Genomic DNA, 1,153,433 nt, shown 5'->3' on the forward strand with positions numbered 1-1,153,433 from the left:
CTAACTAACAGAGCAGTTCAGAGTCTAATGCGCTGATGCTACTAAAACTGTCCAAATTAAATATTTAAATGAATGCTTGCCATAATTTGATGAATATGCTCATCAAACGCCACGCTAAATAATGGTAGAATGTTTGTCCCGCGGCGGCACGTGAAAATACGACAATACGCAAACTGAAGATCGATAATTAAAGTCATCCCAGAAATAACACTTCACTCGAAAATGATTTTATTGTTACGCGTATCCCGAGTAACTTAATACGGCATCCGAGGCTGTTAGTAGCAATGATATCGACGCGACGCGACTACCGACACAAATGGCGTGCTATTCAGCGTGTGGAGAGAACTGGGGCCTTGCTTACTTGCGCAGCTTCTCATACATAAGGCCGCGGTGCGGACGGCTATGGGAACGCCTGATCAAATCGGCTCTCCCGACTAGCCGCTGGGCTAGTAATGCACCACATTAATTTATTGAATAAATCATAGCTTCTTTTTCTGATGGCTGATGAAGCTCTCAGTTTAAATGTGCATTCAGCACCCAGGTAAGTAATCATAATAAAAGTTTGACGTGGCTAAGTATAATATTTTGGGCAAGAGAATTTATTTAATTACACTATACGCAGTAGACGAGCTCTGAACCTGCCCTTTGGAGATACGCTATCGCTATAGTTTTATAGTCATTTAAATGAAAATTCTCACATCTTTATGGTTATAGCGGATCTCCATTCTACTTAAATATAAACATCCTAGCCTTATTTATTAGCCTACTTAATCTATCTTGCTTCCTTAATTTTTAAGACAAAAACCAGAAAATCATGAATTTCAACTAAAATCTTAATTTGTGAGATCCAGAAGACAGTTTCTATTAAATATTTATGAAAATGGAATCTAATTATAAATTTTGAAGTCTCTAGCTCTTTTCTGTTGCGCCAATGATTTTTACAGAAAAACGTCCAAATTTCGAAAATGGCTAAAGTTATCGACCTGATATTCAACACATATTAATTTAGTATTACTCCTGACATGCTAGAAACATTTTAGGTTATTTACTTGATTTATAAAGTATTGCACAACATTTATGACGTCAGAGCTAGTTACAGTGGACTGGCTGGCACACAATGGAAAGACTGATGTGCATTTATTACGGCGTGAACAGGCTGCTTTCCTACATCACCCTCTACTTATTTTGTTTTTGAATGTTAATGAATGAAAAAAAATTTAATTACAAAAAGGGAAGCAAGAGTACAGCTTAAGTTCCTATGAAAATTAAAATTGAAATGTGAACATATAGAAATATTAAAAGAAAACTGATTACCTACTTCAATTATCTAAATTACAGGCATGTCCACTGCCTCTTACGCATATTGTCCCTCAAAATTTAATCAAAATCAATGAAACACTTTGGCATACATATTGCCTTAGACAAACAAACGCATAAAAATATGCAAAATTATGAAAATCTTAAATACATTAAATACATGCTTACATACACAAATTCAAAGAAAATAACATGATACATAAACAGATTATTATCTCTTAGCAGTCTTTTCTAAACCTGAAAGAAAATTTCACAAATCGTTTTTACACACGTGGTTGTAGCCGCTTGGGCTGGCGTCCTACACTTCCATTCACAAGGGAAGAGGAGGGGAAGTTGCTATGGTGTGCGTCCTTCACGTTCACTCTAAATTACATGGGGAAAGGGGAGGGGTCACTGTGAGTTGTGTCCAAGTCACTCCACGCTTTCACGCAGCTACCAGGCTGCCATTATCTGGTTTGTCCTGTAGAACAAACAAAAAGAGTGCCTCAGACTCTGTTCACTTAATATCTAAGGGTGGGTCACAATGAAATGGGGATATATACATTTTATCTTCCAATATGTTACTGGAACAAAGTTAACAGAAGCTTTTTAGTTTTACTCTCGTAGTTACTTAGTTGTCATAAAATCGGTAAACAAAAGGCTCAAAACGCCGATAGTCACGTACTAGAGAAAATTTATGCTCAAGGCATACAATCATGAATCCTATTTAATTTCAATTTATTATTTCTGGGCCGGAACACTGAACGAATGCTCGGTACATTCCTGACGAATCTGTACTTTATTTACTTAACTGACTCATCTTCGATTACCTTATTCTTAGAGATAGTATGAGTATATTTGATTAGCGGTTGTTTTCTCAGCCTCTTTGTACATGTGAGTAACTTTTGGTAATAGTACAGTTCTGAGTGTTTAAAACACACTACGTTTAGTTGACTACTAAATCCACTTATTGGTCCTCTGCTGCTGTGTTAGTTCCACATCTGCAATTATGTACTTACTTCATCGAAGTGTATTTATGCTGGCTATAAATAATGTTTCACGTCTGCCATTATGATATTCATTTACTTTGCTAGTGTATGAACTTAAGTAATACTCACTCCATTAAAATGTAAAGCATAGGATAGCACATTTATTTCATATCTATAGTGTATTGCAGCTTATCAGTTTGCTCACGTGGCAATCCATTTCCACTCGATCGGACGCTGAAACCTCAGGTAGTCTCTCTCGACCTACCACTAAAATGCATCAAGTAATTATGGACGAGCGTAATGCTAAATTGCTGACCTATTTCGAAACTGGTGGGTACAGCTTTTGCGTCATGATGCTTCTTCCTTTCCAATGATCTTTTTCTTATATTTGCCCTAGCCTTTAACTTCTTCTCGTCTGTGGATATTTGCGTTAGAATAGGGAATTCTACCATATCTGCAATCACATTGTGCGGTTCTTGGCCAAACATTAATTCGCAAGGCGCAAAACAAGTTGCATCATGCCTTAAGTTGTTATTACATTCTCAAAATACTTAATGTGCTCTGCCCAACTTGAGTGTTTCCGAGCACAATAAGTCCTGCAAAGCCTATTCAATTCTCTCATAATACGTTCAGTCATATTTCCTTGGGGGAAATACGCAGATATTTTCAGATGTTTCACTCCGGCCTTAGCCAGACATTCTTTAAATCTATCAGAAGTAAACTGAGGCCCATTGTCTGACAGCAAATTCTTCGGAACGCCAACGTTCACGAAGAAATCCTTTTCCAATTTTTCTACCAATGTTTTTGCATGTGCTCTTTTAATTGGGTATAGCTTAACATATTTACTGAATCCATCCACAACAACAAAAACACGGGTGCAACCACCTCTCGAAACAGGAAGAGGGCCAAACAAATCACAAGCCAGTAATTCTAGGGTTTCAGTTGGCTCTACTGAATGCATATCCCCTTGTATTCTGGTGTTAGCAGCACGGACTTTCTGGCACACTACACAAGATGCTAGACGCTTGGCCACACGGCGGTACATGTTGTCAAACACAACCTTCTCTTTTAATTTTGCAATGCACTTCTTTACACCGTAGTGCCCATACCTCAGGTGTACATAGTCGATTAGTAAGTCTACATGTTGTGAGGGAAAGCACAGCTTCCATTCAGAAACACCTACCTTTTTCCTCCTAAACAGAATACATTTATGCAGACAATAGTATTGCGAAACCTTAGGATAAATCGCCTCTCCTAAATAGCTCTTCACTAATTTCAGTTGGTCATCTGCATTCTGCTCACGTCTCAAGTTCTTAATCACTCTCTTTAGGGCACTTTCTTCCTTCACTTCGTGCAACGCAAATATTCGTACTTCACTTAGGTCTGTTGCTGTAATTCCCGCGTCATCACAGAGCTCCGCACTTCTAGATAACCCATCAGCTACCAGATTGTCTTTCCCTTGAATATATCCAACCTCAAGGTCAAACTGCTGGAGATACAATGACCATCTTACCAAACGAGCATTCCTCAACTTACAGGTCTTTAAAAAGGTCAATGCCTTATGGTCACTGTAAACAATTATCTTGTCACCTAATCGATACTGCTCAAACTTCTGTACCCCAAATACAACTGCCAATGCTTCCAGTTCTGAGATGCCATAATTTCTCTCTGCTGCCTGTAAAGATCGACTTGCGAAAGCTATAGTCTTGTGCACTTCTTGTTCGTTCTCTATTTCTACTTGGAATACCTCCACAGCTATACCATAGCCACTAGCATCAACAGACATGCAGAATGGTTTTTCAAAATCAGGATGATGTAAAATAGGACTATTAATTAAAGAGTGTTTAAGCACCTCGAACGCCTGTTGACATTCTGCTGTCCAAACCCCTAGGGGTATTCTTTTTCAGCAGGAGTTGAAGACAGGGAGCATTAAAAGCCTGATCACTAACAAAACGCCTATAGAAGCCGAAAAGACCGAAGATCGATCTCAACTGCTTCTTGTTCCTGGGAGCCTCAAATTTTTCAATGACTGCTAGCTTGCCTGGGTCAGGCAGAATACCTTTTCCACTTATCATATATCCCAAGAAACCTATTTCCTCTTTAACACACTCTGTCTTTTCAATCTTTAATTTCATGCCACCTCTCTCAATAGCCTTTAACACTTCCTCTAATAAAGCTATGTGTTCTTCCCAGATAGGAGTTGCTATTAACAGATCATCTACGTAGACTGTTATTTTATTACTTAAGACTGGTCCTAAAACATATCACATCACACGTACGAAGGCACAAACAGAGATATTATGTCCGAAAGGAACCACACGGCATTGGTAACAAACTCCTTCGTACAAAAAAGCTGTGTACTTCCTTGAACTTGCCGCCAGTGGCAAATTCCAATATCCACACGTGATGTCCATAGAAGTTAAGAATTTTACTCCCCGGAACTTTTGCAATAACTCGTCCATGTTCTGCGGTCTATCACTTTCCCTAACCACTATTTCATTCAACCAACGAGCGTCCAAGACCAATCTGACACTCCCGTCTCTTTTTGGTACAACAACAAGAGGATTATTGTACTCACTGACCCCTTTTTCAATCACACCCCACTCTAGCATTCTCTGTATCTCCTTTCGAACTGCCTCCTTCCTAGCTACATGTATTTGGTATGGCTTCCTGAAAAACACTTGGCCAGGTTTCACCTTTAATTGACATTCACAACCTTTGACCACTCCAGGTCGATCTGAAAATAACTTATGATGCCTTTTTAAAACCTGTCTCAGTTCTTCCTTCTGATTAGCTGAAATTTTATCGATTTCCTGCAATTTAGCTTCTATTTTGTCTAAAATAATTGCTTCTTCTTCTTCTGTGTTCAGCATATTTTTACTAAGATTAACACCTTCATCCCAATACCTCCTACTTTTCAGAACTCGTATAGGCAGCTCCCAATTGTCATCATTAGTTACTACATGTTTAGCAATAACAGGTACCGTAATTACTCCGGCTATCAGGAAGACAATTTTTAACTGGCTTCCTTCAAAGCCAACAACACTCTGATATTTTGACAAGAAATCGATGCCAATTAAAACTTCAATACTGAGATTGTTTACAATTAAACATGGATGATCAATTAAATTACCATTAATGTTAAAGGGCAGCAAAGCTTCTTGCTTTACCGTTTTTGACACCTTGCCAGTAGCACCAATTATTCTTAGTCCTGATACCCTCATTACTGTAAGCTTGTCTTTACCAGGTAATGCATCAAAGAAGGACTGAGATATCGCACTCACTTCACTTCCACTGTCTAAGAGACAACGTACATTGATACCCAACGTATTCACTATTATTATAGGGTGGCATATTCTAGGTTGTACAGGTGGTTCCTCAAACTCATCCAATAGTTCCTTTTGGATTTGTCTCCAACTAAAGTGATCGACATCTGTCTTCATTACATTTAGGTCACAGTGTGTAGGGGTTTCCTTAATTACATTTTCAGCTGCCTTTTCCAGTCGGTCTATTAATTTCAAATCGAAACACCGCACGACTTCATTACATTTAGTTTGCTGAACATAACCCAAATTACTGTAGTCTGAGCGATTCCGCGCCTCCAGACCGGGCATGACACTAGTTACAGCCAAACCACTTTCACCATTATCGTCGGGTTCCTTCTCAAGTGACAACTGGTCACAGCTACTGGGTTCATGGACCCCCAACAGGCTACCCTCTACATTCTCACTTATCTCCTGTCCTAAATCTATTAGTACATTATCAAAATCCTGCACAGGCACTTTAGATAAGAGCACATCATCCTCATCGTAAATATAAGAATGAATTTCTTCTGCTTCTTCACCTGACAATTCAGTATTTTGTAGCTCCTCCCTATTGTTACACTGCTGCGCCTTCTCTTTCTCTTCCCACTTAGAAAGCGTCTCTAACACGGTATCTATCAAACACTGTGAGTGATCTAATATTTCTGTTGTATCCTTAGATGCTACCGACACTTCATCCACATGTTCAGTTTGAGTATTCTGATCTGTCGTACCAATTATTGTAATTACTGGCTTAGGAAAAGTAACCGCCTGGTGAGCGCCTGTATCCTCATAGACGGGAACTAGTTTTCCTGCCTCGGCCTACTACTGTTTCCTTTATTTTCATTATAGTTAACTGGCATAGCATTGCTTTCCGTACTTTTGTTTACATGCATAAATTTGTTTGGAACAATATTAATATCACTTGGATGCCATTGTTGGTTCTGATAATTAGTTCTTCAATTCCTACCTCTCTTAGGATGGCGAACACCTACTGTTCTGATGTTTACGTTGCCATTCTGCTCGTTCTTAAAATTACTACTATTGTTATTAGCATTTCTGTTATTACGTGCTTGCTCCTCATTGGCAGCAACACGTTCTACACGTTCCAAATATTCAATGAAACGATCCAGATTGTCTCTAGGCGCAGGTATAATTCTAGTTTGCCAATACCATGGCAGTTTGGATTCAAGACCTAGTAAAATCATTTCCGGTTTTAGCTTTTCGCCCAAATGTGACAAACGTGAGATCCATGACCTAGCAAACTCTTTAATAGATTCCTTGCCTGCATTGAAGCGTTTTCCACTCCAAAATTCTCTCAACACTTCATTCTGCTTATTGCTGGACCAATACTCATTAATGAAAGCTATTTTAAACTCCGCTAATATTTTACACTTCAACATAACATCAGCTGACCAACGCATGGCGTCACCTGCTAAATGGCTTCTAATAAATGAGATTTTCTCTCGTTCAGACCAAGTTGGTGGAACCACATCTTCAAAATCGTTCCAGAAACTTAGCGGGTGGATATTTTTATCTGGATCGAACCGCAAGAACTACCGACACCCGATAAAAGCGGCGTTTGCAGCTACAATTTGTGGTATACTACCATTACCAGAAGCTACCGAAGCTACTTTATTCTCAATGTTAGCAATGTTAGTACTAATATTTTCTACTCTCATTTCAACATTATCTACTCTTTGCACAATGTGAGTAGTATCAGTTTTGATTGCATCTACTTCTGCTTGACATATGTTTACTATTATATTAACATCTTTAAACCTGAAACTTCCTAGCAGATTAAAACTGTGTGCCCGACCGAGACTCGAACTCGGGACCTTTACCTTTCGCGGGCAAGTGCTCTACCAACTGAGCTACCGAAGCACGACTCACGCCCGGTACCCACAGCTTTACTTCTGCCAGTACCTCGTCTCCTACCTTCCAAACTTTACAGAAGCTCTACTGCGAAACTTGCAGAACTAGCACTCCTGAAAGAAAGGATATTGCGGAGACATGGCTTAGCCACAGCCTGGGGGATGTTTCCAGAATGAGATTTTCACTCTGCAGCGGAGTGTGCGCTGATATGAAACTTCCTGGCAGATTAAAACTGTGTGCCCGACCGAGACTCGAACTCGGGACCTTTGCCTTTCGCGGGCAAGTGCTCTACCAACTGAGCTACCGAAGCACGACTCACGCCCGGTACCCACAGCTTTACTTCTGCCAGTACCTCGTCTCCTACCTTCCAAACTTTACAGAAGCTCTCCTGCGAAACTTGCAGAACTAGCACTCCTGAAAGAAAGGATATTGCGGAGACATGGCTTAGCCACAGCCTGGGGGATGTTTCCAGAATGAGATTTTCACTCTGCAGCGGAGTGTGCGCTGATATGAAACTTCCTGGCAGATTAAAACTGTGTGCCCGACCGAGACTCGAACTCGGGACCTTTACCTTTCGCGGGCAAGTGCTCTACCAACTGAGCTACCGAAGCACGACTCACGCCCGGTACCCACAGCTTTACTTCTGCCAGTACCTCGTCTCCTACCTTCCAAACTTTACAGAAGCTCTCCTGCGAAACTTGCAGAACTAGCACTCCTGAAAGAAAGGATATTGCGGAGACATGGCTTAGCCACAGCCTGGGGGATGTTTCCAGAATGAGATTTTCACTCTGCAGCGGAGTGTGCGCTGATATGAAACTTCCTGGCAGATTAAAACTGTGCGCCCGACCGAGACTCGAACTCGGGACCTTTGCCTTTCGCGGGCAAGTGGTAGAGCACTTGCCCGCGAAAGGCAATTCCCGAGTTCGAGTCTCGGTCGGGCACACAGTTTTAATCTGCCAGGAAGTTTCATATCAGCGCACACTCCGCTGCAGAGTGGAAATCTCATCTTTAAACCTATTTGAGCACAGTTCAGATTCCGCCTCGATCTTTTCTGTTAACTTGTGCTCCAGCTTCGCATCTTCCATTTGGAGGTCTCTGCGAACCTCAGCAACTTCGGATTTTACTGTTTTATACATTTCAGAAAACTGTTGAGCAACCTTTTTCTTAATATCCTCATGATTGTAATCAATTTTATAATTCAAACTGTCCAGATCCTCTTTCAACTTATTGCAACCAGCCTTGAAGAAAGTTTCTAATTCAGCTTTATTGGATTCTAATTTATTGTCCATTACCTCAAACCGTTTATTAAAATTGGTTTGACTGGCCACAATCCTGTTATTTACCTCAATTATATTAGATATTAATTCAGCATTACTGGTAGCTACTGCTTGTAATATAACATTTAAATCAATAGCCCCAGTATCTTTAGGTGGCTCACCAGCTGGCTTTTTATCACACTCATGTGACGAAAAACTAGCTCCAACACCAGAATCATCAAAACTAAATGAAACTTCGGATTGATCAGTCATATCTAACTTATCCTTTTTAAACTCTATCACCTCTGATTGCTGATTCATTTTTAATTCAACAGAGAACCTATCTTCCAATAAATTAACAGTTTCTGCTTTCTGCTTTACTACAGGGGTCTCTATTATTGAATCATTGCCACTTCCCATACTACTGTCAGAAGACAATACTTCATATTTCACTTTGACATTACTACTTTCATGCATATTTACACTTAAACCGTTGTCTGGATTTACAGTCCCCTCAACAGACATAGGTTCTGATTTAAGTTTAACCTCAGTGCCTTTTGGCGGTTCCATCGCCGACAGTCTTTTAGTGAAGGTTAGTAAAATTTTTAACAGCTTTCCACTTAACTTAGTTCCTTCTGCACGACGTATGGCGTTGCCGGCGTGGTGTACCAGGATTACTGATGCGACGCAGCTCGCTGAATTGCAGACGGCACTCCGACGGCTGTTGTGTGTTTGTGTGACCCGCAACTGCAGGCGCGGCTCCGGCTGCTCTGGCAGATGACTGCGGTGAGGCGAAACTGGCTTCTCGCGATGCCAGCAGCGCCGCTAGACTCAGTGCCAGCTCTGTCAATCCGGATACGTCGTTAATCCAATTGCGTCGTCCACACACACACTTAACACTTTCACTGTTCTATTACTCGGTTGCGTGTCGCATTTCACTCGCGAATCCGAATATTTAAAATCACTTTCACTTTACACAGTTTTTTCCCGGCCGATGCACCATATGTGGGGCGGCGGATGGAAAATTCTTGTTCGTCACTTTCATGTTGTTTGTATAAATGTTTGGTTTGTAGAAGGTAAAACCAGTTCTTATTATTTAGAATGTTATTTATGCTGTCTTTCGCCGTTCTCAACACTGGCTCTCTAACTACAATATTGGCAACCAGAAATTGATTAGCAAAACGTGAAGCCTGTAATTAGAATTCCTAGTGCCCACTTCATCTGAGAATACACCTATAGTTACAGCTTATAGCTCTGAGGAATTAGGAGATTGTCTGGGATTTTTAATTAAAAACGGTCGTGAAAAAAAAAAACGTTCTGTATTCTGAAAGTCACAGATGAAAACAAAAGAATCCACACAATCTAACTAACAGAGCAGTTCAGAGTCTAATGCGCTGATGCTACTAAAACTGTCCAAATTAAATATTTAAATGAATGCTTGCCATAATTTGATGAATATGCTCGTCAAACGCCACGCTAAATAATGGTAGAATGTTTGTCCCGCGGCGGCAAGTGAAAATACGACAATAGGCAAACTGAAGATCGATGATTAAAGTCATCCCAGAATTAACACTTCACTCGAAAATGATTTCATCGTTACGCGTATCCCGAGTAACTTAACACGGCATCCGAGGCTGTCAGTAGCAATGATACCGACGTGACGCGACTACCGACACAAATGGCGTGCTATTCAGCGTCTGGAGAGAACTGGGGCCTTGCTTCCTCGCGCAGCGTTCTCATATATAAAGCCGCGGTGCGGACGGCTAAGGGAACGCCTGATCAAATCGGCTCTCCCGACTAGCCGCTGGGCTAGTAATGCACCACATTAATTTATTGAATAAATCATAGCTTCTTTTTCTGATGGCTGATGAAGCTCTCAATTTAAATGTGCATTCAGCACCCAAGTAAGTAATCATAATAAAAGTTTGACGTTGCTAAGTAAAATATTTTGGGCGTGAGAATTAATTTGATTACACTATATGCAGTAGACGAGCTCTGAACCTGCCCTTTGGAGATACGCTATCGCTATAGTTTTATAGTCATTTAAATGAAACTTCTCACATCTTTATGGTTATAGCGGATCTCCATTCTACTTAAATATAAACATCCTAGCCTTATTTATTAGCCTACTTAATCTGTCTTGCTTCCTTAATTTTTAAGACAAAAACCAGAAAATCATGAATTTCAACTAAATCTTAATTTGTGAGATCCAGAAGACTGTTTCTATTAAATATTTATGAAAAAGGAATCTAATTATAAATTTTGAAGTCTCTAGCTCTTGTCTGTAGCGCCAATGATTTTTACAGAAAAACGTCCAAATTTCGAAAATGGCTAAAGTTATCGAACTGATATTCAACACATATTAATTTAGTATTACTCCTGACATGCTAGAAACATTTTAGGTTATTCACTTGATTTTTAAAGTACTGCGTAACATTTATGACGTCAGAGCTAGTTACAGCGGACTGGCTGGCACACAATGGAAAGACTGATGTGCATTTATTACGGCGTGAATAGGCTGCCTCCCTACACTGTCTCACTCCCTTCCCAAACACATTTGGCTAATTTTAGCACGAAATGTTGCAATAACCAGTCCGAGTCAAGTATGAGTATCATCGCCTGGAATAACCATAATAATAATTGGGAAACAATGTATCACGACAAAATACCATCAACTTTTCGTTCCTGCACGAACACTGAAGAAGAAATTTTCTACAAGATAACGTAGTAGTTTTTGAAGAAAACACAGTACAACATTTTGTACTGACTAAAAATAAGATAAATTTTTTCTATCAGTTATTTTTCTGGCAATTTTCGCGATAGTTGAATTTTCTGGCTGATTTAAATGCTCGCTCAAACAGTGTATCATTTTGTACAAGGATCGGCATAATTATGTTTTGGTATATGCTTTGTTTTGCACGTTCAAAGACTTTTCGACAATTTTAAGCCACTGCTGAATAAAATCTTTACGAAGAAACAAAGAAACGATAAATAACTTCAATAACAAGTTCTTTTAATCATACCACATGCAGCGTTTAAACTGCATCGCGGTTATACGAAACATAGTAACACGTGCAAAAGAGTGATTTTTCCCACATATAAACCGAACGATAAAGGAGTATGCCAATGTTTCTTATAATAGCCGTACGAATACATCTTTATGTCATCTGTAAGAAAGTAAACAGTCATATCATAATAAATTCGCGAAAACCGCATTTTGAGTGCACTTTATGTGCAAATTTAGACTGCTGTATCGTGGCCATGGCTAAAGCTTCCACAAAACAACATGACGACAGTTAATTTTATGTATTTGTCTCCTTCCCTACAAAATTTGAACCGATTCGCAGAAGTTTGAAACATAGAAGTGGCGCTCGTAAAAAGCTCAAAGAAAGTGCTTTTTGCATATAAAATGAACCTAGATTTTGGAAAGCGAGTTTTCAGGTTAATCGGAAGACTGCATTTTTTATTCAGTGATCCAAATCACGAAAAAACTAATTTTACATTCTACATTTAATTAAATTTATTTTAAAGCGCCGTATCTCGACAGTGCATATAGATTATTGGATAAAAAACTTCTTTTTTTACTTCAACTGTTTAACTGCCTTCGTGCAAAGTTTTAACTGATCCGTACAAGTTCAACGTATATAAGTGGCACGTTTCAGAAACGTTCCAGAAAGGCGTGTTTCTTTGCACGTAAAATCCAAACGAAGCAAGATTTTTTCAATCGCTTAAAACTTTTCTTTGACCAAGTTCCATTACACCGGTTGGACCAAATTTAAACCATTAGCTCGCTCCATTCCGGGGCTATTTAAGCCTAACTGCTTTTTTTCACATAAAATCCGATCGTTGGACATACAAATGATGCCATTATCTGAGCATTAATTTCGACCTAATTAGAATCTTTTGCAAAAGGAAATGATCGACTCGCAAAATCTATCTGGACGCCAGCTCCGGTTCGTCGTTCAAACAAATGTTCGAATGGCGATAGAAATGTCCTCTGGACCGGGCAAAACCAAAACGTGCTATCCCTTATTCCCAATGCAAGCAGGCGCAGAGCACCAAGACTGTCCAAATCGCTATTCCCCGCGCAGCCTGTTCACACTTTTTTGCTGCAGTGCTTTCACTCTGTAACGATTTATATGCGTATTTAAGGCTAGTTAACTGAACAACACAACATATCCATGTAATTTGGCATTTTACTACGTTGTACGTATTCGCCATTAATGAATACAGGTACCTCCGGGATTTGTTCCTTTACATGTTAGAATTGTGCATATGTAATGAAAAGAATTAAAACCTTATTCCAGTCGCACGATTAGCCAGCGGCAGTTAAAAACACTTTTCAGAAAAATAAATACTAGAGCAAATGCATTTAACGCTGATGAAAGGGAGTTTTCACACAATACGCAAAATGGCCTTGAACATTTTCCTTAAGTAGGTCATAAAACAATACGTTTATTTGACAGTTTGAACAGATTTTGGAAACTAAAGGCTTCTTACTTAATCAGTTTAGGTACTAAAGTCTCTCGTCTTTGGGAATCCGTTAAAAAGGCACAATGAAAGCCGTACATACCGAGGGTGACTCTGATGGATGCCTACGCCACTCCGAACAGGATTAGTAATCCCAGGTCTCATTCGATGATTTGCAAAAACATGTATCTCAGTCACGCGAGTTAAAAAACTCTCTGTCAGTTTTCACTCTCGTTAGCTTCCGTTAGTGAGTCAGTTTTTCAGATTTAAATGTAGAACACGCCTTCCCAGTCTTTGATAATGTTAACAAAGTGCTGTCTAATCAACACTTCCTCCGATATCGCTTTTCAGAGAAAGTAATAGATTTTCTGTCAGTATCTATGACACATAATCGATTTCACCAGCCGTTACAGTTGTTGACACTTGACCATGACTATTTCCTTTCCATCTTCAAAACGCTTTAACCAATAATCATTACTTTTTCCACGGAAGGTTTTTATTCATGATACTTCCATCAACATCACATACATATCGTCCCGATGTTTTTCATGACTTGTAAAAGGACCTGCTCCATTGTTTCTTAGTCCACGAATTTTCAAGCCCACTTTGTTTGACGAACTACGGGAGACGGATCTGGTTAAATTCTAGGCGGTGCTAGCTAACGTGTCTGTTTGTCCAGGCATGCTTTTACCATATACACTGATGAGTTAAAACATTATGACCACTGTGCACTGCGACGTTGGATGCCGCCTGGTGACGCTGCGGGCACGCAACGAGGTATGAAAAATATGTAAGCGTAGCAGAGACGGATTGGGGGGGGGTGGGGGGGGGTGGGGGTGGGGGGGGGACCGTAGCAGAGATATGAGCTGCAAATGGGAAAATTCAATGAGGTAAGCGACTCTGTCAAAGGACATATTTTTATTATGTAGAGACTGTGAAGGAGCATCTAGAAAACGGCGAAACCGGTCGAATGTTTACTTACTACCGTCGTGAGCATCTACAGAACGAGGTAGAAGGACATTGAAACTACTACAAGGGGCTAAGTCATTGGACGTCCACGAGTCCTCACAGAACGTGGGGTTCGGAAGCTTGTCTACTCTGTACAGTAGGATACATGTTGATCTGCGGCGCCCTGTGTCGGAAGAGCACAATGCTGGAGCACGCACAAGTGTTCCGGCGCACACGATTCATTGTACACCGTTGAACCCTGAGCGCCGCAGAAGACCGCAAATATGTGTTCACATGCTGGACACAACGACGCCATCAGTTGCGACTGCAGTGGGGCATGGGATCATCGGGATTCGACGATCCATCAATGGAAACATATCGGCTCTTCAGGGGAATCACGTTTTTGCTACACTAGGTCAATGGTCGTCTCCACAAACGCCATCATCGAGGCGAACGGCGGCTCGAAATGTACTGCCGCGCCACGGACGCAGGTTGGTGGGAGCAATATTATGCTATTGGAGACATTCACCTGCGTTTTCCTTGGGCCCTGTGGCAGTAATCGAAGACACAATGAAGGCGGCGAACCCTTTGCCTCCCTTCATGCTTGGTATGTTCCCCGTCGCTGATGTCATTTTTTCAGCGGTATATTTGTCCGTGTCTCGGGGCCAGGACTGTTCTACAATGGTTTCAGGGGCGTTACAGTGAACTCATGTTGGTATCTTGGCGACCAAATTCGTCTGATTTAGATCTAATGCAACCCATCTGCGTTTCTATCGGGGGACATCCCGGCGTAAGCAGGTCAGAGGCCCGTTACTTATACTTCAATGACCTACGAGTAGACATCTAATGCCACATACCGCTACAAACCTAGCAACAAACTGTCGGATCCGTGGTACGCAGAATGAGTGGTGTATTTCGTTCCAAGTACGGACAAACGAGGCTTTAGCAAGTGGTGATAATGTTTTGCATGTCACTGTACACACGTACATGCACAGAATATTTATACGTACAATCTGCGTAGCACGTGGTAACAATCTGGTTCAACGCTACGTGGCGCGGAACTGACATATCTGCATAAAACCTGAGTACATGCGCAACCATGCAGGCACTTTACACATTCGGTTAATCCACAAAATTTTTACACATAGATTCTATGTATGACCAGGGTCGAATGTAGAGAAGGTGCCAAACGTGTGAACCCAACCCGCAGTGGTATTTTTCTTAAGAGAAACGTACATGAAAAACACTCACTATTTAAAAGATGCAACAAAACCACAATTTAGAAAATACGTGAATGAAATTTTGCACCATGGTTTAAACGAAATTAACACATTCACTGTTAAGTTGTTTGGATCATATGTATTTAACTCTTTCTTCGGATTAAAAAAATTTAAATGATCTTTGAAACCCTCAGATGTCGACAGGTGTTGTTAATATACCTCGATGGGGACAGCTGAAAATGTGAGCCCCCGACCGGGACACGAACCCGGGATCTCCTGCTTACGTAGCAGACGCTCTATCCATCATTTTTTCCCGATATAATTAGATGTATTTGATTGGGTGGACGTCACACTACATCCGCTCAAGTTGATCGTTGATTCCTTGACCCAGTTTTTTTTTTATTACACAGAGCACGCAGCCCTCTGACCGAACACGCTGAGCTACTGTGCCGGCAGTTAATCTGAGCCACCGAGGACACAGATGAATAGCGCGACTGCAGGAACTTATCCCTTGCACGCTTCCCGTGTGACCCCGCTTTCCCAACTGTCCACAATCTACATACCTAATGTACCTAATAGATATTTGCCCATCCACTTATTACTCGCGCACACTAAGGTGACCATTCCCGTAAGAGTTCCGGCAACCTGTGCACATTCGCACAGACGAAGGTCAATGGCTGGGTAGCCTTTAACTATATGTGAAGATAGTAACTGTTCTCGAAAGAACAGATACCACTCATGACCGTGCAGCTTCTCTGGAATTAATGGTAATTAATTGAAACCCTCAGCTGCCGACAGGTTTTGTTGATATATCCTCGATGGAGACAGCTGAAAATGTGGATGGGCAAATATCTATTAGGTACATTACGTATGTAGAGTGTGGACAGTTTGGAATGTGGGTCTCACGGTTGGAAGCGTGCAAGGGATAAGTCCCTTCAGTCGCGCTATTCATCTGTGTCCTCGGTGGCTCAGGTGGATAGAGCGTCTGCCATGTAAGCAGGAAATCCCGGGCTCGAGTAAACCGTTAGGGCACACGTTTTCAGTTGTCTCCATCGAGGTATATCAACAACACCAGACGGCAGCTGAGGGTTTCAATTAATTATCATTTATTCTAGAGAAGCTGCACGGTCATCAATGGTATCTGTTCTTTCGAGAACAGTTACTATCTTCATATATACTAAAAAAAATTAATTTTATAAAATAATATATGTACCTTTTTCTCAGAAACTATTCATGAGACTTCTACAAAATTTTCTCTTTTTAATAGCTTTCCATACAGTCAGCTTCTCTCACGAGGATTCGTGAATATCTCGAGTAAGAGATTTTTAACAATTTTTAAATTATAATACTGTAAGCATAATATAAAATTCATGCAAAATTCCAACAACTTTACCCCATATGTCAGCTTACACTCAGAATTTCAGAGTTTACTCTTGAGAAAACATTTATTGCGTTTATAGAAATTTTTTAATTATAATACTGTGAGCATAATATAAACTTCATGCAAAATTCCAACAACTTTACCTCATATGTCAGCTTACACTCAGAATTTCAGAGTTTACTCTTGAGAAAACATTTATTGCGTTTATAGAATTTTTTTAATTATAATACTGTAAGCATAATATAAAATTCAAGCAAAATTCCAAGAACTTTGCCTCATATGCCAGCTTACACTCAGATTTTCAGAATTTACTCTTGAGAAAACATTTAATGTATTTATAGAAATTAGTGTACAAAATTTCATAGTTCTAGTCTTCATAGACTCCGAGGAAAAGGAACATAAACCTTAAAAACATTATTTTCAGGAGATGTAATTTAAACTTCAACATTTTTCGTATGTCATCTCTTCAGAAAGGCCGATATTCCTACTCAGGGTCCTCATTCCCTGCAAGACTCCTATTCTGGTTTCTTGTTTTCTGCCTCGTTTCCCTTTAACTGAATTTTCAGCTACAGAGAGGCGCTGTAAATTTACTCATCTGGATTCAGAAGTTTGCCATGAACACACTACTTTAGAAGTTCAGAGTCGCCCAGAAACATTTAAGAGGGCTTGTCAATACGCAGGCTGCAATGTGGAAGGCTCTCTTCGTGAATGCAGGGGTTGTTACGCTCTGAGCCTGCAGACACTAACACAAATTAATGTGGCACAGATGGTGAACGCAGATTTTTTGTTGTTTCTTATGTCTTACATTCACAAACCTCTGCAATCGCAATTTATCCTGTTTTTTGTACACTCATTGTGACCGTGGCATTATTGACTGACGAGAGAATCGAACCCTTGCGTAAATTTCCGCCAGCAGCTCAAAGCAAAACAGGAACTGCTTCTTCATAAACAAAGCAGCTGATTTGTTATTGTTTCTAAGTCGCAGATGACGTGCAAAACTAAAGAGTATGTATCACCGCCTTCTGGATTTATCCCGCGCAAGTTTACTGAAAGTAATCCACGGAATCGCTGCTCAATGAGCTAGTATTGAGGTGTTGCGTCAAAAAGTGGCCGTGCAGAAAGGCCGCGTCACACATTTAATTATTTTTGAGGCATTTCGGATGTGATTTGACCGTTGAAACTTTGCAAACTTATTGTCTCCATGAATTCTGCTGAAAAATAAAAAATAAACAGCAAATTGACATTTTCTGTCAATTTCATGAATGTGAACCCTTAATGACAACAATCACTGAAAGCATAAGAATTGATCAGAACTTAAATACCGATTTTATAGAAGATGAAAACACAATATGCAAATCACTGTGCCACATGTTCAGCCACTGATCCCTGCGTTTGACATGAAACTATTCTGGACTGGCAGTGAGAGGAATCACGTTAGAGAGGGTGCCATCTTCCGCAGCAAGAGCGAGTTGTGGCGATTGATGTTGTAGCAGAGCGCCACGCACTAATTGACCGGTTCGGAATGAATGCGCACGCCCTCCCCCATAAACGATATCTCCGCGGAACTGCCGTGGCAAGCAGCGTCTGCCGCCGGATGAAACGTAATCCCAGGAGGGAAGCCTGACAAGCAGGCGGCGGTTTGTGGGGGTTGCGGGGTCGGCTCGAGTTCTGGTGTTGGCAGCAACGTTTACACAGGAAGCCGGGCCCGACTTCTGTCTGAGAAACGGACGCCGCGAGGTAGGGCAGCCATCCGCGCGCCTGCTACGCCCACGCCACGCTGCAGCAGGATGGGCCGTCTCGCTTCAGCAGTGGGCGGGCGCTCTGTTTCTTGCTCCCATCAGTAAGCGATGATACCTTCATCCAGCTTCATTCCAAAGCTATTCTAATCTAGCCGCTTTTCCCAAATACTGTACAACAAAACTTGGCACTGTCCAAATATATTTTTTTTGCAAATTTTCTGTTAGAAATGAAAAACAAGAATGAACTCAGTTTGTAGTGAATTATCGAAAAAATTTAATTTCCATATATTTGTGAAAACACCTTCAAAATTACGGAACAACCGTGCAAAGGTACGAGGGTGAGTCAAATGAAAACCTATAATTTTTTTTAATATTATTTATTGTCCAGAAGTGGTACAGAACTGTATCACTTTTCAACATAATCTCCCCAACGCTCAATGCAAGTCCTCCATGGGTTAAAAAGTTCATAGATTCCTTTAGAAAAAAATTCTGTTGGTAGTCCGCGCAACCACTCATCCACCGCGTGGCGTACCTCTTCATCAGAACGGTACATCTTTCATCCCATTGCGTCTTTGAGTGATCCAAATATATGGAAATCACTTGGGGCAAGGTCTGGTGAGTATGGTGGATGAGGAAGACACTCAAAATGCTGGTCTGTGATTGTTGCAACTGTTGTACGGGCAGTGCGGTGCCTTGCATTGTCATGTTGCAAAAGGACACCTGCTGGCAGCAATCCTCGTCGCTTTGATTTGATTGCAGGCCGCAGATGGTTAAAATGGCTCTGAGCACTATGGGACTTAACATCTGAGGTCATCAGTCCCCTAGAACTTAGAACTACGTTAACCTAACTAACCTAAGGACATCACACACATCCATGCCCGAGGCAGGATTCGAACCTGCGACCGTAGCAGTTGCGCGGTTGCAGACTGTAGCGCATAGTACCGCTCGGCCACTACGGCCGGCAGGCCGCAGATGATTTTTTAGGAGATCTGTGTATGATGCACTAGTGACAGTGGTCCCTCTAGGCATGACTGCTCCAAAATGACGCCATTTCTTCCCAAAAGAGAGTCAGTATAACCTTCCCTGCTAAGGTTCTGTTCGAAACTTCTTTGGTTTTGGTGATGAGGAATAGCGCCATTCCTTGCTCGCTCTCTTCGTTTCCGGTTGGTGGAAGTGAACCCAGGCTTCGTCCCCAGTAACGATTCTTGCAAGGAAACCATCACCTTCTCGTTCAAAGCGCCGTAGCAGTCCTTCACAAGCATCAACACGTCGTTCTCTCATTTCAGGAGTCACGGCAGCGTGGCACCCCTTCTTGCAGACACTTTTTGAAACTGCATCATGCACAATGTGCTGTGCTGACCCATGACTAAATTGTAAACATGCTGCAATGTCATTCACTGTCACTCGGCGGTTTTTCTTCACTATGGCTTCAACTGCTGCAATGTTCTGTGGAGTCGCAACTCGTTGTGCCTGACCTGGACGAGGAGCGTCTTCCACTGAAGTCACACCATTTGCGAACTTCCTACTCCATTCGTAGACTTTCAGCCGTACTGAAGCTTCATTCGTCGATGAATTTCAATAGGTTTCACACCTTAGCTAAGCAAAAACCGAATAAGAGAACGCTGCTCTTCCCTGGTGCAAGTCGCTAGTGGGGCGGCCATCTTTATACTGATCTGCGACGGTGTGTGTACATCTGCTCTACGCTGCATCCTACAGGCCATTCTGCACGCTGTTTGAAGCACGCTTACCAACTTACAGGATAACAGCGCGAAATTTCGATTTATTATTACAAGGCTATTAAGGTTTCCATTTGACTCACTGTCGTATATGCATAATGAACAAATTAGCAATAAACAAATGTGTAAGTCCAGTATCCAAATTAAGAAACATGACCCCGAAGGTTTCGGTAAGTTGGGTGCAGCTGCTTCGCGTGATTTCGTGGACGACTCTATGGTAATGCCTCTTCATTGCTTTATAGATGGCTATCGTTTTCGCCTAAAGCAGTTTTCATTTCGCAGTTGAAAGCAGTCAAAAGTGCTGTCACTCAACTGTAATAGTGACTTACTAAAATTAAAACTTCACGCATGATGCTGCAGTTTATCACATATCTCGTTGTTTTTGATGTCGTGTCTCCCGACCTACGTGTCGCATAAACGTATATATGTCTACGTACATTTAGCGGCATATGTGGATACCGTCAACGAAGTATGCTGTGATAGCGTTAGGAGCAAATACGAGGTGTGGCTGGAAAAAAACCGGACTGATGCTGGAAATAACATTTATTTACAATTATTTACAATTTCATGTTATCTCCTTCAATGTACTCTCCTCCTCGGTCTCTACACCGCTCCATACGAATTTTCCACTGTTCATAGCAATGCTGCAGATCATTTTCGGTGAGTCCATACATTACTTTTCTTTTACTGCTTCAACAGTCTCAAATCTAGTTCCTTTCAAAGCTGACTTGACTTTAGGGAAAAGAAAAAAGTCACAGGGGGCCAAATCAGGTGAGTAGGGTGGATGATCTAAGATGGGAATGTTGTGTTTTGCCAAAAACGTCTTCACTGATAACGCACTGTGAGCTGGGGCATTGTCTTGGTGAAGGATCCATGACTTTTTTCTCCACAAATCGTTCCGTTTTCTCCGTACTCGCTCACGTAGGGTAGCCAGGACGCTAATGTAGTAATGCTGATTCACTGTTTGTCCCTCTGGTACCCAATCAATGTGCACAATCCCTTTGATGTCAAAAAAAAAAAACAATCATCATTGCCTTGAATTTCGATTTTGACATTCGTGCTTTTTTTGTCGTGGAGAACCAGGAGTTTTCCAATGCATCGATTTTGTAAGAAGGTGGGATCACTTTCAACGTTTTCCAGGATGTCAGAACAAATCATTCTTCGGCGTTCCTTCTGTTCAATTGTGAGACACTTTGGAACCATTTTTGAACACACTTTGTTCATGTTGAAACTTTCATGAAGAATCTGCCTAACACTTTCCTTGACAACTCCTGTTAACTCAGACACTGTTCTGATTGTTAAACGGCAATCTTGTCAAACAAGTTTACCGATTTTTTCAATGTTTGCATCAGTTTTTGCTGACAATGGTCTGCCAGTGCGAGTGTCATCACTGGTGTCTTCGCGGCCATCTTTAAATCGTTTAAACCACTGAAACACTTGTGTTCGCGATAAACAATCATCGCCGTACACTTGTTGTAACGTTACAAACGTTTCACTTGCAGATTTTCCTACTTTGAAACAAAATTTGATGTTAACACGCTGTTCTTTCTGTACACTCATCATTTTCCGACGCACAGATAAAACGTCAACTACTTAAAAGAGACGCCACGGGCAGACTGAGTGCAGGAGGCAGATGAAACTCGAGCAGTAGGCGGAGCGAGAGTCACGTGACAGGCCACGCGACTTTCAGCCTTATTGCATTCGTTTTATTGTTTCACCGGTACTAGTCCGGTTTTTTCTAGCCACACCTCGTAAGTAATAAATTTAAACATCATGCACGACCCTGCAGTTTTTCACGCATCTCAGAGTTTATCACATCATATCTATGTGTGGTGCCTTGAATACTTTTTGTAGGTGCATTTAGCGGCATACATAGATTAACTCCTCCTGAACTGGCCATGAAGGCCCAACGGTACTGACCGGCCGCCGTGTCATCCTCAACCCATAGGCGTCACTGGACGCGAATATGAAGGGGCATGTGATCAGCACACCGCTCTCCCGGCCGTATATCAGTTTCCGAGACCGCAGCCGATACTTCTCATCAAGTAGCTCCTCAGTTTACATCACAAGGGCTGAGTGCATCCGGCTTGCCGACAGCGCTCGGCAGACCTGATGGTCACCCATCCAAATGCTAGCCCAGCCAGACAGCGCTTAACCTCAGTGATATGATGGGAACCGGTGTTACCACTGCGGCAAGGCCGTTGGCGGCATATATAGACGCTCCGTGCGAAATATGTTGCGATAGCAATGTGTGGTACTCATGTAATGCATTTGCAAGTCATGTAAGATGCGGTAGTTTTTCTCGAATCCCATTTTTATGACGTCATATCTCCTGAACTATGGTAGATAGGTTGTTATTATACCCACAGCGATTGTAAGAGACATGTGCACCAAGTTTGGCTTAAATCGGTACAGTGATTTTGGAGGAGATGTGGAATACACATACATGCATTTTTATAATGTGAGTGGATTTTTTTTTCGTTATCAATCTTTTCACTGTATCATAAGGCAGAAAAAAAGAAAAGATGAATCACATATAATTAGGATATCGCGGAAAGAAAGGTATGGCATATACATCACTCAAACAGAGCCGTTGGTACAAAGGCCTCCTCTGCGTTACCATTCTGTTGGGTACAAAAGACAGAGTCTAAACACATATGTGCACAACTCTTTAGGAGTAAGGAACGTCAGCGTAATCAGACAGTAGGTGTAAGCCAATATTTGCTTTTTTCTGGTGCATACTTCGTGGGAAAGACATTTTGAAACAGCTAATTACAATACGAGACCTTACACGATTGCTGCCCATCAAGGAAGTCTGTATCCGACGGGAACGTAACCAAAATAAATAGAAGGATCGCCTGGAGAAGTGGTTGCACGTACCCAATTTTGCGACAAATTTATGAAAATAACACTCCATTATATTGTAAATGGATATATGTTTATTCGTCTGTAAAGGAACAATATTGTTACTATTGTGTGTGTATCTCACAGCGGACAAATCGCTAATATGTGTAAATGGATAGCTGTATGGACATGAAACCAAAATCCAATAATAATATTAATTTGTCATAAATACCCGCTTCCTCTGACGTCTCTGATAAAGAGCATGTAACAAAATCGGCATCATAGGTCTGACTGGCCGGCGTGACCGAACGGTTCTAGGCGCTACAGTCTGGAACCGCGCGACCGCTACGGTCGCAGGTTCGAATCCTGCCTCGGGTATGGATGTGTGTGATGTCCTTAGATTAGTTAGGCTTAAGTAGTTTCAAATTCTAGGGGACTGATGACCTTAGATGTTAAATTCCATAGTGCTCAGAGCCATTTGAACCATTTTAGTGGTCTGCCCCCTCACCTGAGCGTTAAGAGAGTCAAATTGCCACGCAGAAGACACGAGCCTCACTCCATGTGTTACCTATAAGTGAAGGCCACTCACTCTGACGTTTGAATAGCTACTTGAATAAGTTGCAGTAGCTCAAACATTGACATTACATTTTAACGTCACGAAAAGTATTTCACAAACTATATGTTCTTCTTATGCCGCTCTATAATGATGCCTTGCACACACATTGAACTAAGGTTCGCTCAACATTCACACTATGTTTCCATAGTGAAGCTAAGCACGCATGCATCATTTATTAGATGACCTACTATACTGTCCCTTCCTCTATCCGCTTTTAACGCACTTCATAAGAACCACTTTTCAAATGGCCTACTTTCTTTCCTCTTCTTTTCCCTCGCCCTTCATTTAACTTGCAAGAAATACTGTGACATATGCAAACTGTTTCACTAACATATTTGTATTTCTACAATTCGTGATGGTAGTGGCCAATTCTTAAGCAAAGTTTTTTCACTCTGTCATACCTTGTTCAAATGTTAAATATATCAATAGCAACGATTAAGACTGTCTTCAATGTGATAAAATAGCAAAACTTTTTATTTTGTGTCCAGAACAGCTTCCAAGGAGAAAGATCCGGAAAAAGTGTGGATTTAAAGTATCGTTACTAGCTTCACTGAATTGTTTCAAGTGGCAACGATTATAAAGGTGGTAATGCAGTTCAGCTCCCACTGGATTAAGAAGCCGCATTTGGCATTCTGAATGGAATGCTAACTGGCAGTAGCATTTCCTCATTTCGTTAGTCTATATTTTTTCGGTCATCAATCTTCTGACTAGTTTGATGTAGCCCACCACGAATTCCTCTCCTGTGCCAACCAATTCATCTCAGAGTAACAATGAGTAGCAATCGCACCCTAAATCTTCAATTATCTGCTGGATACATTCAAATCGTTGTTTTCCTCTACAGTTTTTACCCTTTATAGCTCCCTCTAGCATCACGAGGGATATCCCCTTGCTTTAACAGATGATCTCCTTATGTTCATTTCCTCGACGATTTTGCGGAAAACGGCCTCATTTCTTGCCTTATCAGTCCATCAAATTTTCAACATTCTTCTGTAGCACCATAACTCAAGAGGTTTCGCTTCTCTTCTCTTCTGGTTTCAACCACTAACCGTATCTCACTCCCATACAATGCTGTGCACCAAATGCATTCTCAGAAGATTCTTCCTCGGTTAAGAGCTATGTCTGATATTAGCAGAGTGCATACAATGTGTAAGTAGGCTGTTTAGGTTTTTTTATTGGTAACGCCACGTAGCGCTCTGTATGAAAATCACTGGCTGTGCTGTGTGCAGTCTGTGGCTGGTTTGCATTGTTGTTTGCTATTGTAGTGTTGGGCAGCTAGGTGTGAACAGCGCGTAGCGTTGCGAAGTTGGAGGTGAGCCGCCAGCAGTGGTGGATGTGCGGAGAGAAATGGCGGAGTTTTGAGAGCGGATGATCTGATGATCTGGACGTGTGTCCATCAGAAACAGTAAATTTGTAAGACTGGATGTCATGAACTGCAATATATATTACGACTTCTGAACATTAATAAGGTAAATACATTGTTTGTTCTCTATCAAAATCTTTCATTTGCTAACTATGCATGTCAGTAGTTAGTGCCTTCAGTAGTTTGAATCTTTTATTTAGCTGGCAGTAGTGGCGCTCGCTATATTGCAGTAGTTAGGGTAACGAAGATTTTTGTGAGGTAAGTGATTTGTGAAAGGTATAGGTTAATGTTAGTCAGGGCCATTCTTTTGTAGGGATTATTGAAAGTCAGATTGCGTTGCGCTAAAGAATATTGTGTGTCACTTTAGTGTTGATCAGAATAGGTAAAGAGCGAAATGTCTGAGTATGTTCAGTTCTGCTCTGCTGTTTGAAAGTGAAATAATGTAAGAGGTTTATCAGCACAGTAATTCATTAATTCTTCTAAGGGGACGTTTCAAATGTTGTGCTGGAAACGTACATTCTCAGAAATTTCGTCCGAAGTTAAGAGCTATGTCTGATATCAGCAGACTTCCTTTGGCCACAAATGCGTTTTTTCGCTGGTGCTAGTCTGCTTTTAATGTCAGTCTTGCTCCGTCCGTCATAGATTATTTTCCTGCCTAGGTATCAGAGTTCCTTAACTTCGTCTACTTCGGGATCCCGAATTGTAATGTCAAGTTTCTCAGTGATATCATTTCTGCTACATCTCGTTACTTTGGTCTTTCTGCGAATTACCCCTAATCCAAATTATGTACTGATTAGACATCTACATCTACATGGATACTCTGCAAATCACATTTAAGTGCCTGGCAGGGGGTTCATTGATCAACCTTCACAATAATTCTCTATTATTCCAATCTTGTATAGCGCGCGGTAAAAACGAACACTTATATCGTTCGGTGCGAGTTCTGATTTCCTTTATTTCATTATGATGATCGTTTCTCCCTATGTAGATTGGCTTCAAAAAATATTTTCACATTCGAAGGAGATTATACATCCTGAAATTCTTCTTCATGTTCACTGAGGATACCAATGTCTACAATGAATCTTAACTATGATATCCTTTCACCCTGAATTTTAAGCCCACTCTAGAACCCTTCTTTTAATTCCCTCATTGCTTCTTCGATGTATAGATTGAACAGAAGAGGCGAAAGACTACATCCCTGTTATACACTCTTTTCTTAAACGAGCATTTCATACTTGGTCTTCCAGTCATATTCTTCCCTCTTGCTTCTTGTACATATTGTAAGAGGGTCGCACAATAAGTCACGCCCAACTTTTTTTTTTCTCGGAACATATTTATTGTTAAGAGTCAGAATTCGGTGACAATATACATCAACATGTCTTGTTCATGTCCTGTTTTTCTAGGTAGTCTCCGTCACGTTCTATGGCCGTACGCCAACGTTGTGGAAGAGCGTGTATCCCCTGCTGGTAAAAGCTCCTGTCCTGTAGGTGTAGCTATGTTTTCAATGCGTGTCTGACACTCTCGTCATCTTCAAAGTGTGTTCCCCGTACAGGATCTTTAAGCGGTCCAAAGAGATGTAAGTCCGAGGGTGCCAGGTCTGGACCGTTGGGTGGATGGTGCAAATAATGTCCAACCCAATTTGGTAATGTGTTTCCGGGTTCTCAGATTTGTGTGTGGGCCTGGGCGTGCATTATCGTGTTCGAGCAAGATCTCTGCTGTTTTCTGACTTGATGGTTGACCCTCTTGACATCACATCCACAAGAATGACACCATCACAATCCCAGAAGATTGACACCATGTCTTTTCCGGCAGAGGTGGTTGTCTTCATTTTCTTCTTTTGTGGTGAATGAGGATGATGCCACTCCATGGACTGCCTTTTTGTTTCCGGCGCAAAGTGATACACCTAGCTTTCGTCCCCCTTAACGATACCTGACAGAAAGGTCTCTCCGTCGGTCTCAAAAAGCTCCAGCAATTCAGATGAAATTGCCTCTCTTTGAAACTAGTGGTCCGCTGCGAGCATTGTGGAACCTATCGCGAGCATCTCTTTGAATATCCGAGAGTATCAAACATTGTAGACGCACTTCCAATGCTGACCGACAACTGTAGAGCCAATTGTCGAGTTGTGATGCTCCGGTCGGCACGAATAATGGCATCTGCACGATTCAGCATGTCTGGAGCAGTGGCTGTGACAGGACGTCCCGAGCGTAACTGATCATAGAGCTCTGTTTCTACATTTCCTGAGACTCTAACTTTCTTTACCGATCGCCTAACTGTACTCCTATCAACTGCAGCATCGCCATACACTGCCCACAAACGTTTATGAATGTTCACCACGGTTTCTTTTCTGCACACAAGGATCCAATAATAGCCCGCTGCTTGTAACGTGAGTCGTATGTAGACGCCACTTTGACTCTGTACTACGGCTCTGCCATCTGGCAGAACGGTTCGAAACTTCACTGGCGCACAAAACAAACATCAAATGATAAGCACCAACAAGGACGTTTGTCGATGTATCTAAATGGCTTTTTTTAAAAAAAAAAGTGGGACATTGTTTATTGAACGACCCTCGTATATTATCTGCCTTTCCCTATAGCTTACCCCTATTTTTCTCACAATTTCGAACATCTAGCACATTCTTACATTGTCGAATTCTAGGAACGTGTCTCGATTTTTCTTCCGTCTTGCTTCCATTAGTAACTGCAACGTCAGAACTACCTTTCCTAAAGCCAAACTGTTCATCATTTAATAGATCCGTAATTTTCTTTTTCATTCTTTTGCGTATTATTCTCGTCAGCTACTTACATGCATGAGCTGTTGATTGCACGGTAATTCTCACATTTGTCGACTCTTGCCATCTTCGGAATTTTGTGATGTTTTTCCTAAAGTTTGAAGGTATATCACCAGTCTCATACATTCTACACACCAACATGAATAGTCGTTTTGCTGCCACTTCCATTAATGATTTGAAATTCTGATGGAATGTTATCTATCCCTTCCTTCTTATTTTATCTTAAGTCTCCCAAAACTCTTTTAAATTCTGATTCTAATACTGGATCTTCTGTCTCTTCCCTGTACACTCCTGTTCCTTCTTCTAACAGTTCATCACGCAAGTCTTCTCCTCATAGAGGCCTTCAGTGTACTCTATCAACCTATCTGCTCTCTCCACTGAATTTAACAGTGGAATTCCTGTTGCACCATTGACATTGTAATACTTTCTTTTAATTGCACCAAAGGTTGTATCGACTTTTCTATATGCTGAATTCGTCCTTCCAACAATCATTTATTTTTAGATATCTTCACATTTTTCAAGCAGTCATTTCATCTTAGCTTCACTGAAACTAATAGGTATTTCATTTCTCAGCGACTTGTACTTTAGTATTACTGAATTTCCCGTAACATCTTTCTACTTCCTTCTTTTATCGATCAGATGAAGTATTTCATCTGTCATCCAAGGTATCTTCGCAGTTGCCTTTCTTGTACCTACAATTTTCTTCCCAAATTCTGTGACGTTCCTTTTGAGAGAGATTCATTCCTCTTCAACTGAACTGCCTAATTCATTATCACAGGCTCTCTAGCCTCGGAGAATTTCAAGCATATCTCATCATTCTTTTTTGTATCCCACTTCCTTGCACACTGACTTTTCCTGACTAGTCAAACTTAAGCCTACTCTTCATCATTACTAAATTGTGAGCCGTATCTGCTCCTCTGTATGCCCTCCAATCCAGTGTATGGTTTCGGACTCTCTGCCTGACCACGATGTAACCCGACTGAAATCTTCCCGTACCTCCCGGCTTTTTCCACATACTTCACCTCCTCCTCCTCCTGTAATTCTTGAACACAATGCTCACTATTACTAGTTGCGATGTACTGCAGAACACAGTTAGTCTTTCCCCTCTCTCATACCTAGTACCAAGCCAACATTCTCCCGTAACACTTTCTTCTACTAACCTCTCCCCCCCCCCCCCCCCAAACAACCGTATTCAAATCCCCCATGATTATTGGGTTTTTATCTCACTTTACTTATTGAATTATCCATTCAACATTGTCATATATTTTCTATATTTCTTCATCTTCAACTTGTGACGTCTGTATGTATACCTGAACTATAATTATCGGTGTTGGTCTGCTGTCGATTCTGGTGGGAACACCCTATCACCTGCCTTCCTATGTCGGCGTCATAACATTTTGCCTTTTCAGATTTTCTAGCGTCCCTACCAAGTTCAAACTTCTGGTATTTCACGCCATAGTCATAGAATGTTATCCTTTCATTTGTTATTCTATCTTTTTCTCATGTTCTCCTCTCTCTTTTTAGTTTCCTCCTGGAGATCAGAATGGGTGACTATTACGCCGTCTTTTGCTAATGGAGAGATCATCATGACACTGTTTCAATTACAGGCCACGTATAGTGTGGATACAAATGCTGTGGTTTCTATTGCGTTCTCCACCCTCATGCCTTTGATCACTGCTCATTCTTCTGCCTTTTTGTGAAGTTTTCCACCCCAAGGGCAAGTGAGTGCTTTGAACCCCTATCCGCTCCTCCGTCCTCTTTGGCAATGCAGTTTACTTGAAATGTGACTTCTTATGCCGAAAGGCTAAGGTCGACAATAGTGATGATTTTTATTCAAAATTTAGGCGGTGGCGGGATTCGAACCCGGGACCGAGAATGCTTTGATTTCTAATTACAGTCACTACCCCTCCCCTTTTATTGACGCTACCCCTACCCCATCCCAGGTTTTCCCCGGACCTCTTCCAGTTCAGGCGTTGGCCCCTAACACCCCTATTACCCCCAAAAACCTATCTATTCTACAAACAGAAACAATAGTTAGTGCTACCACCACTTTCACCCTAAAAGGCGGAAAAAAAAATTCCCGCTGATCGGTTTGTTAAAAAAATTAAAAAATAAAGAAAACAATAAAAGAAGAGGTACAATAACTTTATTACTTTTCATTTGTTTCATTTTTTGCTTTTGTTATTTTTTTATTTTAATCTTCTCCCGATGGTGTCCACAGCAGCCAGACGGTGGGGTTTCCAGACCGTCTTCTCGTTCAACGAGAGCTTAACATCCTATAACTACCGTTGATGTCTGTCATCAGTCCACAATGTGCTATATCGTCAATCTCTTCTCACACCCAGTACACCCCAACGATCTAGAGTGTGCGTAAACAACGAACCCTGGTGATTCGCAAAGAGCGAACCGTAAGACGCCTTGCGCCGTAAGACCGTGCAGTTGCTCGTTGAGTAGTGCCAAAAATCAAACAACTCTGCAACGCCCTAACTAAAGAAGTAAGACAAGGCCCTAACTTTAACCCAAACCGTGGCGTTGTGACGAGTAGCTGGGTCGGGATGGATCAGTTCGGTGGGCCTACGGACTGAGTCGTCCGACGCAGCGACAGTGCCAACATGAGCTGTGTGAGGAGTCAGCAGTCGGCAGCCGCATCACAAACGAAAAGGTGTATGTCAATGGAGACAGCGGCACATCTGGGACAGAGAGGGTCGTCGGCAAGATGTATGTTGTATAAACGTTGTCGGATGGGGAATTTTTCATTCGTTATCACATAACACAACGCCCACATCGCGGTGGGAAGGCAATGCAAGTGCATTTTACTCCAAACCCGATTTCCAGCCAACCGCTGGTTGTCGACGTTTAGTCACATTAGCAGGCAGCGTCCGTTGGAAGTAGCAGTTGAAGTCCTCAGATCTAGGAGCCCGAGTGGCTGGTAGGGCATCCAACAGATAACTCGTGCCGACCAGACAGGTGCGAATGTGACACAGTGTTGGCGCGGGATGTCCAACAGGAATCGGAGGCCGGACGGATTGAGGCCCCACCTCCTCGATCAGTGTACCAGTGAGCATGTCCTTGTCCGAAGTACATAGGTGATGCATCATCCGAAGAAAGAGAGAGCGAACACTAATTTGCACGTTTAACATTCCAATGTCGTTCGAATGTATGGGTGACGTTAGTGTCTCGTACCGGGTCTTGGTCACCCTACCATTGCTGATGAAATGGCCAAAGGACGCCTGGAATTGGGCAGCCACCGTAGCGGGCATAGGGAGAACATGTGTGTGTGTGTTTGTGTGTGTGCGTGTGTGTGCAATGATTAAGTTTTGGGGCGAGGTAAACGTTCACAAAATGTACCCGCATGATCAAGTCAAGTTAGAAAGGTATGTAGACGATCCTGCATGCGGATCACATTAAGCAGTCTGCGATACGTAGCTGCTGCTGAACGCTGCACGTTCTAGTGGAAGATCACTCGCAAACATTTCATCTGTGTGACTTTTGCAGGTTGATGCGGCCGCAACGGCGAAGACACGCGATCTTCGTACAGGTATCTTCTGCCGATATCGCCAAGAAAACTACACTGCTGGCCACCGTAAATGCAACACCCTGAAGGAAGCATCCGTATCAAGTGAAATTTGCACCATGGGTTTGCAGCGATGAGATATGCAACTGATTAGAATTTCAGCGCAGACGTACAACACGCGCGCCTGTGGCGCCACCTCATAGCGCCATTTAAGGCTTGGCGATTTCGACGAGTGTACGTTCGGCACGTGTGTTTACCTTGTGTTTGTTTCACAAGACGATCAGTTATGCCTCGTAGACAACAGCGAACATCGTTTGATCAAGTATCCGAGTTCGACAGAGGAAGGATAGTGGCTTACCGAGATTGTGGATTACCATACAGAGAAATCGCTAGTCGTGTTGGACGAAACCAAACAACTGTAATGCGGATATGTGACCGTTGGATGCAGGAGGATACGACGGACCGATGTGGTCGATCGCATTCACCTCGGCGCACCACTGCACGTGCTGATAGGCAAATTGTGCGCATGGCAGTGACGGATCGCTCAGTGACATTCCGAACCATAGCACAGCACATTGCGTCTGTAACGCATCATCCAGTGTCTGCGCGTACCATTCGACGCCGTTTACAGCAGAGTGGTCTGTCCGCAAAACGTCCATTGCTTCGTCTACCATTGACGCAGAACCACCGACGTCTCCGTCGCCAATGGTGTGATGACAGACGGATGTGGACGGCAGAATGGAATGACGTTGTCTTTACTGACGAGGCACGCTTCTGTCTGCAGCACAACGATGGTCGGATTCGAGTGTGGAGACACCGTGGAGAGAGGATGCTGGACAGCTGCATTATGCACCGCCACACTGGTCTTGCACCGGGTATTGTGGTATGGGGCGGTATTGGATATTACTCTCGCACGCCTCTAGTACGCATTGCCGGTACTTTAAATAGCCGGCGCTACATATCCGAGGTGCTGGAGCCAGTTGTCCCTCCTTACCTTCAGGGCTCGGCCACAGCCATAATTCAACAGGATAATGCGCGACCACAGGTGACACGCATTGTCCAAAGGTTCTTCGTCAATAACCAGATTGAAGTGCTTCCCTGGCCGGCTCGCTCTCCGGATCTTTCGCCGATGGAAAACATGTGGTCCATGGTTGCTCAACGAGTGACCCAGATTACATCCTCAGCAGCCACACCAGATGATCTTTGGCAACGTGTGGAAGCTGCTTGGGCTGCTGTACCCCAGGAACACATCCAACGTCTCTTTGACTCAATGCCGAGACGTGTGGCAGCGGTGATCTCCAACAATGGTGGCTACTCTGGCTACTGATTCTGGCAGGAACCACATGTCACAGACGTCTGTAAACGTAATCATTTGATACTTGGTCAACATGTTATCTACAAAATAAATTTTGTTGTGCTACCTCCTGTCTTTCTTGGTGTTGCATTTACGGTGGCCAGCAGTGTACATCGTCACCGTAGGCAAAACATTTAAAACGCACAATGTAGAGGAGAATGCTCCCGAAAGCTGCCGAAATCGAAGGCGACGGCGAAGAGTAAGGCTAACACATGGCAGCCTTGTCGCACTGAGCGCACAGTAGTAACGATGGCGAGCGGTAGCCATTTACCAGGACAGTAGAAAGGGCTCCATGGATGAGACGGAGAACAACAATTGCCGATATTGGGAACCGATTCATCTTCTCTAAGACAGTCTGCAGGAAATCTTTCTCAGATCGGTCAAGTGTGTGGTCTATGTTAACCGCCACGGGGGCGCCTTTTAAGCAACATGCCGACATGAGCTGTCTGTATATTACTGCAACCTTCCTGACGTGTTTGGTTGGCGTCATTGGCATCTTTGACGGTAGTGAGGAGGTGAGCACGATGTACCCGTGCGAACAGCTTGTATTCCTAATTCACGAATGTCAACGGCCGAAAGTCTTACGCTCTGCACCCCGCCCCCTCCTCCCACCGTTTAGTTTTGGCACAGGGATTACCATGCCCTCCAAAAAACCGCGAGGCAGCACATCGGCCGCCAAACTTTCCCCATTAGGTCCTAAAAGATGCTGTAGAAAAGCGGAAGTCCATCAGGACCAAGGGATTTGTTTCTCGCGCCCCGTGACAGGGTCATGCGTGATTCTTCCAGCGTGATGGACTCCAAGAATATGGCGTCTCCCTGCGCCCTATGCGTAGGTGGCAGGTTGTGCAGGACGTCCTCTACCCCTCATTGTCAGGCAGTTGACCTAGCAGGTAGAGTGTGCGGTAATAATCTGTGAGGACACGGGAGATGGCATTGTGTGTCTCTGTACGTTGCCCGTCCGCCGCAATTACAGTCATGATGAGTCGCCTCTTACGACGTCTCCGTTCACTGACGATGTGGTAAAGAGAAGCACGTTCTCCTGGGATGAAATCTTGCAGTCCCGTCGAACACGGGTGCCTCCAATCCGGCAGCCATGATCTGCAAAAGTCTTGCCTGTGTCTGGTGGACGGCTGTTTGGCGCTCTGGCGAAGGTTGTTGCGACACTAGTTCCCTTTAGAATGTTTAGTGAAGCTCTGAGGTCGATGGTTGCCAAAGAGCCCTGTGTCGTCCATACGCCATAAACGTGCAGTGCGTAGCTGGTTCACCATCATATCGCGGAATCATAAGTATGAAGTCGTCGCTCACATTATCAGTGGCGGCTGGACGGCAAGCCTCTTCCCGGAAAATGTTGACGTTAAGAGTCCAAGGTCCTTGACTACGGGGTCATCTGTTGTCGTCGCAGGACCACGGCGCAGATGAAGGTACTTCTCACCATGTAATCCCTGAATCTTCTCTTCGCGGTTTCCGCAAGGGTCTAAATGGAGCCAGTATTCTACTTACAGTCCTTGCTTCTAGCACTAGTCATAAGCTACCTCATGGCTTAGACACAGCTTATGACAGACTGCTATACGAACTCTTCGGGAGTCCGATAATTCCCCAGCCTAGCACTCTTCTAGTCTCTTAGCCCAGGGAACACTCTAAGAACCATGACAGAAGGTTTCGAGTGAATATACATGAAATACGCATTCATATCCACAGATGATATCAGGGCATTCGTCAACGTAGACCTTTAGTGCTTGCTCTAGTTCAGCTCACTATGAAGAATGGAGGCAAACAAATTCATACACTTCCTCATGGATGACACATGCAACATTTGCACACTGATTATCCTCATTTTGCTGTTAGGATCCGTGAACTCATCAAAAAAACCTCATCCTCATTCTCTGGCAAAATTTAGCATGGCTCATTACTGCAATAATCAAATCCGTAGGCGCGTTACGACAGTTTACTTTAAGAAGTAGTTTCCTAGCAGGGAGTTAAATCATTGCATTTGTCTTGCTCCGAAAATCAGTATCTGCGTTGTGTTCAGTCATCATACCATCAAAGAACACATGACAGAACATTCTTTCCCCTAACCTGATCTGCAACAAAGCCTGGATTTCCACAGATTCAGAATTCGGGCTCGCTGTTCCTACAATATAGCACCACCTCACAAGAAGTGACAGTACTTTCTACGGCTAATTAATGTTTTTAATCAGACTGGGAGATACAGTACTTTGCCACACAGTGACGAGAGTAACCATCACAGGTAATCCATTAACAATGGTTTTAACTGCAGACTGCACTTACTGTTCCCTGTGCTTATCACATTCATTGTGTTCCTGGCACAACTCATCCCGCTTGTTTACACGATTGATGTATCTAAGCCGGCCGGAGTGGCCGAGCGGTTCTAGGCGCTACAGTCTGGCACCGAGAGACCGCTACGGTCGCAGGTTCGAATCCTGCCTCGGGCATGGATGTGTGAGATGTCCTTAGATTTGTTAGGTTTAAGTAGTTCTAAGTTCTAGGGGACTGATGACCTCAGAAGTTAAGTCCCATAGTGCTCAGAGCCATTTGATTTGATGTATCTAATGAAATGCATGTTGTGCTGCACTGTCGTACTGCTCTCTGAGACTGGGCCGGTGATTACCTTCCTGGTCTCATTCAGTTTGGTGATTGGTTGGGAATAGCATCAGAGCGACGTTCAGTGAAGCTCATTCTATGCTCACGACTCCTGGAATGGTATTCAAATCTGTCATTATGTCAGTTTTTCCGCCGACGGGTCGATTAGCAATAATGTTGGTTCTGATCAAGCGTGTTCCCGCCATGATGATTTTCATTGTATTTGTCTCGCCTCTCACACCATTGCTGCACGAGCCCTCCCGTTTATTTGATCTTCGCTGCTCGCTAGGAATTCCAATTGTTTCGATCGTATGGTGGAGTGTTGTTGCCCCGTTGTGAAGGACGGGCACTTTGCACAGCCCTCTTGTCTTTGTGAATCAAATCTTGTTGTCTGTCATTGGCAGGAATGCATCCAGTTCGTCATCTGGTGCATTAATTCACTTTCTGCCCATTGGAATGGGCAGTTTTGCTTTCATTAAGCGAAGAACATTATCACGGTTTGTGAAGTCCTCGTCCCAGTATTTTGTTTATTGACATATCTTTCAAAGTAGCGCCTAAGGCTACCTTGGCGCTCGTTGTCAGCCTCAGGATTCAATATGTCTTTTTGAAAGAGTCCCTGGACATCCTTCAACCAGCAGCTCGCCAGAAACTACCTCTCAAAGTGTTCGTGAGACTGGCATACATCTGCAGTCTCTGCCGCACAGAGATTTGCATCACATTCAGCGATTAATGGAGCCGAGCCTAGCCTGTAAACGTAGTCATTATTTGTCCAACATTAGTCTGTGGTTGTGAGCTCGGGGCACTAAAATGCAGTTTTTACAAAACAGATTGTTGCCAGAACTGTCGGGGGTACTATCAGTCTCGATAACTAGATTTATTCTGTTTACACCCTGCTTAACCTTAGTTATCTTTTTAAGAAAAGATTCTCTCCACTCTTTAAATTCAGAGGTTATAGAATCTTTGATTTCCTCAATATGTATGTTAAGATTCTGCCTGTGAACCGTGCTCTTTTTTAAACTGAATTAAATTATCTGGTGACACCCTCACCTACAAGCTTAACAGTTTCTTGTTTATAGGCTTGGAGCGTAGTTCTGCTCTTCGCCTGCTGTTCATTTTCCAAATGGAAAACTTTAATTCCGTAATAATATTTAATTGCTTATCCTTTTCAGTAAGCCACTTGTCCATTTCGTCTTTCATACACTTTTGGTGGCAGTCAATTGCTCGGAGATAATCTTCTCTGTTTCCTTAGAAACGTTTTCGATTTTGACGACAATGTCAGCCTGCTCCTTTGTGTTTGCTGCTGACAGTTATACTTCTGAATGTGAGGACTCATGTGCACGAGAAATATTTTGCTGAGTGCGAAAAATTTTCTTCAGTTTTCATCTGTACTTCTGTTTTAGCCATTGCATGAATTGTGAAGCCAGTGTTCATAGCTAATGTATCAATTTCTAACTTTTTTAATACCTCATCAATTAGACTAACAGATGTTCTTCACTATCTGATTACATTTTGAATTAATATTAAAACTAATTACACATCCACAAGCAGATACACAACTACTAATATACTAACCCTCACAGAGCGAGGTGGCTCATTGGTTAGCACATGGACAACGGTTCAAACCCGCGTCCGTCTATCCTGATCTAGGTTTTCCGTGATTTCATTAAATCACTTCAGGCAAATGCCGGGATGATTCCCTCGAAAGGACACCATCGATTTCCTTCCCAATCCTTTCCTAATCCAATGGGGCCGATGACCTCCCGTTTTGGTCCCGCTGTTTGGTACCCTTTCCCAAACCAACCAACCAACTAACCTGCGAACAATGGCGCTTTCTCTGTAACCAAATGCTACACTGTGCCTGCTAGCCGAAGCAAAAATAAAGCCAAAGCTCTTCTTCCACTACAAGTTTGACGCACAAAACTGTCATTATATTCAACACTGGCAACGGCAATCACGAATAGAAAAATAGTCTGAAAATTTGAGAAAGGTTCTGTACACAAATTTTTGAAAATGACGTTATTCTGTGAAGAAATTCGACGATCAATAAAAGGAATATCCTGACTTCCTATATTTCAGTCGTTATCGTCTCTCAGCTTCTCGTTCTTTATTGGTTAATACACTCGTATTTCCTTCCTCTTGTGTGTAGTCGTAGTTACAGGTTTCGCTAGATGGAAGAGAGAAGGATTACATGTATTAACACACAATAATTACAGACCTTTAAACGGCCACCAAGCTAGCGTCCGCGAAAAAAAAGCCTTTTTTATATGCAGAAAAAATTTCATTAAATACGAATAACTGTTAATGAAAATAATGATGAGCTTCAAAAATAAATCACTCTCAAAACGGTGGTTTACAGGCACTTATATCACTGGAACAATCAATGCCATCTGGGAAGATCAAGTGTTGCATCTGTTTACCGTTAGTTATATTCTCACGCAGTTGCTTAGACAGCCAGCTCGTGGATCGGCACAATAATAAAAATAAGAATAATCTTTGAACAATGAACCCATTCAGGTCATTAGATACAAGTAAGATATTTATATTAGTTCTTTTATCTTAGTGCTATAAAAACCCTTTCCCATAGTAATACATGAATCTCTACGTTCCTGAACGTTTTATACCCCTCCAATATGTTATGCATGCCACCAGTATTCAATATTAACAGTTGAAAATTGTGTTCTGCTTGTATCATTGCTGACAGTGGAAAGAGTGAAGATAGAAGACTAAACACACGCACATCCGCAATACACAAATGATATACGAAATTCAATCAGCAACTTAAAATTAAAAGCTATAGCACCTTCTATGCATCAAAAATTAATTAATTAATAAAATAGAGTAAAATATTAAATTATTATTTGATACTACAATAGATACTGACAGTACACAAGGTAAGGACTGCTTCTTATCAGATTTTGAGCTTTACTTTAATGTCTCAAAGAACATATTGAGAATAAAAAGCGAAATATGGAGCTTATACTGTGCTTGCACCGACCAAATTTAGCATAAAATCGGATACAAGCATAGGCAACAGAGGACAATTAAGCAAAGAAAAAATATTGCCTTTGATGTAGATTTTATGTCTGACACATGTCCCATAAATACAAACAAAACTTTATGTGATCCATTTTGTTTGAATAACACCGAAGCTGTTTTAAGAAATTACACTGTAGGAAATACTGCAACTAGCCAGAAGTTTTCTTGAAATGATTTTATTATACCATTACTAGTTTTGGGCCTGAGCCCATCGTCAATTGACTTCTTTACAAGTTTACATTTGTGTCTTGCTGAAAAGCTCTGCTTTACCTATTATAGAACGAATTTCTGTCTTTTCAGGAAGATACTAATTTAAATTTGCAAAGAAGTCAACGCTGCCGTCTGGCAATTGGCTCAGACCCGAAACTAGTAATGGCGTAATAAAATTATTTCAAGAAAACTTGTGGCTGATTGCAGCATTTCGCACAGTGTAATTAACAATCAAAAATGTTTTTGTAGCGAAAAGTCATGTCTAACCGATGAAAAAAGTTATACACTATCTAAAAATGTCCCACGAACATTAGAAAAAGTGTTTTCGTTCCAAAAGGTTATGTCTATGCGAAACATTTTCTTTTGTAGATCTTCGCCAGTAAATTAATTTCTCTGTCATGCAACTGTGGCTACAGCTCTCGAGAGAAGACGTTCACAAGGAACCACAGTTGCTATACAATGTAGATGAAATCTTGCCTGTGTGTGCCATCCAGCAAAAAATGTTCTCCCACTCTTCTACAGAGCTCACTTAGTTCACCAACCTTTTGTGTCATCAAAAATCAAATATCTGTACAGCAACTTCTTCCGCAGATCCTCCAGAAAAGCTGTCTCCAGACGACTTTTCGATGTGCTAAGTCCAGTGGCTGCGTGTGCGTGCTTGTGAAGAAGAGAATTTCCTGAAGCTGCTGCAGCGGATTCTCTGATCCCCAGTCGATAATTAACTCAGAACAGGTAAAAGCTTTTGACACAGGCGATTGCGACAAATTATTGGCTCTGAGCACTATGGGACTTAACTTCTAAGGTCATCAGTCCCCTAGAACTTAGAACTACTTAAACCTAACTAACCTAAGGACATCACACACATCCATGCCCGAGGCAGGATTCGAACCTGCGATCGTAGCGGTCACGTGGTTCCAGACTGAAGCGCCTAGAACCGCACGGCCACACCAACCGGCGACAAATTATTAACGCTAACTTTTATCTTCATTTAATTCATGTGTATAACAATTCTCGAACCGCGTTTCCAATGTAATGAGTACATGCTTAATATTATTGGCAGAAGTGTGTTGCTGACATACATATAATCATTATAGACTGCCATTGGTATATACCTGTAACAACAGCACTTGCGTCTCTTTTGTGATAATTACATACATATTGTATACGTTTTAATTATGATTATACCAGTAGCGAAAAATTATTAATTTTTATCCTGACGGTTTGTTTCCATCAATAGTAACACTCGGAATTTCTTAAGGTATTGGTAAGTATTCGAATACTAATACCATTGGTATAGAATACCTAAGTAAGTTTCCTTGTTGGCCGACTCGCTTACTAATAGGAAAGCCGCACATCTTCCGTATTTAAGATGCACGGCAGGATCGTGTGTGACAACTGATGAAAATATGTCGCCCACCACCGCCGTAGTGGGACCGATGACCATCGCAGTATGGCTCCTTCAATCTCACAAACCAACCAACCAACCGCCGTAGTCAACAGCGAGTTGACACGGTTCGCCGTCCCAGAGCGGTCGTCGCGTGCCGCCTGGCCAGCTGGTGCTGGGGTCGGATGACCGGCGCACTGTGCGCCAGGTGTGCCAACCGTGCCTTCCAGTTTCGTACAATCTGTCGCCCGCAACCTCTGCGGCTTCCGTCACGCCCCGTGCCCAAATCAGCGATCCATATCGACTGCATACTCCTCCGTTTTCTGAGAGAAGTGAATGATTTCGATGCTGAAGTGGGAACAAGGTAAACATTCCTGGTTTGCTGAGAATAGCCTAGTAACTAAGTTTTCAGTAAATGGCGTAATACGTGTGAGCTCTTTTATCGATTGTGTGTTGGTAATACGACATGACAATCAGCACTATCTGTTGTTCCTAAGGCGCTGCAGTCATGGACTGTGCCGCTGGTCCCGGCGGAGGTTCGAGTCCTCCTTCGCTCATGGGTGTGTGTGTTTATCCTCAGTATATTTTAAGTTAAGTAGTGTGTAAGCTTAGGGACTGATGACCTTAGCTGTTAAGTCCTATAAGATTTCACACACATTTGAACATTTGAACTATCTGTTGTTCGTGCTGTACCGACATGTATTCACGTAATTCTTCCATTTTCCGCAATGTAAAGGATGACCTTTTGATGAGGTTACAAACTTTCTGGGATTATGGAGGAGGATAAATGTATAAGTTTTAGGCAAAGGATCCTGGTCTGGAAACGGTTGAGTCGAAAGCTGTCAGTGAAAATCGTTCTGATACCTCTAACAGTGGACCTCTTCCACTGGCAGCTCTTTGCTAACCACATTTTTGGAGCAGGCACTATGGACAAAACATGAGCTCTAAGGTGCATACATTTCTTTCTACTTTTGGTTCATACTATCTTCTCCCAAAGTATGGAAATCAAAGTGATTGCAATAGAAGACGTCCACTGTCAGAGGTATCAGAAAGATGTTCGCTTATAATTTTCGACTCGATCGTTTCTGGAGCAGAGCCTCTCACATCAAATTGACACATTTACCCTCTCTATCATCCGTAAAAAATTTATGACAGAATCACTGAATCATCCCTTATATCTGGTAGTGATAGTTGACTAAAACAGTAACAAGTAAAAACTCTATGTTAGCTAGATTGTAATTCTTCATTTTTTTGTTTTTGTGACAATAGAATTTCCAGTTTCAATTCTTTTTAGCCGGTACTTTACCGACTGTATGTGTGGTCACAATTCTTTCCCGCCAGATGGCAAGTACGCAGAGAAACGCTCTTCGGCGCAGCAGAAATAGTGTTTATTTGCATTTATTCGTAGAAAAAATATAGTATTCGGAAATTTCTAAATAATTCATGATTACGCTAGATAGGGAAACGAAATTTAATCTCAGTGGAAAGCCGGATGATGTACTGAAATCGATTCCTAGTCAGGCAGCGCATTTGGAGAGCCGCAGCGGAATTTTAAAACGATGTAGCGGAAGGTATTTCGAAATTTTTAACTCCATTCGTAGCTGATCAAAATGGACAGCTCGAAATCCACTATCTACGCATGCAGGAATCCTGATTAAACGGCGAGAGTGGTACGTCACCATATCTCGTCAGAAAGATATGCTGGTTTGTAAAGATTTATTAGACTTTGAGACTGAATGTACATTGGGGGCTTGGTATTTAATGATCAAAGTTATGGGAGACCCTTGTGCACTGGTCAAATAATAAATGTTTTGTAGCCTCGCTGCTCAGCAGTCCGATTTACCCACAGATAACACAGTTGCAGCTTCTTTTTTCTTTTTTTTAGAATTTAGTGGAAAGCTGTATATACGATGTTTTTATCAACGATCTGATGGATCTTATTATCAGCTGTAATAGAGACTGAAATGTTGAATGACTATACTGTAGCAATGTAGGTAAGTATCTGAAGGGTACGATCAGGTTTAGGTTCTCCCATCAGTTTGTTTATTCTTTAGATAGCGTTTACTTTTCTTTATGAAACTTTTCTTGGTAGTCTGTTCTTCCAAACTATTTCACTGTTGTTGATCATTAAAATATATAAACTGGTTTACTGGAGAGACGGTCAGTGCTAAGTACTCACGAATGTGTAGTCGAGTTCATTCAACAGCCTGTTATTATGAAATCATAACAACCTTTACTGCCTGAACTTTAATGTAGTTAGTTTCTGCAGTAGTATTCCCCTCAGTTGTGTTTATCACAGACCTCGCGGATGATACCGAGCGAGATGCCAAAATGTTTAGCAATCTGGACTCAAAGACGACAGAACGGCGGCTTAGACCCCCGCCTGTCATCCAGGTTTGTGTTTTGCATGGTTTCTCTGACGTGGCTCCTTTCGCAAAGGGCACGGTGGTATCCTTCTTCATCTTACTTCCACCTTAAACATGGGTTCCATTCATAACTATCTCATCGTCGACAGGACGTTAAAACCCGCGCTTGTTGAAAACGTGGTTGACTGCTGATGGGACATTTTATTTATTTCTCGAACCAAAAACATACATCTTATAAATAGTTATGACTGTATTACTGTTACTCAAAACTTAGTCACAATGCCTCTTCTGTTCCTTGATGAAGTTCATCTGCTGTGCAGGAGGCACTGAAGTATTTGATGAACAGTATGGTCATCTTCACTGTCACACTGAATATCATCTTGATCAGTGTAGCCCCATCGGTACAACATGCGCAATCTACCACAGAATGGCATAGTGGCATTGCAGAATTTGGTGAAGCTTCAGGATGGTTACCACCCCCCACATACACCCCCTCTTCCCAAATAACACCCATACACACCAGCGTTCGTAGATTTTTCCTGGTGGAAACTTTTGCCTTGCAGTTCGTGGGGTGCTTTTTGAAAGTAAGAGAACTATCAGATATCAATCTTAGATATTTTGGCGTCTCACACTGCTCCAGCTTGACGCCTGACCATACTGTCTTTAATTTGCCACAATCTTCACTGTTTCTAACACTAAAAGCACAGATTTGTGTCTTAGGTTGACGAACAGCCTTTTTCCAGTGCGAAATTGGTGGGTGCATTAGTGGTTATCTCATGTAGATTTGTAATGGGCGTCAGAATTCTGTTAATGGGTAACCTCTGAAAAATATTATCTTTTGCTTCCTATTTCTCCGTGATCTGTTTAAATCTCATTCTTCTTGATGCTAAGAAGACATGACGTGCGTCAAGGATTGAAAAAAGTGGCAGCAGCAGTCACGAGAAGACTAATATCATAAATAAATAAGGTATCGATAATCGCGCTTTTTTCAGATACGGGATGTCGTCAGTTAATGAAACACCGTGAGCCCATTATTTACTACCACGACCCTCCACCTTCCCGTTGATAGTAAGTCTCGTTAGGAACCGGAAAGCACACCTGCTGGTTGTCGGCGGAGCCCCATCTGCTGCTTCAAGTGTCCGGCAAACTTGTTCATTGCCGTCAGCATGAGGTCCTCCAGTTCCGAAGCTGTAAAGGGAAGAAAGAGGAGTGAGAAGGAGGGAGGGGGGAGGGGGAGGAGGGCGAGCGGTCAACCGAACGTGTGAACAGAACAGGTCGGTCTCCGGCCATCCGATACGAGGCGGCCGGAGAAATTATGTCTGTACACGGGAGTGGCCCGGTACCCTCAAGGGACCGATGGGGAGCAAAACAAAGAAAAAGAGAGGCACGCCGAGGGTGATAAACATAAAAGGAGAAGGAGCGGCGACCGGCCGAAACACTCGAGTGCTTGCTCACTTCAGCATGTGTAATTAAATGCTATAGAGCGCAGCCGAGCGGCCGGCCACCGGCCAGGGAACGGGTTTGAGCCGGGCTACTGAGGGCCGCCGCCTCCTCCTCCGCCTCCACGGCTCGCCACTGCCCCACCACTCTGCCCCCCCTCCTCAACCCCTCCCCCCCCCCCCCCCCCAGCGCAGCGACACTCTCCGTGCTCTTTAGCAAACTCAATTAGCCTTTGGAAATTGGGAGTGCCGCTCTCTACAGCCAGCGCGCCTCCTTTTCGGGGGCAAAACGCGTTCGTTTGCACTTGTAATTAAGATCGCTGCTCCCGTCCACTTGTCAACAAGGCCGGATTAAAAAGAAAAAAAGGGCCTTGGAAAGTCGCGGTCACTACAGTGTTTTCAGGGCGTTAGCTGGGACTTAAAGTTGATCCCTACGGAAACAGACCCTCACAGTCATCAGCTGATGCTGAATATTTTATAGTTTTTTGGACACCACCGCGCACATGAGTAAATAAAGCCATCACGAAGTCATTTCCTTCTGCAATTGAAATCCCTAAAAACAGGATGAGCTAGGAGAAAGAAAGCATCGAAGGGCGAACCCAGAATTCCAGAGTTAATTTGTCGTTTGAATGGCTACATTTATTTAAGCACCACGTAATAACATGACTAAATAAATACAAGAATCACAAATAATTATGAACGGCAGGGAAAGATTAATAAGTTGCTTACAGCAAATATCGTCTTTAACAAATGATTTTACCTCATCAGTACACAACACACAGAGACAGTTGTTGTTGTGGTCTTCAGTCCTGAGACTGGTCTGATGCAGCTCTCCATGCTATTCTATCCTGTGCAAGCTTCTTCATCTCCCTATACTTTCTGCAACCTACATCCTTCTGAATCTGCTTAGTGTTCACGTTTCACTTCCATACATGGCTACACTACATACAAATACTTTCAGAAACGACTTCCTAACACTTAAATCTATACTCAATGTTAATAAATTTCTCTTCTTCAGAAACGCTTTCCTTGCCATTCCAGTCTACATTTTATTTCTCTACTTCGACCATCATCAGTTATTTTGCTCCCCAAATAGCAAAAACTCCTTTACTACTTTAAGTGTCTCATTTCCTAATGTAGTTCCCTCAGCGTCACCAGGCTTAATGCGACTACATTCCATTATCTTCGTTTTGCTTTTGTTGATGTTCATCTTATATCCTCCTTTCAAGACACTGTCCATTGCGTTCAAAAGCTCTTCCAAGTCCTTTGCTGTCTCTGACATAATTACAATGTCATCGGCGAACCTCAAAGTTTTTGTATATTCTCATTGGATTTTAATTCCTACTCCGAATTTTTCTTTTGTTTCGTTTACTGCTTGCTCAATATACAGACTGAATAACATCGGGGAGAGGCTACAACCCTGTCTCACTTCCTTCTCAACCACTGCTTCCCTTTCATGCCCCTCGTCTCTTATAACTGCCATCAGGTTTCTGTACAAATTGAAAATAACCTTTCGCTCCCTGTATTTTACCACTGACACCTTTAGAATTTGAAGGAGAGTATTCGAGTCAACATTGTCAAAAGTTTTCTCTAAGTCTACAAATGCTTGAAACGTAGGTTTGCCTTTCCTTAATCTTTCTTCTAAGATAGGTCTTAAGGTCAGTATTGCCTCGCGTGTTCCAACATTTCAACGGAATCCAAACTGATCTTCCCCGAGGTCGGCTTCTACCAGTTTTTCCATTCGTCTGTAAAGAATTCGCGTTAGTATTTTGCAGCCAGAATTAATATAAAACAGGTTTTTTTCTTCTTTTGTGACGTCAAGCTGTCCTGGCGAATATGTTGTAAATAGTCTTCACGGACCTGCCGCCGGATGACGTCGTGCAAATTACACAATATTCCCTCAGAGCAACTGTCCGACATCTTCATGTGGTTGAACCTTGCTGGCGGCTAAGTACGACTGACGGTAACCGCACGTCGACCCCCCGCACATAGAACACACGCGCGAAGAATGCGCAGGCGCGGAAATCACGCATGCACGATGATTTGCAGACAGATGGTGCCCTCTGCCGAAAATCGCAGAGCGACCCTCCTGCGCGTGTGCTGGAGGCTAGACATTACTCACTAAAAATCCGTACTATACCAATGTTATGACGGGTCTGTTATCGAAAAATCTTGATTTTCTCGTCGTGATTTTTTTTTTATTTTAGAAAAAGTCTTCTTTTTCGTGTCAAACAGAAGCTACTCAAAGGTCAACAGCGAAGATATTTTAAGACAATTTAAGGAAAAAAAGTCGTTTAAGACCTTCAAACGATTTTTGAAACACTAATTAAGTTTCTTTCTTTTTAAATTAAACAGTGCCTTAACACACAAGAGGGCAAATACACTGTTAAATCAGAACAAAATCTACTGAAAATTTTATCAAGTACCAAAACGGCAAAATAGATAAATATTGTCCACGGGTGAGACAAGTACAATCCTAATTTAGGCTCAAACCGGTAATTATGATTAAACGATTTGGAAATATTCGCGTACCTTGTGCTTAAGCAAGTTTAGAAGAAACTTAGCAATCCAAGCATATTCCAAAGGAGATGTACAACTTTAAGCAAAACTTTAAATAAGGTTTCATAGAACAGAAGATTAAGTAATATAGCTACTACTCAACTCAAAATTTATTAGGCGGCAGCGCGAACCTGCGCACTAACGCAGTCGCGTACGTTCCTCAAAGGCAGTGCGTAACAGCAGCAAGCCCTCGTGCCCACCAGCCACTGAAAAACTGGCCGCAAAGCCAAAAAGACTACGTAGTGCTTTAACAAACACCATAGGCCAAACGAACAGGTTAAGCAAGAACTAATGGCCACCTTCTCGAGAAATGGTCAGCCAAAGGCCTTTTAATATGCTACTAAGTCCCATAAATTTATCTTTAACCACATTTACAAAATATCAAGAATGCCTAGTAGTGGCGAGGGTAATGTCTCTTAAACCATTCATCTGAACAAAATTTCATACAGGAAGACTTAATAAACTCCCAGAGAACAGCAATTTAGCCAAATCACAAGGCAAGAACCCTTGCGTGAACCAAACAGTTACGTAATGAAAATAACAAGCTTACCTCTGTGAGGCGAAAATTAATAATTAGATATTACAAGCAGTAGTTCCTTCTATGGTATTTCGACACGGAAATCTACAACACAATTTTAACACATATACTATATAACATATGTATAAGACATATATAACAAAATATAAAACAAAAAATTAAATGCAAATCCTTAAAAACACTTAAGATCACAATGCAACCTGCAAAAACTTTTTGCCACAGCTTATTCACAAAACAGCTTCCCATAATACTACTGCACAAAAAGGCGTCGTCTATACCAATGGTAAAATCTAGCATTAAGGTTAACCACTGAATTTAGTCTTTCACACTGCGTGTAGACAACACAGACACACCACAGCGAAGCGCTCAGTGGTACAGAGAAATCCCGAACGAATATTTCAGTAAGCCATCAAGTACAGGCAGCAGAGTGTGAGAAATACTGACCATAAACGCATGATGTGGCAAATATTTGATAATCCTGGAAATATCCAGTGCGGCTTCCAATACCTAGTCCAACACAGCACGGAATATCAAAGCCGCACAAATCAACGGGCTCACACATAAAGAAGCTGTACTCGGCACGGTGTCATAACTCTGATTTCACCAGTTACACCAGACCCTGACATAAACTGAGCTAACGGCTGACTCACCCTTTACGTTCGTAACTCAGTCCGTGATGCCCTCTAGTCTGCTGTCATTAGCTGTCCGCTCTTACTGCGCCACCAACGCTGCACAGGGCCTATTTTAGAATTGGCTCTGCCAGAGATAATCATCGGCAACCTACAACGATTCGCGCTGCCGATAGTACTGCCAGTGAGTAATACCGGAGATCAAGACATGCGAAATCGATTGCAAGCCCCCCGTGGCAAATTTACTAAATCATTTGTGGTGCAGACAGAATTCTCTGTCACAAGTTAGTAAATTATTTTGAAATTTATCAACAACAAAAAAACACAAATATGTATGTTCCACATTATTAATGTATTTCGTAAACCGGTTTTCGGCTTACAAGACCATCTTCACATCTTAAATGACTACCGTCTTCAAATATGTTTCAATAATGGCCCACGAAATAAATGAACGCTGCAGAACTTCCACAACTTGTACCTTTCATTGAAAAAAATACCCCTGATCTACTATGGTGAAACAGATTCACAACTGTTAAGCTGCTGGGGGTAATGGGTGTTTACACTGTAAGAAGGAAGCAACTCTAGATAAATCTTTGAAAACACACACACAGACACACACACACACACACACACACACACACACACACACACACACAGAAGAAGAGAGAGAGAGAGATAGAGAGATACAGACAGACAGAGAGACACTCTTCACACACTCGCATGCATCACTGTTGCAGCCTTTTTCCTTTCATTATAAACCAAAGTACGCAATGGTTTCAGGTTTGTGTAGGGTTCTCACAGTACATCAGAAGAATACCACCACCAAAACAACTGTTGACATCAAAAACTAAATGCTGATTAATATTTCACTTATGGAAAAGCAATGATTTGCAGAGGTTGAATAAATTTTACGTCACACTGTGAAAAAGAAAATTTTACTGAAGCTACTGTGCCGTTGTGCAGAGAAGGAAAAGTCCATTGTTTCAGTAATAAATCAACAGATAAGTTTCCAATAGTATTATTTTAGATTACGTGAAACATAGTGACAACAAATAAAACCTTTTCCACACAAATAGCAGTCAAAATGTCTGAACATGGATGCAGTGATATAAAGTAGCAAAATAACGTGTTTTTAATTAGAGTGTAATTTCATGATAGTGATGACAATTTTCAAAGAAGAAACTAAACTTCTTAATACACACTGGAAACTTCAGAACAAAAGCATACAGAAATATCAGGTCAACGAATTAATAGACGTTTCAGTGTTTATATTAGAACAACATATTTCTAACGTTTCGAATATATTTACCAGTTTATGAAAGTAATGTAGATACCTTAATTTGAGGCTCTGAATCCTCAGTTACGAAATACTATAAATAGTTTGGCAACTCCTGTGGTACGGTTGGAAATAGGTAAATTGGCAATGGAGTGTGGAAGGAAATTATTTTTCCACTTGAATACACAAACATTGTAACATGAAATCTAGGAGTCTATAGGCAGAGAATTTTATCACTGTTGAACCTAAAATTGACGGCGAAGGTAAACTAAGTGGCTGCTGCCTCGTAGGGGGAGAGCTAAGAGAGATACGTTCAATATCGCAATGCAAACGCCTCACTCTGTGATACCGGCGAGGAGAACACGACAAATGCCATAACCCAATTTCTCAGAAACTACGCTCAGCGAAAGAAGACTAAAAATAAGTGAGCATGTGTCTTGGATTATCTGTAGATACTTGACCGTTTCTGAGAAAACGACAGTCAAAGTTTTCGACTAAATTTAGAAGCCTCTTGGCGTGTAATAATGTCAACTGAAATTGTGGCGCAGTAAGCTGCCTAGCGCCCCTCATATTTGTATCCCGTGTTCGAAACCCAGTATTTGTTTTTATTTATTTTATTTTAGGCTACTACACGAATGTTTCGAATCAAGTTAGGGGATACAAGGATATATCAGTTATAAAATTACGACTGGGTTTCACAATAAGTGACATACATTTATTATATATATTTTCGGCTTAGATTCTTTCGACATTTTCGGATTGTCAGTCCACAAGTGATCTTGGAATTTTCAACAGATGTGCCTGCAGACGAGCTTCAGGCTCTGTGTAACAAATTTAGTGAACTTTTTGTCGATGGTCTCGGCTGTGCGAACAATTTTATAGCTCATGTGTCACTCGAAGACAATGCACAACCAAACATTTGTCGAGCAAGGCAAATGCTCATTCTCATTAGGGTACAGGTCGCTGAACAATTACGGCAATGGAAAGCTGATGGGGTCATCAAGCCAATCAGTGAATGTTAGTGGTCTTCCCCATTAGCCATCCACCTCAAACCTTCAGGAACTCACAGACAAAAAAAAAAAAGTTCAAATCGCTCTAAGCACAATGGGACAACATATGACGTCATCAGTCCCCTAGACTTAGAACTAATTAAACCTAAATAACCTAAGGACATGACATACATCCATGACCGAGGCAGGATTCAAACCTGTGACCGTAGTAGCAGCGCGGTTCCGGACTGTGGCCCCTAGAACCGCTCGGCCACAGCAGCCGAAACTCTCAGACAGCTATAGACATGTACCCCTTTCCCCGCCCGGAGGAACTGATGGAGAGGGTTGTTATTTTTCCAAGACAGATTTGGCAGATTCTTACCTCCGTTTGCCTATGGATGACTACTCAAAGGACTTTTGGTTCTTAATACTTATCTCGGGTTATTTGAATTTCAAGTCCTGCCCTTTGGTAGTGCCTCAACACCGGCGATTTTTCAATGCTTTTTAGAAAAAGTGACTGTCAAGGTGACTTCTTGCTCAAATTTCCTGGATGACATTTTCGTGTCTGGATATTCTGTAGAACAACATTTAGACAATCCCTAGTGCCTTTTTCAAGTACTGTTATCGGCAGGCCTCAAGTGTCACAATATGCTCTTTTTTTTACAGATGGAAACAGAATATCTGGGACATGCCATTAATGGGCATCGTATTCACCATACTCAGACTCATTTGCGAGCCATCAAAGATTTGCTGGCTTCCAAAAATCTAAAGGAACTGCAAGCAACGTTAGGGGAACTGAACTACCACTTCAAATTTATTCCTCACGCCTCTCAGATTGCAGCTATGCTTCACAAGTTACAGCGTAAGGATGTTCCGTGTGCATGGACCAAGGGATGTTAGCTAGCTTTTGATCAACTGGAGCGGCCGCTACCTAGTAACACGTGTCTCATAGATTTTGATCCGGCTAAACCAGTGGTGTTAGCGGGCGATGCTTCTTCTGTTGGCCTAGGTGCTATTCTGTAGTATCGTCTTGGTGCAATGGATCGACTAATAGCATTTGCTCAAAACTTCTAAGACTCAGGACTGAAACAAAAGCATTCGCGGTCATTTATGGTGCAACCAAGTTTCATCATTACCTCTACAGAAGGAAATTCTACTTGGTTACGGACCATAAGCAACTCACTTCACTATTCCACCCAACCAGTTCTGTTCTGCCACACACGGCACAGAAATTGCAACGATGGGCTTCATTGGACTATCAAATCCTGTACTGCCCTACGGCTCAACATTCCGACGTCACTGTGGTGTCAAGGTTACCAGCGGACATGGATGAGCAGTTTGACTCCTCTGAAGCATCGTGTTGTCAGGCAGATGCACCGGACACTTCCACAGTTCACAATTTTCCCATGGGCTTTCGATGCATAGTTCAAGAAGGAACAGCGAATGCAAATTTAAGCATTGTGTTGAATTACATGCGCTCATGGTAGCCAAGGAGAGTGAAGATATTTTTCGGCAGGAAGTACGTCGATACCTTGTCCACCGTCTAGCCTCATCAGTACAGCGCGGTGTTTTACAGTTACACACTGAGAATGATCAAGCCTTGATCACCATCCCATGCGCCCTTCAACAGAAAGTTTTAAGGTTGTTGCCTCAGGGACACAGAGTCATTGTGAGGACAAAGCAGCTTGCTCGACGCCATTGTTCTTAGCCCATGCAAGACTATACTGGTCATGTACTTTGACGTGAAAGATCACAGGGAACTGCGCGTTTACACCCTGACAGCAATCACTATAACTTGTAAGACTTCCTCTGTTCTACCTGGCAATGTGTCTGCGAAATCGATTCCGCCTTCTGAAAGTGGTTGTTGTTCCTAGCCTGCATTGTATGTTACCACTTTTATTAGAATCTTAAATAAAACTTGATGCTGAAATGATAAATGATGTTGTGACCATGTCATTATTGTAGTCAATTACTGATGGGTGATTAATATATCAACATAGGACTAATCTTTTACAATAAATGGTAAAAGTTTATTGATAATAAAATAGGGCAAACAAATAAACCATGAACTGTTGATAACAGTTGGTGCATCTGGGAGCAAGTGGCGAGACTGTGATTCTGTTTGCCCTAACAAGCCGGAGCAGCGATATTAGACACCTTCCTCGCTGCGTAGCACTGTGTCAGGTGACAGCCGTGGTGCAGCATCTGCAGAGTAGTGATGTGGAGCGCCTGCAATTCGTTATCGCGGGCACGAAATGTGCGAAGTCGTGGGTAGGCAGATTCAAGCATATCACACTCCCATTCGCCGGTCAGTCCATGGACCAATTTCACTCACTTATACAGCAGGGCGCTCAAAGAGATGAAACATCAAGCCAGCAGACATGACATGAATAAGATCGTTATTGGAACAGTAGGTCACTGCAGGTGACTGAGGTCTAAATTGTCGATACAGCTAAGACTTCGCCACAGACTCCCCAGTCAAGACCAGTGCCAGTGCAAAGTCACACTCAGGACGAGTGTGCAACCCACTCAAGATTCAAGACCACAATATCCTCTCCAGACTAGAGTCTGAATCACAAGCCCCATCTTTCCGCTTGTCCCGTTCCATCAAACGTCAGTAAAATGCCCCTGCTGGAGAAGCAGCCAGTCCCTAATTCGTAAATTTCCGTGAAGGGAGAAGATGTTATGCTACCGAATTGCTTTTCCCATGGCCACTTTAGGCGGCATGTTTTGAATTTTCGTTTGGGCCTAAAGTGAACTACACATTTATCACAGAGATCAGATCATTACCTTGACTCTCGAACGCTACAACATGTCCAACCAACATGTCAAAGGCCTGAGGGTTCTCAAAATACTTGACAGGCAGCAGGACGATATCACCTGATGGCCCCACTGACAGCGTCCAGTCCGAGGTGGACATGGAAATCCATGAATTTTTATGGACGCCAGCGCTTTACACAATTGGCTTTTACAACAGTGTCGAAACACTTTGGCTGGATGATCCACTTGTGTCCTGTGCCTGCTCTGACCAGGAACGCCTAACAGGTAGATCCAGGTATGCAGTTCTTCACCTCTTCAGGTGAAAGCAGTATCTATACACTGTTCCAAGAAATTCTTGGGACCAGCGTTCTGTCCCTGGTAAGTGCTTACAGATGTTCCTCTCCCTAAGAGCTGCACATGGCTTCCATCCTCCAAATGTCCACTGCAAGATTCACTGTTAAATAACCAAACTGCCTGTTTATTGTCGCTCCAGACAATACTATTCAAAACAGAACTACCATAAAGTTTCGACACGCATTACCAACGTACATGCTCCTATCAACGACTACTCAAGTTGATAACTTCCTGTCATCTCACAAAAATGATGTTTCTGAATGGATTACCTCGTTATAATCAGAAAATTCTGAGTTCGACATCCCCGCAAGGTCAGATTCCTCAGATTCGGCTGAGACTTCTCAGTAACTTTCTCTTGATCAAAACTACCGGTCTGCCACTGATACATCTGTGACGAGACTTGTACATTCTCTCAACTCTGGAGCAAATGTGCCTTGCTTCTAATAAGCATGCACAAGACTTCCATTAGTCCACTTGACCATGTGTCTGCTTAATCTATTCTGCCATCTGACAGTGATTGTTGTTGCTAGCCGGTGTTGAATCAGAGCGTTAGATAAAACTTGAATGCTGAAATGATTTAATGTAATTTTTGTAAGTCATTATTGTACCTAATTGTTCATGGATGATTAATATGTCAACAAGGGATTATTTTTTTATAAAATTTGGCAAAAGTTTTTTAATCATAAAATAAGGCAAGAACACAAGTTATGGGAAATGACAACTAAACCATAAACTGTTGACAACACAAATAGAAGCAACAGATAATTAGCACCCCACTTGGTGGCGTTTGGTTGGCAGAGACTAGGTCTATCTGTGTAATCTATTTACCCTGGCTCAAAACATGAGTAATGCAGTCTGTAATTATCTAACACTGAACAGACTTCGATGGATTTATTCTGCACACAAGTTATCCAACGCTGATGCAGGTGGGAAGAAGTGGCGAGACTGGAATTCTGTTTGCCCTGACAAGCCAGAGCAGCGATGTTACACCCCTTACTCGATGCTTAGCACTGTCTCAGGTGACAGTCGTGGTGCATGCGTCTGCAGAGTAGCAATGTGTGGTGCCTGTAATTCACTATCGCGGCCACAAAATATGCAAAATCGGGGGTTGGTGATGTGTTAGACGGATCGCAATCACTCTCTCATAGAGCACTGAAAATTCGGCAGATTAAAGCATATGACTCTCTTGTTGGCCGGCCATTCCATGGACTAATTTTACTCACTTATACCGCAATGTTCAGAAGGAGATACGATAAGACTGTTATTTGCACAGTGAGTTGTTGAAGATGACTGAGGTCTAAATTGTTGGAAGAGCTGACACTGCACCACAGGCTCCCCGGAAAGGACCAGGGACAGTAGGATGTCACACTCAGGACAACCAGCCCGCATCTCGTGGTCGTGCGGTAGCGTTCTCGCTTCCCACGCCCGGGTTCCCGGGTTCGATTCCCGGCGGGGTCAGGGATTTTCTCTGCTTCGTGATGGCTGGGTGTTGTGTGCTGTCCTTAGGTTAGTTAGGTTTAATTAGTTCTAAGTTCTAGGGGACTGATGACCATAGATGTTAATTCCCATAGTGCGCAGAGCCAGGACAACCAGCTCTTAACAAGAGTCGAGACCAGAATCTCATCTCCAGACTAGAGGCTGCTTCAAATGCAGCACCCACCAGTCAGTGAAAGGATTCTCATTTTCAGATCCAGGACGCAGTACCCTTCAGCATCTTCCGACCCAGACAGCGATGGCAACAGGGGAGCATTTCGTGTTTCCTTGGTCACAACGTGTCCTTGGTTTCTTCCCCTGCAGACTCGCTGCTCAAAATCACAGAAACTAGCTTAGCCCTCTGACACTATGTGATTATATCGCCGCATTCCGTTTTACTGATTCAGCACGCAGCCAGGGGCCTGGGTCAATGCTGTCTACCGCAGTTTAGATGGCATCTCAACCTGAGCCGCTTCCCATGCTTCAAATGGACGCGCCTTCATCACAGTCTCTGCAGTTTGCCAAGCATTCCCATGGGGGCTCCAGACGAATCCTAGAGCACGGACGGGAGCCTGTCGCCATCCCATGTGCTGTGCCTGCACCCAGACCTCCCACTCGCCGTTGTTTCGCACTGCAATCATACGTGACCACAGCCATGATATCTGGAGGAGGGGTGGGGGAGCGTGGGGGGGGGGGGGGCAGCGTGGTCTCGTAGGTATAGCAGGCACCACCAGCTAGCACCACAGGCGTCGACAGGTCGACATCCCACTCCATAGACGGCATATAGCCAGCAATTGCTGTACCCAAAAGCCGCAGCGGTGGGCGTCACCACAGAAGTGGCTTGCGCGGGCGCAACAATAGAGCAGGCAGTTCCAAGTCAGCCCCACAATCCAGAAGACCGCCTTCCATTTCTGTACTTCGCTATCGAGTCCATTCAGTGAACATCCTAGAGGGAGAATAACTGTTTATCATCCAGCCTCAGCTTCTGAAATCGTTGTTGAACTTCAGAGTCGGCTGCCTGAAGCGAATTTTACATAGCTGAGTATACGTCAAAAAATGTGTGTGTTCTTGTCACTAATCATTATCAATGTTTCAGTTTCTTCTCGTTCTCCTCTCGTAGTGTTTCCATCAGGACGCTATAAATTTTTGAGGTTGGAGACAAGTAAATACCCTTCTGTGGTTGTATCAGAAGTATGACACAACGCCATCCGCTACTGGCAACGAAGTTACCCACAGATGGCAGTACCATAGTTATCAGGAACTACCATGATTAAGAAAATGACATAAAAGGACTAAGTCCCTTTAACTAATATCATTTATACTTTTGACAACAGACATTTATTTTACAAACTAACAACAGGTCCCCATTAAGAAAAACAGATAGGAAATTTTCAAGGTAATTTGCCATGATAAATTTACGCACCTGAAAAAATTCAAAATGCTGAATAATACAGTTACTGAATTACAATAATACCCTCTTAAGCGCTTTAAGCAGGATACAAGAACATAGGACGTAAACAATATTAGCCTTTAAAAAATTTAATTAAAAAAAATTGAATGAACCAGTAAAATATTAAAACTGAGCTGTAGATAAATTTCTGCAAGCGAACTCAAGACCAGGACATTAAGCAACCAAGCCGCCCCCTCCCCCCCCCCCCCCTCGCAAAAAAACAGACAAACATTATATACTTAACAGGATATAACAGTTTGCTTTTACAGCTAACCGAAAGGGTTTACATGAAGTAATTTAAAATAAAATTTAGACCAAAACTGCAATATGTATTAAACAGAACAATTACACTAAAGGGAAAATTTTCTGAATGACCGAATTAAAGGCCTCTTGACCGATAGCAAAATTTAATTTTCTGTGCTAAGGCATTCAACTTCAGGGCAGACAGTCAGGACACATGACTGCAAAAAAAAATAACAAGCCACGCTAGGAAATGCTCCAGCGCCATCACATGGTCGCAAGCAAGCCAGCCAGGCCCATGTGGCAACAAGGCACAGACATGGAATGCTATCCCAGTAACTTAGTTCGTGCTGTCAACAAACAATGAACATAAATGTCTCACAGAACTACACTACAACTGAAAGTTATTGTTTAACCACGGTTGCACTTACCAAACCTTTCCAATAGGGTCATACGCTCTAGGAATTAAGCCTCATTAAAAATGTTAAGGGTAAAAGAGAACTACTGAAAGAGAGTTGTAAATTCATCCAGGAAGGGATATGAATAACAACTTGGTAAGGTCTTGCCATTAGCTGGAGGTGGTAATACACAAAACTTAAATGGCTGGGTAATAATAATATTACCAGAGGGCTCACCAGCTTCCAAAACATACTGGAAACCGATAATAAAATTCAGAAACAGTTTATTCTCTCGCATAAAATAATTTAAAAAGAAAACGCAAAACTTAAAAAAAAAACAAATATTTCATAGGATACTGATATAATTTTTCATGAAAGCGGGGTACACTATATAATAACACAAACCGCCATAATAACCAAATATGATACTAGGCACCAAATTTCGTACGCCACAAATGAACAGCCGTGACATTGAGTAGGCGTGACCACCAAATATAGATCGGGGATAAAACCTACAGCCTAAGGCCGGACTGAATGTGGTAAATACACATTACATAAACATGTCATTGCTAGAACAATTAATCACAGAAAATTTTTAGAAAGACGCTGCCCAACGGATTGACACAAATCTCTTCAAAAAACACACATAAACAGGTTGTTTGTTGTTGTCTTCAGTCCTGAGACTGGTTTGATGCAGCTCTCCATGCTACTCTATCCTGTGCAAGCTTCTTCATCTCCCAGTACTTACTTCAACCTACATCCATCTGAATCTGCTGAGTGTATTCATCTCTTGGTCTCCCTCTACTATTTTTACCCTCCACGCTGCCCTCCAATGCTATATTTGTGATCCCTTGATGCCTCAGAACATGTTCTACCAACCGGTCCCTTCTTCTTGTCAAGTTGTCCCACAAACTCCTCTTCTCCCCAGTTCTGTTCAATACCTCCTCATTAGTTATGTGATCTACCCATTTAATCTTCAGCATTCTTATGTAGCACCACATTTCGAAAGCTTCAATTCTCTTCTTGTCCAAACTATTTATCGTCCATGTTTCACTTCCATACATGGCTACACTCCATATAAATACTTTCAGAAACGACTTCCTGACATTTAAATCTATACTCGATGTTAACAAATTTCTCTTCTTCAGAAACGCTTTCCTTGCCATTGCCAGTCTGCATTTTATATACTCTCTACTTCGACCTGCCAGCCGGAGTGGCCGTGCTGTTCTAGGCGCTACAGTTTGGAACCGCGTGACCGCTACGGTCGCAGGTTCGAATCCTGCCTCGGGCATGGATGTGTGTGATGTCCTTAGGTTAGTTAGGTTTAAGTAGTTCTAAGTTCTAGGGGACTGATGACCACAGCCGTTAAGTCCCATAGTGCTCAGAACCATTTGAACCATCTACTTCGACCATCATCAGTTATTTTGCTCCCCAAATAGCAAAGCTCCTTTACTACTTTAAGTGTCTAATTTCCTAATGTAATTCCCCCAGCATCACCCGACTTAATTCGACTACATTCCATTATCCTCGTTTTGCTTTTGTTGATGTTCATCTTATATCCTCCTTTCAAGACACTGTCCATTCCGTTCAACAGCTCATCCAAGTCCTTTGCTGTCTCTGACAGAATTACAATGTCATCGGCGAACCTCAAAGTTTTGTATATTCTCCATGGGTTTTAATATCTACTCCGAGTTTTTCTTTTGTTTCCTTTACTGCTTGCTCAATATACAGATTGAATAACATCGGGGACAGGCTACAACCCCGTCTCACTCCCTTCCCAACCACTGCTTCCCTTTCATGTTACTCATAAACAGGTAGCGCAACAATATTGTCCTAGAATCACACAGAGTCAAATAACAGAGGCGTGCATAACGATTCAGTGAATATAAATTCGCAACATCAGCTCAAACAGATTGCGGAGCTGGAAGTTGGGGCACAGAGCTGAACAAGCAGATACCGACAGCATAGGCGAACCAAACCTTTACCTTCTAGCCATTCCAGGCAAAAAGAGTGAACGACGACCCGGAAAAGACGTAGTGCGAATTCACATCACGTGACAGTTACTCCAAGCACTGCCACTAGCCCCAGTTCTACACTGCACGAAGACTACACGTAAACTACCTGAAGTGCATTGTCGAAGGCCTCTTTCGACGCCGCTCTAGCGGCCGCCTTTGAAGCCTAACAGGGACAGCGATAACCGCACGAGGGAGTAATACTCGCTACCCGGGGAAACGCCAGAAAAAAAGGTTCAAATGGCTCTGAGCACTATGGGACTTATCTTCTGAGGTCATCAGCCCCTAGAACTTAGAACTACTTAAACCTAACTAACCTAAGGACATCACACATATCCATGCCCAAGGCAGGATTCGAACTTGCGACCGTAGCGGTCGCGCGGTTCCCGACTGTAGCGCCTAGAACCGCTCGACCACTTCGGCGGCCGGCGACGCTAGCTAGGAACTATCGATAGTGGGAAGGTGGAATGAGCCGCCGCGGCTCATCTATCTTCGTGATGTGAGGCAGAAAGAATGCAGTAAGGGAATTACTTTACTAGACAGTCTCTCTATTCCCCTTAGCCAGTCGGTCTAATCTATAGTGCACTTCACGACTGGAGTCGTCGCATCTCTCGGAAATCCCTGAGTCCTGGCTTTCAATCGAAACATACACTCCTGGAAATGGAAAAAAGAACACATTGACACCGGTGTGTCAGACCCACCATACGTGTTCCGGACACTGCGAGAGGGCTGTACAAGCAATGATCACACGCACGGCACAGCGGACACACCAGGAACCGCGGTGTTGGCCGTCGAATGGCGCTAGCTGCGCAGCATTTGTGCACCACCGCCGTCAGTGGCAGCCACTTTGCTGTGGCATACGGAGCTCCATCGCAGTCTTTAACACTGGTAGCATGCCGCGACAGCGTGGACGTGAACCGTATATGCAGTTGACGGACTTTGAGCGAGGGCGTATAGTGGGCATGCGGGAGGCCGGGTGGACGTACCGCCGAATTGCTCAACACGTGGGGCGTGAGGTCTCCACAGTACATCGATGTTGTCGCCAGTTGTCGGCGGAAGGTGCACGTGCCCGTCGACCTGGGACCGGACCGCAGCGACGCACGGATGCACGCCAAGACCGTAGGATCCTACGCAGTGCCGTAGGGGACCGCACCGCCACTTCCCAGAAAATTAGGGACACTGTTGCTCCTGGGGTATCGGCGAGGACCATTCGCAACCGTCTCCATGAAGCTGGGCTACGGTCCCGCACACCGTTAGGCCGTCTACCGCTCACGCCCCAACATCGTGCAGCCCGCCTCCAGTGGTGTCGCGACAGGCGTGAATGGAAGGACGAATGGAGACGTGTCGTCTTCAGCGATGAGAGTCGCTTCTGCCTTGGTGCCAATGATGGTCGTATGCGTGTTTGGCGCGGTGCAGGTGAGCGCCACAATCAGGACTGCATACGACCGAGGCACACAGGGCCAACACCCGGTTTCATGGTGTGGGGAGCGATCTCCTACACTGGCCGTACACCACTGGTGATCGTCGAGGGGACACTGAATAGTGCACGGTACATCCAAACCGTCATCGAACCCATCGTTCTACCATTCCTAGACCGGCAAGGGAACTTGCTGTTCCAACAGGACAATGCACGTCCGCATGTATCCCGTGCCACCCAACGTGCTCTAGAAGGTGTAAGTCAACTACCCTGGCCAGCAAGATCTCCGGATCTGTCCCCCATTGAGCATGTTTGGGACTGGATGAAGCGTCGTCTCACGCGGTCTGCACGTCCAGCACGAACGCTGGTCCAACTGAGGCGCCAGGTGGAAATGGCATGGCAAGCCGTTCCACAGGACTACATCCAGCATCTCTACGATCGTCTCCATGGGAGAATAGCAGCCTGCATTGCTGCGAAAGGTGGATATACACTGTACTAGTGCCGACATTGTGCATGCTCTGTTGCCTGTGTCTATGTGCCTGTGGTTCTGTCAGTGTGATCATGTGATGTATCTGACCCCAGGAATGTGTCAATAAAGTTTCTCCTTCCTGGGACAATGAATTCACGGTGTTCTTATTTCAATTTCCAGGAGTGTATTTTTATTCTGTACGCCGTACTCTCCTCGGAGATCTTGTTCGTTCTCACAACTGGCTAGCTGCCTTAAGTTGCAAAAGAACACTACAAAGAACAGTCACGGAAATCATGCTTCTTAGATTTGTTAGATTTGGGATAATTGGTATTACATTTTGCTGTGTGCATACTTTCAGGCAGCATTAATAATTTAAATGGGTTGGATATCCGCAACGGAATAATGATATGTTAATCATGTTACGGAGCAATTTTGGAAAATCTGTGCCGTAACGTACACTATCGCACTGGTAGCTCACACCTGCCGTCAAAAATACAAGTCCACTCTTACTTCGTATACATGAATACACCAGTACAAACGATATAAACTGAGGTAACTGGGTCGCAAGATACACTAAAATACGCATACGTTATCGTATGGAAACATCTGTTAGACAAACACTAAAGACGTCAGTATTTGGTCAACTGCTCTCGAAAATATCCATATCACTTGCAAGGTCTACAATATCACATTTTTAGTTAATTCAGCTGCACGGTAGTATAATGAATTTCATAAAAGTCGGTAACGTCCAACACATAAGTGGCTCTGTCATAAAACCTAGAGCATCGAATAATGTCGACCGACCTCTCCTTCATTCTCTACCTTAATATCAGTTGGATTCATCAAAGATATTCGTCGGCCAGCGTTAAATTCGGCCTTTGACATTCTATAACAAACACATTATCAGTTACCTCCTAAGTTCCCTTCATGAAGCGTAGTTGATGCCTTTGAATTTATCCCACCAAAATGATATTTGCGACTGAACCTTGGATGGAACACATTGTCTCTAGGCACCAGCTACATAGATGAATACATGAATACCTCATATTAGAAAATCTTAACTAACTTGCGACTTTTAGGCTGTACAAAGGAACAGCCTTGCTTCATGAAATATTTTATTTCATCGCTGGGATTTCGAACACTAATAAATTACGTTGTTCACAGCTACGATGCATTCGTCTAGCAAATGGAAACTGTTGCAAAATTACTGAACACTCTTCATACTTACGCGTTTTGAGCTTTGTCGAGAAGGAAGATCTTTGAAAAAAATCAATACGCATTCCACAGACAGAGATCTTCTGACACTCATCCTGCTCTGTTCCTCCTTGAGACTGCATCCAAGCTGATGCCATTTCCCTTCACTTCCAGAAAGTTCAAAAAATTCAAATGGCTCTGAGAAGTATGGGGCTTAACATCTGAGGTCATCAATCCCTAGAACATAGAACTACTTAAACCTAACCAACTTAAGGGCATCACACACAACCATGCCCGAGGAAGGATTCGAACCTGCGGCCATAGCGGTCGCGCGGTTCCAGACTGAAGCTCCTACAATCGCTCAGCCACAGCGGTCAGATCTTCCAGAAGGCATTCGGCATAGTCCCACATAATGATTTAGTGCATAAAATGCTAGCTTACCTTGTATCAGAACAGATTTGTTACCGGTTTCATGTCTTCCGGGCAGAGCTCAAATAGTCATACTTAATGTAATGAAACTGAGAAAACTTACAAGCAAGTGGTTTGAGGCCGTTACTGTCACAGTGTATAGAAAAGATAATGTGGACTGTCTCCGTGAGACTGTTCATGAACGATGCCATTCTGTATAGAATAGTTGCAACGGCACAACGCTACCCAAATGCAACCATAAGGAAATGTGAATTATCATGATGAAAAGCCGAAGAGATCTGATACTGTTCGATTACACTATTAGTGATGAATCACTGGAAACACTGACAGTTATTCATCAGAAGCCAGCAGAAAAAATTAGTACACCTTTTAGATGTTTCCATGTCATTCAAGATTTATTGTTACAACAGTGCATATAGAATACTTGAAATGATTACTTTTACAAATAAATTCCACAAGCGGTTCTGAGGTACCAGTTATCGACTCAAGCTGAAACACTCATGTCAGCACGTGGTGTAGTCTCCACGAGCGGCAATGCCGGCGCTGACTCTATCATCCAGTCGATCGAACTGATGTCGAGCACTCTCCTGGGATACATTATCCCACGATTGCGTAACCTGTTAACGTAGTCCTGTAACAGTTGTTGGTTGACGAGTCGCACGAGTCACTTCTTGCTCCATCATATGCCACACGTGCTCGATTGGAGACAAGTCCAGAGATCGTGCTGGCCGAGGAAGTTGCTGCACGTCTTGTAAAGCACTTTAAGTTTCACAGACAGTATTACTGTTGGAACAAGACTTCAGCTTCCTGTTGCAAGAACGGCAAGTGAACGATTCTAACAACTTTGAGCACGTCTGAGCGCTAGTTAGATTTCCCTCCAGAAACAAAAGGTGAACTAATGGTGTAGCTTATCGCACACCAAACCATAATGGGATGAGACCAGTGTGATTTGGATGAATACAGGCAAAGAGACAGCGCTCATCGAATCTACATCGTACTCGCAAATTACAAAAATGTTCAAATGGGTCTGAGCACTAAGGGACTTAACATCTGAGGTCACGAGTCCCCTAGAACTTAGAACTACTTAAACCTAACTAACCTAAGGACATCACACACATCCATGCCCGAGGAAGGATTCGAACCTGCGACCGTAGCGGCTGCGAGGTTCCAGACTGAAGCGCCTAGAACCGCTCGGCCACAATGGCCGGCCGCAAATGACACTCACTCTCTGGTAGGCAGAATGTGCTTTCATCGCTGAAGACCACTGCTCGCCATTCCGTCTTCCAAGCGATCCTCTGATGGCACCAATCGAGCAGTGCAGTAGATGCTGTGGCGTGCGTGGAACAAAGGGTAGAGGTGTGCGTGTCCATAGACCCACTGCTAATAACCGGTTCGCGACAGTTCGTGTTGACACATCTGGGTTCACAAGTCAGAGTGGCACTGGCTAAAAGGGTATTCCTGTCCAAGAGAAGTCTACTAGTATCAAACATAGGCATTAATTTGAGGAATAAATTTCTGAGAATATGCATTTGAAGCACAGTATCGTATGGTAGTGAAACAGGGACTGTGGGAAAACCGAAACAGAAGAGAGTCGAAGAATTTGGGATGTGGTGCTACAGACGAATGTTGAAGATTAGGTGGACTGATAAGGTAAGAAATGAGGAGGCTCTGCAGAATTGGAGAGGCGGCGGACACGTGGAAAACACTCACAAGGAGAAGGGACAGGATGATAGGACATCTATTAAGATATCAGGAACTGACTTCCGTGGTACTAGAGGGAACCATAGAGGGCAAAAACTCTAGAGGAAGACAGAGGTTGGAATACATCCGGCATATAACTGAAGGCATAAGATGCAAACTCTGAAATGAAGTCGTGGGCACAGGAGAGAAATTCGTGGCGGGCGGTATCAAACCGGTCAGAAAACCAATAACTCAAAAAAAAAAAAAAAATGCGATGTTACATGGGCCTCGTTGATACTCTACATGATTGCATTACTGCCAAGTATTATGTGACGATTTCCGGTGATCAGGTCCATTCCATGATACGATATTCGTTGCCCAGTGGTGGCGCTGTGTTCTAAGGCGAGAGGGCCCCTGTTCACACCGTTCGCATCGTAAAGCACTGGTTTTGTGAGCACGAGGGTGAATTTTCACATCTTCCATGGCCACACGCTCACCAAATCTCTCGCTATTACTGAGTCTTTGTGGCCTAATTTACAGAGAAGTTTGCATGATTGATATGCATCTGCATCACTATTTTACACTATTTTGCAAGAATGGTGTCAGTGTAAGATTCTCTTGAAAACTTTCTCTGCCTCGTGATGACTGGGTATTGTGTGATGTCCTTAGGTTAGTTAGGTTTAAGTAGTTCTAAGTTCTAGGGGACTGATGACCATAGCTGTTAAGTCCCATAGTGCTCAGAGCCATTTTTTTCTCTTGAAAACTAACAGGACCTCTAGTTATCCCTTTCTGAGATGACTGGAAGCTGTTTTGAATACTAATGGTTTTCATACACTGAACTCGGTATGGTAATGTGTTTGTGTTGTTTCCATATTTTTGTTGAACTCCTGTAATTAAATATTAGACCGCAGGAAAAACTGCATTTTATTAATGAAACGAAATGATCTGTTGTTTACTTTTTACGTTTTATTCCATTTACATTGTTGTTATCGCAAATTCTGGTTGTCCCCTGACGCTTACTTGAAGCAGATCCACTGGAATCGCAGATAAAAACTGCAGTCACTTGCGCTATTGCGGAGGTCTAGGTCTAGCTAATTTTCTGCCATACCATTCAAGACACAAAATAATTTCCGCCACACAAACACATGTAAATACCTCTTGTGTCTGGTATGGTGTTCTTCCGCTTCCCTTCTAGTACGGAGACCACAACCAGCAGAGAGCATTCATTATCTCGCAGGAAATCTGTGTAGTTAACCGGTGCTCAATTAATGCAGAAGACGAAGGCAAACACAATACCCATGACACCGCTAATGAGCGGCTACTTGTTGCTCACGAACGCCATTACGGTATCGAAATACGAAACGCCCCCTTAGGAAGATTATAAATTACTGTGCTGGTAAACTTCTACGTTATTTGATACAAAGACAGCTGAGTAAAACTGAAAGTACTCAGACATTTCTCTCCTTACTTATTCTGATCATCAATAAACTGACACACAAAATTTTTTGCGCAACGCAATCTGAATTTCAATAATCCCTACAAAAGAATGGCCCTGACTAACAATAACCTATACCTTTCATGAATCACTCACCTCACAAAAATCTTCTTTACCTGAACGATTGCAATACAGCGAGCGCCAATACTGCCTGCTAAATAAAAGATTACAACTACGGAAGGCACTAACTACTGGTAGGCGTAGTTAGCAAATGAAAGATTTTGATAGAGAACAGTGTAATAATGTGTGTGTGTGAAATCTTATGGGACTTAACTGCTAAGGTCATCAGTCGCTATGCTTACACCCTTACACACTACTTAACCTAAATGGTCCTAAGGACAAACACATACACCTATGCCCGAGGGAGGACTCGAACCTCCGCCGGGACCAGCCGCGTAGTCCATGACTGCAACGCCTCTGACCGCTCGGCTAATCCCGCGCGGCCCTTAATAATGTTCAAAAGTCACACCGGGTGGTCCTTTCATAGTGGCCGGGCCAAATATCTCACGCACTAAGCATCAACCGAAAAAACTACAAAGAACGAAACTTGTCAAGCTTGAAGGGGAAAACGAGATGACGCTACGGTTGGCCCGCTAGATAGCGCTGCCATAGGTCAAACGTATATCAACTGCGTTTTTTTAAATAGGAACCCCCATTTTTAATTACTTATTCGTGGAGTACGTAAAGAAATATGAATGTTTTAGTTGGACCATTTTTTTCGCTTTGTGATGGTTGGCGCTGTAATAGTCACAGACCTATAAGTACGTGGTATCACGTAACATTCCGCCAATGCGGGCGGTATTTGCTTCGTGATACATTACCCGTCTTAAAATGGACCGTTTACCAATCGCGTAAAAGGTCGATATCTTGTTAATGTATGGCTATTGTGATCAAAATGCCCAACGAGGGTGTGCTATGTATGCTGCTCGGTATCCTGGACGACATCATCCAAGTGTCCGGACCGTTCGCCGGATAGTTACGTTATTTAAGGAAACAGGAAGTGTTCAGCCACATGTGAAACGTCAACCACCAACTGCAACAAACGATGATGCCCAAGTAGGTGTTTTAGCTGTCCACACATCAGTAGCAGACAAATTACGCGAGAATCGGGAATCTCAAAAACGTCGGTGTTGACAATGCTACATGAACACCGGTACCACATTTCTATGCACCAGGAATTGCATGGCGACGACTTTGAACGTCGTGTACAGTTCTGCCACTGGGTACAAGAGAAATTACGGGACGATGACAGATTTTTTGGACGCGTTCTATTTAGTGGTAACGTAAACCGGCATAATATGCACTATTGGACAACGGAAAATCCACGATGGCTGCGACAAGTGGAACATCAGCGACGTAGGCGGGTTAGTGTATGGTGCGGCATTATGGGAGGAAGGATAATTGGCCTCCATTTTACCGATGGCAATCTAAGTGATGCAATGTATGCTGATTTCCTACGTAATGTTCTACCGATGTTACTACAAGATGTTTCACTGCATGACAGAATGGCGATGTACTTCCAACATCATGGATGTCCGGCACATAGCTCGCGTGCGGTTGAAGCGGTATTGAATAGCATATTTCATGACAGGTGGATTGGCCTTCGAAGCACCATACCGTGGCCCGCACGCTCACCGGACCTGACGTCCCCGGATTTCTTTCTGTGGGGAAAGTAGAAAGATATTTGCTATCGTGATCCACCGACAACGCCTGATAACATGCGTCAGCGCATTGTCAATGCATGTGCGAACATTACGGAAGGCGAGCTACACGCTGTTGAGAGGAATGTCGTTACACGTAAAGCAAAATGCATTGAGGGTGACGGACATCATTTTGAGCATTTATTGCATTAATGTGGCATTTACAGGTAACCACACTGTAACAGCATGCGTTCTCAGAAATGATAAGTTCACCAAGGTACATGTATCACATCGGAATAATCGAAATAAAATGTTGAAACGTACCTATGTTCTTAGTTTTTTTCTTTTGACGCTTATTTTTTGAGGTACTTGGCCCAGTCACGATCAATGGACCACCCTATGTATATATATATATATATATATATATATATATATATATATATATATATATATATATATGATGACTTTGATATCCAGTCTTACAAATTTCCTCTTTCTGGCGGACACAGGTCCAGATCGTTCGCTCTCAAAACTCTGGCATCTCTGTCCCCACATCCACCACTGCTGGCGGCTCACCTCCAACTGCGCAACGCTACGCGCTGTTCACATCCAACTGCCCAACACAGTACACAAGCGAATGTTCCAACATTGAGTCCAACCAGCCACAGACTGCGCACAGCACAGTCAGTGATTTTCATACAGAGCGCTACGTGGCGTTACCAACATAAAAACCTAAACAGCCTACTTACAAATATATCTCTGCACAGAAGTCTCCTTGAACGACTGGCTTCCAGTAAGAAGGTATTGAGGTAAAATGTGGAAAAAAGCGCTGTAACATCATTTTTGTTGTATTTCTGGTTCAGCATACCTGCATTTTATTTAACTCAGTTCATAGTTACGCTTTATATACTACTCAATCATTTTCATTTTAACCACGTTTTGATGAAAATATAATATGTTTCTCTAATATTTGTGTGTTTTTTCCTTTATATGCCTTGTTTTAGACTCTTATACACATACAAAAAGGTATTTTTTTACGGCAGGACACCACATATTACAGAAATTAATTCAGTAGCGGCATTGCGTCTGATAAAGATAACTCCTGAGAAAGAAGGCGTTATTTCCTGATTAAAGGTGTAGTTTTGAATCAAAAATTTGTAGACAGCATTTCCTTCAACACTCGAATTCCCTTATGGACTAAAAAGAAGTAGCAGCCCCTGCAAAAAAAATTTCGTGTTTTGGAAAACCACGTAACACTTCAAAATTGTTGGTAGTTTCTTGCCGTTTGTCGTCAAATTCCGTTTGAAGTACTAAGCCTTTTTAACGGGCAACTTTGACATTGATGTGAGTATTGCTGTAGTTACGAACAGAACTTTTGATTCTGTGCATTATAGTTACCAGGATATAATGTGATACATACTTCTTAAATGGCCGCAAGTGACCAGTTCATGTAATTCATACTGGAACTAAAACTGATTTTACACAGTCAAAGCAGACAGTGAAGTCATTAGAAGACCATTGTGGCACACACTGATATTTCAAATTAATCGTATTTAAATTCCCAAGAATGGATTAATTCAAGTATCATGTTTATGTCTCTGTGCAGTTTCCTGGCGATGAGAAGGATTACAAGGTTATTAAAACCACAGCACCGAGTTGTGAAATTGGTTTTCTTTCTAATGGATGTTTGTTCCTTTGCCAAAGATTGGATGTATATGATGATACTACTGAAGCAGAGCCACGAGTGACGCTGCGAAGTCATAGCATCGCTAAATGTGCGGTGAGCCAGCGTCGGTTGCGGTTTGCTACTGGATGTGGTAAGCGGCATTCGGAACGCGGGATGAATTAATTAGCCGCGACCGTACACCGTATGATTATTCCCGGCAATTTAATTGATGAAATAGTTGATAAATGATAGCGACAATGGACACAGAAAAGGAAGCATCAAGAGGATTTTTACATCGGTATGCCGCTCATCACCGGTGACAGGCCTTGATTGTAATGTAAGAGTGCCTCGTGTTCTGGCATTGTGAAGCAGAAGTGTACATTCAGTATTTCTAGTAATTGTATAACACTAACTGTGCCTCATATATAACTATTAACAAGGAAAACACGTCAGGTGCCATCACCCAATTTCCCAGGAAGTTCGCTAAGTGGAAAAGGGGTCAAAATGAGCGAATAGGTATCCCGGCTTATCCTTAGGTATTCTCCCGTTTCTGAAAAAACGGGGATCAAAGTTATCAAGGTACCCTATGAGCTTTTTGGCGAGTAAGCAGTTCAACCGAAGATGATATGTGGTGGGTAGAATCGTGGATTCACACATTTGTGCACTCTGTTGAAAACCCGATTGATGTTTTTAATTTTGTTTCTTATTTATCTACCAACGTCCGTAGAATACTACAATACGAATGTTTTCCTACGTATACCGAAATAAAGTTGTCTTTGTTCGTCTAGTAGCTGTATTGCTGGTGAATGACTTTTAAAAATTAAAAGAAGATAAGAAATGATTTCTTGAAATCCTTTTCAGTGACATTATTGTCGTGTATCTTTATTCAAAATCAATTTCAAGAGTCAGTTTTCGGTAAAGTGATCCATTATGCGTGGTTCAAAGTGAAATTATTTCCGTCATGTGAAATCAACAGCAATGTTAAGGACGTTTATTTCCCGAGTCAAATTTATAAAAAGAATGTCATGTTGCAAATCTGCCTTCACGCGATCTCGTGGTTTTCGGATCTTCGATACATCCTAAATTTCTACGACCGGCTTCATCCAAGAGAATTCACGAACCCACCTGAACAATGAACATAATAATAAAACATAAGAATTAATATAAGAATTCCTTCTTCCTTGGCAAAAAGAAAAAGAAAAATAGAGGCTATGTAGTCATATCCGATAAGGCATGGCTGAAAACGGCACTTGCAGGATCGAAATTGAGAGAATTACTGCAGCACCACACTCCTGCTGACTTCGCTCTTCCCGGTTTATGGAAGTACAGGTTGTTGTAGTTGTTTTCTTTACCCGCTAGGAGATCAATCACGCCAACGCCCTCGCTTGCGACTGCCACACTGTCAGACACAGCAATTTGGGAAGTCTCTGTTTCCACAATTAATGAACCGGCATCTTCTTCTGCATGTAGCACTGTGACACCTCCATCCTCAAATTTCCTCATGAGCATAAAAATCAAGTGGTTCTGATCGCTCTTATTTATGAGAAATTTATATGCGACTGCAGCCCTTGTATCTTCACGGAAAATGATATGTGATGTAGAACCTGGCGTCTTTCAACGACGAAATCTTTCAGAAGACGTCCCCCTATGCGAAGCATCAATTGGGTAGACAAAAATTCAGAGCTTGAACGTCTTCTTTCCCGATCAGTGTTCTTGTCGGAGACCATAGCTGTGCATGGAGAGATTGCCACGATTCCTCCCATGGTATGGAAAGTATGCAGTCCGTCAATCGTGCAGATGTTAAAATCTGCGGTATCAGAGATGAGGTGGGCGAATCTTTCACTGGTTGTGTTAGAACGCTGAGGTCGTACAGTCGAGGAGGTCTCAAACAGGGAAGCTTCCATATATGGAGCTCCGAATTCAGTTGCACTACGAGCGTCGACAGTAAGTCTTGATCCGAATCTTCTGTACATGAATGTACAGAGTCCAGTCAATAGTGAAGAAAAAAAATCACTGCATGTGACAAGGCAACACACTTTTTTCCATTTATCTAGAGTTCATTTTGACTTACAAAACAACTACAAAATAGAATTTCTTTGACCTTGAAGTGTATTAAAGCTTAATAGTGCCTGAAATTGAAAAACTAGATGCTTTTGTAAAATGAAATTTCACGCTCTGCAACTCTGATAACTAGGCACGTTTCATTTGGAGCAGCCGTTTTTGGGTAACAAACTTTGGAGACGACTTTTTAGCCAAGTTGATAAAAATGAGCGAACTTTGATAACTGATTACAGTCAAGCGGCTGCACCGATTTTGACATTTAAATAGGTCATTCGACGAAAAATTTGAAGTTTTTTTCATTTGGAACAGTAAACATTTTCAGTAGGGTGCATAGATTTCGAGTAATAGGCGAAAGCCTGCAAGAAGTTCGAAAATTTCTTGGTTGTTTAGTAACGAAAAGTTGCCCTAAGATTTCTGGAGGACGAAAGTTCGGATTTAACATACTACACTCCTGGAAATGGAAAAAAGAACACATTGACACCGGTGTGTCAGACCCACCATACTTGCTCCGGACACTGCGAGAGGGCTGTACAAGCAATGATCACACGCACGGCACAGCGGACACACCAGGAACCGCGGTGTTGGCCGTCGAATGGCGCTAGCTGCGCAGCATTTGTGCACCGCCGCCGTCAGTGTCAGCCAGTTTGCCGTGGCATACGGAGCTCCATCGCAGTCTTTAACACTGGTAGCATGCCGCGACAGCGTGGACGTGAACCGTATGTGCAGCTGACGGACTTTGAGCGAGGGCGTATAGTGGGCATGCGGGAGGCCGGGTGGACGTACCGCCGAATTGCTCAACACGTGGGGCGTGAGGTCTCCACAGTACTTCGATGTTGTCGCCAGTGGTCGGCGGAAGGTGCACGTGCCCGTCGACCTGGGACCGGACCGCAGCGACGCACGGATGCACGCCAAGACCGTAGGATCCTACGCAGTGCCGTAGGGGACCGCACCGCCACTTCCCAGCAAATTAGGGACACTGTTGCTCCTGGGGTATCGGCGAGGACCATTCGCAACCGCCTCTACATCTACATCTACATCTACATTGATACTCCGCAAGCCACCCAACGGTGTGTGGCGGAGGGCACTTTACGTGCCACTGTCATTACCTCCCTTTCCTGTTCCAGTCGCGTATGGTTCGCGGGAAGAACGACTATCTGAAAGCCTCCGTGCGCGCTCTAATCTCTCTAATTTTACATTCGTGATCTCCTCGGGAGGTATAAGTAGGGGGAAGCAATATATTCGATACCTCATCCAGAAACGCACCCTCTCGAAACCTGGCGAGCAAGCTACACCGCGATGCAGAGCGCCTCTCTTGCAGAGTCTGCCACTTGAGTTTGTTAAACATCTCCGTAACGCTATCACGGTTACCAAATAACCCTGTGACGAAACGCGCCGCTCTTCTTTGGATCTTTTCTATCTCCTCCGTCAACCCGATCTGGTACGGATCCCACACTGATGAGCAATACTCAAGTATAGGCCGAACGAGTGCTTTGTAAGCCACCTCCTTTGTTGAAGGACTACATTTTCTAAGGACTCTCCCAATGAATCTCAATCTAGTACCCGCCTTACCAACAATTAATTTTATATGATCATTCCACTTCAAATCGTTCCGCACGCATACTGCCAGATATTTTACAGAAGTAACTGCTACCAGTGTTTGTTCCGCCATCATATAATCATACAATAAAGGATCCTTCTTTCTATGTATTCGCAATACATTACATTTGAAGCTGAGCTACGGTCCCGCACACCGTTAGGCCGTCTTCCGCTCACGCCCCAACATCGTGCAGCCCGCCTCCAGTGGTGTCGCGACAGGCGTGAATGGAGGGACGAATGGAGACGTGTCGTCTTCAGCGATGAGAGTCGCTTCTGCCTTGGTGCCAATGATGGTCGTATGCATGTTTGGCGCCGTGCAGGTGAGCGCCACAATCAGGACTGCATACGACCGAGGCACACAGGGCCAACACCCGGCATCATGGTGTGGGGAGCGATCTCCTACACTGGCCGTACACCACTGGTGATCGTCGAGGGGACACTGAATAGTGCACGGTACATCCAAACCGTCATCGAACCCATCGTTCTACCATTCCTAGACCGGCAAGGGAACTTGCTGTTCCAACAGGACAATGCACTTCCGCATGTATCCCGTGCCACCCAACGTGCTCTAGAAGGTGTAAGTCAACTACCCTGGCCAGCAAGATCTCCGGATCTGTCCCCCATTGAGCATGTTTGGGACTGGATGAAGCGTCGTCTCACGCGGTCTGCACGTCCAGCACGAACGCTGGTCCAACTGAGGCGCCAGGTGGAAATGGCATGGCAAGCCGTTCCACAGGACTACATCCAGCATCTCTACGATCGTCTCCATGGGAGAATAGCAGCCTGCATTGCTGCGAAAGGTGGATATACACTGTACTAGTGCCGACATTGTGCATGCTCTGTTGCCTGTGTCTATGTGCCTGTGGTTCTGTCAGTGTGATCGTGTGATGTATCTGACCCCAGGAATGTGTCAATAAAGTTTCCCCTTCCTGGGACAATGAATTCACTGTGTTCTTATTTCAATTTCCAGGAGTGTATATACACAAGGTAAAAAAATATAGCAGAGAGAGAGAGGGACAGAAACTGTAACATCACGTGAAATGTACTAATTAAATTGTTTAATGCATTCGTAGATGATAAGATGCTGAACCATATTTAATCGGCTCAATTATGTATTTCGGCGTAACTGTGGGGATACGTCATTGAATGTTCACATAGCTTCGATTGCAGGCAAAGCAGACACCAGACTTCGGTTTATTAGCAATATGCTTAGAAAACGTTATCAGGCTGCGAGGGTGCGTGCTTACAAAACACTTGTCCGTCACGCCTTAGAATATAGTCCAAGGATAGCGAGACCCATAACGAGCAGGACAAACAGAGGGAAAACTGAATACAGGGTGTCCACAATGCGACTCCAACATTTTAATATCCTATATGTTTCTCATTTCATATGGTGGACCTGTGAATCCTGAAGGGGCAGACAGAGCAACTCAACAAGTTTGTGGTGTGCAAATTTGATACGCCAAGTGGCCGTAGCGGAGATGCAATCGATTGTTTTAGCAAAATGGAGGATATGAAGGAGCGTGCACAAGTGGTCTGGTGGTATGCACAGACAAAATCGGCGACCCACGTGCAAAGAAACTTTCGTCAAGTTTACAACAAAGCGCCCCCGTCGTTCAAGACTATAAAGATGTAGTGTGATCAGTTTTTGGCTACTGGGAGTGTTGCGAAAGGGCATGGTGGTGGCAAGCCTGGGATCAGCGAACATCATGTGGAACAAGTGCGGCGGTCATTCGAACAAAGTCCACAGAAGTCAGTGCGAAAGGCAGCACGAGAACTTCGTATGAAACGTTCAACAGTGCACAAAGCGCTTCATCAGCGATTACGTTTGTACACATATAAAGCGCAGGTTGTGCAAGAAATCAGGCCTGATGATCGACCAAAGCGGTTTATTAGCAATATGCTTAGAAAACGTTATCAGGCTGCGAGGGTGCGTGCTTACAAAACACTTGTCCGTCACGCCTTAGAATATAGTCCAAGGATAGCGAGACCCATAACGAGCAGGACAAACAGAGGGAAAACTGAATACAGGGTGTCCACAATGCGACTCCAACATTTTAATATCCTATATGTTTCTCATTTCATATGGTGGACCTGTGAATCCTGAAGGGGCAGACAGAGCAACTCAACAAGTTTGTGGTGTGCAAATTTGATACGCCAAGTGGCCGTAGCGGAGATGCAATCGATTGTTTTAGCAAAATGGAGGATATGAAGGAGCGTGCACAAGTGGTCTGGTGGTATGCACAGACAAAATCGGCGACCCACGTGCAAAGAAACTTTCGTCAAGTTTACAACAAAGCGCCCCCGTCGTTCAAGACTATAAAGATGTAGTGTGATCAGTTTTTGGCTACTGGGAGTGTTGCGAAAGGGCATGGTGGTGGCAAGCCTGGGATCAGCGAACATCATGTGGAACAAGTGCGGCGGTCATTCGAACAAAGTCCACAGAAGTCAGTGCGAAAGGCAGCACGAGAACTTCGTATGAAACGTTCAACAGTGCACAAAGCGCTTCATCAGCGATTACGTTTGTACACATATAAAGCGCAGGTTGTGCAAGAAATCAGGCCTGATGATCGACCAAAGCGGGAAGAATTTGCATGTGTCATGTTAGATCGCATTGCCGCAAACGAGACATTTTACCACGCGTGATGTTTACAGACGAGGCAACCTTTCACGTGTCCGGGGCTGTCAATCGTCACAATGTGCACATCTGGGGGTCCGAAAATCCATATGCACCTAGGGAACACAGGCGCGACAGTCCGAAAGTTAATATGCGGTGTGATTTGATGATAAATCGCATTGTTGGGCCGTTTTTCTTTCAGGAGACGACTGTGGATGGAGCCATCTGCCTGGACATGTTGGAATAATTTTTCGTGCCATAGATAACAGACCTGCAGCCAAATGTGATGTTTCAATAGGACGTGCACCACCCCATTGGAGCCTTGATGTCAGAAAATTTTTAAATGACACATTCCCGCAACGATGGATTGGCCGTGGAGGTCCAATTCCTTGGCCGTCACGTTCGCCCTACATAAACCCCCTCGACTTTTTCTTGTGGGGTTATGTGAAAGACCGGGTATACGCTACACCAGTAAAGGACCTGCAAGACTTGAAACAGCGCATAAGAATTGTCATCAACTCTGTCACAGAAGAGATGCTTCGCAACACATGGCATGAAATCGATTATAGACTTGATATTCTCCGCGCTACCCGTGGCGCCCATGTTCAAGTGTACTGAACCGTTCACCTGTGTATGAAAACTTGATGAGCTGCTGTATGTTTTCCCTGTATTTTTTCGTCAATAAATTGTTTTTCCTCTCAGATTTCATGAGTTCAAATGTTGGAGTCTCATTGTGGACATCCTGTACTTTCAAATAAGGGTGTAACGAATGTTCACGTGTTTGTCTGACTCACCGAAGAATGTCACGGAGAAACCGTAACTGACAGCTGATAAATATCAGTTATCCCGTGAAAGATTACTTATATAATTTCAAAAACAATATTATTTAAAATGTCGAGGAATATACTGCGGCCCCCTACGTATGACTATCGCAGTGGTCATAGAAGAAATATAATTACAGAGCGCACAGGAACATTCACGTCACTGGAAGGGGAAGAAATCCTAAAATGTGAAAGAATACCCTATGCAATGTACTTCACAATCATTTGCAGAGTACGTATGTGGGCGTAGATGGTAAGGAAGACCGTGATTAGAAGGATGAACTAATACGCATAAAATGTCTGTTCAGTAGAAATAAACCACTTGAAATAAGGGAAGTCCATGTCTGGTAGCATGTGGGCGTGCTACTGACCTGACTGCAAATAGAATGCATCTTTTTTCGCCCCATTAGTCGTGAGGGAGGGTGGGCAGTTCACAGCCCCACCAGCCATGTTCACCCATGGAAGATTTCCGGCACTCATTTGATAGCAGGATGAGTGAACCTGGGTCCGTCACCTACAACAGCTAAGCATGCAGACTATCGAGGTCGTCTTCTCGTACGGTGAAGAGTCCTGTACCCTTTGTACAGAGGTTGAGATCAGTCGTGAATCCATTAACATCAGTCGTGAACAGTGGACCATCGTTATCAATCTCTTCTCGCACCTGGAACACCCCAGCTGGCCGGAGTGCCCACGGAGAAAGAAACCCAGATAATTGGCAAAGTAGGACTGGTAATTAACAGGGCATTGCAATTCCGTGTGTTTGTCCAGCAAGACGACCAATAAGCTAATACTTCTTTGACACCATCGCGGAAGAAGTAGTGCAGCTCAGTTTCTTTAAACCAATTGACTTCATTTCTCTAAGCGGGTGGAAAGTAGGCGGTATTCAGGTGCAGTAGATAGCCAGAAACAATGGACGCGGTTGGCCATAGTAAGAATAGGGTTAACAACCGTTCTGTGAGTCGCCGAAATGAAGCCGCCATACCACACGTCAACCGATGTACGCGGGTATATATCTGCGGTCATGGCAACAGTGAAATCCCCGTGCCACGCTACTAACACTGTGTTGGACGAGCTTAAACAAAATGGCGCTTAGTCCATCTCCGCTGTATCTATGGGCTGCACCACCATTTCCGGCTCTTCTAGCGCAGTATTACGACAACGTGGCGGGAAATTTCATTGTGCGCCATGTCATTAGACATGTAACTACATACAAACAAAAAATTAATTACTTAACTTTATTTTTTCGAGGTTATAATGACAACCTAATTCACACCCGTAGTATAGTCCCTTTATTATATAAAGTTACGTAGGTCGCTGTTAGCCAAGATGTGTCAGTTTCACTTATATTCAATGCATCAGTTTAGTTCGCTAGTTTCTGAAGAATTTTTTCAATCAGAAAATTTCTGCGTGTCCTGTGACATGCTTCCTTTGATGAAGTTTGTACGGAATCATTGTCTGCTTCGGGAAATACAACCCGCCTGTGCGGTGCTGTGGGCAGCTGAGAGGAGCTTCATTACGCCGTCCCATGGCCATAATTCCTCCATAATTTCAATGAGAATTAAACGCTGAGCTTAATAGGCTAATCGAGCTTCTCGTGCACATCAGCCGAGATAATGTATCGCAATTACTGCATCGGCATAGCAATCTGTCAATAGACACGCTACGTCCACTATTACCAATTATCAGAACACACAGCAGTCATAAATTAATTGAAATTAATGTGTGATACGCAGTTTTACGTAATCTACTACGCTATTAAGACAAACAGTTCTCGCTTCCTCTTGCTACATTCGAGCTGCCCTAATACCATATTTATTGTAGGTTGCGTACCACCTTGGAAATATAACTTCCTCTCTACGTGTTCTGCTTAGCAATACTGAAGAAAATCGGTAGAATACTTCGCAAAATTGTAGGACGACAGCGAAACAGCAATTATTCTGTCTGCCATAAGAAATGTCATGGCGTAAAATTGTCATGTGAGACGGTCGCTATTGTAAAGCTACGATGTGTGTATTTTAGTTTGATTTGCAAGGTTGATTTATTTAATTTCCCAATAAAGAAGGGCAATGTTTTATCACATTATAGACGGTAAAATTAATTAACGACATTTAAAGCAACCGTTAAAAGTGTACAGAAGAAATGCTGTCTATTTATGTAAAAAACAGCGTTTGTCATTAACTGTCTTGGTCCGGTAAAATGTTTACAATGATATTCGAAGGGCCTATAAAAATTGAAAGAGAGTTTAACGTCCCATCGATGATGAGGTTGTTAGGGACTGAGCCCAAGGTCTCACAGTGTAAGGAACTACTGTGGTATGGTCCTTCGCCGATTTATGGAAACCACGGAAAACCTGAACCTGGAATATCGCTCGAGGATCTGAACGCTGCTCCTCCTGAATGCGGACTCAGTGACCCGAAAATTGCGTGACTTCACATCAAGAATCAGAGTAACAGATGTTTTCTCACCAGTATTGATCATTTTAGTTCGCTAGAAAATACACGTCGTTGCATAAATCACGCACAGTTTTTTGGTTTCTGACTCACTATCTAAGGATTGATTGATCGAGACAGCTGCGTCTGGCGAGATTACATCTCCCCTAGCGAAATAGGATTGTATCTAGTTAGTTTTTCGTAAAAACTTCAACTGTAGAAAGTCTACAAGTGGCAGAAAAGTCACATATTTGGTACAGATCAATTAAAATGTCATTACGATCTTGATCTCGAGAAGCACCCACGAGCTACATTTCTGAAGATCAATGCATGGAATCAAAGACCTTCATGTAGTTTATATAACAGGACACAGATAATTTGCTCTGATTGTTGGAGAATCGTGGCGAAGTTTCCTTCTAGGACATGTTCGACTGGTCAATTGACGGCTAGGGAAGACACAGCGTGCGTCTTTCTGGCACGAATGCATGTGAATTCATCGGCATATGGCTGGCATCGTTCTGTCGAAACAACACTTCTTGTCGGAAAAATACAGGATTATGCGTAAGTAATTATATGAGGATTTTTCTTTGAAATATGGACTCCCCTCCCTCCCCTGGTGAAGTTTGGTGAGATGTGATACTTTCCCTCCCTCCCCCCCCCCCCCCCTCAACCCTTCATGTGAGGTTTAACCCGTAGTCGGGTAAATACATATGCAGAACGATGTTTTTAATGTGTTTTAAATATTGGTTAAAACACGTTAATGAAATCATGTTTTGTTGACAAAGCGCGTTGAAAAGTGTTTTTCACACATGATTAAAAATACTTTATTTAAAAAAAACAACTCTGAGTAGTATTCGGGTGGACAGACAGAGACAGACATATGGACAAAAAGACTCCACGAGAATAGTATCTACCATCTTGACGCGTCCCTAAGACACTGACGTTTTATTGGTATGCAATATACATTAAAGGTCAGTGAACCCTCAACTTGATTTGCGGAAGAAAGACAACATTGTAATACCGTAGATTTTCCCGGCATGTTACATGATTATGTTCTTCACGCGATATTTCGGCAATAAATCTGGCCGCCATCTTCAGGTGCGATCGCTGAGACACAATCACGCCGGAACTGCTGTGGAGTGATTGTGTCTCAGCGATCGCACCTGAAGATGGCGGCCAGATGGATCGCCGAAATATCGTGTATTGAAGAAGATTATATCCTGCAGCATACCCGTTAAGAAAATAATCGAAAGACAACATTGTCTGTACATTCCTTTCAACCATATGATTACGTAGCGTTCCATTCTCTTGATTTATCTGACCACTAAGGAAATTCTGTAAGTGATCTTAGCTTAGCTTCCTTCCACAAACGATTAACTTCTTATCAGGTATAACTCAGTAGGGAAACAGTTGTGCACAGCTACTATACTCATGTCAAGCAGGGAAGGGCACAACAATCAGTCGCAGATGATGTTTATCGCGGATCTAGATTCCATCACTGTATGATCATATTTAGTGTACTAAATTTAAGTTAAAACACTTGTATATGCATGCAGTTCTAAACGGACTGTTCATGTCAGAGGTTGAGTTCGCACTGTATGAGCGAATGTAGGAGTGCCTTGCAAGAAGAAGATATAATTTGTAGTATACCGATTTCTCTGAAATTACGAGATTTTTAACTTTCAGACTTCTCTGTCACAAATTGCTTCAGACAAGAGTTGATACGCAGCATGGACGACTGGTTTGCAGAATTGAAGTACTCTTAATATATAGCTGCTACCTCGAAGGTCTCCATATTCATTACACTTGCGTCCCTCAGAGAATTTATGTTTTCCGGAGACGGAGAGGTATAATCGACATGACGTCTGTGTTTTGGGTGCCACAGACTGACAGAACTCAGACATTTGTTGATGACTTGCCTCCTGACTGCTATCGTTGCCTTGTGCTCTTCCTTCATTAGACGGTTTTCTAAAGATTTTGCTGACTGGGACGGATAAAATCATATTGTTAGTTTATCATGTCGCCTCAAATTGATGCTAAGCAACGATGTGGGTCGCTGCAGGAGGCCATCCATTGCTGACAACTGCGGCAAGTTGAGGTTCGTTCTTTGCTGTTACAGGACAAGAGTAAAACAATCACTGCATAATTAAGATAACTATCCGAGGGTAACAGCAGGGGCTTAAGTAGGCTGGTAGCCCCGAGACCCCAGAGGACAAAGCGAACGACGAAATAAAAGGAAATTTTAAATGGAATGGGAAAGTGGAAAATTAGTAAAGTCGATCAGTAAAGTGAACTGTCTCATTTGGTTCAAATAATCAGAGGTGGTTCTGGAAATCCTTCATAGGTAAAGATAAGCGAATTATTTGCGTCCTTCACCTAAGAACAATCTATAGCAAGACTAGAATACCAGTTAATATAGAGAACGAAAGAGCCTAGATGTTGCGACCAAGACAATGGCGATGCAATGGCAGCAAAAAGAAATGTGGTCACAACTTAAATTTAGTTTCTAAAACACTGTAGATATTATTCAAGAAACAGTTCTGTGTTTTGGAATAGTTGACATCAACGTATGTTCTGGCTTCAAAGCGTCAATGTGGTAGATTTAAAAATTTGCTTCGAGAGTACTTTTAAGAAAAAGCTAGACACACTACAAACTTATTTTCTGATTTTTTTGTTTCTTCTCGATAGAACAATTCCATATTGAAGGATGAATAACAAGGACACCGTTTTTGTTCTGCTGATTTTTGTTCATTTCAGACTAGTTTTCGGCTTATTAAATCATCTTTAGAAAACGACCTGAAGATTTCCCAATAATCCGAAAACCAGTGTGAAACAAACAAAAATCAGTAGAACAAAAACAATGTACTTTCTGTTCAACCTTAGATTCTATAACTATTGCTTCGGTTTGGCATGTAGGCCTACTGGGGCAACTGAATACATGTAGAGGTATTCATTTGCATAATGTTTTACGAGTGTCTTAAAACATAATTGAGTCCCACAGCTTTCTTTATACTAAATAGTACTAGAAAGAATCAACATTAATACTTACAGGGCATTGACATCTGAGAGTGTGGAGGGTTGCTGCTGCATATGACTTATTCCGAACTGTCAGAATTGATTATTTGACAAACTGCTTTGTGAGACCTTCAGAATCCCTGAAAGCCGAAACACTGAGACTAGTTTCTCTACCAAATTAATTACAACAATAAATAAGGTTGACAAAACGCTTGGTTAAACTTTGAATGACGTTTTATTTACCCAATAATCGCAACTGAATACATGGGTTGAGTTATAATGTTAGCTACGGATGCATGCAGTGCAGCGATGATGATAGGAACTTCATTCAAAGTGTTCTGTGTGCAAGAGCTGATATCGGGCTACACCGACATATGCACGACCGTGATGATTTGTCTAATAGACCTTGTAACTGCTGCAAAACTGACCTTTTTTTCAAAGTAGAAAATTTAAAAAAGTACAGACGCTATACAATGAGTCAGAAATGGTTGTTTGGATTAACAGTGCAGCCGTTAGGAGAAGGGCAGTGTGTAGGGTCACAAGAATATCTGACTGGTGAGAGAGTGCAGCAGAAATTTGAGAAACATTAACGGGCAGAATTCGTAGATATGCGCCGTACATGTCATAAGAAGGTACTTCTAAAATTCCGAAGCCCGTCTTTGGGCGCAGAAACTACAAACATTCTTTAGCCACCTACGTATCAATCGCGCTGAGATCTTTCAGAAAAAACTAAGACATAAAATATCTCACACAGAGGCTACAACTAATCATTGAACCCACGCTCCTTTTTTCACGGAAAAGGGCAGGCTTTAATGAGTGATTCAAAAAAAGTATCCCCTGCTGTTCACTTTACAATGACTGGCAGAGTACAGATGAAAGTGTGGATATACACACAAAAAAATGAAAGAGCACGAAATATTTGTTTTAAAAGAAAAGGAAGGGTGGGCGTAGAGTCTATGTACAGTTCTCATTACTTACGTTAGAATAGCTATAGAACTTAGAAATTTGTGGTTTGTGACAAGTGAAAGAATTAATCGCCAAACTTTTGTTATTATGTCAATAAGCCTTGCCCCTCCCTCTAGAAGTTCATCCTCTCTCGGGCAAGGGTGTGTGTGTTGTTCTTAGCGTAAGTTTCTTTAAGTAGTGTGTAAGTCTCGGAACAGATGACCTCAGCAGTTTGGCCCCGTAGGAATTTACGCACATTTGAACATTTGAACATCAGTAAGACTTGCTCGAAGAATGTCTAATCTGTGCAGTCCTAAAGCATCGAGTGCACACCGACCAGAGCAGCGTCGTGAAACCGCATCAACAAGGCACTGACCCGTACGTCCATGGAAAGAGAAGGCAGCGCCACACCTGCCAGAAGACAGAGTTCGGTCGCAGACTTCGAGAGCATTAGTGTTATTAGGAAGACGATACTTGGCCTGTGTTCAGCGAGTAGTAATAACGACTAAATTACTTGCAGTTAGGAGGCGCAGGAAGCCACTTCATAAAGGAAAGTTACATTTCTTTTCTTTCTACAAATAAAGTGTTATTTAATCTACAACTGTTATGTACAGATAATTATGGATTCCTGCTACCGGCCATCGAAATTTCTCTCCTTCCTTTCTTGAGTTCGAGCTGACTTCCGCAGTAGCCGACACAGCATAATCTATATTCGATTTCACGACATACGTTTGACAACATTCCGCGTGGAACACCAGCAACACCATCTTTTATTCTTCTTTTTAACGTACCCTGGTAGGTACTTGTGTAGCGAAAGCCTTGTCCTTTATTTAGCCCCACGAAACGAAATATTAAGGCGTTATGTCTGGTGACCCTGCAGACAACGCAGTGGAATCATAGCGCGCAGTACACCTGTGAGCAAATGTTTCATTAAGAAAATAACAAACACGCAATCCCCTGTGCGGTGGTGCACCATCTCGTTGGAAAATTACATAAAAAATTTAAAAAAAAAGTGGTTCACATGTCTCTGAGCACTATGGGACTTAACTACTTAAACCTAACTAACCTAAGGACATCACACACATCCATGCCCGAGGCAGGATTCGAACCTGCGACCGTAGTGGTCGCGCGGTTCCAGCTGTAGCGCCTAGAACCGCTCGGTCACACCGGCCAGCGAAAATCACATCAGGCTGCAAGCCTCTCAGCTGCGGTTCTGTAGACTGTTCTAGCAATCCTGACAGATGTTAGCTGTGCATGATTTTTCGAGGAAAGGGAAGGACCCACGACTCTGTTATGCGCTGAACTACACCACACATTCAATTTAGAGAAATCCTTAAACATGATCTACGACAATATGTGGACATCCGTAACCCTATATCCATACATTTTGGTTGTTAACTTTACCTGATTTGTGGAAAGTATCCTCATTTGAAAAAGAAATTCATTGAATACAGTCTTTGCTAGCATCGATTCGATTCAATACCTCAGTCACAAAAGCTGGTGGACAAGTTCCATTAACTGGTTCTAGCGAGTGTCTCATTTGGATCTTATACGCATGCGGTGCAATATGTTAGACAGAATTATTCCCAGTGTGGTCCTAGCAATCCCTAATCCATAAGATGCGCGTCAAGTAGACTTCGAAGGGCTTCATAAGAACGCGTGGTGCACAGCTCGAACACTTCGTTCACTGACCGAAGTCGCCCCGTTCGCGGAAGATCCTACACATAGCCGGTCTGTTTGAAGTTCATGTATCAAGCAACAATACTCCTACTGCCGGATGCTTCTCTTCAATATTGTCTTCGAAAAACCCACTGCATAGTGGCTGAAGCTTGTGTCTCATGACACAACAGGAGATACTGCGGCTTTTCCTCGCGTGACGTCATTTTATAAAATGGTTCAAATGGCTCTGAGCACTATAGTACTTAACATCGGAGCTCATCAGTCCCCTAGACCTTAGAACTACTTAAACCTGGCTAACCTAAGTACATAACACAGATCCATGCCCGAGGCAAGATTTGAACCTGTGACCGTAGCAGTCGAGTGGATCCGGACTAAAGCGCCTGGAACCGCTCGGCCACCTCAGCTGGCAAGACAGTAACTCCCATTGAATTCTGCACTACACTTAAAAGTAACACAGATAGATGATAGTATTTTACAATTTACTCACAAAATCTCTGTAAAGAACGGTCGAGACGTTCTGCCAGTTGTTCAGTTCCTCTACAATAGAAGTGTGCTCATTGTTCACTGAACCATTCGAGGTCCGCTGTAAGACCATCCTCGTCGTTGGAAAATCCCTCTCCTCCCATACGTTCTTTCAGGTTGCTGAAACGATGGAAATCGCATAGTGCACTGAACTCCTCGATAAACAGCAGTCACTGTGGCGTTGGTCGAAGTGTTGGCACCATTTCACTACCGTGGACTCGAGGTTGTATTTGGTCCATACATTGCCAGAATTTCACGGTAAATCTGTGTGTCTAAATTTAGACGTTTTGCCGACGAGAATCACAACGTTTCGCGTATTTTATCTTTCAAGTACGTTCCCAATTGCCTTGGCACACTGTATTGCACATGTTATCCCCACAACAGTAGATTGCGTCTGCAGGAAACCCGGAACATGTACTATCTTCCGCCAACGCACCGCTGTTTTTGTAGAGTGGTCTTAGCGCGATATGACGTGTCTAACTTATTTTCTGATGTCCGTACGTAGTATGTGAGTTGCGGTAAAAACGTAGCAAAAATAGTAGGATATTCTTGTCTATGAAGGACTCGTTTTATGGTAGATTCATGATTAATTTGTGCTTAATTTCGACATAAAAATTTTCTGGTTGTGGTACCGCGTCATAATGTAAAAAACTACTGCTGGTGGGGAAAAAACCAACGTTTCGGCCACGGTTGCAGCGGTCATGGTCTGGGTCTATTGATGACCCAGAAGAAGGCCGCTGCAACCGTGACCGAAACGTTGGGTTTTCTCCAGCAGCAATAGTTTTTTACATTAAGACGCGGCACCACAACCAGAGAACTTTTATATCGACTGACTTTGGTTGCGGAAGCCTACGCAATTACAGTAGCTTAATTTCTTTGGCTGGATCTTTCTATGTTATAAACAACGTACTAAATTATTTATGACTGCCTTTTATAACACTAAATTAGACTAAACATTTATTTATATTAACTCCAAATGATTGCCGTTTCTGGGACTTTGTTCTACCATTTGCTTTTGAAGACGTGCGACCGGTTTGGTGCGGTCCTCCATCTGTTCCTATGTCGTGATAACCTTTATCATCACTTCGTCATTACAACACGCAACGTCATTCACACTAATCTGTTTACCATTTCTAGACTTTGGCAGGTCTTACTGTTTATCCTGCTCCTCCCGCTGTTGAGTGCTGGATACCCTAACAGATTTTCGTCTGATCTGTCCCATCTTCTACAAATTAGTTCTACTAAAGGCTACGTGGCACTGAAAGGAAACCACTTTCTTGCAAACTGATTACACCATGTCCGCGGCGCGTGGTCTTGCGGTAGCGTTCTCGCCTCCCGCGCCCGGGGTCCCGGGTTCCATTCCCGGCGGGGGTAGGGATTTTCTCTGCCTCGAGATGATTGCGTGTTGTGTGTCTTTCATCATCGTTTCATCCTCATTCCCTCGCAAGTCGCCGTAGTGGCGTTATAGAATTTGTGGAGCGGCGGCCGAACCGCCCCGCGAGGGGTCTCCCGCCCACCAATGCCATACACTCATCATTATTATTATTCATTATTACTGCACCGTGCAAGACAGCGAGCATGAAGTTCGCATGTCGGAATGACTGTGGCTAACACGTTGCTGGCCGCCTCGCTGGCTGTACGTCGTGCAGCTGACAGCCGCTTTAAGCGGGCCGTCCCGCCGTGTCACGTCCTTTATGTGGTAGCCAGGTGTCCGGAGTGAAGTGTCCCCGATAATAAAGACATCTGGGTCGTACTTTACGATTACTGTTGTTTCCAGTGTTTTAGGGCCCCATTCCTTACGGCTGAGTGGAGGCGCGAGGCTAGAGGGAGGAATGAAGGAGGAAATATCCGACTCACTTACAGGAGAAGGAGCGGAACGATTACGGGGTCGGCCGTATAATTGTAGCCCATACGTAAACGTCGACTGTATCCAGCGTGCCGGCGCGTTTTTGTGCGACATGGCGGCGACTGGAATTTCTTGTTTTTGAAGCGGCGGCGCGGGAGACGATTAAAGGAAGGCGGCCCATTCATCGGAACAGCCGTGGTAAGGGGTGGGGGAGCGTGATACTATAGAAACAGTGACAGCGAAACCAGGTGCTGAGTAAGGGATACAGGCTTCGATTTCTACGCCAGTAACATAATTCCTTTGGTCCCAGTAAAATACTTTTAATACAAAAGGGAATCACCAGATTAATATACACTGACGAAAAAAGAATCGCAGCACCAAGAAGGAGTTGTGCGACATTAGCGAAAATTGGTAGGCGTCTTTTAGCATCTGAACGATGAATTATGTTCACATTTCGTACCAGTCGCAAACGAGTGGCGTAGTAGTAGAGAATGCAAATCAGGATTGCTTTATACACATGATGTAACGTTTGTGTGTTAGTTACGCCTGATACTGGACATGGTGAGTTGATGTTAGCCAAGATTCCCTTTAAGATGACAAAGAGGTCGTGTAAAGGGGCGAGTATAAGCTGCATGTGAGTTTTGCGACATTGCAGGAGGACTTGGCAGGAATGTAGCCACAGTACATGATAGATGGCAGCGGCGGTTACGAGAGTGTACGGCTGCAAGAATACCAGCGAAAAGAAGGACCATCGTTTTCGATGTAGGGCATCGTACTGCATCTGCAGCAGCAATTTGAGCAGTTGCCATCACAGTGACGCAAAGAACTGTTACAAATCTTGAAGGACAGCTTCGAGTCAAACGCCAAGTAGCGTGCATTTCATTGACCCCAAAACCACATGCATTTGTCTTTAGTGATATCGAGCGAGAGGTCATTGCAAGGCAGAAATGAAGTCTTTTGTGTTTACCCGTGGAAGCTAGTCCAGCATCGGTGGCAGTGACGGCCGTTTATTGGTTATAAGGAGGTCAGCTGAGGACCTGCACCCAATCTCTCTGACCTCTCTGTGTGCTAGACACACTAGAGCTAACGCTGGAGTTACCGCCTGGGTTGCGATTTCATTTGAAAGCAGAAGCAGTCTCGTTGTTATCCCAAAAACACTGACTGCCAAACTGTACATCTATGAGGTGATTCGATCTGTTTTGCTGCCGTTCATGAAGAGTTTTCCTATAGGAAAACACCCCTTCGAGGCACACATACCGCTGTTGTAACCCAATATGCTCCACAGAGTGGCGACATGTTCTCTTGGCCTGTTCGATCACCAGACCTGTCTCGAATCGAGCAAATATGGAACATCGTCGGATGTCAACTCCAACGTCATCCACAAACATCGTTAACTGTCCCTCTACTGACCGACCAAAGTAACAGGCATGGAACTCTATCCGACAAACTGACATCCGGCACCTGTACATGCAGGCTTTCATGCTTGCATTCAACATTCAGACTACCCGTTATTAATGTATGAGCATTTCACATGTGCAATGCCTAATCTCGCTCTTGCATTAGCATGTGAGCTTGCAATATCTCGCGCTTACATTAACTTGTGAACTTGTGATGTTAATCGTTTAAATAAGTTACCTGGATGAATGTATTCCCAAAATGTCATTACTCTATGTTTATTATATTTTGGTGTTTCGTCTTTTTCCATCATGAATCGGTTCTAAAGTCACAATGAACGTCAGTCGGAAATTATTCTTTACTATTTCCATGCCTGTTGAAAGGCCTGAAAATGATCGGATCATTGGCATGAGGGGTATGGCAGCAGTACCATCAGATCACTCAAAAAGTTGGTTGCAGTGCAGCGACTGAAGAATGAGTGATGGCGCGACGTGGCAAGACGAGTGGATAATGAAACATCATCAGTGGTCTTTTACGAAAAGACGGGAAAAACCTACCGTGGTACAACAACAAAGTTAGGAAACTACTGCGAAAGCAAAGAGAGCTTCACTCCAAGTTTAAACGCAGCCAAAACCTCTCAGACAAACAGAAGCTAAACGATGTCAAAGTTAGCGTAAGGAGGGCTATGCGTGAAGCGTTCAGTGAATTCGAAAGTAAAATTCTATGTACCGACTTGACAGAAAATCCTAGGAAGTTCTGGTCTTACGTTAAATCAATAAGTGGCTCGAAACAGCATATCCAGACACTCCGGGATGATGATGGCATTGAAACAGAGGATGACACGCGTAAAGCTGAAATACTAAACACCTTTTTCCAAAGCTGTTTCACAGAGGAAAACCGCACTGCAGTTCCTTCTCTAAATCCTCGCACGAACGAAAAAATGGCTGACATCGAAATAAGTGTCCAAGGAATAGAAAAGCAACTGGAATCACTCAATAGAGGAAAGTCCACTGGACCTGACGGGATACGAATTCGATTCTACACAGAGTACGCGAAAGAACTTGCCCCCCTTCTAACAGCCGTGTACCGCAAGTCTCTAGAGGAACGGAGGGTTCCAAATGATTGGAAAAGAGCACAGGTAGTCCCAGTTTTCAAGAAGGGTCGTCGAGCAGATGCGCAAAACTATAGACCTGTATCTCTGACGTCGATTTGTTGTAGAATTTTAGAACATGTTTTTTGCTCGAGTATCATGTCGTTTTTGGAAACCCAGAATCTACTATGTAGGAATCAACATGGATTCCGGAAACAGCGATCGTGTGAGACCCAACTCGCTTTATTTGTTCATGAGACCCAGAAAATATTAGATACAGGCTCCCAGGTAGATGCTATTTTTCTTGACTTCCGGAAGGCGTTCGATACAGTTCTGCACTGTCGCCTGATAAACAAAGTAAGAGCCTACGGAATATCAGACCAGCTGTGTGGCTGGATTGAAGAGTTTTTAGCAAACAGAACACAGCATGTTGTTATCAATGGAGAGACGTCTACAGACGCTAAAGTAACCTCTGGCGTGCCACAGGGGAGTGTTATGGGACCATTGCTTTTCACAATATATATAAATGACCTAGTAGATAGTGTCGGAAGTTCCATGCGGCTTTTCGCGGATGATGCTGTAGTATACAGAGAAGTTGCAGCATTAGAAAATTGTAGCGAAATGCAGGAAGATCTGCAGCGGATAGGCACTTGGTGCAGGGAGTGGCAACTGTCCCTTAACATAGACAAATGTAATGTATTGCGAATACATAGAAAGAAGGATCCTTTATTGTATGATTATATGACAGCGGAACAAACACTGGTACTTCTGTAAAATATCTGGGAGTATGCGTGCGGAACGATTTGAAGTGGAATAATGATATAAAATTAATTGTTGGTAAGGCGGGTACCAGGTTGAGATTCATTGGGAGAGTGCTTAGAAAATGTAGTCCATCAACAAAGGAGGTGGCTTACAAAACACTCGTTCGACCTATACTTGAGTATTGCTCATCAGTGTGGGATCCGTACCAGATCGGTTTGACGGAGGAGATAGAGAAGATCCAAAGAAGAGCGGCGCGTTTCGTCACAGGGTTATTTGGTAACCGTGATAGCGTTACGGAGATGTTTAATAAACTCAAGTGGCAGACTCTGCAAGAGAGGCGCTCTGCATCGCGGTGTAGATTGCTCGCCACGTTTCGAGAGGGTGCGTTTCTGGATGAGGTATCGAATATATTGCTTCCCCCTACTTATACCTCCCGAGGAGATCACGAATGTAAAATTAGAGAGATTAGAGCGCGCATGGAGGCTTTCAGACAGTCGTTCTTCCCGCGAACCATACGCGACTGGAACAGGAAAGGGAGGTAATGACAGTGGCACGTAAAGTGCCCTCCGCCACACACCGACGGGTGGCTTGCGGAGTATAAATGTAGATGTAGATGTAGATGAAAGATATTTACAATTAGACTTGTCTCCTAGATTGAAATACAGTTCGTAAAAAAATTTTGCGTAGGGTATTTTATGGTCCGTTTTCGCGCACATTGGGAAACGCCGTCTGCTTGCGTGCGTTTGAAGTATTCTTTCGTTTGTACTGCTGTTTCTAGCTTAATCCCGTATTGATTTGGAGAACTACATATATCTTCAAGTGATAGACAATAGTACTGTTTTTTATATATTTCTGTGTAAATAACTCTCCTGTGTTTCCTATAGTGATACTAACTTTACCATTGGTTTTTCCATTCATCTAAAAATTTTATCTTTCGCATTTAACGTGTATTTTATGTATTTTAATTGTGTTACTATGTATTTATTTAAATTGCACGAGAAATAATGCTTTAGTGGAGGAACAGAGAAGCTAAATGACGAGTACGTGATGGTGGTTTAGAGGTGGGGGCTGGGGGGGGCTGGGGGGAGAGCAAAAATGAGTAAACAGCAATGCAACGTAGAGGAATTAAGCGTATGTTAGAGGTAAAAGGATGGGAAGCAAGAGGTGAATTGAAAGGTGTGGGAGGGTATAGAGGGAGAGAGTGAAGGACAGGACAGGAAAAGATTCTTTCTTTCATTACGTGTTTCTTCAATTATTTAATATAGCGTCAGGATTTCAGTATTTTAATTGGTCACTGGGTAACTGCTGAATACGTGTTAATGCGTTGTGCATAAGGACATTTTCTTGAAAAGGGCGGAAGTGTCTGTCTCTACTGAGTTTTAAGATGTTCATATCTTTTTCCATTGCGCTTGACCTGTGGTATTACTGTTTAAGGACGTCTGCAAATGCTGAGTGAATTCTACTGTTATTCTGTGCCCAGATGTGCTCTTCATATCTTGTGTTAAATATCCTGGAGTGATAAGTACATTGTTTCGCATTGCCTGCAATTTAACTAGGGCAAGATGCCTGACTATTGGCATTTGTCAGTTTCGGTTTTAGTTCAGTGTTTTGTCTCTCTGTTCTACTCAGGCGTCGATCGCTATGTCTTCATCATTTCACATTCGACCTCCTGCACTGATATACATCTCTGTGCAGCTGGTCCAAACATGGCAAAAGTGACTGCTCATAAATTAAATTTGCTGGTGGATGTTTCAGTAACTTGGTAGACTAGATTTAAACTAGGCTAACCAAGTTTTAATGTGGAACCTCCCATTCACAATACACATTAAGAACTTTCTTGATGAAAGGTAATGCTTGTCGTCGAAACACTCTCTGTTCTGCTTGTTGATGCGGAAGCCACAAATTGCTCTCTAGTTATGTTTTGTGGAAATAATACAACTGAACTTTAGATTAACTGGATTCATTATGATTTCTGTTCCTACTCTCTACTAGCACTAAGTGCAGTACCGTCACTTGCGTTCGCCTTACTTCTTTCGTTAATGCCTTCATGTCTCGTTTAAGTAAGACAGAAAGGGGCACTGCCTGAATCGTCTCAAACCGGACCCTTGTCTAAATTTTTCATTCCCTCCTCAAGGTCTAAGTGAGAATTCTGCGTTTTTGTGACTTTCCATGCAAGAGAAGTGTGAACATCCCCCTTCCTTTACTTTCATTTCGGCCTGGCAAAGACTATCCACTCCGCTCTGAACTGTTTTGCAAACATTACGGTGCTTTTATCTACAGCTTCGAATTTCTAATCTGTCACTGCTATCTTGACTGAAAATTACTTCCTATCTTTCTTCATTTCTGCCCTGTCCTCGTTTACCTCCTTCCTCTCAATGTCTATTCTTTCAGACCTTATTTTCATGTCAGTTTCTCCTCTTCCAAACATTATCTTAACCCAAGGCGGCATATCTCCCATATCTCCCACTGTAGACTTATTGGACTCCACGCTATTTTCACTTTCGTTTGTCTGTCCGTCACTAATACCTTCGCTACCCATAACGCCTTCCTGCGTTTCGAATACCGTTTCCTTTTCTTATTAATTCCTGTATTGAAGACTGAGAAAACTAAGTTTTAAAATCTGCAGAATTTTCTACCTTCCAGGTTTTTTTCGCTCCGAGAGATCGGGTTCTATATGCGCCATCCATGGGTCATAGAACAGGTAACGAAACAAGAAAGACGGAAATCTGACCGATTACTCTTTAAATATTATCGAGCAAACACTGTTTCAGAAACAAATTCCCTATTAAAAACTTAATAGATTACATACTCTAAATATTTTTTCATCACACGTTAGGTGAAACTACCATTGTAAGAACACCCTCATAAAAACACACCTAAGACATTTATAATTAATAATGAAAAAGCTGCTGCTGCTGAAAAGTAATTAATTAAGTAAAGCGGTAGGCGATAGGTAGTCACCACAACTCGGATCTGCAAGCGAAAATGAGTGCCAGTGTGCCATTCTGATTGAATTTCAAAAGACTAACCAAAGGGAAGTATTCTGGATCGAAGTCGACGTGATACATTGCGGCTATCGGTGCTGTTGTACGTGCGTGTGCGAGTCGATCGGGGTTCAGCAGTCATTAATGCAAGCTCCCTGCCACACTTGTTAGCTCAAGACTTAAAAGACCATACAATTGATTCCATGCTCAAACACATTTCAACGCACTTGCACATCCTTTAAAGTGATAATAATTCAAACTGCATGTACTGATGCAGCTGAAATTTCATTATTAACGAAAAAATTAATTAAATGCATATAATTAAAAATGACCAAGATAAATTTCAAGGTTAAAGAAAAACATATTTTCTCGTTAAGACACCTCTATAACATTGGGAACACCGTTACAGTGAGACTACAGTTTAGTGAGTAAGAATCCACTGATGATATTTATTTTTTAAGCACTACCTCATCATTATCTTGTGGGAGAAAATGATGGAGTGAGAAAAGTTATTTTATAATACACTAATTTGCTTAGTCTCAATCACTATGGTTTAAATTGAGGTTCTATTTGTTCACAGTTAACTTTAATGAAAAGAGTAAGCAGCAATGTGCTCAAAATTCATAGGTCTCTTTCGACCACCAAAATTATAATATTCAAATCAGTGAAAAAACTACCTGTGCAGAGCCTGAAGTCTAGTAACTCGCAAAATGCACATATACTGGATAACATCACTCTAGATCCAAATACAGTAAAGCAATAACGAGAAAATGCGATCACAAGTTATGGAACAGACCAAAAATGAAATCACAAGTTGTGGAACAGATCCGCAAATTGTGACTTATGCAATGTAAGGAGAAATGCAAACGCTAAACACGACTCTTACTAGAAAACAACTAAAGCAGTTCTCCGAACAGCAATGAACTAAACTCGAGAAGCCACCGTGCACTCGCCCGGAAATCGACACCTCCACACTCCAAATGAAGCCGACTAGACTGTCCCCCTCAACTTACCAGAGTAGGGTAGGAAATCACAAGTTTTACCACAGCGGCAACTGAAAATCTTCCTCTCTCTTGCTGCGTACAGGAAAAGACTGCAGAATTTCCTTATGTATTATTTCTTGTCTTCTCTGTTAACTAGCTGATGTTGGCAGAATACCGCCTCTCACCTTATGATTGGGGGAATGATACCTGGGCACATAAATGAAGCTCGCTTCCAATACTTTTAACGGGAACATAGCAGTGGCCTTGCTATCCTGCTTCCGTCTTCCGGACCACCTAAGGGGTCTGTTCAAATATGTCAGGACCTCTCGTAGCCAGCATGGCTCTGAAAGGCACTTTTATACCGTTCTGGCGCACTCATACTGGCTTATTCGTGTGACTGCTGCCGGTAACATCTTCTGTTGGGAAACCTCTCAGGATTCCACCAGTGTCAAGCCACTGCCGAAGACTTGCAATTGCCAAGCTTTATCACATTACACAAACTGAGGAAAACATGAGCTAATGTGCCAGACATCATAGGTCCTACTTTCCCATTCAGAAAGTTTACGATAGTACAACATAAAATGATTAAATATATTGTCAATTAGTGAGATGTGACAAACCAGTGTCATTACTGGAATTATACAGGTCGAACCAAATCTCACACACTCGAACACCATAAAACGATTCTTTGCATACTAAAAGTACAAAAGTGACTAAAAATATTCTCCATCACATATTTTCAGTAGAAAATATACATACAAAAAGATAACACCGTAATCACATCTACGACAGGTATCATTGTTCAGTATTACAAGCATGTAACTGTGGTGCTTGGTTAGTGCAGTGCGTGGAGTTTTGCTTTACAATACGGGAGTTCGAGACTTCTAGTCCGGGTCCTGATAAATTTTATGTTATAATTTAGGAGTGTGTTGTATAGTATATAGATTTTTAATCGTTATGTAGCAACTACAGTAGGTCTTATATAAAAAATGTGCAGTTATTCAAGAGACATGATACTGGTAACCATGATAGTTGGTACTAATCGTCAGGAGCAAGAACAGGAGCTTATACTCGAAACTGAGTTAGAATGTAGTTGAACTAGTGAGAAACAATTAAATTAGATGAGGTGGCTATGTTGTTTGAACAACTGCAGTGGGATTTCCCAGGATAAAAGAGGCAGAGATAGACCAAGGAGGAGGAAGATGGAGATTTCTTTTGTTTCTCCCTCAGGCGAAGGGAAATATTTGTGGAAGAAGGAGGCAGTGTTGACAATGAACGCGATAGCAAGGAGCAGTGTAGAACATGGAAGTGCAAACAAAAGATGTGTCTTTTAACGATGATAGAAACGATCGTAGAATTCGTAATGATACTGAAGAATTGCAAATGTGTATAATTCGCCAATGAAGAAGCCAAGTATTATATCACGCAGTCTAAAATCTAGAACCATTATCGAAGCCTCGAGCTCTAGCATTGCAATGCAAAACTCTACCCACAACACTAATTGGGCAAGACCATTTCATAGTACTGGATGGTTATGCTTATGGTATATGCCAAGAGTGTTTACCTCTTCAAAACATTTATCACTAGTTGCTGTATCTTCCTGCCACGATAGGACCAAGGTCTGCAGCAGTTAGTTTCTTTGTGTGGTCCAGATTTTATTCAACTATTGTACTAGGCAGTGACAAAAAATGTGGAAGTTACTTTGATCCGTAGATTTTGGACACCAGTGCATACATAAAAGGGATTATTAGACTATGTGGAACAGGGGTAGTTCGCTACTTGCATCTGGCTTACAGCTGGTAGCAGTGGAAATCCGAGGCAAGTTGTAAAATTCCTCTGCGCTGTGGATCTGTCTATAATTCAGGTTCTCGGAAGTTTTAGACTTTTAGCTGTAGTCGGAATGAAGGGGCTGAAGTGGGAACACGGGGCTGAGCGCCGTATATCAAAACAAACGCCGACAGTAAGTTGCGCTCGAAGGAACAGGGGCACGGCCATTTTCATTAGAAACATCTGCGGCTACAAGGTCATTGATTTCTAGCGCAGCGCATTTTAGGCGGTAAAGAAAATTTATAATGCCATTTTATACCTTCTGTGGCTGCCCTCGCGAGCAGAGTTTCCCAACTGTTGCCAAGTGTAACAAATGGCAGGGGAGGTTTTGGAAATACCCTAGTCTCCTCCGCCGGCCGCCTCTGTAGGCACGCTACGACGCTTCGCGCTGCTGCGCCCACAAAAAAGCTCCTTTTGTGGTGGGCGGCGTGACTTGACAGCGCCGGAACCGCCTCCCATTGATTGCCGGGGATGGGTGGCCCTGCGGAACATCTCCGTCCGACCGTACGCCCGTCTGAGTTGCTGCTTTACCAAACAACGGCAGCGAATCGGTCCACGGCCGTGAAATAAGGGGAAACTGTTTTCTGTGAAATTTTTCAGCCCTGCTTCCAGTTAGTCGAGCTGTGCCCGCTTGGTCATTTTCATTGTTTCGATGTGGATTCGAAATATTTTCCTTTACACATCAAATATAGATGTGAACGACATAATTCCGCTTCAGGCTATTAATAAAATGGCACGGCCTCCTCGTGAAATAAATATTGCTGCACTTCTCGTTAATTTGATAAAACATGACGTCACTAAATAAATGTGGGTATACTGGCCATGGAACAGAGCGCGGTGAAGTTTTTCTCGTGTGAACATTTATTTTTTGCTGTTTCTGTTCCACTAGTATATGCTCAGAAGCAAATAAACAGCATATCAGCTTTAGTATGTACGAAGGTGTTTGCTAGTTCATGAGCCACAATCCTGAACTGAATGTGTATTGAACCTGACAATATGTTCCTTGAACGCTTCATGACGTACAGTGGTTTCCTGATAGTATGCAACGGCACATTCGTCCAATCCAAACAAAACCACCACGTGCTTGTTTTAGAACTTCCCTTGCGATACCCGCGTGTGTGAACTTAGAAATCGTTAATGGAGCCAGAAAACAGACTCCGAAACACTCCTTAAGATCCACTGTTGATATACTTAACACAATGGGACTACGCTACCTGAAGTTTGACCCTAACATGAGATCCAAAGCTGTTGTCACAAAATCTATTAATAACCACATTTTAAATACAATTGGTAATAGATATGAGATGAAGGGAACAGTACCTACTATAAATGAAGTTCAAATACAAATAAAGTTGCTTTGTTAAAACGTTTCACTTCGCACAAGAAAACTAACATGTTGACTATACGAATATAACATGATAAAAATCTAACATGATAAACAATTATGAGAATAGGTACGATGTGCAAGGAAGGATAATGGATTCAATGATGTGAATAAACACCACGAATCTGAGTTTGGGTACGCAATGGTTGATTTCCGAACTAAACTGAAAAGAACCTATCTTCTTAACGGATATCTAATGACACTGTGGCGCCGGTGTATTCTAACAAAAAAGATAAACCCCAATCTAGCTCCCCGATCTCTTGTCTTCTCGATGGACGCGAGGACGTGGGTCAGCACGCGATCTGCGGTCGTGTCCCACTGACGTGTCCTGAGAGGGAGTGGAAGGACTGCGTTGGTGCGCGTCAGAGAACTTATTTGGCATGAGGTCTCGGTGGTGTGGGCGGCCAACTCCTCACTGCTCCATTGTAGAGAAGGCTGCAAGGTGAGCTAGAGTACGGAACTCGGATAGGATCTTAGGGAAGCTTTCATGCATGAACACTCGATGCATAGAACGATTATACTGGAAGTACCCCTGGCACTTTTAAATAAGATTCTATATACAGTCTCCAATGATTGTCTATATGGCTATGCAGTTGCCATCCCTAACTTCCCAAACCTAACTCCTACTACAGCAGAGGCGAGCGCACCAGACTAAGTGTCAGCTGTGTCGATTCAGCCTAAGTCCCTACTTGTTGCTATGCTCAATACTCTCCTGCAACTCTTGCAGCATCCCGACGCAGACTAACGTGGACCGGCGTCCTAAGTACCTCACTCCATCACTGTCCTTCGATCCAGCGGCTATCCGCTTTTATAGGGGGTAGTGCACCCGGCACCACTTGTTCTAGAAGGTTCTAGCACCCCCGAACTTTGAGCCCTGAGTAGGCTAGTCATGCGGCAGCATGTGATGCCTACGTGATGAACTAGCCATTCTCCACTGTTTGCTGTGTCCAAGGGTTGCCACTAACTGTGCTTGAGCCTCGTGATACTGCATACTCCGCTCTTGTTAGTCGAGTACACATTACACATTACACATGAGATAGTCTGGTCACGTCCGCCTCGCTTTATCTGCAGCAATAATTTTCCAGCCTACAGCCTACATGATTTTAATTCTATCTTCTACTATTCGCGACACTGCATCAGCCCGGAATCTGCAGATCGCGCTCAGTCGTCGGCACGACGTCCACGCGCAGAACACCAGAATGGTGGCCCCCTCAGTGATCAAGCACGTGAAGTCGCCTCTAAGACGACCGATCCCGGTGTACCCAGTTTGCACCAGTGCGACAGCAAACACCAATCACGCAAGTTGTTAGTTACGTCTGCCCAATAGCGTGAAACTGAAGTGTTAAATAATGTTCAGTTAGAGGAACAATTAGGGCACACTCTCCTCTGAAAGTCTGTGGCGGCAATTCTCGTCTGAACTAAAGAGGCGATGGACGAATCAGAGAGTTGTTTATACAACTCAGAATTTCCTACATGCCATGCGAACGCAACGGGAACTCCACTAGTTCCTGTCCCCACAGCAGCAAGCCTGGCCTCTTCAAGAACAATGAGATTTCTCCATGTGATATCAGGTGGCGGCCCAGTCTTTTAGACCCACAAACCGCTAGCCGGCACCGGTCAGTACCGTACATCACAACACTGAGAATCCCATCCTTCTTTGAGTGACACGAGTGTCTCGCAGGGTTAACTCGAGTAGCTCTACCACCTACTTAAGCCAGGAAATTAATCCTCTGAGTGGCGAGTGGTCTGCCCCGTTATTCCCAGTGTTGGGTACCTCGGCCGTTCCCCAGCTTCTGGGGAAATGAACTACAAGGTTCCCACAAAGTCCCTTGGCTGAAGCGACATAAGTTTCGACAGACAACCTCTGCAATATTTTATCTAGTATGGTTCTTAGAATCAAGTACGCTAATCAAAGTGAAATAAAGTGATGGGAATTATGTGTCCTGCATATCTCCAGTCACGGTAGGGACCAAATAGAGTCCGCTTATTCATGGAAGGGTGCAGGCCAAAGGGCTTGTAAGCTCTCACCCTTCTTCAGTATTCTGCACAAATCCAGGACGTCAGGAGTTTCCACTATTGACTGGATGATCATTTAAAAAACAAGTCTTGACAGCTTACCAGAATTACAGACATCTCAAACAGCACTGGGCTAACGAATTTTGTGTGGAAACGATCCTCTAATGGCCACTATTACTGCAACACCAAGAAGGCTAGAAAATAATGAAATTCCAATTAAGTTCAATGCCACGTGTAGTAGAACAATACATTATTCAATTTTTACGTGATTTGCGCTGTATGCAGAGTTCCAAACATAGTCCACGGCTCTAATCTGACGGCACATCATACCGAACTCAATTTAAATAAAAATTACGGGGCACTATTTCATCCTGCTTCAGATCTATGTCAGAGCTCATCAAGCGAAACGAATGGTGAAAGGTGCGTTACCAGTCTCGCCATTGGGTGAGAGAGATTTGGACGTCATGCTGGCCTGACCCGTAGTCGGACACCCTCTGTGTCGAAGTAGGTCAGGACAGTAGGCACAGCATTATGTATTTCGTGTTTTGTTGAAAGATGACGTCAAAGAGACCTCAAGGATAAAGACAGCCACCAACATTACCATACCAAAGTTACCGACTATGCCAACCAGAGGTGATGACGTACCACATGTCAGGTCGCGTGACAGCATAACGACGACGAAATCAATCTACCATTATTCGTTCTCCCAGGAGGCTCCACACTTTCATTATGATGCTGTAATCTAAACTGAGACTCCTCTGTTCGTGTGAAGTGGTGCCACTTCAGGGTCCAGTGCCGCCGGTGGATGCATCGCTGTCGGCCTCGTCGAGGGTGGCCGCAACAATGGTCTTCGTTCTGACATTCCGTGTTGCACCAAGCGCTCTCGTACGGTTCACTTGGGTAGTTCATTTGCTGCAGACAAGTGCAGCCCCGTATTCAAAGTACATGACTTGGATGTACTATCTTGCACGGTCCAGTGGACTATATGTCAGTCCTCTCGGTCGCTAGGCACATGAGGCCGCTGAGACTTTGCATGACGTTGAGTATGTTACTTCTGAACCTATCAGCACCATTTTCGCAGGAGAGTCGTGATCTCAGACCAACGCGAGCAGCAATGTTGCGGAACAGCAAATCATTGCCTCTTTAGACCATGTTAAATTGCGACGTGTTACAGAAATGTGACCTTCTTGCACGTGTCATGACACAATCTTCTTACAAACAAATCGACATCCAAACGATTTTTGTAAGAGAAACAGGCACCACAATCTTTCCTCATGTACAGAATGTAGATGGAGTAACTCTCACCTGCTATTATGGTTCTGCTGAAATGCTGAATGCATCGTGTGTCACGTACTGTGTCTTCCAATATTAGTGACCAGCAATGTGTAACGTTGCCGACATTATTGACAGCATATCCCATTTTATTCATTTCGAATCATTAGTGGCAGATATTTGACCACCTTGCATTAATGATTCAGCAACTCGATGTGAATTTGGATCTACGTAGATGTTTGTTAAAAAAGAGACACAACTCTTAGTTGTTTCATCCAGCGTGCTTAAGCTGTTCTTGACTTCCCAATATTTCTATCTAATACAAAACGTGTCTTATAGCTTCTCCTGTCTGTGTTCAATTACTGAATTTATGCAAACAAAAATACTTCATTTATAGGTCCCTCACATTGACAGAGGCACATTCATGTTTTTCCCATCAGTCTTCTGACTGGTTTGATGCGGCATCCCAAGAATTCATCTCTTGTACCAACCTTTCCACCTCAGAGTAGCACTTCCACCCAAAGTCCTGGATGATACATTGTGTACATTCTTCGTCTTAAGTTTAAACATCCACAGCTAGCTCTAGTACCATGGATTTATTCCCTGATGTGTTTACTCATATACCGGTACCGTGTTATCACGTGTTCTTTCTTTTTGTTAGTATTTTCCGTGTGTTCCTTTCTTCATTCTTTCTGAGCAGAATTTCCTCATTCCTGGCATTCCTTTATAGCACTACATCTCAGTCGTCTCGATTCTCGTTTTCTACGGTTCCCCACAATCCGTAACTCACTTCTATACTGTACTGTGATTAAGGATACATTCTGCGAAATTTCTTCCGCAAATTATACTGGTGGACTTCTTTTGACGGAGGAGAACTTGTTTAAAAGTGCTAGTCTGCTTTTGATATCCTTGATTCGTGCATCACGTCTTCATTTGCTTCCCAGACAGCAAAATTTCCTCATTTCGACTAGTCTGTGATCACCAGTTTTGATGTCTAACTTACCGCTAATTTTATTTCTGCTGCTCCTCATTACTTTCGTCCTTCATCAATATACTCCCAACCCATTGTGTGTACTGATTAGACTCTCCATTCCATTCAACAAGTCTCGCAATTCTTCTTCACTTTCACTGAGGACAGCAACGTCTTCAGTGAATCTTATCATTGATATCCTTTCACCAAGTATTTTAGCCGCCCTCCCCCTTTTGAACCGTTCTTTTATTTCCCTCAGTGTTTCATCGACGTGTAGAGTGAACACAGGGATGAAAGACTGGATCTCTTACTCCGTTCCCCTTTGGTTCTTGTGTATGTTGTCCTATTTGTCTATATCTTACCCCTATTCCTCTCAGAATATCGAACAATTTCCACAATTTTACACGGTCGATGTTTTTTACAGGTCGGCAAATTCTTTGAAAGTATTTGGATTTTTCTTAAGTCTTGCTTCCTGTATTAACCGCAACACTAGAACTGCCTCTCTACTTCTGCACACTATTCTTGTCATGAACTTCGATGTATGAACTATTAAACTGATTGTTCTATAGTTCTCTTACTTACCTGCCCGTACTATCTCCGGGATTGTGTGGGAGACAATTTTCCGAAAGTCTGATGGTATATTCCACCAATAATTTAAATAGTATTTTGGTTGCCACTTCCCTTAAAGATTTTAGAAATTTCGAAGGAATGTTAACTGTCTCTTCTGCCGTATCTGAACGCAAGTCTTTCAAAGCGCTCTTAGAGCTGTGGCTCTAATACTGGATCCCTGCGTCTTCCACAGCTGCTCCCATTTATTCTTCTCTCACGTCATCAGACAAATCCTGCCTCTGGTAGTCAAAGATTTCTTCCTTGCGTTAAGACTTATGTTTGATATTCTAAGACTTGTTTTAGAGAGTAAACTCTTCTTAGCCCCTGTTAACGTACTCTTTATACCCTACTTGTTGTTTTGCTTCCAAGACAGCAGTATTCTTTCACCTAGTCTTGGCCCTCACCTTCAGTATTAACTTCAGAACTAATCTCACTTATTCTACATCTTTCTGATTTCGACTCCCTTGCTTCATTGTCAGTCCATATGCTGTGCTCACTATATTCAACACATTCAACAAATCTTGTTAATCTTCCTCGAGTTTGTCGATCGCCAATATAAAATCGGACAACATGTTCGAAATTTTCGGAAAACTAAGGGTAGGCTGTAGGTTGAGACGGGTAATAGAGTGAGACGGGTACTATACAACACAAGGGGTGACAAAAGTCATGGGACACCTTCTAATACCGTGTGGGACCTCCTTTGCCCGGCGTATCGCAGTGGCTCGACGTGACACGAACTCCATAAGTCGTTAGAAGCCTCTTGTAGAAGTTTTGAGCCATGCTGCCATGCTGTCTCTATAGCAGTTCATAATTGCGAAAGTGTTGCTGGTGTAGGATTTTGTCCCCCAACTGACCTCTCGATTATGCTCCTTAAATATTCGATGGGATTCATGTCGGGTGATCTGTGTGGCCAAATCATTCGCTCGAATTGTCCATAAAGTTCTTCGAACGAATCGAGAACAACTGTGGCCCGGTGACATGGCGCATCGCCATCAGTAAAATTTCCATTGTTGTTTGGAAACGTGAAGTCCGTGAATGGCTGCAAACGGTCTCCAAGTAGCCGAACATAAGCATTTCCAGTCAATGATCGGTTCAGTTGGTCCAGAGGACCCAGTCCATTCCATGTAAACACAGCCCATACCATTTGGAACCACCACCAGCTTGTACAGTGCCATGATGATAACTTGGGTCCAAGGGTTCGTGGGGTCTGCGCCACACTTGAACACCATCGTCAGTTCTTACCAACTGAAATCGGCACTCATCTGACCCAGGCCACGGTTTCCAGTCTTATAGGGTCCTGCCGAAATGGTCACGATCCCAGGAGAGGCGCTGCAGGTGATGTCGTGCCGTTATCAAAGGCACTGGCACCACTCCTCTGCTGCCAAAGCCCATTAACGTCACATTTTGCCGCAGTGTCCTAAAGGATTCCTTCGCCGTACGCCCCACATTGTTTTCGAAGTTTTTTCACTCAAACTCTAAGCAATTGCTGCTGCTCTCATTCGTTAAGTGAAGGCCGTCGGCCACTGCGTTGTCCATGGTGAGAGGCGATGCCTGAAACTGGGTATTCTCGGCACACTTTGACACTGTGGATCTCGGAATATTGAATTCCCTAATCATTTCCGAAATGGGACGTCCCATTCGTCTAGGTTCAGTTACCATACAGAATCTGTTAATTCCCGTCGTGCGGTCACAATCACATCGGACAACTTCCACATTATTTACCTAAGTACAAATTACAGCTCCTCTCTCGCAGACAGAGGGGCCCCTTGTTCGATGGAGTACAAGCGGGAGAGCTATGCCTCTCAGGTGGCGAGTGTTCGTACGTTGTCCTGACTTCATGATGATGTCCTTGCAATCGGCTGGGACGGTGTCTTCTTGCCGCATTTGCGACTTATTGGTAGCGAAGCAGGTCGGGCCATCTGGTTGCGTTAAGTCGCTGGTCCCGGTGACTCAGTGCTCGGAGGAGCGGATTTCTGGACTGAGCGGACTTTTCATAGAAGAGCCGTGCAGCCTGGCGGAACCTATCACGGGCTGTTGGTATGTATGAGACACGGTTGAGGTCGGCTAACGGGAAGTCTCGATGCAAGCGAAGTGCGGGCCGCAGGATCCGGTTCTGTAGCCGTTTTAGTCAAAATGGCTCTGAGCACTATGGGACTTAACTTCTGTGGTCATCAGTCCCCTAGAACTGAGAACTACTTAAACCTAACTAACCTAAGGACATCACACACATCCATGCCCGTGACAGGATTCGAACCTGCGACCGTAGCAGTCGCGCGGTTCCAGACTTTAGCGCCTTTAACCACGTGGCCACACCGGCCGGCCAGATATAATCTCTCCAAGACCTTGCTGACCGCTGGCAGCAAACTGATGGGCCTGTAGCTACTGGGCAGATGGAGGTCCAATCCAGGCTTCTGGATGGGGGCGACCTCGGCGTGTTTTCACTCCTGAGGATAGTGCCCTGTGCTGAGGATGGCATTGAAGAGCCGAGCGAGCTGTTCAGTGGCCGCCGGCGGCATCTGTCTAAGCATTTCGTTGGTAAGCTGGTCATGGCATCCAGCCTTGCGTTTGTTTAGCCGTCGAAGTCGATGAGAGACTTCAGCAGCATCTACTTCTTCGATGTTTTCGTCACCCACAGGAGCATTTAAAAACACTGGGACACGTTGGGCAACTAGACGGACTAGACGGATCTGGATCCATGGGGTCCACAATGGGCTGTAAATTTTGCTCGGAAACGTCAGATATGGCATTGGCTTTGTCCACAGGGCTGCTGGCGATGGTGTGACCAACTTGTAGCGGAGGTATCCTCTGTCTTCGACAGAGTGCTGTGTGGCCTTCCAGGCAGTATCATCATCAATCAGAAGAGTGGTCATGTGGTTTGACCAATCCTGATGGTGGTGGTCGGCAATAGCAACCTTTATCTCCCTCCTCATCTGGTTGAGTGCCCTCTTCGTTGCTGCATTTCTCGTCAGCTGCCACTCACGAAATAAGCGGTTTTTGGGCGTTATCGCCTCCAAGACATATGGTGGAAGTTGGCTGTATCGGTCAGGCGGTTCATACAACGGTCGCGGAGTGTCCCGGTGCACCGCCTGCAAAGCACTGTCGTGAAGGAATCGGGCAAAGCCATTAACGCCCACATCGTCTGCAGCTGGTCTTCTTCTTCTTCCGTATCCGGATGCACCAATTATATCTTACCTTCCCAGTAATTAGCAACGTAGGTTGCTTTGTCATTTACTTTCAAAAGATCGTCTTTACTGCATGTTATAGACATATCTGGGCAAATCAATAGGTGGTCCAAGTCCTGTATTGCTCCGCATTCACACCTATCGCTATCACTGTAGCCCCATTTGAATAGGTTTGATTTGCACCCAGTTACTCCAGTGCGCAATCGTTTTAATGACCTCCAAGTTGTAAAAGGTAGTTGAAATCCTGCAGATCCCTCCTCAAGTAGTTCCATAGTGGGGTGTGGCACCATTTCTTCCCAAAGAGATAGCCGCCTTGCGACGGGATTTCAGCCGGACACGTTTTCGGTGCATATGCATCGGGTGTCGAGGATCATTCTTTTGTTTTGATCTTTCGATCTCGGCTGCTACTTGTCTGCGGATAGTGGGTGGTGCTATGCCTATGTTTTGGATAAATTTTGTCTTTGGGAGTTGGTTTTAGGCATCCTCTGGCAATACGTACAGTTTCGTTTACGGCGGCGTCAACATGCTTAGTGTGAGCAGAGTTCCTCCAAACTGGCGCCGTGTATTCCCTTGCTGAGATACTCAGCGCCTGACCCATGGTGCGCAAAACGTGTGGTTGAGCTCCCCACGATGAATCTGTTAGCTTCCGCAGTATGTTGTTCCTGGCACAGACCTTATTTTTAGTGTCGTAACCTGCTTAAAAGTAAGTACTCTGTCCAATGTTACTCCCAGATATTTTGGGCTATTTGTATGCTTCAGCTCTTCCCCTTGCCACATGACTCGGAGTTTCCGTTTGGTTTGTTTGTTCCTAAGATGGAAGGCGGATACTTGAGATTTACTAGGGTTTGATTTGAGATTATTGCCTTCGTAATAGGTAGCAAGTTCTGTTAAGGCTCCTGTGAGATTCTCCTCTACTTGTTCAAAGGTTTTATCCTGTGTGGCCACTGCTGCATCATCGGCACAAATGAACATTCGTGTCTGGTGGCTGATGGGAAGGTCATTCGTATAGATGTTAAACAATATTGGAGCCAAGACACTACCCTGTGCAAGTCCATCTTTCTGTGTCCTCCATCGGCTGTTTTTAGATTGTAAGGTTACATAGTAGCGTCTGTTCTGTAGCATGCATTGTTCGAACATAGAAAGCGTGTCGTCCTTAGTGACATTATATTCCTTCTGGGTAAGCAACTTATGGTTAACTGTGTCATATGCGGCACTGAGATCCAGGAATGCGACCCCAGTTGCTTCTCCTCTCTGATAGCCGTCTTCAATGTACTGTGTGCGATTAAGGATTTGGCCACAGCATGATTTTCCTGGTCGAAATCCAGCTTGTTCCTTATTGAGGGCTTTGTCCACGTAATCAGCTATGCGTCTGAGGATCATTCGCTCCAGCACTTTTAATAGATGACAAAGCAGTGAGACAGGCCGGAAATTTTTAGCTTCATCTGGGTCTTTCCCTGGATTTAGTAACGGAACAACCCGAGCTTTCCTCCACAGTTTAGGGATTTGCATTGTTATAATACAGTTATTCATTAGCTCTAGGACCCATGCTTGTACTCTCGGTCCAAAATGTTTAGTTTGCTCAGATCTCAGATCGTCGAGGCCAGCGGCCTTATTGTTTTTCAAATCGTTGATGGCGTCTTGTAGCTCCAGAATGAAGAACGGGCGAGCTAGGAAGCTAATCTCGTCGTTCAATTTTCTTTTGATTTTGCCGTTCCTGACCTTCCTTTTAGTTTTTCCGTTGATGAGCAGTTGGTGAGCTATCTGATCAGGTGTTAACTTCACTGTAATTTAGTTGTGGTTCTGTTGGGTCGTTGCTGAGACTTATGAGCAGTTTGCATGCCTTCCTACTGCCGTGCTTCATGTCCATCTCTTGTAGGAGGTTGCACCACTTTTCTTTTCTCGCTTCGGAGATACCAGACATCAGTACCTCACCTGCCTGGATCGTTTTTTCCTCTGTGATGAGTGCCCAATGAGCTTTTTTGAAGATGAAGCATCTCTTGAAGGGCGTTACATCTGATTTGATTACTGCCGTAATGCAGCAAGTTATTGCTCCGTGTTGCGATCTTGGAATTGGGTCCTCGATTTGCTTTACAGTTTGTAGGGATACCTTCTCGGAGACAAAGCTGGTGCATCACGGAGACTCTCTTCTAACAGCTCCTGATATCGGATCCAGTTGGTGTTCCCGATGTGGATTCCTCTTTGCTTAACTGGCTGTGCATCTACGTCAGTGTCAAAGATAACTGGAACATGGTCCCAGGACAACACATTGCGCGTGCTGGCGGAGATAACATAAGGCACCCCTATAACCACCGCAATGTCAAGCAAATCTGGAGGCCCACCATTGTTGGGAAAGTGGGTGGGGTCGTGAAGTCCGAGGATGAGGGCTTTCCACCTTTGGGCTGCCTGGAAGAGTTTTCTCCCATGGTTGTTGGTAACACGGGAATGCCAGAATGTTTGGCATGAAAGTCACCGTCAGCAAAAACCTTTCCAGGTAGAGCCAGTAGCACTTCAATGTCCTGGAGGAGTAACAGTCGGCGGGGCGGATGGTAGACCGGCACGAACGTGATACGCTCATCCAATGTGTCGACAGCTACAGCAGTGGCCTCCAGCGCTTGTAGGGGCGGGAGTGGAACTTGATGGTGCACCAGCGAAGTTCGGACATAGATAGGGTGGGTCTGTCAGTCCTGTAACACACGTAATTCGCAGCTCGAACGTGAACACCAGGCTTGAGAAATGTCTCGGAAACCAGGCAAACAACGACGGCTTCATCTCGTAGCAGCTGCCGAAATTCACCATCTTGGGTGCGGATGCCCTGGGCATTCCACACGCGTACTGTGACTCCTCATTGACTACGGGCCATGTCGGGTGGGCAGTGGTCCAGTGGAGATAGCCTGAACAGCTGCAGTGACAGCGGCGATGAATTGTCGCGGGATATCCTTAAGAAGTTCCAGAAGTTCTTGTAGGAGAAGCTTCATTTCGTCCATACTGGAATCGGCCGCTTGGGAGGGTGTAGTGGCAGCGCGTGGGCCTTGAGCCGTTGTATTCACGACGTCGGCCTGACGTCCCTGGTTGGTGCGGTCGTTTTTTCCTTGGTCTTCACCCTACTGCTGACCGGAGGCGCGCCGTGCTGGTAGTGGTCCCGAGGACGACGGTCTTTCTTGGTATTGGTTGCTGCGGTAGCGGAGACTGGGGCTGCCGCAGGTACGGGGACCTGCGGAGGGGAGCCAGTGGCTGCAGTGTCAGCAAAACTGACTCCAGGTCGGACTGGTGCAGGACGCTTGAGAGAACCAGGGCGTTGGCCACGGCTCTGAGCCGCAGCCCATTAGAAGCTGGAACAGGCGCGGTAAGAAAACACATGTTCCCCACCACAGCCAGCGCATTTGGGTGACCCATCTTTTCTCTTCCTGGTGCAGTCCCGACTGGTGTGCTCCTTTGCACACTTGGCACAGCTTGGGGGTAATGTACAAAACCATGCTACATGCCCCACAATTTGGCAGTTGTAGCATTGTGATTCACCTCTCTTCGAGCGGAGTTTTTCCGTGGTGACAGGTGTCGCCGCGATCTTCTGACATAGCCCACGGTTGTGTGGGATATGACAAGTAACCACTAAGGCCAACGGTGTCTAACGGTGTCTTCTTTCTGGTTCGGCGAGAAGGCAGACGGGGTATCGATCTAAGTCCAAACCCGTAGCCCATATCCTCAAGTTGCCGTCGTATGTGGTCCAGGCTGTAGTTGCGAGGAATCCCACGGAAATGTATCTTCTGTGTCTTTTCCGTCGCAGACGGATAAGTGTAGGTTGATTTCGTAGTTGCAAAAATGGACCTCGCCATGGACGTTGGGATTGACGTTGCACGTCATGGAGCCTACTTCGCACAGTTTGAGTCGTAACACGATGTCCTGTGGTTCCACGAAAATCATTATTGAACATGAAGGCGTTGCTGTCAGCGTTCCTCCGAACCATAATCCATAGGTAGCGGTCATCCACTGCAGTAGTAGCCCTCGGGCGGCCTGAACGAGGCATGTCATCGACAGTTCCTGTATCTCTGTATCTCCTCCATGTCCGAACGACATTGGTTTGGTTCACTCCAAGACGCCTGGACACTCCTCTTGTTAAGAGCCCTTCCTGGCATGAAGTAACAATGCGTAATCGATCGAACCGCGGTATTGACCGTCTAGCCATGGTTGAACTACAGACAAGACGAGTCGTGTACCTCCTTCCTGGTCGAATGCCTGAAACTGATCGGCTGTCGGATCCCCTCCGTCTAATAGGCGCTGCTCATGCATGGTTGTTTGGTTCAAATGGCTCGGAGCACTATGGGACTGAACATCTATGGTCATCAGTCCCCTAGAACTTAGAACTACTTAAACCTAACTAACCTAAGGACAGCACACAACACCCAGTCACATGGTTGTTTACATCTTTGGACGGGTTTAGTGAAATCTCTCAACAGTCAGAGCGACTGTCTCTGTGATGCAATATCCACAGTCAACGTATGTATTCAGGAGTTCTGGGGTCCGGGGTGATGCAAAACATTTTTGATTTGTCTATATACAGGTACGAAACATTTATAGATCAGTCGTTCTTCAGTACATTGTCTGCTCAGAAAACGCCGAGCCCTGGCGACTTTAAGTCTGTAAACGTTACTCATCTGGCAAACGCACAGGAAAGGGGACAGCGCATGAATGATGGAACTTAAGTACACCCGCCGCTGGAGCTCCGGAAAAGGGATAGTTACATCTCATTGGCAGCGGCGTAATTGTTCGTGGCAGCTCCCTCGTGCCGCTGTGGTGGCTGTAGGAAACGCGGCGACGTAACTTGCTGGGCGCGTATTTGAAAGTGTGGCCGATACCGCAGTTTACAACGCAGAAGGAGAGTGAAAAACAATAAGAAGTAGTCTGCAGACCGGAAGAAGAATCACGTTTAACAGACGAAGAAAGGAATGGAAAAACGAGTAAGGAGATGAAACTGGCACGTCGCCCTTAGTTGGCACGTCCGAGAAGAGAAATAAAGTAAACGAAGTGAAGGAACTCTGCTGCCTTGAAAGAAAAATATTACATGACGGACGAAGCAAAGCAGACTAGCAAAGACAAATAGGGTACTCCTTGCGAAAAGAAGTCTCTTAGTATCAAACACTGGCCTTAATTTCAAGATGAAATTTCTGACATTGGAGTCTGAGACCACAGCATTGTACGGGGATGATGAAGAGGAGAACTGAAGGGTTCCGATGCAGTGGTTTTTAAAGTTGTTGTAAATTAGATGGGCTGAAAAGGCAAGGAATCAGGAGGTTCTCCGCAATATAGACGGGGTGACGAAAATTTTCAAAACACTGACAAGAAGAGGGGACAGGATTTTGCGGAAACTGTTTGGCCTTCGCAGAATAACTTCTGTGGTAGTAGAGGGAGCTGTAAATGGTAGAAACTGTAGGGGAAAACAGAGAGTGTAATACACCCAGGTGAATAATTGAGAACGTTTGGCACATGTGCTACCCTGAGAGGAAAAGGGTTTCGTGGCGATCCACATTAAACGAGTCAGAACACTGTGACCGCAAAAAAGAGACCTCTTTACCTAGATTTGTAATTTCCGAAAGTCCTTTTCGTAACCTAGCCATAATGACAGTGACTAAGCTACGGCCCAAGGATAATTACTTAATTATGATTGTTAGTACGAGTGGACAGGACAGGGCAAGTAGTCATTTTGGCAAGATCATACGATGCGGGGCTGATTTTATTGTCTGACTAATTGAGCTACAGAAAAGTTCCATCGACAGCGTGGACACTAGATACGGTGAGCAAGCTAAAATTACGGAGTGATGGGGAAGGAAATCGGCCGTGTCCTCATCTAAGAAACCATCTTGATATTGGCCTGGAGTGAGCTAGAGAAACCATAGAAAATCTAAATCTCGTAGAATAATCTATTTGAACCGTTACCCTCCCGAAAGTGCGTCATGCACGCTGACGTCTGAGCCAGCCCGTTCGGTATTTAACTACTGTACCACATCTTGGCTCCTTTTCTCGCTGGTACGCTGTGGAGAGCCACGAACACCTTTCTGTATTTGCTGCAGCGGTGATATGAGGTAACGAAAACCCCTGCAACTGCTGTATTACCATTCTATGATAGTTGTGGTAGAATTACGCGTTTCCTTTCTTTCTGGTACAGAAAAATGTATAGAGTTGTACCCTGCAGGCGTTATCTCATCTGCTGGTCACTTCTCTGCGAGTAGGTGTCACCAGACAAGGCCCCCGAGTGTATACGTGTCCTGGCGGCAGCTAGAATGCATCGTCTCGAAGGAGCACGGACAGAGTGCAGAGGAGGAACGAGGCGAACACATCACGCCGGTTTCTTCGGGACCTCTCGGTAGCCCCGAAAGCCGCCTCGGGGCGGCACTCGTTCGGGCCAGATCGGCAGCACTCGTCAGCACTCGTGCAGTGGCGGCGCGTCCGAGCTACCGAATCCGGCGAGCCCCGCCAGTAACCGCATCGCCTCCGCGCCGAGAGGTGCGCGCGTCGAGTGGATTCGGTGGTGCGACGCCGCTGTGCAATAGACAGAGAGGGAGCAACTGCAGTCCCGCAACGCACCCAGACATTCGTACAATATGTGTGAGCCCCAGGGCGGTAACTGTGGAACCGGCAGCAGTGCTCTGACCGATAATGACAAGTTGTCACGAAAATTAGGAACACTTTCCTCTCAAATACACATGGTGATTGACAACGTGATGTGCATCATTCCCAAAGAAAAACGTTCCCTACATCTCCATCCCAATCCTACGATCACTTACATAGATAACAGTATCTGAATACAGACAATAATATCACTTCGCACGTTTCGTTTGGCATCAACAACTGATGGGTTTTGACCTAGTGTGCAATGCATGAAATGACACACTTTCATCCGTATCATGTTCGGGTAAATATTTCCCATCGTACACTTATCAAAATAGCTGTGTTATTTCAAAATAAAAACAAATGATATGCTGTCTATGAGTGCCGTAAATTTAGACTGATTTTGCTGGTGATGAAAAAATACGCAATGAGGTTGTTAGCTACCGACCGTCACGCAAGAATGAGATGGCGGTGGGTCTTCAGCATCGGTTTGCTGTTTTGCTGCAGTGCTGCTGCGTCGAGGGTTACGGAAGAGGAGACCGGTGAGTGATTCATAGCGACCACGAGGTTGCTGCAGATTTTATCTTCGCAAACTCTGTTTCCGTGCCCACTGCTTGTTATGTTAACCGAAGGTTGCACTGTGCCACTAATATAAACAATTTTTCCTTCAGAGACATCATGTTTCATCGTGTACTTTGTGGTTGTACGCCTTTCCAGACTGCAACACACAAAAATTCACAACTGCCAGTGATTGGAACAGCTTTCAACACGTAATACGAGCAGTTATGACAGACCTTTATTGTTGTTTATTGTGCTACGTCCTGATGTTATTTACCCAACAGATTCTGCAACAAGTAAACTAATACGGACTCAGATTCCTGAGTACATGTCCGTGCTGTATATTATTTCTGAAACCTTTGACATGTGACCTTATTATATTGTCATATTCAGACACGTTTGGCAACGATTTTAGCTAAATCGTATATAGCACTACAGTGTCCATTTGGATGCGGAAATAGTATTAGTTATATCATTCACACGAAAGCGGAACTTCTTCTCCCCAGATGCTATTTTTCTAATATGCCTCAGTTTCGGTCGGATACCAGTATTTTGTTCAATGAAATTAAAGTACGAAATTCATTGGACGAGCCATCATGTAATAACACATACTGCCCGCTACCGTAAAACTGTTCACCACTTTATTACATTTCAGCTGCCTCAATGCGACTCCATAACGATGACAGCAATAATGATTGCTTTCATACTGTCGTCCTGGTTTCATTAGATTTTGCGAACCAGTAAATACTGAAACATGGCCATGTAATGAAATCCGAATTACTCTGTAAAGGTCATCTGCTGGTACGCGTAACCAGCAATTAATTATAAATGACGCTGGCAGACAGTATTCGCTTCTGAAATGTTATCCTTTGACCAAAACGATCCTCCGACTGAAAATATTGAACACATGTCACGTACTAGCTCGTCATCGAATACTCGTCATTTAACTAGGTTTGCCGTTGATGACCTTCTTTTTTCGACATTAATTTTTTATTTTTCTGTATGAAACTGAAGAGTTATTACGTTTTATATCATTCAGTTGAGCTACGGCAGTGACTATTGGTATCTATAGAAAAATAAAACATTATCATATATAAACAAAAGCCCCTATGAGAGTGTACTGACAACATTTTCGATCTATAATAGCTTTCGATCTAGAGAGAGAGAGAAAGAGGAAGAGAACGAGGGGGTGAGATGAGGGAAGAGGGGGGGGGGGAGGTGGAGAGGGATACAATAAATGTCGCAGGTTGATGATGTTTTTCCAGACACCACAGACACCAAAACTGGCAAAAATTTCGTAGTCTTGTTTTCCTTGAAAAATATTTACACGTTTGTGCGTAGCCATTAAGTGATTAAGTGCAGTTTTGTCTGCCATTAGGTACTAAGACCGATGCACTAATGATACGTAAACACAACCGATGTCCGTGACAGGATGTTGCGAGAAAGGAGAGGAGAGATGAAAAAGGGTTCCGGGCTCTTTGAGAGATGTCCTAATTAAAAGAGGACCCTCTCATTCTGTTTGATCCAAAAAGCTCATTTTCCTTTCGGGTCGAAATTTGTCACAGGCTGGACACCGTTAATTAGGGACTGGAGTTCAATCTAACAGCGGCGCCTGCGACATCTGAGGATTTACAGCATGCGTGTGTGCGTGTGCGTGAGTGTGTGTGTGTGTGTGTGTGTGTGTGTGTGTGTGAGTGAGTGAGTACGCTGTCTGGCCGCTAGCGGACGGCGCCACCTGGGCCGGATAACCTACCTAAATATTTGCCTTCGTACCGCTGTGTCTGCACCTTTGTGGGAGTCTGGGTCTGCGACAAGTGCTTGTCCCTCCGGTGGTGAGGTCCCCTTTCAACTACCGAAAACAATTCCAGGTCCCTTGGGGACGACTAATTCTGGATTTCTGGTCTTGATGTTCCTTCCTACCACTTTCAGGATTCGGTGTTATCCCCGCAACTTTAAATCAAATACCTTTAATTACAAAAAGCAAGCCTGTTTCGCAGTGGTGACTTACAACGACGACGTTTCAGATGAAACTGCGTGATACTTGCTATTTACTGAAAAGTCAAGGCATAATCTTCAATGTTATGTTCTAACCACGTAATTAAGTTTCAACTGAACAGAACTCGTAATCTCCAACTTTCATTTGGGAATGATAACTAGCAGGTGAGCCGCAATATTCAGTTTATCAAACGATAGCACGTACAGAATGCTCAGTTACCCGGAAGATTTCACTTTCGAGTGAGCATTCCATCCCTTCCCCTAGCCTCCATTCCCTCTCTCCCACCATCCTCGCCCTCCCCATTCCCCTTCTACTTCCCCCTCCTGTCACCGCGAGGCACCAGCAACACAGAACAGAAACATATTAGCTAGCAGCTGCTCAGTGATAGTTATTATATATAAGGCATGTTAGAAATAATTTTGCTACTCATCTACATAAATTTATTTAAGTAGATCCCTTAGATTCTTTCTTTCGTTGCATTTTTTTTAATTTTGTAAAAGTTGTATTTGACGAAAAATGCTTCTTCTTATAGTATCATATGGAAATGAATCCGTCAGAGCGGCGTTGATTCCTCCGTAATGCAAATTCCTGTTTGAAAAAGAGTGGGCGTGGTAGGGGCAGGGGGAGGGGTGGAAAGTCATGTGAAAGTAATAGCTGATTCTCTTCCTTTGGAAGAGAATGCATCTGAAACTATTGTTCACTGAACATGAAGTTTATTTCTCCACGAATCAGGCCAATGCAATTGAGTTCATTGAGGTCCCATATCAGAATGCCTTATGGACACTCCCAAGGTTCCATTCTGACACAGCTTCTCGCCTTCCTTTTCCGAATTCTGTCGATAATGCTTTAGGCGTGTATTACGCTGTAAAAGAGAACTGTCGAAAATATCTTTAATAATAGATTTTTTATAAAATCTTTGACGGTGTATTGGAGGTACCTTTATTGTACTATAGCGTGGAGAAAGACTTGTCAGAGAACTGTGACAGTGCAATACGGGCATATGACGCCAATCTGATATGAGAACTGACCAAAAAGGCGGATAGGTTGAGACTCTGATCCGGCAGTCTGGTAACCTTTCGGAACGGGGAACATTCAATTAACTCCAAATGTTACGAGGGAATCTCCGGCTCCGAAGGAACATATACGTACAAGATGGTTCAAATGGCTCTGAGCACTATGGGACTCAACTGCTGTGGTCATAAGTCCCCTAGAACGTAGAACTACTTAAACCTAACTAACCTAAGGACAGCACACAACACCCAGCCATCACGAGGCAGAGAAAATCCCTGACCCCGCCGGGAATCGAACCCGGGAACCCGGGCGTGAGAAGCGAGAACGCTACCGCACGACCACGAGATGCGGGCTATACGTACAAGAGTTTAGTTGTCAATCGTGAATTCCGATTAAGAGGAAATGTGTTTCTAGCCTACAGTGTTGGTGTAATTTATGATCCAATAAATGAAATGAAAGAACTGCGATCAATGGAATCACTGAGGAATCCTGTGAGATAAAGATCATGAGTAACTGTAATGAAATCATGTTCTATCTGAATAAGCTACAACGCAGGTACTGTTTTGAACAACGTCACCATCAACTTTTTCTTCTTCTTTAGTTTTCCTTCAGTAAAAGCAATATTAAATATTGTTTTACATTTTTCTCTTCATTATAATGTCATTTATATAGCGTGCTTGTTAATACATAATTTATCATGATATGGTGGTTTATTTGTATGTCATCGACACACGTAAGTAGACCTCACAGTATCGTTGTTATCTACCCACGTACTAATGATGTCGCATTTATATAAACGTGTTGCAGCACTACAGATCTAAAAAAATTCTTGACGACGTATTCCATTGTATACCCGAAAGTCTTATATTACACTGCGTGATTTTGCCAATGCGATGATGTAATCATATTTTCAGAGGATGCCGCTGACCGACTTTGTTTGGAAACACGCACCCTCAGTGCTTTGAAAAATTCACGTGTTTAGAAACTGAATTAACGTTTAACAAGCGTGCTCAAAACCCAATATCGGTTCCGAACATGGATTATCCATAGTAATTAGTTTACGCAAAATTGAAGCTATTATTGATAATTAGACAAAGAGTTCATTATATTCTGTGACAATAACGAAAATCTAATTACCTCTGAAGGGCTTGCTGATGACACAGTCGAGCGTTTCCAGTCGCAAACAAAGCTAACGAGTAGGTTAAGCGACGAGAAGCGTTGCCCGTCGCCAGGTGTTATTATCACACTTGCTTTAAATGCAGTTTTTTTTGTGTTTCATCGTCTGCTTAGCACTAATGCGGCGAAACGTAAACTAAAACCAAGGAACCGAAAAGCAGATAGTTGCTGCAGTTATTGTAGTGCATTTACCAGCTGACTTCATATGGAATACCATGTAAATTTCGATCTTACTATCTCTGTCGTTGTCACTTTCACGGCAGTGTACCTAGCTGCATTAGGACTGTCTGTTGTAAGCCGGTACATCTGGAGCAGCTCTACAAGGAACATTTTCAGCTGGTTGCACGCCTTTGTACGCGTTTCTATGTTAGTCGTGCATCCAACTATTTTCACAGGATAAATGAAGAATAAAGGCAAAGTGAAAAGTTCATTTTTTCACTTCAGTGACTGAACCCTAGACAGTTAAGTGGGTACTCAGAGAACCGATTCGTGTCCATCCCTACAGACAGCCCCTTCATGAAAGTAATAACTTTATGGTAAACTGGATAAGTGTGAAATTTGTTACTGTCGTTAAAAGTTTAGATAAAGTTTTATTTCTGCCTTTAGATTTCATTATCTTTTGCTTATTTGTAGTAATTTGTTCAAATACTTGACTATAAATGTTTTATGACCAAATGTTGTAGATGGAAAGACAGTTTCCGTATTTTTATGGCATTTATCTATTTACCACCGCAGAAAATCTATCTTTTATGCGTTGTTGTCGTCTCCTTCTCTCTGAAGACTGGTTTGGTGCGCCATCCTATGCTAGCATCATGATCTTTTCATAGCTACTGCAACCTACATCCAGTTAAACCTGTTAATTGCAGTCAGTCCCTGGTCTCCCTCTACAATTTCTACCTCCGCCCCTCCCTCCCTGCTCCCCCCCCCCCCCCCCCCCCCCACGCACACACACACTCACTACCACGTACAACTGAAATGCCTGTTGCTTGGTGCCTCAGGATGTGTCCACTCAGCGGGTCTCTTCTTTTAGTCGCATTGTGCCATATTTTTTCCCCAGTAGGGTGTCGTTCCCCTTCATCACTTATCCGATCTACCCATCTAATATTCAGCACTAAACTATAGTACCATATTCCAAAAGTTTCTATACTTGTCTTTGTACTGTAATTTGTGCAAGTTTCTTTTCGTACAAGACTAAGCTTCAGATAAATACTTTTGTAAAATACTTGCTAACACTTAAACTTACGTTAGATGTTAAAATATTGCTGTTCTAAGAGAAGTCGTATGGTCATTTTTTCTCACGTGTTTTTACATATCTCTGGAAATCAAACTGATCTTACCCGAGGTCGGCTTATACCAGTCTTCCTACTCTTCTCTAAGTAATTCTTGTTTATGTTTTGACCCTTAATTTATTAAACTGCTGGGTCGGTAACATTCGCACCTGTTAGAACGTGCGTTCTTTGAAATTGTGTTTATTACATTATTCTCAAAGTTTAGGGCATTTTACGTGTCTCCTACATCTTACATACCAGGTGGAAAAGTGTTGTCATGATTCGCTCTCTGAAGGACCTCTATAATTCTGATGGAATATCATCTACTCATGGAGCCATATTTCAGCTTAGATCTTTCAGTGTTCTATCAGACTCCTCTGGCAGTAGTGTATCTTCTGTCTCGTCTTCATCTGCCTCCTCTTCTGTTTCCATAATCGTGTCTTGACGTTTATCGCCTTTATATTGACCCTCCACCTATTCCTTTCACTTTCTTTGTTCACTAAGTGCTTACCATCTGAGATCTTGATATTCCCATAGCTGTTCCTTTTATTTCTATTAAATGTTTAAATTTTTCCTCAAAAAATAAACATGTGTTGGAACACGCATGAATACTATGCCACTTCGTCATCAGTTCCTTTGCTACCTCTGAAAAAAATTGAGCGTGTCAAAGGAACAATCCACGTATATGACTTAGGGAAATCACGAAATACCTACAGCTGGATGGCCTGACGGGAATATGAATCACCCTCCTCTCGAATATGAAGCAGTCCTATGTCTTACAACTGCTGTCCTTCGTTCGTTGCTTCTTTATTGTTTCGGCTTCGTCTTCATTATGTCGTTGTTATATGACAGCTGATGTTACACTAGACCCCATGGGGATCGTTGTCAGGAAAATATTACCTGCTACCCACGTTTCATTATACCCTAATGATAAATTGTCAGATTTTATATCACAAATTTCAGTGCTTACCACTTTCTGGTCGTGCAGGTTTGTGAAATTAGAGTTTAATTTTATTATGTTTTGTTTAATATATCATTCTTACACACTTCGTGTCGTAGTAAAAACAAATTTTACACTTTATTAGAGATTAATGTGTTGACTCATACAGAGTGTGTTTGTGTGTGTGCCAATGCGCGGTGAGAGGAGGGTGGGTGGTGGGGGAGTGGAGACTGCTCAAGATGACTTTAGACACAGATAGTAACTTAGTACATGTCCTTTTTGAGCTAATTCTGTCCGAATGGGACTGACGGGGCGTAGTGGTTACCGTTTCGTACGTTGTGGATCAACACGGATATTGTATAGGTCGACACAAGGGCAATGTGTAGCGGCTTCCAGGGCGAGACACCTTTTTAAATCGGTTTGCAGTATTATTGAGTTACGTATGTACTGAAAAACTTGTCGAGTGTTAAAATCAACAGTAATGAGAGATAATTTGGCAACTACATTAAAATCCGGATCTTCCTTTCCAACGTTACTGAAAATAGAATCTTAACAAATCTTTTTCTTTCAATGTTCCATCAATATGTTTGTTAGAATTTAAATGAGAAGTGTTTCACCCGACTGTTACAATACGTACTTTGTTCGCCATATTGAAATTTTGTCTACTATTGCAGCCAAAGTAACCGTTTTCAGTTCAAGCCAATAATCAATTTGTAAGAACTCTGAATACGTCGTCATCGTATGACTGCTTAGTAAGACGTAATTTTTACATGTCATTAATAAAGGCCAGATTGAAACAGAAGACATAATCAATCTCCCTAATTTGTAAATTACCTTCTCAAGGACTGAATTCTCCTACTTAAGAGTGCTACACGATTACTGAATACATGTTTACGTAATCCAATTTACTCCCTATAATATTACAAGTTCGTTAAATACCAAGTGTTACTCATGATTTAACAATCCATTGTTTTCCTATATCCTTATCGCTATGAAAGTTTCTTGTATTTTCAGTAAATCTCCAGCCCAATTCATGGCAAACTTTTGAAACTAACATGACGAATATCATCTTTGCAGAGTGAGGGAATACCAAACACTTCACTGTGAAAGCAATATTTGTATCCTCTCTTACAAAAATAAACGCACAGCTACGTGAGCATCGGATCGCAAGATGAACGAATGGTTTTCGAACGTCGTGATGAAACGAGTTTGGAGACGGCGAACTAGAACTGGATTCCGAATAAAATACGACGACCGCTGGAATTCTGTAATTGGCAAAGGCTTGCAACTCGCGATACTGGGACCATAATTTATTGGACATCGAACGCACATTGGCAATCAGCTAGAAGGGACGAAAGGCACTTACACCTCATCCAACATTCAGCAGCTCTTTCGCCTACAGCTGCCCACAGTGACTAACCAAATGCCTCGTTCTGTGTCGACCACCTCGACAAACGAAAAATCAAAACTGCAAGACGCTTTACATTCAAAGTGTTTCATTTAAAAGAAATAGAGGACTACATGGCTTTCCTTTATAACAGACTATGTTACTCATTTCTTTTCTTTTCTTCTAAACATTTCCTTTTGATATTACATATCACGACAAAAATAATTTAGTTTTTAACGTTCCCCTTTCTTTTTGTTCATCCGCTCAGTTTTAGTTATTCATTTCACATTTATACGCTGTCGATTTCAGAGCGAAGTGGCTCAGTATTCAGCTCGGCTTACAAGGACAGATCACAAAGGACTGAGGCTGTGGTCCAAATTAAAACGTTAGAACTGCAGTCTTTCCAGGCTTGTGTTTACTTCTCTGGTGACATCTGCATTCTGGGATTTTGTTACACTGTTTAGCCTATTTGTACAAGTAAAACACTGAATACATTCGTCCATGTTGCAGTACATGTCTGCAATTTTGATGATCGAACGCGATGATGCTCCACACAACAGGAAATGAAACGTGACAGAAAAATACGCCTATGGCCAAAGACTAAGGCACAAAACTAGACGTCACGTAAGATATAGATACTAGATCATACATAATCTACGCACTAATGACTACCAACTCCTATTTCATCTCTTTAATTACTGCACTACTATCGTACATTTCCTGAACAAATACAACCATTCTATTAGGCGCCACATAAATTAAAATTTTTTGGGAATATATTAATATTACTGTCGAAAAAGTTTATTGATTTACTTCTGTTATTAGACTTTTTCATAGGCACGATGCAAAGTCATTGATAAACTCTAAACTTGGAAGCACCAAGAGAAGAAGCTGTGCAGAGCGAGCACATCAGTCACCGGCACTTTGCAATATCATACTTCTCCTACATATACTACTTCCTCAAATTCGTTGCAGGCCAACTACGAACCATGTCAGTACAAACGTTTATTTTTCTTATCATCCATCTTTCTCCAAAACTCTTTCATGTTCTCAGAATGTGCGCTTTTCCTCTCATATGACCATCAGAGAATAAGTTTTTCTGTTTTAGTTACCTGAAGGCCTTTGAATGTCTTCAGTCCTAGTCTCAGTTTGTCATTCCTGAGTGAGGTCTTCTGTTCGATCCACATTTCTTCTAAGTCATTCTTTGTCTTGCCTCCCTACACACTTTCTTTGTCTGTTTTCTTGTTTTGGAAGAACGTGTCGATCTCCTTTGTTAATCTGTCTTCCATCTCTCCCTCTAGACATCCATAGATGATTGTAGCATGTCTTTACCTGATCGCTTCTATTATTTTAGTCTAGTATTCTGTTATAATTCTACTGATCTATTATTTTATGGTGGAATGAGCATATTTGAATATTTTGTCTCTAAACCAAATTGCCGTCTGTTTTTCTTGACTGGTCCTACTATTTTTCACAGGAGTGTTCTCTCTATCATTTCCAAATATTCTAACGCCCTTTTGAGTCCGGATAAAAGCAGTACTTCCATTTCTTAACGGACGTCTGGTTTCACAACTGCATTATAAAGGGTTGAGAGCAACCTGCGTATTTAAAAGAAAACAACCAGCGCGCGATATTGGGTTTTATGAGCTTTTTGAATTTTTTATTTTCGTAGTGATGGTTGAGTAGTTCAGTTTAAATCCCTATGATTGATTTATTCAGAACACTAACCCTTTGTTACAACTACGTTCTTAGTGCATCGTTTCTTGCGTTGCATACATTGATAGAATCTCCTCCACCCACTGGCCTGTTTGGCCAAAATGAAGAAATAATTCACGAGAGAAAAGACCCTAGAAACTAGTCCAGATCTATATTAGTCCAGATCTATTCCTTTCTGCATGCTTTCAAAAAGTAATAAATTGTACTTTACAGTCATTACGATTCTACTTCACGTTAATTTTTTCTTTTTCTGGAAGTGTTAAAGTTATTTTGCTGTATTTCTTACATTGCAAGAAACGGGAAAACACAAGATTAATTCTTGTGACAATAAATATTTTCCGTCGATAAATATAATGACTCTTTTTCATTTGTGTAAGGCTAACTATGTATACTTTGGATGTTAATCAAATTTTAGTAATTTAATTTAGTTGGGTTTTATTGGTTTTTGATGAGTTTTTAAATGGTTTCCTTTTAAACCCATGTGGGTGTTTTTTAGTAGGTTTAAATTACAACAACCATTATTTAACACCTTTAGAAAAATATTTTTTTAGATTTCTCGTTTTCATATATAGGCCTACTCTTTTCATTCCTTCGTTCCTGGTTTTAATTGTTTTTTACGTCTATATTTTCACCCAGATTCTGAAGGTGGCTGGGGTAAAATACAGGGAGCGAAAGGCTATTTACAATTTGTACAGAAACCAAATGGCAGTTATAAGAGTCGACGGGCATGAAAGGGAAGCAGTGGTTGGGAAGGGACTGAGACAGGGTTGTAGCCTCTTCAATCCGTATATTGAGCAAGCAGTGAAGGAAACAAAAGAAAATTTCGGAGTAGGTATCAAAATCCAAGGAGAAGAAATAAAAACCTTGAGGTTCGCTGATGACGTTGTAATTCTGTCAGAGACAGCAAAGGACTTGGAAGAGCAGTTGAACGGAATGATGAACATCAACAAAAGCAAAACGAGGGTAATGGAATGTAGTCGAATTAAGTCTGGAGATGCTGAGGGTATTAGATAAGGAAATAAGACACTTAAAGTAGTAAAGGAGGTTTGCTATCTGGAGAGCAAAATAACTGATGATGGTCGAAGTAGAGAGGATATAAAATGTAGACTGGCAATGGCAAGGAAAGCGTTTCTGAAGAAGAGAAATTTGTTGACATCGAGTATAGATTTAAGTGTCAGGAAGTCGTTTCTGAAAGTATTTGTATGGTTTGTAGCCATGTATGGAAGTGAAACATGGACGATAAGTAGCTTAGAGAAGAAGAGAATAGAAGCTTTCGAAATGTGGTGCTACAGAAGAATGCTGAAGATTAGATTGGTAGATCACATAACTAATGAGGAGGTATTGAATAGAATTGGGGAGAAGTTTGGGGCACAACTTGACTAGAAGAAGGGATCGATTGGTAGGACATGTTCTGAGGCATCAAGGGATCACAAATTTAGCATTGGAGGGCAGCGTGGAGGGTAAAAATCGTAGAGGGAGACCAAGAGGTGAATACACCAAGCAGATTCAGAAGGATGTAGGTTGCAGTAGGTACTGGGAGATGAAGAAGCTTGCACAGGATAGAGTAGCATGGAGATCTGCATCAAATCAGTCTCAGGACTGAAGACCACAACAACAACATTAAAAGTTTCTATCTTGTTAATGTTGCTGTACTTGATTTTTAAAATTCTTAATGAGATACTTTCATAGATCACGTATTCTGTCGTTTCAAATGATATCTATAGACCCGGATTCTCGGCTGTTTCCTTCAGAGTTCTGAACTTTTTCTTTGCAGACTCTGATGTTCCTTCTATTGTTAAGAGATCGTCTGCAAAGGTCAAACAAATTACTGCTTTTTCCGATTTACACAGCTTTATGTAGTTATTAACTTTTTGTTTTTCCCCCCTAAATAATAAAGGTGACAAAATCACCCCCTAATCTGACTCCTAATACAATTTGGAAGGGACTAGAAGTTGTTCCAAGAAATTTATGGTTAGATACTGTCTTCTTAGGCGTTTATTTAGCTAGTTCCAGAGTTTTCGTACGTACTGCAAATTCCATTTGGATTTTGCGAAGGTATTCTCTGCCTGTTGAATCCTATGCCTTTTCAAACTCAACGAATATTAACGCTACCTTTTTATTTGATAGTTTAATATACTTAATTATTTGTTTAGGGCTTTGAATTTGTTCTCGACAGGATCTGTTATTCTTAATTCCAGCTTTAGTCACTCCAATTTGTTTATCTAATTGAAGAGATAATGTGCCCAGAAAAGATTTTGTGTTCTAATGATAGTAATGAACTTCCTCTGTAATCACGGGTATATCTTTTGTGCCCTTTCTTCTGAAGTGTGTGAATGAGGGAGACCTGTCACATTCTGAAACTCAGTGTCCCAGATATTATATAGCATTTCTTTTATTAGTGTGACACCTAGACCTCCACTAGCTTTTAGAATTTTTCCTATGAGCCCATCTTCATTGGGACTTTGTTGTGTTTTAATTGTTTATGTAAGTTTTAATCATATCGATGCTTGGTGGTTTTGAATTTTCATTTGGAATATTACTATGGAATTTCAGTTGTGTGGCCGATGTTTCTCAGTTCAATAGCTTTTCGAAATAAGCCGCCAATAACTTAGTTTCCGTCATTGTTAAGTGCATGTTTTGCACTTTTTTTCTTGAAGCATAGCAATTGTATGTTTTGTAAAAATCTCTTATTTTTTATAAAGTTTCCTCTATACTTTTAAACTGCTCCTTTTCAAAGAACATCTTTTGTGCCCTAATAATTATCTGCACGCTTCTTCTCAAACAGACACATTTTTAAATTACTGTTTGTTTTTCTGCTACACCAGCTGTTCCAAGCTTTATTTTTTGTCTAAGTGCCTCTTCACATTTACTATTCCACAACCTGTGCGTACTTTACTACTTCAGATGCAATATGTTTAACTGTTTCTGTGAAGTTTTTGGCATCAGTATTCATCTCCTTCAGCATCTTATGAAAATCGTATTCCTCTTCTTTCAGGGTTTCGTTATACATTTTGTTAGTCGTACTGATTTTTCTATAACTTTATGTTTTGTAATAAATCCCACGTGGATGTCAGATGGGCTGTGACCGTAATCAACTTCCATTCCTCTCTTGATTCTTCCGTTCTTCTTCCTTTTGTTATTACTTTCAATAATAATATTTTAAGAAGATGAAGAAAAATAATTTCCAGGTTTTAATTACGCATCCTTACATGATTCGTGACATATTTCCACATCTGTATCAATATCTATACTCTGACAGCTTACGATGTATAGCAGAAAGTGCTTCCGATACCTCTCTCTTTATATCCCTATCCTCTTAACATTCGTGAAGGATACACGGGAAGAACGATAAAAGTTGCGTGAGCTCTAATTTCCGTAATTTTCTCGACGTGGTAATTTCTCGAGGCATATATGGGAGAAAGTAATATGATACCCGAATCTTCTCTCGAAGCGTCCACCACTGGAATTTGTTGAGCATTGTAACGCTCTCGCACCTACTGAATCATCCCACTACAAAACGCAATGCACTTCGTTGGATCTTATCTCTTCCCTTAATCCAAAGTGGTAAAGACTATATATGGATGACCAATACTCATGAACAGATCGAACATGAGTTTTGTAAGGCAGTGCTTTCACGGATGAATTAGATTTATCTAGGTGAATAATCAGTGTTTAGCTAACCGGTAATAGCAGAAACTCCTGAAGAAGATCCCAGCACAAGGCTCGAAACGTCGACTGTGGAGAGGAAACTGAATAGGAAAATGAGGCGGCTTAACAGTCCAGAATATTTGATCTTGTTGAGCTTTACCTGCTGGTACGATACTCAATTACCTCATATTCAATCCAATAACGACAGGATGTCGTAGGGGAATGGTAAGTCTTCAGGGATATGACAGGACCGCTCGTTTGAGGCAAAAAACTTCTTATGCACCACGGTTTCTTAGATAGAACACATTTAGAGCATTTGATGCTTGACTTTACACACGACTGGTTTGAATCATCCTTAACAAAGATAATGCAAAAAGTTGTGCCGAATAATTCAAATGACGTTGAGGAGGTAGGAAGTTTTAGTGACTGGGTAGAAACCACGAAGTGAATCCAACAGGGTTCAATTTTTGGCGCACTCCTACTCATATGGCAGAAAGGTATTCGGAGCAAAGCGGCTGAGAGCAACGAGGTAGATTGGGCTGGACTAAAACGTGAAACTGGTTGGATGGGTAAGACAAACACGTGCGTGCCATCATTTGGAATAGAGCGTATGTCCATTCGAAGTTTTTTACTTCGAATGAGGGTGCCTGTCATATCACTGGATATTGATGATGCCTCCTGAAACACCCAGTGTGGAATGCAATACGATAATAAAGGAATTGAGTTTCTTCTAAGATGGCGCTTTGTCAGAGTGAACTGTGTTCCGATACAACGTCAGTTTTTGTAAATAAGAGTTTCGTTGTCGAACACATTATAACGCTCACTATAAAGCGGGTTCCGCACTTTTACAATAAACTGACGATAGCTTTATAGGCGCGCAACTATGTGTATTCTTTCGACGATCGGCCGGCCGCGGTGGCCGTGCGGTTCTAGGCGCTCCAGTCCGGAGCCGCGCTGTTGCTACGGTCGCAGGTTCGAATCCTGCCTCGGGCATGGGTGTATGTGATGTCCTTAGGTTAGTTAGGTTTAAGTAGTTCTAAGTTCTAGGGGACTGATGACCACAGCAGTTGAGTCCCATAGTGCTCAGAGCCATTTGAGCCATTCTTTCGACGATCTTTCTTGAAGACGCGACCGACGTTCGCTTCTTACCTTCGCTGCACCAGCGACCTACGATAATATGCTGATAGAAGTGGAGTAAGTTTTTCTGCATAATCACTATACAGTCGAAAAGGTATCTCATCCAGTACGAATGCCTTTCCACTGCTGGGTGATTGTAATTGAATTTATTTTTATGTTACGACTACTAGGCTGTCTAGAAGCCACGACGGTTATGACAGCACATACATGTAAATAGCAAACAAACATAGGAATTTAACTAAGGTACGAGCGGTGTTACGAGACAACCTTCAGTACAGAGCCTGTTTGCTGATAGCGATTTGCATCCGCGCCCAAGCAGCGTCGGCAGGCGACCTTGAGCGGGGCAGGGGAGCAGCGCCCTCTGCTGCCAAGGCCCCGGGCTATCTCCAGACGCTCCGAAATTGAGCAATATCTCTTGCGGGCCCGGTGGAAAAATCACTCGTTTCCGCTTATACATTCCGGACCAGTTACGGCCAGACACGTGGAGAGAGAAAGGAGGGCATGCGGCCTCCTGATGTATAATGCACGTGACTCTTACTTGAGGCCGCTCCGAGATGCTCTTGGTGTCGATCTACACGAACAGCATCCATGTTGATGCACATCGTACGAGTAAGGGAAATTCGCTTACTAAGAATGTGCCACCGTTGTCTAAGTAAAGGACAGCAATCCTCCATCTCCCTCTCTCTCTCTCTCTCTCTCTCTCTCTCTCTCTCTCACACACACACACACACACACACACGCACACATACACACAAATCAATCAGAGGCCCATACTATTATATCTTCCAGGAAAGATCAAAGAACTGGCAGTAAAATAAACACTTTCTTACCGCGAGCAATCTGAGGTGATTACATAAGCAGTGCCCAACGATTAAAAAGACCGGTAATGTTTTCAGTGCATTTAAATGTCCTATCAAATAGACTGTCAGCGCTCTTCCTTATACACTATCTGATCAGATGTATCCGGACAAGGTGGAAATTTTAAATTTAGCATTTGAGAAATCTTTCAAGCAGGAGGATCATACAAACATACCGCCGTTTGAGTCTCGTACAGATTCCCGTATGGAGGACTTAGACATCCCTGGAGTTGTGAAGCAGCTGAATGGGTTGTACGAGGGCAGTTCAATAAGTAATGCAACACATTTTTTTTTCTGAAACAGGGGTTGTTTTATTCAGCATTGAAATACACCAGGTTATTCCCCAATCTTTTAGGTACACAACACTATTTTTCAACGTAATCTCCATTCAATGCTACGGCCTTACGCCACCTTGAAATGAGGGCCTGTATGCCCGCAAGGTACCATTCCACTGGTCGATGTCGGAGCCACCGTCGTACTGCATCAATAACTTCTTCATCATCCGCGTAGTGCCTCCCACGGATTGCGTCCTTCATTGGGCCAAACATATGGAAATCCGACGGTGCGAGATCGGGGCTGTAGGGTGCATGAGGAAGAACAGTCCACTGAAGATTTGTGAGCTCCTCTCGGGTGCGAAGACTTGTGTGAGGTCTTGCGTTGTCATGAAGAAGGAGAAGTTCGTTCAGATTTTTGTGCCTACGAACACGCTGAAGTCGTTTCTTCAATTTCTGAAGAGTAGCACAATACACTTCAGAGTTGATCGTTTGACCATGGGGAAGGACATCGAACAGAATAACACCTTCAGCGTCCCAGAAGACTGTAACCACGACTTTACCGGCTGAGAGTATGGCTTTAAACTTTTTCTTGGTAGGGGAGTGGGTGTGGCGCCACTCCATTGATTGCCGTTTTGTTTCAGGTTCGAAGTGATGAACCCATGTTTCATCGCCTGTAACAATCTTTGACAAGAAATTGTCATCCTCAGCCACATGACGAGCAAGCAATTCCGCACAGATGGTTCTCCTTTGCTCTTTATGGTGTTCGGTTAGACAACGAGGGACCCAGCGGGAACAAACCTTTGAATATCCCAACTGGTGAACAATTGTGACAGCACTACCAACAGAGATGTCAAGTTGAGTACAGAGTTGTTTGATGGTGATCCGTCGATCATCTCGAACGAGTGTGTTTGCACCCTCCGCCACTGCAGGAGTCACAGCTGTGCACGGCCGGCCCGCACGCGGGAGATCAGACAGTCTTGCTTGACCTTGCGGCGATGATGACACACGCTTTGCCCAACGACTCACCGTGCTTTTGTCCACTGCCAGAACACCGTAGACATTCTGCAAGCGCCTATGAATATCTGAGATGCCCTGGTTTTCCGCCAAAAGAAACTCGATCACTGCCCGTTGTTTGCAACGCACATCCGTTACAGACGCCATTTTAACAGCTCCGTACAGCGCTGCCACCTGTCGGAAGTCAATGAAACTATACGAGACGAAGCGGGAATGTTTGAAAATATTCCACAAGAAATTTCCGGTTTTTTCAACTAAAATTGGCCGAGAAAAAAAATGTGTTGCATTACTTATTGAACTGCCCTCGTAAATAAATAAATCGCCAGGTCCTGAAGGCATTCCAATTCGGTTTTACAGAGAGTACTCTACTGCATTGGCTCCTTACTTAGCTTGCATTTATCGCGAATCCCTTGCCCAACGTAAAGTCCCAAGCGACTGGAAAAAAAGCGCAGGTGACGCCTGTACATAAGAAGGGTAGAAGGACGGATCCTCAAAATTACAGACCAATATCCTTAACATCGGTTTGCTGCAGGATTCTCGAACATATTCTCAGTTCGAATATAATGAATTTCCTTGAGACAGAGAAGATGCTGTCCATGCATCAGCACGGGTTTAGAAAGCATCGCTCCTGCGAAACGCAACTCGCGCTTTTTTCACGTGATATCTTGCGAACCATGGATGAAGGATATCAGACAGACGCCATATTCCTTGACTTCCGGAAAGTCTTTGACTCGATGCCCCACTGCAGACTCCTAACTATGGGATTGGTTCCCAAGTATGTGAGTGGCTCGAAGACTTCTTAAGTAATAGAACCCACGACGTTGTCCTCGATGGTGAGTGTTCAACGGAGGTGAGGGTATCATCTGGAGTGCCCCAGGGAAGTGTGATAGGTCCGCTGTTGTTTTCTATCTACATAAATGATCTTTTGGATAGAGTGGATAGCAACGTGCAGCTATTTGCTGATAATGCTGTGGTGTACGGGAAGGTGTCGTCGTTGAGTGACTGTAGGAGGATAGAAGATGACTTGGACAGGATTTGTGATTGGTGTAAAGAATGTCAGCTAACTCTAAATATAGATAAATGTAAATTAACGCAGATGATTAGCAAAAAGAATCCTGTAGTATTTGAATACTCCATTAGTAGTGTAGCGCTTGACACAGTCACGTCGATTAAATATTTGGGCGTAACATTGCAGAGCGATATGAAGTGGGACAAGCGTGTAATGGCAGTTGTGGGGAAGGTGGGTAATCGTCTTCGGTTCATTGGTAGAATTTTGGGAAGATGTGGTTCATCTGTAAAGGAGACCGCTTATAAATACTAATACGACCTATTCTTGAGTACTGCTCGAGCGTTTGGGATACCTTTCAGATCGGATTGAGGGAGGACATAGAAGCAATTTAGAGGCTGGCTGCTAGATTTGATACTGGTAGGTTTGATCATCACGCGAGTGTTACGGAAATGCTCCAGGAACTCGGGTGGGAGTCTCCAGGGGAAAGGAGGCGTTCTTTTCGTGAATCGCTACTGAGGAAATTTAGAGAACCAGCATTTGAGACTGACTGCTGTACAATTTTACTGACGCCAACTTATATTTCGCGGAATGATGAACATCAACAAAAGCAAAACGAGGGTAATGGAATGTAGTCGAATTAAGTCGGGAGATGCTGAGGGAATAAGATTAGGAAACGAGACACTTAAAGTAGTAAAGGAGTTTTGCTATTTGGGGAGCAAAATAACTGATGATGGTCGAAGTAGAGAAGATATAAAACGTAGACTGGCAATGGCAAGGAAAGCGTTTCTGAAGAAGAGAAATTTGTTAACATCGAGTATAGATTTAAGTGTCAGGAAGTCGTTTCTGAAAGTATTTGTATGGAGTGTAGCCATGTATGGAAGTGAAGCATGGACGATAAATAGCTTAGACAAGAAGAGAATAGAAGCTTTCGAAATGTGGTGCTACAGAAGAATGCTGAAGCTTAGATGGGTAGATCACATAACTAATGAGAAGGTATTGAATAGAATTGGAGAGAAGAGGAGTTTGTGGCACAACTTGACGAGAAGAAGGGATCGATTGGTAGGACATGTTCTGAGGCATCAAGGGATCACAAATTTAGCATTGGAGGGCAGCGTGGAGGGTAAAAATCGTAGAGGGAGACCAAGAGATGAATACACTACGCAGATTCAGAAGGATGTAGGTTGCAGTAGGTACTGGGAGATGAAGAAACTTGCACTGGATAGGGTAGCATGGAGAGCTGCATCAAACCAGTCTCAGGACTGAAGACCACATCAACAACAACAACAACAATTCATCTACCGAATTCAGCATGTTATCCGGTACTGATTTGTGAATTGTGAACTAATCACCAGCATACTGGATTTTAGAGAGTTAATAAGTGGCAAGTTAGAAGATATGACATGAAGTGTTTATCAAACCTGTGTAATACGAGACTGATTAAGTGGCAATATCCATTTCATTACTATGAAATGCTGAATACGGGAACGTTACAACATCATCTACCCTCTAAGTACTGATAGCCTATCAATAATGGAAGCTCCTTCCCAGACCAGACACCCGTGGATAAAGCACCAATGTTCTATTATGCGTTATTGGTCTCGTCTGCAAATGTCAGAATTCCAACACGTTATCTGGAGTTGATTTGTGAGCTATGAACCGACCACCAGCACGCGGTGTTTCAGAATGTTGATAAACGTCTAATCAGGACCTATGACATTTATTCATCCATATTTTTCTGAAACTTGCGTAATAAGAGACTGATCAAGTAGCGTTACCCATTACGTTACGGATCAAGTGGCATGATCGATTACGTCACTGATCAAATGGGATTATCCATAACGTTCCGGAAAAACACTAAAAGTAAGAGAGAAGACACCAACCAAAAAGAGATGTTAATGGTAAGTAGTAATATTACAACCACTGGGCAAGCACCAGGACGTGCAGGTACACATGTGGTTGGGAAGAGGATTAAATCTAACGTACCGTCGGCGATGACGCAATTAGAAGTAAAGCAGAAGCTCTGTCAGGATGCTGTATGAGAAGGAAATCGGTTGTTTACTTTGCAAACCAACTAAATCATTTCTTCATAGCGTTACGTACGCGAAACAGGAAGTTTTCAGTAATTTATTTTTTTCACAAAGCGTTAGTGTAATTGTGGTACATGTGAACCGAAGACAGAGAAATTTGCATGCCATCTAGCACATGCATGATGAGTTTTGTATAATAAGTTAATTTTGACTGCTTTCTCTGAAGTTAAACTTCGTGTTAGTGCACGCAACATTGGGAAGAAATGGGTTAATTTATGTTCGGAAATTACAAAAACCTTTACTCTGGATGGTCGGACAGGAATCTGTACTTCCAGAAGATGACTCCAGTGCTTTCACTCGACTAAAGAGTATCATAAGGCAACCATCAACGTGAAGTTAACAGGAAGCACTAATTGTGTGACCGGCCGACTCGTTTCAATTGTTTGTGTACTCACTGCTGTCGTAACAGACGGAGCTGTTCGCCACGCATACAGGACGGGTCAGCGGCTGTGAAGTGAAGCATATCTGCAACCGTATGGAATGAACAGCGTGCTCCGAAATATTTGCGGGTTTTCTAGCACCGTTCTCTGTTCTCGCTCTCGCCTTATACTGCAGCCTGTTATAATTTAGAGAGCACGAAATATTTTTTTTTATGTAAGTAACAGACGCATTACTCTACCAACCTTTGCCTCACATTCATATACTTCCGATACATTCGAACAAGCGACCAGCGTCGACATCTCTGCAACACTTATTCTAAGCCGACAAGAAATAGCAAAATATTCGGAATCAAAATCGCTTACAAGAGTAGCTTCCCTTACTTGCTGTGCACAGATTCCTCCAAGTGTTTCCTTTCATCACAGCTGTTACATGCCTTGCGTACGCGTTACGTGACTTGAAAGAGTTGTTATGATATGGTTGCGTCGGTTTGCTGCATTTGCATTAATGTAGGTTATGAATGCTGACAGCACTTTTGATAGTAAAATGTTCAACATTTGATTGGTCCATAAGATAATGGTACGAATATTCCAGTGTCACTTTTCACTGTCTTTCCATAGCAGTTACCATCGGAAGCCACTGTTCATCTGAGGAGTGAAATACTATATTGTGAGAATTAATCTGCATTGGGAGAACAGTAATGCACTCCCACGTAGGTAACTTACCCATAAAATCTGGAGTCACATGACTGAGGACGATATGTGAGATGTAAAACAAAGAGGTCCTCCATGAAAAAGAGTAAAACAAGGTAGAAAAACGCTCCAGTAAATTGTAGCTCATTTACCAGCACCGCAATTTTATGGTGAGAGAGAGAGGAGGTGGGAGTACAATAATTAAATTGGGTTTAATACGACCCACCATTATTCTTGGGTTGCAGGTTTTGTGTAATCGGCAACAAAAAAAATTACGTCTATTGTGCGAGTAAGAAGCAGAGCCACTATAACGTTTCAACGAGAATAAAGTGTCTAATTAAGAACATAACGTAACGTTTGGCCACAAATTACAACAGGAGTCGTTTCTGAAAACAGTAGCTCAAGGGATGGCAGAACGAAAGAATCGTATAGGCACGTCTGGATATGAGCACATGAGGCACGTCCTCTATGATATGGGATGGAGCAGCTACGCTGAAATGAAGACCTGAATCAGACAATCATACGTCTACATATGGGGACGCGTCATTAGTTACCGGATTCAAAATAAATGTAACGTATTATTCAACCTTAGAGAGCAATGGAAAATCTTTCGCACCGAACACAGAATATAAGGCAACGTATAGACTGCGTACAATATGTTTTCGTTGAACCCCTCCAATATAGCTAAGATCACTCACATTATTTATCGTTTCTGTAGACTTTTATATTCATTACGATTTACCAAGGTTGTCTGAGATACTACCTTGGCCAACAATCTTCTCCAATAGGCTTTCTAACAGGCCAGATTTAGGCACAGACCATGTAGGCCCATGCACCGACAAGAAATAATACGCCGATACATCTCGATCATCCTTTAGATTTTCGGTACACTTGATCACAGAAGCAGAGAGAGAGGGAGAGAGGGAGAGAGAGAGAGAGGGAGAGAGAGAGAGAGAGAGAGAGAGAGAGAGAGAGAGAGAGACAGAGAGAGGGAGAGAGAGGGAGAGAGATAGAGATAGAACATGGAAAAGCAGTGCAGTATCACTGCATCTAATATATAGTTTGGTTTGTTACGGCGTTCAATTGGAGGGCAAGTGTTATTGTAGCAAAGGTAGTAAGACAGATATTATTAATTACCGACCAGCCTCCCTACATACCTCTTTTTGAAAGATACTGCTAAAAATGTCGTATGTAAGAAGCATAACACAGCTCACATAACACAGCTCTCTCAAAATAAGATACACATTCTCAATTTTGATTTCAAAAGGTTTTCAACATAATACGCTATTTTCCAACTTACAGTCACATTACACAAAATTTAAAGGACAAAATACGGCCTAATGTCAGAAGCATTTCATCGTGCAGTTCACAGGCTTCTCCTACAGAAGCTATAATATCATGATATCAGTAGCCCCGACGATAACTTGTTTTCATCCAGTATAGCTGAAAGGATACAAACTGTTACGTTATGAAACCCAGGGAGTGTGTGCAACGAAACAGTAGCTTCATAAAAGAGAGTAATCACTGCAGGTGTATCACAGTGACCGATACTGCGTCCACACTTGTTATACATAAAAGATCTTTCATTACATATCTAAGAAGAAGCATTGCTTCTCTTTGCTGACGATGCAAATGTTGTAATTGAGCTCAATAAAATCAACAACTGAAAAGGTAAACAATATTCTCAGATTTTCTGATTCTCTGCCAGCAGCTGTTGTGACACTGTTAGATTGGTAAGCCCACCCACCACGGCAGTATCCTAGTACACCAGACGCTAAAAATTGGTTTTAGTTGTTCTTAGGCCAAAAAGGGCATTAAATGCAAAATAACAACGGTTTTTAAATGTCTGTGGCCAAAAACCGGATGAAAAGCAAGGTGACATCGGTTTTTTAATTGTAATGAGGCCAAGAACCTCAGAAAAAAAACAAAATTAAATAGGTTTTTAATTGGCGTGAGACTGGCGCAAGACGTGTCAATATACCGTCCACCGTTTTTTGCCATAAGCTGAGATCGAGAAACAACATTTCCATAACAGATCGGCCGGCTGATGTGGCCGTGCGGTTCTAGGCGCTTCGGTTTGGAACCGTGTGACCGCTACGGTCGCAGGTACGAATCCTGCCTTGGGTATGGATGTGTGTGATGTCTTTAGGTTAGTTAGGTTTAAGTAGTTCTAAGTTCTAGGGGACTGATGACCTCAGAAGTTAAGTCACATAGTGCTCAGAGCCATTTGAACCATAACAGATCACAGCATCTCGAGGCTCACGTTCAAAATGCTTTGCGCAGTACACGCCTTCAGTTTAGCTACATTCGTAATTGCAGTACTGTACACCACATCTTATCACCCCACAGCCAGAAGTCAACTGAATTATATCAGGTAATGTGGACGACCAGGCTATAGGGAAACGACAGCTGATAATTCTAGCATTTCCGAAATGCCTCTGCATCAGCTTCTTCACTGACTGCACAACGGTCGGAGTAGCGCCATCTTCCACAAAATGACTATACCGACACATCCTAGCTGTTTAAGTGTAGGAATGACGGTGCGCAAAAGACTCCCATAGCGTTGTGATGCTACGGATAATAGGACTCACAGGACTCATCTCTTCGAAAAAATACTGCCCTACGATAAGCGACGTCGTCAACACGCACGACACGATCACCTCCTGTAGAATGAAGTGTTATGTGCAGATTCTCTGTTGCCCATATCCTCAAATTCTGCGTATTGACATGTCCTTCAAGGTGTAAATGGTCATTTATCGTCTACTTCCATGAGAGCAAGATATTCCAGAGCGAATGTCTTGACGGCGGGTCAACAGGAAGCAACTCCTGAACGTGGGTGATTCTTCATCGATATCAATGCAGGATGTTTCGTAGCGCTTTATACACCGTGCAAGCAGGCATGTCCAATGTTCGGGCATTCCCCGTGCACTGCATGCTTGCAGTCCCTCGTGCAATGCTGTGCCCACATCTTCAACAGACGTCGAATCATCTACTTTCCTCCCTCTACCACACTGCACTTCAAAGAACTTGTTTTTTCGATTTTTGTAATCATTTTCTCCAGTTCATTAGCAGACGTCAGACGAATGCCGTTTTTCAAACCCTTGAGCCTATCGAACCTTAGCTGGACTACTGGCACACAATCATAGTTCTTATGAAAGAGATTTGCCAACAGCATGCGACTTTCCATGGTTAGGTAGGGCCTCTCGGACGCAAACTAAGAGACAGCCGTGTACCACGCCTCCCTTGCTGTGCGTATTCTAACGCTTGCAGAGCCATGTACTGGTCAAATTTTCGTTAAATTCGTCAACTGAAACGTTCGACATCATACCGAGAGTTGCATTTCACATCGATTCGTGCGCAGATTTATATTTTTGTTTGTCAGTTGTCATCATCGTCCTGAAGTGGGATACAGTAGTTACGTTGAACTGAAGAGAGTAGCTGGGAAGCGAAGAGAATGGATACCAGGTCAAACCATCCTTCGAGTTGACGATCAAAAAGTAACGCATCTTATTCCTCCTCAGTAACTCGCTAAAAATGGCGCGCCGAAGCTAAGTGACCAACAATAAATGTGCAGTTTAATACAGTGTATATGTAGCCAACTCTGTCTACCACTGTAATCAAGATATAGTTGCATAGCGTATTACATTAGTGGCCATTTCCAGACGTTTTGCTTTGTCGTAATTAAGAAACGGCCACCATCATACTCGTATTCGAATGAGATCTGTAACAGCTGCTTCGCGGAGCGGACGCAGCTGCTCTGAAGTTGAGTTTCCTCATTATGATTACCTGAACTTTGCTGCACACAAAGCGCTCTGGCCTTTTGTTCCGCCTCTACGATTGCGTACAGCAGACTTTTACGTGAGGACTTCCGGAAGTTAAGTTGAGAGCGAGCCGATACGGAGAACAGTCTGCGAGATAATCTTGACGTGTGTACTCGCAGTTGTGCAGCGCGCCCGCCCGCCACTGTGCGTGCCGCTCGCAGCCCCCGGGGGCAGAGCAGAGGCGGTGCTCAATGGCAGAAGCGTGAATGAGCCGGCCCGCGGCTCTTCCGCCCTCATCGCGCGTCCAGAATACCCTCCGCCACCCACCTCCTCCCTCCCCCCTCGCGCTGCAGTAAGCACCGGACGCGCCTTGCAGCACTTTTGCGCGTTTCCTGCTGCCCCGCCAGTACTCTACCTGTCTGGCCCTCCGGAGCCTAATACGGCGAGCGCGGAAAGGAAAAGCCCTTCTTAGTGGGCCCTTCCGCAGAGACCCTCTCCTCTGCTCACAACGCGACCGCCGCCAGCTGCAAGAAATACCTCATTCGCGCGCACCTCGTTAAACTTCACTGCCTGAATTATCCTCTGCAACCTTTCAAATTCGTTTCGTCGCTCGTGCTCTTCTGAACAGTCGGTTGCACAGCTAATTTTACAGATTCTTCTCTATAAGGACGCAGCTTATTCCAGTGAATTACGACGAACCGGAGTCGCGCCTGCAAACAAACTGTATGAAATCGGATTTTCCGATTTCAAGTTTTAGTGGTGTGTTGTGAAAGAAAATAAACTAGAGTGAAGATGTCAGTTCATAAAATAAGTACACACAAGGTGGTAAAAATTTTCGACAAATGCACTTGTGTACATTCCAAAGATGCCAGACTATAACTATTAGCAGTGCGCCTGTTTGTTGCTGCTAGATCGTATCATTTAGATCTGATCCATCGTAACGAAAATTATGCCATTAATTATGAAACTTGGTAAGCAGCTGACGCAGCGCCTGACAATGGATCATATTGCCACTGACGTCTTCTGCGTGGTACAACAGAAGTGCTCTGCAGCTGTCAACAACACTGGACTTGTAGTTAGTTCAGTAAACTAATTTGGCGGAATCTGTCACATGATTCTTTGATCGACCAGACCGACGATTTACTGTCATGCTTCCCTTGCGTTCCCAATTCAGTGGAAAATTCCCTAACAGGCGCATTTAAATCACTTAAAACTTCTTTAAGGAAACAACCAAACTGTTTCCTTTTTTTGAAATTAGATACACCCAACGTCTTCGTTTTCTTGCTGGATTCATTTTAATCATTGGTTTGATCTGCAAAGCACAAGTCCTATCACCTTGTCACTTCTCAACAATCAAGCTTTTCCACATATTCCTTTCCCCGTTGATTCTGCCGACGACTCATCCATTTCTTGTCAGTCCACATAATTTTCAGAACACCACATGTCAAACGCTTCGATTCTCTTCTCATCAGGTTTATCCCACAGTCCATAGTTCATTTCCATCCAGTGTACACTCTCAGAAATTTCTTCCTCAATTTAAAGCGTATCTTCGGTACCAGAAGCTAGTCCGCTTCTTAAATTCACCTTGCTTCATCTCTAATGTTTTAAGTTCTTCTTTGCTTTCATATGATTCCTTCATCCATATAATTCCTTCATCTAATACGTGACCCCATTTGCTTGTTAAGTTTATGGCTAATTTCATTCCAGCTGTTCCAGATTACTTTCGCCTGTCCTTCAGTATACTCTTAATCCATTGTGTGTGCTTCCTACGCTGTTCATTCAATTCAACAGGTCCTATACTTCTTCCTCACTTTTGATGAACATAACAGCGTCGTCTGCGAAATTCATTATTAATATCCTTTCACTCTTAGCTTTAATCTTACTTATTGTTCCTTCTACTATCTTCATAATTATTCTTCATCGGACATGTTCAACGGGATAGCCGAAATCCTCAATCTTTGTCTTTCTAAATGCGAACATTTCTCTCTTGATATTGCAGTGTTATTCATCGCGCTTGTTTCTTGTTCATATTGTATATCATTCGCTTTCCTTATAGCTTAGTTCTGAAAGAATTTAAAAGATCTTGTCCCAATTGACATTGTCAACGGCTTTTCCTAGCTCTACAAATCCTGAGATCAAGGTTTACTGTAATTAACCCTCCAGTTGCCACTTATGACGCAATCTTGTTTACTCGTCTGCTTTCGACTCTATTACAATTCATTCTAAAGTGTGTTAAGTGGTTACGCCGAGGACAGTACAGACATGAATAAAATTGGACGGCATGTATCGTTACCTGTTGGACAAAAAATTTACTTAAGTGTTAGTTTAGTCCAAACAGTTTACCCAAAATTTACCGCACCAGAATTGTAAACTGGGATGTCTGATTTCAGCAAGCATGAAGTCAATAACTGCAGATTAACTCCGGCATTCGAAGAGTGACAGCTCAACCACACCGTCACGAGGGAGAGAACAGCGTGGAACTTATAGGCCTGTACAATCACAAGCCATCTAAACCATTTCTGTCCTTTCACCTATTCTGATAGAAAATGTTTGTGAGAAAGGCATCTATGATACATACGATGGTGCACAGACAGCAGATTTAATTAAGTGACCGAAAAAAATTGTCCACATATTATTAGTGGTCATCAGAACTGAACGGCAACCTAAATAATTAATAGAGTTACAATAGCGAGAACTGTATTTATTATTGCTTGTTGTGATTATTCCTCTTAAACTGTGGTTTTAGTCCCAACGACACAATTTTCTCGTATCTTCTTCTGTACTTTCTATTCCCTATCTATTTGTAAGGATCTCTGACGGATATTATGAAGACGTTCTCAGGTGATCCTCTTTCAGACCAAAAGGCACTTGCAAGCCTTATCACTAGTATGAAACACGTGAAAATTAATGTATGTTCTGTGCAACTCATGACACATCGTGCAATTCAGAGATTCTATATCTCTTCTAGAGTGTCTTCACTCGAATTCCGTAGTGTCTGATTTTCTTAGAACCTTGTTCATTTATTTATATGTAGTAACAGCATACTACTAGTGATGTGAAGAAATGCAGATGAACTTCTGCACAATTATGTAAAAGGATTAGCAGTGAATGGCTAAATAAGCAGGGTACCGCCAATTATGCAGCATAGTCGATGATCAGGTGATTATATACGTAACACGAATTCAAAAGTTATAAACTTCCTACAGCACACTATCACAATTAGTATTATTTTATCAAAGAAACTGAGTTCTGCAGTCCATTTAATTTTATTCCAAATACCGGTATTTAAAATAACGATCTCCTCGTCCATGCCATGAAGGCCCAAGTGATGTCGACAGATCACCGTGTGATGCTCTGCCATGCAGCGTCATTTGGACGCGGTGTGGAGGGGTATGCGGTCACCACGCCACGCTTCCAGCCGTTTTGCTGGTTTCCCGATCTTGCAGCAGTTATTCTCAATCAAGTAGCTCCTCAGTTGGCGTCCAGAGGGTGAGTGCATCCCAAATCAGTCCTCCTCAGTGGTACTGGTAATTGAACTCGACTCCTCGCTCCGCCTGGCAGACGTCTATGCTAACCACCCAGCGGCGGAGGCAGACCAAATATGCAGGGTGTTAGGGCTACAGGTGCAGCTATTGTGAGAGTTGGTAGCTTAATATGTACCCACTACAATGCGTTAGTAGTTTTTTCTCTGCATCTGACAGTCTTCCCACATACACATCACGCAACTTGCTATCTGATGTTTTCTACATGGTCGTGACTTTAGCATGAAATGGGCTACACCAGTCAGTACGGACTACCCGTTTGTGTTCGTGTGTGTACACTCCAACACGTGACCTGCTGCCCAGGGAAAATAGACCTTAATGGCTTGCTTGTGTTACGCGTAGGGGAAACCGGGGCTAGTTGGCATAGTTATTACTTTACGATTTTTCTATTTTCTCCTTATATGATCGATGCTGCAAATAGTGGTATCCCCTGGCTATTAATTAATGATGAAAATATCGCTTAGAATTGCATGCTAAATTCGTAAAAAAAATGTTCACTAAGACGTTACAACAATGCCAATTTACCCCATACATGGGGCAAGTTGGCTGGACTAGGATGGCATGGTTAACAGATTCTGAGGAATAAACACAGGTTAGTAAATAAGACACTTTTACTTCAGAACAATATGAAGAACAAATGGTGTTGACATTTTCTTACTTTTAGATCTTTCAATTACCAGTACACTTTGTGTAAGTGTCTGTCAAAAAGGTAGCAATATTAAAATATTATTAAGTCAGTAAATGAACATGATAATAAATTAAAAAATGACAACGAAATTATGGAATCACAGCTTCATGTCCACCAAGAAAGTAGCACGATTGCTCCTTGAACTGGTGGGTTTAGTTTTCGCACAGTCTGTTACTTCCAAGTGTTTCGTTTCGCTTTTTCTTAATAACCTTGCTCTACTTTACGTATAGTTATGAATGATACTGAAGAGCAATGTCCTCAGCGTACCCCAAGTCTTCTTAGTCTATGCCGGTACCAAATGGACATCATTCGGAAAACTACGCATATAATATGTAATATTTTAAAGTTTTTCAACAGATTTGCTCCTGATGAATATTCTAGACGAGACACAAAAAGCACAAAAACTACGACAGAAACAAATGTGGCCCCAGAAAAAAACAATCAAACATGTTAATGCCATCGTAACTGTTGAAAAACTGTAGTGTGATTTTCTGTTCGTCACGAAATGGATATAAACGTGAAAGGATATTTACCAAAATGAACGTTTTTAATAAAGAAGTGGTCAGCAGGACTTAGTTAAAATAATACAACGGTCGGTAAAGTACGTGACTAACTGTGACACAAAACTGAATGTGACGGCTTGGAATCATCCGTTAATCGCCTTTCAGGAGCCGTTATGAATTTAGGAATTGTATCTGTGAACACACATATTTTATGGGACGAAGGGATACTGATGAGTCGAGAGCTTCAGTTTTGCGGGCTATGCGTTTACAGTATACGGAGGGAAATAGGCCCGTCGTTTATCTGGAGGAAACTGGCCTGAAAGAACCAAGAGGCACTTTTGTACAGCGAATAACGGTGTGTCCTTGATGGCTGCAATGATGAAGAGTCTGCAACAGCTGCAGGTATAATCTCTTGGAGAGGGAGGGACTATTCTCGGCCCTATTAAAAAGAGCTGTCGGAACAAGAATCCTGGTGGCTGCATGTAAGTCTTGCGCTGTCGAACACGGAGCTCCTCGAAAATAAATCGCATTCGTAAGAGACACGATACAACAGTAATGTCTCGTATATGTTACAAAAATTAATTTTATAGTTTTCTTGACAACCATATCGTTGTTAGTCTCTAAAAGGTCTAACAGAGAGTCGTTTAATCAGCGACGATATATTTCGCTACAAGGCCGAAACAGTTTCGTATCTCTTATGATATTTAATTTTTATTTCTGGTCTCGGAATAGTTCTACGTTGTAACTACAAAATTTGTGTCGCATACATCTGTAATGATTGATAATGTACATTAAGTTTTTCAGTCCTAGTATGTTACTTCTTCTGGGCTTTTCTATACGTTGAAACAAAAAATAAATGTCTTGAAAATTTCTTGTAACGTTAGTCTTTACATTTTTCCTAACGACTGCAACAATTCTCTATCTGAAAGCACCCATCGTATTTGTAGCCAAATAATAATAATATTTTCATTCGGAATTTTTACTTACTTTTGAGATTACCACTCACTGCTAATGTTGTAAGTAAGACAGATACTCTCAACCCGCCTATTTTCGTGACAACCACTGTAGGAAATGCAACATTGTCCATCTAAATTATGGTAGTGGCGTTTCGTCGGCGTCCCACTTTCCCGTTATCGTTATCAACAGAATCACCAACCCACTGCATTCCACGTAGTTATTAAAGTCATTTTCCATTTGAAAATTAATATTTATATTATTTGTACCAAAGATCGCTGCTGGGAAGGCTCCTTCGAAAAGTGTTACTCTGAAAAGGGCACGCCCGATTTCGATCCCCATCCTTTGGTAATCCGAGCTTGTGCTTTGTTTAGAACGACTGCGCTGCCGATAGGACGATAAACTCTAATCTTCCGTCCAAGATCACTGTCTCCCAAATGGCAGCCAGTACATAGCCTCGTAGATAACACGATCCCCTCTCGCATCTCAAGCTGCTTAATTAAATTTCTGTTCATCAACCTGGAATTGTTTGGAAGTGTGGTTCCAACCTTGTACGCTTCTCTGTACCATGACGCTGTTGTCAGTATGCTTAAGAGCCGTCTACAACTGATCAGCTGGTTCTAGAGCGTACATTACACATTATTTGTATTGCACGTTTCTGTAGTGCAAACATTGACTTCAACAAACCCACGAAATCATTCCTATCGACGAATGAAAGCTAAGGAGAGAGAGTGAGAGAGTGACAGAGAGAGAAATGGAGACAGAAAGAGAGACGTTGTTGTTTCTTCTGATGTTTTCATTTCCAGAAAAGGTTGTCCTGTTTCAGCTAACCGCAACGTGCCCGACGGCAGAAGTCAATTTAAGCGCGGTCTTGATAGTACCTTGAAACAGTGTCCGAGAGTCGTCGTTGCCTTCCGTGCAGAGTGTCTTGCGGCAGGACGGCAGTAAACCTCAGAGGCGGTCGTATCTGAGGCGGTCCTCGAGCTGCGCTTGCGGGAGCACCTTGTTACGGTGGCCAATGGGAGGAGAGGGAGCGGGCGCGCCCCGCTGCCGGCATGCACTTGTTATCTGCGGCTCCCCTGCCAGGCAGTCGCGGTTTCACGGCGGCCGCCCCCTGCGCAAATATTAGCTCGCCAAATGGGCAACGCCTGTGTACATTAATGCAGGAAAATATATGCGGCTATTTCCTCTTCGCCACGTGGACCATATTTCAAAAGAAGGGACGTGAAGCTTGTTAGGCGATAGAAGCAGTTTTCTCCAGCACTTTGGCGCCCCACTTCATTAACAGAGTGGCACAATCCTTCTTAAATGTACAGGGCAATCTGAAAATAATGAGAAAGGTAAAAGTGTAGTACTTGAAAAGGGTCGTAGTTCGCTCTACTTTGTCACAAATTCATAATAACTTTAGTGATTATTTTACTCTGAAGTGGACGTTAATACGGGGTCTGAGCACCTTTCGACTTTCTGATGGCTTGAGCTCTGCTGCGAACACTTTCACTGAGATGTCTGAATCTCTGTGGAGAAATTACAGCTCATTATTCCTCATGAGCCAAACCAGAGAAATTTCATATCAAAACATCTTCAGCCGTCTGAATTTCCAGTTTTATTTTATTTGCGCTACCAGATTCAGCGTTACATTACGCCATCTTCAGGAACCGTGACCGACGTGTAGCACGAATCCCATTTCTTGTGCAATCGAAATGGGGACAGATTTCTTCATAACATAGCGAATCCCTTTGATCATAACCTGGAGTCTGCAAGTCTACGGATATCAGCTACTGGACGCTGCCCCTCATTCTATTGTGCATGGAGTGGGATTCGTCCTACACGTCGATCGGGGCCCTGAAGATGGCGTGATGTAACGCTGGATTTAGAACAAAATAAAATAAATATGGTAATTTCGGCTGCAGAAGATGTTTTGATTTGACATTTTATATTTAACAGCCGGGGGTCCCGCGACCATCTTGTATAAAGATGGACTTACAGAAACCAGAAGATAGTGTGGTTGAACGCTGGGGTCTGCACCGAAGTCGACATCCTAATTAATCACAAAAGTGTTCCATTGGGTTCAGGTCTGTCCATTTCAGGACTGTCACTGTGTCACACATGCTACTTAATGACAAAGGGCTCTGTCATGTTGATATAAACGATCGCATTCTCCGAAGTATACCTCTGCTGTATATGGTACAAAACGCCGTAAAGTGTGTTCATATCCTTCTACATTTGGCGTTTTCTTGAACACGATAAGGGGACGAAACCCAGTCCTCGAAAAACGGTCCCAGACTGTAGCGTCATCTCCTTTGTACTCCGCACAACACATGGAGGCATCTAACGTTCAGCAAGCATTCCCTACACCCAAACCCTCACATGGGCTTGTACAGTATATAAAGAGATTCATCGCTATAAACACTTATTCCCAGCCACCCGCGGTCCAGTAACGTCAATGTTCACACCACCTTACTCGACTACTTCACCCCATTCTTTTTAACTACGTACGCACACTGTTCTGGTTGAACTCCGTCCGCTCATTTCATGCGATTTTTTACAAACTCTTTTCGCAGTGTTCGATGCTCGACGTTCCCTGTCCGTCTGGACGTCATGTCTATCTGACCTTCGCTAGCAGTGGTTGTTGCTTCGCGTTTCCACATCACAAGCATAACACCAACAGACGAATTGGGCCTCTTTGGAAGGGTAGAAATTTCCTTGATTTATGAGGGTCTGCCTCATTACGTTTTATGTGAAAAATCTTAAGACTTTTTAAATAAAACAAACGTTAAGAACATTCTTCAGATCTACATATTTATTTCTCAATAATGTCACCCTAGCGACGAACTCTCTTCTCTCAAAGAGACACCAGTTTGTTGATACAGTCACAGCAGCATGTTTGACTTTGTTGACGAGCCGCAACCTCACCTCTAATAGCATCGCTTCATCACTATCAAAGTGAGGTTCTCAAAGATTTTTTTCTGAGTTTTGCCAATAAATGAAAATCGAATGGGACCAAGTCGGGTCTGTATGGAGGATAATCGAAGGACAGTGAACCCAGGATGTCGGATAGGTGCAGATATAGCAGCACTTGGCATGCCGAAGGGGCGAGTGCCCCACGTGTGGACGGACTCTCCGAAATCGAAACACGATTGCAGCACGCTCTTTCTCTCGCGCCGACATAATTACGTTACACACCTCTGTGTCACACGCTACAGCTGGCAGCCCTCTAGTGGCAGAGGACTGCAAATACGTACGTAGGCATTAAATGTAAAAATATAGAATGTTAATAACATTTTGTTTTACTTAAAGTGCTTTAAGAGTTTTCACATTAGTTTTAGGCACGCCATCGTATTTGGAACTCATTTGATATCCAATAACTGAGCCACTTTCGAAGTGACTACACTCTCTTGATCTAACGACCCAGTCCGATGATGATTTTCGTTTGCTGGGCGCTCGACAGCGTAGTTATCGGCGGGCCTAAAAACTCCCAATCTTTTCAAAAAAATGGTTCAAATGGCTCTGAGCACTATGGGACTCAACTGCTGAAGTCATTAGTCCCCTAGAACTTAGAACTAGTTAAACCTAACTAACCTAAGGACATCACACACATCCATGCCCGAGGCAGGATTCGAACCTGCGACCGTAGCGGTCTCGCGGTTCCAGACTGCAGCGCCAGAACCGCGCGGCCACTTCGGCCCGCTCCAATCTTTTCACTTTCCAGCCTTTCCAATTGCTGTGTGATGGTGACACGATGAGGACAACACAAAAACGAAGCCTCCGGGCGGAGAAAATCCCCGACCAGGCAGGGAATCGAAGCCGGGACCCTGTGATCCCGAGGAAGCAGAACTAACTACTAGCTACAGACCAGGTCCAGTCTGCTGTAACTGCTTCCCTAGTAACAATACAATACTTCCCGCCCTCTTTTATGCTCTCAGACCCGTCACTCGTGAGATCTAGTTGTGTATTCCGCATTACATAGGTGTGTCTGGACACTATTCATCAGGTAATGTATGTTAGAACCTTTTATCGGATGACTAACAACTGACGCAAACACTTACGGTTATTTCGGGCAGGACAATGCCAGATCACACACCGCCAATGTGTCTACTACAGTATTACCAGGACTTCTTGACTGTCGTTTTTATTGTCTTTATTTCGAAGACCGGCTTGTTACAGCTCTGCGCGCTAGTCAGTCTTGTGCAATCCTCTCTGTGTAACTACCACAAACTATATCCATTTGAACCTACTTGCTGTAATCAAGTCTTTGTTTCTGTCTACAATCTTTACCCCTCAAACTTCCTTTCACTATCAAACTGACAGTTCATTAGTGCCTCAGGACCTGTCCTATCAACCGATCCCTTCTTCTGCTAAAGATAAGCCACAAAATTCCTTTTCCCCAATTCTGTTCAATACTCCCTCGGTACCTATTCGCTCTATCTATCTAATTTATAACTTAGTTCTGTAGCATCACATTTCAAAAGTTTCATTTCCTTTCATGTCTGAACTGCTCGTCGTCCACGCTTCACTTCTGTATAAGGTACACTCCTAACAAATAGCCTACCTTCAGAAAACACTTCCAAACCCTTAATTAATATTCTTTATTGATATATTTTATCTGTTTGGAAAGGCATATCTTGCTATTGCCTGTCTGCATTTCATATTCTCTTTGCCTACGCTATCTTCAATTATTTTGCGGCCAAAACAGTAAAAACTCACAGCTACTTTTCCAGTCTGATTCCCTCAGCATCACCGGATTTAATATGAATAAATTCCATACCCCTTGTTTTACTTTCCTTGGTATTCATCTTTCAGCTTTTTTTTCTTTTTTCAGGACACAATCCGTTTCATTCAGCAGCTCTCGCAAGTCCTTTGCCATTGCCAGGAGAATTGTAATATCATTGGCAAATTTATTTCTTATCTCAGAACTTTAATTTCTTTCCTAAAGTTATCCTCGGTTTCCACTACTGCATTTTGAAAGTGTAGGGAGACGATTAAACCGTGTCTTACTTTTTTCTCAACTACCGCTTTAGTTCCATACCCTTCGACTCCTATAATCTCAGTCTGGTTTCTGCACAAGCTGTAGATAACTTTTCGCTCCTAGGATTACGCGCTTGGTATTTTCAGAACTGCAAATATTACGTTCCAGACAACGTTTCTCTAAGTCTACAAAAGTTATAAACACAGCTTTTCCTTTCTGTAACCCATATGCTAACATGCGCCGTAGAGCCAGTATGGCCTTGTGTTCGTACATCTCTCTATCTCTGATTATTTATCCAGTCTTCCATAAATAACTCGTGTCAATATTTTTTAACCATTGCTTGGTTCAGTAATATTCATAAGTTTCAGTACCTGCATTATTTGGAATAGGAATTATTACATTCTTATTGACACCTGAGGCTGTTTCACTTGATCTATCTTGCATACACTGTAGATTTGTTTTGTCGTGGCTGGCTACCGCAAGGGTCTCAATAATTTTGAAGGAACGTCGCCTACTGCAGGGGACTTGTTTAGAGGAAGGTCTTTGAGCTAAGTCAAATTTTTCTCACAGTGTTATATCTCCCAGCTCATCTCCATTTATTTTCTCTTTCAGATTTCGATTCTGTGCTTAGTACTCGCATCTCGTTAGTGTGCTTTATATTCATATAACTGATTCTCATTTCTCCAAAAGCCCAGTATCTCTATAGTTGTGCATGCTTCTATAGCTTTTCATTTCTCGTCTAGGCACTTCTGCTTTGCCATTTTGCACTCTCTGATAATACATATATGTTAGACGTCTGTATTACTTTTTGTGTGCTCCTGCGGTTTTATATTATCATCTTCCGCCAAGTAGATTCAGCCCCTCTTGCATTGTGTATGGATTTCTCCTGGGCCTTGTCCTATCGCATTCAGTACTTCATTACTTAAGGCTACTCAATTTTCTATAGAGTTCCTTAGCCCTGATTCAGTCAACCGTTACCTAATGTTCCCTTTGGAAATCTCAATAGTCATTCTTTCATTACCGGGTCTCGTCTCCTTAAAGTACTACTATTCTGCTAGATTTTTTTTCATTTACTCAAGGAACCTACAACTCAAATTGAATCAAAACCACAAAAGACATCAGAAACAAGCTTACTATACTGTGACTTGTGAAGAGCGTTTCCCTCTTCTTGGAATCTACTGGGATACTAAATTTACACTGGGCAGACAGTGTGTGAAACCGCACCTCTACTTCCGCTGCAGCACCGAAAGCAATCCCAGACAGCTTAGCAGTGGCTGTTGAGCGAGATAACGAGGTCAAACAGAACCTCTCTGCGACTTCCCAGTAGAATTGCCCGCAGTGCGCCTGACAGGTATGCAAACCGCCACTCGTGGCTGTTGTGCACTGCAGCGTGAACATATTGGGTCTAGCGGGGTACACCAAGTAACAGGCTCTTCTAACAACGTAGCCTTGATACAGAAGAAAGAAAGTATCAATTTAGTCAGCTATTATATTTCCGAACGCTGTTAAATCTTTTATTAACGTGATATGATAGCGGTAATATAACCCACTAGTAGAATTGTCTGAAAAGGGGTTACATCAAATTAAGAAATACATTACGTGGACTTCACTTTTATTTATATCTTTGAAGTTTTCGCAATAGTTAAATGAGAAAAATGTGTTGAATAATAGCGCAGTCATGTAAAATCAAACAATTCATTAAAATAATGATAAAGAAGTAGAGCTGTAATCAAATGGAAAATTGGTTTGAACACTCTGGTTTACTAGGCATGGTCCTATTGGTGGTATGCTGCACGTTTCTCCGACCTTTAAGGAGGAGGAGGAGGAGATCAGTGTTTAACGTCCCATCGACAACGAGGTCATTAGAGACGGAGCGCAAGCTCAGGTGAGGGAAGGATGGGGAAGGAAATCGGCCGTGCCCTTTCAAAGGAACCATCCCGGCATTTGCCTGAAGCGATTTAGCGAAATCACGGAAAACCTAAATCAGGATGGCCGGAGACGGGATTGAACCGTCGTCCTCCCGAATGCGAGTCCAGTGTGCTAACCACTGCGCCACCTCGCTCGGTCCGACTACTTCCGTAGTGTAGCATCAAGTAAATATTAAATCGGGAGCTGAAGCAATGAGAATCGGTGAGATCGATAACTTCCCAAGAGTTTTAAAGTCTCTGTCGACCGTCTGCTTCTTGCGTCTTTAACGAACATTATAAAATTATCCATAATTTTTCGAGTATCACTCATTCTTACTGTGTCTCGCAATCGCGGTAGTACAAAAGTCGATGACTGTATTTGCAGGAGCATTACTGCCAGTTTTTCTTGCGTTTTAATTTGTTAAATGATGTGGTTGAGTCCATTCTCATTTGACTTCAGAGTTATTAAGCACTGCCCCTAATACGAGCTTTGAAGTTTTTCTTTTGAGAAATTAAATTTCCATTATATGTTTTAGAGAATCAGCAACGTATAGGATGTGTTCAGTTGAAAACCAACTAGAGTTAAATGAAAAGAAATGTTTATACCAGGCCGGCAGGGGTGGCCGCGCGGTTCTAGGCGCTACAGTCTGGAACCGCACGACCGCTACGGTCACAGGTTCGAATCCTGCCTCGGGCATGGATGTGTGTGATGTCCTTAAGTTAGTTAGGTTTAAGTAGTTCTAAGTTCTAGGGGACTGATGACCTCAGAAATTAAGTCCCATAGTGCTCAGAGCCAGTTTGTTTGTACCAGTATAACAATTACAGTTCATGTAGAACAGTGCACCTACATCTACACCTAAAAACATACCCCGCAACCCACCGTATGGTGCGGGGCGGAGGGTACCCTGTACCACTACTAAGTATTTTTTTATTTATTTATTTATTTATTTATTGTTCCGTGGGACCACATTTAGGAGAAGTCTCCATGGTCATGGAACGAGTCAATACATGAAATTATAACACGATTGTAGAAACACATAAAATGAAACAAGTCGTTAGTTTAAATAAAGAAAATCAAGAATGTAACACTGGAATTTGCTTAATTTTTTATCTCTTCCAGGAGCTCCTCGACAGAATAGAAGGAGTGAGCCATGAGGAAACTCTTCAGTTTAGACTTAAAAGTGTTTGGGCTACTGCTAAGATTTTTGAGTTCTTGTGGTAGCTTATTGAAAATGGATGCAGCAGAATACTGCACTCCTTTCTGCACAAGAGTCAAGGAAGTGCATTCCACATGCAGATTTGATTTCTGCCTAGTATTAACTGAGTGAAAGCTGCTAACTCTTGGGAATAAGCTAATATTGCTAACAACAAACGACATTAAAGAAAATACATACTGTGAGGGCAATGTCAAAATTCCCAGATTATTGAATAGGGGTCGACAAGAGGTTTTCGAACTTACACCATACATAGCTCGAACAGCCCGTTTTTGAGCCAAAAATACCCTTTTTGAATCAGAAGAATTACCCCAAAAAATAATACCGTATGACATAAGCGTATGAAAATATGCGAAGTATACTACTTTTCGTGTTGAAATGTCACTTATTTCAGATACTGTTCTAATGGTAAATAAAGCGGCATTTAGTTTCTGAACAAGATCCTGAACATGGGCTTTCCACAACAGCTTACTATCTATCCGTACGCCTAGGAACTTGAACTGTTCCGTCTCGCTTATAACATGCCCATTCTGTCTGATTAAAATGTCAGTTCTTGTTGAATTGTGGGTTAGAAACTGTAAAAACTGAGTCTTACTGTGATTTAGCATCAAATTATTTTCCACAAGCCACAAACTTACTTCATGAACTACATTATTTGATAATGTTTCAATATTACACACAAGATCCTTCACTACCAAGGTGGTGTCATCAGCAAACAGAAATATTTTTGAATCACCTGTAATACTAGAAGGCATATCATTTACATAAATAAGGAACAGCAGTGGCCCCAGCACCGACCCTTGGGGAACGCCCCATTTAACAGTGCCCCATTGGGACTGAACATCATTACCACTCTCAATATTGCGGAGGATTACCTTCTGCTTTCTGTTCTTAAAGTAGGAGGCGAACCAATTGTAAGCTACTCCCCTTACTCCATAATGTTCCAACTTCTGCAGTAATATTTTGTGGTCAACACAGTCAAAAGCCTTCGTTAAATCAAAGAAAACACCTAACGTTCTCAACCTTTTATTTAATCCGTCCAAAACCTCACAGAGAAAAGAGAATATAGCATTTTCAGTTGTTAAGCCATTTCTAAAACCAAACTGTACATTTGACAGCAAATTATGTGAATTTAAATGCTGCAGTAACCTTGTATATACAAGCCTCTCGATAACTTTAGCAAACACCGATGGCATAGAAATAGGTCTATAATTGTCAACATTATCCCTGTCTCCCTTTTTATAAAGTGGCTTCACTACCGAGTACTTTAATCGGTCAGGAAACCGACCACTGCTAAAGGAAAAGTTACAGATATGGCTAAGTACTGAGCTAATATACGTGGAACAATACTTCAGTATTCTGCTAGATACCCCGTCATATCCATGAGAGTTCTTGGTCTTTAGTGATTTAATTATTAACTCAATCTCCCTCTTGTCAGTATCATGGAGGAGCATTTCAGGTAACAGTCTCGGAACACTTTTTTCCTTCTCTGTTCGAAAAGCAAACAGAACGAGGGAAAGACGACTCTCTGAATGCCCCGTATGAGCCCTAATTCCTTGTATCTGACAGTAGAATCAAGCTGCAGTCAGCATCATATTCCGGTTCTCCAAATTTTCCCAATAAATGTTTCAAATGGCTCTGAGCACTATGGGACTTAACATCTATGGTCATCAGTCCCCTAGAACTTAGAACTACTTAAACCTAACTAACGTAAGGACATCACACAACACCCAGACATCACGAGGCAGAGAAAATCCCTGACCCCCCGGGAATCGAACCCGGGAACCCGGGTGCGGGAAGCGAGAACGCTACCGCACGATCACGAGCTGCGGACTTTCCCAATAGTGTTCTTCGAAAAGAAAGTCGCCTTCCCTGCAGGGATTCCCATTTGAATTCCCGAGGCATCTCCGTAATACCTGCGTGTTGCTCGAACTTACCAGTAACAAAACTAGCAGCCCGCCTCTGAACTGCTTCGATGTCTTTCTTTAAACCGACATAGTGTGGAGCCCAGATACTCGAGCAGTACTCAAGAATAGGTCGCACTGTTCACCTTCCCTGCCGCAATCCTCACAAGCTCGTTCAATTTCACGTCGCTTTGTAGCGTCACGCCCAGAGATTCAAAATACGTGATTGTGTCAAGCAGGACTCTACAAATGCTCTATCTGAATATTATGTTTTTTTCCCTACTCAACCGAATTAACTTACATTCTTTTATATTTAAGGCCCGCTGCTATTCAACATCAGTACCACTATATTGTAACTGCCACTGACATTGATATACCTATTCCAGCGCGTAGCAAGGCAGTGGATGGCTCTGTTGTAGAAACTCGTGGGTTGCTGATGGATCTAGCTTCCCGTGGTCCCCTTCACTTCCTTGTCACAAGTGTGCTGATGACTCTTCAGAGACTGTTTTAAGGGGCCGAAGAAATACGATCCAGCTGGAGAAATATCGGTGTTGTAAGGTGGGTGTTCCAAGTCCTACCACCGGAATTTCTGAAGTGGCTCTAGGGTCTTTTTAACCACAAATACTGCCTCATAACGCTGACATTACTTGAATATTGTGCATCGTCTCCGTACGCCTCTTTCGTCTTGCGATAGTGAAGCTTGCTCCCTTTATGCGGGAAGAAATTGGAAAAATCGCTCTTTCTGCTGATCGGAAGGAATGTATCATACAACCAGCCGCAGTAACAATTTTCCAGAAATGGGAAAAATTGCTTCTAGGCCATTAACAAGGAAAACACACACAACGGCCTTATCTGTGGGAGCGAGAAACCACATACCTATAATAGAGCACGAAAGTGACCTTTCAAAATTGAACGTTTTCTCTGAGGTATCGTGCCAGTAAACGACAGCCCATTTTTCCTCGAAAGATTTTGCAATTGGACGGTGCTCCACCCAGTTTTCACTGGAATGTACGTGAGCTTCTTAATGGTCCCACAAGCTGCGACATAGTCGTGAACTGAACGTGACAATTGAACGTGACCCGAATACAGGATAAATTTCCTTTACTTTACGTCTATGGTCACAAATTTTTTGTCATCAGACTACCGGTTTCGTTCTGTAACGAACGTCTTGAGATTCTCTTTTATAAAAACATGTCTCAATCGTGTTATTCGCCAACGCTGGATTAGTCGCGCTACAACACCAGACAACATCTTTCTCCCCTGGCCACCCTGTTCGCCGGATTTAACACCCTGCGATTATATCTGTGGAGGTTTCTGAAAGACTGAGTGCCAATGCCCGTGTTCCTTGAGGAAGTGTGTTATCGGATAAAGCATGCTCTGCAGACCGCATGGAGGACTTGCTACACCGAGTTGGGGAAAAATTTAATTACAGTGTAGATGTGTGTCGTGTGACCAAGGGAGCACATATTGAATGACTGTGATTAATGCATCGAAAACTTGGACAGTTGCCGCTGCTTCCCTGTAATGTTTACCCATATAAAGTGATATCGATTTATTATTAGTTTTAAGACCACACCACTCATTTCTAAGAAAAAAGAAATGTTCAAATGTGTGTGAAATCTTATGGGACTTAACTGCTAAGGTCATCAGTCCCTAAGCTTACACACTACTGAACCTAAATTATCCTAAGGACAAAGACACACACCCATGTCCGAGGGAGGACTCGGACCTCCACCGGGACCAGCCGCACAGTCCATGACTGCAGCGCGTCAGACCGCTCGGCTAATCCCGCGCGGCACTCATTCATAAACGGCCTGTATTATTTTATTAAATTATTCAAGCCATTTACAGGAAGGACATACAGTCTGACGCGGTCCTCGAAACACGAATTGTTAAAATGACCCTGCTGTATTTTTTGCCCAGACTGCAGTAGCCTACAGAAACAAAATTTAAAAATATAAATTTACAAGGGCATAATTTGAGTAAAATCAGTTTGGGTATTGGGCCGCTCATTATGAAACATTAAAACAACTAAATTACCGACTTTTCGCGTGACATTGCAGCGGTTCTCCTCAGAGTGACTCTTCAGTTACTTGATGTTTTCGTTCAGACTGACACTGGCCATGGTACCTAGGAAGTTACAAAGATTGTAATCCAATAAAGTTGACATCGGAAGTTAGGATCTTCTGGATGAAGAGGGGATGCTACTGGAAAGCCAAAACAATATGATCATAGATTATCGGAAGAGTGAATGCCACCTGGTGACGTAGCGGAAACTTGACGCGGTGAGGAACGTATGTAAGTGGTCTCTCACTCTCTCGCTCTCTGTCTGTCTGTCTGTCTGTCTCTCTCTCTCTCTCTCTCTCTCTCTCTCTCTCTCTCTCTCTCAGTCGGCTTGTTATTTGTACGCACCACTCTAGGATGTGATCAGGCCGTCTCTAAATCTGTGCACAGCCGTAACGGTACAACGACCCCGCATTTGGATGCGCGCTTACGTGTGCGAACCCAGCGAAACGATGGAAGTAATATTGACGGAGTATCAGTTACATATTTTGTGGTTCAAAAACACCGACAGGCTCATCTCTGTACACCGGCTCTCGGACGGTGACGAATCGGCGAACGAGAGGACGTGTTCGCCGCTTCGCGTGTCCCGCGCTGCTCCCGGCTGGTGCGGGCTGGCGGGCGCGTGCAGCGGGTCGAGTGCGCTTTTGTGTGTGGCGCGCTATTGCAAGCCTGCGCCACTGCACGCCGCGCCGCACCGCCGCCTTTGTGCCGAGTGCGCCGGCAAAGCGTCGGTGGCCCTTATTCTTTCCAGCGCGCACACCGCTGCTCCGCTGAAGAGCTGGCGAAGGCAACGCCGGAATATTGCTTTCGGTGCTCCTGTGTTTTCTGTGTTGCTCGTTTTACTACGGTTGACAAAACCCCTGCGCGAGAGCATCTCTTGTTATCGTAGAGCGGCAAAGCAGCGCCGCTGTCAAACCGCGCCGAGTGTCCCTCGGATCAGATCCTGCGTACCTCTTAGGCAGCGCTGGCGGATATTACCAGGACTTTTTTCTGTCGTGAACACTAAACATTTTACAATACAAACTAGACTTCAACATTCACCGGTGCGTCTGATGCGCTTTGTAGCAATGTTGGCTGAGTTATGCCGGATTTCCCCTTTATAAATAAGATAAGTCGAAACATCGCCATTCTGTTGTTGATGTTGTGAACTTTAATCTGTTTTGTGTATAACTAGCCACCATTCTTTATGATTCTACAGTATCTATTCGAAAGCATCTGGACGCCTATTACTGGACATTGATATGAGGTTGACCACCCTTCGTGATTTACCTAAACTGCTCAGGCAAATGCCGGGATGGTTCCTTTGAAAGGGCACGGCCGGTTTTCTTCCCCATCCTTCCCTAGTCTGAGCTTGTGCTCCGTCTCTGATGACCTCGATTTGACGTTAAACACTAATCTCCTCCTTCTCTATGTCCACTCGTCGCCTTTGTGACGACTCCAACTCTGCTGGGGACACTTTCAGTGAGCTGTCTATATGTTTGTAGAGACGGAAGAAGAGAGGACTGTAATGATGGACGCTGAGGTCTGCAGCGAAGTCGACATCAAAATTACGTGCGACTTGCTGCTGCTCTACAGTTTCTATTTCTAACGGTCTCTGTTCCCGTGCAGGCGATGCCTATGCTCCACAAACGTCGGTTTTTCTTTCTGTAACATACGTCCTAAGATACGTAGTATTCTAAGTATTTTCTCGCGTGATCCCATATTCCTATGGAACCCATACTGATTTTCCCTAAGGTCGGTTTCTACCTGTCTTTCCATTCTTCCGTAAATAATTCGTGTCAGTAATCTAGCAACCATGTCAGCACCTTCCTTCTTCAGGACTTTTTTCTGTCGTGAACTCGAAACATATTACAATACTTGCAATACAGACTAGACTTCAATATTCACCGTTGCGTCTGATGCGCTATGTAGCAATGTTGGTTGAGTTATGCCGGATTTCCACTTTCTAAATACGATAAGTCGAAACATCGCCATTCTGTTGTTGTTGATGTTCTGATCTTCAATCTGTTTTCTGTATAAGTAGCCACCATTCTTTATGATTCTACAGTATCTATTCGAAAGCATCTGGGCACCTATTACTGGACATTAATATGAGGTTGTCCACCCTTCGTGATTTGCTTAAATTGCTCAGGTAAATGCCGGGATGTTTCCTTTGGAAGGGCGCAGCCGGTTTCCTTCCCCATCTTTCCCTAGTCTGAGCTTGTGCTCCGTCTCTAATGCCCTCGACTTGACGTTAAACACTAATCTCCTCCTGCTCTATGTCCACACTTCGCCTCTGTGACGACTTGAACTCCGCTGCGGACACTTTCAGTGAGCTGTCTATATGCTTGTAGAGGCCGGAAGAAGAGAGGGCAGTAATGTTGGACGCTGAGGTCTGCAGCGAAGTCGACATTAAAGTTATGTGCGACTTGCTGCTGCTCTACAGTTTCTAACGGTCGCTGTCCCCTGCAAGCGATGCCTATGCTCCACAAACATCGGTTTTTCTGAAACTTCATGGCAGATTAAAACTGTGTGCCGGACCGAGACTAGAACTCGGCAACTGGAAGAAGTAATGCTGTGAGGAGGGGCCGTGAGTCGTGCTTGGGTAGCTCAGTTGGTAGACCGCTTGCCCGCGAAAGGCAAAGGTCCCGAGATCGAACCTCCGTCCGGCACACTGTTTTAATCTGCCACGAAGTTTCATATCAGCGCACACTCCGCTGCAGAGTGAAAATCTCTTATCGGTTTTTCTTTCTGTAACCTACCTCCTAAGATACGTTGTATGCTAAGTATTTTCTCGCGTGATCCAATATTCCTTTGAAACCCATACTGATTTTTCCTAAGGTCGGCTTCTACCTGTCTTTCCATTCTTCTGCAAATAATTCGTGGCAGTGTCTAGCAACCATGTCAGCACCTTCCTTCTTTGCAATGGGGATTATTGCATCTTCTTCAAGTCTGACAGTATTTCTCCTGCCTCATATTTCTTGCTGAACAGCTGGAATATTATTTTCTTGACAATCTCAAAAATTTTGATGTAATGTCGACTACATCTTGGGTCTTGGATTCTCTCAAATCTCCTGCCGGCCGCGGTGGCTGAGCGGTTCTAGGCGCTTCAGTCCGGAACCGCGCGACTGCTACGGTCGCAGGTTCGTGTCCTGCCTCGGGCATGGATGGGTGTGGTGTTCTTAGGTTAGTTAGGTTTAAGTAGTTCTAAGGTCTGGGGGACTGATGACCTCAGACGTTAAGTCCCATAGTGCTCAGAGCTATTTGAACACATTCTCTCAGATCCTTCAGTGTTCTAATTCTTTCCCATGTCACCTTCGTATGTTACCTCTTTTTCTATAACATTGCTTTCAGATTTGTTTCCCTTACGTAAAACTTCTGTATTTTCCTTCCATCTGTCAACATTCCTTTCCTTGAAAACTATCGACCTGCCACCTAAACTCTTAATATTCATACAGAAGCATATCTTTCCTCTTCAGTTTTCCTATGGGCGGTGTCAAATGCTTTGCATTTTTGTAACCATTCTTGTTTTCCCATTTTAGACTTCCTGTCAATCTAATTTTTAGACGTCTCTGTTTCCTTTTGCGTGCTCAATTTGATGCATTTATATATTTACACCTTAAGTCAGATAAATTCAGTACCTCATATGCTATGTAAGGACTTTTACGGGACCTTCCTTTTTGCTTTTGGGATCCTCCTCTAACTACACTGAAGCTAAGCAATCGTCTTCTTTTGCATTTTTCCCCTGTTGGTTTGGCTAATGCTCCCTTTGCACCTCCCAGCAATACCTGATATTTTCTCCTTAATTTCCTAGCCTTCTGTGCTTTTACGTACTGAGTGCTGGCTGTTGTCTCGGCATCTTCGGTCGACGTGTTTCATGACTTTTCTGGTTTTTCCCCAGCACTAGTTGCTTTCATTGTCCAAAATTCACTCTCCATTGCCGGCGGTGCACTGGAGTCGAAACTGACGCTGGACATCATGCTTTTCTTTCGTGCCAACTTCTCAGTGTTGTTGCCCTGTCACCTGGAACGTGTGTTTATCACAGGACAGAATTCAGAATCCGTTTATCTTGAAGGTTTCTTCCTTTTTGCTACAACTATTGCCGTGTTTGTGAATTTCTAGGGCTTCCCTGAACAAGCGAGCCTGGTAACTGTATTCACAGCGTGAAACTGCATACCGGCGAATTTTATCATGCGGCCGGTCTCACACAGCATGTGCTCTGCCACGGTCGATGTCTTCATCGACCCAACCTGCAATAGAGGAATTGGTACAAATACGGAATACCATTCATAAATTTCTCAGTTTCACATAAAGCAAACAAAATATCTGTAACACATACTCTGGGAAGTATTTTAAAGCTTCCGATACTTTCGAATACATACTACACTCTAGGAACATCTCTAAACTAGGTTTAACACAAAATTTGACATTTTTGGAGCTTCAAATTACGAGGTACATACGTGGAATAGTCCATTGGTTCCAATTTTATTAAAGCTATAGCAAATAATGAAAAATCTAATAAATAATTCATTGTCAAATAAAACAGAACACAACAGAATACCACACAAAATAGACCATTTTCAGTTACTACATTCATTACTCTAAGTAATTTCACTTGCGGAAGTCATACACATGTCGTACTTAATCGTAACCTGCACATTCAGTTTACGCCCACATTTCGCACCTTAGACACATTACTCTCTCTTCCACTTTCTCATCCTGCGAAAATTTACCTGAGCAAAAGAGACAATCGGTGTCTTCATTAGTGGGCACACTGTTGTCCGAAACGCTGCTCAGGGTGGACGTAACACCTCTCGAACTAGAAACATCAACCTCAGAATCAGATCATTCCTAGTTCCTAGGCTTCGATGGTCTCTAGTTCCTTGCTCCAGTTTATTTGTTGCTGTCTCCGATTCTTCAAGAGAGCTGTCGTATGCTGGCATATTTTGGACTGGTGAAGAACTTACCTTTCTTTCGCTGGTGCCTGGCATCTTGTTTATTTGTGAAACGGATGAGATTTGCCGAGGTGTAATTTCGGATGTGACGGGAGATGTTCCTGCCTAGACTTCAACATTAGCCTTTACGTTTTCTGAAGCCACAGCTGCTGCAGATGGTTCACTGACTGCGTATCACTGAGTAAAACCTCAATTATTCCTTCATTGTTGGAAAATCTGTATCACGAGATATACGAAGGTAAACAGGTATATCCCTCTCACCCTTATCTTATTTACTGCTGTCTCCTGTGTCTGTCATTTGAGATAGGCCTTCCCAAACAGTTCGATGACATCCGAGTTTGTTACTGGAGGTACATTTTCCCTCATGCATAAGCATACCATTCCGGCGTAACAGGCTTCCAAAGGACTCATGCAAATTTCATTCAGTGGTTGCACGTAGTGGGAGGCATGAGGAGATAGACACAAGATGGTGACATGCGAGATTTGTAACATCAAGATTTCACGTGTGTCTGTAATCCCCATTCATATTCAGAAGCACCGGTGATTCTGTTGATGGCTTCATCTTTCTCTGGAAATATTAAAACCATTCAGTGAACAGCTAGCTTTGAATCCATCTAGAGGGATGGCATGCAAGAATGGACCCATGTGGTGCACCTCTCACTGATGTGGTTCTTATGAAGGAATGTCATCATGGGCGCGACCAAATTTCGGGTAGCATTCTTACATGTGACAACGGTCACCAGTGATCCACGCTCTGCAGATGAGATGGATGCTGCTTGTTGCTTTCCCTTTCTTACAACAACAGGGGGAACTTTCTCTGCAGAATGCTTGGACCAGTTACCTCGACATTATATACTGTGTCCGGTGAAAAGCTTCTTTTCTACATCTCTTGTGAAGACAATGAAAATATTGCCATATTTTCTCTTGTGGGATCTAGACATCTGTTAAAAGAGGTTGCTGTTGGTTCTCGAAATATCCTTTTTGCGCCCCTTCAAGAAAATGCGTAATCACCCTCTTCTAGCCCGTTCACTCAAAAATGTTTTCTGGACATTAAAGGTTTTGGCAAACTAAAAAGCCATCTGTTGTAGATCCTTTCAGGAAAGTCCAAAAGATTTTCTTTTCATTGCCGTGCTATAATTTATCAGCTGTTTGTTTGCAGTTAAATAAGCTGGTAAATCTGATTTTACTAGCCTAAATATAGTGGCCGTAGAAACATGGGAAGTTGCCACCTTCAGAAAGCTCATCTTCTCTTCTCTAACAATTATAAATGCTGTTTGCAAGCAAAATCGTCCCACTGGTTTCCAGCTCCTGAAGTCTTTCCTGAAGCAAATTTTACATAAAACAGGTGTGAAAGCACAGTACAAATATGGAAGACTGCTGTCAAATATGAAATACTGGTATTCCATGTTAGTGATACATCAATCTAGAACTCTAGAATCGAAAATTAAATTTAAATAGGCCACAAGCACGCCATATTTCAAGACCACTCTATTAGCTAAACGTCTGTTTACAAAATGTATCAATAATTTATGTATTACGACAAGACTGAAAATGGAAACCACCAACCTGCAACAATTATGCCTCCTAGTGAATTCGTTAAAACAACTTCACTCACTCGTAATGTCTGTCAGCTGCAATATGAATGCATCTCAAACCAGTCTACAGTTGCTGAACGTGGTTCTCAAGCAGCTCACCAGAGTACAGCACTTAGAAGGTAAGAACAGTAATAAGAAATACTAGTTTCATGTTACTAACCGTATTCCACACTTGTGCCTCTTCCTGTGCTACACACATCAAAAATGTTTTGTACCACCTTGGTTCCGAGAGTTCCGGAACTTGTACAGAAAATCGAAATAGAGATCAACATAAACATCATCTTCGCCTTTTTTGCTCATAAAAACCACATGCTGCATGCTGTACTACCAAACAGCGACACTTACCGAGGTGGTGGTCCACATTACTGTGCACACCGGTACCTCTAATACCCAGAAGCCCGTCCTCTTGCATTGATGCATGCCTGTATTCGTCGTGGCATCCACAAGTTCGTCAAGACACTTTTGGTCCAGATTGTCCCACTCTTCAATGGCGATTCGGTGTAGATCACTCAGAGTGGTTGGTGGGTCACGTCGTCCATAAACAGCCCTTTTCAGTCTATTCCAGGCATGTCGATAGGGTTCATGTTTGGAGAACATGGTGGCCACTCTAGTCGAGCGATGTCGCTATCCTTAAGGAAGTCATTCACAAGATGCGCACGATGGGGGCGCGAATTGTCGTCCATGAAGACGATTGCCTCGCCAATATGCTGCCGATATGGTTGCACTATCGGCCGAAGAATGGCATTCACTTATCGTACAGCCGTTACGGCGCCTTCCATGACCACCAGCGATGAACGTCCGCCCCACATAAGGCCACCCCAAAACATCAGAGAATTGCCACTCCTGAGCGGTCCACTCAGCATGTTGTTGGGCCCATCTGTACCGTGATGCATGGTGTCGTAGTTGCAGAGATGGACCTCGCCATGGACGTCGGGAGTGACGTTGCGCATCATGCAGCCTACTGCGCACAGTTTGAGTCGTATCACCATGTGCTGTGCCTGCACTCCGAGACGCCTGGACGCTTCCCTTGCCGGCCGGAGTGGCCGTGCGGTTTAGGTGCTACAGTCTGGAACCGGGCGACCGCTACGGTCGCAGGTTCGAATCCTGCCTAGGGCATGGACGTGTGTGATGTCCTTAGGTTAGTTAGGTTTAATTAGTTCTAAGTTCTAGGCGACTCATGACCTCAGAAGTTAACTCGCATAGTGCTAAGAGCCATTTGAACCATTTGACGCTTCCCTTATTGAGGGCCCTTCCTGGCACAAAGTAAGAATGTGGACGCGAACGAATCGCGGTATTGACCGTCTAGGTATGGTTGAACTGCAGACAACACGACCCTTGTACCCTCTTCCTAGTGGAATGATTGGAACTGATCGGCTGTCCGACCCCCTCCGTCTAATAGGCGCTGCTTATGCATGGTTGCTTAAATCTTTGGGCAAGTTTAGTGACATTTGTGGACAATCAAATGGGAGCGTGTCTGTGATACAATATACACAGTCAACGTCTGTCTTCAGGAGTTCTGGGAACTGGGGTGATGCAAAACTTTTTTGATTTGTGTATTCACATTCGGTATTGATGGATCATCCAATCATTTCAGCACAGACGTCTCACACGAGCGCCGTATACATTATATTTCCGATATTGCGAAGGGATTCCTTTTGTCATTTGCCGATCTGAGACACTTTGATTTTTTCGGGTGTTCTTACAAATAGTCTTTACTCGATGTTTGTGCGATATATGGGAGGAGAACTTGTGCGTCACGTCCGCCGTGATTAATGAAAAGTCGGCCGAAGATCCCGAGACGAAAGCCAACACATTAAGAAGTGCCATGAAAGCATCAACAACTTTTCTTCTGCAATTTTTTCAGTTTTAATCAATGTTTGATAAACAATAAAAAATGGTTCGAATGGCTCTAAGCACTATGGGACTTAACTTCTGAGGTCATCAGTCCCCTAGAACTTAGAACTACTTAAACCTAACCTAAGGACACCACACACATCCATGCCTGAGGCAGGATTCGAACCTGCGACCGTAGCGGTCGCGCTTTTCCCGACTGAAGTGCCTAGAACCGCTCGGCTACTCTGGCCTGTATGACCAATAAATTATGATCAAAGTCCCCATGTTCTCCTGGAAATATTGTGCCGAGAATTATTTAGTATCGAAATCTCTGTTATGCCATTGCATAATCTGAAAGCTTCCGGCGTCTCCAAGTTCCTTCGCATATACAATGTGTGTGATGTGAGAGGAAATTTACGTAGATGCTCTTAAGGAGTGACAATGCGCAAGATTGTAGGAGACTAAGGGGTCCGGCGACGGCTTAAGAACGGTTTCGTGTCACACGGAAAGTCCACGTTTACCGGATATAATACTGGTGTGCCCCTTGTTGGGAAGACGATCCCTGCCCACGGTGTCAGAGGATGCCAACCCGAGGTGGCAGGGCAGCTATTACCGACACGACTGGCGTTGGCGCCAGCACGCAGTGGGCCGCGCGCGCCTGTGTTTTGCCCGGACCGCGTAATAATAACAGCCCTGGCCGCCCGGTACTCGCTACCCCTTGAGGCCGCGCCGAGACGGGGCGGTGCGTTTTTGTCGGCACTCGCCGCCGCCGCCTCCGCCGCCGCATCAACAAGTCGCCAGCCCAGCCAGGCCGCTTCCCGTAAACAGGGCCACCGCTCGAGGCAGCGGCAGCCCGCCATTATATCGCCATCATCTAAACACGGCGTGGCACACACCGCCTCCTATCCTTCCCACCGCCTCCCCACTCCCCACCCTCTATACTGTTCGATTTTTCCCTGCCTGGCACTCTGTTGGTTTTGTGCGCTCTGATGACTAGCATCTCCGAAATTTCCAAGCAGAGTTGATTCGTGTTCCCTTGTTGACACAGCGAGGAAAACGCCGATGCATGGAATGTGAATCAACATGCACATGAAAAAGCGTTTTCTGCACACTGTTCAAAGTAAAAGTAACGGGATGGAGTTTCTAAATCCATTCAGTGATCAGTAATCTCAATGCACTGGTGCCCAAATAAATAAATAAAATAAAAAATTAACAAATTTTTTCGAGAGAAAGCGTCCGAGGCATTGGTGTTGATCTTAAACCGAAATATAGTGATTACAAACACACTGACCAGTCCACGTTTTGCAGCACGGACGTCTGCGAGAGATGCAGAATGAGAGTCAATGAGGCTCTACAAGGTACCGACAGGAATAAGCAGCCACGCCCACTCCAGTGCCGCGGTCAGATGCGCTAGGTTTTTCGGCTGAGGATCCACGGCGCGAACAGTCCGGCTGAGGCGGTGCTACATATTCTCGATTTGGTTTAACTCCGGAGAGTTTGGTGGCCAGGGGGTACGGTAAACTCGTGCTAGTCCTCTTCCAACCAGGCACGTACAATGGGAGCTGTGTGACACGGTGCATTAGCCTGCTGGTAGATGACACCGTGCCGAGGAAAAACAAACTGTTTGTAGGGATGGACATGGACCACAAGGATAGAAGTATGACTCTGTTGATCCATTTTACCTTCCAGAGAATACCACGAAAACATTCCCTGCACCATAACGCTTCTACAACTACATCTACATCCATACTCCGCAAGCCACCTGACGGTGTGTGGTGGAGGATACCTTGAGTACCTCTATCGGTTCTCCCTTATATTCCAGTCTCGTATTGTTCGTGGAAAGAAGGATTGTCGGTATGCCTCTGTGTGGGCTCTAATGTCTCTAATTTTATCCTCATGGTCTCTTCATCAGATATACGTAGGAGGGAGCGATATACTGCTTGACTCCTCGGTGAAGGTATGTTCTCGAAACTTCAACAAAAGCCCGTACCGAGCTACTGAGCGTCTCTCCTGCAGACTCTTCCACTGGAGTTTATCTATCATCCCCGTAACGCTTTCGCGATTACTAAATGATCCTGTGACGAAGCGCGCTTGTCTCCGTTGGATCTTCTCTATCTCTTCTATCAACCCTATCTGGTACGGATCCCACACTGCTGAGCAGTATTCAAGCAGTGGGCGAACAAGCATACTGTAACCTACTTCCTTTGTTTTCGGATTCCATTTCCATAGGATTCTTCCAATTAATCTCAGTCTGGCATCTGCTTTACCGACGATCAAAATTATATGATCATTCCATTTTAAATCACTCCTAATGCGTACTCCCAGATAATTTATGGAATTAACTGCTTCCAGTTGCTGACCTGCTATTTTGTAGCTAAAAGATAAGGGATCTTTCTTTCTATGTATTTGCAGCTCATTACACTTGTCTACATTGAGATTCAATTGCCATTCCCTGCACCATGCGTCAATTTACTGCAGATCCTCCTGCATTTCAGTACAATTTTCCATTGTTACAACCTCTCGATATACCACAGCATCATCCGCAAAAAGCCTCAGTGCACTTCCGAAGTCATCCACAAGGTCATTTATGTATATTGTGAATAGCAACAGTCCTACGACACTCCCCTGCGGCACACCTGAAAACACTCTTACTTCGGAAGACTTCTCTCCATTGAGAATGACATGCTTCCGTCTGGAACCGCACCACCGCTACGGTCGCAGGTTAGAATCTTACCTCGGGCATGGATATGTATGATGTCCTTAGGTTAGTTAGGTTTAAGTAGTTCTAAGTTCTAGGGTACTGATGACCTCAGATGTTAAGTTCCATAGTGGAGCCATAACGCTTCCTTCTCCGACCAGGACGTTTCGACGATTGCTGGAAGGTCGTACACCCCAACAGCTATCTGTCCGATATAGAACGCGGTTCGTATGAAAAGGCCACCTGTGCCACTGACTGGACGTCCAGTTGCAGTATTGGCGTGAAAGTAGCAGCACCGCTAGTCCATGAACAGCAGTTAGCGTGGATGCATGAACCGGCCACTTACTCGGAGGCTTTTAGGCAGCAACGTCCGCTGAGCGATGGTTGAGGAGACATTGTTGGTAGACCCTTTCTTCATCTGAGTGCTCAGCTGCTCAACAGGTGCTTTTCTATTCTCCCTTACACATCTCCGCAGCCGTCGTTCCCCCCTGTCATTTATGGTCCATGGTACGCCACAATTGCCTTGGCGCGTCCTCCTTAACTATCTTAGCCGGTCGGTGTGGCCGAGCGGTTCTAGGCGCTTCAGTCTGGAACGGCGCGACTGGTACGGTCGCAGGGTCGAATCCTGCCTCGGGCATGGATGTGTGTGATCTCCTTAGGTTAGTTATGTTTAAGTAGTTCTAAGTTGTAGGGGACTGATGGCCTCAGCTGTTAACTCCCATAGTGCTCAGAGCTATTTGAACCATTTTTAACTCTCTTAACAAGACCTCCTGTCAATTACTGAACTACTTGCCCAGAGCCTCAAATTGCTGATGTTTACAGTCGTGTATAGTGGACAGTAAGATCCTACTATACTTCTTTGAGGAGATGCCCCAAAAATTGTTGAACACATTCACACATAGCAGTTTTGTGTTGTCCCAAATTTGTCCTATTCTCTAACAACTAAACCTGCTATGTTATCACGAATCAGATCAGATTTCACAAAGCAGTTCTTCGTAAGCTCCAGCAATGTGAGACATGTGTGTGTATGGACGTCTAATATAGTCCCCCAAAGGTCACGAATCTAGAAGATGTTTCTAGTTCAGATTGTTGCCTAAAGAGGACCGCAGTGATATCAGTCGCGTCGTATAGGTCCCGATACGCTAGCTCAGTATGTTCGGTCAGAAGTTTAGCTGCCCACTGTAATTAAAAAGAAAAAAAACTGAGTCAATGGATGAACGATGAACCCCGACAAGCATCATGAAATGTCCGCCCCGAACAAAAACAACGAACACTAACGAATAAAAGGGGTAGCTTTTTTGAATAGTAATCAAAACTTCCTCGATGCCGGGTTCGAACCCCGCCACTGCTTAAATTTTGGTTAACGATCAGCATTGGCGGGCGAAGACTTCCGGCATAAGAAGTCAACCTCGTACTGCCAACGGCCTTGTCAAAGAGGGCGGAGGAGCGGACAGAGGCTTAGGGCACTCTCTTGTCCTAGGGGTGGGAAACTGCCCCTAAAGGCGGAAGAATCAGCAGTGATCGACGGTATGAGGATGCAGAAGGCAGTGCATAAAAGACACGTAACTTGTATCCACAGGACATGTGGCCTGTAATTCAAAAGTGTCATGATGAACTCTCCACTGGTAAAAGATTCCAGAATAGTCCCCCATTCGGATCTTCGGGAGAGGACTGCCTAGGGGGCGGTGACGGTGAACAAATGACTGAATTATCAACGAAAGGATAACTTTCTACGAATCGGGGCGTGGAATGTCAGAAGCTTGAACGTGGCAGGGAATCTAAAAAATCTGGAAAGGGAAATCAATCTAGATATAGTGGGGGGGGTCACTAAAATGGAAAGCAGACAAGGGTTTCTGGTCAGATGAATATAGGTTAATATCAAAAGCAGCAGAAAATGGTATGACGGGGTAGGATTCGTTATGGAGAGGAAGGTAGGGAAGAGAGTGTGTTACTATGAACAGTTCAGTGATAGGGTTGTTCTTATCAGAATCGACGGCAAACCAACACCGACAACGATAGTTCAGGTATATATGCCGACGTCGCAAGCTGAAGATAGAGAAAGTATATGAGGATACTGAAAGGGTAATACAGTACGTAAAGGGATACGAAAATCTAATAGTCATGGGAGACTGGAATGCAGTTATAGGGGAAGGGGTAGAAGAAAAGGAATGAGAAGAATGAGAGAGGAGAATGACTAATTGTTTTCTGTAACATGTTTCAGCTAGTAATAGCGAATACTCTGTCCAAGAATCCCAAGAGGAGGGCGTATACTTGGAAGAAGCCGGGTGATACGGAATGATTTCAGTTAGATTACATCATGGTGAGACAAAGATCCCAAAATCAGGTACAGGATTGTAAGGCGTACCCAGGAGCAGATATAGACGCAGATCACAATGTAGTAGTGATGACGAGTAGGCTGAAGTTTAGGACATTAGTCAGAAATAATCAATACGCAAAGAATTGGAAGCACTAAGGAATGACGAGATACGCTTAAAGTTCTCAAAGGCAATAGATATAGCAGTAAGGAATAGCACAGTAGGCAGTACAGTTGAAGAGGAATGGACATGTCTAAAAAGGGCCATCACAGATGTGGGAAAGAAAAACATAGGTACAATGAAGGTAACTGCCTAGAAACCATGGGTAACAGAAGAAATGCTTCCATTTGATCGTTGAAAGGATGAAGTACAAAAACGTTCCAGGAAACTCGTGAATACAGAAATACAAGTCGCTGGGGAATGAATTAAATAGGAAGTGCAGGGAAGCTAAGACTAAATGGCTTCATGATAAATGTGAAGCAATCGAAAGTGAAATGACTGTCGGAAGGACAGACTCAGCATACAAGAAAGTCAAAACAGCTTTCGGTTACTTTAAAAGCAAGAGTGGTAACATTAAGAGTGCCACGGGAATTCCACTGCTAAATAAAGAGGAGAGAGCAGATACGTGGAAAGAATACATGGAAAGCCTCTATGAGGGAAAAAAATTGTGTGATGTGATAGAAGAGGAAACAGGAGTTGATTAAGAGGAGATACGGTATCCAGTATTAGAACCAGAATTGAAAAGAGCTTCGGAGGACTTAAGACAAATAAGGCAGAAGAGATAGATAACATTCCATCAGAGTTTTTAAAATCAAGGGGGAAGTGGCACCAAAACGATTATTTACCTTGGTGTATAGAACGTATCAGACTGGCGACATAGCATCTGACTTTCGGAAAATTATCATCCACACAATTCCGAAGACTGCAAGGACTGACAAGTGCGAGAATTATCGCACAATCAGCTATACAGCTCATGCATCCAAGTTGCTGACATGAATAATATATAGAAGAATGGAAAAGAAAATTTAGGATGTGCTAGATGACGATCAGTATGGCTTTATAAAAGGTAAAGGAAGCAAGACTAAAGAAAAATCAAGACACCTTCATAGGATTTTCGACCTGTAAAAAGCCTTCGACAATGTAAAATGGTGCAAGATGTTCGAAATTCTAAGAAAAATATGGGTAAGCTGTAGGGAGAGATGGGTAACATATACTATGTACAAGAGACAAAAGGGAATAATAAGAGTGGACGGCCAAGAACGAAGTGTTCGGTTCAAATGGCTCTGGGCACTATGGGACTCAACATCTGAGGTCATCAGTACCCTGGAACTTAGAACTACTTGAACCTAACTAACCTAAGGATTCGAACCTGCGGCCGTAGCGGTCGCGCGGTTCCAGACTGAAGCGCCAAGAACCGCTCGACCACATCGGCCCGCTGAAGTGTTCGGATTAAAAAGGGTTTAAGAAAGGGATGTAGTCTTTCGCCCCTACTGTTGAATCTGTACATCGAAGAATCAGTGATGGAAATAAAAGAAAGGTTCAGGAATGGAACTAAAATTAAAGGCGAAAGGATATCAATGATACGATTCGCTGATGACATTGGTATCCTGAGTGAAAGTGAAGAGGACTTATATGATCTGCTGAACGAAATGGACAAACTAATGAGTACAGATTATGGATTGAGAGTAAATCGAAGAAAGACGAAAGTAATGAGAAGTAGCAGAAATGAGAAGAGGGAGAAACTTAACATTAGGATTGAGGGTCACGAAGTAGATGAAGTTAAGGAATTCAGATACCTATGTAGTAAAATAACCAATGACGGACGGAGCAAGGAAGACATCAAAAGCAAACTAGCAATGGCAAGAAGGGGTTTCCTGTCCAAGGGAAGTCTACTAGTATCAAACGTAAGTCTTAATTTGAAGAATACATTTCTGAGAACGTACGTCTGGAGTACAACATTGTATGGTAGTGAAACATGGACTGTGGGGAAACGGGAACGGAAGAGAATAGAAGCAATTGAGATGTGGTGCTGCAGACAAAAAAAAATGGTTCAAATGGCTCTGAGCACTACGGAACTTAACTTCTTAGGCCATCAGTCCCCTAGAACTTAGAACTACTTACACCTAACTAACCTAAGGACATTACACACATCCATGCCCGAGGCAGGATTCGAACCTGCGGCCGTTGCGGTCTCGCGGTTCCAGAGTGTAGCGCCTATAACCGCTCGACCACCCCGGCCGGCGCTGCAGACAAATGTTGAAAATTAGGAAGACTAATAAGGTAAGGAATGAGGAGGTTCTGCGCAGAATCGGAGAGCAAAGGAATATGTGGAAAACACTGATAAGGAGAAGGGACAGGATTATAGGACATCTGTTAAGACATGAGGGAATGACTTCTTCCATGGTACTAGAGGAAACCGTAGAGAGGAAAAACTGTAGTGGAAAACAGAGATTGGAATACTGAAAGGTGGCTACACTGAGCCACTGCGCCAGAGATTGCGCCAATAAGTATCATTCAGCCGCCTCCACTGGCAGTGCTTGGGGAGAACTCGTAGTAGGGAGTGCTTGGGGAGAACTCGTAGTAGTCAGTGCTTGTTGAGATGTGCTAGTAAAAAGTGCTTGCTGAGATGTCGTAGTGAAGAGTGCTTGTCGAGAGGTCGTGGTGGAGAGTTCTTGTTGAGATGTGGTAGTAGCAAGTCGGTGTGGAGATATATTGTAAGGATTAGAGTGCTTTTCGTCAATATATGAAGGTAAAAGAAAAAAAAAAATTTCCTTTTCTTTTTAATATCTCAATGTCTTAAATAATGTGTCATTACAGGTTCAGTCAACAAACCATCTGGCTTGTGTTCTTGTATTAGAGTGTAATTCTGGTTTTCTTGCGCAATTATAGTATTTCTAATTTTTTTTATCACGTCAGTATAAATGGTATTTAAACTTTCTTGTCTTGTTGAAGAAGAACCGTGCCAGATGTGTACGTTGAATCACACTTCCACATACAGAACAGTTACACTTCTGCTTTGTTGTTTCGCAGGTTTTATAGTTGCTGGGGACTTAATTAATTAATTGTGTTAACAGGAAATTTTCATTTCATTCTTTGTTGTTGTTCTATGCAGTCAGATTGCGTACTAAAACTAGTCAGGGCCAACCGTTTGCGAGACACAGCGTAATCGGACATACAGCCACGAAAAATAAAAATTATTTTCAAAAATAATAATTAAGCCCCCATGCAATACATCCAGCAAATAATTGAGGACGTAGGTTGTGAGTGTTACTCTGAGATGCAGAGGTTGGCACACAAGAGGAATGCGCAGTGGGCCGCATCAAGCCAGTCAGAAGACTGACGGACGACCTGCCCCCCCCCCCCTCCCCCCGCTAACGTCTAACTTGTCAGACTACACGTACCCCTTTACTTCTGTCCTTAGAACACCGGTTGCCTAGTGCTTAGTTTATATCAAGCGCATCAGGAGTAAGTAATAAATGAAAAGAGAAGGAATTTCGTTCCGTACTTAGCACATAAATGACAGGAATTACAGTTTTCAATCGTAGCAGTTGTCTCTTTAAAACATGTATCCCGTAGACCTCAGGCAAGTTAGCTGCATTTCTGTGCTGTTACATAAATTGAATTTCGGTTTATTACAAACGCACTAATAACCTATTGTGGTCCCTAGCAAGAACGATCTGTGAAAAGCCCAGCATATAAACTTTTACTTCAGACCGCTGTCTTTTGTGTTCACACAGGACCGGTCGATGAAGTGGTTTGTGAGAATCTTTGTAAGCAACTGATGTTTCCCAACTTTCCTTTTCTGAAGACTTTTTAGTTTCTTCTATGGAAATTCGTTACCTCCAACTTCTCCTTCCTGTTTCGCTTTTGTACTTCACCTGTTTCGTTTCTCGCCTAATTTCATTGTGTAACGCGAACTGTTTTAGAGTGCCTTTGTAATGTGTTATCTCATTATTCTATTTGTGACCTAATTCCTTATAACACCCTTCGTTATCACTTCAAGCATAATTTTAAGTTTTTTAAACTGTGAACTTGTCACCAACTAGTCTTTTTTGTCAGCTCTCTCAGTTTTCGGAATCTTGAATAATGATTTGCAACATAGCGCAAATCTTTCACAATAATATGTGACACTATCAGCGAAATTATTACAGGTACTTGCGGTTGTGTATGCTTGTATCATTGTTAGACAAATTCCAGGTGGTAATTATTATCTAACTATCTGTTAATGCGCAGTAGGTCCTTTTCAAAATTCACAGGGTAAGACACTCGGTGAATGGTTTTGTAGCAGCAGATGTTATATAATAATCAGAATGTTACCAATTAAGCTTCATCACTGAGCAGTAGATCATAAAAATCAAAAGTGTTTTCCACATCTTGTGATAAAAGGTAACGTGAGCTTTCCAAACGTTTGCTACAGCATGGATATTTGAAGGGACTCGAGGGACAGCATTTGCGCCAGGAACCCTTGCAGTTTTTGCTGTGGTATCTAGCCTGCTTGGCAAAGCTTCGGTCTCTGTGTTTTCTACACAATTGATTTGCATTTCTCGTTTGTAAAATTTTCTTATTTCACTTTCAATTCATGTGGTGATAAGAATACCATTCAGCTTCTAAGGAAATATTTTCCCTTCCTACGAATATATCTTTTTCATTATGTAGACATTTTCCCTGCACAAGACACACACATTGCAGGTGATGTAGCTTTGGAGTGTGTTTTTTTTCTGAATGTCAGTAAACGACCAACTGATAGTCCTTTTCTTACAAATGTACGAAGAGACAAGCTCCTTCACTGTACCAATAGTAACTACTGTAGCTTTACAAACCAAGATGGTGTTTGGTGCTTATTTCTTTACAGTTCTTATAGTTATTGATCTACTGTTCAACTTACAACAGGGTCCTCACAGCATATACCAATTTTTTTAATGATAACAATCTGTCGCTGTGGCTTCCAGTGAATGGAGTGACCCATCCTTCTATTTTGTAATCACCACTAATGACCAGTTTCGATCTTCGCAGAGCCACTTTCAAATACTACTGTAGCAGAATCCATGAAATGCTCGTTCACGGATTGTGGTCAAAGCGTTCATACAATGGAAAAACCAGTATAACATGAGGAAACGCTGTTCAATCGAAGCCTTACAACAGTTCAGCCTCAGATGAGCAGTTACAACAGAGTGAGTCCATTTGTTACAGTTTTAGACCCAAAGTAGAAAACCAACAAGTAGAAGTGCAAATGAGACCTGCGGAAATGTAAAAATATGAAGAGATAAAAAAAATAAGGAAGTAAACATTGTGTATTGCAGAGGGCTTAGTTTATCTAAAAGCTAAATATCTGAGAAGAGTCTGCGCCAATCCATATGTGATGTGAAAACTTTTGAGATCGTCTTGACCGCTTTGTTAGTAGCGTCATGTCTCACTGATGTAGTGGTGAATATGTTACGTACTGTGCAGAATTTTCGTAGCTATATTAATTAATTGATATTTAAATTAACAATTTTCCAGTAATGTATAACGCTCATTATTAAAGCGGGAACCATACACTGATATGTTGAAAACCATTTGAAGTGAGTAGGCCTACATTCCGAGGATCGTGAAGTATGTATTTACGTCCCTGGTTACAGCATTAACTACGACATTTTGAAATGTGTTGGCCTAAAGACAGAGACAAGTAAATTTGTTGAACGCGGACATTGGATGTGAGAGATAAATGGCAGGTTTCTCACAGTGTTTACGACATAACGGGAGGTGAGGTGGTAGAGCAGGCGTAAGGGGATAGCTCCTTCTCCGAGACCGCAGCGATGCTATCTCGACAGCCGGGGGCTGCGGACCAAGTGGCCAGGCTGAGTGAGACGTTCAAGGGGCAGGCCGGGCCCTCTGAGGCTGCGAGGAGAAGGGGGCGGCTCTGACTGGACCCGGTCGCTAACGAGAGGCGAGGCGTGCTGCGTGGGTCTGATAGCGGCGCCTGCTGTCGCCGCCTGTCGGCTCCACTTCACCGCTGCTCACGCTGCTGCGCTCATCACGGTTATGCGTTGAGAAGAGGAATGGCCTTCTCAGCTTATAAAATCTGCCACGCAATTCCGCTTAATCTTCCTTATTCTGAGAACAGCTTTGTTAACACAGCGAGCGCTGGCACGATGAGCAAACGCCGGGGAGGCGGAGCTTACATTCCATCCTGCTTATCCTGATTTACTTTTCGTGTGTTTTCCTTGTTGTTTTTCTGCTATATCTATATCATTCTGTAATTACTGATGTGAACAGTTTTAAGGTGGTCTCAAGCAAGGCAATTCCCAAGCAACTATCTGATATTTGCTTATCTCCTATTTTATTTACTGGAATTGTAACACTTTCTTCCTCTTGGTGTCCTACCTTCCTTCATAACACTGCTAAATAGAGTACCAATATGAAACTTCCTGGCAGATTAAAACTGTGTGCCCGACCGAGACTCGAACTCCCGAGTTCGAGTCTCGGTCGGGCACACAGTTTTAATCTGCCTGGAAGTTTCATATCAGCGCACACTCCGCTGCAGAGTGAAAATCTCATTCTAGAGTACCAATATGTTTATACTTACACTATTATCCTATTAATTCGTTAAATATGCCATCTGCCCTTACAGATTTTCTGTCTTTAAGTCTTTTTATCACAGTGCATATTTCCTCCACTGAAAAGACAACTTGCTTCCCATTTTATGTGCTTCTGTGCCTTTTCAGTTTCCATTTGTTATGTCCTTATACTATACTTTAAAATAATTTTCCCATTCAGTTCTGTTTACGTTTTGCTTCTTAGTGATTTTAAAAGTATACAGAACACTTTCTTTTATGTTCCATAAAGATGTCATTCCCTATCGTTCTACATCGCTACCAATATTCCTCTTTTTATTTTTCGAGTATCCGAGTTCACCCTACTACGAATGATCTTATACCCCCTGTAATCGTTTTCACTTTGCTTTGTTGTTATTTGACACTGTGAAATACGGAGACCAGCGATCTGTCATGTTAAAATGTATGGATTAAAAAATGTACCTCAATATTGCAAAAATATCTTTATCGATAAAAATGGCTCTGAGCACTATGGGACTTAACTTCTGAGATCATCAGTCCCCTAGAAATTGTTGTTGTTGTTGTGGTCTTCACTTCTGAGACTGGTTTGATGCAGCTCTCCATGCTACTCTATCCTGTGCAAGCTTCTTCATCTCCCAGTACTTACTGCAACTTACATCCTTCTGAATCTGCTTAGTGTATTCATCTCTTGGTCTCCCTCTACGATTTTTACCCTCCACGTTGCCCTCCAATGCTAAATTGGTGATCCCTTGATGCCTCAGAACATGTCCTACCAACCGGACCATTCTTCTTGTCAAGTTGTGCCACAAACTCCTCTTCTCCCCAATTCTATTCAGTACCTCCTCATTAGTTATGTGATCTACCCATCTAATCTTCAGCATTCTTCTGTAGCACCACATTTGGAGAGCTTCTATTCTCTTCTTGTCTAAACTGTTTATCGTCCATGTTTCACTACCATACATGACTACACTCCATACAAACACTTTCAGAAACGACTTACTGACACTTAAATCTATACTCGACGTTAACAAATTTCTCTTCTTCAGAAACGCTTTCCTTGCCATTGCCAGTCTACATTTTATATCCTCTCTACTTCGACCATCATCAGTTATTTTTACCCCAAATAGCAAAACTCCTTTACTACTTTAAGTGTCTCATTTCCTAATCCAATTCTCTCAGCATCACCCGACTTAATTCGACTACATTCCATTATCCTCGTTTTGCTTTTGTTGATGTTCATCTTATATCCTCCTTTCAAGACACTGTCCTTTCCGTTCAACTGCTCTTCCAAGACCTTTTGCTGTCTCTGACAGAATTACAATGTCATCGGCGAACCTCCAAGTTTTTATTTCTTCTCCATGGATTTTAATACCTACACCGAATTTTTCTTTTGTTTCCTTTACTACTTGCTCGATATACAGAATAACATCGGGTAGAGGCTACAAACCCTGTCTCACTCCCTTCCCAACCGCTGATTCCCTTTCATGTCCCTCGACTCTTATAACTGCCATCTAGTTTCTGTACAAATTGTAAATAGCCTTTCGCTCCCTGTATTTTACCCCTGTTACCTTTAGAATTTGAAAGAGAGTATTCCAGTCAACATTGTCAAAAGCTTTCTCTAAGTCTACAAATGCTAGAAATGTAGGTTTGCCTTTCCTTAATCTTTCTTCAAAGATAAGTCGTAAGGTCATTTTTGCCTCACGTGTTACAGTATTTCTACGGAATCCAAACTGATCTTCCCCAAGGTCGGCTTCTACTAGTTTTTCCATCCGTCTGTAAAGAATTCGCGTTAGTATTTTGCAGCTGTGGCTTATTAAAGTGATTGTTCGGTAATTTTCACATCTGTCAACACCTGCTTTCTTTGGGATTGGAATTACTATATTCTTCTTGAAGTCTGAGGGTATTTCGCCTGTCTCATACACCTTCCTCACCAGATGGTAGAGTTTTGTCAGGACTGGCTCTCCCAAGGCCGTCAGTAGTTCTAATGGAGTGTTGTCTACTCCCGGGGCCTTGTTTCGACTCAGGTCTTTGAGTGCTCTGTCAAACTCTTCACGCAGTATCGTATCTCCGATTTCATCTTCATCTACATCCTCTTCCATTTCCATAATATTGTCCTCATGTACATTGCCCTTGTATAGGCCCTCTATATACTCCTTCCACCTTTCTGCTTTCCATTCTTTGCTTAGAACTGGGTTTCCATCTGAGCTCTTGATATTCATACAAGTGGTTCTCTTTTCTCCAAAGGTCTCTTTAATTTTTCTGTAGGCAGTATCTATCTTACCCCTAGTGAGATAAGCCTCTACATCCTTACATTTGTCCTCTAGCCATCCCTGCTTAGCCATTTGGCACTTCCTGTCGATCTCATTTTTGAGACGTTTGTATTCCTTTATGCCTGCTTCATTTACTGCATTTTTATATTTTCTCCTTTCATCAATTACATTTAATATTTCTTCTGTTACGCAAGGATTTCTACTAGCCCTCGTCTTTTTACCTACCTGATCCTCTGTTGCCTTCACTACTTCATCCCTCAGAGCTACCCATTCTTCTTCTACTGTATTTCTTTCCCCCATTTGTGACAATTGTTCCCTTATGCTCTCCCTGAAACTCTGTACAACCTCTGGTTTAATCAGTTTGTCCAGGTACCATCTCCTTAAATTTCCACCTTTTTACAGTTTCTAGAACTTAGAACTACTTAAACCTAACTAACCTAAGGACCTCACACACATCCATGCTCGAGGCAGGATTCGAGCTTGCGGCCGTAGCGGTCGCGGGGTTCTAGACTGTAGTGCCTAGAACCGCTCGGCCACTCCGGTCGGCTATCTTTGACCTAGAGTGGCTTTATATTTAATGAATACTTTCTGCTTCTGAACAGCTAACTCTTTAATATCTATGTTAAACCATAGTGTAGTACTGCCTCGTAGTATATTTACACTTTCGTACCTAAAACAAGGACTTAGAAAAAAAGAATCATAATATATGCTGTTTTCGCACTAAGGCATACTATTGTGAAAACCGTACAGTTTAATAACCCAGCCTACCTGTGTTTTGTTGACTTGCCAAAAGCTTTTCATAAGATTAAGAAAAACCTTAATTCAAACCTTAATCGACGAGAATGTCAGTGGATATATTAAAACATCATAGACAGTATACATACAGTTAATAAAATAAAAATTAACACACACGAAGGATTGGGAGATGACATTACGAGATAGAAATTAGACAAGGAGAGTCATTCAGACATTTAATAATGAACCAAATCACTGATGCTATAAGAAAAATGCTACTTTGTAAAATTGGAAATAAAGTGGTGAATGTTATACGCTATGCTGATGATGCTGTACTGACAGCAGATAATGAGGAAAATTTACATGGATTACATTACAAATATAATAAAACAACTCAGCAATATAACTTGAAAATCTCATCTAAAAAATCAGAGAGTATGAAAATATCAAAAAGACCTGTTAGATGTAAATTAGAAGTAGATGGTGTATCAATTGAACAAATGATGAGCTTTAATTATTTAGAAACTGTTATCACAGCTATAATGGCTGAACCATGGAAGTGAAAAACCAAGTGATAAAAGCAGTAAGGTTATCCACATGCCTGCAGAATATTTTACTCAGAACTGAGGGGGAAAGTGAAAATGTAGAAGACCTGGAGCAGAAACTAGGGTGAAACGAAAAAGACAGAACAAGAGCTAACAGCAATGGAAATGAAGGTACTAAGACGTATCCAGGAAATGACCGTGTGGGACAAGAGAACAAATGATCCGCGTAAAATACAAAAATGGTTTCCAGAAGACTAGTTAATAATTGTAAACATGGACAATCACAAGGAAAACGACTGCCCAGACGACCACACAAAGAGAATGCGACAACAGTTGGTCCAGTGCAACCACTAAATGAGTCCGACAAACAGGGGAGACCCTAGTCTCCCCACAACTATTTCAAGTCATTGTCGATCCTTTCGCCAACAATCTTGCCGCAGTGGTAACACCAGTCCCCGTCAGATCACCGAAGTTAAGCACTGTCGGGCTTCGGTAGCAGTTGAATGGGTCATCGTCCAGTCTGTCGAGTTCTGTTGGCAAGAATGGAGCACTCAGCCCTTGTGAAGCAAACTGAGGATCTGCTTGACTGAGAAGTAGAGCCTCCGATCACGAAAACTGACAATGGCCGGCAGAGGGATGTGCTGACACATGCCGCTCCATATCCGTCTCCAGTGACGCCTGGGGGCTGAGGAAGACACGGCAGTTTGTAAGTACCGTTGGGTCTTCCGCGACCTGTTCGGACGGATTTAGAGGCGATCCTGTCAGACATCTACGGTCAACTGAGAAAATGATCCGTCTCCAACGAACCCGTTGACTACGAGACTTTATATTATAACTTGGAGCTCTGTCTCAGGCACGTTAAATTGACACGGTCCCCCCCTGCAGACTGTTAACGAAGGCCGGAGTATGGGATAGGTTCTTATACATGCGAATGACACTAAGGCTTTTTAAGGAATAGACCCAGTACATTATTCTCGACTGGGAGTACTCATCGCAGACATAGGTATCGTCAGGAGCGCCCCAGGAAAGCGCGATGTAACCACTCTTCTTCTCTAGACACATAAAACGTCAGTGACTGTTAGCTGCTGACGTTGTAATGTGCGAAACAGTTTTATCTTTGAGTGACTGTAGGAGGAAAAAGGAAGACCTTGACAAAATTTCTATTTGATGTGATGAATATGGAAAAATTTAAGTTAATGCGGTTGAGAAACAAAACTAATCTTGAGCCGCTAGTGTTCTGTAAGCGTGTTCAATGATGACTATATACTGTGTATCCATTACGATCTGAAGATGCTGCATAGCGAAACGTGTCAGGATTAAAAAATAATGTGGTGACTACGAAAAAAGAAAATTATTTAAGCCAAACTTGGTCACAGATCCATTGAAGGATTTCGTGTCCACAGTAATGAGAAACTATCTTAAAATGTTCGACTACGGTGTTAGTGGGGTACTACTGGCAGAGACACGTCTATTAGTTATCTAGGAGAAACGATGCATACTGACATGAAATGGAAAAAGCACGTAAGGTCGGTTGTAGGGCAAGCGATTTGTCGATTGCGAATCATTGGGAGAATTTTAGAAAAGTGTAGCTCTTGTGTAAAGGAAATCACTTACCTAATGTGATTCTTGAGTTTCTCCCGGTGTATTTGATAATCAAAATATCCACGGGTGTACTGCCGGTCTACAGTGTCCAACGGGCACAATATTTCGGCGACCATACATGTCGCCATCATCAGGTGAACTGACGGACTGAGCTCCTGTGAACGTGCCGGTACAGAGATCCATACGCTATGGATGCTCAGGGGGAACTGGGTTCGGTCGCGGCGGCGGCCGATTTAAATACCCTCCGCCCGCGGCGCACTCCCTCCACCGTCCGCGCCCCGCGCCACGGTCACAGCGTCGAACAGATTGCGACGGCGTCTGAGATGATGTCGGTGTGATGGCTCTGTCCGCTGTGGTCGTGACAACTATACGTTTGCTCGATTTACTCTTGATGAAACCAATCGCTGGTTTCCAAGCCTTGCTAAGATTATAGCCACAGTCACGGTTTGTGAGGTCGTCATTGGTGCGAATTTCGATGTCCTCTCTAACAACGCTGTCCCAGTATCTCGACGTCCGTACCAGAATCCTCGTGCGTTCATACTCCATAGCGTGATTTTCCGACAAACAATGTTCAGCGACCGCCGACTTGCTCGGACACATCAGTCGAGTGTGCCTCTGGTGTTCACGGCATCAATCCTCGACGGTACGCATCGTCTGATCAATATACGACTTGCCACATTGACACGGAATCTGGTACACGACGGCCTTCCTCAAACCGAGGTCATCTTTGGCGCTCCCCACCAGTGCACGAGTTTTATTCGGAGGACAAAACACAGTTACGACCCGGTGTTTCTTCAAAATGCGGGCGATTTTCCCCGAGAGTGAGCCTGTAAATGGAATAAACGCAGTGCCTACCTCTTCCCTCATGATTTCATCCATCTCCACAGGTTGTGCTATAATGGTTGGGCGGAGAGCACGTTGAATCTGCCACTCTGAGTATCCGTTTTTTCGAAATACAGTTCTCAGATGTTCCAATTCCTGGGGTAGACTCTCTGCGTCAGAGATAGTGCGCGCCCTGTGTACTAGACTTTTAAGTACCCCATTCCTCTGTGAAGGGTGGTGGCAGCTGTCTGTGTGCAAATACAGATCAGTGTGCGTTGTCTTCCGATACACCCCATGACCTAGGGTGCCGTCAGCCCTTCTCTTGACCAAGACATCAAGGAAAGGTAATTTACCCTCCGTTTCAGTCTCCATAGTGAATTTGATGTTGGGGTATGTATCCAGTTCCCCCTGAGCAGCCATAGCGGACGGATCTCCGTACCGGCACGTTCACAGGAGCTCAGTCCGTCAGTTCACCTGATGATGGGGACATGTATGATCGCTGAAATATTGTGCCCGTTGGACACTGTAGGCCGGCAGTACACCCGTGAATATTTTGATCACTTACCTAATATTGAGCAACAGGCTTGTGAGTACTGCTTGGGTGTTTGGAGCCCACCCCATCGGACTAACCGAAGAAACCGAAGCAGCTAAGAGGTACATGTTCTATTAACACACAAGTACTACGGAAATGCTACGTGAAATCAAACGGAACTTACTGGAGGAAACAAGACTTCTTTTCGCTAAGCACTATTCACAAAGCTTAGAGAAGCGACCGACTGCAGAACGAAGCTGCTGCAGAACGATGCCGCTACCTCATAATACATCTCGCTTATTGACGACGAAGATAAGATAATAAGAGAAGAGAAATCAGAGGTCGTACGGAAGCATACAGATAGTCGTTCTCCCCTCGTCCCATTTGCGAGTGGAACAGGAAACGGAATATCTAGCAGTGGTACAAGGAACCCTCTGCCATGCACAGTATGCAAGTTTGCGGAGTATGTACAGGGTGACTCAAAAGTCCGTTAACATTTGGAACTTCAACACTTCACGGAATAATGTAGATAGAGAGATAAAAATTGACATACTTGCTTGAAATGAAAGGCTGTTTCATTGAAACCAAAAGAAAAGTGCACAAAATGACCAACAGATGGGGCTTCATATTGTACAAAAGCAGTAATTGACATAATAACTGGTTTCTAGTTAACACTTCTTTATAACAAAGGCTCAGCGTGGCGGCTGTCATTCATTAGGAATACCTGTAGTGAGGGACAATGTTGTGAACAGCACTGTGCACGTTATCAGTAGGTATGGTGAAGAACTGACGTCGGATATTGTCTTTTAGCAACCCTAATGAGGTAGGACGATCACGGTAGAGTTCTGGTATCTCCCTAGTCTATAATCACTCGGTCTGAGGCCTGGGGATCTGGGTGGCCAAGCACGACCGAAGTGGTGGCTCAGCACATGATACTCACCAAATTATGTGCCCAAGAGATCTTTTACAAGTATAGCAATATGGGATGCGCGCCATTCTGCGGAAAGGTAGAACCTTCCATCAAGCGCTTATCAGCCAGATTAGGGATGATGCGGTTCTGTCACATACCAGCATACCTCGTGCCCGTCACTCTGACAGTGTGGAAAGCAGCAACCCGCATATCCTCGAAGGAAAAGTGTCCGTTCATGATTGATGTGGCAACTCCATATCACGCCAAGATTTCCTCGCCACGCTAAGTAGTTTCCATGAGAGTTCTCGGATTTTCGGTATCCCAGATTCTGCAATTGTGGATGTTGACAGACCAATGGACTGTGAAATGGCCTTTGTTTTTTCACAACACGTTAGACAACCAACCATCGTCTTCCCGCAATTTTTGAAGCGCCCACACCGCAACAGCTCTCCCCATCACAAAATCGGTGTCTAAGAATTCATAACGAGCAGGATTCTGTACGGATAACATTGGAGGGTGCGCCTTAGTGCTCTCCAAACAACAAAGAATGGAATGCCGATGCGACTGCGCGAGCGCTGTTTTCACCAAAGGGCTTCCAGTAGAAGAGACATGTTTCAGAGTATCAAAAATGGACAAGTGCTCACAGTTCTTAAGGTATGCTTTTTAGAGCCCATATTTAGCTGTCAATTTTTCCGTCCATACTACCACAACTTAAGGCTGTAAAATAGTACCAGCACATGTGTTCCCGTATCAAAGGTACCAGAACAATTTTCGCTCGCAACTACGAGGTGCATTCAAGTTCTAAGGCCTCCGATTTTTTTTCTAATTAACTACTCACCCGAAATCGATGAAACTGGCGCTACTTCTCGACGTAATCGCCCTGCAGACGTACACATTTTTCACAACGCTGACGCCATGATTCCATGGCAGCGGCGAAGACTTCTTTAGGAGTCTGTTTTGACCACTGGAAAATCGCTGAGGCAATAGCAGCACGGCTGGTGAATGTGCGGCCACGGAGAGTGTCTTTCATTGTTGGAAAAAGCCAAAAGTCACTAGGAGCCAGGTCAGGTAAGTAGGGAGCATGAGGAATCACTTCAAAGTTGTTATCACGAAGAAACTGTTGCGTAACGTTAGCTCGATGTGCGGGTGCGTTGTCTTGGTGAAACAGCACACGCACAGCCCTTCCCGGACGTTTTTGTTGCTGTGCAGGAAAGAATTTGTTCTTCAAAACATTTTCGTAGGATGCACCTGTTACCGTAGTGCCCTTTGGAACGCAATAGGTAAGGATTACGCCCTCGCTGTCCCAGAACATGGACACCATAATTTTTTCAACACTGGCGGTTACCCGAAATTGTTTTGGTGGCGGTGAATCTGTGTGCTTCCATTGAGCTGACTGGCGCTTTGTTTCTGGATTGAAAAATGGCATCCACGTCTCATCCATTGTCACAACCGACGAAAAGGAAGTCCCATTCATGCTGTCGTTGCGTGTCAACATTGCTTGGCAACATGCCACACGGGCAGCCATGTGGTCGTCCGTCAGCATTCGTGGCACCCACCAGGATGACACTTTTCGCATTTTCAGGTCGTCATGCAGGATTGTGTGCACAGAACCCACAGAAATGCCAACTCTGGAGGCGATCTGTTCAACAGTCATTCGGCGATCCCCCAAAACAATTATCTCCACTTTCTCGATCATGTCGTCAGACCGGCTTGTGCGAGCCCGAGGTTGTTTCGGTTTGTTGTCACACGAGGTTCTGCCTTCATTAAACTGTTGCACCCATGAACGCATTTTTGACACATCCATAACTCCATCACGACATGTCTCCTTCAACTGTCGATGAATTTCAATTGGTTTCACACCACGCAAATTCAGAAAACGAATGATTGCACGCTGTTCAAGTAAGGAAAACGTCGCCATTTTAAGTATTTAAAACAGTTCTCATTCTCGCCATTGCCGGTAAAATTCCATCTGCCGTACGGTGCTGCCATCTCTGGGACGTATTTACAATGAACGCGGCCTCATTTTAAAACAATGCGCATGTTCCTATCTCTTTCCAGTCCGGAGAAAAAAAAATCGGAGGCCTTAGAACTTGAATGCACCTCGTATTGACTCGGTCGTTTCCGGACCAGATTACCTTACTTAAAACTCATACATTTACTCTTCTCCATCACTCATGTAAGTTTGTAAGGTTATCAGGGGATCACCCTGTATATGCAGATGTAGACTTTTATGACCCTCGATCTCATAGACTATTAAAGAATGGACCTTATACCATATAACGTGGAGAGAAACAACTTGGTAGTAGGGTCAGAGCACTTCGTGGACGTCTAAATAAGCGACATTTTCCAAATAACGGTAGTTCGGAACTGTACCGTTGTGGAGCTACGGCTTTAAAATGGCAGGCAACCAGCGATGAGCGTGTGAAAGTATACCCGGTGAGCGGAAGTGTCTGGATGTGTCTCAACAGTGCAATTCTGTCCCACTACGCTGCTGCATTTACTATAAAAAAGGAATTTGAGGGAAATTTTGTGTTTAAAATGTAATATATGTTTCCCTTTTCATCGTTGTCTTAGTTACTGATATACTGTACTTGTTAGCGTAAAAGTTCATTCATTCTCTGCATTCATTAGCAAAAACTGGAAAACGTAGGCTTCACATTTCATTATTAACAACATCGCGCCTAACAGTATCGGATGTCGACTACCTTACTGTACTGCTGTCGCTGTTATTATCTAAAGAAATTAATGACGTTCCAATATTTTTATCGTAGTTCATTCCTGAGGCTGGCTTTCCCCAGGAAAAATCACAGAGAATGCGAGACTAAGATCACAAGCTATGGTCAGTAATTTAGAGCTTGCCTACCTTTGCCTGTTCCTCTGAGACTATTATCTTCAGATAACTTAATTACTGACTGCGTTGTTTAGCAGAAGTATTAGTTGGCGCTCGCCGCCGACGGACTAGATATTATTTTTCCCCCACAACGTGCGTTTCCGACCAACGGTCATCCGGATGCTCGATACGATACCTGCTATCCTGCTCTGACTTTATTATCAATGAGGCTGTTTAATGTACATCTACATTCACATCTGGTCGAGGCGTTCAAGTTAACCGGAAAAATCCGGGTTCGAGTCCCAGTCCGGCAAAAATTTTCAATTTTTCCCACTGATGAATATCAACGTCCACTGACAGCTAATGTCATTATTTCACTTGGACAGTAATTCCACTTCGTTTCGCCGACAGTGCATTTATCGCGGAGGTCCTATTGCATGGACAGACTTCTTCTTCTGGGGACATGTGAAGAGACTAAGCTACGAGACAACGGTCGATACTGACATGGACTTTATGCTAACACTGTCTCAGACCTCGGAGTAGTACGCCAAACTTCTGCGATCCTCGGGGGTGTGAGATGGTGCTTCCGAGATCGTCGTGGTAGACAATTTGGTCAGTACCTGTAGGGGAACGTTTCTGGATTTGCACGTACTGTATTGTACAGTGACAAAACAGACCGAAAACTCTGTGATAAAGGAGTACGTGTTTGGCTCGATGCTTGTTTTCTATAGCGCGCCGCTGATGAGCATGTGACCCAACTATTTGTTTGGCATTATAAATGTTTTTTCGTATGAATCCTATGCAGCTGATAGCAACTTTTAGTCATAAAATTGAAAATCTTGAGATTCGTGAGAGCTGTAGACCGTTCTGTTTATAAAATATTTAGGAAATTCATGTTTCATTTTTATAGCTGTAATGTTATTGTCCCGCACAATATTTCAGTCACACATGCGCAGTAATCAATCAAAATAATATTGGATACGATTCGAGAATAATGGAAGCAAATCTAAAAACAGTTTACCAAGGGGTTTTTAATTGGCTATTTGCAGAAATTTTACTAAAGATTAGCACACTGGACTCGCATTCGGGAGGACGACGGTTCAATCCCGTCTCCTGCCATCCTGATTTAGGTTTTCCGTGATTTCCCTAAATCGTTTCAGGCAAATGCCGGGATGGTTCCTCTGAAAGGGCACGGCCGATTTTCCTTCCCCATCCTTCCCTAACCCGAGCTTGCGCTCCGTCTCTAATGACCTCGTTGTCGACGGGACGTTAAACAACACTAACCTAACCTAACCTTTACTAAAGATTGTTATGGCTAGTGCCTGCAAAGCATGCTCCCACGCGGGAAACAAGTGTACTGAAGACCGAGGTGGACGAATTTTGTTGATTTATCCACCCTGATCTTTACCGTCGCCAGATTTATAACTTTTGACCTGACTGATAATTTAAAACTTGTGCTACAGCGATAAATAAAAACTATTACTATTTCTTTCGATTCAGAATGTTTGCTCAAAACGTCAGTAGCATCGTCCGAGTCGACACTGCGAACATTACTTCACGAGCGAAATGCAGTGACATCGCGAGGACGTAGTAATTTATACGCGGCGTGACAAGTTCGTTTATGAGTGTTGGGCACCCTGAATTAGCTAAATGCAGTCGGTCTTTCAGAAGCCGCTTACTGCGTTTTAATACGCCAGCATCATTAGCCCCATGCCTCGGCCGATTACTGAGGCTGGGATGCAGGCGTTTATATAGGGGTACAGTTCTCCACAAAGGAAACGACTCCTCCCCAAGTTTGTTTAATGAGGTTAATTGCATGTCATTTATGGAGTGGCAACAAGAGTTAATTTTTACTGCAGTTCATTATCTCGCTTCGGCGTTTATTGTTATTGCCCTACCCGTGAAATTCTCGGAAACATAGAGGGAGCGTGACAGACATAAAACACCTGGCGTCCAGAGAATTGCCCGGGGCTTAATGTGAGAGGCTGTTGTTGTCTGAAGGTAGAGGGAAATCTCACCGTAACTGCCATTATCACGGCACGAACAGTTCGTGAGAAATTTCCGCTGAAAATAGCTGAGGTCGTTTTAAGCATTATAGCAGAAATGTCGTTCGGACAAAATTGTCGGATGGCAACACCCAAAGTTTTTGGCTTCCTCTTTCAAAAATACTGAAACACAGTTCGTTCATAGCGTCTGAGATGCCCGTTACTTTGGGATGGAAATGAACTATTCTCTGATATTCAGCTGGAAGTATTTACATATTCCTCCATAATTAATAATCTGAACTGCTTTTCTTTTTCAGGAATTCCACTTGCTCAAATGAAATATGTTTTCTATTCCTACAACTCAACGGCATCTGTCGTAGCTAACTGGAAAAAATAGCGAAGAAAACGTGTCGCCTCGACAGCAGATGGCGACGATTATCCCTACCAGCTTATCATTCACATCATCAAACAACCGTGGTGCCACCGTTTATAATCTACAAGTAACGGGTTAGTTAATATCCAGCCAATATCGATCGTAACATGAGTAACCGTTATTTTCCCTGTCAGTGTGGAGGAATGAGAAACCGCATTTCAGCTACTGTTTTCCCTTGAAGACACTGTTGAAAGAGTGGCATCACCGACTACTCATCGCCTGAGATTTCATAAGGCTTCTGTGCCTGCTGATCGGCAAGTGAATCACAACTCGTCACAGTAAAGCGATTTTGCAGTGGCCGCGTTTAGAGTGAACTTCATATCAGTGTGAAATCTTTCACTTCAGAAGTGAATCTTAGTTCAGCTTGCAAATGAAAGGAACAGATTTTTCCACCAAACACGCACAACAGGACATCTCATTTCAAGGCAATATACAGGGCGTTTGATAGATCCACACGATATTGCCAGACTAGACCATCCACACTAATGAGCCAAAATATTACGACCACCTCCTTAACAGGGTGTTTGTGCACCTCTGGAACGCAATACAGCAGTGATTCAGCGTGCTATGGATTCGACAAGTACTTGATAGGTTTCCAGGGGTTTGTGGCACAGGTCACACAGTTTCCATAATTCACAAGCCGATGGATTGTGGGAGCGGAGCTGGCGCCATATAGCGTCCCAGTTGTGTTTCATCGGATTCAGATCAGCCGAAATGATGGCCAAGACATAAGTGAGTTCGCTATCGTGCTTCTCAAACCATTGCAACACGATTCTGGCCTTATGACACGGATAGTTACTCCGCTGGAAGATATCATCGCTTTGAGGAAGACATCAAGCATGAGGGGGTGACAGGTGGTCCCTAACAGTTTTCACGTCGTTCACAGCTGCCTGGAAGCCTAGGTGAACGTTCCCCGTAACATAGTACGCTCCCACCGGCCTCCGTCAGTAGCCGTTCGCCTGGATGACGGCGTATCTGGACAAAACCATCGAAATGGTTTAACAGTAAACGGGATTCATCCGACCAGGCGACATGAATCCACTGATCCGCGATCCAATCTAGATGCCGCCATGCCCACTGTAATCATAACTGCCGAAGTTGTTAAATCAACATGGGAACACGTAGGGGTCCTCTGCTGAGAAACACGAAGTTCAATACTGTGAGGTGAACAGTGTCCGCCAAAACACTTCCGCCTGCGCCAGCAGTGTATTCTACAATCAGATCTGTCACAGATCGCCGCCTATCCTACTCTAGACAGCGGGCAAGCCTCCGACCCCAGGTTCTTCTCGTCTACACGAGGCTTGAGCATTCCTCAATCACTTTGCGCGGATACTCAAGACAGCCGTTTCCGAGATGCTCGCTCCCAGTAACTGGGCCATAACAATCTGGCGTTTGTCAAAGCCGCTTTAATTCGGTGGATTACCGCATTTGCGCCACTTATCGTAGTTGGAATGGTTCCCCATTCGTCTCTGTTCCGCTCACATACATCTCTTACAGCGTCACATTCCGTCAGCACTACCAGGCAACATACAACCTCGAGAGAGGCAGTGGTTATGATGTTTTGGTTCAGAGGTGTACATGAATATGAAATCTTGGCGTGCTTATGCATCGAAACCAAAAGTTAACTTGAGCCGTTTCTCAGTATGTGGTTCATCTGGTTGCCAGCAGAGATTTCCCTGAAGCTTACTCCGACCATTATCCAACGAGCGTCAAGTCGAGATGGCGACTACAGAGCAACAAAAGTTTTTTGTTTACCGTTTCAGTAGGTGCAGCTCATTTATCACTGTGCTGTCAGATTTTCGTGTAGAGTACGGCAATGTAACTCCTAAAAATCGCTACGACGGATCATCCGTGAGGGTCATATGGATGTACATTGCATCACAGGCCTCCAAAGTCGCTACTCATGGTAATTGGTATTTCTTTGCGGAGATTTGTGACTGATTCCATCCTAAGACACTCTTCCCCTTCTAACAACTTTGGGTAAAATGTGATACCCCATAACAGCTGTATCATTTGAATGCTTGTCGTGCGTCCGGTGGAGGCATGTTGAATATTTGTGATTATGAAGAATGACCATGCTTCAGATCCAAATGGATTGCCCATAGAATTGTTCAAAAGCAGATCAGGTAAATTTCTCAGACTGATGGTTGTTTTTCCTCTATGTGAAACAGTCTAGCTACAAACACATCACATAATTTGCTACCTGATCTTTTATGCACGGCTAAGTGGACTACGTCCGAAGAATAGACTAGCCATTTTTCGTCCATGCGTCCACACTTCAAAATCTCATGTGTTGCCCAGGGTAAAATTAGCATTTGCGGTTTGATCTCGCCAAATGTACTTGGAGGTGCTAATCAACCTAAAAATTATCATTTTTGGCTTGATCTCGCCAAATGTACATTTGCAGACTAACAATTATATCTGAGTAGAGGTGCTAACCAACCCAGTAGTTCCTGCATATAAACGGTGACAGAAAAAAAATTCAAACTATGGAGGACTATGAGTAGAGAATTCGGCCCCTAGATTATATGGAAAAGTTACGAATACGAGAATCTAATAACAGATTGTGGACGAAGAAGAACAGAATGAGTTCGGTGCATGAAGACCATGGACAGACGGTATCTTTTGCCTAGGACATACCGTGAAGAAAAGACTGCCCAGGAATTTCGAAATCCAAATGGTTTTCATTGATCTTGAGAAAGTATATGATAGCATTCACCCTGTAAATTATGGACTGCAATATTATAGAACAGAGCGTGTCCTTTATGTGTTAAAGCAATTATAGTTTTACATAGTGCTACAGCTTGTCTAATTAAAGTAAGTACAATAACATCTAGATAGATTCATCGACCAAAGAGTTGCGACAAAGATGTGTGATAGGACCTATATTACTTAAAATATACTTGATTTCTGCTTTAACGTTATGGAAACGTTCCAGGCACAGCGTGGGTGGGTCATGATAAACTCTTTGCTTTGCATTTTGATGTGACCAGTATCAGAAATGAGGTTCCACCATCAGTTTAGAGAAAATGGAATGTTTGGCTACTAAAGGAGTGTGTCAAGACCTAAGTTACATTTTGATGCAGTAAGGTCTACGACCTCTTATAAATATTTGAGCGTCATCATTAACAAAAATGGAAGCAGTTAAAGCGAAATTAATAACTGCATTGCCCAGCGTAGGCAAACAACCGAACAACTAAATGGCATTTCATTGAGCACACATATTATATCAGATTTGGATGTTTAAAACTATTGTAAAATGTATAGCAACGCATGGAACACAAACAGGGGAAATTCATAAAAGAATTGAGAGGAACTAATTGTCAGTGTAGATGGCATTTGGAGATGTTACTGCAGGTTGACACTGTAATGGATACAATCGAAGAAAAACAATTCAATGGATTCCAACTTGTAGTAGAAGAAGAGGTCACCCAGTAACAACTTCTGAAGAGGGGGTCAGAAGAGCTGTGTCACAGAGATATTTGCTGGCGATGACTCGAAAGAGAGGAGGCTTTTGAAACTAGAGCGTGAGAAACGAGTGTAATGTTGTATAAAATCGCCATAAAGAATCCTAAGCGAGTGTTATGTGTATCCATGTAAAAGATATACATTTATTTTGAAAATAAAATCCTTTGCTGTCCAATCCACAACTTAAAATTCTCTCCAAGTCTCTACCTTGATTTGCGTAGAGGATATAGTTTTGTGAAATGGGATGAATCTTTTTAGCTCCCTGTGTTATATGGTGTTTCACATGATTATGTGGTTGACATACGTTCAGGCTTTTCAGCGTGGGACTGGGAGTGCGTGGGTTTACTGAGATGAAATCTCTTGACACATGTATATTTCCCATTACTGGTCGGACAAAAAACGATTTCAGCCTGCGCAACGTAAGCATGTTTAGAATGCTGTCGCGTGACGTACAGTAGTTTGCAGCTCACCTCTCCGAATCAATGCCGTGCAGATAGTAGCTTTGCGATAGGAGTGGCATTAAATTGCTTCGAGGTCTATATACTTAATGGCACCACGCACTGTTGTATTTACTGTGTGTTGCTGATCAAGGCATTCACAATCTGCGTTGACCGAAATTGACATATCCATTTTCTACACGATTTTTTTCCCTTTCGGTTCGACTATGTACTTGATACTTATCAGTTTGCTTGTAATGTACAGTATTTCCTTTCCATTTTTTTCGGTGTCACGAAGGACTGATCGCTGCCGCTATCCGTACGATGAAGACGATGATCAACACGCACGATTTCACTAGACGATGCATTTACGCTGCCTACTGTGAGTTAACGAGTGTTATCGTGACATGGATCAACCACCAATACTCCACAATTTGTATTACTTTTTGCGTGAGGATCGTCAGTCACAATTTGACCCACACGTCGAGTAACATCAGATTCCGCTTCATTGTCACTGCTCGGTTGCAACGTGAAAGCATTTTTACTTCCAGTTCGACCACTATACCCAAAATAATAGTCATGAAAGGGAAGAGATCAGTATTAATGGTCTAGCTGATGACGAGACTATACAAGAGAAATCACGTTTGACAATAATTGGGATGGACATGGGCTGTGTCGATTTGAAGGTACAGTCCCACCATTTACTTTAAGCGATTTAAGAAAAAAAAAAATCACAGAAGAGCTAAATATCTCAGTGACGATTCCAGGCATTTTTCACAAGGTATAGGTGCCGTGAGCAGTTCTGTGAAAGGTCTTACATGAAAACGTCACTATACAGTTTGGGCAGGTGCTGAGGGATGTTCATGCCTTTCTTCAGTCTGGTTTAGGTTTTCATATATTTCTTCTAAGCTCTTCTAAGAAAGAGAAACGTTTATGTTTGCCAGACAAACGTGTGGTTCCTGAAGAGGGGCAGCAGCCTTTTCAGTATTTGCAGGGGCAACACTCTGGATGATTAACTGATCTGGCCTTGTAACACTAACCAAAACGGCCGTGCAGTGCTGGTACTGCGAACGGTTGAAAGCAAGGGGAAACTACAGCCGCAATTTTTCCTGAGGGCATGCAGCTTTACTGTATGGTTAGGATAGAGTAGCATGCGTAGTGTAACAGACGCCAAGTGGTCTTTTGCATGAGCCATCTATCGCCCCTGGCCTAGCACAAATTCTAATTAAATCATAAAATTGAGTTGCGGTTTTGGATTTGTTATTTATGTGCGTAAGTACTGCCGAAGTATTTGGTTTTGATATGTGTAGATAATTCAAACACCGAGCCAGCAACCGCCGCGGACTTTCGTTGACGCGGCAAGTAGCGAGACGCCATGGAGCAAACACGGTGAGGCTGATGACGTCGCTCCATGGAGGTCCAGAGTCGCGGCGGCGAGATACTCCGAGGCGGTTGTTGGACTTTGGAGGAAAGAAAACGAAGAATGTATGATGAGGAACTTTATGTATAACAACGAAAGTAGGAAGAAGCAATTTAACGGCCGGTAACGCAATAGGCGGTACCTCAAGAGCCGACTGTACATAGGTATCAGATATAAATCGCTGTAACTATTGTAAAAAAGGAGTCCTGAATAAGAGTTATGACGAGAAGCAGTCAGACAGCGTCAGTTACTGGTGAATGATCGCCATAGGCGACATTTTCTTCATCAGCTGCGCCGTCCCCTCTTTCACTCGACGAATTTGGTCAACATTAAGACAGAGCCGAACTACTCAAATAATAAAAGTCGTCAGTGGGGCGGGGACAGCGCACATGGACAGCTGCATCAAACCAGTCTCAGGACGGAAGACCACAACAACAACGTACTTCTTCTAAGCTCTTCCAAGAAAGAGAAACATTTATGTTTGCCTGAAACTGTCAGAATTTCCTGTTTTTATAGGATTGGAGCCCAACCCACCCAAAACACAAGTGCTTCCCGTTTTTCAATTTGAGGGCCAAACTGAAAAACGAGAAGTACTTTAATCTTAGGTGGATTGGGCTCCAATCACATATTCGGTATCCATTTTGCCCACAGGCCAAGATATAAATCCTCCTCGTGTTAAATCATTTTGCACTTCAACGTCACTGGAGGTCATCTGAGTCGCGTTCGGCCCAATCGTCTAATAGATGGTGCCTAGGAAGCTGTTTTCTCGGATAGCTGGACAATAATTCAAGCAAATCTTATTAATGGAGTTTATTACAGGAAATTAAATAGACAATACGTAACTTGCGTATTTACAAAGATGGGTCGCAAGCAAATGGCGATATGCAAATAATCAATGTCCGAGATATACAATTTTCTCACGACTCGTCTTCTAGTACGGCCGCGGCTGGGCGGAGCGGTGCTTACATTCTCTTCGTAGAGGAGCCGCTCCTGTCGTGGTGTCGTTCTAGCCAGCGTACTATTGGCTGTGGTCTCACAGCCTTCTCTGCTGTAACGTTCCAGGCCGACGTGCCGGCGCTTGATGTTGCGCTGGAACAATCTGTATGCATGACGTATTCCTAGTGTGACACAGCCAATGATTCGTCATTGGCGTACAATGAGGAAGTTATCGAACCTATTGACGACCACTGCGAGTCGTTTGCTAGCAGTTGCTTCTATGGCGCCCTTGCGGTCCCAGAACGAGATCTGAGTTCGAGCGAAACAGTATTTCCTTTCCATTTTTTTCGGTGTCACGAAGGACTGATCGCTGCCGCTATCCGTACGGTGAAGAAAAAAATTAGATTACTGATTCATATTAATTACAATACTTTGTTGTGAAAAGTTCATTTTACGCCTTGGGAAACCAACTGATGTTCAACTGAGCTTATAAATTCTATTATCAACACCGAGATAGCATAAAGGGTCTTCCCAGCTTTATGTGTCTAAGGCAAAGACAGTCGTATGTGGAATGAAAGTACTGATACATACTGATGGATGCGTGTCCCACATTATACTGAACCTCTGCTGATTGTCTTAGAGGAAAGAAAATTTCACTGACGCTGCGTTGCCTCTCAAAGTGTTATAACCAAGCATGCAAGCACACCGGAAAAAAGAACCAGACAAATACTCCCAAACCCTCCCCCTCGCTCCCCAGGATTTATCACGGTAATTTTGCGTAATACAGCCTCTAGCCTTGATATTTACCTCAACAAAGATAGGAAGACACTTCACACCATTCTTCAAGTACACCTCATCCAGCTGACGCTAGTAGAGCTACCAAACTGAAATGGTGTTGATTGCTCCCTTTGATCCACTGTATCCAAACAGTCCGTATTATTTTCTTTTGGAATTAAGGTCAGGTGATTTATTGACTCAGCTGGGGTACGATAGGGCGCCTGAGTGTTCGTCAAACCAGGAACAGACCTGTGAGCATGGCTATCGTCATATTGCAAGAAGGGAAAGTTTCCGGCACACTCTTCAAGAAGACGTAGGAGAAAGGATAACACTTGGTCAGCGAAAACGTTGAAATAAACACCCTGGTGTCATGGCAAAAAAAAAAAAAAACACCTACATCTCACATCACAGCCTCTTGTCTGAAATGCACTCTTCATGCACCCCGGCTTAAACGTGGGAATTGGGCCGAGGGTGCAGTCGGCGTTGTGCACTATTTGAAAAGAGGCAACTTCGCGATTTATCACACCACTTATTCTCTTTCAGATGATGTGGTTTCGTTTGAAGCCATGTAGGATTTTCTCATTTCGTGGCATATGTACAACAGCTACACCTATAGCCACTCTATACGTCTCCCGTAGATACTGCCCTGCAGCGGCTGCAACTTGAACAACTTCATATGCTTCGAGTTTCAGCAGCTACAGGAGCAAATGCAGGGGCCATTTTTTGTCTGCAGTACACGATTTTCTTTATTTGTAAATTGTGATTGAATTTATATCTATAAGGCATATTTTACCCATGGATTAGGTACAGAAAACTGTCCTGTTCAAATTTATACTGTGTTTACTGCGATAGTAATTAAATTTATCCACTTATTTTCGTAATTATTGCGGTAGTTCCCTTTGAGACCATTGAGGCTTTAAGGGCAACATGAGTATCGGTGACAGGTTGTTGTATTTGCAGTTTTACACGATGTACTCTTGCAGAACAAAAGAAGAGGAAATTCTGGCGTGCCTTTTGGAAGGGATTTCTTTTGATGCCGTCACAAACTGATAGTAACAGTGAAAGTGGAAATGTTGTATTGGCTGAAGACAGTGATCTCGATTTTCGAATGAAGGAATCGGTTTTGTCTTCTATTTTTTCACAGTGTGAGAGCTAAGAGCTATCAGTAAAAAAATCTGAAAATGTTGTTTCAGTTGAAAAACCTGCACCAGAGGCGAAGTATCTATCAATAAATGACACCTCAAGGTACTTGGTACACTGTAGCACAAAGATGGAACATCACAGAAGCAGAAGTGTGCTCTCTGTCAAGTAGCCCTATGACTAAGTGCAGAAGAAAGGAAGTGTATTTCACCCTATTACCAAAAATAACATTTCATGCACAGTGGCTCCGTATATGTTCAAGTAATGTATGCAACATTTTCACCTTATTCTGTCACTATGTATATCTAATAATTCAACAAAAGCAAGAAAATTAGAAAAAAAAACTAATTTTTAAGATGTCGAGTGTGAAAAGATTACACGTCTCCAGTGAGCTAGTATCCGGTTTCTGTGCTGTTTGCTCCATTTAAAACAATGGCTTTTTTTATAGGTGTTGCGTGTAGGGCCTAATTCCCTCCGCAATTTTCGCTCGGAAACGACTTGGGACGTATCTGCTTTCATAGATAGCAGCGATACCTCTCGCGCTTGAGATCGCTTGTCCTTGAGATGGTAAGTCCTTAGTCTTTGCTGCGTGTCAAGATATTTTACGACCATATCTCTTACAGTATTTCACATGGCTACGAATGCGCTTTCCATTGTAGAGGCATTGGTCAGTCTGCGATTATGCATCAACAAATCGGGCAACTTCAATCCCGGTGTAATCATTCGCAAGTCATTTCTGTGTTTCTGTCACGTCTACACGTTGACCCATCTTACTGTGATGACTCCATACAACTCTCATATTGTGATCAGGAGTACATGGACACTGCTCTGTAATGCGTAGCTGACCACTCGATGTGAAGACAAGCGGACAGCCAGTATAAAAGAAAGTAGGGAACATTGTGGTGTCAGTAGCAAAACAGTAACAGAGGAACTGGTCGGTCAGGAGAGTTCAATGATTTCGAACGTGGGCTAATCACTGGATGTCACCTGAGTAACAAATCTATCACGGACAATTCAACCCTTCTAAATTTTCGCAAGTCTACTGTTGGAGATATTGTGAAATTAAAGTGTGAAAGATCGACCCCACCTAATTCAAGATCAGGGAGATCTCATGTACCGACAGGCTCCGTCGAGCGTTGGTATGCTGATTATAAGAAAATGCATGGATTCAGTGGAACAAATCACATGTGAATTCCATAGTACTGCAGCAATCCGCCTAGCACAATAAATATAATTAGAGAGTTAAAAAGAATAAGGTACAATTGTCGAGCAGCTCCTCATAAGTCACACATTTCTGCAGTCAAAGTTAAATGACACATGAGATGGTGACGTCGCTAGACGCTGCATAGAAACTAGCGTGACTTGGAGTGATGGATCATGCTGTACCACGTGACAGTCCGACGGAAGTGTTTGGATTTGTTTACTATCAAAAACAGTCTTGATCACAATTTATTTATTATGGTGACCGGTTTCGACCACTACTGTGGTCATCTTCAGACCAGTGAGTAAGGACCTCCTTCTGATTCTCCAGCAGAAGGAGGTCCTTACTCATTGGTCAGAAGATGACCACAGTAGTGTTCGAAACCGGTCATCGTAATAAATAAATTGTGATCAAGACTGTTTTTGATAGTAAATATTTGTAACACTTCGATCACTGTTCACTCCCACAATGTATTCAAAAGTGATTTGTTTGTATTTGGCTATTGCCTGGGGAGTGCCAACAGAGAAATGTGGAGGATGTGATTCTACAGAATGAGTGTGTTTTTCGTTGTTAGGGTGTAGTTCAATTACTGCTGGTAAGAAAATGCTGAACGCTTAAGGACATGTGCACTTTTACATCATTGCGTACTACAGACAGATACGGCAATTATATCATCATGACAATGCACCCTGTCATAAACCATCATCTCTGAGGTACTAGTCTGCGAACAGCAATCATCCTGAAACGGACTGACTGCCCCGTGTCCCGAACATTTTGGGATGTAGAATAAAGAGCGCTCATACCCAGGGACAAGGAGGCCGTTCCCCTTTGGCTCTCAGGGAAAGGATAATAATTCAGTGCAATTTGGCTGTTTTTCTTTAAAGGAAATAATTTAAAATTCGGTATTACGCAGATTTTCAAAAGGTCGGAACTAGAATTTTTTGATGGCTACTCAAAAGTCGCAACTCGTCTTCCAAAATATTGAAAATGCTCCCAAGTCTTGTACACGCCCTCCCACAAATGGGTGCCCTCGGTTAGAATGTCGGATTCCCTGCAGACCCAAGCGTCCAACATCATCACCTTTTCTGGGTCTGGTTCTTGAGGAAGAATGGGCTGCCATTCCTCCATAGACGATCAGATATTCCAGTGAATGCGCCCCCAGCAGAATACAAGCCTCACGAGGGCATGGTTGGGCACGCCCCACATTAATGTGTGTCCGCATACTTTTGATCAGACATTGTACGCTCCATTTCACGGCTATGAATTTTGTCAGTGGAAGAGGGTCACATGACCTCCTAGTACCAATTCAACATCAACTACAGCACCTCAGAAGTGACTCATTTTCTTTTTTCTTTTTTTCCTACCAATCTTATTTGATCTAGCTCTCACTCAAAATACGTTGCGAATACAACACTGTGATGAAATCCCATACACACGCGGTAGTGACATGCACGACTGTAGCTGTCACAGCTGGACAAGTCAAGCGATTCTCGTGCAGAAGGAAGCTGGGCCTCCTCCCTATCGCCATGCCGACCGCGAGGTGGCCAGATGCGCGCCGCGCTCTCGGCCGGCGCCCCGAATGAAGTAATTGCCGACAACCGGGTAAGTGGCCTTCAACGGTTGTGCGCACGGGGCCGGACGGGCCCCGCCTCATCATCCTATTCACTCCCAATCACGCGTGCCCACCAGGACGTGCGTGCGTCGAATGAGGAGAGCGGCCGCCGGCGACCCTCAAAACTGCACGCACACGCACACGCCACGACTTCACACTGTGCGTTGTTAGATACCCCATTCTTAGCTTTTCTTTTATACGAAACACAAAATCGCTTCTACAGCATTATGAGTGTATACAGAAAGAGAAAAGGAGGCAAAGAGGGAGATAAAACTTCTCGGCTACCCAGGTATTTCAGTTTCGAAACTTGTTTAAGATAAGAATCGTTGCGCTAACGAACCATTGGCAACAAAATTTAGATACTGCAAAATCTTTCGCCCATCTGAAACACACACACAACAAAAATAAAATTTTACTCGTTGTCACATTATAATAGCCCTTTGGTGAGGTTCAAGAAGTAGGTGGTTACATAAGCCTTTTTCTTTTATACAATGAACAGGCAGAGAAAGCGGTACACATGTCTAATATCGTGTAGGACCCCCGCGAGCACGCAGAAGTGCCCGAACACAATGTGGCATGGACTCAACCAATATCTGAAGTAATGGTGGAGGGAATTAACACCATGAATCCTGCAGGGCTGTCCATAAATCCGTAAGAGTACGAGGGGGTGGAGAACTCTCTTGAACAGGACGTTGCAAGATATCCCAGATATGATCATTATATTGTTGTCTGGGGAGTTTGGTGGCCAGAGGAAGTGTTTAAACTCAGGAGAGTGTTCTTGGAACCACTCTTTAGCAATTTTGGACGTGTGGGGTGTCGCATTGCCCAAGTCCGTAGGAATGCACAATGAACATGAATGGATGCAGGTGATCAGAGAGGATGATTACGTACGTGTGACCTAACAGAGTCGTATTTAGACGTATCAGGGCTCTCACTTCACTCCAACTGCACGCGCCCCACACAATTACAGAGACTCCACCAGCTTGAACAGTCATTCAGGGTCCATGTATTCATGACGTTATCTCCATACCAGTACGCACCCATCCGCTCTATACAATTTGAAACGAGATTCGGCAGACCAGGCAACATGTCTCCAGTCATCAAAGAATTGTTCAAATGGCTGTGAGCACTATGGGACTTAACAACAGTCGTCATCAGTCCCCAAGAACTTAGAACTACTTAAACCTAACTAACCTAAGGACATCACACACATCCATGCCCGAGGCAGGATTCGAACCTGCGACCGTAGCAGTCGCGCGGTTCCGAACTGAGAACCGCTCAGCCATTGCGGCCCTGCTCCAGTCATCAAGAGTCCAATGCCGGTGCTGACGGGCCCAGGCGAGGCGTAAAGCTTTGTGTCGTGCAGTCATCAAGGGCACACGAGTGAGACTTCGGCTCCGAAAGTCCATATCGATGACGTTTCGTTGAATGGTTGGTACGTTGACACTTGTTGATGGCCCAGCATTGACGTCTACAGCCATCTGAGGAAGGGTTGCAATTCGTCACGTAGAAAGAATCCGTTCTTGCAGGATTTTTTTCCAGCCGCAGCAGTGTAGGAGGTTTTTATGTTTTACCGGATTCCTGTGATTCACACAACACTCGTGAAATGCTCATATGGGAAAATCCCCACCTCATCGCTGCCTCTGTGATGTTTTGTTACGCCGCTCGTGCGCCAACTATAACACCACCTTCAGTCTCACTTCAATCTTGATAACCTGCCGTTGTACCAGCAGTAACCGATCCAACAACTTCGCCAGGCACTTGTTGTCTTATATAGGCGTTGCCGACTGCAGCGCCGTATTCTCCCTGTTTACATATCTCTGTATTTCAATACGCATGCTTATATCAGTTTCTTTGGTGCTTCAGTGTAAACGCCAGTGAGTTTATTTTTGTGTTCCCGTTTGAATCGCATGCATTTGTGAACTTCAAAAAGCTTTCTGGGTCGCAGGTGTTTCGACACGGAGACAAATTACGGCGCTGAAATTTTCTAGGTCCGTCATCAACTCCGCACTGCGACTGACTGAGTTACCATTTGACTGTTCTGGAGCAATGCTGTTGTGTTCGCGTTGACTCGTCATCGTTACTATAGGTGTTCTACGCGGTGGCTTCCTATTTGTACAGCTATTGATAATGTGTCAGTGGCTACATCTTCTAAAGTTGGAGCACAGTTTATTTTGCAGGGACCGTCATTTTTTGTTGTTCGTGACTTGAACTTCAGTATGACTAAGGGTGGTAAAGAGCAGCATGGTGATGATTGCTGTAGTTCATTGTTCTGATCCCAAAAAGATTCCTGGTCTAGAGAGCTTCGACAGTCATGATATGACTTCGTGTAGTACGTTTCACATTGGCGAGGTATTTAACAAAGATATGGGTCGTTTCTAGCATGCCTTTGGTTTTGAGTACTAGGAATCGTCGTAAGATAAATGAGTCTGATGGAGTTTCCATTTGGTTTAAGGGTGATTTAAATTATAAAGTATTATTATTATTCATTGTAACGCAATGACCACTAATGAAAAATAGGCATAGAAAAATATAAATCTGGCGTAAATTCAGTAATAAAAACACTGCCTTGAACCGAATTTCTTCTTTCCCCTCGTAACAATCACACACGACAGTGAAAAGCAAATTTAAGCTGTTACATTAATAAACACGGAAACCACAAAATTACTTTCAACATCCGATTACATGTTACACTTAATGCTTATTTGGTCGGAAAATACAAATAGGCTTCTCACAGAGACGATGCAAGGTCATTTATATCTTGAAAGGGGGTATCGTATGATCATTTTTATTATTATGGTTTGCCATTAAACTTACTCACGCTCGCTGAACAAGTACACGGCCTGATATACGCAATGGGTAATGCTAACGCATTCCAACAAGCCTTCACTATAGTGAATCACCAGTGTTTGCTAATGTTCAGTCTTCTCAACCATGGGGAAAGGAAGTTGCAAATGAAAGAGACAACTCCTAACAAAAAACAAAAAAAAAACAAAAAAAATATCGGTCGAAGTATGTATTCTGTAGACACACTAAGACACAGTTACTAAAAGCAGAAGCAGTTACATTGATGCTTGATGGGGAGAGGGGGGGGGGGGATTTCACATAAAGAACATACTACACTCTAAACAGTCCACGCAATACGCCAAAGTGACTCAACAAGTGTAAATGTCGCACATTAATTCTTACGTGAGAATGGAGAGAGAACCCGGCTTAAAGTCGGTCTGATCAGAGAAGACGAACAAAAGAACACGTGGGCGGAAAACTCACTCCACGAATGATGATAGTCGATAATTAATAACCGAATGAGAAGTGTAAAACAGCCACATTACCAACATTCAAGCGGAAGCTTTTGTTTACTGGACGAACCAAAGAACGCTCACAGGCACCGTAACGCAATCAGTATACCTCTTCCACAGACGGCGCTATTCCAGAACTTCTGGTATGGTCGGGAAACAGCGGCAAAGTGCCTTTCAGCCAGTCTTTTGCAGCTAACAGAACTTTTAAGGTGCCAGTTATTTGATCGTTCTATCAGATCTCTAAACTGCTGTTTCGCTGTTCCATAGCGAAAATATATCGCAGGCTGGGTGCACCAGGTCATGAAATATTCTGGCTAGCATTCCGCGCATGGATTCAGCTTCTCGATATCCATTCCACATAATTTCAATGCGTAAAACCCTGTAAGGTCTCCAAATGCAGTATGATCATCGAACTCAAACAGTTTCTCGAAGTGAACGCTGCTGGAGACTTAAATTCATTCTACTTTGTGGGTGTTCTATGGAACGTCCCTAACAGACTTGTATCAACAGTTCTGCCACATTGACACGTTTGTATTTCGGAAAAGAATGTTCTGCAACTCGCTAATTTAGATACGAATGTTCCGACTAAATCTCTGACCCAAAAGGAAATCAAATCTGAGTTACTAGATTCCATAATACTTTTCCCAAAAGTAACTTCTTCTTCAGGTCAGCAGACTTTCGATCGGTCTGATGCACACCTCCACATTTTTCTGTGCTGTATACATTTTTTGTGATAGCCAAGACCTTTATTCTAATTACTAGTTTCGACAGACTCGTGCTATCATCTTCAGATTGACATTACACTTTGCGTATATATTCACATACATCTGCAGTCAACATTTTGAGAACAAAATGTAAATACATTAAAAAACTCTACATAGTTTGTCGTTTATAAATCAGAGTGCTATCAGATGGGTTTTGTCACATGAACAATAGGTAAAAGTACAACATATATAGCAGCAATAGAGTTAAAACAACTCGTCATGTCGACTCCACGAGAGGTCGTCGACAAGAAAGGTATGCAAGGCCTTTGTTCCGCAAAATTTGCATAAGACTGTTGAGTTAGATAAAGCTTACGATACCCATTCCACATAATTCCAATGCATAGAACCCTGTAAGATCTCCAAATGCAGTATGATCATCGAACTCAAACAGCTATTAAAAATTCTTACCCTGCAAAAGAAAAATGGAAAAAATGTTAATGTATTCAAAGGACGAAAGTCCGTGACCCATATACTCCATACTGTACTTCAGCTAAAACACCGGTCATATTTATCAGCTGCGAAACAGAAAGACCCGTAGCCTATGTTGTCATTTCTTCTTCAGTAGAAGAATGAGTTTTATAGTAAAATTTGTAACATCTGGTCCAAAGAATAGAATTGTGTAAGAAAAAGGAGTCAGTTTTGAGTCCATCTGTATGACTGGCACTAGGAACGAAAACGTTCTTATTTGCACTTAGAAACTGTCAGTTTCCTGGTACGACACTTAGAACGTTCTTAAGAAATTATTTCTTTTCTAATTAGTCTCGTTCTTTTTTTGTGTAATGATCAGGTGGGCAGCATAAGTATCAGAACATCTTCACAAACTTTTAAATATAAATAAGTTATTTACAAACAGAAACATTGTTTCTAGATTTCCCTGAAAAATGCCAGAGTTGGTATTTAGAACGTTTTCCACTTTCGCTCTTATCTGTACATTCAGCAGATCTTCTTGTTTTCATACGAGAACTTTGTTTATATGCATTATAAACTACCACCGTGTTGATGAATAACTGCATGTCATACAAAAGCTGTTGTTCCATCAAGGAAATAATAACTTCGTCACCCCCTAAATACTTTTTAGAAACATTACGGGTGCAACTAATAACTTACCTGTTCCAATATATACGGTATCACGAATATTAGTGATGCAACTAATTACTTCCTTCTTTGTGTACTGTTACCTTTACGAAACTGACCTCGCGTGTTCGACCATTTATAACTGTGGTGAGCGTCTGTCTTTTATTGTATTGCACTGTATGGAACTGGGGAACTAGAAACGACGGAGAGGATTCGTCCCCGCCGTAGCCCTCAGAAGTTCACTCACATCAGACGAGTGTAACTACAATGTTTGCGCGGCAGAATAATTATTGTGTACGCGTACGTGGAGAAAGTGCTTGCGCAACAATCGCCGACACAGTGTAACTGAAGCGAAATAAGGGGAACCAGCTCGCATTCGTCGAGGCAGATGGAAAACAACCTCAAAAGCCATTCACACACTAGTCGGCACACCGGACCTCGACATTAATCCACCGGGCGGATTCGTCCCGTTGACCGGCGCGCCTTCCTGCCCTGAAAGCAGTGCGTTAGACTGCACGGCTATCCGGAGGCAATAACTATCTACTCAACATAATTCCGCCGATATATCAGATTCAGAGATCGTATAGCCGTCTCCGCCGTGATAAACTGTATGCTCACTAAGGACATGGGTCCAGTATTGTTCAGCAGATAATCTTGGGGAAATCCTAGGATGTCTCCTTAAAACTAGGACGCCTGATTCATTCTCCACTATTCTGCTGTTGGTTACTCTCATAATTATTCAGCAGCGAGAGAAGTGAGAAACGGTGTATATATCAGCATCCAGATTCAGTGTTTAAATAGTTTCCCGTAAAAGACTGGGGTGATTTCTTTCCCCTTCCTTGTTCTATTCCAGCTTATGCTCGGTGTCTGCTGGCCTCGTCATCGGCGGAACGTAAAAGCTTCATCTTCAGCTCTTCTTTTTAGTACACGAGACGACGACAAGACGAAGGTATTTAAACAGAGAGGGAGGTGTGCTTGCTCGGTAGTCGTGGATGCAGCAACGAAAAACAAGAGAGGCTATCGAAATAATTTAACGACCCAACAGCAAGGGACAAAGAACATGACAGTTATCGGTGGCCCGGCTGCTAGCGATCCCAGTCCCATTGGCAACGGGTGATCGCTGCCGACCAGCACTTCCTCATGACCAAATTTCAGTTGTACAAAGAAGGGGGCAGGAAACACTACCCCAGCGTACAAGCTGCCGATTTGCTGTTTCTACCACTTACCCGCCAGAGTAGCGCGGGCAATAGCTTACTGTAAAGCCGAACATTACACAGGAAATGTAACCTGACCATGGCAATGGCATTCCAGAATGAGACCTGACAGGAGAAATATGACAGTATACATGGAACACCATCCCCAGAATCTAGAAATTGATCACTCTGAAGAGGGATGCCACAAAATCGGTCGAAACGGTGGTAGATTATTTGTTTGATTGATTTATAATGACGGGGCGTAATGATATTAATCAAAGAATATTGTATGCATTAGTAAGCTTATGGAACCACGATTGTGACTATGAAAGAGGAGACAATTGCAAGGACTAAAGGGCGCCAATGTGTTTATTGTTAACTCTATTTTGAAAAAGTGCTCATATACAGGGAATCAAATAAAAACGTGAAAGCAGGTATACGACGGACAGTTCTCGTCCCCATTCACTTTTTTTCTTTTAAAGGAAAAATACTTCGTCTCCTGCATTGATCCACCAGGGAAGTCACAAACAATGACAGGAGTTGGTACGTTGCGGTCTTGTGATTTCATTATACTTCTGTAATAATCACGTGGGAAAAAAACTAATGCAGAGCATTATGTCTCATCCCTACTCCATCTTCACGAACCCTACATTAACTTTTGGTGGTAAATATTACTATATTCACTACAGTATATTTCATCATACGTAAAGAAAATATTCTGTTTCCAAAGCTATGCCACGGACAAACTCTTAGAAGCAACAGACCAACCGTCAACTAATTTCACGCTGCATTTGATCTGTTTTTGAGATTACAATTATTTTATATATAGTTGGCACTATCTGAGTTGGCTTACGTAAGGTAATGAAACGAACATTCTTATTTTGAGACAAGAATTGCTGATGCTCCCAAACTGATACTGATCTGCATTATTTATTTATGAATTTGTTTTCGAGGTCAGGATTATTTTATTGATTGTTGGCTCTCTACGAGTTGGGTTACGTAAGGTAAGGAAATGTAAATTTTTGTTTTTAAACAAGAATCGTTGGTGCTCCCAAACTGATATCGATCTGCATCATTAACCTAAGAAACTGACAAGATGGAATAAATCAGTTGTTTGGGGAAATCGTGAGCGGAAACTTGGTTGTCTGGAGTTACTCTGCGATTTAACATACGAATTATCACCTAAGCTACCTCTAAAATAGTGCTTTTAAACACGGCTTCTCTAAAAATGGATTAAATTGCACCAGTTTCATTCAACGCCTTTATTTGCTGACACCTTGTACTCACAGTTTACGCACACAGTGCGTTGTTTGGCTTCAAAATCGTCATCCAGATGCACGCATTTCCTTATTCAATGGTGTCTTATTACTATACCTTCTGTAATATTCTGTAGAATGAAGGTATGTGTCTCTCTCTATCACAGAAGAAGGACAGGAATCTTGGGTCAGTAATGCAGCGTAAATTAGGAACTCAAAAGGTGAAGACCTTTTCCGATAGAGAATTTCATGGCTACAGTGGCCCGTATAAGAATTTTTATGGGTGTATGTTATGACATTTTTCACGAGTAGTTTGTAAGGTCAGTTTATATTTTATACTCACTAGTTTTTTTTTTAAATTACTTTTTTTAATAGTATGTTATGAAGCACGACCCTTATTTTGTCAATATATTGTTATACGAAGATGCCATATTATCCATATGCTGACATTTTAAATACTGATGTGTACATAATGTACATAAAATCTTAATACAGATTACATTTCTATAGAGCAGTGGCCAATATTAGTACGTTTGCACGCAGCACCTACATTACTCATAGTAGCAATAGAAACGTGAATTGTGGTTTATTATGTTTGTTGTAATGTAGTTACTTATTAGAGTTTTATATTTCCTGTAACTGACCCGAAGACGGCTGATGTCGAAGCCCGTACTCATAATAAGGTGCATAAGCGATCGATGACTGAAAATAATTACAGTAAAAGTACCTCGACGAACATGAGTACATGTTTGATACTATTAGACTCATTTGGCCAGTAATACTGAATTTGCATCTTATACTGTGCTTCTTCTATCTTCCTTTATTCATCCGTAACATTATTTTGCTTCCAAGGTTGCAGAATTTCTTCGTGTGTTTCATGGTCTCCCATTTATATATATATATAAATGGGAGACCATGAAACACACGAAGTGAAGAAATATATTGAGCAGAATTGGGGGAAGATTGCTACTCTGTTTTACACCCGTCTTAATCCGAGCAGGTAGTTCGTGATCTCCCATTCTTATTTTTCAAGCTGGAAAAAGTATTTCATATGGCTTTTTAGTTTTGTTTGGGAGCAAATCAATTAAAATAGGAAATACACTCGTCTCTTCTTCTTCTTCCGATGCCAACGTGTATGGTGTACAGTTGTCGAATCGTTTCGAGCAACTGTCAAACGTTCCGTCCATAAGAACAGTAAGAACAGTTCCGTTTTTACACTGGATTTTCTCCGCCTGTTAACAACTGAACACCAGGATTGTTTTGTCAGGAACAGACACATTAGCAGCTTTCAAAAGAACTGTTATCTTCGGGAAAATAAGATGCAAGGGTGTTCACCGAAAACTGCATTGTTAGGCTTTGAAATGGTTACAGTTACAGCCATGAAAACAGTGTTCCCCGAAATATCCACTTACGGTTGCAACATCACTTCATGCAACGTCTATGTAAGAAAGTACAGGAGCTAGTATCAACGAAGGAACGGAGGCGTAGAGAATAATAATTAAAGATAAAACATGCAAACATGCGTAGGATTTATGTGCTTAGTTAGTCGTAAGCTTGGCTTATCGTTATTACAAAACGGTAGGCGGAACCTTCCACTGTTGCGGCTCCGTTTGATGGTCGGAAAACCTAATTCTAAAATACTTGTCGGAATACAACGGTGAGATCAGGGGTCGCAGTGCCCACGGTGGGGAAGCCCACGACACGACGGAGGCGATGCGACTGTGGCGACCTTGGCGGCTGCTCCGCATACTAGGAGCGTGGCCAACGCACGGGTCCCGGCGCTCCATTGTGTCGGCACCTTTTTGTGGGACAGGTAGGCGCTGCGCTTCACGGCACCCCTGGCTTAACCCCGTCGGGCGCGGCTGTTCTCCTTTGAGGCGTAATCTGGCGCAGCCTTACGGCGGGCACGCGCGCCCGTGTTCGCCAGCCTGCCGGCGTGCAGGCCCAGCCCGTGGCTAGTGGGTGAGCTAGAGCTTATACGTACCGTGTTAAGCCTCCGAGGCTTGTCGTCGCCTGCGCCTCCTCTGGTCTCCCTGACCTGCTGCGTCGCAACGGAGAACAGCAGATAATACTTCTATATTACCTACACAATCTACATCTTCTTTCTGCTGTCATGCCTTAGACCTTGATCGGTCTGTTCCAGTGACATTTCATCTTTCCATCTTATTGCTGTTCTTCCAGTAGTGTTGGTAGTCTTGACTCCTCTGTCCGCGACATTTGGGGTATTTATTTTTAGCCCTTCTTCTTCAACCTTTCCATTTATACCAAATGTTTAAAATTCCTTCTTAATATCTATAATTATTTCACAATATACGTTCCCGAGGAATTTCATTCCACTGGCTTTTAATATTACTTTATCTCTCGTATTTTCAACATCCAAGATTCGTTCCCAATCTGGCGGTACGTCACATAGCGTGAAAAAAATAATATAGAAGAACAACAAAACTGACGTCGTAACAAAATAAATGTTATCGTAGAAAAATCACAAAGACTATGTAATCAACTAATACGATCTGCGAATGTTATTGTAATCTCTGTTCCTTTTGAAAAAGGATCGTACTCGCTTCCCGTTTGTTTCTTGGTAGTGTAAGAAGCTATTTTGCCGCGCGGGATTAGCCGAGCGGTCTGAGGCGTTGCAGTCATGGACTGTGCGGCTGATCCCGTCGGAGGTTCGAGTCCTCCCTCGGGCATGGGTGTGTGTGTTTGTCCTTAGGGTAATTTAGGTTAAGTAGTGTGTAAGCTTATGGACTCATGACCTTAGCAGTTAAGTCCCGTAAGATTTCACACTCATTTTTTTAAGAAGCTATTTTATGACGAGGCACAAAAACGTGTAAGTTTCATGTAATATTTAATCTAAATATAATCAAATGGTACTTAATAGTGATGGTAACGTTTTACTGTATTAGAACTATATTCATGAAGTGCATGACTTAAATGCCTTATGTCAAATTCACAAGACATAATTCGTGCAGTTTCACTAACGTCAAACATATGTTTAACATAAATGAAGTGCAGCAATAATTGCAACAGAACATAATTTAAATTAGGTGTATTTACGGTGACTTAATATAAAAACAACATGTCGGACAAAGTAGCTGCGAGAAGTACCACAACTCAGTCACTGGCTTTAATAATTTTCCAGTTGTGAAGCAGGCAGAATAATACTAAGTCCAACTCGTCATAACATATAAAAACCAACACATAAAATAAAGAACCACCACACCATAGAACAGCTTGGTAAAATTAAAGATAAGTTCCTATTCTTAATTTCTGATGGTAAAGCTAACGTAACTGAACTTACCAATTCTGCCTCCTCTGTATGTTAGCATAGTCCATAAAAATTGATATCTGCTTGCTCTGCGTCCTTATTTTCTATTACTATTTCAGACACCTCTCTGCAGTCCATCTTCACTGTTCCAGATGAAAAGCTGATCATCTGCTTATACACCCTAACACAATAAATAAATAAATAAAGCAAAAAAAAAAAACAATCCTCCACGAAAGAATTATCCGAATGCAAAGGAAATCAGTAGATGTCATGCACATCTACAGAAAAACAAATGATTACAATTTTAGAAAAATTGGATGATTCGTTTCACAAATTCAGCCAGTCAGTAACGCATTGGTCCTCCTGTGGCCCTTAAACAAGCAGTTCTTCCACTTAACATTGATAGATAGAGTTGTTGGGTTTCCTTCTGAGGGGTATCGTGCCAACTTATAACCAACTGGCACGTTAGATCGTCAAAATCCCAAGATGGCTGGAGAGCCGTGTCCATAATGCCCCAAACTTCTGAATGGGGTAAAGATACGGCAACCTTGCTGCCCAGGGTAGCATTTGGAAAGCGCGTAGACAAGCAGGAGAAATTCTCGCCGTGTGCGGGCGGCGTTGTCTTGCTGAAATTTAAGCCCACGATGGCTAACACTGAAGGGCAACAAAACGTGGAGTAGAATATCATCGACGTCCTACTGTGAAGTAAGCGCGCCGCGGATGGCAACCAAAGGAGTCCTACTATGAAATGAAATGGTACCCTAGATCGTGACTACTGGTTGTCGGACCGTATGACGGGTCACAGATTGGTATCCCATCTCTGTCTGGGGCGTTTCCAGACATGCCTCCGCTGGTCATCGCGGCAAAATTCGATGCGGAACCCATCACTGAAAACAATTCTGCTTCAGTCATTGACATTCGAGGCCGAAGTCATATCTGGAGATGCTTCAGACAGCGGTGGGATGCCAACCTGACTGTCGCCTCTATACGGTTCCACTACCAGGACAGGCGATCTGGATGCCTTTTTCACAGCACCCCTTTGGTTGTCATCCGTGGTACCCTTACTGCACAGCGGTACGTCGACGATATTTTACGTCCCTTTTTGTCCCTGGGCTTACATTTCAGGAAGATAATGCCCGCCCGCACACGGCGAGAGTTTCTATGCATGTCTATGCGCTTGCCAAACCCTTCCTTGGCCGGCAAGAAGCCGGATCTCATCCCAATTGAAGCTTGGAGCATTATATGAAGGGTCCTCCAAGTAGCTCTGGTTTTTGATGACCTAACGCGCCAATTGGACAGAATTGGGTATGGTATCCTTCAGGAGGACATCCAACAGCTATGTCAATCAATGCCAAGTCGAAAAACTGCTTGCATAAGAGCCAGAGGTGGACCCCGATGTTATTGACTTGCTCAATTTGTGAAGCTGTTTCTTTTGAATAAATTATCTAGTGTTTCTGAAACTGTCGTCATTTGTTTGACCATATATGTACGTCATATCTACCTACTTCCGTCCCATTCGGATAATTCCTTCATGCTGCAGTTTTTTTTAATAGAATGTAACTTGGTCATTATATAATCGTCTTGGTTAAACTCTATTATTCTTTAGTTCCTTACATGAAATTACAATCAGAGACCCAGACATGGAGAGCATAAGGATAAACAACAACAAAGACGGCCGAGGTGGCCGAGCGGTTCTAGGCGCTTCAGTCCGGAACCGCGCGACTGCTACGGTCGCAAGTTCGAATCCTGCCTCGGGCATGGATGTGTGTGATGTCCTTAGGTTTAAGTAGTTTTAAGTCTAGGGGACTGATAACCTCAGATGTTAAGTCCCATAGTGCTCAGAACCATGTCAACCGGTTGAACAACAACAAAAAACTCCTCCTTAGCTTACAGGAAAACTACCACATCCAAAAAACCATAACAGAAAGGAAACAACTCATAAATCATTAGATCAGCTTGGCAAACCATACACTCTTCAAACAGATTGTCCATTAAAAGTACAAATATAACCACAGGCTCTATTTACCACTACCATTTCCTCCCAGATGTGTAATATAATCACTGTCCAGGCGATCCCTGTCGTTCCTTCCCCTCCCCCCCCCCCCCCCTCCTTGAGGAAGGAAAAAAATCATAGGTTGGCAACACTCACAACGCGAACAGAAACAAACAAACAGGCATAAACACTGTGGCAGTGATGAATGAAAAACAGTTAAGAAAGCCAATCATAAATAGTTCAGCGCTGGAAGTAGCGTAAAAAGCCAAAAACTGCAGATGTGAAATGAAGCCTGTCGACACCAACCACTGCTAGGAAGAGGGGAAGGTGCAGACTATGTAAAGAAACACCGTAAGTAGCTTGCAGACCAACTTCATAAAGAAAACGCTGTTTTTAACATAAAAGAATAAAAAATAAATGTACAAAGTTGTATACCCAGTTTACAGAATACCACAGAAGATGCTTTGAAAATTAAAAGCGAAACGCGTCTGGTATAATTCTTTTAAATTACATTGCTACGCGGTATAGTGGCAGCACTCAGATAGGCGTAGCCTGATGAATCCAAACGTCACGACAGTCCTTTTCTAACTTCTTAAGATTCAAATGGTACAGAATGACACACTCGCGTACGAGGACTTTACGGATGTAGGACCTATACTACTCATGAAAGTCTTCCCGTTTTGCAGTTTATTCGCAGGGAAACCACGACTAAATCCGTAAGGGATAACTGTAACGTATTTCTTTTTGCGCCCTTGTGCTTCTCCCTCACAAGTCATCATAATTCTTTCTCCTCCCCTAATCACCCCCCCTCCACCACCAAACGTACGACAGATAACCTATAATAACAGATGTTAACTGCTACTGCGGAAGACGGCCACAGAAAGAAACGTATTATTTCTGAGCGGTATTTTCTTGATCGGATTGGTAGAGATAAATCTAACAAAATGTGAAAATTATTGTTTATAACTCGCAAAATATCGAGAGAAATCGAGTGTGTTATAAACCATTCAATAGATCGATTTCTTAGCTAACCAATGGTATTTATCATGTCATGCCATCTATTAAAAGAGAGGCCGAGGACTGTTTGCACGTCGGGTGCACTCAGCTCTTGTGACGCTAATTGAGGAGCTATCTGATTGAGCAGTAGCGGCTTCGTCTACGAAAAACTGACAACGGCCGAGAGAACGGTGTGCTGGCCACATGCCCCTCGGAATCTTCATTCAGTGACGCCTTTCGGCTGATGATGACAAGGCGGTCGGTCGCCATCGTTCGGCCTGCTATGAAAGGAACAAGCTTCTTTGTCGTATTCCTGGTGTTTCACCGTAATTTGTTCTTGCTTAAATTTATTGTCTGTACAACTTCTTCCTTTTCTGAATCCGTTTTAGTTTTTCCTTTCAAAGAATGCTCTCGATTTGGGTTTCTGTGTTTTGGTTATTATTTTTGTATGCGTGTTATACATTGTGTTCAACAAGGACATCCTTCTATAATTTTTGGGATTTGACCTTCACCCTTCTGGAATACTGGTCTTATAAGCGATATCTTCCGTTCTTTTGGTACTTCCTTCCTTCTCCAGTATAGATCCAGATATCGAAGAACCTCGGTTTCAATACCACTGAAGAGGATTTTATCAGTTCCTATTTACACCGTCAGTTCCTACTGCCCTTCAATCTTTCCGTATCTGATGACATGCTCTACTTGTTGGTATTCAGTGTCATCTGGATTTCATTCCAAAGATTCTTGATTTTGTATATTCATTTCATTAGTCCAGATTTAAGAGTAATAATGCAGCTGGTCTTTCTTCTTCATTATGAAACAGTGTGCCGAGGGTATTAAAAATAAACGAGTAAAATTTTATGTGAGCGGTTATTGATAGTATAACGCAGCTTTACATTAAGTTTTCGAAATTTTTCTTCGAGTTTAGAAAATAATATAGAAATACCAATTTTAATGCATATACAGTTATTAATAATCCTTTTCCTCGTAAGCTGTTAAACCTATCACTGCCATACTTTAACTGAATTATGTCTACATCCATATAATTGCAATTTTGAATATATTTGACAAAGAAGACTTTATAACGTTGTACATCTTTTGTATAGGAATCGGTATAGGAATTTTCGCTCCTTCGTCTATATACACTGCTGGCCACCGTAAATGCAACACCCTGAAGGAAGCATCCGAATCAAGTGAAATTTACACCATGGGTTTGCAGCGATGAGATATGCAACTGCTTAGAATTTCAGCGCAGACGCACATCACGCACGCCTGTGGCGCCACCTCATAGCGCCATTTAAGGCTTGGCGATTTCGACGAGTGTACGTTCGGCACGTGTGTTTACCTTGTGGTTGTTTCACAAGACGATCAGTTATGCCTCGTAGACAACAGCGAACATCGTTTGATCAAGTATCCGAGTTCGACAGAGGAAGGATAGTGGCTTACCGAGATTGTGGATTATCATACAGAGAAATCGCTAGTCGTGTTAGACGAAACCAAACAACTGTAATGCGGATATGTGACCGTTGGATGCAGGAGGGTACGACGGACCGACGTGGTCGATCGCATTCACCTCGGTGCACCACTGCACGTGCTGATAGGCAAATTGCGCGCATGGCAGTGACGGATCGCTCAGTGACATCCCGAACCATAGTACAGCACATTGCATCTGTAACGCATCATCCAGTGTCTGCGCGTACCATTCGACGCCGTTTACAGCAGAGTGGTCTGTCCGCAAGACGTCCATTGCTTCGTCTACCACTGACGCAGACGTCTCCGTCGCCAATGGTGTGATGACAGACTGATGTGGACGGCAGAATGGAATGACGTTGTCTTTACTGACGAGGCACGCTTCTGTCTGCAGCACCACGATGGTCGGATTCGAGTGTGGAGACACCGTGGAGAGAGGATGCTGGACAGCTGCATTATGCACCGCCACACTGGTCTTGCACCGGGTATTATGGTATGGGGCGGTATTGGATATTACTCTCACACGCCTCTAGTACGCATTGCCGGTACTTTAAATAGCCGGCGCTACGTATCCGAGGTGCTGGAGCCAGTTGTCCTTCCCTACCTTCAGGGCTCGGCCACAGCCATATTTCAACAGGATAAAGCGCGACCACACGTGGCACGCATTGTCCAAAGGTTCTTCGTCAATAACCAGATTGAATTGCTTCCCTGGCCGGCTCGCTCTCCGGATCTTTCGCCGATACAAAACATGTGGCCCATGGTTGCTCAACGAGTGACCCAGATTACATCCCCAGCTGTCACACCAGATGTTCTTTGGCAACGTGTGGAAGCTGCTTGGGCTGCTGTACCCCAGGAACACATCCAACGTCTCTTTGACTCAATGCCGAGACGTGTGGCAGCGGTGATCTCCAACAATGGCGGCTACTCTGCCTACTGATTCTGGCAGGAACCACATGTCACAGACGTCTGTAAACGTAATCATTTGATACTTGGTCAACATGTTATCTACAAAATAAATTTTGTTGTGCTACCTCATGTCTTGCTTGGTGTTGCATTTACGGTGGCCAGCAGTGTATATCTCATCTTAAGCAAAACATTTGAAAATTTAACTGACTGTGTTTTTTTAATGCGCTGTGAGAAGTATTTGGGCCAAATATCAAGGCATTATATCTCAGATATCCTGAGAAAATATACGTAAGTGACAGACAATGCAGTTTCCGGGAAAATGAATTTAAAAATTAAATTTCTATTTTCTTGAATTATAGCTTCTCAGAATCTTCCAGAATTGTAATCAGGATTTTTTTTGTCGTAAAAGCTTGTCTTATAACTTCTTTTATCTCGTCTTGTTTTTCTTTACTAAGTTCTCCATAGGCGTTTCTTCTCTATATACATGATGACTGTTAGAGCCGTTAGAATGAAAGCCCCAGGCCTGAAGCTCAAATACTGTTAACACTTCCACTCCCCTTGTCTTTCAACGATTAAAAACAATTACAGCATCGTATCTTCCAAGTTTTACAACAGTAGATGATGAAAATATTGTCCTGGGGCAACATTTCCAGAGAATCACGTCAGAGACTAATTTTTAATATTTTGAATTTCGTCTGAACATACTTCCCTGTTAGAAAAGGAATCTAAATGCGTACTTGATATCATTCTTTACATATTCATGAACTCATTTCTTGGTGGTGCAGAAACTGTAATTCCGCGGACATTTAGGTAAGGGAACGTGGACAGAAAATATCGAACAAATTAGATTTTTTTTATCACTTCCATGTGACTTCGAACATTGGGAAATAGGGATCAATCATCATACATATATTATTACTCAAGTCAACATTTCTTTTTCTCAAAACGTGTAGTACACGGACGAATGAGATACCGTTAGAAATTTTTTGTAACCGGCTTTTGACACTGGGTTCCGATTTTGCCCTACCACTTATGATTTGTGGTAAATTTTAACATAAAAGATAGTTTTAACTATCATAGGCAAAATGCCATAATGGATGCCCGGACTCATACCTATATTTTAAGAAGCTTATTAATCACGTATGAGAGACTCCCTTTTCGTATTATCTTATTACAAATACCATTTTCTTTTTTTCATAGTACTTATTAAATAGATAATTTGTATCCAGCGTTGCCACAGTTAATAACCATGACCACAGCGGTAGTCTATTGTCTCTGTCCTTCGTACAAGCTAACTTTTATAAACGATTATACTTTCCGAAATGACAAACATATCTGCCTTTATCGACTTGAATTGTGATTGACCTTTTGCTACTACGGCGTAACGTGCGTACTGTAACTGACAGTCCCTGATCTCTGCCCGTCATACAAGCCGGGATAACCAATCTGAATGCAAAACATATTTTTGGACACATGGAAATATATACATACAAGGATGTGTCATAATTTATTACTTCACGTCGTTCCGTACGTTTTTGAAGATGATTTGTTTTCATTCCCACAACTACCCTTATCTCCACGACCACACATATTCCAAATACTCTCATTATTTAAAACTATAGAAGTGCGAAAGTTTCACACGGGGCACCTTATAAATTTTTCTACTGAATGGAAAAACAAAACACAAAAATGAAACTTTTGGTCACATTCCACATCAGCCACATCTGAAATTATGTCAGTGAAATTCGTGAGAATGTGTGACCGATTCGTTATTTGATTAAGCTCCCGAGGTTTCAGCTGCTATCGCAGGAACCCATCCGGGTGATTACATGTGTGTTAAAAATTGCTGATTTTATCAAATCATGATGCGGTCACACACACAAAAGAATTTCATCGAACGTTCGCGAAAGCCTATGATCATATACAGCGTGCACCCGAACTTTGAGTTTGTTGACAGATATAATCTAAGCATCGAAATGTGCCTTTTGTTCGTGACTGGGAGCTTGCGTAGCGTCGCGCGAGGTCACATTCGGTGGCAGCAGAGATAGTCCACACATCTTTTGCGAAATGTGGGGCACGAGAAAAAAATACGTGACGTATTGCTCGACATATTTAAGCGGCAATGTCTCTGTTCTGCTACACACGTAAAAGTGCTCTAAATAAAGGTCGGCTTTTCTACTGAATGGAAAAACAAATTACAAAAATGAAAATTTTGGTCACATTCCACATCAGCCACATCTGAAACTATGTCAGTGAAATTCGTGAGAATGTGTGACCGATTCGTTATTTGATTAAGCTCCCGAGGTTTCAGCTGCTATCGCAGGAACCCATCCGGGCGATTACATGTGTGTTAAAAATTGCTGATTTTATCAAATCATGATGCGGTCACACACACAAAAGAATTTCATCGAACGTCCGCGAAAGCCTAGGATCATATACAGCGTGCTGTTAGACAGCATTTAACTTTTCATTGCTCTGAAGTCAATAATTAAGAGCCCTGTAGCTGTATAAATATTCTCAAGAAGATTCGGAGATCTGGTCACAGGACTGCAATTCTTACAAAGCTCACTGTGCCTACACCGCCTCCAGCTGACTAACGACTTCCTCTAATAACCTCGTCACAACACAACAAGAATATACACGGTCCAGTCACGTTAACGTGACCACCGCCTATGTTCGACGTTAATGTGTAATAACCACTCAAAGACGGAGGATGGCAGCACTAGAGTGGAGGATAAGTAAAGCGCGTGGGGGGAGGGGTAGACACAGTCGTCGTCGTAACACGGAAACAGAGCGATTTTTCCGACGTCCAGAAAGGCATGATCATCAGTTTTCGAGCCAAATCTGGAAGCAATTCCGAAACTGCAAAGCTTTTAGTCTGTGCTGCATGGTTGAAGTATTCCGTGCACAGCAAAATAACGCTATCCAAAAACGGCGTCAAGGTAACTGTGGTGCACCATGGTTCAAAGATGACAATGGTGAACGACAACTCCAGATAAGTGTAACAGCGAGTAGACTATCCTCTGTTGACGAAATAAGCTCCTAGATGAAACAAGGGGCTACCAACACTGTCGCCTAAACGAGCGTTCAGCGAATGTTGCTGCGTATGGGCTTCCGCCAAATGTGTACAAATTCCCCTTGCAGCCTTCTTGCCCCAACCTTCGCCGCAACCATTAAAGCAGCTCAACCTGGGCAACGGAAAGCCAAGTGGTTAAAGCACAGTTGTTAAAGCACAGGTTGTGTTTTCATTCCAAGGTGACTAGCCAGGTATATGTTTCCGTCGGTAGTTTCACTGAATCTCGTTTATCAAAACGATGGCAGCAGCAGAATGAATAAACCAAACTTAAAGGCGATGAGGAGAAATTAAAAATTTGGTAACACATACCAGTCAGGGAAAAGAGCTCAAGTCCAGCAGGGGAAGCGTTTTCATGAGCTTATGAGGCAGCTTCAAGTATATCGGTAGGTGTGCCGCAATAAAAATTGTGTAAAAACATACTAAACACTCATTCGAGTATCTTACCGTAGTGTTAAAATCATTCAGAAGTCAAAATCGCACAAAATATTCTTCTTTCTTATTCAAAGCAACAGGTTTCAACAGTCTTAGCTGTCTTCTTCAGGTCTGCAACTGATTACAGGACGTTGCGCTGAGTCGACGCGGCACATTAAATAAAGAGAAGTAGACAACATAGGATTCCAATGAATGACACAGAACACTTTAGTACATGCGATACCTCCGAGTACTAGGCCGCTATCATGGTGAAAAATATCCGGATACCAATTTAATTGGACAGTTTTTAAATAATGCAGTTGCATGCAGTGAACAGGAGCCATCATGCTTGGAGGGGCCCCCTCTGACTATCCTCGATGTGTCTAATGACCCGAAACGCGATGGGGCTGTGCTCGATGCGTCACTATTGTTTTGCTGGTAGTGGGAAGAATTACTGCTATAGCTTAATTGTCTCGAGCAGCCGGGCCAACCGGCAGCACTGCTGACACGAGGAGGTTATGTGGTGGTAGCACTGCAGAAAATTGTTCTGTACATGTGAAGTGGGATGGTTCGCGAAGGTTTTTATAGCAGTATGGCGGGGATGAAAACTTTAGGAATGCTGTTTAGGATGCCGTCAACTCTCATGTAACTGCGACTTAGAAGGAAGGAAGTTTAGGGTTTAACGTCCCGTAGGCAACGAGGTCATTAGAGTTGGAGCTCACGCTCCGAGTGTTTCAAGGATGGGGAAGGAAATGGGTCATGTGTCTTCAAAAGTCCATCTCGTCATTTGCCTGGAGCGATTTAGGGAAATCACTAGAAACAAAAATCTGGATGACCGAACCCGGATTTGATCCGTCGTCCGCCCTAACGCAAGTGCAGTGCACTTACCGCTGAGCCATCCCGCTCTCAGTTTGTTGGAGACAGAAGTAAAGTTTAATTTGAGTAACAGCACTGCCTCTGTTCCTAAGACAGGTGGTGTGTTTGACCTGTCAGGTACGCATTTTGTGGATGATGACTCCACTGACACTAGAAAACAACGTGTTCTACAACGAAACATATTATGACAGATCATAAAACTGACTTCCAGGAACGGTGCATCGCTAGAGTAAGTTTCGTCCGGGTCTCAGCCACAAAACTATCTTTCAATTGGAAGAGACAGTTAACTGAGTTGAACCCCATTGTTCAGTAAGTGACTAAAGAGAACATACAGATGGAAGGAAACATTTCTTCCATATGAAAAATACAGGAACGGTCGACTAAAAGTTCATGACAGGTCTTAATGTTTTCCAGCACGTTCTGTTTATATTCATTTACTTTTTAGCTTTTCTGTTTCCATCTATGATAAAACTGTATTATGAAAGTTTACTTGAACTCCGTTTCTACATCAGACTATCTGTGCGTCACAATCTTTTTAAAGTTGTTCACCAGCGTTGTATCCTCTTCGATGACGATAGACGTTGTGTTAAAACGGCCTTGTAATAGCAAAAATCTGTTCACTCAACAAATATTGCACAAGATTCACAGTTTTGTTTTCCATTTACATTTTTTTTTCCTTTAATGAACAAGTAAAATACTCGTACCTTCCTGGGCCGAGCGTGTATAACCATTAGCAACATTATCATTTCTGTTAATGAAACTGTCTGAGCTACACTTCCCTCGTGAGACTGAGCTTGAAGGTAGTAGTTAGTTCTAGGGAGAAAACCTGATCACACTGAAATATCTGCAGGGAGACATAAAGCACATCACGTAATATGTTGATTGATAAAAGTGAGAAACAAGATACATTAATCGAAGTAGCTCATACTGAACGCAGGCAGTGCCCCTGTTCAACAGCAATATAGACTGATCAAAAATTTTAAGGTGTTAAAAGACGTTAATCGTCCTTTAAATAAAGCGTGTCTTTAAACGAGGAAAATTTGGGGGGGGGGGGGGGGATGCTGGTTAGGAAGAGCAGACAGAATGTTGATGACTTCAGAGGGAGAAGCACAAGGGCGCAAAATGAAATACGTTACATTTACCACTTATGGAATTAGTAGTGGTTTCCCTGAGAATAAATTGCCGAACGGGATGACTTTCATGAGTAGTATAGGTCCTACAACCGTGAATTCCTCGTACGCGAGTGTGTCTTTGTGTAGCATTTGGATCTTAATGAGTTAGAAAAGGACTGTCGTGACGTTTGGATTCATCAGGCTACGCCTATCTGAGTGTTGCCGCTATACCGGGAAGCACGAATATTCCCATCTCTGGTGGAAACGTTGTTGCAACGTCTTGACTCAGAAATATAAATCCTTGGTGGGCTTTCTTGTTGTAGTAATATTCCAGACTGTCGAATGCTGTTATTGGAAGAAGTCTGCGCGTGTCACGAAGCAAGACAAAAAGGGAGAACAGAGACTGAGATGGAGAAGTTGGCATCCGGTTGGCTTTTAGCGCCGTTACTTCGACTATCAAAAAATAAAAGCAACGAGGCGACGAGCGTCGGAAGTGTATTTCTGGCTGCCTCCTACTTGGCGGCTGCTGAATATTCACTAAGAAAATTGCTCGAGAGAAGAGCACCGTTATAGCGCAAAGTGTTCTTGGATGATGTCGTCGAAGCCTCTTACACCTAGCGATGTGCATTAGCGCCTGTCTCTTCTCTGTTGTTTCCTCTAGGGAAAATGGATGCCACATGTGGACTGTTTGTGAAGTCATTTCAGTCTTTCAGTTTAATTAAAGAAGTACGGTTCTGACACTATATTCTGTTTCGTTAAATCGTACGCGTTATTTTCTATAACCTAAGCGTATAAAATATACAAATTACCTTCTAGCAGTACATGTACATAACATATAGCTGCTTCTAGAACAATGATTAGCGTAATTCTCCCTGAGAATACGACGATATAAAAAGTTATTGTGATCACAAGTACCAAAAATTGCCTAAAGGACGAACTGTTCCACTGGCGAGTAGGTTAGACACTTCTTATCATAGTATAGGTTCGGTAGCAATAAATAACTATGAGGGAGTGATACTGGGAAGATGCGTTGCTTCATTTCGATGTTGTATAGACACACCGACCAAATAACGTATTAACTATCGATACTATCATGATTCACCTTCAGCACATTTTTTTTCCCCAAGCAATATTGAAATCCTCGACACGGAAGCACATATTTGTACGTCTGTTCCGAAATCATATACCATATGTCGTTAAGGTCAGAAAGAAGGCAGTTGGTAGGAGTGCATTGTTTCGACGATGATCGCATGACTGTTGACATGTCTCAATAAATGGTACGGCACTTAAATTACGAAATAAGAAAAGTGAAAAGAAAAGCCTACGTCATTCGCTTTTAATTACTAATGACTACCAGTTCACCACAGAAAGAGATCGATTACAGAGAAGACTTGAAAATGAAGTTAGCAATGGTAGAAGTTTCTAAAAGTACACTAGGAAGTAAATCATTACTTGGGAATACAGTACAATCTTTTGCAGTTACCGCAGGTATTTTCCATTGTTATTTACCAAAATTGTTTATTGAGGTACAAGTGAAAGCCTCTAAAGTCACTTGATTATGTCAAACTTGTTTCCATTCTTTCAGCCGAATGGATTAAATATTTCATAAAATATGTTTTAAAAGAAATCCCTATACTGATCCCTCCGATTTCTTGAAAAACATAAATTTGTGAACCCATTAGGTATCCCTGCACGTGATATTTGCATTAGATTTTGAATTTCTTAAATGTAATGGTTTATTAATTAGTATTTTATTTGTGTGTGAGTCGAAGTATATTCCACTAATTTAAAAAAGGTTTGATTATAGTTTTCTGATCGGAAATCGAAATCTGACCACTGCTCTTGCCTTTAAGCATCAAAGAATTACCTTTAAAGGCTACAAGAGTAATGCTCACCAGTCTTTTGACTAGTGTGATGCTGTTCGCCACCAGTTCATCTTACAATCAGGGGAGCAGTTGCACCTAACGTCTTCAGTTATTTGTTGCATACGTTCCGGCGTCTGTCTCCCCCAACAGTTTTTGCCGTACGGTACAATAGAAGATATTTCTTGATGTTGTTGCACATATCCTATCACTCGGTCGATGTTTTACACCTGTTCCTCTCCTATGCGAAAATTCCTTATTTCACTCAACATAATTTTCAATATCCTTCCACAGCACCACATCTCAAACGCCTCGATTATCTTCTTTTCTTGTTTCCCCACAGTCCATGATTCACGTCCATACAATGCTACCGAACGAGTGTACGCAGTGATCAGCACACTTGACTCACATTCTGGAGGACGACAGTTCAAATATGCGTCCAACCATCAAGATTTAGGTTTTCCATGATTTCCCTAAATCGCAATAGACATATGCCGAGATGCTTCCTATGAAAGGACACGGCCGATGTTCTTCTCATCGTTGAATTATTCCGAGCTTGTGCTCCGTATATAGTGACCTTGTTATCTATGTGACTTTAAACCCCAATTTTCCTTCCTTTTTATTTACAATTATATGTTCCACACGTAGATTCTCGGTAATTTCTTCCTGTATTTAAGTCCTTTCAGCGGGGAATTCCCTCTTCGCATGTTTTGAGTATTTTAGTCTGCTTCTTGTATCGTCTTTGCTTCGTCGGGCATGTATTATTTGTCCTCCAACGCAGCAGAATTCCTTCACTTTATCTACTTTGTGGTCCTCAATTTAGTTCTTATTGTATCGCTAGTTTCATCTCTGCTGCTCCTAATTACTTTCGTCTTCCTTCAGTTTACTCTCAATCCATATTTTGTACTCGTTAGACAGTTCATTCCATTCGCTGAGGATCGCGATACCATCAGCGAATCTAATCAATGATTCCCTGTCATCCTTAAATTTGATACCCCTGCTACACCTTACTTTTATTTCCGTCATTACTTCTTCGGTGCATAGATTGGGTAGCAAAAGTCAAAGATTTCATCGTTGTCATCCTTTCTAATCTGAGTACGTTCTTGGTCTTCCAGTGATACTTTTCTCTCTTGTTTCTTGTGCTCTTTGCGTGTTACTCATCTTTCTCTGTTTTTCTGAGAATTTCGAACCTCTTCCGCCAGCTAAACTATCGAATGATTTTTCTAGGTCGACAAAACCTGCAAACATATCTTGACTTTTGTTAATTGTAGCTTCCATTATCAAGCGCAGAGACACAACTACATTTTCCTAAAGTTAAACTTATGGTCACTTAACAAATCCTCAAATGTCTCTTCTTTTCTCCTGTGTATTATATTTCTCAGCGACTTGGACAAGCTAGCTGATAAGGTGATTGCGCTATGATTCACACCCTTATCTGCCCTTGATGTCTCTGGAATTGTGTCGATGTTATTGCTCTGGAGGTCTGATGTTATGTCAACAAAGTCATAGATTCTGCAAACCAACAGTCGTTTGGTTGACACTTTTCACAAAGATTTTGCTAATTCCGAAGGTTCAAATGGCTCTGAGCACTATGGGACTCAACTGCTGAGGTCATTAGTCCCCTAGAACTTAGAACTAGTTAAACCTAACTAACCTAAGGACATCACAAACATCCATGCTCAAGGCAGGATTCGAACCTGCGACCACAGCGGTCTTGCGGTTCCAGACTGCAGCGCCTTTAACCGCACGGCCACTTCGGCCGGCTAATTCCGAAGGAATGTAGTCTGTGCTTACCGCTATATTTGATCACTAGTCTTTCAAAGCTCTGTTGAGTTCTGACTCTGGTACTGAATTCCCTATATCTTCCATACAGAATTCTTTTTCTTATCTACACACATCAAAAAAAGTTATCCATCACCTCCGAAACCTGTACAGAAAATTGGAATAGAGATCGACATAAACATCATATCCACCCTTTTTATTGTTCATGAAAACCACACACTGCGTGTTATACTACCATACAGCGAGAACTTCAGAGGTGGTGGTCCAGATAGCTATACACACCGATACCTCTAATACCCAATAGCACGTCATCTTGCATTGATGCATGCCTGTATTCGTCGTGGCATACTATCCACAAGTTCATCAAGGCACTGTTGGTCCACATCGTCACACTCCTCAACGGCGATTCGGCGTAGATCCCTCAGAGTGATTGGTGGGTCACATCGTCCATGAACGGCCCTTTTTCAATCAATCCCCGGCGTGTTCGATAGGGGTCATGTCTGGAGAACATGCTGGCACTCTAGTCGAGCGATGTCGTTATCCTGAAGGACGTCATTCACAAGTTGTGCACAATGGGTGCGCGAATTCTCGTCCACGAAGGCGAATGCCTCGCCAATATGCTGCCGATACGTTTGCACTATCGGTCGGAGGATGGCGCTCACGTATCGTACAGCCATTACGGCGCTTTCCATGACCACCAGCGGCGCACGCCGGCCCCACATAATTCCAACCCAAAACAGCAGGGAACATCCACCTTGCTGCACTCGCTGGACGGTGTGTCTAAGGCGTTCAGCCTGACCGGGTTGCCTCCAAACATGTCTCCGGCGATTGTCTGGTTGAAGGCATATGCAACACTCATCGGTGAAGAGTACGTGATGCCAATCCCGAGCAGTCCATTCGGAATGTTGTTGGGCCCATCTGTACCGTGCTAAATGGTGTCGTGGTTGCAAAGATGGACCTCGCCATGGACGTTGGGAGTGAAGCTGCGCATCTTGCAGCCTATCGCGCACAGTTTGAATCGTAATACGACGTCCTGTGGCTGCACGAAAAGGATTATTTAACATGGTGGCGTTGCAGTCAGGGTTTCTCTGAGCCGTAATCCTTAGGTAGCGGTCATCCACTGCAGTAGTAGCCCTTGGGCGGCCTGTGCGAGGCATGTCATCGACAGTTCCTGTCTCTCTGTATCTCTTCCATATCCGAACAACACCGCTTTGGTTCACTCCGCGACGCCTGGAACCTTTCCTTGTTGAGAATCCATCCTGGAACAAAGTACCAATGCGGACGCGATCGAGCCGCGGTATTGCCCGTCTAGGCATGGTTGAACTACACACAACACGAGACTTGTATCTCCTCCCTGGTGGAATGACTGGAACTGATCGGCTGTCGGACCCCCTCCGTCTAACAGGCGCAGCTCACGAGTAGTTGTTTACATCTTTGGGAGGGTGTAGTGGCATCTCTGAACAGTGAACGTACTGTGTGTGTGATACAATATCCACAGTCAACGTCTATCTTCAAGAATTCTGGGAACCGGAGTGATGTAAAACTTTTTTGATATCTGTATGACGTCAGTGGACAGTTTCTCACCTTCGTATGCCTTCACGATATACTTTCCAGCTAGCTGCTCTCTCTCCTCTGCTTTCAAATGTGGATTCATTTTGTCCTCTTAATGCTTTTGCTTTTAATTTCACCGAAGGTTATTTTGACTTTTCTATATGTGGAATCACTTCTTTCTCCGATCATTTGTTCTTTGGTATCTTCGCTTTACTCCTGCAGCCATTTCGCCTTGGCTTACTTGCACTCCCTAGTTATTTCACTCCGGAATTACACATTGCCGCATTCCTCCGTGGATCAATTGAAGAAAGTCATCGTTGCCGTACGTTTCTTCACTGTTCCCTTTTTTGTACCTATGTTTGCTTGTCCAATTTCTTTCCGTTATAGCCCTGTTTAGAGACCTCTTCTACTCTTCAACTGAACTGCTTACTGTAGTACTCATATCGCAGTGATCTATGTCTACTTCTGGGTACGGCATACAATGATCTCGGGATTTCCTTCTGACCTTGAGTAACCCATCTTTATCACATGTACCTGTCGCTCTTGTGAATTTTGGATAGTAAATTTGCTTACTATCTGATATTTATTGTGGAACACGATTAGTCGTTCTCCACTCTCATTCTTTCTGCTGCATTCTATACCATTACTTCACCTGCTAATGAGTTTCAATCAGCCATGTCCCTATACAAACTTAATTACATTTTGATTATCCTCATATACTTTCTTTACGTTTTCTGTTTGTGACGTCGATAAGTGCCCCTGTTGTGTCCTTGTTGGCGTCGTTCTGCTCTCGATTCTGAGGAGATTAATCCTATCGCTGAAGAGTTCAGATTAATTCACTCCCTGCTCTGCCTTCCAATTCATTATGAATCCCGTTCAATCTTTTTCTACTTCTGTTAATATTACTTTATTGTCATGTGATCGGAAATTCTCATCTTCTTATTATTTCATTTCATTGCCTTCCATAGTATCTAGACTGAACTTCTACATTTCCCGTTTCAGATTATCTAATTTTCCTGCCACTCTCAGACTTCTGACGTCCCATGCTCCAATCAGCAGAATGTTACCGTACCGTTGAATAGTCCGTATTTTTATCTGGTCACCTGCCAATTAGAGGCCCTCTCCAGGAGGGGAACTATCAGGAACATCTTGTCACTGTAGAGGTTTCATGATAGTTTTTCAGCAACAGTTCACAGAAACAGTTCACATGCCCTGTACACACACGTTATGTCTTTAATGCATAGATTATATTGCCTTCTGAATTTTCGTGCAGTTGATTACTGCTGATTCTTCCACCTTCTGGGGACAGTTTCACACCCAAGGGCAAGATGGTACCCCGAATGTATGTCTTTTCCTGCGCCCTCTTTATCTGGGTCGTCATATGCTATAAACACACAATTGTGATGTTTCATTTTATTTCTTACCCTCGCGGCGCAGAACTTTGCAATATTTACCTGTCACTTCCGTGGAATACCTACTTGTAGGTCGTTAGAACTAAAGGGAAACGAAATGAGTAAGGATTGACTGTTCTTTCTAAGTGTGTTACAGTCTCATGACTGCATTTTTCTAGTGATTAAAAAGATGCTCATGTCGTATTGGATCTGTAAGTAGTGGAACAAAGATTTTACCACCCCACGTTGCATTGTTGCCAAATTTATTCAATGTAGCGGATCCAAGATGGCGGCTGTAGAAGTGGCAATGTAGCAATGACTTCATGGTGGGAATTTCCAATTTTGACAGGCAAATAGGTCAATTGGGCTACCTCCCCAACCCACTCCCCTCCCCCAGAAAACGGCAGGAAGTTCAAATTCCATCACGACAATGTAACACACCCCGGCTACCTCCACTAACCTAAAAAAATGGCGGGAAAATAGGTCACTTGGGCTATCTCCACTAACCTAAGTCATCCGACAGCCACCTCTTCCTAGGAACTGGCGGGAAAAGGACTGAGTCTGTGCTGGGTTGCTGGATAGGATGGGCATAAGTCCTTATTTTGCAGGTAGTCTTTATTTAAACAATTACAGACAGAGCTCCATCCAGTGTCTTGCCCATGAGGTCCGGAGTCCAACTGACCTGGTACACAGTACTACCACCAGTGTGTGCTTTCATCCCATGGTGGTCTGTACGAAAAATGGAGGGAAAATGACTCAGCCTATGCTGGGATGCTGGGGAGAGGAAGGAGTGTACCTTATTTATTTTGGAACAATTTATTTAGGGACAGATTTCATGTAGTTTATTTATTACACTGATACAGGACACACACTCTGACGTGCTTGGGGTCACAATTCACGGCCTACAGACCTGCAAACTACCCATAAATCACCGAAATAATGCAGTACACTGATGTACAGACATGCAAACAACTCGTCAAAATAATTCTCGTACAATGCTCTGCAAACACTCTTACTAATTGTAAACTATCGAAATAATGCATTGAACAGCATACAGAACTGCAAACTACTCGACAATCACCGAAATAATGCGGTTCACTGATGTGCAAACACGTTCTAGAAATAATGCATACAATTTATTTAGGGGCGGATTTCACCTACTTTGTTTATTACACTGATACAAAACACTCACCCTGGAGTGCTTGAGGTCGCAGTAAATAGTCTACAGTAGTCTACAGACCTGCAAACTACTCGTCAATCACCAAAATAATGCAGTATATTGATGTGCAGAAACGCAGACAACTCGTAAATTATCAAAATAATGCATGTAAAGGACTTGCAAACGCGCTTGCTAATCGTCAACTGTCAAAATCATGCATGTCACTGCCTACAGACCTGTTCACAAAATAATGCGACCGACACGAAGACAACTCGGAAATCTCCGAAATAATGCATATATAACGCTCTGCCAACAGGCTCACAACGATTAAACAGCCTGAGCCGTGACGGGACTGACGCCAGTAGTATCTCTGACATGAGTACGATCGACTTGCAAGTGCAGAGGTTTGTCTTTGAGCTTGGGTCGGCTCGAGATATAAGGGTGTGCCTTGAGTTTGCAACATTTCAGAAATAATTTCAATAAGGGCACCGTTAGCTAATGGAAGCAACAATGTCAATAACACAGAATGTTCTACCTTTAAAGCATCTGAGTAATTTTGCATACACACTAATAACCACAACACCGATTGAATTTGTTATGACTGATCAATCGTCAATTCCTTTGTATCACGGAACAACACCATTATCAGATTGGGCAATTAGGCCGAGCGGTTAAAGGCGCTTCAGTTTGGCACCACGCTGCTGCCCCAGTCGCAGGTTCGAGTCCTGCCTCGGTCATCGATGTGTGTGATGTCCTAAGGTTAGTTAGGTTTAAATAGTTCTAAGTCTAGGGGATTGATGACATGCCGGCCGGTGTGGCCGAGCGGTTCTAGGCGCTTCAGTCTGGAACCGTGCTACTGCTACGGTCGCAGGTTGCAATCCTGCCTTGAACGTGGATGTGTGTGATGTCCTTAGGTTAGTTAGGTTTAAGTAGTTCTAAGTTCTAGGGGACTGATGACCTTAGATGTTAAGTCCCATAGCGCTGACGGGTAGCCGGTTCAATGACACTACTGTCTGTCGGCGCGTCCCTGAATTTTAATTCGTAGAGAAGGTGTTAGCGCCGAAGGTGCGAGATTCCCGGACAACCTCGTGAGAGCATGATGTACTTGCTTCCTGAAAGTTCAAGTCAATATTAGAATTACCAAATCAACATACTGCATATCAGGGCACATGAAAATTAACACAATTCAGAAATTAAAAGTTCACACTGATCCCCCCCCCCCCTCCCCTCCATTATAGGTCAAAGATCTGCTATCATTGGTACGCTTATACTTAACATCTGTTTGTTTAACGTTTAAATCTAAAGGGGGTGGAAGGTCTGACTCAATAAAGTGAACACCTCAACTCCAACTGGGTTTATTAGCTACACGAAACAATCATATAAAATTTGACAGGCGCCACTCAGGCAACATTATTTAAGAGACTTAAATTACATAAAATCATAAGCAAGTTAATAAATCACTAGGCAAACATTGAGAACCTCCACTCAGGCAAAATACTCAAGAAATTTTCATTACATAAGTCATAAGTTAATAAATCATTAGCGAAACATTAAGAACCGTCACTCAGGCAAAATATGACCATAACTTTAACAAAGCAACTCTAGTTAAGACACAACAGAAAATGTGTAAGAATCGAAGCAAGGTCCACGTTTGTAAGGCTGAAGTTTAGCCACGAACGGTGGAACCGACTGAGAGAAGTAATATTTAACATCGAACCAAGATGTGGCTCCATTTGCAACCCCACGTCGTGTAGGCCACCAAAATGTGAACCAATCAAACGCTACCAAAGAGGAACCCACGAGCTCAGGCGAAGTCCACCGCCCATTAGCCAAATTTGTAATCTAAAGGGAAGCTCTACGCTTCGGTTGCCCGCTGCCTCATCTTACTGAAACACAGACCACACCCGACAACAGGAGGCAGGAAACTTTTCTTAATTTTAACATCTAAAGTGGACCAATAAATTAACTCTATAAAATCATGGCTAAACAAAGCTAATTTCACTCGCAAGTCCTTCAAGTGAAAGTACTTGATAAACAAACACCAAGAGTGGGAAATGAACTGGCTCACTAGAACCGACACTGAATAGAACTTACGGACACACATCTGCAAATACATCGATATTATGCGGAAGCAGAGCACGCGCTTAGTAAGAGGCCTCAAATGAAATCAAGCAAACATAACTGGAGGGATTTTGCGAAGATGTCAAACCATCGCTTAACAAGACCATAACAGCGTGTCCCTACAAGGAAGCTGGCACATCCACAGCTCACGAGGTTTCCGGAGAATGCACAGGGCCGGCCAACTCCCTCCGACTCTAGTACAACCACGTGACAACCGCCGCCCGGCCTCAGGCGCGCCGTCTTCGCTTCCGTCCGCCAGCCAATCACTGACTCGGGCACCGCGGTGTAACGTTCTCAAAGCGTTGTGTCCTCTCCCCTACCCGCGGTCGGCACACCCTTACATCTCGAGCCGGCCCAAGCCCAAAGACAAACCTCTGCACTAGGAAATCGATCGTACTCCTTTCAGAGATACCACTGGCGCCAATCCCGCCACGGCTCACAGCCGAAAATAATGCACTGCATAAACACTCAGTGCACGTAAAAAACGCTTTCGAACTGTAGTCAACCGCGACATATCAGCGAACTGCTCCCCTACAGAACTCCAAGGCGCACACGCCGTTCCCATACGCGAGACCCCTCTGGGCACGCATGTTTGCCGTAGCTGGCGTGATCCCTTCCTCTACCTGCAGTCCAGCGAAGATCTAATTGCCTAGCGACTCACCCTTGCAGACGCTGCAGAAATCCGTTCCATTGCTTCCTAGAATACCACAGGCTGCATTGTCCCTAGCGATCTTAATGGGACATGCGAGCTGCGTCTAGCCATGACCACGTTTACCAGCCAAGCATGGCTGACACATTGCCATGAAATGCTCGCAAAGCTACACAGTATCGCAGGCGCATCTCAAAGGTTCTCCGTATTATACTGATGTCACATGGCTATATAAAATAAGGGCCAAGTCGACCTCAAGGAAATTGTATAGTGTCTCATAAATAGTTAACGGTCGCTTTTGTGGGAGCTTTTATGACGTCTCAGCTTGTCTGCGTGGAAATTCTTGCCCTAACAGAACCTGTTTATGAAAATAACACCGAATGCTTTCCTCCTGATGGTCCTAACGTGGCACCCCATCCATCACATGTTACCCTTTCTGGAAATCGTTAAATCCTGGTTTCAACAAACATCTGTGAGACGCAAACGTTCTCATAACTATGTAGAAGCTCCTACATCCTGCCACAAAGAAAGTCTTTGAATGAATGGCGCATTATGATTAACTCTTATTGAATTTACCCATCGAATTACCGGTGCCGCCGGTGTGGAGGCACTGTCCACCTTTTCTTTTTTCTTTCTGCAGATGAGACTTCCAGCGGCAACAAACTGTTTGTACAGATCACCATACCGCAACGACAATTAAACCCCGCAAAGTGACCTACAAATCCTCAAATATGGCCGGCCGCTGTGGCTGAGCAGTTCTAGGCGCTTCAGTCTGGAACGCGAGACCACTACGGTCGCAGGTTCGAATCCTGCCTCGTGCATGGATGTGTGTGATGTGCTTAGGTTCGTTAGGTTTAAGTAGTTCTAAGTTGTAGGGGACTGACGACCTCAGATGTTAAGTCCCGTAGTGCTCAGAGCCATTTTTGAACCTCCAAATATGGAAAGACTCTTCTTGAATTACACCACTCTGCCACTGAGGACAGGAGCTTGAATATTACTGTGTGAAACGGATCTCCAACCCGGAAATATATCACTGCCTACCATGTCGATGTAGTAAACATCCAATTCGTATCCTGCAACATACAAAATCGCCCCTTTTACATCATTCGTATAGCTATCGACCGCCGGACACTCGCACATATACCGCGAAGCCAGATAGCATAAACACATGCACCGTAGGTATACTTCTCGGTGCACTAGATATTTCCCGCGAGATCGGGCAGTCATCCACCCCCAACGTGTGATCAGAGCGCCCTCAGTGGACCGCAGTCACTCTCAGAACTGTTCTACAAATTCGGGGTCGGCTCCCCTAGGCACAAACCCCTTTACTGTTTCTGGTTCCGACCTGCTTGCTTGCTTGCTTTTTATACACCCATCTCCGGACTCTGAGATTACAAGGACATATGTAACTTTGCCTTGTTTGTCGGAATATCATACCTTTTTCGCGATACTTCTCAATATCAAGCACATAGCAATATCGCATGCACGCAGTGTCGCTCCCGCAACATAATTCCGAAGATATAGACTGGAAATCATTTCTCTAGAAATCTGAAACCTTAGCGATGTGTAACAATGAGTAACTGCAAACTTATCCTGTCTGTGAATACCTTTACATGGAAACTCGAAGAAAAAAAAATGAGGATCCTGATATTTCCACTCTCGAATACCGATGTCGGTGATGCAACAGATTCCAAATCATCCCTATAATTTTCAAAGATGTTTGTCATGTCTACTTCAGTCTGGAACCGCGTGATCGCTATGGTCGCCGGTTCGAATCCTACCTCGGGCATGGATGTGTGTGATGTCTTAGGTTAGTTAGGTTTAAGTAGTTCTAAGTTCTAGGGGACTGTCTACCACAGATGTTAAGTCCCATAGTGCTCAGAGCCATTTTCTCATGTCTAGAGAACCAACAAGTGTGTCTTCGAACTGTCTTTCACCTGCTAGATGCACACACCACAATCGCTGTTCCCTCAACTAAATAAAGGTGCGAAATATGCATAAGCAGTCAACTGGACAATTTACAGGGGAAGGGATAATGGTCCAGTGCCAACACATATCCATATTCAATCTTCTTCAATTTTTACGTGATCACGAAAGCTGTCCAACACATACTAAGTATAAGTTCGCTACAGCCGTCCTGAGAGCGACACAGTTAAGTCAGCAACATTCCTGCGCCCCCAACAGGCCTTTCCATTCGGACGCTCCTACCATTAACGGGATATGTGTATCATTCCCGACACAGGCCACTAGCACTTCACACCAACCACACATAGGCAGAATCATAATCCTAGGAAATCAGTCACATATATATTTGATTGCCATACTTGCAGTCACAGTTGAACAACATTCGACAATCACCGAAGTATCGGAAATACATCCTGCTGATTGCTGTGGCTCTGGAAATAGAAATATATGTACCATTCTTGGCTCTGAGCACTATGGGACTGAACATCTATGGTCATCAGTCCCCTAGAACTTGGAACTACTTAAACCTAACTAACCTAAGGACATCACACAACACCCAGTCATCACGAGGCAGAGAAAATCCCCGACCCCGCCGGAAATCGAACCCGGGAGCCCGGGCGCGGGAAGCGAGAACGCTACCGCACGACCACGAGCTGCGGACGTACAATTCTTATGACTTGACGTACTTTACCCCTCGCTATCACAGTATTCCACGTCAAATCCATACCTTCCTTACGACTTGACATAGTCATTTTCTTTGCACATGTCGAACACAAACACACACTTACAGGCCTGATGCTCAAGGCGAACCAACACACATCCCCTATACTAAGTAGAATACCCTGCCAATAACTGATTGCTGGCGATACGAAATAATACTGAGAGATAATCAGCGATGGGTGGATATGTCCCATAAGTTTTTCTTGAGAGTGCTACCATTGCGTCTTAGAAAGAGAGGCATAATTATCTTACAAACCGCTATATGTTAAACAAAAAACATGCCCATATTACTATCACAATCGATCTTGGTTCCACAGGGGCACAGAAGTATTCATGTTAAAAGCTATACTAGCTTTATAATCGAGGTATGGCTATACCTGCAGACAAATACCGAGTCACTGAATATAGATGGTGATCGCCGGAGTGTATAGTATCAGACCAAAGCTGCGGTTACACATCGCAGAGGTTCAACCTCGTAATAAAATTACCGAATTTTGAAAGTCATTCGGCTAAGGAACGTGGTATGAAACTGGTATTTGCAACTCCCTCACGCCGCCGTCGCTAGGTATGTCTCCAGTATTTGCAACACATTAAGTCTCGATGAGGTTCGGTGATATATTGACTGGGTTATAGGCAATGGAAGATTGAGAAGGATCACAAACAGTAGTAGATGGTATGCTGACTGAGGTCGTAAGAAATGTACACTAGCTCTTCAGATTTCTAGTGTTATGCTATCCGCTAGGAATGCTGTCTGGGATTTGGAATCAAGTCTCTCCATTCAACCACATACCTGCATTATACCCAATGGAGAAGTCCTTTAATGATTACAGCCACTAGTGAATCATATTTCTTGCACTCTCATATCTCGAAACGAATCACCTCTTTCGAACCTATCAGTCACAGTAAAATTTTAGATAATCCCTATGCCTCTTGCAACTGCCGCCATTTCTGCAGCTTTGCGCATGTCTTCGTTCCAATTTAAGTAGGAACTGAGCAGAAGTCAGAGAGAGCTGTTTCTACCACCTTCTGCAATCCGCGTAGAAACAGAGTGACCTGAGTTAGTGTGACAGGACCGTGTTTTGACCATTCGGTGGAAATAGCAATATGTTGTCGTAACTCTGCCAACATTGTACGATCAGCACCAAACGAAGCCTGCTCCTGCAACATGAGGTAGTACAAAAGACAATATGGGAACTGGGGGGGGGGGGGGGAGGACGAGGAGTTTCCTACTGCATTGTGGTACGCCCTAAACGACATACAAGTGCTACAGATCCGCACCCCTCAGGGCCCATTCAAGAATGTCACCCCAAAATTCTACTATCGTTATTCTGTACCATCCAGCAGAGAAAAATTACGGATTATAAAAGCTCCACTAACTTTATCCGACAGCGAACCTATAAGATATTTACCGCATCTCTCCTCCCATATACCAAAAACAAATACCGTCTGTGTGCCAGCATTACCGGCCGGAGTGGTCGAGCGGTTCTACGCCCTTCAATGGGGACCCGCGCGACTGCTGCGGTCGCAGGTTCGAATCCTGCCTCGGACATGGATGAGGGTGATGTCCTTAGGTTAGTTAGGTTTAAGTACTCTAAGTTCTAGTGGACTGATAACCTAAGATGTTAAGTCCCATAGTGCTCAGAGCCATTTGAACCTTTTTGTGCCGGTATCAAGCACATGTAACGATCCTATTAATATACAGCTATTGATCGATTGCACGGACCAGTGTAAAACTGCATCGCCTGTACTGTAGGAGGACGACAGCAGTTTGGAGACTCCCCACAACGCCGACAAACTATTCCAGTTTCCTTATGTTGTAACTGCCTTTTACTTAAAATTGTCATGAGTGTGTAGTGTGTTAGGGTAGCAGTGGTAACAACATGACTTACACCGTGGAACGTCTAGTTTTCTATGAGAGGCAATGGACCAGGTCGTGTTAATTTCAGTTTAGAAACTAACACAAACTTCGAAGTCGTGGCGGAAAAACAAAATTTATGGCAGTGTACAAAGCGTGTTACCCAATATATATATATATATATATCAAACAACGACTCAGGGTCTCTTCGACTTATAGCATAGTTTGTGGGCTACAGTCATCCTCTTCAGCCCATGTAGGTTCCATTATGGTTGCAAATACCGGTATACTTTCTTGTATTTTCTTTTTGAGAAAAGTAGAAATCAGTTTTGCGTTTAGTGAAACCCTGTATTCAAGTTGTGTCTTTTGCTTCACCTCGCAACCACAAACCAACTTGCAGACAAAGACATTTGAAGAGCTTGGTAACTTCCAGCCCTACACATTTCTTTGTAGTGTTCTACCAATACAAAAAAGTAATATTTACCAAGTCTTTACAGTTTTGAACTTGGCTGTTACTCAGCAACCGTATACTAGTTTCAACATAGGATTCAACAGCCAACCTGCTGCACGCAAACGGTAGGTACGTTGATCTCGGTTTCGACACATACTAGGGGTGTCTTCATCGGAATAAAATGTTGCTAAATCGTACAATTACATTGCAAAAAGGCAATAGTCAGCATTTGGAGCAGCTATGCTTAGGTCAAAAGCAAAATAAGACGTTCTAGCCTTTGCCACATGCACTCAGCTGGGAAAAACATCAGACTTCAAACAAACGATTTCCGAGGTTCTCTCTCGAGCAAATGATGATTTCATTTTTCTGCACGTTATTTCGACGAGTGTCCCAGTCGTCTCCGCTAGGTGCAGCCAATGGTAGTCTCATGAAGGAAGAAGTGCTAGCATATCACACTCGATCCAGACGCTTCAGAGATGCAGGTGGTTCCCAACATGATGTTCAGACATGGTCTCATACTTCGCTGTGTTATTCTCGTTGGTGGTTGCCACTAGCCTGGTTGACAACACACCTGGAAATGACAGTCGCTGCCGCAAAGGTAAAATATCTAATTGGCTGCGCTCTAGTCCAGTTTCATCAGTCAGAACTTATGAAGCGGCCTCCTTGTGGTATGTAATGGCTATTTGTAAGATACGGCTGTCCATGCCCGAATCTGTTGCTTCCGTCCAGAAACAAGATGGCGAGTATCTTTGTGCCTCTAGGCCACTGACGCTATAACTGATACACAGCTAACAATTTACGGGCAGCCTGTAGGAACATATTTTCGAAAGGATCTGAAACGCAAGACCGTAGCAAACCACCGCAGAAGTTTGGTTTATTGGATGGATTGTGGGGGTCTACGTTGTTCTGACACGACTACAAGACTTCCTGTCCCTCTACAATCTTCAACAGAAGCAGCAAATGAAGCATTTAAACATATAAAGACCTTTATTAAGCGATCTCTGACTTTGTATTGTAAAGGTACAGATATCGATCCGGCATTCGACGGATCGAATCTGCCCGTTACGCTTCTTTGCTGCTGTACAGTGCGCCTCTCTGCAACGGCATCGCTAAGAGGGATGCCCCGTAGTTCTGGAAGATGTGAATCGGGGCTTTAGAGACGGTTGGCGGGAGACAGTGAGTCAGTCGGACTGGAACCATACCCAGAGCTTTCACGTGAGCAAGCCACGTATAATGCAGGTATGGGAGCGCGATCGCAGGTTTTGTGTTAAAAATATCAATTTGTCGACTATGAAGCGTTTAATACTGCAAAGGTGACCGTACACAAAAAGAGTGGCAGCGGCTAGTCATATTATATCGTGAATGATGAATATATCCAAGTGAAGTGGGAGTGCGATTAGAAGACGTCTTAATGTGATTTGAAATCAAGGAAAGAATAAACTCGAGTGTTACAAGTGCGTTAGCTAATTTATAAGCCAAATCATGTTGATAACTTTTAGATGGAATTGTTTTGTGTTAGAGTTAACGGAGTAGAGAGGACATGTGTCGTAGGCTACACGGTTCAGACTGTTAACTAACGACGGTAGTACAAGTTTTCCCCTCAAGAAACTGGCTAATCTAGATGCATGATGTGTTTAAAAATATCGAAAGTCAGACTGTAGCTGCAGATGGAATTATTGCAGGTCAGCAACTTTTGCCAACCGGTGCAATAGAAAACCTGACAAAGTGGCAAATTTCAGTTTTTTGTATTTACTCGATGACTAGTTTCGGGTCGGGACCTATCATCAAATCATCGTCCCTGATAGTCAAAACGATGTTTCCAAAAGTACAAAAACGATGTCAAAAGTATATACGAAGTGCAAATGAACAGTTACAGAGCATACAGGTACAGATAACGGTTCTTTTACACTTTATACGTTTGTGTTTTTGACATGGTTCTTGTATTTTTGGAAATAATACACTGCTGCCCATTAAAATTGCTACACCACGAAGATGACGTGCTACAGACGCGAAATTTAACCGACAGGAAGAAGATGCTGTGATACGCTTTTCAGAGCATTCACACAAGGTTGGCGCCGGTGGCGACACCTACAACGTGCTGACATGAGGAAAGTTTCCAACCGATTTCTCATACACAAACAGCAGTTGACCGGCGTTGCCTGGTGTGTGTTGTGATGCCTCGTGTAAGGAGAGGAAATGCGTACCATCACGTTTCCGACTTTGATAAAGGTCGGATGGTAGCCTATCGCGATTACGGTTTATCGTATCGCGACATTGCTGCTCGCGTTGGTCGAAATCGAATGAGTGTTAGCAGAATATGGAATCGGTGGGTTCAGGAGGGTAATACGGAACGCCGTGCTGGATGCCAACGGTCTCGTGTCACTAGGAGTCGAGATGACAGGCATCCTATCCGCATGGCTGTAACGGATCGTGCAGCCACGTCTCGATCGCTGAGTCAACAGATGGGGACGTTTGCAAGACAACAACCATCTGCACGTTCGACGATATTTGCAGCAGCATGGACTATCGGCTCGGAGACCATGGCTGCGGCTACCCTTGACGCTGCATCACAGACAGGAGCGCCTGCGATGGTGTACTAACGACGAACCTGGGTGCACGAATGGCAAAACGTCACTTTTTCGGATAAATCCAGGTTCTGTTTACAGGATCATGATGATCGCATCCGTGTTAAGCGACATCGCGGTGAACGCACATTGGAAGCGTGTATTCATCATCGCCATACTGGCATATCACCCGTCGCGATGGTACGGGGTGCCGTTGGTTACACATCTCGGTCACGTCTTCTTCGCACTGACGGCACTTTGAACAGTGGACGTTACATTTCAGATGTGTTACGACCCGTGGCTCTATCCTTCATTCGATCCCTGCGAAACCCTACATTTCAGCAGGATAATGCACGACCGCATGTTGCAGGTACTGTACGGGTCTTTCTGGATACAGAAAATTTTCGACTGCCACCCAGGCCAGCGCATTCTCCAGATCTCTCACCAACTGAAAACGTCTGGTCAATAGTGACCGAGCAACTGGCTCGTCACAATACGCCAGTCACTACTCTTGATGAACTGTGGTACCGTGTTGAAGCTGCATGGGCAGCTGTACCTGTACACGCCATCCAAGCTCTGGATGACCCAATGCCCAGGCGTATCAAGACCGTTATTACTGCCAGAGGTGGTTGTTCTGGGTACTGATTTCTCAGGATCTATGCACCCAAATTGCGAGAAAATGTAATCACATGTCAGTTCTAGTATAATATATTTTTCCAATGAATACCCGTTTAACATCTGCATTTTTTTTTTTGTAGCATTTTTAATGGCCAGTAGCGTATTTTGACTATCTGGGACTATGATTTGAAAATGGGTCCTGAACCAAAACGAATACCAGAGTAAGTCAAGAAAAGTGAAATTGGGAACTTGGGCTGGTTTTTCGTTGTACTGAAACGTTTCCAGCAACTGATATATAAAAAAGGAGATCGTTACACGATTCCAGTGAAGCTCACGCCTCTGCCCTTGAATGCTCTAGAGGTAATGGAAAAGGTGTGGAGTGAGGGGAGGAGGGATGACGCTCGTGACCTCAGTGAAACCCTGCTACCCTTCCCGTGAACTAATGGGAGTTGGTAGAAAAAAACCCTGGTGATAAAACTACATGTAAAGGTGACAAATTATGAACAACAGTAAGTAGATAAGTTTGCGACTTTGCCTAAAACTCCAACGTTGACTGAGCATGCTCGCGTTATTCATTGTCGAGTGAAATTAATCTTCTGCATGTAATCACTGCCACGTTGTACACACAGCTGCAAGAGATCACTGCGACGGGCGAAACGGCGCGGCTCACTTAGGCGTGCGTATAAAAGCGTCACGGCGGCGTGGCGTTTCCCCCGCTAACGAGCCGTGTGCGTGCCGCGCGGCCTGCGGGCCGGCGGGCGGCACGCGAACCCGACCCGCCTGCCTGATGCTGATCGCCCCGCCAGGTAGCGATTACGGGCTCCGGGCCGCCGCGCCAGATCTGCAGCTATCGCCGCAGAGCGGGTTCGCGCGACCTGAGCGACACGACGACAATGCCGCGCAGATTTACAGCCGGGCTACTTTTTGTAACACAGCTGTGACAAATGTCCGCCTGACTCACTGATACTTGTTACTGTTTATGATGGCGCGATACATCACCGCGATACTAAATTGAGTATTTCCTTGCAGGTAGCAAGGACAGATAAATGTATCTGAAAAAAATATTTTTCGCCTTTGAAATTTACTGGGACTGTTTCCATTGCTGTAAAAACGTGCTCCATGCTTGTTTCGTCTGTAGATGATGCACTAGACACGTATGCGTTTGGTGATCAACCACACTGATGAATAGGAGACAGCCAAGTCAATACAAAGCAGTTGGATGGGCATACGGCAGCACTTCTTCTTAGTCGTCTACAAGATTAATTTATGCATAAGAAAGAATTTAGTCAAAGAGAGCTCAAAAAGTAGCAACTCAGTCGACTTTTCTCTTTTATTTTATACGCCAAGGGTTAACCAGAACACCACCGAAAAAATTTCAAAAACTGTTCAATGATTTGGGAGCACTGTAGTATAAGGGACACAAGACCTCTGTTGTCTTCTAAGGAATAATAATTGAAGTGTGATTTTTTCGATATTTTTACCACAATCACCCTTCTCCTGTAACACTAGTGAAAATGCATTACTTCTTAAGTAATAGAGCCCAGTACGTTGTAGTCGATGGTGAGTGTTCATCGGAGGTGAGGGTATCATCTGGAGTGCCCCACGGAAGTGTTGTTGGTCCGCTGTTGTTTTCTGTCTAAATAAATGATCTTTTGGATAGGGTGGATAGCATCTTGCGGCTGTTTGCTGATGATGCTGTGGTGTACGGGAAGATGTGACTGTAGGAGGATACAAGATGACTTGGACAGGATTTGTGATTGGTATAAAGAATGACTGCTAACCCCATAAATAGATAAATGTAAATTAATGCAGATGAATAGGAAAAAGAATCCCGTAATATTTGAATACTCCATTAGTAGTGTAGCGCTTGACACAGACACGTCTATTAAATATTTGGGCATAACATTCCAGAGCGATATGAAGTGGGACAAGCATGTAATCGCAGTTGTGTGGAAGACGGATAATCGTTTTCGGTTCATTGGTAGAATTTTGGGAAGATGTGGTTCATCTGTAAAGGAGACCGCTTAAAAACACTAATATGACCTATTCTTGAGTACTGCTCGATCGTTTGGGATCCCTATCAGGTCGGATTGAGGCAGGACGTAGAAGCAATTCAGAGCCGGTCGCTACATTTGTTACTGGTAGATTTGATCACCATGCAAGTGTTACGGAAATGCTTCAGGAACTCAGGTGGGAGTCTCTAGAGGAAAGGAGGCGTTCTTTTCGTTAATCGTTACTGAGGACATTTGAAGAACCGGAATTTGAGGCTGACTGCAGTACAATTTTACTGCCTCCAACTTATATTTCGCGGGAAGACCACAAAGATAAGATAAGAGAGATTAGGGCTCGTACAGAGGCATACAGGCAGTCATTTTTGCCTCGTTCTGTTTGGGAGTGGAACAGGGAGAGAAGATGCTAGCTGTGGTATGAGGTACCCTCCGCCACGTACCGTATGGTGGATTGCGGAGTATGTATGTAGATGTAGATGAATGTGCAATCAACAACACGTACCTCACAAAATGCTAAGTAATGCAACGAGCCTCGCGCGCAAAACTTATGTGATATTTTTGCTACCGCTGTAGGATAATCCCTCGGTTGCCTTGTTTTGTCGCTCATCTGTTGTATTCAGTGAATCCACACACGACGTGCATGTCGGCCAAATTTTCAGTATTAAACCTGCCCACACTGCTGCTTTTCACTGTTAACGTACTACTAAAATTACCAGAATAACATACCCGAGACAGGACCGAGCAGTACTGAATGCAAACCTCAGGGTGAAGAGTAAATGCGGGAGTTTACTGTTCGCGATATCATGCAGCGCGAGGGAATGGAACAATTCTTTCTTTTTTAACCCCAAACGACATACAGCGTATAGTGTTGAAATTTGTAATGTTGCACAGAATTTTCACTTCAGAACGAATAAAACATAAATATGAGTAAGAACTCAAACTAGAAACGATTACCCAGTAACTAGACCATGGTTACCTTATGACGAAATACCCTGAAAATGTCATTAATGGCTTCAAAACATTTTGTCGGTGGAGTTCGGTATCGCCCTAAGAAACTGGTGAGTCACGATTTTTATTATAGTTGTGGTGGCTATTTGAAAGCATATTACTTGACAAAATAATGACGGCACAATTAAAATGATTTGTGTAAAATAACACTAGTTAACAAATTTAAACTTTTTTTCTGCATCTGGTTTGTAAATGGGTGGATTTACGTAATTTTGGGGTGCTGAATGGACTGGTAAAATTAGTTTTTCTCTATGACGTCACATTTCCTAGATACACAGCAGTGTAAAAAATGTTAATAGTGAAAGTTGACCCAATTAAGTCAAACAAAAATACTCATTCAGAACGTTTGAAATCAGTACTATTTTGTATGTATATATGGGCATGATGCCAAATAAGAAGTTCAAATTAGTTCAGAAAAGATATTTTCGCCTTTAATCGTCTTAGGTTTTTGAAAAATGGAATGACGGAGCTCTTGTTTTGTTCGTCGTGTCATCACTCTCCTTAACAAGACCCCAGTAGTAGTCACCCATCATCGAAGGGTTCCAATGGCCTTGGTAATGGCGTTACATGGTAAGAATGTCTTGGTGAAAGCTTTCACCATGCTCATAGCTTGCGACTCCCAAATTTTCCGGGAAGAAATCAAGGTGAGAAAGTAAAAAGTGAATTTTAACCGACATTCTACACCCCACGTTCTTATAGTTGTCCAACAGACCATTCACAGTGGTAACATAGTTTTTGTCTTTTCCGTCACCCAAACAGCCCTCAAAAAGCCCTTCGCAATTGCTTTAAAAGGAAACCAAGCAGCTAATTGGATATCTGTAAGTTCGGTATCAAAGGTTGGAACTTTCAGCAATTTTCTTATTTGTGGTCCAACAAATATACTCTCTTTCAGTTTTGCCTCACTTAAGGTGGGAAACTTTTCTTTTAAGTGAAATGAAAATCAAATGTCGTGTGGTTAAGGCCTCCCGTCGGGTAGACCGTTCGCCTGGTGCAGCTCTTTCGATTTGACGCCACTTCGGCGACCTGCGCGTCGATGGGGATGAAATGATGATGATTAGGACAACACAACACCCAGTCCCCGAGCGGAGAAAATCTCCGACCGCCGGGAATCGAACCCGGGCCCTTAGGATTGACAGTCCGTCACGCTGACAACTTTTTTTTTTTTTTTTTTTTTTTTTTTTAACTCGGGACCTTTGCCTTTCGCGGGCAAGTGCTCTACCATCTTTTTTTTTTAAGACCGCTTTTTTTTACATTCGGTGGAACAATAACAAACATCTTCTAGCACTTTTTCTTTAAATATATAAGACGATGACTCTATAAAATAAAATTTTTTCTGGGAAACGTAAATAAATGGACTTTTTTTTACATAATAGCGAAAAAAATAAAATAAAATATCCTGCTTCTGTCAGTACAAAACAATAACGTTCTACGTTCCTCTTTTAGGCGCGTACCTCGCTAATCCCGTCATACCTCGCGTTGGTGTCGGGTACGTCTTCACGTGTGTTTGTGGATCCTCTCCACTGTCCTGGTCCTTTCTTGTTCTGATACTTATAGACAATAATTACATTCTCCTACCCGGCACACCCCAACTGGGTGGGGGATCAAGCAAGGCACTCCCTAAAAAATTTGCGTAATGTGTTCGATATCTCGGATGTCTCATAAGCTGCGAGTGATGTTCCTGTAGTAAGGCCCAAAAGTCAAGCACATTTTTACTGCCGTCTCGGAAAAGATAACGCACAGTCAAACCTCTAATCCAAGTCACTGCGTTTGTCTTCGTCCTATCTGGGAGAAGTAGTGTGCGTGGTTCTATTGTTTGCGGCCCCACCCGAAGGAGGAAGGCGATATTTTTTTGACCAAACACCATACGTCCCCCGAAGGACCGCATATTAGGCGATGCTCCTCAGTGTCTATAACATTGCACTGCGGACACAGTGGCTCGTCCGCCATATGAATTGTATGCAACCTGGAACGAGTCACGTATTTCCCATTTACCACCTGATACCACAGTGCGCGCGTTCCCGTATCAAGGTGTGGGTGGTGCACTGTACGCCATACCACTGACCACGTAACCGTTGGTTGGCGGCGCTCTACGGCATTATTTGGCCGTCGTCGCGTCAAGATGTGATATATATCACGTGCCGTTGCCGTCCTGGTAGTCGGTAGTTCCATATGTACATAACTGTGTTCCACAAAGAAGGTTCGCATATGGGCAAGCGATGGTGAGATGTGAACCACCGCTACCGGAGCCGAACGAGAAGGTGGAGCGAGTTCGTCTATCAAGCTGCCCGTCAGACTTGTCTGGTGTCGTGTCCACATCTGTATCATCGTGGTTACATAAATAGCCACTGCTCGGTCGCGTACGTGGACTAGTCCAAGACCTCCACGACTACGAGGAAGGGTGAGGGTTTCGTATCCTACCTTAAAAAGCAGACCTGTGCTCACAAAATATCCTAGTGCCGCCAGGATTCGGCGGGCCAACACCACCGGCATAGGAAGAACTTGTGCCAGGTGGGGGATGCGAGAGGCTAGGTAAGTGTTGGCAAAGGTGACCCGTTGTATCATATCCAGTGCCCTTAACCTGTGACTTCGAACACTCGCACGAATTGTTTGCAGAAGATGTCTGTAACTCAGTGCCACCGTGCGTCGAACGTCTGTAATGAAGATAATTCCTAGGCATTTCACCTTGATGATCGGCTGTAATGGTGCTACACTTCCTGTCGGGAGTCCTCTCCCGATGTTCATCGCTCCCGACTTTGCCATGTTCAGGCGACTTCCCGTAGCCATACAATACAAATTAATCCAATGCAGGGCCGCTCTTGCCTCGTCGCCTGACCTTGCTAAAAACACTAGGTCACCTGCGTATGTTCTGTAAATAAACTTGTTGTGCCTTATCGTCATTCCTTGGAGTCGATTCCGGAGCCCGCAAAGCAGCGGCTCGACAGCGATGGCATACAATATCGTTGACAGCGGACACCCTTGTCTGACCGATCGTGAGATGTTGATGGACCCCACCAAGCGTCCATTGATGAGCACTTTGGATGCGGCTCCGTGGAGTAGTCTCATGACGACGGTGACAAAACTTTCCGGAAACTTCATTTTCGTCATCACGTCCGTGAGATAAGCATGACTCAGCCTGTCAAATGCGCGATCGAAGTCTATCGATACCAATACACCCCGGAGACGCCATGTTGAAGCCAGTGCGATAACATCGCGGTAGTCGCTGAGTGCCATTTGTATATTGCTAGCTCCTCCTAGCTGGGTTTGGTCGAGTGAAATCACTTGGCGTATCACGCGTTTAAAGCGTGCTGCAAGTATCCTGGCTTACATCTTGTAGTCGCAATTAAGAAGGGTCAGTGGCCGGTAGGCCTGTATCCCTGTGCCGCCAGATGGTTTGTGGATGGGGATGATCATTCCTTCCACGAAGGTGGGTGGAAGAGGCACGTTGGGGGACATCAATTCGCAGTACATGGCACTCCATCGTGGAATCATGAGAATGTACGATAGAACTCTAACGGAAACCCGTCGGGCCCCGGCGATTTGTGCGACGCTCCCTTATCAATCGCTTCCATTACGTCGTCAACTGTGATTTCACCTGTTAACTCCAGGTTGGCCGACTCGTCGAGACACGCGGAGAGCGTTCGTCGGACCTCATGAAAGGCGGCCTGATCGTGTTCCGCTTCTTCATAGAGATGACCGCAGTGTTCCACGAAAGCGTTGGCAATGTCTTTTTGCGTTGTCATGCGACGACCAACTGGCAGTACGACCGTCTGTATTAAGGTTCTGCGACTACGTTGTTTTTCTCTGATAACGTGATACATCGACGGGGATTCTCCACGGACTTGTTCAAAGGCCCTTGCACGGACTGCGACACCCTTCAGACGGCGGCGGGTTATAGAAATTATTTGGGCCTGTGCTCGTTTTATACCGGCACGACGCTCCTGTGAAGGTGCTTGTACAGAAAGTTCGCGGAGCATCGTGAAATAAAATTCCGTCGTGTATCGTCTCCACATCATCTGCTCCCTTCCGTATGCAATTAACGCTCGGCGCAATGCAGGCTTAACGCATTCCAGCCACCACTGCAACGTCGTCAGATATGTCGGGAGGCGTCGTTCACACACATGCCAAGTGTTTTCGACTAAGCGTTTGCACTCAGGTTCCCTAAGGTGTGCTGTATTCAGTTTCCAAACACTGCGACTCCTCCGCACTTGTTGACGACTCAAGGAGACCGTGCATATATATGCTATGTGATCTGAAAAGGCGACAGGCCACAATTCCGCATCGAGGATCGCAGGTTCGAGACGACGTGTTACGTAAATGCGATCGAGACGACTTGCAGAGTTACTCGTGACTTAGGTGTATCCACGTCTGTCGCCATGTATCTTCTCCCATGTATCAATGAGATTCATGTCCTGTATGAGTTGCCGCAGCTCCGGGCACGATGTATAACGTGGGTGTTGATCTCTTGGTGCGAGCACGCAGTTGAAGTCGCCTCCAAATAAGACATGTTCATACCGACCTAAGAATAGTGTTGCAATCTCCTCTGCGTAGAATCTGGATCGGTCGCGCCGTCTGTCTGACCCCGACGGTGCGTAAATGTTAACGACCCGTACTCCCAGCACTGTGAGCGCCAGTCCTCGCGCTGACGGCAGGTACACCACGTCCTCGGCTACTATGCCGCTACGTAGAAGTATCGCTGTTCCGCTGCCGCCGTCGGTAGTAGGTGTAATGTACGTATCGTACTCATAGAGGTCGGGGAAGCTCTCAACACATACTTCCTGCATCAGAACGATGTCGACGTCTGACGCATGCAACATGTCTCGTAATAATTGCAATTTGACAGGCGTTCTGATCGTATTAATATTAATAGAGGCTGTTCGATATGGCCTGCCGCTGTTCCTCAGTGCGTAAAGCGCTCATGAACGCTTATGTTAATTGTTGTGCTTCTGCCCGGTGACATGCTGTCTGTGCGTCAGTCTGCATCTTCTGCGCGGTTAACATCCGGTGGACACAGCATTCGCCATGGCGGGTGCGTCTTCGGTGTGGAGGTCAGTATCGGATTCGTCGGCCCAGTTCCTGTGCTGGAGGTCCAGCTCCCGTCGTGTCTCTCCTGCCGGGCTGACCGAAGGCGGTGGCGTTGCTGCGGTGGGTGGAGGGACTCCTTCCGTCGGCTTTCCGTCCGGTGTGTCTGTATTCAACCCCTGTGTAGCATGATTCGTGTCGTACTGCTGTGCGGGAGGTATAACCTCCCGTTGCGCATCCGGATGCACTGTATCGGCGTCACACCCAAGTCCGTCTGACTTGGACTGCAGTAAGCAGGTATCCGACGGCGCTAGCCGTCGTTTCTTGTGGCGCTTCGGCGATCGTTGTTTGCGCGTGTGTGCCTCCGTATCCGAGTGCGGAAGTGACTCCCGATGCTCAGGGACGAAAGCAGCTGTCGGCACAACAGCAGGATCAATTTCCATTTCTCCTACCGATCCTGTCCGCTCGGTTAAGTGCGTCGTCGGCGCCGGAGCGGCAGAGGTGTGCGTCGTTTCGTCACTGGAGGCGGTCTCCGCCTCAGTCGGCTGCCGTAAACTGTCAGGATTCTGTAGCTGGTCATTTTTCGGGATGGGATCCGTTCGAAATGTGTCCGCATACGTTAGTGGCAGCGGCGTTAACGTGGACGGAGGTACGGGTTCGCCGTTTGGAACTTGCAGTATCCTCCGCTGCATACATTCGGAACGGACGTGGCCCTCTTTCCCGCAGCCTGAGCATGTTTTGGGCTGTCCATCGTATATGACTATAGCTCTGCATACGCCGATGAACAAGTATGAGGGTACATGTTGTGTCAGTTCTATTCTGATTTGACGCACCCCATTGAGAACGGGGTAAGTCGTGAAGTTGGACCATTTTTCGTCAACGTGGCTAAGCACTCTTCCATATGGGCGTAAGGCGTCAACGACCAAGTCAGACGGAACCTCGAAGGAAAGTTCGAAAATACGTATGTTTCGTAAGCCCAGTCCTGCATGATCAATAGTTACTTCTCCAACATGTCCATCAGAGTGACGAAATTTGAGTCCATGTTTAGTATCTCGGATGATTCTGTCACATACTGCATCGTTAATCAGCTTGACGTAAACAACACTGCTCACTATGCAGAGGTGGATTCCGATAAATTCGTTGCAGTCAGGTTTAACTTCGTCTCGCAGGAACCTTTCTATTTCGTAGGCTTTCGGTCTCGAATATTCATTCGAAAAACTAATCTTGAGATTCGACTTTCGGTTTGCATGTGCCATTCGAGTCGTCTAAACGCACGAGTACGCCGAAGAGGTAAACAACTGCGCGAGCGCGAACTTCTCCGGCAGGGACGTAAACAGACGTCCGTGCCGTAGCACCGCCGAAGGCAGACTGACCACTCAGCTACCGGGGACGGACTTTTCTTGTAAGTGATTGAAGGCCTTACTTTCTTCATTCAGAGCTTTTACAAGTTAATGATAACGCCCAACTTTATATGAAGGGGAGGCAAAATGACTTTATCGTGGTCAATCAATGGGGTATTGCTCACATTTATGTTTCCAGGAACATATGACTTCCTAATACGCCATTCCTTGACTGTGTAGTGGTTCTTGGTGTCACGGCTGTCCGAAAGGCACAAAAAGCAGCAATATTTCGTGAACCCAGCCTGTAAACATGTAAGGAGTACGAAAACATTTAAATCCAGTGATGCTGCCATTCATGATACTAATATTTCATTGCCTCTAGCAGCAAAGCCATGGTTTCATAAATTCCTTTCATGTACACTGCGTAAGCCAGGAGGTACCGATGGAAATGCATTGCCGTTATGCAGTAGTACCGCTTTCAAGCTGGTTTTGCTGGAGTCAATAAATAGTCGCCACTCTTGTGGATTATGTTGTACACCTAGCTGCATCATCAGACCATTGACATCCCTACATTCACACATTGAATTCTGCAAATCGAAATAATGAGCGAAGGAAGCACCTCTTGATCTGAAACAGGAAATTTTTGTCCCTGGAGCTATAAAAGGTTCCGTTGTTGCAGTCTCGACCCCAAGAGTTCAGCTTGCTGTTACGAAAGTTTTAGATCGCGAACCAAATCGTTCAGTTCCTTTTGATTAAAGAGCTGAGGCCAATTTTCATGAGACTGAGGGCAGTACCCTTCCATATGTTCAATACTTTCTGATTCACTTGACATCGTGTCTGGTTCCGTGGCTTTCAAGTTACAGACGGGAACAGGCAACCCCTCATCATGGGGCACAGGCAAATGCAATGGAGATACATTTGGATACTTTATTTTATGTCTAGTTTTGCTTGAATGTCCCGAAATATTTGTAAGTAACAGTCTGAATAATGGTCATTAGGCTCACACCACACCACCAGAACAGCGAATGGCAAGGCTCGCCGTTTTCCTTTCAAACACTCGGTTATGGTTGTAGTAAAGGTTATGCAGGCAATATGGGGTGCAAAATTTTTATCTTGATCACCAACAGGACAATCGAAATACAATTTAGTTGCCTTCTTAACCAATTCAGAGATTGGTTTTCTTTAGGCTTTTGGAGTGGATTTCCCACACATGTAACAATAGTTGTCGGGGTGGCTTGGACAGCAACGAGATTTACTAGTTGACATTTTTGTTAGTGCAAGTTTCCACTATCTTTCACAGGAGACAGTCACTGAGGATCTCTTTCACACCACTGGATAACCACGCCAACCATTTACTGACGATTTGCAGATCTTCTAACTCTCCCCTGCAAATCAAAAACAAACAACTGAACATCAAAATAGAACAACAAAAATCGAAATATTGAATACATAAAATAAAAACCCTTAAAAACTCAAAAATGCTGCTTGCTAGAACATTTTGAAAGGCATATTCGTATTCTACACACCAAAATACAAAGTAGTGGATGTATCACATTCCAGACGGCTGTTGACTAGTGTAACTGGTAAAACAACTGATGAAGTATAAAAACTTGATAGTTTTGGTAAAGTGGAATCCTACAGTAGCAGACAGGAGACAGCAACGTCTTCAAATAGAGGTAATCCCCTGCTGGAAAACCAAAATGTGTTTCAGTGACAGTGAAGATAAAGGCAAGGAAAAATGAAAAGGAGGTATGAATTACACCACATAACACATTAAGACGATTTAGCCACCAGATATTGGCCGGAAAAGGGTACTCGATGCGGGTAAATATTTCGAACGTTGCCTCGCTGTTAAGAAGTCTAAGGAACGAAAAACAGACGGAGGTGAATGGAAAACTGCTGACGGGAAGCTCAGTGCATTAAGGGCAGTTCAGACGAAGAGCTATGGAATATAATGATGAACGAACTAATTAATTAGAGACACCGTCTGAGGTACTGGGAAGAGAGGTCACCGTCATAAATAGCACTTAACCTTCTCCACCAAAGTAAGAAATACTAGAACTCGATATACTTTGTCTGTCTCAAACATTTTTTGAAATCCACTTTGAAAACAAGTACAGTATTTCTTTTCGAAGTTGTCCTCTTTAGAGTCTGTATATGGAGTGCAACGAATTTATTTCTCTACGATTGGCTTGCTCTCTGAGGTTTAGGCGGTGTTCCTTCAGTATCTTTCTCTCTGTCTTTCCTTATCTCATCTATCAGAGAACTGTTATTGTTCCTGGTTGAGCAGTAATTCAGTATGGCAACAATAATTAACAACAAAAGTACATAGTAACAAACAAACAATGGCCAACAAAAGCACCCATTCCGATGTATATGACGACTATCTGAATATTCATTACGATTACACAAAATATTAACGAAAATCGTAAACTATACACTGAGGCGGAAAAAAGGGTGGCGGAATAGCGAAGTGCAGGTATACAGATCTCGTACACAAGGCACAAATGGGCAGTGCTTTGGCGGAGCTATGATTTGTATTCAGATGATTCGTGTGAAAAGTTTTCCAACGTGATTATAGCCGCCCGATAGAAACTAACAAAATTTGAACGCGGAATGGTAATTGGAGCTAGGTGCACGGGACAGACAACTGCGAAAATAGTTAGGGAGTTCAATATTACGACATCTACAGAAAATACAACTTTCAGGCATTACCTTTCACCAACACAATGGCCGACGGCGTTCATTTAAGATCGAGAGCACTTGCGTTTGCGTACAGCTGTTAGCGCTAAAAGACCGGCAACACTGCGTGAAATAACTGCAGAATCAATGTAGGACGATCGACGAACGCATCCATTTGGACAGTGCGGCAAATTCGGCGTTAATTAGCTATGGCAGCTGAGAACGACGCAAGTGCCTTTGTTAATAGCACAACACCGCCTGCAGCTCCTCTCTGGGATCGTGTCCATATCGGTTGGACCCTAGACGACTGGAAAACCATGTTCTTGTCGGAGGAGCCCCAATGTCAGTTGTTAAGAGCTGATGGCAGGATTCGAGTATGGCGCAGACCTCACAAAGCCACTGACCTAAGTTGTCGACAAGGCATATGTAAATTGGTGGTGACCCCCCAATGGTGTGGGCTGTGTTTAGATGGGATGGACTGGGTCTTCTGGTCCAACTGCACTGATCCTTAACTGGGAATGGTTATTTTCTACTACGTGAACACCACTTGCAAGAATTCATGAACTTCATATGCCTAAACAACGATGGATTTTTTTATGGATGACAATGCGGTACGTCACGAGGCCACCATTCTTCGCAGTTGGTTTGAAGAACAATTCGACAGTTCAAGCGAATTACTGGGCCACCCATGTTGCCCGACTTCATCGAACATTTATAGGATATAATCGAGAGGCTAGTTTGCCCCGGCAAATCTATCGCTAACTTAGCTGCTAACTGTTCACTTTTCAGTCTGACGAGTCATTTATTTTGCTCCAAACGACACTAGTATTTCACAATTCATTGTATGGTTTATATATTGGAACGAGGTTTGTCTGCATGATTTCTGTTGGGATTACGTCTGCGTATTTTACAACAGGTTACCATCGTCTTCAGGCTAGTTTGTTGACCCGAATGCTAGCTCGGGTCCTTTTAAACTGTTATTTGCGTGTCTGCAGCGAAACAGCTGATTTGAAAGAAAAGTCTGTAAGACGATTCACGGTTTGTTATTTACATGTCGTATAGATCACATGTGGAATATAATCTACGATACAAAATGTGAAGTTTAGACGGTGGTTGAATTTCATATGTTTGGCATTTACAGATATCTAACAGGCAAATTATTTAAAACAGACAATTCTTCTATCGTACACAAGGAAATTCACCCAGAAACAACTGTAACCTGCGCATACGAATCCCTTAGGTCTCTGTCAGAACTTTGTATTACTGTGGGTAGATTTTTAAGTAGTTTCATTCTTTTCTTTCTGGAACTAAGGTATGCAGATCGCGATTCCTTCTAGTGTTCTATTTGCGAATGTCACTATTATTCTCACAACGGAATGGGTGTTGACAACATGTTTCTACAGTGACTCAATACTCTGTGTTACTCCGTATTGATCAAATTGTTGCTTCCGCGTAATAGCAGCCCTAAGAATGGTATCGCTGTTGGTTTTTTCCCCATAGGGCTATAAAACTGAGCTTCGACCATGTTGTGCCCTACATAGGCATGGCCTTAAGGGAGTTTCCTTGGCCCGAGGTATCGAGCATGTCGAAAACCACAATTCCAAACAACGGACGAAAGAAACTAGGTCAGTGGTATATACAGCGTTAACTTCTCAAGCATGTTGTTGTGTGAAGCAACGTAACAGGTGTGGTTTGTAGCTTTCTTTAAAACCATACAAAGGAGGTTGACAGGTTGAAAGGGAGCTCTGTTTCAAATTTCGTAAAAATTGAAGCTAATTCTGAACGACGCATGCGGGCAAGTGTCACACGAGAAGAATAAAACTGGAAGAGCAAGAACTAAAAGGGACAAATTCCTAGCTAGAATTAATTTCCACGTGAGTAGAACTTTATGAAAAGGGAAGCTGTCTTCGCAGCAGCAGATGTGCAACCCACAATAGCGCGCGGAAAACGCCCACGACCAAAGGCCGCGTGTAAATGAATACGAGCGCCATTGTCTCAGCGGCGGCCGTGACACCCGTATGGGCATATAACCTCATTCTGCTGTCATACGTCAGGCCGAAGCATATGCCGTAGGGGAGAAAGGGGGCTCACGGCGATGTTCTCGTGTACTGCGACCCTCGCTGGGCCGACTCCCATCCCTTCAGGAGCGTCTCACCCCTCTTCGCCACGCCACACACACACACACACACACACACACACACACACACACACACACGCGCGCGCGCGCGCGCGCACGCACACACACACGCACGCGCGCGCGTGTTTACATAAGTACATATAGACACACTGCCACTGCGTTGTGATAATCTGCTTCTATATAGATCTTAAGGGACATCAAGTATGTTGCTCAACATGTAACTTGATTTCGTGTAATGCAGAAGATATAAAGGGATTCCAACTGGCTCTGTCCGACAGATAATTTGAGACTATCAAATGGCTTAAAAACTTAGTAAGTCGGATAACAAAACAAATTACCAGCTGCAGTGAACCATTTTAAATACATAATGACATTTTTCTTTTGCCCGGACGTGGCAAGGATTCCACAACTCATTGAGCGTCCCCGGCAGAAATGCTGAGGCATGCTGCCTGTGTAACAGTCTATAATTCTGGAAGAGTTGCCGGTGCAGAATTTTGTGCTTGAACTGATCCCTCGATTTTGTCGCATAAATGATCTCTGGTAATCTCGGTGGTAGAATCATTCGCTCAAATTTTCCAAAATGCTTCTCAAATAAATCACGAACAACTGCGACCCGTTGGCGTGGCGTATTGTCATCCATAACATGATCTCTAACATAACCATCTTGCGTTGGCCTGTCGTATATGCAAAGCGTAAACATTTTGTTTCATATAATATTTATCAGGATAAGACATGACAAGAGCGGACCAGTCCCTTCTGAGAAAAATTACAGATTCTAAGTTGCTCCACTATGTAATGACACGGGTAGCGGCATACAGTCTCTCGTTTATGCCATCGATTTCCTTGTTACACATACTTGGCCATTGAGTTGTGGCTGCAGTTGTGGAGGAGGCAGTTGTTTCCTACTAGCGCTGTTTTCGCAGCAGATATTAACCGCAACGAATCATTCAGTCAACGCTAAATGGCCCATCTGGCTGAGGCAGACAAGGGCGCTATAGTAGCACTCCATGCAGCGGGATGTTCAAATGGCTATGTAGCAAGAACTATTGGTCTTCAGTCGACCTTAGCCAGGTGAATTAGACGAAAGGAAGAGGGTGGTAACCTGAATCGAAGGCCTCATGGCCGTCGCTGCAAAACGACAACAGATCAGGATCGGCAGGTACGCCGTTTCAGTGAGAACCAACCATTTGTCACCGCACGACAAATTCAGCAGATTTTGGGTCTCATTGTTGGCAATAAGACCGTCACTCGTCGTCTAAGGGAAGGTGGACTGAGAGCAAGAAGCGCTGCTGTGAAAGAGACATGGATTGTTTCCCACAGAGAAGCCCGTCTTGCTTTTGATGCTGAAAATGTCGACAAACCCCTCCAGTATTGGAGGCGGGTGATTTTTACGGACGAAAAAGTTTTCTGTACGCCATCAACTAGAAAAGTACTTGTTTACCGGCCAAAATGTGCTAGATATAATCCAAAATATATCTACAGTTGCCGAATGAGTGGCAAGGAGTCGGTAACGGTATGGGCATGGATATCGGCCGAAGGGTGTGGGCTCCTTAGGGAAGTGGAAGGAAGGCTCGATGCGCGCAGTTACATATCAATTCTGGAGAACGTGATGTTGCCTTCTGTGACAGCAAGAATAAGATCGCTCGCCTATTCATATGGCACGTGTGGTTAAGAGGTCGTTCGACGACCATAGTAATAGTACTGTAATGGAATGGACACCTAAACGAGCTGACATGAATCCCATTGAGAATATTTGGATAGAAATGGTGAGAGTAATACAGGAAAAAGGACAGTCACCGTCGACTCGCCGGTATATCTTGTATTTACGTGTTGTGTTTAACACACTAATCAGCATTAATATAGGCTTACACATGATCGAAAACAGTCTCACAAATTTCTAATAGTTTTTCAGTTTCACGCCTGTGCATAGTATGTTGGTAGCACTTCGTCGCCTTGCCTGTTATGCTGTGTGGCAGACTTTAAAGCTGTGCGAATCAGCATAACGAAAAGGCGAGGGGTCTCGCTCGTTTTGTCCACGACTGTACAATACCTTGTTGACAACTTGGATCCATACCGTTGTGCGATCTGCGCCATACTCAAACCGTTCCAACTCTTAATAGTAATTCATCTGACCTGGCCGCTCTTCTTCCAGTCGTCTAGGGTCCAGCTGACATAACACGAATCCAGGACAGGCGATACCGTGCTGTTACCAAAGACGCTCACGTCGGTCATCGGCTGCAACAGCGCATTAACGCCAAATTTCAGTGCAATGTCGTCGCACTTCCCACATTGACTTCTGCGGGTATTTCGTACAGTCCTGCTTTTCTATTAGCACTAACAACTCTACGCAGACTCCGTTGCTCCCAGTCGTTAAGTGAAAGCCGTCGGCCACTGCATTGTCCTTGGTGAGAGGTAATGCCTGAATTATAGTAATCTCGGCGCAGTCTTGGCACTGTGGACCTCGGAATATTGATTTTCCTAACGATTTACGATATGGAATGGCCCCATCGTCTAGCTCCTGTTGTGTGGCCATAATTGCGTCGGAAATTTTTTCACATGAATCAACTTAGTGGAAATGACGTTTCGTCAATGCACTGCTCTTTTATACCTTGTGTGTGCGACACTATCGCCATCTGTATACGCGCATATCGCTATCCCATGACTTTTGTCACCCCAGTGTAAATTCCACCATACTTTACCCTGGTTTCCATAAATTTGTTTTAAAAAATGGCGCTAACTCAGGAATGTGTGACGTAAAACGAAAGTAAGTTGTAAGGACAGAAGTGCTACACAGATTTAACGTTGTCAAGTATTTACGTGCATCTTATCTTCGTTCCTCGTGGACAGCCGTGCGTTTTAAAGCGTCTGCGGCCGTGGATCAAATCCGCATGGCGTATTAATGATGAGGGTAGCTGTCTCGGACGGCCTGGGCGTGGTTTTTAGGCCGTTTGCTACACCCAAAATGTGAATATGTACTGGCGACCAACTCCTGCCTCAGTTACACGATTCGCTAACATTTCGAAACTTTCGCATGAATAACACTGCACGCACACTGTTGCGGAACGCACTGCAGCTACTGCGAATGAACTGCAAAGGGCGAAGATAGTTCTCAACGTGGATCCATCTTGCTTTAGCTTGGAAAGTGAAAGCGTGTGTGTGTGCTACATTTCCGCCTAATTTTAATATGTTACTGTCTGTCAAATGCTTGTGAAAAGAATACCAACGATGATGGCAGTGTTAATGTTATGGGCCATATATATCTTTAGGTGAATACGTAAACAGTGTCCATGGAAACACTGCAACAAATTCGGCAGCGTCACTGGTTGACGTGATGAAGGCGCCATTTCAAACCCAACAACCGCCAGTTATAGTAATTACCGTTCCTGCGAATTTCTCCAAATTCGTGATATGTATTCGCAATTACGAATATGGAATGCCATCAGCTGTATAATGGAATGACGACAGTAACAACTTGTGCCGGACCTGGCGTCGAATCCGGATTTCCCACTTATCGCGAGCGGTCGCCTCACGATGTGGCTACGCGATCACGACTCACGACCAGACCAAAAGTTCCATAAGTCATCAACCATGTGTCTACAACGTATACCCCCGTACATCCATTATGTGTATTCCCATACAGGGGAGACATTTTACTTGAAAGTCGCTTTCCCGATGTCGGCGGATAAAACGAAGTTGTGCTATTCAGAATTACGACGCAAAATTCCTTCGGACATGCATGCACTGGAGCGTTGGCTAATATTATGGATTAATCTGAAACTATGTGTGCAATGTCACATGTTATGAAGCCATTGATGGTGGTAAATATGAGCGCGGCTATCAACTTGCATATCGACAATGCAACTTCTCGCTTTAATACAAAAAATGAGTTACCACCGATTCGAAGTTTTTTGTTTATAACACCATTTTTAAAGTACTTGTAATCCATTCTCCTTAAGATTTAGCTAAAGCGATAATAAGTGCTCTCGATTTCTGTGGCGCAAATTATACTATTATACTAGCCAGCCTCTTTTATGCATTTACTAAGTTTCCACATCATTGCTGAGTCGTGGACTTTGCTGGTTCAGCCAATGTAAAAGTCTCCCATAAAGAGATTTACCCGGATATCCTCTACAGAACCATCTGAGACCACTATTCGGGCTGACACACAATACCCGTATTTCTATTCCACAATCTAAACTTCACTTGGCTCTTTTTGAGTAACAGAGCGAGGTAGAACAGGGGTCCTCGACACTGAATTCACATTCACGAAAAACAGGACTCAAAATCTTATCCGGCCACCTGTAATTAGATTTCTAGTAGCTCGCATAAATGGTGACACATGAAGATCATCCAACGACAATACTTTCGTAATAGTGCGGCCGTACACATACCGCCTCCCCGAAATTATTGCGACGTTTCTTGTCAGATGATTTATATCAGTATAGGTATATGTCTTAAGTACCTAGAAGCGTATCGTGTGTCATTAAAGCTCGCGTATTATTAAAAGATCACGAACGGAACATTGCAGTCGTAGTTCACCGTATACAGAACATCATCCCCCGCTGCAGCGTTCAGCTAGGAAGAAATATGTGATCGAAGCCCGCAAGCTGGATTGTGGTATGATCACGGATGTGTGAGAACTAAAGCTACGAATGATTATCGTTAAACACGAAGGAAGAGCGAAGCGAAGAAGAGGGATCATAGGAAAAACCCTAGTAATCTGACACCACTTATAGGTAACAGTCTCCTTAGATTATTGAACTTTCGACTTCCAATGGTAGCCAAGTGTTGGTAAACATATGATTGCCCATTATTAGTACTCAGAGTACCAAATATGGTCAGTTTGTTTCGAGCTGGAAGTTCTATATCTCTGTGATCATTATCACACAGATAGTAAAGAATCAGAAACAGTATAATGTGAGATAAAACATCAATCGACAGTTGGCTGGAATTCACGCACAGATGTACGTAACGTGACTGTAAAACCACGTAATGGTAAAAAACTACTGTTATTGCTTACGCTAATAGCCGGTATTTCCACCTTTGGCATGGATAACTGCGGCCTTGGTAGGTAGCTGGAGGGAATTGGCATCACATCTGCACACGCAAGTCACCTAATACCGGTAAATTCCGGCGATGGGGGCGATTAACTCTGATGCCATGTTCAGTCACATCCCAAATGTGCTCTTCCCACGCCCGGGTTCCCGGGTTCGATTCCCGGCGAGGTCAGGGATTTTCTCTGCCTCGTGATGACTGGGTGTTGTGTGATGTCCTTAGGTTAGTTAGGTTTAAGTAGTTCTAAGTTCTAGGGGACTGATGACCATAGATGTTAAGTCCCATAGTGCTCAGAGCCATTTGAACCATTTGAACCAAACGTGTTCGATCGAGTTCAGATCTGGCGAGTTGAAAGGGCCATCACGTCAATTGCAACTCGCCACTGTGTTCCTCGAACCACTCCACAGCAATCCTAGCCTTATGACATGCCGCATAATCTCACTGAAAAGTGATCGTCATGAAGTGGTTTACGTGGCCCGAAAGTAGTATACGATACCTCTTGGCGGTCACGGGGCTTTCCACAAGCTCGACTGGACCCATGGATGCTCACGTGAATGTTCTGCAGAGCATAACGGAGCCGCCGCCAACTTGTCTTCCTCCCGCAGTATAAATGTCAAGGAGCTGCTCCCCTCGAAGAAGACGGAATGGCGCCATCCCAACGGCATGATGAAGAACGTATTGGGATCAATGCTCGGTCACTGCGCTAAAGTCCGGTGACGATCGTCACGTGCCCATTTCGGTCGCAGTTGCCGATGTCTTTATGTTAACATTGGCATATGTATGGGTCGTCGGTTGTGGAGGTCTATCGTTAGGAGTGTTGGGTGCACCGTGTGTTCAGACACACTTGTACTCAGCCCAGCATTAAAGTCTGATGTTCGTTCCGCCACAGTTCGATGCCTTTCCTGTTTGACCAGTCTACAACGCTCGACAGCTGTAATAAGGGATGGCAACCCGACCCCACGACGTCTGGATGCCGTTTCACCTTGGCATCGACTGGTGTTGAATACACTCACCACAGCGCACCTATGGTTTCTCAGGAAGGGGTGCTGACCAGCGCTCGGTACATGCAGAATGTTATTAGACCTGTTCTTTCGCCGTTGTTACTACAGGAAGGTAGGGTGTTGCTCCAACAGGATAATGCTTGCCCATAGATGTCCGTGAAGCACAACGTGCTCCGCAAAACGCTATAATGAAAGTAGTCTGACTATATCATGCCCTATGTACCATGTGCAATTTTCTATAAAAGGTGTTTTATCACTCGCTCTGCGATGCCCTTTTTTCTCATAGCTTTCGTAAATATTTCATATTAAAAAAATGATGATGATGTTTAGTTTGTGGGGCGCTCAACTGCGTGATTATCAGCCACCATACAAATTCCCAATCTTTACTCACTTCAATCCCGCAACTTTCATGAATGATGATGAAATGATGAAGACAACACAAACAACCCATTTTCATGAATGTAATAAATGTCAGAGAGGTACGTAAGCATGGAGAAATTTAGTAATCTTTGACCAATGTGACGTTATCTTTGTATCTGCAGGCTATCACTGGGTCAAGTAATTGAGTAGTTGTAATGTAGTTTGTAGAGAGAGCTTGTGTGTGGCAGTATGCCGTCAAAGCAGGCGAGTGTTGTTGATTATATCTAAATAAAAATGCTAAAAAGTATCTTTTAAAATGGTGAAGTGCAAAGGAAATGTGTTATTTAAAATTTGTGAAATGAATTTAAGAATATATCAACAAAGCGAAAATTGAAAAGTGTTCTTATTTTTGATTAGAATTGATGCAACAAGATAAAACACGTGAACTCGTGTAAACCCAAATATGTCGTGAATATTCTACAGGAAAGTGAGAAAGAAGGCCCATAGATGTGAACCATGAGTAACAGAGAGGAAGAATTGTGCCAGACAGCTGACTACCAATTATTTTGATCAATCAACATTTCTGAACATTCCAACCTGTTTACGCTGTGTGCTGTTACAACGGACGAAGTATATGTCCTGAAAATCAGCAGAGACAGAATTTAAATAATTAATCAATTATTATAGGGCAGGGATCAGGAGGTACAGCAACTTCCGCGGCCGGCACAATCGAGCACGTGTCTGACATGATAGGACGAGAAGAGACTTGCGTGACTCGTCAACCAACAACTCTTACAAAACTACGTGAACAGGTCGAGCAGGCGCGGAATAACGATCGACTGGATGCCAGATTCAGCACCTGCATTGCCCTCCGTGGTGCCTACATCACGTATGAATATGGTTGTTTCAGAATGAGTCGAAACGTCGTACATCAGAATCGCCTCTGCTACTGACCTGTAAATGTAATCATTGGATGTACTCCTTACGCACTGTTGCAACAATAAATCTTGAGTGAATTGGAAACAAGGCCGTACTAATTTCTTTCCGACAGTGTGTGTTGCCTATGCCTGTCCGAATTTTTATTAGGTTACCATGTAAAAGTCTAAAACAAATTGATTAAAAACTACACGAGATTTTTGCCAAAAAAGTTTCCCCTTTATTTAATATATGTGTATTTACACACCACACATAATACAAAAGATGTTGCCTATGTCCGTCCGAACGTTTATTAGAGTATCGTGCAATAATGTGAACTAAACTGGTGAAGCACATTTCGAGGTTTATGGCAACAAATTCAAACAACGACGTGTTTATATGGTACCATACATACAGATAAATATATCAACATGATTCAAAATTTATGACGTACACATGTGTAATAAAGCCAATGGAAGTTCTGCAAATACTATGAGGTTCATTCGTCAATATATTTACAAACTGGAAATAATTGCAAGTAATTCGTGTCTTGATAGTGCAGTTTCCGAAATCTGTGAATACGCCAGACGCCTGTTACTTTGGTTTAGGGGGAGATTTGAAATTTCATGTCAGTGGCGTGTTTACAGGAGGGTGGCAGATTAGAGGCACGATAGGTCTGGGACCTCATGTATCCGGATCCTAACGCGCACACTAATTGGTGGTTTGTGTAACGATGCGCTGAACGGCGCTTTAACTCGGTGAGCGGGCAGGACGCCAGCTGGCGTTGGCGGCGTTTGCCGTGTGTCAGTCCGCTTTTTATTTCGGGAGTTCGAGGGCGTAACTTCATCAGCGTGGTCTCACTGACCCTAACTCATTACTGAGCGGCAGGACGGCTCAGGCAAGAAGTGTGTCCTACACGGTACTGAGGTTTTGCCACGCCGTCAGGGAAGTCTGCGGAACTCTATGATAACCACCTCGTATTTGTCGCGAGTTGATTCAGAGTGTGGGTGGGGCGTAGAATTACATTTTGATCAGTAGTATGAAAAGGGGGCATTTCAGAGTTTAGACCTCTACTCACGAAAGAAGAGATAGGGCGCTGGTAACTACAGCCCCTATGACTGATACCTGCATTTTAATTGCTGTCGGAACAGCAATGCACACTAAAGTTAGTTTCCCGTTTCTCTAAACACAATGTATTGGCTGCTCCACAGTAAAGTCGTGGTCCTCAATGATATAGCTGATTACCAACTTTTTTGTGCACAACGAAATTTGGAAGCGCTTTGCTATACTGTAGCCAGTCCACACGACAACTGAGTCCGCAATAGCCGACGGTAACCTCTACCATTAACATGTGGTTTCCCCTATCATCAGATTCTAGCCGCCACTGTTCTCCGCTTGTCGAGGCAATCTCAGTACATCCTTTATGCAGTGTACAGTGAAAAGCCTACTGACTACAAGACCTCAGAGGTGAGAGTATGCTACTCGTTGGCCATCGCAAATCATAACACGGCCAACTGCTCTGATGTAGTGCGTCTTCACCCTGCATTGGACTGCTAAGCCGACGGCTGGTACAGTTACCACGTCCCAGTCACGTGACATGCCAAATTATTCCACACTCTGTGGCGAGAAGAGTTCAGACATCTTGAATTCATTTGCTCGTGGTTGTAATTTTGGCTACAAAATACAAGATGCTCTCTCGTTCTCTATAATGTAATTATTCACGTCATTTTTGAGATTACAGCTGCTAACTGATCTCTCCTTCTTAAGGCTTTAATCACTAATAATTGGTATAATAGTAAGCATTTTTCATGTAATACTGAGAAAGTATAATTTTGTCTTTCTCAACATTTGCAAATAATAAATTCGTTATTACGCCTCGCACCTCAAGATTGTTTTAGTGCACTGCTCGTCCGGTTTCCAAGTGAGGTTTAGAGTATGTCTCGATTCCTCGCATATTTAAACTTGAAGAAACTAACGGTATGAACATCGATATACACTGTTTTCCATCAAAGTGTTTCATTAATAATTTCGTACACCAAAGCACGTTTTTGAAAAACGGTAGAATGCAAAAAGGCGAATTGGTTGCTGCATGGTTAATATTTCTGATGTTTACATTTAGCAAAAGCTGTGAGGGTGTGCTCTCTTAAAATGAAGTTCTACTTTCACTACCGACGTTTTGTATCTGCTGGAGAGAATGGAACTGTTGTATAACTGATTTAATATTTGGGTAACAATTCACAAATGTAGCCTGGAAATTTATAAAAAATGAAAAATTTGATTGCTCCGCCCAAGTTTCATTTACGTTGTTAAGTAAACATACGATAACGCGAGTGAAAGTGCCTTTCAGCTCTGACTTTCGCATTGCATTTTTCACATTTCCCAGTTCTTTTAGCGAGATCGCTCACTGCTGATATCAACATGAGTTGATTCTTTTTCAAAATTTTGAAACTTTTTTTGATAAACACGAAGATGTAAGTTGGAAGTGTTGGGCCATGAAGCGCCACTCGGATATTGACCAAACGTTATGAAAATATTTATTACATCACGTACCAAATGTGCCGGCTAGGCACAGGTATACTCTTGTATAAGTTTTAGCATAGGATCACGTAGTCTCTGAATGTCACTGAAACGTTGCACGACCGACAGGTCGCGCCACGTTTCGTAAAACAAGATCATTGGCTTTAAGTGGGCGTGGCATGTTTGCCGCGACTGACTTGAGACCGTTTTCCGGGAGAGGCATTGAGTGAAGCAGCACGGAGAGCGCAGGTCTGTGGGGCAACGGGCTGGCTGTTTGTTCTACTGCCTATGTGACTGTCAAGTTTGTCTGGATGACCTATTATTCCTTTGGCCGACCAGATTTGGAGGTGAGAGGCGGGTCGTCGTCATCCACACATCTCCTGGCGATTCCAAGGTTTTCCGATGTTCGTCGCCGCACAGCGCCTTTGGATGCTCGGCGAGCTACTTTCAGTTCGATACTTTGGCGCCGAGACTACATCTACATCTACATCTACGCAGCATTCGTAATGATTGATCCTGCTCCCCGCTTTGAGGATGATAATTGTGACTGGCTCGCTTCTAGGCGTGCTTGTGCATTGCTGCTTCTATACCGAAGTCGGTTTAGCCTCCTATTGTTGTTGTTGCCTGTTCCTGTGTCTGGTCACACGCTTCGAGGAGCGTGTTGCCGAATAAAAACGTAATAAGAGTTGTGATTTGATTCATTTTTTTAATTATTGAGGTTTTGTAATTTTTTTATTATTGTCAGTGTGTCAGTGTTCGTAACGTTCAAAAGTTTGTTTCCTGGTACATTGTGTACTAAATTATCAAGTCGTTTTCTTTGGATATTTGGAGCCCACAAGCTCGTACGTACTACGGGGGCAAATCTTGCTGCAGGTATTTTGGTGGGTTATACTTACAAGCCAAGCTCGCGTTTAACGTAGGTGAGGTTCATCAGCCAACCGTTGGGCTCTTCCTTCCACCAAAGCTTTCCGTCCCGCTCGGTGGTTAAGTATTTACTGTTTCCGCCGTGATTTGAAGCTGAACCTCGTGTGGCCACTGAACTTCTTTACAATCAGGTTTAAGTCGAGGTATTGGCTTGGCCACTTACTTTACTGCCTATTCACGACTTATCACAATTGTTTTCTCTGCGCTGTAAGGTTGTAGTATAATAACTTAAGTTTTTACCTATCTTACTTAGAAGTTACTTCTCTGTTCATGTTTGTCCCTTGGGGTGTGTACCCACTGGTTGCTTATAAAAAGGGAAGTGCAGTGAGTAGCATATGTAGGGGCCGTTCTTGCGGACCACATTTCCCGATGCTTGGTGGATCAATATAAAAGAGCTTTGTTTTTCTTTATTTTAATGTACCTTTTAACTAAAAGTGAATTACAGGTTTTACTTTAGTCAAACATATTCTAGAGACGTTTACTCCCAGCCTGTTTTGAAGACTGTTTTCTTATTTGGAAATTTGTGGTAAGATGTTATGGAACCAAACTGCTGAGGTCATCGACCCCTAAGCATACACACTACTTAATCTATCATAAACTAACTTATGGACAACACACTCACCCACACCCGAATGAGGACTCAATCTCCAACAGGGGGGGGGGGGGGGCGAACTGTTGAAAGCCACCCTAGACCACGCGGATACCCCACGTGGCTGTTGGCTGTTCTTCTGTCATGTTATACTTACTTAAAACAGGATAATTTCGAGCATTCTGCTGCAAGTGCTAATCGCAGGGATCGTTTTGTCAAAAAGAAGTCTATGGATACCAGTGACTGTATGCTGGCCCTTATTTCGATTGTACAAGAGCTGGGATTCTTGCAACACATCGGTCAGGGAACCTGTAGATCACATAGTTAATGTGAAACTGTTAGCAAAAATAAAGTAAAACTGAAGACAGACAGCAGAAAGTGTATTGATTTGATATTTTCTGCTGAAGAGTCGAGGTCCCGCAACCATCCTATATAAAGTCAGACTTGCAGAGATTTGTGGTCATCTTTAGAGAGCGTTTATCTGGTGCAGGTTCTAACTCAGCTCTGGGTACGTATTTTACTGAGGCGAGTCCCCCTATTACCAGTATTTCATCCAACCATTCAGCGTTTCATAGGGAACGTAAGGGCAAAACTCTTGATGTTCTCGAAGAACTAGAAATTTACCGTGCCTTAAAGCATCCTCTTAGTCATTCTCTCAACACCCAACCTGGACTGAAACATAAATCGGTCTTAGCTAATATTTAATTAAACGTACATCTGTTTGTCCTTATTCTGATTCTTTGTCTCTGCCTCTCTACCCCATTCCCCATCTTTGAGTCTTTTGACGGTTCGATACTTTGTGGGTCCCTCTCCATTCAGTTTTTTCAAAGAGTTTCAAGATTTCCTATCATTTTTCTCACTCTCAGTCCACCATAGCTCTTCGGCACATGCGTCACCTTTCTTGCGGAGGCGCGCCAGGAGGTGCGCTGGCTCCGAGGCGAGCTCTCGGTGCGCCAGCGGGCAGCTGGTGACGTGCGTGACCCTCTTCTCTCGAAAGAAGAATCCACCACCGTCCAGGGCCGCTCTGCTGCCCGGGATCCGTGATCCGCTCTCGACTGCTGGCGAGCGTACCGCCCGAGTGCAAAGAATAGGTTTGGCCGGGCCGAGCGGACGAGATCGGTCGGACGGAGTCAGCTGTCCGTCTCCAGTGCAGACAGTCTCTGCCCGATCTCTATCGCGGTCAGCACATCGGTATCCGGAAGACATCATTTCGGCTACTTTCCGTCTGTCCGGCAGTCGACAGGAGACCGTGTGAGCAGCGACTCACGGGAGAGAGAGAGAGCCGTCCGCCACGAGATGACACCCTCAACACCTAAGCTAGCCTACTAAAGTGCGCGCAAAATGCCGTGGTAGCTAGATGTGTGGTCGGCTGGAGAAGAGTAGGGAGAGCAGGAGTGGTGGGAGGTCGCTCAGAGCGCTGTAGGGGAATGCCGAGCGCTGGAGGGGAAGCCTATGTTCGCATTCCTTGTAAATATTAAGTGGGGTCCCTCCATGCCCACTCTTGCATGGTGACCATTCAAAAAGATCCACTGTCACCTCCGCTTTCGTTAGTATCTAAAAAGTATTCCGCCGAAGATGAAGCGATTTATTTTCGCCTGGCTTGCTAACCACTTCCAACTTTCAGTGAGGTGTCATTAGCGGCGAATTTCAAGTAAAACCTATTCATTTTTCAGGTTGCCATGTCAATTTTTTTTTTCCTGAAGACCGCCGAGCTTACACTGTCTCAACTTACTAACGTGGTGTACAGACACAGTTGCGAGATACTTTTGAAACAGTAGTTTATTAATTTTATGACTTGAGGAACTGAGGACTGAGGAAAAGAGAAGTCAGTAGCTTATGAAAAAGCACATCCTCGGTACAAAAAACGTGTAATGTCTTCACATACGTTGTTCGAAAACCCATAGCATTTCTCGTTTCATCAGCTATCACTGGCATTTATAAATTACATTCTTTCGCCGAAAAAGTCTGTACTTATTGGAATAACACTGTAGATAATGAAGCATTACATAATAACGATATGAAAGAAGAATCCACCACCGTCCAGGGCCGCTCTGCTGCCAGGGATCCGGGATTCGCTGTCGACTGCTGGCGAGCGTACCGCCCGAGAGCAAAGAATGGGTTTGGCCGGGCCGAGCGTACGAGACCGGTCTGACGGAGTTAGCTGTCCATCTCCAGTGCAGACAGTCTCTGCACTGTGCTATCATTAGCCAAGTGTGAGTGCTATCATTAGCCAAAATCTTCTTTTGATAACTGAAACCGTTTACGAAATATGAGGAATGTTATGGCTATTTCACTCTGCCTTTATCACTGGCGCGGCGCGATCGTAAATGAGTATGCTTATTATTGGTGACAGATAGATACCTCTAACCAAGTCTAAACAAAAATCTGTACGTTAGCTGTCATAATCAACAACATATCATCTAATATGCACCAAACGCAAAACCATAGTGACCTCTGTTTTTCATTACACAGTTTTCCGAATTTCGCGCAGTGTCTTACTTTTACGTAAATATTTTCTAAATGATGTGCACATCACCATGCATCTAACATGTAAAGCTATAAGTAAAGAAAAATGAAATTTTTTACCGAATAGTTTCTGTAAAATCGTTTGAGACAGATTGCAGGGTCCGCTCCCCGATTCTGTCATCGCTGGCCGCCCGAAAGGTGGAAAATACGTATCAGCCACCACTTCCAAACAAGGGTATGTACTCGAGCAGCGCTTTGTACGAAAAGTGGTCACTGCGCATCGGCCACAGTATCCTGCACGAGCTATAACTGCCGACAGAGCCCCGCCAAGGAACTAAACCAAGCGAACCTGTTTCAAGTTGGTTAATTGTGAACATAGTGTGACATTGTGGCTCTCGCTTTGGAATTATTATACTCCGATCCTAGTGGCGCGGACATGTGCATGAGTAACATTTGTTGATGTCCTCTTTCACGTACCGTTCGCTGAGCCAACCTGATGGTACAAATTCCAGCGGTGTTTGGTTCAGTCGGAAAATTTGAAAGGTTGGACAGGGACAGATTTAACTCTCTGATACTTTTCAGTCCTTTGTTCTGGGTATGTACCAGTACATTTATAATTTTTCGTGAATTTAATAACCAGCGGACCCTTGCGAAACTTCCACACTCTTATAGTTTTAGATAATGACAGTATTTAGAATAAATGCAATCGTTGCTATAAAGTACTTGTGAGAATCAGCACAAAACATCGATGAAAATAAACCGAACGACGTGAAATAATAATCATGAATTTCTGATACATCTTTACATCTACATTTCCATATCCCCAAAAATGTGTTTTGCCTTCGGAAAGTTTGTCCCGCCTTGTACGACGAACAGAGACAAGGGATTGTAAGTGGGCCACATAACCTGTAGGATTAACTCGACAAACATCTTTAGTTACAGTAAGCACTTTAGAGCGTAGTAGCAATAGGTAAACCACAATTGAAGGCGACAATGACAATTACGGTTGTAGTTTCGGAAATATATTCATTTAGAAAAGTCAACTTGTACGACGGGCAGAGATAATGGACCACCGCAGTGGTCACGGTTATTATTTATGACACTGTCGTGTAAAATTTATCTAGTTAATAAGTACATTAAACAAAAAAATGGTATTTGTAATAAGATAATATTGAAAGATAGTGTCTTATTTCTGATTAGTAAGTTAGCTTCGTAAAATATAGGTATGAAGCTGGGCATCCAAGATGCCCTTTTACGTTTCTAGTTAAAATTTTCCAAAAATAGAGATTTGGTGCAAAATCAATTTTCAGTGTCAGAAGCCGATTGTAAACCTTTCTAGCGATATCTCATTCATCCCTTTACGATTAGTATGTGTCGAGAAAAAGAGATGTTTACTTGAGAAATAATATGTATTACGGACTTTTTTGTATTATGAACTTCTGAGGGTCACGTAATTTGTGTCATCATTTGTGACTTTTCTGCCAGTCAAGATTACCTTCAATGGGGTCTATGTTTCTGGAAACACCTTGTGTATTTATTTTAGATGTACCCAATGTTGGTGTCACTGGACCAGTGTGTTTTCAGGCATGTCCTGACTAGTGGGAGTAATCACAGTTTAAGTCCTGTCTGTCGAGTTACAGTGGATCCTCTTGATTGTTTATAGCTCGATCATTTGCATTGCACCTTGCTACTGTATTGTTAAAGTTGCTCTGATCGTACACCACACCGGGAGGTAAAGCAGATTCTGTTGTTGTTGTGAATGATGTTCAGTTCACACTGCCGAGTCCTTCGACTTCCCAAGTAACTACTGATGGCCTGGCTGTGTATCACAAACAAAATGCAATTAGTCTTATCGAGCAATCAGACACCATTGTTCCCTCACATTAATAATACTAATATATTCGGAAAGCATCTCCGAACAGCCTCTAAAATTTTATATCTCTTGACATGGTCAATTATTTGGAACAGTTGTCTCAATTCTCAGTGTCACCTTCATTTGTCTACATCGCGAGCTATAAATTAACATGAGAGCTTTCGATTATGCTAGAAATCATCTTCATAAAATATTGTTCCAGTATAAACACGTCACCCGTGTACAATCAAGTACTAAGTCATTAGAGCCTCAAGGAGGGGTTCTGGTTCACACCGTTTATGAAAAAATTGTGGTTATAAAACATTTACTAGAATGCAAGAGGAATGATCAATTTGGATTTTGTGGCAACGCTTACTGTGTACTCTATTACAAATGTGGCGGACTCTCATATCACATAATTTTCATCTTTACTTACATTTGGTTAGGAGATCTCTCCTCGTAATTATCTTCGAGAAACACCTTTTTACTTCGCTGGCACTATGGGATCGGGAACTGACAATGATGTAGCACCTACAATGGCCTGCATTACTTCTGCTTCGGTACGTAAAGAGTCAGGCAGACAAATGTTACGTTTTAGAGACCGCCGTAACTTAAGTGGCGGGGAAAGCAGCCCATGCGCAATGTTTGAGACACATTCGTTATTCGTTGCCATTTCATTAACATGGAGTGTATTTGTCTATAACACGTATGTTTTAACCGGTCATTTGGTAGTACATTACGCAGAGAAGACTTCGCCATCAATGCAGTGTTGGTCGACACGGTGCTGTCCCAAGTCGCCCTACAGTAATAAAAGTCGTTAAAAACTTCAGAACAGGAATAGCAGAGAGACTTGAAACACTTCTGACAGTTATCACAGCAGAAAACGTCAAGGAAGTTCGACAAGCTGTGGAGGCCAACCCTCGGCGTTAAACAGAACGACATGGTCACACTTTGCGCATTTCAGACAGGTCATTTCGCCACTTTCTGCAGTTACACCTCCACTTTCATCCTTTTAAAATCATGATGGTTCAAAAAATGAAGCAGAATGACGGAGGAATATGTTTGCAGCAAGGATGCTGTAAATGTTGGAAAATGACGTTATTCTGATAATGTACCCCACGGACGATGGAACTCGCCGTCGGTGGGGTGGCTTGCATGCCTCAGCGACATAGATAGCCGTACCGTGGGTGCAACCACAACAGAGGAGTACCTACTGAGAGGCCGGACAGACGTGTGGTTCCTGAAGAAGGGCAGCAGCCTGTCCAATACTTGCAAGGTCGACGGCCTCGATGATTGACTGATCTGGCCTTGTAACAGCAGCCAAAACGGGCTTGCTGTGCTGGTACTGCGAACGGCTGAAAGCTAGGGGAAATGCAGCACTACTGCACGGTTAAAAGGTATGTTATCTCCATGGTTAAAATATGACGGAGATAAAATAGTCCTCCATTCACATATCCAGGCGGTGTCTACTCAGGAGGATGCAATCATCAGGAGAAATAAAACTGGCGTTCTACGGATCAGAGCGTGGGATGTTAGATCCCTTAAATGGCGTGTAGGTTAGGAAATTCAGAAAGGGAAATGGATAAGTTGCTGTTAGATAAGATTTCTGGTCAGATGCATACAGGGCTATAAAACAGCATAGTAAACGCATTATCGTAGCCAAGAAGCCACGAAGTCCGTGCCTACCACAGTAGTACACATTTATATGCCAACTATCCCCACAGATCATGGAGAGACTCTAGAAATGTATGATGATGTAAAAGAAATTATTCAGGTACCTAAAAATTTTATTCTCACATGGGACTTGTTATCGATAGTAAGAAAATGAGGAGAAGAAAAATTGGTAGATGAATGTGGACTCGGGGAAAGGAATGGAAGAGCAAGCCACCTGGTAGAATTTTGCACAGAGCATAATTTAATCATTCCCAACACTTGACTGAAGAATCATAAATAAAAGGTTGTATAGTTGAAAGATACCTGGAGACACTGGAAGGTTTGAGACTGGTTATATCGTGGTAACACAAAGGTTTCCGAACCAGACTTTAAACTGTAAGACATTTCCAGGGGCAGATGTGGACTGTGACGTCAATTTACTGGTTTTGAACTATAGATGAAAACGAAAATTGGATAAAGTTCGAAATTAAGGAGATGGTATCTGGATAAGTGGAAAGAACCATAGGTTGCTGGAAGTTTCACAGGGAGCAATAGGCAACAGTTGACTAAAACAGGGGAAGGAATACAGTAGAAGACGAAGTGGAAGCATTAAGAGACGGAATAGTGAAGGTAGCAGGGGATAGAATATGTAAAATGATAAGGCCTAGGAGAAATCCTTGGATAACGCAAGAGACACTGATTTTAACAAATGAAAGGAAAAAAAATAAAAATTTAGCTAATGAGTCAGGTGAAAGGGAATACAAACGTTTAAGAAAGGAAATTGACAGCAAGTGCAAAATGGCTATGCAGGAATGGCTGGAGGAAAAATGTAACTATTTAGAAGCATATTTCAGTACTGGAAAGATGTATACTGCCTACAGGAAAATGAAAGAGGCCTTTGGGAGAAAGAGAATCAGCTGTATGAATGTCAAGAGTTCAGATGGAAAATTATTCCTAAACAAAGAAGGGAAACTGAAAGGTCGAAGGAAAATAGAGAGGACTATACAAGGGAGATGTACTTCAGGGCAACATTATAAAAGTGGAAGAGGACTGAGATGAAGATGAGAAGGGAGATGTGATACTACGTGGAGAATTTGACAGAGTACTAAATGATCTTAGTCGAAACAAACCCTCGGGATTACATGACACCCCGTCAGAACTGCTGATAGCCCTGGAAGAGCCAGCCGTGGTAAAACTTCTATCTGGTGTGCAAGATGTATGAGACAGGTGAAGTACCTTCACACTTCAAAAAAAAAAAAAAAAAAAAAAAGCAATAATTCCAATGCTAAAGAAAGCAGGTGCTGACAGTGTGACCATTACCGAACTGTCAGTTTAATAAGTCTTGGTTGCAAAACACTACCACGAATCCTGTACAGAAGAACGGAAAAAATGGTAGAAGCCGACCTCGAGGAAGATCAGTTTGGATTCCGGAGAAATGTAGGAACACGGGAGGCAATATTGACCCTACCACTTACAGCCGGCCGCGGTGGTCCCGCGGTTCTAGGCGCGCAGTCCGGAACCGTGCGACTGCTACGGTCGCAGGTTCGAATCCTGCCTCGGGCATGGATGTGTGTGATGTCCTTAGGTTAGTTAGGTTTAAGTAGTTCTAAGTTCTAGGGGACTGATGACCACAGCTGTTAAGTCCCATAGTGCTCAGAGCCATTTGAACCATTTGAACCACTTACACTCGAGATAGGTTAATGAAAGACAAATCTACGTTTATGGCATTTGTAGGGGTAGAGAAAGGCTTTGACCATGTTGACTGGAATATTTTCCTTAAAACTCTGAAGGTAGCAGGGATAGGACATACGGGGTGAATGATATTTACAGCTTGTACGGATATCAAATGGGAGTTATAAGAATCTAGGGGCATGTATGGGAAGCAGTGGTTGAGAAGGGAGTCAGACAAGGCTGTAGCCTATCCACGATGTTATTCAATCTGAACGTTGAACAAGCAGTAGAGGAAACAAAAGAAAAATTTAGAGCAGGAATTGAAGTTTAGGGAAAAGAAATAAAAAAAACTTTGAGGTTTGCCAATGAAATTGCAATTCTGTCAAAAAGAGCAAAGAGCTTGGAAGAGCAGCTGAACAGAATGGACATTGTCCTGAAAGGAAGCATATAAATTAACGTCAACAAAAGCAAAAAAAGGAAAATGGGATGCTGTCGAATCAAATAAGGTGATGCAAGTGATGTAGATTATGATAGGAGACACTTACAGCATTAGATGAGTTTAGATATTTGGGCAGAAAAATAACTTATGATGACCAGAACAGAAAGGATAAAAAACATAGACTAGAAATGGCCAGAAAAGCATTTATGAGAAAGAGAAATTTGTTGACACCGAAAATACAATTAAGCGCTAGGAAGTTTTTTCTGAAAGTATTCGTCTGGCGTGTAGCCATGTATGGAAGTGACACTCGTACGATAAACTATTTAGACAAGAAGAGAACGGAAGCTTTTGAAATGTGGTGTTATAGGAGAATGTTTAAGATTAGTTGCGTATATCACGCAGCTAATGAGGAGGTACTCAACAGAACGGGAAGAGACAAGAAATTTGTGGCACTCTTTGACCAAAAGAAGGGATTGGTTTATATGACACATTCTGAGACATCAAAAGATAACCAATTTAGTACTGGAGGGAATGGTGGAGGAGTAAGAATCTTAGAGGAAGACCAAGAGATGAATATTGTAAGCATATTCAGAAGGATGTAGGTTGCAGTGGATATTCGGGGATAAAGAGGCTCACACAGGATAGAGTAGCCTGGAGAGCTGGCTGAAACAAGTCTTCAGAATGAAGGCCGCAACAACAAACAGCGCCGGCCGGAGTGGCCGAGCGGTTCTAGGCGCTACAGTCTGGAACCGCGCGACCGCTATGGTCGCAGGTTCGAATCCTGCGTCGGGCATGAATGTGTGTGTGATGTCCTTAGGTTGATTAGGTTTAAGTAGTTCTAAGTTCTAGGGGACTGATGACCTCAGAAGTTGAGTCCCATAGTGCTCAGACCCATTTGAACCATTTTTGAACAAACAGCGCGTGATGAGGCTCATTTTCACTTATCGGATGCTGTGAATAAACGAAGTTACCGGTACTGTCAGGAAAATAATTCACGAAAACTCCACGACAGGCCCAATTTTCCATCATTGGGCCCTACTTTTTCCGAGAAAATTGTCGCATTGTGACTGTGAACTCACAATGTTACCTTACGATGTTGCGATAATTTTTTATGTCAGAATTGAGAAGATATCACATTTACTTTGGTTATGTTTGCTTTCAGCAGGACGGGGCTACTTCCCATACCTCGAAACAACCCATTGCTTTTCTAAAGAAACATCTTCCAGATCGCTTCATTTCTTTGCATGGGCACATGGAATGGCCTCCTCGATCTCCGGATTTTTCTCCGCGCCATCATTTCTTATTGAGCTATCTGAAATCTCTGGTTTGCTTTGGAAAACTACCGACTCCTGAAGATCTTTAAGACGTCGTTCGTAGAGAAATTCCCCTTTCTGTATTCGAAACGTGTAAGGACAATTTTTTCACTCGCCTTAACAATGCCTGGATAAGAACAGCTGCCACTTTGATTATGTCATTTCTCGCTCCTGAATTGCAACGCATTCTTGTTTATGCTGTATGTTTATTGAACTAGGTTGTATTTGTAATGTTTGAGAAATATTGCAACGTAACCTTCCAGTACTGGTGGTGGTAAAAGTCCACCTAGTAGGTAGATTACCGTCGCTTGACATGTCCTACGGCTCCTGCAAGCTACTGCCTGTAGTAAATGGTTTCTTACATTCGTGTGGTCCACGAAATTACTGGCCCCTGCGAGTTATTGCTGGGTATTAATAATTTCTAGCGGAAGGTTTTAACGAACCGGTAGAAATTTGAACGCAACGGATAACGCATTTTTTTGAACCACTACAGAAGGCATCTATACAGGGCTTAATAGGCATTAAATAGCTTTTATTTGCTTTCATGATCCAGAATTAGACTGTGGTACTGACTGCTACCTATTCTTTATGATGGAAGGACTAAATAATCAGTAGAGCGTAGAGATTAATTGATATTTATTCAGTACCGATGCTATTTCACCAACTAGTCGTGTTTCTCTTGCAATGTACATCATTAAAACACGTCTCTAGTTAACATGGTTCAGTTTCGCCACGTAATTATGGAATGGGACAGAGGAGCGCAGACCTGGCTTCAATGTAATTCTATACAATTATACCTAATTATACCTAAACCCTCAGTTATTACATTCAGCTACTATACATTACTCAGACCAAGTTCCACAAAGACAATACAAGCAAAACTAGGTCAGGGTGGAAGAGTATTACGCAAATCTTTGTCAAATCAGTGGGCATTAAAACCCAATACTTTTCCTAGTGGCACGGGTATTTTACTTAACGCACAACATCGCCAACAAATCAACTCGTTATGGGTGTGCACAAGAAACATCACTTCAGTGCTGTTCAACCCACATGGCCAAGTTTCAATAGCCAACAGAAACCCAGAAAAATATGGACACACACGATTATTCCTTCCCTATTTTACACTCGCTCACTATCGTATGATTATTCATCGTGTACAATACATTTTCAGACCGAAACTACAATTTATCAATGCGGCAGTTGCTCCAACTGACCACGTGACGCGAAAGCAAGTTCACAAAGAAAACATATGGAAAAGAAATAAAAACCCCCAAAATATTACTGTAAATGGAAGAGCAGATTAAAATACATTGAATGAGTGAATTTCCGCTAAGCACGGAGCAATAACGTGACCGTGAGCTTAAGGCACATGGTGCGTTGCCTGAACAAGGCACTAACGCAAGGTCTACTGAAATTCGAGTAAATTAAGAAAATCAATTCCCTTATGGGGTTCAGTGCTAATTTCGCGCCTGATTTCAACATCTGGACTTCATTACAGAGCAGATTTCAGGCAATCTAATACCTATGCTAAAATTACCAAAACGAGAGCTGCGTCTCCACGTCTGTCCAGCACCACGACCCAGGAACAAGTGCCCTTCCAACCGAATTCGCCTAACCGTTCCGCTTACAAACGTGGTGGGGGTGGCGCGCCAACCTGACAGAGCCAATACGCGCGCTTCGTGTCATCTTTGCCCTGACCTGCAAACTTGGTCTCTGCTAAACTTGTTCACGCTTGGGGGTTGGTACTACCCTACCCCAGAACGACCATTCATGTAGTGTTACAATCTGTGCCTAAAGCTTTCTGCTATTTCACACACTCACTCATTTATACCGTCCAGGCCGCACAAAGGAAAGGAAAATGGGAAACGTGGTACACAACAGAAAAAGTTCAATAAATAACCCTGTTTAGTCCATTCCCTCCTTTTGGACACCAACTGAGGTATTACCTGCAAGAGAAGAAACTCTTGCCAATAATCTCTGTATGCTAGCAATTTAATAAAACATTGGAACGGTACAACAAGTTCCGTTTCAATACAAAAACTAAAATTAATTATAAAAAATAAATTTGTTAAAGTGTTATCCTGCAGCCGGATCCTGCACTTTGCTGTTGTCAGGAAACAGTGGATATGTTATAATGCAACTGAAAATGAGAATCCCACACACCACAATAATAAAGGAGGTAGTAAGAGAAACAAATATTGCCCTCCTCCCAGTTTAGTAAGCAAGAAGAAACGAAATCCCTGCTTCTTCTGCATCTGACGTGGGCTAGTGGATGAGGCTACCGTTAGGGGAGCCGCGCTTACCCCTTTTACGAGGAACACGATACCGTGCTACTAATTTGGGCAGCGCTCTAAGTCAGGCCGGGAGAAGTCCCTAGCTGGGGAATGCCGGCCGGCACGGAACGGAGCGTGCAACGCGATACCTTTCGACTCTGGACATGCCGGTCGTAGCGCCCGGGTTACAACGGCTCTGCAGCGGACGTACCGGAATAAGGCCTTCCGCTTCTGTTTCCATTTGCCGCGGGCACCGCTGGAGAGAAGACGAGCCGCAGGGCTGGCGTGGGAAGGAGACGGCAAACGGGGCCGGGCTCTGCCGCTATGCTGGTTGGTTTCGTTCCTGGAAGCCGCGGCTATTTCCGCAGAGGGCGGCTGCGGCGGCGGCGGCGGTGGCGGTGGCGGCGGCGGCGGCGTTGGCGTTGGGCAAGCGGCTTGTTTGTGACATCATTGAGCCGAGCGGATACGCCAGTTAAAAAGTTCCCGTCCGCCAAGCCGTGGTCAGTTTGTGGTGGACCTCTGCGCGGCCGCGTGCTCGCAACGACCGCTCCAGCGCTTGCCTGTCCCAGCACGATGACGTCATGGGGTGGTTCATGCCACCGTACAAGCGGCTGCCCACCCCCTGGACAGAGGACGAAGGTTTGTGTGCAACACAGCTGATTTTCACCTCTCGGCTCAGCTTTTATTGCTTATTTTATTTGCTTGTGCCTCTAAGTACGAAACTGCTAATATCCACTCAATTTTCTAAAGAAAAAAGTCATATTTCCTGTTTTTTCTTATTAAACTGTCCGCTGCTCGTGGTCTTGCTGTAGCGTTCTCGCTTTCCAAGCACAGGGTCCCGGGTTCGATTCCCGGTGGGGTCAGGGATTTTCCCTGCCTCGTGATGACTGGGAGCTGTGGTGTCGTCTTCATCATCATCATCATCATCATCATCATTTATCCCCATTACGGTCGGAGGAAGGCAATGGCAAACCACCTCCACTAGGACCTTGCCTAGTACGGCGGTGCGTTTCACCTGCATCGTTCCCCTACGCTCTGTCATGGAGTATGGGACTTTATCATCTTTTTAAACTGACATCCATGTAACAGTGTATTTACAATATTGGACGAAAATACGGAAACACCGTGAGAAACTCATGCCTATATAAATCCAGGTACTATCCAAGCCTGCAGGTAGTGCATTCTGTTTGGCCATGAACGGCGAGTGTGCAATCTTTTCAATACGTTGCAAGTGTCAGTCTTGGCAGAACAATGATCTGTGTGGCTGTCAGTGCACCATCGCGGTCCTAAGTGAATTCTAACGTCGGCAAATTGTTTTTCCTCGCATGGTGGGTGCTTCTGTAATAACGGGAACCGGAATGCTTGTTTTTGAAATAACACCCCACCATTTGACTGTTTTGCTGTTTATTTAAGTACATCCCAGGATACGGCCTTTATGTCATTTTTAAGTGTTTGGTTTTATGTCTTTAACAGGTATTGCAGGACACGGGTTGTACTTAAATAAACAGTAAAACAGGCAAATGGCGGAGTGTTCCTTTAAAAAATACTGCATGACTGTTGCATAGCAACATCGAAAACTGATGTTTCCAGCCGGCCGGAGTGGCCAAGCGGTTCTAGGCGCTACAGTCCGGAACCGCGCGATCGCTACGGTCGCAGGTTCGAATCCTGCCTCGGTCATGGATGTGTGTGATGTCCTTAGGTTAGTTAGGTTTAAGTAGTTCTAAGTTCTAGTGGACTGATGACCACAGCAGTTAAGTCCCATAGTGCTCAGAGCCATTTGAACCATTTGACACTAGTAGTCTTCTGTTGGCCATTTGAACCATTTTTTTGATGTTTCCAGAGGCATTGTATCGAAGACTTACATCGGCTACAGGAACGGCGGGAAATACCATCCGTTAAGTCACAAAGCGGACGAAAGTGATCATGACTGACGGCCATTTAAGGGGTGTCTGACGAAAATGAAGATGACGACAACTGCGGAAGTCACTGCAGAAATGAATGTCACTATCGACAACCCGGTCAGCACAAAAACAACATGAAGGTAGCTCTATAGGCTGGAAATTATACAGCGAGCAGGAATTCCAAAACCACGCATCAGTGATGCAAATTCGCGTTATGTGATAACGCGGTACCGAAGCCATGAAACCTGAACTATGGACCGTCATTTATGGCCTACTTTACGTCTTAAGAGCCATATATGACAGGGGTTTGGTGATGATTTGAACAGCCGTATCCCATGGTATCCATTGACCCCACGGCTGTTCTTCAAGGCCGCATTACTGCCAAGGATTATGTGACTATTTTGGCTGATCAGACACATTCCAAAATACAGTGTTTGTTCCTGAAAGCTGAGGCTGTGTTCCAAGACGACAGGGCCCTGTTCACACGTCTCGCATCGTCCAGGACTGGTACTGTGAGCACGAGAATGAATGGTCGCATTTTCGGTGGCCACCACGATCACGCGATCTCAATATTACTGAGCCTTTACCGTCCACATCAGAAAGTAGCATGGGTGATCGCTATCCATCTCCGTCATCGTTATCTGAAGCTGCCACTATTTTGCACCATATTAAGCGTGGTTCAAAAATGGTTCAAATGGCTCTGAGTACTACGGTACTTAACTTCTGAGGTCATCAGTCCCCTAGAACTTAGAACTACTTAAACCTAACTAACCTAAGGACATCACACACATCCATGCCCGAGGCAGAATTCGAACCTGCGAACGTAGCGGTCGCGCGGTTCCAGACTGTAGCGCCTAGAATCGCTCGGCCATTCCGGCCGGCAAGCATGGTAATGTGTAGTGTTTATGGTGTTTCTCTCGTATTGTTGTCCATTCCGAGTATGAGGATTAAGATTACGCATCAGAATTTGTGACAAAATTGTGTGCTGGACATGGACGCGAACCAGGATAATTGGCATTTGTACAGAGCGCAGTTCCTAATGTTCAATCCTACTCCATTTCTCGGACAGACTCAAAGCTTCGGCTTACTATTAAAAACTTTTCACCTCTTCGAAACTACCTAGCAAGGGGTTTACACAGGGAGTTAAAAAAAGGTATTCCATATTTTGAGAGGTGGTAGGCCTAATACAGACCAAAGCAAGAAAAACATTCAAGTAAATATGGGTCTAAAACGCATAGCTTAAGAGCTATAAGCACTTGTTGCTCTTTACTACTGTGAAACACGTTTCTTCCGCTGTAAATTCTTTGCTAATACGAACGACCTACAGATTGCAGTAAACCAATGGGGACGCATTACTCGGTTTTTGTCCATAAATATTATAAAATAAGGAAACATACAGCTGTAAACCGTGTTCACAGTTTTGGGTAAGTGCAGCGTATACCGTAGTTCCAATCGAGCCAGTTTTTGTCTCGATAAATTTGTAAAATGCTTTTATATTTTATATTTATCTTTGCACTTACCAGCATAAAGTCAGACTTTATTCCACATGGTAAATGGCAAAATGGCAAATTCGGTCTGACGAATGGAAGTATCTGTCGAGCTCGTGTCCTGTATGCGGAAAAAATCCAGAGTGCACGATACCATCTGCATAATTATTGCTCTTTTTTGTTAGTTCATTTGTTTACTGCATCCTGCAGATCTATCGTAATAGCGAAGAGGTTGCAGTAGAAGAGATCAGTTTCACAGTAAGATGGACAAGTGCTCAAAGCTCTTAAGACATGTATTTTAGAGTTCAGTTTATTCGTCATTTTTTTCTTGTTTGTTCCATACTACCACCGTTCGAAATAAGGAATACTTCTTATTACATCTTGCATAAGAAGTTAGTATGTCAACATCGCCTATATCCTACAACCATCAGTTTTAGCAATTCATTGCTATCTTCAGATATCGTAATTAATCCTCACACAGCTTCAGCCTCCTTAATCATATGACGACATAATTTGTAGCAATTCGTGACGTTTTGAATGTGTATAACTTGAGTTTTATATATCATGGCAAGCTGTTATCTGATTAATTATTACATCTGACGATGGCAATAAACTGCCGAAATCGGTAATGTGAATGTAGTAGTAATTAGGCAATCTTGACAGAGTAAATTACTGTAGGGACGTTTATAACGTCGCATGCTCCTGTTTGACAATATGTCAAATGTTCAAACAAATTTCGGGCTTGCAGCCGGTCGTCGTTCAATACTCCGCACGATATATATTTTAAAATTCACAATATGCCAAATTCTTAGCAACAGTTTGAAGCTATGAGTCGGTCCATGAGAGCTATCGGATAGCTCAGTTGCCAGCGTATTGCCCGACAAGAGGCACATCAGATACCTATCCAGCCATCCAGAATTAGGTTTTGTTGTTTCCCTGTATCGCTTGACGCAAATGCCGGAACGGTTCCTCGCAAAAGTACACGGTCTATTTCCTTTCCCACTCGTACCTGTGCGAGATCGAAGTTCGCTTCCAATTACCTCCTCGTCCTCGGAGCTAAATCTCCAGCTTCCATCTTTACGAAAAGCAGACGACTTGTTTCGGATCCCGGTTCGGCACACAAATTTTAACTGCAGCTTATATGCCACTAATATGAATGTCACTTCTGTCATTCAACGTTATTAGAGGCAAAGTTACGAAGAACGAAACGCAGTATTTCGCTTCTTATTCGAAGATTGTTCAGCTTAATATTCAGGATGTGCTACCATTAAAATTCTAGTTACGTATTTCTTTCATACACATTTTAAAATAATATTTGATAAATCATGACGGCAGCACACTCTAAGGACAAAATAGATGGTTTCAGCGTCCATCCTGTTTCGGAACGACCAAGTTTGGTCCCAAGCAAAATAAACGAAAACGTGGTTAATAAATTTCACGCCGGCCAGAGTGGCCGAGCGGTTAAAGGCGCTACAGTCCGGAACCGCACGACCGCTACAGTCGCAGGTTCGAATCCTGCCTCGGGCGTGGATGTGTGTGATGTCCTTAGATTAGTTAGGTTTAAGTAGTTCTAAGTTCTAGGAGACTTATGACCACAGCAGTTGAGTCCCATAGTGCTCAGAGCCATTTGAACCATTTGAACCAATAAATTTCATAACAGCGTTTTGAAAACGTGAGTAAGCTATCACGGTAAAATGAGCTCCCGGTTACCAAATACCTTTTTGTCCTAAACAACAGAGTAACAAAGAAGGCAAAGACAACTATGCAGAATGAAAGAACATTAGAAATTCACATGTATGAACACAATGTGAGTGAAACATAAAACTGGGAAAAACTATTGAATCCTATAAACCAGGGTCATAGATCATCTTCTACGGTAAAGCTAAAGGCTAAAAATGACAATCATTCAGACGTTTTTGCCGCCATGCCTCATTAACTTCGTAGAGCGCAGCATTATGATGATGTTTGGTTTGTGGGGCGCTCAACTGCGCGGTTATCAGCGCCCGTACAAATTCCGAACCTTTGCTCAGCTCAATCTCGCCACTTTCATGATGATGATGAAATGATGAGGACAACACAAACACGCAATCATCTCGAGGCAGGTGAAAATCCATGACCCCGCCGGGAATCGAACCCGGGACCCCGTGTTCGGGAAGCGAGAACGTGACCGCGAGGAGCGCAGCATTAGTCACTCTGTGTGTTTGTAGGGCTGCGGCTTGTGACACTGCGAGAGACCTCAAGTGTTTTGTTTACAGTGATGCCGAAAGCGGTTCCTGACAGGCTCGCCTATTTACTGCTGGTATTTCCCAGAACAAAGATGCACTCAGTGGCAAACACGTTCTGCAACACACGAGAAACACGTGATTCCTAAAAAAGCTATTGGCTAATGTTCATGTAAGCCCATTGCGAACGACAGGGAATCCGTAAAACTGCTAAAATCAATATTCACACGTACTGACTGCAACAAACTCTGAAATGAACACAGAACAGCTGAGTCGTTCACGCGGTATTTTCATCGATTTGACTCCACGAGAACTTTCCAGTGTTTTTGAGATAGCTTTGTTTACTGATGAGGCCAGATTTATTCTAGATGGTCAATAAAATTCATATTACTTCAGTGAAAAAAACTGATGAAAGTAAATTATGGTACAAATGTACATCGTTGTGCACCCTGTGACGGAAAACTCAACATGAACTGTATATTTATTTATTTATTTACATTTTGGGCCAATCAGTTTTCTGACTGGTTTGTTGCGGCCCGACACTATTTCCTCTCCCGCGCCAACCTCTTCGTCTCAGTGTAGCACTTGTCCCCAATTATGTACTGTATGTACCTCAGTCTCTGTCTTCCCCTACAGTATTCGCCCTCTAAGGATCCCTCTAGTACCATGGAAGTTATACCTCAATTTCTTAACATATGTCATATTATCCTGTCCCTTTCCACATATTCCTTTCCTCTCCGATCCTGCGCAGAACGTCCTTATTCCTTACTTTATCTGTCAACATAATTTTCAGCATTCGCCTGTAGCACTATATCTCAAACTCTTCGATTCTCTTCTGTTCCGTTTTTCCCACAGTCCACGTTTCACTACCATACAATGCTGTGCTCCAAACGTACATTCTCAGAAATTTCTCCCTCAAATTAAGGCCCATGCTTGATACCAGTAGACTTCTCTTGGCCAGAAATTCCCTTGTTGCAGTGATAGTCTGCTTCTAATTTATCTTCAGATGACCATCGAAGCTCGCATGAATATGATTGGCAGACGTCTAGTCGATATATCATGGTATGAAATAAACGACGACCGGATGCAAGCCAGAAATTTGTTTCAACATTCAGTTTGCTGGGAAAGTGTTAACGTTCATTTAACAATGAAATAAATATAAATATTTAAGAAGTGGAGGCCTACATGTATTTAAACTATCTGCGAAGATTCTTGTTGTGGATTACGATTGGATAATGAAGTTGAACTAAAAAGAAAGATCACCAAAATGGTACTGGAAAGTAATCTCAAAGACCAAAGCACTCTGCTTTTCAACGAAGAGTAGAGTTATTGGAAGTTAAATTCCTAATTTGTGTGGCGACAGTGTAGGTGATTTACAGTTATTAATCTTATTAATGCATAGACGACTTTTAAATGCCTTTAATACTCAGAAATTATGAAAGTAGATACTTTTCAAGTGTAAAAGTATCCATAGTGTTCCATATTTATGGTTTCAGCATCGGATATAGTTTCGCGCTGTAGTCTAGAGTCACTTTGAAGAGTGGCGTGGGGAAGAGGCGGGTGTTTAAGTTTTCTGTTGGTGGCTAGTTATGTTTGTTCGTTTCTCTACGATTGTCTGGGATCGAATTTACGTTCGTCTATATTACGTTCATACCCTTGCATGTCCATCACAATGTTCTTACGACTGATCTAGCCCATTAATTAAAGTAACTTATTATTTTTATGCGCGATGATAACTACGATGATACTTGTTTATAATCTACAGGCATCGGAGGGGAAGAGTGGGAGAGAAGGAGGCACCATGTATCGTATATCATTTTTAAGTTCGTTAAATTCCTCCCTAATCACGATTCCTTCTGGAGAAGTATCTTAGAATTTAAGATACACATATAGACCTCATGGGTATGAACACAGTACCGATTGGAAAGAGGGACTGTGCAACGGGCGGGTGCGTTAGAGTAAAAATATATTTATTAATCACAACGCAAATTAATTAAGCAATAATAAGGACTCGTGTCGATAAACAGTCAAAAGAACACTTATCTACACATTGCCATACACTTATAAGGACAAGATGTGCACATAGTTAAACAAACACAAGAATCCTATGACATTCTTTAAGTGGTCCCTTAATACATATTTACATAAGGGAAATCAGAAATATACAATAAAACATAATCACACATGCAGCCTGATTCCAGAGGCCTAGGGCAAGGGGAACAGAGAACGCTCAATTCACTTGCATGTGGATGCATAGAGGAACCCAACAACTTTTGCGAGAGTACCAGTACAAGACACGCTGTATCTTTTGGCCCAACAGTTTACAGCTAGAATCGTCAAGTTGTTTCGTCGTGTTCTAGCGACAACGTGCTTCTTGTACCGCGATGAATGTTACAGCAATGGGCTCACCACTGTCTCGTGCAGTCGCGAATTTTTTCTTGGAGCACCATAAAAAAATTGTTCAAATGGCTCTAAGCACTATGGGACTTAACATCCGAGGTCATCAGTCCCCTAAACTCAGAACTACTTAAACCTAACTACCCTAAGGACATTACTCACGTCCATGCCCCAGGCAGGATTAGAACGTGCGACCGTAGCAGCAGCAGCGCGGTTCCGGACTAAAGCGCCTAGAACCGCTGTGCCACAGCGGCCGGTGGAGCACCTTGAGGAGCAGGCTCTGAACTATGCGGTGTTGCGTCCGTCTTGTTTTCTAAGGTACGTCGATGACACCATCCTGATATGGCGTCGCGGTAAAAGTACACTTCAACAATTCATGTATCCCAACATGAAATTTACCCTCGAGACGGAGAAGGATGGCAAGCCGGCGGCTTTCCTGCCATACCGTTGGGCAAGTTAGGACGCGTACGGCAGAGACATGGATTGAGACCATTTCAACAGAGACCACGTGTGCACACTGCAGTCGTGGGGGCGGGCTCTGGATGTCCCAAGGATGCAACGACGGATGCTTGAGGCCTGTAGGGAAGCGGGAGCGACAGTTTCAAACGTGGCGCCCCCTAGCGCCACATGACGCCAGCGGGCCTTAGCTGCTAAGAGCTGCCCAACTCAACTTCCGCGTACGCGTCGTCTCGGCCCTCTGTGATTGGTGCCGGAGGACGTAACCGTAGGTATGTAACCGAGAAATCGTGCCAATCACGGCAGTCAGTAGTTTTACTCCTGACGACGATGGCGGACAATTTTATTCTAATTGACGATTTTGAAGGTTTTATTCAGAATTGCAGTTGTTTGTGACACGTGGCAATGCGACCGAAGTGCATTAATGTTCTTCGTGATTATTGTTGTCCCCATACCGGGTAGGCTATATAAGGGGCGTGAACAGTGTCAGATGTTGAGTGATGACTGTGAAGGACTCGGAGATACGGCATAGTCATGTGGAGAGCGTCAGAAGCAACTGAAGTAGTGACCTTTTGATTCAAAATGGCTCTGAGCACTATGGGACTTACCTGCTGAGGTCATCAGTTCCCTAGAACTTAGAACTACTTAAACCTAACTAACCTAAGGACATCACACACATCCATCCCCGAGGCAGGATTCGAACCTGCGACCGTAGCGGTCGCGCAGTTCCAGGCTGAAGCTCCTAGAACCGCTCGGCCATCGCGGCCGGCGACCTTTTGGTCTGCAATATCTAAACCCGTGGGGCATTCGGAGTAACAGTGGCCTGTTGTTGCAGCGCATGGAAATGTGAGGGCAGGCATATTCTTCATCAAGTTTTCGGTCTACCAAGTCTGGCCACCACTAGAGTGGGTCACAGTATTGTGTACCAACCACATTGTAACCTATTCACATCGGTGCCTGCCATCCTAGAACAAATAGTGGATTCAGTACAACATTCTGTGACATACCGTACCGCTGGTTGGAGACTAGCTGCATCCGGGCCGGGGTTTTACCAGCCGAAGGATAGGCTTCCGTGGCGGCTGACCGGAGAGCGTGGCTTACTATTGAATAGCATGGCGTTCAGTTTAGTGAAGAATCGTTTTCTGCACCTCCCCGGATGAACACCGTCAGTGGGTGAGGCGGCGACCGGGTACTTCGTTTTTTTGGCCAGGCAGTATATTTGCAGTCGTATATTATTCTCTTGTTGTGGACCTTAAATCTAGTATTGAGATTACATGCTACTTTCCATGGAATAACACCTTAGCTTCGAACAAAACTGGGGATGCTGCCTTAAACCCAGACAGATCCGTGTTCGCTCGTGACAGCCTAAACAGAAAGATATAGAGTGCATTTTCAAGCGGCCGAGAAAGAAAATGTGCCCACCAGAAACCAAACGTTGATCTGCGCACTGTCATCAGTCAATAAGAAGCTGAACAGTCTACGAACAACTTCTTTCCTGTCCTCTCCCTTTCGTCATTCTAGAGCCAAAATTGTTTCACGAGTGTGACTCGTTGACACCGATCGTGTGCAGTAAGCAGAGGCTCCTTCCCTCCACCAAAACCAGTCTTGACCTGAGGAAGGTCGTTTTAATACGGTCGAAACATCGGTTCTACAGTCTTTAATCAAAGTATTTTATACAATAACGCGGTACAACTGTAATTATCAAGGCATCGACCTCGGAAGCCCGTGTAGTACAGTTTGTACAGGTTTTATAAGTGTCTAACCAGCGCCGATCTAAGCGAGGTCGCCCCCTCGCTACCACTGGCGCACAGTGCTCCAGCGCCCCGCGGCCACGCGCCATTTCCCTCGTGTCCCCTGCCAGTGAGCGCACGGCTGGCGTCGGCCACGCGCTGCGGCGACCCGCATTGTGCTCACAAAGGCGGCTCGCTGCAGCAGGAAGCCGCGCCAGATGGCCGCGGCGCAGCCCTTGTCTGCGCGCAGCCGCCGGGAGGAGCGCTAGTGCGCACTGTGCGCCTCCGCCGCCGCCGGCACCTTCTGCTAGAGATCAGAAATGAACTCCGTGTGCTCGCTTTAACCATTTGAGTACCAACGTGACGTGTGTGTCTCATGATAGAGGCATATAAATTTTGTTACATGCTACTGCTATGTATCAATGTCCCACTGGCAAGGGAAGCCTGCTAATGGTTACCAGAATTCTTATAATTAGCTACTGCACCTGTAGATTATGCTGTTCTCTAGTTTCATCGTTAACTCTCGTCTTTGTATTGTCACATCTAAATAGTACGTACCTGTAGATAGGCAACCCTAACAGCAGATTCGCAAAGCGTGCTGCCTTCGCGCCTTTCCGAGCACATCGTGTCACCGACTTCTATCCACGGTGACCGTTTGCCACTTCAAAAATGAAGCTCATATTGAGCAGCTGTAGTGTGGGCTACATATTTGGAGAGATACTCTGCCCACTGATGTGTGTCTGTTTTCAATCTGACTTTTAGTTTTTGCGGAGTCGTCTTCTGAATCCCTGGAAGTACTTACGAACAATCCTGTATGTGAAACTTCCTGGTAGATTAAAACTGTGTGCCGGACCGAGAATCGAACTCGGGACCTTTGCCTTTCGGGGGCAAGTGCTCTAACAACTGAGCTACCCAAGCACGACTCACGCCCCGTCCTCACAGCTTTACTTCATCCAGTACCTCGTTTCCTATCTTCCAAACTTTACAGAATCTCTCCTGCGAACCTTACAGAACTAGCACTCCGGAAAGAAAGGAGACGGGGACTGAGTCGTGCTTGGGTAGCTCTGTTGGTAGAGCACTTGCCTGCGAAAGGCAAAGGTCCCGAGTTCGAGTCTCGGTCCGGCACACAGTTTTAATCTGCCAGGTAGTTTCATATTAGCGCACACTCCGCTGCAGAGTGAAAATCTCATTCTGGAATCCCGTATGTCCTATCCCAAATCCCAACCCCCTTGGAAAAAGAAATTGCAAGAAGTATATTGCTTCTAACTAGGACTTTAATTTAAATAACCGTACATTAATGTTTTCGAAATTAAATTGGTAGCAAAGGGTTAAACTTGCCAGTGAGATCTGTGGCGTCATCTTCAAGCTCACCGTCCGTCTCCGCCGCAGTCCAATTCTCACCTGAGGCTGCTGTTGGGTACAAGTGGACTCGGTTCGCTCAGAAAGGAGTACCCGAGCTCACAGGTATATTCCCCCTACATACACCACCGTTTTGAAAGAAATTTCGGCCATTAAACGGTAAATTACTATTTCTTTATTCCACACAATCACGATTTCTGCCGTTCTCAAGAGCAACGTCAACTCTCACAAAACGTCCGACCAGTCTACAGGACAGAAGCAACCATTGGGCATGACGATTGTTATATAGGGTGAATCACCTATTACTTTCAACGGATATATTACGTAAATGGAAAGTGGCATTGATGTGCGGTTTTTACAGAACAGATTGATAGTCAAGGGGCTCAGACTGTAATAGCACTCAGAAATTCCTTTTTTGTGCGACAATACACCTTTTTAAAAGTAACAATGCCTGTTGAAATCAACGAGCTAAAATACGATGTCTCGTAAACGACTCGCACTTCAATACCACGAAAAAATCCACTGACATTCTAATTTACCCTACTTTTAATCTGCTAGTGTCAATAGGCATTGTAATGTTTACAAAAAGTGTGTGTTTGCACAAAAAGTACACTTTCTAAGTATTAGTACAATCTGTTGATTGGCTAACAATACGAGCCCTCTGACTGAGTCCTTTGTGTGAAACACGTACATCGATACCACTTCCGATTTCCGCAATATTAGCAGTGCAAGTTTTGGGTGATTCACCCTGTATACCAATATAACGACTGATCAGTTAGCAGTGAATATTGTTCTATTTATACGTGCATTTATATATATAAAACTGTTTCGGAGAGTGCCGTTAATTTATTTTGATATTTAATACCTATTCAGAGAATTTCTGTTAACATATACAGACTTTCGAGGCGTTACCAGCCTGCGACGGCGGTACCAGAAAACATGAGATAGGGGTGTAATCTCAAAATGGTGATTAATTATTAAAATAATTCAAAGAAATGAGTGCTAAGCGACACAAATTACTGTTAGCCCATAAACGCAAGCTGCCGGGACCAAATGAATACAGAAATAGTGAGCTTTCGTTGAGATAGTGACGTTGCAATGAGCCCAGATTCCGTTTGACGTAGAACATATGTTTTCTCGTGGTGGTGCTGGAATAAACAAGAATAAAACCTTTGCACCAATCACTTTGTAAGGGTGTACATAAAGCCAGGGAACACTTTCAATTATTTATTGCACAAAAATTAAACATTGTACAGATGTCACACGTATTGCATTTTGAAGAGAAACTCTGAAAGTTTTTTTTACAAACATTCGATAAGCGGACCATGAGTCACCCGGCAGGCGTCAATACGGTAATCGAATTCTTGCCTTACCCGTCCCAGCATGGCATGGTCGACTGTGGCAGTCGCTTCCCGTATTCTCTCCCGGAGCTCTGCTACATCACATGGTAGAGGCGGCACATATACCAGATCTTTAATGTGTCCCCACAGAAAAAAGTCACACAAAGTGAGATCTGGTGATCGGGAAGGCCATTTCATGAAACAGATGTCCCCTTCTGTAGCACGGCAGATCCATCGATGCTGCAGCTCCGTATTCAAGTACCCATTAACTTCACGATGAAAATGGAATGGAGCCCCATCCTGCTGAACGATGAACGGAGAGTCCGATTGCATTTGAGGCATCAGACTTTTTTTTTCTTTATTGTAATTTTAATCACCTCATACAGGCGGGCTGTCAGCAGCATATTACGCTGCTCTTCAGCCTAAGTGGTACAATAATATAACATATAGGTGACACAGACAATACAATAAAAACGGCGGGCAAAAAATTTAGATACAAAAAACAATAATCATGAAGCCATTCACGCTGGACGAGATAAACACTAACACTTGTTGGCACGGCACACATAACACGGATGACTGCGACTTCACACGTGAATAGTGGAGGCGTGATGGCGAAAGGACACTAAACACAAAACGAAGGCACACACACGAGACACTGATGGCGATGATCTCCAGCGCGCGAAAGTCCACTGAGCGTGTATGAGTCCGGGGACCTGCCAAGAGATGAGGAGGGGGGTGTGGGGGTGGGAGAGGGAGAGGGGAGAGCAGAGATGCCATGGGCAGAGGAGATAGGGGGAAGGGAGGAAGGGGGAGGGGAAGCCTGGGGGTAGAGGGGTGGAAGAAGGGGGATGGGGGAAAAGGAAAGAGAAGGGAGGGGAAGGGAGGGAGGGTGCCTAAAGGAAAGGACACAGGAAGTGGGTGGGAGGATCAAAGTTGATAGGAGGGGTAGATGGAGGGAAGGAGGACATCATCAGGGAGGGGTAGCTGGCGGAAGCCACCTTGGGAGAGGGTAAGGAGGGTGGAGAGATGGAGACCAGGTGGGACATGGGAATACAGGCGCGGCAGCGGGCGAGGGCGGGAGAGGATGGACGAGACAAGCGGGTGAGGAGGATTGAGTTTGCAGGAGGTGTACAGGATCCGTATCCCTTCAAGGAAAAGGAGGAGGTGGGGGAACGGAATGAGATCGTACAGGATCCGCGTGGGGGAGGGGAGACGGATGCGATAGGCGAGGCGGTGAGCATGGCGTTCAAGGATTTGAAGGGATTTATAAAAGGTACGGGGGTGGAGATTCAGGCCGGATGGGCGTAACAAAGGATGGGGCGGTTGAGGGATTTATAGGTGTGGAGTATGGTGGAGGGGTCCAGACCCCACGTACGGCCGGAAAGGAGCTTGAGGAGACGGAGTCTGCAGCATGCCTTGGCTTGGATTGTCCGGAGATGGGGGGTCGAGGAGAGTCGACGGTCGAGGGTGACGCCAAGGTACTTAAGGGTGGGGGTGAGGGCGATAGCACGGCCATAGATGGTGAGATAGAAATCAAGGAGGCGGAAGGAAGAGGTGGTTTTGCCTACAATGATCGCCTGGGTTTTGGAGGCATCAGACGTTGCTGCAACATGCCTAAGTAGGAATGTCTCTCGTGCGTGCTCCACATTCACGTCACTCACACTGGGACGTCCACTTCTCTTCGCCAGGCAAAAGCAACCCGTTGTAACGAATTTTGTGTGCCAGTGGTAAATGGCCTTCCTTGTTGGTGGCTTCTTGCCGTACTTAGTTCTAAATATCGGTTTAACAGCTGTAGCACACTTGTTTTTGTCGAACTCCAACACACAGAAATCTCGCTCCGCACCTGAACTCGCCTTGTCTGCGACTAGCGCTGACTATCGGCAAATTACGGAACTACGCTGTGGCGGTATACATGAGAAGAAAAAAAGAAAACTTTCAGGGATTCTCTTCAAAACGACATATGTATGATATCTGTACAATGTTTGGTTCTTGTGCAATAAATAATTGAAAATGTTCCTGGTCAGTGCATTTGCACACCAGGCTCGAACTTTTCACGGCAACCGACGACATGCCGCTAGTAATGAGGGTAATGGTCAAGGGAGACTATATTAGTAGCGTGTGGATAAGTTGAGAATTATGGTCTGACACGAAATGCGCGGTTGTAATGACCACTGTAACCAGTGGTCAGCAGATTTGCCCGCTACGCGGAAGACCCGGGGTCGAAATACGGTCCGGCACAAATTTTAAACTTTCCCTATTGACTTAAATCAATGTCCACTAACAGCCAATGTCTGTAATTCCATCGTGTCTCAAGTAATTTGCGTTTAAGCCCTCCGCAGTCTCTTAAATCACAGCTTCGTTAACGGCCATCTGAACCTGTGAGTCGGTCATTTCGACTTGTCAGTACTCCTTTACAGCAGCAAGATCGTATGCTCGTCATCCGTACAAACAGTAGGCCACCATTAGGCTTACACACCTGCTTGCTTAAGAAGAGAGAACAGGTATGAAGCGACCGCAGGGCCAAAGTTGTGTGACACATATTCGTGGAACTATAGCCGGAACGAAGGAAGACCATCAGCGGCGCCTTGATTTGTGAAGTATGCAGGCCGAACATCAGACCCGCACTCGGTCCGTTTCGGATCTCTACTTCCTGGTCTGTCTGCCCCTCCATAGGTCCAAACGGGACCTAACTCTGTCAGTTTGTTGTCTCAGTAGGCTATGGCTTCGGTAACAGTGGCACAGACATCGGTAGCTTCCGTCAACAATCGGCGTCAGCCGAAGACCGCCGATCTTTTCAAATCAGTACGCCAGCACCTGCGGGGGGCACAGTGCAGCCTGTCTCATTGGCCGAACATACAGACTTTGGACGACAGCTGGCAAAATTAAAATTGGGTCTTTTTCCGGTCGAATCGGCCGACGTTCTCAAACACGAAATAAGGACTACGAGAAAGTGATGAGTTTAATCAAAGGAAGGAGGAGTTTGTGGCATCCTGAGGATAAAAGATGTCTTAATCTGGATATAGATCGGGATCCATTGTTTTATTGGAAACCACAAGTAGGAAAAACTTACGGCGTAAATTATAAGCCTAAAAGAAAATCTGTTCAAGTGAGAAGGCTGGCGTATCTTACGCTTACGCTTACAGTTACATTAATGATTCACTTTTGACTTGTGTTAGGTGAGTATTAGGTGCCTACAGATTATTATTACTGCTGATTACTGGTTTTTTTATGCCACTAGTGTGGCGATTCTGTTATACGAAATGGTTTCTAATTTGGTGTAAGTGTTATCCACTTTTCAGTGCCTTAGATACTCAGGGTATTTTAATCTAAAATTAATGTTTGTCTTTCACACGTATGCTGAATGACACTCCATGAAGGTTAATTGACATATGTCGTTTTGTTGGATTTACTTGAAGTTGAGCAGAGTGTTTGTACGAGGGCAGTTCAATAAGTAATGCAACACATTTTTTTTTCTGAAACAGGGGTTGTTTTATTCAGCATTGAAATACACCGGGTTATTCCCCAATCTTTTAGCTACACAACACTATTTTTCAACGTAATCTCCATTCAATGCTACGGCCTTACGCCACCTTGAAATGAGGGCCTGTATGCCTGCACGGTACCATTCCACTGGTCGATGTCGGAGCCAACGTCGTACTGCATCAATAACTTCTTCATCATCCGCGTAGTGCCTCCCACGGATTGCGTCCTTCATTGGGCCAAACATATGGAAATCCGACGGTGCGAGATCGGGGCTGTAGGGCGCATGAGGAAGTACAATCCACTGAAGTTTTGTGAGCTCCTCTCTGGTGCGAAGACTTGTGTGAGGTCTTGCGTTGTCATGAAGAAGGAGAAGTTCGTTCAGATTTTTGTGCCTACGATCACGCTGAAGTCGTTTCTTCAATTTCTGAAGAGTAGCACAATACACTTCAGAGTTGATCGTTTGACCATGGGGAAGGACATCGAACAGAATAACCCCTTCAGCGTCCCAGAAGACTGTAACCATGACTTTACCGGCTGAGGGTATGGCTTTAAACTTTTTCTTGGTAGGGGAGTGGGTGTGGCGCCACTCCATTGATTGCCGTTTTGTTTCAGGTTCGAAGTTATGAACCCATGTTTCATCGCCTGTAACAATCTTTGACAAGAAATTGTCACCCTCAGCCACATGACGAGCAAGCAATTCCGCACAGATGGTACTCCTTTGCTCTTTATGGTGTTCGGTTAGACAACGAGGGACCCAGAGGGAACAAACCTTTGAATATCCCAACTGGTGAACAATTGTGACAGCACTACCAACAGAGATGTCAAGTTGAGCACTGAGTTGTTTGATGGTGATCCGTCGATCATCTCGAACGAGTGTGCTGGCACGCTCCGCCATTGCAGGAGTCACAGCGGTGCACGGCCGGCCCGCACGCGGGAGATCAGACAGTCTTGCTTGACCTTGCGGCGATGATGACACACGCTTTGCCCAACGACTGACCGTGCTTTTGTCCACCGCCAGATCACCGTAGACATTCTGCAAGCGCCTATGAATATCTGAGATGCCCTGGTTTTCCGCCAAAAGAAACTCGATCACTGCCCGTTGTTTGCAACGCACATCCGTTACAGACGCCATTTTAACAGCTCCGTACAGCGCTGCCACCTGTCGGAAGTCAATGAAACTATACGAGACGAAGCGGGAATGTTTGAAAATATTCCACAAGAAATTTCCGGTTTTTTCAACCAAAATTGGCCGAAAATAAAAGTGTTTCATTACTTATTGAACTGCCCTCGTAATCTTGCATTGCAATGTCAACATGAATTATCTCTAATATGCAGCAGAATGTTTCCCTCATCCCCACATATATTTGTAAAACTTGTATGGCTATTCCAGTGACTGAGGAAAGGGTGCATAGTACTCACCACCTTCTTTGGGAGACAGATGTCGCTCATTCGCATGCATTTGGTGTATTTTTAATAGCAAAAACTGCAATGCAGCAGGTCCTCTCCAAACACAGAGGTGTCGAGGTGTCCATTTCGCCCAAGATGGTTACAGTAGTTCATTTCCTCATTCATAGAATATACCAACCTAACTTCTTTTATTCCTCCAAAAACTGACGCAGATCGGACCTATAGCAGCCAATTAGTCGCCCTAAGTTATCGACGGCCTCTGGCGATTGTGACTAAGTTTCATCTGACAAGGGAAGCATGTACATAACTGGGCATCGATTCCTCTCATCTTTCGCAGGGTTCTTCTTCTTATGTTCGCGGAAGGGGGGGGGGGGGAGGGGAGGGCTCTTTTACCTCCAGAATATGTTACCTAAGCGGTTGCCATTATCCTTTTACAGTAAAGACACGTACTCTCGGCAAAATAACGGCTGTCAGTCGTTTAAGGAACCAATACAGCTAGTCAGTACTGCTTATGTTGCAAGACCAGATCAGTCATTCAGACTGTTATCCTTGCAACCGTTGCAGAGGTTGCTGGCCCTCTTCAAGAACCAAATATTAGTCCAGGCTCTTCAAAGATATCCTTGCAATCTAGAGGAAGTGGCAAAATAGTAACACCAAAAACACAACACATTACTTTGCCTCATATAATACAGAAAAGTAGTTGGCATTCAAAACAGCTCACAGTCGTTTAGCAATGGATAAATACAGGTCCTGTGTGGTTTTCAAGTGAATCATACCACCCTTACAGCAAAATAGTGGAAAGTTAAGGTAACGATGATGCACATGGAGAGAGATCACGCGCTCTTCTCCACAGAGTAGACCACGAAGGCTCGATAACGTTGAGTTAAATAATACTGGCGAGCAGTGGAGATGCGACAATTCTTCCTCGTGTTCACAAATCCAGTCGTGGACGATGTGAGGTGTGTGAACAGGGTCCTTATCGATTTCTAATACGGCATCGCCATTGGAGAATAAACATTGGATGGACCTAATCAGCGAATGCAAGGCAAAATATAAGATAAAAAGTTGTAAGATGTGCGTTGTTTTTCATTTACAAGTCAGGGGCATTAATACCGGACTCATAATATGTTACGTACTCAAAGGTTATAGTTAAAATGTAGTAACTACTTTCAAGGTTCTGCGTCCAGTCAAGACAATAAGTTCGGACGGAAGAAGGATGTCATAGGAAATTAGTCGCGTCTTTTTCAAATGTCTGTCCGAGTATTTGTCTTAGGCAATTTAACGAAACCATTCAAAACCTAAATTTTTATGGCTGGACGGGGATCTGAACACATGCCCTTCAGAATGAGAATCCACTGTGTTAACTGTTTCGTCACCTCTGCTTCTACATGTGCTTTACTCAGCACTTTACTTCCTAGCGATTACATTTTGTTCCCAAACTATGAAGGATAAGGGTTCATGTCAAACTTTGAGGTTGGAATAGGTGCCTATTTTTAAAATTTGTACGATTGTTACTTTTATGCCCTTCTTAAATAATTGGAAAGTCGTTGGAATGAAAGGTAGTGTGTTGAAGGAAAACAAGCCCTTCTCACGTCTCGTGTTTCGCAAAGGTCATTTTGAACGCTTCTCGTGGTTCAAAAGGCTATGGTACTAGTGGCATGGACTTCGAAACGCAGTAACTACACACTGACTCGACTAAGGATAGTTTGTCTTACGTCGTTTACTTTCGTTAAATCTTAGCTGAAGGACAATGCAGCATGTTCACCCTAAAGCGGGTGTTATACAGCTGTGGCCACTACCACCACAAAACATTGCAATTTTTAAGATCGAACTTTAGGGAACTGAAGTCTGCAGACTGAACTGTTGCTATTCAATCCGCAACCTGCGAGGAGTTTAAAGGATCTGATGCAGTTCTGGAGCCACCCATTGATTCGCTTCAGTATACACTGACAGTGAGACATGTGTGCCGAGTCAGTAATTCCCACGTGCTGCCCTGCCCGACAGGAAATGTCGCCACGCTGTAAGTTGTGACCCTGCATCGTCACGCAGTGAAGTGTGCTGCCGATTGAAACTATGTTAATACAGCGGGGAAGTAGTACTGTGACATGGGTGTGCAGCAGAAATCACCGGAAGGGCTTGTACGCATGGAAAGAATCGTGTGTTGTCTGTGGAACATGTACACGTATTTGAAATGTAAATCTCACCATGTGAGCGCATACAGTGAGTAAGCCAGGCGGAACTTGGGAATCTTCCCTGTGCTGATAATAGCTATGTCGAACTTTGCTTGTATGCCCTTCAAACTCCAGGTATTTTTTGGTTCCTTTTTTTTTTTGTGGAACTGATGGCCTATTGTTTATTTATTATAAGAATCATTTCGGTCTATATTGGAACAATCTTCGGATAACTATTAAACTGTGCATCCTTTACATTGTTTTAAATGTTCCGTTGCAGGCAAAAAATCTAATTCAGATATTCAAATGTGTGTGAATTCCTAAGGGACCAAACTGCTGAGGTCGTCGGTCCGTAGACTTACACGCTACTTAAACTATCTTATGCTAAGAACAACACACACACACCCATGCCCGAGGGAGGACTCGAACTTCCGGCGGGGTGGGCCGCGCAATCCGTGACATGTTACCTCAAACCGCGCGGCTAAAAATCTAATTATATGTACCAATCTTCTCAAATAAGTCTGCCAAGTGAGTGAAACTAAACCATGTGACCTGTCGATTATTTGTTAGTACTTGTTTTTCAGTATTTTGTGATTTGTGTTTGACTATCATCAATCTTCTATAGTACTTTACTTATATCACATTAGTCAATCCCATTTTCCTAATTGCGTAATATAGATCTGACTCATTTCACATTCATGGCAAGAGTCTGATTATATTGTTAATGTTCATATTAATGCAAAACCGTTGTCACGGTGCTTGTGTACTTCCTGGTCAACCATATTTCTTTGTCTGCTGTTGTGCTGCTTATTCGTGACACGAGACTTCAAACACGCTAACTACGTTGCGCCGGCCGCGGTGGCCAAGCAGTTCTAGGCGCTTCAGTCCAGAACCGCGCGACCGCTACGGTCGCGGGTTCGAATCCTGCCTCGGCCATGGATATGTGTGATGTCCTTAGGTTAGTTAGGTTTAAGTAGTTCTAAGTTCTAGGGGACTGATGACCTCAGATGTTAAGTCCCATAGTGCTCAGAGCCATTTGCACCATTTGAACTAGGTTGCCGAAATTTTTTCCATCACCCATTGTATATACACAGAGGCAACAGAAGTCATGGGATAGCGATATGCACATATACAGATGGCGTATCGCATACAGAAGGTATTAAAAGGGCAGTGCATTGGCGGAGCCGTCAGTTGAAATCAGGTGATTCATGGGAAAAGGCTTCCGACGTGATGATGACCGCACGCAGGGAATTTAACGCGGAGTGGAAGTTGGAGCTAGACACGTGGGCAGTTCGATTTCGAATATTGTTAGGAAATTCAATATTCCGAGGTCCACAGTGCCAAGAGCGTGCCGAGAATACCAAATTTCAGGCATTCTATCTCACGACGGACACGCAGTGGCCAACCGTCTTCACTTAATGACTAAATGCAGCGGCCATTACGTAGAGCTGTCAGTGCGAACAGACAAGCAACACTGTGTGAAATAAGCACAGAAATCAATGTGGGGCGTACGACGACCATATCTGTTAGGACAGTGCGGCGAAATTTGGCGTTAATAGGATATGGCAGCAGATCACCGACGCAAGTGCCTTTGTTAATAGCACAACATCGCCTGCTGTGTTTCTCCTGAGCTCGTGACCACATCGATTGCATCTTAGACGACTGGAAAACCGTTGCTCGGTTAGATGAGTCTCGATTTCAGCTGGTAAGAACTGATAGCAAGGTTCGATTTAGGCTCACTCCTTGAAGCCATAGACCCAAGGTGTCAACAAGGCATTCTGCAAGCTGATGGTGGCTTCTTAAAGATGTGGAGTAAATACTCATGTCAAACAGAACTGATCATTGACTGGAAATGGTTACGTTCCGGTACTTGGAGACAATTTGCGGCCATTCATCGACTTCATGTTCCCAAACAACGATACAATTTTGGTGGCCGACAATGCGCCACGTAACCCAGCCACAAGTTTTCGCGGCTGCGTAGAAGAACATTCTGGACATTTCAAGCGAATTATTTAGCCACTCAGATCGTCCGATATGAATCCCATCGAACAGTTATGGCATGTAATCGAGAGATCAGTTCGTGCAAAAAAACCTTCACTTTTAAGAAAAGCAGCAAATGCGAGATCTCCGTGGATATACGCACCCGTGGTCTAGGGGTAGCATCTTTGATTCATCATCAAAACGTCTTCGGTTCCTGGTTCGATCCGCGACACCGCTTAAATTTTAATAAATAATCAGCATTGGCGGCCGAAGACTTCCGGTATAAGAAGTCAGCCTCATTCTGCCAACGGCCTTGTCAAAGAGGGCGGAGGAGCGGATAGAGGTTCAGGGCACTCTCTTGTCATAGGGGTGGGAAATTGCCCCTAAAGACGTAAGAATCAGCAATGATCAACGACATGAGGATGCAGAAGGCAATGGAAACCACTGCATTAAAGACACGTAACGTGTATCCACAGGACATGTGGCCTGTATTTGAAGAAGTGTCATGATGATCTCTCCATTGGCAAAAGATTCCGGAATAGTCCCCCATTCGGATCTCCGGGAGGGGACTGCCATGTGGGAGGTTACCATGAGAAAAAAATTGAATAATCAACGAAAGGATAACGATCTACGAGTCAGGGCGTGGAATGTCAGAAGCTTGAACGTGGTAGGGAAACTAGAAAGTCTGAAAAGGGAAATGCTAAGACTCAATCTAGATTTAGTAGGGGTCAGTGAAGTGAAGTGGAAGGAAGACAAGAATTTCTGGTCAGATGAGTATCGGGTAATATCAACAGCAGCAGAAAATGGTATAACAGGTGTAGGATTCGTTATGAACAGGAAGGTAGGGCAGAGGGTGTGTTACTGTGAACAGTTCAGTGACCGGGTTGTTCTAATCAGAATCGACAGCAGACCAACACCGACAACGATAGTTCAGGTATACATGCCGACGTCGCAAGCTGAAGATGAACAGATAGAGAACGTGTATGAGGATATTGAAAGGGTAATGCAATATGTAAAGGGGGACGAAAATCTAATAGTCATGGACGACTGGAATGCAGTTGTAGGGGAAAGAGTAGAAAAAAAGGTTACAGGAGAATATGGGCTTGGGACAAGAAATGAAAGACTAATTGAGTTCTGTAACAAGTTTCAGCTAGTTATAGCCAATACCCTGTTCAAGAACCACAAGAAGAGAAGGTATACTTGGAAAAGGCCGGGAGATACGGAAAGATTTCAGTTAGATTACATCATGGTAAGGCAGAGATTCCGAAATCAGATACTGGACTGTAAGGCGTACCCAGGAGCAGATATAGACTCAGATCACAATATAGTAGTGATGAAGAGTAAGCTGAAGTTTAAGACATTAGTCAGGAAGAATCAATACGCAAAGAAGTGGGATACGGAAGTACTACGGAATGACGAGATACGTTTGAAGTTCTCTAACGCTATAGATACAGCAATAAGGAATAGCGCAGTAGGCAGTACAGTTGAAGAGGAATGGACATCTCTAAAAAGGGCCATCACAGAAGTAGGGAAGGAAAACATAGGTACAAAGAAGGTAGCTGCGAAGAAACCATGGGTAACAGAAGAAATGCTTCAGTTGATTGATGAAAGGAGGAAGTACAAACATGTTCCGGGAAAATCAGGAATACAGAAATACAAGTCGCTGAGGAATGAAATAAATAGGAAGTGCAGGGAAGCTAAGACGAAATGGCTGCAGCAAAAATGTGAAGACATCGAAAATGATATGATTGTCGGAAGGACAGACTCAGCATACAGGAAAGACAAAACAACCTTTGGTGACATTAAAAGCAACGGTGGTAACATTAAGAGTGCAACGGGAATTCCACTGTTAAATGCAGAGGAGAGAGCAGATAGTTGGAAAGAATACACTGAAAGCCTCTATGAGGGTGAAGATTTATCTGATGTGATAGAAAAAGAAACAGGAGTCGATTTAGAAGAGATAGGGGATCCAGTATTAGAATCGGAATTTAAAAGAGCTTTGGAGGACTTACGGTCAAATAAGGCAGAAGGGATAGATAACATTTCATCAGAATTTCTGAAATCATTGAGCGAAGTGGCAACAAAACGACTATTCACGTTGGTGTGCAGAATATATGAGTCTGGCGTCATACCATCTGACTTTCGGAAAAGCATTATCCACACAATTCCGAAGACGGCAAGAGCTGACAAGTGCGAGAATTATCGCACAATCAGCTTAACAGCTCATGCATCGAAGCTGCTTACAAGAATAATATACAGAACAATGGAAAAGAAAATTGAGAATGCGCTAGGTGAAGATCAGTTTGGATTTAGGAAAAGTAAAGGGACGACAGAGGAAATTCTGACGTTACGGCTAATAATGGAAGCAAGACTAAAGAAAAATCAAGACACTTTCATAGGATTTGTCGACCTGGAAAAAGCGTTCGACAATATTAAATGGTGCAAGCTGTTCGAGATTCTGAAAAAAGTAGGGGTAAGCTACAGGGAGAGACGGGTCATATACAATATGTACAACAACCAAGAGGGAATAATAAGAGTGGACGATCAAGAACGAAGTGCTTGTATTAAGAAGGGTGTAAGACAAGGCTGTAGCCTTTCGCCCCTGCTCTTCAATCTGTACATCGAGGAAGCAATGATGGAAATAAAAGAAATGTTCAGGAATGGAATTAAAATACAAGGTGAAAGGATATCAATGATACGATTCGCTGATGACATTGCTATCCTGAGTGAAAGTGAAGAAGAATTAAATGATCTGCTGAACGGAATGTACAGTGTAATGAGTCCACAGTATGGTTTGAGAGTAAATCGGAGAAAGATGACGGTAATGAGAGGTAGTAGAAATGAGAACATCGAGTAACTTAACATCAGGATTGATGGTCACGAAGTCAATGAAGTTAAGGAATTCTCCTACCTAGGCGTAGCCAATGACGGACGGTGCAAGGAGGACATCAAAAGCAGACTCGCTATGGCAAAAAAGGCATTTCTGGCCAAGAGAGTTCAACTAATATCAAATACCGGCCTTAATTTGAGGAAGACATTTCTGAGGATGTACGTCTGGAGTACAGCATTGTATGGTAGTGAAACATGGACCGTGGGAAAACCGGAACAGAAGAGAATCGAAGCATTTGAGATGTGGTGCTATAGACGAATGCTGAAAATTAGGTGGACTGATAAGGTAATAAATGAGGAGGTTCTATGCAGAATCGGAGAGGAAAGGAATATGTGGAAAACACTGATAAGGAGAAGGGACAGGATGATAGGACATCTGATAAGACATAAGGGAATGACTTCCATGGTACTAGAGAGAGCTGTAGAGGGCAAAAACTGTAGAGTGAGACAGAGATTGGAATACGTCAAGCAAATAATTGAGGACGTAGGTTGCAAGTGCTACTCTGAGATGAAGAGGTTAGTACAGGAAAGGAATTCGTGGCGGGCCGCATCAAACCAGTCAGTAGACTGATGACCAAAAAAAGAAATGTGGATATAATTCAAAGGAAAATAAATTGGCCACTAGGCAGGATTTATCGTCAGAATCTAGGCGGAGACTTACACTTTTATTTATAAGTCCCTGCCATGTACACGAGCGCTCATGTGTTAGTTTACAACTCGGCGAAAGAGTGATGTTCCCATGAATGAAATAGGAGGTGAGTGAGGGAGGTAGTCGAGGTCAAGAGACAGCGAGAAAGTAATTTAGAAGAGATGGAGGAACTGCGACTGTGGCGAACAGCTACTGCAAATAAAGTTCACAGAAATCTTTCCCTTCATTTCGGAAACCTACAATGTTGACCGAACATTGTGGTTAATTTTCTTAATCTCCGTTATTTCAGTAACATGTCAGTTTGAAAAAGGCGCACTAAGCATGTGTCATTCCTCAATAACTTTTCCCATACTAGTTCGATTGTTCTCTGAAGTGCACCTGTTGGAAAAACATTGGCTATGCAGTCTAACCGCTGAAGTACAAGATTTTCTATTGCAGCTAAAACTCACAGGTAAAAACAAAATATGATGACAGATAGCTTCTCTGGGACAAATCTCAGGAGACGTACTTGAAGGCACATAAACATTTAAATCTTTGGTGACTGCATTACTTGAGACAGTGTGTGCGGTGCGGGAACTTCCTTATTCGAAAGGCGCGCTACACAGCGGCTGTTACTCATTGTTGGGTGGATTTTCTTTTAAAGTTAGTTCAATAGTGATCATACAGTAGACGAGAGAGGAGCTCTTGTTCGCCTAGGCGGCTTACTTTCCCGACGGCTTTCGGTCATCGCAGCCTAGCGTGCATTCTAGGAACAGTTTAATACTATGCATCCAGGTCACGTTCCTGATCGAAAATCGATGTTATGTGGGTGGACAAGTTTCTAGATACTGGTGGTGTGCAGAAAAAGAAACCAAGGACCTTCAAGATCCACCAGGACAGGGCACGAACGCCTGAGAACTACACGATGAATCCCTGATACAGAACGTGTGAATGTTTGGTTTCCATTTTACAGAACTGGAGTTATTGTCCCACGATTTCTCAAAGTGAATGGTACCGCGGTTACGATCACTACTAAGCATTATGTCCAGATGACTGAGGAGTTTTATCTTCCCGATCTGGAAGATATCGATGTAGGGTTATCTGGTTTCTAACAAGAAGGCGCCACAGCTCAAACGGCGCGAACGTCGCTGACTCTCTGGCGTGAACACTTCCCCGACCATCTTATCTCCTTCAGGGGCGATCTTCAGTGGCCAGGCATTCGCCAGATTTAACCCTCCTGCGATTTTTTATATGGGTCTAACTTAAGTCCTTGGTGTGTACCGCCAATTCACAGACACCGGGTGAGCTGCAGAAGAATATTCGTACTGATCTTGCCAACATAGACGGGGACATGCTGGACGAAGTGGAACGCAACTTTCGATTTCGACTCTCCAAATGGATTGAGCGGAATGGAAGCCATCTTCGAGATGACATCCTGAAAACCTAATGAAATAGAGCTTTAAATGTACCTCTATGTAAAGAAAAGATAATTAAACTGATATATTCAATACTCTCTGTTCTATGATTCTTTAAAATAAAGAAATTCCCACGCCGCTCCCTGTACTTATGACCTGCTATTATGAAATGAAACTAATCAGTTTAGAATAACTGATACGAACATTGAACCACCATCATACTGTTTAACAAGAGTGGACCCATCGTCAACATGGACACATGTTTCAGCGCAACAGATCCATACCAACATTTTCTTTCCGAATCAAGCATAACCTTCTGCCTACCTTAGATATTCACATGTTGACGCTTCTTAGAACAGATTCACCTAAAAACACAACCATTCACAAATCATTAGTGGGCCCTTGGATGTACTTCATGCAGAGTGTATAATGCATACTTCTGTTCTATAGCCTCTTCTCATTGTTTTGATAGAAACATTGAAATTACAAATACCCACTTTTTTAAATTTTTACCAAACATTTACGGCAACGTGATTAGCTTAACGTCGGAATTTCGTTGCTGAAGACCTTATAGTTCGGATTGATACTCAGATCACAAATAGTAGAGTGTGTCGTAGTAAAAGTGCCCTTACTTTCCAAAATTATTGGTGTTCATGTTTTGTGAATCTATTCATTATGCATGATCATCTTCAGTTTTCCATAGCTTTCTGTTTGCATGTAATAGGAATTTATTTAATGTCATGTATCACTTAAGTTTTTTGTCCTTTGCTCTTTGTCTATTGTACCAGCACTTTGTATTCATACTTTCTGGATACTTCGGATTCTGTGGCCTGCCATTGCACTTACTATAGGACCTATATATGCTACTGAATAATTCTACACTATCAAGCAAGTAACCCTTAATCAAATAAGCACGTGACATATTACGAAACCATTTAGTTTATGAGGCATAAACGACACGAGTAAGACTTGAGCTCTGAGCACTTAATTTTGGAAAATTGGTATTAGAAAAAACTGTGACTAGTCTTTGAAAGACCGATACTCCACAACTTCTCTGTACCGTTTTAGTGTGAGAAAGTTTGTGCGAGAAAGAGTTTTGAATCCGGAAAAATGTAAGTGTAAGTGTAATCGAAATTTCAGTCTCTGGAAACATTAAGATGAACAGGATTTATTTTGTTTTCTCTTATCATTTGTCTCACTGAGCATAAGAATACAAAAGTCTCTTGAAATTCACGGTTGTGGCCACAGATGTACGAAAAAACCGGCTGTTACATCATTTTCATTCTGTCTGAAGCATCTGACTCAAAGCAGAAAAATTATAAAGAGTTGTTAAAGAAATTTTTTAAGGTAAACACTCTTAATGCCTAGAGCACCATTTTTATATCACAATTAAAGTTCGCTAATTAGTTTCGGTTGCAGATAGCATCTTCAGATCTGTAAGACGTGTAGGAAACGTACTCTAAGAAAATTATGTACAATCAATTACAATACAAAAACATTGTACAATACCTGAGAAAAAGTTATAGGCATTACCATAGTTTATACTACACTGCTAAGTTGCTTTGTCAAATGTTTACTTTTACATCTAGAATTGTGTCCACATCATTTTTGCTCAGGTGTGGTAAATGTTTTTTTTCTTTTTTTTGTATTCTACTTGATCGTACATAATAATTGTGATAGAAAAGCTGCAGTCCAGGCATTAAAAGCATTTACTTTTTTAAAAAATTTTATTTAATAATCCACATTAAGACCGCCGCCTTTCCTCTCCCCGCCCCCCCCCTCCCCCTCCTTCCCACCGATCATGTCAGGCTTCACTGCCAAATTATAAGAATTATAAAGAGCCAGAAACAGAGGTCGTTTCGACCGACCATCCGTCTCTGATAACCTCGAAAGTTCCGTGATTTTAGATTGAGTTTGGAGCAGAAGAACACTTTAACGGTATAGTTACTGGAAAAAATCTTCTTCTTGTTTTAATGATGTTATTAATATCAACTCTTCCTATTTTTGCTATAGGACTATGGGGATAAAACAGCTTGTAAGTTTGGTTCCTTCCAACAAGCTCATCTAGCACTTAAAATAACTGATGAGCGCTTTACATAGAAACTACCATAACTCATCTACTAACGACAATGAAACTAAAATTACAGAAAACCGGTTCGACACGAACTCTTACTGTTATCACAATCGTTGCTAGGGAACATACACGAATGGAGCACATAACGTATTTGCTTATGGTACAAGGTCTTAGAAATAATGAGCCACTTGTCTGTTCTGACGATTTTTATACCTGCTGTTCCAAAGTGACGCCGTTGTCTACAAGAAGATAGCAACGCCAGAAGACTGTAGGGAATTGCAGGAAGACCTGCAGAGGATAGGTGAATGGTACGGACTGGCAGTTGACCCTGAACAAGCATAAATGTAACGTTTTGCGCATAAGTAGAGGAAGATGTAGGCTTCTGTTGATCTCACTACTAGCTTCAAATCACTGTAAACATTTACTGCCGTAAAACACGTATAACGGGTTCGGTGGAAGAGGACCAGTGGCGGTTTCAGGGGCCTTGGCGCGGCTGTTTACCGCCTTTACTCAGTCACATAACACGACTGTGTATGCTCTTGTACAGAAATACTTTGAAAAAAAATGAAAAAGCACTGTGCCAAGGATGGTACGATTTTGGTTTGGTAACAAGTTTGGTACCGCTCTCATTCATTGAGTTGCTGGGCAGAGGTGGTGATTGCTTCCTCTGGCAGAGCCGATTTGGACGGTGGAAGGGAGACTTCGCTGTGATCCGAATGGAGTGATGCGAGAGACAACTTGAGTCAACAGTGGGGGGAACCCCATGTCCTAACGCCCGAGGTACTGCACCAACTCGGCTAGCTGGTGTCATGTACGATTGATGGTATAATTTCTGACATATTCTATAAGCTATCTTACAGCGAGTATCGCAAGTAAATGCGGTTACCCTGTGCCTAGAGAGCAATGCTTCGATCAGATACTGTAAGTTCACTTTTTAATAGCTTTTCTATCGTTTCGCTGCATTGATTGCTCTTTCGGTTCCATGGGAACTTGTGTAACGTGTTGCTGCTGTACTGGCCAGGATATATACGGCACGCTGCCTTGTATATTCAGTGGATGGAATCCTTTAGAATCAGATACTAGTTAAATCTATTAAAACTGACGATGAAACGTGTTCTTGTGTCGTGTAGCTAGTGAATTGTTCAGATGAACATTTTAGTGGTTCGTTACGAACTAAAGTACATATCCCAATGAAGACTGGTTGTTTACCACTCCACGTGGCAATGGAACCAGGTGGATGTCAATAGCAGCCAGGGTTTCAGCAACGCTGTCCATGATCCAAACCTGGAGAAAGCCAAGTTCATTGTAAAGGAAAGGTTTTAAATGTTCGATTTTTAAAATTGTGAAGTCCTGAAAAATGCGGTTTTACTGACATTGAGTAATATTTAAAAAATGCTCTGTTAAGCATTCCATTGGCAGGTGCTACAGGAGATTTGTTGTGCATCGCTGAGAAGTGTACTACGGAAATTACGAGAGAGTACGTTCCGGTCGAGGACAACACATTTATTCCGCCTGAATACTTCTCGGGAAATGGGCACAATGGAAACATTACAGCAATTAGACCTATTACGAAGGTTCGCCGACAGTCATTTGTCTCACGCGCCATTCGTGAATGAAAGAGGAGAAAAGGGTAGCAGGTAGTGGCACCGGAAGTACCTTCCACCACACACGGTAAGCTAGACTGGCGAGTGTAGATGTAGATGTAGACACAATGAAGATCAAAACTTAAAGTAAGTTAAGGAGTTCATATTTTGGAAAAGCACGCAGTTAACAAAGACAGAATATTATGAGCGATTCATAAAATGTTTGGAACAACGGGAAATGAAGGAAATTTGTTGCATGATTATGTAGTAATTCAATACAAATATTTCTTATTTCGAGACAGTGACATTCCTTTACATTAACTTGCTGCAGCAAAGCCTGTGTGCTCTTTGTGAATATCGGAACTTCAGGAAACTATTTGACGTCAAACTTTCTGGGGCAAGACATTTTACCTGTAACTAACTTCAACTGACATAAGCAAATACACTACTGGCCATTAAAATTGCTACACCAAGAAGAAATGCAGATGATAAACGGATATTCATTGCACAAATATATTATACTAGAACTGACATGTGATTACATTTTCACGCAATTGGGGTGCATAGATCCTGAGAAATTGGTACCCAGAACGACCACCTCTGGCCGCAATAACGGCCTTGATACGTCTGGGCATTGAGTCAAACAGAGCTTGGATCGCGTGTACAGGTACAGCTGCCCATGCAGCTTCAACACGATACCACAGCTTATCAAGAGTAGTGACTGGGGTATTGTGACGGGCCAGTTGCTCGGCCACCATTGACCAGACGTTTTTAATTGTTGAGTGATCTGGAGAATGTGCTGGTCAGGGCAGCAGTCGAACAATTTCTGTATCCAGAAAGACCCGTACAGTACCTGCAACATGCGGTCGTGCATTATCCTGCTGAAATGTAGGGTTTCGCAGGGATCGAATGAAGGGTAGAGCCACGGGTCGTAACACATCTGAATGCGAACAAGAGGTGACCGAGACGTGTAACCAATGGCACCCCATACCATCACGCCGGGTGATAGGCCAGTATGGCGATGACGAATACACGCTTCCAATGTGCGTTCACCGCGATGTCGCCAAAGACGGATGCGACCATCATGATGCTGTAAACAGAACCTGGATTCATCCGATAAAATGACGTTTTTCCATTTGTGCACCCAGGTTCGTCGTTGAGTGCACCATCGCAGGCGCTCCTGTCTGTTACGCAGCGTCAAGGGTAACCGCAGCCATGGTCTCCGAGCTGATAGTCCATGCTTCTGCAAACGTCGTCGAACTCTTTGTGCAGATGGTTGTTGTCTTGCAAACGTCCCCATCTGTTGACTCAGGGATCGAGACGTGGCTGCACGATCCGTTACAGCCATGCGGATAAGATGCCTGTCGTCTCGACTGCTAGTGATACGAGGCCGTTGGGATCCAGCACGGTGTTCCGTATTACACTCCTGAACTCACCGAATCGATTGTCTGCTAACAGTCATTGGATCTCGTCCTACGACAGCAGAAATGTCGCGATACGATAAACCGCAATCGCAATAGGCTACAATCGGACCTTCATCAAAGTCGGAAACGTGATGGTTCGCATTTCTTCTCCCTACACGAGGCATCACAACAACGATTGACCAGGCAACGCCGGTCAACTGCTGTTTGTGTATGGGAACTCGGTTGGAAACTTTCCTCATGTCAGCACGTTGTAGGTGTCGCCACCGGCGCCAACCTTGTGTGAATGCTTTAAAAAGCTAATCATTTGCATATCACAGCATCTTCTTCCTGTCGGTTAAATTTCGCGTCTGTAGCAAGTCATCTTCGTGGTGTAGCAATTTTAATGGCCAGTAGTGTATTATCACACTTTTAATTATCATATTGTAGAGGGCATCCATATATCCACGTACGTCCTACCGTTTCAACTGGCATTAACTTACTGCACGCACCTCGGGGCCCAAGCTGGCGCTCCGCCGGCGCCGCTGGAGAGTGCAGGAAGCCGTTCCTCGGCGCCTTTGTTGACAGTGGTGGTGTTGTAAAAGCCCGCACTGTGCTCGCCAGAGCGCCTGCCTCGGGCGGTTAATGCGGAAAACTTCCTCTTGAGCTACTCTCATCTCTCTTCGTAGCTCGCGTTAAAATTTCATCGAATTTTCCCAGCAGCCTCACAAGTGGGAGAGCACAGAGTGCAGGTGGAGATGGTGCGCGCCTGCAGGCAAGCTGCGCCGGGCTGTGCCGCACCGCGTTCTTTCGCCGACACTTGGCGCCCGCCGTCGTCTTTTTCTCCCCTTTCTAGCTCCACGCGGCGGTTTCGGTTCACTCAGGAACCCTGCTTAGAGCGCACTTTATCGCCAGGCGCTACACACATATAACTTGCTTCCAGGGCAGACTCGTGTAAATAGCACTCTCTGGACAACTCCTTGCCTTACAGCGAGTGGAGCCTAGATTGTCAATGATTGCCATAAACTAACACGAATTTTTATACTTGTATAATATCTGATTTTCTTCTGAGTTTTCTCTGTGATTGGGCAGAAGAAGCTAAAGTACCTGTCATTCTTCTAAAATATTGGGACTACGGAAAGGAAGTTCCACTATTGCGCAAGAAGCACGTAAGACAAGAAATTGCCTCTCCTACCGCGCCAGCACCGACTCCAGCCTTCGAAATGGCCTCAGTTCGCCGACTAATAGGGTCATCAAGTTTCTTCAGTTATGCCCTATTCAGTAGAACCAACATATTCGTGATTATTTCCGTTGGAGATACCGAACTACGAGATATTGATAACTACGATCTACCCTCTGTTCCTAATACTCCCAGGTACTTTTATGTACCGTTTTAGCGTGTCAGGAGAAGTTCTATAAAATGAGTGTACGTCAAACGAGGAAAGTGTGAGTGTAGCCCTGTGTTCACAGCTTTTCTTGCCTTGATACACATACGTGTTCACAGTGTATCCATTACGTAGGTACAGGAGAAAAGATAACCCTCAGTCAACGACAACGTTGAAATGAAGGTCCTAGTTCATGTTCACGGTAACCTGACAGGAAAAAACACCACAGTAACACTTTTTGCTTAATGTGATGCAGTGGGTAGCACTCTGGACTCGTATGCGAGTGGAAGACGGTTCAAATCCCCGTGTGGCCTTTCATATTTTTCGTGATTTTCCTGACACGCTCCATTCAAATGCCGGGACGGTTCCTTTCCCGTCCATACGTGATCCGAGCTTGTGTTCCGAGTGTGATTACGGCTCTATCGAAGGGGCGTTAATCTTCGTTCTTTTTTTACCTCTTGTCTGAACCTAGAACCCTCTTGACACTGTATTTTAAATTCACTGTTGTGCCATGGGTGCACTCACTGCTGAGCGTCGTTCTGAAACAAACAAAATCGCCACTCCTCCCACCAAGTAATGTCTAATTTCTCTGTAGTAAGGGCTATCGAAGACATGTAGCTTTATATAAGGCTTTGGCAAATAGCCTTTTGCGAAGTATAAGACTACAAATGTCCTTTATAAGCTGCTCCTTTCGCTATGTCCTCTCCGAAATGGATCTGCATTCATTAACAGCAACAACTCCTGTTCGGTTTAGAGCCGATTGTCATTAATAAAGCGCGAAACTCGCACCGTCGGTCAATATCTTTTTACGGCCACTACACCCCGTGTTTCATGACAAACATCTGGTACTCCGTTTCTTATAAGCGTCTTGGACATTCCGCGGTCATAAAAAGAAAAAAAAAAAAGTCTGGAACAACATTCACGACGTGTTCATGAGCACAGTAGGTCCCTTCTACCACTCTGTCTCTTTACCATATCTTCACCACCCTGATTTCATACAACCCATTGGCTCATACTGAGTGCAGGTATTCCTATTGGTGACTGACAACCGTATACTGGATAACATGACATCAGTATTTACATCATTTGCAGACTAATAATTATAGGCATTAAAAGTCGTATGTTTCTAGGTCGGTAAGTCCTCGGGCGTCTGTTTGTAAACAGAGGCCGGGCGGTGTGTCTGAGCGGTTCTAGGCGCTTCAGTCTGGAACCGCGCCACCGCTACGGTCGCAGGTTCGAATCCTGCCTCGGGCATGGATGTGTGTTTTCCTTGGGTTAGTTAGGTTGAAGTAGTTCTAAGTTCTAGGGGACTGATGACCTTAGATGTTAAGTCCCATAGTGCTCAGAGCCATTTTTTTTTTGTGTGTAAACAGAGAGCGATAAGCGGTTACGTCATAAGATAGGCCCAGACAGAGTGTATCCCAGAGTGCCCCAGAGAGCTACAACGCCAAGAAAAATCGCTTCTCGACTTTTGGCAAGATCAGTGTGTAGTTCTTTTTTTTTTAGGTAGCGATAAGTTATAAGGAAGACTTCATTTAAATTCTTTAATGATTGAGATCGCTTAGAATTTTTATTTTTTTGCAGTTGTCAACACCTTTGACATATACTGACACCCATGTTGCAAGAGCAAGAGCTTATTCTCCCCTGGGCAGCAGGTCAGATGCTTAAGTGTGGAAGGCGTGGATGCAAAACTATACTGGCAGACGTAATCCACGTAGTGGTGTAGTGCGACTGTGCAGAAAATATCAGGTCATAAAGTTCATGATATGTTTGCGGGAAGACTGTTCGAGGCAGGGAAGAAACGTTGATGTGTCTACATATTAAGGCACTACGTATACAAATATTTGCACTTATATCTGTTACACCCTCTTTGTAGACACACAACAATTTATTACTATGACTTAACTGAACGGTGCAGGGTACCATGACCTTCCGGTACCAGTTTCGCACCATCTGCAACACTACAATGTGACTACTGTACACCTTCACGGGAATGACGAACATTTAGGACGGTGAACTGAAGTAGATGTATGAGCATGCATCTGAAAATCCATTATGTTCTTCCTGATCCTTATTTTTTATTTCACAATTCAGTCATTCAGGCATTTTACCGTCACAGTCTTACGCCATACATAAAATACGTTTCTTTCTTTGAAAGGGGGCTAGGCGAGAGGGTGTCATCGTGAATAAGGTGTATATTTACTTACTAGAATTTACTGACACGGAGGGTTCGATTTACGACATTCACCCGGAATTAGTATGTCGTGAGAAGGTCTGATACGGTGTGCATTCAGCCTCGTAAGGCTCGTAAGAAAGGATTTTCTCTGTCTCTCTCTCTCTCCCTCATATCTTAAATGAAGAACTGCAGATTTTCGGCAGCCTCAAAATTATCTGCAGGCATCGTTAATCACTTTCGTTCAGGTGCGTCCATCAGTAATTCAGCACAAATTGTGTAGAAAATACAGTCTTGGCTCCTCGGCAGAAAAAAAATTCTTCGCTATCAAAGGATGATAGTAGTAGTAGGATTGTAGTCATTTATGAGATCCTTGCTCAAGTGGTATTTCATGTGCCTCGCTTGTGAAGAGGACTTAAGCCTAGAAACTAACACGTCCTAGCACATATGAGTTAAAATCCATCGTAATTTGTAAAAGAAAGGAATACTTAGAGAGACATTAAACGAATTTCACGAGGCAATAAGTACCGGAAAAACTCTGCTAAATATGAATTAAGGACAGAACTATCAAAGACGAGATTCCCAAGAAATACTTCAGTGATCTTGTTGACAGCAAAACATTCAGCGAAAACTCAGGGTCTCCTACATAAATGATAACATTCCGCGGAACAGAGGTTAGTGGAAACACCACATTCACAGAATACAGGCCCAGATGTAACCAAAGTAAGTAATACTGCTACTGAAGCCTGCCAGGAAGAGTCTTCAGGGATTCGCGGAGACATACTGCTACGATCAGTATCAGGAATATCACACGGAGCCGCAACAAGAGTTTTGTCTTAATTCTGTCGGCAACGGCTACTAGCGATCCCCTTCATAAAGAGCAGCAGCTTCGCGGTAGCGAAAATATCAACAACTGGAGTAATATTAATTTTCCCTGAGGTATGTCTATCAATAGTTCAAGTCTAAAACACCGGTACCAAAGGAAATTCCTGGGATGGGCGGCAGTGTGAACATAAGTGCTACCTGCTGCTTCACACGTCGCTGTGTGCCGTATGCAGCATTCCGTATCGTTCGTTGGGGAAGGCCGTGTTCTGCTTCGCTGCTGATTCTGCTGACGTCATACTCGACATGTCCGACGCCGCCACTGACGCAGCGCTTTCAGGCGACAGACGATGTTTTACATATAGATAACTCGCACGCCTTCAATACGCTCCGCGATAAATATTAATGTTAGGGTTTTGTTACCGAAAAAGGCAGCCCATATAAAGCTTCATGCGACGTCCTATGTTTCGGGATTAAGCGAGCGAGGTAGACTGGCGCACTGAGAAGAACCATCAAATTACACATCTTGAAACACAAGGCATCAGACGGAAAGATTACCACTTCATCCACACTGTTGCTGAGTGAATTACAAGAGAGGGAGATAGAGAGATATCAGTAATCGGAAATGTGAACTCCACAGGCAATAATGGTGAAAAGACTTTTAACTTTTATTTTATACGCAAAGGGTAAACCAGAACGTCATCGACAAAATTTTGAAAGCTGTTCAAAAGTTTGAGAGCACTGTAGTGTAAGGGACACCAGGCCTCTCTTGGCTTCAAAAGAATAGTATTTTAAGTGTGATTTATTCAGTTTTTTACCGCAGTGACCTCTGTTCCTGTAACAATAATCTTACCAATAGTGAAAAAGCATACAATACGCAATCACCAACACCTACCACACAAAATACAGAGTAAGGCAGCAAGCCTCGTGTACAAAACTACTGTGATATTTTTGCCGCCGCTGTAGGATAATCTTTGCATTGCCTCGTTATGCCGCTCTTCTGTTGTATTCAGTAAATCCATACGCGAGGTGCAGAACGACCACGTTTTCAGCACTAAACCTGTTCATACTGCTGCTTTTTACTGTTAACGTACTACTAAAATTACCAGAATAACATACCTAAGACGACCAATCAGTACTGAATGCACCCTGAAGGTGAAGAATTTTACCATTGTCAACAGCAAGTAGCGTGAGTGAATGGAATATTCCTTCTTTTTTCTTTTCTTTTGGCCCAAAACGATGTACAACAAATATCGTTGACATTTTCACTCTTGCACAGATATTTTCACTTCAGTGCGAAAACAAAATAAAAAGGGATAACAACTCAAACAAAATGCGTGTACTCAGTAACGAGCCACTGAGGTCAAGGTTACCTCATGACAAAACACACTGAAAATTTTGCTTGATAATCGCCAGACATTTTGTCCGTGGAGTTCGGTATCGTCCCAAGAAACTGTGATTCACAATATTTATTGTAGATGTGAAAGTTATCTGAAAGCATATTACTTTACCATGTTACGACGGCGAAATTAAAATGGCTTGTGAGGAATAATTCGAAAACAATTGAGAAACTATAAAAACTTGATGATGAAGTAGAATCCTACAGTAGCAGACAGAAGACAGAGAAGTCTTCAAGTAGAGGTAACAACAATGTAGGAAGAGATAGAGTGCTGCTTACCGCAAAGAAAATACGTTAAGTGGCAGACAGGCACAACTGAAAGATACATAAAGCTTTTGGCCTCAGCCTTCATCAGCAAAAATTGAAACCATACCATTCATACACACAATCAAAGCACACGTGTTGCACACATGATCACCAACTCCAGCATCTCGGGTCGGAGAGCCCTATTTGTCTATTGCAATTTGCTTCTGGAGGTCCAAAAAGTGTTTTAATCACAGTAAAGATAAATGGAAGAAAAAATGGAAAGGAGGCATGAATTACACGATATAACACATAATGACTGTTCAGCCACAAAATATTGACCAGAAAAGGGTACCCGATGTGGGTAAGTATTCTGAAAGTTGCCTCGCAGTTCAAGGAACGGAAAGCAGACTGTGGTGAATGGAAAACTGCTAACGGGAAGCTCAGTGCATTAAAGGTAGTTCAGACGAAAAGTTTTAGAACATAATAAAGAAATGATTAATTAGAGAGACCGTCAGAGATACTGGGAAGGGAGATCGTAGTCACAAGCATGTACTTAAGCTTCTCCATCGTATGAAATGCTACAACTCGATATCTGTCTATAAGACATCAAGAATGAATGTAGAAAAATCCTTTTTGTGAAATCATCTTGGAAAACAAGTATTATTTTTCGAAGTTCTCCTCTTTAGAGTACATCGATGCAACTCAAAGTATTTGTTTCTCTACGACGGGCTCCATTCTGAAGTTTAGACAGTGTTCCTTCAGTATATTTCTCTCTGTCTTCCACTTCCCTTGCATCTGCGAATTCTTACAGTTCCTGGAAGGACAGTGATTCAGTACGATAACAATCATTAAGCTACCGTGCTATTCCTAAAGTAAGTAGTAACATAAAAACAAAGGTCAATATAAAGAACCGATTCTGATGGGTATGATTTAATTAGACGAGTATCTGAATGTGCAATATGTTGTTGTTGTTGTGGTCTTCAGTCCTGAGACTGGTTTGATGCAGCTCTCCATGCTACTCTATCCTGTGCAAGCTTCTTCATCTCCCAGTACCTACTGCAGCCTACATCCTTCTGAATCTGCTTAGTGTATTCATCTCTTGGTCTCCCTCTACGATTTTTCCCCTCCACGCTGCCCTCCAGTACTAAATTGGTGATCCCTTGATGCCTCAGAAGATGTCCTACCAATCTATCCCTTCTTCTGGTCAAGTTGTGCCACAAACTCCTCTTCTCCCTAATTCTATTCAATACCTCCTCATTAGTTATGTGATCTACCCATCTAATCGTAAGCATTCTTCTGTAGCACCACATTTCGAAAGCTTCTATTCTCTTCTTGTCTAAAATATTTATCGTCCATGTTTCACTTCCATAGGTGGCTACATCCATACAAATACTTTCAGAAACGACTTCCTGACACTTAAATCTATACTCGATGTTAACAAATTTCTCTTATTCAGAAACGCTTTCCTTGCCATTGCCACTCTACATTTTATATCTTCTCTACTTCGACCATCATCAGTTATTTTGCTCCCCAAATAGCAAAACTCCTTTACTACTTTCAGTGTCTCATTTCCTAATCTAATTCCCTCAGCATCACCCGACTTAATTCGACTACCTTCCATTATCCTTGTTTTGCTTTTGTTGATGTTCATCTTATACCCTCCTTTCAAGACACTGTCCATTCCGTTCAACTGCTCTTCCAAGTCCTTTGCTGTCTCTGACAGAATTACAATGTCATCGGCGAACCTCTAAGTTTTTATTTCTTCTCCGAACTTTTGTTTCCTTTACTGCTTGCTCAATATACAGATTGATCAGTATCGGGGAGAGGCTACAACCCTGTCTTACTCCCTTCCCAACCACTGCTTCCCTTTTATGTCCCTCGACTCTTATAACTGCCATCTGGATTCTGTACAAATTGTAAATAGCCTTTCGCTCCCTGTATTTTACCCCTGCCACCTTCAGTAAGAACACACAAAATACTGACGAAATTAGTAAACTATACACTCAGGTAATAAAAGTCATGAGATAGCGATACGAACATATACAGATGGCGGTAGAATCGTGTACACAAGGTATAGAAGAGCAGTTCATTGGAGGAGCTGTTATTTGTACTGTGGTGATTTGTGTGAAGAGGTTTCCGACGTGTTTATGGCGCACGAAGTGAGTTAACAGACTTTGACCACCGAATAGTACTTGTAGCTAGGTGCACGGAACATTTCATTCCGGAAATCGTTATGGAATTCAGTATTCCGAGATCCACAGTGTCAAGGGTGTGCCGAGAACCAAATTTCATGCATTGCTTCTCATCACGGACAACGCAGTGGCTGACGGTCTTCACTTAACGATCGATAGCACCAGCACTTGCGTAGAGTAGTGAAATAACAGCAGAAATCAATGAGGGACATATGACGAACGTATCCATTAGGACAATAAGGTAAAATTTGGAGTTTTTTGTGCTGTGGCAGCAGACGACCGATGCGAGTGCCTTTGCTAACAGCCTGCAGCTCCGCTCCTGGGCTCGTGACCGTATCGGTTGGTCCCTACATGACTAGAAACCCATGGGCTTGTCAAATGAGTCCAAATTTCAGTTGGTAAGAGATCGTGGGAGGGTCCGAGTGTGGCGTAGACCCCACAGATCCATGTACCCAAGTTGTCAACAATGCACTGTACAAGCTAATGGTGGCTCTATAATGATGTTGGTCTTTTGGTCTAAGGGAACAAAAATGGTTCAAATGGCTCTGAGCACTATGGGATTTAACAGCTGAGATCATCAGTCCCCTACAACTTAGAACTACTTAAACCTAACTAACCTAAGGACTTCACACACATCCATGCCCGAGGCAGGATTCGAACCTGCGACCGTAGCTGTCGCGCGGTTCCAGACTAAAGCGCCTAGAACCGCATGGCTACACCGGCCGGCTCTAACGGAACAGATCTTTGACTAGAAATAGTTCGGCTATTTGGAGCCCATTTGTAGCCGTTCATGAACTGCGTATTCCCAGATTACGATGGAATATTTGCGGATGAAAATGAGCCATGTCACTGGGCCACAATTGTTCTCCGTTGGTTTGAAGAACATATTGGACAAGTGTTGCCAAAAATCAATCAATCAAACATATATGGCACATAATCGACAGGTCAGTTTGTGGACAAAATCCTGCACCGGCACCATTTTTGCTAATATGAACGGGTATAGAGGCAAGCTCAATATTTCTGCAGACGACTTCGAACGACTTATTAAGTCTTTGCCACAGCGAGATGCTGCACTACGCCGGGCAAAACGAGGTCCATCACGGCACTAAGGGATATCTCATGACTTTTGTCACCTCAAACTAGGGGCTTTCTGGTAAAATCAATGTTTCTTGGTTGATTCCTCACCCAATGTGAGCGGAAAATCGATGTAGGATCTATTGAAATGGGAAATAATTCTTTGAGATATCGACCAAATATAGACTGGCAATGGCAAAGAAAGCGTTTCTGAAGAAGAGAAATTTGTTAACATTGAGTATAGATTTATGTGTCAGGAAGTCGTTTCTGAAAGTGTTTATATGGAGTGTAGCCACCTATAGAAGTGAAAGATGGACGATAAATAGTTTGGACAAGAAGAGAATAGAAGCTTTCGAAATGTGGTGCTACAGAAGAATGCTGAACATTAGATGGGTAGATCACATACCTAATCAGGAGGTACTGAACAGAATTAGGGAGAAGAAGAGTTTATGGCACAACTTGACTAGAAGAAGGGATCGGTTGGTAGGACATGTTCTGAGGCGTCAAGGGATCTCCGATTTAGTTCAAAATGATTAAATGGCTATGAGCACTCTGGGACTTAACATCTGTGTTCATCAGTCCCCTAGAACTTAGAACTACTTAAGCCTAACTAACCTAAGGACATCACACACATCCATGGCCAAGGCAGGATTCGAACCTGCGACCGTAGCGGTCACGCGGTTCCAGACTGAAGCGCCTAGAACCGCACGGCCACACCGGCAGGGACCAATTTAGTATTGGAGGGCAGCGTGGAGGGTACAACTGGTAAGGGAGACCAAGAGATGAATACACTAAGCACATTCAAAAGGATGTAGGTTACAGTAGGTACTGGGAGATGAAGAAGCTTCACAGGATAGAGTAGCATCGAGAGCTGCATCAAACCAGTCTCAGGACTAAAGACCACAATAACAACAACATCGACCAACAGCTTCTGATGTTCACTGTATGTGTTAATCTGTTGACGTAGGAGGTCATTTAAATTATCGCCGAGTAGATTAAACCTGGTCACGATTTCGCTCTTCTGCGATAAGAGTTCCAAGACCCCAAACACGGAGTATGTAGGGCCCTGCACTTCCAAGACACGGGAAAAACGTATAAACAGCTCTATCTCACGCGCGTAAACGACAGTGATTGCCGATGCGCGCATTTAACTCTCCAAATCAGAGGGTGACAGAAACCACTGTGTGGATGAATTCCAGGCTCACCTTTTATGGCCTCAATCTCATGTAACATGTTACGTGTTCTCATGCGAGATGCTGTCAGGGAGCAAATGTACCGCCGGTCACTGGTCCCCTGTAACATAGGAGTCCCACATAAAGGCGTTTGCGGAGAGAATTCTCGGATACAGACCGGCCATAGCGGCCACATTGCCTGCACTCTGTTTCTTTGATGTGGCGCGCCTGTTGCTTCAAGCACTCGTGCAACATGTGTCTCCCTCAACCACTGGCTGTTATCAAGCGCAGCTAGCTTTACTGTTGTCACAGTAGATCTGTCGCGATGGATGGAATTCGTTGCAACCAGCCAAAGAACAAAATTTCATAGGCTCTCCGTTTGCTAATTATTTAATCGGAAAATAGAAACTTTCGTCATATTTCAGTTAGTTTTCATATACGAAAGGCCCGGACAAGCAGTATGTTCCGTCACAATAAGTATAGGTTTGTGTAACCTTCACTATCGTAACATGTCTGTTGGGGAAACTCTGTCAGAAAAATATCACATGTCTACGCTACTCAATAATTTGTAGTAATAACATCTATATTTTTCTTCCGAATAATCACAAGTCCAATCAAACCTTTTGTTTCCAAAGGCGTGAATCATTCATCGCACTAAATTAACATTGCAGATCTCGTTCTCGTACTGAATGTTAGCGGTCAGCTTGACTATTCTGACAGAAGTCTTGTAGCATATCATTTTCTGGCCTCCCGTATTACTGCAGTGGTGCCGGCTAATTTCCGCTTGCAAGGGAAAGATATCTTTATGCGGCCTCAGGTCGACGAGCCAGGCTTTTCCTAATCCTCCTAAGTGGGTGGTGCTCGAAGCTGACAAGGCTGACCTTAAGGACGAGTGATTTCTCCATGGCGGGCGGTGTTTTCGGAAGCGCTTGAAAGAAAAGTTTTAAAAAGTCGTGCTGGAATGCAGCATCCCACAAAGGCTCTATTATCGGGAGCAGGAAATTATGACTGAAAATGCCTACATCTTTATCCTGGATGAAATTTTCACTCTGTAGCGGAGTGTGCGCTGATGTGAAACTTCCTGGCAGATTAAAACTGTGTGTCGGACCGAGAGACGAATTTTGGGACATCTGCCTTACGCAAGAGAGCTTTTGTGGAGTTTGGACGGTAGACGATGAGGTACTGGCGTATGTAAAGTTATGAGGACTGGTTGCGATTTGAGTAGCTTAGTCAGTAAAGCACTTGCCCGTGGAAAGCATGGTCCCGAATTCTAGTCTCGTTCCGGTACATAGTTTTAATCTGCCAGGAAGTTTCGTTTCGATCCTGACTCTGACTGACTGGAAGGCCAAAATTTTAAATAATTTCGTGGAGCGGTTAGGAGTTCGTGTAATGGAAATTCTGCCAGCAGCCCTCGTGGAGCCATCTGGGCGGAGTTTGTACTTTAAAGTCGTTACTGTTCCGAAATACTAGAGTTACAGATCCTTAATGAACAACTAAGTTACTTTTCCGGTATGGGAATACTGGAACTCATTCAAAAGTACATTCCCGTGCACGGGTGCAGAATTCTGCACAGGTGCTTTCTTGTTTTTCTTGACCACTGTTGTCGATCAGTGAGCGTATGCTTGCAAAAAAAAAAAAAAAAAAGAGACTAAGAGCAGAGCGTGGTGCATATTAGCTCGCCGGATGTGCGGCTGGCTAAAGGTGACGGTCTTGGCTATGGTCTATTTAGGTCAATAAATTTGATTTGTCTCTGTACAAAACTGAGAGTGGTGTTTTTGTGTGACTCTTTCCCTACCGACTTTCTGCTGTTTTGCTCTTTCGAAGTTTAGAATATCGGCGAAAGTTGCTAGATATTTGGGTTTGTGTATGAACTGTTAGTGAGTGGTAAACATATTCCACTCCATTAGTGGGGTTTTGGACTGTTTCCTGAAAGTAGATAGCTTCAGGGCTTGTAGTTGATTCTGGAATTGCGAGAAGCTTAACCCTGTCTCGTGGGTTAAAGCGAGCGTGCCGACTTTTATTTAGAATGACTGGTAGTGTAGCAGAGCAGAGGATTAAGTCGTTTTCAGTTTAACCTATCATGCACTACATCGCGTAATTTGTCCGTACATCGCTAAGAGCAACTGATTCTCGCCCCGGTGCGATTGTAATTTCGCACGACGCGACGGAATCTGCAAGGCACGGAATTCCGGGACGCTTCAGTGTCAGCTGACCTGAGTGTGGCATTTTTAACGCTTGTAGCACTACTGTTGATGAAATTTCCTGGTTGTCTGAGAATGTATGTGAACCGGAGCCAGATTCTTGAGTAATGCTGCTACCAACCGAGTTACTCAAACACGACGCACGAACATCCCATAGCTTACATACCTGTCAGTATTTCTTGTCTCCTAATTTATCATCTCAAATGCGTATCAAGTTCGCTCAGCGCTTATGCTGAGCGGGATATTACAGAGTGACTTGTTCATAGCTAATGGTTTGTTTCCATAATGATCATATCACTCCACGGAAGAGTGAATGCGGTTATTAAACTTTCTGGCACTCGAATACAGAATGAACCGAACTCTTCATTCTGCAGAAGTCACTCCCCGGAATACTCTCTCTTCCACAAATGGGGTGGCGGGTACTAGTCCAGTGACGTAAGCAGAGCAGCTTCTTAGGAGTTTATAAGTTAATGAGGAAATACCGACTAATGGAAAACGTATAATGGATCGTGGGTCGATTTATATGTCCGTCGCCTAGGACACAGAATTTACACAGGTCTTGGATGAATCTTGAACACATGATCATCCAGTCGGGCTTGAATGAAGGATGTCACCAACTGAGAGAGGCAGCGATGCAAGGAAACATATCCGACAAACCCTTAGCTAAAAGTGAAATCAGCTGCTGTTAAAACTAAACAAAACAACACCAACAAATGAAAACTCATTTACAAAGTTAATTAACCCTCGAGAAACACCGAACTTTTCAATCTACTCAGAAAAACAAGGTGTCGTACATATTTATTTGCATAAAATATGTCCGTATACGCCGGGGAGGTCAGCTGAAAGTGGAGTTGTAAATAAACCCACACAAGAAACATAAAAAAACTGAAATTTTGAGTCTAGGAAAGAGATGTTATCCTCTAAACATTAAACGCTATACGATGATGGGAAGCTACAACATAAGCAAAACCGATTAAGACAGTTTTGTTAAGTGATGGTTAAAAGACTGGAATTATGTTTGTTCTTATCACGAGTAATTATTTAGTCCTTTTTTGATACTGTGTTCTTAACCCATAAAAAAGAACGTATCTCATTCTCAACTACATTTTCCGTGAAAACCAAAATTTAGTGTTCGGGTTCCGGCCCGATATACAGTTTCAATCCACCAGGAAATTCCACAACATTGTGAATTCAATCAGGTATATGATGTGTTCCTACACAGTAGCAGCGCGGGATTAGCCAAGCGGTCTGGGCGCTGCAATCATGGACTGTACGGCTGATCCCGGTGGAGGTTCGAGTCCTCCCTTGGGCATGGGTGTGTGCGTTTGTCCTTAGGATAATTTAGATTAAGTAGTGTGTAAGCTTAGGGACTGATGACCTTAGCAGTTAAGTCCCATAAGATATTACACACGTTTTAACATCCTACACAGTAGAAGGTATAAATGGTTTCAACTCGTTAATGTGGGAAATTCGGTGTATTCAGATTTTCGTTAACCTTTTTAGTTCAACTAATACATCCGGTCCTGGGTGGCCGCGACTGGTAATGTAGAAAGGTGTAGCAAATGGCGAGTTTTCACCGTGAGTCCATATGAACTGGAGCACAATTTTGAAAATTCTGTCGTCCGTCTCAGTGGCGTTATTCTGTCTGCGCACTCGACCTTAGACAATTTCTACAAAATCAGCTATCGTGCAGCAAAGTAACTGAGTTTGATTATGTTAATATTTACTATGAAGGACCTACCATTGTTCTTTTTTCTTCCAAAACTGCTTATGTATTCTGAGAAAGAAAAAAAGAAGCTGAAGTTTTACCTAAACCAAAAAATACTTGCTTTTCGCCGTAACTATGTAGTCGCATCTGACACGAAGTACCAGCATAAAACGAGTACAGCTGCCGAGAGATGGCGTGCACATTAGCCCAGTAGCTAATTCTTCTGCATGACTGGGAAAGTCAGTAATACATCAGTCTCAGAGGGTGAAAAGCTGTAAAGCGTAGCCTAACATGAACGGTTAGCGCTTTCATTCTTCGTAGACGCTTAAGTGAACAATAACAGCTTGTGAAAATGTGACATGTTGTTACGACAGCAATAATAGCGTAGAGCTAGCGGATAGAGGACGCCTGTTACCTACGCAGAAATAAACATGTGTTGAATTGTCCATTGAGACTACTGCACGAGAACCCAACGTTGAAGCAGTGAAACTGATGTGGACCTGTTCACGTCGACAGCTCCAGACCATCCCTTCTGTGCTACACAGGTACTGAGCATGCCATTTCATCAGTTTTGGTTGTCTTTAAGAGTCAACCATTTTCGCCAATTTTCTAAGTGGTTCGGGACACCACAGAACACATCCCATTTCTACTCCTAAATACTGAAAGAACACTGTATCAGACAATACTTCCTGACAATTGCACGTATTATATACCCTTTTAGTGGCCACCACTTGCGAAAAGGAGACTGCAAGCGTTCTTCGGGGAAAAACTGGTACAGCTGCTTTCTTCGCCTGGAAGATCCACCGACCTGTTGCTCATTGAACGTGAACCGGATATGTTCGGTCTGCAAGTTGCCTGTCACAAGTCATCCAAAAATTGTAATAGATACAGCAACCGACTGTTGCATGTGTTGACTCTGGTACAAACATTATCTCTGTAGTTACTCTCAGTAGGAAGTTACCTGTTTTCTCTCCCCAGTTGAGAACGCTGGACCATTAGTGGCAAGTGTCATCCAATCAGATCGGGATTTTGATGATCTAACGGTTTATTTGGAACGTAATTTGGCATGATATTCCTCCGGAGGACATCCAACAAATCAATCGATGCATGCCGAATAACTGCTTGCATAAGAGCCCCAGCTGGACCAACGCTATGAAGCTCTTTTTCTTGAACAAATCATCCAAATTTTCTGAAATTGTAATCATTTGTTTGTCTGCACATGCACATCAGGTCTGCAGATGTCCGTCGCATTCGGATGATTCCTTCGTGGTGTACAGTTTCTTTTTTAAGTTTAATAAGCCAGTGACCTGGTCTCGTATGTTAGAAGTAATCATGGACTACGCAGGCATAAACTTGTAGTGCGTAGCCCTGCTAGAAATACTCCGTATATTGGGTGGTCAGAAACAGTCTGCAAAGTTTGTAAAGGTGTTGCAGAGTAGGCTGTGCTGTATTATCACTGTTAAGTAATAATTCGATACGTTGCGCTGTTTCCAAGTTAATAAGCATTGAAGTGACCCCATCAGGATGTTGCGCGCGCAAATTCAAGGGGCCCGCCTCAGACACGATGAGTGTCAGTTGTCCTCATAACGTAGATGATAGCGGAGGAGACAGCATCTATCCTTACTACTGTCTCAAATGCAATTTTTATACCGCGCTCCTGTTCTGTTTCAGGAAACCAAATGAAGAAAACGTTTGGCGACACCGTGTCTGGTGGGCCGATTAGATTTGCGCGCGCAACGGCTTGATTAAAGCACTCCGTCTTCAGGCCACAAGTGGCCCACCGGTATCATCCGACCGCCGTGTCATCCTCAGTTGAGGATGCGGATAGGGGAGGCGTGTGGTCAGCACACCGCTCTTCCGGTCGTTATGATGGTTTTCTTTGACCGGAGCCGCTACTATTCGGTCGAGTAGATCCTCAATTGGCATCACGAGGCTGAGTGCACCCCGAAAAATGGCAACAGCACAAGGCTACTCTAAGTTTCATGGACTCATCTTCATTTTCTCGAAGTGATAATCGAAATTTTTGTTAATACCCATCGTAGATTAGTCCGTGTACAGCGAGATGCCCAGATAGTAGGTAGCCGCCCCAGAACACCGGAACGAGCCTCCGCGGCCCTAATCAGCCGCCCGAGCTCTCCTCATCTTGGGCCCTCCCGTTAACGTGTGGATCGTGCCTCTCCCTCCTCGTATCGGCAAGACCTTGACGGACAAGGTGGGAACGCCCTGGAGGGCTTCGTGCAGGGTGCGCGGGGATTTCCCGGCAGAGGTGATAATAACGGCGATGAAAGGGGGCGTGGCTGGCGCATTCCACCCCAGAGCGCCAGGGGGCAAGCAGCAGCGTGAGCACTGACGGCTGGCATGGCAAGGAGGCGCGTAGGATGTACTGGCAGCAGACCACCGCCACATCAAACGTCAGCCCCGGGCGCTCCCTTCCCGCCTGATTGCTGCGCCCTGTCTAACTCGCCTCACGACAGCTGCTGCATGCTAGAGCGTCTGACTGACCACGTACTGGTTTGCTGGAATGAATTCGCGCAGTACATACACCCACCCAAGACGGAGAACATGTTTCCGGGAAACTTCCCCGACATTTTTCCACCGTAACCACGAAGGAAGGTCAGATTTACGAAGTGCTCAACTGTCTGCTCTCTTTATGTAAACTGGAGGTGAAGGGAGGCAAAAGGAAGGAAATCATAATGTCAACTGCATCAGTACTTGACGGGGAGTGAGCGGCGCCTAGTGAAACTGTGTGCCGGACCAGGATTTGAACCCGTCTCCTCCTGCTTACTAGCCAGCTGCGTTAACCACTGCGCCACCCGGACACGGTATTTATCGCAATTGCGCGGACTGTCTCGGTACGCTCCTTGGTCGACCCATATTCCCACCTAGAGCCACCTATCCCCAATCTGTGTCCATGTCGTCGCTATTTTGAGATCCCCGCTGAAGGTCGAACGTGATTGTACATTCTCACTGAAGGTCTTGGGTTTATAGCTCATCGAGGAGACTCAGTTTTATGAATATGTGGTGTCTGTTCTTTCAGACATGTCCGGAAGAACAAATAACACGCTTTCATTTAATACCAGTACTCTTCTTCGTCACACTTCTCCGCGCTATTCATGAGGGGTTGAGCTCTTTTTGCCTTCAGCAGCATGTGTTTGACAGTGGTCACATGTTTTACGTGGGGCATTCTATAAGGACAGTCGACGATAGATACGAGGAATATCAGATGCACGCCCTACTAAAACAGAGAAATCAGCTGTCGCTGAGCACAGCCTCGAATATAATCATGAAATGAAATCCGATGAAATGAAAATAGTGGTGCAAACACCAATTTCCTAGGGCAGCGTAGCTGTAGGTGGAAATCAAACACAAAGGTTTCAGATAACCTAATAAACTAGAACTGCTAGAACTAGAACTGATACTGCACTTTAAACGAGGCTGGGCGTCCGGATTCAGTTTATTGAGGTGTCTGTGGACATCACATCCTTCAGAGCTGTGAAACGCTCAGAGAATGTGCATCACACGGAATTTCAGCGTGGGCTCTGAAAAAACTGAAGAGCATCAGAAGGCGTAGTGGGCGTCGGGAGTGAAACTCTGCTATAAATAAAGTCGCAAGACCAGCAAAAGTTCATAGTCAGTTTGGAGTCCAGCTGGCGAGTACACGTAAAAGTCTGATGGGTCGGTTGTCGAAATATTGTGCATAAAATGCATGTCTCTGAAGAGCCGGAGGCACACCATTAATCATTCACGCCGAGAGAAACTGACGTTACTTCACTGATGGTTACAATGTGCGTGTTTATAACTGGCTATATCTTCACACTGCAATTTCCTTTAGATACCATACATGTCTGAAGAACATTGTAAAGTGAAAATACAGGCACTGTATAAAAACAGACATTGTAACCATCAGTCGTATATCCATGCCTGAACGGGCAAGAATGACGATAAAATATTTGTCTCTAGCTGTGCAAGAATCACGAAATGTGGGAGCGCAAGGGTTTGTGGGCGTCATGATACACGAAAATTTGGGTTGGCCCTGGATGCGTGATCGGATATCCGAAGTGGTTAAGGCGACCGCTCGCAATATGTGAGAAATCCAGCTTCGAGTACCGGTCCGTCACAATTACCAAGTGTTACAAACAGATGACGTCAATGTACATTCGCAAAATGCGAATCCATTTCGTAATATTTGCAATGCTGCCGGAAACGAGTCATCGCGCGGTGCTCCACTTTACAGCGGGCTGCGTCATTCAGTTTTTGATCATCTGTTTATTTGTTTAAGCTGATCTGATTAGGGCCATCAGGCCCTTCCTTACATCGGATCAGGGTTTCACAAAGACATTACCTTTCTTACTTCATAGTTTCCTAAGATATAACAATTTTAAAATGAAAATTTGTATTAAAGTGAATTGTCTGTAGTGGCTATGTGAGTAAATAATACTATGAAGTAATAAAGTTACACAGGCAGTACTTGTACTGCTGCAGCTTCTGCCACTGACAGTACTTCTACTACTACTACTACTAATAATAATAATAACAGTGGCAGATATAAAATGTGTTTTCTGTATAACGAGTTCTGGAGAAAGCAGACTTAAGGAGACTGCACCAGCTAAGAATACTGGGAAATGAGGTAGATTTGGTCAGACAGTAGGATGTACACGAGTAACGAGTGCATACAGGGACAACGGTAATCCTTGTTCTTGCTTCAGTAGCTATGTCATTAACTGTCTTCTGAAGCTGGAGATGTTATTCAGTTCCCTAATATAATGCAGAAGCTTTTCCAGAGCCGTGTTGCTACTTCAGAGAACTTCGAGAATGCGGCTGAACATTGTGGGACACAAAAATTTTTTTTTCTGATGGGAACGGGTGTTTCTGCCATGTCGTTTGGCTAAGAGCTTTAATCTCGAGGAGAGTTGTGAGAGACTATATACATTGATAAGACAGTAGAAAGACAACATTTATCTGCAGTCAGCCAGGATAGTTGTGCAAATGATGGTGAAATATGATCAAAGAGTGGAACATCACAGATGTAACCAACACAAGCATTTATAAACAGTTCCAGGCGCCGTGAGCGTTCCTGAGAAAGACCCTGATTAGATTAGATTAGATTAGATTTACTTTCATTCCAATTGATCCGTAGTGAGGAGGTCCTCCAGGATGTGGAACATGTCAGAAAAACAACAATACATGACAAATATTTAAACTAAAACAAATAAGCTAATGTGCCATTCCACAGGTCCCAAGTGGAATGATCGTCATTTTTTAATGAACACTAAGAGTCATAACACCGCTGTAATCAGTAATTGGAAGTATAAATACTTGAACAGGTTCCTTTTTCAGGTCAACAGCGAACAGCTTTCTATATTTTTGTAGCGCATGGAGAGATGCTGATGCTTTCTTGCATATGGCAGTTCGTCAGTCCAGTTCATGTTTTCTTCTGTTGTTTCTCATAGGCTCTTTGCTGAAGGAGAGAAGTTCACGATCGTCCCATAAAGGGTTAAAGATGATAGAGATTCCCGATATTTCGGGCTAATGAGACTAGAATTACCAACCAGTATCTCTTGGGTATTGCATGGGTTGAGCTTTAACGATTTATGCTGCGCCCAGTTGGATAGTGGCCTGTTACTACCTATCTCCATTGCGATTTACGGTGCCAGATATGACACAGTGTTATGAGAGAAACCATTGCACTGCACTTAGCGAAAAATTTAGGCTAATAAGTTTGGCAGGTAAAATGTCGAAATCGACAGCTGAAGTCTGAGAAGCACATTATAGTTGCCGTTTTTGCAGCCATGGTAATCTGCTACCTTTATTAAGGAAGATAAGGGCTACGATGTTTACGGAACCCTGATTGCTATTCGTCTGGTAGGTTGTTCGTAGTTTGGTAGTTTGTTAACTGGTCGTTGCCTATATATTCAAAGGCCCTTGACAGTTCAGGAAGAGTGCAAATAGGTCGGTAATCAGAGGGTGCTGCAGCAACGTCCTTTTAAGGTAGTGGCTTAATTAGTTCCTGTTTCTAGGCTTCAGGGAAAACGTGTAGGGTTAAGGAGTGATTGAAGAGATCTGTTTTAGCGGGCAGTAGTGTGTCAGTAATAAGCTCAGATCATTTGGACTGTGATGCCATCATGTCCAGTACAACCTGATCTGATACACATGATAGCTTCTTGACGGTATTTGAAGTAACATGCTTTAGATGGAATGTTTCGTGGTTACAGTCGTTTACCTCCATGAAGTTTCGTTTGTGGTTCAATTGTGGTTGTAGGTAATGTGAAGTAGTGGTTCGGTTCATTGGCTGGGCCTTGGCATCAGTTGGAACCTTTACCTTGCCTATGCCACATGACAATTGATCTGTTTCTGTTGTCGATCAATGTATAGACATGTCTGAGTTTTGCATCTGTCACACCTTCATTGATTCTGTTCCGCTTCTGCTTATAAGTAATACGATTTTCGGGCGTGGAGGCGTCTCGGCGATTCATAAACCGTTTTAGTTCCTCAGTTAGCCAAGGTGCAGATTTCCTTCTTACTTTTCCGGTCTTTAGGGGAGCATATTTGTCATATAGTTGATAAGTTTGTTAGTAAATCCATGAAGTTTCTCGCTTGTGTCCGAGAAGGGAATAGAGGACGTCCCCAAAATTGCCCCTAGCCCCTAAGTTGAAAGTTCAAATAAACTAATAGTTTCGAAGACAGGTATGTAGTCAGCTGCAGTTTCTTTCTGGGACATTCTAGCGAGCACGTCACGAAATTTCTGTCATGGGTAGACATGCCAAGTGCAGATATTTGAGAGCTACGAATTATTCTGTTTGGGTATTTCGTTGCAAGTATGTCTATGAGAGTGTGACTTTTGCTCATATGATGGGTAGCAGCAAGCTGAAGTGGCAACATGTATTGCGTGCTGGGTACTGCGAAGTGGTTACGTAGGGCCTACATCAGGACTGCACATCCGTATGTACTTGAAACGGAAAAGATAACTACACAGCTTTAACTTCCGAGATAATGATTAAAACTTAATGATTGCACTTGTATATGGTATCTATGCGGCAGTAATAAAAATGGGAAATTATAATAATTTTGTTAAGTATGTGAGATAATTATTTAATTTGCCAAATGAAGACCCATTGAATGAAATGACTGAATCTGCAGACTGAAAATTAGTGAAAAAGCGACGCAGCTATAACAGTTCTGCCGGCCGGAGTGGCCGAGCGGTTCTAGGCGCTTCAGTCTGGAACCGCGCGACCGCTACGGTCACAGGTTCGAAACCTGCCTCGGGCATGGATGTTTGTGATGTCCTTAGATTACTTAGGTTTAAGTAGTTCTACGTTCTAAGGGACTGATGACCTCAGCTGTTAAGTCCCATAGTGCTCAGAGCCATTTGAACCATATAACACTTCAAATGTTGCAGGACTAGATGCAGACTGTGGTGTCACCGCCAGACACCACACTTGCTAGGTGGTAGCCTTTAAGTCGGCCGCGGTCTGTTAGTATACGTCGGACCCGAGTGTCGCCGCCACACGGCAGGTCTAGAGAGACTTCCTAGCACTCGCCCCAGTTGTACAGCCGACTTTGCTAGCGATGGTTCACTGACAAATTATGCTCTCATTTGCCGAGACGATAGTTAGCATAGCCTTCAGCTACGTCATTTGCTACGACCTAGCAAGGCGCCATTATCATTTGCTATTTATCTTGTGATGCATGTACCGTCAGACCGATGTTCACCAATTATGGATTAAAGTTAAGTATTCCAGAAGCTACGTACTTTTTTTACTAGACTCAACTCCTTTAACTGTTCCAGACCTCACGCCAGCCTGCGTGAGCTTAACCGCGTGCCTTTCGGCTATCTCATAGTGGCTTGGCTGTCTTGCCAAGTCACAGAGACTTCGAAGAATTACAAATTGGACTGAACAGGTTATTTAGAACAGGATTCGGCGTGAGAAAATAATAATAAACAAGAAATTGATTACGATTAGTACGAAGAAGAAGCGCCAGATATTAAATACTGCATTACTCAGCAATCATTATTACAATAACTTTCTAATTACGAAGCAAGTTCGTGTATGTTCAGAGCTCCACTATTTTCAAACTACGACATGAGTTATAAGAAGATATGTATGATAAAACGACTGGGACAATGCGTTCCATTGAAGCGAATGGATACGTGTAAAGACCGAAGAACTGAACTACGGGATATCCTTGAGAAGAAAGATCGCTCGTCCGCGGCTCGTGGTCTACTGGCTAGCGTTGCTACCTCTGGATTACAGGGTTCCGGGTTCGATTCCAGGCCCGGTTCGGGCTTTTTCCTGCGCGGATACTGTGTATTTGTGTTGTCCTCATCAGTCCATCATCATCATCATCATTTATGACAATGAACATTTTAAAAAATTGGACTGTGTAAAAATTGAGACGTCGTACGGGTGCTGATGACCGCGCAGTTGAGCGCCCCACAAACCAAACATCATCATCAAGAAAGATTGCTCTTATAAACCATCAATGAAGGCACATGATATAAGAGAACAGAAAAAAGGCTAAATAATTCACTTATCGGCGGAAGGACATCTGCTAACGCCAACAGAAATAGCGAGCTCGACGTTAATCAGAGAAACATAGTGATTTCAGAATCAGCCAGAGTATATAGTATCTATGCGGCAGTAATAAAAATGGGAAATTATAATTATTTTGTTAAGTCTGTGAGATAATTATTTAATTTGTCAAATGAAGACGCACTGAATGAAATGACTGACTCTGCTATTTTTGTAAGCGTAGGCTTCCGCGGCCGTTGTCTTCTTCAATAAAATTCTTCAGGGTATCAGACCGCACCGTCATAATTTACAGCCAATCAAGTAACGACACGGTTTTCTCGTGCAGCTATTTAAGGAACCAAGTGTGTTCATTTAGCAGTTAACGTAAGGCCCTGATGAAGTCTGCTATTTTTGTCTGATTAGCAGCTGAAACCTGAAACGTACATGTCAACATATTTCAACGGTGTAATTGGCTGCAATCTTCTCACGAGACGCTGCTACTGAATCTTGTCGAACTCATTCGAAACCAGAGATGGCTCCCTACACTGGAAGCAAAAAGGGCTTGGCCCGTAAGCTAGAAGCAGAGTAGCGGCTGATACATGTACACACGGCGCGGATATTGATACGAAAACTGTATGCCGACCTAGAAAGAAGCACTGTAATTTAAATAAGGTTAAAAAGGGGTCCGCGACTTGCTCACAGGGGAGCTTTTTCATACTGTGCATCGCATGTGCCTGATAGGCTACAACCGCAGTAAAAATTAGTTGTGTCACTGTTAAGTCGTTGTGCACACACATCCCCCCCTCCCCCACCCATTCACATACACACCCCTCCCCCCCCACACACACACCCACACACCCACCCACACACACACACCCACACACCCACCCACCCACACACACACACACACACACACACACACACACACACACACACAGTCAGCGGACACAGCTGCTGTCGGATCCTGTGGACCTGTTTTTAAGGATAACAAAGAAAAGTTTATGTGGCGTTTATCCTTCTGGGTGCAATGCTACTTTAGAAATAATACTTTGCTTCATGCTGCTACATCTGTACTCTTAACAGATACATAAAAATTTAAAGGTATCACGAAATTACAGACATTCTGGGGATAAAACTGTATCCTGAAAACGTTACTCCCTGCCCATTCCCTAAAATTATGTATATGGTGTAGTTTTTAAAACTAGCCAAGATTTAAAGTTGATTTTTAATCAGTCAGCATGTGGTAGAATTCACAATAGGGAAAGAAAGACATATCAGCCGTAATGGAGACCACCGTGTGATTTATACAATTACGTTTCAAAAGTGTTTATTTACTGACAGAAGTTCACAGTACTTCTCCAATAATTACAGGCAGTCGTACATATCGGCCATCTCCAAAAAATGGTTCAAATGGCTCTGAGCACTATGGGACTCAACTGCCGAGGTCATTAGTCCCCAAGAACTTAGAACTAGTTAAACCTAACTAACCTAAGTACATCACAAACATCCATGCCCGAGGCAGGATTCGAACCTGCGACCGTAGCGGTCTTGCGGTTCCAGACTGCAGCGCCTTTAACCACACGGCCACTTCGGCCGGCATATCGGCCATCTCCAGACCCTAAATTAAAATTCACATTATTCAAACAATGACGTAAGAAATTTCGTTGTTAATTGACTATGTCGTTTCCTTAGTGATTTCTTGAGTACGTGTGTGATCTGAGGATGGTCGATGCCGGCTTACACCATGTTGTCTATTGAAATGATACGTGATTTCACCATAGTGCACGACTACCAACTGTAGAACGAACAGCAAAGCACGTATCCAATATGAGAGCGTGGACATGTTATTCTAATTTGCTTGAAGTTGTGATGGCAGATCTTTTTTACACATTGTGCACTGTGATGATAAAACTCGTGGGATACCTCCTTATATCGTGTCGGACCTCACTTTGCTTGTCGTAGTTCAGCAATTCGACGTGGTATGGACTCAAAAAGTCGTTCGCAGTGCTCTTCATATATATTGAACCACGCTGCGTCTACAGCCGTTCATCACTGCGAAAGTGTTGACAGTGCAGGATTTTGTGCACGATCTGACCGTCCCATAAATGTTAGATGGGGTTTACGTCGTGTGATGTGGGTGGCCAGATCACACGATCGAATTGTCCTTCATGTTATTCAAACCAATTGCGAATAGTTGTGCCCCGGTGACATGGCACACTCTCATCCATAAAAGTTCCAACCTTGTTTGGGAACATGAAGTCCATGAATGGCTGCAAATCATCTCCAGGTAGCCGAACATAAACATTTCCATTCAATGTTCGGTACAGTGGGACCAGAGGAGTCAGTCAATTCCATATAAACACAGTCCACAACATTATGGAACCAATACCAGCTTGTACAGTGCCTTATTTACAACTTGGGTACATGGCTTCGTGAGGTCTGCGCCACACTCGATCCCTACCACCAGCTCTTACCAAATGCAATCGGGGCACATCTGACCACGTCACGATTTTCTAGTCGTCTAGGATCCAATCAATATGCTCACGAGGAGGGGCGCTGCAGGCGATGTGCAGTTAGCAAAGACACTTGCGCCAGTCGTCTGCTGTTAACGTCAAATTTCACCGCAGTGTCCTGGCGGATACGCTTGTCGTACGTCCCGCATTGATTGTGGTTAATTCAGGCAGTGTTGTTTGTCTGTTAGCATTGACCAGCCACGCAAACGCCGGTGCTCTCGAGAGTTAAGGCCATCGGATATTGCATTGTCCATGGTGAGACATAATAAGCGGCTGCAACTCGGGATGACATTTAAGGCCAGAATCTATAGACTTGTTGGCGAAACGCTATTCACCATCGCTAAGGTATCGGTAAAGGTCAGTTCCTCACTTTATAATTGACGGCTCACTTCCAGTGTTTCGAAATGAACGTAACCGTAGACGTTAACACTGTTGTGGCAACGCCTTGCCTGCGCTTGTACATACAGCACATCGTATCACGGAAACCATTGGTTTTCAGACTTTTGATTATTTCCTTAGTCAATTGTCCTCCTGTTGCTCCTTTCGTTTGTACCCATAATAGTCAGACACTTTGTATAGTTTCGAAAGTCTGTTTCAGTATATTTCGTAAGTTACCATTTACGAATAAAATGTACTTTGATGAATTTCATTTATTCCACGTCTCGCAAGATTTTATACAGGGTGGTCCGTTGACAGTGACCGGGCCAAATGTCTAACGAAATAAGCGCCAAACGAAAAAACTACAAAGAACAAAACTCGTCTAGCTTGAAGGGGGAAACCAGATGGCGCTATGGTTGGTCCTCTAGATGGCGCTGCCATAGGTCAAACGGACATTTTCTAAATAGGAACCCCCATTTTTTATTACATAATCGTGTAGCACGTAAAGAAATATGAATATTTTAGTTGGACCACTTTTCTCGCTTTGTGATAGATGGCGCTGTAATAGTTACAAACATATGGCTCACAATTTTAGACGAACAGTTGGTAACAGGTAGGATTTTTAAATTAAAATACAGAACGTAGGTACGTTTGGACATTTTTTTCGGTTGTTCCAATGTGATACATGTATCTTCGTGAACTTATCATTTCTGACAACGCATGCTGTTACAGCGTGATTACCTGTAAATACAACATTAATCCAATAAATGCTCCAATTGATGTCCGTCAACCTCAATGCATTTGGCAATACGTGTAACGACTTTCCTCTCAACAGCGAGTAGTTCGCCTTCCGCAATTTTCGCACATGCATTGACAATGCGCTGACGCATGTTGTCAGGCGTTGTCGGTGGATCACGATAGTAAATATCCCTCAACTTTCTCCCAAAAAAAGGCCGCGGACGTCAGATCCGGTGAACGTGCGGGCCATTCGACGACCAATCCACGTGTCATGAAATATGTTATTCAATGCTGCTTCAACCCCACGCGTGCTATGAGCCGAACATCCATCACGTTGGAAGTACATGGCCATTCTGTCATGCAGTGAAACATCTTGTAGTAACATCGGTAGACATTACGTAGGAAATCAGCATACATTGCACCATTTGGATTGCCATCGATAAAAGGGGGGCCAATTATCCTTCCTCCCAAAATGCTGATGTTCCACTTGTCGTAGCCATCGTGGATTTTCTGTTGCCCAATAGTGAATGTTATGCTGGTTTACGTTTCCGCTGTTGGTGAATGATGCTTCGTCGCTAAATAGAATGCGTGCAAAAAATCTGTCATCGTCCCGTAATTTCTCTTGTGCCCAGTGGCAGTACTATACACGACGTTCAGTCGTCGGCATGCAACTCCTGGTGCATAGAAATTTGGTACGGGTGTAACCGATGTTGATGTAGCATTCTCAACACCGACGTGTTTGAGATTCCCGGTTCTCGCGCAATTTGTCTGCTAGTGATGTGCGGATTAGCCGCGAGAGCAGCTAAAACACCTGCTTGGGCATCATCATTTGTTACAGGACGTGGTTGGCGTTTCACATGTGGCTGAACACTTCCTGTTTCCTTAAATAATGTAACTATCCGGCGAACGGTCCGGACACATGGAGCAGCCCATTGGGCGTCTTGATCACAATACCCATACATCAACACGATATCGACCTTTTCCGCGATTGGTAAACTGTCCATTTTGACACCGGTAATGTATCACGAAGCAAACACCGTCCGCACTGGCGGAATGTTACGTGATACCAGGTACTTATACGTTTGTGACTATTACACGGCCATCTATCACAAAGCATAAAAAATGGTTCAAATAAAACATTCATATTTCTTTATGTACTACACGAATATGTAATAAAAATTGGGGTTCCTATTTTAAAAAACGCAGTTGATATCCGTTTGACCTATGGCAGCGCCATCTAGCGGGCCAACCATAGCGCTATCTGATTTCCCCCTTCAAGCTAGAAAAGTTTCGTTCTTTGTAGTTTTTTTCATTTGACGCTTATTTCGTGAGATATTTGGCTCGGTCACTATCAATGGACCACCCTGTATCTATCCGGCTAGTTTCGCCAGAAAAAGGTGGTGACGCGAGGAACAGCAGTGGTGTCCGCCAATCATATGAGTCAACTAAAGAGAAAAACACTATAAGTGAAAGAACTGCTCGACTATTTAGAAAGGAAAAGCTGGTTTCGATGGAGGGTATTGAAGAGTCCCTACTCTGTCCGTGTCAGCGACTGCGGCTGGTTTTAAGGGACAACACTGGTCATAACCGGGGCGCCCTAACGGCACAGTACTCTCCCACTGCACCTTCTCCACCAACGCTTACTTTTTTTTCTTTTTTTTAGTTCCACTGACCGTGCATCCAGATCGGACAGTGATGGCTGAGCGCGCCCTCCTCTCGCCGCCAAACAACAGCCCTAGCACCGGCGCCGTCCACTTACCGGCGCTGATCCCGCACTCTTGGCCTCTGTTTTTATTTCGCCACTCCGGGGTACTTTCCTATTTCCACGTGCCCGCTGGTGCGCGACAACGGGCGCTCTGCGCCAGGCGAGGCGTGGCGAGGTGCGCGCCACGTGGCCGGCTGCAGCGTGCGGGGGCGGAAATAACGGGGGCGGATTAACGCCCGGCCGCCTGCGCGTCCCGATAAATCTGACGCCGCCACTACGTGCAGGGCCGACACGTCGCGTCGCTCTGTGGCACTCGCCGGCATTACTGACTCTGTCCGAGGGATTCGCGCCCCAACTGCTGTCGCCAGACACGTGCAAATTTCATTTCTGGTGTCGTTCCGAAGGCACGTCTCCACTTCCGAAATTACGGACCGGTTGACAAACTGACTTTAAACTCTCAAGACACATCCACTTCGTCCTTCTCAATTCAATGACCATAATCCCGTATTCGTGGCATCACGCTAAGCTGTTACGATAATAACTCACCACGTCGAAAAAAAAGGTACCTTTTCCCAAACCACTATACAAATGGACGCATCGAATTAATTGTTGCACTAAAGAGATACAAAATTGTGGTAGGACAAAAGATTAAAAAAAAATATTATGTTGACAATCGCAATTGCAGAAGGATTTGCCATGCGGTAATTCTTTTCAATTATCCAGTGGTCATCACGAATATGAAATCATATGGTGCCGATTGTGATACAAGGTTTCCTTCGCTTTCTTAATATTAGTATCAAGTACCGAAATGTCTTTTGATACTCATCAGAAACGTTACATCATCGCTATCAAAACGTGATTTCAGTTTCGTTACGACCACTTGCTGGTCTAAGGCAGGCCTTGTTTTGCGAAATTCGTTCCTGATTCTTTTCACAACGAAATGGGAGAAGATAGCCGTGGGCTAGTAGTTCAATGTCACGAAGTGCTTTCTTCTTATAAAGTGTTTTTTTATTGTTGAATTTTTGACAGGTTCTGTTTTTTTATGGTGCAATCATAACGCATGAACAGCTTCTGAGGATGGCCTTTGGACGGCGAAACCGTTTATGACTGTATTATAAAATAGTAATTGCGTCAGAAATAAAAAATAGTACCCTACATTAAGTCAGTCACCATCCAAACAAACGGACTGTCGTTTAGTCCATAGTTTTATCTTTACTGAAGATCAGGTAATGCTACATGAGGTGGCCTACAACGAACTACCAAAATGGCTCTGAGCACTATCAGACTTAACATCTGGGGTCATCAGTCCCCTAGAACTTGGAGCTACTTAAACCTAACTAACCTAAGGACATCACACACATCCATGCCCGAGGCAGGATTCGAACCTGCGACCGTAGCAGTGGCGCCGGTCCGGACTGCAGCGCCTAGAACCGCTTGGCCACCACGGTCGGCCTTATCCACATAATCATTCGCCAATTGGAAACATTTCTGCCAACGATGAACAAGTTTTCTGAAGCCGTCGCGGAAGAAGTCGACACTCTGTTTCCTCAACCACAGTCTCACAGTTCTCTCAACGTCTTCATCAGAAGCATAATGATATCGCTGCTGATCGTCTTTCATCATCGGCAACAGATGGAAGTCACACGGTGCTAAATTTGGACTGTATGGAGGATGCTCTATGGTGGTGAGATTCACTCTCTGTAGTTCTGCTGTGGTGGCACGTGAAGTGTGTCGTTTGGCATTGTCATGCTGCAGGAAAACATTTCCTTTTTCCTTTCGGACCCTTGTTAGCCGTCGTTTCAGAGTTCATAGCGTTGCGATGTAACGCTCTGAATTCATTGTTGTCCTACGATCAATGAAATCAACATGGATAACACCATCTGCGTCCCAGAACACTGTATTCATGATTTTTCCAGCTGAGGGCTGCGACTCGAATTTCTTTTTCTGGGGCCAGTCTTTGTGTCGATATTCCACAGACTGACGTTTCGTCTCCGGGTCGTAATGGTGTACCCATGTTCCGTCTCCTAACTGAATGGAGAAGGGCGTCATCTTCATTCTCGTAACGCGAGAAGAGTTGCTGGCCAATTTTTAAGTCTGTGCGCTTTCATTTCAGGAGTCAGCAACCGGGGCTCCTGTCGTGCACAGATCTCTCGATAGCGAAGCAAAGCAATAATGTGACCCACACGTTTTTGTGAAATGCCGACTGCGCTTGCAGTTTCTCTCTGAATGATACGGCGATCGTCCTGAATCCATCTGTCAACATTTTGCTTGTGAAGCTCGGTGGTTGCTGTTACAAGCCGTCCAACTCTTTGTTTGTGACGCAGGTCAGATGTTCCCACCTCAACATCTTTAAACTTAGTCGCCTAACGACGCACAGTTCTCACATCAGCACAGTCACTATAAACAGCTTTCATTCTTTGATGAATCTCCTTTGGGATGACACCTTCTGCCGTCAAGAATTCAATGACTGCACGTTGCTTAAATCGCATTGACCGATTGTCTGCGCAGGGTTACATACTTTCCACTGTAACAACACAACCGTTCAATGCTAAAGCTTCCCGCCAACTGGAGCTGTAGAGAAGTGGCTACGGAACAAGCCAGTACCTGCCACATACCAATGTTTCCAACTCTTGAAGGGTTAGGAAGGTTGAGGCATTGCCTCACCAATTTCAGTCAACTCTCGTATTTCAATTCATAATGTTTTGGTTGTTGTTGTCTTCACTCCGAAGACGGCCTTGATGCAGTTCTCTATGCTATTGTGTCCTGTACAAGCCTCTTCATCTCTGTGTAACAACTGCAGCCCATATCCTTTCGAACCTTGTTACTGGACTCTACGACTTTTACCTCTCCCTGTCCTCTCCACCAAATTTTCACAGTTACCAAACTGACAATTCCTTGATGGCTCAGGAATGTGCATATCAACCGATTCCTTCTTTTAGTCAAGTTATGCCACAATTTTCTTTTATCCTCAGTTCGATTTGGCACCGCTTCAACTGTTATTGTCTACGTATTTAATCTTCAGCATTCTTCTGCAGCACCATGTTTCAAAAGCTCCTGTCTTCTTCTTGTGTCTATTAACTTTCACTTTCACTGCAGGCTGCACTCCAAATACCTGCCAAATGCCTGCAAATAAGACTTGCTACCACTGAAACTTGTGTGTTCAGAAATGCATTTCTTGCTATCAACAGACTACGTTTTATTACTTCCTTACTTTGACCATCGTCAGCGATTTTCCTGCCCAGAAAAACTCGTCTAATGCTTTTAGTGCCTCCTTTCCTAATCTAATTCCCGCAGCATGGCCCAGTTTAATACGCAAGCCATTCAACTGCTCTTCCAAGTCCTTAGCCCCATCTGACAGAATTGCAATGTCATCGGTAAACCAGGATATTTTTATTTTTTCTTCATGAACTTTCCGAATTTCTTCTTGGTTTTCTTCACAGTTTGCCCAACGTACAAACTGAATGACATCGGTGTTAGGCAACAATCCAGTCTCATTCCTCTCTGACCATGGCTTCCCTTTCATATGCTTCGACTCTAATAATTGCAGTCCTGTTCCTGTACAAGCTATACATAATTTTCGATTCCCGTATTTTATCCATGCTACCTTCAAAATTTCAAAGAGTATAGCCCCGATCAAGGTGTTTTCAGACCAATAATAAAACGATTAACCGTAAAACATGTGAAGTAACTGAATCTGCCCCTTATTTGAGGGTTCGTTTGAGCTTCAAAATGTGTTTTTATTTTATTGCTTATGATTAAACAATATATCAGCTCCAATAGTCATTTCAGTATTATTTTCTCCTTCTTTGCATAAATAAATAGATATTAATTTCGTTCTGTCTTCAGTTTCCTTCTTACAAGAACAGTCAATGGCGCGTCTGCTATAATTACTCCCTGTATCATTATATTTGACAAAAAGTCTTGCAGCGGATCTGCGGCCATATATGGCTGAATTCTTTAAACAAAAAAGGAATGTAGCGACCAAGACAAAAGTATTTCTCCGTACGGCGCTTCGTGAAATAGTCGTCAAGGAGGTGGTATGCTCTTGCCTTCCTCCTACCTTTGAACTGAATTCCTCAGCCGTTTATAAGGGGCCCTGTTGGTTAACATGGATTGCAAGTCACCTATAAAAACCATTGACACAGATGGGAAAACTGATGCATGATGGAAAAAGAACGCTCAGACCATCTGATGATGGAAACTTTGGTAGTTAACCTCTCAGCAATCGAGCTACAGGAAAATAAATATACCAAGAGACATGAACTGAATTTTATAACATTTTCTCTGAGTTTATTCTGTTATTCATAACTAAACATGAACCACTCAACAAGGAAGGGGGGGGGGGGGTGAAATGGGAGATAAGACAGCAGAAACGAGATATCAAGATTATAAGGTCTTGAATACCATTTTACACAATCATGTAAGGGAATAAATAACTGTGAAGTCAGTGCAAAACCAGATCACAGCAAATCAATTTGGTTAGCTATAAAATTTACAGAGGATCGGATAGCGATATCTACTTACAGCTATAGTAACACTGCGATGAAACAGAATAATACACTGGTGTGCAACATTGAAAATGGAAACTAACTTTCGCAGGATGTGTCACTGCCAAGTAATACGGTTCGATAAAACTTGGAACATACATAAAGACATTGCAGTTATAAGCAATGAGACGAACAGAAACTGCACTTTTATTCAAAGAAAATTATTACTCTGAAGTCATAACGATTTGTGACAGTCAACTAGACATTAGAAAGGCGGGACCTGGTTCTTAATAATGTGCATGATCACCACGTGCAGCAATGCATGTTCTGCAGTGTGCTCCCACGCTGGCCACTATATCGGTTGACCAGGAGTTCTTCTGGCAGGTCATTGCATTCCGCCACCAGCCTGTTGACACCAACTAGCTGGTCATTGGTGCACGTGTACCTGTTGCAATACGTCTGCCCAACGCATCCCACAGATACTCGATGGGATTTTAGTCTGGGAACCGGCAGACTAGTCCAGTTGCCTAACTTCCTCTCGTTCCAAGAGCTATACCGTCGCGCATTGCCATCCACAAAATTCTTGAGCAGATCTCGTCGCTACTGCCGTGGAGGCCGAGTTGCCACTGTTGTTACAGTAGGCCGAATTTGTGAGTTCGTGAAACGGCTAGGGTGCAGTACGCCACTAAGACAATTTCTCTCTGCCACTAATACACAGCTATGCTCCAAGGTGAGGTAACAGGATAGGAGAACAAAGGTTCTACAAGACTACAACAAATTTGTAACAAAGTCGTACAAATGAGTTAAAAAGGTTTACTTATCTTTGTGACTTGTAGAATAATCAAGTCTGCAACATTGCAAGTAATACAACAAAAAAAAGGTCCACAATGGCTAAGTGCAAATAATCGTAGATAAACGTCACAGTACACAGCAAATCCAATTTGCAACAAATGTCTGTTCACTAAACGACTTTCCCCATCTAAGGCAGCCCTGGACGACGATTTACAACCAAGTAGGCGAGAGCTGCTCTTCCATCTTCGGAGTAGGCTTTTGTCGGTTGTCGTCCAGTCATTGACGGATTGTACTCGGCCCGCAATTGGCCGAGGCGAAGTCGTTACTGCACAAGTGGCGAATCTCTATGGCACTGGCGCCAGCTCGCATGCTTGCGCCTGTGCTGGTCATGCTGTGACCGTGTCTTGTTCGGATAGGACACAGCGAAAATGAAGCCAGGCCCGAAGGCACCATCGAAAAGATGCGCATGATTAAGTAGTTCAGCGACACAGTGAGTGTACCGTATTCAGGGGTTTGGAGGCCAGTACGGCTATTCAACATGATACCTCTACACTACATAACTCCTGGACCACCATAACGATCATGTGCTGATATGACCAACAAGCTTTATCGGATGCAGTCCAGCGTCTTAGCCGTGTGTCGTCTCATTCGGTTAAAAATTAATTGCAAAGACATCCAAGAAATTTAGAGAACTTGTCTTACTGTAATTGCATGAAAAATTGGAAATTTGTGCTAAGGACTTATGGGACCAAACTGCTGAAGTCATCAGTCCCTAAGCTTACACACTATTTAATCTACGAGGGTAATCTCAAAAGTAAGGTCTCCTATTTTTTTATATGTACAGAACTCTGTGTGGCAGTTGATCACACTGTTCTGAATAGTGTTTCACGCGCTGTGTGTAAACATGCGCACGCCGCGCTGAGGCGCTCAGTCTTGGCTTGGCAGCCGTTGAGAATGGAGCTCCCGTTGGATGTTACCGCCAAGTGCGAATTGCACGCAGTTATTCGGTTTATGAAGGGCACTGAACCGATTGAAATCCATCGCCAGTTGACAGAAGTGTATGATGAGTCGTGTATGGATGTCAAAATGTTCGTAAGTGGTGTAGGCAGTTTGCAACTGATCGGACCGAAGTTCACGACGGACGAAGGAGCGGGAGACGGTTAATTTCTGAGGAGACGTGTTGTAGGTTGAGCAAACCATGCTTGAAGATCGGCGGATCACCCTGGATGATCTCTGCACGATACTTCCTGAGGTTTCTCGAAGCACCACTCACAGAATTTTAACGGAAAAATTGTACTACCGGAAGGGGTCCGCAAGATGGGTGCCACGCATGCTGACTGAGGACCACATGCGGCAAAGAGTTTATGCTTCCCGCGAATTCCTTCAGCGCCTTGCAGCAGAACAGGACAACTTTCTGAACTAAATTGTCACGGGTGACGAAACCTGGGTGTACCACTTTACACCTGAGACCAAGCAACAATCACGCCAGCATGGTGGCGAGCTGGTATGACATGGGGATACAAAAACTGCCACAGCGTCTACAAAAATGCATCGACAGAAATGGTGATTATGTCGAAAAATAGCTAAATGTTCAAGCTGTAAACTAGCGTAAACCATTGTAGAAATAAACAGGTCTATGTACTTATAAAAAAATAGGAGACCTTAGTTTTGGGATTACCCTCGTGACTTAAACTAACTTACGCTAACGACGACACACGCACCCATGCCCGAGGGAAGACTCGAAACTCCGGCAGGGGAGCCGCGCGGACCGTGACAAGACTGCCTAGACCGCGCGGCTACCCCGCGCGGCAATTGCATGATTCACGTGTTAACTACCTGACGTAGCGTTTTGACGTACGGAGCATTATCCTTGCATAGTTTCGTAGATAGCAGTAGTGGGATGTGAAACGGCCAAATCTTGAAACGCTGTCTTCATCTTAAATCAGATTCCCTCCCGTGTTACAAGCAGTTATCGCCAAGGAAAGTCTTCTTTCCACAACAGTTTACGAACAACAATTTGCTCCATCCGCGTCATTTCGCACAAAACTTCCGACGGTAGAGGCAATTGTTAGTTTTCTTTATCGCCTTGCCGTTTCAGAGAACTTGTCGCTTGAAGCAATGTCATAAAAACACAAGGCCGTTAATGTTGCTGTAAAATTTTCACTAGCGTATCAAAGAGTTTTATGACCACAGTTGTTTCCTCCTCAAAAAAGTTGCACAAACAGAGCAATACTGCATGCAGCAATAAACTCCTGGATTATCTTAAATCAAGAAACATCTTCATACTGAAACAGCGTAATAGAGTCATACTTAAAACTGATAAATGTTGTAGTAAAGTTCTCAAATAATCCTAGGCATTTGTCACACGAAAGCATTGATTCTTTTATAATGTTGTCGACTGCGTGCGAAAACTGTGTGATTCATTACTAGTTATACATTCTGCATATTGCTCGGTAGATAACTGCGATTTCTGAAACCACCTTTTCAAGTAAACTATTAAATAATACGATGAAAAACGTTAAGTATATAGCTTGATAAGAAGCATTCGATAATCGGCAAACAAATCGGCATTTGAAAGGCAACAAGGAAAAGTGACTACCATAGTTTTTTAATAATGGACGTATCATAATATGTCAATAAACGTTTAAAACGTTTAAGGAGTGTGCACACATTATCTCAAATCTTCGGTTTTCTACAGTTGCTTTCTCCTGCCATAAAAAAGAAATTTTCTGTCGAAAGTGTAGTTAAACTGTACTATTTACCGCTCTAACAGATTCATTCTGGTATTACACCTTTCCATCATAATCATTTCGTTTAAAAGAAATCCGCGGCTGCCCGTTGATGTTTGTAAGTTCTTAGATTTTATTGTTTGGGCAGTCAACCGACGTTTTTCTATTAATATACGGGCTTTCACCTCTTTGATGAATCTTCGATCGTCTCTAGAGCCTTAAATATTTCGTGTTCTATTACATACCGATCTTTTTAATTAAATAATTTTTCACTGTCGTGCATAATTTTTTCTCTTCCACTTATTGATTTCTCATTTGTCAAATATCCTACAGCCTTAAATGCTCCTTTTCTATATCACATCTCCCAATTGTAAGGCTGAGACTTGTGTCTGTATGCATTCTTTGCTATGTTTTGCGATTAGTAAATTATTTCCGAATCTTTGATTGAGGCAGTCACATACCTATGTGCGATGTGTGATTGTTTTTCTGTTTATTTCTTGACAACTCAAGAAGAAGACTTCTCGTAATCTTGTTAGGGAGGGGCGGGTCCAGATTTTCGTAATGTGACCTGACTTGACCGCAGACCCGTGACAGTGGCTTTAGAGAAGGGACCCCCAAGGGGCTGCAGTTTGCGAAACTCAGATGCGCTAAGCCTCTGCTTCACGCTTCGTAGGCAAATGCCAGCGATTTTCTCTTTGGAGGTAGAGTGCCGCGAAGGGACACAGAACCCAAGCTTCCCACAGTCAGACAAATTGGACCCTTGCCTCTCGGATCTTAAAATGATCGGCTGGGGCACAGAACCCAAGCCACCCGCGCTCATAGAAGGATCCCAGTCCTCCGGGTCAAAGAGAGTAGTTACATACGTATTTGTAGTCCAGGCCGTAAAACATTTTTAATGTGTAAGTAACAACCGAAAACGCCCTGATTATCTTCCTACTGCATAAATGTGAATTAGTGATTTTTGTACCGGTTCATTAAGCCTTAACCAGGATGCACTGCTAGAAGGTGAACTGTCTCAGCCTTACTTTCTAGGAAACTTATTTCAAACATTGCATTCCTGTAACTTTTCCATCTTTGAAATTGCCACCTGTTCCTTCATGAAATTTAAATCCAGACAAGAACTTTACTTCTTCCTGTTTCTTGAGGAATTTGTTGTACTTTTGATGTTGAGTTGAATTTGTTTCATTACCGCTCTATCTACCTGGGCTGCAGGAGCACTGTACTATTGTATTAGCTGTGGAAACTTTCGCAAGCGTCGGTAGATTCTGTCTGTTACAATTTAGTTCTTGACACACGGACGGAGGGAAGGTCGTGTTTTGTCTACATTAGCATCTGCTAAGTAGTTGCAGGACGTTTGTAGTTTTTTACACACAGGCATCACCGACATTAATTAAAATAGTCACCAGTCATATCAGGACCCAGCTCTGGCAAAGAAAATATGAAAGACAGAAAATTCCCGGTTTCATTTCTAGAACAGGAGTGGAGTGCAAGTCCTAAAGTTTGTATCTTTCGCCATCAGCTCTGTGCTAGATGAAATTTACAGCCTTGGATTCTTACTCACTTCCACGTTTCATCACACTTCTTTCACACTCGGAGAACATTCTTGAAGAAGACAATGTCAGACATAGATTATCACATTTGTCAACGACTGTTGGAACGACGCACTAATAAGGGAAGTTTTCTTATCGTTCAACAAAGAAAAAGCCATTGGAATATAATGTCCATTAGCAGTCCGTAAACAGCTGACAAAAACCTTTGGCAATATTTGAAAATTCCGTCAACATACATTGTGTAATATTGACTAAGTATCTTATGGTTTTTAGCTTCACAAAATATTACGTTGTTATTGTCAGCGTCAATATCCAACAACAAAGCAGCTCAACCTGTAGTTTAACACTTAATGTGTTCATAACAGCATGAACCTCCCGAATACTTGTAGGAACTTTCGCTAGAAATTTCCACTTTGCTTTGTAAATGGATTTACGAAAGATGTCGACATACTTAATGGGTATCTCTTCCGTGCGTTCTCCCCGGTTGTTTATACACTGCCGTTTGTGCAAAGTGCAACATCGAGAAGGAATTACCCGAATAGCGCCACACTTGGTGGAAGTGGCGACGGGTGTGCAAGCAATACGTGATACGTTTTGTAGCGAAATGGGGCACACGTAGGCTGAGCAGAACCCTCTCGTGTCGATCTGACAGGGTCGGTGTTGCGCCTAGTGTAGTCGGTGCAGAGCTGTCACACAAGGTGGAAACAATACAGTGAGTGCCAGTATGCATCGTCGACGTCCAAGGGCGGCATGTGAGCGAGTTCGAACTCGGCAGAATGATCGATCCCCGGGAAACGGGGTTGTCATACCGTGACATTTCGGCTCGCACAGGGCATGAGCTACGATAATGATGCTTGTGGGAAACAATGGATGGAGGAAAGTCGTACGCAGCGACGAGCGGGAAATGGACCACGGAAGATGTCCACAGCACGGGATGAGCGTCATCTTGTGCGCATGGCCATTAAGGACCGTACAGCGTCGTCCACAGTGTTGGCTCGTCGCTGGAACATTGCAACAGGCGTGACCCTGTCTGCATCGACGGTTCATGGCCGTCTGCTGCAGGTTGGATTCGTTACACGCATGTCATTACGTCGACCTCCATTGTCCAGAAACTACAAGCTCCTCCGACTGTAATGGGCACGTGATCACCGTCACTTGGGTTCTGAGTGGCAACAAGTTATCTTTTCGGATGAGTCCCGCTTCAACGTGTCCTACAGTGATGGCCGCATACGCGTCCGGCGGTACCGTAGGGAGCGCAACCTGGAGGGATGAATTGTGGAGAGACATAGATGACAAACACCAGGTGTGATGGTTTGGTAAGCCATTGGTTACAGCAACCGATCTAGCCTCGTACGTATTGCGAGCTTGCGGGCACTTTGAACAGCAACCGGTACCTAACGGAGATTGTGGAGCCTGAGGTACTCCTCCTGCTTCAGGCATCTGCACAGGCCACATTTCAACAGGACAATAACCGGCCACATATTGCAGGAATGTACAGGTCTTGTCCGACAAACAACGAGTACCATTGCTACAATGGCCTGCACGTTCGCCAGACATGTCGCCCATCGAACATGTTTGGGATATGGTTAGTCGGCACCTGGTGCGTAACGATCCCCCAGTAACTGGTGACATGGATTTGTTGGCTCGGATAAAAACTGCATGGAGGGAAATCCCTCAGGAACGTATTCAGAACCTTATCGATTCAATGCCACAGTGTTTAGCAGCTCTAATTGCAGCGCATGGTGGGCACATGACATACTGAAAAGAAGGGCTCAAAGGACATGTACAGATTTGAAAAGGTAATCATTTGTTACTTGTCATGTATATAACCTGTGGTATTAAATTAATTGAATTCATGTGTTTCCTTCTTGGTGCTGCAATTTCCACAAAAGATGGTGTATGTAGGTTCTAAAGGTGTCTCGCATTTACACTGATGACCCAAAACATTATTAGCACCTGCTTAATAACTTGTTTGACGGTCTTTGGAACAAAGTAAATCGCTTATTCTGCGAATTAGGGATCGGACAGTTCGTTGGTAGGTTTGTGGAGGTATGTGGCAGTAGATGCCTACGCACAGGTCATCCAATTCGCGTAAATGACGTGCCACTGATTTCTGTACGAGGTGACGGCGCCCGATAGCGACCCAGATGGGTTCCATAGGAACTTGACGCCGAGACATCAACGCGAGTTCACTACAATGTTCCTCAAACCATCACAGCACGGTTCTGGCTCCGACACACAGTTATACTGCTAGAAGCTGACATCGCCGAGGAGAGAGACATAAAGCATGAAGGGATGCTGGTGGTTTGCAGCTGTCAGCGTATCTACGATTGCTACCACATGTCCCACGCAAGCGCAGGAGAATGACATCCATAGAATAACACTGCTCCCATTAGCCTGCGTCCGTGGCGCGCTGCACGTTTCGAGCCGTAGTTCAACACGACGACGGCGTTTGTGGAGACGACCTCGACCTAGTGCACCAAAAATGTGATTCACCCGAGTAGATGACACGTTTCCATTGATCGACGGTCGAATTCCGATTGTGCCGCGCCCACTAGAATCGCAACTGACGATGACGTTGGGTCATCATGTGAGCACGCAGAGGTAGTCTGCTGCAGAGCTCCGTGTTAAAATACGTACGATGAACGGTGAGCTCCAAAACACTTGTGCATGCACCAGCACTGTGCTTTTTCGGCAATTATGCCACAGATCACCAATTACTCTGTTATCATTTTACAGAGCAGACAATCCTCCGAATCCCAGTTCTGTGAAGTGTTTTGGACATCCAACCATTTAGCGCAGAGTGGTAGTTTTACTGTCCTACTTTTTTCCGAAGATGCTCACGGCAGCAGCACGTGATCGATCTACCAGCCTCGCCGTCTTACAGACACTCGTTCACAGGCTCTGCGTAATAATAATTGCCCTTTGTCAAAATCACCTATTTAAACGGATTTCTTTCATTTGCAGCCCAAATCTTCACTGGGGTGACCCCCGTCCGTGTCTGCTCCGCTTACATGCTTTTGTTAGCGCGTCACGTGCCCTCAACGTCACCAGGCGCCTCCAGTGCCGCGGTATGCTGTGGTCATAATTTTGTGGCGTATCAGTGTATATTCTACATAGCCTCCATCTTCAAATCACGAACGATTTTCTGCCTCTGATTTTTATCATCATCTGTTTCTGCGTGGTTGTGGCCGTCTTGACTCTCGAACACATCGGTCTCTTCAGCTGAGGCAGTTTTAGTAAGACTCGCAATTCTTAATGCTGCACGACCATCGCACTACACCACATTTCTTGGAATTTTTGGAACTGTAAAGAGTAACTTTTCTGAAGTAGCATTTTCTTTCTCGTTCTGCTCACAGTAACTGCAATAGCGTTGGAGCGCATATTTACTATGAAGCGATCTGATGTAGACAGTAAACAGCTCACATACTATCACCCCGAGAGGGCACGGTGGGCGCCTTGCGGGAGGCTCGCGTCCTGCGCCCCAGCGGTCACCTGCAAGATCCTAGTGTATCACTGAGTGTGACGAATTCACCTCACTGCACGCGCATCTAAGAACGGAACGCAGCTGCTCTGCTCGACCGCCCTCAGAGATTCGCTGTGTTTCACTCCAGATTTCGTTATCCAATGAAGTGGGTCTTGCCTACAACTGTTGATCAGCGAAAAGGGTCGGCCGATGAATGGAAAACCTCTCTTGCATGTTGAGATGCGCTCTGGATGGCGAGAATGGGAAATATCTGCAGGGTTTCCCTGTATTCACATAAATAAAGCGAATGTCTCGCTGGTCACTTTCGGAATGCCAGGTAGCCTTCCCTCCACGTATTTCCGAAAGGCGTGGACTTGTATTTGATAAGGGAAAACTGGAGAGAATTGTGGTGGTGATGCAATCTGGTGCACTCGTGGTCCTTAGATGGTCGGGGGCGGACGTTTTCTGCTGCCGTTTCGGCCGTTCTTATCCGGTGGTGACATGTGTACACACGTCTGTTAAATTAAATAAATCAAATTACTATCAAATCCACCTTCATCAACAGTATATCACCATCAAATCCATTATAATCAAAAATCCGCGCCGATCGACGCATGCTTGCTGAGTTTTAAGAGTTGTAAGTGGCGCTCTTTCACATGGAGGCGTAATCAACTTTCTGAGCAGCTTACACCTTCAAAGATTTTACTTATACCACTTGTGTTGCTTGATTAGTTGTATTTTTCTTTGAGTGTTGTAATGGGTGAAATTGCATTTGCAAGCTCCACAGTTTAGGAAAGCTTGTTGCATTTTCCCCTGCAGTCTTCCAAGTAACTTGGTATCTCCACACAGTGTTAAGGAGATTCTGTAATTCTAGTTGAGATTCTAGAGAGCCTTCCACTTCTATATTGCGTATGTCTTGGTACTCATTCACGTTGTAGAAAATTGTCTTTCATTAATTGCGATACCTCATTAAGTGTAGTATCTCATTTTTGATATACAATGACATGCTGAATTTGATTCGATCATGAGTGACTGTAGAGTATGTAAATTATTTTCCAGTGTTATTTGAATCAAAATAAATGCTTAGGTCACACAAGCAACTAATGTTGCATGAAACAAATGAAGATAAAACAATATTCACTAATTAGATAAAAGTAATTCATTTAGTTTCATACAGTAAAAAAATATTGCGACATCATTAAATTATCCATACTGAAAGAAGTCAATAAGCTTTAGGAAATGCTATTCATAATCAAAATATGTAGCTTTCTATTTTTTAGTGACGTGTTCCTTTCCTTATGAGTTTTTATTTTTTATATTGTACTAGATTAGTTGTTTGTATTGTAATTATTGCTGGTTGATCTTCTAATTATTTACTAGACTCTTTACGTTACATAACAGTTTTTGGTGTTTTTATTTAGGCAAAAAGTATCATCGTACATATGTTGTGATTCACATATGTTTGCAATGTTAGTTTATAATCAGACTACTAGGAATAACAGCCACACTCTCTGGAAAATGTTTATTATACGAAGATGTATATCAACTCATTGTATATTTGCGTACGATATTTTTTCAACAGAGTAATTAGACTAGTTGTTAGATTAATATGCCTGTTGTGAAAATTACTTGTTTCATACCTCAATGCTAATCAACAACATGAACAAAAAAAGTGTCACTACTATGCCATCAGCACAACTGAATTTCTTCGCGTTTCTCTGCTGCAGGAACAACACGTGCAGCTCCTATTTTCTTATTCTGCCTCAAACCTCTGCAGCGTAGACTGTAGCTCTGTTCCGGAAGACAAATACTGCGTTTGTTTGATGTGGCAGTTCTTTTCTCTGCTCGCTCTCGCGCGCTCACTTTGTACAGGCGTCCTTAGCGACGTATTTGCTGTGAAATGCTGTTGGAAAATGCGCTATCGTCACAGGCTCGACTTAACTTTTAAAGTGGCCTCCTTTGTGCAACGGCTTTACGATTCTCTTTGTAATCGCCCAAGTCTTTTGATAACATGACAAGCGCTTAGCCTTTCGTTGCGAAAGGCTTCAATTTTTACCTTTCGTCGGATTTGATGTGATTCTAAGGTTATGAGGCCTTTTTAGAAGGCTAACAGAAATCTTCTGAGGTTTACATGTTTACGTAATATCCTGCGTTTCTATGCACTGCTTTCCAAGTACATAAGTACATACTATTTTTCATCTTCCATACCACTCCCACAAGTTTGATATTCACAGAACTGTTGCATCATATATATTTTTTCACAATTTCTTATGTTTTTAAGTGACTCGAATTTGTGCATCGAAGAAATTGTATTTCGGTGTCATATAACTGTATGGACTAAATTCCAGGCTATATCTCCCAGGAAAAATCTACGTTCGTCACCAGCAATCGAACGAACTACGCCAGGAACAAAAAAGGGTCAAATGGCTCTGAGCCCTATGGGACTTAACGTCTGAGGTCATGAGTCCCCTAGAACTTAGAACTACTTAAACCTGACTAACCTAAGGACGTCACACACATCCATGCCCGAGGCAGGATTCGAACCTGCGACCTTTGCGGTCGCGCGGTTCCAGACTGAAGCGCCTAGAAGCCAGGAACACTAGCTATTACACCATGGACTTTATCATATTCAAACTAGAACTAGCACCTCAGTCACAATTCATTCAGAAAATACCAACAGAGCTGAACAAGTGAAGGGCAGTCTGGAATCTGTAACTCGTGGACAACGGATTTTTTTTCATATATGAAGTAGCAGGACCGTTTTTTTAACTTTCTGACCAGATATCTTTTATTTTCACCTGTACAGCTAAGCAGCCGACCCGTCACTGAGTGAGGTGATGCAGTGGTTTCAAATTGGACCAGTTCAGAAGCTGAGTTTAGCCATTGTGTCATCATGTCTCCATAATTTGCTTATTGCATGTAAAGTGATATTACGGGTTCATAGTTCGTTTCAAGAGAAATTTCAGTTCAGTGAAATCATATTCAACTTTGTCTACTGTCATTATTAACTCAAACGTGTCCATAATATTTTTTTTAATCACATTCCCATGTCTCTCTTGATATTTTGTGGAGGTACTTATAATATTTAAGGAATCAGAATCACGCATGTTGCTCTGCTTTCAAACAACAAATAATTTTGGTCTCCGGTACACCCTGTACTCAACAATTTTAAATGTATTTCGGTTATATTCCGCTATAGATCAGCGTTTATGTCAGACGATCCAGAGTGTAAATAGATGCAATTTTTTGGACAAACTGCCACTCAACAATCTACACCCACCTCCTAAATCTCGGTTGAAAGTGGGCTGACAAAGACGATCATCCAACGCCTTCAGAGTGACATACGAGCATCTGTTCACTGTAACAACCCTCCGTTTCCTACGGAGCACCATCGACTAAGCCCGAAAGAAGAAACGAAAATGTGATGCTGATGCTATTATTGTCTAAAAACTGTAGCAAGGTTACTATCTTCGTGTCCATTCAATAAGTTTTTTTGAGGCTCAAATAATTCTGTATAAAATGTAGCTAAAACGCCTTGTTCCTCCAGGAATAAGTAAAATTAAATTACAAGGTGCCACCCCTCTGATGACACTATATCACACCCATTCCCATACATATCGTCAATCAATAAATTTCACAATTATCCAGGTGATTCACTACAATTTACTGAGACTCAGATAATTCTTTGGAAAATGTACTTACATCGTAGTTAGTGAGCGTAAAACAGTAAAACGATGCCACCCGTCATATCGATATAACACTTTCATTCTTATATTTATTATGCTTCACTAGATGGCCTCTACTTCACCTGTACATCTCTTTTCAACTGCTGATATAAGTAAATCACGTCATTACGTCCTCGTACTCTAGGACACTATTGAGAACTTTTTTCCGATTGGCAAACTATGGGGCAACATCTCCCAATGGCCCCAACAAATTCATCAGAAGTGTTTCACTTCATTGTACAACACACGGGAGCTAGGCACCAGCCAAGGATAAATTTCTTCATCTGTGATGTTCTCCGTTTTGTCCTTCCATCCGCACGTTCCCTGCGTATGTAGCTTCAGCATGTGTCATATATCCCCCTACGAGTTGGAAAGCGACTACCATTTGACGCATAACAGCACAAAGCAGAACATCTGCGCAATGGTGTCATTGTCAATAGCGACAAGACACACGGAGGTGAGAAGACGCTTGTGTACGTCCTATTTTAAACCTCCAACTATCTACCGTATTAGTCTTCAAAAAAAAAATGGCAGCACTATGGGACTTAATATCTGAGGTCATCAGTCCCCTAGAACTTAGAACTACTTAAACCTAACTAACCTAAGGACATCACACACATCCATGCCCGAGGCAGGATTCGAATCTATGACCGTAGCATTCGCGGGGTTCCGGACTGAAGCGCCTAGAACCGCACGGCCACCGCGGCCGGCTATAAGTCTTCAAATGACTAGACAGAGTGCCAACCAGGATAGTTTTTAAGGCACGTTGTATAACGAACTCGACATCTCACTAATGGATGGAGCGTGCGATGGCTTCCGTGCATCCATGCATTTGTGTAAACCGCAACTAGTCTTTATCTTTACTTTCTCAAGGGGGTGACTACAGCATACTTACAAATTTCTCCAGCAAACGAGCGGAACTATTTTCAAAGTCGGTATTCGTGGGATATGTGCGTGTTTTCTAGACTACTTCAAAGTGAGATGTTGAAGGATTTGCTTCACACTTGTGCACCAGTCGAAAGTGCTATACCGTTGTCGTATTTAAACGGTGTAGCTACATCAAGAAGGATCAGGATCGCCATTTGAGCCTTTGATTCTAGAAACTGCAACAGCGGTCCACTCTATTGTTGTATAGACTGTAATTAGTATGGAACATTAATAGTTGACACAACAAACGTGCTTGCACGTGATAGAAAAGTTTCTGTTCAAATACCATGCAAGATGGGTATTGATATTATTTTAGTTAGCTCGATCGGCTAGAAAACATGCAGTAATTTGTGTTAGCGAACAGCAGTGCCGCATTGTTACCGCTGGTTCGCATCCGGTCGCCGAAGCAACGCAATGCCGCGCTTCGATAGCACTTCGATGGGTTACTGTCCGGGTCAGCTGAGCGCTGTTGGCAAGTGGGGTGCATTTAGACTTTCTGAGGTGAATCGAGGAGCTACTCGACTGAGAATCAGCGGCTCCAGTCATGAAAACTGGCAAACGGCCGGGAGACCGGTGTGCTGACCACATGCTCCTCCATATCCGCATCCAGTGACTCTTGTCATCCGGCTATGACACCTTGGTCGTTCGGTACCGTTGGGCTCTTCGTGGCCTGTGGCCCTTCGTGGCCTGTTCAATGGGTTTTAGCTCTAATGTGAGTTTCATAATATTTCATGGAATTTCTGCTACACTCATGCTCATAAATTAAGGATAATTGTAGAATGTGGTGCCACACAACGTGGTACTACACAAAACTGGCACTATTAGCACAGGCACATAGGGAACACACACGACACAGATCTGTACGTCCACGGTATTGTTGGAAAACCGCCCCGAAACACATGTGCTACAAAACGCCACTGTTTCCGGCACATGTACCCCGACGTAAATATGGGATATCATCACCATGCACACATACACAGGCCGCACAACGGGTTGGCATACTCTGGATCAGGTGGTCGAGCAGCTACTGGGGTATAGCCTCCCATTCTTGCTCCTGAGGTGTCCTACGGGTTTGAAGACGTGCAGAGATACGTCGACCGAGAGCATCCCAGACGTGCTCGATGGGGTTTAGGTCTGGAGAACAGGCAGGCCACTCCATTCGCCTGATATTTTCTGTTTCAAGGTACTCCTCCACGATGGCAGCTCGGAGGGGCCGTGAGTTATCATGCATCAGGAGGAAGGTGGGATCCACTGCACCCCTGAAAAGGCTGACATACTGGTGCAAAATGACGTCCCGATACATCTGATCTGTTACAGTTCCCCTGCCAAAGACATGCAGGTGTGTACGTGCACCAATATTAATCTCAACCCACTCCATGAAATCACGAACGCCATGTAGGTCCCTTTCAAGGACATTAAGGGTTTTTTTGGTGTCTGGTTCCTGGTTCACGCCAGATGAAAACCCGGAGAGAATCACTGTTCAGACTATACCTGGACTCGTCAGTGATCATAACCTTGGACCAATGTTCCAATGACCATGTACTATGTTCTTGACACCAGGCTTTACGGGCTATACTGTGACCAGGGGTCAGTGGAATGCACCTTGCAGGTCTCTGGAGGAATAAACCACGTCTTTTCAGTCGTCTGTAGACTGTGTATGTGGAGACAATTGTTCCAGTGGCTGCGGTAAGATCCTGAGCAAGGCTACCTGCAGTAATCCGTGGCCGCCTGTGGGCACTGATGGTGAGATACCGGTCTTCTTGTGGTGTTGTACACTGTGGACGTCCCGTACTGTAGCGCCTGGACGCGTTTCCTGTCTACTGGAATCGTTGCCATAATCTTGATATCACACTTTGTGGCACACGGAGGGCCCGTGCTACGACCTGCTGTGTTTGACCAGCCTCCAGACGCCCTAGTATTCTACCCCTCATAACGTCATCAATATGTGTTCTTTGAGCAATTTTCAACATCCAGTCACCATTAGCACGTCTGAAAACGTTTGCACACTTAACTCGCTGCACCGTACGCTGACATGCACCAACACACCTCTACGTATGTGGACTGCTGCCAGCGTCACCGCGACGACCGCAGGTCAAATGCAGCGCATGGTCGTACCCCGAGGTGATTTAAACCCGCAAACCGACCACCAGCGCGTTGTTTCACCATGTATCAGCATTATCCTTAATGTATGAGCATGAGTGTAGTTGTTGAACTGAATTTCTGCATGGTGTTTAATAATTACAGAAAAATACACGGAAACTCTTCGGGATACAACTGACTATGCACTTATCAGTCTACGCAAAAAAGCGAGGAAGGGAAAAGTTATGTCAAATTAAATTTTCTGGGAAGAAAACAAAAGGATATTGTTTTTGTTATGTCCATGCATATGTGCTCTTGTAACATTACATGTGGTGCATCAAAATATCTGAATCATTTATTAAATTATAAGAGGAGAATATGCCACTAAACAATAGAGGCATCTGTAACAAATGGCGTCACTAATCAGAACTCAGCGTATGATTTCCATAGATTCTCTTTCAGCTATACAGTCAAGGAGGTAAACGCACAGGAATACATGACCACGTAGCTCTTTATTCCCTGACCACACATTTCGAAAGTAAACTTCTGAAACCTGAAAGCGGCTTCATCAGTGGAAAGAGAAGTGTCAAACTAAATCTGCAGATTAGTATAGAATGAATCCTTTCACAGTTGTTACTCTGTGTAAAATAAAAACTTTGCCTGCTATATTTCATCTGAGATAATGTATATATTTTCGCGTTTGTAGCGTCTACGCAACTCTTTCAGAGAGACCAGACAACGCACATAGAGTTCACCGCATTCAGCGATTCATTAAGCCTGGAGGAACCGGATTTGTATGGCATTGTTTTATGTTACTACATTACTGTCGTCGCATTGAGCAGGGTTTCTCGGATAAAAGATTCAAATCGCCCACATTGAATCACTGGTACAAGAGCTGCAGAATTCAGCGAAACTTCAGTGCGGGGAACGCACAATCGGTCACTGGTGTGTTGGAATGAATCTGAGGGATGTTAGCGTCACGAAATTCCTCCGCATAATTTGAGGTAGCTTACTTTTTATGTTCTTTAGAAAAAAAAGGAGGAGGTCCTTGCTTTGAGCTGCGGCGTTTAACTCTTCCCTCTCCTTTTTTTTCCCCCAAGTCTTTCTCCTCTTCTCTGTCTGCCTTTCCATTTTTTTAATATGAAATTTTTCCCATGTCCGCGTCCCAGAAATGGCGCTTTGTTACTCCGAGGCCAGGCGGAATGGTCTCCCGAACAGAGAGGACAGGGAGCAGTCGCGAGGAGGAGGAAGGAGGGAGGGAACGCGATGAAAAATGGCGGCGTGGACGTTCAGAGTTACAAGGAACATCCGCGTATTTTCATATTCGCTCCTGCAGGCACGTACAAAGCTCTGGCCGCCGGCTTCGCCCCAGGCCAGCCCTTCCGGGAGCCTTCCTGTGCCGTCCGCCGTTCCGTCCCGCGCTGTCCGCGGCCGACCGCGCATGCGCGCAGCGGCGGTCCTTGTTTGTAACGTACGAGTGCCACAGAACAATATAGCACTCGCTGGAATAATTTTCGCCGCTGCGGACTCACAGACGTACGTACGTACGTACGTCCCTCCGCTGCGCTGAATTATGCGGCCGCTCCGCGTTTTCTGCTGCGACGATTTACGGTGGCTCCGCTTGCCGGCACAGCGGGCCGCGGGAATATAATTTTATTCTCCGAAATGTTCGACGCCACGTGCCGGCCGCTGCTGGCAGCGCGGAACCACCACGCTGATGGAAGTCAGCGCCTGTGAACGCGCATCTGCGATTGACGGCGGACAACGGATGATCCAGTTGAGGAAATACCGACAGCGGCGGACAGAGTTTGATGGAAAATTGGTATGTTGTCGATTTTTTCCCCACAACACGAGTTTCTGCAAACAGTTCAAGCAAGAGCTGTCCCATTCTTTCCGTTTTATTCAGAAGGAAAACAGTATGCATCACAAAGACCAGTAACCGCTCCAGTTGCTAAAATGTTCCTTTTTTTAGTCAACGACTGTTCTTGCCTTTTACATTGAGGCCATTTTTAGTGGTTCTCAAACTGATGTTGTATATGCGTGATCTAGTGATATTTAATTGAATTACAAAGCAGTACATGAAAAACTTTATCTTTACACATGCGCAGTACAACTACAAAAAAAATGAAGGAAGAGAAGAAAAAAATTTGCATTGTGCTTTGGTGAGGCAACGTCATATGATTACGATACCAAATGTCAGGTAGGTTTAAAAGTCATGCACCCAAAAATACTTTAGGAAACATGGACGCTTTATAATCATAAAAATTGTGTATTTTGATAAGTTAGAACACAGGTATGCTTTAGCATTAAAAGAATTAATATCTTGACGCAGTTGAAACTTTAAATTGCATACTTTGCCAATGAAAAGTAGTTATTTAGATTAAGTAAAATTTCAAAGTAAAGTACGTCACATGACGTTAACGCAACGTAAGTCTTAGCCTCAGTACCAAAATTTGCTGCTCTGACTGTAATGGGACCAACACTGGATAAATCACAAATCTTCACTGCCCTTTTTATTGCACGATATTTACATTATGGTTATTTATAAATTCTGAACATAGTTAGGGAGTGGCAGCGCCATCCAAACGTGGAGAACCTAACAACCTGTTGTGCTACTCAGCTACACGCCACGACCCTTTCCGCAATATCTATCTTCCATTACCAGTTATTTGTTTTACTATATTTAGAAAGGAGTAAAATAAATGCATTTTATCAATCAGTCTTAATGCATGAGAAATAAGTATATTTTACGATGGAGTGGATATGTGTACCAAAGTCTGAAGTGATAAACAGGAGATATAGATTCCCGTCAAAATATCACAAAGTAAAATGTATAAGGTACTTAAAACGTTTGGTGACAGGAAATGGAAGCTCTGTAGAAGAAATAAGAAGAATATCTCTCTCAAAAAGAGGAAAAAGTCTTATATTTGTGTTTAGCATTGAATGGTGGCGATCAGCGATTCGAGGACACTCATTCCAAACCTATCCAGTTGTTTTTCCTCTTTGTTCCTGTGATTGTGGACAAAATTAAAATGGATCAAAGTGGAATTAATATTTAGCATCACAGTACTCCGTGTAGAGATGAAATTCGATCAATACGCGTCATACAACTATGTCCAGCGACATCATTTTGTGCAAGTAGAGGTATCGATCACAGCATAATTTTGAATGATGACACCAATACTAGAAAAGAGTATGATGTTTATCTCTTCCGATTCTAGTCAGTAGTGTAATGTTCGCTTGGGCGTTATTTCGTTATAACGCGCTCAAAACTCATATAAAGGTCTTGTCAGTCTTTGATCCTTATTTGTATGTAAACTGAAGGTGGATGGGGAGAAAAGAAGAAGAAAAGGAAGGAACTATCGATGTCAGTTGCATCGGGAATTTACGCGGAATCAACGGCGACGAACGAAAATGCATCCACACCGGGACTCGAACCTGTGACTTCCTCCTTACTAGGCAGTTGCGCTAAACACTGCGCCACCGGGACACACTATTTATGGCAATTGCGCCGACTATCCCTGCACGCCTCTCGGTCGACACACACTCCCGTGTGGCGCCATCTATCAACAGTCCCTGTCGATGTACCCCGTGCTCACTACTTTCAGATTCCACAGGAGGTCAGACGTAATTGCGCCTCCGCACTGAAGAAGGTAGATCCGTGGCCCATAGAGGCGAATTAATTACATGAACTCAACGTGTCTATTCTTTTGGACATGTCCGAAAAAACAGACACCAAGCATATTTACTTCTAATGACTTTTATTGACATCTTTTAGTAGACTGTTTACTCAAAAGTATCCGGACATCCCCATTTAATGCGGAAATATAATACGTGGTGTACTGTGTTGCCAGTGGGCACGAAGCTTAGCCCCGTCGTCAGTTAGGCTGAGGTGTTGGCGGACTCAACTCTCATCCCAACATCGAAATCCTCTGGGCCCGTTGCTTCTTTAATGATGCCGGGCGGACTTACCCGGATATTCACCGAATCCTCCTCCTCCATTGACTGCCTCCCTTATATACAGTCGCCATCATAAAGTGGACCCCTCCCGTTCCCCAGTCCAATCCTACCGCTGCCAACGTTGCCTCAAGTACAATGACCATGTTATCTCCGCCTGCAAGAGCCCCCCTACCTGTTCCCACTGCAGAGCTTCGCATTTCTTAAGGAACTGCCCCAACCCCACCTCTCCCCCCTCCTGCAACACCTGTAATGAACCCCATCCTACCTTCTCCTCAAAGTGTAAAGCGAAACCTCCTCCTGTCACCCCTGAGCTCACTGTCCCTGTCCATCCCGTTGATGACCCCATCCACCCCAACAACTCACTCCGCTCTCCCCCTACTGCAGAGGACATCATCCGTTTCATCACCATTGCGCTCCAAAACATCCACCCCTTCCAACACTCCCTTTCCCAAATCGCCCTCACTACCCCTTCTATCTTTCATCTTACCATCTATACCACCTATTCCCACAACCAGACCCACTTCTCCTTCACCTCCCTCACCACCCTTGCCTAAATGTCCCCTCCCATGGTGCGACAACATTACAGTATCCTGTACCATAATATCCGCTCCCTGCTCACCCACAAACTCCTATTCCTCCACACCCTTCATCAGCACCACATGGACACCTTCATCAATGAAACCTTCCTTCAGCCCCGTATCATCATCTCCACAGCTCCTTTTACCCTTCACTACACCAATAACCCGTACACTCTGGTGCATGGCAGGGTTACTATCGGCCACCTCAAGGACCTCCCCATTCGTCCCCAACCTCTCCTCAACAATCCTGCTGAGCATATCACCCTCAGCCTCTTCTTCCACAACCTTAACATTACCTGTGCCACCATTTATGTCGGCCCTCATACCTCATCCCATACGATTTCCTGGCCCACATTGACTGCACCTTCTCCACATACATGATTGCCGTTGACCTCAGTATCCACAGCCATGCTCCTGCCGAACGCCAGCGGTGGTATTGGTTTCTCACTGCCCTCCGGGGAGACCTGGATCCCCCTCCCCCAGCACCCCTGACCTGAATCCAACACTACTTCCGACATGATCCTCTTCCAACCTCCTGGGGCGCATCACTGTGGATGTCCTTCACCTCACTGGCAGTGACCATGCCCCTGTTCTCCTACCTATCTCTAATGGTCATCATTCCCGCCCTGCTCCTCACCCTAACATCCCTCCTAAACTTTTCCATGATTCCTCCTGTGTCAACTGGGATGCCTACTGGGACTCCATTCTCACACAGGTCGAGCGCCACGACCTTACCCTGCAATCTCCTGATGACATATCCCACACCACTGCCTTCCTGCACCAGACCTTGTTTGACGCCATTACCACCCATATCCCTACTAAAGGCATCCAACCTCAGCGCCCAGCCCTGCCTCCACAGGCCATCCTTCTCCTTCATGAATCCCGCTGCCTCTACCACTCTTTTCTCCGAACTTGGGACTGGGACACAGTCACCCACCACCGGCAATCACAATGGCACATCTGCACCATGTTTGCTGTGAAGAAACGCCACTCTTGGTGACAGACATGTACAAAACAAAACACCATGCTCCCATAAACTCTACTAAGTATTGGTCTGCTTTCCACTGCCTTCCTGGGACCCGCCCTACCTCCCAGTACCCTCTCCTCCTTGGTATCCATCCCTTTCCTGACAACCTCAATGAGGCCTACCACTTTGCCTCTCACCTATCTGATGTTTCTTCCATCCCAGATGATCCCCAATTTGATTATTCCCTCTTCCCTGACGTTCATACCCCATTTATAGATGTATCAATCCTCTCCTTTTTAATGCCCAACAACTCTAACAGCTTATCTTCCTATCAACATTAATGATAGGAACGATCCTGTCCATTTCATCAAATTCCTGATTTGGGGTTTGAATGGGACTTGAGATCAACTTACTTTCATTTATTCCACTTCAAACAAGAAATAAAAATATAATGATAAATGAATCATCAATTAAATATTTAATTGTCTGTTCCTCCCCTTGCTCCTAGCTTCCAGTACTTGGGCCACACACCACCATCTGAACTTAACACTCACATCACTACACATGATATCAGCGTCACACTCCACACTAAACACAAAACTGCTCCCGGCCACGACCGCATTACCTACTGCCCTGCCTGCTTCCTTGCAGTCCTTGCCAATGAAATCCTTGCCACTGGCTTCTGACCCAACCTGTAGAAAACCTCCTGTATCCTGATGTTCTCCAAACCCAACAAGCCTCCATCTGATGCCTCTTCCCATCACCCTATATGTTTTACCTTGGTATTCAGCAACCTCTGGAATCCATCCTTACCCAGTGCATTCATCACCACCTCCACCAACACCATCTCCTCCCCTACACCCAATCTGGCTTTCAACCTTCCATCTCTGCTGGTGACCAACTCATAAACCTCTCTCATCTCCTCTCCCTCCAGCTTAACTCCTATCCATCTTTGTCTCCCTCGACCTCAAAAATGCCTACAGCCATGTGTGGCATCCCAGTCTCTTGTTTAAACTCCCGAGCTATGCCCTTCCTATCAACTATGTCCGTATGATTGCCTCCTTCCTCTCCCACCGCCCCTCTTATGTTACCATCCATAACACCGATTCCCACACCTTCTATGCCTCCACAGGCATGCCCCAGGGCTCTGTCCTCTCCCCTCTACCTCCTGTGCACAGCAGATATGCCCCAATACCCTCCCCTCCAGTACACCTCCTGCAGTCCGCCGATGACACCGCCTTCCTTGCCCTCGCTCCTACTCTTCAACGGTCCCAACGCCTTCTCTAGAATCTCCTTGACGTTTTTGCTGCATGGTACAAACAGTGGTTCCTGAAAATCAATCCTTCCAAGACCCAGGCAATCATCATAGTTTGTACCACTCGCTCCTTCCAGCTCCTTGATTTCTCTCTTACCATCTGCACCCATCTTGTCTGCCTCTCCCCCACTCTCACCTACCATGACCTCACCATTGACTGTCACCTCACCTGGCTCCCTCATCTCCGCTCTTTCCAATCAAAGCCCACAACTGCCTCTGACTCCTCAAACTCCTCTCTGGCTGGACATTGGGGTTGAACACCTCTATCATCCTTCACATCTACAAATCCTTAATCTGTCCCATCCTCTGTTATGCCAGTCCTGCCTGGATATCCACCCCACCCCCAAATTCTATAAGTCCCTCTAGATCCTTGAGTGCCATGCCCTCTGCCTCGCCTTCTGTATAAGACTCCCATCCCCCATTTGATTCCTTTCCCCCATCTGCTCTTCTTCCTTGACCATACCCGCAACCTCTACACCTCCAGCCGCCTTGACCCCTCTCATTCCCTGGTTGCTCCTCTCCTCTCCAACCCCTGCCCACTGCTACACCTTCACCATTGTGCCCCCAGCCCCAGCCCATCAATTCTACACCATCTCCTTTCCCAAACTGGCTTCATCGCCGCCCCCCCCTCCCAGATGATGCCCCCCCACTCTCTTTCTCTCTTTCTCTCTCTCTCTCTCTCTCTCTCTCTCTCTCTCTCTCTCTCTCTCTCTCTCCACTTATCCCTCGTATCAACTCAGATCCTCACCTCCTCCTCCATTCCTCTGTCTTTCCTTGGGCTCCCACTTCCACCCCCCTTCCATCCTGTTTTTTCCCCACCTATCCTGTGATTCCCTTCTCTCCACCGAGTCCTCCTTGCTCTCCCTTCGCTGCTTTCCCCCTCTTTCTTGGGTCCGCCTACTCCCTTTTCCTATGTCCCGTCCCTCCAATGGCTCCCCTTTTTTTCTTTTTCCTCTCCTCCCCTCACTTTTCCCTCTCATAGGGCCGGCCACTGGGGCCGAGCTGTTCTAGGCGCTTCAATCTGGAACCGCGCGACTTCTCTGGTCGCAGGTTTGAATCCTGTCTCAGCATGGATGTGTCTGATATCCTTTGGTTAGTTAGGTTTAAGTGGCTCTAAGTTCTAGGGGACTGATGACCTACAATGTTAAGTCCCATATGCTCAGAGCCATTTGAGCCAACCCCCTCACAGGACCGGATCCCCCCCCCCCCCCCCATCTGCAGCCGAGTCATCTGTATGGTGTTGTTATAAGTGAGTGTTCAGTGTTGTGCGTCCCCTGTCAGTGTTGTGAAAAGCCACCCTACTGCCGGCCAGAGTGGCCGAGCGGTTCTAGGCGCTACAGTCTGGAACCGCGCGACTGCTACGGTCGCAGGTTCGAATCCTGCCTCGGGCATGGATGTGTGTGTGATGTTCTTAGGTTAGTTAGGTTTAAGCAGTTCTAAGTTCTAGGGGACATGACCTCTGATGTTAAGTCCCATACTGCTCAGAGCCATTTGAACCACCATACTGTCGCTAGTTGTGTTTTTATCTCGTGCGAACAGAAACCAGACTGTCACCGTGTTTTTTTAATTGTCCATGTCTCCTTCATGTGTGTCTTCATCCGCGTCGTCAACGCCGTGTTTGTATTTTAAGTTCCGCAACTTTCCGCTATTTTACTGTTATTAACAAAGTCACCATTTTATCGCCTTTTTTATATTGTTTGCTCTCTCGTCATTGTTTTGTTTAACTTTCTCTCGGCTGTAGAGTAGCTTATTAAGCTGCTATCAGCCCGCCCCTCCACAGGTGGGGGGAATCGAAAATGAATAAAGAAAAAAAATTGCCAGTGGAGAAGGAGTAACAACAGAATGGACCGGTCAGAAAAGCTCAGAGACAACGAATGTGGACAGCACATAAAATGTCATCTGGGTAACATATCCATCATGAACTATTCAAACCACCTAAAGCTGCCCAGGCCGACTGTTGGTGATGCGACTGTGAAGTGTAAGCGTGAAGGAACAGCCACAGCCACACCAAAACGGACAGGGACCGTTGAGGAGAGAAGGGGGAAGAAATCGCTCGTGAGCTCCAAAATTCATCCTGTTCCCATTTGACGTAAGAGTGGCAACGGGAGCACACATAGACAAAATTATCAAAAAAATGGTTCAAATGGCTCTGAGCACTATAGGACTTAACAGCTGAGCTCATCAGTCCCATAGAACTTAGAACTACTTAAACCTAACTAACCTAAGGCAATCACACACATCCATGCCCGTGGCAGGATTCGAACCTGCGACCGTAGTGGTCGCGCGGTTCCGGACTGAAGCGCCTAGAACCGCTTGGCCACTCCGGCCGGCACAAAATTATCGCTCGTTGATGTACAATGAAGACAAGTTGCCAAAGTTGTCCAGTTAATGGTATTTTCTCGGGTAAAAATGCTTCTGTAATGAGCATAATTACTCATTATTCGTAAGGGGCTTGTTAGCAGCAGCTTTTTACCGTGAAATACGATGTTAAAGAACAGTTTCAATGATTCCTTCTGAGGATATTACTTTCAGTGATTGGTACTTCCTATTACACCACCTCTCTCTTTAATTTACCGAGCGAGGTGGCGCAGTGGTTAGCACACACAACTCGCATTCGGGAGGACGACGAATCAAACGCGCGTCTGACCATCCAGATTTAAGCTCCTGCTAATATCCCGGGATGGGTCCTTTGAAAGGGTACTTTCCTTCCCTCGATACAATGCGATATTGCAACCGGTTTCTAACGATGTCGACGTCGATCGGACTTTAAATCATAATAATTCTTCCATCCTTCTCTTTTTATTTTTCCACCCTCGAATATTGATTTACAGTCACAACAGAGAGCAGCCTTCTTTTGTACTAACTCTTTTTGTCTTACCTATATTTATTGAAGTAAATGTCTTTAACAGTGAAACACGACTGGATTTCAGTAAGTAATGCAATACATTTGGTTTTATTCAAGATTACAATATACCATATGATCCCCCACTCTTTTGGCTAGAAAACCCATTTTTCAATATAGTCTCCGATGAATGTGACGGCCTTATGCCACCTTACTGGCAGGGCGTGTATGCCCGTATTGTATCACGAGATGTTTGATTGTTGGTTTTGCGCCAAAATAACCTTAATGACAGCTCTCTGTTCGGAGCACACCATTGTTACAGACGTTACGTATAGCGTCACCACCTGTCAGAACTTCATGAAACTGTAGGAGCTGAAGCTGGTGTATTCTACGATGCCTCACAACAAATTCCGCATTTTTTAAATCGACACTGGCCGAGGAAAAAAATGAGTTGCACTGCCTACTGAACGCCCCTCGCATATTCATACTATTTGGCCTCCAGAAGCACTAATCACCGTATCCAGTAATATAAGGCAGTAAAAAAATTATGCTTCAAAAGATAGAGAGGGAACAGCTGGCAATACAGTTAACCGGAACTAAATCAAAACGGAGAAAAAAGACGACCGAAAATTCAGTTTTTAAAATTGTGAATCCCGGACACGCATGCTGCTTATGCACCCAGCACTGGGGCGACCATTGTTCGGGCAATCCATTGCAGGCGGGGTTCTCTTTATGGGCGCGTCATTTCCTATCGCAATAACACTTTTCCCTCGCCGCTTTTGGCGAGGGGCGGGAGCGGGGGCGGGGGCGGGGTTGGCAGAGCTGGCCGGGAGCCAGGGCGTGTGTCGCGCACCCCGCCGCCAGCCACCGACCGGCCGGCCGGCGGGGAGTTGCCAGAACTGCAACAGGGGCGGGACTCTAATCTGGGACTCCGTGTCGCCGTCGCTATCTGTCTGCCCACGTCCCCATTTTTACGGCTCTTCCAGACCGGCGTCCATCCCCATCTCGGAAGCTACATACAGGGAGTTTCCGTGATGACTACATAATCTTTCATGCATAATGCAGCAGGGAAAAGTATTGATTTGAGGTAGGGAACTCTGCGCCAGGATCGGCCGAGTCGGAAGATATAAATGAACAAGAGGAATTTGTAGATTTGCTATTGGTCTAATGAATGTAACACGAACCCTAGGCACACATATTTTTGTAATAATTAAACTACACAACTTTAGCAGTGTGTTACATAAAGTAAATGGGGGTAAAGCCCCGTGTGTGTTAAAAGCCCTCACCCGAGTTTTTTAACTAACTGCCATCGCTTCAAAGGTGAGAAAGTAACGCAAATCTGTTTTCTACTACTTTTTTCTGAATCATCAGTCTTATGACTTGTTTGATGGGGCCCACCAAGAACTTCTCTTCTGTGCCAGTCTTTTCATCACAGAGCAGCAGTTTCATCCTACGTCCTCAATTATTTGGTGGATGGTGAAGTCGAAAGGAGCTGAACTGTTGTCAACAGCGAGGAGCAGCTAAAGCGATGGAATGAATATTTCAATGAGGTATTCAACATGACCCTGATCCATCAAGAAGAACAAGAGCAGGAGGAACTAGACCAACAGAGAGCGCCTCCACTGCAAATCAGTACTTACCCCCCCAGCAAGAGCGAAATTATCAACCCACTTAAAAGCTGCACCTGGTGTAGACAGTGTAGTGGCCAAAATGCTTATGGTAGACTATGAGGTAACAGCAGATATGCTACTGCCCCTGTTCCAAGAAATCTGGAATACAGGAACCATCCCAGTAGAGTGGAGAAAGGGGATCCTTATCAAGTTGCCCTGAAAAGGAGATCAGACAAAGTAGATCAACTGGTGTGGCATCACACTTTTGTCTGTACCCAGCAAAGTATTGTCAAGGATTGTCTTAAAACGTCTCAGAGCGCCCATGGATAGTAAGATCAGGAAAGAACAGGCTGGTTTCAGAGAAGGCAGATCATGCACATACTAAATCAACACCTGGAGGATCATTATTGAGCAATCCGTGGAATACTGGTCTCTTTTGTATCGGGCTTTTGTTGACTTTGAAAAAGCCTTTGATAGAGTGCAGCGTGAAGCCATGTGGAAAACAATGCAGACTTACGGAGTACTTCCAAAGATCATCAATATCGTGAAGATGATGTACAGAGAATGTACTTGCAAGGTGGAACGTGATGGAAATCTCTCATGACCATTCACTTTAAATCCTGGAGTAAGACAGGGTTGTTTGCCTTCAACACTACTGTTTTTGCTGAGATTAGGTGGTGTTATGAAGTAGGTAACCTGAGAGAAAAAGAGAGGTATACAGTGGACTTTATATGATAGCTTGGGGTACCTGGACTTTGCGGATGACATCTTCCCTCTGTCCCACACTTTCATGGTTGTGAGTGAGAAGCTAAAGGAATTGGAAACAGAAGCTCAGAGAGTTGGATTAAAAATAAACGCGCCTATGACTAAAGAGCTTAGGACGAATCGTAAGAACAAGAGTGCACTAGCCGTGAAAGAAGAGGAGATTGAGCAGGTGGAGAGCTTTTGTTATCGGAGAAGTATTGTTTCCACAAATGGAGGGGCGACAGAAGACGTCGAAAGTAGTATCAAAAAGGCAAAAGGGGTTTTTTCCCAGCTGCGACCAGTTGGGACATCTCGTGAAATAATGTTGAAGGTAAGGATTAAAATCTTTTACTCAAAACTAAAATCTGTTCTCTTTTACGGGTATGAGACGTGGAAGGTGACAACACAAAATAAAACAAGAGCACAAACCTTCGTCAATAAATGTTTGAGGATTATACTGGGAGTACGATGGCCAAATGTTAACTCAAACCAAGAACTACGGCAACGGACCAAACAACGGAAAGCCGAGATAACCGTAAAAGAAAGGAAATGGAGATAGACTGGACACGCGCTGAGAAGAGGCCCGCAACATATTTCAAAGCAGGCTTTAGAATGGAACCCACAAGAAGCAAGGAGGAGAGGCAGACCGAGGTCGACCTGGCGCAGGACTGTTGAAGCTGAGGTAGCAGCCGTTGGCCACTCCTGGAGTAACATCAAGACGATGGCAACGAACGGGGTCAGATGGAGAGCTCTAATATGTGCCCTATGCTCCACATCGGAGTAAAAGGAATTAAGTAAAGTAAGCCACAATAGCCAATAGGGAACAAAAAGAGTGGAAGGTCAAGAGCAGAGCGCTCGGATTAAAAGGGGTGTAAGACAGGGATGTGATCTTTCATTCCTCCCGTTCAATGTATACATAGAAGAAGCAATGACGGAAATAAAAGTAGAGCTCTAGAGTGGAATTAACATTCGAGGCGAAAGGATATCAATGATATTCTCGCTGATAACACCGCTATCCTCAGAAGAAGTGAAGAAGAATTACAAGATGTGTTGAATGAAATAAACAGTGTAATAAGTACAGATTATGGATTGAGAGTAAATCTAGGAAACACGAAAATAATGCGAAGTAGCGGAAATGAGAGCAGAGAGAAAATCAGGATTGCTGATCACGAAGCAGATGAAGTTAAGTAGTTCTACTTCTACTACCTAGTCAGCAAAAGACCCTTGACAGACGGAGAAAGGAGGACATAAAAAGTAGACTAACACAGGCAGAGACGGAATTCGTGGCCAACAGAAGCCTACTATCTTCAAAGATAGGCCTTAATTTGAGGAAGAAATTTTTGAGAATGTACGTTTGGAGCATTGTATGTCAGTGTCCGCAGCTCGTGGTCGTGCGGTAGCGTTCTCGCTTCCCACGCCCGGGTTCCCGGGTTCGATTCCCGGCGGGGTCAGGGATTTTCTCTGCCTCGTGATGACTGGGTGTTGTGTGATGTCCTTAGGTTAGTTGGGTTTAAGTAGTTCTAAGTTCTAGGGGACTGATGACCATAGTTGTTAAGTCCCATAGTGCTCAGAGCCATTTGAACCATTGTATGTCAGTGAAACATGGACTGTAGGAAAACTGGAAAAAAACTCGTAGCATTCGAGATCTCGTGCCACAGAAGAAGGTCGAAAACTGATTAGACTGATGCTGTAAACAGTGAGGAGGTTCCGAGGAATCGGGGAAGAATGGAGCATACGAAAAGCATTGACAAGAGGAAGGAGTGGGATGCAAGGACGTGCAGATTTTAAATGCAGTAGTGTCAATGAGGAATTCGTTCATTCATCTTTTCAAACACAACATTATACAATGTTCAAGTAAAACACCAGAAAAGTCACTTGTAAGTAGCAAGTAGCAGTGACAGGATAGGATGATAGGATATGTTTCAAAACATTACAGAGTAACTTCCGTGCACTGTAGAGGTAAAAACTGTAGAAGAGATTGTAATACATCCAACAAATAATTAAGGACGTAGGTTACAAGTGCCACTCTGAGATGAAGAGGTTGGTACAGGAGAGAAATTCGTGGCATCAAAATAGTCAAAAGAATGATGACTCGAAGAATAAAAACAAGTGAAGAAAACTAAAACCACAGTACATGGACGCAATATCCTCAGACGGACACTCACTGGAAACTAAGAACGGAAAGGTAACAAAAGTAGAAAGTTTTAAATATCTGGGAGAGATTATACACGAAACAGGACTGAACATACAATGGAGAAAGGTTCTTAAAACTACAGAAGGTGTACAGTCTTACATGGAACGACTATAACAAAAGAAATACCTCCATCAGTCCCAAATTAAGGTACTTAAAAAAGTCATTTTAGGGATAACGAAGAACAGCAATCGTGACTACAGCGAAAATGAGAGAGACAGAAAAACAAGAGAGGCAAATAGTGAGAAAGATCTACCGGCCAGTGGAGAACTCTACGACAAAAGAACTACACGAACAGACAGAGATGTTTGCAGACAAGATCTACAGACTCACGCAAAGGAAGAACGAGGACAGACAGAACAAGAAAATTTTTTAACATAAGTGACGAACTAACCACCTCTGTAAAGGAAGCGATGGAAGACTTTAAGAAAATAAACATATTCACAGAATGCACGACAGACTGGAAAAATTACAAAGAAAAAAATCAGAGAACTGAAATTTGAGAAAACGCCCAAAGAGAAAAAAACGCAAAAAAAGTGGATGGAAGAGCGGAGGACGAAACAGAGTGAATATACAAGAGGTTTTTGGGAAGAAACAAGAAATAGACAGACAAAAAAATCAACGAAAATTGATTACGTTGTAGCGCTGTCTTTAAGAAGAAATTGTCGATAATATAAGAGGCGGTCAAAATGTTTCCATTCGAATGCCCGGAGCTAACTGCTGCTGATCACTGTCCGACAGCAATCGTTGATACATCAAGGCCTTTTTTAGGGACCTAAGGCATGATAATCGCATGGGGACAAATCAAGACAACAGGCCGGGTGCTCGAATATCTCCAAATTGAGATTGAGTAAATTCTGCATTACGACGTTTGTGATACGGTGACGTGAGTTATCATGAAGCAATAGTAGCCCATGTGGCGCAACCTTTCACAACGGTGGCCTTCGGCAGATTTGCTGCCTCATACACATTCTTCGTTCTCCGACGGGTTTCTATGGATGTTTGTCTTTCGGCAACTGAGAAAAGAATACCGGCACGTTGGTCCTGTTTGGATGCATTTGGTATTGACGTCCCCATAGGTCTAGTTTCCGCATTTAGAGCACGCACGTCGGAAAGATACGAATGCCACACTGAACCGAAGCTACAGTAGTGGAAATCACTATGAAGACATGGATAAGTCTGTTGGAATAGTTGCGAACATTGTATATGCAATAGTATGTTTCCTAGTATGCTGACAAATGGAGTCAAATGTTGTCGGATTTGATGTCAGAAGTTCAAATGGTTCAAATGGCTCTGAGCACTATGGGGCTCAACATCTTAGGTCATAAGTCCCCTAGAACTTAGAACTACTTAAACCTAACTAACCTAAGGACATCACACACACCCATGCCCGAAGCAGGATTCGAACCTGCGACCGTAGCAGTTCCGCGGTTCCGGACTGCAGCGCCAGAACCGCTAGACCACCGCGGCCGGCATGATGTCAGAAGTACAGTATATAATCAGACATTAACGATTCAGGTGTCAGAGTATGGAATTCGCTATAAAGGCAGTCGCCCCTATGGGATGTTAGTACGGGCCTGTCCTGCAGACACCATTAGTGACAGTGCGTACTGTGTACATTAACTATGAATGTCATAAGCTACGTGGAGAACAATTACCATGCGAGGAAGAAGCATAAGTCATTGCGTTGAAGGAAATGGAGCTCCCTCATCGGCAATTCGCCAAGAAGTTGAACCACTCTAGTACAGTGATTTATAACTTCGTCAGATTCGGTGCACGACATCGACAGACGGAAACGGGGGGAAATTAGAAAATTATCTGACACATGAAAACGGATACTTTTGAACAAAGCAAGGGTCACAAACTGTTGTTCCTCTGAACTTGATGCTGATTTACAGCTTCTAGAAAGTACCAGATATCTGCAATACATTTTGTCAAATTGAAACAACTTGCATTCCAGAAACGACTGCAGAAACCTGCTCTGATACCCAAACACAAAACGGGCTGGATTGGAGTTTGCTGTAACACATAGGTAATAAAATTTAGAGTGGCAAAGAAATGATCTTCAGTGATGAGAAAGTTTTTAATGTAGAGAGTCCGAATGGGTTTAAATACGACTGGCACGGGCTGAGAACACAGCAACAGGTAAGAATGAGCACAAATTTTGGTTGACGAAGTGGTATGTTTTGGACATCGTCCTGTTCTAATGGTGTATCACGCATTACTTGGATGAACACTAAAATGAACTATAAAATTTACGCTGAGATTCTAGAGATGGTATTGATTAGAATGTGCGAGGACCTAGGGGACGAAAGTTTAATGTTTCAACAGAATGATGCATCTGTGTAGGTTTCTGCACAACAAAAAAGTTGTTTTAAAACACAGATGTAGATGTCTTGCCCTAGCCTACAAGTAAAACGGATCCGAACCCCGAGGAAAACCTTTGTGAATTACTTGCAAGGCGTGTTTCTCGCAATGGAAGGCAATTTGAGGCCGTACGTGAGCGAGCGGTACGAGAGGAGTCGGCAACAACTTCGTTGCAAGAACTACAACCGTAACAAAGTCAATGCCGATGAAATTTTTGAGGTAATTCGGAAGAACGGAGAGTGGATAAAGAACAATGTACACTATTGGCCATTAAAATTGCTACACCAGGAAGAGATACAGATGATAAACGAGTATTCATTGGGCAAATATATTATACTAGAACTGACATGTGATTATATTTTCACGCAGTTTGCATGCATAGATCCTGAGAAGTCAGTACCCAGAACAACCACCTCTGGCCGTAATAACGGCCTTGATACGCCTGGGCATTGAGTCAAACAGAGCTTGGATGGCGTGTACGGGTACAGCTGCCCATGCAGCTTCAACACGATACCACAGTTCATCAAGAGTAGTGACTGGGGTATTGTGACGAGCCAATTGCTCGGCCACCAATGACCTGCCGTTTTCAATTGGTGAGAGATCAGGAGAATGTGCTGGCCAGGGCAGCAGTCGAACATCCTCTGTATCCAGAAAGGCCCGTACAGGACCTGCAACATGTGGTCGTGCATTATCTTGCTGAAATGTAGGGTTTCGCAGGGATCGAATGAAGGGTAGAGCCATGGGTCGTAACACATCTGAAATGTAACGTCCACTGTTCAAAGTGCCGTCAATGCGAAGAAGAGGTAACCGAGACGTGTAACCAATGGCATCCGATACCATCACGCCGCGTGATACGCCAGTATGGCGATGACGAACACACGCTTCCAATGTGCGTTCACTGCGATGTCGCCAAACACGGATGCGACCATCATGATGCTGTAAACAGAACCTGGATTCATCCGAAAAAATGAGGTTTTGCCATTCGTAAACCCAGGGTCGTCGTTGAGTACACCATCACAGGCGCTCTTGTCTGTGATGCAGCGTCAAGGGTAACCGCAGCCCTGGTCTCCGAGCTGATAGTCCATGCTGCTGCAAACGAGATCGAACTGTTTGTGCAGATGGTTGTTGTCTTGCAAACGTCCCCATCTGTTGACTCAGGGATCGAGACGTGGCTGCACGATCCGTTACAGCCATGTGGATAAGATGCCTGTCGTCTCGACTGCTAGTGATACGAGGCCGTTGGGATCCAGCATGGCGTTTCGTATTAACCTCCTGAACCCTCTGATTCCATATTCTGCTAACAGTCATTGGATCTCGACCAACGCGAGCAGCAATGTCGCGATGGGCTACAATCCGACCTTTATCAAAGTCGGAAACGTGATGGTACGCATTTCTCCTCCTTACACGAGGCATCGCAACAACGTTTCAACAGGCTACCACGGTCAACTGCTGTTTGTGTATGAGAAATCGGTTGGAAAGTTTCCTAATGTCAGCACGTTGTAAGGGTCGCCACCGGCGCCAACCTTATGTGAATGCTCTGAAAAGCTAATGATTTGCGTACCACAGCATCTTCTTCCTGTCGGTTAAATTTCTCGTCTGTAGCACGTCTTCTTCGTGGTGTGGCAAAGTTAATGGCCAGTAGTGTAATAACACAACATGACAAAAGTACCTTTTACCAATTTCCATCCAGGAGATGCAAAAGTCTTATTTCGTTAATCGTGTTATGAAAGAAACTATGTAAATCCGTTATTGCTGTTTATGTCTACTACTTTCATTGTAAATTCGACACATTTATGCTTCAGAGATTGTGTATTACTTTCATAGGGTGTGGTTGTTTCGGGGGGAGGAGACCAAACTGCGAGGTCATCGGTATCATCGGATAGGGAAGGATGTCGGCCGTACGCTTTCAAAGGAACCATCCCGCCATTTGCTGAGGTGATTTAGGGAAATCACAGATAACTTAAACCAGGATGGCTGGACGCGGGATGGAGCCGTCGTCCTCGCGAATGGGAGTCCAGTGTGCTAACCACTGCGTCACCTCGCTCGGTTTACTTTCATAGGAACCCTGCCTTTATACTCCTTTCCAATACCGCATACCCACATCGGAGTCGCACTTCATTGCATACCCGCTGCAGCAAAGCTGTCAAGCGGAATCTTTTTGATCGCCCCTTATATAATTATATAGTAGATGATTCATAGTGAGTTTTCATTATCACTAAATTCGAAAAAACATTTCGACGAATGTGGTATGCGAGTCAGATGCAACCGCAAAAGATCTAAATTTGAGTTCATACACAGCACTGGTAGCCATTTTCACTGGATTGACAGTTGCCTTTCCCGAAATAACGATTCAACATCGGAAAAAAGACTCGCATTACGTCGGAGTGCACATGACGCGGAGTGGGTGCAGAGAGCAGTATTGGATCAAAGTCCGATAATTTGAGCCAGCAGGTCACGCACTGGCCGCTACTCTTTGCGGCGAGCCGCGAGCCGCGAGCCGCCGGCGCACGAGCGCACGGCCCAGCGGGCAGCGGCGGGCGCTGTGAGGCGAGCGCCCTTTTGGCGCGAGCTGCTGCCCGGCTCCGGCGCGTGTGTTGTGGGGCACGCGCGCGTGCGGCCGTGACAGTCCGCCGGCAAGCAGAAAACACGTGCACCAGCAACAGCCGCTGCTCCATTCCCGAACTTACAGCGGTCGCCGCAATAAACGTCGCTGTAAATTTCTCTGGCTCCGTAGCAGCTTGAACGAGCAGAGAAAAGTGGCAAAAGTAAATAAAGACGGCAGAATAACGCCCCGGCGGGCAACGATCTGCGTCAGTTTTCCTTCGAGCTGCATATTTACTAATCTCCCGTATTTGATGGAATATTACAGTACAGCAAAACATTTTCTTTAGGTATTTCAAATGCACTGCTGGGCCTTAAAATTCCAGCCCTCTGAGTCGACATACAATCGACGTCAAACTGGCACGCAGTGAAATGAATGCTGAAACGTCATTTACGAGAGTGTGCTGAAAAGAAATGCCGTGGAATTTTTTATGTTTTGAACTCTTAACTCCTTTTTAATAAAAAAATGTTATCATTCTACAATTTTATTCTTCATGTTTACATATCTGTAGCCCTCTGCATCTAGAATGTTCCGAATGGTTTGCATGTATTGCGTTGGTGCACAGCTTCGTGGCGTTTTTGCGTAAGGTTAATCAACACAATAGATGGATCAAACGGCTCTAAGCACAATGGGACTTAACATCTGAGTTCATCAGTCGCCTAGACTACTTAAACCTAACTAACTTAGCCGGCCGCGGTGGCCATGCGGTTCTAGGCGCTTCAGTCTGGAACCGCGCGACTGCTAGCGTCGCAGGCTCGAATCCTGCCTCGGGCATAGATGTGTGTGATGTCTTTAGGTTAGTTAGGTTAAAGTAGTTCTAAGTTCTAGGGGACCGATGACCTCAGATGTTAAGTCCCATAGTGCTCAGAGCCATTTGAACTATTTTCTGACTAAGCTAAGGACATCACACACATCCATGCCCGAGGCAGGATTCGAACCTGCGACCGTAGCGGCCGTGTGGTTCCGGACTGAAGCGCCTAGAACCACTCTTCCACAGCGGCCGCACAACACAATAGACGTACATAACAGAGACTTCAGTCATCAATAACATATTCTCCTTCACTTTTTACAACAGCCTACCAACGCTGGAGCAAATTTTCGATTACACGACTACAGAAATCACGTGGATTTGAGGCCAAGATCACGTCTAACCCTGTTCAGAGCTCATTTTTATCAGGAAACAAAGGTCCTTGAAGATTGTTCGGTAGAGGTCGGAACGATAGTGCTCAGAGCCGTTTGAACCATTTGATAGAGATTGGAAAAGATGAAAATCTGTGGGCGCAACATCACGTGAATGAGGTGGGTGTGGAAAGACTTCCAAACTGAAATCCTGTACAGCGTTTTCTGACTGTCTAGCAGATGCGAGCGGACGTTATCGTGTAGCAGCATGACACAGACTTCCTTGTCCTTGTTCTTGGACTGCGCCTGTAAGACGTCTCAGTTGTTGACAGTAAATGTCAGGAGTGATGGCTACACCTCAGGCAAGCAGTTCATAACACACGATACCGTCGCTGTACCACCAGATGCATAAAAATGCCTTTTGTGGATGCGGGCAGATTTTTGTAAGGTGAGTTGCAACTTTGCTCGGCTCTGTCATTCTTTTCTTTTCGGTATGTTAGAATTAAGACATCATTTTTCGTCACCATTGACGCTGAAGGATGTGAATGGTTGGTGTTGTTGACAAGCCAATCGATGCGTTTAAACGATGTGCATCAAACTCCGAATGTCTTCCCAAACGTCACTAATGTCAAAACGATCCCCCCTTAAAATGAGAAAATCAGGCGTGTTCTGTCCAGCTTACATTTTCCTCATACGATGAGTACCAAAAGAAAAAAAAAAAAAAAAAAAAAACAAAAAAAAAAACAAAAATCGGAGTAACATTGCCATGGCCGCAACTTGTGTAGTACGCATTTCTACCGCAAGGCATGTATAGCGCAACTCATTTGCCAGTTCAGTTCCGCCTATGTTCTCGACCTGGCGTATTGTGTTCATCTGCCCGTGACAATTTTTGCTAGCGCTGTTTTGTTCTTGTTTAGTTTTTTATGATCACAAGTTTAAGTGAACAACGTGCAGCAGTGAAATGATGTTTTCTACTTGGTAAAAATGCTGCTGAAACTGTTTTAACGTTGAAAACAGTTAACCAAGATGACGCTATGCGAACGCCTCAAGTGTACGAGTGGTTTGCTCCTTTCAATAATACAACGCAATAAAGCAGACTGTTCATGCTATCCTTACGTGGTTCAAATGGCTCTGAGCACTATGGGACTCAAATGGTTCAAATGGCTCTGAGCACTATTGGACTTAACTTCTGAGGTCATCAGTCCCCTAGAACTTAGAACTACTTAAACCTAACTAACCTAAGGACATCGCACACATCAATGCCCGAGGCAGGATTCGAACCGGCGACCGTAGCAGTCACACGGTTCCGGACTGAAGTGCCTAGAACCGCACGGCCACCGCAGCCGGCTATCCTTACTTATCTGGATAAGCAGGTTGTCTGACTGTAGCTCTTGCCAGCACTCGATGAAAACACCTGATAGTCTGTTACCAAGAGACAGACACGACACCACTGGTGAGCCACTATCACTGATGAATCGTTGTCACAGCTTGGAATGACATACATTTGTCTGCAATCTAAGCTCGATTCGAATCGATGTCCAGTCTGGTTAGAGTTTCTGTTACTGTCACAGATGGCAGGCCTGTGTACTAAATTGCGCACCGTATACACTCCCAAATCATCAAAATGGTTGATCATATATTCTTCCTACTATGCTATACGAGAACAGTAAGTGAAATTTCGTAATTTCTATCTTTCGTGGTACTGTATTATTTAATGGGCAGCAATGTACGAGGGGCGTTCAAAAAGTAATGAAACACCTTGTTTCTGAACGCACATTGGGTTTATTCGGGAAACCAATCCACCATTTTATTCCTCACTCCTTTTCGGATACAGAACTGTATCTTTCAACATAATTTCCGTTCAGACAGCCTCACTCTACCTTAGTGTATGCTACCGTGGTACCACTCTACTGGTCGAAGTCGGAGACAAAATCTTTGTGCTTTAGTAATCTCCCTATGACCCACGTACTGCGCCAAATATATGGAAGTTGGAAATTGGGACATCCGCACTGAAGATTTGCGTCATCCTGTCGAGTTCGCAGACTTGTGTGAGGCCTTTCGTTGCCATAGAAAACTAGAAGTTCGCTTGTGTTTTTGCGGCGACGAACCCGCTGAAGTCGTTTCTTCAGTTTCGTGAGGATAGCACAGTACACTTCGGGGATGATCGTTGACTTCGTAGCAGTTGAGGAGAGCTCCGCCTACCATCCTAAGGGAGCCATGGGTCTGATGATGGTTACGTAAAAATAACCGAAACCGGTTACCTATGTCATTGAAACATAAATGGTGTGATCAAGACTGAACGTTAGTCAAAATATAATAATCTATTGATCACTGTATTCCTAAAATGTTTACCAAAATTGTCAATAACAGCTCTCCGCTTGGAACGCACCTCCATAACAGATGCTATTGTGAGGGCTACGTATAGTATCACCACCTGTCGGAACTTCGTGAAACAATAGGGACTCATGCGGGACTATTTCATAATGTTCAACAACACATTCATCAGTTTTTCAAGCGAAATTGGACTAGAAAAAGAGAAGCTACTGCATTACTTATTGAATGCCCCTTCTATCTGTGGGACATGTAAGTAACTCGAGATAATCAATAAATACGCAAGGAAGTAAACCCACTAAAACAAATAACGGAGGCGGACTGGTACACAGAATGCTTGTCATACGTCTCCATACAACAAAACAAACGAAAAAGAACAATACAAGCATTCAGAACTACAGAAAACTAAACAGTGTGAAGAAATTTGGCGAATAGTATTTTACTCACAAATCTCTCAACATTGCCGGCCGGTGTGGCCGAGCGGTTCTAGGCGCTACATTCTGGAGCCGGGCAAACGCTATGGTGGCAAGTTCGAATCCTGCCTCGGGCATGGATGTGTGTGATGTCCTTAGGTTAGTTAGGTTTAAGTAGTTCTAAGTTCTAGGGGACTGATGACCTCAGATATTAAGTCCCATAGTGCTCAGAGCCATTTGAACCATTTCAATCATGTCTGCAAGCTCCGTCACCAGGTACGACTTCATCTGCTTAGGACTACAGTCTACTACAGTACAAACATCAACACAACGTTTGCTTATGTCAGGAAACAGAAACCATCTGCATTCGATTAGTTGTGTTACTATCCCAACTTCTACACTTAAATGCTCGTCGAGATTGCGTACCCTGTCAATTTAGAAACAATAAAGTCGGTACAGGTGTTACACTGTCAGAGATATCAGAATGATTCTCGCTTATAAGTTCCAATCAAGAATGAAGTGCACATGTTAAAGAGAGTGTAAAACCTATAAGCCGGCCGGGGTGGCCGAGCGGTTCTAGGCGCTTCAGTCTGGACCGCGCGACCGCTACGGTCGCAGGTTCGTATCCTGCCTCGGGCACGGATGTGTGTGATGTCCTTAGGTTAGTTAGGTTTAAGTAGTTCTAAGTCTAAGGGACTGATGACCTCAGATGTTAGGCCCCATAGTGCTTAGAGCCATATGAACCATTTAATTGGCGATCACGAAGAAGATGAACTTGAGGAATTCTGCTACCTTGGCAGCAAAATATCCCATGACGGACGGAGCAAGCAAACTAGCACTGGCAAAAAGGGCATTCGTGACCAAGCGAGATCTACCAGTATCAAACACAGGCCTTAATGTGAGAAACAAATTTCTGAGGATGCACATTTGGAGCACAGCATTGTGTGGAAGTGACGCATAGACTGTTGGAAAACCGGGACAAAAAAAATGGTTCAAATGGCTCTGAGCACTATGGGACTCAACATCTTAGGTCATAAGTCCCCTAGAACTTAGAACTACTTAAACCTAACTAACAGTAAGGACACCACACACACCCATGCCCGAGGCAGGATTCGAACCTGCGACCGCAGCAGTCCCGCGGTTCCGGACTGCAGCGCCAGAACCGCTAGACCACCGTGGCCGGCAAAACCGGGACAGAAGAGAATCGAAGCATTTGCGATGTGGTACTACAGAAGAATGTTGAAAATTAGGTGAACTGATAAGGTAAGGAATGAGAAGGTTCTAAGCAGAATCAACGACGAAATTAATATTCGGAAAACACCGACAGATGATTGGTCATTTGTTAAGAGATTAGGGTATAACTTCCATGGTACTAGAGGGAGCTGTAGATGGTGAAGACTGTAGAGAAAGACAGAGAATGGGTCATATCTACTAAATAACTGAGGACATAGCTTACAAGTGCTAATCTGAGATGAGAAGGTTAGCACAGGAAAGGAATTCGTGGTGGGCCGTCAAACCAGTCAGAGGGCTGATGACAAAAAAAAAAAAAAAAAGTCTTGACTCGTTTGTTTCTGGACCAGACAACGTTTCGCCTGACGTAAATCTTCGTCTCATATTCAATAACATTCTTCCGAGTACGTGGTTTGCATTGTCAATGTGTAAAATTCTCCGACGTTTCAGCTACTGTTGCAAATGGATTTCCTCAGCGTGTTTTTGCTAACTAAAAAATGCGGCGGAGACCTATGCTCGTACTTCGTCGCATAGTTAAAAAGAATTGCGTCAGAATAATTTGACACACTAGAGAAATTAGAGCTCATGCGGATGTTTTTCCAGAGCCACTCCTCTAGGACCCATTCACGAATGGTCCAGGGAGAGTGGGCAAATATCCTCCGCCACAGCCGGCCGTAGTGACCGAGCGGTTCTAGGTTCTTCAGTCCGGAACCACGCGGCTGCTACGGTCTCAGGTTCGAATCTTGCCTGTCGGCACGGTAGCTTAGCGTGTTCGGTCAGAGGGTTTAGCTACCCTCTGTAATAAAACAAACTGTGTGAACGTATCAACGAACAACCTCAACGAGTGTCATAGGATGTCCGCCACGAAAAACTTCAGCGAACAATATAGACCAAATTAGATCAACGAAAAAAAATCCTGCCTCGGGCATGGATGTGTGTTATGTCCTTAGGTTAGTTAGGTTTAAGTAGTTCTAAGTTCTAGGGGAGTGATGACCTCAGAAGTTAAGTGCCATAGTGCTCAGAGCCATTTGAGCCCTTTTTCTAAGTTTAGGGTACTGATGGCCTCAGATTTTAAAACCCATAGTGCTTAAAGCCATTTGAACGTTTTTCTTTTGTACCTCCACGACACACTGTAAGGTGGCATGTCTTGCTCTCTCTGGGTCATCTTCAGGTCTATGTGTAACTCTGATATGAGGCTCGGACACAGGCACGATGGGTTGCTGACAAAACTTCATGCTCTGAAAACGATGCAGAGAGACCTACACATTTAAAAATGTTGCGGAATCACCACCAAGAAGTTCCACACGCTGGACAAACAACGTTATTTTTGTTGTTCTTCAACTTTATACCATGATATGTCCAATATCCTTGTAAAGGGATCTACAGATGAATAAAACTACCAGTACCACCGGTACTACTACTACTACTACTATTACTACTACTACTACTAGTAGTAGTAGTAGTAGTAGTGGCAAACTGCTAAGCAACAGCCACCAGTCACAGGTTGCCGTGACTGCGCCTTTGTCAGCCACTCAAGCCAGGCCGCTTAAAATAAAGCTGCCGTCAGCCGCTTGCGAGTGGAAGGGAAGGGAAGGGTGGCGCAGTTGACAAGACGCGCCAGTTGACGGCGGGCGGACACGCGAGAATTAGCCTGATTGGGACTAACAACGTGGCGGCGGCTGCTCCGCGTGGCAGGTGTACTGCTGGACTGCCTGTCTCTGCCCACCACCGTGGGACACTAGCCGGCGCTCGGTCCAGCGGCCTGTTACCGCTCCACATGGCGGCAGTCTGGCTCGCCACACGTCAGCAGCCAATCACTTACAAAAACTAACGGCCGGGACTCCTGTCACGCCTCTTCCCTCGCTTCCCGCGAGGAGGAAGTGCATTTGTTTAGGGCAGAGTCGCCAGTTAAACGACTCGACGACAGACGAGAAGCAAAGTATCAAGCGCCACCTCGACTGCAGCTCCAGAAAAGATCTCACGCAGTCCGCGTCTCTCCACTTCACGACCGTCAATCAATCATACCGCATAAGTTGGCCTAGTTACATCAGAAGCTAAGCTTGCGAATCTTACGTTATACTCTGTCTGATTTAACTGCCACACACGATCTAGATACGACATATCGGGTTGTTGCATAAGTTAATATCGTTATTCTATACGTTTAAAGCACGCAACTGATCCACATAACAGACTTTAGTCATCAATAATATATTCTCTTTCATTATGTACAACAATCTGCCGACGCTGGGGTAATTTTTCGGTTACGCGAGTGTACAGGTCTCATGGTCTTGCGGGCAAAGGACTCGTTGCGCCATGTTAGGAGCGCATTTTCATCCAGAAAGTAAGTTCCTTGAAGCTTTCGATAGACAGCGGAAAAGGTGAAAATCTGATGACGCAAGAATACATGAACAAGGTGGGTGCGGAATGTGTACATTTTTTGTTAGTGTAGCAGAATGCGGGAGTGCGTTATCGTGCATTAGCAGCACTTCTCGCAGTCTTCCTGGTCGTTGTTCTTCCACTGCGTCTGCAAGACGTCTCAGTTGTTCACTGTAAATGTCAGCGGTGATGGTTACCCCTAGAGAAGCAGTCCATAGTACACCACGTCGTTGGTGGTCCACGAGATGCAGAACAATATCTTTTGTCGATGCGGGTAGGTATTTGTGCTTGGAGTTGCTGTTTTGTTAGAGCACGATTATTCCTTTCTTTTCCTTATGTTAGCGTAAAGACACCATTTCTCGTCACTAACAACGATACAGGGCAGGAATAGTCCGTGTCGTTATCAAGCCAATTGATGATGAGCAAGCGGAGATGCATACACCGCCACGCGCCAGGCTTAGAGCATGCGGTACGTAAGCACCCGATTTTTGAACCTTCGCCATTGCATGCAAATGTCGCATGATGGTGGAATGATCACAGTTCATCAGATCTACCGTTGTCGAATACAGTGACGTGAGTCATTGTGGATTAATGCGCTTAAAAGATCTTCATCAAACTAATATCGATAATCTTACATATTGATATTTAAAAGAGTCATTGCAATCGCTTGATATACTGACAGAAAGTATCGATATATCGGAGGCAAGTTGTCAACTTATTGGCCTATGTAAATATCGGCTGCACATTGTAATATACTGCCGGTTTTAGACTTGTATATTTAAGTATTGATTTATTGTTAGATATTCTGTACATCAACAAGCTAGCAGCCTGCCTATCCCCCTTAGAGGAAGAAGTGGAAGAAAAACACTTAATCTGAAAATCTTTAAATTATGAATCGGTCATTGTGTAGATGAAAAGTTTGTGTTACAATCTTTTTATGGTCGGCTGTTGTTTTGTTAATTACCAACTGTGTACATGGTGGACTGTCATGCAATATTTCATTCCAGTTATCCTCTCACACCCTGTTTTCTTAATTTGTCATTGGCTGCATGTCGAAAGAAACCTTTATTCACGCTGATGTTGGAAAATTGCGTGGTGAAGCTAAATGTTGCAGTTTCTGTTGGTAGCGCCGAGCGCCGATACCACCGGCATTTCCCATTACATGTCTCCATCCGCCGAAAATATCGATCTTGTCTTCTAGATTTTTGTTCATCATTTTCAGTAACTGCCTTTGAAGAATGCCGGTGCGAAGAAATAGCAGAGTAGTTGGATTGAAATTATTTTGTAACGCAACCGGTGTGCTATTGATTCACATCGGATTTCTCGTTATTCCATCCCCACAGCCACCCACCCACACAGCTCCTCCTCCCAGTGCATCCGAAACACTTCTTTTCTACCACCTGCACTTGCTTCGCACAGTCAAAGACAAAGGCTGGACGTGTTGAAAGCTGAGAATGTAGAAAGACCCCTTCATACAGTGAAAGTAAAATTATGTTCTACTACAACTTCAAAAGAACAATTTCACATATTTACCGAAAACTACGAAAAAAATATAATATAAAATAAAAATGTCGACACTCGATATTGCACTTTTTATATCGATATAAACGGAAGAAAGTATCGACGCCATTCATCGATATTATCTTGAGGATTTATCGATATTTTGCCAACAGCTTCACATCAAACCCCGAAGATCTTCCTGAACGTGGAGAGTCAGTAACATCAGGACGATCCTCCTTAAAACGAGAAAACGGATTTCATGTTCTTGCCGTGCTCTGTCCCCATTATGTCCCCATTATCCCCATAGTCGGCGCAAATGTTTATGGCTGCCTACACTGCTGTCACCCCTCTATCGAGGATAAGCAAAATAAAATCTCGTAAACGTACCGATTTCTCCATTTGACAGTCCATTTTCTAGGGTCCACAGCTCCACTCACTAATGACAGAATGACAGTGTGTACACTCAGATAGCAACAGTAAACGACAAATAAAAATGTCAGTCGATTAAGAAAGCCATAGTAACCGCAATAACAGCAAACAAAACAAAAACGCTACGAACATATGCTACATCCTAACAGAATACACTACCTGATCAGAAATAGCCGGACACGCCTATGTAATGCGGAACTGACCACTAAATGTCACGAGCGGCAGACTCGCCAGTAGAAAACGAAACGGAGAGAAGCAGTAACGGCAGAATTGGTCTGTCAGGAGACCCAGTGACTGCGAGCATACACTAGTGTCAGTGGACGTCACCTGAGTAAAAATCCACCAGAGACATTTAAATCCCTCTAAAGCTGTCCAGTCGTCTGTCGTGATTCTGAAGTCGGGACGCTAAGGAACAACCACTGCTGAAGCAAGACCAGGGAGACCTCATGTACTGACGAACACGGACCGTCAAGCACTGCAGGAGATAGCTGTAAAAAAATAACTAAAAATTAAAAAAATTCTAATTACATATGTGCAAGAAATCACTCGGACTTCCAAAGTGCTATCTGCTGTCCATTACATAGTTTAAAAAAATGGTATACAATGATAGAGAAGCTCCTCACGAGCCACACATTTCCGCAGTCAGTGCTAAGTTCCCCTTGAGACGCCGCTGAACAGTGGATGACTGGAGTTGAGTGATATGGAATGCTGATGTGGCAGTCCTATGGAAGGATTTGCGTTTGTCGAATGCCTGAAGAACGTTACCTGCCGTCATGTGTAGTGCCAACAGTGAAGTACGGAGGAAGTCCTTTTAGGGAATGGGGGTAGTTTTCGGGAATTAAGGTGGGGTCCCTTTACTGGGCGTAAGTAAACGCCAAATGCGGTACGATATGAACACATTTCGCAAAATTTTCTCTGCGTTCAGTAAAGGAACATTTCGGAGCCGATGGTTGTATCAACGTGTCAATGCATCCTGACATAAAGCAGAGTCTGTGAGGTAATGGTTTGAGGCCAAAAATAGAGTAATCTGACGAGAGTCCTCGTCTGAACCCAGTGGAACAGCTTAGGGATGGTCTAGGCTCTTGAGGCAGGATGTGCTGGCATACCTCCAGACATTCTGACACCTACTGAAAGTCTCCAAACCGGATTTCAAGCCGTCACAAAGCAAAAACGTAGACACGTACAAAATTAATCTCCAGTAATAGATGAGGTAATTTTGATCAGGTAGCGCACTTTCTTCTTGTACCCTGTTTCAATTTCTACGGTATTTCGGCACCTCTACAGCATTTGTATTCGAGGGGAGAAAGTCAAACATCCAGAATGGTCCAATATTATCCTTACGTTGTAAATCACGAACGAAAAATATCTGGACTTCTTTATAGTTGAGAGCAAAGGCATACGGAATTATTAGTTGTCCGCGCAGTTACTACATTGATTAAAATTGGGTGTCATATCATTTGCTCCTACCTGTGAAAATTCACTTTAAGTGCGACTAATCACAGATTTCAGGAGGGGACTGATGACCTTAGAAGTTGAGTCCCATAGTGCTCAGAGCCAATTTGAACAGATTTCAGGAGACTATGAGGCAGACTTGACAGATGATAGACTTACTGTGAAAGTGCAGCACCGGATCAACATGTTTCGTGGCATTGGCGGCAGATAGTTTCCTGACTGTGCGTTCTCCGTTTCTTGTACTTAATTTTTTGTTAGGCCACAATATCTGAATACTGTCCTTGGCGAGATCTAAGCTTAGAAGAAATTTCCTTCATACCGGAGTGCGTAAGTCACATGAATAAAACTTCAGCAAACATGCCGCATGACTTACGATCCATCGCAAAACGCCTCCGACTAGTTCAGCTGGGAAGCTGTGGGTCGTTGGAGCCAAGTCAGATGACCAGACAGATGGTAAATGGTTTTTGTTGGTGTCTTAAAAAAACCTTGGGTCCAGCAGGAAAACAAGAGACGAACGAATTTTGCTGTACAAGGTGTGTTAAAATGATAACTGGCTGTCTTTTTAGAAACATTAAATTTATTCATGCACATCAGTGTCACCCCTTCACACACAGTTCCTGTTACATGTAATCAACTTACGACAGTTCTTTTTCCAATCGTCGAAACATGTCTGGAACTTGAACTTCGGAATAGCTTTTAGACCTTTCAGCGATATGTTTTTAATCTAATGTGCGTGTTCCATCTGAGAAATAGGTTAAAGACAGATTGGTCATGGGTTAAACTGGAACGCTGTGACACTCCAAAATACCAAGGAAAACACGTGACCTTTCTCTAACGTTCAAAAAACACTGCATGAGTCTGAAATCAAAAGTCTCCACCACGAAAAACCTACTGAGAAAGATGGCCGCAACACAGTCCGGCAGTCAAGCTGACAGCATCCTCAATTTGCAATGGCATTATGCTACTCCGCTGCAGAGTACGCCTGACCCCCTGGTCATGGTGAGAATTGGCCAACCTGGAAGTCCTTGACTAGGCTGTGAAAATGGGGTACATTGAAGAAAACAAAACCCAATTGACAGCGGGGAAGAACCGACTGTTCAACATATGCTTCAGTTCGTGTGTCCAACTACGTGCTCAGAAGGTGAGTATCACCAGGCAACGGAAAACACATTGGAAGTGGCCAAATGTCGGTCATATATTATACAAACTGTTTTGATCTCTCAACAACTGTATGAACTATGTTTTATGTATGTTTCTGACACGAGAATAATATAATAATCTTTAGTATGGCGGTTAAGCGAAAGCAAATATGTAAGGGGGGGGGGGGGGGCGGGGGCATTATTGGAATATTGCTTTTGGCCAAGAATTCACGAACAAAGAACGAAACCTGAGAGAAAAGTCATCACTTGCTGCGTCACAAATCCGGGAGGTTTTTTTTTATCGAATTGCTCCACGCAAACGGCGTTGTTGTTGTAATTAATACTCCTTATTTAACATATGAATTTGTGGCAAGAGCTTACGATGTACAAAATCGAAGCACACAGTGAGCATAATATTTACAACTGACGGAAATTGTTGAATTTTTTTTCTCCACTGCAACGATTGAGTCGTAGTTCTGAAGTTATATCCGTAAATCCAGAATTTCGTCACCTATTAAAACATGTTTCAGTAATTCAGCATCGTTGTTGGCTTCAACTGGCGGCTCCGAGAAACTTGCGTGTGCCGCAGTTTTCATTGGAAATTCAGCAATTTTGGAAAAACTTCGTCACATATTTCACGAGAGAAACCTCCGAAAAGAAAAATGGTATGAGCCGGGTGATGGGCCAATATGATTAGTGAATTCTGTGAATGAGATTCGACAATCGTTCATAACTATTCCTTTCACTTTTGCCACGATTTCATGGGTTGTTGATGTGCTGAGGCGTACATGGCGCTCATCATTTTCAAGGTGTTCATGGCCTGTTCCGGAACACTTATCCGCGCGTAAACTCTTCTTTTAGTCTTAACAGACTCAGCAAATGCGTTAATTAATATTTCTAAAACTGTGGTACAGTTTATTCCGTTTTTATAGCAAATTTTAATGTCAGTTCTCTTAATGTCCGATAAGGGTAGAACTATACAGGTACTGGTCAGCCATGGTTACCAACATAGCTACGAAAAAGCGTGCAAATCCGGCTAACATAAGATACGAGATTTTAAAATTCCTGTTACATTTTGAGCATGTCTAGTATTCTGTAAAACTAACTTATAATGACGTGACCAGGTTCCCTTAATTAGTATCTCTCTGCTGGGGAACCAACGTGTGCAGAAGGAAAAGACCTGCATTTCACAAAAGCATATCCGTTATGATCATCTGCCACATTAGAGAAAATTGATGTTTCTTAAATGTTAGCGTTTTACTGCCTGGCAACAGACGTTATTAACCAGGATGACGGCTTCGAACCGAATAAGGCGATTTCGGACCTGGTGGTGTACCGCTAAAGCGCAGGCTTGGAAACCAAGATCGAATCCTGATCAGTCCTCAGAAAATCTCAGTCTGACTTTGATCTAACCTTCACCTCGCAAGGATGTGAGAAGCCACCAGGAACAACACGTGGTTCCCGTTTCACGTTACGCTGTATGTCCCCTTTCCCCGGTTGTATAACTGAAGTATGTTAATGGACACGCAAGTCACCGAAATGGCATCCAATTGAAATAGTTACACCCAGCTACTGAGCCACAAGAAATTGTCAGAATTAGATAAAGTCAAAGAGAATATTATGCGGTCTACTGCCACGCCCAGAGACAATTGATCATTTATGTTTGACTACGGCGTTTAACATCGCAGATGCGGAATCGGACAAAAGAAATGCTTGACGCAGCACTGCCATGCATGTGCCAGCGCATCAAATTTCAACACATTTAGGCAGAGGGCTCTAAGTTCAGCAAAGGGTGGTAAGGCTGACAAGGCAGATATTCCTTGTACAAACGTGGAGACTCTCTCTAAAGTTCTCCGGCAATAAGATTCACCTGAAGATGGCTCCCTAGTTCTCAACCTAAACAGCGAGGCAAGAAGTCAACATAATTTAAGTGCAATCCCGAATTCTCGCGGAGTATTCATTACTCCGCAAAAATGTCATGATGCGCGACTAGTAATTCTGTATCTTAAGTTCCTGGCATAACTGTGCTCTTTTGGAACGACATGTGAGTTACTTTCTATATGTTTAATTATTTTCTCTCTGTAATAAATGTGCAGTGTTTAATTGCTAGTAGTGAAGAGACAATACAACGCTCAATCGTAATGTACATGCTGACACAGTTATGCCTCAAAACGGCCTTGAAAAACTGAGAGACGAATACTAGCATCTGTGGCAGCAGAAGCAGAATCCAGTTCGGTAAAGAGCACCGGAATCGAACAATGACGCGCGATGGGATGAAATTCTGGGCAGAAGTTTTGGCTGAAAAAGAGCACAGTTGTACAACTGCCAGTTCTGCGCTCATCGGTGCACAAAGAGAAAATAAATCGCCTGCGTCCAGTCAGTAACCGAACGAAAGAAACCGAACCAGAATAAGAAGCAATATAGATAAAGAAATGTGTGTTTTTATTGTTATAATGCTCCGTGTAGTCTCGTTGTGATGGCTTTGCGTAGTGCCAGAGTGCTTTTGAAGACAGATCCGCCGATGAGTCAACATGAAGTACGGCCAAAAGAAAAGAAAATGATATCAGTTTCTGAATCTCTCAGGAAAAATTGGAAATCTGTGGTAAGGTCTTGTGGGACCAAACTGAGGAGGTTATCGGTCCCTAAGCTTACTCACTATCTAACCTAACTCAAACCAGCTTGCGCTAAGGACAACACACACACACACCCATGCACGAGGGAGGCTCGAACCTCCGACGGGGACAGCCGAACGGATCGTGACAAGACGTCTCAGACCGGCGGCTACCCCGCGCGGCAATCTCTCAGGAAGTTTTGGAGAACTAAGTATTACGAAAATTAAGAATCTCGGATATTAGATTGGATTAGATGAATTATTGGCTCCAATAGATCAGTGAGAAGGTTCCGCAGGATATAGAACATGTCAGACAAACAAGAATACCCAATAAACATTTATAAAGAAAAACAAATATCCCAGTGTACCTTCCACAGACCCCAAATGCAATAGTCCTCATGAATGTGAAATAAGTAAAAAAGTCGTCAGCATTTTTTTTTTCTTTTAAATGGTAATAAATAACGTGTCACAAATTAAGTAAATGTTCAGTACACTGAGGTGCGTATAATAAATCTTACGCTTTACGTAGTAATTCATCATCAAATTGAATTATCATTTTACAACACTTATTTACAATGATCTAGTTACTACACTGAATGTGTACAGAATCCAGACTGTGCTAATGCATTATTTCATATTAAATGTAACAAAAACACGTCATTTAGTTCTACTTAAAAATACGTCAGTGGAGTAGAAGATGTTCATCAGCAAAAAAACCTTTAAGCTCCTCTTAAACAGAGGTGAAACGGCAAGGATTCAAGAAAATGCTTGCCTGATGGCATATACACGTGTTTGGACTTCCGACCTGCCCTGCTAGAAGAAACCATTGCAGCTGGGAAGAGGTAACCTTTGCAGGCTAACCGTACCTGCCGCCAAAATCAAATCAGACACAGCTCGTTAGTCAAAGGTAGATCTGGTAAACTACGGGAAGTCAAGGAAAGACAGAAAAACAAAACTGCTCAGTTATAAAACATAGCAAAAAGACTGGCTTTCCCTTTCGTGGCCGGACCATTTACGCATAAATGCTCACATAGCTACACTTTGCAGAGAAGGTGATAAAATATTGATATTGGTAAGTGCCCGTATGGGTTTCGTATCTTGTAAATTACAACGTAGCCGAAGCTCTGGGAGTCTGTTGTTCATGTACGAGTAGTTCTTAAATCAATTGCATGGCACGTGTAAATTTCAATTTTTCGGACAAATGTTTTTCAAATTCTGTATTTCTCCAAATTACAATTTCCTGGTAGTTATGTTAAAGTGGATATACCAAGCACTGATTTGAACAAATTATTACTGTTATACTACAACAGAAGATCCAGGTCACCTACTTATATGCCTTCTAGTGGTATAAACATTCACAAAAAACTACTTGATCGATGCAAATAACTGACCAACCAAAGCGTCTGTGTTCTCGAAATATTGATGAGATATTGAAATGAAATGAATGGTTCTTATTATCGTGTTAGAACAGGCATCGGAAACATCTGATGATCCATCGCCAGGACTCAGATACACTATGTGCTCAAAAGTATCCGGACGCCTGGCTGAAAATGACTTACCAGTTCGTGGCGCCCTCCATTGGTGATGCTGGAATTCAGTATCGTGGTAGCCCACCTTTAGCCTTAATGATAGCTTCCACTCTCGCAGGCATACGTTCAATTAGGTGCTGGAAGGTTTCTTGGGGGGATAGCAGCCCAGTCTACACGGAGTGCTGCACTGAGGACACGTATCGATGTCGGTCGGTGAGGCCTGGCACGAACTCGGCGTTCCAAAACATCTCGAAGGTGTTCTATAGGATTCAGGTCAGGGCTGTGTAGAGGCCAGTCCATTTCAGGGATGTTATTGTCGTGTAACCACTCCGCCACAGGCCGTGCAGTGTGAACAGGTGCTTGATCGTGTTGAAAGATGCAAACGCCATCCCCGAATTGTTCTTTAACAGTGGGAAGCAAGAAGGTGCTTAAAACTTCCATGGAGGCCTGTGCCGTGATAATGCCACGCAAAACAGCAAGTGGTGCAAGCTACCTCCACGTAACACACGACAACGCCATAATATCACCGCCTCCGAATTTTACTGTTGTCACTACACACGCTGGCAGATGACGTTCACCGGGCATTCGCCGTACCCACACCCTGCCGTCGTATCACCACATTGTGTACAGTGATTCGTCACTCCACATAACATTTTTCCACTGTTCAATAGTCCAATGTTTACACTCCTTACACCAAGCGAGGCGTCGTTTTGCATTTACTGCCGTGAAGTGTGGCTTACGAGCAGGCGCTCGACCTTGAAATCCAAGTATTCTCAACTCCCGCCTAACTGTCATAGTACTTGCAGTGGATCCTGATGCAGTTTGGAATTCCTGTGTGATGGTCTGGATAGACGTCTGCCTATTGCACATAACGACCCTCTTCAATTGTCGGCAGTCTCTGTCAGTGAATAGACGAGGTCGGTCTGTACGCCTTTTTGCAGTACGTGTCCCATCACGTTACCACTTCACTATCACATCGGAAACAGTGGACCTAGAGATGTTTAGGAGTGTGGAAATCTCGCGTACAGACGTGACACAAGTTACACCCAATCACCTGACCATGTTCGAAGTCCGTGCGTTCCGTGGTGCGCCCCATTCTGCTCTCTCACGATGTCTAATGACTGCTGAGGTCGGTGATATGGAGTACCTGGCAGTAGGTGACAGCACAATGCACCTAATATGAAAAACGTATGTTTTGGGGGGTGTCAGGAAACTTTTGATCACATAGCGTACATACCTAACCTCAAGGGCTGCCTAGGCATGTGATGCGATAGCAGCGCTCTTAGTGCATAAAGTCAAAACTGTAGCGCCCGTGGCTTTTAATGTTTATAGAATAACGCACCGACATAAATGTAACACCTTTCCCGACAATCCACGCCAACAAATTATGCCTCGAACATGCGTTTTTGAGAGTACATTAATTTTGAGTTCACACTATTTTCTGCTGCTTACATTTAAATTTGTTTACGCGTCATGAACCCTGTTTCTTCGCTTACGACATTTTACAGTAGCTATCGTAAAAATTTCTGTTACAAAATTCTGCAACGCCATTGGTAAAAAGACTGTGTTCACAACAGGCAAATAAATGCAAACTACTGAAGTGGGAGGCTAGAAATCTTGAAATACCGACATAGAAAACTATACTCCTACTAAAGCAAGTGGCTTAGCTAACTCATTATAAATTGCCTGCAGTTTCAGCTACTGCATTGTTCTAATAGATCCACAACGTACAAGAGTTATTTACTAATGCTAATACGAAAAAGAGCAGAAAAACGTAATCCGGCAGTGAGATACGGCAATCCCAGTCGACAAGCAACTAGAAGTACTTTGCGATTTTAGGTCACAGATAGGTCATTTAAGTGTGTCAACATCAGCAAACATTATTTGCAAGCAATTTTTAAACCTTTGACAAAAAATAATTTTGATGACTGACCGCATAGACATGGGTTGCTTTTCTAACACAAAATTAATGAAGCCACATTTCTTTTTTCATTTCAAAAGCTTAAAAGTTCTAATCACTTGAACTTAGCATGTAAGTTATCGGCTGTATTATACAGAAGATAACCTGGAAGAATACCAAAAACGGGAGGGCAAGTTTTAAAACCGATAGTAATCGCCCTCACACGCTCGATATGTATTGGTAATACTGAGAATAGCACTGCTAATAGAGAGAATATTTTGGTCGCCATCAGTACCGACTGTCAATATCTCTAGTACTGACAACACGACAATACCTCGCCGTCAGACTTTCGTTACGTCGACTAGTTGACTACAATACTGCACGTGCGAAAGTCCGCAACTCGCTTTCTCTCTCTCTCCCACTATTTTCTATTTTCTTCTTCTTCTGATTCCAGTTGCGGGCACAATCCGACCTGCGGGCCACTGGCTGCCAATCCAATATATTATATACGGGGTGAACCATAAATCCAACAACAATATGTTGTTCAGGGATACCTGCTGAGTATTTTCGCACAAGGGACCGACAGTCTCTTGCGGCTCGTAACAGAGTTACTGCATTTCTTTTGGTTTTTTGCCCCAGTTAGCTTTGAATCAATACTGCACTGAAAATAGGACACATCAGTGCTAATACTGACAGTGTTAGTGGACCACCGTATTATTGCAAGTGGGAGAGAGGGCGCTCCAATCACTTCTCGTGTTAATCGTGATACAGTGGTGAAAATTTATATTAGTTATTTGTGGAGAAAAACATGTTTATTACCATATTTGATATTGCAGCCATTTTCCCGTACAATTTACAACAAAGCAAAACAAAATACATTTTCGTTTCACCATCAGAATTAGGCGGAGTACTTAAAAATTAAAAAAAAAAAAACTGGTCTTCGGGGCGGAATTTGCCATTGTGATAACGCCCCGTGAAAAGCCTCTGTCGGATGAGGAAAAAAGCAAATATTAAGGCGTACCAAGAAATGGAATTGTATTATTGACAGTTTTGTCAGACTGGGTGAGCAGTATGGTGAAAGTGTCAAATATGGCCGGACATGAAAACTGTTAGCATCAAATTTGCGTTTGATTCTACGTAAAGCAAACGTCAATGGTTTGTGTACCTCTCAAATCGTAGCTGATTTGCGGTTATCAGTCACTTCCAAACGCGTTAGAGAAATCCTGGCTGAAGACACGAGTCTGACGTTCTAGAAACATCTCCTTAAAGCCACCTTTAAAAAATGCATAAAGGGAGCTCGACTGAAGTTTGCGGAGAGACGTATGTTGTGGGCCATAGAATGGAACAAAGGGATTTTAAGTGATGAGAAGAATCATTTGGATGGATCAGATGGTTTTTAGTATTACTAGCGTTATCTCCGTCCGGATGAATATGTTCAGGTGAGTAGAAACTTTGGTGGAGCCAGCGTTTTGATCTGGGCAGCATTTCTTGTTAAGGGCACGTCCAACACAGCATGCATGCACCGGACAACGAAGTCCACAGATTATACAGGAATGCTGGAAATTAAATTGGTTCATATGCGTGAGACACTTCACGATGATAATTTACTATTACAACAAGACGTCGCTGGGATCCACCGTTCTGGCAAAACAAAGTAGTGGTTTCAAGATAAAGGGATTCCATTTATGAGCTGTCCTTCGAGATGTCCGGATTTAAATCCCATGGAGAATCTATCGGGCATACTAGCCCGACGTGTTCAGCACAATGGATGACCGTTTAAGACTCTGATCTAGCTGAAAACTGCAATTCGATTGGAGTTGACATCAATCTCCGAAAGAAAGTTCACTTCCCTTATACAATCAATGCCTAAGAGGATTTTCGCGGCTTTTAAGAACAACGGAAGTTCGACTAAATACTAGGTTAAAGTTATGATATATTTACTGTATACGTTAGGTTATTGTGACAACGTTTCGTAAGTGCCTTTATATCACTTTCCACCCCCAAGGTTGCCTTATTTCTTTAAATTTCTTAAGTACCAATGCTAATGGGAAAATGAGAATGTGTTTTGTTTTGCTTGTTGTAAACTATAAGGGACTAAGTGCAACACCAAATACGTAAACAAAAATTTTTTTTATACAAATGCGTTTATAGTAATTTTCACCATTGTATTTCATGACGACACACTGAAACACTTGATACTATTATGCACAACTGTTTTGAAATCATTCACTGCGCGACGCGCTATCCTTAGTCACCACCGTACTCGTTTACTGTATCGTCACTACGTGTTTCTGATACTGGCTATTAGAGGACAAGTGCAATAATATGATGGTCAAGTAGTAAGCGCTGTGTGTCTTCCATTCATTTACGGTACCAGCTGTTGACAGTAGTAATGCCCTCTGCAGCTCGTTGCCATCAAATCCGTATTCAGTACTGCTCGGTTCTGTTTAGAGGTTTTTTTTCGGCAGAGTTAGTTGAGCGTTAACAGTGTTACACAGCAGAACTGTTAATAGCTTTAGTGATGAATGCCACCGGCCTTGCCGCAGTCGTAACAGCAATTCCCGTCAGATCACAGAAATCAAGCGCTGGCGGGCTTGTCTAACACTTGGACGGGTGACCATCCGGTCTGCCGAGCGCTGTTAGCAACCGGAGTGCACTCAGCCCTCGTGAGGCAAATTGAGGACCTACTTGATTGCGAAGTTGTGGCTCGGGTCACGGCTGGGAGAGCGGTGTGCTGACCACACGCCCCACCTTATTTGCATCCAGTGACGCCTCTTGACTGAGGATGACACGGAGGTCGGTGACTACTGTTTGACCCTTCCGAGATCTGTTCGGACGGAGCTAAGTTTAGCTTTTTAAAGAGTTTCTTGATGAAGAGTTGACCCGTCGTCTGAAAGCAGTGGAAGAGCAGCATTACAGTGCAATGCTGAGCTCTCCGCCCTGACGGCAAACATATGACAGCACTTTGGTAACTGAAGGTTATTGCACGTCTCTCTGTTCTGTCTTGTACCTTTTTATTATTATCTGTTACAAGGTTCTTGGATTGTTACCGTAGTCTAACAAAACAGTCGCGACACTCCGTTTGTTTCTGTTACCCACTGCGAGAGCAGCGCACGAAGCAGCCAGCAATCTACGCTACTGAATATGATTTCGGATGAGAGCGAATGATATGGTTTTTACAGATTTGTAACTAGTTTTGGCAATATAGAGCGTATGTAGTGCTGTAAAAACCGACAAAAAAGAAAAATGACACCTCATTTGCCTTCCTTTAGTTCCCAGAGGACTCTGAGATTCGGCTCTTTTTACATTTATTTCACCAACAATTCATATCTCTTGGTAATTTAAAATGCATGGAATGCACAAATATAATAACTATTTCGTTAATTAAGTAGAAAAATACATAAAGAGAAACGTTATCCTATGGAACCATGTGCGCTTTCTCAAAACTTGGAGCGTTAGTGTGGCTCGCAGCAGAGAGTTTGTTTCGCATCAGACTGTTATTACTCTGTAACGATCCGCCAGAGACCTTGGGTCCTTTATATCAAAATAGTCTAAAGATATCCGAGGACATCCTCTGAAAGTTTGTCGGTAGACTTCTGGTTCTCCTTGTATTATATTATTATTATTATTATTATCATTATTAAAATCATAGACGTCTGTGGAGTATTAGAGCGAGGATGACCGCATTTGCTTGTCTGGAGCTTTAGGTTTAAATAAAACTCACATGTGTTCATGAAGAGACCCTATGACACCAGAGAAATATTCTCATATTGCTTGAAACATTTGTAAGTTTAATAAACGCAATATTCATCAGAATTGTGAAATTACTCTTCCATGTAAACACTGGATGTAATAGCTACGCGATGTACAAATTACACGGCGCTCCATTCTCTGCAAACAAACATAAATTTCAATTGGAAGAGGGTGAGCGCACAAATAAAAGTATGAACCGTTCCGTAAATTATCGCATTACGGATTGAATTTCTCCATCAGCAGAGCAAATAGTTGTATAACTCATTTCGGGCTCGGGTGGGAAGGTGTTAATAAACAGTACATTCAGACAGAGTGGGCGCCGTATAATACCGGAGCGCATCGCCGCAGACTGTTAAATTAGCGATTGTACGGGCTAAACACTCTCATCGACATACAAATGTGGGTGATAGCCGGGCTGTGGCGGCCCTCGCAGGATAATGGCGCAATTTCCGGTCCGCCCAGCATGTCTGGCGCGCCCGCCGTACCTGCGCGCCTGCTTGTTGTGACGTCACACTCACCGTGCAGTTGTCCGCCAGGGCGCAGCACGGTACTCCGCTACTTTCAGTTTGCATGGATAGCTCTGGTCGTACCCGTTATTGAGTTAAATGGGAGTTACCTCGCCAGTGTTACCAAATCGCATAACTCTTTAAAGCTGTTTATGCCATGCAGTTTATTCTGTTTAAGCCAGTCACACTTACACGTTGCCTTTTATCGTCGATTTCTGAGTCAAGTCACCCAACCACCAGAACAACTTTTCTGAAAAACATCTTCGCCATTGGCTGCATGTATTTATTAAATATCCCAAAGCTGCTGCTTCTAATTTAAGTCATCGTCAGGTGGATTAGATATTAAAATACAGCAACTGTCAACACTGGTAAGGTAAATAAAATGTGTGTTAGCATTTACGACTCTTGTCAGCGTTTTTTGTACACACCGTCGACACGTAACAGATCGAAATGATTTTCGAGGTTCATAGTGTCTACATATGTCAATATGGTACACCATACGATAACGGAAGCTGAGAAGACTCATATATTTCCGCCTCCATTTATTTCTTTTACTTATGTTGACAGTCACGGTGTTTCAGCATTTGTCACATATTTTAAATATTTTCGCTGGTATAGAATACGCAGAAAAACATGATACCATTCTAATTACATGGTTGTTCAAGCCCTTCTGGTATTCCACCGCAATACTTTTCTTTCCTTTCATCGAAGGACCACATCATTTAGGGAGATCATGACAGGTCTACATATTATGTAATCAGAAACACAAGCCCAACTCTTATATTAATTCAGGCAGGACTGCAACTCCAACAAATATTTTTCTCCGTTTTATGCAATCTTATGGATACATCACACAAAAAGTATCAATAGAATTGAGGAGATATGTATGATAAGTTAAATATAAAAGTAGATTTTATATGGAGTAAGGGACCATTTCAACTGAGATGGTTCAACATTCACATTAGCGAGTAGTATATCGTAAAGATGTTGTTGTTGTGGTCTTCAATCCAGAGACTGGTTTGATGCAGCTCTTCATGATACTCTAACCCTTTCACACCTCTTCACTTCCGAGTAACTGCAGCAACCTACATCCTTCTGAATCTGCTTAGTGTATTCATCTCTTGGTCTCCCTCTACGATTTTTACCCTCCACGCTTCCCTCCAATACTAAACTGGTTATCCCTTCATGCCTCATAACGTGTTCTACCAACCGATCCCTTCTTCTAGTCAAGTTATGGCACAAATTCCTCTTCTCCCCAATTATATTCAGTACCTCCTCATTAGTTACGTGACCTACCCATCAATCTTTAGCATTCTTCTGTAGCACCACATTTCGAAAGCTACTATTCTCTTCTTGTCAAAACTAGTTATTGTCTCTGTTTCACTTCCATACGTGGCTACACTCCACACAAATACTTCAGAAAAGACTTACTGACACTTGAATCTATACTCGATGTTAACTAATTTCTCTTCTTCAGGTCGCTTCCCTCGTCATCGCCGGTCTACATTTTATATCATCCCTACTTCGACAGACATCAGTTATTTTGCTTCTCAAATTGCATGTGACGAATAAAAATTTAACGTGTGAACAAATTTAACATGGCAACAAATAGCAATATCAATAGTAAAGATACAGAATTTTAATTATACAGTAAGCATCATCTGGTATTCCTGTCAGTCGTAGTAATTGAAAGCGTAAAGTAAAAGAAATAAACGAATTAATGGAGTCAAGTAGGACCAGAAGCAGCGTTTTGTTGTGAAGTGAGCTATCGGAACACTGATTTCTATTTGCCTTAGATACCAGAGGCGTCGAGATTTTCACAACAGGCAGTGCTGAAACGCGCATATTGTTGAAACAGTCCTATGACTGATATATGTAGGTTCTCTGCAGAGTAAGAAACGTTGTGGTCCTGATGTGTCTACTTTTTTCTTTATTTTAGTCTTAATCTAATTATATTCTACTGAATTCGAGTGTGGTGAAGATGCTTGACATGTGAGAACGTTTAGACTAGCTCATTCACGAAATTCATAGTGTCATTACGGACTGAAAACTACAATCACCTAGAAACATGACAATGAGACGTAGCCACAGAAATACAAACAAAGCGCATTATCTGGTTGGTCGTGCAGGTCAGACACAGGCAACTTTCACTGTCATGGATTTTTTCTGCCTTAGCAGATCTTTGAAATCGGCTTTCAAAAAGCAGAGCTGATACTTCTCCTTCTAGTAGCTCCGCAAATTTTCTTTGCTGATAGAAAACATTCTGCTCCTCGAGCCAGCTTCGAAGGTCGAGTGCCGTTCCGTCGTCTGAGACTCTGACACGCTGATGACGTGGCCAAGAAAGCATTCTCACTAATGTGTGTTACACCGAAAACGGTAATTGACGAGTTGCCATGTTAAATTTGTTCACATGTTAAATTTTTATTCGTCATTAATTCTCAACATGTGTTATCCATATAAATAAAATGTAAATGTTTGTTTGTTCAGAATCGTGATCTCCAAAGCTCTTGACTGATTGCTTTGAAATTTTGACACAACGTTCCATTTCAATACAATCGTGTTTTTAGGTATCCATTTCTTTAATATATATGATATATTATAAGCCGTCCAGATTGCTTTTCCCTCCATACGCAGCTGCTTGCAGTTTGGCGTCGGCAGCCAGAGACAGTGGTCATGTGTACACATATGCTTTGCATGAGTGTATGTGTGTGTATGTTGTATAATTCGGAGGAAGGCCTTTTGTCCGAAAGCTTACTTGTTTGACGTCTTCTTGTTGTGCCTATCTGCGACTCAACATCTGCGCTGAATGATGAGTGGCAGTCTACACTTTTCATATTTTTGTGATGATAATGATGATGATGATGATGATGATGATGATGATGATGATGATGGTGTGTGTGTGTGTGTGTGTGTGTGTGTTTGTGTGTGTGCTACTTTCTGAGATTTTTTGTAACGGAGTTTCCCTATTAATAAATAGATAAAAAATTATATATTATATTTGCTAAAAACAGGTATAAAAAGCACATGTGTATTCCATTACAGCATTGCGTCTAAATTTTAAAGAATGCGGTCAAAAACTTTGGGAGATGAGTAACCAGGAACACAAACATTTTCTACTTAAGTGCAAACGTATACGTTCGTTCCTTCAAAATCTTCTTCAACGTCTGCTTTGAAATACTGACACAACATTGCGTTCGAATACTAAGTGCTTTTATATACCTACTGGAAAGCCATCTGGCATATTTGAAATATATGTCAGTAGTAACAGGGGAAACGTTATACACATATGAATGTTGGTTTCTTCGAAATCGCTAATCTCCGAAAGTTCTTGACCGATTGCATTGAAACTTTGACACAGCGTTCCATTTCTATAAGAGCATGTTTTCATTTACCTATTTTAAGTACATTAATACGTAAATTTATATAAATTTAATAATGCGAAGCGTTACGAAATACAAAATAGCGAAACACTGTTAGCAAACAGGAAAGTTGTATTTATGGATTATTGGGTTTTGATGAGATTACTACTGCAGAATCTGAATTTGCAATAGCAATAAACACGGCTCAAAGCCAGAGAGAGAGAGGTGGGGGGGGGGGGGGGTAGAGGAGATGGCACAGGGATGGAAGGAAATGGACATAGAAAATGAGAAGAAGAAGATGGACAGAGGCAAGGGCAGGAGGAGACAGAGGAGAAAGGGGGTAAGAAGTGATGGACTGAGAGAGGGGCGACAGATGGGATAGGAGGAGATGAGGAGAGAGGGGGCAGGAGAAGGTGGACAGAGGGATGGAGAGGAGGGGATGGACAGAGAGAGAGGGAAGGAGGAGGAAATGGATAAAGAAAGGGGAGGAGGAAATGGACAGAGATATGGGAGAGAAGGAGAAGAAGAAGTATATCCAATTCCTAAACGTATTAGAAATGTGTGCTTTCTCTTTTCTTTCGTCTCCATTTAAGCTGAATGAGCCACAGCAAGGCGTCGCTGGGTACTGCTAATAAATAATATAAACTTCAGTTCCTGGCTTCACATTATAGTGTCATGAAATTCCAGCAATGATTTGATATCGCATTTCTACTACCTGACAACATTACAGTGTAACGTATAATTCCTGGTCTCACTGGGAGTCGTCCAACTGATTGTTGAGTTACCGAACGGTTAGTGATATTATGGCGAAACGGGGTATTTTCCAACCATAAGATTATGTGTTGGTCTTCCTGTAATTTCTTTATGTGGTTTGTAGTTGTATCGTAAAATAGTGGCTTAAGAGCACGTGAGGCAGGTGTTTTCAGCACCTGTCAGAAGGAGACTTACAAAAAGTCCTGGCAGGAGACAACGTCTTGAAGAAAAGCTAAAGAGTCTGCCGGCAACCCTCAGAAGGTCAGAGGTCATCTTCAAGAGTGTATAACAATTCTGCAGTTGTTCGGTAGTAATCACTAACGGTCAACAGAGGGATTTTTACATCATGGAAAATCTATGATATTACATAAGAGCCTGTAAGTTGGCAGGTTGGAATACTTATTAATCATTTTCTTGTTATCTTTGAGGGCGTGCTAAGAAGTAATGCCTCTGAATTTTTATTTGAAAACTCTTAAATCATTTTAAAGAAAATACATCATTAACATTCTACATCTTTGTTCTTCATGTCTGTACATCTGTAGCCCTCTGCCGTTAGAGGTCTACGAATTGCAGTGAATAACATATTACAAGTATGTCAGTGCCTGAGAAAAAGCGGCCTATATTAGCGTTTCGATTCGAAGAGTTCATCCACACACAGAGCACCTACTCCTTGAGCGACACAGTGTCGGATCACACACTACCGCTGCGACATCTGCAACAATCCGACGCCCTGGACTCACTGTCATCGACCATCCTTCATACAGTCCCGACTTGGCACCAACTGAATGTCATCTGTTTCCCAAATGTAAAGGACACCTTTGAGGACCCCTCCTCAACAGTGATGTGGAGATGAAAATAGACGTGAGGTTATGGTTCAAATGGTTCCAATGGTTCTAAGCACTATGGAACTTAACATCTGACGTCATCAGTCCCCTAGACTAAGAACTACTTGAACCTAACTAACCTAAGGATATCACACACATCCATGCCCGTGGCAAGATTCGAACCTGCGACCGTAGCAGCAGCGCGGTTCCCGACCAAGTCCAACGTGCTACAGACGTGAAATTTAACCGACAGATAGAAGATGCTGTGATGTGCAAATGATTAGGTTTTCAGAACATCCACACAAGGTTGGCGCCGGTGGCGACACCTACAACGCGCTGACATGAGGAAAGTTTCCAACCGATTTCTCATGCACAAACAGTAGTTGACCCGCGTTGAATGATGAAACGTTGTTGTGATGCCTCGTGTAAGGTCGGATTAAAGCCTATTGCGATTGCGGTTTATCGTATCGCGACATTGCTGCTCGCGTTGGTCGATATCGAATGACTGTTAGCAGAATATGGAATCGGTGGGTTCAGGAGGGTAATACGGAGCGCCGTGCTGGATCCCAACGTCCTTGTATCACTAGCAGTCAGATGACAGGCATCTTATCGGCATGACTGTAACGGATCGTGCAGCCACGTCTCATCCCCTGAGTCAACAAAATGGGGACGTTTGCAAGACAACAACCATCTGCACGAACAGTTCGACGACGTTTGCAGCAGCATGGACTATCAGCTCGGAGACCATGGCTGTTGTTACCCTTGACGCTGCAACACAGACAGGAGCGCCTGGGTGCACGAATGGCAAAACGTCATTTTTTTCCGGATGAATCCAGGTTCTGTTTACAGCATCATGATGGTCACATCCGTGTTTGACGACATCGCGGTGAATGCACATTGGAAGCGTGTTTTTGTCATCTCCATACTGGAGTATCACCCGGCGTGATGGTATGGGGTCATATTGGTTAAAGGTCTCGGTCACCTCTTGTTCGCATTGACGGCACTTTGAACAGTGGACGTTACTCTTCAGATGTGTTACGACCCGTGGCTCTAACCTTTATTCGATCCCTACGAAACCCTATATTTCAGCAGGATAATGCACGACCGCATGTTGCAGGTCCTGTACGGGCCCCCAACACATTCACCAGATCTCTCATCAATTGAAAACGTCTGTTCAATGGTAGCCGAGCAACTGGCTCGTCACAATACGCCAATCACTACTCGTGATGAACCGTGCTATCGTGTTGAATCTGCATGGGCAGCTGTACCTGTACACGCCATCCAAGCTCTGTTTGACTCAATGTCCAGGCGATTTTAGGCCGTTATTACTTCCAGAGGTGGTTGTTTCGGGTACTGATTTCTCAAGTCTATGCACCCAAACTGCGTGAAAATGTAATCACATGTCAGTTCTAGTATAATATATCTGTCCAATGAATACCCGCTTAAGATCTGCATTTTTTCTTGGTGTATCAATTTTAATGGCCAGTAGTGTATGTTGAGAATTAAATATGTAGACATGAAGAATGAAGAAGTAGAAAATAATCTTTGTTTCATTGAAAAAAAAAAGCGTTAAGAGTTTTCACATAAGAAATTTGCAGGCATTTCTTTCCAGCACGCTCTCGTAAACGCGTGTTAAGCTTTAGTGTGTGCGCACATTCTCGGTAGGAAGGGGTCTCGTACTAGAGACTGCGACCATTGGTTAGCTGGTGTTTAATAAAAGTGCAGGATTTGTACCTGTAAATCTGTAGCCCCAAATGACAGTTTTTTCGGTGCAAATTTAGCTTGTGACTTCTGACCTATCGACGAACAGTTATCCTATAGCTGCTGCTCCTGGGTGGCAGGTGCACTCCAACCCACAGAGGGGCTCCTATTGTTTACTTTGGAGCGGTTGCTGCAAGCACAGCCGCAGGCAGTGTACTGATTGTCAACGGTTCAAATTCTGACAGTTTGCAATCGAGTGGTTGACTCTCGGAATATCGCTGAAATAAGCTAGATAGCTGAAAGACATTAACCTCTGGTTTTGGACAACTCCAGTTAATCCTTTCCGCTCGTCAAAGAGACGCTGGTGATTTGATTTAAGATGGTTTTCTAGAATACAGAAGTGAGGTGAACTAATCCGGGGATCGCCAACGAAAGGGTTCGAGAAAATGCGAATCCATTGCGTCAACTGCCTCGTGAGTCATCAGACATGAGCGTGTAGAGTGCAGCCATGGCTGCGAGCTTATAAGGATTATAATTAAATATAAAGGAGCTACAAAATAACACAGATATAGGAACTAGTATCTTTCATTTATTTTCTTACATATGGTGTGCATGACAAATTTGTATAAGATACAGCTCGTCATTGCAACAGCTAAAGTTTTACTAAGAAGTGACCTGTCTAGAAACATAACGTACTACCTATACGTAGTGAATAATGCATTCCTCACAGAAAATAAGCTGGTTCAGTACACATTCAAAATTAAAGGCGCTCTTGAGAAAACTAGTCTCTGTAAACCGTGACTGAGCTTGTTATTTTCCTGTATTGGACCCTTCCCGTAGCTTCGACAGCTGGGACGAGCCTCGCAGGTTGCTGGCAGACGTATGAAATGCGACGGAGGCGCCCAGTTGAAGCTGACAGCGCTCGGGAAACTTTATTGCATTTTGGAATCCGATTTCGAGACGCGACGTCGTACCTATAACGTTCCGAGGATCCCTCTAAATTTGAGACGAAGGCGTGCTCTTCAAAACAGCACACTTGGGTGCACCCTCCCATGCATCTTGGCTTTGAAAACACACACACACACACACACACACACACACACACAGAGAGAGAGAGAGAGAGAGAGAGAGAGAGAGAGAGAGAGAGAGAGAGACTGAATATTTGTCACTTTGTTTGCGTATGTTTGCCGTTTTGCGAAGGCCGTGTGACTACGAACGGCCTTACAAAAGTAGTAGTAACACAAAAAGCCAGTATGTCTTCTTTATATTACATAACTGCTCTTTCAATCAGACGGAGACCGTGTCAGACCAGTATTCACAGTCATTTATATCTTTGAATGGAAACATTTCCCGCTGTAGAATGTAATTATATACAACTTGACTTATGAATTAAGAAATTTAGAGTGTGTATTGGGAAATATTTTCATTCGATCATTTCAAGCTGTGTAATTGTCAGGGAAGAAAATATTTTTATCCTAGTTTCTCTTTCCCGTATAGTTCTAACTTAGGTTCAAATGGTTCAAATGGCTCTGAGCACTATGGGACTTAACTTCATAGGTCATCAGTCCCCTAGAACTTAGAATTACTTAAACCTAACTAACCTAAGGACATCACACACATCCATGCCCGAGGCAGGATTCGAACCTGCGACCGTAGCGGTCTCGCGGTTCCAGACTGTAGCGCCTAGAACCGCTCGGCCACCGCGGCCGGCTTCTAACTTAGGAATACTATCACATTTGCATTCGCCTAGGTACATTGTATCTACTAATGTATTTCCTGAATATGAACTTAGTTTCATCATGATGCGGTTAATATGGTGCATGATGTTGGCAAGTGAACATCAAGAATACTGGTTGTCGTTTCATACCACACAAGGTCACTACGTACAATGATTCCGTAGCGTCTTAGCTTCGCAGTCTCAAGATATTCCTCTCACACATTATATCGAAGCCGATGCTTTACTTGAGATGCTAGCCTATTATGTTCGAGAAATCTGGAGTTGCTTTTGTTGATGTCATCATCAAATTCGTGAGTTAGAGCTGCTGAATAAATGAACGGAGTAAACTTTATTCGGATATTGCCAATCAGCAGCGTAAGATTGATTTAACTTAATGAGTAAATTTAAGCAAATGAAGAAAACTCTAAACAAAGTAGTTAAGGATACGGATGGGAAAAACCGACAGGTTAAAGTGATACCAGGAATAATCAGTATTTTTCGGTATTTGTTCGGTTTTGGTTGTAACAGGTTTTTTTTTATTTTTTACTAATAACTGTGTAAAAAAACCCGGCATATCAATGTTTCATACTAGCAGTGGTAAAATATTTTGTTTTCATGTAGGACTCTTTTTAATAACAAATAATGTTTATTCGTAAAATTTCCAGTACTTTTCAATATTGGGCTATTAAGAAATTGGGAAAAGCAATCTGCTCTATTTTAATAATAACGATTATAGTTAGAAACTAGCAACGAACACATGACATAAGAATGGGTACAGCATTTCAGAGGCAATAATGTGCCTGCTCCGTGTGGCGTGGCCTATTAGACCGTAAGTGCGTACGTGCATAGTTGCCTCCACCTGGTATGTAAGATAATCTCTCGCTGTCGTCATAGAACTTCACTTGTAGTGCAGTATGGTTCCACTCCTAGTTTGGAAGTATTTTACGAAGTGTGGTTGCAGTGAAGTACAATGCTCCCCATTTACTTTGAAAGATGAAAACCCGGAGGAGGCACTACAAACTTGCGACATCATATAAGGAGAAAACATCCGCGGTTTTCCTTGGAAGTGAAGGTAAATTTAATTTATGTACATATAATTTTATTTACATCCTACGAACGTGGGATAATAACCGAACCCTTAATTTTGTGGTTGCCTCAGGGTGAAAAAGGGTCAAGAGTGACGATGTAGCGAAGTCGTCAGTTTGTCACTTTTAGCTCTTGCTGTCACCTCTACTTTCGCTACCTTTGCTGGAGACAATGAGACCGATTTCTGCCACAGCCACAAACCTGTATTGGTAGTGATCTACTACTCCTTCACATTATAGGGTTTCAATCTTTTTCGAAGTCTTTGTTTATTACTGGGAGTTATAACAATGAAAAACAAAATCATTTATTGCAGAAACCGGTTATTTCGAGTAGTTTTAATAGAAGGTGAAATTGGAGAAGAAAAGAACCGATGTAACCGAAAACCGATTGTTTCGGCAGTAACCGCCACTCCTATTTTTGGATAACTAACAAGTGACCCGAAAAGGATACTTAGTTTTTGATGACACTAACAACTTACATTAATCCCAAAAACTTAAGCTCATAACAGATGTATGAAAGGATTTTTCCACTTAATAAATATATCTTTATCCCCAATTACAGAAATAAAAGAAGAGAAATTTCTATGTGGAAACGGTACTACCGTTGCGCTGCCACAGGCATCTCTTTCTACTGACACCGGCGTCACTCTTGGATCCATATCAGCGCTCCCTGCCATAATGTGATTCTGGTATGCAGCTTCACGCGAAGCGTGCCGGACACTGGTCATTACGGCTAGGAGGGCGAGCGAGCAGCTAATTAACGGTAACGAGCGGCTGGCGGCCACGGTCGACACTCTTCCGGGGTGTCCTTCAGTGGGCTCTCCTCTGGAGCAACCAGCGCGCACGCACACACACGCACACAGGTACGCACGCAGTGAGAGGTGACTGGAAAGTCAACGTCTCAAAACTGTGGATTGCTTCTCTTTGTGAAAAATCAAGGAGAACTACTCTGTATGCTTTTAATCTCTTGAACTTTGTATCAGGAATCCCGTGCCAATTGAGAAAGACATAAAGAATCTAGACGTGGCAAGAGAAGCTGAGAGAGTATACTACTTTTTTAAATCGTTGACTGTACTGAGACTGAATGACCAAGAGATGTTAGGGGAAGAGGAAGAACTACAATTTACATTCAAGGGGTTCGTAAAAATAGAAATAGAGCATGCAATGACGATAAATGTAGGAAAGATCAAAGTGATGAGAATTGGTAAACGTAAAGGTTTTAAAATTTGTCGATAAAAATCCTAGATCGATATCGGTAAAATTCCTTTATTTGGTAACTAGTTGCAGCCCATTGACGAGGCGTCTTCAGATTAATAAAACTGTTATCACTTGATTCCGTCCCGGGTCCCCGGGTTCGATTCCCGGCGGGGTCAGGGATTTTCTCTGCCTCGTGATGGCTGGGTGTTGTGTGATGTCCTTAGGTTAGTTAGGTTTAAGTAGTTCTAAGTTCTAGGGGACTCATGACCACAGATGTTAAGTCCCATAGTGCTCAGAGCCATTACAGCCATTCCTTGTATACCAGCCACCAGGCAATACACATCGTCATAATCCGTCCAGGTGCATGACACTTATTGTCATGTATAAACTAAAGTAGGTCGTCATGTTTACATACAGTCTACTTGGTATACACGGAATCAACTAATAAAAATTTTATTGATCTGAAAATTACTCGTCGATGAGCTGATAGTTATTATTACATAAAGGAATTTTAGTTATCATGACCTAAGTTTTTTTATGCAGATATTTTAACACAACAGATAGTATATCTTCTCATTTGACAATGCCAAGAAACAACCTTGAATGTTTCGCCAAAATGTCCACGGAAGGAGAAAAAGTCTTTTAGGTACTCAGGGTGTTTGTTGAGAAAAAGTGGAAGCTGTGTTGATAAAATGAGGAATAGTATATCTATGGGTAATACAGCTTATGAAGAGGTGAAAAGCATATTGAGATCAGAAAGTCTTTCAATAGAATTGAGAAAGTGTTTCATCAGAAGTTCACTATCGTAAAGTATGTAAACACTACCCATGCATTAGGCCTTGGACCTGTTTCGACTCGCCGGCTGCTGCCTATAAGGCAGTACAAGGAGCGATCCATCAACATGTGCCATGTCATCAGCATGTGGGCAATCCCTCATGATGTCGGGTGGACACCGTACGAGACCCCCCTGTTTCAGAAAAATCCGAGGAGGTACTGGGAGTCGAACCCGAATCCTTCCGCAATGAATGCAGCGACGCCGACCTTTCGGCTTTGGAAGCGGTCGAGTATCCTACGACACCGAATCGTGGAAGCACAAAGCTGAAAATAGTTGTATAGTTTTGAAATGTTATTTTGGAGAAATATTTTGAAAGTGAGGGGCACAACAGGTTGATCTGTTATCTTTGTTGTCGTTGACACACCGTCTTGGGGTATTTGTGTGCCCATAGGCCATTACCCCAACAAGATTACTTCTACATATACATCTACATCTACATTGATACTCCGCAAGCCACCCAACGGTGTGTGGCGGAGGGCACTTTACGTGCCACTGTCATTACCTCCCTTTCCTGTTCCAGTCGCGTATGGTTCGCGGGAAGAACGACTGTCTGAAAGCCTCCGTGCGCGCTCTAATCTCTCTAATTTTACATTCGTGATCTCCTCGGGAAGTATAAGTAGGGGGAAGCAATATATTCGATACCTCATCCAGAAACGCACCCTCTCGAAACCTGGCGAGCAAGCTACACCGCGATGCAGAGCGCCTCTCTTGCAGAGTCTGCCACTTGAGTTTATTAAACATCTCCGTAACGCTATCACGGTTACCAAATAACCCAGTGACGAAACGCGCCGCTCTTCTTTGGATCTTCTCTATCTCCTCCGTCAACCCGACCTGGTACGGATCCCACACTGATGAGCAATACTCAAGTATAGGTCGAACGAGTGTTTTGTAAGCCACCTCCTTTGTTGATGGACTACATTTTCTAAGCACTCTCCCAATGAATCTCAACCTGGTACCCGCCTTACCAACAATTAGTTTTATATGATCATTCCACTTCAAATCGTTCCGTACGCATACTCCCAGATATTTTACAGAAGTAACTGCTACCAGTGTTTGTTCCGCTATCATATAATCATACAATAAAGGATCCTTCTTTCTATGTATTCGCAATACATTACATTTGTCTATGTTAAGGGTCAGTTGCCACTCCCTGCACCAAGTGCCTATCCGCTGCAGATCTTCCTGTATTTCGCTACAATTTTCTAATGCAGCAACTTCTCTGTATACTACAGCATCATCCGCGAAAAGCCGCATGGAACTTCCGACACTATCTACTAAGTCATTTATATATATTGTGAAAAGCAATGGTCCCATAACACTCCCCTGTGGCACGCCAGAGGTTACTTTAACGTCTGTAGACGTCTCTCCATTGATAACAACATGCTGTGTTCTGTTTGCCAAAAACTCCTCAATCCAGCCACACAGCTGGTCTGATATTCCGTAGGCTCTTACTTTGCTTATCAGGCGACAGTGCGGAACTGTATCGAACGCCTTCCGGAAGTCAAGAAAAATAGCATCTACCTGGGAGCCTGTATCTAATATTTTCTGGGTCTCATGAACAAATAAGCCGAGTTGGGTCTCACACGATCGCTGTTTCCGGAATCCATGTTGATTCCTACATAGTAGATTCTGGGTTTCCAGAAATGACATGATACGCGAGCAAAAAACATGTTCTAAAATTCTACATGAGATCGACGTAAGAAATATAGGTCTATAGTTTTGCGCATCTGCTCGACGACCCTTCTTGAAGACTGGGACTATCTGTGCTCTTTTCCAATCATTTGGAACCCTCCGTTCCTCTAGAGACTTGCGGTACACGGCTGTTAGAAGGGGGGCAAGTTCTTTCGCGTACTCTGTGTAGAATCGAATTGGTATCCCGTCAGGTCCAGTGGACTTTCCTCTATTGAGTGATTCCAGTTGCTTTTCTATTCCTTGGACACTTATTTCGATGTCAGCCATTTTTTCGTTTGTGCGAGGATTTAGAGAAGGAACTGCAGTGCGGTCTTCCTCTGTGAAACAGCTTTGGAAAAAGGTGTTTAGTATTTCAGCTTTACGCGTGTCATCCTCTGTTTCAATGCCATCATCATCCCGTAGTGTCTGGATATGCTGTTTCGAGCCACTTACTGATTTAACGTAAGACCAGAACTTCCTAGGATTTTCTGTCAAGTCGGTACATAGAATTTTACTTTCGAATTCAATGAACGCTTCACGCATAGCCCTCCTTACGCTAACTTTGACATCGTTTAGCTTCTGTTTGTCTGAGAGGTTTTGGCTGCGTTTAAACTTGGAGTGGAGCTCTCTTTGCTTTCGCAGTAGTTTCCTAACTTTGTTGTTGTACCACGGTGGGTTTTTCCCGTCCCTCACAGTTTTACTCGGCACGTACCTGTCTAAAACGCATTTTACGATTGCCTTGAACTTTTTCCATAAACACTCAACATTGTCAGTGTCGGAACAGAAATTTTCGTTTTGATCTGTTAGGTAGTCTGAAATCTGCCTTCTATTACTCTTGCTAAACAGATAAACCTTCCTCCCTTTTTTTATATTCCTATTAACTTCCATATTCAGGGATGCTGCAACGGCCTTATGATCACTGATTCCCTGTTCTGTACATACAGATTCGAAAAGTTCGGGTCTGTTTGTTATCAGTAGGTCCAAGATGTTATCTCCACGAGTCGGTTCTCTGTTTAATTGCTCGAGGTAATTTTCGGATAGTGCACTCAGTATAATGTCACTCGATGCTCTGTCCCTACCACCCGTCCTAAACATCTGAGTGTCCCAGTCTATATCTGGTAAATTGAAATCTCCACCTAAGACTATAACATGCTGAGAAAATTTATGTGAAATGTATTCCAAATTTTCTCTCAGTTGTTCTGCCACTAATGCTGCTGAGTCGGGAGGTCGGTAAAAGGAGCCAATTATTAACCTAGTTCGGTTGTTTAGTGTAACCTCCACCCATAATAATTCACAGGAACTATCCACTTCTACTTCACTACAGGATAAACTACTACTAACAGCGATGAACACTCCACCACCGGTTGCATGCAATCTATCCTTTCTAAACACCGTCTGTACCTTTGTAAAAATTTCGGCAGAATTTATCTCTGGCTTAAGCCAGCTTTCTGTACCTATAACGATTTCAGCTTCGGTGCTTTCTATCAGCGCTTGAAGTTCCGGTACTTTACCAACGCAGCTTCGACAGTTGACAATTACAATACCGATTGCTGCTTGGTCCCCGCATGTCCTGACTTTGCCCCGCACCCGTTGAGGCTGTTGCCCTTTCTGTACTTGCCCAAGGCCATCTAACCTAAAAAACCGCCCAGCCCACGCCACACAACCCCTGCTACCCGTGTAGCCGCTTGTTGCGTGTAGTGGACTCCTGACCTATCCAGCGGAACCCGAAACCCCACCACCCTATGGCGCAAGTCGAGGAATCTGCAGCCCACACGGTCGCAGAACCGTCTCAGCCTCTGATTCAGACCCTCCACTCGGCTCTGTACCAAAGGTCCGCAGTCAGTCCTGTCGACGATGCTGCAGATGGTGAGCTCTGCTTTCATCCCGCTAGCGAGACTGGCAGTCTTCACCAAATCAGATAGCCGCCGGAAGCCAGAGAGGATTTCCTCCGATCCATAGCGACACACATCATTGGTGCCGACATGAGCGACCACCTGCAGATGGGTGCACCCTGTACCCTTCATGGCATCCGGAAGGACCCTTTCCACATCTGGAATGACTCCCCCCGGTATGCACACGGAGTGCACATTGGATTTCTTCCCCTCTCTTGCTGCCATTTCCCTAAGGGGCCCCATTACGCGCCTGACGTTGGAGCTCCCAACTACCAGTAAGCCCACCCTCTGCGACTGCCCGGATCTTGCAGACTGAGGGGCAACCTCTGGAACAGGACAAGCAGCCATGTCAGGCCGAAGATCAGTATCAGCCTGAGACAGAGCCTGAAACCGGTTCGTCAGACAAACTGGAGAGGCTTTCCGTTCAGCCCTCCGGAATGTCTTTCGCCCCTTGCCACACCTTGAGACGACCTCCCACTCTACCACAGGTGAGGGATCAGCCTCAAGGGGGGCAGTATCCCGAGCAACCACAGTCGTAGTCCGATCAGGGGATGCGTGGGACGAGCTGGCCGTCCCCGACAAACCCTTACGAGGGAAATACGTACTCTCATGTGCATTTAAGTCATATTCTGCAAGGGCGCTGATGAGCATGTCATTGAGTGACGTTAAACAGTGATCACTATAATAATCATCACCATCGGCTGACAGAATGACGAATGGAGAATTGCTTCTAAGAACAGGAGAGGAAAGAAACTAGAGGTAATGGTAACAATGAGGAGGCAGAGCCATTTACTGCTAATACATTGCCTGCAACGAGGAATTTTTACACAGGAGATTATAGAAAGAGACGGAGAAGATGGAATAGTGGATAACATTAGAAATGACGAAGTAACCAGCAAATGAATCAAGATGTGCAGGACAGAGGAAAGTGGAGGGAATCCTGTCGATATCTGTCATACGACATATATGCCAAGGAAAGGTTTTGGGAGAAGAGGCTAGCGAAGACAACGTCTACCTTCAGCTAAGAGCAGAGAGATATGCACTTCAAAACATTTTTTTCTACAGTAGAACTGAAACTTCTAACAAAATGTTGCATTCTAAGAAAAAAATGGCCATAGTTTCCGCACTCGTTCAACAATTATTAAAAAATCACACCCAAAATAGGTAATACATCCAAAACACGGGACATAAACATTGGCTGCAGAACGAATACTGCAATACAAAAACAGAAATAAAAGTAGAGAGACACAAATAGTTTGTTATCCACCAGCTCAGTTGGAGAGACTGTGATAAAATCTATTTCGGAGTGACTAATAGGACGTTTGACACAAAATATAAAGAACACACCAGGACATGGAAATACAGCAGAAACCATTCAACATTCGTGATCCATTTAAAACGGAATATGTAAATCGTTATGTAATGACCAAACACTCTACCTCTCGCGTACATTTCACTATTACGGCTTGCCCTTCCCCGCCCTGCCCTCCCCCCGCATCTACATATTTCGTAATGAACTGGTTTTAGATATAAAAACCAAACTGTAAGTTTTATATAAATAAAACGAAATGTTTATGAAAGAATAAACACTTTTTAACGGATTTAAAGCACTTTTAAAAAGTATTATGTTGGTCTGCCAAACGGAGATAGAAGAACTATTTAGTCTTAAGATCAAAATTATACAGGTGGTGGAGGATCCTAAACACAGTACTTTGGGATAAGAAACAAAGGTTCAGAAAGGAACATTTAGTTTTTTGTTGACATTAACAACTTAAACCTATCACAAAACCATAAGTTCCTAGTGACTGTTCAAAGTGAAAATCGCCAGTTTTATCTCATGCACTGCAAGACAGTTATCTGAAAATATTGAATTCAGGATTCAGAATGAATTGTCCCACTGCATATACGTGTTTATTTACGGCAGGAGCATAATTACCGCTGCATACCATATTTTTCGAAGTGCACTCTTCAACTGTTAGTCGACGGCTGGTCATCTACGAACATTCCTGCTCACCATAGAACACATTGCCCCAAAATTGTACTGGGTGAATTGTTTTTCTCGAGAATCTTGGTGTTACTCATCCAGATTCTCAAAACTTTTTACCTGCAACTAATAATATCTTCCTATTAACATGATGCCCATTTCTAAACTATTACCTGCATATTTTTTTGGCTTTTCAGGCCGTACATTAAGCTATTCCAAAAATAAAGGGAAGTCTGTGAGTTATTGTAACGAGTCATGCTATATATTCGACAACCGCTCATGACCTTTAGTCAGTGGTAATATTCACCTTGGGCACATCAGAGACGATTATTAGTTAAGGCACGGGACCAGTGTCGATGTGGAAGTGGTGGTTTATTCCGAAATACATGGTGGGGAAAAGAAAACATGCCCGGGAAATATTTCAAGCACCTTAAGCTAGACAACCCACCGTCTGGCGTAGGTAAGGAAGACGTAGTTCGGTTGCCTGCCTTAAAGTGCATGAAATATTTTCATCTACGTTGTACATTACTTTTCCAAACATCTGTGTCACGCACATATCTCGTTAAAGGCTATGCACTGTATCTCAAAATTCTTAATTTCGAATCCCTTACTACCTCAAGAATTTATCCTAAGGGTATGGGACAGTTCGTACGGCAGTCAAGACTAATAAGAGATACATGTGACAGTTTAAAACTGTGTGCTAAACAGCAGCTTTTCACATAGACTCTATGGAGGGCATACTCGGCACAAAGAAATTTCTTTCTCAAGGTAGTTACAAAACTGTGAAAGAGATATCAGGAGGAATTGCGCATTAGAACTATATCACAACAATATCCATAACAGAAAGGTTGGGAAACTCTGATATTCAGTATTTTCCATGGTTATTTGTGATTTAGAGCCAAGAAAGTAAACGGTGAAAAGCAAATGGAACATCTAAAAATTTTTGGTAAGTGGTGATGAGCGTTTCTTTTGCTTAAAGAAAAGCAAACACTGTACTGTAGGGTGAACCATTTATTTACAGGAAAGGCATCGATATGCCGTCGCTCTTTGTAAAACCGAAGTACAGGCACAATGGAACCCAGCCATTCTTACCAATTAGTTATTTAGAGGAAAGCAGAAATGTTCCTAAATGGTTCGTAACCAAATCATAAAAGAATCCCCTACGCACATTTTTCAGCTTCAAGCTTTTTCAGTTTTACAGATTTCTGTTATTCCGTTTATCTGTCAGGTAACGATTTGCAGAATTATGTTGCCCGATAGTGTGGCATTCACTGAAAATATTCATGCGATGCAATTTAGTAACAAATCTCCTTTTCCCAAGAATATGTTTTCTTTGCAATAATACGAAAACTTCTTTTGACGGAAGAATTGTCTTATTCAGAAAGAGATCTGTATTCATTTCATGCGAATTTGTCTGTCGAGTGGAACCACTTCAAGAGTAGAAATGAAGAACGCACTTCATACGCCACGACCGCAGTGCAGAAACCTTCATTGCTTCATAATGACCGGTTTCAGCAGTCTCATGCTGTCATCACCTGATCTTATGGAACTTGTTACAGAAATTGCATGTTACATTAAATGAAGTCAAAGCATGTAACGAAGCATTCTTATAACTAGTTCCATAAGATTAGATGATAACAGGATAAGTCTGTTGAAATCGGTCATCTTGGTACAATAAAAATTTCAATACTGCTATCGCGGCGTACGAAGCGTGTTCTTCATTTCCAGACCACGTTTCACCCGAATACTTACGATGCACAATAGATTACGAGTTCTGTCCAGCCACTGACGATTCGGAAACTGAAATGACAGAGAATGAGAGCCTCAAAAAGATAGCCCTTTTGCCCTGTATGAGGCAATTTCAACTAAAATCCATCAAGTTTGAAGGAAAAACGGTGTAAAATAAGCTTCTCAGACTTCGTCGAACAGGTCTCTACTAGGTTACGGCTGCTTTTGGTTTTCACAAAGGTTAAATTTTCGTGTTTGGGCAATTTCGGATTCATCCAAGCAGTTGAAAGCACCAGAACTGCAGTCAATCGGTGCAGGAAACATAAGCAACATACTCCTTTACAACAAGCGAACAAATCTGCAATTGCAGACTATTGCGTCACTGTTAGGGTCATCGTACGGGTTACTCAGATACGGAAACATTGAGCTTAGTTTCAAGCTACCAACTCAGTATGAATAACGAATCTATTTACATTTGATTACAATAACGCCTTGCAAGGGGCAGAGGACACTGTTTAAATTCTGCATGGGTCTGTGTTAAGACAATGTAAGGGTCAAGAAAACATTTCAGTATAATAACCTCTAGCCTCGATCGTTGGATGACGTCTATCAGGCTTATTTCGTGTTGTCGTTTCCTTTTTTCCACAGTCTGCACCAGTGTAGTTCCACCCACAGTAAATTTAAATCGCGGCACATCAGGCTTTTCCCTTACACTTCGTGCTTTGAAAATAAGTGGGTGTTTTTTCCACCAGAAGTCATGGCCGTTTCAGACGTTTTCATCTGGTTGCATTGCTGCAATCTTTTCAAGGAGTAGATGTGCTGACAGTGATTTAAGTATTATATTGTCTAGGATATAACTGCCGTACAAACTGAAAGATTATAACAGCCTAGTAAGAAACAGTATATGTTGTAAGAACCACTGGCAAGTTGGAGTCAAAATGTTCAGTCCAGCACACAGTTTTATTCTGACGAAAAGTGTGAAACTGGGCTTAGCAGAATAACTAGTTAACAATGACCCAAAATTTGGATCCCTGTCCAAGGTAAAATTAAGAATATTTTCCAGTTAAAGGTACGTTGTGATGGAACTCTGAGTGCTCCACAAAAGGACACTTTATAGAGTAGTGGTTTTATCGACACATAACTCTTCAGGAATTCTGAAGTATAATGTACATCAGAAGTGATTAGACTATGGAGTTTATTTTTATGTAGACCCAGATACGGCAATTTCAACAATCTACAGTATCCAGAATGAGATTTTCACTCTGCAGCGGAGTGTGCACTGATATGAAACTTGCTGGAAGATTAAAACTGTGTGCCCGACCGAGACTCGAACTCGGGACCTTTGCCTTTCGCGGGTAAGTGCTCTACCATCTGAGCTACCGAAGCACGACTCACGCCGGGTCCTCAAGACGAGATACTGGCAGAAGTAAAGCTGTGAGGACCGGGCGTGAGTCGTGCTTCGGTAGCTCAGATGGTAGAGCACTTGCCCGCGAAAGGCAAAGGTTTCGAGTTCGAGTCTCGGTCGGGCACACAGTTTTAACCTGCCAGGAAGTTTCAAAAAGGGTTCAAATGGCTCTGAGCACTATGGGACTTAACATCTATGGTCATCAGTCCCCTAGAACTTAGAACTACGTAAACCTAACTAACCTAAGGACATCACACGACACCCAGTCATCACGAGGTAGAGAAAATCCCTGACCCCGCCGGGAATCGAACCCGGGAACCCGGGCGCGGGAAGCGAGAACGCTACCGCACGACCACGAGCTGCGGACCAGGAAGTTTCAATCTACAGTATATCTGCGTATGGTGATTTATCTGTTCTTGTTGGAATTCCTGTATGTATATTGTTTCATAAAGTGTTGCTTGTTCCTCATTGTAAGTATAACGAAAACTGGGTTAATCAGAAGGAAATGTTTGGTCAGGGTGAAATCCTATATAGGATATAAAAACGTCAAGAGGTGCTCCCTCTTCTATCACGAAAGCACTGCGTGTACGCTACCGGAGAAAGGTTTCTGTGATGGATTAGAGTTTTCCTCAGACTGAAATTCTTTCGCTATCGACGTTCCTGCTGCACACACTGTTTGATTTCCCAAGGGGTATCTAGATACTTGGACGACTGGTGTATCGTCCGTACCGTCTTAAATTGGCCGTTCACTTCTAAATTCCTTATTTGATTCCTACCCACTTACCTTTTCATATGTTGTACCTAAATTTTTTCCTGCACTGAAATTGGTTGCCGATGGTACCGCTGGGGAAAAAAACGATATTACACGTTTTTCTGTTACAGTCACACTAAGTATCTGTGTCAGAAAGTGGTCGACCAGTGACCACATCGTCTCCTGTAATACCTCTAGTAAAATTTTTCCGTTGTACACGTTACGATAGCATAGATGTCATGGACTTGATAATCGCAGATGCATATTTATTTTATTTTTCTGCATTATGTCTTGGTAGCGCCGTCACATCGGCATGTGTCACACTGAATCTTTCTAGGAGATTAAGTCTGTGTGCAGGACTGAGACTCGAACCCGGAATCTTCCCATTCGCGAGTAATACTCTACCGTCTGAGCTATCCAGGCTCGAGTCGAAGCCCGTCTTCACTGCTTCAATCCTCAGCTTTCAAACGCTACATAACCTGTGCTATATACCTAGAGGCACTTCCGTTCTCGGAAGAATCCATAAGGCGGGGAAATGGCTTAGCTGCTGTCTAGAGGGTTATTTCAATATTTTTCCTTCTCCAGTAAATGTCAACCTAGCGTTACGATTCGAGCTAATGTCTCACATCCGTCATTTCCTGAAGGTATCTATTTAGAAGATTTCTTGTGTGTCGTGTGAAAACAAGGTGTTCAGCTAAGTGGGTCCTTTTGTTCTGAACTGAAGTCTACCACATTATAGCAGTAAAATCCCTTGTACTGCCTGTTTTTCTGTATCGTAGTGTTTCCTCACGTTGTATGTCCTCATCAGGAGGTGTCATCTCACAAGTTCAGTAGAAGTGAGAATCATGTACAGCTTCTGTTTAAGACTTCTTCCATAACCAACAACCCCCTGTGAAGTACGTGACACGATCTCATTCTGAGTACCTGAAAAATAAATACGAAAGCCTAGTCCTGCTTATCTAGATTATAATTGTGAATCCTCCGTTGATAACATAGTTACCGGTATTACCGAAGTGACGTGGCTCGTAAACTGAGGAAATTTTAATGGTAGTTACCCATGACTGCACTTATGTTCAGTAGCAGAAACATGGATTGTTTAACAGGGTCGAATGGCTTGTCCATCTCTAATGACGTACCCTTAGCTGGTAAGTTTCAAGTTCCTGTCTTGTCAAATACGGCCATGTCTACCATTGTGTCATTAACTCGTTTCAGGAGAGGGACGGAACAAATCCGTCATCAAGGCCACAACTGATTCTGTCACCCGTCTCTTTACATACCTAACTACTGATCCGTCAAATGTTCAAATGTGTGTGAAATCTTATGGGACTTAACTGCTAAGGTCATCAGTCCCTAAGCTTACACACTACTTAACCTAAGGACAAACACACACACCCATGCTCGAGGGAGGACTCGAACCTCCGCCGGGATCAGCTGCACAGTCCATGCAGCGCCTTAGACCGCTCGGCTAATCCCGCGTGGCACTGATCCGTCACTAAAGACGTGTTAAAGTCCCTCCTTCCATCCTGTATCGGCACTTTTTGCGCGCAACTGCTATAACTAAAAATACAACTTCTGATCTCTTTTACACGTTTTGCTCCTTTCAGTTCGTATCCATTAAAAAAGTATGGCAATTATATGAATAATTTACACAGAAATTTAAATGAAGCATATACAAACGACTGCTTCAATCATTTCCACAGTGATTAGCTGCAACGTCAAAACGTTGTACGTAACAATCAGACATGATTTAACCCAGACATTAAAAGCAGCATCGCCAAGAAAATGAACAAAAGTATTTTATTCGCTGATGTATTAGAACTCATCTACAATGGAGAGTTTTCATCAGCCTCATACAGGGATACAATGAAATAGGAATTCAGTTAGCTAATAATAGTAGGTATTCTTGTTCGGCAGTGAACTCACAAGATCGAGGGCTTGAGATTAACATCGCTATATGGGCCCGGGCCAGAAGGGACTGGTAGCGTTATAGACCCGCCAATAAACTCAGTTAATATGGGCGCTATCCCCCGGGCGTCCACGACAACTTAACTCATAACGAAGTTTCCTACCGATGGTGGTCACTCCGGGCAGTTAGGCCCTGCTATCCCATGGCCACAAGAGCCGGGGAACCCACAAAGCGCCATCGGATCCAATGCCCGATCTCAGATGGCGCTTTCAGCGTTAGGCCTGCGCACACACACACACACACACACACACACACACACACACACACACACACACACACACGCATCGTATATTCATATACACTGCTTTGAAGTGGACTGCTATAGAAAAAATCATCGAACTACCCTGTCACTTAACACCTCCTGCACCTCCTACAGCAAGCTCCGTGTGCACGCTGAATGTATATCTGCTAGGCAAACAGCATAATTTGTTACCAAAGGAAGTCTTATAGATACGAATGACTTTAGTTACGAATATACTACCGGTCTAAGGTTTTTGACTATCTACCACTACTATGGATCTGTTGTTCAAACAGTGATTTCTTTTTGGTCATTCTATCATACCCTCGTTCTGGTAATTAAACAAGTATAAACACGTGAAGACTAAGCGCCTCTGTTGGGTATTTGACTAGCTGTTTACGTGTAACATATAGAGTATCAAATAGTACAGTTCCAATCGAACAGATCGTACTCCTTCAGCTGCCTGTGTAGCAATCAGTTCGCATTAGTTTACTTTACACTGTGTGCATCTAGCAGTGTGTTTGCATACCTGTACCATATTACCTCGTAATGGGTCGTAAGCAAGAGACAGGATTTGAAAAATGTGCCGTAATTGTAGCTCTGCACCGGGAAGGCTATTCTAGTAGGAGTGTAGTAACAAAAGCGTAGCCCAATGTACAGTGGTGGTTACATTGCAGCGGTTCAAGTAAAACTGGTGCCACTGCAAGTGTTTCGCGATCTCGAAGACGCCGAGTAACGTCGTACAGGAAAGATGAATTCTTAATTATGTGTACAGAGTAAACGTCAGACAACTCGTATTGCACCTGAAATTCGCGAAGAAGTAAATAGTGTGTAAGCTGCTCCTGTCTCTGTCTCAGCAGTGCAACGCCGCCTTCGTGAACGGGCATTTAAGAGATGCATAACGGCCAAAAGACCATTATTACGCAACCAAAATAAGGTGAAAATATTGCAGTGAGCACAGAAACATCAAAGCAGGAGCGAAAAGTAATGATCCAAGTTGTTATTCACGGACGAATCTAAGTTTGTTAATCGACTTCATGGAGAACGTGTGAAGGGTTAGTGTGCGACGCCAGAGTAGAGGGTCCACGATGGTGAAGGGACGTTTTACGGGTGATAAAGTTAGTAGTATAGTAATAATTAACAGAACATTAGAAAAGGAAAGATATCACAGGATGTTTGTTGATCAACAGTGCAGTTTCGTCTGGCAAGAGACATATTGGTCTTGGGCTTGTTACGCGGCAGGACAACGATTCCGAACATGCTTCTGACTTGGGCAGAGGAGATGTCAGCAGAAAATAGAAATGTGGGGAAATGAAGAACTTGATTTGGGAAATTCAGTCACCTGACTTAAATGCCTTTGACCTTACGGGTTGAACTTGACAGAGAGAGCAGGAAACTAAGGTCGTCTAAAGGTGAAAATCTACGGAATAATTTACAGTTGGGTTGTACTGCAGAAACGAAACAGTATCTTATCTCCACAATGCCAAAAGTTTGTGCAGCTGTTCTGAGAGCAAAGGATGCATACTTCGAAGAGCCTAAAATCTAAACCATATTGTACTGCACTCAATGATAGAGTAAATATATATTTTGTTGGTCTATTCAGTTTGTGCGACGTGTTTTTACACTCAAAGAACGTATATGGTTTTTATCATGGGTGATCGAAAACTTTTGATCGATATTGTATAGGTCTACTGAACGGGGCTATTCTGAAGGTTTTGAGAATCAAATTTGTACTAATTTATTGACGTCTTCACAAATATTGCTGCGTATGTCGCTACATCATCCAAAAACTGTTCACGAATTGTCAACGACGTGTCTACTTGGGAATGTTACTCAAGAAGTAGTTGTATATGTACACAACTGCTATTCGTAGCACAAACTGAAAAAAAATTGAGGTTGGAGATTAACCGTTCATATTATGCAGGTCATTAAAAGCAATGGCATTTGCTCTGTCGCAAAGGAATCAATAGGACAGCATTATTTTACTTGCAGGGATTTGGGAGGAATGATGCTGGCCGCAGATGTTTTAAAGGAACCAACCCAGTTTGCACCACAAATGAATTAGGGAAACAACAAAAGTCGTTTCTTAAATGGTTCAGCTGGGTCCAGAACTCTTCCCGAACGTGCGCCACTGAAATCGGAGTACCGTTATTGGAATGATGTGTCAGTTAATAGTATTTCTAGTTCTTGCGTGATCAACAGCTCTCAAGTATGTGGTTTGATAACGATTAGAACCGTACTGCATTTCACTGAAGGACCAAAAACTTGTTAATTTGCTGTCATGTTCTACGCCAACTGCCAGCATCACGCACCAATTGATCTCATTCAGCCGGCCGTTGTGACCGAGCGGTTCTAGGCGCTTCAGTCCTGAACAGCGCCGCTGCTACGGTCGTAGGTTCGAATCCTGCCTCGGGCATGGATGTGTGTGATGTCCTTAGGTTAGTTAGGTTCAAGTAGTTCTAAGTCTAGGGGATTGATAACTTCACATGTTAAGTCCCATAGTACTGAGAGCCACCTGATCACACTCAAAATTTTGAATATTGTGATCTGGACTCAATTACTGTGGCACCCACCGACTGCAGAACATCTTATTATGAAGGCATTGGTCTCGTAGAGGTAACGGATGGGCCACTCTCAATACTAAGGAGAATGTACCGATACGAGAGGCCCCTCAATGATTTTCTGTAACTGTAACGCATTCGTTCTGTACCACTGTTGCAGTGCTTCAAGATAGTCCGTGACTGAGTTCGTTGCAATAACGAAATATCGCTCGTGAAAAAGAATATTTCCTATCACAGTCCCTCACTGTAGCCAATTTAGAAACAGTAAATTATTGTCGCTCAAAAAAATCTTGAGAAATCCTCCAGTGACAAATAGTGAATACCATGTACAGTTATAAGCACTACAATGATAAACTTCCACGGCAAGTGTTTACATAGTTGAAACTTTGGCGAACACATTAATTAAGAGCAGTTATCATATCAGTTTCGTAGAAACTCAACAGTAGTATACCTTCGATTATTCAGAAAATTTGAACAACTTCGCGTTTTATCCTCACGACTGAACCGAATGGAAAATGAAGCTATGTATGTCTCGGTGCCTATCCTATTATGAGTTCTTACCTCAGCCTACGAACAAAGGAGGAGCTGTTAGAATTTTCAGGGTGTACACCTCTTTTTTCATGTGTACGTGTCTCCAGTATGTCTATGACCCTTCGTTGCAGTTTGTCGAAGCTGGCCATCTCAGTTGTCTTCTCTCAATCTCAGAGTGGTAAGTCTTCCTGAAATCTGGAGAAAAACGCAGATTGCCAACATGCCACTAAGTACAGAGGTGAAGTTTCGCTGTTCTACTTTTCTGAGCAGGGGTGAGGAATTATGTGGCAGCCCGTGTGACCTCCGGATACGCTGCCAGTGGTTTCCGCAGGCGACCTGTCGGCTGCGGACGTTGCAGCTCTAAAGCCGGAGGCCAGTGACGTCATCGCCGGACGCGCCGCAGAGAACCGCCCACCTGCCGACTGGACCTCCTTCCTGTCCAGGTTTCCTGCACAGCCTCCGGCAGCAGCAAAAACCACAGCGCAAGGCGGTCAGCGGATGCCGGTGACGGCAGTCAAGGCTCCAGAGACGTCCGCCTTATTTTTAGCTGTGACCTCAACATCTACGTCTCTCACATTAGAAACGATACTGAAGTTCGCAAGCTCTGAATGATGTCTGACTTCATTTCGAGTAAGAGACAAGCAATAGCAACAGAAATATGCACTCGCGGTTGCGTAAGTCTGTGTAACCTCCAGATGGACTTAGAACAGTAGCGTATATGTGTGAAGTGTAAATTTTCGCACGTGTAACTCTTCTATGAAAAGCAAAACATGTTCATTTCTGCCAGCGTTAAGGAACGACCACCGCGATATTTACTGCTGGCCTTTAAAGGTGCAGCATAGCAAGAATAGAAAATAACAAAATGTTACTTATTATCTGTGTATTCCGAATAGTAGGAGACATACTTGTCAAATGTGTGTGAAATCGTATGGGACGTAACTGCTAAGGTCATCAGTCCCTAAGCTTACACACTACTTAACCTAAATTATCCTAAGGACAAACGCACACACCCATGCCCGATGGAGGACTCGAACCTCCACCGGGACCAGCCACACAGTCCACGACTGCAGCGCCTCAGACCGCTCGGCTAATCCCGCACTGCGGAGACATACTTGATTAAATTTGTATTTGATTTGGGGACGTAAAGGATGAAATGTAGTGGACTTATCTGCCACCGCCGACAAAAGCAACGGCTCAAATCTGGATGAGCATCCATTCGAATCGGTCTTGGATGGCAGATACGTGTACGACGTTCCGTAGTTCTTCAACTTTATGCCAGATTTGATGAATCATAGTGGCTGGCAGCCTGTGGCATGCCGGTCCCTAGGCAACCCATGAACAGACATTTTCAGTGGGTGAGAAACCTAGAGTCTAGCGAACCTGTTCACGTGGGCAACAGTTAACACCCTCTGCACCGGGGCATGTCAGGACAGCAAAGGCAACATGCTGTCTCATTTGTTGAAAGAATACGGCACAGACTTTAGAAAAGTGGTGCCTACCATCTAAATTTCCTCTTGAGCGAATCAAAGACGACGGTGTTGTCGTCGTACTCAATAGCAACTCGCAATATCATTCGGGATGTTGCCTCCATATGAAGATGGCAATCTGGCAACGGTCGTTCTCCTCGAAGTTTCCACACACGGTTACAACTGTACGCAGAAATGGATTCATCTGAAAACAAGACGTGGAGCCACTGCTACGTCCAGCGTTTACGCACCACTTTCTGCTCGTGTATCTGTTACCGCGTCAGGGAAAGCCGCGACATTGCTCACCATCCCTGGTGCTCCAGAGTAAGTGAGTTATTGTCTTGCTGCAAACAAGCAGATTCCCTGGCACCAGGTCGCTGATATGGTTGTACGATCCCGCACGGTCGAGCGTTTGGGATCATTGATATCCTGCATAGGGTTATGTATGGCCCTCCTGATCCAACCAATTATATATTCGCATCACGTACGTCGGACTTCAACCAAGAGCAGCAATACAGTGGCGGGATGCCGATCGACCATAGTCTTGGCACTGCCAGTTTCGGCACGCCCTGGTAAATTGTTTTGTAGACGACGCCTCACACGACCTTCTCATAAACAAACAACGTTCTTAGTAAAATTGTGAATGAGATGGCATATCTCTATTTACTTTATGTAGCAGCGCGATAGCATCAATTATTTGAATATCGAAGCGTGTAGAACTGTACATGACAGTTTGTTGGTTGATGTATGCCGTCTTCATAGTGCTGTAGTTTCAATAGTCAGCAGTATGCAGTTAAAGTACTCGGTTTTGAAGGTTTGGGTTCTGAAGAGCAGGTGGCACATGAAACGTGAAATATGCATTACCGCTGAATTATATCAAGGAAACTTAAGTAGCGGAGTGGGAGCTCTTTTCGAGATTCTTTCGTTGTATTGTGATGATGGAGGTCTGTGCTGAGTGGGGTACGCTCTTAACCCGGGCATCTGATAATCATCGAGTGATCATCATACTGTTTTGTCAACAATTAGATGGGTAGCTCTGTGAACGATATGACGTCAACGAAATAACATTACGAATATGATCATACCTCTTAAGATACAATTACAGAATTTACCGTAGCATATACATCTCGATAGCTGACAATCAATCAGTTTTTCTCAAATGACAAGTCTTTGCGCACAGCGGAAAATCTGTCGAGCGTTATTATGGTTTGCCACACTTCGCTCCATCGGCGTAAGATCGATGTTTAGCAAAAGGATAATTGTGGGTTTCTAGAGGTGCCTTAGACCGTTGACAGGAGGAGGACCTTTGCGAACAGGTCGACGCATGATGTTTTGTTTGGTAGCAGTAGTTTAGTTTCATAACACCACCGAATGTCTGACATTACTTAATTCAAAATGACATAGGATAAAATTATGGAAAATACAGAAATAAAAACTAGATGGTCAAAAATTAATGGACGGTAATACGTTGTTATTCTGTCTCCGTTTGCGAATGTACGTACTACAAATCTAGTATTTTTAACTGAGAAGTAAAGTCTACTCCACTTGTTCTTGTAAAAATAATGTATCACATAGAACGGTATTTAAGCGAATGTCAGAAATTTTGTTTTTCCCCACTAAATACATTTTCTAACAAAACCCTGGATTCACTTCATATCTGATAGGGCAAGTGTGGACAACCTTTGATGACCCACGGGTCTGATTCACATACTTACTTAAGCTCGCGGGCCGCTCTCGGCAGATGACGGTACACCAGCGCTCCTAGCGCATGAAATCTAAACACGAGCGTCCATGCGTTTATGGGGTGACGCACGCATTTTATCGGCACGACAAGCCAAAAACCTATGCCTCAAAATACGTGTTTTTGAGATGTTTACATTAATTTGCGCGTTATAAACGCCGTTTCATTTCTTATGACGTTTCAGATTGCTACCTTAAAAACTTCCGTTGCGTAATTCTGCAACACCGCTCTCTCCATTTCACGAATTTCTTCCGCAGGCCGGATTACAACCAGTTGTTCGATACTCTACAACACGTCAAAAGTCTCAACAGTCACAGGCGGATGCAAGGATAGGAGTTTGACGTCAAATTGTTGGGGCAAAACACAGTTAATATAGTCGCTCCTTCCGGGTTTATTTCATCAGAGCGGGTACATTTATTTTACTGTACACAAACGAAACGTAAACTCTGCGAATGGCCCGAACTATTGGTCAGCTTCCACAGTTTACATTTCAGTCGATTACTTGAATGCGTCCTTAGTACAGCCCTGAAGAACAAATCACAGCCGGCCTGTCTGACCGAGCGGTTCTAGGCGCTTCAGTCTGGAACTGCGCGACCGCTACGGTCGCAGATTCGAATCCTCCCTCGTGCATGGATGTGTGTGATGTCCTTAGGTTAGTTACGTTTAAGTAGTTCTAAGTTCTAGGGCAGTGATGAATTCAGATGTGAAGTCCCATAGTGCTCAGAGCCATTTGAACCATTTTTTGAACAAACAAATCACAGTCGATACGCTTCTGCATCTAATTAAAACAGTTTATACATCTTATCAGAAATTCTCACTCACCTCTCACAAATTCAAATCTGCGAGCGTATGTGTTAATAATATTCACGGTTAAGACAGCAATTACCTCCAAATTCTTTATAATGTGGGGTAAAAAAGTAGTAATCCACAACCTGCACGTCTTTATCACAGAGTCAAGAACAACGAAAAGTTCTCTGCGGAACCCGTTCCTAACCCAGGGCTGCCCACAGCGCGCTGAACTTGACGCCTGTCACTCGGCTTTGCTCGGACCTTCTCGGAAGAACCCAGAACAGCGCGGTCATTTCATGTAGCATTGCGGTGCGGCATTTTCGGTCGGCGTAACTGTCTTGAGTTCGACAGAATCGTGGTGTCAGCGATGTTTACTATTCGCTGTTTGTAGTGGTATCAAGGACGTTCGCATTCAGTGGCTGTTTCCCCAAAAAGAAGCAGAAGAATTGGCAAGTAATTTATTGTACTGCTGTGGTGATTGTACCTCATGTGACGTACTCAACGTGGCCTTTTCACCACGTAAGGCCATTTGGTGTGGATTGTATATTTGCGTGTAATGCTTGAAATGAAATTAAAAATAACAAATCTGTTGTAATATGAATCGCTCACAGCAAAAGTTCCTGTGTCTGCACTGTTTAGCAATGCTTCAGATGCAAATGATGTGACCACTAATCAATACATTAAAGTCTCGTGTTTTGTTTATTCTGTGTGCATCAAATATCCACAAGACATGTTATGAGAGCATCATGGCCACGTTATAACTGTCGCCTAGGTGACAGACGTGCTAGCTCTTCGACTTGGCAGCTCCCTCACTAGTAGTTAGTAGTGTAGCTAGCAATGCTAGATGCCCTGTCAAAGTTCAGATGTGAACTGCGAGAAATGAATTCAGCCAAAAAATGATGACAGTTCATTATATCTATGTAAACAGAGATAGGTCAGTTAAGGGTTAGTTGAAGTCATCTTCCACGTTGCTGAGATGTCTATGTACTTGTACTGTGTAGCAAAAAAGCGAGGACACTACTATCGTTTTGATAGCTGGGCACTACCCGACTCCGAAAACACAGCAATTTCTGTTACAGCTTGTCATTCTGGGACTCACAGTAAGTAGACCTGTAGCACACCATAGATAAAATTCAAAGAGATACTGCAAAAGAGTCATCGAGCATCGTGGAGAGCTTAACTTCTAAGTGTATGTTCCCATAGAATCAAGATACAGACTATGTGTTCCAAGATAAATTTCGTGCAAGGACTGTAATGTGGAAATTAGAGTTAATATAGAGGTTTATGACGCTTAATCCGTATCTCGCGCAGCCATTCGCTAATGGAAGAGGAAAAGGAAAGACAGAAAGAGAGGGAGAAAGTGTGTGTGTGTGTGTGTGTGTGTGTGTGTGTGTGTGTGAGGGAGGGAGAGAGAGAGATAGAGAGAGAGAGAGAGAGAGAGAGAGAGAGGGTGCATGAAAGAGAGCGTGAGAGGGGAAGTGGGGCCTACGACACGGAAGATAATACTGCCATCGGCATTTTGATATAGACATTATAGTGTTTTCAACACAATGCCAACCTTGGTGACTCAAGGTACGCTGCTTCAGAATGGTTGGTACGCAAGTGTATAATGTTGTTGTTGTGGTCTTCATTCCAGAGACTGGTTTGATGCAGCTCTTCATGCTACTGTATCCTGTGCAAGCTTCTTCAACTCCCAGTACCTACTGCAACCTACATCCTTCTGAATCTGCTTAGTGTATCCATCTCTTGGCCTCCATCTACGATTTCTACCGTCTACGCTGCCCTCCAATACTAAATTGGTGATCACTTGATGCCTCAGAACATGTCCTACCAACCGATCCCTTCATTTAGTCAAGTTGTGCCACAAATTTCTCTTCTCCCCAATTCTATTCAATACCTCATCATTAGCTATGTGATCTACCCATCTCAGCTCAACTGTATAGTAACTTTTATGATTTTTCTTTACTTTTTTTTATTTCATTGTGTCGTTTAGGTAAAACAGTAGACACATAAGCTGGTACATTAATGAGCATATTTGTTGCTCACAATTTGGATTTCCTTCATAGCTGTCCGTGTCTTTTGGTGCCATGTCGTGTCAGTAGTTACGGTTAATAACAAGGTGTGTCACTTGAGAACGGGCGAGTCAACCCGTAGCACGTAACCATTGCAGCAACATCTGTATATTCATGCAACTGAGACGGATAAAATAAAAAAAAATTATCCAATTTTCCTCACAGTGATCTCTGCCAAACAGCTAAAATTAAGATGAGTGTGTGCATGTGTGTGTGTGTGTGTGTATGTGTGTGTGTGTGTGTGTGTGTATTTGTGTCTGTGTGTGGATTTGTGGTGCTCTACGGCGTGGTTATTAGCGCTGAAGTAAAGGAACTCCGCTCTTACGACAGTAGATGACACTTTAATTTACATAATTTATGTATTAAAAAGATTGATGAGGTATATTGTCTCATTTTCCATACAGCGTATTCTTTGATACTGACATACCATTAGATTTCCAACAAACCTCAATTGACAGGTATTTGTTGCGTGAACTCACAACTTGTATTCTAGGCAAGAGGAGTATTGATAAGTGAAAGTGTGCCTCAGCAGATAGTACGTACTCACAATCTGAAAGTCGTGTCTGATTAATGTTACAGCCTATGCAAACATATTTCATATACAAATAAAAGTACAATCCACCAGGTTTCCGTCATCTTTGATTAAATAATTCTGATACTCTTTTTCTCCTATGTACATGCCACCAGCCTTCAATAGACGTAATACGGTGTAGGTCCTACACGTTTGCCTAAAAGGATTGCAGACAAAAATATGTTAAATAATTATAACACTCTAGATCGCAATGCACATTTATTGAAAGGTGAATAGTTCCGATCATCACACGATCATCTTCAGACCTACAGCAGTTTTGATGGACAATGGACGAGTTCCGTCTTCAGCAGTTGGCTATCATCATTCAGCTGTTCCTGCTCCAAACACAGCCATTGTCCATCAAAATGGCTATAAGTCTAAAGATGACAATGCTATGATCAAAACCGGTCACCATTCAATAAATGTGCCCTGCGATCTAGACTGTTGTGATTATTTTTAAAGACTGTGTTTGGATTGTTTATATTTCCAGTAATATTTTTAAAAATAAAAAAAATGTCACTTAAATTGGGAAAGAATCACTGCGTTCGTACTAGTTACTGGTAGTGGAATTCATCAGTACTTGCTCATACTTCTCGTTTCAATCCTCTGAAGAAGATGAAGCCAAAAAAAAAAGTGTTTGTGTTCCATCTGAGACTTCCACACTTGTCCCCGGAGCTAAAACAAGTGGCGTAAACATCCCGAACACTCCAGCTGCTCGCTCTGTTTCCTGAACTCCTTCTGGGAACATTTACACTACTGCTTGCTGCTGTCGGGAGACAAGAGCCACGGGCGCGTTGGGCGATGGTGGTAAATGGAAAAAAATGGTTACTGATTTTGCGGAAATCGTAAGATTGCGGGATAATATTTTTTTATTTCTCGCATTTACCTGTAAAGTTTTTGGAATTATTATATCACAAATGTTTTACTGCCTTCCTGATAAATGAAACAGGTGGCACAATGTTATTTACCATAGATTTATAAGCTCTGAGGCGCAAGTGCTGAAATCTGAAATAATTCGAAGTTCTTATTAACGAAGTTTATCACGAGGCTTACACCCTAAATATTGTCATTTTGATAATGAGTGTTTGTATATTAATTCTTCACTCATATTGGCACATAATTTCAGCTCGTGAACTGAACTGAACTATAGCGTTTCACAAGTTCATCTTGCTTTGCAGTATAGAAGCATTGTTTACCAACTTGATAGAGTACTTTCATGTATACGCTGCCTATGAACATATTCGTTCTACAACTTTTCGATTGAAATCTTGAATCGTTGATTAAAGTCAATGCATTTGTTACTTTAGAGGTATGAGAGACGTTTGGTGATACGAACATTAGGCCGCGGTCGGTGTCTGTGCCTAGTGTTTCTTATTATAATGCTGGAGACGTCCTCAGAAGCTGCAATTACTTCGTTAGTTGACATCAAAATTCATACGACCTCAGAAAGGTGAAGTGCTTATTTTTAAGATAGTATGAGTTCGAAAATCAACCAACGAAGACGTTATAGCCTCTGAGGATGTTTTCTGCATTAGTAGACGAAACCTTACGTACAGACATATACACCATCGGTCATGCCCTGTGTCCATATAACTAAAATCAGCAATAACGTAAACACCGGTCGTGAAAACCTGCATAGTATGATTCTGGGAGATTATTATGAAAGCACAGTGGCGGAACACTTTGAATCGTATCCCTAAAAAGAGACTTTAATGCTTCGTCGCTATTGTTTTAACTATTTGTTTCAGTAAATTTTTTGTTTGTTTGTGCTTATCTCCGCCGGGCTGAAGTCCTGGATTTCTCTTGCTTTTAATGTTTTCATCGCCTACGACTGTTTTGGTGTTTTCTTTTCACACGGTTTTCATAACTGTTTGTCTCAGAGTTTTCTAGAAATTCGGCGGAGACACTATCACCACTGTCTTGTCGACTTTCCATCAATTTAACGGACATTTATTCAAACTACGGCCTTGTACCTTCTCTCCAGTCATTTCATTCTCCTACGGCTCTACCTACGTGCCAAGCCATGTATCCACTGCAGATGACCGGCCGAAACTTTGTAATAGTTAACTTCTGTTCCCATTCTTTAGTTTATGCTCAAACTTCTGTTTCCTAATTGACATCTATCTTTACACAATACTGCATTCATTAATGTCTAAAACTCAAAGAATTAGGAATGTACAACAGCGTCCGCCCTCCGCACTTCACCCGCTCTAATACAGTATCTGAGTTAACTTTGTCCAAAATTGTGTTTGGATCTTGCACCGAGTGGAAAGATATGCCTTGAAGGAAGTCTTCGCCGATTATTCTCATTTCCTTGCGCCATTTACGCAGTAGTTCATCTCTGTCGACGATACTTTATACTCTAATTTTCCTTGTTCTTCCTGTCTCCTGCCCTGTATACTAGTGAATTACTTTTTATGTCACATAGAACAAGAAAGTGTCACCGGCATAGTGAGATGTAAACACTATTCATGAAGGTGAGACTGGTAGTAGGACCATAATTTATTATTTATAATTTATTAAATTCAAGGAAATTCTCGATACAGGCTGATGAATAGACAAACGTATTTCTGTGTAAATAGTAGCTATGCAGAATATTGCCTTTTGTCCGTGTATAGTAGATAACTAATGCCTAATAACAATGTGAGATTGGCATTCTTTGCATACTTCTTCATTGACGCTGTGTTGCTTAAGATCAATGAGTAGCCTCGTCGATGGGAATTAAGTTACATCACTTATATTAGACTGCGGCCCGCTCTACTTGAAAGGGGAGATTGATATCTCATTTGTCGGATTCTTCATTTCAGTATTTTCAGCAAAGTTGTAATATTTAATGTTACTTTCTCTCTGAAGTTGATCACTGAGGTTCTGTCGACATGTAAATTTAGTCATATGCGGTACTGAGGGGCGACACACAGCAGCCACTTTACAGATCTATTTATTTCGATGTTCGCGCCAAAGTTTTATCGTTAGTAGTATGAAATAACGCCGGGCGTCCTTTTTGTAGTCGCGACGAAGCAATATTCAATTTGCATACTGATGAAGCGGCAGAAACAAAACTGTGAAGGGAAGAGAATGAGATCGAAGGTATCAGAGGAAACTGCAGGCACGTAAACGAGTTCGTTAAGGAAAAAAAAATTAACAAGTGAATGAAAGGAAGTTTTAGGTTGTACAGGGAATCGAAAGGCAATTAAAAAAAGGGAAACAAGTTACTGCTAATCGAGCCAGACGTAACTGTGTCAACAAACTGCATGAAACGACTATCACAGGAGAAACCTGAATTAATTTTTTTGTGAGAACAGCGTGATTTTTCGAGAACAACAATGTTTCACAGGCACTTTGAATACTGAAATAAGACGAGGTAAAATGGAAATGAGCTTATGGAATTGTTGGCCAGGAGGCCCCGTCCAGGGAAGTTGGGCCGCTAAGTGCAAGTCTTATTTCAGTTGATGCGACATTGGGCGACTTGCGCGCCGGTGATGAGGATGAAATGATGATGAGGACAACACAACACCCAGTCCGTGAGCGGAGGAAATCTCCAACCGGGCCTGGAATCGAACCTGGGCTCGCTGCACGTTAGGCAAGTACGTTATCATACAGCTCACCAGGCAGACTAAAATTAAGTCATTAACTGATTACTAGCAAATTTTTGTCATGCGAATTTTTTTTACGGGTCAGAAATGCAAGTAGACCTACATTATTACTCAAACTTTAGACTGTGGGAATGGCAAGAATTGCAACTTTTGTTTCAACACTGACCTTACATTTAACGTATGCATACTGTGAAAGTCACTGTGTATAGTTATTTACGCAGACAGTGGTGCTGTTTCGGTGAGTTAACTACTCACAACTTACATCTCACTGTTAAATTCTGCCTGGTCGTCAGTATGGGCTGTCTAGGGAACCTGCTTCCTCTGATCGCTAAACAACATTCAAACACATCATATTAATGAGTTTTATTACAAAATGAGATATTACAATACTTAACTTTGTTTTACTCAGATGTGTCGCAAGCAAAGGGCGACATACGAAGTAATTAAGTTTCTTCAGTATAACAATTCCAAAGTCTGATATATAGAGGGTTCAAGCGAAGTAATGAGGTTTGACGCTTCTATGCAAGTCGCTAGTCTTGAGGCTGCTGTTCGACTCGGGCGCGATAAGTGTGTTCTCTTCACATAGGGTCCGCTGCAGTCGCGTTGTCGTCCTGGAGAGGGATTGGTCGGTGTGCAATTGGCTGACGTCTTCCCAAAGCAGAACTGAATAATGACATTGTACTATGATTTGTTTCTAGGTATTTCGGTGTCTTTGAGTTAGTGTAAGATTTTTACTTCTTTGCTTGGGGCAAGGTCTTGGTGGTACGCAATTAAATAGGTGCTGCAACAGTGTGATATTGTAATGTTAGCAAAAATACCTTTTTCCCTTCTAAAATCTGTAATAAAGCTTCCTGCATCAGTTCAGCTGCTTATAAAATTGACACCTTAACTTGCATAACTTGTTAGGCTTTCAGACTTTAATTGAAAGTTATGACCGTGAATCAACTGTAAACTAACTGCCTTAACAATGTATTTTTCCACTTGAGGGTATAGGTTTCGTATGCCGAACTGAACGAAGTGCATTAGCCAGGAAGAATTCATATCATGTTATTAACCTTCTAACCTCCGATACAAACAGATGGGTGTTACAAGTTTAACATGTGTATCTGAACATATCTGTAGCTCAATCACATGGGTGTTACAAGCTTAACTTTTGTATCTGCGTGTCTGTCTCTAGCACAGCAGATAGCAAACGACAGGCTCGATTTTAATGTAGTTTTTTTTTCTTTTTAATTTGAAAGCTGATCTAATCGGTATTGTTCTCAGCTATGCTCCACAAAAGTCTGTTCAACCGTTTAAATTTTGTGAGCTAAACTAAGTAAAAATATTTTCCGCCAGTGCGCTCTCTTGATATACACTGCGTAATACTGTGTGCTGCATCCAGTTACGTAGCAGCAAATTGTAGAACTCAAAAAGATCAAAATAAAAGTGCACAAGAACATGAGTTTATCTTTTACAGTTGATCAAGAATGATGACTTTTGTCTTTTGAAGTCGCTCCTTTCTACACCTGCTAATTAGGAAAAGACTGATTGTGACTCAAGAACAAGAGATAAACGTACGCTCTCACAGACTTTTTTCTAGTTCTTTTGGGGTCTGTAATTCAGTACTAAATCAGATGATTTTTGTCCTAGCAGTTTAGGCAGCCTATTGGAACAGAGTGCAGCCCACTGTCTTCAACTTGATTTAGAACTATCGCCACTGTTTATTGCCTATGTTACCTAAATTAGCTAAATATGTACTAAAACACAGTCAATGAATTGCTGTGTGTATTAAAAAAATAATAAATCGCGTAAGTGAAAAGTTCTCGGGACGCAATTTCGAGTTTCGTCACGGGAAACATTTTCGTGAATGTGGGGTTAGAGTGCCGATCTCACCGAGTCTACTACTCAAAGATTAGGTTTAAATAGCATGAAATCAAACTTAAATTAAAAATTTAAAAATCTGACACAAGAAACCGGTAAAAAGTAAAAACAATAATATACATTGGACCTTTAAGTTTAAAATAGGTAGTAATATTTTGATCCAAGCCTCATCGTGCTGAGGGACCCTTAAGTAAATAAAATGAAAACGGAGTACATCTAAAAACGATCAAGTATGAGACTTAAATAAAAATAAGCTACCTAGGTAACGCAGCGAAGTATCTAAACAACAATAGCTAATCGTTAAGTCTTAATTAATTTACTCGGAAATTTCGCAATACAGACACAACCGTCAACGACGCCCTTGCTCACGCGTCTCCCCTTTAGGATCGCATCACATTGTCACTCTCCGGAAGACGCATACTGCGCACCCTGCGACTTGCATTTGCGGTTTAATGAAGCCTGAGTTAAAACGCTTCAACCCACTGCAGGACATAGGTCTCGTAAGGCAGAATAATGCATAAAACTAAGTCTGTATGGAATTATTTAAAAATATAAATAGGTAAGTCTATTCTTTAACAGCGTTATGCTAATTAAAGACTAATTGGTCTCATATTTTGTAAAATAAGTAATTATAACTTCACTACGTATTCTGAGGTGTGGATGCGGGACGCGTAGGACTGGAAGAGATGACACTAAACAGAAGAGACTTATAACCAGCAATAAAGAAAGCATGCTGTTCTAGAAAGGGTAGCTGATTCTTATTTCCTTTTTTTTAATTTTTTTAAATTAGAAGTCTTCCCACTCGACGACGCTTGGATCAAAATATTAATATTTGTATTATAATCAAAGGGGCAATACTTACGATTTCTTTTAATTTCAAAGGTTTTTATGTCGGTCTTTTAGAATTTTTAATTTAAGTTTCATAATAAAACATTTCAGAGGAATGCTGCTAATATCCATACATTAACGAACCGCAGCTTGCATTTGTAGTTTATAGCTACAGTCGATCCAACAGTTTCGATGTTAAACACATACACCTGTTAAAAGAAATAATCCGCAATGGCTGTAGAATACTTTTAATTGAAAGTCACGTTCGGTTTCGGGACACTAGAAAACACATCCTCAGGTGATAAAATCGCAGAAAGGTAACTGCCTTAGAAGCACTCTCCGTCATCCACGCCATGTTGTAAACAAACAGCACGCTAAAAGCGGTAGCCCTTATTTAAAACGAAGGGGATAGAAGAACCGCGCCACCATCAGTTAGGTGGTTGAGCGGCAGTGTAGACAACACGAAATCTATGCATTGCCTGCTGTCCTTCAACCACCTTGCTGCTTGTGATGCGGTTCTGCTATTGCCTTCGTTTTAAATATGGACTGCCGCTTTTAGCGTGCAATTTGTTTACAACATGGCATGGATGTCGGGGAGTGCCTCTACGGTAGTTACCTTTCGGCGATGGCCTGTTAAAAATAATTTTTATCAGCTGAGGTTGTGGCCGAGCGGTTCTAGGCACTTCAGTCCGGAACCGCGCTACTGCTACGGCCGCAGGTTCGTATCCTTTCACGGGCATGGATGTGTGTGATGTCCTTGGGTTAGTTAGGTTTAAGTAGTTCTAAGTTCTAGGTGACTGATGACCTCAGATGTTAAGTCCCACAGTTCTCAGAGCCATTTGAACCATTTTCACCTCAGGACGCGTCTTCTAGTGGCCGAAACCGATTGTGAATTTTAATAAAAAGTATTCTACGGCCAGTGTGGATTATTTCTTCCAAAATGTAGAAGTTTGCTTGCGGTTGCCCTTAATTTAAGTTAAAATCCACTTGTCCCCTAGAAATAGATTATTTCTTACTCTTAGATACGGTTAAATAATTTTATACACCATTATTGAGTTTAGTTATCATTTTGGTCTATCTGGGGAATACAACTGTGACTCAATTCCAATATTAATCCCTTTACTTCCTCCTCTCCAACCCTTCTGGAGTCACGGATTGTTTACCTGTGTTCGTTCTCTTACGGCATGTCATGGTTTTGGCGTCTCCAGACAAAATTCGACCAGACCACTGTGATGTCTTTAATTAGGATACTATATTTACATTCATCAAACATTAGCGCGAATCGTCATTATAGTTGGCTGTTTTTCCTGCAGTTTGCACGCATAGAAAGCAATCTTTGTCATTGACCTAGGAGGTAAACAATAAATAGCTTACTGGTCATTGTATGATATCGAGAGTTGTGTGACTCTTGAAACGCAGCACGGAAGACACGGGTTAGTACACCATACACGACGAGATTATCAGGGATGAAGCATGACATGATAGGGCAAAGATGGGGAAGGAAATTAGCGGTGTCCTTTACGAAGGAAACGTCCTAGCATAAGTAATAGCTGATTTAGAAAAACGTCTGATAACATAAACCTGGGAGACTGAAGAGGGATGTGAACCTAGCACTTCCGGAACAGAAGGACGTGTACGCTAATACCAGCGGCATCTCTCTACACTCAGCACACCACAAAAATTATTCGGTAGTGGTAACACAAATAGTAAAGTGTATAGCTTAACAAATATTATTCCAACATTCACGATGTCTGGTAGTCGACAGAGGAGAACCATCTTCATTGGAAATCCATGTCAGGGTGAGTTCTCCACATTGCTCCCACATGCCGGAAAATGAAGGAAGTTTGCCAGAGTTCTTATGCACTGTAACACCGAATGCAAAACTGAAATAATTAAGGCAGTACTTCTGATCTGTGTCAAAAATTTTCAGATATAGACGTTTCATTTTGTCACGTGATCGTACTAAAGAATTAGCCAAGATTCTACAGTTTACTTTCTGCGAACTTCGGTCCCTGTTAACGTATTATTATAGGGGCCTCGGAGGCATCTACTTGCTACCAGCACTACCCTTTAAAATTTCACACATACAAATTCTTATTCTTCTCTATCTCTATTCTCTTCATTACAGTTTTGATCAATTTAATACTGTTACTTTTAAGTTGGATATAAAACACGATGAATCAGAAACGGTAAACGTTTCGGAATGTTGATGGAAAATTGTTAACTTCTGCATTGAATATGAAAGGCGGAGGTGTTTAGCGGTTTTACTACCAGCAGTGCTAGTAAACGATACATAGTATGGGCCCTACATTGGAAGAAGCTTCAAATAACAATAAGTTTGCGGCAACATTTCGTTATATGAGTTTGGCTCTCTCGGTTCACGTTTGTTTTTTGCCAACATAATTCCATAATATGTAAATGATAGCTGTCAGACTCGGCACTGCCTGTGTATTCATTACGCCATATTTGTATTATAAATGAAACCAAAAAAATGGACTGTGTATCGAAAAAGTTTCATTTCCATGTATTCGTGAAAACAGCTTTGAAATTATGAAAGTCATACTAAGAAATATGTATAATGTACAAAAGTATAAGTACGGTATTCAAGTCAAAGAACATGATCCCGGACAGTTTCTGCAGGTGGGCGCAACTGCTTCGGGTGCCTACAACGCGATTTTGTAAGTGTCTCTATGGCTACATCTCTTCATGGCTCTATAGACGGCTACTGTTCTCGCCAACAGCTGTTAGCGCTTCGCAGTTGAAAGTTGTCAAAACCGGTGCGAGGTGTCAGGGATTTCCTTAATTTGGCTCAACTGTACGAGAATCATAGCGGGAAGAATAAACGTATGAAAACTTCATGCAAGATACGACAATTTTTCACGCAATTCGTGTTTATGACGTTATATCTCTTGACCTATGTGTCGTGCACTGATGTATTTGTGTAGGTACATTCAACGCCATGTGTGAATACTGTCTGCGAAATATGTCGTGAACAGAATTAGTTACAAAGAAAAAACTGAATTTAAACACCATGCATGATGCGGCAGTTTGTAAAGCGTCTCAGTGTTTACGAAGTCATGTTTCCTGATCTATGTTTCATACAATGATATGATTTTGTAGATACATTCAGCCGCGTACGGGGATACTGTCATGTAAAATATGTTGGGAATAGAGTTAGAAGAAAAGTAATAAATTTCAACGTCATGCACACTGTGGCAGTTCTTCACGCATCTCAGTGTTATGACGTCATATTTCCTTAACTATGTGTGGTACAATGATAAATTTTTGTAGGTGCATTTAGCGGCATATGTGGATACTGTATGCGAATTTCTTGCGAATACAGTTAGTAGCACAGAAGTAATACCTTTGAAGGACACGCATGATGTGGCAGTTTTTCAAGCATCTCATGGTTTATGCAATCATATTTCCGAACTATGTTAGGAGGTGTACCTTGACCGCACAGCAATTGTTGCATGGCGGCAAAGAATATTTGTGCCAAGTTTGGTTGCAATCGCTCCAGTGGTTTAAGAGGAGGTGTGGATCACAAACACGCACACACACACACACACACACACACACACACACACACACACATACGTATACACATACACACCTGCACGCACGCAAGGCACACCCAAAAACATACATACAAACATTTGTATACAATTTATGGAATACAGATATTCGAGTGGATGTTAAAAGCTTTTTAACATTATCTTCTCTGTCAGCTGACAAACTACACTAGATATTCAGTATGGATGCGTTGCTGAGAATTACGTCGAATTATTTCCAACAGGCTTGGAACGTGAGGCCGTGTGGCCGGTATCGGAGCGTCCGCTACGTCGCTCCGCCCCTGGAGCGATGCCTCGGTCGAGCACTTGTTAAGTGTTTGTAAATGTCGGCGTCTTACTGGAATTAGCGCTGACTTTAACTTGGCTATTAACGCTGGAGCGTCGAGTGGCTCGAGAGACTGAGCGGGATGGGCGAAGAGAAGAGAACAGACGAATCAGGAGCAACGAATGGGAAGTAAGAAGGCGGTGAAGAAATCCCCGGAACATTTTTGGCCCGCCGCTGTCTTTCGCCAGCTACTCCCCGGCCCTGCCCCCACCCCCCTGGCCCCTTTGCTCCGAAGGCTTTTGTCGCCTGACGACGAGGGAGGTCGCACTGGAGAGGCGCTCCAGCCTCCTGGAGTGCATACGCGTGCTACAGGGGTGCGCGCGGCGCTACTTTCTGGGCTATCTCATCGCAAATCTTGAACTCTGTGCGAGCCGCTGTGGTCGTCTCGTAAGTTCTTTCCTATATTATACATATTAATACTCGTTCAGGATAGCTATGGACCGTAGTAAGAGACAGGGATTCTCCAAGTGAATGACAAGCATGTTCCATCCAGAATTTGATAAACGAATGAGTAAATGAATGTGCTACATTCTATTCTTGTCAAATTTGAAGTGTTTAGTGCAGAAACCACATTCCGTGAGTGGCAAAAAATTATATTTTGACTTGCTGTTTGTTGCCTGTTGTTTTGAGTGTGTTCACCGATGACTGCTTCCCGACGTTTCACCACCACGGAAGACTATTACTGTCACAGATTCACTGCAAGCAGAAGAAGCTGAGCAGCAAGAGATCGTTCAAAAATCTTTTTTGTTGGACCTTATCATATACAGTCAGTTCCACAAGAAAGTGCTCGCCATAATTTTAAATATACGAGTAATATCCGAAGTAACATCTCCGGCAGTGGTCTAGAATCCGTAATAACTGTGTTTTTGCACACTGTATAGATAAACAACGTGAGAGTGGAATGTTTTGTTTTGTCGGTTGGAGTTCAGAATAAGTGCAAAATATCTGAAGAGTCACGAGGCAGTGTTCCATGTAAATCATCGAAAGGGACCAAAGTTTTCATACGGAGCTGCTGCTAAAATTGTGAAGAAGTCAAACATTCGCTGCGAAGTGGGTCAAACGATATTTAGAGGTTAGAAACGTGGATAATTTACCAGAGAGGGGGTTAACGTGACAAGCCAACATCGATAACGGCGGAGATTTGAATAACTATTAGGTAATTGTACATTTAGTAATAATACTTATTTTCATATAAACATATATAATAGTGTCTTTTATTTCGTACAGATAACGGTGTACATTTTCTTGTGGAATTGACTGTATGACGCTAACTTTCTTATCTGTTTGAAATAATATAAGTAGGGCACCGACTCGATGCAAAGCTTTTTCATGCTTCCTATTCATCACTTTATGTATAAAACGTTAATAGCAGTCGTTCAAAGGTACTATTATCCAGAGCATAAATCGAGAAGAGTAATACAAGTGGCACAAATTTTTTTTTGTGGAGTTTCTATAAAATCAAATATGGAATTCTATATAACTCCAAGCATAATAAATGTCTCTTTATCTAAACGACTACTTCGCATATTTTTTTATATAATCTTAGGTTGTGTATGCGCGTTAGGAGATTAATGACATTCTTTCTTGTTAACTGATTCTGTAGTCTGTATTTGCCTTCTCCAGTTTAGTCGCTGTTGGGTCTAACGTCTGGACAGTTCTTGCCCATGTGTGTTCTTATACTACTGTAACTGACTCTAACTGTTACTATTTTTAAGTTCGTTCATCAGTAGATACCACGACGCACAGCCAACTATATAAATTGATACGGCAACAGCTGAAACTTTTGTAGCCTGGTTTTCAGCAAATCTGAGCACTTCTACTAGGCTTCCGTTAGTTACGCTTTGTTACTGTGCCTGTAATTATAAATAAGGCAACAAAGTACGTATCTCAAAGCTATTAATCTTCTTGAATTGGAGTTTACCTTTGGCACACAGGTTGACCAATGACAGTCTTCTCTTCGTTAGCAGGTAACGTCATATGAAGATTACATTAGCACTTCTGTAATTATAAATAAGGCAACAAAGTACGTATCTCAAAGCTATTAATCTTCTTGAATTGGAGTTTACCTTTGGCACACAGGTTGACCAATGACAGTCTTCTCTTCGTTAGCAGGTAACGTCATATGAAGATTACATTAGCACTTCTTGAGATCGTGGGAAAACTTTCTACAGATAGATGAATTTCATAGCAATTATACGTCCACTTTTTAGTAAGCTAACAAGAAAAATTCATATCAATATCTCTTCTTTCTCGGTGCCACCAAATTTGACAAGACAATTGAACGCTAGCAGCGTCGCAGGTACAGTATCCGCTCTTTGCTTTACACTCTTCGCTGGATCGGGGGATAAACATACAGTCTGACTAAGCCAAACACATAATTAATATAAACAGGCATTATAATATCCTGGGTGTTGATAAGACATTTAGTGATTTTTAAAAGTTGTAAGAGGTTCGTTTCTGAGTCTACTCTGGTTAATTCGTAACTAGCGATGCATGTCTGTCAACTGAATAAATAAATACAAGTCTTGTCACAAGCTGCGGGCGTACTGCTAACCTGTACGTGTTTGAAACGACTTGTCACTGCGTATGTGAACTGTCTCTTTATTGCGTCCGCCTAAGGAGCTAAACTCATAACAGGGAAATCGCAAGTTCGTGGCATGACGCAACCTTAGTATGGATAAATATATCTGAACTAAATCTATTTTTGTTGCTACGAAAAAAAAAACAGAAAGAAAAATCATAAAAGCTCTCTGAGTGCTCGGAATAATTCTCCATCGATACCAGTGCCCCTGGCGGCTGACACAGAAAACCGACTGACAGCGGCGCCGTAACGATACGTAAGACGTCGGCACACGGATCGTGCTGTCGAACGTACACGTTGAGTGTGCCGAGTTCAACATGCTGCTTAACGTTCAGAAACGACGCAATTTGCGCATACTGTACGTGGGCCCCAACTTGCTATATGCGATATCAACGCACCTCAGCGGCAATTGTCGGCGGTATCTGGTTCGTAAATCACACTGTTTACGGAATGGACTGGCGTGAAATTCCTGTAATAGTTTTATTAAAACGTACTTTCCTCCTTTGTCCACATGCTAGTCAGGTTGTTCTGTCTGAGTATACATGTAAACTACAATATCTATAGAAGCATGTTAAGTCAAAAAGGAAATTACCATGTCCAGCCAATAAGTACATCGTCTTACAAATGTTTCATTACAATTAGTGTGACACAAATTTATAGTAGGTATCCAGATAAAACGAAAATTATTTCATCATGCTCACGTTTTAGTAAAAATTTAAGGTCATTCTTACTTGATCATGGTTCCTACTGCGTAGCAGAATCTGTATAACAAGTCTACTACAAAACGTAAAGAAAAAAAAGGGCAAATTATCTTACTGCTAGTAATGCAAGGTGTCCTGTAGATTAAGCCGATCGAACAGACTTACTCCTCAAAAAGAGCTCACTTATATTTACGTAACATCGAATATTGTAGTGTATACTTATAATAAACAAATAAGAAAGTATCAGAACCTACTACAAAAGCGAAGGCTTGAAAAAAAAAAAAAAAATAGGAATTCAGTGGGACACAAACCGCCAACATTTAATTACTGTCATCACATACTAATAACGTTATCTAGTGCTCTACAGCTACAACCGATTCTGGTTGATCATATCTAGCTTATTACCATGTCTTGAAAGTTTTAATCGTAGCTGTACTACTAACTGAAATTTAGCTATACCAAATTGTACAAGGTACAAAACGTTTTTAATGAATCCTCAACATACCGTTGCCTTCAAATGGCATACTCTCATAACATGCAAGCTATAACAACCATTTTACCACGATTATGATGTTACTCGTAATTTTATTACAACGAATCATATAATTAACGGGGGCTTTCGAGAGCTCCTCAGTTTGCAGGTACTCAAAAACTGAAAGCCAAACTGACGCTTTACAACTCTGCACCGGCGGGAGATGGCTTGCTTGTCAAGTAGGTGACGTTGTGGCATCTCATTCGTCAACGCTCAAAATATCTGAAATGTTCGATATTGATCTGCACGTTCGGAAAGACTCGTCGAAGTGCTATTCCACGGTGTGACGTCAGAAACGCAGCACGCTCAACGTACAACGTTCGGATGCATGGCCCTTGTGCCGACTTCGCAATCACACCACACAGCTCTGCACTGCACTACACTACAAGACAGCTGAAGTTCGGATGCTACAAAGCATTTCAAGTTGGTGCCGTTTTGGAGGCTAGTTTGCTAGTTTCGCTATTCGATGAAGCGTCTTCTCATTCTGCTTCACGACAAGAAAGTCTCAAGAAATCAAACCCGAAATCTCAAAGTCAGTAGCCAGATTCTCTTATCAGTCCATCTGATTTTCAACATTCTTCTACGGTACCGCATCTCAAACTTTTCGACTTACTTCTGTTCAGGTTACTCCATGCAATGTAGTGCTCCAGACGTATATTCTCATAAGGTTCGTCCTCAAATTAAGGTTAGTAGAATTTTTCGGCCACGGACGCCGTCTTTGCTGTGTTAGTATTTTTTTTATGTCCTCCTTGATTCGTCCGCCTCGTATTTGTCAGCTTCCAAGATGGAGAAATTCCTTCCTTCGTCTACTCCGTTGGACCTTATTTTGTTAAGTTTATCGCTAATCTCATTTCTACTACTGCGCATTACTTTCGTTTTACTTTCATTTATTCTGTTCTCATTGGGCTATTCACTCAGTTCAAGAGCTCCTTTGATTGTTCCTCATTTTCATTGCGGATAGTAATTTCATCAACGAATGTTATCATCGATTCCCTTCTACTACGAAATTTTATTCCATTCCCGAGCCTTGGTTGCTTCTTCGTGTATAAAATGAACACTAGGTCAAAAAACTACATCCCTGGCTTACACTGTTTTTAATGCGAGTACTTGGTCTACCATTCTTATTGTACCCTCTTGGTTCATGTACGTACTGTATATTACCAGGCATTCCCCATAGTTTACGTTTCATTTGGAACACTTCGCACTATTTTACATTGTCTAACGCATTTCTCAAGTCAACAAAATAACGTATCTTCATTTCAAGCGGATCATTACGATCTTTCCGTGAACTTGTAACGTTTTACATAGTTCACAGTGTGTTCTTCACGGACTTTCACCACAGTTTCCTGGGCGATCGGGAGTTGATATCTCGACTTAACTGTCGGATGCCGCAGCCTGCGGTAGTCAGATCAGTGATCGATCGGTCACAGCGAAGCGCAAATTAGGTGGTGCTCCCTGCGAATGGCTTCTTCCTCGCTCTCAACCCAGGGCTCTCCGGCGAGTAATGTGCATCCCGCAGAGATAGCGAATCGGGATTCCCATCAGTGATGCTGACTGGCGAATATTGAATAATGCGCGCCGACTCATTTGGAAGGCAGATTCAATGTTTGCCGGAGGATGGCGGGCACTCGCTGTGACAAACTGCATAAAACTTTGAAATGGCCCGCTCGTGTATTATGATATCTGCGCATTAGGGATTCCTGCGCTGTTAACTCCGATTTGCAAGTACAAAAAAAAGGGGTGAGGGGCAGGAAGTGAGGCTACTATTTTTTCAGCCAAAGGAAACAGCGTGCAATGTTTCTAGTGACACATCTTAAGTATTCAGAACCGCCGTGCTTAAATAATGTTCTCTCGCATGAAGAACATCAGCATTCTGCTCGTGATGGATCAACGAGCAACAAAAATACCACAACGTTGACTGCTTACCTACTATTTGCTTTCAGCAGAGATACAGTGAAAATGGTTCAAATGGCTCTGAGCACTATGGGACTTAACATCTGAGGTCATCAGTCCCCTAGAACTTAGAACTACTTAAACCTAACTAACCTAATGACATCACACACATCCATGCCCGAGGCAGGATTCGAACATGCGACCGTAGCGGTCGCGCGGTTCCAGACTGAAGCACCTAGAACCGCTCGGCCACCAACGGCAGGCAGATACAGTGACATGAAGAACGTACTCGACTGCTTTGTTCAGTGCATTCTTTATTCACATTCGTCCAAACTCTTTTCTTACGACGCAGATTATGTAACAAAAATACTCGTTTGCACATAGCTACTGTAAAATATCGCACTATATCACGGAGTCCTAAATCACGATCTCCTTTTCGGATATATCAAAATAATACCGAACCGTGGGAAGATGCCATAGGCCACGCGGTCTCCCCCGCGCTGCTTCAATGGACATTTTTTTCTTCTTGTTTTGGTCCATACTGCCTCCTTCCAAAACATGCAAAGCAGAGAGCTTCTAGTAGAGGACGTCCACTGTCAGAAGGTCTGAAGCATCCGAACGATTTTCCTTTGTAACATTCGACTTAGTCTTTCCCAGACCAAGGTCCTTTCCTCAAATTGATCTCCACCATGCTTGGAAGCTTGTAAAATCATCACGTAATCACCCCGTATAGTAAGGCTATAATATGATCATTTTTCCGAAAATCATTAATCTGAAAAAATGTATTTGTCGGTGTGATTATAAGTGGGAAGAAACTATATATAGGGTGAGTCACCTAACGTTACCGCTGGATATATTTCGTAAACCACATCAAATACTGACGAACCGATTCCACAGACCGAACGTGAGGAGAGGGGCTAGTGTAATTGTTTAATACAAACCACACAAAAATGCACGGAGGTATGTTTTTTAACACAAACCTACGTTTTTTTTAAATAGAACCACGTTAGTTTAGTTAGCACATCTCAACATATAAACATATACGTAATCAGTGCCGTTTGATGCATTGTAAAATGTTAATTACATCCGGAGATATTGTAACCTAAAGTTGACGCTTGAAACCTCCGACGTTCAATTGCGTGTTGTAACAAACACGGGCCACGGTCGGCGAACAGCATCTGCAGGGACATGTTTACCATGACGACCGTGTTTACGAGTGTGGCTGTAGTGTACTGTTGTGATTTGGTCTAGTTGTCGCAGTGTCCGCATGTAGCGCTTGATGCTATTGTTATTCTGCATTCGTCTCTGCACGCAGACCAACTGTAGTACACCGTGTTACCAGACGTCTGTGATAGTGTAGTGTTGTAGGAACTGTGACCATGGTGTATTCGAACTCTGAAAAGACGGAGATGATACTCATCTATGGCGAGTGTCGACGAAATGCAGCTGAAGCTTGCAGGGTGTATGCAGAACGGTGCCCGGACAGAGAGCATCCAAAGTGCAGCACATTACAAAACATCTACCGCCAACTGTATGCAACAGGTATGGTCGTATCACGCAAACGGGTCCGTAACAGGCCCGTCACAGGAGAAGCGGGTGCAGTTTGTGTGTTAGCTGCTGTTTCCATGAACCCACACATGAGTACACGGGACATTGCGAGAGCCGGTGGACTGAGTCAAAGTAGTGTCATGCGCATACTGCATCGTCACTGCTTTCACCCGTTTCATGTGTCGCTACATCAGCAATTACAAGGTGATGACTTTAATCATCGAGTGCAATTCTGTCAATGGGCGTTAACAGAGAATGCGTTGCAGTTCTACTTGTTTACCGATGAAGCGGGTTTCACAAACCACGGGGCAGTGTATCTACGGAACATGCATTACTGGTCCGTGGACTATCCTCGCTGGCTCAGACAGGTAGAGCGACAGCGACCGTATGGTGCGGAATTATTGGCGACCACGTCATTGGTCCTCACTTCATTGCAGGGGCCCAAACAGGTGCAACATACATCGCGTTTCTACAGAATGATCTGCCAACGTTGCTCGAAAATGTCCCACTGGAAACGCGTCGACGTATGTGGTATCAGCATGATGGTGCACTTGCACATTCCGCAATTAACACTAGGCTGAACCTTGACAGGATGTTCGACGGGCGTTTCATAGGACGTGGAGGACGCATAAATTAGCCAGCCCGTTCTCCTGATCTTACACCTTTGGACTTCTTTCTGTGGGGTACGTTAAAGGAGAATGTATACCGTGATGTGCCTACAACCCCAGAGGGTATGAAACAACGTATTGTGGCAGCCTGCGGCGACATTACACCAGATGTACTGCGGCGTGTACGACATTCATTAAGCCAGAGATTGCAATTGTGTGCAGCAAATGATGGTCACCACATTGAACATCTATTGGCCTGACATGTCGGGACACACACTATTCCACTGCGTAATTGAAAACGGAAACCACGTGTGTATGTGTACCTCACCCCTCATGGTAATGTGTGTCAGTGAAAAAGACCAATAAAAAGGTGTTAGCATGTGGACGTAATGTGCTGTTCCAGTCTCTTCTGTACCTAAGGTCCACCACCGTTCCCTTTGGATCCCTACGTAATTCGGTGCTCTCCGATATACACGATCGAACAGAGGAGGAGTGGTATTCAGCGCCAACTTTAGGTTACAATATCTTCGGATGTAATTAACATTTTACAATGCAACAAACGGCACTGATTACGTATTTGTTTATATGTTCGGATGTGCTATCAAAACTAACGGGGTTTCATTTTAAAAAAGTAGGTTTGTGTTAAAAAACATACTTCCGTGCATTTTTTCATGGTTTGTATTAACGAATTACACTAGCCCCTCTCCTCACGTTCGGTCTGTGGAATCGATTCGTCAGTATTTGATGTGGTTTACGAAATATATCCAGCGGTAATGTTAGGTGACTCACCCTATATATATATATATATATATATATATATATATATATATAGCCGCGTGGTCTATGGCGCCTTGCCGGGGTTCGCGCGGCTCCTCCCGTCAGAGGTTCGAGTCCTTCCTCGGGCATGTGTGTGTGTGTGTGTGTGTGTGTGTGTGTGTGTGTGTGTGTGTGTGTGTGTGTGTTGTACTTAGCGGAAGTTAGTTTAAGTTAGATTAAGTAGTGTGTAAGCCTAGAGACCGATGACTTCAGCAGTTTGGTCCCATAGGAACTTATCACATATCATACGTCTAGTAAACACGGGCTCTAAAACGCCTACCTTAAGAGCTATGAGCACTTGTTCACTAGAAGAGATGTGTTTCACAGCAGCAAAGATGAATAAGTGCTCGTAGGTCCTAAGATATGCACTTTTTGAGTCCACGACGTTTCAGGACAAGAGTCCCTTATCTCAAATTGATAGATGTACTCATTACCGTTAAAAGTTTGTGACATCATCACGGAATCACCCAGAGTAATTACTTCAGCTATTTACACTCTTCGTATTTTTAATCTCTCTTATCGTCTCCTCATTTCCTTCACCTCCACTATATTATAGCGTACATCATCAATACAGCAACTGCGAAAACTGACGTGGGTGGAAGTATGAGGTAACGAAGCGAAGACGTTCCAGTAAACATGGATCCGCAAACGAACTGTCTGAAAGTTAGTTGTGAATCTATGGTTATCTAACTGCGCTGTGAAATAATGTCCTACTTGGTAAAAACGCATTTGAAAAGTAAAGTTTTAGAATAAGTTCCTACCGAAATGGGTTGAAATTTCAGCCATGCCCTACGGTTCCGCTATACCGGTGCCGGCCACGGCGTGCCAAACTTCACGCACGCAGCGTATGCCGGCCGAAGCCCTGTCTGTCTGTCTGTCGCTCAGCTTCGCTGGACTCTTCTCGGAAGTAGCCGGGACAGACGACATTCCATTCAACAGAGCGGTGGGCATTTTTCAGTCAGCGCAACTTCCTGAGTTCGGATAAATCGTGGTGTCATTGCAGTTTACCTTTTTCTACTTGCTCAGGTCCTGTCGCTGTGTGCACGCAAAGAAGATGTCTAATGATCTGTCGCTGCAATCCTTTACAATGAATGGGAATGATAGAAGAGAGCAATGAGAATTCTGAAATTGCTGTGAAACGACATTACGATTCGATGCAGAAAGTATTTAAAGATTTAGTTCAAAATGAAAGCGCAAAAAATTACGACGATCAACAGGCAGGATTCACTGTTCTGTACATCGAGATACATTTTTTGCTAAATTTGCAGGCGTGGAGCACGTGAAGAAGGTAATGGTACGAATAGTAAAATTTCTGAAGTCGCATGCATTATTCCATTGTCAGTTGAAAGTCTGCAACAGAACTGAATAAAGTATGGAGACCCCATGTATTACTGCAAAGTAGGTTGGTTAAGTCAAGGGACATGCCTGGAAGAGTTTTTCGATTTGAAACCCGCTATTGTTGAATTTATGAAGAGGAAAGGAGTGCAGGGACGAAAATTAGAACATCCGTAATAGATAGCAGGCTCTGCATTTTAGGTGGACTCGATTGCATACTGCCACAGTAAGACATTGCAACGTAATTTCTTTCTGATTTCATCGGGATGAATTTTAAAAGGAAGTCTCGCTATAGAAGGTAGACGTTCTGATAAAAACAGTCCACTTCCCCAAGCTCACTGGGGTTAAAGAAAAGGGAGGTCTGAAAAATTATTGTTACCTTGAAAGAATTACAAGGATAGCTTAATAAAGTTTTTTAGGACACTGTCAATCTTACATCTGCTTTAGAGACCGTTTGCCATTTCAGTTGAAAAAGCCCCTGCGCCTGTGCAGATATATTTGATTGATCTGCAAGGTAATTTCAGTTTTAATGACAAACCTTTTTACGCTGAAATTGTGCAGGATATCTACACTGCTTTTCTCAGGTAGAGTGTCCAACTGTCCATAATGAGGTTCAGAAAGTCCTACAATATTTCGATCAACATTCGTTTCTGAAAGAAATTTTTTCGATTAAGAAACTCAATAAATCGTGATTATGTAGCAAATTTAGTAGGAAACTTTGTGAAGTGGTCTACATCTGTCCATATGTCAATAGCTTGTAGGCCCTACGGGATAAAAATTGTATCACGTATTCAACACGCCAAATATAACTAAGCAACACTAATATTTGCTCTGTTTGTGATCTGTGATGTTGAGAAATGTGAAATATAAAATCAAGTCATCTACCGTGCGACTGCACTGCCGTGTAAATGTAGTTCGTTCACAGTATTCCCCTCTACCCCCTCCTTGCACTCAGACTGCGTGGCGTGGCGGTGGGGAAAACGTGCAGCGAGGCTGAGCGCTTTGGCACTCTGGCTCTGGCACTGCGTGCGAGCTGAAATCTTGGCAGACCCTGTACTATATGGTAGATGCACGGTGGTGCACTAGCACCTATTGATGCTAATGTAAGATGACATTCAAAGGGTCAATTTGATTCGAAATGGACAACCCGAAAAGCGCAGCATGTCCTCCGAGATCACCTGACATCCAAGACCACCTCACCTAAATCATCAAGATTTGTGTTTCTGGGATCTTCTCAGAATTTAAGTGAACAGCACTCACTTTCACACGGGAGGTAATTGTCTAGTCAAGATTTACAAGACGATTTGGAAGTGTTTGAGGCCAGAGCAGCATTGCATCCAGATGCGAGGACGACACGTGGAGTGCCTTCTTAACAGAAACGAGTGTACAGTAAATTGTAACAAGTAACATGGTAAATTAGTATCACGTTTCTTGTTAAGGTAGGCTATGAGTCAAATATGAACGCAGATAAATAGGAAATACTGGAATGGTTTGAGTTCAAGCACGAGGGTGAGCTGAAAAGTAGTGGCGTAGCGACGAACAAATTTCTATCAAAGAGAGACCAGTTTGTTGATACCATCACTGTAGAATGTTTGTCGAGAGAGCCAAAACCTCACTTCTGCTTGCACCGCTTCATCACTATCAAAGTGAAGGTCTCAAACGTATTCTTCAAGTTCTGGAAGCAGGTGAAAATCGGATGGGGCCGTGTTAGGAGACGATGGAGGGTGATCGATGACAGTGAAACCAAGGCGTCAGACTATTGCAGAGGACGCAGCTCTCATCTACTTTGGCGTTGTCATGCTGAAAGAGAGGGTCCTCCATGTTTAGAAGAATTCTCTTGTGGTTAGAAATTGCATTAAAACACGCTGTTTCTCACGTACCAACATACACAACACACGGCCACGGTACACGCTACAATTAGGAGCCCTCTAAGGGCAGAGCGCTGCAACTTGCGTAAGTGGAGCGGAAAGTTGAACAAGTAATATGCTTTGAAGAAATTAATATTTTACTGTACATTTACGGATTTGAAAAAGGGCGAAATTTTCTATGATTTATCAAACCACACGTCTGTTCTAGCTACGCTGATGTGTTCGAATATACAGCGGCGAAACTTTCTGCGGTTTATCAAACTACGTCTGATCTAGATACGTTCATCTATCGAAAATAACGATCAGCTGCGAAGAGTGGGAAAAAGTTACGTTCAGAGATATGTTAAAGGTGTGTCTCCGACCGGTTGTACTATATACGTTGGTGAGTATTGAAGGCACAATTAAAAATTTTATTAAATCTTATAGCAATAACAAGGTCCTCTGTAAAATATGTTTCTACCGAACCATCTTTTCGTCTTACCTTTCGTAGGACATTAGTTTATGATCGTCCGATAGTATCTGTTCATGCTGAAACAGACAACTGCTTATGTAAGATCGACAATATCTTCACTTTAAACTGCATTTAGGTTCTCCTTTTCTGTTTATTGCTTCTTCATGAATAAAACTATCAAATCCAGTAACTACAACATGATTGGCCGAAATTATCTTTTTCAAGACGAGAAACTAATTTTTTTGTGAGAAAGAAACAAGATCACAACATCAATTTAGGTATTTAGAATGGCAGGTTGTTGTATGGGTTTACAAATATATGGGACGAACTATCCTTGGAAAACTGACTGTGGTGGAGGCCAATTTGTTGGCTGTTTCATTTAATCGCTTGGCCTCAAATCACAGAACATTACATTCTTTTGAAACTGATGCCAGCGGACAAAGTCTAAGATCATTTATCCTTTTTTAAGCTCCACGTGGAAGGGAAGTTGAAACATCAGTACTTTTACAGTTAAGTTGTACAACAGGGATTAAATATATCTTTCCACCAGATAGAGTCAAAAGGGCAGTGAAATGTATGTAGTATAAAATGCTTATGTCCATGCAGTTTCTCCCCGTTATAAAAACTACATAAGGTGGAACAGGTCTGATGATGTTGGACGTTCCTCGGAAGAGGTCCTCTTTGAGTGTAATCTGACGTTAGGCGTACTCATTTCGTTCCGTTCTAAGGCATTGTTTTTTAGACAGAGAGAGAAAAATGATTGCAGATACCAAAGCCTAGGTTCATAACAAACATGCATTACGAAAAGAAAGAAACGCCAACAGTCAGTGTCCTGTAATCACTGTCCCAATGGGTCCTCCTCTAGCTAGGGAGCAGCACTGCCAATTAATAACACTGTTTGATGGGCCTTTTCTCAGGAAAGTAGCTTTCCTAGAGAGCTACGATGCCTTACCGATTTGTTATCATGGCCGATGTCATTACTCGTGTTAAGACTGTGACGCTTAACCCGTAAATAGCATGCTTCATTCGTGAGTCTCACTAATGCTTTGGCTGAATTTTCTCATTTTGAGAGAACTTAAGGGACATCCGTTTAATTCTTAAAAACCATTCGACATCCAAGATAACATAAAATATTTATTTATCGAAGGTTTTTAATCACTAAAATATTTAAAAACATAATCCGCCTTTTGCGACAAGCTGTGTCCATACACAAGGTGTTCACAGGTACTTGATGCGACAAGCAACTATGAGCAATATGTATATGGACATACCCTGTTGCACAAGGTTCTTTATGTTTTTAAATATTTTAGTGACGACAAACCTTTTATAATGTAATATTTTTATCTAGTCTTCATCTAAAGAAGGCTCAAAACAGTGATACAAAGAACAATACTTCTGATGCAATAAATAGGATTATTTCTCATCGGCACTTGTCATCTTGTGCGTAAGGTCAGTGTGAAATGAACGTGTTTTAAAACATCAGATTTTGAGACCTACAAATGACAGAGTAGTCTGTTGAAACTGGTTGTCTTAATTTAAAAAAATATATTTTATGCGATCGTGGCTGTTGAATGGATTTTAACAATGCTTTGGTCATCAATCTAGGTAGATTCGTCTACTCACACCAGTGATCGGAACATCTACTAATGTGTGTTATTACATTTCAAACACCTCGTGTCCTAAGGAGAGATGTGAGATAACGTTGATAGTGATCCATCCGTCTGATTTTCGTATTGCCTTACAGAAAAGTGTTACGGCCCAGTGTTGAGTTTCTTTGTTTTTTCTAGACATTTCATGTACTCAGAATAATATTTTAAAAATAACACCACAATGGGCATCCATCACCTATTGTAATTTAGTTTCGTACATTATCCATTGACTGATGGAAGACAAATGCCAAAACGGTCACATATGACCTTGTTATGAGAGCATCTTTCTCATCGTCAAACAATGTGTTCCTGTAACGGTTGGATTCAATTTTGAATACCTGAAGATTTCCCGTTACTGCAGCACATATTGAAGTCTAATATTAATTTTGAAATTTTGAGTAATTAGCTGACGCTTGGAAGGAAGTGCTGGCACAGAAACTGTCAAATCATTATATACTTCTCATAGTGCACTCCAAAATGCAAAATATGAATTGAAGGAAAACTTTTGACTGCTTAAGTGTCTACGAGTCTTTCAATTCGAACGTCTAATTCAGAACGGATATTCACATTATTTGCTCCGTTGCTTGGTTTTGATCTCTTTCACGTTGGTTCAAATTTTTTAATTAAAATCTCGCGGGTGGCTTCGTTATGTTTTTGTTTCCATTATCTGTGCTCTCTAAATTGACTTACCAGAGAATTAATGAAAAAAATCAGTCTTTTCGACTTTCAAACATGCAAATTGGTTCGTACTGCAACTGTCAGCGAACAATACATTTCTACAAACTCAATTCAGTTTTAATAAATTACAGCACCGCTGTAGGTCCATCTTTCATTAATTCGTTATAGAAGCCGCCTCAGAACAACTTGGCTTAAGAACAGAAATGGTTGTGTGTAGTACATGTTTTACCGCTACGTAGCAGGTAGCTTAAACGACTCACAACACGCACAATATGTTACTTGATTACAAAATTTCTTCTTTCCATTGTAGTCCATGTATATTTACGTTTAAATCAACGAACTATCTCCTTCAATGCAAAATAAATGTGGTAGCGTAAGGAATGAACCCATAAAACATGTGCTTCAGTTATCAGGTGGTGAAATATTTGAGACTGGTACTTCCTTACGAGTACCAGTGATCCAATTGAGACATCCAGTAACGACTGCCGAATTTCATGACATAGTAAAATAGTTTGAGGGACCGGAATTCAGGCCGGCGGCTGTGGCAGAGTGGTTCTAGGCGCTTCAGACCGGAACCGTGCTGCTGCTACGGTCGCAGGTTCGAATCCTGCCTCGGGCATGGATGTGTGTGATGTCCTTAGGTTAGTTAGGTTTCAGTAGTTCTAAGCTCTAGGGGACTGTTCACCTCACATGTTAAGTCCGATAGTGCTCAGAGCCATTTGAACCATTTTTGAACCGGAATTCAGTTGACGCGCGGATTACGGGCAAAAGCACAGCTACGACCTGCTAGTATCCCGTTCCTTCCTTTTCGCAAGCAAAGAAGCTATATTCGTTTTTACGGTATCGTGGTTATAAGAGCGGAGGGGACAACATTTACATGGTGGATACGGAAAGTGGATGTAATGTTATTGTAGGAATCTCACCGATATTCGCCCCAAGTGATTCTGCCACGCCTCGGATGTTCATCCGCTTGTATCTATCTGCATATGAGGAAGTACCTAGTCTCATGCAAATATTATTCTTTCTCTCTTATGCTATGTAGTGTGATACGAAATGTGTTGATGTTACTCAGTTACACGTTAAGAAATACTGGTATCCGTGGAAACATTAATTCATCGAGTAAGATAGGCATGGTGTTAGAGAAGGTAAATGATTCCTTGCACAACTCCGGTGTACTGGATACAAAAGGACAGCAATCCATTTCTAGGTAGTAATGTAAAAAGAGACAGCCAGAATTGCAACTAAAATGGATGTTTATTTAGTAGCTAACTGGTTTCGGGCTACGCCCATTCTCAAACCAAGCTTTGCACAAAAGTCTAAATTACAGTACATCCAAACACATGTTCACATTAAGCACGAGTGCAAAGCTTAAATGGGCAGAATATCACAGCCAGCACATACCAACGTTTGCCAAGCAACATGCCCATGCAAAATAGCAGTAAACAAAGTGCGTACATATGTGTAAGATCCCAAATAAAGGTAGTTTCCCAAAAATTATTTTATGTATATTTGCGGCAAATATTTATTGTAATGCACAGCTTATATTTTCTGTACTTTCTGTTCATCATTGGTTTGTACATTTTAAAATAAGCAATACAGCTTACTTTGCTGGAATTCTCAAATTTAGACACCCAGTGCCACTTTTTGCCCCCTCCTTAGCGCCCCTCTCCTCCTGGGTTTTCCCACCCATTTCTGATCCTTTCATCCCATCTATCTCATCCACTTCCTTTTTCGTACTGCTTTGGTTTCCCCCTCCCCCTTTCATATCCCCTCGCCCTACCCCCTTTCCACCCAGCCTTCCACAGGTTCTTTCCTAGTAATTGTATTGATGGTTCAGATACTATTGTTTATATAATTATTGTTTGATTTATTTAGTTACTTCTGCAAGTGATCCTACTGTTGTACATCTCTTTATACACATTGTAGACTAGTCTACTTTTTAATTCAAAAGTGTAAAAGTAACTAGGCTTATGGATATCATTTAATGACATGTTTCTCAAAGTTCTTTTAAACATTTGTTTGCGATTTATGCTCGTGTCTGGCGTCGTTGCCCCAATAGTGGTGCCGGCCGTTGTGGCCGAGCGGTTCTAGGCGCTTCAGTCCGGAACCGTGCGACTACTACGGTCGCAGGTTCGAATCATTCCTCGGGTATGGATGTGTGTGATGTCCTTAGGTTAGTTAGGTTTAAGTAGTTTTCAGTTCTAGGGCACTGATGACCTCATAAGTTAAGTCCCATAGTGCTCAGAGCCACTTCAACCAATCAGTGGAAAACTGAAAAGTTTGTTAAGTGGTTTTAATAAACCTCCCAATTTGCAACTGCTGGGCTGTTCAATATTCCTACAAGAAGATTTCATTCTACGGTTACTGCTCTAGCCATGTACAAAATCTTAAGACTTTAGTATTACATTGTATTTTATGTTTGTAGATTAGCAAGCTTACAAAACATATGTATGTGCCACGTATGTTATGTAATCGCCTTGTGCACTGTTCGTTTTTTTAAAATTGTGAACTGCTGTGGAAACAACGTTTCCCAAAATAAAAGAATCACGGCTCGAAGAGGGCAACTTCTCTCCTAGGTTTTCTAGTACCTTTCAGGTTGACCAGTATTATTCGTTAACGAGCATAAGTTGGGACCATACACAAATGTACGCACTTCGTTTACTGCTGTTTTGAACGAGCACTTCACTTGGCAAACATTGGTATGTACTGATTGTGATACGCCGTCCATTTATACTTTGCACTTGTATTTAATGTAAATATGTATTTTCATATATTGTAACTTTATTTTTGTGCACAGGTTGGTCTGCGATTGGTCACTGGGTAAACAAACGTTCATTTTAGTTGTAACTCTGGCTATCTGTTTTTGCATCGTAAATGACCCCTGTTTATTATTTTTTTAATTTACTTCATATTATGATTATTTGACGTGTAAGGAGAGAGTTTCTTTAGGTCATCATGATGTGGAAATCTTCCAAGCAAAAAGAGCACAATGCAGGGAGAGTTAAGTTTTCAATAATATCTACAGCAATCAATAAGATAATAGTTAAGCGAAGAATGAAGTAATGTCCAGCGTAAGACCTTTACAAGCCTGTGGTTATCGATTCTTTTACACACACGTTGTGGGGCGGCGGGTGGAATTATGTCAATTTTATGTTGTTTATATAAATGTTAGGTTTGTAGAAAGTTAGACCAGTTCCTATTATTTAGAATGTTACTTATGCTGTCTTTCGCCGTTCTCAACACTGGCTCTCTAACTGCAATATTGGCAACCAGAAAGTGATTAGCAAAACGTGAAGCCTGTAATTAGAATTCCTAGTACCCACTTCATCTGAGAATACACTTATAGTTACAGCTTATAGCTCTGATGAATTAGGAGATTGTCTGGGATTTATAATCAAAAACGGTCGTGAAAAAACGTTCTGTATTCTGAAAGTCACAGATGAAAACAAAAGAACCCACACAATCTAACTAACAGAGCAGTTCAGAGTCTAATGCGCTGATGCAACTATGAATGTCCAAATTAAATGTTTAAATGAATGCTCGCCATAATTTGATGATTAGGTTCATCAAACGCCACGCTAAATAATGGCAGAATGTTTGTCCCGCTGCGGCACGTGAAAATACGACAATACGCAAATTGAAGATCGATAATTAAAGTCATCCCAGAATTAACACTTCACTCGAAAATGACTTCATGGTTACGCGTATCCAGAGTAACTTAATACGGCATCCGAGGCTGTTTGTAGCAATGATACCGACGCGACGCGACTACCGACACAGATGGCGTGCTATTCAGCGTCTGGAGAGAACTGGGGCCTTGCTTCCTCGCGCAGCGTTCTTATATATAAAGCCGCCGTGCCGACGGCTAAGGGAATGCCCGATCAAATCGGCTCTCCCAACTAGCCGCTGGGCTAGTAATGCACCACATTAAGTTACCGAATAAATCATAGCTTCTTTTGCTGATGGCCGATGAAGCTCTTAATTTAGCACACAGGTAAGTAATCATAATAAAAGTTTGACGAGGCTAAGTTAAATATTTTGGGCGAAAGAACTAATTTAATTACACTGCACGCAGTAGACGAGCTCTGAACCTGCCCTTTGGAGATACGCTACCGCTATAGTTTTATAGTTATTCTGTTGAAACTTCTCGCATTTGTATGATTATAGCAGATCTTCCTTCTACTTAAATTTAAGCATCCTAGCTTTATTTATTCGCCTACTTAATCTATCTTGCTTCCTTAATTTCTGAGACAAAAACCAGAAAATCATGAAGTTCAACTAAAATTTTAATTTGTGAGATCCAGAATACTGTTTCTACTAAAGTATTATGCAAAAGGAATCTAAATATAAATTTTTAAGTTTCTAGTTCTTTTCAGTTGTGCCAATGACTTTTACAGAAAAACGTCCAAATTTCGAAAATGGTTAAAGTTATAGAACTGACATTCAACACATGTTGATCTAGTATTACTCCTGACATGCTAGAAACATTTCAGGTTATTTACTTGATTTTTAAAGTATTGCGCAACATTTATGACGTCAGAGCTAGTTACAGCGGACTGGCTGGCACACAATGGAAAGACTGATGTGAATTTACTATGGCGTGAGTAGGCTGCTTCCCTACATCACCCTCTACTTAAATTTTTGTTTTTGAATGTTAATGAACGCAGAAAGATTTAATTACAAAAAGGGAAGCAAGAGTACAGCTTAACTCCCTATGAAAATTAAAATTGAAATGTGAACATATATAAATATTAAAAGAGAACTGATTACCTACATCAACTATTTAAATTGTTGGCATGTTCAATGCCTCTTAGGCAACATTATCCCTCAAAATTTAAGCAAAATCAATGAAACACTTTGGCATACATATTGCCTTAGACAAACAAACACATAAAAATATGTAAAATTATAAGAATCTTAAATCCATTAATTACATTTTTACATACACAAATTCAATGAAATTAACAGTTATTCAAGATACATAAACAGATGATTATATCTTAGCAGTCTTTTCTAAACCTGAAAGAAAATTTCACAAATAATTTTTACACACGTGGTTGTAGCTGCTTTGGCTGGCGTTCTACACTTCCACTCCCAAGGGTAGAGGAGGGGAAGGTGCTATGGTGTGCGTCCTTCACGTTCGCTCTAAATTACATGGGGAAAGGGGAGGGGTCACTGTGAGTTGCGTCCAAGTCACTCCACGTTTTCACGCAGCTACCAGGGTGCCATTATCTGGTTTGTCCTGTAGAACAAACAAAAAGAGTGGCTCAGACTCTGTTCACTTAACATCTAAGGGTGGGTCACAATGAAATGGGGATATATACATTGTATCCTTCAATATGTTGCTGGAACAAAGTTAACAGAACTTTTTCAATTTTACTCTCGTAGTTACTTAATTGTCATAAAATCGGTAAACAAATGGCTTAAAACGCCGTTAATGACGTACTAGAGAAAATTAATGCTCAAGGCATACAATCATAAATCCTATTTAATCTGAATTTATTAATTCTGTGCCGGAACAATGAACCAATGCTCGGTACATTCCTGATACATTTGTATTTTATTTACTTAGCTGACTCATCTTCGATTACCTTATTCTCAGAGATAGTATGAGTATATTTGATTAGTAGTTTTCTTAGCTTCTTTGTACATGTGAGTAACTTTTGGTAACAGTACAGTTGTGAGTGTTCAAAACATACTACGTTTAGTTGACTCAATCCACTTATTGGTCCTCTGCTGCTGTGTCAGTTCCACATCTGCAATTACATACTTACTTCATTTAAGTGTATTTATGCTGAGCTATCAATAATGTTTCACATCTGCCATTATGATATTCAAATATGTTGCTAGTGTATGTACTTATTTAACACTCACTTTATTAACATTTAAAGCATAGGACAGCACATTTATTTCATATCTATAGTGTATTGCAGCTGATTAGTTTGCTCACGTGGCAATCCATTTCCACTCGATGGGACGCTGTAACCACAGGTAGTCTCTCTCGACCTACCACTAAAGTGCATCACGTAATTATGGACGAGCGTAATGCTAAATTCCTTAAACCTATAGGACACCATGAGCTACTCAGTCTCATCTAACATAAGGGTACCTATGGTCGCATTCACGCCTCCAGCTCATAACCTCAATACGTGTAGGTATGTCCTGTCACACACTACACCAAATAACGGCCAGCTCCAACCTTATAAATATTTCAAGGACGTGTCCTTCACGTCTCAACCACAAACACTGTCCAATTCTATTATACTGCCATTCCTTGCTACACAAGGTGAGTTCATTCTTACAACTTATCTGCATATTTTTCATAACACTAGGCAATCTCTTTTACTATTAATTAGTTAGCTGTAATGCATACAATAGGTTTCACTGCCACTTCAGATCCTGCTCGTACACGAATTAATACATCTTTTTAAATTACTGTTGTGGCACCATTTCCAATAAAATAACACTTTGTACTTACTATATTACCAGGGTACTATACATAATTGTTACTCAAATACATTTGTATCTTAATTACGTCATACTTATCTATTCTTTATGTCACTGTTAGGTTTGTCATATCAGGTATTTTTCTTCACTAATCGATGGATATAATGGTTACAGAACTCATGGCTTGATGGTCATGACGGAAAATTTTTGTATTAGAGAGTAAGCCCCGAAATTTTGGTGGATAGGAAAGATGAAGAATGAGTGAGACCTGAAAGGGAAAGAATATCTCACACAGCTGGGACTGCACAGCTGCCACACTGTGTAGAGGTTACAGAACAACCTCCTCCCTACAGCATTCATTCATAACCTTTGACCACGCCACGTCGATCTGAAAATACCATATGATGCCTTTTTAGAACCTGTCTCAGTTCTTCCTTCTGATTAGTTGAAATTTTATCGATTTCCTGCAATTTAGCTTCTATTTTGTCCAAAATAATTGCTTCTTCTTCTTCTGTGTTTAGCTTACCTGTATTAAGATTAACACCTTCGTCCCAATATCTCCTATTTTTCAGAACTCGTATAGGCAGCTCCCAATTGTCATCATTAGTTACTACATGTTTATCAATAAAAGGTACCATAATTACTCCAGTTATCGGCAAGATCATTTTTAACTGGCTTCTTTCAAAGTCAACAACACTCTGATATTTTGCCAAGAAATCGATGCCAATTAAAACTTCAATACTGAAATTGTTTACAATTAAGCATGGATGATCAATTAAATTATCATTAATGTTAAAGGGCAGCAAAGCTTCTTGCTTTACCGTTTTTGACACCTTGCCAGTAGCGCCAATTATTCTTAGTCCTGATACCCTCGTTACTGTAAGCTTGTCTTTACCAGGTAATGCATCAAAGAAGGACTGAGATGTCGCACTCACCTCACTTCCACTCTCTAAGAGACAACGTACATTGATACCCAACATATTCAATATTATTATAGGGTGGCTTATTCTAGGTTGTACAGGTGGTTCCTCAAACTCATCCAATAGTTCCTTTTGGATTTGTCTCCAACTAAAGTGATCGACATCTGTCTTCATAACATTTAGGTCAAAGTGTGTAGGGGTTTCCTGAATTACATTTTCATAATTCCACCCGCCGCCCCACATATGGTGTATCGGCCGGGAAGAAACTGAGTAAAGTGAAAGTGATTTTTAAATATTGGGATTCGCGAGTGAAATGCGGCACGCAACTGAGTAATAGAACAGTGAAAGTGTTACGTGTGTATGTGGACGATGCAATTGGATTAACGACGTATCTGGATTGACGGAGCTGGCACTAAGTCTAGCGGCGCTGCCGGAATCGCGAGAAGCCAGTTTCGCCTCACCGCAGTCGTCCGCCGGAGCAGCCGGAGCCGCGCCTGCAGTTGCGGGCCACACAAACACACAACAGCCGTCGGAGTGCTGTCTGCAAGTCAGCGAGCTGCGTCGCATCAATAATCCTGGTACACCACGCCGGTAACGCCATACGTCGTGCAGAAGGAACTAAGTTAAGTGGAAAGCTGTTAAAAATTTTACTAACCTGCACTAAAAGACTGTCGGCGATGGAACCGCCAAAAGAAACTGAGGTTAAACTTAAATCAGAACCTATGTCTGTTGAAGGAACTGTAAATCCAGACAATGGCTCAAGTGTAAATATGCATGAAAGTAGTAATGTTAAAGTGGAATATGAAGTATTGTCTCCTGACAGTAGTGTGGGAAGGGGCAATGTTTCTATAATAGAGACCCCTGTAGTAAAGCAGAAATTAGAAATTGTTAATTTATTGGATGATAGTTTATCTGATGAGTTAAGAACGAAACAGTCATCAGAGGTGGTAGAGTTTAAACAGGAGAAGTTAGATATGACTAATCAATCAGAAGTTTCGTTTAGTTTTGATGATTCTGGTGTTGGAGCTAGTATTTCATCACCTGAGTGTGATAAAAAACCAGCTAGTAAGCAACCCAAAGATGCTGGGGCTATTGATTTGAATGTTATATTACAAGCAATAGCTGCCAGTAATGCAAAAATGTAAGCCAGTAATGCTAGAATGACAGCTGAATTAAAGTCTGAAATAAGTGAACAGGTCAAAAACAGTAATGCTGAATTAAAGTCTGAGGTTGTGGCCAGCCAAACAAATTTTAATAAACGATTGGAGGTAATGGACGATACCTTCAAGGCTGGTTGCAGTAAGTTGAGAGAGGATCTGAACAGTTTGAATTATAAAATTGATTACAATCATGAGGATATTAAGAAAAAGGTTGCTCAACAATTTTCTGAAATGTATAAAACAGTAAAATCCGAAGTTGCTGAGGTTCGCAGAGACTTCCAAATGGAAGATGCGAAGCTAGAGCACAAGTTAACAGAAAAGATCGAGGCGGAATCTGAACAGTGCTCAGATAGGTTTAAAGATGTTCATATAAAAGTAAACATATGTCAAGCAGAAGTAGATGCAATCAAAACTGATACTACTCATATTGTGCAAAGAGTAGATAATGTTGAAATGAGAGTAGAAAATATCAGTACTAACATTGCTAACATTGAGAGTAAAGTAGCTTCAGTAACTTCTGGTAATGGTAGTATACAAACAGTGGTAGCTGCAAACGCCGCTTTTATCGGGTGTCGGCAGTTCTTGCGGTTCGATCCAGATAAAAATATCCACCCGCTAGATTTCTGGAACGATTTTGAAGATGTGATTCCACCAACTTGGTCTGAACGAGAGAAAATCTCATTTATTAGAAGCCATGTAGCAGGTGACGCCATGCATTGGTCAGCTGATGTTATGTTGAAGTGTAAAACATTAGCGGAGTTTAAAACAGCTTTCATTATTGAGTATTGGTCTAGCAATAAGCAAAATGAAGTGTTGAGAGAATTTTGGAGTGGAAAACGCTTCAATACAGGCAAGGAACCTATTAAAGAGTTTGCTAGGTCATGGATCTCACGTTTGTCACATTTGGGCGAAAAGCTAAAACCTGAAATGGTAATACTAGGTCTTGAAGCCAAACTGCCATGGTATTGGCAAACTAGAATTATATCTGCCCCTAGAGACAATCTGGATCATTTCATTGAGTATCTGGAACGTGTAGAACGCGTTGCTGCCAATGAGGAGCAAGCACGTAATAACAGAAATGCTAATAATAATAGTAGTAATTTTAAGAACGAGCAGAATGGCAACGTAAACATCAGAACAGTAGGTGTTCGCCATCCTAAGAGAGGTAGGAATTGGAGAAATAATTATCAGAACCAACAATGGCATCCAAATGATAATAATTTTGCTCAAAAACAAAATTATGCATGTAAACAACAGTACGGAAGCAATGCTATGCCAGTTAACTATAACGAAAATAAAGGAAACAGTAGTAGGCCGAGGCAGGAAAACTAGTTCTCGTCTATGAGGACACTGGCGCTCACCAGGCGGTTACTTTTCCTAAGCCAGTAGTTACGGGAATTGGTAAGACAGATCAGAATACTCAGACTGAACATGTGGATGAAGAGTCGGTAGCATCTAAGAATACAGCAGAAATATTGGATCACTCACAGTATTTGATAGATACCGTGTTAGAGACGCTTTCTAAGTGGGAAGAGAAAGAGAAGGCGCAGCAGGAACTACAAAATACTCAATTGTCAGGTGAAGAAGCAGAAGAAATTCATGCTCATATTTACGATGAGGATGATGTGTTCTTATCTAAAGTGCCTGTGCAGGATGTTGATACCGTACTAATAGATTTATGACAGGAGGTAAGTGAGAATGTAGAGGGTAGCCTGTTGGGAGTCGATGAACCCAGTAGCTGTGACCAGTTGTCACTTGAGAAGGAACCCGACGATAATGGTGAAAGTGGTTTAGCTGTAACTAGTGTTATGCCCGGTCTGGAGGCGCAGAATCGCTCAGACTACAGTAATTTGGGTCATGTTCAGCAAACTAAATGTAATGAAGTCGTGCGGTGTTTCGATTTGAAATTAATAGGTAATATAACATTCAAATCAATAGCCCCAGCATCTTTGGGTTGCTTACTAGCTGGTTTTTTATCACACTCAGGTGATGAAATACTAGCTCCAACACCAGAATCATCAAAACTAAACGAAACTTCTGATTGATTAGTCATATCTAACTTCTCCTGTTTAAACTCTACCACCTCTGATGACTGTTTCGTTCTTAACTCATCAGATAAACTATCATCCAATAAATTAACAATTTCTAATTTCTGCTTTACTACAGGGGTCTCTATTATAGAAACATTGCCCCTTCCCACACTACTGTCAGGAGACAATACTTCATATTCCACTTTAACATTACTACTTTCATGCATATTTACACTTGAGCCATTGTCTGGATTTACAGTTCCTTCAACAGACATAGGTTCTGATTTAAGTTTAACCTCAGTTTCTTTTGGCGGTTCCATCGCCGACAGTCTTTTAGTGCAGGTTAGTAAAATTTTTAACAGCTTTCCACTTAACTTAGTTCCTTCTGCACGACGTATGGCGTTACCGGCGTGGTGTACCAGGATTATTGATGCGACGCAGCTCGCTGACTTGCAGACAGCACTCCGACAGCTGTTGTGTGTTTGTGTGGCCCGCAACTGCAGGCGCGGCTCCGGCTGCTCCGGCGGACGACTGCGGTGAGGCGAAACTGGCTTCTCGCGATTCCGGCAGCGCCGCTAGACTTAGTGCCAGCTCCGTCAATCCAGATACGTCGTTAATCCAATTGCATCGTCCACATACACATGTAACACTTTCACTGTTCTATTACTCAGTTGCGTGCCGCATTTCACTCGCGAATCCCAATATTTAAAAATCACTTTCACTTTACTCAGTTTCTTCCCGGCCGATACACCATATGTGGGGCGGCGGGTGGAATTATGTCAATTTTATGTTGTTTATATCAATGTTAGGTTCGTAGAAAGTTAAACCAGTTCCTATTATTTAGAATGTTATTTATGCTGTCTTTCGCTGTTCTCAACACTGGCTCTCTAACTACAATATTGGCAACCAGAAAGTGATTAGCAAAACGTGAAGCCTGTAATTACAATTCCTAGTGCCCACTTCATCTGAGAATACACTTATAGTTACAGCTTATAGCTCTGATGAATTAGGAGATTGTCTGGGATTTATAATCAAAAACGGTCGTGAAAAAACGTTCTGTATTCTTAAAGTCACAGATGAAAACAAAAGAACCCACACAATCTAACTAACAGAGCAGTTCAGAGTCTAATGCGCATATGCAACTATAAATGTCCAAATTAAATGTTTAAATGAGTGCTCGCCATAATTTGATGATTAGGTTCATCAAACGCCACGCTAAATAACGGCAGAATGTTTGTCCCGCGGCGGCACGTGAAAATACGACAATACGCAAACTGAAGATCGATAATTAAAGTCATCCCAGAATTAACACTTCACTCGAAAATGATTTCATGGTTACGCGTATCCAGAGTAACTTAATACGCCATCCGAGGCTGTTTGTAGCAATGATACCGACGCGACGCGACTACCGACACAGATGGCGTGCTATTCAGCGTCTGGAGAGAACTGGGGCCTTGCTTCCTCGCGCAGCGTTCTTATATATAAAGCCGTCGTGCGGAAGGCTAAGGGAACGCCTGATCAAATCGACTCTCCCAACTAGCCGCTGGGCTAGTAATGCACCACATTAAGTTACCGAATAAATCATAGCTTCTTTTGCTGATGGCCGATGAAGCTCTTAATTTAGCACACAGGTAAGTAATCATAATAAAAGTTTGACGAGGCTAAGTTAAATATTTTGGGCGAGAGAATTAATTTAATTACACTGCACGCAGTAGACGAGCTCTGAACTTGCCCTTTTGAGATACGCTATCGCTATAGTTTTATAGTTATCTAAATGAAACTTCTCACATCTTTATGATTATAGCGGATCTCCATTGTGCTTAAATATAAACATCCTAGCCTTATTTATTAGCCTACTTAATCTATCTTGCTTCCTTAATTTTTAAGACAAAAACCAGAAAAAATTGAATTTCAACTAAAATCTTAATTTGTGAGATCCAAAGTACTGTTTCTATTAAATTATTATTGAAAAGGAATCTAAGTATAAATTTTTAAATCTCTAGCTCTTTTCTGTTGCGCCAATGATTTTTACAGAAAAACATCCAAATTTCGAAAATGGTTAAAGTTATTGAACTGACATTCAACACATGTTGATTTAGTATTACTCCTGACATGCTAGAAACATTTTAGGTTATTTACTTGATTTTTAAAGTATTGCGCAGCATTTATGACGTCAGAGCTAGTTACAGCGGACTGGCTGGCACACAATGGAAAGACTGATGTGAATTTACTACGGCGTGAGTAGGCTGCTTTCCTACAACGTCGAAGAATGTAAAGAGGAAATAAATAAAATATCTATTGAGGAATAGAAGTACAACAGGCATTCGTGCTAAGGTTTACAGATTATGCAGTTTTTTCCGAAAGTAACGAAAATGGAGCAGACAGCTTGAGTACCACAGCATGTGATTTAGCTTTGGAACAATACCAAGTAGTAATGTTTGAAGAGCAATTGGAAACTGAAGAGCAGATTTAAGAACACAGGGGGAGGCAAAGTAGAAAAAGGAAGGGAGGGTACTGGGTCGAGGAAAAGAAACACGTACCTTCGAAGATGAACTGGAGAAGTTAGAAACGAACTTCGGATAATGGAAAATGTTTACATTAACCAAAGTGATTAATGAAGTACCAGATATGGTACTGAAGATGTGGAGGTCGTTAGCCTAAATGTATGTCTCACAGACTGTGGAAAACCAATGAAAATTTAAGTAATACTGGAGGATATTAAAAACGTAGTAGATAGGTAAACTACGAAACGGACCGGTTATACAAAGAACAGGTTTCACAATAAAGGGATTAGGTTTCAGGACAGCGAGACTAGTGATACTGTTTACGGAATATTTAACGTGATAGCCTAAGGAGTTTTACGATCATGAAAAAAAAGTAAGAATAACTGGAGTTTACATGAAGTGTAGATAACATGTCAAGCAAATTAAAAGTAGTAGGTGTAGAGCGTAACAAAGGATAAGATGATGACAGTAGAAGAGGTTATTAAAGCGTTATCCATGAAGAAAAAAAAAAGCGACAATAGAAATTTTATAGTCCGGGTGACATCAAGACCGTCGGTGATGCTCAGGTTGGCAACGGACGAGGATGGCGGGAAAAAGAAGCAGTGGCCTTGTGGAAGGCATCATTCCAACATCAGAAAGAACGCGTCACCTTCGAAAAGGATCGTCAGCTGGCAATAAGAAGAGGAATGCGAGATCATTGTCTTATGTCTCTCTGTCTCTAACCTGGTACATTCACTTCCTATGGAAATTACTTAGCCTACTCTGAAATCTACGTCTACATTACACTTAACACACCGGCTTATGATGTGGGGTGGAGGGAACTTCGAGTACAACTGTAGGTGTCACATGGTTCAAATGGCTCTGAGCACTATGGGACTTAACTTCTGAGGTCATCAGCCCCCTAGAACTTAGAACTACTTAAACCTAACTAACCTAAGGACATCACACACATCCATGCCCGAGGCAGGATTCGAACCCGCGACCGTAGCGTTCGCGCGGTTCCAGACTGTAGCGCCTAGAACTGCTCGGACACTCCGGCCTGCTTGTAAGTGTCGTCTCCTTCGCCCCTTCTCCCCCCCGCCACCACAAGTACCGCCAACACCACCACCACCACAATTTGCTACTCTCCAGGAGTGATTGACAGCTTCTGTGTGACAGTTGGCGTTCATCAAAGCTTAGCTCTACCGCTGCTGGTCTTTGTTATTTGTTTCAGTTATCAGCAACGAATCAAGCACAGGAATAACGATTGTTGGCAATCCTCCGTGCGATTATCTCATGGTCTTTTCGCGGGATATAAGCAGGATCGTACGCTCTCGGAGTTTTAACAGTAAACTACAGTGCACTGTGAATTCATAACACTTCACATTTCCTCCCCTAAGATTTGGTTGAGCTTCGCCGTGATTCTTTAACATTTATCAAACAAACCTGTTACGAAACGCGCTAAATTCCTTTTGAGCTTTTTAGACCCTCTGGCTACAATTGTGCACATTAACTTTTACTGTGTATCAGCTGCAACCGAAGTATTTTTTTCCCAATGGAAACCTGAGGTACACATTTGTCAGTGTTCAACCTTTCCATTACGCACAAGTGTTGCCAACTCTTGGACATCACTGTGAAAATTTCCACTAGAAAATGTAGCAGAGCGCAGCTGGCTCGTGACCACCGGAATTTGCGGGTGTGGTTGGTTCGCTATATTCCACTGTATCACTGAATGTTGCTATTTTGCATGGTAATTATTGTATGATCGTTTTACCGTTTATTACAACAGACAATATTTCGTTATTAGTTATTTTAGTCCATAAAATGAAGCCAAATTTAGAAAGTATGTTTTGAAAACGGGTACATATTTTTGTATAAATAAAAAAAATCATTAAAAATTGAAACGTCCCCTTTGAACAATTATACATGACTGTCCTTAAACTGACACACAATATTTTTTTTGCGCAGCGCAATCTGACTTTCAAAAATCCCTACAAAAGAATGGCCCTGACTAACATTAACCTATACGTTTCACAAATCACTTACCTCACCAAAAATCTTCGTTACTCGAACTACTGCAATACAGCAAGCGCCACTACTGCCAGCTAAATAAAAGATTCAAACTACGGAAGGCACTAACTACTGATAGGCATAGTTAGCAAATGAAAGATTTTAATAGAGAACAAACAATGTATTTACCTTAATAGTCATAATATATACAGCAGTTCATGCCATCCAGTCTTACAAATTTCAAAACTTTGTCATCTTTCTCCCCACGTCCACCACTGCTGGCGGCTCATATCCAACTGCGCAACACTACGCACTGTTAATATCCAGCTGCCGCTGCTCCACGCTACAATGTCAGACAACAATGCAAACTAGCCACAGACTGCACACAGCACAGTCAGTGATTTTCATACAGAGCGCTACGTAACGTTGCCAATAAGAAAACATAAACAGCCTACTTACAAAATATCCTAAGGGCATTACCATATAATGAAAATTTTCTTTAGTCCATAAAAAATTCTGGTCTGAAAGGGTTAATTGTCTCTAATTCCTCTAGCAATCCTATCTGCTAATTTTGCCAGAATGGAGAACAGTATTCAAGCATGTTTCGAACGAGGGTGCATTACACTTACCCTCTCTATGAACTGAATTTGCTCCTGTTGCGAAATCTGAAGGAGGCGATATGTTTTACTTAGAAAGATTTTAGAAAGCCAAGATCAGATAAATATTTCAATACCTGCAGCAACCGGTTTCAAAAGACTTTGCTGTCATCTTGAGAACTCGTAAAATTTTTATGATAAAACGTGTTCATTTTGAGTGGAACCTCATGCCAAGTTGTCATGTTAGTAACTAAAATGTGGCTCATTATATAAATGCTTGTCATAAATATAACATTTAAAATCAAAAAGCACCGTGTGCATATGGCGCTGTCCATGTACCTAGCGCTCATAGATGATTTTTACGGCATAGAAATCAACTTCAACATCGTCAAGGTTCAAGGTGGACCTTCGATTATTAGAATATCTCCAGCTAACGTAAACAGATGTGTTACTATAGATTCTAAGGTGTTCTGTGATTTTTATGCTTTAACAATCATCTGTGAACGCTACATACATGGACATGGCCACATGCACCAGATGCTTTTTGATTTCAAATGTTCTATTCATGACAAACGTTTCTGTGGTGTCACCGCCAGACACCACACTAGCTAGGTGGTAGCCTTTAAATCGGCCGCGGTCCGGTAGTATACGTCGGACCCGCGTGTCGCCACTGTCAGTGATTGCAGACCGAGCGCCGCCACACGACAGGTCTAGAGAGACTTCCTAGCACTCGCCCCAGTTGTACAGCCGACTTTGCTAGCGATGGTTCACTGACAAATTACGCTCTCATTTACCGAGACGATAGTTAGCATAGCCTTCAGCTACGTCATTTGCTGCGACCTAGCAAGGCGCCATTATCATTTGCTATTTATCTTGTGATGCATGTACCTTCAGACCGATGTTCACCAATTATGGATTAAAGTTAAGTATTCCAGCAGCTACGTACTTTTTTTACTAGACTAAACCCCTTTAACTGTGTCAGACCTCACGCCAGCCTGCGTGAGCTTAAACGCGTGCTTATCGGCTTCCTCTCATAGTGGCTTCGCTGTCTTGCCAAGTCACAACAGTTTCTATAATGTGCTACATTTTAGTCATGAAAATGACTACTTGACGTGAGGTTCCAACTCCAAATGAATACGTTTTACAACAAAAATGTTTGAAGACGACAGCAAAGATTCTCGAAGTGGGTTTTTGTAAATTAACGAATGCTTCTGCGATCTTCGCCTTATGAAGCTTTTACTGTCGGTGAACCTCAGTCTGGCATCTGGCTTTCCTATGATTAGTTTTATATGGTCGTTCTACTTTAAATCGCCCATAAGCTTCCTCAGGGATATTTAGTGGAAGTGGATGCTTTCAGTGATGGCTCGAAAATAGTGCAGTCATAATAGGACTTCAAGCCTATGTGAGTGAATGGATGGTAAATTCCATGCCCACGAAGAGAAAACGTCATTGACCAGAGCTCGAGGAGGACAGTGACACGAATTTGGATATCAGCCAATTGGAATCGCGGCGCAATCTCCACGCGAGCAGCCGGCGTACACACGAGAGGCCGCGGTAAGTATGCGCACTCCGCGACGTTCACGGCCGCATCGATACCCCGCGGCCCACCCTGGGCTGAATATTTCACGGAAACGCCAGCTGTCGTCGTGGAAGCCATCGATTGGTGCGTCGCGAACCGCCGCGGCCTGATAGCCTCGCTTCCAGCAGCGCCTCCGCCCCCGCCGCCTCCGTCTCCAGGGCAGTAGCCCCGGCGGCGGCCGCTGTAAATTTCCTAACGGGTCGCGACAAAAACCGGCGCGGGACGGAAGTCGCCACTCGGCCGCCCGGTAGGGGCCGCATCGCCTCGTTACGGCCAGCCTGCCAGCTCCGGCGGCGGCTCGCACTTGACAGTAATGAGCTCCAGCCCAAAGTCAAGTCCAATTTCGGCTGCGTTTCGACGAGTCGCAGTACTGCTGCGCTACGATTGCCTGTCAAAACAAAACTTTCTTTTAGTTAATCTTTTAATCTCCTAATGTCTCCTCTCCCACAGCGGAGGTCGTTAACACAGTTTTAGTTTTTCGACGATCGATAAGACGACAGCCCGCTAGCAGACACGATTCCACGACGGAAGTGGTCGTGAAGGTCACGACCTTCTACTCTCCTCCAAAAAATTCTCAGAAGAAGTATTATGAATCAGCATTCAGTAAAGGATTTACAAGTGATCATGGCGTACCTGATATTCCAGAATAATAGAGAAATCTTGAGTTCCAGCCTTGGTACAGAGTAGAGGCTATTGGTTTCTGGTTTTCAGGCGGAGCAGATGGCCCCGTGCCGCGTGCTTTCGTCTCTACTCCCTCCGACGGCCACTTTCCGTATTTCACTCGCCGGAGTCCCTAAAATTCAACCTGGAAAGATCCTTCTGTATTTCGTAATTTTCATAATACACCACGAGTCTCCTTTAATTCTCTCGTTTCATTTCGAATCGGTCTCCGTTAATACCTCTCCCATCCTTGAAACAGGCCACCTCCATTCCCCCAGATTCCAACCCTGACGGGCCCTTCTGTGTTTCGTAATTTTCGTAATACACCAAGAGTCTTCCTTAATTATCTCGTAGCATTTCGAATCGGCCTCTGTTAAATTCCTCTCCCATTACTGAAATAGGCCACTTCCGTTCCAGATACGGTCTAACGTTTATTAATGATATTAGGGTACTGACAATTTAACCATGCCTTTCGGGTCAAAGCGAAACAGGCGATCCGTATTTAGAGTTATTTATTGGTGTAGCAATGCAGAATATTAGTCCGGGTCCGATAATATAAGGTTGCGATTAAATCTGTGGCGTAGTAAGTCGCGAAATTTATCTTGCACGTCACAGTTGCCTACGAGTCTGTGGACACCGGCCGCTACCGCGATTGGAACTGTGCGCGCCGTTGCGGAAGCTACGAGTGTGAGACGAAAGGAGCGTTTCAACACGAACTGGAGTAATCCTTCTCTGATCTGATGTAATAATTCAAATGTCGGCTATCAGGATCGTGTGCAGGGTGCCACGCCATGGGGCACACGGACGTGGCGGTCGGGGTGTTTTATAGTGACCTTGCGACAAAAATGTGAGGAACAGCTTTGTAGTTGGTCATGTTTCGTTGTAAGGCCGAGACGCCATCATCAGGTGCCCCTAGCGCGTAGTACTGGCTTCTCTGTCTGATAACGAAACATCAAGCCTTTTGGAATGTTACATCCGACGAGATATAAAATAAGAGTATATCATCTCGCGCAGACTGCTAGAAATAAACCGCACTGCGTTGGTGACGTAGCAGCAGACGACCAATACTCTGCACTTCTGTAGTCTGATAGCTGTGCACTGACAGGCAATCGCACGATGCGGACGCCAGGGAGCCAAGTGCGTGTTGTTTCGTCGTCAGAGAAGCATGTTCTGCTGCACTGCGCTACGGGCGAGCGGCGCGGAGGGGCTGTTTCATTAGGAGCGGCGGCGGGCCTGGAAATTGACTTAATTGCTACAGACCTCCGCGCGTGAGTCACCGAGCCACGGGCACTGGCTGCGGGGAGGGGAGCCTCTACCCCTCTCTGCTCGCGCGTCCCTTCTAGAGCTCCCGGGCGCGCTTTATTGGCGTTTGCAGAGGGGGACGAAAAGTGGGCAAAGGCTGGTAAAATATTTATCGCCCCTCTGGCGGGACGTGCCGGGGGGACTGTCGTCAACCAGATGCTGGCTCAGCAGCGCTGGCTGGTTAGTGCTGCGGTGTCCGACGCATGATGGCCGCACTCTACCGGAATGGGCGGACACCTTCTCTGTGAGGCACTTCAGGTATGCTTGCCAAAAAAATTTTAAACAGCTGTGCTACAAGCAAACTCTCATCTTGTTGCAAAAATAGGAGAATCAGCTAACACAAGCTTGTTGCAGAGAATTATTTTATTTTATTTTTCGTTCAGTCCTCTGATTGGTTTGATGCGGCCTGCCACGAATTCATCTCCTGTGCCAAGCTTTTCGTCTTAGACTGTCAACTGCAACCTACGTCCTCAGTTATCTGATCGATGTATTCCTATCACTATCTTCCCCTAAAGTTTTCACCCTCTACTGTTCATCCTAGGCAATGGAAGTTATGAGGGTGGTTCAATAAGTAATGCCCCACATTCCTTTTAAAAAGCCATTACTATGCATAGACAAACGTCCTTGTTGATTCTTCACATTTGATGTTTGTACAGAGCACCGGCAAAGTTTCGAATCGTTCTGCCAGATGGCTGAGTCATAGTACAGCGTCAAAATGGTGTCTACGTACGACTCTTCTTACAAGCAGAGTGCTGTTATTGAATTCTTGTGTGCAGAAAAAGGAACTGTAGTGAACATCCATAAACGTTTGTGTGCAGAGTATGGCCATACTGCAGTTGACAGAAGTGCAGTTGGGAGATGGATAAATAAAGTTACAGCCTGAGAAAATGCAGAAAAAGAGCTCTGCGATCGGCCACGCTCGGGACGTCCCTCAAAGCCACTGCTCCAGACATGCTACACGGTGCGGATGCCATTATTCGTGCCGACCGGCGCATCACAACTCGACAATTAGCTCTACAGTTGTCGGTCAAGATTGGAAGTGCGTCTGCAATGATCGAGACTCTCGGATATTCAAAGAGCTGCTTCCGACGGGTTCCACCAATGCTCACAGCGGACCACAAGGTTCAAAGAAATCTGAATTGTTGGAGCGTTTTGAGATCGACGGAGAGACCTTTCTGTCAGGGATCGTTACGGGGGACGAAAGCTGGGAGTACCACTTTGTGCCGGAACCAAAAATTCAGCCCTTGGAGTAGCATCATCCTCATTCACCATAAAACAAGAAATTCGAGACAACCACCTCTGCCGGAAAAGTCATGGTGTCAGTCTTCTAGGATTTTGATGGCGTCATTCTCGTGGATGTCATGCCAAGAGGGTCAATCATCAATCCAGAGGCATACGCGAAGACTGAATAAACTCAAGAACTGTTTCCGACGTGTTCCATCGGACAAGACTCAAGCAGAAATCTTGCTCCAACACGATAATGCACGCTCACACACAAGTCTGAGAACCCGGAAACACATCGCAAAATTGTCCGCCCCTGGTAGCTGAGTGGTCAGAGCGACGGACTGTCATACCTAACGGCCCAGTTCGATTCCCGGCTGGGTCGGAGATTTTCTCCGCTCAGGGACTGGGTGTTGTGTTGTCCTTATCATCATCAATTCATCTCCATCGATACGCAAGTCGCCGAAGTGGCGTCAACTCGAAAGACTTGCACCAGGCGAACGGTCTATCCGACGGGAGGCCCTAGCCATACGGCATTAGCACGGCATCGCCAAATTGGGTTAGACATCATTTCCTCATCCGCCCCACAGCCCAGATCTGCCACACTCGGACTTCTATTTCTTTGGACCGTTTAAAGATTCTCCACGGGGAACACTTTGAAGATGACAAGAGAGTCAGTCATGCAGTGAAAACATGGCTACGCCTACAGGACAAGAGCTTTTACAGCAGAGAATACATGCTCTTCCACAACGTTGGCGTACGGCCATAGAACGTGATGGAGACTACGTAAAAAAATAGGACAAGGACAAGATATGTTGATGTATATTGTCACCAGAGTCTGACTCTTAACAATAATTATGTCCTGAGAACAAAAATGTGGGGCGTTACTTACTGAACGAGCCTCGTATTGTCTGATGCCTTACCAGGTGCCCTATCATCTTCTCAACACTGTTTTCTATAAATTCCTTTCCTCGCCGATTCTGTGGAGAATATCCTCATTCCGTACCCTATCCATCCACCTAATATTCAACGTTCTTCTGTAGCACCACAACTCAGATCCTTTTATTCTCTTCTTTACCGCCTTTTTCACAGTCCATGTTTCAATACAATACAATATTGGGCTACAAACGTACATTCTCAGAAATTTCTTCCACAAATTAAGGCCTATAAGTGATACTGACAGACTTCTCTTGGCCAGGAATGCCCTGTTTGCCATTGCTGGTCTGCTTTTGAAGTCCTCCCTGCTCCGTCCGTCATTGCTTATTTTGCTTCCTAGGTAGTAGAACATTTTAACTTCATCTACTTCGTGACCATCAATCCTGATGTTAAGTTTCTCTGTGTTGCCACTTCTGCTGCTTCTCATTATTTTAATCTTTCTTTGATTTACTGTCAATCCATATTCTGTACTCATTAGACTTTTCATTCCATTCAGCACATCCTGTAATTCATCTTCACTTGAACTGAGGACTGCATGTCATCAGCGAATCATATCATTGATATCCTTTCACCTTGAATTTTAATTCCACTCCTGAACGTTTCTTTTATTTCCATCATTGCTTCTTCAATGTAAAGGTTGAACAGTAGGGGGGAAAGACTGCATCCCTGTCTTACACCCTTTCTAATCTGTGCACTTCGTTTTTGGTATCCTCCTCGTATTATTCCCTCTTAGTTCAGGTACATAGAGGCCTTCAATGTACTAATTCCACTTATCCGCTCTCTCCTCTGCATTTAATCGTGGAGTTCCCATTGCGTTCTTGCATTCTTGAGCTATTTCTTATCTGTATTATGAGATCAACTTCACAAAGCTGCCTTTAATGTTGTTTCTTAATCGCTACAGATTTCAAAGTGGCCAGTGCTTCATCATCTATCACATGTGATGACCATCAGGGTACTGTGCAACCACAAAATAAATGATTTTTCTGATGTTACGTCAGCACGAATGGCTGGCATTATGAAAGTTTTTTAATCAATAATAAGGGGCCTTGCCACGGCTGTCTTCTTCTTCAGGTCCTCTAGATCGCGGGTTTCTCGCAATGGCATGAAATGTCACTTGCAACCACATCCAGGCTATTTGTTCTAACGTTTAAGATATCTTTACTCGTCAAGTCGCTGCTCAATCATTGGTAGAATACCAGCGAGTCTTCCACCCGAAATTATCCATGACTGCCTGGAGACGTGGTCACAACAGGAACTACCTGCAGAAAATCCCCGTTTTATCTCGTTTCCTCATCTCATTGATCATTTCTCCAACCCCCCCCCCCCTCTCCCTTCTCCTATAGAATTTCAGAAGCTTTAAGTACTTCTTCTTTATAGCAAAATCAGGTTTTATAATGTTATGAGTTCATTCTCTTGTCTGACTACTCCACGTTAGCAGAAACAAAATAAAATGGAGACGATATATAAAAAATAGGGCATCCAATACTAGACACAGAATTTAAAAGAACTCTGAAACTGGCGACGTACCATCAGGCTATCGGGAAAATATCATCCACGTAATTCCGAAGATAGCAAGGGCAGATAAGTGCGTTAACTATTGCACAATCAATCTAACAGCTCATGCATCCAAGCTGCTCACCAGAGTAATATACAGACAAACGGAAAAGAAAACTGAGAATTTGTTAGAAGATCGGTTCGGCTTTATGAATGGTAAAAGCACCACAGAAGTAATTCTGACATTGTGCCTGATCATGGAAACAAGGCTGAAGAGAAATTAAGAGACACTCACAGGCTACGTCGACAAATAAAAACTGTTAGACAGTATAAAATGATGCAAGATGCCCAAAATTCTGTGAAAAATAGGAGAAAGCTACAGGGAAAGACGGATAATACACACTATTCATAAATCTTAAATACGGCTGTAAATTCATCAGTTCTAAGGTAGTAAACTTAGAGAGGTTGAAAAAAGTCAACCAACTAGTTCAAATAAAGGTTTGTCTATACGCATTTCTTAAGCGCCCACATTTAGCGACGTCTGCTTGTGGCAGTCCTTAGCGTAAGAGTGTGTGCATTTGGCTATTTAACTTTTGCTATTTTTTCATATGCCTAATGTTATATTCTATATGCCATCATTGTGTTTCGTTGTACACATATGCAGCTTTTCCGTAGGCAAGAGTCGTACTTTAATGGGCCACTACAAACGAGATTTAATCTTCTCACATGAAAAACTATGTTGCTGCAGTCTTAAGTCGTGGATTGTTATTGCAGTTCTCAAGATGAATGTTGCTTATGGCAAGTGCCGTCTGCCTTTCTTCAGTGTACTTTATCAACACGTGCTGTAACAAGTGAGTTAGTTTATCTTACAAGTGTTTGTCTACAATTATTACTTCTTTGTCTTGTTCAAAAGAAGTACTGTAATGTTGTTGTATTATTTTATTCTGCAAGCGGTGCTGCTATTCAAGACCATAAAAGTGGGTTAAAAGCTGTGAGCTGTCTGGGGAAGTTAACCTTGCATTACTGCGCAACTGTTTCACCAGGTATCCAGTCTAGCTTACCAAATTCCTAACCAGACTAACATTAATTATAATCTTTTAATAGTCATACAACAACCGGTGATATATATATATATATATATATATATATATATATATATATATATATATATATATATATATATATATATATATATAAAAGAGAATTTAAATAAAAAGAAATAAATCAGTTTATATTTGGAAATTTATCTTAACATTGATTATTGATATTTCAGCATATTAAACTTGATTAATAACTAAACTGGTGCCTTATTTAGGATTGTGAAAATGTGAGTTTGTAATCTTACAGAACACATCAAATATGGAGCCAAGATTGGGAGACTGCATACAACACTGCATTCATAAAATAACACACAAAGAACGTTGAAACATATGCAAGAGGAAATTAACCACAACCAACCGATTCAATTTTCACCCAAAGAAGTTACGTTCGTAGCTCAATCCTGTCCGTCATGTAATTACCACACACTGGTATACTAAATTCATACTAACTCTCTGTGAAATCTTCCCGAAAAGAATAGCTGAGGGCTACTTTGATTATTACACAACATGCTTCGCGTGGCCAACTTGGTTTACACAAAGAGTGTAACTCCACAATAATTTTGATAATTAAAATAAATTACATCGAAACGCAATTTACTAAAGAAAAACCTCGAACTGGTTACTATCGTCTTATTATTAACCTGATGCGTCAAACAATTGTATAAGAACGTGGTACTGGTCACACAAAGTACACCCCACGTGGGTTGAACATAAAGAAAAGTTGCTATATTGAAAAATATTGTCAAGACGAGACGTTATAATCTCACGCACATTCGCATTTAAGATTGCTGATCTTAGTTAGAGTTACTGATTAACACGTGGTTCCACTTTACTCACAAAGTAGTGACAAAGCATCTACTGGAAGATATTCTGCGTTGCAATTTAAGATAACATTAGATAATTGGAGCTAAACCTGAAATAAAGGTGATTAAATTTCCAGTTAGGCTGAACTTAAGAAATCCATTGTCCTACGGACTTAGCAGAGACGCGCTTAGCCGGAGATCTTACCACTTCAGACGCTCGCTACGGACGGACTGACCTGGGCTCCTACCGAGCGTGCTTCCCAAATACAAACGGAAATGACCAGAGAGGCAGCTCCCTATACCAACGTGACAAGGGATGGACAGGACCATGCTAAGAATAGAAACCTATCTGCTTTTAGAAAGTGTAGCTACCTGTTCTGACGTTGGTCCTACTGCTCTCTAGCAGACAGGCTTGTCTGCTACCATCCAACATGCAACTACAAATACATTTGCTCATTCATCATCTCACACAAAAGGGAAGGGGGATGACAGTATCTTATCATTTACAGTATATAAAAGAAAGTGGATGTAGGTTCCGTATGAGACTGTGTGACATGAATTACATATATGAATTACATATAAACTGTGTTTTAAAGTGTAGTAGTGTGACAGATCGTTCCTGTTTATTTTGTAAAAGTAACATGTTCCACTGCTCAGTCTCCTCCCAGATCGTCAGAAACACCACAGTAAATTTAGAAGAGGAATTTATGCCATAAATGACAACATATTTAAGAAATTAACATGAAAGGAATCCAACAGAGACATTTGATACCCCCAACGCTGCGGGAAAAGACTGTGCAGGGAATTTTCTGGCCATGCTAGGACATTCCCAGGCAGGCTTCTCACACCCAACTTAAACCAAAAATTTAAAGAAAAGGCAAAAAGTCACCAGCTACTTGCTAAAACACAATAATTTCAACACATCTTTAGAATCTACCAATTTCAAAGAGAAAAAAATAATCTGTGACACCTATTTAAAAGATAGTGTAGACCTAATTCGGTCAGCAAGTAAAAACAATGGTTCCTGTGTCATTAATATGAAAACAATTTCTGGTTGTTACCCTTATGGAGTTCACCAGTATTTTCTCATTGCAACAGCCAAATGATCACAGGAAAATTTATGACTGTTTATTAACAAATAAAATTTATGAAAAAAAGCAAAGGTGCCACAGCAATTATAAAAGAACATGAAAATGATAAGAGAAAAAACATGTTTTAGAAAGTGGTTATCGCAAAAAAATTATTATATTATAAAACTAATAATTTGTAGAATTAAAATCACTTTGTGGCACTAATTTAATCACTCTACTATCTATCAGTTAGTTAGCAAACAATGATCACTCTGTCATTATACTGACACTACAATTAATTATGTGATTGTCACCCTTAAGGGGTTCCTCACTATAAATATGCCCCATGCAAAGGCTAATCGATCACAGTCCAATGAGCATGAATAGCTAGCTGACTGATAAACGAAGCAATGCCACAGGAATGAATTTACGAAACAAAATATCACAAATCTAATACAACACACACAAACAAACATTGAGAAATAAAACAGCTCTGAAAGTACAGTAGTCAACGTCTAAAAAAAAAACCTGCAAAATACAAGAGTCAAAGTCTAAAAAACAATAAATAGAACACCTGCAAAATACAAGACTCAGTCTAATAAACACCAATAAATCGAACCCCTGCAAAGCACACGAGTCAAAGTTTCTCTGACAGAAACACATGTATATGCAGTGGACTAAGAACCGTATAATCACTGTTCACTGACACACTTAGTAGTTCCACTGTTCCGAGGCACAATATAAGGGGAGGGGGGAGGGGGTTCGTCGCCGCAGCTGTCAGTAGGGATTTTTGTCCATCTGTTGCGTGCAATCCCGCCGTCTCTGCCCTCTCATGAAGTTTCTCTTGGTGGCCTGTGTCACGTACATCTCGATTTGGTTCCATGTTTGTGTTGCCAAATTCGTGCGGTACCCTCGTTTGACACGCCAGGTTGATATTCCTGGGCAAGGTTTACACTTAATGGCTGTTCTTTGTGCCACCCTTAGCTACTACAGAACATCGAACTATGACTTACTAACGCTTGACAGTGGGCATCCGTCAGGATATGTTGAGAGGCGTTGTTGAAGTCTGCCAGTTTCTCTGGACAGTATGTGTCAAAAGGCTCCACGCCCCTTGTGTTGTTAAATTCTTGAGTTCTCCTCAATTGGCTCGCCGGTTTGATATTCCTGGGCAAGGATGACACTTAGTGGCTCTTCTTTGTGCCACCCTTAGCAACCAGAGAACACCGAACCATGATTTACTGTCGCTTGACAAATGGACTTCCGCCACGAAATGTTGACAGGCGTCGTTGACAGTACCTGTGAAAAGGCTCCACGCCCCTTTATCCCCTGTCTTCTGTCGTTTCACCGCTGCCATCTCGTCACGGTCGCGTGCGCGTGGTGCGTTGCCAGCAGATGGATTTCCGCGCGGTGGACCTCTCGGCCATCTCAGGTCATCGCCTCCACGAAGGGTCGCACTGGTGCGGCCGGCCATTAGCTCCAGGTGTAAGGGAAAGTGATTGCCCTGGAGCCCTTCTTTTGTTGTCTACCGCGTTCCCGAAGTGGCCCGGTTGACAGTGTGTCCTGCTGGGAAACCCGCCTGTTAACACCTAGTCCTCCTTCTCGCTGCTCCCGCTGTCTCGTAAGAGTTTAGCCGGTTCGTTTTCACGTTCTCAGCTGCATTCACAGAAATTGTTCATCATAAGTATGCGATTACAAAATGTCATAAATAATACCGCTTAGTATTGTCTTTCACAATTTTTAAGAACAAAAGTGAGACTTAATTTTTTTAAATAAAAAAGTTAGATGAATAGACAATATAAAAATAAAAGTTAAATGACTTGACAATATAAAAAGTAAAAGTGAAATGACTTGACAGTATAAAAATAAAAATTAAATGAACTGACAATATAATATCTATATCCACATCACTAATGTGGTTCACTTGCGTTTTAATGAATCAAATGGTACTTATTAATTCACTAAAATGAATAGGATTATGCGTTGTGGAAGTATAGGTCAGGACAGCATAGGGTTTACATGTTATTTACACACACACACACACACACACACACACACACACACATACACACATATGCACACCTGTTGTCTATACTACAAACTAACTGCCCATAAACATGTATTACTCAAAATTCTGCTTCAATCCACTACTAGTTAATCCAACAAGCTACTTCAATGCTACTTCAACACAGTGTTTATACCACTACAACATTGTTCCAATTCGTCCTCTTCCTGACGCTCGCGGCATATGTCTTGTCACACGATAAATATGGAGAAACTGTCCTTAAACATACACAGTAAAAAGAACAATGGTTATTTACACGCCAAAACATTTATACCAGTTGACACACCTGATAAGAGACTCGCAGTTATACATTTATCATACTCATATGTTTACACATAAAACACTAAGACAATTTAATCTAAAATTACGTTATCAGAAGTATTAATGACACAGATGACTCTGAGAAGGGTAAAAATATTTTCATTATACAGATTATGCTACATTTTCTTACCCATTTTGCTCCCATTTCGTTCATTCTTTAAGTTACCTTTCGCTTCCAAATCAGTTATTTCGCCTGTGGTGGTCATTCTGGAATTATTTCTCATGAATGGCAAAATTGTGGTCGTCTCTATTCTGTAAAACAGTTTCATCTTAACATATTGAACTTACAACAGACACAAAAGATCCGAATCCTCCTGTAGTTTAAATGACAAATGTTTTGCTTCATCCTTATTACATTAAATCAAGCTTTCCTTCGGTCCCATAATCAAAATTATTTAATCTTCCTCTACCTTCAAGAGGGACATTTCTTCAGTTCAACACATATAGGCTGCAGTGCATCCCGCACCAGCGAAAACAGTAAGCTGTAATGCTCACAGCACCAGCAAAACAAATAGACGTCGCTTTTCTAGGACAAGTTTTAAAGCAGAATAATTTTTCAGGCTCTGGCTCAACATCAGTCAAGACTACAAAAATGATCCATATTTCCGTTCCAGTCTCCATTTGCTGGAAAACTGCCCGTCATTTGACTGCCATAATACTATTTCAGGGCCACGTAAATTACACAAACCACAACTCTTCTTTCACCTTGAAGGGAATCAATCTACTTACGAAATCCACAGGCAGCACTTTACGTACTCAGCTATAAAGAACAAAAAATACATATATCATCAATATTAACATGTTAGCGTATATTGGGAAGGCATTGGTTAAACAATCGTATTATCGCATCCCGTTTTCAAGATTCCAAACTTTCCTTTCTCAGAGTTCTCCTATCTTAAAATATTCATGCAGCACGCATACTATAGTAGAGATCCTCATTTATACCGACAGATATAGAATAGTAATAGATAGATAGTAGCACTGAAAGCATAAAATCGGAAACAAGGCTACTAACAGCTGGGGACCTGGGTTTGCCAGACCCATAATACCCACAGATCGGATATTCCCCTGAGTTTCGCATTAATTCAACACACATCTTGCTTCCCTCAGGAGCGACTCTTATCAATTTACCCAAAAAAAAAAGCCATAAACATCACTTCGATCAATTACATAGAAACATCTTTATCATTATTTTTACCAAAATGTTATTCAAAATTCATTTACCACAAATGTAAACTAATCAATTGTTTATCTTCACCGTCCTCTCTACTCCTCACTGTCCTTTCTACTCAATGTATGGTTTTACGTTTGACACACGGTGTAGCCCTTTTGATTTCTTCGATCGAAGAGTTTCAACTTCTATGGCGTTTTCATGGGGAATCTTCCTTATCCGATACGGGCCGTTAAAGAGATTAAAAAATTTCTTGCAGACACCTGACCGTTTGTTAGACAGCTTGTGTGATCTGATAAGAACTTTTTGTCCTACATGAAACACTGTTTTTCTCACGTTTTTCTTATACGCCTTGACTCTGGATTCTGCTGCACGCTTGATGTTGCGTAAAGCTAAGTCAACAATTGCGTAGTCTCGGCTCTAGTGGCCAAGGCACCACCTCTTTGATTTCGCTCGGAGGCTCCTTGTTTTTTAGCACAGTGATTGGCGGAAGCTTTGTTGAGGTATTAGGCAACTCATTAATTATGTTCTGAAATCCTTTTAGTTGTATGTCCCCCGATCGGTGATCACGACTGCAGTATATCCTACATAATTTTCCTAATTCACGCATAATACGCACACTGGGGTTCGAGCTGGGGTGAAATAGAGAGATATATTTATGTTTAATTCTTCTCTTTAGAAGCATCCGCTGCCAGTTTTGCGATCTAAATTGTGGTCCATTACCCGAGATAACCCTTTTCACACGCCCAACTTCATGCAGAAACTTCTTTGCTAATGCATTTGCCACTGCCCTTCCTGTGGCTCGCCTCAACTGAGTCAGACACACAAACTTGGAGGTTAGCTCCACCGCTATGAAAACATATGCAAAACCTGCTTTAGATCGTATTAGTGGCCCAAATAGATCCACGGCCGCCAGTTCACAAAGTCTGCTTGGTATTATCGGGTGCAATGATGCAGCATACGTCACTGTGGCCGCCTTTGCTCGCCGACAAGGTCCGCACACTCTAAGTACACAACGAATACGCTGTAGCATGTTATTAAAATATCATGTCTCCTTTAGTTTTTCACAACATTTCTGTGCTCCGAAGTGACCATAACTCAAATGTATATACCATATAATTTTGTTTACGAGTTCCTTCGGAATCACCAACACCCATCTGGAGTCGTCCGGGGCTCGTTTCTTGAATAGTGTTCTATTGCGCACTAAGTAGTACTGGCGTATTCCTACATTCTCCTTGTCCTCCCACTTCTTCTTTATATCTTTCAATACTGCGTCCTTATCCTGTTCGTCTGCTATACTCCCTAAAGAGGTGGTAACAAAGTTCTCGAACGCTACATTCTGTAAGTATAGGATGCTAAAATTATTTTCACCGAGTTCCCTTTCTTCTGTGTGAACCAAACGTACAGGAATGCGCGATAAAGCGTCAGCAATTACATTTTTCTGTCCCGGAATGTATTCTACAGTGAAATTATATCCCTGTAGGTATAGTGCCCAGCGTCCTAGTCTCCCATGCGTGATTTTTGTGCTCATAAGAAATTGGAGTGCACAATGGTCAGTGTATACCCTGGTCGTCCTCCCAAATAAGAAATACCTAAATTTTGAGAATGCCCAAACTATCGCGAGTGCTTCAAGTTCTGTCACTGAATAATTTTTTTCACATCGAGAGAGCACCCTGATCCCAAACGAGATCGTTTTCCAAGTTGTAATACCATCATTTCCTTCCGTTTGAAACAGTACCGCACCTAATCCTGACAAGGAACTGTCCGTCATTAAACAGAATTCTTGTGTCAGGTCGGGATGTACGAGAATGGGAGCCTCTACCAAAGCCTTTTTCAGTTTATAAAATTCATCCTGTGCCTCTTGATCCCAGACCCACAAAGCGTTCTTCCCTGTTAGTCCACATAGACGGGGTGTACCAAGTACACTAAAATTTATAAATCGCTTATAAAAATTACACAGGCCTCAGAATGCTCGCAACTGTTTTTTATTTGTCGGCACTGCACACTCCGCTATCGCCGCAATTTTCTCCGGGTCAGGTTGTATTCCATTTGCTGAGACAATATGGCCTAAGAATTTTATGTGCTCTCGTCCGAACTGTGACTTATCTAAGTTGACTGTTACACCTGCCTTCTCAAAAACATCCAGTAGTCTGTTCAGAACGTCATTATGATCCTCCCACGACTTTTCCGCAATTAATATGTCATCCACGTAAATTGTCACTCGCTGTTTCAAATCATTAGGCAAAATGCTATTTAATCCCCTTATAAAAGCAGCTGATGAGACGTTTAGTCCGAACGAGAGACGCCGGAATTGGAAACAATGTCCATAACACAGGAACGCTGTACATAATCTGCAAGATGGGTGTAGCACGATTTGCCAAAAACTCGAACGGAGGTCGACAGATGATAGTACCTTTACCCCGTGGAAACGTTGTAAGAGTTCCTCAAGGCTCTCAGGCCTGTCCGTTTCCGACATAATATTTGTGTTTATCTGTCTCGAGTCTAGTACCAAACAAACCGAGTTGTCGCGTTTTGGTACGACAAGCTAGGGTGTTGTACGAGCTTACTGCCCGCTCAATTATTCCTTGTTCTAACATCTTGTTTGTTTCCTTCTCCACCTGGGCTTTAGACGCCACGGGAATAGGGTATGGTATAACAGAAATCTTCTGATGGTCACGTACTCTGAATTGGTAAGTAAAACCCTTCATCGCCCCCGGAGTCTCAGAAAATACCCGTTCATGATTCGTAGGTAGGCAATACAATTTCTCCTTTTCCCTGTCCGTGGTTCTGACACCCGCGATGCTCTTTCTCAGTGCATCAGCAAAAACAACATCTTTCCCCTGTTCACAAGACGTAGAGCACGACTCACTTACATAGTTCACGAGTAGCTCCAGTCTGGGTTGCGACTCGGTTTGAGCTTGAAATTTTAGGCAACTAATTTCTGACTCGACACGTAATATGCATTCATCAAATACTAAATTCATTGTCTGATCCCCAACTTGAACTGTCATTACGACTCCACCCATGTCCATTACTGCATGTTGGGCATTCATGAAGCCATTTCCTAAAATCATTGCCACATTCAGCATTGGGAGCACAAAGAAGTTCTACTCAAACTCTCTTCCCTGGCAGGTAAAATTAAGCCGTGTCTGCCTCCGGATTTCTACGCTCTTACCGTAGATTGCGCCTTTCACCTTTATTCCTCGCACTTGAAGAACGGGCCAAGTCCCAGTCCCTTCGCATTTTTGAAATGCTGCCTCGCTCACTATGGAGAAAGGGCTTGCAGTGTCAATGATACACTTAAAACATATTTCGTTTACTGCAACTGTCACGACTGGATTTATTCCCGAAATTTTAGCACTCGTAGTTTCTTGCCACAAATCCTCTCTAATATCTTCCTTCTCTATATACCCTATGCACTCATTTGCCATGTCTCTCATTTGTTCCGATTGGGCGCCTTCTGCGCTGATCGTTTGTCATTGTCGGTTTTGTTCATTTCCATTTTCTGGATTATGTCTGGGGTTAGCCGGATGAATTTCAACATCATGAGGTGCTCCGCCTACAGTCCTATTCCCACCGAGTTTACCATAGTATCGATTCTGGTTGCCGTAACTGTTGCGTTCACGATCCTGTCCACGTCCTCGATCATTTCCGTTGTTGCACCTGTGTTCGCGACTGTTACCCCAGTTTCTATACGGCCGGTCCCGATTATTGTCCCGTTCGCGTCGCGACGACCAGTCACGCCGTTGATTAGTACTACGGCCACGACTGCGATTGCGCTGCTGTGCCCCGTAATAACTTCGTGCCTGATTACGCGGGCATTCTGCTGTATTATATTCCAACTCTTGGAGAAGTGTCTTAAACGTTTCCTCGTCCTCTTTGCATCGTCCCGCAAGAATGACGTGGCGCAAGTGCATCGGCAGTTTGGTGATGCATATCCTAATTAGTTCCGCAGGTCCGTATGGATCGTGTAGAAATTGATTCGCCTGCAGCATGTGGTCGAATAGGCGTGCTGGGCTGCCGAAACCAGACTGGTTCAAATTTGGCAGCATAATTATGCCATGCTTGACCCTATCTTGTGCCGCTTCCGACCAATAGGCGGAGAGAAAGGCTTGTCGAACTCCCGAGTGGAGTTGCAGTGACGCGCTGCCGACCTCGTGCGAATCGCCGGTTCGCCTTCCAAATAGCCACACATATATTCTATCTTATGTGAACTTGCCCAGTCGGGGGAAGACAGAACTCAAATTTCTCGAGCCATGCTCGTGGATGTTTTCCTTTTTGCAAATTTCTAAATATCTCAAACTTTCTCACCGTAAGGAAATGTTTGAAATCAAATCCCCGCATTTCCTCCCGGCGAGGCCCTTGAATGTTTCTATTTTTCTCATGTCTGCCCCTCAAAATACATTCTTCCCTGTCGTCAAAATCGCCCTCGTGGCCGGAGTCCCTCTCTGCACTGTGCGTACAGCTATTTTGAGTGCTATTGGCGAGTTCGGAATCACACCCAATGAGGCTTTCCAGATGCGCCACGCGTTCTTGTAATTCGCCTGTTACAGCTTTGTGCCGCCTGTTCACTTCGAACTGTCCCTTGTGAAATCTAAGAAGCGAACGCATTTCTTCGGTCTCTGCGACCGCTACCTGTGTAGTATTGTTATTGCTCTCCGTCACCTTCATCGTGCCTACGATGTCCGCTAAAGCTGCAATCTTATTATGTATTTGTCTGTTGTCCTCCGCCCCAGTCTGCTTCAACTGTTCTACTTGCTGTTAGAGTGCGTGAATCGCATGACTGTTGTCCGCTACTGTGTTGCTAACGGACACGGGACAATGTGTTTCCGCCTCCTGGACCCTCGAGTGTACCTGTCGGTGTTCCCTTTGACATTCTTCTCTCAGCGCTTGGAACTTCCTAAGTAGCTGTTCTTCGCTCTCTTTCGATTCCGCATCGCGACTCCACTTGCCCTGTTCTAGGGCTTGCAGACTGTCATCGATTTGCTCAAATGTACGGCCTAATTCTTTCATAATATCACTTTTTATTTCACTTGCCAGATTGTTTATTCTTTGTGAGATATCATCGGACACTCTCTGCATCGACTTGTCGACTTTATTTGTCTGCTGTGTTAGTTTTTCGTCTATTTGTTCGCCTAGCTCGTGGATCGATTTTTTAGATTTCTGTGTCATTTGTTCGCCTAGCTCACGGATCGATTTTTCAGATTTCTCTGTCATTTGTTCGCCTAGCTCTCGTGTCGATTTTTCAGATTTCTGCGTCATTTGTTCGCCTAGCTCTCGGATCGATTTTTCAGATTTCTGCGTCATTTGTTCGCCTAGCTCTGGGATAGATTTTTCAAATGATTCTTTTTGTTCTCGGAACGATTTTTCTGCTTTCTCTGCGTTTTCTTTATTTTGTTGCAATAAGGCTTTCATGATTTCTGCCAAATCAATTTGGTTAGTAGGAGGCAAATTAATTTCTGGCTCTGCTGTGAGCCCGTTTGTCCTGTTTTGCATTTCGTCTGAAGTCTTCCCCATTGTATTCTCGGAACCGGCCGACGCGTTAATATTCGAAATCAAGTTATCCCCTTGGTCCATGTTGCTTAAGTTGTTGGACCGCCTACTTTTAGCTTGGTTACGTGTCTGCATTAGTTCAATTTATACCCGGTACGCAATACACTAATCAGAAAGAATGTATCCCCCAAAAATTACGACAGTCACACGAAGGGTACCCAACCTAGAACGCACTTTTTCACACGCAAAACAAATTTATATATTTGATCGAAGTCAGTGCAATTTAAAAGCGAGAAAAAGGCACATACATATAAAACACACAAATATAGAAAACAAAACAAGACAAACAACACAACGCCGCTCAACAACGACGTGAATCTTTTGAAAGTCTGCTCAGAAACGACGCAGAAGTTGTTTGAGCGCTGCGGGGAAAAAGAATTAAGATTATACAACGCTCACAATCTAATATTTAAGAGATTCCAGAGTCTAGCGGAATCATAGAACAGGGTCGCCTTGTGTAATGTTGTTGTATTATTTTATTCTGCAAGCGGTGCTGCTATTCAAGACCATAAAAGTGGGTTAAAATCTGTGAGCTGTCTGGGGAAGTTAACCTTGCATTTGGAAATTTATTTTAACATTGACCATTGATATTTCAGCATATTAAACTTGATTAATAACTAAACTGGTGCCTTATTTAGGATTGTGAAAATGTGAGTTTGTAATCATACAGAACACATCAAATATGGAGCCAAGATTGGGAGACTGCATACAACACTGCATTCATAAAATAACACACAAAGAACGTTGAAACATATGCAAGAGGAAATTAACCACAACCAACCGATTCAATTTTCACCCAAAGAAGTTACGTTCGTAGCTCAATCCTGTCCGTCATGTAATTACCACACTCTGGTATACTAAATTCATACTAACTCTCTGTGAAATCTTCCCGAAAAGAATAGCTGAGGGCTACTTTGATTATTACACAACATGCTTCGCGTGGCCAACTTGGTTTACACAAAGAGTGTAACTCCACAATAATTTTGATAATTAAAATAAATTACATCGAAACGCAATTTACTAAAGAAAAACCTCGAACTGGTTACTATCGTCTTATTATTAACCTGATGCGTCAAACAATTGTATAAGAACGTGGGACTGGTCACACAAAGTACACCCCACGTGGGTTGAACATAAAGAAAAGTTGCTATATTGAAAAATATTCTCAAGACGAGACGTTATAATCTCACGCACATTCGCATTTAAGATTGCTGATCTTAGTTAGAGTTACTGATTAACACGTGGTTCCACTTTACTCACAAAGTAGTGACAAAGCATCTACTGGAAGATATTCTGAACTTCACACTCGAAATACACTGCGTTGCAATTTAAGATAACATTAGATAATTAGAGCTAAACCTGAAATAAAGGTGATTAAATTTTCAGTTAGGCTGAACTTAAGAAATCCATTGTCCTACGGACTTAGCAGAGACGCGCTTAGCCGGAGATCTTACCACTTCAGACGCTCGCTACGGACAGACTGACCTGGGCTCCTACCGAGCGTGCTTCCCAAATACAAACGGAAATGACCAGAGAGGCAGCTCCCTATACCAACATGACAAGGGACGGACAGGACCATACTAAGAATGGAAAGCTCTCTCCTTTTAGAAAGCGTAGCTACCTGTTCCGACGTTGGTCCTACTGTTCTCTAGCAGACAGGCTTGTCTGCTACCATCCAGCATGCAAATACAAATACATTTGCTCATTCATCCTCTCACACAGAAGAGAAGGGGGATGACAGTATCTTATCATTTACAGTATATAAAAGAAAGTTGATGTAGGTTCCGTATGAGGCTGTGTGACATGAATTACATATAAACTGTGTTTTAAAGTGTAGTAGTGTGACAGATCGTTCTTGTTTATTTTGTAAAAGTAACACGTTCCACTGCTCAGTCTCCTCCCAGATAGTCAGAAACACCACAGTAAATTTAGAAGAGGAATTTACGCCGTAAATGACAACATATTTAAGAAATTAACATGAAAGGAATCCAACAGAGACCTTACAGTACTAATGTAATTTTTCTGGTCCACTGCATAAAATTCGCGTTGAAAGGATATCAATAATACGATTCCCTGATAACAGTGATACCCACACTGAAGAGGTACAAGAATCACAGGAAATGTTGAGTGGACTGTACAGTCTAATGAGTACGGAATATGGATTGGGAGTAAACCAGAGAAAGACGAAAATAATGAGAAGCAGTTTAAATGAGAATAGCGAGAAGCTTAACATCAGGATTGGTGCTAAAAGAGCAGAGAAAGTTAAGGAAATCTGCTACTTTGGAACCAAAGTAGGGCATAACAGACTAAGCAAGAAGGGCATAGAAAAGGGGACTAGCGCAGACAAAGAGAGCATTCCTGACCAAGAGATGTCTCCTTGTATCAAACGTAGATGTTAATTTGAGAAAGAAATTTCTGACAATGTACATTTGGAGCACAGTATTGTATGGCTGTGAACCATGGACTGTGGCTGAAAAGGAACAGAAGAAAACCAAAGCATTTGAGATGTAGTGCTACAGAAGAATGTTGATAATTGGAGGAACTGATAAGATAATGAATGAGGACATTCTCCGCAGTATCGGAGAAGAAAGGAACATATGGATAAAACTGACAAGGTCAAGTGTTACGATATGAGAAAACGGTACTGGAAGGAGTTGTAGATGGTAAAAACTGTAGGGGAAGACAGAGATTGGAGTACATCCAACAAGTGATTGACGACGTAGAGCACAAGTGATCATCTGAGGTGAAGAGGTTAGCGCTGTAAAGGATTTCTTCAAGAGTCGCAGCAAGTCACTCAGAGGATTGCTGCCCCCCAACCCCCACCCTCCCCCCACCCACGGGCCCGCCCTCACCCCTTCCCCTCAAAGAAAAAGAAAAACAGTTACCAGAGGTTCCCTTGTGGGATAATATCATCAACATAAACTTATGATGTAGTTGATCTGTTCTAAATACCATGAATCTTCTCTGAGTTGCTTTCGATGATTGTCTTTCATGCAAGAAGAGAGATTTCACCATGAAAGGGCGTTCGGTTGCTTTAGTCGTCTTAATACTGTAGAATTATGCATTTTTCTATAGAACTGGGCACTGATGGTTTACGAATTGCGTTTTACAATGTAAGAAGTAAGTTCGTTTTACTTTGAAAATACTAATGAAGTTTCTATTTGTAGAAGTTGTAGTAAAGACACAAAATAAATAAACGTTGTAGAATCAATTTTCGCTGTGTAGTGGCGTTTGCGTCAACTTGAAACTTTCTAATGTATTCAAACCTTGCATCGATCCGGGACGCGAACCTAAGACCTTTGCCTTCTCCAGACAAGTGGTCTACAAACTGACCTACCCAAGCTCAACTCTCGATCTGCCCTTACAGCTTCGCTTCCACCAGTACCTCTCCCACACCACGAGCTTCACAGAAGTTCTTCTGCGTATCTTACGAGATTAGTACTCCTGGGAGAAAAGATATAGCTAACAAATGGTTACCCACAGCCTAGAAGATTGATTCAAGAATGAATATTCACTCTAACCGAAAGTACGCTGATTTCTAACTTCGTAGTAGATAGCTCAGTCGATAAATCACTTTCCCTCGATAGGCAGACGTTCCAGGTTTGATATGTGATCCAGCACACGGGTTTACTCTATGTAGAGGTAAATAAACTGTTAACAATATGTCTAACAATTTTTCGCTTAAATGATGTCACGGTATTGGTGGTATAGCAGAAACTCTGAACAATGGTAAGTGTATCATAGGAATCATATTAAGTGTACTAAATGGGGATTAATCTCTGCAAGGGAGAAGCACGCAAAACTGTTTACATTTATACTGCAATTTTTCTTCGTTATTCACTATACTACTGCTATGCTCTGTCAGTAGAAATATTATGGTTCTTCACGTGTTCAAATTAAATTATTGACAGAATACGTTAAAACCATTATTAATGTGGAATAAATTAATTTAGAAATATAAATCACTTACACGTTCAGATAGGAGTGATCGTCGCTGGTAATGGTTGTTTCGAACGGGGTTGCGGGTAGTGTGTGAAGGACGCAAAATTTACTGACGTGACGCCGCAAGATTTAAGCCTTGAGGTACGGACAGAATCAGGGAGATGCGAGCTGGTAGGAGAGTCTTGACTTTGTATCTAACAAACGATTCTATCATTCTGTGTACTACTACTCACAGCTACGCTGCAATGACATATCGTACAGCGACCAAGTTGCATGTACAATGGTTTCTAACGATATAAACAAATAGTATACATAAATTCATCGTGGTGCAGATAGAAACAATAATCTGTACTGCCGTCATTCGAATACGACACAGCACACGTCTATGGGCTCACTATCCAAGACACGGGTGGAGCGTAACACAAAGTCAGTCTGCGTTCTTACGTCGGCTTGAGAAGGAAGTCTGGATTTTCTATGGTTGGTACACTATTATGTCATTTCTCTGTCTACATGATGCTTTTTCAGAAAGCTTTTTGTAATGTATGCAGGTAACATAGTATGTTTAATGCGAAACTGGCCGCATATACACACTCGCTCACATACATAAAATCCGAGAGCTCACGTGTAATATAAATGTTTGCAAACAGAGTGAGTACAGCAGCAGCGTATTGGTGTTGTTAAAAGAGAGTAGCCGAAGAACATATTTACTTCGATTAAGCGGTGATTGGATTCTGCAAATATGCTAATGCGATAGATACATATTGCCCACATCTGAATGAAAGTGATTTAAACGAGCGAGCGAGTTACGGCGTGGGCATAATAAATTTGTTCATGTTTTATCCGTAATCGATAAACACAGGGTGTTCGAAAATTATCATAGCATATATTGCTACTCTCTCATCATAACGCTAGCACTCTAAATATTCACACTGATCAGCGCCAATTAGCTGTAATATGCGGGATTCGGAAGATACGCCTTTTCCTGCGTTTATAAGGAAGTCGTTCGAGTTCCTTACTTTGATGAAGTCGAATGAACAAGCATCATATGAGAACTGCGCAAGAGAGCATAAACGTAAGTTTTACTATCTTTCTTTGCGTGATCTGTGTAACGTAAATACTTTTTTTACTTTTTTTTAAATACAGTTTTTAGCATTCTGTGCTTCCACTTGATGATCTCCTATCTTACGAAGAAACCTATTAGTCCAGGTATTTTCATAAAATTGTTGTAAGTATTAGGTAATACTGTAAAATCATCAACCAGGTTCGCGCACATTGAAAGTGGCGTTCAGTGAGATATGTAACATTGCTGACGCTACACGGTATGAATACCATGACTTCTCTGCAATGCCGCAAGAGAAGCGTAATCAACATACGTCGCATGATGAATTTTTAGAGGTAGGTTAGTCGAGGGTATTTGAGACGGGTTTGTTGCTTATAACTTGTGTTACTGGCGCTTAACTGGCAGACCTTGAGGGAGAATCATTTGTGGCGTGATGCTGTTCTCGCGGAGTCCGATGGCGGTTAGGTTGGGTCGCAGGACAGTTGTCGTTATACAAAACTGTGAATGGCAGAGCGTGGGTTGACAGCCTCGTGAGCGGAGTCTGTCTTCACTCCGGCTTCTGCTGGGAACTTTGATACAATTTCTTTATCGATATCCAATATCGAAGTATAGTCGATCACGACACCTGACTACAAACCGTTTGAACCTAACCAAATTTTATCAAGTGAATTCCCATTATCTTGTTGTGCGTAAGACATATTTATGAAGTTAGCAGAAAATTCTGTTTGCTTGCTGATCCCACTGAAAACATATGATCTCACTGAAACTGTATTTTAGGATTACTACAACAAATCCGTATTTTGTATGTTGAAAGCAATTTAATACGTTATCCAATTTTTCTTTACCGTGATTTGAGGAACTAAAGACCATAGCAGGATAAAATATTACATTACGAACCTACTCATGTAGTTAATGTCAAAACTGTAACACATATTTACAAAGGAATATTAAGATTGAATTTTGTTTTTGGTCATGAACTGACTTGATGCAGCCCGGAAAGAATTCCTTTCCTGCTCCAACCTCTTCATTTCGGAGTAGCATATACAGTTTACGTCTCAAATTATGTACTGGATCTAACTTAATCTCCGTTTTACTCTACATTTTTTACCCCCTCTGGTACCTCGAAGAAATATCATGATGTTTTAACACATGTCCCGTCACATTGTCCCTTCCTCTTGACAGTGTTTTCCATATATTTCTTTTCTCGTTGATTCTGTGCAAAACCTCCTTGTTTCTTACATTATCAGTCCACATAATTCTAAACATCTGAAATCCTTCGATTCTCTTGTGTTCCGATTTCCTTACTGTCAGTGTTTCAGTACCATACAATGCTGTGCTCCAAATATACTTTCTCAGAAATTTCTTCCTCAAATTAAGACCTATTTTTGATACTAGAAGACGCATCTTGGCCAGCAACGTCCTCTTTGCAGTGCTAGTCTGCTTTCTATGGGCTCCTTGCTCCGTCTATCACGAGTTATTTTGCTGCCTAGTTAGTGTTCTGATGTTAAGTTTCTCGCTGTTCTCATTCCTGCTACTTCTCACTGCTTTCGTCTTTCTTCAGTTTACTCTCAGTGCATATTCTGTACTCGTTCGAGTTAAATTCTTCTCCTTTGAGCTTGAGTGTTAATCCCGCTCTTTAACCTTTGTTTTCTTTCCGTCATTGCTTCTCCGATGTACAGATTGAACATTAGGAGGGAAAGACTACTTCGTTGTTGGTCATCAGGATCAATAGCATCAATTTATCAGAAGATGCTGATAATAAAAGATCATATTTTACATATATAATTTTAATCCAAACGCAACACCTGAATTAGCAATGCTAAAATATAAATTATAGTATTAAATTCACCATAACATCGGAAGTATTACTTACTGACAGAATGTAAGACCAGTTGCGGAATCAGTCCAATACTTCCTTTCAGATGAGTTATTTTAAATATTTTGTTTTAAATTTTATAAAAATTTCACTAGTTTTATTTTGTTAAGATGGCAGACATGTCTGTGGAAATAACAGTCTACTCAAGTACGACTGCTGCTACATTAATATACACTGAAATAAATTTCACGTGTCACAGAAAACTTTTTTAAGTTAATACTAACACAAAAATACCACAAGCCTTCAGGCAGCTTGATTCTGTTACGTGAAACTTGTTTACGCTTCGTTTTGTGACATCACATCCCCTAAAATGACGGGGAGACTGATATTTTTAAACACATTTTAGGAAGACGCTAAGCGTCACTTGAGAGTAGATTGCTGTAGGGATACGGCACATAGATATGCAATAGTTTCAGTTTTTATGAGCGGCAGCTAATTACAGGTTGAAAACAGTGTATGAAAATCTTGGATGTCAACTGTGACTTTGAGCCTCTTTGTGAGTTGTTTACGAAAAAAACAATGAGCTACGAAGACATGTTTTCGATTTATCAGTACCTACGTTGCACATAGTTACAAAAGCCTAACATTAAAAGTGAACATGGTGATAGACGACCTAGAATCGATTTCATCTTTGCCATAATCACTGGGGTCCAGACTTCATCTTTATCAATCCCAAGCATAGGTTACGTTAGGCAACGAAGACAATAGAAGCTTGTGACCACCGTCGCAGATCGTGTTGGCTGGACGTTAGGCTATCTAGATCACTTTTCACATCTTTCTGTTGAAGATAAGACACTGTCAAGTTAGTATGCGAGCCATCTTCAACTGAATGTATTTACCACAGTCAGTTAATCACGGCCGATTATTGTCTGAGACTTATTACGCTCGGATAGGTCGCTCAGTCTCTGTGATATAATCTAACCCGCACTCACTTTTGGCATTATAGACAGTAAGTGCTTGAAGTCTATCGATAAACATCATTGATGTACGCCAGAAAATGTGTAATTTTATTTCTGCTAGGATATATTGGATTAATGCAGATACGGCAAAGAATTTTTCTACGCAGAACTGGTTAGCCCGTCCACGTACGGTACAATAACTTTGAATGGTTGGTAATTTTCTCGTCCTTCACGCTTGTTTTGCTTGTAGACATGATTCTGTTAGTGATTCTCCCCCGTAACGCTTACCGCTGAAGTGCTCCTGCAAATACGTCTTCAAATTGCCAGCATGACAGATACGGTCACGTTATTCTCCAATGAGTGGAAGTGGGACAAGGCTGCAGGCATCTATTGGCATCCAAAATTTTATTTCTCTCTCATTTTTCATTTTTTTACTGTGGATAGTATCTGTTCTGCCCTTTAAAGTTCTTCTGTTTGTCAAAGGTGGTCATATATGGAAATAATATCGTATCAAATTTATTTTGGAGTTTTAGTGGTCATCATCTTATTTCTTAGACCAATATACGAGTAGATACACGAATGCTTCCGAGTATGTGTAAACAGATATATTAATTTTAAGACTGTGTTTTAATTTACATTTAAAAAGAAAATTCAATCAATTGGGCTTAGTCTAAGCTTAAGCGATGTTCATACCATAACCTTATTGTCAATGTAGCACCGTTGTGGGCAGAGCTCTAGCTCAGTTAGCAGGCGCCAGGTTGAGATTTATAGGAAGAATTCTAAGAAAATGTGACTCATCGACGAAAGAAGTAGCTTACAAAACGCTTGTTCGTCCGATTCTTGAGTATTGCTCATCAGTATGGGACCCTTACCAGGTTGGATTAATAGAAGAGATAGACAAGATCCAGCGAAAAGCATCGCGATTCGTCATGGGGACATTTAGTCAGATCGAGAGCGTTACGGAGATGCTGAACAAGCTCCAGTGGCGGACACTTCAAGAAAGGCGTTACGCAATACGGAGAGGTTTATTATCGAAATTACGAGAGAGCACATTCCGGGAAGAGATGGGCAACATATTACTACCGCCCACATATATCTCGCGTAATGATCACAACGAAAAGATCCGAGAAATTAGAGCAAATACGGAGACTTACAAGCAGTCGTTCTTCCCACGCACAATTCGTGAATGGAACAGGGAAGGGGGGGATCAGATAGTGGTACAATAAGTACCCTCCGCCACACACCGTAAGGTGGCTCGCGGAGTATAGATGTAGATGTAGATGTAAAGTTAGCGGAGAAAATAGGTTGTGGCCTTCAAGGATGCGTCACCTCGTCGTTTTCCATCACTAACTTAAGGAAGCCATTAAAAATTTAAATTGGAATTTACGTAATGTTTTACGGGTGACATTATAGTTTGCCGAGATATTCGACTGCAGATGCAGTCGTATACGACCGAAACAAATAATAATAATCTCAGTTAATAAGACTGTTTTCAAATAAAATTAATTACAATTTCTTAAGCGGCTGCTTAGCAGCATTATAAACAAGTGATGCCTGTTATTTCGCTCATCGTTATGAACGTAGAACAGACTTCGTCGTGAAATGTGTCTACAACCACACTCTGAAAGACACCTACAGTGTGTGCCGAAGTGTACCTCCGCTACCACTATTATTTCTCTCTTTACCTACACAATCCGAAAACGATGCGTGCGAGGTACTATGGTCGGTGACAAGCGTAAGTCACTAATAGAAATATCTATGCTTACGCTTGTCACACTCTGAATAAGAGCGTTCATGAAGTTTATCTCTTGGAAAAAATATAAAATTACCTAATTTAAGCCAGCCGGAGTGGCCGAGTGGTTCTAGGCGCTACAGTCTAGAACCGCGCGCCCGCTACGGTCGCAGGTTCGAATCCTGCCTCGGGCATGGTTGTGTGTGATGTTCTTAGATTGGTTAGGTTTAAGTAGTTTTAAGTTCTATGGGACTGATGACCTCAGCAATTAAGTCCCATAGTGCTCAGGGCCATTTGAACCTAATTTATTTCCTGTTTGTTTGTTCATACACATCCGCAGTCCTGGTTCACACTGAAATCACCACACCACAGTAAAATAGCACGCCGCTAGAGGAGATAAAAGCAAATATTACAGCCCACCTTCATTTCATCATTAGGGTGCAACATTTGGTTTTGGTTTATCTAGCTGCCTGCTACAGTACTGTGGGGAGGGGATTTTAATGTGTACCAGGACTGCAGACGCGTACGAGCAAACAAACAGAAAATTAATTACGTAACTTTATTTTTTGAGGTGATAATTAAAACTTTATGACCATCCCTCCTATGTTTACACTGGTTTAAGAGCTGCTTCTCAGTTCTTAATTTTAATTCATTATCAGTCACTGCGGTGTGTTAGTGATCTGGTAATTCTGTGTCAAACAACAGACACAGAAAGTTATTCACACTCAGAATACACGAACCAACGATTCTGTAAGGTTTTTTTTTTTGAGAACTCAGCACCTTTAAACGGGAATTAAAAGCAATAAAAAAAGCCTACAGTATTTAGCAGCCTAAGCAAGCAGAAACGCGAGGAAAAAAAAAGGTTCCAAATATTTTAGTAAAGCGCAAGGACAGCGTGTAATTTATAGGCAATTTCCGCTCGCAATTATACGGGAGTGTTAGCGAGCTCTCTGGCAGCGCCGTGTATGCAATAAGAGCAACACATTCTCAACTGCGCGCCGCCGGGCCGCCTGGAATTAGGCTATAAATTGCGGTGCGCGACTCGTGTGGGGCAGATCTCGCGCAGACTCCGTGTTAAGAGCCGCCGTGCTGCGGCCACACACCTCCTCCACTTCCGGCTCGCCGTAGCAGGTGACGCTCTATCGCCGGAGCGCCCCGTGATTTCCTTGCTGGAGAGTCGCCAGCCGCTGCGGCCATAGTACATGCCTCTGTGTTTCACGCTACGGCCGATACCATGTGCGCTATGATTTCATTTGTACGTGCGTTTTAGAGTTAATCCACTTAATACCTGTGGATTCGCGCAGGTCTTTGTAGAGCGAGTTGCTGCTTTGTTTGGGCTCAACCATTCCTTTCTTTTCCCTCTGTTAGCACAAAGACGCCATTTCTCGTCATTAGTAATGATACAGGATAGGAATGGTCGATGTCGTTCACGATCCAGTTGATGACGAGCAAGCAGCGCTGCACATAGGGCCATTCACTGATGTCTATGATTTTCGCTTAGAGCATGCGATACCCATACACACGGTTTTTGAACCTTCCCTACTGCATTCAAATGTTGCACGATGATGGAATGATCACAGTTCATCCAATTTGCAAGTTGCAGATTAATGCGTTTAAACGATATTCATCAGACACCGATGGTCTTCCAGAAAGCGGGGAGTCACTAATCACAACGAACCTCCTTAAAACGAGAAAACCATTTTATTTCCGTGCTCTGTCCAATGACAGTATCGTCGTACATGGCACAAATGTTTCTGGTTGCTGTCGCCCCTCTATTGAACTGAAACAGAAGAATAAGTCGGAAATATACAGATTTTTTTCCATTTGGCACTCCATTTTCTAGCATCCGCAGCTCCACTCACTGTCATCAAATGACAAAATGACAATACGTAAACCCAGACAGCAACAGCAAACTGCAAATAGAATATGGAAGTCAGTACATAAACTCAAAGCAATCTGATTACCAAATGGAAAATAAGAACGCTAGAACTTACGCAGTAACTATAAGTAATATTCACATTATCATGTAACACCTATATGGATCAAATGATACGAGAATGGAAAAGCTTTCATTCGCAAGTGATTACTCCGAAAGCCGCTAATGACATAGTGATCACCCGAAAAAGTAAACATAGACCGTAAAATTCAATCTTTACTTGATACAAAGTTTGGATGTACGCCGAAATAAAGTACTGAACAAAAAGACAAATATTTTTGCTTCCGAAGTAGTAAAACCATCAAACGATAAACTACAGTTAATGGTCAGATTTCAAATATCTCGTATGTGATATCAGCTGCCAATGTAGGCAAGGCTTAAGCCAAAAAGTTAATAGTCTCAGCATGTACTTGGGACTAGCCAACATCATTTGAAAATTTAAAGCCGCAGACAGACAAAAATCAAATTTTACAACGTAATGGCAGTCTTTTTCTTATTCAACGTACGTGATAGTTGTACCCTTACACAGAAAGCTTAGTTAAGAATATAGTCATCCAAGATGAGTGTGTCGAACAGGAATATATCAGACAGGAAAAGAATATAGTCATCCAAGATGAGTGTGTCGAACAGGAATATATCAGACAGGAAGATAGTCGACGGGTACAAAATGCGTGTTTTATAAATCAGAACATCTCTAAATACCTAATGAACACACCACATTGACAGAATTGAGGCTCTGAGATGCCCCAAGTAAATGATGCTTCACTAGACTGCCGGAAAGGGATGACGCGCCCTGAAATGGTGGAGTTATCAATAACTGGTATAAATTTCCTTGATTTCACGTCTATGGTCACAAATTTTTTTGTCGTCGGACTACCAGTTTCGGACTGTAATGACCGTCTTCAGATCTGTTTTATAAAAGCATCACCTGATGTTTAGCGCTGATTTTATGTTTAGCATTAGAAGATGTCACTAAGGCTCCAGTGTATTAGGATATGTCTTTATGAAGCAGATCTGAAGATGGTCATTATAGACCGGTAGCCTGATAACAAAAAAATTGTGACCATAGGCGTGAACTGAAGGAAATTTATTCTCCATTCGGGTCTCTGTTCAATTCGCGACCATGTCGCAGCTCGTGAAAATAACGAGTATGTCACTTGAACCCAGAACAAGCATTTTTATAGTCATATAAGAAAGAATATTCCTACTACGGACAGTAAAAATGACAAAATTACCGCTGTTTATGCGCACTCGTAGAACCCTATGTAGACAGGAGGCACTTACGCCTCATTTGTAAGATGAGTAGTGTGTATGATGGGTGAAAAAATATTCGTTTTGAACTGTTCTGTCTCTACCGTTTCAAGTTACTAAAGCAAAAACCCAACCACAGTGAAAAAAGTGTTAGTAAATAGAACTGGCTAGACCACTAGAGATGAGGCAAAAATTATACTTTGAGAAGCAACTTCGGTTTGTTAGCTAGCTGTGGATGAATGTTTAGTATTTATGAGACCTCTTAGATAAGTGGACAGAACCACAATTACTTGCACAGTCGTTTACTTTCGGGTCCATGGATACGTACGTAAACTTTGGTGTTGCTGCAGGTAATGACAGAATATTAAAGATATCCACTTTCGAAGCTTTCATTTCGTCTCCTTGAATTTTTAGTTTCTTTTCAGATATAATCCTTAGTTTCCTACACTACATGCTCTTGCTACAGACACAGTTACATGAGAGGGAGGCTACAGCAGTATCTCATTTCGATGTCAACCATTTGCCAATTTTCCTGTCGTTCGCCTTTTATATGTCGATACATTTGGAGAAATATGACGTTCAGTATGCTCTGTGAAACCGTGTGTTGTGCAATATCAGTGAAGTTATTTAACTAGGTTTGCAAGGAGTGCTATGCTTCCCAGTCATGTGGTGAGTAACGCGCGTCCTTTCTGTGTTGCAGTGGTGGTGACGGATACACAGGCCGTCCAGGGAGGAGTGGCCAAGCTTCCGTGCGATATCGTCCCACCCATCGCCAACGATACGGTCCACCTCGTCATCTGGTACAAAGATGGGCTCAACTCGCCCATTTACAGGTGAGTCAACATCAGACAAAAAGCGAACAAATTGGCCGTCAGCGTCTACCTCACAGGGAAATCCATCCCAGAGCAGTTACGCATGACATTACCCACCTCCAACAGTGTCTTTTCATACAGGCTAGGCCTTTCAATCATTTCCTTGACACTGAATGTCGCCGTAAGAAAATGAATATGTAATGTTTTCGGATCATTGTCTCTAAAATTTACTATCACCGTTCCCTAGGATACTACGCCCAATTCCACAGATTCCGCTGTTTTAAAGTTCACTCATTACCTAATATACATTTTGCGAGGAGCATAGTAAGGGACGTGAAGCACGCAGCGTGTCATCACTATAACGTCATTGATGATGTAATCGGAGATACGCTCTGCGCTTCAGTGTCCCTTAATACACCTCTTACGTGGTCCCAGGTCTCAGGGTTCCATAAAGGCATCAGTTAGGAAATATGCACACAGCAAAGATATTTATTGTTCAAGTGACACAAGAGTGTATGAGAGCCACAGAGACTTAACCCAGAGAAACTTGCTGCAACTAATCATTTTGGTAAGTGCCCAAACACGTTTCGTCACATTCAGTGCGCTGCAGTTGCACCTACTCACAATAACGGAGAAGTTTTTGCGAAGTGGAAACGTTACCAAACAAGTAAAGAACAGCATCTCTCCGGAATGCTTGACAAATTTATTGACGTGTAGCAGAATTATACATCGATCTATGTAAACCATTGGTCAAACATTCCGGTCAGTTCTTACAGATGTCTTGCTTTGCTGCTCAGGTGCAGATTTCTAGGCCAGTATGATCTGTTTGCCCCTAAGAGGTCTTTGTTTTCACTGTTCCTGGCTGTCTGGAGAGCGAGACTGACCTGTGCGATAGCGATGGCGAAATCCCTTTGAAGTGGTACAGTAACCAGTAGTTTTCGTTTACCGTTTGGCCTCAGGCCATTAGGTTTGGGCGATGACCGGAAATGTTTAGGAATACATTTTAGATAACAGCTTACTTCCCACCTGTCTACTGTTTGAGATCGTATCGATTATATGTAAGTGTGCTAATTTTTGTAATCACAGAAAACGGAGAACTGGCACTTTATGGGTCTTAGCTACACGGACAATGTATCTGAAACAAACAACAACAAATTCCGGATGGTCGTCTTGGATGTTAGGTATACTCATATGTAATAACGCACGCATTATGAAATCATTGACGTAAGGATGGCAGTTTAGGAATATGGGACCCTTACTGCTAGTCCACTTACCGTAACGAAATAACACTAGAAAGATAACACATCTGCAGGGGGAAGCGACATACTGCAACTCTGTGAGCGCAGTTAACCTTGCAGTTTGATTAAAAGCGCTAATCATCTGGCTAGTACGTTTTTTAAGAAACTCGTTTAGATATGATTACTTTAAATAGATGAATCGTTATTACTTATTAAAATCTACGGAAGTTAGAAATTTGTGGACACCACTTTATGCTTCCTTCAGATGAACGTTTATTTCGTTCTATATTTTCTGTGACTGCTTACTTATTTTATTCATAGGTTAATGTCAAATACAACACATCGTCTCCCAAACATAGATATTTTGCCTACATTGTAAACGGTATTCAGTCTCAACACCGGGAGAAAACGTTACAATGATTAATGTTGATGTACGTCAATGAAAAGCAGGTGGCGATTTCGTTAAGACACTTCATTCACACTCGGGAGGAGCGGTGTTGAAACCCTTGTCAGTTCATACGAATCCAGGCTTTCTATTATTTCCCTGAATCGAATGAGGTTGACACATGAGTGGTTCCTTTGTGAAAGTGTCAGCTGGGTTTGTGCTCCATCTTTGTTGACTCCATCATAGATAGGGTGTTAAACCTGATCTTCCTTTCTTCTTTTTTTCGAGTGTCTGGTATCGTCCACGCTTGGCAGAACAATTATAAACGCCCTTTTAGCTGTCTGTTAGTTCGTTAATTTTGAACGATTTGTGGATGTCAGTATATTTTGTAGAATGAAATTTTCACTCTACAGCGGAGTGTGCGCTGATATGAAACTTCCTGGCAGATTAAAACTGTGTGCCGGGTCGAGACTCGAACTTGGGACCTTTGCCTTTCACGGGCAAGTGCTCAAACCAACTGAGCTACCTAAGCACGACTCACGCCCCGTCCTCACCGCTTTAATTCCGCCAGTACCTCGTCTCCTACCTTCCAAACTTCACAGAAGCTCTCCGAGTTCGAGTCTCGATCCGGCACACAGTTTTAATTTGCCAGGAAGTTTCATATCAGCGCACACTCCGCTGTAGAGTGAAAATTTCATTCTAGAAACATCGCTTGGGCTGTGGCTAAGCCATCTCTCCGCAATATCCTTTTTTCCAGGAGTCTAGTTCTGCAAGGACCGCAGGAGAGCTTCTGTGAAGTTTGGAAGGCAGGAGACGAGGTATTGGCGGAATTAAAGTTGTAAGGACGGGGCGTGAGTCGTACTTGGGTAGCTCAGTTGGTAGAGCACTTGCCCGCGAAAGGCAAAGGTCCCGAGTTCGAGTCTCGGTCCGGCACACAGTTTTAATCTGCCAGGAAGTTTCAGTATATTTTGTGTCTGAAGCTCATTGGGAATAATCATTTTGGTATGTTTTGTTAACTCTAAATCGTGTTTCACAGCTGTAGCGATAAATATACTTTTTCGCGGTTACGAATATGAAACAATGGTTTTCAGTCGTATTTTATAGGAATTGGGAATACTGCTGTAAGTTATTGTCTCTGACTTATCCCTCATATTCTCAGCACTATACAAACGTTGTGAAACACAAATGGGGAAAAAATGAAACCGTTATTCATGGCAAAAAAGTGACTCTATTAGTCATCCTTTTCTAAAATCCCGAGAACTTTTGTTGAGGACTAATTTTCTATTCAAATTCACACAAGATACCGTTTCTATTGAATGGAAGAATGAGCTTTGGAGGGTTGTGTGCCATAAAAACGAAGATATCTGTAGGAGCTAATTGTTCAATAGTACAAAATATTTAACAATATTTTTTGTAAATACTATGCCTTCAAAAGTTACGATTTGGGTTAGCTGTGAGGTGAATCTGGAGAAGAAAATTAACATCTTTCTATACATTAATGTAGGAATGTTTAAATGACTTCTGTTTCCTATGTATTGCCTTCTTTACACTTGAGGGCTGGTTGATCTGGTTTAATGTTGTAGATTGCCTCCGCGTATAAACGGGCACTAGCCATACGAATAATCTTACGAATAATCATTGCAACCCCAGTGAAGGCGGGATAACAGCTTAGTGCAAACGTTTTTTATAACGTGTAACAACTCGGTATGGTAAATTATGTACACTCTTTATCGAAAAGTGGGCCAAATGCATTGAATCGTCGAATCAGGTGTAACGTCTCGTTATGAAATAATTTATAGAACCAACGCTTTCTTTGAACTCGCTCCTGTTTTAAAGTTTGATGCAACCATGAATATCCTTGCAGTATTTAGACTATAGTTACACACATGATATTTATCCGGACAGAAAAATTCTGGTAAAGCACATTATTAGGCAGTGAAACAAGAAGAAGTGGCATACAGAGTGATTAGTATTCAATAAGCATCTAGATAACTTTCATTAATCACTTCCGAAGCAATGCCGGTTGATAGGATAGCTCGTACCGCAGGTTAGCACCCATTGTCAGCGTAATTAAAGCGAGGCAGTGATTGTATCTGTTCAGTTAAAGTGGAAGGACTGACAAAGCATTCTCCTTAGTCCTTGCTGTAAGTGAAATTTCATTTACAAACATTAATCAACTTCGCTGCACGTTTATCTCATACCTAGAGCTTTCTTAGCTTTAGCTGCAAGCTGTGTAGCAACATGAACGGTGTATATCTGAAAACTTCGTCATATATTCCTATCTGCTTTTCCAACTCAGATACAAAGCAAAATAATTTCTTTGTATCACGGTGCTTCGCTGATATTCACATACTTGTGGAGTACATTGTCGCATGATATCACTGATTATAAGAAATCACCGATCCAGGTAAGTACATAAAACAAAATTTAAAAAAAGAGACGTCAATGGGAGATTGGAGCGTAATGGAATAAATTACAGCTATGTATATAGGTTCCGTTTTTAACAAAGAGCTCAGTCTCCTATACTGTAGCTGAAAACGTCAATAGAAAAAGTAGTGCAAAAGATTTTCAACAAGATTCTTTTCATTAATTTCATGCAATCACCAATGTCGTTAATATTCTAATATTAAATTTTTATCGGATTAGTGAATTTCGGTAACTTTTCGGAAACGTTTTCTTGCAATATTCAATCCTCGCTTGTCGTATATGAAATACCATTTTTTATGTTTTTGTACAGATAATATCGAAACAGGGGGGATATGAAATGGTGAAAGTTTAGGAATGGTATTGCTATGTAGTGTGGAACTGTCCACAGTGCCAAACACGTCGGTTAACAGACATAGAAAACCGACACAGAAAACTACAGATATGACCTGCAGACTACAAAGAGTAACCACAGTTGTCACATCTAGTGTTAATAATGGCGTTCCTCTTAACAGAAGCAAAATGACGTATTTGAGATTTATGTTAGATGTTACTGGGATCTGTGATGTTAAATGCAAAGATAAGTAAGCCTTCTGCTCAGCAAAAACATGTGTCATAATGTGAATAGGTGTTATCTTAAACAGAAAAGTGATAAACGAAACGACTGAGTTCGAAAAAATCTGTCATATGTAAATTCCTCATGTAGCATTTACTGGTAAAGATTAAGGCTGCTTAGATGGAGAAAGGTGAGATATTTAGAAGTGACATGTAAATTCGAATCCCTGTGGGAGTAAATATGAAAATACTGAGGTCAAGTTATTCAAGAAGGAATGAAAGTTTCTAAAAAACAGAAATAAACGGAGTCCTAAAACAAAGGTAGTAGTGATAGAATTTCATTTTTCTCTATTGCCGCCTTCCACGTGACACCTTCACCACTAACAAAGCCAGCCTGCAATTAGTAAACATTATTATTAACATGCAAATTGTACTTGAAGCAATTTACTCTGGTAAATTACTGTCATTGGTACGAGAAGAGGGGGGTAATCATCTTCGGAGCTGTGACAGTTTTTGTAGCAGGCATATGGATTTGCTTTCGATAAGAATTTCCTCCTACTGTGTATTAGTCAGCTGAACCATTTTTCCTACTTCCGCAAATCGTAAATTAAATGGTCTTGAAAACCACTAGTAAATTAATCGCTTGTTGCAGAGACCCCTCACGTCCACTCTTCAAGCAAATTGAAATTATGTGATCATATGAGAGTTTGTGAGTACACGCATCGATTTATGTGAAAACCCTCATATCAGCGGTACACAGTGGCTCCAGTAGCTGGTGGAAGTTTTCATTTGATGCAGGACGCCTAATGTGAAGCAAATAAGGGCTTCTCATTCCTGCATTTTTACCTGATGTACATTTCAGGACCTGGGCATCAATTTCGAGTGAAATAGCGTCCGGTAGTGTTGAAATCAGTCAGAGTAAAAGGAAGAAGAAATGCAAAGCGTTACAAACCAATGGGTACGAGTAAAAGAAAGTAGAATTAAAACCACAGGATATGTTAACTATAAAGTTGAAACAGTTAAGCCTAAAAAACAGGGTTTTGATTGCAGGTAAGCAGTTTGCATTAACAACGCCTGTGAAACTACTATTGTTGTTTGGTTTCTTTGTTACTGTTTTTCATCTTACGAATGAACTGATCCGTTATTACGGGTGGAAGTGAAAATGCATGACTACTAAAATTACTGTAGTACAGTATGATGAACTTATATTCAAAGTTCTCAAGTTTCGATACTAAAAATGAGCAAGAAGGTTACTTACAGAGTCCAATATAAGTATATGACATTGTAAGGAAATGTCCAAGGTTGGCAGACGGGAGCAGGCTACCTGTCAAGAACAAACTCAATGGTCAAGTACAAATATTGGCTCTCTTCCTCTGATGGCCGTGTTCAAGTCTGCAAGTCTGCATTTTTATCCATCTTTGGAGTTTTTAATGACAGATTGTGCAGATTAAAAGATTTACTAATCTCTGGTAAGTCCCCCCAAAGACATGCGGCGAAAACAGAGGTCAGCAAATGCATATACAGCTGACGTAACATTGTTAGTTGAGAACCACATAAATAACTATCCAATTCATGAATAAAATTACACAAATAGAGACTACAAATACTTGGCTTTAGATCACAACGTGAAGAAAATTTCAATTTGAAATTTGGTCAACCGCAGGTTGATACATTTTGTGTCTTCGAAGAAGTAAGTGTGAATATAAAAAGTCCCACCTTAAATGACAATGTAGATCGTTTGCCCGCAGTCGTACTATTAATTCATGAACGAAAATCTGAAAAGTTCCACAGGAGAATTCATGGTGTGCTGTATATGTGCAGAGATTCTGAAGATGTTGCCGGCATTTGCGTTGATAAGACGCAAATTCTGATGCTTCTAGTTATCCCATTTCAAGATACATTCGATTTGCTTCTGCTTACTTAAAATGTCTTCAATATATACTATTTAAATTCTGAGAAGGCTGTATTCTACACATATGATGAAACAACAGCTAAAAAGAGCCCCAATGAAGCTTGCTGCTTTATCTTAAGTTACGTAAATGAATGCGTTGCCAAAAATTTCCTGCATTTTACGTATTTTCTCTGACGGCTGCGCTAACCAAAACAAAAATCATCATGTAATCCAACTCATGCTAACATTGATAGCCAAAGAAAGACTTGATTCAGTCCGTCAATATTTCCCCATCGGAGGGTACAACTACCTGCCTCGTGATAGGCACTTCAGTGTTGTGAAGGGAAACGTGAGAAAGACTGATAGAGTTAACGTGCCAGCGGAGTATACAAAATTAATCATCTCTTCTAGTTCTAAGAGATCTTTCGAATAAAGAACAAATTTGTGCCCTAAAACCAAGGTGGCCAGCGTATTACAAGAAGAATGTGGTATCTGTGAAATCACAGGGAAGGAAAATTCCTCGAGAAAGGAAGCAGCATTGCTCAGTTTCAGACTTCATGGAGTTTTCCTGCAGCAAACTTACTCCTGATGTTGTGAAAACCTGAACTTCATTGGTCGGATACAGGAACATACCTCCAGACTTTCGGATGAAGAGCAAATTCCAGATATTCCATCACAATCACTTTCCCATCTGAAGCGTCAGCGATTATTGACAAAAAATGGCAGATTAAAAAAAATCAAACCTTACCTACCTCATTCCGAAGAAATTAAGCGATTCTACAATAATTTACACTCCCAATTCACGTATGTGGATAAAGAAAAGTTACTAATGCAATACTGTGGTGAAATATTTACTGGTAGTAATGGTTTTACATGAAATTGTTTAATTCACTGGGGATCAAGATGGACAGTTTTCGTAGAGCACGAAAACAAATGACAATATCACAAAGGCATTTTCGACGACTCTTCGGGCTCTACAGAGTCTGTAATTATATACTTTTTCTTTGCTGCCTTTTTTATGATTACCTGGAAAGGGTCTCACTATGTTTTCTTATAGTGCGAACACGTCGTCAGCAACAATTACGTTGGTGGTGGACACTTCTCTTCCAGAGAAAGGATCTGGTTCAGCCTGAAGGGCTTTGTTAAAATATGTTCGGTTAAATACACCTTCGTCCGAAATACGTTCTTGCACTCCCACATCTGCATAAAGAAATTGGTAATTGGCATCCACTAATGCCATTAACACAATGCTGAAAGTGTTTTTATAGTTGTAATAAGTGCTTCCAGCATGAGCAGGGTTAACAATTCGTACATGTTTTCCATCTAAAGCCCCTATGCAGTGAGGGAAATTCCACCGGAACTCAAATTCTCGTGCAGTTCGATTCCGTTGTGCTTCAGTTTGCAGTGCCTGAAAAAGTAAACAAAGATTCTGAACATTTTTTCCATTTTTTTAGGGTACATCAGAAGAAGTAAGAGATGACGATGACTCACAACCGGAAGAAATACTAAGTATGAGTACTGCAAGTACTTGTAGTACTTCTAGTACACATTTGGTGCCACCCCAAATTCCACCGCCAAAGAAAGCGAAAATGATTCAAAATAATTCGTCTGCCGATGCTGCACTTGAAGTTTTAAAGAGGAAAAGTGAGCACCTCCTCACCAAAAAAGAAGATAAATTGACATCATTTTCAAAACAAATTGAATGTGAACCACGAGAATTTCGTAATAAAAAACGTCTTACCATTCTACAGAAGAAAATACAGGACTTAATTTTCGAGGCCAAACTCGACGAACTAGAAGAATTTGAACAGAGTAAAATTACGGAAATAAACTTAATGCCAATAGACGTTCATGAGGGGCAGCAAACGGAAACAGAAAACGTTTTTATTTTACGAGAAAACAGTTAAATTTCTACATCTGTGTGTTAATTAATTAATTAATTTTATTTATTTATTTATTGTTCCGTGGGACCAAATTAAGGAGAAGTCTCCACGGTCATGGAACGAGTCAATACATGAAATTATAACACGATATTAGAAACAGATAAAATGAAATATAAAAAACATATTCAGGTGACAAGTCGTAAGTTTAAATGAAGAAAATCAACAATGTAGCACTGGAATTTGCTTAATTTTTTAGCTCTTCCAGGAGCTCCTCGACAGAATAGAAGGAGTGAGCCATGAGGAAACTCTTCAGTTTAGACTTAAAAGAGTTTGGGCTACTGCTAAGATTTTTGAATTCTTGTGGTAGCTTATTGAAAATGGATGCAGCAGAATACTGCACTCCTTTCTGCACAAGAGTCAAGGAAGTGCATTTACATGCAGATTTGATTTCTGCCTAGTATTAACTGAGTGAATGTTGCTAACTCTTGGAAATAGGCTAATATTGCTAACAACAAACGACATTAAAGAAAATATATACTGTGAGGGCAATGTCAGAATTCCCAGATTTTTGAATAGGGGTCGACACGAGGTTCTCGAACTTACACCACATATGGCTCGAACAGCCCGTTTTTGAGCCAAAAATACCCTCTTTGAATCAGAAGAATTACCCCAAAAAATAATACCATTCGACATAAGCGTATGAAAATATGCGAAGTAGACTAATTTTCGTGTTGAAGTGTCACTTATTTCAGATACTGTTCTAATGGTAAATAAAGCAGCATTTAGCTTCTGAACAAGATCCTGGACACGGGCTTTCCACAACAGCTTACTATCTACCCAAACGCCTAGGAACTTGAACTGTTCCATCTCGCTTATAATGTGGCTATTCTGTCTGATCAAAATATCGGTTCTTGTTGAATTGTGAGTTTGAAACTGTAAAAACTGAGTCTTACTGTGATTTAGCATCAAATTATTTTCCACAAGCCATGAACTTATTTAATGAATTACATTATTTGTCACTGTTTCAATATTGCACACAAGATCCTTCACTATCAAGCTGGTGTCATCAGCAAACAGAAATATTTTTGAATCACCTGTAATACTAGAAGGCATATCATTTATATAAATAAGAAACAGTAGTGGCCCCAGCACCGACCCCTGGGGATGCCCCACTTAACAGTGCCCCATTGGGACTGAACATCACTATCACTCTCAATATTGCGGAGAATTGCCCTGTGCTTTCTGTTCTTAAAGTAAGAGGCGAACCAATTGTAAGCTACTCCCCTTACTCCATAATGGTCCAACTTCTGGAGTAATATTTTGTGGTCAACACAGTCAAAAGCCTTCGTTAAATCAAAGAAACACCTAGCGTTCGCAACCTTTTATTTAATCCGTCCAAAACCTCACAGAGAATACAGAATATAGCATTTTCAGTTGTTAAACCATTTCTAAAACCAAACTGAACATTTGACAGCAAATCATGTGAATTTAAATGCTCCAGTAACCTTGTATATACAACCTTCTCGATAACTTTAGCAAACACCGATGGCATAGAAATATGTCTAAAATTGTCAACATTATCAATGTCTCTCTTTGTATAAAGTGGCTTCACTACCGAGTACTTTAATCGGTCAGGAAACCGACCACTCCTAAAGGAAAAGTTACAGATATGGCTGAGAACTGGGCTAACATGCATAGAACAATACTTCAGTATTCTGCTAGATACCCCGTCATATCCATGAGAGTTCTTGGTCTTTAGTGATTTAATTATTAACTCAATCTCCCTCTTGTCAGTATCATGGAGGAGCATTTCAGGTAACAGTCTCGGAACACTTTTTTCTAAGAGCGCTATATGATTCCCTGTTGGGACTAGGTTTCTATTTAGTTCACCTGCTATATTCAGAAAGTGATTATTAAATACTGTACATATATGCGACTTATCAGTAACACGGACATTCCCCACTACACACTGATTCTATATCCTCGACCTCTCTCTGCAGACCAGCAACTTCGTTTACGACTGACCATATGGTTTTAATTTTATCCTGAGACTTAGCTATTCTATCTGCATGCCACATGCTTTTTGCCTTCCTAATAACATTTTTAAGCACCTTACAATGCTGTTTGTAATGGGCTGCTGCATTTAGATTTTGACTGTTTCTAACGTTGTAATATAATTGCCACTTTGTTCTACAAGATATTCTTATCCCTCTAGTCAGCCACCCAGGCTGCCTGTTTGTGTTAGTACCCTGTTTTAAACGTTATAACGGAAAGCAACTTTCAAAGAGCATGAGAAAAGTCATGAGAAAAGCATTATATTTATCGTCTACTGTACCAGCGCTATAAACATCTTGCCACTCTTGTTCCTTTATAAGGTTTACAAAGGTCTCTACAGCAACTGGATCATCTTTCCTGAACAGCTGATGACTATATTTAACACGTGTTGCAGCACAAAAATCTTTTAAAGTTATAATTTGTGTATCATGATCTGAAAGGCCATTCACCTTATTGCTAACAGAATGCCCTTCTAGTAATGAGGAATGAAAAAAGATGTTGTCTATGGTTGTTCTAGTGTTTCCTTGCACTCTCGTTGGAAAGAATACGGGTTGCATAAGATTATATGAATTAAAGAGGTCTACCAGCATCGTCTTCCTTGCACAAACATTCATATAATTAATATTGAAGTCACCATATATAACTAACTTTTTGTATTTCCTATAAAGTGAATCAAGAACCTCCTCTAGCTTTAGCAAAAATGTTGTGAAATCGGAGTCTGGGGATCTATAAATAACAACAGTTAGAAGTTTAGCTCCGTTAAATTTAACCACACCTGCACAACATTCAAACACCTTTTCAGTGCAGTACTTTGAAACATCAATTGACTGAAATAGGATACCGTTTTTCACATACATGGCTACTTCCCCACACCGCAAAGAGCTTCTCGAAAAGCTGCCAGCCAACCTGTATCCTGGTAAAGGAAGCCTCTGAATTATCTCCTTATTTAAGAAGTGTTCAGATATACCAATAACTTCAGAGTCAACATCTATAAGCAGTTCACAAATTTTATCTCTAATACCTTGTATATTTTGATGAAATATACTAATTCCCTCATTACTCGGATACCCAAGCTTTGTCAAAAGTGATTCCCTTGTTAGAGAGACTTCCCTTAAGCAGGATTACCTATCAGCTGACTTCAATCTAAAAAAGGTGCAGCGCTAACACCCACTACTGCAGGAATTTTCCCATGAGTGATCCCACCAACCCCACCTATGCTGTCACCTATAAGCTTTGCCAACCTCCCCTTCCCATACCTGTTGAGGTGCAGGCCATGTCTAGTGAAACCCGTCCTGCTGATAGACTCCACTGACACCACTGAAATGTGACCCATGCTTTCTGTCATCAGCGCACCCCCAAGTCTCATGTTATTACGCCTGACGGCTGTATTAAGATGAGGCCGATCGTGACGCTGAAACAGTTCCACGAAATGCACATTCGTGTTGCCAGTCTGAGTGGCTATCTTTTCCAGGTCACCATCTATGTTATAGTCCCCATCCCTATCAATACTATTACCAGCCCCACCCACAATCACTACCTGATACTCTTTAGTAAAATCCCTACATAACCCCCCTGTGTTAACAGTCACCTGAGCCAACCCTGCATTAGGCTTCACAATGCTGGTGACCTGGTACTCACTCCCCAGCACTTCCTGCAACTGCTGGCCTACACCTCTGCCATGAGAACTACATAACAGCAGAACCTTCTTCTTCCTCTTCGACTTTGCAACTTTTCTAGGCACAGTAACTACTGAGGTCTGCTGCATACTTCCTACATCTACAGCTACTGGAGATTCCTCTCCACTAGACTCTGACAGTTGGTCATATCTATTGTAAACACCAATAATAAAACTATCTGAAAATCTTCTTCTCCTAGCAGATCTCTTGCCAACAGCCAGCTTCCATTCCCCAACCCCCTTCTCCCTCCTCATCCTATCTAGCTCCTCCTGTGCGTTTTTCAGCTGCACCTGAAGGGCACAGATCTTACGCTCCTGCTCCTCTATCAACTTACTTTTGCTACATAACCTGCAGTTCCAGGAGAAGATCTCACCAGAATGCCCACTGGCTTCCCCACTGCACTCCCCCCAGTGAAAAAACTTCGAACAAGTCTCACACCGCAATCCACTGCTAACGAACCTACGGCAAAGCCCACACTTCTCACTCATGGTAAAATTTTAATTTTTCTAAGTTCCGCCACTACAGTTTGAAGATGTTAAAAACCTGACTACAATAATCACAAATTTACTCTACAAGGGAAGTAACTACTATTATTAACAGTATTAATAAACAACAAATGTGAATATAACAAAAGACTAATACAGAAAGAGAATCAAACGTCTTCTGAAATTATTTCACCAGAAAACACCAAGAACACCGGTTGAAGACTACTAAAGTTCCTAAATAAACCAATATACACAAACAATTAATTAGTACTTAGCTTTCGATGCGCCGCTACAGCTGCAACTGGTCAGCGCGGAATGTAAAAACAGGCAAGAGGTTAAGTTGCTCGATACGAAACACTCACAAATATCTTGTCACAACACAAGAAAGGCAGAGGTGAATAAAGAAACCACTAATACGTCACTTATATAGTAAATATTATCACAAAACCCGTTAAAATATGTAGCTGAAACCTAAAAATATATGAAAATTTAGAGACCGACCTCACACGCAGTCACTCGCTTATGACGTCACACCAAAGATCCCAAAGATACCAAATTCAGTGGTATTGTGTTCTAAGTAATCAATAAAAATAAGTTCTTACCTCAGTTTCTCTTTGGAGTGCCTTTATAATAGCCTGACACACTTTTGGTATTAATTCACTGATTTTGGATTTGGAAATCCTATGCATGTACATTAAGGAGCTGTACGAATCTCCAGTAGCTAAAAAGTTGTTCAGCAGGGATTACAGCCTCTAGGAAATTTGTATCCTTCATTGTCTAGTTTTTTTTTCTTTACTGTGATTTTAATACCAGTATAACAGGTAGGCTGGCAGCAGCACAATACACCGCTCTTCAGCCAAAGAGAGTACAACGATAAAACAGAGAAGACACATGGGTTGGAACAAAACGGCGGGAGAAAAACAGTAGACACATGAACAGAAAAAAAACATGAAGCCGTTCACACTCGAAGACAATGCACACTACAAACTGCTGACACGAGCCACAAGCACTGAAGATGTCGATGGTACTGGTGAACGATGGAGTGTGACGGTGAACACTGAACACTAAACATGACTGCACACACGAAACACTGATGGCGGTGATCTCCGGCGCGCGAATGTCCACTTAGCGTGTGCGAGTCCGGGGACCTGCCAAGAGGGGAACAGGGGGGAGATGGGGGAGAGGGGAGAAAAAGGATGCCAATGGCTGAGGAGACGGGGGCAGGAGGAGAGGGACAGGGGAGGGGAGGCCTGGGGGAGGAGGGGGGAACAAGGAGGAGGGAGGGAAAAGGGAGAGAAGGGAGGGAGGGTGCCCAGAGGAGCAAGCACAGGAGGAGGGTGGGAGGATCAAAGTTGGTAGCAGGGGTAGATGGAGGGGAGGAGGGCATCATCAGGGAGGGGGAGCTGGCGGAAACCACCTTGGGAGAGGGTAAGGAGGGTGGAGAGATGGAGACCGGGTGGGATGTGCGAATACAGGCGCAGCAGCGGGCGGGGGTGGGAGAGGATCAGGGAGACGAGCGGGTGAGGAGGATCGAGTTTGCGGGAGGTGTACAGGATCTGTATCCGTTCAAGAAAAAGGTGGAGGTGGGGGAAGAGGATGAGATCGTACAGGATCAGCGTGGGGGAGGGGAGATGGATGGCGAGGTGGAGTGCATGATGTTCAAGGATTTGGAGGGATTTATAAAGGGTAGGGGGGGGGCGGAGATCCAAGCCGGATGGGCATAACAAAGGATAGGGCAGATGAGGGATTTATAGGTGTGGAGGATGGTGGAGGGGTCCAGACCCCATGTACGGCCGGAGAGGAGCTTGAGGAGACTGAGCTGGGAGCGTGCCTTGGCTTGGATTGTCCGGAGGTGGGGAGTCCAGGAGAGGCGACGGTCGAGGGTGACGCCAAGGTACTTAAGGGTGGGAGTGAGGGCGATAGGACGGCCATAGATGGTGAGATAGAAATCAAGGAGGCGGAAGGAAGGGGTGGTTTTGCCTACAATGATCGCCTGGGTTTTGGAGGGATTGACCTTGAGCAACCACTGGTTGCACCAAGCGGTGACCGGTTAAGACAGGATTGGAGAAGGTGTTGGGAGCGCTGTAGGGTGGGGGCAAGGGCAAGAAAGGCGGTGTCATCGGCAAACTGGAGAAGGTGGACGGGGGCTGACGGCGGCGGCATGTCCGCCGTGTACAAAAGGTACAAAAAGGGGGAGAGGACGGAGCCTTGGGGCACACTGGCAGAGGGGAAAAAGGTGTAGGAATCTGTGTTATGGATGGTGACATAGGAAGGACGGCGGGAGAGAAAGGAGCCGATCAGACGGATGTAGTTAATGGGAAGGGCGAAGATTTGGAGCTTGAAGAGGAGACCAGAATGCCATACGTGGTCATAAGCACGTTCGAGGTCCAGGGAGAGGAAGATGGCAGAGCGACGGGAATTAAGCTGTACGGAAAGGAGATGAGTGAGGTGAAGGAGAAGGTCGTCGGAAGAGAAGGATGGCCGAAAGCCACACTGGGTAACGGGAAGGAGGCGGTGCTGGCGGAGAAACTGGTGGATGCGTCGGGTGAGGATAGATTCCAGGATCTTGCTGAAGACTGAGGTAAGGCTGATGGGATGGTAGGAGGAGACGGCGGACGGCGGATTCCCAGGTTTAAGGAACATGAAGATATGGGAGGTTTTCCACAGGTCGAGGTAGTAACCGGTGGACAGGACTACATTGTAGAGCCTGGCCAGGGTGGAGAGGAAAGAGACAGGAGCTTCACGAAGGTGAGGGTAGGTGACACGATCGTGACCAGGAGTGGTGTTGCATTTTGTGCGGAGTGTATCAATGAGATCCTGTGTAGTGATAGGGGCATTGAGTTCCGTGTGTGCAATGTTGTCCAAGTACTGGAAACCAGGAGCGAGGGGAGGGACAGAGGTGTCAGTTCGATCGCGGATATCAGGGAAGAGGGAGTAATCGAACTGGGGATCATCGGGGATGGAAAATACATCAGAGGGGTAGGAGGCAAAGTGATTGGCCTTACTAAGGGTGTCAGGGAAAGGGTGATCATCATGGAGAAGAGGATAATAGGGGGAGGGTTTAGTTCCGGTAAGGTGACGGAAGGCCGACCTGAACTTGGACGAGTTGATTGGTAGGGTAGCATTTAAACGGGTGCATGTCTGTCGCCAGTCCCAGCGTTTCTTAGCCGCGAGCAAATTACGAATGTGTCGCTGGAGTTGCCGGTGGCATCCTAGTGCGTCCGGGTCATGCGTGCAGAGGAAGGCATGGTAGATACGACGGGATTCACGGAGGAGGAGGACGGCCTGTGGGGGTAAGGTAGGACGGTGGGGGTGGACGGCGACAGTAGGGACGTGGGCCTCCACCGCCTCAGACAAGGTCTGCTGGAGAATGGAGGCGGTATGGGTGACATCGTCAGGGTGGTGGTAGGTGAAGGGGTGGCTATCGACCTGGGTGGAAAGGGTATCCCGGTAGGCAGTCCAGTTGGCACGGGAACAGTCATGGACGTACTTAGGGGGAGAGTAATTACGAGGGTCGGGGCTGGGGCGACGACCGTCTGAGATGGTGAGGAGGATAGGGAGATGGTCGCTACCAATAGGCTCCAGGACAACCACTGTTATGCGGCCAAGGATGTTGGGGGAGGAGAGGATAACATCAGGAATGGAGTTGGGTTCGGGACAGGTGTGCTGGGGGATGGGGATGAGGTCGCCTTGAAGGGAGGAGAGGAACTGATGCCACTGCTGTAACTGGGCAGCGGAACGACTATGGATGTTGAGGTCAGCGGCGATCATGTAGGAGGAGAAGGTACGGTCGATGTGGGAGAGGAAGTAGAAAGGAATAGGGGCGTTGGGGCGGACATAGATGGTGGCGCAGGTAATGGTAAGGCCGGAGAAGAAGAGACTAAGGATCAGGTCTTTGGTGGGGACGGGAAGGAGAGGTTGGAACCAAACGGGGATCTGGCGGTGGTGACCAATGGCAACTCCGCCACACGCAATTGGGAGGGGATTATCGGAGCGGTGGAGGAGATAGGGTGAGGTGTGGATGGAGTGGTGGGGTTGGAGGAAGGTTTCATTGAGGAGGAGGGCATCCACGTGGTGGGTGGCAATGGTGTGCAGGAAGATGTTCTTGTTGGCGGGAAGAAGCGTATAGTGTTGAAAAGGATATGTTGCTGTCGCGCCATGACAGGGATTTAGACGAGGGTGTCAAGGCGGGAGAAGGTGAAATGGGCCTGGTTGTGGGAGTAGGTGGCGTACATTTTGAGTTGGAAAATGGAATGGGCGGCGAGGGAGATCTGTTGGAGGGTGTGGGGGCGCTGAAAGGGATGGACATTTTGATGGATGATGGTGAGGAACCTGGTGATGTCCTCAGCGGTGGGGGTGGGGGGGACGAAGGGAATTGCCAGGAGGGGTGGGGGCGTCCAGAGGACGGACAGGGACGGTGAGTTCAGGAGTGGTCAGAGGGGGTCGGGCTTTACACTTTTGGGAGTAGGTGGGATGGGGGAGATTGCAGGTATTGCAGGAGGGAGGGGATTGAAGGTTAGGGCACTGCCGGAGGAAATGCGCTTGCCTACAATGCGGGCAGGTGGGGGCCTCGCGGCACTCAGCTGTTGGGTGTGCGTTATAGCGCAGACACCTCTGGCTGTGCAGGGATTGAGGAGGGGAATGGGAGGGGTCGACCTTGTAGCGCTGGTTGAAGAGGAGGGCACCCTCCTTCAGGAGATGGTCAATGGAGGGGGCGTCCTCGGAGAAAACCCGCATAAGGCGAGTGGGGCCGGCCGAGTTGAAAATGTGGCAGACCGCCCGCACCTCCAGCGTGGGATGCGCCTTGAGCTCTGCCAACACCTCCTCCTCCGTGATCGACGGACTGAGCCGAGTGATCACATTGGTGAGGGACGGCGTGCGACGCGGGGGTTGAGGTTGGCGGGTAGGAGACGGAGAAGGAGCAGGGGTGACAGAGGCGTTGGGGCCAAAACGGGTGATGGGGAGGCGGTAGAGGATGTCAGTCTGGAGGGTTGGGCTGGGGGAGGAGATGAGAACAGAATCCCGTCTGGGAGTGAGGAGAGAGATGGGGGCACCACGGAAGTGTTGGTGGAGGAGGAGGGAGAGATTCCGGGCCTCGAGAAGGGAAGGATCGGGACGGGAGAGGAGGTATTTGTATAAAGAGGGGGGGAGGAGGAGGAGGAGGAGGTGGAGGGAGCAGGGCCAGGAGGGGAGACATCCATGGCACCCTGGGGGGGGGGGGGGAAGGAGGACGGGGCGAGGCCTTTTTGGGAGTGGAGGAGGTGGTGGTGCCACTAGGGCGTTTTATGGTGGCAGAAGGGCGGGTCGTGATATGAGGGACGGGAGCGATAGGTAGGTGGTGGGATGGGACAGGTCCCGGCGTGGACGCAGCAGTCGGCGCCGGAGATGGTGACGGTGAAGGCGACGGCGATGGCGACGGTGGCGGCGGTGATGGCGAAGTCGATGGGGAGAGCTGGGCATGGACAGTGGCCCGACGGGCCACCACCCTAGCTGGAGCTGCAGTGACCGGCTGGGGGAGTGGGGGGAAAGGATCAGATCGAGAGGAGCGGGAGGAAGAGGCTGGAGAGGGGGCGACAAAGAGCGAGGGCGAAGGGAGAGTGAAGAGGTGGGATGGAAGGAGGGGGTTGTGACTGGGCACACCATGTTATAGTGGTGGAGGCGGCGGAGTGGGAGGTATAAACTATGGCTGTGGTGGTAGTGGTGGCGGTGGTGGTGGGGGCGGACATGACGACAGGGAGAAAAAACGCACAGGACGAGAAAGAAAGGACACAAACTGGGGACAGACGAAGACGAAAACGGTCGAAGACGGACGAAGACCAGGGACGGCGACGGCGACGGCGACGACGGCGGCGACGGCGGGTGGCAGGAACGCCGCAGCTGCTGCTGCTGCTGCTGCTGCTGCCGCAGACGGGGCCGGGGCTGCAGCTGCTGCTGCTGCTGGCTGCTGGCTGCTGGTTGGCTGGCTGGCTGGCTGGCGGGCGGGACCGCTGCTGCTGCTGCAGGAGGACTGGTTGGCTGCTGCCGGCTGGACCACTGCTGCAGACTGGGACCGGGACCGGGACCGCTGCTGCTGCTGCTGCTGCTGGACTGCTGGACTGCTGGACTGTTGGACTGCTGGCTGGCCGGCTGGCTGGCTGGCACCTGCAATACACCTAACGCTTCGATTAGACCCGAATGGTCAATCGAAGGGCGGTATCCTGCCGGATTACAGCCGAAGATGATTGTCTAGTACTGTGCCGTCATATTTTGTAATACTTCAAAGTCCGTCGTAGACACAAGAACAAAATTTTTGAAGCCCTGTCTGTCTGGAAGTTTAAGGTTACGCATCACAGAAGTGTAAACTCAATGACTACCCCGTTTATTGAGAACGTTATGCACCCACCACCTACGTTCCTTTCTCCGCTTATTCTCCGTATTCACTGCAATAATCACAGCGCTACCGCAAAGAAATAGAAGTTCTGCTTCGGATGCCATGTTCCGTGAAACTGACTGCCTACATGTCGCAAGTGAGAACGCTCACGTTTGTTGCTTGTGCCAGGCACTTGTCCTGGAACCAAGTCGCGAGATACATGTGACGGGAAACTTTTCTCCGCGACTTGTGCCGGGAACGAATCTCCGCGACAAATGCCTCAGTGTGAACGTAGCTTTAATCTGCCAGGAAGCTTCAGTGTTAAAGAGACTCTCCAATGGACCTGCTGACGATGGCGTTGTCTATAGGAAATTATCGACGCTGGATGATAGTAACAAAATGCATCATGACTTCGGTAGTCTGTCCCCAAGTAGACTGAATGACACTAAAAACAAAACTCCGCCCGAAGAGGCCATAAAGGTCCAACGGTACCGATCGGCAGCCATGGCGTCCTCAGCCCACAGGCGTCATTGGATGCGGATATGGAGATGCATATGATCAGAACATCGCTCTCCCGGCCGTATGTCGTTTACGAGACCGGAGCCGCTACTTCTCTGTCAAGTAGCTCCTCAGTTTGCCTCACAAGGACTGAACGCACCCTGCTTGCCAACAGCGCTTAACTTCGGTGATCTGACGAGAACCGGTGTTAGCACTGCCGCAAGGCCGTTAGCTGACTGAATGACAGCTCCCTTCAGATATGAAGACACGCTAAATAATTCTGATAAACATGTGAAAGGATCCGACAGCATCCAACTACAAGTGGACGGGAACCACTCGTTAAATACCTGTGTACAGTAATGAGAAATGATATAAAATTTAACTAAGATGTGAAGCATCTAAACTGGTCTGCAGCGCCTATATGAAACTGAATGGAGTATCGTCAAAAGACACCCGACACTGTCTTCACGAAGCTTTGTTGGGCCAATTTAAGGAACTGGTTTTCGTCATATAGAGTGCTACAGTCCTATTGTGCCCATCAGATATCTCCCATAGGGTCATGACTACAGGAACAGGGTAATTAGGAGCACAGGCATGTAAATATACATTTTTCTCGTGACTGTAACGAGAACGAAGGATACTGAAATTAGCAAGCGTGATGTACAGTGTTATATAGTCAATGTTTACTTGTAAACTAACGTCGAATGTCCACGGAAGTACTACGAAATATTGTTAAATTTCCTTGCCACGTGTAACATACTGTGCCATGCCGATGTGATGGATTATGAATTGGCTTCAAAAATATCAAAAGTCGTCTACTGCAAAGCGTAGTTACTTTTATAAGAATATCACGATATACTCTACTTCTGGTTTAGTGCCAGAGACAAACGTCCCGATGTATAGTAAATTAATGTTACGGTTGCGGCCGAAAGTCTTGCTTGTATAGCATAAGCCCCAGCGCTATAGCTTGCTAGACAATGCGTTGACCAAGTCTCGGATCAAAGCTGCGCAACGGTTTAAAGACCGTGATACGGTACAGAGGCCAGGCTGAGCGGGGATTTTAGGCGATTTCCCACGCTTGTTGGAGAAAATGCTGGGCTGGTCCCCAAGTTCTCTGAGAATACGATGGATAACTTGTTAAAATACGGGAATACACAGAACGAAGTTTCACAGACAGATGCCGCGCGCAACTTCCCTTCCTTAGATTACCTTGACGACTGTGGCGCCAAGAAAGGCATCCGATCACAAAGTTAGATACTAAAATAAAATTGGCCATATCCTACCACTCACGTGATAAACTCTAGAAAAGAGAAATAAAGAAGAATAACTGCGACCGAAAGATGATATTATGGAAATTACATGGCAAAAAGCATCTCCCTTGGGAGATAATTATTCCTTCAATATGTGTGTACCTGGAAATTATTTCGTGTTACACGCAGATTTTTTTGTGGGTTATATGAAGTTAATTTCGCTCGCACCGATAAAGGCTAGTGAGGAAAATTATTAAGCACACGTATTCCACACAGGTTAAGCTAGCTCTTGTTCCGTTAATTATTTTGTCGACTTTTTGGACTAACGATAGGTTAATCTGTTATTGAACTAAAATTTTTGTAATTGAATTATATTGTTAGTGAACATCTTACCTTCTTAACTTCTAATTTTACCTGTAAGTATGGAGGACCTTATCAATTCTTGTAACTTTGCTATGACCTATGTTTTATAATTAGAAATCAGCGAATTATTTCGGTCTTTTGGACACTTTTGACACGGTTATAAGTACTGACTGATAAACTAGGAGAATCACAGAGGTAGGCTGAATATGACTATTTTGCCATTGACGCTGCCTTAAATTTACCATCAAGGACAGTCTTACCCGCTGCCCTTCTGTGGTCATACCAGTTGGAACCAAATAGTCCTTTCGGTAGTTATGTAGCGCGATAAGGCTACTGACGCTAGTCAGACATCGTTTAGGAATTGTATTCCAAGCATATGTGCAGCAGAGTTGCATGGAGCGGACCTCTGCTTAATCCACGCTATAGAGTTATCAACTTCCTCAGGACAAGAGGCATGAATTGCAACTTTTGTGGTTTTGTGTTGCATTTATCTTCACAACTTCCTAAGACGAAATGGAGAAGCTCGCCTTATTCATTCACCACCAGGCAGTTTCGATTCTGAAAACCTAGAAACAGGGACTGTAGGACCTGGGAGATGGAGAGACCATCCACTACTTATATCGCTATCAAGAATCGGCAGAAATGTTGCCGAAGACGCAAAGCAGGTGAGAAATGTGTTTGCAGCATATTTTGTCACCACTGAAGGACAAGTGGAGTGGCAAAATTTGTTTGCTTAGTGTCGAAGATAATTCAGTGATTCTTCATCGAAAATACTTTTTTTCAGGCACTACAGCAAAGAACACATTTACATTCATCAGTGTTGCGTAAATAAAAATTTGTAATAAAAATCATGAGAAGTAAACATGGTCTTACTTATGTCAAACGTGGATAAACTCCTTCTTGGTGTGTTTGTGTCCTTCATGAATAGTACTGAATTGCAGGCATACCATTTTTTTTTTTTTTTTGGTCGTTGTGTTTGGTCGTTGCGGACGTCACATGACGTCCGTTCAAGTTCGTTTGTTGATTCTTCCGCTCTTTTTTATTACAGAGGCCAACCAGCTCTCTGACCGAACACGCTAACTACTGTGCCGGCATGTAGATATGTAAACACCTTCTCTGACCGATCTTGATGGCTTTGTCGTTGATTTATTATATTCCCGGAGGAATTGAGATCTTAAATTATGGAGTTTACGGTCCACTTCTTTCTCAGAAACGCCAGATAAACACGGTAAATGATGAATTTAGTCCCGTTTGGAGTTGCGATTTTTATAATCTTGGGATGATGGATCCCACAAAGAGCGCCTTTCACGAAATTCTTCAATTAGTTTCATTGTGCTGTTCTTCGTCCACTCTATCTTCGCAAACGAAAGCAAAATAGGACGATATTACAGGCTATAACACTAACTGCTGCGTATCGTAAACAGCTGATCACGTGTACCCAAGATGCAACACCACGCGTCTGCCTGTGAAATGCGCACGTTCAGTAGAAAATGTATCTACGATTTGTGCCGTGTTATCGCTCGGCGTACGGAGACAGGAACATGTGTCGGAACAGAGTATTTATCGGAATTCTAGCATCGATGTTGCAGGTACAAGTCGCAGGAACTTGCGACTCGTGCCATACCTCATCAGCTACATGTGCCGGGCACGACAAATCCCTCAGTGTGAACGTAGCTTAACACTGCGTGCCGGATCGTGAGTCGAACTCGGAATCTCTGCCTTTCACGACCAGGTGCTCTACCATCTGAGCTACCCAAGCACGATGCGACCTTTCCTGACAGGTTTACTTCCGCTAGTACAGGTCGTTAGACATACTTGGGTAGTTCAGTTGATGTCCGGAGTGCTTTCCGCAACACCCCAAGCGGCTGAATCGTCCACGTTAGTAGCAACTGACATACGTTCCATTCCACCATTTTACAGATTCGATCCCTCAACGGTTATTCATACACACCTGCAAGAAGACGTGCGTCGGAAGGCGAATGCCACTCTTTGCGAAGACGTGCTAGTTCGACAGAGATGGATTAATAGGAATAAAATATAAATAAAATAAAAATAAAACAAAAATAAAAATAATTTTAAAAGAGATAAAGAATTTCCTTGCATCCTTCTGTCCCTTTTAGTAGACGTTCTTGCGGGTATTTATTGACTAGGGCCAACGGCTGATATGACAGACCGATTTTTGGGAGGCTTCTTCTTAAGTTTAGAGTAAAAGTGGCGGTGCCACTAACTTTCCCTGTTTTTTCATGGGCTTTGGTATATTCAGGAACATGGAAAAAAAAGAAATGAAAAAAGCAATAAAGACCCAAAAAATTGGTAGGGTACATGCCCGTGAATGGCGAAGGTCACGATTCCAAGTTTCGGTCCGGCGCACGATTTTAATCTGCCAGGAAGTTTAATATCAGCACACAGTCCGCTGCAGAATGAAAATCACATTCTAGTTTTAATACTATACGATAAATCTTCTATGCATGTTGTTAATATGTCCCAATCATCATTTGCAATTCGGGCTAGATGTATTTGTCTGTTGCGAAACAAAACAATTGAAATCTGATGGCACTATTTGCTCCAAGTCGTTCTATCCTTATTTTACCCCTGAGTCGTTCCCGCTGTTTCCGGGTTTCTATCCATACGCAGTAGATGGTCGTGCAGTTCTTTTCTAAACTATTGGATCTTTTCTGCTATTCCCGAAACATGGAGCTCCTCTCTTACCTTATTGTTTCTATTCTGATTTCTGACCAACCAAAGGTATCAGACGTCTCATTCCGCTGCTTCAATTATCTTCAAGTGTTTGGTCGTTAAAGTCCATAACCTCGATGCACAGACAAGTAAAAGTACAGTCATAGTAGTGCAGAAGATAAGTACAGTCTCTTTCCTCAGTTTTTCATGAAAGTCCTCTAAATATGTGGTAGTCCATATTACAAGGGACATCAAATGAAAACGAACCACACAGAAAAAATAAGTAAACTGTTTATTATTTTAAAAATAAATCGCTGTAAGTGTTTATACATTTATCTCACTGTGAGACATGACGGTCTTTGCTCTTATGGAGAAATATTCTCGGATGCCTACGGAACCATCACTGTGTCCGAAACAAATCAACGGATGCGAATGTTTCTTTTCACGGCTCCGAAAATATAGACATCTCATGGGGAGAGACCGGGACTGTATGGAGGATACGTAGAGGCTTCCCAGCGAAACTTTCGCAGCGTAGTCGAGAAAAACTCGGCAGCACGCGGGCGGGCATTGTCTTGCAACAGAATTATGCCGTCCGACAACATTCCTGGACGTATGGACTTGAAGGCGCGCTTCAGTTTTTGCAAAGTGTCCAGGTACTCCTCTGTGTTAATTGTGGCACCGTGGTCCAGAAAGTCAACGCGCAGCTGGCCCTTGCAGTCATAGAAAAATGTCGCAATGACTTTCACGGATCTGGCGTGCATGGCTTTGTATTTTTTTTCTGGGGGTAAACCCGTGAGCTTGCATTGGTGGCTCTGACACTTACTCTTCAGCTCAAAATGATGATGCCCTGTTTTATGTCACGCGACAATACGGGATAGTATGCGATATTTTTCGTCGTGACACCGTTCTAGGTGCTGCAGTGTTGTCGATATCCTGGTCACCTTCTGCCTTTTGGTGAGGTTTGGGGATTCCACTACGCACAGGTCTTTTGGAGCTTCAAATACTCCGTCATGATGGCTTGAGTAGTCCCGTTACTGATGCGTAACATGAGCCGAATATCCTTCACCATCCATCGTCGCTCAGCATCCGCCACAGGAATGACAGAAGGAGTGATGACCGGATGAGCCTGTTTTGAGCGACTGCTGTCTTCAAGTCACCCGGCCTTCTTGAAATCGTTTATTCCACGCAAACACACACGCGCTCGACGCACTGTGTTCGCCATAGACAGCAGACATTCAGGCATAAATATCACTACCTGACGTTCCTTCCACAATCAAAAGCCACACTAGACTCGGTGTTTCTCTTTCCCAGGGCCGACTGTGAGGTCGAGCACGTCTAACAAAGTAATTTTGGAAATTTGTGGTAAGGTTCTATGGGACCAAATTGTTGAAGTCATCGGTTCCACGCTTACACATTAACTAACGTAACTTAAACTAACTTACGCTGAGGACAACACACACACACCAATGCCCGAAGAAGGACTCCAACCTCCGACGGGGGGAGCCGTAGGAACCGTGAAAGGCGCGGCAGACCGCGCGGCTACTCCGCGTGGCTAACCACGTATAGCACAGCGGTGAACGTTCGCAGTGTTCCTTACTGATTCCCAACAGAGGGCACTCGCACAACCCACACCTACCTAACTTACCAACATCAGCGACCTTATATGGTTTGCCTCGTTTCATCTGACTGCTCCTTATACTAAGTGACTGTATCAGAATCCAGGAGTCGGAAAGTGGTATCCATTATCAGTTCAAGGGTGTCTATCTACGGGCTTCCAGAGGCAAGGGAAATTAGACTACCTATATTTCTTCTCATTAAGACGTACATTCTTATGTTAAAACTTTAACACAACAAGATAAGCATGACAAAAAATCTATGTCTGTCGTGTTGTAGCGTAGCTGACAGTGCGAAAATAAACCGAATTTATTCATCTTATGTTTGAGAGTGAAAGCACTTAGCAACTTGCAACCAACTTTACACAAATTTCAAGTCTTTACGAAACTTGTTCTCGCTGACACTCCGTTCAAAATGATGAAGCGAAAAAAGTGTATCAGTTTTGTTGTTCATGCAGTATAACTTCAGCAATAGACACGCAAAACACAGTTTGTACACAGTATCTATACACACCACTGACTGTATCTGCAAAATTATATCATTGTGCGACACATATTTCAGGACACATATCGTCGCAAACATCGAGTTGCGTGAAAAAGTTGCTTTCGCTTAAAATGGTGCCCAAGTTATCTAGAATATATTGAACTAGCGTTTCATAATAAGAGCCTAGCGTCTTCCAACAAACTGTAAACATAATTTCAAACCTTTTCTGAACTTTCTTCGGTTAAATGCTTAACGCCAAATATTTAAAGATTAACTCATCTGTAAAGTAATCAGACCTTTCAAGGTGTTTTACAGAACGGAGTTTTCAAGGGTTTATTGGTATATCCCATTGCACACAATTGTGTAGAGTGGATGTAACTTCGTTCTGTTTAACACTCCTCGCCAAGTATTGAGTCGTATCAGTAAAAAATTCTTAGAGCCAATCGTATCTTGGGAAGAGATAGTGTGCTCGTACAGTATATTATACATTAATGTAACAACAGAAATAAGTCAACAGCTCATCTGAAGGTTTGTCATTATTTTATGTCATTGTTAGTACAATAACACTGTATCATTGATTCTTGGGCATTCATGTTAATGTCAATCATGATTAAAATATTTGCTATAAACTGCCTGTACAATACGTTAATATACAAACAGAAATAAGATATCAGGCCACCTGAAGTTTGTTCTTGAAGTAATTTATTTATATATTTATTTTATCTTGTGCTCTCATGTTATCGCCAGTATGATTAAAATATTTGCCCTTATATCGACTTTAATACATGTAAAAAAGAACAAATTACATCTCTGTGCAAAGTAGGCCTATGCCGTATCTTTTTGTCAAGTAATTTGTTACAAGCAACAGTTGTAAAGCGCATGCTGAATGCTGGAAAAGTCTCGCTGTCAGAGTGTAAATTAATATAGTTTGTGTGGAACTGTATGTAGTGATATAACAACTGGACATCAAAATGGACGCAGACAGATGGACACTAACCGAAAAAAGCAGCCTATACTGCCGCAGTAAGTATAAAACTAAATTTACTTCCATATCGACAGATAAGCAATAGTCATGGCGATACATTAAAGCGTGTTACATATTTTTGTCATAGAGCCAGCACCCAAAATGAGGCTAGCAGTAATGATGTAACTTCCTGAAACCCTCTGAAGATGAACCTGAAAAGGTTCGAAAACCGGGTCATGCAATAAGACATAATTATTCAAAAAAGTAACTTGTTGAGGTTTTGTATAACTTAAAGTCACGGTTCTAAAATATCCGTAATGGATAAGTATAATCTAGTATCTACACTATCGGCATACAGTGTGGTGCATAGTCAAGCCCACAGGGGAAATATGTTGTTGTTGTTGTGGTCTTCAGTCCTGAGACTGGTTTGATGCACCTCTCAATGCTACTCTATCCGGTGCAAGCTTCTTCATCTCCCACTACCTACTGCACCCTACATCCTTCTGAGTCTGCTAAGTGTATTCATCTCTTGGTCTCCCTCTACGATTTTTACCCTCCACGCTGCCCTCCAGTACTAAATTGGTGATCCCTTGATGCCTCAGAACATGTCCTACCAACCGATCCCTTCTTGTAGTCAAGTTGTGTCGCAAACTCCTCTTTCCCCCAATTCTATTCAATACCTCCTCATTAGTTATGTGATCTACCCATCTAATCTTCAGCATTCTTCTGTAGCACCACATTTCGAAAGCTTCTATTCTCTTCTTGTCTAAACTATTTATCGTCCACGTTTCACTTCCATACATGGCTACACTCCATACAAATACTTTCAGAAACGACTTCCTGACACTTAAATCAATACTCGATGTTAACAAATTTCTCTTCATCAGAAACGCTTTCCTTGCCATTGACAGTCTACATTTTATATCCTCTCTACTTCGACCATCATAATTTATTTTGCTCCCCAAATAGCAAAACCCATTTACTACTTTAAGCGTCTCATTTCCTAATCTAATACCCTCAGCATCACCCGATTTAATTCGACTACATTCCATTATCCTCGTTTTGCATTTGTTGATGTTCATCTTATACCCTCCTTTCAAGACACTGTCCATTCCGTTCAACTGCTCTTCCAAGTCCTTTGCTGTCTCTGACAGAATTACAATATCATCGGCGAACCTCAAAGTTTTTTTATTTTCTTCTCCGTGGATTTTAATGCCTACTCCGAACTTTTCTTTTGTTTCTTTTACTGCTTGCTCAATATACAGATTGAATGTCATCGAGGAGAGGCTACAACCCTGTCTCACTCCCTTCCCAACCACTGCTTCCTTTTCATGTCCCTCGACTCTTATAACTGCCATCTGGTTTCTGTATAGCAACACACAAATGTGTCTATTACCCAGAATGGTTTTTGTTTCACGTGAATGGCGTTGCCTTAATTCATATCCTTAATTCATATTGACTCTTTGCTGTTAGGAGCATGGATTTGTAATTCTATTTGGTTGTTCTTTCATCCTGCTTATAGACGAGAGCAACCAGCACTCCACATGCAGTTGCTACCTGCCCATCTCGTTCCAGGCCACAGAAGGAGCCTGCAATTACAATTAGCTTCGACACCCCAGGTGACCAATGTTTCGCCCAACGATCTTTCCAAGATAGGGTTGTAAATTGACATTGCCGTTAGGAAGCGCAATAATTTCACGGTCAGTGGCTCAAAGAGAGAACATCTGTTGTATCGTAAGGGTTGCCGCCTGCGTGGAACAAAAGAATTATATTTTCGAGACGATGTAGCAGGACGGCGTGCGCCGGTGTGAATGAACAACAGGTCATTACACGCTTGGGGAGCCACGGAGCCTCGCCAGCCGCCTGGCGCCAGCCATTGTGAGCCGCTGGTAAGTTGGACGCGGGGAGCCGCCCCACGCCGGTTCATCATTCCGCGACACCCCTCCCTGCTCCCGGCCTCATTCCTCCAGGGAGGGCGCGCTAATCCGGATTTGCACACAGCGTGCCGCGTCACGTATCTTCCAGTAGCGAGACTATCGAACACAGAAACGGACGAACGAGGAGCCCTTACCGAAGCTCCTGTTAGATCCTTTCTACCATTTTACTTCAGTTCTTCCGTCCACTTCGATCTCGGCTGGATGACAAATTGTTACCTTCGTTTCTACAGTTTAACAATGCCAGTGAACTTTTGTCTTCGCTTACGTTCAAAAACCGAGTACAATCCTTGCCTCAGACGGTGGTGAAGACATTGTCTTCTAGTTCTGACCATTGAGAGTCACGACCAAAAAATCAGGTCAGCCGAGCATATGGGTGCAGATTCCGGATAATATATTTTTCAGCTACGGATTTTAAGGAACAACGTGACTGTTTCCTGTTACATGATGACAAAATTTCTGGATCGTGAAGAAATTTCTTTTTCTAAAGAACACCGCTGATGATCACGGAAACTTGTTTGAAGATAGCGTACAAAGAGATTACCTCAAGGCAGATTGCCATATCTAATATTCAAGTGAATCTCTATGGTTCCAGAGGCCTTTTCAAGTCTCAAACATCTGCGTTGCATGTATGGAGACTGAAGCGATGAATGAAAATTGATAAAAATGGTTCAAATGGCTCTGAGCACTATGGACCTAACACCAGAGGTCAACAGTCCCCTATAACTTAGAACTACTTAAACCTAACTTACCTAATGACATCACACACATCCATGCCCGAGGCAGGATTCGAACCTGCGTGGTTGCGCGGTTCCTGACCGAAGCGTTTAGAGCCGCTCCGCCACACCGGCCGACTGAAAATTGATACCAAGACCGGGATTGTCGCCCAGGTCCACAAGATAGATGCGCTAAATACTACGTGACAGCCGTGCGGTTAAAGGCGCTGCAGTCTGGAACCGCAAGACCGCTACGGTCGCAGGTTCGAATCCTGCCTCGGGCATGGATGTTTGTGATGTCCTTAGGTTAGTTAGGTTTAACTAGTTCTAAGTTCTAGGGGACTAATGACCTCAGCAGTTGAGTCCCATAGTGCTCAGAGCCATTTGAACCAGCCAACTACGTGACACTGGTACAGTGGTTTTACACCCTAGCATGGCCTACCCTAGCATGCCTGGCTCCTCAGTCCAAATATCCATTTACACCTCAGCCCACGTGGTATTTCCCCCAACCGAATCAGCATTGCAGAGGCTCTCAAACTGTATTGCAATAGCGAGAGATCGTACCTGGCACAGTCTTAGGTGCAATCATCAAATGAAACTATATGGTTCCGGAGACCTTTCCAAGTCCAGAACATCTGTGATGTGTCTATGTACACAGAAGCAACGAATGAAAATTTATACCAAGGCTGGGATTATAAACCGGGCTGGGGTGTCATTGGGTATTCGGACTGAGGAGACAAGCCTGCTAGGATAGTCCGTACAGCTTTGTAAATTCACTGTGCCAAGGTGGTGGAGTGGTTAGCGCTTCTGCCTGGTGAGCGGGAGACCCGGTTTCGAATCTGGACCATGGTACAATTTCTCATTCGTCGCTTCAGTCTGCATATGTAAGTCCGATACTGACTCGTTGCAAATGCAGACCAGTCATGTGAAGAACTTAACTCTGCAATGGCTGTTACAGAGAAACTCATATATTTCACAAATTTTCTGATAAGTATATGAAATGATCTACGCAGAACATAATTTGACACATATAAAATAAACCACGCAATTGCCGTGGGGTAAGAGCAGCGGAAACCTCAAAGGCTTGAAAAAAAGGAAGAATTTGGTCAATCGTCCAGTCCATGTAGAGCTCATTGGAAATGGAGTATAAGCTCGGATTCTTTTAAGGACAAGAAGGAAATAGGCCGTGCCCTGCCGTAGGAATCATCCCAGCATTTGCCTGGAGCGATTTAGGGAAATCACGGGAAACCTAAATCTTGGTGGCTGGACGCGGATTTGAACCGCCGCCCTCCTGAATATGCGTCCAGTTTGCTAACTATATTGCCACCTTGAAATACCACACAGCTTTTGAATCAGTTATAAGAGTTTCTCGAGTAAATAATCACCGACTTTGTGAAACTGAAACGTTTCCCCTCCCGTGCTGTCAGACCTTAACGTAACATTGTATTGTAACTTTATGAAATACATACGTGCTGAAAATTTATATTCTCAAGAAAAATATACTTTCATTGCGACCTTGAATTGCTCACGTGGACTTAGGCTATAGGGCTGAAGAGTTCGACCTCGTCTAGTGTTAGAGTAGAGTAATAACATAATTCCTGTTGGTTATCCAGTAGTTAGAACAGTGTCATGTAACTAAACACAAAGTATTTTCAGTATTGTGAAAGCACACACAATTATAATAAGATTGGGAAAAGTAATAACGAGGAGCACAAAAAATGTTAGGCGTAGAAAAGGACCATCCGCGTCTCACAAACGTCATATTTCACTGTAGAAAGGTAATTTGCACTAGATCTGCTCTGTGTGACGTGTTCTAATCATGTTTACTGTCGAATAGACAAACCTGCGGACCAATGTGGGAACTGGGACAGCTGCTTGGAATGTGATAGCCGAACCAAGTGAACGACGACTGTCAACACGTACAGCGCAAAAAGGTGCAACATGAAGATGGCTTAGGAAATTAATTCTCAGTAACTGGAATTATGGAAAACTGGCAAGGATTATCACCCAGGACAGCAGAGCAAGACTCGGCAACACAGAGAAGCCCGAGAAAGGGCCCACTAATCCCCCTACTTCCCTTTGAGATAAAGGAGTGCGATTTCCGGCCAACAGGTGTGTCCGGCAACGTCACTTCATGCAGTTGGTTGGAGAGGTAGATGAAAACAGGGGTGTTGAATCTAGTTCCGAAAAAGAAAGTTACTGATAAGTTCTGTTAGACATGTGGGATAACGAAAATGAAAATCAAGAATAATGTGCAGTACAAGGAGCCAGAAATTCCTCCATATCGAAAAAAAAAAATTTAAATAGGAAGTGACGTTTGCACTGAATCATTAAAAAATTTACAGTTTTACGAGTTACTTGGGAATAGTAAAATATAACTATTACAATCTGCTAAATAATGTCGGCCTTGGTTCAGTACCACAAACCTAAAAGAAAACTAACGATATACGAGTATTAATCCAGACCAACATTGTGCAGTGGCAAAATTGGCAGAATGTACTCTCTGAAACGTGTTTCGCATGAAGCTTAAATATAAACTTTTTTGTCATACTGCCTGTGGGCTTCTGTCTCAGGTACTCTGGCAGAAGTCTGTTTGATGATTTTTTTGACGTTTCGACAGCACGAGTAGCTCGCACTGTCAAAGCTTCTCCCTCCGTTGGTGGTGGTGGACTGTGATCGAGCTCGCGGCCACAGATTACATGTAAGCCCTTGGACGCTGGCGTGCCAAGTGTTTAGAATCTTATGCCGCGAGGTCGACTCCTGTCCGCCACCAGCGATTGACAATTGTTCAAATGGCTCTGAGCACTATGGGACTTAACTTCTAAGGTCATCAGTCCCCTAGATCTTAGAACTACTTAAACCTAACCAACCTAAGGGCATCACACACATCCATGCCCGAGGCAGGATTCGTACCTGTGACCGTAGCGGTCGCACGGTTCCAGACTGTAGCGCCTAGAACTGCTCGGCTACCCCGGCCGGCAGCTTTGACACTGCCAGCCACTCGTGCTGCCGAAATGTCGGCAGAAGAACCCGAGACAGTTAACAATTTTGTATTTTTCGTTATCAGTTATGACACATAAGATAATGATTTACGTATACATAAATGTTGTAATAAACATTTGTTACAAATTTAGCACTAGGTTAGAACTGTTTTCCTTATACAATTCGGTTTACAGACTGGTTTCGGAGAGTAGAAAATAGCGTCTGCTCCTTCTTGCGGGCTTTGTGCATCGACGATAAGGGCAAGCTTGGACAGTTGCGTAGTTCTTGTGTCGAGCAGATAAAATTTGAGTAGTTAATGTGTGCTGACAGAGCACTTGCGGAGGGTTAGTCAACCACTTTCTACATAAGCAAATTCAAATTAGAGTAGCACAATTTCAAATGTCTTGGCCAGGTGGGAATCTTCAAACTTCGTACCGGGATAGAATAATGACTATTTTACAAGAATAAGACCCTCAAATTAGTTCCAACAATATCTCACAATAAGGGATAATTTGGTTTTATTGCTCAGGGAATGCTGAGGGAATTAGATTAGGAAATGAGACACTTAAAGTAGTAGATGAGGTTTGCTATTTGGGGAGCAAAATAACTGATGATGGTCGAAGTAGAGAAGATATAAAATGTAGAATGCCAACGGCAAGGAACGCGTTTCTGAAGAAGAGAAATTTGTTGACATCGAGTATAGATTTAACTGTCAGGAAGTCGTTTCTGAAAGTATTTTTATGGAGTGTAGCCATGTATTGAAGTGAAACGTGGACGATAAATAGTTTAGACAAGAAGAGAATAGAAGCTTTCGAAATGTGGTGCTACAGAAGAATGCTGAAGATTAGATGGGTAGATCACATAACTAATGAGGAAGTATTGAATAGAAATTGGGAAAAGAGGAGTTTGTGACACAACTTGACTAGAAGAAGGGATCTGTTGGTAGGACATGTTCTGAGGCATCAAGGGATCACCAATTTAGTACTGGAAGGCAGCGTGGAGGGTAAAAATCGTAGAGGGAGACCAAGAGATGAATACACTAAGCAGATTCAGAAGAATGTAGGTTGCAGTAAGTACTGGGAGATGAAAAAGCTTGCACAGGATAGGGTAGCATGGAGAGGTGCATCAAACCAGTCTCAGGACTGAAGACCACAACAACAACAACATTGCTCATATGAGGTACCAGGTTTGGGGCTGACAGCCTTGGCCTTGAGCCTCTGAGAAATGTCGGATCGTCAGATCCTAGGTAGAGACACCAACAAAATGATACATCGTTTCGAACACTTCCCTCTCACCATTAAATACGCACTTCTTAGCCACATTGTCTATTTATAGGTTTTTATCACTATAAGGAAATAATTAATGCATTAGCTCTCACAATACAGGAACTGATACGGTTCTACGAGAGAATTCCTAAACTTCAATTATTCGTACTGAAATTACACACACAAAAGGTGCTCTCCGAGAATTTTGGAAATGAATATAGTTTCACTGCATATCTTAATCTTGAATTATACGTTTAATTGCTGAATTCTAGTTACGGAATTACAAAGGTACTTGGTAAAATGTTAAGTCTTCTGACACTCCTTCAGTGCAATCATTATTTCTGAAACTCACGTCTCAAATAAATGGGCAGCGGTATGGTATAAGACAGTCAGTTTAATGATGGGATGTTAAAGTATTCATCAACCCGGGAAATCGCGCTGGAGCCCTTGAAGCGGGTCATTAGAGTCTGTGACTCATTCGATGTGCTCGCACGTCCCCTTGGGGACCTTTCCCCTTTGCTATCACCACAGAGACCCTCCGGAATTATTCCTCCCGTTCCTTCTGGTCCAATTACGACCCCTGCTGTGAATTTTTCTTCACCCTGTCGACAGCCATCCTGCTGCGTAGCCGTCATTTCGCCCCACGGAATTCATCTTCCAGGAGAGTCTCGCAAATAACGGTTCTGCTGCAGTATCAGCAGATGTATAGCCCCACGTCCTCTGCACTATGCGCGCTATAAATGCTGGAAAATGGCAGATATAGACTAGAAATACTAGAAGAAGTCGCTCAAAGTTCAACGCCAGGATTGCTGATCCTCCTTGTCCTCATAATTCAGTATAAGTCCACCTCATTTTGTTTTTGATTTCACTTTAACGCAGCAGCCCTGTATTTATCCTAAAAGTTAAATTTCGTGACATTTATAAGCCACGAAAAGTCATTAATTTTTTCATCAAATAAGAAAATCTGTTCGATAGCCGGTATTTTCACACATATAGGTCCGAGATAGACTATCGTCAAGTACGAGGGACGTTCAATAAGTAAAGCAACAAATATTTTTCTGGTCCAATTGCGGTTGAAAAAATTCGGAATTTTTTTGTGGGACATTGCGCTTCGGCCCTTATAGGTTCATTAAGTTCCGATAGATGGCGGCGCTGCAAGTAGCCTTCAAAATGGCGTCAGTAGCAGATGTGCGTTCCAAGCAGAGAGCTGTCATAGAGTTTGCTTTGGCAGAACACCAGAGCATCGCTGATTTTTACAGGCGCTTGCAGAATGCTTATGGAGACATGGCAGTGAACGAAAACACGGTGGGTCGTTGGGCGAGGCATCTGTCATCATCGCAACAAGGTCGTGCAAATCACTTCGATATGCCGCATGCCGGCTGGCCGCACACCGGTGTGCATCTCGCACCATTCGACTTCCATCGTTTTGGTCCAGTGAAGGATGCTCTCTGCTGGAAGCAGCACGTGCATGTTGTCCTTCCAGTAAGGTGGCGTAAGGCTATCATATTGAACGGAGGTTTTGTTGAAAAGTAGGGTTTTGTAACCAAAAGAACGAGAAATATTATTGTGTACTGGAATCCTGAATAAAACAAACATGCTTTCAGAAAAAGAAATGTGTTGCATTATTTACTTAAATGCCCTCGTGCATTCCAAATCCTACTATATACACTGTCGTTCAAAACTTAAGGACGAAAGTAAATTTCGCATGTGTCACTGCTACGTAACATAGCTCCATGAAACTGGAACCACACATGGGAACAGCTAGTACAGTATGGTACTGAAAGGAACAGAAAGAAGTACGCAATGAGACCAACAGCGATGACATTTTTGTTTAAAGACAATAATGACACTCAAGTCACTGCGATTTTTGATGGTCCCCTTGACATTACAAAAGGCAGGACATGATTATTAATAGGGTCTGTGACATCTCGGATTGCAAAGCATACTCTGCAACAAAAAATGGATCAAATGGCTCTGAGCACTATGGGACTTAACAGCTATGGTCATCAGTCCCCTAGAACTACTTAAACCTAATTAACCTAAGGACAGCACACAACACCCAGCCACCACGAGGCAGAGAAAATCCCTGACCCCGCCGGGAATCGAACCCGGGAACCCGGGCGTGGGAAGCGAGAACGCTACCGCACGACCACGAGATGCGGATACTCTGCAACATATTACCATGCTGGCCACAGGTCCGGTAAGAGGTTTTTGCTGTTGGGCGTTGAGTTACTCAACCAGCGCGTTTGAAAACTGTTGGACGGTCGTTTGTGCATGTGGACATGGTTCAGAACGTCTTCCCAACGCGTTTCATATGTGTTCGATGGGCTTTAAGTCAGGAGACGTGGTCCATTCGTCGAATACCCTGTTGTTCCAAGAGGTGCTCCACCAGCACTGTTCGGTGTGGTCGCGCATTGTCATCCATGAAAATGAAGTCAGGACCTAATGCACCCCCAAAGGACGAATATTGGCAATGAGTACAGTGTCGCAATAACGTTGGTCAATGAGTATGCCGTGTTCAAAGAGATCAGTGCGGCATGCAACATTATAGCTCCCACGCACCATAACATTTGGACAACCAAAACGATAATGTTCGACATCGTTCCTGGGTACATTGTTCCTACTTCTTGCCTGTGAGAGTGCTCAATGCTCGACTGGACCAGCGGCCCAGATGGAGACCACAATGACACCCCATTCAAAGCCCTATGGTGCTCGAAGTGCTGCCTCTCACGAATACGCGGCCTTCAGTGATCAGTCAACACCTGACCCTGTTCAACCTCTCTACCATGCCTTGTAACAACACAAAACACGAACATCACTAACATACGCTGGTGGCCGTTCTACCTGTCACAAAGAATTGCTGCTCTAAATATTTTCATAGGCGCCGAGGGTACGTACGTGTCTTCTAGTTGCTTATTTCATTTTTCAGGTAGTGTAAGTTTAATAACTGACTCAGATTTTCACTGACTGGACGTGGGAAGGCACTTGATGTGACTTCGGTTGCCCTCTGCGGAAACTTATGCTACGCATTTTTCTCCGAACATTCCTGATATAACTGAGTTTCTGACACCCGCATTCCAACTGGAGGCAATTATGATTCACAGTGGACTGTCGATCTGTGTGCATACGGCACTGCGGAGGTGAATAGATTTCCGTTCGTCAGACGCTTTTGGTTGAACTTGTGGCAGATTACACGTGTTCCAACACCGCCTCTGTGAAAATGAATATCAATCGTATACACTGTTGACCACGGGCACCCGAAGTCTTATGTAATCTACGATATACTATGACCCACTCATCGTGTACCGATTAACATCCCACATTCAATGTCGGTTGTCTGCCGACGTACTGCCATGATAATAACTGTAGCTACCTGTCTGTGTCAGGTTGCCCAGACATCGTATCATCATTCACATCATTCGCCGCATCCAGCCGCAACATCTGGGCTTCATATACAGCACATCTTCAAATGGGGCAACCTTTCCCGTGAATTGGGTTTATTGTAGTTCACGGTCAACTGAAAAGTGTGCTATGGTACCAGTAGGTCGGTCGTGTTGTGCTAACACATGTGGAGTACGCTACCTGTGAAACCCAGTGAAGTATGATCTGCTTTGTACTGTTCAAACACAGCTGACCCTCACATCTCCTTAAATTCTTTCCTTATTTGCCGACACATCTTTGCAGGTAACCGGTTTCGACCGTCTCGAGCAGTCCTCCTATACGGCATCTGGATTTGAAAATGGCACGGTCGAAACAGGCCATCTGTAAATATTGATGTGATTATGTCGGATAAGGAATCATTTTAAGCATTTTAGCAATCACAGTCGTCACCAGACGATTTAAAAATAGTGTCGTACCTTATCAATAGCTTCTCGTTTGTGACGTGTCGTACAGGGGACACATCCGCCACACCGAATAGAGCACGTAAAACAAAATCAGCCTACTACAACACCAAGAACGCCATCAGGTTTCCAACTCGACGAAAGCAAAACTAAGTCAAGAGAATATTCTGGGAAAATTCCCACAGGTTGTTTGTAGCAATGTCTCCCCAGTTTCTTTATTTGCAGAAGTGAGAGTCTCACAACGCATGCAGGAGAACTCCTGTAAAGTTTCTAGGGTAGGAGATCAGATATCGGTCGGTACTGGTAGATGTATAGCAGTGAGGCGTGAGTCTTGGGTCGTCCCTGGACATATCTGTCGGTAAAGCAGTTGCCTGCGAAGAGCAAACGTCTCAGTTTTGAGTACCGATCCGGCATACACTTTTAATGCCACGAAAGTTTCAACATTGCCTTTATTAAAGCTACCACAAACAATTGAAAATAAATATCCACAGTAAACTTTTATGTGAAATTATTCCTATCCTTATCCACCCTAAAACGTCTAAGTCATGAATTGTTTCCTAATTGGCAAAGAAGGTAAATCGAACACAAAGTCGTAATAATTCCCTGCGTCTGCTGGCCGAGCGTTCTCTGCTTCCACCGGCTGCGAGTACTAAAGGGCAAGTGTCACGTGACCAGCTCGAGCACTGAATGTTTATGTCAACCAATCAGCGCCGTTGCCTCTCCTCACGTCACTTTTGCTTTTAATGCAAGTTCTGTGTGGCATATAAAAGTCGGTTAAGTTTCCCAGATGATCTGATGAGACACCGACTGTCTTCGCCTATTTGTCTTGAATTTAGGAAACACTTTTCCATAAATAGGCGATTTACAATTTGAATGCAGCGTTGTGGTTCCTTGACTCAGTTTTTGGCGAACTCTTTGTGTTTTTAGGTGCGCAGGGCTTTTTGGACCGTTGGTAGTCACGGCAGGGCGGCCAACTATTTGGTATGCCACCAGCCCATCGGCACCACCCCCATCCCCCATTTCAAATCCTGGCCTACGTGTGGATACCATTTTTGAGTTAGTTACAGAACGCTACATTTACCTGTCTTTACCTTATTTACGAATTTCGTTCGATTACAAGTGACATTTTTCGATGGTTGTCTAGAAATTAAGCTCTTGCTGAGGCTTCGTTTGGTGTTCGTTTTGATTTGGTGCAATAGAACAGACAGAAACTTTTTTGTTCACTATTTCGTAAATTTTACTGTATATTTAGTTCTTTTGACATCTGGCAAAGCATCCATACAAAGATTTTAAGGTTTTAAAACGTGAAGTGCGGTGGAAACTTATGTGTTGCATGATCCTGTGCAACGAAATCGCTCTGTGTTTCTGCTATGGATTTTAAAATCAACACATTTGTGAACGTGCACTGTGTAAGTGCTGTTCCAAGCTTTAGAAAATACTTTACAGCAAACCATTCTCTGTTTAATGGTAACACGATAAACATTTACAAACCGTGGCCAAGCTTCATATGAGTAACATAAACAGTATTTTCATAGACGCTGCAATGGTAAAGATGTTAGGTTACTGATGCTGTGAGAGTGTATGGGAGTGGTAAAAGACGTCTTAGCTAGTGCAATGGAATTAATTCTTTGCTAATGCAATGGAATTAATTTAAAAACTACACGACAAGTTAACTTATTTACAATAAATTCTAATGCGCTGAATGGTTAGGATTACACTTAAAAAGGCTATATGTATAAGCTGTGTGCAGCATCTGCATCATACTATGAGTACGCCGGCCGTAGTGGCCGAGCTGTTCTAGGCGCTTCAGTCTGGAACCGCGCGACCGCTACGGTCGCAGGTTCGAATCCTGCCTCGGGCATGGATGTGTGTGATGTCCTTAGGTTAGTTAGGTTTAAGTAGTTCTACGTTCTAGGGGACTGATGACCTCAGATGTTGAGTCCCATAGTGCTCAAAGCCATTTTGAAACTGTGAGTAAAATTTAAATGTGGATTTGACAATAAAGTTATAAGCAATGTATACTGCTTTCTGACACGATGGGTAAAAATATTTTTATGATACTACTGTTGAATTACTGTGGCTATTTTAAACTTTGCGAAATTTACATTGATTTAAGCAATGAAATGACTTCTCGGGATTTACTTAGGAAGGAGCAGTTGAATGACTCTGCTTGTTCATTCACAGTGAGATCAGGAAAAGTGTTCTTGTGCTTAAGAACCTCAACCGCTTACAGAAGAGAAACCGGTCAAGATTTGATTCAAATAAATCTTTTTGAACTATACTTGTAGCTGGTTGTCGTTTCAGTTATAAGCCTTACTGTATTATAGCCACGGTCCTCAAAAAGTGAATTTTCGATAAAATAGCGCTAACCTCCGTATTTGTTTTAGGTTAACTCAATACAGCTATAACGTAACAATCAGTGCTGCAGCTATGGCTGAAATTGGCAGCTTTTATTCTTTTTCCTGTCGGCTACAAGTTTAGGTCAGTGATAAAGTTTCTTAGCGCGCGAATTGTAGCGCTAATAGAAATGTCTCGTCGGCTGTGTGAGTTGTAATGGCCGAAAGCCGTGAGCTAACACACGCTGCAACACCAGTGTAGGCATTTTTCTGAAGATCACAGGAGGATCCAAAATGAAAAAGGCCGTAGGTGATGGTCCCTTCAGGACGACTTTGTGGATCTGGTATGGCAGTGCATTACGAAGAACCGTCACTCCACGGTTATGGATCTCAGCAGGCATTTTCCGTCAATATCCAGACCCTCGCTTTATGCGATTGTTACTAAGCACCTGGTGTCTAAGAAAGTATGTGTCAGTTGGGTACTGAAACATCTGTCTTACGAATGCAGAATGAATCATTTACGAGCAGCACTGTCATTTCTGCAGCCGTACAATGACGGAGTTAGTTGCTAGATATGACTGTCACAAGCGATAAGGCATGGGTTGCTCTCTTTACCCGCAAATCAAGCAGCAGTCGTTAGATTTTTACAAAGCGAAAGAGCTGAACACGACTGCCACACCCTAGTTCCAGTCCCAGGCGGCATAATTCTGCGAAACAGTAATAAAAAGGTATCCCACGCTATGGCATAAGTCTCAGTTCTGGCAGTATATACTCTGAGGTATGAGGTGACTAAAGTCGTGGGACAGTGTTGTGCACATATACATATGGTGGTAGTATCGCGTACACAAGATATAAAACAGCGCATTGGCGTAGCTGTCTTTTGCGCTCATCTGGTTCATATGAAAAGGTTTGAGGTGATTAACGCCGCATGATGGGAATTAACAGACCTTCAAAGTGGAATGGTAGTCGCAGCCAGACGCATGGGACACTTCCTTTAGGAAATCATTAGGGAATTCAGTACTCCGAGATCCACAGAGTCGAGAGTGTTCCGAGAATACCAAATTTCAGGCACTACTTCTCACCACGGACAACGCAGTGGCCGACAGCCTTCACTTAATGACTGAGAGAGCGGCGTTTGGTCGAGTTGTTAGTGCTAACAGACAAACACAGCGTGATATACCCTCAGAAATAAATGTAGGACGTACGACGAACGTATCCGTTAGGACAGCGCGGCGAAATTCGGCGTGAATGGGCTATGGTAACTGACGAGCGACGCGAGAATCTTTGCTAACAGCACGTCATCGCCTTCAGCGTCTCTCCTAGATTTCCGACCATATCGGTTGGACCCAAGGCGACAGGAAGACCGTGGCCTGGTCAGATGAGTCCCGATTTCAGTTGGTAAGAGCTGGTGGTACGGTTGGAGTGTGTTTCCGACCCCACGAAGCCATGAACCTAAGTTGTGAAAAGGCACTGTACAAGCTGGTGATGGCTCAGTAATGGTGTGGGCTGTCTTTACATGGAATAGACTGGGTTCCCTGGTCTAGAGTGGTGGTCATGCCGGGTACATGGAGACCTATTTCCCAAACAAAAAGGGAATTTTTATGGGTGACAAAGTGCCATGTCACCGTGCCACAGTTGTTCGTGATTGGTTTGAAGAGGTTTCTGAATAATTCGAGCGAATTGGCCATCCAGATGGCCAGACATGAGTCCCATAGAATATTTTTGGGATATAAGTGGGAGGTCAGTTCGAGCACAAAATCTTGCACGGGCAACATTTCCGCAATCATGGACGTCTTTGTGGCAGCATGGCTCAATATTTCTGCAGGTTATTTCCAACGACTTGGTGAGTCAGTGCCACGCCGGGCGAAATAAGATCCGACACGATATTAGGAGGCATATCATGACTCTTGTCATCTCAGTGTATGTCAAGAAGTAGCTCAAACATTGCTATATGTTTTGTCATTACATTATGTCACGTAATTTTTTAAACAGTGAAACATAATTTCTGGACTGTGGTTGTAATTCTGGAGATGAAGTACACATTTAAGTCAGCAGATGAGCGACAGCGCGGCTTTGGTCTTGTGCCGGCAGCTTCGACGCGCGCGGGAAGAAGAGCCTGGAGCAGGGCAAGCACTGGACGGACGCGCAGGCGCTGGGTGGCCGCGCCAAGTTCCAGCCGCGCGAGTCGCCCGCCAAGCTGGCCGTGGAGAACGCGCGGGACGCGGACGCCGGGGTCTACCGCTGCCGCGTCGACTTCCGCAAGTCCCCCACCCGCAACTCCAAGGTCAACCTCGACATCATCAGTGAGTACACAGTCCAGTCGCTCTCTGCCACGCATCCGCTCAGCAGAAACATTTTCTTTTGTCGTAAAGAGTGATGCGATGTTCGACGCAGTAAGCGCGTTGCCGCCGTTACAAATTACGACAATCTGTAATGTCAAAAGACCTTAGCCTGGAAGGGAGAAACTCCATTTTGTCATCATTCTTCTGGGTGGTTTTATGCGACCCGCTAGGACGCCCTCCTCTGTGCCATCTACTACATCTCAGAGCAGCAGTTACAATAACGTCCTCGATTATTTGTTGGAGATATTCAGATCTCCCTGTTCTTGTACAGATTTTACCATCTACGGCTTCCTCTAACATAAAGTAAACCAATCTTTGACGTTTAATACATGTCATATGATTCCTTCTCTTCTTCCTGCCAGTGTTTTCCACATATTCCTTTCCTCGCCGATTCTCTGGAGAACCTGCCTTTATTACCTCACCCCCTCCCCCACTATTTTTAAACGTTCTTCCGTAGCATCACATCTCAAATTCATCTATTATCTCATCCAACGAGATGACGCAGTAGGGGACGCGCGCGCACCCGCGCCCGGTCATCCAGATTTAGATTTCCCGTGATTTTCCTAAATCGCTGCCGGTAAATTCCGGGATGGTTGCTCTGAGTGGGTACGGCCGAAAAAAATGGTTCAAATGGCTCTGAGCACTATGGGACTCAACTGCTGTGGTCATTAGTCCCCTAGAACTTAGAACTACTTAAACCTAACTAACCTAAGGACATCACACACATCCATGCCCGAGGCAGGATTCGAACCTGCGACCGTAGCAGTTGCACGGTTCCGGACTGCGCGCCTAGAACCGCGAGACCACCGCGGCCGGCGGTACGGCCGATTTCCTTCCACATCCTTGACACAATCCGAGCTTGTGCTCCGTCTCTAATGATCTCGACGTTGGCGGGACGTTAGACGCTATCTTCCTTCCGTCAACTATCTCCTTTTTCGGTTTTAACATATTTCATGACACGCTTCGATACAATGATGTACTTCAACGAACTGCTTGTTATCAGAAATCTCTTCTTCAAATTAAGACGCTTTCCAATTCTGGTGGACTTCTGTTGGCCATGAGTGCCCTCTTTGCCTTAGTCAGCTTTTTATGTCCTCCTACCTTCATTCGGCATGTGTTATTTTCCTTTCAAGATAGAATTCCTTCACATCGTCGAGTTGAGCTCCCCAGTTTTGATGTCAAGTTCAGCGATAATATCATTCCAAATAATTCTCATTAAAACTAAAACAGTCATCAATCTGAAGACGGTTTCGAACAAACTGCTTTACTAGGCATGATCCTTTAGGAGGTGGTGTGCCGTTCCTTCCTCTGACCTTTGAACTAACTAACCTAATCAGTTATTGCGGGACCAACGATCTGAGTTGTGTTCCGGACCATGGAACAAAACAGCGTGTTTCAAATCAAAAAAAGATTGCTAGAAGTGAAAGAATTAGTTAATGGGGATGGAGCTGGAGGCCTCTGAATTTGTAATCTGGCCCTTTACCACCAAGACACATTAATCCACACTTTTTCTGCCTTTGTCCTACTTACTCTCAGGTCATAGTATGTGCTCATTACACTGCTCATTCTGCTCAGCAAGTCCCGGGAAACTTTCTTACCTTAAGTAAGGACAGCAGCTGGGAACTGTGTACTGAACAATATTACATGAGTATTTACGTCATTTCCAGACTACTGTTAGGAGTAGTAAATTTTTTGGATGGTTACTACTACTTCCAAGTAAAGACAGCAGGAGCATTTAATGGTTGATTTCCCCTGGACAGCAGATCAGGTGGTGAGGTATGAACACATGGACATGAAAATCGCTTAGTCCGTACTGATCTGTAATAAAAAACAGGGGTTTCCATTGAAGATTTCAACGCTGCCCCTTGTCATCCACGCAAGGGGTGCTTAGTAGTGCTATTACGACCGTGCAGAAAACAGCTGTAGCAAATTATATGACGTTTTTGTGAGAAGCCTGTTGTGCGTTGAGAAAGAACAACAAACACACTGAGGTTTTGTACATATTAAGGTACTCATAAAAAATTTCCATTCATACCTGTTATACCATTTGTATGTACACTCTAAGGCCAAAAAAGTCACACACCCAAGACTTGTCTCAATGGGACGGAAATCGGTAGATGTGATGTACATGTAAAGAGAAGTAAGTGATTGAATTTCGGAAAAAATGGTCGACTTATTCAAAAGAAAGAGGCTTCACAAATTGAGCAAGTAAATAACACGTTGTTCCCCCTCGGCCTGGAATTCCTTCGTGGTGCGTCATTTAACTGAACACAATGAAACATCTTGAAAACTACACATCGAGTGAAAAGAAAGTTATAATTTCAATTTGATGTTCTTGGAGGGGAACATCCAATGATACCACACTCGACGCACCACCCCACCCCGTACGTGGGTGGCGAGTGGAAACTTCGGAATCTTCAATGGGAACGCCCGTTTTTTTATCACAGACTGTGATTCTACGGCAAAATCTATATACGTTTTGTCTGAAGCATTTTATTCGTTTCGCCAAAGCAATAGAAACGAGAACACAATAGTAGTTTACAAAACGCTACTCAATCGCCCTTGAATATACAGTGGCACATGGGACTCCACCGCTATGCTGCGAGGATAGGTCAGACCAGTATTTCACAACTTCTAATTGGAAACGCCATTCGCAACGTTGTATCCCTCCGAGATATCGAACAGGGGACTACTCGAAGCGCTACCGTGGCCGTGTAGTGAACTACGACGTGTCATAATAGGCAGGACACTGCGACCAGAGCTCCCGTATCGTGCAAATATAGAACAGACAGTTGCTCTAAACATTACAGTACTTGCGAACTGTTTATTGCCCGCACACCTGTCTAACATTTGGCGAACAGACGTGCAACTGGACGATGAATGTTGCAACCACTGAAGAAACAGGTGAAATGATCGTGATTCACGGAGAATGTTGGAGAAATGTTGAGGCCGTCGTTGCGTTGTGTATCGAGCGTTTTTCAGAGAAATCTCGCTCTCGTTCGTCCTTTTACAAGACTGTGAACGCCGGTATATCTGGCGGCAACAGACCGGCGAGAGAAAACAAAACAGACCTGTTACTGGAGAAGCTAATGAAATATCTACACCACCGGCGGTGCATCACAACCCATGGATAAGTGCCTGCCAATTCCTCAGCGATTCTGGTATGCCAGTAGGTCATACTGTTACAATACTGCACCATTATAAGTACCATTCATATTACGTGTCACTGCTTCAAGAACTTCATAGCGCGGATTTCCATAACCGGATAGTGTTTTGCCAATGCGCATGTCAACAAATGCAAACGACCCCAGTATGCTCTGTCGAGATACTATTTTCTGATGAGGCTACATTCACAAACCATATTAGCGTTAACAGGAATAACACGCATTACTGAAGTCTAGAAAATCCCCACTAGTTACGGCAAGTTGACCATCAACGTCCTTGGTCTGTTAAAGCAAGGTGTGGCAGCATGGGAAACAAACTCACTGGTCTGTATTTTATCGACAGCAAGTTCAATGGACGCAAATATCGAAAGATTTTGGAACAGGAACTACCGGTACTACTGCAGGAGATTGCCCTGGACGTTCGACATCGTAAGTGGTTTCAGCATGACCATTGCCCTGCGCGTTACGCAATTGAAGCACGGGAGAACGTATTTACACTGGTTGGTGGATCGGCATAGGTGGCCCTATTAATTATCCCGCTCGGTCGCCGGATTTGACGTCGCCAGATTTCTTTCTGTGGTGATATTTAAAAGATAAGGTGTACCAGCAAGTGGCAACAGACTATGAAGACGTGGTCGATCGCAAGAGAAACGCCTGTGCTGACATTCCCGCAAATATGCTTCTGCCCCGTGTATGGTCATTTGAAAAGCGGATCACTAATTGTATTGAAGTTGCCAGTGCTAAATTTAAAAACTTACTCTAACTGGTAAGGTAGAGTAGCGTTCACCTCGAGCTACGGCCACTGTGTCGTTTCGAGTAGTCCCCTTTTTGATATGTCGGAGGAATACAACGTTACGAAAGGGGTTTCCAATTAAAAATTATGAAATACTGGCCTGTCCTACCCCCTCAGCATGGAGATGGGATCCCGCCTGCCATTGGATATTCAAGAACCATTCAGTAGCATGTCGTAAATTATTATTGTGTACCCATTCCTATGCCTCCGATTACAGTGCCATCGTTGGCGAAACGAAGAAAGTGATTCAGATACAACGTATGTAGATTTTGCCGTAGAACTGCAATCTCCAATGAAAAACGGGGGTTCCCCTTACATATTTCGAAGCGGACCCTTGCCACCCACGCATGGGGTGGAGTGGCGGGTCGAATGTGGTGTCATTTGATGTTCCCCTTCGAGATAAACAAATTAGAATTATATATACTTTTTATCATCCGATGTGTAGTTTTCAAGATATTTCAGTGTCTTCTATTAACATGAACGCCCTTTATATGTGTTTCAAAGTTCATTAATTCATGTTACACCCTCCTAGAGGCTGTAGAGTGTACTTAGTAGATAAAGTTTTAAATAGGAAACCATATCCGAAAACGTCATCGAACAATGCTACAGGGCGTCAAAGGTGTAAGCGCCAGCGCCTGTAAATGTGTGTATATACAGGGCGATTCCGTGGTGTTGTTACAAACTTTCAAGGATGATGGAGACTGTAAAATGTATCACTCTGAGGCAAGATTCCCTGATTTGGAAACGAACGAGTCGAAAGGTACGAGCCAAAATCTTTCTGATACCTCTTATAGAGGAATACATGTAACGGTACTCTTGCTGCTAATAATATAGTGCATTCAACTTTCGGTGGTGGCACTATGGACAAAGGCAAGAAAAAATGTCTAGCAAACATTGGCTCCAAAATGCATGCCTGAGGATGAGTACTTGTTCATCTTCGTTAGTGTGAAACATCTCGTCTATTCAACAAGTGCTCATAACTTATAAAGTATGCATTTTAGAGCTCGCGTTTATCGAACATTTTTTTCTTATTTTGGTACATGCTACAACCTCTGTACGTTAGGTACCCTACAATCTTAGCATCAACAGCACCAGTACATATCTTCTACTGTCAGAGGTAACATGTCAGAAACGATTTTCGCTTGTAACTTTGGACTCATTCTTTCCCAGTACAGGGACCGCTGCTTCGTATTGATACATTTTTTTCTTCTCCATCATCCTGGAAACTTTGTAACAGCATAATGGAATCATCCTATATATACACTTACAGGGGCCGGCGTCCTTAACTTAAACGCTCCGTAGTGTCACTGGATGACGTTTCCGGATATAGGTTATTGTGTAAAACTCGATCCACTAAGTCTCCTCTAAACCTCTAGACGCGTGTAACATGAATTGTGAAGCATCCTGTATAATACATCCTTAACTGTAGGCATGAAATATTCTCTGTAATTGGCTACGTTACAGAAATAGTGGTGCGAAGTGCGTACAATGCTGAAAAGAATTATAATGGTAGACAGAAAAATTAGTTCACCAACGGAGCATCAACGACACATGTACAACATCTCCAACACGCCAACACATGCCGCAAGTAATAGAAAATGTTTATTGAACTAGAAGGTGCCACGTTCAGAAGTGTGGGTAGCTTACAGCTTAAATGTGACACGTATTTTAAATATGCTACGTTTATATGAACATGTGTGCGTATCTCAGACCACTAAAGGTTCTTCAATAAATTGACGCGACACGCTGGAGGTAAAGACGTAGATTTTATTTTTAGGCTGTGCAAACTTACCTTCAAACTTTTTGTTATTGCAACGCCTCTTAAAAATTCATTGTGTATAGGCATAATACTATTGGTAGCTACCTCTTCCTGCACGTTGTGAACGTTAAGCAGCAAGGTATTTCTTTATTAACGGCCCGACAAGGAAAATGACAACTTTTTCTCTTGTTAAGACAGGAAACAGGGTACGCCGTGGATAACGCTCCTTGTATTTGTCTACATTCAGAGCGAGCAGTGCAGAGGGAGGGCGAAGTTTTTGCATTTACCCATCTGTATCATTCTTTAATGAACTGTTTTAACTCAGATTTTAAATTTCTCTATGACTTGACATCCCATGTATGCCACTCTCTGAAGGTATCTTCTAGGTAATGGCTGGGCTTAATTTAAAATCAGGACCCCTAGGGGAGACTAGGACATAATCACAATTTATTTGCTATCTCAAAAACATTCCTTGTATTCGATTCGCCCTGTATACTTGAAAATTAGTGCTTAAACACTTTAGATCTATAGTCAGTGAGTCTCCTGACCATTAATTAAGAGCATCACACAGTAAAGGAATCAAGGGGAGTATTTTATCATGTGAAAGATACAGATTCGGGCTCAACATCCAGGCATGTAAACCGCACGGTACTGCGCGAACTGCGGGAAAACGGTACTTGTCGGGTGTTCGACGAGTGCTGTGGTGTCTTCAACACACGGTGAAACCAAGGGGAAACCACGTCCAGACGTCGTGGTGTTGGGTGGCCACCACTCATTACAGATATCGGACTCGTAGGCTGAGCAGATTGGTAAAACGGGAGAGGCGCCGAACTACGGCGGAACTAACATCAGACTTTGATGCTGTGAGGAGTACAAGTGTGTCTGAACACACAGAGCACTGCACACCCCTAACGATGGTCCTCCACAGCCGACGACCCTTGCCATGTGACAATGTTAACACCACACCGTCGGCCACTGCGACAGAAACGGACACGTGACCGTCGCCACTGGACGTTGGCGCAGTGGCAGAGCGATGCATCGTCTGATGAAACCCGATGCCTTCTTCATCAAACCGACGGGAGGGCGCCAATCTGTCGTCTTCCTGGGGAACAGCTGTAATGCGAGACAGAGATGAGTGGCGGCGGCTTCATTACGCTATGGGGAAATTCATGTGGGTACAGATGGGTCCAGTGGAGCTCGGGCAACGCACCATGACGGTACACTGATTGCCGACCACATACACCCCTTCACGACGATCATGTTTCCTGAAGGCAGTGGAATTTTTTAACAAGATAATGTGCTATATCACCAAGACCAGGAGTGTGATGTAGTGGTTCGAGGAACACGTTGACGAGTTCCCATTGATGTGGTGGCCCCCAACTCCCCAGATCTGAACCCGATCGAATACATCTATGATTTGATTGAACGTGGCGTTAGAGTTCATCGAGCCCCTTCCCCGGAATTTACGGGAAGTAGGCACTTGTGTGTGCAGCCGTGGTGCTAACTCCTTCCAGCGACCTACCAAGGTCTCATTGCTTCCATGTCATGACGCGTTACCGCTGTTATCCGCGCCAAAGATGGACGTGATGGCTATTACGTAACACGACAAAACTCAATTATGTTAATGTAATGGAAAGAATCTTTTATTATCCTATGGTTTGCATCTGACTGGTTATGCTATCATCTGGAACGCCACCACGCACAATAAATTATCGTGGATTGAAAATTATTCTTAGATGCATCTACATCTACATCTACATCTTCATGGGTACTCTGCAAATCACATTTAAGTGCCTGGCAGAGGGTTCATAGAACTACCTTCACAATTGTCTATTATTCCAATCTTGTATAGCGCGCTGAAAGAATGAACACCTATATCTTTCCGTACGAGCTCTAATTTTCCTTATTTTAGAGTGGTGATGGTTCCTCCCTATGTAGGTCGGTGTCAACAAAATGTTTTCGCATTCGGAGGAGAAATTTGGTGATTGGTATTTCGTGAGAAGATTCTGTCGCAACGAAAAACGCCTTTCTTGTAATGATTTCCAGCCCATATCCTGCATCATTTCTGTGACACTCTCTCCCATATTTCGCCTGCCTTTCTTTGAACTTTTTCGATGTACTCCATCAGTTCTATCTGGTAAGGATCCCACACTGCGCAGCAGTATTCTAAAAGAGGACGAACAAGCGTAGTGTAGGCTCCTCAGTGGGTCTGTTACATTTCCTAAGTGTCCTGCCAATAAAACGCAGTCTTTGGTTAGCCTTCCCCACAACATTTTCTACGTGTTCCTTCGAATTTAAGTTTTTCGTAATTGTAATACCTAGGTATTTAGTTGAATTTACGGCTCTTAGATTTGACTGATTTATCGTGGCTCAAGTGGTTCAAATGGCTCTGAGCACTATGGGACTTAACATCTATGGTCATCAGTCCCCTAGAACTTGGAACTACTTAAATCTAACTAATCTAAGGACATCACACAACACCCAGTCATCACGAGGCAGAGAAAATCCCTGACCCCGCCGGGAATCGAACCCGGGAAACCGGGCGCGGGAAGCGAGAACGCTACCGCACGACCACGAGTTGCGGACCGATTTATCGTGTAACCGAAGTTTAGCGAGTTCCTTTTAGCACTCATGAAGATGATCTCTCACTTTTCGTTATTTAAGGTCAACTGCCACTTTTCGCACCATTCATATATCTTTTCTAAATCGTTTTGCAGTTTGATTTGATCTTCTGATGACTTTATTAGTCGATAAACAACAGCGTCATCTGCAAACAACCGAATATGGCTGCTCAGATTGTCTCCCAAATCGTTTATATAGATAAGGAACAGCAAAGGGCCTATAACACAACCTTGGGGAACGCCAGAAATCACTTCTGCAACTGGTAATATTATGATTCTGAATCACTGAAACTACTGGAAGTATTACATGCGTCTGGTGTCCATCACGAATCTGAGAATAGACTGACACAAGTACTCATAATCTACCTATGAATTTTACACACGACAAAAGTAGCATCACTATATCGATTTATTTTCTCTATTTTGTTCTCATAGCTAAAGCCTTTGCGCAGAGTGCGAAACTGATTTAAACACACTGATTGGGCTGTAACTACCTTTAAACAGTACCTAAACTTACATTATAGACACACTGGAGCATATGAACAAACTCAAAAAAATGAGTAACGGATCTGGCGCGAAGTGTGCATCCATACGTTAAGTACATAGAAAATCCAACATCAAGTTGAGCTCGAATTCACAGCTATTTCTGCTGACTGCTCAGCTAATCAGCACCCACGACAAAGAAATTCTCCAGAAATTTCAGATCTGCTGCTTTAAACCAACGATAATTCCTTTTCTGAAACATGTAAAACTTTTCTAGTGCAGAACAGTTAAACAAACTTTGGAATTTCCATGGCTTAAGGCTCTTGTCCGTTTTCGCGCCAGTTGTTCTCCTTGCTGTGATACAAAAAAAGATATGTAAAAGTATCATTGAATCATTACAAAATGCGGCACGAGACAGCACCACTTTATTTTTTCCATGCATTGAAAGGCTTCTAGTTATTAATTGATTTACCCGAGTACCAAGCTGGTAGCCAGTACTCCATCTCAACCACCATATTACCATCAATTAATTAGCCCAAAATTGCCAAAATAATCACATTATCACGTGTTTCTTCATTGACACTGACTGCAAAGCACACGCTATTCGCGAGATTAGCGATTCTTTGGTTCACTGCGGAAAATGGCTAACCCCACGGCCAACGTTCTCTGCTCCTTGGCAGAGTCGCCTGACTCCCTCTCTATCTATCGAGACTCGAAACGCTTAAAGTCTTCCAGTTTCTTTGCCCAGTCTTTCCCAAACTTTCATCTTTCCAAACCATCACCCTCACTGCATCTCTGGTTAGTCTCTCTGCTACTAGTACAAACACACCGTCATTTATACTTTCACGTGGTAGGAAGGACAAAAGGGACAAGTAAGTGTGACCATTGAAATAAAACAACACTCTATTCCTCTCCACATGCTCATGGGGCTGGAAAGTGAGAATCTTTACGTGTAGCTACACATTCCGCCATTACGAAATTATTTTCACATAGTGTATTTTAACTTCATGTGCAAATAGCCTCAAGGGCTTTAATGGAACGAAACATACAATTACGTGTCATCTGTACACAGAAATAATCTAAACTTCATTAACAAAAACCTGATATCAGCTGAGGAATCGAAAAACTTCATTAAATATTCCTCTTACAGTTATTTGTTTAGAACGTTAGCCATGTTGTAATTTTTTCTCACGACCCACAGAATTGATAGCAAACCTTAAAAGCAGCGTTTCAGTGTTCATCATGTTGTAACTGTAAGTCAATTCTGAATCAGGACTGCAGAATTTTCTTGAAACAACAACAGTTTCACATTATTCCGTTTTCGCAGTGGCACCCTTTGTATGAGGACCAGTCAACAGTTTTAACAATAACAACAACAAAAAATAAAATAGGATAGTTACTTTTTTGTTTATTTTCTGGTACGTATCTACATTCCCGGTCGCACTAAAATATAAGTGTCACATTACAGTAGCTCACCGCCACACGGGCCAATACAGTATCAGTGAGCAGCGTGCTACGGCACTGTAGCTGTAGGATTTCAATGTGTGTTGTGTACCTGAAAATCAACAAAAAATAAGTAAAGACGTAATTTTATTTTTTCGAAATAATAACTAACACGTAATCAATACTCCTCGTGGTTTGTCTATGAAAGGAGCCCCAAAAGATTTAACCAAAGCACGTCCGCGTACTCTTGTCTTGTTTCTGGCTTCCTATATCATTCAGAAAATACTGAATCCCTCAATCCACAATAGTGGGACGAAACTACATCTCAGTTTTTACGCACACATCAGATGCTTAACTCTGTGTGCACTTTTTGGGTTCGCGTAAGTACTGCTGTATATTCTGGTGCCCTGCATCATTCTGTAAAGTATGAGCTTCACGTCATTCTCATTTACACTATCCGACTGTTCATTCCCTCTGTTTCAAAGAAAGAAGGTGAGAAAAATCCGCTTTCGTGTATTTTTTTTTAGATTTCTGCAGTCACTTCAATACAGCATTAGAGGGGAAACCGCATTCACTATTCTTTAAATTATAAACGTAGTCGAAAACTTAGTGACGCTTGCGGGCACCAACCGATGATCCGATTAACGACTTTGTACGGCGCAGTGGTTCCAGCAAGTGGATTCGATATTGACGGCGAAAAGTAATGCACAAACTGTTTGTGAAACGTGACACTTCATTGTTGTCGCAGTGTCGAACTGAGTAATGTATTTTGGAATACCTCGCCAACAGTCAGCAGTAACTTTTCATACAGCTGGTTCTGTTATGTCAGTTACAACGTCAACAAAATGTTAATCTGAAAGCCTTCTCAGCAGTTCTGTACTACTCCTATAATATTTCATCCTTGTAATTGCTGAGGCGCGCATGTATTATTAAATGCATCATATTAAAATCCAGCGATGTTTTCCTTAAATTAAAAACTGTTTATCTCTTTTTATTCTGATACAACACGCTATTATTTTAACATTTGACCCCTTGATTTTAAATTATGGTCTCTCGGAATGAGAACAAGCCGGAAACATATCATTGTATTTTTCCTCCCAGACGGGTAGCGATATTGCAGTACTGTAACATGGTTACTTTGCTGTTCACTGTTAAATGCATCGTTCACGAAATGGAAAAAAAGTGATTTGCAGCTGAAGCCATTCTTGATCATGCCTTCTGCTGCTTTACGGCTCGTGTGGCTACAAAACAGAACCCAGTGACATTTACGCAAATGCTCAACGCTGGAACGTTATGAAAGCATCAACGTAAATACAGTCACTTTTTCTGCTCGTCATGAGGAGGTTAGATTCTATGAAGTACAAGGTCAGAGTACGTACAACAGAGAGATATTTGTGTAGATCCGGTATGTTGCCAGAACATTAATGAACTTCCCAAAGCACTCGGCCAAAAGTCAGAGAACAGCCTACACTTGGCCCATTTGTTTAACCATCAATGTAACCCGTGATACAGGTTGTACTAATTTTCAAGCTAGCCTACAGCTATTTATGCATGAGGTTGGTAGGATTCATAATAGTGACATATACTTTAAGTTCGGAAGAATCTACAGCAACGCTAATAGAAACGATGAACGTGGATAGTGGTCTAGCGGTTCTGGGCGCTCAGTCCGGAACCGCGCGACTGCTACGGTCGCAGGTTCGAATCCTGCCTCGGGCATGGATGTGTGTGATGTCCTTAGGCTAGTTAGGTTTAAGTAGTTCTAAGTTCTAGGGGACTGATGACCACAGATGTTAAGTCCCATAGTGCTCAGAGCCATTTGAACCAATTTTTGAATGTGGATATCGAAACAAGCGGCCGCAAATTTTTTGAAGGAGCTATAGCGGCTGTGTCATGAGTTATTTAAAGAACATATAATGCCAAGTTTTAATCCCAATTGGAACCTATATTTTTGTGTCCAAAGGACCTGCCAGTTAGGAGTAAACATCAAGAGATTTGAAAAAACATGTCCATTAAACTAATTTAAAGCGTTAATCATAACATAGAACATGAAAGTGCCCAAAGTTCTGCAAAAGAGGCCGCCTACTTAGCTGGGTGGTAACGTGCTTGCCTCCCATGCAAGCGTGCCCAGGTTCGATTCCCGGCCGGGTTGGAGATTTTCTCCGCTCGTGGACTGGGTCCTGTGCTGTCCTCATCACTTCATCCTCATCACCGCCACGCAAGTCGCCCAATGTGTCATCGACTGAAGTAAGACTTGCATTCTGCGGCGGAACTTCCCGGATGGGGCCTCCCGGCCAACAGTGCCACACGCTCAATTTATTTCTGTAAAAAAGTTACAAACTTCACTTTACATTGACGAAATTGGACAAGCAGTAATATAGAAGAATTCGTTGCCCAACATTTTAAACATGATTATTCTTAATTCAACTCGTTACCTCGTTGTGACTGACCTCTCAACGTTAATGAAGGTAAAGATATGGTCTGATTCACCAAATAGATTAAAAAAAACATGACAGAAAAAATCAAACAAAAATCTGTCTTCCATTATTTTTAAGGATCTGTATCTTCATATTTACTTAAAATTTCCCGGAGTATTCTTGAAAGTTAAGTACTGGGTAGACCCTTCCGTGTAGGTTTTATCCGCGTAAACAAGCTGAAACTGGCCTTGCAGTCTTACAGACTATTAGTATTACTTCTTGTGCTGTAATATTAGGTTAGTGCGTAACTTCGTAGCGTTTTCGTTCTGTATTTTTGTAATCGGGTTGCTAATGGATTTATTTATCGAAAAATGGCTCTGAGCACTGTGGGACTTAACTGCTGAGGTCATCAGTCCCCTAGAACTTAGTACTTATACCTAACTAACCTAAGGACATCACACACATCCATGCCCGAGGCAGGATTCGAACCTGCGACCGTAGCGGTCGCGAGGTACCAGACTGTAGCGCCTAGAACCGTTCGGCCACCCCTGCCGGCTTATTTATAGTCTGTCATTTTTTATTTGTAGTCCACTGTTGCCATTTTTTATTTGTAGTCCACTGTTGCCATTTTGAGATGGTGTGTGGTGCTGTAGACGCTAGAACATGAAGTGTCAAGTGGAGAAATCGGATCACTTCTGACATTTCTTCTATTCGTGTTCAATAGACGGGTAACAGCAGCGGAGACAGCCGGAAACACTTATGCAGTATATGGGAATAATGCCTTTAGACAGAGCATGAGAAGGAAACAGTTTTGTCGTTTTCACAATGATCGTTTTGTCATCAGTGACTCTCCACGTTCAGGAAGACATTCGGGATTTGATGAAGATCGTTTAAGCGCATTAATCCATGATGTTGATCTTCAGTGTATTCGAGAACCGGCGAACGTAATGATCTTTGATCATTCCACCATCGTGCGACATTTACTAGCAATGGGGAAGTTTCACTAATGGAGTGTATGAGTACCGCATGATCTAAGCCAAAATCACAAAAATTTGCAAGTGATCAGCCATGCACCTCTGTTCGTCATCAACTGGCTTGTGAACAACCCCAACCATCCCTATCCTGTATCGTTACTAGTGACTAGTGTCTTAATGCTAACACAAGGAAACTAAAGGAATGGTTGGGCCCAACAAAGCAGCAACTCCCTGTACAAAGATCTGCACGCATCCACAATAGATAATGTTACGCATCTGGTGGAACAGCGACGATGTGGTGTACTATGAATTGCTCCCCGAAGTGTAGCTCACTACTGACAATTATTGTCAATAACTGAGACGTCTTGCAAACGCAATCCAAGAACAACAACCAGGAAGAATGAGTGAAGTGATGCTATTCCGCGACAACGCCCGTCCGCATTCTGCTAGACTAATAAAAAGCACTATACAGCTGTTGGGTTGAGAAGTCATTCCGCACCCGCCTAATTCACCTGATCTTGCGCCCTCAGATTTTTACCATTTCCCCTGCCTATCGAATAGCCTCCAAGGAACTTCTTTTCCGGATGAAAATGTGCTCGGAACATCACTCTACGAGTTCTTCGCCTCAGAACCACATGATTTCTACATTTGGGGAGTCAGAAAGTTACCCCACTGTTGGAATACTTTTGTAAATAGTGATGGAGTGTAGACAGGGTTATTCTAAATGATGGGCCTATTTTCAAAAATTCGTATGTATTGAAGTACAAATCGAAAATGAACAATCTTTATACCAATGAAAAGACGAAGTTACAACGTTTTTGGCGGGTGGCGGCGGGCGGGCGGTGATGGTTTCAGAAGCAGCCGGTAGAGTTCGCCCGGCAACAGGGTCGCCACTCCGTTTCACTGTCAGTTGTGAGTGAGATGGCGAGTGTGGAGCACAAGGTTTACTGCGTTCTTGAGTTCGCTAAAATTGAGTCGCAAATTACAGTTCGGCGGGCATTTCGTACCAAATTCGGTATTCAACCACCAGCTCGCAAAGCCCTAGCCGTTGTTTTAAAGAATTTAACCAGACTGGGAGAGTGTGCAAAGGAAAAAGCACAGGCCGACAGCGTGTGTCAGAGAATGATGCCCGATGGATCTTAGAAAGTTTTGTGCGCGGTCCCAGGAAGTCTACCAATAGAGCCAATCGAGAACTTGGAATACCCCAACCAATTGTATGGATAGTTCTGTGACGGCGTTTGCAGTAGTGGATCTTCCTACTACAACTTGTGCAGGCTCTCAACCCCAATGACAAAGAGAAGCGTCTCGCATTTTGTGGCTATGTGCTAGCAAAGATGGAGGATGACGTATTTCTACAGCATGTAATTTTTAGCTATAAAGCGAATTTCCACGTTAGTGGAAAAGCCAACAGACACAGTGTTCGCATATGGTGTTTGGCAAATCCACATGCACCATTGCAACACGAAAGAGACTGACCGAAGGTCATTTATGGACCATTTTTCTTTGCGGAAAGAACTGGAATGGGAATCACGTACCTGGACGTGTTGGAACAGTGGCTGTTCCCTCAACTTACGGGAGAGTCCCAGGACTTCATTTTCCAACAGGATGGAGACCCGCCTCATTGGCGCCATTGTGTATGAGGCTTTTTGAACAAATCCCTTCCTCAGCGCTGAATCGGTCGCAAAGGACTTGAGGACCTGGCTCTGAACTTCTGGCCACCGAGATCTCCTGATCTCACATCCTGCGACTTTTTCTTATGGGTTAAGGATACTGTTTAGGTCCCGCCTCTACCAACGACTTTGAACGCTCTGCGGAACCGGATCACAGCTGGCGTTCACTCAGTAACAGCACATACACTTTCGCGTGTGTGGAACGAGTTTGCCTACCGCGTCGATGTTTGTCGTGCAGCCAACAATGGTCACTTTGAACGTTTATAACATTTATCACATTTCTAATTACTAAATTACTAAATAATTATTAAAAGCTAATTTCTTACACATTATTAAACTGATATGAAACATTATGAAAAAAAACTTTGAAACTTCCTCTTTGCATTGGTATACAGCTTGTTCATTTTGGATTTGTTCTTGAATTAATACGAAGTTTTGAAAATGGGTCCATCATTTAGAATAACCCTGTACGACTGACGACTAAAGTCTCTGTTACATGTATCTGTTACGGAAAAATGCTACGAATTTATGCACTAATCCAGTGTTTTATTAGTAGATTCTAACAACCGGTGGTAACGATTGGTATTATGCCACAAAACCTGTCTTCCCTTTTTTCATATTTGCCTGACGTAGTACCGTAGAGAGCAGACAACGTCCACCTAGACAACCTCAACCTTACACAATTTGACAATCGAGGTTCAATTAGTACTGTACCAGTAAACCCCCACCAATGATTCTTTAAAGATGCGAACACCCACTTATAAAAAAGCTACAAACGTCTGGTTACTTTACAAATGAGTTAATGTATTTAATATTTGACGATAATCACATAAGAGAAAAAAGGTTATAAAACATTTGAAATTATGTTTAAAGTTTGTTGGAAGTTTTTTAATGCTTTCATAATCAAACACTGGATAAGTAAGCCGGCCGAAGTGGCCGAGCGGTTCTAGGCGCTACAGTCTGGAACCGCGCGACCCCTACGGTCACTGGTTCGAATCCTGCCTCGGGCATGGATGCGTGTGATGTCCTTAGGTTAGCTAGGTTTAAGTAGTTCTAAGTTCTAGGGGGCTGATGACCTCATCAGTTAAGTCCAATAGTGCTCAGAGCCATTTCTTTGAATAAGTAAAGTCTGGATAATTTGCGCACAGTTTTAAGCAAAAGCTAGGTTTTCTTGTATAGCACTGTTTATGATGTCATATTTCCTGATCTATGTGTCGTAGAGTCATATAATTTTGCAGGTACATTCAGTGAAAAATGTACATTCCTACTGGAAATCGTGTCTTGAAAACATTTAGAGGTAAAGAAGTTATAAGTTAACACGTCATGCCTGATGCTTATGTTTTAATGTGTGAACAGCGAAAATGGAGTAAGCATCTTTCCTTTCATCTTTTTGTGTTGAGATAGGGGTGGGGATGGGGGGAGTGGGGGAGGGGGGGGGGGAGGGCAGGGGAGATGGTCGCTGTCAGTGAGAAAACGTTTCTTAAGGGTTTTGAAATTGTGTGTAAACTTTCTTGGAAGTTCCGCTACATGTTCTCATCCTCAAACAGTAGTTAACATATTCTGGGTAATTTGGAGGCCGTGAGATACGCTACCTCAAGACGTAGGCTAGATACAACTTTGTTAAACATTCAACATAACATTATACCTCCGAATGAGAAAATTTCGATAACATCTTAAATTTTAAAGTTCGGTCAGCGATTATACGATATATTGGTAATCAAATTTTTGTTGCTACTGGAAGTCGTTAGATGTGCAGCCAGCAACTGGACCTGTGCCCCGGATTAGCCATTTCGTAAGCGTGGTTAAACATTCGTAGTCGAAGAAAATGTCACTTTTCGTTTGCTACTGTCCATACTAGACAGAGAGTTCGTGTCCTCCAATCAGATGACTAACGTTCTGTCTAGCGAGTGCGAGAAGAATCACCAGGTTTCATCTCTAGTCACAATGACTTTCAGATATTCATCCGCCTCTTCTGTAGTTCTAAGATTGCTCGTCATCGAGACACACACAGGCTACTGCAGAGAGATTGTAGCATTTCCAGAACAACGTGCAAACACATTTAAAACATATTCAGAAAACACAGTGCAGAAACTGTTTTGAGATTCAGTCACATCAAGCTGTCGACCGTTCACTCGGCTGACTAATTTTTAATAGAGGTCTTAATTGAGTTTCGTAGCTGGTGAGAGCGGGCAGGTGAGGAGATGTCAGTATCATGTTCATTTCGAGAACATGTAATTAACTCACAGTCTTACCATGAGTGATTCTTAGTACCTACTGCTGCTTCATATGATGATATCGCCAATAACACACATATCCAGTTATTCACACTGTTCATCAGATGGCGTTTATAGTACTGGACGAGTTGCGAGCACATCGGTTACGAGTTATTTCAACTATGACAGCGGCTTGGTATTCTCCGACAGTATAACGTACTCTCTGCCCGTGATAACTGTAGCTAATTTACTATCTGTGTGCCTCATCGCTTGGTGCAAGTCTTTGTACTGCCTTTGACAGTTACCATGTCAATGGTTCAAGTGTTAAATATCGGGGCCTCTCATGAGTGAGAGGAGAATGAAGTGGTGAGTTCGCACTATTGATAATATCGCTGAGTTTAAAGAGTCCCTTGTGGTGGTCCGGCACTAGCATTCTGTCCATGACAGATCGTGGAGAGAACCAAACTTAATATTGGATATTAGAAGGAAATCCGGTGATCTGGAATGTTACGCAACCATAATTGCATCCTTCGTCTTTCAACGAAAATTTTATTGCTACCAGGCAATTCTAATCGGTTACCATTACTCCGAATACTACCGCACAAGCATGCGTTAGCATCTTGGTATGTGCCGATGAATTTCTGATAGTGGTATAAAACCTCTAAATGGAAATTTTCCGTCTACCACATCCCGACACTATTAGTATACTGAGTGTAGTCTTTCACTCAACTGCTTAGATGTCTTGAATTAATTGAAATTATAGTTGAAGTTCTCTGCTTTTTAAAAATATTTTGTACCTCTGTGGGCAACTATCTGTAGATTTGTAATCAGTTTCTGTATCTTAGCGGGTGTAGTAGTTAGATTAGGTGGTTTATCTGGAAGAATTACTATATAAAGATCAAAACTATTTAATAGGAAATGAGGTAACTTTAGTCCCATATTTTAGCTCCAACGGTCGGACAGCATTGACAAAAACAAATTTGACAAGTTTTAAAAGTGAGAGATTTCCTTGTCACATGTGGAGTTTACGCGGCATCGTACTCAGAGTAAAACTACAACCACATCTAAATAAAATCTCGCATCAGTACGCAGCCACAGCAGACTGATAGCTGCACTTGATGAGAAGTTGTTTTTAAATTTATGTACGTAACAAAAGAAGAAATATTCTATTATTTCTACTGCAGCATGCATCTATTTAAAATTGTCTCCTGTAATGGAAAAAATGGGTTTCTTCTCTTTACTGTCGGAGATTTTTTGAGATAGTGCCTAGTCATCATTTTCACATGTTGGTAAGAATGAAGAAAGGAAGAAATGTCTAGTAGCACGTTACAACATACATTTGTGCTTTAGTACGCTCACTGGTTCAGTAAGCAGTTTGCCATATATGACACTGAATTTCATTTCGAAAATTCTCTATGTTTGTGGCCTAAGACGACAAGAGTGAAACGTGCAAGGCTGAATAACACAGTACAAATTCTTGTGCCGTTAGGACAGAATTACTCCAATAGATATAAAATTATTTGTTGATTAATCACTTTTCTGATAATGTATTTATTTTTACCTTCAGAGTCACTTTCACCGCGAGAAACCTTTTTCTGTTCTTTCTGCGTTTGAAAACACCATGTTAGTATGATATTTGAAGATACAACGACATACAGCAAGCAGTAAAGGAAACAAAAGAAAAATTTGGAGTAGGAATTAAAGTTCATGGAGAGGAAATAAAGACTTTGAAGTCTGCCGATGAAATCGTAATTGTGTCAGAGACAACACGCAGTTGAACGGAATGGACAGTATCCTGAAAGGAGGATGTAAGATGAACGTGAACAAAAGCAAAATGAAGATAATGGAATGTACTCGAATTAAATCAGGTGATGGTGAGGGAATTAGATTAGGAAATGAGACATTTAAAGTAGTAGATAAAGTTTGCTGTTTAAAAAGCAAAATAACTGATAATGGTCGAAGTAGGGAGGACATAAAATGTGGATTGGCAATGGCAAGTAACGCTTTTCTGAAGACGGGAAATATGCTAACATCAAGTACAGACGTAAAAAAAAAAAAAAAAAAAAAAAAAAAAAAAAAAAAAAAAAAAAAAAAACCACACATCAGCCCCCTAGACTTAAAACTAAGTAGACCTAACCGACCTAAGGACATGACACACAGCCATGCCCGAGGCAGGATTCGAACCTGCAACCGTAGCAGCCGCGTGGTTCCCGACTGAAGCGCCAAGAACCGCTTGGCCACATCGACCGGTATTTAAATGTCCTCAAGTCTATTCTGAAAGTATATTTATGGAGTGTAGCCATATATGGAAGTGAACAGGGACGATAAATAGTTTAGAGAAGAAGAGAATACAAGCTTCCGAAATGTGGTGCTACACAAGAATGCTGAAGATTAGTTGGGTAGATCACGTAACTAATGAGGAGATACTGAATGGAACTGGGGAGAAGAGAAATTTGTGATACAACCGGACTAGAAGTAGTGATCGGTTGGTAGGACACATCATGAGGCGCCATGTGATCACTAGTTTTGTACTGAAGGAAAGCGTTGAAAGTAAAAATAGCAGAGAGGGAACAAGACATGAATACAGTAAGCAGATTCAGAAGTATATATGTTGCAGTAGTTACTCCGAGAGGAAGAGGCTTGCACAACCTAGAGTAACATGGAGAGCTGAATCAAACCAGTATTTGAACTGAAGACCCAACAACAATAGCAGTTCATTTATAAAACAGCGGAAATGAAATACGCGCTATATACTACAGAAACATTACCAAACCCAAGTAGTAGCGTTCAGACATACCTTCGGGACGAGGAGTTATTTATTCTTAGTAAGAGTAACAAAAATAACAGTACTGACATGTCTAAGAAAAATACCTAGGACAGAATGGGTGTGTGTCGTTATTCCAGTGCATCGCGTCTGTCGTTGACTTAACGAATTGTCTTGAATTATTCAGCTACTGGGAGCCTCCACCTTGCCAGAGTACTCATATTTCAACACGAAGTTCGCCACATAGCGTCACATTCTAGGAGGACATTGACTAATAATAAACAGATTGTTGTTGTTTACAAGGTACAGTATTTCGCCGATATCACAACTTTACGAGGTTCGCCAATCGGAGAAATTTCGGCTTAATTTCACACGCCGTGTTATTAATTCGGAACGCACTGGCATTACCGGCCATAGTCAACCGTAATTTGCGTGTGCTGACAACATGTTGCACGTTTAATTGACCATTAATTCGGGCGTTGATGTACTACTGTAATTTAGGCTTCGATGTTGCTTCAAAATTACAACCTCGCTGTGCACCCGCTGTTAATGACAGTCACTTACGTTATGAGATTCGATAAAACTATATTACACGTGAGGCATACTGCTGACACCTAACACGCATCAGGTCTAAATGAGGAAAAATTCACTATGGCACTGACTGTGACGTGCTCATGTTCCAGGAGCAGTTGGCCAAAATTGCTTGGTGTATCCCAAACACTGCTTAAACTGAACTCTTCGACGTGGCATTTTCTACCCACTCCTTACTTCGATAGACAGTAACACTATCGGAGGGAGTTAGAGCCTGCACAAGCCGGTTCTAGCGCTGGTGAGGTAATAAACTTTCATAAACGGAATATGTCCGGGAAGGGATGACGAAGTGGTCTACACTTGAGGAACACAGTATTGTATGCGAATGTCGTGGCAATATCCTCGATCTCTCTGCAGTATCTTGTGAAGTATCGGTACATTGATTTCATCTACATCTAAATCTTCATACATACTCCGCAATCTACCATACGGTACGTGGCGGAGGGTACCTCGTACCACAACTAGCATCTTCTCTCCCTGTTCCACTCCCAAACAGAACGAGTGAAAAATGACTGCCTATATGCCTCTGTACGAGCCCTAATCTCTCTTATCTTATCTTTGTGGTCTTTCCGCGAAATATGAGTTGGCGGCAGTAAAACTGTACTGCAGTCAGCCTCAAATGCTGGTTCTCTAAATTTCCTCAGTAGCGATTCACGAAAATAACGCCTCTTGTTCTCCAGAGACTCCCACCCGAGTTCCTGAAGCATTTCCGTAACACTCGCGTGATGATCAAACCTACCAGTAACAAATCTAGCAGCCCGCCATCTAGCAGCCCGCCTCTGAACTGCTTCTATGTCCTCCCTCAATCCGACCTGATAGGGATCCCAAACGCTCGAGCAGTACTCAAGAACAGGTCGTATTAGATTTCCGGCTGGCAACGCAGCCTCGAAAATTGAAGGCAAACTATATCGACTCCCTCTCCGTCGGCCTCATTGGACAGCTGATCTCTTCCACACTACTAATCTGTCTTGACTCCTGGTTATCAAGTTGAGGTTAATTTTCCTATTTTAGCTGTAATAATCGTCTACATACGAATATTTTTCTGACTTACGTAGCGAGGTTCTGTATACCTGTTGTTAGGTACCCAGTTCTCTGAAACTCTCACCCATCATATTCCCAAATATTTTTATGTTCATTTCTCTTGATCAATTAGTGGATCGCTGACATTGCATAATAATTTTGCAATCGAGTTTGAGTACCTCCAGTGAATGTTCCTTTTTATTGCTTTCTTCTCTTTTTTCATAATATGAAGCTGACTAGCAAAAGATAAGAGTCCTTTTAACAGGGGCTGGCTGCGATAAGCTTCCCTTCTCTGCAGGTCACCAAACACAGGACAGTAGCATCATCGCGTTACGCGAAACAGCACAACAGACTCCCCACACTGTGAATGAACACGCGGTACTCGATCTTCTATAGGATGTGATCTCTCACATTTTCTGGGCCTGACAGATTAATGGTGTGCTTCCGAGTAACCTCGGCTGTCTCCCGGGAGCACGTCTACCGGGATGTTGTTTTTGATGTCTGCGCATTATAAGGATACATCTACATCGACTACGTCCTTAATGACCAAATGTCGAAACCCATCAGTAATATAGAATAAAGCTTTCATTCCTAATGAACAGCCAGAATGAAAGCAGTAGTAGCTTTCACTGCCTATTTAGGTGCCATTCGGTGCGAATAGCTCGTACAACAGCACTACATGTACTCTTCTTCCTTTCTTTCATTTGCATACACTTCCATGAAACACAAACCAAAACTAAATCGCACACAAAAAATACCATCATACATGTTCCTCTGGCTCGAGGAAAACAGCTGTACATTCACAACAAATGATGTTTGTCATTATCAGTTAACAATTTACAAACCAAGGCACTAAACTGCTTCTTTGGCCTTCGTCGATACTGTGCTATTCTGATATTTTTCTAGCCTCCAAACTAATGTCAACTAGAGAACTGTCCACTACGCTGTCAGACACACTAGTAAATACATCCTTATTGTAAGGAATCTATGCCTATTTTGGTGAACTATTGTGTGTTTTTTGTTACGTTTTGTAACAATGTAGGCCTTGATTACGATTTAAGTTTTGTCTTCTTACATTGAAGATCGCTAACTTTTTTCCTGTTTCATTACTCACTTTCCTCCTTGTATTGGGTACTTTTATACTGATGTTGCTGAACAAAGTGCGCACACAAGCTAGCTGTCAGAGTAGCATGAAACGATACCAGTTTACTGATTTAGAGATGAATTACACATCACGACCGGCATTAGACGCGGAAGATTGGGTAGGAATTATTCATTGAAATGAGTGAAGTAACTCTAGGAATATGAAAACTGCTGTTGTTTTGTAAGTATGTAAGAGAGTGATGGCGGCTAGAATATGGTTCAAATGGCTCTGAGCGCTACGGGACTTAACATCTGAGGTCATCAGTCCCCTAGAACTCAGAACTACTTAAACCTAACTAATCTAAGGACATCACACATATCCATGCCCGAGGCAGGATTCGAACCTGCGGCTAGATTATATTTGTAAAATTATTTAGTAAATGTCAGGAATTTCTGCAGTAGTGTGTTATTTAGTAAACACTGGAACCATCGTAACCAAAAATCAAGGAAATTATAAAAACTTTGAATTTCATGCCACGGTTTGAACTAGTAGTTCAGTGAGTTACGAATCTCCACTAACGTTGTGTAAGACGTCACAGTGTTATGACGATGATCTTACAACATTCAAGATAAATTACATGTATATCGCTGAGGCATATACTCCTGAATTATTAATTAATCTCGACGCAAAGTAACACAACGCGAAAGTATAATTTACAAATCCTGTGAACAAAACAATATATTAGTTTGGCTAGATGGTCCATATCTACAGCTATTCCTTTGTGCAAATATTCTATGCAGGAAGACAACTGGATCTTGATACGAATTCGAAACCGAAGCTCCAAACTAAATATTTAACGGTACTACTTTATCACAGTTAGTAGCACATTATATTGTAACAAGGTTGCAAGTTATAGAGTGAAGAATGTAACAAACAATGTTTTCTCAAAGTCTACAAACTGCCAAGTTCAGAAGTGTCGTTTGGATGCGTTTCCGCGTTAGAAGTAACGCTACCAGAAATGACTTCATCCGCATTCGCCGGGCTCTGCTTTCAAGTCTGTCGGAGCCATTCAGCTGAATGCCCGCCGCAAGCACGTGTACTTTCTTTGGAAGCTACTCCCAGTTGTCGCTTCGATGCCCCCGAGAGAAAGTGGACTGCGGCAGAGCGCTACCTTTCTGCCTGGTCCGTACCCCGAGCGCTGGCCAGGAAGGTAATCTTGGAAGACGTAATATCCGGTCGGCCTTATCTGGGCAGTTGGAACTCGAGACGCCGGCCACCGTCCAGCCGATAGGGGCGAGCACGTGACCCGCGGGGGGTGGCAGCCCCTGCCCGCCGTCCCGGCGCCGCAGCCACTGCTGCCGCCAAGGACGAGAGGTTCTCTTGCTATCTTGCCGCGCCGACCAGTAGCTGGTCAGCTGCGGGATCACAAATAATTTGCTTATGATAATGTTCGTTACTATTTATCGTACAAAATTTAATTTAACCGGATTAATGCCAATAGCACTGTTGCTCCTCTAATCAACAACACAAAAGGTCTACTGCCATCTCTGCATAAGGGTTAGTATTCACTAAAGTGAGGTGTCGCAGGATGTGGGTACTGCGATGTTTGCGTACGTCTGGTTAGGGTTAACCATTAATACGCGCTCATCTGGAGATAGATTGGTCGAAATCGAACGAAGGGTAGCGGTTTGAAGGGCAGAGGAAAAAAAGTGCCAAGGGAAGAGCCAAGGGAAAAAAACCTCTGCGATAGTTAGGTCGGGTGGTAAGGGCAGTAGCGGATGTCTTGCTGCCTGCGATAGGTCCTGCAAGGATAGGCTTTGTTAGTAGAGGGTATCATGCATGTCGATACCTTGGCGTTGAGCGTGTGTGCTGCTCTGCGGCTGGCGCTGGGTGCTGGTACAGAGTCCTCGTTCAGAGTCAGCAACCTGCAACAGTTAGATTTGTTATCGATCTTGTGTCCGATAGGTCATATACCGGAAGCAAAGTGTGAGGGAATGTTGGCAGATTGTTTGTGCGTCTGTGGGCGAGCTCGTCGGTGTCCCTGCTGTGGTCTGTTGGCCGGCTCTAATAGCAGCTGGTAGTTACCAGTCAGTGTTGCTGATATGCAGGGGCTTGCCAACGTTTGTCGCTTGTTTCGTATGTTAGTTTACCATAGGTGGCTATGCCCTAGCTAGCAGTGTCTTTGGCCGCTTGTGCTTCCACCTGTGGTTGTGATCGTAGTTTCCCAGAGTGAGGATGAAAGGATTGTTCGAGTGTCTCGAGTTCCTGTATAGTCGTGTGGCGTGTTTTTTGAATACTTCCTTGAGGGTATCAAGGCGGTATTCATGGTGAAGATCCACGGTGCGTGCGTAGCGTGGAGCGTTGCTAATGATTCGTAGCACCTTGTTCTGTATGATCTGTAGGCGGCGCAGTCGTGTAGGAGCTGCATATCCCCAGACGGGAGCTGCGTACGTCATCAGAGGTCAAATCAGTGTCATGTATGTGGACCTCAACACCCTAACTTTCCCTGAATCAGTACTACTTTATAAAGACAAACTAATAGCTTGAATACACAGTATTAATAGTCCATAATGATATGTATTTCATACTTCCTTATGAACCGGTTTTCGGCTTTTAATATTAAGTTATCTAACAACTTAACATTATACAAATGGTTCAAATGGTTCTGAGCACTAAGAGACTTAACTTCTGAGGTCATCAGTCGCCTAGAACTTAGAACTACTTAAACCTAACTAACCTAAGGACAGCACACACATCCATGCCCGAGGCAGGATTCGAACCTGCGACCGTAGCGGTCGCGCGGTTCCAGACTGTAGCGTCTAGAACCGCTCGGCCACACCGGCCGGCGATATATTATACAGATAGTCCATACAGCAGCAACGATAAATCGTAGTTGTTCAAAGTTTGTTGTACAAACCTACCCTCATCCTTATTAAAGTAGCAACAGTCAGTTATTATTTCTCGCACCATTAGATAATAAACTGTCCACAGCCATATCCCATAGACTTCTCTCTCCCTCCCTCCCCCCCCCCCCCCCCACACATACCCCCTTTTTGTGCTCATCACATTCACCAGTCTGGCCATATGACATGACAACCTGTGCCATTACTCACTTGCACAACATTTTTCGCTTATGCACACATATAATATTAAAATCTGAATATACTGTAATATGCGATTTATTTGTTCACAGTCTCTTTAGATACTAAACAATGCTTGTGTTTTATACCGATACACCCATAAAATGTCACACATCTTTGCACAACAATCTCTATACAGTTACGAGGTCTCTCTGAAATTGTGAGGACTATCCGTTTAGTATTAAGTTATCTGACGGTGGCCTAAGAAACCGAAAACCAGTTCATGAGGAACTACTGAATAAATATCATTGTGTAACATTAATACTGTGTATTCAAGTTATTAACATATCTATGCTCCTTCAAGAATCCACGGAATATTCCATAAATATTTAAGACAAATTGTAGTTTAACGTTGTTGCCATAAATCTAGAAAACTAATTGACCTATTTTCTTCACATTTTTTCACGATGCTCTATCGTGCGTTCAGTCGGACACAGGCCACACATTTTTAATGTATGTGGTACCTAAATAGTTATACATTACATAAAAAGGAAATGTTGTTAGCAAAAAATCACGAAAAGTTCTTGACAAATTTCATTAAAATGCTTACATGATACTCTAATATGCGTTCTGGTGGACACAGACTATATATTTATTCTGTGTATGTGGTATGTGAATGTAAAATAGTACATAAAGGGGAAATCTTGTTAAGAAGAAGCTCAAAAAGTTCTGGAGCGATTTACTTCAGATTTTTATACGATAGTGTTAAAAAACTTTGGACAGACAAAGGCTACTTATTTATTAAACATGTACGGTAAATAAATAAGTATGTAACACACAAACGGAAATGCTGTCAGCAAAAGTCTCGAAACGTTCGTGACCAATTTATTTCCGACTTTTATACGATGCTCTGATAAGCGCTAGGACAGATATTGACTGTATATTTTGTAAATATAGGTCTTTATAATATACGAGGTGAACTTTAATAAAACTCCAGTTGTGGATTCCGGAGTGAAAATGAAAGAAAAAAAAAGATCCGACGAATATCTTTCCGGTAGATCCGCCAGGATTTTAGAGCGCTACCGCGCTGCTTCCTGGACCCGGGTAGGCGCACCGGCCCCGGATCGGATACGCCCGGCGGATTAACGACGACGGACGGTGTGCCGGCCACCCTGGATGTGGTTTTTAGGCGGTTTACCACATCCTACTAGATGAATACCCGGGTGGCCCCCACGTCCCGCCTCAGTTACACGACTCACAGACACTTGAAACACATTCACACTATATCACGATTTACACTCGACGCAGACAGCTGGGGTACACGAATTCCGTCCTGGGGGGTACGGTGTGGCGGCAGGAAGGGCATCTGGCCACCCCTTAAAATTAACATGACAAATCCGGTTAACAATTGCTGACCCTGCGTAACCGCGGGACAAGGCGCAAGCGATAGAAATAGAATATGTTTCCGGAAGTGGACGGTGTGCGTGAAACAAGAGTAAACCGTGCCGGAACACAGTACAGAGGTGCATCGCGTCCACGTCACAACAGATGTTGAAACTGGCCTGAGTGCAATGCAGTTCACCCGTTCACACGTCGCATCACGGATTGCCACACTCTTTCGTACTTTAGGGCCTCTCCCCGAATAGTGTCGGAGGCGTCGTAAATGAAAGGTGTGCACTTCAGGAAATAGGTCAGCATACATAACGCTTTCATATACTCCCTGAGGTAAAAATTGAGGCCATGCTACAGGACCTCCATGCCGTGTCCCCTGTCCAACGCGCAGGAAAGATGTTATTGAGTTGTGAGCGAACTGTAATGCGAAAGTGGAGTGGTGCTCCGTCATGCAGAAACCACATAACCTGTCGTACTGCCAAAGGCACATTCTCATGTAGACCAGGCAGAGTATCCACCAGGAACTCTAGGTACTTTCCTCCACCGAGTCATTGTAGAATAACAACCGATCGAAGTGTGTGGTGCCCGAGAAGGCTTTCCCACACATTAATGCTGAACTGATGCTAATGAGACCCCTCAACCATTCCCCGAAGATAGTCTGTTGCCCACAGATGACGATTGTGCAGATTGATGATGCCAGTTTTGGCAAACGTTTCTTCGTCGGTATAGAAGAAATTCCATAATTGTGATGGTCTGCTGCAAAAGCCATCGACAAAATTCTGTCCGTCGAAGGAAATCCGCCTCTGGTAGTCCTTCTATTCGTTGCAGGTGACAGGGATAGTAGCGTTTGTCATGCAGGGTACAAATAATCGTGCTTTGGTTTACACCATGTTGGCCATTCGTTTGCCTGGAGCTTGTACTAGAGTTCGTCTCAATATCGTCTAGAACCCGGTCCTCCAAATCTGGTGTACGCATAATCTGTTGCCCACCTGCATGTTCTGTCTGAAAGGATCCATAATCGCGCAAACGCCCAAAAAGGGCTTGAAATGTTACGTGATGTTCTTGGTGTCTGTGAAGGTACTTGTTTTGCTACAGCCAGCTTGGCCGTACATAAACACCATTTCAGCGTGTTCTCAACTTGAATACCTGACCATTAAGCTGCTTACAGCACGCTGCGTCAATCACACAACCTGCAACACACAAGGACAAACACGGCACGTGGTCAGAGAAACTTTCATTAATCAGCGCCATCTAACGTTGCTACGATGCATTGCTGGACACACGTTCATGGGACCTTTTTTCCTCTTTTTCCAGTCAGTAATCAGTTGTTGCAGTTTGCCTGATTTATTAATGTTCACCCCGTATAAGTATATATTATTTACTATATAACAAATACTTGGTATATAGCAAAAATTTAGAAAAAGTTCTTGATCGTTTTACTTCAAATTGTTACATAATGTTCCACTAACATTCAGAAGGACGTTGGCAATGTATTATTTTAAACAACAATGTACATATTTTCTGTTAAAAACGACCGTGAGAAAGGAAATGCTGTGCTGCAAAAATCTGTAGTTTCGTTTCCTTTCTCGCAGTTAGTTTTAAAATAGCTTTCAGGGCATTTAAACCATTAGACAAACTGTTTTTTACTATATATTCTTCCTCCTTATATGCAATTTTAAACAAAAACTGTATACACAACAGCGTGCTGTTTTATTTTCTTCGTCACAGTCAGTTATAAGAGGAAAGCTGTATCCATGGCTTACCAACTTCTGATTAGGATACTATGTGGAATGTGAATCATCCAAAGCTTTGCAGTACTACCCGTTCACAGCTTAAAACTATTAGAAAGTCTGTCACCGAAACGTCTATCCCCACAGATTCAGCAGCTGGCGATGTCTCACTTGTACCTTTTATGTTAAGGATTCCAACTGATTTTGCCATTCATTTTAAGTGACTTCATTTCTTCATTTCCCAATCGTGATTTTGTATGCAAAAACAGTAGTAAACAAGGCTCAAGATCAGAGAGTCAGAGAGAGGAAAAGGAGTTGGACAGAGAGGGGGAAGGAGAGAAAATGGACAGAGAGAAGGGAAGGGAGGGCATGGACAGAGAGTGGGATTAGGAGCAGTTGGAGAGAGATTGGAGGGGGAGGGAAAAGGAGAATGACGATGAGAGGGAGGAGGAGCACGAGATGGGCAAAGAGAAGAGAAAGAAAACGAGGACAGAGAGAGATGGGACAAAGATACTAGGGCTTCTGTACAATTTCTGTGCATATCGGTCCTCACGTCTTTTGGAAAACAATCAAGACAGATTCAAGTAAACTCATAACACTAATTTTAGCTAAGAGAAGTGTTATGGTTGCCGAAGACCAAAGTGTTTCACAAGCCAACGCCTCCCGCCGGAGATTCGAGTCCTTCCTCGGGCATGGGTGTGTGTGTTGTTCTTACCATAAGCTAGTTTAAGTAGAGTGTAAGTCTAGGGACCGATTACCTCAGCAGTTTGGTCCCTTAGGGATTCACACACATTTGAACATTTTGAACAAGTCAACGAATTCTTCCCAACTTAAGTACTCCTATACAGTAAACAGTTAGTGTGCTATGTTTTCCGTTTCTGAAACGTTATTAATCTATTCAAAAGTTTTTTGGAGTCTGTATCGATTTTAGCTTACTCTGTCGCAGTACTTGACATCTAAGGTTGGATCTTGCTCATCAGGAAATAGCTTGATGAAACAAACAACTAATTTTACATAGATATTTGAACGCAGTATAAACCAGTGACAGTCTTATGATACACTGTAGAAGCGCCTTAGTAAAGAAATTCTTTATGCACTTACATTTAAGAGCACATACGCATGTGTGTATGTGTATGTGTGTGTGTGTGTGTGTGTGTGTGTGTGCGTGTGTATGTGTGGTGTGGCGCTCGTAACAGTACATGTGTGTAGAGTTATGATGTTAAACTAACCGCGTTAATGGCGGAAATAGTATTGGAGAGGCAGTCTTCTTAAATAACCCGGTCCACAGGAAATCTAGGGTATTCCAGTGGGCCACTGAGCGTAACGATTCCATCTGGAAACCTGATGACTTCCAGCTGAATGACAAGTACTCACTCAATGAGACTGCTTATCTACAAAACACTGAATCATTGAAAATAAATTACATTTTCAAGCCAGTGCATTGCTTTCCGTGCGTGAATATTTCTTATCTCCTCTTTGAATGATAGTTATTTGCCTATCTCTGACCATTCTGAAAATCTCTTTTGCATGATTTTGAAGTTCTTCATACGTCCCAAAATTGACGTTAACGAAAAGTGGGTCAAGAATCTGACCCTCATGAACCAAGAAACTTCATGCGTCGTATTATCCTATTTCCCATTGAATTATTAATGATGTTAGCTAAAACTTTCCCTCAAGCTTCACATGATATTACAGGCGTAATCCTATAAAGCTAACGGCTCTGGGCTTGTCTTAGCAAGGAATGCGTTGCAAATCTCCGTTCCTCCGTTCCGAAATGAAAATCAATACATCTCCCCCTTTCCCTATTCCATCTCTGGTGAATTCTGCTATATATAGTCCACAACGTTGTCGGACGATATGCTGCGCCTCCCTCTTCCTTTCAAAGCGTGTGCACTGACCTAGTCGTCAACAGGACATCAAGTAACTTTCTTTCGTGGGTTATGTCAAACATTTATCGCGACCACTAGATACTTGTTCACCTTTCTAACACTACGTCTTAGAGAAAGAAGAACTCTAAGGTTAGGACTTATATTTGCTGCGTGTAATGTAAATTAACAGCAAAACAAAACCACAGATCAATTGAAGACATGAAGTCTGTATATGAGTCCACGATTATTTTATTTTTAGCACTTATTTTCACAACGATTTGATGATGGCGATGAGCCGAAACCGGTCATGAAGTGTAAAGAAGTTCAAAATGGTTCAAATGGCTCTGAGCACTATGGGGCTTAACATCTGAAGTCATCAGTCCCCTAGAACTTAGAACCACTTAAACCTAACTAACCTAAGGACAACACACACATCCATGCCCGAGGCAGGATTCGAACCTGCGACCGTAGCGGTCGCGCGGTTCCAGACTGTAGCGCCTAGAACCGCTCGGCCACACCGGCCGGCTGTAGAGAAGTCTATGTGATCAAGACGGACTAATAAAAGTGCTAAAAACCACAGATAATTATTCACTTTCTCTAGAACTACAGTCTTCTGAATAGATATGTAAGTTAACAGTAGATACCAATATTTTTAATCGTAGCGTGCCCACAACGCTGAATGAAGAACAGCAATTAGTTTCTCCTTTGTAATAAACCTTTTTTTATAAATTCAAAAACTGAACACTTTTAGAACCATATACGGATATACACCTATGTGATAAGTCATGGAATAGCGAAATGCATAAATGGCGATGGTGGTAGTATCGCGTACACAAGGTACAAAAGGACAGTACATTGACAGAGCTGTCTGTTGTGCTCAGATGATTCATGCGAAAAGGTTTCCAATGTGATTATGGAAGCACAGCGGAATTTAACAGACTCTGAACGGGAAATAATAGTTTGAGCTAGAAACATAGAGCATTCCACATCGGATATCATTTTGGGAATTCAATATTCCGAGGACTACAGTGTTAAGAGTGGTCCGAGAACACTAAATTTCAGACATTACCTATCACCACGGACAACGCAGTGGCCGACTGCCTTCACTTAACGACGGAGAGCAGCAGCGTTTGGGTACAGTTGTCAGTGCTAGCAGACAAGTAACACTGCGTGAAACAAACACAAAAAAATGTGGATCGTACGAAGAAACTATCCTTTAGGACAACGCGGCGAGATGTGGCTTAATGGGCTATGGCAGCAGACGACCGACACGAGTGTCTTTGCTAACAGCACGACTTCGCCTACAGGGCCTTTCGTGGGCTAGTGACTATATCGGTTGGACCTTGACGACTTGAAAACTGTGGCCTGGTCAAATGAATTTCGATTTCAGTTGGTAGAAGCTGATGATCGTTTCGAGTGTGGAGCAGACTCACGAAGCTAAGGACCCAAGTTGTCAACAACGCAGTGTGCAAGCTAGTGGTGGCTACGTAATGGTTTGGGCTGCGTTTGCATGGGTTGGACTGGGTCCTCTTGTTCAACGGAACCCATCATTGAAGGGAAATGCTTATGTTCGCCTACTTGGGGAACGTTCGCAGTCATTCACAGACTTCATGTTCCCAAACAAAGATAAAACTTTTATGGATGACGATGCATCGTGCCACGGGACCACAATTGTTCGAGGTTGTTTTGAAAAACATTCTGGGCAGTTCTATCGAATAGTTTGGCCATCTGGATCATCCGACATGAATCCCATCGAACATTTATGGGACATGATCGAGAGGTCAGTTCGTGTATAAAACCCTGCACCAGTTACACTTTCGCAGTTATTGACTGCATAACTCAGTATTCCTGTACAGGACTTCCAATGACTTGTTGAGTGCAAGCCATGTCGAACTGTACTGAGCCTCGGAAAGAGAAATTCCATCGGTTATGAGGAGGTATCGCATTACTTTTGTCGCCTGAGCGCATTTAAGCGGAACTTCGGCAGTGAAGCCCAACACCACCGTCACAATCATTGGCAGCAGGAAACTTCACAGAAATTATCTGTTTTTTGAGAACGTTTCTACATTTTTTTTGTAGTTAGAGACGCTGTTGAACACATTTCGCCTCTAATTCCTCTCACGCCTTTACAGTCTCCATTAATAGAGCGCTTGACTGTCTTATTATGCAATTTCGTTTCCGTGTAAGTTAATGCAGAAGGAAGTACAGAATGTGACAGACATTTCTCATTTCAGTAACCCTATTACACAAGCACAAGCACCGAAATCAATCAGAGCGAATGTCTGACGTGGCGACATGGTTTAAATTTGGAGTAATTAAGAATGGATGATGTTTCGTAACCTCTTCAATCGATATAACCAAGCCTTTTCACTCTTTTGTTTCTCTATCGACAAAATGCCTAATCTACAGTACATTCTGCCTTCATATTCCGCTCACCATTTCACTCTTTACTTCACTCATTCTCTCTCTCTCTCTCTCTCTCTCTCTGTCTCTCTAACTCACTGACTTACACGCACACACACACACACACACACACAGACACACACACACACACACACACACACACAGAATATTGCAGGGTACTACACAGAATATTCCAGGGTACTAATTCCCAAGAGTTCATCACCTTAAGAAAGCTTTTACATCTATATAAGAATCAAAGGAATAAACGTGCAACATAGCTTTTCATGTTACACGTATTACGCTGAAAAAAATCGCGACCAACGACATCCCGACACTTCGCCTGAAGATGATGGAGACGCATTCCATCGAAACGTTGCTACGGGACGACGATGCTACTCAGCTGACAAGCCGTAAAAACTTCATATATGAAATTCGCCGAGAAAGCTTGCACTCACACACAATATATGCGGTTTCCCAAGCTCCTTCATTAGGTGTTCACAAGAGTTTGATGATGTATGATGCAAAGACAAGACAAGTTTAATTTTCCAGTGGCGTAATGTACGCAACCAATGCTGTAGCCAGAACTGATGTCCATTATCAGATATTACTTTCTCCATGTGACCAACTTCCTTCACGAAGTGTTTAACAAATGTGGCAGATACAAATTTTGCTGTTGCTTTTTGTAGTGGGTTAAATGACACAAATTTCGATTCACTGCCACAAAACAAAAGAACAACCCTTGTTTGTTCTGGGAAGGGGTCCAAATAAGTCGACAGCTGTGAGCTGTGTTAATTTAGTGGGGATTAAGGGAAACAGTGGATCAGAGTGGGATGTAGTAGGATGTTTGTCTTCTGATGCAATCTACATTTTGAAAGCGGCGAACAAATTATTTTCTCCATTTTATGAACAACACCATATGTCACTTAAGTTGTAAAAACGTTTTCTGGCCCCAAACCGAGCGTAACCTAGGTGTATATACCACACATGTTTATTCACCAAGTCATCAGGAATATATACCACCCATAATACACTATTAGGACTCCTATGTTTGAAAAGAATATTCTTCTGCATCAGATAAAGTTGTCTCAAAGTTACACTGTCCATGTCATTCGATTTCTCTTTGATTTTCCTCCATACAGGATCCTTACCTTGTTGCTTAGACATGTCAGCAAGTCTAAGTTGAATGTGTTTCTCAAATGCAATCTTCTGAATGTCTAAGATATTAAAGTCATTTTCCTGGCAATCTTCTCCAGTTGCTTTGGAAAGACCAAGAGGTCAACGAGGCAAAGTGTCAACAACTGTGTTTTGTGTTCCCAGATTGTAAACAATGGTAAACTGGAACTCCTGCAAAGTTAAGACCCAATAACTAATACGATCATGATTTGTCTCAGAAGTCATCAAAACTGGAGGGCACAGTGATCAGTATATGCCTTGGCACACTGGCGATAGAGGAAGTAGCGAAATTTATCAACTTCCCAAACCACATCCAATGATTCCATTTTGGTCACTGAGTAATTATGTTCTGATTTAGTCAAAATGCAACTGGCAGACGCAACAACCATTTTGGTAATGACATCATTTTCCTCATACTCTGGAAAAACGTGCATGCCTAGTCGCAATTTTCAGATGTCAGTAGAAAAACAAAAGTCACTTGAGAGATCTGAATGATATAATATAGGCACTGCAAGAAGTGCATCCCCTAACTTTATAATTCACCTGAGCAACCTTGTCCCAGTGCCACACAATATTCTTATCAGTCGACTCATACAACATAGGACCGGTCAAGTTTTTCAACTTAATCAAATGAGGGTAGGAATTAATGGGCACTGAAAACGCCCTGAGTTTAGTTTAGCTTCCAACTTTTCTGAATCAGGTTGAATTCCTTCTTTAGATATGATATGACCAAGAAATTTAATACATGTATCAGTGAACTGAGAAGACTGTTATGTTCTAACCATGAATCTTCTGCAAAGAGAATATCATGAACATAGGTGGTATTTCTCTTCTTCAAGTGTGCAGGAAGAACTGAGTTTAATCCACGAATAAAGGCAGAAGGTCAATTGTTAAGACCAAAGGGCAATTTACAAAACTGGTAATAGGTGCCAAAGCAAAGAAAAGCTGTATATTTCCAACAAGCAGGGTAAAGTTGTACTTGCCGAAATCTAGCTCTTATATCGGAAGCAGCTAACACCTTTACACCATGAAATTTGTGTAACAATTCCTAAAGTGTCTGAGGACGATCTCTTTCAGGAAGAATAATGATACTGATTTGTCTGAAATCTAACACCAAATGTATTGACCCATCTCTATTTTCAACAACATGAAGTGGATTGTTGTAAAAACTCATGGTGACACCTTGAGCTAACATGGGCTGGATCTCATTCTTTACTCTTTCCCAGAATACGAATGGAATAGCATAAGGAGGAACAAATAACTTCATATGTTTCTTGACATTAAATTCATACAGAAAATTTAGTATGGTACCAGGTTTGCTGACAAAAGCTTCAAAATGTGACTAATATCAAATGACTCACGCCTATCTACTTCAGAAGCATCATCTACACTATCTGCTTTATCAAATATAATTTCAGAGATATCAAAAGACAGTTCAGTTTCCTAAGAAGTACTCGATTTATGACGAATAGCATCACTGGAAGGTTATGATTTTGACGAAAATGAAAATTTCAAACAGTTCATGTCTTCTTCATGTTTTGTTATCCAATCCTCGAATTGGAAACACATAAACTTGCCATCGACTACAGATTTCGCCTGAGCAATGTTAAAATTCAAAATGGCTTTGCAATCAGCCAAGAAATTGACACCCACTGTCATTTGTGTAGTAAGAAGAAGCACAATTAAGAAGTTAGCAGATAACTGATGACCTTGGCAAATGAAATCCAAACGTATTTGGTTCATAACTTCTACAGTTTTACCAGTTTACCTTAAGTTTTGTTCATTGAAATGGAAAAGTTGGAGAAAAAGTAGGCTCCTGACATTTACTGAAACCTGCGTCACGGGTAACTGAAATAGGACTACATGAGTCTAATACCGCTGATGAGGAAACCTGTACAACATAAACTGACACTATGGAATAGATTGAGGTGTTCTGATTGTCTACTTCCTCTTCCAACAAGGTTTCTCTAATATTATCAAACTGGACAACATTTATTCGTCTGTTCTCTGAAACCACATCGAAAAATGTTTTTCCTAAGAAGGTGCCACCAAAATCAACTACCATATCATTAGTTATGTTCTCCACTGCTTGTGGATGTACACTTGTTTCACATTCACTGTTGTCATATGGCAAAGTCATGCAATTGGTTGCATTCAAAAACACTGGTTTCCCTTAAGTTGAGTGCTTGGTCCTCAATGGTCTTCATATTAACAGGATTATTGTCGGTTTCGCGTAACATCTGTTCCTTATTTTGATCACTAATGTGTTCACACTGTTCATTTAGTTCAGTAATGGGTTCAAATCGTATAATGTTTATGGTATAGATGGAAGAATGCTCTGTATCGACAAGCGAGTCATTTGCCGCATGTGCCATCAGTCATCCCTGTGATGGCCCGTCGCGTCTAACATTATCACAAGGATTAGGCGGTCTAATGAGCGCTACTTCAGCACGTCGTTCAGGACTAAAATTCCCACAAAGCGCCTCTTCTGATTATTTATTTCGTAATAAATGTTACAATCACGCGAACTATGTCGTGTTTGGTTGTGACGATAGTCATGTGATCTGAAATCAGTGTTATCAGTTTCTCGATTTAAAGTTTCGCCTTTCCAAATTAGCGTTACCTTTTCATCATACTGACCTCTGTTGGAATCACAATTGTTGCCGTAACTTCCATTTTTCCTAAAGCCACGACCGATGTTTCTGTCTCTGAAAGTGAAAGTGCGATTGTACGACTGATCTCTCGAATGTCAATTGTTTGAATAATTATGATCACGACTAGTAAAGAATTGTTTATTCGGTTCATAGTTGTTGTTCCGATCCGCAAAATACCCGTCATCTGATCTGCTTCGTTGTGACTGAAAACTTCGTATGTTACCGCCTCTGTATTTATTTCGTGATAAAATTCCTCATAGTCAGCTTTGAGTTCTGGCAGTACCGTAAATTTTGAAAAGTCATCTTTACAGTGTCCTGCCAAAATAATGTGATGCAAGCGTGTCGGTAGTTTAGTCAAATTCTTGTTAAATCAGAGGGACCGCAAGATTTCGTTAAGAAGTGAATCTAGACTATCATGTGCTGAAAACAGTCTGCTGGGCTGGAAAAGTTTGATTACTCAAAATTAATTAGCATAATGATACTGTTTCTGATTCTGTCTTTTGTTGCTTCAGGCTAGTATGCCAATTAAAATAAAATGATCGTGTGGCATTGATGGCCGGGAGTCCCCAACCGGGGAAGTTTGGCCACCGAGTGCATGTTTTATTCCAGTCGACGCTACGTTGGGAGACTTGCATGCCGGTGATGAGGACGAAATGATGATGAGGACAACACAACACCTAGTCCACGAGCGGAGAAAATCTCCAACCCGGCGGGAATTGAACCCTTGCCCGCTGAATGAGAGCCATGCACGTTACCACCCAGCTAAGCAGGCGGACAGTATGCCAATTTATCTCCCGTGTGGCATTCTTGTGCGACTGCTCTCATTCTTGGGGCTGGTTGAGCTTCTAAATAAGTACGCACAAATTCGAGTTTATGGCCATGAAGGTGGCAACAGTACTGGAATGGTTATAGCCACCCTCTGGCGTACACGTTATTTACAGAATTTCGAAAACTTTAAACTTTCGAACTGTGAGAAAATGTTTCTAAACAAATGAGTCATTATGATGAGAGGGCAAGTTATTTTTCTCACTGTGTGAGGCATCCGCACTATTTTGTTTGCGTAACATAAACGGTTCGCGTGTCAGTATCCGCACTATTTTGTTTGTGTAACGCACTGCGTTCGCGTGTTAGTACACCTACATGGCACAAATCAGAAAGTTCGTCACGAGTGTGAAAACGCTAACTATGGCTATCGGTACAATCATGCCCTTGACTGATTTTCCGTTCACTGCGCTACAATTCGTCATCCACTTTCCTTACACCATACTTGTACTATTGGTTAATGGTCATCTGTCTCTGTTTAAAACGAGGACGAAAAAGACATTCTTCCGACTCTGCAAAGGGAACAGGTTGTGTAGCTTGAGAATTTTTGTCTGCACTGCTAGTCAGTTGGGTCACGGTTAACGGAAATTCGTCTACCTGTTTGGTAACTGTCTTTAATTGTTCTAGGGTAACTGTTTTTTAGCCTTAAATGATCCGCTTTGCTGTTGAAGGCCTTGTATCTTAGTTTCAAACTGACTAGCCTTCCGGCCGATTCAATTGGTTAAGCTCTCGAATTTAGATTATTTATTGCAGGATTGAGCTACTCACGTACATCTCGTCTAATTTGTTTCATCTCATCCTTGAAACGTTTAATCTCTTCCGTAACAATTTATTTAATCTCTTCTTTAGAACTTTTATTGTTTTCCTTAACGCTTTTAAACTCCAATAATAGCAGCCGCAACAGATCTTTGTCCGTATCTTTGGCACTTCATCGGAAGGAGTGGAGACTGGCTCAGTTTGATTAACAGCTGTGGGTGCAAAACCTGAGTCTTGAGCCACAGGAATTGACTGTCGCAATAAATTACATCCTACGGACTTGCTGTCTAAAGCAAAATCCCCAGCTGCACTTTCTTGTTCCACGTTTCTACATCTACATCTACAAAGGTATTCCACAAGCCACCGAACAGTACGTAATGAAAAATTACCCTGATCAATAGTGTCAGGCATGTCCTATCTGTATCAGTTTAATCAGTATTGTGAGAGGATCCCCATTCAAATATCCCTTCTGTGTCTACAGAATTACCAAGAGCTACATCAGCAGCAGCTCTAGCATTTGACCTATCTCTTGCAACTTTTGACATTTTAATACAATTACCGTACAATAGCAAAAGAAAGGCGATCTCGGACTGAAGAGGAACACTGCACAACTACTGAAAGCAATTCCTGCAAATTTCAATAAAAGCATAAAAATATTTAATTTCCCACTTACAGAGTTCATCCTGTAAGTGCAAGTTAAGATTCTAGTAGTATCACTGTACAGTAAAATGACTGTACTTCAGTGTAGGACACACAATAGTGTACCCCATAAAAAGGCAGTCTACCACAAAAACACTTTTAAATGCATATATATCATCAATAAAAGAAAAAATCTGTCTCAGAAACTCTTATTTTAAGCACATACAGAACACTATAAATGAACGAAAATGAAAGTATCTCAGTTGCCCTAAGCCCTGTAAAATACTAGTCACAAATCGGTATTCAAAACTGCCGAAAATACGCAAAACTCTATTCGTTTTCAAACAAACCTTCCTGGTAATAAATATAAAATGAAACTGAGTTGCTGTAATGACATATAGTGTATAATTACTTTAGTTGGTACGCCAAATATCTTGAAAGTAACTTGAAATTTTAATATATATATATATATATATATATATATATATATATATATAAAATAAAATTAAAAAAAACTTTACTGACTGCAAAAATCAGCTGCTACAATGTGATTATGCATCATGGAACAAAAAGTCAACAGGTGAAAGATTCTTATTTATTTAAACTCGTATTCGTAAGTGTCAGGCTGGTATCTGAGAAATGTGTAAAATTTATTTTTGATATCGAAATATGTTAATCTGATTGCAGAGCAACAGAACTACCGGCGTGTGAAAATTAAATTTCGAACAGAAATATGCGGAGCTCATGCTACACGAAGTGAAATCCAGCCAAGCCGGTAGAACAAACAATTCGTCTACGAAAAAGCAGTCCGCTTTCAATGAAATTTACATATGTCATCTGACCGCAAAAAAAATTACTCGGTTTAAAATGTTGGTCCTGAATATTGCTAATATTTGTTTTTAGTCTTGTAAACAATTACTGTACCAGAACCGTTGTAATTACACAGCAAATGACCATAAAAATTAACGCTTATGACTTTCTGATAGAATTGTTTGAAAACTCACAAGACAGCGCTTCTGAGTTCTTCTATTGGTATGAAGCCTCTGAACTGATACTGATACTGTTTTCAAACCTACGTACTGCCAATCATTGTGCCTTACAGTGGATACGAACTCTGATGGCAACGAAATTTATTGGCGTACTACTGCGCACGGAACGCTCGTCTGTTCTGCAGCTTGTTGCTATTACGAATAATGATGTGACTGTCAAAAATGAAATCTCATTTGCCGTACTTGCGATGTGCGATACGGGAAGTACCTTACTAAATTTCATAGATGCTTGTCAGTACACAACTCGTGATGTGCAATGCAGGTCTGCAAATAGTCATGAAAGTAAATTAAAATGCGGAAATGATGTTAACTACTGATAAATACGATGAAAGATTCCAAGTTTAACTGTGCGTCACTAAGCAATAACAACTATCCGCCTTTTCATAAAGTTCTCACACTCAGAAAAGTTAGCAAAATATCTCTTAATAACTCTCCTGTGTACAACTGCCTCCCTTGACACTTATGTAAACTATAAGAAAAGACCCTCACTTCATTACAAAATCACTACAACAAACATGACTCACATGCTGCCTAGACAATGATTAAGAAGAAGCACGGAATATCATGTTAAAGTATGTATAGGTAACAGAAAGGTAGGCAACACAAATTGCTGGGGTACTGTAAGTAGAGGGGTACTGAAGGATCCAAGCCTAGCCATAACAAATGATAGTAATGACAACTGCTTTAAATAAAACTCGACACGGTAATTTTTCTCGTATATCGATAAAGACCAATAAGTAAAACATCTGAAGCCATCTCAAGTACGATGATTATACAGGCTTTCGCAGCGGAGTACGCAATTAAAATTTCGGTTACGCTCTGTGAAGAGAAAGAAGTAAAAACTGCTGTTGGCGAAGACGTTGAGACATCTCAGAACCTTGGGTTCTCTACACGTTTTGATGCGGGGTAGCAGCTGAGCAGTTGTTATTTTTGTACGTACATTATTTATCGTATTAATAATGCAGCATCCCTTACGTTTTAGAGTAATATGGAGTATTTGACTGTTAGAGGGGTAACTTTGCTGTTGAGGTCTTTTTTTCGTAACGAGATAGCAACCGACTGAATACATTAGTATATGTCTCGGTACACGGAAATGAGTCAACACTACATACATGCCATTCATTTTGAAAGGGATTCGTAGTTCGCGTGCCACCTTCATAATTTTACCTTTCTTTGAGTTGCTATTGTTTTATTTAATATTTCTGTCAGGCTCATATGTTTTTGTCAGATGCCGAATCTTGGAGGAGGAATCCATCCGGACATTTAAGTTTATTTTATTTTTCATTTACATATTGGGATCAGCAGCCTCATTCCTTTACGTATACTAACTCCCAGACCAGTCAGATACAAAGATGAGAACATGACACCGTAGCTTCAAATTCGAGGCAGTTCCTTTCTTTCTCTGGGATGGAATATGTAAGTGAGATGTTAGGTCAGTTTGAGACCTGTAAGTCAGGTCACATTTTAATCTATTCGTGACAGAACCACCAGAAGTACGAAGCGTTTGTCATTATTTGCATTAACTTTTGTGTCAAGTTTAATAATTTTATGAGGAACTTAAGATCAATCATTCACGGTGTTGCTTCGGCCTGTAACCGTTCGCATATTTGCACTACGAAATCCGTGATTAGTTTAGCATTAATTCTGTCCCTGAGACCATCAGAAGTATCTAATTGGAAGAGACATTAATTCCCTTTGCTCTAGGGACAGTGTTGGGTAAATATGTGATTTCTCTTAACATGATGTCGGACGCCTTGTGGTCATAGGCTACTCCAACTTTATCCACTTAGCTGGAGAGAACTCACGCCCGTGAGTCTAAAACGACTAACATCACTCGCTGTGTTATATGAATAAATTGCGGCTCTCTAGATTTTTTCGTGATCTGGAATGACGGGGCCTCCTCTTCCTAATTACTGTCCGTTGAATTACATGTGTGTGTGCATGTTGGTACATCCATTCTCAAGCATATCCATATTCCAAGTGTATGAGCAGTCTGAATCCCTATGTAAATTGATGATCTCCACTCCTCCATTATGTGCACGTGGTGGAATAAAGTTATATAAGACTTTTATGTTTTGCATGTGATTAATCTGATATTAAGTTTGTAATAAATCATCATATTTCTGGAAACAGATTAATTGTCATTCAAGGTTATTTCAGCTCCCTTGTAAGATGCAACTAATCTACAAAAGAAAATGAACACACTAAATGAAAGTAAATGGATTCGACACTGGATGGTCGTGCCGGATCTTTTCGTATCGGTTTCGTTAGTTTTTTATTTGTCAGATCAGTGAGAAAATGTAGGGCTGAAATGTTTTACTCTAGTAAGTACGACCCGTGCATTTACAGTACACGATTTATCCGACCGCGATGCGAACTACGGCGAGTGAAATCTTTCCCTGTGTGTTAACTTAAAACAGAACTTCGCTCCCCTCCCGCTTTCATGAAAACTACAGTTGCTAATGAGCAGTTAATAAAAGAATATGGTACAATTATGACAAAACCCTTTGCATGCGGCTACAGCTAATTAGGCTTACTTTATTATCAATTATTGCTAATGAATAAATCAAGATACTCCTCTCTGTCACGTAGCCACCAGGTTTAGCAATGATTTATGTGATAAAAAGGCGTGCCTTACGTCAAATTAAGATACCCCCTTAGAATTTAACCAATGACGGGGGTTGCTAGTAAATCAATCAGATCAATGGACTTAATTCTTTTGTAACAATGAATCTCTTCAAATAGGTATCTGAATAAACGTAAAAGGCACTGAAAATATGAGCATTTAATCAAACCGGTATTTTAAATAGTAAATAAATACTCAAAACTTTTTTAAAATATAGGTTGTGAGCTGTACGTGGTTTCCGATACTTAGAGCAGGTAGCAGATTGTTTAACGTCTCGTAGACATTAGCAATGGAGCTTTGGACACGGGTACAAGGATGAGAAAGAAGAAAACAACCGTGACCAGTTTCAGAAACCATCCCAGCATTCTGCTGCCGTAATTTAGAGAAAGCACGGAAAATATGAACGAGGAAGAACACATGGTGACTCTAATTAAACAGCTCTAAATACCAGTCCAATATCTCAACCAGTTGGCAAACTTTGTTATTTATTTGCAACATGTTAAAATCATTTGCTGAGTCAGGACACGAACACGTACTCTAACTTTTCAAGGGTACTTGACCACCAATCAAGCTTTTCAACATGGCGCTTAAGCCATAAGGAGCACTGTAATTCGATATTGCCTCGTTTCGTGAGCTTGAGACACTCCCAAAAACGTAAAGAAAAAGCGACGACCAATTTCCTCTTCCATAATTTATCTGCCCAAGCTTTGTGCTTAGTTTCTAATGACGTTTTTCGGTGAAACTTTGACCTACAGCCATCAGTGGTTCACAAGATATGATATTGAAAAACGCATCTATTCAACGAAAACGGTATTAATAATGTGTTTCCAACGTAGGACATTAACATTCGTATAGGAACACAGAGGTACAACACCATTATTTACATTTAATTGATTTTAAAATAAACTAAGCTATACGATGAGGTGACACAAGACATTTGATAACGATGTGCACATATACATATGGCGGTTGTATCACGTACACAAGACATAAAAGTGCAGTGCATTTGCGGTGATGTCATTTCTACCCAGGTGATTCATGTGAAAAGACCTCCAAGTGATGACGGCAGCACGACGGAAATAAACAGACTTTGAACGCGAAACGGTAGTTGAAGTTAGACGCTTAGGATATTCAGTTTCGGAAAATGTTAGGGGATTCACCATTCTGGGGTCCACAGTGACAAGAGGGCGCCGAGAATACCAAATTTCAGACATTACCTCGCAGTTGCCGACGGTCTTCGCTTGACGATCGAAAGCAGAGGCGTTTGCGTAGAGCTGTCAGTCACAAGAGACAAGGAACACTTCTTGAAACTGATAACTGTGGGACCTGCTACAAATGTATCCGTTAGGACAGTGCGGCCAAATGTAGCATTAATGGGCCATGGCAGCTGACGATCGGCGCGAGTGTCTTTGCTAACACCACGTCATCGCCTGCAGCGCCTCTCCTGGGCTAGTGACCACACCAGTGGACCCTAGACGACTCGAAAACCGTAGCCCGTTCGAATGAATCTCGATTTCAGTTGGTAGGAGCTGATGATCGGTTCGAGTGTGACGCAATCTCACAAAGCTAAGGACCCAAATTGTTAACAATGCAATGTGCAAGCTAGTGGTGGTTCGATAATGGTTTGGGGGGTGTTTGCATGGATTGGACTGGGTCCCCCTGTTTAACTGAACCGATCACTGACTGTAAATGGTTACGATCGACTACTTGGAGACCATTCGCAGTCGTTCATGGACTTTATGTTCCTAAGCAACTATAGAGTGTTTATTGATGACAATGCGCTATTTCATGTGGCCAAAGTTGTTCGTGATTGGTTTCAAGAAAATTTTGGACAGTTCGAGCGAATGGTTTGGCCACCCAGATCGCCAGCCATGAATCCCATCGAACATTTATCGGAGATGATCGCGAGGTCAGTTCGTACACAAAATCCTGCACTGTCAACATGGCTCAATACATCTGCAGGTGACCTCCAACGACTTGTTGAGTCCGTGCCACGTTGAGATGCTGCACCATGCCGGGAAAACGGTGGTCCCACACGATATTAGGAGGTAACCTGTATGGTAAATGAAAGTAAATGTCAAAGCATTACATTGATATTTAGTTGTTTCCTCGCTGGTTCTATTTGCATCTGGTTTAAGTTAATACCGATTTTCCAGTGTGTTGATGTTTGTCACTCACATTCCATTTCACTGATTTGTCTAATTATGTTTTAGCTGCACCTGTAAGTAGTGCCACAATGAAGTTTTCTTCCTTCCTTCGAAAGTAAATAGTTCCTTTTACAAAGATTTGTCAGTGCACATACAAGATAGTAAAACAAGTATTCAGCTCGATGCAAACGGAATACGACCGCCACTCGGCGTCAGCAGACGGGGAATACCCTGCAGGCAACGCAATCAGTGGCGGCTTCCCACAGTCTTCGCCTCCCTGCGTAACAATGGCACCAAGGAGCGCAAGCCGGGAGCGGAATCCTAACTACCTGTTTTCCATTCCCCGTAAACGTCTACGCCTTTATCTAACTTAATTCCAGCCGAGGACATTAGAACGAATGTCGAGGCGAGGCCTAGCGCGGTGTTCTTCACAAACTTGGCTCCCTCCTCGGAGTCTCGCCGGTTGCCACCAAGTCCGCGATAAGCCTCTTGGAGACGAGAACTTGTAAATAATAGTGCAACGTCGGCTGCGAAGGTGTTGCGCAAAGTTGCCCTCACACTGTTACTTGTGCTGAGGGCGGGAACGTACCCAAGCGAGGCCTCAGAGCATCTACAAGAGGTTGTACACTGGTCCAGACATGGATTGCGTCGTTCTGCTCAGTAATGGGAAACCTACACTTTTGTCCTCCCCGGGAGTCCAAACAGTTTCGAGACTTGATTAATAAAAAAACCTAGAAATGCTGATAATATGGTTTTAATGCTTCACAGGTTCTACGTAGCCTTCTACACCCCCCCCCCCCCCCCCCCACCCTTCCCCTCACTTTGTTACGGTGCAGAGAACTTTCACATAACCGTGTTAAAGTGTCATGAAAGTTCTTCTTTGACATGTTCTTCAACTAGCACTGGGATACACATGGGATACGTCGTCAAAGCGTTGAATCTCCACATGAAGCTTTGCACTTGTTTTTGGTAGATTCTTATTGATAACGGCAGTTTTCGTTACCCATGACAATTTTTCCCGGAAATGAATGGTCCGCGTTTTGCATTTCAATGAAGCGGTGGTAGGCGTCCACGCGCCGTTGTTCTTGTTTAGAGTCAAGGTGTACGGGACAGAATTTGCGCCCGCAGTCGTGGTCGTGCGGTAGCGTTCTCGCTTCCCACGCCCGGGTTCCCGGGTTCGATTCCCGGCGGGGTCAGGGATTTTCTCTGCCTCGTGATGGCTGGGTGTTGTGTGCTGTCCTTAGGTTAGTTATGTTTAAGTAGTTCTAAGTTCTAGGGGACTGATGACCATAGATGTTAAGTCCCATAGTGCTCAGAGCCATTTGAACCATTTTTTTGACGGAATTTGCGCAGGCACTTCTGGAGAATGTCTCGAACACTTGAGTTAGAGGCGTTGTCTCATTGTGATGTACCACACAACAATGTTGACACACTGCGGCCTCACTTCCACTACTGAGACTCCTCACAAGTAAATAATCAACTAACAGAATGGTCGAATGCAAATCAGTTGCTTACAGTTGTTAGTTCAAGCTGCCACCGTAACTTCTGCGGTGTCGTCGCTTATACGCCAGGAATAAAATGAGTCTAGAATTTTTTTGGACGAATGGTGTGTTACTAATAGGCAGTTAATAATAAGATTCTCAGATGACGTTGCTGTTTTCAGTAAAAATGAAGACGAGTCACAGGATCTACTGAATGCGATGAACGGTCTAATCAGTACATATTGTGGACTCAGAGTATGAAACGTCCCCATTGAACAATTATACATGACTGTGCTTAAACTGACACACAATATTTTGTTAGCGCAACGCAATCTGACTTTCAAAATTCCCTACAAAAGAACGGCCCTGACTAACATTAAACTATACCTTTCACAAATCACTTACCTCACAAAAATCTTCGCTGCTCAAGCTACTGCAATACAGCGAGCGCCACTACTGCCAGCTAAATAAAAGATTCAAACTATGGAAGGCACTAACTACTGATAGGGATAGTTAGCAAATGAAAGATATTAATAGAGAACAAACAATGTATTTACCTTGATATCATCATATATAAATATAGCGGTTCATGACAAATTTCGAAACTCCGCTATCTCTCTCCCCACATCCACCACTGCTGGCGGCTCACCTCCAACTGCGCAACGCTACGCGCTGTTCACAGCCAGCTGCCTAACACTACAATGGCGGACAACAATGTAAACTAACCACAGACTGCACACAGCACAGCCAGTGATTTTCATATTGAGCGCTACGTAACGTTGCCAATAAGAAAACATAAACAGCCTACTTACATAGAGAAAACATAAACAGCCTACTTACAAGAATAAACCGGAAGTTAAGGAATTTTTCTACCTATGTAAGCCATTATGGACGGAGCACAGAGAACATTAAAAAGAAGAAGACTGGCACTGGAAAAACGGGTATTCCTGACCAAGACAAGTCTACCAGTACCAAACATAGGCCTTAATTTGAGGAAACAATTTCTGGGAATGTATGTTTGGAACACAGCATTATATGGTAGTGAAACATGAACTGTGGGTAAATCGGAACAGAAGAGAATTGAAGCATTGCACATGTGGTGCTGCAGAAGAATGTTTAAAATTAGGTGGACTGATAAGGTAAGAAATGAGGAGGTTCTCCGCAGAATCGGCGAGGAAAGGTATGTACGGAAAACACTGGCAGCAAAAGGGACAGAGTGTTAGAACATCTGTTATGATTTCAGGGAATAACCTCATCTATACTAGAGGGAGCTCTAGAGGGTAAAAATGTAGAGGAAGGCAGAGATTGGAATATATCCAGAAAATAGTTTAGGACGTAGGCTGCAGGTGCCACTGGATGGTAGAGGAGTGGAATTCGGCGTGGCGGTCAGCTTCAAACCAGTCAGAAGAACGATGACTAAAAAAAAAAAAAAACAGCCTGTATTTCTACTTTATACTGACCTACAGGCTCCACCTTCGGAGCCGGCCGAAGTGGCCGTGCGGTTTTTGGCGCTACAGTCTGGAGCCGAGCGACCGCTACGGTCGCAGGTTCGAATGCTGCCTCGGGCATGGATGTGTGTGATGTCCTTAGGTTAGTTAGGTTTAATTAGTTCTAAGTTCTAGGCGACTGATGACGTCAGAAGTTAAGTCGCATTGTGCTCAGAGCTATTTGAACCATCTACGTTCGGAAATGACAGGTTTCACTGGGGATCTTCAACATTGTCTGGCGGACTAGCCGCCCCGAAGACAGGTAGTACTTGCAAAAAGGGGAATTGGATCTTCGTGCCAATGCGAGACGAATTGAAGTGCTGTCAAAGACCAGTATTTTACCAAAATCTGCTTAAGAATTCGTATATGATGCTTCATCAACAGCACAGACATGTCATCACAACAAACTCGTGCACGGATATTTGGTATCTAGTAATTACGAGACTGGCTCATACAAATATTTTAGTTATTGAGAATAGCGACCTCTTCATCAGCGAAGATTTCCTTCAAGTTTTGAGGTGAATGTTAATGTTGCTTTTGCTCAGTAATATTGACGGTCAACCAAACTGGCCGTTACGTTCGTACTACGCCAGCAGAGTTGCGGTTGATAACTATTTCACCACCTTTTTACAGGCGTATGTAGCGAGATTATGCGAGGTTGGCAAGGTAATGCTTTCAGCGTTGTAGTATTTTCAAGCGCTATTACTCAAACATAATTCATCATGTTCTTTTATTGTAGTGTCTGATTGCTGATGGGGCTGAACAAATAGATCTTCTGATGAGAGCCGTATACTTTTTGCGCAACATGTGTCTTAGTGTTAACCATATCTTCCAGAAAGTTAGTTTTGAATTGCTAGATCAGATATTACGTATTGCCTGTTATCTCTTTTGGTCTCTAAAAAATCGTTACGAGTGAGAAAACTTTTATCAAATGAAGAGATCGTGATGGAGATGAATACGTTCCATAAACTGAAGGAACAATGGGGTGATTAGTACAAACATCTGTCAATACGTGAATCAACAAATTTCCTGATCGGAAGAGCTTGGTAGATTTGTTACGTACTCTTCTGATTTTATTTATTCGTTTATGTTTTGTTATATTACGCTTTGTTAATGATTTAATTAGATGTTCAGGTCTGATGCAGAGATGGAGAGAAAATCAAAGGAATTTCCGCTCTAAATTGCTGATGTGTCCCTGGCTCATACAGGGACATTACGGAGAGTGGCATAACAAAGAAAAAAAACAATTAAAAGAACGTACGTTTTAGGGGTTACGGGGATAATGTAAACAGAATAGGATAATGTAAACAGAACAATATCTTAAAGTATTGTTTTAGTAAATACAAGAGCCAAAATAACGAGTTATCCTTTGGACAGTAGAGTGATTCCAGTGCTGTAAAGTGCGTTTTCTGTAGTGGTACACAAACGTTCTGTTGTCGCATCGGTATCACGACTTGCCTATCTAAACGTGTGGACTCACAACCAGCGAGCAGCGACAGATGGAAACAAAAGGTTATAAGACAACTGTTGCTTACAACCTCAGGAATGGAAGCGTTAAGAGAACTGCAATTATTTGTTAAAACCTTGTGAAATCTTATGTTAATCATATTACAACAAACTGCCACTTTAGCACTACTAACTAAACTGCCTTCTATCGCTACAAGTTATATTGTTTACTTTTTCTGCAGAGTAGCTAATCCTCCAGTAAGGTACCTTCATTAATAAAGCGCTCCATATCTTTAGAAGCAGAGTAGAAGTTAAAGTCAAGCAGGCAAAGAAGAAGTTGAGATGAAAGTGCCTACGGGCATTAGAAAATCTGATATTGAAATTCCCGAGGAGGCTGGAATGTGTAACGAAGTTCCAACTCTACAGAAAATTGTTTTTCATGCGTGAAATATGCCGGGAATACAGTTCACAAAATTCAGTCTTTATACACTTGGATTTCACTTCGTAACACTGTGTATGCAATACACAGATACATTAAGGATTCTATGAACATTTCTAATTGTGTATCCGTCAAGGTCACTACAGAGACAACAGTTTCTCTATCCACATCGTTATTTTGGAACCTAGTAACCATACTTCGTCATATTAAGAACAGTCACAACATAAATCAGAAAATTTTAAACTTTCGTCCCGTTTAAACCTTACAGACGACAAAATGGTTGCGTTCAAGGTGAAAGCAGGAGATATGGGCATAGTTGTGTGGTGTCAGCGCTGAGGTGTATATACAAGGCCCGCCAGCATATATGTTTGCTTCAAAAACTACTCCAATTTCTTTCTTTTTTTGGGGGGGACGGGACACCCGGTAAAGCCTCAGGGATCGATTCAGAGCTTCTGTGAAACGTTTAGTAATGTCTCCTTTGTCCCGGCAACACGTTCGCACAATACAGTACGCATACTAATTCATCACAAATTATTCGAGATGCCGATTAAGAAGAACTGCTACTCCAAAATTATTTTGACTTGGATCTAGATGCTACAATATACTTACTGCTAGACCGAACATTGCTGCTCCAACATTATCTTGACTTGGATTTAGATGCTACAATATACTTACCGCTAAGCCGAACATTGCTACTCCAACATTATTTTGACTTGGATCTAGATGCCACAATATATTTACTGCTAAACCGAACAGTTCGTGAGGCTCATAGTACTATTTGAAGGCCATGGTACTAGACTATCGGAGTTACACGAAAAAAAAAAAACACAAAAAACTATGAGTTGAGAAATTTTAAAGAAAACATTGATGTTGAAGAAATAGGAAGCAATACTTGGACAGTACTGCTACCTACTTCGTCGCGCTTTAGTTATGTTTAGTAAGTTGTATTTAAATTGGTCTTGCCATAGACAGGAAAAATGTTGGTCTGCTGGCAGTGAAATGAATACTGATTACACATGTTTATCGTTTCGAGAAAGTAATAAAACTATTTATCTGAATATAGCTTTCACAAAGATTAGTATCATCGATTCAAATTTTACGAGAATGTCGAAGATCAAACGGTAGCATTACTGCACGGAGAAAGAAAGCTTCAACATTACACTACCAGGAAACATATTTGTAGCTCAATCTTCGTATAGTCCAATAAGATATTCCAAACGTATTCATAACTTAAAGTAGCCATTATTACAACGAAATGTATATAATTACCTCTCCTTTAACAGCATCAGTAAAATATCATAGCATTGAAACTGTTCTCTCAACAGCCGTGGGTTAATAGTGCAAAGCAAACTGCTTCTATGAGCGAACGGAATGAGGTATTTTAAAACAGCAGTGAAAGATAGTCCATTCTGCTCTCTTCTGTCGTTCTGAATGACTAAAAATATCGCTTTCCTTGCTCTTAATCTCTATTATGTTACGTAAACCATAATTTTTTCTTTACACCTACAGTTACCGTGACATTTCATTTAATACTGAAATACTTCATAAGCATACTTATATCCTTCAATTCCTTGTCCTCCAATTACCACGTACCTCAAATGGAGCTATTCTTCCGCATCTACGTCTATTACGTTTGTACAACTTATTCTTCGCCTCTTCTAACTTGAAAAGCAGCTATCTGAAATGAAAAATGCAGCTGTTTAAACAACGCTTTGAATCTTATTTCATAAATACGAGGATCGTTTTAAAAGTAAGAACCGATTTGTAATGGAGTAAGAGAAACTTTATTTATGTATTTCAGTTGTATCACAAACTACAATATAGACATTTTTCACTTTTCAGTATAGTCTCCATGAACGTTTAAACATTTGTCAAGTAGTGGCTCTGGCTTTTTCATCCTAGCATCAAAGAAGTCTGGTGCCTGACCGTCAAACTACCTACTAACAGTTTCTTTCAACATGTCATCTTTTTCCAAGGGTTTTCCACCAAGAAATTCCTTCAGTTTTGGAAACAGATGAAAGTCTGATGGTGCTAAGTCAGGGCTGTATGGTGGATGATCCAGTAACTCCCAGTGAAACTTGTCCAGCTGCGGCTTTGTTCTTGCCATAACGTGAGGCCGAGCATTGTTGTGAGGCAGAACGACGCCGCTAGAGAGCAGTCTCCGTCGGCGATTTTGAATAGTGCCCCCCTAAACTTTAACAATGATTCACAGCACCACTCAGCTTTTATTATCTCTCCTCTTGGCAGAAAGTCTAATGGAAGAACGCCTTTCCGGTCAAAAAAAAAAAAAAAAAAAAAAAAAAAAGCGGCCATGATTTTCCGTGTTGAAGGTTCTTGTTTGGATGTTCGTGATTTCGTCGGGGAGTCTGAATGATGCCATTCACTAGATTTGATGTTTATTCTCCGGACTTAGGCTGCAATCCACGATTCATCACCGGCCACATTGTGGCTCACGAACTCGTCACCATCCTTGTAATAGCGCTCCGAAACGTAGCAAGAATGTGCCATTCGCTTTGTTCTGCGTTCTTCTGTCAACAATTTCGGTGCCCATTTTGTTGCAGTGAAGTTTGTCACTAAAAATATGATAAACTGCCGGTCTTGAAACTTGTGGAAATTTCTGATGCAGCTCGTTAATAGTGAAGCGCTTGTTTTGGAGAATTGCCTCACCAACGTTTTGTATCAAGTCTTCATTCATGACAGTAGGCCGACCAAATCTTTCTCCATAATGAACATTTGTCCTGCCTTCATCAAACAGATTACACCATTTACGCTCATTTCAATCGTTCATTACACTTGCACCATAACCTTCAACAAGCTTCAGGACTATTTCAGCAGGACGGACTTGTTATGCATTTAAGAACCGAGTAACCGAGCGCATTTCACAATCGGAGAGATTACTTGACTGACATGGATACAAACGAAACAATGTACCCATATACCCAACACCGGCACAGACGTGAAACGTTTTGGTGGCCTAGTGAGAGACAGGCCAAGAATGGCCGACCTTGAACGAACGGCACATGACAGGACGCGCGGACACGATAAGCTATTGCTGTTTTCTTTAAAAATGACCATCCTGTATTGCCCAGAGATAATTATTTCAGCATTGGGCTTATACCTAATATGAGTACGGTGTATAACGTCAACTGGCCCTCGGAGGGGTGACTACGAAATCTACAGATAAAAAAAAAAATTAATAACTTTCACAAAGCACCATTTCACGTCATACAGGAAATGATAAATGATATTGTTCAGGACTTCACCTTTTGGCAGCTTCAGTCATTACATTAGTTAACGTTTTCAAGGTGTATGCAGCTAGTTGCGGAAAACGAAAAATCAGTCATGGAATCGGACCGCTTCCGTATCCAAATAATTAGCGTCGATGCCTATGATAAGGAAGGAGCCGTGTTCGTCTCCGGATACCTCTTGACATTCTTCTGATTTAAGGAGGTCAGGAGGGGGTCCACTCTGCCTTGAGAAGTCAAATGAGGAGACATGGTCACAATGTCGCACAAAACACAATAATTTTACGCAATGTTTTAATTGCTAAATTAACTTTCTTCTTAATTAAATACGATTATTCTTTTCTGCTCACGAGAGAATATTCCCCCAATTTGTGGCACAAGAATTCAAATCATGCACAGTACATGTAACAGCCGGAAAACTTCCGGTGAAGGTAACTGGATTCGCGACGGTAACATCTCGGTATCTGCGGCAGACTAGCAGGACCAGAGAGTATATTTCTTCGCTACGCTCAGGACAAGAGAGAGACGTCTGCGGAGGTGTAACATTAGACTCTGGATATAGCAAGTGGAGGTGGCGCTATAGGCTTACACTGTACTTTGATTTGAAGTCGGCGCCGCCTAGATAGATGACCCAAACATTAGCTTGTTCTTGTTCTTAATATCTGTCGTGTGCACGTAATATTTGTTTTAAACAGAAAACGTTACAGGGTTTTCGTGAATAACACAGTGTCACTGAGGCATTTTGAGATGTTTTTCTGGTCTTAAGTGCATATTTGATCCAATAATGCAATCCATCTTGACCTTTTAACGCAAGTTTCTTTTCGTTATACGTTTCAAATAACGAAAGAGAAGCATGTGGTACATAATGGCTGCTTTCGTAATCTAGCATTTTCCTTAAAACGGACTGACGAGACTGTGTTGCGTCTATGTCGTCTTCCTGAAACATGCTGAGAACATATCACACCCCGCCAGGAACAGTGACACAACTTCAAAATGCAATACTTGAGAGAACTCGACTTATAGAATTAATTCTATAAAACTTATACTGATATAGTAGAAGCTTCTTTTAAATTTCTAGTACCAGTAAATTCCATTATATTTTTCGTGCACGTTGAAACAACTCAGACCTTTTTCTCAGTGACGTTCACTAAAGATGACGTTTTCCAGTTTCTGTCATCTTCTTTTCGGGGTGAAACATTTTGCTATGTCTAGTCTGTTTCCAAGCTTTCTTTCTCACAGCTTTCACCCAAAGAGTTTTTCGAGTCAGACTGACAGAAAATCTAAAGTTAAATTACGGGACTGAAACCACTACAGTATACGTAAACGCGCAATCAAAATCAGCGTATATAAAAGAAGATATCGCTAGAACGACTCCACTTACGAATGAAATGCGATTCCTTTACAATGTAGGCTATAATCAGAATGGTGAGCACACCCGTCAACGCCACTACCTGGCAGTTTTGATGAAAAAGCTTCTGGCGGGCGCTAAATATGCATTCTGATTCGAATGAATTATTTTCCTTTTATGAAGCACAATGTACGGTTGTAAATGTTACTAACATTGTGGACGTCATCTTCAAGTTTCTGGCATAATGACAGCTCCCCCTTATAACACCTCAAGGGCAGCGTCTATCCAAAGCTAGCCTAAGTCTACCTGAAGCGATGGCTTTGAACGTTAGGTGTATATTGACATGTGAAGTAACAAGCAGATGTGACAGTCACGTGGAAGTCATGCAAAAACAAAATACGAACGTCTTTGTCCGGCACACTAAAAAAACTTGCGTTCGACACCCTGTATTATTCGCTAGGAGAGTAATATCTTGCGGAAAAGTTATAGTTATCACTGTAATTACGAAATCTATACAGAATTTGTATACATAGTGAAGAGTTTTGTTTGTGCTAATGAAAGCAGATTTTCAGTGTCTCTCTTGTAGATAGCAAATTGAAGACCTACAGATGATGCAGTGCATCTGAAAGTCCGGAAAGACGACATGGCCCCAGAGAAAAATTAAAAAGTGTTTCTCAGTTTAGATAAAAAAAACTATAACGGTGAATATCATACGTAGAGCTTATTGCTGAGTGTCCTTCTAATTTCTATTACTCTGCGACCTTATTATTTGGCATTGGCTTCTTAGATCGCGTAATATTTATTGTTTGTTTTTTGATATCGATAAAATGATCGACTGTGCCGTTCTGGACTGTTTACAACTTTATATTGTGCTTTATAAAAGAAAACATTTCATTCAAATCAGAATGCGTGTATTAATTTTTCATTTGGCCTCGCGGGATATCCGCGTCGTAGCTAACAAACGCTGTCGCAGCATTGTGTACATGGATCACCATTTATTTATTTTAGATCTTTATTGATTCACATTGTTTCCTTAGTAATCGAGTTAAAAAAAGTGCAGAAATAAGTCCTCATTGCAATAGTGACATAAATATTATCCGTGTTTTTGCGAAAGGAAAAGCTACGTGTTGTTTTACTACTGGTAGCTTATATTCCTGTTACAAAACAGAGACGGAAAGGCAGAAATAGAACAGTTTCACAATCGCGTGAATCGAATCCCCACGACATGCAATCTGTCGCTACACGAGCAGTTGCTGGGAGAGGACGAAACCTGTGACGCAGAGCGAGGGAGGAAGGGAGGGGAGTGAGGGACGCAGACACAGTTAATCAGAGGACTGTGTGCGGGGCGTGTGCGATATCGCTGATATTGCAAATGTAAACATAATCCAGCGAGCACGCGCGGCGTATGTTAAACCGAGCTATCTCTCTCTCTCTCTCTCTCTCTCTCTCTCTCTTCCTCTCCAGTGAGATCTGCAGGATTAGCAACTGTGTTGATGTAGGACTTCCAGGTACCGAACTTCATCAGCGTTGTGGTTAGGACGCAACTGTTACTTGCGTCCATTCTAAATACAATCAAAATTTAAGGTGCTGTACATGAAATTGGCTTGCAGAAAGTGTGTATTCAAATTGCAAGCGCCTCTTCCTATTCGGCTCCTAACTAACGTTTACCTGCAGAGTCCTTGCCTCAAACTTTATCATTAGAGAAGCTTTGGTTTAGTATTTGGAAGAATGAGAATTCCATCCTACGTTTGACTGCCCCGATGTGCCGAAGTTTTCCTTATCTCTTCAGACAGATAATGAATGTCGATCTCTTTCTCTTTCCACGCACAACTAAGTACACCATCTACGACTTATCCAACATCAGTCCTAAGTCGAGTAAGAAATTTCTGATAATTTGCGTTTGGAGCGAATCACAGGCTGTCGTTAAATCGAAAAGTAAGACAATCGAAGGGCGAAGGGTTTGAATGTGGGAATCCAGTTACCCAGTTGTAATGTGTTTCGTGTTTCTTAAATCATTTCAAGCGAATGTAAGTGTGGTTCTTTCAACAATTACAGTTCTTAACATTTTCCTCATTCTTGTCAGATCCGAGGCCACTGTACCTATCCATTGTCGTCAGAGTCATGGGAACTAAAACATTAAACTTAAATACTTCTCATCTCTGTTACTGGCGACGCCAAAACAAAGGTTGAATCTGTAGAAACAAGCGAATGGAGTGTGGAGAGCAAGAGTAAGTACAGCTTTAAAGTGACGAAGAGCAACTTTTAAGGTTTTTTGTACTACGTGGTTTGCGATGAACATGTCTGTACTGTCTACGAATGCGAACTGCTTTCCCAAGCGCATATTGCTCGCAGTGTCTACTACACTCTTAAATTTACTACAGCTTTCATGTAGTACGCAAGTATGTCAAAACGACACATGTTCGATAGATTTTATTTTAACGTTAGTACCACAGCACATCCTAATCATCAGAATATATCTCTGGAATGTTCATGGTTGATTTTAATATCATCAACTGCGCCCATCAACTAGAAAGGTACTGCTCATCTCCGTTCATGGAATGATATGCATCGGAGTTTCAATCCGTACAGCACACTAACGAGTCATGCCTCCATAGGTAGCGGTTTTGACGTCTGCCTGTGTATCAAAATACTCATGCTAAAGTGTGTCACCTTGGTTTTCCATTATTTCATTATAATGGATAATTCGCACATGGGAAGGTACAAGAAAGCGAAGGAGAAATCATAGGAGAAGGTAAAAATGCATTTTCTGTATGTAACATAGCTCGATTAATTCAGCGAAACATGAGACTATGTTATACAGGTATGTCTGGCATACCAGTGAAAATGTACAGCTAATTTTTTGATAACTTCATTGTTCTTTATAAATTTTTGTTCTACCTCGTAATTGGAAAGGATTTGTTTCCTCGCACAAAGTCACACCTTCACTTAGGTGACGGTGGTAAGTCTACGTGGATTTCAGCGTCATAGAGATAAAAAGGCGTGGGTGAAAGCCATTGCCGGCGCGTAGTAATATCCGATGGACAGATAATCATCAACAGAGATGTCCTCATTCCGTGAGGCACTACGTAGAGGTAGTGAATCTAACTCAGGACATTCGCGCAACCTCATATTAGCACCAACTGTACAGAAACCATCTCTTCTCTTTTTGATACCCAAGTATTGGTTACAAGAATTTCTTCACCAACAAGAATCGAGCCATGTATCTCTAAGTGAGGGCTAACGCACTACCGTGCATTAGCGTCTTCAACTACGAAGAAGTCAGATATGTATAACGTATGGAAGGCATTCGTGCGGGCAGCGAAATGTACTATCTATAACTCGTATTCCGAGACCAAGGCTAGTTAAGCTTTTAGTTTTTTAAATCACTTTTTGCTAGCGACTTAGTGATGATAGCTGAGGAAAGGCGAAAGGGAAATTCCATTAAAATCGCCTGCATCATAGCAAATTATTAGTGCCAATTGTCTGTATTGTTTATACACAATATATCGGGCCTAACACAGCACCTGATGTCGCCGAATTTAATGATTTTCATTGACGACCTGTACTGTAAATATGGCCCTTAGGCCATTGACGTGGGGGACGATCAAAGTGCCCTTTTCTTTCTCTTTTTCAATCCCTTTCTCTCTTCTACCTAAATCAACAAATGTACCTGTTGCAATAGACCATTTACAAATTTCTTCCTGCTATTCTTTATCGACAATGCAATAAAGCTGTCAACGTGGAAGAAGGGAGACATATAAGTTTTTAGAATATTGTACAACAGGACCGTTTGGACACGAATCTCTGTGTACAAGTGTCTCTTATTACAGTCGTAATTTCGGACTAGCTGTCCATGAACTGTCTACCTTTCAGTACAGACCCAAGGTCGACGCGCAGTTTGCCGAGCGCTAGCTCACAGTACCAGTTTCGGTTGCCACAGGGCAGCAAAACAGCAGACCTAAAGAAACAATAAAAAGGTGAAGTCAGCGCTGCAGGTTTTTTACTGTTGGAAGAAACAACAGGCTGTCAGAGCAGTTCGTATATTAATGGCGCTTCTTTTGTAGCACCTACGAGCACGTAATTGGCAGGAAACGCTCTACAGAATCAGACAGCCAGGTAGTAACTTTTCTGTTTGGATTTTTTTAACCTATGCCTGTACCAGTTCTAAGTGATTTAATGTCAAGATACTGAATAACCATTATTTGTTGTAAATCACATTAATTCAGCCATTTTCTCTTGTCGGTACCGAATGCTAACGTCTTTCGTAGGTATTTAAGATTCACATTTTCCAGTTTGTTCTCCATAATTTAAGGGAAAATGAACAATAAATGCTTCTCAAGGCATGTCAAGGTTCCTTGTTATTATTTAGGCAAAAAAGTTTGAGTAGAACTTTCTGTAGCTAAAATATAGAAAGATAATTTCAGGAACTCTATTTAACCATGAGAAGAACAGTTTTACGCACCAGTTGCTAGGAAATGAAGTCACAAAACGTATTCGTGACGAACAGGTTCGCGAAATTATAACATGCATCTTGAGTGTAAGTAATTGCCCATGACAGCCGCATCTGGTTCCATTACCCTTCCCGCTTAGGTATGTCAAAGATAAAAGTTTGGGGTGAATAGCTTCAGTTTCATCTCATTAAAGGTGTAGTTTGAGAAAAAAGTTTATCTTACTGATGAATTCTTCCGTTACTTCTTGGTAGACGAATTCCATATTTAAGGCTGTTTCCTGAAGAAGGCCCATTAAGACAAAACTAGTTTGAAATAAACTAAAAACAAAAATCAGTAAAACAAAAACAGTGTACTTGTTATTCAACCTTAAATAAAAAATTTGTTGCACTCGGTGAACTTGGTACGTTACTCATCCGGAGGGGGATAACCTAGTACGTTATGTTCAGCAGTTCAACCACGGTGGTAACTATAGGCTTCCAGATCGTTCATCAGTTGTGAATTGCACAATAATTCAAGTATATATTATGAATAGTACGTAGGTATGAAGAAATACAGACTTGATGTACAACACCTTCGCAAGTATTATATATTCACTGTTGTTTCTCGTACACAGCTTGCGAGTTACAGGGCGTTTTATCTATGATGCAAGTGCTGTCCCCGGAGTTGAGCGCGAACCAGTACCCTCGCAGATAAGGCTGCCACCACTGAATCATGCTTCGTCCCATTGTTAGTACAGCGTGCAAGGTGTCAAGTTTATTCTCGCTTAAAACCGAGAAACCGAGTAAGCAGTGTTTTTGACAAGAAATCGTTGTGTAACTTAACACTTCAGGCTGGTATGTAGGCAGAGACTGTTCACAAAACCAAGCTCACAAAGTGACGGCAACGCCTAATAAAGGGACTACACTACTTTTTATGGGTACCTTACGGGTTGGTTTTACTAGATTGTCAGGGAGAGATAGCCGGCCGAAGTGGCCGTGCGGTTAAAGGCGCTGCAGTCTGGAACCGCAAGACCGCTACGGTCGCAGGTTCGAATCCTGCCTCGGGCATGGATGTTTGTGATGTCCTTAGGTTAGTTAGGTTTAACTAGTTCTAAGTTCTAGGGGACTAATGACCTCAGCAGTTGAGTCCCATAGTGCTCAGAGCCATTTGAACCATCAGGGAGAGATAATGCATAATAAATTTAAGTTTCATCGTGGGTAACAGGGGTCTAAGACCACTGTTTTGTCTCCTTGGTTGAATGAAATCATATTACTGCGTTTCGATGTCGTTTCTACAACCGGCTGTTGTTGTAGTTTCTGCATCGTAGAGAGGTTAATCCTGAGATGGTTTCTTTTCTGATGAAGCATGGTTACCCTCATCGAGATACGTAAACTAACATAACAAATGAGATGGAGTTCTGAAAGCCCTTTGCACATACACCATGAGCCTCAGCTTGATGTGAAAACAGGACTGGCATCTGCAATTATTGCAACACAAATTGTGGGACAGATCTTTACCCTCCAAACCATATCTTCTAATAGACATTTGAACACCAATTTGCTCGTTTACTTTTTTCCCAGAGAAGTAACAAAATCTGAGAAGGCCTTACGGTATCTCATGCAGGGCAGTGTAAGAGCGCGCACCGTCTATGCTTCATTGACAGTATTGCGACAAGTTTTTGGTGATAGAGATTACCCTCTATCACACAGATCCTCGTCACGTAACTTATATGGATTTTCATAACTGCAACGACGATCGTACTGCAAGTTCTCGAACGTTACCTGGTGAAAGGTATCCGGACACATATCAGTGCACAATATTGTGAGGCTTTCCACATGGCCTGCACTTTGCTAGGACATGTATGGGGTGTCTCGATGTCTGAAAAGGAATGATAGCGCAGTCTTCCTCAAGGGCCGATATCTGATAAGTTCGTCACTGGGGTCTAGTGCGAAATCGACATTCTAACTCATCCCAAGGATGTTCCATCGCATTCTGGTCGGTACTCTGGGCAGACGAGTCCACTTCGTGAATGTTGTTGGCGACGAAACATCGTCTCACAAATGCTACTTGATATCAAGGTGCATTGTCACGCTGATGCAAACAATGGGGATTTCCGAAATGCTCCTCTACTGTGCGCAATACACAATGCTATAAATTGTGTTCACTTCCTTCCACATTCAGCATGTTCTCACGGGATCACAGCCTAACTTCGAAAAACTCCGCCGTACAGCTACACCACCTCCTTCATACTTGGCAAATGCCACTACAAATGATTGTAGAAAACTTTCTGTAGGCATTCCCCAAAAGCAAACCTGGTACAACGTATAGTGCGATTTGATCTCTCCAAATCATTCGTTTCCAGTGAGTGGCATCGCACTTTACTCCACCTCGAGGGTCGCGCAGCACTGACTCCAGATATATGCAACTTACGAGGAGTTACTCGACAGTTGTACTCCAAAATTCTAAGCACAGTCATTGTGCTAGTGGCGAGCTGGCAGGACATTCGAGCTAACATATGAGTCCTTCAGCTGATTTCATTGCGATTTTCTACAACCACCCTATGCATTGCCCAAGGTTGATGATGAGTTGGGTTGAGGGGGCGCACAACATGACGGTCATCAGCGCCCTGACAAAAAGTCAACATGAAATCTCATGCGTGGGTACAAAGGCTGTCCCCCCAAGCAGAACAGTTTATAACGTACTAAAGTCTGCCGCTCTTCCCCACCAGTTTACGGATGAGGCCTGATAGTTCACAAAATTTCACCACTCTTTTAACACTGGTATCGGTATCTGCGAGGACGGTGGGCAGATCTCCAGTGAGACCGAGGGCTGCCCTAATATATTATACAGGACACACGTAGCCACAATATGCTGAACTGAAAGCGGCACGCCACAAACTTCACAGAAAGGTGGATCTTACCCCCGGAGCAGGAAGCCATGTGTGAAAGGGCTATGCCCGATGCGCAGTCTGGTAAGCATAACCTCCTTCCAGCGACGAGGCTGACACGAAATCCGCCAAGCTTTTGGGGTCGATTTGAGAGACCGCAGTTTGTTGTCTGACACCTGGAACCATTCACTCTCCCACTGACGCATGATACATCTGTCAGAAAATGAGATAATGGCGTGCAACTGGATGGGACGTTGATGGACAGCACCCTCCCAACATCCTTCCTTGGCAGCTTTATCTGCCATGTCGTTACCCTGTATCCCAATGTGGCCAGGTACCCAGCAAAAGATCACCTCCTTGCCACGGCATTGGAGCAGCTATAACCAGTCATGGATGAGCTGAATCAGCAGGTCTACCCGATACATTTAGTGAAGCGCTTGCAGTGCACTAAGAGAGTCGGGACAGACAAGAAAACTCGCACGGTAATGTCTGTTAACCCTCTCCAGTGCCATTACAATGCCATATAACTCCACATCATAATTTGTAAATTGATCTGGAAGACGCACTTTAAAAATCCTATCAGCGAAAACCACAGAAAAACCGAGAGCATTCCCCGCACTGCCCAAGCGTCCCTGTTCCCCAGTGGACGAGATATGCCTGGTCTTTTAGGTGGGGTTGTTGCTGCGTGTGTCCACTTCACAGTCATATCACCAACAGACGACTTGGGAAGCTCTGGAAAGGTTGAAATCTCCCTGATGGCTGGCCGGAGTGGCCGTGCGGTTCTAGGCGCAACAGTCTGGAACCGAGCGACCGCTACGGTCGCAGGTTCGAATCCTGCCTGGGGCATGGATGTGTGTGATGTCCTTAGGTTAGTTAGGTTTAATTAGTTCTAAGTTCTAGGCGACTGATGACCTCAGAAGTTAAGTCGCATAGCGCTCAGAGCCATATGAACCATTTTTTTTCTCCCTGATGGGTTTGTTACTCAGGTGACACCTAATCACTAGACCACGCTCGAGGTCAGTCAGCTCTCCTGGCCGACACATTGGTTCAAATGGCTCTGAGCACTAAGGGACTCAACTGCTGTGGTCATAAGTCCCCTATAACTTAGAACTACTTAAACCTAACTAACCTAAGGACATCACACACATCCATGCCCGAGGCAGGATTCGAACCTGCGACCGTAGCGGCCGTGCGGTTCCAGACTGAAGCGCCTTTAACCACTCGGCCACTGCGGCCGGCTGGCCGACACATTCTGCTGTCTTTGCTTCTCTACTCACACGACAGTATTTCGCGCTTTCTTTTACAGTGGCGGTCCACCTCTAGTAACTTCTAGTAGTCAGGTCCGCGTTGCAGTCTGCCCACACACTTTTGATCAGCAATGTAAATGCAGCAACGCTTTACACAAAAAAAAAAAACGCATTTTTGGCTCAGCTTCTTCATCTGCAGAGGCTACTGCAGCGAACTAGGCTGACGAATCTCTACGGGTCAGGGAGCTGAGCGGTCGTGTGGGACTGTTCGGGAGCTACGCCTGGAGGAGTCACAATTCAATGACATCTGGAACGACATTTTATTGTTAGAATGAATACACGGAGTAAAGTAGCTCCTTCATAGCGTTATGCAGCATGTAGGTCTGAAGGGCGCACTAGGGAAACAGCTGTTGCGCCTGGTCAGCGAATCGTCATGCTGTTGTGGCTGGTCTGTGAGTAGCAGCCAGGAGTTGTTGTGTGGGCTGCTGCGGAGGAAATGAGTAGGCGTAGTCCCTTATCGGTCATGTTCGCAGCACAGTGCAGCTCTAAACCTCAGCACTCTCGTGGGCTTCTCGTAGTGCTGAGTGTAGCGGACAGCACGGTCCAGTTGATGTTTGTCGTGAAGGATGGACTTGGTCTCATACCATGTGAGGACCAAGACTGCAGCAGGTGCTCACGGAATGGCCGGGGGGGGGGGGGGGGGGGAGTGCGTGGAAGTGCTACCCCGTGTGGAGATGACTGCTTGCAGACTGTCCATGAGCGACCCTCATGGGCTGACAGCACACCAGTCTACTCCTCACCCGTGATGGCCAAGGAGGCAGCGGCGACAGATCGTGGCTGTGGCTTGCATCGGAGTGGCTGCGTCTTGGCACTGTAGTCAGCAAGCAGGAAGCAGGCAGACCATACTTGATCAGACTGTAGTGGTTTCAATGAAACTCAAGAGCTGCTCCTATGACACAGTGACTCTAAGTGGATGAGACAGTTTCCATGGTCTACTGGACTTCATGGTGGTGCTTGTCTCTATCCTTAGTTGTCCAGCTCAGGCCTTTCGGCAATGTCTGACTATTTTTGCCACGTTTTCTTTTCTGTCTGTTCTATAAAAACTTTTCAGCTGATTTGAAGCCGAGTCCCCGGTGTGCTACAGACATCAAATTTTAAACATAACTCAAAACCGGATGACAGTGCAATATTAACTCTCCCCTGTCGGACATGTGGCAAAGGTTACTTTTACTACCACTGTCATTTACCAGTGAGCTAAAGACTTGAAACTTGTAACATACCTCAGAACTTTTAACAAGGAAAATCGCCGAACGGCCGTGAAATTTGAGACGTTGTTTTATTTTATTTTGACAACCAGTTTCGGAAACTCACTATGGTATCTCCAGGTCCCATATGCACTTCATGTTTAGACACTGAAAGGTATCGATGTTAGCATACTAAAGTCGTCAGTGCCGGCCGGTGTGGCCTTGCAGTTCTAGGCGCTTCAGTCTGGAACCGCGTGACCGCTACGCTCGCAGGTTCGAATCCTGCCTCGGGCATGGATGTGTGTGATGTCCTTAGGTTAGCTAGGTTTAAGTAGTTCTAAGTTCTAGGGGACTGATGACCACAGATGTTAAGTCCCATAGTGCTCAGGGCCATTTGAACCATTTGAGGTCGTCAGTATCTGGATACAATGAATTCGTATTTGGAGTGTTTCCTTCGAAGACTTCACAACAGAAGCTCGGAACTGCATGACAATGCAATATTATCTCACTTTCTTGTCTGGTGTGTTCCTGTTCAAGTTGCGAATGGTTCGAGGGAAGGATGATTACTTGTGATTCTTAGTGTGAACGCGAATCTCTTTAATTTATCCTTTCACGGTCTTTTCGAGAGTTACACTTAAGAGGGAGCAAAATATAGGTAGGTTAAGGTGAAAAATTGAAACAAAGCTGAGACTTATCACATCTCTGTTGTAATCTTGTCAATATGTTTGAAGATGAATGAAAAGTTTTGTACATGCAAGACTAAAAACCAGAAAATAATTATGAATAAGAGTGGATCTTCAATATATCACTTTTTAAAATCCGATTAAAAAGTATAAATAATTTTTCCTAGCACCATACAGATTCATAATCCCATACAGAGAGTCTTGAAAATTTGTGACTGAGAATTTTTAATGTCTATGAAAAACGAAACACGTGGGGCACATTCAATACATAACTGACGTACGAATAGTTCACTCCCTTACTATTACAGTACCCAATAAGTGATGTAAGAGTAGTTCACCTCCTTACTCTTATCTACTACACACGCCCCACGCTTTTCGTTTTAAATTGTTTTTCATAGTTATTAAAAATTCATAATCACACTATTTCACAACTATTTTTGCGGTTTTAAGAATCTGTGTGGGGTTACGAGAAATTTCTTATTCATTTTAGTCCGATCTAAATCGCTGTACACAGTATGTCCCAGTTGCGTTAGGACTGCTTGCCTCTAACTCCTAACTGCATTGCTATCCCGTGGCGAGTTGCGGCGTCACGATTCTTAAAGTTTCAAAATTAGCTGTGTTGAAAGTGAAGGCATCCCAGCTGCGGGTTTAACAGTAAATACTATGTGATCAGAAGTATCCGGACACCCCGAAAAACAAACATTTTAGGTGCATTGTGCTGCCACCTACTCCCAGGTACTCCATATCAGCGACCTCTGTAGTAATTAGACATCGTGAGAGAGCAGAATGGGGCGCTCCGCGGAAATCACTTCTTCGAACATGGCCAGGTGATTCGGTGTCACTTGTGTCACACTTCTCTACTGCGAAATTTCCACACTCATAAACATCCCTGGGTCCACTGTTTCCGATGTGATAGTGAAGTGGAAACGTGAAGGGACACGTACAGCACAAAAGCGTACAGGTCGACCTCGTCTGTTGACTGACAGAGGCCGTCGATAGTTGAAGAGGGTCGTAATGTGTAATAGGCAGCCATCTATCCAGACCATCACACAGGAATTCCAAAATGCATCAGGACCCACAGCAAGTACTATGACAGTTAAGTGGGAGGTGAATAGAACTTGGATTTGATGGTCGAGCGGCTGCTCATAGGCCACGCATCACGCCGGTAAATGTCAAACGACGCCTCGCTTGGTGTAAGGAGCGTAAAAATTGGACGATTGAACAATGGAAAAATGTTGTTTGGAGTGATGAATCACGGTAAACAATGTAGCGATCCGATGGCAGGGTGTGGGTATGGCGAATGCCCGGTGAACGTCATTTGCCAGCGTGTGCAGTGCCAACAGTAAAATTCGGAGGAGGAGGTGTTATGGTATGGTCGTAATTTTTTCATGGAGGAAGCTTGCACTCCTTGTTGTTTTGCGTGGCACTATCACAGCACAGGCCTACACTGATGTTTTAAGCACCTGCTTGCACACCACTGTTGAAGAGCAATTCGGGGAGGGCGATTGCATCTTTCAACACGATCGAGCACCTGTTCATAATGCATGGCCTGTGGCGGTGTGGTTACACGACAATAACTTCCCTGTAATGGACTGGCCTGCACAGAGTCCTCATCTTAATTCTGTAAAACACCTTTGGGATGTTTTGGAGCGCCAACTTCGTGCCAGTCCTCGTCGACCGACATCCATACCTCTCGTCAGTGCAGCACCCCGTGAAGAATAGTCTTCCATTCGCCATGAAACCTTCCAGCACCTGTCTAAACATATGCCTGCGACACTGGAAGCTTAGGGTGGGCCAACACTATATCGGATTCCAGCATTACCGATGGAGGGCGCCACCAACTTGTAAGTCACTTTCAGCCAGGTGTCCGGACACTTTGGATCACCTAGTGTATGTCAGACAATCGCCGTAAAATCATAGTGGAGCAGTGAGACATCATCAAGGTTTTTGTGTCCTCCAGCATTTGTGGGCGAGAATTCGATGCGAGTACTCAAAGGCAAGTTCCTGATTATTCCGCCATGACGACATACCAGCCCACAAATCGAAGATTATGCACGAGTTCATGGACAGTAAATGGATCACAGTCCTGGATTACCCACCGTATTCACCGAATTCAGACGATTTCAGGTTGTTTCCCATACTGAAGTTGGCAAAGAAAGTACATCGTTACTAAGCATTTAAGGACATCCAAGAAAACTATACCGCATTACCATGTGCGACGCCAAAAAATGTCTGGAGTGAAAGTCTCAAAACACTTGATTTCAGCCGTGTTTTGATTCAGGGTGAGACTATTTTGAATACATACAGTGATGTTGTGAACATGATGCATAATTTTTATTTTTGATAGCCACAATTCTAAACTAAAAGGGACTCACTGTACATTTCATTTTTATTTAAATAGCTATTTTAAGTTGTTTCCATGGAGAACGTAAGAGTAAGACAACATTGTTCCTTATTTACAAAAATTCATAGGCAGCGATTACGTAGTAACGTTTTGCTTCAGCTCACGGATCAGTGTTACATTTTAGGACTGACAAAGACCGCGACCAAGTGTGCCGTCGGATCGCTCTTTTGTACTCGACGCAGGACGAAGGAACACGTAATAACGCTCACTTACCACTCGAGACCAAATTACGAGCTCAGCAGGGCGACACGAGACAAGAAATACGTGCGCGCTGCCGCGATTCCCTCTACCGCAGGCACGGGCTTCCGCACACGAGCGCATACGCGCTCTGCGCGACTAACTAACACGCTTCGCCCATAGCGGTAGGGGCGTTTGCGCACGCCGCGCGTGGTCCGGGCACGGTGTTTGCACTGTTTGGGGCGGCGTGCGGCGCGAATTTAATATTTCGGGCGGTAAACTGTCGCGGCGCGCCGGCGAGCGTCCGTCGGCGCCGGCCGGTGTAAATAATTGAATGGCGGCAGAGCGCGCGCACACAGCGCACAGTGGTGCACGGCGGGGCGCGGCCGCCTCTATCGACTGCACACTGTGCTTGTCACGCACCCGCCGTGTTCAATACATCATAACCCAATTCACACGCACAAAAGGCTCGCCGGCCGCCGCCAACGTGCGCGCCTCCACCGATATATTGCACTGTTAATTTATATCCCCTGGCCGTCACCTCGCGCCGGCCCGTCCACACCCGAACCATCACGTATCTCTTCCCTCCTCCCCTCACCCCATTTCCATACAACCCCCTCTGGCCCCTTCCCTCTACCTGCCCCAACCCTCTACCGTTCCACAGTGTACACCATAGTCGTTCGTCGACCGAGCGGTGCTTTGTCGCGCTGCTAAAAATAAAAGAGGGCTCGAGCCAAAAGCGTCCACGCGTGCGAAATTATAAATCGATCAGCGGATTGTTTTTGATGTGGGCGAGAGTCGCCGCCGTCGCAGGCACGTCGCGTTTGAGGGACGCCCCGCCAGCAGCAGCAGCAGCAGCAGCAGCGTGGGCGAACGTCCGCAGTTTGCCAAAGCCGGCGTTCTTTCACACGAGCGGCCGGCGGGAGGCTGTCACTTTTGAGACGCGAGCGCCCGACGTCATGCACTGTGGTTGTCAGGCGGATTATTGATAAACTGTGCTCGTAGGTCAGTCCTGTTTTTGATAGGTTAATTTCGCCTCAACGCAGGACATATTTTAACAATAGCCGTCCCACTCCTTTCGTTTCACATCCACCACTTCAACTCCCTCCCCCTCTCTTAGCCCATTGTACGACCCCTCTCATACTGCTCCTGCTAGAAGCCTTTCGTTGCGCCTTCACAGTCAATAGCCGTCGATCGCTAATGGAGCGGAGTTAAAACATTCACAGGCTAGGCGTACAGCTTTTGTGAAACATGGGGATCGCCTTTTAAATTTCTTTTACTACTAGTAGGCTGGCGCACGAGAAACCGTCCCCGAGTAGTAGACTGCTCATTGTCGCCTGTCAGTTGTTTCGAAGCTGTTGCGACTACGTTTTATACTGGCGGTACGAAATCCGCTGCAATTTGGTTAACACGTGTGACGTAAATATCTCAGCGAGATACATCCTCTTTAAGGAATAATAGCAATAGTGAAAGCATACGTGACAAGTGGTTCATTTGCCGGCCTTTGTGACCGAGCGGTTCTGGGCGCTTCAGTCCGAAACCGCGCTTCTGCTACGGTCGCAGGTTCGAACCCTGCCTCGAGCATGGATGTGTGTCATGTCCTTCGGTCAGTTAGGGTTAAGTAGTTCTAAGTCTAGTGGACTGATGACCTCATATGTTAAGTCCCATAGTGCTTAGACCCATTTGAACCATTTGAACCGGTTCATTTATGGAAACGCGGGAGCCGGCCGGAGTGACCGAGCGGTTCTAGGCGCTACAGTCTGGAACCGCGCGACCGTAACCGTCGCAGGTTCGAATCCTACCTCGGGCATGGATGTGTGTGATGTCCTTAGGTTAGTTTGGTTTAAGTAGTTCTAAGTTCTAGGGGACTGATGACCTCAGAAGTTATGTCCTACAGTGCTCAGAGCCACTTTTGGAAACGCGGGACATTTTTGTAAATAAGTCTCATGATGTTTCCATAACGGCAAAGAATAGTATATAGGCTTTAGTGACAAAGCAACGTACTACACGCTGAGCTGTAAACGAAAATAAATAAATAAAATAAAATAAAAGTAAATTGTGCCTCCTCCGTTCGTACAACTGCTGTGATAGCGGATATTTTAGCACTAATGATCCAAAGAATAATAATCAGTTAAGTTCCCCAACAGCCCTGTAATTGAGATGTTATTTTATTTTACTTTGGCTACCAGTTTAGGCATTCCACTACGCCATCTTAAGGCCCCACATGCATCTCTCGAAAATAAGCGATATTGTCACACAATGCCTGGATGTCCTGAATCAAAACTGTATCCCAAGTGCTTCATTCGAAGACTTGATTGAATTTACGCGCAGATGATCCCCTTGATCATAAGTATGCTGTCTTTCAATAGCATGGGTTGACCTGTCACACTTAACGCAAGTTACTCTAGCGAATTCGTGAAAGATTCGCAGAAGAAAAGGATTGCGACCACTGCGCTCGCTGGACCTATCCACTACTGACTTTTATTTGTGGGGCATTATAAGGCATACACAAATAATACAGTAACTTCAGAAGACTCGATGGACGATATTCGTAATGGAATTTTGAGAACTGGTGCGGAAGGGTTGCACGAAGTGTATGTTAACATACTAGGGCACGCGCAAAAATGCATCGAAGCACAAGGAGGTCATTTTCAGCACCTAATGTAACGTAATGCGAAGGACAAGATCAATTCAGTAAATACAGACATTGGCATTAGCTTATTTGTTATTCCTTTACTATATACACTCCTGGAAATGGAAAAAAGAACACATTGACACCGGTGTGTCAGACCCACCATACTTGCTCCGGACACTGCAAGAGGGCTGTACAAGCAATGATCACACGCACGGCACAGCGGACACACCAGGAACCGCGGTGTTGGCCGTCGAATGGCGCTAGCTGCGCAGCATTTGTGCACCGCCGCCGTCAGTGTCAGCCAGTTTGCCGTGGCATACGGAGCTCCATCGCAGTCTTTAACACTGGTAGCATGCCGCGACAGCGTGGACGTGAACCGTATGTGCAGTTGACGGACTTTGAGCGAGGGCGTATAGTGGGCATGCGGGAGGCCGGGTGGACGTACCGCCGAATTGCTCAACACGTGGGGCGTGAGGTCTCCACAGTACATCGATGTTGTCGCCAGTGGTCGGCGGAAGGTGCACGTGCCCGTCGACCTGGGACCGGACCGCAGCGACGCACGGATGCACGCCAAGACCGTAGGATCCTACGCAGTGCCGTAGGGGACCGCACCGCCACTTCCCAGCAAATTAGGGACACTGTTGCTCCTGGGGTATCGGCGAGGACCATTCGCAACCGTCTCCATGAAGCTGGGCTGCGGTCCCGCACACCGTTAGGCCGTCTTCCGCTCACGCCCCAACATCGTGCAGCCCGCCTCCAGTGGTGTCGCGACAGGCGTGAATTGAGGGACGAATGGAGACGTGTCGTCTTCAGGGATGAGAGTCGCTGCTGCCTTGGTGCCAATGATGGTCGTATGCGTGTTTGGCGCCGTGCAGGTGAGCGCCACAATCAGGACTGCATACGACCGAGGCACACAGGGCCAACACCCGGCATCATGGTGTGGGGAGCGATCTCCTACACTGGCCGTACACCACTGGTGATCGTCGAGGGGACACTGAATAGTGCACGGTACATCCAAACCGTCATCGAACCCATCGTTCTACCATTCCTAGACCGGCAAGGGAACTTGCTGTTCCAACAGGACAATGCACGTCCGCATGTATCCCGTGCCACCCAACGTGCTCTAGAAGGTGTAAGTCAACTACCCTGGCCAGCAAGATCTCCGGATCTGTCCCCCATTGAGCATGTTTGGGACTGGATGAAGCGTCGTCTCACGCGGTCTGCACGTCCAGCACGAACGCTGGTCCAACTGAGGCGCCAGGTGGAAATGGCATGGCAAGCCGTTCCACAGGACTACATCCAGCATCTCTACGATCGTCTCCATGGGAGAATAGCAGCCTGCATTGCTGCGAAAGATGGATATACACTGTACTAGTGCCGACATTGTGCATGCTCTGTTGCCTGTGTGTATGTGCCTGTGGTTCTGTCAGTGTGATCATGTGATGTATCTGACCCCAGGAATGTGTCAATAAAGTTTCCCCTTCCTGGGACAATGAATTCACGGTGTTCTTATTTCAATTTCCAGGAGTGTAGTTACAACATGTTTATCAATTTCTCTTCAGTTATAAAAGGCACGGAGAGGTGCTCCACAATGTAATCATTTATGCGCTGAGGTTGTTGGAACTGAGGGCTACAGCTGACTACGGAGTAATATTATATTTGTAAAAATTATATCGCAAATACAAAACTGTCGTAATCATTTTATACTTGCGCTAGTTTTTTATGACAAAAATATATAAACCACGACAGTATTACAGTTTTGTTCGTCAAGTCTGGCCGGTAATCATCGAGTAGTGAAGATTGACATACTGTTCACATGAGTTTGCAGCTGAGTACTTGCTAGCTATTATATAACCGCACATAAGAGAATGAATATTTTTATACATCTATTTCACCTCTGTTTGACATGCATTTTACCCATCACAAAGTAACAGCTTCTGTTAAACAGTAATTGTTCCTCAATATCGATAAATACCGTAAAGCGCAGTGTGACGTTTAGATCCTGTCTTTGTTGATCCATTGTGGACGTCGTACATTGGCTGGTCAACTATTTAACAATGAAATCCGCAACGACCTTGCTGGGGAGATGTTATTTTATTTAATTTCATGATTAAGTTGCAATCAAATCTTCGATGGAAGCACAATGGATATGGTTTAGAGTTCACGACACCTAGGAGCATTTAGCCCAGTATGATTTATTTTTGATATTTGCATAGGGTGTCTGAAGACGGTAAAGTGGAATGCCGAAACCGATAGTAAAAATAAAATATAAAAACGTCTCAACTGCAAGGCTGTTGGTGAATTTCATTGTTAAATTTACAGCCTGTTGTTAGTAATGACGGCATGTAGTGACTCCCGGAACACGACATGTAATTCTAAACAAACGAGAGTAAGGGATAAATCACGCATTCTAAATTGTTTCTGCATCAAACTGAGTGGACGCTTTTCCATGGTTAATGAAACACTGGTTGTCGCGTGATTTTGTTTCCATATTCGTGATTCCTTCGGTAAAGGTTCGTTCCTCTAACGGGTTCCTTTCCAATTTGATACCGACGTAAAACATGCTTCGGCGGTCAAGAGAACGATGTGTGGACCGTTCAGTGACTACCGTAGTAGAATATTCTCAAAAGATCTTTCACAAACCCCTAAGAAATTCTGGTCGTATGTAAAAGCTGTTAGTAGCTGTTTGTGTCCAGTCACTTACGGACAACATTGAAATTGAGAGTAGAAATGCAAAAGCAGAAATATTGAAATTCGTTCTCAAATTTTTGTTTACAAAGGAAAACCCATGAGTATTGCCCTGAAAAGGGGAGTGTAATAGGTAACTGTGTCAGTGAGGCCGAGATTCAGCTGAAATCGTTAAAACAGAACAAAGCCCCAGGGCTGATGGAATACCTATCAGATTCTCTAAGCAATTTGCGACTGGGTCAGCCCATCTGTTAACTGTAATCAATCTGTCGCAGATTCCTCGAAAAAAAAAAAAAACAGTGCCCAGTAGCTGGCAGAAAGCGTAGGTTACACCTCTCCACAAGGAGACTAGCAGAAGTGGCCCACAAAGCTACCGTTGAATGTCCTTGACATCCATTTTATGCATAAACATAAAGATATTCTGAGCTCAAACATAATGAGGCATCTCGAACAGAACGACCGCCTCCATGCCATACAGCATGAATTTGGAAAACATGGATCGTGTGAAACCCAGCACCCACTTTCCTCACATGAAATCCTGAAAGCCATGAATCGAGGTAGTCAGATAGACGCAGCATTTCTCGATTTCCGCAAAGCATATGACTCGGTACCACAAAAAATTGGTTCAAATGTCTCTGAGCACTATGCGACTTTACTTCTGAGGTCATTAGTCGCCTAGAACCTAGAACTAATTAAACCTAACCAACCTAAGGACATCACACACATCCATGACCAAGGCAGGATTCGAACCTGCGACCGTAGCGGTCGCTCGGCTCCAGACTGTAGTGCCTAGAACCACATGGCCACTCCGGGCGGCTCGGTACCACATCTATGCTTGCTATCAAAGGTATGGATCGTGTGAGGTATAAGGCGAAATTTGTGAATGGCTTGAGGATCTCTTGAGAGGGAAGACGCAGCAGGTTATCTTGGAGGGAGACCCATCGACAGATGCACATATAACTTCCGGTGTACCCCAGGGAAGTGTGTTGCATCTCTTTCTATTCATGTTGTAGAGTAATGTCCTCCCCGGCAATATTAATAGTAACCTCACACTTTTCGCAGATGTACAGTCTGAATGAAGTTGCACAAATATTCAATCACACCTTGATAAGATTTCAGAGAGGAGCAAAAACTGGATAGCTGCTTTAAATGTTCGAAATGTAAACTTATGAATGTAATATCAGTGAGTCACAGATAGGCTCGAATGGTTCAAATTGCTCTAAGCACTATGGGACTTAACATCTGAGGTCATCAGACCCCTAGACTTAGAACTACTTAAACCTAACTAACCTAAGGACATCACACACATCCATGCCCGATGCCGGATTCGAACCTGTGACTGTAGAAGCAGCGCGGTACAGGACTGAAGCGCCTAGAACCGCTCAGCCATAGTGGCCGCCCAGATAGGCTCGGTAGAGCGATCAAATACCTCATTGTGACATTTAATAGGGAAATAAAATGTAACGGTCACATTGGCCAGGAGTGTGTAAAGCAGGTAGCAGATGGGTGGTTTGTTGGTGTAATACTAGGGCAACGCATTTAGGCTGCAAAGAAGATTACTTTCAAATCACTCGTGCGATAGTGCCGCGCGGGATTAGCCGAGTGGTCTCAGGCGCTGCATTCATGGACTGTGCGGCTGGTCCCGGCGGAGGTTCGTGTCCTCCCTCGGGCATGAGTGTGTGTGTTTGTCCTTAGGATAGTTTAGATTACGTAGTGTGTAAGCGTAGGGACTGATGACCTTAGCAGTTAAGTCCCATAAGATTTCACACACACACTCGTGCGATCCATCCTAGAATGTTGCTCAAGTGTGTGGGACCCGTTCGAAAATTGGACTAGCAGGAAATATTGAACGTATGCAGAGAAGGGTAGCACGAAAAGAGTTTGTTTGACCCGCGGATAAGTGTCACGGAGATGTTGAATGAATTGAACTGGCGGACTCTTGAAGACAGACGGAAATTATCCTGTGAACGTCGACTTCAAATGATGACACGAGGAACATACTAAAACCCCTGCATATTGCTCCCATAGGGACTGTGACGTCGAGATTAGAGTAATTACAGCACACACAGAGGCATTTAAACATTCATTTTTCCCGCAGTGCATACGTGAACACAACGAAGAAAAGCCCTAACAACTGGTACAGTGGGACCCACCCTCTGCCATGAACTACATATTGGTTCGCATAGTATAGATGTAGATACAGATCTCGACGTGGAAACTACTGCTTTGGAGTTATTTATTAAGTCGTCTCTAGGATTTTCAGCATTGCAAAGATCCCTTCCTGTTTCTTGCAGGTCCAATACCAACCGCAGAATCTTAAAGCACATCACCAGTAAAGTCACTGTAAGCGAGTTATTGTGTTAAGCTGTCATCAAGCACATTATTAACAGAATCACAGAGGCCCTAGGTCCGGGATGAATGCGTGCATTTTCTGCATCTTTATCAGCCACTCCCTCAGAAGCATCTAAATCAAAATATGAACAGACGTTTTCAGAATCTGCAACATCTCCGCTTCACTGTGTCGCTCTGCAGTCATTTCGCTACGAAAGAAATGATGCTAATGTAACCCATTATCGAAACAAAATGCCATAAAAATGAATAAACGCTCGTTTATTGCATGTCCGTTTTTAAAGACAATCGTTCGGACCACGACATCAAGCGAAAGCGAATGACGGTGTGTATCCGACTACGTAACACAACAGAAAATATATGTATTTTACTTGAACCTAATATCTCAGCGCACATGTTCCTGGCTATGTATTTTGCATGTCATACTATCTGAACATTTCACATACGAAAACTCATGTAAATCAATGACGAGAGCACCTTATGGCAGAGTACATCGTAAAGCCAATAGCTCTGTATTCTCGAAGAACGACAATAATGTGGTGCTTGTAGAACAGCCTAAAAGGAACGCGTTTGCATCATGCTCATCATATTCTGATTTCAAAACAACGCTTACACATTTCCGATGAGAGCCCCTTATGTTTTCTTTCTCTATAATACCATTTTCATTCTGTACGAACAACTTAGCAGACAATCTTTAGTAAACTATACTGTGTCAAACGCAGTTGCACTAATTTTTGTCATGAGGAAGTTTCCTGCTCTTCTTTACAATGATACATATATCTTATGACTTTCCTCAATAATACTATACGCCGATGGGATAAAGCTCTGCACTATCATTACAGCTACACAGAAGTTATATCTTGTAGTAGGCGTAGTGGCATCGATTGAAGTTTCCTGTATGGACTGTATGCACACACAAACTTAGTTGTGTGAAGTGCAACACAAATTGGAACTATGTCAAGAACTAGATACCATTATTAGAAAGAATATTTATAGAAAAAGTTTGGGCTAGTGACCTCTAGGAAGTGGACGAATAGTAGGACGTTACACCACTCTGCCTGAGGGCAACATAGACCTAATCGTGTGAGCAATGGGAGTCACTAAAATCCCCCCTTGGACAAGCAACACCTGTTGCTGTGGTTTGTTATGCATTAGGGCAAAACATACTCTTGCTGGCAACTGCATGCGTATAAAATGAAGCAGGAATTTATCGGGGTTGCAAGGAATTTGCTACTGAAAATCCAATAGCCTTCATCAAATTACCTGTTTGCCTCTGCCAGTATTTTACATTGTTTCGGCGGAAGTGGATTTCACATCAGAATAGTTGGCTCGCTTGTTTACTGATACAGTACTACAACGATTATTGAGGGAGTTTGAAAACAAGTAGCTTCATCTTAACCTACAATTCTCTTCAATATATTGTTCATGACTATAATTTGGTCACTCCGAAGTGTGGATAGTGCGTAGAGGTAAGATAACCATTTTTAAGATTTTGATGATAAGTCACAATAGAAATAAAATATTGCATTGTAACGTCCAATTAGTACAAATAATCGGCAGGGTGCACTTTTCTTCTTCTAGATGCGCCGCCACCTTTTATTAGTGGTACATCAGTCATGTGATTCGTATTCGCTGTCGCAGAATCAGCAAAAAAATGCAAGTCATGTTGAACCAGAAAGATTTAAGTAAGCCTCCAACTCATCTCACGTTTTCAATTTTGCTATCGGAAATATTTGATTATACTCACTTTCAACGTTTCTTTTGATGACGGTTTGTCTCTGTAGTTCCTCACTTGATGGAAACCTTAACGAAGAGGGTGCATAGATTCATCGTTAGGAAACAACGTACTGCTATATAGAGCGCTATCCAGACTTTGTCTCTTCGACCTCGTTAAAAAAGCTGGCGAGGAAAACACGCCAATCACAACGGGTTAATTTAAAAATTTTGTCACTCTCAAACAGTTCAGCAGTCAATCGCGTTTCTGCTCTCTACTTTTCTCAGGCAGCATGCAGCCTACCGCGTAAAGCCACTGAGATGTGATCATGACGGCCTGCACGTTCCTTGTACTACTCTACTATCGAATCTACACTGCTCCTAAAGAAGGCTTGAGGCTCATTCTTTTACCAGATGGTAGTTTTCGAGAGTTAGATAGGAATGAAATTTTAATTCCATGTTTCTGAAATGCAATGTTGAATCAGAAAGCCTAGTTTCTTCATTGCACTAAAATTTTAATTTTAGTGCAAATACACATACGGGAAAAAATCGCTACGCCAAAAAGGAGTTGTGCGACATAAACGAAAATTGGTAAGCGTGTTTCTATATCTGGAAGTTGGTTTAGTTCAAATTTCGCGCCAGTCGTGTAGGAGTGGTGCTAGTACCGCCACTACGAGGTGGCAGAAGAGGTTTGCTTTAAATAGACTCTCTAACGGCGGTGAGCGTTAATTACCTTTTAGATTGGACGTGGTGAGTTGATGTTAGTCAAGAATGCCTGTAAGTGACAAAGACAACATTATCAACACCTCTCTGAGTTGGAACGAGGTTGTGTATAGGGCTACGAGTAGCTGGATGTGCCTTTCGCGATAGTGCCGAAAGGCTTGGCAGTAATGTAGCCAGTGTACACCACTGCTGGCAGCCGTGGTCACGAGATTTTACTGTCGCAAGTAGATCGGGCTCAAGATGGCCACGTGGCACTTCGTAGAGGAAAGACCATCGTGTTCGGTGTATCTATCTGGCGCATCGTACCGCATCTGCGGTTGGCGCCACAGTAACTCAACAACCTGTTACAAATCGCTTACTTGAAGAACAGCTGCGAGCAAGACGCCCTGTATTCCACTGACCCCAAACCACCTCCATTTACATCTTCAGTGGTGTCAAGCGAGAGCTCATAGGAGGGTAGGGTGGAGGTCTGTTGTGTTTTATGATTAAAGCTGGTTTTGCCACGGTGCTTGCGATGGCATCAGTTGAAGACGTGCAACCAACCTGTCTGCATGTTAGACACACTGGACCACAGCTGGAATAGCTGCCTCTGGTGAGATTTCCTATGACAGCAAAAGCAATCTCGCGGTTATTCCACGTACCCTGATTACAAATTTGTGCATCTATCTGGTGACCTGTTGTACTACCATTCATGAATAGCATTCCAGGAGTGTTTTCCGACAAGATAACGTTTGCCCACCTACCGGTCTTGTAACCCAACATACTCTACAGAGTACCGACATGTTGCCTTAGCCTGCTCAACCACTAGATCTGTCTCCAATTGAGGACGTATGGGACATCATCGACATGCAAGTTTGCAGACTTGCATTTAACACTCTGGCGTTATACCAGTTATCAATCTACCAGCATTTTACATTTGCAGTGGCTCATCTCGCGCTTGCATTAACGTGCTACCTCGGAATTTTATCACTTAAATATGTTACCTAGACAAACGTATTTCCAAAATTTCAATCCTCTACATTAATCATTTTTTGGTGTTGCGAATTTTTTCCAGTCAGTGTAGTTCTAAATTCCTAACCCGCTATTCAAGTGAATTACTTCCCGTAATAATCGTTGTTGGGAATGTTCAAATAAACAAGTTTCGAAAACATTTCGATACTGATCCACATGTACACAAATAGAACAAAATCCTATCAAGTTGGCTTCCATCTACCGGATTAAAAAGACATCATCAGTATTCTGTTCCGGTTGTGTACAGTGTAGTTTACATTTTTCCAATGCCCTTATCTTGCAGCATTAATATCAAGGGTGTTCACTGAAATTTTACCGGTGAAGGAGTACGACTGCGAAACTGCAATTTTGGAAGTAAATGACTTGATCATTTTCTAGATGTGTCATGCAGCAAGATCTAAATTTTGTAGCTAATACAAAATGAATACACAACAAGTTTAGCGGAATCACGAGAAATCACTTCGAGAAGTGTACGAGATTTCAGTACTGAATAAAAGCTCTGTACTTCAGATTCCAAGAGGTGGAGAGAGGGTAGAAAGGACACCTATGAGTAATACCACTGTATTCGCCCTTTACTGTGGCCTTAGTTATGAGTTGTCACCATTTCGGTTTTTGAGACGACAGAGTGTGAAACTAAATTGTCAAATCAGTAGCCGAACTGAGAGACAGTGGCATCCTATGACTTATGGCAAACATTGTGAGTTAGGGAGGTACTCTATAAAGGTACACTGTTGCACTTCGAAGAAAAACATACAAAAACAACGAGCTATACAACGTAGTCCTGAAAGTGAAGCAAAGTGTGTCTGTTCAACCTTTGATACTTATTCTGAGTTGTAGACTATTTACTTGCTATCGATATTTTTTTAAGTATGTTCTAGTGCCATGTTCTGGGTTAAGGTATTTTATTTGACGTTTCGGAATTATTCTCCTTTCAGACATGTAGAGCAAATATTTTTTATTTGCAGAAGGAAGTCGCCTCTTTTGATTTTGATGTGTCCTTACGACAGAGAATACATTTAGTTGTCGCACTAATGAAACTGGGCACACAGCTGTCCTCGTGAGGCAGGAGTGGCAAGATCCTATTGGAACTATACCGATCACTAAGATAGTTATATAATCGAATTCTAGTTTTACGTGGGCTTCTGGGCTATACAACAACTGGCAAATACACAGACAGTGGGGTCAATAGTTGGTATCCTTACGATACTTACTGCAAAGTAAAGTTGGGCCTACAGCTTGTTAAGATCGGTGTTATGTTTCGCTGCTGTTGAAATATGTCAATAGAAAATCAACCAGGCCAAAACATAAGTAAATCAAAGTAATAAACTGATGAAAAATAGTCATAACCTAAGAAATACGTAAATAAGGATACAGGCTCGCACGTTAAAGCTCAGATTTGGTACTAAGTGTTTCTTTCGCGTTACTTCACATATGACACTGTAATTATGCAACGCTTTTTGTTCTAAAAAGCATTTGTGACAGACAGTAAAAAGTTAGTTCCCTACAACATTTTCAGACTAAACACATTATGGACACTTCATTGCTACAGAGGTCATCAAGAAAGCATGCCACTTCAGAGTTAAAGTGCTCTTGTTGGGTCTCAATTCGGGTCTCATAACCAAGTAATAAAGTTTCACCCTTTTTGGCCCAAGCACAGTAGAAGCTCATAAGCTTTCCATGCGACGTATAATTTTCAAGGGATATTATTGTGTGTCGCAAAACTCCTTCTTGGTGTTGCTATTTTTTTCTGTCAGTGTATTTTCTGCTCCCAGAAAACAGTTGTGGAGGAATTTGGGTCAGTTTTCTGATGATGGCGTTATTCGTAGATAAAAAGATAGCCTGTTGACTCTGAATCGGATAGAAAGCGGGCAGATTATATTTTGGAGGCGACACTACGAATTTGTTATGTCACTGAAACGATATTACTATCGACTGAGCGAATCTGCTTAGTCAAGCGACAAGAGTCTGATAGGCATCTGGATATTATCATATTTTCTTTCGCAACTATAAATGCCAGCGAAAACTAATAACAGAGGTTCGATGCGGGAAATTAAATCCATCATTTGCTGAAGGCGAGGAAAGTGTGTTAGCGCCGTCGTCGCGCCTGCTGTGACGAGAGAGGAATGGCAGACGCTACGCTGTTTACGGCTGTTTGGCGGTAAGTGTCAGATTTCCATAGCAAACGGGTACTACGAGCTGGTGATCATCGCCCTTTGCTCGTCCCCTAATTGCAGGGTCTGCACTTTCTCGTTAGCTTGCTAATTAGCTGAAAGCTCCGCAGGCGGATGTTCCACAGCGTTCTCGTTTATGGAGGTATTAACGCTTCCGCTCCACTACTCGTGCTCGAATGTCGAACCACTCTTCTTCGATAGCAGAATAAACTGAAACGTGTTGCTTCGAGGCGGATGTACGTCGTCTCTGCAGCCTGTCGCCTTAATTTGCGTTAAAGCAAACACGTCATCAGTTATTACTAACGTAATAGAGAAACACAATATAAGATAAACGAAGTTGTACAGAATCCTAAGAAATGTGGAAACAAAATCGTACCAAGTAGCAGAAATAATAACAGAGAACAGCAGAGAAGGACAAGTACTATTTTAAGATCTATATAATGAGAGCTCCCAGCTTATCGCTACTGCTGTTTAATTGCAGGGGGCGTTCAATAAGTAACGCAAAACACGCTTTTATGAAAACAGGTTGCTTTTATTCAGAATTCCAGTACACGATATTACTCCCCACTCTTTCGGCTACAGAACTCTGTTTTCTTTTCTTTTTTTTTCAAAATAATCTTCGTTCAATGCGACGGCCTTACGCCACCTTACTGGGAGGATCTTTAGGTCCGCATAGTTCCACTCTACTGGTCGATGCCGGAGCCAACGTCTTGTGGCGTGAATTACCTCCCCGTCGTCCACGTACTGCTTACTGCGGAGAGCATCCTTCATTGGGGCGAACAGATGAAAGTGGAAGGTGCGAAGTCTAGGTTATAGGGTTGATGAGACAGAAGAGTCCAACAAAGTTTTGTGCCATTATCTCGGTTGCGCAGATTTGTGTGAAGTCTTTTGTTGGCAAGGAGAAGGAGAATTTCGATTCCGTTTTTGTAGCGACGAACTCGCTGAAGTAGTTTTTTCAGTTTCCTGTGTATGTGTGTGTGTGTGTGTGTGTGTGTGTGTGTCTGTGAGTGGGGGAGGGGGGGGGGGAGCACGAGGGAGATCTGACAGGTTTGCGCCACCTTGTTGCGATGGTGACAGAAGACTTGCGCAACAACTTACTGTGCTTTTATTCACTGTCAGATCTCCGTAGACATTCTGCAAGCGCCTATGAATATCTGCGATGCTCTCGTTTTCCGTCAAAAGAAACTCGTGACAGCTCTCTGCTTGGAACACACCTCCGCTACGTACGTCAGTTTGAAGATTAAGTATACTGTCGCCACCGATCGGAACTTCATGAAACTATAGGGGCAGCAGGGTGAATATTCCACGATGCCACGCAACACATTCTGCATTTTTTCCAATCGAAACTGGCCGAGTTAAAAGGTATTGCATTACGTATTGAACGCCACTTGTAGAATACCGAAGAAATTATGGAAAGAATAAATGTAAAAATCGGTAAAATTGTAAGGTGAATACGTACCAACATTACGAGTCACAGAAGTAAAACATCTATATAACGTTAGCGGGAATGAACATTGCCCCCACCCTCAAGTAACTTGGTGTGACCCTAGACTGCCACCTTTCCGGGATCCCCCATCTCCAGACTGTCCAAGCCAAGGCACGTACCCGACTCCGTCTACTTAAACTCCTTTCTGGCCAAACGTGGGGTTTGGACCTCTCTGCTATCCTCTGCACTTATCAATTCCTCATCCACCCCATCCTCTGCTATGCCTATTCGACCGGGATTTCCGCCCCTCCCACCTACTATAAGTCCATCCAAATCCTGGAACGCCACGTGCTCCGCCTTGCCTATCGCATCCGCCTCCCATCCCCCACACGGATCCTTTACAACTTGATTCCCTTCCCGCCCCTTCTCCTGTTCCTCAAATGGATATGGATCTTTTACATCTCCTCCACTCCCACTTTTCTCTCCCATCCTTGCCCATCCCAGCCCATTGCAATGCTTGTATTCTTGCACCCTGCCTGCTCTCCATATTCACAATCTCCATACCCTTGCTCAAGGTGGCTTCTGCCAACTTCCCCTCCCCAATGATGTCCTTTTTCTCTCAATCTACCCCTCCTAACTAATCTAACCCCCCCTCCCTCTGCCCCCTTTTCCTCCTGGGGTCATTCTCTTCCCCCCCCCCCCCCCACATTCCTTTATCCCCCCTCCTCTCTTCATAGATTCTCTCTTCCTACCTCCCCCTCCACAGGCTTCCATCCCCTCCATTCTCCCCTCCCCTCTCCTTTCTTTCTCCCACTGGCTCCTTCCCCCCTTCCTTTGCCCTTTGCCTTTCCCCTACACCCAGTGGCAGCCCCCCCTCCCCCCTTCATCGGTGTGTTGGTGTCTGTTTCGTCGATGATCGCCACCACAGTGGTTCTGTGTGCCAGTGTTTCTTCGCTTTGTGCAACAGTGTTTTCATCGGTGTCCTTCTACGTTTGTGTATACAACTGGATATCTACGTTTATTTTTAATTGTTGACCTCCTTTGTCTACCCAGTGTCTTCAGTCGAGCGGCTTCATATCTAAGATGTTATGTTTATCATCATGTTTCACCATGCATTTTTTTCTGTTCTTTGTCTTCTACTGTATCTAACATTGTGCATATTGGGCAAAGAGCGGCGTATGTAGGCTGCTGCCCGCCCGCCTCGTATGAGGAATGAATTCACACTACAGGAAAAAAGAACATTATCCATAGCACAGAATCTGAGTAAATAGGTGAAGTAAGAAGAACAGCAATGAAGGGTAGTAGCAACGAAACACCATAATTAAGAATAACACAATACAACAAGTGAAATAATTGAGCGCTTTAGATGCAGGAGTACACAAACAAGCTGAAATGGCAGGAACATCAGAAGTAGACTAAAATATCAGCAGAAAGCTGTCTTTATCACATTAAACTCTACTGGTCTGAAATATTTCGAGGAAATTCAGAGAGGGTTTTGAAAGGCTGATATTCTGCCCATGGAGAAAAGTGCCTCAAACTTTTTATACAGTATTTTAAAATCTTTTAGACAGCAATACCATAAAAGTCTTTAATTTTGAAGGGATTGTCTATCTATTAAAATCATAAATCTTAAGTCGCATAAGGTGAATATGATGTACACGACTTTCTTAAGTCGCTGATGGTGAATGTGATGTACACGACGCATATCGAGTACTTCAAAGATGTTTTGAGTGAAAGTTAATGAGACGACCAGTAGAAGTAAATGGCCAAAGGACTATCTCGTTAGCATGTTTCAGTGTTTTCTTTGTGTGATGGGGCTGAAATAACTCTTTCGAAGTTCTTCGATAGAACATCCCCAGGGTAGAAGTGTATAGTTTAACACATTTTTCTGGTAGATGACTTGCTATATTGTCGGTATTAACCATTTGTACCGAAGCGTGGAATATCTTATGAGCTTAAGAGACATTTGAAAAACAAAATACAGTCCCGTATCCAAGCACATGCACTGACAGAATAGAATGAAGGTGGAGATTAGTGTTTAACGTCCCGTCGACCACGAGGCTATCAGACGCAGCACAAGCTCGGAATAGAGAAGGATGTGGAAGGAAATCGGCGGTACCTTTTGAAAGGAACCATCCGGGCACTTGCCTGAAGCGATTCAGGGAAATCACGAAAAAGCTAAATCTGGATGGCCGGACGCGATTTGAAACGTCGTCCTCCCGAATGCAAGTCCAGCGTGCTAACCGTTGCGCCATCTCGCTCAGTACAGAATTGAATATTTCTGTCATGAATGTCACAAACTGTGCTCTGCCATAAGAGCAAATAACTGATCCTTATTCCGCCTTATAACTGTTGCACCGAGATCGTCATAAGCCAACTCTTGGGTAGTTTCACATATGTTACATTATTTGGCTATAAGCTCCTGGTTAAAACGGAGGGGGAGGGGAGAGGGGGCGAAAACTGACGTTCTTAGTTTCGCCAATTGTGACATATTTTCACCTTGTGTTCACCTTGTGTTCACCTTGTGTTATGTGCTTGGAACGATTTATGTGACACTTTCGATCTTACCGTGTTTTACGAGAAACTTTCTGTCGGATTAATACTGTGCGCCGAGCTGGGTTTCGGACCTGGGACCTACCGGCTGAGCTAGCCAGGTTCATCTGCGGAACTTGCAGGAACAGCTCCTGGCTTCGAGTCCCGGCAAGCAATTTTACTCTCCCAGAGGGTTCACATCAACGTACAATTCGCTGCAGAGTGAAAAATCTTGTCCCGGAATTTTTCTCTAGTCTATGGCTAAGCCATGTCTCTGGAATATCATTTCATCCTGGAGCGGTAGTCGCGCAAGTTTCGCAGGAGATATTCTGTGAAATTTGGAAGGTAGAAAATGAGCCACTGGCGGAAGTAGAACTCTGAGAAAGGATCGTAAGTAGTGCTTCGATAGCTCAGTAGGTACAGCACGTGCCCACGAAGGGTGAAGGTCCCAGGTTTAGGTCCCAGCAGGGCACACAGTTTTAATCTGCCAGAAAGTGTCTTGTCAGCACAAACTTTATTCTAGATGAAAAAATTCATTATGTGTCCTACATTACAAGTCCCCACAGGCCCTACCCCCACCACACTCACCCCTCACCATGTAATATCGTTTTAAACTAAAGTCCACAGGCATTTATAGCACTTAAAGGATACATCTTTTACATACGTACGAAACTGCTACAATGAGACTTTTTTCAATTGGCACTGAATAGCCGTGAACCTGAAACCTCGTCGAATGCTCTTACAGATTTTATTTCCTTTTTCCCTGGCAATGCTTGTGTTCCGTGAATCTGCTAATAAAAACTCTGCTCGTCTGTTTAGTGCCGACTTAGCTACAGGCAGCAGAGTCAATACCACCTTCCTGACTCTACGTTCCAATGGAGTTCTTCTGCGTATCTTACTGGCTTAGCATTCCATGGAGAAGGAAAAAATTAAGGGAAGTCTAAGGCACATTGTAAGGATTGATTCCAGAATGCGTCTTGCTGTGCGCAATGGAGTGAGTGCATTCTTTTTAACCGGTACTCGAGTGCAGACGCTAGCATTTGTGTTATGGTGAGATTTTCTGGAGGTGTAGAAAACATAATCGTTTAAATAAAGGGATCTGTGGATATTTTCCTTTTATACATTTCGTCCAAAACACCGACAACCATTTATCGCTTTCAACTAAGCAATAATACTGTGCTGAGTGTGTTGCGTTATTTCCTATGAATTATAGGTGACTTATATTTTCTTCAATAAGTATTCATTGTGTTCTTGTGTGTCGTTGCAGTACCACCTGAGAAGCTCGTTATCATGGAAGAGAGAGGTTCTAACATCCCTCACTACATCCTAGGGCCGTACAACGAGGGGTCCAGCGTGAACATCACGTGTATTGCCACCGGAGGTAAGTACCGTGTCAAAGTTTGTGCTTGATTCCGTAGTGATTGTGGTGTCACTCGCTTTCGGTTACAAATGTACTCGTTAGTGGATAATTTTATCTGCATACTCTCGCTGCCTTTTGCTTTTTATGGACTCACATCTGTGCACTGTCTTCCTTCATGGAAGTTTCTCAAAATTATCCTCACAGTTACAGTCTAATCAACATTTTCTTCGACGCTGACGCGACATACTTTACTTACTTTTGAGGGAAAAATGGTGTATAAACCTTTTTAAATGCTTCGAATAAAGAGACGGAATAGTTCGTTAAAAGCTTTACTTATGATTTACTCTCTACCCTCCATCGCTCCTTTAATGTACGAGTCAGTCTGTGTGGTCCCGGCAATTAGTCAGATACTAACGGAATATTAGAAAAAGTATGGCCTGTCCTGCTAATTACCAGAGCATGTCAAAAAGCCTACTCATTTCGTAGACCTTTACTCCCATACTCCCTTAATAGTGTCACGGAATGAAACACGTTTTACAGAATTTCTCATAAAGGATGTCCACAAAGTGCAGGTTTTGTTGGGTATGGTTTGGCAATTATGTTTTTGACGCAGTACCACATGCTCGAAAAAGCTGTTAGAAGTTTTATTTTCTGTTATTGTGATATTTTACTTTCTATGCAAGGAACAGGCTAAATGAAAATCAGTTCGGAAGTTTAAGGATCTTAAACAACTTTAGCGATTATAAAAAGAGAAAAAATAAACACCTAATTATTCGATTGAATTTTCTCATTTTGCAGTCTGTCTAGTAGTTAAAAACCATATATGGACATAGCCTGTGACACGGGGTAGTTTATGTTATAAATATTTTAGCAATGACAAACCTTTTATAATGTGCTATTTTTATCCACTTGAATTCTTGTGCCTGCGGTCAACATAAAATTTTTTACAACAAAAGATTTTAAGACCTGAAACCAGTTGTCTTAAATAAAGAAATATTTCATGCAATCTATGCTACTGGACAGCTTTTAACACTTACTTATTATTCAGGTTGAGTAGTGGATCCTGATCCATGTTTCTGTCATAAATTTAGAAGACTGTAAACGAGCTTTCAGCGTGCATACCAAATTGTGACAAGGTAGATATAGCTGGTATAGAGCCACGAAGCGCCAAGTTTAGAGAATCGTTTGAGCTTAGCAGTAATGGCTCAGAAAGAGATATTCGTTTTGTTAAAAGTATATTCAACCAGCAAATGCTCTGGGATAGAGTAAAGATATGTTTCCAGGTCTAAAACCTCTTTCTCTGGTGCCAAAGCGTGTGACGTTTGGAACTAATGGCGACGATGCACTGACATTGTGAACCTCTGAAAAATGTAGCTCTGAAAGGCTGGTAATTAAGTCAGTGTGACACACATTTAAAAAACCGAGGTTGAAGATTTCATTTTTTTATCTTGTGTATCTGGTTGAGAGTATGCTGAATCCAGATTTTCAACCTCCAAAACCCTCTTTTTCTGGCCAAAAAATCAAGAAATTTTCGCACTTTTTTCAGGTTTTCGTCTATTACTCGAAAACCATATATCCTAATGAAATTGTTACCCGTGCCACCCGTTTGGATTCCGTAGAAATGTTGGAACACGTGAGGCAATACTAACCTTACGACTTATCTTAGAAGAAAGATTAAGAAAAGGCAAACCTACGTTTCTAGCATTTGTGGACTTAGAGAAAGCTTTTGACAATGTTAACTGGAATACTCTCTTTCAAATTCTGAAGGTGGCAGAGGCAAAATACAGGGAGCGAAAGGCTATTTACAATTTGTACAGAAACCAGATGGCAGTTATAAGAGTCGAGGGGCATGAAAGGGAAGCAGTGGTTGGGAAGGGAGTGAGACAGGGTTATAGCCTCTCCCCGATGTTATTCAATCTGTATATTGAGCAAGCAGTAAAGGAAACAAAAGAAAAAGTCGGAGAAGAAATAAAAACTATGAGGTTCGCCGATGACATTGTAATTCTGTCAGAGACAGCAAAGGACTTGAAAGAGCAGTTGAACGGAATGGACAGTGTCTTGAAAGGAGGATATAAGATGAACATCAACAAAAGCAAAACGAGGATAATGGAATGTAGTCAAATTAAATCGGGTGATGCTGAGGGGATTAGATTAGGAAATGAGACACTTAAAGTAGTAAATGAGTTTTGCTATTTAGGGAGTAAAATAACTGATGATGGTCGATGTAGAGAGGATATAAAATGTAGACTGGCAATGGCAAGGAAATCGTTTCTGAAGAAGAGAAATTTGTTAACATCGAGTATAGATTTAAGTGTCATGAAGTCGTTTCTCAAAGTATTTGTATGGAGTGTAGCCACGTATGGAAGTGAAACATGGACGATAACCAGTTTGGACAAGAAGAGAATAGAAGCTTTCGAAATGTGGTGCTACAGAAGAATGCTGAAGATAAGGTGGGTAGATCACGTAACTAATGAGGAGGTTGTGGCACAACTTGACTAGAAGAAGGGATCGGTTGGTAGGACATGTTTTGAGGCATCAAGGGTAAAAATCGTAGAGGGAGACCAAGAGATCAATACACTAAGCAGATTCAGAAGGATGTAGGTTGCAGTAGGTACTGGGAGATGAAGAAGCTTGCACAGGATAGAGTAGCATGGAGAGCTGCATCAAACCAGTCTCAGGACTGAAGACCACAACAACAACAACCCGTACCACAACGAAAGAGCACTAAATTTTGCGTCGAATGATTTATTTAAACTTAAAAATTGGTGCAGCCGTTTGGCTGTAATCAATTGTCGAAGTTGGTTCAATTTTAACGATTTGTCTAAAAAGTCGGCTCTATCGCCTGTAACTCAAAAACGGTTACTCCAAATGAAAAATGTCAAGTTATCAAACTTGTAGAGCATGAAATTTTATGTTACAAAAGCTAGTACTTTCTCACTTTTAGGCACTATTAAGCGTTCATACATTCGAAAGCCAAAGTTATTCCTTTTTGTTGTCCTTCTTTTGAGTCAAAGATAGTCAATGAAACGAAATTTCCACTTGGAAGACTGCTCTCTAATGAGAACATATGTATTCTCTACGTATATCGATCTAAATTTCTTCATTCATGTGCGTTTTTAATCGTTTTCATCGTTGTCTTAAATGGTAAGAGTGGGTTGCTAAAATGAAAAGCAAGTAAATGGTAACGGCCAATATATATTTACGTAATAGTAATATGAAATTTGCACAAGTGATCAGTTAAAAGGGCATCAACATTAAAAAACAATTTAAATATCAGAGATTCACATTTTATTAAATTTCAGTTCCATCGAGGTCGTTTGGGAGACTGCGGCAGGTCCCGATCCAGCATTCGCTCTTGAGGATCCATAGCGGCACCTTCAACAACTTCCTTCTCCTGGAACGTACCTTCTATCTCTTCCTCATCCTTGTCGATTCCAGTTTCTGGAGCGTTCTCGCAAGATAAGACACGTCGAGGAGCAAGTCAGTCCAGATTTGCGACATCCACATACTGTTGTGCATCCTGCTTTGAATGCGTATGAAATCATTTTCACTAGCTTGTGTGGTGCCTCATCTTTCGTTATTGTCACGGGAAACAAATCTGTTAAGTTCTTCTTCCAGCCCCAGTGGCATGGATCAGTTTTCTGACGCAGCCAAGAATACACTTGGTGGTGGGATAGCAATGGGTGCCACCTTGCTGCTTCCGATGATGGCGGTAGTCTTTCATGTTTGAAAGATTTTCTCGGGGCAGACTTTACGATAAGCTCGTACCTGATCTCATCCAATGACGAGCAGTTGGAATTCCCATGCAGTGCTAACATCGGCTGTTTCCCTGCCTGTGCTATTAAGTTTGAGAGACTGAGGTTTCAACAAATTCAGCAGCTTCCACTTTGAGGTGTGGCTGTTGGTCCGTAAGGTTTATTGATTTTCCTTTTTCTTGGCCAAGAAAAGAGGACGTGGTATCACACCCCGTGAAGGTATGGCTGAAAAGGACATACGCAGGATCGAATTTGAATGAACTGCTGGAGTACCACAGTCCCGCTGATTTCCCTCTTCCCGGTTTATGGAAGTACAGGTTGTTGTAGTAGTTTCCTCGACCCGTTAGGTGAATAACCACACCTATATCCTCGCTTACGATTGCCACACTGCCAGACTCAGCAACTTGGAAATAACTGTTTCCACAATTAATGAATCGACATCTTCTTTTGCTGTAGCACTTGAATATGTCCATCCTCAAATTTTCTCAAGAGCATGAGAATCAAGTGGTTCTTGCTGCACTCATTTACGAGAAACTTTCCCTTTGCGATTGCTGCATTTGAATCTTCATCGAAAATGATGTGTGACGAATAATGTGGTGTCTTTAAACAACGAGATCATTCAGGCTTTGGTCTCCTTTGAGAAGCATCACTTCGGTAGGTAAAAATTCAAAAGTGGAACGTCTTCTTTCCCAATCAATGTACTTGTCAGACACTATAAATGTGTATGGACAGATTGCCATGATTTCTTCAATGGAAAGTATTCAACCCGTCAGTCGTGAAAAAGTTGAAATCGGCTTTATCAGAGATGAGCCGAATGAATCTTTCACTAGTTACGTTAGGATGCTCAGGTCGTACAGCCGAGGACGTCTCCAACAGAGAAGCTTCCATACACGGAGCTGCGATCCCATTTGCAGTAAGAGCGTCAACAATAAGTCTTGATCCGAATCTTTTGTATATGAATGTACCGAGCCCAATCGATAGTGAAGAGAGAGGTGACCGTGCCCCTACTGCAGGAAGGAAGATTGGTGAACAGAACAAAGGGAAAAAAGAAGGAAAGATACACTCCTGGAAATGGAAAAAAAACACATTGACACCGGTGTGTCAGACCCACCATACTTGCTCCGGACACTGCGAGAGGGCTGTACAAGCAATGATCACACGCACGGCACAGTGGACACACCAGGAACCGCGGTATTGGCCGTCGAATGGCGCTAGCTGCGCAGCATTTGTGCACCGCCGCCGTCAGTGTCAGCCAGTTTGCCGTGGCATACGGAGCTCCATCGCAGTCTTTAACACTGGTAGCATGCCGCGACAGCGTGGACGTCAACCGTATGTGCAGTTGACGGACTTTGAGCGAGGGCGTATAGTGGGTATGCGGGAGACCGGGTGGACGTACCGCCGAATTGCTCAACGCGTGGGGCGTGAGGTCTCCACAGTACATCGATGCTGTCGCCAGTGGTCGGCGGAAGGTGCACGCGCCCGTCGACCAGGGACCGGACCGCAGCGACGCACGGATGCACGCCAAGACCGTAGGATCCTACGCAGTGCCGTAGGGGACCGCACCGCCACTTCCCAGCAAATTAGGGACACTGTTGCTCCTGGGGTATCGGCGAGGACCATTCGCAACCGTCTCCATGAAGCTGGGCTACGGTCCCGCACACCGTTAGGCCGTCTTCCGCTCACGCCCCAACATCGTGCAGCCCGCCTCCAGTGGTGTCGCGACAGGCGTGAATGGAGGGACGAATGGAGACGTGTCGTCTTCAGCGATGAGAGTCGCTTCTGCCTTGGTGCCAATGATGGTCGTATGCGTGTTTGGTGCCGTGCAGGTGAGCGCCACAATCAGGACTGCATACGACCGAGGCACACAGGGCCAACACCCGGCATCATGGTGTGGGGAGCGATCTCCTACACTGGCCGTACACCACTGGTGACCGTCGAGGGGACACTGAATAGTGTACAGTACATCCAAACCGTCATCGAACCCATCGTTCTACCATTCCTAGACCGGCAAGGGAACTTGCTGTTCCAACAGGACAATGCACGTCCGCATGTATCCCGTGCCACCCAACGTGCTCTAGAAGGTGTAAGTCAACTACCCTGGCCAGCAAGATCTCCGGATCTGTCCCCCATTGAGCATGTTTGGGACTGGATGAAGCGTCGTCTCACGCGGTCTGCACGTCCAGCACGAACGCTGGTCCAACTGAGGTGCCAGGTGGAAAAGGCATGGCAAGCCGTTCCACAGGACTACATCCAGCATCTCTACGATCGTCTCCATGGGAGAATAGCAGCCTGCATTGCTGCGAAAGGTGGATATACACTGTACTAGTGCCGACATTGTGGATGCTCTGTTGCCTGTGTCTATGTGCCTGTGGTTCTGTCAGTGTGATAATGTGATGTGTCTGACCCCAGGAATGTGTCAATAAAGTTTCCCCTTCCTGGGACAATGAATTCACGGTGTTCTTATTTCAATTTCCAGGAGTGTAGATAGCCGTTCCATCCGACTGTTTATTGCTTCTCGTCAGCGATAAACGTAGATTTAGGGAAGCAATGGTCTTAGCCAAGCGGACTGGAGTCTCAGAGATCTGATCCTAATGGCTGAGACGGTACAGATCCCGAATATTAAAATCAACGTGGAACTCCGCAACCGGTGTAAAATCTGCTTAGTTCGCAGCCGTACACTGCACGAGTTTGTTATTTCAGCTAATTTTCACTTTATATTAGACGACAGAAGTGAATGAGAGATCTTGATGAGGCACGGAGCGAAATGAATTCTACCAAAGTGAGTTCTGCTCTGTTGTAACCGACCAACATGTATGCTTAGGTCTGGTGAAACGACATGGCTTTTACAGTCAGCCTCGGCCGTTCAGAATTGAGTGTACTCTTAACATCGACCGTTACGTCAAATGCGACGAAATTAAAAAATAGTCTAATAATACTGCGTCTCGAATGGAAGAAGATATTAAAGACAGTCACTAAAGACGGAAGAACATGCTCGGATTGGTTTTTAAATCTCGAAAAACATAAAACATATGAAAAGAAGCCATATTTCAGTTTTTAAATGAAGTGTAAAATTGAAATACTAAAAAAAAAAAAAAAGTCACTCCTCGTCGAAATGTCGGCAACGTTGGATATAGTGTTTTTGATACCGCGTTTCTTGATACTTGTGAGTGAATTACTGATTTGCGTAAATGGAGCGTTATTTAAGGATCTGTGTATATTCTCTTAAACAGCTTAATCTTCTGCTGTTAATACTTTTGTATTACGGTAACAACTAAGATTTTCCGTTTATAATGGCCTTGGGATGATAAAAAAGTTATAGTCTGACATCGAGAAGTATAACCAGACGTGGTTGATTTCAAAAGAAGTGTCAGAACTTGAAACTGAGGTACATTTGAGTCCGAACAACAAGTTTACTGTCGCAGATGCGTCATCTTCCACGAAGTTTCTTTCATACGATAGGGATGAAAGCACTTCAAGACGATATTTCAAGATAATCCGTTAGGCATCTATTATGATGCGTGTGACCGTTGGCGTTTAAGATTATTTGAATTCGGTGACTAGCAATGTCACTGCGTTCTTTCCATTCGTGTATACGTTGGCACGAAGTATTAAACCTGCTGCGACCTCTGGATGAGGACTGCGCCATTAACATTAACTGATAGAAGAACACAATACGAATATGTAGCTCTCTGTGGCAACATTATCAAGACGTAAATCTGAAAGTGGCCATTGTACTCGATACAGCTCACAACAGCTTTATTTGCAACATTCTACGCTATAAGACAGCAGCAGCATCCCTACCACAGCCTGTAAGGTTTCGTATCCTTCTTACGAAACCGCAGCTCACAAATATTTAGTATAATTCATATGGTCAGGAATAATATGGTGCTGAAATGAAGTACTGTTGTTTTCAGACACAGTTATTGCAAATCTAATACTTGAATTCCCAGAATTAGTATACAGATCAAATTAAAAAAAAAAAAAACTAAATAAAACACACAGTGACAGACGATGCTGATGGGTGGCAAAGTTATTAAAGTGGGAGGGAGTCATACTAGAATGATGCCTCCATCAAGGTAACAGCAACAACGCTTTCTGATTATATGTGAGGAATAGACCGAGATTGTGAATCGCTAGTTGAATGTCAGTATGACAGGTTGGTTGAAACGCAGGGCTTCAGGTCAGATGTACTCGCTGCAATGAGACTGAGACCTCGGACAAAGATTGCTAATACTCCCAGGCTGCCGCTATGCTCATCACTGAACTGCCCAATGGGTGATATGGAGACCGGCCGTAGGTAACGAACTACAAAGACCACGGCCGGCGTGCTCTCGCGCCGAGATGTGCAGAGAATCACAGCCGGCGGGCCGAAAAATACCAAGACTGTCCTCTCCGGTGGCTCTCCGCCGACTTTTCGAGCGGACAGGGTACCTCGGCCGAACTGCCTAGACTGTCTTTACGGTGGACATGCACCAAATGCCTCCAAAAACTCTCCACTCTTCCCACCTCGACACGAAATCCTTGTGGAGTCCCCAAAAACTGTCCCCTCCAATGTCCAAGCTGCCCACTCAAATTGTGCCAATGCCGTACTTACAACACCGCGCCACAACTCCCGGCTAGACGCAGCATAGCGGTATTCCTCCGATGAGAAAGTTTGCTGCCAAAAATCTATGCTCTCCGCCGCTGAACTTCGCGCCAGAGAAACGTGCATGCATTCCACTCCTGTGGCAGACAATGCAGTCATTCCTGGAACAAATCATAAAGCTTAGCGCCCGTCTGTCGGTCTCACGCTTGAGGTGGAGAACACGCCTGCGGAATGCAGCCTGCTGGCCATTGTCCCGCTGAAAACTGGGCCGCCCCCTTTGGGTCGACTCCATAGCGAGATGTCACCGCCTGCGCTCAGAAGCAAAGTGGTCACACTTTTGTAGAAACCCGGATGATTTCCTGGAAGAAAAGAAATGTGTTCAAATGTATGTGAAATCTTACGGGACTTAACTGCTAAGGTCATCAGTCCCTAAGCTTACACACTACTTAACCTAAATTATCCTAAGGACAAACACACACACCCATGCCCGAGGGAGGACTCGAACCTCCGCCGGGATCAGCCGCACAGTCCACGACTACAGCGCCTAGACCGCTCGGCTAATCCCGCACGGCTTTCCTGGAAGAGCCTGCAGCTGTTTCTTTGATTTCTGCCGCCCTGGTCACGTCTTGTCAACGTTCTAATTCTACCTCTTATGCTTCAGTGCGTGGTCACCGACTAAGATGGATGTATCAAGTGCCCTGGGCTGACTGCCCTGGGGCTACATAATTGCAGTGCCCATTTGTATATAAGCTGACGATTTTCTCAGCATGGCTTCCCCCCCCCCCCCTCCCACTTCTTTTATTTCTGAAACTCATAGAGCTAATTTAACCAGATGCTTCATTTTTCTAATTAATTAAGGTAAAATATAGCGATCAGACATTACAAGTATCAGAGAGGTTTTCATTTGTGCAATACAGTAAATGCTCCTCCTTCCAGGGGAACGAAACGTCGTATTTCTCATCTTGGTCGACCTATTTTTCTTCGTCCTTTGTTTCGTGGAGTGAGAACTAATGGCGGCTGCACTCAGTGTGCGATAAACGGTGCCTATAGGGAGAGAGAGAGAGAGAGAGAGAGAGCGACAGTGCGATGGCCTTGCACACGTATTGAGACGTGGGGTGTTCACAGAACTCTCACACATCAACAAAATCGGGGTCACACCATTGTCCTTGGGGGGACCAAGGACAATGGCTCACCTCGACTAATACGTGCTCCCATGGTGCGGACACATCACAGAAACCAAGTGGGGGTTAAGAAAAACCAGGGGCACACTGCTTTAATGGCGTCTCCACTTACATTGCCACGAAACAAAATACCAACCATGCTGACTATCAGCGAAAACGACGAAGTCTAGCCCTTTGGGCTCATCTTGAATAATATGCGCAATCCCTGGCGCAGACACAACTGAAGACACCCACGAAAATTACAGAACAACGCCTCAGTGGCGTGTCAAACGCAACAACACAACGCTGTTAGCGGGAAGACCACCAAGTCATGGAACCTAAACAGTTTGGAACACGGGATATGGATCAGAGCAACGAATTCCATCACATAACACGCAACATGGTTCAATTCACTTTCTGAATCATCTCTCCAAAAAAGTAACAACTATGACGTCTGGTTCTCATCGCTGCAACCTTTTTTTTTCTGTATACAATGGACAACCTAGTTAGCCACAATTCACAACTACAGCGCTGAAGTTTGTGCACTGGACAAATATAAGATTTATTGATGACACAATTACACACTATCATTCATAATGCTGCTCTAAGGAGAAACCTAAAAAAAAACAAGATTTTTTGTCCCATACAAGCTTATTGAACAATAATGTACGCTACAAAATTTTTCAAACTATTTGTCGACCAGAACAGCAAAAAATTCCATCTTTCACTTTCTCCCTTATTCTGTAAAATGTTTTATGTGGCTAATACAGTGGACGTCGTTCCACATCCTAGATTTTAATGTTTAAAGTTCAACAGCTCCATGGTGGGCAATTCTTTCGATGCGTACTGGTCCACTGTAGACAGTAAAGTATTTGTGACACAGGTGCTTTAGTTCGTTCGAGAGTCGAAACGCTTAAAGCAAAACTTTTGTCCAGTGAAAAGTTCTCACTCTCGGGCTTTCCTGACAGAGTGTTCCTTCCTTCTCCTTCCTGCTACCAGTAGTTTGCACAGTGCGTCCTCTACTATCTTCTTGGGCTGTTCTCACGTTCTTGGGGAAGTCAATGATTTCTTGTAGCAGGTCCTTGGGCTGACGATTCTTAAGTACAGTAGCAAGGGACATCATCGTGGTTCCATGGGGTACCTCGTTAATAATATCTTGAAAATATTTCAGGAAGATAACCCACATTGCATGCTGTTTTGCGCAACATGTCCGACATAGATTGCCCAATTTCTTCATTACGTGTTCCGCCGGGTCTGAGCTCAGATGATGTGATGATACATACGTAGATCGGCTCGATCCGATGTCTCTTAAGCATCGCCTGCCACATTTTCGATCGATATTGTGGCCCGTTATCGGAAATTTTTCTGTCCACTTGCCCTACCTGAGGCAGGGAACCTTGTCTTAAAGCCCTTGCCACCGACAGTCCCGTTGCCCTTTTCAGAGGAGTCAGTGTGACATGCTTCGATGTCAGTACGACGGCTACCGTAGTGTAGCATAATTACCGTCCTGGCTAACAGTTTCAATTATTTTGGCATTATCATATACAACAGGGATCGCAACCTCACCGTAGTGTGCGTTGTCTTCTAACAAGACTTACACATTGACAATATCTTTCTTAACCTTGTTTCTGTGCTGTTAAGGCAGCTTAGAGTCCGCAGATCTAGGTAACACTTTCTTGGTCCGAAATGGCCGTAGCTGAGACGCGTAGGCCGAATAAAGTTGTTTATTAGCTCCTCTAGTATACATAGTCGCCAAACCGATAGTTCAGTGTTGCTGCGCTGGAACAAAACTCCCTTCCTCAAATGGTAAAACCCCCGGACAGCGGCTTGACTTTTGTCCTTCCACTTTCGTTTCAATGCAAGTAACGCAGGGTCTGTGTGTTTGATATCTTTCATGCTATTGCAAACATAGTTCTCAAGTGCAACGTTTCGCAAATAGTCTATAAGAAAATGGTTCCTTTTGGGTCACCACTGCAATTTTCAAAAATGCCAATAGGCGAGCTTCTCACTGAGAAATTAACCCACGGAAGGTTGGCCAGGTGGATTCTCGTCCTCCAGGATTCTACTTGTTGATCATGCACGTACTGGCCGAAAGCAACCTAATTCCGGGTGCACTATCTCCATGCACCAATTGCCTCCATTCTAGCAACACGAGCGTCCCTTTTTGCTTCCATTGTGGTGTCTTCTGCTTCTTCTGCTTGCGTCTTGCACATAACTACCTCTCCTAACACGCCCTTGATACTTTGTGCTAACCGACCTTTGAATTCTGCAATCGCTTTGTTTCTTCCACTTCTCTGCGCCTTTCTTCTGCTTATCTTCTCAAATGATAGAAAATGCTGTTCGTTGCAATGCTGCTATCAGAGATTGGACCGCACTTCTTTTGTCAGCCACTGACGGGTTTCTACTGCGAACTACTACATCGTCGTGAAATGTCATCCTCACGTACTTCCTGTTGGCGTCTGAGTCCCATAAACCTGATACGGAACCGTTCCTATTAGCAGCCTCTGAATTTGATTGTTCCTTGGAAAAAGCTACCACCTCGTCTCCTGATTCATGCCGATCTATACTCTGTTCTCCACGTTAAGAGAGCACGCTACTTCGTGCTTTGCATTAACGACCCTCGCCCTGCTCCTAGTTCACATTCATATGTCAAAAAAAGCATCTCAAAACACGAATGTACGGTGAACATATTTTCTCTAAATACCTTCGCTATTCAAATGCACGAGCACATCAGGAAAATAGCCCTCCAAAAATTCACAACGCCATTGTAAAATCCAATAATCAAAGGACACAAATGGTGTAGAAACCACGAAACATAAACATAAGAAACACAATAAATTGTACTCCTGGAAAGAGAGTGCAAATATTATTACGTACCGCACCAGCAACTTAAGACAATCACGAGTCTTATTCGTTCACAATGTCTTTCTCAAATAAAATGTTAAAGTGCTTCATACTTGACTGTATATCATTACATTCTAACGGTAAGATACTGGCAGACGTCGCCAATTTGTGAGGTTGCCTACCCTTATTACGTACCCACGCGTCACAAAAATTGATTGTAATTCAAATGGTCAGGATGTTTAGGGCACTGAAATGAAATACTGATCTTTTCAGACATAGCTTATTACAAATCCAACACTTGCATTCCCAGAATTAGCAAACAGATCAAATTACAGAAAACTACGAAATAAAATGCACAGTGACAGATGGTGTTGATGGCTGGCAAAGTGAATAAAGGGGAGTGGCTTAAGCTTAAATGATGCCTCCCTCAAGGTAATAGCAACAACGCTTTCTGACTGTATGTGAGGCAGTGACTGAGATTATCAATCGCTAACTGAAAGTCAGTACGACATTGGTTGTTTGAAGTACAGGGCTGCAGGTCATATGTACCCACTGCAGTGAAGACTAAGTTCTCAGACAAAGATTGCTAACAAGCCCAGGCTGCAGATACGATCACCACCTAACTGTTCAGGAGCCATGTGGAGACTGGTCGTAGGTGTGCTAGTAAAAAGGTCGCGACTAGCGTACGCTCACGCCGAGATGCGCTGAGAATCACAGCTCGTGCGCCGGAAAACCCAAGACTGTCTTCTGTGGCAGCTCTCCGTCAATTGGTCGAGCATTCAGCTTACCTCGGCCGAACTGCCCTCTATGGTGGACATCCACCAAATGCCAAGAAAATCTTTCCTCTCTTCTCGACACTAGATCCACGTGGTGTCGCCAAAAATTGTCCACTCCAATGGCCAAGCTGCCCACGCAAATTGCGCCAATAGTGTACTTAGAACAAGGTGACAGAACTCCCGCCTTGATACGGTATTGCGGTATTCCTCCAATGAGAAAGTCTGCCGTCAAAATCTATGCTCTCCCTCGCTGAACTTCGCACCAGAGGAACACGCATGCATTCCGCGCTTGTTGCAGGCGAAGCGCTCAAATTACAAGGCTCAGCGCCCGTTTGTGGGTCACACACCTGTCCTGCTGAGGCCAGGCCGCCCTCCTCAGCCAACTTTATGGCGAGATGCTACCGCCTCCACTTACAAGCAAAGCGGTCACACTTTCGTAGAAGCCTAGATGCTTTCCTGGAAGAGCCTGTAGCTGTTTCTTTGACTTCTGCCGTCCTGGCCATGCTCGCTGCTTTCCTCGCTGATAGAGAAAAAATCTAGTGCCAGCAAACAAACTGAGAGATTCCCCCTCATACATACAATTACTCATCCTGATGGATTGCTACTTACCTCCGATGGTTGCAGTGCCTCTGCAGGGGCTGCGTAATTAACTAGGGATGAAAAGTGGTGTGCCCAAAGAGTCGCCAAACTTCAAGCCCAGCTTCCCCTTCATTAATCGCCGCAGACATAAAGAAATAGAGAAACTGGCACTAGCTGTTAAGCAGAGAATGCATGTACCATATTCGATGACCAACCTATTTGGTCCCTTCCCTCCCTTTAAACCAACCAACCACTCTATCGTATGGTATTCAACAGCGAAGTATCCATTGCGCTAACAAAACAATTGGCACATTTTTACGTGTTCTTAGAAACCATTTCTTTTTCTAGGGTATTATTTTTTCATTTTGGCTCAATAACTTTTTATATGACACAATCATACCAGCCTTCGGCCTTCAAAACCCATATTCAGAGAGAGCAAAACAGATTAAATTAAGATCTGAAAGAAATGCAATTATTTTCAGTAGGTCTACCTGTTAGCTTAGAGTGCAGTTGTTCCATTACTGTGAGAGTATTTGATGAACAAGAGTTTATGCATTATCAACTAAACATAAAATCGGACACACAAGTTCATCAAATGCCCCTCATAGGTATGAGCCATATACATTGCAATGCCGCATTACTGAGACCACAAGTAATTATTTTGAAAAGCACTTATCGCTATTCTTAATTTAAGCTGATATGTTCTCTGTTGTTGCATCTGAAGATGGTCTTCTAAAGCCTAAACTGACTGTGATTATATCATAAAAAAGTGATTGAGTCAAAAATAAAAAATAATACCTTACAATAAGTCAGCCACCGTCTCCACAAAGAAAATGTCGTTCTTTCCATTTCATTTTCGTCCCACATATGAAATCAATACAGAAATAGTTATTGACTTCAGGTTTATTTTAAATATAGACCATCAACAGTCTCTAAAATCCTACCACTTTTATTTAGATGCCGACAGGTATATAACTTACTTTCAAATGCAATAAAGGAACGATAATGGCCATATACCGATATCCTGCTATTGTTTGCAGCGTGGTAACAAACTCGAGTATCGACGACAATGTCAAGAATTTAACTGTACGTCGTACGCTACTCCGAAGTTCATCTTTGTCGACCAAGTCACGGGAACACTGTGTTATTACCTACTGATGAACAGAAATGTCGAATTTTAACTCAGGCTAACAAAATGTCACGTTAAAAAAAGAATAAAAAATTAACGGAAATCGAAAAGCGAAAGCTGACAGCATAATGAGTGGCTGGATGGCAGCTTCAAATTTGTAAAACGTCTATGAACATCACGGAGAGAGAGGAAGATAAAAGTTAATGCAAAATATTTTTTGACCATGCCATTGTGATTAGCACCAGAAATACAAATAACCGTAATGCGGAATGTTTATGGTGTTTTGTGACTTCAGTCCAAACACAGGTCTGATGCGGTTCTACACTCTAGTCTATCCAGAGAATCTTCGAATAATTACGGCATCCTGCATGCATTTGAACCTGTTTACTTTATTCCGCCCTTGATCACACTCCACAGCTTTAAACCCCCACATTTCCCGTCATCACCAAACTAACGATTCCTCCATACTTTAAGAAGTGTCTTATCAACTAATCCCTTATTTTAGTCATGTTATGCCATAATTTGTTGTTTCAAAAAAATGGTTCAAATGGCTCTGAGCACTATGGGACTTAACTGCTGAGGTCATCAGTCCCAAAGAACTTAGAACTACTTAAACCTAACTAATCCAAGGACACCACACACATCCATGCCCAAGGCAGGATTCGAACCTGCGACTGTAGCGGTCACGCGGTTCCAGACTGTAGCGCCTAGAACCGCTGGGCCACCTCGGCCGGCTGCTGTTTCCCTCAGTTCGGTTCAGTATCGCTTCATTAGTTACTCGATATACCCATCTAATCGTCATAATTTCTCTACAGCACCACATTTCAAAACCTTCCATTCTCTTCTTGTCGGACTGCTTATCGTTCACGTTTCGCTGCCCCACTAGCCTATATAGCAGACAAGTACGTTCGGCAAAGATATCCTTACACTTAAGTTTATATTAGATGTTAACAAATTCCTCTTTCTCAGATATACTTTTCTGCTTATAGCTATTCTCCATTTTATACTTCTCTACTCAACCATCATCAGTTACTTTACTTACCAAATATCAAAACTGATCTACTATTTTTAATGTCTCATTCTCTAGTCTAATTCCCTCAGCATCGTCTGACTTAATTCGGCTGCATCCTATCATCCTTGTTTTACTTGTGTTTACTTCCATCTTACATCCTCTTTTTCAAGACACTCTCCATTCAGTTCGGCTAAACGCTAATTGCGTCTCTGGCGGAATTACCATATCGTCCACACACCTTAATGAATTTGTTTATTGTCTCTGAACTTTAGTCCCTTTCTAAAATATCTCCTTCGTTTCCTTTACTACTTGCTAATTGTGAATAACATGAGGATAGGTTACAACCCTTTCTCACTCCCTCCTCAACAACTTCTCATGTTCTTAAGCTCTTATAACTGCTGTCTACTTTTTGTTCAAATGAGCTTGCGTTTCCCGTATTTTATTCTTGATACTTTCATAATTTTAAAGAGTGTATGCTGGCGAACATTGTCAAAAATTTTCTCTGAATCTAAAAATTCTGTAAACAAGGATTTACTTTCTTTAACCTATATTCTAAAGGAAGTCGAATAGTCAGTAGACCTATCGCCTCCTACATTTATCCGGAACCAAAACTTATCTTCTCCAAGGTCAACTTCAGCTGCTTTCTCCATTGTTTTGTAAATAAACCATATACATATTTTGCAAAAACTCGATGCTATTCACACCTGACAGCACCACCTTTCCCTGGAATTATTACAGAATCTGAGGGCATTTCACGTGTTTAATATACAGGGAGATTATAATTAAACTTTCAAACCACTGTACAAATAGCACCTCTGGACAGAACGACGACAAATTGGAACGGAATATTATCGGAGAAGAGGGAAAATGTATGTAACAAGAAAAATAAATAGTTACTAAATGTAGCATTAGATGCCACTGTATGCATCATAATTTAATAGTGGGCGACTACAAGTGACAAATGAATCATACAACAATGCGTCAGGTTTACGTCTGACGTTAAACAAAGTGTACTACTCAGTGTGCTTGAGTGTGCAGGTATGATACTGTTAGATACGTAACGCCATCCACCACATATCACATCAGATGAGAAAAATCGGTTTTTAGTTGTCCTGAGGCCAAAAATCGCATGAAAGGCATCAATCAAAATCAAATCGGATTATTAATTTCCGCGTGACTGGCGCAAAACATGCTCACTATGCTGTCCACCGTTTTCTGCAACAAGTTAGTCTGGCCTATTCATTGATACATCTCCGTTGTGTTTGTACGAAGGATACTACTTCTTGTATCGCTGAAGCATGCATGCCACCACATCTTGGCAAGCGCCAGCAAGTGAATAATTTATCTGTCGTGTTATTATGTGTTCAGTCATTTGGTACTGTTCTGTATTGTATAGAAACGTAAGGTCATTATAAATTAGGATTATTTTCGTATAGCAGTAGCCGGCCCGAGTGGCCGTGCGGTTCTGGGCGCTACGGTGTGGAGCCGAGCGACCGCTACGGTCGCAGGTTCGAATCCTACTTCGGGTATGGATGTGTGCGATGTCCTTCGGTTAGTTAGGTTTAATTAGTTCTAAGTTCTAGGCGACTGATGACCTCAGCAGTTATGTCGCATAGTGCTCAGAGCCATTTGACCCATTTTCGTACAGCAGCCACTGTTGACACTACAGTTTATCTCTGTAGCTTCCATTATTACACCTCTTTACAGATCCCATCGTCAATAACGAAACTTATCGATTTCCTTATAGACACGCAAAAGGGAAATATTGAAAGCAGACAATAAAAAAAACCTGTTACATCTTCGTTTCTAAATGCAAGTGAAGTAAGAAATGGTTTGTGAAATACTTAATCAGTCCTGCGTTTTGCAGAGTCGCGGCGATTACAACCAATTTTGGCCTTTACAATTCCTACATGCAATAATTTTTGTTTCAACCAACAGATGACATTACTATCAAATGGAGGCAGTTGCACAAGAGCTATGGACGGTCTTGTTAACAAAAAAATGTCAGTAATAAAAGCTCTCCATGCAGTTTTTTAAACTAAAATTCGGTAATAAAAGTATAGTGATCACATCTCTGTATTTCAGATAGTAGCTAATGGGAAACTTTTTCTGAAATATATAAACAGTCTTACTGTATCTTACAGTGTCTCGGTGATTCCAGGCTAACTTATTTCTGCCGGGAAAGTTATTAGTCTGTAGGAGGTCTCTACCATTTCTGTAACCGTTATGAATTTAAAGTGCACACTCATTTATTTTAATTTCTACAGTAGATGAAACTGTGTCACTCCGGGAAGTCTAATCGTATCTCTTGACAGCACAAGAAGTGGTACAGTTTTGAAGAAACTGAATTCGTATTCGGCAGGACTTCAGTTCAGACCTACGAGCGACCAGTGAGATTAAGTTTTCCATGGTTTTTAGAAACCGATTAAGACAAGTGTCGCAGTTGTTCCTTTTAAAAGACCAGTCCAATTTCCTACCCTGTCTATCCCAAATCTGAGTACGTGCTCCGTCTCTGATAACTTCCTTGTCGAAGGGCTGGATGTTTAGCTAGAGTCCTCCATGAAACTTCCTGCCAGATTGAAACTTTATGCCAAATCGAGATTCGAGCTTACAATCGTGCTTTTTTGGCCAATGACCTTATCGGCTGAGTTCTCCATGTAGACTCACGACTTACCTCCACAGCTTTACTCTCGCTAATAGCATTCTAATAGCTTCCAAACTTTCCACAAGTTCTCCTGCACGCTTGTGGTACTGATATTCCCGAATGAGACGATATAGAAATGACTTGGACACAACCAGGGTACTCTTTCGAGAATGAGTCATTATGTTATCAAGACAGCTTAGTGTATTTTTGCTAGAATGCTACACTGCGATTAGCCATAGCCTGATGGATTGGTTCTATAATAATCGACACCGGAAAGAATCTTCGTTGTGGCCAACTCATTTCTTCGCATTATCGTTTCTTCCAAGGGTGCTAGTCTCGCAAGATTCAAACTGTGAAGATTGGATGGCAGGAGAGATACTGGCGAAAATGAAGCTGTGAGGGCGAATCGCCAGTCGTGACTGGATGACTCTGTCGGTACCAGCATTGCCTGTGAGAAACAAGGTTCCGGGTTCGAGTCCCTTCCGGTACACAAATCTACTAGGGAGATGAAAACAGCACACACTGCGGTGTTGAGAGAATGATTCATTCTTGAATCTCCCTTTCTACGTTCCTTCATCCATGTCCTTACCTCTGATTTTCCCGAACGTTCGTTAAGCGGAGCGCTCAGTTAGCACTACATATCTCTGCCAAACGGCTTCGAGATTTGAAATTTTTGCTGGCGGTTTGGCCGCCCGGGAGAACAGCGAGATAAGTCGCATGGCTCACCTGCTAGAGAAAGGGCACGTCGATTTCAGTTGACCGAAGCTGGAGTTACGCATCACAAACTAAACAGTTATTTGTAGAGGTAGTGCACACAAGGTATGTGAGAAGAAAGATGAAACTTTTTTTATCTGCCAAAGTTTTTTCCAGGTTACGTATTGTCCCCTTAAAAGTAGTTCCCTTCAGCAGTTATACACTAGCGGAGCCGTTGTTTCTAGTCTTGAAAGCAGCTCTGAAAGGCTTCAACTGTTAGGGCCTTTTATGTGTCTGTCACATTGTGTTGAATGTTCTCCGGAGTCCAAAGCGACGTTTTTAAGACATTTTTCAATTTCGGGAAAATGAGGTAGAAACGACTCATATCAGGTGAACAGGGGGCTGTGCAACAACAGAAATGCCTTTCGAGGTCAAAAATTCTGGTTGGGAAATGTCCGTATGACTTGGGGTGTGGTGACGATGCCGCATTCACTTGTCTACAACGTCCGATCTCACTCGATTCACCTCTTTTGATTTGTGATTTGCTCATTCGAACTTTCTTCGGTCCGAGAGATGTCTCAGTGTGCCACTCCTCACTTTGGCACATTCCCTCGGAATCGAATTCAGAAATCCAGGATTCATCACCTGTATTACACAACTGAAACACTGATGGTCATTGGCAATCCTCTCAAGAAGATCGACGCATACATCTTTTCGACTGTCCTTCTGCTCAATAGTGAAGTTTTTTGGCACTGTTCTGGCAGAAACCTTTCGCATGTGCAAAACTTTGGTCAGTATTTGATGTATGGTGAAAGTGTTTAACAGGTCACCCATCATCCCTGTTATGAAACGTCGGTCTGATCTCACAAGAGCAAGCACAAGTGCGAGGTCATCGTCTGTTTTTGAAACTGAAGGTCTTCTTAAGCGATGGTCTTCTTCAACAAGTTCTCGGCCTTCCGAAAATGAGTTCCGCCAGTAAAAAATCTGGTGCTCTCAAAAGTCACGTGATGGCTGTGCGGAGCTGAAACTCGGACAGAGCAACTGGAAGGGATGAACACAGCGGTCTATACAAGCAGAACAGCACAGCGTTGCTAGATCGCTCACAGTGTTGTCAGTATATGAAGAAAATTAAATTTAGAGGTGTGGAAAGCAACGTTTTGTTCCCAGAACAGATTCAAGATTAAAACATATGTGAGTTACTTGCAAAACCTTAGAATAATTCTATTATGGCTATTGTGTATTCGAAATTATCTCCTGCATTAATCAATGAGCTAGTTAAATTGCAATGATTAGCCCAATAATAATTACTGAACCAAAATTCTGTTTAATCGGGTAATGGGATTCAGTAATTGTCAGACACGTAATTGGCGGTTACGTTGAATAAATCAGCCCTTTTGATCCTGACTACTCTTCTTTCAGGTACCCGTTGACCAACTGAATATGATAATTGCCCAACACATGACATTAGAGTACTTCTTATACTGAGATGCGTCTCCGTATCAGGAAGGCCGGTCTTTAGAAAGATGCTTGCAACGTTACTACAAGAAGGATTCGAAAGTATTCCCATAATTGCGAGAAAAATCGAAGGTCTGTCGGACTATCATATTGGATAATGATTAGGTTCCCTCTTCATAGCTGAAGCAGTACTATGAGCTGTTGTCACCTGCAGATGATAGGATATTTGGGCGACAATAAATGCGTTTTCCCGGTAAATCCCGTCTTTCCACGTGTACTTAACAGCGCGGGCCACGCCTGTGGCTCGCATACATTTTTTCTGAATGTAATGGTTACTTATCACAAAACTCCTATTGCAAATGATACCAGGGGAAGCGACAGTTACTAACAGCTTCCAATAAAATGCTCACCTGCTGCGCAATAATTGTCTCGATCTCAGCGTACAGTGGCGTGTGTGTGTCGACATTTGTTGAAGTAAATTATAGAGGGGGCACTAAAAGGAAAGCACTACACAAACCAATACGCGGAATGTATACCTGGAAGTTTCACATGCAAGAAGCACTCTTGTCTCAAATAAGCAATAAGATAGACTATCGTGTCATCACTTCAGCGAGTCACGATGACGATCCACGATGAAAAGAGATGAACGCTATGATAAAGAAGAGTTAGGGCGCCCACTATTAAACGTTACTGGATAGAATGTCATTGTTGCTGACCTGGGTGAGTCATAGCGTCCTACTAGTGAGTGAATTGTGGAGAGTAGAATGGGGGAGGGGAGGTATTAGTCGAGCATGCACGATTCATTTAACAGGATCGAGTCCAGTGAACAAATTTACTATGCTACAAAACTAAATATATTTGCCCGAAAACGACGAAAATGGGAAGTGTTTCACCAGGAGGTAACAGTATTGTATAAGTCAATCATTGTGGAAATGTCATATCATAAGAAATACAAAATTATTGAACTCTCATATCCTTCTGAACTGATGACCATTATCAACATCAGCATGAAGTGTGACACACACGAGCAAGAATATACTTTTGTACTCATTGTCGGAGAGCACAAATGGCCTTCAAATGTCAATTTGAGAATATCATACCCTCCCTAAAATGTATCGTCGGGTTATGAAGATTGCTGGCTGATGTGAAAGTATACATCTTCCCACTGCGCACCAGACATATTGCATGGCTAACGAATCAAGGGGATCAAGAATCCATACATTCCTCAAAACACTTGTGTTGTGATTGTTTTACAGCCTGGTCACGAAGAGTACGACATCAATGTTTAACATCCTTGCAAAAGTAGCCGAGCGTTCTGCCTCTCATCAACAGTTACGAAATACGTCCTGCTGCCATCTTCTCAAACAGCTCCCTGCATTATGATACCAGGAGTTGGAGACACGTATCTCGAGATCGCTGATTTCCATTATCTTTCACCACGTCGTCTATGGCGATGTGAGCGTGGATCTGAGAGCTACAAACACAAGCGAGATTCTCGCTGAACATCATAGAATGACACTGTCCCCAGTTCACTCTTGTACCCTTGCACTTCAGAAGGCTGACAGTGGAAGGCCACACACAGTCTGCATGCCTCACATGGAGGAGGATTGTGCTATGTTCTGTGGAAAAAAACCCTGGGACGCATTTGCGACGATTAGTAGCAGCGGAAGGCGTGTCTCACTATCTTATCTTGGGGGTTACTTCGTCAACAGTTTCTGTACCCATATCATCTACAGCATGTTCAGGCCCTAAGGCCTCAGGATCGACATGGCAGACTGCAGTTCTGTCAGTGGCTGTTGCAGAAGTAAGCCACAGAACCAATGTTGACATCCAAGATTTTATGTATTGATGAGGCAGGGTTCTCAAGAGATGGTATTACGGATTTCCGTAAGGAACATGTATAAGCAGATGTATACCGGATTTCCGTACGGAGCATGTATAAGCAAATGTAAACCCCAAGCAATTCAGTAAACAGGGCATCAACATCAGTTCTCAGTAAATGTATAGGCAGGCGTACTTGGTGACAGAGTAACAGGCCATAAATGCTACCACAAAGGTTAACTGGGGTGCGTTATCTGGGCTTTCTCTTTAATGTATAGCCACCCTTGCTGGAGGGTGTGCCATTGCAGAAAAAAATAGAAATATGGTTCACGCATGATGTGGCACCAGCACACGTTCATCACAATGTCTCCGAAAATCTCACACAGACATTTCAGGATCCTTAGATTGGTCGCGAAGCGGGGGGAGGGGTGGGGCGGCGCACATCTCGGCCTGCTCCTGCACCAGACGTCCATCCTGTAGACTTCTGGTCATGGGGACATTTGAAGGAACTGGTCTACGCCACGGCAATTAGCAATGTGTGGAAACTACAGGGTCGTGTCCTCAATATATGTCAGCAGGTACGGGTATAACAGCAACCAGGTATACTTCAAAGAGTGCATCATTCCTTATGCTGGAGAGCAGATGGATGCATTATCATGAATGGACGCCATGTTGAACACCTCCTGTAAACAGGCGTTTACCGCTTAAAGTGTGCATTTCTGTACCCATTCTAGCTGGACTTAGAAACTATGCATTTCCCGGCCCATGTTTATTGTACTTATTTTCCTTGTTTGTAGTCGACACTTGTTTTGGACACCCTGTATATTGTCGAGACAAGGGTGGGTCACCTCACAGCTCATCAAGCCGTTTCTTGGAAAAGGGGGGTGGGGGGGGGGGGTAGGCGTACAGTGGTCAGAGGTTTTATGAGCAGACAAACACGTGAACTAAAATTTGAATCCAGGAAAAACTTAGAAAAATGAATAAGAAAATGTGCATTGGCCGCGCAGTGCAACTGCACACATTCAGGTCGCCAGCTTGGACATGTGGCTAACCGCACTGTTCCACAATGATCCTACACATGTCAAGAAAGCAGCAGGTTAGGAACACTCCAGCTATTGAGCTGGGGGAGGGGGGGGAGGGGGCGAATGTTTATCACACTGTGCAGATACTTGGCAGAGGTACGACGATATGTAGGCGAATGTTTGGGCGTACTGTGAGCTTCCAGTATATGGCACCAAATTCAAGTATGGTTTGTAGGTGATCACGGAAAAGATACGCGACAGCCTGGCATATGAACCACGTGACAGCATAGTGTTTAGCTGGGGGAAATGAGACGTGTGTGGGGGGAAGTAGGAGATCGGGTTGGACTACTGCTTGGGGGGTGTGGAGATAGCAGGGCAATTTACATTGTGTGAGGAACCAGTCGCTGCTTTTCGTAGTGGATTAAGGCAGTGATCGTTGGTGTCTTTACATAGACAACTTACGCAAATTGACAATGTAGCCAGACTGATACGGTGTAGTTGGTGAGAAATATATATTGTGTGAAGAATCAGACTTTGTGTTTCGTAGTGGATGTAAAGCGGTGATCGTTAGTGTTTTTGCATAGACAACTTATGCAAAGTGGCGATACAGCTAGGCTGATGCGGTGTAGTCTTGTGTTGTTGGAAACTTGTCCACTCAGATACGGATGCTGACGTTTGAAGTGAGTTGCCGTGTTTCTGTGGTGCCTATAACCGAGCAGTGTGTCAACACTGTAACTCCAGCTGACTGACGTCAAATGTCAAGTAATTTTTAATCGGACTATAGCACTACTGGATGTCTGATGTCGCAGTTTCCCAGACGTATTCTCGTGCTCGCAGGTCGCCCTCCGCCGCGGGTGACGTGGTGGCAGGACAACGCGCTGCTGGACGACCAATGGGAGGCGCTACCAGGCCGGCGCGTGCGCAACACCCTGCATCTGCGCAAGCTGGCGCGCCACCAGCTGCATGCCGTGCTCACGTGCCAGGCAGCCTCCAGCCCGCTGGCCGCGCCCCTGTCTGGAGCCGTCACCCTGGATCTCAACCGTGAGTACCTTCGTCCACAGTCATACTAAGTTCATTTTATTAGGAAACTAAGCAGTTTATTAAAATAAAAACACCCTCGCTCACGATTTTCAGTGTGTCGCCGAGACGAAAAAGTGGATATCGCTTAGCATTATACACACTGTAAGGGTGTACATTTGTACTACGTTAATTTAGGTCAAAACCTTTCAGACTGCAGTTAGTGGTGGCCACCAGTTGGCTTTGAATGTCAGAGCAGCTCCTCGGTTTGGAGAAGGACGCCAGGAGCGCAGGGACACATTTCTAGGAGGTAGCTGGCGGTTAGGAACACTCCGGTAATGACAAGCTATTAGACGTAGAGAGTTCCGTCAGAAATCGCTGATAAGACATGCAAAAGTTTTGCAGGAATGTCCGTTTTGGGTGACAACGGAAGATATACTTTCAGAAAAAAAAGACTCATTATGAAGAAATTATCCGAATGGGACGGAAATCGTTAGATGTGATGTAGCTGTACAGACAATGATTACAATTTCAGAAAAAGCGAACGATTTATGCAAGAGAAAGATCTTCACAACCTGAGTGATCCAATAGCGCATTTGTTCATCACTGGCCCATACGCAAGCTATTATTCGGCTTAGGTCTGGCAGTGTTGCTTGATGGCCTCCTGAGAGTATCGTGCCAAATTCTGTTCAACTGGCGCATAAGATAGTCAAAATCCAGGTTGGTAGGAGGTCCTTCCCATAACGCCTTCCAACGATCTCAGTTAGGTAGAGATCCGACGACCTTGTTGTCCACGGTAGGATTTGACAAGCACGTAGACAAGCAGTAGAAACTCTCACCTTATACGGGCGGCCATTGCCTTGTTGATACGTAAATTGGCTTTCCATGAAGGGCAACAAAGCGTGCCACTGTGCTGTAAGGCTGCCGCCCATGTCAACCAAAGGGATTCTGCTGTGAAAGGAAACGGTATCCCAGACCATCACTCCCACTTTTAGGACCATATGACAGGCGACAGCCAGGTTGGTACCTGATCACTTCTGGGGCGTCGCCAGAAATGTCTTCGGCCTGATATACCATTGATATCAGCTTCTAACTGAGCTCCAATGACCATCGAAGTGGCATTTGGAGACACCCCAGATAACGGAGGGATCCCAAACCGACTGTCACACGCCATAGGGAGCGATGGTTTGGCGAGCCATTTCATTTCGTAACAGGACCCGTTTGGCTGTCTTCCGTGCCATCCTCAACACGCAGTTGTACATCGACGATATTCTACACATCGTGTTCTTGTCCTCTATAGCAAGCCATCCTCTACTTACGTTTTAGCAAGATAATGATCGCTCGCACACTGCGAGAATGTCTACCTTGGCCAGCAAGTTCTTGAGATCTCTCCCCATTTGAGAATGTATGGAGCATTATGGACAGTATCCTCCAACCACCTAGGGATTATCACGATGTAATGCTCCAATTGGACAGAATTCGTCCCAATATGCGTCAGAAGGACATCCAACAACTCTGTCAATCAATGTCAAGCCGAATATCTGCATGCATAAGGATCAGAGGTGGACCATTGCGCTTTAGACTTGGCTGAATTGGTGAATCTCTCCTGAGTAAATATTCCAATTTTTCTGGAATTCTAATAATTTTTTGTTCGTACTTGTACGTCGCATTTGCCGATTCCGTTTTCATTCGGACAAATCCTTCGTGGTGCGTCTTTTTTTGTCTTGAAGTGTAGTACCTACCCTGACAGTCCGCTGCTTTTTTGCTAGGACAGGGTTTCTAGGTAGCTTGGTTGCTCAGCTTCACTTTTGTCGATGTACTGGTGCAGGCAACATGCAGCGTCTGTGTCCATCACATGGGTACAGCTATGAAATGGACAGGCTCGCCAGACCGTCACTCAGTATGGCGGGCGGCAGTCGGGTTGTGATTCCTCCGTTGTCTGGGGAGTCTCCAAACGTCTTCGATGGTCATCGGAGCTCATTTCGAAGCGAGGCTTATGACTGACTATACGTTATGCTTGCAGTTTGAGGGAAACTTGCTCACATGGTGGGTAAGAATCGAAATGATACAGAGATCAGACTTATGGGACAAAATTATTTTTATCGACAATGTTAGGAACTACTTCGAAAGAACTTGATCACTGTCCAAAGGGTCGGCTGCCATTCTCTGAAAATGCGCTACATGTCACATGCTGATGGCTGGTACCAATACTATACAGTTGGAGCCAGAAAGATCCACTGGTTTGATTTAATCGAATATCTCTCCCAGTCTTGTGCTAATCCTTTTGTCTCCCCTGTATGTTATATCTGCTCTAACCCGCAATCCACGCTGTAGTGTAGTCTTCTCGAGCAGTATAGTTCCTCGACCGCTCCATACTTTTCTACGTCAAAATATTAAACTTTGGAAATTATCCCACTAAGTCATCCTTTCTCCTAACACTCAGTTACTTGGTGTACCTATTACTTCTTTATTATGTCACTATATGTCAATTTAATGTTTAATTTGTTTATGTTGAACTATATTTTAAATACACAAAGCGGCCAAAATTCATCGGAAGTCACTGTGAAACGAGTCGGTCTTCGGTTACTGAAGCCTAATCGGTATATTTATGTTGTGTACATAGTTCCGCGTAGTCAGCGCGTACACAACTTTCCCATTAGAGCGCGCCCCGCTAAGCACAACAGCGCAGGCGCAGCGCTCGTCCGTCTCCACACTGCAAGATGGCACACCCATAGAGACGGACCAAATTCTGCTTCCGCCGATCCGCGCATTAATATGTAACGCAACCAATGAGATTGCTGCTAACGTAGAACCTTTTCTTCTCGCGGATCACACTCGCGCGGTGATACACGAACGCGCGAGGTGTTATAACGAGTGTACAGACCTCCTATTAGTTAGTCTGCATCAGTCTGTACCAGTCTGCATTAGTCCCTACCAGTCTGTACGAGTTCTACATTTGTCTGTACCAGACTTTAGTCAAGTTTCAGTCTGCGCCTAATAAGATTACCATATTCCTGTACATAGTCATGAAGATAAATGTATAGACACTTTTGTCAAGTATCAGAGGTATATGTGAGAATAAGATTAACGCACCAATACCAAAGGAGCCTCAGATTGTCAATTGTAAATAGCATCCAGAACCAAGTTAAGTAATTTTTATGCTCGTTATTATTTTAATAAATGTGTGTGAAAATTAATCAAGTTCTGTTTAATGTTGGTCACCGTCAATCTGCTACTCTAAGCGTGCGAGTGGCGATTCTATCGTCTGACCTAACGGCAGAAGATAAACACGCCACGATAAGACCACGAGACATATTGCTGACGCTCACCTACTTAGTTAAAGCGACAAGTCAAATAATCTGTCCTCGTAGCCGGCCGGGATGGCCGAGCGGTTCTAGCCGCTACAGTCTGGAACCGCGCGACCGCTACGGACGCAGGTTCGAATCCTGCCTCGGGCATGGATGCGTGTGACGCCCTTAGGGTAGTTAGGTTTAAGTAGTTTTAAGTTCTATGGGACTGATGACCTGAGAGCCATTTGAACCGTATGTCCCGGTAGAAACAGCTTCGTGACACTCTTGCAGTGATCCTGTGTGGTAGTTTATGCGTGTCATATCTAAGATCGGGTCTACATGCTGTTGGCCACTGAATCATGAATTATTACGTAGTCCCGACAGGCTAGCATCGAAGCGCCTTGTACAGATTGCCATTCCTCGTCCGAAGTCGGTTAACTTGACACAGGTTGCCATGTTCACTAGACTCCTGTCTGCAATTGACTGCTCACATCTCGCTATAAACCACATCTAGCCACAACATTCGGGCGGCGTGAAGGGTACATCCTCATAAGGCATAACACTTGCCGTAGCGTTTGACCGCCCATTTTGTCTGCATTTTGTTTCTGTCTATTCTCCCACTGTTCATTTACTGGTATCACATAGTGCTGTAGCCCTAACGTAAAAGTTGCAGCAACGTCTTTCCCTGTTGCATATGATATCAGATAACAGTAGATTTTACCAGTCGAAAAAAATCGTAATCCAATTTGGCCGTTATGCACCTGATTTCTCTCTTGCGCCATTCCTGTGGCATAATTCCTTAAATTAAGCGATGTTCTGTTTCTCAGTTGACAGTACTGATAAAGCACATCTTTTAGTGTGCTTTATTTTCCCAAGCAAGCAGTGTTTTCTTTCTGTCGAACATAATATTGGCATATATGAGTCTTTAGCCACTTTCAGTGAACTCGAAAATATTTTGGAGTGAAAGAGACGAAAAATAAATGCATTTGTTCACATACTATTTTGTAAACATTGTTAGTTTTACGTGTAATGTGTAAATTAAACTCGTGTAGCACTCTCTATTTTCACTTTCATTATTGAAATTTGTATTTTTATTCGGCCATTTGAACATTGTATCGATATTAACTGTTAAATGGTTTTCATGACGAACTGACTTCACAGGGCCATTATACGTGACAATGCTATCTACATCTACATCTACATTTATACTCCGCAAGACACCCAACGGTGTGTAGCGGAGGACACTTTACGTACCACTGTCATTACCTCCCTTTCCTGTTCAGTCGCGTATGGTTCGCGGGAAGAGCGACTGCCCGAAACCCTCTGTGCGCGCTCGAATCTCTCTAGTTTTACATTCGGGATCTCCTTGGGAGGCATAAGTAAGGGGAAGCAATACAATCGATACCTCATCCACTATCGCAAAGGATAGTTTATAAAGAGGTCGGCGATTATTCCTGGTACTGAGACACAGAGTTGTTTAGATGGCATACATTTATGTCGTTATTATGGCGCATTTCACCGTCAGCCATTATCAAACCCACTCTTGTTATTTTCATTTGGTATGCCTTAAAAATTATCATGATTACCAGTTTCTACGATATTTTACTTAGAGTGCTCCGTATACAGGGTAGTCCATTGATAGTGACCGGGCCAAACATCACACGAAATAAGCATCAAACGAAAAAACTACAAAGAACGAAACTCGTCTAGCTTGAAGGGGGAAACCAGATGGCGCTATGGTTGGCCCGCTAGAAGGCGTTGCCATAGGTCAAGCGGATATCAACTGCGATTTTTTAAATAGGAACCCCCAATTTTTATTACATATTCGTGTAGTACGTACAGAAATGTGAATGTTTTAGTTGGACCACTTTTTTCGCTTTGTGATAGATGGCGCTGTAATAGTCACAAACGTTTAAGTACGTGGTATTAAGTAACATTCCGCCAGTGCGGTCGGTATTTGCTTCGTGATACATCATCAGTGTTAAAATGGACCGTTTATCAATTGAGGAAAAGGTCGATATCGTCTTGCTGTATGGCTATTGTGATCAAAATGCTCAACGGGCGTGTGCTATGTATGCTGCTCGGTATCCTGGACGACATCATCCAAGTGTCCGGACCGATCGGCGGATAGTTACGTTATTTAAGGAAACAGGGAGTGTTCAGCCACGTGTGAACGTCATCCACGACCTGCAACAAATGATGATGCCAAAGTAGGTGTTTTAGTTGCTGTCGCGGCTAATCCGCACATCAATAGCTGACAAACTGCGCGAGAATCGGGAATCTCAGAAACGTCGGTGTTGAGAATGCTACATCAAAATCAGCTGCACCCATACCATATTTCTTGCACCCGGAATTGTATGGCGACGACTTAGAACGTCGTGTACAGTTCTACCACTGAGTACAAGAGAAATTATGGGATGCTGACAGATTTTCTGCACGCGTTTTATTTAGCGACGAAGCGTCATTAACCAGCAGCGGTAACATGAACCGGCATAATATGCATTATTGGCAACGGAAAAGTCACGATGGCTGAGACAAGAGGAACATCAGTGACCTTGGCAGGTTAATGTATGGTACAGCATTATGGGAGGAAGGATAATTGGCCCCCATTTTATCGATGGCAATCTAAATGGTGCAATGTTTGCTGATTTCCTACGTAATGTTCTACCGATGTTACTCCAAGATGTTTCACTGCATGACAGAATGGCGATGTACTTCCGACATATTGGATGTCCGGCACATAGCTCGCGTGCTGTTAAAGCGGTATTGAATAGTATATTTCAGGACAGGTGGATTGGTCGTCGAAGCACCATACCATGGCCCGCACTGTCACCGGATCTGACGTCCCCGGATTTCTTTCTGTGAGGAGAGTTGAAGGATATTTGCTATCGTGAGCCACCAACAACGCCTGACAACATGCGTCAGCACATTGTCAATGTATGTGCGAACATTACGGAAGGCGAGCTACTCGCTGTTGAGAGGAATGTCGCTACACGTATTGCTAAATGCATTGAGGTTGACGGAAATAATTTTGAGCATTTATTGCATTAATGTGGTATTTACAGGTAATCACGCTGTAACAGCATGCGTTCGCAGAAATGATTAGTTCACAAAGGTACATGTATCACGTTGGAACAACCGAAATAAAATGTTCAAACGTACCTACGTTCTGTATTTTAATTTAAAAAAACCTACGTGTTACCAACTGTTCGTCTAAAATAGTGAGCCATATGTTTGTGACTATTACAGCGCCATCTATCACAAAGCAAAGAAAGTGGTCCAACTAAAACATTCGTATTTCTTTACGTACCACAGGAATATGTCATAAAAATGGTGGTTCCTGTTTAAAGAAACGCAGTTGATATCCGTTTGACCTATGGCAGCGCCATCTAGCGGGCCAACCACAGCGCTATCTGGTATCCCCCTTCAAGCTAGACAAGTTTCGTTCCTTGTAGTTTTTTCGTTTGGCGTTTATTTCTTGAAATGTTGGGCCCAGTATGGTCGCAGGTTCGAATCCTGCCTGGGGCATGGATGTGTGTGATGTGCTTAGGTTAGTTAGGTTTAAGTAGTTCTAAGTTCTAGGAAACTGATGACCTCAGCATTTAAGTCCCATAGTGCTCAGAGCCATTTGAACCATTTTTGAACGTTTCATATTAAGGATGCTACCTGAGGGAAGAACTGAAGGACCCACTCTCGGAGGAAGAAACAAAATGAAACTTCAGTGATTAGAATATCGAGTTAAATTTACAAAGAGAGTGGCAGTATGAGCCGACTTCTCACTAGGAGTTGCACCCTCTCTGGCTTCGATACTTGCACTTATCCGGTTGGGAAGGCTGTCATAAAGCCATCGTATACTCTCCTGAGGCAAACTGATCCAAAAGTATTGAATCTGGTCCTTGGTATCCTGAGTAACAGCACTGGGGCGTTGCTCACGTCTGAGCTGGCCCCTCATAATTATGTTCTATCCGGGAGGGATCTTACTGGTCGCGGGAATATGTCATCACAGTTCACAACGACAGGTCCCATGTCTGAACGAGCATTGTCCTGTTGGAAAACTGCTCCACGACACTGTAGCATGAGGAGTCACGGTGTAAATGACAAATCATTGTGCCGTCAGAGTGCAGCCAATCACTGCCAGCCGTGATCTGGAGTTACATCCGATGGCTTCCCACACCACGAAGCTTGGAGTAACACCGCTGTGCTTCTCCAAAACATTGGAAGAATGAGACCTCTCGCGAGGTCGCCGCCATACCTGCCGCCGATGTCCATTCGCAGTAGTGCAGAACCACGATTCATCGCTTAACACAATGCGACGCCATTCAGCAACAGTCCATAGTTCGTGATGATGGCACCTCTCCAAACGCATCCATTTGGCTCGCAGTGTTAACACCAGCCTACGCGTAGATGATAATTCCCTAGACCGATTGCGGCTATTGTCAGACCAATGGTGGAGAGGAATGCGACAGAATGTTGCAGGTAGGTTACTTGTTTTCGAATGGGATGTCTGGTGCGGAGGTGAAAGGGTTACGATGTGCTTGGTGCAAAGTACGGCGACGACGAGTACGCTTGCACCTCATGTTCCCATATAGTACAGAATAGGCCACTGTTACATCCGAATGCCCCACAAATCTGCATGGAGATCGACAACGGGGGCGCCTTTCATACTATGTTAGCTGCTGACAAGGCTCTCACATGAGATCGTGGCATCTCTACATCCTTCCATCTGAGGCTGCTCACGTTCCTGATATAACCTACCAGGCCTGGTAAAAACATTAGACTAACAACACTAGCGTTCTCTGGTGGCCGTTGTGTCCGTCACTGATAATTGCAGTTCTAATCATTAACTTTTCTTCCCATAGCGTGTACATGTACCAAATTACGTTGACATCCGACCATTTCTTCTGAGTACTTCATTTTTTTGTTACGTAGTATAAGCAACAAACGTAAGTTACAGCTTACGTACACTCTGATAAGCAGCCAATATGAAGTATGAAGTAAAAATATTGTATATACAAGGGTCATTGCAAATGTTTTGCACAATAAGATAAAACTGAAGAAAGTAAATTATTTTACAAAATACGTTTACAGGTCTTCATTATTATCTTCACTCTTGCTCATGGCAGCTTCCGAAACTTCTGGCAAATTCTGCGTTCCGGATATAGCACCTTAATTGCTGAGCTGTCTGATTAGTCGTGTCACCTCACTGGAAGCTTCGTAAACTGTATACGTTTCCCATAGAAATGTTATTTCAGTTTGGGAAGCAAATCAAAGTATGATGGGTTCATATCAGAACCAGGTGGTGGAAGGAGAGGTATTTAACATACATATTTGTCGAGCGTTTCTATCACTGGTAGGACAGTATGCGATCTTATATTCTCGTGAAAAATGAGGACACCAGCTGGAAACAAGTGAGGTCTTCTTTGACGAATTTTCGGGCCCAAAATGTTTTGCAGAAACAGTTCGTAGTAAGCGTCTGTTACAGATCTCCTCTGGCGCACTCCATTTGCATCTATGACTCCATTCATGTCATACGCAATAATCATCGTCAGTTTCACATTTGAATGTTGGTGGTAGAATGTTTGCGGCCGTGGAGCGTCGGAACATATCCATTGTGATGACTGAGACTTCAGTTCTGACTGAGAAACTCATATCGAGGCTTCATCAAGTGCAACAATCCTGTTCAGAAACTGTTGTCCTTCTGCCCGAAAACTTCGTAGCAATTTTTCTGCGACGCCTTTGTGACTCGTTTTTGCTCTCCACTCAGGTCATGCGGAACCCATGCGACAGCATTTCTCATCTTCAACTTTTTAGTTATGATATTGTAAACTGAAATGACAGACATTGTAGTATCATGTGCTACCTCCTCATATGTTTTTCGTCGATTCTCTCTCAAAAAGTCATTAACAATAAACTGAGAGTTCTAGTCTGTTGCAACTAATGGCATTCCACTTACCGGGCTGTCTTCAATGCTTACTCAACCTCCACGGAAACGAGCACACAACCTCGGTACTGTGCTACGATCCATTACAGTCTTCACACACAACTCTCTCAAAACACTGTAAATTTCCGTTGCGTTCTTTCCACGTATAAATTCGATTTTGATGTGGGAACGGCGGTCATTAAGTGTAATCCGACCTGACTCGATTTCAGCTTACATTTTAAAACTAAATTCTCCACGAAACAACCACGCGAAGAAGCAAACACGTATACGAGAGTCACACGTAATTCCTGCTCACAACTGACATGAATTGGAACTCTATCACGCCACCGTGACGGTCCTGCATGCGGTGCGCAGGACTTTCGAAGTGAACCTCGTAGGATTTACTACGTGTGCTTTTGTAACTGAGGATCGCAAACTTAAGTGCTACCTAGAATGAAGGAAAAAAGGGCGACATAAATAAAAGTTGGTAGTCGTCTTTCTACATCTGAAAGATGTTGTCTATTGAAAGTCCGCCTCAGTCGCAAAACAGTGGCGCTAGTAACGCTGCTATGAGGATGCAAATCAGGTTGGTTTTAGATACTGGCAGTAACTGTCTTGAGCGTTAGTTACGTTTCAGACTGGGAATAATGGGTTGTTGTTGTCAGGACGCCATTATAAATACTTCACTTAGTTTAAACGAGGTACTGTAATAGGGCTAAGGAAAGCTGGAAGTTCCTCCAGCGATATTGCAGAAAGACTTGGCAGGAATGTAGCCACTGTACATTCTTACCGTTAGTGATATTCACGAGAATGTATGGTCGCAAGAAGAACGGGCTCCGGACGGTGAAGTGGCGCTACCAAGGGGGAAGACCACTGTGTTCGGCGTATGGCACTGGCGCATCGTGCTGCGTCCGCAGCACCAATTTGGGCAGCAGTTGGCACCATAGTGACGCATTGAACTGTTGCAGATTGGTTACTTCTAGGGCAGCTCAGAGCTAGACGCCCTTTAGCGAGCATTCCACAGAACCCAGACCACTGCTTATCGCGACTTCAGTGGTTTCAAGCGAGAGTTCGTTGGAGGCCAGGGTGGAGGAATGTTGTGTTTTGTGATGGAAGCTGGTTCTGCCGCGGTGTCAGTGATGACCGTGTGTTGGTTAAGACGCCATTTGATGGCCTGCAACCAACCTGTCTGCGTGCTAGACACTCTGGACCTAAACCTGGAGCTATAGTCTGAGGTGCGATTTCATACGACAACAGGATCATTCTCGTGGTTATTCAGAGCACCCTTATTGCAAAATTGTACGTCAATCTGGTGATTCAACCTGTAGCGATACAGCAGTCCAAGAGGAGTTTTCCAATAGGACAACGCTCGCATGCACTTCGCTGTTGTAATCCAACGATCTCTGCAGAGTGTATAAATGTTCCCTTGGCCTGCCAGATGAGCAGGTGTGCGACCAGTTGAGCACATTTGGAACATCGCCGAATGATACCTCCAGCGTCGCCTTCAACCGTCCAAATGCAGCAGGGATGGAATTACATCCCACAAACTGACATCTGGCACTTGTACAACACGTTTATATGCTTGCATCCAACATTCTGGTGGCTACACCGGCTATTAATGTACCAGTATTTCACATTTGCAATGACTTATCTCGCACCTAAACTAAACTGTGAACCTGCAACGTTAATCACTTAAATGTATTCCCGAAATTTCATAACTCAACATTAATTATTCTGTGATGTAGCGATTTTTTCCGTCAGTGTATTTCCAAAACTCTAGCTTCTAGCTGGTTAATAAACGGAAAAGGGAGAGCGACAGGAGCACGCTGGAGAAAATTTTAAATAGCAGGGCAGTGGCTCGTGGACCGAACGGAAATTACCCGCGGGCTGGTGGCCATAAATCAGCGGTGGCTGTCTTGCGCCATGGCGAGAGCAGAGCCGGTCACAGTGGCACGGCCGGGCCGCGCCATGGCTGCGCGCCTTTAATACGCGGCCGGCGGTAAACCGGGTAATTTATTACCACCGGTCGGCGCAATTTCGATGCTTACTTGGCGAAACCTGTTAATGAATAGATAATACGGCGTTCAGTGGACAGTGCATCGACTGTTCGTTGTATCATAACCGCGTTGTAGCTTGCTGTGTGCCCTTAGGTGCTTCGGAGTAGCTTAAAAAATTTCTCGCCGTTTAAAGTCAACAGCAGATATACACGTCCTGTGCTTTGTGATCACTTCTGTCGACCGTCATCGTCCTGGCTGTCATCTATCAAGTGGTATTCTTCCGGAGATTGCGTTCTTGCGCAGGTTTGTGTATTTGATATGGATTACAAATCTAAATGTCAGAGTAATTTTTATTATGTGAATTGAAGGCGCAGGGGGAAAACGAAAAGGCACTTGTGATATCAGCTGCATCTGGACTTTATACAGAATCAGCGGCGTCTAGTGGAAATGTGTACTGGACGGGGAATCGAACCCGGCACCTTCTGCTTGGTAGGCAACTACGTTAACCACTGCGCCACACAGACATAGTGTTTATCGCAAAAGCGCGGACTGTCTCGGTATGCTCCTCAGCCAACTCCCACTCCCACGCAGCGCAACCAATGCGTAATCCGCAGCCATGTCCACCATTCTCGCTACTTTGAGATTCCCTCTGGAGGTCGAAAGCAAATCAGCATCGGCGATAAAGTTTATGCTTTCATTGCTCCTCGAGGTGAATCAGTTGTATGATTGTGTGGTGTCTGTTCTTTTGGACATGTCAGACTTTATGTGGACTGCGGTTGGTGGCAATGGGTATGGGTGTGAAGTCAGTCGGGGAGCATGCTGACATACTCCGGTGATAAAGAGCAGAAACCACGCGTTTGTATAAATTTACTTTTGTTGCTAGCTGACAAACCAGGCATTCCCCAGGTATTCATTTTACCAGTTTTTTTAATCAGAAACGTAAACAAAACAAAAATGAACTGTGTTTACAGTATCATATCGCGGACCGTTTCCGTGCGCTGGGCACCTGTGTCGCGTGTCTACAATACCATTTTCAAGCGACTCTATGGGAACGCCTCTTCATAGCTCCACAGGCGACGCTTGTTTTTGTCTACCGCCTTTTTCCTGCCAGGAGTCAGTGACATCTTTAAGTTAACTCGACTGTAGGAGAGTCAGGGTTTACGAGTCATATCTCTTAAACTACGTGTCGTATATCGATACTTGTGTAGGTACATTCAGCGGCGTATTTAGATATTGTCTGCAAAATATACCTCGAATAGAGCTAGTAGCAATGAAGTAATAAATTTAGTCCCCATGCACAATTCCAAGGTGGCCGAGCGGCTCTAGGCGCTACGGTCTGGAACCGCGCGACCGCTACGGTCGCAGGTTCGAATCCTGCCTCGGGCATGGATGTGTGTGATGTCCTTAGGTTAGTTAGGTTTAAGTAGTTCTAAGTTCTAGGGGACTGATGACCTCAGAAGTTAAGTCCCATAATGCTCAGAGCCATTTTTGAGCCACGATTCCAAGTTTTTCATGCATGCCAGTGTTTATGACGTCATATCCCCTGAATTACGTGTAGCACCGTGATACAATTTTGTAGACACATTTAACGGGAGCATTTAACGGAATATATGGATAGTGTCTGCAAAAATTTATTGCGAATAGAGTTACTAGAGCAAAAGTAGTAAATTTAAATGTCTTGCATGATGCGGTAGCTTCTCTTGCATGTCGTTGTTTGCGACGTGTAGTGTTTTAGGAGATGTGGAACGCACGCACACACACACACACACACACACACACACACACACACACATACATACACACACACACACACACACACACACACACACACACACACATACACAAACGAAAGCTTTAATAAGCATCTCATTTCAGCGAGGGAGAGAGTCCAAAAAATTTTACAGGTGTACTGAATCCAGTAGAAGTCACTCATTGATCATTATATCCCGCAGAGCTACCAGATTGCGGCGATGTTGACTGATATGTTTCACTCGCTGTTTCAGACTGTCTCAGGTAGTTTGAATCGAAATAAGATCGGGTGATTCGGCAAGGCAGTCGGGGTGCAGTAGCGCGCCAAGATGTTCATCAAACCACGGATTTTCGCGTACAGCTCTGTAAACACTACTGTTGTCGTCTTGGAACACTGTACCCAACTTCATGCCCATATTTTACGAAGCTAACTTATTATTCACGAGTAAGAGACTTCCTTTTCATATTATCTCAGTGCAAATACCATATTATTTGCTTTGCAGTACTTCTGAACTGGATACTTTGCATATAGCATCTTGCTAGGCCATTATCTGTGCCCATCGTACAAGATGCCTTTTCTAAACGGATGTACTCTCAGAAACGAGAAATATATCTGTATTGTAATTTACCTATTCCTGCTATGGCTTAAATTGCTTCCATAACTGAAAATGTGTGTCGAGATAAAGTTACACGTTCTGTGGCCTAACTGACAGTCCCTAATTACTGCCCGTCGTACAAGCCGCGAAGATTCGGAATTCAAAAACACGTATAAGGATAAACTCATGACTGTTATTTTATCTGAGTTCATTTTGAAAGATGTTATCTCTTCATTCCCGTAACTACTCGTACTCATCGACTAAACTTACTCCAAACACTGTCATTATTTAAAATTATAAAAATTCGGAAGTTTTGCACCGGTCCCTGGTAATAAAAGTAATTATAAAGAGTTTGGGTGAGTCGTTAGTCATATAAGTAAGATAGTACTAAAATGGCAACGAAAGAAAATGACGACTATCATCAACTATAATTGTTTTAAGTAGCACGGGAAAATAAAGGAAATTCAAATTACAATGACTAGAATGGTAACTTTCATGAGTCTTTGCCACGTATGTAACAATTGTAAGATTCTTTTCATATCATAACACTCACAGTTAATTGCTCTTTGGATAACTGTGCGAAGAGAGGAAGGAACTAAGTACATTTTAATACTTTGTCGTAACAGCGTGACAGAAAGAATCACATGTTTACCAACTCGTTTAACTCGTTTAACGAAGGATTCTCGTATAGTTTTCTCTTGCATCTGTAGCATTTCAGTGATTCATGTGGTATGACTCTGTTACTACAAACACTGTACTCCTTATTCAAGATGCCTGGTGGAAGAAGAAAAATATTAGGACGGGGATACCAGACAAACACCCTCAAAACAAAGATATATTTGAAAAACAACGCACACAAATTATTCCAGAAAAAGGCAACGATTATATATATATATATATATATATATATATATATATATATATATATATATATATATATAATTCTGAATCCATATAGCTCAACTGAAGACAGCGATACCAGACTATCCCCTCCTCCTCCCCCCGCCCCAAAAAAGCCTCATAAGCGAAAAACTGCGCACTGGAATTCATCTAAAATAAACCGAACAGAAAATGGAAAACACACAACTGCCATCGAATATTTAATTTGATCTCTGTATCATAAACGAAATAACACAAAAATTCCTCCGGAATAAACAGAAGGAAAATATGAAAAAAAATACACAAGTGCAATCGCATTGTAATCCGACCTACATATCTCAAACGAAGAGATACCAAACACTCCAAAAAGACAACCACATAATCGATAATTAGCAGACACGAATTTCTCTAAAATGAAGCAAACATAGCATACAAAAAGCAGATAATTGGAATCGAATATTTCAATTAATTTTGTAATGTAAAGGCCGACAGGTTTTTCCGACACAGCCCACTAAATAACGATTTAATAAAAAGAAAACACAAATTCCTTCAGAATAAACCGAAAGAAAATACATTGCGACAATGCAATCGCACTACAAATAAAAATTAACAGGTCAAAAACCGAAAGCAAATAAATAACCAATAAATACCATAGACATCAACTGAACCATTACTACAAATCTCAAGGAAAAACACACATTCGTCACAAGAGGGAGCTCCTGGTAACAAGAAGGGGACACCTATAATAACAATCGCTTTCATATACGTGGCACCTCCACGATGTTACACTAACAAAAAGAAAAGAGCACTTGAAAAAAAAAACAGCCAAATGTTTGTGAAAGCCATAGTTACAAATAACATAACTACTCGTTTCACTCACGAGCTGCTGAGCTAAGCATTTAGGTTCCTGTTCAACTCCGCCCTCTACAAACTTGTCACAACGCAGAAAAGAAAATACACGGTAATTATAATCAATAATAATTTCACTCGCAACAATTTAATTTCTTGTATAAACTAGATGGTGCCAAAAGCAGGAAGAAACAGCCAAATATCTGTAAGAAAAAAAATAAAAATGTCAGCGCAAATAATTTCTCTATCAACTATTTAAGCTATTTTCTTAGGTACCCCCACACACCCTCGTACACTCGAGATATCTGAAATAAACAGCATAGTTTACAAACATCATAGATTACACTAATTGTTAGGAAAATCAGAATAACATTTAATAAGAAGCCACTTACATCTCTAGCAACATAAACTCACGACGTCACGTGGGACGTCAGGGTCAAAGCAAGCGAATGGAATAGGATAGTGCACTTGACCCGAAAAATGTTTGCACAATAAATACTAACCCATCACGTATGTAACAAATGTTGTTTATCAGTTAAGGAGACTAGACTCTTTCTTTTAAATTCACGCGCTGTTACACAAAATGAGCAGCTTGGTACAGTAATAAACCGAAGTAAGAGCATTCTTAAAGAAAATAGTTCAGGCACTATGGTGTGTGTCGGAGTAAGGTCGTCCTAAAGGATTATAAAAGGATTGTCGGTCCAAGGATTTCACCGTAATTAATTCTGATTTCCTCCATTTGCGTCATCCAGTTAAAGCAGGGTTTAGTTTTTAATAATATCTCTAACATGGCGATTAGTTCCAACATAAATAAAGTTATTAATAGAACGACAACAATGAGAAATCATAAAGATGGCACAAGGAGGGTGTGAAAATATTTTACAATGGTACATTATACTAGTAAGTTCCAATTTTTGGGAGGTATTTCATGGCAACTACTAAGAAAGTATAAATCGGAAACCGAAAAGAGCACAAGTTCATTGATTACATGGTTTTCTTCCTGCCAGATAATTATTATCAATTTCGTGTCTTATGTGCCACTTGTTGAACTGTCAAAGTATGTGGCCAAAAGATTCAAAAGAAACGCATGAACTTCATCGACGTGACATCAGGATGTATTTTCACAGGTGTTAACTAAAAACATAAAGCTCCATATGAAAAAGTTCCAAATAATCTTTATTCCCACAGTCTTTAGTTACAACAAAAGGTTAGGTAGAGTCACTATGTAGGTCAAACTGGTTCTTCCCAGGGAAGATCGTAATCATCAGTATACAACATGTTCCGAAGAGATATCGATGAACTCTGAGTAGCACATCCAAATCTCTCGGAAGTTTGAGTAGTAAATCCCGGTCGAAGATGAAAATGTACTCCTAGATGTTGCAAAGCATTCGAAATGTTCGTGGCATGTCAGGGAGAAAATCAGCGCAGTTCACCAGACGAAGATCCGCCTTGGCTGGCCACTGCATCCACTGAACAGTGAGGAGGGCAGGCTAATGCGACTGTCAAGTGGACGAGATACTCAGTCAATTAGCCGACACTTGGATACCACGAAAAACGAGCATTCGCTGATGATATTGCTATCGTGAGTGAAAGTGAGGAAGAATTACATGATCTGCTGAATGGATTGAACAGTCTAATGAGTACAGTATAAGGATTGAGAGTAAATCGAAGAAAGACGAAAGTAATGAGAAGTAGCAGAAATGAGAATAGCGAGAAACTTAACATCAAGATTGATGATCACGAAGTAGGTGAAGTTAAGGAATCGTACTACCTAGACAACAAAATAACCTATGGCGGATAGAGCAAGGAGGACATAAAAAGAAGACTATCACCGGCACAAAAGGCTTTCTTGGCTAAGATAAGTCTACTAGTATTAAACATAGGCCTTAATTTGAGAAAGAAATTTCTGAGTATATAGATTTGGAGCAGATCATCGTATGGTAGTGAAACATGGACTGTGGGAAAACCGGAACAGAAGAGAACCGAAGCATTTGAGGTGTCGTGTTACTGACTAACGTTGAAAATAAGGTGGGCTGATAAGGGAATGGATGAGAATATTCTCCCCAGAATCAAAGAAGAAAGGAATATATGGAAAACAGTGACGAGAAGAAGGGACGGGATGATTCGACATCCGTTAAAACATCAGGGAATGACTTCCATGGTACAAGGGGAAACTATAAAGGGCAAAACCTGTAGAGCAAGACCGAGAATGGAACGCATCCGGCAAATAATAGAGAACGTAGGTTGCAAGTGCTTCTCTGAGATGAAGAGACGCACAGGAGAGGAATCCGTGGCGGGCCGCATCAAACCAGTCGGAAGACTGATAACTGAAAAAAAAAGAAAGAAATCTCTCTCTACTACTAGTAGGAACAGGTAACAGTACTAATTATGAGGGCAGACTATTTTTTGTGTATCATAGACGGACAGAAAATGTAAGATGAAAGCCATCTGCAATATGTCTTTTGCGTCCACTGATTTCAGTAAGAAAATTGTGCCAAACACCTTGAGTATCTTCTATAATTACAACTGAAAGAATTGCGATAATAGAGACACCGATGTTTGTTCGAAACATCCCGGTAACGAAAGTATTACCGTTAACATACTCGACGTTTGTAGTGAATCACTGGAAGCCTGGAACTGGCCCAGGACAGACGATCACTTCTTTGTTACAACAATACGAGAGCATACAGACAGTAGAAACCACAGTTTGGCAGTTGATGTAGTCTGGGTTAACAACCAGAATGGTACAATCAATAATTAGATGACTGAGCAGCTGGCGAATTTGGAAGTTTCTAGTGAGGCGTGTCTTGGTATTCTGCACGAACATCGTATTAGATCTGCCTACCATCGAAAATCGCCACCGAATGGAAAGAACAATGAAACACGCTGCAACTCGTTCGAGGTAGGCACAACGCGGAAGTACAACCTGCCATACAGCCCAAGATCTGTTTACAGATCGCAGTTTGTCAAGATGAACCATCATCGTGATTTCCAGGATAAGGTTTGGACATTGATGTTTCCCGTATCACCTGTACAGTCTCAACATTAATACAGCGCCTCCTTGTGACCGTGACAATGAGTCAGTCGGGGATGTAATAACATCTGTTGTCCTGTTCCAGTAAGTATGAAGTTTCGAGAAAAATTGTGTGAACAACTGAGTTTATCATATGTCCAGTTTTACTTTTTACAGAAATCTAATTTCAGCAACCAAGCAAGATGGCTTTATGAAGTTATGAATCAAATACCAATCAATTGAGAAAGAAAAATGTGCGCTGTCATCATTACTTGTAGGATAAGAGCAAATCAGTGCTCTCCAACAATCATCATATTAAGTATCGAAAACCGATGACAATACACTATCGCACATACGTAACGAAAGCTTCTAGTTACGGTCACATTATTTTACAAGTCTACTTATTTTGTGCACAATTCTGAAAAACGTGAGGGGTGAGGGCGTACAGATAATAGAAAAGTCTCTGTCACTGTGTCAGCGGTTTTCACGTATGGGAGATTGCAGTGGAAATAGTTTCATTTCCTCCACGCAAACTGTAGGCAGGCCATATATAGTTAACCGTTATAAAATGCTCCAGCAAAATCCTTTTGATTATTGGAGTTATCAGTGAAAATCGGTAACATTTCTGTTATTGTGAAACAGATTACCATCAAAAAATGGTGGCAGTTAATCGCTACCACAATATAGTGTCACCCAAAAGTCTGTTGATATTTGAAATGCAACAGTTAATGGAAACATGTAGATAGAGTGATAAAATTTGACACACGTGCCTGAAATGAGATGAGGTATTATTGAATCGAAAGCTAATGCAAAAAGTGCCAACAGATGGCGCTGGACAGGAGCACATCAGTGAGGCTGCATGAGAATCGTATATAAAATATGCTGTAGTAAAACAGGCAATCATATTATCCCTAGCCTGGCTGATAAGCATCTGCTGGAAAGTACGAGTTTTATGCTGGGTGGCGTTCCACACCATATTGCTATATGTGTGAAAGACTGCTTGCTCACATCGTTTGTTGATGATTGCGTGCTGAGCCTTCACGTCCGTAATGCTTGACCTCCCAGGTCCCCTGACCTCAATCCGTGTGATTATTGGTTGTGTGGTTACCTGAAGCTGTAAGTCTACAGCGATCGTCTGACCTAATTACGGATTCCAAAAGACATCCTATGCCAATTTATCACTTTACCTACCTATGAGCTGTACATTGCTCTTCACAACATTGTACCTCGACTGGAATTCTTGTTGATGAATGACTGCCGACATGTTGAGCATTTTTTATACAGAACATCGTCTTTACTAACATGTGTATCTATGTCTACATGCTTACTCTAAATTCATAAATATGTGCCTGGTACAGGTTCATCGAATCACCTTCAATTTATCTCTCTATCTTTCCACTCTCGAATGGCGTAAAAAAATCGAGCACTTAAATCTGTCTGTGCAAGCTCTGCTTTCTCTTATATTATCATAAATTTCTTCGTATGTAGATGGGCGCTATCGAAGGTGAAAGTTGGTAATTGTGATTGTTATCCCAATTCACGTGTCATGTCTGTGGTAGTATCCTCCCTATTTCGCGATAATTCAAAATGAGCTACCCTTCTTTGAATCTTTTCGATGTCCTCCGTCAGTCCCATCTGATGCGAATCCCACATCGCACAGCAATACTTCAGAAGAGGGTGAAGAGGCGTGATGTAAATAGTCTCTTTCACAGATGTGCTGCGTTTTCTAAGCGTTCTGCCAATAAACCGCAGTCTTTGTTTTTTTTTCTCCACAACGTTATCTACACGATCATTCCAGTGCAAGTTCATCGTAATCTGTAAGTATTTAGTTGAATTTAAAGTCTTTAGATTTGTGTGATTTATCGTGTAACCGAGACATAACGGATTCTTTTACTACTGTGAATGACTTCATACTTTTCATTATTTAGAATCAATTCCCGCTCTGTCGCACCCTACAGACATCTTGCCTAAATCATACTGCGATATGGCAAATGACAGCATCATCTGCAAATAGTCTATGAGGGCTGTCCAAATAAACTACAATGTCATTTACGTAGATCAGGAACAGCAGATGACAGCATTATCTGCAAATAGTCTATGAGGGCTGTCCACATAATCTACTATGTCATTTATGTAGATCAGGAAGAGCAGATGGTCTATAACACTTCCATGGGGAACGCCAGATATCACTTCTTTTTTACTGGGTGACTTCCCCACCGATTACTACGAACTTTGACCTTTCCGACAGGAGCTCACGAATCAAGTCACGCTTCTAAGACATTACTCCATTAGGCATGGAATTTAATTAGAACTCTCTTGTGAGCAACAGTGTCAAAAGCTTTCAGGAAATCTAAAAATATGAAATCACTTTGACTCCGCTGCCGAAAGAACTCATTACTTCATGAGAGTTGTGTTTCACAAGAACGACATTTTCTCAATCCGTGCTGACTATTTGTCAGTGAATCATTTTCTTCGAGGTAACTAATAATGTGCGAACACAATATATTCCAAAATCCTGATGCAAGTCGACGTTACTGATATGGGTATGTAATTCAGCGGTTTACTAATATTTGCTTTCTTTTGTACTGTTGTGATTTGAGCAATTATCCACTCTGTAGATACGGATCATTCGACGAGTGAAAGATACCTGACTGGTACACAATCTGGACCGGTTGCCTTGTCTTTGTCTACGCCGAGGATATCTACTTCCAAGTTGCTGATGTCGGCAGCTGTTTATGATTCGAAATCTGGAATATTTACTTCGCCTTCTTCGCTAAAAATCAATTGGTATGCTAATTATTGCTTTTGTATCATATCAAGCGCCACCTGTGGGTCATTTTGTTCACCTTTTTTGCTTCAATAAAAACCCAGTGTAATTTCAAGCGTTTGTCTCAATGTTTACGTCTATACCTACATTGTTCCGAGAAGTACTGAATTTTCAATTTTTAGCGGGTTTTTGGGTCACCCTGTACAATTATGATAAAAAAATAACTTTTAAAGTGATCTTGTTCCACTGAACAGTTCAATACATTTCAACAGCTGCGGGTTCATTCAGTATCTACATCGTCTCCGACTGACGATTATTTTGTTTCGTCACTGAAGACCGAAATATCTTTTTAGTGGTATTGAGCTATCTGATGATTTGAGTATACACGATACCACAATGTGCAGCAGAGAAAATGGTCTTGTTGCAGATGCAATGGAATGCGTATTATAAGAAATAAAGAGAAGACATGGAAGTTAACCTGTGGTGTGTCCTATTTAGGGCTGACTGATGTGTTTGTCAGTATGAAAAGGGAAAAACTTTCATAGCACCATACTCAACCGGATGCACGCTGATACTGTGGAGTAAGGATTACCGAACGCCAGTTTACTTCGGCCCTCGTGCTTATGCCAATGAGGTGGCTAGCTTCTTATAAGTACAATTCCTACAGAAATTATGTGATAACTCCTCCAAAACATGGAACTGCGGAAGGAAGTTAATTTATAACCAAGAAGCTAATATGCCAAGCTGTAACAACAGATTTATTTGTGTAAGGACCAAATTAAAAGTTGGATCTTGACACAGAATATTAGATGGTAGTTTGTATAAAAATCACAAATATGAGAAGGAATTGCTGCTGGTTTGCTAACAATATACACCTGTAATCCTAGTTTGACTACAGAAAACGTGCTGTGGACTCCATCGTGAGTGGAGAACCGTTAATACTAATTCAGAATATGCCTAACTTAAAACTGTGATTGACCACTAATAGAAAAGACGTGGCTTTGCATGCAAACAGATACGTGCTGACTGCGGCAACTGCAGATGGCAAAAAGTGGCGGCAGTGTAGCTTATAATTCGCTATTAGCAGTTGCTGCGACACTATACCAGAACTGTGGTAGTATGACGTGAAGTCTACGGGTATATGGTGACGATGTCTTAGCTCCAAGAGTCGTCATGTCTAAGCTGCAAGAGTCGTCAACTGCCCAGCGTCCCTTCTGGCGTCCTCCGGAGGGGAGCACGATTAATTCGCGGCCGCGCGAAATGTTAATTATCGAACGGGTGTACGGAAGAGCACCGCTATATGCAATCTCTCTGTGGATATGGAAAATGTTAAACGACTTCGCCTTACTACCCTCCAGAAGCGAGTGCCCGATTTTCCATTTTCACGCCATAACACCAGCAAATTGCTCTCGAAAATTGCCAGTCCTGGCATAGGAACCAAACCCGTCATCAATCATGAGCCCGAAACAGACGCTCTCTGCTCACACCACATAAACAGAAAAACACCGTGTGTCTATCTGAAGGCGTCCCGCCAGATCTAAAAGGCGGCTTGAACGTAGTCCACCCACCAATCACAGGCCCCGCCAAGTCATCATACGGGACAACTCAAGCGTTGAGTGCAGCGCAATTACCGAACATCTAAATTAGCTCATCTATGTGTGGTACCATCAGGTGGTCATCCTGCAGAGCTAGAGGACAGTTAACGCGAATTCTAACACACCAAGCAGTGTGGTTACCACAGCCAAGCATTCGACGAATGGAAACAAAATAAGGCTTCCACGAACACATAGACCGAGATGTATAACGATTTAGCCGTTGCCGAGCCGCGGCGGTGCGGTGGCAGCTTGAAAGACCAGATGTGATTGTGAGGTCCCTCGCCGCTTTCACTTATTGCCTCGCTTCCTTCCGGAAACCTCTCCGACTCGCCACACTCACGGGAACTGCCTTGGCCGAGTGCAGCCACGGCTTACAGCGAGCGAAACATAGTGTTGAGAAAAGAGACCCATCCCTTCACCGATAAAATTCACCAGACGTGCACTTATTGTGAGCTAAATCACCGATTAATGCCTTGTATTACATAACAGAAATAAAATGACAACAAGTAAATTATGACCTATTTGTATGCCAAATTAAAAAAAGAAAAAAAAATGGATAGCAAATGGCCTGATGGGCCTACCAACGAGAGTGTGTGGGGCAGAGGGGGCCTGTCACCTTTAATACGTTAGTAAGATAGAAATATGTATAGGAACCAGAGAGAAACATATTCCTCGTTTTCGAAAATACACTTTAATTCCTGTGCGATCGTCCACTTATAACGCTAAAACACCGCTTAACCTTACAGTTAAATTCATAAATCTCGTGGAGGTGTGCGCTAGATTTTAATTCAGGAGGTATACTGTAGAAGTTTGATCAATTTCTGTGTTCAGCTACCAACGTATTCAAGATTGCTGCATCAGCTCTGTACTGACGTGCCCTTCAGTAGCCCAACGCTCACTGGATCTAAAAATACCAAGCGAACCTTCCGCTGGATACCGCATTCGTGGATAAAACATTTTACGGGATGCCTCAGTATATTTCCCTGGACCTGCCTAAACTGTCGTGAGTTGTCCCTCACATAGAGATTAAATTGTACAAGTCGAAGCAGAAATTATTGTTCTAAAATTTTACATCGTTCATGAGCGATCTCGATTACTAATGTTTTATCTACGCTACATTAACAGTTGCTCACCGCTGAAAAATTCACGTGTCGAATTCAGTTTACATACTGTGACTCTCGCGACGCAAGGTGCTGTTCGATCGGAAAATATCGTCTGTCGCAATCTCACCTTATAAATCATGGACGGAGCAATATGCCGCACATGGTCTCGTGCTACGTGGTACACTTCATGCAATACGCCGTTCGTCCAAGACGTTCCGTGGCTAGTTTTATTCCTGGATTACAAGAGATGTCAGCGCTGTAACTATGATAACAACTTGAACTAGAAGCTTGAACAATAGACGTGCAGTCGACCAGTCAGCTGTTACCATGCTGTGTTAAATAGTGGACGTGTGGCAGTAGTGTGTCAAAGTTGTTGTGTCACAAATCGCAGTGAAACAATATCTCTAAATAAGGTGTTTAAGGCATTGTATAGAAAGTCTCGTGGAAGAGAAAAGTATGATAAAATTTTTTTCCCGCACTCAATGCCTCCCGAAAAAAACCAACGACGTGTGGACGCCTGCCACGACTTGACTGAAATACAGAGCGCGGACAATTCTATTCCGGAAAAAATTATCACGGATGACGAGATTTGGTGTTGTCAATACGAAACTACCACAAAACGACGAAGTGCAGGAAGTCACAAGAGGTGTCAGTGCCATGAAGACATAACCGAGATTCGAAACAAAAGTGACGCGCGGGTTAAACAACGTACCGGAGACGGATTTTTCTTACAGTTGCACATTCTTACATGAGCAGCCTGTGCGTTTTACTCAATTGAGGGGAGACAATGTAGAAAACTAGAAACATTAAAACTACCCTCTCAGGATTTCTCTTTTCTTTTTCGAAATTGAGTCTCTCTTTTTGTATTGACTGAGTGTAGTTGTACGCCTCCTGTTTTCAAACCGAGAAACTATACCAGTAGCCTCGCTCCTCCAGACAGCATAACTACAGTTATGATTTTGATAGTGCATTTGAGAACAGAGATGACGCAGACAAAAATGTTATTAGCACAATTTGTCAGCAGAATAAAAGTGTTCTCTGGTGAAGCGTCTTGTCACAGCTGAAACGTATCAATCTAATTTTTTACCAACTATGCCGATTTTATTCACTATCAAATAATTCATCTACAAATCTTTAGCGAGCAAAAGTTAATATCTTGCCTCTCATGACGAGACGAAACTACACTTGTCTGGCCACAACTGTGGGTTCTTTGTTGCTCTGGGAGATGAGTCATTGGAAGCTCAACAAATGAAATATTAGTTATACATGTGTGAATAAAATGCATTCATTTAAATCTGTTCTCTTGAAATAAAATGTTCAATAATTACAAAAATCCCATTTTCGTCTGAGACATGAATAACTATTTATTCTTACTCGATCATGCTGACTGCTTCATCTGAGGTCACGAGCTCAGCTTATCTCTTTCATTCTCGGTTCTACACTGACCTCCATGCGAGAGTACTGATGTGCTGAGAGAAAGGGCATGTCTCCTTCAGCTTCTCCCACTCATCGTCAAAACATAACCTTAAGTGTAAAGTAACACATTTCCATAGTTTTTTTTCTTTTGGTAGTATTTTAGGATTCTTGCTAACCACGATATTTGGATGGATCTTCGTTGTTAGAACCACGCCACATGACCTACATAATTGACTTACAAACGTATGAGAGGCACTCAATAAGTAATGCAGCAAATATTTTATTTCTGAAAGCACGTTAGTTCTGTTCAGGATTCCAGTACTCCATATTATTCCCCCCTCCTTTGGCTACAAAACCCTATTTTTCAACATAATCTCCGTTACACCTTACTGGGGAGGCCCACATGCCTGTAGGCCGCTCTAGTAGTCGATCTCGGAGCCAACGTCTTGCTACATCAATAACCTGCCAATCATCGACGTACTGCTTCCTGTGGAGTACATCCTTCATTAGGTCAAATAGATGGAAGTCGGAAGGCGCTTGATTCGGTCTGTGGGGTGAACAAAGAAGGACAGTCCAATGAAGTTTTCTGAGCTCCTCTGGTGGACACAGACTTGTGTGAGGTCTCTCATTGTCTTGGAGAAGGAGAAATTAGTTAGCATTTTTGTGGGGACGAGGACGCTGAAGTCGTTTCTTGAATTTCCTGACGATAGTACTACACACCTCAGAGTTGATCGTTGCACCATGAAGGACGATATCAAACACAATATCCCTTCAGAGTCCCAGAAGACCATCGCCATGAACTCACCGGCCATGGGTGCAGAGGAATGGTGGTGCGGTGCCACTCCAAGGACTGTCATTTTGTTTGCGTTTCGAAGTGATGAACCTGTCTTTCATCGCCTCTGACGACGTTAGAAAAAAAAAAAAAAATTGCAGAATCAGCCTCGTAAAGCCCAAGCAGTTCCGCGCACACGGTCCTTCGGTGCTCCTTATGGTCCTCTGTTAGTGGACGAATGTGGTGGACGTGTGTCAGCAATATGAACTGAGACATCCAGTCGCGCAGTGAGTAGTTTGATTGTGACCTGTCGATCACCTCGAATGAGACTGTCCGCACGTTCCAAGACTGCAGGAGTCACAGCTGTGTGCGACCAGCTGGCCGCGGGAGATCGGACAGGTTTGCGCGACCTTGTTGCGATGATGGGTCGCTCAACGACTCACCATGCTTCTGTTCACTGCCAGGCCTCCGTAGACATTCTGAAAGTGGCTATGAATATCTGCGATGCGCCGATTGCCGGCCAAAAGAAGCTTACTAACAGCTGAAGCTTATGTATAGGGCCGCTACCTATAGGAACTTCATGAAACTGTAGCGGCTGAAGCATGAGTATTCCACGATGCCCCACAACAAATTCCGCATTTTTTTCAATCGAAACTGTCCGAGAGAAATAAAAAATATGTTGCAGTACTTATTGAAGGCAGTTTGGAAAAGATTTTACGATATCATGTAGTGCGAGAACAGTAGAAAGCGAAATTTTGTCGAAGCTGAGCCCCTCGACGCGTTTCACCAGCACTGGAATACAGAGTGCAGGACAGTAGACAGAAGAAGACGGAAAACGGCAAAGAAGGAACAGCCAGCTGCTCTGGCCTTTCTCTCTCACTTACTCCTGTTTTTCCGGTGGCCTGTGGGCGAGAAGTGGGCAGCAAAGAGAAAGATAGGTTAGCCCGAGAAAAGCTAGAGACCGTTTCGTTTGTAAATGCAAGGAAGTTTAGGTTACTGGCAGCGAGACGGTTTTACCCGCGATTTAGCGGCCGCGAGAGGGAATAATGCGAGTTTTATGTCGGTGAGGAAGGACGGTAACGGGATAGCTCTAGGTGCTCCATCTCCGTTACGGGTGGGGAGTGCTGCAGTTAATCTGCATTAGGCGCCGGGAACGGACGGCGCGTCCCCTCAAAAACGTTCGCCGGGCCGCTGTAGCCTGGCCACCGCCGTCGCGCTGCCGGCCGTCTCCCCTGCCCGCCCCCGAAAATGGGCCGCCGGCCATTAAGTTAAAGGCGTCGCAAATATGCAGCAGCACTGGCAGTAGCGGCGGCGGTAAAGGCGACGGGCGCGAGAGGACGCCGCCGCGCGTGAAAAACTGTAACGGCGCGGCCGGGCGTCGCATCGGCCGCTCTGGCCGGCCGCCGTCCTCGAGAACGGCCCGCCGGCGCCTGCCAGCGGCGCCGAAACACCGGCCGCTGCGTCCACTCGGCGCCTTCGTATCTGGCGCACGCTGCCCTGCCTGTCTCAGTCGTCAAGACCGTTAAAGCCCTGGTGGAATTGTGAGGGGACCATTCGAAAAGTCCATTGGCTGCAGTCGTCACTCCACACGTTTAATACGTGGGGGTCATTCTGCGGCGATGTTCACCAAGAACGTTACTAGAAGATATGAGAAGGAATGACAATACCGTCAACCCTGTGTCTGTACCGGTTTTTTCAAAAGCGACCGATTTTGGTGGTCCACTCCGTCGCCCGTCGTGAGTCTCCTACGTACAGGGTGGGCGAGAACTTCCCGTACCCCCTAGTATCGCATGCTAATTGATTTAATTTGTTTCAGTACAAGTACTTACTTAAATAGTATGTGTCCCAAAGGCGGTTCCTCTACATGTTTGCAGGTTTATGTTACCCCCGAGAGTTTTGTTAGACTGTTTTTGCGTTCTGAGATTTATATAAAACTGAAGAAGTAGAGCGCCATCTATCGCTTTTGCAATGCCCAGCCTTTGAGCACTGAACGCAGCCGATTGGGAAGAAAACGAGCCTGCAGACGCGAACCTTTGTATCTCAGTGGGTGTGCAGGCTACGGAGGCAAAGCTTGGCAAATTAGTTCTCGCATACGACCATTGTGCATGTCAAGACTCCCAGCGACCCAACCGGGCGTGGAAAGGGAAGCCGGGAGCGATCTGAGCAGCATTTGACCCCGACAGGTGGACGGGGCAACAAGTCCTCGCGACTCTGAGGGGACGACTGGACAATCGGACGCGAGCTGTATAATCACATTCAGGCAGAAGAATCAGCAGTGGTTCAAATGGCTCTCAGTACTACGGGACTTAACATCTGAGGTCATCAGTTCCTAGAACTTAGAACTACATAAACCTAACTAACCTAAGGACATCACACACATCGATGCCCGAGGCAGTATTCGAACCTGCGACCAATCAGCAGTGATCAACGGCGTGAGGATGCAGAAGGCAGTGGAAACCACTGCATTAAAGACAGATAACGTGTATCCACAGGATCCTGTAATTGAGAAACTACCGTGATGATAACTTCATTGGCAAAAGATTCCGCGATAATGTCCCATTTGTATGTCCGGGGGCACTGTCATAGGGAGGTGAACATGAGGAAAAGTCTGAATGACCAACGAAAGGATAACGTTCTACAAGTCTGGGAGTGTAATGTCAAAGCTTGAACGTGGTACGGAAGATAGATAATCTGAAAAGGAAGATGAAAAGGCTCAATTTCGATACAGTAGGGGTCACCGAAATGAAATGGAAAGAAGACATGCACTTCTGGTCAGATGGGTATAGTGTAATATCAATAGCAGCAGAAAATGTCATAACGTGAGTTTCATTCGTTATGAATAGGAAGGTAGGACACAGAGTGTGTTACAGTGAACAGTTCAGTGATAGGGTTGTTCTTATCAGAATCGACAGCAAACCATCACCGACAATGATTATTCAGGTGTACGTGCCGACGTCGTAAGCTGAAGATGAAGAGATACAGAAAGTACACGAGCAAACTGAAAGGGTGAAGTGAGATGAAAATCTAGTAGTATTGGGGGACTGGAATGTAGATGTAGGGGAAGGAGAAGAAGAAAAGGTTACTGGAGAATATGACCTTCGTGTAAGGAATGAGAGACGAGAAAGACTAACTGAGATCTGTAATAAATTTCAGATAGCAATAGCGAATACTCTGTTCAAGATTAACAATAGGAGGAGGTATAATTGGAAACGACCGGGTTTTGTGAGAAGATTTCAGTTAGATTACATCATGGCTAAAGAGAGAATCCTAAATCAGATACTGGTCTGTAAGGCGTGCTCAAGAGCAGACACAGAGTCAGGTCACAGTGGAGTAGTTGTGAAGAGTAGGTTGAAGTTTAAGAGATTAGTCAGGAAGAATCAAACCGGAAGAAGTGAGATACGGAAGTACTAAAGAATGAGATACCCTTGAAGTTATCTAAGGCTATAGACAAAACAATAAAGAATAGCTCAGTAGGCAGTACAGTTGAAGAGGAATGGGTATCTATAAAAAGGGCAATTACAGAAATTGAAAAAAAGGTATAAAGAAGGTAACTGTGAATAAATCATGGGTAACAGAAGAAGTACTTCAGTTGGTCGATGACAGAAGGAAGTACAGAGACGTACAGGGAAATTCAGGAATACACTAATACAAATAGCTGAGGAATGAAATAAGTAGTATGTTCTGGCAAGCTAAGACGAAACTGCTGCACGATAAATGTCAGCATATAGGAAAGTAAAAAAAACAACCTTCGGCGACATAAAAACAAGGGTGGTAACATTAAGGGTGCAACGAGAATGTCACTATTAAATGCACAAGAGAGAATACACTGAAGGCCTCTATGGTGAGAGGTAGGGGGGGGGGGGGGGGGGGAGGGAAGATTTGCCTGATGCGATAGAAGAAGAAACACGAGTCGATTTAGAACAGATGTGGGATCAGTGTTAGAAACAGAATTTGATATAGCTTTGGAGGACTTACGATCAAATAAGCAGAAGGGATAGTTAACACTCCATCAAAATTTCGAAAGTCATTGGGAGAGGTGTCAACAAAACTACTATTCACGTAGGCATATACAATGTGTGAGTCCGGCGACGTATTATCTGACTTTCGGAAAAATATCTTCCACATAATTCCGAAGACGGCAAGACCTGACAAGTGCTTAACATCTAATGCGTCAAAGTTGCTGACACGAATGACATACAGAAGAACAGAAAAGAAAATTGAGGATGTATTAAATGACGACCAGTTTGGCTATAGGAAAAGTAAAGGCACCAGAGAGGCAATTCTGATGTTGCGGCTGATAATGGAAGCAAGACGAAAGAAAAGTCAGTACACATTCATCGGATTTGTCGACTTGGAAAAAGCATTAGACAATGTAAATGGTACAAGAAGTTCGAAATTTTGAGCAAAATGGGGGTTAACTAGAGAGAGAGACGTGTAATATACAATATGTACAAGACCCAGGAGGAAATAATAAGAGTGGACGACCAAGAACGAAGTGCTCGGATTAAAAAGGATGTAAGACAGGATGGTTGTATTTCGCCCCTACTGATCAATCTGTGCATCGAAGAAGCAATAACGAAATTAAAAAAAAAGGTTCTGGAATGGAATTAAAATTCAAGGTGAAGGGATATCAGGGATATGATTCGCTGATGACATTGCTATCCTGAGTGAAAGTGAAGATTAATTACATGATGTGCTGAATGGAATAAACCGTCTCACGAGTACTGAATACGTACAGAGAGTAAATCGAAGAAAGTTGAAGGTAATTTGAAGCAGCAAAATGAGAACAGTGAGAAACTTGGCATCATGACTGATGGTCATGCTGTAGATCAAGTTAAGAGATTCTACTACCCAGGCAGCAAAATAACCAATGACGGACGGATCGAGGAGGACATCAGAAGCAGAATAGCACTGGCAAAAATAGCATTCCTATCCCAGAGAGGTCTACTAGTATCAGACATAGGCCTTGATTCGAGGAAGAAATTTCTGAGAATATTATATGGTAGTGAAACGAAGACTACGGGAAAAACGTAGCGGAAGACAATCGAAGCATTTGAGACGCGGTTCTTTAGAGACGTGGTTCTTTAGACGACTGTTGAAAATTAGATATACTTGTAAGGAAAGCGATGAGGAATTTCTGCGTGAATCGGAGAGGAAAGAACACTGCATTTGGAAATTGACTTAAGAAAGCACAACACGCTAAGACGCGCTTATTCCGATCTGTATGTGATAACTCGTTTACAAACGTCGGTTTCTAAAGTCTGAACTTAAAGTTGTATTTCATGGGATTTCTCATTATTGTCTTCGATATACCGAGTTCCGGAGCACGTGTACATGTCGAGTTCAGAGGAGGTGGTTCAATAGGCACAGAGTCTCTGGCACATGTTTCTCCTCGCGTCTTCTTTCTTCCACTCCATGGCCTGACTTTAACACTGCCAAAAGCAAAAGCACGTCTTTCCCAGTCCAGAAGTATTGCCTTACGCGACAGAGCCTTAGTAAATCTTTTCTGAAATGCTCCCATAATCAGTCTCATTATCTGCCTTGTGTGCTGTGGGTCGCGCACCCAGACACTTGTCACTAAGCGCTCCTCAGCAGTGTAACTACGACGGGTCACATCTGTCGTGGCTACAAATTAAAACTCGGCTGTGACTGCGAAAACCTTTAAATATGAATTCCAACAACTGATAAGGAATAACGTAGCTATTAAACTGCAGAATAACATCTGATACCAAATAGTGGTTGCTGCGCTACAGGGACTTCTCGCCGACCCTATTCAAATGACACAATAACATGACATCCAACAGGGAAAAGATCATAGTAACTGTTACTAAACGGTTTAACAAACCTAACCACTTACAACATTTGACGTTACCAGTGAGAGATCATGAAACCATAAAGTAACCATAATTAATTGTCTTCTGCAATAATATATTTACTGTTGAACCCCCAAAAGGCTACAACAAATGCGTTGCTCCGTAGGGGTACCCAATCGTGTATAATTAGTTAGTGTAACAATTGAAGAGGCATCATAACTTAGAGGAACAGTATCTCTCAGTAGACACATCCATATTAATTCAAGCTTACATTTACTGTGTGCGAAGGTTCACCCACCTGCGTCTGTTATAAATAAACTATGAATAAAAATTAAGTTCTTCGCCGGGCAATAAATGTAAAAGCTGCAGCATCAAAAACTAATAGGGTACACTAAACTTGTTAAAACCCTGCCCCATGGCTCATGACAAATACATAAGTAGTCTCTGACCAAACTAGTAAAAACCTGCAGTCAACGCAAAATAGAACCAAAAAGAATAAAACTAATCCATGAAACATCCTTAAACCTTCAAGTGCTATTTACGGCAAATAAGAAAAGTAAATTCGGATCAAGATCCAAACCCACGTGTTACCACAGTAGCTATGGTATCACTAAGAGCCAGATAAAATCCAGTCACAATGAACCTTTAGATAGCCATATACGCGACAACTGCAAGAAAAAAAAGAAAAAACATGCTTAAAATCGCTTTCTGCTGCATATTTGAAGTCACATACAATAAGGGCATATGCAGTCCCGAGCAAAACTCAATATGAGAAGCTGGGCGTCCCAAGGTGATCGAGCGAAAACATAGCCATAGCGTCCTTAGGCAACACAGAACAATAGAAACTAATTCGGCATTAGAAAAATAGCAAATACTATGTGTAACAAGATCCCAACAAACTATGATACAGCTCCGTGGTGAAAACTGTTGTTATGAACAATTTGTAAAGCAATAGGTCTCATGTGATTAATTCCGCCATCCCTCGCGTACATTAAAACAAGATTACCTATACACGACATGCTTCACCATAAAATAGGACGTTACTGTCCTAAGACGCTCTAGTGGCAATATTACGCAGGTCTTTGGCTGTTAGTGCAACATATTCAGTAATATAACGTCTGTAGCTATACGATAAATAACTTCTAAGTGCTTAGATAGGAAGTAAGTAGCCAGAAATAGCTAAAATAAGCAAACATGCAATATTGTTTCGGTAGCTTTTTGACGCATATCGTCGCCATACAGAGTGCTGGGACAACACTGAGAAACATGTCTACATGGAACAGAGATACATCCAATTACAACGCAGTACGTATTTCATGTACATTCCTAACGATTATCTGTATGTAAATAGCGAGAAAAATGTAGCTGACAAGAAGTTGTGGCATAGGTAGCACACAGAATAATTCCAGAAAACAAAGCAAAGGCTAAAACAAGCACAATGCACACCTGGTCAAGGTAGAAGAAGCTCCTGTGAATGCAGAGGGAAGAACTGAAAACCACGAACACCAAGGAAGTTTTCTCGAAAGTAGAGTTCCAACCTGACGCTATTGAACGGTTTTTTGAGGGTCGAGGCTGGATTGTAAAACGACATTTTATCAGTTCGAAGCATACACATGGACATGAATGAACAAAATCTGACGGATAATGCAATACAGTTGGAGCACTGAATATTACTGTCATGTTGTCACTTAAAGCCAAACATTAAGGCACACACAGGCTTTACGAACCTGTAAATAAAATATACAAATGTAAAAAAAAAAGATGCCACCAGCCTAAAGTCGAAAAAAATTGCATTCGTATAGTGGGAACATATCGCTGTAAAAGTCACTACTTGGTTCAGCTGAATCAACGAAGACCGGACAAAGGCCTTGACCCCTGACATAATGATGTTTCGGAGTGACTTGATACGCGCGCAGATAGAGAGCGGAAACTGACGTTACTGTATTTTTTTGACACCTCTGTTATTTTTCGGAACGCGTGTTGAAGTGGGTGACTATTCTGTAGCGTAGACGGAGGTGTGGGTTATGTGAATGGTGATAATTTGATCGTGAGTTGGATAAGCTCGCAAATTTCAGCACGAAATTTTAGTTGTGATGAGGTACTGATCTGTAATGTAGCCCGAGGAATAGGTCACCTTGAAAAGTGACTTCATGAGTCGGTGAAGCTGTATCGAAGACCTCAGCTACACTCAATTTCTTATTTACACTAGTTTACCAGTCAAAAGAAATACGAATATTTTTTTAAAGTGTATCCCTTCATCAAGAGTAGTTTGGATGCAAATCCAAGCGGTTTTGTTTAACTGCTATTATAAGAAATCGTTGGCACAGGGCGACTTGATAAACATGTTTGGTATCAGAAGGAGTACTCTGTAGTTCTGTTTTTGACAAGAAGATAGTCTCAATGAACAAAGCTGCTGGTAAAATAATTCTTTTTGCTGCTGTTGGTAAAGTTCGCACAGCACATGGGTTCAAATGGGTCTGAGCACTATGGGACTCAACTGCTGAGGTCATTAGTCCCCTAGAACTTAGAACTAGTTAAACCTAACTAACCTAAGGACATCACAAACATCCATGCCCGAGGCAGGATTCGAACCTGCGACTGTAGCGGTCTTGCGGTTCCAGACTGCAGCGCCTTTAACCGCACGGCAACTTCGGCCGGCTCGCACAGCACATGAAAAAGTAAAAATTCTCGATTACGTCAGGCAAGTGGTGCATATTTAAAAGCACGCACACTGTTTAACATGAGATGTTTAACAATGAATGAAACAAAAATTAGTCACAGATAAATAAATAAAATGTGAGTAATAGAAGGGGGCGGGTTTAGTAGAGCACCTATATCAATAGTTGAACTAGGAAAGAAGCACTCAGCAGCCCGAAATATTCGACGTCTCCAATGATGCGCACAAATTCCCTCCGCCGCGCACTAGTTGCTTTTAGTGGGAGCAGCGCGCTGGCTTTTGAGTGCCGTGAGTAATCTCGCTCTTTCAACTGTGTGACGAGCCCCTCCATGCTCTTCCATCGCCGGCCTCTTCCCTCGCGTTGCGAATACTGACAAGATCGGCCCGCTATGAATGACTAAATGGCGGCGTAAATCGGAATCCATCCACCCTCTCAGAGAACGGCTATAGATGCGCGGCGAATGAAAAATGAGATCGTTAGGGACAGAGCGCGGCTTGGAGGCAGCTGATGGAGGGTGCGTGAGGGGAGGGGGATGGGCTATCTGTTTTTACGCCCACCCCTCTTCTTTTCCCTTAAATCTGTAAGCAGCTCTCCGATACCGGATCGATCCGACCGAGTTAGAAACAATTCTCGGAAATGGTTATGTACATTACCGTTTTGTATCGATTCTTTACGGCAGCTTTATACCACGCGCGTTCTCGTCGCCGCAGTTTAATTTGCCGTTACGCAGAAAGACGGAGAGGCGTTCCCTGTCACTGCCCACCGGCAAGGACTTCTCTTATTTTTATCCTCCGGTCCGTCTCGAAAGCTGAGTAGTCAGCTCGAGACCTTCAAGCCCAAGGGCTCGGGTTCGATTCCCGGCTGGGTCGGATTTTTTTCTCCGCTCAGGAACTGGGTACTGCGCTGTCTTCATCATCTCATCCCCATCGACTCGCAAGTGGCTAATGTGGAGCGAACAAAAAAGAGTTGCACCAGGCGATCGGTCTGCCCGACGGTAGGCGCTAGCCACACGACATTAGATTTCATCTTTTTTGTCCTTCGAATAATAAGAAAGAAACGTTCTGCCACATTGCATCATTTTAGACTGTTATTGTCAGAAAGTAAATATCACATCTTGCTTACAGTATACAAATCCTTTGTTTTATATTCCCCAGCTGCATTGTGGAACAGAACTGCCTCACAAATGTCGCGAAGTGAATTATTTTCCGAATGTGTTAGTGCGTTTGTACGAACATGGATCACTGTACACAGTTTGTCAACATTCTGAACAAGTATAACTCCCTACAGTTAAAGCTGCGTGATGGTACATGATTCGAATCCGTGAACGTGCCTTTCCCCGGCGGTATACTATCAAGTGTGATACCAGGGCATCCCCTCCTCCTTCCCCCCCCCCCCCCCACCAAATTCTCCCTCGCCTCATTAACTACCACGGACCGACTCAAAGCCACGGCTGAGAGGGAAAAGTTTCGCCCCAGTAACTACACAGACTCTGAGGAAAAGTCATACACGACATCAGATCTAATCTCTTGCACTTGCTAATCCCACAGCAGGGTCCCTGCAGAATCTGAAAGAAACAGGCGAGAAGCTTACGAGAAACAGAGGCCTTAGATTAGTTGGGTTGATCTGATGGAAGAAACCAAACGGTGATGTCATCGGTCTCATCGGATTTGGGAAGGACGTCGACCATGCCCTTTCAAAGGAATCATCCCGTCATTTGCATGAAGCGATTTAGGCAAATCACGGGAAACCTAAATCAGTATGGTCGGACGCGGGATTGAACCGTCGTCCTCCATAATGCGAGTCCAGTGTGCTAACCACTGCTTAGATTAGAATTATATATTAATTCCTTCAGCTGCTGACGGGCGTTGACATATATCAACGGGGACAGGTGAAAATATGTGTCCCGATCAGGACTCGACCCGGGATCTCCTGCTTACATGGCAGACGCTCTATCTATCTGAGCCACCGAGGGCACAGAGGATAGTGCAACTGCAGGGACTACCTCGCACGCACCTCCCGTGAGACCCACATTCTCACTATGTATATCCACACACTACATTCGTAGTGTCCCTACCCAACACACTCGTTACTCGTGGAAGATATTCTTACCAAGTCCCGTAAGAGTTCGGGTAATATGTGTGCATCCGCACAGAAGAGAAAGGTCATAGCCGGTATTGCCTGAACTATGTACTTATATGGCTACAGTGTCTGTTCTTTCGGACATGTTCGAAAGAACAGACACCATATGCATATATGTATACTGCTAAGATTAGTTTGTCAGATATTATCGGGTGTCGACAGCGCATTGTCCCTCATTCCTTAAAGGTAGGTCTGTAGCTTTAAGTTTCCTCCTGCCGGACGTATTTTTCTTACCTATCACAGTGCTAACAACACAAAAGATAGGCAAAGTTCCATCTGAATCAGCTGTGTGACTGACTGAAGAAATTCCGAAAACACTACGTCTTGAGCACTGCATTGTGTGGAAAAGATGCATGGACATCTAAGTAGTCGAAACACTATTGACTTACAAAAAGTCGTCTGTATTCGGATGTATCGCCAGAATGACGAAACCTATTTGGCAGACAATACTTCAGCTTTCGTAATAGACTTCTTTAATACTGATCTAAAGTATCAATTGAAGATGGTTGAAATGGCTCTGAGCACTATGGGACTTAACATCTGAGGTCACCAGCCCCCTAGAACTTGGAACTACTTAAACATAACTAACCTATGGACATCACACACATCCATGCCCGAAGCAGGATTCGAACCTGCGACCTGCGCCTAGAACCGCACGGTCACTCCGGCCGGCGACTCACGGCCAAACCCAAACTTCCACATGGTGTCAACCAGATGTCTACATCGTGTACTCATACATCAATCATATACCGTATGTTCCTGTAAGGGCGAGATATTTTACATGAAGGTCGCTTGTCCAGTGTCGGCGGGTAAATGCGATATGGCACATGCCTGTGCAAAGCAGTGGGATGTTCCTTCACATATGCATGCACGCAATTCGCAATAACACGGGCACTACAATATCGCAAAAATGTTTGGCGTACCTTTCTCTTTGGTTAGTGTACTGCCCACTGGCTTCAAGTTAACTTGTAACTCTGAATAAATAACAAATTAAGAGGTTAACTCAAAAGAATCAAGTGATCCCATTCGAACAAACCCTCTCATACGAATGTCTTTCTGAATTCATCGAGTTGTTCAAATTTCTAAAAACGCTACACATATAAATATTCACTTGTTCCAAAATCGTACTGTAAACTAGCAAAGCTTCATCTACGTCAATAAATGTTGGTGTGATATTGAATAGTATCACTGCTATCAAACGGTTCAAATGGCTCTGAGCACTATGCGACTTAACTTCTGAGGTCATCAGTCGCCTAGAACTTAGAACTAATTAAACCTAACTAACCTAAGGACATCACACACATCCATGCCCGAGGCAGGATTCGAACCTGCGACCGTAGCGGTCGCTCGGCTCCAGACTGTAGCGCCTAGAACCGCACGGCCACTCCGGCTCACTGCTATCGGATACAGCTGACACTTTGTGTGCGTCAATTGAAAAGGGTCGTGTACGTGGCCCTGACTGCTTCACACCTTCGCGTTCAGATCGTTTGGATATGTTTCGGGTCGAGATTTCCATTTTGTGTCTTTCTACTGCACGACTATTTACAGAATATACATTGATAAGCCAAATCATTATGACCACCTGCTTAACAGCTTGTTTGTTTGTCTCTGCAACGAAATACATCACTGATTCTGGCATCACGGATCCCGCAGTTTGTTCGTAGATTTGTGGGGTACGTACCATTACTACGCGTAGGTCATGTAATTCGCGTAAATAATGGGCCGTGATTTGCGTACGCAAATTTTATCTGTCCGTAGACTTGTTCGTAGACATAGTTTCGGTTCGCATTAATAACGGGCCACTGATTTGCCTACGCCATGGTGGCGCCCCATAGCGACCCAGATAGTTTCCATAGCGCTTACATCAGGCGAATTTGGTCGCTGAGACATAAACGTCAGTTCACTACAATGCTTCTCAAACAACGTAAAAGGGTGCTGGTTCCGAGACACTGACAGTTACACTGGTGAAAGATGACAACACCGTCTGGGAAGGCATCAAGCATGAAGTTATGCAGGTGGCTCCCAGCTGTCAGCGTGTCTTCGATTAGTAGGAGGTCCGACACTAGCGCACGAGAATGTCTCTCATAGCATAACACTGCTCCCACCATCTTGCGTCCGTGGCGCCGTGCAAGTTTCGATTCGCCGTTCACCTCGGTGACGGCATTTGTGGAGATGACTGTCGAGCTAGTGTAGCAAAAATGTGATTCACCCGATAAGCCGACACGTTTCCATCGATCGACGGTGGAATCCCGAAGGTCTCGTACCAACTGGAATCCTAATTGACGATGCCGTTGGATCAAGATGTGTACACGTGGGGATGGTCTGCTGCGCGGCTCCACGTTCAACAATGGACGACGAACGGTGCACTTTGAAACACTCGTGTATGCACCAGCATTGTGCCAATTCAGCAGAGATGCTACAGATAACCTGCTTTTTTAGAGCAGAAAAGCTTTCGTTGCCACGTTGTGTGAAGCGTCGTGGACAACCATCTATTTAGCGCCTAATGGTAGTTTCACTGTCCTATCTCTTTCCGTAGATACTCACGACCGTAGCATTTGACGAGCTTTGCCGTTTTCGAGATACTCGTCCACATGTTCAGCTTAATAATAATCTGCTATTTTCGAAGACCCTTATCTCAATGGATTTCCCCGTTTGCAGCCCATATCTTCGCTAGGGTGATCCCACATCCGTGTCTGCTCCGCTTACAAACTTTTGTTACCCCGTCACGTGCCCGCAACGCCACCTGGCGACATCCAACGTCGCCGTGGGCAGTGGTCATAATGTTTTGGCTTTCAGTGTATGTAAACTTCACTTGGTTGATATTTTCAAAGGCATCTCTATAAAGAGAGAATCCTAGCTCCACCGTCAAGATACCATACGTATTCAGTTAAGCTGTAATTAATTTCGTTTGGAGAAAAAAACAGCCATCAGTGTAAGGTGCCAGGTGGCTTCTCTTTATCAAAAATGGAAGCGAGTTGTATTTAATTGCTTTACTCTGGGCCTTACTTAAGCGGCTGTTTTGATTCCGTTTTGAGAATGAGGAATGAGTAAATAGTGTTATATTTAGCAAGCTTTGTGGTAACCGTGGTTGAGTTTAGTGCGCCTTTTCGGGTTGCTGGCGTCGTCTTTCGAATTCGTGGCGCCGCTAGCTCAATATATCATGTCATGTTCCTCTGGTTTGAGGCCACTAAGATCTTTGCTCGCCGGTCGGTGTGACCGAACGGTTCTAGGCGCAACAGTGCGAACCCGTGCGACCGCTACTGTTGCAGGTTCGAATCCTGCCTCGGGCATGGATGTGTGTGATGTCTTTAGCTTAGTTAGGTTTAAGTCCCATAGTGCTCAGAGCAATTTGAACCATTTTTTGATCTTTGCTCGAGCTTTTTGATGGTGATACAGTGTGTAGTCAGTGGGGAGGGGGGAGGGAGGGGTCGAGTAGGGGAGTGGTAACGGAGCAAGGAGGACGGTGTGGGAGGCCGGCCCGGCGTGTAAGGCGAGCACTTGCGCAGTCGTCTCGGGCAGGGCGCCCAGCGACTGGTTGGTGGGCATATTTGTGGTCCGATTTGAATCCGTGGCTGACTTCGAGTGCAGTCTTCGTGCGCAGCCTGGCCAGTCAGCTGTGGGACGTGACACCGATACAGAGCTGAAGCCAGTCTCGGCGTGCTGAATTCTGGGCCACCTTTGGACCCGCAAACTTCAGCTTCGATTTTTGAATATCAGTTAAGTTTTGGATTTTGAGGTTTTAATTGTTATTTTCTTATTAATACCCATAGGTCTCCAGAATGAGATTTTCACTCTGCAGCGGAGTGTGCGCTGATATGAAACTTACTGGCAGATTAAAACTGTGTGCCCGACCGAGACTCGAACTCGGGACCTTTGCCTTTCGCGGGCTAGTGCTCTACCATCTGAGCTACCGAAGCACGACTCACGCCCGGTACTCACAGCTTTACTTCTGCCAGTATCTCATTTCCTACCTTCCAAACTTTACAGAAGCTCTCCTGCGAACCTTGCAGAACTAGCACTCCTGAAAGAAAGGATACTGCGGAGACATGGCTTCGCCACAGCCTGGGGGATGTTTCCAGTATGAGATTTTCACTCTGCAGCGGAGTGTGCGCTGATATGAAACTTCCTGGCAGATTAAAACTGTGTGCCCGACCGAGACTCGAACTCGGGACCTTTGCCTTTCGCGGGCAAGTGCTCTACCATCTGAGCTACCGAAGCACGACTCACGCCCGGTACTCACAGCCTTACTTCTGCCAGTATCTCGCAGGAGAGCTTCTGTAAAGTTTGGAAGGTAGGAGATGAGATACTGGCAGAAGTAAAGCTGTGAGTACCGGGCGTGAGTCGTGCTTCGGTAGCTCAGATGGTAGAGCACTTGCCCGCGAAAGGCAAAGGTCCCGAGTTCGAGTCTCGGTCGGGCACATAGATTTAATCTGCCAGGAAGTTTCACCCATAGGTCTGTTGGGATCATTGCGATTTCTTAGCTAACCTATTTCACCAACAGTTGAATCCTTGAATTGTGGCTGTCGTTTGCTTTTCGTGGATCTTTACTGGCCTTGGTTGTTTGTTAATATGATATCCTAAACGGTGTGAGCTGATGGTGTTTTCTGAACCGAAGCAATAACGTGCTGTGGCTGGACCTCCACCTCGACTCCCCACGTCACGCAGTACCTACATAGTTGGGTGTTAGCCGACATCCCTGTCAAACATATTCGAACACCACATAAGTACCTCTCTCTCGTAATACGGCCGGGCGCCAGTTTCGAGACACCGGGCATTGTAGACGTCATCGCTCTGTTCATTATATTGGTTTAGATGGTGCCTGGATCTCAAAATCTGCAATTGCTGAGGTTGTGTAATTGCGTTTGGCGGCCTAGTTTTCTTTCGGGCTCCGTTAATATTTCTTTTGCCGATCTTTACTCAACGAAAAGGGCGTTGGAAGGCCGATTAGCTCGTTGTAACCTTTCTTGGATTTCGTATTTGACGTATCCTGTGCTTCTTGCGATAAGCCTTCTGGTGCATCGCTTCTGATGAGGAAATTCAAACTCTTGGTTCCTTAACTGAAGCAGTTATTCATGAAGACCCACCTGTTTTCTGTTTGGTAGTCTTATTTAACTGAAGCTGTTATTAAAGAAGGCTGCCTATTTTCTATTTGGTAATTTCACTTAACTGATGCTCTTATCATTGGATGCATGCCTGTTTTCTATTTGGTAATTTTATTTAACTGAAGCTGTTATGATTGAAGGCCCGCCTGTTTTCCATTTGGCAGTTCTACTTAACTCGTGCTGTTATCATTGAATTCCTGCTTGTTTTCTGTTTGATAATTTTACATAACTTAAGCTGTTATTATGGGAGGCCTGTTAAGCTGTTGTTATTGAATGCTTGCTTTTCCCTCGTAATAAAATAAAGAACTATTTCGTAATCTGGGTTAGCTGAAACTCTTGTTAATCGTGGCCTACTTTTTTTTATTGATCTGTTCTGGTATCTTACTCAGTTTGTGTTGTAATTAACAGAAATTGTGACTGCCAGGGACCTACCTGTTAGAGAGATATTTACGTCAATATCGGAGTAACAAAGATGACCCATGATGGTACATGGTGCCCTAACTTTCGCCTTACATTCCTTTACCTATTAGTGTTGTTGAGGTGAAGGGTTATCACCAGACCTGTCAGAATACATATTGAATTGCAACAGTGTAGATGATGAGTGACCACTGCGAAGCACACATGGCTAAGCGGCATGTACATGTGGAACCTTGTTGTCAGCGATTGATACACTTTGAAAGGGGCCTGATTGTTGCTTTCTGTTTGGCTGCCTGGTCGAATCGTGCAATATCTACATCTATGGGGCATTCGGGTACGACAATGGCCAGCGGTGGAACTGCATGTGAACATGAGGATCAGCATACTCATCGTCAAGATTCCAGACGACTAGGCCTGACCACCACAAAACAGGATCGCCGTATTGAGCACCAAGCATATCGTAACCATGATACGCTGATGCATGGCATCGGACTGTGTACAGCGGTGAATCAGAGGTCTGTACTACCCGGGATGATCCAGTCGACAACTCCTGATGACCACAATGGAGAATCGCCCTAAGGAGCACCAAGTATATCGTAACTGAGAACCATGAATGAATGGTATCGGATTCAGTGATGAATCGCAGTTCTGCACTGCTCTGCGGCAACCTGGGAAGACGACCTATACTTGCAGTGTTTTGGAGAAGCATGACGGTGTTTCTCCTGGTGTGGGAAGTCGTCGTGTACGACTTCAGATCACAGCTTGCTGTGAGTGCGGGAACTCTGACGGCACAACGGTATTTCACGGACATCGTGCGTCCTCGTGCGTTATCTCTCATGTGACAGCATCGTGGTGCCATTTTCAACAGGACAATGCTCGTCCACAATTGGCAGGTGTCTGTATGAACTATCTGTATGATGTTTAAGTTCACACTGTCAAGTGCTTTGTAAATTTTATTCGATTTTTTTTTAATCACTGAAATAATATTACGCATTCTCTCAACCCGTGAAGTTTCATTTCGTTTCGTCATCCCTTTCTGGGTGCTTTAACTCTTTTCGGCACGCAGTGTACTCGTTTACGCACGTTACAAGGCGCAGACTGCACAGGCGCCACTGTTCTGTGCTGTTGTGTACATGCTTTGAGATGTTGCCCTGAGAATAACACTAGCGGCCCGTTGCCTGTTGCAGTGCGTCCGCTGTGGGTGCAGCTGACGAGCCAGAGGCGGCCGCTGTCGGCGGACAACACGTACGAGATCAGCTGTGAGGTGGTGGGCACGAGGCCGCCGCCCGTCGTCACCTGGTGGAAGGGAGGCGTGCCGCTGCGGAACACTCGCGAGATGGTGAGTCCGGCGCCGCATCGCGCACCGCTTACAGGGCAGAGCGAAACTACGAATCTTGATTAACAGGCTGCAACATTCCAGGTCCCACCAGGCGACAGGTTCCAGAAGCCTACGGTAGGTTCCATGTAGGCAGTGACGTGCAACGAAGAATCCCCTAAATTTAGGGCATCCACCCGCGTAAATACTACTTCTTCCACTGCTATTTCAGCCACGCATCGTTCGGCCAAGCTTAGACTGACTAGAAAGACTGTCGACAAGGTAAGGTCCCAAGCGCGGCTTTCTATACTCCATCGCGGTGGTACTGCGCATTCGGGGCACAGATACTGGTAGGCGGCAGAGAGCTATATTAACACAAGCGTCACCTGTGCTGAAAGCGTTCAGACATTTGATTGCTTATCGATGTATATTCGGCAGCGGTAACAGCTTCACTACTCCTCTGCAACTTAATCACACCAAGAGCAAGATTCCATCCCTAGTCGTTGTTGTGGTCTTCAGTCCAGAAACTGGTTTGATGCAGCTCTTCATGCTACTCTATCTTGTGCATGCTTCTTCATCTCCGAGTAACTACTGCAACCTAAATCCTTCTGAATCTATTTAGTGTATTCATACCTTGGTCTCCCTCTACAGTTTTTACCCTCCGTAGTTCCCTCCAGTACTAAAATGATGATCTCTTGATGTCTCAGTGTCCTACCAACCGACCCCTTCTTCTCTTCAAGTTGTGCCACAAATTCCTCTTCTCCTCAATTCTATTCAGTACCTCTTCATTAGTTACGTGATCTACCCATTTAATGTTCAGCAGTCTTCTATAGCACCACATTTCAAAAGCTTCTATTGTCTTCTTGTCTAAACTATTTATCGTCCATGATCCACTTCCATACATGGCTATACTTCATACAAATACTTTCAGGAAAGGCTTCCTGACACTTAAATCTACACACTACGTTAACAAATTTATCTTCTTCAGATACGCTTTTCTTGCTATCGCCAGTCTCTACTTCGACCATTATCAGTTATTTTGCTCCTCACATAGGTAAAACTCATCTACTACTTTAAGTGTCTCATTTGCTAGTCTAATTCCCTCAGCAACACCTGATTTAATTCGATAACATTTCATTAGCCTAGTTTTGCTTCTGTTGATGTTTATCTTATATCCTCCTTTCAAGACACTGTCTATTCCGTTCAACTGCTCTTCCAGGACCTTTGCTGTCTCTGACAGACTTACAATGCCGTCGACAAACCTCAAAGTTCGTATTTCTTCTCAATGGATTTTAATTCCTACTCCGAATTTTTCTTTTGTTTCCTTTACTGCTTCCTCAATATACAGATTGAATAACATCGGAGATAGGCTACAACCCTGTTTCACTCCTTTCTGAATCACTGCTTCCCTTTCGTGACCCTCGACTCCTATAACTGCTATTTGGTTTCTGTGCAAATTGTAAATATCCTTTCGCTCCCTGTATTTGATCCCTGCCACCTTCAGAATTTGAAAGAGAGTATTCCATTCAACACTGTCAAAATCTTTCTGTAAATCTACAAATGCCAGAAATGAAGGTTTGCCTTTCCTTAATCTATCTTCTAAGATAAGTCTTAGGGTCAGTATTGGTTTACGTGTTCCAACATTTCTGCGGAATCCAAACCGATTTTCCCCGAGGTCGGCTTATAACAGTTTTTCCATTCGTCTGTAAAGAATTCTTGTTTGTATTTTGCAGCCGTGACTTATTAAACCGATAGTTTAGTAATTTTCGCACCTGTCAACACTTGCTTTCTTTGAGATTGGAATTCATATATTGTTCTTGAAAGCTGAGTGTATTTCGCCTGTCTCATACATCTTGCTCATCAGATAGTAGAGTTTTCTCAGGGCTGGGTCTCCCAACGGTATCAGCTGCTCTAATGGAATGTTCTCTACTCCCAGGGCCCTGTTTCGACTTAGGTCTTCCAGTGCTCTGTCAAATTCTTCACGCAGTATTCACATCTCATCTTCATATACGTCCTCTTCCATTTTAATAATATTGCCCTCAAGTACATCGCCCTTGTATAGACCCTCTATATACTCATTCCACCTTTCTGCCCTCCCTTATTTGCTTACAACTTACAACCGATTTTCCATCTGAGCTCTTGATATTCAGAGAAGTGGTTCTCTTTTTGTCCGTAGGTCTCTGTAATTCTCCTGTAGGCACTATCTATCTCACCCCTAGTGATAGGTGCCTCTGCATTCTCACATTTGTCCTCTAGCCATTGCTGCTTAACTGTTTTGCACTTCCTGTCGATCTCATTTTTGAGACCTTTATATTCCTTTTTGCCTGCTTCATTTACTGCATTTTTATATTTTCTCCTTTCATCAGTTAAATTCAATAACCCTTCGGTTATCCAACGATTTCTATTAGCCCTCGTCTTTTTACCTGCTTGATCCTCTGCTGTCTTCACTATTTTATCTCTCAAAGCTACCCATTCTTCTTCTACTGTATTTCTTTCCCCCGTTCTTATCAATCGTTCCCTAATGCTTTCTCTGAAACTCTCTATAACCTCTGTTCTTTCAGTTTATCCAGGTTCCATCTCCTTAAATTTTGACCTTTTTGCAGTTTGTTCATTTTTAATCTACATGCCTTATCCTAATTAAAACCATTATTTCTGTTTATGAAGTTACTGGTTAATCTAATTCCAATGAATTCCTTGAAAACAGAATCCCAAAAGAAAGAGGTGGATGTTAAAATATACACGTAAGTTAGTCGAATGACCCGTATCTGTACAATGCTCTACCACAACTGAATTATTTGTCTGTAGTAAGCGTGTGTATCTTCTTTGTTCCACACACCTCTTATGAACGGTGCGTGTTGTCAGATCTGTATGAGACTTATTACATTTTCCACAAGGAAACTGATGCACACCCGCGTTACAAAGAAATCAGTCATCCTGTTTTGAAAATGACTGCCTTTCAGCAACCGTTTGTAAATTTCAGTGGAGAAATAACACAGGCAACCGGTTGCAAATATAATTTAATACATTTACTTAGGTTAGTAATACCCAAGATGACGTCTACGGATGTATTCATCAGAATGAAAATGTAGAAGCCATAAAGTTACATGGCGAGAAGGCAATAGTCTAAGTTTATTTGGTAATCTTTCTTAACTGAAGATTTTATCAATGAAGGTCTGATAGTTTTCTATTTGGTAACAAGGGGACATGCTCATGAAAATGACCAAAAATTTGAAAAAAAGTTTCTTATACTGTAGAAAAGAGCATTTCATGCTGATTTCCAAAATGTATAGTTTATGGGCATTATCATTTTCCGTTCGTTTTAAAATTGAAGTTGAACGTAATGTTGCACAGGGGCCACGCCCACCTCTCAGTTTGAAGTGCGTCAGAATACGTGATACATTAACTTGTTCTTTCGTTTCTTCCGTCGTTAGTTACGGATCGTTAACACAGGTGTATTCTAGAAGGCACTGACTCCCAGAACCGAAGTACAGGCATGTCTAGAAGGATGTGGTTCGAATGTAAACTAAGATCTGAGACTAAATGATTTCGGAATTTAATAAGAGTGTGGTTTTGTAGCTTTTGTGTGTTGTTTTGTGTCTGTGTGTGTGTTTCCTGTGCTGCAAATGCCAAGAATAAAGAAATTTACCTCCAAACGAAAGTTTCGCGGCAACCAGTTCAAAACAGAACCGAATAATACACATCTGTTGCTTCAAAAGTAGCCCGCAGAAACTGTGTCTGCCGGCCGCAGTGGCCTTTCGGTTCTCGGCGCTACAGTCTGGAGCCGAGCGACCGCTACGGTCGCAGGTTCGAATCCTGCCTCGGGCATGGATGTGTGTGATGTCCTTAGGTTAGTTAGGTTTAATTAGTTCTAAGTTCTAGGTGACTGACGACCTCAGAAGTTAAGTTGCATAGTGCTCAAGACAGAAACTGTGTCTCCAGACAATGCCTCTAGACGTAAACTTTCGCTTTCTGAATGTAATAAGAACAAGCCTAGTAGTATTGTGAGCACCAACAACGACGGAAGCGCTGTTGTGAACCTAAGTATGCTGTCAAGACTTTTGAAGGGTGCTATGAAATGTAAGTACTGCAGTTGTGAAGAGAGTATTGACGTTTCTGAGGACATTTCAGCAAGGAAGGGTTTTTCAAGTCGGTTAGTGATTGTCTGTAACTCGTGTAAGATGAACATTGATACTATAAGATCGCCAGTAACTGCTAGTCGACATTACAGTGTAAATATTCAGCTTGCTAATGCAATACGAGGTATTTTTTGTGTAGAGATGGATTTGCCTCCACCTCCACTGAGGTTTGACAAATACAATAAATTTATACAAAAAGCTTTATGCGGTGTAAGTGAACATTCAACGAAAACAAACAGCAGAAGAAACAGTAGCCTTGTCTGAGAATAAGGACACTGTAGCAGCATTTGACGGATCTTGGCAGAAGAGAGGTCATACTTCTCTGAATGGGGTTATAACTGCCACATTTATGGAAACTGATAGAGTAGTAGATTATGAATGTCTAACAAAGCACTTACGGGGTTGTTTAAGTAAATTTATTATCACCCATGTTTTTGTAACGAAATTTGATGGCCCAAGTGGAAACATACAAACTAAAGGACTTCTAAACATTTTTAGAAGATCAGAGGTTAGTCGTGGTGTGAGGTATGTAGGCTACCTTGGGGATGGAGACTGTAAAGGACATACCACTGTTGTTAATGGCAGACCATATTGGGTCACACTGATAGAAAATCTTGAATGTGTTCGGCATGTACAGAAAAGAATTGGAGCTCGGCTGAGAAATTTGTGTAAGGACGTCAGAGGAAAACACTGTCAGACGGAAAACACATAGGTGGTCCAGGTCGTCTTACAAAAAGTGAAATTGATTCTTTGACTCAGTATTATGGATTAGCAATAAGGAGAAATGTAGGAGATTTGGAGAACATGAGACGAGCTGTTTGGGCAACACATAGTGTCAACAGATGAAACCCCACAGCATGCTTTGTGTCCAAAAGGGGAAGATTCGTGGTGTAAGTACTTGTTGAGCACTGCTACAGGTATACAGTATACCCAAAAGCATTCCTTACCACTTGCTGTAATGGAGGCAATTAGGCCTATATATAGGGATCTGACAAATAAAAATCTACTTAGGAAATGTATGCTTGGTCTCTCTCAGAATGCAAATGAAAGCTTCAACAGCTGTATATGGGAGAGGACACCCAAAGCTGTATTTGTTGGGCTGACAATGCTGAAGATGGTGTAATGGATGCAGTAATAACATTCAATGATGGTGCACTTTCAAGGACCAATGTTATGAAGAATTTGAACATCCTGACTGGAAGGAATATGGCTTCAGCTCATACTGCTATTGACAAGCGGCGGGTAACTGAAGCAGAGACAGCTGCAGAAGCTGCTACCAAGGAGTCAAGGATAAAAAAAAGAATGAAGAGAAAGAGTATGGAGGATAAGGAAACAGGAGGACAACTGGAGTATGCCCCTGGAATGTTCTTAACGAGCGTAGTGGTAAGTTAATAAATCTGTAAACCTTCTTTTGCGATTTACCGAAAACTTGAATTTTCATCATTCAGGTAAACTTTTCTCCTAAATGACTAAAGTTAAAATCACAAAAACTGGTACACATATTTAAAATTACCTCCTCTATCTCTCTTGCCTACGATTTCCTAAGAAATTTATGACGTGATGATGATGTCAGAGACGTACATTTTTAAATATTTTTGTCGTAGTAAAATAAATTACCTGTCTTTTTCACAGATCAGATCTTGGAAGGAAATAGAAGGCATAAAACACTTATCTGAATGCAGCCTGTACTCTGACTCTTTTCCAATCCCTACAGTCAGTGGTTCCAAGAGGAAATGGTACTGCAGAGAAACAGTGTTCCGTTTTTTATACTATCATAAATATTGTTGTCAGTACCAAAAGATAATAAATATCACAATGAGGTTTTGGGAAATGCTTTGAATAATGACCCTAATTGTGTGTAAGAATTTCGAACTACCTCTCTTTTTTAGATAAGTTGCACTACGAGGCTGAAGATAATGCTAAAAATACAGCCCGTTCAGGGGTATGTCCCCTTAACTGAGGCAGTCATTAAAGAAGGCTGCCTGTGTTCTATTTAGTTATTTCACTTAGCTGATGCTGTTATCATTGGAGTCATACCTGTCTTCTATTTGATAATCTTATTTAACTGAAGCTGTTATTAGTGAATGCCTGCCTGTTTTCCATTTGGCAGTTCTACTTAAGAAATGGGTGTAATTCAACCTTCCCGTGAGGCCAGATTACATATGTGTCGTTCACATACCTCTAGAAGACCGTTGGTTTAAAACTTTCGCAATCGAGTGCTTTGTCTTCGGCATCTCCCGTAAATAAATTAGCCACCGGAGGAGAGCGTGGAGTCTCCATAGTAAACCTATAAATCTGCTCAGAAACTGCATCACAATGAAGCAGATCAATTGTTTCGTTTTATTGAAACATTCTGTCTCTCAAATGATAAACCTAATGTTGGATTCAGTCGCTCCAGATATTTCCTCAGGGTTCCTCACATCTGACTGGTACATAATCTTTCTACTTCTCCATGACCAGAAACACCGTATTGGATCACTTTGCTACTTTAGACTCTTATAAAAATATCCCCATAAATAACTACACTTCGATCTTTTATTCATTGCTAACAGCCACACACAGTTACAACAAAACTGAAAGAAAAATTTTCGTACTTCAGTTTCCTGTAGTGTATCTCACTTGTGTAATGTACGAGTAAAAGACTTCACAATTCCGAAGTTACGAAGGCCAGAAACGGCGAGAATTTGTGCAGAATCACCCTAATATCTTATTCATTCATGTTACTGACCATATTATAAAACAGTGCATCTCTTACGTGACGATCTATTTGGCTTTAGGACAGGTAAAGGCGACAGAGAGGTGGTTCTGACCTTGCGTTTGATGGAAACAAGACTTAAGAAAATTAGGACACCGTCATACGATTTTTCAACCTAGAAAAAGCGTGCAACAACGTAAAAATGGTGCAAGATGTTCGAAATTCTCGGAGATATGGGTATAGGCTACAGGAAGGATGGATGATATACAATAGGCATAAGAACCAAGAGGAAATAAAAGAATGACAGATCAAGTATGAAGTGTTGGAATTTAAACGTGTGTGTGGTTTAGAAATTAGTTACACAGAAGTAACCTTTAATTGTGAAAAGGGTAGATAACTTCCCAACGTTCCTGCCAGGTGGAACTCGCGATTGAGAGAGTCCAAAAGTCATCATGGGGTCATATGACGATGAAGAGCATGGTCAGTGTTGTTTATAGTTTAATGAATCCAAATCCGCTACTACAGTTCAGAGACAATCCACGACTAAATATCGCAAGTCAGCACCTCAAAGAAAAACTGTTAATAATAGGTAGAATCGTTTCACCGAAACTGGCTGCGTATCACAAAGAACGCAATGTCAGGGTCGGCCAGCAGTCCTTTCTGGTGCAGCAATTGAACAAGTTCGACAGCCTTACATTCATAGTACAGGTAATCCAGCGAATGTGCCAGCTTAGAATTGAATATACCTAGTGTTACAGTATGGACGGTATTACGGAAACGCCTTTCATTCAAAGGCACTGTTGGAAACCTTAAGAGAAGCTGAGAAAGAAAAACGAGCTGAGTTTTTTGTGTAAATGTTTAACAGAATGCATACTGAAGGTGATTTTCTCAATAAAATATTTTTCAGTGACGAAGCGACCTTCCGTACCAGTGGTACGGATGTGGGGTGAGCGGCAGCCACGTCACGTAATCGAACATGTACGTAACTAGGTAAATGTTTTTTGCGCTGTAAGTTTTAACAAGATTTGAGGTCCTTCCTTTTTTTGCCGAGTCAGCTGTAACTGGCATATCGGAACTGGATATGCTTGAACATTATCTAATGCCTCAGTTGCATTAGGACATTGACACAGAATTTACTTTCCAGCGAGATGGTGCACCACCAAATCCTCATCGTGAAGTTGTCGCGCATCTGCTTAGGAGTGTGCTGATTTGCATTGGACTTGATGGTACAGCGTCGTGGCAACCACGGTCACCTGGTTTAACCCCAACGGACTTGTGTTATATGGGGTCGCATTAAAGACCAATTGTTTGTTCCTCCTCTTCCTGGAAACGTCGACGCGCTGCAACAACGGATGACACGTGCAGTTGCCACCATACATCAAGACTTGCTTCACAGGATTTGGCAGGGAACTAATAACAGATGCGATCTGTCGTGATACAAAATGTAGTAACATTGAAAATTTGTAATTAAAACTTGAAGCTACACTGCATACAATGCTGCATGAAATATTTCTGTAAGTTTGTTACAATTTTCACAATTAAAGGTAATTTTTGTATAATGAATTGATAATCACCCTACATATATAAGGCGGCTTGCTTATTTATTTTATTCTGGACCCATATCAGGAAATATGCTAATCTTTAGCGATTGTTTAATTTATTGCTCTGCCTATATATAATTTCCGTAGAAATTTTTGAAGTGTTTAATTTTCAGCAGGTTTTCAGCCTGTGTTTCTGTAGCACGCTGCCTCGTATATAATATTAAGTGCTGAAAATTAGTTTAAAAATTGTGCGATGGATACAGAAGAAACTGATGACAATCTGTCTCGAACAATGGTTCTCAAAATGTATGCAATAGCGATTGCGAGAATGACATCTCCTTACTTTTCAAACCTTTACATTTCTGATTTCTAAGAAAGTTTTTAAGATTTGGTGACTATTATACCGACACCTAACGATCCCTAAAGCTCATGTGAATTACTTCGGTGCCCGCTGCCTAGTTTATTCCAAATATTCCAGGAATAATTTAGATTTAGTCATACTTTTGTGTTGTATGCGATTAAATACAGGGTCGCACTTCACATTCCCAGAAACCTCCCAATAAAATCTGAATTTTCCACTGAGTTCTGCTGCTACTGATTTCGCATTGTCGTCAACCAGAATCTACCTGCATATCGTTTCTCCAGGCACTTAAATAATTACCAAACGTTTACCATAATCTTACAATCGGATAAAATCGGACTCTGCATTTGTACGCATTTTGCATGTGTACATATCAGATCCTTCCTCGTGTTTATGAGAGTTATGATTGATTACATACATTTAAAGCTAATCTTTCATTCAGTGCGCTAACTGGATATACTGTCTAGCCCGTTCTAGATTTTCTTAGTCACTCAGCAATGACACTTTTATGAGTACACCAGTTTGTATAATGGTTGATATCAACACGTTCCGTCTTGTGAATCTGCCATGAATCTGTATTAATTCGAATTCATACTGACAACCTTGACGTCGTTCGTAGGAGCATAATGCTCTGAAGTTTCTCTTTATCTTGATATCTGATGATTTCTAGACACAACTTGTGTTATTACATACCACAAAACAAACCACGGAAGATTTCTGAATGAGGTCATGCTACTGCAGCGTGAAGTATAGAAATTACTGAGTAATGGCTTTCATTTATTTATTTCATGCGCCACTTTGTAAGGCTAGCAATAATGGAAAACACATAAAATGATTTATACGAAGGATGGCAATGCGACGAAGAAATAACGGCGGCACGATATACGATGGCTATTCGGAAAGTAAGGTCCGATCAGGTGCGAAATAAAAACTACAATGAAAATCCGAAGAATCTTTGCACAGATGTGTTGAGATGGGTCTCTAGCATGCCTGTCGATTGAGTCAATCATTCTTTTCATTGTTGCCCGCACAGTGAGTATGCAGGGATGCCTAGAAAATAGCGTCCCCCGCCAACTACGAGGGCCTGGAGAGAGGTTTCGCCTGAAGTCACGCAACCTCACAGAACTTAACTGTCGTGCGTTTCCTTATACATGACAGCTCTTGACCACACACTGCAGCGTTTCCGATGGGAAGTGTTCGATCACCCACCACACAGCCCGTCATTGACTCCAACCGAGATTCATCTCTCTTCTCACGAACCGCTGGTTGTGAAGACAATATCTTCACACAGACTACCAGCTGTAGACCAGCATAGAGGATTGACGGAAAGCACAGGCGACTGCCTTCTGTGACGAGGATATCTGAAAGTTGGTACAACGCTACGACAGATGACTCATTTGAAGCGGTGGCTATGTAGATAAGTAGCTGGAAGGTGTAGGTAACAGTTGCAAATAAAATCTTTTTGATTTTCACTGCGGTTTCCATTTCGCGACTGATCAGACCTTACTTCCCGAGTAGTCCTCGTAGAAACATCTAACGTACATTGCACTTCAATACTAGATGTCTTATCGTCTTCAACAGTCCATTTAAACAAAGGTTTTTGTAGTCGTAGGCTCAAATAGTGTATGCGTATGTCCACATAGCGTAGTCCAAAGTCATTCACTGTGTCTTCTGGTTCTCTACGAAACAAGATACGCAGAGAAAGCCTTGAGACTGCTTCATGTTGACATATATTGCAGTATGTGATCAGAAGTATCCGGCCACCTATTATGTTACTGGACATCACTATCGGTTGTGTCCAACCTGCGCCTTTATCGTGGCTTGAACTATCTTCGGCACACTTCCAATGAGATGTTTCAATGTCTATTGAGGGAATGACAGCCCGTTCTTCCTCAGGAGCTTAGAAATAAGACATGGACGCTTGAATCTGAAGTCGACGTTCTAACTAATTCCAAAGGTGCTCGATTGATCCATGTCATGACTCTGGACTGGACAGTAAATTTCAGGAATATTATTATCTACCTATCGTTGCCTCACAGATGCTGCCTTATGAAGGAAGCGGAACATCGAACATTCTGAGATACGCTACTGACCTTTTAAATATCATACCGCGTAAAGATTGTATTTGAGACTGCGTGAACCATATATTTGCAGCAGCTACTTATCTATCCGAACGTTCCTGTGCAAGTAATGTTTGCATGTACGTGCGTTCGTTCGTGTGTACGAGGGTAAGTCAATTATTACCCTCAAAGTTGCTATACAATTTTATTGTAATCAAATAGGAAACTTACAATAACATCATTTTTCGACATAGTCTCCTTGCGTTTCAACGCACTTGGTCCATCGTTGAACAAGCTTCCTGATGCCCTCATAAAAGAAGATTCTCGGTTGAGCTGCGAGTCAGGAATGCACCGCTTCTTTGACTGGTTTGTCCGAGGCAAATCGACGGCCCCTTAATGCCTGTTGGAGTGGATCACACAACTGATAGTCAGAAGTGGCAAGATCGGGACTATATGGAGGATGATCCAGTACTTCAAATTTGAGTTTCTGGAGAGTTTCAGCAGTTTGGGCAACAGTATGCGGACGGGCATTGTTTTGCAACAACGTAACACCTTTTGACAGGAATCCTCGGCGTTGGTTCAAATGGCTCAAATGGCTCAAATGGCTCTTAGCACTATGGGACTGGGATCATCAGTCCCCTAGCACGTAGAACTACTTAAACCTAACTAACCTAAGAACATCACACACATCCATGCCCGAGGAAGGATTCGAACCTGCGACCGTAGCAGTCGCGCGGTTCCGGACTGAGCGCCTAGAACCGCTAGACCACCGCGGCCGGCCTCGGCGTTGGCTTCGAATTGCAGGCTTTAGCCTGGCAGTAAGCATTTCACTGTAACGTACACTGTTTACTGTTGTGCCCCTTTCCCCATAACGCTCCAGTACTGGACCTTGTGCGTCCCAAAAAACCGTAAGCGTCAGTTTTCCTGCGGGTGGTTTGGTCTCGAACTGTTTGTTGCCCGACGAATTTGGATGTTTCCATTCCATACTGTGCCGTTTACTCTCTGGCTCGTAATGGTGGATCCACGTTTCGTCACCAGTAATGATCCTGTCTAAGAAATTGTCTCCTTCGTTGCCATAGCGATCGAAATGTTTTTTGCAGATGTCCAAGCGCGCTTGTTAACGCAACTGTGTGAGTTGTTTTGAGACCCATCTTGCACAAACTTTATGAAACCCAAGTCTGTTGTGGATGATTTCGTAGGCAGAATCGTGACTAATTTGCAGACGATGTGCCACTTCCTCAATAGTTAATCGTCTGTCTAAGAGATTCATTTGACGTGAACGCTCAATGGTTTCTTCATTTGTGGCGGTAAACGATCGCCCGGCTCCTTCATCGTACGTAACACTTGTGCGACCATTTCGGAATTTTTTAGTCCATTCGTAGACACTTCGTTGTGGAGAAACACTGTTCCCCGTACTGTACCGAAAGTCTTCCATGAATTTCGGCCCCTGATACACCTTCCGACCACAAAAAACAGATCAATGAACGTTGTTCTTGTTTGGTGCAAATGGACAGCGGACCAGCCATGATTAACACCACGGCACCGATAAAGAAACTAACCTAGCAGCTTGAAAATTGCAAAGATATAACAACAAATAAACAAAGTATGCGTCATAAACTTAAAACGACAGTACTACCAAAATAAACAAAAATATAACTAAATTGCCGATACTAATTAACTCACCCCCGTATATAAAAAGTGTTTCACTAAATGTGTTTGCCTCTGAAGTTACGAAGTAATAGGCGACAGAAACATTTATTGCGGTAGGTCACCATAAGAAGCGTTACACTGTCTGCGTAACTGTGGACATACTTTATTGAGTTATTATCGAAAGAGTTACAGCAAAAAGACACAATTTTTACATGGAACAATAGTTGTTTCTATCATGCACTGGAATCAGTAACACCATCTGTGTATACATCAATTTAAATTACATTCATATCACTTTTTGTTTGGGAGCTACAACCCTTAAAAGTTTCAGGGGCAGATACCACACATGCTGCGCATAACGCTATGCGCATTCTAAATGTGGTGCGGACGAGTAGTAACTTTGCCGATGTCACGGAGCGAGAAGCTTCGTCGATGCGCTGTTAGACTGCCGACAGTTCGAGCCACACAATCAAACGGGACTCAGTGTACCACAGTTACTGACATCGGATGAAGATGGCATACAGGAACAACGAGTACGTTGACATGTTGCTGATGCTGGGCTAGTGCCGACATAGTTTATTGAGTTATTATCGATGCCACTGACGCAGACATAGCGTACGCCGTGAGATATCCTAGGCGAAGAACTCTAGCAGCCATTACGTTCTTACGCGGCGAACAACGACTTCGGGAAACAGGCAGCTTGGTAATGCGCCGCAGTAACAGACGAAGAACTGCAAGAAGTGAGGAGATGGAGGTGTTTGTTTTAGCTGCAGTACACCACGACCTCATGTCAGCTTACGAGCCGTTGCTGCACCTGCTGGTGCCATTCACACATCTGTGTGGCATATAGTACACAGCCACAGGTTTCACTCGAACCGCCTCTCACTGACACAGGAGCTGCATGGGAACGATTTCCGTAACAGTCTGTGAATGGGCCATGCGTAATTTCACGCTGGAGTGTTTACAAGGTGTTATGTTCTCTGATGAGTCCACGTTCACAAATTATGGTGCAGTGAATCGCCATAACACGCACTACTGGGCCGCAGGCAATCTTCGTTGGGTACGACCAGTCGACCGTCAACGTAGATGGTCTATTAATGTATGGTGTGGAATCCTTGGGGATGAAATCATCGGTCCACACTACTTCCCAGATACACTGGCAGGTGAGTTACATCGCGCGTTTATAGTCGACAATTTGGGTGGTTCAAAAAATGGTTCAAATGGCTCTGAGCATTATGGGACTTAACATCTGAGGTCATCAGTCCCCTAGAAATTAGAACTACTTAAACCTAAGTAACCTAAGAACGTCACACACAGCCATGCCTGAGGCAGGATTCGAACCTGCGACCGTAGCGGTCTCGCAGTTCCAGACTGTAGCGCCTAGAACCGCTCGGCCACCAGCGGCCGGCTAATTTGGGTGGTCTCCTTGAACATATGTGTCTGCACACGAGAGTCCATATGTGGATGCAGCACCATGGTTACCCAGCCCACTCTGCGCGTGCTGTTGTGGAAGAGCTAAACAACAGGTATGCAGGAAGGTGGTTGGGGCGGCATGGTCCTCATTTATGGCCCGCAAGGTCGCCCGACTTAACACCATTAGATTTCTTTTTGTGGGATATCTAAAGGATCGTGTTTATGTCGCTGGGCCCACATCTCCAGATGATCTAAAACGGCGCATCGAGGACGCATGTTGCTCCGTGACACCGGCGATGTTGCATGTCATCCGCAGATCCTTTAGAAAGCGCATTGCATCGTTCATTCACGAACATGGACACACATTTGAACATCTAATGACAGAAACAACTATTGTTCGACTTAAAAAATTGTATCTTTTTGCTGTAACTCTTTGTGTAATAACACAATAAACTATGCTCATAGTTCAGCAGACAGCGTAACGTTTCTTATGGTGACCTACCGCAATAAATATTTCTGTCGCCTATTACTTCGTAACTTACAGAGGCTAACACGTTTAGTGAAACACCCTGTATGTATGTGTGTGTGTATTTGTGGGTGGAGGTTGGGGGAGGGACATTCGATGAGGATACATTGCGAGAAGGTTATTATAGCGAGACTGTCAAAGCCAACTTTGCATCAGCTACACATCCGGCAGTGGCCAGAGAGTGCACAGCTCTCTGACCGGAAGCCGCGCGGCGGGCGGCATTATTAACTGGCGCGGCGTGCCACTGCTTCCGGTTCATTCGGCGCGGCACCTGTCACCTGTCAGCGCGAGACCGCCCGCCGGCCCCGTAATTAGCGGTTATAATGTGCGCCAGGCTGAAAACTGTTTGCGCGCACTTGCCGCCGCCACGACCCATTAATTATTAGAGCGCGCGCTACCGGGATTAGGCGGGTACCCGTGGCGTCGGATTACGTCGCTGCTAGCGGTCCAATCATAGCGGCGGCTGCGGATTTCCGCAGTCACATGAGCAGACATGCGCTGCTGCGGGCGGCTCAACCTGCCCTTGTGACTGTAGCCTCTCACGGTGCGCGTGCCTCGCCGATCCTCTCATTCGTTTCATTAACCGTAGCAGAACGAGGTACCCCAGATTTCAATCCAATTATGATTCTGTTTCTTCTTATGCACAAAAAACGCCGTGACGCTATGCACTTTCCTTCTTCACACGTTTGGTTTATTGTCAGATATGGAAACCATTACTTTACTCCATCGTCATTGATGAATCTACATGTACATCTACATTTATACTCCGCAAGCCATCCAACGGTGTGTGGCGGAGGGCACTTTACGTGCCACTGTCATTACGTCCCTTTCCTGTTCCAGTCGCGTATGGTTCGAGGGAAGAACTACTGCCGGAAAGCCTCCGAGTTCGCTCGAATCTCTCTAATTGTACATTCGTGATCTCCTCGGGAGCTATAAGTAGGGGAAAGCAATATATTCGATACCTCATTCAGAAACGCACGCTGTCGAAACCTGGACAGCAAGCTACACCACGATGCAGACAGCCTCTCTTGCAGAGTCTGCCACTTGAGTTTGCTAAACATCTCCGTAACGCTATCACGCTTACCAAATAACCCAGTGACGAGACGGGCCGCTCTTCTTTGGATCTTCTCTATCTCCTCTGTCAACGCGACCTGGTACGAATCCCAGACTGATGAGCAATACCCAAGCATGGGTCGAACGAGTGTTTTGTAAGCCACCTCCTTTGTTGATGGACTACATTTTCTAAGGACTCTCCCAATGAATCTCAACCTGGCACCCGCCTTACCAACAATTAATTTTATATGATCATTCCGCTTCAAATCGTTCCGTACGCATACTCCCAGATATTTTACAGAAGTAACTGCTACCAGTGTTTGTTCCGCTATCATATAATCATACAATAAAGGGTCCTTATTTCTATGTACATGCAAAAAAAAAAAAAAAAATGGTTCAAATGGCTCTGAGCACTATGGGAATTAACATCTATGGTCATCAGTCCCCTAGAAATTTTAACTACTTAAACCTAACTAACCTAAGGACATCACACAATACCCAGTCATCACGAGGCAGAGAAAATCCCTGACCACGCCGGGAATCGAACCTAGGAACCCGGGCGTGGGAAGCGAGAACGCCACCGCACGACCACGAGCTGCGGACTATGTGTTTGCAATACATTACATTTGTTTATTTTAAGGGTCAGTTGCCATTCCCTGCACCAGGTGCCTATCCGTTGCAGATCTTCCTGCATTTCGCTGCAATTTTATAATGCTGCAACTTCTCTGTATACTACAGCATCATCCGCGAAAAGCCGCATGGAACTTCCGACACTATCTACTAGGTCATTTATATATATTGTGAAAAGAAATGGTCTTATAACACTTCCCTGTGGCACGCGAGATGTTACTTTAACGTCTGTAGACGTCTCTCCATTGAGAACAACAAACTGTGTTCTGTTTGCTAAAAATTCTTCAATCCAGGCACACAGCTGGTCTGATATTCCGTAGGCTCTTACTTTGTTTATCAGGCGACAGTGCGGAACTGTATCAAATACTAGTGTTATGCCGCTTATTCCAAAAATATCTTGTTGTAATCGGATGAATTACTGTCTTCAGTATTTAGCATGGACGGGGGGATCATAGAACAGAACAATTTCAAATGGTTCAAATGGCTCTGAGCACTATGCGACTTAACTTCTGAGGTCATCAGTCGCCTAGAACGTAGAAGTAATTAAACCTAACAAACCTAAGGACATCACACACATCCATGCCCGAGGCAGGATTCGAACCTCCGTCCGTAGCGGTCGCTCGGTTCCTGACTGTAGCGCCTAGAACCGCACGGCCAACCCGGCCGGCGAACAAGTTCAAATTATTTATCATCACAAATAATGAAGATATAAGAGTCCTATTTGATGATAATGTTCTTCCCTCTCTATACATTCACTTGTTATGGTATCGGAACAGACAAGATCTCAGTGCACTATTCAGGTCGTGGGCTGCAACAACCGCCACAGAGTTGCACCATACTGACATCTGAAAGCTGCAAGTCATTTTGCATGCCCTTTCATTTAACCGGAGGATTACCCAGTAATTCGAGGGTAATAACGATGCAGAACACTATCGAAATGTTTTATTAGAAGAAATTAGATAACAGTGACTGTACGTATTCAGCTCTTGCTAACTTCTTTTCATTACCTTTAACTGGATGCAGGTTATCCTTGTCTTGTCTATGCTTTCTGTGAGTGTGTGGGAATGTGAAGCACGCTGAATCTGGAACAGTGAGATCAGTGAACGCAACGAAAAAAGAAGTCCTCTGACATCAACCCGGGTGGGCAGTGTCTGGTGTTGCATCCATGAAAATTAACAAGCTGAGGCCAGGCGGTGGGGGGAGGGGCTGTTGTGGGAGGGTGGGGGGGGGGGGAGGAAGTGCCAGCCATTGTGCGTTTTACATCTGAGGCCTCCCTTGTGCCCGAGCTGCAGCCTGGGATGGGTCACTGTCAACAGATGATTAGCTTTCTCGTATTCCGAAGAATACTTTCACGAAATAACGGTCTCACACATTTTAAAAAGAAGCATGGCTTGTAAAAATATGATGGTCTATCCTCGGACACAGCTGTTTTTACTTTCAGAGAACCTCTGATGCGAGGCTAGTGGCTGGGCGCGAAAACGCGTGATTGGTGAAAAACTTTGTGACGTCTCGGAGACGTATCAGAAGCGACAGTTTGCTGATAGTAGGGTGAATCGAAATATCATTGGGTTACATCATCACACGTTATCATGAAGGGAAATTTGTGCTTGAAGGATCCTCACCATTGGCCGGACGAGTGTTCGTATTCTACTACTGGTGGGCATATCCTTTTTGGCAGAAAGAAATAGCAGTTCATGCATTTCAGCTAGGAAAATTGAAATTCGTTCGGAGATGAGGAAAATGTGCACATCTGTAGCACACCAAAAGTGGTGGTTTGCCCATCTTATGCACATCAGCAGCGTTCGTTTGGAGGGAGAGTGCACCTCAGCACATGAGATGAGCAGGGTCCAGGATTGGTGCTGCCGGAAGCGCGGCTCTTGTCTCTGTAGCAGAACCCCACACAGGACTGCAGCATTCTGCATGTCTGTTGGTAAATAATTATGATGAGCGTAATTGCCAGCATCGGCATCATAGGGGATCTCTTAGTCTACGTTTTCTCAAGTCACTGCGATCATCTGTCTCAAGTCCATCATTGCTTAAGTAGATGTATAAGTTTCTCAATATGACTACGACGACAACAGTCACTGTAATCCTTTAGTTAAGATTTTTAAGCACAATTTGCAGAATGACATCAGTTTCAAAGGGGTATGTTTCTTGGTGGCTCAAGGAACGCCGAAAACCGATAAATCTACTGCTTAGAATTCACACAGAGAGACTGAAACTCAGTGAGTACTCTTCATGTTCTTATCGGTTTAAGATTTGTTTAATTGAATAAATTGCCGGGTTCCTCATAAGCTTGTTTCTGCTAACACCTTCCATTCACATCCGTTATATTTCTTTTTAATTCTCCGCTTTAGGAAGCATAGCTAGGACCATAAATAACAATAATAATAATAATTATTATTATTATTATTTGGTACACTAATTATATCTCGGGTCTTAAATGTGTGTCCAGCCCTTAATTAATTTTCTAAGACAAGGTAATCGTTTTTATATGCACGTAGTTCTCCACAGCTTCTCCAGTAGCGAAGCAGTTGTCCAGGCAGGGACCAGCCTCCAGGAAGCTAGATGGCAATGAAGTACGAGCCTGTACTTGTTTTCCACTTAATAAGGCTCCTTTGACTACTTATACGCCCAGGGAAAGGCGAACATGTGATCGACACGCTGGACTATGGGTCAACGACTGCCGCGTGTCATACTCTGGCGTGAGGTCGCCGACCCTCTTCTGAAGCAGCTATCATCGACGCAGCCAGGCGGCGAACCAATGACCCCTGACTTCAGCCATCAAGTCGCTTTCATTCTGCGACGTCCTCATGAGGCCACCTGGTGCGGATCCTGCCACTACTTCATGGTCCGAAGGATGAAGAGAGGTGCTCCCCGCTGGGGTCTGACGCTGCTGGCCGCTGTGGCCCAGTCATTAGTGTGGTCCACCATTCGGACGTCGCTGCCGTCTGTCGCTAGGCTGGCCAGGGGCGTGCTTCGCTCCGGGAAGCGAGCCGTGACGCTGTCACTCCATCTTGAATCGGCAACAGCCGGCTGCTTCGACTGCACCGTCAGTCAAGGCCTTTCACTACCAGGCAGCCTCTTTGAGAAGGGCTCACAGTGGAGCGTCCCTGAAGCACGCCGGAGTGAGGGTTCAGTGCGCATCGCCTTCATTCTGCATATTACAGCGGTGCTGCACTATGCTTATTTTTTGACAAGAATGAACCGCCTTTATTGTCTGCGCCCCCATCCACTTCCCGCTGAAAATCTCTCACCCACAACACTATTATGCACTCTTCAATGCGACACATTTTTCCCATCGATAGATGGCTACGCAGGAAACGTTCCACCACGAAAAATGTACCCAACGGGATTGTTCGTTAAATTCAAAATACACTGGAACTGAAAAAATTCTTTAACAAAATGGTTCAAATGGCTCTGAGCACTATGGGACTTAACATCTGTGGTCATCAGTCCCCTAGAACTTAGAACTACTTAAACCTAACTAACCTAAGGACATCACACACATCCATGCCCGAGGCAGGATTCGAATCTGCGACCGTAGCCGTCGCGCGGTTCCGGACTGAGCGCCTAGAACCGCTAGACCACCGCGGCCGGCATTCTTTAACAATTGAAGAACAAGCCCATAGCGTACTTAATTAAAAATTGAACAAGAAATAATGGAATTTACTCTAGTTTTAGGTTTACGCATTTACGGAAAAAAAACTATAAATGCCAACATGCATTGTAATTTTTCTGATAAAAAAAGGACTACCTTGCCTTTTAGAATCATATACCATAATTCAAATGTACAAACGGGAAATCGACTAAGATTATAATGGGCAATAAGGACAATTACTTATAAATGTATCCCATTAATACACTTCCTCTACTGGTAAAAGCCCCTTTAATTAGAACAAATTGGCCACTGCTAGATAATAAAACCTTTAAAAAATTTAACAATTTCAAGAAAAGGCCAATCAAGGCTGTTCAAAAATTTAAACTTGACGAGCGCTATATAATAAAATTTAAGGAGATTTAACAACGTGGACAACGGCCGTCCACAGCTCTGCAAAGCTTTATCCCAAGTGAATTGAGCTCTTAAACTCACATTAATGACAACACGAAATAAGATAATATCTCTTCTATAGAAGGAAAGTAAAACAAAAATACTATTATTATTGCTGCAGAAGCCCGTAACAAGGTTGCGTAACTTAATTCTCTGTGGCTTGAGGTGATCTAGGAGGCGGCAAACTCGGTGAAGACGATGTCGGCAGCCGATGCACGCAGGTGACCAGTCCACAGGAGAGCTATGGGGCCCTCAGCGTGTTTCACAACAGCCATAAGACTGAAACAAACTAAGGGGGCATCTAACTAAAAAAAATTGTTCAAAGGGCTCTGAGCACTATGGGACTTAACATCTGCGGTCATCAATTCCCTAGAACGTAGAACTATTTAATCCTAACTAACCTAAGGACATCACACCCATCCATGCCCGAGGCAAGATTCGAACCTGCGACCGTAGCGGTCGCGCGGTTCCAGACTGGAGCGCCTAGAACCGCTCGGCCACACCGGTCGGCTTGGGCACCTAATTCGCGGAACCACTAGCCTCTTCTACAATCTCGTAATTGAGTGTCGAGTCAGGAAAGGATTCCCTTAGCAGGCACTGCTGACAATTCTCCGCACAAGGAGCCTCCAATCATTTACGCAATTTTAAATATTGTTACCCTCTCAGGTTTACTGAAAAGAACCAACAGTACAATTACGAGGTATTGCAGCCCCTTGATTCTGCCTAGCACCGCGAGGCAAGGTAACGGAACAGGAAGCAAACGCAGACACCACCACCACTGGGTCGACGGATAGCACGGTAGTACCATAATCCAAAGGCCAAGCACCTAATGATTCATAGTCTCCAAAACTGCAGACTCTCCGTACATCCCCAAATTAAAGGAAAATGACTCGAATGTACAAATGAAATAAATTTTAGCGCTCAAGGAACACACAGGGTCAGCGTAGAATAAAGCGCACTCGGGAGTAATGTCGGAGAACCGCCACGTCAACAGACCTCGTGTCAAATACTAAAGGCGAGCGTGACCAAAACGGCGCCCCACACAGAGCATCACTCCCAGCCGAGCCGAGTCCAACTTGAGGCCGCTAACGACTCTGCGCTGACAGCTATCGCCGGCCCCTCACGGCGGCACGGCTGCGCCCCGTAGTAGGAAAGCTCTCTCTGTGGCGAGGAATCACTGGTTCTCTGGTCCGCACGACGAGATATTTGAAGAAGGAAACTGCCACGGCTCACTCGTTCTTCGTCATTCAGAATGCACTACCTAACATATGTGTCATATGATGGTTCATCGTTGCCGTACACTTCCAACAACCCAGAACGTATTTTTGCTGGGCGCTTCCCCTTCGCATGCAGGACACAGTTACTGCACTATATTCCACTTTATTGATATCCTCCGCCGTTTCGACCACAGTTCGCGGCACTCTGCGTTTCCGTGGAGCGGATATTTCTATCTCCCTCTCTCTTTCATTCTCTGTTCGTTGAGTCGATTCCGACTCTCCGCGTCCGTATGAACTAAAGCACGCCAATTTCTTCTGTTCTGCAGTTTCTTCTGCAGACGTTTCCGGTAGGAGTCCATTACTTCTGTGATGCAATCGATCCACTTCATCTTTTACCTCGCTCTTCTCATTGTGTCTCCGATCTTCCCCAGCGCTAACACCTCTTCCAGTGAATCATGTCTCCTCATAATTTCCCCAAAGTAGTTTAGTTATTGTTCCATTATCAGATCTCTCCAGGAGCAATCTGGTTTGATTCGCTATGATACTAAAGTATACATATTTTGGTTGTCCATAGAAGTTTAAAGAATGTCCTCCTACACCATATTTTACAGGGCATTTATTCTACGCTGTTCTGTATTTCGTATCGTCCAGGTCTCACGTCCGTATATCACAACTGTAATGTCCATAGCCCTTAATATGCAGATCATTGTTGTTAAAATTATGTCGCTACTCCTTAAAACATTGTCAACGTTGCACTTTGCCTAATGCCAAGTAACAAGCATCTCTTGACCTCGTGGCTGTAGTCAGCATCAGCAGAAATCTGGGAGCCGACACAAATCATAGGAGCTGCCTCCATTGCTTCGCTTCCTATATGCCGTGGAGTGATACGTATGGCTCCCATAATTTTCTTTTTATTGACATTCAGCATAAGCCAGTCTACGCACTTTCTTCTTTCACTTTCACTAGAGAGTCTTTAGAGCTTCCTCACATTTTTGGCGTCAGTATTGTATCATCCGCATATCCAACGTTATCTATAAGCACCCCAGCTATTTTAATAATGTGCTCTGCTTACAGATTGAATAAACAAGGTAACAACACTCAGTCTTGCAGAATCTTGACCCATTTATTTGACCCATATATGATTCCCACTTTCAGTATACACCAGGTAAAAAGAAAGTGGTATTTTTATTTTTTGGAGGTGATAATTAAATCTTAACGTCTAATCCACGTGGAGCTGTCAACTACGAGACTGTACATTGTATCGCTAATTTAAATTATTTCCTTCTTTTGTATCTCAAAAAGTGGGAGACGTTGGGGGTGGGAGGATGCCCTATTTCACCTTCTAACGATCTGTTATCTGCATAAGGATGGAAGTCTTGGAGCTGTTTTAATATCGTTCAAGAAGGCAGAACTACCTGCTGGCCTTGGACCTCCACCTCCTATTATAACAAAGTCAGCCTTAATAATAAATAATAAGATTATGCTTTCAATGTGTTTTAGAGCTAGCTACGGGGATTTGGCAGGGACGGGGTGTTCGTTAGGGAGTCTGTTATAATCCCGACCTTGTGCCTTTTAACCGACGTCATTAATTAAAGGTAAAATGTGCACTACTTCACCAAACTCTTCCTTCGCTTCCAAACAAGTGGCGTAAAGATTTCCGGATACCCTTTCTAACGTACCCTCTTCAGTTAATACACGATTCATTTGAGCCATTTACCGCCCTTTGAGGTACTATTCAAAGTATACCCATCCCTTTTTACCGTTAGAAATTTAATGTGGTGAAATCCAATAAAGATAATATGTCTCCATTAAAATTGCAAGATGGGTCAACCAACTGTTAAAGTTCAGCAAACACAATAAATACAATCAGCAACGAAATTATACAGGATGTTGCAAAAATGTATGGTAAAACTTTCAGGTAACATTCCTCACACATAGAAGAATGAAATATGTTTTATAAACATGGGTCCGGGAACGCTTTGTTTCCATGTCAGAGCTAACTTTCTACTTCTCGTCATCGCCATTTTAATCATGAGAACCACGCATAAAAAGAACTTACCAGCGTTACATGATACATTTTCTTATATGAAATGTTCAAAATACCCTTTTGGTTACAATATGAAAACGTCGTCAAATGAAATGTTCAAACCACCCTCCGTTAGTAAGGAGAGCTGCATCACTGAATCCCTGATGCGCTGATTTATCGATGGAGAACCACGTCATCAACAAAGATTTTCTGTCAACGTTGGTGCCGGCTCTGTTGGCGACTGTATGTTAGGGCCTCACGTTCTTCCACCCTGGGTCAACGGAGAAACTTACGATGCTTTCTGAGAGAGTACTTCACCTGTTCTGCTTCATGCATGACGGAGGTCTCCTGGTTTGTCTTAATCTTCGTAGATTCCGTGAGAGATGGATAGGGAGAGGTTCCCAGTTCCTACTGTGAGAGCATAGGAAAGCTCTGGTGTACATGAGCCCGGTATGAGATGTTTTGTTGAAGGCTGTGAAACAGTACGCTATCAGCCTTTGAGTGTTTTAATGCAACTTTTACTACCTAAAAGATGTAGGTCATACAGATAGGTATAATCCACTGCTTTTCATGAACAGAGACATACATAAATAAAAAATACATTTTTAGCTTGTGCTTAACATTGGAATAAACTTTCTGTTACATGGATCAGATAGGGGAACTCTGATTTACGAATCAAGGACATTGCCAAGTCAAGTATCTAACTTAGTTGTTCGCTGGTCCTATGTTTATGAAATTAATATCTGAGATACGACCTGGTTAAAACGTTACTTTTTTTATTTATTCATTTTTTTGCTGAATTATTTTTACTCTGTTCATTATTCAGACGTGAACTTTGCAAAATATTCACCGTTATACAGTGGGATTCCAAAATTTCATATCATACATTTACGCTTTGCAATATACAAAAGGCTCCGCTTAAGCTTTCAAATTATGGTTTAAAACTAGTAATGTTATGTTCACAGGAAACTGTCTTTCTGTCTGTAATCCACATTTTCTAATGTGAAAGTGTCTTAATGTGATCTGCATAAACAGATATTGAGCAATGTGTATTGCAACTGTAAAAAATAGAACATGTGCTTTAGAATATTTAGTTTATTTAGTTATGGGTCCATGGTGCGAACAGCCCGGTCGACAAGGTCTCACAGATTCTCTTAAACCCAGGGATTTTGCTGGCCAGGGAAGTACGGAAAACTCATCCTGGTGCTCTTAAAACCACCCACGTACGTTGCCAACTGTGTGACAGATTGCATTGTTCTGCTGGTAGATACCATCTGGGCGAGGAAAATCAAACAGCGTGTGTGTGTGGTGGTGGGGGGGGGGGGGGGGGGGAGATACGTTCCCTAAGGACTGATGCACACTTTTGATCCATTTTGCCGTCTAGTATGACGAGATCAAGCAGGGAATGCCACGAAAACATCCCTCAGATCATAACGTTCCCTCCTATTTGTAGGACGTTTGTTTTCAGACGTTTCACGCCGTATGCACCAAAGGATGGAGAATAAAACGTGCTTCATCTGCAAAGACCACCTGTCGCCACTTACTGGAAGTCCAGTTGCTCTACTGGAGAGCAAATTCCACCCTTCGTCGCCGATGAACAGCGGTCAGCGTGAGTACACGAACGAGGCACCTACTGCGGAAGTCCGTTCGTAGCAACGTTCGCTGAACAGTCGTTGATAGACATCGCTGGTAGCCCTTTGTTTTATCTGGGTGGTCAGTTGCGCAACAGATGTACGCATGTTCTCCCGTACACGTCTAAGAAGCCGTCGTTCACCAATGTCACCTATGGCTCGTGTTGTGGTGTACCACTGTTGCCTCTGCGCTGGTTTTCAATTTTCGATAGCAACATTTTGCCAGGCACGGTATACTTTAAATACGACTGCACGCGAATACCTTACAAATCTAGCTGTTACGAAAATGCTTGCACCCCTCGCCCGAAAGCCAATGATCATGGCATTTTGAACATCCATTTTCACGTTACAATAACGACTGCACTTTTCCGCTCCCCCCTCCCCCCTCCCCGCCCCCCCCTTCTCCCCATACACCAATATTCCATCCAATTTACAAGCTGAGCACTGCGTGGCATTTTGAAAAGCAACTAAGCAACTATCATATTGGAGATTTGAGCTTAGTTCCCGTGGATGCAAAAAATAATAATGAATTAAGGATGTGTCCCCCACTATGTAAGTACATAAATTTTTGTTTTGCTTTAACACCCAAACATGTTTCACTACATTTGTGGCTTCCTAAGTGTTTGTTTTTCTTTTATTTCACTTGTATTTCACATTGTGTGTGTCCTGTGGCTTCCAGACGAAATTAGCGACATATATAACTTAGTGCACCATGTCATCACTGTATTATTTGGCTAGTCCTCAGCTGTGATAAGTTTGTTTTTGGGTGCCAAACGTATTTTTGTTGTTTTTGTGTAGGTGGAGGGACCTTTTCTCCCACTCAGTTTCTAAATACTGCGTCTTGCTACGTTGCAGTGACATTCACAGCAAAAAATGGCTCTGAGCACTATGGGACTTCTGAGGTCATCAGTCCCCTAGAACTTAGAACTACTTGAACCTAACTAATCTAAGGACATCACACACATCCATGCCCGAGGCAGGATTCGAACCTGGGACCGTAGCGGTCGCGCGGTTCCGGACAGAAGCGCCTAGAAACGCTCGGCCACTTCGGCCGGCCATTGACAGCACAAAGTAATGTTTCACGTTTGGAACACGAAACAAACCTTTCACAGCTCAGGATTAGCAAAGTATTACAGTGGTGACATGATGCACTGTTTAGGACCTGTGGCTGATTTCGTTTGCCAGATACAGGACCCACACATGTAAAATAAAATAAAAATACGTGAAAAAACTTACTGAGGATGCCACAACTGTGATGAAACGTATTTGCATATTAAAGCAAAACAACAGTTTATGTACTTGAAAATTATTAATTATTAAATCCAACAATTCTGTATCTTACAAAACCAAAAAGTCCAACTCTCTCTGTCTTTGAGAGTATCTACAGAACGATGGACGATTTTTGTATGTAATATGACAGCCAATAGTACGTCGTTAAATACCAGCCCCGTCAGCTATGTATTATGTGTGGTTACAATGATTATGGTTGTCATATTTTGGATAAATCTTAAGTCCAATACTTTGTTCGTTATAATAATGCTTGCCATATTCTACTGCTGACATATTTCAGTAGATAGTATCTTTCTCCGGATCATTTCACTCACAGACTCCATTTGAGTGACCTGCAGTTTCTTTCACTATATGGGGTCGTCTGAATGGTCGAGACATACTCCAAAATTACTTCCAGTTCACACGTCTACTTTTGTAACGTTGCTGTAATATCAGTTATTTAGTCATCGACATACACGAAACAATAAACAATGAAATTTAATATTTTGAAACAGGTGATGTGAAAAAGATATCGTGATAGTATCTGGTGGAGAGATTATAACTCTCTTCCTAAAAATTGAGTTTCCTTCAGTTGGCAACTAAAAATTGAAAGATCGCTGAGTGAAGGTTAGAAACCTTTTTATGGTGAGGCAGAGGGGAGGTGATGCGAACGATTCGCGACGGCGGGTTGTCTGCATGTTGTTAACCGGTAACAGCGGTTTCTGCTCCTAATCTAACCTTATCACATGTCTGCCCGCTCCTGCATTGCTCTGGCTTTTAGTACAGACGCTGACATAATGGAACTGCGTGACTTAGCCGTTAGGTCCGACTCCCTCAATCAAGCGTACCGCAGCACCCCCCGGTCAGAAAGCCAGCGCAAGCTTACTGATGGTCCGGTTTGCACGGTTAACGCCCACCGGCCGCCGGCTCGCGGAATGGGGTGCGGCTACGCGCCGCCGGGGACATGCAGCCTTTCCTTCGGCTAACCCCTCTCCATCCCCAACCAACAGACCGGGATTTATGGCTCAATTACCAGCGGGATTATCTTGGCGTGGGATCACACTCCCCGCCTCATTTATTTTCCCGCAACTGATATCACTGGCAAAATATACCACTGCCATTTAGGAGGAAAATAAATTGCACATTATATCTGTGATCGTGGTGACAAATCAAAATGTAATAACGGTTTTTCTCTCCCTTTCCGAATTTAAAGAAATAATCTAAACTCTCTTTTTTTGACGTGCTGGCGGATTACTCCCGAATCCAAAACGGTGCTGAATAAAGTAAGATTTAAAGTAACCTACGACGTGCATTTTACTGCGTGCAGATTACGGGCGTGGAATTCGCTTAGGGGCCCGACCTGGAAAATTGGACTGAAATTTAAAGCGTTGAATTTAATCTCGCAACTGAGATTAATGACGCGGCGTAAAATCTCAGCTGCTTCGGCGTGTCCACGTAGAAACACCTGATGAAAAATTAATGCACTGCTTTCGGACCAAGTTACGAAACAGCCATAGAAGCTCTGTATATATATATTGGCGTATATACATTAATTGTAAATATTACGATTTTCGGTAAGGCGACATTTTTGATATACAGAAATAAGTGTACTTTGATTCTATGTGTCGTGTAGGAAGAAGAGTATGTTTTATAAATTAGCTGGGAGTTTGTTGGATTATAGCTCACTCAGATGGTACGTTGACTAAAATTGACATTTCTATTGAATAATGTTGTGTTTTGCTTATTGTTTTATGTAAATCAATTCTGTTTCTGCAATTTCCTTGTAATTTAGCACTGAAGTTGGCAATTTGTAGCCTACATTTGGACTTACAGGAATAATAAAAAAACTCAATGGGAATGCGACTGATTGCAGTGTTCCTATCCTTCCGCATAATTCTGCAGAACTACGTTCATCGCAAGGACGTTCACAGTCACAGAAACTATAGGATGTCAAATTGCTCAAATTTACAAACATATTTACATTTAACGACAATTGATCCGTTTGGCCCTCCATACGGTGTGGTATCTCAGCCAACTTGAGGCTACATCTACATCTACATCTACATTTATACTCCGCAAGCCACCCAACGGTGTGTGGCGGAGGGCACTTTACGTGCCACTTTCATTACCTCCCTTTCCTGTTCCAGCCGCGTATGGTTCGCGGGAAGAACGACTGTCTGAAAGCCTCCGTGTTCGCTCTAATCTCTCTAATTTTACATTCGTGATCTCCTCGGGAGGTATAAGTAGGGGGAAGCAATATATTCGATACCCCATCCAGAAACGCACCCTCTCGAAACCTGGCGAGCGAGCTACACCGCGATGCAGAGCGCCTCTCTTGCAGAGTCTGCCACTTGAGTTTATTAAACATCTCCGTAACGCTATCACGGTTACCAAATAACCCTGTGACGAAACGCGCCGCTCATCTTTGGATCTTCTCTATCTCCTCCGTCAAACCGATCTGGTACGGATCCCACATTGATGAGCAATACTCAAGTATAGGTCGAACGAGTGTACATAGACTAAAGCTTGGCCGTTTATTGCTTAACAACTCCGAATTTTCGGGAAGCGTATAAATGCCATATTTCCTGCTGCGCAAACTCTCAAATTGCTCTACAGGCTCTCTGTTGCTAGACCACTCTGAACGGAAGCAGATCAGCAAGCAGTGCCAATATGTCTCACAGTTCTTCAACTGCCTGCGTTGCAGACTAGCCCCGACGGTAACACGACGACCAGCACGCTGACGTTCGTGCCGTCCATGGAGGACAGCGGGAAGCTGCTGACGTGCCGCGCCAGCACGCCTCTCATCCCGGACAGCACTCTGGAGGACTCCTGGAAGCTCGACATCTATCGTGAGTCCACCTATTTTCCTCTGAAAGAACAAGAACTTTTCAGTATTCAACATTAAAATCTTAGACGTGAAGGTACTTCCAGAATATATTTTTCGCTCTGCAGCGTTGTGTTCGTTGATTTGAAACTTCCTGACGTGTTAAAACTGCATGCCAGACCGGGACTCGAACCTGGAACCTCACTTTTCTCGGGCAATGTTGTTTCCTCCTGCGTTGTTCTGGCAGACTCACCACCCGCCTCACAATGCTCTGAGAGCGTTGTCCCCGAAATGCAAGGTTCTGGATTCTGTCTACGGTCCGGCACCAGTGTTGCCACAAGTTTCCCCAAGTGATATACCCTGATATATCCCTGATTTCCAGACACGTTTTAGCATTTTTTCCTGAAAAATTCTGTGAGAGCAACTGTAAGTTAAGACGTAAGTTGACAATCTCTCTTTGCAGCTACGGTATAAGAAACTGTAGGGCAAAGGGGAAAGGGAAATATCTATAAAAAAAAATTATAAAAAATAAAAACTTGCAAGCAGATGACGTTTCCTGAAGTGACCAAAAATCTTAAGTACTAACATCGACATCTTTTGTAATGAACTGTTTTTAGATGGAGAAAGCGAGCCAAATGGTTTATGTCTTTCATTAACACTGCTGATCGTCATTTCAATAAAACGAAATAGATCTGTTGACAAAGATACGCATTTGCTTGGAGTCGCAAGACAGATTTAAAACACCTTCACTGATTTCAGAAATAACCTCAGAAAAAAAAGTAGGCCTCTTGAAAGGAGTGTATAAGGTGGGGAAGAATTGTGTAAATTAACACTGTAGATGAACGCCAATAAAATGTTTGTTCTCCTGTGTTCGTTATCGTCCGTTATTACCCACTGTGTTGTATCTATTACTTTACATGTATTACGCGATTTTTCTTTTGCAAAATATATGAGTACATTGCGTACAAACCGCCATCAACTGACATAATTTCCTTCTTCTTATCGCCCATACCATAAACTACTCTTGAAGTGCCAAATAAAATGTCTATAAAATGCCACACTGTACAACGTAAGTGCGGCGAGACAGCTGTTTGCTGAAATGTAGCTGACATGGCCTCTCATCTGCTCAGGAGCACTGCAGTCCTGGGTCCATGGATAAACCATGAAAATCCGCTGCATTACGCGACATACAAACAGACCCGGCCTTCGGGCAGATCAACGAGACGAGATCCGACGGGCAGGGCCCGCACATTAGTGGGAACCCAATGGCTTCGGATCTACAGGCCTGAACCATTACAGATACCTGCACAAATGGTCTGCGTTTTTGGCGCGTCGCGGAAATCCGCTCATGTTGCGCAGCTATCACGAGCCACAGACAGCATGTTGACGAAAGGAGGCCACGGTCAACAATCCATGCAGCAGATAATTTGTTCAAATACTCTGAGAATCTATAATAATGAGAATGGGTAGCGACTCACCGTAAAGATAATTGCTGAGCCGCAGACAGGCACGTAAAAAACACAATCAAACTCTCACAACTAAATTTTCTGCCATAGCTTTTGGCAGAAAACGAGACGACACAAACATTTATACAATCACTCAGATACAACGTATGCGCACATGACAACCGTCTCCGGCCGCAGCATCTATAGTCTCTGAGAATCAGATCCAAACAAACCAATCTTCATAACGACCTGCCCCTCATCTCCAGCTGCTAGGCTAGTGGCAAGAAGTGAAGGCAGTACTGCCTACAAGCTGAAGGGCCCGCTAGAAAGGGGAGAAGCAGTAGGAATGAGCGAGTAGGAAAGTGGCACACGTTCTCAGCTGCACCCAGCCAGTGACGATGCATATCACCACAGTAAACAAACCATTTCATCTACTGACACAAAAACGAGATTTTTCCAGTGTTGTTTACAAATTTCCCTGAAAATCCCTGATTTCCAGAACCTGTGGCAACCCTGAGTACTCAGATATAATCAGCTACAAAAATTTCCTAAGGGTATCGCTCCATTGACAGAGTTATTATTGCGTAACTTGATCGCGACCCTAGCCTCTGTCTGTAATGCACAATGTTTCCGCCACAATGTGGTGGCGATGTGTGTGTGTGTGTGTGTGTGTGTGTGTGTGTGTGTGTGAGTCCTTGTCTCTGATACGTAAATATGACCCATAATAAGAAGCAATACGGCATTATGTTCTTTAAAAAGGCAACAAATTCCTTAAGTGAGTAATCAGTGATAATGAATAAAGGTATCTAGACAGTTTAATATACTGATATGTCCTATGCATACCCTGTTTGATCAAGAGAATGCAAAGAGGAATTGACCACTTACGAGGGGCGGACCCGACACTATGAAATGAAGTGCAGAGTACTGTGTTGTCTGGAGAGAAGCAGTAATAACAAAATGGGTTGGAGTACTTCCTGAGTCAGAAAGTGAACTAGTTATTGGATGCGACCTGAGTATCAAATCCACAGGGTGTGTAAATAAACTTACAAAACTGGTCTCAGAATACAAAATTTATTGAATACTTTGATACATGGGACTAAAATTCTTCAAAATAGGGCCATTAAGAATCCACACACCACTGACAACGAGATTGGTAAGCTCCCTGGAACTCCTTAACCGGAATGCTGTTCAGAACCCTCGTCGGAGCCTTTTGGAGCGCTGCGACACTGTCAAACGGCTTCCCTTTTAGATCTCTCTTCATCTGGGGAACAAAAAGAAGTCACTGGGGACGAGGTCGGAGCTATAGGGTGGCTGCGGCAGCGTTGCTACATTGAACCGGATCAAAACTTCACTGACGGTGAAGCAGGTGTGAACGGTGGCATTGTCATGGTAGAGCACCCAGTCGTCTTTCTTCTCTGGGTGGACTCCATCCCTTACACAGTGGACCACTCCAGTATAATACTGACCATAGACAGTCTGTCCAGCAGGCACAAACTCTTTGCGGATCATTCCTTTTGCGTCAATGAAAGCAATGAGCATGCTTTTCACACGTGACTTGCTCATGCTCATGCGGGCTTTCTTCGACCTTGGTGATGCGAAGGTGTGTCACTCAAGCTTTGCCTCTTCGACTCTGGATCGTATTCGAAAACCCAGGTCTCATCACCAGTGACCACTTTGTCCAAAAAATCAGGTACGGTTTGTAAACGTTCAAGCATTTCCTGCGAAACAGCCAGGGGCCGCTCCTTCTGTTCATCGGAGCGGGACAAGTTTCGCGCACACTTTTCACATAATCATATCTTCAGTCACTAGCTGAAACACACTTTGGTGATTCTAACCATCATCTGCAATCATTCTGATGCTGAGACGTCGATCACTGTTTAAAACTTGATGCACTTTGCCCAGATTTTCGTCAGTTCTGCTCGCTGAAGGTATTCTAGAGCAGTCATCGTTCTCCAAGTCTTCGCGGCCATCTTTGAACTTTTTGTGCGACGTCAAAACCATGGCACGTGACGTAGCGTATTCTTTATAGGCCTCTTGAATCATTTGGAACGTTTCCGTACCAGTCTTGTTCAGTTTTACACAAAATTTGGTCGAACGCTCCAAGAGGCGCTGCGTTTTGAACACTCTTATTTCTTGACGACGTTACGAAACAGACACACCCTGCACTCGCGTTGTTTTCACCCCAGTGTTTCGCCGGCGAATACCGATGCGTGGCTCGCTTAACGAACAACCCGCACCCCTGGCGCAGGTGGTGAGACCGATCTGTGCGCGCTCCGCTACTCGAGAAAAAGTCAGTCTTGAAACTTTATTTTCACACCCTGTATCATGGATATTCCAACACTTCTGGAAACACGAAAGAACAGTTACATCAAAGCCAAGACCTAATGAACTGATGGACGGGAACTGCCTATCACTGCAGAGTGTGCTTGTAAGAATTTGCATGAAACCAGCAGAAGGAATCACTCGTGAATTCCAAAGCGCTATCAGCTAGCACAGTTACCGTGCGTAGGGAGTTAAAAACAATGGGGTACAATGCTCGAGCAGCTCCACATAAGTACACGTTTCTGTAGTCAATGCTAAGCTACGTTTGAGCTGATTTTCACAGCACTGTGTGCTGTGTATACCAGAGTAATTCTAGACGTTGATTGTATTTGCATGACAAAGCACCCTGTCAATAAGCAGAATTTGTGTAATAATGGTTTGTGGACAATAACTTTCCTGAACTGGACTGGTCTACCAGAGTCCCGACCTGAACCCAGTTCAACACCTTTGGTGTGAGTTAGAACCTTGACTTCACTCCAGACTCCAGCATTCGACATCACCAACTTCTTCGGTTTCACCTTTTTAGAAAAAATGGGTTGTTTCCATTCCTACACAGACATTCAGACACATCATTGAAACTAGCCGTCCCCCTGTACTCCCCCCCCCCCCCCCCCCAACAGAGTTGAAGATGTCGTAAAGGCGAAGGATGGACACCCACCCCCAGTACATTTGATCATAGAATGTACATTACCGGTTGATAAAAGTAAAAAACTCATGCAGAACAAAATTCATTGTCAACTGCAATAAATCTTATGCATAAGCGGGGCTAGAGCTGGCTTTAAGCTTAGTTTTTGTTTTCAAAGATTTACTGGACGAGGTTTTTACTTTTGTCGACTAGTAATGTATCTACGGATGTTCCCATGTTACTTTAATCGTAATTACAGGGATGGTGATTCAGTTAAGAGAAAGGCGACTGTAGCAATATTGGAGATTAATACTCTAGGGGAACGGCACGTTTCTCTGCATTTAGGGTAACCTTTGCTGAACGGCGTAGCAAAAGACTTTTCTTTTTTAAGTGTCGTGTCCGATGTCCAGTTTAGACTCAGCGGTAACAGTGGACAGCAGCTACGAAAGACTTACAAGAATGTAGAAATCGCAGAATAACGCCTTTTTATTCTCCCCTGTGTGTATTACATAAAGGGAGAATCCTTCAGAGCAACCTGAATTATTGTAAGGTTTTTGAAAAGGATTGGTTTCCTCGAAACTAAATACAAGCTCACATGCGCTTCCATAAGCAGAAGGTTCTAGCTCTCCACTGCAAAACACTCGTGGATCTTGTTAACCATTAGAGCGCCAGTATAAAATCATGTTAGCCCGGGAAAGTAGCGTACATTACTGAACAGTGCGTTAATCGTGTGGTGAACATTAAACAGTGTCGGAATGCATATTCGTAGATCTCATTCAGAGAAAGCTATCAATAAAATGTTTCACGATGCTTGGGCGGTGGAAATATGAATTTTTTTTTGTCAAGGTAGTGGTTCCTCTGACACGAGAGAGGAAACTATAGACATTCTACATTGTATGATAACGCAGCGGTTTCGTCATGGTATTCCATAAGAAATTGTGAGAGCAGCGTCCAGAGTTCGGAAGGAACACAGAGCTGAGAAATGACTCCTTCTGCACCACGGTACAGGAATCGTCGTTTCTCCAACACATTTTTCATGTTTTATTAGGTACAAATATTTACAATTCCTTGTCCATCATGTGGAGGATTTTGGTACGGGTTCTACGATTGCAGCATTTGTTCTGAATAGAATGTCAGCACCAATTGCACTTGAAAAAGCAAAAAGAAAAGTGCAACTGGTGCTGGTACTGTTTTCAAAATATTTACATGTCTTATTAGTTATGAAAAACATAGATCAGAGGTGTTCAAGGTAGTTTGTGGAGGAAATCTTAAATATTATTTAACTATTATCAATGGTTTTACTCTGTTATTACACACTAAACTTAGTTTTATCACAAGCACATACAAATACCTACCTAAGAAACAATTTTTCATTTATGCAACGTAATTTTTAGATGTTCCCATCGTGACTCTAGAGCTGGGAAGCAACTTGAACGCCACCAACATCAAGGAGGGATCGGATGTTTACTTCGAGTGCAACATCAAGTCTAACCCGTGGGTCTACCGAATAAGTTGGCGACACAACGTAAGTATGACAAAGCTCCACTTCTTTTCCGACAAAATGGTATGTTTTCATATAACGAGTCTTCTGAAATCAGCCATCATATGTACAATGCGCGGCTACTACCAGTAAATGTTGTAGTGAACTGTTCTGTAGTATACGCACATAGCTAAGTGTTGATCAAAATGTATATCCAAAACCATTTTAAGCTCGTGCATTGATTAATATCCATACGATATTAATAGGCCAGTAAGAGTGAGTAGAAACATTATCAATAACGCATAGATCAGTAACCTGTTAATCTAAGAGGAAATCTATGTATTAGTTCTATGATATTCTCGCTGCTGGTTGGCGTATTTTCATAGTGCACGTATTTGACTTCCGGCTATATAGCTATGCAACCAGTTATCAGGTACAGTGGACTGACGAACTGCTCCATAACTATCCTGTGTACGTCTTGCAGTCGACTATAGTCTACAGTTCGCAATAAATTGGGTGGTATGTGATGCGAACCAGTTCTGTAACGATATTGACATTATAATGCGTCCCAGTAAACAAGAGACATGCTGCTTGTTTACGACATTGTTGGTAATAACGTCGGAGTTTCTGCACGACTGTGCGTGTGTAAAGAATGTCCAACAGGAGTTATTCGCGCCTTTAGAATTTAACAGCCACTCAGAGGTTGCCAAGAGAAACAAGAAAAGACCACGCACGAACCCTGTATTTCTGTTGGATATTACAGAAGTAAAGCATTGTTTTGTCACAATATACTGTACTTCTGTTAGAGTTACGTGTTTCGGAGAGCCTACCGTACATATAGTACGCCTGCTTTATGCTCTGTGAATTATCGTGTAAGTTACTTGTAAGCGGTGTCACATGTTAAATACTGATACAGGCCGTCAGCTCTCGCTTCGAAAAACTTGCCTTTGAATTGGTCTTACCGAGAACCGTTCACAGGCTTTTGCCATGTGACGAAAACCATGATAAAGTCTGGAGCTGTCCCCATTACCAGTAACTACATCCCTACCATTCTACAGAGATGCTGGGTAAAACAAGTGGACAACTTCCCATGGTCAGTAAAATTTGCGAACTGTATCTGCAGCCCTGAATGCTCTGTCACATTTCCCAATTTTGGTGCTATCGCTGAATATACATTTTTTCTCATATATGTTCTTCAAATTATAGCGGGTAGGTTACAATGTGGGTTTGACACGTAATGATGTTGCAGAATGCAAAAGAATGGATATTAAAATCATTTTGATGCGAATGCGAGGCATCGTCTGGAAGCCACTGACATTGATGAACCTGTACCATGATCTCTGGGCTGTCTCCTATGACATACTTTGAAGATCAGTGTGCATGTTATTATTGAAACATGAGACGAGGACCACATCGAGCTAGTCCACACTGCGATTGAAATAACCTACAACAGCGCTTACATTCATAACCTAAAATATCGTGAGCACTTCCCACCGCTAGAATGAGTGCCACCTAGTGGTGCTGTAGGCACGTGATGTGATAAGGAAATAATATAAGGGGAGCAGAGATGAATGCCCGTTCAAATGAAATGACAGATTGCTATGACCTGCCGCATGGGAACGAGCATCTGGGATAGGACGAAGCTGGTCGGCTGTTGGCGTACTACTACTGTGAGCATCTGCAGGAAACCTTGAGTACGAGAAAAATTGTTGAACGTCCACGCCTAACGAGAGAAGTTGGACGTCGCAGGCTTGCCCATTCTGTAAAGCAGGGTAAGCAGCGGTCTGTGGCAGATCTAATGGCAGAGTACAATAAACAGTTTTTTATGTTGCTGAGCAATAGCCACACAATAATTTTTAAATGAACAAACCACCATTTGACTATATTGTTGTTTATTTAATTACGAGCCAGTTTTCCGCCTTTTATGCCTTTTCAAGTGACTGAGCTTATGTCAGTATATGTTAATGACATAAACTCAATCACTTGAAAATGGTATAAAAGGCCGAAACCTGGGTCGTAATTAAATAAACAGCAACATCGTCAATTGGCTGTGTGTTCATTTAAAAACAGAGTACAATGCAGGTGCAGGCTCACTGTTAGGCACACTTTGCTCAACGTGGGACTCAAGACAAGACGACCTCTACGAGCACCCGTGCTGACTTAAAGACATCGTCAGTTGTCAGTTGCTGTGGTCCCAATATAATCGAGTTGCGACGTAGGTCAATCAAACGTGTTGCCTCGTCGGGTGAGCCACGTTTCCTGTTGTACAAAGTCGATGGTCAGGTGAAAGGCTATTCGAAACGCAGCGCGTCACGGACGTTGAACAAATAGGGACAAAACTATGTTGTGGGTGTAATTCAGCTACGCTTCCACTGAACCTGTGGTAACAGTCGAAGGAAAAATGGCAGCTATGCGCTAACCTCCTATGTTCCTTCGTGTCTGGCATCTTCCCCAACGGCTAGGGTTTCTCAGCAGGATAACAATCCGTACCACAAGGTCATGATTATACTACAGTAGTTAGAGGTGCATGATAGCGAGCTCCGGTTGATGTTTTAGCCACTAAATTCGCTTGCCTGACCCCGACGGAATGCATCCAGCGGCCGCTAACTGTCGCCAGCTGCGCGTCCAGCATCCATCATTACCGAGAACTGTGTGACCTGTGCGTAGACATCTGGTGCACTATCCACCGTGTGATCAAAAGTATCCGGATACCTGGCTGAAAATGACTCACAAGTTCGTGGTGATATCCATCGGTAATGCTTGAGTTTAATATGGTTTTCGCCCACCCTTAACCTTGATGACAGCTTCCTCTTTCGCAGGCATACGTTCAGTCAGGTGCTGGAAGGTTTCTTGGGGAATGGCAGCCCATCTTTCACGGAGTGCTGCACTGAGGAGAGGTATCGATGTCGGTCGGTGAGGCCTAGCACGAAGTCGGCGTTCCAAAACATCCCAAAGGTGTTCTATAGGGTTCATGTCAGGACTCTGTGCAGGACAGTCCATTACAGGGATGTTATTGTCGCGTAACCACTCCGCCACAGGCCGTGCATTATGAACAGGCGCTCGATCGTGTTGAAAGATGCAATCGCCATCCCAGAACTGCTCTTCAACAGTGGGAAGGAAGAAGGTGCTTAAAACATCAGTGTAGCTCTATCGTGTTGAAAGATGCAGTCGCCATCCCCGAATTGCTCTTCAACAGTGGGAAGCATGAAGGTGCTTAAAACATCAATGTAGGCCTGTGCTGAGATAATGCCACGCAAAACAACAATGGGTGCAAGTCCCCCCCCCCCCATGAAAAACATGACCACACCGTAACACCACTGCCTCCGAAATTTACCGTTGGCACACACGCTGCAGGTGACGTTCACGAGTCATTCGCCACCCCCTGCCATGGGATCCCCACATTGTGTACCGTGATTCGTCACTCTACACAGCGTTCTTCCATTGTTCAGTCGTTCAATGTTTACGCTCCTTACACCAAGCGAGGCGTCGCTTGGCATTTACCGGCGTGATGTGTGGCTTATGACCAGCCGCTCGACCATGAAATCAAAGTTTTCTCACCTCCGGCCTACCAGTCATAGTGGATCCTGATGCAGTTTGGAATTCCTGTGTGATGTCTGGACAGATGCTGCCTATTACACAGTACGATCCTCTTCAAGTGTTGGCGGTCTCTGTCAGTCAACAGACGAGATCGGCTGTACGCTTTTTTGCTGTATGTGTCCCTTCATGTTTCCACTTCACTATCACATTGGAAAAATTGGACATAGGGATGTTTAGGAGTGTGGAAATCTCGCACAACGACCTACGACACAAGTGACACCCAATCACCTGACCATGGTCGAAGTTTGGGAGTTCCGCGGAGCGCCACATTCTGCTCTCTCACGATGTCTAATGACCACTGATGTCGCTGATATGGAGTACCTGGCCGTAAGTGGCAGCACAAAGCACCTAACATGAAAAACGTTTGTTTTTGGGGGTGTCCGGATACTTTTGATCACATAGTGTATCTCCGGATTTGTCCAAACCATAGGACGCAGTATCGCTGCTGTACTACTTCCGCAATGTGGACCAAAACCCTGCTGAACAGGTGTAGTCATAATGTTTCGGATTAACAGTGTTTATAATTACTGAACCCACTCTCAGATGAACCCACATACGGTCCTTAGTGGCACAAGGCGACAAAATCTTGAATCCATTTTACAATTTTCTGGATGACGTGATGCCTTAATTGGGTTTCAATCCGTGCAAAACTCACACATTTTCGTACACGGATTGTTGCCACACTTCAGCTTTTCGCATCAGCTAATCTATGAATTTCCGAATTTGGTTTCCGACATGAGAAATGATTACGGTTCTGACGAACTTAGAGCGCGGTAGGTATTATTTCTACACAGCCTGTAGGATAGTAATTCACTTTCGATGCTGTTAAAAGGCCAATTGTGAAATAAAACTGTTAACTGACTTTTACAGGGCCAGCCGCTTTACAATAACGCGACGGCGGGCACAATAGTGAGCAACCAGAGCCTGGTGCTTCAGGCCGTCACGAGGGAGCGCGACGGCTTCTACACGTGTGTCGGCAGCAACCAGGAGGGCGACGGCGAGAGCAACCCCGTCCACCTGGACGTCAAGTGTAAGTGCAGGGCTGCAAAGTCCTCATCGCTTGCCTTTTACAATGCCAATCCTTCACGATCAATATACGACTATTGCTAATCACATTTCCAAAACCTGAAGTCGAGAGTTCTAAGGACACCATCATCAGCAGAAGGAGAAGACAGTCTAATGACGTCCAGTAATTCTGGATTTGCACTTGCGTACCTCGCACCAGCTCCCACTCTCCTTCCTTTCACGTGACTGTAACTACTGTTAAACAAGATCGCTATTATACAGAAGAAACAAATCCAGTCCAGCAGTAAGTCAGCACCATACGATGAATATGGTCCATACTTGCGAACACTGACGTTTCTATTCAAATATTAGGGGGTTTGAATACCGGGTGGACGTTAACGTCACTGAATTATTTGGGGACATGTCTGATGTCTTGTCTGCTCACAGCTATCATGCTATTTGTCGACGTTGCACATATACAAATTTTGCTAGTTATTTATACGGAGAGCCTATCCGTTTCTGTAAAACAATTTTACAGCTGTTGACTAACAATGACCCAGTTTTAGTCATAGTCCTCTAAATCACAACGTTCCTCATCCTCTGTAGATTCGACCTCATGCTTTCAATGTGTTTCAAACACTTGTTGTCTGTATTACTTGCAGTTCTCGCCATGGAGCGGGTTTTCGGAAGCAGGACATTTTGCTCCATTTCACTAGGAGCCTCCGACCAGAAAGCACGGTTGAAACTGGTGGATCGAGCTGACTGCATTCTGTTTTCATCAGTAGGTCTTGTTTCATCTGATGCAAAGAATCTTCAGAAATTATCGCTTTCTGTGTGTGTGCTTCTGAACGATCAGAACGCACAGACGATGAAAATCGTCAGAAATCTGTGAGTGTCTACTGAAAACACACGAATCAAACTTTGAAATTCATAACGTTTTGTATAAAATTAGTATCGTGCTTAGTAGGATATAAGCAAATGTTCTTTTCGAAAAGATTGAACTGTTAGAAAGAAACGCGGCCGTTTGAAGATTGTAATGAATGTTAAGGATGGTATAAGTTTAGACATATGAAGCGGAAAAAATAAATTATGAAAATGTGAACAATTAAACAGATGATTGTCTATGTAACAAGAAAATAAAATCGCCTCTACCGAATTACACTGGAAAACAGAAGAAACTGGTAAACCTAATACCGTGTAGGGCCCCCGCGAGCACGCAGAAGTGCCGCTACACGACGTGGCAGGATGTCTGAAAGAATGTTGGAGGGTATTCACACCATGAGTCCTGCAGGGCTGCCCATAAATTCGTAAGAGTACGAGGGGGAGGAGATCTATTCTGAACAGGCATCCAAGATATACTCAATAATGTTCACGTCTGGGGAGTTTGGTGGCCAGCGGAAGTGTTTAAACTCATAAGAGTATTCCTGGAGCCACTCTGTAGTAATTCTGGACGTTTAGGGTGTCGCATAGTCCTGCTGGAATTGCCCAAATCCGTCGGAATGCATAATGGACATGAAGGGATGCAGATGACCAGACAGGATGTGTACTTACGTGTTACCTGTCAGAGTCATATCTAGGCGTATCAAGAGTCCCATATCACCCCAATTGCGAACGCCCCACACCAATACAGAGCCTCCACCAGCTTGAATACTTCCCCGCTGACATGCAGGGTCCATGAATTCGTGAGGTTATCTCCATACCCGTACAGATCCATCCGTTCGATACAATTTTAAACGAGACTCGTCCGACCAGGCAACATGTTTCAAGTGATCAACAGTCCAGTGTCGGTGTTGGCGGGCCCGGGCGAGGCGTGAAGCTTTGTTTCGTGTAGTCATTATGGGTACACGAGCGGGCCTTCGATGATGTTTCGTTGAATGGTTGGCATGCTGAAACTTGTTGATGGCCCAGCACTGATATCTGCAGCAGTTTGCGGAAGAGTTGCACTTCGGTCACGTTGAACGGATCTCTTACGTCGTCGTTGGTGCGGTTCTTGCTGCATATTTTTCCGGTCGCAGCGATGTCGGAGATTTGATGTTTAACTATATGAAGGCAGTATCGGTTTCCGAAAGAACAGATACCATTGATGACCGTGCAGCTTCTCTAGAATGAAGTGATAATTAAATCGACACTCTAGCTGCAAACAGGAGTTGATATACATGATTATGGAGATGTTGAAAATGTGTGCCCCGACCGGGACTCGAACCCGGGAAATCCTGCTTACACAGCAGACGCTCTATCCATCTGAGACACCGAGGGCGCAGAGGATAGTGCGTCTGTAGGGACTTATCCCTTGCACGCTCCCCGTGAGACCCACATTCCCACCATGTCCACACCACTACGTTCGTCGTGCGCTTAATAGATGTTTGCCCATCACACTCATTATTTCAACATGTCCCCAATGATGTATATCAACGCCTGTTTGCAGCTAGGGTGTTGATTTAATTATCATTTCATTCTAGAGAAGCTGCACGGTCATCAATGGTATCTATTCTTTCGGAAACAGATACTACCTTCATATAGTTAAAATATGGCTTCCCGGCCATTGACCTTTCTGTGCAAACGCACACGCTATGCCCCACCTCGTACAGGCCTTGGTAGATTAATCTGCCACGAGTAATGAGTGTGATGGGCAAACATCTATTACGCGCACTACAAATGTAGTGGTGTGGACATATTAGGAATGTGGGTCTCACGAGGAGCGTGTAAGGGATAAGTGCCTGCAGGCGCACTATCCTCTGCGCCCTCGGTGACTCAGATGGATGGAGCGTCTGCCATGTCAGCAGGAGATCTCAGGTTCGAGTCCCGGTCGGGGCACACATTTTCAACATGTCCCCAGTGATGTATATCAACGCCTGTTTGTAGCTAGGGTGTCGATTTAATTATCATTTGATCTGATGTTTTACCGGTTTCCTGCCGGTACACTCGTGAAATGGTCGTACCGGAAAATCTCCACTTCATCGCTACCTCGGAGATACTGTGTCCCATCGCTCGTGCGTCGATTATAACACCACGTTCAAACTCACTTAAATCTTGATACCCTGCCATTCATTGTAGCAGCAGTAACCGATCTAACAACTATACCAGACACTTGTTGTCTTATACAGGCGTTTCCGACCGTAGCGCCCTCTTCTGCCTGTTTACGTATCTCTGTATTTGAAATGCATGCCTGTACGATTTTCTCTGGCGTTTCAGTGTATGTTAAGAAAAGGTTTTACTAACATTACACTTACATTGCCTTCGAAATTGATGTGTTGGTAAATGTGCCAACACCTTGTAGATAGAGGCGGCCTAAATGCACGCTATCTAACGCAGACGGGCGTGAATTCTGGAACAGGATAAGTATTGAATTCTAACAAGAAAAGTATGCAGCTCCTCGAATACTTAACTTTATTCGATCCTTGTGGTACATCGCTCTTGATAATACAAATAAGACTATCTTCAGATACGGTTAATGGCGCCTTGCTAGGTCGTAGCTATGGACTTAGCTGAAGGCTATTCTAACTGTCTCTCGGCAAATGAAAGAAAGGCTTCGTCAGTGTAGTCGCTAGCAAAGTCGTCGTACAACTGGGGCGAGTGCTATTCCGTATCTCGAGACCTGCCTTGTGGTGGCGCTCGGTCTGCGATCACACAGTGGCGACACGCGGGTCCGATATGTACTAAATGGACCGCGGCCGATTTAAGCTACCACCTAGCAAGTGTGGTGTCTGGCGGTGACACCACAGAAATAATAATCGTTTCCGTACAGGAAGAAAAACACATATGACCGCATCGATATTACAACAAATGCTACACATTTCATTATCTTTTCTTGCATGGGGCTCAGAGGCATATCAAATTCGTTCGCCATTTCGCCCTTCGGTGATTGTGAACTGTGAAAATTCTGTGGTATAGATTGTATTACAATTTAAAACAATTAGGCATCATATACAAGTCATCGTCACATGGTCACTCTCCGATACCACTGTATACCATGTTTTCGGCTTTCTCTGCCCAAATAACTGCGAGCCACTGTACATATTTAGTCTTCGAGAGCGACTCATTGGCGATGCTGGCCTGCTTCTCTTCCGTGTCGCGAATCGAATACTTGAAGTGAGTCGGTATTGTTCATTCTCATAGTGAACGGTTGGCGACAAAGATCCGATGTATAGCTATTTGGAAATGAAAAACAGAGGGGGTGCTGCGTCGAATAACGACTGCGTAGTCAGGGTACGTTCGTGCCTCTCACTGGCGGCGGTTTCGTGCCCGCAGTTCGGCCGGTGTGCGCCTCCGGCCAGACGCAGATGTACGGCGTGGCGCGCCAGGAGACGGCGCGCGTGTCCTGCGAGGTGGAGTCGAACCCCGGCGACGGGCTGAGCTTCAGCTGGCGCTTCAACAACTCGGCCGACTCGACCGACATCGCGGCGGCGCTGGTGGTGGTGGACCGCTCGCGCAGCGTCGCCCTCTACACGCCGCACACCGAGTTCGACTACGGCACCCTGCTCTGCTGGGCCAAGAACGACGTCGGCGAACAGAAGGCGCCCTGCGTCTTCACCCTCTTCCCGGCCGGTGAGTAATCTCAATCACCTCAGGCATACACGCCGATGGATATGTGTATATACAGTAGAGGAACGTACCATCTAAACCAGTGATTGCCTACTTGTGAGTAGCTACCCCCTGAAAGGTAAAATGAAATTTTCTGAGGGGTAAAAACTAGACTATTCGATTCTATTTCCGTCACAAAACTAATTTATTTTCAAAAGATCATTACTAGTATCACAATTTTGTAAGAGTCTAATAATGAAGTTGGATTACTTTTTTACAAGTAGTAGCATTAATGCGATGGACGTCACAAGTTCCTCGTAAAGTCCACCCAGTAAACACATATGCTGTGCTTTGTCCCGTACATATCTGATGATAAAAGTGAAAAATTTGCGTAACAAATGCTAAATATCATATCCAAATTGTAGATAATACCTGCAGTAATCCATAAATTGCTTCATTGCTATCTTCGAAACAGATAAACAAATTAATTGATAGTGCGACACAGCTGTTACTATATAAGGGCTACTACAGTACCCTGTACTATTGTTATTATTACTGTTAGTGGCTGTGGTCAGACTCAAAGCATTAACAGCCTGAAGCTCCAATTTCTGCCACTTTTGAGGTAAAGAGAGCAGCAATCACGTGATTTAGCAACAATAAGTATAGTGCACACATTTAACTTGGTTGATTTTTAATGGGGTTGCAGTGTGCAGATCAAGCAAGTGCCACAGTGGAAAAGAATAGTGCAGGGGAAATATGTTTTGTAACAGGTGTCTACCCTAAGTGTGGATAGTTACGTTTATGAGAAGAAGTTGTGAGCAGCACTTGCGGTGCTCCACGTATTCCATCGTTATTCGTTCTAAAACACACACACACACAAACTAAATATCATTCATCTTTCATCAGTTTAAAAATAAATATGTTCCTAGAAAGGTCTTTCGTTCTACAGCTTATTTAGGTGCTAAAGGTCGTTGTGGCGCCCCGTTGTATGTTCTCTAAAACTTAGAGCCGCGCTCCTTGGACTATCAGTGTGAACTTACTTGAATGCCGGATTCAGGCTCAGCTTCCCCGCAGCTCCGGTATCTTCTGCTTGCATCAAACTATTCTCCGAAGCTTCTATATTTTGAAGAAGGTGAAAATTCGTCTATTATTCCAAATTCTTATTATCTAGTCCAAATAAAGACTCTCTTAAAATTCAGTTGCTGTTAACATATTCTACATTCAAAATTCTGTGGTGTCACCGCCAGACACCACACTTGCTAGGTGGTAGCCTTTAAATCGGCCGTGGTCCGTTAGTATACGTCGGACCCGCGTGTCGCCACCATCAGTGATTGCAGACCGATCGCTGCCACACGGCAGGTCTAGAGAGATTTCCTAGCACTCGCCCAGTTGTACAACCGACTTTGCTAGCGCTAGTTCACTGACAATATACGCTCTCATTTGCCGAGACGATAGCATAGCCTTCAGCTACGTCATTTGATACGACCTAGCAAGGCACCAGTACCAGTTACTATTGATATTGTAATAATGTATCGTCCAGACCGACGTTCAACATTAATGCATTAAAGTTAACTATTCCACCAGCTACGTCCGTTTTTCTGAATTCTAATTTCCATGTCCTGTTCCAGACCTTACGCCAGCCTGCGTGAGCTAAAACGCGTGCCTTTCGGCTTCCTCTAGTAACCAGGTGTTGGCTCTCCTGCCAATCCACAACAAATTCAATACACCATTTCACTGCCACATTAAACAGTAAGCCCACTCTTTCTTAGGGCATTCGCACACGACTGAATTCAACCAAATTAAATAACATTTTTTCTCAACGATAGAATACTAATATACATGTCCGTCTGTTCGAGACCAAGTCACTATTAATAATAACCGTATTTTTTTCTTCCGTAGCCTCTCCATAACACACAACAATCACCAATGTTTTTCATGCATGAAATTCGTCCATGGAATTCTGGGCTGGAAGTTTTTCTTTTCTCTTTGCTGCAACCGAGCGCGTCACTTGTTGGCCCGGTTTTGCTCTTCTTTCTCGGTTAGCCTGCACAAATAACGTTCTACGGCAGTGTGTATGCGTTTATGCTACAACCCACTACAAAATAACGTGTGTTCGAAGAGGCTGGAACACTAGTGACTTCAGTTTTTCGTAAAATTATCGGGACACTACATGGTGACAATGCGGTCGAGAGGGGGGCAACAGACGGTGGGGGCGAGGGTGCTAGCTAATGTCCAATTGCACTCAGGGGTAATGGTCTAAAAAAGGATGGAAACCTCTGTCCCGAACCATTATATACAAACTTATTCGTAAGCATAAATACCTGACTCAGCTGTAATCCTCAGATCTGCAAGCTCACAAACACTACATAAATATTTAGACTGTTGTGTCTGTAGCCATAAATAAAATATTTCACGTAAGTTGTTTTTGACGTACCCACTGTGTACAGGTCATGAAATCATGCGGTGCCATAAATCGTACTTTTGTTTCTGTATCATCTAAATGGACTCTGAATTTAAAATAGAACAATGTTACCTTTACGTAGGTTATTATAGTAAATATACAAATTACGATATGCGCATAAGATAACATTATTCCATAGTAAAAAGAAAGAAGAATATTACAAATATAACTGTTCCTTACGGCAAGATGGAATCGTAGAAGTGTGACACACCGATAAGCGCCGCATTTGTCAGGCTTGACTGCCGGCAACATGCAGCCGGATGCCACTAAGGCTAACAGAATAATACAGAGATGTACCACCAGATGGCAGCAGTCTCATGAACTGCTGTGTTCGGATGTGGGCTGAATTGGCATCCCTTTGCTCCCAGCTTCAGGCAGTGTTGGCTTCGGTCACACAGCTTGAGACTGTTGCCAATGGGCATAACTGTGGGGGTCCGGATGGGGTTTGTTGGGGACGGCCAGCTCGTCCCACGCATCCCCCGATCGGACTACGGCTGTGGCTGCCCGAGATACTGCCAACATTGAGGCTGACCCCTCACCCGAGGTAGAGTGGGAGGTCGTCTCGAGGTGTGGCAGGGGCCGAAAGACATTCCGGAGGGCTGAACGGAAGGCCTCTCCAGTTTGTCTGACGAACCGGTTTCAGGCTCTGTCTCCAGCTGATACTGACCTTCGGCCGGACATGGCTGCTTGTCCTGTTCCAGAAGTTGCCCCTCAGTCTGGAAGATCCGGGCGGTCGCAGAGGGTGGGCTTATAGGTAGTTGGGAGCTCCAACGTCAGGTGCGTAATGGGGCCCGTTAGGGATATGGCAGCAAGAGAGGGGAAGAAAACCAATGTGCATTCCATGTGCATACCGGGGGGAGTCATTCCAGATGTTGAAAAGGTCATTCCGGATGCTATGAAGGGTACAGGGTGCACCCAACTGCAGGTGGTCGCTCATGTCGGCACCAAGGATGTGTGTCGCTATGAATCGGAGGAAATACTCTCTGGCTTCCGGCGGCTATCTGATTTGGTGATGACTGCCAGTCTCGCTAGCGGGATGAAAGCAGAGCTCACCATCTGCAGCATCGTCGACAGGACTGACTGCGGACCTTTGGTACAGAGCCGAGTGGAGGATCTGAATCAGAGGCTGAGACGGTTGTGCGACTGTGTGGGTTGCAGATTCCTCGACTTGCGCCATAGGGTGGTGGGGTTTGGGGTTCCGCTGAACAGGTCAGGAGTCTACTAACCACAGCAGGCGGCTACATGGGTAGCAGGGGTTGCGTGGCGGGGACTGGGCGGTTTTTTAGGTTAGATGGCCTTGGGCAAGTACAGAAAGGGCAACAGCCTCAAAGGGTGCGGGGCAAAATCAGGACATGCGAGGTCCAAGCAGCTATCGGTATTGTAATTGTAAACTGTCGAAGCTGCATTGGGAAAGTACCGGAACTTCAAGCGCTGATAGAAGGCACCGAAGCTGAAATCGTTACAGGTACGCAAAGCTGGCTGAAGCCAGATATAAATTCTGCTGAAATTTTTACAAAGGCAGAGATGGTGTTTAGAAAGGATAGATTGCATGCAACCCGTGGTGGCGTGTTTGTCGTTGTTAGTAGTAGTTTATACCGTAGTGAAGTACAAGTGGATAGTTCCTGTGAATTATTATGGGATGAGGTTTCACTCAACAGCTGAGCCAGGTTAATAATGGGCTCCTTTTACCGACCCTGCGACTCAGCAGCATTACTGGCAGAACAACTGAGAGATTATCTGGAATACATTTCACTTAAATTTCCTCAGCATGTTATAGTCTTAGGTGGAGATTTCAATTTACCAGATATAGACAGTGACACTCAGATGTTTACGATGGGTGGTAGGGACAGCATCGAGTGACATTATACTGAGTGCACTATCCCAAAATTACCTCGAGCAATTAAGCGGAGAACCGACTCGTGGAGACAACATCTTGGACCTACTGATAACAAACAGACCCGAAGTTTTCGACTCCGTAAGTGCAAATCAGGGAATCAGTGATCATAAGGCCGTTGCAGCATCCCTGAATATCAAAGTGAGTAGGAATATAAAAAAGGGAGAAAGGTTTATCTGTTTAGCAAGAGCAATAGAAGGCAGATTTCAGACTACCTAACAGATCAAAACGAAAATTTCTGTTCCGACACTGAAAATGTTGAGTGTTTACGAAAAAAGTTCAAGACAATCGTAAAATGCGTTTTAGACTTGCCGAATAAAACTGCGAGGGACGGGAAAAACCCACCGTGGTTCAACATAAAGTTAGGAAAATACTGCGAAAGCAAAGAGGACTTCACTGCAAGTTTAAACGCAGCCACAACCTCTCAGACAAAAAGAAGCTAAACGATGTCAAAGTTAGCGTAAGGAGGGTTATGTCTGAATCGTTAAGTGAATTCTAAAATAAAATTCTGTGTACCGACTTGACAGAAAACCCTAGAAAGTTCTGGTCTTACGTTAAATCAGTAAAGTGGCTCGAAACAGCATATCAAGACACTCTGGGATGATGATGGCATTGAAACAGAGGATGACACGCGTAAAGCTGAAATACTAAACACCTTTTTCCAAAGCTGTTTCACAGAGGAAGACCGCACTGCAGTTCCTTCTCTAAATCCTCGCACAAACGAAAAAACGGCTGACATCGAATTAAGTGTCCAAGGAATAGAAAAGCAACTGAAATCACTCAACACGGGAAAGTCCACTGGGCCTGACGGGAGACCAATTCGATACTACACACAGTACGCGAAAGAACTTGCCCCCCTTCTAACAGCCGTGCACAGCAAGTCTCTAGAGGGACGGAAGGTTCCAAATGATTGGAAAAGAGCACAGGTAGTCCCAGTCTTTAAGAAGTGCAGTCGAGCAGATGCGCTAAACTACATTCCTATATCTCTGACATCGATCTGTTGTAGAATTTTAGAACATGTTTTTTGCTCGCGTATCATGTCATTTCTGGAAACCCAGATTCTACTATGTAGGAATCAACATGGATTCCGGAAACAGCGATCGTGTGAGACCCAACTCGCTTTATTTGTTCATGAGACTCAGAAAATATTAGATACAGGCTCCCAGGTAGGTGCCATTTTCCTTGACTTCCGGAAGGCGTTCGATACAGTTTCGCACTGTCGCCTGATAAACAAGGTATTAGCGTACGGAATATCAGACCAGCTGTGTGGCTGGATTGAAGAGTTTTTCGCAAACTGAACACAGCATGTTGTTCTCAATGGAGAGACGTCTACAGACGTTAAAGTAACCTCTGGCGTGCCACAGGGGAGTGTTATGGGACCATTGCTTTTCACAATATATATAAATGACCTAGTAGATAGCGTCGGAAGTTCCATGCGGCTTTTCGCGGAAGATGCTGTAGTATACAGAGAAGTTGCATCATCAGAAAATTGCAGCGAAATGCAGGAAGATCTGCAACGGATAGGCACTTGGTGCAGGGAGTGGCAACTGACCCTTAACATAGACAAATGTAATGCATTGCGAATGCATAGAAAGAAGGATCCTTTATTGTATGATTATATGATAGCGGAACAAACACTGGTACCAGTTACTTCTGTAAAATATCTGGGAGTATGCGTGCGGAACGATTTGAAGTGGAATGATCTTATAAAATTAATTGTTGGTAAGGCGGGTGCCAGGTTGAGATCCATTGGGAGAGTCTTTAGAAAATGTAGTCCATCAACAAAGGAGGTGGCTTACGAAACACTCGTTCGACCTATACTTGAGTATTGCTCATCAGTATGGGATCCGTACCAGGTCAGGTTGACAGAGGAGATAGAGAAGTTCCAAAGAAGAGCGGCGCGCTTCGTCCCAGGGTTATTTGGTAAGCGTGATAGCGTTACGGAGATGTTTAGCAAACTCAAGTGGCAGACTCTGCAAGAGAGGCGCTCTGAATCGCGGTGTAGCTTGCTGTCCAGGTTTGTGGAGGGTGCGTTTCTGGATGAGGTATCGAATGTATTGCTTCCCCCTGCTTATACCTCCCGAGGAGATCACGAATGTATAATTAGAGAGATTCGAGCGCGCACGGAGGCTTTCCGGCAGTCATTCTTACCGCGAACCATACGCGACTGGAACAGGAAGCGGAAGTAATGACAGTGGCACGTAAAGTGCCCTCCGCTACACACCGTTTGGTGGCTTGTGGAGTATAAATGTAGATGCAGATGTAGAATAGTAATATATGTTTCCTAGGTTAATTTTTTTATAAACCTACATGTGACAGTACACGATAGAGTGAATTGTGAAACATGTAACATGAAAAACAGTAAAATTTCAGTTATATAAAATAGAAAGTACACTAGGTGAAAATACTTCGTCAATTTATAAGATCCATAAACTATTTCCATGAAGTCAGTTAATATTAAAGATCTGCTACAAGCTAAAGCAAAGACGTAAATGAGACACAAAGTAGATAAGAATAAGAGGATCTTTAAATTTTTGTATTTGTGGGGAGCAATAGCCTCCAGTCTCCAGATGCTTAATATTCGTAAACATGGTCCGTAGTACGCTCTAACGCGATGTTCATTTAATTGTGTGAGTAGCTAATTTCGACTAAGCTTCATTGTCAAGCACATTTGCAAGATCTGTATATCATATCATTTTCAAATAACTCTTAACTGCAAGTAAAAGTAGCTGTGTTCCGTCATTTTACCAAAGGATGCACACAACAGTGACACTTTTTAAGATAGTATTCTGAACTATGCTCTATGTACAACATGTTGTTGTACATACAGCAAGGTTCGCTTATTATGCTTCAATAACAAACCGTCCTCGAAATTTCGACTTGTTGCGTACGCCATTCAGCGTCCAAGGCCGGTATTTTATAACTTTCTTCTATATTAGATTTGAGACAGTAGGACTGTGTTTATAAAAACAAAAAAATGGCTCTCAGCACTATGGGACTTAACTTCTGAGGTCATCGGTCCCCTAGGACTTAGAGCTACTTAAACCTAACTAACCTAAGGACATCACACACATCCATGCCCGGGGCAGGATTCGAACCTGCGACCGTAGCGATCGCGCGGTTCCAGACTGTAGCGCCTAGAACCGCTCGGCCACTTCGGCCGGCTTGTAAAAACAAAATACCCATAATTTCCACTTTAGCTTCCACATATGACGTTTGTCAATGACAATGTTTAAGTTCACACTTGTGGTACTTTCTAAGAATAGCTAAAAACAAAATTTCAAAATGAAATTAAATGAATTTACCAATTCAGTCACCTGCAACATATGCTTGTTTTCCTTTTTAATTGGAATAGAGTGTCATTAGACACATTTATGTATCTTCATTTTAAGAAATCACTATAATTTTATCCATTAATCTAAAATGTGCCCGCTTCAGGGCATGAGCCTATCATAATGGGACAATGATAAAGGACGAACTGAGCTCGCAACACGCACCTTGACCTAGACGTATCAGTCCATTATGTCTGAAGTAAGGGAGAACATGCAACGGATACTGACAAACAGCAAGTGTACCCATGATCTTCCTTAGCGGTTCTCAGAAGTACTTCACCGTTCACTGTGAAAATAATGTGAGTGGAAGCGAGAGAACCTCACACATCTGTATCTAATATAAAATTTGCGTAGGAAAATATAAACGAACTGGGAGCATACAATAGAACACAGTATATTTAAAATTCATAGCCCGCATCTCGTGGTCGTGCGGTAGCGTTCTCGCTTCCCACGCCCGGGTTCCCGGGTTCGATTCCCGGCGGGGTCAGGGATTTTCTCTGCCTCATGTTGGCTGGGTGTTGTGTGCTGTCCTTAGGTTTGTTAGGTTTAAGTAGTTCTAAGTTCTAGGGGACTGATGACCATAGATGTTAAGTCCCATAGCGCTCAGAGCCATTTGAACCATTTTTTTTTCAAATTCATAAAGAGCGTCCACAGTTCCGTAGCAGGATAGTGCCTATGAATTTACTGCATCTACCTTTTCTCAAAGTTCCGAATGTCATCACTGAGAAAGTCCGCAGCTCGTGGTCGTGCGGTAGCGTTCTAGCTTCCCGCGCCCGGGTTTTCGGGTTCGATTCCCGGCGGGGTCAGGGATTTTCTCTGCCTCGTGATGACTGGGTGTTGTGTGATGTACTTAGGTTAGTTAGGTTTAAGTAGTTCCAAGTTCTAGGGGACTGATGACCATAGACGTTAGGTCCCACAGTGGTCAGAGCCATTTGAACCATTTTTTTTATCACTGAGAAGACACTGACAGTTTTACCTTCCTGTGGTTGCAGGTCGTCCCGACCCGCCGCACAACTGCAGCATCGTGAACCAGACAGCGGACTCTCTGCACGTCGAGTGCTCGGAGGGCTTCGACGGCGGGCTGCCGCAGGAGTTCGTGATGGAGGTGTACGACGCGGCGTCGCAGGCGCTCGTCGGCAACGTGAGCTCTCGCGCGCCCGCCTTCACCGTCAGCGGCCTGCAGCCGGGGCTCGGCTTCGACGTGGCGCTGCTCGCTGCCAACAGCAAGGGCCGCAGCCGCGCCGTCACCCTGCACGCCTACACGCTGCAGCCCGCAGAGCGGCGAGCAGGTACTGCAGTCCCCGAGCTCTCCGCAGCACGCTTGTTGCTGAATGACTTTCCACTCACACGGTTAATTTTCGTTATCAAATCCGTCTTTACACATTAGTCACAGCGGAACAAAAGTATCATCCCTGGTCACATCTTTGGGTTCATGTTTTGGCTACTGCATACACAAGAGCTGGTTTTCTGTGTCTGGAAGAAGGTTACTTTGCTCAGCCTCGAGATGTTGGGTCAAGATTTTCGCAATGCTTCTACATGGATGTCTTTCGGTGTATTAGGGAGGTTAAGGACCTGTGACTATCCATTAAGCCCGGTGTTTTCCATCACACTTCGCCAGAATCTTCTGAAAAGTTCTGGCAGGAGGCAGCACGTTCCAGAGAAGTCCTACTAGTGATAGCAGAGATTATCCAACAGAAATGTCAGCATTTTGCTGGAGAGTCTTATTTGCTGAACGATCGAAATGTTAAAACCATTTTTAATCTCTGTGAAATCTGGAGTTAGTGAGCAGCTCTCTGGGGTGCAGGAAGGAAAGATTCATCCTCCTTCTAGTGCAGAAGTGGTGTTTTGCATGTTGTGTCTATCAAGTTGGGAGTGAGTAATGCTCAGCGGTCATACATTTATTCTGCCTGTGATGAAAGCTTTGAAAGATTTTGGAAGTGGGTTCCCGAGTGCAGGAGTGGAATTCGGCTTCGTCATTTGCTGGTTTTCTAGGTAACTTTGGTGAGCGTGTGTGTACTCGGTAGAAAGAGGTCGCAGCAGAACGTTGGGCACATAGAAAGCTGAAGTTGTTGTTCAATGAAATACGCGACCTTGTTGAGGACCAGTAGAAGATAATAAATTCCACTTCTCCAATGGAAACTTAATTTGTGATGTTTTTGTTTGTCTCCGTCTCCTGTTCGACTTCAGACCTATATCCTGTTTTGCTTCCGCTGCTGAATATCGGCGTAAAATGTTAGAAACCATTTGTACATGCTGTAGGGACTGTTTTCAGTTCTCGTTATTCAATCTAGGGTTCGGATCTGAGAGTCTTTTAACAGTTACTGGATAACTTCAGGACAAATGTCATGCTGTCTCGAACTCAACGCGAGGCTGATGACCCTTATTTACACTGATTTAGAAACATAGCAACGCTGCCGATTAGTCCGTGTCCCCCAGTAAACGTTTATGAGTAAACCTGCGTAACATTACGTCGCCATGTTCGTCTCGAGCGCCTGCCGGCAGTAAGTGTGCGAAGATTCTGGACGAGAATGGGACGCAAGCTCCCAGGACGAAACTGAAGGTACGTTACAAGCCGTTGTCTAATTCCCAGTGTTGACATTAGGGCATTAAATAGAACGGACTTGTATGTCCTATTGGCACCTGGCTTATTGTCAGACAGCCGTCTTCGAAAATTTCTGAATAGTAACGGAGCGTAATATGGAAGTGCAAGTGAGTTGAGTAACTAATATCGATAGTGAGTTTGTTAAATTCCGTTACGCATACACTTTCAGAAACTTAATAGAGGATAGCTTTGCTATTCCCTACTGTTTGTTATCACTAACATAATATGCTCAAAATATTTGACATTTACCTATTTCACTATTAGTGTGGACGTTTTTCATGGTAAACGACGCATTGTAGGAGGCCGTTCTGTTGAGCGTCTTTTATTTATAGATGTTGACCGAATGCAACTGGAGAACGTCAATTTTCTCCGGTATATGTAGGAGATCTACAATCTTGAAATCCATGTTCATGTCCCATAAGTCACGTGCAATTCCAATATGCATAGAAAAATTCTTACAAGGGAACCTCCCCATCGCACCCCCCTCAGATTTAGTTATAAGTTGGCACAGTGGATAGGCCTTGAAAAAGTGAACACAGATCATTTGAGAGAACAGGAAGAAGTTGTGTGGAACTGTGTAAAAATAAGCAAAATATACAAACTAAGTAGTTCATGCGAAGATAAGCAACATCAAGGACACTGGGACCGCAAGAACGCCGTGGTCTCGTGGTGACGTGAGTAGCTGCGGAACGAAAGGTCCTTCGTTCAAATCTTCCATCGAGTGAAAAGTTTAATTTTTATTTTCAGTTTATGTGACAAACTTATGTTTTCATCACTTTTTTGGGAGTGATTATCACATCCACAAGAAAACCTAAATCGGGCAAGGTAGAAGAATCTTTTTACCCATTCACCAAGTATACAAGTTAGGTGGGTCGACAACATATTCCTGTCATGTGACGCACATGCCGTCACCAGTGTCGTATAGAATATATCAGATGTGTTTTCCTGTGGAGGAATCGGTTGCCCTATGACCTTGCGATCAAATGGTTTCGGTTCCCATTGGAGAGGCACGTCCTTTCGTCTACTAATCGCACGGTTTTGCGATTCGGTCGCAAAACACAGACACTAAACTTATTACAGTGAACAGAGACATCAATGAACGAACGGACAGATAATAACTATGCAAAAATAAAGAAAGTAAAATTTTCACTCGAGGGAAGACTTGAACCAAAGACCTCTCGTCCTGCAGCTGCTCACGCTACCACGGGACCACGGCGCTCCTGAGATCACATTGTCCATGATGTTGCCTATGTCGCCCATGGACTGCTCAGTTTGTATATTTTGCTCATTTTTTCACAGTTCCACACAACTTCTTCCTGTTTTCTCAATTGATCTGTGTTCAGTTTATCAAGGCCTATCCACTGTGCCAACTTATAACTAAATCTGAGGGGGGTGCGATGGGGAGGTTCCCTTGTTAGTATCCTTACATGTTGCCCGCCCGGTTAGCCGATCTGTCTAACGTACGGCGTTTCGGTGTGGGAGGGAGCACCTGAACCACGGCACGAATCAGCCCGGTGGACTTGTGTCGAGGTCCGGTGAGCCGGCCAGTCTGTGGATGGATTTTAGGCGGTTTTCCATCTGCCTCGGAGAATGAGGGCTGGTTCCCCTTATTCCGCTTCAGCTACAACATGTCGGCGTTTGCTGCACAAATAAGTTTTCCACGTACCGCGTACACCACAATTACTCTATCATGCAAACATAGGGGTTACACTCGTCTGGTGTGAGACGTTCCCTGGAGCGGTCCGCCGGGAGCCGAACCGCACAATAATCCTGGGTTCGGTGTGGGCGGGCGGAGGGGTGAAGTGGACTGCGGTAGTCGTCGAGGGGTTGTGGACCACTGCGGCTGAGGTGGGGACGGAGCCTCTCCGTCGTTTCTAGGTCCCCGGTTAACATACAATGCAATACATTCCTTACATTTTTATAAGCTGTATTGGATAAACTGATTATGCATCTAAACTGATATTTGTGCGTATTCGCATAATTCATACAGCTTGGTTTCTCAGCTTTCCTTCACGTCGATCACACACTATACTAGCCTTCTATTAATAAATATTTCAGATTTCCATCAGTACTATTTTCCCAATATCGTTACGCATACTGCTTCTGTCGTTTCAACTATATTATCACCACTAGAATCTATAAATCGAAGCATTTACCTGGTAGTACAACCTTTAATATCGCATTTAAGGCTGGCTCACAAAGCGTGAGATTTAACTGGGAAGTAACAGTTAAAAAACAGAACGTAATTTTTAAAATAACATATATCCGAAACTTTAAGGTTTCAGTTTGTTTTCTGATAATGTATATCTGCAGTACAGGACGATTAGACACACAGACTAAATGTTTTGGAATAATTTATGTAATTTCTTAGGTAATTAATTTAATTTCTCATAACCAAATTGTGGTAAAGTTAATTAGTCCTTAGTTTTCATTATTCTGCAACAGATTCTCATATCGACCGATTAGTCGATTTTCCTGTCAACAGAGTGCCGTTTTATAATGTGTAGTAACAGTTACCATTCTGATTGTAGAATAATGTTGTTTTTAATAGAATTACAGCTTATTGTGTTACTCTAATTATGTAATTCATACTCCATCATAGAAGCTAAAATATGTAAGTACTTATTGCGTCCGTATTCGTGGAAGTGTTTCTTCTAACTACGTTCTTTGGCTAAACTTCTTCTAGAATAATGTACGTTCTAGTCAGTTCTATTTTTATAAACGGAATAAGTAATATAATTAAGAACTTGGTTTTTAAATACAAATAATATTATAAATAACATGAAAATTACCTTGACGTTTAATCATTCGTATTTGCACATATCTGACAGTAATCAATTAATTGGTGCAAATTCACAGATTGCCGAGTGATAAAACGTATTTCAAGTAATTCTAGTTTGCATAAGATCCTGTAAGTCGCTAGGAGCTTTAGTTCAAGAAAGGATTCGTCCATCTATGAGAATAAAGATTAGCACTAAAATGCTTCTGAAACACGTCACACATGTTGCTTAATAAATGACAGTGAATGATATCGTAGGATGATCAGCGCTTACTCACGTGATTTATTCCCGCAGCGGCAACGACGCACGTTCTGGAGATCACACCCATCCTCGGGATCTTGATTGGAGTCGTTTCGGCGTTGGTGCTGGTCGCAGTCGTCATAGTCATCGTGATGCGGGTTCGCGGACGCAGCGGCGCGGAAGGCGAGAAGTCGCAGAGCGTGACGAGTGGCGGCGACAACGACGACGACGACGAGGACTTCGGACTGAAGAGCCGCAACGGCGAGATTAAAGCCGTGAAAGCGACCAGTGGAACTGCGGTCGCGCGCGACGGAGGCGTCGGGAACGGCGACGGCGGCGTCGTCAACGGAGGCGGCACGCAGAAGGACGCCGAGGGCAGCGCCGAGGGCAAGGACGAGAGGGACCCCGACATCATTCCACAGAGCAGCGGTAAGGGCGACCCCCACAGCTAGCACGTCACCGTTAAGACGCGTAAGTCCAAAAATATACAGATGAGAAGTGTTGGGCCATGAACACCTTGACCGGACGCCTTCAAATTTTGTCGATTGAATTTTCAATTTTATTCGAGACTATTTTCTGTATTTTCTAAACAAAGAAACGCCATTCCTATAGGTGCACTTGATTTCATTGCGTGTATCTAACGTTAAACGTATTCCATTAATTGGAAGGCTGTGTAAAAAAAAAAAAAAAAAAAAAAAGGAAAAAAAGGGCCTGGCGGGTCAGCTAAATTAAAGGTTACTGCCAATTGTGAATTGTGCGATCCTGGGAGAGGGAAACAAATTAAAGGCTACTACTTTGCATAAAATGTGTTCTTAGAAGATCACCCAAAAAATTTGTTTATTATGTGACAGTTTTGGCATCCTGGGGAGGGAAGCCCAATACAAATGTTATTATTATAGGAGAAGACTATAATTACGGCATGAGTCATGTAATGAATATGTTAACATTGAGGCATCGTAATAAGCCAAACTGTTTCTTTAATTTATTCACTCCTTTTGGTTCGATAAATGACTATGTAGCCCAGTGGCTCTTGAGAAATTTTACAGATAACTTTATGTCACTTACATGTAATGTATTAGTATTTTCTAATATGGTTAACGATCAGATGTATAGCGGAATGACAACAATGAAAATGTGTACTGGACCGCGAAGCAACCCGTATTTCCCGCTTATCGCGAACGGTCACCCTTACCATTGGCCTACCCGAGCATACTTCACGACCAGATCCTAACTTCCATATGTCGTCAACCATGTATCTAGAGCCTGCACTCGTAAATCCATTACATATATTCCCCTACAGGAAAGAAATTTTAAATGAGAATCGCTTGCCTGGTGTCGGCAGATGTAAATGATATAGTAGTTTGTTCAGAAGTGCGATAAATGTTGCTTTGGACACGCATACAAGAGTGCATGTCCGAAGGTACATTGCATCGAACTTCTGAACAACAAAGGCACTACAGTTCGGTATTGTATTATCTCACCTGATTCCAACAGCCAAAGAAACAGAATCTTGTATCTAATTAAAGTAGAGAAAGACCTTATCCTATTCCTCCAAGACTCTTTAAGGATTAAAGAATTAACGAGGACGAATAAATTAATCTTACAATTTTGTTTATTTAGGGGCTGCAAAGTTAAAGTCTTTCGCGACGATATTCTTGCCAAATATCTTTTCATATAAAAGTAACCTTTTATGTGGCTCTCCTTTACAGGATGCAAAAATTCTCTGAGTACTTACACGTTTTATTTAGCTGGCCCGATAACAAAATATTATTTTATGCACAGTAATAGCCTTTTATTTGGCTTCCCTTCCTAAGATCGATCAATTCATAAATGGCATTCATAAATGGTCATCCAGTCTAGGACACAAACCTTTTAATGTTACTGGAAATTTTCAGGAGGACACTGCTAAATATGATGTCCTGCAGCCTACTGTCACTTTTTGGACGTTGAGAAAAGTCGAGTCATTGACAGCATCATACCAACAGACTGCACTGACTGATGATTTTAATGCAACGACTCCAACACAGGTGATGACGACATACATGTAGAATGAGAACAACAGCGTGGCAGGAAGAGTCCTTACAAAAGTGCTACGCCATTCGATGATCACACAGTTGTTTGACTGGCTATGATGAATAGGCAGATGACAGAAACTGAAATCCGGACATAGTTATCGACAGTGATAGCGAATCGTCGGGTACAGATTGTTGATAACTCGACTGAGATCTAGAGCTGCCATGTGTCCTTTACCGCTGTAATCATACCACTGACCACAGAGAAATGGATGATGTAGATCAGGAGCCTACTGGCACACTGACTGATAGTCTATGGCTGTGGTTCCCAACAAGTGGTCCGCGGACCCACAGGGGTCCGCGAGCTATGCAAGAGGGGTCCGCAAGATGCTATTAGAATAAAAAGTATATTAAGTATATTCCGCGTGATAACAGATTTTTTATTTTTGCCGATTCCTGCATGAGAAGAGCTTTAGCGAACGCTAACTTCTTCGTCTAGCGTCTTCCTAGAGCCAACTGACACTAGCTCACTCAAGCGGAAAACTAGAATTACATAGACGGAAATAGTTCTACTGTATGCCGTTAGACTACGCTCGCTGCCTCTTTGCAGCTGACAACTGACAGCCACTGGCTTTTTTAGGTGCTTGATACTGTGATATGACGTACCAATCATGCTTGATGAGGGGGTCCTCGAGAAAATTTTGTTGCGAAGCCCTGGTCTATGGGATTCATCAATCTGCCTCATCCCTGTTTGTGATGTTGCCAATGTAGACCACAGAAAACAGTGATTCTCCAGACTCATATTTCTCAGTCCCTTGGAATCGTCGTATGGGTAGCTATGGGACCTATTAACAGGACTGATTTGGTAGTGTCTGAAAGAAGGCAGAATGCTCACTAGTGTGTCAAAGGAACGGTGAGCACCTGTTGTCATGTCATTCATGACCAGGGCGCCAAACAGCATACTCGTATTATAAAAGCACAGTGCGAGACCCTGCACTTTAGTTCACACCAAAAATGAGTTGAGTTCCCTACGGATCTTTGATTGACCTGGCGTGTACCCTGATTTGTCACACTCAGAGTATGAGTGGGGTGCGATGGGAAGACGTACACATTCATACCATCTTGCAGCCGGAAATCTTCACGAACCTCAGGAACTAACACAGCAGGTGTTCCAGGCACCGCTAGAAATCATATGAATGCGTGGTGGCTGCTCGTTCGAACACGTCCAAAAGAACAGACACCGCGCTAAATCCGAAATAGTGGTAGATATCATGTAAATTGAAGGTGGAGGCGAGGAGGAGGGAGGGGGGGAGAAAGGAGGAAAGGGACGGAACTAATGAAATGAGCTGCATGTCTGAAAGAATAGACACCACAAGAATTACACAGCTGTGTTACACATTACGTAAATTGAAGGTAGAGTTGGAACTAATAATATCGACTGTATCGGGACTTCAGGTGGAATTAGCGGCGACGAGTGAAAACGTGTGCCGGACTGTGACTCTAAACTAGGATCTCCTGATACTAGGAAGTTGCGTTAACTACTGCGCCATCAGGACACGGTGTTTATCGCAAATTCGCGGACTATCTCGGCGCGCCTCCCTGCCGACCCACACGTCCACCGTGCGCTACCTATCCGCTGTACCCGTCCATGTCCTCGCTGCTCGCCAATGGTAGACTCGCGCTTGAGGTCGAAAGTAAATGAGTATCTGTATTGAAGGTTATACATTCATCACCCATCGAGGCAGTTTGATTGTATAAATGCCTGGTATCTCATCTTTCAGACAAGCTTCTGGTTTCATTACCTCCTTCCCTTTCCTTTCACTTCTCCCACCTCCACCTTCAATGTACTTAATATGTATCGCAGCTGCGGATTTTGAGTGGCGTTTGTTCCTTATGACATGTCAGAAAGAACAGATACCACGCATTCATACATTTCATTCACCTCGATGGGTAGTGAACCCTCAACCTTCAGTGCAAATGCGCATTTACGTCCCATCACAGTGGGAACCTAAGATTAGCGAACGTGGAGTATATGGACGGAGACTGCAGATAGATGGAACTAGGCGGAAATGTGAGTCGGCTGGAGAGCGTGTCGAGATAGCGCATTTGCGATAAAAATCTGTGTCCAGGTGGAGCAGAGATTCACGGAAATGCCTAGTACGGAGGACATCCTGGTTTCGAGTGCTGATCCAGCGCATATTCCCAGTCGTCGTCGTTTATTCAGCATAAAGTCACGATGAAGATGATATCATTAGTTGCTTCCCTATCCTTTCCTTTTCCCCTTTCCACCTTCAACTTACGTATTCACAAGCACTTCCACAAGACGATATTGCTTTCGCATTACTACGAATACATTACTGTTTTGGTGTCTGTGGGGGTCACACCTCATAGTGATGTTGATGATGGATATCATCCCTGAATGGAATAAGCGTCGTATCATTTAATATCCATTATGTGATAATACCGTAACGAAATTTGATAATTATCGGATAATTGTTTCATGGTGTAACTCTTTCCATTTATGTGAGTGTACGTGATTGACGTAAATAATTTTTAACTTATAGATTGCAGTACTTTTAAAAAGCATTTTTGCTTTACACATTCATTCCCATCTGTTTGAAGCCGATTCGCCCATAACTGCTCATCTGATGATCATACAAACTGCACCATCTTTTGTGTGATTTATTCAGCGTTATCATAATGGAAAATCTGCGCATACGAAAGGTGTTACAAAATGTTATTTATTGTATTTGGAGATATTCAGTCATGGTCGTCTCCAGTCAGAGCCAAATGTGAACAGATAGGAAATAAATGTGTCTGCCTGTAAAAGTATTAACACATTTCACCTTCAAAGATACGTCGGTCTTTCCACGAGCCAACACGTTATGAGATCGTTAATGTAGGTCCAAAATGTCAAGAATGTCCTAGTCGTGACAGAATCGCTCATTATGCAGGACGTGTCTGCAAAGGCTGACGGTGTTGGTACTGTTATCGTGCTTTAGGAAAATACTTCGATTCTCGTACAATACTGAATCGCACCAGTAAATATCTGCAAATTAGCTGTTTCAAAATTGTTGCTAGCACTAGTTCTGAACGGCTTCACTGTGTCTTATCTACAAAAACCGTACAACTGAATAATGGTAACTTGTTTAATTAAGATCCTCAAAGTAGGCAAACTAATCATGAATGGGTTAAGTGTTTTGTCGTGACCGATTGTTGTAAGTGCATTCTAACACCTTCTCACGGCTCCGATACAGTGAAATGGTTCTATGCGCGGGGTCAAGCTTGGTATGCGATCCACCATACAGCCTTAGAGCAGCGGGTTCCAAGCGTAACTCATTGCCCGATAAAACGCTTGCATCTTGTGCAAGAACTAAAAGACGAGTCGCATTTTACTGAAACGTAAAATAGGCTGGATGAAGTTAAAGACTCTACAGGAAACAACAATCTTGGGCGAAGGGTAAACTTTATGCTTTGTTGGTATAGTGGAAACATATAACAGACGGACGTAAACGAATGACATTCAAAAGTTGCACACTCGTCACAGCCGAGAACTAAACCTCCTGTAAGTTTCAGGAAAGTGCAATGTTTACATTCTTTTTTTTTTTAAAAAAAAAGCAACAGTTTATATTTCCACGAATCAAAACTGTTTAATCTGACATTCTGATGAGGACAATCCACAAAGCTTTATACAGTTTCCACAACCTTCCACTGACCTGACAGCCTGAAACAATGGCCGTGTTTCTGAGGTCTGTGTATAGCTCGATCTGCAATTAAAGTACAGGCACTTCGCTTGCAGGATCTCTGCTTCCACGTATCATTCAAAAGGAGAACTTTTCCATTTTTTCGCTGAGCTCGGAGCTTAAATCTGCAACTGAAGAAGTTTGATCAGTCACGCAGACGTGTATAACAGGGAGTGGAGAGGAAAACCCAAAATCGTTTGTATGTAGCTCAGTCGATGCATGCTATTTATTGTGACCATTCTTCCGATGTATAGTTGTTAATGTGCTAGATGTTCTGAATCATTGTTCGGGAATTTGTGGTGCTTACTAACTGGCCTCGAGGAAAGATTCAAATGGCTCTGAGCACTATGGGACTTAACTGCTGTGGTCATCAGTCCCCTAGAACTTAGAACTACTTAAACCTAACTAACCTAAAGACATCACACACATCCATGCCCGAGGCAGGATTCGAACCTGCGACCGCAGCGGTCGCGAGGTTCCGGACTGTAGCGCCTAGAACCGCTCGGCCACTCCAGCCGGCCGCGAGGAAAGACGTCGAACGTAGTGAGAGTCGTTCTGCTGGATTTGTGTCCGACCTGTTCTATCTGAACTAGGTTGTTATAGAAACTCGAAATAAAATAAATTGAGGAACTGTTCGCGAAATGCTGCTGTGTAAGGTTAGAATCAATATTCGAAAATGGGTGTCAAACGGTCATATAGAGTATACCTTCACGAAGAGCGATAAACCAAGTTTACGATATTGAATATTTCTGCATTTCATCCTCGAGTGAAGTACAAATAGAACAAGGAAATCATTTCAAATATCTGTTATGTATACGACAATACATTTATTTCTCTTTAATAAATTTGTTTTATTTTCAGATAAAGAGTCGAACGAAGATCAGAACAAAGCACTGGGAAACATGAGGGAAATTCAGAGGCAGATATATGACAATAAAATACCTAACAGGATGTACTCGCCGCAGTTTCGAAATCTAGCTAATCTACCTGCTAACGTAAGTACGACTGTTATGTAAATAACTAAATTCAATAATTTTTAAATTAGTTTGTCTTATGAATATTTTAAAATCCTCTTGCAAACGTCAAGCTACGTGGCAGGTAGTCAATATTGGAGGAAAAAAAAGCCATGTATTTCACCCTCACAGTTTTCTTTCGTAAAGGTCCAATTATAATTAAAAACTTTCCACCAGTTTCCCGACAAGTGATTGACGTATACGTTGCGTACGTTCTGTTACCTCGCTGAGGGGGACAGGTGAGTCGCTTGAAAGCTTATTAATTTCCATTTTTCAGCCAGACGAAATTTCTTTACTCAAAACCTTTTGTTTTCAAAAGTGACAGTTACTTAAAATATTAAGTGTTTCGTGTCACATTGTTCATCATGCACTTCTCTGAAACAACCGTGGCGTTTGCTCTTGAGGACATGAAAATGTGAATTGATCTGTTCAGTAATTTTAATAACTCTTTATTATAATGCACAATCACGACTGAAGTTATGTTGATTAACAACCCTCAATTACAACTGGTTTCGGTCTTAGAGCATCATCAGATTTAGTATTATTTTTCGAGACTGTCTATGGTCAAGCGTCATACTAAAAGGCAAAAAGTTTCCGTTTTTCCTCTTCGAAAATTTATGGCCATTGGATCTCGCATTTAGAGTGCGAATGTATGCGATAAATCGTCATGACGAATTGATCAGAATTCAGATAATCGAGTGCCACTCATTGTATAAGGTCGATGGAAGTGACGTCATCTACATCTACGTCTACATGGTTTGTCGGCAAATTACACTTGAGCGCCTGGCAGGGGGTTCATCCACCCACCTTCACATTAATTCTTTATGATTTCATTCTCGAACAGCTCGAGGAAAAAATAAATAACTGTATCTTTCCGCACGAGTTCTGATTTCCCTTATTTTATTATGATAATCTTTTCTCTCTATGTAGGTCGGATTCAACAAACTATTTTTATATTCTGAGGAGAAAGTTGGTGATTGCAATTTTGTGAGAAGAATCCACCGCAACGAAATGCATCTTCGTTTTAACGATTTCCACCAGAAACCCTGTAACATCTCCATGTCGCTTTCTCTCCTATTTCTCGACAATACAAAACGTGTTGCCCATCTTTGAACTTTTTTGACGTACTCAATTAATCCTGTCAGTACGGATCCCATACCGCGCAGCAGTATCCCAAAAGTGGACGGAAAAGCGCAAAGTAGGCAGTCTCTTCAGTAGATCTATTGGATATTCTTAGTGTTCTCCCAATAAAACTGTCTTTGGTTCGCTTTCCCCATATTTTTTCAATGTGTTCCTTCCAAGTTAAGTTGTTTGTAATTGTAACTACTAGGTATTTAGTTGAATTAAGGGCTTTAGATTTGGGTGATTTATCGTGTAACGAACTTCAAGGGATTCCTTTTAGGACTCACGTGGATGACCTCACATTTTCCATTATTTAAGGTCAATTGCCAATTTTTGCGCCATACAAATATCTTATTTAAATTTTTTTGCAATTAATTTTTGTCTTCTGATGAGGATAAACAGCAGCATCATCTGCAGACAAGCTAATACGACTTCCCAGATCGACTTATAAATCATCTCTGTAGATAAGGAACAGCAGAGGGCCTATAATACTACCTTTGGGAACGCTAGAAATCACTTCTGCTTTACTCGTTGACTTTCCGTCAGTTACTACGAACTGTGACCTTTCTGACAGGACATCACGAATACAGTCGCATAACTGAGATGATATTCCATAAGCACTAATTCTATTACAAGCCGCTGGTGAGGTATGGTGTCAAAAGCCTTCTGGAAATCTAGAAATACTTGAAATAGCTTGTCGATCGCACTCAACACGGTGTAAGTAAAGAGCTAGTAATGTTTCACAAGAACAATGTTTTCTAAAATCGTATTTACATGTGTCAATAGATCATTCTCTTCGATGTGATTCATGAAGCTCGAACATTATATTTAGTCCAAAATCCTGCTACATATTGACGTTAATGACTGGGGTGTAATTTAGTGGATTACCCCTGTCGCCTTTTTGGAATATTGCTGTAACCTGTGAAACCTTCTAGTCTTTGGGTGCGGATCTTTCACCGAGAGAGCGGTTGTATATGGTTGTTAAGAATGGAGCTATTGCATCAGCATATTCTGAAATGAATCTATACAATCTAGACCGGAAGACTAGTTTTCATTAAGTGATTTAAGTTGCTTCACTACTCCGAGGATATCTTTTTGCCGTGCGGAGTGGCCGCGTGGTTAGAGGCGCCATGTCACGGACTGCGCGGCCCTTTCCGCCGGACGGTACAGTCCTATTTTGGGCCTGGGTGTGTGTGTTGTTTCTAGTTTAAGTTAGTTTACGTAGTGTGAAAGTCTAGGGACCGATGGGCCAGCAGTTTGGTCCCTTAGGAATTCACACATATTTGAACATTTGATATCTATTTCTAAATTATTCATGTTGGCAGCTGTTCTTAGTTCACATTCTAGAATATGAACTTCGTCCTCTTTGGTGAATAAACTTTTGGACGGCTGTGTTTAGTAACTCTATTTCCATCCCTATCACGCAGAGAAGTACTTCACACACGTCCAGAATCTCTTTGGATTTGGTGCCAGGTGTCGAGATAATGTTTCATAATGGAAACTATTATAAGCACCCCGCATTGATCTCTGAGATAAATTTCGAGCTTCTATAAAAGATTGTCAGTCTTGGAGATTTTGCGTTCGTTTAAATTTGTCATGCGTTTCTCGTTGTTTCTGCAACAGTGTTCTGACATGTTTTGTGCTATGTCTTTTGTAAGTTATTTGGTATAGATCTCTCAATTGCTGCTGATACTATTTCATTGAATTCGTGCCACATCTGCTCTACTCCTACGTTAGATTGGAGACTGTCTTTCAGGAAGGCGTCAAGTGATTTTTTTTTTTTTTTGCTGTTTTGAAGAGATATATTTTCCGCTTATATTTGGTGGATTTGGGAGTTACCGTATTCAGTCTCGCTAGGACAACCCTGAGTTAACTAATCTCTGAATCCGTTTTGAGACCCGTTATTAGCTCAGGATTATATGTTGCTGAGAGGTCAGGCGCGTTTTTATAACCATTAAGTTTTAGAGTGGGCTCATGAACTAACTGCTCGAAATAATTTTCATGGAATGCGTCTAGCATAATTTCGCACTGTTTTTTATGCGTACCTCCCGATACGAACATTATTCTCGCCAACATATCGAGAGTATATTGCAGTCATATTGTATGACTTGGGCACTTGCTTGAAAATAGACTCAAGATTTCTTTGAACTTTTCAGCAGTTGTATCACTTGAGCTGGGAGCTCGGTAAAAGAATCCAATTATTATTTTTTTCTGGTCAAGAATGACCTCTACGCTTACTAAGTCACAGAAACTATCTACTTTAGTTTCGCTAGAAGATAAACTACATTTAACAGCAACAAATACGCCACCGCCAACTGTTTTCAGCCTATCGTTTCTGAATACCGATGGGTCTTTCGCAAAAATTTCAGCTGAACTTATCTCCGCCTTTTGGAGCTCCCAACTATCACTAAAGATCTGAGCATCAGTGCTTTTTATTAGTGCTTGGAGCTCTGGTACTTCTCCAACACAGTTACGACAATTGACAATTCCTATACCGATGGTTCCTAGTTCTACGTATCCTTTGAGATTGAAGCTCTTTTTGTGTTTCCTCGAGACCTTCTGAACTAAAAACCGCCCAGTCCACGCTTCGCAGTCCCCGCTACTCTTATAGCCTCCTTCTGCGTGTAACGGACTCCTGACCTGTTTACTTGTTTAGCGTAACCCGAAACCCCACTGCCGTATGGCCCAAGTCGAAAAATCTGCAGCCTACACGGTAGTAGAATCGTCTGACCCTCTGATTCAGGCCTTCCATTCGGCTATGTACCAGAGGTCTGCAATCGTTCCTGTCGACTGCTGCTAATGCTGAACTCTGCTTTCATCTCGCAAGCACGACTGGCAGCCTTTACCACTTCAGACAACCGCTCGAAACTAGAGAGGATGTCTTCCGCTCCAAAGCGAGACACATCATCAGTATCAGCATGACCAACCACTTGCAGTTGGCTGCACCCTGAGCGCTTCAAGGGATCCGGAAGGTTCCGTTCCACGTCTAGAATGACTCTGTCAGGCCGGCTGAAGTGGCCGTGCGGTTAAAGGCGCTGCAGTCTGGAACCGCAAGACCGCTACGGTCGCAGGTTCGAATCCTGCTTCGGGCATGGATGTTTGTGAAGTCCTTAGGTTAGTTGGGTTTAACTAGTTCTAAGTTCTAGGGGACTAATGACCTCCGCAGTTGAGTCCCATAGTGCTCAGAGCCATTTCAACTCCATTTGACTCTGTCAGTAAGCAAACAGAGTGCACACTGGCTTTCTTCTCCTCCTTAGCAGCCATGTCCCTACGGGGCCTCCTAATTCGCCTAACAATCGAGCTCCCAACTGCCAATAATCCCACATTCTGTGACTGTTCGGATGCTCCATCTGAGAGGTTTCCTCGGAAACAGGACAAGCGACGCATCTGGCAGAGGGGACACTGTCACCCACAGATAGCACCTGGAACTTGTTTGTCCGGTTAACCAGGGAGGCCTTGCGTTCGGGCGCCCGGGAAGTCTTTCGTGGCCTGCCACGCCCGGACCCATGTGCGAATTCTTGGGTCGTTCCGGACCTCCGCTCTATTTCTACGACCAGTCCACAACAGTGATGCCCGTCTATTGCAGCCTCAAGCTTGCACACGAAGTCAACACAGCCTACAGCTGCGAGTGAAGTGTCGCCAACTCATCTCGGATGCACGCACAGCAATAGCAGACCCTGTGCATACTAAAGATAGTGGAAAACTACACTACACAGGCAAACAGACCACTATCGACTGGAGCTACGAAATTCTACTGTAGACACTGACGTAAATGAAAGAACTGTGACTGCCAAACTAGATTAATACGCAGAGATTGAAAAACTGAATTACTTTGGTGACTAAATAATTCGCTCCTGGTTAGTAACTTGTAGAGGGTCACACAATCGGTTACTTTCCGACATAAACTAAAATGCGAGAATTGTGTCTAGTAAATATTAAATTAACATGCAAAAATTTCAAGAGTAAACTTAAGTTTCACCCAAATGAATCTACATAGTTTGCTTCTGGTTAGGCACTTGTAAAATGTCACAATATCGGTTACTACACTGCTATTGCCTGTTCGGCGGCTGCTTCCTGACTGACATTGCCACAGAAACTAAATGTTACCAGTAGTGGTCATGCGCAGGTGTAGGAAACTGGCATAAATGCTTGGGACTCAAAGCCATGAGATCCTCCAAAGACAAGGTATTTCAGTAATGTAAACTGGAGCTGATCTAATGTTAATAAAGTAGTGGAGAAGTTACCACACGACACAGAAATGGTTGGTGCCTATGAATAGTAACTGGGAGGGATCGTGCGTGGTTTGTTAAAAAATAAATTGACACGACTGAAGACAAAGAAAACAGTGCTAACACAGCAACATCAAAGTTCGGTATGCTATCAAAGAATAAATGAGTATGTTCTATTTATTTATACAAGACGTATGTTGAACAGTGTACAAGGTATAACAACAAGCGAAAGTGTTGACTCCCTGAACGTAAAATCGAAAGCAAGCGCAACGAAGAAAAACCTGATACTCTAAAATAGAGACGTGAAGATACTTAGAAAGCGATTATCTTTGTTATACGATGGAAATTCCATAGGAGCCGTAATCCAAATGTTTAAATAGTTTTTCTGCTTTAGTCACTTTTATTTACAAACGAGGCGTTTCTGCAGCATGCTGTCATTATCAGTTTCATTACCGTTAAATGTACATTTATTTGTAATTACGGAATCCTTTGAAATGTGATGAGGTCCATTTGCTTGTAGTTTCATTGAAGTTGTGTATCGAAATTTATCCCAGTCCAGAAAGAATAATTTATTTTGGTGTGCACAGAATGTATGTTGCCTAGTGTCAGCTACATATTTATTCACATTGCTGAATATATTCTCGTCTGGCAAACGGGGAATGGAAATAAACACAATAAAATAATATCCAAAACATGTGTTATAGAGCTACGTAAACAAAATTTTTGTGTTCAAAGTAATCATAAAGAAACGCTTTTTTACATCACAAAAACATCACAGTTGCACCGTTTCACTGATAGGGTTCATTGATGGCTTTGACACTAGTGATGTTCAGAGACGGTGTTCAAACTGCCCTTTGATGAATACTGTTTTAGAATTGTCACTGAAAACGTTGTCCGTTTACATCAGTGCATAACCACAACCTGTATGCTAAACGTTGCCCAACAAGTTCAAACAACAAGGTGTTTCACGAATAGCCGCTGCAGCTTTAGCCAAACGTGAAGGCAGTTCTTCTGGAGACACTTGTTAGAATAGAAATACAACGGACGACATTTTCGGCAACATGTGCCAACATATTCATCACACGGTAGTTTGAACACGATATCTGAACATCACTATCGCAAAAACTTCATGTATCTCTCCAGGCAAAGAATTCACCAGCGGTATTCCTCTTATATAAAAATATGTTTCTTTTTATGTCCTCTAAACAATTCAAAATTTTATACACGTAGTTCCTTTAAGCCCCATATAGCGGAGGTATGCAGCATTATTTACGTTTCTTATTATTATGTTAACTCCCTAAAATTAATGGAACAGTCATTCCTTATTGGAGAAAGACAATAACTGCTATTTACTTCAGCACTTCAAAAATTCCTCTCCAATTTTGTGCTGCAGTCGTCAGGTCATTTATCTTGGATGGGCTTCCGTTGCTAGTGTTGTGAGTTTTCCTCCTAAGAGGAAATATGCTGGGTGAACGCTTCTTTTCATTTTGGACAAAGGATCTGGAACCTGAGATAGCTTAAACATTTGTGCGAACAGTTTGTAAGCTTTCTTTCTTGGCGCGCCAACGATCGAGTATCTAGCGAAGGCATCGTTTTTAGAATCCAATCAGTGTTTTCCGCCAACTTTGATAACAATAAATAAGTAACGGAGAGTAATACATAAAACGTGTCGCTCACTCCGCAGTAACAACAAACCTTAGTGTCTTAGAGTGAATATAGCGAATTGTACGTTATGGAATACAAACATGAATTAATAATGACTCTAGTATAAAACACAAGCCAGTCCTAGACACCGATTGTAATCAGCACGCTTAGACTATTGGGCGATTGTTTTGGGAAAGAAATACCAGTATGGCATAGACGAGAAATATTTGTACGTCAGTCAAGTAAGATATTCCAGACTAACTTTACCCGGCTATAGCAGGGCACTCGTTCATGGAAACATTCCACGAGAGTAAGCTCGACTTGATTAAATTAGCGAACATCGTACAGAAAAACAAACCGCTGAGAATAAGCCTGGCAGGGCAGATTATTAGGAGGCGAGATACGTGCCTGGCCAGAGTTGTGCAACCGGAAAAACCTGATGGAATTCATTCAGTTGGAAGGCCAAGGAAGCGAACGGGCGATGAACTGCAGAAGAACCTTTAGCAGCTGTGTATCAATATTTACAAGATCAGAAGTGCACATCATCTCCATATATGGAGGAAGATCGTAAGGTCGGCACATGATCTTCAGAATCCGCGCTCGCTGATAAGTGCGTATGTATGTATGGGATCCAGTCATCAATGAATAGCCTAGCTGGATGTGTATTATCTGAAAAATGTATGCAGTCTCCTACTGGTCCAATTGAGGCTGTTACCAAGGCTAGAACAGATATTTTATGCCCTGATAGGCATACATCACAGTTAACTGTTCACACACACACACACACACACACACACACACACACACACACAACACACACTGATGAGCCAAAACATTATGACCACCTGCTTAATAGTTTGTTTGTAAGTCTTTGGAACAAAATACTTAACTGATTCTGCTTAGCTGGCGGGTGTGACCGAGCGGTTCTAGGCACTTCAGTCTGGAACCGCGCGACCGCTACGGTCGCAGGTTCGAATCCTGCCTCGGGCATGGATGTGTGTGATGTCTTTAGGTCAGTTAGGTTTGAGTAGTTATAGATTCTAGGGGACTGATGACCTCAATTGTTAAGTCCCATAGTGCTCAGAGCCGTTTGATTCTGCTTATCAGGGATCCGACAGTGTGTTTATAGGTTCGTGGAAATATGTTGTATTAGATGTCAACGCACAGTCATGTAATACATGTAAATAACGGGCCGCTGATTTGCGTATGCGGTGATGGCGCCCGATAGCGACCCAGATAGGTTCCGTTTGATTTACATCATCTGTATTTGGTCGCTGAGACAAACTTGATTCACTATAATGCTCTCAGACCACTATAGCATGGTTTGGGCTCCGAGGGATGGTCAATTATACTGCTGAAAGATGACCTAGCCGTCTGGAAAGACATGCAGCATGAAGGATGCAGGTGGATCGCAGGTGTCATCGTGTCCTCGATTGCTTCTACAGGTCCCATGGAAGCGCCGGAGAATGTCTCCCATAGCATAGTACTACTCCCACCAGCCTGCGCCCGTGGTGCGCTGCACGTTTCGAGCCGCCGTTCACCTTTATGACGGCGTTTGTGTAGACGTTGGTATGGTGTACTGCGGAGCTCCATGTTCAACAATGTACGATGAACTGTATACTCTCAAACACTTGTGCGTGCACCAGCATTGCTCTCTTTTGTCAGAGATGCCGCAGACTCTCATCTGTACCACAACAGAGCAGACAGGTCTGTGGACCCCCCTTCTGTGAAGAGTCGTGGACGTCGAAGCATTTAGCCGCTTGTTATAGTTCCACTGTCGTTCTGTTTCTCTCTGTGGATGCCCACGATAGTAGCACGTGTACATTCGATCAGCTTCGCCAGTTTCGAGATACTCGTTCACAAGCTTGCGTAACAGTAATCTGCCCTTCGTCAAAGTTACTTATCTCAAAGGATTTCCCCTTTAGCAGCCCATAACTTCGCTAGGGCTATCTACCATCCGTGTCTGCTTCGGTTTTATAGCTTTGTCACCGCGACACGTGCCCGCAGCTGGCCGCTATTGCCAAACGGTTCTAGGCGCTTCAGTCCGAAACCGCGCGACTGCTACGGTCGCAGGTTCGAATCCTGCCTCGGGCATGGATGTGTGTGGTTTCCTTAGGTTAGATAGGTTTAAGTAGTTCTAAGTTCTAGGGGACTGATGACGTCAGATGTTAAGTCCCATAGTGCTCAGAGCAATCTGAACCTTTTTGAACTTGCCTGCAACGCCACCTGGCGGCATCCAACGTCCCAGTTGGCAGTGGTCATACTGTTTTGGCTGATCAGTATATTTAAAACGTATCCGTACATTGTTACATGTCTTTCCTTTTCACCCCCACCCCAGCCCCCCGAAGCAGCAGGACTATCTTACTGCACGGTACTTTTGTACAAAAAGCAAGTCATATCAATACCGAATTTGGTGAAACTGTTACAGGCGTTTATCAGTTATGTTTTACTATGCTCCTTACTCCCTGCCCCCACCCATAGGCATCAGCAATAAATCTAGTGACCCCGAAAACTGACGATACGATGTTGGTAACGGCTGTTACAGAATAGTTTAACAATTACAGATCTGACTGCTAGAGACAGTAGGAGCATATTACCTCCAGGGTATTCTTTTATAAATGATACAAATTATATCTGTACACAGTTTGGCAGAAATTGCTGGAGATGTTCCGTATCTGTGCTTTCATGTCATGACTTTCCCACTTCCACCCTCCGCCTCAATGGGTAGTTCTTACTTAACCAGTAAGCTAGTAGAATCAGTCTTGTGGTTTCAGTGGAGATGTGGTTCAAATGGCTCTGAGCACTATGGAAGTTAAAATCTGTGGCCATTGTCCGCAGCTCGTGGTCGTGCGGTAGCGTTCTCGCTTCCCACGCCCGGGTTCCCGGGTTCGATTCCCGGCGGGGTCAGGGATTTTCTCTGCCTCGTGATGACTGGGTGTTGTGTGCTGTCCTTAGGTTAGTTAGGTTTAAGTAGTTCTAAGTTCTAGGGGACTGATGACCATAGATGTTAATTCCCATCGTGCTCAGAGCCATTTCCACCATTTGCATCTGTGGCCATCACTCCCTTAGAACTTAGAACTACTTAAACCTAACTGCCCTAAGGACATCACACACATCCATGCCCGAGGCAGGATTCGAACCTGCGACCGTAGCGGCCACGCGGTTCCTGACTGAAGCTCCTAGAACCGCACGGCCACACCGGCTGGCAGAGGCGATGTGGAACGACCACACATACATAAAATGATTTGTATGATTTTGTAGATTACCGTGATGACTAATTATCTTTCCACTGTGTTTATGAGCAGTATATTGATTAACGGGGCGTCGTGTGTCCGCAGCGTGTAGTGGGGGAGGTGACGTATGCGGAGCTGGCACTGTGCGGGGCGGGCGCGACGCTGCCGCGGCCGGTGGAGCGCATGGCGCGGCCGGAGCCTACGGTGTACGCCCAGCTGGACGTGGTGCGCCAGCAGCTGCTGCAGCAGCACCAACAGCACCAGCAGCATCCACAGCACCAGCAGCTGCAGCAGCACCAGGCGCTGGCCCAGGCCCGCAGGAGCCCCGCCGTCCAGCTGCGAGACCTCTGCCTGCAGCAGCCGCCCACGCCTTCCCTCTTCCTGCACCCCGCCTCACCCCTCCGTCAGGACGACGAGCAGTTCGTCAGCGCAGCGACGCCGCTCATCGCTCAGCAGCACGCCCACCCGGACAGCAAGGTAGGCAGCGTCTGCTTACGCCATCAGTAAATTACCTAGAAAACCGTCATCATCGTCTTCACTCTTAGTGGTCGGGCATGATGTCTGTTCCATCTTCGTGAGTTATGCTTATTCTTGCCATGTTTTCTTAGGTCTTCCAAGACTTTTTGCTTCTTCTGGTTCATATTTCCCAGGAAACATCTGAGAAATTTAACTTAGTGCAGGCCTACCACCGTCTGTACGTTAACTGATGACCATATGCCAGTTTGTACAGGTTCCCTCCAGTATATAACTTCAAACCAACTGTCGAAGAGGTTTGACGACTTCCTCCATTCATATCTCAGACATTTGCGAGGTAGTTTCAATATCAATATTTACGTAATCTCTTCGTGTGTTGTATTTCCCAGAAAAATTCGTAACAAATTCATATTTTGTGAAAGATTTACCTACATCCGAACATTAATCAAAGATCATGTGATAATCTCACAGTACGACTCCAAAAACATGTATTTGAACTCAGATGTTGTAGGTCTTCCTTGATTTCATTCACACATGCCTTATATCAGTTAAGCAGAGTTGTTCACTCGGATTTTTCTACCATCAAAATTGTGGCTTGAAGATGACAAGCAATGCAAGCCACATTGATTGATGATGGGAAACCTACCTGTTCCGAGGACGCCTTGGACTTAGCTTATTTACCAGCCTTTTCAAAGGCTTGACAGTAGATGCTGCTGCCCCCCGAGTCGCCTGTTTTTCTGACGGGTAGAATCCCTTAGAATGACCTTCTCCCTTGTGCTTCATTCCAAATTAACTATATTGCCTGGCGCCTGTTTGGCTTTCGCTTTCGCAGAATTAAGATGTCATTGCAGAATTGCTGAGAGAGCGCAGCTACAAACCTACCAGTCAAGGATTAGGACACTTGCGATCGCACCATCTTTAAAATGATACCGCAGTTCCACCAAAAAGCAAGCAATAAAATAAGCGTAGTCCAATACATGACAATAGATAGAACTCTGACAGGCAAAACTCACATAGAAACTATACTGAATTTCTGTGGAACAATGCCAGTAGTTAAGATTACAAACGCATTTGAATCGTGCTATGGAGAAGAAAGAAATCAACAAAACTAGAAGTTTTTGAAACGCAAACACTAAGTCCTGTCATGGGTAGTAGGAGATGAAACGATATTAGAAATCACGATATTCTCAAAGACTCAAATATTGCTACGTTGACCAGTATAGCAGAACAGCTTAGGTAAATGACGCCCTTATCTACAACGAACGAATGACAGAAGAAGCCTAAAATTTTTGAACAGTAAAAACCAAGTGTCAAAAGATATATGCGTCCACTAAGGAAGCGATGGACATTGGGACATACAACATTGCCTAGCCTATGACTCCAACTTAATTATAATAATAAATACTGGTCACACGCCTTTCTTAGCTCTACCTACAGCTGTTATCGCAATATACGCCATTATTTATTTCTGCTGCGAATATAGCATTAAGTGGTAATCTGTCTCAAACGGTAGTTCTGGCCACCTAATAATCAGTTGTTCGTTTTCTAGCATACTGTTAGACCAAGCCGTCCAGCTACCTAAATTTTGTGTGGCATAAACAGTACAGTAGATGTACTCTGACCTGGATATATGACTAATAACCTCTCTTCAGCCGTTGAGATTTAGAAGTTAGTTTTATTGTCCTCCAGAAAGCTTCAGTCTATGATGACTGTCACGCAGACCATCATGAGATAACTACTGTTTCGGCTGTAGAATATCCGCCGGAATGACTTGCTCAGCGTCCACTGTGAAAAACAAGGTAAGAACACAAAGTCATGTCGTGACAGGGTATTGCTAGTTCGTCTTCATTCTCAAGTCGTAAGCCTAAAGAGAGATAAAATATGAAATGCAACTGCTAGCTAGCCCTGCGTGGTTGTCACATTTCTTTAACGCTAGGCTGCATCTGAAAAATGCCTATAAAAGACCTGAGGCTCTTACTTGAAGGCAGATATTCGTCCACCAGCAGAGAATAGTGATCAGATTTCCATACCGCTGTGAGTTATGATGACAGGCGATGGTATCACTGCTTGGAATAGTTCAGTAGTGGGATGACAGTTAATGAACGAGACAAGCCTCCGCCTGTCACAGACTAATGGTAATAAATATTTGCTCTCAATTATTGCTATTTTCTGCCTATATAGTGACAGCAACATCAAGCTAGTCCATCCGGACTGTAAGGCTCAGAAACTGCGAAAACCTCTCTGATGAGGAGGAAACTGTTCTCAGATCACGAGTTCTCTATTGGAGTAAATGAACAGCTGTAAGTAAATCTTACATAAAGAACGGATTATTATAGCCGAATGACACACACACAAATTTTTAGTTTTTGTTGTGGTCACCGACAATTTTTCCCTGCAGAGGGATACTTATTCCATATGTACAAAGCCTAAGTGGCGCGAATATGGATTGTGACCCCTTTCAGAATTTACACCATGGTCCCAGTAAGAAACTGAAAACGTTGTGAACAAAGTTTTCGTTAGATTTTCTTTTTCTGCTTCTGAGGAGATAAGGCAGAAGTCTTCCCAATTAGCAACGAAAGAGGTGTGGCTGGGTGAATGGTGGAGCGGTAGCTAATACGTGAGAATTTTCTGAGGCATAATTAAATCAATAAGTGGGACGAGGGTTTCCTAAGTACTTAAACAGATTGTATACACTGTAACTTAATAGCCATCCTTTTCAAAGTATCAGCTTTTTAGGTTGTCGCATTCTGTGTTGAGAATATGAAAACAAGCAGTCCATACTAATGACCTGATCTGAACTTTAAATTTTCAGGTAATGCTGCAGTCCGTATCTGACAAAGCAAGAGGGAGCGCCATCAAGACTCCACGCGTCACAGCAACGAGATTTTGACGTGAGCATCCAGAAACGCTGCCTGTGGACTACGCCGCAGAGGGTATACCTGCTGCAAAGACTTTCGTCCGCAGTTACGGCTGAAGACTGACAAATTCCTCTTGTGAATACTGCAGTTCGAGTGGGCACTTTTACGGCTGTGCTGTCAGTGTGGAGAGAACGAGGGTATTGTGGTGTAGCGACTACACAGTGACTGTGCGAAAGCGACAATGCACGCGGTTCGCAAATGTTCTTGTGTAAATTATCAGTATTAATTATTTGCGAATAAATGAGTGTTTTGCGTGTATTGGAGAACGTGACGAACATTTCTTGCAACTTTATGAAGGAAACGGCAAGGTTTTCATTAATTTGGTCTCTATACAACACAGAAATAGGGTAATATTTAAGATTCTACAGATAGGTGTAGGCAAAGTGCCCGCATTTGAATCGGACGACGGCTTGGTTGCGAACTTCATCGGGAGAGTGGAATTTCTGAAGCTAACTTTAGAGAGAATAATTAAGTAAACAATGTGCCTAGCAGTAAATTTCAAGACTCCAAAGTGCAAACTACAGTCGTTGTGAAAGAAATATATGTCTACGTGCAAGCGGGAAGTACTACTTGTGGTTAATAGTTCATGACAATAATGAGCAGAGCATCACGAGAGAGTGTAATGTTCTGATACGCTGAATCAGAGAAAACACAGCACTGTCCAAAATCAACAAAGACAATTGGCTGATTATAAATATCGCCAACTTACAAGTGTTCGCTCGGTGGTGAATCGTTTCGTGACAGTGGGAAATATGCACACTTACGTGACAGAATACTACTGTGCCTGTGAAATTTTATCCAAAACTGCAGTACGAAAGTGTAAGTATAGAGCTTATCGTAAAAGTAAAACAAGACGTCAAGAAGTCCTCAAGAGTTCCAGGAAACTAGTTGTTCCTTGCAGATTCAGTTACCGCTCGGTTAAAATAGAATAACTGCTGTTAATTTGAACGTGCCTTTTGTACATGCGTATTTCATAATCCGAATCTTCAAGTAACAGTAAATGTCAGAGCATTAGTACTACTAAAAAGTTTTGTATGAATTTTGAAAGGAATTGTCAGAGCATAGTCAGTAGATTATCCGGTCTTTTGAAAAAAAAATTTGGCACAGGGTTTAAACGAAAGAAAATAAGCGGCTTTACTAAATATTGACACATTAGTAATGTGTCAGAAATTTTCCAAAATTTGCAGTTTGTAAAGCAGCAACCACGCAACATCTGGTCAATACAATTCCGTCCTGCGTAAAATTAAATTTAATTAAAGTGATCTGACGTGGTCAGTCCAGCAAAAGGAACTTTTGGTGCAAGCATTCATTGCATTCAGGTGTTTTGTATAACATTCCACAACCTGTAAAACTTTTCTATTAGTGTGCGGCTAGCATATAACTGTTTCCAATGGTACTGTACATTTACTCGGCGAGAAACTACGGACTGCTAATTTTGATCGACAAAGATTTTTGTTTCAAATAAAATTTTAATTACCTTATGGCCACAGAAATAAAGAAAAGCGGTATTTACATGACGATAATGTTTTGTCACATGTTAAAGTAAATAGATTTCGAACGTGACGCGAAACTTAACTAAGAGGATGAATTTTTGGGTCGTTAATGGAAATCTCCAGTCCTGTAGCTGTGCTTCATATTGTTCATTAATACAAAATATAACCCAACGTAATTGAAACTCTACAAAAATTGTGTATGATATACTAGTTTTATACAAATATTTTGTCAGTTATTGTGAATAAACATCTTTGACATTTGATGCTGTGTTGATACCTCCTTTGTTATGGTCAACGCTGTGTTGCTTACGTTAGTAACGTTCAGTAAATAATCACTGGCCAAATTTTGCGGTACGGCGTGGAAAGAAATCTTAATTATCTCCAATTTCTAACAAATACTTGGTCCGGAAATATCTGATATATAAGGAAATTATTGAGGTAAGTCGAATTGCGCAAGAGCTTACAGCAAAGAGGTACTGTGGACCATAAAACTTAGTTTCAATAATGATCTGAATGTTGTGATGCTAGATTCTCACGGCTCAGTAGTGCAAAAACTTCCGGCAGAGGTTCAACTGACATACATTTGGCCTACGTCTGCAAAATTTTGTGGCGTGACCGTAAGACACTTCCAGAGAGACCCATCACATGCCACATGGACTTTTGTGGATGCAGTGAGGAGATGCAGGGCCATTTATTTCATTTCAGAATCGAGTACCGCCATCAGGCCAATGCAACAAAATATGCAAATCATCACCACGTTACTGCTCTCCGCGATGAAGGGCTGCACTGACATTTCGTAAATCGAATTTCGCAGCTTTCTGGTATCGAACGTGTCTCGACGTTTATGTATGTGTGTGTGCGTGTGCGTGCGCGCGCGCGCTTGTGTGTGTGTGTGTGTGTGTGTGTGTGTGTGTGTGTGTGTGTGTGTGTATGTGTATGAGGTGCAATAGAGCATCTGAACAACGGTGAAAGAGTTTCTGAGACTACTCTTCTTTCCAAGTGTGGTGGTGGTCAGTATCAACGATTGAAAGCGTGCCATGTTTTTTTTTTAATTTAATCTATGACTGCTTAAGGGAGTTTTGAGCGTTTTTTGCCCTGAAATGTAAACACTTTATACAAATCTGACTCGTATGTGATGAAACTCTGACTAGTTTTAAATTTTGTAGTGGCAACAAGATCTTTCAAAAAGTGCAATGTAATAATTAAAGGGAGGTTTAACAAGAGGTAACCAATACGAGACTTATTCTATGAAACAACACAGACCTCATGCAACTGCTATCAGTTCATGTGAAACATCCTCATCTGATGGCTACGTGCTAAGCAAATGTTTTTGCTTCCTGTGTCCTTCACCATCTCATTTGAGAAACACTCAGCTATTGTGGTAGCAGAAATGTTCTAGCTGTCTCCGTCTCCTCTGGCTTGTGCCTCGAGGTTCAGCACCGTGGTTAACTTACCTGTGTGGCTGAAAACTTTAAGTAATAGAACTGTAATCTCCGCTTAAGGCAAGTTATTCCTTCGCGGTTAACATGGTCAGAAGACTGTAGCACATTTCGAAAATGAGTTCTTGAGTAAACACATGGTGGGGGATGGAAGATGAAGAGGGTTAACCTGAATAAACACCAGGGGAAATGAATATAAGCTCACACTTAATATAATTTCTGTGATTCAACACAACATATATTTCATATACAGACCCAGTTCAGCGGACCATGTGTCTTTTTATATTACAATTCGGCTACAACAAACAAACAAAAATTATTACGTATTAGCAATAACTCCCGAAATGTTATTTGATGAGTGTAAGGGTAATGAAATAAGCTACTTGGAAACAAAGATCAATGAAATAAAATTAGATATTTGTCAAAAAAATATTCAAATGTGTATGAAATCTTATAGGACTTAACTGCTAAGGTCATCCGTCCCTAAGCTTACACGCTACTTAACCTAAATTATCCTAAGGACGAACACGCACCCATGCCCGAGGGAGGACACGAATCTCCGCCGGGACCAGACGCACAGTCCATGACTGCAGCGCCTAGACCTCTCGGCTAATTCCGCTTGGCTGATAGTTGTACCACGAATTCTGATAAGACAAGGACGTTATATTCGACTGGAAAATGGGTTGCAGCAAGAAATCTAATGCTCTACAATCTGGAAATCCACGTAATGCACAATTACGTAAGAAAATTCGAAACATAAAGGCCAACAATCAACTCACCATAGTTCAGAACTCAGTCAGTTCAATATGCCCGGTTCCCCTCCACTAGACACAGTGCCCATGCTACGAGGTAGGATCAGCACGTCGACATCACGGCAGCTAGCGGAAGGCAGCTGCAATTCTCTGCTGTTCCTATTCTTCAGTACATGTGGTCTGTCTTGTTTTGGGTTAGCTGTGATTGTTCACTCTCGCTCCCACTTCACAGTCACATTAAGAACAGTCGACCTTGGCAGCTTTGAAAGAGATATATTGTCAATGGTGGACACTCTCAATGATGAGGTGTCTGTCGGCAGGAGGGTAGACATATAAAGTGGCGGCGGAGGAACGAAATTATGACTAACGGGAGCACATACAGGCCAAGTCAAAAGGCTTATTGCGCGAGTAGACAGGTCTCATAGGCCATGGTGAAGGCAACCTATCTAAGTGAAGGACACCAAAATAAAACTTCCTTGAGATCGTGGCTGAAGGTTACACAATGGACTGGTACGTCGCTTACGTAAAACAGTGAAACACCTTTTTAAGCACAAGACATCCGATTCCTATGCGCACAAGTCTTTCCTCATGGTTTCGCTATATTTAGTAACCGAGCATTCATTGACTGAATGCTAGAAGCCCTAAGGAATGTCATCCATGCATCAACCATACCTTTGCTACGACATCTAGATTGGTCTGCCTGGTTCCCTCAACGAACAACAATAGGCGGAGAAGGAGGAGGGTAAGGAGGGGTTTAGTGTTTGACGTCCCGTCAACAACGAGATCATTAGAGACGGAGCAAATGCTCGGATTAGGGAAGGATGGTGAAGGAAAGTGGCCATTCCATTTCGAAGGATCCATTTGCCTTAAGCGATTTAGGGAAATCACCGAAAACATAAATCAGGATAGCCAGATGCGGGTTTGAGCAGCGATATTCCCAAATGCGAGTCCAATGTGCTAAAAACTGGGCCACCCCGCTCGGTACGAACAACCGTATACATCCGTTTAACCTTGGTTACGTTTCTGAATCCTCGACTAGTGCAACACGATTTTTTGTACTACGTGCCTATTACTTGGCCCTCTGTCAGTATCTGATTAAATTCCATTTCTTGGGACAATGACTCGCTTTGCAGCGCGTCTTCTTGTTGTGTATGCACATTATTCCGCATTAAATTTTATGTTCCTTGTTGCTTTAAAGTATGGTGTGTTGTGTTTGTAGCGTATTGCTACATTCCACTAACGTTCCGAGCCCTCACAATATCTTTTCCATCTCTTTCCATGTGACGATCACGGGTATTTCTGCTTGCATTTTAAGCCTGTCTGTTGTGTTATTCATACTCTTTGTACTCTCTCGCATCCTCTTTAACATCACATTAGGATAGACCCGTTTATTCTCCCACATGGATCCCACTAGCCGCAGAGTAACTAGATAAGTTGTTAGGTCAAGTCTGTGTAATTTACCTGCTCATATTTCGAGTTAATTGCACTAATTCCGTTTCTATGCCGACCGTGTGTGCCTGCTCAATACTATCGCATCCTGAACGCTTCACATTATTTAAGATGTATGGAACATACTTCTTTCATTTAACCCTTTGTGTCCCAACAGCACAAAAAGGTTAATTTTAGAAGTGTTCATGATGTTAACCTTGATGGTGACAGTATGCAAAGACTACAAGAAGGATCTGACCAAAAGTAAGGAATCAACTGTTTTAAGGTTTCAATTTGGAACCAGTGGAAAATACAGTATTGAACCACCCATCATTTCATGAGACATTTTTGAAAGCAATTTCTAATTTTTCCTAGACATAATCCCACATTCCGAAAGGTCCATAAACTCGAAATGCCTAAAAACTTATAGTCCTAAATAAAAGGCAACTACGGGCCTAAAATTTAGTAAATTTATGTAAGAAGTACTTACTGCAGTGGTTGGATTTCGAGACGGCAGTAGTGGTAAGTATAGCCTCAAATTTATGTTACCCAGCTTTCCATTACTCTCGTCTTCAATGATCTCATTATAATCCATGTAATAAAAGCCACACGTCACAATCTCGTAGCACAATCTCCGCGCCTACTATTCTTCTGAACACTACAAGTAACTGTTAAGATGCGCTACATTCTTAGATGTACCTCAGTGTACTCCGAGATGTCTCAGTCCTCCAACAACATCGCTAGTTTCATGCGAAAGGCACTGGTACTTAAAGTTAATATAATAGTAGTGTCAGGCAGAAAACACTGGTACTCAAATGGTTAAGGTTGTACGTCGACATGTAATTCCGTTCCGTAGACAACAAAACGTTTGATGAATGAAAGAGAAAAAAAGTACGACATAAAAGCAGCAACATCAAACAATATAACAGCTCCGTCTATTGGTGCTGGCAGGCCGCCATATCTTCTAGCAATGGAGGACTTCAGTCGGACGCGGTATGATGTGAAAAGTGAAAGGATATCACTGATAAGAATCACTAATGACATTGCTATCCTCAGTGACAGTGAAGAAGGATTACAGGATCTGTTCAGTGCAATGTAACAGTTTAATGACAACGTCGTATGGACTGAGAGTAAATCGAAGAAAGACGAAAGTAATGACAAGTAGCAAAAAATGAGAACAGCGAGAAACTTAATATCAGAACTGGTGAACACGGTAAATTGAGGGAAGGAACTTTTCTATTTAGGCAGCAGAATAACAGACGACGGACGGAGCAAGCAGAACATAACCAGATTGGCACTGGCTAAATGGACATTCCAGGCAAAGAAAGTATACTAGTATCAAAGAAAAGCCTAAGTTTGAGGAAGAAATTTCTGAGAATATACGTCTGGAGCACTGCATTGTTCGATAATCAGACATGTACTGCGGGAAAGCCGCTATAGGAGGGAACATAAACATCGGAGGTATGATGTTACAAATCATTTCCCGATGTTGACCAATGTTTTAAAAGAGTGTCGTTCTAGGAATATGGAGAGCATTCAGAAGATCGTGTTCGACATGTTAAAGGCCCTACCAGTTGTACGCTGCTGTCAAGGCTGGGAACAACTACACCGGCGTATGGATGCCGAAGGGAATTGCTTTGTTGTTTCATAAAAATAAACACTTTGGCAGAAAAAATCCGTCTCATTACTTTACTCACAAATTTCGTGTACAATGCATTTAGACTTTGTTTGAACATTACTCGTTTCCTTGCAATATGATAGTGTTATGTGTGAAGAATGAACTGAAAATAAAAAGGGTTCATATCAACGATCCAAAAGCAATCTTCAATTAAATCAGAGAAATCTTCATCGACCCTATTTAATTTCATCGAAGTTGTCAAATGGAACCTACTCTTGGAAAATGACGCCAACCTCCTTTTAAGTAACAATATACTGTCTTTCCTTTGAACTACATCGCATATAATGCAGAATTAGTGTGTAACACAAAATTGAAATATGACCTTAACTTGAACACGAATTAGCTCTGAGTGATTTTATAGGTGCCATGACCAGTAGCACTTGAAGAGGTCTGTGGAGACCGTAACTGGTTGTGATTCTGTCATAGAATGTGAACTTAAATAAACAGATGTTTGTTATAAGTCGTCACTGAATTCCTTCAATCAAATGCCATTTTTATAGAGAGCTGTATTCATAGAAACGCGAAAGATGCTTTGAATAACATCAACCTCCACATTTAATAGCAAACATATCGGAATGTCCACACAGGATTCGTGGGCGTAGTAGCAACGGATGCTGGAGAGCAGAGGCGTATTCCCGACTACAGGGAAGCAGCGGCAAGAATGTTTTTTGTCCGCCCGAGCCCTTCAGTTGGGGAGGGAGACGGGGTTTATTATGGCAAATCGGCAGAAGGCGGACAGGCCGTTGCCGTCGGTACAAAGCGAACCTTCTGCTGGCGGGTTGCCATTCAGCCTGGTGGCGTACGCCCTCGCTGGGTGTCGCAAGCGCACGGCCCAGAGGTGTGTGGCTGCTGATTGGGTGACGCCTGTCCGCTGCGCCAAACTCGCGACAGTTCCGTGCAAAGAGGTAGATCTTAAACCCTGTATCTGAGTAACAATTGGAGGATCCAGAATGAAAGTGAACTGTGTACATCAAACTCAGTTTTGAGAGTAAGGCTGCTACATGCAGACGTGAGCCTCGATCTAACTTGGCGATTTAATGTCTAATGCAGGTTGGACTTACCTGCTGTCATACCACTCCGCATACATTTAGGTAAGTAATTTAAAGTTCGCTCAATAGATTAAAAGGAGGCGGCTGCTGTGGCCGAGCGGTTCTAGGCGCTTCAGTCTGGGCCAGCGAGACCGCTACGGTTGCAGGTTCGAATCCTGCCTCGGAAACGGATGTTTGTGATGTCCTTAGGCTAGTTACGTTTAAGTAGTTCTAAGTTCTAGGGGACTGATGACCTTAGAAGTTAAGTCCCATAGTGCTCAGAACCATTTGAACCATTTTTGATTAAAAGGAAATGACTCTCGAAATTAACGTGGCCGGCCGAAGTGGCCGTGCGGTTAAAGGCGCTGCAGTCTGGAACCGCAAGACCGCTACGGTCGCAGGTTCGAATCCTGCCTCGGGCATGGATGTTTGTGATGTCCTTAGGTTAGTTAGGTTTAACTAGTTCTAAGTTCTAGGGGACTAATGACCTCAGCAGTTGAGTCCCATAGTGCTCAGAGCCATTTGAACCATTTTTTGAACCTTGCAAAATGTTAAGCCTTTCACGACTACAGACGTGCCCTTTGGATTCTGTGCTGTAGGCGGCTTTTGTTACGGCTCTGTTGCTCGCCAAATTCTGGTGTCCTGTGCAGAGAAACGGCGTTCTGGCCGATATGAAATACCTTTCATCTGATATTGTGAAAGCTAATAGCTGACAGAAATTGTTTCTTGCACATCTTACAGTCTTATACCTGTACTCGATAAAGAACAATTTCTTTTCATTATCTGTCATACTTACTGCATCACATTAAGTAGTTTAATGCACTATATTTTAAAGAGATCGTAGAGGTAAAAACGTAAGATTACATATGATTAATTTTAACTCATACAGTACAATGAACGAAATGCAGATGTTGTTGCTGTTGTGGTCTTCAGTCCTGAGACTGGTTTGATGCAGCTCTCCATGCTACCCTATCCTGTGCGAGCTTCTTCATCTCCCAGTACTTACTGCAACCCACATCCTTCTGAATCTGCTTAGTGTATTTATCTCTTGGTCTTCGTCTACGATTTTTACCCTCCACGCTGCCCTCCAATGCTAAATTTGTGATCCCTTGATGCCTCAGAATATGTCCTACTAACCGGTCCCTTCTTTTTGTCAAGTTGTGCCACATACTCCTCTTCTCCCCAATTCTATTCAATACATCATCACTAGTTATGTGATCTACCCATCTAATCTTCAGCAATCTTCTGTAGCACCACATTTCAAAAGCTTCTATTCTCTTCTTGTCCAAACTATTTATCGTCCATGTTTCACTTCCATACATGGCTACATTCCATACAAATAATTTCAGAAACGACTTCCTGACACTTAAATCTATACTCGATGTTAACAAATGTCTCTTCTTCAGAAACGCTTTCCTTGCCATTGCCAGTCTACATTTTATATCTTCTCTACTTCGACCATCATCAGTTATTTTGCTCCCCAAATAGCAAAACTCCTTTACTACTTCAAGTGTCTCATTTCCTAATCTAATTCCCTCAGTATCACCTGACTTAATTCGACTACATTCCATTATCCTCGTTTTGCTTTTGTTGATGTTCATCTTATATCTTCCTTTCAAGACACTGTCCATTCCGTTCAACTGCTCTTCCAAGTCCTTTGCTGTCTCTGACATAATAACATTGTCATCGGCGAACCTCATAGTTTTTATTTCTTCTCCGACTTTTTCTTTTGTTTCCTTTACTGCTTGCTCAATATACAGATTGAATAACATCGGGGAGAGGCTACAACCCTGTCTCACTCCCTTCCCAACCACTGCTTCCCTTTCATGCCCCTCGACTCTTATAACTGCCATCTGGTTTCTGTACAAATTGTAAATAGCCTTTCGCTCCCTGTATTTTACCTCTGCCACCTTCAGAATTTGAAAGAGAGTATTCCAGTTAACATTGTCAAAAGCTTTCTCTAAGTTCACAAACGCTAGAAACGTAGGTTTGCCTCTCCTTATTCTTTCTTCTAACATAAGTCGTAAGGTCAGTATTGCCTTACGTGTTCCAATATTTCCACTGAATCCAAGCTGATCTTCCCCGAGGTCCGCTTCTATCAGTTTTTCGATTCGTCGGTGAATAATTCGCGTTAGTATTTTGTAGCCAGGACTTATTAAACTGATAGTTCGGTAATTTTCAAATCTGTCAACACCTGCTTTCTTTGGAATTGGAATTATTATGTTCTTCTTGAAGTCTGAGGGTATTTCGCCTGTCTCGTACATCTTGCTCACCAGATGGTAGAGTTTTGTCAGGACTGGCTCTCCCAAGGCCATCAGTAGTTCTAATAGAATGTTGTCTACTCCCGGAGCCTTGTTTCGACTCATGTCTTTCAGTGCTCTGTCAAACTCTTCACGGAGTATCGTATCTCCCATTTCATCTTCATCTACATCCTCTTCCATCTCCATAATATTGTCCTCAAGTGCATCGCCCTTGTATAGACCCTCTATATATTCCTTCCACCTTTCTGCTTTCCCTTCTTTGCTTAGAACTGGGTTTCCATCTGAGCACTTGATATTCATACAAGTGGTTCTCTTTTCTCCAAAGGATCTTTAGTCTTCCTGTAAGCAGTATCCATCTTACCTCTAGTGAGATAAGCCTCTACAACCTTACATTTGTCCTCTAGCCATCCCTGCTTAGCGATTTTGCACTTCCTGTCGATCTCATTTTTGAGACGTCTGTATTCCTTTTTGCCTGCTTCATTTACTGCATTTTTATATTTTCTTCTTTCGTCAATTAAGTTCAATATTTCTTCTGTTACCCAAGGGTTTTTACTAGCCCTCGTCTTTTTACCTATTTGATCCTCTGCTGCCTTCACTCAGAACTACCCATTCTTCTTCTACTGTACTTCTTCCTCCCATTCCTGTTAATTGTTCCCTTATGCTCTCCCTGAAACTCTGCAAAACCTCTTGTTTAGTCAGTTTATTCAGGTCCCATCTCCTTAAATTCCCACCTATTTGGAGTTTCTTCAGTTTTAATCTACAGTTCATAACCAATAGATTGTGGTCAGAGTCCACATATTCCTCTGGAAATGTCTTACAATTTAATACCTGGTTCCTAAATCTCTGTCTTACCATTATATAATCTATCTGATACCTTCTAGTATCTCCAGGATTCTTCCATGTATACAACCTTCTTTCATTATTCTTGAACCAAGTGTTAGCTATGATTAAGTTATGCTCTGTGCAAAATTCTACCAGGCGGCTTCCTCTTTCATTTCTTAGCCCCAATCCATATTCACCTACTATGTTTCCTTCTCTCCCTTTTCCTACTCTCGAATTCCAGTCACCCATGACTATTAAATTTTCGTCTCCCTTCACTAACTGAATAATTTCTTTTAAGAAATGTTGGTGACATACAGAAATTTTATTTAAAATTGAGAACAAAGCTATATCTCATTTCGTTCTCGAGTTGTTGGGTTGTATATCCGAAGGACGCTAGTGCTAGACGCACCCAATTCCATCCATGTGATCTTCGGGCTGCTATGAAACACTTTTAACTTGTTCCAAAGATTACTATTGGGTGCAAAAATTGGATTTTTGCACGTCTTACAGTCTGGTATCTGCTCCCTACAAAAGGACGCATTGAGTTTCGTTATAACCCGTAGTCCCTGTGCAACATAAAATTAAATAAAACAAAGCGCGAAATTTTAAAGAGGTAAAAACGTATTACGTAGACTTTGCATAGGGTTGATTTTAGTTCATACATTTTAGTGAATGATATGTCGATAGGATGTAGAAATTTTATGTACAATTGACAGAGAAAGGATAAACCATTTCATTCTCGATTTGTTGAGTTTCAATTCGAAGAACGGTTGCGCGACATGCCCATTCACGTCACTCTGCATAGCGAATCGTTTGGTCTTAACAAACGTTATAGCTCATAAAAGATTCGAGATATCGAAACGAGGTCTTTTGTAAATGATAGCACACAATGAGACACGTTTGCTGCATCACAAATACTAGAAACCCTTTTATTAGACCCATTTATTCACCGATATATGGCAGTAACTTGTCCACAACAACTGGAGTTCGGTGGCACAGGACACATTCTAATTTCCATAGCACTGCAGGAAACCCAAGCGGCACGCGTATGCACGTCCACATTACCTGGGGAACGGGGTAGGAGGAGAAGCCCACAGCAGTGAAGGGGCTGAATAACAGAGGGAGGTAATGATTAGCTGCAGCATTAATAGAAAGAGTCCACTCTTTGCCAGGTTTATCAACGCTAAACACACTCACATGGAAAACTGGATATAGGGAATATTTAGATACCCCTAAAAGCATCCCACAGTATACATGGGAAACAATTAACTTATTCTTATCATACTTTCGACACTTGTGAGTAGGATGCAATGAATGAGAGGAACAAAACGAAAATTCCTGTCTCCAGAAACCGTATTCGAATCTAAATTCACTTATACTACGGAAATAAAAGCATTGACTTTCCTGTGATTTGCTAACCAGCTATGTAAAGGAATTAACGATACACATTTGGCACTGTAATGAGAATCATGGGTACATACACAAGTGTTCATTAAGATAAAGTTCATTCGTGAAACGACAACAGTAAGGAAATGGTTAAAGCAGTAGTAAACAAATCAAAAGCCGCCATGAGGACACTAAACAAAACCGATGCTTGATAAAAGGTACTGAAACACGCCAGGCTGGTGCCAGCTGGCCGTTTAACTTTGATTACCATTAATTATTCTTCCGTCACGTGACAGACATTCCTCTTTCCATTAGTCCACACTTTGATATCAGAATGGGTGACACTGATGACTGCAACTTCTGACTAATTAGTTTACATGTTGTACTGGGCTGTAGAACTTGGCTATTGTGGGGAGCTGTACAGCTAGAAGCCATGTGTTAGCTAAGGGCCAGCGAGGAGCGCCATGGAATATCTAAAGACCCTCACTGCAGGGTGCAGGGCAACGCTCTGTAGGAGCCATTCACGAAGGCAGGCAGTCACTGTACCTTTGCTACTACGTGTTTGGCAGTATTGGGGCACAGGCACTGTGGCCCCGAAGTACCATTATCCAAGATGGCGGCAATGACGTCACCCAAGATGGAGGCAGTGACGTCATTGAAAATGGCGGATTTTGGCGGCAGGTTTGAATTTTGGCGGTAAAGTGCCATGCACCCCACCTCCAGAAAAATGCCCGGAAGTTCAAATTCCAACTGGATAATGCATTAAAACTCTATTAAGCAAAGAAAATCGCGGAAAGATAGGCCACTTGGGCTACCTCCACAAACCTAAATCACCCGACCGCCACTTCCCCCTATGAAGTGGCGCCGTGTTTGAATTTTGACGGTAAACAAATGTCACTTGGGGTTTCGCTGCTGAGGTGAGAAAATGGCGTGAAAGAAAGGACACTCGTACTAACCTCAGTCGCCCGACCGCCACCTCCTCCTAAGGATTCGTCGGAAAAAAAGGGCTTTGAGGTAAGTCTTTATTGTATAAACAACTTCATGCAAATGTGCTTGCCAAGCGGTCCAGAGCCCAACTGCCTTAGTAGACATTGCCACCACCAGAAGGTGCTCTTATCTGTGATGTAATGCAAGATGGTGACACCCAGTATGTTCACCATGAGGTCCAGAGCCCAACTGACTTAGTTCATTTTGTCACCGCCAGAGGGTGCCACCATGACGGTGGGTGATGACGCAAGTACCGTTATTCGAGATGGGTGGATACATTTTTTTCGGCATGTGCTCTAGAACACAGTCACTGCAGAATCCCATTACATAATCCAAGACCATCTGCTTTCTCTGTCACCTGTTTAGAACGGGATACGCGGCACGTGTACGGCCAGTGAGCGAGTGACTACTGACGTCACAGCCTCTAGCCCACACGTTCGTGTGCGCGCCACAGATAGTCTTCTGGAAATATGCTATTGAATGTAACTGAACACATGTGACACACACATCGTGCATCTAACGTATGAATTACCTAAGTACTTAATTCCAATACAGTTTTAATTACATTCAGTAACTGAATATACCATTTTGATATTCAATGATCAAATGAGAAGCTCGAGATTTTCCCACTAGGAGCACAGTGTTCATTCATTCATGAAGTAGCACCCGCTACCCCTAGAAAGCTGAACTCCTATTGGCTACTACAGTAGGTACGTGATTCGGCATCACAGAACCTATATAAACCAAACCACAACCCAACTCGCCCTCACTCTGCTTCTGTACTTGCTTCAGTCAATTTAACGTTAACATACTTTCTGTTTCACCACGAAGCGACCAGGATCCATCAGCAGCGGCGACAATGGCAGCAGCAGCAAATGCTGCTGAGTAGGTGAAGTTCAATTACCTGGTAAATGCATTTTCAGTTGTCAAATATCTGTTTTAGCCATAGTCCATTGACTGCTGCCTCCTTTAACTGATTTTATCCTGGACCTCATGGTGAACACACTGGGTGTCACCATCTTGGATTACGTCACAGATGAGAGCGCCCTCTGCTGGTGGCGGTGTGTACTAAGGCAGATTTGTTCTGTACCTCGTGGCGAGCACATTTGCATGAAATTGTTTAAATAATACAGACTCATCTCAAAGTCCTTTTTTCCCACAAATCCTTGGAAGGAGATGGCAGTTGGGTGACTGAGGTTAGTACAAGTGTCCTTTCTTTCGCTCCATTTTCTTACCTTAGTAGCGAAACCCTAATTGACATTTGTTTACTGCCAAAATTCAAACTTGGCACCAGTTCATTGGAGGAAATGGCCGTCGGGTGATGTAGGTTAGTGGAGGTAGCCAATGTGACCTATCTTCCAGCGATTTTCTTTGCTTAGTAGAGGTGTAATGCATTTCCAGTTGGAATTTGAACTTCCCACCATTTTTTCTGGGGCACGGTGGGGGGCATGGCACTAACACACCAAAATTAAAACTTACCACCAGTATCCGCCATCTTGAATGAGGTCACAGCCGCCATCTTGGATAATGGTACTTTGGAGCCACAGTGCCCTTGTCGCAATTCTTTTGGCGCCAGGGTGGTATTTCACGGCGGCTTTTTGGAGAAGCTGCAGAGGCGGATGGCAGCCAGGCATCCCCAAATAGCCATTAGCAGTGGGTAATAATAAGAAAGCTGAGATAGTACGGGAGCTGTGTGGTGTCCTACTCAGCTAAAATGGTATCACGCAGTGCTTGCCGTTTGCAGGCATGATACTGGACATTAAAGGACAGTATGAAGATGGTCACAAACATAGATAAGATCTTATTCGCTTTGTGAGAAAACAGAAGTCATATTTGAGAACTGAATGTAGGCCACTTTCGAATGAGCCGTTACGCACCCCATTCCGCTGTCAGGGAGAGCTTTCAACCGAATGCTTCAGAAAATCGTGAGAAGAAAGACGATCAGACAGTGCCAAAAAAGTGCAACTTGGGGATCATTTTCCGAGGAAAAACAGAACAGTTGCTGCTCGCAGTGTGTTTGGCCAACACATATTTCAACAGTGGGAGATTTTGGTAAATTGTTAATTCTTTGCCATCTTGGGAAAACAGTTTCGACAGCTTTATAGCAGGTGAGAACGTAAGTTTTGATATGAGTTGTCAAATTGTGAGACCGACTAAGAAACTTTGTGACTGGAAGGCAAGGGTGTTTTCACCTGGTTTCTGTGAAGAATTTGGAGCAGAGAAGATTTTTCAGACGTTTAGCCTTTGGATTTTAGAAGATGAAATATCAGGACAAACGATAAAAGCACTTCACTTTGCGCTTTTAAAAGAGTGAGTAGCTAAACGGTTGACAGAGACTTCAGTTTCACTTTGCTCTTAGATTTTGGATTAGTAATTATAGGAATGGTGGAGGGGAACACATTTGAGGACTGCAATCTAAAACGCAGGTATGAGAGGCAAGGCACCATATGCAGTCCACATCACAGCAAAGGGGAGATACGGTAAGATCTTGCTGCCAAGGCGATGTGGAGATGAGATCGTTAGGAATATACAGACACATTTTTGTAACGTAGTGGGATCTTGTTTCAGAACTTTACTGAGTATTTGGAGGATCACTAGTGATTTAGGCACACTAGTATGGTTTACCCAGCAGCCAATTGAAGCAATCCGAATGTCTCCATCAGAATCGTGTATTGTGAGTTGTGAATTAATAATGTAATTCCCTTCTTTATGTAACCCCGTGGGCTTTGTTGTACTACAGGCACTTCTAGCATAACTTGTTTAGAAATTTTGTGTTTCAAATTCCTTCTATTTCTAGTCATTCGGAATTGATGCTGTGCTATTATCAAACCATCTTTTTGCCCTTGATTGAACCTATGTTTATAATACATTTTGGGAACTTTGGACCTCACTTTAATTGCAGTAGCTAAACGAACACCCCAAAATACCCTTCTTTATATTGATTTTTGTAAACATCATATTCTGGACTCATAGATGTTAACGTTCTATGCTTTCCACTCCATGACAGCTTTTCATCTAACATCTGAGTCTGTCAGGAGCTATTAGAACCTCTGTAGGGTAAAACTGATGCATGTCAGAATGGCAGCTACTAGCAGTCCACGAGCTCGGTGGGATATAACACCAGACTGGCGGACTGTGTCAGGATACATTTCCATTAAGTAATCTTTTGATCGAATTCACAAATTGCCTATTTTGGAATTTCTTTCCTTTCGCAAGATGATTATCTCCTCTGTTTCGATTCTGGTTGTTGTAATGACATTAGAACTTTACAGTTGTTGGGAAATCTGAAATTTTGTTTTATAAAATATATTTAGCATCAGTTTGTCATAGAATTAGTGGAAAGATTAATTGCGCATTGTTCAGGACAAATGGAGAAATTTTAAAAATGATTTCGTGGAAACTCGTAAAACTGGGAGAAATAGTTCAAATTGATAGTGCAGTTTATGTAATTTATTTTTATTTGTTTGATGTTTGTGTGTGTTTGGTCCATTTCCTAGACGAGATCAGTGTTGACATGTTGTTGCTATTTTGGAAAGATTTCTTTTAATGGGTTTTGTGTGTGACTGCAGATGTGATTAGGACACTTGTTAGATTAGGGTAGTTGTAGCGAATGTCATTCTTCTTTTCATTAAATTAGTATCGAATGTGAATGCAGAGCCAAGCTGGGAAAAGAGGAGCATGAAAAGGAAAAGACATAGTGACAATCATGGAGGAAACATGCAGAGGAAGGAGAGCTGCAGAGGTACGCAAGCCAGTAACTTTCATCTCTGCTGGGAGAAAACGTAGGGATGGTTGGATGATGTAGTGATTTTAGTGTCCAGATTAGAGACATAAATGCGGACAGGACAGATGGTGGCAACGTGAGTAAGAATAAAGTGGGGCTACAAAATTCGGATGCGAGCGTGTCTTCAGCAGATTTTGGTATGGGAGGCACTGCTGGTCCAAATTCTGCCAAAAATAATGACACTCATTTGGGCCAACCAGCACAAGATCACAAAGGCAACTGAAGAACACGAGAAGGGCTCTGCATTCGAATTTCTGAAGGAACAGAGATAGAGATAAGGAATCGAAAAGTGAAATAAAGGAAATCTGGTGTCACCGCCAGACACCACACTTGCTAGGTGGCAGCCTTTAAATCGGCGGACCCGCGTGTTGCCACTACCAGTGATTGCAGACCGAGCGCCGCCACACGGCAGGTCTAGTCTAGAGAGACTCCCTAGCAATCGACACAATTGTACAGCCGACTTTGCTAGCGATAGTTCACTGACTACATACGCTCTCATTTGCAGAGACGACAGTTTAGCATAGCCTTCAGCTACGTCATTTGCTACGACCTAACAAGGCGACATATTCTTCAAGAATGTATTCTGAACTGATTATATTGTGAATCATGTGCCGTCAAGAGCGACGTTCATCATTAATGGATTAAAGTTAAGTATCAAACTAATTATGTCCGCTTTCTGAATTCTAATTCCTTGTCACGTTCCAGACCTCACGTCAGCATTGTTCTTCCCTCCTTACGCCAGCCTGCGTGAACTAAAACGCGTGCACTTCGGCCACCACAGGAAATATTGAGATGATGATGGGGTCCCATCCTCCGAGGAACGTAGGGGACGATTCGGGGAGATCCACACCGCCGTACTAGGCATGGTCCTAGCGGAGGTGGTTTGCCATTGTCTTCCTCCGACCGTAATGGGGATGAATGATGATGATGATGATGATGAAAACGACACAAAAACATCCAGTAATCTCGAGGCAGGGAAAATCCCTGACCCTGCCGGGAATCGCACCCGGCATCCCGGGCGCGGAAAGCGAGAAAGCAAGACCACGAGCGGCGGTAGAGCCCATGCTACCAAAAGAGATGTCGGGAAAGCAGGTGGAAGAGGCAGCAGGAATAGGACTGCAACTGGAGCAAATTCCACGGATGTAAGGAACTAGTCAGTGATGTGGAGCATTGTCAAGATGATCAGGAACACCATACTGAATAGAATGAAATTTTCACTCTACAGCGGACTGTGCGCGGATATGAATCTTCCTGGCATATTAAAACTGTGTGCCGGACCGAGACTCGAACTCGGGACTTTTGCCTTTCGCGGTCAAGTGCTCTACCAAGTGAGCTACCCAAGCACGACTCACGCAGGAGTGCTTCTGTGAAGTTTGGAAGGTAGGAGGCGAGGTACTGGCAGAATTAAAGCTGTGAAGAAGGGACATGAGTCGTGCTTGGGTAGCTTAGTTGGTAGAGCACTTGCCCGCGAAAGGCAAAGATCCTGAGTTCGACTCTCGGTCCGGCACACAGTTTTAATCTGACAGGAAGTTTCACCTTATTGAATGTGTTGGGAGAATGCGCAAGTGTTTCAGAACAAAAAATAAAATTGACGGCAGGAGAAATCAATCACCACTTGTGTGAAGCCACAGATAGGCTTAATATTATCAATATGACATGTGGATCACATATGTGGAATTGGACAGTACATGTCCGTTATCAGTTGGTCAAATGTCAGAAGTTCAGTTACATCTTGCGTTACACGAGCACAAAAAATCTTAATAAACAGCAACAAAGGAAAGCTGGGTACTTAACAAACGATTATAGAGGTTTTGAAGTGAAGGTAGTGGAAGAGTTGGGCTGGCGTGGAGATGCCAACAGCATGAGAAACTGCATGCCACTGTGCAGATATGGTGGACGTGGGATCAGATGAGGCATCCTGGAACCAAGTGACGAGATTTCAGATTCTTCTCTTTGATCAAGAATTGGAGAAAATCAATACCTGGGCGCTTATGGTCAGATTATGACAGCAGAGACTGAACACTTTCATTTCAAACACTACCAATCAGTAGACAAGGTTCGTATATTCAAGGGTAATGACAACAATCAGCACCCGAAGGTTTCGATAGAACAATTTCTTAGGTCCAGAGTGAGATTTTCACTCTGCAGCGGAGTGTGCGCTGATATGACACTTCCTGGCAGATTAAAATTGTGTGCTGGACCGAGACTCGAATTCGGGACCTTTGCCTTTCGCGTTCAAGTGCGCTACCAAATGAGTTACCCAAGCACGACTCACACCCCGACCTCACAGGTAGGAGACGAGATATTGACAGAAGTAAAGCGGTGAGGACGAGACGTGAGTCGTGCTTGGGTAGCTCGTTTGGTAGAGCACTTGCCCGCTAAAGGTAAAGATCCCGAGTTCGGGTCTCGGTCCGGTACACAGTTCTAATCTGTTAGGAAGTTTCAATTTCTTAGGTGTTTGCCGCCTTATTGAAAATTAATTCACAATCTTGAATTCATCTGTGGATGTCTCGAAGGCTCACCTACTGTAAGGATGCATCCAATTGTGATACAATGTACAGCATACTTCTTGGATAACGTCTGGTCAAAGACTGTTTAGGAGAGAGCAAAGTCAGACATAATTATGGGACGTGACCGGCATTTTTCGGAAAAATCAATTTCTGGATATGCCGTATAGTCCTTCCCAGATCGTTGTTTTTGCTGTCAGAAGTTATGTGTGGATTACTAACAGGTTCTTGCTGGAGGTTGTGGTGAAGGTATTGAAAAATTTCCGTCTTACTGCAAGAGCTGGAATTCGTCTAAAGACGAGACTACAGTTGGAAGAGACAGGACGAACTGGGGGAACACAGTAACCTCATGATGAATGACAGAATAACCATTGACAAGTGCGCACAGAAGGACAGATCTGGCTGTACCATCTGTACCATGGAGGATGGTTCAAATTGCTCTGAGCACTATGGGACTTAACTTCTGAGGTCACCAGTCCCCTAGAACTTAGAACTACTTAAACTTTACTAACCTACCCTAAGGACATCACACACATCCATGCCCGAGGTAGGATTCGAACCTGCGACCGTAGCGGTCGCGCGATTCCAAAATGTAGCGCCTAGAACCGCTCGGCCACTCCGGCCGGCCATGGAGGATGCAACAGTTACCTGTTTAACAGGGATCCTAGATTCAGACTGAGTGTGATTGAACAGGAGCTATTCAGGCAATGGTGGAGATTATTTAAATTCCGTCCCCAGATTCTTGATCAAACCAGAATGCTGGTCCCTCTGTCACTACAGTGACAAGGAGACAGCACAGGACCTATTATCAAAGAAATATTTAATTGACGTTGGACCAGAAGGAATAAATATGATAGAGTATGTAGACATAAAATAAATTTTATTAGAAGAAAATGGGAGGGTAACCACGAAAAATCTACGCAAAATAGTTACGATATTAGAACGAAGGTCAGAGGAGCAGTCGCAGGAAAGAGCATGGATACGCACCAGGTAGTGCTGTTGTAGTTTTGTGGCAAGGTAATAGACTGGAGTGGAGCCAAAGCTGTCAGTCTCACAGAGTTTTGGGATGAACTGACTGAGAGACAATCTGACTGTCTTAGGTCTAAGGAATGGAGAAATAATATTGCGGAGGATTACGCAGGTACAAATACGTTTTGAAGAACAGGTGACTCATGAAGACTTACCAGACAATTGTTTAAAACTGTTCCTTGAACAGACTAGTTTGATACGGGAACAGGAGGTCGATAAGAAGATAGTAGGAGGCGTTTTTCAAGTGATCAGTCGCTAATTGAAGACGAGATGGCACAGAGAATTCAGGAGAACATACACGTAGTTAGAGATGTTGGTACAGAGAAAGGGAGGAGTTAACAGAACTTTTCACTCACAATACGTCTGTTTTTCGACAGAGTTAAATTCTATAAAAAAATTTCCACAATGAATTTGCTGTGAGGAAGCACACATAGTTTTTGTGTGACTGTGTTCCATTCTCTGGTGTACAAGCAGGTGTTTGAAGAAATGTGGGCAACACTTTGGCAGGTGGTGACTGAGCCCGTAAAACAGCCCCCTGCTGGTCATGAAAGGATAAGCATGGTACAATTCGTCTGATACTGGAGACACAATGAATGAACACCATCGCTGCACCTGAGCCTGATGGGCCACAAAACTTCTAAGAAATATATCAGAGAGTACATAAGATATAGGTTTTCTAGTCATAGGACCTCCGTTCAGCGTACTGGCGGATCGAGCTGCAGCTTTTTCTAGGCTCAAGACAGACTTTCCGGTCTTTGGCCAATGCCAACCTTTCTGACTGAACATTCTGTCTGCCACATTTATCCTCAAGCATGTCTGTGTGCTAGACAGGTCGTTGTGCTGCCAAGTGACACAATATGTAGTTGAGATCATAACTGTACAAAACTCATGGGAGATAAGCCGGGCCAACTCGCATGAGTTGCTGGTGCCACACGTGGGTTAGGCCAGCGATATCCGGCAGCTATCGACAACTTCAGCCCGAAACGATGGTTTTTGACGGAGCGTTTGGCGCGCATTTTAGGATTTGAAAATACCTGGCACAAAAGTGCGGTGGGCATTTGACCAGTGGGGCAGTTCGAGGCAGTGGTTCCGAGGAGTGGAACGTGGTCGACGTGTGTGAGCTAGCAGAGAGAAGACGGAAACAGGTCGTCGATATGTCTTGCACGGGGCTGGAGGCTGATAACGCAATTACTACAGTGACCCAGAAAATTGCTCTGGGAAGTAAGTGCACCTTTTCTGACCTAAACTACTGGATGGTGGGAGAGACATCTGTGACAAGGTCGTTTGATGAAGGAAACTGAAAGTGTAACTCTGGGTATCGTGTGGTACTCATGTGCTGTTGATCAGTGTAGGGTGCCAGGTGGCTTCCGTTCATCGAAAATGCAAGGCAGTTGATTTAACTGTTTTAATCCACCACCTTGTTCAAGCGGGTCTTGGGTTTAAATCTTGACTGGGGAATGTGTAAATACTGGTTAATTTGCGACAGCTGTCATTGTGCTTAAAAGAGAGAGAGAGAGGAAAGAAAAGAAGAAGAAAAAAATAGAACGTTGGTGATGAGTGGTTTGGTCTAAACATTTCCTGCGCTAGTAGCATGCACCTTAAAGAGGGTTCTGTTCAGTAGAATCTACCCGTATCTGAAATCTATTGAGAGATTAACTGAAAAAGAAACCGTAAGTACATGATTCGCTTAAGGACTTGGCAGGCTGGGTATGTCCGTATTAGTACCTGGGCATTAGTGCGCTAGGTTAATAATTTATATTCTTAAAAATGGTGCCTTATTCAGGGTTGTGTTGCAATAATTATTGGACTATTTGTTAAAATGTCTTGTATCATAAATGAAGTACCGTCTGTTTTTTTTAAATGACCGCCATATTCTCGTTACAATTTGTCAGTCGCGAACACTGTTGTTTTAAAGTTGGGTGATAAATTCTCAAATGATTTCTAGTGAAGGTAATATATCATCTGATGCAAGGTGTAAAAAATACACCATACAGAAACGGTGGTCTAAAACTAAAAATTAAATCACTTTCGCCATATTGCTTTGGCGGATAAAAAGTAAGACACGGTCGACAGCCCGCGCATCATTTGCTAAAACGACAGAGATCTCAGATGGCAAAACCAAATGGGAACGTAAAAGGTTAAAAAATGGACATTCAATCAGGGGTCCACAAGAGTGAAATAATATCTCACCGTCGACAGGGCAGTTCGAGAAGCAGTTCCATTCCGACTGATGTCAGCACCCAGGCCACGGCACGAAAGCAGGACCGGGAAGTGTAAACTTCTCTCCGTGGAGAGACATGTGCAATATCCGAGATGTTAGCTTGCAACCCATGTGCTTAGTGAAGTTATACAATGTAATTTCATTTAAAGCAGTTTTTAATGACAAGGTGCCCTCCCAATGACTTTGAAGTACGGACATTTCCACAATAATAATACTGAATAATTTCATGTGAGGAATCTACAGCTCAAGAAATGAAATGCATGGTCCAAGTAAACCCCAATTTTATTATAAGTTATTCTGTGTGCACAGATTAATGGAGAATAATACAACATTTCGTTAGACACACGTCAAGGATATTCAACTCAGACATGAATTCAATGGCAGAACGAAGTACAGTAAGGGCCTGGGAAGGTTATCTAATAAGAATGCGCCCGACAATGACAAACCAATTCCTAACAGATTCATTAAGCGAAATGGAATAGCATAAACACATTGACTGCATGGTTGAGAAAAAGGATTTTTCTTCCTTCTTCGCAATCATGCACTATCGCTACGAAATCAGTTATGGTGAGCCTGCGTGAATTTGCTTGGGTCTAGCACCGTCATAATTCTGTTGGGATCTAATCTGCTCAAGTTGCTGTGCTGGTTTCCCATAGCGGTAAACAGATGAGATGGATGTAAACGTGCTGGTGGAGGTCAGCAGAATTCTGACTGCTACGAATCTAGCCGTAGATATTTCCTTGGCCTCTCTCCATCTCAGTGTATATGACAGTCCACACTCCAAGTGTCTCAAGTGACGTGAAGCGCAATCTGCAGAAGAGTCTGCAAGCATCTGTCTGCAAAGTGATCTTGCTGAGACGTCGTCTGGCTAACAATTCGTCTGTCCGGCAAGTGTAGACGCGGCACTCGCGGTGTCTGCTCTGTGCGTGGCTTTGTGCTACAAAACTTTTCCCGCCAATGACAAGATTTCTTCTAGCTTCCGCTAATAGTATTTGTAGTTTCACTCCCACCATGAACTGCAAAAAATCATAGCTTACGGAGTCTATCGGCCTGCCCTGTGCTGCGAATTCTAGGCCTTTGGTCTCCGTCAGGAATGTATGATTTTAGTCAGCCAATGACCAGTTGTTTCGCATGGAAAAATACTGAAACGGCACGTTGTTTTTTCACAAGTTTTCTGCATACACCTCTGTGACAGTGGGAGGTAAAGTTTCTCCCATCCCTATGTCGTGGCGTCCGATGGTCGCTCCTGCTCCTGCTGGTAGAAAACGACACAGAAGATGTATTTCTAACGCTTTATTCGATTTCAGATCAGGTGAAAATACAGACATCCACTGAAATGTGGCCTCTCAGTTCTGTTTTCTGCGACTTTGGTGGACGTATAACCGTGCTTATAAAACAGACCATGTTTTCACAGGAACGTTGTACAGTAGAAGCTAGTTGTGCTGTCACCGCCAGACACCACACTTGCTAGCCTTTAAATTGGCCGCGGTCCGGTAGTATACGTCGGACCCGCGTGTCGCCACTGTCAGTGATTGCAGACCGAGCGCCGCCACACGGCAGGTCTAGAGAGACTTATTAGCACTCGCCCCAGTTGTACAGCTGACTGTGCTAGCGATGGTTCACTGACAAATTACGCTCTCATTTGCCGAGACGATAGTTAGCATAGCCTTCAGCTACGTCATTTGCTACGACCTAGGAAGGAGCCTTTATCATTTGCTATTTATCTTGTGATGCATGTACCGTCAGACCGATGTTCACCAATTATGGATTAAAGTTAAGTACTCCAAAAGATACGTACTATTTTTGCTAGTCTCATATCCCTGACCTGTTCCAGACCTCACGCCAGCCTGCGTGAGCTTAAACGCGTGCCTTTCGGCTTCCTCTCATAGTGACTTGGCTGTCTTGCCAAGTCACAACACAGTTCTCTCTTTAGCTGGGAAGATTCGCTACAGTGTAGGCTTAATAGCAGGAAAGTCTGCCAGTTTTGTCCCTTAGCTGGAGAAAGTGCGGCATTACGTCACACGTGAATGTATTCTGTTGAATACTCCTGCGGTGTCCTGCATCCGCTCCTCTGACGGCCTACATCCCATGGGTCAGCCGTTGCTATTAGCTCTTCCTGTTTCACTGCTCGCCACGGATTGAGTTTCACTGGCGGAATCAATGCACATAACCCCGTATTGTTAATCAGAGAAGAAGCCAGCTGCCAACCAGGTGTCGCTGAGTAGCCCTTAGCAATCTGGGCAAAAGACAAAGCTGAGACGGCGCTCGCTGCCCACATGCTGGATACTGCTCGTAAAAGAATAGTGTGGTGGTTGACGGAGAAGTAGATACAAACGTAATTGGCCCCTGAGTGGGAAAAACTCTCGTTTGAGAATGCAACGGAGCCAGTGTGCCGTCGCACCGTAGCGAGGCCATTGTGTTTGTTGGTCTGAGCACTGCAGAAAGCGGAGCTGGAGAAGGGAGGGGGGATTGGACGCCGTTTTCCGAGAAAAGTCAGAGCAGCTGCTGCTCGCACTGGCTACTGCAGAATATTTCTCAAGATTGGGAGTTTCTTTTGAGTTACTAATGCTTTGACAGCTTGGATAAATAAGAGACTGGCCAGAATTGTCGGTGGTGAGAAGGCAAGTTTTGGTACGAGGCATCCCATTTAGGGACCTGTTTACAAACATCGTGACAGGAATGCGAATCTGTTTCGGCGCGGTTTCTGTGAGAAGCTGGGAGTAGGGAGGATTTTTCAGACACTTAGCCTTCGGCGTTTAGATGAGGAAGTATCAGGACAGTTTCAGGGACACTTCGCTTGCAGCTTTTAGACGAGAAAGTGGCGAGATGATGGAGAAAGACTTCAATTTCATTTGTCTCTTAGCTTTTGGACGAAGACGTATCGGAACTTTGCAGAGAGGCTCATTCGGATACTGCAACCTTCAGATGGGGCCCATATCCTTCACGTTTTCAGTGGTACGGTGGCGTAAGCAATCCACTGCACAACGAGCAGGGAAGATGTAAGATTCGTTTGTTGGTTGATTTGGGAGAGGGTTCGAACAGAGAGATCACCGGCCCCATTGGATGAGCGATGGATGGGAAAGGAAAGTGGCTGTGTCGTTTCAAACGGACCATGCCGTCATTTGCCTGACGCGATTTAGGGAAACCACGGAAAAACTAAATCGTGATGGCCGGAACAGGGTTTGAACTATCGTCCTTGCGAATGCGAGTCCAGTGTGCTAAACACTGCGCACTTCGCTCTGTAAGATGGTAAAACATTGTGGCCGAAACATGGGGAGATGAGGACGGTTAAGAATACAGAGAGACATTAATTTAATGGGATCTTCATTCAGAATTGCGGTAAGTAATTGGTGGCTCGCTGATGATTCAGGCACTTCGTTCCCCTCTACCCGATGACAGATCAAAGCAATCATCATATCCTCATCATAACTGCGTATCTACTTGTTTAACGAGTTGTTAATTAGTAATCTTATTCTTTCCTTTACCTAACCCCATAGACTTTGTTATACTCTTATTGAGCCTCTTGAGACATTTTATGGCTCAAATGGCTCTGAGCACTATGGGACTTAACATCTGAGGTCATCAGTCCTCTAGAACTCAGAACTACTTAAACCTAACTAACCTAAGGACATCACACATATCCACGCCCGAGGCAGGATTCGAACCTGCGGCCGTAGCGGTTGCGCGAGAGACATTTTATGTTTCAATCTCGTTTTATTTTCAGTCATCCAGAAATTACGCTGTTCTTTATCAAACCATCCTTTTCTTTTTCATTGAATTTAAGAGTATTACTAGTTTTGTTTCTTTGGATCACTCTTTAATTTCAATAGTGAGAGAAAACCCACAGACCCTCTTCTTAGTACTCTGTTTTTAAATGGTCAAATGTTTGTGAATTCCTGAGGGACCAAACTGCTGAGGTCATCGGTCCCTAGACTTACACACTACTTCAACTAACTTAAACTAACTTACGCTAAGGACACCACACACACCCGTGCCCGAGGGAGGACTCGAACCTCCGGCGGGAGGAGCCGTGCGATTCGTGACATGGCGCCTCTAACAGCGCGGCACTCTGTTTTCTATTCAGTTCAACGGCACAAGCAAAGAAACACATACCAAAACGAAGTCCAAACACAGAGTCCGTGCTAGAGTGACTAAAAACTACGCTTCTTTCACCTCCTGTCATTCACGCGTAGAAGAGTGCACATAGGCCAGCACTTGCCAGTCAAGGCGTGTGAGTGGCCTTTTGCCAGACAATGACACGGGAATAGATCGCTGTCGCAGTTCCCCTTCTAAGAGGAAATTTCGAAGTAATCAACCAGAACCCCACAAAATAAAATCCAGCGTTGCTTATAATTGATAGCCGATTTACTGAACTGTTGGAAAGCCCCAAACGTAACGGAGTCACGTGCATGAAAGAAAAATAATACGTCTTAAATGAGTAACGGCCAGCCGAGATGTTGGAACGCAACCACCCGTGGCGTGAGCGTGACTGCACTCAGGAGTTTTTCACAACAGAAAATTTGAAACGGCGCTGACTAGGCGCCCTCGCTCAAGGCAAGAGGCAACCTACTGGCAACGGCCAGGCGAGGCTCGGGACTGTCACCAGCCCATGGCATGAGAGGTGACTGCCGCCTAGCGTCAGTGGCCATGCTAGGGGTGGATCCGTTGCCACTTTATGTCAGGAAAGGCCACTGCATTCAGGGGTCTCACTCACCAGAAAATTTTTCTCTACAGCGGAACTTATTACTTAGGTAAAATTAAAAACTGCTCACACACTGCCTCTACAGCCAGTCTATGTGATTACTATATGGAGACGGGATCTGAGGTGTGCTGGCTACCTGTCTTTCGCAATCTTTTATGTTACTGTGGAAGTTACTACTCTTTCTTTTCATCAGAGTAGCGGAAAATAGTACCTCATGAAACGAGTCGGCCAGACAGCTGGCAGACGGGGTTAAGGGGCTGAAAAGATAAACCACTTTAATTACTTAGTTTACTGGATAATATGGGTTTGGTACTACGAATGAGAGAGGAGAAAGAGTGAGTTCTGTAATAAACTTCAGCTGCGGTAATGGCGAATACTCTGTTCAAGAATCACAAGAGGAGCAGATATACTCGGAAAAGCCCGGAGATACGGGAAGATTGCGGTTAGATTACACCATGGTCAGGCAGAGGTTCTTAAATCGGGCACTGGATTGTAAGGTGTACCCAGGAAGACATATAGACTTAGGTTACAACTTACAAGGGGAAGGCCTCAGACACGGCCAACCGATTCGGCTCAGATTTGGCAGGTCGCTTGTGTACAACCTAAAACGAAAGACTCTAAGATATCTTGGGTCAACACCCCCGCGATTTTGAGAAAATCGCTCCTGAATGTTACGACGATCAATCGACACAAAATTGGAGGGATAGATAGATAATTGTAAATAGAGCATTTTTCATCATCAGGTATGGGGTCCGCAAACGCAAACTTTTCCAGAAATCGAGGAAAGAACTTTTTACAACAGCTACTTCTGTAGCCACATGGGGAACGCTTTTCGCCGACAGCGCCGATAGCGCAACGGCCAAGGTAAAGCCGGCACGGTAGCTCAGTGTGTTCGGTCAGAGAGCTGGTTGGCCTCTGTAACAAAAAAAAAACTGAGTGAAAGGATCAACAAATGAACCTGAACGGATGTCATGCGACTTCCGCAACGACCAAATCCAACGATGAACAACGAACAAAATGAAAAAAAAAAGAAAAAGAAAGAAAGTAACTGTTTCGGAATCGGAAGACCTGGGTTCGAACCTCGAAGAAACCTAGCAGATGTTATTCTTTTAGATTGTATTTGTCCGTATCTCAATTGATAGGGATAGGAGGGTTATTTGCCTACCTTATTATTATCATTCCTTATTGATTTACTTACCTTATTAACCCTCCTATCCCTATCAGTTGAGATACGGAAAAATACAAACGAAAAAAAGAACATCCCCTAGGTTTCTTCGAGATTCGGACCCAGGTTCTCCGATTCCCTGCCAGTTACCTTGGCCGTAGCGCTATCGGTGCTGCCGGCGAAAAGCGTTTACCATGTGGGTACAGAAGGGTAGGTTCTAAAAGCTCGGTAGGCATATCAGTTGAAGATGGATGGACATCTCTGAAAAGGACACTTGCAGGAACGGAAAAGGAAAACATAGCCACAAAGAAAGTAGCTGCGAAAAAGCCTTGATTAACAGAAGAGATACTTCAGCTGACAGACGAAAGAAGGAAGTTCTAGAACGTTCAGGGAAATTCAGAAATACAGAAACACAAATCATTTTGGAATGAGATAAATAGGAAGTGAAGGAAAGCTAATGCGAAATGGCTGCATGAAAAACGTAAAAAAATGAAAAAGAAGTGATTGTTGGTAGGACTGACACAGTATATGGAAAAGCCGAAGCAATCCTCGGTGCAATTAAAGGTGATGGTGGTAACATTAAGAGTGCAACTGGAATCGCATTGTTAAATGCTGAGGAGACAGCGGATAATTGAAAAGAGTACATTGGAAGCCTCTATATGGGCGAAGACTTCTGATAACGAGATAGGCGAAGAAAGAGGAGCCGATATAGAAGAGATAGGGATCAAGGATTAAAATCAGAATTTAAAAGCGTTTTGTATGACTTAAGGTCGAATAAGTCAAAAGATATATAACATTCCTTCGAAATTTCTAAAATCATTAGGAGAAAGTTGCAACAAAACAACTATTGACTTTGGTCTGTAGAATCTAAGACTCTGGTGATATACCACCTGACGTTAGGAAGAACGCCATCCCAACAATTCAGAAGATTGCAAGAGCAGATCAGTGCGAGAATTATCACACAGTCAGCTTAACAGCTGATGTATCCAAATTGCTGACATGAATAATATACAGAAGAATGCAAAAGCAGATTGGGGAAGTGTTAGACGACGGTCCTCAGTGACAGCGAAGAAGAAATATAGGATCTGCCGAATGGAATGATCAGTCTAATATGTATAGACCATGGAATACGAATAAATCGAAGAAAGATGAAAGTAATGGAACGTTGCAGAAATGAGGGGAACTTAACATAAGGATTGATGCTCTCCAAGTAGATGAAATTAGAGAATTCAGCAAAATAACCCATCACACGAAACGGGGAAGACATTAGAAGGAGACTATCACTGGCAACAAAGTATTCCTGGCCAAGGGAAGTCTACTAGTATCAAACTAATTTGAGGAAGAAATTTCTGAGAATGTACATTTGGAGCCCATCGCTGTGACAGTAAAACATGGACTGTGGGAAACAGGAAAAGAAGAGAATGAAAGCATTTAGGATGTTGTGTTACAGATGTATGTTGAAAATTATGTGTACTCACAAGGTAAAGAATGAGGAAGCTCTGCGCCGAATCGGAATGGAAGGGGATATATGGAAAACACTGACGAGAAGAAGGATGATATGCCATCTGTTAAGACTGCACGGAATAACTCCTATGTTACTATAGGGGCTGCAGAGGGTAAAAGCTTTAGAGGAAGAACAGGATTGGAATACATTCAACAAATAACTGAGGATTTATACTTGAAAAAAGCTTTTAAAACTTAAAAAAATTATTACTATTACCTTACGTGTTTCTATTGTCGGCAGGTCAAGTACAGGATATTCCACCTACTCCTCCACAGTTTCTCAAGCAAACGTTGCAGGTTCCGGCCTTTTCAATAATCTGATATGAGGCCACTCGATTGGAAAAAACGCAGTAGCGCAGACCGAGATGATGTAGCCTGCAGAGTAAAGATGCTCCTATACGAGTATTGCTGTCTTAGATACTGAATGTCGCAAAATGCAATAGGCCTTGTGTGTGGAACGAATTAATAGTAAAGGAGAATTTGGTTCCTTGGTACACGTTTCATACCTTTGCCTCTCTATAACCAAAGTTTGATATACTGTCTTGTTAGACTCATAAATGATAGAATTCACTTTTTATGTGCCACAGCCTTTTTCGGAAATTACAAAAATTCCTCCGCAAAATTAAGACTCTTAAATTTGTAAAAACGTGTTCTAGGGTACAATTTGGTCACGTAATTCGAACAAATATTCTATTGAAATTAAAATGCTGTCCCATAGATCAAATCTTTTCAGTACTGTATCTTCTAGCTGTTACTTTATTACTCTATTAAAAATCGATAAACAAAGAGAGAAATTAAATTAACCACTAGCATTAACAAAAACCAGTCCAAGTTACGTTCATTTTGCAATACACTAGGCGAGGAAAAGTATCCGGAGACACCCAAAAGCCGGCCACTGTGGCCAGCGGTTTTAGACGCTTCAGTCCGGAATCGCGCTGCTGCTACGGTCGCAGGTTCGAATCCTGCCTTGGGCATGGATGTTTGTGATGTCCTTGGGTTAGGTAGGTTTAAGTAATTCTAAGTCTAGGGTATAATGACCTCAGATGTTAAGTGCCGTAGTGCTTAGGGCCATTTGAACCATTTGAACACCCCCAAAAACATACTTTTTTCATATTAAGTGCATTGTGCTGCCACCTACTGCCAGATACTCCATATCAGGAACATCAGTTGTCATTAGACATCGTGAGAGAACAGAATGGGGCGGTCCGCGGAATTCACGGACTTCGAACATGGTCAGGTGATTGGCTGTCACTTGTGTCATATTTCTGTACGCGGGATTTCCATACTCCTAAACATCTCTAGGTCCACTGTTTCTGATGTAATAATGAAGAGGAAAGGTGAAGGAACACGTGCAACAAAAAAGCTGACCTCGTCTGTTGACTGACAGAGACAGCCGACAGTTGAAGAGGCTCGTAATGTGTATTACGTAGATATCTATCCAGACCATCACACAGGAATTCAAAACTGCATCAGGATCCACTGCAAGTACTATGACAGTCAGGTGGGAAGTGAGGAAACTTGGATTTCATGGTCGAGCTCCTAAGCCTCACATCACGTCGGTAAATGCCAAACGGCGCCTCGATTGGTGTAAGGAGCGTAAACGTTGGACGATTGAACAGTGGAAAAACATGTGGAGTGACGAATCATGGTACACAATATAGCGATCCGATGGCAGGGTATGGGTATGGCGAATTCCCGGTGAACGTCATCTTCCGGTGTGTGTATTACCAACAGTAAAACTCGGAGGCGGTGGTGTAATGGTGTGTCTTCTTTTTCATGGACCCCGTGTTGTTTTGAGTGAGACTATCACAGCACAGGCCTACATTGATGTTTTAAGCAACTTCTTGCTTCCCACTCTTGAGGAGCAATATGGGGATGGCGATTGCATCTTTCAACACAATCGAGCACCTGCTCATAATACATGGCCTGTGGCGGAGTGGTTGCACGACAATAACATCACTTTAATGGATTAGCCTGCACAGAGTCCTGACTTGAATCCTATAGAACACCTTTGGGGGATGTTTTGGAACGCAGAATTCGTGCCAGGCCTCACCGACCTCTACTCAGTGCAGCGCTCCGTGAAGAATTAACTGCCATTTCCCCAAAAACCTTCCAGCAACTAATTGAATGTATGCCTGCGAGAATGTGATCTGTCTTCAACGCTAAAGGTGGGCGAACACCATACTGAATTGCAACTTTACCGATGGAGGACGCCAAGAACTTGTGAGTCATTTTCAGCTAGGTGTCCGGATACTTTTGATCGCATAGTGTAGTATCTGTTGGCAGTTTGCACGAATTTCCATTTTCTAGACATGTAAAAGTGTTAAGACATTGAAGAAACGCAGTTTATTTTCAGGTATCACATGTTTCATGACAGAAGACCTTTTCTGCTCCAAGATAAATATGGGTGACGACCGAGGATGTATGGCTCTTGTTCACATTTTGTACAAATAATAGTAGTAATACATAGCCTTTTACTTACGAAAAACTCTGTTTTTTGGGAGTCAATGATATATTGCAAATAAATGTAATATATTATACAGCACTAAATGTGTAGAACGTGGAACATTTACAATTGCGGCACAGATTACAACATCGTGTCTAACAGTGACAAAAGCTGCAGAAATCCCCTTACGTCGGTGTCTAGTTGAGCATTCCTTTATGTGATTCCACAATCAATCACTAGGCTGACGTACCGACCAAAAATATCATGTGTTGTTAGGCACACTATCCTCTTAGTACAACACTCCCAGCATCGAATAATGGGTACTTCATTTCTTGCAGTTTCACTCTAAATATTTTCCTATATTCGTCACGAATTTAATTTTCTTCAACACTTAATTTCTGTAGTTAAACCACCTAAAAAATTTGAACAATAATATTCACATCAAATACAGTAAATGAAATTCTCGTGACGTTTCAGTGTGTGATCAATGGCAATATAGTTTCAAAAAATCATCACATTTAATATTTCAGTACATACAGCAATATTCAGCAACGAACATCTGAACAATGTACCTTGGAACCAGACGATAATAAAGAATTATAAATATTCATAAATGCGTTTTCTCCTTCGCATTCAATGTTAGCCAGGCTGCTTAAACACTGCCGTCGATGCCTATTCGTACCCTTAGAGTCTGAAGCTATTTTTACACAGTTGTAATATAAAATGCAGCGCTTGTCCCATTCGCCTGCGACTTCTGCATCCCGCATGAGAGAAGAGAGATGCGGGATGCCTTCATCACAGCGAGCGAAACTAAAGTAGATGTTTACGGTACCCCCGAAGCCGCTGCCGGAGAAAAAAACACGGCTCTTGATTCAGCCAACGGCCGCCAGGGTCGAGAACCGCGGTTCGACAGTAACACCAAAGTCACGATCAACAAGCGGACTATTTTCCTACGCCATTCACGTGATCGGAAACAGACGCAGAAAATCCATCCGCCAACAGACCTTTTAAGCCGCGTACGTCGCCCGGATTTGTAGGAACCTACCACTCCGGCCACAACATCCACGTGTCACGTCTGCTGATAGTCCCGGATCGTCAGGTGTAGAAGCGTCGGATTGTAGCTCAAGAGCGTCGTATAACGGTGGACTTGCTTCCCTGGACAGTTTTCTGCTATTACTTGTTTCCGTCTTCTCTTTGGTAAACTTTCTCGAGCAAGAAACCTGTGAGCAAAACATTTTATCTCGTTATTCTTCCATTATAAGCTCCTAAGTGTAATTTATACTTAATTTCTTGCTTAAATTGTGTTTTATTTCGAATATTTTGTCGACATCAGCATTTTTCTTGTTTATTGGTTTATCCCAGTAAAAACAGATCTAGGAATATCGTTCGCGTTTTGTCTGTGCTACCGCAGATACAGCGTAAAACATAAACAGTATACTCCGCAAACTACTTTACACTGTGTGGCGAACGGTATTTGTGTTTGCACTCGTGTATTGAGCGATAGGAAAATGTATGTTTATCAACATAATCTCTTATCATATTCTCATTGTCCCTGCGATGGTTGGAGAGGTAGAATTATTGCACAGTTTTCTCAAATGTGTATTATTTACATTTATCCACTTGGGTTCCGAAGGATTCCACTATCGTTCCCCGACCATCTTCGTTAGCTCTGTATATAAACTATATTAGTTAGATAGGTTGGATAATAAAGATGTACTGGATAGAGAGAAGAGATTTATGGCACAAGTTGACTAAAAGAAGAGCTATTCCTACAAGACACATTCTGGAATATAAAGGAATAGTTAATTTTGTACTGACGGAATACTGAGGGCTTATCGATAGTGAGTAGGTCTAAATGGATGTAGAGAACAGCACAGGCTAGACTATAGATCGTGTGTGGACCGCTACATCAATTTTGCTCTGAAGGTATAAGGTTCAGATTCCACTAAGGTGAGGCAAAATGCAATACTACATATTGTAACGAAGGTCGCGCTAGGTGACGCTTACCTGTGCGACACTCCTGTTCTGACTGCAGCGAAACGACGAGCAACGAGACAGCACCAATCACATTTCCACGTCAGCTGCAATCATGAACTCTTCTGATATGGATGTTATTGTGGCTGATGATTGTTTAAAGCTCAGAAAACTGAAAATGAAAAGGAAGCCCATGCTGTGCTGCATATATCAATCATAATCCGGCGGTGATTTCTCTTGAGCTGTCTTAAAACGAACACAAATTCCAGGAAGTTTGACGAATGAGTCAAAACGGTTTCCATGTTTTGAACCAACTATTATCAGCCACTCTGACAAATCAGGACACAAACTTTCAACTTACCATTTCTTTTGCAGAGAAGTTACTCTTTGCAATAAGGTATGTTGGTGCAAGTGTCTGGGTGATTTTCGAAACTTTACACACAGCAAAGTTTATCTTTAGTAAGACCACTTCGTATGGCGCTTCATTTAATGTAGTACATACATAAAAAAGGTTACAGGTTAATAAAGATAGGATAGTATTTCTAAACTGCTCAGTGTCACAAATATGGAGGTATATTCGAAATAAATTACCCTGGATTTGAAGTGAGATCAGTTCCCATCGGTGATTTAGCAGCGGGTGATGAACTCTGCACATGTAAAGAAATCTTTCCAGCTTGAAGCCACTAGCTTCGACTAGCATCGGTAGCATATGAAAAGGGATAAAAAGGAAGTCGCTCTGCGTAGCAGTTTACAATAGTCTTGTATGTAGCATGTCCCAGCTCACAATGTACGACATTGTGCATCACATACTTATTCAGGACTGGAAAGAAGGATGGGTCACAACTCAGCATAAAAACAACTTCTGTATGTTACCTAAATTTCGTATTCAGCAATTTATGGCTTAAAATGCATCAGGTTTAAACCAGACATCGAGTAAATTCTGGACTGCAAACTTCCGTTAACTGTGGGCAACAACGAAAAGAATAACACTTCATTTTCAAGCTTTCATGAACCATAAGATTATTTTATTTACCAAGTAACTTCATTAGAATCGAATATGAAAGACTGTATAGTGGAGAACACTTGTGAATGTAAAAAATTGTGTGTTTTAATTTTTTAGCCAAAAAGCGAAAGATTTGCTGAGAAACTAAGTAGTCACAGATGCACCTTTGCTTCAATTATAAAAACTGAATTTATATACAAATGAATTGACATTTCGTTCTCCTGTACCCTCCTCTCCCCATGTATCAAATGACACTGTTGTGTGAGGGAACCAACAGTCATTGTTGTGCCGGGCAGCATCACAGAGATAAGTGTCGGTGTTGTTTAACTGTAATCCCTGTGTGAGTCAATCAAGTCGTTACAGCTACGTTTCCATACTATTACCCAACGTGAGTTGGTTCTGCATTGTACTGTGAGCTGCATCACACATCGTATCACATGTCATACTGCATACTGTATCGCCTCAGTGCCAACCGCTCCGAACATGACATAAAATTGCACAAAATATATTAGGTACACTGTAGTGGTAATCTCTCAGTTAATTAAATATATATAAAATTGAAGTTAAATTACATTCTGCTGAACTCAACAGTTTAAGATACTATTCCAAACGATTAAGTTGCTGGTAGATAGCAGTTTCTCTGTAAGGTGTCACGTCAGGATGCTAGGGTTTGATACTAATTACAACTGTCGGAAAAATAGAAAAAAGTTTGTAAAATGCATTTGATGTAATTGCTGGCCGCTATATGAAAGCAAAAGTCTATACCATATAAACGTTTAATCGTGTTCTACACAGTTCAGAAAAAAAGAATGAGAAACGCTTAAAACGTTACCTCCCGCTGTCGCCCGAGAGCGTTGGGTGAAGACACGCTTGCTGCTACTAGAGGCCATGTAGTCTTAGCGCTGTGAGGTGAGTGAGATAAAGTAGACGACTTACTCTCCGCACATTTCCTCGAAAAATCTTTCCTACGAACACCACAGAATCACACCCTAACCCTAAAAGGAATGGGGACTCAAAGGATCTCCATCGTGAAGCTACCACTGGAGCAAAACGGTAATGATTATCTTAGAGTAAGCCTAGTATAGCCCATATCGTTCGTTAAACATCACCTCCAGTTAGCTGAGGTAGTACCTTGATAAGCCGACACAAACTAATTCTCTTTAAACTTTGTACACGGTGAGAACTACTTTCAAAACACACTCCACAACACTACCTAAACCTAAGAGCAGCTCTTGAGGTCTGCAAGATGACCTATGTATTTCATGATCTCCAGAAACACTTACAGGAATAATTTAGCATTTAGGCCTTTAAACCAACCACAATCAGAAGCAGAATGTGGACAATTTCATTGGACATTTTCTGCTTCCACTAACAGTGCATTCCTAACGTGCTGCTCCTTAGCAAGATTTCTGGGGTTGTTTATGTCACGGAAACTGGAAATCGCCGACCGTCGTAGTGAAACTACTCGCCGTTCCAATCATCCTAGCAGGCTCAGATGGATTAGACCAGCACATCATCGTCAGCGCGAACGAAATTCCCTTCCTACTGCAATCATAAAATAGCCGAGGCGACCTCAATAGCCACTAGAAGTCATGGGCAGCCTGGAAATCATATGTCAGACACTTTGGTGTCTTGCCTTACTAACACATCGACCGATATGCTCGTTTCTCTATCAACGATGACTGAATTGCAGTCCTAAGAAATGTTAGAACCTTTACCATTTCATGAGTATAGTATTCCAGCATCTGAATCGTGCAGCGATAAGTTGTTGCTGCTGATGGTATGTGTGTGTGGATATGTGAATTCCTAAAAGACCAAATTGCTGAGGTTATCGGTCCATAGACTCACACAATACGTAAACTAACTTAACGTAACTTATGCTAAGAACAACACAAACACCCATGCCCGAGGGAGAATTCGAACCTCCGGCTGGAGGGGCCACGCAGTCCGTGACATGGCACCTCTCACCGCGCGGCTACTCCACGCGGCAAACTGATACTATCACATTGTATTGGCAGTGTCGAGCCCCCACTGTTGTCACGAATACCTTGATGTACAGTGTTTGAGATGTAACGTAAAGCACGTGAGATGGTGGCAGTTTGGCGTCAGTTGGGCTCTATTCTAGAGGGAGGCGAGCCGATAGGCCGCAGCTGACAGTCGGCGGCCAGCGTGACACTGATGGAGCGGCGCCTTTCAGACGAGGCCGGCGCGCGGTCGGCTCCCGCTGGGTGCCTCCATGGGGAACCCCCTGCCTTACTGCTCCTCCCGCCCCCTCCCGAAAGATCCAACCGCTTTTCACGGCCACCCTCGCGGGGGCTGCACCAGCTGTCCCCCGCTACAACCACTTGGCTCTATTCGAAAGCCCAACAGCCGGGAATAGTCAGAGGGAGCTTACACTTGACCACAGAGAATATAGTGATTACTAATTTTTCGGATATCATTCAGCGGTTGCTGTATTTTTCCAGTAATAATTAGGTAGTGCTCATGTACTTTCACTGTACGTCTCAAAATATAATGACACACTTCGAGAGACTGCTCTCCTCATCAGGTTGTCGGCACTCTAGTCATATGTCTAACAGGTTTTAATATTACAACGATCTACATCTACATCTGCTTCATTACTCTGCAGTTCACAATTAAGTGCCTGGTAGAAAGTTCATCGAACCAACTTTAAGCTACTTCTCTACAGCTCTACTCTCGAACAACGAATGGGGAAAACGAACAAGAGCGAGTGAAAGGTCTCTGTCGGATTCCTTTCATGTTAATTTTTTAAATCGGTTGTCATTTACGGCATAAATTCCTCTTCTAAATTTACTGTGGTATTTCTGACTATCTGGGAGGAGACTGAGCAGTGAAACATGTTACTTTTACACATAAACAAGAACGATCTGTCACACTACTACACTTTAAAACATAGTTTATATGTAATTCACGTCACACAGTCTCATACGGAACCTACATCCGCTTTCTTTTATATACTGTGTATGATAAGATACTGTCATCCCCCTTCCCTTCTGTGTGAGAGGATGAATGAGCAGATGTATTTGTAATTGCATGCTTGAGGGTAGCAGACAAGCCTGTCTGCTAGAGAACAGTAGGACCAACGTCGGAACAGGTAGCTACTCTTTCTAGAAGCAGAGAGGTTTTTATTCTTAGTATGGTCCTGGCCGTCCCTTGTCATGTTGGTATAGAAAGCTGCCCCTCTGGCCACTTCCGTTTGTATTTGGGAGCCACCCTCAGGAAGCACGCTCGGTAGGAGCGCAGGTCAGTCTGTCCGTGGCGAGCGTCTGAAGTGGTAAGATCTCCAGCTAGGCGCGTTTCTGCTAAGTCCGTAGGACAATGGATTTCTTAAGTTCAGCCTAACTGAAAATTTAATCACCTTTATTTCAGGTTTAGCTCTAAAATATCTAATGTTATCATAAATTGCAGCGCAGTGTAATTCTAGTGTGAAGTTCATAATATATTCCGGTAGTTGCTTTGTCACTACTTTGTGAGTAAAGTGGAGCCACGTGTTGACCAGTAACTCTAACTGTGGTGTTACCGCCAGACACCACACTTCCTAGGTGGCAGCCTTTTTAAATCGGCCGCGGTCCGCTAGTATACGACGGACCCGCGTGTCGCCACTGTCAGTAATTGCAGACCGAGCGCCGCCACACGGCAGGTCTAGAGAGACTTACTAGCACTCGCCCAGTTGTACAGCCGACGTTGCTAGGAAAGGTTCACTGAGAATTACGCTCTCATTTGCCGAGACGACAGTTAGCATAGCCTTCAGCTAAGTCAATTGCTACGACCTAGCAAGGCGCCATTTATCCTTTGCTATGTATCTAATGAAGCATGTACAGTAACAAGACTAATGTTCACCAATTGTGGATTAAAGTTAAGTATTCCAGAAGCTACGTACTTTTCTTTATAGCATTCATTAAGTATCCTGTTTCAGACCTCACGCCATCCTGCGTGAGCTTATAGCGTGCATTTCGGCTTCCTCAAACAACACGGTGTTGGCACTTCTGCCGACACTTCACTAACTAAGTTCATCAATCTTAAATGCGAATGTGCGTGAGATTATAACGTCTCGTCTTGACAATATTTTTCAATATAGCAACTTTTCTTTATGTTTAACCCACGTGGGGTGTACTTTGTGAGACCATTACCACGTGCTTATATAATTGTTGGACCCATCAGGTTAATAGTAAGACGTTAGTAACCAGTTCGAGATTTTTCTTTTGTAAATTGCTTTTCGATCTAATTTATTTTAATTATCAAAATTATTGTGGAGTTATACGCTTTGTGTAAACCGAGTTGACCACGTGAAGCATGTGGTGTAATCATCAAAGTAGCCCTCAGCTATTCTTTTTGGGAAGATTTCACAGAGAGTTAGTATGAATTTAGTATACCAGTGTGCGGTAATTACATGACGGACAGGATTGTGCTACGAACGTAATTTCTTTGGGTGAAAATTGAATCGGTTGGTTGTGGTTAATTTCCTCTTGCATATGTTTCAACGTTCTTCGTGTGTTATTTTATGAATGAAGCGTTGTATGCAGTCTCCCAATCTTGGCTCCATATTTGATGTGTTCCGTAAGATTACAATCTCACATTTTCACAATCCTAAATAAGGCACCAGCTTAGTTACGACTCGAGTTTAATATACTGAAATTTCAATGATCACTGTTAAAATAAATTTCCAAATATAAACTGATTTATTTCTTTTTATTTAAATTCTCTTTTTTATATATATATCACCGGTTGTCGTATGACTATTAAAAGATTATAATTAATGTTAGTCTGGTTGGGAATTTGGTAAGCTAGACTGGATACCTGGTGAAACAGTTCCCCAGTAATGCAAGGTTAACTTCCCCAGACAGCTCACAGCTTTTAACCCGCTTTTATTGGCTATCCGCACCGCTTTCATAGCAAATTAAGCAACAACGTTACACGAGTAATGATTTATCTTATTTTATAAGGAGGGTCATTTCCCCCTATGCGGCTGAGCGCAAATAAAATACTTTCACGCTTTTAGGAGATAGCTGGTTACTGAAATTTCTAGAGACGGTCGTGCTGCAATGAAAAAATCGTTGTTTTAATGACTGCTATCCCAGTTTATGTACCAGATCCGTGGCACTCTGTCCCTTTGTTGATGACAATACGAAACGATCTGCCCTTGTTTGACTTTTTTTAATGTTCTCTGGCAATCCTATCTTATGTGGATCACGCACACCACAGCAGTACTCCAGAAGAGGGGTAGAAGCGTAGTGATCGCAATCTCCTTAACACATCTGTTACATTTTCTAAACGTCTGCCAATAAATCACAAGCTTTGGTTTGCTTTACCCACAACATTATCAATGTCATTGTTCCAACTTAAGTTGTTCGAAATTGCAATGCCTAAGTATTTAGTTGAGTTTACAGACTATACATTTGTTTGATTTGTGGAGTAACGGAAATTTGGGAGATTGAGTTTAGTGCTCATATGGATGAGTTTTTTTTCGTAATTTAGAGTCAACTACCACTTTTTGCAACATGTGAATTACAACGCAGTAATTAAATCAGATGCCTAATTTGGAACACGAAAATGGACACTGAAAATACTGAGAAATATGAACACAAAATCGTAAGAAAAATTCTGGGCCCAGAGTGTGTACATGAATAATACCGACACAGGAGAAATCAGATCAAGCAATACAGAAAATAGAGAAATTAGATAAAGCGAGTTAAGATTCTATGTACATGTTAAAAGAACGAACACAAATAGACCTACAAAACAGTTGATTTTTTGACACCAGGAGAAAAGCCAAATGGCCGAGCGGTTCTAGGCACTTCAGTCTCGAACCGCGCGACCGCTACGGTCGCAGGTTTGAATTCTGCCTCGGGCATGGATGTGTGTGATGTGCTTAGGTTAGTTAGGTTTAAGGAATTCTAAGTTCAAGGGGACTGATAACCTCAGATGTTAAAGCACATAGTGCTCAGAGCCATTTGAACCATTTGAAGAAAGCCAAAACAGCCACTATGTGCAGGGCAGGGGAGATCAGAACTGATCTGAAAACGGCAGGAATTACTTCAGAAGATGTCCAAACTGCGAAATTTTCAGGCCCAGAATTCACAAATGGCGAGTAGACGAATAGAAACAGCCGCCGCAGAAAACTGGGACAACATGGTGTCAAGAGAGTCAGGAAGTCCACAGGAAGAGAATGGAAGAAATATGGACACAAAGAAAGCCATATCCTCATCTCAAAGTGCTCTGCGCAATTCTAGTCGGCCTGTTCGCAAATAATAATAACATACTCGTATGAACTGAGTGTTAACCTTACGATGAGAACAGTGTCTCTCGAAATGAATCCTTGTATGTTATGAAGTACATGAAAGTCGTTGGTTATAACATCGTTATTACTGACTAAATGCCAAAGTACCCACACAGAAAGATGAAACCCGTTTTCAAAGCTCTCTTTGTTTACAGCCCTGGAACAGAAATATTGTATTTTGTATTTAAAAATATTTTCCATTAAATGATGTTTATGAAGTACAGAAACAGTCAGCCAAATTATTGTTTCGATCCATTTTATAAAAACAACGCCGGTTATCAAAACACATGGTACGCCGATTTACGTGTTTACAGCTCTGGGATGAACAGATATTTAAGGGTTTTGCCAATGATGGTGGAAATCGAACTGACGCTACGAGATCCATGTTAAAGTGCAACTATATCGATGGACTACTTGGAACATTAGTGCATTTTAAGATCGCAAGTATAGACACATCTGTCATCTGAATGGCGCTGGCAACAGTACATTAGAAAAGTATTGTGTACTTAGTTGTATGTCTGATTTAATTCAGATCGCAAGTATAGACACATCTGTCATCTGAATGGCGCTGGCAACAGTACATTAGAAAAGTATTGTGTACTTAGTTGCATGTCTGATTTAATTCGGTATAGATTTCAGTATTGTAGACTTAGTATTTCGACTTATGGCTGTATAGAGAAGCTTAATTTACAATGCAGTGTGGAGCCCGCTTTGCGTACAATTTCTTTAAAAGTAAAAAGAGTGGTATATGACAGCTCATTGAGAATATGGTTTTTCTGGACACTATACACTCTTAGACAAAAAAAAGACACACCAAGAAGGAATTATCCGAATGGGACGGAAATGGGTGGATATGACGTACATGTGCACAGAAACAAATGATTGCAATTTCAGGAACACAGTTTATTCAAGAAAAGTTCGCACCTGACAGAACACAATCATACTGTAATTAGGGCAACACTTAAAATATTCTGTAGGAAGTGAAAATTCTACATTCCCTGAAAAAGTTTCCTGAACGTAATCTTAATGGTCACCTTTTAATGCCTAGTTCTCTTATGTTTTTTATTACCTTGTCTCTCCTTCTTTTACTGATTCGCACTTTAAGGAAAAATTGGTTCATCTGCTTCCATTCAAATCCTCCTACATAGCCTGACCTCAGTCAGTTCGTGTGCAGTAAGCAGTTTGGCCAGGTTTGGTTTTGGTGCTATCTTTAAAAATTTTTTTGAAGTACCTAATATAGATTTCGTTCCTTTGCAGTATTTTAAATCGAGCACGACTTCTATAAAGCGCATGACGGTAGTGTAGGTCCTGATTACCATTAATCTTTTTATAAGTTACCATTGCATGTCATAGTTCAGGACTTTTAATAGCTGCTATCTTGAATTCACTCCGTAACTACAAACGCGCTGCTTTTCAGTGGACGACATTGGCACTAATAGTAGTTTTTACGAATTTACGTTGGTTTTAACACATTGTAAGATTTTACCCAGCCTTTTCAGCAGCTGAGCTATTATTCTGTTTCTCTAGTTACCCGCGAACGTGCATGTGCGTTCCACAAGACCCCTGTCCCTATGTCGCTATCTAGCGTTTCCCCATTTAACTTCTTCTTCTTCTTCCGTATCCGGATGCACCAATTATATCTTCCCTTTCCAGTTGGTTTTGGTGCTCCGGTGTTTGCAGGATTGGCCGACTAAGTCGTTTCCAGGGGACACCCGATTGCTTGTTGTTCGAGTGGTGAACGCAGTCTTCGTGGAGGCTCCTATAGTGTCCCGCCCCCCCCCCCCCCCCATTTAACTAAAACTTGAGACAGAATAACTGGATCTTTACCAGCATGTTTCTCTTAGGCAAAAGAGGGACAGTTAGCTGCTCGAATTTCACATTATCCCGTTGGTAATCATATACGATCTGTATTCTGATTATTATTTTGGTATATAGGGATCCCACTACTTCACCAGATAGTTACTGGCTGAGAGGAATTTATTAATATTTTATCTGCCTGATAGTCTCTTGCTAGGAGTTTTTTTTATTAGCTTTGTTCCTTTCTCAGCATCACGGGAGCGTCCTTTATGTTCACTACTTCGCAAAAAATTGCAGGTAATGAAATCTGGCCCACCCCTTTCATTTTTCACCATATGAACGTGCCTCGATTTTGTGAGAATGTTCATCGTGTATAAAGTTTCTATTTCAGTTACGTTTTCTTGCCGTACGTGAGTGTTCGTCTATTTTTTCGTACAGACTGCACCTAATGATGTAGTTAAAACGCTGCGAAACCGATTATTCTTATAAATAAGGAACTTGCACCTGAAGCAGTCTTATCATTTCAAAATTACTGAAGAAAGCTATAGTCACAATCTGAAAAAGGTTGATCGAATGCGATCATCCACGTACGTTACCGCCTCAAGTCTTACAAAGCTGAAGTATCATAATTATACACGAAATCTCAATAAATGTATGAAAACTTCTAGCCCCCTTTTTCTATGTGAAAATTAAGAAACTCATAATTATAAGCTCTCGGAGACGGAGGGATCTAAAAAAAAAAAAAACTGCCAACTGCTTCCATGGACACTCTGCAATTTCCAGCCCCGTATTGTAACAAACCACATGACTGCCAGGATCGCAATGATACTGTCACAGCACGAAGATAAAACTGTCACTCGCCTCTTTGGGGTAATTCTACCGTAGCTGTGGAGTCAAAGTGTCGCTTGCCCTCTGTGTCGCTGTCTGCCTAATGTAGCGTGTACGGCATATGCCCATGTCGTCATTAAAAGAGTTACGATGAAACAGTCAAGTTTCAGTGGCAACGGAACATCATTTTGTGCGTTTGTTCATTTCTTCCACAGATTTCGTTAATTCCCTCAATCAGTTAGTTGGTAAGACACAGGAGTTACGTCACAAGAACATTAAATTTAGGTTTCTATGGGGGATTGAGTTGGAGTGAATATTGTGAAGTTACTAATCTGTGTATTTGGGGTTAATTGACAGGCGACAGATGTATCTTCTTCGTAAGTTCTTTGTGTACCGAGAGGAAGTGTGACCCATGATTACGGTTCTGTTCGAGTTGCGTTAGGCACGATACCCACTGAGGCTATGTGATATATGATATGACAGTGCAATGAATGTCACGTACGTATCCGTGTGCCACTTGTGCTCCCAGTGGAGTGATACAGCATGCTACAAGACACAGCAAGTGGCAATAGAGTGTGGTGCCACACTACCAACCTCGCTGTGAGCACTACGGACAACCTACAATATCACCTGTTTACTCATTCCTAGAGGTATGGCTGTGCTTCCAGAGTTAAAAAAAAATTTAATATGTTAGTCAGATTTAGTCTGCAGCAATGTGTGACCTGAAATGCACCGGACATAAACTGGCCAGTGACTATATATTTCACTGCAAAATCTTCAAAACATGTGGGTATTTTACTTCAGGGGGGTAGGACGGCAAACGGGACGACTTGGAGCAGGAGAGACACCACAGGAATTTTTAATTTCCACTGTCTATACTTTTAAAAATAAATTCATAAAACTTTGTCAGAATGACCAGAAAGGATTCGGGATTTACACTTATAGTGGTGGAAGTTCAAAAATATAAGAAAATAATTTACTTTTTACATTTGTATTTCACCTTTTTTTCACTTACCATTGGCTGCACTTGTTGCTATAGGTACACTTTTCTTCATACGTAAGGGAGATTATTCAATGAATTTTGCACAGCATACAAACCATACTCACAGGTCTATGATTTTCCAAATCTATTAAAACTGTGGTAAAAAGTGAGATAATTAACTATAAAATTTCAGTTTTTTCTAAACATGAAATTTAAAATGTAACAGCACATTCATTGTTTCATAAATTAAATAATTTCTAGAGTTTCATACACCTACAAGTATGGTTTGCATTCTGTGCAAAATTCATCGAAGAATCTCTCTTACTTATGAAGAAACGTGTACCTATAGTAACAAACGCAGCCAACAAAAGTGAAAAAATGATGGACTTTCACATGTAAAAAAAATTTATTTTGCTATTTTTTTGATCTTTCACTGCTATGATTGTGAATCCTGAATCCTTCCTGGTCATGCTGACAAAGTTTTTATCAAAATAACTATGGACAACGGTGGAAAGGAAACCACTTCGTTATCACTATGTGACGTGAGAGGGTAATGTGCGAGAATTTTTTTTTTACCTAACAGTTTCGTTGGAGTAGAGCGATGAAGACTGCAATGCGAAGAACATATGCGAACCTAAAACCCATAGTAAACAGATATTTATATGAAAACCATCTGTTGAGTGTAGGTTTCACACTTCTGTAGGTATAAACTTTCATTGAGTTCTGTACTATAAAAGATAGCTGTCAAAATTGTTTCCATGTCATCCTGACGAAGTGAGGTGTGGCCTGTTAGTATGTCCTTTCGTTAAGCATAATATCACACCCGGAAAGTGAGTTTACACTTATGTAGGTACACATTTACTTGATTTCGATACTAAGTTACACTGAAGGGTCAAAGAAAACTGTTACACCTGTCTCATATCGTGTAGGGCCTCGTGAGGTCACACAATTGGCGCAACACGACGTGGCATGGACTCCACTGATGGCTGAAATAGTACTGCAGAGAATTGACACCAAGAATCCTACTGAGCTGTCCATAAATCTGTAAACATAGGAGGGGTTGGATACCTCTTCTGAGCAGCACGTTGTAGGACATCAGAGATGTGCTCAATAATGTTCATGTCTGGGGAGTTTGTTTGCTAGCGGATGTGTTTAAACTCAGAAGAGGTTTCCTGGAGTCATTCTGTAGCAATTCTGGATATGTGGGGTGTCGACGTCTCCTGCTGGAATCGCCCAAGTTCGTCGGTATGCACAATGGACATGAACGGATCCAGGTGAACAGACAGGATGCTTACGTACGTGTCACCTGTCAGAGTCGTATCTAGACGTATCAGGGGTCCCATATGACTCCATCTGCACACGATGCACAGTTGCAGAGACTCAAAAAAAAGAAGTGGTTCAAATGGCTCTGAGCACTATGGGACTTAACATCTGTGGTCATCAGTCCCCTAGAACTTAGAACTACTTAAACCTAACTAACCTAAGGACATCACACACATCCATGCCCGAGGCAGGATTCGAACCTGCGATCGTAGCAGTCGCGCGGTTCCGGACTGAGCGCCTAGAACCGCTAGACCACCGCGGCCGGCTGCAGAGCCTCCACCAGCTTGAACAGTCCTGTGCTGACATGCAGGTCTATGGGTTCATGAGGTTGTCTCCATACCCGTACACGTTCATCCTCTCAATACAATTTGAAATGAGACTCGTCCGAACAGGCAACATGTTTCCAGCCATCAACAGTCCAATGTCGGTGTTGACGTGCCCAGGCGAATCGTAAAGCTTTGTGTCGTGCAGTCATGCAGAGTACACGAGTGGGTCTTTGGCTCCGAAAGCCTATATCGATGATATTTCGTTGAATTGTTCGCATGCTCATACTTGTTGATGGCCCAGAATTAAAATCTGCAGAAGTCTCCGGAGGGGTTGCATGTCTGTCACGTTGAACGATTCTCTTGAATCGTCGATGGTCTCGTTCTTTCAGGATCTTTTTCCAGCGTCAGCGATGTCGGAGATCTGATGTTGTACCAGATTCCTACACAAGTGATATGGTCGTACGTCTTGGAGATGTTGTGTCCCATCGCTCGTGCACCGACTCTCTGGGGCGGCGAGTAAGTTACTTTCCTGGTTTAAAGTTTTTATGCCGCCTTTAATCACGTGAGCATGGCAACTAATTTGGTGGTCAGCCAGAAAGCGAAGGGAAACATACTGACATTAGTTTCCAGTCTGCACGACCACATTCCGGTCCAGCCCACTGAAAGAAAAGTGTCTAATTTCTTTGCGGGATCAGGACTATGACTTCAGTAAAAGTTTAAAGTTTCAATCAAGATTTAATTTACTTAAAGTTTCTCACAAACATCACTTAAAATTGCGTTATGTTCAACTGAAAACAAGTCTTTCTAATCTAACAGCACCTTTAGCAGTTCAGAGGCGACCTCTACGGTAACTTCCTACCAGATTGTTTTTCGCCCAGACTAACATCACTCAACTGAAAGTTCGCAATAAATGTTCAAAAATTAATGCTCGCCATAAAAGTGGAAATAAATTCACCACTTGCCACGCGGAATTGAATTTCACACGGACGGCACACTAACAGTTATTTTACCGAATTCTAAACGATCTAGGACGGTGTACAGTCCTCGCGAGTTCATTATCCGTTTTCACTGCCAAATACGCGCTTGTCACAGCTCGGCTCTGGCGTCATCCGAGGCAGAGCCCGACCAGACGTTTAACTGGCGTGGACGTCACAGTGTCTGAGAGCGAAGTGAACCTTCCTACTGCTTCAGGGGCTGCATTTATAAGGTGCCGGTGCGGACTACCGAGAAAACATCTGTTGTCTCTGTCTGTTTGCATACGACGGCAGTCTACAAACGACCACTATCTCGGGCACATAATCTTTAATAATATAGTTACCAATTACTTCAGGAACTTCTTAATTTTTACTGGTATGTAGATAAGCAGCTTGAAAGCACGTAGAAAGTTTCAGCTTGCTAGAATGAAAACTTTGCTTAATAGAATTTATTTAGTGGAACTAACGGTAGATTGTTACCTCTGAACCATACCTTTGCTAAGACTTATATCAGTTGCTATTTATGTTACAACTCTTAAACTTGGTGTAGCTCTATTATTTGATATATTTGATCATCTGGTTCAACCAAAATCCTCTATCATAAAATTTCAAGTACTTAATCTACAACACTTAGGTACATTTTAGTTACAAAATTAGTTTTTATTTAATTACTCAAAAACTATAAGAGGTAGATTAACTTGGACTCTCTGTTATTATTTTTTGGGTGTACTGAAGCATAAAACAAATTTTCAAGTTTCTAAGTCAATTATTTAGCGCCTCTGATTTTTCCGAAAAACGTGGATTCTGGCGTTAATTTTTGTTTTATGGTTTTGGAAACCAGCACCACTTATTTATAACTTCTAACTGCACCTTATGACCAAATTCTGGCTTCCTAGTGTCATTATTTAGCAGCTCTGATTTTTCTCTTAAAACGGCATTTTTCCGTAAACTATTAAGTTTAGAACATCTAGACGTGGTATTTGGAACATTATTACACTAAACTATAATTTAACAAAGTTTTAAACATAAATTTTGATTTTTAATTTCATACTAAATTGTGGTGCGATACTTGCGCGCTACACGCAGCGCGTTAAGGTGACGTAGCGCTGCTAGCAGTGAACCGGGGTAAGTCCCGGCGCACTCGCTCGCCTCTGTATCACACACATGATACAGCGCTTGGTTTGCTTCAACTATAACACAACGTTCAAAATCACTTAAATCTTGATAACTTGCCATTGTAACAGCGGATGCACTGTGTGTGGTGCTCGGAATATGCCCCATAGATAACACGATCAAATACAGAGCTGCAAGGTACTGGTTAAAGGTGGGGAGACTAGATAAGGTACACACAATAACCGGTGTGCCCATAGAGACGATACGTCACCTTAAAAGTTGGCGTTTGAATACATGGCAAGGTGAGTGGGATGTAAGTGATAAGGGACATAGACTGCACGACTTCCTCCGTGACATAAGGGAGCGGTTGAGAATGAGACATATCGATCCCAGCCGCGGTATGGTACATTTCTTAACCGGGCACGGACCTTATCCCACGCACTTAAACCGCGTGAGTCTGAGGCAGACACCTACATGCACATGCGGGGAAGAAGGTTCCCCAGAATACACTCTTTTTCTGCGGGCAATACAATACACAAACAATAGACATACACTACACTTAGATTACACAGATACAGACATAGATATATACACAGCAATAAGAGACGGAGATCAATGGGCACAATTAAACGCACTGACAAACAGTATTTCAAAAACAATACATGAAGCGTATATGCGGACACGACATCACAGACATGCATATGTGCAGCGTAACAGAAATGTCCAGAGGATGGACAGCGATACCCACAGCGACAGCAAAAATAGTGACAATGAGGAGCCGGCCGAAGTGGCCGTGCGGTTAAAGGCGCTGCAGTCTGGAACCGCAAGACCGCAACGGTCGCAGCTTCGAATCCTGCCTCGGGAATAGATGTTTGTGATGTCCTTAGGTTAGTTAGGTTTAACTAGTTCTAAGTTCTAGGGGACTAATGACCTCAGCAGTTGAGTCCCATAGAGCTCAGAGCCATTTTTTTTGACAATGAGGAGGAACAGGAGGAGGAAGCTAAGTTGTGACAGTAAATAAGCAAATTGCTATCAATCTAGCGAAGAAAACACCAAATGCTGTACATGTATGCGCACCTGAAGTAGTTAATACATAGGATTAGTAACAAATAGGATAAGCAACATTATTTCTCTACTAATAAATGGTTCAAATGGCTCTGAGCACTATGGGACTTAACATCTATGGTCATCAGTCCCCTAGAACTTAGAACTACTTAAACCTAACTAACCTAAGGACAGCACACAACACCCAGCCATCACGAGGCAGAGAAAATCCCTGACCCCGCCGGGAATCGAACCCGGGAAACCGGGCGTGGGAAGCGAGCACGCAACCGCACGACCACGAGATGCGGGCTCTCTACTAATAACCATTTGTGTGTGTGTGTGTGTGTGTGTGTGTGTGTGTGTGTGTGTGTGTGTGTGTGAGAGAGAGAGAGAGAGAGAGAGAGAGAGAGAGAGAGAGAGAGAGAGAGAGAGAGAGAGACTGGCGATAAACGGCTCGATGAAACCATTCCGAGGTATTCACCGTCAGTCACACTCGGTGATGGTACTAACAAATCTCTCATCTATCCTATCTTCTTTTTTTATTCTTCTTAAAAAACAACTAAATTTTATTTATATTTCAACCTTAAATTATTGTTAATTTGAAAAGTATCACTCTTTGTAAATGTTGTAGATAAAACAAAAGGAAAGAAAACTGTAAAAAGATGAAAAACGAAAATTGTAAGATGTACGACCTATTTTAAACATCAGGTAACAGGTCTATAATTTGGCAATAAATAAGTAAACAAATAAATAAATAATTATAACAGCACCAACCGATCTAACAACTGCGCCACAAACTTGTTGTCTTACATAGGCGGTTTCGAGCGTAGCGCCGTATTCTGCCTGTTATCTCTGTATTTGTATATGCCTGCCTATACCAGATTCTTTGGACCTTCAGTGTAGCTATCTGCAACGCCAAAGTTTAGTGTTGCCGGTACAATATTCGTTTGGTAAGCGTAAAACCACTCTTGCAGAGCGACTTTAGGTGGAATTTTCATTGATTTCGGTACATTATTCATTGATTTGATCATAGAATTGATGTGAAACTACAATGACATTTAGAAATAGTGTGGAGACGACTGAGTTTAAGAACGCAGCGTAAAAGTTACTTAGATGTGAAAGTTCCGAGTGATGATGGAAAATTAGTTTGGCTGTGGACAGCTAGGTTAGAGGCCTGCTCGTGGCGTAACGCTGCCGGCAGCCACTGGCAGCTGACTGCCGGCCGTCTGCTCTACGTGCTGTAGTGTGTGACCGATACAGCTACAGTCTGGTTCTGGAAACACGATGCTTTTGCTCATACTGAGGCAGCATGCTGGGGGACTCTTGCGTACGTATTACGACTCCTTGACAGCGACGGATTAGGCTGGACATGACATTTCAGTTCTTCCATGTGAAGTGTGCTGTAGAAGCATTTTATCGTAGAAAATATCATAGGTTCGTGGCATATGTATGCGCCGTATTTCGATGGGTACGAATCAGCTTGTAAATAAGTGTAAGCGTGTTTCGACTTGTATGTATATGTCAGCGTGTTTAATTCTGAAATGTTGCTGATCCTGGTACATGTAGGTCTGCATAATTGACGACTCTGTGATATCTGGTTCTGTTACAGTCTGTAAATAGCCATCATCCATTGATTGCAGAATTTATTTGTTGTCAAGTTAACAAGTTCAGCATCTCAACATAATTCTTTTGGCTTGACAGCCTTCTTACAAGTTTCCACCACCAGGAGGACGAATGTGCATCTGCAAACTCTTCAGTTTCCCTGAAGAATGTGTGCATGGGTTATAGGTTATTTTCGATCTCCCTCTATTTTTCATGTTTCCTGTCATTTTATTTCGAGTCACGTAAGTTGTGGCTGCAGAACTGCCACAACAGCGCGCCAGCGTTGAGAATCGTAACTTCTACTGTCGATTTCACCCTATGTTATTGAATCGGTAATATTCTGTTTATGAAGGAGGATAAATTATCAGTTTTTTCCTGACATAAAAGAAAGATCAAGATGTTGTACTTACTTCCGACCAAGAGAACTATACACTATCCGTCGGAACATGGTCTATATCCCAACTACTTATTGAAAATACGACAACGCACCACGAACATTTGTGAATGTTGAACAATCGCCATCCCAGACCATATCTTCTGAGCATGTGCCACTAGACAAAAAGTTGCAGACCAGAATAGTAACGTCTTTTGTATTACAACAGTCTATAAAATAATATGGAATGAAGAGTTGTGACAGAAGCTGAACACGCTGACAACCAATACGTTAGCTTACGAACTGGAAGCCTGCATGGTTAAGAGACAATCAAGAAGAGGCCACACATCATGCTAATGAGACGCACCAGGGCGGAATATCCACTTTGTACAACCTTCCGAAAGCACTGAGAAGGTGAGCTTGGGAGAGGACAATGAAGGATTTCTTGAGCCTCTGACAGCATCACCTAATCTCTACACTTGGGTGGCACGATGGCACTAAACCTGTAAATCCTGAGCTGTGCTCAGCGCGCCAGAGGCTAATTATCCAGTGAAAATGAAGAAATTTGGTTTCGTTCTAATGCCAAGTACAGTACGACAGTGTAGTGCAGTATTGTGCAGTGTTGAATAGTACACTGTAGTCTATAATTAAAAATCAGAAAATTAGTGATGTAGTAGGTAACGTAGAACAGTAATTATGTGCCTTCTAGATTGCACAAAAAATAAATGTGCACTATATGATCAAATTTTAGTAAGTAGATTTTTAAAATTATATACCGCCCAAAGATGTAAACAACCACGCATGAACAGCGCCTATTAGACGGAGGGGGTCCAGCAGCGTTAAGTTCCAGTCGTTCCATTACGAAGGAGGTACACAGCTCGTGTTGTTTGTAGTTCAACCATGCCTAGATGGTCAATACCCGGTTCGATGGCGTCCGCATTGTTACTTTGTGCCAGGAAGGGCTCTCAATAAAGGAAGCTTCAAGGCGTCTTTGAGTGAGCGAAAGCGATGTTGTTCGCACGTGAAGGAGATACAGAGAGACAGGAACTGTCGATAACATGCCTCGCTCAAGCCATCCAAGGGCTATTACTGTAGGGAATGACCGCTACCTACAGATTATGCTCGGAGGAACCCTGACAGCAACGCCACCATGTTGAATAATGCTTTTCGTGCAGCCACAGGACGTCGTGTTACAACTCAAACTGTACGCAATGGGCTGCATGATGCTCAACTTCACTCCCAACGTCGATGGCGAGGTCCATCTTTGCAACCACGACACCACGCAGCGCGGTACAGATGTGCCCATCAGCATGCACAAAGGACCGCTCAAGATTGGCATCACGTTCTCTCCACCGATAAGTGTCGCATATGCCTTCAACCAGACAATGGTCAGAGACGTTTTTCGAGGACACCTGGTGATGTTGTACTCCTTAGACACATTGTCAAGCGAGTGCAGCAAGGTGGAGGCTCCCTGCTGTTTTGGTGTGGTATTATGTGGGGCCGACATACGCCGCTGGTGGACATGGAATGCGCAGTAACGGATGTACGATACCTGACTGCCATCCTCCGACCGATAGTGCAACCATATCGGCGCCCCCATCGTGCACATCTTGTGAATGACTTCCTTCAGGAGAACGACATCGTTCGACTAGAGTGGCCAGCATGTTCTCCAGACATGAACCCTATCGCCTGAGATAGATCATACCATTATCGCTACAAAAGGGGCCCCGTATGGCGCCCATCAGTGTCCAGAAGAATCTGAAAGTGCAGGATTGCTTTCTACACAGCAGAACGAAGCATGACCGTAGGTGTGCTGGCTACCTCTCTTGATATGCTGCACTTCAGAACAACATATGTGCGAATGTTCCTTCGGTAAACCCTGTCCTTCAATTAGCCCCATAACCAGAAATCACAGGGAGTGAGATCAGGTGATTGTGCCGGCCAAGCATTTGGAAACGATCGGCTAATAATTAGCCCGTTTCCAAATGTGCGGTGGGGCCCCATCTTGCATGAAAACTGTTGATTTCAATGGGTGTCTCTCCTGTAGGCAGGGTATGACATGCTGGCGAAGCGCATCGCAGTGACACTAGCCAGTCACACTGCACGTCATTGGTCATTGAGTCCCAACCTGTTCAAAATGAACGTAGCCGTGAAGGCAAATCATACAGTGACACGTTAACCATAGAGAGGAACTTCATGCACAATAGGTGGAGGTGAAGATTTTCATTCGTCAAATTCCGCGTGTTCGCCTCACCCGTCAGAGAAAAATGAGCTCCGCCTGTCCATAAGATGGTCGGGGGCCAGGTCTCATCAACTTCATTGCGTCGTTGTGCGTCTTGTGGTGCAAGCTGCTGTACGATACGCATCTTATACGGATACCATCTGAGAACGGTTTGAAACACCTACTGTACAGTGGACCACTCGACGTTCAACTATCCTGACAGAGCACGCGCATTGCCTTGCGATCGGGAACTGCGCGCAGCGTTGTCTACATAGCAACACCGATTTCATCAACCACCTGTGGTGCCACCACTTGTCCTCCTCTTCCTGGAGCGACACCCAATTCACTAGGTAATTCCAATTTCTTCGTCATGCTCCGCACAGAAGGTGGGGAAAGGGGACCCTTCCGTAATCCTTTCAAATGGCTTTGAGCACTATGGGACTCAACTGCTGAGGTCATTAGTCCCCTAGAACTTAGAACTACTTAAACATAACTAACCTAAGGACATCACAAACATCCATGCCCGAGGCAGGATTCGAACCTGCGACCGTAGCGGTCTTGCGGTTCCAGACTGCAGCGCCTTTAACCGCACGGCCACTTCGGCCGACCCGTAATCCTTTCAGCCGGCGTTATAATCGAAGTACAGCTGCAACATTACTGCTGTTTTGATAATAGAGTTTCACCAGTAATGCCCTGCTCCTTTTGTCCTAGCTCATGTCGACACATCAACAAGTTCTCTGTGACTGGTCATGTCTGTGAGACTTTGAATCACGGTGACTGATCACGACACCTGCTGGCCATAGTTGGAACTGGACAGTGGCGCTGTGACGCATGGAAATCATCCAGCCCATACTCTGAAAACTGATGCTACCAAGACTGTTACTAGTGCGGTAATTAGTTTCCGTGTTATAACATATTAAATAGAGAAAGTTTAATTATAACCACCCGGTAGGTATTCTCAGTAGATTCTTTCCCTTAAACGCCGTAACTCTTCGTTGCGCTAACTCATTTTAAATCATTTTAAAATATTCATACATCAATTCATGTGCAACACTTGATCTATCTTTGTATAAATGTAACATACTAAAAGAAAATATCAAATATGTCAACAAATAAATGATGTATGCGTCTCACCGTGTCCATTCCTCTTGAATATGTCCTTAATGTGGTTGAGCTCCCTTGGTAGGCTTTCTTTGCCTGATATTACACGGGATCTGTGCACTATTGTACGAAGGACACTGTCACACTGTGGAAGATGATGGCAGATGGAGGCGTGCAGATACAAATCAGCCGGCGCGGCTTTCCTGTACACACAGTGTCGCAAAGTGTCGTCCACTTTGCACTTGACTACGACGTCAAAAACGAGTTCGCCATTCTCTTCTACATCAATGGTGAAGTTGATGGTGGGGTGCTGAGAATTCAGATGTAATTTATGAAGCTTCTCACGTCTGTGGGGTTACACAACAAATGAGTCATCAGATCAACGTATCTAAAGAAGCTTGTGGGTTTCAGTAAAGTTTTCTCCATAGCTTTCTCAACGAAGTCCTACGTGAATAAGTTTGTCGCAAAAGGTAACATAGGGCATCCCAAGCGACACCATCTGTTATTTCGTACGAGTTGTCATTGAAAAGAAAGAATGTAGGTGTGTGGATGAATTCAAATTGGTTGATCCTTGAGGACATAAACAACATTCTGATCAGCTCAAAGGAATCAGAAAGCGACACTATTCTGACGAGAGAGGTCACATGAAAGGTCCTCGTTATTAAAATTCCGAATGAATCGTCGATTGGCGGCCGCTGTGACCGAGCGGTTCTAGGCGCTACAGTCTGGAACAGCGTGACAGCTATGGTCGCAGGTTCGAATCCTGCCTCGGGCATGGATGTGTGTGATGTCCTTCGGTTAATTAGGTTTAAGAAGTTCTAAGTTCTAGGAGACTGATGACCTCAGATGTTAAGTCCCATAGTGCTCAGAGCCATTTGAAGCATCTGAATCGTCAATTGCGTAATGTGGTCCTGACATTTGCCGACGTAGGGGTTCATTACTGCTGTTAGATATTTGACCAGATGCTAATAGTTACGCATGTATTGCTTGCAATACGCTGTAGAGGAATGTCTTGTCTGTGAAACTCTAGTAAGGCGTGTTGTAGTAAGGAGTGTTGGTGGTGAAGTAGCGCATAGTCGTAGCTTCTTCATGATTTTCTTCGGCAGGTACTGGCATAAAAGTTCGATGTAATTGATTTTTTCTCCGTTGATTGGGCGTCCTTTCGATTTCCACTTTGCAGGATTCTCGAGAAAGACGTACATTTTGTGACTGTGTTATGACAGCGGAAGCAGTACAGCGACATTTCCTTTGTCCGCAGTTAAATGACTACCTGTGGCGCATTCCGTAGTTCGCGAAAATCAGTGCGTCTCTAATGATCCTAGTGTTGACAGGAACGGAACGTTAAACCCCAATCTACCTTTCTTCGAATGCCAGCTTTTTCCGTTTTCGGAATATTCGTATTCGAGGGAACAAGTTTGATGAGCGCGAGGCACGTTTCCCAATTATCTCGATATAGTCGACAGGTGTAGTAATCGGTGTTGGTGTACAGTTCAGTCTCTAACCCAGAACTGATTTCCCTGCGTCGTCGATTTCTTTTCCTGTGAGACTAATTACAGTTCATCGTTGCTCTTCTTTTGACTGTCGTTCAATTGACGACAGACGTTCCAGCGTGGAAACTCGTAGAACTGCTTTGAGGTTTGTACAGCTGAGATGAAGAAGCAGCGCCAAACTACTCCATAGAGTCAAGCGAGAGTGAGAATGTCATCTCTAAAAGGAGCATGAACAATCTCGCAAGTGCTGTGCCCGGTCGCCGACTTTTGTATTGGATCCTTTCTCTTACAAGGCAAGATGTGCTCTTCTTGTGATAGGACTGGCGGCCGCGGTTCTTATATGAATGGCAATCCTCTCGAATGTCAGTATTCTTCTGGGGTCACAGCACCTCATCAAGAAGGCGAAGAAGTTGACACTGCCAGCTTATAACTCATAAAAGTTACAATTCTTTGCGCCTATTCTTCCTGGCAAATTGGTTAATTACATCGTGAACAGAACAGTCAATGTCAGGGTGAGTGTTCAAGAGAGGTAAGCCATGAAATGTGTTTCTATACTGCAATGGTGAAAAACGTCTGTAGCAACAGATACAGGTAGACAAGCAATTATTTTGTACAGCGTGTGCAAGGTAGGATAGTCAGATCTAGGACAAACAGACAACGCTTGCATAACAGAACCACGATCATTTAGGACGTTTATGCTCGTTTGCTTGTATTGCAAAGTCTCTCACATTAGTCTCTTTTTAATTACAAAGTCGACTGACGAGAGAAAGGAATGAATAGCCTGCGAGCGACAGGCGGGGGCGGCGTGGGTGGTAAGCGGGCCCCGCAACTGTTTTTATTAAGATCGATCCGTTACCGAAAAAATTTTCAGGCATTTCGGGAACAGAATCTTGTCAACGCAGAATCGTTGAGAACCTTTCATAAGAATCGTGAAGCATACTTTCTCACAGATGACTGATCATCTGTCGCTCAGATATTCGATTTTTACACTAACTTTTGTATTGCTTAGGTGACGTCTACGGTGTTCCGTTAAGACCAAGGCCGTGCAGAGTGGCCGCAGGGTTAGAGGCGCCATGTCACGGTTTACGCGGCCCCTCCAGCCGGAGGTTCGAGTCCTCCCTCGGGCATTAGTGTGTATGTTGTTCTTGACATAAGTTAGTTTAAGTAGTGTGTAAGTCTAGGGACCGTTGTCTTCAACAGTTTGGTGCCTTAGGCATTCACGCATTTGAACATTCTTTTGCTGAGACCAAGAAATGTTTCCTTCGAAGTTTGCGAGTAATCTTAATAAGTTCATTTCCGACTAACGGAATGACAATATTACTTCTGAGGTGCTTTATATTTTATCTCATTTTCAGTGGTCATACCTGTAGGTAGCTCGATAATCGTCTGGAAGCTGTTTGTTCTACTGAATCCCAATCCAACCTCCAATTTTAGCACACTGTCTCCGACTATTGACGTTAAAGAACTAATGGGGGACAATACTGTCCCCATTGTCATAACGACTCTTGCTCAAGATCAGGAGCAACGTTTTGCTAAGCAATGGTCATCCTACGTGTCAAACAGGTTTATTTATTTATTTTTGTATAATCTGACCAGTAAATGTAGTTTCCTTTTCCCTGTCGGCAAAGAATCTGAGTTTTCGTTTACGTCTCCTCGTACCGTCCACATTCGACAGTGGTGATTACAGCTTCCTATAGATATCCTGCGTTTGATATTTTCCAAGTTATTGTTTCATTGGATACCTTGCACAGTCTTGGATAGGGATTATCATTTGACATGAGTTAATCACTTACAGTAATGTCTACCTCCAGAAACTGTATGCGGCAAACGAGGTGTCATTCTCGCTCAATCGTGGTATAAGTCCAACATTCCTGTGCGCCTCGGGTTGCTCGCTACTGTAAACGCAAACAAGTGTACGCAGCAAACATACCTGTTTGTCAGGCGCCGAAACATGTGCTGCATGGGGCAGCTAAACGTTACGGCTGGGTAGTCACTGTGAGTATACAGCAATGAAAATGTATTTTGCGTCAAAAACTCTTTAGATAACACTATGGCAAAATAATTTTATAACAATGACGAAAAAAATGGAAAAGATAGAACTAGTGTGATATCTGCTGAAACATACGTGAGACCAATGTTTCAAAGACAAAATACTTGGAAAAAAGAGGCATAGATAGGAAAAAGTTCTTCGAACAAGTAAGTATTGAGAAACCACAACTATAAATAGTAAATTGGAGGGTGGAAAAAGCGAGAGCTCCACATCATCCCATTGACTGTTGTGGACTAAAAGTTCTTTCTACTTTTTCAGAGGAATGTCTGTGTAATCTCCTTAATTTTTCTTATTACATGGTCTCTTCTGGAGGTAACGGAATCGTTGGCCAGTCGTCTTCGAATATCAGATCACTGGAATTACTAAGCTGGATTTTGCCTACGCAACGCCGCCTTTCCTACAAAGTTTCACATTTTACTTATTGAACATTTCTATTAGACACTGAAGACTCGAAGAAACGGGTACCCTTGCCCAATACTGTGTAGGGCCTCCGTGGGCACGCAGAAGTGCCGCAACACGACGTGGCATGGACTCGACTAATGTTTAAACTAATGCTGAAGGAACTGACACCATGAATCCTGCAGGGCTGTCCATAAATCCTTAACAGTACTAGGGGGTGGAGATCCATTCTGAACAGCACCTTGGAAGGCATCCCAGAAATGCTCAGTAATGTTCATTTCTGGCTTGTTTGGTCACCAGTGGAAGTGGTTAATCTCAAAGAGTTTTCCTGGAGCCACTCTGTAGCATTTATGGACGTGAAGGGTGTCGCATGGTCCTTTCAGAATTGTCCAAGTCCGTCAGAATGCACAATGGACATGAATGGATGCAAGTGATAAAACAGGATGCTTACATGCGTGTCATCTATCAGAGAGTCGCATCTAGACGTATGAGGGCGCACTATCTCACCAACCACACAGTCAGCTCCGGTAGCTGAATGGTCAGCGTGACAGACGGTCAATCCTAAGGGCCCGGGTTCGATTCCCGGCTGGGTCGGAAATTTTCTCCGCTCAGGTACTGGGTGTTGTGTTGTCCTAATCATCATCATTTCATCGCCATCGACGCGCAGGTCGCCGAAGTGGCGTCAAATCGAAAGACCTGCACCAGGCGAACGGTCTACCCGACGGGAGGCCCTAGCCACACGACATTTCCATTTTACCAACTACACATGCCCCACGAGATTACAAAGCTTCCTCCAGCTTCAACAGTCTCCTGCTGACATGCAGGGCCATGGATTCATGAGGTTGTCTCCACACCTGTACAAGTCCATCCACTCAGTACAATTTGAAACGATCCGCGTCGAGTGGCCACGATGTTAGAGGCACCATTTCACGGATTGCGCAGCCCCTCCCGCCGGAGGTTCGAGCCCTTCCTCGGGCATGGTTGTGCGTGTTTTTCTTTCCATAAGAGTATAAGAAGTGTGTAAGGCTAGGGTCCGATGACCTCAGCAGTTCGGTCACATACACACACACACAAACACACACACACACACAACTAGAAACGAGACTCGTCCGACCAGGCAACATGTTTCCAGTCATCAACAGTCCAGTCCAATATCGGAGTAGACGGGCCCAGGCGAGGCGTAAAGCTTTGTGTCGTGCGATCATCAAGGGTACACGAGTGGATCTTTTGCTCCGAAAGCCCACATCGATGATATTTCGTTGAATGGTTCGCACGCTGACGCTTGTCGATGGACCAGCATCAAAATTAGCAGCAATCTGCGGAAGGGTGTCCCTTCTTTCACGTTGAACGATTCTCTTCAGTCGACGTTGGTTCTGTTCTTGTAACTTCTTTTCCGGCCACAACGATGTCGGAGATTTGGTGTTTTACCGATTCCGGATATCCACGATACACTCATGAATTGGTTGTACGGGAAAATCCCTACTTTATAGCTACCTCGGAGATTCTGTGTCCCATCCCTTGTGCGCCGACTATAACACAACGTTCAAACTCACTCACATCTTGATTACATGCCATTGTAGCAGCTGTAACCGATCTAAAAACTACGACTGACACTTGTCTTACATAAGCGTTGGCGCCCGCAGTGCCGCCTTATGCCTGTTTACATATCTCTGTAATTGAACACTCATGCCTATACCAGTTTCTTTGGCGATTCAGTGTACTTTCATATGGGCTACATTTGCCTATAGTGAATCCTGCAGCGCAACCGCGAATTTGTTCAATTTTTACTATAATAAATATTTGATAAGAAGGTCAAACGCAGCATCAGTCCTCTAAAATGGATTACTCCGGTGTTTCGTATGCATATTCTCTTAATCATCGCAGCCTCTCCAATTCCTATATTCACCTTGACCCGAGGTATTACTTCAATTTTTCATTTGTCGTTAGTATTACCCCTGGTGTGTAACTCTTTGAGCCATTTCTGCCTCAAAGCGTCATTTTTTTTCCTTTTTAAGTACCAGTGTCTTTCTAGTGAAACAACGGATGACATGCAATACAGATACTCCGTGCGTTATACAGAAGTGCTTTGACGAATGCAGTGCAATGCAACAGTCGCTTTCAGGTTTCAAAGCAACATTCGGCTCGGAGTGTTTGCTACGTGATTTTAGGACATCTCTATCTGCAAATTTTTGCTACACAGCTTATTGGAGTATTGGTTTTGCATATTCATCAGACTGAAGAGATCACTGACAGAGAAAATAAAAATATCTAACATTACTGTAACGTATATTTGAGTTTATACTGCAGATTTTGAGTGGTTTCGACAGGAAAATATGTACTTCTGTAATTAATTTCTTAATTGGATGTAAAATGTAAAATTATTAACTTTTATGCTTGTTTTTTGTGTGTTATTTAGGACTATAATTTTTTTAGTCGATATGATTTCATGGAAGTTTCGAAACATCGTCACCCATAACCTAAACGGCCGTCATTTAGAAGAAGAAATTCCGAGTGATTTTAATTCAAAGACAGAGGCAGAAAGTGACCCTGAGGATGCTTCTGTAAATGCTCTCTTTCAGGCAAGTGCATCAGGTACTTCGGCTCCCTTGCCGTGTCCTGTAGTACCACTCATTGAAAAGGCATTTCATGACGATGTGGCGGACAACAGCGAAGACGAGCCTCCCACGACAAACGTACGAATAGGAGTAAGACGGTTCACAGTGTATAAATTAGCAGCTGCGCGTAACTACTCTGAAGACGTCAGACCAAATGTTGAGGTAACTGTGAATGTCCTGTGAAAGCATATCTGACGTTGTTTCCACAGGAAATGATTAGAGGTTGATTACCGTATGTCCCGGAGGCTTCAAAGTGAAACCATCACCATAAAGTAGTCGGTTGTTTAGATTTGACGAGTTCTTGTTGTATTCGTTGCTTACGATGACAAAAATATTTTAATTTTGTGAAAATTTTAAAATTGTATAATTTTTCATGTTGTTGGGCCTCAAAGGGTTAAGCAATGGCACAGCTTCTTAAGATTATCACTACCACTGTAGTCGGGTGCTACTGTTTGTTTGAGAGTTAAAAATCGCTGGAATTCAGTAGTCCGCATGGTAATTCATGTATTGCCTTACAATCGCCAAGTGATGAATTTCCTTGTAGGCAACAGCATAGACCTCCCTAAGAGGCTCAAACCTCTTAATTTAAGTCTTTTGCGAGTATGTGCATAACGAGCATGGTGGGCAAAGACATTTCCGCACTTCTTCCCTTCGTGTGCCGTCCTTTTACATCTTTTGTCAGACTTATTCTGTGGGACGACGATCCTTATTGACCACCTAAGCAGGTGGCCGTAGATTATGGCTTTCCCTTATTTTTCCTCAATTTCGAACCACACATTTCGATTAACTTAGGTTTGATCCACACACCTAGGTTTGACGTCCACCTGTTGAGTATTTCAAACGGAAGTGCGGGTCATGCGGGGAAGGTCGCCCAGTACCCCGCGTAGTATCCACTCCATGTGTGATGCGGGGAGGACGGAAAGTTGGCGGTCGTTAACTACACGTACGGTGGTTGCCTCCTGATCATGCAGAGACCGTACAATTCATGCCCGAGCTGTCACTCCATGACGAAGAGAAGGTGTCTACTACTTTGGGCACTTAGGGATGACAGACACCGGCCATCACAACACGTGATCTTTGATCTGGCAGTGTCGTGTGCGTGGGGAGAACCCTTGTTCGGAGTAGCCGGCATCATGGCGCATATCTGGCGTCATTAAAAGACCCAATTTATCAGTCGATGGCCGCGAGGGTGACAATTTTTCAGACTGCAATTCGGTGGAGATCTTCGCAACCCTACGCACATTCCTTCCTTGACCACGTCAAGAACACCAAAACTAAATACTGGCAGTTCTTTACTGCCCTCTGTTCCTGCTTTGCATCCGAGGAGACGGAGAGGCGTTTCTCCCTAGTAAGCCAGTGTTCTTTTTGAAGAATATTGAAAAGGTATTTAGCAAACTCTCTTCACTGATAAAACAGCGAAGTAGTTCCATCTTAAGACGGTAAATCCTCATTTCCGCGCGTAACTCTCTTCTAAAACGCTAGGTGATCTACCTATAGCCACAAAACCCCACAAAAACCCGACATGATACAGAGTTTATTTTTCACCAGTACGTAACACTGCATACGGATTTAGTAAGAACACTTAGAGAGTGAACACTTAGAGATGCGTAGGATCCACTCACTACGCCATCTACTTCGAGGTCCTCCAGCCAACAAGGCTGACAGCGGAGCATTCATCCTCGCTTTTCATGGGCTTTTGCTTTTACAGGAGATCAAAATCATGGTATACTCCTGCGACGCAATAATGTATTTTCCACCTCTAATACGGAGCTTTAAATGTCAGCGCTTCGATTATATGCCTGCTGGGGTACATACAACCTGATTTGTGTATACTGTGGTCCGCCACTTCACAAAAGCTCACTACGTGCGCAGCCACCTGGCTTTGTCAATTGTGGGGACAAACACTCTTCTTGATTAACAAAGTAAATCCATAACTAATCGACTTTTGCCACTACTGTGACCAGGTCGTCTCCAGTACCTGGCGTATTTACTCTCTCGACATCGACCTCCGATAGGCGCACGAATGAACTTGGTTATGACAGCCATATCCCCTCAACTTTCGTAATTTCTGGAGCACCCACTACCGGCTAGGGAATGAGCATCCTCCTGCGCCGACTACCGGCGACTCTCCAGAAAGCTACAGAGAGTAGTCACGAACTGTCTGTCGCAGGGCTGCCAGTTCCTCTTCCGCCTACGCTCTAAGTTGGTAAGCTATTACAAGGTTCTCGACAGCCGAAACCACTGAAACGGAATAAGAAGAAACTTTGTAAGAGGGCTACTCTGATGGTTCCGGAAATGCTACATTCCCCCACGGCGTCGAACATCATGCTCTTCTTCCAATTCCACAGACAGTGATCTGGGGCGTGACTTGTCCTCCTGCTCCATTCGTGCCTAAGCAGGGTATCCATAACGCAGCGATTCAATGGAACTGCAATAGATATTACTGACAACTGCCAGAAATGCAACTAATTTCCTCTCGACAGCAATTTAGGTTACTACCCCAACCCCCCCCCCCCCCCCCAAAAAAAAAACCTGACAATCATTCACCAACTCACTGATGTTACTGTCCATTTTTTGGGAACTGTATAGGCCTAGAGATATAATTTGGTGGTATCTGTACACTGGCTCGTACAGATGTCGTAACTGAGTGGATTTCACTTTTTTCTAAATTGGAATCAACAGCAGTGCGAGTGCGAAAGATCCAGGTGAAGAGCATTTATAGCGTTCATTTACCCCAGGGAAGTACAAATACTTACCCTGAGATGACCACCATAATCACACAACTCTGTCCCTCATCCTTTCTTCCTGTCTGGTAGTGCTTTCCAATTGTCCAGTTTCTTTCCAGTCTTGATCCGCCTCCTCAAAGACTGTACTCCGGTCCGCTTCAACGGTAACTTTCTGGATTGCTACAAGAGTAACGCTACGTCTGCAGGTCTACAGTGACAATTTTTCGCAGTTTCTGTCACTCTTTTGTCATAGACCGAAGCACCAGTTAGCATCTCAGCCCGTTCTAAGAGCCAAATGCAGGTGTGTATCTCGGCTGTCACTTTTGTTTCCTCGTTGTAAGACTGCTTCGTCAAGGTTATAGGACACATATCCGACACGATCACCTGTGCCGTTGGAACTGTTATTCCTCTTTCTAAAGGCCTCCTCTATCGCTGGCCGGTGCCATGCTGGACCACAGACGCATACTATTTGATGGGAGGGTACCCCGATTCTTGAGCTGGGTCATCGTATTTTGGGGCCCTTTGTTCCCCTATCAATGTGATTTCCTGTTGGGGTGATCAACAACTAATCATCGAGGTAGGCTGGAAACAACAACCCAATCCGATATGCTTCTCCTAAATACAAATGTGTAAAACTTTTTGCCTTACTTGCGTACGACACCATTTGGGGCGATCACATTTTACTGCGCTATAGCAGCATTTCCACCACACGGAGAGAAATTTGATAATTGTCACGGCCTTATTGTAGTATGATGTACCGCGATGTCCTTTAGGCACGCTTGAAAAAGAAAAAAACAATGGTGAATGGTCTTGTATTTGGTACTATTAATACTATGATAAGCTGTAAGACTTGTAAAGAAAAAAATATTGTTTTTTTGAGCCATTAACCTTCTGACTGGTTTCATGACTTCCTCTCCTGTGCCAACTCTTTCATCTCAGAGTAACATCTGCAACATACGTCCTCAATTGTTTCCAGTCTCTGTCTTCCTCTACAGTTTTTCCCTCTACGGTTCCATCTAGTACCGTGAAAGTTATTCCCTCATGCCTTAACATATGTCCTATTATCCTATCCCATCTGTCAGTGTTTTCCATATATTCCTTTCTTCGCGAGTCTGTGGAGAACATCCTCTTTGCTTACCTTATCAGTCCATCTAATTTTCAAGATTCTTCTGTGGACCCACAGCTCAAGTGCTTCAATTCTCTTCTGTTCCAGTATTCCCACAGACGTGGTCCTCTACCATACGTTGTTATACTACAAACATACATTCTCAGAGATTTCTTCCTTAAATTAAGGGCTATGTTTGGTACTAGTAGACTTCTGGGGCTACATCCCTTACACCGTTTTTAACGTGAGCACCTCGTCCTTGGTATTCCAGTCTTCTTGTTCCCTCTTTGTTTCTTGTATGTGTTACTTACCCCTCCTTATATCAGAATTTCCAACAACTTGCACAATTTTACTTCGTTGACCGTTTTTTACAGATCGACAAACCCACGAACGAGTCTTGATTTTTTTTCACTCCCTTATCAATCGAAATGTCAGAGATGCTCTCTGGTGTCTTTACCTTTGCTATAGCCAATGTGAATTTTTTTTCCATTCATCTGGATATTATTATTGTCAGCAACTTGAATGTGTGAGCTGTGGATTAATCCTGGCACTTGTGAGCTCTTACAATCTTGGGAATTGTGAGGATGATAATGTTCTGGAAGTGTGATGGTACATCGCCATATTCATACGAGGGCTGATAAAAAAAAAACGGAGACTGATTTTTTGCTATCGCTGCTACAAAATATGCAAATCGCGGCCTGCAATCTGTTAGACGGATCGCAGTTACTCTCTAATAGAGCCCTGAAATCTTGACAGATTCCTGTGTGTGACACTCCCGCTCGTCGTTCTTAAGATTGCCCTCGCTGCAGTTGTCTTTCCGAGATGACTGAGCTCTAAACTGTCGGTACACCTTAAGTCCACACCACAGGCTCCTCAGTTAAGACCAAAGCCAGTTCAAAGTTACACTCAGGACTAGTGTTCCAAGTGCAACCCACTGATAACAAGAATTAGGTCCAGAATCCTATCCAGATTGGTGGATGCATCAGAAGACCAAGGTTCTCCACTCCTTCCTTTCAATCAAACCTCGGTAAACTTCCCAAAAGCACTCACGCAACTTCCCCCACAAGGGTTTCGTGCCAGTCACTTGACTCCATGTCTCCCCTCTAACTTGTGTGCTGTATCCATCAGCCAATCCTAACCAAAGTTAATAATACTATTCTCTTTTCTGGAGACCCAGCCAATTCCTGCGCAGAGATGAGAAGACATTGCACTCCTGACTTGTTCTTTTCCCATGATCTCTTTAGGGCCTGCGTTCTGTTTAGCCCTCAAGTGAACAACGGATTTTTCACAGAAATCGTTATCTGTACGGGTTTAACGTTACAGCCTGTCAGACCAGGTGCCTCGGCTAAACTACGGGAAGTGTTGTGTCCCAACACAAACCATTTTAGAGCCGACATAAATGCTGTTTTCCATTGTAAAATTGTTTTGAAGGCCTGAGGCATCCCAAAAGACTTGGCAGGCAGACGGATGACTCCATCTGATGGCTCCCTCAACAGCGCCCTAACCAAGGTGAACGTGGAGTCCGCAAACTTTTATGGAGTCATCCCTGTTCGCAAACGGCGTTTATGACACTGTCAAAACGCCTTAGCCAAGCGATCCTCATTTCTCTTGCATCTATTCTCCTGCCGTTGCTAGAGGTGCCTAACAGATCGGTCCACGTAGCCAGTTTTTTTGTCTCTTTGACCAAACTAATGACTGCACACCACTGTGAGAAATTCTTCTGTCAAAGAAGAGATACATGAGGCTCCCACAAGCGTTAACTGTAAATGCTCCCATGAATGCCTTCTCATGTTGGTAACTTCCTGTTGTCTCACAAAAACGATGTCTTTGATGTAAAAACAACCTATAAGTGTAGCCTTTAAAATGAAAAATAGCGAGAGAGTTTGAGAAAAGCAAGTTTTTATTTATAATGACCATAACAGGCAGCATTCTTATATCGGTAGCTTTGTAGCACTGCTCGATTTCGTAGAAGCTCTTTGAATTTAGTGTTCGAATCCTGCCTCATTTTTGGAAAACGACCTACGACCAGCTTAGAGACAGAAGTGATGACAATTTCTGCAGGCCCTGACCATCATTTTGCAGGGCAATGCTCAAGCACGTACAGTGCAAGCTGTTACTGATATGTTTGACTGATGGGGCTGCTAAGTGCTATACCACCTACTGCACTTTCCTGACTTAAGCCCTCGTGAGTTTAACTCGATTTCTAAACAGAAGGAACCACTTCACGGCATTCGCTTCAGAACTGCTACAAATTCGTCGGCCAGTAGACCGCGCCGCTCGAACTGTCAAAACAACTGGCACTGCTAAGAGTATCCTACGACTTCCACGTCGCTGTCAACGAGTTATACACAATGCTGTTGACAACTTTGAAGGTCAGTAAAACTTTGGAGCGCGTATCTATTTTGTACGAGCTGTAAATAAACAGTTGCTACTATTAACGTTCCAACCCTCGTACGTAAGGTTTGGTCGGGGCTTGGATCAACGATCCTGTTGAGCTTCTGTCTCGCTCTCAGAATTTAATAACTATATGCAATATTTATACGTTTGCTTGTTTTCTCTCGGCCCTCCGAGCTGTTCGTAGCGTTTGGAGGCGCTGCCCAGGGTCTTACTTGTTACTCGACGGTCCCCCGGGCATAGCCTGTTCGTGTCGGCTTCCCGTCTCACCGTAGCCTCTGAGACATTATGGCCTCCTAGTTTGCTACGGCATCCTTATAACTTGAGTTTCTATCTCATAGCAAATCGAACGTTAATCTACCCGGTAGTTCGCGTTATTTTTCCATCTTATTCTGACCTGCTCTGCTGTACCTTCCCCTTCAGTGGTTTCCCTGTCTCAGGTTGCTTTTTTAACGCAATGCTTTTAATATTGATTTAATGCTCAGTTGTTAAGTGGTATTTTATTATTTTTCCACGCCAGTATCTTGAATATGTCAAAGAGTCTTCGTGATTGATTAAGCATATTTTCAAAATTATGTGATTCACTTTTTGCAGGGTTATAATCAATTTATCTAGAACCTATTGTGTGTTGTTTATCTGTAAATCTGATTTGATCAGTTTCCATTTTCAGTGTATGATGCAGGAATGCTCTTTATTTATGGTGGTATGACAGAACAAAGAAATTCAGAAAAACGTGTTCTGCCAGGTAACTTCTCTTATCGATCAAATATATTTTCAGAATTGTGATTTAGCTTTGAACAGTGCTATAAATAATTCGTTTATTTATTTATATTGAACCTTCTGGTGTTCTGTTTTCCTGTAAGTCTAATCGGATGCTTCAAATGGCTCTGAGCACTATGGGACTTAACATCTGAGGTCATTAGTTTCCTGGAATTTAGAACTACTTAAACCTTACTAACCTAAAGACATCACACACATCCATGCCCGAGGCAGGGTTCGAACCTGCGACCGGAGCGTTTGCGCGGTTCCAGACCGAAGCATTCGGCCACACCGGCCGGCTAAATCCAATCCAAGTGGTTCCATTTTTAATGTATGTTTGAACAATGCTCTCTAATGATGGTGTTAAGAGGTTTCAGTGGGAATGTGTTTTGTCAGGCAGCTGAATTATAAGATTTATCTGTGGAATAAAATATTGTTGAACTTCTGTGAAAGAAACGAATGACTTGTGATATACGGCTTGCACATTCGTTTGCCGGTTTAGCTGTTCCTTTATTCTAAGGCGTCCACTGATATTTCAGAAGTCTTCCAGAGAGAGCGCATCAGTTTGTAAGATACGTAATACGTAGACTTCTGTAAGCATTAGAAAAAACATTATTACATGAAAACTGAGCCCTTTATTGCAAATCTGAAATTATATTTGCATTTAGTAGCGAATTATTCTCCCAGAAATCGTGTATAAAGTCTTTGTAATAGAAATAAGGTTTTTTGTTTACCTGTGTAGTTACAGAGAAATTATTCAATCTGCAGATCTAACTATAAAATACAGGGGACACCTGGTGCAAGTCATAATGATGTAACGACCACGATAATTAGAGTGAAATCAAACCACTGATATCAAGAGTGTCATATTCATAACATTATAAAGCACTATCATTTTTCTCCTGTGACACATTGACGCCTTTCTGTTTCAGCATTTGTCACTGTTGTAGTGACAGCACAGAGAAATATGAAACTTCCTGGCTGATTAAAACTGTGCGCCCGACCGAGACTCGAACTCGGGACCTTTGCCTTTCGCGGGCAAGTGCTCTACCAGGTACTGGCAGAAGTAAAGCTGTGAGTAGCGGGCGTGAGTCGTGCTACAGTAGCTCAGTTGGTAGAGCACTTGCCCGCGAAAGGCAAAAGTCCCGAGTTCGAGTCTCGGTCGGGCGCACAGTTTTAATCTGCCAGGAAGTTTCATATCAGCGCACACTCCGCTGCAGAGTGTAAATCTCATTCTGATTACAGAGAAATATGTTTATTACTACATGTTCTTTCCATTTATTTTTCTCGCTGCCACATAGAGAACGCCCAGCGTGTGGGATCAGCACTGTCGAAATGGGGGACATTACCTTTTGTCCTTCTAATAATTTCCGGGTATGCAGCCGGATCCCGTCGACATTCTGCCACGATATTTCGGCCCAGAGTCGTCCGGCCATCATCAGGTGAGTACACAACTACTGAAGAGCCCAGGTGCAGTCGCGGTATTTATGCCGAATCTCGCGGATGTGAAATGTACTGGCATCCTACAGCGCATGCGTCAGGTGTTGACATGCGCAGCATAGCCGAGTTGTACGTGCTGCCCTCGGTGGTGGAAATAAAGGTTCATCTAGTCATTGAGTATCGAATGGCACTGTCGATTCCGCTGTGATTGTATAATTTTAATAACAGGATTCCAATTTTTATCCAGCTGAAAGCCGTTGTCACGATTTATAAGATTATTGGCAAGACGTATTTCCACTGATTCCTTGATTACGGAATCCCAAAATCCGGAAACCGGGGATAAAATTTTTGTTACATTGTATTCCATTGAATGTCCCAAAGAAATACAGTGCTCTGCTACTGCCGATTTTGACGGTTGCCGCAGACGGATGTATCTTTCATGTTTTATACATCGTTCATGGACAGTTCTTGTCGTCTTGCAGAGCCACATTCACAGGGAATTTTGTAGACGCCTGCCTTCTTCCGTTGTAAATCGTCTTTAACGGATCCAACCAGGGTCCGGTTCTTTGCTGGTGGACGGAAGATAACCTTGATTTTATTTTTCTTCAGTAATCGGCCTATTTTCGACGACACATTCCCGGCGTATGGAAGGAACGCAGTTGATTTAAAGTCATCATCTGCGTCCTCAGTGCGTTGCTTCTTGTTATGATAGTTGCGCATGGCCTTCCTTATTTGGCGAGAAGTGTAGCCATTCTCTTTGAAAACCTTCTCCAAGTGTTCTAATTCTGCGTGGAGGTTTTCATCATCCGATATTATATGCGCTCTATGTATTAAGGTACTGAGAACACCGGCTGTTTGTGCTGGGTGATGGCAGCTTGACGCCTGGAGATACAGATCTGTGTGAGTCGCTTTCCTGTACACAAAATGTCCTAATGACCCATCATTTTTACGGCGTACTAGCACGTCTAGAAATGGTAAAGTGCCCTCTTTTTCAATCTCCATCGTAAATTTGATGTTCTCATGTAATGAGTTTAAGTGATGAAGGAATTTCTCCAGTTCCTGTCTGCCATGAGGCCATACAGCAAAAGTATCATCTACGTACCGCCAGAAGACCGTAGGCTTTAAAACAGCAGACTCAAGTGCTTTCTCCTCAAAGTAGCTAATCTCTTTATGGAGCTTTCAGCTGGATAAAAATTGGAATCCTGTTATTAAAATTATACAATCACAGCGGAATCGTCAGTGTCATTCGATACTCAATGACTAGATGAACCTTTATTTCCACCGCCGAGGGCAGCACGTACAACTCGGCTATGCTGCGCATGTCAACACTTGATGCATGCGCTGTAGGATGCCAGTACATTTCACTTGCGCGAGATTCGGCATAAATACCGCGACTGCACCTGGGCTCTTCAGTAGTTGTGTACTCACCTGATGATGGCCGGACGTCTCTGGGCCGAAATATTGTGGCAGAATGTCGACGGGATCCGGCTGCATACCCGGAAATTATTAGAAGAAGAAATACGCCGGGAAAATTTCAGAAGTCACATTACCTTTTGTATACGCGATTGTATCTCCGACGGACAAAACACGGTCCGTCGACATCACAGTAACATGTTGTATAGTTTCTAATGCTACTGTCAGTGATTTGAAAGTGATAAAAATTGCTGATTTCACCGTGGTCCTGACTCGATATTAAACTGTAAGTCCCTGTAAATAGTTGGATGGTTCGTATCATACGCTTGAGGAAAAGGAGGCTATACCGACTGGAGTAAATTAATACACTGTATGTTTGCGTTCAAACAGTTTTCGGGTCAAGGACGCTGCAATTATAAAAAAAGCAGCTGAAATTTGATTACACCAAGTAGTAGCAATAAAGAGGAAGCAAACTTTCTTAGCAGAGCATGAGGGTGGAGTTCGACGGCCGAGAAAAAACAAAAGAACGATTGCCAACGACTGCAAGGAGGCGGGAACGACTGCTGCGGCCGCTCGCGCTGCGTCACGTTCAGCGGTAATGAGAGGGGCCGCACGCTGCCTGATCCATCTTCCCACAGGCCTGTTTCTTGCGCACCTTCCGGTAGTTCCTGGACCCTGTTGCTTCACTTGAGAAGGAAAACACCATACAATTCAAGTACTCAGTAATTCTGAAAGTTATGGTAGTACTAGCAACGGAATTTTATTCCATTTTATGGGAGAGAGTACAATCTTCTCACCTGAGAAGAATGTTTACAATCGATAGTTAAAATATTAAGTGTGCTTTGAAAGCAAAGTGGTAACAAATGCTGACAGTGAGAAATCATACTAATGATATAGAATGATTATTGCGCACCCAGTTAGTTTTGTCTAACAAACCATTTCATTTAAATAACCAGAACCAAGTGACTGTAGACTAGTAACTTAAAACGAAGAAAGAGATTTCGTATGTTTATTTAAATGGCCAGGTTAAAACTTTTCTTCCCACATATAGTTATTTATTTGAAATAAAAAGGAAGGAAGAGCCAGTTATACTAACAACAAACAGAACAGATATTTTTGAAATATTTTTGAAATAAAAGATACTTGTAACTGCTTATAAAACAATGTTTGTGAAAGGGAAACGTAGCTTCTTACAGTAGAACTGAAATTTTTTAGAACAGCATGGAGAGTGGGAAAAGAAAAGAAATAACTGTACCTAAAGGTACCACACAAGGGATAAGAGAACACCTGCATGGCTATATAACAAAGTGGATACATCGCTTAAAATGACCAATTATCCTTCCAAATAGATATTTTCCTGTCAGTTAAGTCGAAAGATCATTTGGACGAACATGAACACCAATATTGAGAGTAAGAGGTACGTACAGTATTAACTTCGCTGATCAGCACATGACGTTAATAAAATAACGACAGAAACTGAATAAATACCATTTTACACGTACACCCATTTACCATATCACTTAATTTCAGTCGATGCAGGTATAGTTAGATTCTTGGTACAATGGATAGTTCTTCCAAACAGAAAGAGTACTGAGAATGGTCAAAGAGTTGTTGAAACTCTGCTGTAAGTTATCATCATCAAGACGTTGAACGGGAACACCTTCAGTAATTTCAGAAGGAGAAACAAGTATCACGAATAATATTCCGACCTCTGACAATTTTCTCCCGTCGTTATCCTCAAACTGCATTCTCTGACTTTATCTGGATTCACAATTTCTTCGCCATGAATTCTCCCCCCCGCCCCCCCCCCCCCCCCCCCCCCCCCCACAGTCACAGTTTACTTTGATTGCCACAGTGCAGCCCACACATTGCCTGAAAACTGAGTTCTACGCACTACGCTTTACCGTCGGCAAGAAGTTAATTAGCCTCGCTGATTCATAATGCTATCAACGTTAATTGTTTTTGCGGTACGCGGTAAAAATTACATTAAGCTAGTGCCTACAGCTTTTCCATGATTTATTTTAACCATTTAGTCAATTGAATGTAATTTGGCTGACTGAACTTTCCATAGTTTTAACAGCACCATCATAATGGTCATCATGCCTTTACCATATCTCATTCTATTGTTCCTTGCCAGGTTTGAATGCAGTTAGCCGCTGTCGGAAATTTGATAACTGGTGACAATCGTAGAGAATGGAAATTGACACTTCTGCATTCACATTGAAGTTATGGCTCACTTTTTTATCCGTGCTTGCTTACAAATAAATATGTTTTGTAAAATGGTTATGCCCTAAGCAATCGCTATTGCTTATAATGATCCGTGCGTCATTTATTCATTATTACATTTTATTGGTTTCAGGCAAAGTCCGTTTCATCGGATAAGTTATGTAACTTGATGATACAACACAACATTTTGATATAGTTACAAAATATATAATAAATTTGCGAGGTAATCAGTCTACAAAGCGCATTGGTCTGACTGCACCACTACAATAACAATTCATTACAGTAAAAGGCACAAATTTATAACATAAAATCCAGTTACTTATACATAATGAAACATTAAAAATGGTCCTTACATTTTGAGGTTCATTTTCACAAAGGCACACGAAGTGGCAAATTAATTTCGGAACCGACATATCCATGGAACTAACAGCTGCTCTGAGAGGAAAATAAGCCTTTATTCTTGCAATGCTGTAGAGTCAAACTGTTCTTGAATGACCGAAATTATCTCCTTGAGATAGTATACGTACAGTGTCCTCTTCAGTGACGTAGGGAACGCAATTTGGAGAGTGTACTAAATTTTAAGAAATGTCTTGTTTTAGCAGTGTTCATGTAACCTCCTCATAGTCGGTTAATACTAACAACTTCTATTCTCGTGAGCGCCGGATTGAGTAGCCAATTATGATACGTAACCTTTTGCTGAATCGCCCAATACCACGTACCTTTTATGTTACAGTTCATGTCCACTAACATCGTCCATTTCGTTTTAAATGATTGACGAATTTAGTGTGAAAATACGGATACGTCAAAGGGAAATAGATTCTGCGCTATTACCGTAAGTTGGTCTGTACGTTCGTTGCCCTTAATAAAAATATGATTCTATTCTCTGTCGAATAACAGGTAAAAATTTGCGATACACATATGCAGTTTTACAATTGTGGTCATTATATTCGAAACATTTTAACGCACCATGTACGTTAATACTACATAGTGACGTCTATGTAGCTGTTAGTCGTGTGCAAAATAGCTCATATTTTCGTAAAATTTGTTATCTGCAACTACTAAGGATATCTTCATAGTCCACTTCTTCTGCTGAACCAAAATGAAATTATTGAAATTTTGGGTTATTTTTGTCCGATAAGCGATGACATCCGGGCTGTTAAAACTTTCTAGCCCTGGAACTTTGTCGACGTTTCGTCGACGGACGATGGCCACGGTTAACCAGCCATTACCTTGCTGCAGGTTATCAGTGTTGCTAATGGTAAAGTTAATAACTCCACCACGGAAAACTGTTGGATCATGCAGAACGACTTGTGAACCTACGTAGTTAGAGGTATTACTAGCAAATGGTTCAAATGGCTCTGAGCACTATGGGACTTAACTTCTAAGGTCATCAATCCCCTAGAACTTAGAACGAATTAAACCTAACTAACCTAATGACATCACACACGTCCATGCCCGAGGCAGGATTCGAACCTGCGACCGTAGCGGTCGCGCGGTTCCGGACTGTAGTGCCTAGAACCGCTCGGCCACTCCGGCTGGCTATTAATGGCAATATTGCTTTATAGACTGTAAGGCGCGTACGCCTTGTCCTCCTGTAATTGAGGACCGCATTGGACCGCTCACACAGAAGATGCCACGATATTACAGGAGGACAAGGCGTACGCGCCCTACAGTCTATAAAGCAATAAACAATATTACTATTAGTATTGAGAATTATGTTGGAGCACAAGTCGTCCTGCACGGCCCAACAGTTTTCTGTGGTGGAGTTCTGAACTTTACCAATAGCAACAATGATAACCTGCAGCCAGATAACGGCTGGTTAACCGTGGCCCTCGTCCGGGGACCAAAAGTCGACAAAGTCCCAGGGCTAGAAAGTTTTAACAGCCTGGATCTCATCGCTTATCGGAAATTTCATATTTCAGAGGTCTAGAATAAAGACATGGGTAAATAATATTATCTGCCGTCAATGCCGTTCGTTCTGAGGACCAGAAATCATTGTAAAATAAATGAATCCGGATCTGTGTCAGTGTGGGTTAAAGGTTCTGACGATTGTAAAAAAATTAAACTTGTTGGTGATCTCACCCATTATTATAGAAATTAAATGAAATCTTTCCCTTTCCTATTCCTTCCCAAAAAAATTATTTATTACAATATTGCATCAGCCACATGCGAGATACTCTGTGTGAGCGATGACCTTTGTTGTTACACAACCGCAATTATAATTATTACAATTATTATCATTATCATTGTTATTTTAATTGTTTACTTACAGTTTCTGCTATTCACATTATTAAGTCCGTTACCTTTTAAAGTTATTTTGGTAGGTTATTGTTGTTGTTTCCAAAAACATTCCTCCTCGTACGTTCGTGAACATGGGTGTATAAGGGGTGAAGGAAACTTCAGCAAAATTTGTTTAATTCGCCTTAGCTGGCTTGGGGCGTAGAGCGATAAATGTATTTCAGTTTCATCTCTAGAGACAGCGAGTTAACATCGCTTGGCACTAGAATTAGTATCATCGGCGAAAAATTATGGAAAACTCTAAAATTATTCTCATGCACATCTGAACGTAGCAACAGTTGTTTTGGAGTTAGAAGAGAGGAAAGTACTCACAAACAACCTGCGTTCATGTATAGTTATCTAAACATTCAGAACTTCCTGGTATGTACTTACTAGCGAATTAAACACAGTGTCTTTCTAATGTTTAATAAAGGGATTGTTAAGTCTCTCTCACCGGTATACAACTTTCGACAACAGTTATCAGCAGTTCCAATACCGGAGAGAATATTGCTTTCGTTTAACGAAAACCTGATGGGCGGCTCAGCTACTCTGTCTAACTCAAGAGGGGCAGACTGATTTATTTCGGGGCACGAAGTTTTCCCCACCCTTTATAACACAGATGTTTTAAATACATTAATAATGTGTGTGAATCTTACGCGAATCAACTGCTAAGGTCATCAGTCCCTAAGCTTACACACTACTTAACCTAAATTATCATAAGGACAAACACACACACACCCATGACCGAGGGAGGACTCGAACCTCCTCCGGGACCTGCCGCACAGTCCATGACTGAAGCGCCCTAGAACGCTCGGCCAATCCCGCGCGGCAAATACATTAATATACAGACTGTTCAGAGTATAAGTACAGTTATTGTGATCATAGGTACCTTAATATGTACTCACTGCACTGTGATAGTTGTTCTTTCTCTGCGTTTAAGTCTTCCGACAAACACACCACATAATTTATTACCTACTGTTTTCTGTATGGTCTTAACTACGAATGGCTTGCTCTTGCCACAAGTAGTTCGATGATACTAACCAACCTAAAATGTACTCATTATAGCTGTAATAATTACTTTGTAAGTGAAGTAAATACTGATGTATTGTTGTTCAGTACACTGTATTCAGTCATGAATAAAAATATATGCAGTCCTACGCCAAATACTCTATGTATTTACACAGGTGTTTGTGACAAGTAGCACCTGGAATCCGAGATTAATTATCTTAACTATGCTTTCCGAAGAATGTGTTCTGTTGGCTTTGAGATGCAAAGTTAGGGCTCTCGAACAAACGAAAACGTTTAACAATCACGTGACGATTTACCTATTGCATTTCCTTCTACGTTGCTACATCTAGCAAATTAGGTAGGATCTTGGGGAAAAAAGACATGATACATACTTTCCGACTGCACAAGAATATAAAGGGATGGTGTGCTCGGTTATGGAAAGTTTCGGTCTCAGGATCCCTTCTTGGGAGTGCTGAAGCAACTTCATTCGTCATTCTATCCCTACCGTTATCAATAGCTATACAGATCACCAAGGACATATTGAAAATCGAGAATTTGAGAAATCAGCGCTTGTTGAACTCAATCTCACAACTAAACACACAGTAACGATTCGTGAAACTGTACTGTTTTCCCATAGTAAATAGTTGCATTTCATTATTAAAGAAGCAGTAGAAAACACAATGCGTGAGAAGGGCTTCAGCAGTGGCTATAATGTCAAGCGAGCTCTTGATGCTGAGAGGACCCATAGACTGCGTTACATTGTTTACGTTACACGAGAGCTCTGGCACCACCGGTGCAGACATTGACAGAATCTCTCGCAGCGTGACATAATTATGACTTACGCCTACCATGTATCAGTCGTCTGTGGGCTATAAATGACTGTTGTAACAGCAGCCACGGCTGTATTTACCTGACGAAGATGGAGGATTTCATCGAAAGCTCGAAACTGTACCGTACCCAGTTTTGAGGCAACAAGTAAACCGAGACGCACTATTCAGCACTGCATTTTAAGCTCCCTGCCTCCGCATCTGGACATTGCATTCGTATGAGCCGTTTGCAACAAAAGTAACACAACACGCAGTTCCGCTACTGCGAGCTAAATGCGAATAACACCGACGTATTCAAAGACAAAGCTGGTAAAGGGCTACTTCAATGCTACGGACAACTGTTACGTGAAAATTGAAAGGTTTCAAGAAGAAGTCTTCATTACTAAAGGGCGCACAGACGGCTCTCTGAATCGTTATCAACGTTTTCATGAAAGATTACTAACAATTCGCTCTGTGATATATTACATTCTAAAAGAAAGACTATGTCGTAGCTGTTGGAAAGCGGCTGCTGTATAATGATCACTTGCGAGTGTCTCTTCCAGGCTTGACACTGCCTCCTGCAGAAAATAAGACTTCTTAAAAAATATTAAACTTTATATCACATTGCACAATAATTACTGGAAGTATTAAAGTGAAGGATAAGTGACAGTTATGTAGTAGTCAATTGTATGATTAGTGATCGCCTCTGTAGTTGTAGGACTCGTAGTCTTTGGACGTCGGTGAGGCACAACATTGTCTCCGTGACGGAGTAAAAAAGGTAAAAAATGCAAAAAAGGTAAAAGAGCTGCTCTTAGTATTGTTGATGTGATCTTGAGTTAGAAGACTGGTTTGATGCAGCTCTCCATGCCACTCTATCCAGTGCGAGCCTCTTCATCTCCAAATAACTACTGCTACCTTCATCCTTCTGAATCCGCTTGCTGTATTCATCTCTTGATCTCCCTCTACGATTTTCATCCCGTATACTTCCTTCCAGCACTAAATTGGCGGTCCCTTGATGTATCAGAACTGTCCTATCAACCTAACCCTTCTTTTGGTCAAGTTGTGCCAAAAATTTCTTGTCTCCCCAGTCTTCATTAGTTACGAGATCTACCCATTTTATCGTCAACATTGTTCTGTAGCACCACATTTCAATAGCTTACATTCTCTTCCTGTCTAAATTGTTTATCGTCCATGTTTCACTTCCATACGTGGCTGCACTCCATACAAATATTTTCAGAAAAGACTTCCTGACAATTAAATCTATACTCGATGTTAACAAATTTTTCTTCTTCAGAAACGCTATCCTTGAAACTGCCACTCTACATTATGTATCCTCTCTACTTCGACCATCATCAGTTATTTTGCTCCCACAATAGCAAAACTCAATTAGTACTTTCTCATTTCCTAATGTAATTCCCTCAGCATCACCCGACTTAATTCAACTACATTCCATTATCCTCGTTTTGCTTTTGTTGATGTTCATCTTATATCCTCCTTTCAAGACGCTGTCCATTTCGTTCAACAAATCTTCCTGGTCGTTTGCTATCTCTGACAAAATTACAATGTCGTCGGAAAACCTCAAAGTTTTTGTTTCTTCTCCATGGATCTTAATCCCTACTCCAAATTTTTCTTTTGTTTCCTTTACTACTTGCACAATATGCAGATTGAATAACCTTGGACATAGGCTGCAACCCTGTCTCACTCCCTTCTCAACCACTGCTTCCTTTTCGTGCCCCTGGACTCTTGTAACTGCCATCTGGTTTCTCTACAAATTTTAAATAGCCTATCGATCATTTTATTTTTCCCCTGCTGCCTTCAGATAGTATTCCAGTCGACATTTTCAAAAGCCTTCTCCAAGTCTGCAGATGCTATAAACGTAGGTTTGAATTTCTTCAATCTATCTTATAGGTCCTTGGGTTAGTATTGCCGAGAGTGGTCCCATATTTCCTCTGGAATTCAGCGTTCCACTTTCTGAATGGCGCCTACATATTGCTTTAATCTCAGTGTATAAGGGATACACCCTCGGTATTAATGTCCTGGAATATTTTTTTATTACAAACTTGGCCCAAAAATATACAGGAACGCCATCTGACTCCAGCTCATGAAATATCAGGTAGGAACCAGGATTTCACAGCGCAACGATCTATATGAATTGGCCTCTAACATGTGTTAACACAGTGTAAAAATCCAACGAAAATGTGGTGTTACTGTAGTGTAACGTCTAAGTGTGGATGATCTCTCAAAGAGAAAACTCTTGCTATGTGGACGTAAACCACGCCTTGTATTACCTAACACTTGATAATAAACTGCACGAGTCTCAAAGTAACTAATCTCTTTGTGTTGAGAGCTGCACGACGTGTCTCAAATTACTCGGCACCTGATAACTACCTTATACTGGTTGCAGTATGCATGCAAGGAAACAAAGATTTTACCTGCCAGTGGCGCTTTATCTTGATAGAACTTTCGCTGATGGCAGAGTCTATTTGTGGATTTTACTCGCTTCAACTGCGAATTGATACAAAGAATAAGATAGCACAAGGGAACTGAGTACGAATATCACAGAATTTTATACGAGTAAATTACTATACGATGAAATAACTGTCTGAAACACAGAAATGTGTTACTATTGTGGTTCAGTAAGTAAGCACCAAAATTCGCTAACAAAGTAGGATATGTGCTACGGATGGAGGTCCTCCCTCTGTCTAATAGTTGATTCTGTAACCTAGCAACAAGTACTAAAGCGTCCCGTCTGAGTGCACAAATTGCCCCTTGTGATTGCTTTTAAAGTGATGTTGGCACAGTTTTGTGATCAGTTTGTGTTCCTTTTCAATCAGCTTCGCGTCTGTTAGCGCTGCAGCTGACCAGTGGAGACAGCCTGACGGTGAGCTCCTGTGGTGGTCTGGCAGTCACGCTGTGAATACCAGTCCATTGGAGCAGACGCGCCCGCTCCACTGCATGTTTTGGAGACATGCTGTGGTGCGAATGGTTGAGCTAGTGACATACCGAGGCCATCTGAATCTAACGACGTAGCTGCTGGTGACGTCGTCCAATCCACCACCAGCAGACGACTGAAGACAATGTGGTGAGAATAGTCTTAATGTACTCGCATTTGGCTATTTAGTATCCCACAGACAGTGACTGGTGCTTTGGCAGAAGATAAATCTTAGCCAAATTTATTTAAGTTGGCAAGATTCGTTTGCTCCTTCTGTGTCATGGAACTATGGTCTAGCTCCAGCTGCTTTCTTAATATAACCTGCACAGTTGAAAATCACTGCCAGTGGGTTTGATGTATGTATACCCAGCCTAGGGTATGTGTTATCTTACGTTCTGGATTCTCAACAGAACATTACCTGATCCACACTTTTCAATCTTAATAGCTTTTGGTTTTTTTCCATCAAGAACAGCTTGCTTTACAGCCGTAATAATGAGCTCGAAGGTAGGGTGGAAAGGCAGAATCGGTCGAGTATTTTAATTTGTTTATTGTAGATCGATTTCAGCTACTGTGTAGCTACCTTCAGTGCGACATGAATAAAAGAACATAATGAGAATCAGACATTTAACTATAAATTAAAACTGGACCACAACTACATCAGCTTGTAAGACATACATTTAGACCCCAGTCATATCCAAGTCTTAATGACACATGGTATCACGTTGCCAATATAGATAACAAACAGGTAAGCTGAGCTTGCTGCTTACTTGCTGCATATTTCCATGCAGCTAAATTCGGTATGTGATGTTGGTAGTAACTAGCACCCACTTTACTACTGTCATTTTTACAATACATTTAAAAAATTAAATAAGTATCAACTTTATATAAAATTAAAGTGGTACCCTTAAATACTAAAATGCATTCGATAATTCTGTTAATACGAGAAGGAAGATCCAAATATAGGTGGAGCAAATTGGAGTAATGACAACATTTGTTTTTACTTTAAACTTAAAGTCAGTACTAACATTTAAAAAAAAAAACAAGTTATATGTTATGGATATATATCGCACACTGAATGCATAATTATCTCTTGCAACGTGGCATACATTACGAAAAGCAGCTTATATTGTTGTCAAGTGTGAGTAAAATTTTCAAATTAACCTACTACACTTTAGTGAAGAAACATGTGTAACTCGGTTTGGTGTTAATATAGATGCATGCACTGTCAGTTGCTACTGGAAACATGGCTTGGTTCGTGAGATCTGATGTTTGTTCTCACTTGATGAGCCATCGCACAACACTTCCTGTGCTCACGACGTGTTGCATGTCATTCTTTGGACCACTGGAAGTCCCTTATTTTTGCCAATGAGGTGGCTTTCGAAGAGCTCCCAAACTGGGTGCTTCTCATTGCTACCTGCTAATTGGGCAAGACTGGATGGGGAGATCTTTGAGAGCAGCATATCTCCATTTCCTCATGGAGATCCAAGAATCTACCCTTTTCCCCTCTTGTATCAGCTTCAGTTGCGAGGTGAGATGAGGAGAACCAAGACCATTGTAAACAAGACGGGCAGCAACTTTTGACTTTTGTGCTACATCCTGCTTTCTAACGCCATATGCACACGATATCTAATCTCAAGCCTTCTCCCAGTTTCCTCTACGTAACAGGTTTTGCAATGAGAACATTGTAATTTGTATACTCCTGAATCACGGAGAAAATTAGTTTTACATGTATTATTAGCTAACACACGACCAAGTCTACTTTCATTTGAAAAAGAAACGAAAAAATTGTTTCTTAAAAATGTATGCTATCCTTGTACTCATAGTGCTGTAATACTGCAACGTAATTAACATCTTGTTGCCATTATTTGTTGTTTCCCGTTCTCTCGCCTTTCCTATTTTATTTCAAATGTTATTCACGTAATCGATAGCATAGTTGTTCGTTTCCCCAATGTATTAATAATCTGAAGTTCAGTTCTGTGCTCAGAATGTAGGTCAGAATCACTTGGATAAAATTGTTACGAAACTCTGTCTTTTATAAGATGATGTATTTGTGATATGGTTTTAATTTATATTTAATTCATGATTCTCGTTATGTTCTTTTATTCACGTATCACTGAAGATAGCTACACGTTAACTGACATCGATCTGCAATAAACAGATAGAAAATTTACGACCAATGCTGAGTTTTCTCTCGTGTTGGATCTTAATAGATTTTATTCAACAAATACAGATTTTCGTAAACAATTATTCAGAGCTCAGAAATTTCTGTCGTTTTACATGATCCATATGTAACCTTAAGTTTTCTGTGTTCATGTTTTTATTATTGCGCACTTTTTTCATTTCTATGTTTAGTGAGAACTGTCATTTCAGTATTATAGATAGCATGTATCGCCAGCTAACTGTGTGAAACTGTCAAGTGTGCAAGGCAGGGTCCTGGTGACAGGTCAGTACCTAACTGTATATTGCCTGCTCTAGAGCACTCGTTACACATTATTTTGTTCATTTTCGTTTGAGAGCACAGCAGCTGTTTTCGTAAATTACGCGTTAGGAAATAGTATAGCCAGCCGCAAGATTTTTAGATTTTGTTTTATTGCACTATTACTAGTTTCGGGCCTGAGCCCACCGTCAAACGGTAGCTATGAATTCTTAGCGAGTTTTACTTGCATGTTCTAAAATGCAAGAAGCTCTTTGTGATAATATAGTTCTATAAAAGGTTGTACATACAATATACTATATACTGTACTTAAATCACTTACTTATACACTGTACTTCTTGAAAACCTCTCCGTTATGGATTGTAAGTGAGAGGTATGATTTTCTTTATAGTTCCATGCAGATCCATGAACGAAACTAAATACAAGGTGGCAGATATATTTGTTCACATCGGCTGCTGATTTGATGTGCTGAAGAATATAAGGTATGTATAGTTATGGCACATTTCTTCATAGTACAGATTGTTTTATAGGGTCATATAATCAATTATTTAAGTTTGAAAGCTGCTGGTAATGGCCAAAGAAGAACATTTACTCTGACAATTAATTATTATTTCTGTCATTTCAAATTATAGGAGCTGTACGAAATTTTTAATTCTAATTGACCGTTCGGGGTGCAGCCAGATTTACAGTAAATGTGGCTATATATTTCTATTTCTGCTAACATGTTGCTCTCTACTCTTTCCTTCCGTGTGGGGCGAAGCGAGCGAAAACACAGAAAAGAAGACTTCGTGATATTACATTTTTCCGAAGAAAGAGTACAGATGAATTTGCAACAAGAACCAGAAATGTACAGCGTCATTCACAGGAAACCTGACTTCATTCTGAATGAGCAAACAGGAGTAAATAATTTGAAATAATAGAAATACTAATTGACAGGAAAGTATTCAACAATGGCTGTTATCAGCAGCTTTCAAATTTAAATAATTGAATGTATGACGTTATAAAACGATCTATACAATGTAGGAGAATCGTTGCAGTAGTTCCAGAAGTGTGCCATATCTGTACACATACGATGTTCCTTGATATATCAAATCAGCAGCCAATGGAAGCAAATGTATCCACCATCTTGTCTTTAGCTTAGCTCAAGGATCAACTTTTATCGAAAAAGAAAATGCAGTCTCTCTCTTTTAATATGTAAAGGAGACCCTTTCATGAAATAAGTACAGTGTATAGAGCATATATACGATGTAAAATCTATTGTAAAACTATGGAATCACACAGTTTCTTACCTTTTGGAATACAAATGTGAAACCTCTTGTGGACTATGTGATCACAGCAACTGTGTTACACTTTAGGACCTGCCAAGAAATCAACGCTATGGGCTCAGGCACGGAATTAGTAATGATACAATAATATCATTTTTAAGAAAAGTTTGTCTGGTTGCAGTATTTGCTACAGTACAACTCTTCGTAAAATCTCTGATGTCTCAGTCTGACACATGTTTGATTCCCCATATACGGGGTGAGTCACTAACTATTGCCACCAAGAACAACTCCGGATATATGATAGGAGGTGAAAAGTTTGTGGGGCAAAAGTTGCATGGGACAACAGGGGTCATAATATGACATTCGCATTTGTTGCTAGGTGGGCTCGCTTCATAGATATGAATATCAACTTCGTTTATTTTTAAATAGAATGCTATAGTTTGTTACTTATTTTCTGATAGTGGCTATCAAAAGTAATCCAGTGATTTGTAACAGTAAGGTCATTGAAGGTCAACGAAGGCCACAAAGGTACCATGGACGTCCATTTACAGAAGGTGTTGGAAATGATAACCACTGGTATCGATGCAGTACTGCAATCTTCTTATCATGGATTAAGTGGTTTACGCCATCACTTCGGCACAAAAATGGAAGCACACACTCTGACAATCCTCTCTCGCATGTCTTCAGGCTTTATAAACATGTCTTTTACGAATCCTCACAAGAAAAAATCCAGAGGAGTCAAGTCTGGCGAACGAGCCGGCCACGACACATCTCCTCCGCGTCCTATCCCACGATTTGGGAATTGTCTCTGCAACTCATTTCTAGCCATTAGTGAAAAATGTACTTTATACCCATCGTGTTGACACCGCATTCAATTCTTTGTTCCTAAGGGTATTTCTTCCAATAACAGACCTAATGTTTCTTGCAGCAATGTGGTGTACTTCCTACCATTAGGATTTCCTTAGATGAAATAGGGGCCTATAATTCTGTCATCCAGAATCCCACAGCATGCTTCTACCGACCACGGTTTTTGGTGAGCAACTTGCCGCAGACAACATGGATTTAAAGTTGCCCAATTATGCATGTTGTGCAAATTAACATTTCCATGGTACGTGAATTTAGCCTCGTCAGTAAATAAAGTCAAATTAATAAGTGTGTCGTCCCTCTGAATCTAAAGATGAGCCCATCGCCAGAATTCGATGCGATGCATACAATCCGTACCAGTTAAATCTTGGTGGAGACTGATATAGTAAGGGTGATACTTATGGCGGTGCAGAACACGAACAACACTACTCTGGCTCATGCCAGATTCCCTTGCAGTTTGACACGAACTAACACAAGGATCTCGAACCACAGTGGCAAGAGTACCAATTTCCGTTTCCTCGTTAGAAACTTTCCTTTGTCGGATATTTTTCCGGTGCGTTGTTATCAATTTATCATGTACATACTTTAATGTACGATGTGTGGGGTGAGTACGTTGAGGATATCTTTCAGTGTATGTCTCTGAATTTCGTTAAGATTCTCCGTAAATGAGAAACACATCGAGTTGTTCTTGGAAGTAATATATCATTAACAATCGCTTGATTCTATGATACTAGTCTTACCATAACTGTTGGTGTTGTATTGCGAAACTGTCGAATCGTGTTTACAAGTCAATGTCACTTTAGATGGATACGCCGTATTCGGCGAATATTTACTATACGCACGATGTACGAGAGAGAATTGTCAGAGCATGTGCTTTGTTAAGTGCCGAACTGATAAGGAAATTCCACTCAATCCATGATAAGACGATTCAGCACCGCATTGATGCCAGTGGTCATCACTTCGAACACCTTCTGTAAATGGTCGTTCATGCCACGTATGTGACCTTGGTTGACCTTCAAAGACCTTACTCTTACACATTGTTGGATTCATCATGATAGCCGCTATCAGAAAATAAGTACCAAACTATAGCATCCCGTTTAAAGAAACGAAGTTGCCTTTCATATCTCTGACGCGACCCCACCTATCAACAAAAAGCCAACACCATATTATGGGCCCGTTGTCCCATCCAACATTTGTCCCACAAAATTTTCAGCTACTATCATACTTTCGGAGTTATTCTATTATGATGATGATTATTAGTGTTTTAGGGCGCACAACAGCGACGGAGTTATTCTAGGTGGCAATAGTTAGTGATTTACCCTGTATAATGATAAGCCTCGGGGCAATTACAATGTCCAGTTATATTCTTTACGCGCAGCACTCCCTTCAGGAAATAAAATAGTTTGTTTTGTTGGTATAAATACTTTCCTGGCCTGGCAACTTTCATTCGCAGCTCTTCGCTCTCAACATTTCATCCTCCAAGAGACCATGTGGAATACAGTACCGTGTATTACCAAAAAGGAAAAAAAACCTCTACATGTTCTTAAATCCCACCGTTATTATTAAATGATTGGGAAAATATCGCAAACTGTGGCTTGTACCCACGGATGAGTTAGTGAAAGATCTTGTTGAGCCATGTACAATGAACACAGGCTCGATCCAAACAACAGATCTAACATTGGTAAAATTAACACATTTTCAGAGCTGAAAAATCTTTAACAGAATATTACGCAAAAGCCTTGAATTCCTGAATGTTGCAGCTGTGACCACCTCCGCAATACGCAACACAGAAATGTATGAACTCTGAAAATAGAACCATGTTAGCTGGGAGGGGCGGCTACAATAAGAAGCTTCTTAGAGCCAGACAAAGTGAAAGCGGAAGAGTAATTTCGTGTCCATCCACATGGCGAAGCAAACTCAAACTATAACGGCTTTGTTAGCTGGTTGTTCATCTGTGTTTTATCTTCAAAGTATACCGTGCAGATATGGTAGTACTATGTAGCCAAAGATGTTACTTCCCTAGCAGACGAGAAAAGTACGTAGTAAGTCTTTGTAACATGTTAGAGTAACACAAAACACACAGCGATGCTCACTGTGAAAAGCGTCTTTTATCAGACAGATTTCATTTCAAACGACTATTTTGGGTCATCTGTCATACGCTTCACCGCAATTCCTATAAAAGTAGTTTCATGGAAGTACGAGGGCGGTTCAGAAAGTAACCTCCGATTGGTCACAGTGCGGGTTGTGGGGGGAGTAGCGACAGGTCAGTCGGCATCAAGCCGTGGTCGAGTGAACGTCGTACCTGCGCTAGTTTAGTTTTTGTGGCAGTTTGAAATGTGTGCTGCAATAGAAAACCCCGCCAAATGTGAAGTGCGTGCTGTCATAAGGTTTTTTACAGCCAAAGGATATTCTGCAGCAGCTATTCATCGTGAGCTTTGTGCCATGTACGGACCAAGAGTTATGAGTGAAGGAGTTGTCCGTGAATGGGTATGTTTATTTAAAAGTAGACGAGAAAACGTTCATGATGAAGAGAGGAGTGGTAGACCATCATTGGTGACTGACGAACTCATTCAGACAGTTGATGCAAAAGTTCGTGAAAATCGACGTTTCTCAATGTCGGAGTTGTCTACTGGTTTTCCACAGATTTCTAAGACTCTCTTGTACGAGATAGTGACAGCAAGATTGGGTTACCGTAAGTTCTGTGCACGATGGGTGCCCAAAATTCTTACCGACCACCACAAAACTCAAAGAATGGCCTCTGCATTAGACTTTCTGTCACGTTATGAGGACGAACAAGAACCATTGTTAAACAGAATCGTGACCGGTGACGAAACCTGGATTAAGTACGTGAACCCTGAGACAAAAGAACAATCAAAGATGTGGGCACATTCAAATTCGCCTACCAAACCAAGAAAAGCCTCGCAAGATTTTTCTACCAGAAAACTGATGGCAACGGTGTTTTGGGATGCCAAAGGGGTGTTGTCGGTTGAATTCATGGAACGTGGTACGACCATTAATCAAGACGCGTACTGTGAAACAATAAAAAAGTTACGACGGGCTATACAGAACGCCGTGGTATGCTGACTTTCGGTATCGTTTTTTTTGCACGATAACGCCCGTGCTCACTCTGCTCGCAGAACAACGGCCCTTCTTGAGTCCTTCAAGTGGGACGTTATCAACCATCCACCTTACAGCCCAGACCTGGCGCCAAGTGATTATCACCTCTTCATGCATTTGAAGAAATGGCTCGGGTCCCAGCGGTTTGATGACGACGAAGAGCTCAAAGATGCGGTCACAGGCTGGCTCCAGGCACAAGCGGGTGATTTTTATGCAGAAGGAATTTCAAAGCTTGAGAAGAGATACGATAAGTGCCTCAATCGCTATGGAGACTATGTAGAAAAATAGTGCAAAGATGTAGTTGTAAGATGTATATATTAAAATATTTTTATTTAACTTGGTGTATTTTTTTAAATCAACCGGAGGTTACTTTCTGAACGGCCCTCGTAATTCCTCGATGCCTTAGTGAGTATACTATCACTCTATCTCTTATTATAGTTAGTATGTTCCCCAAATTCCTTTCCTTGACAGTTCTGCAGACAGCCTCCTCGATTCCTATCAGTACTATCACTTTTCAGCATTCTTCTACAACAACACATCTCAAATGCTTCGATTATCTTCTTCTCCAGTATTCTTACATTCCGTGATTCTCTTCCACACAATGTTGCGCTTTAAATGTACATCATAAGAAATTTATTCCTCAAGATAAAGGCTTGTTTGTGTGATACAATCTCTTTCGGCATTGAATGTTTTATTTGTCTGTGCTGTTTCATTTCTCACGTACTTCTCACTTCATCTGTAGTGCATTATTTTGCTTCCAAGTTATCAAATACGTTCACTTCATCTACTATGTGGTCCTAAACATCCCTTTTCTCGAAAATATCAATTTGCTACTCAATTCTTTCTTATTTAATTTACTCTCCGTTCACGTTCTATTCTACGTAAACAGCTTGTTCAATGCAGCAGGTTCTGTCATTTCTCCTCCCATTTACTGAGGATAGTGAAAGAATGACTGATCTGCTAATCATGTTACTGATATCCATTCACTCTGAATTTTAAGCACATTTTGTTTAATAATAAGCTTCTCCGATATGCAGGTTGTATAGAACAGGAGACAGACCGCATACATACCTTAATCTCAAAGGCGCTTGCATGGTGGACATTTTATTATTCTCAGAATTTTTCTCTAGAGGTGATTCTCATATTCTACTCAACTGAACGCAGGGGATAACTCAGTAGCTTTAGTAAATACTGAATTGTTTGCCGATTTTAACAGAACGTTGCCGAAGGTGTGCGCGTCTGAACGCAAGCACCATTCACTGTCAGATGTAATTACGTGCAAGCCCTGATATTACAGTGATATGCAAAAAGAAAATTATAATGACTATGAAAAATTATTGACGCTACCTGACTCGAAAATCTGTTTCAAATGTAGTTACACAGCACATACTTCCATGTAACTAAGCACAATGGATAACAAGGGACGTGCTCTTCTCGGTATATAATGGAATACGCAAGTTAACAGATCCATGAAAGCAGCAGTTACTTCTAGCCTGTGTTTAGCTTCACGCTTGGAACAATCTGTTGTGCAATGGGGTATTTTCGGGGGTATGTACCAATTTACTCGCAGTAAATGCAATAGGCAACCATTTGAATAAGAACCATTCCAAAGCACTTCAAGATATGTAAAAGGAATATAATTCCGTAATGCCGTGTTTCCACACATAGCAGCCATAGTTTCACCAACAACAACTCACGTCGCGGTATCTTATTCGACTGCTGAAAATAACTATCACGCACAGATAATGCTCCAAAATCTATCCTCAATTCCATCTTGAATCCGTGGTACATAACAGAATGACTTTCTTCCCCGCCACTTTCGTCTAACCTTAGTTGGACAAGATGGCGGTACCCTGTGTTCAGTGTATTTAAACACGATATGAATAAAGGACGTAATCTGTCTAGAAATGATTGTGCAAGACGTACTGTTCAGAACGATTACATTGTTCTTCAAAAACACAGACACAAATTATAAGTTTAGGGTTAGAATCGTGCGCGGCATTCACTCTCACAAAATAAGCTTACATCGTCGAAAGAACAATCCAATATCACCTAGTAAACTGACCTATTTTTTACAAAATTTAGGATTTGAAGTGTTACATACAAAATAGAATGAAATGAAGTGAGAAATAATGCAGCAACCAACTTCAGAATACTTTATAAATTCAAACCCTCTCTCAGCCTACACCACTGCATATGAATATGCGTGAGTGAAAAACTATTGTGCAGAGGAATACAACGTAACTCACCTCAGACGGTACCACACAAGGCCGTAGCCAAAGCGCGGGAGGGGGGAGGTCGCCTAAATGAAATTACACAAGTTGTTGTGTAGTGAAATTCGAAAATATAAGTTGCTGCAGGGTATATGCATCGAAGCGCGACTCTGGTGCGTGTACACTTATAAGTACCGACATGTAGGTAAGGGTTAGTGTGCCATTCGCTTCGTTCCGACATGCGTGCGGTAAATGCGGAAACGTAAACTATAGCGATGTAGTTATTAAGTGCGTCTTGTTTGGAAAAGTACTGTTATTTTCTTGGCTGCCGAATTACAGACCTCCATCGGAGAATAAACAATGTGCATGGGGTTGCATGTCTGTCGTAAATCACTATTGTGAAATGATGCAACAAGGAGTGCTGCTGCTTCATGCTAACCCACGTTCCCGAATCGCAAATTTTAAAATAACGCAGAAGTTACGACACCTCACGTGAGACACTCGAAGCACCCTACCTACAGTTGTTATCTCTCTCCATCAATTACCACGTCTTCGGAACCCTAAAAGAAAAGAGCTTGAAGGGTCTACGATTCGTGTCAGACGAGGGTGTGTAGCAGGCAGTTATGGACTTCTTTACGACCCAGGACACAGCCTTTTACAAACAGGTATCTTAAACCTGGATCGTCGATGAGGTGATTGCTTCAATGTCCACGGCGATTTTGCCCGAATAGCAGTCAGATTCTGGAGTATATCGCCTTCGAAAGAAAACTTTTTGATCGCCAATCATATTTTGATTTTCGGTCATACGAAGAAAAAGGGACACGCACCATAGCCACTCAACAGATTTTAATGATCGATATATCAATAGCACTATCGGCTATCTCCTGCATCTACTTTAGCCAAGAACAATTACTACACGTTGTTGGCATTACTTCAGTTTATAGTTTTTGAGCTCCGTGTTGTTCTGGTAGTTCTAATTATAGATAACTTTGTAACAAGAATGAACAGGAAACCTGATTTTTATTCGTCCACTAGCACTGTAAGTTAAAATCATGTACGCACTACTGTAATAGCCTAATTATATTTCTATCACAGTTTAATATTAGCACTGGAGCCGTTATATGGAAACTAGCAGAATACTGTGGTTTCAGTATTTCATAAGGTAGCGGAGAGGTAAAAATCACTAAAAATAACATTCAATTAAAATCAATGCATAAAATTATACAGGGATTTGCTTGTGAGGCCCAAGAATGGCGGTGATCGACAAAAATGTCGCCAAAACGGCGAAGGTTGCATTTCTTCAAAAAATTTGTTCATAATTCTATCATTACTAGGCCAAACGGTAAAGTACTGCCCAAACTTATTACCTTGGCGGTATTCAATTACAAAAAGAACTTCCGATACGAAATAAGTCGAGAAAAACGAAACTTCCTGGCAGATTAAAACTGTGTGCAGGACAGAGGGACCGAGTCTCGTACTAGGGACCTTTGCCTTTCGCGGGAAAGTGCTTTTTTTAAAATCTCATTTTGTTCTATATTGGGAAAAAGAATACCCACTGTCCGTAAAATATACGCACTTAAGCAACAATCCGCAAAGCAGGATAGACCGCATATATCTCGCATCAAATTTACATCTACATTCACATGGGTACTCTGGAAATCATATTTAAGTGCCTTCACAACTCTCTGTTATTCCAATATCGTATAGCGCGGAAAGAATGAACAACTATATCTTTTCGTACGAGCTCTGATTTCCGTTATTTTATCGTGGTGATCGTTCCTACCTATGGGATCGATGTCAAAAAAGTATTATCGCATTCGGAGTAGAAAGTTGGTCATTGGAATTTCGTGACAAGACTCCGTCACGACTAAAAACGCCTTTCTTTTGATGATGTCCAGCCCAAATCCTGTATCATTTCTGTGACACTCACTCCCATATTTCAAGATAGTACAAAACGTGCTGCCTTTCTTTGAGCTTTTTCGATGTACTCCGTCAGACCTATCTGGTAAGGATCCCACACCGCGCAGCAGTATTCGAAAAAGAGGACGGACAAGCGTAATATAGGCAGTCTTCTTAGTAGGTCTGTTACATTTTCTAAGTGTCCTGACAATAAAACACAGTCTTTGATTACCTTTCCCCACAACATTTTCTATGTGTTCCTTCCAATTTAAGTTGTTCGTAATTGTAATACCTAGGTAATTAGTTAAATTTACCGCTTTTAGATTTGAGTGATTTATCGTGTAACCGAAATTTGAGTTCTTTTTAGCACACATGTGGTCGACCTAACACTTTTCGTTATTTATGGTCAACTGTCACTTTTCGCACCATTCATTTTATCTTCTGATGACTTTATTAGTCGATAAACGACAGTGTCTTCTGCAAACAAACGAAGACGGCTACTCAGATCGTCTCCCAAATCGTTTAAATAGATAAGGAACAGCAAAGGGCCTACAACACTACCCTGGGGAACGCCATAAACCACTTCTGTTTAACTCGATGACTTTCCGTCAGTTACTACGAACTATGACCTCTCTGGCAGGAAATCACAAATCCAGTTACATAACTGTGACGATATTCCATAAGCACGCTATTTCACTACAAGCCGCTTGTGTGGTACAGTGCCAAAAGCCGTCCGGAAATCCAGAAATACGGAATCTGAAATCCCTTGTCAATAGCACTTAACACTTCATGTGAATAAAGAGCTAGTTGTGTTTCACAGGAACGAAGTTTTCTAAACCCATGTTGACTGTGTGTCAATAGACAGTTTTCTTCGAGGTAATTCATAATTTTTGAATACAATATATGTTCCAAAATCCTGCTGCATATCGACGTTAACTATATGGGCCTGTAATTTAGTGGATTACTCCTACTACCTTTCTTGAGTATTGGTGCGACCTGTGCAGCTTTCCAGTCTTTGGGTACGTATCTTTCGTCGAGCGAATGGTTGTATAAGATTGTTAAGTATGGAGCATACTCCGAAAGGAACCTAATTGATATGCAGTCTGTACCAGAATTCTTGCTTCTGTGAAGTGATTCAAGTTGCTTCACTACTCCGAGAATCTTTACTTCTACGTTACTCATGTTGGCAGCTGTTCTCGATTCGAATTCCTGAGTATTTGCTTTGTCATCTTGGGCAGCATTGTCTTCGATAGTATCTCCATTGCTATCGCGCAGAGAAGGCATTGATTGTTTCTTGCCGCTAACTTACTTCGCATACGACCAGAATCTCTTTGGATTTTCTGCCAGGTTTCGAGGCAAAGTTTCGTTGTGAAAACTGTTATGAGCATCTCGCTTTGAAGTCCGCTCTAAATTTCGAGCTTTCGTAAAAGATCGCAAATCTTGGGGATTTTGCGTCTGTTTAAATTTGGCATGTGTGTTTCGTGGTTCCTGCAACAGTGTTCTAAGCCGTTTTGTGTACCAAGGAGGATCAGCTCCGTCGTTTGTTAATTTATTTGGTATAAATCTCTCAATTGCTGCCGATACTATTTCTATGAATTCAAGCCACATCTGGTGTACATTTATATTATTAATTTGGAAGTGGAGTGGAAATTGTCTCTCTGGAAGGCGTCAAGTGAATTTTCATCTGCCTTTTTGAATAGGTATATTTTTAGCTTATTTTTCGAGGATTTGGGGATTACAATATTCAATCTCGCTACGACAACCCTGTGTTCACTAATCCCTGAATCGGTTTTCATGCTCGTTATTAACTCTGGATTATTTATTGCTTAGAGATCAAGTGTGTTTTCACAACCGTTTACTATTCGCGTGGGCTCATGAACTAACGGCTCGAAACAATTTTCAGAGAAAGCGTTTAGCACAATTTCGGATGATATTTTATGCGTACCTCCGGAATTAAACATGTATTTTCACCAGTATATCGAGGGTAAGTTAAAGCCACCACCAAGTATTATCGTATGAGTAAGGTACGTTTTTGAAATAAAACTCAAGTTTTCTTTGAACCTTTCAGCAACTGTATCATCTGAATTGGTAGGTCGGTAAAAGGATCCAATAATTATTTTATTACTAGCTCACAGGAAGTATATACTTCAATTTCGCGACAAGTTAAACTACTTCTAGCAGCAACAAAGAAGCCACCGCCAACCGTGTATAGCGTACCTTTCCGAACACCGTTAGGTTCTTCGCCATGTGCAGAAAAGGAACTTTGATCAACTTTGATATCTTATGGACGGGAAAGAGCGATGTGGTTTGGAATCACGGTGGAATTTAATTACAGTTGTTTACGTGAACTTTATGACCAGACGATAACCGAGGAAGTTAGAACAAACGTCAACTAAACTGAGGCTCAAATACTTAGTATAAAAAGAAAACAACTAGAGGATTTGAATATAAAATCCCATATTCAAACTGCAATCGAAGAAGAAAACCCGTTACTCTACAGTCTCATACAACATGAGAAAAACTGAAGAATAATTTTTATAGCGATAATGCGAGCTGAAACCCGCCACGTTCTGACGTATCAAAAAGTCATTTCAAATGAAGCCTATAGATTTTATGATATTTTATACAGTGACAATCAGTATAACCCGTCCTCTGCAACAGAATTGCACCGTACCAGGGGTGTCGAAAATCACATAACTGACGAGCAAAACAGCGATCTTAATAGTGCCATAATATGCGCCGACGTATAAGATATCATTAAATGTGCAAGCTCCAAAAAGTCACCAGGTCCTGATGGTTTACCCTCAGAAGTTTACTTAAAATACTGGCACATAATTGGTGATAAAATTAGAGAGATCATTAACAAAACACTGAAGGGAGTGTCTATCCCTGAAGAATTAAAAGAGGTCATTACCGTTCTAATTCCTAAAGGGAGAAATACTGAATGAAAACACATAACCAAAATGAGGCCAATTACTTTAATGAATAACTGCGAGGGTAGTGAAGGACAGACTTGGACAAGTGTTGGATACAGTAATTGGTTCCCATCAAACATATCTTCCTGGCAGGAATATTTTTAAAACGGTCTGTGAGTGTAGTGATATAATCGAACTGTTTTCGACTACTTCTTCAACAGCCGGTCTAGCCTTCATTGATTCTTCGATAGCATTTGACAGAGTCAACCACGAATATTTATTCAACACAATGACACAGATGGGTTTCACAGAAAGTTTTATTGTTGTTTTACAAAACCTCCTGCTCGGAATAAAAACAAGAATTTTAGTCAACGGTCATTATACGAGACCCATAGAGATTAAAAATGGCGTTCAACCAAGAAGTCCACTGTCAATGCTTTTATGCTGCGTAGCTTTAGAACCTTTATTGTGTCGATTGAATAACGAACTACAGGGCATAACTATCTCAGGTGAAAGTCATCGAGTGACCAACGCTTACGCCGATGACGTCGGAGTAATTGTCAGAAGTTACGAGGGTATCCAAAGACTGGCGGCACTTGTTCGGCTCTACTGCAGCGCCACAGGAGCGAAAATAAATGATACTAAAAGCTCGTAATTAAATCTCAACGTATTTCGACACGTAGACATAGAGTGGACGAAATTGGTTGACCAACACAAAGCGTTAGGGGTGACGTTTCATAGAGACCTATTAAAAGCATAAACCTTCAACTGAAGGAAGGTCTCAGCGAATATCCGAGGCCCTTTCATTCTGAATCTTATCAGAGATTTAAACGTGATACAAAAGATCAGAGTAATTAACTGTGTTGTGCTCTCCAAAGTTATATATGTGGGGGAAATATTTCCAATACCTAAGGCAATATCAAAAAACATCATGAAAATTATTTGTAAATTCATCTGGCAGGGCGAGATTTTCAGAGTGACTGTGGGTATGCTCACCCTAAAACCTGAACAAGGAGGTGTAGGGTTGATCGCAAGAACACGGCACTATATGTTAAACCAATACTTGAGCTGATAGAGAACTGTCACTGTAGTATCACCTTCCAGCTATTCAATATACTCCAATCGGAAAGTTTAAAACCACCTGTACATATAGGTAGAATAAATTATAAATTAAAGCACATCCGACAGTTTTACTTAGAGCTCAGTTACTTGGATGGAATCAGCGAGGACAAACACAAAATAACTTGCAGATATATAATTGATCGTCTTTCAACTAACGAACGGCAAAATACGATGGAACTCAAGTAAACGCACCAAAATTGGGAAAGCATCTGGCGCAATATGCACAATGAAGTCTTGCCCACAGACGTACAAGGTGCGTGGTATAAGGTTGTAAATAACATCGTTTGTACGACAGACAGACTTTGTTCCTTCGGTTTAAGTAACACAAACGTGTGTCAGACATGTAATGCAGTTGACTTTAACAATCATCGTTTCTTATACAACGGTGAGCAGCCTGTCTGGGATAATGTACGAAAACAAATAGCCTTCATCAAAAGGACCGATGGCCGATATGTAACAATTAATACCATACTTGTGCCACAAAATGTCTCGTCTCCTCCAGAGAAGCACAACATTATCTTACGGCTACTTGGAAATTTCGTCCATTATGTCATTAGCAAAAGAGGCACCAGCGACGTTCTGGAATATAATTACTATTTACGAACACAATACTACCAAATAGGCCGTAAAAATAACCATCAAAAGCAGTTTGGGAACATGCTACACATGCTTTTCGAAAAGCAAGATATCGGATGACGCTTTCTAGGAAACACTGGATGCATGCTGATGTAACGGATTGCTTCTGAGGGTGATGTACTGTGGGGACTTCGTGGGCTCCGAGGTCGCTGCGGTAGCCCTGAAGGCCTTAGTAGAGCCCTGAAAAAAATTGCATTCAGTGCCTGAACAAGTTAGTTAACTTTTATGTTAGACATCAGAATGAGATACCTCAGAAATCTGAGAAGATGTTTATCTATTACTTTATTATTATTAGTTTTTTTTTTTTTCTTTTTTTTTTTTTTTTTTTTTTTGAAGAGGCGCCCTGCCTGCGAAACACAAACATGGTTTCTTATAGAAGAGAAGAAACTTTTGTTTTAGCAAAAGAGAAAAGTTAATAGCAGCAGAAGCAGCTCATTGGCTTTGGAAGCATATTTCTTTCTGTTATGAAGGAACTCACATCCAAGTTTCAGAAGAGGACTTATTTATTCTTTGGAAGAGAATTACGGTTTCGCTTCGGAAGATACATCGTCTTTAAATTATTATAAAATCTAGAGGCTCTTTATTTTACATCAAAGAAGAATTTGATTGTTTATATCAGTGACGAGAAGTACTGCTCAGTATGCCTTACAACACCATCGAATATAGCACACGAAGCTAGCCGAAAAAGGCATTTATGGAGAGAGACAGGAAGGCTATAAGGGGAGATGGGAGGCCCTAACAATAAAGAAAAGGAGAAAAATAAAAGGAAATAAAAAAGAAAAAAAATACCGTAGAGCACTTGCCCGCGAAAGTAAAAGGTCCCGAGTTCGAGTCTCGCTCCGGCATACAGTTTCACTCTGCCAGGAAGTCTCATATCAGCGCACACTTCGCTGCAGAGTGAAAATCTCACTCTGGAAACGGGGAGGCCTTTGTGGAGAGCGGGAAGAGTGTTTTATAAAAGCACATTCTATAGCTCTTTCGTTTCTGTAAGATTTTTCAGCGGGCTGCTTCAAATCGTCCGACCCGACTGCGCCCTGCAGCACCCTGCCCTCCCTCCCCCCTCCCCCCCCCCCCCTACCAGTCTCCTCGCCACTTTTCGTCCAAAATCTATTTACTCTTCTGTAATACTATATAATAACTGAAGCCACGAATAAATTCACTATCAAATGACGAAACAAGCACAATTAAAGGAGAAATATGCAATATCAAAATTCCATCTTGTGTTGTGATATATTTTACTTTTTTTGTATGGGAATTCCATCAGATATTGCGTGCACCACAACATTTTATTTTATTTGAAAACGATTTACAGCAACCAGTTTTTTCAAAATTCTCAACAGAGAGCTAGCAATTCCTGGATTAGGGACTCGAGGTGGTTCGAATCCATCCCCGGAAACCTTGAAAGTGGTTTTCTGTGGTGTGCCGTTTTCAGTTTAGGCAAATGCCGGGGTTCATTCCTTACTATAGGCCACAACTAATATCTTCCAAACTCCTTTCTTTCCTGATAGATTCCAATTCCCTTAGAGGTGAAAAGAGCTGCACCGAAGGCAAGCTGAACATTCCCAGCCCTAAGAGCCATATTTAAATTGGAACGCAGCTAGCGACTGTCATTTTGTACTGTGTGTCAGTGTATAAATATGGCTCACTTGTGGAACGGCTATTTATCAAGTTTTGAAGTTTTACTACAAGAACGATGATCTACCGTGAAATGTCATATTCGTAATATCCTTGGAACAGTGAGTCCAACTGTCACAACTGTATCGTATATACAAGAAACTTCATATAAATGATAATGTATGTTGTAAATCGTAAAGGAGTTTATTACCATCTAAGACTGTATGTCCGTATTATCATGGATATATACCAACACATTTATGAGGCAATATTACTTAGAAGTTTAGCTGAAATTAATGCTTGAATCAATGTTAAGATCTCAAAAAAAATTTATAAACCAAATACTGTTTGTATGAAGTCCCCCGGAAGCATGTTATGTGTATGAAATTAATAAATAAAGAAAGTGTTTTCAGAATAAAACAAAAAAAAACGAGTCTTTTTGAGGTTCTCTTTAACAGATCGCACCTCCACCACCGCCACAAAGTTCTGGCTATGTCTCTGTACCACAGAAGGCAGCAAAATAAAATAACTCGGAATTTTGTTACCGGCAATGTTGCACATTATATAAATTTTTGGACATCATAACCCTCCATCAGGCAAAAGTAATTTCAGGAGAACAGCATGCTCCATCAAATATAAGTCCAAGAACAACCACGTCTTAACACTGCAAACACTGTACGCTTAAGGTAATACAACGAGAACCAAAATGCAAAATGGAGTCGCTGACATCCTTCCAACAACGAAGGCCCTCCAAGTCCTCCCTTCTATGCCTCCGCTCAGTGGAAAAAAGCGAACAATAAAAAAAGGGACACAAGGTAACTCTAACGTCAAGACGCGTGCTTGGCTGATGGTCAACGAATACCAACTAAAAGTTTTCCGATACAGTGGTCATGCGTTAGAATAAATATGTCATGAAGCTGGTTGGCTTAATATATCAGCTGTCAAATAAGTATTTGAAAAAGAGAAAGTAGTTGGTGATTCAAATGGTTCAAATGGTTCGAAGCACTATGGGACTTAACATCTGACGTCATCAGTCCCCTAGAATTAGAAGTACCTAGACCTAACTAACCTAAGGGCATCCCACACAGCCATGCCCGAGGCAGGATTGGAACCTGCGACCGTAGCAGCAGCGCGGTTCCGGACTGAAGCGCCTAGAACCGCTCGGCCACAGCGGCCGGCAATAATTGGTGAGAAAATGATAGTTGACGGTAGGCACCTTTCAAAAAGGTACCCGATTTTTAATATTGTCGCCCATGAGAGCTACAGAACGGGGCTGTTCGAAAACCTGGAGCAATATAAACATGGCTGAAGTAAACTTATCCGATTGTTGTCCCGATTTCCACAAGACCAGACGCTTGGACACGGTAGGGCGATTGCGGCGGAGTAAATAGAGCACTATCATGTTGCACTCGAAATTTATTCACTATACTTTACATGCGGAGCAAATGTAAAAAATTAAAAATTTCTGCACTTTACGAGAGCAAAAAATTGTGAAATATCATGGTCGAAAAGATTTTTGGATTTTCGTAACCACTGTGTTGCATACCCTATATGTGGTGCATGCCTGCGCGTCATCCAACCATAGGGCTATGAGTTCCGTACTCAAGTTGTCATATCTACAAAATAACGTGGCAAACCAGATGAACAAAGACCATATTGGTTGAGTGCTAGCATGTTAAGAGTTGGTTCTACCGACCAATTTGATGGTAGTTTTTGAAGGTTTCCCTCGTCCAGATTCTTTTTAATATTATAAAAAGATGTACTTTGAGTATGCTAATGAAATCCTCCAACTTTTAAGTTACAGCTGTAATCTTCCTTCAGATATACTGACCGGATAATCATCAAACATTACGATACAATATTTGCGTATTTCTTTGCAAATTCATTTCTCGCGGTGCAATATTTTCTCAATCTCAGCTGATAAGTTGTATCAAAAATAAAATTATTGAAATCTTTCCCCCTTTTGGATACATTTCTGCTGATGCCCACATCTACTTTAACAACATAGCCGTTTATCAGTCGTCTGAGATACAGTAAGTTTTGTTTGCATTGTATCAAACTTACTTTTTGGGCACAGTAAGCACTCAGACTCACAGAACAAGTGATATCAAAACTGGCAATCTCCGAATCTCGACCACTTGGAAGAACCTCTACATGTGTCCGTGCCTGCACTCGTTTTACTTAGTGCACTTCTCTCTCGATTTCCATTATTGTCGGTCCATGTTGCTCCTGTATGTGTTATACGTTACCCGAATGTCTCCATAACCTATGCTTGCTTTCCTGAAGATTTCAAATATCTTCAACCATTCTACGATGTCGAACGCTTTTCTTTGTTCCACAACTCCTGTGCAGGCTTGACAATTTATTTCGTGTCGTAACAACAGGCGTAGCATCAGAACTAATGTTCTGAAGCTTTATCTTTCCTGAATCGAAACTAAACATTATCTACGACAACCTCTTCCTTCTGTATAGGTTTCTAATCACCAACTAGGATACACGAATTAGGCTGACTGCATGACGGTTCTCGTATTTATCCGCCTCTTCTGTCTTCAAAGTTATGAGAATGAGATTTTTCCAAAAACCCAGTGGCACGTCTCAAATTCATCATGGTTTTAGAAATTTCTACAGATTTATACATTTTATATTCTTTGGTCGTTGGCCCTCTGAAGGTCTTATACTCGAACCTCGATGTCCTTTAAATGGACACCCACTTCCTTTCTTTCGAGTTAGCAGACAATTCCTTTCACTCGTAGAGGCCTTACACCTTTCCGATCATTTCTCTGTCATTAAAATTTGACACTTTTTGTCTGAAATTGTAGCGTTATTCTCTGAATAAAAGTTCTTTCAAATACGACACACTGAAATACTTTCTTCGCGACAGTTGAGACTAGTGTGATCGTAAAATGCGCGGACTGGAAGTACAGCCGGATGTTCATAAAGGTACGTGTCAACTCCAAGTGATTCGTAAAGGACGAAATGATTGTTCTTATGTAGTTCGTTACGAAATTTATTCTGTTTCAGCCATAATTACTAAAACCAGCCGCTCAATGCTATGGTGTCGTAACCAGTTTCTTTGGTTACCGCGATAGATATGAGCGCAAAGTTTCTAAAGATCTATATTTGTCATGTAAGCTAATTCCAGAATGAATATTTCACTCTGCAGCGGCGTTTGTGCTAATATGATAACTCGTCCTAGATTAAAACTGAGTCGGACCGTAAATCGAACCCGGGATCGTTGCCTTTAGCGGATTCGAGTGCTGGTGCGGCACACACTTTAAATATGCCTGGAAATTTTAAGTAAGCTGATACCTGTGTTGAATGATTCAATATCTGTAGGGCATTAATATAATCTCATAAATTTATAGACTAACAGCTACATAAAACTACGTATTAAAGAGCTAAGAAAAAAGACGCCGCTTGGATGTCTGACGAAGTTGCTCTAAAGAGTTTCATAAAATTCGTTGTGACATGGGACGACCAAGAGGGAGTAATTAGCCACAGTTTCTTTGTGCTTTTAAATGAAACATTTCCTTTATAAAGCTAACCTCTATGACTATTTTTTTCGCTTGGTCAGAAAGTTAATTAGATAAAATGTAAAAATGATATCTCGGTGGGCTGTAATGCGGCTACCTTCTGGAAGGTGTATATAGAAATAGCGGTAATTCCAGTGAAGATTAAGAGGAGACATAACTATATAATCAACAATCTGCGTGCGCAGGACACTGCAGACAGGGCAGGAACTCATGGCTGCATCCGCAAATAGATAGTATAGATTCTCGACTTTCTCACTATAGTCCGCCTAATACATGCTTCATTTCTGTGAATGTAGTAGAGACTCTGCTGGTATTCTGGTTTTCCATCATGTAAAAGCGTCACTATGTCACGCTGTCTGATGTGTATATATGTCTTAGTTCCAGTCTAATCTAACCAGCTCTAATATATTTCACGTAACCAACTGCTTTAAAAATTCAAATATTTGATTACTACTGGAATATACACTTAAGCGTCAAAGAAAGTGGTATAGGCAAGCGTATTCAGTTACAGAGGCATATAAACAGGGAGAATACTGCGCTGCGGTCAGCAACGGCTATGTAAGACAAGTGTCTGCCGCAGTTGTTAGATCGGTTACTGCTGCTACAATGCCAGGTTACCAAGATTTGAGTGAGTTTGAACGTGGTGTTACACTCAGCGCACAAGCGATGGACCACAGCATCTCCGAAGTAGCGATGAAGAGGGGATTTCCCCGTGTGACCATTTCGCGAGTGTACCGTGAATATCAGGAATCCGGTAAAATATCAAATCTCCGACATCGCTACGGCTGGAGAAAGATTCTGCATGAACGGGACCAATGGAGACTGAAGAGAATCGTTCAACGTGACGGAAGTGCATTCATACTGCAAATTGCTGGAGATTTCAATGCTAGGCCATCAACAAGTGTCAGCGTGCGAAACATTCAACGGAGTATCATCGATTTGGGCTTTAGGAGTCGAAGGCCCATTTGTATACCCTTAACGACCCGACGACACAAAGCTTTACGCCTAGCCAGGGCCCTTCAACATCGACATTGAACTGTTGGCGACGGGAAACATGTAGCCTGGTCGGACGAGTCTCGTTTCAAATTTTATCGAGCGGGTGGAGGTGTACAGGTATGGAGACAACCTGGTGAATACATGGACCCCGCATGTCAGCTGTTCAAGCTGGTCGAGTATCTGTAATGGTGTGAGACGTGTGCAGTTGGAGTGATATGGGATCCCTGATACGTGCAGGTACGACTCTGACAGGTGAAACGTACTTAAGCATCCTGCTCATCACAAGCATCCATTCATGTCCATTGTGCGTTCCAAAGGACTTGAGCAATTCCACTAGGACAATGCAACACCCCACACCTCCAGAATTGCTGCAGAGTGGCTCCGGGAACGCTCGTATGAGTTTAACCACTTCCGCTGGCTGCCAAACTCCCCAGACATGAACAGTAAACAGGTCTGGGACTAAAAAACTTCATACGATTTTTTAAAATTTGCTTATAGATTTTGACCTCCCAAAAACAGGAAAAATATTCAAAACATTCTATCACATAGGTTTTTATCTATATTGCAGTATTTATGTTCATTAGCAATAAACCTAAGTGGTTTTTTAATTTAATAGTTATTAAAAATTATATCAATTATAATTGGTAAAACAAACTTAAATTTTTAAAAAATTAATATGTTAGCTGTTCTTTGTTATCACTTGCAGGTTTTACCGTGAAATTCTGGGCGCCAGAAGCAAACGCAAACAATCTTATTGTTCAGTTGTATCTTGTTGCGACAAGTCAAATGACGATTTGTATCTCGCATGAAATGAAGAGAAACTCTCAGTAGATATATTGCTATTCAGTTGACAGTGCTGTGCTTTCTGTTTAGTCATGGCTACAAGAGGTTGTGTTATTTCTCGAAACAGTTTTTGTTATGTCTGTGGTGAATACACTAGTAAAAGTCAAGAGTGAAACATAAGTGATTTTGTGAGGAAAGATTATTTTGCTTACTTTAAGTTAAAACTTGGTGATCAACATAAACAATGGGCCCCGCATAAGGTGTGTAGAAGATGTGAAGAAGATCTTCGTTTGTGGTTTGAGGGTAAGAAAAGTGCATTTTAGTTTGGAATTCCTGTGATATGGCGTGTGCAGAAAAACCATACCACTGTTTGCTACTCCTGTTCAGTTGACGTAAAGGGGTACAATTCAAAAAACAAAAGAAGCATATATTATCCTAATCTTTACTCAGCTATACGTCTAGTGCCCCATAGTTCCGAAATAAGTATCCCACAGCTACCTTCCAGTTTGGATGAATACCTGCGTGAGTTGGAGGACGAAGTTACATTACCTCCTCAGGGTTAATCAAGCTCATATCTTTCTTCAGACGAAGATAAAGGCCTCAACTATTTTCTCAAAGTGAGCTCAATGATCTGTTAAGAGATTTAGGACTTTCAAAAGATGCAGCCAAACTGTTAGGTTCCAGATTAAAAAATAAAAACCTTTTATCATCTGGCACCTCATTTCATGGTACAGACACAGAGAAAAAGAAATTATCGAGTTTTTCTCAAAAGAAGGAAATTTAGTTTTTGCAATGATGTGGACGGACTAATGCATTGCTTTGATATGCAATCTGACTTACTGAATGGCGCCTATTCATTGATTCATCCATAACTAGTCTTAAAGTAGTATTATTGCACACTGGAAATAAATTTGCATCGCTTCCGATGGGACATTCTGCGCATATGGACGAAAACTTCAACGATTTGGCCATTATCCTGGAACAAATCAACTATCAGGACCATCAATGGATGGTTTCTGGGGACTTCAAAAAATTTACTATGCTTTTGGGTCAGCAGGCAGGCTGTACTAAATACCCATGGTTCTTGTGCTTGTGGGATAGTAGAGCCAGAGAACAGCACTGGACTAAAAGTGGTTGGCCACCCTCAGAAACCTTAAAACCTGGAGAGAAAACGTTATCAGTACTACTTTGGTACCACCAGCAAAGGTTTTATTGCCCCGTCTCCATATCAAATTAGGGTTGATGAAAAAATTTGTAAAATCGCTGCAAAAGTATGGCGACTGTTTTAAATATCTATGTACAAAATTCTCGAATCTGTCGGAAGCAAAGTTGAAAGAGGAATTTTTAATTGGCCCCGACATAAGGAAACTTTTAACCGACACACTCATTGTGGAAAGTATGAATGAGATGGAAAAAGAAGTTTGGGTATCGTTCAAGGATGTTGTGCTAAAAGTTTTGGAAAATACTAGGGATCCTGACTAAAGAACAATTGTTTAACTGATGCTAGCAGCATACGAAGCTCAAGGCTGAAAGATGAGCTTGAAGGTCCATTTTTTTACACTCGCACATAGACAGTTTTCCTGAAAACCTGGGAGCTTACAGAGTGAACAACAGGGGGAGCGGTTTCACCAGGATGTCCATGATATCGAGAGACGGTACCAAGGAAGATGGGATGTCACTATGCTTGCTCACAACTGTTGGATTCTTAAGCGGGAGACTAAAGATGTAAATCGGAAAAGGGCTCGGCGAAGTATCAAGGAAAAGAAAAGGTTTAATAAAAAACATGAGTAAGTATATGTTGGTTACTATATGTCTCAAAATATAATGTTTATTGGTTGTAAAAAATATTGTGTTTGAAAATTCTGAAAAAAACTACTGCTTTTACCAATTCTTTGTGTTTGAATTTGCAAAAAAACCTAGTGTGATGGAAAGGAAAGAACATCACTTCTGAAATCAGCGCATTCTAAAACATATAATTTAGAAAATATATCTCATGCAGCATTTTTTTGTTTTTTGTTTTTTTTTTGTAGACATGTGTTATTGAGCATGTCAGACATACCTTGAAAAGTGCTGTTCAGAAGATATCTTCACCCACTCGCACTCTTACGGATGTATGGATAGCCCTACAGGATTCATGGTGTCAATTTCCTCCAGCACTACCTCAGCCATCACTTGAGTCCATGCCACGTCGTGTTGCGGCACTTCTGAGTGCTCGCGGGGGGGGGGGCCCTACACGACATTAGCAAGTGAACCCGTTTTCTTTTTTTTTCTTTTTGGCTCTTCAGTGTAGTTTCTGCTTATTGATGTGATTTCAGGATCCATTACAACATATACGGAGTATTAAACATCTAACGTCTCAAAAATCCTTCCCACCTTTTGCCAAGTTCTGTTCTGCTCTTTGGTAGGGACGGCGTTTCGCAGATCTTTGCTTATGCCGCTCCAATAGCTGTTGTTTTCATAATTGTTATTTATGCGTTGGTGTTCATTCCCGTTACTGTATTCTTGTTTATTACGGTCGGGACCTCGACAATTATTCAAAAAAAATTGTTTAAATGGCTTTGAGCACTATGGGATTTAACATCTGTGTCCATCAGTCCCCTAGAACTTAGAACTACTTAACCCTAACTAACCTTAGGACATCACACACATCCATGCCCGAGGCAGGATTCGAACCTGCGACCGTATCAGTCGCGCGGTTCTGGTCTGAAGTGCCCAAACCCGCTCGGCCACCGCGGCAGGTACCTGTCTACAATTTAAGATAAAAAGAAACTACGCACCACGAAGAAATTATCTCAATGTGATATAGATTTACAAAGAAACAAATGATTACAATTTCAGAAAAAACTGGTTGATTTATTCAAGATAAACAGCTTTATCAGCTGAGCAAGGGATTAATGCGTCGGTCCACCTTTGGGCCCTCATGCAAAGTGTTATTCGGTTCGGCATTAACTGACAGAGTTGCTGCATGTCCAACTGAGGGGTATATTACCGAATTCTGCCTAATTAGTGAGTTAGATCATGAAATTCCCGAGTTGGTAGTTGGGCCCAGCTCTATAATACTCCAAACTTTCTCAACTGGGGAGAGATATAGCGACCTTGCTGGACGAGGTAGGGTGCAGCAAAACAGTAGAAACTCTCGCCATGTGGTTTGGTATTATCGTGCTGAATTGTAAGCTGAGGATGGTTTGTAATGAAATTCAGCAGAACAGGGTGTAAAACATTGCTGACGTGATGACAACCAAAGGGGCCCTCCTATAAAAAGAAATGACTCCTCAGACGATCATTCCTGGCTGTTGGGGGTACGGAGGGCGACAGTCAGATTGGTATCTGGAGCGTCTCCTATACGTCTTCGGCCTGAAATCTCATTGACTTGAATAGAACTGTCTTTAGTAGTGAGTCTGGCTTCAAATTGAGCCCCGATGACTAGTGAAGACGCGTCTGGAGACAACCCAGACAGCCATGGAATACCAACCAGACGCCATGTAGCCCGACACCCAGGAGTAATGGTCTGGGGCGCCATTTATCTCCACAGCAGGACTCCTTTGCTTGTCATTCGCGGCTCCCTTAGAGCACAGTGGTACGACGACGATATTTTAAGCGATGTTTTGTTGCCCTTCGTGGCAAGCCATCCTGAGCTTAAATTTCAGCAAGGTAATGTCCGTTCACATATTGCAAGAGTTTCTGTTATTTGTACTTGCCTTGGCCAGCAAGGTCGCTGAGAACATTTGAAGCATTTTGGGCAGCGCCCTCTTACTGGACCGGGATTTTGACCATGTAACACGCCAGTTGGCGAGATTTTGTCATCCAACAAGTCTAGCAATCAATGCTAAGCCGAAAGGGCCCTACGCGTTATTGACTTCCTCCATTAGTGAAGCTCTTCCTCTCGAATAAATCGTCTGGTTGGCTGTACATGTATATCACATCTACCGATTCCCATCCCACTGGGATGGTTCCTTCGTGGTGCGTCGCTTTACTACAAGTTCGTTTCCCTTGTAAAACCCCTTATATATTCCTTCTACTTTTCTGGTGTCTTTTCCTTGCTTATTAATGGCTTGTCAACTGAACTCTTCATCTTCATAAAGTTGTTTCTCTTTTCTCGACCCTCCACGGTAGGCTGAAATCCAATCTTACCACTCTGATCAGGATGTCACTGCCATCCATCAGACGATGAAAAAGGTACATTCCTCCTTAGCGCCCACCCGCACTCTTTCTCTCACCTTTGATAGAGTGGTGCTCCCGTCCAAGATCAAAGCAGGCTATGAAATTATCGCAGTCCGACTGTACATTCTGAAACCGATGCGCTGCTACTAGTGTCATCGTTTCAACCACATTAGAATGTCTTGACGACACCTAGGCAAATGTGTAACCTGTGGTAGGGATGCACACAAAGGCGATTATCCGCCTCCTTCTCCACGCTGTATCAACTGAAAAGGCGGCCATGCCGTCTCCTCTCGGGATTGTACCGTGTATCCTGATGAGCGGGCTGTGCAGGAGATCCGGGTAAAGCCTTTGCCAGTCGCTCGCAAGTTATTGGCACCTTTAGCTCTGTTCTTGTTACCCATCGCTCCATGAAGGACATGTCCAGGCAGACGTGCCACCTGAAATTCAGCTCTGAGGTTGTAAAATCTCCCAGTGTCAAGGCAACATCACCATCCCCCCGTCCAGCTGTGCAGCAAGCCATTAAACTTTCGGCTAAAGAGGCGAAACCACCAGCTACACAACTGGTAGGCCAGAAAGGACAGAAGGAGTACTCCCATGAAGACTTCCTACATCTCTCCAGCCAAACAACACCTGAGTCTTCCTCTGCTCGAAGAAGTCCCCTAAAGGCAAACGGTCTTCTCCTTCGCCGGCTCGAAGATTCTCTTCGACGGTGTTACCGGCCAAACTCCATGTCACCGGTTCCAATGGAACATTCGCAGCCTTCGGTCCCACAAAGAGGACTTGTGACTGCTTTCAGCATATCGGTGTCCCCTTGCACTCTGCCTTCAGGAAACGAAATTGCGTCCTCACGACTGCTTACAGCTTTCACATTTCTTCCCAGTTCAGGTTTATCTTCCCCTGAGGCCGGCATTCATCCTCATGGGGGTGTCATGCTACTCATACAGGACGATGTTCATAATGAACCCATCTCCTTGATCACTCATCTTCAAGCTGTTGCATTTTCTCTTCCTTCCCGACCTTACACTTTCCCTCTGTACAATTTACGTCCCTCTGTCATTTGATGTCTCCAGGCAGACTTCCTTCAGCTTATTGGGCAATTACCTCCCTCATTTTTGCTACTCGGTGACCTTAATGTGCATTATCCCCTTTGGGGTTCTCCCAGGACCTGTCAGAGAGGTGTCCTCTTGGCTGATCTTCTTAACCAAGTTAACCTCTTCTGCCTTTCCACTCCTTACACACCTATTCCAATTTGGACCTATCCTTCTGCACTGCGCAGCTTGCCCGTCGTCGTCAGTGGTCCGTTCTTTCTGACACCTACTCGAGCGACCATTTCCCGTATGCTATCTGTTTGCTGACTCCTAGCCCACCTGCGTGCACACCCAAATCGCAGCTTATTAAGGCTGACTGGCAGCTTTACTCCTCCCTGGAAATCTTCAAAGAACAAGATTTCCCCAATAGTGATGACCAGGTGGAATATCTCACAAACGTTTCCTCACTGCTGCAGAACGTTCCATTCCTCGCACTTCCTCTGTATCATATCGTGTGCCAGTCCCTTGGTGGACTGAGGCATGGCACGACGCAATTGGATCACGGAGACGTGCTCTCCACATTTTTAACTGTCACACTAAGATGGCAAACTGCATTCATTGTAAGCAGATGCGTGGAAAGTGTCGTTGAGTTCTTCAGGATAGCAAAAGAGCTAGCTGGATTTCATTCGCTAGTTCTATTAACAGTTCCATCCTTGTGGGCCAACCCCCGATGGTTCTCTGGGACCAAGATCCCTTCCCCAATTTCTGGCCTGACAGTAGCAGACTATGTCATCTTGGACCCTACTGCTATCTCCAACACATTGGGCTGCCATTTTGCGGACATTTCGAGCTCTTCCTACTATCACCCTGCCATCCTCCATCAAAACGAGTGGAGTTGGATCGAGCGATACCCCTCTCTTCTCCAAATAATGAGTTCTACAATGCCCCCTTTACTATGAGGGAGGTAGATCATGCTATCAGTTCATCCCAATCCTCTGCCCCAGGGCCAGACGCCATCCACATTCAGATGTTGCAGCCCCTTCCTCTGGGGCATCTGAACAGAGGATGCATTTCCTAGACATTGGCGTGAGGCCACCGTCGTACCCATACCTAACCCCATTAAGTACAAAATCCTTCCTTATGGCTACACCCCCCCCCCCCCCACATCGCCCTCACTAGCTGCATTTGCAAGGTGATGTAACATATGATTCATGCCCAGCTGGTATGGTGGCTCAAGTCTCGCAATTTCCTGACGAATAAACAGTGAGGATTTCAAGTGCGGCGTTCTGCAGATAACCATCTGGTTACTTTGCCCATCCACTTCATGAATGGTTATCTAGACTGTGGCCGTGTTTTTCGATTTGGAGGCCTTTGACACCTGCTGTAGAACGGGTATCCTCCATACTCTTTACACATGGGGCTTCCGTGTCCGCCTGCCCTGTTTCCTTCAGGAATGTTTAAAACATCGTATATTCAAGGTGCGTGTGGGTTCTGCCTTGTCGGACACCTTTATCCAGGAAAACTGTGTGCCTCAGAGTTCCGTAGTGAGCGTCGTCCTCTTTGCTATCGCCATTAACTCTATAATGGCCTGTCTCTCGCCGGGCATCTCCGTTTCCCTTTTTTTTTTTTTTTTTGACGATTTTTTCATCATTGCAGTTCTCCACGGACCTATATCTCTGAGCGGCTGAGCGGCATCTTCAGCGATGTCTTGATCGTCTCTACTCCTGGACATCGACAATGGCGTTCTCTTTTCCACTGAAAAGACCGTCTGTATGCATTTCTGGCGGCGCAGTTGGTTTCTCCCACCATCTTTACATCTTGGGCCTGTTGCCCATCCGTTCGTTGAAACTATGAAATTCCTGGGGCTCATGTTCGATAGGAAACACTGTTGGTTCTCGAATGTGTCTTACCTGGCAGTCCACTGTACGCAGTTCCTCAACGGCCTACGTGTCCTCAGTGATACTTCCTGGGGTGCCGTTCGAACCACCCTCCTCCATTTGTACTGGTCCCTTGTCTATTCGAAACTCGAATATGGTTGCTTTCTTTATGTGTCTGCACGTCCATCCTTCCTACGCTGCCTCAACACTATCCACCATCGTGGCATCTATTTGGCCACTAGAGCCTTCTACGCTAGCTCAGTTGAGAGTCTGTATGTGAAGCTGCTGACCTACCACTGTCCTACAGCAGTAACTTTCACCTCAGCAGGTATGCATGTCGTTTGTCTGCCATGCGTGGCCACCCATCCGATGACTCCTTCTTCGATGATTCCTATGATCACCAGTGTGGGGCGTGTCCCTCTTTTCTGTTACCTCTTGGATTCCACTTTCGACACTTGCTACGATGGCTTAACTTCACATTATCTGCAGCTTTCCTGGTGGGTGTGAACCCTTCTCACCTTGGGTTCATGAAACGGCCCATGTTACCCTTGGCCTTCATTCGCTTCCCAAGGACACTACTCCAGCCTCGCTCTCTCACGTTCAGTTTCACGACCTTCGCATGGAACTTCGCGGCAGTACCTTTGTTTTCACTGATGCTCTCGGACTGAGCATGGGGTCGGTCGAGTCTTAGTCATTGGCACCCGTGTCTTTTGGTTCAAATGGCTGTGAGCACTATGAGACTTAACACTGAGGTCATCAGTCCCCTATAACTTAGAACTACTCAAACCTAACTGACCTAAGGACATCACGCACATCCATGCCCGAGGCAGGATTCGAACCTGCGGTCGTAGCGGTCACGCGGTTCTTGACTGAAGCGCCTAGAACCGCTCGTCCACTGCGGCCGGCCGTGACTTTTGATATGGGCTTCTGGCACATTGCTCAGTATTTACAGCCGAGGCCACGGAGTACATCTGACGACATAGACTTTTCAAATATGTCCTCTGCTCAGAATCTCTTAGCGCACTTCAAAGACTATGTGCACTGTACACCGCGCATCCCTTAGTGCAGTGGGTCCAGGCAGACTGCCACTTGCTAACTCTTGGTGGAGCCAGTGTGACGTTTATGTTGGTTCCTACTCATGTCGGTCTGCCAGGAAACGAGACTGCTGGCACTCTTGCCGAGGCTGCTGTCCTCGTACCTCAGCCCTCTAGTTCCTATATTCCCTCCGATGATCTCAGTATTGCTGAGTGTCAGGAGACGGTGTCCCTTTGGCATTCTGAATGGTCTTCAGTTCACAGGAACAAGCTCCGGCTTATTAAACCTCTCCCAGTGGCTTGGACGACCTTCTGTCAGCCCTCCCGCCGGAGGGAGGAGGGGTGGAGGGGGAGGGAGAAAGTTATTTTAACTAGGCTTCGTGTTGGGCACGGCCTTTTTAGCTATCGTCATTTGATAACGGGCGCTACCCCATCACTCTGTAGACATTGCGCCCAAGTATTAACTGTCCGCCACTTCCTGACGGAATGCCCATTTTTTAACCGTTTACGTTCCCTCTTGGGTTTGCCGTCTGAGTTACCGGCCGTTTTCGCAAAGAACGTGCGAGCTGTCGACCGCGTTTTTCTTTTTATCCGCCAATGCAATATGACGAAGGGCATTTAATTTTTAGTTTTGGACCTCGGTTTCTGTATGGTGTCGTTTTTAGCCCTTTCTCCATGTGCCTGTTTCTTACCTGTCTTCTCTTATGTCAGTTGGCACTGACGTATTGTTGTGTTTTATCTTCTCTCTGTTTTCGTGTTCTATAGTTTTGAGTTGGGCGCTTATATTCAAAGTTGTTTCTAGCGCCCTAAAGCAAAACAAAACCAAACCTCTGTTCTCGAATGATTTCTTTAATCGTCCTTTGTGTGGTATCTACCTTTCCGTTAGTTATACATGCTTTTATTTCATTTGTCCTCAAACCACTCCTTGTAAGTTATTTTACACTTTTTACCAATCTCAGTTTCAGACGTCTTTATTTCCTTTGACACGATTTAGTTGCAGCGTTTTTACATTTTTCCTTCCGTCAAGTTCAGTTTTTCCTATGTTATCATAAACTTCATAATTGACATTGCTTTTTTATCTATTTCGGCATTTGCTGCCCTCACTATTTCATCTCTCAAAGCTGAGTGAATATTCGTCTTCTACTGTGTTCCCTTCACCTGTTTCAGTCAAGAGTTGCCTAACGCTCTCTGTCAAACTCTTAATAATCTCTAGTCTTTCAACTTATCCGGGTACCATCTCCTTAATTTCCTAAATTTTATCAATTTCTTCAAGTTTCAATCCATTTTCCATAACTAAATAGCAGTCAGAGTCCATATCTAACCATGAAAAATTTCTGCTGTTTGAAATTTGGTTTCGAAATACCTGTTTTTCCATTACATAATCAGCCTGAAAACGTCCAGGGTCTCCATACCTATTCCATTTAAACAACCTTCTTAAACAATAACCAAACGAATTGTTAGCAATTACTGAATAACGCTCTACGCAGATTTCTATCTGAGGTGGCGGAGGGGCGGTGGGGTAAGTGGGAGAGTCCGTCTTTCATTCCTTTCCCCATTTCATATTTTCGTACTATTTTTCCTTCTCGTCTCTTTCCTACTATCGAATACCGATCTCCTGCTCAGTTAAATTTTTCTCTGCGGTAACTGTATGAATTGTTAACTTTGTCTCATAATGCGTTCTTTCAAACTCTTCATTATCTCCGGAGTTTATAGGCATATATACTTGTAGTACTGTGTTGGGTGTAGGCTTCGTGTTTGCCTAAAAGATTATCCGCGGTCTTATATTCTTATTTAATATTAGACATACTACTGCATAGTTCTGTTTAATTTTTCTTTATAACCTTATACTCACCTACCCCCCCCCCCCCCCCCCCCCCATGACCCATGGACCTTGCCGTTGGTGGGGAGGCTTGCGTGCCTCAGCGATACAGATGGCCGTACCGTAGGTGCAATCACAACGGAGGGGTATCTGTTGAGAGGCCGGACAAACATGTGGTTCCTGAAGAGGGGCAGCAGCCTTTTCGGTAGTTGCAGGGGCAACAGTCTGGATGATTGACTGATCTGGCCTTGTAACATTAACCAAAACGGCCTTGCTGTGCTGGTACTGCGAACGGCTGAAAGCAAGGGGAAACTACAGCCGTAATTTTTCCCGAGGACATGCAGCTTTACTGTATGATTAAATGATGATGGCGTCCTCTTGGGTAAAATATTCCGGAGATAAAATAGTCCCCCATTCGGATCTCCGGGCGGGGACTACTCAAGTGGACGTCGTTATCAGGAGAAAGAAAACTGGCGTTCTACGGATCGGAGCGTGGAATGTCAGATCCCTTAATCGGGCAGGTAGGTTATAAAATTTAAAAAGGGAAATGGATAGGTTAAAGTTAGATATAGTGGGAATTAGTGAATTTCGGTGGCAGAAGGAACAAGACTTTTGGTCAGGTGATAACAGGTTTATAAATACAAAATCAAATAGGGGTAATGCAGGAGTAGGTTTAAAATGAATAAAAAAAATAGCAGTGCGGGTTAGCTACTACAAACAGCATAGGGAACGCATTATTGTGGCGAAGATAGACACAAAGCCCATGCCTACTACAGTAGTACAAGTTTACATCCCAACTAGCTCTGCAGATGATGAAGAAATAGATGAAATGTAGGACGAGATAAAAGAAATTATTCAGGTAGTGAAGAGAGACGAAAATTTAACAGTCATGGGTGACTGGAATTCGTCAGTAGGAAAAGGGAGAGAAGGAAACATAGTAGGTGAATATGGATTGGGGGGAAGAAATGAAAGAGGAAGCCGCCTTGTTGAATTTTGCACAGAGCATAACTTAATCATAGCTAACAGCTGGTTCAAGAATCATAAAAGAAGGTTGTATATCTGGAAGAATCCTGGAGATACTAAAAGGTATCAGATAGATTATGTAATGGTAAGACAGAGATTTAGGAACCAGGTTTTAAACTGTAAGACATTTCCAGGGGCAGATGTGGAATCTGACGACAATCTATTGGTTATGAACTGCAGATTGAAACTGAAGAAACTGCAAAAAGGTGGGAATTTAAGGAGATGGGACCTGGATAAACTGAAAGAACCAGAGGTTGTAGAGAGTTTCAGGGAGAGCATAAGGGAACAATTGACAGGAATGGGGGAAGGAAATACAGTAGAAGAAGAATGGGTAGCTCTGAGGGATGAAGTAGTGAAGGCAGCAGACGATCAAGTAGGTAAAAAGACGAGGACTAATAGAAATCCTTGGGTAACAGAAGAAATATTGAATTTAATTGATGAAAGGAGAAAATATAAGAATGCAGTAAATAATGCAGGCAAAAAGGAATACAAACGTCTGAAAAATGAGATCGACAGGAAGTGCAAAATGGCTAAGCAGGGATGGCTAGAGGACAAATGTAAGGATGTAGAGGCTTGTCTCACTAGGGGTAAGATAGATACTGCCTACAGGAAAATTAAAGAGACCTTTGGAGATAAGAGAACCACATGTATGAATATCAAGAGCTCAAATGGCAACCCTGTTCTAAGCAAAGAAGGGAAGGCAGAAAGGTGGAAGGAGTATATAGAGGGTTTATACAAGGGCGATGTACTTGGGACAATATTATGGAAATGGAAGAGCATGTAGATGAAGACGAACTGGGAGATAAGATACTGCGTGAAGAGTTTGACAGAGCACTGAAAGACCTGAGTCGAAACAAGGCCCCGGGAGTCGACAACATTCCATTAGAACTACTGACGGCCTTGGGAGAACCAGTCATGACAAAACTCTACCATCTGGTGAGCAAGATGTATGAGACAGGGAAATACCCTTAGACTTCAAGAAGAATATAATAATTCCAAACCCAAAGAAAGCAGGTGTTGACAGATGTGAAAATTACCGAACTATCAGGTTAATAAGTCACAGCTGCAAAATACTAACGCGAATTCTTTACAGACGAATGGAAAAACTGGTAGAAGCGGAACTCGGGGAAGATCAGTCTGGATTCCGTAGAAATGTTGGAACACGTGAGGCAATACTAACCTTATCTGTATATTGAGCAAGCAGTAAAGGAAACAAAAGAAAAATTCGGAGTAGGTATTAAAATTCATGGAGAAGAAGTAAATACTTTGAGGTTCGCCAATGACATTGTAATTCTGTCAGAGACAGCAAAAGACTTGGATGAGCAGTTGAACGGAATGGACAGTGTCTTGAAAGGAGGATATAAGATGAACATCAACAAAAGCAAAACGAGGATAATGGAATGTAGTCAAATTAAATCGGGTGATCCTGAGGGAATTACATTAGGAAATGAGACACTTAAATTAGTAAAGGAGTTTTGCTATTTAGGGAGTAAAATAACTGATGATGGTCGAAGTAGAGAGGTTATAAAATGTAGACTGGCAATGGCAAGGAAATCGTTTCTGAAGAAGAGAAATTTGTTAACATCGAGTATTGATTTAAGTGTCAGGAAGTCGTTTCTGAAAGTATTTCTATGGAGTGTAGCCATGTATGGAAGTGAAACATGGACGATAACTAGTTTGGACAAGAAGAGAATAGAAGCTTTCGAAATGTGGTGCTACAGAAGAATGCTGAAGATAAGGTGGGTAGATCACGTAACTAATGAGGAGGTATTGAATAGGATTGGGGAGAAGAGAAGTTTGTGGCGCAACTTGACTAGAAGAAGGGATCGGTTGGTAGGACATGTTTTGAGGCATCAAGGGATCACAAATTTAGCATTGGAGGGCAGCGTGGAGGGTAAAAATCGTAGAGGGAGACCAAGAGATTCAGAAGGATGTAGGTTGCAGTAAGTACTGGGAGATGAAGAAGCTTGCACAGGATAGAGTATCATGGAGAGCTGCATCAAACCAGTCTCAGGACTGAAGACCACAACAACAACAACATACTCACCTACCAAAAACCTTGTTCTTCCTGCCACCACACTTCATTAATTTCCGCTATATTAACTTTACCCTATCAATTTCTCTTTTTATTTTCTGTAGGCTCCCTACACCCATTCAACTACCTAACGTTCTATGCTTCGACCAGTAGAAGGCCGTTTTTGTTTTTCCTAGGGTGTCAGTCAACCTCTTCAATATCTTACGCAGTTTGATGCCATCATCATTCAATCACGAAAAAGAGCTATATGCTCTCGGGAGGAATAGTCACCCGAACATCCCGAGGCCATAGTGTCTTGGGGGGAGAGCAACGAATATGGGTTGTGATATCTTTGACGTGTTGTCAATTTGCTGATCGGTGACATAACGTAGTGAACGATGTTATTGTAAACAGGCTTTCAGAAGTGTCGTTTCCTTAAAGTAATTTTTGGTTTGGTGCTCCACAAAAATAGGAAGCCTAGGGATCTAAATTTAGTGATCGGTTTATTTCTCCTGCCGCCATTAACTGCTACTAAATATGCAAGGAAAATTTTTATGTCTGACGAGAACTGATAAGTCTAAAAACAAATGAAGAAACTAGTGACAACCTTATTATTTCCGTCTGTCAGAAAATTCAACAAATCTTTGCTTACATCTAGGTCAAGGAAGGACCATATGCTCCACTGGACATGGTTTGGAAAGATTTCGGTAGAAGGGGTTTTACCGGTATAACACAGGTAGCACTATAGTCACAATGCCGTTTACCACTGTTTTGCGGGGCTCGGGAGCCGGGTGACTTGGTCGATTGTATTGGGTTTGTTTGTAAGTTCGCAGCGTTTTTTGATAAGTTTAATGAACATAACAGATACATATAAAAGGTACTTTAGTCATCTATGATTCTTAACAGTCTGCCAGCGCTGGCTAGCTTTTCGCTTCCACTACTGTAGAAATTACGTAGTTTTTAGGGGAGGAATTCGTTGAACCATGTTCGGAGCGCACTTTCATCCGGAAGGGAAGTAGCTTGAGGACTGTTTGGTAGAGAGTGGGAGAGTTGAAAATACGACGGCGCAAGGTCGGCCGAATAAGGTGGGTGCGGAATGACTTCCCAGACCAACGCCTGTGTAATGTTTTTTATCAGTCTAGCAGACTGCGGGTGGACGTTATTGTGGAGTAATATCACTTCACACAGTCTTCCTGGTCGTTGTTCTAGGATTGCATTGTAAGTAGGCTGTTTAGGTTTTCTTATTGGTAACGCCACGTAGCGCTCTGTATGAAAATCACTGGCTGTGCTGTGTGCAGTCTGTGGCTGCTTTGCATTGTTGTAACACTGGCCATTGTAGCGTTGGGCAGCTGGATGTTAACAGCGCGTAGCGTTGCGCAGTTGGAGTTGAGCCGGCAGCAGTGGTGGATGTGGGGAGAGAGATGGCGAAGTTTTGAAATTTGTAAGACTGGATATCATGAACTGCTATATGCATTATGACTTTTGAACACTATTGAGGTAAATACGTTGTTTGTTCTCTATTAAAATCTTTCATTGGCTAACTATGCCTATCAGTAGTTAGTGCCTTCCGTAGTTTGAATCTTTTATTTAGCTGGCAGTAGTGGCGCTCGCTATATTGCAGTAGTTCGAGTAACGAAGATTTTTGTGAGGTAAGTGATTTGTGAAAGGTATAGGTTAATGTTAGTCAGGGCCATTCTTTTGTAAGGATTTCTTAAAGTCAGATTGCGTTGCGAAAAATATTGTGTGACAGTTTAAGCACAGTCGTATATAATTTTTCTAAGGGGACGTTTCAGCATCAGCGGGACGTCTCAGCTGCAGACAATAAATTTCAGTTGTGATGGTAACGCCTCGGGGAAGCAATTCGTAGAGCACCACACCATCACTGTTCCACCAGATGCATAATAATATCTTCTGTGAATGCGCAATGGACTGTGTACTGGGAGTTGCTGCTTTGTTTGTTCTCCGCCATTTCTTTCATTTCCTTATGTTAGCATAAAGACAACATTTCTGCACCCTAGTAACGACAGAAGACGGGAATGGTCTGCACTGTTCACGAGCCAGTTGATGTCCGACAAGGAGAGGTGTACTCATGGCCACTCGCTGATTTCTATGATTTAGAGCATGCGGTACGAATATACCCGATTTTTAAACCTCCTCCATTACATGCAAATGTCGTATAATGGTGGAATGATGACAGTTCATCACAACTGCCAGTTATTGGTTGACACATCAAACCCCGAAAGTCTTCCTGAACATGGTGAGTCACTAATGTCAAAATGATCCTCCTTAAAACGAGAAAACCATTTTCTTGTCATGATTTGTGCAAGGCAATTATCCACATATTCTCAAACAGAAGAATATATGGGAAACGTTACGATTTATTCTCTCCTTATTCGTATCCGGTTTCACAATGTAACATTTTACAGTTTCTCGTATCCCAATATTACACGTCAAATTTGATTTTCATTCACCATTTTTGTCTATCGGTCCATACATTACCTTCATTATTTTTTCTTCTGGTAAAGGTCTGAATTCCTTAAATCTATGTGATCGGCGGTCTCTCTCTTTTCTTTCTTCCTGGTGACTCCCATTTCATAACTCTTTGTGGTAATCTCTCCTTTGACATCCTTTTTGTATGTCCATACCATCACAGTCTTTTCGTCTATAAAATCTGCAACTGAATTTGTAACGCCCATTTCCTTCTTAATGACTTCATTTCTGTTTCTTTCTCGCTTAGATAACACTACGGACCGCCTCCACAAGTCCATCTCAGTTCCCATCAACCCTTTTACTATTTGCAATTCAACTGTTCATACTTCTGATTCAAATGTCGTTATAATTCTGATAATTGTGTTCGGGACTTTTTTTTGTTTCCTTTCCAATCTATTTGTCCCATAAAATACCATTTACTGTTTCCAGAATTTACACCTGAATTAATTTACTTGTCTTGTTTTCCATCTTGTATGATACTGACTCCAAGATATTTGTACCCTTCAGTGTGTTTAATAGTTCCCATCCCTTCTTCCAGTGTCAAATATTGATCTGTGTCTCCTATTACCATATATTTTGTTTTATTCCTGTTGACCTGAAGTTCCCATTTTTTTACACTCCTCTATTAGTTTCCTGGTAATGTACTCTATGTCTTCTTTATATTATGCCAAAAGTAATTGCTCGTCAGAAATTGGTCGTCAGAAAATTGTAATGAATATATCGTAGTATTATTTACTGGGATCCCCAAGTTCTTACAACTTCTTTTCCAGATTTACAATTCTTTTTCTGTTTATATTTCGTAAAGTGTAGGTGAAAGACTGCATTCTTAACGTAAGCGTCTTCTAATTTCAAAACCAGGTGAGAGCTAGTTTTGTACTGTTATTCTTGCATTAATTATGATGGAACTAATGTTAAACGCTTTTAAAGCTTTCCACAAGTTACGTATGGGCATATTATCATACGCATTTTCTATGTCTACAAATACTAAATAATGGGATTGATTTCTAACATTTTTCTTTTCAATTATTTATAGCCGGCCGGAGTGGCGGAGCGGTCCTAGGACCTACAGCCTGGAACCGCGCAACCGCAACAGTCGCAGGTTCGAATCCTGCCTCGGGCATGGATGTGTGCGATGTCCTTAGGTTAGTTGGGTTTAAGTAGTTCTAAGTTCTAGGGGACTGATGACCTAAAAGTCCCATAGTGCTCAGCGCCATTTGAACAATTTATTTGAATTAATTGTTGCCAACATAATATATGATCTACAGCTGATGACCCAGCTCTGAAGTCAGCCTGTTCCTCACCCCCTATTTCCTTAAATTCTGCTTCCAAAATATTTTTAGTAATCATTCCATAATGTGTGCCAAATACATTTGTTACATTAATTCCTCTGTAGTTCTCGCACTCATCTTTTCTTCCTTTGTTGATATAAATCCTACTTTTCAGTCTTATGCTATGGACTAGCCATTTAATCATTGTTGAAAACGGCTTCTCAAAAGTTCGTGTGATTTATCTGTACCATATTTCACTAGTTCAGTTGGTACTCCTCCAATTCCAGTACAACTTCCTTTTTTTAAAGTTTTAGTTGATTTTTTTACTACTTCTGTGTCCAGTGAAATGCTATTTCTTATATATCATTGTTGATTGTATCCAAAAATTCTCCTCTGTTTTCAGTCAATAGTTCTTTGAAGTATTTCTCTCAAATCTGGATACTAACGCAGTTAATATGTTGAGTTTCTTCAGAGTTTCTCCTCAGTTTTTCAATATCTTCCATATGAAACTTCCTGGCAGATTAAAACTACTTGCCGGACCGAGACTCGAACTCGGGACCTTTGCCTTTCGCGGTGAAGAGCTCTACCAACTGAGCTATCCAAGCACGACTCCTTTCTTTCAGGAGAGCTAGTTCTGCAAGGTTCGCAGGAGAGCTTCTGTAAAGTTTTGGAGGTAGGAGGCGAGGTACTGGCAGAAGTAAAGCTGTGAGGACGGGGCGTGAGTCGTGCTTGGGTAGTTCAGTTGATAGAGCACTTGCCCGCGAAAGTCAAAGGTCCCGAGTTCGAGTCTCGGTCCGGCACACCGTTTTAATCTGACGGGAAGTTTCACATCAGCACACACTCCGCTGCAGAGCGAAAGTCTAATTCTGGCATATCTTCCATACTTCTGAGCTTCTCTTACCTCCAGTTAGATTATCCACTTTATTACATGTGTTTTCACAATTCTTATTTTTTGCTTCTCTCACCATTTTCATAATTTTTCTTCTCGTGCTCTTAATTTAACTTGACCTGAATGTTTTGTGTCTTTAACCATTTTAAATATTTTTATTTCTTTATTGTACCTCTTTCTATATTTCTGTATCGAAACGGTATAAAGATTTTTTTTCTCATACTTAATTTCTTCGCCCAGGGCTTCTTTGGCTGCCTCACGTATGAGCATTAACGTTATTTTTTTACTGTATATCTGTATTGACAAATTATGTTTCAGTTAACTTCTAATATTTCCTTTTTTTGAATAGAGACACCATACTTTCATCTTTTTAGGCGATGTACATTATACTTTGTGATTTTTATTTACGTTTTAAAATATTCCTCCTCATTAACAATTTCTTCATTACCTTTTATGTCCACATATGGAAACATTTTACGTTAACCAAATGATGGTCACACTGGGTTACTCCTCTGTACTCTCTGACGTTATGTGTTTTTAAAACGGTTTTTTGCCTACTTAATATGTAATCAATTACTGATTTTAACTGAAGTGTTTCGTGATGCCATGTATATTTATGACTTTCTTTATATGGATAGAAACCATTCAAAATTTGTTGCGATCTTGTTCACATATGTTAATTAATCTTACCACATTGTTATTTACTATATTTTCTCCATGTGGTCCTACTATTTTATTTCCTATTTTTCGTCACGTTCTACTATTGAAATCTCCAGCAATTATTATCCCTCTTGTATTTCCTATCTCTCCTGCATTTAATTTAATGAAGAATGTTTCTATCGCATGATCTGGTTACTCCTCACTTACTGCACATACTCCTATTATAGTAGTTTTATGTCCATATAAAGACCATATTTACTTTAATCAGATTTTCATCAATAGGTTCCCAACTAGGAAATTGTTTCTATAATTTTTTCTTTATCAGTATTGACACTCCTCAATTTACCCTTTGATGTTTTTGCACCCCGCTGTATAAGTGTATATTGGATTCTTTATTTCCTATGCCATATCCCTTCTTTCTTGTTTCCGATAACACAATTCTGTTCTCTTTTCTGTTTTCTAACTCTCTAAATATTTCCCCATCTTTATTCCCTAGTCCTATAATATTCCATGACTACTAAATATAGGGCTATTCTATCAGTATACTCTGAAAGGGACGTAAATGATATGCTATCTAGACCGGAAGACCTGTCTTCATTGAGTGCTTTAAGCTGATTCACTACACAGAGAATATCTACTTCTACGTTACGTTGTTAGTTGTTGCTGTTTACTTATATTCTGGAATATTTACTTCGTTTTCATTGATGAAGGAATTGCGGAAATTGTCTTTAGTAACTCACCTTTTGTAACGCTGTCGTAGGTAATATTATCATTGATATTGCGCAGTGAGGGTACTGATTATTTTTCATCACTGACACTGATGTACTTTACATACTACCGGAATAGTGTCAGATTTTTTGTGATTTTTCGAGACAGAGTTTCCTTGCGGAAGCTATTAAAAGCATTTCGCGCCAAGATCCGAGTGTCTGTAAAACATCATCAAATTTAGAGACTCGGCGTTCTTTCATATTTCATATGGCTTTTTGTTGGTTCTGCAATAGTGTTCTGGTCTTTTCTGTGTGCCATGGGGTGTCAGCAGCATCTTCCGTTAATTTATTCGGTATGAATCTCTCGACTGTTTCAGATACTATTTCTTTGAATTTAAACCACATCTCGTCTACTCTTATACCGTTAGTTGGGACGCAGCGGAGACTGTTCGTTAGGAAGCCCTTTGAAGCCTGCCACGGCTTGAAACTACCGCGCACTCGACCACAGGTAAGGGGTCGTCCTCAGTGCAAGCCGTAATCGGGGGCAATCAGTGGACCGATCGGGGGACACATGAGACATGCTGGACTTATCTATCCACATTAAATACGGCAGGGATTAATTAAAACGGGTATCTGTGGCTAGCAGAAACACAAATGCGCATGAAATTTAAGGATTGAAACTGAAACACACACAGTAAATAAAAATGTAACAGGTTACTAGTTATTAGATGCTCATTAAAACTCACAAATGAGACGCTTATTTCTGTTGTGCTTTGATGTGCTGCTGCCTAGACAAGGCTGCTGCTCAACTAAAGAGTTTTGCAGCTGTGGTTGACAACTCGACACGAAAAAAAAACGTAGGAAATATACACTACACAGTAACTAAAACGTGGAATTGTGGTTATAGATACGCAAATACGTAAGAAATTTAAGAATTTGGACTAAAATTCTACACTACAGGAAAGACGATTACCCCCACCATGAATGATGCTGTGTATTATTGACAGTAAATTTTGATGTCATGTAAGTGTGTTGTAGTCACTTGGTGGTGAATTGCAGAGTGGGCTGCGCTGAGTGGCGTCACTTATCACACATCCACAGCATATCTTTCAGTGTAGGTGTCAATATGTCTGATGGAATGGGACTTGCCATGTTCAAGTCTAGAATAGTAATACGCTGTAATGCGTTGCTAGACTTGAGTTGATATATCTGAAGTTCTGTTACACTTGAGAGATTTATACCACATAAATTAAGAAACGGCAGAACTTATCCCTCATGCCAATAAAACGGGTCAGAACACTGCAACAGAAACAAATAAAAAATCATGCGACATTCAAACGAACGCCAAATCCCTAGGATTATCGATCTTCTACAGAAGCTCGAAATATAGCGCGGACTTCAATGCAAGATCCTTGTAATAGTCTTCACAACTAAACTTTATCTCGAAACCTGGCAAAAAATCAAAGATACTCTGGCAGTATGTGAAGTATGCTGGCGGCAAGAGACCATCATTGCCTTCTCTATGCAACAGCAACGGAAATACTATCGGTGGCATTGGTACTAAAGCAGAATTACTAACACAGCCCTTGGGAATTCCTTTACCAAACAAGACGAAATTATTATTCCAGATTTCGTATGAAGACCAGCTGCCAACTTCAGTAAATTAGAAACAGATATCATCATAGTACTAAAGAAACTTAAAACACTTAATAAAAGGAAGTCTTCCGGTCGAGACTGTCTACCAGCTAAGTCCTTTCAGAGTGTGCTTATGCAATACCTCCATACTTAACAACCACATAAAACCACTCACTCGATGAAAGCTCCGTACACAAAGACTGAAGAGTTGCACAAATCACTCCAATATTCAAGAAAGGCCATAGGATAATCCACTAAATTACAGGCCCATATCATTAACGTCGATGAGCAGCCCGATTTTGGCATGTATATTGTGTTCGAGCATTATGAATCACTTCGAAGAGAGCAGTGTTTTCACAGACAGACAACACGAATTTAGAAAACATCGTTGTTGTGAAACACAGCTAGTTACTTACTCACACGAAGTATTGACTGCTGTCGACAAAGCACTTCAAATTGATTCCGTATTTCTACATTTCCAGAAGGCTTTTTGATACTGAACTTCACAAGTGGCTTGTAATGAAATTGCGCGTTTATGAAATATCGTCTCAGCTATACGACTGGATTCGTGATTTCTGTCATAGTTCGTAGTAAATGACGGAAAGACTTCAAGTAAAACAGGCGTGATTTCTGCCGTTCCCCAAGTTAGTGTTATAGGCCATCTGTCGTCCCTTATCCGTATAAACGTTTTATAAGACTATCTGAGCAGCCGTCTTAGGTTGTTTGCAGATGACGCTGTCGTTTATCGTCTAGTAAAGTCATCAGAAGATCAAAAAAATCGCAAAACTATTTAGAAATCTGAATGCTGCGAAAATTCGAAATTTGACCTTAAATATTGAAAAATGTGAGGTCATCCATAAGAGTGCTAACAGGAACTTCGATTATAAGATAAATCAACTATATTTGATGGCCATAAACTCAACTAAGTACTTAGGAATTATAATTACGAACAACTGAAACTGTAAGAAACATATAGATAACGTTGTGAGGAAGGAGAACCAAAGACTGCGTTTTATCTGGAGACACTTAGAAGATGTAACAGATCTACTGAAGAGACTGCCCACTCTATGCTTACCCGTCTTGTTTTGGAGTACGGCTGTGCGATGTGGGACATTACCAGACATCGAGAAAGATCAAAGAAGGACAAAAAGTTCCGTATTATCGAGAAATAGGGGAGAGAAGTCACTGACGTGATAAAGGATTTGGGTGGACATCATTAAAGGAAAGGCGTTTCTCATTGCGGCGGGATGTTCTCACGAAATTTCAATCCCCAACGTTCTCCTCCGAATGCGAAAATATTTTATTGACGCCAACCTAATAGGGAGGAACAATCATCAAAATAAAATAAGGGAAATCAGAGCTGCACAGAAAGATGCAAGTTTGGTTTTTTCCCACGCGCAGTTAGAGACTGCAATAATAGAGAATTATTGTGAAGGTGGTACCACGAACCCTCTGAAGACAGGCACTGAAATATGATTAGCACCATGTACACGTAGATGTAGATGAACACCTAGGTTACCTACTGCTATTCCAGGCGATGCAACAAGCCTCTGGCCCTCTTCATACGTTGGGAGAGATGAGGCTGGTTAAAATGGCTCTAAACACTATAGGACTTAACATCTGAGGCCATCAGTTCCCTAGACTTACTTAACTACTTGAACCTAACTAACGTAAGGACATCACACACATCCATGCCTGAGGCAGGATTCGAACCGGCAACCGTAGCAGCAGCACGGTTCCGGAGTGAAGCGCCAAGAACCGCTCGGCCACAGCGGCCGGCTGACGAGCCTGGGATGATGCATTTTTAGAGGCCTGGATTGAGTTTTCTACTGATGACGGGAGTGTTGAGTATGGTGGAACAAGCCAGTCGGCGCGCTGGTCACAAATGACAAAACATTAGCGGAACAAGGCTTTATTCATTACAGTTTACAATCGCATAGTCTCCTCTGTGTTGGCGCCCAGGTCAGCCTCGGTGCAGCGTCGCGGCCTCGAAAGTTACTGATGGTATCTCAGCGGACTTAGTTGGTAGGCCTCGGATGTGAACGGAATAGACCGTACGACTTGCGAGGTTGACGACGATGTAGGCTGCGAATTATCGTAGCACTTTCGTTGACGTGGAAAGAGCTGTGCTCGACGACCTAACTTCCCTCACACTTCTACCCTCCACCCCTCCCCACCAACCCGTCACAACCCAGATCGTAATTTATCCAAGAAATTGTTGTGTACTTGGAACTGTAATAATTGTTAGCGAACTGTTGTTGTCGATTCACTGAGCCGTGGGATGGGGCATTACCTTGCAAAATTGGCACCTGCCTATCATTTTAATTCTGTTTGTGTTATTTCAAGAAAGATGTTTTTGATTTTGTTCCGTGTCGTCGTCATAATACTGGATATTTAAAAGAGGTACCACTGGATCTCCAGGCAACTCATTTACGTTTCTAAATTGTTTGGTTCATTAACAGTGTGAGTTGACCCAAGTATTTACATTTTTTATTTCTTTTAAGATATTTTTGTGTATGTGGTCTAGAAGTGCCCAGTGCTTGCGTTACGCGACAGTGTGTACTGCTACGCATCCGGACTGGTCGACGACGCTGGGCTTTGAGTCCTGTTGAAGGATATTTGTAAGTGAAGGATCATGTTGGAGATCGGTGATCGTGATGGTGACCATAAAAATGAGGCATCTATTAACATGGAAAGAGGGAAGACTGTATCTGGATATAAATGAAAGAAAAATATTTGTTTAGATGAACTGAGTTGCCGGATAAGTACATCTAAGATACTTGAATAAATACTAAATAAGTAAGTTGGCTATATTCATCTGTTGCACAACGGATAGCAGTATGACGTAAAATGGAAGTTTGCGACGGAAAACGTAAGTACGTGCTCCGGTAAAAATGTCACCTTTATCGGAGACACACCTGAACAGACTAATAAGCTAAAACACTAATAAATGAGTGATGGTTGCTGTTCTTCATAACACTCTAGGCTAAGTTACAAAATTACATTTACAACTGCCTCTCCGTGACCCCAGCAGGATTTGTCTTTCATTATTAATTATGGAAGGGTCAGAGGAATCTTTCAATAGCGACATTCACGCACATATACACATAACAGAAATTCACGACAAACATAAGAATAAATAAAAACTTCGCCAGTATGCACGTGGTTGGAAAACAGTCGTTCCCTTGGCTTGAGTGCACGACGCAAGTGAACAAGAATTCGTCGCTAAGAATAAACTGTTAGTAGTCGCACAATAGAATAATTTCCGAAACTAATTTGGAAGTTTTACCCTGAGAATCAATAGCTTTGACATGTAAAGATTCTCGCAATCCGCGAGCACGTGGTCATCACAAACAAAAACTCTGTGTAAAACGAGTAGTAAAATTCAAAATAGCTAAGCAAATTGGACTGGATATGTTTATGTGAGAAAAAACCTGCGAACTTAAGGCTCACAGGTCTCTACTTAACACATGCTGAGATGACAAAGAAACGTGGAAATTAGATTACGAATTGAAATCTAAATAAGCGAAGTTGCAGAAATCTGCTTAATTATGCTATACTCGTGAGATCAACAACAAACTAAATCAGACAGAACTAGGAAGATATGTCACGCATTAACGTGGTTGAACAAGGGTAGAGCAAAACAATAGCTTCATGCATGGCTAAGTGAACAAGGGTGGAACAGAAAAATAGCTTGCATGCTTGGCTAAGTGCAACTGCTCATAACGTTCCGAAATTAGCAAGAAAAATTCCGTATACCGCTCAACGAGCAATGAGCGATGAGAGCAAAACGCTAATTTAGACTGGAGGTGAAATGTACAAAAGTGAAATAATGAGTTAACTATGAATAGGCACCTTCTACACTGTTCAAATGTGTGTGGAACCTTATGGGACTTAATTGCTAAGGTCATCAGTCCCTAAGCTTAAACACTGCTTAACCTTAGGATAAAAGGACAAACACACACAGCCATGCCCGAGGGAGGACTCGAACCTCCGCCGGGACCAGCCGCACAGTCCCTGTCTGCAGCGCTCTAGACCGCTCGGCTAATCCCGCACGGCTTCTACACTGTCATTCACGCTTTTCATTCATTAGGTGCGAGGAGGTAAGGATGTATGTGCTGACATATTGCACATAGATGTACTGAATATGCGTGTGCGGCTCCGATAATCACCAAAAATCTTCGTAAAATATGAAGTGAAATAAAGACAATATACCATGTGGCCACTATAGACACACTCAGCTGCTCAGACTCTTTTATGTAGTTTAAAGTTGGCGCCCAGAATTGAAGTACCTGAGGTGGGTACATTACGTTAAAAGTCACGCAAAATGATGAAGAGGGTGTGTAGGGACTCTTCACTGTCTCCTTATGTGTCACTGGCGAGCGAGCTGTGCTCTCTAAAGCAGCTGATATTAATTATCGCATTATTAAAATTTTCATCTTGTTTGCCTATTTAACACAGCACTGGGAGGTGCAATAAACTGTGTATTTTCTACGAATGATGTTCAGTTTCCCATTGTCTGGTCCTACCATTCCCCAAGCAGCCACTGACGACTAACCGGTAACACACGATTTTTGCCCTTATTCGGTCCTTTTTGGCTTAATTGACTGGGCTATATGGTCTACTGTGTTATAATACACTTGTGCCACAATGATTTCAGTCTGAATTGTTAACTAACCTAGCCAGATAATGTTTGTTGATATATCCTCGTATCTAACGACAAAAGTCTTTCAGCGAAACTGTCGGACAATTGGAATATGCGCAGTGAATGACGATTGTTCATTTGATATTTGGGTTAGTGACGATTTATTTCATTTTCTGCTGTTTTTTCTGTCATGAATTGCGTCTCTTGCAATATTTTTGAAACCATGCTCATTGTGTCCTTACAAGTTCCAATTATTTCCGTAGTGTTCCCATGCAGGCTGTAATTATTAATCTATTCACTTCTGACAGCGTTCTCATTCTCTCTCGTTCTAAATTTCAGTGTTAGGGTTCCATTTTCCAACAGTAAGCACAAAGCATATTAGAATTTTGTAGCCGGTGTGTCGCCATTGTTTAGTGTGTGACATCGAACTGGGAATGCGACTCGAAATTTTGTTCTAATTTATAGATGTATGATAAGATCCATTTTAATTTTTAACGGGGATTGTAATCTTTAAAACCGCTTTAGAGATAGCCTATATAATTAAGCACCTGCAACGACGAGATACTTTCAGTTCCGTTTGCCGGTAATAAGAGCGACTGTAGAATATGTGGAATAGTACCACTGCATCCTCTTCGTGAAAATATGAATAAGAACACCTTGATCACGTTGTCTGCTTAAGTGAACGCATGGCCTCAGCGTTTCAAAAATTTTGTTTTGATATTGTGACAGACAGGTCTCCTACTTGTAAAAAAATTATCTGTGACCATTATTTTTAATGTCCTGAGTAATGATCTTTATATTATTCTGATAAGGGTGCAGAAACACTGCTCATATCATCCTTTGGGACTTAAATTATTGACATAAAAATTTCGGTACATTACCTCAGCATATTGCAAGGAAGAAACGTATGTTACTGAAGTTAGTACCATTTTAAAGTAAAATAAAAATGGAGAAAACATTACATTAAGTTTAATTTTATGTGAAAGCGTGGACCTTAACCTTGCATTCAACAAAATATCCATCTATACTATTACAAGGTATCGCTTCATCAGCTTCTGAAATTCATCCTCGTATATATCCGCCGCCTGATTTTTTTTTACCCAGTCCTCCCCTGACCTTTGGACATCGTCATCTTCCTCGTATCGCTGACCGGAAAGATGTCCAAGAGCAAATAACGGTCTCTATATTGGGTCAGAGTCGTGGGAAGGGTGAGCAAATAGACCCAACTGTATGATGCGATGAGACATGGAGCGCAATGAGACGTGGGGACGCGTATTAATGTGCTACAAAACGATGCCTTTGTTTCGATTTGAATGGCGCAGTTTCCTTAAGATGTCAGTCTGCATTGACTGTGCTAACCAGAGCCAAAAAAACCGACACACGAAACACCAAGACTATCCCAAAACATAGTACACATCGTTTTTCTCGCTAAAATTCTTTGCTGAAACATCGCTTTCTTGGGGAGTGTTGAATGCCTCAATTCCAAGAACTCTTGTTTTTTAAAACACTAAGCCGTCATTTTACTGTGTATTACTATATTTATCTTTTATACTATACAGATTTCGGCTTTTTGTTATTCTCAAGTACATTTCGAAAGATTGTATCATTAATTCAAATTTTTTAATGCAGGCCGAAGCAGGTAAACAAGGCTAACACATGTCTTAAGGATGTAACTGTCAAAGATGTAACTGATTCTTTGATAGTTAAATTTTAGACATGTTTAGTCTTTTATTCCTGCTTTGGCCTACCTTAACAAATATGACTTAATAATGGTCTATCAACCTTTACCATTGTACCTGATAATGACGTAAAAGTCGAAATCTGGATAGTTCAAAAGAGAAACATAATAATACAAAGTCGAATGGCGGTTTACTCTTCTAAAGGGTATTGCTTGAGTGTGGTTCAGTGCCGTCGAAAACGGTGGTTATTGTTCCGCTGTAATGTGGTCGTTGTCCTCATCGTCATCAGTGACAATTCGACTCAAATAGTTCTTCCTTTTTGCGTAGTGACTTTGGAGGAAAGTCATTGCACAGCGTAAATGAATAGGTTTGTGCAACTCAGTCGTAATTGCTGCAAGCCAGCGAGCGCAAGACGTCCGATACTTAATAGTTCCGTTACAGTTTCGTGCAGAAAATTTCTTGAAATGTGAAGAAAGGCATGACATAGAAATGCAGTCGTGTAACGTGTGTGTTCTCGAACATATTTTTCGACTTTCTGCCACAGGTCGTCAGTAGTGATGGACGATCACCTACATCATTTCTCATCGTGTGAATCTGTCGATGAGTATCGGCAGCTTTGACGTAACTCGTGTTTAAGAAACGAATAACAGCTACTGTATTTCCCAATCGGCGGAATTTTCAACTGGCTGAGCAATTTTAAGCATGTTTAAATAAGAGTCCATACAAGCGAAAGCTACTGTAATATCGATTGTCGATTGCCAACAGTTGAGGGTACTTTGCGATTATGCGCTCTGCGGCGATCTCAAAATTCCGACCACATTTTTAAAACCATTACGCTCCTCGTTAGACATGTAAATAAAATGTGAGCATATAATGATAGGGCGCTCGCCGTTCATGAGTGCTACAGCCCACGCGACTTAAAGCCGGTCCTGGATTTCAACTTTCGATTTCCTGAAGAAATCAACATGGTGATTGTCTTAAATGGTCCAGGAAAAGAATTAGGGTGGATGTAAATGACGTTGCCTTGTCTGGGATTTGTTCTCGCTGCTCTCGGATATGAGTCCAATGTGTTCATCACTTTGACATCTCAAGCAGTCTCATTATTAAAGGCAAATATTTTGTTCAATTGTCTACCACGTGTGGCTATAACAATTACCTTCCTTCTCATCATTAATGTAATGAACGTGAAAGTGATCAGTGTTACTGATGAAGGCTTAACGGTATTAACGGTCAGATTCCATTGTTGAAAGAGTCTTCGTGTGCCAGGCAGTTGATATTTTGTTTCGTGTGTTTGAATAACAACGCAACAGTACAATATTGTTCGTCACGTAACAGGCTAACTTTCTCGCTTTTCACCTTCAGATGCTTAACGAATGTCAGCATCCACCCTGTACTTTCTTCAGCTGCAACCTACTCTTCGTCTATCCCCTTGGAATACACGTCACAATACAGTGCTACGGGGACTGTAGGTGCTTCACTGGTGGGACGTAAACTGCACACGACTTTACGATTTCGACCTTTCGAGCTCTGACTGGTACGGGCAATGCGTTTATTTACTGAGCTTTCCGAAGTATAACTGCACTTTGTTTTCCACTGTCGAGAACGAACAGACGAGTTCTTCTAGCTTCATTCGGGCTCCTCTGGCTGTTTTACTGCCGCAGTCAGAAACGCCAGAGCTGTGAATAAATTGTGAATGCGAACGACTCAGACCGCCAGAGGGGAAGAGCAGACGAATTGGTCTAACTCATAAAAGTAAAAGACAGAGATAGCAATCAGGCTAAGTGCGCAAGGGTTAAGGAACGTCTGCCCCACCCTGAAGACTGTCGGGATTCTGAAAGCGGTACAATGTTTACTCAGCTGCGGCGCCTACGGCGGCCAATGGAGCGCTACGAAACACAATATTCAGTTTTCTGAGCGGCAGGCTCTTGAGCCCCGCCATTAGCGCGTCGATGAGGGTCGATTCGAGATGCTGCACAGCCTCGAAACTGATATCCTCGGCAAGAGGATCATAATAGAGCGTAAACGGTAACTGGAATTTCTTAACGCTAAGGAGAACCTCAAAAGCGATCGGTACCTCGACCGGGTCGATTGGCCGATTTGAGAGGGCCGGAAAGTTAGAAATTGGGAGTATCGCCTCTTTTACTTGTCTACTAAGAGCCACTTTTTGTAGCACTTTGAAGAATGCGTGATGAGAAGGAAAAGATGTCACACACTCGTGTTGTTTTCTGTAAGTGAATCTGAATTTTATATCAGGTATGATACTTCGACTGGTACTAGAATATATGCATACATAACATCGCTCGCTGAAGCAATTGTTCGTCTGCTTATTTCATAACAATCGTTTGTGTATTTCTTAACACTCAACCAAAGCGTCGGGTTTTGCAGATTGGAAACAAGATCATGAAGTAATAAGATCAGAATGACTTCCAATTTTTCAACGTAAATCCAGCGATAATCGGCTGATACAAGCTTCTATATACAGCGTGTTCTAGCACAACTGACAGGCAACAAGAATCGAACAAGGATAGGAAAATAAAAATCTGTTTTACATATAAGATGGACGAGCAGATTCAGCATATGAAGGTAACTCATTTCTGGTGAATCATGCAACCATTTATCGTAAAGTTCATAAACATATCATATTTATACAAGTTGAACATCGTAAGCAGCACAACTGGGATTGACGAGGCTAAATTGGCAAGAAGAATAAAACGTTAAAAATACCTTTTTAAGGCAAAGAGTAATCGAGCTTTACATATAGCACGATTAGTTTCTGCACCCACAATACATCGATCATTTATGAACATTGAGAATTGGTGACAAATTTCGCACATAAAACATTAATAAACAAAAATGAGATCGTCTCCGGTAAAATTAAGGTAAAATTGGGAGGGCGTACAGCCGACGAAAACTGAAATTACAGGAGCTCTATCAAGCCACAGAAACATTCGCATATACCATCAAGATGGTTGGTTGTTTGGGGAAGGAGACCAGACAGCGAGGTCATCGGTCTCATCGGATTAAGGAAGGACGGGGAGGGAAGTCGGCCGTGCCCTTCCACATCCCGGCATTTGCCTGGAGTGATTTAGGGAAATCACGGAAAACCTAAATCAGGATGGTCGGACGCGGGATTGAACCATCGTCCTCCCGAATGCGAGTCCAGTGTGCTAGCCACTGCGCCACCTCACTCGGTATACCATCAAGAAATGACAGTTTCATGACCCTTACATGAAATGGAGAACAGTGAGAACATGAACGCAAAAACACTTCTTACTTAGAAATAGTACATGAAAGTACTTTATGTGTGCATTTGTTTGGAGATGTCAGCATGATACTATGTCCGTTGGCATCGTGGCAGCCCATTGTGTTAAGATAAAAACAGACGTTCTGCTTGATATTGTTCTTCAGTGATGAAACTATTGGTTATCGAAGATAATTTACACGATACGTAATGAGCTAACTCCGTTACCTCGTGGTAACTAAAGACATATTCTAAAACGTAGATGGTGCGACCAGAATCAGAATCGGGTAATTGCTGGTGGTTAACGTTACCTCATTGTCAGTTGATTTCCTAACGCCCAGGACAACATTCGTTAGCGGACAATCTTCAAAGATAGATGGACGTTCGACCATAGCTGTTGGTGGATCTGCTGCCCTCGTGACATACTCTTCCGAGTGTACTGGTATCAACGTCGACAGTATGTTGGGGTGCGTCATGATCTCTGAGTTTTCGAAATTGTTCATCCAGTTGGTGGACGTACAGCTTATGTGGGATCCGAAGACGGACGCATGTTTCTTGTCTTTACAAATTCCTGAAGCATAGAGAGAGGTAGAGTAAGGAAAAACCAATATGATTGTTCATCACTGAATGTCTGTATTCTTAGTTTCTTCTAGTTAGAATCAACATCCACGTTAAACTGTAGGCTCCTATAATTCTTCTTAGGGTAATTTAAAGATTGGAGGAAGGCAACGGCGTACCACTTCCAATGGGAATATTAGTAGAGGACAGATGTGGAGTTCAATCAATTTTTGGTTAGCACCTGCTTTCTTTACTCTTAAACACTCTTCTGGCCGCATTGTCTTTGCTCATTTCGTGCATACATAACAGCGTGAGTCCTTCCCTAATCCGTACTTCACACAGATACAATATTTCTCTTAAACTAAACAGATTTACGTTTTGCTTCCTGATTAACTGGATGCTTGAAATTATACATGAATTACAGGTCGCAAACAAATGAAAAGCGCAGTGCGGAAATACTATGAATTACACATAAAATTGTTTGGGAAAACAATGACAATCCTCCGACTTATTGTACAAGCACAAGAAATTCACGCGTCACCACAAACTGTAATGAAATAGCGTATTCTTTGCAGGATTTATCTGTCAAATTAAAATTAAACTTATCAGGGTATCAGGTGATTCAGAGGCCCTATCGAACATTCTTAAATGATTTTGAGGTGGAGAACATGCACTAGCCAATACTGAAGAGATAAACAAGATGTAGATGCTCAATAAAGTAGCTGCATTCCTGAAGACGAAATTCTTTGGATAATTATATGACCTTTCACATAGTTATCACTTTTTTTCAGGAGCGTTAATGCGTCTGATTCGCCTAGTGATCACGTCGCAGTAAAGCAACCACTCCACCCTGTCCACGGTAGAAAAGTCCACGTCAGCCGCAGCGCTACCAGTGGCTGACGCCTGGATCATTAATCATAGTCAACAACGAGAGCCTTACTTTTATACTCACTCTTTTCAGGTTGTGAGAGCCAGGACGATTTATGTGCATCTGGTGTGAGGTGTAATTAATGGAACTGAGCTGCGCACGTCGGCGGGTCAGCAAGGAGGAACACACACGACGTCCCGGCGGCTCAGCAACGCCGACCACTGGACGTTGGTGGTCTGCGGCCCTGACTCTCAGTAGTCACACAACTTGTGGATGCATGGCGAAATACAGTCGGCGTCTCGTTCACACATGCAAATTGAGGCTATCTTCAGAGTTTAAGTCGGATGAATTTACATCTTCACAGGGGTGAGACGTGAAGGGTCGTTGGGCTTATTAATGATAAGGGCCAGCTAATGGTAAAATACCTTTAGTTATGGGCAAATATATTGGGCTTTATTTATGTCAACTGAAGCCATTACGCTTCGTAAAAGAGCACGAAGAGGCAAAAATGCATAGACGCAGTATTATTGTCATACGAATGGTCAAGCTGTTGCAGAAAATTCATAAAGCTTGCCGTGCTTTTACCTCAAAAATAAACACCTAGTTAAGTCAAATAAGATGCTAACTAGACGACAGGAATGATATATAAAGTGGCAGTGTAGTCACACTTCCCTTCCTTACCTTACATTCTGGTCAAACCCTCTAGAAAATAAGATGATAACATATGGGGGAATAAATACAGCAACAAATCATATTGATGAAACCAGCCGTCTCCCTAGCTTACTCATTCTTATCGGTTTTCACATATCACATATCCGCCAAATTATGAAAGTAAACGCCAGTCTGGAATGGCCCACGAAATAGGAAATACTAACGACATCCTTCAAACCACCATATGTGCAGTTTTTCTGGGTTGTACTTTATCCGGATCTGAGAGAAAGCCTCCAGAGGTAGAAGTAGAATTTTGTAAGTGCCACACTTCATCTAAAATTAATTCACCGTAATTAATATTTTACCATGTCCAATAAAATACCTTGATGACCACTAACATTAGCAAGACCTACGAGATGTACCAGAAAATAAAAAATAATGAGGGAAATTAAATAAAATTGTTGCTGTTGAAAAAAATGTTTAAGGGACGGTACTATCGGTAGCAAAAAAATATCAGATTATACAATACCATGCTATGCTAGATAGAAACTATAGCTGTTAGGTCGTAAAACCGGAAACAAGAAAAATAGACAATCCAAATAACACGTAGATAAAAGAGGATGACTGTTCAACAAGTATGCTACAAGAAGCAATAAAAATTAGTAAGTGATCAATATTTATTATATATATTCACAATATGCGTGCCACTAAAACTCAGAAACGAGTCCAACAACGATCAATGGAGTTGTATGGTGTGGTAGCCCACTATCCCCCATTCATGAAGAAGGTTCCCCTTTTTACCTGCAGGGTATACTTTTGGAGACATAAGGGCCGGGAAGTTCCACCCTCTAGAAATTTTTTGAAAATTTAAGAACATTCGAGAGTATTTGAAAACATTTCAGAATATTCGAATGTATTCGAGAGCATTCCTCAACATCTTTGAATGTTCCAGAATGTCCCACAATAATCCAGGATGTTCTGGAATGTTCAGGGAACAATCTGGAACATTTGGGAAAATTTCAGAACGTTAGGGAACATTCTGGAACATACCAGGTCTTTTTGGAACATTCCAGAGCACACTAGAATATCGTGGAATGTTGTGGGACATTGTGGATCATTCGAAGCCGTTTTCCTATGTTCCCGAATTCGCTACTGGTGGTATAGCCACTGGTAGGGATATATAAAGCAAGACCCGTCGTAAGTTCGAATGTCAGTTTCTTATCAGTGACGAGGGAGGAACCGAAAAGGTGGTGCAATGAATGATTAAAAACAGTGAAGCGTCAGTAGCCATAGTGGTACATTGTTTGAATATAAATCGAAAATAAAGTGCGAGAAGCATGTACTTAGTGTATTTGTTAATAAAATGTTGATCTGATTGGTATTTTAGACAGTTCCAAAACGTAAAAGAGGAAGACCAGGAAGCACGGTTGGGTTCCATAGGAACGACAAGAAGAGGAATGAGAAGCAGAGAAATCGAACAACGAAATGAACTGACTGAAGAATCAAGAATTCCGACACAGTCTTGTAATAGAAGATTGTGAACTCAAGCTAGCCATGAAAATATCACCCTACGACAACAGTGGACGGGACGAGTAAACAGTACAACCTACCAGACGAAGCATTCCACTACGACGCCAATTCTGCAAAGCGAAAAAATTCAGGATTCTGTTGCACGAATGGAATAATTAAATTACCATCGCAGGAATTTTGACAATACATGGCCGGGAAAAATCCAGAATCAAAACAATTTCTTCGAAATATAAAAGCGTACAAAATCTGCTTCCAAATGAATTCTTTCGGTGTCACATCAATCAACACTAACAGAGATGAAATCGATTACATGTTTTCCATGCAAGGACAAATCTATCACAGCATGCGATCATTGCTACCACTACCCAACGAAGAACATAAATTTCTGCAAGTATATTTCAACGAAAATGAAGAAAAAGATGCACGATGCACAAATATCAGTGGATTGAGACGATGTACAGAAGATCTTACACAAGTACATTCAGCTGATTCACATACACAGAACAGCACTAGATCAAAAGATTTCTGATTACTAGAAAGTTATAATTTGAGCCGACAAAAGACCACCTGGAGAATACGAACGTCGATTTAATACACCTCAGAGAGACGAAGTCATTCTCGTAATTGTGAATAGTGATAACACATGCTGTGATGTAATTGTACAACTGAGAAAGGGACTACAACGCATCGCAGAGACACACCGCTCCCATGATTCCCTCCACTGCACAGAGAGGACGGATACCATTTTAATGTGAAACAAATCCAACTTGAAACAGGCGTAGAAATAAAGAGAAAACTCAGTTCCAAGGAGTTCTATGCTTACCGCTTAGTGATCAGCTACAATGAAACATAAAATCACATACTCTACGGAACGGATGCTTCACATAAGACCGAATCAGAAGAAATTACGCGCGGAAGAGTACATTCGCCTTTGCGAAGTAATCATAAACGACGGAAACATTGGTGACATTGGAAAAATAGTAATCTTACCTTCATCATATATAGAAAGACCGAGACACTTGCACGAATATACTCAAGATCCCATGATCTTCATAAGAAAATGTGGACGACCTGACTTCATAACATTCATATGCTACCCGTCGAGGCCAGAGATCAAAGAACAACTAAGGTACGGACAAGTCCTCATACATTGGCACAATATAATGATCAGAGTTTTCCGACATAAACAAATGAGATTTATTGAAGTCATTACAAATTTCAACATCTTAGGAACAGTTAGATGCTGGTTGAACACAGTCGAATGGCAAAAACGAGGACTGCCTCACACACACTATCTTATATGACAACAAGACAGAATTCATCCCAAGGATATCGACAAAATCGATCAAGTGGAATTTCCCAACCCAAACGAAGACCCGGAACTGTACGATATAGTAGTGAAAAACATGATTCACGGACCATTCCGGCCATTTCTCCCCAATTCACCACATATGAGTGATGGAAAATGAACAAAAATTACCAAGAACCATACTTGTACGACACATAAATCGCAGTTGAGTGCTATCCCAAGTACAGAAGACGATCACCCAAGAACGGTAGCTCCACAGCAAAAATACTATTACGAGGTAGCGACGAAATGGAAATACTCGATGAGTTGTACTATGTAACACGCAACTTTCCAAAATGTTTCGAGCACACATAAACGTAAATTATATGAAGTTAATGAAATGCATAAAATATGTTGGTAGGTATGTGAACACGAGAGTACGGCAGTATTTCAAATAGCCAAAGACAGTGAACAACAAAACATAGACGAGGAGATCCTCACGTAACAAATGGAAAGACACATTAACAGTAACGAAGCAGGGTGTTGGATTTGCAGTTTTCCCATACACGAACGCGAACCAGCTGTGCAATGCCTGGCGGTGCATTTGGGGAATGGACAGAGAGTTTACTTCACAAAAGACACCGCCAGAAAATTTGCAAGTGAACCACCTCAGAACACAACAATAAAAGCTTTTCCCAACTGTGTCCAACGGATCCAATTCCGAAAACATTACTATAGGTCGACGCCCATACCTATTATACGTGGAACTCAAGAAAAATTCTTCAGCGACGAAAACAAAAAATTCTAGTAGATCATCAAGGAATCATGAAAACTGGCTCATTAGGCCGAGAATATACCGTACATTCGAACAGCGCCGAATGTTTCTATCTCCGGATGTTGCTGCATAAAACATGACCGACAACAAGTTTCACCTATCTCAAGACTGTAGACGGTTACCAATGCCAAACGTACAGAGAAGCATTCCAATGATTAAGACTATTGGGAAACGACAACCATTTGGAATTAACACTACAAGAAGCCTCACTCTCAGCATCAGACAAATAAATGAGAGACTTATTCTCCATAATTCTGACAACATGTAACCCATCGAATCCAAAACAGCTATCGGACTCCATCAAAGAGAGTATAAGTGATAACATAATGCATCAAATCCGACAATCTCATCCTGAACTGACCATAGAATTCAACAACAGTATGTTTAATGAAACACTTATTCGCCTACAAGATAAATGTTTAGCAACATACGACCAGACCTTAGTACAACTTGGGATGAAAGCACCAAGAAAAGACGCTACCAGTGTGCTAAATTTATAAATTACAAAGGAAAAAACTTAAAACATCAGCAAACTACATCGATAACTTGCTCACAACCAACCATTTGTCATTGAAAATCAAAAGGAAATTTACAACGTTGCCATGGGTCGGATCGACAAAAATACTGGCCGAGCTATTTACTTGGACGCACCAGGCGGCAACGGGAAATCGTTTCTAATAAATATATTACTGGCGGAAATACGTAATAAACAGCATATCGCACTTGCGCTGGCATCATCCGGCATTGCCGCCCACTTACGGAAGGAGGACGAACTGCCCATTCCGCCCTATAATTATCGTGAATATAACCGAAGAACAATACCTGGTATGTAAAATCTAAAGGGCATCTAGTCGGAGTGAACTAAAGCAAACTAAAATTATCTTCTGGGACGAATGCACAATGACACATAAAAATGGCCACGGACAGAACAATAAAAGACTTGCCAGGAATCTCTGAACTGTTGGGAGGAGTTTTACTCATACTCTCAAGAGATTTTCGACAAACACTTCAGTTACTTCAAAGTCAACACCAGTAAACGAGACCAGTGCATGCTAAAAAGAAATCATATCTGTAGCCACACATAAGAAAAAAGTACTGAGACTAACACAAAATATGAGATCTGAACTATCGAAAGACAAAACAACAGAACATCTTGCTCATCAACTTCTACAAAAAGGCGAAGGCATATACCGCACTGAACAGACGACCGGCCTCATTAAACTCAACATATCACTCCTGAAAACTATCTTATCGACCACATTTATCCAAACATTGTTTGCAACTATATCATTCCGCACTGGCAATTTTAAAGGGAAATTTTGACAACTAAAAATAATATTGTCAATTGTGAAGACAGAATATACAAATCGATCAACACGGTGGTAAATATTGTCAGTGTGTGGGTGTTACGTTGACAAGTTGTGCAACAGTTTGATCTGGCAAGTACCCTTTGGTTCCTGCAAGAAGCAATTTCCACCCCACACTACTACAGAAGTCAGACAGACACTCCTAACGTTCCCAAAAGTAAATGCCTGAAAAACTTTCAGCCATAAATATCTTCTGGAGTCGTCCACTGTAAGGAAAAGACACAAAAATATTCTTACGTAACTAATGGGATACTTGGGTACTGGAGTATTGCTAGTTATTGTAAGAAAAACATTAAACGAACGGAAAATATTATTTAATGCAAAATTTAAGAAACTCACGTGAAATTTTATTTATAAACTGACACACAAATTTCAGATTCTTTTCGGAATAAAGGGTTACCTCTTATGGATAGGAATTCTGTTAATGACATTTACATACAAAGTGTGGGAAAGCTCTTTTGTCCCTTTTCTTTAAGAATGTTATTTACTCGTCAGAATGGCTGAGAGCCACGCCTACTCAACTTGAATAACTATCTGGCTGAAGTTTTCTAAGTACGGTCGGGCTGTCGCGTGAGAAATGTAATCAAGTGACGTGTATGAAATATGTCACTTCTAATGGAGGAAAGATGGGCTCACCTACGTTGCAGCGCACAATACCGTGAGCTGAGACGACTGTTGCCAGCGTCGCTCGTCGCTGAAAAATAACAAAACTATCTCATTCTATCTGAATTGAGCTTCGCCAATGGAACTCTCACTACGCCTTGATGAAGTCAAGGACTCCTATCTGCCCCTAGTCTAACTATTGGCATGGTACACCGCTCAGGTAACCAGTCCACTGCGATGCCGCTCAACTTTCACTCACAGGCGCTAACCAATACTCTGTATGTATACACACTACACTTTAAGTGTCGTGGCCAACACAGTAAACAAACACTTAATCACGAGTGACTCAGTATAGTGTATCACTCCAATTCGCTAGTGACAGAGGTGCTCTCTCAGTGCAGTACTGAGTAAAGGCTTTGTTCCTCGCTCTCTGCCTACACGCACGAGCGCACTTGCTCCTGCTACATGTTCCCCCTACAAGAGCATCACTGGAACTCTTACAAACCAGAGAATGGCTTAGCTGACCAATCCAGAAATATATAGCATCTGCATTAGGCGTTTACTGTCCACCTGTGAGAACTCTGAAACTGCACACTATGTCCGTCAAAAAATGCATACGCTAAAGCTCTCCCAAACAACACTGCAGGTTTTGGTTTAAGGTGAACACGCAGGCCATTATCCATTTTCTCTGGCTAAAACTATTTTAGTCTGTGGGCAGTCAGCCGGTCAGCCCAGCTGTGTGCTAACTCACCCTCCTACGGACTTTCCAGTGGGCTGGTTGCCTCCACCAAACAAAAACTCCTGTGGCCATCGTGTCTTGAATGTTTGTGTATGCCAGCCTAGACTTTTTAATCTCTGTGCGCACTTGTGATTTATTTATTGGACTTGCATAACGATTAAATGGACATGTGTAAAATTGACTCTACCATATCGAGTTTGGTCTCGAATGATATGTCTTGATACGCAGAATACGATGGTGAGGCCGTAATATGTAAGAAATAAAGGTCAGGAGACCACACAACCTTACAACAGTGAAGAAAGGATGAGCTTCCTTACAGAATTTCCGAACTCTTTGCAAATACCAGGAATGCAGTTACACTGACTTCAACCTGAAATTGGATCCAAGATCATACTACTGAGAAATCTCGACTCACCAAAATTATGTAATGGTACAAGGATGATCGTCAAACAGCTACTGAGTAACATCATCGAATCCGAACTTATGGCTGGAAAGTACAAAGGACATATACTATAACGGGCCTTCAAAAAGAAACGAGCCAGAGGGATAATTTCAGAAACCAGTTCCTGTCTGTTAAAAGTATTGACCCTGGCTGTTGAGACAATTGTCCCAATGTGGCACAATACTCTGAATGGGTGTCTCATAAAATTCCCAGGGCAACGAGTTCCACACATACAGATGGACGTCGTCGTTCGAGGTGAATCGTTTGCCCCTCACAGCCTTTTTAAGGGGACCAAAAAAGGCGTGATCACAGGAAGAGAGGTCTGGACTATATCAACGGTGGCGGAAAACTTCCCATGTGAATTTCTTCTGGAGTGCTGCGATTGTGTTGGTCATATGAAGCTTTGCGTTGTCGTGAAGCAGAATGAACCCACAGGTGAGATTACCTGATCGTTTATTGATTTATTTATTTATTTATTGTTCCGTGGGAACAAATTGAGGAGAAGTCTCCATGGTCATGGAACGAGTCAGTACATGAAATTATAACATGATATTAGGAACAGATAAAATGAAAAAAAAACATATTCAGGTGACAATTCGTAAGTTTAAATCAAGAAAATCAACAATGTAACACTGGAATTTGCTTAATTTTTTAGCTCTTCCAGGAGCTCCTCGACAGAATAGAAGGAGTGAGTCATGAGGAAACTCTTAAGTTTAGACTTAAAAGAGTTTGGGCTACTGCTAAGATTTTTGAGTTCTTGTGGTAGCTTATTGAAAATGGATGCAGCAGAATACTGCACTCCTTTCTGCACAAGAGTCAAGGAAGTGCATTCTACATGCAGATTTCATTTCTGCCTAGTATTAACTGAGTGAAAGCTGCTAACTCTTGGAAATAGGCTAATATTGCTAACAACAAACGACTTTAAAGAAAATATATACTGTGAGGGCAATGTCAGAATTCCCAGATTTTTGAATCGACAAGAGGTTCTCGAACTTACACCACATATAGCTCGAACAGCCCGTTTTTGAGCCAAAATCACCCTTTTTGAATCAGAAGAATTACCCCAAAAAATAATACCATACGACATAAGTGTATGAAAATATGCGAAGTAGACTACTTTTCGTGTTGAAGTGTCACTTACTTCAGGTACTGTTCTAATGGTAAATAAAGCAGCATTTAGTTTCTGAACAAGATCCTGGACATGGGCTTTCCACAACAGCTTACTATCTATCCGAACGCCTAGGAACTTGAACTCTTCCGTCTCACTTATAATATGCCCATTCTGTCTGATCAAAATATCGGTTCTTGTTGAATTGTGAGTTAGAAACTGTAAAAACTGGGTCTTACTGTGATTTAGCATCAAATTATTTTCCACAAGCCATGAACTTATTTCATGAACTACATTATTTGTTACTGTTTCAATATTACACACAAGATCCTTCACTATCAAGCTGGTGTCATCAGCAAACAGAAATATTTTTGAATCACCTGTAATACTAGAAGGCATATCATTTATATAAATAAGAAACAGCAGTGGCCCCAGCACCGACCCTTGTGAAACGCCCCACTTAACAGTGCCCCGTTGCGACTGAACATCACTACCACCTCAATATTGCGGTGAATTACCCTCTGCTTTCTGTTCTTAAAGTAAGAGGCGAACCAATTGTAAGCTACTCTCCTTACTCCATAATGGTCCAACTTCTGCAGTAATATTTTGTGGTCAGCACAGTCAAAAGCCTTCGTTAAATCAAAGGAAACACCTAGCGCTCGCAACCTTTTATTTAATCCGTCCGAAAACTCACAGAGAAAAGAGAATATAGCATTTTCAGTTGTTAAACCATCTCTAAAACGAAACTGAACATTTGACAGCAAATTATGTGAATTTAAATGCTCCAGTAACCTTGCATATACAACCTTCTCGATAACTTTAGCAAACACCGATGGCATAGAAATAGGTCTAAAATTGTCAACATTATCAATGTCTCCCTTTTTATGAAGTGGCTTCACTACCGAGTACTTTAATCGGTCAGGAAACCGACCACTCCTAAAGGAAAAGTTACAGATATGGCTGAGTACTGGGCTAACATACATAGAACAATACTTCAGTATTCTGCTAGATACCCCGTCATATCCATGAGAGTTCTTGGTCTTTAGTGATTTAAATATTAACTCAATCTCCCTCTTGGCAGTATCATGGAGGAGCATTTCAGGTAACAGTCTCGGAACACTTTTTTCTAAGAGCGCTATATGATTCCCTGTTGGGACTAGGTTTCTATTTAGTTCACCTGCTATATTCTGCTTATAGATAATCACTTGGCGAAGGGTGGACAAGGTTAGCGCGTAACGCTGGGCATTCAATGTTGTCCTATGCTGCAGGAAGTGAATCAGAAGGGGGCCATCTTGGTCAAAGAAGAACTTCACCTCGGATGACAATGTCGAGCTTTACGTGCAGAACTGGTTAACATCGCAGCCCTGGCAATTTTATGAGACAGCTGTTCACCACCCTGTGCCACAGTGGGACGAATGTCTGAACAGCCAGGGTCAACACTTACACAGGTAATGGTTTCTCTAATTATGCCTCTGGCTCTTTTTTTAACACCCCTTATATGTAGAATTAAGGCACCATTTGAAAGGACACAATGACCCTGCACACTTGTGATGTTATCTTGGAAACACCAAACTGAATACAAAATCTTACTGTGCATGTGTTCTGTAAACGTGGACCATAATCACCATGGCACAGTATGGTTCCATCACTTCAAAATATTTTGCATTCGACAGCTCTGACAAAGAAGGAATGTCATTAGTTTTCTTACTGTTTTGATGCGACCCTCTGCGGATTCCTCTGTTGGGCCACCCTCTTACTGTCAGTGTAACACTTGCATCTTACATCTGCAGTTATTTCTGCTACTCCTCATTAGTTTCGTCTTGCTTCAGTTTACTCTCAATCCATGTTCTGTGTTCATTAGATTATTCGTTCCATTGATCATGTCCCGCAGCTCTTCATTGGTTTCACCGTGGGCAGCAAAACCATTAGTCAGTGTTATCACTGATATCATTTTACCATGAATTTCAATACTACTCCTGAAACTTTATTTTTTCTTCTGTCATTGCTTCTAGGATGTATTGATTGGTCTGAAGGGGACGAAGAACTACATTCCTATCTTATACGTTTTTTTAACCCGAGCACTTCGGTTTTGGTCTCCCATTGTTATTGTTCCCTCTTGGTTGTTGTTGATGTTGTATATTAATCCTCTTTCCATATAGTATACCGCTATTTGCCACCGACTTTCGAACATTTTGCACCATTTTAAATCGGGGGAATATATCAAATGAACGTGTTTTGATATTATTTTGACTCTTGCTTTCACTGTCAGTACTTACTCTTCTAATAGGCGAACTGATGATCATATGACAGATCATCTATTTTTCCCATTCTTTAGTACATTTTTCTTCTAAGAGACTTAGATACATTAGTTTTAAGCTGATTGAGCGAATTTCTATCTTTTGTCTGCTCATGCTGTCTTTGGAATAGTGTGGATGATTTTTCTCCGCAATTCGGATGGAAAGTCTCCAGTCTCTACACTCTGAACTGAGTAGTCGTTTGATAGCTATTTCCCTAACGATACAAGAAATTCCGAAGGAATATTTCCTACACATTTCGCCTTTGTAATCGCATCTTCGAAAGCTCAGTCAAACTCAGACAGTAATACGGAATACCATATGTTTCCTAAGTCGACTCTCATTTATTCCTGAATCACGTCATCACACAGCCTCCAACCCCTCCCCCGAAAAGGCCAACAGCGTACTCTTCCTATCTATTCACTCTGCACTCTTCCTATCTATTCGCCCTGTCCTTTGCGTTACCACGAATTTCACATTTATGTCTTAATGTTCCCACCTTTGGTCTCAAATCAACAGTAGGTTGTTTCTATACTTTTACAGGGTGAAGAAAAATTCTCGCACTCGGACTTCCCAGAGCGATTCCTCATGTACTAGCGATACGAAAATGTCTACCTCAAAATTCCATCCTGCGCACATTTCGGGCAGTAAATGGGTGTTAAAGGTTTGCAGTCTAACACTGTAATCACATTTACAGTAACTAACTCTGATAGAATACCGTGCTTCTGCTGTGTATTTGGTCCAGTGGATAGTGTTTTTGGTTAGCATGCAGGGGGCAAGGGGTCGATTCTGGGTGGAGAGTTATTTGTTTTTCTTTGCTGTATGTAGTCTGCGTGGTTCGGTATCTGGCGTCTTAATCGTCATATAGCGGTGACACTGGGTCTTCTACATGACATTTGCAGTTTCATAATAAAACTAAGAAATGGAATTACAATCGTTTTCTTTGTTCAGCTTTTATAGAAGCATTTTTCATGTCGTGGACACAAATTCTTTCACACCATTGCATCTAATAGATTCCAAACTTATTTTGTGTGTACCCTCCACTGATGGTTCCATTGGTTAAGACCGACTATTATACTTGCTACGCTCCGGTCCACAAAATTTTGTTTGAGCCCTGTGTCACAAATAGGGTGGCAAGTGCTTTGCAAATCATTTCGATTACCATTGAGGGAGGGTACACACAAAACAAGTTGGGAATCTACTAGATACAGTAGAGCAAAACCATCGCGTCCATGACGAGCAAAAGGTTTCTTCAAAAGCTGAGCAACGAAAATAACTGCACAGTATCGCTCTACATGCTGATGGAGGTAGCCACCGGACATGTGATAACTGTGTTACCAGATTGCCAATCTTTAACGTTCGTCTATTGCCTGAAGTTTGCCCCGGACAAAATTTTGTGAAAGACATTTTTGTATTGCTAGTTTGTGAGGACTCGCCCTGCGAAGTCAGAGTGCTCGAAATTTTCTTCACCTTGTATATGATAGATCTGTTCTTCCGACGACCAATTCTTTTTCACTTTCTTCACATTTATACTGCAGCTATTTTGCCTTAACTTACTACACGTCCCATGTGCGTCATTCCTAAGAAACTTAAATTCCTGTATTCCTGAATTTGCTCGAATACTTATGTATTTCTTTCTATCGTATATAGATTGAAGCATTTTTTTCTGTTAACCAAGGCATTTTCGTAGTTGCGTTCCTCGTATCTACATTAGTCTATCCAACTTCGGTGATTATTCTTTTTAGAAAAATCCATTTCTCTTCAACTGAATTACCTTCTGTTGTTTTCGTTATCCCAGTATTTGTAGCCTCGGAGAACTTCTAATGCATCTCATCATTTCTTAGTACATAAGCATACTATTACTTGTCGCAGGGTCTACAGATTCAGAGAACTTCAAGCGTATGTCTTCATTCTTAGTATTTCCGTATCCCACTTCTTAGCACACTGATTCTTCCAGACGGTTGTGTTAAACGTCAGCCTGCTCTTCACCATTACCAAAGTGCTATTCGAGTGTATATCTTCTCCTGGACTTTAGAACCAATACCTGATTTTAGAATCTCCAGTCCTTTTCTGAAATACAAGTTCTTCCCTTGTAATTCCTGAACGGTGTATTTGTCATTTCTACCGGAAATTTACTGCAGAACTCGTTCTTCTCTGGCCTCATTCCTACTGACAAGTGTAAAGAAACTTAATAATTATTCCTTGTTGATAAATTTATTGATAATCATTCGACTCTCACACCAGAGATTCATTTGAAAAGTATTTAACACTGACGGAGAAAGGAAAAATTACGCTCTTCGTTTATTAGCAACAATTACCTTTCGTTGATCTCATCTTCTGGTGATAAGACGTATAAACGAAGTGCTGTGTAATTTCAGACGAAATTGTGCTAAATAATGAAAGCAACTTCTGAAACAATACCATTTTCCCATTTACGATACCATGGATCCCAGCTTCTGTAAGTCTGGAAGATTGTTATTATTTTAATTTTGTATGGAGAATTTAGGTGAAGGCGACGATCTTCACGACGGCGCTTCTCAAGATTAGTTCACCTCTTTCCCTTCGTGGCCACTAACGTCAGTTTCAATATTTAGGTCATATTTGCCGCGGTATTCAGAACTTGCAATCTCTCTTTTCATTTAATTACGAAGTCCGATTATTCTATTTCTCAGATGAATAACTGCATTTTAACCGAAATTCAATGACAGTACTTAAAGTATGTGCCTCCATCCCGATCGTACGTTCGCATACAACTGAGTGTGTACCGCCGTAACTATACTTATAACCCATTTTCATTACAGTATTAATGCTTATTTTGTACCACTCACTTGCGAATGTACGTAACATTTTATTTTGTGTAGTCCTTAGTGACGTTACTCTTAACATCCAGTGGCTTAGTTTCCACAGTTGACCTTTGCCTATGTCGCAACGGCGCTTCACGCGAAATATTCACTACGCGACATTCATACTAACTCTCATTTCTAAATTACGACACCGGCTGACTGAGTTTCTAACAACTGAACAGGGTGATTACACAAGCCAATATTCTCCAATACCTTTATCTTCTAATTCTTCCTCCACTACCGCGTTTCAATCACCCATGCTTATTATATTTGAATCTACCTTTCTATACCGAATTAACCTTTCACTACGTTCACATTCATCCTACGCCTCGTCATCTTCTGCTATCGATGTCGGCTTGTACACTTGAAGTCTGCAGGCGTCGGTCTGCATCTACTCTGATGAGAACATCCCGGTCACTGAACTATACGTAGTTGTCCAGATTTTGGCATTATGATTTCTTTCGGAAGGCCGGCCTTAGCCTAGCGTGTGGAGTGAGTCTGCTACTGTTGGCACTTTCATTTCTTTCACAAGGTTTTTATTCGCTTGAGTGTGGGGTTGAGAGTTGTCTCTGCCAGGTGTACGTATGTACAGCCTGTGAGAAAACCGACGGAGGGTTGCTAATTGACGGTCAGCTTGTGATCATTGTGGAGTTGGAAAACGTTTCTGCAACGTGGGCAGTAGAGCGAAAATTTGAATGCTCGCCTGGTTGTTGTCTGCTTTCCTCTTGTGAAGCGACGTTAGAATTCGTGACGCTTAGCCTTTAATGCAGACACCACCTTACAAGGATCCTCGCAACATCCTGTTTGAGTGTATGAACAAGGGAGGTTGTGAGACTCCAACTTCAGTTCCGTTCCTGCAGCACCATAACAGAGTACATAACTCATTTGTGAATTATTGTCGGCCGGAGTGGCCGTGCGGTTCTAGGCGCTACAGTCTGGAGCCGAGCGACCGCTACGGTCGCAGGTTCGAATCCTGCCTCGGGCATGGCTGTGTGTGATGTCCTTAGGTTAGTTAGGTTTAATTAGTTCTAAGTTATAGGCGACTGATGACCTCAGAAGTTAAGTCGCAAAGTGCTCAGAGCCATTTGAACCATTTTTTGTGAATTATTATAGGAGCTTCTAACTACAAGTGACCTATTTTCATTTATAGTATTAGTCAAATTCTTAAGTTTATTGCGTGTTAATGTATTTGCTAGGCACAGCCTGCGTTTTAATAACTGTCAAGTGGAGAGTTCCGCCATCTTCAATATGGGTAGGTACTTCAATTGTTCTCTTCGGATGCGATCTGTCACAGCAGCTGCCAATGGGCATCACTGCTGGGGTGCAGGGGCGAAGACCAAAGGGACATCTAACACGTCCCATGCGTCCCTCAGTTCGTCTATTACTGTGCGCACTGAGGCTGACAACTAGAGATCATTCCAAGGTGCGATGGGCAGCAAAAGGTTTCCTTGGGGGCCGATCGAAAGGTCTCCAAAGGTAGTCTAACAAAATATTTGCGGTGCTATCTGTAGCAGATAAAGATCTTGAGCCAGATGCAGTCGCTTCTACTGTTTCAGACGAAGCCTCTCAGCCTGCAAGATTCCCAGAAGGGGGGTTACAGGTAGTTCGGTGTTCCAATGTTAGGCCTTTGGGATGTTGCTTGCAAGATGGCGATGAAGTCCATTCTGATCTCTGCATGCATACCGGGAGTAAGTCATTCCAGATGTAGAACGGGTTCGTACGGATGCTATGAAGAGCTGATGGTGCCTGATTTGGGTCTAATGATATGTGTCGCTTTGGATCGGGAGAGATTCTCTTTTAATGTATTCATAATCTATGGTTTCCGGCGGCATCTGAAGTAGTAAAAACTGCCAGTCTTTTTTTGCGAGATGATGACAGAGCTCATCATTGGCAACATAGTCGACAGGACCGACTGCGGACCTTTGGTATAGAGCCGAGTGCAGGGTCTGAATCAGAGGCCAGGGGGCTCTGCTGCTGGTTCCTCGATTTGCGCAGTGAGGTGGTGGTATTTCGGATTCCACTTAATAGGTAAGGGGTCCACATGGGAGGTGGCTATGTGGGTAGCAGGGACTGGGAGGAGTGCTCTGGGCTGAGTTTTTCATTAGAGGGTTTCGGGAAAGAACAAAGAGGGCTTCAGTCTGAAAGTGAACATGTGAAACACAGGGCAAGGGTAGATATAGAAACCACAGATACTGTAGTCGGAAATTTGTCGTAACTGTGTTATGATAGAAACAGACCTCCAAGCTCTAGTAGAACACATTCAAACTCAAATTGTTATATTGTTGTATGTTTATCTTTTTGACTGGAAGTCTTTGGGACCAAGGGCGTTCACTAGTGTAAGAAAATAAAATGTCTGCAGCCGTCCTTATCATTTTGTTTGTTGTTTAGCTACCAGTTTCGGCGTTTCAACTAAGGCCTGAAGATGGCGGATGGAAGTGCCGAAACTGGTAGCTTCACAGTAAATAAGACCATAAAGACGGTTGTAGGCGTTTCATTGCCATACAAATTTTTATAGTTCTGTAAGCTGGCTAAAATCAGAGATAAGTTCAGCCGAAATTTTTCCAAAGTACTTAACTGTACTCAGAAAGGATAGTGAAATTGGCGTAGATAGTTCCTGCGAGTTAGCATGGTTAGAGGCTATGCTTGGCAACCCCAATCAATTGATTGGTTTCTTTTACCGAACACCTGGCTCTGATGACACAGTTTCTGAAAGACTCAAAGAAAATTTCAGTATCATCTCAAATAGGTATCCTCGAAATGTTGACGTAAATAAGTACTGAAAGTCTATGGTAGGCATAATCGTACCAAATGGCTTCTCCGAAAATTATTTTGAGCAGTTGGCTCAGTAGCTGACTCTGAATGTAATTGGTTACGAAATTATACTTGACCTCTTAGTAACAAATAATCCCGAGCAAATAGGGAGAACGATGGCGGAATCAAGGATTAGTGGGGACATGAGACAGACGTGTAGGTTCAACACTACATTTGCGTCACCTTTAGCTCCTGCTGTTACCCTAATAAGTACCTCCAGTCACTCGTTCACGTATCATGGGACCCATACAATAACTAGATGCCATGGTCAACTACTCATCAGAAATTAATATTAAAAACTTGTTGACCACTACAATTTTAGGGTGCCTTAATACTGCATGGGCGTACTGAACTCCAGAGCTCTGATCACGGTACACTTATCCGTCAACGTTATTGTGACACTGTTTTCCTTCCCCATTCGGCATCGACTTCACTTTTTCGATGACAACGCGCGACCGCATTAACGGCGCTGGTGGAGCAGCTTACGGAACGTGTGGATTGCTACATCTACTTCTAAGTCTACATGACTGCTCAGCAGTTCACACTTAAGTGAGTAGCAGAGGGTTCTTCGAACCACTTTCAGACTATTTCTCTATCATTTAACTCTCTAACAGCACACGAGAAAAGTGAACACTAAATATTTCTGTACGAGTTCTGATTTATCTTATTTTATTACGACGATAGTTTCTCCCTACATAGTCTGGCGACAATGGTCTCAGATGCTGTTTCTTCAAAATTAAGCCACATCTCACCTAAGCTTACACAGTCAATTGAGAAGGGGTGGAAGCTGTCTCATACGAAGGCTTCAACCAATTTTTAAGTGGATATATTTTGCGTTTGCTTCAGTTGGATGCAGATGCTGCGGTGGTCAGTCTCACTACAACGATTTTGTTGAAACTAAACCCTGCATCCATCACGATTCTCCCGAGTTGCTCATCATAATCTGTTGCTAAGAGGTCAAGCATGTTTTAAAAACCATTTATACTTCGAGTGGGCTTCGGAGAAAACATGCAGTGCAATTTCGGACGATGTCGTATACATAACACCGGCTTTGAATAAGTATTTTCGCCATAAAGTCAAGGGTAGAGTGAAATCACTACCAACTATCATTGTATGGCAGGGCTATTCATTTGTGACGAGACTCCAGTTTTATTTGAACAGTCCAGCAGGGGTTCTTGAGTCAGGAGTTCTTAAAAGGAACCAATTATTTCTTTATTACGGTTGTTAAGTATACATCACTTTCTCTAAAAGATAAACTACTTCAAACAGCGACGAAGACACAAACACCAACTTAAAAAAATTCTTGGAATGGACTGGCCCGCCCACCCTCCCGACTTAAATCTGACCGAAAAAAGTATAGGTTGCGTTGGGGAGACTTAATGCAACGTCCACATGCACGAACGACCATCCAGCGACTGTCAGCCGCTCTGTTGGAGGAAAAGAACGCCCTACTAAAATAACTCTTTACCAACCTTTTGGCCAACATGGGAGCATGTTGGAGAATATACATTGTCGTCTGTGGTAATATCGCAAAGAATTTTGATATCCAGGAGATCATCATGAACCGCAGTGACTTCACTGCAATTATCTTTGAATAAAAGTGGCATTTCAGTTCGTATCACTGCTCATTTCTTTCAGGAACTTCCTGTACTATGCTGCAGCTCTTCTTTGTATGTAAGGTCCAACATCCATCGAGATTTGTTAGTGGCAGATGCACAGTATGCGGAAGTTGCATTAATTCTAACGTTCTGCGTAAGGATCGTGAAGATAAGACAGATCAGAGCTTATGGACAGTCATTCTTCCCTAGCTCTGTTTGCGAATCTTACTGAAAAGGAAGTGACTAGTATCGGTACAGGGAACAGCTACCACGCACCATTCGGTGGCTTGTATGTAGATGCAGATATAGATAGGATGGTGGACATGTGTTGAGACATGAGACATTAGGGAATAACTTTACTGGCACCAGAGGGAGCTATAAGCGTGAAAAAAGCTCTAGGAACAAATAGGGCTTGAAATATATCTTGCAAATTTTTGAAGCTATTAGATGTAAGTGCTGCTCTGAAATGAGTTTGGAATATGAAATGAAGTCGGGTTGCGTGTAACCAGTCTAAAGACTACATCCGAAACACAAAGCCCTGTAATTACAAATATGTACTAAGTATTTGGGACGGAGGGCAGAAATGGCGCGCTCAGCGTTTTCACAGTTTCATGGGCAGTACGTTGCGGTTGGCGGACCACCCAATGTGTGTCGCCTCTGGCATGAAGGCCAAAGTACGTTCCATTTTAACTGACTGTATGTTACATTCACGTTGGTTTGCCCGGTAATCTGTCTACTATCTAAAACCGTCAATCAGACTTACGTGGAATTTTCAAAACGCCTGACTCGCTGCCAGACCAATTGGAGAGAAGGTTTTAATGTGTTACCATGATGGCAGGCTCTCCCAGGTATTTTGTAAGTGAGACCACAGCCACACTTCCCTGTTTTTCACCAGGTTCGATTCCATCAGGAACCGTTGTGCACAGCAGTCGCAGGAAGGACAGGAAGGACAGGAACACAGAAATCAATCGAAATCCCATTAGTTTTTTATTATTCTTGCTTATCTAGATTTCAGCTGTAAATATCCATCTTCAATATGTACGAGTGAGTTATAATCCAACAAACTCGCAGCTGTACGTGTCACCATATGACTTTACTGCTGTAGAGGGAGAACTTGAAATCTGGATATGCAAGAATAATAATAAAAAAAAAAACTAATGAAATGGCGACTGATTGCTGCTTTTCTATTCTTCCTGTTTTTCTTTCTTAAACTTTTTGCAAATTTTGTAGTTCACTTAGGATTTTTATAAAACATTTTGACGAAGGAAGATACGCAAATTTTACGTTCTTCCTGGTTAGGTATGACTGACAAGATGAATGTGATTCAAAATGAGAGAGAAGGGTTTAAAGTCTAAGTAACAGCCGGCCGCGGTGGTCTAGCGGTTCTAGGCGCTCAGTCCGGAACCGCGGGGCTGCTACGGTCGCAGGTTCGAATCCTGCCTCGGGCATCGATGTGTGTGATGTCCTTAGGTTAGTTAGGTTTAAGTAGTTCTAAGTTCTAGAGGACTGATGACCACAGATGTTACGTCCCATAGTGCTCAGAGGCATTTGAACCATTTTTTTTCTAAGTAACATTATACGAGGTTCGTTCAATAAGTAACGCAACACAATTTTTCTGAAAGTAGGTTGGTTTTATTCAGGATTCCTATGAACCATATTATTTCCCGCTCTTTTGCCTAAGAAACCCTAGTTTTCATTACAATCTCCGTTCAATAAAACGGCCTTACGCCACCTTACTGGTGGCGTGGTATCACTCTACTGGTCGACGTCGGCTCCAACGTCTTGTGTTGCTGCCGCACCTTTCCACCATCCACGTACTGCTTCCAGCGGAGTGTTTTCTTCATCGGGCCAAGCGGGAAGCAGGAAGGTGCGAGACCCGGGCTTCAAGGCGGACGTGGAGGAACAGTTCATCGAAGTTTTGTGAGCCTCCCCCCAGCGCGCAGAATCGAGCATTTTTGTGGCGACGAACAGGCTGATTCCCTTTCCTCAGTTTCTGAAGATAAGCACAAAACACTTCCGAGTTGATCGTCGCACTGTAAGAGACGACATCAGACAGAGTCACAGAGGACCGTCGTCCTGAGTTTAACGTCTTAGGTTGGGGATGTGATGAGTTTCTCCTGAGGAGAGGTTGTGTGGCGTCATTGCGTAAACAGTCGGTTAGAGCCCACAGCATTTTTGCGACGGTGACAGTCGCCTCCCCTAACGACTCATCTTGCTTTTGTTCACTTTCAGGTCTCCGTGCGTATGAATATCTGTGATGCTCTGGTCTCCCGCGAAAGAAAGTCATTAACAGGTCTCTGCTCGGAGCGCACCTCCGTTACAGACGCCATTTTGAAGGCCACATGCAGCGCGGACACCCGGCCGAATTTCAAGAAACTATAGGGGGTGAAGCGGGAATATTTCACGATGTCGCACAACAAACACCTGATTTTTTCAACCGAAATTCGACGAGAAAAAGAAGTGTGGCATTACTTATTGAACGCCCCTTGTACCTTAGGCCCATCTAGTTTTAATTTTTTCAACGACATTCGTCCCGAAATGGCGCTAATAAACTCCTGTCGAGCGCCTTGACTCCACACACACACACACACACACACACACACACACACACACACTTTGCAGCCTCTCCCGCTCCGCCTTCTGCATTTCAACCGCCGCCCGCTGCCTCTGACGACTCGGCAGCTCATCTTGCGTCGAGTGAGGACACAATAACGTCGCGCAGCTCCGTCCCGGTGCTGCATAAAACAAAGCACGCCAGAGGCTGCAGAACATGCAAAAACTTTCAGAGCGAGTGCGGCCTGCGGCACGCTTCATACCCGCGTCACGTCGCGCTCCCGGCCGAGTGGCAAGTCGTAAGGGCGGAGGAACCGCGACCGCGCCCTCTGGCCACTGTGGTACTGCACCTGCTGGCTGATGAGTCGCCAAACACTGAATGTGGATAGAGTCGGCGGCGCAGGTCTGAGGAAGCACCATCCTGCTCGCATGTTTCTTCAAGAGACCGCTTTTCCTGGAACAGGACTATGTTTGCCTGGGAAGCTGAGTCATCCAGCGTAGCCACCGCAACCGTCTGTAGCCAAATCTTGTACGTACAGTGTTGTTGCGGTTAAGTCTGGAGGCACTGGGATACTGCTGCAGAAAAGGAGGCTTCGGTAATAGCCAAGTAAAGTATGGATTTTGAAAAAATAGATCTTGCGAAACTTATTCTTGTTGTGTTCGTTCATGAGACCCAGGGACAATTATTACTGGTCCTTGGCTTATATCGTTTCTCTTCACTTTGTAGCTGATGCAGTTCCGTAATTCCGCTTAGGGACCGAATTACTAGCTAACGGGATAAGGTACTGGGTCTAGAATTTAGTAGCAATCTACATGCCCACTTTAACTGGACGGAATCGTTAGACGTAAATGGAATTTAGATAGTACCGTAACGAACGTAACTGTTCACAACATTTATTAACGATCTAATTTACAACTCCGAGAGCTTCTGGAGGCTTTTCATAGTTGATCCTCCTCCATGTGGCAGTTTCAAAGACAGAAAACTGCAGTGAACTGCAGAAGATTGTGCAGAGACTGGAAGCCTGGCGCAGAAACTAACAATCCTCCTTTAGCGTTAATAAAAGTGATGTACTGCGGTAAAGAGCAGAGGTGGGGGGACACAACCCAGCTAGATTACACTACTAGCGACTCAAAACTGAAAAAGTAAGAGTATATAATTTAGGAGCATCCGATCAACGTCTAGGGCGAGCTAAGGTGGAATGACGACGTAAACTAATTGCAGTACAATCAGATTCCAGCTTGAGATTCATTGGAGGAATACTTGGGAACAATATGCCAACCACAAATGAAGTTGCTTACTAGCTGTGGCTCGTAGTGTCTGCAGACAAATCAATGTGGCGTGACCTTCGTTTATGTAAGAGCTGGTATTTGCTTTGCTGGAAAAATAGTAAGTATAATAATAGAGCAACGAACTGTCGAGAAGTTTCACATGAAACATGTTACAAACTATACTGGAACCCATATTTTATAAAAGGAAGTCTATGGCAAAGACTGCTTATCACGTAAACGAATTTTTTAGTGTCTCAACCGTTTCCAAGATGGTCGAGATGACGTTGAAGATTACTCACGCCCGGGGCGCCCTTCAACATCAAAAACAAATAAAAATATCGAAAAGTATGTACCTTGATTCGACTTGACCGTCAGTTCAGTATTCGATAGATTGCTGAAATCGTGGGAATTGACAAAGAATGCGCAAGGAAAATTTTACATGACTAGTTTAAGTTCAGAACAGTTTGTTCGAAACTCACACCTAAAATTCTCACGATTGAACGGAAAGAAGCTCGTGAAAATTTTGGTACTGACACTCCGAGCACCACTGAAAAAGATTCTGATTTCTTGGAAAGAGTGATAACATGTGACGAATCATAATTTTTCACCTTTTATCCAGAAACTAAACGCCAGTCCAACTTCAACGAAATCGGGAAAACACGAATGAGCAAATCAAGATTCAAAGCGACGACTTTCTTTTTTTTCTTCGATATTCATTTAATTATGTATCTTCACTGCATTCGTGAAGGTTAATCGGCGTTGGGCTACTTGCACAACACCGAGGGAAAATAAGAAACTGCCCGAATTGTGGGAGAAGAGTTCAGGGGTTCTGTATCAAGGCTACCCACTGGCTCATACCTCACTGTCTGTTAATAGGCTCTAGCGGAGTACTGCATGCCAGTGTTAGGCCATACACCTTATTCACCTGAGGTAGACCATGTTACTTTTATTTATTCCCGAACGTCACATCTGCATTAAAATGAAGACTATGTCAGTCCGCTGAAACAGTGAACGAAAAAGTGGGACTCGTCGCCGAGGAGCTCACAGAGAAAGACGTCCAGCACTGTTTCTGTCAACGGAAAATTCGTATGTAGGATTTCAGGGATAGAGGAGAAGAATATATTAAGGACGAGAATAACTAAATACACTGATGGAAAAAATAACAGTAAATATTATTAATGGGGAGTAATGAAATGTCGAGAATACATTCGTCTGGCAAACATATTTAAGCGATTAATATAGCAAGACCACAGGTTAACGTAAATGCTAGATAAGCCATTGCAAAAGTGAGATAGTGGTATAGTGATAACCAGTGTAATGTCAGACTGTTGAATACAAGCACGCGAACGTACATGCATTGTGCTGTACAGGTGTCGGATTTCAGTTTGTGCCTTTTGCACTTGGTCGATCAATACCGCGATAGTTAATGCTCTTTGTGTATGACGTTGCATTTGTCGTCCAATGATTTCCCATATGTGCTTGACTGGAGACAGAGCTGCCGATCGAGCACGCCCAGGCAATATTGCAAGCTTCTGGTTTCTATCAATTGGAAGAGTCTGTCAGTAGTTCCCAATTGTAAGATGGTGGTTGTTTTCATCAACGCTTGCAAGTTGTTGCTTGGTGTGTGAAAGATAAGGATCTGACTAACAGGGTGTCTTGAAAATTAATACCTCGGAAAATATAAATTCTCGCACATTAATCAAAATACGAGGGTTGGAACTTTAATTGTGGCAACTATTTATTTACAGCTCGTACAAAATAGATACGTGTTCCAAAGTTTTACTGACCTTTAAAGTAGTCACCAGCATGTTGTATAACCTGGTGCTAGCGATGTGTAAGTCGTAGGATTCTCTTAGCAGTGCCAGTTGTGTTGACAGTTCGAGCGGCGCGGTCTGTTGCCCTAGGAATTTGAAGCAGTTCTGAAACGAATGCCGTGAAGTGTTTCGTTCAGTTTATAAATCGAGTTGAACTCACGAGGGCTTAAGCCAGGGGAGTGCAGTAGGTGGTATAGCACTTAGCAGCCCCATCAGTCAAGCAAATCAGTCACATCTTGGCTTGTACGTTCTTGAGCATTATTCTGCAAAATGACAGTCAGGTCCTGCAGAAAGTGCCATCACTTCTGTCTCTATGCTGTTCATTTTCGGAACACAACCTACGACCAGCTTAGAGGCAGAAGTGAGACACTTTCTGCAGGACCTGATTATCATTTTGAAGGACAATGCTCAAGCACGTACAGGGCAAGCTGTTACTGATTTCTTTGACTGATGTGGCTGCTAAGTGCTTATACTACCTACTGCACTCCCCTGACTTAAGTCCTCGTGAGCTCAACTCGATTTCTGAACTAAAGGAAACACTTCACGGCATTCGCTTCCTAATTGCTACAAATTCTTCGGGCAGTAGGTCGCGGTACTCGATCTGTCAACACAACTGGCACTCCTAGGAGTATCCTACGACTTCTACATTGCTGACAATAGGTTATACAACAAGTTGGTGAACCATGATTTTGGACAAGTCCATGGCTGTAATAAAATGGCAAATATAATGTAAATCAGAACACTGGGAGGAGTTGTGGCCCAAATAACAATTGATTTATCCTTTCTTAATATAAACGGACAAATGGTGGCTACAGAAATGCCACATAAATGTTTTATCTGACAATCGCTCTCAATAATATGAGGTCTATGGTTAATAAAGTGATCATCTGGGGATCAATGCACCCGCAGTAACCAGAACTAATAGCTTTCTCTGACTTCATAAAAGTGAATCTGTGGTATGGCCCAAAAACTACACTACTATCGAGCTTCTATACTCAACTATTCCATAACGAAAAATATCGTTCCAAAGAACAGGGTTCTGAGAAGCATATATTGGAGCCCTACGCCGTAGCAGTGAATACTTTACTCTTCTGCAGGTGAGGGCGGCACAGCACGACGCGCTCGCCGAGAGCGATCTCGGACAGCCGCAATCTGTTGTTAACGGTGAGCGCCCGGAAATACGCAAGTACGCGGTCTTGCGTTCGTCTGATTCGGAACGCAGATACTTCACTAAGAGCCTCTGAAATCCCGGTGGATTGCAGTGTGCAGGTGGACCCGTATGCTGGTCTGCCAAACCAATTTTACTCCGTAACACGACTACGCGTGACGGTATATATCATACGTTTAGACAGCTGAATCAAAACAAATAAGTACACCCACGCACAACTCGTTGTGTGCGTGATACAAGAAGCAGTACCTCCGACGGTTCAGATGGTGACTGGCACGGGCTATAAGTGGCACACTAGCAAAGGACACAAGTCTTACCGTCTAAGTACAGACCTGCCATTCTTTACTACCGAAGCGCCAGTACAAGAGTGATTTCAATTGTCTACAGCTTTCTTTCGCAGCTCGGTATCGTGGCACATTTGCATGCTTAGACAACACCCACTTTAGCACAAGCCAATCACGAGCTAGAGCTCGGCATTCAAAGTTGGGAGACCTCCCGCCCCGTGCTCTGCATACACAGAATTGACCAATTAGCGACTTTAAAAATTAATTGTGAGAAAAGGATAAAAGATTCAGCTCTGCGCCCTCTTTCCCACGCGTTTACACCATGTCTCTGCTAAAAGCATGACTTGGGTGGAACCAGAGCCCTCCATAGAAAGATCGTTATCTTCCTTGTTGCATCCATTTCAAACTTTCTAAAGAATGGCGTTAAACTCGCTAGAAGCCTCGTGCCTTCACAAATATGTTTTGGTGCAGAGTCTGGATGCCTAGGCGCCAATGCCCTGTCTCACGGAATTCGCAAAATCTCTCAGTCATCTCATCCTTTTTCTACCCAACAAGTGCCCATACTCTACTTTATTGCCGGCCATCAGGTCATAAAATACGCAGGTCAAAGCTGCACTGACTCCTCGGCCATAGTCACCCTACCCGAACGCGCTGCTGACTGACCAAGCGCCAACCCCTGTGTCTGCACAATGAGACAGGGAGACGTGGCTATCGGCAAACGTTTTCACTCAGTGCCACAGAAAAAAGCTCACATCGGCTCTCAGCCGCTGTACACTTTTACTGCTGTCAACTAACTCGGCAACCTCTTCCCTCAAACATATGTAAATCCTACCGCTATGCCTTCTCTAGAGTACACAAGCAAGAGCGTTAACCACTGCCATGCATTTTATCATATGAATGAAGTCAGATCATATCAAATGTAGAAACCAAGTAATGAAGACCACCTTCCCTACGAACCTTAAGCAGCATAACACAGTACCTAAAGTGAGAGTGCCTTGTCATCTCTCAATATGTCGACACTCTGCAGAGCATGTTGGGTTACAACAACAGAATTTGGGTGAGCGTTATCTTGTTGCAAAACACTGCACGAAATCCTGTTCATTAATGGCACCACAACAGATCGAACCATCAGACTGACGTACAAATTTACATTCATGGTGCATGGGATAACCACGAGAGTGCTCCCATCGTCATACGAAATCGCACACCAGACCACAACTCCATATGCAGATCGAGCGTTTCTAGCTCACAGGGAGGTTGGTTGCAGGCATTCAGCTGGCCTTCTGATAACCAATACATGACTATCACTGGCACCGAGTCATAACCAGATTTCATCAGAAAACATAACAGATCTATACCCTGTCCTCTAGTTAGCTCTCGCTTGACACCACAGAAGTCGCAATTGACAATGATTTGGGGGTCAGTGGGATGCACGCCACCAGGCTTCTTGCTCGGAGCTGTCCTTGAACTAACCAACTGGTAACAGTAATTGTGGTGCCAACTGCTGCTACAGATGAAGTGCGATGCGGCAGAGCTATACGCTTAAAATAACTTTCTTCCCTCTTGATAGTTCCACGTGGCCGTCAAGAAGGAACGAGCGAATGAAGGAAGAGTAGGTTTAACGTCCTGTCGACATCAAGGTCACTAGAGACAGAGCAGAGCTCGGATTGTGCCAGGGATGGGGAAGGAAACTGGTTATGTCCTTTCAAAGAAACCATACTGGCATTTGTCCGGGTAATTTAGGAAAATCATGGAAAACATAAATCTGGATAACCGACCGCGTGGTTGAACCACCGTCCCTCTGACTGCGAGGCCAGTGTGCTAACCACTCAGTAGTGGCCGTCTGAAGCCCTACTTGCGACCGGACATTACCATGACCACCGCTGAGGGGAAACATGTGCAGGGGTTACATTCCCACCATGTCCTTCTGCAGTCTCGCAAAAGGGACATCCAGCTTCTCGTAGTCCTATTACCCCCAGTCAAACACTGTGAGATGTTGATAATGGCGTCTTTGTTGCCTTTAAGGCATTCTTGACTAACATCAACTCAATTCGTCGAATCTCAAGGGTAACTAACGCCCACGGCCGTTACAGAGTGAATTTACAGTAAACCTGATTATCATCTTCATATTGGCGCTACTAGCGCCACTCTTATGTGACTGGCACGAAATCTGAATAGACATCACCTTTCAGTTATAGAAACACTCATAACAACTTTCGTTGATGTCGCACAGCTTCTTGGAGATGCGATTTTTTCCATCTCTGTATGTATGTTTTCGAAATAAAATGTTTTACAGCAATAGATCGGTTATTTTATAGCCACACTTCGTATGAAACACGCGTCTGATCGATGCCTCGAGTAATGTTCTGCAGTCTAGTAACTCTAGAAGGTATAGTTAGAAACGGAGATGCATAATCTCGGATAAGAGTAGTGCATTGGGAGATGGATTCGCTTAGTAGACGCAGTCACCTCAGAAAGTTCTCAAAAAAATCTAGTGCCAGGTGCTACAAGAAATACGTTGTATATCGCACTGAGTCTTACTGCTAAATTTTGAGACTTTATGTCCCAAGAAGAGACGGGCAACATACTGTTTCCTGTTAAACAAGTCTCGTGAATTTGGTTTTATGCAAATGCTTTATAGACGTTTTTCCCCATCGTCGTTCGAATTGAATAGAAATGGGAGGAAATGACAGTAGTATCAAATTATTCGCCGCCACACATCATTAATGTACTGCTGAGTAAAGGCATAGATGTAAGTTAATGCTTCCGTCTATACTTCAATGGCTGCTGTTTCTCTGTGACTATTCGGTAATCGGACACAGAACGGCATGAATCGTTGAGAGTAGAATTTACCGTTTGTAATTGGCAAGAAATATAATGAGCAGAATTGATGGAAGAAATTAAATAAGCAGTCATTAAGTCAAAAGCATTCTCCAAACTGTTAACACATTTATGCCACTGTGAGACAAGACGGTCAATACCTTGATGGAAAAATGTTTGCCTTTGCCCACGGAATCATGATTGTATTCCGGCGTACATCTATCTATCCGTCCGAAGCAAATCGACGGCCACAACCGTCTTTCTTCAGTGCTACAAAAATATGGTAATCGCATGGGGAGCAATCGGGACACTGTGGCGCATGTGTAAGGGCTTCCCAGCGGAACTTCTGCAGTGTACTAGAAACAGTCTTGGAAGAATGTGAGCCCGCCCACGGATGAACGGGAAACACTCTACCGAAACTAGTTCCGAGGTCAATGAGAGATTTATTTTCAGTTTTTGCTTCAACTCTGTAATGGCATTAGATGTGCATGCTCTGTCTACCAACAATGTTTATCGTAACTCAGGGTGATAAACATGGGCAAGCGGACTGTGTACTGTGGGTATTCTAGCCAGAAGGAGTCACTGCAGTGGCTTTTATAACAAGTTAACTGCTGTGTAAGTAGGTAGGTAGCTTGGATTCAGTAATTCTTATGTTCAAGAAGGGGTGAAGCCTTCAAGTAGACCTTATCAATGTATTCGCGATATCAAAAATAAATTAATGTAGAGTAAGAAACACTTTTTTGGAAATGTCTGGTAAGTTGATATGGGACCAAACTGCTGAGGTCATCGCTCCCTAAGTTTACGCACTACTTCAACTAACTTTCGTTAAGGACGACACACACATACACACCCATGCCCGAGGGAGGGCTCGAACATCCGACGCGGGGGTCTGCTCGAACCGTGGCAAGGCACGATAGACCGCGCGGCTACACCGCGCGTTATTGTAGACCGAGGAAATTACGAGAACAAATTTGACTAGGTAACATATGTAAGTGATTATCGTTGGAAGATCGTAGGTTAATGTAAGCACGAGATAAGCCATTGCAAAAGTGAAATACTAATACATTAATAACGGGTTTAACCTCTAGAATGTTGAATGCAAGCATGCAGACATGCACGCACTGTGTTGTACAGTGCCGGATGTCAGTTTGTGGGATCAAGTTCAGTGCCAGTTGCACTTGGTTCGTTAATGCTGGATGACGCTGGAAACTGCGTCCGACGACGTCGTCGCATGTGTGCTCTATCGGAGACGGATCTGGTGATGGGGCAGGCCGAGGCAGTATGTCGACACTCAGCAGAGCAGGACCGGCCACGTTGTGCCAGACTTCACGCGTGCATCGTAAGCGGCCAGCGGGAGGGCCGAGCACCGACCTGTCTCGGCTCTGCTCGCTCCTGCTCAGAAGTACCCGGAACAGCGCGACATCGCATTAAGTATATTATGTGGTGTCTGTATTTTTTTTAATAATTTCGAAAGCAAACACATCATTTTGGTAAGGCAACCACTATGAATCAAGATACAGAAGAATTACATACATTAGTTGCGACTAAGCATTGATTTAAATGAATGGAGAAAGCTGAAAAGCTGTGCTGGACTGGGATACGAGCCCAGGTCATCTGCTTACTAGACAGAGGAGCTGACCACGCGACATCCGAACACAGGGGTCATCACATCTGCACGGACCACCCTAGCATACCTCCTGTCACACCATAATTCTCGAATTATTCACACACTCCTAATGTGGCGTCCTTTGCCATTTATCCTCATTATTCGTGGCTTTTTCGCCGATTCCTGGTCTACATCAGCAACGAGGAGATCATTAGCCATCCTCGCCTGAAGTACGTATATTGTGTGTGTCTTTTTTTCGTTGGCCGTCCTCGCCTGAAGTATGTATGTTTGGCGTCTGTTCTTTCGGGCATGTCAACGCCCACTCGCAGCCAATGCCCACTCACAGCACAATTCTCGTCCGTTCGGCAGAATCATGGTGTCAGCGCTGTTTACCCTTCGCTGTTTGTTCGTGGAACAAAGGACTTTCAAAGGTCCGGTGGCTGTTAGTATAAAGAGGCAACCTAGCGACTTGATTCGTGATTTCCTGTCAGGAAGGTCGCAGTTCGTAGTAATAGACGGCAAATCATCGAGTAAAACTGAAGTGATATCAGGTATTCCCCAGGGAAGCGTCCTGGGACCTCTGCTGTTTCTGATGTATATACATGACCTGGGTGACAATCTGACCAGTTCTCTTAGGTTGTTCGCAGATGATGCTGTAATTTACCGTCTAAAAAGGTCATCCGAAGACCAGTATCAGTTGCAAAGTGATTTAGAAAAGATTGCTGTAAGGTGTGGCAGGTGGCAGTTGACGCCAAATAACGAAAAGTGTGAGGTGACTCAATTGAGTTCCAAAAGAAATCCGCTGGAATTCGATTAGTCGATAAATAGTACTATTCTGAAGGCTGTCAATTCAGCTAAGTACCTGGGTGTTAAAATTACGAACAACTTCAGTTGGAAAGACCACATAGATAATATTGTGGGGAAGGCGAGCCAAAGGTTGCGTTTCATTGGCAGGACACTTAGAAGATGTAACAAGTCCACTAAAGAGACAGCTTACACTACACTCGTTCGTCCTCTGTTAGAATATTGCTGCGTGGTGTGGGATCCTTACCAGGAGGGATTGACGGAGGACATCGAAAGGGTGCAAAAAAGGGCAGCTCGTTTTGTATTATCACGTAATAGGGGAGAGAGTGTGGCAGATATGGGATGGAAGTTGGGATGGAAGTCATTAAAGCAAAGACGTTTTACGTCTCGGCGAGATCTATTTATGAAATTTCAATCACCAACTTTCTCTTCCGAATGCGAAAATATTTTGTTGAGCCCAACCTACCTAAATAGGAATGATCATCAAAATAAAATAAGAGAAATCAGAGCTCGAACAGAAAGGTTTAGGTGTTCGTTTTTCCCACGCGCTGTTCGGGATTGGAATGGTAGAGAGATAGTATGATTGTGGTTCGATGAACCCTCTGCCAAGCACTTAAATGTTAATTGCAGAGTAGTCATGTAGATGTAGATGTAGATACTTACAAGCCTTTAAAAATCAATGGGCATGACGGAAGAGAGGGATGAAAGTTCTCAATATATATTACGCACTCGCATAACCGACGGGTACTGGAATTTTGCTTTTATTTACTTATTTCGTGCCAGAAGCAAACTGAAACATTACTGCATACATTTGTATACATTGCTGCATTACATTACTACATACATTATGGTTTATAAATTAAACAATTCAAAGAATTTATATATATATATATATATATATATATATATATATATATATATATATATATATATATATATATAAAAATTCTTTGAATTGTTTAATTTATAAACCATAATGTATGTAGTAATGTAATGCAGCAATGTATACAAATGTATGCAGTAATGCAAATGTATGCGTCAAACGAAAAAACTACAAGGAACTAAACTTGTCTAGCTTGAAGGTTGAAACCAGATGGCCCGCTACGTGGCTCTACCATAGGTCAAACGCATATCAACTGCGTGTTTTTTGAAATAGGAACCCCCATTTTTTATTACATATTCTTGTAGTACGTAAAGAAATATGAATGCTTTAGTTGGACCACCTTTTTCGCTTTGTGATAGATGGCGCTGTTATAGTCACAAACATATGGCTCACAGTTTTAGACGAGCAGTTGGTAACAGGTAGGTTTTTTAAATTAAAGTACCGAACGTGGGTGGGTTTGAACATTTTATTTCGGTTGTTCCAATGTGATACATGAACCTTTGTGAACATATCATTCCTGAGAGCGCATGCTGTTACAGTGTGATTACCTCTAAATACCACATTAATGCAATAAATGCTGAAAATGATGTCCGCCAACCTCAATGCATTTTGCAATACGTGTAACGACATTCCTCTCAACAGCGAGTAGTTCGCCTTCCGTAATGTTCGCACATGCATTGACAATGCACTGACGTATGTTGTCAGGCATTGTCGGTGGATCACGATAGCGAATATCCTTCAACTTTCCCCACAGAAAGAAATCCGGAGACGTCAGATCCCCTGAACGTGTGGGCCATGGTATGGTGCTTCGACTACTTACCCACCTGTCATGAAATATTCTATTCAATACCGCTTCAACCACACGCGAGCTATGTGCCGGACATATATCATGTTGGAAGTACATCGCCATTCTGTCGTGTAGAGAAACATCTTGTAGTAACATAGGTAGAACATCACGTAGAAAATCAGCATACGTTGCACCATTTAGATTGCCATCAATAAAATGGAGGCCTATTATCCTTCCTCCCATAATGCCGCATCATACATTATCCCGCCAAGGTGCTGATGTTCCACTTGCCGCAGCCATCGTGGATTTTCCGTTGCCCAATAGAGCATATTATGCCGGTTTACGTTACCGCTCTTGATAAATGACGCTTCGTCGCTAAATAGAACGTGTGCAAGAAGTCTATCTTCGTCCCGTAATTTCTCTTTGCCCAGTGGCAGAACTGTACAAGACGTTCAAAGTCGTCGCCATGCAATTCCTGGTTCATAGGAATATGGCACGGGTGCAATCGATGGTGATGTAGCATTCTCAACACCGACGTTTTGAGATTCCCGATTCTCGCGCAATTTGTCTCTGATGTGCGTATTAGCCGCGACAGCAGTTAAAACACCTACTTGGGCATCATTATTTGTTGCAGGTCTTGGTTGACGTTTCACATGTGGCTGAACACTTCCTGTTTCCTTAAATAACGTAACTATCCGACGAACGGTCCGGACACGTGGATGATGTCGTCCAGGATCCCGAGCAGCATACATAGCACACGCCGGTTGGGGTTTTTGATCACAATAGCCATACATCCACACGAAATCGACATTTTCCGCAATTGGTAAACGGTCCATTTTAACACGGGTAATGTATCACGAAGCAAGGACCGTCCGCACTGGCGGAAGTTTACGTGATACCACGTACTTATATGTTTGTGACTATTACAGCGCTATCTATCACAAAGCGAAGAAAGCGGTCCAACGAGAACATTCACATTTCTTTACGTACTACACGAATATGTAATCAAAGTGGGGGTTCCTATTTAGAAAAACCCAGTTGATATCCGTTTGACCCAAGGCAGCACCATCTAGCGGGCCAACCATAGCGCCATCTGGTTTCCCCTTGAAGCTAGACAAGTTTCGTTCTTTGTAGTTTTTTCGTTTGACGCTTATTTCGTGAGATATATGGCCCGGTCACGATCAATGGACCACCCTGTATATATATATAAACAAACACTGGTTCGTTTAACTGTACAATGGATGCCCAAAGTTAGCGACGTCCAGTGCACTCTGTGTAGCATTTACAAGATCTTCCATAGTGCACAGAGTTGGATGTAATACGCATTGTAACAGATGTGATGATGTCTACACGGCAGCTCCTCAGTTACACTTGAGAGAGTCCACATGGAAGCGTCATATCTGCAGGTTGTTCTTCGATCTTGTGACACAGGAACGCGGGGGATTAAGTGATTTCCATGTGGACCATTTCTCTGTGTGGCCTGGGGGAAGAGCTTCTTGTGGAATCAGCCAGTCCTCCAGGTGCTCGCATGTGGCCTGCCATCTCTTCTCCCGGTGTTGTTGTGTAGTGTCAGAGAGTGCTTCTGTGTTGCGAAGAAAACTCTATTTAGACAGAAGTCCTTACTGTGCCGGTTAATGACCATGTGGTGGATGGGCTTTAGATGTTAATGCCCTTTCAATTCATTTTTTGTTGTTGTATCCCGTCGGATGTTCGGAGGGGCTATGCCGGATAAGCAGTGCAGTTCTTCCACAGGTTTCCTCTCAGACAACCTGTGATGATACGACAAGTCACGTTCAGAGCAACATCAACTTTCTTGGTATATGTGGATCTGCACCATACTGGGCAAGCTTACTAAGCTGCAGAGTAGCATAAGGCTAATGCTGATGTCCGCAGTGCATTTGGTTGTGCTCCTCATGTTGTTACTGTCAGCTTCCTAACAACATTGTTCCTGGAAGCCAATTTTTGCTTTATTTTTAAGCAGTGCTCCATGTACGTGAGAGCACGCTCCAGAGTGACCCCGAGGTATTTTGATGAAATGACATAACAATACCATGCAGAAATAATTTAAATATTTAGTTGGCAACTAAAAGGTAAAATAAGTACAACGATTGACAGACCGGATTCATTGTTCCAAACAATGCAAGGCGCGCTTTGTGCTGTATTTGCTGACATGGAGCACGCGATGAAATTGGTGGTACGAGTAGTAAAATTTCTGAAGGCAAACGCGTTATTACGCTGTAGCTTACAACAGTTTTCGATGGAACTGAACGGAGAGGGTGGAGAACCTATACATACTACTACAAAGTACGTTTGTTAAATTAAGGGCCATGCTTGGAACGATTTTTCGATTTAAAATTCGCTATTGACCAATTTATGAAGGAAAAAGGAGCACTGGAACGAAAATTCTAACATCGGCAAAGGACTGCAGAACTTGCATTTCGAGCAGACTTGACTGAGACTGACCACAGTTAGATATTACAATGAGAGAAACAACTAATTTACGATTTGATGGTGATGCATTGAAAAGTAAATCACCTTGTTAAAGGGATGAAGTCTGAGATACACAGTACGATTCCCAAAGCTCAATTGTGTTAAAGAAAATATGAGGTTTGAAGAATTCATTGTGGTCTTAAAAGCATTTCAAGGATAGTTTCCTGAAGGTTTTCAGGACACTGCCAATCTTACAACCGTTTTCGAGAGTAATTGTCGTTTCAGCTGAAAGCACCCCTGTGCAGTGTCAGATGCAGCTGACTGATCTGCAAGGTAATTCTCGTTTTAAAGGGCGTTTACATTGCTCTCTCAGGTAGTATTTTCACCTCTCCATAATGAGGTTACAGAAGTGGGAAAATATTTCGATCAAGTTTATGAGTGTGGAATACGTTTTTTTTCGATTATGGCACTAAATAAGCTACAATTACATGGCAATTTGAGTGCTCAAATCTGTGAAATTGTCCGTGTCAGTCTTCATGCCGTCATTTTGAACCAGACAAAAATTGTCTTCAGCGGGCCATAAATATAAACAACACTGAAAATATAAATAACACTGAAAATTTATTTTGTTTTAGATGTACGTTGTTGATGAATGTTAAATATAAAACCAAGCAGAAAACATTCCAAATACACTGCAAATGAAATGCGGCGCGTTCGCTATTTCCCTGCTCTCACTTTCAGGCATCCTGACAAGGTGGACGAGCGTTATCATGTTGAAAAACAACCAATGGAATGCTTTTAGTGAATGACAGCACAACAGATCGCATCTTCAAGCTGACTTACGAATTTACCGACAGGCTGCGTGGGATAACCACAAGAATGCTCCTGCCGTCATCCGAAATCACACTCCAGACCATAACTCCACGTGCTGGTCCAGCGTGTCTAGCACACAGGAAGATTGGTCGCAGGCCCTCAGCTGACCTTCTAAACAACACATTACCATCACTGGCAACGAGGCACAACCAGCTTTCATCAGAAAACACAACAGACATCCACCCTATCCGCCAACGAACTCTCGCTTGATACGACTTTAGTCGCAAATGGCGATGGTTAAGAGACAGTTGAATTCTCGCTACAGTACGTCTGGTTCGGGGTCTCATTTAAGTAACAGATTTTTAACAGTTCGTTGCGTCAGTGTGGCTCCAAACTGCTGTTGCAGATGCAATGCAATAAGGCAGCGTCATACGCCGAACACGAATGTCGTCCATCTTGGTAGTGCCACTCGACCGATCGGAGACTGGTCTTCTTGGGACCGTTCATTCTCGTTGAAACACGACTGCGAGCAATCGTATATAGCGGCCAGATTCTTGCCGAAACTTACTGCAGTATCGCTGAAGGAACATCCAGCTTCTCGTAGCCCTGCTACACGACCTGGTTGAAACTCTGTAACGGCGTTTTTGTTGCCTCAAAGGCATTCGTGGCTAAAATCAGCTCATCATGTCCAATCTCAAAGGTAATTAACGCTCATGACCGTTACAGAATTTAAAGCGAAACTGATATCTAGCCTTATGTGCGACTGGCGCGAGATTTTAATAGGCATCTTTCAGATGTAGAAATACGGCTACCAACTTTCGTTTATGTTGCACAACTCCTTCTCGATGTGTTTTATTTTCCGTGGGTATAGTAGCCATTCTATTTCCCTGTAATTTTAGTTGAATTCTATCAACTGTTACAGATTTTTATTGTGTAGGAGAGTTACTAATCTGAAACACATCTTGATATTAATAATCAAGAATAACTTGGTCTAGGTTTCACATGTCAGAAGAATACATTCTTCCATTACATTCTGGTGTTAAACGTAAGAGAGTTTTCTGTCCATTAAAAAATAATGGTTCTACACTTTTATGGACGTTCCATACGAACCTTTTGAGATAAATTAAAGCGGTGCAGTTTCTTTAGACCATCTGAATCGAACTACTCTATGCGTCACATCGGAATCAATGTTTAGTAGCGAAATATCGTGATATCACACTTCAAACATATATTTGACATTCGCGGAAATAACTAAGAAGTCTTCTGAGGAAATGTTGTAGGCAAATGTTGTTCCAAAAAATACTACAAATTACTCTTATCTCTGAAAGCTTGTTTGGTAATTGCAAATCTTCTTTTAATATGAATTATACTTCTCATCGTGTGTTATTTTACCTACCAGTAACAAATTTCATTTACTTGCGATAATGCTGCATTCTTTATCTAAATGTTTGCCCTCAGTAGTTCCACTAATATGTTATCATTGCTTTGGTCTTGTTTGCGTCTATTTTCAAACTGTGATTGTCAAAGACGTTAGACATAATTTTAACTTATAGTTATAATCTGTTACGTTCACTGCATCAACAGCAGTCATCAGTTTCATTAATTTAGATACCTTTGACGTCGCTTTGCATCAACAAATTGAACAATCAAGGAGAGAGATGACATTTATATCCGTACCTTTCCTCTGATATGTATGGACAGAGAATCAATATTTCAACTCTCCAGTCTATTCTACTTTTATTCACGTCTCCCAAATTTTTTTCCAGTCCTTTCTATGAACAGCTTCTTCTAAGTCAAAGAATACGGCACTGTTCATCTCAGTTCATCTTTCTTTAATCGTTTGTACTGCCATTATAGCTTCCCTGATTTCTTTTACCATTTAGTATGCCCTTTATTTTATTTGTAATTTCATTAATCTTTAGTACGGTTCCTAGATTTTGTAAAATAAGGGAGTGACGACACGTTATTTGTTTTTAACTACATTTTCAGACTTAAAAACACATATTACGTCTAACAAAAAATTGCCCTTCCACATATTTAATAGAGTGCACAGAATATTGTGTACATGTGAAGAACACATTTTCATGGGCAAGTGAATCTCATTCCAACTGCATTTCACTTAACTTTTTGCACTTTTTAATAACAGAAAATCTCTTTGCATATTTAAAAACATTCTGAACTGGGCAGGCTTTCGTCATTCACTGTCACCTGGAGTTCTTCCTTAACTAAATTTGTTAGACACGTGTTTATTGTGTCACGTCCCTTATTCTTCACGAATAAAAACATTCGCTCCACACATGTATTGGGATACTGAACAAGAACCCTAACACTTTATACATATTTGGCACACGTTGCTCAGGTACTGAAGAAAAGAATTTAAGCCAGTCGGCAACACAATCACAGTTTTCGTTCATATTGATGGTAGGGTAATCTCAATGACTGCTGAACTCCTCATACACGTCATACGTGCAAATTTTTCACAGTTCTACAGACTTTTCCATATCTTTGAATTCAATCCCTTTTTAGAGAAAATGCTGCAAAGGATATGTAAGGGCTGCCATCTACCATATTATACAAATTTGCAGAAACTTTGTGACAAAAGAAGAAGTTAAGGAAGGAATATTCAGTCATATGCTGGGAAACGACCATGTAGCGCCCCTGAAAAAAGCCAAATCATTCATCTACCAAAACGTTTGCCGACCATGGGGATTCTTAATTCCAAATCCACATTTCCTTTCCCAAATGGCACAACGCATGTACCCTACATCCCAAAGAAAAACAAATGTGTTATTCTAATAACAGGAAACATGAATTATTTGAAACTACACCCCTACAGAAGGGGCTGTGAATGCACTAGACAGAATGGGGGTGACTTACACAGTAAAGAGGGAGACAAACACATGGTGTTCTCAGACATTATCAGTATATCTGCACGTACCTGTTAAGTGTTGTTCTGGCAACTTACCCCCAATGGAAAGCAAGCAAACAACGGCGAAGATGTCTGTTCCTAGAAACCCTTGCCGAGCAGCTGATTGACGGAGAATTGGAGAAACGAGGACGTCTTCCAAGCGGACTCGCTATAAGAGATGCTGCAGACTGAAGAACATCGTTGCAATCTGCACTCTGCGTCAGAAGAAGAGGTTTTAGAAGTAAGAAGAATGATAACAAAAGTTCATTGAAGTGTGCTAAGTGTAAAAAAGGCATTTGCAAATATATATCAAAACTTTTAGCAAAAGTTAGGAGTAGGACAATAAAATCAACTCTCACAATATTATAATGTTCGATTATTGTATTGTTGTACTATTTTATTATGCAGTTTCAGTGACTGATACATTAAACTATCTGATTAATAACTTTATTTATGATGTGAATACACAAAAATGTGAAAGTACACCTTCTGGAATTAGAAAAGAAACTGAACCCTTTTTTGTTTGACCAAAACATCCTGAATGGATGCGCAAAATAAACACCGCAGTAGTGTTAAATTAGACTGGAGACACTGGAAAAAGTAGTATAAATAAGTATCTTTGGTCGTTATTTCGTTACGGAAACTTAAGCGTCGCCAGCTTCCACGAGTGGAAGGAACTATATCGAAGTCATTTTACTAGAAGTTAATTTTTAAGATTATATTTATTCCATAAAATGTAATTCGTAGCAAACAGATACGGAGAATTACCCACTCCAGGCAAAAAATTAATGGAGGAGGAAAATTTGTGCAAAAAGATGGATGACTGTTAACAACGGGGTAGCTGGTAACCACAATCATGTGTATATTGGAGTTGGTGCAACATTCATAGTCAGCGAAAGAAAGAGGAATACCCTAACAAGAGTAAGAAATAATTGCCACATTTAACCGCTTTTATAAACGTTCATCTGCACTTTAATATTCTGTTTCCCGGGGACACATAAGTGAATTAAAGACAGTTTATATAAAGTGTTCCTCCATAATAGCATAGTATTAAAATCCCATTACCCGGTGTCGTGCAAGAGAGAGAATGCTGCAATTGTCCGAGAACAATCAAAGTCTTATCTCTTGATGAACTCCGGTAAAAAGACTGAAGCAAGGGACAGGAAGAGAGAAACTATACAACTGTCTTTAGCCCTTATGCAGAAGTTTGAGTCGTGAAGTGCTCCGCTGAGCAGAAATAATTGTTCAGAAAGTTTTTGACTTCCCTATTTACTGAGTTTCGAGAGGATTTAACCTGCCAAATTTTCTGCTCTTTGGGACGCTGAAGTTCAAGATGCTAAAAACTACTTTTCAGTTTTTCTAAGGAAGTAATTTTTGTTTACATAGTTTACATGAGGTGTCTGTTGGTTAGAAAACGGTTTCAAAGTAAAAAGGAACTTGCTGTAGAAAGTGATAGATTAAGTATTTCGTAAATTAGTTGGAAGTGTTTTAACGGAATTCTTTACCAGAAATGAGTGGGAGTTGAGAGGCAGTAATACTATGCTGTCTTTGGCAACCAGACATTTTAGCATGCTATGGTGATTAATTCACGTAGTTAAGTGTTAGTTTTAGTAATTTCTCTGATATTTAGAAGCATAAAATTCATTTTATCAATCAAGCAAGAAAAACTGATAGAAAAATAAGTCACGATTTTGAGAAATTTGTAAACTAACGAAGCCTTTGTTAATCATCTTGTAGCAAAATTCCGTCCTGAGCTAAAATTTCAATTCCTTACACGACCTATTGCGCTTACACCCATTTCATAACAAACAGTAAATTTTAAAATTTTGAGCCTGGATCGAGCAGAAGTCGTAGGCTGAAATATTTTAGAAGAAATAACAAACACCTAATTAGGTTTATTTAAAACCCTTTACCATGGCTTCAACGTTTATAAAAACGTTTTCTTGAGTTGGAAGTAGTGAGTACTGGTTTACATGTTGTGGCAAAGTTATGCCATAATGTAGCCGAAAGAGGCCAGTAAAATTCAAAATTTCTTCTCTATAACAATCAAAACATGCACAATGTCGTGGTAGTAATTTAGTATTGCCTCACAAATGTACAGCTAACGCACTATCATTTCTAAAATACAATGGTCATCCCTCTGGTAACTAATTAAATATCCCAGAAAGGCACTAAAATGCTTCAACTTCTTATAAGAACGATGGAAGGAATATTGAAGTTTAACACACCGATAGCAACCGTATCATTAGAGGTGCGGCATAAGCTCTTACTGCATCAGAAAGGAATGGATATCAGCTATGGCCTTGTCGAGTGACTCAGCTCTACTTTCGCCTGAATGACTGTGGAAAACCACACGAACCAAATTCTGGACAACTGGACAAGGATTATGAATGCTTTCGACGGAAAACATCGATCTGTGCTTCAGATATAATTAATTGAGCGTATGCAGCACACATATTGCAGTGGTAAGTTTACAACAGGTATAAAGCAACAACGACATCGTTACTAGCAATTACATAAGGACGCTGATGCATAAAACTGGACATCCGTTTGCGATTTCGCATAAAAAGAACTAACAGCTACCAGAAGCAGAAATCAATGGGAGAATACTGGATTAGGCTCTATATGTTATGTTCCTTGTCAATCCTGCTGGTATCGCAACGAAATTTTAACCTGTGTACCTGTGACTATATATATATATATATATATATATATATATATACACTCCTGGAAATGGAAAAAAGAACACATTGACACCGGTGTGTCAGACCCACCATACTTGCTCCGGACACTCCGAGAGGGCTGTACAAGCAATGATCACACGCACGGCACAGCGGACACACCAGGAACCGCGGTGTTGGCCGTCGAATGGCGCTAGCTGCGCAGCATTTGTACACCGCCGCCGTCAGTGTCAGCCAGTTTGCCGTGGCGTACGGAGCTCCATCGCAGTCTTTAACACTGGTAGCATGCCACGACAGCGTGCACGTGAACCGTATGTGCAGCTGACGGACTTTGAGCGAGGGCATATAGTGGGCATGCGGGAGGCCGGGTGGACGTACCGCCGAATTGCTCAACACGTGGGGCGTGAGGTCTCCACAGTACATCGATGTTGTCGCCAGTGGTCGGCGGAAGGTGCACGTGCCCATCGACCTGGGACCGGACCGCAGCGACGCACGGATGCACGCCAAGACCGTAGAATCCTACGCAGTGCCGTAGGGGACCGCACCGCCACTTCCCAGCAAATTAGGGACACTGTTGCTCCTAGGGTATCGGCGAGGACCATTCGCAACCGTCTCCATGAAGCTGGGCTACGGTCCCGCACACCGTTAGGCCGTCTTCCGCTCACGCCCCAACATCGTGCAGCCCGCCTCCAGTGGTGTCGCGACAGGCGTGAATGGAGGGACGAATGGAGACGTGTCGTCTTCAGCGATGAGAGTCGCTTCTGCCTTGGTGCCAATGATGGTCGTATGCGTGTTTGGCGCCGTGCAGGTGAGCGCCACAATCAGGACTGCATACGACCGAGGCACACAGGGCCGACACCCGGCATCATGGTGTGGGGAGCGATCTCCTACACTGGCCGTACACCACTGGTGATCGTCGAGGGGACACTGAATAGTGCACGGTACATCCAAACCGTCATCGAACCCATCGTTCTATCATTCCTAGACCGGCAAGGGAACTTGCTGTTCCAACAGGACAATGCACGTCCGCATGTATCCCGTGCCACCCAACGTGCTCTAGAAGGTGTAAGTCAACTACCCTGGCCAGCAAGATCTCCGGATCAGTCCCCCATTGAGCATGTTTGGGACTGGATGAAGCGTCGTCTCACGCGGTCTGCACGTCCAGCACGAACGCTGGTCCAACTGAGGCGCCAGGTGGAAATGGCATGGCAAGCCGTTCCACAGGACTACATCCAGCATCTCTACGATCGTCTCCATGGGAGAATAGCAGCCTGCATTGCTGCGAAAGGTGAATATACACTGTACTAGTGCCGACATTGTGCATGCTCTGTTGCCTGTGTCTATGTGCCTGTGGTTCTGTCAGTGTGATCATGTGATGTATCTGACCCCAGGAATGTGTCAATAAAGTTTCCCCTTCCTGGGACAATGAATTCACGGTGTTCTTATTTCAATTTCCAGGAGTGTATATACTCCTGGAAATGGAAAAAAGAACACATTGACACCGGTGTGTCAGACCCAACATACTTGCTCCGGACACTGCGAGAGGGCTGTACAATCAATGATCACACGCACGGCACAGCGGACACACCAGGAACCGCGGTGTTGGCCGTCGAATGGCGCTAGCTGCGCAGCATTTGTGCACCGCCGCCGTCAGAGTCAGCCAGTTTGCCGTGGCATACGGAGCTCCATCGCAGTCTTTAACACTGGTAGCATGCCGCGACAGCGTGGACGTGAACCGTATGTGCAGTTGACGGACTTTGAGCGAGGGCGTATAGTGGGCATGCGGGAGGCCGGGTGGACGTACCGCCGAATTGCTCAACACGTGGGGCGTGAGGTCTCCACAGTGCATCGATGTTGTCGCCAGTGGTCGGCGGAAGGTGCACGTGCCCGTCGACCTGGGACCGGACCGCAGTGACGCACGGATGCTCGCCAAGACCGTAGGATCCTACGCAGTGCCGTAGGGGACCGCATCGCCACTTCCCAGCAAATTAGGGACACTGTTACTCCTGGGGTATCGGCGAGGACCATTCGCAACCGTCTCCATGAAGCTGGGCTACGGTCCCGCACACCGTTAGGCCGTCTTCCGCTCACGCCCCAACATCGTGCAGCCCGCCTCCAGTGGTGTCGCGACAGGCGTGAATGGAGGGACGAATGGAGACGTGTCGTCTTCAGCGATGAGAGTCGCTTCTGCCTTGGTGCCAATGATGGTCGTATGCGTGTTTGGCGCCGTGCAGGTGAGCGCCACAATCAGGACTGCATACGACCGAGGCACACAGGGCCAACACCCGGCATCATGGTGTGGGGAGCGATCTCCTACACTGGCCGTACACCACTGGTGATCGTCGAGGGGACACTGAATAGTGCACGGTACATCCAAACCTTCATCGAACCCATCGTTCTACCATTCCTAGACCGGCAAGGGGACTTGCTGTTCCAGGACAATGCACGTCCGCATGTATCCCGTGCCACCCAACGTGGTGTAGAAGGTGTAAGTCAACTACCCTGGCCAGCAAGATCTCCGGATCTGTCCCCCATTGAGCATGTTTGGGACTGGATGAAGCGTCGTCTCACGCGGTCTGCACGTCCAGCATGAACGCTGGTCCAACTGAGGCGCCAGGTGGAAATGGCATGGCAAGCCTTTCCACAGGACTACATCCAGCATCTCTACGATCGTCTCCATGGGAGAATAGCAGCCAGCATTGCTGCGAAGGTGGATATACACAGTACTAGTGCCGACATTGTGCATGCTCTGTTGCCTGTGTCTATGTGCCTGTGGTTCTGTCAGTGTGATCATGTGATGTATCTGACCCCAGGAATGTGTCAATAAAGTTTCTCCTTCCTGGGACAATGAATTCACGGTGTTCTTATTTCAATTTCCAGGAGTGTATATATATATATATATATTCCTTCATCCTCCTTGCAAGAACACAATTTTTGGTTTTGTTTAACCAGGGAGAAGATGACACTCAAAGACAACGAACTGAAGTCATACAAGGCAATGATAACGAAAGCAGACAATGAGAGAAAATTTGTCACCTTGTGCAAGAGTCACTGTACTGAGAAAACAATGAGGTTCATTACACAGATCCAAATAATAAGAACGAAATGTTATTCCAAAAAAACAAACAAAAACTGAAAAAAACATTAAATGTGGCACCTCACGGAGTCAAATAAAAAGAACAACAATTAGTGCCCCAGAGCATCCGCACTCAGAAGTTTACTAGAAAATCACAGGCCTGGGCGTCAAATGACCAGCGATAAATTTGAAAACTGCACCATCTTAGCTTTTAGCTTAACACCTATAAACTTTTCTACAAGAACACCACACATATACAAACAACAGATGCTTACACAAAGTGAAAGAAATGAGTCGAAATCATTAATACACAACAGATATAACATCCTACAGCACATAAACAACATGGCCGCAAGTACCTTCTGCAGCATCTGAATTGATTTACAGTGGATAAAGATAGCTACAAACAAGAATTAAACCTAGGCAAACAGACTGCCACAGAAAATCTTAGCGTACTAAACGTAATAAAAATATTGAACCCTAAAATAAAACACAACTGATATAAAACATACACAACAGTATTGTAGCACAAAATACAGCAGAGATCCCACAAAGCACACAAGATAAAGAAACCACGAACATCAGGAAACATTATACACACTGGCACTTGACAACAAAGCAACCCGCAGAACAGGAGATAACATGAAAGAACACGGAATACAGTTAGCGTACAAAATAAAAGAGCGATTCATAACAGAACAGATAAAAGCACACGAACTATTACAGATAAATTTACAAAAGGAGGTATATACTAGTTAATCTGTATATGTAGCATAGACATGTAGAAATTTCCAAAGAAAATATGCTGAACATAAAAAAGTAAACTATGAATGAACACACAATATTCTCTCTCTCTCTCTCTCTCTCTCTCTCTCTCTCACACACACACACACACACACACACACACACACACATACACAATTAAAACATATCTGACCTACTGGAACTTTGCTGCCGCTACCGTTAAAAAACCAGTGAAAAGAGTTAATGAAACGTAAATGTCCCTTCAAAAGTACGTCTGCGACACAGCATTATAGTTAATATCCGAATGGGCAGAAGAGAGCGTAAGTAAATGCTGTTATAAACTCGTAGCACAATCTATAAGTAGTGAACTACTCCAAATACCTCACAAAATTTTTCCAATGCCCACACGCCACATTAAAAATATAATGATGTTGTTTTGTGGTCTTCAGTCCGAAGACTGGTCTGATCCACCGCTCCATACCATTCTATCCTGTGCTAGCTTCAGCTCCGGAAACGTATTGCAACCAGGATCCCTCTGAATCTGCTTACTGTATTCACCTCTTGGTCTGCCTCTACGATTTTTTACCCCTACCCTCCCACGCTTCCCTCTAATACTGAATTGGTGATCTCTTGATATATCAAATGTGTCCTGTCAACTGAGCCCTTCTTTTGGTCAAGTCGTGCCTCAAATTTCTTGTTTCCTCAATTATATTCAATATCTCCTCATTAGTTACGAGATCTACCCACCTAAACTTCAACATTGTTCTGCAGCCCCACATTTCGAAAGCTTCTATTCTCTTTTTGTCTAAACTGTTTGTCGTCCATGTTCCACTTCCATACATGTCTGCAATCCAGACAAATACATTCAGAAAAGAGTTCCAACTACTTAAATCAATCCAGAATAAAATTTTCACGTTACAGCGGACTGTATGCTGATATGAAACTTCCTGGCAGATTAAAACTGTGTGCAGAACAGGGACTCACTTTCACGGGTAAGTGCTCTACCAACTCAGCTATCGAGGCACAACTCATGACCTGTCCTCATGGTTTTACTTTCTGCGAGATTGCGACTCTGTCTGGAGCACAGTTTTAATGTGCCGGGAAGTTATATTAGATGTTAACAAATTTCTCTTATTCAGGAATACTTTTCTTACCATTGCCACTCTACATTTTATATCCTCTTTACTTTGGACATCGTCAGTCATTTTGCTTTCGTTCTGTTTACTGCTTGTCCAATGTACAGATTGAATAACTATAGGGATAGTCTAAAACACTGTTTCACTTGCTTTTCAGCCACTGCTTTCCTTCCATGGCCCTCGACTCTTATAATTGCTGTCTGGTTTCTGTACAAGTCGTAAATAGCCTTTCACTATCCGCTCCCTGTATTTTACCCTGCTACAATCAGAATTTCAAAGAGAGTATTCCAGTCAACTACGTCAAACGTTTTCTCTAAGTCTACAAACGCTTTAAAAGTAGATTAGCCTTTCCTTAACCTACCTCCTAATGTATGTTATTGGGTCCATATTGCCTCAAGTGTTCCTACATTTCTCCGGAATGTAAACTGATCTCGGTGGGCTTTTACCAGTTTTTCCATTCGTATGTAAAGAAGGAATTTAGCGGAGAAATAATAATGAAGAACAGGTCAGAACAGGTCAACTATAGCAATGGTAAGCATGAAAAAGGAGCATATGCCTCTAAATCAATGGAATATATAGTTCAGAGGTTATGTTATACATGAAAAGTGAATACAGATATTGCTGGAACATCCCAGTGCTACAGATGAGATAACATATGAACATTGATTTGGGGCTGATATCTGTTGGCAGCCACAGGGAGCGCACAATGTTTAAAAAAAAGGAGAAGTTCATATGAAATTTAAATAATAATAAAATCAGATATCAACATATTCCCTAATCTACATCAAATTTGTTATATATGTTTTAGAAATAATAAAGGACGAAATGCACTGCAGATGCCACAACTGCGTTGAAACATGTTTGGGGGTTCACCAAACAAAAAGGAAGAAGGCAGACACTATTTAAATCATTGTTAATCATGATATAACATAAACTAAGGTGTCACCAGCGTTTGAATAAGATAAGCCAAAAACCCAGTTCTGTGTGCTTTGTACATATAAATCTCTCTCATTGTGTTAACCAGCAGAGGGGATTATTAGTTTGTGTCACATATTTTCACTCAATATTGTTCTACAGCATAATTTTCTGAAGGAATGCAGCTAAGATACAAAAATTGTAAGATTCAGAAGCGTTCAGTAAGGATGTTGTGTAATGTTGAACATCTTGCAAAAGCCGATTCATGGACTTTGTGATTACTATGCTTACATGCTACTGAAACAGAACGCGTGGGAATACACTGCGAGCCAAGATTTGATTGGATTGGATTGTTTGGGGGAAGAGACCAGCGAGGTTGGTTCAAATGGCTCTGAGCACTATGGGACTTAACTTTTGAGGTCATCAGTCCCCTAAAACTTAGTACTTAAACATAACTAACCTAAGGACGTCACACACATACATGCCCGAGGTAGGATTCGAACCTGCGACCGTAGTGGTCGCGCGGTTCCAGACTGTAGCGCCTAGAACCGCTGGCCACTCCGGCCGGCAACAGCGAGGTCATCGGTCTCATTGGATTAGATAAGAACGAGGAAGGAAGTCGGCCGTGCCCTTTCAAAGGAACCATCCCGGAATTTGCCTGGAGCGATTTAGGGAAATCACAGAAAACTTAAATCAGGATGGCCGGACGCGGGGTTGAACCGTCGTCCTCCCGAATGCGAGTCCAGTGTGCTAACCACACGATCGAAGAGAGCACAATAACTTCAACTGTGTTTTATCACAAGGATAAGAAAACTTCTGTATTTTGAAACTGAAGTTTATTCGTGAGTGCCAGATAAGTCTCGTTTATTCATGTCAGGCATCTTCAGTGGTATTCATTTTTGTGCATTGCTCATGGCGCCATTTGTTGTTCTATATGTGCTAAATGTATAAAGTACACATTTATTCCAGTAAATATCTCTTTCCACTTAACCTACACTGCAGATAATGGCCCATACTTGCCCTGCTCTGACTGCAGTCAAATAGTTCAGATGGCTCTGAGCACTATGGGCCTTGACATCTGAGGTCATCAGTCCCCTAGAACTTAGAACTACTTAAACCAAACTAACCTAAGGACATGACACACATCCATGCCCAAGGGAGGATTCGAACCTGCCAAACTGCAGCGCCTAGAACCGCTTGTCCACACCGGCCGGCGACTGCAGTCAGCTCTAAATCGTTATCAAGAGCAGTCAAGGCATGTGTAGATTTGTGCAGTATATTCAAGAATAAATTTCACTTGCAGAAGACGAGGGTTTTCTTATATTTATGGTAACTGAAGTTATTGTTTATAACTGTGGACATTGGCTGCAAATATTAAAAAGACTAAAATAAATTTATTTCAAGAAACTGTAATGAAGAGCAAATACCACAAACACTTTGTACAAAAATAACAGTTTTCACCATAACATTAGTTAAACGGAGGTTACCGGAGGTAGAGAAATCAATGAGGTTCGCTGGTGTAGAGGGTTGAACACGAACGTGACACTACCAGAAAGGCAGCCGATGAAAGACGGGGCGGCTGATTGCTTCCTCTGAAGAGAAAAGGCGACTTCGGGGAGCGCCCGACACATTTCAATGCGCCTGCAGCCTCTCTTTGACGGTCCCAGGCGCCGGCGGCAATAGTACCCCTGGTCGATCACTTTGTTGTCCTTGGGAAGTTTTCGGACTGTCGCAGGCGGAAACTTCGTGAATTAAATTCCCCGGGCTCCGTTTAAGTCGCTCCCGGGAGACAGAGGGAAGCGAAAGACGAGTAGCAGCAACACTCCAGCGCTCGCTCTCTGTCGGCCTCTCTCTCTGTGGGATGAGGTGCGCGGCGGGGGGGGGGGGGGGGGGGGGGGGGGGAGGTCCAGCGGAGCCGGCAGCCAGACAGGCAGACCGCCTGCCGGACAGAAGAGGCACCGCGCCAGACGCCGTCTGCGGCGCTGTGAGGACCGGCCGCCAGAGCAGAGAGGAGAGCAGTCTCTGCCAGGCAGAGTCGGCACCGCAGAAACTGCGAGTGACGCACCGCGCCGGGCCGCGACTCCTGCCGGCCGCCGGCCGTGAATAATGTATGGGTCAGCGGGCCAGGGGTCGCCCGCTCCCAGCCGCCCGGGCGCCGCTTTGTTCTCAGCGCCGACCGAGCCAAATCTCCAGCCTCCGGCCTCTCTGCCGAAATCTCGGCCGGAACCGCCCAGAGCGCAGTAAGGAAACGGCCAGGTGCCGCCGATCTCTCAGAGTTCCTAGGCTTGTGGTCGTCAGACTGATCGTGCGGCCCGTCGTTTCCCTCTCACGTGCAGGGAAAACAATCAACACGACTCGGTACACCACGGTATACACGCGGGAGTACCCCAGCGAAGCATCCTAGGGCCCCTACTGTTTAACCTCTACATAAACGATCTCCCACCGGCCGGTGTGGCCGAGAGGTTCTAGGCGCTTCAGTCTGGAATCATGTTAGAATCCTGCCTCGGGCATGGATGTGTGTTATGTCCTTAGGTTAGTTAGGTTTAAGTAGTTCTAAGTTCTAGTGGACTGATGACCTCAGATGTTAAGTCCCATAGTGCTCAGAGCCATTCTACGATCTCCCAACCACACACAACACAATGGCAAGCTACTCGGATGACACAGCCATCCTCGAGCAAGATTGGAAACCATCAAACATTACGTCACGCTTACAGCCTGAGCCTCGGTTGGAGAAATGGCGTGTTAGAGTAAAAGTCGTCAAGTGCGAAGCCGTTCTGTTCACTAGAAGACCGAAGCAACTGCGCAAACACGGACACTGCAGACCAATAACTCTACATGCACGCCCAATACGTTTCCGTGAGAAAGTCAAATACCTCGGTGTCTTGCTGGACCGGAAATTAATGTGTGGGGACCACATACAACACATGACCAACCGAGCTAGCGTGAGGCTCAAACAGCTCTACCCTACACTCAACAGGCGCAGCACACTGAACAGAAGGGTGTCGAAGTCCATGTTCATGACACTTATTCGACCCCTGATGACGTACGCAGCTCTCGGGATACGCTGCGCCTACACACCTGAGCCGTCTGCAGCTCATACAAAACAAAGTACTCAAAATCATAAGCAATGCTCCACGATACACACGAATCGCGGACCTTCACCGGGAATACCGACTTGAGACTCTCACGGAGGTAATCCACAAACTCAGCACAAGACTATACAGAAAATCCAGACATTCGCAGAATCCGTTTATTCTGAATCTGGGGAACTACGACCACAGCCATAGACGGAAACATAAAAGACCCTAAAGACATACTTGTAAGGACCTAAAATTTATGGCCAAGCACACGCAAACACAACGGTACAGGTGAGCCCCTGTTAATCAGACGCCAATACTGGATAACCAGCTGGAATACACTGCCGAATAACTGGCACCACGCAGGGAGGCCGTACCGTACACTGCATGCAGACAAGCTTCACACATCCCCCACACAGTGAGTATGATTTATGGCCGATCTCCCACTACTATATAACGATCTTGATTGTTCCAGGAATGTAGCGGCTACAGCAACTGGGTTATATGGCCATCGCTTGCCACGGTAATGATGCACGATACCCATACTAACAAATCCAACCTTCCATGAACTATCGCAGCTAGTAATCCAGTACTGCTCTTACTAACCATCCCACTGTCGCAGAGGTTTTTTTTTCCCACGGCACGAGCCTTGGCACTTTTTCCCTCAGCTCTTCACATCGCTACCTTCACTCGCGTTTCGTCCACTATCTATCACCTGATGGACGGTGTCAATGCGTAGTCTTACCCAGACGCACGGATAACATCACAGCCCAGCATCCTGTGATGCACTTAGTAGATAACTAACATGTTGACGGAGGTGAACGTAGAACTTTTGGTTTGGTCACCACGTTGTTGCGGGCGTGGTGGGGCCCCATCTCTTTATCTCACATTTTATAATAATATGCAGTAAGCGACTAACAGAATCATCCAAAAAGTCAACTAACTTCAGATATTTTTTGAGCGTTCTTTTCATGTTCAGTAAAAAGCAAAACTACAGAGACACAAATATTGCAATACTGATATTGGTTCATTTGGCCATGAGCCGAGTAACACACTCGGCGCTTACCTCAGGCTAAGTAGCACAGCTCCTCCGGGTTGTGAGAGGGGGACTTCCAATGTAAGCTTTCTATAAGAAAAGAAAACGTGTCTGTATGTGAGAAAACCGAATACATAATTTCAACAACTTTCTCTTCGTGCAACGTGACCTTTAGATATCTTATTCAACTGCTGAGGAATACTAATTGTAGGTCGGCCTTGTGTTGCACATGTTAACAGTGCCGCGAGAAAAAAAGAAAGGCTTTAACTTCATGAAATGCAAAATTTGAAGTAAAGTAAATGAATCTAATTGTGTGCTCAACGAAAACTATATAACTAAAATTCAGTACTTTATGAGCAGTCCGCAGCTCGTGGTCTCGCGGTAGTGTTCTCGCTTCCCGAGCACGGAGTCCCGGGTTCGATTCCCGGTGGAATCAGAGATTTTCACCAGCCCAGAGATGACTCAGCGTTGCAGTGTTGCCTTCGTTGTAATCCTTCATCCTCATTATGGTCGGAGAAAGGCAACGGCAAACCACCTCCATTAGGACGCTCTGTCAAGAAGGGGACTTCATTCCCACTTTATGAATGTACTCCTGATATGTAGTACAATATTTGACTTAGAATGCCTACAAAGCCAGACTACTCCTCTACTCGGAACAAAACTGTTTCAAATTGCCAATACCGTCCAATGAAAATTAATCTGCATGTTAACATGACACCGACTACCCGTTCTTTGCTCAAGAATGCAAGGTGAAATCTGTCATGAAATAAAAGCGACTTACCTCTTGCTCAGAATGCTTCTTTATACCTAATGTACAGACGTTCTCAAAACCAAACACAAATCAGAAGGTACAAGAACTGAAGGAACAATCTGTGACTTAGTGTGGCGTAAAGTGCAATGTACACACGACACAATATTCAAAACTTTACGAAGAATCGTGGAAGTGGGTTTCACAATGAAGAAAGTGATTCCTGAGAAATTAAGCTCTTATTATGGACAAAAAGGACTGTGTAACAAAAGAACACACTAATAATAGCGAAATTCTCTCATTACAAAACTTACGAACAACTCTTAGCAATTCCTTGTTTTTGACATAATGACAACGAAATGATCCAATTAACACTAATCATAACAGTTATTAGTTATCTGAGGGACGTAACATTCCTTCAATTAGTAGTTCTGATGAACAAACCTTTCATCTCGTGCATGCCTTTGCTATCTTAAAAATCCCTACAAAATCTTCTCTATAATTTCGTCTCCATAATAGAGCATCACAGATGCACAATAAAAGGATGCCAAGAAGAAACGCCGACACCTGCAACTAATAGTATACAGTCAATTAAGAAGAGTACAGGATATAAAGAATAGAACACACCAACTCATGTTACTAGATACTGTGTAGACCTCTTATTAATCAGAACAGCAAATCAGTGAACGCCAGCTGTATGGGCAGATGAAACGTATACTGAATACAATGAAATATAGTCTCAAGATTTAAAACACTGGTCCCTACAGCAACTTTGGCCTATTTGCAGTGTGATCTCTTGCAGAATTGAAACTGACCAAGGAAGACACAGTCGTCGACACTAAACAGAGAGGCAATAAACACAACCACCACTTCTCCGTTGACATCGTGTCCGAACACATACGCCAGAGCTAGTAACAATTTGTATCCTGGCAGTGCTGCATTCCCTGGAACCACAAAGCTAAGCACTGCCCGTTAATCCAGACTGGAAATGATGTCCCGTGTTAGCAGCAAGACACTACGAACCGAAATTGTCAACTCTGCCATGCCACATCATCGCTTCGCTGCGCTCATTTTCTGTTTTGTCTCATCCAGCTGGCAACTATCTCAAGAACTTGATAGAGTTTTTCTTTCGTGGTAGACATCTTGAAACTACAAAATCGATCCTGCGGCTCCCTCTGATGACGAGAGCGGCTCCTTCATCCTCCAGCTTCCCCGTGCCAATATCACTGATCAACTCATGCCAGGATACTAACAAGACCAGTTGGAACGCCGACCGCTGTGGCCGAGCGGTTCTACGCGCTCCAGTCTAGAACCGCGCTCTTGCTACGGTTGCAGGTTCGAATCCTGCCTTGTGCATGGATGTGTGTGTGATGTTCTTAGGTTAGTTAGGTTTAAGTAGTTCTAAGTTCTAGGGGACTGATGACCCCAGCAGTTAAGTCCCATGGTGCTTGGAGCCATTTGAACAAGTCGGAACGCCATGCGGGTCCCGGTGCTGTCTGTGAAGTCTTGTCTGCCGCTGACCATGGCCTCTGATATGGGCTCCGAGTTGATACTACTTCCTTCACACATCTGCGACTAGCTCCTTGCTGTCAGTGTGCGTATGTGTTCCTTGAACTAGCTCGGAACGGACGACAACGGTTGGCACTAAGTGCTAGGCAGGGCAGGAATTCAGCTATGCTAATTCATCACCCACACAATTCCAAAGACTGCGCGAGCAGATAAATGTGAGAAATATCATACAAGCAGCTTAACAGTCCATGCACCCATTTCACTCATAATATAGAGAAGAATGGAAAAGAAAATAGAAGATACGTCAGATGAAGACCACTTTGGATTTTGGCTTTTGGCTTCCGAGGTTATTTTCAGTGACGGAAGTAAAATTTAAGATAAATCAAGGCACGTTCGTAGCATTAGTTGATTCAGAAAAAGCGTTCGACATTGCAAAATGGAGCAACATGTTCGAAATGCTGACAGAGGTAAGAGTAAGCTATAGGGAATACGGGTAATGAACAGTAAATACAAGGGGAAAAAAGGAACAATAAGAAAGGGAGAACAAGTACGAAGTCCTCGGACTAAGCAGAGTGAAAGACGAGGGATGCAGGCTTTCAGCCGTCGCCCCTACCGTTCACTCTATGAATCAAAGAAGTAACGGCAGAAATAAAGGAAACGTGTACGTGAGATTAAAAATCAACGTGAAAGAATATCAGCCCGCATCTCGTGGTCGTGCGGTAGCGTTCTCGCTTCCCACGCCCGGGTTCCCGGGTTCGATTCCCGGCGGGGTCAGGGATTTTCTCTGCCTCGTGATGGCTGGGTGTTGTGTGATGTCCTTAGGTTAGTTAGGTTCAAGTAGTTATAAGTTCTAGGGGACCGATGACCATAGATGTTAATCCCATAGTGCTCAGAGCCATTTGAAAGAATATCAACGAAATGATTCGCTGATGATATTGCTACATACTGTGAAAGTGAGGAATAAATGCAAGACATTTGGAATGGAATGAACTTCTTAATGAGCACGCAATATCGATTGAGCTTAAACGGAAGAGAGATGAAAGTTGAGTTGTGGCGGATTCCTTGCCTTTTACAAATTGCCCGCCTCGTGCGCCTGTGTTTGCAGCCGCGGTATGGAGTGCACTGTTTATCTAAGTGGCGTGGTGGTTTCACGATCGGGGAAGCGAGGTGTTGCCGCAGGGAGTAGTGAGCTAGGACCGCTGATGCTCGGGCGGCGACTTACTCCTCTCTTCGTGTCAAGAGGTCAAAGGGCTCGAATTTGTGGCGAGGTTTACTGACTTTGGACATTGGGAAGTATGTATGTGTGAACAACGGCTGTCATAGTGTAGAATTCACTCAGGCCCTTCAGGACTGATTAATATACCACGTGGTAATCTAATTGCGATTGATAGCTAATTCGTGGCCACAGATCAGGCCTCCTTGCTGCTTGTTTGCTCCTAGAAACAAATGAAATTGTAGATCTAACTAGATCTAATTTGAGAAACCAACTTCTTCTGTGAAATGGTAGATCTAACATTTACAAGTGAGCATGATCGTTCCGGACGTGTAACAGTCCCACTTCCCTGATTGTCTCGTTCCCGGTGCCGTGTAAATCGCAGAGGAACCGAGTTGACCTGCCATTTCTAGCAGTTCAGGTTTCTTAGTCGATGCTCGTCAGTACTTCGGAATTATTGTCTTATTCTAACGTCTTTGGTGATACCCATAATGCTACGGCCGTGTTGAGCGTGCAGTGGTGGCCTGGACCTAAGACTCGCCTTTACTCTGTTTCAGCGTCACGGACTCTGTAGTATGCAGCCTTATGGGACTCTTGGATCGTAGTGCCTTGGCAGCTCTGCTTCTACACGCCACGCCGCCCTCCACCGTCATCGCCGCGGAGGTCGCCGCTCGTCAAGTTACGTAATTGTAATGTTTTAACGGTTTCATGTAACTACGGTTAACCTAACCGGTCACTAGAGGTCAACACTCGCTATCTTATGTAATTGTAATCTAGTAGCTCTTTTGTGTCACTACTATTTTTCTCATTCTAAAGGCCTTAGCGGCCAGTTATTGTATGCCTGCTTGTTACCGTTGATTTAATAGTGTAATATATTTTTAAAATTCGACAAGATTTTTTAATTACTGTCACAAGCTACTCCTGTTGTAAACCGTACATTCTTTTGATTTAGTAGAAGTTTATTTAACGTGGCAGCCCCCCTCTCTCCAAATGTCGGGGGCTGTCACGGCACGGCGTTAGGGACCTTGCGCTTGGTTTGGCCATTGTTGACTGTTTTCGTTGGCGATGCAAACAAACTGTTTTTAGTTTTTCCTTTTTGACAGTCATGTCATGACCCTATTGGGTTCTATTCATTGAGTTTCGTTTTACGAGTCAGTCTTGTAAAAGGCAAAGCATGTAATCTGCATTGCGTGCCTTATGCCTCGTGTTTACGGGATTTATCACTGCCTAATATTTTGGCCAAGCGTTGTTAACTGTGACTGAGCTTGCATGGAGTAAAAAGAAAGGTTACAGCGCCAAATACGAAATTTGTTTTATCAGTCATTGAATTTCTAAAGTTAGCTGCGTCAGCGGAATTTTTTTCTCGCTGCAGACGTAGGGACAGCGTCTAGTCCTGACATTTCATATTTGCTATTTTTTTTAATTTTAAGGTTCAGGCCTTTGCCATTAGCTTCATGGTTTTATTTAAATGTTGAGTCATCCCACTGGTGCTAGTTTGTTACATTCTTGTCAACAAAAGTTGTGGAAATTTGTATTTAACATATTTGCTCCCGTTACTGTTTCCCCAGGTTGTACCCTTTGTTAAAAATATACAGTATGTGATTGAAATGATAACAAAAATTTTGCCGTGATTTGACATTAAAGATTTTCAGTTGGTGAACTCATCTATAGAAGGTTACAATTTGACAGAAGGCCTCGTTTCATTTTAAAACTGTTGTTGGTATCAAGAATGTTGTTACCTTTTTAACGAACCTTTAATGTGAATGTTTCTGATATCAGGAATTCTTTGTCTTCGTATATGCATAGTGTTTGTTTAATGGTAATAAAGTTTATCAAATGGTGAATGATGTGTTCTTAAAACCTCGGCTAAGTCGTATTTTGGTTACGCCGCACTCTGAAAGGTCTCATTTCAATGCCGGTCAGAGCGTAGTTTTCTCCGTTAAGGCAGAGAATTTTCCCTACTGCTCGAAAAATTAGGAAATTTGTGGTAAGGACTTATGGGACCAAACTGCGGAGGTCATCGGTCCCTAGGCTTACACACTACTTAATCTAACTTACGCTAAGGACAACACACACACCCATGCCCGGGGGAGGATTCGAACCTCCGACGGGGGGAGCTGCGCGAATCGGAGCAAGGCGCCTCAGACCGCACGACTACCCCGCGTAGCCCAAATGCAACAGACGTACAACTTTATCCGAACCGGATACTGAGTGAACGGAACGGACACACACATATTCAGGCTAAACGCACATTTGACAATTATCATTCATAAGTATCAACCATAAAGCAATACTTACAGAAATTAATACAAACGAATAGTGTGTTATGTACAGACTTGACTACAAGAATCCCAAACTTGTACACTGGTCTCGACAGTTTACATAAAAGTTTCAGTATCTTAGACCAAAAAGTCTTTCTTTCGGACGACTACGAAGATTTGCGTACTACCTTGAACACACAGTTTCAGATGCAACCAATGAATTTGATACAAAATTTAGTAATACGTACAATCAGCTAGACAAAAAACGATCTAGTATGAGTGAAGATCAATGTTAAGGTGCACGCCAAGTTGAGGAACTTACAACAGCGCACGGTTGTTCACAAAGCGCACGTGAAAGCTTAGCTCAAGGGGTAACAACAGTTCAAACATACATATCTGAAATGAAGTCTGCTTGCGAACATATGTCGGATGACGTACAAGAACTGACGCAGTACGCAGGATTTCTGACTTAAGGGCAAACCATTTTAAAAACCGAATACGACCCCATCAATATGGATGTAAAAAGATTAAATGAGAGAGCTGAGGCCGGCGCCTTTAAAAGTGCGAAGGACTTAAATTGGGATTGAGATCATAAACGAAAGAGAATATAGAATTATCGCTAAATTGGATAGTGATATGAAAGCAATAGAATATAAGATTCGTTCCGAACTTATCAGTGAAAGACATAGTTCGAACGAGCCGCCTTCCCCACCTAATGAAAATAAGAAAGCAGTACGAGACAGTAAAAAGGCAGAAAACATTTCCAATTCATAAACTCTAATTCATTATTCAACCAGCATATAAAAAGAAGCAAGCATTCCTTGTGTTACTATTTTTAGTCATTGCTGTTTCGGTCCTAGCACGGCGCCGCGCTGCTGTCCTGGTTTCCTTTCTTAAGACAGATCATTTGGCCTATGAGGGCTTGGGTACGACAACTCCTCTATGATGAACGTTACACTGAGTTGGTGGCACATTTGCGTACTGCCTTGGGCAGCCCGTTACGCCTCATCGTTGACGCCAAAGGAGAGGTAGCTGTCGCATTAGCAGACTGCGCGGCTGCCTTACGCCAAGATGGAGGCTTTTTAGAAATTAGTCAGCCCTCAAGATGTTAGATCAATTAATTCACTGGGACAAACGTTTATGTTCAGCAGTATAAACTTAGTACCGAACAGGGTTAACTCGTCCATGATTTTCATGTACATGTGTGCGATTTAAAACTAGTGCAATCAGTTTTGTTTTAGAAGACTTGGGAACGGTGAGTGGAAAGCGGGAACTGCATACGGCCTGTGAGTGAAGGCTTCATAAAGGGAAACGGCTGTGACTTGCGGCACCGACGACTTTGTTATGCATAGTGGAAGACAATTTCTGCCTACTGAAGTTGCTTATGGCGGTGGCGTCAACCAACCGAGTGCCTCAAAGGCCATAAAATAAAAATGAATACACAGGGTTTATCAAAAAGAATTATTAGATTTAGAACATCTATATTTCTGAAACTAATAAACATATACAACACAATTAGTTTTTTGATTAACTGGAAGCTGAAAAAGTATTTTCTCGTACATCTTCACATGTGTTCAATATGCCCACTTGTGATGCACGGCGTATGTCAATGCGGTATTCAAATTGTTCCCACACTGCAGCGAGCACGTCTTCAATTACAGCTTCCACAGCTACTATAAAGCGATATCTGAAGTCATTCGTTGTTGTTCATAACGGAGGCACAGAAACAGAGTCTTTTATAAACCGCACAAGAAGTAATCACATACAGTCGAGTCCGGTGACCTTGGAGGCCAGTAATGTAAGGCTGAACCATTATGGCCCAGTGCGACCGATCCATCGTTCAGTAATCTTTTGATTTAAAAATTCCCAAACTCCCAGATGCCATTGTGGCGGTGTCCTATCCTGTTGGTCATTCGAATCAGTCTCCTCCAACTGCGGGAAAAGAAAGTTCTAAAGCATAGCGAGGTATGTGCTTTCTGTAACAGTGTTGCCGGAAAAGAAAAATTGACCGTACGCCTTTTCCCGTGAAACTGCACAAAACACATTAAATTGCGGAGAGTCCCTCTTATGCTGTGCGGTTCTTCCGCACCCCATATTCTCACATTATGACGATTCACCTTCCCATTTAAATGAAATGTTGCCTCATCACTAAACGCTAAACGTGGAAGAAAAGTGTCATCTCCCATCTTGCCAAGAAAGAAATTACAGAGCTCCACACGTTGTCGTTTGTCACCTTCACGAAGAGCTTGCAGTACCTGTAGCCCAATTTTGTATGGTTTCAAGTGTATAAGTCCACGCAATACACGCCAGAGAGACATCAGGAGCATGCGAGCTGTCGAGCTCTACGGCGAACAGATTTCTGCGAACTCCTTGTGAAACTATGGCGGATAGGTTCGACGTCTGTGTCAGACACTCGGTGGCCACGGCGATTTGCCTTTACACAAACAACCTGTTTCTTGAAATTGTTCATGCCATCGTCTAATGCTCGGTGCTGTAGGAGGATCCACACTATACCTAGTACGAGGTTCACGCTGAACAGTTATTACTGACCCACACTGCCGAAAACGTAGAGCGTGAAACGCTTTCTGTTGTTCCGACACCATTTTTACGAGAACTGAAGTGGGTACACACTGTTGCTACCTAGCAGGAATCGTGAAACACTCGAGAGTATGCTCATTCCAACAGTAGGTTGTTCACGCACATATTTCGAATAACATAATAGTTGCGATTTTCGTGAAATCGGAAGATTCTTTTGGATACATCCTGTATTTAAGAAAAAATATTCAGTAGATTATTTCGAAGTTACGTAAGCAAAGAACAGCAGAAGAAATTGGGGAAAGGAATGACGTAAATTATGGGTTACAAAAAATGTTCACAACTATAAAGATATACTACTTCGGATACCAATTAAACTAGATGCGTATTTGTGGTTGTTTTTCTAACTGGCTTTACGTGACCCGCCACGAATACCACTCCTGTGCCAACATTTTCATCTCAGAGTTCCGAACCTACTTCCTCTGTTACTTAGCCTGTTTCTGTTCCAATCTCAGCTTCCTCTACAGTTTTTACCTCCACAACTCAGTCCATTACCTTGGAAGTCAGTCCTTGGGTCTTGATAAATGAACTGTCGTCCTGTCTGTCTTTCTTGTCTGTGTTTTCCATATATTCCTTTCCTCAGTCATTCTCCGGAGAACATCCTCATGCCTTATCTTATCACTTCACCTAGTTTTTAACTTTCTTCTGTAATGCCACATCTCAAATGCTTCGATTCTCGTCCGTTCCAGTTTTCCAACAGTCCATGTTTCAATACCATACAATATTGTGCTCCAAACTTACATTCTCAGAAATTTCTTATTCAAATTAACGCCTATGTTTGATACTACCTGACTTCCCTTGGACAGGGATACCATTTTTGAGTGTGCTACTCTGCTTTTTATATCTTCCTTGCTCTGTTCATCACAGGTTAGCTTGCTACCTGGGTAGCATCTGTTTCATCCACTTTGTGATTTTCTATCCTCATTTCTGCTATTTCTGATCGATTTCGTTCGATAAAATGTCAATCCATGTTCAGTTCTCATCAAATGCATCTTGTAATGCTTCTTCACTTCAACTGAGGATAGCATTGTCATCAGAAAACGTTATCGTTGACGACCTTTCAAGTTGAATTTTAATCCAAATCTTTAATCTTCCTATTATTTCCGTCATTGCTTCTCCAATGTAGCGATGAACAGTAGGGATGAAAGAAAACATCCTTGTCTTACTCCCCTTTTAATCCCAACATTACATTCTTCGGCTTTTCTTATTGTTCCCATTTGGTTCTCCAACATACTGAATATCTAAAGCTTACCCCAATTTTTCTCAGAATTTCTAACTTATAGCATTCATTTACATTGTCGAGAGATTCTTGCAGGTCGACAAATCCTACGGACGTATCTCGATTTTTCTTCAGTTCTTCTTTTCATTATCAATCCCTACGTTGGAATTGCTTCTCTGGTGACTTTACCTTTCTGAAGCCAAACTGAATGTCATCCAACAAATCGTCAATTTTCTTTTTCATTCTTATTATTCTTGTCAGCAATTAGGCTGCATGAGCTTTCAAAAGCTATGTGCAATAATTGCCGCACTTCTGGGCACTTGTAATCTTCGGAATTGTGTGGATGATGTTTCTCCGAAAGGAAAGTCTGATAGCATATTTCCTATCTACACATTCTACACACCATCACGAATACCCTTTTGGTTACCACTTCCTCCAATAATTTTGGAATTTTATCCATCGCTCCAGTATTGATTTGATCTTAAGTCATCCAAAGTTCTTTAAATTCTGATTCTATTTCTGGATTCCCTATTTCTTCCCTGTTGATTCCGGTTTCTTTTTCTATCACTTCATCAGACAAGTCGTTATCCTCACAGAGACCTACAGTGTCCTCGTTGTACCCATCCTCTTTCTCCTATGCGTTTAACATTGGAAGTTCCATTGCACTCGTAGTGGTACCTCTCTTGCTTTTAATTGTGGGGAATGTTGTTTTTACTTTCTGTACGCTGAGTCAGCCCTTCTAACAATCATTTCTTTTCCTGTTTCTTCACATTTTTCATGTAGTTGTTTCACCTTAGCTTCCCTGAATTTCTTATATATTTCATTTCCAAGTTACTTGTATTTCTATGTTCCCGAATTTCCCTTGAAAATTTTGGTATTTCCTTCCGTCGTTGATCAACTGAATTATTTCTTGTGCGCTGATATGAAACTTTCAGGCAGATTAAAACTGTGTGTTTGACCAAGACTCGAACTCGGGACCTTCGCCTTTCGCCGGCAAGTGCTCTACCATCCGAGCCACCCAAGCACGACTCACGCCCCGTCCTCACGGCTGTGACACACACTTTTAATCTGCCGGAAAGTTTCATATCAGCGCACACTCCTCTGTAGAGTGAAAATCTCATTCAGGACAACCTAAACTGTTTTCTACGACGCATGTGACAATATTTTTTGCATTTCAGTGTGGTTGATTTAGCCATATCTTACGACTGAATGGTAATTTTATTACGTAGGTTTACTAGGCAATATGATAATGGGATATGGCACCTATTACATTAAAATGTCGTCAGTGCACGTAAGAATTTTGTTGTTGTTGTAGAATGTTGGTTGATGAAGAAATTTCTGAAAATATGCCTTTCGAAAGGAGCATTATATGATAGTGAAACCGGAACAGAAGAGAATCCAAGCATTTGAGGTGTGGTGGCACAGAAGAATACGGAAATTTAGTTGGACTGATAAGGTAAGAAATGAGGAGGTTCTCCACAGTATCGGTTAGGAAAGGAATATGTGGAAAACACTGAAAAAAAGAAGGGGCAGGATGGTAGAATATCTGCCAAGACGTCAGGGAATAAAAACGTTCTAATGTGTGTGAGTTCCTAAGAGACCAAACTGCTTATGGCATCGGTCCCTAGACTTACACACTACTTTAACTTATGCTAAGAACAACACACACACCCATGCCCGAGGGAGGACTCGAACCTCCGGCGTGAGGGGCTGCGCAGTCCGTGACAAGACGCCTGAAACCGCGAGCCCACTCCTCGCGGCGATCAGGGAATAGCTTCCATGGTAATAGAGGAAGATATAGAGGATAAAAACTGTACACGAAGACAGATATTGGAGTACACACAGCAAATAATTCAGGACGGAGGTGGAGAGCGGTACTCTGAGATGGAAAGTTTGTCACAGGAGAGGTATTCGTGGCGGTTCGCATCAACCAGTCAGATAACTGACGACTAAAAAAGAAAAAAATAGAGCACTGGTATAAGAAGTTTACTCACGAAAGGTGCGACATATTGTTAGCCTCCCATATTTGTTTCCCAGAACAAACAAATTTTCGTCGTGTAATGTGGGTACTTAGATTCAACAGAAAGTTAGTTGGAATCTCATTTCCGATGTCTTTGGACACGTTGGTACCACGCCCAAACTAACAGGAAGAATGTGCAACGTCAACGACTCAGGTCTGCCACTCCACCTGCTGAAAGATGTTAACATATCCCAGAACTTCTGCGCTCCCTACTCTTGTCTTTTTCTTTCTCTCAGCATCTCCAATACAAAAGCTTACAAATTCTGGTTCACATAAGGAACGTATTGCTGAGATGGATAAGGTCCTGGTCCCTGTTATAATTCGGACGGTATAACAGCATTGCAAATCAATTTGTTACGTTCACAGTTTTCAAGCGTATAACGCGTTTAGTACAGCTTTCATTTTGTTCTCGACTTCTGAGTGAATGTGCATGAAATTGGATACATACATAATGTAATAATACACTTATCAAGAAAAAGTTTTTCATCACCCCGGTTCCCAGAGCCCCTGGAGATAGACGATGACTGTGGGTACTGTATCTCAAACACACTCCCTTTGACTGTTCAGAGATGTCTCTAAACCCACCCAAAGATGTAAACAACCACGCATGAGCAGCGCCTATTAGACGGGGGGGGGGGGGGGGGGGGGGGGGTCCGACAGCCGATCAGTTCCAGTCATTCCACCAGGAAGGAGCTACACGGCTCGAATTTTTGTAGTTCAACCATGCCTAGACCGTCAATATCTCTCAACAAGGGAAGTATCCAGGTGTCTCGGAGTGAACCAAAGAGATATTGTTCGGACATGGATAAGATACAGAGAGAGACAGATACTGTCGATGACACCGTGCGGTTCTAGGCGCTTCAGTCTGGAACCGCGTGACCACTACGGTCGCAGGTTCGAATCCTGCCTCGGGCATGGATGTGTCCTTAGGTTATTTGGGTTTAAGTAGTTGTAAGTTCTTGGGGACCGATGACCACAGATGTTAAGTCCCATAGTGCTCAGAGCCATTTGAACCATTTTTTTTGTTTTTCGATGACATGCCTCGCTCAGGCCGCCCAAGGGCTACTATTGCAGTGGCTGACCGCTCCCTACGGATTATGGCTCGGATCAACCCTAACAGCAACGCCACCATGTTGAATAATGCTTTTCGTGCAGCCACAGGACGTCGTGTTACGACTCAAACTGTGTGTAAAAGGATGCGTGGTGCGCAGCTTCACTCCTGACGTTCATGGCGAAGTCCAAATTCGCAACCATGACACCATGCAGCACGGTACAGATGGGCCCAACAACATGCCGAATGGACCGCTCAGAATTGGCTTCACGTTCTATTCACTGATGAATGTCGCATATGCCTAGTCGTGGAAGATGCCGTAATGGCTGTGCGATATGTGAATGCCATCCTCCGACCCATGGGGCAACCGTATCAGTAGCATATTGGGGAGGCATTCGTCTTCATGGACGGCAGTTCGCGCCTCCATCGTGCACATCTTGTGAATTACTTCCTTCAGGGACACTAGAGTGATCAGCATGTTCTCCAGACATGAACGCTGTCGCACATCACTCGGATAGATTGATAAGGGCTGTTTATTGACGACGTGACCCATCAAGCACTCTAAGGGATCTACGCTGAATCGCCGTTGAAGAGTGGGACAATCTTTATCAAAAGAGCCGTTATGAACTTATGGATAGTATGCCACGGCGAATACAGGCATGCATCAGTGCAAGAAAACGTGCTATTGGGTACTAGAGGTACCGGTGTGTACAGCAATCTGGACCACCGCATCTGAAGGTCTCGCTGTATGGTAGTGCAACATGCAATGTGTGGTTTTCATGTGCAATAAAAATGACGGAAATAACGTTTATATTAATCTCTGTTTCAAATTTCTGTACAGGTTCCGGAATTCTCGGAACCGTGGTGATGCAAAACTTTTTGATGTGTGTATCTGTTGGCTAGCGAGTGAGAATAATCTTGTTTTGTTGCAAATTGTTTTGAAATGTAGCTTAAAACTCTCCTCTAGAGTGTCAGCTGAAATTAGAATTTTGTCATTATCTAATGAGAGATGTTCTTCCTCTCTTTCATATGCAAGATTCCACAGCCCAGTTAATTACTACGTAGTGCTTAATTTTATTATGCAGCGTATAGACATATCTCTGCACTCACGTATGTTGATCTACGCTATTTTTTCAGCGTTTTCCTTGTCCAAGATATATATATATATATATATATATATATTGAGTTCAACTGTGTATAGGCCTCTTTAGGAACATAATTCGATCTTGCCTTATGGAGAAACCTATGGTTTCAGAAAGGGTGTAGGACGAGTGTGCAGTCTCGTTCCCTTCAGTGAACATAATGATCAGTGTACCCATGTTATGAGTAGAGTGAAGCTCGTAGAATGAACTACATATACAGGGTGTTACAAAAAGGTACGGCCAAACTTTCAGGAAACATTACTCACACACAAATAAAGAAAAGATGTTATGTGGACATGTGTCCGGAAACGCTTAATTTCCATGTTAGAGCTCATTTTAGTTTCTTCCACCTACGCTCAATAGAGCACGTTATCATGATTTCATACGGGATATTCTACCTGTGCTGCTAGAACATGTGCCTTTACAAGTACGACACAACATGTGGTTCATTCACGATGGAGCTCCTGCACATTTCAGTCGAAGTGTTCGTACGCTTGTCAACAACAGATTCGGTGACCGATGGATTGGTAGAGGCGGAACAATTCCATGGCCTCCACGCTCTCCTGACCTCAACCCTCTTGACTTTCATTTATGGGGGCATTTGAAAGCTCTTGTTTACGCAACCCCGGTACCAAATGTAGAGACTCTTCGCGCTCGTATTGTGGACGGCTGTGATACAACACGCCATTCTCCAGAGCTGCATCAGCGCGTCAGGGATTCCATGCGACGGAGGGTGGATGCATGTATCCTCGCTAACGGAGGACATTTTGAACATTTCCTGTAACAAAGTGTTTGAAGTCACGCTGGTACGTTCTGTTGCTGTGTATTTCCATTCCATGATTAATGTGATTTGAAGAGAAGTAATACAATGAGTTCTAACATGGAAAGTAAGCGTTTCCGGACACATGTCCACACAACATATTTTCTTTCTCTGTTGTGAGGAATGTTTCCTGAAAGTTCGGCCGTACCTTTTTGTAACACCCTGTATATTCAGTTAACAGATCGAAATGGACTTCTGGCACAAGAACAAGTTCTATACGGAAAATAGTCCGTATCGCAGTCACATTAGAGTTATCGTCTGTAGGGTAGCTGACTGAGTATGCTGCATCAGACTCTATCGCATATCGAGAAAGCTTCGTAAACATATATCGCCGGATACATCTGGATGGATAACTAGTCCTTGTATTACACGTAAAAACAATTTCTCAAAATATGGAAAATGAAGAATGTATCAGCAGTTTGTAAAACTGTAATGCGTAAGTTCCTAACGTAGAGCAATATTTACTTTGTCAGTTCTGGGCCAGCATAAAGACGCCACAAGTCTTGCCACGAGCAGTACAAGGCCATCTGGCGCCGATGCTACAGCCTAAACTTCCAAAATAGACGCAACAAGCACGCTACCAATGAGAAGACAGATTTTTATGCACAGAATTTGTCACTCCTGTTGCGCATGTCCGCACGACAATATAATTTACGTTGCTACTCTTCCCTCTGACAGTGGACTTATCGTAGCGCTACCATAGTATTAGTATGCCCGGAAGACATTACAGTGCGACACTAGGCGCCATCCTGATGTTACGAGTAGGCATTATCACCAGAGGTCGGTACAGATTATTAGTCTCTCAGGAACTTTCATTTACCGCTCGTGGTTGCACACATGGGTGCGAAATGTTGTGTTAAGATTACATTGTGATTCACATATTATCTACTTGCATTGCTTAAGAAAAGACGCAGATACACTGTGCTGAAACAGTGTGTTCACTCGCAACAGCCAAAGCAAAAATGTTAGTACTCCATAAGAAGTATGCATCTCTTGGCGCCTCGATGTATATGATATTTTAAGAATAGAAATAATCAATTGTCAGCTGCACCACTTTTTTTAAAATAAACTCCTTGACTAGTTTCGGCAAATTAATTTACCATCCTCAGAGGATCATGCAATTAAGCTTGCATAGGAAAGCAATTGTGAAGCAAACTCTGGACGATAGAGTCCTATACAAAATGGGCATATAATGAGAAATTGGTGATTACCATGTTTGGATCACAATTAGCAGCAGATTAATGACAATAGATGTACAGCAATAAACAGATTATAAATGTACTTTCGTTAAAATTTTATATAGTCAAGCATTTAAAAAGTAACCTACATCTGCGAAGATATGGTGACCAAAGTAACTTCGCATCACCAAAATATTAAAAAACCACGAGACATGTGGAGGATTAGCACCAACTGACTGGTAGTTTGGCTATAAAAGATTTCACTAAAATCGGAAGCAACGAGTGCTGGTGTGCCTAAAGGCTTACGAAAAATAAGCACAATGAGGGCGCTTGTATGTATAAGTCAAACGGAATCGAACATCGATCTTAAAGAAATGAAACACCATTAAGACCTTACGCTCGAGCTAACCAAGAGTATAAAGTTTTTACACAAAAAAGACATAGCTTGTATTACGGCTGAACAATGGTTACAATGACAACTTTATTTGATAATCAGGTGATGGTGGCTTCGTGGGCCGATGGAGAAGTGGCGCTTCATTGTACTTTTCAGCATCTTGAAGTCGTTAAGAACGATCATTTGCATCTGTTGTATGCTCGTTTTTTCCTCAGCTTTGTTGCATGTTACACTACTGAAGTTCAGAGAGTAAACACTATGGGCTTTCATTATCAGTACTATTGCCGTAGCAAGAGGCATTCCAAGGGAAGCTATTGAGTGGGTCGGATGCCGGCTATGCTACTGACTGGATGGATACAGCTTGCAGAACACATAAATACAGAGAAGAATGAATTGTGAATTATGATTTGGTAAAGATTAATTCTCTGTCACGTTCAAACTTCTGATGTACCATACCCCGACAAGTAGAACGTTACCCTTTAGCTGAATGGTAGTCATTATTCGCCTTTAGGAGCAGTTTCCCACCCCAATGCTGAGAGGATGCCCTGAACGTCTGTCCGTTTCTGCGCCGTCATTGACAAGGCCGTTGGCAGAATGAGGGTGACTTCTGCAGCCAATGACGATGGTTTCTAATCAACTTTCAGGCGGTGGCGAGGTTCGAACCAGAGACCGAGAGAGTTTTGTTTACTGATCAAAGAGGCAACCCCTAGCTCACCCATTCTTTTTGCAATTCTGCGATAGGGACGTTGTCATCAGTTTCGGTAGCAAACCAACATCAACAAAGATGGTTCAAGCTTACATGCAGACATCTCATGCTGAAGATGAAGATACAGAGAAAGTTTATAGGATATCGAGAGAGTAATTCAGTATGTAAAGGGAGCCGAAAATATAATAATCGTGGGAGACTGGAATGCGGTTTTACGGGAAGGAGTAGAAGAATGGGTCACGGGCGAGTATGGACTTCTTATTAGTAATGAGCGAGGAGAAAGACTAATTACGTTCTGCAATAAATTTCAATTAGTAATATCGGATACCTTGTTCAAGAATCACAGGAGGAGGAGGAGGTATACCTGGAAAAGGCCGGGAGCTACGGTATGATTTCAGTAAGATTAAATCATAGACCAGCAGAGATTCCGAAATCAGATATTAGGTTGGCAGGGTTATCCAGGAGCAGACACAAACTCACATAAAATTTAGTAGTGATAAAGAGTAAGCTGAAGATTAAGAACTTAGTTAAGAAGAAACATTACACAAGGAAGTGGGAGAAGGGAGTACAGAGGAATGAAGAGAAACGCTTGTAGTTCTCTAAGGGTATTGTTACTGCTTTGGTGAATAGCCCACTAGCCACGCAGTTCATTTCACAACGAATGGAAATCTTTAAAAGGGCAATCAGAAAAGTTGTAAAGAAAAAAAATGTACGTATACAGAACGCAACTGCGAAGAATCCACGGGTAACAGAAGAAATACTTCAGTTCAGCAATGAATGAACGAAGTACAAAACCGTTCCCGGAGTGCAGGAATACCGAAATACGAGTCGCTGAGGAACGAAATAAACGGAAATTGGAGGGAAGCTATGATAAACTGCTGCATGAAAAATGTGAAGAAATTCGAAAAAGAAATCTTTGTTGGAAGGACAGACTCAACATAGAGAAACGTCAAAACAGCCGTTGGTGAAATCTACAGCAAGGGTGGTAACATTAGAGTGCAATGGGAATTCCACTGTTAAATACAGAGGAGAAAGAGGAAAGGTGGAAAGGGTACATCGATGGCCTCTATGAGGAGAACGACTTTACTGATAACGTGATAGAGAAAGAAACAGGAGTCGACAGAGAGGAAATACGGGTTCAGTATTAAAATAAAAATTTAAAAGAGCTTTGGATGATTGAACATCAAAGAAGACAGAAGAGATAGACAAAATTCCATCCGAATTTCTGAGATCATTTGGAAGTCGCAACAAAGCATTATTCGCGTTCGTGTGTATAACGTTTGTGTCTGGCAATATAGCATCTGGCTTTCGGAAGAATATCATCCTCACAATTACGAAGACTGCATGAGCTCACAAGTGCGAGAATTATCTCACAATCAGCCTAAAAGCTCATGCTCCCAGTTTCTGACAAGAATAATATACAGAAGACTGGAAAAGAAAATTGAAAATGTGTTAGATGACAATGAGTTTCACTTTAGGAAAGGTAGAGTCAGCAGAGAGGCAGTTTTGCCGTTGCGGCTGATAACGGAAGCAAGTCGCCTTCATAGTATATGTGGAAAGAAGCGTTCGACACTGTAAAATGGTGTAATATGTTAGAAATTCTGAGGAACAGACAGATGAACTGTTGGAAAAGATCAGTAATATACAACACGTACGAGAACCAAGAGGGAATGATGAGAGTGGAAGACCAACAACGAGATGCTCGGATTATAATGGTTGTAAGACAGGGATGTAGTCTTTCGACCCTAATGTTCAAGTTATACATCGAAGAAGCAGTCGTGGAAATGAAACGGAGTTTAATGAGAGGAATTAAAACACAAGGTGGAAGGATACATCTGATGATGCCATTACCATCCTACACTGAAGAGCCAAAGAAACTGCTACACCTGCGTAATATCGTGTAGGGATCCCGCGAGTACGCAGAAGTGCCGCAACACTACATGGTATGGACTCGAATAATGTCTGAAGTAGTGCTGGAGGGAACTGACACCATGAAGAGAGTGGAGAATTCTTCCGAGCAGCACGTTGAAAGGCATCCCAGATATGCTCCATAATGTTCATGTCTGGGGCGTTTGGTGGCCAGCGGAAGTATTTACACTGAGAACATTGTTCCAGAAGCCACTCTGTAGTAATTCCGGACCTGTGAGGTGTCGCATTGTACTGCTGGAATGATGATGATGGTGATAAGACAGAATGCTTTCTTACGTGTCTCCTGTTAGAGTCGTATCTGGACGTCCAATATCACTCCAACTGCACACGCTCAGTTACAGAGCCCTCACCACCTTGCACAGTCCCCTGCCGACATGCAGGATCCATAGATTCATGAGGTTGTCTCCATACCCGTACACGTCTATCGGTTCGACACAATTTGAAAGGAGACTCGTCCGATCAGGCGGTATGTTTCCAGTCGTGAACAGTCCAGTGTTGGTGTTGACGAGCAGTCATCAAGGGTACACGAATGGGCCTACTGCTCCGAAAGTCTATATCGATGATATTTCGTTGAGTTTTTCGCACGCTCAGAGTTGTTGTAGGCCGAGCATTGAAATCTGCAGCAGTTTCCGGGAGGGTTGCACTTCTATCACTTAGAACGATTCTCTTCAGTCGTCGTTTGTCCGTTCTTGCAGGATTTTTTGCCGGTCGCAGTGATGTCAGAGATTTGATGTTCTGCCGGATTTCTGATATTCGCAGTACACTCGTGAAGTAGTCATACAGGAAATCCCCACTTCATTTCTACGTCGGAAATGCTGTGTCCCATCGCTCGTGCGCCGACTACAACACCACACTCAAACTCACTTAAATCTTGATAACCTACTATTGTAGCTGCAGTAACCGATCTAACAACTGCACCAGTCATTTTTTGTCTTATACAGGCGTTGTCGACGGCAGTGCCGTATTATGCCTGTTTACGTATGTCTGTATTTGAATACCAGTTTCTCTGGCGCTTCATTGTAAGTGAAAGTGAACAAGATTACAGGATCTGCAGCCAGCCACGGTGGTCGAGCGGTTCTAGGCACTTCAGTCCGGAACCGCGCGACTGCTACGGTCCCAGGATCGAATCCTGCCTCGGGCGTGGATGTGTCTGATGTCCTTAAGTTAGTTAGGTTTATGGAGTTCTAAGTTCTAGGCGACCGATGACAACAGATGTTAAATCACACAGTGCTCAGAGCCATTTAAAGCATTTGAACAGGATCTGCTGAATGGGATAAACAGTCTTACGAGTACACAGTATGGATTCAGAGTAAATCCAGTAAAGACGAAGTAATATATCTGGAAGGAGAACAGCGATTAACTTAACATCAAGTTTGATGGTCACGAAGTGGGTGAAGCTAAAAAATTCTACTACTTAGGCAGCAAAGTAACCCTAGATGGACTGAGCGAGGAAGACATCAAATACAGACTATCACTGGCAAAAAGGGAACTTTTGGCCAAGAACAGTCTTCTAGTATCAAACATAGCCCTTAATTTGAGAAAGAAATTTCTGTGAATGTATATTTGGAACACACCATTGTATGGCAATGAAACAAACTGTGGGAAAACCGGAACAGAAGAGAATCGAAGTATTTGAGACGTGGTGCTACAGACAAATGTTGAAATTTAGTTGGACTGGTAAGATAAGAAATGAGGAGGTGTTGCGCAAAATCAGGGAGGAACTGAATGTATGGAAAACACTGAAGAAGAAGGGACGGCATTATAGGACATCTGTCAAGACATCAGGGGATAACTTCCGGGTGCTAGAGGGTAGCTGTAGAGGGTAAAAAACTGTACAGGAAGACACAGATTAGAATACATCCAGCAAATAACTGCCAACGTAGGTTGCAAACGTTACTCTGAGATGGAAAGGTTGACTCAGGAGAGGAAAAAGGTTTTATTGGACAAGGTACAGTAGTTGCTGCATTGCTTGCTTCCTTGTAACTGTGCTCTGTTCGAAAAACGGGAAGTTATACTGGAATTCTTTTGTTTGTTTGGGTTACTTAGGTCAGTGTTCACACGAGGCTAAGTAAAATAATCATTTCACATGGCTCGCACTCAGAGGTTATAAATTTTACCATTGATTTAGCATTTTCAGTAATTTTATGGCGGGGAAATTTTTCTCATAAAAGCTACATTGTGATTGTTGAGGAATGATTATCAGTTTTCTTGAAACTGATTTTTAAATGATAAATCACTTTCAATTATTTAGTATCTTCAAATTCTACCATCGTGTCCTCAGGAAACAACGTCAGTTTTCTGATTATGCGTGTCGCCGCGTGGCACAGACCCGAACACAGTTGCTTAAAAGGTGAAGTGTCTTCTAGTTAAATTAGCTGCAAGTCCTTGCATTGCATTGCGCAAGGTTTTTCTTTCCTCTTGCTAGCTGCTAGCTTGCTAGCTGCTGCACTGCATATTGTATGTTTATCGCTTCGAGGTGTACACAGTTTCCGTTGCTACAGGTAAATCATGAAAGATTTTAGGGCTAATTTCAGCACATAGTGAAACCATTTACAGTTTACTTGGTTTTTCAAAATTTATTTCTTGGTTAATTTAAGCAAAGATCATTCCAGATATCATTTCATATGCAACAGGTATTTTCACTGTGCAGTGATACATTTGTGGGTCTATTATTCTGTGTATGTTCAGTCGCATTATACACGTAAATTCACTGCCGTTGTTATAGAAACATTTTGGAGATTTATTTTTTCTGAAGTTGATTAGTAATTCTGTGTAACAATTTTATTGTGTTAGCTTGTGTGTGCAAGTCACGCATTGTGACGTCATACATTTTCGCACTGGTCACTGTATCGCACAGTACAGTTTCACAGGACAGCTGATATAGTTTACAGTTCTGGCTTTCTAATTAATTTGGACGAGGTTAAGTAAAATACCAGTTAACAGTTTCAGTTTTGCCGACACATTTATCAGATAACGTTTCCGTAATTACGCAACTTGCATTGTTCAGTGTTACAAGACAAATACGGGACTATTCATTTAGTTTGCTCCAGTTTTATTTCACAAGATTAAACATGCAATAGTTACAAACATCATATTTTAGGAACCACGGCGCCCTTCAAGCGATAGAAAAACTTCGCGGGAACAAGTAGCTGCAGCCCCTGGCAATACACTCTGGCAGCGGGCTCATAAGCCGTCGGTTGACTGGCGCCAGTCGGCTGGCTATAGCAGCGGCTCGGAAGCTAGGCAGCCACATCCTGCCGGAAGTGGGCGGCGCCGGCCACGCGCCAGCGGCAGGTGCGCCAGGAGGTGTCCGGTGTCGCCCAGGCCTGCGAGCGGACTACTAACACCTGACCCGCAATCTAGCCAACATATGTGTGAGGCACGTCTGTCGACCCATGACGGAGCGAAGTCCACCAACGTGGTCAGCTTGATATCGGTTTACGTTAAGACTGAGAGAGAGAGAGAGAGAGAGAGAGAAAGGAGAGACAGGGTAGAAATATGAAATCACGAGATTTCGATACTTGGACAAGTTTTTCCAGATTGTACCGGAGGCTGTAAACTCATTTGAATCTTCTTTTCACCTTGGCCCGTAGCATAGGATACGTCAAAATACGACACTTCATAATGAATTATTCTACGAAATCCGCAAATGATTTAATTATTAGTGCTTCTTCGTCACTACAAGCTTGCTTCAGATTTTAAAGATATCCAAACTGATGCGTACATAACTCAAGAAAAAGACTCAGAAAATGATGGAATAGGTCCATTCTCAAATAAATCTGTAGCTGATGAGTCTCCTTATGATTATAAAAGTTCTACATACAAGACAGTTTACATGTACACGGAGTCCCATTTTAATCTTTACCGGCCGAGCGGCACAATCTACAAAGAAAAGTCTCTAGTAGAAGTAATATGGTTTGAAGGAGTTCATGGAGTGGTTACCTCGAAATGACCATGAAGTCCGTTTTCAAGGTCAGACCAAGCTCAAGTTCATTTTTGCAAACGGGACAACATATCGAATTTTTTTTCTCGGCAATTATTTCTCAGCACAGCCTATCCTGCGACACCCTTACAAGAGTTTTAAACGGTTTCTGAATATCCTGTACACCGGCAATAAATAAATACATATAATACGAAAGAGAAACATAGCGCAAACCCGAAAATATTCTGTGTTTTACGATTAACGAAACAGTCTGAGGAAAATAATTGAGCGACATAGAATAAAACCCACTACTTCGACAGTCAGAAACTTAGGAATCAGAACGAAAGTCTAGATCACTTACAGTAGTGAAGAATCAATGCGTCATTTTTCATGCAGGTAATCCTCTAGAGAGAATTCTGCTATTACGCTATACGCAGCACTTACACTGTTCCACTGAAGTGCTGATGATATTTTGGTTTGGGCGCACATCTGGGAATAAACTACCTGTAGCAGAAGTATTTAAGAGACGAATGTGGGCATAGGAAATCTACGTTTACACAAGTACATTAAACACAGCAGTTGCATAAAAACTAAAATCACATGCACTCATGCACGCACGCGCGCACACACACACACACACACACACACACACACACACACACAATATTACAGTAGGAAACGTGGCTGGCTTACAACTGGAATAATAAACGATGAGTGAGGAACACATTAAAATTTCCAGCGTAAGAGTTTGAGCTGCACTTTAGGTCATTCACACTATTTTAAAACACGTAGCTTGCCAAACTCGTTGTATGTCAGAATAAATGAGAGGTCTGTGCTTATTAAAAGAGCGCAGGAAAATAGTAAAACATAGATGATATGGCTATCAGATCGGAGTAGTTTCACCTCAGTTGCCATATAAATATTACATAACAGAATACAAATTTACCTGCAGCGACATGCTAAACCATCACAAACATATTGTGCACTTTTCGCTAGTATTGACTAATTCCGGGATAAATTCTAAAACCGCAATGCCATTCAATTTCCGTTTTCAACAGCTAGAAAACTAACAAATAATTTCATAAGTTTCAAAGAAATTAAGGTTGCTCCCTTAGCAAATTGTGCTAGTATTAACCATAACGTAAATAAAATTGTTGTGGCGTAACAAGACAGCTACGCCACACTGAAGTAGCCGAAAGGCACGCGTTATTTCAAGGAGGTTAGATAGAGGTCTGAAACAGGATACTTATTAATGTTATAATGAAAAGTATGTAGGTACTAGAACACTTAACTTTTATATCTTCATTGGTTTACAACGTTCTTGGTGATACAAGTGAGACTCTATCTTGAGGTACATGCAATGTTACAAATGGCGCCTTGCTAGGTCGTAGCCATGGACTTAGCTGAAGGCTATTCTAACTGTCTGTTCGGCTAATGAGCAATGCATGCTAACTATCTGCTCGGCTAATGAGCGATGCTTCGTCCGTGTAGTCGCTAGCAATGTTGTCCGTACAACTGGGGCGAGTGCTGGTCCGTACCTCGAGACCTGCCTTGTGGTGGCGCTCGGTCTGCGATCACACAGTGGCGACACGCGGGTCCGACATGTACTAAATGGACCGCGGCCGATTTAAGCTACCACCTAGCAAGTGTGGTGACTGGCGGTGACACCACAAAAATACTACCAGACTTGCGTACTATGTTCTTTGAATACCTGTGTTCGATGTCACTGGTAATATCTCATAGTGGGTGGAGACACGTATTTGATAATTATAGTGGAGGTCATTTTGGCTAGCAGATAAAAATTTCTATGCCTCAATCGTAAAAAGTGGAAAGAAGCGCCAGCGTCATACGTAAAGACCACTAAGTACGACTCACCAGTAACCAGTGTTGCAAATATTGCCACGGTATTCTGAAACTGTGTGCATCATCCTGCAGTTCACACAAAATTTTTTTGCCATTTCTGTATGCTAAATTAAATGTCTCACAACTAAGTCATTTGATACAAAACACCAAATTATGATTTTTCTCTTTCATCAGAAAATACCATGGACTTTAAAATATTTAATTTCTTATATACCGTAAATTTAAATATGGCAATAATATTTTCTAAAGACTGTTGCTGTAACAAAAGAAACTTGTATCTAAGTGAATGATTGTGTGATTTCGTCCAGTGAATAAACATGAAAAAGGGACATAAAAAGAAACATAAAGAAAGGAAAACAATATCGTGCTTTACAAACACACGGAAGCATACCCCGTCACAATATAGCAGCAAAGATCGTTCTGCCTCTTTCGAACTTCTTCAAATGTATATACTGCGCTCATTGACGTGCATGAGACACAGTAGCTTGTTTCCACATATCCACTTCATTTTACGGCTGTTCGTTTATTGTTTTGCACACAACACTGATCATTCCTGATGTGCAGGAGTTGGCACTGCTGGGATAGTTTCTGCAATTTCCGCCTAGTATTACAGGTACATTCTTCAGCACATTATTACACATCTTCTGGTGACTGAATTAATTCTGGTCTCCCGCACTGCGTGCTTAAATTTTTACCATAATTAGTGTACCTGATCTCGCAGATACAAGATTCTCTCCTTAAACTGTTACGCAAAGGAAGATATTGGATTCAAATGGTACAAATGTCTCTGAGCACTATGGGACTCAACTGCTGTGCTCATAAGTCCCCTAGAACTTAGAACTACTTAAACCTAACTAACCTAAGGACATCACACACAGCCATGCCCGAGGCAGGATTCGACCCTGCGACCGTAGCGGTCGTGCGGTTCCAGACTGTAGCGCCTTTAACCGCTCGGCCACTCCGGCCGGCACTGGATTCTGGTTTCTGCAGTTTTGTTAACTGCGGAAGAAGTGTCCGGAAGAATTCTCTACAGAAGCTTAAAGTGGTAAGAAGGCTTTGTGAAGACATCGATAGTTCCAGTCCCCAAAAATTCGAATACCCAGAAACGAACAGAACACAGAACAGTAAGTTGATAACTCATGCGTCTGAAATAACGTTGATGGTATGCAATCACAGATTCGAACAGGCAATGGAAGAGAACGTGGGAAAAGAATAGTCTGGTTAATTGTGGCCATGCCGGCTAAGTTTAGGAACCATGACTGTGTAGAATACTTACTTCTTTTCTGAGAAGTCACATTCATTTATTTTAATTTAACACATTACAACGAGTTTCAAATGTGTTTTACCATTTATCTGGCCGAAAGGGCGGGGGGCGGTTTCAGGGAGTGGCGAAGGGCTAGATATCGATGTCCAGTGTTATTTTCCACTGTCGCTGAGCTGTGCCTATTTGTTGTGATTGTGATATCTCAGCCTGTGTGGTATGCAGATAGTTTTGCATGAGATGTTACGGCGTGATAATCATCTGATATAGTTTTCATATGTCAGGTGGTCACTTACGATTTTGACGTCCCAAAGCTTCATCTTCATCGTACGTACACTGGAGGAGCTGTTGTTCAACATTACGTTATTGCACTGCTTAATATAACACTGTTATTGTCGTACTTTCACTGTACAAACTATTCTCCATGGATTTGAAGAATATAAATACCTTCAATAAAATACAGCGCCTTGTAGAGAGTGGATGAGTGTCGACTATCGTTTCATCCTAGCAGTATTCGCGATACTAACAGTATGGTAGTTATTTTCTTCGTATTGGCACATCGTATATCTATTACATTTGTAGTGGTTTAAGGATGCTAAAGAACTTTGAAATTCTGAACTCAGTTATCTCACTAAGAATTCTATCATAAATTTACATTTCCAAATAATTAAATAGTTTGGTTTCAGGAAAGGGAGAGGTGCAAGAGGGGCTACCGGAATAATGACATTGATCAGAGCAACATGTAGAGAAAGAGGAATATAATGTGTTTGTGCTTCATAGACCTAGAAACGGTATTTGAGGTAGCGAAATGGGCAAAAGATGGAATTTCTAAAATTGGAAAGACAGGAGACTAATTAGGAAGTTATACACATGTAGTGCGACTCTGACACATAGAGGCTGAGACAAGAGAGTAATTCGTAGTAGGCCTCATCGAACCAGTCAGAAGATTAATGTATAAAAAAAATGAAATAAATACAAAAAAATGCCGAAAACAGTCATGAAGGTAAGAAATTATGCGACTGACTGGTTTAAAATCGGAAGAAGAGCAAGGCAGAGTTGTTGTCATTCACCAACTCTCTTTATTATATACAAAGTGAACGTTAATAAAACCTAAAAACTGCAGGGACGTGTTCCTGACTGGAAACAGAGGGAAAAAAGATCCTATAAACATGTGTCCGAAAATGCGTTTTTGCCACGGTAGATGGCGCCGACGAATGAAATTTCCTTTGAGCACCCGCAGGGTGTCCCTTGTGTGAAGTAAGCTGTGTGACTGACGCAGTGCAGTTACTGTAAACAGCCACATGATTCGGTATTGATGTCGGGAACAAGCAGAGATGGTGTTAGTTCACGGCCAAGCAGATGGAAACGGTCGAGAGGCAGCACGGCTTTACAACTAATACCCTCACAGGTGCCAACCACATCACACAACTTTTCAAGCCCTTTTTGGGCATTTGTGTGATCACGAGTCCTTTCAGACGAACATGTAGGGAGCTGGCGGACTGTACGTACATCAGATTTGGAGAATAGCGTTCTACAGGATATTGAGACGCGTCCGAGTACAAGCTTCGGCAAACGGCTAGCCAATATGGTGCAAGCCAAAATACAAGTATGTATGTATTGCATGACAACCGCTACTGTCACCATCCCCTGCAACGAGTGCAAGGAGTTGGGCTGCAGGTTTCCCTCTATGGGACGCATTTTGTCGATGGTTTTGCAGCAGACCAACACCATATGGGATTTTTGTCATTAATGCTCTTTACTGACGAAGCAACCTTTACCAGAAATGGCATCATGTCTCTACGTAATCGTCATCTGTTCGCTACAGACACTCCTCGGGGAATGGTTGAGGTGTCTCATCAGCATCGTTTCAGCATCAGTGTGTGGACAGGGACAGCCGGCCGTTGTGGCCGAGTGGTTCTAGGCGCTACAGTCTGGAACCGCGCGACCGCTACGGTCGTAGGTTCGAATCCTGCCTCGGGCATGGATGTGTATGGTGTCCTTAGGTTAGTTAGCTTTAAGTAGTTCTAAGTTCTAGGGGACTGATGATCTCAGGTGTTAAGTCCCATAGTGGTCAGAGCCATTTGAACCATTTGAATTTGAGCAGCGACAATTGGCGACCACATACTTTGACTGGTTATTTTTCCACAACGTCTCGACGGAGGAACGTACCTGGACTTCCTGCGGAATGCTCTCGCTGCGCTGCTTGAGAATGTGCCTCTGGTAATACGACAGGTTACGTGGTTTGTACATTACGGAGCACCACTCCACTTCCGCACTGCAGTTCGTCGACACCTTCGTCGATCTTTGGATGAGACACAGAGGCCCTGTAGCATGCAGGGACGTGTTCCTGACTGGAAACAGAGGGGAAAAAGGTCCTATAAACATGTGTCCGGAAATACATCTTTGCCACGGTAGATGGCGCCGACTCAAACGAACTTAATTTCTACCTGTGTGGGCATCTGAAAAGTGTTGTGTATGCTGAACCAGTTCCCGATCTGCAGACCCTTCAACAGAATTTTCACGACACTTGTGACGTTATTCGGAAAGTGGCTGAAACGTGCGAAAGAGTGCGGCAGTCTATAGATCTAATTCACTTAAAAAACGTATTCTGTAGTGAAGAAAGACTGCAAGAGTGCGGAATGAAAAAAAGGCGGAGAAAACAAAGATGATTAGATTACATGACAAAGAGGATATGAAAGTGAAAACAACACAAGGTCAAATTGAAGAAGTTGACAGTACAGATATTTGTAGAGCATGTTATCTGATAAATGGATGAGTGAAAAAGAATTAGCAAGAAGTGTAGTGGCAACCAAGCTTTCCAGGAAAATAAACGCTTACTATGCAGCAGACTGGGGTTGGAATTAAAATGGTTAGATTCTTCTGTGCTGCCATGAAAGCTGGACTTTGAAGAAGAGAGAACGGGACCATATTGATGCCTCAGAAAGGTGAATTTGGAGTTGTATGGAGGAAATAGAACAGGTGAGTTAAGAGTAGTGAAGTGGTGGAAAGGGTACAGGGACAAAGAACTCTCCTAAACCAGGGTAATGAAAGGAAAGCAGACTGGATGGAACATACATTGCAAAGAAATGGAATTTGGACTGCAGCTAACGACGGTAAATTGCAAGGACGGAACAAAATAAGAAGGGGAAATATCAGTGTGCTGGACGAAGTGAAAACAGTAAGAAACCTGAGTACGAAGCAGGTAGCCTGGAACAAGATCAGATGGACATCAGGGATAATGTGATTAAATATCGTGATCCCGTTTCAAAAGGTAAAAACTGTCCCACTTTAAGTTAAACGTGGAATTACGATTAAGCGTCGTAGGCCTAATTATTTCTGTCGCTGTATGCACATAAAAAAAAGTTTTGCATCACCTCGGTTCCGAGAGATCCGGAATCTGTACAGAAAACTGGAATAGAGATCAACATAAACATCATTCCCGCCCTTTTCATTGCTCATCAAAACCACACATTGCATGCTGTACCACCATACAGTGAGACATTCAGAGGTGGTGGTCCAGACTGCTGTACACACCGGCACCTATAATACCCAGTAGCACGTCCCCTTGCAGTGATGCATGCCTGTATTCATCGTGGCACACTGTCCACAAGTTCACCAAGGCACTGTTGGTACAGATTGTCCCACTCCTCAAAGGCGATTCGGCGTAGATCCTTCAGACTGGTTGGTGGGTCACATCGACCATAAACAGCCCTTTTCAATCTATCCAAGGCATGAAACTTCCTGGCAGATTAAAACTGTGTGCCCGACCGAGACTCGAACTCGGGACCTTTGCCTTCCGCGGGCAAATGCTCTACCAACTGAGCTACCGAAGCACGACTCACGCCCGGTACTCACAGCTTTACTTCTGCCAGTACCTCGTCTCCTACCTTCCAAACTGTACAGAAGCTCTCCCGAGTTCGAGTCTCGGTCGGGCACACAGTTTTAATCTGCCAGGAAGTTTCATATCAGCGCACACTCCGCTGCAGAGTGAAAATCTCATGATCCAAGGCATGTTAGATAAGGTTTGTGTCAGGAGAACATGCTGGTCGTTCTAGTCGAGTAATGTCGTTACCCTGACGGAAATCATACACAAGATGTGCACGATGGACGTGTGAACTGTCGTCTATGAAGACAAATGCCTTGCCAATATGCTGCCGATACGGTTGCAGTATGGGTCGGAGTATGGCATTCACGTATCGTACAGCCGTTGCGGCGCCTACCATGACCACCAGCATAATATCGCCCCAAAATAGCAGGGAACCTCCACCTTGCTGCACTCTGTGGGCAGTGTATCGATGGCGATCACCCTGACCAGGTTGCCTCCAAACATGTCTCCGACGATTGTCTGGTTGAAGGTACATGCGACACTCATCGGCGAAGAGAACGTGATGCCAATCCTGAGCAGTCCATTCGGCATGTTGTTGGGCCCATCTGTACCGTGCTACATGGTGTCGTGGTTGCAAAGATGGACCTCGCCATGGACGTCGAGAGTGAAGCTGCGCATCTTGCAGCCTATCGCGCACAGTTTGAATCGTAATACGACGTCCTGTGGCTGCACGAAAAGGATTATTCAACAAGGTGGCGTTGCAGTCAGGGTTCCTCTGAGCCGTAATCCTTAGGTAGCGGTCATCCACTGCAGTAGCAACCCTTGGGCGGCCTGAGCGAGGCATGTCATAGACAGTTCCCGCCTCTCTGTATCTCCTCCATGTCGGAACAACATCGCTTTGGTTCACTCCGAGACGCCTAGACACTTCCCTTGTTGAGAGCCCTTCCTGGCACAAAAGTAACAATGCGGCCGCGATCGAAAAGTGGTGTTGACCTTCTAGACATGGCTGAACTACAGACAACACGAGCCGTGTACCTCCTTCCTGGTGGAATGACTGGAACTGATCGGCTGTCGGACCCCCTCCGTCCAACAGGCGCTGCTCATTCATGGTTGTTTACATCTTTGGGTGAGTTTACTGACATCTGTGAACAATCAAAGGGACTGTGTCTGTGATACAATATCCACAATCAACGTCTGTCTACAGGGGTTCTCGGAACAGGGATGATGCAAAACTTTTTTTGATATGCGTATAATCCCCGGGTCAGCTCTACGAATATCGTTTTTTGCTTCTCTAGATACCGATATTCCTGAGTGCTAAAGAGTTTGAGGAAATGGGCAACAAGGTTACAATTCTCTATTGAGAAATGTGAAACACGAATACGACTTGGTATTCGGCACCACCTGAAACGAGCTGACGCGGTTTCGCTTTTCTGTTTCACGCATACGACAGGAATGTCATATATAGTTGTCCTTATGACAGGCTTTACGTTAGCTGCATAATCAGGAATTCCATATTAAATGCAGCCAATCTCGTCCGCGGTGGGCAACGCAGACGGAGCGCTCCTGTAGATTCTGGTTTCCCCCAGGGTGAAATTTAATTTACTCGCAACCACAGACGGAGAGCAGCGCCACCTCCCTCGTGTGCCATACGGGTGACAGATACGCGTATATGGACTCAGGCACAACACAATCACCATCAAACAAGCACGCTTCATAAAGCAAAACAATATTCCTCTGCGACAGCTCTTTAAATAAATTCCCGTATCGCATGTCCAGCTGAAACAATGTCACAACATTATTGTCCTTTCGCTTAGACGGTACTAAAAGATAAATCTTCCTGCGTTTGAAAGTTTGTGTTTTTCCTTAACTACAAAAAAAAAAAAAAACGATTCATTACAATGTAGGTCCGAAATAGGAACAATACACTCTGTCTGGGGAGAGTTGTTAGTGTTATTGGATGTGTGCAGGTGAGCAATTATTTGGAAGGAAGCTTCCTTATCGATAAGAATAAGAACTACGAATCGCATACAATGAGGAACTGATGTATTTTACACTTTCCGTATGGTAATTCTCTCTGCTAGATTTTAGGGACGCAATGGCACGTACTGCCAGAAGTTCGTTTTTCTGAACTTTTCTCAGTTTAGTAACTTACTCCAATGTTTCAGGTTTGCTTTCGTCTGACAACAGCATTAAATGATCAGAGGGTTCTTCCAAACTGAAACTTATTTGTCAACACAAAGATATAATAAATATTCTGTACCCGTGTTAAGCCATCGTTTGTCAGCTACATAGCTACACTAATAGCCTTATTCAGGTGACGACTTTGTGTCATCAATCGGTAATGTAAATCTTGACACATGAACGCACAGTTGCAGAAGGACTATTCCTGTCTTCTCCATCTACATCCACACTCCTCAAGCCACTGTGTGTCGTGCAGGTTACTTGGTAAATTGAGTAGAAAAGATATCTGTATGGAGTGAAACTAGGCAATTGACAGTTGATCACAAGAAGAAAAGAAAAGAACGAAGGACTATTAAAGGTTTAACGTCCTATCAATGACGAGGTGATTTGAGAGGATACATGTCCTTGGACTGCGGAAAAATGAGGAAGAAAGTCAGCTGCTCCCTTTCAAATGAACTATCCCCGCAAACGCCTTAAGTGATTAAGCGAAATCACGGAAAACCGAAATCTGACTTTACGCTCGGGGATTTGAACCATACAGTAGAAGGAAATATTAGTGAAAAACGTAAATAATTGTTAATATTATTGGAAAGAGACGTTTAAGGCTTAGAAGAGCATGGTGATACCAGGAGTAACCGTTACGTAGAGTTGTTAACATTCAGGGTATCAGGGATATACTTACTGATATTGTAATCGTTGGTACCTAAATATGTGTAGACTTCAATGTTTTAGTTGCTTTATCTCTCTGTCTAACAGCCTTCCCACAAACATGTAACTTAATTTACTACTTGATGTTTTCTGCTCGATCGTAACTCCTACCAGGAAAGACGATCAATTTTGCATCCACACGTCCAAAGAGAAAATAAATATTAGTGGCTTTCTTATGCCGCGAGTACTAGGAGTCACTAACCAACCCAAAAAGATATTATTCGTACTAGTATCCACAGTTATTAACCCGGAAATAAAATAAATGGCCATGTGATATTTTCATCACATTGTCCTCAGACATCAGTAGAAATACTCATAACACCCTGTACCCTGCATAATTTGGACAAAGACGAATGGGAGTCAGAAGAGGTAGGTGGCAGAAAGTTTGGACTCAGAACTTCGTAATGGTTAAATGGGAAGGTAGTGCGAACAATGACGTATTGCTAGTCGCGCGAGGTGGGATCTACATGTGCAAGCAGATAACATATACCGTTGAGCTGTGGCTTGTGAACATGCTTTGCTGCTCCTCGTCTGCGCGGAATTATGTTATTGGTTAAGAAGATAAAAATCCTAATAGATTTGCAGAAACTTTGATAAAAGAGAAGAGCTACTAAAAGGCTTCCGTACATAAATATTTTGTAAGTCCCTAATTCCATATAACCACACCAATGTTTGTTAGGGAATGAATGGCAGCCTTTAACACAAATGAAGAAGGTAATTTTCTGGCAGTATGCTTGGATTAAATCAAAAAGCATACAGATTGTGTTACCTGTTTTTGTGTTCCATAACCCGTTCTGGTTCCAAATGTCTCTCCTTCAGAAGGAGATGTTAGTTAGAGCTGTGCAGAACTTTTCGGTATATGAAATATGCCATTTACCGTCTAAATATGTGTTGAATCCACTGAAATTAAAAATAGGTAGTGCTCTGTAATTTTAGGATATACAGTAAAAAGATAAGTACAAGATTACTCAATCGAACAAATACAACGAAACATTCCGTAGTTCTAAACACGAAATTAAAGTTCTGTGAGATGTGGATCGTCTAATGTAAATAAATGAAAGGAAAGCCGAAACCTCCTGGCAGATTAAAACTGTGTGGCAGAGCGAGACGCCGGTCGGGGTGGTCGAGCGGTTGCAGGCGCTTCAGTCTGGAACCGAGCGACCGCAACGGTCGCTGATTCGAATCCTTCCTTGGGCATGGATGTGTGTGATGTCCTTAGGTAAGTTGGGTTTAAGTAGTTCTAAGTTCTAGGGGACTGATGATCTCAGAAGTTCAGTCCCATAGTGCTCAGAGCCATTTTTGCAGAGCGAGACTCGAACTTGAAACCTTTACCCTTCACGGGCAAATGCTTTACCGACTGAGCTGCCCAAACACGATTCAGTACCACTAATCACAGCTGTTATTCAGACAGTACCCCATCTTCTACATTTCAGACTTCGCAGAAATTCTCCTGCAAAACTCACAAGACCAGACGTTTGAAGGTAGGAGATGAGACACTCGTGAAGGACGGGCCGTGAGTCGTACTTCGGTACCTCACTCAGTACAGTACTTGGCCGTGGAAGGCAAATGCCTTCAGTTCGAGTTTCGGTCCGGCACATGGTTTTTGTAGTGACTTGGCCAGACAGCCAAGCCACGGTAAGGTAGCCGAAAGGCACGCGTTTAGCTCACGCAGGCTGGCGTGAGGTCTGGAACATTACAAGGAAATGAGAACGTAGAATACGGACGCAGTTGCTGTAATACTTAACTTTAATCCACAATTGGTGAACATCTCTCGTTACTGTACAAGCTTCACAATATTAATTATCAAATGCTATGGCGCCTTGCTAGGTCGTAGCAAATGACGTAGCTGAAGGCTATGCTAACTATCGTCTCGGCAAATGAGAGCGTAATTGTCAGTGAACCATTGATATGATCGTCGGCTGTACAACTGGGGCGAGTGCTAGTACGTCTCTCTAGACCTGCCGTGTGGCGGCACTCGGTCTGCAATCACTGACAGTGGTGACACGCGGGACCGACGTATACTAACGGACCGCGGCCGATTTAAAGGCTACCACCTAGCAAGTGTGGTGTCTGGCGGTGACACCAAGTTTTAATCTTCCAGGAGGTTTCATATCAACGCACACTCCACTTTATTCAGGAAATAATACGGTTTATACTCAGCCATATGCTTTTCGCTTGTTTTGATTTGTGAAGCACCTTCAGTGGCTAGTAACACATGTTTGTTTTTGTATCTAATAACTGGTTATACAGTAATTACAGACTTGTTACTACATTACCGGTTTTTATTATTCTCTTATATGAGGTGATAAACAGCAATTTGTAGCACCGTGATGTTAAATTACCATTTGTTTCTGCTTACTACTTGCAATCTCATTTGCTGATATGTGCCATCCTGGAGTTGTACTTAATTGGTCTGCGTATTCAAGATATAGGACGTTGGGCGTTTTACGAACACGTTTCGACTTAACACCATGTTTCCACAGTTCAATATGCTTTGGTTTCGTGCTTTTACGATTTATAGTGTTACTAGCTGTCACTCTGTGTTTTTCGTTCATCATTTGTTTGTGTAGTGGTGTCAAGGACGCAGCCAAAGGGGATCTGGGGGGCTCTGGACACCAGTATCATCTAAATGATGTTACGTATGATATAGCTGTCGTGTAGTGTAACTGAAATATATTTTGATTTTCAATCCTATGACGAAAAAGGGATGCGCACAAATAATGGTTAATAAGACCAGCGATACATTTAAACTTTGTACATATCGATAGCACTACCGGCTATCGCCCATCCCTAATTTAGGCAAGAACAACTACTATACATTGTTCGGCCTACTTCAGCTGATTTGTTGTTTTGCTAATGAGTTCCGTTCTTACTTTAATGTCAGTACGGCCATTTACTGTTTCTATCGGTGTGTCCTTTTGAGATACTTCCTAATTATAGATAAGTTTGTAACAAAAAAAGAAGCGGAAAACCGATTTTGATTCTTCCACTTGTGTTACGATAAGTGAAGAATATATACACACTACTACAATAGCCCAGTTACCTTTCTATAGCTGTTTAATATTAGCACTGGAGTCGTTATTTGGCAACTGGTATTACTTTGGGATTTTAAAAATTCAGTATTTTGTAAAAAAGCGAAGTGGTAAACAACATTACAAATAAGGTTATGTTAAAATCAGTGCATAAAAATAGTAGGATTTGCTTGTTTCCCCCAAATATCATGTTAATCAACAAAAATATCACCAAACACCGATGGTTGCATTTCTTTAAAAATTTGCTCCAACATCTATCATTAGTACCGCAAATGCCAAAATGTCTACTAATCTGCTCCAACAGTTCCGATACGGAACGATGGGGAGGGGTTTATGTAGGGTGGGGGGAGTATGTGATGATAGTACAACCCTTTGCTTCTAAAAGATTTTTTCAGAGGGCTGTTTCAACTCGTCCGGGCCGATTGCTTCCTGTATCTCAGCCGCCTCCTTCGTCATCCCCTTTCGTCCAAAATCTACTTAGGTCTAGTAATGATATAATAACTGAAACCAGGAATTCCATTACATTAAATCTTGCAATAAGCAAGCATTCGTGCACTATCAAGTGACCAGACGCACATTTAATGGCAAATATGCAATATCAGAATTCTTTATTTTCTTGCAATTTGTTTTTATTTAATTTTAAAACAATATGCGGCAACCAGTTTTTCCAAATTCTCCAACGATTGCGATAGATCTGCAGGTTGGGCCATTGTACTAGCATCCCCGGATTCGGTAGTGAGGTTGTTCGAATCCATCCGCCGATAACCTTGACAATAAGTTTCTGTTCAAAATGGTTCAAATGGCTCTGAGCACTATGGGACTTAACTGCTGAGGTCATCAGTCCCCTAGAACTTAGAACTACTTAAACCTAACTAACCTAAGGACGTCACACACTTCCATGCCCGAGGCAGGATTCGAACCTGCGACCGTAGCGGTCGCGCGGTTCCAGACTGTAGCGCCTAGAACCGCTCGGCCACTCTGGCCGGCTAAGTTTCTGTGGTTTCATCATTTTCCCGAGTGGTTCTAGGCGCTTCAGTCTGGAACTGCGAGACCGTTACGGTCGCAGGTTCGAATTCTGCCTCGGGCATGGATGTGTGTGATGTCCATAGGTTAGTTAGGTTTAAGTAGTTCTAAGTTCTAGGGGACTGATGACCTCAGATGTTAAGTCCCATAGTGCTCAGAGCCATTTTCATCATTTTCAATTCAGGCAAATGTCTTGGTCCCTTGCTATAGACCTCAGCCAATCCCTTCCGAATTCCTTTCTTCCTGACAGATTCAACTTCTCTTAAAGATGTAGCTTCTCTGTAAAAATGGAAAGAGCTGCATCGAATGCGAACAGAACATCTATAGGGAGAAACCCAGCACTAAAATCCGCATAATAAATCAGTACGCATGCGACAGCATGCACTACCTGATATGTTACAAAATTCCGCACATAAAAACGGTGTTCCTTCGTGGCTCATACCTCGCTGTCTGTTGGTGTGCACGGAGCGACAGTTGTACGGAGACGGCATGTATTGACATTTGTACGGAGCCAAGGTCACTGTAATAGTGGACAGGGCGTTCCAGAAGCAGGATACACCGGCCTGCCCGCCGCTACCTGCAACGTATTCTGTATAAGGCCAAAACCCGTTTCCTGCCCAAGTTCACTGTCCGTGCAACTGTCCATAATGTGTGTAGCTTTCTCTCAGAGTTCAGTACTTCAGTTGACTTCTGAGTGACAAGTAGTGTTCCGGGCTTTAGTGCTGAGACCACCAAAGGGAAGAACTTTTCAGTGGTCCTCAATGCATAGTGGACTACACCAGCAAACAAGAAGTGACTTATTGGCGTTAGGTAAACTTTAAAAAGAATAACTGCCAAGGAAGACCATCCACAAAAAATAACGAAGTTCTAGGCAAAGGTAGCCATCATGTTTGTATTCTAGATGAATCACCAACTGAAGTGCGAAAAAGAAGTGGACTAAAAAAAAAAAAAGCAGAGGCTACAGTTTCTTCACTTTACTGTGAAGAAGTAGGGCAGCTCTTCAATTCAGGCTATGACTTACTAGCATGGTTACCACCACCCAGAAGTACGAAACAATCGTTACATCGCATTAGGCGAAAATATATGGGAACTACACAAGATTCCATCGACTTTGGAGAAACAGTCTTCCTAGAAAATAAGTTACTGAAGATTGATGGTAATAAGATTTTAACTGCAGATAGCAACAGGGGACCGAATGACAGAGCACTAGTGTATGCCAGCGAAAATGGAAAACATCACACGGCGAATCATTGTTTGTGGATGGAACGTTAAAGAGTTCGAGCAAGCAGTTTGGACAGTCGTTTATACTGCACGCCGACCTTAATAGTTCTTTGGAGGAAACCAACAACATCCCACTTCTTTACGCTTTGCTGCGAAATAAGGATTGAGAAACATATAAACGCTTTCTTTTTAAAGCTATGAAAACTAACGTGCCTTGGTGAAACCCTGCATCTCTGATGATGGACTTCGAAACTGCCATCGTCCATGCAGCTAGCATTTTGTTTCCTGGAAGAGAGAGTACTAGTTACAGTTAACATTTTAATCAATGTTTGTGGAAACAAGTTCAGTGTTGCGACCGTGTTATAGCGTATAAGGAAAACGAAGAAATACGCTATCACTTCTAACCCGGGCAGTGATGAATGATAATTGTCTATGTATTCACGTATTCAAGAGAATAAAAGCTAAGAGAGATGTGAAACTGCACTGGAACGAGCCATCGTACTAATATCGTATCAGAAGGATGGAATCGAAGAATAAATACGTTAATAAAATTAATCCGAATATTTTCTCGTTACTAAAAAATCTTCGAGCAAATGCAGAGTAGGGACGAATAGTAAACTTTGACGGAAAAGGAAAAAAAGTTAGCAATGAGAAGTGACAGAACGACTGCAAAGGCTGTAAAGTAACTCCAAACAGAAGTTACAATGACGAGGAAAACGTCACAGTCATTGAAATATTTGTAAATATTGAAAAGTAGTTTAATGCATTCATTAGCAGTCTGGTAAATATTGTATATAAATGTGTTGTTAGACGAGAAGAGACTACCTCCTCGTTGTGTTCCATGGAAACAACACAAAATCGGCTAAATGTCTCCTGAAATTTGTAAAATTTTCCCAAATGAAGAGCGAGAAGACCAACTCAAAGGCCAAGCCTTTTCTAGGAAACAATCGCAGCATCCGCCTAGAGAGATTCTTAGAACTAAAATCCTTGTGGGTGGACACCGAACACAAAATCTTTGAAGCGGAAACGCAGGCAAATGAAATGCAATGAAATTCATACATTGTCCCTTCGTTAGAACATGAACAAACTAGCATGAAACTTGTAAACACAAAATAAATTATCATAAATAACTGCTCGCAGTTATTCAACCTTTCAACACATGTTAAAATAAATCTCTAGTACCACATGTCTTAGACTACAGTAGGCCTGTTGAGGATGCTCCTGGGCGAGCAAAAGCGCTTACGCTAGCTCGCAGTCTGGGCTGTGAGCGTCTGCATGGCCGACTGGTAGCGCAAGAGAAGTTCAATGTGCTGCCTTCAGAGGAGTGACCATTATTATGTCAGTGTAGGCCTGTAGTGCGTTTGAAATTAGTTGTGGCTTCTGGCTTTGTGTCATCGGAGGTGACATGACGCCATCGCCCAAGTAACACCAATAGCGAGCCGGCTTTCCCTATCACTCCGCCAGCAATTCGGTTGGTAAAGCGCCTGTTTTTCCACGCAGTGGATAATTAGTACCATGTAGTGTAGCGCATTAGAGGCACCTACGTTCATTAGCTCACGTTGTAAAGTGACATTTTCTGGTGTTGGAAGTGTTCTACAGTCGTCGGGTATTCGTTTTGGTTCTGCATTAATAATAACAGTGCACCATGTCTAAACACAATATTCACGATATAAGTGGACTTCAAAGAACACGTTCACCGGCTGTGAAGTTAATGTTCCGCTGAAAAATATTCCTCCGAATTTGACAACAGTAATGGACAATGCGCAATCCTACTCAGCTGTCATGGATAAAGCCGAAGTTAACGGAATTCGTAGTACTGTACAAGCTAAAAACTCCACGCTATCGGGTCATCGAAATGGCTAACCCTAAAGAGTGTAGTCCAAACATTCCTCCGCATCATGCTTCTTTAAATCCGACTGAGAATATATGGCATAGGTGAAAAGTAAAGTGGCAGAAACCAACAAGAAATTTACGCCCAGCGACGTTGAAACGCTGACAAAAGAAGTCATTGCAAATGTTACATCACAGGACTGGTCTCAAGTTGTCAGCCATACTATGAATGTAGTTGAGGAGACATGGATGCATGAAGAACTGTGTCGAGCTTTGAGTAATACGATAATTTTCTTTTTGCTGGCTTAGCATTTCCTTCTCTTGCCTAAACACAGTAGACTTTACAGGTATATGCATCACTAACATTCTAATGCAGTTGTAATTGGTGCAGAATCCCAAGACAGTGTATTATACACTGCTGGCCATTACAATTGCTACACCAAGAAGAAATGCAGATGATAAACGGGTATTCATTGGACAAACATATTATACTAGAACTAACATGTGATTACATTTTCACGTAATTTCGGTGCATAGATCCTTCGATATCAGTACCCAGAACAACCACCTCTGGCCGTAATAACGGCCTCGATGCGCCTGGGCATAGAGTCAAACAGAGCTTGGATGGCGTGTAAAGGTACAGCTGCCCATGCAGCTTCAACACGATACCACAGCTCCTCAGGAGTAGTGACTGGCGTGTTGTGACGAGCCAGTTGCTCGGCAACCATTGACCAGACGTTTTCAATTGATGAGAGATCTGGAGAATATGCTGGCCAGGGCAGCAGTCGAACATTTTCTGTATCCATAAAGGCCCGTACAGGACCTGCAACATGCGGTCGTGCATTATCCCGCTGAAATGTAGGGTTTCGCACGGATCGAATGAGGGGTAGAGCCACGGGTCGTAACACATCTGAAATGTAGCGTCCACTGTTCAATGCGAAAAAGAGGTGACCGAGACGTGTAACCAATGGCACCCCATACCATCACGCCGGGTGATAGGCCGGTATGGCGATGACGAATACACGCTTCCAATGTGCGTTCACCGCGATGTCGCCAAACACGGATGCGACTATCATGATGCTGTAAATAGAACCTGGATTCATCCGAAAAAATGACGTTTGGCCATTCGTGCACCCAGGTTCGTCGTTGAGTACACCATCGCAGGAGCTCCTCTCTGTGATGAAGCGTCAAAGGTAACCGCAGCCATGGTCTCAGAGCTGATAGTCCATGCTGCTGCAAACTTCGTCGAACTGTTAGTGCAGATGGTTGTTGTCTTTCAAACGTCCCCATCTGTTGACTCAGGTATCGAGAAGTGGCTGCACGATCCGTTACAGCCATGCGGATAAGATGCCTGTCGTCTCGACTGCTAGTGATACGAGGCCGTTGGGATCCAGCACGGCGTTCCGTATTACCCTCCTGAACCCAACGGTTCCATATTCTGCTAACAGTCATTGGATCTCGAACAACGCGAGCAGCAATGTCACGATACGATAAACCGCATTCGCGATAGGCTTCAATCCGACCTTTATTAAAGTCGGAAACATGGTACGCATTTCTCCTCCTTACACGAGGCATCACAACAACGTTTCACCAGTCAACGCCGGTCAATTGCTGTTTGTGTATGAGAAATCGGTTTGAAACTTTCCTCATGTCAGCACATTGTAGGTGTCGCCACCGGCGCCAACCTTGTGTGAATGCTCTGAAAAGCTAATCATTTGCATATTACAGCATCTTCGTCCTGTCGGATAAATTTCACGTCTGTAGCACATCATCTTCGTGGTGTAACAATTTTAATGGCCATTAGTGTATAACTAGTACCTGAGGGCGAGACTTACCAATAGATAAGAGAAAGTTCACTCTCAGCATAAAAATACATGTGGAACAATATAAAGGAAACCCACAACAATTCTCGTTACACATTCGAGGGTTGGATTCCCTCTCTTCTTCATCGAAGAGTTTCACTGCCTGGGCTGCTCTCAGGGTGCACCTTCGACGTGGAAGATCCCCGCCGTTTCCCTGCCGTGTCGTCTGCTTGCCGTCCATACTGCCTGCCGCCGCCGCCGCCGCCGCCGCCGCTTGGTCGCCGCCTTCCGGTCCTCGCCGCCGCCGCCGCCGCCTGCTGATCGCCGCCGTCGCCGTCTGCGCCGCCGCTTGGCCGCCTTCCGGTCCTCGCCGCCGCCGCCGCCGCCGCCGCCGCCGCCGCCGTCGCCTGCCGGGGCTCGCCGCCGCCGTCGCCTGCCGGTGCTCGCCGCCGCCGCCGCAGCCGCCTGCCGGTCGCCGCCGTCGCCGTCTGGTCGCCGCCGCCGCCCTTCTCGCGCGCCGCCGCCATGTCCCAACCCACCACCACCACCACTATCATTTTCACCTCTCCCTCCGCTGCTCCAACCACCATCACATGGAGCTCCCCCTCCACCCCACTTCCCGTCCTTCCTTCTCTCCCTGTCCACCCCACCCCTGCACCACATTCGGCTGTAACCACCCCCAACTCCTCCTCCCCTATCACTGTCGCCCCATCGACAGCTACTGACTTTCCGCCGCTCCCCGCACCGCCTCCAACAGGCTCCAAGCCAGCACGGATCTCTGCTCGACGTTCCACAGTCTCAGTGACACCCACGCCCCCTCCGTCTGCGTCATCCGCTGCTCAGGGTGGTCCTGCCCCCCGCCATCTCCCCCTGCAACCCGTACACCTGCCCCCTCTCCACCCGGTCGTGCCCGCGAAACCTTCAAAGCGCCCGAATGCTGACCCTTCCCCTGCAGTCTCCTCCAAAAAAACCCCCAGCCCCCGTGACCCACCCACCCCAATGGACGCGGCTCTGACCCCCGCCCCCCCCCCGCCTGCCACCCACACCTTTGTCCTCTCCAATCCTGACCCTCAATTCCTTGATGCCCGCTCCCTCACCCTCGCCATCCGGAAATACTACCCCAATGCTCCCATCTCCCAACTGATTCCTCGCAAGGACTCGGTCCTCATCAAATCCCCCAGTGCTTCCCTCCACACCGATCTCCTCTCCCGCATCCCCCGTATCCAATTTGGCCAACGTGCAACCCTCACCCCCAACCACACCCCGTCCTCTCCCCGTCAGCCTCAACCTCCTCGGCGTCCGCCGACCTTCACCGCTGTGATCACGAAGCTTAGCCCCGTGATCACGGAGGCTGAGGTGTTGGCGGAACTCAACTCCCGGCCCGACATTGAAATCCGCTCAGCCTGTCGCATCTTCAATGATGCCGTGCCGACTTTTCTAATGCAGATATTCACCGAATCCTCCTCCTCCATTGACCGCCTCCTCACCGAGGGAGCCCTCATCTACAATCAGCGCCATAAGGTGGACCCCTCCCGTTCCCCCGACCAATCCTACCGCTGCCAACGCTGTCTCACCTACAACGACCACGTTACCTCTGCCTGCAGGAACCCCCCTACTTGTCCCCACTGCAAAGCTTCCCACTTCCTCAAGCATTGCCCCAACCTCAGCTCTCCCCCCTCCTGCAACACTTGCAACGAACCACATCCTACCTACTCCTCGAAGTGTAAAGCGAAACCTCCACCTGTAACCCCTGAGCTCACCATGCCTGTCCGTCCTGTTGATGACCCCATCCATCCCAACAACTCGCTCCGCCCTCCCCCTACTGCTGAGGACATCATCCGTTTCACCACCATTGTGCTCCAAAACATCCACCCCTTCCAGCGCTCACACACTCTTTCCCAAATCGCCCTCGCTGCCCGTTCCATCTTCCATCTTACCACCTATGCCACATACTCCCACAACCAGGCCCACTTCACCTTCACCCCCCTCACCACCCTTGTCTAACTCTCCACTCCCATGGCACAACAACCGTACCATATCCTGTACCACAACATTCGCTCCCTGCCCACCCACAAACTCCTCTTCCTCCACACCCTACGTCAGCACCGCGTGGATGCCTTCGTCCTAAATGAAACCTTCCTTCAACCCCGTCTCTCCGTCTCCACGGCTCCTTACACTCTACACCGCACCGATAACCCGTACCCTCTCGCGCGTGGCGGAGTTGCCATAGGCCACCTCAAGCACCTCCCTGTCCGGCCCCAACCTCTCCTTAACAATCCTGCCGAGCATCTCACCCTCAGCCTCTTCTTCCCCACCCTTACCATCACCTGTGCCACCATTTATGTCCGCCCTCGCACCCCCATCCCGTACGATTTCCTGGCCCACATTGACCGCACCTTCTCCACCTACGTGATTGCCGCTGACCTCAATATCCACAGCCGTGATCCTGCCGACCTCCGACGGTGGCATCAGTTTCTCACCACTCTCCAGGGAGACCTGGTTCCCCTGCCTCAGCACACCCGGCCCGAATCCAACACCACTCCTGATGTGGTCCTTGCCTCTCCAAACCTCCTTGGGCGCATCACCGCGGATGTCCTTGACCTCATTGGCAGTGACCATGTTCCTGTCCTCCTCACTATCTCTAACGGTCGCCATCCCCGCCACGCTCCTCGCCCTGACGTCCCTCCTAAACTTGTCCATGATTACTCCCGTGCCAACTGGGATGCCTACCGGGATTCCATTCACACCCAGGTTGACGGCCACGACCTTACCCTCCAGTCTCCTGATGACATCGCTCGCGCTGCTGCCTTCCTGCACCAGACATTGTCTGACGCCGTCGTCACCCATATCCCCACCAAAGCCATCCACCCTCACCGCCACGCCCTGCCTCCACAGGCCGTCCTTCTCCTTCGAGAGTCCCGCCGCCTCTACCGCTTTTTTCTCCACACTCGTGACCGGGATACACTTACCCGCCACCGGCAATTACAGCGACACATCCGCAACCTGCTTGTTGCGAAGAAACGCCGAGCCTGGCGCCAGACATGTACACGACTCAACACCACACTCCCCATCAACTCTTCCAAGTATTGGTCTGCCTTCCACCGCCTTACTGGGAACCGCCCCACCCCCCAGTACCCTCTCCTCCTTAATGACCGTCCCTTTCCTGACAACCTCAGTAAGGCCAACCACTTTGCCTCCCACCTCTCTGATGTTTTTTTCCATCCCAGATAATCCCCACTTTGATTATTCCCTCTTCCCTGATGTCATGGACCGTACGAATACCTCTGTTCCTCCCCTTGCTCCTAGCTTCCAGTACTTGGGCCACACCCCACCTTCTGCACTTAACACTCCCATCACTACACAGGACATCAGCCTCACACTCCGCACTAAACGCAACACTGCTCCCGGCCACGACTGCATTACCTACCGCCACCTCAAACACTGCCCTCCCTCCTTCCTTTCCCTCCTTGCCACCCTCTACAATGTCATCCTTGCCACTGGCTTCTATCCCGACCTGTGGAAAACCTCCCGTATCCTGATGTTCTCCAAACCCAATAAGCCTCCATCTGATGCCTCTTCCTATCATCCTATCTGTCTCACATCGGTGTTCAGCAAGCTCTTGGAATCCATCCTTTCCCGGCGCATCCATCTCCACCTCCACCAAAACCACCTCCTCCCAAACACCCAATGTGGCTTTCGACCCTCCTTCTCTGCTGATGACCAACTCCTCCGCCTCACTCATCTCCTCTCCCTCCAGCTTAACTCCCGTCGCTCCGCCATTTTTGTCTCACTAGACCTCGAAAAGGCCTACGACCGTGTCTGGCATCCCGGTCTCCTGTTTAAACTCCAAACCTATGCCCTTCCTATCAACTACATCCGTCTGGTGGCCTCCTTCCTCTCCCACCGCCCCTCCTATGTTACCGTCCATCATGCCAATTCCCATACCTTCTACCCCTCTGCCGGTGTGCCCCAGGGCTCTGTCCTCTCCCCTCTCCTCTACCTCCTGTACACGGCAGATATGCCCCAACCCCCCCCCCTCCAGTACACCTCTTGCAATATGCTGATGACACTGCATTCCTCGCCCTCGCTCCTACCCTCCAACGGTCCCAACGCCTTCTCCAGAATCACCTTGACCTTTTTGCTGCATGGTGTAACCAATGGCTCCTGAAACTCAATCCTTCCAAGACCCAGGCAATCATCGTAGGTCGTACCACTCGCTCCTTCCGCCTCCTGGATTTCTCCCTTACTGTCTGCGCACGTCCTGTTCGCCTCACCCCCACCCTCACCTACCTTGGCCTCACCATTGACCGTCACCTCACCTGGATAGCTCATCTCCGCTCCATCCAATCCAAAGCCCACAACCGCCTCCGACTCCTCAAACTCCTCTCTGGCCGGACATGGGGGTTGCACCCCTCTACCATCCTCCACACCTACAAATCCTTCATCCGTCCCATCCTCTGTTATGCCAGTCCTGCCTGGATATCTGCCTCCCCAAATTCTATCAGTCCCTCCAGATCCTTGAGCGTCATGCACTCCGCTTCGCCTTCCGTATCCGCCTCCCGTCCCCCACACGGATCCTCTATGATCTCATTCCTTTCCCCCATCTGCTCCTATTCCTCGAACATATCCGCATCCTCTACACCTCCCGCCGTCTTGAACCCCCTCACCCCCTGGTTGCTCCTCTCCTCTCCCGTCCCCGCCCCCTGCCACGTCTTCACCGTTGTGTCCCCCCTACCCTCCATCTCTACACCCTCCATCTCCTTTCCCAAGGTGGCTTCCGTCACCTCCCCCTCCCGGATGATGCCCTCTCTCCCTCCATTTATCCTTCCTATCAACTCTGATCCTCCATCCCCCTCCTTTCCTCTGTCCTTTCCCTGGGCTCCCTCTCCCCCCCCTTTCTGTCCTGTTTTTCTCCCCACTAAACCTCTCCCTACCTCCCTTCTCCCCCCCCCCCCAGTCCTTTTGTGTTCCCCTCCTCTGCCTACCCCACTCCCTGTCGCGTCTGCCCCCCACCCCTCTTATGGGTCCTCATCCTCCTTCAGCTCCTTTCCCGGCTCCCCCCTTCGCTTTTACTCTCCTTTCCCCCCCCCCCCCCCCCTTTTTCGTTTTCCCATCTTCTGTCCAGTTTCCCCCCACCTGCTCTCGACTGTGGTGTCACATTTGCCAACTTTTTAGTGCAGTGTTCCAGTGACTATTCAGTGTTGTTTGTCTTTCTCGTGTTGCGAACAGAAAACATGCTGTCGCTCGGTGTGAATTTTATTTCCTTTGCGAACAGAATCCAGACTGTCGCCGTGTTTTTTAATTGTCTATTGTTTTCCCTGTCTACTTCGTATGTATTTTTATTAGCGTCATCATCCCTGTGTTGTTGTTTTAAGTTCCACGATTTCTTTTCGCCTTGTTACTCTCTAAGTCTCCGATTTTATCGCCTGTCTTTTTATTATTTGTTCTCTTGCTCTTTATCACAAAATCTGTCGGCTGAAGAGCGGCGTACTAAGCTGCTGCCAGCCCGCCCTCTTCGGGGGGAATTGAAATTCAATAAAAGAAAAAAAAAAAAAATTCTCGTTACACAGTGTATTGATGGTCCTTAGAGATTACATTACTTTAATTAAAAAATATGTAGTTGCTTAATATCGCGGTAGATATGGAAGTTTCGCATATTAACCGCGTGGCCAAATACTCGTCTCTTTGCGTATTATTATTTTCCTAATTCTTGTTTAGGTATCTCATACCGTTTGTGAGATACGAGGGATTCACGAATATTTCATTCTGGCTTTTTCACTAGCGAGTGCGTTCGTGAGGGAGCCGTTTCTATCCATGCCATTTTCTCGACATTGGAGATAGATAGCGATATCCTTCGAAGTTCAAAGAACATTTTTATATGTTATCTATATTTCATATGCGGCAACGTATGCCCTAACATACGCCAAACGCAAATCCATTGCGACCCCTATTTTTCACTGCAGACCTTAAAGAATTTCTCGCAGTAGTTTTGCTAGCACCGAAATATCACGATAACTAAGATCATTAAAGAAATGATATGTAATTCATCATGAAACTGACAAATGGAGCTATAAGCTATGCGAGACTCAGAGTTTATTACGGTAAAGATTTTTTAATCGTTAGAGAAAAACTGTAGATCAACTAGCTTGCGCGGCTGACAGGTCATTCGAAGAGCAGACCTGGCGATGTCGTCGCCTGCCAACGCGTTCAACACACGCTGGCAACTATGCTTCCACTCCATTCGCGTCTAACTGAACTGTTAAAAGTCGCAATTTATTTTAAATACCCTATACATAGGAACATACGGTATATACGGCGCAGTGCTGAAGGGGAGACTCAACCCAAAAATTTAACTTTTCTTCTACTTTAACAACAGCAACCACATTTTAAACAGTCGTGTCTCTTATGTAAAGATGTAGCAATATTCAACTTTTGAAGTCCATAACTTCATTCGTATGCAGGTTCTGAACTTTTGATGTTATTTTAATGGTATTCTTGGAAGCCAAGTATTGATACACACAGCACAGTTTTCACATGCTAGAGTTTGTAAGTACATTCACAAGCCAAGGTTAATCGGTTTAGTGAATTCATTTTATGAGAAATATGAATAATCACTGTTCTATGTTTATGTAAAATTTCAGGCTTAAATTTTCTTGAACTGGTTGTCGTTACTGTTGCGGTCCTCAGTCTGTAGACTGGTTTGACGCAGCTCTAAATGCTGCTCTATCCTGTGCGAGCCTCGTCATCTGCGAATAAATACTGCTACCTACATTACTCTGTTTCTGCTGACTGATTTCATCTCTCGTTTTTCCTCTGACATTTCCCCCCCACCCTACACTTTCCTCCAATACTAAATCGGTGTTCACTTGGTGGTCAAAATGTGGCACAAATTTCCTGTCTTTCCAATTCTATTTAGTACTTCCTCATTAGTTACGTGATCGACCCCACTAATCTTCAGCATTCTTTTGCAGCACCACATTTCGAAAGCTTCTGTTCTCTTTTTGTCTTGACTGTTTATCGCCATCTTTCACTTCCACACATGGCCACACTGCAGACAAATACCTTCAGAAAAGACTTTCTAACATTTAAATCTGTATTTGATGTTAACAAATTTCTCTTCTTAAGAAATGCTTTCCCTGCCATTGTCTGTCTACATTTTATATCCTCTCTACTTTGTCCATCATCATTTATTTACCCGCCCAGATAGCAAACCTCATCTACTACTTTAAGTGTCTCGTTTTCTAATCTGATTTCCTTAGCGTTATTTGATTTAATGCGACTATATTCTATTATCCTTATTTTGTTTTTGTTGATGTTCATCTTACATCCTCCTTTCAAGACACTGTCTATTCCTTTCAACTGACCTTCCAAATCCTTTGCTGTCTCTGACACAATTACAGTGTCATCGTCTAACTTCGAAGTTTTTATTTCTTCTCCTGGACTGTTAATTCGAACTCCATATTGGTCTTTGTACTCGTTTATTGCTTGTTAAATCTACATATTGAATAACATCGGGGATAAGCTACAACCCTGCCTCACTACCTCTTCAACCACTCCTTCCCTTCCATGCCTGTAGACTCTTATAAATGCCGTCTGATTTCTCTACAAGTTGTAAATAGCCTTTCGTTCCCCGTATTGTACCCTGCCACTTTCAGAATTTCGAAGAGAGCATTCCAGTCAACATTGACAAAAGTCCTCTCTAAGTCTACTAATGCTGTAAATGCAGGTTTGCCTTTCCTTTTCTTAACCTATCCTCTATGACAAGACGTAGGGTCGGTATTGGCTCGCAAGTTCCTACATTTCTACGGAACCAAACTAATCTTCTCCGACGTCTGATTCTACGAGTTTTTTCATCCTTGTGTAAAGAATTCATGTTAGTATTGTGCAAACAGAATTTATTAAAGTGATAATTCGGTAGTTTTCACACCTGTCAGCAACTGCTTTCTTTGGAACTGGAATTACTAGACTATATTATTTTTGCAGACTGAGGGTACTGCGCCTGTCTCATACATTTTGCACACCAGAGAGTTTTTTCATGGTTGTTTCGACTTAAATCTTCTCGCAGTTTCATTTCTCCCATCTCATCTTCATCTAAGTCCACTTCCCTTTCTATAATATTGCGTTCGAGTTCATCTCCCTTGTATAGACGCTCTACATGTTTCTTCCACCGTCCAGGTTTCCCTCCTTTGGTTTGGACTGTCTTACGATCACCGAGCGAGGTGGCGCAGTGGTAGGGCACTGGACTCGCATTCGGGAGGACGACGGTTCAATCCCGCGTCCGGCCATCCTGATTTAGGTTTTCCGTGATTTCCCTAGATCACTCCAGGCAACTGCCGGGATGGTTCCTTTGAAAGGGCACGGCCGACTTCCTTCCCCATCCTTCCCTAATCCGAGCTTGTGCTCCGTCTCTAATGACCTCGTTGTCGACGGGACATTAAACACCAATCTCCTCCTCCTCCTCCTCTTACGATCAGGGCCCTTCATATTCGTACAGTTCCTTCCCTCTTCCACACAGGCCCATTTAATATTGCTGTAGGAGTTATCTATCTTCCCCCTCGTGAAATGTGCTTCTAAATCCTTACATTCGTCCTCTAGTGATTTTTTAATTTTAGCAATTTTGCGCTTCCTGTCAATCTTCTTTTGTAAATGTTTGTACTCCCTTTCGCCTGCTTCGTTTGCTGCATTAATAAAGTTTCTTATTTCATGAATTAATTTCAACACTGAAGTATTTCTACTAGGCCTTGTCTTTTTACCTGTTTGATACTCTGCCGCCTGCACTATTTCATCTCCGAAAGCTAACCTTTCGTCTTATATTAGTTTCCCTTGCCCTAGCCAACCGTTGCGTAATGCTCCCTCCGAAGCTCTCAACAACAACTGATTCTTTGAACTTATCCAGGTCCCATCTCCTTCATTTCCTACCTTTCTCCAGTTTCTTAACCAATAAGTTGTGGTCAGAGTCCACATTTGCTTTGTAAATGTCTTACAACTTAAAATCTGATTCCTAAATCTGTGTTTAACCATTATATAATCAGTCTGTAACTTTATAATGTCCCCATTTGCCTCCCACTTACACGGTATTCTTTTGTGTGTATTACACCAAGTGTTAGCTATCATTAGATTATGCTCAGCGAAAAGTTCTACCAGGCGGCTTCCTCCTTTATTGTTATACCCCAGTCCATATTAATCTACTATTTTTCCTTCTCTTCCTTTTCCTACTATAGGATCCAGACCTCAATCAAAATTAAATTTTCGTCCATTTAACTACCAGAATAGACTACTGTATCTCATTAAACATTTCTTCAGTCTCTTTACCAACAGCAGAGCTCTTTGGCATGTAGACTTGTACTGTGGTAGGTGTGGGCTTTGTGTCTGTCTTGGCTACAATAGTGCTTTCGCTATGCTTTTGATAGTAGTTTGCCAGGATTCCTGTTTCCTTATTCATTATTAACCCATTCCTGCATTACTCCTATATAACTTTGTATTTATAGCCCTGTATCCACCTGATTAGAGTACCTGTTCCTACTGCCACCGAACTTCACTAATTACCTCTGTATCTAACTTCAGCTTATCCACTCCCCTTTTTAAATGTTCAAGCCTACCGGCCCGCTTAAGGGATCCAACATTCCACACTCCGATCCGTTGAACGTCAGTTTTTGTTTCTCCTGATAACAACGTCCGCCTGAGCAGTCCCGACCTGGAGATCCAAATGGGGGACTATTTTACCTCTGGAATACTTCACCCAAGAGATGCTGTCTTCATTTAACCATACCGTATAGCTGCATCTCCTCGGGAAAAATTATGGCTGCAGTTTCCGCTTGCTTACAGCCGTTTGCAGTACCAGCACAGCCGTTCTGGTTTATGTGGTTGATGTCACAAGGCCATATCAGTTGAACATCCAGACTGTTGCCCCTGCAGCTACTCTTCAGAAACAACGTGATTGTCTGACCTCTCAACAGATAGACGTCCGTTGTGGTTGTATTTACCGTATGGATCTGTCTATCGCATGAGGCACGCAAGCCATCACACCGACAGCAGGGTCCATGATTCATGAGGGTTTCTTCAATTATCGGTTCTCAAATGTTTTGATCACATAGACAAATTACAGTTTTTATAAAGTGATACACAGAAGTATGCAAACACATCAAGATTACTTCCTGCAAAAATTTCATTCAGACAGGTTGATATTTATGGCACAAAGTTGCCAATAAGCTTAGAAAAACAGACTTATGGTGAAACAATTCTAACATTATGACAAAAACTGAGTGTTACCACATGGCACAATAAAACCATTAAAATTCTCTTTCCGATTATATAAGGGCTCTTTTTATAATTTCTAGATCAGGGTAGACCTTTTAGAGAATTTTCTTAATATAATGCTACTCATATCCTTCTTCAGGAGGTGTAGTATTAGGGATATCTGACCGTAAGCCAACGTCTATTGTCATGTAGCTTGTTGATTGCGCTGGATAGGATTTCATTGTAATCTCTAAATTTATGTTTACTCAGTCCACAGGCAAATCATTGATTTCCAGCGACTGGCTACCAATTGTTTCGTTACAATTTGTCTGAAAATCTTGCAACCTTTTTTCCCCGTTTCAGTTTATGCTAAGTTCTGTTTGATGGTGAGAGAAATCGCAAATTACCTTTCGCATATTTCAGTGTGCCGCAGCCTCTTACGCAGTCCGTATGTTAAACATTTCTTAGATGTACTTGTAGTTCTAATACAGCGTAATCGTAACACTTCATAGATTCATGGATGTGAAATAGCCCTTTTTTTAAGACTGGAGTTTTAGGGTGGACTTCCGCTGGTGAAATGGAGAGTACTTGTTCTTAAAGGGATGAAAAGTAGCATCATGGTCGGGTTAGGAACTTCTGAGCGTTGAGACATATCAACGTATCAGAGAAGGATGTCTAGTCTATAATTAGTTGTATGCGATGGTGTCTTGATACCCTTAGTGTTCTAATAACATGCTTAAAAACGTTGAACACAACGAAAAAATTCAGTTTACAATAACATCGCAGGAGATTCCACACAAAAGATTATGGGCAATTGGAAGGCGAACAGCAGGAAGCCGACGTGCAAAAATAAAAAAAATCTCTTTTAAGCGATATGAATGGAAAAAGTATTCGTCAAAAGGGAAGCGAGAAATAATAGTCTCAATAAGTTTCCTAACACTTTCACTATAAAAATACATTTTTATTTTCAGGAGAAACACTCAACGAACGAATATACTGTTCGATCAAGTTACGATATTGTTTTTCAATTTGCAACAGGTTGCGCAGTTTCACCGATTTTCGGGTTATGCTGACACTGTGGAATGTCGGCTACAGCTAGAAGTTATACACCTACGGTGTGACGTTTGCGTGATTAGTTTCACAGCAAAATTAGTCTCGTAAACTTCTGCTTTCTCAATGTAAATTTTCACCATTTTATAACTGTGCAGCTACGATTATGTTGATGTTTAGAATTACATGTACATTCTGTTTGTTTACACAATGAAGAGAACGAAATCCACCCACAGAATCTCATTGGTAGACTTCAGCTTAAGAGCTTACCTTCGCATTATCGTACTCGAAAAGTGGTACCAGACATTGATCCTTTAGTGAAAAGCAAAATAAGTAATATTCATTGAAATTTTGTGTTTTTATTCTGAACGTTTGAATAAGATGGTACCTAAATACAAATTTGTCAACACAAATTTCGTCCTGAAACGGCAGTCATCGTAAGACGGAAGTCGTAAGAAATACCATATTTCTTACTTAGCTGCCACCCGCCCTTTGCATCATCAAAACATTAAAAGAGATGTTGAATTTCATTTTTAGTTCTCATTAATGAATTTAATTGTCAGTTGTCATTAATACAACAATCTTAAAAATAAATTTGCCACGAAACGGGTCAATGAGATACCCTGAAGCAATACATGGTTGCTCCCTGCTGTGAGCCAGCTAGCACGAGCAGCTGTGCTAAACAGCTTGACTTCTTAGTGTACTTGTATCTGTGAAAAGCCAATTAGCCTGGCAAGAGCCCCAGGTTCTGTACATGTTTCACTCCGTGCAAATGTTACTCTGTGCAGATGCGTCAACTTCGTTTTGTATAGCCCGTCGGCGAGAGACCATTTGCATACACAGTAGAAGGATTGACTTAGTGTTACTATACTTCAGTACAGGGTCAGTATATGAATATTACTCTGCTTAGGCAAATGGAACACATCGGTTGGTTCTTTTTGTATTTGATGTGGTGTACGCTGGCCTTAAGGCCCGATGGGGGCACCGTTAGTCATGAGCGGTTCCTTAGAAATCCATAGAAAAGGGTTTTATTGATATTGTATTGTAAAATATTGTAAAATATTTTCGTACCAAAACCGAAACGCAGTTTCGAAGAGGGCTATGCACAGCAAACGGCTGAAATTTTTTCGATATATTCGTAAGATCCCGATTCCCGAACCACATTGAAAATTTTCTCTATATCTTTATCCGTTTTCGCGTTGGAGAGTTTCGAATTTACCGTATTTGTGCACGTTAAATACACACGCAAAATCTGGTGTGAGGCGGAAACGTAGTTTATAAAGTGACGTAGAAGGGAGAAATATGCTGTTAAGCGTCTCCGTTGTGATAAGAGTTCTGGAACCCTATGTTTTAGTACTGAAGCACAAGCAAAATTTTTGAGCACATAAAATGCGATATATGGTGCCAAATTAGTTTATCGTTATTTCGATTCCACGTAAGTAAACTAAAATAAAATTTACTGACTCACAAAATTCTTTTCGTCTGAGTGACATGCGTTGCTGTAGCAGGGGAACGATGGAAATCAACGGGAAAAATGCTCCTATCGGAGCACACAAAAGGACATTATGCTCATATTTAAAAGACTCGGACTGAGAAGTTGGGCTGCCTCATTCGAACTTCGTTAACACTTCCATAATTTTTCTCAAAAGTGTGGTATGTGAACATAGTAGCTCTTTTTTATGCTGAGGGAGAAGGAAACAGGCACAGTGGCAGTGAGATGGGAAAGTAATATACGCTGGATGACGATAGACAATGATTGTAGTATAGAAAGAGCGAGGAAGCCGATGGAAGTGTGAGAGAAAAAGTGCTCCTCAGCAGCAGTGGAACACAGTTCGCATTGACAGAACAGTGCCAGAAAAAGCTTGAAGGAGATAGTGTCAGTGGGAGAGGAATAAAATGACACAGAAAGTGGAAGTGAGTGAGTAACAGTGATAATGAGAGACAGAGTGCATGACAACAACAATGAGGAAGAGAAGATTGTGACTGTAAGGAGAGACACCAGGAATGACCCAGACCGTGGGAGTGAGAGAATATGAGGGAGACAGTTTTGGCGAGAGGAGACAATAGTAATAGAGCAGTCTCTGACACTGGAAACAATGGCAGTGCGACACAGTGAGATAAAGACACTGAGTTGGTGTGAATGAGTGAGTGAGAAAGGGTGACTGGGAGTGGCTGGGTATGAGCGTCGTTGAGCTATGGACTATTGTGTGTGACCGAGTTACGGTTAGGGAAGTTCGTGAGAGTCAGTTGGATATTAAAAAGAGCACAAATACGTTGTGAGAGATCCACTTGTACTTGAGCCCGATTTTCTAACATATTTCATGAAAAATAACATGAAATGCTTATCACATGTAGAACAGATTGTATCTTTGACACAACTGAACCTAAGATATTGTCTGAGTGGCAAATCGACTGCAAGTAGGGGCACGCAGAGCCCAGCAGCTATTGCCGTTGAACTCTGTTAAAGGTAGAATGTAAGATTTTAAGTTAGTGGCTAGCTGAGAGAATTTAACTGTTGGCCTATGGACGCAGCATAGTACAATTTAGTAAGATAATGAAACTTTGTATATTTAGTTTTAAGTGTGCGGCAACGCAATGTGGAGTTTACTAATTCTAACAGTACCGATCTTTGAATGTAGGAAACAATAAGTTGATTAGGTATACCCGATTTGTAATATTTTGTGTACTATATAAACCTCATACAAGGAAGTTAAATTTTAGAACCTGTTTTGTTAAGAGATGTTAGATGTTTGTCATGTAACAATCCAAGCGTGTTTAATTACGTCAGTTAGTGAGAATTGTAGAACAATTAAGAACTTCACTGATTTTGAAGTTACTGTAAAATGTTTGGTATCAAATTTTGTAAAGGGTAAACTTTATTTTGAATACAATTTTCGAACTACAGAAGTCGGTCTTAGCATACCCCGTTATCAGTACCTCATCCTCTTCCGTGTCGTGTTTCTTTAAATCCAATGAGTATTTTTTAAAACAAATGATTTTTGAATAAGAGGCAGAAAAATATTAATGTGCCTGACTCAGAAAACTATTAATGTCTGTAGCAGTTTCACTGCGGCAGCATTGCACAGCGCTGAGCCAATATCCAAATTATCACAGATCATTTGTAAGATTATTCGTTTATCAACTAATCTACTGACATTATTTGTACGAAGCTATTTACGGCGACAACTTTGCTAAGCCAAGGTTGAGTATTTTGTATGCCTACTGTTCATAGAACAGAATACCAAGATTATATCTGTTGCGACTCAGGTGCTAAGAAAAATGCATTTCATTGTTTATTCGCACAGAGAACTTTATTAGTTTATTGCACAGGGCCATAGAACTCGGTGCTCACGAGACTGAGTAAACGTGAGAGGGATTGATTTCATTATAGGCAATACATACTGGTTTTCCAGATTAAGTTCTTTAATTTCTCTTTGGATGTCAGTTAATCTCATTAAGCAGACCATTTGTTCAACAACACATTACACAGTAAATTTCCGTAAGACAAACACTACACATTGCATATCCATTATCAAACACAAATATTTTTAAAGAACTGGACAACGTTCGCATGCCAAAATGGTTGGGAAAATTTAAAACGTGCAGAGCAATGTAGAATGAGGCAGCTGGTACCCCACTTTTCAGTCAGAGACTGTTAAACATGAACGTATTTGCTTTTCTTTATGTTCCGATAGGAGAATTTTTCCGCTGGTAAACGCGTTTATCTGCAAAAAAAGTTCTTTGTCCATGGGAAGAAGTAACAGATGCATATTTGAGTGAGGAAATTTGGGGAAGTGTAAGGCTGAATATTTTTCAGGTCCTTTGCATTTCCACCATCAGACACTGTTGTAGCTTCTCCGTCTAATACAACAATATAAGATCTGTTTATTCCAAGAAACTTGTTGGTAATATTCATGGTGTCCGGGAAAATTCACGTCCGTTAATTCCAGATCACTTCCTCAGCTCAAATCGTGATCGAAAGAAGGAAAGTGTGAAATAACTTTTGAGGGTGAAGGGCGATTAGAGCATGACTGCTTCTCAGTTGTTTGTCAAAATCCAGTACTCGTAAGGAACGATATTTTATCTCCACTTGATCAAAACTCCGAGATCATAGTGGAAGAAAATGGTTTTTGGATTTTTTGGAAATTCCACGCTTTATAGAATAAAACTGAGAAAACGCACTGTTATGCACTATAGTGTAATATTATGCACTAAAGGTAGGAAAAAGTCATTAATATGTAGGATTAAAGCGTAAAATACTCGTATGTCATATTAAGTATAAAACGAATCACAATATGCAATATGCGTGAATTTACATTACACCCTACAAGGTCAAAATATGTGAACATGTACGAGAAAACCCCGAGGATCCTATTCAGTCATATGGTACGATTGGTAACAACTTGTTTAAAATGACTGAAGTTTTATCTGACCTGCATGGGTAGCTGCACCCGTTAGAACGCCGCTCCCGGGATTCTGGGAGATGATAATCAACCTTGTATTAGAAGGGTGCGCTGCGTTTTGATAGAAAACAGGCGATACATTATATTAAAATTGTGATTCGTTTGGCAGTAGAATAAGTTACCATATTGCAAAATAAAGAAATATTACATTATGCATACTGTTCGGAGTACATGATATATTTTTTTAAGAACAGACTTCGTTCCCCAAAGGAAATTTTTACTCTACAACGGAGTGTGCGCTCATATGAAACTTCATGGGAGATTAAAACTGTGTGCCGGACCGAGACTAGAACCTCTCACCTTCCACGGACAAGTGGCCTAAGAACTGAGCTACACAAGCACGACTCACGACTCCTCCCAACAGCTTTACTTCCTCCAGTACCTCATCCCTTACCTTCCAAACTCAACAAATGCTCTCCTGGTAGAGCACCTGTCAGCGAGAGGCAAAGGTCCCGAGTTCTAGTCTCGGTCTGGCACATTGTTTTAATCTGCCAGGAAGCTTCATAGGTTTTGTTGCTTTATTTTATGGGCCAAATACTATTTGTATGAAGGTCTCCTGAAAGCAAATTATGCACAAAAAAACAAATTAATATTTTTTCTGAGCCAGTGAACATGAGCCCTTTTAAAGTCCTCCTCAACAAATCAGGCCGCCTCCCGCCTCCCTCCCCCCTCCTTCGACAAAATTATGGCTTCGTCCTATGTGGTGTGTGCATGGAGTTCAATTTTATTTCGTTGTTTCTCACCTAAAAACAACTGTTGTGTTAAGTAGAATGTGTTAGTAAAACACCGGAAATCGCTCATCCTGTGTACGCAGACCAACTAAGTACAACTTTAGGACGACACATATGCACCATCACACCTAACAAGAAGAGAATAGCAAAGAACTGTAATGTAGTAACAATTCTGTAACTCTTACGTAACGCAGTAATTGTAGACAAAAACACGTATCTGTCACAGGCCACTGAAGGTGCTTCATATATAAAAACAAGTGAAGCGCATATTGCACAATGCCAACAGCCTTTCATTTATTCGCAATAGATGAATTATATCTCCAAGTTTATAGAAACAACTAAGGAACGGCTGGAAACATAAAAAATGCTAAACTTTAAAATGTTGCATAATGATTCTGTGCGGCAGCCATTGGAAAGTTTCACAGATACACGTAATAGTAATTCATGTACACCTAAAGATTTAAAATCAGTTTTGTTTTGTCTAGCAATGCACAAAACATTTGAAGTATGTGCTTATACTACGGAGCAAAGAACTGTGAATGGGAACACCCAAAGAAGCTGCAGGGAGAAATATTGATGCCCAAGTATATCGTAGTCACTTACGGATTGGGCAAAATGTTTATAATCAGTATTGCACTGTACTACAAATACAATCAGAAGGAAAATCGCACTGATCGTACAGCACACTAGCACCTATTATTTCATCCAGGGAAGGGGCTATGGGAAGAACAAAATATCGTTGTCATATACTATTTCAGCACTATCAAAAGCTATTGAAACAAATCAAAAACTAATACGAACCTATTATATTTAATATAACAGCAGAGCACCACACTTTTGCAGCGAAGTCACATGACGTTGCATTCACAACGTAAAGAAATCCTTCTCTGAATGGAAATGCATTTGACAATCACTCACCAACAGAGAAGGAGCGTTTCTAAATATTACGATTTTTTACATTCCAATGTAACTGTTCACGTATGAACAAAAATATCCTTCTAGATATGAGATACGTTGAGATGCCTTCGACCAACCATACATACAGGGTGTAAATTTTATGTTGACAAACCAGAATAACTCGAAAAATAAACTTCACACGATAAAATGTGTGGAATCCAAAGTTGATTAGTTTCGAGGGGGACATCCGCTGGTGCTAAAATTAGCCCACCACCCCGGCTCCCTGGGGGAGGGGCGAGAAGCAACTATAAATTTTCAAGTGAGAACCCCCATTTTTTATTGAAGAATCAGATTCTACATAAAAAGCTACGTACATTTTGTCTTAAAGATTTGTTTTGATTCTTGGTAGTTGGCGCTGTAATTCAAGAAAATCCATGTCCTCATTTTTGCATGAAAAATGGCTTCAGATAAATAAAAAATACTTAATTACTTCGTAAATGTAGATTCGTCAAAACTAAAACTCTCCCTTTCTCCCCATAGGGTGAGGTTTGAGAGAGAGGAATTAGAGTTTTACAAATGTTGACTCGAATATAAATTTTTTTCGCAGATTCGGTTGAGTTTTCTTTGTTTCGTGGTCATGAGGCCACACAACTTTTAATTATCAAACAAATCATCTGACTATCTAACTAACTAACCAAATATCCTACTTACTAACGAGGGAACTCATTAACTAAGAAACTAACTGACTCACGAACCTAATGAGAACATGGATTTTCTTGAATTACAACGTCAACTACCAAGAATCAAATCAAATGTTTAAGACCAAATGTACGTAGTTTTTTATGTAGAATCTGATTCTGCAAAAAAATGGGGGTTTCCTTTGAAATTATAAAGTTGCCTCCAGTCCACCGCCAGGGGGCTGGGGTGGCGGTCTAATTTTAGGACCAGCAGAGGTCCCCATCGACAATAATCAACTTTGGATTCTACACATTTTTTCGTGTGAAGTTTAATTTTAGAGTTATTCTGGTTTCTCAACTTAAAATTTGCACCCTATATCCGTTTTCTCCATTTAGTTGTAACAAACATTCTCCGCCATTAGTCTAGCTTGTCAGAATAATGTACAGGTCTTAACATGTTATCAACGAAGGCAGAAAGATGAACATGCTTTTGGGCATCCAAGTTTTTATTGATTGAACACAATGTTTAGTAACTTACTTACAAACCAGAACTAAGAAACGCTGTTTTTACAATGTCATAAATACTTCTACAGATGAAAACAATGAAAAAAAGTGTTAAGAGAAATGCAGAGCTGTAGGAAAGTGTATTACTACGTGAAAGAAATATGTGTTTGGAGAAAAGAAACCAGCTTTATGAATATGAAGGGTTCAGAAGGTAATCCAGTACCAAGCAAAACAGCGAAGGCTGAAAATGTTGAAAGGAAAATCTGTAAGAACCACATAAAGAGAGAAATTTGAAGAAAAAATTAGGGAAAGAGAAGAAGAAGTAGATGAAAATGAAAGGGAAGTATGATATTACGAGAAGAACAGGACAGTGCACTGGAAGATCTAAGCTGAAATGAATCTGGAATTACGTCATTCCCCGACACGTCTTTAGGATGATAAACCATGACAAAGTCGTTCGAGGGAGGGTCGAATAAAAGTGGCGCGGATGGATTGATACGACTGAACGTGAAAGTATGCTTATTACCATATCCTATGACCAGTACACCACGTGTACGCCCGGCACGTTATCCGTACCTGTTCAGAGCGTAGAGTGGGCTGTGCCAGTGTGAGTGGATGGTACTCACAGTGGAGCAGCGGATGTTCGTTGTGGAAAGTTACGTGACAATAAAGTCGTGGAAACAGTGTGATCAGTAATTTTCTGGGAAGTTTGGTGGTGTCAAAACGCCACCAAAGAGTGCCATCGAATTCTTAGTCCGAACATGGCGTCAGAGAAGATCTAATTTGAACAAGTCAAAAAACATTCGCAAACGTGCCACCACACCAGAAAATGTGGCTGCAGTTAACCAGAAAATGCTTTAGTGTCCTAGCAAATCAACACGACGCCTGTCGCAAGAGACAGGCATATAACGTAGATCATGTAGATGAATACTCCACCTGAACCTGTATATGCATCCCTACCGAATGTCTGTTGCTCATTTATTAAAACAAGCTGATGATCCTCAGCGCCTCCAGTTTTGTGAGGCCGGCCGTTGGTGGCCAAGCGTTTCTGGGCGCTTCAGTCTCGAACCGCGCGATCGCCACGGTCGCAGGTTCGAATCCTGCCTCGGGCATGGATGTGTGTGACGTCCTTAGGTTAGTTAGGTTTAAGAAGTTCAAAGTTCTACGAGACTGATGACGTGAGATGTTAAGTCCCATTGTGCTCAGAGCCATTTGAACCATTTGAACCAAGTTTTGTGACTGGCTACTCACTGAGACAGCAATGAATGTCTTGGACATGGGAATGTAATTTATATCTGGTGAAGCCTGTTTCACCTGAGACGTTATGTCAACTCACAGAATCGGCGATCTCAGCAGCGGAGAATCCGCATAACTTTCACGAAGCTCCATTACATGATCAGAAGAGTGCGGTTTGGAGTGCAGTGTCTGCACGCTGCACTATTGGTCCCATCTACTTTCATCAGACACTGACTTCGGAGCGTTTCGTAGCCAGCATTTTGAAACATTTGTAGTCGTTAATGAAGGAGAAAAAGACCTACAGCTACTTCCAATAGGAAGTAGCAACTGGCGATACAGCCAGCCGAACCTTGGAGCACGTTTATACTCCCTTCGTACGGGACAGAGTTGTTAGCAGAGATCAGTCTGGTCGCGGCTCTAGACTTTGTGTGGGGAGCCGTCAAGTTTAAGGTGTTATCGCAATAATCCTCATGGTCTTCAAGAACTGCAGCAGAATACTTCGGATGAGACTGCAGCAATTCTACACTCCTGGAAATTGAAATAAGAACACCGTGAATTCATTGTCCCAGAAAGGGGAAACTTTATTGACACATTCCTGGGGTCAGATACATCACATGATCACACTGACAGAACCACAGGCACATAGACACAGGCAACAGAGCATGCACAATGTCGGCACTAGTACAGTGTATATCCACCTTTCGCAGCAATGCAGGCTGCTATTCTCCCATGGAGACGATCGTAGGGATGCTGGATGTAGTCCTGTGGAACGGCTTGCCATGCCATTTCCACCTGGCGCCTCAGTTGGACCAGCGTTCGTGCTGGACGTGCAGACCGCGTGAGACGACGCTTCATCCAGTCCCAAACATGCTCAATGGGGGACAGATCCGGAGATCTTGCTGGCCAGGGTAGTTGACTTACACCTTCTAGAGCACGTTGGGTGGCACGGGATACATGGGGACGTGCATTGTCCTGTTGGAACAGCAAGTTCCCTTGCCGGTCTAGGAATGGTAGAACGATGGGTTCGATGACGGTTTGGATGTACCGTGCACTATTCAGTGTCCCCTCGACGATCACCAGTGGTGTACGGCCAGTGTAGGAGATCGCTCCCCTCACCATGATGCCGGGTGTTCGCCCTGTGTGCCTCGGTCGTATGCAGTCCTGATTGTGGCGCTCACCTGCACGGCGCCAAACACGCATACGATCATCATTGGCACCAAGGCAGAAGCGACTCTCATCGCTGAAGACGACACGTCTCCATTCGTCCCTCCATTCACGCCTGTCGCGACACCACTGGAGGCGGGCTGCACGATGTTGGGGCGTGAGCGGAAGACGGCCTAACGGTGTGCGGGACCGTAGCCCAGCTTCATGGAGACGGTTGCGAATGGTCCTCGCCGATACCCCAGGAGCAACAGTGTCCCTAATTTCCTAGGAAGTGGCGGTGCGGTCCCCTACGGCACTGCGTAGGATCCTACGGTCTTGGCGTGCATCCGTGCGTCGCTGCAGTCCGGTCCCAGGTCGACGGGCACGTGCACCTTCCGCCGACCACTGGCGACAACATCGATGTACTGTGGAGACCTCACGCCCCACGTGTTGAGCAATTCGGCGGTACGTCCACCCGGCCTCCCGCATGCCCACTATACGCCCTCGCTCAAAGTCCGTCAACTGCACATACGGTTCACGTCCACGCTGTCGCGGCATGCTACCAGTGTTAAAGACTGCGATGGAGCTCCGTATGCCACGGCAAACTGGCTGACACTGACGGCGGCGGTGCACAAATGCTGCGCAGCTAGCGCCATTCGCCGGCCAACACCGCGGTTCCTGGTGTGTCCGCTGTGCCGTGCGTGTGATCATTACTTGTACAGCCCTCTCGCAGTGTCCGGAGCAAGTATGGTGGGTCTGACACACCGGTGTCAATGTGTTCTTTTTTCCATTTCCAGGAGTGTATTAGTCCAGCTTTGATCCGCATTCAGCTGCCGTGTTTCCCTGTACCCAGGGTCTCTGTTCTCCGAAACACGTTTATTTGCCCCATCCTGTATAAGATTCATCAGTTTTAAGAAGAATGTAATAACGACCTTTGAAAGGAAAGATGGCGTTGACAGTTAGGAATATTACCGAACCATCAGTTCAATAAGTTACCGTTGGAAATTACTAAACTGAATTATTTAGGTAAGAGTGGAGGAATATTTGTATTCGTTCCGTAGAAAATTATAAAGAACTGTCAAATGAAATCGATACAGATGGAAAACAGTAAATAAACCGTTTATTGTTTAAAAAGTAATAGCCATAACTGTCAGTACATTTATCTCACTGTGATACAAGACGATCAATGCCTTCATCGAAAAATGTTTGCGGTTGCCTTTAGAAACATGATTGTACGCAGGCGTGCTCTTCTTCCGAAGCAGATCGACCGCCACGAATGTCTTTCTTCAGGGCTCTAAAAATATGGAAATGGCATGGGCAGATATCGGTACTGAATGAAAGAAGTGAGCTTCCCAGTGAAACTTCTGCAGCGTACTTGAAACCACCTTGTCAACATGTGGGCAGGCGTTACTCTGCTACCGCAAACATTTTTCCATTATGCATGAAACATCAGTGGGATAAATGTATTAACAGTTATGGCAATTACTTTTTAAGCAATAAACAGCTTATTTACTTTTTCCATCCACCTCATTTGTATTTGACTGCCCCTTATAATAACACATGAAGAAATATTAAACCTAAGAATTATTTTGGGATACGGATATGAAAGAGGTAGGCCTTCTTTTATGGAATTGGTTGATTTAGAGAATGTTTTTGTCAGTGTTGACTAGAATATTGTTTTTAACGCTTTGATATGATTGAGGATATAACACAGGGAGCGAAATGTTATTTACAACTTAAACTGAAAGTGGATCGAAGTTATAAAAACCGTGGAACATGAGTTGTTTCTTCTTACATAAAATAAGAAAAAGAAATATTACAGACTCCTTGAACGGTAGTAATCAGATGGCGTACTGCAATGGATATTTTGTTTGTAGTTAGAATCATAACTTCGGCGAAAAGTTTCTCATTAAAACAAGCGAGAACTTTGCAAGCCGACAGAAAGTTCTCGAGGTATGCCATTATAGCAATTTGCAGCAGTGTAAAAAGTTTGTCGACAGAATCGCATAATAAGATATAAAATTTTAGCCCAGCGAGGAAACATTTTTAATTCTTTCAACTAATTACTGCTTTCGCAATAGGAAATTGGGCAAGATACTGTAAGATGGACTGTTAACAGTAGCTGTAATGTAGTGACTTTTCTGAATTCTTGTATCCGTATAATATGTTTGACAGACATAGGGACAAATAGAAAATGTATGAGACTGTTAGTTGGGATACTAAAGGCCAGAATCAAAGTCGTTTCTTATTCGTACAGACTGGGCACTTCTCCCCTAATCAGGTATGAAACAGATTCTTTTTGTAGCTGTTTAGGGCAGGCGATAGGGAAACCTTTTCCAAAGGGTAGCCAGGAGGTGACCTCTATGAAAGCTCCACTGACACAAACGGTTCTCAAATTTCAGATCCCCAGTACTAGTGCGAACACTGGTTTCCGTCTGTCGTGTCAGGAAGACCGCAAGGAATGACCGATTTCTGCTACGACTTTTGAAGATAAATGGCGTGTTACATATAATCGTTGACCAGAACAGGTTCGATCCCCAAAGACATTTTGTAATGTAAAGTAATGCAGTTAGATTAATGACATCTGAATGTAAGTGACTTCACTACCACAAGAAATACGCTAATGATTACACAGTGTGTAAGCTGAAATTAAAATTAAAATGTGTTTCTTTGCAGTTTGTGAAAGGACAGCTTCGTTCTCATTGATACACACAGAAACTGGCGTACCGTGCCACTGCGCCAGCTGCCATTAATCATTCTGCTGGCCGTTTGCAGCAGGATAATGACTTCCCGCAACAGCAGAATGAGATTCTGTCATTAACGTCGTTGCTAGCATGCGTAACTGGTGCTGAAGTGCTTATCAATTATTGGATCACGCAATTTCCTATGTTATCGGCATTATGAAATAATTATCGACAAGTAATCTCTGTATTTCGTCTGGATTTCCATCGGAGTTGCACATCATCATTTGTTATCTATCAATTTTGGATGTTGAGACTTGAGTGAGCAATAGCGTTCAGTGACAGTTACAAACGTTGTCACATAATTCTGGGTTCGGGGAAGATCGTTTTTCATTTTGCTTCTACTGACGTCGTCACGTAATTTTGCGTTCGAACGAGATCATTTTTCATTTTGTCACTGACAATAATTTTGTGTGTACGTACTGTCCCCCATTTATTTTCAGCTGTACAAAACAGTAAGTTTGGAGTAGTACGGGATTTTAACGTATATCTAGTCTACACTTTTTAGCAGGTATATTTTTATCCAATTTGTCGCTGGCGTTTTTATGCTATTTCAATTAAATTTGTGCTTACTGCTTTTAGATAAAGACAGATTCAGCTGCCTCCACCTATGAATTTTATGCAGTTCGCAACATCTTCAAACACCACACATCACACATGGGACTTCAATATTCTCACGCTCACTACACACAAACTATTAGTCTTACTGAAACAAATCAATGGGACCTTTATGTAGGAAAGGGGGAAATGAGCATATAGCATCGTAAATTTCATTTAATTAAAACTAAAGGCCTAGTTTCTGAAAAAGAAGAAGAAGAAAATCTTACAAAAGCGACCATGAAACACTTTTTTCTTGAATAGCTCGAAATCCGTGGCCCTAGCGAAAATGTATCCAAGTACAAAATTTAACATATTAAAATTTCCTACAAGAAGTTCCTATTCATCTTTTCTGTAAGACTAATAGTTTGCTTGTAGCGAGCGAGAGAATATTAAAATATCTTGCATGGTTTTTGAAGGTGCTGCAAGATACATAAAAGCCATAGGTAGGGGTACCGAATCACCCAGAATGCAGAAATAAAATATTGAACTGTGCATTAAGAATTTTCGTTGGATATCTGCTTTCTTACCAGTTCTCACATGAGTTTAGAGAGTCGTGTGCCTATTAATTTCTAAAAGATACTTATACTCGTTGACCTTTCGTGTATACAGTGTTCATAGATTACAATTAATTCCATGTAGATTATATCCACGATGAGATTTTTGGCTGAGACTCTGCTTAATAACATTGCTTCCTCAACGTTTCTGGAATCAAGGATGAGAGATAATGATTGGTGATTGCGGAATATATCGGTGATCATCTTCTTCGAATCCAGTCTAGTACTGAAATTCCATTACTAATACAGGTAATAACAGCCATATAATAGCGCTCAGAATAAATAAGGTTTGCTTGATGTAAAAATACCCAGGCATATCGACATCCTGGAACCGAGATACAGTCACTACCCTGCGATGGCACAGATTTTGAGTTGTCACATTAGATAAAGAGCTTCTTACGTTTAGCGTTGAACGTTATCAACATCAAATGTGCCTTGACTGGTATTGTGTGGAAGCAGGGATGGTGTAATTTGTATTCACGCTCATAAGATTATGTTTTGAAAAGAATTCGTCCATATGGTGTCAGTTATGAACTTCACAGTGTATGTTTTAGTATGTGCTCTTGATGTCTAAAGGAACAAAATATAAATTTTTCCCAACGTTAAATCAGGCACGAATAAACACTGACGACTCCTTGAAGGTTTTCAGGAGATTTAAAGAAGCTCTTCAGCCATACTACGCTATATATTGTTTACTATGGGTGGCAAAGCTTCTGGATTTTAGGTAAAGGATCAAGGACTTCAGTCTATAAATTTCAAGATGCGGGTGTACCAACACGTAGCATCTAAGAGAGCTCACAGTGCTTGGGAAGTAGGTTACTTCGTAAAACAAGACGTGAATATGTCAAGATGTTGTGATTTAAATGTCCCTGAAGTTGCCAAATAAGTCGACAACCTCCCTTTACATCCTTGACTCTGCCAAGGATATATTCGCCATTTCTGAGCTGTGATAGGAGCATTTTTCATTCTGGTTAATAGCTTTACTCTCCCCTAACTTTGACATTAGACCGCCGTTGCACGGAAGCCGATGTAAATTTTTGTTGACGCGGGTGACGACTTAGCCGGTACAGGTGTTTTATTGTCTTTTGAACCATGTTGCTTATATCGTGGCAACGGAGAATGTTTTCACAAAACTACAGGACGACCATTAATTACATGTAATTGTCTACCTTCTTACAAAATTGGAACTGATTCGCACAAATTTGAGACATAGAATTGGCGCAAGTAAAAAAAAAAAAACTCATAAAAATGTTTTCTTTCACGTAAAATGCGAATGGTGCTACCTTTTAGAAGGAGAGTTTTCAGTTTTATCGTAAGAGCGATTTTTTTTCTTTGATTCACTTTAAACCATCCCTTGCTTTCAGTTCAGAATTTTGCGTTCTTCGTTCAGCTCGACTACAAAGCATCGTGTCTCGACGACGGATAAAGGTTATTTGATAAAAAACTTTCTCTTTCACTTTATCCATATACGTACCCCCGTGAGAATATCTACCGATTCGTACAAGTTTATAGAAGCGGCCTACTGCAAAACTCTTCCAGAAGAAACGTGCTTTTTGCACTTAAAATCAAACCGAAACAATTTTTATTTTTTTTTTCAAAAGATTAAAACTTATCTTAGACTAGAGCTCGACACGCCGGCGTGCACAATCAAGTGGCGCCATTAACTGAGCATTAACTTCAGCCTATTAAAACCTTGTGCAAGATGAATTAATCGATTCACACAATCTATCTGGGCGCCAGCGTCGGTTCGTCATTCAAACCTTTCTTTATATGATGCAACGTAGCTATAGAGAGACAGATGTTCGAGCGATTGTAAAAACTGCCGGAGGTACGGGCTAAACCAAAACATTTTCACCCTCTATCGCCTCCCCCCCCCCCCTCCTCCCTCCGCAGCCACCTAGCACCCACCCCACTAGGATTCTGTGGGCGATCTCTTCATACGTATTTGATAAATTCATTGTTACTAATGAGAAACTTTCAACGAATTCTTGCTATATAGCCTTAGACGGCATTTAACTGGCTAAAGAAACCTGTTTTGAAAATATCTCCCGTTGAACTTATCTCTTTTACTAAAGTTATAAGGTTCCTACTCGAATTATCTAATCGAAAATAAACACCGATCTGACTTAGATGGAGATGTTAGGAGTGTGTATCACCAACATGTCACACGTTTACGACCACCTTACACGTCTGACAGCCAGATGGTTCCAGAGTTCACTGGTAGGGTGTCAGGAAACTCCTTGTTCTCCTTTAGTCGAGGCCACGGCTTTGTCAAATGCTGAATGGTCGTGTGGTGTACGTCAAAGGGTTGCTGTTGACCTGTCAGCTCCGCGATTTATAGCTGCTGGGCATTATATGATGAGGGCCGAGAGAAGGACATCCACAGTGCTTCGGCCTCTCTCAATTTAAGCAGATCTGTGGCATTGTTTGTTGTTCACAGGAACCACAGACCGCATTGTGCAGTTATGACAATAACTACGAGCTGTTGAAATCGTGCTACAATTTAGTCCTCTCATGAATAGTGCAGAAAAGAACTGCAAAACATAAACTTCTCTACATTCCATGATACTTCTCTTTATTTGGGAGGGAATATCTATACAGCGTGATCAAAAACAGACTGGAAAGCTTGTAAGGGTGTTGCAGGGTAGGTTTGGATGATAAATAATTGTTCAGGAAAAAACTGTAAACGTGGCGCCGTCTCTGAGTTAATAATCATTTAAATCAGGCAGTCAGTCTCGCAAATTCAGACGGTTAGTGGCAGATATTCTCATAGCGCAGATTGCAGCACACGGGACTTTTCAGCGTTAAACTTGGGTTCGATCCACACTACAGTCACATGTCCAATTTTTTTATCGCTCTGGATTAGGTTTTAAGATACCAAATGAAGAACACGTTTGGCAGCACGATCTCGGGCAAGCTTCTTGAATTTGCAATCGCAGCGGCCCGACCGGCTGACGTCAATGGTGGTTAAATTATAAACTGCTCAACGAATCGAATTTTTTTCTTAACGATTATTTCTCAGCACACCTAACCCTGCAAACCTGTACAAGATTCTTAGGTTGTTTCTGACCATCCTGGATATGGAGCTCCTAGGAATCATGGTAACCATTGCATAAAATTCAATGAACGTTTCGCGAGACATACACTCCTGGAAATGGAAAAAAGAACACATTGACACCGGTGTGTCAGACCCACCATACTTGCTCCGGACACTGCGAGAGGGCTGTACAAGCAATGATCACACGCACGGCACAGCGGACACACCAGGAACCGCGGTGTTGGCCGTCGAATGGCGCTAGCTGCGCAGCATTTGTGCACCGCCGCCGTCAGTGTCAGCCAGTTTGCCGTGGCATACGGAGCTCCATCGCAGTCTTTAACACTGGTAGCATGCCGCGACAGCGTGGACGTGAACCGTATGTGCAGATGACGGACTTTGCGCGATGGCGTATAGTGGGCATCCGGTAGGCCGGGTGGACGTACCGCCGAATTGCTCAACACGTGGGGCGTGCGGTCTCCACAGTACATCGATGTTGTCGCCAGTGGTCGGCGGAAGGTGCACGTGCCCGTCGACCTGGGACCGGACCGCAGCGACGCACGGATGCACGACAAGACCGTAGGATCCTACGCAGTGCCGTAGGGGACCGCACCGCCACTTCCCAGGAAATTAGGGACACTGTTGCTCCTGGGGTATCGGCGAGGACCATTCGCAACCGTCTCCATGAAGCTGGGCTACGGTCCCGCACACCGTTAGGCCGTCTTCCGCTCACGCCCCAACATCGTGCAGCCCGCCTCCAGTGGTGTCCCGACAGGCGTGAATGGAAGGACGAATGGAGACGTGTCGTCTTCAGCGATGAGAGTCGCTTCTGCCTTGGTGCCAATAATGGTCGTATGCGTGTTTGGCGCCGTGCAGGTGAGCGCCACAATCAGGACTGCATACGACCGAGGCACACAGGGCCAACACCCGGCATCATGGTGTGGGGAGCGATCTCCTACACTGGCCGTACACCACTGGTGATCGTCGAGGGGACACTGAATAGTGCACGGTACATCCAAACCGTCATCGAACCCATCGTTCTACCATCCCTAGACCGGCAAGGGAACTTGCTGTTCCAACAGGACAATGCACGTCCCCATGTATCCCGTGCCACCCAACGTGCTCTAGAAGGTGTAAGTCAACTACCCTGGCCAGCAAGATCTCCGGATCTGTCCCCCATTGAGCATGTTTGGGACTGGATGAAGCGTCGTCTCACGCGGTCTGTACGTCCAGCACGAACGCTGGTCCAACTGAGGCGCCAGGTGGGAATGGCATGGCAAGCCGTTCCACAGGACTACATCCAGCATCTCTACGATCGTCTCCATGGGAGAATAGCAGCCTGCATTGCTGCGAAAGGTGGATATACACTGTACTAGTGCCGACATTGTGCATGCTCTGTTGCCTGTGTCTATGTGCCTGTGGTTCTGTCAGTGTGATCATGTGATGTATCTGACCCAGGAATGTGTCAATAAAGTTTCCCCTTCCTGGGACAATGAATTCACGGTGTTCTTATTTCAATTTCCAGGAGTGTATATTCTTACTGTCACATGACAATTTCACTCCACGGTCAAATATAGAAATCTGATATCACTTTCCACGTTTGTAATTGCGCAAGAAACGTCATGAGATTGAATTCGTCGGATGAAGGTATCCAGTAACGACCACAAATATATATATATATATATATATATATATATATATATATATATATATATATATGTGTGTGTGTGTGTGTGTGTGTGTGTGTGTCTACATTACAATGGAGATTATGACGCCCCAGTAGACTAAATATGGGATTTATTTAATTTAAAAACACATGTTTAAGAAAGACATTATCTTTTTATGAAGGTCTGTAAATAAGAAAAATGAATAATTATTTCACCTTATTTCATATACTAACCCACATACTCGTATAATAGATATCTGTCTATTTCGTCACTATAGTATTACACCCATTAAAAGTATTTTGCCATTAGGCACAAACAAAAATACGTAAGCTGCAAAAATAAATCGTGAAACAAGGCTCCCAATTTTCATTTACCATCGTATAACTTTAGTATTTACTGGTGGTGCTTAAAACTATGGGAGACAAAAAAAAATGGCTCTGAGCACTATGGGACTTAACATCTGAGGTCATCAGTCCCCCACAACTTGGAACTACTTAAACCTAACTAACCTAAGGACATCACACACATCCGTGCCCGAGGCAGGATTCGAACCTGCAACCGTAGCGGTCGCGCAGTTCCAGACTGAAGCGCCTAGAACCGCTCGGCCACACCGGCGGGCTATGGGAGACATCTGAACAGAAGTTCACCATTATTCACCTACCAGAGATTGTAACACCCTGTTCCGTACCCTATACATCAATACAAACCAACGATACAGCTTTCGACTCGAGGACCTTTGAACATGTGTGTACTTGTGATGTGGAGTCGACAGTTGTATCGAGAGAACGTCTTAGAGTCTACAGCTAGATGGTTGGTTGTATGTAGTTTCCTTCACTGATACACAGTACTTTTACAGAATGCTTCCGACGAATTTGATTCCTCCATTCGCATTTCCTGACATTCATATCAAGAAATCGTCCGACATAATATCGCTTCCTGGTACTGTCTACAATTGGTTATATGGCTAAAGATGCCTGAAATATTCATCACTTGTCGGGTACTCGGATTGTTTTGCTTTGGTATAGGGATTATCTTGCATTTATTCAGATTAATAGGGAGCTCTAATTTAATACAACTAATACAACAATTGTTCAACCCTTTCTGCATTTCAGTATGGTCATTCAACGACGACACTTATCGCTAAACATATAATTTCCCTGACATTTATTTGACTATGGTTCAAATGCCTCTGAGCACTATGGGACTCAACTTCTGAGGTCATCAGTCCCCTAGAACCTAGAACTACTTACACCTAACTAACCTACAGATATCACACACATCCATGCCCTAGGCAGGATTCGAACCTGCGACGTCCACTATTCCAACTCATTTAGATTGGTTGGTTGGTTGGTTGTTTGGGGAAGGAGACCAGACAGCGTGGTCATCGGTCTCATGGGATTAGGGAAGGATGGGGAAGGAAGTCGGCCGTGCCCTTTCATAGGAACCATCCTGGCATTTGCCTGGAGTGATTTAGGGAAATCACGGAAAACCTAAATCAGGATGGCCGGACGCGGGATTGAAACGTCGTCCTCCCGAATGCGAGTCCAGTGTAACTCATTTAGATACATCCAACAGCCAGAAGAACTATAACGATACTTCCATGGCACAAGACGTGTGTTCTATAGTTTTCATCATTGAGGCTACTTTTATACGTACTTATGTGGGCATCTGTACATCGTGTTTCGCCTAACGTTTACAAAGAAAATGGATCGTCATTATTACGCTCGAATTACTTTCCACCGATTGATTTAAGCAACAGGGAGTTGATTATTGCGCCGACTGCGTACGATACTAAAGATTTAAACGAAATTTTAAAACCGTCTGGGAAAGGGATTGCAGTACCTGCTGATATCAATATATTTAAATTTGAAATAAAGACAGTGAATACAACGATTGACTTTAACCAGAAATGTTCAGCACGACGGCTACTGGGCTTCACAAAAGGACAGGTTTTGGAGAAGGATCCTAATAAATTTTGCAGATCCTATGTCCCCTCTTCTATTGGTTAGAAAAGCAAATATGGATGAACCTAGGCGTCTCCAGTTGAGCAAAGGATTTAATAGAGGGATAAACTTTCTGTCAGAGCAATCCGTGTCGAGTGTAACATTGCAACAAACTCTTATCTCAACAGTGTATTGATCCATACCATTAACAAGGTATAAGACTATTAAGATCCCTACCAACGCTATTTACCTCCCAGCAACAATTCAGGCTTTGCACTATCTGGAGCTACGTATTATGGACCAGAATAATCAACTGGTTGAATATCGTGGCGGGGAAATCATTGTATATCTACATCTGAAGCGGAACCAACACTGGCCTTCCACCAGTTGGAACCTACAGGGGGCAGAAGCGGCGACGTTTAACCTGTCGGACCAGATGTGTCAGCGGCGAGCTTCAGTCAGTCAGGTATCACAGCAGTCCCATATTGTCAACAAAGACAGGATGGGACTAAGGTATAAAACCAAAGCTTACAACACGTAGCGCAGCACTTATAAACAGGACAGCAATGTGATAATGCATGCAAACTACTGTTTCTTAAACCAGTCGGCCTGAAGCAGCACAATGACGTCGTTCGATATAAGTAGCCCTGTGGAGTACGGAGAGTGTATTATATGCCAGGAATAGTTCTCATATACAACTTAGGTATCAACCACATTTAACAAGAATGATGTAAGTGGGAATGTCATCCAACACTAACACACTTTGACCATCCTGTGAAAGAGTTTCATATATCTTGATTGTTAATTCAGGAAAACAGACGGTAGTGCTACTGTGGTATCAAACCTTACACGTATTGCTTCAGCATTTCTGTTTCTTGAGACTTTATATGAACTTTACGGGGTCGTGATTGACCATACACGCAATCTAGGAATAACATCAAGTCTTAAAGCATATGTCACTGCTTCTCCCCCACATTTGAATGATTTAGAAAATGCTGGTTGGTTCACAGTGGAGCTGTTGGATAGGGCAGTGGAAGAGTAGACGAGATTTATTGCATGTATACCTATAAAATTGCTTATGGAACACTTTTAGGACCTGCGATGAATTGTTATCAGTGCTAAACATGAAGCTTTTCTGGTACAGAGTGCAACAGGTAACAATGTATCCATTCACGGAGCTCAAGAGCAGAAAGAGATCACCATCAATAAAATCATGTGGAAAATGCCACATTTGACTACACCACATGAGAAAAGTTAGAAGCTTTTAAAAGTTCGAAATGCCAGTGTAATTCTGTCATTATCTTTCTGTTCATGAGAGGTTTTAGAGAACCCAGTGCTACCTATTGCAAGCAGACAAATGTGGTCTATTAAAATCTCTGATCAACTGGGGACGCCCAGGTTAATCCATATTTGCTTTTCAGACCAATAGAAGAGGGAACACAGCAAACGATCTATTCCATACTGTAGCATCACACTCTCGAAATACCTGGGATGAAACTCTCCACCATGATCAGTTTGGAGGTTGTCAGGGCATCAAGTCGTCCCTGTCTGCACTGACACTCAAGCATGCACATTTCTCCCTGTTTTGTTTTAGGAGGTAATGCCCAGGCATATTTGGAGTATGTATCAATAACCATTAAAATATATTTGAAGACATTATTCTCATATAAATATTCCCTCACATTTACAAGATCAGCCTGCCATAAATCATTCAAACTATTAGTCACAACATACCTAAGAAGCTATGTTTCACGTACTCGTTCGCGAAGTTCTTAAGCTACCACCTCCTACTCATGTGATTATAGTTCTATCTCTAATTTCCGAAATTAAGGAGACAACCTCACTCGAATGAGCAGCATTGAGAAATCACCTGATGCCATTAGCATCATATTGTCGTTGTTGTGGTCATCAGTCCACAGACAGGTTTGATGCAGCTCTCCATGCTACTCTATCCTGTTCAAGCTTCTTCACCTTCAAGTAACTAAAGAGGTCTAAATCCTTCTGAATGTACTTAGTACACTACTGGTTATTAAAATTGCTACACCACCAAGAAATGCAGATGATAAACGGGTATTCATTGGACAAATATATTATACTAGAACTGACATGTGATTACATTTTCACGCAATTTGGGTGCATAGATCCTGAGAAATCAGTACCCAGAACAACCACCTCAGGCAGTAATAACGGCCTTCATACGCCTGGGCATTGAGTCAAACAGAGCTTGGATGGCGTGTACAGGTACAGCAGCCCAAGCAGCTTCAACACGATACTATAGTTCATCAAGAGTAGTGACTGACGTATTGTGGCGAGCCAGTTGCTCGGCCTCCATTGACCAGACGTTTTCAATTGGTGAGAGATCTGGAGAATGTGCTGGCCAGGGCAGCAGTCGAACATTTTCTGCATCCAGAAGAGCCCGTACAGGACCTACAACATGCGGTCGTGCGTTACCCTGCTGAAATGTAGGGTTTCGCAGGGATCGAATGAAGAGTAGAGCCACGGGTCGTAACACATCTAAAATGTAACGTGCACTGTTCAAAGTGCCGTCAATGCGAACAAGAGGTGACCGAGACGTGTAACCTATGGCACCCCATACCACCACGCCGGGTGATACGCCAGTATAGCGATGACGAATACACACTTCCAATGTGCGTTCACCGCGATGTCGCCAAACACAGATGCGACCATCATGATGCTGTAAATAGAACCTGGATTCATCCGAAAAAATGACGTTTGGCCATTCGTGCACCCAGGTTCGTCGTTGAGTACACCATTGCAGGCGCTCCTGTCCGTGATGCAGCGTCAAGGGTAACCGCAGCCAAGGTCTCCGAGCTGATAGTCTATGCTGCTGCTAACGTCGTCGAACTGTTCGTGCAGATGGTTGTTGTCTTGCAAACGTCCCCATCTGTTGACTCAGGGATAAAGACGTGGCTGCACGATCCGTTACAGCCATACGGATAAGATGCCTGTCATCTCGACTGCTAGTGATACGAGGCCGCTGGGATCCAGCACGGCGTTCCATATTCTGCTAACAGTCATTGGATCTCGAACAACGCGAGCAGCAATGTCACGGTACGTTAAACCGCAATCGCGACAGGTTACAATCCGACCTTTATCGCCGGCCGAAGTGGCCGTGCGGTTAAAGGCGCTGCAGTCTGGAACCGCGAGACCGCTACGGTCGCAGGTTCGAATCCTGCCTCGGGCATGGATGTTTGTGATGTCATTAGGTTAGTTAGGTTTAACTAGTTCTAAGTTCTAGGGGACTAATGACCTCAGCAGTTGAGCCAGCCGACCTTTATCAAAGTCGGAAACGTGATAGTAAGCATTTATCCTCCTTACACGAGGCATCACAACAAAGTTTCACCAGGCAACACCGATCAACTGCTGTTTGTGTATGAGAAATCGGTTGGAAACTTTCCTCATGTCAGCACGTTGTAGGTGCTCATGTAGCACCGGCGCCAACCTTGTGTGAATGCTCTGAAAAGCTAATCATTTGCATATCACATCATCTTCTTCCTGTAGCACGTCATCTTCGTGGTGTATTCATTTTAATGGCCAGTAGTGTATAGTCATCTCTTGATCTCCTTCTACGATTTTTACCCTCCACGCTTCCCTTTAGTACTAATTTGGTGATCCCTTGATGCCTCAGAAATTGTCCTATCAGCCGACACCTTCTTCTAGTGAAGTTGTGCCACAAATTCCTTTTCTCCCCAATTCTACTTAGTACCACATCGTTAGTTACGTGATCAACTCATCTAATCTTCAGCATTCTTCTGTAGCACACTCCATACAAATATTCTCAGAAACGACTTCCTGACACTTAATCTATACTCGACGTTAACAAATTTATCTTCTTCAGAAACGCTTCCCTTGCCATTGCTAGTCTACATGTTATATCCACTCTACTTCGACCGTCAACAGTGTTTTGCTCCCCAAATAGCAAATCTCATATATTACTTTAAGTGTCTCATTTTCTAGTCTAATTTCATCTGCATCACCTGATTTAATTCGACTATATTCCATTCTCCTCATTTTCATCTTGTTGATGTTCATCTTACATCCTTCTTTCAAGACATTGTCCATTCCATTCAACTACTCTTCGAAGCCCTTTGCTGTCTCTGAGAGAATTAGAATGTCGTCGGCAAATCTGAAAGTTTTTATTTCTTCTCCTTGGGTTTTACTTCCTAGTCCGGATTTTTCTTTTGTTTCCTTTACTGCTTGCTCAATATGCAGATTGAATAAGATTGGGGATAGGCTTCAACTTTGTCTCACTCCCTTCGGAACATCTGCTTCTCTCTGATGCTCCTCAACTCTTGTAACTGCCATCTGGTTTTTGTACAAATTGTAAATAGCCTCTCACTCCCTATTTTTACCCCTGCCACCTTCAGAATTTGAAATAGCATATTCCACTCAACATTGTCAAAAGCTTTCTCTAAGTCTACAAATGCTAGAAACGTAGGTTTGCCGTTCCTTAATCTATGTTCTAAGAAAAGTCGGAGGGTCAGTATTGCCTAACGTGTTCCACCATTTCTACGGAATCCAAACTGGTCTTCCCAAGGTCGGCTTCTACCAGTATTTCCTTTCGTCTGTAAAGAATTCGTGTTAGTCATAGTAGATCTATTATCTTACTAGTGTTATCGCAGTACATAAGCTGAGGAGGCTGACTGCTGACTCTTTTATGCTGAATTTCAATACCATCACCAAAGCTATACCGACTGTCTAATAATAATGGTTATATAGTGTCTCTGTATTTTGCGCTATAGTGGTTTCCTGCTTTCCTATGTACAATGGTCAACTGAATTATTTTGCCACTCATCTCCAGATCTTTGGGTGAAAATTGTGCTGTTTTTGAGGATTTTACGACATGAGGTTCAGTAGACCTTGTTTCTTTGAAATTCTGTATCCCCTGTCTGTATTGTTTTTTTCATTTAAAGTTACAGGCTACTTGCCCAACATGTAAGGTTTTTCACCACTGACAATAAATGTTTTGTCTATCCTTGCGTCACTGTGATACTTAATGAACGCGAAAAGAGCATCATCGTCGTTTCTGTGTAATTTCGCTGTGAGGCCACCGAGAGTGCCAGTAACTGTTTCAAAGTTTCCTTTCAGTGTCTGCACTCAGTCCAAATATCCTAACCTGAGTATGCAGTGATGGCCTTATGCCTAGTCGGTGTCTTGTTATACACTAAACAGGCGGCCATACAGGCCACACCTTGTATACACTTCGCTCTATCTTTACTGTTAAGTATTTTTTATTTCCTATTCTATCAGTTTTTACTTCTAAATCATCTCGTTTCTTTCTCAGAATGATGCTGGTGTATTTCGCTAGATCCTTAACCCTAGCATTAAATTTATTGATCAGTCTCAGAATGGTCTGGGCATATGTCTCTAGCTCCCTAACTTCACGTTCGAGAGACTAAAATTTTCCATCCATGTACAAACGCATTCCCTGTCTGCGAACACCTATCCTCTCTGGCTCAGTGTCTGACATACGTGTGAACTTGTTCATCGTGTAGTTTATTCTAAAATACACATCACCTTTTTCGTAGCTCTGTATACAGCATATACATAGAAACCCCTTGACGTTCCGTCTATACCTACTGTAGTTCAGTTTTCTAGATTTATCAATAAGAAGGAACCTGTACTGTGTGTGATTCCAGCAATCTGTGCACATCCCTACAAAATCGTTGAATGACATGTCAGTCTCTACATGTGGTCGGAAATCGTGTTTTAGACTTAAATCGTCTTTCCTGAAAGCTATTATGAGATTTACATTATCCTGTATCAGCTGTTTCGGGATTCTGGAATATGTCTGACTCAAATAAAATACGTCAGTGCCCATATGGTGACCAAAACAGTAATGTCTTAGAATATGATCTTGGTTTTCGACAGCCACATTGTCAAATACAAATACTATGAAATTTCCTGGCAGATTAAAACTTTGTGCGGACCGAGACTCGAACTCGGGACCTTTGCCTTTCGCTTGCATGAGTCGTGCTTGGGTCGCTCAGTTGGTAGAGCATTTGCCCGCGAGAGGCAAAGGTCCCGAGTTTGAGTCTCGTTCAGCACACAGTTTTAATCCGCTAGGAAGTTTCATGTCAGCGCACACTCCGCTGCAGAGTGAAAATCTAAATCTGGAAACAAACACTATGTTTGCCTTTACTTTCTCTGGCAGGGGGGATTTGACTGCTTTGGCTGAATGTTTTGTATGTTACACCATCTACACCTTTCAGTATCTTCTGCAGCAGCTATTACTTGGGTTGAAACGGCATTTTTGAAAATACACCTACATGCTCAAAGCGGTCTCCATCCGCGTTTGTTAGTAGTGACATGAAAACATTTGTATTGCTGAAGTTGAATGAACCCACAGTTACAGCTCTTATGCTATCAGGAAGGAGTATCCCATTCTGCTTCTTCTTCTTCTTCCTCTTCCGGTGTTCTTCTGCCCCATCACAGGACCAGTCACTCTCATCAAAGTCCTGATGCTTCACTCACCCTGCCATGATACCGACTACATCAGGTCTTGGTGTGTAATGCCTTTTATAGGACAATGAATACTTATAATAATAATAATAATAATAATAATAATAATAAACCCCGTGGAGGCCAGGGGAAAGAATAGACCTCTGGTATGTTCTGCCAGTCGTAAAAGGCTACGAAAAGAACAAACCACTAGAAGGGCTAACCCCCCTTTTATTGTGATTACTTGGTTCAGGACAGAACTAAAGAAGCCTCGGACAAGCGCCGTCATGGTCGGGGACGACGCTTGAACCCTATGCCCGCCAACAATGGTAACGACACTGCTAGCCAACTTGAAAATGATTTAAATCCAAATTGAGGTGTTTTGCAGGATATGCTTCCTGCAACCACCCTAGAAGGAAAACAAAGACAGAGGTTGAGATGGTCAGATGAAGTTAATCGACACCTCATGTTCCGTTATTACCAAGCAACAAACCTAGGAACCAACACAACAGGATACAGATCACAAGTATACACAACATTTATTACCAGGCAACCAGAATTAAAATTTTTGACAGAAAAACGACTAGCTTATCAGATCCGTGTATTAATCAAAAATAACAGGATACCCCAGTCAGAATTAGAAAACATCAAACAACTAGAACAACAAATACTGGAACACAATAATGTGCAATCAGAAGAAGAAGAAAATACAGTAATGGACTCAAACATCCCAGAGCAAACAAACAAAGACCAACACGCATCAATTTAACAATCAGAGGAAAGCGAAATCGTAAGACAGCCACCAGAACAAGCACAAATAGAACACGAAGTGACACACATGTTAGATATAGAAGAGAAATTTCAGCTGACATATATAGGATACAAAGACACAAATATAGACATTAGACCATTCTTGCATAGACCGCCAAATAACCCACAAGTCGAAACAACAATAAAAACTATCAACACAATCATACACAACAAAATAAATGAAAACACAACTATGGAAGAGTTACAACTACTGGTTTGTATAGGAGCACTCACTACACTAAATATACACACTAGGCAGAGATCAGAACCAACCAACACACAGAAGAAACCCACAAAACCAGCATGGCAACACAGGCCTCAGATCAGAATAGAAAAACTGAGACAAGACATCAGACAGCTAAGACAATTTATAAGAAATGAAATGTTAGAAAAGAAACGAAAAAGGTTACGTAAAATCTCACAACAAGAAGCGATAGAGCAATTAGACGAAAAGAAGCAGAAATTACAAGCATTGGCCAAACGACTTAGAAGATACAAAAAAAGTGAAAATAGAAGGAAACAAAACCAAACATTCTGCACAAATCAAAAGAAATTTTACCAGACAATAGATAACACACACATTAAAATACACAATCCACCAAGCATAACAGACATGGAACACCTCTGGAGCAACATATGGTCAAACCTGGTACAACATAACAGGCATGCACGGTGGATACAAGCAGAAACAGACACATACAAGACGATACCGCAGATGCCTGAAGTGATAATTTTGCGACATGAAGTCACCCAAGCAATTAATTCAACTCACAATTGGAAAGCCCCTGGAAAAGATAAAATAGCAAATTTATGGCTAAAGAAGTTCACCTCAACACATTCACATCTAACTAAATTATTTAACAGTTACATTGCAGACCCATACACATTCCCGGATACACTTACCCATGGAATAACTTATCTGAAACCTAAAGATCAAGCAGACACAGCAAACCCAGCTAAATATCGCCACATAACATGCCTACCAACAATGTACAAAATATTAACTTCAGTCATTACACAGAAATTAATGACACATTCAACACAGAGCAAAATTATAAATGAAGAACAAAAAGGCTGTTGCAAAGGAGCACAAGGATGTAAAGAGCAACTGATAATAGATGCAGAGGTGACATATCAAGCTGAAACTAAACAAAGGTCGCTACACTACGCATACATTGATTACCAAAAAGCTTTTGATAGTGTACCCTACTCATAGTTGCTAAAAATATTGGAAATATAGAAAGTAGATCCTAAATTGATACAGTTCCTAAGCATAGTAATGAAAAATTGGAAAACCACACTTAACATACAAACAAATTCAAATAATATCACATCACAGCCAATGTAGATTAAGCGTGGAATATACCAAGGAGACTCATTAAGTCCTTTCTGGTTCTGCCCTGCTCTGAACCCACTATCCAACATGCTAAATAATACAAATTATGGAGGAACATACCAACACAAATTCACACATTTGCTATACATGGATGATCTAAAACTACTGGCAGCAACAAATCAACAGCTCAACCAATTACTAAAGATAAAAGAAGTATTCAGCAATGATATAAATATGGCTTTTGGAACAGACAAATGTAAGAAAAATAACATAGTCAAGGGAAAACACACTAAACAAAATGATTACATATTGGATAACCACAGCGACTGCATAGAAGCGATGGAAAAAAAGGATGCCTATAAATATCTAGGATACAGAAAAAAAATAGGAATAGATATTACAAATATTAAAGAAGAACTAAAAGAAAAATATAGACAAAGACTAACAAAAATACTGAAAACAGAACTAACAACAAGAAACAAGACAAAAGCTGTAAATACTTGTGCTATACCAATATTGACCTACTCATTTGGGGTAGTGAAATGGAGTAACACAGACCTAGAAGCACTCAATACACTTACACGATCACAATGCCACAAATATAGAATGCATCACATACATTCAGCAACAGAAAGATTCACATTAAGCAGAAAGGAAGGAGGAAGAGGATTTATCGACATAAAAAACCTACTTTATGGACAGGTAGACAATTTAAGAAAATTCTTTCTAGAACGAGCAGAAACTAGCAAAATCCACAAAGCAATCACTCATATAAATACATCGGCTACACCACTGCAATTTCATAACCACTTCTACAACCCTCTAGATCACATAACATCAACAGATACGAAGAAGATAAATCGGAAAAAGAAAACACTACATGGCAAGCACCCGTATCATCTAACACAGCCACACATCGATCAAGACGCATCCAACACATGGCTAAGAAAAGGCAATATATACAGTGAGATGGAAGGATTCATGATTTCAATACAGGATCAAACAATAAACACCAGATATTACAGCAAGCATATTATTAAAGATCCCAATACCACAACAGATATATGCAGACTTTGCAAACAACAAATAGAAACAGCAGATCACATCACAAGCGGATGTACAATACTAACAAATACAGAATACCCCAGAAGACATGACAATGTAGCAAAAATAATACATCAACAGCTTGCCTTACAACATAAACTTATAAAACAACTCGTTTCCACATACAAGTATGCACCACAAAATGTACTGGAGAATGATGAATACAAATTATAGTGGAGCAGAACCATTAAAACAGATAAAACAACACCATATAACAAACCTGACATCATACTCACCAATAAAAAGAAGAAATTAACACAACTAATCGAAATATCCATACCCAATACAACAAATATACAAAAGAAAACAGGAGAAAAAATTGAAAAATACATCCAACTGGCTGAGGAAGTCACGGAAATGTGGCATCAGGATAAAGTTGACATTATACCAATTATACTGTCAACTACAGGAGTCATACCACACAATATCCACCAGTATAGCAATGCAATACAGCTGCATCCAAACTTATATATACAACTACAGAAATCCGTAATTATGGATACATGTTCAATCACCCGAAAGTTCCTAAATGCAATATAACATATACCGTACAGTTAAAGGGAAGTCACGCTTGATCAAGATCAGTGTCACTTTCCATTTATGACCAGACATAACGTCATCTTACTGACTGGTCTACTTGGGCTACAATATGATGAAAGGATGATGAAGTAAGAAATAACACACAATAAACACGTAGGATGCAATACATCTGAAAAATCAACAGGTTCTTTCTTCACCTTCACTCCTGTACAGAATGTACTAAATAATAGTTTCTTGTATGTGTGGAATTCATCTGGAATTTCACTCAAACTTACTGGTTAGCCTTTAGTTTCTTTCAGCACTGTATTGATACACTGGTGTAAATCGTCAGCATGCACACTATTAACTTGGAGGGGACTACAGTGTCTTTATACACAGTTCTAACACAACGCAACACAGGATAAAGTCATCCCTAGACAGAACATATTTGTAGCTGTGGAATGTTGGTAAATTATTGTGTTCACTGATTTCACATGGAACACTGTGTTATCATACACTATTGTAATTGAGAGAGTTAGAGCACCACAGTTAACGTCTGGTCGAGTATGAGCTGGATAATACTCAGTGGTGATCTGAATGATACATGCTGCAGAAAGTCCCATTTCATCCCATTTCCATTCATGAAACTGCGCTTTAACATTTTTAGATACATTTTCAATCTTTAACAACACAGTTATTGGATTCTACAGTTGCTAAACTAAATTCCTCCTGAACAGGCCATGATGGCCGAATGGTTCTGACCGGCGGCCATGGCGTCTTCAGCTTATAGGCGCCACTGGATAGGGATATGGAGGGGCATGTGATCAGCACACCACTGTCCTGGCCATATGTTAGTTTCCGAGACTGGAGCCGCTACTTCTCAATCAAGTAGTTCCTCAGTTTGCCTGAGTGCACCCCGCTTGCCAACAGAAGTCGGCTGACCGGATGGTCATCCATACAAATGCTAGCCCAGCCCAACTGTGCTTAACTTCAGTGATCTGACACAAGCCAGTCTTACCACTGTGGCAAGGGCGTTGGCTCTACAGTTGCTAGTATACCGTTATTTAAACGTTTTGGACTGGTTTATGTTAAATTGTATGCTGAGGCGAAAAGCACTAGATCAGTAGGTGGAACTGGTTGCAGACAATATCTACACTGCATTCTTCTTGCAGCAGCATTGGAATCTTCTGAAATGGCTTGTATGTTGGCAACCAGCACTGACCTGTACTGTGTAGTGTAGGACCACATGCATACTTCTGCAAGTCAGACAGGCTGGGTGCGTTCATCACTGAGTGGTATAGACATGAGCACGTCATTGACCTGCTCCAGCATACTGACCAGTTGTGCTACAGGATACTACAGTGCTGATGCTTATGTTTGTCCCGACACGTTGGAGGTCACTGCATGCCCTGACAAGCCAGTGATCATTGTGTTGCTGGTCTGGACACTTCGGAAATCACTGCCAAACAAAGAAGAAGAAGCATTAAGCATCCACAAAGACAAACAAAATGGAATTGGAGAAAGTAAAAAAAATGGAACTGCAATGAAGATACATACATATATATATATTCACTGCAGTTTCATCTTTTTTTGCATCTTACTTTTATGGTTCTTCCTATTCGACTGCTGTGGTGTGCCACATGATCTCAGTTGCTGCCAACGACACTTTCATGTTTCCTCTTCTTCCAGAGACTAATTGAGACTGGCAAGCTGCTGCATCTGCCCTATATACTCGATGTAGTAATCACATGACCTAATGTTGTGTTCCCACACTGCTATTGGCGAATGCCATATTTCAGATGGTGATGAAGGGGGGCAAAACCTGTTTCAAGAGACCTCTGGTGGTACTTTTGTGAAGTTCATCATTTGGTCTGAGTAGTTCGGCACATTCATTTTGTAAACATGTTCACGGAGCATTTCAAAAAAAATAGACAGTTCCATCACTAGCAGTAACCCCTATGAGCTCCAAATGCATCTTAACCCCGTCCCACTACAACTGCTGAAAAGTGCTCTTCTCCTTACGCTCATCCGTTATCTTTCCTTTCCGATCTTCATGTATGGAGTTAGGGACACAGTCCTTAACTGCATGCTTTAATGTAGTACATTTATTAAAATCATCAATTATCGCCACCAGCATCTCCTCAATTGTGCAAATGGATGCTAACACTGGAGCAGATGAATGTCTCGCCCCTTACACTTCGGAAGACTAACTGGGCTTTTCTCGAATGGTCTACAGTTCCACCACAAGCATTTATCATGGTGAGTTGTCAACTGTAGCCTACCCCCATTATGTTGCATCTTCAATACTCCATGAAGCATATTAATTTTCCTCATAGGTTCATACAGTACCATTGCTTTGCAAGTGATGTGCAGATTGCTATGGACACAGTCCTCAGCTGTGAGATTACAGCCAATATAGCTGTTAAACTCTTCCTTGTCTGACACAGTCATCTTGTCCACTGAACGTATCATACAAAATAAAGACATATGTCTGTCCTATACAGCAGCTCAGCAGACTTGAAGCTCGCACGCAATTGGAGGAAGAGAGAGCAAGTGTGGAAGAAGGGAGTGAGGAGAGCCCCCAATGTCCTCCAGTGGTGGTGTGAGCTAGGTCAGTTGGTCTCTGAACCTCAGGTGAACACATAAAATTTTAAATTTTCGCCAATAAATTAGATTTTCAGCCATTTCCAGGGGTAGTGGTGTTGGGAGGGGAGAGGGAAGGGAAAGGTAAGAGGTAAGGATTTCCCTGCCTGGGCAAAACCAATGACGTGGCGTGAGAGTAATTAATTGATCGATTTAATTCATTTGCATAATTAATTTGATATCAAAAGCATCATTGTATCGCCATTATCTCACTAATTAGGGTGTGGGGGTGAAGAGGTCGAGGGAGTCCGTGCAAAGCCGCAAGGGAGTGCGCCACACCAGAAGAGCTGATGGGAAGCTGTGGCGCAGAACACATCATACCGATTGACCAGGGACCAGAGCTGAGGCCACAGGAGTGCCTTGTCTCCTGTCTTATATTGCTTTTATGAAAATTAATCATTGTACCACTATTTATTCACTTCTAACATATATGTTAGCGCCACTTTGTTACGGAACAGCTTTTTACCTCACACATTTTTCACTCTACAATGTTCTTTGTGAGCAGCTAAGTAATATGTACTGGTGCGTATTTATTATTTTAACGTTATATATTTCCATTCCTGTGTATTTATAGAATAACGTTAATGTATTCTAGTGCTGTTAAGACCAATATAGTCTCTTGTCATCAGATTACTAACGAGACGATGTCGTATACGTATTTAAGTTTCTACAAGCCCATGCCGTGAATTCGTCCCAGCAAGGCTGCCACTCTGTCAGTACGGCAGCTGCTCTAGTGGTTGATGTGGCATCACATTTGGTCTCATTAAAAATTGCGCTGGGAAATACTAAGTAACTTTCCTATTACGTCTATTTATGAGTCGTTGGCACAAACATCCTTGATGATATCGACCTGAATCGATACCTTGATCGCAGTCGGCAGCCCCAGGCTTACTTCTTCATTTTCTCAACTGCCACTTCGCCCGTTACGTTACCATGTCAGTGGCGTCCATGTCACTACACACTTCCATGATATCATGCTGGTCATCTTAAACTTCACGTAGCCTGGACAACAGTGTCGATTTCAATTCTTACCAGAGGATACTATGTAGTAAATGTATAATGACATGAGTATATTTCAGTGGATATATCTTTTAATGTAATTTTACCTGTTGTTACATCATTACATAATATCAATGTGTGCATACAATTACCACTCTCTACTTTATTTGTTTATCGACAAAACACTAATAAGGATTATGTGTTTGTGTTTCTCACAACTGTCATAGATTACACTGCTTCTTCTGTTGTTTTTTACATATGTTTATTTTATATTAACATAAATGATTACTTGCCTGATGCTTTATACTGTTTTAACATTTTATGTAGTCGTATGTGGTATACGAGAACTTACTGTGCAAATTTCGTACAGCAACAACATTTCAGTTCTTGTGAAGCGTTTGCCGGTGGCTGACAGTGTCCCATAGTCGGCACGCAAACTATTTAACCCATGGCTCCACAGCCACTAGTCACAGTGTACAATCGTAGTATCACAAGGAAAAGGAGGAGCCGCAGCACAGCCATAAGTAGGTGGACAAGGGGAGCACCAGAGCATTTTGTTAGTGCAGGTTGCCTACATCAGGGGCAGGTATGCACTCAGGGACAAACCTCTTGTTCCTCTTTGTTTGACAGGTACATAACCTATTGCTCTCCTTTCATTGACAGGTGCTTAACATACTGTTCTGCTAAAAGGATTCTTCCTTTCGAATGACGGGCACTTAACCTATTGTCCCCCCCCCCCCCACCCTCTCTACCTCCCGCAATGCCCCACCACCATAGCTGCTACAGGTACACTTTCATGTCAAAGTTATTTGAATAGGCCTCTACCTCACTCTTATCAGTTTGAGTGACTACTTAATTAAACTGATCAATTAACTAACTTCTCCTCTTCTGGTAATGCTGTAAAACCTAATGTTCGGAACTGTACTCTTGGTGTCTTAACCTAATGTATGGGCCTTTGTCAGCACTTAACCTATTGCACTGTTAAGTGGTTTCCCATATCACTCACATTTCCTTAAACTATTGTGCCGCCTTTGATACAAAATCAATAATCAGTTATGTCCTCCCACCATTTTCTGGTATACTTCTCAAATTTCACGTGCTTTTCAATGTCATTTCTCACGCATTCTTCTTTGTCACCTGCCCCCTTAAACTGTTGTAAAGTGTTTTACGTAAAAATTATGCAAATTAACCCAGTGTTCTGCACTTAACCTGCTGTTCTGCTCTATGTCACACACACACACACACACACACACACACACACACACACACACACACACACACACTCCCATTAACTATTGTACCACAAACACCACGTTGATATAAAACATTTATGCACTTAAATCAAATCGATTTTCTCCTTACATATTGTGTAATGTTTCTTTTAATTCACGGCATCCTATGGGTTGGTCAAATCGATGGAATATAGTTTAAACAATAGATGGTTGGTAAAAAGAAAAGGGTCCAATGCCCTCACACACCAGCCTCACCCCCTGTCCACTTGACTGACTGCACAGGACGCGACTGCACGCGCTCCCAGAAGTCAGGATGCACCAGCAGTTTCCACAGAGCTATGATGTGACCATCAACTGCCAAACCACACACCGTGCCCATTTGGGTCCCGCAGGTATGAGTCGGCGACATCCCTTTCCCTGAGAAATTCCTGTAGAAGTATGTGTTCACCTAGGCACCATTGCTGGCGTGATAACACATAGCTGTGGTGTGGGTCCAGTGCCGAGAGAGATGTTCCTACGCTTCCCAGAATAACACAGGGTCCATTATTTCTCGCAATCCACACGGGACAGCCTATTTATCTCTGAATTTACCCATCAAACTGCTGCTGCTGCCAATGTGGGAGCACCAACCACCATTATTTTCTGCAGACGAGAAGTGTATTGTCCTTCCTGTTTGTACAAAGTAGCAGGTCCACTTGAACACTTGCATTGCTATATTATGCAGCTGTTTATGAAATGTATCTATCACCACTTATGTTTGGGTGTACCTCAAAGCGCACTGAAATCAGAAATCACCATGTCCAATCTATCATTCCATTATGACTAGTCATATGCAAACTTTTTTGTTTTTACATGAATAGTAGTTTGACTATGTGGCGTATGTTGGAACATAAGCCACAGTACCTTCAAGTTCAAGCAGCAGCATAACATTTATGACTGTCAATTACAGGTATATAAAAAAATTATTATACATCTACTAGCTGGGTTTCGTTTTTATACTGCCAAAAGGTCTCGTGACATTACTCTTTGTCGATGAATAAAGGATGTAATTACAATTTAAAACGCCTTAGAGTCTTACCGAGTGAGGTGATGCAGTGGCTAGCACACAGGCCTCGCATTCGGGGGTCGACGGTTCAATCCCGCATCTGGCTACCCTGATTTAGGTTGTTCGTGATTTCCCTAAATCGCTCCAGGTAAATGTCGGGATGGTTCCTTTCAAAGGGCACGGCAGAATTCCTTCCCCGTCCTTCCCTAATCACATGAGACCGATGACCTCGCTGTTTGGTCTCTTCCCCCAAACAACCCAACCCAAACTTAGAGTCTTTTATGTTAATCGGTTTCACCACTTCCACGAAACCTTTTGGTATTTTCGATACTTGTAAATCCAGCCAACACAAAGTGGCATCTTTTATATATATTCAGACAGCGAAGTGGAGGTTTGTGTCAGTGCGTTCCATGAACAGCTTCCACCTCACACAATTTTCCCCTGACTAAGAAATCATTCTGAATGCAAAATATACTAGAGTACGTTCATTCGGAGATAATCATCTAGTGTGGACCAACTGGCAATATTGAGGTTGTTACGAAAAACAAAAGATCCTGTTAGAGCACCATACAAGGATTTTGTGTGTTGCATGTGCGAGAAACGGTGACTTAGTGATAAAGCCCTGTTTAGATGATATAAAGTGTGAGTGAGAGGCCAATTTCCAAAAAGGACAATCATGTTATGCAGGGACCTCCTACAGGCCTGAATGCAGAGAATGCTTTGTTACAAGTATGCAATATACTTTTGTTTGTCTCTTTTAGTGCACTAGTTTCATGTAACTGAATAATCACCGTCATTCCATTGTTATTCAGTTATTCAACTTCAAGTGTGTCCTGGATGTCTGTGAATAAGTTAGTGAGTGTGGTGTGCAAAGTATGGTCATGCTTTAGTTATCCCTATTAAAGGGGGATTGTCACTGCCTGTGTTAAGTGCGGAACGTTGTAGCCTTACGAGTGCGTGCGTTCACGTTCTGTCTTACCAAAATCTTCCAGGTACTGATATTGGAATCTAGAACAATACTTTATAGTTGATAATGTAGTTGATTTGCGTAAAATACTTGGAACTTCGTCTGTTGGAGCTCCTTCATGCATAAAAATCACCCGTTTCATGTTCTTCTTAACCATCTGCTATTACATCACAACACTTTCAAATCTGTAACAATACTCCGATATGGGGGTGCTAACCTCCTCGACATGGTTGCATCTGGAGAAATCTTGTGTACTTGGATGGGCAAGGACTCAGGTTGCTCCCTTCATTCACGAGACATGAAATGTAGAGGTCTACATCTGGTCGGCTGCGGATTAAATCTGTAATGGTGCTGCAGGGCAGGATGGTCAACGGCAGTGTGAGAGGGTCTTGCAGTCTCTAATTTTACCCTAAGACTGCGAGAATGCTCTGTGACCCCCATCAGCATAGAGATAGATCGTAAAATTGGTTCAAATGGCTCTGAGCACTATGGGACTTAACATCTATGGTCATCAGTCCCCTAGAACTTAGAACTACTTAATCATAACTAACCTAAGGACATGACACACATCCATGCCCGAGGCAGGATTCGAACCTGCGACAGCAGCGGTCGCGCGGCTCCGGACTGAGCGCCTAGGACCGCTAGACCACCGCGGCCGGCAGATAGATCGTAAATTAAGCACTATGTTCGAGGTGTTAGAAACATGTAGATCGCTGTCTGGCATACTTTGATCATGTATGTGTTCGACATTAACTATGAATGGGCAACCTGAACTGTCTTCTATCTACATTCGCAGTGATACTCGCAAAGACGAGAGGGGGAAGTTTAGCTACGATACCGAAACTGCACGGTGTTCAAATTACTGTAAAACTGCTAAAATCGTTCTCACTGTTAACTGTGATGCTTATTATTAGAGTACATCGATGGTGCCTTTTCCACAACATCCTTCCACTGGTACGCCGTTGGTTACCACATAATGATTGACTGACATCGCTTCTTTGAGTTGGAGAAAGAGTCTTGGTGGAGGGACAACACCTTCTGGGGATGGCTAGCACCGGAACAGAGATCGCGTACATGACTGAAACACGGGGAATCACTCAAAATGAAACACAGGCCCATCAGCTATTCCGTCACTGTGACAGATGAGTTTAAATGTAGAGCTCGTGAATCTCCTTGGGACTGTGGTTTGTAAACTCTCCTCAATGCTGCCAAACTCTTTCCAGTTTCCTTACGTTGTAACTGACTTTCATTTAAAATAATCCTGTGTGTGTGGTGTGTTATGATAGCAGCAATAACATGATTTACTCCGTGTGACATCTAGTTTTCCGTGAGAGGTAATGGATGAGAACGTGTTAATGTCAGTTTAAGACCTGACACAGACCTCAAAGTCGTGGGGGGAAAACATAATGTTTGGCAGTGTACAAAGTGTGTTACAGCAGAAAAAACAATGGTTTAAACAACGACACAGGGTCACATGGAGCGACTCTTGCGACTTACAGTATAGTCTGAGGGATACGGTCATCCTCCTACACTACAGATGATGAAACTTTAAAGTGGTCTGTGCAGTGGATCAATACCTGTATATTTCATAGGATCATCACATGTGCTCGATGCTGGCATGCATGCGGTAATTGTTTTCGATATATGGGAGGAGAGAGATGCGGTAAAAATCTTATCGATTCCTCTACCGTATGAAGTTAGTGGAGCTTTTATAGTTAGTATTTTTTCTCTGGTGGATGGAACAGAATAACGATGATAGAATGTTGGGGTGATAGACGTGAATGAGTCCTGAGGAATGCCGATCTGTAGTACCTGCTTGTAGTTTGGAGAAGCGCCACAATGCAGCAGAAAAATCCACGTCCTTCCCCTAGTTCCTGTACTGTCTTTTATACTATCCCTTGTCGCAGGGACAGGAGTCGTTTCCATCGAATGGTCAAAACACAGTTCTGTCGCAGTAACTCACCTTCGCCTGTTTCTACACGGGTTGCAGAAGGTGGTAGATATAGCTTTCTCCAACTTCTACTCAGTTCCGACTTACATTGGAGCAATCACACGTGCAAAGTTGCAGGGACGGTAACCCAGAGTCTGAGGGGTAGTTGCAAGATGCATAGGGGCTACCTAAAACCAAGTTGAAATTTTACTGTAGCAGATTGGTTCGAGAAAGGTGGCTCGTTTCGAGATATGGGAGTGTCAGAAATATGATTCACTAGTGGCTGTAATCACATAGGTAAGAAAAGGTTTTCGATACGCTTTCAACTACCTAGTTTCAACTACTTTTCAAGGTCAACCAACCACTCACTTCCACATTTCCTACATACATCGATCTATGTGCCTGTATTTCGAATGTGAGAGTGCGTGGTTGAATGACCATGAAAAACAGTTGAAACTAGGTAGTTGAAAGTGTAGCGAACCTCTTTCATTACCTATATAAAGAAAACCACCGACAAAACATGTGGTTAAAAAAACTGTTCATTATCAGAGTGGGAACAGGGTTGAAAAAAAGAATACAGAAGTTCTGAGGTAAAAATTCATTAATTTTTCTAAGTAATTTTACATTTTCATTAGCAGACACAATAACACTATTTTCACACATCTTCTTCTTCTTCTTTAAGTCGATGGAGAGAAGGACACCCATAGAACAACAGGTTTTGAATAGCGGGAAGCATAAAGATTCGGCCCATCCATGAGATCTTCTCCTTCCCCTTCACGTAGAAAATGGTATCCATGTGATTGAATTATTTAAGAGCAGTCACCATATCATTATAAAGAATGCTAGTATCATCCCATTGAATTCCATGGTCATCGTCATGTGACTAGGGCCTCCCGTTGGGTAGACCGTTCGCCGGGTGCAAGCCTTTCGAATTGACGCCACTTCTGCGACTTGCGCGTCGATGAGGATGAAATGGTGATGATTAGGACAACACAACAACCAGTCCCTGAGCGGAGAAAATCTCCAACCCAGCCGGGAATCGAACTTGGGTCCTTAGGACTGACATTCTGTTACACTGACCACTGAGCTACCAGGGGCGGACAATTCCATGGTAGAAATGTGTTAACCACTTTGCGCTCTTCCTTGTCTTAGCACACCTCATGCCCTTGAAAGATCTTGGTGATGCAATGTTTCCTTAGAATGTCTCTATCATTCGTGAATCTTCTGTGTACGCTACATCTTTAAATTTTATCAGTCTATGCTCATCGTCATAGAATCCATGAAGTAAAGAAATGGGTCATTAAAAAGTAATAGCATCATACTTGGTTACAGAACATACATTATTATTATTGATCGTTTCAGCGGTACACCCGATACAACAAATTTTAATTGATGGTGACTCATCAATGTGGTACTCCGGTACCGAGTCGTAGTGCTTAAAGCGTTGCTCATACGTTGATATGCGTCAGGTGGCAAGTAAAATATCTATCATGTAATAGTGGTACAAGTTGTGTAGGGAACATGTAATAATCAAAAGCATTCACGTGGCGAAACTTTATCAGTTTCATATAAATATCCACGAGCACATTACACGCATTTCTTGATTTCACCAGCTACAACAAGCTGTAAGCAGTAACATTCTCTTTTCCCTCGAATCCGTAGTTCTGAAGGTTAACTGTAATAACACATTAAGGAAGTAAGAGCTATGAAATAGTTTTTCTAATGTGTGGCTACTGCTCTGTTGTTAAACAAGAAGAGTCACGCAGTCACAATCCCCCATCAATAGCCATAACTAAAGCATGACCGTATTTTGCGCACCACACTCACTAAAGCCGGTCAGAACTACGACATTACCTTATTCACAGAAATCTAGGACACACTTGAAGTGGAATAACTGAATGACGATGGATTCAAAGTAATTATTTAGTTACAAAAAGCTAGTGCGATGAAAGAGACAAACAAAAGTCTGATGCATGCTTGTAATAAAGCATTCTTTGCATTCAGGCCGATAGGTGGTTTCTACATAACACGATTGTGCTTTTAGAAAATTCATGTCCCACATTCACTTTATAGGATCACTAAGTCACCTTTTCTCGCACATGTAACAAACAAAATCTTTGTATGATGCTCTAACAGGCTCTCCTTCTTTTCGTAACAAGCTCAATTTCGCCAATTCAAACAACGGATTCGTCTCGCGGTGATCCTCCTCCAGCTCCAGTGTTAAACGGGTATGGTGCTTAGCAACACGAACATAAAAATGCGCTTAGACTACAGAAGTTTTGCGGTTACTCCATCCACCTGCTCTGCCCGTGAAAATTAACTCCGAACGAATGTACTCTAGTATATTTTGCACTCACAAGGTTTTTTTAGTCAGGGCAAAGTTGAGTGTGGTGAAAGCTATGGATGGAACGCATTGAAAAAAAGCCTCGAATTGGCTGTCTGAATGTGTATAAAAGATGCCACTTTGTGTTGGCTGGATTTACAAGTATCGAAAATACCAAAAGGTTTCGTGTAAGTGGTGAAATCGGTAAACAGAAAAGACTAAGGCTTTTTAAATTGTAATTACATCCTTTATTCATCGACAAATACGTAATGGCAGGAGACTTTTTGCAGTGCGAATACGACACCCAGCTGGTGAAAGTCTGGACGTATAATAATTTTTTATATACCTATAACTGATAGTCAGAAATGTTATGCTGCTGCTTGAACGTGAAGATACCGTGAGTTATGTTCCAACATACATTTGTGGGAAGTAATCAAACTACTGTTCACGTAAAAACAAAAAAAAAGATTGCGTATGTCTAGCACTGAGAAGTATATCCACACTTAAGTGATGACAGATTTATTTCGTAAATAGTTGCACAATATTGCAATAGTGTACAAACGGGACAGGCAATACGGCTGTAACAAAACGTCCCCTCATAGGCACCCATAAGCGTACCCTTGCGTTTCCCTTGTTGTTCTATCGATTGTGATGTTGACTACAGTACACCAACACACGTCGGTGATGTCTTTACAGGCATTACGTCCACGGGTGCGGTATTCATTATCACACATACTGCTGGATGCCTGCCCTTCATAACACTTGTTTGAGAGACTCTTGGCAGCATGCAGCACCTTCCAGAAGCGTGAATTCGAAGACTTTGACAGATGATTTCCTAGGACTGAGGAGAATCGATACATATAGCCGGTGTGAGTGTTGGCAGACCATAATGTTTTTGGGCGCTGTACAGAGATAAAAGATAACTGTACTGTTTGTGTAAGATGTGTATACATTGCAGTCTGATGTTAATGTGATTTATGTTGTGGCATGACCAGAGAAGACTAGTGTGTGTCATATCGTGAGGGACGAACAGATTCAGCACACCGACAACCACAAGGGTATGAGAGAAATTTTTTACGTGGAAAATTATGTGCATTACAGATACAGAGATTCATTCCAGAACCACAGCTATCAAGAGGAGTCATTATCTGTACATCAATTGGTGTCAGACTGCAGCAGCAATCGTAATATTTAATTGTAGTTACACTGGTAAAAATGTACCTGGCTCCCAATATTCTTGTAAGTCTTGTATGTATTTGATGATCTGTAGACAAATTTTTCGGGGTTGAACTTTCAGTGCAATTTAGCGATTTGTGCAAAACAATTTTGCTGCTGAAAGTTTCGTCTGCAGAAAATAATGGTGGGAGGTGCTCCCACACCAGCAACAGCACCAGTTTGATTGGTAAATTCAGTGATGGATGGGCTTTCCCATTAGGATCTCTAGCAACAATGCACCCTGTGCTATTGTAGAAAGCATTGGAACATCTCTCTCGGTAGTGGACCTGTACCACAGCTATGTATCAACACGCCAGCAATGGCGCCTGGGTGAACACGTATTTCGACAGGAATTTCTCAGGTGTAAAGTATGAATGGGATGTCACCGCCTCATGCTGAATGGGCACCGTGCATGGCTTGGCAGCTGATGGTCGCATCATAGCTTTTCGGAGGCTGCCAGTGGATCCTGGCTTGTGGGAGCGTATGCGGTTGCGTCCTGTGTTGTCCAGTGGACAGGGAGCAGAGGGCAGTGTGTGTGCGCATTGGAGCCTTTTTTTATTAGCGATCTTTTGTTTATACTATATTCCACCGATTTGACTGACCCATAGGATGCCATGAATTTAAAAAAAAAAAAACTGCCCAATACATATGAAGAATACCGATTTAATTAATCTGCATAAATGTTTTATATCAGCGTGGTGTTAGTGGTACAGTTGTTAATGGCTGGGTGTACATGAGTTCGTGAGATGGAGCAGAACAGCAGGTTAAGAGCAGAACACTGCGCTAATTTGCATACGTTTTAGGTAAAATGCTGTACCATAGTTTAGGGGAGTGGGTGACAAAGAACAATGGGAAGGAAATCGTGTTCAGAAGCATGTGAAAGTCGAGAGGTGTACCATAAAATGGTGGGAGGACATAACTGATTATTAATTTGGTATCAAAGGCGAAACAATAGTTTAAGGAAATGGGTATGACGTGGAAAACCACCTAAAAGGTCAATACATTAAGTGCCACCAAAACTCAAACATTAGGTTAAGACACCCAGGGTACAGTGCCAAACATTGGGTTATGCAGCATGTTTGCGCCATGTAATTGCTTCTTGCGAGACCTACATGTTTCCAAACAGCAAAGAATGATGAGCAACACAAATCCAACCCCCACAATCTGATTTTTTTTATAAATAAACAATAAACCCTTGATTTTTCTGTTATGAGACCCTTCCTCTCCACCATTTTCCATATATTCCATAAACTGCCTTCAATCCCCTAAATTTTTAGATGACAATATTCCACACACAGCAACCGATTTCCCTCAAAATGACCGGTCAACTTTTTCCCGCCAATTTCCGGGAGGGAGGGTGCGATGGGAGAAGAGTTTACCAGAGGAGGAGAGGTTACTTGATTGATCAGTTTTATTAAGTAGTCAATGAAACTAAAAAGAGTGAGAGGGGGACCCATTCCAATAACCTGAAAGTGTTCCTGTAGCAGTGAGGGGGGAGGAGCATTAGGGGGTGGGGAGAGGGCAGGGGCCTGTCATTCAAACGAAGGATCCTTTTAGCAGAACATTAGGTTAAGTACCTGTCTATCAAAGGAGAACAATAGGTTGAGTACCTGTCAATCAAAGGATAACAATAGGTTTGCCCCTGACTGCATTCCTGTCCCTGATGTAGGCAACCCAAAGTAAGAAAATGCACTGGTGCTCCCCTTGTCCCCGTATTGCCATAGGGGTAAACGCTGCTACCGTTATCTATTAACTTTTAACGCCATATGTAATAGTACAGGTTGTAATTTTTGCTAAATCTGTTCTCTATTTTTTTTAGCGCTGTATGTAGTAGCACTGTCCATAATTTATGATATATCGTTTCTCTATCTATTTTTAACGCCATACATAATAATACTGTTTGTAACTTTGATGTTTCTACCCTCGAAGGGCCAAAAATTCTCAATATGGCATTAACATAAGCCGAATCCGGTAAATAATAAATATTATTGCGATCTCGACAGTTGGTTTTAACCTAAATGAAGAATAATGAACATATCTAGAAAGAACAGTCATAGAAGTTAGAAAAAAGACACGTAGGGAAAAAGAAGGAAACTGCAGATAAACCATGGTTAACAGAAGAAATACTGCGGTTAATCTATGAAAGGACGTGCAAAAATGTTCAGGCAAATTCAGTAATACAAAGACATAAGTCACATAGGAATGAAAAAAACAGGAAATGAAGGGAAGCTGAGACTAAATGTCTGTGTGAAAAGTGTATATAAATCTAAAGACAAAAGTTTGTCGGAAGGACTGACTTGGCATATGGAAAACTCAAATCATCCTTCTGGTGAAATTTAAAACAAGGGTCGTAGCATTATTAGTGCAATGGAAATTCCATTGTTAAATGCAGAGAAAACAGCGGAGAGGTGTAAACAGCACGTTGATGGCCTCTCTAGAGAGAAGACCTGTCCGATGTGATTAAAGAAACAGGAGTCGATGTAGAAGAAGTAGGGGATCTGGTATTAGAATCTGAATTTTTAAACAGCTTTGGAAGGCTTAAAATCAGATAAGGCAGAAGCGATAGATATCGTTCCACCAGAACTGCTAAATTAATTGGGGGTGGCGGAAGCAAAACTACTATTAACATTGGCGTGCAGAAAATGTGAGTCTGGCAATATACCATATGACAGCTGACAAGTATGAGAATTATAGCACAATCATCTTAACAGCTCGTGCATTCCGAGTGCTGATAAGAATAATATATAGAAGAATGGAAAATAAAATGGAGAATGTGTTAGATGACGCCATTTTCGGCTTTTGTAAAGGTAAAGGCACCAGTTCGACAGTTCCGACAGTGCAGCTGATAATGAAACCAGACTAAAGAAAAACGAAGACACGTTTATAGCATTTATCGACCTGGAGCAAGCGTAAACGAATGATCAAGTTTAAGTGGATTAGTATTAATGAGCTTGCTGCTACTCTAATACAGGTATCACACAAGTGACTTTTTGATTTCATTTCCATGAACACATGCATGTAACTTGCTGTTTTTTTGTATATGACTATTTGTTACTGTGTGATATGGTTTTGGCTGGCTTTTGTTGTGTGGACTTATAAATTAATTATTTGGCCAGGGAAAGAATGGTTTTGGCTATAAAATAAATGGCGAGTGGTGCAAGTTTACTAGCACCAGACGTAATACAATGAAGAATAAATGTAAAATGATATACTCTGTATATTCGTAGGATCATTTTTGCTGAAATAAGTTCAATAATCAAAGAGTCCAAAAAAGTATGCAGAAGTTCAACCAAAGCAAACCAAGTCGGATCACGTGTTGCCAGAAGGAAATTTCATTGAAGATGTAGATTAGTGGAAAACTTAGCTTAATATGATACTGAATTATAAAATAAAAATGTGTATAATTTGAAATTTATGTGTCATTTCTCTGAAAAACAATATAAGATTTTCTGCTATGAAATTTTTTCGTCCTGCGTCCACTTCTTTTTTCAGGTAATGAAATCTTGAGAAGTATTTGCAACTATGCTCCCCACCCCTCTTCACTGTGCAGTTCTTGAATCCATGTCGACAACTACTTAATGGGTAATTTGTTTCGTCATTTGCCACCTCCAAGATAAATCTGTTGGCGTTACATAGTATCACATTTACCAGGTTACAAGCAACGCTTATCGTCATTCTACATAGTGCGGAGACAGCAGTGGGGATGTACGAAACCCGCAGATTGGCAGGCATCAGTCAGCTAAGACAGACCCCCTTTGTCAGAAAAGTATGGGTTCGCTCTGCTCTCAAGTCGGCAATGCCTTACTCCACAGGAGCCAAGTTATTTTGAGTGAACCGTAGGACAGGTTAGCATACAGCCTCATGAGTACTGTTGCGATACATACGAATTTGGGAGTAATGTAGAGTTACAGACTTGGTAAAATTTGACTTTCTTAATGACAGACTGAGAAACAGCTTGGCTATGAACTTCAGTTACGAATTGTGATAGGACAGTATTTGGATGCTCACTTACTGGCTGCAAGTTATGATTACTTAAGTTCGTTATTTGCCACAAATTTATGAATGTTGTAATAATAACCAATTAGACCTGGAACATAACCATGATTTAATGTAATAATCATTCAAACCCACTCCCACTATAGTTAATTACTTTTATGCAGTTTGTATTCTGTTATGTACGTTATACGCTTCATATTGTGTTGGAAGAACGTTATGGGGATATATAACCACGCCAGGACTAAATGACGGGCCAAGGATTTACAAAAATCGATCGTGCGTCAGTTCCACGCCCTCAACTTCTCAAGCAAGCTACAGTTTATTTCAAAAATAGGGTATCGGGTTACCACATTTGATGGAAAATCTGAGGCAGGCCTTCACGAGCAAAAAGTGCAAAGTGAGCTTGCGGCTGCACTGTGTATTAATCACATACTAGAAAGTGAATATCACGCAACAATATGTGGAACATTTCTTTCAAATCACAATGTGCACTAATGCATTTAAGTTATGAATCTCGTACACAGTGTCAGCAACTACTAAATCGACGTGTACTAGCAGCTTCTCTTAAGTTCTCGGTATTCTGTGAGAAGTTACCATGTAACAGATTGGCATACATTTCAGTTCGAACTTAAACGTTTCTGCACCAAAGTGTGTTGACTCTAAATGAGTTGCTTGTCTTTTTCCATTACAACTGGAACGTCGAATACTCACGGCGGAAACATTCTGAATAATAGCTATCTCAGCAACTGTTTGCAACTTCTGACTGATACTTTGACGGCCGCGGTGGTCGAGCGGTTCTAGGCGCTTCAGTCCGGAACCGCGCGACTGCTACGGTCGCAGGTTCTGATCCTGCCTCGGGCATGGATGTGTTTGATGTCCTTAGGTTAGTTAGGTTTAAGTTGTTCTAACTTCTAGGGGACTGATGACCTCAGATGTTAAGTCCCATAGTGCTCAGAACCATTTGAACCACTTGACTGGTACTTTTTGGTATCTACAGCAGCTTCATGTACCGCCTCCACACGTCACTAAGACGTTTGTGATTCATGAAATGTATTCGTAGTTGCGAGTTATCAGCTGTATAATGGAATGACGACAACGAAACTTTGTGGTGGACTGGGACTCGAACCCAGATTCCCCGCTTACTGCAAGCGGTTGCTAACCCTTACGCTATCCGAGCACAACCAGACCCAAACTTCCACCCAGTGAAGTGGCACATTGGTTAGCACACTGGACTCGAATTCAGGAGCACGACGGTTCAAAACCACATCTAGCTATCTGATTTAGGTTTTCCGTGATTTCCCTAAGTCGCTTCGGGGTAATGCTGGGATGGTTCCTTTGGAAGGACAGGGCCCAATCTCTTCCCCCGTCCCCTAATCCAAGCTTGTGCTCCGTCTCCAATGACCTCGCTATCGACGAACATTGAAAATTAATCTTCTCCTCGAAAGTTCCGTAATGTTGTCAACAATGTGACTAACACGTGTACCTGTACATCCGTTATATGTACTTCCGTAAAGGGGAGACATTTTAATTGAAAGTCAGTTGCTCACTGACGGCGAATACATATGATTTTGCAGTGTCTGTGCTGTTAAAAAGAACAATGCAGCGTATCTTGATACGTGCTAGGAACATTGCATCGTATTTCTGAACAAAAGAAGCGCTGCAGTATAGTATTAGGCGTTAGTGGTCCGAAGATGGTCATGTTTGTCTTAAAATGGATACCAAATTAAATAATTATTAGCTGCGATATAGACCGACCTTGTTACACAGCTTAAGAAGGTGGCTGCCGTTCCAACATGACTTAATGATTATTAGACTTTCGGAATTGTCGTTTAAGAAAGTCGAATGTTGGGAGCCAGATGCCGGCCAGTCATAGATCGTTTTGGAGCGCCGTCTTGTCACATGAAATACCAGACTTCGCCTTGTCAAGTGTGACGGGCTGAACAGCGGCAACCAACTACTCTCTTTTATGTAAGCTGATTTCTTCGAGCTGTAGGGAACCACAGGATCACCAAACCCGAAATCGGCTAAAAGCTGTATTCCCTCAGTTGTTCGTCTTTAAGCACCACCCATGGCATCTGCAATGGTGCTCCAACTCATAGCACCGTGTACTTGTTCTTTATCAGCAAATAATGCATACTGAAAAAAGTGTAATGCCTCGGTATCGGTTGTATACAGATTCAAACCGAATCCCCATCTCAAAATTTTGGAGGGATATGTAGTCTCCAGTAGTTCGTTACAAAGTAAATAAATTTCGTTTCATTCCCAACCGTCACTGTATTGAAAATCTCTACACAACAGTGCAAAGGTTGATGGTATTCACCTTATGTCTTGTTGTTGGGTGATCAATAAATGATAATCTGAAATGTTGAGTTCAAATCCTTCAGTGAAAGACTCTTTTGCTTAACCATTATCTGAAACACGACAAAACCCCAGGTGTAGACGGCTTCAAAATAGGAATTTTAAATGTAGTAGAGATCTAGGTGTCACAAGTATAAAAAAAAAACTATGTAAGCTCTGGGACACTGAAACAATTTCAGAAAACTAGAAGGTAGTATTAATACATCCACTTCATTTAAAATGGAAACAAAACTGATTCCAATAAATACAGAGGAACTTCAGTATTACCCTCAGAATACCATATCCTATCGAAAGCTCTTATGCGCGGTTAAGGCGCTCAGTCCGGAACCACGCGACTGCTACGGTTGCAGGTCCGAATCCTGCCTCGGGCATGGATGTGTGTGATGTCCTTAGGTTAGTTAGGTTTAAGTAGTTCTACGTTCTAGGGGACTGATGACCACAGATGTTAAGTCCCATAGTGCTCAGAGCCATTTGAACCATTTTGAAAGCTCTTATGGACATCTTAAACCGTTAATTAAATAAGGAAACTGGAGATTGTGAATCTGGATTTAGAAGAGACAGATAATCTATAATCTGTGAGTACCAGGCGTGAGTCGTGCTTCGGTAGCTCAGTTGGTAGAGCACTTGCCCGCGAAAGGCAAAGGTCCCGACTTCGAGTCTCGGTCGGGCACACAGTTTTAATCTGCCAGGAAGTTTCATATCAGCGCACACTCCGCTGCAGAGTGAAAATCTCATTCTGGAAACATCCCCCAGGCTGTGGCTAAGCCATGTCTCCGCAATATCCTTTCTTTCAGGAGTGCTAGTTCTGCAAGGTTCGCAGGAGGGCTTCTGTAAAGTTTTATAAGGTAGGAGACGAGGTACTGGCAGAAGTAAAGCTGTGAGTACCGGGCGTGAGTCGTGCTTCGGTAGCTCAGTTGGTAGAGCACTTTCCCGCGAAAGGCAAAGGTCCCGAGTTCGAGTCCCGGTCGGGCACACAGTTTTAATCTGCCAGGAAGTTTCATATCAGCGCACACTCCGCTGCAGAGTGAAAATCTCATTCTGGAGATAATCTATAGAGCAAATTCTGAACTGTAAATAAATAATTAAGTACATGATTTAGAGAGGCATATGATTTAATAGACAGAGCTCTGCCCTAAAAATCCTGAAGTAATTTGCAGCAGGTAAGAAAACTCTGGAAATGACTAGACATCTATTACAAATACGGCATCTATAGTTAAATTTCTTGGAATTCTTTCTAATCCATTCCAAATTTTATGGGTCAGATAAAGAGACGGTTTGTCAACATTGTTATTTAACAGCGTGCTGGAGGAAGTTATAAGAGAATTAAAAACAGAAGAAGAAAAAAGTTAATAAAAACATAAATTCGTGTAGTACGAAAGAAGCAATAAACTGTTAGGCTTGTTAGACGATCTTGGTCATCATCGTCATCATCATCATCATTTAAGACTGATTATGCCTTTCAGCGTTGAGTCTGGAGCATAGCCCCCCTTATAAAATTCCTCCATGATCCCCTATTCAGTGCTAACATTGGTGCCTCTTCTGATGTTAAACCTATTACTTCAAAATCATTCTTAACCGAATCCAGGTACCTTCTCCTTGGTCTGCCCCGACTCCTCCTACCCTCTACTGCTGAATCCATGAGTCTCTTGGGTAACCTTGCTTCTCCCATGCGTGTAACATGACCCCACCATCTAAGCCTGTTCGCCCTGACTGCTTCATCTATAGAGTTCATTCCCAGTTTTTCTTTGATTTCCTCATTGTGGACACCCTCCTGCCATTGTTCCCATCTACTAGTACCTGCAATCATTCTAGCTAGTTTCATATCCGTAACCTCAACCTTATTGATAAGGTAACCTGAATCCACCCAGCTTTCGCTCCCATACAACAAAGTTGGTCGAAAGATTGAACGGTGCACAGATAACTTAGTCTTGGTACTGACTTCCTTCTTGCAGAAGAGAGTAGATCGTCGCTGAGCGCTCACTGCATTAGCCTTGCTACACCTCGCTTCCAGTTCTTTCACTATGTTGCCATCCTGTGAGATTATGCATCCTAAGTACTTGAAACCGTCCACCTGTTCTAACTTTGTTCCTCCTATTTGGCACTCAATCCGTTTATATTTCTTTCCCACTGACATTACTTTCGTTTTGGAGATGCTAATCTTCATACCATAGTCCTTAAATTTCTGATCTAGCTCTGAAATATTACTCTGCAAACTTTCAATCGAATCTGCCATCACAACTAAGTCATCCGCATATGCAAGACTGCTTATTTTGTGTTCACATATCTTAATCTCACCCAGCCAGTCCATTGTTTTCAACATGTGATCCATAAATAATATGAACAACAGTGGAGACAGGTTGCAGCCTTGTCTTACCCCTGAAACTACTCTGAACTATGAACTCAGTTTACCATCAACTCTAACTGCTGCCTGACTATCCATGTATAGACCGTTAATTGCTTGCAAAAGTTTGCCTCCTATTCCATAATCTCGTAGAACAGACAATAACTTCCTCCTAGGAACCCGGTCATATGCCTTTTCTAGATCTATAAAGCATAAATACAATTCCCTGTTCCACTCACAACGCTTCTCCATTATTTGTCGTAAGCTAAAGATCTGGTCCTGACAACCTCTAAGAGGCCTAAACCCACACTGATTTTCATCCAATTGCTCCTCAACTAATACTCGCACTTTCCTTTCAACAATACCTGAGAAGATTTTACCCACAACGCTGATTAAAGAGATACCTCTGTAGTTGTTACATTCTTTTCTGTTTCCATGTTTAGAGATTGGAGTGATTATTGCTTTTGTCCAGTCTGATGGAACCTGTCCCGACTCCCAGGCCATTTCAATTATCCTGTGTAGCCATTTAAGACCTGACATTCCACTGTACTTGATGAGTTCCGACTTAATTTCACCCACCCCAGCTGCTTTATTGCACTGAAACCTATTGACCATTTTCTCCACTTCCTCAAACGTGATCCTATTTCCATCATCATTCCTATCCCATTCTACCTCGAAATCTGAAACATTACTGATCGTATTTTCACCTACATTGAGCAACTCTTCAAAATATACCCTCCATCCGCCCAAGGCATCCACAGGATTCACCAGCAGTTTTCCTGACCTGTCCAAAATACTTGTCATTTCCTTCTTACCTCCCTTTCGAAGACTGCTAATTACACTCCAGAATTGTTTTCCAGCAGCTTGACCCAATGTATCCAACCTGTTTCCAAAATCTTCCCAAGATTTCTTCTTGGATGCTGCAATTATCTGTTTGGCTTTGTTTCTTTCTTCGACATAACTTTCTCTGTCTACCTGAGTTCTAGTATGTAGCCATTTTTATACGCCTTCTTTTTCCTTTTACAGGCTGCCTTGACTGTGTCATTCCACCAAGCTGTTTGCTTCCTCCTACTTTTACACACTACTGTTCCAAGACATTCTTTAGCCACTTCTAGTACTGTGTCCCTGTACCTTGTCCATTCCTTTTCCAATGACTGTAATTGACTACATTCAACTAACTGGTACCTTTCTGAGATCGCTGTTATGTACTTGTGCCTGATTTCCTTATCCTGAAGTTTCTCCACTCTTATCCTCCTACATATGGACCTGACCTCCTGCACTTTCGGCCTCGCAATCCCAGTTTCACTGCAGATTAAATAATGATCAGTGTCATCAAAGAATCCCCCGAATACACGTGTGTCCCTCACTGCCTTCGTGAATTCCTGATCTGTTATTATATAGTCAATGACAGATCTGGTTCCCCTGCTTTCCCAAGTATATCGGTGAATGTTCTTATGTTTAAAAAAGGAGTTTATTACTAAGCCCATACTGGCACAGAAGTCCAAGAGTTGCTGCCCGTTCCTGTTGGCCTCCATATCCTCTCCAAATTTACCCATAACATTTTCATACCCTTCTGTTCGATTTCCAATCCTGGCGTTAAAATCAGCCATGAGCAGAACATTGTCCTTGTCCTTTACTCTAACAACTACATCACTGAGTGCCTCATAAAAACTATCCATCTTATCTTGATCAGTCCCTTCACAATGCGAATATACTGACACAATCCTAATTTTCTTGCTAGACACTGTCAAATCTATCCACATCAGTCGTTCGTTTTCATACCTTATTGCAACTACGCTGGGTTCCATTTCTTTCCTGATGTAAAGCCCTACACCCCATTATGCTATTCCTGCTTTGACTCCTGAGAAGTAGACCTTGTCTTCTCCCACTTCTTCTTCTTTCTCACCCCTTACCCGAATGTCACTAACAGCTAAAACGTCCAGCCCCATCTTACTTGCAGCCTCTGCCAGCTCCTTCCAAGAGTAGCCCCCATTGATATTAATAGCTCCCCATCTCATTACCATTTGTTTGCCAAGTCGTATCTTAGGAGTCCCTGGTTTGTCAGCGGAGAATTCAAAGAAAAGATTAATCTTCTAAAGGAAAGGACTCAGAAAGCAGGTCTACAGTTATCGTTTGAAGAGGCGGAACTGTGTCCAATTAAAGTAACTTGCTGAGAATTTAAAAAACAAAGTAACCAACATCAGTAAAACAGGTAACTGTAAATATCTGTAAGAAAATACGAACATAGTAAGTCAATAGGAAACAGTTAAAATCAGGACTGATGAAATGAAAAGACATCCATGAAAGACGTTAAATGAAGGCATTATAATACAGTGGTAAGGCCAGAAGTCATCTAGTGGTCGGAAACGCTCTTTATCAGCATGCAAAAGGGCATAAAAAGATTTGGAAAAGAAAAAAAAGAAGAATACCGCAAAAAGGAAAATAGATCCAAACACGAACAAATATGGAAATTGGGTTTTGAGACGAAATGAGGAAATGTACTCATTCTGCCCTATGATAGTGGGTGAGACCAGGACAAGACGTGTTGCAATATATGGACATCTACAGACAATGAAGGAAGACAGATTAACAAAGAAGATCCACACATTCTTCCAAAACATGAAAAGAGACAAGGAAATTTGGTCGAGAGGCAAAACAAATAAGGTCTTAGAAGAAATGTAGACTACATAGGAGATCTTACTCAACACGGACAAATTCAGACTAGGAGTCAAGAAAAAGAAATGTTCGCAGGAAGCTAAAACAAACAGAAAAGAAAATAGTGCGAAATTGTCAGATAGGGGAAATGAAATCTGAAGGAAGATGAAGGAAAAGAGAAATAAATAGTTACCTTGACGTGGTCTTTAGGTGGCCTGTAACGATATAAAGCAATTTATTGGCTTGTAACGAGCCATTGGAAAATAAGTGCCCCTTATATCAAAATATTTAGAAAATATCCGTGGACAGTCAGAGGAATTTTTTTGATGAGAGTTTATCCCGTATAAACTGAACCATCCCTATAGGATTTATCGAGAAAGGACTCAACTGACATATTTTGCCTCTCAGCACGCTTGAACGTGCTCAGTATAGTGGTTGGCATTAGCTGATTCCGGGCAATAAATGATGACGCTATATGATTGCCATCCACCAAGCCTGCGCCGGAAAGTGTCGAATGATCGATGCAGACATGCCCTCACGCGATACTCTAAGTCAAAGGCTGAGTACAATTTGTTACAGCTATGCGGAAGATTTCGCTGTCATGCCGGATTGTGATTATTACGAGCTCTAGAACCTATTCACGGCTATGTACGGTTTCTCACACGCAACACTTCTGTACCAGCGATGAAAGGATATGGTATGGCAATCCAGTTCTTAGGCTTATTGCCTCATTTAAAGTGACTCACTTGCTAGTATAATATTTTTGACATCAATCCATACTAATATGTGATTTGACTTTTCAACTTTATGATCGAGTTTAGTGTAACGGCGACCTTTGCCGCCCAGCAAAAGATCTTGCGTACGCTGTGTCCTAGACACGTTAACCACATGCTTTCATTCCAGCTAATGTTTGTAGTCACTGTAGTTTTCATAAATATTACTGTACCTAAAAGATAGAGCCACGATTAGAATGCGAATATGAGTTAAAAAGGCGATTTTCTCTAAAGTTATTAGTTGTAACAAGGAACGCGATGTACTTTAATTTTGTGTTGATTATGAGAAGCGAGGTGATGTATCCTGGTGCGCTCACCAACCCTGAACTGTTTCCTGTCGTAAGTCACGGACATTTCTTTCACCACCATACTTGAGATCAGTAACGCCCAGCTGAATGTCCCAGTACCAGCGTGATTTAGCGAACTCGGGAGGTAAACAGGAACATGTAGTGTAACTCGCTCATATATGTTGGAGGTCAGCAGTTGCGTCATCCTGTTGCTGACACATCCTTACACCAATGTCAGTGCCCCGTTCTATTGACAGGTTGCAGTCAGCGGAAATCCAATATCAACGTAGCCAGGCAATATAGCAATGAGCACACACAATGCGTTTGCTCAAGCTCCTGCTGGAGGATGTCATGTAACTTATATTCAATGTCTTATGTGGGCAGGAGTAATAAATTGTGGCTGAGTACTATAATTGCTTCAAGTTTCACAACCAAAACTACACAGCAACACAAAAGAGAACAAATTCTAATGTAAAAATAGTTCCGGCATGTCGTCTTGATACAAACTTTTCGTGGGCCTTCCGAAGAAAGTTTACGTGTATGGAAAGAAATGCCCTAACAGAAAACAATGATCGCCCCTACTAAGACAGATATCGCCTGTGACTAAAAAAATGAATTTGTGATGTTTAGTATTAATCTCGGAATAATTGAAACAAACAGAGAAAGGGAAAGCAAGAACTGGTAAGCGTTATCCTGAGCGTCGGCAAGTGGAGTAACAGATGAGATTTGACACTCAAACGGAAATTATAATCATTCGCAGAACGAAACAGAAAAAAGCTGGCAAGCATTTAGCACTGTAGAAAGAAATTCAATGAAACCTAGATCCATGTACATTTCCTTTCGATTTCTAGCTCAACAGAGAAGCCACAATAACTCACTTGTACGACAATGAAACAAGAGGGAAGAAATGGCAGAATAAACGAAAAATCACCGGAAACAACTACTTTAGCGGCATCAGTTGCTCATAAATAGAGAAAATTACGGGTATATTAACGGCAGAGTTAACTATCTTTGAAATAAAAAGCCAGAGAGGAGTATCGTGAAAGAGGTCTTAGTCCCCAAATAAGGCAAAGAGGATAACAACCGTTTGCAGAAGAGGACACATTAAAGTGGCGTGTAGTGTGTGCACTTCTGTCTTGGGTGCGGTCCTAGAAATAGTCTCACTTGATGCTGAAAAAAGTTGCAGACGTAATACTTGGAAACGAAAGGTGACTAAATTTAAAAGTAGTAAAGAGGAGAGTGCTGAACTTCAGGATGGTGTACGTAGGAACACATGATGTTTCCTAGTCGGTTTCTCAACCTAGAGACCAAATCTAGAATCTCATCAAGAAATGCACACAAGAGAACGCCAAAGCCAGATTCCGGCGCATACCACGGTTTTTGTTGCTGTTAGACACAGAGGTATATTTCACACGGGATATTTAAATATTTCGAGATCACACATCTGAGATCTGTACAATATGCCACAGCTGTTTGGAATATATTGTTAATTCTTCACTCACAGGTTATTGTTGTTGTTGTTGTTGTTGTGGTCTTCAGTTCTGAGACTGGTTTGATGCAGCTCTCCATGATACTCTATCCTGTTTAAGCTTCTTCATCTCCCAGTACCTACTGAAACCTACATCCTTCTGAATCTGCTAGGTGTATTCATCTCTTGGTCTCCCTCTACGATTTATACCCTCCACGCTGCCCTCCAATACTAAATTGGTGATCCCTTGATGTCTCAGAACATGGCCTACCAACCGATCCCTTCTTGTAGTCAAGTTGTGCCACAAGCTCCTCTTCTCCCCAATTCTATTCAACACCTCCTCATTAGTTATGTCATCTACCCATATAATCTTCAGCATTCTTCTGTAGCACCACATTTCGAAAGCTTCTATTCTCTTCTTGTCTAAACTATTTATCGTCCATGTTTCACTTCCATACATGGCTACACTCCATACAAATACTTTCAGAAACGACTTCCTGACACTTAAATATATACTCGATGTTAACAAATTTCTCTTCTTCAGAAACGCTTTCCTTCCCATTGTCAGTCTACATTTTATATCCCCTCTACTTCGACCATCATCAGTTATTTTGCTCCCCAAATAGCAAAACTCCTTTACCACTTAAAGTGTCTCATTTCCTATTCTAATTCCCTCAACATCACCCGACTTAGTACGACTACATTCCATTATCCTTTTTTTGCTACAGTTGATGTTCGTCTTATACGCTCATTTCAGGACACTGTCCATTCCGTTCAATTGCTCTTCCAAGTCCTTTGTTGTCTCTGACAGAATTACAATGTCATCGGTGAACCTCAAAGATTTTATTTCTTCTCCATGGATTTTAATACCTATTCCGAACTTTTCTTTTGTTTCCTTTACTGCTTGCCTTTCGGCTTCCTCTCAGACCGGGTTGGCTCTCTTGCCAATCCACAACATAAAATATAGACTGGCTATGGCAAGGAAAGCATTTCCGCAGAAGCGAAATTTGCTAACATCGTGTATAGATGTGTCAGGCAATAGGCAGTCACCCTACAGAAAGCAGAATAATTTGGATGTTTATGGGCTAGCGTGCGATTATTCTCCTGTCGTCCGAAAGAGATATACTTGAACTTCAGGTATTTAATAGTTAATTCGTTTGTAGGGTAATAAGACATATGGGGGTAGAGGGTTACTAGAGTGTGTATAGTCGAACAAGTACGCCCTAATGTACCAGGACCGTTCTGCTGTTCAACTGTTGTTGAAGTTTACGTTCAAAGAAAAAGTTCGTTTTTAACTACTCATGTATTCGGCTATTAGGATCTTTCACGTTTAATAAACATAAATATTTTCCTACGCTTGATAATATTTCTTTCGACTCACATAGGTTGCTACAACAGTCATTTGTCATGATTGTCTCGTATATGTTAACGAATTAGAACAATTTCTGATTGTACGTTACCACGAGACATTAAACTCACAAATAAGTTTTCCAACAGTTCCATGTATTTGTAGGACACGACGTTCAGTAGACTCCTTTATGCTCTCACTTCTTCTATTCGCTTGTCTCCCCATCCTCAGCTGGATGTTTGGAAACTTTTCCGGTTGCCATAACTTCGTCAGGAAAATTACAAACCATTTTATCGAAATTTTCCGTGAAATGTTACTGAACTTAAGGCAGATAACCTATGAAACTAGCTGTCTACAAAGTTTCAGCCGTATGTCAAGAAATTTGAAAACTAGCTCAAGATCAATTTTCGAACCTCGATCTAATACTTTGCAAAGGAGTCGCCTCATGCAGATCTCTAATCTTGACTGTTACTGAAGTATTCCTCCTGATACTGTGGAACACTGCATCCGTAGGTGGTATGTGGAAATAGCCCAACAGAGTTTAGTGGAGGGTTCTGGTTGTAAAATAGACACAATAGAGATAAGTCAATGAGATTTTGTCGGTCCTGCAGTTCGTTTACGACGGATAAGAGTAACTGGGAACATATTTCTTGCAGTCATATACTCGTGTATAATCTTAAGTGGTTATGATCTTAAGCGCTTATTTGACTGCAGTATTTCTTCCTAGTAGATTGATGCGATTGACGCGGAATCCAGGAGATATGGGCACAAATATTTTTCTCCTCCTTTTCTTCTGTCCAATTCCCTGCAGTGGTTGATGTTTTTGTGTCCTGATACCTGGCCTTTCCTATTAATTCTTGAAAGCTATTCCTTTCCTTATTTCGTCCAAGTCGATTGCTAAATTTTTGATACTTCTTACTTGTCTGAGCCATGTGATTTTCGACTTGTGATTGTTTAGTATGTCAAAGATTTGTTTACTTATTCAGTCATTATTCATCCTGTCGGTGGGGGCATAGACTTTTGATATCGTTTTTCTCATTACATATGTCACTCTTCCTGATTTCAGATATAGTACTCTATTAGTTTTTAATCTGTTTCCTGATTCGATGCTGCTTTTAGCCGCTAGTATTTTTCGTAGGATTCTTCTTGCCATTTTTTTATAATTATTCGATTTACCACTTTGTAGACACTTTCACAGTTTGTGCTGCATAGATTTAGAGTGTCTCTGGTCCGACCACTGTGTGTACACAGGTCATTTGGCCAGTAATCGAAAAGGTGTCATGATGCTCTCTGCGTTGACAATGGATTACTGTTTAGTCCTCCACTTGGATTTCCGTAAGGATACTGACGAGCGAGGAGCAACCATGAGGAAAAAAATTGAAACGAAAATGTGACAATCTACGGCTCGGGACTGAACATGAGAGGGAAACTAGAAAATCTTAACAGAGGAATTCAAAGGCTCGATATAGATATATAGGGGATCAGTGAAGTTTAGAACGTAGGAAATGAAGTACTGACGGATGTAAAACTATAGGGGCAGGTCGCGGCTTTGCGGATAGCTCAACTGGTAAGAGCAATTGTCCTCGAAAACAAAGACCTCAAGTTCGAGTCCTGGTCCGGCACACGTTATTAATCTGCGTATACGATGCAGCACAGTGAAAATTTATTCCTTTCAAAGATGTATCAATACCCTCCTTTATCTCTCAGTGAGGAATTAACGTGATATCTGTTGGAACTGGGGCTCTTTCCTGTCCCACTGTGCTGTTCGAACTGTGCCGTACTATGTTGCCCATGCAGTATTTTTTTTAGTCTGGTTTCCTGTAAGTTTTTACTCATGGGTATAGATTGGGGATACTCGAACGCCTGAAACTGTGTTAAACGAAGCATAACATTTCTCGTTGCGTTTAAACCTAACTTATTAATTAATCTAAAATTAATCTGTTATTAATTTAATTAATCTAAAATTAATTAATCTAAAATTATTAATCTAAAATTGCCAAAGAAATGGAAGCAGAGTAAGGGAAAATATATATTGCAAACAGTGTTCTTCCTCGTGCTTCGATCGAGCTACGTTTGCAAGGTTATTAATTTGGTTCGGTTGTCACCAAATGAAACTCGCTGTCCCGTAGTAACTCGGTGAAATTTAATGCTGTACTGATGAAACACAATGTTATACGGGAAGTGTGGGTAAACTTCTCAGTTCAGTAATTTCCAGAAAATTGCAAGTTTCATATTTTTAGGCGTTCTCCGTTTGCTAACGTACTTCATTTGGTATTAAAGTTAGTGGAAGTTATCAAACATTTGGCTGTGATATGGTGTAATTGAAATACTAATCATCTCCGTTGACTGACGCATAGCAGTTGTACGTCCACACAAACTCACCGTGAAAATTGTTTAGTGAATGATGTACTAAAGTAAAAACGTAAAGGAATATTAATTTTTTGTATCTGATGGGCGCACTGATATCGATGATATCTGATTCAAAATATGCGCTCGTGGCTTGTGACGCTGGGATGTATGTAATGTAAAATTAATGTTTAATATGCATATCTGTAGCCAACTGATCCTTGGAAAATCAGAGCACATTTTGATTTCCTGGTTGTGCTTTATTTACAGGTTCTCAGATACATTAAACTACTCTTGTGCCGATATCAGTCTCTGATCACTTTTTCGCCAGCATGCTTTACATGACTGACCAAAGAGAATGAACTATTTCTTACATTCTCACAGCTGTCGTGTTACTTAAAAAAGCCATTGTACATGTAGAGTATAACAGACAAAAATTACATGACTTGGGCTGCTTAAACTCAAAAGGTACCACGGAATTACAACTGGATGACAGTTTATCAAAAGAGGTACTGATAAAACCTAAAAATTATCCTCACGCTTTTTAAATGTGGACTTTTGAACGTTTATTCAAGTGTGCTCATTCAAAGTTTGTTATCCGCTAACGAACGATAAGTTTATAAGTTAGTGTACTGTAATGTGCAGGACCAAAATGACAGAAGGGCATGTGTCATTCATCCTCTTTCAAGCAAGTTAGACAGATATAGTGGAAGTTCTCAGTCGCGTAAATATCAAATGGATTTTGTAATACTTCTGTATATAAACACAGGGCTATCTAAAAAACACAGCCGATGCTTGAGGATGTAATTCCTTATATCAAACTGTAAATAATTTATTTCAAAATGGATCCGGAAATGCTTACGCGCCCCTTGCCCTCCTACCCTCCACCCGCCCCCCTCCGCCCCCCCTCCCCCCCCCCCCCCCAACGCCTACCCCTCGGGTTTATTCAGTTATGTTTGTCATCTCTATTTCGAGTAACTACCTTCGATACCCTGTATTTTATTGAGCAAAACTTTTTAAAAAGTAAAAACTTGTAATGCCTACAGGAGACTTTTCCTTTCACAATTAAAGTTCAATAACTAGTCTTGGTTGCTATCTGTAACTATCTTCAGACCTGTAACGCACGCAGAAAAAATTGCCTGAGAAAATTATGCACAATTAATAATTCAAAATATGAAAAAGCGGTCAACAAGCATTGGAAAGCACCATTAGCTGTAGTCATACAAAAACATCCATTCGTAGGTACCAAAACAATAACAGTACTTCGTTGAAAACGTCACGGCGAGCAAGCCAGGTTGTAGACCTATCGAAAGAACCGTAGACCAGAAATCTCAAAAAGGTAACTATACATTCAAATGGATTTTAAAATGTAAAGATAATAAGGGCATAAAATTAAAATTACAAGGCAGAGATCTGTATTATGTCCTAAATTGGCAAAACGCCGTTTGTAGGAAGCCTTTCCTATGTAACTGGCATTAATTCATGAATAACATCCGAGAAACTTATGCCATAGTCCAACTAATTTTAAACCCGCAAAAGTAGCACAGAAATGAAGTTAAAAACTACAAACAGGAGACCTGCGTTAAATAGCTAACAGGCAGCGTGCCATATGTAAATGACAGATCATATGTGAGGGTCAACTAACACAAACATCACAGTGCAGTGTAGCGATAAAAAATGAACATCATACAGTGATTCTGGAGTTTGAAGGTCATGTGGGAAATTGTTCAATTACGTGAGTGGAAGCTGGATCAAAAGCTCATTACTTGCAACAGTATAACAGGTATTATCGTGAGAACAGTAGCACAGAAATGAAGTTAAGAACTACAAACAGGAGACCTGCGTTAAATAGCTAACAGGCAGCGTGCCATATGTAAATGACAGATCATATGTGAGGGTCAACCAACACAAACATCACAGTGCAGTGTAGCGATAAAAAATGAACATCATACAGTGATTCTGGGGTTTGAAGGTCATGTGGGAAATTGTTCAATTACGTGAGTGGAAGCTGGATCAAAAGCTCATTACTTGCAACAGTATAACAGGTATTATCGTGAGAACAGTATACGCAATGGTTCTAAAAACTGTCAGATGTCCCGCAGCTGTAAACACACAAGCCATACACTTCATAGTAATTTTGTATTAAAGCACTGAGATCAACAGTCATGATATGAAAGGGAAGTAGTGTACCCTGGCTTCACAAGAATGATGGTGCGTGGAGTATAACATAGTAATCTTTATGAAATATGTTCACATTGAAGGATAATACGAGAATGCTGCTCGCCCATCTTTCCCACAAGACACATCAAAACAAACTGAATTATGCACGGGTTCCTAGTGGACGACCGAAATAGCCAACATGGGCGATACATGACACAGGAGCGGTGGCGTTTACAAAGACTGACACAATTTTATCGTATGTACAAGACAAAGGAATATAGTAAATACGATTAAAAAGGATGGTAATGTCTAATATACGCTTAAACTGCTTGTAGTCGTAAGTATCAAAGTAGTTAGTACTATACAAGTACCATAATTGTGCTCGACGTTGTATGTATTTGTATGATTTCACAAAGTAACGACACACAGTTCATGCAGAAGGTAACGTTTTCACACAAGTCACTGGCATTTATAGATGTTATTGTGTAGATTATATAAAACTTATCATGCACTTACCTCCTCAAGGGATCACAGAGCTTCATGAGAAACATTTTTGTCCTGGCAGCATTCTGCGGCTGAAAGTACGGAAACATCTGACATTCATGGCTCCTCAATACGAGGCCCCTTGGCGTAGCTGCAAAAGTTCAGTAGAGCAGGGGTATTGCGTGAAATAGTTGTGACGGTGTACTGTTTGTGTTCTTAACATTGTACTGGATTATTTGGGGGGCCGTGTTGTGGCCTGCATTCTAACGACTTCTTCGTTCTGCCTCTTCACACTGGTCAAGGCTATGCAGTAACCTTCATATCTGCAACACACGGTTGTTTAAGCCTGTTTGTACTACATGCTTGGTCTCCGACTCCAATTACTCCCCCGAAACTTACATCCATTACCAAACTGACAGTTCCTTGAGAGTGTGTCCTATCAACCGATCATTTCTTATAGTCAGTTTTGCAATAAATTTATTTTCTCCGCAGATATCCAAACTATGCTCTGTATCTCCATAATTATTCTCTAGCACCTCATTTCAAAAGATTCTACATTCTTCTTGTCTGAAATGTTTACCTCGCAAGGTTCACCTCTGTAAAATTTACATTCCATAGAAATACCTTCAGAAAATACTTCCCAACACCTAAATTTGTATTCGATGTTATCAGATGTTTTTTTTCCAGAAACAGTCTTCTTGACACTACCAGTATACGTTTCATGCCCTCTCTTCTTCGTCCAACATCAGTTGTTTTGCTGCCGAGCGACAAAACTTATCTACTACATTGAATGTCTCCTTTTTATTCCAGCATTCTTCGCATCGAATGATTTAATTCTGCTGATCTTCATTACCCTTGCTTTGCTTTTGTTGACATGTCTCTTACAATTATTAGCCAATTTCAACTATTTAAATTTTAAAAGTTATTCATCTCAGCATCAGTTGTTTAGCCTCTTACAGCTTTTTTATGTTAACATTAATATTTGCTCCCAATGCTGGTCCACTTGGAGGTCATCTGCTCCATTGAATATCAACGCTGTGTCGATTATTCAGAAATAAGTTTTAATGTTTTGAAATAAGTACTTTATCTTAACAACATTATTTATTTTTAGTATTATCCAGGTTCAACTTTATGTAATACAGAGAGCAGACAGCCGCGTCTGGGAGTTTTCGTGGTGACTAAATCCTCAGGAGGACACAAGTGTCGCTTCTTTCTTTAAAATTGAGGATCACTTCTGATTTCTAATCCTATTCTTTAGTTTGGACATGACTTTCATAATTGACTATGGTTCCACCGATTGGCGATGGTATTTTTATCTACTGTTGAACACTGAAATCTTTGCCTAGCCATTCCAGTTGTTACCTATGGCATAGCATTTGTAGGTACTTATAGTAAGAAATTACAAGGTGCATTTTTTAAGTATCTACCGTTGTTGTGGAGCGAATGTGAGCCACAACAGTTTCTTCGTTTGTGTTTGTCTAGTCATAATTATATTAATTTTAAAAACTATTTTGTACTGATATTGGCACCAGAGATGTAACTCAAAAGTTACGAAACCGGTTGTGTTGGGTTATAAATGGGTTGAACAAAAACAGCTACAGCGGACCGTTGGACATGTTATTCAGTTTCATTTCAATTCTTTTAACATCTGTATTTTTTAAAAAAAATATTCACTGTATAAAGTGTTAACCAATCATGTATCACTTACAATAGTTTTTCAAGATACTGTATTACCCATTCCGTTTAACTGATCTTCCAACTCGTTTGCCGTCTCTGCAGCACTACAGTGCCATAGTCGTAGATTGAATGAAGTGGGAGGCTACAAACTTGTTTCAAACACTTCTCACCTACAGCTTTCCCTCTATTTACTTCGATTCTTACAACTGTTCTATGTTTTCTCTACAAGATGAAGCTAGGTGTTCGCTTCCTGATCTCCTCCGATGCCTGTTACTACGAGTCTTTTTATTATTCTGTCAATAATTAGTGCCAAAATTTCGTAATCAAGACTTATGAAACTGATGGTTCTGTAATATTCACATGTGTCCACACATGTATGTCTTGAAACTTGAATTATTACAGTAGAAAAGTTTGAGGGTATTTCGTCTGTTTCATGTATTTTGCGTAACATGTGGAAGAGATTTCACATTATATGTTCCTTCAAGGGTACTAATAGAATTTTGTCTACTCCATGTTGCCGGTCGCTTTGACCGAGTGGTTCTAGGAGCTTCAGTCCGGAACCACGCTGCTGCTGCGGCCACAGGTTCAAATCCTGTCTCGGGCATGAATGTGTGTGATGTCCTTAGGTTAGTTAGGTTTAAGTAGTTCTAGGGGACTGATGACCACAGATGTCAAGTCCCATAGTGCTTAGAGCCATTTGAAGCATTCTACTCCAGGTACTTTTTCTCGACTTGGGCCTTTCGGTGCTCTGTTAAACGATTTTTGCAGTATCATATCTCCCATCGGCTTCCACTTCGAATCCCAAAATAATGTTCCCCACACATTCTAAACAGGAACTCCGCCAACAAACTTTCGGACGTTGTACGGGAATATTTTCTCAGTATTTTTGTGAAAGGGATCCAAAGTCTTAGGCGACTCGTTACGCAATAGTTATTTAATTATGATTTACTGCAATCAACGTTGTGTCTGTGAATATATTTTCACGATAATGAATAAGCCTGGAATATGTAATAAGCAAAGTGTACAACGCACAGTGGAGAGTAGTGCAATAACTCTCAGATTTGGTTGCCGTCGCTGCGAGCGCAACTCGGCACGTCGTCGTTGTGTCGCTCTTCTATTGCTTTCGGTGAACCCTCACACGAGATGGATACTGGCCAGCTCTTCATCCGTAAACCTGCCCTTGTAGCTGTGTAACACTGTTAACGTACAACCGCAGTCTAACATAACAGTCGTGACACTCAGTGCTGTAAAAGTTGTTACAGTTTGGCAGTTGGAGCGACACTGGCGCTCGAAGCTGCCAAAAAGGAGAACGTCAGACGCGTCGTAAGCCCGGTGTTTGTTGTGCATCCCCTTTCCTATATGAATTACAAAGTATTGGAATTATTTTATTGCCTCCAAGAGTTTGTGGGTTTCTACATGAATTACAAAATATTTGAATTATTTTATTGCCTCCAAGAGTTTATGTAATATATTCTATAAAAGATTATAACATAAACGCAGGTTGGGAGAAAATCGTGAATCCAATTGCAAGCTACAACATACTCATGAAGGAACACTTGTGACGTTGGCTGGAACTGCAGCTTATCACGCTGATATCAAAGGAATAGAAACATGTAGATTCACACGTAAGAAGCACAGACATATACTTCTACATGGAAAAGGGATTGACGCCCCATTTGTCGTTCCGTAAGCCTATTGTGTTTTAGACATTGTCACCTGTTGCCACTGGTACGACCTTCATGTTTATATTATACTACCCGCGACAAGCAATAGCCAAATAGTGGGAGAAATATGCAGTCCGTGTAAATCCCAAAATCTCAAAGCCAATACCACTGTCAGAAATGCTCCTATATGTTGAATTTGCCATTGGAGACATTTCATCCAATGACATATTCCTAGTTTATCGGTGTTGGAAAAATGCTTTACCTTCTGCTTTAAACAGTGGAATATATTGTTACTCACCCACATTTAATTTATATGCCTTCCACATACCTTTGTAATGTACGCACTGATGAAAGCATAAAACATTCTGGCAAAACCTGTATGGCTGAGTGCTGGAATATTATTTTCGTCTTTCCATCTTGCAATACGTTTCTCCTTCAGGGGCATCCTAATCTGGCTTAACAAGTCAAGGGCATCAGTTTTCAAATATCTGGATCGTATAGCTTTCAAAATTTGTTTGTCCTTCACTTGATCCTTCTGATAAAGTTTCTGTTGCTATCTGTTCTTCAAATGATAACCACTTTCCTTGTCCCATAACAGTTTTGCACGAAGTCTGGCGATCTGCACTTCCTGGCCCTTCACACGTCTTAGCGAGACACAAATTTCTGCAATCTTACCACTTCATCGACAAAGCAGATGTGTGTTGATGATTCATATGAAACTTGCACTGCGATATGCAGAGTTTAAATGACTGATCCTGTGCCATAGGACTATTTTACAGCTTTAGACGAGCTGTCGAAACTTCGTGGCACTTTCCTCCTCGTCGGCAGTTGAGGTGGCTTATTTGGGATGTCAATCAGTGTGGATTCTGCATTCTACACTAGTTTTTTATTGTCTGCATTCACGAACTGGTTTTATTCGAGTGTAGCGAAGAAAACTTAACATTATATAAAAGGTGACGACGGACTTTTTTCTTAAAATCTTCTCTTCTGCTATTCATTAGCCATTTTCTGCTCTTCAAACGAAACATTAATCATTAACACACACTTAGTTTACAAGCGAATCCTGGCGATATAGTTTAGTAACATGGTGGTACATATCTGTCAGACTCCTTAGGAAACCTACAAAAAGACAGATGAGGTGTCTTCTTCTTGTTGCTGCAATTTATTGCGCTGCAGACACTCCCGTTTGTAAAAACATTTGTACAAACCAAAACAAACTACTACTATTCGCTTTCACGATCACGCCGAACTCAACAGATTTGCTTACTGGTCGCTCGGCGCGCTGCTCGGACAGTAGGCAACAAAACTGAGGCGAAGTATCCAGACTGTTTTGTTTGACTGTGGCACAACTAACAACGGCCGAATTACAAGCCCAAGACAGAAACAAACAGTGCTGGATGCAAGCTTGTAGAGTGAAACTACTACTACTGCTACGAGACACATGAAGAATACTATCCACATTTACACTGTGCACTATTTTCAGTGCAATACAGATACAAAGCTAAATAGGACAAGAAACCAAACGAAATTCAAGAAGTCTGTAACCGTGGGTCCCTCATATTCCAGAACAAACTCTGAAACTTTTCCTCAGAATAGCACTTGGACCCTATGTCCTCAATTATTTGTTGGCTGTACTCGTATTCCAGTCTCTGTTTACCGCTACAGTTTTTACCGTATACAGTTCCCTCTAGTACTAAGGAGGATATTCCCAGATGCCTTAACACATGTATTATCTCGTCCCTTCTTGTCAGTGTCTTATAGATGTTACTTTCTTCACCTATTCTGTGGAGAACCTCCTCATTCCTTATTTTATCTACCTAATTTTCAAACATCACATCTCAAACGCTTCGATTATCTTGTGTTCCGATGCTCCCACTCTCCATGATTCACTATCATGCACTGCTGTGCTACAAACGTATATTCTCAGACTTACTTCCTCAAACTTAGGTCTATGTTCCTTACCAATAGACTTCTCTTCGCCAGAATGCATTATTTGCCTGTGCTAGTCTGGTATTTATATCGTCCTCATTTTGTCCGTCATGGGTTATTTTGTTTACAAAGTAGTATTATTCCTCACCAATTTTGGTGTTATGTTTCCCGACTTCTCATTACTTTTGTCTTCTTCGGGTTTCCTCTCAGTTCGTATTCTGCGCTCATCTGAGTGTTGATTCCGCAAGATACGGTAAGTATAAATAAATTATTGTTGAGACAGACACTTCCAATCACGGTGTTTGTAGATTCATTTTCACATGCAAACAAAAGTTATCACAACAGGCCGCAAATGCTTTATCTTACCTTTTGCTTGTTCTAGTATACTGCTGAGACCAAAGAGAAATGCTGTAACTTCGGGACTGTACGTTGATAATACGTCTTCCTCATCGAAACGATCCTCACTATAAAATCCAGAGAAAAGGGATAAAAAAATTTTAGATTTACAGGGCGTAAGAATAAAAATACGGGAACTTTTCATCGTTAACGTTTACTTACCTCCACGCTAATCACCTAAACCACCTTAATCCAAAGACTCTCCCCCCGCCCCCCCTTATTCTCACACTTGGAGATTTCAGTGTGTGACGGGACATGTAAGAAAATACCATTTCGTCGGGGGAGGCCTTATGATTTACCCGCTTTCTTCCACACTTTACCTATGTCTTCTGTATGAAGGTACTCCAACCCACTTCCGAGTCTCTCATAGCACCTCTACGGGTATTTACTTTCAGATTTGCTTCCCCGTTCTCGTGGCTTCGCTGTAACAGTCCCTACACAACGGTCTTTGTGACAGTGACTATTTTCTGGTGAAACTGTGACTTAATTGGACCCAACTAAAGAAATAATTACCACATTCGACTCTTCGAAGAGCCAAGTGGCAGTTGTATACCTCTGCCGTCACCTTCAGAACCTCCCTCTCAAAGTGCACCGAAGAGATTATTAGAGATGTCTCAGACGCGATCACCCATGTCGCTGGAACTGGTATTCCTCTTTGTACACCGTTGCCCTGTGACATGGTAGACCAAGGACTTTGCAACAGTTGTTCAGGATCATCGAAAGACCTTGCAACGCTTCTAGTAGTATCTTTCGAACACCACCTTCTTCACTTAAGCGGCTTCACCCCAAGACCCGCTATGTGATCAAAAACAGTAATTAGACATTCTTGGAACGCTATGTCTCCTCCTTGCGACAGTATTGCTGTTCATCCAAGGTGTCACCGAAGCTCTGTAGTCTTCTGCTTCGTCGAAAATCAACAACGGTTTTGTCTCTCTTCCTCCATGGTGGTATTTGTACAGATGCTTAATTCTATTATCTTGGTAAACACTTGCGAACCCCGTTGCGACATCGTCAGCAACCCGTTCTTCCACGGCTACCTATCGAACGCATAAAATACAGGTTGAAGACAGCTCCCTTTTCTTTACTGCATCACATCTAATTAAAGACCCGTCACTGATAGCGCACTGCTTCCTCTTGATTTGTCGGATGATAAGGTCAAATATGTTCAGATGGTCCTAGATCTTAATCTTTCTCGAAAACTCCATCTACTAAGAGTCTTCCAGAATTTCGCTACAAAGTATCTCCCTTCACAATGGCGTTCTTCCATCATCCTATGTCGCTTCCGCACCAGTCACACCAGATTAACAAATAGTTTTATTTTCGGGAATAAGCCATCAACACTTTACAGTTGTTGAGCCTTACAGACAGTACCTCACTTCTAGGTTAAATGCCCCATTGATCTGGCTCTCCATGCTAATCATGTTATTCTCTTTTCTTTGTTTCTAATGTTGCTGGTGAATGCATGGACAGCTGAACTTGTTCTCCATTCACGTTGCTCAGACAGAATGTTTTTGACGACATTCGGGATGGAAACGGGATGGTTGGAGGAGGGTCATCTGTCGCCACAGGCTAGGTCTGCACCTTATCATTGTCGGTCCAACGGGCACCCATTACGTGTTTAAACCGCTACTTATACTATTCAGAATCTTTCGGTTAGAGGGCATTACTTACTCTTTAACTGCCTTCGCTCTTATTCAGGCTGGCGGTGGGTCAGTTGCGAGTGATGTTCCTCTCGCCAGAAATGAGCGCTGGGAGCACCATCATTCGTTACATATTGACTCAATCCATATTCAGTGCCCAGTGAAATTACTGTGAGCAATTGTCAAAAGCGTGGATAACCACATTTTGCAGCGCAGACCGCTGAGAGCTGCGCAGGAAGAGAGTCAGTGACGCTCTGGAAGGTACCGACAGGGATGTGGAGTCATGCCGACTCCAGTGCCTTGGCCAGCTGGAGGGTTTCTCGGTTGAGGTTCCATGGTGCGGACAGTCCGATTGAGATGGTCTCACAGAGTCTCGATTGGTTTTAAATCAGGTGAGTTTGGTGCCCAGGAGACTACGGTAAACCCATCTCGGTGTTCTTCGAACCATGCACGTAAATACCGAGCTGTATGAGACGTTGCACTCTCCTGCTGGTAGACTCCATCGTGCCTAGGAAAAACAAACTGCTTGTAGGAGTGAGCATGGTCCCTAAAGATAGATGCATACTTCCGTTGCGCCCGCGCGAATGTCGAGGTCAGACAGAGAATGCGCTCCGGCCTGGACACTACTGATGACTGTTGCAGGGTATTTGCTTTCAGACGTATCAAGCCTGACATGCTAATGGAAATCTGTGAGATGGAGCATAAAACGCGATTCATTTGAGAAGCCCACTTGCCTCCAATCAGTGGACGTCCATTAGCGATAATGACTTGCACGTTCCAGTCTTCATTAATGATAAAGTGCAGTCAGCACGGGTGCATGAACAGGTGTCTGCCGTGGAGGCACATGTGCGTGGGTGTATGAACCAAGTGCCTACTGTGGACGCCCAAAAGCAGCATCGTACACTGAACGGTCATTCAGGGGACACTGTTGATAGCCCCTTGTTTCATCTGGGCTGTCAGTTGCTCAACAGTTGTACGTCTATACCTCGTACTTATTTCCGTAGCCATCATTCACTCCTGTCATCTACGGCCCGTTGTGCAACATTTTGCTACGCAGGGTATACCTTAACCACGGCGACACGCGAACAGTTTACAAACTTAGTCGCCTCGGAAATGCTTCCACCCTTGGCTCGAAAGTAAATCATTATCCCCGTCTGGATGACAGATACTGGTCCTTTTACGTATTATGGCAACGACTGGACTGTTTCCCGTGTCCCCGACATGCTGCTAATGCTGCCATCTGCCGCTTGTTGAAACGTCCCCTTTGGAAAATTATAAATTATTGTGCTGTTGAACCTCTTACGTTATTTGATTTTCAAACAGCTGAGCAGAACTGAACGTACTCAGACATTTATCTCTTTACTTATTCTGATCATCACTAAACTGACGCACAATATTTTTAGCGCAACGCAATCTGACTTTCAATAATCCCTACAAAATAATGGCCGTGGCTGACAATAAGCCATATCTTTCATGAATCACTTACCTCACAAAAATCTTCGTTACTTGAGCTACTGCAATAGAGCGAGCGTCAATACTGCCAGCTAAATAAAAGATTCTAACTACCGAAGGCACTAACTACTGATATGCATAGTTAGCAAATGAAAGATTTTGATGGAGAACAAACAATGTATTTACCTTAATAGTGTTCAAAAGTCATAATATATATATATATCAGTTCATGACATCCAGTCTTACAAATTTCGTTTTTCTGACGGACACACGTCCAGATCATCTGCTCTCAAAACTCCGTCATCTCTCTCTCCACATCCACCACTGTTGGTGGCTCACCTCCAACTGCACATAGCTACGCACTGTTCACATCCAACTGCCCTGCTCTACGGTATCGAATATTCCAACTATGCCAACCAGCCACAGATTGAACACAGCATAGTCAGTGATTTTCATAAAGAACCCTACGTGGCGTTACCAACATAAAAACCTAAACAGCCTACTTACACTGTGAGTAGTTATTACAAGTTGAATCAAACGTAGGCGGTCGTCAAATTAATCTGAGTGGACCATTCATCTTGCACTTTTTTAAATTTTTCCTCAACTCTCTCGTAAATATAACTTTCAATGTCACGATTTTACTGCTTCTACGAACCTCCATAATGATGTTGAACATCTGGACGACGTTAGTTGCTGTCTCCAGATGAACTATAGCTTTTCCGAGGGAATTATGACCTCGTTGGTTACTTTCTTCCTAACGAACCAACCTAAATAATAGAAAGATGTGTTCATGATATTCCTTTTCAATTTAATAATAACATGTACTGTACGAGAAAAACACTCATGTGACTGATCTGGAAGCTACATTAAGAGTAAGCTTAATATTTATTTATTCTAAATGCCTTTCGGAGGGAACGTTAAATTAATTTCGCTACATTTCCGTATCGTTAATTTTCATTGCTCCCACGCTTCTTCATCCTTCGAGTGTGTTATTCCTTTTCCTCATATGTCGACGTTATTTCATTCTCTGACATCTTTTCTTCCCTTAAATCATGTGTTATGTGTTACTTCTCTAAATAGTGCTCTGTTACATATTATTTTGAATTAAATTCCATCTTTTTTTAGATCTTTGTTAGTTTCAGTAAATCATGTGAATTGAGACTTGAAGTTGTATAGTAATCTGCTAGGTCTGTCTTATTATCCATTTGGTAAACGTATGTATAAAACTGTAGTTTTGCTTCCCTCATTAAATATGTTAGATTCACCATTTTCAAATGGAGCTGTCTGTCTTAATTTGCATTAGGCATTACTATTATTTTACGTGACTGTGTTTTTCTACAAATTCTACTTTAAAGATCGGCCACTGTGGCCGAGCGGTTCTAGGCACTTTAGTCTGGAACCGCGCTGCCTCTACGGTCGCAGGTTCGAATCCTGCCTCGGGAGTTGATGTGGGTGATGTCCTTAGGTTAGTTAGGTTTAAGTAGTTCTAAGTTCTAGGGGACTAATGACCTCAGAAGTTAAGTCCCATAGTGCTTAGGGCCATGTGAACCATTTGAAAACTTTTTTTTCTGCTTTAAAATTTCTACGATTTTTCGAGATCCCCAAATCTTGTTAATTTATACGTTTCTGCTGTGTACAATGTTTAGGGCTTTTTCCACATTTTCATAGTGACTGTTTGGCGTTACAGGACAAAGACTTCATGCTACACGTTTCTTTGTTACGTGGAATACCCAGTCCATTTCGTGAACTCCATTTTCTGTTCCTATCTTGATGTTTTGTATTGCTCGTATATTCTCCTGTGTATTAAATATAATGTTTTACGTTTCATTATGAATTTTACGATTTTGTGAGCCACTTCCGACAATTTCCATAAACTGTGTTTTTTTCTAAGTTTTATGTTTGGTCATGTTTTGGGTTGTTGTTTTTGTAGTTCTGTGGTTTATTTTTTCCTTGGCGCTATCCAGTGAGCCAGTCGTCTGTGGAAGCTAGGCAGTCCTTGCTGTTTTATTTGGATTTCTCCCTAACCGACTCTTGATATTTATGGATATCCTCCATTTATCCGCTATCGTCTCAGAGGTGCGGTTGAAAAGCAGAGGTATCTTACAGCTGACTTCGTTTTATCAGATTCTGACTGTTGGCTCAGAAATTTTACTATCGCTAGGATTTTGACAGCTGCCTCATAAATTTATTTTCCTTTGATTATTGTTGTTTTCTTGTCCATTCTGAAATCCTTTATGATGTTAATTATTCCATTTCTGTCTTGAGGTATTCTCATACACACCACAAATTTTACAGTCCATAGATCCAGAAACAAAGAAGACTGCATGCAGTAACAATGAGAAATGCAGAATACTTGGCAGACGCTTCAAAAAACTACACTGCGATGCACAAAAGAAAAATCTAATTTTGCTGGCATACACCAACTACAATCAGTATCAAGCCCATCGTTTATGGAAGCATTCAGAGAAATCATGAAAGAACTTAAAGCTGACAAAGCAGAAGTTGATGGTGTGTGTGTGTGTGTGTGTGTGTGTGTGTGTGTGTGTGTGTGTGTGTGTGTGCTTCTTTAAAATATAATTTAGTGTTTAATAAAAGATCCTTTGTTATGTTGCCTAAAATATACTTTAGTTAATCTTGTACATGGTTTACTCTTACCTTTTTGAGACCTTTTAACTCAAATTTCCTGTCACCTATGAACGTTTTGTTTTTCTTACCATTTTCATTTGCGTTCCAATCGTTCGAAACTCGTTGTCAATTTATATCTGCTCCTGAATGTTATTTGGGCATACGCACTTCGTTTTGTGCGCTGTGAAATTATAGGACCCGAAAGACAGTGGGCAACATAATGATTTAGTGTCAGAGTCTGCGATGGCAGTACGGCTATCGCGCAAATTGTCAGATGCTACTGGATAACGATTTTTATGCAATCAGAGGCATTCCCAAGTCGATGATGGTTGAGAGAACGGTTTCGGGGCAAAAGCGCACTGCAATTATATTGGCGCGATGGGCCGGTGTTGAATGTTGTATTTCGAGGCGACTTTTCATCTGACACTTGTTCAATCATTTGCTTCATTCTAGTTTACCAGGAGGAATACCGTGCCATTCAGCAAATTACCCTTCCACTTCTCTTGACTCTGCCTTGGTTAGATTAGAAACCAATATAAAAGCTTTTAGACACCGCGACAAACTTTGACGGAGGAAGGAAAGGACGAAACTCAATTTCGCGTAGGTATGGTTACAGGTGAGAGACGAAACAACCCATGTCGTTACTGAAAGATAAGTCTTGGTGTTCGCCTTCAGTGAGATGTGAGGGAACTACAGAAAATATGCAATAAGGTGGCCCGCCGCTTATTAAGTTGTCCTAATACAATATGGGTCTATTATCTTACAGATTTCATTAATTTACTCGGTGAAAATCGACCTTGATTTGTGGAGACGTACAAATAGCTCCACTCGGTGAATGTATGTTTCCTTTTGTTCTTGGTAGGTTCGTCTGATTACATAGGAATACACCATCATGCTAAATTTTTCTATAAAAGTCTGACAGATCTGTTCATAGGATAGTGTACCAGACAGCTGAGAAACAATGGTTTCGAAGGAACCAAGTTTACTGCTACCTTTGGTGTGCGTACTGTAAGACCTTTGGTACACACACCATCTGATTATTTGACTTGTCGCTCTAACGTAGTAGGCGAGTGTCAGCAATATGTCTCGTGGTCTTATCGTGTCGTGTTTATCTTCTGCCGTTATGTCAGAGGATAGAAATGTCACTTGCACACTTAGAGTAACAGATTGACGGTGACCAACTTTAAACTGAACTTTAAACTGAACTTTTTATTATTTTCATAAATGTGTATGAAAATTAATCAAGCATAAACATTACTTACCTTCATTCTGGATGGTATTTACAATTGACAATCTGAAGTTTCTTTGGTCTTGGTACATTGATCTTATTCTCCCATATCTCTGATACTTGACAAAGTGTCTATACATTTATCTTAATGGCTATGTACAGGAATATGATAATCTTATTAGGCGCAGTCTGAAACTTGACTCTAGACTGATACAGACAAATGCAGGCTGACTACTCGGAGACCTGTACTCTCGTTATAATACCTTGCGCGTTCATGTATCACTGTGCGAGGGTGATCCACGAGGATGAAAGGTTCTATGCTAGCAGCAATCTCATTGGGTGCATTACATATTAATACACTGATCAGCGGATGCAGAATTTGGTCCGTCTCTAAGGCAGCGCCATCTCGTAGTGTGGAGACAGACGAGCGCTGCGCCTGCGCTATTGTGCTGATTGGGGCGCGCTCTAGTGGGAAAGTTGTGTACACGCTGACTGCAGGGAACTATGTACACAACACTACCAGTCATAGATTTTTTTTTTTTTATATCCAGCAGGAGTTTCGAAGGTTTACAACTCCACCATCACGTGGAGTTACATATGCTAATTTGATATTTGTGTGATTTTGTGGAGATCTATGACTAAAAATGAAACGTAGTCTACAAATGAAAGTAAAACAAGTGAAACAGAATAATACCTCCAGAGAAAAAAGCCTTTTACCACTAAAGGTAGTCTGTTTTACTTTTTTTTATTTTCACCTTTAGATACACGCATAGTATTTAGTCAAAAATCTCCCTATAACCATATTCTCAAACAGTGGTTTTGTTTCTATGCTAGACAGTGCCACAAGTTACCCCAAAATCGTAACGACACCCACATCTGTTTTCTAACACATGTTAATCTACCTAACGATTGAGGTTTAACCCTTCAAAAATGGTTCAAATGGCTCTGAGGACTATGGGACTTAACATCTGTGATCATCAGTCCCCTAGAACTTAGAACTACTTAAACTTAACTAATGTAAGGACATCACACACATCCATGCCTGAGGCAGGATTCGAACCTGCGACCGTAGCGGTCACGCGGTTCCAGACTGAAGCGCCTAGAAACGGACGGCCACATCGGCCGGCTTTAAGCCTTCTAAACGCTTTCTGCATGTAAATAAACAGTGAATGGTAATGGTAACTTGGTATTTCATTCAATGTCAATAACAGTCATGTTAAAGCCTGCCCTAGAATGTTCACATAGAAAGCAATTATTTGTTTGTTATATTTCACCCTGTTAGATAGTATAAATCTGTCATGCCGTGGATAAGAACGAAAACAGTCGTGCACGCATACACACGAAATGACCACACAATCTGTCGCACAGGCCCTTCCACATGCACTGAAAGCCATGAGGATGCAAGATAGCTAATCAAGATATTAAAACAGAGGAAAAACAAAACGCAGAGGAGCTAAAAGAACAGCACAGGCAAATGCGACTGGCTGACCACTTACAAAAAACTTTATTTCATCAGGGACGATTCCTAGTAACAGATGTTGCATTACGATGCTGTCTGATGTAGTGTATGTCTTCTGCATCGAACATCGTAGGCAGCCTGGAGCGGCATCACAATCCTCAGTGTTACGCACACACTGCCGATTGCTGGCTGGCCTGGAATACAAATGGCTGCTGGGCGACTGCGAGCAATAGCAGACAATTAGTATTCCCTGCGGGCGGGCCCGGGGAGCTAGGGAGGGGTGGGGGGAGGGAAGGGCTCGTTTGCGTCGCGAGCGCAAGTACGGCCGCTCCCGGCCCGGCTTCCAGCATCCCTCATTGGCCGCTGCGCCGTCTTTGTTTACAAGCCCCAAGGGATGCGCAAGGTGCCCTCAAGACGCCATGGACGCCAGCCAGCACAATTTCCGAATTAATGGTCAACAGTGTCTACTGATAGCAGGAATTTTGGTATTTATTGCTTGCACCTTACTAAACAAAATAATTTGGTGTTTAACAGGTCTCTGCCATTTCCATTCTGACTGTTGATACAACAGAGATCTCACGGAACCACAACGTCACTTTTCCTTTGTTCTTCCTGCATCCATTCCTGATTTACACAGCACTGTTTTCGGTGATTACAAGCCATCTTTACTCTGCTAATTTTTTTCCCTTCTTCCTTTCGTTCCTTATACCGATTTATATTTAATTCTACGTATTCACTTTGCACACTATAGTACAGTGCGTGCAGTAGTAATGCAAGTGACTATGTACTTTATTCCATTCGCTAATGGAGCGAATGCCCGGGTTGTCTATGTATGCCTACTTGCGACGCAAGTTTTGTCTTATTGAAATAACACTGGTGTTTCGTCAGATATTGCAGTTCCGATTTTGCAATGTGTAACTGAAATCAGGCTGACCATTGCTGCTCGTCAAAAGTTTCATGCAACACTTAGAGTCAACAGATAGCGTAGGTCTGTCCTCCCTCCACCTCACAAAAAAAAGAAAAAAAAAATGAAATATTTACTTGTCCATTCGATACAATGTGCCCAAATTCGTGTAGTCGGATATTCGTATTATCGATCAGTATAAACAGGGCAGTTTTATCGATATGTATTGACATGGACAGTAAAACCATAAGAGTAAACAGCAATCCAGCAGCGACTTACAAGGAACTGTTCAATACAACATGTCGAACCCTGCCTTGATGTTTTTACACAGAAAAAATACGCCGAATAAAACACTATGTCGATACTTTAGCTGCTAAGACACGCTGCAAGCAATTAAAAAACCTTGACAATTGCAGGATTCGTAATTCGCCAGGCAGCTCGAGAAGTGTCCATCCCTGGCTTAGCTATATCAGTAAGCGAACGCGCAACACGGCGGACACACATGATTGGTTGACGCCACACAGGTAAACGAACCCTAAATTGTAAAGCGCATTCCAGGTTGTGCTCGTAGTTTCTCTGACAACTCAGTTACTATTCGCTAGAATTTTGCTGAAATAACCATAGTAATTAGCAGCGGTCTTTGTACAGGTTCCAGTGTTTCACTGTAATGTGGAACGCAATTAGTACTTTAAACTTTCAAAGGATGAATTATGTTGTTGTTGTGGTCTTCAGTCCTCAGACTGGTTTGATGCAGCTCTCTATGCTACTCTATCCTGTGCAAGCTTTTTCATCTCCCAGTACTTACTGCAGCCTACATCCTTTTGAATCTGCTTAGTGTATTCATCTCATGGTCTTCCTCAAAAATTTTTATCTCCACGCTGCCCTACAGTACTAAACTGGTGAACCCTTGATGCCTCAGAACATGTCCCACCAATCGATGCCTTCTTCTAGTCAAGTTGTGACACAAACTCCTCTTCTCCCCAATTTTATTCAATACCTCCTCATTAGTTATGTGATCTACCCATCTAATCTTCAGCATTCTTCTGTAGCACCACATTTCGAAAGCTTCTATTCTCTTCTTGTACAAATTAGTTATCGTCCATGTTTCACTTCCATACATGGCTACACTCCATACAAATTCTTTCAGAAACGACTTCCTGACACTGAAATCAGTACTCGATGTTAACAAATTTCTCTTCTTCAGAAACGCTTTCCTTGCCATTGCCAGTCTACATTTTATATACTCTCTACTTCGACCATCATCAGTTATTTTGCTCCCCAAATAGCAAAACTCCTTTACTACTTTAAGTGTCTCACTTCCTAATCTAATTCCTTCAGCATCACCCCACTTAATTCGACTACATTCCATTATCCTCGTTTTGGTTTTGTTGATGTTCATCTTATACCCTCTTTTCAAGACACTGTCCATTCCGTTCAACTGCTCATCCAAGCCCTTTGCTGTCTCTGACAGAACTACAATGTCATCGGCGAACCTCAAAGATTTTATTTCTTCTACGTGGATTTTAATACCTATTCCGAACTTTTCTTTTGTTTCCTTTACTGCTTGCTCAATATACAGATTGAATAGCATCGGGGAGAGGCTACAACCCTGTCTAACTCCCTTCCAAACCACTGTTTCCCTTTCATGTCCCTCGACTCTTATAACTGCCATCTGCTCTCTGTAAAAACTGTCAATATCCTTTGGCTCCCTCTATTTTACCCCTGCCACCTTTAGAATTTGAAAGAGAGTATTCCAGACAACAATGTAAAAGCCTTCTCTAAGTCTACAAATGCTAGAAACGTAGGTTTGCCTTTCCTTAACCTTTCTTCTAAGACAAGTCGTAGGGTCAGTATTGCCTCACGTGTTCCAACATTTCTACAGGATCCAAACTGATCTTCCCCGAGGTCGGCTTCTACCAGCTTTGCACCTGTGACTTATTAAACTGATAGTTCGGTAATTTTCACATCTATCAACACCTACTTTCTTTGGGATTGGAATTATTATATTGTTCTTTAAGTCTGAGGGAATTTCGCCTGTCTCATACATCTTGCTCACCAGATGGTAGAGTTTTGCCGGGACTGGCTCTCCCAAGGCTGTCAGTAGTTCTAATGGAATGTTGTCTACTCCCAGGACCTTGTTTAGACTTAGGTCTTTCAGTGCTCTGTCAAACTCTTCACGCAGTATCATATCTCCCATTTGATCTTCATCTACCTCCTCTTCCATTTCCATAATATTGTCCTCAAGAACATCGCCCCTGTATAGATCCTCTATGTAGTCCTTCCACCTATCTGCTTGCCCTTCTTTGCTTAGAACTGGGTTTCCATCTGAGCTCTTGATATTCATGCAAGTGGTTCTCCTTCCTCCAAAGGTCTCTTTAATTTTCCTGTAAGCAGTATCTATGTTACCCCTCGTGAGATAAGCCTCTACATCCTTACATTTGTCCTCTAGCCATCCCTGCTCAGGCATTTTGCACTTCCTGTCTATCTCATTTTTGAGACGTTTGTGTTCCTTTTTGCCTGCTTCACTTATTGCATTTTTGCATTTTCTCCATTCATCAATTAAATTCAGTATCTCTTCTGTTACCCACGATTTCTACTAGCCCTCGTCTTTCTACCTACTTTATCTTCTGCTGCCTTCACTATTTCATTCCTCAAAGCTACCCATTCTTCTTCTACTGTATTTCTTTTCCCCATTCTTGTCAATTGCTCCTTTATGCTCTCCCTGAAACTCTGTGCAACCTTTGGTTCTTTCAGTTTATCCAGGTCCATCTCCTTAAGTTCCCACCTTTTTGCGGTTTCTTCAGTTTTAATCGACAGTTCATAACCAATAGATTGTGGTCAGAGTCCACATCTCCTCCTGGAAACGTCTTACAATTTAAAACCTGGTTCCTAAATCTCTGTCTTACAATTATATAATCTATCTGACACCTTCTAGTATCTCCAGCATCCTTCCATGTATACAACCTTCTTTCATGATTCTTGAACGAAGTGTTAGCTATGATTAAGTTATGCTCTGTGCAAAATTCTACCAGGCGGCTTCCTCATTCATTTCTTAGCCCCAAACCATATTCACCTACAACGTTTCCTTCTCTTCCTTTTCCTACTGTCGAATTCCAGTCACCTATAACTATTAAATTTTCGTCTCCCTTCACTACCTGAATAATTTCTTGTATCTCATAATACATTTCATCAATTTCTTCATCATCTGCAGAGCTAGTTGGCATATAAACTTGTACTACTGTACTAGGCGAGGGCTTCGTGTCTGTCTTGGCCACACTAATGCGTTCACTATGCTGTTTGTAGTGTCTTACCCGCACTCCTATTTTTTTATTCATTATTAAACCTACTCCTGCATTACCCCTATTTGATTTTGTATTTATAACCCTGTATTCACCTGACCAAAAGTCTTGTTCCTCCTGCCACCGACCTTCGCTATTTCCCACTATATCTAACTTTAAACTATCCAATTTCCCTTTTTAATTTTTCCAACCTTCCTGCCCGATTAAGGGATCTGACATCCCAAGCTCCGATCCGTAGAACGCCTGTTTTCTTTCTCCTGATAACAACGTCCTCTTGAGTAGTCCCCGCCCGGAGATCCGAGTGGGGGACTATTTCACCTCCGGAATATTTTACCCAAGAAGACGCCATCATCATTTAATCATACAGTAAAGCTGCATGTCCTCGGGAAAAATTACGGCTGTAGTTTCCCCTTGCTGTCAGCTGTTTGCAGTACCACAACAGCAAGGCCGTTTTGGTTAGTGTTACAGGGTCAGATCAGTCAATCATCCAGACTGTTGCCCCTGCAACTACTGAAAAGGCTGCTGACCCTCTTCAGGAACCACACGTTGGTCTGGCCTCTCCAGAGATACCCCTCCGTTGTGGTTGCACCTACGGTACGACTATCTGTATCTTGAGGCACGCAAGCCTCCCCACCAACGGCAATAGGAAGTAAGTCAGACGATTGCATGGAGCTATGATTCATGTGCTAATTAAAGTTGTAAAAAATAGTACCTTCCAAACCGAAAGAAAATATGCCCAATAACGGGCATCAGTGACAAAGTAAAGGTTGCAAAAGTTTTTTGCGTTGCGTGACAAACTTCAGAAGTGCACAATGTTGATTTCTTTTCGTAAAATCTGAACATGAGTGATATAAATGGAAGGAAGATGAACACACAATACGTAACATGCATCAAAATAAAACTCGTGAAAGAGTGCAAGGAAAACTATTCCAATGATTCAGAACTGTTGGTGCGGGTCAGTACACCGCTACCCTGGGAGATCTATAAGATTGGGCACTCTAAGTCGCAAACCACCGAAGTTTACCCAAAGTAAACGTAAAGAGGAGCTGCCAGTAACGGGAAACACTAGGTTTCATGCATGAACCGCCTGCTAAGCGCACTTTATCATTTTGAGCAAAAAAAAAAATTATTTTTGAAGTCGACCAATGCTACGACACATTCATATACAATTGTGGCGTTAGGCTACATATCAGGATTACTATTTTCTGTAGCTTTCAATCTTCATGAAGGAATATAAAGGCAAATTTCTACCAGTAATTAAAGAAAGATCTGTTTACTTGCAAATTATAATGCAATCCAGGTACCAAAATCTGGAAAAATGGGAGAGAATAATTGTCAATGTTACAACCCAAAAACCTTTTTACAATTTTCAGAAAATAATTCGTTGCTTTTGTTAGACTCTTAGCTTGGACATAACGACAGCTGTCTTTGGGAAGAGGATGAAAAGACTTAATATGATCCGGATTCCATCCAGGAAGAATAGTGTGATTCGAACCGTTGATAGACAGCCGGAGTGGCCGAGCGGTTCTAGGCGCTACAGTCTGGAAACGCGCGACCGCTACGGTCGCAGGCTCAAATCCTGCCTCGGGCATGGATGTGTGTGATGCCCTTAGGTTAGTTAGGTTTAAGTAGTTCTGAGTTCTAGGGGACTTATGACCTCAGCATTTAAGTCACATAGTGCTCAGAGCAATTTGAACCATTTTTGAACCCTTGGTAAAAAAAAAAAAAAAAAAAAAAAAAAAAAAAAAAAAAAAAAAATTGCTGCAATGTACAGTAATTTCCAGAAAATTTTTGGAAAATATAATTTCTTAAAACTCACTCTCATTTCATGTATATCAGCGAAACAATACTGCTTCACAGTCACTTCTGCGCTGTCAGTATGCATCACCACATTTACGAATTTGATCAACTACGGATATGACGCCGAAAAGAAGTCACACATAAAAATGGCCACGACTATTTCTTACTCCATTTCAGTTCTGTGTAAATAACAGTACTAATGTCCGTGAACAGTCTTACAGCATTAATTTTCACTTTATCAATTGTAGCTGGGGTAAGGAAAGTTTATTGGCTAGAATGACTACTGTTTTAAAACCACCACAGAAGAAATTTGTCAGAATATCAGCAGTTCACGGCATCAGGAGACGGCGTTTTATAACAGACAAAAATACAGAAACGAGTGAAGTTATGTTTGAAAGTAATCGTTTTAGAAGTCGTAAAACTGGACTTTAACTTCAAGTAATACAGCTGTAGCTGTAATTCTGCGTGGAAAGGTTTTTATTCATCGTATTATTTTACTGTGTTTTGAAGAACAGACCTGCAGGAAATGATGAGTGATTTCTTAAGTCATTACAAGTAAATCCGTTCACATAAATGTACGTCCAGATATGCTTAATTTATCAGGTATCCTCCCTGTTTTGCATCTAAACGTTTATGGGCATTAAGGTGAAGTTTGTGTAGTATTTCATCGCAATTATTACTTTAAAAGTATTAAATAGAATAACGTAGCTGATGACAGAAATGTTAGTATCGCAGTCTGTCTTTAACCGTAATGGGTTTAAGCATAACAATATCTATGTTGCCAGTTTTGGCTTCAGCCGTGAAGAGCTTTTCTTCCATCTCTTTCTCTGATCCTCCAGCAAATTTTCGATATTGTTGGCGATATACATCTCAAGCTCTACAATGAGATTCTTGCATGCTCCAAAATAATCCCGTCGCCTAAACCGCTCTTATCCAACACGAACTCTATCGTGTTTCTTCTTTGCCACTAAAAGTATTAAAAGTGTTGATGCAGCGCGACGCTCTTCCATCGCAAGCTCTTCCTTCACGCACAGAACTATGACAGAAAAATCACGCAGAGAGCTATCTCTCAGTTTCCACATTCACTAACCCTGCTGTGTGTAAACGTTTTCAACATCTGCTCTCTCAAGACACTCAGACACTTTCAGAAACTACTCGCAGGGAACTCTTATACAGTAACTATTAGCTACGCTTCGCCCCTAGTGTAAACAGTACTGCGAGTAATATCCGAGCCAAACTGCCGGGGCAAAAGACTCACACGAGTAACCCAGCCCGATCCTGTAAACAGACTGCAGTTTAGTGCGGCCTAATGAAAGAGGGATTCTAAGGGAATTTATTATAAGTGGAGAAAATGAGGCTGTATCGCAACAGCTGAGTTTGGTAATGAAAAGTTATTCCATTTAATTATAAACATAGGTAAATCACATTAGCCGCTTGAATAAGGATGTTTAGCTACACCCTCAAGATCGATGCTTCGGTCGCTAGTCAGTAGAAACGCTCTGGATGTAACTGTCTTCCTGTGACCTTCTGTCAAGAACTAAGTACGTAGTCCACCTCCCAACTTTCGAAAGAATTAAGTGTGCGCATTTTTACATGCTTGAGGAAAACACCACACTGAGAGAATCAAAGGTCTTGGAAAGAACATCGCAGTTACCTGTTTGAGATGGTAGTATGATTAACTCGAAGTTAATAAAATTATTGTCTGTTCGTGCCGAACTTCACGATCCCTTTTTTTTCCACAACAATCCAATATTTTAAAATTAATCATCGTGGAAAAAAGAATTGTCACAGTCGCTGTACGTCGAAAAACATATGCAACGTGTGTCCAAAATAATTATAAATGTTAAGAAACCTTTAGAATTGTTACAAAATGCTTTCTTCCATAGTACAAAACCGTTGGTTTCACCATGGTTTGAATAACGTGGCGTTTTCATCATCGAATAGTTCCAGATCTACAATTAACAGGTTTTCTTTTTCTGAGATCACAGTCATGTAAAAGCGTATTTCCACCATATGACTATATTCATATCACACAAAATATACAGCCAAAATTTGAAAACTGACAGGTTTTATAACGTCCGGAAGAGAATTCGACTGCGGATAGGGCGCTTCAGTTCGCCTCCCCAAAGAGACGTAGGTGTGTTTTGCCTACAGCACTCACTTTGCCTGTCAGTCGCTGTATCAACATGATACAGTTATAGTCCACGACTAGAAAACCTCGGCTATTGAGTTCCATTAATGATCGTATATTAGGTGCTATCATCATTTTGCAAACTAAAGAAGTATTCATCAGCGACGAGCTTTGACTTATCCATTCACAACAAACGTGTCCGAGGACAAAGCCCACTGTCGTCCACCATTTAAATCAAATTATATGCGCTTCCCGAATGGGTAGTTTTACGGAAAACTCAATTTTTGTAGCAGCTATAAGTGCTAATACAATCGCCTAAAAGGCATAAACAGAAGTCAGTTGTGTTTTTAAATGGCTACTGTTTGCCAGTCCTGTACTTGCCTATGATGACAAATTCCAGCCGGCCGGAGTGGCCAAGCGGTTCTAGGCGCTTGAGTCCGGAACTCCGCGACCGCTACGGTCGCAGGTTCGAATCCTGCCTCGGGCATGAATGTGTGTGATGTCCTTAGTTAGGTTTAAGTAGTTCTAAGTTCTAGGGGACTGATGACCTCCGCTATTAAGTCCCATAGTGCTCAGAGCCATTTGAACCATTTTTTGAACCAATTCCAGCGCTTCGGAACTCCCAACAGGGCTTGAGTCTTCAAGTCAGCTTCAGCGTTCCGAAGAAAGCAGTGTGTCTATTTTATGTCTCGAGACCCACGATTACTCCGAAAGACAAGTTCTAAACGGCCTGTTGTAGCGTTTAGTTGCAAGAGAACAAATGTTTGACCTACAGTGAGATATTGACAACCATGTACCCTTTTTTCCTCTTTATTTTCCGTTACCCTATTACGTTGGTCTTTGACACTGGTGTAGACACCACCTTCATCAACGTTCGTCGTGATTCAATTTTAGTTTTTGTTTCAATGTAATTATTCACCGTTACTGCATTTGTCACGCCAAGTATCGTAGTGCCCTTACTCTTATGCATCTATATCTCGACTCCTATATCTAGCAGAGAGTGCTACTGACGTCACTTCGAATTCCCCCTTCCCTGTTCCGTTCGGGAAAGGTGCGTGGGAAGAACGACCTGCAGTAATTCTCCGTATGAGTTCTAATTTATCTGGTTTTCTGGTCGTGACCGTAAGATCTAATTTTTGTTTTTCTTTCGTAGGCATTCCGCGAAATGTATGTGAGAGGAAGTAACATATCCAACGTTTTGGGAGCAACGTTCTCAGAACATCAAAAGAAAGCTTCTCCGTGGTGCGCAGTGCCTCTAACACTGATGTTTGGCGAACATCACCGTCACAGAACTGCATTGATTAAACGGTCCCGTAAGGAAATGTGCATCTCATCATTGGATATCTTCACGACTCCATGAGGTTCCCTGATTAAGAATAATACTGAAGGAGCAATCGACTTAATGTTTTGATAAGCCACTTCTTTCGCGGGTGAATTACATTTCCGTAAGATTCTCTCAGTGAACGTAACAGTTTATTGGACGGGAATAAACAACGAAACTTTTCTATGTCGAATGAAAATCGCTGCAGCTGTTGTAGATCCTTCATTGAAGGCGCAACCTGATTTGTAATTTTAAAGTAAATAATTAAGTGCAAATCTGAAGAAGAAAGGGACCATAAATAATATACAGATACAGACTACAAGTCTCACCCATAAGGGAAAGCCCTGAATTTCTCCACCAGCGGACTAACAGAAGGTGAAGAAGGCAAAGAATCACAACCGCTTTCGACCAAGCCTCGGTACGGGAGCCGAATTAATGATAACCAAAGGACTCCCACATAGCACAAACCAATCGAACTGTCTACTAATTGAATATAATTCTTAACTGTTCTGTTGGCCTTGTAGCAAACCAATACACAGCAATGGAGTTCCCAGGCTGAGGGAGCAAGCCTCCACTTTATGTATCCTGAGAGGAGCGAATGAGCAAATCTCTCTTGTCTGAAGAAAGAAGGTTTTAGACTAGGGAGGCGTCATTCTTACAGTAAGCGTTGCCTCGTTTTGGCAAAAAATGTCTACCTAGAAGGGACCACATTCCCACTTTTACAGAGGGATCTAATTTCTCCAGGCCCACCATTTCCAGTTTCTGAAAGGAGGCTGTTAAGCTTCCTAGACAGTCGTGCCCGTTGGAACATGTTTTTTGGCGCTCGTTAAAAGAAACTGGCGTTTTACTGGCATCAGTGGGCTACAGTCCTGCCTCCACTAAACACCTGCACCAGCCCGCTCTGTCTGTATCGTCCCAACTTACAAGATCAGAATGCACGGAATTTAATGAGCTTCCCACTGTTTGCAAAAAGGTTCAGTTTACAGCAGACACTCTTAAATGACCATCCACTCACTTCCAGCCAGCTGAACGCCTTCACAACGGACTTCCATCCTCCCAAGTAAAATGTTATGCGAACTGCTACCATTCTGTCTGAACGTAAGTGGAAGGAGGAGAGGAATACGGCCAGAAGTCCTTCTGAAGGTGCGATCCACTGAGCGCTGCTTCCCAGAAACGATTACACAGCCACATCACTGCACACGGCATTAATGGCCCCCAAATCATCTCTCTCCCTGTTCTAAATCGCCCCCACTACGTCCCCTTGGTTACAAGTTCTTTACAGGTTACATATGCATTTAAATGAACATTCTGCCCACAATGTCCTCACGTAAAAAGTCATTAATCACGTCCTCCAACTGCAGTCCTGGGGAACACCGAGATCAACACCTAAAATATGATCATTAGCCTGACTAACAAGGTTGTTATTGTGAGAGAGTGACATGCCGCCTCTCACACTACAGCTTACCACTGTTTTCATCATAATTTCGAACCTTTTGAACCACTTTGCTTTGTCAAATACTTACGACAGTTCGGTAAGTATAAAGGACGTGTATCACTTTTTCTCCATTCTTGCTTCCACTAAGAACTGCAACGCTAGAACTGCGTCTCTTGATGCCTTTACCTTACCTAAGGCCAAACTGGCCAGCTAACAGATCCTCAATATTCATTTCCGCTCTTCAGTATATTATTCTTGTCAGCAACTTGGATCCATGAGCTGTTGAGCTGATTGTACTATAAATCTCCAATTGTGTGCCTCTTGCTGGATTTACAATTGTGTGACTGGTGTTTTTTCGGAAGTCTAATGGTCTATAGCCAGTCTTATACATTCCTCATACCGACGTGAATAGTGGTTTTGTTGTCACTTCCTCTATCTATTTTAGAAATTCCTACAGAATTTTATCTATGCCTTCTGCTGTAAGTTATCTTAAGGCTTCGAAAGTTCTTCTGATTCTAATATCGGGTCCCCTATCCCTTCTACGGCGACCAGTGTTTCTCCTATCAAATCATCAGACAAATCTTCCCACTCGCAGAGGCCTTCAGTGTACTGTTACCAACTACCCGCTCTACTCTCCATTTAACAATGGAAGCTTCTGTATGTGCAATAGTGCAATAGATAAAGTGTATATTTTGGTTGCAAACTTTACATTTAACCAACACTCAAATTCCTTCAAAACCCCAGTGGAATCTGAAAACATACCACTATTTCCTAGCAATACATCCCTCAACGTTTCTATCTGGGTATCTGCTAACATAATCATAAACTCGATTCTCTCAATTATCTCTTCCATAATATGCGTTTGCTCTTTAACAGCTGGCTTCTGCTCCCTATTATCCACCCTAACTTTCTCTAACCGAACTAATGTATGCCCTGGCTCTCCATCCAATGCTCTGGATACTGAGCTGTCAACATTGTGCAATCCTCATCCTTTTATTGCAGAAATGGTATCACTACTTCCTTTCCCTTTACAATCACTTTTGTGTGACACATATACAAAATTACTTCACAAAAATGCAAATTCAAAGAAGCTACCTCTTACAATGTCTTTAACACATAGCTTCAGAGTTATCAAGAATGTGTGATGCACGACGACATCCTTAAATTGCACCAGCATTGTGATTTCGTAACATATTGATTTGGACAAGGTTTTTATATCACTCACATTTTAATATTTGATACCAACAGTACTGCTATGTCCACTGTGCTTAGGTAGGCTGTAAAATGTTGTTGTTTAAGAGTCAAAATCTCAGAACTGGTCAATTAGTAACTCGCTTTCCAAACCGTCTACCGATATTGTCACAATAGCTTTAACGTCATCAGCAGCAGCAGTCACTGGCTCCTTTTCACAAAAATATCTGTAACTAGTGCTTTTTCATCTATTCTAGGACAGGCGGTGAATTTTCTAGTTTTAATCTTCTTATCAGCAGACATTTAAATTCTAAGATCGTCATGAAGTGATATTTCTGAAATAAGCTAGTCCACTCTGCCTTTGAGTACATTCTCATTTTGCAGTCTTAAGGGTTAACACTTATATCGATTTGTAGCAGGTTTATATTGGGTAACTGTGTAATTACAATTATGGAGAGTCTGTTCTTTGTTAGATAAGGTCATTTATTTGCGACAGGAAATTTAAAGTTTGTACTGTTGATATGGAAAGAGAAAAATGATTGTTTAAAATAATGAAAGTTTATAATATGTGTATATGTATAAGAAAAACAATGTATATTGGAGCTGGTTCACGCTTGGGGCACTTTTATTCGAAAATGTAAAAGATGTTGTGAAGTCCCTCCACAACGGAAGTGGCATGGCGCGATATGAAAGGTGGTTTTGGCGGTCGAACTGAGCGGCTCCTTGGTGTGAACGGTAAGCAGCCAGTGGCTAACCGTTTCAAGGTACACATTTACGGTGCCAAGGGAGGCAGCATTGCATGGAATTTTGCTTCGGATGTGGATTTGGCTGTTGCTTGGTTCTCTCGGCAATAAGGAATGGCTATAGTAAGTTGAACAACCGTCACCAAGAAGAAATTTTATAGTGCGTTCAAACATCAAGAGTACAGTTAGCTGCCACGTCGCTTACCACTACAACTTCGCCACTACTCCACCAACTTCATACATACAAATATGTATCACAGCATGGACCCGATAATTTGTGTGAGTGATTTTAATAATAATCCAAATGCTATAAACCTGTGTTCGGGACCGTATCTTCTATCCTGATCATGAACCTATGCCGAGTCTCCTCCTAATGTTTATAAAAACCAAGTATCCTGTTTCAAATGAACTAGTGATTTATTTTAGTTTGTCAAATGTGCAAGGATCAACAAAAGTGAAGTTAGTTAGAATTTTTCTAAAGTACTCCCAGCTTATTGCAAAGTATCGTTTTGCAAAAGTACTGTGTCAGATTGAGTATATGTTACTGTCTGAAATACCTGCTACATTGGTGATGAAAAAGGCAAAGGCAACAAGTTAAACTTGTCTGAAAGATAAATTACCCTTGATTACTATCATGAATGAGTTTTTTGAATTAATTGAGCTCAGTGTTGATCAACGTGCCTTGACTTGTAAAAATATAAACTATTAAATGGGAAGCTAAGAATGAACTTTCGTTGAATTAATTTTTGCTACTAAAATAACGATACAGTTTGACTAGTGACACGATACCAGTTAACGGGTACCCACCATATTCTTCTCATATTAGAAAGATAATTGGAATATTATTGCTACTAATGAAAGCAAATATAAACTGAGCGATGTGAGCAGTGTAATTGTGGTATCATTTATCTGTATTTGTGGTTTTTACATGCCAGTTATGACAGAGGCCACTCAGGTCCAATTTTAGTCCTGCACTTATTGCATTAACATTTCAGTACTGGTTCAAGCAATGGTCTACACCTACATCTACATTTATACTCCGCAAGCCACCGAACGGTGTGTGGCGGAGGGCACTTTACGTGCCACTGTCATTACCTCCCTTTCCTGTTCCAGTCGCGTATGGTTTGCGGGAAGAACGACTGCCGGAAAGCCTCGGTACGCGCTCGAATCTCTCTAATTTTACATTCGTGATCTCCTCAGGAGGTATAAGTAGGGGGAAGCAATATATTCGATACCTCATCCAGAAACACACCTTCTCGAAACCTGGACAGCGAGCTACACTGCGATGCAGAGCGCCTCTCTTGCAGAGTCTGCCACTTGAATTTGATAAACATCTCCGTAACGCTATCACGCTTACCAAATACCCCTGTGACGAAACGCGCCGCTCTTCTTTGGATCTTCTCTATTTCCTCTGTCACCCTACCCGGTACGGATCCCAAACTGATGGGCAATACTCAAGTATGGGTCGAACGAGTGTTTTGTAAGCCACCTCCTTTGTTGATGGACTACATTTCCTAAGGACTCTCCCAATGAACCTCAACCTGGCACCCGCCGTACCAACAATTAATTTTATATGATCATTCCACTTCAAATCATTCCACACGCATACTGCCAGATATTTCACAGAAGTAACTGCTACCAGTGTTTGCTCCGCTATCATATAATCATACAATAAAGGATCCATCTTTCTATGTATTCACAATACATTACATTTGTCTATGTTAAGGGTCAGTTGCCACTACCTGCACCAAGTGCCTGTCCGCTGCAGATCTTCCTGCATTTCGCTGCAATTTTTTAATGCTGCAGCTTCTCTGTATACTACAGCATCATCCGCGAAAAGCCGCATGGAACTTCCGACACTATCTATTAGGTAACTTATATATATTGTGAAAAGCAATGGTCCCATAACACTCCCCTGTGGCACGCTAGAGGTTACTTTAACGTCTGTAGACGTCTCTCCATTGATAACAACATGCTGTGTTCTGTTTGCTAAAAACTCTTCAATCCAGCCACACAGCTGGTCTGATATTCCGTAGGCTCTTACTTTGTTTATCAGGCGACAGTGCGGAACTGTATCGAACGTCTTCCGGAAGTCAAGGAAAATAGCATCTACCTGGCAGCCTGTATCTAATATTTTCTGGGTCTCATGAACACATAAAGCGAGTTGAGTCTCACACGATCGCTGTTTCCGGAATCCATGTTGATTCCTACAGAGTAGATTCTCTGTGTCCAGAAATGATATGATACTCGAGCAAAAAACATGTTCTACAATTCTAAAACAGACCGATGTCAGAGATATAGGCTTATAGTTTTGCGCATCTGCTCCACGACCCTTCCTGAAGAGTGGGACTATCTGTGCTCCTTTCCAATCATTTGGGACCTTCCGTTCCTCTAGAGACTTGAGGTACACGGCTGTTAGAAGGGGGCAAGTTCTTTCGCGTACTCTGTGTAGAATCGAACTGGTATCCCGTGAGGTCCAGTGGACTTTCCTCTGTTGAGTGATTTCAGTTGCTTTTCTATTCCTTGGACACGTATTTCGATGTCAGCCATTTTTTCGTTTATGCGAGGATTTAGAGAAGGAACTGCAGTCCGGTCTTCCTCTGTAAAACAGCTTTGGAAAATGGTGTTTAGTATCTCCGCTTTACGCGTGTCATCCACAGTTTCAATGCCATCATCATTCCAGAGTGTCTCGTTATGCTGTTTCGAGCCACTTACTGATTTAACGTAAGACCAGAACTTCCTAGGATTTTCTGTCAAGTCGGTACATAGAATGTTACTTTCAAATTCACTGAACGCTTCATGCATAGCCCTCCGAACGCTAACTTTGAGGGGTTTTGGCTGCGTTTAAACTTGCAGTGAAGTTCTCTTTGCTTTCGCAGTAGTTTCCTAACTTCGTTGTTGAACCACGGTGGATTTGTCCGGTCCCTCACAGTTTTACTCGGCACGTACCTGTGTAAAACGCGTTTTACGATTGCCTTGAAATTTTTCCATAAACACGCAACATTGTCAGTGTCGGCACAGAAATTTTCGTTTTGATCTGCTAGGTAGTCTGAAATCAGCTTGCTATTACTCTTGTTAAACAGATAAACCTTCCTCCCTTTATTTATATTCCTATTAACTTCAATATTCAGGGATGCTGCAACGGCCTTACGATCACTGATTCCGTGTTCTGCGCTTACAGAGTCGAAAAGTTCGGGTCTGTTTGTTATCAGTATGTCCAAGATGTTATCTCCACGAGTCGGTTCGCTGTTTAATTGTTCGAGGTAATTTTCGGATAGTGCACTCCGTATAATGTCACTCGATGCTCTGTCCCTACCTCCCGTCCTAAACATCTGAGCGCCCCAGTCTATATCTGGTAAATTGAAATCTCCACCTAAGACTATAACATGCTGAGAAAATGTATGTGAAATGTTTTCCAGATTTTCTCTCAGTTGTTCTGCCACTAATGCTGCTGAGTCGGGAGGTCGGTAAAAGGAGCCAATTATTAACCTAGCTCGGTTGTTGAGTGTAACCTCCACCCATAATAACTCACAGGAACTATCCACTTCTACTTCACTGCAGAATAAACTACTACTAACAGCGACAAACACGCCACCACCGGTTGCATGCAATCTATCCTTCCTAAACACCATCTGTGCCATTGTAAAAATTTCGACAGAATTTTTCTCTGGCTTCAGCCAGCTTTCTGTACCTATAACTATTTCAGCTTCGGTGCTTTCTATCAGCGCTTGAAGTTCCGGTACTTTAGCAACGCAGCCTCGACAGTTTACAATTACAATACCGATTGTTGCTTGGTCCCCGAATGTCCTGACTTTGCCCCGCACCCTTTGAGGCTGTTGCCCTTTCTGTACTTGTCCGAGGCCATGTAACCTAAAAAAACCGCCCAGTCCACGCCACACAACACCTGCTACCCTGTAGCCGCCTGCTGTGTGTAGCGAGCTCCTGACCTATCCATCGGAACCTGAAACCCCACCACCCTATTGCGCAAGTGATCTTGAATGTAACTGTTATTAGTATAAGTATGGTACAATTTTTGTTTTCTGTGATTACTAATCTATGCTTTATTGGTAACTGCTACCACCCACAGCTTGGAGTGCCCCGTGCCCGTATGTATCCCGTGTGCTATGGAAAGGGAAATATTAATGAAATTAACTTGAATAACTAACATTCAATTCACTTAAACGTATATTTCAAAATTCATGTGTATAACTGGGTTGGCGAGGGTTTATTGTTTCATTAGTATATGAATTGTACCACTTTCGTTGACCCCAACGTTAAAGCCTGTTTAGTTTTACCGTTAATATCAATACATTCAAAATTACAGTCCGATAACGTTATCCATTCTTATACGCGCGGTCAAATTTTCCAAATCCTCTCGGATGGTAACATTAGTTTGTGTCACAGCAGACTAGTGTTACATGTGGCTTTTCCTGTGACAGGACTTGATGTTAGGTTGTTAGGGAAGAGCGATGTATAGAAAGCTAGTGTTATACGGGGAATTCAGATCTGGAACCTGTGGTGTCACCGCCAGACACCACACTTGCTAGGTGGTAGCTTAAATCGGCCGCGGTCCATTTAGTACATGTCGGATCCGCGTGTCGCCACTGTGTGATCGCAGACCGAGCGCCACCACAAGGCAGGTCTCGAGATACAAAAGAGCACTCGCCCCAGTTGTACGACGACTTTGCTAGCGACTACACTTACGAAGCCTTTCTCTCATTTGCCGAGAGACAGTTAGAATAGCCTTCAGCTAAGTCCATGGCTACGACCTAGCAAGGCGCCATTAACCGTATCTGTAGATAGTCTTGTTTGTATTATCAAGAGCGATGTACCACAAGGATAGAATAAAGTTAAGTATTCGAGGAGCTGCATACTTTTCTTATTAGAATTCACTACTTATCCTGTTCCAGAATTCACGCCCGTCTGCGTTAGATAGCGTGCATTTAGGCCGCCTCTATCTACAAGGTGTTGGCACATTTACCAACACATCATTGGCGCCGAGTATTGGTGACGCGCCCACGTTGCAGTCATTTTGATAGTAAATTGCTTACATTTACTTGTGTCATGGCTTCGCCACAATCTCCAGAGGTACTGTCCGAATTTTATCACTTGCAGAATCAGCAGACGCAGGCGTTATTGGATGCCCTTGGACAGCTCGTCCAGGGTCAACGTGCCATTTAAAACGATGCGGCAGCAGCCGCTTCACCGCTCCCGCAGCAACAACATGCAGTTGCACCGCAGTTTCGCAATTTTGTTGCGGCGCACGAGTCGTGGACCGAGTGGTCCCGCCAGTTTGGATTTCATCTCGCCGCCTACAGAATTCAAGGTAATGAGCGGCAGCCGTTTTTGCTTTCGTGTGTAGGTGTGTCCACCTACCGTGTGATAGTGAAATTATTTCCCCGACGCGACGTAGCAACTCTGTCCTACGAAGAAATTTTCTCGGCATTGGACGCCTATTTCAAAGAAACAGTTAATGTAGTTGCAAAAAGGTATACTTTCTTTCGTACAAAACGTATGGCCGGTCAAACTAATAAGGAGTGGGTTGCAACTTTGCAAGGCCTTACTAGGGATTGTGCGTTTGAATGTGACTGTGGCCTTCCTTATTCAGATACTATGGTGCGTGATGCAATTGCACAGAACGTTTCTGATGTTCGCATACGGGAACAGATTTTGAAACTAGTTAATCCCTCCCTTCAGCAAGTGATAGACATATTAGATAGACAGGACACACTTGACTGTGCTCAGGACTCATTTGCAACTTCGCCAGCCGGTCGACTGCGCTCGCGCACATCAACGCAGCTGCCGCCACGCTCTAAACCAGGTGTGCCGCGCCAGCACACCAATGCTGTAAAATCATGCCCGCGGTGTGCTACTAGACATTCGCGTGAAAATTGCCCGTCACGCCAAGCTATTTGCTTTTTCTGTCATAGGAAAGGACATGTTCAAAGTGTTTGCCAGAAAAAGCTCCGATCAGACAATCATAATCATTCCAGGCCCTTTGCTTCGCGCCGGAATCGAACCAAAGACACTCAGGCTCGTGGACCTTCGCCCATGGACATTCATGTAGTTAATTCCACTCCGCCCAGTGCCACTTTCTCTAACAGTGACTGTGTTCGTCCCACAAAAAGTGTGCGTCGACGTCGCCGGAAATCACGTCAATTGGCAAGTGATTCTGTACCAGTGTCTGTTCAAATTGCACAAAACAGTCGGTCTTGTCGTCAGCAGGACAATAAAATTTTTGTAGATTTCGACTTTAATGGCAAGGTCATACCATTCCACCTCGATACCGGAGCTGCAGTTTCACTGCTCAATCACGACACGTACAATCAACTGGGCAAACCTCCGTTGCGTGCCGCAAATGTTCAGTTAAAAAGTTATTCAGGACAGCTTATCCCTGTGTTAGGACAGTGCACTCTTCTTGCCACATACAAGGGACAAACAAAACTTGTGTCATTTTACGTTCTTCGTTCTTCTACTGCAGTGAACTTGTTTGGTTTAGATTTATTTCAGTTGTTTAACATGTCTATCGTCAATCAGGTCCAATCAGTGAATCAGACTGTGCCTTCAGACAGTGTTTCTCGTCTATGTGAAGAATTTGCCGACATTTTTGCACCGGGCTTCGGTTGCGCTACAAACTATGAAGCACATTAGGAACTGAAAGTAAACGCGCAACCGAAATTTTTCAGAGCGCGCAATGTTCCCCACGCATTGCGTGATGAGGTCGCCAGAACATTACACGATTTAGAATCACAGGGTGTAATTGAACGTGTGCAAGCTTCTCTCTGGGCCTCACCCTTAGTAATTTTGCCAAAACCTTCCGGAAAACTGAGACTTTGTGTGGACTTCAAGGCAACAGTGAATCCACAACTCGTGACCGCAACTTTTCCCTTACCCCGCCCGGAAGATCTTTTTGATAAACTGTGCCCGGGTAAATACTTTTCCAAGTTGGACCTAGCAGATGCGCACTTGTAAATCCCAGTGGACGCCGAATCCCAGCGCGTCTTGGTGGTTAACACACATCTAGGTTTGTACCGATTCAAGAGACTGCCATTCGGGTGTGCATCCGCCCCTGCATTGTTTCAGCAATATTTACAAACTATTTGTGCGTCGGTCCCTACTGCTGCGAATTATCTGGACGATATTGTGATCTCCGGAAAGACAGCCGACGAGCATTTAGCACACCTACGAACAATATTTCAGGTATTGCGACAAAATGGTCTTCGCTTGCGGAAGGACAAATGTGTGTTTTTTGCTCGTGACTTACCATACCTGGGACATGTCATCAATGCCCAAGGCATACATCCGAGTCCAGAGCACCTCCGTGCCATACAAGATTTGCCTTCGCCACAAAATGTGAAACAGCTACAGAGTGTGTTGGGTAAAATTAACTATTATCATCGCTTTCTGCGCAATGCCTCTTCCATTTCAGCTCCGCTTCATCGCTTACGCCGTAGGGGTGTTCCGTTCGTCTGGACGACGGAATGCAAACGCGCCTTTCGCCAGTTGAAATCGGCGATGCTTTTAAATACTTGTCTTACGCCATTCGATCCCCAGAAACCCCTTTTGTTGATGGTAGATGCATCGGATTTCGGGATCGGTGCTGTGCTTGCGCACAAAGTTGGCTCGCATGATCGCCCTATTGCCTTTGCGTCGAAATTGCTCTCGTCTGTGCAAAGAAATTATTCACAGATAGAGAAAGAAGCTTTGGCTCTCGTCTTTGGTGTTACAAAGTTCCATGATTTCTTGTATGGTCGTCACTTTACCATCATCACAGACCACAAACCTTTGACGTCGCTCTTTCATCCGAACAAGCCTGTACCTCCGCGTACAGCGCAGAAATTCATTCGCTGGTCTATTTTCCTCTCGCAGTACCGCTACGATATCTTGTATCGGTCCACTGCTAAGCACGGAAACGCCAATGCGTTGTCACGCTTGCCTGTTGCTGAGGATAAAGCATTCGATTCTTCCGAACTTGCTTGCATGTTCATTGATTCGGAAACCGATGAAGTGATCGAATCGTTTCCGATTGATTTTCGTCGTGTAGCTACAGCCACAGCTGCTGACCCTGTCCTTGCTACCGTTTTGCGTTTTGTTGCTACGCAATGGCCTTTGTCAAAGTCTCGGATCGAGGATCCGTTGGTTCGCCGATTTTTTGCTCATAAGGAGAGACTTTTTGTTCGACGTGGTGTTTTGTGGTTGCGTTCTGATAATGATCAGTCCAGAGTCGTGGTCCCGCGTTCGTTACAGTCCTCTGTTTTAAGGCTTCTTCACCAAGGTCATTGGGGTATAGTGCGAACGAAACAACTTGCTCGTCAGCACTGTACTTGGTTCGGAATCGATGCTGCGATTACGAATATGTGTTCTTCTTGCATGGCGTGTGCCGAACAACAATCCACACCGCCGCGGAACGTCTTTGCATGGCCCAAAGCCACTTCCCCTTGGCAATGCTTGCACATCGATTTTGCTTGTCCATTCTGGAATGCTCGGTGGTTGGCTCTGGTAGATGCTTTCAGTAATTTTCCTTTTGTTGTCCGGATGTCTTCCACGACGTCCTCTGCCACCATCCAAGCGTTGTCTGCTATTTTTTGCATTGAAGGTCTTCCGCAGACTATTGTTTCCGATAATGGCCCACAATTCATGTCCACAGAATTTCAGTCATTCTGCCAGGCCAATGGTATTCAACATCTGACATCCGCGCCGTTTTCGCCTCAGTCAAACGGTGCCGCTGAACTATTGGTCCGGACTTTCAAGTCACAAATGTTGAATTTGAAACTGTCGCATTCTCGGGAGGACGCGTTGTTGCTCTTTTTGTCTTCGTATCGCACTCAGCCCCGCGATGGTCGCTCGCCGGCTGAGTTACTCCACGGTCGTCCTCATCGAACCTTGATGTCTTTGCTGCATCCGCCGCATCAGGTTCCTGTGCAGCGGCAGACTTCTGCGTTTGCTCCAGGCGACGTTGTATTTTATCGCAACTATCGGGGTTCACGGCGTTGGCTCGGAGGGCGCATTCTTCGCTGCCTCGGCCGCGCGATGTATTTGGTTTTGGGAGCCTCTGGTGAGGTGCGTCGGCATCTCAATCAGATGCGCCTCTGTCGTCGCACGGGTTCTGCCGCTCCTCGTCTGCTTTCAGCGACGGTGCCGTCCGATCAGCGCCCTGGGGACCCATCTACTGTCTCGCCTCATCCCCAGGTGTTACCGACGATGCCTTCCATTTTGCCCCATGGCGACGCGCCGCCGCAGCCGCCGCCGCCGCCGCCGCCTGTTCTCCCGCCGGCGCCGCCCGCATTCGACGCTTCGCTGCAGCCGCCAAGCGCCTCCCTGGGTCACGCGCCGCCGATCGCTTCCCGTGACCAGCTGTCCTCCACCATGGACCTCTTGCCCGCTCCGGACCACATGACGTCCTCGCGCGTCGGGTTCCCCGACGCAATGGAGGTCGACCCTTCGGCCCCTCCTGTCTCTTTACGGGCGCATACGCCGCATGTTGACGCGCACCCTGGACTAGGTTTTCAGGCGTTTCCTAGCTCCCCTCGGACCGAATGGCCGGGTGTGGGTGGCACAGCCTCGCCTGTTGTTAGGCTCCCCACCTCATCGCATACGTCAACATGGGGTCCTCACCACGGCGGGCGGAAGCCTTATCACACGACCGTTCGCCGATTTGCGGGGGAGGAATGTGGTGTCACCGCCAGACACCACACTTGCTAGGTGGTAGCTTAAATCGGCCGCGGTCCATTTAGTACATGTCGGACCCTCGTGTCGCCACTGTGTGATCGCAGACCGAGCGCCACCACAAGGCAGGTCTTGAGATACGGAAGAGCACTCGCCCCAGTTGTACGACGACTTTGCTAGTGACTACACTTACGAAGCCTTTCTCTCATTTGCCGAGAGACAGTTAGAGTAGCCTTCAGCTAAGTCCATGGCTACGACCTAGCAAGGCGCCATTAACCGTATCTGTAGATAGTCTTATTTGTATTATCAAGAGCGATGTACCACAAGGATAGAATAAAGTTAAGTATTCGAGGAGCTGCATACTTTTCTTATTAGAATTCACTACTTATCCTGTTCCAGAATTCACGCCCGCCTGCGTTAGATCGCGTGCATTTAGGCCGCCTCTATCTACAAGGTGTTGGCACATTTACCAACACATCAGAACCTACATCGAATATGAGTTTATAGGTAACTCCATTTCCCTCCAAAGGCATACTAGTCCTCCCTACATTACATGCTCGTTCAAGTTCTCTAGCTTGCAATTAGGAATTGATTTCAGCTGTACGCTCTTTAGTAGTCAATTTTGTATATGAAAATTCACATAGTTGCCAGTTCAACGAAATGTTATTCTGTAGTGTTCCTCCTACAGTTGGTTTCAGTTCGTCAAACAGCCTCTCAGATAGCCGCCGTCAACTGATCCAACATGTCGGCTGTTGGACTCATGGCCCCTCCAGCCACTGCCTCATCACACCAAGGACATCCAGCCTCTACTTACATCCGTAGCATCTTCATTACACATTTAATTCTGTTTTAGAGGATTAATGTTTCCTCGAACTGGCGGCTTTTGGGATATCGTGGTCTACTCACCTCCTACACTACCACAAGGCACCAGTGTATTCCAAAGAACGCCTCCAAACTGCAACTGACCACCCGCCTAGTGGGTGGGGCTGCCTAGCCATCAGGTTGTGAAAGCATGTGACTCCATTCGCTTCGTAACGTCAGGGTCGACCTACCCTTCCGTTTCCTTGCGCTTACATCATTCGCAAACATTTGAATCTTAGTAGGGTGTCTTACGTATCGAGAGGCGATACTAGTGGCATAACAAAGGCATTTTGTAAGAGTACAACAGTACAACCAGTGGCGTCGCAATGTTACAGTGATGAAAAGTAGACTGAAGTTCTAGTGAGTGGACCAGACTCATAAACTTTGAAAGAAGTGGGATACTGGAGGCCTGAGGAATGATGAGGCATGTATGAATTTCTATAAGGATTCGGATACTGCAATAATGAGTATCACAATGGGCAATTCAGATGAAGGGAAATGGATATGTCTAAACAGGGCAATCACAGATGTAGAACGGACAAAATGAGATACGAAAAAGGTAACTGCGAAGAAACCTTGGGTAACAGAAAAAATGCTTCAGGTTATCGACTGAAAAAGGAAGTATGAAAATGTTTAGGAAAAGACAGGAGCATAGCAATAAATGACTCTTGGAAAGAGGTAGATATGGAGTCAAGGGAAGCTAAGGTGGTGGTGATACAGAACAAATGGGAAGAAATTGAGAGAAGTCAAAACAATCTTTGGTGAATTAAAAGCAAACACGTCAACATTAAGAGTGGAAGAGGAATACAACTGTTGAGCGGAGAGGAGAAAGCAGGTGGGTGGAAGAGTACATGGAATGCCTCTAAAATGGGGATATCCGTCTGATAGCGTGATAGAAGGGACCCAGTAATATTCAGAATTTAACAGAACTTTGGAACACCTCCAGTGAAATAAGGCGGAAGGCAGCTGATATTCCTTCGGGATTTCTAATTTCGTTGGGAGAATTCAAATTGGTTTGTTGCATCTATGGGTATGGAGACGTACCATTAGACTTTCGGAGAAATATAATTCACACATTCCCAAAGATTGCAAGAGCAGATAAGCACGAAACCAATCGCACTACCAGCTTAATAGCTCGTGCATAAAAGATGCTGAGAAGAATAATTCGCAGGAGAATGTAAAAAGATTTTGAAGACGTGTTAGATGGCGATCAGTTTGGCTTTAGAAAATGTAAACTACTAGAAAAGTAGTTCTACCGTTGCGCTTGATAGTGGGAGCAACACATGAGAAAAGCCAACTTCCATACGATTTGTCGATCCAGCGACAACGTAAAATCTTTCAAGATGTCCGGAATTGTTTGTAAAATTGCTGTAAGCTGTTGGATAGTCTTCGGCTAGGGACCATTTGTATAGACGACAGAACGATCGCCTTATTGTCACTATCCTACAGTGCAAGGTCAAAGTATGAGTATTGCTCACTTCCTCCTGCCTAGGTTCAAATGGTTCAAATGGCTCTGAGCACTATGGGACTTAACATCTATGGTCATCAGTCCCCTAGAACTTAGAACTACTTAAACCTAACTAACCTAAGGACAGCACACAACACCCAGCCATCACGAGGCAGGGAAAATCCCTGACCCCGCCGGGAATCGAACCCGGGAACCTGGGCGTGGGAAGCGAGAACGCTACCGCACGACCACGAGATGCGGGCTCCTGCCTAGGCAAATGGAAAAAATCGGCTGGTTCCTTCTGCAACTGATATGATCTACTGTGGGCTACACAAAAAGGTTTAAGTCCGCAGCTCATGGTCGTGCGGCAGCGTTCTCGCTTCCCGCGCCCGGGTTCCCGCGTTCGATTCTCGGCGGGGTCAGGGATTTTCTCTGACTCGTGATGACTTGGTGGTGTGTGATGTCCTTAGGTTGGTTAGGTTTAAGTAGTTCCAAGTTCTAGGGGACTGATGACCGCAGCTGTTAAGTCCCATAGTGCTCAGAGCCATTTGCACCGCTCTACAAAAAGTTTTTTTTAGTATATTTTCACCGTCACCAACGGACCAAAATCCAGCCGAGAATTTCAAGACGCCTATGCACAGCAAATGCCTGGAATTTTTGCGATGTATTTCTTAGATACGATCTCGAACCACCTTGAAAACTGTCTTGATATCTTCATCCGTTTGAATCACACTTAGGTTGAACGTTTAAGTACTTCTACACGTAAAATCAATTATGAGGCTGCTGTAATCGCAACAGGAACGGTCGCGGAGTTGCCACTAACGAAAACATGGCGGAACCGAACGGGAGCGGCCTGTGAACAAACAAGATGGACGAACGGCAATAGAAGGAGAAACATGACGACAGACAACACAGCAACACACCAAGAGCAACAACAAAGTATTAAGCAACGGGGTCACAAGAGATAACGTCACGAAATCAAAACATACTTCCACTCGTAAACAGGAAGTAAGCATACCCAACGTAAACACGATGTCTATAAGCGAGATAAAACAGACTCAATGCGAATACCAGAACGAGTTGCACACGTGAACGGAGGAGCACAAACGGAGAGACACGAAGCACGTCGCGAAAGCACACACGGGCACTGGTGACGATCTCTGGTGCACGAAGATGCACTGTTCACTCTCAAATCTGGGGACCTGCCAAAGGGAAGAGGTGCGAGTAGGATGGAGAAGGGGAGCGTTTTGATGCCATTGGGAGAGGAGAAGGGAGGGGTAGGGGAGAGGGTAAGGGGGGGTTATGGAAACCCGGGGGGTGGGAAGGAGAGAGAAAGAGAAGAGGGAGAGAAGGGAGAGAAGGGAAAGAGGGTGCCCTGTAGGAAAAACAAAGAGGGAGGAAGGGGAGGATCCAAGTTGGTCAGAGTTGTAGATGGAGGGGATGAGGGCATCATTGGGGAGGGGGAGTTGGCGGAAGTCACCTTGGGCAAGGGTATTGAGTGTGGAGAAATGGAGAGCGGGTGGGATGTAGGAGTACAGGTGTGGCAGTAGACAGGGTTGGGAAAGGATGGGAGAGGCAACTGGGGGAGGGGAATCAAGTTTTCAGGAGGTGTAAAGGATCTGTATCCGCTTGAGCAAAAGGAGTAGGTGTGGGAACGGAATTAAGTCATAGAGGATCTACATGGGGGAAGGGAGGCGGATGCGATTGGCGTGGCGGAGCACATGGCATTCCAGGATTTGAAGGGATTTGTAGAAGGTAGGTGGGGTGGCGATCCACAGGGGATGAGCATAACATAGGATAGGACGGATGAGGGATTTATAGGTGTGGAGGATGGTGGAGGGGTCCAGACCGCATGTGAGGCCAGAAAGGAACTTGAAAAGGCGGAGTCGGGAGTGTGCCCTGGCGTGGATCATCCGGAGATGGGGGGTCCAGGAGAGGCGACGGTCATGGGTGACGCCAAGGTACTTGAGGGTTGGGGTGAGGTTGATAGGATGGCCATAGGTAGTGACATAAAAATCAAGGAGGTGCAAGGAAGGGGTGGTTTGGCCTACAATGATCGCCTGGGTCTTGGAAGGATTGACTTTGAGCAGCCACTGGTTACACCAAGTGGTGAACCAGTCAAGATGGGATTGGAGAAGGTGCTGGGAGGGGGTTGCAGGGTAGGGGCGAGGGCAAGGAAGACGGTGTCATCGGCGTACTGGAGAAGGTGTAAGGAAGGTGAAGGTGGTGGCAATATCCGCCGTGTAAAGAAGGTAGAGAAGAGGAGAGTTGACGGAACCTTGCGGCACACCAGCGGAGGGGTAGAAGGTAACTGTGTTATGGATGGTGACATAGGAAGGACTGTGGGAAAGAAAGGAGGCGATCAGACGGACGTGGTTAATAGGAAGGGCAAACGTTTGGAGCTTGAAGAGGAGACTAGAATGCCATACACGGTCGTAGGCACATTCAAGGTCGAGGGTGAGGAAGATGGCGGAGCGACGGGAGTTGAGTTGTTCGGAGAGGAGGTGAGGGAGGTGAAGGAGAAGGTCATCGGCAGAGAAGGATGGCCGAAAGCCACATTGGGTAGCGGGAAGGCAGCGGTGCTGGTGGAGATGCTGGTGGATGCGTCGGGTGAGGATGGATTGCAGGGCCTTGCTGAAGATTGAGGTAAGACTGATGGGATGGTAGGAGAAGACAGTGAATGGCGGTTTGTCGGGTTTGAGGAATATCAGGATCCGGAAGGTTTTCCACAGGTCGGGGTAGAAGCCGGTGGACAAGACCACATTTTAGAGCCTGGTCAGCGTGGAGAGGAAGGGCGCGGGAGCTTCACGGAGGTGACGATAGGTAACACGGTCGTGACCGGAAGGGATGTTGCTTTTCGTGCGGTGTGTAGAATTGATAATCGCTGAGTGAAAAGCAGCCGCCTAAATACACAACAGGTTATGTCACAATTTGGCCGCTGGGACCACGTTCTCCAACGTGGTGCTCTCACGTTAGACTCGGGGCCAGGAGCGCGCGCAGCCACCGCATACGGCGTGATTGCTCCAGAGACCTCTAGTGGTCATCGAGTTCCATGCCGTTATCGCAGATTCGAGACCCGCAGCACTCGGTACCAGAGAGGCGAAATCAAAATAAGTAACCGCATCGGATTGCCCAAATTTTAACGGTATATTCTCTAAGGTATTATTTAGAAGAGCCATTTTCATGCTTTCAAAATTTTTTTCCGTTGTCGAGAAAGACTCCAAAATTTGTTTTTGGATACCAACATCCAGCCACGGATTTCGAAACGGCTATGCACGGCAAATGGCTGTAATTTTTGCGATGTATTTCTAAGATCTGGATTTCGAACCACCATGAAAATTTTATTAATTTCTTTACCCACTGTCCGAGTTACACCGGTTCAAAATTATCCTACTTGTACGGGTAAAATAAACTCGTAATATCCAGTGTGAGGCGAAAGCGTAGGTTATAAAGGGACGTACCATCGAAAAATATGCTGCAAAGTGTTTCTGTTATCATCTGGGAACGTCATTTTGTAGTACTGAATCCCATGCAAAATCTTTTTGCATCAAAATCCTATCTGAGGTGTAAAATTTGTTCCACATAAGTAAACTATCTAAATTTTACTGCCTAATACATATCTTTTCATGCGATTACATGCCCTGCTATAGCAGGGAGAAAGGAGCACAAAAAATTGCTAAAATTTTCCTGCTTATTTAAATGATCCTGAAAATTGGTTACCAGCAACCTCATTCCACCTTTCCCTGCATGAGGAATGAGGCAGCTGGTACCCCACGTTTCAGTCAGAGTCATTTAAATAAAAAGAAACATATTCCCATTTGTTTGTGCTCCAACAGGAGCGTTTATGTGCTGCCTGTTGAATATGGACATGAACAAAAAGAGTGAAGTAAACAGACGAAGAACGAAGCGCTCGGATTAGAAAGGGTACGCGGCATCGACATAGTCTTTAGCCCGTAATGTTTAGTCTGTATGTCGAGGAAGCAACGAAGGGAACACAGATTAGGGAGCTTTATTTCATTTTAAGGAGAAAGGATATCAATGATAAGTTTCGCTGATGACATTATTATTTTTACTGGTATTGGACTGGAGAAAATGTTAAACAGAATAAGTAATCTAAAGAACACATAATACAGTATACGACTGAACCAAAAAAAGATGTAAGTAGAGCGGAACAGCGAGAAAGGGGAATAACATCGAAGTTTCGGACCACGAAGCAGACGAAGTGAACGAATTCCGCTACCTTGAAAGCAAAATAAGAGATGACGGACAAAGCAAGGAGGACATAAAAACAGCCGGTCGAAGTGGCCGTGCGGTTCTAGGCGCTGCAGTCTGGAACCGCGAGACCGCTACGATCGCAGGTTCGAATCCTGCCGCGGGCATGGATGTGTGTGATGTCCTAAGGTTAGTTAGGTTTAACTAGTTCTATGTTATAGGGAACTAATGACCTCAGAAGTAGAGTCCCATAGTGCTCAGAGCCATTTGAACCATTTGGGATAAAAACAAAGCAGCACGGGCAGAGAGGACATTCTTCTCGAAAAGATATAAAAGTGTCACGCGTTGACGTTGTTTTGAAGAAGAAGTTTTTGGGAATGTACATCTAGTGTACAGCATTGCGTGGAGGTGAATCACAGAATATGGAAAAGAGGGAAAAGGAAGCAACCGAAGCGCTCTTAGCGAACATCTCTTGGATGTTTGATAAATATCAGCTGGTATTTCATAGTCTGAAACTTTCCATTTTCGTCACTGTAATTTTTCACCCGTGCGCATCACATCCGTCATGGGCTAACGTCAGTAGACTAGCCGACACATGACGCCAATGACACCAGACAGTATGCTTCACAATGCAGGCACGTGAGGGGCGCGCAGCGGCGCGTCTGTTCGCTGGAGACGGCAGAGGCGCAGCACGCGGGGCAGGCAGCTGAGCGCTCGCTAGGAGGTGCCGCCTCGGTCTGCACGGCGCGTTCCGGCGCCAGAGCCGTCTGCGCCGGCCGACCCGGCGGCGCATCCGCGACGAGATTTAGCGCGCGCTCTAACGTGTGGTAATGGCGACCGGCTACAATACCCTGCCGCCTTCCATTATGCGGCCTCCGCCATTTAAACGGGCATTACTTCCAGTTAACTTCAAATGAATGGAAGCAGCGAGACGCGCTCTGATACAGACGAGAGGGCCGAAAAAAGAAAGGCTCCCACTGTCCACTTGAAAAGAACAGGAAGGGGGTTCTGACACTTGTAAAAAAAACTGTATCTCCAAGAGAAGAAATCTAATGGTGATTGCAAGAAGCGTAGGGAAAGAGCAAGTACTGCTGCTACACAGAATGGGAGATGTGCCAGCCAAATGTCTGACGCATTAAGTACCGTCCCTAGTCACGAAGCCATTATCTCGTTGCGGGCTTATTTTCCCTAGCGTTCAACTTGCACCGGAACAGCAACTACAAGCACTGCTGTGCAAGCTACTGTTAACAGCACTATGCGTAACACATCTACCTGTTCAGAGAGTGTATCGGAAATCACTTTACCAAACATGGTCGTATTAATATTACGATGGTAAGAAACTTACATATCGGAGATTTAAAACACTGTTGTTGTGTTTTACTCGCATGGATTCCCTAGCCTGCAGAAACCAGAGGACCGAGAACTACCTATATCTTGGTCTCTGTGCCATTTCGCACAACGGATACACTAAACGCTCAGCATAGAAGATGTGTAACAGCATCAGCAGGAACCAATAAGGACGCCAACGTCGATGGTGAGTTCCCAATCCCGAATAAAGGAAAGTGAGTCATGATAAGACAGTCTTAGTCAACTTGAGGTTTCAATACCACCCGTAGGCTTTGAGCCGTGACGTAGAACATTCTTAGTGGGTGACTATTTACCCTCCTTATCAGGCAACATTACCTTAAGTTTTCCTAGTAACAAATGATAACAGTGACTAGAATTAACGTGAAGTCTCGAATAACAAATCATATCCTAGCATGCTTCGTGCTTTGTAACTCCGTTTTTTGTGTTACAATGATGTTTACCTATTAATTGAGTAGTTTATTTAGGTATCGTATGTCGTTAGTGCCGCAGTTTCTGACTACGTGTATTGGTATCACCTTTGGACTTTTTCTACTATTTCCTTCTTTTCTTTTACTTTTGTGCTGATAGTGGCATTCGGAGCTGAATTATGAAAGTCAGGTGATTTTTTTGTAGATCATTTTTATGGTTTTGTATCTCAATCGGTAAGAATGGAATACTTGTAGGATCAGTTTGTCTGTCTTTCCACATATTACGTTTACATCTACATCAATACGCCGCAAATGGCCCTACGGTGTGTGGCCGAGGGTACCTCACACAACTGCTAGTCATTTCCTTTCCTGTTCTACTCGTGAAGAGAACGAGGGTAAAACGACTGTGTGTCTCCGAATGAGCCCTAATTTCTCGTATCTTTGCCGCCCTTCAGACGATCGAAGTTAAACGCTGTCGCCGCGCGGGATTAGCCGAGCGGTCTTAGGCGCTACGGTCATGGACTGTGCGGCTGGTCCCGGCGGAGGTTCGAGTCCCCCCTCGGGCATGGGTGTGTGTGTTTGTCCTTAGGATAGTTTAGGTTAAGTAGTGTGTAAGATTAGGGACTGATGACCTTAGCAGTTAAGTCCCATAAGATAAAAGAAAGAAAAAGAAACGCTGTCGACCTTGGCGAACACTTGGTTGGGTGACCGTCCGACTGACAGCGGCCAGGAGAGCGGCGTGCTGACCACGTGCCCCTCCATATCCGCATCCAGTGTCTCTTGTGGCTTAGGATGACACGGCATTCGGTCGATGCCTTTGGGCTTCCAGGGCTTTTTCGGACGGAGTTTAGTTTATCTTCATAGTCATCATGTGCAATGTATGTTGGAAGGAACCGAAGCGTCCTGCAGTCAGTTTCAGATACCGATTCTCTAAAATATCTCAATAGCGTTTCTCGAAAAGAATGTCGCTTTCCTTCCAGACATTCTCATTTGAGTTCCCGAAGCATCTCCGTTACACTTGTGTGTTGTTCGAACCAACCAGTAACAAATCTAGCGGCCTGCCCCTGAACTGCTTCGATGCCTGTCTGTAATCTGACCTGGTACGGATTTCAAACACCTGTGCAGTACTCAAGCATAGGTCGCACTAGCATGCTATATGTTGTCTCCTTTACTGATGAAAATTAAGCTCATTGTCAATGCTGTCAAAGGATACGCCCATTTATGTCACATATATCTGTGCCTTCCCGGTATTGATACTAATAATAGGCAAACACTGATGAAATCCTCGATTCCTGTGATGGTTGAGTTATCTATACATAAAAATGAGTTTGAACGGCACTCCCGGTTCGCGACTGCTACTCGCTCTTACCCTGATTTTTCTTTAATTGTGCGGTTGTTGATTGTTTATATCGGTATCAGCTTCTAGGCTCTTTATAGTGCAATCAATTTTGATGTTGGCATTATAGGTTGAGCTATATAAGCCAAGTTATGTTTTCATTAGCGCGTTTCGTAAGTTCTCTCGATTTTTGGATGTTGGTATTGCCTTCAATTTTTCACTTTTACGTTGGTATTGACGTTTCAAGTTGATTTATGAGGTCAAGTATTGTTTTCGGTACCAAGTTTTAACAGGCATATTTTTCGTCTCCCTTCATTGGTATCGCCTTATAGATTTTGTACTATCGGTTTTTGGGTTTTTGAATTGGATCGGCGATTGATTCCAGCAATAAAGGTCAAGTGATGCTTTCGATACTACGTTTCATTAGTTCTCGTGATTTTTCGACGTATGTATTGTTATTGTTTCCTCAGGTATGCTATAGAGAGCAAGTGCTTATTTCGTTAGCAGCTTGGTTGCTAGGGGATGGGATCTCAGATTGACCCTCGATGGCTAGACCAGCTGGTAGATGGACCTGTCAGGATGACCGTGAACCGGTAGCTCCTTCATTGCGGAAGACGACACTCGGAAAAAAACGACATTTTATCAATGGAGTGAGTGACTGATCATTTCGTAAAACTTTTTTGTTTATTTATAGACGCAATCACATTCTTATGACGAAGGCATAACCGGTTTCGCCCATATATTGACCATCTTCAGATTCTAAAGGTGGCATACACTGGACACAGGTTCTTGCGTTGTCAAACTCAAACGCATGAACCTGTGTTCAGTGTATGCCGCCTTTGAAGATGGTCACTGTATGGCCGAAACCGCTTATGACTGTCTATAAATAAACCAACAATTTTTACCAAGGCAACACTGCTGCGTTGGCTGACTCCATGACTCTCCAGTCCGACTTCATGACCAATGCCAAAGTGTTCGTGGTATTGGTAACACACCGAAGGGTAGACACGCTGACGCACGCCGTTCCAGCATATTGCAGCAAGTCGCTGCCAGCAGCGGCGAACCCTACTACACTGTGTTCTCGCCGCAACACTCTTTCCCTCTTGAAAAGTTTGGCCCTTTAAATTGTCTCTGATGACGTACTAGCAACCAGTTACGACTCATAGACCATCTCGGTGAAACTCTGCTGAAACTTCAGCTCACATTACTTTTAGAACTTTTTGCAACTACTCGATGGCTATAACAAATATTCAGATACATGAAAAATCCACTGTGTGTGGTTCCTGTCACTGACTGGTCCTGAAATCTAGCAATAGCTCTGAGAGCAAATATCATGATAGCCGAGATGTACTGCCACACTCTTTCTTTCACACCATACTCGCTGAAGTCGACTCTTATGTAATTCATTCTCTGCTTTCTTCAGCCCGCTCCATGCTCTCCAACTGAGGACTCAATGTAACACCATGGCAGTCGGTGAGTCGGACTTGTTCAGTCGATAGCAGTGGCAAGGCACCTAGTAGGGATAGGATTTTAGGGATTCTAGGAGGCGTCTTACAACACTACTCCTGCTTCATTTGTCTAAGGTTACAGTACTATCCCTGCGTAGCTTCATCACCGCACCACTCACTTTCATCAGCCTAGTCGTCTTATACCCCACGCTACAGTTGTACTAACATGTTTTATGACTACGTCGTGAACCCATCAAAAAAGTTTGTAAGACAAATTGAACATAAATTATTTTAACAAAAGAAAAAAAGCGGGATAAAAACACTGTAGTCGCACTGCTGATCACAAGGTCTGGAGAATTAGCGCTTAAACCTTAAGACTTACCCTCTAACGCGCGAGAGACCTATCAGCAGATTCTACGCTATCATGATGACTGAAATTAATGTTACTGGGAGCGTAGAAAGACAGCGTCAAGGCCAGTTACCCACATCGCGTTCTTGTGGTGTCTCTGCACCCTACTACGCTGTACCGAGTCAGCATTGTATGATGAGAAGATAAGGGACACGAACCGTAAGACACTGTCGCGATACGGAGCAATTTTAATCCCTTTAAGGCTGACCTCGGCCTACAACAAGAACAGAATCACCGACAAAAGTAGCCGGCCGCGGTGGCCGAGTGGTTCTAGGCTCTTCAGTTCGAAACCGCGCTGCTGCTACGGTCGGGGTCCGAATTAAGTAGTTCTAAGTTCTAGGGGACTGCTGACCTCAAATGTTAAGTCCCATAGTGCTCAGAGCAATTTGAACCATTTTGAACCGAGAAAAGCAGGACTGCAGCATAGGAAAGGAAATTAAGAGAACACACCACACACTGTTCACATAAAACCACATATTTACTAGCGTAGATCACTGGCTGACTTCTAAACTCCTAATTCACGTGCAATTGACAATGAATTGCTTCTTCATTCACCTACAATCTACATTTGGCTAAAATTCCCCGATACACAAGGTCTGGCACATCTGAGCCACGCGCTCTCCGTACGCTATCTAAGCACGTGCTACACTGGTGCCATACAGTTGCGAAGGCTTCCGCGGCCGCAATCAGTTGACATATAAGTTTTCTGAGTAGCGTACCGCACCGTAACACAAAAAAAAAATTTGGAGAAACCAACGTTTCGCTCTCAGTTAACGTGGCCTTCTTCTTGGCCCACTGATAATCAAGAATGAGGCTACTTTGACAGTGGCCGAAACGTTGGTTTCACCAGTATAGTTTTTTCTTTTTTTCCCAGTGTGATGCGGTACCATACTTAGAAAACTCTTATGTCCTACTACGTCATATGACTCAGTACATGGAGCCAAATGATCTGGTAGGTCACACTGTGTACATTGAACAAGTTTCACCAGTTCTTCTCTTGGACCATTCTCAGGCTTCACAACCACAGTTCACGCAATCACGACTTATCAAACAGGACTGCAGTAAGAGGACAAGCACAGGAACGCACTAGGATTACGGAATTTACATGCTGCTTCTAACTCTAGGCTGCGCCGCCGATGACGTTAACATCTCCTCTGATCCCATTTGTGACACCACTTGGTCAGATTTGGTTGTTATCTAGTGGCCTATGTTTTGCTTGGATGAGTCAAAAGTCACCCGATTACAGCAGGATCCTTTACAATTCAGCAGTCCGTTTTGGTAGTTAATACCTACATCTGATGGGCGCTGGATGAAGGCGTGAAGTGCTGCGGCTGGACCACTTGGTTGGTGGTCTTTCTAGTATCACGATGGAGCAGTAGTAGCCTCATGGCGCAAGTCAACACTTCAGCTCTCACTGATTCGATGACTCACCAAATCAATACTATCGCAAGCCTAACGAAAGGCCGGCATGTATATCTACCGGAAGGGGTTTGTAAGCACCAGAAGGGGTTTATTGTGGTTTGACTGTAGGAAATGTCTCGGGATTTGGTAACACGTGTTCACTGCCAGGTAAGGGGACGCCTGTGCCTGGGCGGCTGCCGGAGCACAATGTCAAGCCAGAATAGTGCAGCAAGTGGCTGCCTGCAGCAATGAGCACTACTGAATTAAGTTTGCGCCGTAGCGTTTTGGTAGTATGGCTACGCTGGTTCAAGTCACCTTCAACGATCTGCTGAGTATGCCTGTCACATGTTCCCTATTCATGATATTACAAGCGAATTCCCGTTATGTGTAATATGATTATGTGACGAGCCAAGTCTCCTTTCTAAGATGTCTTCATGCCACTCCACTTCCCCTCCCCTAAGAGGATACATGCCATTAAAACGAAACAGCCAATATCCCAATTCCGTGGGCATTGTTTCTTCCTGACTAGTCTCTCCTGACTAGGATCTTCCCGTACCTCCCGGCCTTTTCCAAGTATACCTCTTTCTCTTGTGTGATTTCCAGATAGTTAAAACGAATCAACCAAATACGATGTAACCTCAGAGTATCTATTATAATGCCATCTTAAGACGTATACGAACAATATGAAATTTGAACCATGCTCAGAAATGTTGGATATTGATAAACTGCAGTATTTTCAAGTCAAAAATTCTCAAGCTTCACCTGAATTTTATGTGAATAGGCGCTATGTGTAAATGTATTCAGTTAATCGTCAAAAATGCCGGTGCAATTTGGCACTAGTTAACTAATTTATATGTTGAGCAGTTCTTGCGAACGTCCTTAGTTACATCTATGCACGAACTTGGTGTAAGGCCCAACAGAACCTCAAATTAATCGTTCCCCAAAACTCAATTCATATATATACAAAATCATGATTTAGGGATTAACTTTGTAGAACACACAAACACACTATATGGGGGGGGGGGGGGGGCGAGCAAAATTAATGCCTAAATCATGATTGTGGACTTTGAAACTAAGTATCGCATTGTTAGTAGTTTCACGTTTAAATTAATACAAACCACTTGTGCTAATAAGTAGCATCCTAAGGAATTAATTTTCCATCAAATTACATATTTTACACATCAGTTGTAAGATACTTCTTAAGTGTCACTGTTTTAATTCAAGGATCGCAACAGAAGGCAGTATACTTGGAGAGGACCGGGAGTTGCGGAGAGATATCAGTTACATTATATCATGATCAGGCAGAGAATCCGAAATCAGATACTCGATTGTAAGGCACACCCAAGAGCAGATGTAGACTCAGATCACAGTTTAGTAATGATGAAGAGTGGGTAGCAGTTTAACAGAGGGTCAATGTACAAAAACGTGGATTACGGAAACAGTAAGGAATCTAGAAATACTCCTGAAGTTCCCTGAGGCTTTAGATACGGAGATACTGAATACCTCAGTGGGCAGTTCAGTTGGACAGCTCTAAAAAGAGCAATCACAGAAGTTGGAAGGAAAAACGTAGGTGCGAGGGGGGGTTCCTCCGAGGAAACCGTGAGTAACATAAAAAACACTGTTGACGGTTGTGTGTATAAAGTATGAGACACGCGTTTTACCATCAGACTTTAGGCAGAACGTCATACAGACAATTTCTAAGACTGAACTGCCGACAGGTGCGAGAATTATCGCATCATTAGCTTAACAACTCATGCTTCCAAGCTGCTGACAAGAGTAATAGACAGGAGATAGGAAAAGAAAACTGATAATCTGTTAGATGTCTATCAGTTTGGCGAGGGTAGGACAGGCCAGTAATTCAGAACTTGTAATGGGAAACCACATTCGCAACGCTGTATTCCTTTGATATGTCGAACAGAGGACTACTTGACCCTCCACAGTGGCCGCGTACCGAACGACGTATCATACTGCTATCGCAGCTCATGTATTGTGCAGACGTGTAAACAGATAGCGGCTTAAAACATTACAATACTTTCGCAGTGTTTATTGCTGTACACCTATTTATAACTTTCTGGAGAACAGATTTGCAGGTGGCCGACGAATGAACCACAGAAGAAAATCTGGAAATGATCTTCATTTACGGAGAATGTAGGAGAAAAGTTGATGTTACCTTGCATGCCGAGCGTTTTCCAAAGGAAGCACCCTGTCGTTCGTTCTTTTACACGGTTGTAAACTCGATAATGTCTGATGACAGCGTACAGATCGATAAAAGCAAACGAAGCAAACGTGTTACGGGAGAAGCTAAAGAAATAGCTGATACCAGCAGCAGTGCATCACAACCCAGTGAATAGGCGCCCGGCAATTACACCGCGATTCCCGTATGTCCGTAGATAGTATTGTCACAATACTGCATTGTCATAAGTATCATCCACATCACGTCTCACTGCATCAAGAACTTCATGGGGCCGATTTCCATAAGAGGGTAGTGTTTTGTGAATGGGCACGTCAACAAATGCAAACGACCCCAAGTGCTTTGCCGATCTACTATTTTCCGATGAGTCTACACTCACGAACGATGGTTGTGTTAACCAGCGTAACATGCATAGCTGGTGTGTAGACAATCGCCATAGGTTATGGCAACTCGACCATCAAAGTCCTTGGTTGGTTAACGTATGGTGTGGCATAATGGGCAACCAACTCATTGGTTCGTATTTTATACACGGCACCTTGAATGGACGCAAGTATCGAAGGTTTCTTAAACAGGAACTATTGGTACTACTGCAGAATGTTGTTCCCGACGTTCGACAATGTATGTGGTTTCAGTATGACGATTCCCCAATTGAAGCACGGGAGGTATTAGACCAGTGTTTACAAAGGTCGGTGATACGGCAGAGGTGATCCTATTAAATGACCCGCTAGGTCGCCGACTTTCTTTCTAAGAGTATATCTAAAAGACAAGGTGTAGCAGCAAGTGCCAAAAGGCCGTGAAGACATGGCCAACCGCATCAGAAACGCGAATGCTGACATTTCCACAGAAAGGGGTCATTTGAAATGGGGATCACTAAGTGTATTTAAGTTGGCGGTACCACGTTTGTACATTTAATCTAATAGGAAAAGTCGAGTAGCATTCTCCTCGAGCCACGTTCACAGAGGCTTCCATGTCTGATATGTCGGAAGAATACAACGTAGTGAATGGGATTTCCAATTACAAGTTATGAAATACTGGCCTGTCCTACCCTTGCAGAATGGAGGTGGGGGTCCCACGTGCCACTGGATATTCAGGGGCCATTGAGAAGCATTCTTAAATTTGTGGTGTGTGCCCATTTCTATGCCACCGATTACATCGCCATTTGTGGCGAAACGACGAAAACAGACAAAACGTATGTAAATTTTGGCGTAGAAATCGTAATCTACAATACAAAACGTGGGTTTCGATTGAAGCTTTCAAAGTTGTCCCCACCACTCGTTGCCGCACGGATTGTGGTGCGGGGGTCGAGTGTTGTGTCTCCCTCCGACGCAAAAATTGGAATTATAACTTGTTTGGTCCGATGTGTAGCTTTCCAGATATTTGAAAGTCTTTAGTTATAATGAATAACCTGTATCAGTCGAAAACGCAATGACGGAAATAAAACAAAGCTTTAATAGTGGGATTAAAATTGATCGTGAGAGGGTATTACTGACAAGATTCGCTGATGAAATTGCTGTCCTCGGTGAGAGCGAAGGAGAATCACAGGCTCTGCTGAATGGAATGGACAGTCTAATAGTTAAAAAAATTAGGATTGACAGTAAACCGAAGGAAGACGAAATTAATAATTAGCAGCACAAATGAGAATACCGAGGAAGTTAACGTAAGAATTGGTGCCCACAAAGTCGATGAGGTTGTGGAAATCTGCTACCTAGGCAGCAAAATAGCCCATGAGGGATGAAGAAAGGAGAACACAAAAAGCGGACAAGTACTGGGAGAAAGGGCATTTCTTGCCAAGAGATATCTACTAGTATCAAACATGCGCCTTTGTTGATTCTTGGAATTGTATGGTAGTGAAACATGGACTGTAGGAAATCCAAAGACCTTGTAAAAAATAACTAGACTCACTTATGGCGCTGCAGTCGCGGGATAATTTGAACCTTCGGCTGGACGCCATTATGGTGGTTGTAATCTGATGTGTTGTGTAGTATTGTTGTTTATGAAGACCCTGATTCAACGTTGCATATTTGTTGGGGCGTACATACAGTATTTGCTACTCGTAAATCTACTGTCTGTACGTTGCAATCAAAAGAAGTACAATGGTGAAGAGTTGTGCAGCGATTAATTGTACAAGTAAATTCAAGAAAGGGACGAGTATTACATTTCACAGGTATGTAAATAATTTAAGTTGTTTTGTATGTCAGTGCACTTGCTTAATAAATAATTTTGTAACACGGTATTAGCGTAATGTCTGTGCATCTATTTGCAGGTTTCCTTTCTCAAAACCACAGCTGCTACAAAAATAGTTACACGCTGTCAGGAGGCAAGATTTACAACCGACAGAATAACTTTTTATATGTTCTGATCATTTTGAAGAAAGTTGGCTCATCGGTAGTGTTTTCATGGTCTGGATTATGTTGAAACTTGATAATTTGGCCGTAAGTTCCCAAAGCACTATGCCATATGTAATGCACTTCTCGTCATAAAATCTAAAGCATGGTAGAGTCAGAAAATATCTATTAATGTAGTGGGCAAATATTCGAGTATTTTGATGCATTTTGCGTACATCTATCGTAAATGAACTACGAAAAATGCTAGGGGTCCAATACATAACTTTTAGCAACGGCAGATTCCATGTAGTACATAAGATGAATTCATAAACAGTGACTAGTTGCTGTTTGTTCATAAATTAATTTAATATTGTGGTAACGTATTTAAATGAGGCATTATGTTTGTGATCTAACTCAAGGGAAGGCATTTTATAACCAAAAGCTATGAATAAACATTCGAACTCCGCGCGTCAGTTTACCACTCTAATGGCCGCCCCCCAGCTATTCAATTTGTCCGCTCTTCACAGTCGACCACTCATGCAGTTGTGGCGGCCTGAGGAAATCAGAAACAGTAGAGTATTTGAGATGTGGCATTACAGAAAAATGTTGAAAATTATGTGGAATGATAAGCTAGGGAATGAGGAGTTTGTCCAGAGAATTGGCCAGGAAATGTACCTATGGAAAATACTGATAATAACGGACTGGATGATAGGACATCTGTTAAGACACAAGGGAATAGTTTCGATGCTACTAATAGAGGGTACCAAGTTTAACCTGAGGCAGAGATTGGAATACATCCAGCAAATAACTGGGGAGTTAGGTTTCAAGTGCTAATCAGAGATGAAAAGTTTAGCACAGGAGATGAATTCGTGGTGGAATGTATCAAACCAGACATAATACTGCTGATATATAAAAATTCTTAATTCAACTTCTAAAACGTCTACAAAACTACTTCAGCAACACAAACATGCAATATTAAGTTAACAGTAAAATTGTATTTACACACACGCAGGTGCGTACACATACACAAAAATGGCAGTATGAGCAAAATCAAACCTGAGGAAGCACCATTTTAGAGGGAGGAAGATAACACACTCAATGTAGGATAGACTGGGTACGATTGTGACAGAGCACAATTTTGACAGAACTATTTTTGGCGAAATTATTTGTGATAGTAAGGAGGGTACCAGGCCAAATAGGTGCGGCTTGCCTGTCGGAACGTGTTTCACGATACTGTGCTGGGCGTCTCACGCTATTACGGCCTTCAGGGACCCAGATTACGTTTTGGAGACCAAAAGTAAACTTTTTTAATCGAATTTTTGCGTATAATTTCGTTTCTTCCTCTCGATAGACTGTTTTTCTCATTATGTATTACACAGTAGACGTTAGATATCAATGGTTGCTTTTTGAATCTGTTAGTTGGTATTGTTATGATAGAGGAGTGTGAACTTCCATTTCTGTCTTGGTCCATCGGTGCTTTTAGTCATGCTTACTTCTCTTGTTCGGAGCATAATGAAATTTTATTTGCGTATTAAGAAAATATGCAGGTATCGTCAGAACGCTTTCTTCCCTTCAAAATTGTGCTTGGCTAGTTCGTTTGCATTTAGCTAACGCTCTGTCTTCTTACATCCCTCTTTTGGATCATTAAGATTAAAATCTGGTAGTTGATTACGAAAATTCAGTCTGCAAACATTTAGAGACCCTGCGCAACATGGGTCCGATCGGTAAGTTTTGTGCGTTCTTCTAAAGTTTTTTTTACACACAACCTCGAATATGTCTACACCAAATGTATTAAAAAGTAATATTGCCTTCCCTGATGGAATTTTAACCGTGAAAACAGCATTTTTACAGATCATATATACATATATCGTGCGTGTATTGATACATTCTGTCTCTCCCCTCCCCAAAGAAGATTGTTTAGGTTTCTTTTTGTTCATATTCCCATTTAGACATAGGATCACATTGACTGCATGTTTTAATAGCTGACAGTAATTGAGACAGGCTCTTTGTACCTGCTGGTCCACTAAGTCCGACAACGTAGGCAACGTTAGTTTAGTACAACTTTAAGTATATTCAGGTTCGTTTTGGTGCGCAGTCATGATTTAGACATCCATTTTGACGAGTATGTGAGTGTGCATGTGTGTGAATAAAATTCGACCCTTGAAATAAACAATGAATGTTTGTGTTTGCGGGCTTTCAAATATAACTACGCACCCTCAGACTCAGAGTTGCAATATTAAAAGTTTTGGCTGGTTTCGTTGTCTAGGGGCTGGGATACGTAGCTGCTGCATTACAGGCCAAATACTGCAGAGTCTACAGTATACGATAAGGATACACACATGAATCGCATGGTCGAAGGTTTCTATCACTCATCAATTGCGAATTATGAATGTGACATATAAATTTATAAATGATAGTTTGCAATTAAATAAAATCTGGAGGTACTATCTTAAGGACTTTAAATGATGAGTATGATAGTGGAAGTACTTTTGAGAATGCGGTATATTTCTGCAAAACACTTATTGGTGTCGATGGTGCAGCAATTAAATAAAATATAAATTGAATAACAGGGAAACAACAAATTCCTACAGCACGTAATTAGTTATCAACTACAACACAGCTCACGATATGTTCACTTCGTCTTCACTGTAGCAGCCACGGAAATATCACAAGTGCACACGTCGGCACATCAAAGTATTTCTGTCTGTCGCGACCGCGCGCAAACCGCTCCACACTCTCCAAGTCTCTCCAGGACTCCGCGTCCGTCGCGCTGTCGCGCCCCGCGCTTTCCGTGTCCTGTGCCGCACCGCCCACAACTGCCGCACTGCCAGAACTCTCCCGTGTCCTCTCCGGAAACTCGCTTCCATCCAGTCTCCCCATTCACGAGCGCTGTGATTGGCTAGAGGGCTCGCGCCTTGTCTTCATTCCAACGCACAGTCACATAATGAAACATATTCGAAATACTGGATTTACATTTAAATACTTGAAATTAAATAAATATTCCTACGACTGGACCATAAACACTCTTACACACATTAAATACATAAACAATTAAATAAACATATCAAAATAAAAGAAGCAAAAGGTAGGCCATGAGCCTAATGTCTCTGTGCTTTCTAAAACACAGTAAATAATTGACCAGTTTCTTCATGAATAGCTATTAACGAACACATAGGTGAATCAATATATTTATAAGCATGCTGCTACCGTTTTTTCTTGTAACTGTGGAGTACTTATGGCCTGATGCGATCGATGGTAATCGGCCACTATGACCTCCTATAACTCATGTACTGTTTAAGTTACATGCCTCTAATTCATACCAATTTTGGTTCATACTAATAGCTTTCTGAAGACGTGGAGATCGACGAAATCGGATGAACCGTTAATATTTGGAAATTCGTTGTTGGGTGTTACTTGTACAATTTATAGTCGGATACTAAACTTTAAACTAATGAATATATTGAAAATCTGATTACACCATCAGAATCGTCGTGCACATAATGGTGATGTACATGCTTCTTTTTGAGGTATCGTGATTCATATGGCTACTATTAATTTCTCTACGAACTGTGAAATGACTGCTATTATGGTTCACAAAGTCCGCCATCTTAGTCACTCCCAGCATAGGTATCTTCTTCGACACAAAGCGCCGTCCTCGTCACAGTGTGAACATGGAATTCCCAGCCACGCGGCCGATGGACCACGTGCTCCGGCCACCCCTTTTGCTCAGCTAACGTTCGGCATCATATGTTTGCTGCCGGGCCGCGGCTTTGACGAGCGTCCTGTGTGGCCACGACAACTTCGTATATTTTCTTGGCACCACAATTCGCCCGTTACCTGACGTGTTGCTTTAGTGGTTTTGCACATGTTTTAGGAGCTGAATTAGCACAGTGACAGCAGGCATCTTAGAAAATGTAGATATGGAAAATGTTTAGTTTCAGGGTCCATTGTACCTTACACAAAGTGTGGTACAGAAATCGTACTATGGTGATTCGTAAGAGCTGCTTAACCTAATCAATAGGTCACTAGTACCGTTTTGCACTGGTATTGTCAGTAGCTTTACGTATCTTAGATACATAAACATATACTTTCAAATATGGCACCAATTTACGCAAAATTAATGTGAAGCATATGTATTTATGAGATTGAAATACTACAGTATTTTCAGCACCTATACAGGTCATAATTTTCAGATCGGGCAAATACCTGTGAACGTGGCGTCGTAATGACTGGTCCGAGGCTACACAGTACTTGGCTCCGGTTTATCTAGCTCTTCTCTTTTACAATCTTCACTCCCAACCTATAACAGTTTTCTATTAAGGTTCTGGAAGCAATGTTTATATCCTTTTTGATCATTATTTAAACTAAGGCAGCTACGCCACAAATTGTTACTGTATCTGGGACATCAATGCCTGTGAAACATGCTAACTGATACACAACATTGCACCAGGTTCGCAGGAGAGCTTCTGTGAAGTTTGGAAGGTAGGAGACGAGGTACTGGTGAAATTAAATCTGTGAGGACGGGGCGTGAGTCGTGCTTAGGTAGCTCAGTCGGTAGAGCACTTGCCCGCGAAAGGCAGAGGTCCCGAGTTCGAGTCTAGGTCCGGCACACAGTTTTAATCTGCCAGGAAGTTTCATATCAGCGCACACTCCGCTGTAGAGTGAAAATTTCATTCTAGAAACATTGCACCAGTTTTGTGCAACACTGTGGTGAAACCTCTTTGCTCATATACCCTGAATTCGATAGAACATGCACAGTAAATATCTCGGGCCGTGGTTTGTCGGCTCAGTTTTTAGCGGACTCTGGTAGTTTTTTAGGTGTGCAAGGCAGACTCACATCCCATAGTGATCAACGGTGCCGCCTGGTGCCGGTCCATCGCCGGCCTCCTACTGGAGAACGCTACACTGGGCCACTTGCAAAGAGTTATTCCGACTCTCCTCTACTTTTTCTGTCTGTTCCTGTCCTTCCCTTATTTGCGACCTCTGCACCGGCACTCATCATTTTCAAGGGTAACCACAGCTCCTAGCGTCAAAATTTATATCTCCTTATGTATATATTCCGTTTATAACAATAGCAGTAACTGTATATTTTTGCATGTAAGAACCTTTGAAGGAGCGTTCGGAGGGCACAACTACAGGCTGATGCGGAGTTAAAACTACGTTCTGCAGTGTTCTACTTTGCAAACTCTGAACCACTACTCGATTGAAAGCTACGCAATTAACGAAGTGCGGTTGTGTGACATGCAGATTGTTCCATTCGTGTTTCTTATATCAACAGATAAGAAGCTGAGTCACTGCACGTCATAAGCCATAAAATACCAAGCGCTCGTTGATATTATGAAACATAGAAACCTCTACTAGATGTAGTACATACACAGTATAAATGCATCTGAAGCAAACGAAACTAAGGGGGAAGTGCTGCTATGTATACACGTAACTGTAAAAATACTGAAAACGCATTTCACTGTTAGTCCTGGACTACTCCAATCTGCTGCAACATTAACAGTTGTGTGTTCTTAAGGCCTGAAGTCTTGAGATAGGGTATAGCAATGTCTGTAGTCTAATGACCGGCGTTTTTATGAGCAATGTGGCACAGGCGTTGAGGAAAACCACTCTAATTCGTGACGAGCGACTCTTAAATCACGTCCATTTATCCAGATCTAACTTTACCAGAACGATCTCTTCAACAAAGCCGCCATAAAATAACTTCCCAATCATCTTCAAAGCAAATCTTATGCTCAGATTACAATAAAATCGGCGGAAAAGGGTAACTAGTTTCAATATAATGATTTTTTCCGTATTACTTTCCTTCTTTCTATTCTCCTTCTTACATCTTCAGTGTAACTGTTCATGTATGAACATGATACGAGGAGAACCTTACCAGGTGATTACAACTAAAGTGCAACTCTTCACGGAAGTCCAGGTTGGGCTGTAATTATCGTATGGCAGCGAAATGTGATAAAGGTTCTAATGCGTTAATACGAACTGACTTACGCTGGACAAAAAAATGTTCGAATTTTGGTCACCAGGTGCAAACCAGGAGCTGTGAATGCGAGAAAGACCTTTTAGGAATGGAACGTAGGCAGAAAAAGTCAGACAACTGGGAAAGGCATAATGTAGATTTTATTAACCACTGCTTATACATTTTGTTCAGCAAGAGCACCTGGGACTTCTACGTATGCTGTACATCGCCAGATTTGCACCTGGTGACCAAAACTGCAACTACCGGGTGATCAAAAAGTCAGTATAAATTTGAAAACTTAATAAACATCGAATTAATGTAGATAGAGAGGTAAAAATTGACACACATGGTTGGAATGACATGGGGTTTTATTAGAACCACCCCATATTGCTGGACGCGTGAAAGACCTCTTGCTCGCGTCGTTTGGTGATGATCGTGTTCTCAGCCGCCACTTTCGTCATGCTTGGCGTCCCAGGTCCCCAAACCTCAGTCCTTCGGTTATTGGCTTTGGAGTTACCTGCAGTCGCAAGTGTATCATGATCGACCGACATCTCTAGGGCTGCTGAAAGACAACATCCGACGCCAATGCCTCACCATAACTCCAGACATACTTTACAGTGCTGTTCACAACATTATTCCTCGACTACAGCTATTGTTGAGGAATGATGGTGGACATATTGAGCATTTCCTGTAAAGAACATCATCTTTGCTTTGTCTTACTTTGTTGTGCTAATTGCTATTCTGATCAGATGAAGCGCCGTCTGTCGGACACTTTTTGAACTTTTGCAATTTTTTGGTTCTAATAAAACCCCATGCCATTCGAAGCATGTTTGTCAATTTGTACCTCTATCTACATTATTCCGTGATTTACTCAGTTTTCAAATCTATACTGACTTTTAGATCACCCGATACGTTTTTCCAGTGTTGATGAGTTCAGCAATAGAATATATATCAAGTTTCGGTGTCATACGGTAATTATACCCCACACTGGACCTCAGTGAGTAGGTCCATTTTAATTATATACATCCGATACTTAGTGGCAGTAGCGAAATGCCTCGGCTAGCATTAATACGTTTCATACAAGGGCGTCGTGAATATACCATACACTATGAACGGAGCATGTTTCCGTAAAATTGAGTACACTGAATGTCAGCTTCATTATCATTATCAGGGTCCAATAGCTACTTAGCAGTACCACTCTTACGGGAATATCTGGTATCGTAAGAAATAAACAATAAGGAGAAATTATTTGTTCCTCACGTCTAAAGGGAATTCATGGTTCTCACGCTACATTGTGTTAGTGGACATTTATACGTTGTTTAAAGAGCAAAGCAGACTGGCTGCTAAAGTGAACGGGGAGGGTTTGCATGTGGTTAGACACGCCACGAAGCACATATCAGCACTGCACGAGTCTAGTAATGAAAAGCAAGTCAGTAATTCATGATTATTCTGCAGCCGCTGCAACATATGTCGTGACAGTAAACAACATGAAAAGTTGAATGTAGCTATGGGTTAAAAAAGTCAGTCACTTGCCTTTCTTGAGAGTATTACAAGTGCAGCGTTTGTCTTTTCATTTTCATTTCCTCCGCTGTTGCCTACGGCCTACGCACTTATAACGAACAGCATGTTCCGCCTAATGCTGTTTCGCGTTTATTCCTGTTGCGACAATCTTGACTTCTGACATCAAAAACATACAGATTCAGTTTATGTTGTTCATTATTAAAACACTCACATGTTCCTTGCACTATGTTACCATTAAATATCCCTCTTTTCTCGAAATCACTTTGCTAGCGCACTGCAGGAACTCAGAGCTAATGTCTTTACCGTTTGGGGCTGGACAAAAATATTCATACACCTCGATTAAATCGTTCTTAAACATAAGTGCAGGTATTAGCGTTGTGGTAGACGAACGGCAACTGTGACGCGTTCTCATTGCGTTGCACGTGTCAGCTGTTGTCATAACAGTGTACTGTGTAGTTGTGAGTGCATCGTGTTAGAGCTAAGTGAATTCTAAGATGGTCAAATATCTGGTGTTCGTATGATGGGTGCTTCCGTATTCAAAATAGCCTAAGCGTTTGGTGTTTCAAGAGGCACCACATTGAAGGTTTATACCGCATACAGGAAAAGCGGATTATCCGCTAAATCACAATGCTAACGAAATTAAGTGTTACGTGATGGTGACGGACGGTCAGTGAAGAAAATTGTGACGAAAAATCAAAGGTCGAAAGCTCCTAAGGCACTGTAGAATAGAATGCAGCATTTGCGTACAACGTCATCACCAAAAAAACACGAAGAGAGCTTCAGAAACTCTGAATTGTAGGGCGATCTGGAATTCCAAAACGACTTATCAGCGATGGTAATGCTATTGACAGGAAAAGGTGGTGCGAACCATAAAACGTGGATTGAGGAGCAATGGAAAGATGTCCTTTACAGAATGAGATTTTCACTCTGCAGCGGAGTGTGCGCTGATATGAAACTTCCTGACAGATGAAACTGTGTGCCGCCGGCCGCGGTGGCCGAGCGGTTCTAGGCGCTTCAGTCCGGAACCGCGCGACTGCTACGGTCGCAGGTTCGAATCCTGCCTCGAGCGTGGATGTGTATGATGTCCTTAGGTTAGTTAGGTTTAAGCAGATCTAGGGGACTGATGACGTCAGATGTTAAGTCCCATAGTGTTCTGAGCCATTTGAACCCCATTTTGTAACTGTGTGCCGGACCGAGACTAAAACTCGGGACCTTTACCTTTGGTGGGCAAGTGCTCTACCAACTCAGTTACCCAAGCACGACTCACGACCCCTCCTCACAGTTTGAATTCTTCCAGTAACTCGTCTCCTACCTCCCAAATTTCACAGAAGCTCTTCTGCGAACCTTACAGAACTAGCACTTCTGGAAGAAAGGATATTGCGGAGACATGGCTTAGCCACAGCCTAAGGGATGTTTCGAGCATGAGATTTTCGCGCTGCAGCGGAGTGTGCGCTGTTATGAAACTTCCTGACAGATTAAAACTGTGTGCCGGACCGAGACTCGAACTCGGGACCTTTAACTTTCGCAGGCAAGTGCTCTATCAACTGAGCTACCCAAGCACGACCACGACGCCCTCTCACAGTTACAAGGTAGGAAGTTTCAAGGTAAGAGACGAGGTACTGGCAGAATTGAAACTGTGAGAACGGGTAGCTCAGTTGGTAGAGCACTTGCCCTCGAAAGGCAAAGGTCCCGAGTTCGAGTCTCGGGCCGGCACACAGTTTTAATCTGTCAGGAAGTTTCAGATGTCGTTTAGTTGGGCGAGTCTTTTTTTCAAGCTTCTTGACGAGTTTACGTCCCAAGAGTGAAATATGATGGGGGATCAGTGATGTTTTGGTGGGTATACCACAGTACGATGATGGGCATCACATTTACTACGCAAGGTCGTTTTACTGTCAAGGATTATGTGACCATTTCACATTATCAGATCCATCTCGTGTTCCTAATGGTGAAGCTGTGTTTCCAGACGTTAGGGCCCCTGGCTACGTAGCTCGCGTTGGTCAGGATTGGTTTCGTGAGCGTGAGGATTAATTGTCACGCTTACCAGAGTGACCACGGTCACCTGATTTCAGTGTTATTGGATCTTTGTGGACTACTTTGGAGCGATGGATCCGTGATCGCTGTCACAATATCGTTACGTCACCTTGCCACTGTTTTGCATAAAGAACTGTACAAGATTCTCTTGAAAGCCGTAAAGAACCTCTATTTATCCATTCCGAGACGACTCGAAGTTGTTTTTATTGGCAATAGTATTCCCACACTGTATTAGGCATGGTGATGTGTTGTCTTTGCGGTTTCCAACACCTGGAGTAGAAGTATGAAACCGGAATTTCCCTGTAGACAGTGCTGGCCGTCAGTGTACCGCCTGTGAGACCGCGCTTACAGCGCCATGTGCTAACTGTGACGGCTGAAGGCAACTGTCAACACAGAGTTAGCGAAGTTTCATACATCGGTATCTGTTACAAATACGGAAACTTGTCGGGTTTTGTGCCTACCAACTATGGTTTGAGGGCAGCATTAGTTTTCTTTTATAATTTGAAGAAAAGGGCTACAGATTCGAATGTTCTTCGAGTGGTTCAAAATTTCAAAAATGCAAGAAACCACTGAAAAAAATTGGAAGACAAGGAATTGCACGCCTTATTGGATGAAGATGATACTCAAGCTCAACAGGAACTCGCGGAACAATTGAATGTGACACAGAAAGCGTTTTTCTTGTTGTATAACTGCGACCAGGACGGTCGCGGGGTAGCAATGACGGAAGGCGCGGCGGGACCCGCGGAGAGCCACGCGAACAACACCACAACGTAAGAGGACGGACACGACCAACGAAGGACAGAACGGATACAACAAGACCCTACAACAGAGTCACAAGGAAACAAACACGTCCGCTCGTACACGAACCAGGAAGTAAGCGGTCTAGCGCAATGCGAGGTGTAAACCGACGTAAACGAGATTAGACTGCCTGGCTGTTTTTTTTTTTTTTCCTTTATCGTATTTCGATTCCCCCCTAAGGAGGCGGGCTGGCAGCAGCTTATTACGCTGCTCTGCAGCCTACTACAGACTATTTAAAACGTAAGAAGAAGTTAAGAAACATTAAAAGCAGGCAATAAAACGGGGACAAATTGTAAAACGGTGGAAAATTGTGGGAAGTTAAAACATAAAGCAAAGGGTTGGCAAAGCGAATAAAATACACAGGATGCAGACAGGTAACATGGTAGACACACAATTAATAAACATGGCGACAGTCTGGTTTCTGTTCACAACAGACATAAAAGCGCACCCAGCGACAGTATGATGGCCGTTCGCAACACTTCAGAAAAGACACACAACACTGAACACTCACTGTAAACACTGCACTAAAATGTCGGCAGAAAGAGGACACACCATAGCCTATGGCTGATGCAGGGAGGGGGGGAGGGGTGGACCTGGACAGATGAGGGGGAAAACAAGGAGAGAGCAGAGGAAAAACGAAAGGGGGGGAACCAAAGGAGGGAGTGGACTCATAATGGGGGTGGGGGCGAGGGGCAGGGCAGATAAAAGAGGGAATGGGGAAAGGCAGAGGAGGGAAATGCAAAAGGACTCAGGGGAGAGAAGGAGAGCAGAGAGAGGGTAGGTGGAGAAAAAAAGAGGATGGAAGGGGGGGGGGGGAGAGGGAGCCGAAGAAAAGGATGGAGGAAAGGAAGGGAGGGGGTGAGGAACTGGCTGAGCGAGAGGCCAGCTCTTAAGTACGCTATCGGGGACGCCGCTATTGGCCGCTGCAACCACGTGTTCCACTGTGGCGCACCCACACTAAAAGCGGGCCAGGAGGCGCGCGCCGCCACAGATTACGGCGCGATGGTGCAGAGACCTCAATGGGCCTTCGACGTCCATTACGTCTGGCGCGGATTCAAATTCCGCGGCGCGCGGTACCAGACTTCCGTTGAAAGCTATGAGAAAGGTGCAGAAATGGGGAAAATGGGTTCTGCATGAACTGAATTAAAGACAGCAAGCAAATCCAAAAACTTCTTGTGAAATGCTGCTCGCCAGATACAAAAGTTAGTCGTTTCTCCATCGAATATTGAATGGTGACAGGTGACAGTTTGACAATCCTAAGTGTAGTAAATCATGGGTGAATCCAGGCAAATCATCGACATCCACTGCAAGACCAAATCGCTTTGGGAAGAATACAATGCTCCGTGTTTGGTCGGATAAGAAGGCTGTCATCTGTTATGAGCTGCTAAAAGCTGGTAAAACCGTTAACACTAATCGCAACCAACAGCCAATGATGTATTTAAATTGAGCATTACGTGAAAAACAACCGAAATATGGAAAAAGGCAACACAAAATCATATTGCTCCATGATAATACCCTATTACACACAGCAAATGGGGTCAGGAAAACGATCGAGGAATTCAGTTGGGAAATACTACGGTATGTGGCTTATTCTACAGACTTGGTTCCGTCCGATTATTATCTATTTACATCAGTGGGACACGCTCTCGCTGAACAACACTTCAGTTCGTATGAAAATGAACGAAAATGGCTCGCTGACTGGTCCGCTTCAAACGAAGAACTGTTCTTTTGGCGTGACCTTCATAGCCTGCCAGCGAGGTGGGAGAAATGTGTAAATAACTTGGAGATTATATTGAATAAAATATGGTTTATCAGTTTCAAACAACAGACGTGTAAATATGGCAACCAAATTCCGGTTTCATACTTCTACACCTGGTACTTTGTTCCCCCTTATGATTAAGTGAATATTTAGGTTTCAGTAGGCAGCATTGGCGTAAAATCGCATAGGCTTTCATACACGGATATAGACTTGCCTTCAATATTATGCTGCATTAAGGTGGGGGTTGCGAGTTTAACTGGTCTACGGAAGTCTGCGGACTCCTGTTGTGCGCTAGAAGGAACTCCAAAATAGGCTCTTAGAAACACATCGACACAGTTGTCTGTCATCAACACGAATAATTTGTCCGCTTTCTTTCCATCCCGCGCGAGTACTCTTTCTGAATGAAACTGCATCCGGAAATTACTCTAGCGATAGCTGAGTAGGTCCGAGTTCCTCAGTGTCCGTTTCTTGCCCCGAGGAGTTTCCCTGCACGCTTGGCCGCCCGTTCCGGTCACAGACCTTTCGTGCCGGATACGGGCCGTATCGTTTGGTATAACTCGGCGTACTTCCTGCAAGTGTTCCAAACTCATCCCAGATACGCCGCTTGTCCAAAAAGCTACTAGACTGATTTAGTTCCTGGATTACGAGAGACGTATGCGCAGAAACTGCAGTAGCAACTTGAACTAACAACTGTAAGCGACAGATGTGCAATCGACCAGCAGTGTGAGCAGGCGGTGTTAAATAGCGGACGTGCGGCCGTAGTCTGTCATCAACGTAGTATCACAAATCGCGGTGCACCAATATTCTCCAGAATGTTTTGCAGAAGAGATAAATGTGTACAAAGTGTGTAGTGCACATCGTGTCTCCAGAACAAAACGAGCGACGCGTGGACGCCTGCCGCAACATGACTGAAATGCAAAATACGGGCAATACTTTTCTGAGAAGTATGACTGATGTTGAGACCGGGTGTCATCAGAACGAACCTACTACTAAACGGAAAAGTCAGAATTTCATAGGAAGTTTAATTCTTTGACGATATGACCGACATTCAAGCCAATGCGCCGAATAAGTTGAACAACACCCAAATAAGATTTTTTTCTGACAGTTTCACATGGCTGTATGAACGTACTGTTCGTTGTACTCGGGTGGCAGGAATGGGGGCGGGAGGGAAAGTATGTTGATCACCCGAAGCATTAAAATAACCAACTTAAATTTTCTCTACTTTTTATTTAGGTAGCCTCGAAACTTTTGTGACTGACGGGTAAAAAGAGGAGAGCGACAGTGTTGATTACCATTACGCCTCCACACAAAAATAGATGCAACTTATTTTCAGTTCAACAAAACAGACTCTTACATTGTATCCACTTGGCGAAATGGTGTGTGGTTCCTACGTGCAGGGTATATACTGGGTGCCTCTCCTATGTGTCGTCAGGCGCATTTTCTCGCTGTTTTGGGAGATATCTGCAATTTTGTATTTGTGTTGTGTAGTTGGAGGTAGCCGAAACAATTCCTGCTCTTCATATCTTTCAAGCAACGCTCGGTGTCAACAGAAAGCGAGTTAGTTTCCCATTAGAAACAAAACATCCTTCAAATCGATATTTCATGTGCCCATTTGGGCATGTAGGAAAATGGACACTAGACACGGAAAATAAACAGCAATTCAGCAGCGACTTACTGGCACTGCATGGTCGGCGGTAGCAGCCACCACAAGCCAGGGTGGTGCTGTCCCCGCAGGAATACTGGTATTCTTTGAGTTTTACAGAATACATATCGATAAAACGAATACAGCACTAGAATAATGTAAGGGCACTCTACGGACTGAGCATTTAAAATTCGACTTTAAAAATTATTATGTTCGTAATGGGGAAACAACCCGACTCTTTTGTGGATAACGGGAGCCGCATGAAGGAATTGATAAGCTCTATTTGTTTAGGGTGCCTCTAATTACACAATGCAAAAAAGAACTACAGATATCTGCTGAAACACCAGAGAAAATGCGGCTGACGACTCTCATGTGAGACACCCTTATTTTAATAACAAATTAAAATAATCTAGTGGCATATACTTTTCGAAATCATGAATGTAGAAAGGATAAAATACTGGAAGTGAAAAGTTGCTTACACATTGTATGAAAACATGACTGCAGTTATAGGGGTCGAGGAACATGGAAGGTTAGGTGACTTCAAAAATAACAATTATCCAATTCCAAGGAAGGCATTTTCTGAATGGTGCAAATATTAGAAAACTGTCAGTTTCATTAGTCATGGTTGTAAAATACTGACACGAATTGTTTGCAGAAAAATGGAGACCTGTGAAAATCACTGTGCGTTCTGCAGGATTCTATGATGAAATACAGAGAGTGAAAGCTTATCTGCAAAGTATTGAGAACCAGATAACAGTTATAAGGGTCAAAGTACGTGAAGGGAAGATGTCGTTGAGATGGGAGTGAAATAGGATTGTAGCATATCCCGTATATTATTCACACCAGGTGTAAGGTGGTAGATTAAATGGATATCGATTTGGCACCTTACAGGAGACGTTTTATGTGTTGTAACGAGTAGATGAGTATGTCATCTGACATACTTTGGTCATAATGAGCAGATGTACTTGTTAAAATGTACAGTATGTTATACAAAGGGATGACACTCGATTCAAAGGTGTTAACACACTAAACCCAAATCCTGTATGTCAGTGAGCAAAAGGTGAAAAATTTTGCTGGAGTAAACAATTTAGTTTGGGAGCAGAAGCGAGTTGCGCCATCACAGAGCACGTTTTTAAAAAGGTGTTGGTGACCCACAGTGGGAAGGACAACGAACGCTCTGGATGATAGATTGAGCAGAGCAGTTAGCAGACCAGCGCTGGTTGCGGCGGAGAAATTAATAGAAAACTGCTTTGGGGAATTTCCAAATGGCTACAAACAGACCAGCGATGCAGTTGATCACGTGAATTGCCCGTGGTGCGCATGTCATGTACACGTGCAGCTTTTAGGCGTCAGGAGTGGGCACAAAATGCCCGATTGCCTGGAATAAACTTGGAAGGAACAGAAAGGGGCGAAATTTCGACGCAGTTTAATCGTAGGCCCTTTGATATTGGCAGAGGTAGTATCAACAAGATGAAAGGAACGATCAGATTGATTTGCAAATGCGTGACGTAAAACAGCCGTGACGTAAAACACGAAGGGACACAGGTGGGGGACACTTTGCTACGAAATACGCAAGCCTCAAAACTTTGGTGACTCTCCTCTGACCAGCGTCAAGTGTAGAACATGGCGCATCACGCTCTGTACGACGCCAAAAGAGGAATTTTGTGTGAACACTGAGTTCACTTCGCCTGGCATTCAGCTAGAAATTAGCTGAAGAGTCGTTGAGCTCCAACAGCGGAGAAACGAAACAGCCACGTAGTTAAATGTTCTTGCGAGAACTGAGAGGGGATTGTAGTATACACACTGCTCCATCTACACTGCTGGCCACCGTAAATGCAACACCCTGAAGGAAGCATCCGAATCAAGTGAGATTTACACCATGGGTTTGCAGCGATGAGATATGCAACTGATTAGAATTTCAGCGCAGACGCACATCACGCGCGCCTGTGGCGCCACCTCATAGCGCCATTTAAGGCTTGGCGATTTCGACGTGTGTACGTTCGGCACGTGTGTTTACCTTGTGGTTGTTTCACAAGACGATCAGTTATGCCTCGTAGACAACAGCGAACATCGTTTGATCAAGAATCCGAGTTCGACAGAGGAAGGATAGTGGCTTACCGAGATTGTGGATTATCATACAGAGAAATCGCTAGTCGTGTTGGGCGAAACCAAACAACTGTAATGCGGATATGTGACCGTTGGATGCAGGAGGGTACGACGGACCGTCGTGGTCGATCGCATTCACCTCGGTGCACCACTGCACGTGCTGATAGGCAAATTGTGCGCATGGCAGTGACGGATCGCTCAGTGACATCCCGAACCATAGCACAGCACATTGCGTCTGTAACGCATCATCCAGTGTCTGCGCGTACCATTCGACGCCATTTATAGCAGAGTGGTCTGTCCGCAAGACGTCCATTGCTTCGTCTACCATTGACGCAGAACCACAGACGTCTCCGTCGCCAATGGTGTGATGACAGACGGATGTGGACGGCAGAATGGAATGACGTTGTCTTTACTGGCGAGGCACGCTTCTGTCTGCAGCACCACGATGGTCGGATTCGAGTGTGGAGACACCGTGGAGAGAGGATGCTGGACAGCTGCATTATGCACCGCCGCACTGGTCTTGTACCGGGTATTATGGTATGGGGTGGTATTGGATATTACTCTCGCACGCCTCTAGTACGCATTGCCGGTACTTTAAATAGCCGGCGCTACATATCCGAGGTGCTGGAGCCAGTTGTCCTTCCTTACATTCAGGGCTCGGCCACAGCCATATTTCAACAGGGTAATGCACGACCACACGTGGCACGCATTGTCCAAAGGTTCTTCGTCAATAACCAGATTGAAGTGCTTCCCTGGCCGGCTCGCTCTCCGGATCTTTCGCCGATAGAAAACATGTGGTCCATGGTTGCTCAACGAGTGACCCAGATTACTTCCCCAGCTGCCACACCAGATGATCTTTGGCAACGTGTGGAAGCTGCTTGGGCTGCTGTACCCCAGGAACACATCGAACGTCTCTTTGACTCAATGCCGAGACGTGTGGCAGCGGTGATCTCCAACAATGACGGCTACTCTGGCTACTGATTCTGGCAGGAACCACATGTCACAGACGTCTGTAAAAGTAATCGTTTGATACTTGGTCAACATGTTATCTACAAAATAAATTTTGTTGTGCTACCTCTTTTCTTTCTTGGTGTTGCATTTACGGTGGCCAGCAGTGTATGTACGTGTAAATAGCCGTATTTCCAGACTAGGTATGTATGCATGTTTTCTCGCCTAACGAGAAACATAGGACAGTTTCTGCTGATAAAATCAGTAAAAATTTTGATTAGGTTTTTACAGGATGTTTAGAGGTTGAGAGCAGCCATGCAGCCGACAGCTCATTGCACCTAAGGTAAATGCCACTGGCAGAGGCTTAAACTTGTTGATTCACCCGCCTGTGTCGACTGTGAACTCTAGCAACCTTGAGTAATCTTTTGCTCATCAGGTCATAAAAACTAACCATCGTCCACAGTCTTGATTGTCATCCTAAATAATACCGAACGTATGACCGGAATCCGATGATTAATCGTAATACTGGCCAACCTCAACTTGTAGAGAACCTTCTATATAAATTAGATATTGTTGTGTTTAGCGTAATTTCGGCTAAGCAGCACGTAATGCGTTATCTTGACAACTGCCCTAACATTGTCATGTCACAACCTATGTAAAGTCCTGTACTTCTTTGACAATAATTCTGAAATCTAACAAATTGTGTACAGCTAAACACCAACGTTCTCTGTCTACTCCTAACCCAAGTCACTGATAATAGAGATGCCAATGCAGTCACAGGGTGTTTTTGCTGATGTGTCACAAACATGAAAAGGTGTGGAGTGTCAGACAGGTACACTGACAAAGCAGTACAGGAAATCAATAGAAATTTCAAAAACGAATTAAGGTTGAGGGAGAAGAAATAACAACTCTTGATTTTGATGATGATATTGTGATTCTGACAGCCACTGCAAAGGACAAAAAAAGGAATAGTTGCCCGGAATGTGTGATATGTTTAAAAGATGGTGTAAGACAAACATCAAAAAATGTAGAACAGGAGAAATTGAATGTAACTGAATTAAATCAGGCAATGCTGTTGGAACTGAAATTGGGAAATGGGACATGAAGACATTTAGACGAGCTATGCTACAAAGGTAAAAAAAGTTAATATTGGCTCTATTCTAACATTTGGTATCTGGTAAAGCAACCGGTTATGATATTTTTTTTAATAAAGGTAGTCTTAGTTACAAAATTATTGTTTGTTAATATCAATCACGCGTATCGCCCTTGTGACGCATCGTCAGATTATGTAAAAATGTACCAGAAGAAACATCATTCATCAACTGGCATAAACAAAGAAAAAAATTATCTAGATTATTCATCTGTTAGTCAAAAGTCTTACCGGAATGGAAAAGAATATTTGCTAAGAACTACATAATAGCTTTAATTATGTTAACAACATCGTTACTAAATTAATAAAAGACAAATATGGCTCTAAAAATCTTCTGCACCTTAAAAGCTCTATTAAACTACAATAAAAGTCCATTATAAGTCATCGGAGGGAAATAAATGCAGGCATTATTGCGTGGCTATCTAAAATGCTGGACACTTGATATTAAAACCGAATTAAAAAGCATCTAAAGAATCACAATACTGTCTCACTTTCAAGGGGAAGGTTTCGAAAGGCACGAATGTAGTTTATCTGGCATTTTCAGAACAGAGCGCTAAAGCTGTTTACTGTTCTTCTGTAATGAATATGAAATGAGCTCACGTAAGAGGTGTATAGTAATATATATTCGGAATTCTATGAAAGACCTCTGAGAAAATGGCTGAAACAGATTAACTTTGGCTCAAATGGCTCTGAGCACTATGGGACTCAACTGCTGTGGTCATAAGTCCTCTAGAACTTAGAACTACTTAAAACTAACTAACCTAAGGACAGCACACAACACCCAGCCATCACGAGGCAGAGAAAATCCCTGACCCCGCCGGGAATCGAACCCGGGAACCCGGGCGTGGGAAGCGAGAACGCTACCGCACGACCACGAGATGCGGGCTAGATTAACTTTCCTGAATCGTATGACAAAGTAGTGTGGCTCTGGTTATATAGTTGCTGTTAATCTATAAACACTTCTGGCTTTATCATAAAGCAATTTACAAATACTAATTGGGGGATTTTCGAGAGTCATGAAAATATGAAAGATGGTCAAAGCGAGCTCATCTAAAGAGACTTTGCAACTTTGTAACGCGTCACACAGTGATATGGAGCAAGGTACACCAGAAAACCGATCGTGGATGTCAGCACTTACGTTGTCTTTTGGCCTGTACCACACACAAAGTGAATATGGGGCATGAAGTAGTAAATAGCTAATAGGGTTGGACGTCTTGGTTCAAATGGCTCTGAGCACTATGGGACTTAACATCTGAGGTCATCAGTCCCCTAGAACTTAGAACTACTTAAACCTAACTAACTTAAGGACGCATATGACGCACATGTACTAATATTGCAACTGCCTGTAAATTCGTCGTGAGGGAGAGAGGCGAGGAGTGGTAGTCGGTGTTACTTACTCCTCCTCGAGCTCTCTGTCCACTCAGGTCGTCCTTTTTGTGGAGGACATAACCACGTAGCTCAGGGGTGTATGTTTCACTGAAATTTGTCTCTTGCAGACATACACACATAGGTCTATCCTGAATCAATAGACGTAGTTCCTCCACATGTGTCCTGAACCCTTGCAGGTTCCATTGTAATATGGGAGCCATCACGGTGGTTGTATTTTCTGCCTCTCTTTCCGCCGAGGTGGGGAGACAGCAGCGTGTGGAGGCTCAGTCTTGGGGCGAGATGATTGCCCCATATTCTCAGACTGCATCAGCTCTGGGGAAGAGTCTGATGAAGCGTCTAGTGGGACCACATTAACATGATCCGAGTGTTTACCAGCTGATTTAATCTGTTGGTGCTGCTTGACGTGTGCTTTCCTTTGTTTAGGGGGCTTTGCTGGAACTGGAGCTGGGGTGTTTATGACCATGCTGGGCTTTGGAACAGCCTCAGCAATCGGAGAAGCCTGGGGCTCTTCAATGTTAGCTACTGTACCTTTCTCTGCTGTTCAAGGAGGGGCTACGGGCTCTGATACACTTGCTGCCTTGCACGTGCACTGACATGTGCAGGTGTTCGTGCCAACACTAACAACCTCCGTCTGTGTAGATGCATCGACTTTTGGAGGCGGCTTCTGAACAATGGAAGCAAAAGACGTAACGAATGTGGGGGGCTGCAGGCCTTAAAGATAA

General features: G+C 42.9%; 1 protein-coding gene and 2 non-coding genes across 4 annotated transcripts; 2 read left to right on the forward strand and 1 right to left on the reverse strand.

Annotated features, from left to right (window-relative positions):
• Positions 1-110,883: 110,883 nt before the first annotated feature.
• LOC126481227 (nephrin-like) lies at positions 110,884-778,397 on the forward strand. Of its 2 annotated transcripts, none has more exons than XM_050104833.1 (15): positions 110,884-111,540; positions 502,189-502,321; positions 544,256-544,467; positions 630,872-630,985; positions 655,277-655,480; positions 698,739-698,890; positions 727,830-727,974; positions 733,736-733,866; positions 738,289-738,448; positions 742,672-742,968; positions 751,624-751,920; positions 756,308-756,682; positions 762,870-763,003; positions 773,355-773,726; positions 776,536-778,397. In XM_050104833.1, exons 1-15 carry the CDS (start codon positions 111,411-111,413, stop codon positions 776,611-776,613), a joined length of 2,934 nt encoding a protein of 977 aa, XP_049960790.1. In that variant the 5' UTR covers positions 110,884-111,410; the 3' UTR covers positions 776,614-778,397. The 2 variants fall into 2 exon arrangements, with proteins under 2 accessions (XP_049960790.1, XP_049960791.1); XM_050104834.1 differs by lacking the exon at positions 110,884-111,540 and adding an exon at positions 275,338-275,475.
• A 214,904-nt stretch (positions 778,398-993,301) lies between these two features.
• On the reverse strand, positions 993,302-993,376 carry Trnap-cgg (transfer RNA proline (anticodon CGG)). The gene has a single exon. It is a non-coding gene; the product is annotated as a tRNA-Pro (tRNA).
• A 149,152-nt stretch (positions 993,377-1,142,528) lies between these two features.
• Positions 1,142,529-1,142,601, forward strand: Trnas-cga (transfer RNA serine (anticodon CGA)). Its single transcript has one exon. It is a non-coding gene; the product is annotated as a tRNA-Ser (tRNA).
• The last annotated feature ends 10,832 nt before the right edge of the window (positions 1,142,602-1,153,433 follow it).

The sequence above is a fragment of the Schistocerca serialis genome, chromosome 5 (assembly GCF_023864345.2).
Source record: "Schistocerca serialis cubense isolate TAMUIC-IGC-003099 chromosome 5, iqSchSeri2.2, whole genome shotgun sequence".
Lineage (NCBI taxonomy): Eukaryota > Metazoa > Arthropoda > Insecta > Orthoptera > Acrididae > Schistocerca > Schistocerca serialis.

Bases quoted from the DNA above. Each gene is read 5' to 3' on its own strand.
- LOC126481227 (XM_050104833.1), top strand. From the start codon at position 111,411: ATGAAAAAATACGCAATGAGGTTGTTAGCTACCGACCGTCACGCAAGA. The intron at 502,322-544,255 runs GTGAGTCAACAT...TTGTGCCGGCAG, and splicing joins CTCAACTCGCCCATTTACAG to CTTCGACGCGCGCGGGAAGA. The intron at 655,481-698,738 runs GTGAGTACCTTC...TGCCTGTTGCAG, and splicing joins CGTCACCCTGGATCTCAACC to TGCGTCCGCTGTGGGTGCAG.